At 35.5% G+C, this 1108243-nt stretch overlaps 1 protein-coding gene and 2 pseudogenes across 7 annotated transcripts; 2 read left to right on the forward strand and 1 right to left on the reverse strand.

Annotated features, from left to right (window-relative positions):
- Positions 1–177376: 177376 nt before the first annotated feature.
- On the reverse strand, positions 177377–178574 carry LOC129031922 (dnaJ homolog subfamily A member 1-like; annotated as a pseudogene).
- A 115767-nt stretch (positions 178575–294341) lies between these two features.
- On the forward strand, positions 294342–879742 carry GALNT13 (polypeptide N-acetylgalactosaminyltransferase 13). 7 transcript variants are annotated; one of them, XM_054478803.2, is made up of 13 exons: positions 294342–294730; positions 323421–323492; positions 369108–369353; positions 562728–562896; positions 659710–659876; positions 660370–660577; positions 663483–663653; positions 676844–676961; positions 720858–721038; positions 816820–816959; positions 829784–829882; positions 861818–861952; positions 873593–879742. In XM_054478803.2, the coding sequence occupies exons 3-13, from the start codon at positions 369212–369214 to the stop codon at positions 873731–873733; spliced, it is 1671 nt and encodes a 556-aa protein (XP_054334778.1). In that variant the 5' UTR covers positions 294342–294730; positions 323421–323492; positions 369108–369211; the 3' UTR covers positions 873734–879742. The 7 variants fall into 7 exon arrangements, with proteins under 7 accessions (XP_054334778.1, XP_054334779.1, XP_063503552.1 ...); XM_054478804.2 differs by having other exon boundaries at positions 294342–294603; positions 873593–879467; XM_063647482.1 differs by having other exon boundaries at positions 829784–829843; positions 873593–877005.
- Positions 704295–705169, forward strand: LOC129031936 (prohibitin 1-like; annotated as a pseudogene).
- Positions 879743–1108243: the final 228501 nt, after the last annotated feature.

Consider the following 1108243-nt stretch of genomic DNA (forward strand, 5'->3'; position numbering starts at 1 on the left):
TTCCCTTCAAGGCAGTGCAGGTGCCCTTCTGGCACAGGGTGTGTCTACAAATGCCCTGAATTCCAGGAGCTCAGACCTGGAACAGGGGCTTCACATCTCAACTGGTGCCTTATCCTGCTGTGGCTGAGTTGGTATCCAAGATGCAAGACAGTGCCCTCCCCACTCTTTCCTCTCCTCTCCTCAAGTGGAAAGAAGGGTCCTCTTTTGAAGCCTTGAGCTGTGCAGCCTGGGATTAGGGGAAGAGTGATGCTAAGACTCCCTTAGCTGCCCTGGCTGGTGTCTTAGTAGGTCGAGTGCCCCCCATCCACAGCTTGTGGGCCCAGTTCAACACTAGGACTCACCTAAGAGCTGCAGTCCTTCTGTACTGCCTTTCAAGGTTTCTTCAAGACCCAGAGCACTTTGGTCGTTGGTGGTAAGGTTTGCAGGAACTCAAATACCAACAGCTAGGATCTGGGGATTTCCCTCTGGCTAGGACTGGTTTAAATGCTCCCTCCATGGGTGGTTGTTAGGTTCGTTTGGTCTGGTTTTCCTTTTTCCTCTATTAGGACAGCACTGAGTTTAATGCCTCATAATTGCTGTGCTCTCCTTCCCCCAGCACCCAATGATGCTCTCTGCACCATGCAGCTCCTGCTGGGGGTTGGGGAAGGGGTGGCACCTGCAGTTCAATACTTTTTCTCTATCTCTTCAGTGCCTCTTTCAGTGATAGGAAGATAAAACTAGGTACTATGAGGGCTGCCCTGAATTTTAGTTCTTATGAAGGTGTTTTTTTCAGTGTAGATAGTTGTTAAATTGGTGCAGGGGTTACAATTTATGGATCCTTCTATTCTGACTCTTGTTCTAGCATGTCTTTTTATTCTCGATGGTCTCTTGATAAACAGAAGTAGCAGAATTAAATTTAGAATTTCTTAAAGTCATTGTTATTGTTTTTTATATCTTGTTTAAAAATCTTTATTTACTTCAAGCTGCAAAGATGTTCCCTGTTTTTCTATATTTCATTGTTTTACTTTTCATATTTAAACCTGAAAACCATATAGAAGTGGAATGGATGTATGTGTATGTGTATGGCATGTGAAGTAAGAGGTCAAGATATTTCCCTGCTCCTCTAATGGAAATGAATTGCCCTAGACCAGGTTTCTAAAGAGGCTATCTTTTCCCCTGTGCATTGTAGTCTTTTAGCATGACATTTTTAGATAAATTTTCAAAAGAATGAAATGTTTAAGGTATAAATTATTACCTTTCTTGTTGATATATAAACTTTTCTTTGACTTATACTAAATTTTAGATTGCAATTTTTAAAACAGTTTGCTAACAGTCTAAAATATTAAGAAATTTTAAGACTAGGAGTGTCAGAGAATTTTTGGATTGTTTTTCTTTTAGAAACCAAGCATCATTCATTTCTCAAACAAACACAGTCTATTAATGCATTACTTTTCCTCCAATTAATTTAAAAAATCCCCTTAGTTTGCCTTTCTAGCTCACAGAAGAGCTGTTTCCTTTACTGGAAGCAGAAAAATTAATAAATATATAAGTATCAATGGTAGGCCCTTGGGAACATAAAATTCATCACATTTGTTTTCTCCATCAGAAAGAAAAGCTCGCTTTTCAAATGCTCCCTCTCTTAATTTTCTTTATTGGATTTTATAGGTTCATACACATATATTTACAAAAGGTACTCTTAGTGTTTTAAAAGTCTCAGACCAAAATGGACTATTGGCTTTAGTCCACTAACTATTTCAGGCAAAATATTTCTTTTCACAAAACACTGTGTTCTTGTGATTAGAAAAAATATTCTGAACTATATAAAATATTATAAGAATAAATATATTTCTATTTCTATATATGAATAAAATATTTTAATTATATTCAATAAATGGATATTGAATGAAATGTATTCCATATTTTAAACACTGACAGTTTATGTCTTTATATACATATATTTTTTAAACACATGTAGTCACACACAAATACCTAAAAGACTGTTTCATTCAAGGAGCTTTTAATCAAAATATCCATGTATATATTTAATTATACTTTTATGCACATGCATATTATTTTCTAAGTATTTATGTGTCCTCAGAATATTTTTTTAATGTCTTAAACTCTACATTACTAAGGAAAACTGTCTTTAAAATAGTTTCCTTTACATTATTACCATCATAACATATATGTGATAAGTGATCTTCTCAGTTCAGTGCTTTAGGGTAAACATCAAGGTAAAGTCTCTAACTATGTCAATAAAACATTCCTTGCTTTTGTGTTGGATTGTTATATTTCAATTTTATCTTAGGTAAATAGCATATACAGAATGAATTTTAACCTTAAGGTTTCTTCTGGTACAGCCTAAAATTTAAATGTATAAGCTATAGCTTCAACATATTTAGTATAGAGCGATTGTAATATTGGCCTAAGACAGTTGTTACAGTTAGGCCATGGAGAAATTAATTTACCCAGAGTAAAAAATGATGCATTGCTTTGTAAGTCACACTTCTTCTCTGTGTTGAAAATTCACAAAAAGAAACTAATGTGTATAAAGACTGATTGGCAGCCACCTTGACTGTAGACCCATCAAAAGATGGAAATAAAGAACTTAAGATCTGAAGGCACAAAGCCAGTAGCTTTAGTAGGTTAAATGTAGAGAGAAGACACAAAATGAGAACAAAACCTTCAAGGGCTATGATTTTATCTCTGAAGGTGAGAACCATTTTGCCTGTAGAATTGCAGAGTTCCAGGGACTGAAAGTTGGCCGAGCAGTATGAATGTACTGTGGTCTGTAGCAAGGGTCAGTTACCAATATTTTATGAAGTTATCCTCATAAATGTTAAGATTAATCAGGTGTGCAAAACACATTGGCATCACTCCTGGGATTGTCAGCAGTAACCTACAACTTAAAAAGGTATCACACACAGGACCGTAAAAAAACCATAAATGCTGTAAGCACTTATGTAATCATGGCAATCAGACAATGAACATAAGGCTTCTTGGTTGGACTAGTTAACTGGCTAACACATTCTAGGCAATTCCCAGTAAGAACTTAAAATTTACAAAGAATCTAATGTCTCCAAGGCATATTGGTTTGTATTGCGGAAAACTGTAGCTTTCCCAGAAATTTAGCTCATCCAATGGGAAAACCTGAAACTCCTATTGTTGAGTGGTGGATTTTTGTGTCCTTCTCTCTACCTAGAGATTAAAAACCATCCTGGGTGGCTGGTCCCAAGATTTATTGGAAGATCTAACCAGGACATCAAAGGGTTGCCCAGGAATCTTCTGGCTTAGAAACCAGGAAGACATGGGAGATTTTTTTTCTAGCATGTATTCCAAATTTTCGTTAGCTAATATAGGCTTTGAGGTCTTATGGCATTTTATTTGTAACCAAGATGGCTATAAAACTTATTGTTAAGACATCAGTTGAAATGAAGTCAATCAGAGAAAGTCATATGTCTTTTGGAGGAACATTTTGGGGAAGGAAAATGCTGTTGTTCTGATCGTAATGTTATTTTAAATTTTTTTAATTTTTGATTTATAAAATAACCACACATTTGTTTTAGTGATCCCTAAGGCATAATATGAAGATAATTGAGCATAATTTGAGAAAAGAGAGAGAATAGCATGATGTTTCCAAATTTATTCCTTACAGCAGGGGTCCCCAACCCCTGGGCCACGGACCAGTACTGGTCTGTGGCCTGTTAGGAACCGGGTTGCATAGCAGGGGAAGAGGAGGCACAAGGTGTTACCGCCTGAGCTCCATTTCCCATCAGCTCAGTGGTGGCATTACGTTCTCATAGGAGCGTGAACCCTATTGTGAACTGGGCATGTGAGGGATCTAGGTTGTGCGTGCCTTAAGAATCTAGTACCTGATGACCTGAGGTGGAACAGTTTCATCCCCAAACAATCCCTCACCCCCACCTTCTGTGGAAAAACTGTCTTCCACAAAACTGGTCCCAGGTGTCAAAAAGGTTGGGGACCAGTGTCTTACAGAATTTTATGTAATTCAACTGCTCAAATATGGTGAATTGCAGCCTAATTCTATTTTTGTGATTTCACCAGATGAAGAAAACACCTAATCTAGAGCACCTAAAAAAAGTTTCTATGAGAGTTTGCTTAGCTTGGATACTCTAATTTTTACTATTTTCTCCTCTTCTCAGGCAAACAAAGTGTCATAGTTATGCAAAACACGGCTCTGGAGGTAAAAATTCACCATTTATGTGGATCCTAGGTTTTTCTCCAAAGTAACAAATCTTTCATACAATTTAGTCCTCTGCAGGTTACTTTATTCTGTAGAAAATTGCATGGTTATAGAGCAATTTCTAGAACACCCAACTTGAACAAACATCTTCTAACACCAAAATCCATTTGACCAAAAAAAAAGTGATGCTAAGCCATGTCATCTCGTTTCCAGCTCTCTCTGAAGTGCTGAATGGATATAGACCCACCTGGAAACTCACTTTTAGCTGAGGGACTTCAGAATATCTACTTGTATGCCAGGTGAGAATGCCAAGACAATGCAGTATGAGAAGTAAGTTTTTTCTAGAATAATCTACATTGCAGTGGGCAAGTGATGCATGAGGATGGACAGAGGACAGAAGAGAATATAATTTAGGGGACTACAGAGAAGAAAGAAATGAAAATTTATGAAAATAGAGGAAAGGAGTTTTGCTTTATCTTGTGAGGGAAACAAGCATGGACATAAAAACTTTGAGTAAAAAAAATGCTACTTGCCTCCATTATATAGGTGTTTATAACAATTGCTTAAAAAGAAACAAGTATTGACAGAGAAATTACTCTTAATGTAAGGTCTAAAGTGAAGTGTCCATGGTAGAAGTAATAGCAGTTGAAGTACCAACATATACTCCAGTCATATCTCCCAGGTACATTCTTGGTTGTGTATAAAGCAATTATTTCAATTATCTTTTCCCCTGATCTTTAGATATTGGTGTTCATGTGTAAAATTCATATTCATTTTTCAAGACCAAATTCCAAGTGATACTTCTCTTGCCTTCACTGGTATAATCCAGATTCATCTTGCTTAGAGATACTTATACATGTTCTATTATAGTGCTCAACATATTGTGTTATATGTAATTATAGGTCTCTGTCTTTTTCATGTCTTATATCCTGTCTTCATGTCTTGCTTGTACCTTAGTTTTGAACAGTATGTGGGACATTGAGTTGCCCTGTAAGTGAGCATTGGATTTCTAAATATAGAGGAAAAAGACTCTTTCTCTAGACTGACACCTGAGTTATAAAATAATTCTCTTCTTGACCCAGACTCATTTGTTTAGTCAATGAATATTGATTAAGTACCTAGAATGATCGAGCACACAGCTGCTTCTAGTGTGTTCACCATTGTTATATTTTATTTTTTTCTCATCCGTTTCTTTTTTTTTCCATGGTTATTTTATTAGCAAATAGGGGATGTTCATTTTTACTTTGTCTTCATATTTATTTACAAGTTTGTAGAACACAAATATTTTCAAAAGGAAAATAAAAGCTGCCTAATATATATATTTTTAAATTGGCATCGGTTTACAGAATTTCTTTGCTATTATCTTCTATGTGTGTGTATATATGTGTGCACATTTGTGTTTGCCTATTTTACCCTGTAGTACTCATAAGAACTGAATCTGTCTATTGTTATAAGCAAGTGTATGGATGTTCTTTTGATAAGAGTAAAACTTATGTATAAGGGGGAAAAGACACATAGCCATTAATTAATTAATTAATCTATGTATTTACTTATTCAATAAAGATTTATTGATGTCTTACTGTTTATATAAGAGTTTAAGCATGCAAAAGACCTGGATTTTGCTCTCAGAGAGCATTTTGATCCTCGCTACTTCCTCTTTTTGCCAAAATGGGATATTCAATAATTTTGACTACATTTATTTCTTTTCTTATTTGACTACAAACTAATGATCAACGTCCTTTGAACTTTGCACATCTCTTTGTAAATGGATAATGCTTATAATTTATTGTTTCCAAAACACATTCCTTGATGTAACCTTATATCTTCTTTTCAACCATCACTTATAAGGCAAAGCAGAGATTAAGGAATTCCTGTAAGGAGAGGGAAGTGCATTCTGTAAACCTTCTGTTATATGTCTATTTGGTAAGAACTTCTTGAATATCCGCGAAAATGCTTGTTGTTTCTGGATATTTACCAAAATATTACTGATTTCATAGCATGTTTACTATGGAAATGCAGAATCAGCCGTTTTTCAGTTTAGTCGAGAAAGTATTTGTAATTCCTAAGCCATTAATTGCATTCAATTTTCACTTGGCTTGATTAATGTTCTGTATTGATGACAATCTCAAGAGTAAATTCAGACTTGCTTTGTAATTTCTAAGGGATTTTTTATCCATGTAAAAAATTATCCTGTTATATGTGTTATTGAATGTTGAACCATTCAAATACCTGAGCTGAATTTTTTTATATTAGTTTATAAGAATTGATTATAACTTGGTAATGAGTAAAATTCTGGTTATACAGCAATTCAGTTATTTCAGGCACCATAAGTCACTTAAACTTTTTGGCCAAAAGATATATATCTCTCCCATTTTAATTCAATGAAAACCTTATTTTAGGAACTAAAATTCTATTAAAATGTTTTTTGCTTTCTACCATTTTAATTATGTTTAAAATATCTATAAAATTATGGTTGCTTCTTTGAAAATTATTTATCCCTGTAGAGCTCCTATCTTTGATAACAGGATCTATAATTCACCCACTATTATTCAAAGAGTCAGATCTGTTATACATCTCTTTGAAATAAAAATTAATGGCCTGAAAAATTAAGCATCCATTTTCAAGGACTATGAGATTTTAGTCTATGGGATGCCTCTAGCTTTTTAAATGTTATATTGTAACATTACTGGCTGTAGGTTTGCAAGTGCAAAGTGCCCTTATTAAATATGAAAATATTTTGTTTTTTAGGATCATTCATTTCATCCAGCACATACATAATTATTTGGCATATAGATGTGGAGCTAGGTACTGGAAATAAAATGATAAGCAAAAACAGGCAAGTTTCTATTCTTGTGTTGCTTAGTCTGGTGGGTAAGTCAGGCATTAATTAATCACAAACATTGTAAATGCAGCTGTGGCACATGCTATAAAGGAGGTGTGCATGATAATCCACATGAGAGATTTCACTTGGCGTGGAGGTCAAGGAGGGCTTCGAGGGGGAAGCATCACTTAAGCTGAGATGCCAGGAATAAATAAGCTTTAATCCATGAAGAAAGGAGAAAGAAAGCTGATAGGCTGAGCAAAAATTGTTTCAACATGTGTGCTAAGAAATAATGGAAATGAAATTACAATTGTTTATTACTGAAGGGCATGGTTTTCTTTTCCAAGATGGTTGACTAGAAGAATTTCCAGGATACGTTATCCACTTAGAAGAACCAAAGTAATGTGTAGACAATCACACTTTGAATAAATTATTCAAGCGGGAACACGGGAGATCAACAGAAAAGCAAAAAGAAACTTTAGAATCTAGGAAGAAGAAAGAAAACAACCAGCTTGTGTGTCATCCAGGAACTGGGAGTGAATTCCCAATATGAGAGAGGGTGAATGAATGCCTTTTTGTGGTCCACTTTCCCACTGCAGAATCATGCAATCTGGGCCACGGGATAGCATTTTCACCCTCCCAAGCTCTGAATGTAACTTAGGGAGTGACTATGAGACTGTGAGAATTGTTCCAGGGCATGTCCTATGCCCCTTTTGAGACCCCAGCAACTACTATAAGACATCATTCTTGATCCTAGCTGTTGAATAGCAGCACACGGTCCTGGGAACCAGCAGTGTCAATCCTAGCTGTTAGGGAAACTTGTGCAGCACTTGAAAAGGGGTGGGCTCTCACAACCAGCTCTGAGAAACAAGTGTGGCCTGGGACCCAGCTGCTGGTGCTAGAACCAAGCACCCACTTCCTCTGGGAACTGAGCAGAAGGAGAGTTGCTATGAAGTCCTGATCTTTAGATGGGGAGAAGCTCCTATAGCCTGGAACTGAGTTACTGACTTGGTACAAACCATCAGCACTGACTGAAGAGTTGGTTGAGCTGTGACAGCTAGGGTAGGGGAGGGAGCCCCACTGGGACTGGGACATGAGAAAATGTAAGTCCTACTCTTACTGGCTAAAATTGTAGCTGTTGGGTTCCTACCACCCTCCCCAACCTTAGTGCATCAGTGGTTCCTCCTCACCCAAGCATTTCACCAGGGGCCTGAGAACTGCCCCACCCCATCAAGACTGGTGCATGCATCCATTATTGAGGGGGCTTGAGCACAAGCTTGCCTGGTCCAACTTCACTGCTCCCCTCCAAGACACAACACAGTATTCAGGTTCTTGGGTGTTTCACAACCCAGTCCACCACGTGGGACACCTAAGCACTTCTCAGGAACAGAGGTTGGTCATAAGCATCCTACAGATACCTCCACAGCTGGGTCTTACCTGCAAGTGCCATCTACTGGCCCACACAGCCAGTTGCAACCATTGCTAACATGAAAGCACAGTGCTTGGAAACTAGAAAGCCTCATGACCACTACTACCACCATTCCCCATACCACCCTGACTGCTCAAGAGGCAGAATGCCCGAAAGCCAACTCACTTGGTATACTGCTACGACAACTGGCATCCAAGAGGCCCACATATTGGCTTGCCAGGAGCCACCAACAAAGGTGCCAGCATATGCTGCCCAGAAAACAAGGATAGATACACTTAATCCACCACTGAAATCTGAAGACAGGCCCATCTGGCATTGCAGTCCCTAGCACAACTTCACCACAGCTCCTGCCAATAGCAACACCCTAACATGACTGAGGAAAACGCAGATACCACTAATGCTATTTATAGCTAAAAAAAATTGTAGACTATTCACTACTGCATGTACTCAGAGGCAAAACTAAAGGCCCTTACCCAATCAACATCATAGTCGTATCTTCAAGGAAAAAGTCTACCCCCACCAAACAAAAGTAAATTCAAAATTAGAAGCACCTGTTGCTACAAATTCACAGGAAACATCACAAGCAAAGACATATGACACCCTCAAATGAACACAATAATTTTCAAGCAATAGATCCTAACCAAAAAGAAATATTTGAAATACCAGTTAAAGAACTCAAAATATTGATTTTTAAAGAGCTTGAGGAGATGCAAGAGATATCTGAAAACCAATACAAAGAACCCAGAAAATCAATTCAGGAAGTGAATAAGAAATTTACTAAGGAGATAGATATTTACAAAAAACAAACCAAATAGAAATTCTGAGACAGAAAAATTCTTTGAAGGAAATACAAATACATTTGAAAGCCTCAACAATGAATTTGACCAAGGAGAAGAAAGAATTTCAGAACTTGAAGACAGATCTTTTAAAATAATTCAGTTAGATAAAAGTAAAGCAAACTTTTATAAAAAAGTTTAAACAAAGCCTTTGAGACATTTGGAACTATGTTAGTTGAACACACTCATGAATTATTTGTATTTCCTGGATGTGAAGAGAGGTTAAAAGGTTTAGAAAACCTATTTAACAAAATAATAGATGAAAACTTTTAACATATAAGAAAAGATGTAGACATCCACATACAGGGAGGTCAATGATCCCCAGGCAAATATAATGTAAAAAATGAGTTTGCCACAGTATATCATAATCAGACTCTCTAAAGTCAAATTGAAAGAATGAATTCTAAAATCACAAGAGGAAACTGCTCGGTCATCTATAAAGGAAACTCTTTCATACTACCAGTGAACTTTTCAGCAGGAACTGTACAGACTAGAAGAGCAAGGGAGGATATATTCAAAGTGCTGAAAGGAAAAAAAAAAAACAGGCAAAGATTCTGGGTTCACCAAGGTTAAGTATCATAAATAAAAGAGAAATATTAAGTATCATAAATAAAGGAGAAATAAAGTCTTTCTCAGATGAGAAAATATCAAGGGAATTCATCACCAGTAGATTGACCTGATAAGAAATAGTCAAAGGAGTCCTAAACTTGGAAGCAAAAGAATGATATTCACCATCATGAAAACATAAGAAAGTATAAAACTCACTGGTAAAGAAGTCACACAAAGGAGGAAGAGAAAGGAATCAAATGACACCACTACAGACTTCCATAAAACCACAAAGACAGAGAAAAAGGAAGAAACAATTCACAAAACAACTAGAAAAAAGTTAACAATATTACAGGAACAAAATCTCACAAATCAATATTCACTTTGAATATAAATGGATTAAATGCATCACTTAGAAGATATATATTGGTTGAATGGGTAAAAGACCATGATCCAAATATATACTGCTTACAAGAAACTGACCTTGTCTATAAAGACACATATAGATTGAAAGTAAAGGGGTGGAGATATTCCACACAAATGGAAACTGAAAGTTAGCAGGAGTGGCTATACTTATATCAGATAAAATCGACTTTAAGTTAAAAACAGTAAAAAGAAAGACAAAGAAGGTCGTTATATAATGATGAAGGGATTAATTCAGCAATTCTGAACACACATGCACTCAACACTAGAGCACACAGATTCACAAACAAATATTACTAAACCTAAAGAGAGAGAGAGAGCAATACAATAATATTTGGAGACTTCAACACCCCAATCACAGCATTAGATCATCTAGATAGAAAATTAACCGAGAAACATCAAACTTCAATTTAACTTTAGACCAAATGGGCCTTACAGATATTTACAGAACTTTCTACCCAACAACTGCAGAATATACACTTTTCTCATCAGTGCATGAAATATTCCTTAAGACTGACCATATGTTTGGCCATAAAACAAGTCTCAGTACATTTTTTAGAATCAAAATTATATGAAATATCTTCTCAGACCACAGTAAAATAAAACTAGAAATCAATGGCAAGAGGAACTTTGGAAATTGTACCAATACATGGAAGTTAACCTGCTCCTGAATGATCATTGGGTCAATAAAGAAATTGGCTGGGCACAGTGGCTCAAGCCTGTAATGTTAACAATTTGGGAGTCTGAGGCAGATGGATCATTTGAGGTCAGGAGTGTGAGACCAGCCTGGCAAACATGGTAAAACCCCATCTCTACTAAAAATACAAAAAAATTAGCTAGGTGTAGTGGCACACACCTGTAATCCCAGCTACTCCGGAGGTCTAGACACAAGAGTCACATGAGCCTGGGAGGCAGAGGCTGCAGTGAGCCAGATCGCACCACGGCACTCTAGCCTGGGCAACAGAGTGAGACTCTGTCTCAAAAAAAAAAAAAAAGAAAAAAGAAAAAAAAATTAAGACAGAAATTAAAAAATAAATAAAATGGGGACACAACATACCAAAACTTGGATATAGCAAAAGCAGTGCTAAGAGGGAAGTTTGCAGCACTAAAGGCTGTATGTGTCTGTTCTCACACTGCTGATAAAGACATACCTGATACTGGGCAATTTACAAAAGAAAGAGGTTTAATAGACTCACAGTTCAGTGTGGCTGGAGAGGCCTCACAATCATGGCAGAAGGCAAAGAGGAGCAAGTATGTCTTACATGGATGGCAGCAGGCAAAGGGAGAGAACTTGTGCAGGGGAACTCCTCTATATAAAGGTATCAGATCTCATAAGACTTATTCACTATCACAAGAACAGCATGGAAAAGACCTTCCTCCATGATTCAATTACCTCTTACCAGGTCCCGCCAACAACATGTAGGAATTCAAGATGAGATTTGGGTGGGGACACAGCCAAACCATATCATTCCACCCCTGGCCCCTCCCATATCTCATGTCTTCACATTTAAAAACTAACCATGCCTTCTCAACAGTCCCCTAAGGTCTTAACTCATTTCAGCATTAACTCAAAAGTCCACAGTCCAAAGTCTCATCTGAGACAAGGCAAGTCTCTTCTGCCTATGAGCCTGTAAAATGAAAAGCAAGTTAGTAACTTCATAGATACAATGGGGGTACAGGCATTGGATAAATACAGCCATTGCAAATGGAGAAATTGGTCAAAACAAAGGGGCTACAGGCCCCATGCAAGTCTGAAATCCAGTGGGGCAGTCAAATCTTAAAGTTCCAAAATGATCTCCTTTGACTCCATGTCTCACATCCAGGTCACGCTGATGCAAAAGATGGTTCTCATGGTCTTGGACAGCTCTGCCCCAGTGGCTTTTCAGGGTACAGCCTCCCTCCCAGCTGCTTTTATGGGCTGGCATTGAGTGTCTGTGGTTTTTCCAGGCAAATGGTAAAAGATGTCAGTGAATCTACCATTCTGGAGTCTGGAGGATGGTGGCCTTCTTTTCACAGTTCCACTAGGCGGTGCCCCAGTAAATACTCTGTGTGGGGTCTCTGACCCCACATTTTCCTTCTGCACTGCCCTAGCAGAGGTTCTCCATGAGGGCACTGCCCCTGCAGCAAACTCCTGCCTGGGCATCCAGGCATTTCCATACATCTTCTGAAACCTAGCAGAGATTCCCAAACCCCAATTTTTAACTTCTGGGCACTCACAGGTTCAACACCACATGCAAGCTGCCAAAACTTGGGGCTTGCATCCTCTGAAGCCATGGCCCAAGGTCTACTTTGGCCCTTTTAAGCCACAGCTGGAGTGGCTGGGATGCAGAGCACCCTGAGCCTGGCCCACAAAACCATTTTTTCCTCCTAGGCCTCCAGGCCTGTGATGGGAGGAGCTGCCTTGAAGCTGCCCTGGAGACATTGTCCCTATTGTCTTGGGGACTAACATTTGACTCCTTGTTGCTTGTGCATATTTTTGCAGCTGGCTTGAATTTCTCCTCAGAAAATAAGATTTTCTTTTCTATTTCATTGTCAGGCTGCAAATTTTCTGAACTTTTATGCTGTGCTTCCCTTATAAAACTGAATGCCTTTAACAGCACCTATGTCACTCCTTGAATGCTTTGCTGCTTAGAAATTTCTTCTGCAGGCCGGGCATGGTGGCTAACACCTGTAATTCAGCACTTTGGGAGGCCAAGGCAGGTGGATCACCTGAAGTTGGGAGTTTGAGACCAGCCTTACCAACATGGAGAAACCCCATTTCTACTAAAAATACAAAATTAGCCATGTCTGCAATCCCAGCTATTTGGGAGGCTGAGGCAGGAGAATTGATTGAACTCGGGAGCTGAGATCATGCCATTGCACTCCAGCCTGGGCAGCAAGCACAAAACTTTGTCTCCAAAAAAAAAAAAAAAAAAAAGAAAGAAAAGAAATTTCTTCCACCAGATACACTAAATCACCTCTCTCAAGTTAAAAGTTCCACAAATCTCGAAGGCAGGGGCAAAATGCCACCAGTCTCTTTGCTAAAACATGAAAAGAGTTGCCTTTGCTTCAGTTCCCAAGAAGTTCTTCCTCTCCATCTGAGACCACCTCATCCTGGCTTTCATTGTCCATGTCATTATCAGCAGCATTCTGGTCAAAGCCATGTAACAAGTCTTTAGGGAGTTCCAAACGTTTCCACATTTTCTGTCTTCTTCTGAGCCCTCCAAACTGTTCCAGCCTCTGCCCTTTACCTGGTTCCAATGTTGCTTCCACATTTTTGGGTATCTTTTCAGCAGTGCCCCACTTTACTGGAACCAATTTACTGTATTAGTTCTCATGCTGCTGATAAAGACAAACCCAAGTCTGGGCAATTTACAAAAGAAAGAGTTTTAATGGACTTACAATTCCACATGGCTGAGAGAGGCCTCACAATCATGGAAGAAGGCAAGGAGGAGCAAGTCATATTTTACATGAATGGTCGCAAGCAAAGAGAGAGAACTTAAGCAGGGGAACTCTGCTTTATAAAAGCATCAAATCTTGTGAGACTTATTCACCATCATGAGAACAGCTCGGGAAAGATTTGCCCCCATGATTCATTTACCTCCCACCAGGTCCTCCCACAATACATGAGAATTCAAGATGAGATTTGTGTGGGAATACAGCCAAACCATATCAAAGGCCTTCATCAAAAAGTAGAAAAATTAAAAGTCAACCACATAATGTACCCAAAAGAACTAGAAAAGCAAGGGCAAATCAAATCCAAAATTAGTAGAAGAAAATAATAAGATCAGAGCAGAACTAAATAGAAACAAAAAAATACAAAAAGCCAAATAAAATAAAGGTAGTTTTTTAAAAGATAAATGAAACTGATAAATAGTTAGCTAGAGTAACCAAGAAAAGACCCAAATAATTACAATGAGAAATAAAAAGGAGGCATTACAATTATTATTTTGGTTATAGAAAACATTATCAGAGACTATTATGAACATATATACACTTATAAACTAGAAAACTTAGAGGAAATGGATAAATTTCTGGGAGCATACAACCTCTGAAGATTGAATCAAAAGTAAATAGAAAATTATAAGAGACCGATAACAAATAGTGAGATTGAATTAGTAATAAATCTCCCAACAAAGTAAAGCCCATGACCAGATGGATTTACAGCCAAATTCTACCAAATATACAAAGGAGAACTAATACAAATCCTCTTGAGACTGCTCCAAGAAATCAAGGAAGAGAGAATTCTCTCTAATTCATTCTATGAGGCCAGTAATTACACTGATACCAAAACCAGACAAGGACAGAAAAACAACCACAAAAACTACAGACCAATATGCTGATGAACATATATGTAAACATTCTCAACAAAATACTAGAAAACCAAATTCAACAAAACATTAAAAAAAAACACAATAAAGTAAGTTTTATACAGCAATGCAAGGGTGGTTAACCATATGCAAATCAATAAATTTGGTACATCAACAGAATGAAGGACAAAACCATGTAATCATCTCAATAGATGCAAAAAAGTATTTGATAAAATTCAACATCTCTTTGTGATAAAAAACCCTCAGCAAACCAGATATAGAAGGATTGTGTCTCAAAATAATAATTGCCATATATGACAAACCCATAGCCAATATAACACTGAATAGAGAAAAGTTGAAAACGTTCCCTTTAGAAACTGGAATGAGATAAGGATGCTAATTTTCACCACTCCTATTCAACATTGTACGAGAAGTCTTAGCCAGAGAAATCAGGTAAGGAAAATAAAAAAAGGCATCCAAATTGGAAAAGAGAAGGTCAGATTATTCTTGTTTGCTTATGGTGTAATCTTATGTCTATAATAACCTTATGATTCCACCAAGAAAACTCTTAGATTTGATCACTGAATTCAGTAAAGTTGCAAGATATAGAAATCAGTCATGTTTCTATATACCAGTAATCTAGCTGACAAGATCAAGAAAGCAATCACATTTACAACAGCTACAAAAAAATTACCTAGGAATATATTTAACCAAGCAGATAAAAGACCTCTAAGAGGAAAATTACAAAACACTGATGAAAGAAATAGTAGGTGACACAAATCGAAAAACATCCCAAACTCATGAGTCAGAAGAGTTAGTATCATTAAAATGACCATAACATCCAAAGTAATCTATAGCTTCAATGCAGTCCCTATCAAAATACCATCATTTTCCCCCAGAATTAGAAAAATAGAATTGTAACATTTATATGGAACCAAAAAGGATTCCAAATAGACAAAGGAATTCTAAGCAAGAAAAACAAAGTTGGAGGCATTACATTACCTGACTTCAAGTTAGATTACAAAGCTATAGTAACCAAAACAGCATGGTACTGGTATAAAATAAACACATATATCAACAGAACAAAATAAACTGTCATGGGGGAAGAATAAAGCTATACCTCTATCTCTCACCATACACAAAAATCAACTCAATATGGATTAAAGACTTAAATATAAGACCCCAAACTGTAAAAACCCTGGAAGTAAACATAGGGAAAACTCTTCTGGACATTAGGCAAAAAAATTATGATGAAGATTTCAAAAGCATGGGCAATAAAAATAGACAAATGGGACTTAAATAAACTAAAAAACTTCTGCAAAGCAAAAGAAATAATCAACAGGGTAAAAAGACAACCTGCAGAATGAGACAAAATATTTGCAAACTGTTCCCAAGATGAGGGACTAATATCCAGAATTTACAAGAAACTCAAACAACTCAACAACAACAAAAAATAATACCCTTAGAAAGTGGGCAAATGACATGAATAGAATTTTTTCAAAAGCAAACTGACAAATGGTTAACAGATTATATAGATATATGTATGTATATATAAAATGCTCAAGATTACTAATTACTAGAGTAAACAAAACTACAATGAGATATCATCTTACAACAGTCAGAATGGCTAGCATTAAAGTCAAGAAACAACAGATGTTGGTGAGGATGCAGTGAAAAGGGAACTCTCATACATTGTTGGTAGGAATGTGAATTAGTACAACCACTCTGGAAAACAGTATAGAGATTTCTGAAAGAACAAAAAAATGTAACTATAACTCAATCCAGCAATTTCACTACTTCTACTCAAAAGAAAATAAATCAGTATATCAAAATGATACTTGCAGTGGAATGTCTATCACAGCACTATTCACAGTAGGAAAGATATGAAATCAATGAAATCAACCTAAGTGTCTATCAATGTATGATTGGATAAAGAAAATGTGGCATATACCCACTATGGATTACTATTCAGCCATAACAGAATGAAATTATGTCTTTTGCAGCACCATGAGTGGAACTGGAGGTCACTATTTTAAGTGAAACAAGCCAGACACAGAAAGACAAATATCCTATGTTCTCACTCATGGGTGCTAAAAAATGTACACACATGATGTAAAGAGTGGAATTATAGAAGATGGATGAGGACCCATAGACCCTCTGAAGGAAATGGACTTTCCCTGAAGGACCTGGGAGAGACCCCAAATACTGTGAGTGCCTCAGCTGCAGAAGTGGGAAAGGGAGACCCTCCTCTCCCAAACACACACCCCCAGGGGAAAAACTGAAGGTCTGTTTGCAAGAGAAGCTTCTGACCTTACCTTGAGATGAGTCAATTTAGAGAGCTGGGTGAAATACAGGGGTAGAAGAAGCAGCAGAAAGGCCCTGGGAACTCGCTGGGTCCCCAAACAGTTCATTCCTGCCTGGCATCACAAGGATCCATCAGGAGGGAAGCCAGAGGAGCAGAGGGTAAAACTCCACAGGAAGGAGGAAATCTCTAGGTGAACTTTGTAACAATTTGGACAGGGTGAGAACGTGGTGAGAAACCTCATGGCCAGAACTTGGGGGAGGGTGCAAATCCCAGTGTGCAGATTTCACAGCCCTTTTCTTTCGCAGCTGGGAGGTGGGTAGCCTGAGGCAAGTTCTCAAGCCCATCTTGCCCACCATCTGTAAACAGACTTGGGGCTGTTGGGGGTACCCAGTGAGAGTGAGACCAGCCCTTTGGTTTGTAGTTTGCGTGAGAGCTGAGTGAGGCCTATGACTGCTGGCTTTCCCCACTTCCCTGACAACCTGCATGACTCAGCAGAAGCAGCCATAATCCTCCTAGGTACACAAATCCAGTGACCTGGGAATCTCACCCCCATCCCCAACAGCAGCCACAGCAAGACCCATTCAAGGAGAGTGTGAGCTCAGACACACCTAGCCCTGCCCCGACCTGATGGTCCTTCCCTACCCACTCGGGTAGTGGAAGACAAAGGGCAACAATCTTAATAATCCTGTTGCTTTTATTGAGATTCTTTGCCAAGTACTTCCTATCTCAACAAACTTGTTCATTTGCCATCTTTGTAAACAATCTCTACATGGTGGAATGAGGTGTAGGGGTTTAGGAAAGATGGTATCAGGGTGGTGGGAAAGAGACTAGAGGAATCATATCTTTTTTTCTTACAGCAGAAATTCCTTAAAAAATTATGCTTCAGTGCTTTAATGTTCAACGTTCCACACCACATGACATTAAAATGTAACATAAAATATCACTGGACTTGATAAACCACTGACCCATTTTCTTGTGGTATAAGAACTCTCCTAGGAGCTTGTGGCCTTTCTACTTCTTTGAAGTCTTGTACAGAGAGTAATGTTCCAGAAGTCAATGAAGACTAAAGCTTCATGAAAAGGGCTTATTTTTAACTCAATAACTTGCCATAAAATAATCTGACCCACATTGACAATATGCATCACAGATATTCTATACTTGGTAATTATCCAGTAATGATAGGCAATTTACATTAATTAGGGTAATTATTATTAATTTTATAAAGTCAAACCAAACTTTCTGTTTACCTTTTCTTTGGTAATTTTCTGAAATCTAAAAGTCAAATGAATGTGAAAAACATTTCCCCTGAATGTTTATGTATTTTACTTTTCTCATGCTCTCTTATGTACACAGCTGCTAGATATTAATTCCCATTATAAGCCACAATTTTGCTCACAGCACTCCTCTAAAACTGTTCTAATAAAAGTTACCAATGACTAAAAATAACCAAAAAAGGTTTACATTTTGATTAAAAATTCTAGGGCTTAATTATCGTTTATGTAATATTTGCCTTGGGTGACTGTACTTGGCTTTTGGAAACATTTTTTCTCGACTTGTCTTCCACGACACTATCTTCTGAATTTCTTCCTAGTTCTAATTATGTTTTCTAATCATGATCTCCCTTTCACTTGCCTTTAAGTGATCATATTGCACAGAAATCTTTCAATTATCTTCATGTTTTTTTGTAATCTTATCTCTTCTAATAAATTCAACTTGCACCTATATGCTGAAACTCTAATACCTTTACCTTTCAGTTCTGATATTTTTTCTTAACTGCAGACCTATATTTCCTTTTGAACATATCAAGTATATGATGAAGGTAACTATATTTGTTCAAAACTTATCTCATTATCTGTTTTTACCCAAGCTGGTCCCCTGACTGTTTTTCTAAGTACAAATTGTAAACACAATAGTTTTACAAGTTAAAAGCAACATAAAATGTAATCTTTCATTATCCATTTTGCTAATTGCTTCTGCCCTCATCTAGCTAAAACAAATACATTCTCAAGCATTAAAAATCTCAAGTATATAGCACTTATGAGTCCTTGGAAAATAAAACTGTTTGACTACAAATTTCAGCCAACCAATAAGCAGATAAAAATTACAGTCTCAGGAATGATGAGCTATGTGAAAGAATACTAAAATTCAATCTAGATCTAAGTAATTACAAAAATAAATCTTGGATCCATAAGAAATACAACTGACATAATTCTAGACAAAATATAAAATGTTAATATAATGTGGCATGGAGGCAGTGAAAAAATAGGAGAAAATGTACTTTTTTGTACTATTATGTTTAAATATTTTACAGTTGGTAATAAATAAAGGTTTACTTATATGATTTGAAGTGTTAATAGTATCCATTATAAAATCAAAAGAAGAAAATAAAACTTCAGTGTAATCTGATGAGGAAAAAAAATCACACTCAAAGTAGATAATAGAGACCACGTGCCAAATAATAGGAAAAAATGAAGATTAAAAGTTAAAAAAATGAAATGATCAAATTTAAATGTTTGTCTATAACAATGAATGTAAAGAAGATATCTATTAAAATAAAAAGGCACTCAGTTGGTATAATAAAACAAAATTTTATGTTATATAAAAAACTCAGAAATAAAATTATTTCAATATAAGGAAGATCTTTAAAAATTTATTAAATCTTTATATTGATTCCTTATTTTATAAAGCCATTAAATTCTAATTGAAGTAAGAATGGATGGAAATTTTCCTACAGTGATTTTTATAATAAAACCCAACTATATGGTATAAAAAGATTCATCAGAAATGAAATTATTACAAAATGAGCAAGATGCTTTAAAAATTTGTTAAACTTTAATATCTATTCCTTATTTTTAAAAAGGCCATTAAAAAACTCTAAATAAAATATGAGCAGATGAAAATTGTCCTACCATGATTTTGTTTAAAATCAGATGAACCACTAGAATCATTTTCATTAAAGTCAGCCATAAAACATGTGCCCAATATTGCCTCTGTAGTTTAATCTTGTTCTGAATGTACCAAACAATATAATTAGACATGCAACTAAAATAAGTGGTATAAATATTTAATGGCTTAAAACAACACATTTCTTATTATATTTTGTGATTCTAAGTGGCTCAGCTGAGTGGTTCTTGCATGCATTTCTTCACCCAGGTAAGATTAGTTCTTGGGTGGGTATACAACCATCTGAAGGCTCAGCTGGGCTGATCATTTAAGATGGCTTACTCACAAGGCTGGCAGTTGAAGCTGACCGTTGGCTGGAAGCCTAGCTGTGGCTAATAGCCAGAGAGCTTACATCTCAGATTTCATACGCTTCTCACAGTATGGTGGTTGAGTTCTGAGAGGGAGTGTTCCAAATCACAGAGGTAGAAGCTGCTAAGCCAAATAAGGTGTTTATGCCCATAACCAACACAGTATCATTTTGTTACATTCTTTTGATGAAATCAGTCAGAGAGCCTAGCCAGCATCAGGAAGTGGAGACATAAACTCCACTTTTTTTTTTTAATTTTATTTATTTTTATTTTATTATTATTATACTTTAAGTTTTAGGGTACATGTGCACAATGTGCAGGTTTGTTACATATGTATACATGTGCCATGTTGGTGTGCTGCACCCATTAACTCGTCATTTACATTAAGTATATCTCCTAATGCTATCCCTCCCCCCTCCCCCCACCCCACAACAGTCCCCGGAGTGTGACGTTCCCCTTCCTGTGTCCATGTGTTCTCATTGTTCAGTTCCCTCCTATGAGTGAGAACATGCAGTGTTTGGTTTTTTGTTCTTGCGATAGTTTGCTGAGAATGATGGTTTCCAGTTTCATCCATGTCCCTACAAAGGACATGAACTCACTAAACTCCACTTCTTAATGCAGACAACTTAATAAAGACACCTCACAGAAGAACCTGTTACATAGAGATGTTTTTTGCAGCTTTCTTTGAAAACACAATCTATTACTCTTAGTAATAAGCCTAGCATGACATTTGCAACATCTAAATTATAAAATTTTGGAGACCATGCTGAAGATCAACAAAAAAATCTTTAAATGGAAAGATTTAAGTGGAAAGATATTTTCCTTAGATAGGAAAATTCAACATCATAAACATGGCAATAGTTTCTAAATTAATCTGTAACCTCAATTTAATCTCTCTGTTTAATTAAAATAACATGTTTTTAACATCACAGGATTAGTTTAAAGTTCATGTAGAAAAATATGCACATAATAAATGCTGGAAAACTCTAAAAGGAAAAAAACTGAGAATAAAATCCGTAATTAAAATGATTAACATATATACACATATGTATATATGTGTGTACATATGCATGCAAATAAAGACTGATCAGTGGGAAAATAATAAAATTCTATTTTAGAATTCTAGGATATATTGAAATCTAATTATTTCAAAGCAGTAGTTAAAATATGCTTTTCAACAAATGATGTAGGAAGACTAAAAAACAAATCGGGGTACAAATTTTAAACATCTGTTATATGGAAAACACCCATAAACAAAATCCAATGACAAACAGAAAAATGAGAAAAATATTTGCTATGCACAGGACAAAAATCTAAATTTTAGAAAAATTCAAAGAATTCTTTTCTCATTTATATTCTACAACAGTTTTTTACAAAAAGTTTCTAGGCTTCTACTTTGGCCTCCTTTGCTTTTCCCATAACAGACTTCCTACATAATTTTCAGGCACAGTGCAAAATGAAAATGTGGGTCTTTTATTAATTATTTTGTATTTCAATACAGTCACAGAGCATTAAACCTAGTACAGGGCATTTCCAAGCGTAGGGCTCAGAGCAACTGCGCAGATCACAGAAGCATGAAGCTGATCCTGTCCCACAATATCTTTTAAAAGTATAAATCATCTGACAAGTGTGTCGTGACATTAAATGGTAGAAAGCATGATCTTTTCAACAAATGGTACTGGACAACTGGATACCCACATGCAAAAAAATAAAGATAGACACTTGCCTTCCATCTTTAAAAAAATTTACTCAAAATGAATTATAGAGCTAAATGAAGAGCTAAAGCTGGAAAATTCTTAGAAGGAAACAGAGGAGTAAATCTTCCTGAACTTGAGTTAGAGAATGTTTTCTTAGATATGATACCAAAAGCACAAACAGCAAAAAATAAATAAATAAATTAGACTTTATCATAATTAAGAAAAATTATGCTGCAAATGATACTATCAAGAAAGTAAAAAGACAGAATGGGAGAAAATGTCTGCAAATCATATATATGATAAGCACCTTGTATCCAGAATATATGTTCTTATAGCTCAGTAATAATAAGACAACCCAATTTCAAAATGAACAACTCTAAAAAGGTAAAGATATGGCCAATAGGCACATGGAAAGATGTTTAACACATTATTCATTAGGGAAATTCAAATTAAATAATGAGATATAACTTTATATCCACTAAGGTGGCTATAATAAAAAAAGACAATAGCAAATATTGGCGAGGCTGTGGAAAAATTAGAACCCTCATACACTGCTGGTATAAATGTAAAATGGTACAGCTACTTTAGAAAAACAGCTCCACAGTTCTTAAAATGTTAAATATAGAGTTTATAAATATGAAGTATAAAACTGTTAAGTACCAGTACCTGTGCATGTGTGTGTATGTAAACCCAAAACAGATCATACCACTCTTGTGCTCAAAGCCCTCTAATGGCTTCCTATTGCACTTTGCATAAAATTCAAACTTTCCTTCTATAAATTTTAGTATGACCAGATATCTGCCTAATTTCTCCAGTCCCACCTCCTACTATTCTCCATCTGGATCTGCCACTGCAGCTACTCTGACATCCTTGTTTTCCCTGAAGGCAGCAAGTTCTTTCCTGCCTCAGGGCCTTTGCGCTTACATTTCCCCTTCTTCAAAAAGCTTTTACCCAGATCTTTGCATGGCTCCGTCTCTCCCTTCATTCAGGTGGGTCTCTTGTTCGATTATCATCCTATCTAAAGCAAACTCCTGTCTTACTCTTCTCCTGCTTTATTTTTTCTCATTGCACTTTTCACTACATGATGTTAAATGTTCTATTTTTATTTATATGATGGCTGCATTTTCACTGAAGGCAGTTTCATGAAGGCAGGGATTTTGTCTGCCTCATCCACTGCTAACAATATCTACAGCTCCTGCAACAGTGCCTGGCACATTGTTAAGTACACAGTACTACTGATTGAATCAGAGTAAAATCAATTTTTATAAATTTTTAAGAAAAAAGACAAACTATACAATAATACTTTATTCCTGAGTTATGTCATTATGAGAATATTAGTAATATCTGCTTAAATTTCTTTGTTTTTAAATAGGCTGTGAGGACTCCAAGGGCAGAAAGAGGGTTTTATTCAGTGATTTACCCTCTGTGAGTGGCACATTGTGATATCTGAAAAATTCTTTCCGTGGAAGGCAGGAAACTTTCATAGCCAGATTTATAAAGTCACTATTCTCTATCCAGTGGCTCAGGTTTGTGTCTTTTTTTTTTCCATACCCATTTCCCTTCTAAACAATGTCTTTTTGAATAGTACTGTCAGTAGCCTGTAGGAAACTCAATCTTCCATGGTATTCCTTCTTAAAACTTAAAGGCAGCAAAAGCAGTGAGGCTTGAATCAATAGCAACTATAATAATATTCTAGCAAATAGTAATTGACTGCATGCCGTGCATCTGGCAGAGTGTAAAGCCTCAAAATTTTTTTCCAGGCTAATTGGGATATTCATTATCTTTAATTATTTATCTCTTTATGATAGCAACATTTGAATTTTTCTCTTCTAGCTATCTCAAAATGTATACTAGGTTAATGTTAGCTATAGTTACCCTACTGATCTAGTGAAAACAGGTCTTATTTCTTCTATCTAACTGTATAATTGTACCCATTAATCAATCTCTCTTCATCCTTCCCTCCCTGTTTCCTTTCTTGGTCTTTGGTAAGCACCATTCTGCTGTGTATCTTCCTGAGATCCATGTTTTTAGCAGCCACTTATGAGTGAGAACAATCACTTTGTATGGGGTAAGTGCAAATTTTGTCCATTGTACTGCTTGACCCAAGAGGGTATATTTAGTAGATGGTGAGGCTGGGATTCGAACCCAAGGTCAGATCTTATAACTAGTAGTCTCTCAGGCCTCATAGCTGTTTTACCACATTCATTACTACATTTTGAGAAGATAAAGAGCAAGACACAACTCCCCAAGAGACACCTGGATATAATCAGGGAAGGGTTTGGAGTAGCTGGACATATTATCATAATATATAGTATTTACATTATTGTGACTCTGTTGTTTTTAGTTCCTAGACTGGTGTATCTGAGAAAACATAATTTATGCATCTCCTTGTTATCATTCCATAAATCACATGTAAATAAATTCTTGAGTAAGATATTTTCCCCCTCTTCTCAGAGCTGCCACTAAACCACCAAAGCTGTGTCAAGAACTTCCACATTATCAAGATGGCTGATGGGTATGACTCCACCAGTCTTAATAAGGCAGCAGAACTGACTTCATGCAAACATTCACCTTTCCTCATCTTCACTCTACTGCCATCCAAATCTCCCGAGGCAGAGAGGATTAGAGAAACTCTGCCCTAGTTACTTAAAAATATATTTACCTTTCAGCTAACTCTGGAAGACCAGAACCATAGAGGCCAGGGGGCAGAGCAGAGGTGTGTCATCCATTTGCTTAGTTCATGCCGTGTACATGCAGCCTCTGTTTGTCATTTCTCCCATTTATTTTTGTCTATCTTGGATTAACTGTTGAGCAAAACATTTCTTATTTCATGCTATCCAAAAATGATATTTTATTTTTCAAATATAACATGCAATTTTATTTTTTTCAAAACCCAATTCTACCTTTTGCACCTAAGTTAGCTGAAAAATTATTCATTTTGCTTTTTGTAAATATCTAAATATATCAATTAGCACTTTTGTTGCAAACATCAGAAAATCCAACTGGAGTGGATGTAGGCTTAAAAGGAAGTGTTTGGCTTATGTAACTCAATATGACAGGTATAGTGCCAGACTGAGAGAGGGCATGATCTACATACTTATGCAAGGGTTCATTTTCCAACTCCTGGGTCTGCACTAGTACATTTGTGCTTCCTTTCTGTGAGATCCTAATTGATCAAGCTTTACATCCTCCCAACCCCATATTTTCAATAATTTCTCTTCCAGTCTTTCACAACTGAGATTCATTTCAGAGCTTTAAATCCTGATGCCTTAAGACATTAATAGATGCAGCTATGTAAAGAATTAACTTTCTCAGTATTTTGGGTGGTACAATTTGGGTACTATCTTTGGGAAAGCAGTTGCTGAAATCATTTTCTGTGCTGTAATTCAGATGAGGATCCCTGGCTGAGATAGGCTGAGATACTTCTAAATATAGCTGTATCTAATGCTTAATGGTTTGAATGGTGTGAAATAATCCTCCCTAATTCAATCATTGTGGCCAGAAGGACAAAATATACAGAGAGGCACATCCTAACTAATAAACACACATGAGAATCAGGGAAAGAGTTAAACCTAATTTCATATGTATATTATGACTGGAGGAATAGTGGTTCCAGGAAAGAAATTCAAGACATTACTAACCAAAGATGGTGGTGCTTAAAGAGAAAAATAAATGTTTACCACAGTATATTCAAACATACATACATTCTTTTAATTTCATTATTTAGTAGGCTTTTTTTTTTTTGCCCTGTCAATTTATACCACAGTATTGGTTAGAAACTTATTTTCTGAATTTATTTTCTATTTTAAGCTCCTTAATCATTGATGAGTTTTCCTTTCATAATTTGATGTTACATATTCCTGAAACAGAGCTTGTGCTAGTAATGATGGCAAAATATTGTCTTCAGTGATTTGAGACTTTACAACATAATGAACATAAACGATATGAAGCAAACTATAATAAGAAAGAACTTGTAAATGATGCCAATACTTTTAATTGGTAGGGAATATGATAATATTTTTCCTTGAGGAGAGAAACAAAGAATGTCATTTTTCCCTCTGACAAATTTCACCATTTTTCTTTTTTTCAACATTCTCACATATTTCCTTTCATTTCATGTCAGATGCAATTTCTCAAGCTGAACAAGGGCAAACTCTTTTCATTTCCACATTGTCACTCCTGTTCAGTGTGGTTATAAATGAAATGAAAGCATATTGTACAATAGGACTGCACATGTACTGTAATACCAGAAAATGATTTTGACACACAGAAGCAAATGTTATGTATATCTATCTAGGCCTTCTATGACTTTTTAGTCTCACATGGACACACAAAAGAAGATGTTCCTTACTCTAAGGAAAATGCTAAAAAAGACACTACCAAATGGCAGGCAGAATTTAAATTCAAAGATAATATATACACCAAGAAATCTTAAATATCTAGGCAAGAAAGAGTGCTAAAATAGTGCGTTATCCCTATGTAGTCAAATGGGATTTAGCCATGGTGAATCACTTGACTCATTCAGCCATGTGTAATAGGCCAATTAAAATGCTTAAACTGGCAAATTCTCAAAAGAGCAAATATTTAATCCAATGTGGATTCTCATCCAATTTATCTGTGGTACTGCATAAATAGAACAAAAATAGGGAAAGGCAAAGAGCAAATGGGGATTTAAAGATCAACAAACCTCTATTGTGTATCTGGCTTAGCAAACAAAATAGCAGATAAGAACAGTTCACATGGATCATACTTTATGTTTCCAGGCTTAGATATAACATGTTTTTAATTTATTTAACAAATACTTATTATCCATCTACTATATTCTAAGTACTATTTTAGGCGCTAAGTTTGCAGTGAGAAAAATTCTCCAAATTCCTGCTTTCACGGTGTTTGTGAAAGACAGAAATTAAAGCAAATAGGTCATGTCAATAGTGGTAGTTGGTGAAAAGGGCTCTAGAGAAAAATAAAGCCAGAAATCAAGGTTTAGTTTGGTGGGTGGGGGGGCGGGTGGTTAATTTTAACTAGGAGATCATATAATACCCTACTGGGAAGGGGTGATTTGAGAGAGACATGAAAAAGATGAGGGTATTAGCCATGTGGACATACGGGCAAGACGTTTTAAGGAAGAAGGAACAACAAGTACAGAATCCTTGGATTAAGAGAGTTCTTAGCATAAAAAAGGAATAGCAAATAAAGATATCTCTGGCTGACCTGAAGTGAGCAAAGAGAGAGAGTTAGAAAATGAGGACAACCAGATTGCATAAGGCTTTGGAGATCGTAGTAGGGAATGATTCTCTGAGCAAAAGAAGGAGGTATTGGTCCATCATAGGAGTGAATGATCTGCTTAGGTTTTAATAAATTGCTCTGGCACCATTTGAAGATAGACTCCAGGGGCAATGGCAGAGAAATGGGAAAGGAAAAAAGTAAGCCATAAAGATCAGCAAGTTTTCCTAACTGTCCAGCAAACCAAAGTAGAAATGATAGTGATTTGGAAGAAGATACAAGATGGGTCTCAATTCAACACAACTTGATTGCAATTGCTGTGAGGTTAATATTTCTTCTGTACTTTTAACAACAGTATATATTGACTATTCATCTGAAAAATAGTGTTGTGTTATAGTCCTCTACTATTCCACTGCATTCCATATATTTACAAGGATATATAGCTGCTTACAATAAAGACCTTTTCCAGCTTCTCTTGCTGTCAGGTATCATCTCATAACTAAGTTTCAGCCAGTGGAATATGAGAAGTACTTGTGCATCTTCTGGGAAGTATGTTTTAAGGAAGGAAGTACTTTCTCTTTTCTTTCCATATGGACATAATGACTGGAGCAAAAGAAGCCATTTGGGAACATCATGTAACCGTGGGAATAGCAGTGACTCATGTCAGAGAAACAACAGGAAAAGAGCTAGGCCCCAAAGGAATTTATAAATCAGAACTTCCATATGCAAGCAGACTATATCAGTACTAATTCTAATTGAATTAGATTCATTTTGGAACAGATACCCAGATGTTACCATATACTTGTCTATATCATTTGGTTTGGAAACAAATAGTAATTTGACTCAAGGTGATAATAACTCTATTCTTTTCATGTTGGAGTAGATGGGACAATAGTATTATCTACAGACTAATAATTTTCAAAGTTTCATTCGTTTTCAGTGTTTGCTGTTTAAAGGTACTATAGACTTTGCTGTGAAAATAATTAATCCTCAACTTTTCCTATTAGCGCAGAGAGGAATGTGTCTTTTGTTATATTTTATTGAGGCTTTACACACAAAATTCCCCTATAGGGTATCTTAATATTTTGGACAATACAAGTTCAACATTAGATTTTCTTGATGATGTAGAAATGGTAAAACCCCATGAAAAGAGCCCAAGGCTTAGCTGTCAAGAAAGTTGTCATGTGGCTTGAAGAGTCTTGTTTTAACTTCTAGGCTCATATTGAAAACTCTAGCTATAGGAAAATTCAAAAGAAGTCCTTATGTTTTCTGCGTGTGTGTCATTATCTGCTGTATCTTTGTTAGGAGAGCTTCTCCTTTCCCACAAATACCTTCTGTGTTTGTTTTCAGTATTCTGTTTCATTAGTCAAATGGTTGACTGGTGAATGGTTGATTCACCATCAATGCATTACTTACAATGTAAAGATGGCTAGTCAAGATATTGTTAATCAGGGAAAGCTCTTAAATGAAGCTGTGGCATTTCCAAAGATTTTTCCTTTTCTTCCACCGTAGTCTTCTCCTGCCAAGTTATATTCTGACAACTTCGGGGGCTATCACCCTCTGGCCACAACATTTTGGTTGATACCAAGGGTCGTAAGTGATTTCAACCATACAGTATCCCATCTCTTTAAAAGGGATGTGAATGTAACCTGAAACTTCATGGAAAATAAATGGCATGGTAATCACAGGCATGTGGAAATTTTATGTAAATAGAGCTATTGCCAATCTCTGTCTTTCTGTCTCTGTAGCTCTTTCTGGTGTCTAGATGAAGCCTTTAAAAAATGTAATTAGATTTCACTGCAACCGATAATTTGGTCTCCTCCCTCAGTTATTTGGCTTTTGACCATTTTTATCATTAAGGTTTCAACTAAAACAAAACTTGCTTCCTGAGCAATATCCTATTTAAATTGCTATCTAGATAAACCTGCTGGAAAATATTAGACATACTTATTAGTTGGATTATATGTCAAAGGGCTATTTTAATTAAGCTTAATAGTTCGAGTTATGTGTGGCTCCTTCAGTTATCTAACTAGATATTCATGTCATTCAATGTATATCACTGGTATCTTTTATGAATTATTTTAGTCTCTACGTATATCTATGAATATGACATTATTTTATTAAGAGAAATTTAACCAATAGTTTTTCTATTTACATAAAGGAATACCTATTGGATGGTTTCTGTGTGCCATGCCCTCTGCTAGCTATTGAGGCTAACAAGAAACACATAGTTCTCATTTTCCTGAAGCTCACAGACTAGAGCATAGTGACTATCTAGTTCAATTATTCAATTGATCAGTGAGAAATATAGGGCCCAGGGAAGGTAAATGAATTTTTTTGGGATCATGCAACTGGAATCCAAGCCAGGACCAAAATTCGTATCTCCTGACCATCTGTCTATCCAGTTTGATTTCCAGTTTGACAACTTTCTGACACTCCCTATCCAACCTGGTTGTTTTAAAGGAAAGCACAGGAAATGAAAACCTGTGTGCTCAGTCTATTTCCCTTCTTTTTGAAAATTCCAAATAGCTTTTTCGCAGCCTTCTATTCTAAGCCTAAATCCTGTTCTTTCTGCTATCAGTAGCAAGTAATAGATAGGCTCTTTACACAGAGCTGGTAATCACTTCTTGATTGACTCCAGACCAAATTAAACTTGCTCTTGCTAAGCAAGCTCATTGGCTTTATGAACAGAGACTTTTCAGTTATCCAAGACCATCATACCTGCTTCTAAAATGTCCTGTTTTCTCTGTTATTATGAACTGCTTCAGCATATTGCAGTGAACTGTTAGCACTCAGAAAAAAATGAATTCTTTAAATTCTTAAATATAAGGATGTCTTTGAGAGGCCATGGCATATTTGATGAAAGTTTTTTAGTAGAAATTTTTTCTTTTTCATCCAGATTTAAACAGTCTAAAGTCAATTCCTCTGGAGCTACTTGTCATGTCTTATCTTCACTTTTTGCAGTGTGTGTGAACTCATGTCAGAGCAGTGTGTGTGAACTCATGTCAGACTTTACTTTTACCTAGAGTAAAAAGAAAATGGTTATCAGTTCTTGGTCTTGCGTCTACTGCTGTATAAAAATAAGCTGAGTTCTTTCCACACATGTAAGTAAAACTGTCTCCAAAAGGGGTTGGTCAGAGTTTTGAAAATAATGTAAGCAAATACCATTGCTATGTTTGAAGAATTTGTGAAATGTTCTGAGTTAAACCACTTTGAAAGGCGAAGCTCAGAAGAGAATAGGGAGTCGAATTTGCTTTCATACTGAGATTTCACGCAGTGTCTGCTGTGGACACCAGGAATTTTGGCAGGGAGGGTCTGTGAGATGCTGTGAGGGTCCTCATGATTAGAGCAATAGTGAGGAGAAGGAGGCCAGAAGGCTATATTCCAAACCAGGCAATATTGAGTTCCCCATATTTATACTCTTTAGTATATCCATCTATACAGGGCAATGACAGTGAAGGAATTTCATGCAAGAGCAGCAAGCACCCATTAGGTCCGAAGCAGGGCAGGGTTAACAAACATATGTCATCATCAAATATATATATATTTGTATGTCTGTGTATATATATTTGTATGTATGTATATATATTTGTATGTGTATATATATGTATATACACACACATACACATACATAGTGCTCTGCATGCGCTGAAAACTTGGGGGCCTATTGAAGATGTCATTTCTGTAGCCTATTTCTGGCTATTGGAAACATAGATTTTATGAGAACTCTGCAGCATTAGCCAATAAACCCTAAACAAAGATTGTCCAATCTGTGGACCACAGGCTGCATGTGGCCCAGGATGGCTTTATATGTGACCCAATGCAAATTTGTAAACTTTCTTAAAAAATTATGAATTTTTTTGTGATTTTTAAAAGCTCATCAGCTATTGTTAGTGTTAGTGTTAGTGTATTTTATGTGTGGCTCAAGACAGTTCCAGTGTGGCCCAGGGAGGCCAAAAGATTGGACACACCTGCCCTAAACCATGATAATATTTAGGAGACCAAGAAGACATAACCTTGAACTCTCAGGCCAAATTATATGCCCCTAATGAATTTCCCATTTTGAAAACTTAGAGTAGTGTGACAAGCCATATGGCCCAGAGTGAAGCCTTTTATCTCTTTCTAAAGGTGGCATTCTGGCCCTGCTTGCCTCCCCTGTCTCTCCTCTCTCCTTCACATTCTCTTCTCCTGACTTATTGAGTTACTCTCAGTTCCCTAAAAGCTCTTCATGTCTTCAGGTTTTTTTTTTTTTTTTTCATGTACACTTTCCTCTGTTTGATGCTCTATCTCCATACTCCCTATCAATCACTTCCATTCTTCATCTCTTTTCATATTTCAGTATATAGATGCATATATAGATGCACTTTTCTTTGGGAAAATGTTCTTTAAAGTCCCCAGGCTGTGTGAGATGCCCCTCAGCCTGATCCCACAGCCCTCAGTGTTATATCTGTGTGAGCAGTTATTGAAGTTGTTTGTCAAAATTTCCTCTACTAGGATCCCCAGGAACCCAAATACCATGACTTCTTTGCCACTGAAATCCCGGATTGATACATTGTATGTAGATGCCCAGTAATTACTTGGTGAGTGACACAAAAGTTAGGCAAGCTCCTTAGAAGAGATGTAAGGGCAACTGCATTCCTTCATCCTTTCATTGTTGAATAATATTTATTGGTGCCTTCTACATGCAAAGAACCATTCTAGGCACTTGGTAAACAATAAATATAAGGTAAAGTCAGACAGACACTAAGCTGACCACCATCATGATATATGTAGTCTTGTTTTCTAAATATGTTGTCAGAGAAAATCCATATTGAATAAATTATTCTGTGGTTTAAGGCAATATAAAAAATACAGAAAGAACTCAAGTGTCAGTAAAGGGAGGAAGTATTCAATTAAGAATCCTTTGTAATCATAACCTTTGGTACCTCCAAAAGAAGAATAACACAATTATCAATATCTTTCATTTCAGTTGAAAGATTATAACTTTTACCTAAATCTTTTTTAAAAACTATAATTTTCATAGAAAGTACAAAATTGAAGACAGAGGCTAAATTGAATGTATGTGTTTACTTTGAAATAAACAAGGTTCTGTTTTTCTGGTTTTTTTTAAACTTAATAAACTCAGCTATAAAATATTTTTAGTGAGAAGAGGTGATAGTGTTTGTCCCACCCTTAAGAGAGTCTTCCAGAAATACACAATCATGGACACTTACCAGAAAAAGAAGACAAGAATAATTTGATGCCATTATTTAATTTTCATCAGGATAAATTTTCATCTAGCCTCACATAGTTAGCTAGATTCCCTAAAGTTTTCTTTTGCTTATAGCTCATATATATATGCATGTATATTTTCCCCTTTAAAAATGTTTCCCTTCAGTAGCCTACTACCAACTTTCTCTCTGTTTTTCAAGTGCCAAAACTGGCCACCGGAAGGATCAAGAATTTTTCTGAATAAGCATCAGGGACTTTAATCTGAAATGTTTGCAGCGGAGGTGTCAGACTCTGAAAGCCTTCCAGATTGTTCTTTGTCAGTGACAACTCCCTGCAGAGGAGGTTAAGAGATTAATAGTGGATGAATCACATTTTAAATATCTTCTAACCAACTGTATTTAAGCTTATATCTGATACGATAACATATTTAAAGGTGTTTCATTTCTTCGAGGGTTTAATATAAGTCATGAGGACAAGTGTCATTTTTTTAAGTCCCACAGCTTTTCTCTCTTATATCCCACCCATGGTGGCAGAGTGTGTTGAGAAAGCAATAAGATTATATGGCAATTTCAAAACAGGTAGAAGATTAACAAGAGAAATATTTTGTTGGTTTTCTTTTTAAAAGTATACTCGCCACCGCGTATAGTTTAGTTAATAAAATTCTAAAATAGCACGAGTATCCATCATGATAATATTGCTTTATGCTGTAACAGCCGCTGTTGCCTGATAATATCAAAAGGATTTGGAGATGATTACTTTAGTGCCTTCTTATTCATTATATATAAATATATGCACATATACACATATTTCTCTCTTTCATACATATATAGACAAACATATTAATATATAAATATATGTCTCATATATTTATAAAATATATTCATATATAAATATGTAAATGTATGTATAAATTATATAGATATGTTTTTATAAGTAAATAATTTTATATCTGATATATAAACTATGAATTATATATTTTATTACATATAATATATACCATATAGAATAAATATATATTAAAATATTTTTATATAATTTATTTATATATATATATATGAGAGAAATAGTGGAAGCAAAAATCTAGAGTACAATTTCTTTTACTTCTTTATTTTTTTTCTTTTTTTGGAGGTAAGGTCTCGCTCTGTTGCCCAGGCTAGAGGGCAGTGGTGAAATCTTGGCTCACTGCAACTTCCGCCTTCAGGGCTCAGGCCATGCTCCCCACTCAGCCTCCAGAGTAGCTGGGACTGCAGGTGTGCGCCACCATGCCCAGCTAAGTTTTTTTTTTTTTTTTTTTAGCCTTTTTTTGTAGAACTGGGGTTTCACCATGTTGCCCAGGCTGGTCTTGAACTTGTGAGCTCAAGTGCTCTGCCTGCCTCAGCCCCCCAAAGTGCTGCAATTATAGGCATGAGCCACCTTGGCTGGTCAATATTTTTCTCCTAATCTTGTATTTTGAAGTATAATTTTTTAAATCAACCTCTACCTTTTTCTGACAAAGGATGTTTTTATCTAAGTGTGTTAAGCTCTAAAATGCTTTAAACTATAATAATTATTATAGTCCATAGTGACTTCTGACAATATCTGACAACAACTATTTTAAGGGTTTGAGAGGACCCTGCCACCCCTGTTGACTTCCCTGCTCCTCTTACACCCGTTTCCATCATTTCTCTGCTTAAAAGTAACTTTTAATGTACATTTGCTCTGATGTGAGAACTTGCCCTTTATCAGGGCTGTCCTCACCCAGTAAAATGTCTCTTTTTGTCCCCATATCCTTTCCGCTTGAAAGTAGCCCTTTGTTTCTCATTTAAACCACCCTACCAACTAGAGAGCAGTCTTAGGTATTCACTTGTTGAAGTAAGCCACTTCCTGTTACAGAAATATAAAACATGGTAACAATGAAGCAAACCTTATTTGCTCTCAAATGAAATTGTTTTAACTCTTCTGCCCTTTCTGATCACATAGCCCTAATCCAAACATCTAGTATAACTGCACAGCAAATGAATAAGTAGATTCAAACCAGCTGGAGTCTTACACCAACATACTGTCTAGGCATAAAACTGAGCCTTTAGGTAGAAACCAAGTCACAATGCAGCAAATGACATCCTGAGCTAGGAAACTGAGCTAAAAGGACCTTGGCAGCCTTCTTGGTATGTTTATTTGTGCACTACACAGGTAAGCTCAGATGAAGGGTAGGCTCTGTGCTAGAGCTAGAAGTGTGGCCAACCTCCTGCTCTACTGGCTGTTGACGGCTAGAAGCGGGAGGAAAGTCCCAGAGAGTGTGCTCATATCCCATCATTCATAGAGAAGACACATCAACAGCCATTACCAAAGTTGGTGAATAAAGAAATGGGATTTTTGGCATATTATATAAAGTTAGTGATATAGCCAGTAGAACTGAAACCAAACAACAGACTATCATATTGCACATATACATACAAATACACAGAAAACAAAACAAAAGCTTCATTTATTGAAAAAAGAATTAGAAACAGAAAACAGGATGCAAAAACAACCTCAAGGAAACATTTCAGTATTTGCAAATGGATTATATGCATATATTTATTAAAATAAACACATTGGGCTGGGCGCTGTGGCTCACGCCTGTAATCCCAGCACTTTGGGAGGCCAAGGTGGGCCTTGAGATCAGGAGTTGGAGACTAGCCTGTCCAACATGGCGAAACCCCGTCTCTACTAAAAATACAAAAATTAGCCAGGCTTCGTGGCGGGCGCCTGTAATCCCAGCTACTTGGGAGACTGAGGCAGGAGAATCGCTGGAACCCAGGAGCCGGAGGTTGCAGTGAGCCAAGATCGCATCACTGCACTCTAGCCTGGGGGATAGAACAAGATTCTGTCTCCAAAAAAATAAAAATAAAAATAAACAGATTGGGTTAAAAACCGAAGCCCAAGTTATATGCTGTATATAATAAAGGTAGCTAAAATAAAATATTTCAGACATGTGGAAGGTAAAAAACTAAAGTGAGAACAAAGACATACTAGGAAAGTGCCAACAATAAGAAGATATGAATTGTATTAATTCTAGAAAATTTTGATTGCCAAGGCAAATTGTTTCAATGAAAGAAAGAAGGAAAGAAATTTTTAAAGTATTAAAGTCCAACCAGTAATTTCTTGGACCAAGAAGCACAGTATTAAAATAAAGGTAAAATTATAGGAAATACAAGGAAATGTGACAAAATAGAAAGCCTAGGAACACACAAATCAGGTAAGAAATATAGTTATGATAAAGATCACATTTCAAATCAGCAAAAAGGAATTATTATTTGACTTAAATGGCTTTGAGACAACTGGCTAACCATTTGAAAATTTAAAGTTAACTCTCTAAGTTGTAGTGTGTGTGAAATTAAATGCAAATGGTTTGAAATTTCAAAAAGTTAATATATATAATAAAAGTACTAGACTAGCTAAGTATTTGGGTTCAAAGTAATTAAAATGTATTGTCACAAAGAATTAATTAAATTGCCCAACTCAACATACCTAATACATGACAGACTAGGATTTGAACTGAGTAAAACTCCAGGCCCCCGTCCCCCGGCCCACATTTTTTTTTTTTTTTTTCTCTTTTTCTTTGAGATAGATTCTTGCTTTGTAGCTCAGGCTGGAGTCCAGTGGTGCAATTTTGGCTCACTTCCATCTCTGACTCCCAGGTTCAAGCAATTCTCTGGCCTTAGCCTCCTGAATAGCTGTGACTACAGGCACCTGCCACCACGCCCAGCTAATTTTCAGTAAAGATGGGGTTTCACCATGTTGGCCAGGCTGGTCTTGAACTTGTGACTTCAAGTGATCTGCCCTCCTCAGCCTTCCCAAAGTGCTGGGATTACAGGTGTGAGCCACTACGCCTGACCAAGCAGCACGTTTTTACCTTTTTTTTTTTTTTTTTTTACTTTAAGTTCTGGAATACATGTGCTGAATGTGCAGGTTTGTTACATAGTATACATGTGCCGTGGTGGTTTGCTGCACTATCAATCTGTCTTCTAGGTTTTAAGCCCTGCATGTATTAGGTATTTGTCCTAATGCTCTCCCTTCCCTTGTCCCCCACCCCCCAACAGTCCCCGGTGTGTGATGTTCCCCTCCCTGTGTCCATATGTTCTCATTGTTCAACTCCCACTTATGAGTGAGAACATGTGGTGTTTGGTTTTCCGTTCCTGTGTTAGTTTGCTGAGGATGATGGTTTCTAGCTTCATTCATGTCCCTGCAAAGGACATGAACTCATCTTTTTTTTATGGCTGCATAATATTCCATGGTGTATATGTGCCACATTTTCTTTTTCCAGTCTATCATTGACGGGCATTTGGGATGGTTCCAAGTCTTTGCTATTGTTTCATGCCAATTAGAATGGTAATCATTAAAAAGTCAGGAAACAACTGATGCCATCGAGCATGTGGAGAAATAGGAATGTTTTACACTGTTGGTGGGAGTGTAAATTAGTTCAACCATTGTGGAAGACGGTGTGGCGATTCCTCAAGGATCTAGAACCAGAAATACCATTTCACCCAGCAACCCCATTACTGGGTATATACCCAAAGGATATGTTGTACTATTGTACTATATAGACACATGCACATGTATGTTTATTGCAGCACTATTTACAAGCAGTACATTTTGAAAGTAACAAAGATTAGTTCTAAAAGGAAAATTTGATGGATTTGACTACATGAAAATTACCATCCTTTCAATGTGAAAAAAATGGAAACAACAAAATCGAAAGTCATCTGATAAACTGAGAAAATAGTTATAAGACATATATCATATAAACATTGTTGACATCTCCAGTACATTTGAGGTTTTGTATCAATAAGAAAACAAAGAAAAAAAGGCAAAGAACACACAGGAAAATGTATAAGTGGTTAATTATTTTGACATCTGCAAAACTAAGTACCATTCAATTAGTAAAAATGATCTTTTAGAAATATATTCTTTATAATGGCTAAAGTGAGAACAATGTATTATCAAAAGAAAAAGAGGTTATAGAAACAATATGATGACATTAATACTTTTCATTACATATATATGGTACTGTATGACTCTTTGTAACCTTATTTCTCTTTATCTTCATTTTGGTGTAAGAATATTGTTTGGAATTGTTTCAACCATTTTATTACCATAAAAGGAGAACAAAGAAACAAAAAAAATTGCAGAATGACCAAACTGAAGGCCCCACTTTGTTAAACTGCCAAATAACTATCCTGGACTCACCTTGCCTTCACCTTTCTTACGTAAGAAGATAAATTCCTCATTATTCATGTGACTTTTGTTTGAACACACATTGATTTACTTGTAGCTGAAAGCACCCTAACTGATACAGACAGGGAGATACTTGTGGAAAAAATTAATTTGACCATACAATGGAAGAGGAAATAATAAAAGAAGAAAATAGAATCAGTGCATATTTAAGATTTTTCTAAAGCATTTTGAGGGCAAGAGATCAAAGAGATTTTTGAGAAGATTGAGAATTTGGCCTAGTATATCAACAGGGTATCCAGATTTTACAGACAATTTTGCTGTAAGTTAATATAATTACTCCTTGCTACCTATTTTAGAGAGCTCCATAAATATGTGCATTTTTTCTGGATATTACATTTGAATTTGTCTTTCTGTCAGATGCAAAAAGTGCTATCCATATAACTCAATTGTATTAGGGCTTTATATGCGATAGGAGGAGAAAGAGTTTCCCTTTGAATAATAAGACTAAAATATTTTCTAAAGAGGCGGATTCTGTGTTCAAATGTTCTCAGGAACATAATATATACTACTAATTTCTGAGAATTATAAAATATCAATATTTTAGAAAATAAAATGAAGAATCCTGATATAAGAAAAGTGTTTTGTTCACCTTCCTGTGTCCAAGTGTTCTCATTGTTTAATTCCCACCTATGAGTGAGAACAAGCGGTGTTTAGTTTTTTGTCCTTGCGATAGTTTGCTGAGAATGTTGGTTTCCAGCTTCATCCATGTCCCTACAAAGGACATGAACTCATCCTTTTTTATGGCTGCATAGTATTCCATGGGAACATCACATACTGGGGCCTGTCGTGGGGTGGGGGGAGGGGGGAGGGATAGCATTAGGAGATATATCTAATGTAAATGACGAGTTAATTTGCAGCGCACCAACATGGCACATGTATACATATGTAACAAACCTGCACGTTGTGCACAAGTACCCAAGAACTTAAAGTATAATAATAATAAAAAAAGAAAAGTGTTTTGTTGAGTATTTCCCAAACTGAAGAATGGCTATTACTGGAAGGAACTATAAACTGAGTGGCTTCTAGGTAGAGGTGAGTTATAAATGAATGATATTTTCTTGACAGTGAACTCTAAAAACCCAATGTCTAGGAATACTCTAGGGATTACCCACACCAAATTAATAATAACATTAATAATAATAATCTCATCTTTAAAGATATTATGAGTAAAATAGAGTTTATACAATACTTACCTTATAGTATTGTTGTAAGAATTAAATTGTAATACTGTGATGATTAAAGAAAATATTTCATTTTGAAGGTTCTTGGTACATTATTAGTATGATTATAATTATTAATATGACCTGCTGTTATAATTATCATTATATATCATTATCATGAAGTAGGAGAGGTAATGACTGGATTTCTTCACAGCACTGGAGAGGTGGTCTAACATCTCTAGCAGAAGTGAGTCAATTCCTTGAGTCAGAGAAAGTGGTTCAGCTTCCTATCTTTAGCTGAGCTGAAGCACAGGTACAGAATTTGAACAGTGACTGGGGTACCAAAGACTATTTGGAACTTTTTTTCTACTTTCCTACAGTCTTATATTAATGATATTGCTATCTTCTCAAAATATGTTTAAAATTTCGATTGTAGAATTCCTATTAATCCATGAGACACACTGATTTCGGTTTTATAATTTATTTTTCATTTTTAATTATTGTGGGCACATAGTAGGTATATATTTATGAGGTACATGAGATGTTTTGATAGAGCCATGCAATATAAAATAAGCACACCATGGAGTATTGGGCAACCATCCCCTCAAGCACTTGTCCTTTTAGTTAGAAACAATTCAATTACACTCTTTATTTTAAAATATACAATTAAGTTACTATTGACTATAGTAACCCTGTCGTGTTATCAAATAGTAGGTCTTATTCCTTCCAACTATTTTTTGTTGCCATTAACCATCACCATCTCCGCAACACCTTTTCACTATCAATCCCAACGTCTGGTAACTATCCTTCTACCCTCTATCTCCATGAGTTCAGTTGTTTTGATTCCTAGAACCCACACATAAGTGAAAAACATACCATGTTTGTCTTTCTGTGCTTGTCTTATTTGACTTAATAATCTTCAGTTCTATCCATGTTGTTGCAAATGACTGGATCTTATTCTTTTTTACCCCAGTGTGTTTATGTACCACATTTTCTTAATCCATTCCAATCCATTTTCTTAATCCATAAGTGTCTATTGATAGACACTTAGGTTGCTTTCAAATCTCAGCTATTGTAAACAGTGCTGCAACAAACATGGGAGTGCAGATACCTCTTCCATATACTGATTTCCTTTATTTTGGGTCTATACCCAGTAGTGAGATTCCTAGATTATATGGTAGCTCAATTTTTAGTTTTTTGAGGAACCTTCAAACTGCTCTCTATAGAAGTTATACTAATTTACATTCCCACCCACCGTGTACAAAGATTGTCTTTTCTCCACGTCCTCGCCAGCTTTGTTATTGCCTGTCTTTGGGATATAAGCCATTTCAACAGAGTTAGACAATATTTCATTGTAGCTTTGATCTGCATTTATCTAATGATTAATGATGTTGAACACATTTTCATATGCCTGTTTTCCATTTGTGTTTTCAATTTGAGAAATGTCTATTCAAATCTCTTGTCCATTTTAAAAATCAGATTATTAGATTTTTTTTCTATAGAGTTGTTTGAGCTCCTTATATATTCTGGTTATTAATCCCTTGTCAGATGACCAGTCTGCAAATATTTTCTCCCATTCTATGGGTTTTCTCATTACTTTGTTGTTTTCTTTGCTGTGCAGAAGTTTTTTAACTTGATGTGATTCCATTTGTCCATTTTTGCTTTCGTTGACTGTGCTTGTGGGGTATTACTCAAGAAATTCTTGCTCAGACCAGTATCCTGGAGATATTCCCCAGGGCTTTCTTATACTATCTTCATATGCTGAGGTCTTATATTTAAGTCTTTATTCCATTTTAATTTGATTTTTGTATACGGTGAGAAATAGGGGTCTAGTTTCATTTTTTTTTTCTGCATGTGGATATCCGGTTTTCTCCGCACCATTTATTGAAGAGACAGTCTTTTCCCAAGTGTGTGTTCTTGGCACCTTCTTAGTTTACTGCAGGGGTGTGAATTTGTTTCTGGGTTGTCTGTTCTGTTCCATTGGTTTATGTGTCTGTTTTTATGCCACTGCCTGCTATTTTGGTTACTATAGCTCTAGTATAATTTGAAGTCAGATAATGTGATTTTTCCAGTCTTGTTCTTTTTGCTTAGGATCGTTTTGGCTATTCTGTGTCTTATGTGGTTCCATACATTTTAGGATTTTTTTCTGTTTCTGTGAAGAATGTCATTGGTATTTTGATAGGGATTTCATTGAATCTGTAGATTGCTTTGGGTAGCATTAAGATTTTAACAATATTGAGTCTTCCAATCCAGGAACAAGGAATATTTTTCCATTTTTTTGTTTTCTCTTCAATTTCTTTCATCAGTGTTTTATAGTTTTTATTGTAGAGATCTTTTGCTTCTTTGGTTAATTTCTAGGTATTTAATTTTATTTGTGGCTATAGTAAATGGGATTACATTTTAAATTTCTCTTTCTGATTGTGCAGTATTGACATATAGAAATTCTACTGATTTTCGTATTTGGTATGATATTCTGCAATATGAATGAATTTGTTTTTCGGTTCTAATAGTTTTCTTGTGGAGTCTTTAGATTTTTTGAAATATAATTCTATATCATCTACAAACAAGGTTAATTTGACTTCTTTCTTTCCTATTTGGATGCCCTTTATATATGCACCCAATATATATGCACCCAACATGGGAGTACCCAGATATATAAAGCAAATATCATTACAGCTAAAGAGAGAGATAGGTCTCAAAACAATAACGGCCTAAGACTTCAACAGCCACTTTCAGCATTGGACAGATCTTCTGTAAGAAATATCTTGTCTTTCTCTTTTCTGATTTCTCTAGCTAGGACTTCCAGTGCTACACTGAATAACAGTGGTTGACAGTGGGCAAACTTGTCATGTACCAGATTTTAGAGAAAAGACTTTCAGCTTTTCTCCCTTTAGTATGATACTACTGTGAGTGTGTCATAATTGGCTTTTATTATGTTGAGATATGTTCCTTCTGTACCCAGTTTTTTGAGGGTTTTCATTATGAAGGAATGATAAATTTTATCAACTCCCTTTCAGCATCTGTTGAAATGATCATATGGTTTTATCCTTCATTCTGCTGATATGATGTATTACCTTGATTGATTTGCATACACTGAACCATCCTTGCATCCCAGAGATAAATACCACTTGGTCATGATAAGTGTCCTTTTAATGTATTGTTGCATTTGGCTTTCTAGTATTTTGTTGATGATTATTGCTTCAGTATTAATCAGATATTGGCTTGTAGTTTTCTTTCATTGGTATGTGTTTGTCTGGTTTTGGTATCAGAGTAATATATACCTCGTATCAGTTTGGAAGTATTCCCTCCTCTTTTATTTTTGGAATAGTTTGGGTAGGATTGCCATTAGTTCTTTAAATATTTGGTAGAATTCAGCAATAAAGCCACTGGGCCCCAGGCTTTTTTTACTGGGAGATTATTTATTACAGCTTTAATCTTGTTACCTGTTACTGGTCAGTTCAGGTTTTGGATTTCTTCATAGTTCAATATTTTTAGGCTGTATGTGTCTAGAAATTTGGCTGTTTCTTCTAGATTTTCCAATTTATTAGCATATAGTTACTCATAGTAGCTAGTAACAATCTTGAATTTCTGCGATATCAGCCGTAATGTCTCCTTTTTCGTCATTTTTCATCTCTGATTTTAGTTATTTGGGTTTGTCAATTTTGTTTACATTTTTAGAAAACAACTTTTTGTTTCATTAATCCTTTGTATTATTTTCTTTATTTCAATGTCTTTTATTTCTACTGTGATCTTTATTGTTTCTTTTCTTCCACTAATTCTGGGTTTGGTTTGCTTTTGATTTTCTAGTTCTTTAAGATATATTGTTGATTGTTTATTTGAAGTTTTTTCTCTTTTTTGATGTAGGCTCTTATACCTATAAACTTCACTCTGAGTGCTGCTTTTGCTGTATCCCATAGACTTTGGTATGTTGTGTTTCCATTATCATTTGTTTCGGGAATTTTTCAGCTTCGTTCTTAATTTCTTCATTGACCCACTGGTCACTCAGAAGCATATGGTCTAATTTCCATGTATTTGTATGGTTTCCAAAGTTCCTCCTGTTATTAATTTCTAGTTTTATTCCATTGTGTTCATAGAAGATGTTTGACATTATTTCTTTTTTTGAATGTTTTAAGACATATTTTATTACCTAACATATGATCTGTCCTTGAGAATAATCCATGTGTTGAGGAAAATAATGTGTATTCTGCAGCTCTTGGATAAAATGCTCTGTAAATATCTCTTAGACCCATTTAATCTATAGTGAAGATTATGTCCAGTGCATATTTGTTGATTTTCTGTCTGGAAGATCTGTCCATTGCTGAAAGTGGCATGTTGAAGTCTTCTGCTATTGTTGTTTTGGGGCCTCTCTCTTTAGCTCTAATGATATTTCCTTTATATGGCTAAGTGCTCTAGTATTGGGTGCATATATATTTTAAATTGTTTTATCTCCTTGCTGAATTGACCCCTTTATTATATAGTGACCTTCTTTGTCTCTTTTTATAGTTTCTCTCTTGAAACCTATTTTATCTGATAGAAGTGTAGCAACTTCTGCTCCTTTTTGAGTTTCAATTGGCATGGAATAGCTTTTTCTGTCCCTTTATTTTTAGTCTATGGGGTGCATTTATAGGCGAAGTGTGTTTCTTGTAGGCAACAGATCTGTGGTTCTTGTTTTTTCCTCCATTTAGCCAGTTTCTGTCTTTTGATTGGAGAGTTTAGTCCATTTACATTCAATGTTTTTATTGGTAAATATGGAGTTAATCTTACCATTTTGTTATATTTCTGGTTGTTTTGTGGTCTTCTCTTCCTTATTTCTTTCCTTCCTGTCTTTCTTTAGGGAAGGTGAGTTTCTCTGGTGAAATGATTTAGTTTCTTGCTTTTTATTTTCTGTGTATCCATTCTATGTTTTTTGGTTTGAGGTACCATAAGACTTGTTATACTATTCTATAGTCCATTATTTTAACCAGATAATGACCTAACACTGTTTGCTTAAACAAACAAGCAAAAAGACTCTAGTAAAAACTCTATGCCTTAAATTCATCTTCCTGCTTTAAAACTATTTATTGTTTCTATTTATGTCTTCGAAAGTTGTTGCAGTTATTATTTTGCATTGGTTCATCAGTTAGTCTTTCTACTTAGGGCATGAGTAGTTACACACCACAGTTATAGTGTTATAATATTCTGAGTTTTTTTCTGTGTATTTACTATTACCAGTGATTTTTATACCTTCAGGTGATTATTTATTGCTCTTTAATGTCCTTTTCTTTCCTATTAAAGTACCTCTTTAGCATTTCTTATAGGACAGGCCTTGTAGAATGACTTTGGAAGTATCCCATCTGGTATTAATGAAACCCTTCAGCTTTTGTTTGTCCGGGAATGTCTTTATTTCTTCTTCATGTTTGAAAGATATTTTCACCAGATATACTATTGTAAGGTAGAAGTCTTTTTTCTTCAGCACTTCATATGTGTCATACCACCCTCTGCTGGCCTGTAAGGTTTTCAGTGAATAGTCTGTTGCCAAACATATTGGATCTCTATTGTAGGTTATTTGTTTCTTTTCTCTTGCTGCTTTTACAATCCTTTTTTAAAAATCATTGATCTTTGGGAGTTTGATTATTAAATGCCTTCAGGTAGTTTTCTTTGGGTTAAATCTGCTTGGTGTTCTATAACCTTCTTGTAATTAGATATTGACATCTTTCTCTAGATTTAGGAAGTTCTCTATTATTATCCCTTAGAAAAAACTTCCTAGTCCTGTATCTTTCTCTATCTCTTCTTTAAGGGAAATAACTCTTAGATTTTCCCTTTTGAGGCTATTTTTTAATATTCTGTAGGCATTTATTTTTATTTTTATTTTTTGAGACAGATTCTCATTCTGTCACCCAGACTGGAGTGCAGTGGCATGATCTTGGCTTACTGAAACCTCCACCTCCCAGATTCAAGTGATTCTTGTGCTTCAGCCTCCCAAGTAGCTGGGATTATAGGAGTGTATGACCACACCTGGCTAGTTTTTGTATTTTTAGTAGAGATAGAATCTCACCATGTTGGTCCAGCTGGTCTTGAACTCCTGGTCTCAAGTGATCCACCCATCTCGGCCTCCCAAAGTGCTGGGATTACAGGTGTGAGCCACTGTGCCCAGCCCTGTAGGCATTCTTAATTGCTTTTTGTTCTTTTTTTCTTTTGTCTCCTCTGACTGTCTATTTTGAAATAGCCTGCATTCAAGCTGACCAATTATTTCTTCTGCTTGATCAATTCTGCTACTATAAGACTCCGAGGCATTCTTCAGTTTGCCAATTGTATTTTTTAGCTCCAGAATTTCTGCTTGATTCTTTTTAATTATTTCAATCTCTGTTAAATTTATCTGATAGAATTGAATTCTATGTATATTTTATCTTGAATTTTTTTCAGTTTCCTCAACACAGCTATTTTAAATTCTATGAAAAGTCATATATCTCTGTTTCTCCTGGATTGATCACTGGTGCCTTATTTAGTTCATTTGATGAGGTTAAGTTTTCCTGGATGTTGTTGATGCTACTAGATGTTCTTCACTGTCTGGGCTTTGAAGAGTTAGGCACTTATTGTAGTCTTCACTGTGTGGGCTTATTTGTAGCCATCCTTCTTGGGAAGACTTTCCAGATATCTGAAAAGACTTGGGTGTTGTGATCTAAGCTATATTGCTTTAGGGGACACTCCAAGCCCAGTAACACTGTGTTTCTTGCAGAATTGTAGAGATATCACCTTGATGGTCTTAGACAAGATCTGAGAGAATTCTCTGGATTACCAGACAGAGACTCTTGTTCTCTTCTTGTACATTCTCCCAAACAAACAGAGTCCATCTCTGTCTCTCTCTTTCTGTCTCTTTTCTGAGCCACCTAATTTATAGCTAACATGCTCAAGCCTACATATTTATGAAATGTTGTTACTCATAGTTATCACCGTGGAACACTTTAAGTATATTCCAATGATGTTACCTCTGAAAACACCACAGCTATCAGTACAAATACTCACCAGTTTGGGACTTTCTTTAGAGTCATACCTTAATTTTAATAAAAATAATATGACCCAAAAAGATTATACAAGCACCATCCCAATGACTGTATTGGGTCAGATCTGAAGCCAGCACAACACTGGGTCTTGCCCAAGGTTTGCTGTAACCACTCCCTGGCTACTGCCAGTGTTCACTCAAGTAACTGGAACTCTACAATCCGCAGGTGGCAAAGCCAGCCATCCCTGTGTCCTTCCCTTCAGGGCAGCAAGGTTCCCCAGGCCCTGGATGGGCCCAGAGGTGCTGTCTGGGAGTCAGAGACAACAGTCAAAAACCTTATAAGTCTATTTGGTATTCTGTTGTATTGCAGTTGAGGTGACACTCAAACCCCAACACAGTCCTTCCCACTCTTCCCTCACCTTTCCAAAGGCAGAGAAGCCTCACCCAGTACCCACCACCACCTTAAGCCACAGAGAGTACTGCCAGATTACCAGCCAGTGTTATGACCCAAGCTCCTTTAAGTCAGCTTGTGTTGAATGCTGCCTGGCCTGGGGCTCACACTTTAGGTCAGTGGGCTCCCCTCTGGCTGAGGGCAGGTCCAGAAAAAGGCACATTGATTTTGGATGGCAATACAGCATGAAACTTGCAGAATTACCTCAATTTTTGGAAGCAGCTTTACATTAATTAGAAGTTAGTTTAGTAAAAAAATGTGTAATTCGTTTGTGTCATATTATTTTTTCTTAAACATAAGGTATGAATATAAAGGAAGCCCCAAACTGGTAAGTATTTATGCTGATAGCTATGGTGTTTTGAGAGGTAACATCATTGGAATGCACTTAAAGTGTTCCAAGGTGATAACTTTGAGTAACAGCATTTCATAAATATGTAGGTTCTAGCATATTAGCTATAAATAAAATAATTCTTACTATATTATAGTTCTCTCTCTCTCACACACACATACATACACAGTGAACTTTATACTGATATTACATATAATTTAAATTTCACAGAGATCAAAATGTTTTATTTACAAAGATTTTAAGTGATATTGACAGGAAATTAGTCATATTCATTTATAACTACGAGGCAAGAATAAGGTTATATTTTGAGATATTCCTGAGATCTGCAAAAGTAGTTTCTTGAATAATGAAGCATTAAAATAGCCACAAAAGCACATTTTTGGCATTTCTTTAGAAATTGAGGGAGGCTGCCCTCTGAAGGTTGAGGTAAGGCAAAGATGATTTGTGTATTTAATTTATGGTCTTGCCAGAGGTCAAGGCACTGTGATTATTGGTTCCTCAGGCACACATAATAGATATGGAAATGGGCATTTCCTAATTTTTTTCTAGAAAAGGAGTTCAAATATTTCAGTAAAATACAAGCATTATATCCTTTATTACCCAGATAATATTTACTGAATTGTACACAATTTTAAAAACAACCAAATTTGTATTAATAAAATTTAACTTTTAATAGGAAAGAAACATTTATCATTTTTACAAACTTCTATAATGAGCTCACTTGTAACTATGTTTTGCTTTTATCTTTATTACCAATATTATGATTACATTAAATGGTAGATAAATAATATGGATTATTAACCCTATATGTAAATGTAACACATATGTTCTCTGGACTGAGAATGATTTCTAGGTGAATTAACAAATGATTGTAGCCACCCTTGTTGAAAATAGAAGAGCTTAGGGTAGTCTTGTAAAGTCAGTGATAATACACATTTTCTAGTTTTTATGCTTTGTATGTGCATTGAAATGATATGGATATTGTGACTTCTTTATTAATTCTGATGCTTAGCTATTTTTTTGTGTGTTCTCCATTGAAATAGATTCCTGAGACAGAGGCTGTTTTTCCTGCAGTAGAAATGCTATGATATGAGTGAGTAGTTTATAATTTCTATAATTCTTTTTTCACTGTAACTATTAGGGCTCCATTCCAAGATCTATTTCTGACTCCTTTGACATTGGGAAAATTACTTTATACCCTTCCTCAACCTGCTTTCCCTCATCTGTAGAATGAGAATACTTAGCTCTATTTATCTCAATGGGAAATGTGTTTTATTAAAGGCCTATTAGCTTCTTGAAATATAAAATTGTAGTTTTGGTGGTGTTTCCTTTACTGTGGGACTTGGCATCAAATCTTCTTTTGAAATCTTTATAAATGCCGCTCCATATAAGTGTGTTTTGCAAGGACAAGTGGAAAGTAGTTTGCTCTGCTACAAAAGAAGAAGCTGCCTTTATTCTAATAACAGCTAAACCCAAGCAAGTTCCCTCCAAATGATGGCAGATATTTTTTAAGCTTTTAAAATACAATAAAAATGGCATAACTATACATAGAGAATGGAACTAAATATAATCATTATGGGACTATTGTGAAATATATATTTTGTGTATATTATGCTTCAGTTTATTTAAAATTTTTAGCTTGAGAATTTATATATATGTAAACATGCAAATTTATAGGGACAATATATCAGAGGTAAAATTTTAAAATTATTAAAAATGTTGAGTTTCCTACTTATTTTTTTTTATACCTTCACCAATCTAATTCCTATTTAAGTAAGCAGATATTTGTTTTACAAGTGAGGAATTAAAGAATGTTTTTTAGGGATGGTACACTCCATGGAGCCAATATACAAATTGGCTTAAATACCAAATTTTCTGCCCTTCTCATGCACATGTTGTTTAGAAAAGCACCTTCCCATCATAGGTCCCAAACTTCTTGTTCTAACCATGAACAACATGCCTATATTTTCTTTAACAATAAAGATGGTGTAGGGAGTGGGTGAGGGAGTTGGTTATGAGAGTGGAAGAAGAAAACGAGATATCTAATTTATTCCAGACTCTTTGTTGATTATTTGAATACATGATCCTTAAGGATTCCAAAGTTAACTGAAAAGTGGAAAGGCTTATTGATTCCTTACATCCTACTTGAAGGCTTATTATGACCCCAGAGTAACTCATTCATGAACTGTAATCTCTAGGAGCCTATTTCTGTGTGACATGTGTCTTAAACTGCATTATTGGGCACATAGTCACTCCCTCTATTGTAAGAGGTCTTTACCTCTCCACGCATTGTCCTGTAACCTGTAGTCCCTCTTTCTGGTGGAGGCTATTTTCCTGCCTTTTGGATAATGGAATACAAACAAATGTGACATATGTCACATCCAAACAATATTTGAAGGAGATCACTTGATTACACCTTGGCCTCTTGCTTTTGCCCCTGCCATAAAAACAGCATGTCCCAGACAGCACCTTCACACTGCGTCCTAGAACGTGAAGACACACAACAGAGCCAAGTAGAGTCCAACAGTGTCTCAGCAGCCACAGCCTGACCACAGCTTACATATAGTGTAAGAGAAATTTTTGAGGCAATTCAATGAGCTATGCGGGTTATTACAGCAACAAAAATGCCCACTTTAGAAAATAGCTTTCAAACCTTGTGGTCTGCTCTAACAAAGATATCTAATGTATGTGACAAAGATTTTGCTGGGCACCAGGAGGAAGACAGACTTTTTTTTTTTTGAAACTGGAAAACAGTTTTTATAGACTGGCAAAACATTTTGTAGTATTTTGTTTGAGGTAGTTCAGAAGACAGTTGATATACTATAAAATGTGGCTTCAGACAAAAAAGTTTCAAAACAGTACAATACTGGAATTTTGAGTTGATTGTTATTTGTTGCATTTGAGAAGGCACTATGAGAAGACTGAGGTCAGAATAGAATTGATGTATTTGAAAGTAGGAAAGAAAGGAAATAGATCCTAGCAATTCTAAAATTTGCAAAATTAAAAAATGAAATGATTTTTCAATTTTAGTCAGTAAAAATTAAATTAGAAAGGCTTTTGAGCCACAGTCTCAAGGCAAATACTAAACACAACCACGTTATGCTCCAGTTTTCCTCATAGATTAAGGCGATCTTTCAGATGAACAAAATGGGTCAGGGGAGAGTGGGGGGAGTGGGACAATTCCACAAAACCTGATAGATGAAATTACCTAAAAACTAAGAAACAGCTATGTTCAAATACAAACAGTGGAGGTAATGATTGCATATGGTACTGACTATAATAATTACTACAAACAAATAAATACGTTTTTGAGAAATTTATGTTAGCAGAAGTAAAAAAAGCCTGTAACAAAACACTGTGACAGTTTAAGATACCAGTAAGTCCTTGGGCTCCTGTTATTGACGGAGAGAAGAAAGAATTCGAAGCTCAAAAAAGTCACACGTGCCACAGAATTTGAAAATCTGGGAAAATGCTGGAAGAACTGCTTACCACAAAGTAGGCAGTGATATTTTATGGAGTCCCTGTTCTGTTCTGTTCATTGGTCTCCACGCATTTTGGCTCCATGCTCCAAGAAGTTCTTTCTTTTCTATTATCCTCCTTGACTGTTGCTGAAGAGAAAAAATGGAGAATCTTTATTAAGATTTCTTGATTCATCTCAGTCTTTTTTTTTTTCCTGTTCTCTGCCATAAGGAAAAAATACCCCAGACAGGGGATCGTTCTTCATTCTTCAGTCTGTGTTCAGAATGAAGAGATGTTGGAGGGCTGGTCAGATCCATATCAGCCATTGCCAACCTACAGCTTGCATGTAATACAAGAGAGAAATGTTATTGTTCATTTCAGCTCTCTGCTGAAATGTTTGAGTTGTTCAAAACTGATGAAGGCATAATTTTTCTTATTAAATATTCACAAACTTGTTACTAGTTGCTATTACTCTTTCCATTTTACAAATCATGTAACTTGCTCTAAAATTAATATATTAGTTCTTTCAAGAATATAAGGTGCATACTCCATACTGTAAGAGATACTACCTTTACTGCTCCAATTTAATAACAAAATTTCTAACTTTCACATAAACCATTGGTTCCCAGATGCAGACAAGAAGCTTTGTCCAACTCACTCAATGAAGAAATATAAATTTACTCATGGAGTACATATAAGGTGAAAGGTAGAACGAGGAAAAACCCAACATAAAGAGGAGAAACTCAACCTAAATATTAAATAGCAACACAAAAATGTTCACAAAATCTTGTATATGAAGATAATAAGAAACATAGTAACTCAAAAGGAGAGATGAATACAAATTGTATTTTTCTGAATATGGGCTTTAAAAAATGCAGGATTTCTGAATGCTATGTTATGTTTTATAATTAAATTTTCTGTAAGGATTTACTGTATCTTTTGACTCCCCGTGATTATACAATCTTTTCTCAATTCAATATTTCTTCTCTGAATAGGAACATGCACTACTTATTTGTAGCTCTACTTTCCATGCTTGGCACATAAGAGGTGCTCAATAAATATTTGTTGAATTGAACTGGACTTACAATAAAAACTTTAAATACTGTATAGTTTAGCATCATCATTGTTGTTGAAAAGTAATTGGCTAAATCAGGGATTGACAAGCTACTGTCTGCAAGCCAGTTTCAGCATGCACCCAGTTTTTGTACAACCCTCAAGCCAGGAATGATTAAAACAAAACAAAAACAAGAATGTGAAATAGACTCTATGATGCCTGCAAAACCTAAAATATTTCCTGGCTGGCATTGTATAGCTAATTTTTGCTGAGCCCTGGTTTGAATTCAGAGAATACTTCCTGGACTTAATCCCAGACGCCTGGAATTTATGCAATAACATATGTAGTAATATTTCAGATTAAGGAACATTATAAACAGAGGAAAATGCACATGGTAAGAGGAAATTTGCTGGGAAGTTCTGGGAAAATTATTTTCAGTTTCAAAAAGGGATGAGGAAGAAGTGCAGCATTTTTCTCCTCTCTAGTCTTTGAGCATTGTTGTGTGGGAATGTAATACCTGAAGGTGCTTGCAGCCATCTTGAGACTATCAAGGGACAAGCCTGATCATAAAAGCCAACACATTGAGGATTGTAAACTGAAAAGATGGGAAAAGGCTTGGTCCTTAGTGATGTCATTAAGCATCAGAATTTCCAAACCTAGAAATATCATACTTATGTATATGTCTATAAGTGATAATATTAAAATGTTCTGGTATTTTTAAGTCAATTGATTCAAATTTTATATTCCTTGCATGTGAAAACATCCTTGGAGTTTGGTTGCAAAGTAGAATAAGTAGATATTCTTTTAAATACCTGTCTTGGGTTTGTAAACTGCTTAGAAAATGAGAGGACAACTGGATAAATGAGCAGCTTATGTAGACTTGGCATGATTTATTTAATTGCTATATTATTACAGCAAACAAGTGAAAAACAGTCTTAGAAAAATCTAAGCCATAATGTTCCCAGCTCAACATAAATGATCATGAAGTAAAAGTATAAATTGGTGCAAAAATAATTGCAGTTTTTACCATTGAAAGTAATGGCAAAACCCGCAATTACTTTTGCACCCACCTAATAACACTCAGACAAGGCTATTGTGCAGCCATGTTTGAGAAGACAGAAGGAGACCCTTCTCAACTATAAACATGCCTTAAACACTGTCTGACAAAATTTTTAGGCATTATATGTGCATATATATATATATATATATAAATTTTTTTTATTGTTATACTCTAAGTTCTAGGGTACATGTGCACAACGTGCAGGTTTGTTACATATGTATACATGTGCCATGGTGGTGTGCTGCACCCATTAACTCATCATTTACATTAGGTATATCTCCTAAGGCTATCCCTCCCCCCTCCCCCCACCCCACAACAGGCCCTGGCGTGTGATGTTCCCCTTCCTGTGTCCATGTGTTCTCGTTGTTCAATTCCCACCTATGAGTGAGAACATGCGGTGCTTGCTTTTTTGTCCTTGTGATAGTTTGCTGAGAATGATGATTCCCAGCTTCATCCATGTCCCTATATAGGACATGAACTCATCATTTTTTATGGCTGCATAGTATTCCATGGTGTATATGTGCCACATTTTCTTAATCCAGTCTATCATTGTTGGACATTCGGGTTGGTTCCAAGTCTTTGCTATTGTGAATAGTGCCGCCATAAACATACGTGTGCATGTGTCTTTATAGCAGCATGATTTATAGTCCTTTGGGTATATATCCAGTAATGGGATGGCTGGGTCAAATGTATTTCTAGTTCTAGATCCCTGAGGAATCACCACACTGTCTTCCACAATGGTTGAACTAGTTTACAGTCCCACCAACAGTGTAAAAGTGTTCCTATTTCTCCACATCCTCTCCAGCACCTGTTGTTTCCTGACTTTTTAATGATCGCCATTCTAACTGGTGTGGGATGGTATCTCATTGTGATTTTGATTTGCATTTCTCTGATGGCCAGTGATGATGAGCATTTTTTGATGTGTCTGTTGGCTGCATAAATGTCTTCTTTTGAGAAGTGTCCGTTCATATCTTTCACCCACTTGTTGATGGGGTTGTTTTTTTCTTGTAAATTTGTTGGAGTTCATTGTAGATTCTGGATATTACTTAGATTTTCTTCTAGAGTTTTTATGGTTTTAAACCAATAATATCAGTAGTCCTGCTTTAATCCCCTACCTCTTAGGAGAAAAATTCAGATATTCATTGTTGTCACCTTTGACAGTGTCCAAGGAAAACAGCATCCCTTGTCCCTCTTAAGAATTATCAAGCTCTAATCTGAATCCTCTAAGAAGCCTCTCCCAAGTCCCTCTTACTGATATGCTTCCAGAGTTCCTCTGGGTTATGTTTTTCCTGCTGTAAAAAGCTAAAGAAACCTAACAGTCTTTACTACAAGTATTTTCCTGGTGATTAAAACAAATTAATAGACATTTTTAAAAATCAATTTTAAACTCATAGAACAATTCAGCAGTAAGTACAGAGTTCCCATATACTTTGTCCCTAGCCCCCCCTGAGTTTCCCCATTACTACCATCTCACATTACTGTGGTAGATTTGTTACAAATGATAAACTAATATTGATAAGCTACTGTTAACTAAAGTCTGTAGTTTACATTCCTTTGTGTTGTGGGGTTTTATGGCCTGTACCAAGTGCAAAATGTCATGTATTCATCCATCATTGCAGTATCATATACAATAGTTTCACTGCCTGAAAAATCCCTTGTGCTCCACCTGTTCATCCTTCCCAAACCCCACCCCTTATCCCCTGGAAAACACTGATTCTTGCACTCCCTCTGTAGTTTTACTGTCTCAATAGTTTTGCATTTTTTATAAAATAAAACATATAGGATACAATTTGAATCATATAGTATGTAGCCTTTCAGAACGGTTTCCTTTATTTAATAATATGCATTAAAGATTTATATGTGTTTTTTCATGATTTGATAGCTCATTTACTTATTTTTTATTTTATTTATTTATTTATTTTTGAGATGCAGTCTCACTCTTTTTGCCCAGTGCGGTGGGGCAATCTCAGCTCAATGCAACCTTCACCTCCTGGGTTCAAGCAATTCTCCTGTCTCAGCTTCCCAAGTAGCTGGGATTACAGGCACACACCAACACGCCTGGCTAATTTGTTTTGTACTTTTTTTTAGTAGAGATGTGGTTTCACTATATTGGCCAGGCTGGTCTCGAACTCCTGACCTCAAGTAATACGCCCGCCTCGGCCTCCCAAAGTGCTGGGATTATAGGCATGAGCCACCATACACAGCGCCATCTATTTTTATATTAATAAATAATATTTCGCTGCATGGTATACCATAGTTTGTTTGTTCCTTCATACCTATACAAGGCATCTTGGTTGCTTCCCAGTTTCGGGAACTGAAATTCAAGGAAATGGCTAAGCATACCTTTAATTTCCAACATATACAAAATAGAAAATATAATCTATGTTTCCCCTATCCCTCAGGTTGTATTTGTGTGCAGTTCAATTCATATTTCTGAATTACACAGCTGAGGATATAAAGTATTCTTCTTAGAAGAAATAAATATTCTTAAGCTAGACGTAAAATAAGACATTATCTCACCAGTAGTCTTTTTTTTTCCATTCAATTTACTCCCTTCCACCATTGTAGATGATATTAAATTTGAGCAAATATTAGGTTTTTTCCTTTCAAGGTTTTAAGAGTGTTTCATATAGATAGATTCTTGATATATATTATTTATAGACATTTTGAAGCCATCACCTCTTCCAAGAAATGCCTTCTCTTTGTTTGCCTACTACAATATTTTTCACCATAGGAGACATTTATCACCTGGTGGTAAATTACCTGTTGTAGTTTACCAACTTTTTCCTCTTTGCCATGTTTTTCAGGAGTGGCTAGCTAAGGTGTCCAGTGAGTGATCTATTTCCAAGGATAGTCTTCTTAGTGTATTTTCAGAATTCCCCAGTCTTTGCAACTCTGATGCTGGAGATTTATGAAAGCCTTTATTATGTCTTTGGCATCCTGTATAAAAGCCTCTGAATTTTTCATAGCAAAACATTTATAGTACTTTTTTTCTCTAGCATTATGGTTTTATAAATATCTTATTATAATCAGTAAAGTCTGCGGACAGAACTGTCAATCTTTTCTTTTAATAATTTCTGATGTCTGACTTAAATTCTACAGACCCTAAAGATTTAAAAATCAAATTAGCTACCTTTTGGGTGCTGTTGAATTAAAGATCATCATTTTCCATCATCTCATTGAAAGATGTCAGATGTAATGCAGAAGAACTTCCATAACTTTGTGTGGCATATTGATGAATTGTCAGGAACACAAACAGAAGTTCTACAAGGACTCAGTAGTCCAGAACCACCGGGAAAATTATTTAGTAAATGAGTCACACATAATTTTAAGTTTTATGATTTTATGCAGAAAAAAACACTTGAACATAACTAAGAAAATAAGCATAAGTAATTAACCAAATTAGAACTCTTACCTTTTATGTAACCTACACATATATTCAGAAGAGCACTTTTGTTGAAAATTGTATGAATCATGAAAGTAATAGAATGTAGTACATGTCTATTCAACTCACGCTGCTCTCTGATAATACACTGATGGGACATTTTATAATTGTTCTTGATGACGTCTACTCTGAGAGGTAAAAACATGAAATCCTTACTCCTAGACTCTCTTCTTCATCCATTCATCCTTGGGAGAAGTGGTTCATTATGTTACTAACTTTTGAGTTTGACTTAATGATTGAAAAAAAATGGAAATCTTTTTTTTTTTGAGATGGAGTCTCGCTCTGTCACCCAGGCTGGAGTGCAGTGGCCCGATCTCAGCTCACTGCAACCTCCACCTCCTGGGTTCAAGCGATTCTTCTGCCTCAGCCTCCCGAGTAGCTGGGACTACAGGTGTGCACCATCACACCCGGCTAATTTTTGTATTTTTAGTAGAGACGGGGTTTCACCATATTGGCCAGGCTGGTCTTGAACTCCTGACCTCGTGATCTGCCTGCCTCGGCCTCCCAAAGTACTGGGATTATAGGCGTGAGCCACCATGCCCAACTGAAAATCTTTACTGAGCACAAATTACACACTAAGCACTGCTATAGATTTTTTTTTTTTAACTTGCTTTCTCATCCTGTGGTTCTATCTTACCTCTGGGAGGCAGGCATCTTAATCTCTAATTGGCAAATCTGAAAACTGAAGTTGAGAAAAATTAGGTGCTAAAGCAGAGTGATTTTAGAAAGCATTAGTTTCTAAGAAGTGTGGAACTGATAACTACTTTAGAGGAAATTTGTTCTTGAAAGCAGGGAAAAAAAACCCCACTTTCTAAGAAAGGGAAATGGAGGTGAGACTCTTGAAGAAAAGCATGTGCTTTATTATTTTCCTTTGATCCTTTGGTAGACCCAGTTTAGGCTACCTGCCCAGTTGAAACATATTTTTTTCTGAGAAATTTTGCCATCCCTCAAGTGGCAATCATAAAAGATAGTACACTACCTTTCCACAATACATTTTCTTTTGATTCAGGTAATTTGAAGGGGGTTCCTGGTATTTGCAACCAAGAAACTTTAAACAGATTTTTTCTAGAACTCTCTACTCATAGTACAGTAAATATATATATATATACACATATATATGTATATGTGTATACGTTTGTTTTAACTTACCTTTTAGTCTTCAAGATTTAAGAAAACAATTATTTGGATGACTGTAAGAAATTTCATGATACTAAAAGTAAATTAGGGCAAGAAGTTGGAAATGTAGATATTTAAAAGTTTATAGCAGCTGTTTAGCCTAGGATGAATTCTGCAGAGTTGAAGAGGCACCACCCACTGTCTTGGAACTCATTTGTATCTTCGGATATGGAAAGGTCGGGTGGCTCTGTGTCCACAACTACTCTGTGTAACTCCACTAATTTTATGCTACTGATTGGAAATATTCGAACATTGCATATCTGTGGTTTCCCTGTAGTGTAAGTCAGTAAACTTCAAAGACTTCACTGATTGGTTTGAGGCTTTAAGTTGTTTCTAGTATCATATTTTTTTTTGTACATGTTTAAGAAAAGGGTTTTTGAAATTTCAGTTGCTTTGAGGCAGGGGTAAAAAGAAACATAAGAGAAAATGCCTTGTTTGAATGACGTATTAAATAGAAGCTAAATGTGTAAACTTGAAGGATGTATGTGTGTTGATGTGGGATGAGGAGAACACTGTGAAGAGGAAATTCCGAACTCCATGCATTTCTATTTCACATTTGGTGATTACATTTTTAGCATGCTGGGAAAGAAATCAGACAGAAAACGCCCGTTATATAAAAAGATTTTTTCTGTCTAATTCCCCCCTTCACCATGCTAACTACATACCCACTTATATTTAATTCCACACATTCAAAATGCAGTCACATTTTGAAGGGGAAAATAGTTTAAACTAAGACAAGCAATTACCTAGTTATTTTTTAATATTCCCCTCTGCTCCCTATTACTGACTTTAATGAAAACCAGAACAGCACATACTACATTTCAAAAAATTAAATATGTCCCAGTAAATAGTGCAGAATCATACTTTATTTAATAGTTTTCAACTCTTTTAAAAACAGAAAGGTGGTATTCTCAGTTGATATTAATGTGTAAAAAGGCTTCTCGTAGTTTTTATTTAATAGGCAGAATTTCCTTTTTGACTATGGTTGGCAGAAAATAATAATAATTACAGTTACAAAATGCTTTAAATTCAAACATTCTTCCACCCCAATCACAGACCTTGTTAGATAAAATAGGATATTTCTGGCTTTTAAATTTGGAGAAATTGAAGCTCAGTTTTGCAAACTCAAGGAACCTCTCATCAATCATCAAAATAGTGCTGGAATCCAAGCTTCTCTTCCTTCTAGTAGGGCCAGGGCTCTTACTGCTTTCCTAATGCTATGTACCATTTAAACCCTCTGAAATAACATGTTCAAATATTTGTTCCTACATTGCTAGGAATTTAGGGGAAAATAGAGAAGACTTAAAGAAATTATTACAGTAAGAAAGTAGAATCTGTGGAGGCAAGATAAATCAGTTGACATAGTCTAGCCTGGAGAGGATAAGGTTAGAAGGTGACTTGATACATGTCTTTAAGTAAAATGATCCTGTGAAGAGGTGCTCTGTATCTCCGTCAAGGTGATAGTATGAATTACAGTGATGAACTACTGGGTCAAATATAAGGTAAATTTTATTGACAGGGACTGCATTAAATTCAATAATAGGCACCAAAAAAAAGGTGAAATGTCCTTTTACACAGAAATAAAGAAAATAAATTCTGAAGCTCCATTTTACCTGATTAAATTATAACATCATTTATGGTTATTCAAGCTTGTAATAGTATATCTCTGGTCATATACCAAATTGCTAATTTATAAAATGCTCAAATCTTATGAATGAGTGTATCTATATGATGTATTAATTCCCTTTGAAGTCCACATTGCCTCATTTCAATTGAATTGAATATTCTAACTGGAAGGAAGCACAAGATACTGCAATCTATCACATGATCTTTAATTAACTAACAGTACCTCAGGATAAATCCAAAAGCTGTTCTTATGCAGTGGAAATTCCAATTCTGGCTTCCTTTTCCTGCCTTTTTTTTTTGTTTTTTCTTCAGTTATTCTTCATCTACATTTTGTTACTGATAAGCACCTCTCTAGATAGCAGGATAGAATAAAGAAGAACTGAGAATTCAAGGTTTCCTAACGTTATTACTTCTTATCAGGCTTGTTTTTAAAAAGAGAACACAGGGAGGAGAGAGAAATATAACAGCGGAGTTTTTTGCATTTTCTTGGAGCCTTTGGATGCATGTTATCAATGAGTGTTTTATTCTATATGCAGAATTTTATGAACACCTGTCAGAAATTGTGTGCTATTAAAGCGCTATGTGGAGTGTGAAATAAATCTAGAATATAATCTGTATATGTGTGGAGTTTATAGTAGCTATTGATAAAAATAACCATATGTAATTAGTTGCCAACTGACATGATACAGACTTTAAGTGTTGTAGAATCTCACAAGAGAAAATGATTGATTCAGTCATTCAATACAAATTGGGCAAATACTATGTTTATTCATTTATTTCTGTAGTCAGTAAAACTTTGTACAGTGCCTACCAAGTACCAGGCATGGAAAATAGAGCCATGAATTCTTCCCATTATTGAGCTAAGCTTTAGTAAGGGTTGGGGGTAAGAAGACAGACAATGAATAAATAGGCAAATAAATAGAGAGTCATATGTTGGTAAGTGTTATGAAGGCAATGAAACCAAATTAAGCAGGGGAGGGATTAAGGTAAGACATGGAAAGGGGTTTATTTGATGTAGGTGGCCAAGGAGGCCTCACTGATTTCTCAAAGAAGCTGAAAGAGTAAACTTTTCAGATACACTGGAAAGGGCATTCCAAGAAGAGGGAGGGGAATGGTAAAATCCTGGAGGTATAATGTATGTTTGGGGTGGCTGAAATAGAGTGAGTTGGGATCAGAGGAGATCAGAGATGTAGTGATAGGCAGATCATTTGGCACCTTATATATCATTGTAAAGATATTCATTGGATCTCCAGGAAGGCAAATCACTGGAGGAATTTCAGCAGAAAATTAACATAATCTGACTTGTTTGTAAACAAAATTCCTTTGGATGCTTCCTTGAGAATGGGCAATATGAAGGCAATAGAGGAAGCAGAGGGACACAAGGAGATATTGCAAAAATCCAGGCAGGATTCACTGGTTGCCTGGACACCAGGGACAGTAATAGAAATAGTAAAAAAAGTAGTACAGTTAAGGATATATTTTAAAGGTAGAACATGCAGCAGTGCTGATAAAGAACTGATGAAGTAGGGGGATGGAGGAATTGTTAGAATAGTACATCTTTGAATAGGTGAAAGGGGATGAAATCTAGTACACAAGGAGAAGGAGTGATTGTGAGTAGGAAAATGAAGAGTTTCTCCATAGTAACAAGAGCCAAGGAAAAGTACACAGCCCAACCCTAATCCTGACCTTAAACCTAATTTATATGGCCACTGTCACAGGTAGGTAGGTAGATACAGTGGTAGGAATTTGGCGGGGTAGGGGCGTGTGTTCTCTTTTGATACCTCCATTTTCTCAGTGGAAGAGGAATAAATGTCATTGGCTAAGAGTGAAGATAGGCAAGAGATCCTAGTGATTTAAAGAAAATGAAAAAAGTGTCAATTTTTATTAAAGAGAGTAGGAGAGTAAATGGACTAAAACAATGAGGAAGGATTGCTGAGCAGGACCAAGAGTCCCTTGAGCTCATAAAATGTCAACCAGGGAACACATGTGGTTTTCTCCAGTCATGTTCAGTTGTATAGGTCTAGATAAAGAGTAGTTGGAGAATTAGATTCAATTAGAATTGCTTTTTTTTTTTTTTTTTTTTTTTTGGTCAGGCACTGCTGTGAAGAGAGGGATGGTAAAGAGATCAATAAATACAAGAGGGTGATTGCAATGATGGTACATGTTTTGTAATAGATGAAGAGAGAAGGAAAGGCATGAGGTATGTTAGGTCCAATGAAAACGAGTTAGGATTAATTGATATCTTGGTGTAATTAAGCATTTATTGAAGTTAAAGAACAAAATGGGTGGGCTGAAAGGAAAGAAACTGGTGAGTGGAAGGATTAAGATGCAATAAATTATGATTTTGGAGGGAATACAATAATTGATAATGCCAAGGTTTCTAAGAATATAATTATGGGTGAGGCAAAATGAACAACACAATATGGGAAGAGAGGAATTCAAGGAACTGGGTGGCTAAGAATTTGAAAGACCATATACATGAACATTAAAATCACCAAGAATAAAATAGGAGTGTTTTTGACAAGAGTGATAGCAGTGTGCAAGAAGTCAATGAGTGGGAGAACGTGACTACGTGACTGTGACATCACTGGCAAAAGAGTCAAAGGTAGGATAATGTGGGAAAGGAAGAATTCTCTGAAAGTGCTAATGAGGACCAATCCATTCCATCAGAAAAACTCACGATAGAGGAGGATGCTAGTGTAAACATTCTCCACTTGTGAGGACTGTAGTTTTAAACTGATTTTAGTTAAAAAACTAAAGGGAAGGAAAATTGTATTGAGGAATTTGAGAATGTAGGAAATTTTGCTGATCACTGGGTACAACTGTGAAAATGTTTCAGGAGCTGGACAGGTTTTGGAAATGGAGTCAGAAAAGTTTATGTAGAAGGCAATCTGAGGACTAGAGTCTTCATGATAAGGGATGACCTGGAAATTCTCAGCTTCCTGTAGTGATATGTCCAGGGATCAAGGGAATAATGGGATTTGTCCTGATGGTCTCAATGCAGATGCCCATAGAGGGGCTATGAGAGCTAGTAGGAACGTAGGGTGAAGCAGTTGCCAATTCCATTCATTTCTGGAGGCCTGACTTGACCTAGTAATGGTGACATGGAGGTTGGAAAAAGAAGTTTGGTCTCAAATAAAGCACTGAGATCTCTGTGGCTCCCTCTTGTCTCTATCTCTAGAAGATGAGGAAGCTGGAGAATGATAGTTTTTACTGAAGCTCAAAGAGCACCAATATTCCCTCCTGGCTCCTTCCAAAGGAAACCTGGTTGTCAGCATAAGACTATTTCATCCAGAGGTAATTGACTACTCCAAGTGTGGAGGTCAGAGGCCATATGAGAAGCATCTAAGAAAGAGTGCTGGTCCATACTGTTTTTGAGAAAGATTTCATTGTAGAATTACAACTGAGCTCAAATGATCACTACATTTGGATCATAAAAACACAGTATAATTCAATGAGGAGACTAGTGTCAAAGACGTTGCTCAGGGTGTAAGAAGTTTGTCAGGGCCCGGCATAGTGGCTCATACCTGTAATCCTAGCACTTTGGAAGGGTGAGGTGGGAGGATCACTTAAACCCATGAGTTTGAGACCAGCCTGGGCAATATAATGAGACCTAATTTTTTTTCTACAAAAAATTAAAAATTAGCTGAATGTGGTGGCACACGTCTGTAGTCCCAGCTTCTCAGGAGGCTGAGGCGGGAGGATCACCTGAGCCTGGGAGGCAAAGAGTGCAGTGAGCCGAGATAGTGCCACAGCACTCCAGCCTAGGTGACAGAGTGAGACTGTGTCCCAAAAAAAGTTTGTCAGGTGGGAAGTGGTCTGCTGCAGTGGAGATACACACTGGGAAAGAGTAGAGAAGAATAATGTTAGCTTAACAAGTGGCAACTTTCTTACTTATTTTGGGAAATTGTAAGGTACAAAGATAATAAAATAGAATTTTTTTTTCAGCTCTTCATCTTGTCAGGAGACCAAAGACTGAAGGAGAAATCTCTTTGTGGAGTCTAAATGGTATCTCTTTCAGCAGTTTTAGTCTAGGAGCTGAAATATATAGAACAGCGGTGGTTCAGGCATTCTTTGCTGAAATAATCTTTTCTTGTATCTAACCTTGTATTAAAGTAACTATTCCTTATGAACCTACTCAATGATAATAGGCACTTCAAACATTATTTCCTTTAAATCTCTCCTTAATTCTATGAGTTATTGTACATGCTAGGAAATGAAGGGTCTACTGTAATGTAAGCGTAAGAGCCGCCCTCTTGTTCATGATACCACATCCTGTGTGAAACAGTGTCTCACAGTTGTTAGGTCCTTTAGAAATATTTCTTAAGTGGTTAAAGTTAAGTAACTTAGCCAAACTGACACAGAAAGTTAAAAATCATTTAATTTCCATGGATAATAATTGATATTTTCATTGGTTTATAAAAATATTAGTACCATGTTAAGTTTGACATTTCATTTGTTAAAGGTGTTGCTTCCTTTAACCTAAAGGTATTGTTCTCACTCATTCTCCCCATCCCATTTGGAATTGCCCAAGCTAAGAAGCAAGAGATACAAATTTTGACTAGTTGAATTCCATGTTACTGCCTGCTCCATGTTTACTTGTAAGCAGGATCCATTATATGTTAAATGATTATACTTACTGGTGTGGCTCTCAGAGCAGCCCTGTTAATTTACATGGATTTCCCTTATGATTATCAGCTTCTGTTATGCTGAAACAAACATTCACCTTTCTGCTTTTCTGAAAAAATATTTTAATTTTCTTTAAGAAAATAAAATATTTTTCTTTTGATTATTTTTGACACTTCAAGAAATCTACAATTTGGAAATATAGAATGAGAATATAGATCAAGCTGTATACTTCTTTTCCAATTTATTAACCAATTATTCGTGTTATAAGTATATTCTATCTCATAACATTCTAATTATAAAATTTATGTCATAAAATTTATTTAATAACATTTTTCAAGGATGTAGCATTTTGCTTCAATCATATGTCATATTATCATACTTAGGATTTTTGGTATATATTTTCTATTATCTTCAATAGATTAGGTTACTGTGTCTGGGGGAAGTACTAAGCTATTTAAATTATTTTATCTTCATACTCTACCTTAAAACCTGGATTTTCGAGCCCTCACTCATTGTCAACTCATTGTCATTATTTTCTAATATGTTCTTTACTATGTTAGTCTATTTATTCCATGCTACTTAAAAACTTGTTGATTTTTATTAATTCTTAATATATATTTAATGCTTTTCCAAGGTTCTTAATCTATTCAGGTGGTCTTGTTTGCTTGTGTGTGCACATGTGTGAGTTACTTTTCAAAGCATTTTATTCTAATACTATATTTTATTTATAAGAGACATTTAGTATATGAGAATATGGAAAAGTTTTAAAAAAGAATAAAAATAGAGCAGACAAATACTATAAAAATAGTAGGATGCAGCTATTTTAATCAGACAAAATAAATGTCAACAACAGTCATTTTACTACATATTGAAGAAAGGTATAATTATCCAAAAAGATACAGAAATTCTAAAATTGTGTGTATCTAATAACATATTTTTAAAATCATATGAAACAGGGCTTCACAAGACTACAGGGAGAAAAATACAAATTCACCATTATAAAGAGAGATTTCATAGCAGTTTACAATTTATTGATAGAGCAAAACTCAACAATTATTGAGCAACAAAATAACAAGCTTTCCTTAATTGACAAATATAAAATTTGAACCCACAATTAAAGCACATCTCATTTTATTGTAACCTTTACAAAATTTGCCCATGAACTAGGTAATAAAGCAATTTTTGACAAATTTAAAGTGTAGATCTGATTAGACCAGTTCTTCAATAAAATTTATTTATATTAGAACTTGAAACATATATAGAAACCCATATATTTTAAATTAAGAAACACACATCTAAATAATTGATGTATCAAGACAATTTAAAAAAGAAAACAAAAATCATTATAATTGACTAGTTATTTAAATGCCACTTAATATAATCTGTGAGGTGTAGTAGCTTTAGAAAAATGTACAAATATTAACTTTTGTATTAGAAAAATAGTTAATATACAAAAGTTTGAAAAATATAAGTAAATGCAAAAATGAGAAGATATGCAAAATCAAGAGCAAGAATTAATAAAGTGGAATATAACAATGTAGTAAAGTGAATTCACAAAGAAAAAACATTTCTCTGTAATGACTAGTAAAATAAACAAATTTCTAGTAACTGTGATGTACAAAAGATGGAAAAAGCAAAAATAAGCAATACTTTAGGGTTTTAAACATGGCTATAACTGCATATACAGCAGAAGATAAAGGATCAATAAAAGAATATCATAAATAACCACATGAAAACAAACATTAAAATAGTACATAGAAAAATTTCTGAAAAATATAATTTAACAAAACCAATTCTGGATTTGTAAAAGTCAAAATAGTTCTATAAACACTAAATAAATGGAATTTCATTTAAAATCTGAGTTCAAAGAAACCACCAGATTCATATTCTACCAAATTCTCAAAAAATAAGTTAATCCAATCTCCACAAAATTTCCATATTATCAAAAAATAGTAACAGTCTAAGAATTATTCTAAGATATTAACATCATCTAACAACAGTTAGAAAAAAAGAGTAGACATGTAAGTCTGATCTCATTTAGCAATGTAGATGAAAAAATTAAAAAGTATTCAGTGTTCACAGTTATCAGAAAATAAATATATCACAATAAATTTTAGTTTACCCTAAAAATGGAATGGTGGTTTGATATTATAAAGCCATTTAATATAATTTATTGTATTACCATATCATTTCAATCTATGCAGAAAAACTTTTTGATAAAGTTAAAGAGTCCTTCACTGTAAAAAATTTTGGCAAACTGGCAATGGAAATTTTCTCAACTTCCTAAAGAATAACAAAAATCTGCAACAATCATCTTAGCTATTCTCTTTAACATTCTCTTTAATATCAGGAAGAACGCAAGACTATCTAACTATCACGATTTCTTTTCAACACTGCTCAGGAGATCTTATCAGTATGGTAAAATAAGAACAGTAATAAAAACTATGAGGAATAGAAATGAGGGACACTGTCATTATTTGTAGGTGATATGATTGCTTAAATAGGAAACCAAAGTATCTACAAATACATTATTTAAATAAAAATGCTGGCTATAAGAACAATATATAAAATAAATTACATTTTATACATAAGTAACGCAAATTTTTAGTCATTAAGGCTGAAAGCATCCTATCTAATAAATATAAAATACAGGAAATAAAATATATTCTGACTAAGAGAGTTCCTTAACTATTTTTCCTCCTGAATAATGAAAATGCATTCTTCTGCGGCCCTTTCACCATTCAATTTGATTTTGTTGAAATATTCCCCTCATCTCTGAAGCTTAATGGCTGGGTAATGTAAGATCATCAGACCAGTTCAGTTATTGCTGTCTCAGTACCGTGGAAAGGAAACTGGAGCTGTTAGCAGTACTAGTAGAGGGATCTCGGATTTTTGTTTTTTCTTGTGATTATTGATTCCCATGGTTCAGGATATTCAGCATACTACTTGTCCTGGCCCCTACTCTAGCTATAAAGTATAGAACTGTCTGACACTCCCCAGCCTCCCCCTACCCCTACCCCTTCACCAACCCACCCTACTTCTTGATTCACTGACTTTGACTATCAGTCTTATTGTAAATTCCTACTACATTGGAATTCCAACAACTTATACAAATGCATTTTCAAGATCAGGTAAAGTGCATAAAAATTCTAGATTCAGATAGGTCTGAGCCAATGATAGGACCTATTTGTCACCATTAAGATTCTCTTCTTTGGCTTTTTATGTTGTTCTTTCTGTCCATTATGCTTCACGAACTAATATGTCTATGGGGCAAAATCTGTCAGTATGATATCCTACATATGCCTTCTCTGTGCTTACAGTCTTGTTTTTACTATTTCAACATTATGATGAAACATTTGTCAGTGTTTCTTCTTTTAAAGTTCATATAAGAGAAAACTATCTGCATATGGCAAGTCCCCATATCCTCACTATTGTGAAACATTTTCCGTAATTAAAAACATTCATAAAAATTAACTGCAAAGAGTTAGAGGCAAGGTTACTTGAGATTACATCTTATAAGAATATGAAGAAAAATGTGCGCTTCATGGTATAATGCTCTCTGCTGAGGAAGAGGCTAGATGTGGCTTTGCTCAAGGCTTGAGTTAGATACTTAATTTTATACATTAAAATTTAATGACCTTTTAAATGTAATATGCCTTTAACAAACAGCATTTTTTTCTTTTCCAATAGCATAATTTCATAGTATTGTAGAAATAATAGTTTAGAACTTAGTTGATTTTTTTCTGTATACATTTAACTATTTTTATTAATTTCCAAAAGGTTTTTCTTTAATGGCACTGTCATTTTTTCCAGTTCTGACAAAATTCTGAGATAAAATGATTTAAAACATAATATATTTCTTTTGGCTTAGAGAAAAATTAAACTATTGCAAATAGAATACTTTTTATTGACTCATTAAGTCTATCATTACATGTGTATACAGAACTGTTTTTTCACTCATCATGATGTGTGGATTTTGTATATTAAGATGAACTTGGGTTAGAGAAAGTGTATTTTGAAATATGTCTCAAGAGGCTTTCAGGGACAACTGAAATAGAAAAAAGCATTTTTTATGTGGGAGAAATGCTTTCACAATGCGCTTATCCCCAAATATTCCTGGCAAGCTTTCACAGGATCTTCATTTTACATTCCTTTTTCCTGTGCAATTTTTTATTTCCCAGCCAACAAATGAAGTAGTGAAAAGGGGTTACAGAGCAGCAGGGAGACTTGTTGTTATACCAGGTAGCTAGGCAACCAGCACCCATTCTAGTATTTTACACAAAATGTTACTAAAATTTTACATTTGTGGAGAGTGTTTTGCATTTTACAAAATGGGTTCATGCTTGCATGATCTCACTGGACCCCTGTTTTGTGAGGTATGCAGAAAAACTATCATTATTTCTGTTTTGGTGTAATAATGCCAAAGATGGAGTAGATTGAGGATATTTTTGGATATTATAGTAAATGGTGAAGATACAACTTAACTCAGGAATTCTGATTTTATATTTATTGTTCTTCCTCTGTACCTTGATACACACAGTGAAACTGCAAATAGCTGACTGATCACAAACAATATTTTCCCAAAGTTCAAAAGCCTTTGTAAGTCATCTTAAGAATATTAGTGACCCCTGAAAAATATTAATATTATTTACTAAGATTACAGTTTTAAGACTTTGAAGACATCTGTGTCTGCATTTCTATTGAAAGGGTTATTTACTCCAATTATGAAGGAAAAAGTTCAGCAACTAAGATAAAAAAAATTCTGAACTCTGTGCAAGTATTAAAGTTACAATTATTTCTCTTTTTTCTTCTTTTTTTAATATATATATTTTTTATTATACTTTAAGTTCTAGGGTACATGTGCACAACGTGCAGGTTTGTTACATGTGTATACATGTGCCATGTTGGTGAGCTGCACCCATTAATTTGTCATTTACATTAGGTATATCTCCTAAGGCTATCCCTCCCCCCCTCCCCCTACCCCACAACAGGCCCAGGTGTGTGATGTTCACCTTCCTGTGTCTATGTGTTCTCATTGTTCAATTCCCACCTATGAGTGAGAACATGCGGTGTTTGCTTTTTTGTCCTTGTGATAGTTTACTGAGAATGATGGTTTCCAGCTTCATCCATGGCCCTACAAAGGACATGAACTCATCATTTTTGATGGCTGCATAGTATTCCATGGTGTATATGTGCCACATTTTCTTAATCCAGTCTATCATTGTTGGACATTTGGGTTGGTTCCAAGTCTTTGCTATTGTGAGTAGTGCCCCAATAAACATACGTGTGCATGTGTCTTTATAGCAGCATGATTTATAGTCCTTTGGGTATATACCCAGTAATGGGATTGCTGGATCAAATGGTATTTCTAGTTCCAGATCCCTGAGGAATCGCCACACTGACTTCCACAATGGTTGAACTAGTTTACAATCCCACCAACAGTGTAAAAGTGTTCCTATTTCTCCACATCCTCTCCAGCACCTGTTGTTTCCTAACTTTTTAATGATTGCCATTCTAACTGGTGTGAGATGGTATCTCATTGTGGTTTTGATTTGCATTTCTCTGATGGCCAGTGATGGTGAGCATTTTTTCATGTGTTTTTTGGCTGCATAAATGTCTTCTTTTGGGAAATGTCTGTTCATATCCTTCACCGACTTGTTGATGGGCTTGTTTGTTTTTTTTCTTGTAAATTTGTTTGAGTTCTTTGTGGATTCTGGATATTAGCCCTTTGTCAGATGAGTAGATTGCAAAAATTTTCTCCCATTCTGTAGGGTGTCTGTTTACTCTGATGGTAGTTTCTTTGCTGTGCAGAAGCTCTTTAGTTTAATTAGATGCCAGTTGTCAATTTTGGCTTTTGTTGCCATTGCTTTTGGTGTTTTAGACATGAAGTCCTTGCCCATGCCTATGTCCTGAATGGTAATGCCTAGGTTTTCTTCTAGGGTTTTTATGGTTTTAGATCTAACATTTAAGGCTTTAATCCATCTTGAATTAATTTTTGTATAAGGTGTAAGGAAGGGATCCAGTTTCAGCTTTCTACATATGGCTAGCCAGTTTTCCCAGCACCATTTGTTAAATAGGGAATCCTTTCCCTATTACTTGTTTTTCTCAGGTTTATCAACGATCAGATAGTTGTAGATGTGTGGTATTATTTCTGAGGCCTCTGTTCTGTTCCATTGGTCTATATCTCTGTTTTGGTAGCAGTACCATGCTGTTTTGGTTACTGTAGCCTTGTAGTATGGTTTGAAGTCAGGTAGCCTGATGCCTCCAGCTTTGTTCTTTTGGCTTAGGATTGACTTGGCAATGTGGGCTTTTTTTGGTTCCATATGAACTTTAAAGTAGTTTTTTCCAGTTCTGTGAAGAAAGTCATTGGTAGCTTGATGGGGATGGCATTGAATCTATAAATTACCTTGGGCAGTATGGCCATTTTCACGATATTGATTCTTCCTACCCATGAGCATGGAATGTTTTTCCATTTCTTTGTATCCTCTTTTATTTCATTGAACAGTGGTTTGTAGTTCTCCTTGAAGAGGTCCTTCACGTCCCTTGTATGTTGGATTCCTAGGTATTTTATTCTCTTTGAAGCAATTGTGAATGGGAGTTCACTCATGATTTGGCTCTCTGTTTGTCTGTTATTGGTGTATAAGAATGCCTGTGATTTTTGCACATTGATTTTGTATCCTGAGACTTTGCTGAAGTTGCTTATCAGCTTAAGGAGATTTTGGGCTGAGACAATGGGGTTTTCTAGATATACAATCATGTCATCTGCAAACAGGGACAATTTGACTTCCTCTTTTCCTAATTGAATACCCTTTATTTCCTTCTCTTGCCTAATTGCCCTGGCCAGAACTTCCAACACTATGTTGAATAGGAGTGGTGAGAGAGGGCATCCCTGTCTTGTGCCAGTTTTCAAAGGGAATGCTTCCAGTTTTTGCCCATTCAGTATGATATTGGCTGTGGGTTTGTCATAGATAGCTCTTATTATTTTGAGATACGTCCCATCAATACCTAATTTATTGAGTGTTTTTAGCATGAAGGGTTGTTGAATTTTGTCAAAGGCCTTTTCTGCATCTATTGAGATAATCATGTGGTTTTTGTCGTTGGTTCTGTTTATATGCTGGATTACATTTATTGATTTGCGTATATTGAACCAGCGTTGCATCCCAGGGATGAAGCCCACTTGATCATGTTGGATAAGCTTTTTGATGTGCTGCTGGATTCGGTTTGCCAGTATTTTATTGAGGATTTTTGCCTCAATGTTCATCAAGGATATTGGTCTAAAATTCTCTTTCTTTGTTGTGTCTCTGCCCAGCTTTGGTATCAGGATGATGCTGGCCTCATAAAATGAGTTAGGGAGGATTCCCTCTTTTTCTATTGATTGGAATAGTTTCAGAAGGAATGGTACCAGTTCCTCCTTGTACCTCTGGTAGAATTCGGCTGTGGGATTCCCTCTTTTTCTGTTGATTGGAATAGTTTCAGAAGGAATGGTACCAGCTCCTCCTTTTACCTCTGGTAGAATTTTGCTCTGAATCCGTCTGGTTCTGTACTTTTTTTGGTTGGTAAACTGTTAATTATTGCCTCAGTTTCAGAGCCTGTTATTGGTCTATTCAGAGATTCAGCTTCTTCCTGGTTTAGTCTTGGGAGGGTGTATGTGTCGAGGAATTTATCCATTTCTTCTAGATTTTCTAGTTTATTTGCATAGAAGTGTTTATGGTATTCTCTGATGGTAGTTTCTATTTCTGTGGGATCAGTGGTGATATCCCCTTTATCATTTTTTATTGTGTCTGTTTGATTCTTCTCTCTTTTCTTCTTTATTAGTCTTGTTAGCTGTCTATCAATTTTGCTGATCTTTTAAAAAAACCAGCTCCTGGATTCATTGATTCTTTGAAGGGTTTTTTGTGTCTCTATCTCCTTCAGTTCTGCTCTGATCTTAGTTATTTCTTGCCTTCTGCTAGCTTTTGAATGTGTTTGCTCTTGCTTTTCTAGTTCTTTCAACTGTGATGTTAGGGTGTCAATTTTATATCTTTCCTGCTTTCTCTTGTGGGCATTTAGTGCTCTAAATTTCCCTCTACACACTGCTTTAAATGTGTCTGATAGATTCTCTTATGTTGTGCCTTTGTTCTCATTGGATTCAAAGAACATCTTTATTTCTGCCTTCATTTCGTTATGTAACCAGTAGTCATTCAGGAGCACGTTGTTCAGTTTCCATATAGTTGAGCAGTTTTGAGTGAGTTTCTTAATCCTGAGTTCTAGTTTGATTGCGCTGTGGTCTGAGAGACAGTTTGTTATAATTTCTGTTCTTTTACATTTGCTGAGGAGTGCTTTACTTCCAACTATGTGGTCAATTTTCGAATAGGTGTGGTGTAGTGCTGAAAAGAATGTATGTTATGTTGATTTGGGGTGGAGAGTTCTGTAGATGTCTATTAGGTCCGCTTGGTGCAGAGCTGAGTTCAATTCCTGGGTATCCTTGTTAACTTTCTGTCTGGTTGATCTGTCTAATGTTGACAGTGGGGGGTGTTAAAGTCTCCCATTATTATTGTGTGGGAGTCTAAGTCTCTTTGTAGTTCTCTAAGGACTTGCTTTATGAATCTGGGTGCTTCTGTATTGGGTGCATGTATATTTAGGATAGTTAGCTCTTCTTGTTGAATTGATCCCTTTACCATTTCTTTTGATCTTTGTTGGTTTAAAGTCTGTTTTATCAGAGACTAGGATTGTAACCCCTGCCTTTTTTTGTTTTCCATTTACTTGGTAGATCTTCCTCCATCCCTTTATTTTGAGCCTATGTGTGTCTCTGCACATGAGATGGGTTTCCTGAATACAGCACACTGATGGATCTTGACTCTTTGTCCAATTTGCCAGTCTGTCTTTTAATTGGAGCATCTAGCCCATTTACATTTAAAGTTAATATTGTTATGTGTGAATTTGATCCTGTCATTATGATGTTAGCTTGTTATTTTGCTCATTAGTTGATGCAGTTGCTTCCTAGCATTGATGGTCTTTACAATTTGGCATGTTTTTGCAGTGGCTGGTACTGTTTGTTCCTTTCCATGTTTAGTGCTTCCTTCAGGAGCTCTTTTAGGGCAGGCCTGGTGGTGACAAAATCTCAGCATTTGGTTGTCTATAAAGTATTTTATTTCTCCTTCGCTTATGAAGCTTAGTTTGGCTGGATATGAAATTCTGGGTTGATACCCAGGCAAACAGGTCTGGAGTGGCCTTCCAGCAAATTTTTTTTAACTAATGGCTGTTTTAAATTACTTTAAACAAAATGCACATTTCATCCAAGTTTTGGAAGTATAAGATTAAAACTTGGCTGTGATGTACCTTCATATCTTTTATAAATAAACCTGTAACTTTGGGACTAGCTTTACCAATGTCTGAAGTGGCAGTGTTTATCTGATTGCTGTGAGAGAACAAAATCAAGGGTACAAGGGAAGTAGAAAAGTTCGCAGACAATGGGCATAAAGTCTAAGTTATTCAAGATAAATAACTTATAGAGATTTACTGTATGGCATTGTCCCTGTAGTTAACAATACTGCATTGTACACCTAAAGTTCTTTAAGAGGGTAGATTTCATTTTAAGTGTTCATACCATAATAAAGTAACATTTGAAAAGGAGAGGTTGGGGAAGAAGCAGAAGTGTTGAGATATAGAATATTAAACAAGAGTCTAAAGAATTGATAGGGACCAAAAGTGAGAATCAAAGTCATAGAATAAAGTCTGATTCCAGGATGAGAAAATAATTGATAAATATGAATGAGAACAAATTTGGTGGAAGAAGGCATAAGCCAGGATTCATACCTAATTATATGGAGCAACTGTTGTTACTTGTAACATTGTGATTGAATGAACAAAAATAGCTCAATGGCTTGGAGCAGTATAGACAGCATCATGTCTGTTGTTCTTTCAATATCTCAGCTGCATTCTCCTTCTCTGGTGGAAGATATCCTGAGCCCACCTGCACACAGCAATTAAATAATTTTTATCATTCCTAAGTAGACAATATACTTGAAATACAAAGTATTCTAAGCATGGGAAGGACAAATCCTCATCACAGTAGTTGGTTGCATTGAAGCTGACCATAGTGCTGGTGGAATGTACAGTTTCTAATAATGTATTATTTTTCCTTATAGTAACAGATCTGGGCAGAGGTTGAGAAATGGTGATGTGTTAGGAATTTAGGATCCTGACAAGATAAGCAGAAAAGCAAAATGCCATTGGATTGACTATTCATTTCCTAAAATGTATTACCTAAAATGTATTAGGTGATGATCTTACAGTTTTCATCGAGCAAGAAGATATGGTATATTTGTTGTATCTGTTATTTTTATATATAATTCTGGTTACCAACTTCAACATAATGTTTGCATAAATTTTTCAGCACCAGTGGATGCTTCTTAAGTGAATGACCTATAAGCTTCCCGGGTACTATCTAGCTGGTGGAATTCCAAGTGGTGAATAAGTGACTGTTAGAACTCAGGATGGAGCACCAAGAGTCATCATCATTTCAAAATTTTTTTCCACCTAACCTTAATCTAGTCCACTCTAATCTACATATAAATAAAATTATTTCATATATGTTGCATAGGTCATGCATAAAGTTTGACTAATTACATTTCTATTTCAGTAATATATCTTAGGGTTTAAACAAATATATTTTATTATAAATTAGTTCATTCAGGTAATATTTGAACCTATTCTAAAGGTTGTAAAAGTATTTTACAATTAACTTAAACTTCGTAATTTTATGAAACAAATGGACTTATAAATTAGGGGCAGAGGCTGCAGACGGTGACTCATGCCTGTAATCCCAGCACTTTGGGAGACTGAGGCGGGAGGATCACCTGAGGTCAGGAGATCAGCTTGCCCAACGTGGCAAAACCCTGACTCTACTAAAAATATAAAAATTGGCCGGGCGTGGTGGCATCTGCCTCTAATCCCAGCTACTCGGGAGGCTGTGACAGGAGAATTGATTGAACCCAGGAGGTGGAGGTTGCAGTGAGCTGAAATTGCACCACTGCACTCCAGCCTGGGCAACAGAGTGAGACTCTGTCTCAAAAAAAGAAAAAAAATTGGAGACAGAAAGATCAATAACCATGACTGACACGCACCTCTCCACCCTTGCCATTAGTTTGAAAATAAAATGCAAAATCTCACCAGTTTGTCCAAATGTAATTGTCTTCATATGTATTTAGAAATTCTTTCTAGTTTCTTCACCATCTGATGCAGAATTTCTGCCTCAGCTCTAAAATAAAAACAGCTATATTCAAATTAATACTAAATTATCAAAAAATTTATAGGTGAATCAGTAAAAAGTTCATAGAAAATATAAAAATGTTCCCTTCTTTTCTTCCTTTTAAAAAAACTTAGATGTAGCTGTTCATAATAAAAATGAGGTAGTATAAGATATATATATACACACACACATACATACATATATGTATATGAATATATATATATGGATTTGTATATCAGAAATACATACCTTAGGTGGCAGATAATCTTGAGAGATTATCCTTGCAATTGAGTCAGGCAGTCAAGTAATTTGAGTTCTAAATTTATCTACTATTTTTGCTATAAGTTGGTTTATCTAGAACAGATGTTGAAATAACAATTGGGATAAAATATGTTTGTTAGGGATCAACACATGTGAAGAGAAGGAGGGGAAGCAGAACTGGATAGAAGAAGAAGTCAAGTGATTCAAGCTCAACAAAGCTTCAGCTAATCCACTAGGGAGCTTTAGAGAGAGAATTGCCCTTTAGAGAGTCCCACACTGAGATAAAGTGGCAAGACCTTCATAAACCTTTCGCATTCATTCATCAGGCATGGGCTTCCCTGGGAAAACCATGACCTTGAGTGAGAAATTATTGTAAAATTATCTAGTTGTTCTAAGGATTGTGCTTGTGTTTGAAAAGGAATCGTATTTTTTAGAATACTTACTAAAATATTTATGGATATAATTAGATGTTGTGTGAGATAAAGTTAAAAAAACAAAAACAAGACAAGGGCCAAATTGCAAGTGGTTTCCAATGACCAAAGATGGGACAATTTGAGTATGCTCTTGCTCCCCAGAAAAAGACCACAAAGTATCAAAACACCTAAAGTCTATGAGTATACATGAGTTCATAATAACATTTGAAAATAACATCGTATCAAGTGGTTGCTTTAACATCTAATTCATTACTTTGAAAATAAATGAGAGAAACAGCCTAACACTTTTTCTGCCTGTCTTATATGAATATATTTTTGAATAATCAAATATTTGAAAAAATTTTATACAAGAATTTCAGGTAATAGAGAATAAATGTTAGAATAGAAAAATTATTTTTAACAACCTTTAATAAAATAATGGATTTAGGCAATGATCATCAAAGGATGCTTAAACATTAAGTAAAATATTGATGTAAAAACTAATTGATGAACCAGGTTGAAGCTACTGAACCACTTGCCCATTTGGGACAATCATATATATTATGTACCCTCCTGATAAGATGCATTAAGATACACATGGCACCCCCCATGTAAATTAGTGTAATCAAGCCTCTTGATCTAACTGTGAGCACGAAATATGAGGGATAGAGAAACAATGTAAATAGCTGCCAAATCCAAATCCTAAAGAAATGCAGAAAACATTACAATACACAGTTTTTTCAACAAATAATTGATGTGAAAAATATAAGGATGAAGAATTATTTTAAATTTAAATAGTCTTATAAGACATACTAACCAAATGCAATTGTGTGTATCTTACTTGGATTCTGATTTGAGCAAATCAACTGTATAGAAAAATTGTATCATGGAAAAAGTATTGATGATATTATGAAAATATCATTTTTGTAGGTGAGATAATGTCATTGTGGTTATGTTAAAAGGTTTTATTTGTTTGAAATGTACACTGAGTTATTTGTGGGTGAAGTATTTATAATCTACAAAAATCCACATTTTTAAATTGTGCACCACCTAAAATAACCTTGTTTACTTCTACCAGCAATACTTTAGTGTAGTATAGGTCTCTCCATCCACACAGTCCACATCTGAGGATTCAACCAACTGAGGATCAAAAATATTTGAAAAAAAATAATAACAATATAGCAATAAAAATCATACAAATAAAAATACAACATAATTATTTATATAGTATTCACATTATATTCATTATTATAAGTAATCTAGAGATTATTTAAAATATCCAGGAGCATGTATGTAAGCCATATGCAAATACTATGCCATTTACAAAAAGAACTTGAGCATTTGTGGATTTTGGTATAGGGAGCAGGTGATCTTGGAGCCAATTCTCCATGGATACCAAAGAATAACTCTGTATCTATGTGGCACCTGAATCCTTGCCACTTCCACACTAGATATAAGTTCCTGATGTCAGACAGATTTTGCTGTTCTGGTTCCCCATCCCCTACCATAGCACCTAACTTATGTTAAGTATTAAGTAAATGTTTCTTAAATGAATAAACACATGTTAACTAGTATAACTTGCAAATTCATATTATCAATTTTGATCAACTTTTAGATTAAGGAGTGGTATTATTGAAGTAACTGCCTTTCACACCAAATTCTCTGAATTCTGCATTGGTCAGCACTGCTCTGATTTTTCTTAAGAAAAGCACAGGTTTAGATTGTAGAATTGATTTATTTATTACACATAATTTATCCACCCCAAAATACTTGAGATATTAAACATTTTTCTGTGTTTTAGTTGATAGAATGTAACAATGCTACCAAGCAGATAATTTCATCATTATTAAAAATGTTTGATGACTTTTAACTAAAACGTGATTCTACAGGTGCATTTTCTTTGTACAAATTATGGTCTTAAATTTTAGTATCCCTGACAACCACTTTTGATCCTTTGATTTAAGAGATTTATAGAGGTTTTTTGGCAAAATAATGTTGAAATGCTCTAAAATGAGAGATACATATATTTGTGATTACCAATAAATCGATCCAAACCAATGAACATGAGAATCGTGGATAGCTATGGGTTTGAAAACTCTTATCCTAACTATCAAGAAGAATGGTTCACATGATGACAGGGCAGGTCATGAAACTCATTCAGAATTATTGATAACTTGAAAATATGAGAATAGAGTATTTATACACTTACGTTCAGAAGGAAACTGAAATCTGGCATTTGATAGAAGCTGGGACATATAGAAACTGATATACCTTCTATAGCTTAATTATTTCATATAAGAAAAAAACTCACTATTATCACTAGAATATTTGAGAAATGTTTATTTCCTTGTTTGTTATTGCTTGGAAGGGGAAGAGTGGTTGAAAACTAGAAAGTGAGACTAAGGTAGATGTTACAAAGTGAGTAAATTTACAGCCAACAAACGTATAATATGATCTGAAACATATCTAGAAGTAAGTCCTTTAATAGGTATAATGTCTTCACATATCAAAAATTCCTACTAGTATTTCACTTACTCTTTATCATTTGAAAGCTTGCCCACTTTGTTATGCAAACTGTGAATGGTATGTCTCCATAATTAAAAATTTTAATTGGCTTATGAATTAAACTCAAAATGTCTTAGTACTGTCTAATTTTAAAATGCTGTCAATAGGCTTGTTAATTCTGCATGTATTTACTTAGCACCTATTCTATAGAAGATGTTCTGTCAGATAATGAGGAATAAAGTGAATAAAACAAAAGACAATGAGCACACATTTCAACTATGGTGATTATCCTGGTGCATTGCAATTGCTTTGTTATATGTTTGATCACTTTTGGTTGACTTATAGAAGTGTGTGTGTGTGTGTGTGCATGTGTGTGTGCATTCTAAATTATGTAGAAAGTATTCCAACTGTGATCATAAAAAAAAGTTTGAAAAATACTGCACTTAGCTGTGAGTTGCCTGAGAATAGAGACTATTTCAGCTATTTTATCTGTTTCTCTTGAAACCAACACTAGAATTGGAATGTTGTAGGTACTCCATATTTGTTGAATCTTAGGCAAAAGAAAAAAGGAAACATTGTTAGTATAGTGATAAAGTTCTTGTAGTCATTAAACCTCAAGACAAAGATGTTAGAGCAATAAGGTTGTGTTATTTTTGTTGTAAATGCCATCTAGGTTATTTGAAGGCTACCCTTTAGGGAAAAGAAATGTCAAGAAAAAGTTCTATCATGATGGAGAGTGTTATTGGGAGGTGCTAGGTGAGCATGTCAGCTAGAGCTGAGCAGGAGAACCGGGACATCAAATCTGGTTTGAAATTTCTTGAGGAAGTGGGAAACAGTCACACATTGGGATGAAGTCTAAAAAGTGAGGTTAAAGTGCTAAGGTGCAAGAGGAATAGGAGGTGCAACCCAGCTTTTAGGAGATGGGGGTTTGGCAGCTATAGCAATGGGAAAGAAAAATTAAGAAGGCAAAGGCAGGATCCTAGATCTTCAGCTGGCTGAGTGACCAGATGCTGATGAAGAAAATAGGGAAAAATGGAAAAGGGATGACTGAGTCTTATAGCGGGGTTGGGCATAGCAGTGAGCATCAGATCTCTATGAAGTTATGGGCTCTACCATAGTAAACACAGAGCATATTGAGATAATGTGAAATCCATTCAGTCTGGCTCAAACAAAGAGATAGTCTAGGACAATACAAAGGAAAGACAGGTTTTTGATAGGAAATCCGAGGTAAGGAATGGGGGATGTTATTTACAGGAATGGGGGAAGTTACTAAATTTTTTGAATGGGAGAGTTAGAAGATGATATGTATGCATTATGGCATTGTCCGGAATGAGCAGAAGAGGGAAGAGATAGAAAACAGTAGGAAACTATTGCAATAGATGGTAGAAATAATAACCTTTGCTGTGTGACAGGCATGGTACTTAGCATTTATGTGCCTTACTCACATTTAACTGATTTTACCCCCATTTTACAGTTGAAGAATCTGAAACAAAGAAAGACTACATGACTTGGTAAGGTAAAAGAAGCTGGAAGGCAGGAGGGTAGAGTCAGGAAGCAATGCCTGAGGGTATAAACTGAGCCCTCAATTACCAAGCCACATTATCTCTATAGATATCATTCTACATCCAGTATTATATTCCTCATACATTTTAGAACAAAATAGCTCTTTCAATGAACTTTTTCAAGTTTAAGTTAACTTCTTTTTAAATCTCCAATTAGTCTCTTGTAGCATAAACCAATTAGGCATATGTTTGAGAATAACTTGGCAGATTTCACTATAATATAGCAAGCCTGGGCTCTTATTATCCCTTCCATGTGTGTCCTTTAGAGCCTTAGACACAGTCTTTGGCTGACTTGGGTATTGATTCAATTTTGCTGCCAACATTCTTCAATTGATGTAGAAAATCCAGGCTGATCTATTAATATACCTAAGTCTGCCTTCTGCAGCATAGGGTTGAAGTGAATTTTTAAAGAACATGTTCATAGTCAGCTGTATTTCTAGACATTTTCACATAGGATCACCAACAATAAGGTCCAAAAAATAGACGTCTGACTCATTCAAGACCCCTCCTCAGGGTTCTGAATTCTCATTCAGAATTTTGTATTGTAAAACCTCTGCTGCCACAGCTTTCCTATTATTGTACATAAACCATTCATTCTACCTTCTGGCCAAGTTATCCTCTATTCTTTAAAATGCTTGACTTCTATGCTTCCTTTTTTCATATATTTACTGCTTATCTGAATTCTATTCATTTTTCAAAGCCAGCATCACATCCCGCTTCTGCCAATTGCCAGCTACTGAGCCCTGGTGTTATTTCTTATTCACTTCCATAGCACTGATTAGAAGTAGCACTCATTAGTAAGTATATCTTTGACTCCCTTATGTGGTTAAGTATATTTTTATGTGACCATGTCACTCTTAGTTCAGTAGGTGATAGACCCTCCCTTCCCCAACTATAGCAGGGTCTTGGCCTTAGCATTAATTTATATTTCTGATTAGCATATACCATTTTACTTCACACACTGCAAACATACAAGTACTTTTAATTTATTTAGCATTTTTAAAAATTATCAAATAGTGCTTATTTTCTTATGATTAAGTACAGGAGTATATATGACATCTTTATTATAGGAGCTCTAAACTCAGGGAAAAGATAGATAAGAATTTAGCAAGTCATTTGGAGATTACATATGTTGTATAAAATGGAAAAAAAATACTGCAGTATAGGACTGCAGGTGCAAAACTGCCAGACTTTGCTTGCTTTTTTTTTTCTTTAAGACAATCCAGAAATTCACATTTTTTGTAAAATTTATTCAATGTTCAATATTTGCTGAAACAAGTTTTAAATACTATACAAGAAAAAATAAACACATCTGTTGACCCATTTATCAGCCCACATTTGTGCCTTCTAATGTACATGTATTTGTCATTTCAATATAATATTTAGAACACTGTACTCACAAGCATGAAAAAATAATTGAATTTATTAACATAAACTATTTGTTTGTATAAACCATAATGTAGTACAAAATAAAAAGTACTGAGACCTATTACAAAATTTTATTCCACACATATATTTCAGCAAGATTTTATGAACAATTTTGTATTGCACAGAAATGCAGTACTGATGGGAAATTCAACCATCAATTATAGCATGAATTACTGTATCATTTATAGGAGTATTAATATAGACATTTTTCAGATTCTATATCTGCAAGAATCAAACATTTCTGTGAAGACTCAAAGAACTGTGATCATTGCATATCCCCCCCATCCCGTGAGATTAGATTTCAGTTCATTTCAACCAACATATATTAAATGTCTGCTTTGAGTAAGACCTCATCATGGTAGATGCTACAGATAACACAAAAATGAGTAATATACTTTACCTTCTCTGTACCTCTGTTCATATCTTTGCCTATCTAAATTCTTCCTCTTCCTTTAAAGCCTAAGTCTTATTTAACCTTTCCTAAATCTAGTTGATGGGCAAAACACATAATCAAATAAGTATAGTACAAAATACACTATGACAAGTTCTTTAAAGACGACATCCGAAAAATTATCTGGGTGCACAAAAATTGCAAGGTAAGCCTCTACTAGTTTTACCGCAGTTCAAACTTATTCATTCAAATTATCAGTTGCAATCACATACAAAGAAAGCATATCCCTGCAAAGACAATGGAAAGCAGCTTTCTGTTGACTCTGAGCGTGCTGACTCTGAGTGCACTTCCTATGAGTTAGCCCTGCTCCACAAGGAGCAGTAAATAATAATAAATTTTTTAAAAGAGAAAAAAGCAGCTTTCTACTAATGGGATGAGGAGGTTTGTGATATAATATGAATAACTAAGCCAACAACCAGTCCAGGAGATAGTCTAAAGTATTCTAATTGACATTTCAATATGTTAGAGATGAAATATATTGTTATTCAATCATCTATTAAAAATGCTGGTTGTCTTCCATGGGCCTTACACTATTCTAGATGCTGAAGATGCAGCTGTAAATAATACTGTCAAGGTTCCCTCTTCCTGGTACATATATTATAGTGACAAGGACAGATAAGCAAGAATGATAATTTCAGTTGGAAAGAAATGCTTTGGTGAAAATAACACAGCATAACGTAATAGAAAGTGACCAGTAGGAACTGAAAGCAACCTTAATTAGGTTGTCCATTAAACTTCTCTTGGAGGAAATGATATTTGGTCAGAGTTCTAGTGATGAGGGGTAACCAGAATGTGACTATCAAGGAGCCAGGCAGACTTGACATTGTCTATGCAGAGAAGTGTGACAAGATCCAGAGTGAGAAAGAAGAGGAATGGTGGGAAAAGAAAGCACATCACACCTGGATTTGTTAACTAGCATAAGGATTTTGGAACTTATGTGAAATATAATGGGCAGCCATTGAAAAATTTTGAGCAAGGAACTGATACTGTATGATTTATGTATTGAAAGATTACTTTGGCCTAAGTGGACTGGGTTGATACAAAAGCTTAGGAAGGGGAGCAATAGGATTGGAGGACATATATAATATTATATATTATAATATATAATATGGAGGATATATATATAATATGATTATATATATTATATATATACACAATGATAATATATATATTATATATATATATATACAACGATAATATATATATATTATATATATATACAACCCCTGAAATATCTATGGCTTACAAGACCATTTTTCATTCAGGTTACCTATCAGCTGCTACAGTTAAACCACTGTAGATGTGCTCTGTGTGTCATTTTAACCCAAGGCCACATTGAAGGAGCAGCCCCTATTTGGGATGTATTATCCTCATAGCAGAGAGAAAAGAGCAAGAGGTAGAGTCTTATCTTGAAATTGTTCTTAAAGTTTCTGCCAGATGTGATATAGTCAAATATATTGCCATTGGCCAAGGCAAGTCACATGACCAAGCATAGCAATGGGATGGGACAGCACTGGAGGCACTGCCAGTGAAGCAGCAACATGCTAGTGTACACAGTACTTCACAGAGGAGGGAGTGCATAGCTGGAGGTGATGATATAATCTACCAGGATAGGTATAAATGGGGGAAAAATTGTTGATGAAAATGTCTTCAGCAGCGTACAAATCTCCAGCACTGAATTCTAGTTACAGGTGGAAGAATTATCTAGTATCTAACCTGGCTTTGCCACTAGCAAACTTATAATCCTGTCCAATTCACTTAACCTGCTTGAGCTTCGTTTTTATCTGTAAAATACTAAGTTTATACTAGAATCACGGAATATTATCTTGGCTTTCAAGAGTTCTTGGTTAACATTGGGTTCACCTAATGATATATAAAAATTTTATGATATCTGAGTAGGTACGTTTTCTGGAGAAAGGCTAATCAGCTGCTCAAAATCACTGGGACCTTAAGATAACAAATAACTTAAAAACAATAAATGATTTATAAGATTCACAGTGAGCTTTAAATGTCTAGATTCACACCTGCCAAGGCATATCACATCCCCAAGTTTAATGAATCTTTTTTCCAATTCCATATTTTTTTAGTGAAAGCATGCTGATTGTAAGAAGAAAAACAATACAAAGGAACAATTAGTAGTCTCCAAACACCATCTAAGTAATTGATATCAACTCCCTGGTATGAATTATGCTATGTTATTTTCCATGAACATACAGGCATATATGGCCACTTCTATAATGCATAATTTATATCTTGCTTGCTTCATACAAAAAGGATAATGCAAATGAGTTTGGACTGTATATTTTCTGCAACTTATTTCTCCACATAATATATCATCAATATCCTTCCAGCATAGTATATATAGATTGAATTTATCTTCAATACCTTTATATTTGTTCATGGTGTGCATATTTGTAATACTTTAGACCATTTACCTATTAAAGGACATTAAGATTTTCTTCATAACATTTTCATCATAAGCATGTTGATAGAAATATGTTTGTACATGCATCTTTACACATATGTCTTTATATATTGGGATAGAGTCTTTCAAGTGGGATTGCTCTGCCAAGAAAATGTGTACTCTTAGTTTTGTTGGCATAGTAGATGTAGATCGTGCACTGCACAGATCTTCCCTTTGGGTCTGTGGCATTCATTTGCAAACTGCTAGGAATGTTGACGTCCGACATCTCTCAGCTGAATTCCTCTCTGGCACTTGTTTTTCACTAAAGAGAGCTGAATAAACCAGGGTTGTAATCTTTTCTTGGGGGCATCCCACACCTAAAGATTGGTTGATGCAAGGGCACAAAGGTCTCATTTTTCCTCCAAATTGGGATAACTCTAAAGGGCTATCCAATCTCCAGATCTCCTGATATGATTGGCTAGGCTTTTGTTGCAACTGCAGCAAAACTCAACCTATCTTTCTGCCCACTTCCGTTTCCTTCATTCTCCCACATATGCTTATACAAAGACTATTTTCCAATAGACTTGGTGCACATTAATCCCAGTAATCTCCATCTCTGCTCCGCAGGGAACTTAGCCAGTGATGATGGCAGATTCATTTCTGTAATTACTGCTCAGGCTTCTCTGGCAATCAGGAAGTCAAACCTAACGGCATTAGTCTTGAGGCTTACCAACATAGTATAGTTTCTATAGGATGAAGCATCCTATCACACAGATTTTCTCAGCACCAACTTGTCTGATTGAAATGAGTCTTCTATAATGAAAATCCACTACAGTGAATGACTTGTTTACTTTGTCCAGTTTCTATAACCAAATTGCCTCTCTGTAGGACATTTATATAATACATTTACTTGATATGAATTTCTTTCTTCAGGGAGCTGTGGGTTTACTATTTACTGTGAATGAAGCAAACATGCTTACAAAGTACTTACAAAGCCAGAATTTCTGTTTACTAGGTATGGAAAACCAAAAGTCAATGTCTTTAAGATTACTCTCAATTTCTGCGCACAGCTAGTTTTCCACCATTTTGTCTAAAACCTCAATCTATTCCTCAGAGTCAGACAATTACGTAGGAACTTTCCAGGCATTCCACTCCTGTATTAGCCTTTTCAAGGTGCTCCCCAACTCTTCTGTGAATGCAACATACAGAATCCACAAAGGGAGACTTGTGACAGGAAGGAAGAAGAAAGAATAATAACAAGGATGGGAAGAAGAAACTCCTTTGAAAGCAATAGTAAAAATAAACTCCAGTTGCTTTCTTTGTGAGTAGCTGAATATCCAGTGATAAATTTGTCAGAATATTTGATATTTCAGTAGACATACTTAATTTAAAAAACTTCTATAACCACCAAATATTACCTTTAAAAATGTAAAAATAATGCAAAGCAGATATATCCAGAAGCATGTGAAATGTGCTCAGTAAAATCAACAAAGGAGTATAGAATAATAACTCTGATGTTATAAAACTAGACTTTTTAAGATTTACTTTAAGTGGGTAAGAGGAGGCCAATGTTGAAAGAATATACTTTAAGTTGATAAGCTTCCTTGTAATGGCCGATGATAAATCACTATTTAATTTTGCCCATGTCAGAAAAAAAAAGTGAAAAGAAAATCTTTACTGAGCTTCAAGCTATTCCATGTGCTGCACAAAAATACAATAGATTGATTTCATTACCTGAAAGTCAGTGATTGACGTTTTGAGTGTCAGTTTGAAATATGGCTGTAACAAACCTCATCCAATTAAAGAATATCCCCACCCCCAAAGAACAATTTTCTGCAGCTCCAAACTGGGGGACATCATTGCGCTTATGATAAAGTCCATGGCAGTAGCTGACATTAGAGTTCTCCTTTATTGTCTACATAGTGCCTTGCTAATTAGCTCAACTTTACTCTGGGAAGAGCTGTCTATTTGGAGTAGGAGAAATTATTCTTTCTCAGTGCCAGATTGCTCCTAATTCCTTCCTGAAAAGAAAGTGTCAGTCATGCTTAACTGTATTAAATTAGGTGTGATGTTTTAAAACAGCACAGGCTCCTTAAAGCTCAAGTAAATCATGCAAATTTTTATTTGCAAGTTTTTATTAGGGATTTCGAAAGGGGAGGGGGTACGAATAGGGAGTAAGTCACAAAGATCACATGCTTCAAGGGGCAATAAAGATCACAAGGCAAGGCAAAATTAGAATTACTGATGAGGTTCCATGTCCTGCTGGGCACGTATTGTCCTGATAAACATCTTAACAGGAAACAGGGTTTGAGAGCAGACAACCGGTCTGACTAGAAATCACCAGGCTGGAATTTCCTAATCCTAGCAAGCCTGGGGGCACTGCAGGAGACCAGGGCATATTTCATCCCTTATTTTCAACCACATAAGACAGACACTCCCAGAGTGGCCATTCATAGACCCACCCCCTGAATGCATTCCTTCCCCAGGGTTATTCCTTGCTGGGAAAAGAATTCAGTAATATTTCTCCTATTCGCTTTTGCAAGAAGAGAAATATGACTCTCTTCTGCCAGGTCCCGCAGGCAGTCAGACCTTATGGTTATCTCCCTTGTTCCCTGAAAATCGCTGTTATCCTGTTCTTTTTTAGGATGCCCAGATTTCATATTGTTCAAACACACATGTTTTACAAACAATTTGTGCAGTTAACGCAATCACCACAGGGTCCTGGGCAACATACATCCTCAGCTTAAGAAGATGATGAGATTGAGAGATTAAAGTAAAGACAGGCATAGGAAATTATGAGTATTGATTGGGGAAGTGATAAATGTCCATGAAATCTTCACAATTTATGTTCAGAGATTGCAGTAAAGACAGGCATTAAGAAATTATAAAAGTATTAATTTGGGGAACTAATAAATGTCCATGAAATCTTCACAATTTATGTTCTTCTGCCACGGCTTCAGCCAGTCCCTCTGTTCGGGGTCCCTGACTTCCCGCAACAACCAGCCATGTAAGTGTGCCATTTTACAACTAATCCACGTAGCCCACTTACACCCCTGCCAACATCTGACTGCAACAAAATGAGAATTGCCCTTCCCAAACTTCTGGACCACAAATGGTAAGCAAAATGAAATAGTTATATTTTACACCACTAAACTGGAGTACAATTTTATAGGCAGCAATAGTAACTAGAACAAAAATTTGGTACCAGAGTATGGCAGTCAAACTCACAGAAATATTGAATACCTGTCTAGTTTGTACTTATCATGTTAGTGTATAAACAGGCAAGGAAGAAGTTTTACCCTACTAGCTGGGTGATTGATCCTCACTTTCAATGGGGACTAAGATGCTTTATACAGTGGAACTGAGGAGAAGAATGTCTAGAATGGAGAATATCTCCTGAAGTGCTTCCTCTTATGTCCTGTGGTAAAAGTCAAGAAACAATAATAACCCAATATAGGCAGCATTGCTAAAATTGCAGACCTTTTAGAAATGAAGGTTTGGGTCACCCACCAGGCAAGGAAGCATGACCAGCTGAAAAGCTGACTGAGGGCAAAGAGAAAGTAGAATGGGTAATAAAGAAAATTATAAATAATAGCAGAAACAAGAGTCTGCAATAGTTATAATATTTATTCCTTCTTTTCTATTAATATATATGTGTAGATGTGAATCAATTCTCTTCCCTCACCACCTCCCCCTATCTAGCATAGAATGTATTAATTCTAGTTAGCCTTATATCTTGCTATTTAAATTACAAAATATCAAAAGAGGAGAGTGACTCTGCTAGAAGAAGAATACCCATCATTTAAAGATAAAAAAGGGGTGAACAAATGGATGACACAGACTCTGGTCTGAAGTAGGAAGAAGCTGGAAGCCCTGAATGGGGTTGCCAAGCACTGGGACTAATTCCTAGCCCCAAGCAACTCCTAGGGAAGGGGTGAGTGAGATAGGCATGGAGTGGCCTACTTCTGCATGGAACTCTGGAATCCTAGCTGCAGGAGACCCAACAACCCCCATGGAAATTTGAGCTGGCAAGGAGAACTGCTTGGAGAGTTGGCAGGAACAGAACTCTAGCCAGTGTGGAGCCCAGAGGGTTTGGCACAGGCATGGCTGCAGTGAAGAATGGACAGGGATGCCCATCCCTCAATGCTTGCCCTGCTCCTCTAGGCAGGTTTGGCTTTTGTTTACTGTCAGATACAGACAAAGCATGGCTATCTTGCCCATGGGATGAGGTTAGTATGATCTGAACACCCCTCTCTCTGACAGGCTCTCCTGGGGTGCCTGCCTGGCCATGTCCACTTGCAGTGCAGCCTTCAATACCCAACCAGGCTGCTTCTCAGTGGCCACTTCTATAACTCCTTTACCAGCAGAACCTGCCTGTCCATCAGAGAGCTCCTGCAGGTGGGCCCCCACCAGCACTCACCCACCTGCAGCCTCCCCAAATTGCTTTGCCAGCACATGATTGCCCATTGCCTACCCCTTGCCACCACTGGTGTGCACACACAATAGCAGACCCTGATACCACACTGTCTTCCTGCAACCATCAGCATGCAAGCACCAATCCCACTGTGCCACCTCCCTGCTGCTCCTGGTGTGTGCATGCATGCATAAAAGTGGACCTAGTGCCATTGCCCCAAGAAGTGCTTTTGCCAGGACTCCCCATTGGAGTGGTGTTGCCAGCAGACCAGGAAAATCTCAGCCCCTCCAGCACAGCAGGTGCTTAACCTTAAAGGGTCAGAGAACAGAGTGCTGAGCTGAGCCTTGGCTCCCTGAAATTGTCCAGAAATAAAGCTAGTCAACTAAACCCAAATTATACCACCATCAAATCCTCAGGTGCATCAAAGAATATAAAATCAAAAAGCCCTATCCAAAGGGAAGCAATGTAAAACCTTAAATGAACATTGGCCCACACAAATGAGAAAGAACTAGTGCAAGAGCTCTGGCAAGTTAAAAGCCAGAGTGTCTCCTTACCTCCCAATTACTGGACTAGCTCCCCAGCAATGGTTTGTAACAAGGCTGAGATGGCTAAAATGATGGACTTGGAATTCAGAATCAGGGTGGAAATGAAGATCACAAAGATTCAGGAGAAAGTTGAAACTCAACACAAGGAATCTAAGGAGTCCAGTAAAATACAAGAGATGAAAAACAAAATAGCCATTTTAAGAAATAAAACTCACTATAAGAATTTTATAATACAATTAGTATTAATAGCAGAATATACCAGGCAGGAAAGAATCTCAGTGCTCAGAAATCACTTCTTCAACTCACTTCAGTCAGAAAAAAAAAAAAGAAAAAAGAATAAAAAAGAATGAATAAAATCTCCATATGAGATATGAGATTATGTAAAGGCCAAACCTACAACTCATTGGCAACCCTGAAAGAGGGAGAGAGATCAAACAACTTGGAAAATATATTTGAGGGTATCATCCCTGAACATTTCTCCAGCCTCACTAGACAGGTAAACATTCAAAGTCAGAAAATTCAGAGAACCCCTGCAAGATACTGTGTAAGACAACCATCCCCAAGACACACACTCATCAGATTCTCCAAGGTCAACATGAAAGTAAAGGCAGCTAGAGAAAAGTGGCTAGTCACCCATAAAGGGAACCATACCAGGTTAACAGAAGGTCTTTCATGAGAACCTCTACAATCCAGAAGAGATTGGAGGTCTATATTCAGCATTCTTAAAGAAAAGAAATTCCAACCAATGATTTCATATCTAGCCAAACTAAGCTTCATAAGCAAAGAAGAAATAGGATCCTTTTCAGACAAGCAAATGCTAAGGGAATTTGTTACTGCCAGACCTTCCTAACAAGAGGTCCTTAAAGGAGTGGTAAACATGAAAGTGAAAGACCATTACCAGCCACTACAAAGATATTCTTAAGTACATAGAGCGTTGACACTATAAAGCAACCACAGAAACAAGTCTACAAAATAACCAGCTAACAACACAATGACAAGGTCAAATCTGCACATATCAAAGCTAGCTTTGAACATAAGTGGCTAAATTCTCCACTTTAAAAGACAAAGAGTAACAAGCTGGGTAAAGAAGCAAGACTCAACTGTATGCTGTCTTCAAGAGACCCATCTAACAATCAATGACACCTGTAGGCTCAAAATAAAGAGAGAAAAATCTATAAAGAAAATGGAAAACAAAAAAAGCAGGGGTTGCTATTCTTCAGACAAAACAGACTTAAAACCAACAAGATCAAAAAGGACAAAGAAGAGCACTACATAATGATAAAGGTCATTACATAATAATTATATATATTCTAAATATATATGCACCCAACACTGGGGCGCTCAGATTCATTAAACAAGTTATTAGAGACAACAAAGACATTTTGATAAGCACACGATAATAGCGGGAGAGTTCAATGCCCCACTGACAGTATTAGACCATTTAGACAGAAAACTAACAAAGATACTCAGGACCTAAACACAACACTTGACCAAGTGGACCTAACAGACTCCTGCAGAACACTCCACTCAACAATTATAGAATATACATTCTTCTCATCTGTATGTGACACATACTCTAAAATTGACCACATACTTACCTATAAAGCAATTGTCAAAAATTCAAAAAAACTGAAGTCATATGAGCTGAAATCTCAGACTATAGTGCAGTAAATCGAGAAATCAATACCAAGAAAAGATATCTCAACATGAGAGGCAAGACGGCCAGCTAGATGCAGCTAGGAGGAACACCTGTCACTGAGGAACTGGGACACAAGAAAGACTGACATACTCCAAGTAGATCTTCAGAAGAAGGACATTGAGAGTGGAGGGAGAGAGGAAAGAGACACTAGGATGAAGGGAAGGAGGCTGGGAACCAAGCACAGGGCTACTGTGCCCTAGGATGTGTTCCTGGCCCCCACCTACTCCTGGGGAAGGTGTGAGTTGAATAGGTAAGCAGTGACCCACACGTATCACAGACGTCTGGATTCCTGGCAGCAGTGCAACCTAGGATCCCCACACACTTGAGATGGCAAGGAGAGCTTCTTACAGAATGGATAAGGGAAGGATTCCAGGCTGTGCAGAGGCCTGAGGGTTTGGCCTAAAAACATCTACAGGGGAGCATGGCCAGGGATGCCTATCCACCAAGTCTCACCTTGTTCCCCTACAAGACTTTAGTATAAGGGGAACTGTAAGATGAGGACAGAGCAGGAAAATCTTGCACATGAGATGGGCCCTGTCTGAATTGAGTGCCTTTCTGTCTGCTGGTCTTTCCCAAGGCCCCAGCTTGGCCATGCCTGCTTGCAGTGAGGCCTCAGATGCCCAACTGGCTGTCTCCTGGGGGCCTGCATTCTAGCTCCTGAACTGTAAGGCCATGCCTGACCATCAGAGAGCTCTGGCAGAGTGGCCCCACCAACACACACCAGCCCATCTGCACCCTCCCCCAACCACAGCCTCCCCTATACCACTTTGTTAGCATGCACTCATTCATGGCCACCGCCCCCTGCCATTGCTTTGATGGTGTACATGTGCATATGTGAAACTCACCTTCCCTACCACCCCAGTGCATGCATGTGTGTGCACCCCACCATGCCATTGCTTGCCAGTGTAAGTACACTTCTCCCCACATCCACATTGCTGTCTATTGGGTATTATGCTTATTACATTGGTGATGAAATAATCTTTACACCAAACACTCATGACACACAATTTATCTATAAAACAAACCTGCACATGTATCCCTAAGACTAAAATAGAAGTTAAAATAAATAAATTAAATTAAATTGAAAAAAGAAGACTAGGGGTTGCTTCCAAGATGGCTGAATAGGAACAGCTCTGGTCTACAGCTCCCAGTAAGATCAATGCAGAAGATGAGTGATTTCTGCATTTCCAACTGTGGTATCTTGTTCATCTCACTGGGACTAGTGGGACAGTAGGTGCAGCCCACAGAGGGAGAGCCAAAGCAGGGTGGGGCATTGCCTCACCCAGGAAGCACAAGGGATTGGGGGATTTCCCTTTCATAGTCAAGGGAAGCCATGAGTGACTGTACCTGGAGCAATGGTACACTTCTGCCCAAATACTGCACTTTTCCCATGGTCTTTGCAGCCAGCAGACCAGGAGATTCCCTCCCGTGCCTGGCTCAGCAGGTCCCACATGCATGGAGCCTTGCTCGCTGCTAGCTCAGCAGTCTGACATCAACCTGGGACACTGGAACTTGGGGAAGGGGGAGGGGCATCTGCCATTGCTGAGGCTTGAGTAGGTGGTTCTATGCTCGCAGAGTAAACAAAGTGGCAGGGATACTCAAACTGGGCAGAGCCCACTGCAGTTCAGCAAGGCCTAGTGCCACTCTAGATTCCACCTCTGGGGACAGGGAATATCTGAACAAAAGGCAGCAGACAGCTTCTGCAGACTTAAAAGTCCCTGCCTGACAGCCTGAAGAGAGCAGTGGTTCTCCTAGCATGGTGTTCAAGCTCCGATAATGGACAGACTGCCTCCTCAAGTGGGTCTCTGACCCCTGTGTAGCCTGACTGGGAGACACCTCCCAGTAGGGGCTGACAGACACTTCATACAGGTGGTTGCCTCTCTGGGACGAAGCTTCCAGAGGAAGGGTCAGACAGCAATATTTGCTGTTCTGCAGCTTCTGCTGGTGATACCCAGGCAAAGAGGGTATGGAGTGGACCTCCAACAAACTCCAACAGACCTGCAGCTGAGGGATCTGTCTGTTAGAAGGAAAACTAACAAACAGAAAGGAATAGCATCAACATCAACAAAAAGGACATCCACACCAAAACCCTATCCGTACGTCACCAACATCAAAGACCAAAGGTAGATAGAACCGCAAAGATGGGGAGAAACCAGAGCAGAAAGGCTGAAAATTCTAAAAACCAGAATGCCTCTTCTCCTCCAAAGAAACACAACTCCTCACCAGCAAAAGGATGCAACTGGATGGAGAATGAGTTTGACGAATTGACAGAAGTAGGCTTCAGAAGGTCAGTAATAACAAACTTCTCCAAGCTAAAGGAGCATGTTCTAACCCATTGCACGGAAGCTAAAAACCTTGAAAGAAGGTTAGATGAATGTCTAAATAGAATAACCAGTGTAGAGAAGAGCTTAAATGACCTGATGGAGCTGAAAACCACAGTACGAGAAATTCATGAAGCATACACAAGCTTCAATAGCTGATTTGATTAAGCAGAAGAAAGGATATCAATTGATTATGAAATTAATGAAATAAAGCAAGAAGACAAGGATAGAGAAAAAAGTGAAAAGAAATGAACAAAGCCTCCAAGAAATATGGGACTATGTGAAAAGACTAAATCTACATTTGATTGGTGTACCTGAAAGTGACAGGGAGAATGGAACCAAGTTAGAAAACACTCTTCAGGATATTATCCAGGAGAACTTCCCCAACTTAGCAAGGCAGGCCAACATTCAAATTCAGGAAATATAGAGAACACCACAAAGATACTCCTCGAGAAGAGGAACCCCAAGACACATAATTGTTAGCTTCACCAAGGTTGAAATGAAGGAAAAAATGTTAAGGGCAGCCAGAGAGAAAGGTCGGGTTACCCACAAAGGGAAGCCCATCAGACTAACAGTGGATCTCCCTGCAGAAACCCTACAAGCCAGAAGAGAGTGGGGGCCAGTATTCAACATTCTTAAAGAAAGGAATTTTCAACACAGAATTTCAGATCCAGCCAAACTAAGCTTCATAAGTGAAGGAGAAATAAAATACTTTACAGACAAGCAAATGCTGAGAGATTTTGTCACCACCAGGCCTGCCCTACAAGAGCTCCTGAAGGAAGCACTAAACATGGAAAGGAACAACCAGTACTAGCCACTGCAAAAACATGCCAAATTGTAAAGACCATTGACACTATGAAGAAACTGCATCAATTAATAGGCAAAATAAACAGCTAGCATCATAATGACAGGATAAAATTCACACATAACAATATTAACCTTAAATGTAAATGGGCTAAATGCTCCAATTAAAAGACACAGACTGGCAAATTGGATAAAGAGTCAAGACCCATCAGTGTGCTGTATTCAGGAGACCCATCTCATGTGCGAAGACACACGTAGGCTCAAAATACAGGGATGGAGGAAGAGCTACCAAGAAAATGGAAAGCAAAAAAAAAGCAGGGGTTGCAATCCTGGTATCTGATAAAACAGACTTTAAACCAGCAAAGATCAAAAGAGACAAAGAAGGCCATTACATAATGATAAAATGACCAATTCACCAAAAAGAGTTAACTATCCTAAGTATATATGCACCCAATACAGGAGCACCCAGATTCATAAAGCAAGTTCTTAGAGACCTACAAAAAGACTTAGAATCCCACACAATAATAATGGGAGACTTTAACACCCCACTGTCAATATTAGACAGATCAGAGAGACAGAAAATTAACAAGGATATCCAGGACTTGAACTCAGCTCTGGACCAAGCAGACCTAATAGACATCTACAGAACTGTCCACCCCAAATCAGTAGAATATACATTCTTCTCAGCACCACATTGCACTTATTCTAAAATTGACCACATAATTGGAAGTAAAACACCCCTCAGCAAATGTAAAGGAACAGAAATCACAACAAACTGTCTCTCAGACCACAGTGCAGTCAAATTAGAAATCAGCATTAAGAAACTCACTCAAAACCATACAACTACATGGAAACTAAACAACCTGCTCCTGAATGACTACTGGGTAAATAACGAAATGAAGGCAGAAATAAAGATGTTCTTTGAAACCAATGAGAACAAAGGCATAACGTACCAGAATCTCTGGGACACAGCTAACGCAGTGTGTAGGGGGAAATTTGTAGCACTAAGTGCCCACAAGAGAAAGCAGGAAAGATCTAAAATCAACACCCTAACATCACAATTAAAAGGACTAGAGAAGCAAGAGAAAACAAATTCAACAGCTAGGAGAAGACAAGAAATAACTAAGATCAGAGCAGAACTGAAGGGGATAGAGACACAAAAAACCCCTTCAAAAAATTAATGAATCCAGTAGGTGTTTTTTTTTTTTTTTTGAAAAGATGAACAAAATAGACCGCTAGCAAGACTAATAAAGAAGAAAAGAGAGAAGAATCAACTAGACACAATAAAAAATGATAAAGGGATATCACTACTGATCCCACAGAAATACAAACTACCATCAGAGAATACTATAAATGGCTCTACGCAAATAAACTAGAAAATCGAGAAGAAATTGATATATTCTTGGACACATACACCCTCTCAAGACTAAACCAGGAAGAAGTTGAATCTCTGAGTAGACCAATAACATGTTCTGAAATTGAGGCAATAATCAATAGCCTGCCAACCAAACAAAGTCCAGGACCAGATGGATTCATAGCCAAATTCTACCAGAGATACAAAGAAGAGCTGGTACCATTCCTTCTGAAACTATTCCAATGAATAGAAAAAGAGGAAACCCTCCCTAACTCATTTTATGAGGCCAGTATCATCCTAATTCCAAAGCCTGGCAGAGACACAACAAAAAAAGAGAATTTTAGAACAATATCCCTGATGAACATCAATGCAAAAATCCTCAACAAAATACTGGCAAAACAAATCCAGCAGAACAACAAAAAGCTTATCTACCATGATCAAGACAGCTTCATCCCTGGGATGCAAGGCTAGTTCAACATACGCAAATCAATAAATGTAATCCATCACATAAACAGAACCAATGACAAAAACCACATGATTATCTCAATAGATGCAGAAAAGGCCTTTGTCAAAATTCAACAGCCTTTCATGCTAAAACCTGTTAATAAAGTAGGTATTGATGGAAAGTATCTCAAAATAATAAGGGCTATTTATGACGAACCACAGCAAATATCATACTGAATGGGCAAAAACTGGAAGCATTCCCTTTGAAAACCAAACAAGACAAGGATGCCCTCTCTCACCACTCCTATTCAACATAGTGTTGGAAGTTCTGATAAGGGCAATCAGGCAAGAGAAAGAAATAAAGGGTATTCAATTAGGAAAAGAGGAAGTCGAATTGTCTCTGTTTGCAGATGACATGATTGTATATTTAGAGAACCCCATCGTCTCAGCCTAAAATCTCAAGCTGATAAGCAACTTCAGCAAAGTCTCAGGATACAAAATCACTGTGCAAAAATCAAAAGCATTCCTATACACCAATAACAGACAGAGAGCCAAGTCATGAGTGAACTCCCATTCACAATTACTACAAAGAGAATAAAATGCCTAGGAATCCAACTTACAAGGGATGTGAAGGTCCTCTTCAAGAAGAACTACAAACCACTGCTCAATGAAATAAAAGAGGACACAAAAAAATGGAAAAACATTCTATGCTCATGGATAGGAAGAGTCAATATTGTGACAATGGCCATACTGCCCAAGGTAATTTATAGATTCAATGCTATCCCCAACAAGCTACCACTGACTTTCTTCACAGAATTGGAAAAAAGTAGTTTAAAGTTCATATGGAACCAAAAAAGAGCCCGCATTGCCAAGACAGTCCTAAGCAAAAAGAACAAAGCTGGAGGCATCATGCTACCTGACTTCAAATTATATGACAATCCTACAGTACCAAAACAGCATGGTACTGGTACCAAAACAGATACATAGACCAATGGAACAGAACAGAGGTCTAAGAAATAATACCACACAACTACAACCATCTGATCTTTGACAAACCTGACAAAAAAAGCAATGGAGAAAGGATTCCCTATCTGATAAATGGTGCTGGGAAAACTGGCTAGCCAAATGTAGAAATCTGAAACTGGATCCCTTCCTTACACCTAAAAAAAATTAACTCACAATGGACTAAAGACTTAAATGTAAGACCTCAAACCATAAAAACCCTAGAAGAAAACCTAGGCAATACCATTCAGGACATAGGCATAGGCAAAGACTTCATAACTAAAACGCCAAAAGCAATGGCAACAAAAGCCAAAACTGACAAATAGGATCTAATTAAACTAAAGAGCTTCTGCACAACAAAAGAAACTATCATGAGAGTGAACAGGCAACCTACAGAATGGGAGAAAAATTTTTGCAATCTATCCATCTGACAAAGGGCTTATATCCATAATCTACATAAAACTTATACAAATTTACAAGAAAAAAAACAGCCCCATGAAAAATTGAGCAAAGGATATGAACAGACACTTCTCAAAGAAGACATTTATGCATCCAACAGACATACGAAAAAATGCTCATTATCACTGGTCATCAGAGAAATGCAAATCAAAACCACAATGAGATACCATCTCATGCAAGTTAGAATGGTGATCATTAAAAAGTCAGGAAACAACAGATGCTGGAGAGGATGTGGAGAAATAGGAACGCTTTTACACTGTTTGCAGGAGTGTAAATTAGTTCAACAACTGTGGAAGACTGTGTGGTGATTCCTCAAGTATCTAGAACTAGAAATACCATTTGGCCCAGCAATCCCATTACTGAGTATATACCCAGAGGATTATAAATCATGCTACTATAAAAACACATGCACACCTATGTTTATTGCCACACTGTTTGCAATAGCAAAGACTTGGAACCAACCTAGATATTCATCAATAATAGACTGGATAAAGAAAATGTGGCACATATACACCATAGAATACTATGCAGCCATAAAAAAGATGAGTTCATGTCTTTGCAAGGACATGAATGAAGCTGGAAACCATCATTCTCAGCAAACTATCGTAAGGACAGAAAACCAAACACCGCATGTTCTCATTCATAAGTGGGAGTTGAATAACAAGAACACATGGACACACGGAGGGGAACATCACACACCGGGGCCTGTTGGTGGGGGGGGGCGGGCTGGGGGAGGGATAGAGTTAGGAGAAATACCTAATGTAAATGAGAGTTGATGGGTGCAGCAAACCAACATGGCACATGTATGCCTATGTAACATACCTGCACTTTGTGCACATGTACCCTAGAACTTAAAGTATAATAACAATAAAAGAAGACTATATCTCAAAACTTTACAATTACATGGAAATTAAACAAGCTGTTCCTGGATGACTGTTGGGTAAACAGTGAAATTAGGGCAGAAATCAAGAAATTCTTCAAAATTAATGAAATCAAAGATACAACTTACCAAAATTTTTGGGACATGGCTAAAGCAGTGTTAAGAGGAAAATTTATAGTGCTAAACACCCACATCAAAAAGTTAGAAAGATCTCATATTAACAACCTAATGTCACACCTAGAGGAACTAGAAAAACAGGAGCAAATCAGCCCCAAAGCTAGCAGAAGAAAAGTAACAACTACAATCAGAGCTGAACCATATAAAATTGAGACACAAAAAACTTTAAAAGATCAATGAAATCAAAAGTTAGTTTTTTGAAAGATCAACTAAGATTGTAGACCATTATCTAGATTAATAATGAAAAAAAGGTGAAAAGAACCAAGTAAACACAATCATAAATGACCAAAAGGACATTACCATCAATCCACCAGAAATACAAAAAACTCTCAGAGATTATTATGAACGTCTTTATGCATACAAATTAGAAAATCTAGAATAAATGTATATATTCCTAGAAATATACAAGCTCCCAAGATTGAACCAGGAAGAAATTGAAACCCTGGACAGACCAATAATGAACTCCAAAATTGAATCAGTAAGACAAAGCTAGCCAACCAAAAAAAGTCCAGGACCAAATAGATTCATAACTGAATTCTACTAGATGTATAAAGAAGAGTAGATACCACTCCTACTGAAAGCATTCCAAAAAATTGAAGAGGAGGAATTCCTCCCTAGCTCATTCTATAAGGCCAGCATTATCCTGATATCAAAACCTGGCAGAGACACAATAGCAAAAAATGTCAGGCCAATATTGCTGATAAACATAGAGGCAAAAATCCTCAACAAAATAGTAACAAACTGAATCCAGCAGCACATCAAAAAGCTAATCCACTATGATCATAGTGGATACTTGATCAAGTAGGCTTTATCCATGGATGCAAGGTTGGTTCAACATATGCAAATGAACACATGTGATTCATCACATAAACAGAACTAAAAACAAAAACCACATCGTTATCTCAGTAGATGTAGAAAAGGCTTTAAATAAAAATTCAACATCCTTTCATGTTAAATAGCCTCAATGACCTAACCACTGAAGGAACATAACTCAAAATAATGAAAACCATTTATGAAAAAAACACAGCTATAATCATACTGAATGGGCAAAAGCCAGAGACATTTTGCTGGAGTCTGGAACAAGAGAAGTATGCCCACTGTCATCACTCTTATTCAACATAGCACTGGAAATCCTGGCCAGAGAAATCAGGCAAGATAAAGAAATAAAAGGCCTTTAAATTTGAAAAGAGGAAGTCAAACTATCTCTCTTCAAAGACAATATAATTCTATACCTAGAAAACCCTATAGTCTCTTCCCCAAGGCTCCTAGATGTGGTAAACAACTTCACCAAAGTTTCAGGTTACAAAATCAATGTATAAAAATAGGTAGCATTTCTACATACGAATAACATTTGAACTTGGGACCAAATCAAGGGCACAATCCCATTCACAATAGACATACACACACACACACACACACACACACACAATACCTATGACTACAGCTAACCAAGGAGACAAAAGGTATACACAGTGAGAATTTTAAAACACTGCTTAAATAAATCAGAAATGACCCAAACAAATGGAAAAACATTATATATTCACGAATAAAAAGAATCAATATTGTTAGAATGGTCATACTACCCAAAGCAATTTATAGATTCAGTGCTATTCCTATAAAACTACCAATGGCATTCTTCACAGAATTAGAAAAAAAAACTATTTTACAATTTATATGGAACCAAAAAAAAGCCTGAATATCCAAGACAATCCTAAGCAAATGGATGAAGCTGGAGACATCATGTTATTCAACTTCAAACTATACTACAAAGCTACAGTAACTCAAACAGCATGGTAATCTTACAAAAATAGACACAGACCAATGAAGCTGCACATTTACAACCATCTGATCTTCAACAGAATCAACAAAAACAAACAATGGGGAAAGGACTTCCTATTCAATAAATGGTGATAGTGTAACTGCATAGTCATATACATAAGATTGAAACTGGACCCGTTCCTTTTGCCATATAAAACAATCAACTCAACTTGTATTAAAGCCTTAAACATAAAACTTAAAACCATAAAACCCTGGAAGAAAACCTAGGAAATACCATTCTGGACATAGGTCCCAGCAAAGGTTTAATGACAGGCTCCAAAAGCACTTGCAACAAAAACATTAATTGACAAATGGTAACTAATTAAGCTAAAGATATTCTGCTAAGCGAAAAAACAAACAAAAGAAACTCTCATCACAGTAAACACACAACCTACAAAATGGGAGAAAATATTTGCACCTATGCATCTGACAAAGGAATATATATATATCCAATATATCCAAAGGAATATAAATGATTCTGCCATAAAGGCACATGCACACATATGTTCATTGCAGCACTATTCACAATAGCAAAGACATGGAATCGACATAGATGTCCGTCAGTGGAAAAGTAGATAAATAAAATGTGGTACATATACCCATGGAATTCTATGTAGCTGTAAAAAAGAACAAGATCATGTCCTTCTCAGCAACATGAATGGAGCTGGAGGCCGTTATTGTAAGTGAATTAATGCAAGAACAGAAAACCAAATACTGCATATTCTCACTTATATGTGGGAGCTAAACCTTGAGTACACATGGACACAAAGAAGGAAACAATAGACATGGGGGCCTACTTGAAGGTGGGGCATGGAAGGAGGGTGAGGATTGAAAAACTGATCAGGACTATGCTCATTACCTGGGTGACAAAATAATCTGTATGCCAAACCTCCATGCAATTTACTCAGGTAACAAACCTACACATGTACCTCTGAACCTAATATAAAAGTTGCAAAGGGGGAAAAAAGATGGAGAAACAGACTTGCATTGTGTCAAGTGGAAGCACAGTTGGTTATTATATTTATTTATAAGCTTTAAGGATGGTTAAAAGAGTATGGTTTAAATATGATTCAAGTAAGTTGTCAAGGGACAGACAGGGGTAGGTTTGTTCTATGTCAACTTAGCTAAATTGGAACTACATATCCCAGAATTCCCTCCCTATATGCTTCCCAGTAGGCCACAAAAAACAATAATAGTTGAGACTATGGAAAATGGAAGTGAAGAAGCAGTCATCTCTTTATTCCATTGGATCTGTCCTTCCTCAGCCTCTCTGGGCCAGGAGCAATGAGCAGTCAGGTTATTGTGCCTCCTACCTATGTTATCATGATTGAGGTTGTGAGAGACAAGCATGAGTACTAGCTAGTTTTCAGGGGTTCTTGTTTGTCCTCATGGATTCCAGCTGTTCTTTGCTTCCCACTACATATGTCTTTATTTCCTTCTCACAGCCAGCCTGTTGACTTCTGGAAAATACCAGATACACAGATAACAGCATTACACTAGACTGCCTAAGCAGCTCCCACAAGTACATAAAGTGTAATTCCTATAATAAATTCCTTGTTCTGTAATACTCACAATGATTATGTTTCTCTGATCAAACCTTGACTGATACAACTTCAAAAATTTATAGTAGTAGTGTGATAAAGAGAATTCTGGACGTGTGTTTCTCCTCTGTCTATATAATTCACCCACTACATCATGGCAAATGTCTTTGCCTGAGTTTCTTCATTTTGAAAATGACAACATAAACTCAATCCATCTAAAAAATGTACATGCATTATGCATAGTACGTGTCATTCATTTTTTCTATCATGAGTTTTGACAAATCTGTCCAATTACAGTCCTGTTACAGAAGACATCTAGGGATGTCTTCACCTTATTATCCTTCCTGAATCTTAAATACATCATATCCAAAAATAAAAATTTCTTCCACAAATGTTCCACCTTTTTAAAAACTGCCAACTGTATCACGCTTTTACCAGTAATTTAGACGTTAACAAATTACTTTAATTCTGCGAATTATTATGTGCATCCTTTGAATTTGGGACACAATATAACAAATTATCTCATGAGCATTCTTTCTCCATTTTCTCCTCTCTCCAGAGGCCATCCTTTAATCTCAATCCAAATTCAGTTTCTTCGATGAATCTGGCTTAAACTTTCCTTGGTACTATTTCATACCTGTAAAACAATTTCAATTCAATAACATTTTTCATTATTCGGAATTCCATAACATAGTTTTACCTTCAGTATAAAATTTATAATCTTCCCTATATTATATTGTTGTGTATATTTGTCACTTGTCCTTCTACCTTCATCCCACAAGACTAGGGTAGACAGCATGCTTCATCTTCTGTTAAGAAGACACTAAATAAATATGTGTTGAATAAATAGATAAATGAATAAATAAATGCGTATACGGGATGTGAATAAAGAAGAGAAATTTTAAAAATGAGTGGAGTACATTGTAAAGTGGGTAAATATTGTGTAATGCCATATGACAAATGAAGAATGGAGTTATGTAAATATACTGGTGTCTTATCTCTGATTCCACAGAGAGAGAAAATAAATGAGTCTATTTCTACTACCCTATGGGAAATAAAATGATTATAGTTTACAAAAACAGAAGACAATAAATAGCAGGTATCACTGTACAAAAATATGTGGGAACTAGGATCGAATTGGAGTTTGCATAAAAGAGAATAAAAATAAACTCAATTTATAAGTGATAAGATACGGAAATTATAGATCCCCTCCCCTCATAAACTTGCACAAACATATATATGCCTTTAAGAAATTCTGGATTGCCCATAGGCTGTCTTAAACTTGATCACATCTGATTTAAACATGAATAAATGCATTTCCTCACTCCTGCTTACAGAGTCAGTAAGAGTGATCATGAAAATTCTCAATTGACTGTGGGTGTTATTTTCCTACCTCTCTGTCCATATGGCCCACATTCAGTATGTTCCTGTGCCACAGTCCCTTTCTCTTACTCAAGACTATAATATTTGTCTGTCCTATAAGAGCTGTAAGAGGTGATTGTGTATGACTAATTTACTATTTTGTTATTTTCACCACGAGTTCACATCATTAAAACAAAGATTAGAAGTATGCGCTACATAAAACTCAGATACCAATCACTATTAGTTTTTCAGAGATAGCCTTAAGGAAGTTGGATAATGCCTTATTTTCTATCTTCAGGGCCATAGGCCAAGACCCTACCTCTGGGTCTGAGAAGACAAGGTTATAGAGAAGTCCTCCAACAAAATGGTGCCAAGTCGGCCAAATTCCCTAATGACACCTGCACACTGCAATAATTCCTCCGTTAAGCTAGAAAAGATGCCCCAATTTGTCTGACAAGGCTACAGAAACATTGTAAATAGAGAAATGAGGACAAAGCCCCAGTCCTGCAGGAATTACACCTGCCATAAATTGATGAAATTTCCTTAACATGTGATACCTTCCAGTAGTTAGTCCAAACCAAGTAGATATTAGATCTTGTACTGAAATGACACAATTGTGACCTTGGATTATTTCATGATAATATTAATCTCGAACATATCTGGGAAACTGGACCATTTCTACAACACTTCTCTGAAGTTTTCTTGTGAACAAGAAATCTAATCTTTTCTGGAAAATTATTTTAATATTTAATACCCATTTTCTCTGTTTAATGTTCTCCTCTTGAATACTAACATCCTATAAGTCTACAAATATGTTTATCTCCCCACTCTCTATCATTAAAAGACATGAACAGAATTTTAAAAAGCAACAGAAAGACAACCAAACTTTTCTCTTTATGCTATCACACCATTCTCAATTTCCTGTATCTCTCTCCTCAGAGAAGTCTTTTGCTATCTCTATTTCCTCATTCTTCCCCTTTATCACCCATTATTTGACACTTTGCTTGTGTCTTCTGTTTTCAAAATCCTGTTTAAAAACACTCTTTTTTATCAGCATTATTTTCCCTGCAGTGGCCGTGGGTAATAGCCTCATTCAAATAGTTCTGATTTAAAACATAAGCACCAAAGGCATAGCGTTGAGTTTTACCACACAAGAGAAAATGTTCTAGGCTTAATATGCTACAGAGCATAGAGTTCTTACAAAAATACACACAAGAAATTTACTATCACTCAATACTCAGTTTCAGGAGATTATTCTTGATTACCATCTTTAAGCTGTTTCTCCTATGTACCAAGCATAGATGGTGTGAATCTTTCTATTGAGTAAAGTTATCACAATTCTTGTGCTGGCAACTAAGTATTGCCCTGAACGTTCAATGTCGTGACATATACTGTATACTACTATGCGCCATGTGCTATTTGACTTGAGAATTTTGTTGAGATCACCCGAGTACATGTTTGATGGCTTGCCTATAGATGCCCCATAAATTATTTATTCCTGTATACTTTGCTCTTCTGTCATATTTATGGCATTTTTCTATCAGTTGAAAGGGTTACAACTCCCTTTTTTCAGTCTCCAATTTCTTTTCTTTAAACCCCCCCTGCTAATTTCGATTATCCAGACATCTTCTATAACATCCTAGTCGTATTTTCCTCTTATTTTACTGTCATTCCCCTACCATGTAACTTTGGCCATCAAGTTTACACAGATTCCTAAATCAGTATCTTACAAAAGTCTTTCTTCTTGAACTCCAGCTCAGGCTTCCAACTGTTTACTTAATTTATTCACGTGCATATATCACTCCCTCTGCAACCTGTGCACACTTTTCTATCCTCACAGGACAGTCATAACACCTGCTCTCACATAAATAAATCTGAAACAGATAATGTAGTTCCTTGGAAAAGAATATTCAACTTTTTCATCAATGACTACATAAGACCACAAGTGACTTTGTCATGAAATTTGCAGATGAATAGATAGTGTAGAATACTTGATGGCTTAGTTGTTATCTTGAAATATTTAGTAGATCAAAATTATTTGATGTTCATAATAATATGAAATCTATTTGGACAAAAAGTCAAGTCCTCCTCTTGGTCCTAACACATACACCCAACTACAGAAAATGTAATGGCTAAACCGCATGGCTTAAGTATTCTAAAGTAACAAGATTTACTTGTTTTATTTAGTTTAATTAGAAATGAAGCGACTAGCAGACAGGGCATACCTTTCTGGGTGCTAAATGGATTAGAATGCATCTGGATTATTATAGTTATTGTTTCTGAATGTAGAGATCTTTTACAAATGTAAAGAAGGATGTTATGAAATCCAGGTGAATGATTAGGAAAAAAGGGAAAAACAAAATTGAGAATACCTGAAGCAGAAATATGATGTGGCTCCATTCATTAAGATCCTTAAAAGGTTTGTATGCAGATCAGGTAGATATATGGCACATAACTAATGTTTGAGCTCTGATGTCAGAAAAACTTGGGTTCAAATCTTGGCCATTACATTCCACAGTTACGTGAAATTTGAACAAGTGATTTAACCCATCCTTCAGTTTCCAGCCCTTCATAAAGTGATTGAAAGTATTAAAATGAATAATACAGGCAAAGTGCTAGACACAGTGCCTAGCACATAATAAAATGGCCAATAATTATAAGTTATTATTATCAGTGAATGGAATTTAGAAAAGCAGATTTTAGCTTAACAAATTTTTTTATAAAAAATTGTGGTTTGCATATAACTAAATGGAAAGCATCACTTTAAAAATTTTATCTTGAGAAAGTTCAAGGTTAACTTCATCTGAACAACTTTTCAGTGTTTTTGAGGGGATTAATTGTACTACACAATGTCTTATGTTTGTTATAATTTAAATCCATTATGATTCTTAAGTGTTAGATATCTAAGACAACATACTTTATTGGAAGAAATGAGTAGATGAGATTAACGTGAAGGCTAGTGAGGGAAATGCCCTTGGACTTTTGATACCTCTCAAATTGTCCTGAGTCCCAAGGAGGCTCTCTCTGCCCCTGGATACAATCTGCTAACATAGGCTTTGAACTAAATGGTGAAAATATCTTTTGCCAGTTTCCATCATTTCTAATCTTTTGGGAGTAACTACTTTTTCTAGGATCTGTCTAGCTTCAACAGTAAATGCTTTGATATTTCCTAGGAACTTTTATATTTTCATTTTAAACCAGTGATGGCAGAAAGAAGCAAATAAATGGATAAAAGTGTGTGACAAGAAACAATTACCTCTCACCTCCAGCTATCACTGTCCTTCAGCAACTAGAATTCAGCATTAAAAAATCACCTGATGGGAATTTCAGGGAAATTAGCAGCTCTCACTAAAGTTCTATATCAATATTCCCTCTTCATGACGAGAATACATATATATCCCAGGCCATGGGAATAGTCAATGTATTTATTTAAAAGATCCTACATCATTTTACAGGTAGCCTGGGAGAAATTAAAATTTGATATGAATAATACATAACAAGTGAGATTAGTAGAAGGATGAAATTTGTTATGACAATTATTGGTATGAATTTTTATATGTTTTCTTTATGTTATTTCCATATTGTTCCTAGCCTATTTCCGTAATAGTTTTCTGGGTTACTGTGTCTATATTTTGTCTCCTCTAACTGTCATTATGTATGAGCTCTTCATTGCTTCATAAGAAAAAACAGTATTTTATTCCAGCTATACGCTACAATAGGAGTAATGTAACTATTTTTTTTCTGCCTAGGAATCACATCACATTGCATATTAAAATATTTAACTTGAATATCAGGGAGGTCCATTAAGCATTCAGCCATGGGGAATGGTGTCAGGTGATGTGAAATACCAGTAGAATACACATTTATTTGGCCACAATGATTCCCTCAAATTATGTGTTTATTCCTGATTAATTTCCTTGTTGATGGTGTCAGAAGCAGAATTTTTTTCTGTTTTTTAATTTTTTTTAACTTTTAAGTTCAGGGGTACATGTTCAGGTTTGTTATATAGCTAAACTTGTGTCTTGGGGGCTTGTTGTACAGATTATTTCATCACCCAGGTATTAAGCCTAGTATCCATCAGTTATTTTTCCTGATCCTCTACTGCCTCCCACCCTCCATCTTCCAAAAGGCCTTATTGTGTGTTGTTCCCCTCTATGTTTCCTTGTGTTCTCATAATTTGGCTCCCAATTGTGAGTGTGAACACGCAGTATTTGTATTTCTGTTCCTGTGTTAGTTTGTTAAGGATAATGGCCTCCAGCTCCATTCAGGTCCGTGCAAAGGATATGATCTCTTTTTTTTTAAGGCTGCATAGTATCCATGATGTTTATGTATCACATTTTCTTTATCCAGTCTATCATTACTGGGCTATCATTTAGGTTGATTCCATGTCTTTGCTATTGTGAATAGTGCTGCAATGAACATATGTGTGCACGCCTCTTCATAATAGAATGATTTATATTCCTTTGGGTATATACCCAGTGGATAGTTGGATCAAACGGTATTTCTGTCTTTAGGTCTTTGAGGAATCGCCACACTGTCTTCTGCAATGGTTGAACTAAATTACATTCCCACCAACAGTATACAAGTTTTTTCTTGTATACTCCTTTTTCTCCACAACCTCAACAGCATCTGCTATCTTTTGACTTTTTTAATAATAACCATTCTGAGTAGTGTGAGATGATTTCTCATTGTGGTTTTCATTTGCATTTCTCTAATGATCAGTGAAGTTGAGGTTTTTCCATATGATTGTTGGCCACATGTAAGTCTTCTTTTGAAAAGTGACTGTTTATGTCTTTTGCTCATTTTAAATGGGGTTGTTTATTTTTTTTTTCTTGTAAATTTAGGTTCCTTATAGATGCTGGATATTAGACCTGTGTTGGATGCATAGTTTGCAAAAATTCTCTCCCATTGTGTATGTTGCCTGGTTACTCTGTGGATAGTTTCTTTTGCTGTGCACAAGCTCTTTAGTTTAATTAGACCCCATTTGTCAATTTTTGCTTTTGTTGCAATTGCTTTTGGCAATTTCATCAGGATATCTTTGCCCATGCTTATGCCCTGAATGGTATTGCCTAGTTTGTCTTCTAAGGTTTTTATGGTTTGGGGTTTTACATTTAAGTTTTCAATTCATCTTTATAAGGTATAAGGAAGGGGACCAGTTTCAATTTTCTGCATATAGCTAGTCAGCAGCATTTATTGAACAAGGAATACTTTCCTCATTGCTTGTTTTTTGTCAGGTTTGTCAAAGATCAGACAGTTGTAAGTGTGTGGTCTTATTTCTGGGTTCTCTGTTCTGCTCCATTGGTCTGTGTGTCTGTTTTTGTACCAGTACCATGCTGTTTCAGTTACTGTAGCCCTGTAGCATAATTTGAAGTCAGTTAGCATGATGTCTCCAGCTTTATTCTTTTTGCTTAGGATTTCCTTGGCTGTTTGGGCGCTTTTTTTGGTTCCCTATAAATTTTAAAATGATTTTTTTCTAGTGCTGTGAAGAATGTCAATGGTAGTTTAATAGGCATAGCATTAAATCTACACATTGCTTTGGGCAGTATGACCATTTTCACAATATTGATTCTTCCTATCGAGGAGCATGGAAAGTTTTTCCATTTGTTTGTGTCATCTGTGATTTCTTTGAGCAGTGGTTTGTAGTTCTCCTTGAAGAGAACTTTCACCTCCCTAGTTAGCTGTATTCCTAGGTATTTTATTATTTTTGTGGCAACTGTGAATGCTAGTTCATTCCCGATTTGGCTGTCAACTTGACTGTTGTCAAGGCATGTTAGTGATTTTTGCACATTGATTTTGTATCCTGAGACTTTGCTGAAGTTGTTTATCAGCTTAAGAAGCTTTGGGGCTCAGACTATGGGTTTTTCTAGATACAGGAACATGTTGTCCACAAACAGGAATAGTTTGACATTTTCTCTTCCTATTTGAATGCTCTTTATTTCTCTTGTCTGATTGCCCTGGCCAGGACATACAATACTATGTTGAATAGGAGTAGTGAGAGAGGGCATCTTGGTCTTGTGCAGGTTTTCAAGGGGAATGCTTCCAGCTTTTGCCCATTCAGTATGATGTTAGCTGCGAGTTTGTCATATATGGTTCATATTATGTTGACGTATGTTCCCTTCAATACCTAGCTTATTGAGAGTTTTTAACAAGAATGGATGCTCAATTTTATCAAAAGCATTTTCTGCATCTATTGAGATAATTATGTGATTTTTGTCTTTAGTTCTGTTTTTGTGAGGAATCACATTTATGGATTTGCATATGTTAAGCCAACCTTGCATCCAGGGATAAAGCCTACTTGATCATGGTGGATAAGCCTTTTGATGTGTTGCTGAATTTGGTTTGCCAATATTTTGCACAGGATTTTTTTTTTTATTATTATACTTTAAGTTTTAGGGTACATGTGCACAATGTGCAGGTTAGTTACATATGTATACATGTGCCATGCGGGTGTGCTGCACCCATCAACTCGTCATTTAACATTAGGTATATCTCCTAATGCTATCCCTCCCCCCTCCCCCCACCCCACAACAGTCCCCAGAGTGTGATGTTCCCCCTCCTGTGTCCATGTGTTCTCATTGTTCAATTCCCACCTATGAGTGAGAACATGCGGTGTTTGGTTTTTTGTCCTTGCGATAGTTTACTGAGAATGATGATTTCCAATTTCATCCATGTCCCTACAAAGGACATGAACTCATCATTTTTGATGGCTGCATAGTATTCCATGGTGTATATATGCCACATTTTCTTAATCCAGTCTATCATTGTTGGACATTTGGGTTGGTTCCAAGTCTTTGCTATTGTGAATAATGCTGCAATAAACATACGTGTGCATGTGTCTTTATAGCAGCATGATTTATAGTCCTTTGGGTATATACCCAGTAATGGGATGGCTGGGTCAAATGGTATTTCTAGTTCCAGATCCCTGAGGAATCACCACACTGACTTCCACAATGGTTGAACTAGTTTACAGTCCCACCAACAGTGTAAAAGTGTTCCTATTTCTCCACATCCCCTCCAGCACCTGTTGTTTCCTGACTTTTTAATGATTGCCATTTTAACTGGTGTGGGATGGTATCTCATTGTGGTTTTGATTTGCATTTCTTTGATGGCCAGTGATGATGAGCATTTTTTCATGTGTCTTTTGGCTGCATAAATGTCTTCTTTTGAGAAGTGTCTGTTCATAGCCTTTGCCCACTTTTTGATGGGCTTGTTTGTTTTTTTTCTTGTAAATTTGTTTGAGTTCATTGTAGATTCTGGATATTAGCCCTTTTTCAGATGAGTAGGTTGCGAAAATTTTCTCCCATTTTGTAGGTTGCCTGTTCACTCTGATGGTAGTTTCTTTTGCTGTTGCACAGGATTTTTTCCATCGAAGTTTATCAAGGATATCGACCTGAAGTTTTATTTTTTTGTGTGTGTCTCTGCCAGTTTGGTATCAGGATGATGCTGTCCTCATCAAATGAGTTAGGGAGGAGTCCCTCCTCCTCAATTTTTTGAAATAGTTTCTGTAGCAATGGTACCAGCTCTTCTTTGTACACCTGATAGAATTCAGCTGTGAATCCGTCTGGCCCTGGGCTTTTTTTGGTTGATAAGCTATTTAACACTACTCAGTTTCAGAGCTCGTTATTGGTCTGTTCAGGGATTCAATTTCTTCCTGGTTCAGTCTAGGGAGGAATGTATGTGTCCAGAAATTAAGCCATTTCTTCTAGATTTTCTAGTTTATATGCATAAACTAGATGTTCATGATATTCTCTGATGGTGTTTGTATTTCTGTGGAGTCAGTGGTAATATCCTCCTTGTCATTTCTGATTGTGTTTATTTGAATAGAAGAGTAAATATTTATCTCTTCTCTAGAATGCATTTAATTTCTTTTCTACCTTTTAAATTTTTTTATTTAGCCTGTCACTTATTCATGTCAGTACAGTGTTTTCACAAGTATAACAATTAATAGTAATTTACTAAATCTATGATCCTGAGGGAGCTTCAATAACTCTCTTGTACAATAACATAGAACCAAGTGGATCACACCAATCCTATCAAAAGGAAATGATTTGGCCTATATTGACGAAGCCTTCTGTCAGCTCCTAAATGTAAGTAACTTCAGGAATTAAAGACTTCAGACTGCCTTAACAAATTACCAAAAATAAAGAAAGAAAGTAGCAATAAAAGACAGTTTGTGGTATTTTCTTAGATCTAGCCTTTCACATTTTAATTTATGAAAATTAATAATCAATATTCAATATTTCTTATTTACAGAAATACAATAGGAAACAAGTAAATACTAGCATTAACCTCAAATATTGCTAATATGCCAAAGTAACTACACAGTTATTGTTGCTGTTAATTTCAGTAAAATTCTCAAATTATTTTTAGGTTGTTAACTTTAACTTAGAATAGAGGTCAGCAAATCATGGTCTACTTCCCGTTTTTTGTAAATAAAATTTTATTGGAACATAACCACATCTATTCATTTACGTACGGTCTGTGGCTGCTATAAACTACAGTGGCAGAGTTGAGTAGTTGTTAAGAGACTGTGTGACCTACAAAGCCTAAAATATTTACTACCTGGTCTTTTACAGAAAAAGTTTGCGAATCTGGTCTTAGAAACTTCTTTTGGGAGAAAACTTTCATAGAAAATGAATAGCTACAGAGGCTGTTATGTTCGGTGTGACTTTTCCAAGTTGTTAGAATTTCAATATCACTAAACACTTTTACTACTTAATATTTTAAAATAAGATATTTTAGTAAAACCTCTTTTGAAATATGTTTCCAGAAAGTACACACATCATTAGTATATAGTGTATAGTTCAGTGAAATTTTACTTAGTGAACGTATCTGTGTATTCTTCAGATTAAGATATATAGTATTACAACACAGGTTTTTCTCTTGTTCTTTGAGTCATTATCACCCAAAGGTAGGTCTAAAATTCTAAAATTCTGCCTTGTCTATCCACAGATAAGGTTTGCCAATATCGAACTTCATGTAAAAGGAATCACACATTATGTTACTTATTTATATCTGGCGTCTTCATTAAACATGATGTTTGTAACATGCATTCATGATGTTACATGTAGCAGTGGTTTGTTTACCTTTTACTGACTTGTGTTCAATTTTATAGATGTAATACAATGATTGTTTTATCTTGATGAATATTTAGGTTGTTCCTAGTTTTGGTGTCTGTTATCAATATTATTGTTGTTACCTTTCTTGAGCATGTATTTTGGTGAACTTCTGCTGAGTTCCTGTTGAGTGTATACCAAAAGTGCAACTGTTAGGTCATAGGTAGAGGTAGGTGTGTGTGTGTGTGTGTGTGTGTGTGTGTGTGTGTGTGTGTGTGTGTTTAGCATTAGTAGATATTGCTAAACCATCTTCTGATGTTAATGAACCAATTAATCTTCCTACCAGTGGTAGAAATGTTACTGGTATGAAATATCAGTTAATCCACATTCATGCCAAAACTTTGTATTCCCATTTTCATTCAGATGTGTATGTCAAATAATATGGATTTAACTTATATTTTCCACATGATATATAAGATTAAGCACATTGTCTTATAGTAGGCTATTTGGATATATTCTATTACTTAGTCCTTTTACATATTATCTATATGTTTCTACTGGATTTGAAGGCATCCTTTATGTAATCTATTCTAGACATAAGTACTTTGCTGGTTATAATTATTATAAATAGCATTTCCCGTTCTGTGGTTTGCCCTTAATAAATCCCATTTAATAAGTGTTTGCCTAATTCAAAATCATGAAGATATACTTTTTTATCTTCTAGCAATATTACATATTTTGTTCTTCAAATTTAAATCTATAACACTATGAATTAGATTTTTGTTTGTGGTGTCAGGTAGTTTCATATCTTTCAGCCTTTTAAATATGTGATTCCAATGATTCTTCCTTTATATAATTTCTAATGAAGTCAGCGATCATGCTTAATGTTTTTCCTTTGTAGATAATATGTATTTTTTTCCCTGACTCTTCAAGACTTTCATTTTGTCTTTGATTTCTGCCAGTTTTTCCACAGTTTGCTTAGATGTGTGTTGTGAGGAGTGGGAATGGTGGTGGGCTTAGTTTTCATGGAGAATCTTGAATCTGTTTTTTTCTAAAAGGGACATTCCTTTTGTATCTCTTCAGACTTTTTTTTTGTCTTATTCCCTCTCTCTTTTGTTGTCGCTGTAATTAACATGTACTGGGCCTTTTAAACCATTTTTATCCTCTTTACTATTTATGCTTCAATATGGATTTGTTAGATTGACCTGCCTTGCAGTTTTCTAATTCTGTTTTCTGATCTGTAAAATCTACAATTAAAGCTATCTATTGAATCTTTTAATTTCAGCAGTTGTATTTTTCAAATCTACTCTGCTCATTTGATTCTTTCTTATAGATTTCATCTCTTTGAAATACGTCAAATTTTCACATAGTTCCTGAATATATTACTGAGATATTCTGTGCCTTTCAAGTGTCTATTTGTACCCTTGTTATTTGCTACTTATACTATTTCCTGAAATACCTGATAAGTGCTGGATATTGTTTTGAAAAACTCATAGAGGATATGATGATGCTATCTTTCTTCAAAAATATTTAACTGTCTTCATGCTGGTATTTATAGTCAAGCCTCTCTGATCCAATACAGAATAAGCACAGTTTGAAGCTGGGTTCAAGATTTGTGAGAGATGGTCTGTTTCTGGTTTCAAGAATCTCAATTTAAAGCTTGAAGTAATTCGCTGGATACGACCTTAAAAATTATGATCAGGAGGTACCCCAAATGCTACCCTGGTCTACCAGAGTGGTGGGGACTTACAAAGGTCAGATGATAGATTTATAGACTAACTTATCTCACAGTAGACTTAACACATCCACAAAACTGTGTGTGACCCTTTCTTTAGTTCCTGAATACTTAATGAACATCTTTGGTGCAGAAATCCCAGGAATAAAAGCTTTTAAAATACAGAGATAAATCTCTCATGGTGTTGTGGTGAATGAGAAACAAATATTCCCCTAAAAAAGGAACCCAGTCTCAAAAACAGGCTTGGCTTCCTTTTAAGACATTGCCAAAATTTGCAGACATATACTGCAGGATGCTAAAGACCTAACATGAAAACACCTGGAGGGTAGAATAATACCCTCCAGACCTGTAAGAGGGTCCTACAGTCTTTCAGGGCTAAAGAGAGCAAACAATCCATTAAGCTCTCAATCAAATATCCAGGAGAGTCATGCCTGAGGAAGATGGGTAGACTAGACTTGAATGGTCTTACTGCACTTGTAACCCAGCCCTGATCCAGCTCAATCATGACCGACCAGCTTTCCACTCCTTTGGTATATTTATGTTCCTTGGCTTGTAGTATTGCTTGTGGAGTACTATAAACAATGGAATTGACCAATCTGCAACTATGCCCAATTTTATGAATAAATCCCTGAACATAATTTTGAGGCAAATAAGTCAGAGACAAAATATTATGTATTATATATTTTCACTTATACAAAGTATAAAAACTGACACAAATATTTTTTGCTGGAAATCAGAATTAATTTACCTTTGCTGGGGAGAGAGACTGCAAGACAGTGTGAGGGATATGCAGGATGCTCTTTCTTGATCTAGGTACTATTTACATGGTCATATTCAGTATGTGCACAGTTAGTAGGCTTTTGATGTATGCTCTTTTCCCTATGCATATGATACTTCATTAAAAGGTTTTAAGTCCACTGACAGTGTCAGAATATATTTTGGTCCCTTTTTTCTAATAAAGAACTTGTAACAAGAATGTATAAAAATTCCTATGTGTCAACCTGAAAAAGATAACAATTAGTGAAAAAAAATGGGCAAAAGGCTTAATAGCCACTTCACGAAAAAATTAGCCAAAAGACCAATAAACACAAGAAAAAACCCCTCGATTTTATTTGTTATCTGAAAACTACAATAAGATACCACTATACACATACCAGAAGGTCTATAAACGAAAAAATAGAAAATAAATTTTGTTAAGGATGTGAAGCAACTAGAACTCTCATACACTACTGATGGTACTGAAAATTGGCACAGTCACTTTGGGAAACAATTTTTGGCGGTAAATAAATATATATACATGCTTTGTAAAAAATTTTATTCCTGGGAATATGCTCAACAGAAATCCATACTGATATTCTTAAAAAACATGGATTATAATGTTCAAAGCAGTATTGTGTGAATTGGGTAAAAATGGAAACAGCCCAAATACCAATTTGGAGAACGTTGGCTAAATGACATGTAATATATTTATATAACGGAATATTATACCACATGTGTATGGAAATGAACAATCTATATCTCCACACACAATGATAGGGATGAATCTCAGAAATACAATATTGAGCAAATGAAACAAGCACAAAGGAGTAAATACTACATTATTCCTTTGGTATAAATTACATAAACATATTGTTAGAAATGAGGCTAGGGTTCACCCTTGGGGTTGGTAGTGACTAGAAGGGAGCGTAAAGGGGGTTTCTGAGACACTAGTAGTGTTCTGTTTACTTGGAAGCTGGTTACATTTTGTGTTTGTTCTTAAAATTTTATCAAGCCGTACACTTAAGAGCATTCAAATTATGTATAATTTAAAAAAACGATAATGAATCCCTGCAAATATCATAGAAATTGGTGTCATCTTCAACGACTTGAAAGATACATATGTGATTATTCCTTTTGGTCAGTAGAGAAGACAAACAGGTCTTGGAAACTGCCAGTGTGTTATCATAAAATTAATCATGTCTTGACTCCAGTTGTTGTTATTCCAGATATTGTTTCTTTAGTTGGAATAAAACAACTCAGGCTCTAGTTCCTGTTAGGCAGTTATTGATCTGGTGAAAGCTATTTTTTTCTATTGATTAGCAATGACCACCAGAAGTGATTTGCTTTCATCTAGCAGTGCAGTAGCAGACTTTCATTGCCTTACCTCTGGTTCTTTGTTTGAATCTAGTATATAGCAACCTTGATCAACTTGTCATTCCACATATATTGAGGGCATATGTATTATCCACTATATTGATGTTTTTTTTTATTTGAAAATGAACAGGTTTCCTGGATGCCTTCATAAGATTCATGTACCAGAGGGTGGAGAAGACTAAGACTCATGAAAACTCATGGGGTTGCTATTATGGGGAGGTTTCTAGAAATCCAGATAAAAGGCTTATGTGGAGTTATTACTTCCAAATGAAAACCAATATTTCACATTGTTCTCCCAACATTAAAAAAAGGCTCAAATCTTTGTGGGACTTTTTAATACTAGAGGCAATATATAGCAGAACCAAGTGTGTTCTACAAGACATTTCATATTTAATCCAGCTTTGAGAGCATCCCAGAGAAAGAAAAGACTCTGAAGCTGGTCCTAGAAACAGTATAGGTTACTCTGCACTGGAATAGTCTAATCCAGCAGATCTCTGGCACGTGAAATTTATGTGGCAGTTAGGAGTGCTGTCTATGATTTCTTACAAGCCCCAATGGTAGAATCACAATACAGACCTTTGAATTTTGGAAAAAGTCATGGCTGCTTCTTTGACTAACTACTCTTTTTGTGAAACATATTTGGATTTACCCCTGGGATCTAGGAGATATGAGAAGTCTATTGTCAATGGGTTTTACCCTTCTTATCAAATCATAAAATTAGGTGGATATAGCAGTACTCCTGCATCACATGCATCTTAAATTGGGCTAAGCGGGATCTATAGGTTGTAAACCAAAAAGTGACTGAGGCCGATCTCAATTGATTTAAAGGTTTATTTCGCCAAGGTTAAGAATGTGACTCGGGGGGAAAACACACGTTACAATAGAATCCGTGGCCTGTGATTTTTCCAAAGAAGGTTTTGGGAACTTTAATATTTAGAGGAGAAAGAGCAAGCATGAGGATAAGGCGGAAAAAGGGGAGAGAGAGTAGGTGATGAGCCAAGTGGTTACATTCTTGTGAGGCTTTGATTAGCTCTATTCAGTGAATCCACATTTTATATGTAGAAAGAAGGGAGTTTGGGGAAAAGGCAGTTATGCGTTCATCTCATGCTCGGTAAATCTGTATTTTACATCTAATAAAGCAATCGGCCGGGCGTGGTGGCTCACTCCTGTAATCCCAGCACTTTGGGAGGCCTAGGTGGGCAGATCATGAGGTCAAGAGATCAAGACCATCCCGGTGAAACCCCGTCTCTACTAAAAATACAAAAAAAATTAGCCGGGCGTAGTGGCGGGCGCCTGTAGTTCCACCTACTTGGGAGGCTGAGGCAGGAGAATGGCGTGAACTGGGGAGGTGGAGCTTGCAGTGAGCCAAGATCACGCCACTGCACTCCAGCCTGGGCAACAGAGTGAGACTCCATCTCAAAAAAAAAAAAAAAAAAAAGCAATCGTGAAATTACTGCTATCTGTTTGGGAACAAATGGAAGGTAGTTTCTTTGTGTAACTCAGTTACGAAGTGTAACTTTCCCTTTGGCCTAGTGAGTTTGGGGTCCTCCTGAGAGTTTATTTTTCTTTCACAAGGTACAAAGAGGCTGTATGCATAGGTGACTCTAGGAATCCATGGATCTATGTTCATTATTTTGCCTGTTCTCTCAAACTACATGTATTACATCATGAAGAATTTCCTATGATCAACTGATAGAACAACTAAAAAGTTCAGGACTAGTTCATTATGTATGATGAAATATAGCAATTGAAAAAACTAGTACTATACATAATAACATAGATAAATCTCACAGATATAATGAATGAAAGAAGCCAGACACAAAACAGGACATATGTATGATTCAATTTTCATGACTTTTAGGAAAAGACACAACTAATTTACACTGTTAAAAATCAGAATAGTGTTTACCTTTGGGAGAGTCTTGATAGAATGATATATGAGAAAACCATCTATGCTGTTAGAAATATTCAATATTTTGCTCCGGGAGAGTTGCACATATTTGGTAGAAGGCATTGAGTTGCATCTTCAAATTTGATTTGCTTAAGTAAAAAAGTTTTAAATAATAATGAAAGATGAGAGAATTTTTACAAATCTGTTCTCCACTTCTATGTGAAGGGAATGTCTAAGATACTTTGTCTAGACAATAAAGTTTTAAAATGCATGTCTTAAAAGTAAGGAAAAATTACAGCTACTGGTATGGGAGCCCCCAAAACAACCCCCAGATTCAATGAATTGGTAGGAGAATATATAGAACTCAGCATACAGTTTTACTTACAGATATGATTTATTATAACAAAAGGATACAAGGAAAAATCAGCAAAGGGGAACAGGTACATGGAATGAAGTCCAAAGAAAACCAGGCACAAGTTTCCAAGTGACTTCTCCCAGTAAGTCACAAAGATAAACTGAACTCTTCCAATGACAAGTTATAACAACACCTGTAAAATATTGCCTACTGGGGAAGCTCAACAGAGACTCAGTGCCCAGGGATTTAATTGGGAGCTTTTCACTTAGGCACCATGTAGGCATGTATCAAAATTCTAGACTCCCAGAGGAAATTAGATATTCAGCATAAACAACATTGTTTATACAAATAGTTTAGGCAAAGTGACTCACTCTTATCAGGGAATGGTGGGAACCCTCTCAAAAATACAAGTTTCTAGATACTAGTGAAGGGCCTAACTTGCAAACAGGCCTTTCTAAATGTAAGTCTTTCTAAGTTTTAGGCCTGATAGATTACCTTTCTTCTGCACAGCAACCGCATATGGGCAGGTCTACAACAAGCTCTAATATTTCAGGAATGATTATTTGATTTAGCCCATTAAGTAAGAAGCATGACCAGCGGAATTGATGGATGAAAGGTTAAGGACACCCTAAATACATGTAGAGGAGAGAAGATATAACTATCAGTTATGGCTTGATGACCAATTTCACTTTCAGAAAGGAGGAAATCAGTAGTGGGTATTCTCTCTCTAACATTTTAATAAAGTTATTGTTGATTTAATCTATAGATTATATTTTTATAAATGTTGATTGTAACTAAATTGGAAGGAGTAAACATTACACAGAGGATGATATTGGAGTCTCTTTTTGAAGAAGTAAGCACATTTTTATTTTACAAGAGTTAACTGTATCATATTAGGCAGAAACACATTGCTCTAGATAATTTTTGTTTTGCAAGGATAATGGAGTATACCCCCTTATCCACAGAAGATATGCTTTAAAACCCCCAGTGGATGCCTGAAACCACAGATAGTATTGAATCCTCTACCTACTCTATTAGTCAGGTTTCTCTAGAGGGACAGAACTAATAGGATAGACGTACATATAAAGGGGAGTTTATTAAGGAGTATTGACACACACAATCACAAGGTTAAAGTCCCACAATAGGCCATCTGTAAGCTGAGGAGCAAGGAAGTCAGTCCGAGTCCCAAAACTTCGAAAGTAGGGAAGCCGACAGTGCAACCTTCAGTCTGTCGCCGAAAGCCCAAGAGCCCCTAGCAAACCACTCGTGTAAGTCCAAGAGTCCAAAAGCTGAAGAAACTGGAGTCTGATGTTCGAGGGCAGGAAGCATCCAGCATGGGAGAAAGATGAAGGCCAGAAGACTTAGCAAGTCTGTTCTTCCATCTTCTCCTGCCTGCTTTATTCTAGCCAACCTGGCAGCTGATTAGATGGTGCCCACCTAAAATGAGGATGTGTCTGCCTCTCTCAGTCCACTGACTCAAATATTAATCTCCTTTGGTAACACCCTCACAGACACACCCAGGAACAATAAATACATTGTATTCTTCAATCCAATCAAATTGACACTCAATATTAACCATCACACCTACTAATTTTTTTCCTATACATACATGTCTATAATAAAGTTTAATTTATAAATTAGGCACAATAAGAGATTACCAATAGTACTACTAATAAAATAGAATAATTACAACAATATGTTGTAATAAAAGTTATGCATATGTAGTCATTCTCTCTCTTCTCTATCAATCAAAATACGTTTGGACTGCAGTTGACCATGAATAACTGAAACTGCAGAATGCAAAACTGCAGATAAGTGGAGGGGAGGGCACTATTTTATGGTTAGAATATAGATGCTGAGTAGCCTACATAGGGAACTATGCTACTTTTTCTTTCTGGGAAACACTATCCCTTTCTTGCCTTCTCTCTTTTGATGCGTTGTAAATGTGAGATCTACATTTCTCAGACTCCCTTGTTTCTAATCTAAATTCTGCCACATTTTGCCAAGAAAATACACTCTCAAAAGAACTTATAGAAAAACAGGAGTCAAAGCCATTTTCTAAAAGTAATAACAGTTGTGTGAGCTCCTGAAAATCTGAGGGTTTGCAGAAGCCTTTATGTGTTTCCCTGCAGGAAACCTGCCCCATTGCTGCAGGGCATCTGTGATTTCAGAGGTAGTTCCCCACAGTTCTGTCTAGTGCAGTTGCAGCAATTTCTTTCTTATTAATACCACAGTGGCTGTGTTGAGCCTCAAAGCTACCAGTGGTCTCTTCTGTCTGTTGATCCTCTAGCACCTAATTCCTGATACTGAATTCTATTTACAATGCCTCCTGTGGTGTCTGCTTTATAAGACATTTAGTCTATGTTTTCTTTGGTTATGAATTCTGCAATCTTGTCACTTCCCCAAAAGAACACATTTCCATATTTACCACAGCCAGATAAGAGAGAGATAAGAGCATCCTGGCTCATTCCGTAAGTGACATCCCTTTTTGTTCCTATAACTAGTCACATGGCCCCCCAAAATTTCAAGGGCCCTGGGATGTGTCACCTCCATCGGCTGAGAAAAAAATGGAGAACTAGATATTTCTGAATGTGATGTGTGAATATGTAAGAGAAAAATATCCTAAACAAGGAAAGAAGCTAAACTGTAGGTTCTTGAGGCAGAAGACTATCTGTAATATTCAAGAACCAGTGAGAATGCTGTGTGTCTGGAGCTTAGCAATTGAGGCTATGAGTAATATGTGATAAAGTCAGAGGTAATGGGGTAGAAGTGGAAAGCTGATCACAAAGCAATTTAAAGGTCCTAGTAAGAATGCTGGCTTTCAATCTGAATGACATGTGAATGTACTGGAGAGTTTTGAACCTAGGGGTGACATGATCTGACTTGTATTTTAACACTCACTTGCATTTGCCACTCTGGCATTGAGACAAGCAGTTGGGAGTTTATTGGCATAATCCAGGTAAAAGATAATAATGGCTTAGGCCCAAGAAGAAAGTGGAGGCCAATATTCAACATCCTTAAAGAAAAGAAGTTTAAAGCCAGAATTTCATATCTGGCCAAACTAAGCTTCATAAGTTAAGGAGAAATAAAATCCTTATCAGACAAGCAAATGCTGAGGGATTTTGTCACCACCAGGCCTGCCTTGCAAGAACTCCTAAAGGAAGCACTAAATATAGAAAGGAAAAACCAGTTCCAGCCACTGCAAAAACATACCAAAATATAAAGAGAGATAACACTATGAAGAAACTGCATCAACTAGTATGCAAAACAACCAGATAACATTATGATGACAGAATCAAATTCACACATAACAATATTAACCTTAAATGTAAATGGGCTAAATGCCCCAATTAAAAGACACAGACCAGCATATTGGATAAAGACTCAAGACCCATCGGTGTGCTGTATTCAGGAGACCCATCTCATGTGCAAAGACATACATAGGCTCAAAATAAATGGATGGGGAGGAAAATTTACCAAGCAAATAGAAAGAAAAAAAAAGGCGTCACAATCCTAGCCTCTGACAAAACAGACTTTAAACTAGCAAAGATCAAAAAAGACAAAGAATGGCATCACATAATGGTAAAGGGATCAATTCAACAAGAAGAGCTAACTATCCTAAATACATATGCACCAAATACAGGAGCACCCAGATTCATAAAACAAGCTCTTAGAGACCTACAAAGAGACATAGACACCCAAACAATAATAGTGGGAGACTTTAACATCCCACTGTCAATGTCAGATCAATGAGACAGAAAATTAACAAGGGTATTCATGACTTCGACTCAGCTCTCGATCAAGTGGACTTAACAGACATCTATAGAACTCTCCACCCCAATCAACAGAATATACATTCTTCTCAGTGCCACATGGCACTTATTCTAAAATCAACTACATAATTGGAAGTAAAACATTCCTCAGCAAATGCAAAAGAACTGAAATCATAACAAAAAGTCTCTCAGACCACAGTGCAATCAAATTAGTACTCACGATTAAGAAATTCACTCAAGGAGCTGGGCGTGGTGGCTCACACCTGTAATCCCAGCACTTTGGGAGGCTGAGGTGGGTGGATCATGAGGTCAAGAGATCAAGACCATCCTGGCCAACATGGTGAAACCCCATCTCTACTAAAAATTACAAAAATTAGCCAGGCATAGAGGTGTGTGCCTGTTCACAGCTACTCGGGAGGCTGAGGCAGGAGAATCGCTTGAACCAGGAGGCAGAGGTTGCAAAAAAGAACAGAAAAAAGAAATTCACTCAAAAATACACAGCTACATGGAAATTCAACAATCTGCACCTGAATGACTCCTGGATAAATAACGAAATTAAGGCAGAAATCAAGAAGTTCTTTGAAATGAATGAGAACAAAGAGGTAACCTACCAGTATCTCTGGGACACAGCTAAATCAGTGTGTAGAGGGAAATTTGTAGCACTAAATGCCCTTATCGGAAAGCTAGAAAGATCATAATTTGACACCCAAACATCACAATTAAAAGAACTAGAGAAGCAAAAGCAAACAAATCCGAAAGCTAGCAGAAGACAAAAAATAACTAAGGTCAGAGCAGAACTCACAGAGATAGAGACATGAAAAATCCTTCAAAAAATCAATGAAACCAGGAACTGGATTTTTGAAAAAAATTAACAAAATAGATAGACCGCAAGCTAGACTAATAAAGAAGAAAAGAGAGAAGAATTAAATAGACACAATAAAAAATGATAAAGGGGGTATCACCACTGACCCTACAGAAATACAAACTGACACCAGAGAATACTATAAACACCTCTATGCAAATAAACTAGAAAATCTAGAAGAAATGGTAAATTCCTGGGCACACACAACCTCCCAAGACTAAACCAGGAAGAAGTTGAATCCCTGAATAGACCAATAACAGGTTCTGAAATTGAGGCAGTGTTTAATAGCCTACCAACCAAAAAAAGCCCAGGACTAGATGGATTCACAGCCGAATTCTACCAGAGGTACAAGGAGGAGCTGGTACCATTTCTTCTGAAACTATTCAAAACAATTGAAAAGGAGAGACTCCTTCCTAACTCATTTTATGAGGCCAGCATCATCCTGACACCAAAATTTGGCAGAGACACAACAAAAAACCCCCAAAACTTTAGGCTAATAACCTTGATGGAGACCAATGCAAAAATCCTCAATAAAATACTGGCAGACTGAATCCAGCAGCACATCAAAAAGCTTATCCACCACCATCAAGTTGGCTTCATCCTTGGGATGCAAGGCTGGTTCAACATATGCAAATCTATAAATGTAATCCATCACATAAACAGAACCAGTGACAAAAACCGCATGATTATCTCAATAGATGCAGAAAAGGCTTTCGATAAAATTCAACATCTCTTCATGTTAAAAACTCTCAAACTAGGTATTGATGGAACATAACTCAAAATAATAACAGCTGTTTATGACAAACCCACGGCCAATATCATACTGATTGGGCAAAAGCTGGAAGCATTCCCTTTGAAAACTGGCACAAGACAAGGATGCCCTCTCTCACCACTCCTATTCGAAATAGTACTGGAATTTCTGGCCAAGGCAATCAAGCAAGGGAAAGAAATAAAGGCTATTCAAGTAGGAAGAGAGGAAGTCAAATTGTCTCTGTTTACAGATGACATGATTCTATATTTAGAAAACCCAATCATCTCAGCCCAAAAACTCCCTAAGCTGATAAGCAACCCCAGCAAAGTCTCAGGATACAAAATCAATGTGCAAAAATCACAAGCATTCCTATATACCAAAAATAGACAAGCAGAGAGCCAAATCATGAACGATCCCCTATCCACAATTGCTACAAAGAGAATAAATTACCTAGGAATACACCTAACAAGGGACACGAAGGACCTCTTCAAAGAGAACTACAAACCAGTGCTCAAGGAAATAAAATAGAACACAAACAAATGGAAAAACATTCCATCCTCATGGGTAGGAAGAATCAATATTGTGAAAATGACCATACTACCCAAATTAATTTATAGATTCAATGCTATTCTCATCAAACTGCCATTGACATGCTTAACAGAATTAGAAAAAAAACTACTTTACATTTCATATGGAACAAATAAAAGCCCATATAGGGAAGACAATCCTAAGCAAAATTAACAAAGCTAAAGGCATCACGCTCTCTGACTTCAAACTATACCTCAAGGCTACAGTAACCAAAACAGCATGATGCTGGTACCCAAACAAACATAAACACCAATGGAACAGAACAGAGACCTCAGAAATAACACCACACATCTACAACCATCTGATCTTCAACAAACTTGACAAAAACAAGCAATGGGGAAAGGATTCCCTATTTAATAAGTGGTGCTGGAAAAACTGGCTAGCCGTAAGTAGAAAACTGAAACTGGACCACTTCCTTACACTTTATACAAAATTTAATTCAAGATGGATTCAAGTCTTAAATGTAAAACCCAAAACCATAAAAACCCTAGAAGAAAACCTAGGCAATGCCATTCAGGACATAGGTATGGGCAAGGATTTCATGATGAAAATGCCAAAAGCGGTTGCAACAAAAGCTAAAACTGACAAATGGGATCTAATTAAACTAAAGAGCTTCTGCACAGCAAAAGAAACTATCAACAGAGTGAACAGGCAACCTACTGAATGGGAGAAAAGTTTTGCAATCTGACAAAGGTCTAATATCCAGAATCTACAAGGAACTTAAATTTATGAGAAAAGAACAAACAACCCCGTCAAAAAATGGGCAAAGGATATGAACAGACACTTCTCAAACGACATGTATATGGTCAATAAACACATGAAAAAAACCTCAACATCACTAATCATTAGAGAAATGCAAATTAAAACCACAGTGAGATACCACCTCATGCCAGTCAAAATGGCAATTATTAAAAAGTCAAGAAACAAAAGATGCTGGTGAGGCTGTGGAAAAACAGGAATGCTTTCACACTGTGTTGGTAGGAATCTAAATTAGTTCAACCATTGTGGAAGATAGTGTGGCTATTCCTCAAGGATCTAGAACAAGAAATACCATTTGACCCAGTAATCCCATTACTGGGTATATACCCAGGGGAATATAAATTATTCTACTCTAAAGACACATGCACATGTATGTTTATTGCAACACTATTCACAATAGCAAAGACATGGAAACAACTTAAATGCCCATCACTGATAGACTGAATAAAGAAAATATGGTACAAATACACCATGGAATACTATGCAGCTGTAAAAAGGAATGAGATCATGTTCTTTGCAGGGATGACTGGCAAAGCTGGATGGATGAAGCTGGAAACTATCATCCTCAGCAAACTAACACAGGAACAGAAAACCAAACACCACATGTTCTCACTCACAAGTAGGAGTTGAACAATGAGAACACATTAACACAGGGAGGGGAACAACATACACTGGGGCCTGTTGAGGGTCAGGGGCAAGGGGAGGGAACCAAGATGATGGATTAATAGGTGCAGCAAACCACCACAGCACACGTATACCTGTGTAACAAACCTGCACGTTCTGCACATGTATCCCAGAAATTAAAGTAAAATAAAATAAATAAATAAATAAAAATAAGAGCTTAGGCCTGTATGGTAAATAAAAAATAATACCTTAGGCCAGGATGGGGAGAAGAGCTTCTGTATATAGTTTGAAGATTTAGTCAACAAAATCAATTGATGGAATGGATGTGGTATATGGGAGAAAAAAATAAATCAAGGATGACTTCAAGTTTTTGGCTAGAATAACAGGAATAGTAGAATTCCTATTAGCTTGAAAACACAGTCATTCAAGGAAGCAATGGGGAGAGTGGATATTAAAAGCTTAGTTTTAGACATGCTAATTTTGAGATGAAAAACCAAGCAGGAAGGTTAATATATGAGTCTGATATTAAGGACTAAGATCTGTAGTAAGGAGATATATTTTGAGGTAATTAAAAATTAGATGGTAATTAAAGGCATGAAACCAGGTAAGATCACTTGATGAGCATAAAAAGACCAAGGATTAAGCCCTGGCACTTTAATATTAAGAAGCTGGGAAAATGAGGAGGACCTAGGAATGAGACTGGGAAACAAATGCCATTGAAGGAAGAGAAAAGCAAGGGAAGTGGGGTCTCCTGGAAGCCAAGTAAGGGAGACGTTTATGGGGGTGAGTGATTACATGAGTCAAGGGATGCTGATAATCAAGTAATATGACGCTTGGGAATTGACACTTAGCTTTTGCAATGTGAAGCATCTTAATAATAGCAGTTTGTAAGAAATGATCTGAGTTAAAATATTATAGATGTGTCTTCTCCATACACATTTAATCTTTCCAAATGCTTTACTGTCTTTGTTGTTTGCCTCATCAGTAAAATATAATCCTAATTTTTTAATTTTAAGTTACTGATTCCATTGCTTACTGTATCTCATTTAATATTTCATAAGGGTTATGTTTAATTTGCTTTAATCTTTTATTCTTGTTTCATATTTAGGTTCTTTCCCATTTCTAGATAATATAAACTTTGCTTATGTAAATTTTTCTTCTATTTCCTTGGGATTATGTTTTTTTTCTAAAACAGGTTTTTCATCTTTCCTTTCTTCCCTTACTTGCAGTCATTTTTCCTGCCTTCCTTTCTTAGTACTTTCAAGGAGTTGCTCTTCATTTTGCATAGCTTGTTCATGAACATCTCTTGTTAGGATTTTATTACCTAAATGTAGGGTGTTAGATAGTCCTTGATATCTGTTTCTTCTTTCCCTGCCTTGCCTGGTCTCTATGTTTAGCCTTATCAAACCAAGCTGAAAGTAGAACCTAATTAATTTCAGCCTGCACTTCCTTTTTTTAAACAAGTATTGGAAAAATAGCTCATAGATAGCAGTATATGCTGTGCTTAGAGACTGTGTCAAATACTGGAGAGAACACTCATCACTTCTATTGTGGAACAGCAGTCAAGTCACCTTAATCACTTTGGTGCAGTTTCTTCACAGTAAAATAAAAATAGAAAATTTGATTATTTTTAAAGACTTTCCCAGATGAAAATTTCTGTGTTTCTAATAACATTAACTTACTCCTCAGTCCTACAGAATACTCTATTTTTCCAATTCCACAAATGTTTTATTATATTTTTCAACATATCTTGAAAACACCAGTACATTTTATTCTTGTTAAAAATCTAGCCTATAGATTTGTTAATATTGTAAGAATTAGAAAAAAATGACTCACTTTATATGTAAGGCATTACATTATTCAAAACTTTCTCTTTCTCATTACCAGAACATTAAAAACCAAACATCACTCAACATTTTGACTCATAGAGGACAACTTTTGGTCCAATTACAAAAATGTATGATTAAATGCTAAGCTATGTATAGACATATTAAGTTGGCTTTCTTTCATACTTTAAAAAATTATAATTAAGGAAAATAAGCCATTCACTGATTGACACTAAGCATGGCTACATTATTTGAGCATCATATTAACTTTTCCTGAAATACTTTCAAATTACCTTTAATTTTATTCTAATTTTCACTGCAAAGTGAGTGGCATAACTGTAATTTTCTCATTGAAAATATAATATACTCTCTCAATGTACAAATGCACCTCAGTTTTCAATGCAAGAGTGAAAATCTTTCTTAAAGCTTTGGAGCTTATTGCAATTATAATGAAATAAGCAAAGTGGCTATTGTTTGAGTGTGCATGGGATTTTAAAGAACTGTTTTGGAATGAATGATATTTTCATTTTTCTGCTTCCTAACAGCAGCTGCCTCCTTTCTGAGATATAAATTCCATCTGAACCCATGACTTATTTCCAATCAGATAGAAAATGTAGGCTGAAATCTTGCAGTTAGGTTAATAGAAACCCAAATATTTTCACACAGATTAACAACACAAAGAATTTATTGCAGCATGAGAACAGAGCATTACATTTCCAATATTTTTAATAAATGTAATAAGCAGATCCCAGAGGACTGACATCAAGTAAGTTCTTAGATGCATTCCTCAGTCATATGATAAATATTAACAGTAAAGCTAGAAATGTGGGGAAAATTCAATAACCTCATTTATACTGATAGTTAATTTTGGAATGGTCATGTCAACCACCACAACATTGCATACCTCAGCATTCTTTAGAGCAGCCAAGTATATTTGACTGTACTAAATATTTTGCTGTGTGTATAGAGTTAACAGCAGCTGTTGATTTGGTGCAGAAACTTGTACCATATACATAATGCAGATAGTTGACAAATAGTAGGATTTAAAAGAAAAACTTGAAGATAAAAGTTGATTTTTGAAATTTGGCTCCACTGACTAGTCTTGAGTAAGTCACTTTCCTTTCCTCAGTTTCCATTTTTTTTCCTGTAAAATAAAGATGATAATACTTTCTGCCCTCTCTAGGTCATAAGGCTTTTAATGAGAGACATAGCAGCATTTTCAAGAGATTTTATAAAGAAGTTTCTGTTCATTGATGGAGGTACCACTGTTAAAAAAAAAAAGTGATGAAACTATTGCATTTGATAGAAACTACCAGAAAACTCAGTGAGTCACAATAATATTTATTTCTTTCTTTCTTATGTATCTGCAGTTGGCTGGAGTTCAGCTGATCTAGGCTGGGTTTGTTGGGTTTGGCTCCAAACTATAGGTTAAGTTCAGGTTGGTTTCACATGTCTCTCATTCTCCTTGGACAAACAGCTATCTGAAACACATCTGAAACTCAAGGGAAAAGTTAGGCACAAAGAATGCAAATTCGGTTGCACAAACACATTTCAGGCCTTTGATCCTGGCACTTCTGCTAACATTGTATTGTCAAAGCAAGTCACGTGTTCCAGACAATCCACAATGGAACAAAGAAATATTTTCTACTTCTTATGGAAGGAAGTGCGGAGTCACATGGCAAAGGGCATGGCTACAGAGGAGAGGAAAGAATTGAAAACAATATGCAGGTAACAATAGCAGGAATTTTGCTTAGCACTATTTCTCTTCAACATTTAGAAATCTATTTAAACTAGCATTTGTCAGAGTATCTTCCTCTTCAATTATCTTTTGCAAAATATATATGCTTTGTATTGAGGACTATACATTTTTTTTTTTTTTCTTTTTTTTGAGACAGAGCCCAACTCTGTCGCCAGGCTGCAGTGCAGTGGTGCGATCTTGGCTTACTGCAACCCCTGCCTCCCGGGTTCAAGCAATTCTCCTGCCTCAGCCTCCTCATTAGCTGGGACTACAGGCACGCCCCACCATGCCCAGCTAATTTTTGTATTTTTAGTAGAGACGGGGTTTCACCATGTTGGCCACGATGGTCTGGATCTCCTCACCTTGTGATCTGCCCACCTCGGCCTTCCAAAGTGCTGGGATTACAGATGTGAGCTACTGCACCCGGCTGAAGACTATATATTTTACTGCAGTCAATTATTTAAATGTATTTCAAAAGGCTACTACCCCATCTCCAAGACCACTGTGAAGAATGACCTTTAAAAATGAAAGCCCACTGCAAAGTTGTCTTGAAATGAAAACTGTGGGAATAATATTTCAACTAGAGATTAATGTATTAGATAATTTAAATTTATCAAATGATTTCATTTTAACATTTAACATTACACGACCAGTGAAATGGACAGAGCAAGGCCCTACTCAATCATTACCAGTAAAGTGTACGTGTGTGCACATGAATATGCATATGCAGGAACAGACTCAGTTGGTTGCATTATGAAATAGACCTTCACATTTCTGGACATATATTTCATATCTGTCTAGCTGAACCCCTTTCTTTGTTGCCTTCCCTATTATTTTTACTGTGCTTATTTTCAACTTCCATTTCAAATTGCAATTGTTCCTTCCCAATATGGCATAGTGGAAAACAAGAAAGGTTGTAGAATCAAGTCCTCTGCCACTTATTATTTCTTCAAAACTGAATAAACTACCTAGACTTTCTGAATTGGTTTCCTTAAAGTAACTTGAGGAAAACAAGACTAATATGATTTGGCTGTCTCCCCGCCCAAATTTCATCTTGAATTTGTATGTGTTGAGGGAGGGACCTGGTGGGAGGTAATTGAATCATGGTTCATGCTGGTGCTGTTTTCATGGTAGTGAATAAGCCTCACGAGATCTGATGGTTTTAGAAAGAGGAGTTCCACTGCACAATTTCTCTTTCTTTGCCTGATGCCATCCATGTAAGATGTGACTTGCTTCTCCTTGCCTTCCACCATGATTGTGAGGCTTCCCAGCCATGTGGAACTGTTAAGTCCAATTAAACCCCTTTCTTTTGTAAATTGCCCAGTCTCGGGTATGTTGTTTTTTTTTTTTTTTTTTTTTTAAGTTTCTTTTTATTTATTTATTTATTTTTTTATTTTATTTTTTATTATTATTACTATTATTATTATTATACTTTAGGCTCTATGGTACATGTGCGCAACATGCAGGTAAGTTACATATGTATACATGTGCCATGCTGGTGCGCTGCACCCACCAACTCGTCATCTAGCATTAGGTATATCTCCCAATGCTATCCCTCCCCCCTCCCCCCACCCCACAACAGTCCCTGAAGTCTGATGTTCCCCTTCCTGTGTCCATGTGTTTTCATTGTTCAGTTCCCACCTATGAGTGAGAATATGCGGTGTTTGGTTTTTTCTTCTTGCGATAGTTTACTGAGAATGATGATTTCCAATTTCATCCATGTCCCTACAAAGGACACGAACTCATCATTTTTTATGGCTGCATAGTATTCCATGGTGTATATGTGCCACATTTTCTTAATCCACTCTGGGTATGTTTTTATCAGCAGCATGAAAACAGACTAATACAAAGATCTGGATTGTAAAGTTGTAAGAATAAATGTATTGGTTTCTAGAATAGTTCCATTGGTCAAAGGTAAAAATGCCATATGCTTGATCTTTATTATTATACACATCATTCATCCTAATACTGAAAAAAGCCAAGCCAACCTATAGAGAATCTTGATTATATTTGTGGTTGCTGTGAAATATCCATATTTGATGCACACCTCCTCAGATAAAAGCCAGAATTCCATTTCCTAGCTTCCTTTGTGCATGGATACAAGCATGTGACCTACATTCTACCAATCAGATGCAATAGCACAGTAGTTCAATGTATGTGCTAACACATCTGTGACCCCTTTGCCTCTCCACTGCTGTACTACCTTGTACAAGCTCACTTGAGAGAGTCACTTTCAGAGAGAAGCAAGTTCTCTTCATGCTCCTTGTCTACCACCTCTCATTATCTGCAAGTCTATCACTAGAGTCATAGCCCATCATGTTCTGTGGGGCCAATTACAAATTCAAACTTGAGAGAGGAACATATCCATGAATAAAACCTGGATTATATGTGTGAGTATGGACTCTGAGGGTGTTAGACCAGGGAGGAATATAATTTAGATCACACCGAGGTTATTGATCTGAGTGTAGTTCCAGAAGGTTTCTGGACGGAATGCATGACCTCAAGCAAGTGGGCCTACTATACCTTATTTTGATTAATTAGACTGAGAAAATTAATTTCTTACGGGCTCCATTAAATGATATTAAGATGCCATAAATTATTTGGAACAACGGGGAGAATGGATTCATCATGTTAAAACAGTTCTTTCCACACCCCCTACCCACAAGTCTTCCCTCATAGAGTAAGCTCTGGTTCACTTTTATTTCCATCACCAATTTCTGCATTCTATATAGGGCCCACCTTTGGCAATCTTCATTTTGGAATGAAAAAAAAAAGTATTTTACATCATAAGAGAGACTTAGACTAGAAGACAACTACTGGTGTATCTTCCCTTTACATAAAAAGTCTGGATAATGATAATGATATGAATCTCATAGTCTTCATAGGGACCTCAAAGCAGCTTCCTTCTCCCAGACAATTCTACTTCTGTGGAGTGTGTATGTGAGAGGGTGAGAGAAAGTTTATGACAGGGTGTAAAATAAAACTATCCTCTATTCTTAACTGTTATACAGAATAGTCATAATTATGCATTTGATTGGCCGTGTATCAGGTTAGCTTTATTTTATATATATGCATCTCAAAACCTATCATGGCAATCAGTCTTTAAACTTTATCAGGTGAACTAATCACCTTATGAGAATCTTAAAAAAATTGAAAGGACTGTGGCTTTAGTGTAAATCAATGGTTGTCAGGATTCCCTTGCAGTCTTGAAATATTTTGAGGACCCAAAGAGATTTTGTTTATACAGATTTATCTATTTGTATTTAACAATTAAAAATAAAACTCAAAAACAACAAAGCTGGCAGCATCACACAACCTGATTTCAATCTACTGTATACTACAAAGCAATAGTAATTAAAACAGCATGGTACTGCTGTTTTATAAACATAGGCACATTGACCAATGGAATATAATAGAGAACCCAGAAATAAACCTGTATATGCTCTGTCCATTGATTTTGACAAAGATGCCAAAGGGGAAAGGACAATCTCTTCAATAATTGGTGTGGGAAAAACTGGATATCCAAATGCAGAAGACTGAAATTGGGCCTTATCATACACAATATGCAAAAAATCAACCCCAAACGGATTAAAGACTCAACATAAAACTTGAACCTTTAAAGCTACTAGAAGAAATCAGGGGAAAAATTACATGACATTGGTCTGGGCAATAATTTTTTAAATTTGACCCTGAAAGCACAGGGAATGAAAGGAAACCTAGAAAAAATGGATTATATAAAACTAAAAAGATTTGTACAGCAAAGGAAACAGCAAGGTCAAGAAACAATTTACAAATTGGGAGAAAATATTTTCTAACCACTTACATCTGAATGCAAAATATCTAAGGGACTCAAACAAATGAATAGCAAAAAACAACAACAACAACAAAAACAAAAACAAAATAAAGAAAAAAACCCAACTAAAAGAAGGGCAAAAGACATGAATAGACTTTTCTCAAAAGAAAACATATAAATGGCTAACAGATATATTAAAAAGTGTTCCACATCACTGATCATTAGGGAAATGAAAATTGAAACCACAACAACATATCACCTCACATCTATCAGAATTAGCTATTATTAAAAAGTCAAGTGATAGCAAGTGTTGGTCAGGAGGTGGAGGAAAGGGAATTCTTGTACACTGTTGGTGGGGATTAAATTGGTGCAGCCATCATGGAAAACTCTATGGAAGTAACTCAAAGAAACAAAAACAAGAATTACCATATGATTCAGCAATCTCACTTCTGGGTATTTACCCAAAAGATTTGAAATAAATATGTCAAAGAGATGTCTGCACTCCCATGTTCATTGCAGCTCCATTCACCATAGCCATGTTATAAAATCAACTTAAGTGCCCATCAACAAATGGATACAGAAAATGTGGTATATATATATGTAATGAAATAATATTCAGCCTTAAATAAGTTCTGTCATTGTGACAACATGGATGAACCTGGAGGACCGTATGCTAAGTGAAATAACCTAGGCACAGAAAGACAAATACCACATGTCCTCATTTATAAATGGAATCTAAAACAATCAAATTCACAGAAGCAGAGAGTAAATTAGTGATTACCCGAGGCTGTGGGGTGGACACAATGTGGAAATGATGGTCATAGGGTACAAAGCCTCAGTTAGGCAGAAGAAATAATTTTCTTCTTAGATCTATTGCACAGCATGGTGAATATATTTAATAATAGTGTATTACACATTTCAAAACTGCTATGAGAATAAATTTCAAATGCTGTCACCACAAGAGATGATACGTATGTGAGGTGATAGGTACATTAGTTAGGTTGATTTAACTATTCCACATTGTATTCAAAATCAGCACATAAATTTGTACCTAAGAAATCCATACAACCACAATTTGTCAACAAAAATAAAGTAAGCTGAGAACTTTTAAAACATGAAAATACAAAAGTGAACATTCCATTAGCTGTCTAAGAGATGATGTCATCACACGTAACTTCTGAAAAATGTCACAGACACTCAGAAAATGAGAGTGAAAAAGTAAAATAATATCTTGATACTATTATGAAAATATTTTTGACCTTGTGGATCCCCAGAAGGATCTCAATAAGTCCCAAGAGTTCAGGAGTTCTTGAACCACATGTTGAGAACAACTGGTGTAAGTAATTTTCTTTCTTCTGAACCCAAATATAATTACCATCCAAACTGCATACATTAACCTTTAAAGGAGAAGGAATGTATATTTTGATTTCCCTATTAGAATATAGCTCCTAGAGAGCTTACCTTTAAGTGTTTTTCTTTACTGAACAATCATACAACCATCCAACAATCCTTGTTTGTTTCCTCCATATGGTGTTTTTTATAATATTACTCAGTTGTCAATAAAGTAATTACCATATACATTGAGAACTATTTAACTGATCAGTGAATATGTCATTGATACTAACTAGTTGATACATTTTCTTTCTTACAGATATTGTGTATTTGATTTTTTTAAACATCGAGTGGTCTTTGACAGTACAACAAAAGCGATGTATAACACAAAAGGTCACTATCCTTCAGTATATTTTTTCTCAATCTATTTTCTTTATGAATAAAAATTTTATGTGATTTGATGTTTTTAAAAATATAAGCAAATAACACTTTCACTCTAAGTAAAAACATTTGACTTTAAAACAATATTTTAAGCCCCTTTTCTTTGAGCCTTGCCACAGGAACTTTGTTGTATAATTACTCAGCTCTAAATTCAGCTCTCCAAACCATTTTCAGTTACTACTAAAGCCAAGTTTTTGAAAGAGTCATTTATCAAAATTACTAAGCTCAGGATGCTGAAATGAATTTATAAAAATTGCTATTATAATTTGGCCTAAATCTATGGCTTTATGACATGCATAGTATATATGGGTTTACATTAGTGGCCACATTAACTAAAATCTGGCCTCAAGTTAGAACTTGATGTCATCATAAGTAACTTGAAATAGCTCAAGCTATAGGCTTCTCTAGGAGAAAATTATAATAAAAGCTACTGTATATTGCATAGCTCAATACCACGTACTAGGAACTATGACCAGCCCTTTACATCTCTCTTTGTAATCCATGTGGCCATGCCTAGAAGCAGCTATCATAATCCCCATTTCATAGGTAATTAAATGGAAGTTCAGAGAAGGTAGGAATCTTGCCAGTGTCACCTGGATTTGCACCCAGGTTTGACATGAAAGCTGTGTATTCTAATTCCTTAATACAAAGAAGTTAAGTAATTATATGGATCAGAAGTTCAGTTAGTAGTAGTACCAAATAAAGCTGAATTCACAACAAAGATCTGTAGCTCACTTGTGCTACATGTCCATCATGGGTCAGCTCTGGGCCCTCTTCCATGTTTTCTTTACTCAAAAATGCAAGTTAATAAGGGTCTATCCTCTCTATTATCAGTTGTTGCTGCAACAGGGAAAGAGGACATGGAGAATTGTTTGCTGGCTGTTAAAGGCATCATGTTTATTCACATTTTATTTGCCAAGTCAAATGGCTAGGCCTACCTTCAAGAGGGTAAATCCCACTACATGCTGAGAAGAAAACAAGTGATAATCAAAGCAGTCTTTTTGAAATTTTGAGTAAAATACGCTACTTCTCCAAATGTTAGTTCTTTTGACACAACCTGAAATAAAAAAATTGGTTTGGGTTTGTGATTTTTTTTATGAAAATAGACAATTATACCTGAAATTGTAATCATATTCCTTCTTTAGAAACTTCAAGGGTAACTAGTCATAAAATACCTGTAAAAATTATGGAAACTTGTTCTTATACTTCCAATCCTTTTTAGCAAAGTTAAAAATGTGCTTCAATTAGAAGTATAATGTTTATATTATTTCAATGTGACAGTTATGCTATTAGATGTGACATTCTTAGAGATTACAGCTTGCCTTTTGAAAGAAGCTACCAATTTACTAGTCTGTCAAAGAAATAGCTCACTGAGATTTAAGACATTATATATATTTTTTGTCTCCTTTCTCAACCCTTAGCCAACATCACTCCCCTCTTGCCCTAGGTTCTTATCAACATTGGAGAGTCAGTATCAGGATAAGCTTGTCATCTGCAAGAAAAAAGAACCTCAGTATATTCTTAAATTTTTAGTTCATTTAAAAAAATGAGCAAATAAGTTATTGGGTTTCAAGTGAATAGGTAGGACATTATGCTAGCATAGAAAAGTCTAGGGCTTTTTGCCTGGTGATCTGTGTTAAAACCTGTTTCTCTTGTACTTGCAGAGGTGAGACTAGAAAAAAAGGTCTGCTACTCCATTAAATGATTATTTTTCAAATTCACAAGCAACTTTGAGGTATACTACATGGAAATGATCTTTTTAAGTGTCACAGAGACGTCTTTCAAGCCATGGCCGTCTCATCTACCATCATTATGAAAGCCATCATTGGAGCAGGTAGTCAGTATCTAACCACTGAAGCTGACCTGGAGAGTCAGCCCAGGCAAAACTACCTGTGCCCCATAGAGATCAAAACATGTATCGGTCCACCATTTTGAAAATCTAATCATACCCTGCCCCACCGGGGAATATTAAATGAATGGATCTATTTCAGCCATTGTAAAAGAATAAGTGGAGTCCAACCAAGTAAGCAATCTGTGCTGTGGGAACCTGTTGTCCAACTGTATAAAAACTACTTCCAAAGCCAATATATAGGTGAGTCACTTCAGGCATTCTGTTAATGGCCTGAAACAAAGTATATGGCAGATACGGAATTTAAATTGTAGAGAAGTTTATATATATGTTAAATATTAGCTGGTATAGTAATATTGTCCCTAAAACTAGTACAAGTACCTCCAAAAATACTTTTATTTTTTAGGTAAAAGATAAAATACATTATAACACTTCCCTTTGTATGAAATAAATAATACCCTTATTCATTTCTCCTGGACTAACTGGCTTGAGAGCCAACAAAGCATAAGCAGCTCTCACAGTGCTATCAGACTCAGGAATATCACTGAAGCTACAAACATCCTGATTCCAGGGTTTCCTTCCTCTTCACCGATGTCTCTTACATTATGATTTTGTTGAAGTCAGTTCTTTTCTACTGGTGACTCTCATGGTTCCATGTTCTGCCATAAGGAGACCATGTCTTTTTTTTTTTTTTTTTTGAGTTGGAGTCTTGCCTGTTGCCCATGCTGTAGTGCAGTGGCATAATCTTGGCTCACTGCAGCCTCCGCCTCCCAAGTTCAAGTGATTCTCCTGCCTCAGCCTCCTGAGTAGCTGAGGCTACAGGTGTATGCCACCACACCCAGCTAACTTTTGTATTTTAAGTAGTTACGGGGTTTCGCCATGTTGGCCAGGCCAGTCTTGAACTCCTGACCTCAAGTGATCCACCTTCCCTGGCCTCCCAAAATGTTGGGATTACAGGCGTGAGCCACTGCGCCTAGCCAGGCTATGTCTTTTAATGCCTATGGAACATTAAAATCAAACATCAATCAAATAAAAACTGTCATCCAGACAACTATTGTGCTGCCACTTAGATCTCAAACTCCCCATCCTCCCAAAATGATACAATTTGCCATTTTCATACCCTGGATACCAACATCCCTGAAGTGTGTAGAGAGTGACCCCACCTTCTCTAGCAATGAATACTAAATACTAAATATCCCTAAGTCTTAGGGAAAGTTCCCAGGGGCTATGCTGAGGGCATTAGATGATACCAGTGTTGTACTGAAACATCACATCTCCATGCACAAATTCCTCAAACCTTTCCTATATCATGGTGAGTTCTTGCTAACTTGGGACATTCCAGGTCCAGAGATTTAGACATATTTGTTGTCTTTTTCATTTAGAATTGATAGTCCGACTGAGACAGAACACAGCTATCATTACCACAATCATCATTACTTTTTCTCCTAGGAGGAGAAAAATTTTCTTCACATGTGAGAAAAAAAGCTAGAGACCTGTTCTATGTCAAAGAGTTCTCAAAGTCAGTTTTTAAATATATAATTAAATAAAATACACAATAGGCATGTATATGGATATCATGTTTTTGATTTTAATAAAGTCTACCTTTTTCTCACATATTTTGCTGCATGCTTTCAAAAATGCTCCCCACATTCAAGAAAATCATCTTCTAATATGTATCTTTAGGCTCTGCCAACCATATTTCTCACTATTCTAAATTAAATGAATATATCATAGCCACAGACCAATTTTTTTAATGGTGAAACACTGGAAATGTTAAGCTTAAACAATTTGCAATGTTATAATTAAGGTAGAGAAAAATGAGCAATTTTGAAGTGTTAAAAACATAAAGTACTCAATGTACCTATTCAAGCTTCCAAGAGCTCCCAGCAGCCTAAATGAAGCAAGGCAAAATGGAAATGGCAAAAGCTAAAATCATAGGTCTATACCCTTTGGGGTTCCAATGCTTGTGTATTATGTCATTCTAATAATTAGTCTGAATCTAGAGTATAGAGAAAAAGAAAACAGAGTAATACTACTTCATACTTAGCCCTTACTCCTTCTTTTCATTCATTTGAGTCTCAAAGAATCTGAAATATCCGTGTTAGGGAATACTGCCATAAGCTGTTGAGAGCTAATTAAAATTCAAATGCTACTTGGAAACTTTACAATCTTTTTCTTTAGTTTATCCATAAATGTAAAATATGTGTCTGAAGTATTTCACTCTCTCTGTGTCTGTCATTCCATCGCACCATGGCTCTGGGGGCATCATTCTTAGTGAACTATCAGCTTGCAAAGAATAGGAGGCGTCAGGATTTCACACTGGCCTCACCTCAAAATCCAATTGCTGGCCTCACACAGCTTGGTTATTAACTTCACTGGGATGTGTATAATTTATTATTTATACTGACCTATTAGGGCTAATTGTAATCAGGGGTATTTTTGTGTGCCTACTAAGTGTTAATTGCTACCAGTAGCTGAGGTGGTAATTGGATCTGGGAATGAAGTCTAGAACAAACTGTCTTCAGAAATACCCAGAGCTTCAGAAGTAGCGGCTGATTGCTTTGCAGCCCTCCAGTCTCCTTAGCTCCCGAGGGTTTCAACTGGCTTTGGCCCTTCCACAGTGTGTCAGCAGCTCTCTCAACTGTGACTGGTGCATTGCCTTTTAGCAGCTTTAAATGGTAGATGCTAATGGCTTTGAAACCTTGCAGTTCTCCCAGCAGGTTTCCGTGCCTTGTATTACTTTAAACACAAAGCACTTTGAAAACATACATAAATTAAGGCTATAATTCCATCTCTAGTCTTTGGCATGTACTACTTGTCAACTTTTCAAACAGCAAATGGCTGATATAAAGCATTCCAGCAGGCTTGGCTCAGAGTATTCCTTCTCTGCTTCCCATTTAGGCTATAGCCCTTCCATCTTTAATCCACCCGTTGCTCTCTCCTTATCATATATTAACATCCTCAATTCTCAGTTCACTTTTCTTTTAGGTTTGCATGCTAGCTCCCTCTTTTCTTCTTCTTCTTCTTTTTTTTTTTTTTTCTGACTCATAGCTTGGATGTCAGAGCTGTAACCAGTCACAATTGCAAACTGATGTCTTTTCATTTTACATACATACAGGGAAGAGGGCCAGGACACAGTTTTCTGGGTTAAGGATTTTGGGATCCTGAGCTCTGTTTTTGTTTTCATATTCTTGAAAGGGTAATGATAAATGTTTCATTGGTAACAAAAGTTTGAGAATCGAGAACTAAGAGAAATACAATAACAACAAAAACCTTGCTTGTCTGAGTATCATTTGAGCTGATCATTTTCTCACCTGTAGCAGGGCCTATCACTGTAAAGTAAAAGAGTGAGTTTGGGAGCCAGAGAGAAAATCAGATGAAACTTAGTTCCATGGAAGAGCTTTAGTCACACTGAATATCTCAGATCCTTGCCAGCTTGTCCAACCCACGGCCCACTGACCACACATGGCCCAGGATGGCTTCGAATGCGGCCCAAACAAATTTGTAAACTTTCTTAAAACATTATGTGATTTTTTGTGTGTGATTCTTTTTGTTTTGTTTGCTCATCAGCTATCATCGGTGTTAGTGTATTTTATGAGTGACCCAAGATAATTCTTCTCCTTCCAGTGTGGCCCAGGGAAACCAAAGATTGGACACCCCCGAAAAGCTCACTCAGTGGGAATTGATAGCTCCCGAGCAGCCAAGGCAGCTAGTAATGATATTTCATTCTGAAGTTCAGAAAAACCTCCATGAGTAAGCAATAATCTGAATTGCACACATCTCAGATTAAAATTTTTGATTGTATTGTTGTAGTCGTATTGTAATATAGTCTTGCATTTAGGGGTCATACCAATGACCACCAGAGACCTTTCAGTGGTTCACTAATAATTTACTGAGTTTTGAATACTATCCCACTTAACACTACAAAATAACTAGTTATTTCTAATAAACAGGCCTGTGAGTGGTAAAATTACTCTTAATCCCATAGAAAGTAAGCTAAAAAATAAACAGCTTTACGCTTTTTGGTTTCTAAAGCAAACCTAATGGAAAGGCCGCCTACTCCAAGCATGAAACAGAAGGGAAATATTTTCATGTTCTTCTTAAAGAGAATCTGTTCCTTTCAAGATGAATCCTGAATCTTCCTAAAACCACTGACTCTAAAAAACGTTAGTTTGCCTGCCTGTCATCTAGCATGCTCTGAACCACACCCTTCTCACTTCATCTATAGCAGGAAGGATTAAGGCATAAAAGGTGTTTTCATAACCATTCAATATTGCTGGGGCCCTTTGGAAGCACTGTAGCTTCCTTGCCTGGGTGGCAGTGTTTATTCCCCTGACTAAGAGCATTCCCTGATGAACATCTCAAAATAATAAACATTCTGCTTTGCCATTTTTTCCCCTTCTGTTGGCTGTTTGTTGTTCCTAATTGCTAGCAGTGTTGCCACATAATGAAAATAAAAGCGTGTATTAGCAAGTTTCACTTCCATTCTGCAGGGATTTCATTCCACTTTAGTATTTTTTTAGACAATAAGTGAAGCAGACTTTCTGCTACTGCTGTGGCATTTTTAGTAGAGATTTAAGCTTCTATTGAGGAAATAACTTCTAAACTCTTGCAGGATACCAATTTATGTACTTGTACGTAGAATATTTTCTGAGGTACTACTCCTAATTTATTTGGCTTTTTTTTTTCAGAATAAAACCTTGTGCATGGTATTATGTAGAGAATGAACACAATTCAAAAATTATGTCAATGTTATTGCTTATATAAGACAACACAAATTGCGTTCTTGTATTTTATATTTATAGTTAATTTTAAATCTTCTACATATTTTAATTCTTTCTAGACTGGTAGTACATTTCATGCAAAAAAGAAGCACAAATGTTTAATATTTCAATAACATGCTGAATTTTTAAGGACTGAGGCTTTTGTAATGACTGTTAAACCAATCTAACAGTAGTTGGTTAACTGGATTACTTCGAGTAAAAATTTAAAAGGCTGTAAAGCAACTAGCCAGAAGTCTTATTCAACCATGAAATCAGAATTTTCTCAGCATTTGGTGCTTGGTCATCAATTATTTAACAGCTAAATTTACTTACCAAGTTCTCAAACCTAGTAGAGAAAATAAATAAAAATATCTAAAAATTAGTAAGTTTTTTTTTTATTCAAAGCCACAGGATGTCTGCAAACCCTCTCCTTTGGTGTTGCTCTGGAATCATTTGAAAATTCTAAGAATCTGGCTCACCTCTTCTTTTAATTTAACGATGTCAAAAAAAGATTCACTAGTGTTCTTACTTAATTAAAAAGTTCACACTTCTTAGAATTTTGAAGATAGATTAAAAATCTAGTTTCATCATTGTTACTATTAGAACACAAACCAAAAACATGCTTAAACAAAAGCTAGGACCATAAGAGAGATAAAACTGTTTGTTAATGGTCCAATGCAAAACACAGAAAACAAACAAAAAAACAAAATTAAGATTGATTCAAAGCCAGGACACAAAGTAAGGTAGCGAAATTTGTCTTGGGTGCCCTTTAGTGTCTCTCTTAATCACCCGTGTCTGTTCCTGCTCAAAGGTATTCTGGGGTAAGCTTAAAGGGGTTTTTTTTTTTCTTGTTTTTGTTTTGTTTTGTTTTTAATTTTAGAAGTTATTCTTTAAACATTAGGATGCCTTTAAACTCAACAGGAATAAATCCCTATTCTGGAGTTTGAGGCTCATAAAAGTAATAGAGGTGAAATTTGCAGCTGATGGGCCTTCTGGTGGCCCACAAGTTACGTTTCATAGCCGTCTTCCTATTCTTCTAACGCAGTGACATGAGGAGGCAGCAGGTGTCAGGATGGAGCATTAGAAGATTGAGGACTTTACTCTCACCAGCTGTGAGAAGTTACAGAGAATACTGCTATGAACTCTAACTTTCTCATCTATGTATTGTTAAGAACAATTCACATTCTGCTGACCTCACAGTGTTGTGAAGGTCAGGTTTACAATACACTTTGAAAATTAGAAGGCATTTCTAGAAGCATAATGTGCTGCTATTGAATGGAGCATTTAAAGTTTGTATCCAAACCGTATGTTTTTACACTACGTGTCTAATTAAACACAGGGGTTCTCTGTTTATACAAGAAGAAATGCCATGAATTTTACCCTCAAAGTCCAGAGAAGGATTTTCTACTGGTCATTATTAACTGTATTAGGTTAACTCCCACTGAGACCCCTACTCTGTTCTTATTCCACTGAATCTCTGTTGATGATGGCAAGGCACCTCAAGCCTTGGTTTTCTGTCTTCACATTTAATGTTGATACTGTTAAGTTCATTACAACAACCATCTTAGCAATAGTGGCTTGTAGAAGCTGAGGATATTTAGCTTGGAAAAGGGAAGACCAGGAAAATCAGGTAGAAATTATGGCTTGGGAGTTACCAACTGTTTGAATTCCTACTACATAAAGAGACTTAACTTATCTATAGTCCCCTCTAACTCACTAAATTGTACGTTCAATTTACAAAGAACATTTTTCTGAGGGCTACATTGACACTGACTGAAAGGTACCTCTTCAATTTGTAATTGATGATCAGGTATTTGCTTCCATATTTGTTCAAAGTCCCTTTGAAAAAAGCTAATATGACTAAGATGCAGTAGTTCTTCTTTTTAAAGTCCAAAATAATATAAAATAATGGGAAGGTTTAAAATGATAAATGGATAGGGAATAGCTGAGAAAATTTTAAGAAGATTTTTTGGAAACATGTAAAGTTTATGATATTCTACCCCATAGTGTCCAAAAATCTGGTCCCATGCCGCCAGCTTCACAGATGCTACTTTTGAGGAAGATGGATGCCACTGGCAGCTGGTTCCAAAAATATAATTTGAAACTTTAATTGGCATTCCTAATGTGCTGCACAGCTTAATCATATGAGAAAAGAAGTGTTTCATGAATATCCACTTTATGCAATATTCACATTGTGCTGAATGTTTAAATGATCTTTTCCCCCTCTTTGTGAAATAAATTATAAAACATTATACTATTTTTTTGTGTGTATACAGTTATCTTAATTAGTATAATAATTTTTTAATTATACTTTTAATAATTTTTCATACGAAGTGTTACTAGGAAACCCATAGAGTAGCTATTTCTTCTTTAACAACGATATTTGATTATTACATAAGTTATTATTCTATTGATGAGTATTTTAATGCCAACACAATCTTAAAATAGAGACTTCTGAAAAAAACTTAACATTTTCCTGTATATTTGGAATGACTTTTATAGTCCTTTCTAGAGGTACAAATACACATATTCACATGCATATACAGAAAAATTAGAGAAATGTGGTAGACATCACTATATAAATGAACTTTACATATTAGTTATTCAAAATTATAATTGGAGACATTTGGAAAAGTTTAATTCAAATGACTGACTGAAATGTTAAGTCAATGCTGTCTTTAGTAACTCTCATAGATGTAACTCGTGTCTTTTAAAAAAAAATTGCAAGTTTTTTTTCATGTGGAATCAGTACCTTAGATTAATTTATCTTTAACCATTCCTTCATGTAGCCATAATTTGAATGTAATAAAATATGACTTTGTGAGGCACATTTTAATAAAATTCCTGCAAAGTAAATTTGATAAAAGGTACTCCATTCTAGGTGTTGATAGGCAAATAAAACACTTTCAGACAATGAATGCCTAAACTTCTACCTGCTTATTTTCCACATAAGAAATCTCTTTATTTTAAAGATATGTATGAATAAACCACGTCATTTGGCTCATGTACTATTTTTCCTTGTTAAGAAACACATATGGCCGGGCGCGGTGGCTCATGCCTGTAATCCCAGCACTTTGGGAGGCTGAGGGGGCAGATCACGAGGTCAGGAGATCAAGACCATCCTGGCTAACAAGGTGAAACCCTGTCTCTCCTAAAAATACAAAATATTAGCCTGGCGTGGTGGTGGGTGCCTGTAGTCCCAGCTACTTGGGAGTCTGAGGCAGGAGAATGGTGTGAACCTGGAAGGCAGAGCTTGCAGTGAGCCGAAATTGTGCCACTGTACTCCAGCCTGGGCGACAGAGCGAGACTCCGTCTCAAAACACACACACACACACACGCACACATTAGGTTGCTAGCTTGATTCCTATTCAAAGAGAGTATCAGTAAACCATTGGATCCAAACTACTGATCTGAAATCACACAATCATAACTTTACATGGTAAATATTGAAACCTATAAAACATTAATTACTATATAATTTTCAGTTATTGGATGTAGACTTTAAAGCTTACCTTTTTCAGAAAGCTGCAGTTAAAAATAACATAATCAAGGTTTTTCTGATTTCTCACATAATATATTGGTTTTGCCTGTTTGGGAGCTTTGCCTGAGTAGAATTGTTTAGTGTTGTTTCTGGTTTATTTTGTTTAACAAAAGGTTTGTGAGATTTGTTCACATTTTTGTTTGTAGTTGTACATCATTCACTCTCATTGTTGTATATTTCATTTGGTTAATAGGCCACAATTTATCCATTCTACTGTTGATGCATTTGGTACTTTTAAAAAATTCTTTTCTATAATAAATAGTGCTTTCATGAACATTCAAGTGTACACATTTCTGTTAGAATTGGAGTGAAGTAGAGTTGCTATATCATACAGTGTATAACTGGTCATCTTTAGTAGCTACTGTCAGAGAGTCTTGTAAAGTGACTTTACCAATTGCCATCCATAACACTCATCTGTAAGAGTTCTAGTTGGCCTATAGCCTAACACTAGATATTTTCTCCATTTTCTATTTTAGCTATGTTTTGAGTGTATAAAACAATCGCCTGTGATTTCACCTTATGTTTCTTAATAACTAATGAAGTCAAGCACTTTTTTTCTTTTTTTTTTTTAACTTTAAGTTCTGGGATAAATGTGCTGAACATGCAGGTTTGTTACATAGGGATACACGTGCCACGGTGGTTTGCTGCACCAATCAACCTGTCATTCAGGTTTCAAGCCCGTATGCATTAGGTATTTGTCCTAATGCTCTCCCTCCACTTTCACTTCACCCACTGACAGGTCCCTGGTGTGACATTCCCCTCCCTGTGTCCACATTGTTCAACTCCCACTTATGAGTGAGAACATGCGGTGTTTGGTTTTCTGTTCCTGTGTTAGTTTGCTGAGGATGATGGCTTCCAGCTTCATCCATGTCCCTGCAAAGGAGATGAACTCATTCTTTTTTGTGGCTGCATAGTATTCCATGGTGTGTATGTGCCACATTTTCTTTATTCAGTCTATTATTGATGGCCAATTGGGTTGGTTCCAAATCCTTGCTCTTCTAGATAGTGCTGCAATAAACGTAAGTGTGCATATGTCTGCATAGTAGAATGTTTTATACTCCTTTGAGTATATACCCAGTAATGAGATTGCTGAGTCAAATGGTATTTCTGGTTCTAGATCCTTGAGGAATCACCACACTGTCTTTCACAATGGTTGAACTAATTTATACTCCCACCAACAGTGTAAAAGTGTTCCTATTTCTCAACATCCTCACCAGCATCTGTTCTTTCCTGACTTTTTTAAAGAAGTTATTTGAAACCAATGAGAACAAAGAGACAATGTATCAGAATCTCTGGAACACAGCAAAAGCAGTGTTACCAGGGAAACTTGTAGCCCTAAATGCCCATATCAGAAAGCTAGAAAGATCACAAATCGACACCCTGACATAACAATTAAAAGAACTAGAGAAACAAGAGCAAACAAATCCAAAAGGTAGCAGAAGACAAGAAATAAGTAAGATCAGAGCAGAACTGAAGGAGCTGGAGACACGAAAAACCCTTCAAAAAATCAATGAATCCGGGAGCTGGTGTTTTGAACAAAACAGATCACTAGTCAGACTAATAAAGAAGAAAAGAGAGAAGAATCAAACAGACACAATAATAATGATAAAGGGGATATTACCACTGATCCCACAGAAAAACAAACTACCATCAGAGAATACTATAAACACCTCCATGCAAGTAAACTAGAAAATCTAGAAGAAATTGATAAATTCCTGGACACATTCACCCTCCCAAGACTAAACCAGGAAGAAGTCAAATCCCTGAATAGACCAATAACAAGTTATGAAATTGAGGCAGTAATTAATAGCCTATCAACCAAAAAAAGCCCACGACCAGACAGATTCATAGCTGAATTCTATCAGAGGTACAAAGAGCTGGTACCATTCCTTCTGAAACTGTTCTCAACAACAGAAAAAGAGGGACTACTCCCTAACTCATAGCCAATATCATACTGAATGGGCAAAAGCTGGAAGCATTCCCTTTGAAATCCAGCTCATTTAGATGTCTTCTTACGTAGAGTATTTTTAAAACCCTTTTTCCATTGGATTTCTGACTTCTGTTGATTTGAAAATTATTTGGATATTTTAGATATGAAGAAATGTCTTTTCAGATGTACATATTTTTAATATATTTTTTCTTCTCTGGATTAAATATTCAGTCTCTTAATGCTACACGTTAACAAACACAGGCTTTTAATATAGTTTAATTTATCATTTAAAAAAATTTAAGGTTACTGATTATTGTGTCATGTTAAGAAATACTTGCCTATTCCATCACAAAGTTACTGTGCTGTGTTTTTTACTAAAAGCTTTCTACTGTTACTTTTGTATTTGTATCCGTAATCTCTCTGGAGTCAATTTTGATGTAAGGGTTCAAGTCAAAATTTACTTTGCCGACTTTCACTATTCCTATTTAACATAGTACTGGAAGTCCTAGCTAGATCAATTAAAGAGGAGAAAATGTAAAAGTCATCCAGATAGAAAAAAAGAGGAAGTATTCTGATGACATGATCTTATACCTAAAAAATCCTAAAGAGTCATCCAAAAGATAACTAGATGTGATAAATGACTTCAGTAAAGCTTCAGTATGCAAAACCAGTATTCAAAAATCAGTAGCAATTGTATACACCAAAAACAATCAAGCTGAGAACCAAATTAAGAACCCATTTACAATAGCTACAAAAATAGTAAAATATCCAGAAAGAGAACCACAAAACACTGATGAACGAAATTATAGATGACACAAATACATGCAAAAAAAAAAAAATCCCATGTTCATGGAATGGGAGAATCAATATTGTTAAAATAACCACAATGCCCAAAGCAGTCTACAGATTCAGTGCAATGCCTATCAAATTACCAATGTCATTTTTCCCATGATTAGACAAAACAATTCTAAAATTCATAGGGAACCAGAAAAAAAAAGTCTGAATCGTCAAAACAATCTTAAGCAGAAACAGCAAAGTGGGAGGCATCACATTACCTGACTTCAAATTATACTACAAGACTATAGCAGCCAGAGAGCATGGTACTGGTTTAAAAATAGATACATAGATCAATTGCAGAGCAGGGAAACTAGAAATAAAGCCACACATCTACAACCAACTGATTTTTGACAAAATTGACAAAATAATACAAATATACACTGGAGAAAGTGTGTCCAGTATTGGTGGGTTCTTGGTCTCACTGACTTCAAGAATGAAGCTGTGGACCCTGGCGGTGAGTGTTACAGCTCTTAAGGTGGTGCGTCTGGAGTTTGTTCCTTCTGATGGTCGGATGTGTTCGGAGTTTCTTCCTCCTGGTGGGTTTGTGGTCTTGCTGGCTCAAGAGTGAAGCTGTAGACTTGGCGGTGAGTATTACAGCTCTTAAGGCAGCACGTCTGGCATTGTTCATTCCTCCCGGTGGGCTCGTGGTCGCCTGGCTTCAGGAGAGAAGCTGCAGATCTTCGTGGTGAGTGTTACAGCTCATAAAAGCAGTGTGAACCCAAAGAGTGAGCAGTAGCAAGATTTACTGCAAAGAGCGAAAGAACAAAGCTACCACAGTGTGGAAGAGGACCCCAGTGGGTTGCCAATGCTGGCTGAGGCAGCCTGCTTTTATTCTCTTATCTGGCCCCACCCACATCCTGCTGATTGGTAGAGCCGAGTGGCCTGTTTTCATAGGGCGCTGATCGGTGCGTTTACAATCCCTGAGCTAGATACAAAGGTTCTCCACGTACCCACCAGACTCAGGAGCCCAGCTGGCTTCACCCAGTGGATCCCGCACCGGGGCTGCAGGTGGAGCTGCCTGCCAGTCCCGCACCATGCGCTTGCACTCCTCAGCCCTTGGGTGGTCGATGGGACTGGGCGCCCTGGAGTAGGGGGAGGCGCTCGTCGGTTGGGGAGGCTCAGGCTGCACAGGAACCCACGGAGGCGGGGGAAGGCTCAGGCAATGGCAGGCTGCAGTCCCGAGGCCTGTCCTGCGGCAAGGCAGCTAAGGCCAGACGAGAAATCGAGGGCAGCGCCAGTGGGCTGGCACTGCTGGGGGACCCAGTACACCCTCCGCAGCCGCTGGCCCGGGTGCTAAGTGCCTCATTGCCCGGGGCCAGCAGGGCCGGCTGGCTGCTTGGAGTGCAGGACCCGCCAAGCCCACGCCCACCCGGAACTCCAGCTGGCCCGCAAACGCTGCGCGCAGCCCCAGTTCCTGCTCGCACCTCTCCCTCCACACCTCCCTGCAAGCTGAGGGAGCCGGCTCTGGCCTTGGCCAGCCCAGAAAGGGGCTCCCACAGTGCAGGGGTGGGCTGAAGGGCTCCTCAAGTGCCGCCAAAGTGGGAGCCCAGGCAGAGGAGGTGCCGAGAGCAAGCAAGGGCTCTGAGGACTGCCAAAAGGACACTCTATTCAATAACTGGTACTAGAAAAATTGGATAGCAGTAAGTAGAAGACTGAACTGCTTTCTGTCACCATATACAAAAATCAACTCAAATGAATTAACAAGTTAAATATAAGATTTGAAACTTTAAAGGTCCTATAAGAAATCATAGGAATAATTTATGACTAAGATCTCAAAAGCAAATGTAACAAAATAGACAAATGGGATTTAATTAAAAAGCTTCTTCACAACAAAAGAAATTATCAACAAATAAACATACAATCTACAGAAGGGATAAAATATTTGTAAACTATGCATCTGAAAAAAGAACTGCTATCCAGAATCTATAGAGAACTCAAACAACTCAATACGAAAAAAAAACCCCATTAAAAAGTTGGCAAAAAACATAAACAGAGATTTCTCAAAAGAAAACATACAAGTGACTAACAAATAAAAATGCTCACCATCACTAATCATTGAAGAAATGTAAATTAAAACCACCATGAGATATTATCTTACACCAGTCTGAATGACTATTATTAAAAAGTCAAAAGATAACAGATGTTGATGGGGATTTAGAGAAAAGGGCACTGTTATACACTGTTGGTGAGAATGTAAATTATAATATATCTCCTGCATTCACACATTTATTGCAGTACTATTCTCAATAGCAAAGTCATGAAATCAACCCAAATGTCCATTATTAGATGACTGGATAAAGAAACTATATATATATATATATAAATACATATATATAAAAATATATATATTATATAAAAATATATATAATATATATAAATAGTATATTTATATATATAATATATGTGTGTATATGTTTGTGTGTGTGTGAATGTCATAGATATGACATATATGTGTGTCATTTATATTTCACATATATGATGTATTATATAAAACATATTGTCATATATATGTTGCCTTTTGCAGCAACATGGATGAAACTGGAGGCCATAATCCAAAATAGAATAACTCAGAAAATCAAATACTACATGTTCTCATGTATAAGTGGAAGCTAAGTGATGTGTACACATGGACATACAGAGTGGAAAAATAGACATCAGAGATTGCAAAAAGTGGGATGTGGGTGAGGGATGAGAAATTATCTACTGGGTACAATGTACACCATTTGGATGATGAGTACACTAAAAGCCCAGACTTTACCACTACACGATGTATCTTTGTAACAAAACTGTACTTGTACACCCTGAATCTATTAATGATAATATAATAATAATGTGTAGTGTCCATGGCTCCATTAACTTACTCATTTTGCCACGTCCGCATCCAACAGTGAAGCAGGATATTACTAATGCATATTACATGACACAGGACTATAAATATAGGATTCAAACTTTACTTGTAGGAGGCATTGGTTGATTATACTTTTTAGATAAGTATTAATTGTTATTGCAAAACTAAGGTTTCAAGCGAAAAATTGGCATAGGAAATATTTTATATTTGCCAATTTTATATTTTGACATTTTTTTTTCTGCAGTGCAGAGCTGCTATAAACTACTATTGAGAAAGACGCTCTCTAAATAAAACTGGAGAACAGATCCTTGCCAGATATAAGACTAAATGCAGACAAGTGTTTTGTGGTGTTTTGTTTGTTTTATATAAAGTAACGTGTTCTACTGTGGTATGTAGCACAAAGACTGATGCTCCGAGAGCTTATAAATAGTGATAAAGTAATGTGTTGCTTTTTTGAAATAAATAGAATGCTCTCTTTTCTCATTTTAGAAAAAGGAACTACATTGTGAGTTTTTGAATTATCAGATACTCTACAGGAGCCATACAATGAGTAGCAGATCTCAGAAAATTTATCATTCAGAAAGATTTTCTGGACTAAAACTATCATTAGGTTATATGTAAATTTAGATAAATTTATATATCCTAAATCCATAGTAGGTCGTTAAGTGGGGTTCAAGGATACATCTCTAACTTTTTGAGATGGGTCTCACAGAAAACAAATGATACCTTCTTGTTTCAGTGTCTTTTGAGTTCACATTTAGTAGTTTTGAATCATTTGCCTAACTGATGTGATTTAGTATTTGCCTAATTCGTGAGCATGTGAGTGTATAGTACTAATAATATTAAAAGAATACAAACAGAACATTATATATTATAATTTCGTTTGGGATCAGTTACCACCACAGTTGAATCTCATATGTGGTTAATGAGGCAGAGGGCATGGATTTAATTTTTGGAAAGACCAGATAGTTTTTGTATTGTAATATAACAATGAACTCTACCCTAGCACCTTTAAGACTTAAAAATGTGTACAATGGCTGAATCAAGGTCAAGACCCTTGTAGGAAGGTAAAAATGTATCTGTTATACTATGTATATAATTTTAAGTATAAACAAATGAGAACATATTCATGTAAGTTGAAGAATCTGCAAATGAGTATTAAAATATGTACATAAACTATGATTGCTTATCCAACTATTGTCTTATGAACTAACCCAACTCTGATTATTTTTTAGGTAACAAGCTGGAAGACTTTGGATCTCAAGAAAAGTGGATTTTGCCTCTACCCTAGAGATAGGTATGTGATCCAATACTAGCCAATAAAATATAAGGAAATGTTAGTTAGTAGGAACTTATGGGATGTTTTGATTTATAATAAAAATAGAGAGACAGAGAAGAACTGCTTACTCTCCTAGCTTTTCTTCCTGCCTTTGAAGGTAGTTGTGTTTCTTTTGAGTTGAAATAGCCATATTGCAAACATGAGGCAACATATGTAAGGATAAAAATTCAACATGTAAAAATGTCAGAGTGGAAGAGTAGAAAGAAGATCTTGATGCATCATTGACAAGATAAGCTAATGTCAACTACTACTTACCTTCATATTTCTTGTAATGCAAAGAACAATAAACCTGTGTTTGTTTGTTTGAAAAACAAACCCATGTACTTGTTATTATGGGTGAAAGTATTTCTGCCAAACAAAACATTAGCACAATTGGGTTATAGATAATCTCACTTCTTCATTTACTATGTGTCCATCAACGTAGATTAGAAAATGGAAGAAATTAAGCTACTGAAGTTAGCCTGCCCTTCATGTTGTTCTGAAAACTTAAAGATGGCAGGCTCTGTATTTGTTTATTCATATGCAGCTACTAACACAGTTCCTTAAAGCTTCAATAAATATATGTAGAATGATTTTCTTTGTGCCATAGTGATAAAAATCAGTTGGATACAGCCCCTCTTTTTCCTAATTGTCTCTCTCAATACCCCCATGCACACATATTTGCACATTCATCCTGCCATGTTTCATGATGAACTCTCTATAAAAGGGCTATTTCCTGCAACCTTGCAATTCTGCCCTTTTTAGCAAAGACTTTTAGAATGAATGTTATTAGATCTTAAAGTGGCTTCCTCTCTGTGTAAGGCATTTAAAGCTGCTATTGGGCAAATGGTTATTGGCAGTAACGTGTTGGTGGAAAGTGGAAACCACTGCAGGCACATAGTGGTAGTATTCATTTCACAGCAGGTGAACATGTGGAGTAAGACTTAATCTAAGTGAAATAATTTTGAATAAAGCAAGAGTACGAACTCAGGGCCTTTAGTGGATTTTCCAGCAGACCATCCTTTTAAAACATCGAAATCCCCTCTGCTATGCAACAGTGTTCTTTCAGATTGCTGAATTCATCTTAGAGCCATCCCCCTTTTATTTCTTCAATGTCAACATTGTCTTTCTCAGGAAAGCAGTCAGGTTGCTTGACTGTCTTAGAAACACTGGTATAGCTCAGGACCATGTTGGTTGTCTATTTCATTGCTTAAATCATTATGTCAGGTGACTGCCCTAAGGTCAGAAGCCATGTTCTATGCAACTTAATTAAGTTTTCTGGCTTCTGGTGGCCCCTCTGTACACCAAATGTGCTTGCTTTTCATGTTGCACTTTGAGGTCCTCTCTTCTACACTGTAAGACATTGACCAGAAGAGGTTTTGCTTTTCAGTTTTCAGTGTTATAAGGAACACAATTGTTTTGCCCTTTTCTCTCATGTGTGAACTCTTCGTGATAGTATTTACTAGGTAAATCATAGCTTGCAATGGAAAAACAAAGAGGCAGTCGCCTGAATTGTAATTGTTTTGACTTATTGACTTACCAAAACAGATCTGATAAGTCTAATCTGAATTTAGTGTAGGCAAACAAGAATGGAGTGGAATCTGAAGAAATGTAAACAAGGGATCAGGGATAAATTTGCATACACAAGCAGCCTTCTTAAACTGCAGGCCCTCTAGTTATTCAGTGTTATGCATTTATATTAGATTGGTACAAACGTAATTGCAGGTTTGCCATTAAAAGTAATAATAATATTTTCAATTTGCTGCAAAAGGGATGAATTCTGCCCTGTAAGTCAGAGCTACTTTTCCTTTTAGGAGAAGCAATGTGGCTTAAACCTGCATGGCACGGATTCCTCCCTCCAAATACTTCACATTTATATAACTAACTGGACTCTAATGTGTTTATAACTTTTAAATCAATAAATTACATTCAATGAAATGTATAAATCTTAAATCCATATTTGCAACATTTTGGCAAATGGATTTATCTGTGTAACCCGACCTCCTCTTTAGACACAGATTACTATTACCGTCACAAAGAGTTCCCTAATACCTCTCCCAAGTAAATTCACATCCTAATCCCCTAAGCTAATTATTAACAACTGCTTTTTTTGTATCAATATATATTAATTCTATATTTTTAGATTCCATAAAAAATGGAATTATATACTCTCTATTCTTGTGTGCAAGGTTTTCTTCATTTTCCGTACTTTGAAGATGCAGCTAGTTATGAGTATTACTGTATGCTTTCATCTTTGGTCTTCTTGAATTAGATTTTTATTTTATTTATTTATTTTTTAACCTTTAATCTTTAAATAATGTATGTTACATTAATTGATTTATCAGTGTTATCACATAAACTTACTTTGGATACATTTTACTTGATCATGTATCCATGTATATGTTGCTCATTTTGATTTCTTAATATTTGGCTAAAAATTTTTACAACTATTGTCATGAGATATATTGGTGTCTAATTCTCTCGTGGGTAATGTCTTTATCAGGTTTTGGTTATAGGTTTAGGCTAGATTCTATCTTCTAATACAGTTTGAGTTATGTCATTTTTCATTTATTAAATATTTAATAGAACTCACCAATGAGAACATTTGTACTTGGAGTTTTATTTGTGGAAATGTTTTGTCTTCATAAAAATTCTATTTCTTCAATAGGATATAGAAGTATTCAAATTTTCTATGTGATCTTGTGTCAGTTCTGGTATTTTGCAAATAAATGTCTATTTTATTTAAGTTCTAATAATTATTTGCTTAGAGTTCTTCAAGCTTTCTGAATCTTTAAATTTGTCTTTTGCTATACTCGTGAAATTATCTTCAAATATATTTTCAACCTGGTTACTTCTCTTCTACTGGGACTCTGATTATATCTACACTATGTGGTTTGATATTGATGACACAAGTCCCTGAGGCACTGTTCATTCTTTATAAATTTTGTTTCTATTTTATTCATATTGGATCAATATTCAAGGTCACTGATTGTTTTCTTTTCTACTCTATTCTGGTATTAAACCTATCCAGTGGATTTTAAATTTTAGATATTATATTTTTAAGCTGTAGAATTTTTATTACATATTTCTACTCATAACTTGAAAATTCTTACTTTTTCATTAATTGCAAGCATTTTTCCTATTACTAAATGGCTGCTTTTAAATTTTTGTGTGCCAATTCCAATATCTAGTTCATTTTGGCATTCGTCTTTTCTCTCTAGTCTTATTAAATTTTTCTGGACCATTATATGTATAATTTTGGATTGTATCCTGCACCTTATGAATGTTTTGTTTGTCTGTTTCCTTTTTTTGTGGAGACTTATGTCTGGTAATATTCCTTTGGAGTTTTCTGTGGTTTTAAAAGGCAATTAACTTCATTTAACTCAAATCGCAAACACTGATTTTTGTGTGACAGCTCAAAAGTTGGGTGACAGTTGGGCTAGTTTGTGAATGCTCTGCATATATGCTTTGTTCATTTTCCATCAGGGACTTGAGCAGAGTTTATACATATCATTTGGGGCAGCCCCCTTTTAGCTCTCTCCTTTGCAATATTCCTCTTTTACTTTCCAGCTCTCCTCTTAGATAAACTGAATTTTCTGCCAGTGTTTTAGCCTTTCTGTGCAGTGTCTGCACTTAAGCTAAAAGTTATAAAAGTGGGAGTGTTAGCCACACTAGAAGCAAAAGTCCTACTCCATTGTTTTCTGTCATTTAATGTTGATTAATAAATGAATGCAAGTATCCTTTTTATTTCTCCAGCTTCTTCTATCCATATTTCCTAAGATTCTTTCTTTGATTTTTAAATTTGGTAAATTCAACAATGTAAGTCTCACTATCATATTTTATTTTTTTCTGGATTACTGTGAACTATTTCAAACTGTTTATTTATAAATACTATCAGTATTTTCTATCAAATTTACTTTTCTATTTCATTATTTCAATTTTCTTCTTCAGTCATATCAACTATCCATATATTAATATGCTTTGCCTTTCCATTCTATCAGTTCTTCTCTAAATCTTTCATATCTGTCTTTTCCTCTGCTCTTTAAGATATGTTTCTTCAATCACTCTTATGTAAAATTATACTCTGATTCTCAGAGTTTTTAAATCTATCTTTGACACAATGGTTTTGCATATAGTCTATGTTTATTTTCTTCATTTCTTGGTATTTCTTGATTCCTAATTACCAGAGAATATGAGAAGTACTTAATACATCTCAGTTGCTGAGTAAAGAACCTAGTATATATTAAATTAATGTTTCCCACATTTTATAGTATAGAAGCTAGAACCAATGCCTAATTTTAATGTTGCCACTGTATACCCCTTGTATTTTTATTTTTTTCTATTTCAAGCTGTTTTGTAGAGGTAAATTGTAAATCTGTGCATATATCACCATTTTCCCTAGAAATGTGACTTTTAAATTTTTCTATACAATATCCTAATCTGAATAGATAACAATTTGGTGAGTATTCAAACTTCATCCTTTTAAAAAATTAATCTATTTTATTATAAATTGACAGATCATAGTTGTATAGATTTCTGGGGTACAAAGTGATGTTATGATTTATAAATGTAATGTGGAATAATTAAGTCAAGCTAATTAGTATAGCCATCATTTCAAATGCTTATCATTGTTGTAATGAGAACATATGAAATTTGTTCTCAATGATTTTGAAATGTACAAGATGTGATTATTAACTATATTTACCATACTGTGCAATGGATTTCAAAAAAAAAATCCCTATTCCTTTCGTTTGATGCTTTGTACCTTTGAACCACCATCTCCCCATGAACCCCAATCCCCAGCCTCTGTAAGTCACCATTCTACTTTCGGCTTTTTTGATGTATTTGATTGTTCTAGAGTCTACATGTGCGTGAGAACATGCACTATTTATCTTTCTGTGACTGGCTTTTTTTACCTTCATATAATGTCCTCCAGGTTTATCCATGTTGTTGCAAATAACAATAAATTCGTAAATAATTTTTTTTATTTTTTAAGGCTGAATAATACTTTATTGTGTATATATACCACATTTTCTTTTTAAAAACCTTCTTTTAATGAAAGCAAAGTTTTCTTTCTCAAAATTAGTTTAGATTTAGGGGGTACATATGCAGGCTTGTTACGTGTATACAATGCATGATGGTTTTGCAATATGGTTTGGGCTTCTAGTGGACCCACCCCAAATAGTAAACATTGTACCCAATAGTAATTTTTAAACCCTGACTCCCCTCCTACTCTTCTGCTTTTTCAGGTCCCCAGTGTCTATTATTTCCATCTTTATGTCCACATGTAATTTAGCTCCCACTTATGTGAGAACATTTGTATTTGATTATCTGATTCTGAGTGATTTCACTTAGGATAATGGCCTCCAGCTCCTCCCATGTTGCTACAAAGGGCGTGATTTCATTCTGTTTTTATGGGTGCATAGTATTCCATGGTACATATATACCACATTTTCTCAACCAGTCAACTGTTGATGAACACTTACGTTGATTCCATGACTTTGCTGGTGTGAACAGTGCTTTGAGAAACATACTAGTGCAGTTGTTATTTTATACAATGATTTCTTTTCCAAGGGAAGGGACGGGAAGGGAAGGAAAAAGAAAGGGAGGTGAGAGGAGGGGAGGGGCAAGGGGAGGGGAAGGGGGAGGGAGAGGAGGGGGGAGGGAGGGGAGGAGAGGGGAAAGGAAGGGGAGGGGAAAGGAGGGGAGGGGGAGGGGTAGTGTGGTGGGATTGCTGGGTGGAATGGTTATATTTTTAGTTTTTGGAGAAATCTTCATACTGGTTTCCATAGAGGTTGTGTTAATTAAAATTCTCACCAACTGTATGAGAATTTGCATATAATTTGCAGGTGTTTCCTTTTCTTCACATCCATGGCAACACATTTTCTTTATCCATTCATTGATGGATAGACACAAGGTTGATGTGATAACTTGGCTGTTGTGAATAGTACTACAATGAACGTGGAAGTGCAGACCTCTCTTTGACATACTGATTTCATGTCTTTTGGGTAAATACTCAGGAGTGGGATTCCTGAATCATATAATTCTATTTAGTTTTTTTTTAATTTCAATTTTAATTTTTTTGAACCTACTTTATTTCAAGAGCACTTTTCTTTGAAGCTTTTTATTTATTTATCTATTTTTATTTTTATGGGTATATTGTAGAGGTATATATTTATGAGGCACATAAGATGTTTTGATATAGGCATGCAAAGAATAATAATCACATAATAGAAAAGGGGTACCCATCTCTTCAAATATTGACCCTCTGTGTTTCAAAATATTCAATTAAATTATTTTAGTTATTCTAAAATGTACAGTTAAGCTATTATTGACTATAGTCACCCTGTTTTGCAATCAAATAGTAAATCTTAGTCATTCTTTCTATTTTTTGTACCCATTTACCTTCCCCACTTCCCACCTCCACAACACTCCATGACTCTTTCCAGCCATCTTTCTTTCTACTCTTTTTCTCCATAAATTCAATTCCTTTGGTTTTTAGATCCCACAAATAAGTGAGAATACGCCTGTTTGTCTTCCTGTGCCTGGCTTATTTCACTTAGCATCATGACCTCCAGTTCCATCCATGTTGCTGTGAATGACAGGATTGTATTCATTTTTATGGCTGAAGAGTACTCCAATCCATTATGTATATGTACAAATTTTTTTATCCATTCACTTGTTGATGGACACTTAGGTTGCTTCCATAACTTGGTTATTTTGAATAGTGTTGCAATAAACATGGAAGTATAGCTGTCTATTCAATATACTGATTTTCTTTCTTTTGGGTATATACCCAGCAGTGAGATTGCTGGATCATATGGTAACTCAATTTTTAGATTTTTTGAGAAACCTCCAAACTGCTGTCTATAGTGGTTGTACTAATTTATATTCCTACCAACAATGTGCAAGGGTTCCCTTTTCTCCACATCCTCACCAGCATTTGGTATTGTCTGTCTTTTGGATAAAAACCATTTTAAATAGGGTGAGATGATATCTCATTATAGTTTTGATTTGCATTTCTCTGATTATCAGTGATGTTCAGCACCTTTTCATATGCCTATGTCCCATTCGTATGTCTTCTTTTGAAAAGTGTATATTTAGATATTTTGCCTATTTTTAATCAAATTACTAGATTTACACCTAGAGAGTTGTATCTTTTCTCAGCTTTTCCTATCTCTTAGCTCCATCTCAATGTCCAAGTGGGCAAGATTTGGTAAACATTGTCAAGGATGGGAAATCCCAGGCTGTTTCTCATCTTGTAGCATGCTGAGCATGACCGAGACCAAAAAGATATATATTTTTTTAAATTTCTGCCTTCTTCTCACTAGAGTTGTCATATGGACCAGATTGAGATGGTTGGGACACAGAGATGGGACAGATCCACTGGAGTTTGAATGCTTTTCGGAAATTGGCAGTATGAGGAATTCTGGATACACAGATGCATAACAAATATCAGACTGAGAGTATCTTCCCAGGCGAGGTGAGGTGGTTGGAAAGCCATTACCACTGGTGGAAGTCCAGGTAGGGACACGAAGGCCTGGTGAGGAGTGAGTGACAAGTGAATACCTGGTTTGCAGGCAGAGCGTGGTTTCAGAAAATCTTAGGATGAACAACAGACCATTGTTCAGAGAAACATAGGCTATCAGCACCAGGCAAATATAGTGAGAAGTGATAGACTGAGGTCCATTAGAAAAACAGGAAAGGAATACAGATTTCTGTCCAGACAGTGCTTGGAAGTGAAAGAGGACACCAAGCAGAATACTCCTGGAGAGATCACTCAAAACAAAAACCCAGTAATGAGAACTGGGTGGTTAGACAAAAACTGATTAACAATGAAGAAGCGAGAGCTGGAAGTCCTATAGGACTAATGTTACCAAACTACTTAATTCTTTGATAGAACTTCTTAAAAAGTCTCCTTAGCTATTTGATTCCAGAATCTGTGGTAGGGCTGAGCATGTACATTAAGCTTAGTTAGCATTTGGTTTGGGCACCTGATGAATGCAGGACAGAGAAATGTGTTCGCTTCCTGAGGTTTCTTTTGAGTTTTTTTCCTCTCGTTCTTGGCAGGTAATTTTTATTATTTCTGCAATTTCCATTCTAAATTCACTGAAAGAAATTCTCAAATGATTGATTGAGCCTGAAATTCTAGTTTTGGATTTATTCTTATTAAGCAAAAGTTTATTTAACATTAAACTTCAAGTACTAAGCATAGGTTAACGTAGGCCAAAATATCATAATTTGTTTGTTTGAAGCTGCTATTTTGGTTTGTTGTTTGTTTTTTGAAACATGGTCACACTCTATCACCCGGACAGGAGTGCAGTGGGGCAAACATGGCTCACTGCAGCCTGGACTTCCTGGATAATCAAGCGATTGTCCCACCTCAGCCTCTCAAAGTGCTGGGATTACAGGCTCCAGCCACCATGCTTTGCCTGAAGCTGCTGTTCTGTATATTGCAGTTTAAATATTTCACCAGAGTTGTTATTAACATCAGAAAACCTGAAACTGCTACTTATGATACATGGCCATAATATGGTACTGGTTTCCTAGAATGCAATAGAAAGTACATTTTTTAAGATGTATATACTCCCTTACAATAGTGATATGCTATGCTTCACTAAATAAAAGTAAAATTTCTTAATACACTCATTTTATAAATAACATTTTCTGCTCATTGAATTGTGATATACATGCATAGCAGTGCAAATATCACAAGTGTACAGCTCAATAAATTTCCAAAACCTGAACACATCTATGTAACCAGAGCTCAAATTATTTTTTAAAAACAAAACTACACTCCCTAACTCATTTTATGAGGCCAGCATCATCCTGATACCAAAGCCGAGCAGAGACACAACCAAAAAAGAGAATTTTAGACCAATATCCTTGATGAACATTGATGCAAAAATCCTCAGTAAAATACTGGCAAACCGAATCCAGCAGCACATCAAAAAGCTTATCCAACATGATCAAGTGGGCTTCATCCGTGGGATGCAAGGCTGGTTCAATATATGCAAATCAATAAATGTAATCCAGCATATAAACAGAACCAAAGACAAAAACCAAATGATTATCTCAATAGATGCAGAAAAGGCCTTTGACAAAATTCAACAACCTTCATGCTAAAAACTCTCAATAAATTAGGTATTGATGGGACGTATCTCAAAATAATAAGAGCTATCTATGACAAACCCACAGCCAATATCATACTGAATGGGCAAAAACTGGAAGCATTCCCTTTGAAAACTGGCACAAGACAGGGATGCCCTCTCTCACCACTCCTATTCAACACAGTGTTGGAAGTTCTGGCCAGGGCAATCAGGCAGGAGAAGGAAATAAAGGGTATTCAATTAGGAAAAGAGGAAGTCAAATTGTCCCTGTTTGCAGATGACATGATTGTATATCTAGAAAACCCCATTGTCTCAGCCCAAAATCTCCTTAAGCTGATAAGCAACTTCAGCAAAGTCTCAGGATACAAAATCAAATGTACAAAAATCCCAAGCATTCTTATACACCAATAACAGACAGAGAGCCAAATCATGAGTGAACTCCCATTCACAATTGCTTCAAAGAGAATAAAATACCTAGGAATCCAACTTACAAGGGATGTGAAGGACCTCTTCAAGGAGAACTACAAACCAATGTTCAATGAAATAAAAGAGGATACAAAGAAATGGAAGAACATTCCATGCTTATGGGTAGGAAGAATCAATATCCTGAAAATGGCCGTACTGCCCAAGGTAGTTTATAGATTCAATTCCATCCCCATCAAGCTACCAATGACTTTCTTCACAGAATTGGAAAAAACTACTTTAAAGTTCATATGGAACCAAAAAAGAGCCTGCATCGCCAAGTCAATCCTAAGCCGAAAGAACAAAGCTGGAGGCATCACGCTACCTGACTTCAAACTATACTACAAGGCTACAGTAACCAAAGCAGCATGATACTGGTACCAAAACAGAGATATAGATCAATGGAACAGAACAGAGCCCTCAGAAATAACGCCGCATATCTACATCTATCCAATCTTTGATAAACCTGAGAAAAACAAGCAATGGGGAAAGGATTCCCTATTTAATAAATGGTGCTGGGAAAACTGGCTAGCCATATGTAGAAAGCTGAAACTGGATCCCTTCCTTACACCTTATACAAAAATTAATTCAAGATGGATTAAAGACTTAAACGTTAGACCTAAAACCATAAAAACCCTAGAAGAAAACCTAGGCATTACCATTCAGGTCATAGGCATGGGCAAGGACTTCGTGTCTAAAACACCAAAAACAATGGCAACAAAAGCCAAAATTGACAAATGGGATCTAATTGAACTAAAGAGCTTCTGCACAGCAAAAGAAACTACCATCAGAGTGAACAGGCAACCTACAAAATGGGAGAAAATTTTTGCAACCTACTCATCTGACAAAGGGCTAATATCCAGAATCTACAATGAACTCCAACAAATTTACAAGAAAAAAACAAACAACCCCATCAAAAAGTGGGCAAAGGATATGAACAGACACTTCTCAAAAGAAGACATTTATGCAGCCAAAAAACACATGAAAAAATGCTCATCATCACTGGCCATCAAAGAAATGCAAACAAAACCACAATGAGATACCATCTCACACCAGTTAGAATGGCAATCATTAAAAAGACAGGAAACAACAGGTGCTGGAGACGATGTGGAGAAATAGGAACACTTTTGCACTGTTGGTGGGACTGTACACTAGGTCAACCCTTGTGGAAGTCAGTGTGGCGATTCCTCAGGGATCTAGAACTAGAAATTCCATTTGACCCAGCCATCCCATTACTGAGTATATACCCAAAGGACTATAATCATGCTGCTATAAAGACATGCACACGTATGTTTATGGTGGCAGTATTCACAATAGCAAAGACTTGGAACCAACCCAAATGTCCAACAGTGATAGACTGGATTAAGACAATGTGTCATATATACACCATGGAATACTATGCAGCCATGAAAAATGATGAGTTCATGTCCTTTGTAGGGACATGGATGGAATTGGAAATCATCATTCTCAGTAAACTATCACAAGGACAAAAAAGCAAACACTGCATGTTCTCACTCATAGATGGGAATTGAACAACGAGAACACATGGACACAGGAAGGGGAACATCACACTCTGGGGACTGTTGTGAGGTGGGGGAGGGGGAGGTATAGCATTAGGAGATATACCTAATGCTAAATGACGAGTTAATGGGTGCAGCACACCCGCATGGCACATGTATACATATGTAAGTAACCTGCACATTGTGCACATGTACCCTAAAACTTAAAGTATAATAATAATAAAAAATAAATAAATTTAAAAAAATACCAAATAATACCAGCCCCTAGTAAGTATATACCTCCCAAAAGTTACTACTATCCTAATTTGTGGTATCATGGATTATTTAGCTAATGGATTGGTTTTGTTGTGAAATATTAATGGTTTTGTTGTGGAATATTTATGTAGAGTATGCAATTACTGAATCATATAGTGTGTCTAAATATTTCTCCCAATATTGTTTTAAAATTCATCTGTAATGTTAGAGAGATTTATAGTTCATTTAATCTTGTTGTGTAATATTTTATTTGGTATATATTCCACAGTTCATGTACAGTAATGAACATCTGGGTGGTTTCTGATTCAGCACTGTTATGAATAGTGATGCTATGAACATTTTAGTACATGTCTTTTGGAGAACTCTTGTATTTCTGTTGGGTGCAGCGGAATTTGTGGGCCGTAGGTTATACTTATGTTAAATTTTAGTGGAAGCTGCCAAATAGGCAGGGCTTGAGAGTTTAAGTTATTCTGTATCCTTGCCAATAATTATTGCTTTCCATTATTACAATTTTAGCCATTCCAGAGCCTGAGTACTCATGCTATTTGGGGTTTCAGCTTTCATTTCTCTAATGGCTGTTGAAGCTGAGCAACTTTTAGTATGTTTATTAAATATTTGGATATAATTTCTGTAAAAAATATTTGCTCAAGGCTTTTGTTCGTTTTTGTGTTTGGTTGCCTGTTGTTTTTTAAAATTGATTTTGAGTCTTTTATGTTTGATAGGAGTCCTTTGTTGATTATTTGTGGCACGAATGTCTTCTCCAACTCTCTGGGTTGCCTTTTAATTTTTTTGTAATTTTTAAAATTTTTAATCTTTGTGGGTTCATAGTAGGTATATATATTCATGGGCTACATGAGATGTTTTGATACAAGCATGAAATATGAAATAATCACATCATGGAGAATGGAGTATCCATCTGCTCAAACATTTATCCTTTGTATTACTAACTATCCAATTACATTCCTAGAGTGATTTTAAAATGTACAATTATCATTGACTATAGTCACCCTGTTTTACTATCAAATAGTAGGTCACATTCATTCCTTCTATTTTTTTTTAACCCATTAACTTTCCCCACATCCCACCCCCTGAAACCCCCACTACCCTTCCCAGCCTCTGGTAATCATTCTTCTATTCTCAAATCTACAAAAGTGCCTTTTTTTTTTTTTTTAGATAGAGTCTCACTCTCGCCCAGGCTGGAGTGCAGTGGAGCAATCTTGGGTCACTGCAACCTCCGCCTTCCGGGTTCAAGCAATGCTTCTGCCTCAGGCTCACTGGAAGCTGGGATTACAGGTGCGTGCCACCATGCCCAGCTAATTTTTGTATCTTTAGTAGAGACAGGGTTTCACTGTGTTGGCCAGGCTTGTCTTGAACTCCTGACCTCAGGTGATTTCCTGCCTCGGCCTCCCAAAGTGCTGGGATTACAGGCATGAGCCACTGCACCTGACCCAATTGTTTTTGTTATTAGATCCCACAAATAAGTGAGAACATGGCATGTTTGTCTTTCTGTGCCTGGCTTATCTCACTTAACATAATGATCACCAGTTCCATCTATGTTATTGCAGATGACAGGATCTCACTCTTTTTGTGGCTGAATAGCATTCCATTTTATGTATGTACCATTATGTCTATGTATCTGTTGTTAGACACTTAGATTGCTTCCAAATCCTAGCTCATGTAAATAGTGCTGCAATAAACATGGGAATGCAGATATCTTTTTGATGTAATGATTTCCTTTCTTTTGGGTATATACATTGTAAGTATATATAAAATATTAATTTGGTGCAAAAGTAATTGTAGTTTTTGGCATTAAAAGTAATGGCAATTTAATCTTGTGTAATATTTCATTTGGTATATATTCCACAGTTCATTTATCCTAAGGAACATCTGGGTGGTTTCTGATTTAACACTATTATGAATTTGGAGATTCCTCAAAGATATAGTTTTAGTTCTTTAGAACTTGTGTGAGCAACTTTCAATATGTTTATTAAATATATTCAAAAGTTCTCCATACCCAGCAGTGGGACTGCTGGATCATATAGTAGATAGTTTTAGTTTTTTTAGGAATCTCCAAATTGTCTTCCATAGTAGATGTAATAATTTATATTCTCACTGAAAGTGTACAAGAGTTCCCTTTTCTCCACATCCTCACCAACATTTGTTATTGTCTGTCTTTTGGACAACTCATTTTAACTGAGGTGAGATGATATCTCATTATAGTTTTGATTTGCATTTCTCTGATAATCAATGATGAGTACCTTTTCATATGCCAGTGTGATATTTGTATGTCTTCTTTTGAGAAATGTCTATTCAAATATTTTGCCATTTTTTTATTGGATTATTAGATTTTTGTCTATAGAGTTGTTTGAGCTCCTTTTATACTCTGGTTGTTAATCCCTTGTCAGATGACTAGTTTGCAAATATTTTCTCCCCTTTTGTGAGTTGTCTCTTCACTTTGTTGATTGTATCCTTTGCTGTGCAGAAGCTTTTTAACTTGATATGATCCCATTTGTCCGTTTATGTTTTGGTTGCCTATGCTTGTGAGGCATTACTCAAGAAACTTTTTCCACCCTTATTATAATGGTACCTGGAAAAAAAAAAAGAAAGAAAATAAATATTTGCCCAGACCAATGTCCTGGATATTCTCCCCAGGGTTTTCTTGTAGTAGTTTCATCGTTTGAGGTCTTAGACTTAAGGCTGTAATTCATTTTGATTTGATTTTTGTATATGGTGAGGGAGAGGGTTCTAGTTTCATTCTTCTGCATATGAATATCCAGTTTTTATAGCATTATTTATTGAAGAGACTGACTTTTCCCTAGTTTATGTTCTTGACACCTTGGTCAAAAATAAGTTGACTGTAGAGTGTATGGATTTTTTTCTGAGTTGTCTATTATGTTCCATTGGTCTATGTGTCTGTTTTCATGACAGTACCATACTGTGTTGATGACTATAACTCTGTAGCATAATTTGAAATCAGGTAATATAATTCCTCCAGTTTTGTTCTTTTTGCTCAGGATTTCTTTTACTCAGATTATTCTGAGTCTTTTATGATTCTATATAAATTTTGGCATTGCTTTTTCTACTTTGAAGAATGTCCTTGATATTTTGATAGAGATTGTATTGAATGTGTTGATTGCTTTGCATAGTGTGGACATTTTAACAATATTCATTCTTCTAATCCATGAACATGGAATATATTTTCATTTTTTGCTATCCTCTTCAATTTCTTTCTTCAGTGTTTTATACTTTTCATTATAGAGATTTTTCACTTCTTTGGTTAAGTTCATTGCTAGGTATTTAACTTTATATGTGGCTATTGTAAATGGGATTCCTTTTTTATTTCTTTTTCAGATTGTTCACTGTTGGCCTATAGAAATGCTACTTACTGTATGTTGATTTTGTATCTGGCAACTTTGGCGAGTTTTTCAATTCTAATGCTTTTTTTGTGGCATCTTTAGATTTTTCCAAATATAAGATCATATCACCTGCAAATAAGGATAATTTGACTTTGTCCATTGCAGTTTGGATGCCCTTTATTTCTTTTATCTGATTGCTTTAGCCAGGACAACCAGTACTATATTGAATAAGAATAGTGAAAGTGTGCATTCTTGTCATGTCCCAGATCTTAGAGGAAAGACTTTCAGTTTTTCCCCATTTAGTATGATACTAGCTGTGGGCCTGTCATATATGGCTTTTATGTTGAGGTATGTTCCTTCTGTCTTCAGTTTTTTATTTAGGGTATTTTATCATGAAAGGAAGTTGAATTTTATCAAATGCTTTTAATCATCAATGAAAGGATCATATGATTTTTATCCTTCATTCACTTGATGCAATGTATCACAATGATTAATTTGCATATGTTGAATCATCTTTGCATTACAGGAATAATCCCCCTTGTTCATGATGAATGATTTTTCTAATGTATTGATGAATTGGTTTGCTAGTGTTTTCTTGAGGACTTTTGCATCAATATTCACCAGAGATATTGGCCTGTAGTTTTCTTTTTTTGTTGTGTGTTTGTCTGGTTTTGGTATCATGGTAATACTGGCCTCATAGAATGAGTTTGAAAATGTTCTGTTCTCCTTTGTATTTTGGAATAGTTTAAGTAGGATTAGTATTAGTTTTTCTTTAAACGTTTCACAGAATTCAGCATTGAAACTAAGTCCTGGGATTTTGTTTACTGGGAGAATTTTTATTACATTTTGAAATTGTTATTTGTTATTGGTGTGTTCACATTTTGGATTTTTTTTTATGGTTCAGTCTTTGTAGGTTGTATGTGTCTAGGAATTTTACCATTTCTTCTAGATTTTTCACTTTGTGGACTTATGTTGCTCATAGAGGCCGCAAATAATCCTTTGAATTTCTGGGATAGCAGTTGTAACATCTCCATTTTCATTTCTGATTTTATTTATTTGGACCTTTTCTCATTTTTTCTTTGTCTGGCTGAAGTTTGTCAATTTTGTTTAATTAAAAAAAAAACTTTTTGTTTCATTGATTTTTTTTTTGTTTTTTTATTTCATTTATTTCTGCTCTGATCTTTATTATTTATTTTCTTCTAATTTTGGGTTTGATTTGCTCTTGCTTTTATAGTTCTTTACGTTTTAGAATTAGGTGTTTTTTGAAGTTTTTTCTCTTATTTGTTGTAGGCACTTAAAGCTATAAGCTTCCCTCTGAGTAGTGCTTTTGCTATATCCCATAGGTTTTGGTATGTTTTGTTTCCATTGTCATTTATTTCAAGAAATTTTTTAGTTTCCTTCTTAACTTCTTCATTGACCCACTGGTCATTCAGGAGCATATTCTCTAATTTCTATGTATTTGTATAGTTTCCAAAACTCCTATTGTTATTAATTGCTAGTTTTATTCCATGGTGGTTAGAGAAAATGCTTGATATTATTTCAATTTTTTGTGTGTTTTAAGACTTCTTTTGTGACCTAACATGTGGTCTGTCCTTGAGAATGAGCCAAGTGCTGAGGAAAAGAATGCATATTGTGCAGCTGTTGGATGAAATATTCTGTAAATGTCTATTAGATCCATTTGGTCTCTAATGCAGTTTAAGTCCCATGTTTTTTTTTGTTTTGTTTTGTTTTTTCTCTCTTTTTCTGATGTTCTGTTTGGAAGATCTATCCAATGCTGAGTGTGGGGTGTTGAAGTCTCCAACTATTATTGTATTGGGGCCTATCTCTCTCTTTAGTTCTAGTAATATTTGCTTTATATATCTATGTGCTCACATGTTGGGTGTGTATGTATTAAAAATTATTATATATTTTTGCTGAATTGATGCTATTATCATTATATAGTGACCTTCTTTGTCTCTTCTTACAGTTTTTGTCTTGAAATCTACTATGTCTGACATAAGTATAGCTACTTCTATTCTTTTTTAGTTTCTATTGGCATGGAATATCTTTTTCCATCCCTTTACTTTTAGTCTACGTGTGTCTTTTTATGTAAAGTGTGTTTACTGTAGGCAATAGATCAAGCGGTCTTGTTTTTTTCATTCACTCAGCTAGTTGATATCTTCTGATTGGAAAGTTTAGTCCACTTACATTCAATGTTATTATTTATATGTAAGAACTTACTCCTGCCATTTTGTTAGTTGTTTTCCAGTTGACATGTGACTTTCTTTTCCTCCTTTCTTTCCTTCCTGTCTTTTTTTTAATAGAGGTAATTTTCTCTGGTGATATGATTTTCTTTCTTGCTTTTCATTGTTTGTGCATTCATTGTATGTTTTTTGGTTTCAGGTTATGTCAAGGCTTGTAAATACTGTCTTAAAACCATTATTTTCACCAGATAACAATTTAACACTAGTTGCATAAAGAAAAAAACAAATAAAACTAATAAAAGCTCTATGCCTTAACTTCACCCTGCTTTTAAATTATTGTTATTTCTATTCATATCTTATTTTACAGTTGTGTCTTGACAAGTTGTTATAGTTATTATTCTTGATTGGTTCATCATTTGGTCTTTCTGCTTAGGATAAGAGTAGTTTACACACCACAGTTACAGTGTTACAATTTCTGTGGGTTTTTTTTTTGTGTGTACTTGCTATTACCAGTGAGTTTTGTTCCTTCAGGTAACTACTTATTGTTCATTAATGTCCATTTTCTTTATGATTAAAGTAATCCCTGTAACATATTTTACAGGACAGGTCTGGTGTTGATGAAATCCCTCAGGTTTTGCTTGTGTGGGAAAGTTTTTATTTCTCCTTCATATTTTATAAACATTTTCACCAGATATACAATTCTAGGGTAAAAGCTTTTTTTTTTTCCTTCAGCAGTTTAAATATGCCATGCCACTCTCTCTCTTCTGGCCTGTAAGGTTTCCACTGAAAATCTGTTGCAGACATATTGGATCCTTGTTGTATGTTATTTGTTTATTTTCTTTTTCTGCTTTTAGAATCTTCTCTTTATCCTTTATCTTTGGGAGTTTGATTATTAAATGCTTTCAGTTAGTCTTCCTTGGGTGAAATCTGTTTGGTGTTCTATAACCTTCTTGTCCTAGGATATTGATATCTTTCTCTAGGTTTGGGAAGTTCTCTGTTATTATACATTGGAATAAACTTTGTACCCCTATCTCTTTCTCTGTCTCCTCTTTAAGGCCAATAACTCTTAGATTTGCCTTTTGAGGCTATTTTCTAGATCTTATAGGCATGTTTCATTGCTTTTTATTATTTTTCCTTCAAACTCCTTTGTGTATTTTCAAATAACCTGTCTTCAAGCTCATTGATTCTTTCTACTGCTTTATCATTTCTACTATTAAAGGACTCTGATGCATTCTTCAGTATGCCAGTTGCATTTTTTAGCTCCCAAATTTCTGCTTGTTTCCTGTTAATTATTTCAATCTCCTCCTTAATCTGGTAGAATCCTGAATTCCTTCTTTGTTGTCTTGAATTTCTTTAAGTTTCCTGAACACAAGTATCTTGAATTACCTGTACAATAGGTCACATAATTCTGTTTCTCCAGGATTGGTCACTGGTGCTGTATTTAGTTTATTTGGTGAGGTCACGTTTTCCCAGATGGTCTTGATACTTATAGATGTTCATCTGTGGCTGGGCATTGAAGAGTTAGGTGTTTATTATAGTCTTCACAGCATGGGCTTGTTTGTATCTGTCCATCTTGGGAAAGCTTTCTAGATATTTGAAATGACTTGAGTTTTGTGACCTAAGATGTATCTGTTTTATGGTGCATCCAAAGCCCAGTAACACTGTGATTCTTGTAGATGCACTGAGGTCCTACCTTGATGGTCTTGGACTAGACCCAGGAGAATTCTCTGGATTACCAGGCAGAGATTCTTGTTTTCTTCTCTTACTTTCTCTCAAACAAATGGAGTCTCTCCCTCTCCCTCTGTTCTGACCCACCTGATCCTGGGGGGTGGAGTGACACAAGCACCCCTGTGGCCATTACCAATAGGACTGGGTCTTGTCTAAGGTTTGCTGTACCCACTTCCTGGCTACTGCCTATGTTCACTCAAGGCCATGAGGCTCTACAGTCAGCAGGTGGCAAAGCCAACCATGCCTGTTTCCTTCCCTTTAGGGCTGTGAGGTCCTGCAAGACCCAGGCAGGTTTAGAGGTGTGATCCAGTAGTTAGGGACTAGAGTCAAAAACCTCAAACATTTACCTGGCATTCTATTTTACTGCAGCTGAGCTTGTATGCAAACTACAAGATAGAGCATTTCCCAGTCTTCTCTCCCTTTTCTAATAACAGAGGAGCCTCGCCTCATGGCCTATGCCACCACAATTCCACTGTAAGACTACCATCAATGTTTCCTTCAGGGCCAAGGGCTCTTCAGTCAGCTTGTGGTAAATGCTGGTGACTGGGACACTCCCTTCAGGGCAGTGGACTACCCTCTGGCCCAGTGCAGATTCAGAAATGCCATTCAATACAAAGTCCTGGAATCAGAGACCCCAAGAGCCCACTTGGTGTCTACCCACTTGTGGCCAGGCTAGTACCTAAGGTGCATGACAAAGTCTCTTTCACTATTCCCTCTGCTTTTCTCAAGATGGAGTCTCACATCAAAGCCAGCACAGCTGGGAATGTGCTCAGTCTCACCTGAAACCAGCAAGTCTCTGACCCTTAATGTAGTCATTGAGGGTATATTGCTGGTTATTCAGAGCCCAAGGGTATATTCAGAGGGTATATTCAGAGCCCAAGGGTATGTTCAGAGGGTATATTGCCGGTTATTCAGAGCCCAAGGGCTCTTCAGTTTGCAGGTGATAAATCCTACCAGGACTGGATCCTTCCCTTCAAGACACTGGGTTCCCTTCTGGCCCAGAGTGTCTAGAAAAGTTGCACAGGAACTAGGGCCTGAAATGACAGCCTCACAACTCTTGACCAGTGCCTATCCTGCTGTGGCTGAGTTGGTATCCAAAGTGCAAGACAGTCCCCCCACTCTTCCCGCTGCTCTGCTCAAGTAGTAGGAAGGAGTCTCTTTTGGAGCTGTGAGCTCTGCAGCCTGAGGTTAAAGGAGGGATGATGTCAGCACTGCGTTACCTTCCCTGGCTGGTGTCTTAGTAGTTTGTGTGCCCCCTGAGTCCTCTGGTTCCAGGCCCAGTTCAACCCTAGGACTCACCTAAAAGTTGTAATCCTTGTTGTCTAAGCTGCCTTTCAAGTTTATCAGAGCCCCAGAGGAGAGCTTTAGCCCACAGTGGCAAGGCTTTCAGGAAGTCAAATTCTGCCTGCTGGAATTGGCAATTTTCCTCTGTCTAGGGCTTGTTTAAATGCTTAAATGCTCCCTCCATGGGTGGATGCCAGCTGAGTTTGATCCAGTTTTGCTTTCTTCTATAACAGGATAGCACTGTGTTCAATGCCTCAAAATTGCTGCACTCTCCCCCTCTCTATTGCACAGAAACACTCCATACCACACTGCTGCCGCCAGAGGATGAGGGAAGAGTGGTGTCTGTAATTTGAGACTGTTTTCTCTACCTCTTCAGTACCTCTTTCAGTGATATGAAGTTAAAACCAACTACTATGATTGCTCATCTGACTTTTTGTTCTTATAAAGGTTTCTGTCTGTTTGTGTTTGTTTTTTAGTGTAGACAGTTGTTAAATTGATATCCTTGTGGTTGAGATGACAGGAGAGGTTTCTCTTCTGCCATCTTGATCCATCCCTCTCCTCTATTTTTAGTTTTTTGAAGAACTCTGTACAGTTTTCCATAATGGCTGTACTAATTTGTATTCCTATCAACTGAGTAATCAATTTCCCATTTGTCCACATCCTGGCCAACACTGTTATCTTTCATCTTTTTCAAAATATGCATTCTGACAGGTACTAGATAATAGCTTATGGTTTTAATGGGCATTTCTCTAATGATTAGTGATGTTGAGCATTTTTTAGTATATCCATTGACCTCTTGTATGTTTTCTTTTGAAAAATACCCATTCAGGTCCCTTGTCCAGTTTTAAATTATGTTGTTTTCTTTCTATAGAGTGTTTTGAGTTACTTATATATTTTGTATATTAACCCCTTATCTGATGCATGGCTTTCAGAAGTGTTTACTGAATCTGTAGTTTGTCTCTTCACTCTGTTAATTGTTTCTTTTGTTGTGTATTTTATTTTTTTCTTTAACTAGACTACATTATTGTGGTTGGTTATTTAAAATATCTCCTTCAACATACTTAGTAGTCCTCCAAGATATCATTACAATAAGTACCCAAATATTTATCACAAACATACCCTCCTCACCTGGCAAAAAGTAATGGACATTTTCTGTAGTCTTAAGTGATTATTCCTGATTGATGTTTATGCCATATTGATTTTGCGAGAAGTTACTTCTGTCATTCTCCGCAACATTTTCAACAAATAATGCCATTAAGCAGCCTACTGGAAAAATATATTCCTATAAAAGTCTTTCATCTGTAAGGTAAAAATAACTTATAAGATTATATAGTATAATTGAAGAAGTCTGGTAAGTACACATTCTGTCTTTCTTACCTTCTCTGATTTGACTGGGAAATAAATAGCATTTAAGCATGCAATAAAAAAGATTGTCTTCAGAGGGCAATTATGTATAAGGTCACATTTATGAATACTATACTATGATCAATTTAATATCTTTTGTGGAAAAGTCCATTATTAAAATAAGCATTTTACCTTATTTAGATTAAAAAGAGAAAAATGCTTTGGTGACAAAGAAAACATACTTATAAACCAAGTAAATAAATATGGGAATATAAGTGCTTATAAATTGTGCATTGCTCTGTTAAATGAACCATTTAAAGGAGACAGAACTAGTTGCCATAGCTATTTTATAAAAGCAAACATACATTTCAGTTTACTTTTGTATCCTTGTAGTATAACTTAATAAGACCAGTAACTCACATTTTATCAGTTCAATTGATTGAAACTGGATTTTTGCTTTTAAATCACAGTTAAGATGGCTCTTAAAAAAAAGAGATGAAACTTGCTTCAAATACCTTATTTTATTTCTACTCATGTTGGACATGAGTGCCTTTATCTTTTAATTATGAGAAACATTTTTCTTTTTTTTGTTTTTCAACATCCTTTCTGCTTTCCAGGTTTACCATTTTAGAATGTACCATTGACTAGACTTTCCATTCCAAACTAGTATCTTCAAAATACTCAGTGAAATTTATCAGTTCTGTATCTTCAGGAAATACAGCTGGGCCTTCCTTGGCCAAAATATAAACTATCTGCTCCAGTTCTCTAGGCTTTTTTTTCTGTTATCCTATTTTTTTTCCAGGTGTTTTTGTTTGTTTGTTTGTTTTCTCACCTAACCAGTATACCTTTCACCCACTAAACACTTGTGTCACAAATATAGAATCTCTTCCTTTTTTAGACAGTATTTTTTAAAGAACATTTATTTATTTTTGTTAGCTATTGACAAATTATAATTGTATGCACTTATGGAGTACAAAGCGATGCTATAGTATTTGTATACAATATGGAATGATTGAATTGAGCTAATTAACATAACCATCACCTCAAAAATTATTTATTTCTCCTGTCTAAATGAAACACTGTACTCTTTTATCAATATCCACCTATTACCCTCCCCCACAGTCGCTGGTTTCTGGTAACCACAGTTCTACTTTCTTCCATGTTAGCTTCTTAGCTTCCACATACAAGAACATGTGGCCTTTGTCTTTCTATAGCTGGCTTATTTTACTTAGTGTAATGTCCTCCACGCTTATATGTGTTGTTGCAAATGATATAATTTCCCTCTTTGTAAAGGCTGAATAGAATTTCATTCTGTGTGTATTCTACGTTTTTGTCCATTAATCGACTGATGAAGGCTTATTCCAAAACTTGACAATTATAAATAAAGCTACAATAAACATGGAAGTGCAGGCATCTCCTTGACATATTGATTTCAAATCCTTCAGATATACTAGTGAAATTGTATTTTTACTTTTTTCAGGAACCTCCATACAGTGTTCACCAATGGTTGTACCAAATTGCATTCCCAACAATAGTATAGTAGGGTTCTCTTTCTCCACACCCTCCCCCACACTTGTTATCTTTCATCTTTTTGATAATAGCTGTCCTGATAAGTGTAAGGACATACCTCATTGTGGTTTTAATATGCATTTCCCCAATGATTAGAGATGTTGAATATTTTTTAAATGTATCTGTTGGCCATTTGAATGTCTTCTTTTAAGAAATATCTGCTCTGATCATTTGCCCATTTTTTTAATCAGGTTATTTGTTTGCTTTCTATTGAATTGTTTGCATTTCATATATATTTTGAATATTAACTCCTTATTAGATGTATGGCTTGCAAATATTTTCTCTCAATTCATAGGCTGCGTCTTCCTTCTGTTATTTTTTTTCTTTACCCTACAGAATTTTTAAGTGTGATATAATCCTGTTTCTCTATTTTTGGTTTTGTTCCCTGAGCTATCATGGTCAAATGTAAAAAATTGTCCAGACAATTATTGTATAGTTTTCCCCTGTTCTTTTTCTCTTTTAGTAGTTTTACAGTTTCACTTTTTACATCAGTTTTTAACCCATTTTGAGTCGATTTTTGTATATGACATGAGATGAGGGTTCAATTTTATTCTTTTGCATGTGAATATCCAAATTTCCCCATTTCCTTTATTGAAGAGACTGTCTTCTTTCTATATTGTGTTTTAGACACCTTTATCAAAAATCAATTGACAGTAAATTAATGGGCTTTTTTTTGGCTTTCTATTCTGTTCCATTGGTTGATGGATGTGTCTATTCTTATGCCAGTACCATGCTGTTTTAATTACTATCATTTTGTAATATATTTTGAATTCAGATAGTGTAATGCCTCCAGCTTTGTTTCGGTGTGCAAGATTGTCTTGGAAATTTGTACTTTTTTGTGGTTTTATATAAATTTTAGTTATTTTTCCATTTCTGTGAAAAATGAATTTACATTTTGGTAGAATTTTCATTCAATACGTAGATCACTTTGAGAAATAGGGACAGTTTATTTATTTATCTACTGAGACAGAGTCTCACTTTGTCACCCAGACTGGAATGCAATGGCATGATCTTGGGTCACTGCAACCTCTGCCTCCCAGGTTCAAGCAATTCTTGTGCCTCAGCATCCCAAGTAGCTGGGATTACAGGCCTGTGCTGCCGGACCCAGCTAATTTTTTGTATTTTTAGTAGAGATGGGGTTTAATATGTGGGCAAGGCTGGTCTTGAACTCCTGTCTGCAAGTGATCCACCCATCTCAGCCTCCCAAAGTGCTGGGATTACAGGCATGAGCCACGACACCTGGCTAATAGTGACATTTTAACAATATTAATTCTTCCAACCTGTGAACATAAAATATCTTTACATTTACTTGTGTCATCAATTTCTTTCATCAAAGTTTTGAAATTTTTAGTGTGCAAATCCTTCACATCCTTGGTTAAATGTATTCCTAAGTACTTTTTATTCTTAGTAGCTGTTGTAAATGAAATATTTTTCTCGATTTCTGTTTCAGATTGTTCATTGTTAGTGCATAGAAACACTACTGACTTTTACATGTTGATTTTTTTTATCCTGCAACTTTACTGTATTCATTTATTAGTTCTAACAGTTTTTTGTGGAGTCTTTAGATTTCCATATATAAGATCACGTCATCACCAAACATGAACAATTTTCTTAATCTTTTCCCATTTGGAAGTATTTTATTTGTTTCTCTTACCTAATTGTTCTGGCAAGGAGCGCTATAGTCACTTTCAGTACTATAGTGAAGAGGTGAAATTAGACATTCATGTCTTGTTCCTGATCTTATAGGGAAAGTTGCCATTGTTTTCATCATTAAGTATAATGTTAGCTGTGGCTTGTCATGCATGGCTTTCATTGTGTTGAGGTACATTCCTTCTATAGCTAATCCATTGGGAGATTTTATCATGAAAGGATGCTGAATTTTGTCAAATGCTTTTTCTGCCTCTAATGAGATTGATCATATGGTTTTTGCCCTTCATTCTATTAATGAGGTGTATCATACTTATAAATTTGGATTATGTTGAATCATCCTTGCATCCCTGGGATTAATTCTACTTGATCATATTAAATGATTAAATGATTCATTTAATATACTGTTTATTAGATATTGCTAACATTTTGTTGAGGATTTTTGCATTTATTTTCATTTGGGATATTGGCCTGTAATTATTTTTCTTATAATGTCCTTGTCTGGCTTTGGTGCCAGGATGATTCTACCCTCATAAAAAAAATTGGAAATACTTGTTTTTGTAAGAGTTTGAGATGGATTTATATTAGTTCTCCTTTAAGTGGTAGAATTAAGTAAAGCCATCAGATCCTGAACATTTACTTCATGGGAGACTTTTTATTACTAATTCTCCCTTTAATGGTTATTTTTTATATTTTTTCTATTTCTTCATGATTCAGACTGAATAGGTTGTATGTATCTACGAATTTATCCATTTCTTCTAATTTATTCATTGGTTGGCATACAATTATTCAAAGTAATCTCTTATGATTCTTATATAGGTATACTATCAGTTGTAATTTTTCTCTTTTTTCTGATTTTAATTATTTGAGTTGACTCTCTTTTTTGTTAGTCTAGGTGAAGTTTCATTGACTATGTTAATCTTCTCAAAAAACTTGTTGATTTCATGGATTTTCTTTTATTGTTTTTCTAGTCTCTATTTATTTATTTCTTTTCTAACCTTTATTTTCTTATTTCTTCTAACTTTGGGCTTAGTTTTTTTTTCTTTTTTCTTTTCTTTGAGGTATAACATTAAGTTATTCATTTGAGATTTTTAAATATAGAACTGATTTTGTTGTATCCCATAAGTTTTGGTATGTTGTGCTTCCATTATTGTTTGTCTCAAGTTTTTAAAAATGTCCCTTTTTTTAATTATACTTTAAGTTTTAAGGTACATGTGCACAACGTGCAGGTTAGTTACATATGTATAATGTGCCATGTTGGTGTGCTGCACCTTTTAATTTCTTCTTGACCCATTGATTATTCAAGAGTATGTTGTTTAATTTCTACATATTTGTGAATTTTCCAAGATTTCTTCTGTTTTTGATTTATAATTGCATACACTTGTGATTAGAAAAAATATTTGATATATTTTCAATTTCTTCAGTCTGTTCAGATTTGTTTTGTAGCCTAACATGTAATCTATCCTGGAGAATGTTCCATGTTCCCTTGAAAAGAACATGTATTCTGTTAAATGGAATGTTCTGTATATGTCTATTACATCCGTTTGGTCTAAGGATATTTCAAAGGTAATGTTTTCTTATTAATTTTCTGTCTGAGTGATTTGTCTATTGTTGAAAGTAGGGAACTGAAATCCTCACTCTGATTGTATTGCATTTGTTATCTCCCTTCAGATCCTTTAAGATTTCCCTTATATATTTAGGTGTTCCAATGTTGGGTGTATTATGTATTTACACTTGTTTTGTCTTTTTGATAGATTTATCCTTAAACATTATGTAATAACCTTCTTTATCTTTTTTACTGTTTTTGATTTAAAGCCTACTTTAAGTATAGCTAATCTTGGTCTCTCTCTTTTGGTTTTCATTTGCATAGAATATTATTTTTTATCCCCTCACTTTCAGTCTATGTGTGGCCTTAAATGTGAGTTGAGTCTAGTTGGGTAGCGTATAGTTGGGTCTTGTTTTTTAAATCAAGTGAGTAATTCTATGTCTTTTTATTGGACAATTTAATTCATTTACATTCAAAGTAATTAGTGATAGGTAAGAACCTACTACTACCATTTTGTAATTTATTTTCTGCTTTTTTGAGCTTTTATATTTGTTTATTATTTAATTTTAAAAACATTATTATAGTTGAGTACTAAAACAAAAACAATAGCAGGTAGTGAACACATTATGATTATAATCCTTCATTTACTCACTACTGCTCATCAAATGCCAGGAGTGAGTGTTACTCACTGGTCCTTTTATGAAGTTTGGCAGTGAACACCGCCTCTGGGATGATGTTTATCATCCTCACATGTTTCTCCATTGCAATAGTGCTGTTTTTCCTGATCTGAATCAAAGTACACCAGTTTTAACTTGATCCATTTCAACAATCTCTTCTATTTCCTTCCTGTCAGGTAAGAGTTTACCCAACTAAGAGAGCTTATCATGAGAGAGAAAACCATTCTCAGGAAAGTTTACCTTGAATTTGATGATTAGGTGATGCTTTTCATATGGTCTATGAAAAATTGGCATGACTTCATTTAGCACACATTTGATTTCTCCATATTTGACAGTCTGACCTGGGTGAGAGGTGATGACTATAGTTCAGTAATCAAGAGTGGATATTGGTTTTTGGAAACCACACAATATTTTAACCAGCTGTCTGTCCATAGACATAAACTAGTCTTCTTGTCAAGTAAAAACAGCATGGTCCTTTTCATCTAACTCAATGATAATATCTCCTGGCTCCAATCCGGGTTCTTTGTCTCCTTCACCATGAAATGTTATCTTCTGGCCATATTTCATGTCATTGTCAACATGAACTTCTAGAATCTTTTTCCCTCAAACTATCTTTCTTCCATTTTCGTGTTTACATCTATCTTTAGGACTGATTCATTCTCCATGACCGTGGCACTCCATGCATGCACACAGACTAAGTGTGCTGAACCATCCCAGGCCCTATTGCATGAATTCTTATTTGCAGTCCAGTAACTTGGCAATTGGGACAACACTATCCTTCTCTCCTGTTTTTTTCCCCACTTCTGCCTTCACATTAGTCACAAATTACATTCTTGTGAAGTGCCAATTTTCTTGTTGTACCATCACATACATTTTCTAAGGTTTTTGAGAGCTGATGCACAACAATGTTACTCCTCTTTTCTCTCTGCATTCTTCTTCCTCCATAAATAATTATGTTGAAGATGTCCATAGGGGACCCAGAACTGCCACTTGCTCAGCGCTCTTATTTACCTGTTATCTTCCTTTGTTGTATAATTCCCTTTTCTTGGCATCAGAAATAACTTTGTAAGTTTGAGAAATCCGTTTAAACTTCTCTCCATTTGGATTTTTATCAGGGTGGTACTTCAAGGCCAGTTTCCTATAAGCCTTTTTAAATTCTTCCTTAGTGGTACTTTGTTTGACCCTCTAAAAATCATGGAAAGTGGTTTATTTCACCATTTTCTACAGCTAGTGAGTTGGATGAGGCCAGTGTGAGAAAGCAGAAAAGACTGTAGTAGCTTTTTGAAGCTCAGGCAGCTTCACTTCTCTGCATCTCACTGAGTATTCTGGAAAGTTCTGCCTGGTGAACTGAAGCCCTTGTCTTTTGTCTTCTGCTTGTGTTTTATATATATTTTTTCTTCCTCTATTGCTATCATCATTTGTGACTTAACGGTTTTCTCTAGTGAATTGTTCATATTTTTAAAATCTAGTATAGATTTTTGCCTTTTTATTATAAGACTTACATAAAACATACTTATAACAAACTATTTTAAGCTGATAACAATTTAACTTTGATTGAATTTGATTTTGTAGAGTTACAAAACTACACTTTTATTCTACCCACTACATTTTATGTTTTTGGTGTCAAAATTTAAATTATTTTATAATTTGTATTCCTTGAAAATTAAATTTTACCTATTGTTGTTTTGATGTATTTTTATTAACTATCATACTGACATAAAATTGGTTTAAACATCACCATATCAGAGTATATTGAATATGATTCTGTATTACTTATACCATGAATTTTTGTGCTTTTGTATGTTTGAGTTAATAATTAGTGGTCTTGGTGCATTTTAAAGAATGTCTTCTAGTTATTCCTGTAGGACAGGCCTAGTGTTAGTGAACTATCTTAGTAATATGGTTTGGCTGTGTCTCCACCCAAATCTCACCTTGAATTGTAATAATCCCCATGTGTCAAGAGCAGGGCCAGGTGGAGATAATTGAATCATGGGGGCAGTTTTCCCCATACTGTTCTCATGATAGTGAATAAGTCTCATGAGATCTGATTGTTTTATAAATGGGAGTTTCCCCGCACAAGCTCTCTTGCCTGCCACCATGTAAGACATCATTTTGCTCCTCCTTTGCCTTCTGCCATGATTTTGAGGCCTCCCCAGCCATGTGGAACTGTTAGTCAATTAAATCTCTTTCCTTTATAAATTACCCAGTGCCTCATATGTCTTTATTAGCAGTGTGAGAACAGACTAATACAGTAAATTGGTACCAGGAACTAGTGGGGTGCTGCTATAAGGATACCCAAAAATGGAGAAGAGACTTTGGAACTGGGTAGCAGGAAGAGGTTGGAATACATCAGAGGGCTTAGAAGAAGGTAGGAAAATGTGGGAAAGTTTAGAGCTTCCTAGAGACTTGGAGGGCTCAGAAGAGGAGAGGAAGATGTGGGAAAGTTTGGAAACTCCTAGAGACTTGGAGGGCTCAGAAGAACAGAGGAGGCTGTGGGAAAGTCTAGAACTTCCTACAGACTTGTTGAATGCCTTTGACCAAAATGCTGATAGTGATATGGACAATGAAGTCCCGGCTGAGGTGTTCTCAGAAGGAGATGAGGAACTTTTTGGGAACTGAAGTGAAGGTCGCTGTTGCTGTGCATAGAGATTGGAGGCATTTTTCCCATGCCCTACAAGTCTGTGGTACTTTGAACTTCAGAGAGATGATTTAGGGTATCTGGTGGGAGAAATTTCTGAGCAGCAAAGCATTCAAAAAAAACAGAGGCCGGGCATGGTGGCTCACACCTGTAATCCCAGCATGTTGGGAGGCCAAGGAGGGCAGATCACCTGAGATTAGGAGTTTGAGACTAGCCTGACCAACATGGAGAAACCCCATCTCTAGTAAAAGTACAAAATTAGCCAGGTGTGTTGATGCATGCCTGTAATCCCAGCTACTCAGGAGGCTGAGGCAGGAGAATTGCTTGAATCTGGGAGGCGGAGGTTGCAGTGAGCTGAGATCACACCATTGCACTACAGCCTGGGCCACAAGAGCAAATGTCCACCTCAAAAAAAAAAAAAAAAAAAAAAGCAGAGCATAAAAGATAAAAAGTTGGAAAAATTTGCAGCCTGACAATGTGATAGAAAAGAAAACGCCATTTTCAGGGGAGAAATTCAAGCTGGCTGTAGAAATTGGCATAAGTAAGGAAGAGCCAAATGTTAATCACCAAGATAATCCAGGCCATGTCAGAGACCTTCACCTGCAGTCCCTCCCATCATATGTCCAGAAGCCTTGAAGTAATAAATGGTTTTGCGGGCTAGGCCCAGGGCCACCTGCTGTGTGCAGCCTAGGGACTTGGTGCCCTGAATCCCAGCTGCTTCACATCCAGCCATAGCAAAAAGGGGCCAAGTACGGCTCAGGCCATTGCTTCAGAGGGTGCAGGTGCAAGAGCCATGCCTTGGCAGATTACACATGGTGTTGGGCCTGCAGGTGCACAGAAGTCAAGAATTGAGGTTTGGAAACCTTCACCTAGTGTGCAGAAGATGTATGGAAATGCCTGGATGTCCAGGCAGAGATGTGCTGCAGGGACGGAGTCCTCATGAAAAACCTTTGTGAGGGCAGTGCAGAAGGGAAAGTGGGGTGGGAGCCCCTACACAGAGTCCTCACTGATGCACTACCTAGTGGAGCTGTGTGAAGAGGGCCACTGTCCTCCAGACCCCAGAATGGTAGAGCCACTGACAGCTTTCACTGCACCTGGAAAAGCTGCAGACAACAGCCTGTGAAAGCAGCTGGGAGGGGACTGTACTCTGCAAAGCCACAGGGGTGGCACTGCCTAAGCCCATGGGAGCCCAACCCTTGCACCAGTGTGACCTGGATGTGAGACATAGAATCAAAGTAGATCATTTTGGAACTTTAAGGTGTAATGACTGCCCTATTGGATTTTGGACTTGCATGGGACCTGTAGCCCCTTCATTTTGGCCAATTTCTCCTATTTGAAACACGTGTAATTACCCAATGCCTGTACCCCAATTGTATCTAGGAAGTAACTTGCTTTTGATTTTACAGGCTCAGGCAGAAGGGACTTGCCTTGTGTCAGATGAGACTTTGGACTGTGGACTTTTGAGTTAGTGTTGAAATGAGATAAGACTTTGGGGGACTGTTGGGAAGGCATGATTGTGTTTTTAAATGTGAAAAGAGACATTAAATTTGGGAGGGGTCGGGGCAGAATAATATGGATATGCTGTGTCCTCATCCAAATCTCACCTTGAATTGTAATAATCCCCTCATGTCCAGATAGGGCCAGATCTGGACCAGATCTGATCTATCTGGGGCCAGATAGAGATAATTGAATCATAGGAACGGTCTCCTCCATATTGTTCTAATTCTAGTCAATAAGTCTCATGAGAGCTGATGGTTTTATAAATGGGAGTCCCCCTTCACAAACTCTCTTGCCTGCCATGACGTAAGATGTGACTTTGCTCCTCCTTTGCCTTCTGCCGTAATTGTGAGGCCTCCCCAAGCATGTGGAACTGTGAGTAAATTAAACCACTTTACTTTATAAATTACCCAATCTCGGTTATGTCTTTATTAGCAGCATGAGAACAGACTAATACACTTAGCTTTTGTTTATCTAGAAGTCTTTGTTTTTGTCTTATTTCTGAAAGACAACTTTGTTGGATAAAATATTCTTAGTTGGCATTTTTTTGTTTTTTGTTTTTTTTTCCTTTGAATATATTACTTCAGTCTTGCCTGGGCTCTGAGGTTTCTGCTGAACCATTCTCTTATAGTCATATTGGGACTCTTTTATATGTGATATGTTTCTTATCTCTTGCCATTTTCATAACTTTTTTCTATGTCTTTGATGTTTGATAGTTTGATTATTATGTCCCATGACGATCTCCTCTTTTGGTTGAATTTAATTGGAGAATTTGGGGATTCTTGCACATAGTTGTTGGCATTGTTACTTAGATTTGGGAAATTTTCAGCTATTATTTCTTTAAACATGTTTTCTGGCCCTTTTATCCATCTTCTCCTTCTTAAAATCCTATTATGCATGGATTAGGCCTCTTGATGGTGTTCAGTAATTTTCACAGACTTTCTTCATTCTTATTTTTTTCTTGGCTTATTTTACTGGTTAATTTCAGATATTCTGTCTTCTAACTTACTAATTCTTTTCTCTTCCTGATCAAGCCTGTTGAAGCTTTCTATTGCACTTTTCCTTACATCTATTATATTCTTTATCTCTAAGATTTGTTTGTTAGTTTTTTAATTTTTAAAATTTCTGTAAGTGTTCTCATTTTGTTCATTTATTACTTTCAAATTTCACTTAATATTTTATTATTTTTACATGTATTCTTGAAGTTAATTAAACTTCTTTAAGAGGATTATTCTTAATTCTTTGTCTGCCACTTCATAGAACTCCATTTCTTTAGAGTCCGTTATTGGAGTTTTCTTATTTCTTTTCACTTTTTTATTTATTTTATTGTTAAATTTCTCTTATTGTTTTTTAAATGTACTTTATTTTAGATTTATGGGATACATATGCATGATTTTTTACAGAGGTATATTGTGTACTGGTGGGGATTGCGCGTCTGGTACATTCGTTAACCAAATATTGAACATTGTACCCAAAAGGTAATTTTTCAAAACTCACCCCATGTCTATTACTTTGGAGTCCCTAGTGTCTATTTTTCTACCTATCTATTTATCTATCTATCCATGTATACCCATTGTTTAGGATCCACTTATAAGTGAGAACATGAGGTATTTGGTTTTCTGTTTCTGCATTATTTTGCTTAGAATAATGGCCTGTAGCTCTATCCATGTTGCTGCAAAGGACATGATTTTATTCTTTTTATGGCTGGGTAGTAGTCCATGGTGTATAGATAGAATATTTTCTTTATCCAATCAATCTTTGATGGACACTTAGTTGGCTTCATGACTTCACTATTGTAAGTTGTACTGCAATGAATGTATGAGTGCAGATGCCTTTTAATATAATTATTTCTCTTCTTTTTAGGTGCATACACACTCATAGGTTTGCTGGGTCAAATAGGAGTTACATTTTTAGTTCTACGAAAAATCTTGGTACTGTTTTCCATAGAAGTTGAACTTATTTACATTCCCATGAACAGTGTATGAATGTTCCCTTTTCTCCACATCCATAACAACATATGCTGTCTTTTTACAGTTTAGCAATAGCCATTTTGAATGGCTTTACACAATATTTCATTGTGGACTTAATTTGCATTTATCTGATCATTACTGATGTTGAGCATATTTTTATATGTTTGTTAGCCACTTGCATGTCTTCTTTTGAAAATAGTATAGTTCATGTTCTTTGCCCACTTTTTAATGTGTTTTTTTTTTTTTCCTGTTTAGTTGTTTGAGTTCCTTGTGGATTCTGGATATTAGTTCCTTGTCAAATGCATAGTTTGCAAATATTTTCTCTGATTATTTAAGTGGTCTATTTACTCTGTTGATAATTTCTTTTGCTATGCAGACACTTTTTGGTTTAATTAAATCCCATTTGTCTATTTTTGTTTTTGTTGCATTTGCTTGTAGGATGCCATCATAAATTTTTTGTCTAGGGTAATGTCCAGAAGAGTTTTTCCTAGTTATTCTTCTGTGATTTTTATAGTTTCAGGTCTTACTTTTAAGTGTTTAATACATTTTGGGTTTCAATTTTGTTTATCCATTCAAAAGACCAACAAATTAGTCCTAGAAAATATTTGTTATAATTTTGAGTTTTCTGAATTGATTAAGACTTGCTTTATGGCCAAGTATATGGTTAATTTTGGAGAATGTTCCATGCACAGATGAAAAGAACGTATATTCTGTGGTCATTGGATGCAGTGTTCTTTAAAGTTCTTATAGGTACATTTGTTCTATAGTCCAGTTTACATCCAGAATGTCACTGTTGATTTTCGGCCTTGATGATCTGTGTAGTGATGTCACTGGGGTGTTGAAGTCCCGTACTATTATTGTATTGCTATCAGTTTGTTTTCTTAGGTCTAGTAGTATTTGTGTTTTGAATCTGGGTGCCCCAGTATTAGATGCATACGTATTTAGAATAGTTAAACCTTCTTGTTCTATTGAACCGTTTATCATTATATAATGCATTTTTTGGTGTGTTTTTACTATTATTTAAAATCTGGGCCAGGCGCGGTGGCTCATGCCTGTAATCCCAGCACTTTGGGAGGCCAAGGGGGGCGGATCATGAGGTCAGGAGATTGAGACCAGCCTGGCTAACCCATGGTGAAACCCCATCTCTACTAAAAATACAAAAAATTAGCCGGGCGTGGTGGCAGGCGCCTGTAGTCCCAGCTACATGGGAGGCTGAGGCAGGAAAATGGCATGAACCCGGGAGGTGGAGCTTACAGTGAGCTGAGATCATGCCACTGCACTCCAGCCTGGGTGACAGAGTAAGACTCCGTCTAAAAATAAATAAATAAATAAAAAATAAAATCTGTTTTATCTAATGTAAGGATGGCTACTCTGGCTCACTTCTGTTCTTCATTTGTGTTATGTATATTTTTCTATCCTTTCACTTTCAATCTGTAGCTGTCTTTAGTCATTACACCTGTCTCTTGTATACAGCAAATGGTGGAGACTTATTTTTTAACCCAATTTGCCACTCTGTATTTGTTAGCAGTATTGAGGCCATTTACATTCCAGGTTAATATTATCATGTGGGATTTTGTTCTTGTCATAGTGTTGTTAGCTAGTTGTTTTGGCATTTCAGTTGTGTGTAATGTTTTCTAGGATTTGTAATTTTTGTACTTAAGTGTTCTTTTATGATGGTGAATACTATCCTTTCATTTCCATCTTTACAACCTCTCTGAGCCAGTCAAGTAGTGACAAATTCCCTTAGCTTTTGTTTGTCTGGAAAAGACTTTATTTATTTTTCATTTATGAAGGTTAGTGTGGCAGGATACAAAGCTGTTGGATAGCTTCCCCCTTCCCCACCCTAATGCTAAAAATGGCCTCCTAAGCTCTTCTGGCTTATAGAGTTTCTGCTGAGATATCTGTTATTAGTCTGATAGAATTTCCTTTACAGATGATGCTTCTCTATTGCCACTTTTAGCATTTTTTCCTTCCTGTTGACTTTGGATTGTTTGATTACCATATGCCTTGGTGTGGTTCTTCTTGGATTGTGTCTTGTAGGAGTTCTCTGAGCTTCTTGTATCTGAATATTTAAATATTCCCAAAGGCCAGGAGATTTTTCCTGAATTATTTTCTAAAATATATCTTCCATACTTTTTACTTTTTTCTTCCTCTCCCTCTGGAATACCTATAACTCATAAGTTTGAACACTTTACACAGTCCCATATTTCTCAAAGGATTTGCTCAGTTTTTAAAATTCTTCTTCATTTTTGTCTGAGTTAATTCAAAATGCCTCTCTTTCAGCTCTGAAATTCTTTCACTCAATTTAGCCTATTGTTAAATATTTCAATTGTATTTTGTAATTCCTTTAATGGATTTTTCATTTCTAGGAGTTCTGTTTAGTTTTTTTGTAATGATGTCAATCTCTTCTTTATATTCTGAATTGCTGTTGTGTTGCTTTTCAGCTTTTTGTGTTGCTTTTCAGCTTTCTCTTTGATCTATTTGTGTTGCTTTTCAGCTTTCTCTTTGGTCTCATTTAGCTTCTTTAAAATGAACATTTTGAGTTTTTTATGTGGTATTTGAAACATTTCATTTTGGTTAATATCCATTGCTGGAGAGTTAATGTAGTGCCTTGAGGGCATTGTGACACTTTGTTTTTTTCCTACTTTTAGAGTCCCATCCCCCATCCCCGGCTCTTTCTTCTCTGGATAATCTATCTCCCCTTATTTTTTGAATTTGATTTCATTTGGGTGAAATTTCCCACCCTACCCCCCGTTGTGGAGGTGTCTATAATATATGTTGTCTATGGTCCTTTGACTTTAGTCTGGTTGCTTTCAGTGATCAAGAGTCTGTTTTTAAGTTCCTTGGTTACAGATAGCCTTTTTATAGTGCCTTTTCTAAATTCTGGTTGTAGTAGTCATGTTCTAGGCATATGAGCAGGTTCGCTGGCACCTATGAGGCTGAAGTGATATTGGTATCAGGAAGCTTATCTTGCTACCCAGTGCTATGCGCTGGCGTCAAAAGATTTCCTATTGTGTCATGCTGTTCCTCCTCCAGGCCAGTGGGTGGTGCTCATGGGTAAGAGCCAGAGAACTTCTCCCAGTAAACAAGGATTAAGTATATATTCATTTGCATCAAGGGTCAAGTATATACCCGTCTACATCATCAGTCACAGCTGATACACATAGGTATATATACTCATTCCTTGTTTACTGGGAGAAATTTTCTATTGTCTTAGACAATGGGCTTATCTGTGTAATGCACAGTAGTCTGAGCTCCCTGCTCAGCCTTGGAGGGAAGGACCAAGATGACTGGGGCTGAGCTGGGCAGACCCACCTACAGGTTCCCAAATGGTAGGCATAGGCACCGTCTTTGAGGTGTGGTCTTGTGGATAGCCATCAAGCACCTAGAGGTGTGCCTAGGCATGGAATTGGAAAACCCACATTGCCCTCAGTTCTCTGCATGGGAAGGGGTGGTGGCCTAAACTTCTAATCCAGAAGAGTTGGTGCTCCAAACACCTGGAGATATGTCTGGGTGTCAAGTGGAGAGAACGCCACTGCACTAAGATCTCTGCAATGAAAGGAAAGGTGGCTCAGGTTCCTAATCCATTTAAGTAGATGTGCCTAATACATGGACATATGCCCCAGCAATGATTGGAAAAACTGCTGTTACATGGGCTTTGCAGGGGATGGGAGAAACTACTTAAGTTCCTAATCTGGTGGGGTGGGGGGGCAGATGTGTCTCAAGGTGGGTGATATGCCAGGGAAGGAGCAGAGAAACTGCCACCACAACAAGGTCTTTGTACCGGAAGGTCAGGGCAGCTCAAATACCTAATATATGAGAGTGAGTTTGCTAAATGCTTGGAGTTACATCCAGATGTGGAGCAGAAGAAGTGCCACTGCACCAAGTCCTTTGCATGGGAAGGAAATGGTGCCTCAGGCTCCTATTCCAGGAAGGTAGGTACACCAAAAACCTGGAGATATAGCCAGGTGTAGAGCAAAAAGTTTACCTTTGCACCAAGATTTCTGCAAGGGGGATTGGGTAGTCTCTTAATATAGGGTGGCTCAGTCTCCCAATCCAGGTGAGTGTTCACTTCAATTGCCTGGAAATATGTCCCTCTGTGAGAAGGGAAGTAATCACTGCTACAACAAAGATTTTGTACGAAAATGGAGGGGCACCTCAGGCTGATAATCCAGGTGAGCAGGTGTGTGCTGAATGCCTGGAAATATGTCTAGGCATAAAACAGAGAGGACCCCAGTGCCCCAAAATCTCTGCACAGATAAAGAGCAAAAACTTACTAATCCAAATGAGTGGGTGATCCAAATGCCTGGGAGTATGCCTGGGTGTGAGGTGGAGAGAGGTTCACTGCACACAGATGCAAGAGAAGGATGGGTTGGACCATACTCCCAATTCAGGTGAGCAGGACTAGAGTCTGCCTTGCTCTTGCTCCTCAAGACTGGTGGGGCACTCTCCCCTGGTTGACCAAGGGAGCAGTCCGGGGCACCCAGCAATGGCATATGCAGGCTGGTTCCAAGTCACAAATCTGTCTCTGGCTGCAAATCCCCGATCAAATCTTGGCTTGAGCAACTCTGCTTGCTGCAGTCTTGTGACTGGAGAGAGCTGATTCTAGTGCTCTCTGAGGTGCTCTCCACACTTGCCATTCAATTCTGGCTGTCAGCATTATTCCTCCAATGCAGAGCAACTACTCCAGTCTCTGGCCCTTGACCAAAATGCCTGCAGTGGCTGCCGCTTCCAGGTTACCAAACAATGACTGACGTTCTATAAGCCTGAATTAAAAATGATTTCCTCCTCTCAGTTCTGGGCATCGGAAAATGCCTACAGCTTTTCTCAACATCTTTTCCTCTGGCTGTCTCCTCAAGTTTTCTCCAGGGCTTCAGAGGAACTAGGTGCTCTCTCTTGGCCTGGGTTGCATGGAACCCTACTGGAAAGGTGAATCACAGCAGGAGACTCTGCTTCCTCATGTACTGGCGCTTCTCTCACTTTTATCAGCTGAATGCCATCATGGAGGCTGCTTGCCCACTTTCTCCTCCCTGCGATCTGGGTTGTTGCTTACTATTCCAGTGAATTCTCATTTTCCTTCTTGAATTAAAGCTCTAAGAGTTTATCTTTATGCACTGTTTTGCTATTTCCAAGTGGCTGAGACATGCTAAAAGCCTCTAGTATGCCATCCTGGGGAAAAAAAGGTTTTATTAGCTTTTTTTGAAGTTGTTGTGATCTCCTGATCCCTTAGAGTCTTCACGTCCTTGTAGTAATGTCTGCATTTGTAGAGACAGCCACTCCTCTGGCTTTTATAGGTATTTTTTTGGCAGAGATAGACCTTGCCTATTTAGTCTAGCCTATGATTCTAGATGGGCCAGATGGTAACAACCCTGGGCAGGCAGGGCTTGTTCTAGGCTCTCTACATGGCTGGGCTGCTGCCCCTGCTCTGATTTTAGGTGAGACTGCTCGCTGGACTCCCTCTGCAGTGAAACCACTGGCTGAGCTCTGCAATTGAAGAGAGCTGCTGGATGGCTACTACAGTTGCCTTTGATTGGGCCAGGCCACAGAATGTGGCTCTGCAATTGGCCACAGCTGCTGGATGGCCACTGCAGTTGCCCCTGATTTGACCTGGCCAATCAGATCTCACTGGGTCTGGCCTGGTATTCCTTGACCAGGTGGTACTGCTATTTGATATTTGTAATTGGACAAGGTTGTAGACTGGGCCCTGAAACTAGGCAGAGTCACTGCTTGGGATGGATGGGACCAGTTTCTATGCTCAGTAGAAATGACAGGTTGAGGTTTGCTTCCCCACCTAGGTCGGGTGGGCTTTCAGGCTGAGCTGAGTACTATTTAAGTTCCCAGTGGAACAGAACTAGTTCTGGCACTTGCTGTAATACACTGTGGCAAGTTATCTACCTCTCTGGGCAGGTGACACTCTTCATTTATCAAACTAATTCTACTATAGTATTGGATACCAAGTCAGTCACTTGCCACTTTAATTTGAATAGTTTAGATCAGTGAGATTTTTGTAGTATTGTGTATTTGCATTTAAGCTCTATGTGGAATAGAATATAGATGTCCTTTATTGAAGTAATTTTAGATGTCAGGAAGAAACGATTTCCCCTCTTTTTCTGTTTTTTTTTTTTTTTTTTCTCTTTCCCTTACTTTTCAAGAGAAGAATGGTTGTCACAGCATTTACAGTCAATGTAATATAAGAGGTTAACCTCTCTGGAGAAAATATTGCCACTTTTATACTTTAATGAGAATATCTGATATAGTTGTAGGAAGAATGGCATCATAATAGGCTGTGGAAGAAAAGGTAGAATGGAGAGATTTTTGAAGACCTCAACTTACATCTAACTCACAGTTGAACAACTATTTGTGGCCTCTTTTTAACTTTAACTCTTATCTTATCCCAAGACAATTATATATAGCTCAAATTATAAAACTGACCCTAATCTTAACTCTACCTGCAAATTCATTTCTAACTCTAACCATGAACACTATATTAATGTACATTGATGTGCATTCATTTATTTCTGATATATATTGATATAATCCATTGATGATTGATTAGAATGAATCATACTTTGCTGATGGGGTATAATTTGAATTTTAACAAACAATTTTTCTGGAAAAGTAGTTGAAATACGTATTCAAGTTTTTATATTATAGAAACTATGGTATATTTACAGCCTTTTAATCATGTATATAAAGAATTTTTATTGATTAAAGTAATCAATAAATGTAATACATCATAATATGTAAATCATAAATATCTTGAAAAACTCAAGATTAAATGCTTAGTAAATATTGCTAGATATTTATGGGCTTATAGGTGATGTTTCTTTTCTCTCTCTCTCCTTTTTCTCTTTTTTCCATATTTTTCTAATATGTACAAATTAATTTCATAATCAGAAAAATAATAGGAGAAGATGGCATTGCAATTATGAAAAAGTAGAAGCTAAATTATATATCAGTTGGGTTTTATATAAAGACAGAATGCAGAGTTCAAGTAAATGTAGAGTTTAGTTGATTCATCAAACCATTTATATAGGTAGAAAATCTATATTTATACTTCCCCATAATCCCTTTGACAAGAAAACTTTTTTTTGGTAAACTTATTCGTGTTAAAATTTAGTCAAGAACAAAGATAGGCTGGGCATGATGGCTCACACCTGTAATCATACAAGTTTGGAAGGCTGAGGCAAGAGGAGTGTTTGAGTCCAAGAGTTCAGACCAGCCTGGGCAACAATGAAACCTCATCTTTACAAACATTTAAAAACAAAACAAAACAAAACAAAAAAACAGGCATGGTGGCATGTACCTGTAATTCTAGTTACTCAAGTAGTTGAGGCAGGAGGATTGCTTGACCCCAGGAGGTCGAGGCTGCAGTGAGCTATCATCATGCCACTGCACTCCAACCTGGGAAACAGAATGAGATCCTGTCTCTAAAAATTAAAATTATAACAATAATTTCTGGTGTTGTACTTCTGATCAAATACTACACATGCTCAAGCACATTCTCTGACAGTAGAAAACATCCAAATCGTGTCATCATTACAGAAGTAAAAATTAATTTTTCTGACACTTTATTATAGAAAGATAAATATTGCCTTAATGACTCAAGAAGTAATGCAAATTTTCCTTTTTTAAGAATAAGTAGATAGGAGAGGATGGGGGAGGGTTTAGAGACAGAGGAGGAGGAATTTTCTTTACTCTTTAGGACACCTAATATATCACTAAAATAATGTCATACTGACTTATAAAAATAGATCACAAATGCTTTCACTTTCTAAAACTTAGAAATTTCATTCTAATGAATCTCTTGAATTTCAGTCTAATGAATCTAAATTTCATTCATTTGGATGCCATACATTGATAGAAGCAAAACCAAGTCAAATATTAACACAAAACACATTATTAAAAATTTATTCATTTATTAAGTCAACTTTGAAATTTAGTTTTTCAATATATTGCCAGAATCGATATAGAGGTTGCATAGTAACTCCTTACTGCCTCATTCATATGTTATATTCTACTTACTTTTCAGATTTCTATTAAGGTTAAAATCCCAAGTTATTAAATGGAAATCAGTTATGTTATCATGCAAACTATTCTCTTACTAAAAATAACTGAAATTTTCTATAAACTTTCTTAATTTTTTTCATTATAAAAGATACATAATTCCCAAGTAAGATTAGGGACACTAAGTCTAATATCTTTTTCATCACGTACTCAGCTTATGTAATTTTAGTAATCTAATACATGTGAATATAAGTAATATGACTTTATGCTGCCTTAAAAATATTCAAAGTTGTGCACTTATTTAAGAGCAAGAATCACATCATCTTTCTAGAGCCTTCTTTGGACACAATGCAACACACTGAATAATATTGAATGACTATGTCTTGTATAATTACTAGAAATTAGGTTCATACTAAATATACTGCTCCAAGATTTGTTTGAAGTTTTATTCTTTCTGTTTTTAATCCACTTTCTACTTGTATCTTTATTAAAACTCTAAGATTATTCGTTAGAAACTTTGTCCATAATATTTTATAATAAATTATAAAATCACCTTTGAAATTAGGTGGTGACCTTCTAATTGCAAATCCAAGTGAATCAATAGGAAACTTCGAAGAAATATTTTAATACAGATACTATAATAAACAATAAGAAAAACCTATTATATCTGTTCAAGCGCTCTTTTAACTCAGAGATTTGACGTAGATGTGAAATACTGTTGTAGAAATAAATCAAAAAACAAATAATGAAATCTGCTGTTTCCTTTGTGGTGCATTTTAAAAAGTGGTTGAAAGTAAAATATTTTTTGAAAATTTTATCCAGAATTGTTTTAAAAAACTAAGACAAAAAAGAGGGAGAGCTGTTTATGTTTTACCCATCACAGTTGGTTGCGAATACATCTCTACAGGGCTGGTGTTCTTACTCTAACTCAGCTTTGAGAGGCTATAAAATTTCCCTTGAAATGTGTTCAATAAGGCCAAAGAGCACAATGCTTTAGATTTCCGTGTTTATCCTTCCCATAGCACCCTAGCTGTCTCCAAGGACAAAACATCTTTGGTGCTTCACTACAGCTATTAAGTTATTTTTTATAGCTTCAAAATGTCAATTCCAACAAAGCATTAACATCCTAAAGAAGCTTCTTTCAATTTCTCAGTTGCCCATGTCTTTCATTCCTGATGCTATCTACCTCAAAGATTTTTGAACTAACTACCTATAAAGCAACATTTATGAAAACATTGGTAAAGTGAATGTTTTTTTAAAAAAAGACTGTCACCTTCTATAACAATCTTTGTAGCTTCTCTTCTCTGTGCAGCTCTGACATTTTACTAATTGCTTCAACCTTAGTGCAGCCAGGCTTTGTGCTTTTCCTAGATGAAACATTTCCTTGACTCTTTATTTTACAACTTCTCTACTTTGATTATTAAGGCACTAAGTTTCTCTTCCTTGGCCAAGGCTGCTTTTAGCCTGTCAACATGTCTGAATCAAGTTTTTCCTCAGTGAACACGGAGTCCCATGGTGAAAAGTGGTTCTACCATTTCTTGTCTTTTAAGGCTCGTTCTGGATGAACTAAACATACCTGTGGAAGTGTTTTTCCTGTTTTTTGTTTGTTTGTTTGTTTGTTTAATTTAATGAAGTAGATTGACATTTTGTAACAACTACAAAGCTACTGAAAAGACATAGTTATAATATGCAGATCAGATGTTAGTGTCTTCTTTATGGTTTGTGGACAGTCAAGAGTGTTTCAAATTGAAATAAAATCCTGCAAGTAAATGTTGATGTTTGAGGAAGAAATAAGCCAAAACAAAACAAATGAATAAGAAGTCACCTCTATTATCTTTGTTTAGGGCAGCAGACACTTTCCAGTTTTTCTGTTACCTGTTTGAGAGGTGGGATGGGGTGGAAGTAGAGAAGACTTAGATGCAGTGCATTTCAAAGAGGAAGCTATGGTCTGAATGTTTGTGGTTCTCAAAAAGTCATATGTTGAAACTTAATCACCAATGCGATAGTTTAAGGAGGTGGGGCTGTTGGTTGGTGATCAGGTCATGAGGACTCCATCAATCATTATGGCAGAAAAGAGGCAGCTAGGGGATTGAACAGACAATTCATTGTGCCCATGTACAAAACTGACACATTTCTCTTCTACTCACATTTTATTGGCCAATGCAGTAATGTCGAAATGGGAAAAGCTCCCTTGTCCCCCTCGCAGGGTGTGCAATGGGGGTGTGGCTTGCTTCTTCAGTGCCTCACTGCTCACACCTCTAGGGGAGTATACAGACAGTAGACTTCGGGGCTTTGACACCACAGCAGTGTCTAGGGGTGGATGTTTACAGCTCCTGAAGCCCCAGTGGGTGTGTGTTACAGGGTGCTCTTTTAGTTTAGCCATCCGTAGGTGGCTTGGGTTAGTCAGCTCAATTAGACCTTCTACCTTGTTGCAAGGACAGAGGGCTTTCTGTATCCCGGGTTCTTGCCTTGGTGTACTGGAAGAATCGGATCACACATCAGCTTGGAGAATGAGTGCAAGGTTTTATTGAGTGGAAGTAGTTCTCAGCAGATGGGAGAGCCAGAAAGGAGATGGTTTTCCCTTGCAGTTGGGCCACTTAGCTGCCCAAGCTCTCTGACTGCCCTGGCCAAACTGCCTTGTTATATCAGTCAATGGCCTGCTGGCATGCCAGCGTGCTCCTATGCTGGTGTGCTCCTATCCTGGTGTGCTTCTATGCCATTGTGTTCCTCTCGATGTCCACCTGTCTGTGTGTTCCTCTGCTGATGTGCTTCTCTCGACATCCAGCTACCTATGTATCTGTCTGCTACAGTCTCAGAGTATTTATAGGCACACAATGCGGGCATGGCAGGCCAGGGTGGTCCTGGGAAATGCAACATTTGGGCACCAAGGCAGGAGTGCCTGTACTCACCTAGGTTTGTAGGCACAGGCCTGGGGTGGAGCCCTAGCCAGGGACCATGTCCTCCTCTACCCAGTACTTCCTTTCACCCCTTCTCCATCATTTTAAAGAACCATGCCCTTCCCTTCCCAGAACTTCTGTATTAACATGACAGGCTAAATTAAAGAGGTGAGGAAGTGCAATTCTCCATTCATAAGGAGAAGAGATAATGGAAACAGTAGAAATGTCTACGTCTTTTATCTAACCTACTAAACTCTATTTACAAGTATCTTATGACTCATAATAAAAGACACTTAATACAAAAATTAAAAGACTTTTAGCCCTATTCTCTCTGCTAAATAATTCCAACTCTTCTCAATCTCTGTTATAATCTCAACTTCTAAACTTTTTAAAAAATTTGTATAAATTTAAGTGGTACAAGTGCAGTTTTGTTACATGGACATATTGTGTATTAGTAAAGCCTGGGCTTTTAGTGTAACCATCACCCAAATAGTTTTTCTTCATTATTTTTCTGTACTCCTCTTTGAAAGCTAGATGTTAATTTATATAGCAAAGTGAGAAGGTAGAAAAGCAGAGTAATAGGAAAGCAGGTAAGATTCATATTCAAATCCCAGCTCTAAAATTGACTAGCTGTGTGGTCTTGGACCCATTACTTAATCTCTCTAAACTCAGCTTCCTCAGCTGAAATTTAGGGTGACCTATTAAGGTTTTGCAAAGAACAATTAATGTTTGTGAGCTCCTAATACGGTGCCTAGTACATAATAAGTACTGAATAAATGAACTAACTTCAGAGATGGGCACATATCCAGGACAATATATCTTTCCTTTTTTTTTTTTTCTGTGAATAACTCTTGTTCTAGACGCAAAACATGTAATTTCATTTATGCTATTTGTTAAAAGTTTGACTTTTGTTCTGAGCCTGTGAAGAGTTGCTAATAAGTAATTAAAGTGTTGGAAGTTGTGTGGTGTTTCTATTAAAAACAGAGCCAATGGCACTAACACAATTTTCAAGTTATAGACTTGACACAGTTACTACAAAGACATTGATTCTGCTTCTCAGGTACCTCATTTTACAATGCACTGTTGTGATTTAATTCTTAAAGTGCATATTCCATATTACACTTGGATTTTAAAACTTTGGTAAAATTAAGTACAATAGAATTAATATAAACTCTCTTTAACTTCAACTACTGTGATCTACAAGAAAGATTTTTAAAATAGTATATTTATTATTTCATATTCTTATAAGCAGGAATTTCAGTGTTAGTCCCAAATGCATTGCTATGTTCCACTTTTATATTATAAAAATAATATGGAAGGCAAAGCTGATCTGTGTATTTCCAGACTCACAATAAAAAGGTAATTTCTCATGAGTGATGGTTTTACTAGAAACCACAGTTTTCATAAAACATCTGGATTACAATAGCTAAACTGGTTCCAATTTTTCTTAGATGTAAATACAATATCCATATGTAGCACAACATGAAGATTTTCAGCTTTTCTTTCTTTTCATCAACCTCTGAAGTCTCTGAATAAATCAAGAACTGTTTACATTTTCTTTACTGTTCAGCTTCATTTCCATCTAGTTTAACATGTGTGGTGAACGTAATGTATTCATTTTTTCAAGAAAATTCTCTATTTTTCTGACACCATGCATGATTCAGCAAGACACCATCGGAGTCAATAATAGCTCGGGTGAACTGCCTTCTTATCTCAGTTAGACTTCCTGAATATACTCTTATAAAGTAGCCTGCACGTTTTCTCTCTCATGACAATGATCAATTATATAATGGTTCCATACAGCTTATATCTCAAATCATCCCATCCTAGGTAACAAAATCTTCTTTTGGAAAGAATTTGAAGATATATATATATATATATATGTGTGTGTGTGTGTGTGTGTGTGTGTGTGTGTATATATCAGAAGCTATCATTCTGTACATTTGACCTTAATATAATTCCTCCTAAGCCTCCATTTAACCTACTTCTGGAACCACTAAAGTCCTTTAAACTAGCAAAGTGGGCTGCTGATCCCTCAATTCTGTTCTCCGTAATCACATCGGGCAGTCCTTGCTTATGGCTAATCTCTGATTGCTACAAATCTTGCTCAACTTCAAACCCTTGGTTCTGTATTTCCAAGTTTAATCATATTTCTGGTTCTAAGGATTTAGTAGAAATCTTTGCTTTTACCAGCACACTCATATGAAAGAAACTCTTGCTCTATCTACCCATATCTTCTTGATGTTTACACAGTCATGCTCTAACCACTAGATCATACCATTGCAGGTATTACAAAATAAGATATCCATGTGGAAGAACTACAGAATACACAATGAATATTTTTTGGGGGGAGATATGCCCCCAAATATATGATATGCCCAAAATAATAGCCTACTTTCCACTCAAATTTGAGAACAGCAAAAATATTGCCTGCTCATTGTGGCAGTACATTGAGGGGTTATTATGTGCCAAGCACTGAGTTAAGTGCCAGGGATACAGTGATGGCTAAGAGAGATATGATTCCTGCCTCCCCAGGACTTACTTACAGTTTAATGGGTAAGATGGATAATTAAACATGAGGTTACAATGCCATGTGATAAACTCTATGATAATTTGTTGGTGAATGCATGGAATGACCATGTGCCTGTTTCTAAAGGGCAATTACATAAACTTGGACCTGAGAGGCAATTAGGTATTAACAGAGTGAAGTGGTGGGCTTGCAGTAGAGGGTGACAGATGTTAATAATCTAGGCAGAGGGAACATCATATGCAAAGGCACTAAAGATTTTGGTTCATTTGATTCCATTGAATTGAAGTTTTGTTGCAGAAGATACTAAAATTATCACACAGCCTAAATATTATATTTTGCCACTTTAAGATGCAGCATATTGGATTGAAAACAATTGTGATGTCAGAACCTATAAAATTGTTAGATTAGCTTTGCCACTGAGCAGGTACAGAGATGCGAAGTGACTTTCTATTGTCTCATTTTGCTCATCCTCACCCTGCCATCTTGTCCTGTTACAAGAAAATGCACTTACATACTTTTTGGTGTCACAGAATTAGAATGAACACATCTGTTGAGAATTGATTCGTTTTCTTTCTAGTTGAGATGTATACAATGCACTGGACGATGAAGCTTTGGTATGCATGCTGGGCAAGAATAAGTAGTCAGCTACTCCCTGAAGTGTGAATTCCCTCTCCATGGCAAGAAAAACTCTCTGCCATTAGAAAAGTGGGCTTTTGTGTATACATATACACAAAATATTCTTTATTTTTACATATCTCAGAAAAAGTACTAAAGATGAGGCACTTTTTAAAATTAAAAACTTGTCTTTGAGTTTAAAAAAAACACTAAAATCTAAATGTAGCAGATTTCTGTTGTTTCACAATTAGTCAACAAAAATCAAAGTTGAGGAAAAGAGATGAGAATTACTCTAAATTCTATAGAGAATTGCAAATGATTTGGATTAGACATCACTTTCAATTAATAGAATATGGAAAATGTCACTTCCAAGATTAGGTTATGAAAAAGTGCTGACTTTGTTTGCGTACATCTTTCTCATTATTTCTCTTACTTACCTTAAGTGAAACCAGCTACCATGTTGTGACCTGCGTGGACAGGTCCATGTAATAAAGAACTAATGTTTATAGTCAACAACTCAAGAGAGAACTTGAGGCCTGCTATTGTGGGTTGAATTTCATCTCACCACCCCCTAAATTCATATGTTGAAGACCTAACTCCTAGTACCTCAGAATGACTGAATTTGGAGGCTGAGTATTTACTGAGGTACAGTCATATATGGCTTAATGATAGAGACACATCTGAGAAATGCCTTCATTAGTTGATTTTGTCATTTTGTAAATATCATAGATCTTTCTATGCATCATAGATCAAATATTTCTGAGATATATTTTACACAAGCTAGATCACATTTCTCAGTTGTATCTTACACAAGCTAGATGATATAGCCTACTACACACCTGGGCTATATGGTATAGCCTGTTCCTCCTAGGGTATACTTGTACAGCATCCTGTTCAATTCCTGTAATGAATACTGTAGGAAATTGTAACACAATGGTATTTGTGTATCTACACACATCTAAACATAAAAAAGATACCATAAAGTACAATATTATAATTGTATGGGACCTCTGTTGCTTATGTGGTCTGTTGTTGACTAAAATGTAGTTATTCAGTGAATGACCAATTAAGTTAAAATGGGTTATTAAGGTGAGTTTAATCTAATATGCCTGCTGGGAAAACTGGCTAGCCATATGTAGAAAGCTGAAACTGGATCCCTTCCTTACACCTTATACAAAAATCAATTCAAGATGGATTAAAGACTTAAATGTTAGACCTAAAACCATAAAAACCCTAGAAGAAAACCTAGGCAATACCATTCAGGACATAGGCATGGGCAAGGACTTCATGTCTAAAACACCAAAAGCAATGGCAACAAAAGACAAAATTGACAAATGGGATCTAATTAAACTAAAGAGCTTCTGCACAGCAAAGGAAACTACCATCAGAGTGAACAGGCAACCTACAAAATGGGAGAAAATTTTTGCAACCTACTCATCTGACAAAGGGCTAATATCCAGAATCTACAATGAACTCCAACAAATTTCCAAGAAAAAGACAAACAACCCCATCAAAAAGTGGGCGAAGGACATGAACAGACACTTCTCAAAAGAAGACATTTATGCAGCCAAAAAACACATGAAAAAATGCTCACCATCACTGGCCATCAGAGAAATGCAAATCAAAACCACAATGAGATACCATCTCACACCAATTAGAATGGCAATCATCAAAAAGTCAGGAAACAACAGGTGCTGGAGAGGATGTGGAGAAATAGGAACACTTTTACACTGTTGGTGGGACTGTAAACTAGTTCAACCCTTGTGGAAGTCAGTGTGGCGATTCCTCAGGGATCTAGAACTAGAAATACCATTTGACCCAGCCATCCCATTACTGGGTATATACCCAAAGGACTATAAATCATGCTGCTATAAAGACACATGCACACGTATGTTTATTGCGGCATTATTCACAATAGCAAAGACTTGGAACCAACCCAAATGTCCAACAATGATAGACTGGATTAAGAAAATGTGGCACATATACACCATGGAATACTATGCAGCCATAAAAAATGATGAGTTCACGTCCTTTGTAGGGACATGGGTGAAATTGGAAATCATCATTCTCAGTAAACTATCGCAAGAACAAAAAACCAAACACCGCATACTCTCACTCATAGGTGGGAATTGAACAATGAGAACACATGGACACAGGAAGGGGAACATCACACTTCGGGGACTGTTGTGGGGTGGGGGGAGGGGGGAGGGATAGCATTGGGAGATACACCTAATGCTAGATGACGAGTTGGTGGGTGCACTGCACCAGCATGGCACATGTATACATATGTAACTTACCTGCACGTTGCGCACATGTACCATAGAGCCTAAAGTATAATAATAATAATAATAATAAAAAGAAAAAAAAAAAGAAGAGAAAATTTGAACACAGACAAAGAGAAGACAATGTGAAGGTATAGGAAGACAATGGCCATCTACAAGCCATGGAGTCTTGGAACAAATCCCTCTCTCATGGCTCTCAGAAGAAACCAATCCTATCAACACCTTGATCATGGTCTTCTAGCCTTTGGGAATCATTATAAAATAAATTTCTGTTGTTTAGACTACCCAGTCTGTGGACTTTGTTATAGCAACCCAAGCAGACTAAAATATCTTCCAACAACCACGTGAGTGAGCTTGTTAGTGGCTCTTTTGAGGCCTGTCAACACCCAGGTGAGAGTGCTTGAAAGAAACTTCTCTCCCAAGTTGAACTTTGGGAAATGGTTACAGACATACTGGAAACAGGTAGGCCCAGAAAGGGAATCTAGAGTGAGTGAAAATTGAGGTTAGTTTGGGCTTAGTGTAAAGGTAGAAGTGAATTCATCCAAAGTGCTGATGGATATTTAAATCTAAAGTTTAAGAGTGAAGCCAGTTCATATTGATATAAAAATCTAAATTATGAGGATACGTTTCTGAGCTAGAAAATATATATCATGAAAATCAATGTGGCAATAATAAAGCTTTGGAAAATATGCAGTTTGCAGTTTTAGTATTATAGGGGGAGAGAGGAACCATCAGGAAGCTAAGGAAAGAAAAATCCCAGAGGTTACATATGTCTTGAAACGAAGAGGAAATGACTTCATCTTAAAATTAACAAAATGAAAGAATCATCTAAGAGATTTCTGTTTTTGTTTTTTGTTGTTGTTTTTTGTTTGTTTGTTTTTCCCAGATGAGAATGTATACCAGAAAAGTATTTTATAAACCTCATTTTCCTCACCTTCCATATTTCATCAGTCACCTTCAATGGTACCATATTTCTTTCAGGCTCCATTTTAATCTCAACCTGGACTTCAAACCCCTTTATCTGTTGTCCTGGGCCAAGCTGATAGGGTTTCGCTGTGTCCCCACCAAGAATCTCATCTTGAATTGTAATAATCCCCATGTGTCAAGGGCGGGACCAGGTGGAGATAATTCTATCATGGGAACAGTTTCTCCCATACTGTTCTCATAGCGAGTGAGTTCTCATGAGATCTGATGGCTTTATAAAGGCTTTTCCCTTCATTCAGCTCTCATTCTTCTCCTTGCTGCCACTATGTGAAGAAGGATGTGTTTGCTTCCCCTTCTACCATGCGTGTAAGTTTCCTAAGGCCTTCCCAGCCATGCTGAACGGTGAGTCAATTAAACCTCTTTTCTTTATAAATTACCCAGTCTCGGGTATGTCTTTGTTAGCAGCATGAGAATTGACTCATACAGTAAACTGGTACTGCAGAGAGTGGGGTGCTGCTATAAGGCTACCCAAAATGTGACCCGAAAATATTCCAAAGCAACTTTGGAACTGGGTAACAGGCAGAGATTTTAACAGTTCGGAGGGCTTAGAAGAAGATAGGAAAATGTGGGAAAGTTTGGAACTTCTTACAGACTTGGAGGGCTCAGAAGAAGATAGGAAGATGTGGGAAAGTTTGGAACTTCCTAGAGACTTTTTGAATAGCTTTGACCAAAATGCTGATAGTAATGTGGACAATGAAGTCCAGGCTGAGGTGGTCTCATATGGAGATGAGGAACTTGTTGAGAAATGGAATAAAGGTAGCTCTTGCTATGCTTTAGCAAAGAGACTGGTGGCATTTTGCCCCTGCCCCAGAGATCTGTGGAACTTTGAACTTGAAAGAGATGATTTAGGGTATCTGGCAGAGGAAACTTCTAAGCGGCAAAGCATTGAAGAGGAAGAAGAGCATAAACATTTAGAAAATTTGCAGGCTAATGATGCAATAGAAAAGAAAAACCCATTCTGGGGGATATATTTTAAATATTGCTAGGCCGTCAAAACAACTACAGATTGATGCATGTCCTTAATTTTCCTAAGTCTTCTGTGAAGTCTAGGCAGAGCAGCCACTCAGGCATACCCAGAGCCCCAGGAGCTTTAAATACCCGGGCTTCCCAGCAAAAGAGGCTGCAACTCTGGCAAAGTAGAAGGTTAAACTCACATACATACCCCTAGGGTTGAATCCAGGGGGCTGCACAGTGACGTCTATAGGCCCCACTTCCACAACACCTCACAGGATAAGGCACACTGGCTTGGAACTCCAGCCAACCATGGGTAACTGCATTACATCTCCCTGAGGTGAAGCTCCCAGAGGGACAGGTGGGCTGCCATCTTTGCTGTTTAACTGACTTAGTCGTTGTTGCCTTGGGGCTCTGGGGAATCTGAGACAACTAGGGACTGAAGTGGTCCCCTGTCACAGTACAGCAGCTCTGTGGAGAGACGGCCAGACTCTAGTCCTAGATCTTGGTTCTCTTCACTGGGTGCAGTCTCCAGACTGAGTTGAGGTCTACAACCGCCCTCATCAATTTTTTCCAGCCAGCAGCAGTTCCAAACCACCTTGGAATGGAGCTCCCAGAGGGAGTGGCCAAGCTTCATCTTTGCTGTTTCTCAGCCTTAGATGCTGTTGCTTTCAGGCTTTGGAGAGTCTGAAGCAACTAGGGGCTGGAGTGGACCCTCAACACAGCACAGCTGCTCTCTAAAAAGTGACCAGACTGCTTTTTTATGTGAGTCCCTAATCCTGTTTCTCCTCATTGGGTGGGACCTGCCAAGTGGGGTCCCCAACCACCCTGGGCAGTGGGTTCAGGTGGGTGACAGGTTTGTGCCTCCCTGGAGTGGAGCTCCCAGAGGAAGGGGCAGGCTGCCATCTTTGCTGTTTCGTAGCCATCACTGTTGATATAGCCTTTAGGTACTGGAAAATCTGAGGTGACTATGGACTGGAGCAGACTCCCAGTGTACTGCAGCAGCTCTAAGGAAGTGGCCACAGTCTTTGTTATGTGGGTCTCCAATCCAGTAGCTCCCTACTGGGTGAGTTCTACTAGCACTGCAGTGGCAGTGGCAGAGGGGCTTTCAATTGCCCCTGGGGGCTCCACCTCAAGGAATTTGGAGCCGCTGTTACTGGGAGTGTTCAGCCAGTGAGGTGGAGCAGCTGCACTGCTGGCATAAGCTTGGGGACCTGCTTGTTGGGGAGCTTGCTGGGTCTCCAGCCACACCCTCCAGGGCTATTGAGCCTGTAGCAGCTCTGCAACTCCTTGTGACAGAGCTCCCAGTGTGGGCGTAGGGGATGCCATATTTGCTATTTCATAGCCTTAGTCCTTGCTGTCTCCAGGCTCCGGAGAGTCCTTGGGGACCAGGGTTTGGTCCTGACCTCCAGCACAGAGCAGCCACCTCACAGAAAAGTGGTCAGACTGTTCCCCATGGAGGCCTGACTTCTAGGGGAGACCCAACAAGCTCCCCAACAAGCAGGGCCCCAAGCTTATGCCAGCAGTGCGGCTGCTCCACCTCACTGGCTGAACACTCCCAGGAACAGTGGCTCCAGATTCCTTGGAGGTGGAGCCCCCAGGGGCAATTCCTCACTTCTCACTGGGCAGGGCTGCCTGATATGGGACTCCATCACAACCACCATGCCTGTAACTCACCACTTCAATCAGAGGCAGCCCAGCATTTCTCTAAAGAGGAAACCCAGAGTCAACCAACAACCCTTCTGGCACTGCAGTTACAGTGGTATTTATTACCCTAACAGTCCTTGGGATGGGGAAAGAACAAAGAACAAAGTGCGTAGTCACTATGCTGACACCTCCAGCACACTGCAGCCATCATTTGGAGAGGAGTCCAGCCCCTCTTCACCAGTTGGAACTCCTGGCTCATGACTGTGGACCAGTCACCCTACACGGCTGAGCATACTCACTTCTAGCGGCCTAGAGTTTTCCTGGGAAGAGGCTCCCAGAGGCATTTGACAACTCCTCTGCCACTGTCACAGCAGCACTTTAATCCCTGCTGCCCTTGGGGAAGAAACAAAGAGCCTAGGGCTACACTGAGCTTACAGTAACCCACAATTATGATACTGAGAGGAGATCAGTCCCTCCTCCTGGTGAGCCTTTGACCCCCTCCTCCCCAACAAGCAGGGCCCCAAGCTTATGCCAGCAGTGCAGCTGCTCCACCCCACTGGCTGAACACTCCCAGTAACAGTGGCTCCAAATTCCTTGGAGATGGAACCCCCAGGGGCAATTGAAAGCCCCTCTGCCACTGCCACTGAGTGGTACTACCCCTGCTACCCTCAGACTAACAAAGGAGCAAAGACCATAAGTATCTGTCCACACCTCCAACAAGTAGCAGTTGATCCAAGGATAGGAGGCCGGTCCATCTTCCATGGGTAACACCCACTCCCACTGTTCATAAATAGGCAGGGAACCTCTGACTTGGGTCCACAGCACAGGACCCCCATCTTGGGCTAATCACACTGAGTGGTTGCTAACCTGAATATCCTGTGGTGGAGCTCCCAGGAGACAAGTAAAAGACCTTCAGCCACAACCACTGCTAAGGTCCCTTCCTCTGCTGCCTCCAAGTTGGGGAGAAAACATAAACCCTGAGATTATACCAGAGATATGATGGGAAGCCCGGGAGTACTAAGCTGTGATCTATGTCCAGCACTCAAATGGGAGGAGAGCCCACACTGTCAGAGCATCAAGAGGGAGAACAACTGCAAATGTGAGGAAATATAGGGGAGCCACACAACTGAGCAAGAGCCTACCAACTGACCACTACACTTAAGTGCCACCTACTGGATCACACCCCAAAGCTTGAACACCAAAACTACCTCACTAGCATAACCCCCTGTGAAACCAAATATAAGTCAGCTACAAATAAAGACCCTGTACAAAGTCTCAGTCCTGTGAAGATTCAGAAAATAAGCCTACTGACTGTACTCAATGTATATGACATTTAAAGAAATACCCACATTCAGAGATGAGAAACAAACCAATGCAAGAACTCCAGCAACCAATTGGCCAGAGTGTCTTATGTCCTCCAAACGACTGCACTAGTTCTCCAACAAGCATTCTTAACTAGAGTGAGTTTGCTGAAAATACAGAACTGGAATTCAGAATATGGATAAGAATAAAAATCAAAATTCAGGAGAATACTGTAACATAATCCAAGGAAACTAAGAATCACAATAAAACAATACAAGAGCTGACAGACAAAATAGGTAGTATAAAAAAGAACCTAAATTATCTGATAGAACCAAAAAACATACTACAAGAATTTTGCAATGCAATTGCCAATATTAACAGCGGAGTGAACCAAGCTGAGGAAGAATCTCAGAACTTGAAGGTTGGCTGTCTGAAATAATACAGTCAACAAAAATAAAAAAGAACAAAAGGGAACAAGCAAAACCTTTGAGAAATAGGAGATCATGTAAAGAAGCCAAATCTACAAATCATTAGCATCCCTGAAAGTGACAAGGAGAAAGCAAACAACTTGAAAAACACATTTCAGGATATTATCCATGAGAACTTCCTGAACCTAGCTAGGGAGGCCAATATTCAAATTCAGGAAATGCAGAAAACCCCTGGCTTGGGTCCATTCAAAAATAGGTCATCCTCAAGATACATAATCATCAGATTCCCCAAGGTCAAAATGAAAGAAAAAATAATAAAGGCAGCAAGAGAGAAAGGACAGGTCACCTTTAAAGGGAAGCTCATCGAACTAAAAGCATACCTTTCAGCAGAAACCCTGTAAGACAGAAGAGATTGCAGGCCTATATTCAGTATTCTTAAAAAGAAAAGTAACTCCAACCAAGACTTTCATATCCAGCCAAACTAAACTTCATAACTGAAGGAAAAATAAGATCCTTTTCAGCCAAGTAAATGCTGAGGGAATTTTTTTTATCACCAGACCTGCCTTACAAGAGCTCATAAAAAAATTACTAAATCTTGAAAGTAAAGACCATTACCAACCACTACAAAAACACACTTAAGTACACAGACCAGTGATACTATAAAACAAGCACACAAACAAGTTGACATAATAAATAGCTGATAACACAATGACAGGATCAAATCCACACATATCAATATTAACCTTTAATGTAAACATGCTAAAAGCCCCAATTAATAGGTAGAGAATGGCAAGCTGGATAAAGAAGCAAGATCCAATGGTATGCTGTCTTCAAGAGATCTAACTCACATGCAACGATACCCAGGCTCAAAATAAAGGGATGGAGGGAAATCTGCCGAGGAAATGGAAATCAGAAAAAAAGCAGAGGTTGCAATCCTAACTTCAGACACAACAGACTTTAAACTAACAAAGATCAAAAAAAGGAAAAAAGGGCATTACATAATGGTAAAGGATTCAATTCAACAAGAAGACCTAACTATCCAAAATATATATGCACCCAACACGAGAGCACCCAGATTCATAAAGTAAGTTCTAAGGACCTTCAAAGACACTTATATTCTCACACAATAATAGTGGGAGACTTTAACACCCCACTGACAATATTAGACAGGTCATTGAAGCAGAATATTAACAAAGATATTCAGGATCTGAACTCAACATTGGACCAAATGGATATGATAGATGTCCACAGAACTCTCCACCCCGAGACAACAGAATATATATTCTTCTTATTGCCACATGACACATACTCTAAAATTGACCACACAATGAAACAGAAAACAATCCTCAACAAATGCAAAGAACCGAAATGACACCAAACATACTCTCAGACCACAGCAGAATGAAAATAAAATCAAGACTAAAAAATTAATCAAAACTATACAATTACAGGAAATTAAACAACCTGATCCAGATGACTTTTGGGTAAATAATTAAATTAAGGCAGAAATCAAGAAGTTCTTTGAAGCTTGTAGAACAAAGATGCAACATGCCAGAATCTCTGGGATATAGCTAAGGCAGTATTACTAGGGAAATTTATAGTACTAAATGCCCGCATCAAAAAGTCAGGAAGATCTCAAATTAACAGCCTAATATCACAAGTAGAAGAACTAGAGAAGCAAGATCAAACCAACTCCAAAGCTAACAGAAGATGACAAATAACCCAAATCAGAGTTGAACTGAAGATCAAGGCACAAAAGTGTATTCAAAAATTCACCAAATCCAGGAGATGGTATTTTGAAAAAAAAAAAAATAGATAGGCCACTTGCTAGACTAACGAAGAAAAGAGAGAAGATCCAAATAAACACAATCAGAAATGATAAAGGAGATTTTACCACTAACCCCCCAGAAAAACACATAACCATTAAAGGCTGATATGAACACCTCTATGCACACAAACTAGAAAACCTAGAAGACATGGAAAAATATCTGGACACATACACCCTCCTGAGACTGAAGCAGAAAGAAATTGATTCCCTGAGCAGACCAATAATGAGCTCCAAAATTGACTCAATAATAAATAGTCTGCCAACCAACAAAAGGCCCAGGACTAGGCAGATTCACAGCCAACTTCTACCAGATGTACAAAGAAGAGCTGGTAATATTCCTACTAAAACTATTTCAAAAAATTGATGAGGGGGGACTGCTTCCCAACTCATTCTATGAGGCCAGCATCACCGTGATACCAAACCCTGGCAGAGACAAAACAAAAAAGAAAACTTCAGGCCAATATACTTGATGAATATCTGTGCAAAAACACTCAAGAAAATACTTGCAAACTGAATCCAGCAGCACAACAAAATGCTAATCCACCACAATCAATTAGACTTTATCCCTGGGATGCAAGGTTGGTTCAACATACACAAATCAATAATGTGATTTATCACATAAACAGAACTAAAGATAAATATTACATGATCATCTCAATAGATGCAGAAAAGGCTTTCAATAAAATTGAACACCGCTTTATGTTAAAAAAAACTCTCAATAAACTAGGTATTGGAGGAACATACCTCAAAATAATAAGAGCCATTTATGACAAACCCATAGCCAACATCGTACTGAATGGACAAAGGCTGGAAGTATTTCCTTTGAAAACTGGCACAAGACATGGATGCCATCTCTCACCACTCCTATTCAACATAATATTGGAAGCCCTGACCAGAGCAATCAGGCAAGAGGAAGAAATAAAAGGAATCTAAATAGGAAGAGAGGATGCCAAACTATGCCTGTTTGCAGACAACATGATTCTCTAACTAGAAAATGCAATAGTCTCTGCCCAAAAGCTCCTTAAAATGATAAACGCTTCAGCAAAGTTTCAGGATACAAAATCAACATGCAAAAATCACTGGCATTCCTATACACCCACAAAAATAAATCTGAGTGCCAAATAAGGAATGCAATACCATTCACAATTTCCACAAAAAGAAATAAAATACCTAGGAATACAGCTAACTATGGAGGTGAAATATCTCTAAAATGAGAATTACAAAACACTGCTCAAAGAAATAAGAGATGACACAAACAAATGGAAAGATTTCATGATGAAGACACCAAAAGCATGGCAACAAAAGCAAAAATTGGGGATCTAATTAAACCTAATTGTTTTCTGCATGGCAAAATAACTTATCAACAGAGTAAACAGGCATATTACAAAATGGAGAAAATATTTGCAAACTATCCATCTGACAATGATCTAATAACCAGCATTTATAAGAAACTTAAACAAATTTACAAGAAAAAAAGCAAACAACCCCATTAAAATGTGGACAAAAACCATGAACAGCCTCTTCTCAAAAGAAGACATACCTGTGGCCAACAATAATATGAAATAAAAGCTCAACATCCCTGATCATTAGAGAAGTGCAAATCGAAACCATAATGTGATACCATCTCACACCAGTCATAATGGTTATTATTAAGTTGGTGCAAAAGTAATTGTGGTTTTTGCCATTAGTTTTGCACCAACCTAATATTAAAAAGTCAAAAAATAACAGATGCTGGTGAGGTTGTGGAGAAAAGGGAATGCTTATACATTGTTGATCGGAGTGTAAATTTCCTCAACCATTGTGGAAAGCAATGTGGCGATCCCTCAAAGAGTTAAAAACAGAACTATTCCATACAGCAATCCTATTGCTGAGTATATACACAAAGGAATATCAATTTTTCTACCATAAAGACACATACATGTGTATGTTCATTACAGCACTATTTACGATAGCAAAATATGTAATCAACCTAAATGCCCATCAGTGGTAGAGTGGATAAAGAAAATATGGTATGTCTACACCATGGAATACTATGCAGCCATAAAAAACAACAAGATCATATTTTCTGCAGGAACATGGATGGAGTTGAAGGCCATCATTCTTAGCAAACTAATGCAGGAATAGAAAACCAAATATCGCATGTTCTCATTTATAAGTGGGAGCCAAATGATGAGAACACATGGACATAAAGTGATACTGGAGCCTACTTGAGGGTGGAAGGTGGAGGAGGGAGAGGATTAGAAAAAATAGCTATTGAGTATTAAGCTTAGTACCTGGGTGATGAAATAATCAGTGCAACTAACCCCAGTGACAAGAATTTACCTATATAACAAACGTACACGTGTACCCCTATACCTAAAATAAAAGTTAAAAAATGGAAAAAAATATTGTTTATAATCCTACTACATGTTGGTAACCACCATAAACTTTTGGCCTTTATCTTTTCAGTATTTTTCTCTATGTATGTAATTACCATCAGTCCTCTGTATTTGGTGGGTTCTACATCCATATATTCAACCAACTGAGGATTGAAAATATTTTTAAAAAAGATAGTTCCATGGTTGCATTTATACTGAAAATGTACAGACTTTTTTTTCTTGTCATTCTCCAAACAATATAACAACTATTTATATAGCATTTACATTGTTTTATGTATTATAAATAATCTAGAGGCTATTTAAAGTATACAGGAGGATGTGCATGGGTTATATGCAAATACTACACGATTTTACATAAGAGACTTGAGCATTTATAGATTTTGGTATTCACAAGGGGTCCTGGAACCACTCCCTAAAGAAACTAATGGCCAATCCTCTTGATTTATTTTAATTATTTAATTTGGGATTATATTTTATATTGTATGATAACCTGCTTTTATCACTTAAAATTCATGCTGAAAATTTTACACCTTTTCACATTTTTCCAGGCATGATTTTTAATAGCTACATAATAAATACTTGTATGGGTATATTCTAATTGGTGTAATCTGTTTGCTACTATTGGTCATGAAGGTGATTTTCCTATATCATAGAAATCCTCATTTGTATTTTACCCTCTGTCATTGAGAGAAATTCCTAGAAGAGAATAGGAATATTCTTAAGGCATTTGATTTGTATTGTCAAATTGTTCTGCAAAAAAGTTGTATTATCAATTTGGGAAGAATTGGCATATTTACAAAATGCATGCTTCCTAACAGAAACATACTAGGTCTCTTCATTTATTTAATTCAACTTTGGTGTTCTGAGGTAACATTTCTTTTCTTTCTTTCTTTTCTTTTTTTTTTTTTTTTTGAAATGAAGTCTCACTCTGTTGCCCAGGCTGGAGTGCAGTGGTGCGATCTCAGCTCACTGCAACCTCTGCCTCCTGGGTTCAAGTGATTGTCCTGCCTCAGCCTCCAGGGTAGCTGAGACTATAGGCGCATGCCACCATGCTCAGCTAATTATTTTGTATTTTTAGTAGAGACGGGGTTTCACCATGTTGGCCAGGATGGTCTTGATTTCTTGACCTTGTGATCCACCTGTCTCGGCCTCCCAAAGCACTGGGATTACAGGCGTGAGCCACCACACCCGACCCTGAGGTAGCATTTTATGGGTCTTACAGGCTTTAAAAAAAATACAGGTTTTTCTACATTTTATGTTAAGCTATGCATTTTTTATATTGCTCTTTGAGATAAAAATGTTCTTGCACTTTCTCTTTACAGTCCAAACCCAGGACATCTTTTAAAAACTGAGCACAATATTAGGTACTCTAAAACTTAGCTTCTTAATCCTTTAATGGTGCAGCACAGCTCCTCAAATGACATGGGCAAACTATATTATTTCATATTGCTCCTTGTCTCTGTTCTCTCACTTCTGAAATCAGAATTATATAACTGAAACCTAATATTTTCAGTTAGAAAACACTCTTCTAAAGTTAGACAACAGTGTTGTTATTTTGCTTTAAAAAAAAAAAAAACATTAGAAAACACCCTTCCCATATTACATGTTATGTATCAAAGGAAAATTCAAATCTTCGGATTTAAGGACTAGTAATCCACCCTGAAAGGGTAAAAAGAAAGGGAAAGAGCATTTTCTTATACTTTATCCAAACAATATTTCATTTTCTCTATAATACCTATAATAATGCAAGCAAAATAGAAACACATGTTAGACAAATTAATAAATACTCTAGAAAGTTGGTGGTCACATGATGTAATCTCCCACAGTGTATGTAGATTTTCTCTTATAAGGAGGTTGGTCTTGTTAATGCTATATACAGTATATTATAATACCTCTTAGGGCAGACTACTTTGAGTTTTCAGAAGGTAGAAGGATTGTTCCTTTTGCTATAAAGTATCTGTTTTAGCTTTAAATATCAAAGAGTTTAGTTCCATTTTAGTCTAGAAGCCAAGAAAAAAAACATGGGCAGTTTTAATCTTGAAATTCAAAACTATTCATCACAAAGAACTTAATTCTATTTTTGAGATCTAGGTTACTAAACTTTTAAATTAAACTTCACCTAAAATTTAAAAGATAGAAAATTTTGATTTAAAAATTATAAACATTAAATCATTATGTAAGGTAATATTTTAGCATTCTACTTTTTTTTAATTTAGGAAATTTTACGGGTGGTTTCCTTAAAATGTCTCTCTCTCCTAAGTCATTTATCTTTTAGAGTTAGTTTATTATTAGTTATTCACAAAAATGTACAGCACCATAAAAGAAAATTTCATATAGCAACCTGCAGCTAAACACAATTGTGGTTAAAAATTTTAAAACCAATGAGTGTTGGCTTATTTTCCAAGAATACACTGTGTTTTGTTGATTAGAATGACTTTCTTTTTTTTTTTTTTTTTTTTTGAGATGGAGTCTTGCTCTGTCACCCAGGCTAGAATGCAGTGGTGTGATCTGAATTCACTGCAGCCTCTGCCTCCCGGGTTCAATCGATTCTCCTGCCTCAGCATCCTGAGTAGCTGAGATGACAGGCACCCACCACTGCGCCCAGCTAATTTTTGTATTTTTAGTACAGATGAGGTTTCACCACCTTGGCCAGGCTAGTCTTGAACTCCTGATATCGTGATCCACCCGCCTCAGCCTCCCAAAGTGCTGGGATTACAGGTGTGAGCCACCGCACCCAGCCTGGATGACTTTTTTATTAATGTGATACTTCAGAAATTTTTTGAAGCAGAAATAAAACAAATTTAAGCAATGATAAACATGGTTAGAAGAACTGTCATTCATATCTGGTAAAGAAATATTTTATTTATAGACAAAATAATGCTCCAGTAGAGTTAGTTCCATTTTTTTCTTTGCCATCATTTCAAAACACAGGTGGCACTTAAATTAAAAAGAAAGAAACAAAAGGCTAAACAGACCTCACAGGTTTGGCTTTCAGCTGTGCCGGGGAGGGTGGTTGTGAGTGCCCCAGATTTGTGAACTTTTCCTCACCATGTTAGTTTGTACTCATTTCTCTTTCAAATAATTGCACTAGAAATATCTTGCTGGTGACTGACAATTAATTTATAATATTTTAATTTTATAGACAAAATAATGCTCACATTATTTAAAACATTTAGTTTGATTGGAAATCTGCTGAAAATTGAGTCAATTTTTGGAAAATAATTGTACCGTACGTGATTTTGTAGAGACATTCCTTGACTAAGGTAGTGGAAAATGTGCTCCCTGTTTACTTCCATCAAAGCTAAAAGGGACATTCTCAGTGGAGAAAACAGAGCTGAATTACTGGACCTTGGAACTGACACACACCTGCCAATGACCACATGAAACTACCTGATGACCTCCTGGGCCCAAATCAAGTGATTTATTTAGAAAATCAAATCCCAGCTAGGTACTTTTTTTGTTCCTTTTCTTTAGCTTTTGGAGGGAAAAATGTATCCTGTTTAAAAATAAAAATCAAACTTTGGAAGTTTACTGTATGACCTCTACATAAAATATGCTTAATTTATTCTTGGATTCTAGTCAACTTTAGGTTACAATTGATTCCTTGAAGACAGATATTCATGGAAATTCACTGTTGAAAAAGATTATTTCACATTTTTGCCATCAGTTCTGTTGACTTGTTTGTGTTTTCAATGGCAAAACATTACTCTCAATTTGATAAGCTTCATATATTCTCCTACTATATCAAGAGAGAGAGAGCTATGAACACAGGCAGTCAATTCACAATTATTTACTTAAGCTATCTGTGAAATATTTTATACCCGTAATATGGTATGTATCTTGGAGTGCTCTCTTAGAATTAGTACATGCTCTTTCCTCCGTTCTTGAGTGTTTTCACCTGCAGATCAAATTGTGCCAGAATGCAAGGCGAGAAGAAAGCCCTCACCTGCACCCTGTACAGTGTTCTTAGTCCAGGTCAGAGAGTTCAAGCGTTCACTTCTACTTGTTTTCCACATACCTGCTACTTTAGCAATGGTGGCCTTTGTGTGAAGATGATGAGTTTTATATAGATGAAGTATTTAATACTGGAAAAGACCCATTATAATGCAAGAGCATCAGTATTGTCTACTTGACTCGTTTCCCATGGTCAGGCTTCTGGGATGGCAAAGACTGGGAGAATGTGGTGTCAATTATTGCAAGAAGAGAGAAAACACAGAGTGGGGAGCATTTTCTCCCTACTGCAATGTGTGCCACACACAAAACATGCAAAAAGTGACCTGTGCTGGGATCCTGCTTTATGCATTATTTAATAAAATGTATTATATCTGTCATAACTCTCAAATGTTTAAATTCCAAAAGCAATCAGATGACTTGGTGAAAATGATCATGTCATGTTGGAATAACTAATTTGAAGCCCTATTTTATCAATTGCCATGGTAAATAATCTTTTATAAAAATAAATATTACAGTAAAATATGGCAAAAATTATATCACAAATTTAGTACATTGAGATTTAAAGAAAGCATTCTTGGCAGTATAGGATGTTTGAAATTCAATACATGTATCCAAAAAATAGACAATATTGCTATAAAATATATTCTTTGGTCAAAATATTCTCTGTTTCTAATGTAGTAAAGTACATATCCATAGAAGTTTGTGTAGCATCTCAGGAAGGCAAAAGTAGACGTGCTGTTTCACAATACTTTCTTTGGTGCCATAAATTTTAAAAAATATATAATGGCAGGTCTTCTCCTGCCAGTTTAGAGTTAACTCAGCTTTTCCATTATGGACAAAAACCATATTTTATAATTTCCACTGATAAATGTAAATCATTAATAGGAGAAAATGAGAAAATTTATCTTCTCCCACGTGTTTGATGCAATAAGTTAAAGAGTTTATTTCTATCATTAATTTCACTTTAGTCACATTTCTTGACAAATGGACAGGAATGTTTAAAGCTTTAATTTTATATGATCTGTATTATCAAAGGAAGAGTTAATAATGCATTTAATGAGTATTAACATGAAAGCTAGCACTCAGGCCACAATTAATGCCTACTTCATCAGCAGATGTAGAAGACAAGTAAATAACAGAGAGCCTAATGGAAAGTCTGTTAGATGTGTCATGGACAGAGGCTTTTTGAAATTCAGTAAAAGCATTCAGTACTCAGTTTTAATCTGAAAGAACAAATGTCCAGAAGCATTGCAATTAGGCTATAAATAACTATTGGAAAGAGGTATGCTATAGTTCCATAAATGGTTAGAAAGAATGACTTGGTGATGCCCTTAGTCTTCTTTAAGGTGTTACATTATAATGTGAGCAAAGGCCCTTTTTGAACTACTCTCTGCACTGACAAAATAACGTTCACTTTATATGGGTCACAGAAGCTCAACCATCCCAAAAATTAATCACATTGGCTCAACATGTTTAATCTCAAGGGGTCCCTCGAGGACTTTTCCTATCACTCTGCTTCCTATGTCACCTCTAGTCTGCATGGGTAGAGATCAAAGGCTTAATGTGTTTCCCTGAAGAACCCATCAACTACATTTCTTTTGGTAACTGGAAGTGTGTTATAAAAGAATTAGAAACCTCCCCTTGTGATGAGAGGCTGGTACTCCTGTGGGATTCAGTTACATCTTTAGACAAGAAGCTTTGAAGTAAAGATAAAATTATGATAAAGACAGGCAGTGCAGAAGCCTGCTGTTTGACCTTGCTGAGTGAGACTCACTCCATGCTATTGCTGGCCTATGCCCACTGAAGTATACCCATAAGCAGACTGGAAATACAATGATTTTTTTTTGGTCCAGAGGTGATGTGGAATGCCTTCTATATTTTACTGTGTTTTTCTGGAGTAACTCTGACATAAGCCCTACCATCATCTAGCACCTGGCTTTTCATGGGCCACAGCATCAGCATTACTTGGAAGCTTGTTAGAAATTAAGAATCTCAAGTTATTTCAGACCTACTGAAGCAGAATCTGCATTTTAAAAATATCCCCAGAATATTTGTGCGCACGCTGAAATTTTAGAAGCCATGCTCTACATTGTCCCTATTTGATTGAAGTCAACACATAACTTCCTTTGTGCTAGCTGGTAGCTTCTCTTGATCTTACAATTCAGGATTTGCTGCGCTTGTTCTCCTACTACCTTTTTCCTCTTCACTGGATAAACAGAAAATATTTGATGAGGGAACAGTTTAGCATTTACTTAAATTATTTAGTTTCCAATTAAATATTTGAACAATTTTTAGTATTGTATGATAATATGTATAATAAGTTTGAGTAGAGCAATTAGAGGTAAAAGGAAATGTATAAGTGAATTGAATACTTTCTGAGTTTATTACTATATATGTTCGTGTTTGCATCACTGTCCAATCCTTTACGTTTTATGTGAATTCATCTACTAAGATAAATGCAGTGTTTACTTATACTGACACAATAATTGCAAATTGAATTACAAAATATTTATATGCAAACTGGGAATTTTAACAGGTACAGCATAAAAATGTCCTGGTTTAAGATACAACCAATTACCTCCTGTTTCCTAATAAATAGGGAATGATTAAAAGAAAAACTCCCATGAAGAACCAGTTTTAATGAGAAAAGCTCACTCTAGTGTTGTATATGGAGAAATTATTTTATCTAAGTTGTTATAACAGATGCATCAATTTTCAAATTGAACTCTTAAAAAAGTTGTCATACTTCTGGTGTCTTTCCATGTTATGGTTAATTAATCGTTATTTAGGTTTTACTACCTTTTACTTAGAAGTAGTTAAACTGTTATCTCCACATTTCTATCTGCATAACATTAAGCACTATTATTGCTGATATTTTAAAGGTGATGTTACAAATGTTTGTGTATAAGCATGTGTACCCGAGAAATACTGACATATTATTTTCACATCATCTAGATACAAACTCTGTATTTGTTTACTAGTTCTAATAGGTTTTAAGGATTAAAATTTTACAGGAGATGAAATGCAAGCTCACAGGCTGCCTCACTGGGTGACTTAACAGGTGTCCATGTGAAGAAAAAGTGGGCATTGTGACCCCCATAAGAAGAAACACAGATATAAATAAAGATCATGTCTTTTGGATATTTTCCATTAAAATTTAGTATTTGTTTTTTTCTGTGGTTAGTGTTTAGTTTGTTCTATTTTTGTGTTCTTGCTAAATGTAAAACATTCATCTTGCTTCATTGACCTGGAAAAATGAAAAGGACAGCTGCATAGAGCAGGGATTCTTGGAACTTCTTAAGATTTCTTCAAGTGCTTTCAGACCCTGTGTGCCTTCCCCAGCCTCCTCAACCAGAATGGCTCCTATAGTTGCTAGAAATTGTATTCATTTATCGACATGCATACCCTGATAGTGTTTGTATATGCTAATAAAACTGGGAGTAATGCAAAGGAATTGGACAAATACCCAGGAGTCTCAACAATCACCATGTCAGGTCTCAGAGGCTGGAAAATCATCCACAGCACAAGAATTGTCAAGTAGGTGTCCATTGCTTCCTATTCAAATGCTCTGCCATTATAGTAACTACAGTCAGTTATATTATTGTCAGTTATATATAGTCAGTTATATTATATAGTTATATTATATAGTCATATTATATATATAATATAGTTATATAGTCAGTTATATTATAGTCAGTTATATTATTGCTATCCATCCCTATTAAATAATTACATTGTCTTGGCCTATATCACCCTATCAGGTATGATTCTATGACTTAGTTTGGCCTATTAAATGTGAGAAAACAAGTGACAAATGGCATTTCCAAACACAACCTCTAAGTGCTACCTGTCTTTTTCCTTAGCCATGGGAATGATATGTACCATAGGGCCCTGTCATTCATCCAGAGTCCTGAAATGAAGGAATGGAACAAAGCTATAACTGAGCCACATTGGTATATATTTGAGGGGGAAATAAGCATTTGTTTTTGTTACGTACTGAACATTTGTGCCATTTGTTACTGTAGCATTATCTTGCCTAGAATGACTGGCATGGTCATCTGCTATTCTATGTTGCTATCAACTGATTTCTATTACGCTTATTCCATTTAGTTTGCACTCTCTCTATATATATCTCTCTCTCTCTCTACACCCCCCACCACCACACACATACGCATATCTCAGAGAAATTGCAGGTTTGTTTCCAGACCACTGCACACTTCAATAAAGCAAATATTGCAATAAACCAAGTCACATAAATTAGGGGGGACTTTCTTAGTACATATAAAAATTATGTTTACCCTACACTGTACTCTCTTATGTGTGCAGTATTATTATGTCTATACATGCACATACCTTAAAGAAAAAATAATTTAATAAAAAATTCTAATGATCCATCTGAGCCTTCAGTGAGTTGTAATTATATTGCTGGCAGAGGATCTTGCCTCGATATTGATGGCTGCTGACTGATCAGGGTGGTGGCTATGAAGCTTGGAGTGGCTGTGAAAATTTCTTAAAATAAGACAATAATGAAGTTTGCCATATGGATTGATGCTTTATTTCATGAAAGATTTCTCTGTAACAGGAGATGCTGTTTGATAGCATTTTACTCGCAGTAGAATTTCTTTCAAACTTGGTGTCAATCTTCTCAAAACCTGCAGCTATATTATCAATTAAGTTTATGTAATATTATATGTCATTTGTTGTCATTTCAACGATGTTCACAAGCATCTTCACCAGTAGAACCTAACTCAAGAAACCGCTTTCTTTGCTTATCCAAAAGAAGCAACTCATTTGTTGAAACTTTATTGTGACATTGCATCAATCCAGTCAGATCTTCAAAGTCTACTCCTAATTCTACTTACTATTTCCATTACATCTGCAGTTACTTCCTCCACTGAAGTCTTGAATCCCTCAAAGCCACAAAACTATTACTTCTACATTGAAAATCTGTTGCTTAGTATATCCACCTTTACAAATAATTTTAGCTATATATTCCAGATAACTTGCTACAACTTCTCCATCAGCACTTGCTACTTCATCTTGTACTTTTATGTTATGGAGATGGCTTCTTTCCTTAAATCTCATGAATCAATCTCTGCTAGCTTCCAACTTTTCTTTGGCAGCCTTCTCATCTCTCTCAGCTTTCACAGAATTAAAGAGAGTTAGGGCTGTGTTCTGGATTAAGCTTTGGCTTAAAGGAATGTTGTGGCTTGTTTGATCTTCTATCCAGATCACTCAAACTTTCTTGATATTAGCAAAAAGGCTGTTTTGCTTTCTTATCATTCCTGTGTTCTTTGGAGTAGATTTTTAAATTTTCTTCAAAAATTTTTCCTTTACATTCACATCTTGGCTGTTTGGCTCAAGATGCCTAGTTTTTGGCCTATCTTGCTTTTGACATGGCTTTTTTTTTTTCTATGCTTAAACATTTCTATCTTTTTGATTTAAAGTGAGAGATGTGTGACACTTCCTTTCACTTGAACACTAAGAGGCTATTGTAGAGATATTAATTGGACTAATTTCAATATTGTTTTACTCAGAGAATAGGGAGGCCTGAGGAGAGTGAGATGAGTGAACAGCTGGTTGGTGGAGCAGTCAGAACACACACACATTTATCAATTAAGTTTTTCTCTTGTATGGCCACAATTCATGGAACCCCAAAAGAGTTACAATAGTAACATCAAAGATTACTAATCACAGATCACCATCACAGATATAATAATAATGAAAAGTTTCAAATATTGTGAGAATAAACAAAATGTGACACAGAGACATGAACTGAGCACACATTGTTGGAAAATTGGTGCCAATAGGCTTGTTGGACTCAGGGTTGCCACAAACTGTCAATTTATAAAACACAATATCTGAAAAGCATAATAAACAAAGGTATGTTTGTATATGCCTTTTTTGTGTTTATTGTTTCCACTTAGGTATGGTATGTATTGCTTTGTGTATTCTTGCACTGTGATTTTATTATTTTGTGTCTCCTGTGTCTTTCTGCTTCTAATTCGTACTGTCTACTCTCTAAGTTTCTCATTAATATTCTCAAGAAAATTAGTCATCATCCTGGCTGAGCAGAATGTTCATTGCCTGTCCAGTTTATTGGCCGTTAGTCAGCCATTATAGTCGTATATCTGAGGACTGTTGTGGCATGTCATTTACTACATGGAGAATATTTTGGTAACAATTTTCATGATAGGTAAAATGTCACATGCCCTTAATTTTTCTTAGAAATCATGAATAGTTATTAAAATATCTTTCTTCAAGACTTTCTCAAAATGTTAGCACCTATAGATGGAATAATTGTATTATTGCCATGGATTCTATTCAGGAAATCAGATGTAATCAGAAGCTAAAATACAATTAAAAGAAAACTGAATGTTTCTAATAAGCTTTTTCTTTATTAACTAAAATACATATTATAATGAAAGTCACATTGATCTCTCATTTTAGGATATTTGGTTTGGTTCGTTCTACTATTAGCCACTCTATTAGTCACAGGAGATGAATGATGTCATTCTTTTCCATTTTCTCTGTTATCATTTTCTTGCAAACTTTATAGTAGAGAAAAAGAGTTCTATATAATCTCCAGGCTCTGCTCACTCTGCTGTGTTTATGAGTCCATCTAATCCTTACAACCACATTTCAGGTTGACAATTGTTAAGACATCAGTGGATACGGCTGCCAATTTCATGAAATATCCCTGAGAATAATACATCCTGAGTTATTTTTGAAACTTAAGGTATTCATCCTGCAGAGGAGAAATAGCTTCAACATTCTTTCATTTCTGTTCAATCAATTTCCACAAATTTGTATTCCAATGCAAGCCTCTTTCATTTAGTCACAGCATTACAGAAACCAAAAGCTCAAAATACCTCTAAAACTACTGAATGGAATCCTGTCAAAATAGAAGCTCAGGCTCATGCCTTAGCATCTGCCCTCAGAAAAACTGTGAAGTTTTTAGTGGCAACAGAGGAAGAGAGGATGCATTAGAAATAGCACTTGGCCTCACATATTTTTAGAGGAAATCTTGATTCTGCTACTTTCTGGCTGTGTGCTCTTCACAACTCAGTGCCCTTAAGAAGAACACAAATTAGATTTAATATTCATTACATCCAACTGAAGATTCTTATTTTGATGCCATCCTGGATTCCTCTATTTTAATGCCTGTAATTTCAGGGTGCCACTGGTAAGCTCAGTGTTCGCCTCAGGACCACAGTCTATGAGCCTCAAGCACGTCTTACTCCATGTCCGAAATTCAGATGGATATTTTCACTGTTTTATTTCAAATAGTTTATTTCAGTATATTAATGCTACAGACTGAATTGTGTCCCCCAAAATTTGTATGTTGAAGCCCTAGCCCCCAATATAATTACATTTGAAGATAAGAGTTTTTAGGAAGTAATTAAGCTTAAATGAGGTCAATAAGGGTCTGTTCATAATCCAATACAATTGGTGGCCTCATAAGAAAAGGAACAGGCCTGGCGCGGTGGCTCATGCCTGTAATCCCAGCACTTTGCGGGGCCGAAGCGGGCGGATCACGAGGTCAGGAGATCCAGACCATCCTGGCTAACACGGTGAAACCCTGTCTCTACTAAAAATACAAAAAATTAGCTGGGCTCGGTGGCGGGCGCCTGTAGTCCCAGCTACTCTGGAGGCTGAAGCAGGAGAATGGCGTGAACCCGGAAGGCAGAGCTTGCAGTGAGCGGAGATAGCGCCACTGCACTCCAGCCTGGGCGACAGAGCAAGACTCTGTCTCAAAAAAAAAAAAAAAAAAAAAAAAAGAAAGAAAAAAGAAAGGAAAGGAACAGAGAGAGATTGATCTCTCTCTCCATGAGCACAAAGAGGTCATATGAGCACATAGCACAACAGGGGACCACCTGCAAGCCAAGAGAAAAGGCTTCAGAATGAAACCTATCTTGCCAGCGCCTTAGTCTTAGACTTCCAGCCTTTATAACTGTGAGAAATAAATTTCTGTTGTTTAAGCCATCCAGTCTGTGGTATTCATTATGGCAGCCAAAATGAACAAATACAATTAATCCCTACCTTTTCATCCTTCAAACACTTAACCTGCTGCTGGAGTGACCACATCTGCATTTGTCAAGAGCCTCTTTAGGCATTCTTAAACCAATGAAATGACATTAACAGAAGAAAAGGAATGTTGGGATTGAGACTTGCCAATGAAATAGAAATTAGGGTTAATATAAAGAAAATCAAGACAAATATAAGCAAGGTTTTTGCTGTTGTTGTTCTTTCTTTTTGAGACACGGTCTTGCCCTGTGGCCGAGGCTTGAGTGGAGCGGTGTGGTCATGGCCCACTGTAGCTTCAACCTTCCTGGCTCGAGTGATCTTCCTACCTCAGCCTTTCCAGTAGCTGGACCACAGGCATGTGCCGTCATCAGCTAATTTTCTTTTTATGTTTTAATTTTTTTGGTAGAGATGGAGTCTCACTAGGCTGCCCAGAGTGGTCTCAATCTCCTAGGCTCAAGCTATCCTCCCACGTCAGCATTCCAAAGTGTCAGGATTATAGGCATGAGCCACAGCACCTGGCTGGTAAAATTCTAACAAAGGGGAATGAGTGAAAGGTGACAAAAGTTATTAGTGAAAACATATCTGATGGCTTTCCTGTTCTCTTTCCTTCATTTTCATTTAAAAAACTCGTGACTAATTAAAAGGGAAAAGGAAGAGTGCATTTATTTTTTACCTGTTTAATTATTTTTTTCTTTGAAGAAGTTCAGAGTAAATAACATGGAAATAACTACACAAACAAATTGTAACTGATTTCATGTAAAAATGAGTGACGCTTAAGTGTAATGTAAAATCCTATACATTTTGTTATAATAAAAGAAAGAGCAGAATGATGTCTACATAAAATGAAAGCACACCAGAAAGACATGCTTATATAAAATATGCAATTTTACATTTTCTTTCTAAATTAGTGAGAAGACAAAAAGGTTGTAAAATAAAGGAAACAATGTTAATAAGAATTAGAAAAGTTTAGAACATAAGTGGCAGAATCTAAAAATTTATTACATAGAAAATATTACTTAGAAATTAAAGTAGTCTAAATAAAACATGAGTGAGCATAAAGTATGAAATATGTATGTAATTATGGTATACATAGATATATATGAATTGTTAGAATATAATGTAAATTATGAAATAGAATATTAAAATGAGAAAAATTTAAAAAGAAATGAAAAGGTTTGAGGAAGAAATGAGAACAATTGATAGTCAAAGAAAATTCAACATTTAGATAATATGAATCTCTAAAGACAAAAAAAGTCAAAGCAAGTGTATAGAAAAATACTAAAATACAATAAGTAACATATAATGAAAAGAACTATATTTTCATCAAAAATTTTAACACCAATAATTTATTCCAAAACAAAATTGAGTAATAAAATACTCAAGAAATTAAAATGTGAGCCACCAATTTTGTATCTAGCAAAGTTGATTTTCAAATATAAAGGTCACAGACAAAATTTTTATGACATGTAAAAACTCAGTAAATTGTTTCCTTTTCTGAAGAATCTACTAAAGGGAATGATTAGACAGTCAAAATGACTAGAGAGACATTGGCATAACTAGTGATGAACATTAACTATGTAGTTACTTTTAGAATGAATCCTGCATGAGTGTTACAAGGAGGAGAATATAATATGCTCAGACCCTGTAGATGTAGTACAACTATAGCAAAAAGCGAGGTGGGGATTATAGGAATAATATATGTAAAAATAGTTTTGAGAGTTCTCAGTGGATGTGGTGGTATTAATATTGTTAGTCTAAAATTATGGTATATGTAATGTGTGAAAAATTAGTACTTATGAGATTTACTAATTCTGTAATTCATTGTCCTTTGAAAGTAGGATTCTGATTCTTTATGAAGAAGAAAGCAGATACAAGTGTAATACATGTGATTAATTTGAAAAGCCTCTAGTACTAAATTTGAAATGGAAGTATAAATATGGAATTAAGAGTATCCTGATTTACACATATATAAACATATATAATATAGTGTGTGTATGTGTATATATAGTGTATGTATGTGTGTATATTCCTAGCTTTCCTACCAAAGAACCTAGAAAAAATGACCACCTCAGAAACAATGTATATCCCTAGCATCTGACATCCAGGTAGTCTTAAAATACTGTTTCTCATGAAAATACTAGGGTTGCTTAGAAAAATGTCTCATGATATATCTGCAGCAGCAAATGTCCAAGCTAAGTCTAAAACATCTTGTTATACCAATTGGTAATAAAGCTATCAAAGATTACTAGAGTAATGTTAAAAATTAGTAGATTTATGTCAGAAGGAGACAATTCGAAGAATCTCCCACTAGCCAAAGATAGAATAATTTGTACTTTAATAAGGATAATTGCAATTGACTTAAATCCATTACTATACTTTATCGACAACAGATCAATAAGGGGAAATAAAAAGCATTTATCTTATACTACTGGGTGACTAAATAACAGAGGAGAAGCGTGTCTCTTTATAATAATATTCTAACTAAAATAGAGGCAAGAAATTATATAAATGAAATATCACTAATTTGCAATCCCCATTGAATTAATCAATTTAAGCATTGAATAGCAACAGCTGCCAATGTCACAGAAAGAAAGGCAACCACACATTATGTGGCTCTCTAGGAAAGAAATCAGTATCATTATCATGATGTCAAAGGGGTTGAACATGAGTCTGATAAAGAGCCTGGATTTACCTGTCAATTTGTAAAAAAAAAAAAAAAAAAAAAAAAAAAAAAAGGCAGAAGAACACACAAAGCTTTACCATGAGTATAAAATCAGTAAACTTTAGACTCTTTAATGCCGTAGGCCAAATGATTCAGATTCTTCAACAGGTAAATAGTAAGGGAAAGGAATAGAAGGGAACCTGTAGATTAAAGGAACTTAACAACATGCTGAATTTTTAAAAGTTAGTCAATGCCACAGAGCTACAGTGTTTCAAGATGTACACTTTGGTGAAAAAAAAATTATAATGAAACATAGAAATGATTACCGTAAAAGTTAAGAGCATAATTACTTTATGGGGAAGGCGGAAAAGTGATGGGGATTGGGAAGGAATAGGGTTTTGGAGGTAGCTGGCAATGTTCTTTATCTGCGTGTTGGTTACAAGGGTACTTACCATCATCATTTTTCATGCCTAATCCGTGTAGTAACAGCACAAAATAAAAAGTTAATTTCCTCGTTTAGCGACCCCATCCCTCTTCTCTCATAAGTTATCACTTATGACATACTCATGTATATCCTCCCAGATATTTTTCTAACCTTTTATATTAGATAGATAGACATATATATATGTACATGTACATATGCAATAATGTATAAATATAAACTTGAATAAGGTTTTTGTGTATTTTTTATAGAAATGCAATCAGCCTATATATATTATCCTTTGACTTCCTTTTCTCACTGAAAAATATGTCTAAGCTACATTTTCTATTAGATAACTACCTTTGCCTCATCCTTTTGAATGGCCATATGATATTTCTTAGAATGGCCACACAATTATTCAACTGTTTTATTAGATATTGTATATGTATAAAATATTTATAAAAATATGAAAAATATAAAGACCAGTGATGTAATGAAAACTTCCATCATTAGTTTAAAATATAGCTCAATATCTTTGAAGTTTGCTGTGTATGCCAGACATTATCCCATCCTCTTTCCTGAATTATTTTACAGTATCAGGTTGATTATCCTCAAAGTTTCATGTTTTGTATTCATATCTTCAAGCTTTTATTACATTTCTTTAAATGTGTTATAATATTTATTTTAATTCTGTGTTTGATAATTTCAATATCCATAGTCTTGAGACGCTGGGATTATTGTCTTGTATTTCATTTGTCCATGAAACTTTGTTTCCTTGTGCATTTTGTGACTTTTGTTTACTGTGAGTTCATAACTTTTTGGATCTTTATTTATAGGAATTCAGTTTTAGGCATGAGTTAAAGCCTTCGGTTATTTTCTTAGTGGTAATTTTCATATGATTTTGATAAATGCCTAGCTAAGTTACTAATCTGAAACCACTTTCAACTGAATTATCAACTTCACTTCAAACTTTCTCATCACTGGCTCTTTAATGTGCACTTAGGAGCACATGGAACAAAGTGCAAAGTCAATGCAATAGCCCAAAGTGCTGTAGTTAATACTGTGATAGGCAGTTTAAAATATAAGTTACAGAAATGTGACTATGTCTTTTCTTCTGTAATACTGGTAGCTTTTGGGGGCTTTCTGTGTTATTTCATTCTATACTCAAACTACCTAAAAAGTCAATATTAGCAATATTCTATAGTTCAGCAAGCTGAAGTGTGTAAAATTAGGCTATTTTTTCCCCACGGCATTTTCAACTGGTGCCTGTTTTATCTACCACATCCCATACCATAAGCCTAGAGGTAGTATAATTGTCTTTCTTATTTCTCATTACCATTTTCAGCCCATTTTTTCTTTCTACTCTTCAAATCTTGGGTTCTTTGAAATACCTGCTTGCAGACTAGATCTGCTATTAGTTCTCCTGTTTGCTGTCATCTAATCTCCAGGGTTCTCCCCTTGGTTTTTAATTATCTTAATATCCAGCTCATTCCCTAACTTTACTCCTGTCATTATTTCTTGTGACTTCCGTCTCTTTTGTTGATGTCTTCAATACTTAGCTTCTCAGAAAATCTCATATATAAGAACTCTACTCTGACCACTACATGCTCTCTTTCAAATTCACATTAGCTTCTTCTCTCCAACAACTCTTTTGCCTGCATTGAAACATCCAATGCTTTGACCCAACCTATTTTTCATTGTCATCTGCCTTATCTTTTTTCTTAATTTTATCTTTACCTATATTAGCTTCCATGATTAATCACTTTAATGACTCTCTTGCAGAGGCCCTCAACTCCTTGCCTTTCTCTAATGTGTTCAAAATGTGCCTGGCAAAATGCCAAGCCTGCTTAAACTCATAATTCTGCTTATTCTGTGCATACATCTGAATATCTGAACATGGATAGGGAAAAAGCACAACCACACTGACTGTTTTACCCTTTAATTTATAGTCACTAATCTTTTGTGGGCACTCAGTAATGCTAAGCATTCCTGTTATATTTCCCTAGTAAATTGACTTGCTTTGTCATCAAAATGACTCTTATATTTTCTCTCTCTCAATCACCTTAAGCTCTCTTCACTGACAGTAAAATCTATTCTTGCTTCACTGATAACATAGATGCCACCAGAATAGAATGCTCTTGTCTTTTTAGCATCAAATCTTTCGGCCTACATTAATATGCACACATTATTTGTTGAAACATTTAGGATGTTTTCTCCAACAATCAGCAAAATACACTATGAAAATTGGTTTTAAAATGGGTTTTAAAATATCACATTAAAGAAAAACAGAGATGTGTGGTTTCAGTATTGATTAGTTCCATGCTTAAAAATATTACAGCTCTGGGTGGCTTCTCTGTGATTCTCTTGGCTATAAGATGGTTGCCACAGTTCCAACATCATGTCCTAATACATCAAAACATAGATAGTAGGAGTTTCTCTTTGCATGTATCTCTTTTTAATCAAATAACAAAACAGTTTCCCAAACTTTTGAACAAACTTTTGCCTGTATACCTTTGAGCAATTTTAATCATATGCCCACCCCTAAACCAATCATAATCAAAAAGGAAATATGATTGGTTAGGTCCAGTCCATTGAAGTGGGTCTATTAATCCTAGGCATATCTTAACATAATTTGGATCATTTTAGAAAAGATAAAGGAGGAAATAGCAATTTTAGAGACAACCAATATTATGTACTACACCTTTATATTTTGCTTTCTCTATTGTTATAGTGGATGACTTGTCTCTACACTTTATTAAAGATCAACTTCACTTATGCACTCGATCCCATCTTCTCTTGCTTGCTCAAGGATTTTGTCTCTCAACCCCTATTTTCTCTGTATCAACAATTTCTCCCTTTCCAAACAATTGTTGCCATTAACATATAAATATGCTATAACATTTCTCTGTTTTTTGCTTTGTTTTGTTTTGAGACAGAGTCTTGCTCTGTCGTCCAGGCTGGAGTGCAGTGGCGCGATCTCGGCTCACTGCAAGCTCCATCTCGTGGGTTCACACCTCAGCCTCCCAAGTAGCTGGGACTACAGGCGCCCGCCACCACGCCCAGCTACTTTTTTTGTATTTTTTTAGTAGAGACAGGGTTTCATCGTGTTAGCCAGGATGGTCTCGATCTCCTGACCTCGTGATCCGCCCACTTCAGCCTCCCAAAGTGCTGGGATTACAGCCGTTAGCCACGGCTCCAGGCCAACATTACTTAGCTAATTCTTTTGACTTGAAAATCCCCTACAATTACACCAGAGAAATAAATTTTTTTCAAAGTGTTGTGCGTAATCATTGTCTCTATTTTTTCCTTATTCTCCATAGTCAGATTAAATTACTGGTATCTATATTACATATTAAGAGGTTTTATCTAATTAAAGTTATTATAATTATTGTGGTTTGCTCTCATCACAAGTTCACTGAATGAATGTGTTTTTTTAGGTTCCATCAACTTTATTTTCTTGCTTATACATTTGTTATTTTACAATTGTACCCATTCTTTCAATTAATACCAAATAGAAAAAATAAAGGTGGGGAGAGAGAATTGAAGAATAAAGAGATAAAGGAGCTCTAAACAATAGTAGCAAAAGGTTTGGAAAAGTATAGGAAAGGATGGGGTAAAAGGAAGACATATTTATATGAAGGTCTGTCAGGGCCATTGATTGGCCTTAGAGACTGGTAGTCTTTTATTAAATCAAGGAAGAATGCCATATACATTTTTGTGGATCCTCATTTATCTATTAAAATGCTGTGCTTATAAGTAGGTACAAGACACCTATTTGTCAAATTTAAGTTTTCAAATTGTAGAGTATTTTCAGAAAAACTAACCAAACATCACATGTGATTTGTACAACCACTTCGTGAGGTAAAATAAAAAAGAATAATTGTCATTGTTTTACTATATTTGTGATTTCAGCCCAGTCATTTAACCTTTTTGAGCCCTAATTTCATCATCAGTAAAATGCAGATAATGTCCCTATTACTAAGGCTGTAGTGAGAATTGAATTAATTCAGTACCCAGCACATAGCAAGGATATTTATGTTAGCTATTATTATTATCGTTATCATTATTATTTTAAAGACAGGGAAACAGAGGTTTAGAAAGGTTAGAACTACCCAACTGGAGAATGATGAGTTCTTGAGATCAAAATCCAGGTCTTTTTATTTCGATCTAATGACCTCTCTACTTTACCATATTGTTGGACAAAGTAGGTATCACTTAGGATGGATTATAACATAAATTCAATTCCAGACAAATTTCTTTCCCTTAGGAGACTGACATTTGTCTTCTTTTCTGACAATGGGAATTAAAACACTGATTAGCTTTACCTCTGTTTACTGGTTGCTGAGAAACTGAATCAAATTTAAAGTGTAATCATAGCAATTATCTGTCTTTATTGACTTTATCTTCATTTCCTTTATGTATGTCTTATTTGTATTCTGATTTGTCTTGGTAATTACTTTTTACATATATTTTCGTATTAACTCTCCTCAATTTCTTAGGAGAATTGCTCAGCATTGTTGAACAAATAAATCTCTGCTACTACTCTTGTTGGGACTTGCTTGTTGGGACTTGCAACATAGAGTTGCCCATGTGAGAAGTAGAGAAATTGCAAGCTAAAGCCTGCAGTTTGGAGCTTCCACCCTTGTGGCTCCTTATTTAGAGCTCACAATTGAAACCACTATTTGTTTTCTCTGTGATGTCTTAATATATGCAGAATGATTCTTCCAATTGTCAGTCACACAAGCCTCTTTTTATTTCTAAGGCTCAGCTGCTCTGGGGAACAACAGTCTTTCTTTTGAAGTGTTCACACTAGGGTTCTCCAAAATTAACACATTTGCCTCAGAGCTTATATGTTTTCTCAATCTCTATCTCTTTTTAAATTGAGATATAATAAACATATAGCAAACTGTATAAAGTACATTACTCTTACTGACGCAGTTTAAGAATTATTTGCATATGTTTGCATTCTTTTCGCCATCACCTAGATCAAGATATAGAACATTTCCAGCATGCTGTAAGGTTGTTTTGTGCCCTATCTTGTCCATACAACCTCCTCCAGGAGGTAACTTGTATTGTGACTTCTGTCATCAACAGTTAGTTTTGCCTGTTCTTAAATTTTCTGTAAATAAAATCACACATATTGTATGAACATTTTTGTGTATCTGGCTGACCTCTTTTTTATTATTCAACACATCTTAGATTTATCCATGTTTTCTCTTGTACGTGTATTTTGCTGTTTTTTACTTTGTACATTCTATAGTGGGCATAAATCTATATGATGCAAGAAAAGGCAAAATTATGGAAACAATTTGTTTTTGTTTCCTTTATTCTTAGGTTTCTATTGTTAATTTCCTTAATCCTTTATGTAAAATGTATGATAAATATGGAGGCCTTGCAAGGGAAAGAGAAGGGAAACTAAAATACTTAAAATACCAGAGTTAGAAGGATAGGAGACTTTCACTTACTGTTAAAAATATTTCTCTACACATTTATTCATAATAACAAAACTAGTAGAAATTTTAGTTTTTCTTTATAGCCCATTCTTACCTTATTTCCTTTGTACCCACAACACAATAGAGGGAAAAGAATGCTTATTTAGCTGTGGCCATTCCTACAGGTTATATTTCTTCCAAATTCTAACTTATATTCCATTCCCTTTAATATTTTCCCCTCTTTCCTTTGTTTATCTCAGGTGGAGGGAAAGGATACCCAGAGCTTTTCCAACACTGATATTATCTGGACCACACTGGTGATTGCTTTCTACATAAATATCCTGCTTCCCTATGCACACAAAGTGTTTTCTTTCTAATCTTGTGTAAATGGTGATATCTCATAGGAATGTTGACTGTAAAAGATCCTCCAGGGTTTCTTCTCCTTACAAAATTAGCTGAACCATTCTACATACAGGTTTTGTATTATCTTTTTTGCTGATATTGCTGAGAGATTAAAATGTATAAAAATGATCAAAGTGGTTTCCCCTTCACTTTATCTTTTCTTTTTATTTATATGCTTCATTTCTTATCAATTTTAATAAAAATCTGATTTCTTATTGGGTTCATCATCTTATTATCATTTCTCACTTAGGTTTGAGACTGTATATGAGTTTTGAATTCTTATCTGTTTCCAGTGATTCAGAATCTAAGTATACACTTTTCTGTTACAAATGAGTAAGCTAATATTACTGAGGTGGAGGTAGGGGTTTGAGGAAGAGTGAACGAGTACAACATACTCTTGTTTAGGATTCCCTGGGACCGAATTTGCATACTGATAAAACAATCTTAAGATATAAAATATTTGCACTGGTAAGTTATTTAAAGTATATCTTAAATATTGCTAGGCTATCAAAACGGCTGCAGATTGATGCATGTCCTTAATTTTCCTAAGTCTTGTAGCCATGCAGCTATAGGTCTCTTCTAGAATCAGGAAGTAGCAGATCACCCAGACCAATTCCCCATTATGAGTTATGGAGAGGGTGGGAGGAAGACATACCGTATCTCATTTTTTTTTTTTCTGTCATCAGAGGACCTAGAAAGGTATTCCTATAATATTCAATTATTAGAAAAGACCTCAGAGGCCATCCGGTCTGAGCTTACCTATCCTATATTCATTTATTTTCTGCAACTTCCCACAAATGATTATAGAATCTCTTCTTGAATACTGCCAGTGGCTGGAAATCTCAATCTGATACAACACATGTGCTGATCATAAGCAGCTAGCATTTCAGAAATCTATTGATATAGCACAATACCATATCATGACTTTAACAACTATAATTTATTATTTCTTACGGTTATATAGGTTAGGAATTTGGGCAAGAATTAATAGGGCTGTTTTTCTAGTTTGCATATTGCCAATGGGATCACTCGCTCAGCCAAATAGGGCCCAAAGATTCAAGATGGCTTTATACCTGGCACTTTGGTGCTTCCCGATATAGTCTCTCTCTTTCTCTGTAGTGTCTTATCCTTCAAGCTCTACGTGGCTCTATCTTCAGCATGCGAATCTGTAACTCCTTGTAGCATGGCAGCTGGCTTCTAAGAGAGAACAAGAAAGTAGCAGGCATCTGAAAATCTGGGTTCAGAACAGTCACCGCATCACTGATCACTTCTTTCATACTCTATTAGTTAAAACAATTTGGCCGGGCGCGGTGGCTCACGCCTGTAATCCCAGCACTTTGGGAAGCCGAGGCGGGCGGATCACGAGGTCAGGAGACCGAGACCATCCTGGCTAACATGGTGAAACCCCGTCTGTACTATAAATACAAAAAATTAGCCGGGCGTGGTGGCGGGCGACTGTAGTCCCAGCTACTCCGGAGGCTGAGGCAGGAGAATGGCGTGAACCCGGGAGGCGGAGCTTGCAGTGAGCCGAGATAGCGCCACCACACTCCAGCCTGGGCGACAGAGCGAGACTCCGTCTCAATAAATAAATAAATAAATAAATAAAACCATTCATGACCATCCCTGATTTGAGGCATGAGGAAACAGAAATAGACTCCACTTTTTGAATAGAGTAACCACAAAGCCTCATTGCCAACGTTGTAGGACGGCAGCTACCATTGCAGCTACCTTTGGAAATACCCTACCACATCCAGAATGCATTACACAGCACGGCCTTCTCTCCCTTACCTACTGCCGATCAATGCTCCTGATTGTTTTCATTCTGATGCTCCCTCCAGCCGTTTCAACGATCTTCCAACTCAGGCCTCAGGCCTTATAAACTGTAATCCTGATTTCTAATTCTAGCCCAACTGAATTTGATATATACCTGTATTATTCTGAAACACAGTTTTGCTCATTCTTTTAAGTGTTGGAGGTAGAAAATTCCATATCCTAGAGCAAGGAAGGGATGAGAACAATGCTCTTCATGACATCTTTAACTGTCAAAAAATTTTTCTGCATAGAGAACTACGATTCAACCCCCTGTAAATATTGTTATTTCCTAGTTCTATGTGTAAGAGCTATTTAAATGCTAAATACAGCTACGGTATTCTCAGACAAGCTATTGCCTACTCTTTGCTAAACAACCCTGTCTTCTGTCATTGTTTCCAAACCCTCTGCTAGCATAACAATTCTTTTTCAGATGGACTTCATTTGGCTGATATATATCTTAAAGCAGACACAGTTTACTTGGAGAGATGATGTCATTTATATTCTAGTTCTGGACACTATAAATCTATTGCCACTGCTGTCTTATTTTGAGCCTGTGATCAAACAAAATCTTTAAATTTTGTTCATACTTTCTGTTCACTCATTTATCTCTCATTCTATAGTTAATATATCCACATTGTTGCATATAAACCTGATGTGTATAAACTCAGGTGAAGTGCCTGGAACATTTGGGGAATGTAAACTCACTTTACTCCATTCAGGTAGAGCCCAATTACCAAATTAAGAAATATGCACATCTTCAGATAAAAATTTCTAGATGATACAATTTTTAATTTCCCTAAGATTTTTTCCTTCAGTATCCTTACTCTCCAAACATACAAATCTTGAACACTTTTAGGTTGTAGCTGTAAGCTACTTCATAACAGGAGAGGGGAGGTGCAGGCCTAGTCATTAGGCAAGATCATTAACTCTGCACGTCTTACAATAAGAGTTTTTCCATTCTTAATTTTTTTTCTAAAAGTAATAAATCATTTAGAAAATGTTTTCAAATAGTCACTTGTCATAATATCTTGAGGAAAGGTTTTCTTATAGGTCTCAATTTCTATCGTTTGGTTTCATTAAAATGTGCTGAAGGTTTATTCTTTTGTATTAAGAAAAGTCTTCACATCAGAAATTCTTCATTCTAATACTCACCCAAGGTTTCTAATACTCACCCAAGGTTTTAAACCTACATCCTAGGATATGTATATTTATTCAGCTAACATATCAGTCTCTTCTTTCTACAAGATGACTACCTGTGATTATTCCTTCAGTTTCTCAATTCACTCATTCAGCAAGTATGCTTGATGGAGGGTCTATACCTGAGAGTCAGAAATGCCAGTTCCATGTTCTGTGAGGTTTACATTCTTATGGAAGAAAATAAATATGTAAACAAATAAATATGTACTGTGATTGTGGTTATAAGTTCTACAGAGAAACAGAATTAGAATAAGTAATCAAAAGCAAGGAAAAGTGAATGGGGTAGGAACTACTTTAAAGGTAGTCAGGGAAAAGAGCCATCCAAATCTGAGGTCATGATGTTTGGACAAATATCTGACTCCTGGGCAGGAGCGAGTCTGAGGAGATGTGTGGGTGGAGTATTCAGCTCAGAGGTGCAGACGGTGACATGGCTTCAGGATGGATCAATTTTTGTGTGTTCCAGAAGTACCAGGAAAGTCATGGTAAGCAATGAGAAGTGGTAAGAGATAAAGTAGAAGAAATATTGGGGAAGGGCAGTTCATGGAATGATTTTCATGCCATTGGACATATTTAGCTTTTAGCTTAAATGCAATGAAAACTGTAGCAGGCACTGCTGCTGCCACATTTAGAAATATTTTCTGATCCATTCATCAGGTGTATTAGGGTTCCCCACAGAGACAGAACCAACACGATGGATGGATGGATAGATTAGATAGATATATTAGATAGATAGATAGATTATAAAAGATTGATAATTAATTATCACATCAGATTACTTAGAAGGCTGCAACTTTTGAGTGGGATCTATAGCAAGAGACAAATTTGTGGCAAGGTCAGACTGTAGGTCAGTCTTACTGCTTGGTCCGTATGACCTGGCAAATTCCAAAATTCTAAAAGTATCCATAGTAAATAATGGTAATATGTCACATCTCAGGCCAGCACCAATATATGAGTTACAATGCAGACTCTTTGGGTTCTGAAGCAAGGTCACACGTTATGCAGAGGAGAGATGTTCACTGTTTAAAAAGCTCCCTTGGAATGGCATTGGGCCCCAGTAGAGACAGTGCCTGACCATGGAACATCAAAAGTCTATGTAACCAGAGCCACCCATTTTAAGCTAGTTATTTTCATCCACCATGTTATAAGATGTGGCAGAAAGAGCAACAGTGCATCATATAAAAGAAGTGCTACATTTAAGATCAGCCCTAAGCAAATGGCTCAGAAATTCATGACATCCTTTGCACCAATGACTCTTCCTCAGTGTAATTACATGTGAGTTTTCATGGGATGTTCATCAGGACCATCTGATAGAGGAAGAAAAACCTGACCAAGTTCAGAGGTGGGTTTACCCACTGACAAAGACTCTTTGCTTGACCAAACTTTAGTCAGGCTTTTGAACCTTCTAGGCCTATCTGCATACTTTCTCATAAAATTCAGTTTTAGCAAAGAACCCTGATAAATCAGTTTAGCAAGAATTCTCCACCCCTGTTATCTGATCATCCTTCATATCTGACTGGGTTTCTCATCCCCCACCATCTCCCAGGTGATGTCTGATCACCCTGACCTGTCTTCAGCAAAAATCCTGTTAGGATGGTTTAGCCAGAATCTCCCTTATCCCTGATGTTTCCTCTTAGTAATTTTCCATCCACTGACCCCCATCCTGCTCCTCGGCTATAAATTCCCACTTGCTGATATTGTTTTTGGAGGTGGACTGCACCTTTCTCCCCTATTGCAAGATCTCTGTTACAGTGGCCCCTAAACTTATTACAAAGGTCCTGAGTAAAGTCTTTCTTAACATGCTTTAACAAGTGTTATTGAATAGTTATTTTCTTTAACACCACATAAAATTTTGTACATAAATATTCGTAGTAGCATTACTTATAATACCCAAAAGGTATAAACTACCCAAATTTATACCAACTGAATAATAAGGAAAATATAGTATAACCATAAATGGAATATTATTCAACCATGAAAATAAATTAAGGAGGGGGAGTTTCAAGCTGGCTGACTAGAAGCAGCTAATGTGCACTGCTCGCATGGAAAGGAAACAAAGAGTTTGAGTAAATACCACCTCTTCAGGTGTATCATCTAAGAGATCATGCTGGGATTTACCAAGGAAGTGACAGGACCTACAGAGAATGGAGAGGAATAAAGCTGGGCAGCTGCCCACTCAGAACTGGCATGGAACCAGGGGAAGCTCCCTAATATAGGGAAAAGGTTAGGTGAGTGAGAGACCCCAGAAGATCCATACTTCCACCATGGATCTTTGCAATTCTGGGAATGGGAGGACCCATGGTTTCCCCCCGAGGGACTCCAGATTGACAAAGAAAGCCACCTGGAGTCTTTATAGAGCCGCTGCTCAAGCCTATGTGGAGCCCCACAGGTCTTGGATGCCTAAGCAGCCTGGCGCCAGCTGCTGTATCCCCAATAGAGGCCATAGCCACAGTGCTGAAGAGTGGCCAGATTGCCCTGACTACCCCACTGTTTCTCACCAGGCAAGGCTCCCTGTGCAGCAGCTCTACCTCTGTCTGAACACCGGGGACAGTTTTGGCCCTGTGCTCCTCCAGGAAGTGCCCAGACAGCAGACTGTGTGACCCCTGCCCCAGCTGCACCTTGCCAGGCAGGGCTTGTAGGCTTGGGGTCCCAGCATAGTGACTGTGCCCCTGCCTGAACACTGTGGTCAGTCATGGCTCTGCTTTTCTCTGGTACAAAACTCCAAGATAACAGGCAAGGCTTGGCACCTCCTTTGTGTGCCTGCAACAGTGAAGTGGGAGAGAAATGCAAGTGTGTCACATGCGTGGCAGCCACCAGTCTCTATTTTCATAGCTAAAGGGTCCTGCTCTCTCCGGTAAATGCCCACAACACAACCACCCTGCCCCATCTGAGCATTTTACCTGCATCCCAGAGCCCTTCTGAAAACTCAACCCCCACCAGTCTGTAATATTCCCTCAGGAGGCTCCCACTACCTAAGTATCCTACTTAACCCTGCTTGAAAGTTCAGCCAGTGACCTGAGGACCAGTCCACCCCTCCCCATCACAGCCAGCACCTGAACTTTGGACCAGCCGGACTTGGGCCCAGCTCCTTCAGGACACATACACATTCTCCAGCGGGCCATGTATTGTGCTAGGGACTGAGGAACTCTCTACCCCATTCTAACTCTGTAACATCTGATCATTTCTCCTAGGGCCTGAGCTCAGGCCGACTCAACCATCCAATATCACCACACCATTACTAACCTGTATGGGCCCAAAGGTGGAGCCCCCCTTTAAAGAAGCAGTAGTACTGCTATATTTGAGAACAGATAAGCCATAAAGCTATCTGTATCAGGCTGAGTGATGAGGTAATGCCGTAAAACCACACCCACAGAGAGTTGCAAATTCATCATTTCCCATGGCTCTCAATCACATTGTGGTCCAGAGATAGACTACAATGTGCATATGAACTAGGAGTCACAAGCCCTGGAACAAGAATGTGATAGGGAAACTCAAGTTGCTGCCTATCAAGGAAGGGGAACCAGCGCAGCTCCCTCACTCCCCCACAGAGACTTCAGTGCACTTCACCAAGGCCTCCTCCAAGCCACCCTTGTCAGGGCTGGTACCTGCACTTGCCATCAGGACATTTGTGGGCAAGTCAGAGGCTCAGCTCTGCCCAACTCTGTCCCCTCACCCACAAAGAACAACACTGTCTAGCCCTTCACCTGAAACAATAGAGAACACCTCACAGTAAAAAAAGATCAGATACATACTCACCTGCTATGCCACAGCTAGTTCTTTCCTGCAAGCACCATCTACTGGCCAGTCCATCTAACTACACAGCACAATATAAATCCTGCCAATAGAAGTGCATAGGGCTTTACAAGCAAAGCCAAAGATCCTGCCCAACACGCTCCTCTCCAGATGGGAAGAAACCAGTATAAGAATTATGTTATCATGAAGAATCTGAATGTTGCAACACGACCATAGGATCACTCTAGCTCTTCAGCAGTAGATCCTAATCAAAATGGAAACTCAGAAATGACAGATACAGAATTCAAAGCATGGATTGGAAGAAAGCTCAATGAGATCAAAGAAAAGGTTGAAAATCGCACGAAGAAACTTCTGAAGTAATCCAAGAAATGAAGAAAGAGATAAACATTTTTAAAAGAAGCTGATTAGAGCTACTGGAATTGAAAAACTCACTTAAGGAATTTCAAAATACAATTGAAAGCTAGACTAAGCAGAAGAAGCAATTTCAGAGTGTGAAGGCTGGTCTTTTCTGAAAACAAACATTCAAGAAAAAACAATTTTAAAAAATGAACGAAGTCATCAAGAAATATGAAATTAGTTAAAGTGCCAAACATACAAATTATTGGCATCCCTGGGAGAGGAGAAAAAGTAAACAACTTGAAAAACATATCTGAGAGACTAATTCAAGAAAATTTCCCTAATATGGTTAGAGAGATAGACATCAAGATACAAGAAATCTAGAGAACACCTGCCTGATAATATACAAAATGGTCATCACTAATGCAAATAGTCACCGGGCTAAGGTCAATGCCAAAGAAAAAATCTTAAGGACAGTTAGAAAAAAGATCAGATCCCATACAAAGGGAACACCATTAGACTAACAGCAGACTTCTCAGCAGAAACCTTACAAAACAGAAGAGATTAAGGCCCTATTTTCAGCATTCACACAAAAACAGAAATTTATATCCCGCCAAACTAAGCTTCATAAGTGAAGAAGAAATAGAATCCTTTCTAGACAAGCAAACACTTAGAAAATATGTTAGCACTACACCAGCCTTACAAGAAATTCTTAGGGGAGTTCTAAACATAAAAACAAAATAATAATACGTGCTACCACAAAAACACACTTAAGTACATAGCCAACACACCCTATAAAACATCTACACAATCAAGTCTACAAAACAACCAGCTACAAATATGACAAAAGGATCAAAACCTTACATATCAATATTAACCTTGAATGTAAACAGTCTTAACATCCCACTTAAAATGCACAAAGTAGTGAGTCAGATAAAAAAACAAGAGCCACCCATTCACTGTCTTCAAGAGATCCATCTGACATGTAATGACACCCATAGGATCAAAGTAAAGAGTTGGAGAAAGATCTATCATGCAAACAGAAGACTTAACTATCCTAAATATATATGAACCCAACACTGGCGCACCCAGATTCTTAAAACAAATACTTACAGACTTACGAAAAGATTCATACAGCTACACAATGATAGTGGGGAGCTTCAGCACCCTATACTGACAGCATTAGACAGATCATCAAGGCAAAAAACTAACAAGAAATTCTGGACTTAAGTTCAACATTTTACCAGTTGAACCTCAGATATCTACAGAATACCCCACCCATTAACCACAGAATATACATTCTTCTCATCTGCACCTGAAACATACTCTTAACATCAACCACATGGTTGGCCATAAATCAAGTGTCAATGAGTTCAAAAAAGTCAAAATCATACAAATCATACTTTTAGATCGCTGTAGAATACATAATATATATCAATACCAAGAAGATATCTCAAAACCACACAATTACATGGAAATTAAACTTCTCCTGAATGACTTTTGGGTAAGCAAAAAAATTAAGGCAGAAATAAAAAATTTCTTCAAAGTTAATGAAAACAGAGACACAGCATACCAAAATCTCTGGGATGCAGCAAAAACAATGTTAAGAGGAAACTTATAAATGCTAAATGCCTATATCAAGAGGTTAAAAAGATGTCTACAATCTAACATTATACCTAGAAGAAATAGTAAAACAAAAACAAACTAGCCCCAGAGCTAGTAGAAGAAAACAAATAACTAAAATCAGAGCAGAACTGAACAGAATTGTGACCCAAAAATCATACAAAGGATTAATGAAATCAAAAGCTAATTCTCTTAAATGGTAAACAAGACTGATAGACCACGATCTAAATTAACCATGAAAAAGAGAGAGAAAATTCACATAAGCACAACCAGAAATGACAAAGGTGACATTACAACAGCTTCAAAAGCAATACAAAAGATCCTCAGAGGCTAAGGAACTCAACTCTGTTCACACAAACTAGAAAATCTACAGAAAATGGATGAATTTCTGGAAACACACAACCTCTCAAGACCGAATGAGGAGGAAATCGAAACCCTGAACAGACAAGTATGAGCTCCAAAATAGAATCAGTAACAAAAAAAAAAAAAAAAAAAAAAAAAAAAAAAAAAAAAAAACAACCAGCCAAACAGAGCTCTGGACCAGATGGATTCACAGCCAAATTCTATCAGATATACAACGAAGAGCTGGTACCAATCCTACTGAAACTATTTTAAGAAATTGAGGAGGAGAGACTCTTCTGTAACCCATTCTACAAAGCCATCATCCCTCTGATATCAAAATCTGGCAAAGACACAACAATAAAAGAAACAGGCAGATATTCTTGATTAACATAGATACCAAAATCCTCAGCAAAATACTAGCAAGCCAAATCCAGCAGCACACCAATAAGTTAATTCAACACAATAAAGTAGGCTTTATTCTGGGGATATAGGGTTAGTTCAACAGATACAAATCAATAAATATGACTCACCACATAAACAGAATTTAAAATAAAGGCCATATGATTATCTCAATAGACATGTAAAAAGCTTTTGATAAAAATCTCAAATCCCTTCATGATAAAAATCCAGAACAAACTAGGCATTAAAGGAACATACCTAAAATAATAAAAGCCATATATGACACACTCAAGCCAACATATACTGAATGGACAAAAGCTGGAAGCGTTCCTCTTAAGGACTGGAACACTGAATGGGCAAAAGCTGGAAGCATTCCCCTTAAGGACTGGAACAAGACAAGGATGCTCACTCTAACCACTCCTATTCAACATCATATTGGAAGTCTTAGCCAAGCAATCAGGCAATAGAAAGAAATAAAAGGCACCCAAATAGGAAAACAAGAAGTCAAATTATCTCTCTTTGTTGATATGATGCTATATCTAGAAAACCCTACAGACTTTGCCAAAAGGCTCTTAGAACCGATGAACAACTTCAGTAAATTTTCTGATTACAAAATAAATGTGAAAAAAGTAGTAGTATTTATATACATCAATAATGTTCAAGCTGAGAGTCAATTCAAGAGCATATTCCCATTTACAATTGGCACACACAAAAAATAAAATACCTAGGAATACATCTAACCAAGGAAGTGAAAGTTCTGTACAAGGATAATTATAAAACACTGCTGAAAGAAATCATAAATGGCACAAACAAATGGAAAACCACTCCGAGCTCATGAATTGGAAAAATCAGTGTCTTTAAAATAGCCATATTGCCCAGGACAATATACAGATTCAAAGCTATTCCTATGAAGCTACCAATATCATTTTTCACAGAAATAGAAAAAATATTCAAAAATTCATATGGAACTCAAAAAGTGCCTGAATAGTCAAAGCAACCCAAAGTGAAAAGACTAAAACCAGAGACAGCAGATTACCAAACTTCAAGCTATGCTACAAGGCTACGGTAACCAAAACAGCATGGTACTGGTACAAAACAGACACATAGACCAATGGAAAAGGATAGTGAACCCAGATACAAACCCTCACACAACCATCTGATCCTTGACAAAATTGACAAAAACAAACAATGGGGAAAGGACCCCCTGTTCAATAAATGATGCTGGGATAACTGGCTAGCCATATGCAGAACAATCAAATTAGACCCCCAACCTTCACCATATACATAAATTAACACAATATGGATTAAATACTTAAATGTAAGACACACCACTGTAAAAAAATTTTGAGAATACCTAGTTAATATCATTCTGGACATTGGATTTGCCACGAATGTATGACTAAGCCCTCAAAAGAAATTATGACAAAAACAAAAATTGACAAGTGGGATCTAATTAAACTAAAGAGCTTCTGTACAACCAAATAAACCATCAACAGAGTAAATAGACAACCTATACCATTGTAGAAAACTTCACAAACTATGCACCCAACAAGTTTTAATATCTTGAATCAATAAGAGCCTCAAACAATTCAACCAACAAAAACCAAATAACCCCATTAAAAAATGGGCAAAGGATATAAAAAGACACTTCTCAAAAGAAGGCGTGCAAGTGAACAACAAACATGAAAAGAATGCTCCACATCATTAATCATCAGAAAAAATGTAAGTCAAAACCACAATGAGACATTATCTGACACCAGTCAGAATGACTGTTATTAAAAAGCCAAAAACAACAAATGCTGGTGAGCCTGCAGAGAAAAGGGAAGGCTTATACACTGTTGGTGTATAACACACACACTGTTGGTGTGTAACTAATATAAATTAGTTCAACCACTGTGGAAGCAGTTTGGAGATTTCTCAAAGAACTTAAAAGAGGACTACCATTTTACCCAGCAATCCCATTACTGGGTATACACCCAAACAAAATAAATCATTTTACCAAAAAGACAAATGCACTTGTCCTTTTGGTAATTATATCCAGCATAATATCACCTTGGACCAAGGAATCCACATTTGTTCACGGAGTTGTGACAATGGGCATATGACCATGGGACCCACCACTCCTGTCTTCTAGTATATCATGAGAAAGCTAGTGGATCGATAGAGTAAACATTGGGATGATGTGGGAGGCAAAATTCTAAGATGGATCCCCAAGATTTCCAGTCCCTGGTGTTTTTTCACATCTGATATGATTTGAATCTGTGTTCTCATCCAAATCTCATGTTCAGTTATAATTCCTAATGTTGAAAGTGGGGCCTAGTGGGAGGTGATTGGATTATGGGGGCAGATATCCCCCCTTTAATGCTGTTTTCATGATAGACTTCTCATGAGATCTGATCGTTTAAAAGTGTGTGGCACCTCCCCTATCTCTCTGTCCCTCCTGCTCCAGCCATTTAAGATGTGCATGCTTCTCCTTTGCTTTCTGCCATGATTGAAAGTTTCCTGAGGCCTCCCCAGCCATGCCTTCTGTACACCCTGTAGAAATGTATAAATTACCAGTCTCGGGTAGTTCTTTATAAATTACCCAGTTTTTTTCTTTATAAACTACCCAGTCTCAGGTAGTTCTTTATAGCAGTGTGAGAATGGACTAATACAACATCTTCCCCCAGGTATTCAACCAAACACTAATCTAGGTATTGCTGTGAAGGGGTGTTACATATTTGGCAATATTTGAAGACGTTTTTGGTGATCAGAGCTTGATGAGAACTATGCTACTCACATCAGTGGGTTGAAGTCAAAGATGCAGCTTAATGTTCTATAAGGCACAGGACATCCCTAATAATAAATAATTATATGACCCAAGATGTTAATAGTACTGAGGTTGAATAACTCTAACTTAGATCAACATAAATGCTAACCAGTTTTAAAGGGAATATACAAACAGTGGTAGGAAGGAGATTATAAGTAATAATTTCAGAGTTAGAATCAATTACAGCAATGGCTCCTGTTGTATTTGTGTATATAAAGGCTACAACAAGCCACTATTTTGAAATTAAGTAAGTTATTAATAGATTAGCACAGTGCAAAAGTTATACTGTCAGTTAGCTCTCAATGTCTCATCCTTGGTCTCTGGCCACTTAACTTTTTTAGGAATGCAGGTATGACTTGCAATTGCTAGTATCTGTGACTCTTTCCATGAGTGCTGTCTCTGTGTGTGTGTGTGTGTGTGTGTGTGTGTGTGTGTGTGTGTGTGTGTGTGTGTCCACTGAAACCTGCAACACCTGAGTGTTGGGCAGGCCAGAAATGCCAGGGAATTAATCCCTATATCCCCCAACGAACACCCTTTGCGGGAACAGCGTAAAAAACAACTAACAAGAGCTGGCTTCTTTGCTCCTCCAGTGGGATAACTGAGATAACATATTCTACACTGCTTCTAGCATTTTGTATGAAATGCATTTCCACTTCCTCAAAGTGGTGGCTTGCTTGGTGTCTTAGTCTACTTTCTGTCGCTTATAGCAGATAATTGAAATTGGATAATGTATTTAGCCTGGCTCCCTGGTACCTCTGCATCAGCAGCTTTCTCCTTCTCATTTTCTCTAGAACATGTCTAATTACTCATGCCAAATTCTGATACCCTTCTCTATCCCCAACTTTTTCATTAGTGTACTCAGTTTCTATCCAACACTACCCATTACATAAAATTTATTTTTTTTACTTCTGGAGGCTGAGAGAACCCAGGTCAAGGGCTTGCATCTGGTGAGGGCCTTCTTTCTGGTATAGACTCCTTGCAGAGTCCCAAGGTGGTGCAGGGTATCACATGATGAGGGGGCTGAACATAGTCTCTCAGGCCTCTCTTCCTCTTATGATAAATCCACCAATCCTACTGCCATGATTATAGCCCAGTAAGCCATTAAGCCAGTAAGCCATTAACCCATTACTCCCTTACTGAGGGCAGAGTCATGTCTTCTCATGACCCAGTTATTAACACCTCTTGAGTGCCTCACCTCTCAACACTGTCTCATTGTGGATTAAGTTTTAACATGAGTTTTGGAGAGGACAAACATTCAAACTCTAGCACTTGGTAATATGCAATTTATGACTTTATTCCTTTTACTGTCTTACTTCCCCTACAAGTGTTCCCTGGGATTACCTGTGAAATAAATTCTTATCCTTTAATCCGTATCAAGGTCTGCTTCTTGAGAAACCCAAAGTAAGACAGAAAACTTTAAAGAGTTTTAAACCAGGAAATGACATGATCTAAATGATATTTTTAATGGCCCGTATAGCTATTTTATGACAAATGAATGTCTGGGAAAGGGTGTAATCAGAGAAACTAGATGAAAAGCTCTTTCACTTGTTCAAGAGAGATACAGGGGGCTTGAACTCAGGTAGAAGCATTGGATGGGGTAGTAACTAGATACACTAATGCAAAAGTTGGGGATACAGAAAAGTGTCAGATTTTGGCAGTAGTAATTAGGTGTGTTCTAGAGAAAATGAGGAGGAGAAAGTTGCTGATGCAGAGGTATCAGAGAGATAGAAAGAAACAGAAGGAAGACAAAATTTTTTTTTTGACATGTTCATTTTGTGAACTCAGACTTTGTATTAGTCTGTTTTCACACTGCTGATAAAAACATACCTGAGACTGGGCAATTTACAAAAGAAAGAGGTTTATTGGACTTAGAGTCTCACATGATTGTAGAGGCCTTACAATAATGGCAGAAGGCAAGCAGGAGAGAGTCACATCTTATGTGGACGCAGCAGGCAGAGAGAGAGAGCTTGTGCAGGGAAACTCCCGCTTTTAAAACCATCAGATCTCCTGAGACTTATTCACTATCATGAGGACAGCACAGGAAAGACCCACTGCCATGATTCAATTACCCCCCACTGGGTTCCTCCCATGACACATGGGAATTGTGGGAGTTACAATTCAAGAAAAGATTTGGGTGGGGGCTGGGCGTGGTGGCTCATGCCTGTAATCCCAGCACTTCGGAGGCTGAGGTGGGCGGATCACGAGGTCAGGAGATCGAGACCATCCTGGCTAACACAGTGAAACCCTGTCTCTACTAAAAATACAGAAAAAAATTAGCCGGGCGTGGTTGTGGGCGCCAGCAGTCCCAGCTACTGGGGAGGCTGAGGGGGAGTATGGCATGAACCCGGGAGGCGGAGCTTGCAGTGAGCAGAGATCATGCCACTGCACTCCAGCCTGGGCGACAGAGGGAGACTCCATCTCAAAAAAAAAAAAAAGATTTGGGTAGGAACACAGCCAAACTATATCATTCCACCCCAGCTCCTCCCAAATCTCATGTCATCACATTTCAAAACCAATCATTCTTTCCCAGCAGTCCCCCAAAGTCTTAACTCATTTCAGCATTAATTCAAAGGTCCACAGTCCAAAGTCTAATCTGAGACAAAGCAAGTCCCTTTCACCTATGAACCTGTAAAATCAAAAGCAAGTTAGTTATTTTCTAGATACAATGGGTGTACAGGCATTGGGTAAATACACCTGTTCCAAATGGGAGAAATTGGCCAAAACAAGGGGGCTACAGGCCCCATGCAAATCTGAAATCCAACAGGGCAGTCAAATCTTAAACCTCCAAAAGAATCTCCTTTGACTCCATGTCTCACATCCAGGTAATGCTGATGCAAGAGGCAGGTTCCCATAGTCTTGGGAAGCCCCACGCCTGTCGGTTTGCAGGGTACGGCCTCCTTCCCAGCTGCGTTCATGGGCTGGCGTTGAGTGTCTGCAGCTTTTCCAGGCACACAGTGCAAGCTCTCAGTAGATCTACCATTCTGGGGTCTGGAGAATGGCGACGGGCCTCTTCTCACAGCCCCACAGTGCCCCAGTAGGGACTCTGTGTTGGGACTCCAACCCCACATTTCCCTTCTGCACTGCTCTAGCAAAGGTTCTCCATGAGAGCTCCTCCCCTGCAGCAAACTTCTGCCTGGGCATCCAGGAGTTTCTATACATCCTCTGAAATCTAAGTGGAGGTTCCCAAATCTCAAATCTTGGCTTCTGTGCATCCACAGGCTCAATATCATGTGAAAGCTGCCAAGGCTTGGGGCTTGCACCCTCTGAAGCCAGGGCCCAAGTTGTACCTTGGTCCCTTATAGCCACTGCTGGAGTGGCTGGGACACAGGGTACAAAGTCCCTAGAATACACACAGCATGGAGACCTTGAACCTGGCCAATAAAACCATGTTTTCCTCCTAGGCCTCCAGGCCTGTGATGGAAGGGGCTGCTGTGAAGAGCTCTGATATGCCCTGGAGATATTTTCCCCACTGTTTGGGGATTGACATTGGGCTCCTCGTTACTTATGCAAATTTCTGCAGCTGGGCTTGAATTTCTCCTTAGATAATGGAATTTTCTATTCTATTGTATTTTCAGGCCTCAATTTTTCTGAACTTTTATGCTCTGCTTCACTTATAAAATTGAATGCCTTTAACAGCACCCAAGTCATCTCTTGAATGCTTTGCTGCTTAGAAATTTCTTCCGCCAGATACCCTAAATCATCTCTCTTGAGTCTGAAGTTCCACAAATCTCTCGGGCAGTGCCAAAATGCCACCAGTCTCTTTACTAAAGCATAACAAGAGTCACCTTTGCTCCAGTTCCCAACAAGTTCCTCATCTCCATCTGAGACAACCTCAGCCTGGATTTCATTTTCCATATCATTATCAACATTTCGGTCAAAGCCATTCAACAAGTATCTAGGGAGTTCCAAACTTTCCCACATTTTCCTGTCTTTTTCTGAGCCCTCTAAACTGTTCTAACCTCTGCCTGTTACCCAATTCAAAAGTCACTTCCACATTTTTGGGTATCTTTTCAGCAGCACCCCACTCTACTGGTACCAATTTACTGTATTAGTCTTTTTTCACACTGCAGATAAAGACATACCCAAGACTGGGCCATTTACAAAAGAAAGAGGTTTAATGGACTTACGGTTCCACATGGCTGGGGAGGCCTTACAATCATGGCAGAAGGCAAGAAGGAGCAAGTCTCATCTTACATAGATGGCAGCAGGCAAGGAGAGAGAGAGCTTGTGCAGGGAAACTTTCATTTTTAAAATGATCAGATCTCATGAGACTTATTCACTATCACAAGAACAGCACAGAAAAGACCTGCCCCTATGATTCAATTACCTCCCACTGGGTTCTTCCCATAACACATGAGAATTGTGAGAGTTACAATTCAAGATGAGATTTGAGTGAGAACACAGCCAAACCATATCTGACTTCCATGGTTAGATGCCAAGCAGACAGTTAATTGTGTGTATCTGGAGCTCAGGAAAGAGGTCAGAAAATATAGTTTAGAATAATTAACCTACAAATGGCATTTAACTGATTATTTAACCTAGAAAATAAAGTTTCAAAATTAATATTTGGCAAATTCTATTTGCTGTAAAATGCTTGCATGTTGAATTGAAAAGAACTAGAAGCTGATATTTAGAAGAGACTTAATTCCTTTATTTTATTTGTTATCGCAAAGGAAGTCTCAGTCTTTACATTTTGTTTTGGGGGAATAGTGGGGAGATCTATTTTCTCTGAGAATGATTTTCAAGTTCTGAGTATATATTTCCTTTAAACAGATGTGTACTAAAAATTGTATATCTTAGTATTTCATTTTATGAATGGAAAGTTTTAGAAGTATTTTTAGAAGTGAGTCATTCACTATTCTGAAGTGATTATTATTTTTATGTATTACCTAGACTCATACCAGAAACATTATTTTGTATTTTGCTTTTGTAAATTTGCATGTTTTGAAACGTTTCCAAGTTTGTCAGATGTATATTTTTAGAACATGCTTTTCAAAACCTACATAATATTTCATCACATGGCACTACCATAACTTTCTTATTGTTAGATATGTAATAAATAGACAATTTTCTTTATGATTATGAAGACATTGAATTTCACATCCTCAAGACTTTGACTGTACATTTGTTCATTTTCTTAGGTTAGATTCCTACAAATGGGGAAATTCTTTAATTCTAAAATTTTTTTAAGGGTTTAGGACATATATTGCTATTTTGTCTACTAAACAAGCTGTGCACATTTACTACTGTCAGCTGAGCATGGGAATGCCTTTAATACTGCCAATATTAAGTAGTATTGCCTTTGTCAATTTCATACCAAAAAAGGATACATTTTTATTTTATCTATATCTCTCTAATTGCTAAAGAGGCTTAATTTTTATAAGTTCTTTATTTTTAACTTTCTCTTTTACTGTTTCTCCAATCTTTTGCTCATTTTTCTAAGGAGAAATGTTTGCATTTGTATTCATTTATAATTTTTTTGGCTGCCAAGGACTGTTATCTCTTTTTGCACAAATTTGTAAAACTTTTTCCTAGGTATCATTATCCCTTTCATTTTTGCTTTAATAACTTTGCTTTCAGAATTATATATTATATCTAGTCAATGTAACTCTTCCTTTAATGTTTCTCTTTATATGTGTTTACATATTCTTTCCTCATGCTGAATCCAGTAAATAATAACCATTTTTAAAATATTTTATTGTCTTCATTTTACACACTTGAAATCTTAATTTACTGAAAATAAAATTGGTTTGAAGTGTTATACATAAGAAAAGAATATCTCAAATTTCTAGCAGCATTGGTTGAAAATTATTTTACAATTTAAAGACATGGTAGAGTCTGTTTCAATAACTTATTTAATTAATTTACAGTACAATCATGTTATGGTTTGGAGTATCATTTCTCATGCATTTTCATGTCCTTAATATAAAACTACTGTTATTATACTTGTTGAAAAACTTTGCCTCTTTTTTTCCTTCAAATTAAGTTATCATTATTCTATCACCCCAATCCACTTATATCTATTAATGTACTTAGGAAAAGTGCCCTGCTCCTTAATGCTGGAGGTAGGACTCTGAAAACTACATTTCCTTTAATAGTGTCTCTGTCTGAGTCTGCCAATAAGAAGTGCTAGAAGGAGGCGGCAAGGACAGGATCATGGGGCTTGCTTCTTCTTATCGGCTTCCTGTGGGAATTGTGCTCTTCTGTTCGCATGAGTATCTTCCTAGAATGTTTATTCCCTTTGGTAGCAGCAATTCCTTCTTGTAGCAGCCGCTGTATCCATTTTGCAGATTTCCAAACGCTCACAGAATCAGCCTCATCATGCCTCAGCACCCAGAAACCCAGCACCGTTGCCATTGCCCTCTCTTGACTCTGTGGGAGGCCCTCGTCGACTTCAAATTAATAATAAATCCAGCATCTTCCCTCTGTTTCCTCAGCCTTAGCAGTGTTAACTGCTTCCGTTGGTGCTATCTCTGTGTTTCTACAGTTCTCTTTTGAGTCACCCAGTTGGCAGCTTCCTACTTCTACATCCTGATTGGGTTCATTTGCTTTCCTGAGTGGACTCTCACTAATAACTGGAAGCATAGCTTATCTCTTCATTTATTGTCTTCTTTGAACTCTGTTAACAGAAATTTATAGTTCTTGTTCTATATTCGTGTGACGTATTTCTAGTTAATTATGAGATACTTTATATTTTGTTGTTTGTTTGTATGGGCTAGCTTTGTCATATATCTTCGAGCAGCTCATTGCCGGAATAAAGGAAAACTTTTAATTCCATGTCGATTTTAAGTAATTAATTTTTTCTGAAGTTTAATGAAAGAAGAGAGCTGTATGTTTCGGAGCATAATCACTGGAGATGTTTGTAGCTATGTTAAAAGCTTATGCTAATAGCATAAATGAAGGCTACCTGGTTCCATCAATGTCTGAATAATCTGACTGTATCACAATTGACATTCACTGGGAAAAAATGAAGAAGGCATAATGGAGACTAACAAAGGACAGGGAAGGTCACAGCAGACATTGCTAAAAATAAAAATTATTTCCAAAATAAATGCTATTCATAGTGAATTACATATGTTATTGGTGATGATTTGTGAAGGCATAAAATAAAATTTCATTATTTTAGTATGAGAGTCTCGATAGGTCAATTTTGCCATAATCAAAACAAGTTCAAAAATAAATGGAGTTATTATGGGATTTAAGTTGTTCAGGGAATTAGGTATGTAGTGGTAAAAGATCTTATTTTGACTCCACTACTAATCCGGGGAGTGTGACTAACATAAAATAAAATTTAGTAGTTTTAGTTACAAAATGGCAGAGTTGATTGTTTGCTAACAGATTTCAACATGAATAAATATTACTGATGATATTGTTTTGTAGCTCTTCATTTCAGCCAAGGTCAAAATGAAGTGATTAAATTAAAGCTGCAGCAGGAGACTTTAGATCAGGTAGAAGGAGCACTTCTGCTACAAGGGCCATTTTGTAATGTATTTTGGGTACCTAGTTATGTTTTTCTTTAGAAAAGGGATAGACAAAACTTTTTCTGTAAAGTGTCAGTAAATATTTTAGGCTCTAAAGCCAGACAGTCTCTGTCACAGCTATGCAATTCTGACTTTGTAATGCAAAAGCAGCCACAGGTAATACTAAACAAATAGGCGTGGATATGTCCCAACAAGGCTTTATACAGTAGTCCCCTTTTATACTCTATTTTGCTTTCCATGGCTTCAATTGCCTGTGGTCAAGCTTGGTCTGAAAATATTAAATGGGAAATTCCAGAAATAAACAATTCACGAGTTTTAAGTTGCCCACTATTCTGAGTAGCCTGATGAAATCTTGCACTATCCCTCTCCATCTTGTTCAGGATGTGAATTATCTTTCTCCAGCATCTCCATGCTGACTATGCTCCCTGCCACCTAGTCATTTAGTAGCCCATTTGGTTATCCTGCCTGGTATTGCAGTGCTTGAATTCATGTAATCCTTATTTTACTTAATAATGTCACCAAAGCACAAGCATAGTGATGGTGGCAATTCTGATATGATAAGTAGAAGCTATAACATACTGTTTTAAAAGTAGAAACATGAAAGTTCTAGACTTAATAAGAACAAAAATTGTAATTTGAGGTTTCTAAGATCTACAGTAAGAACAAATCTTCTATTTAAAAGTAGAAACATGGAAGTTCTAGACTTAATAAGAACAAAAATTGTAACTTGAGGTTGCTAAGATCTACAGTAAGAACAAATCTATCTGTGAAATTGTAAAGAAAGAAATCTTACAGTATAATGTTTTAGTTGTTCTATTTTGTTAGTAATTGTTGATAATCTCTTAGTGTATCAAATTTAACTGAAACATTATCACAAGCATGTATGTATTGGAAAAAACACGATGTACATACGGTTCAGTACTACCAATGTTCTTAGGCATGCACTAGGCGTCTTGAAATGAATCTTTCATAGACAAGGGAAAACTACTTTATACGAAACAAGCAGCAGGCCAGATTTGGGTCATAGATTGAATATTGCCAACCCCTGTTTAAGAAGACTGGAAACAGAAATTGTAAAATCAACTCTCCAGGTAGAACCATTTTGGGAGATTTATATTTTGGCACGTCTCAAAATGTGGTGGTAGCTTGGGGATTCTGTGCCACCAAGCTTTCTATTCCTTTTTGATTCCCTTCTTAGTATAATATTGGACAGCCATACCTTTCAGTCTTCAGAATTATCACTCCGAAAAGAGTGGTGTGATTTCTTAACAGTGTTACTGATAAAAAATTTTTTGTGTGTGTGATTTAGGCATACTCAATTTTGTTTTTATCATATTAAATTGAAAAAGTTAATATACCGGCTTGCCTGTCTTCACCCCCTTGCAAGGAAATTTGTACCACTTGTAGCTGTTTTTAGTTAGGTGGGCATATTTTCTGTTGTAAAGCTCTCTCACTCCCAGGACCCAGAGAATGTGCTTAATCTAGGGAAGCCCTACCACAGTCTGGACACCATGCTAAAATGAGACTGTAAGATATGAAAACTGGAAAGTTGCCAGAGGCCAGGCAGATAATATAAAAGAATGAAGGAGGCCAAATTAAACAGTAGTTCACTTTCTTCTGCTTAGAAGCTCTTCTCCAAAATATACCAGGGCATAAAGACAAAGATAAAAGCCAAAGAATCTCAGCCTTATTGTAGGACAGAGTTGGGAGTGGTGGCAACCTGGACAGCACAGGCTCTGTCCATGGGACTGTAGCTAATCAGCGCCAAGTAATTGTTAGCATGAACAAAATGCCAAGTGTTGCCAGCTCTTGTTTTTTCAAGGGATGGCAAAAATTAGGATATTTTGGTAAAAGTTACCAATTTATAAATATTGGGAGTTAATTCAATTTTTTAAAACTTTAGTGGAGGGGAGGCAAGAGTATCTATGCTTAAAACATATCTGAAAGTTTAAAATGACTATTGAGTCACCATTTACAACTTCTATAGTACACATTGATTTTCTTTTTGGGGAACTTGAATTTGGAAAGATAATGAGGCATATAATAGGCTTATATAACAGGCATAACAGAAGGAAAGGAACTGACAAAACATGAGGTGGAGTTGGAGCCATGGCAAGATGAAGCTGTCTGTACCTAGAGCGTAGTCCATGCCTTGTAAATATTTGCTTTTCAATGGGGATAAGCATATTTTCAACTTAAATATTTGAACAACCATAAAGTATGAGTAAGCAGAGTTAAGTCAATTGGTAGAAACTCAATTGAGAGAACAGCAGAAAAGACATGCAAAGAAAAATAGAAACTCAAGAGGAGGTAATTAAGTCTGTGAAAAAGAAGAGAAGAGAGTCTGGTCCTTGAAGTTGCCTCCTTTCATGGTACTTTTTCTTTCTAGTTCTAGACTTTTTCCTCTTGTAACTTTACAGCAAAACTTCTTATCCTGAGCTGACTTGGATGGATTTTTTTTTTTATATATATACTTAAAAGAACCTGAACCAAGCATAAAACATTATAGCATATATCTGGTTGTTTTAGATAATGAGTACAGGGTCATGGTGGTTAATCTTACATGTTGTATCCCAAGAAAACTCACATGCAAGATAGATAAAATTGCAAAACACAAGAATTATTTATGTCCAACAACGTGCTTTCTTATGAATTCATTTAAGATTATAATATTTGTTACCTGTCATTCAAAGCATCTGATGCAATATTTGGTACCAGTGATAGTTTGAGTAATAAAAAATAATTAGAATAAAGAATGCAGTCATTTAAAAAATACAAATTTAATGAAAGGGGGTTTTGGTTCTATGATGAAATGGTTTTAATGTTATAGTTTCTGGGAAACTGGAATCTTGAAGGTGTTGCTTTAAAAAAATTCCTTTAAATTGAAATTAATAAACTTAAAACTTACTTTTGAAATATAGAAATACTTTGATAAAACCCAATTTGTCTATGCTTCATAATATAAGAGTGAATTTTATCTACTTATCACATGTATTTACATGATTATTTTAGTGCTATCACTTCCTGTCATATTAAAATACTTTAAATATACATTTCAATAACAAATTTTGGATTTATGGAAACCAGCAGATTAACTCTTATATTTTGATAGGTAATGAGCTCACTTGCTCCATATAGCTTGAGTGATCTGGCCACGCTAAGATTGAATATCAGATTACTCTTCTCTAAGTAATATGTCCATTTTAGCTTTGCCATTTTGGGGGGAATAGTGAACCTATAAAAAGCATTGTATTTGCCTTAATGTGCTCTATGTTATGAAGCTAATATGAATTTATCTTGTCCCCTGATCTATGGTTAAGATGAAATAATTTTAGGAGTCTTTAATCCTAGACTTTCAATCCCAAATTGGCAAACTACCTAAATGTATCTGGAAAAGATGCAATCTCAGCTATGTCTTTGACATCTGAATGCAATGAAGGTGAAATAACACATGGGGCAATTTATTGATGTGATAAGACAAGGAGAAAATGTCTTTATTGTATATGTTTAAAGTGCACAACCTGATATTTTGATATACCTATATATTGTATAATAATTACCATAATCAAGCTTATTATCGCATCTATCATCTCATACAATTGCCACTGTTTTCTTGCGGTTAGAACACTTAAAATCTACTCTTAGCAAATTTCAAGTACACAATACATTATTAACTATTGTCATCATGCTACACATTAGATCTTCAGAATATATTCATCTTATAACAGAAAGTTTGTACTGTATGACGGAAATTCTCTTATTTCCTCCCCCATCCCATAACCTGGCAACCATTGTTCTGTTCTGTTTCTATGAGTTCAGCATTTTTAGATTCCATGTATTTAACTGAGATTATGCAGTATTTGCCTTTCTGTTTCTGGCTTATTCCACTTAGCGTAATGTTTTCTAGATTCATCCATTTTATTGCAAATCAATATTTCATTCTTTTTCTAGGCTGAATAATATTCTACTCTATGTAACTATATCTATAGATAGACATCACATTTTCTTTATCCATTCATTTGTCAATGAATATTGAGGTTGATTCTACATCTTGGCTATTGGGAATAATGCTGCAATGCATGTGGGAATGCAGAAATCTCTTCCAGACACTAATTTTACTTTCTTTGCATATATTCCCAGAAATAGGTTTGCTGGATCATGTGGTAGCTATAATTTTAGTGTTTTAAGGAATCTCCTTACTTTTTTCCGTAATGGCTATACCAATTTATATAATAGTTTCAATAATGTACAAGTGTTCCCTTTTCTCCCGTCCTCACCAATATTTATTATCATTTGACTTTTTAATAATAACCTTTCTAACAAGTATGAGGTGATATCTCGTTTTGATTTGCAATTCTTTGATAATTAGTTGAGCACCTTTTCATATACATGTTGGACGTTTGTATATCTTCTTTGGATAAATCTCTATTCAGGTCTTTGTCCATTTTTAACTATTTTGCTACTGTGTTGTATGAGTTCTTTATATATTTCAAATGTTAAACACTGTCAGATATAAAGTTTGCAAATATTTTGTCCCATTCTATAGGTGGCCTTTTCATTTTGTTGATTTTTCCCTTTCCTCTGCAGAAACTTTTTAGTTTGATGTAGTCCCACTTGTTTATTTTTGCTTTTGTTGCTTGTGCTTTTGGTGTGATATCCAAAAAAGCATTGTCCAGACCAATGTCATGTAGTTTTTCCCCTATATTTCTTCTAGGATTTTTATGGTTTCAAACCCTATATTTAAGTCTTTTATTCATTTTGAGTAGTTTTTGTATGTGGTGTAAGAGAAGGGTCCAATTTTATTGGATATACCCAATTTATTTTTGGGTATGTCCAGTTTTCCCAGCCCCTTCATTGAAGGGATGGCCTTTTCCCCATTGTGTATTTTTGATGCCTTCATTGAAGATTAGTTGAGTTTGTATGAGTTTTTATTTTACTTTATTTTGAGCTCTCAATTCTACTCTATTGGTGCAGAAGTCTGTTTTAATGCCAGTTCCATGGTGTTTTGATATAGCTTTATAAAATACTTTAAAATCAGGTAGTGTGATGCATCCAGTTTTGTTCTTCTTGCTCAAGATTGCTTTTGGTCTTTTGTCTACTCAGGGATATATTCAGGAACTCTTGTGCTTCCACACAAATTTTAGGATTTTTTTCTATGTCTGTGAAAAATGTCTTTGAAGTTTTGATAGAGATTGAATTGAATCTTTAGACAACTTTAGGTAATATGGACATTTTAACAATATTAATTATTCTAATCTATTAACAGAAGATATAATTACATTTGTGTCTTCTTCAATTTTTTATCTTTTTTTTCTAAGTTTCTGTGTATAGATCTTTCATCTCTTTTGTTAAATTTATTCATAAATATTTTATTCATTTTCATATAAATGGAATTATTTTATTAATATCTTTTGGATAGTTTGTTGTACTGTATATAAATGCAACTGTTTTGTATGTTGACTTTGTATTCTGCAACTTCAATGAATTTGTTAGTTCTAACAATTTTTTTGTGCATGTAATGTTTAGAGTTTGTATATACAAAAATCATGTCATGAGCAGAGAGTTTTACTCTTCATTTCAAACTTAGATGTCTTTTACTTTTTTTTCTTGCTTAATTGCTCTGGCTAGAACTTCTAGTACTATATTGAATAGAAATAGTGAGAAGGGACATCCATGTTTTGTTCCTGATTTTAGAGGAAAAGTATTCAGGTTTTCACTGCTGAGTATGATGTTAGCTGTGGGCTTGTAATATATGGCTTTTATATGTTGAAGAATATTTCTTCTATACCTAATCCATTGAGGGTTTTTAATCATGAAAAGACATTGAATTTTGTCAAATACTTTACCTCTCTATTGAGATGATTATAATTTTTATCCTTCCTTCTGTTAATATTGTATATTATATAAGGAAATGTTAATATTGTATATTCCATAAGAAAAAAGTACTAATTATGAAATATGTAAAGTTTTTCACAATATTTCTGAAGTGGAAATCCATATATTTAATAGATTATTCATAATTTGCAACTTCAATAGATGGTGAATTTTTCTGATCTGTTTTGAAATATACATTTGTATTTTTTTTAATCATTGATACAATTAGAGACAGGAAAATCTGGGCCCATGTTAGATGATCTTTCTATTTGAAACCACTATGGAGACATTGTGTATTTATTATCTAAAAGACTCAGGACTTCAAAACTGGGAGTAAATAAAACACTATATTTTAAGCTAGTAAGTGTACTGCCAAAATAATGAAAATCTGACGTTTATAGAGCCAGCAGAGGATGACTTAGTGACAGGGCAAACCTAACTTAGAACATTTTTTTTCAAAAGGTAATAGGATAGGAGATGGGGGAAGTTCCTCCTAGTAGGGAACTATACTTATTTTTCTTATTGCCAATTAATGTGGGTGGCACATTGTAGTTATTGCTTGTTTATTAACCCACATTTTTCTATGTAATGTTGCTCCAAAGCATTGAAGAACTTTGTTTACAAATAGAAAAATAAACAAACTAACACATAATTGAACGTAAAATTCATTGGTGATAGCATGTCATTGAACAGGTTTTGAAACACTGTTTTTCCTCTGCGTTTTGAAAATATTTGGTGTTCTGTTCCTATAATCTTAAAATATTCATTTATATAATTTGATTTTACAGTTAAAACTACATTTTAAGAAACAAAATGTTAATATGTGATATCATGGCAAGCATGATAGACTTTATGAACATACTTGAGAATCAGGTCATTCTGCTGTAATCTATATAATAAAGCAATAACCTTCTGGGCAGCAACAATACATTTATCATATTGAGAAGGAGAAAATGTTGACTAATAAACCACAAAATTCTGAGCTCCTTTAATTTTTCCCATATGAAAGATATGGTTTCTGTGTGCATCAGGGATCTGGCAGAAAAAAAGATGGCACATGCAATTGGGTAAATTGAGAAATGCATTATAAAGGCAGAGCATAAGTAAACCACAAAGGATAGTAGAAAATACCCTGATGCTTATAAAAGCATCTTTAAAAGCTGTGTGGTGAGAATTGCCTGGCAGAAAATACAACAAAAAATAGAAAAAGCTAGAATGACTCTGGAGGGAGGCAACAGGGGGACTATGTACCCTAACTTGCCTCTTATCTCCCACTAATGTTGCTCATTGGACAAACACAACCAGAAGTCTTTTTGAGCACAGAGTAGGATGCAGAAGTATGGCAAGTGCAATTGAAGAGGTAAATTGAACGTATTCAGCACATATTCTAATCAGGTATTTCTCAGGCTTTTTTTGGGTATGTAACCTTGGAATGATACTTAAGTATTCCAGATATAAGAATTCTTAGATTTTAAATAAGAGCGCTTATGGTTCTAAACTCTCATGATTCTCTGAAAAAAATACTAGAATTGGTCTTGTCAAGATTGGCAAGGTTTTATATTACTTAATGGAATATATTTTAGTCTCATAACAATTTATTTACTTTCCATTACTCTTGATTTTTAGATGCTCTTCAAAAAGAACTTTAGATATTAATTAATTTATTTTTTTCATGTAGAAGCTTTCATTTGTTTTTTTGTTTGTTTGTTTTTATTATTATTATACTTTAAGTTTTAGGGTACATGTGCACAATGGGCAGGTTAGTTACATATGTATACATGTGTCATGCTGGTGTGCTGCACCCATTAACTCGTCATTCAGCATTAGGTATATCTCCTAAAGCTCTCCCTCCCCCCTCCCCCAACCCCACAACAGTCCACAGAGTGTGATGTTCCCCTTCCTGTGTCCATGTGTTCTCATTGTTCAATTCCCACCTATGAGTGAGAACATGCGGTGTTTCGTTTTTTGTTCTTGCGATAGTTTACTGACAATGATGATTTCCAATTTCATCCATGTCCCTACAAAGGACATTAACTCATCATTTTTTTTCTTTTTTATTATTATTATTATTATTATTATTATTATTATACTTTAGGCTCTATGGTACATGTGCGCAACGTGCAGGTAAGTTACATATGTATACATGTGCCATGCTGGTGCGCTGCACCCACCAACTCGTCATCTAGCATTAGGTATATCTCCCAATGCTATCCCTCCCCCCTCCCCCCACCCCACAACAGTCCCCGAAGTGTGATGTTCCCCTTCCTGTGTCCATGTGTTCTCATTGTTCAATTCCCACCTATGAGTGAGAATATGCGGTGTTTGGTTTTTTGTTCTTGCGATAGTTTACTGAGAATGATGATTTCCAGTTTCATCCATGTCCCTATAAAGGACGTGAACTCATCATTTTTGATGGCTGCATAGTATTCCATGGTGTATATGTGCCACATTTTCTTAATCCAGTCTATCATTGTTGGACATTTGGGTTGGTTCCAAGTCTTTGCTATTGTGAATAATGCCGCAATAAACATACGCGTGCATGTGTCTTTATAGCAGCATGATTTATAGTCCTTTGGGTATATACCCAGTAATGGGATGGCTGGGTCAAATGGAATTTCTAGTTCTAGATCCCTGAGGAATCGCCACACTGACTTCCACAATGGTTGAACTAGTTTACAGTCCCACCAACAGTGTAAAAGTGTTCCTATTTCTCCACATCCTCTCCAGCACCTGTTGTTTCCTGACTTTTTAATGATCGCCATTCTAACTGGTGTGAGATGGTATCTCATTGTGGTTTTGATTTGCATTTCTCTGATGGCCAGTGATGGTGAGCATTTTTTCATGTGTTTTTTGGCTGCATAAATGTCTTCTTTTGAGAAGTGTGTGTTCATGTCCTTCGCCCACTTTTTGATGGGGTTGTTTGTTTTTTTCTTGTAAATTTGTTGGAGTTCATTGTAGATTCTGGATATTAGCCCTTTGTCAGATGAGTAGGTTGCGAAAATTTTCTCCCATTTTGTAGGTTGCCTGTTCACTCTGATGGTAGTTTCCTTTGCTGTGCAGAAGCTCTTGAGTTTAATTAGATCCCATTTGTCAATTTTGGCTTTTGTTGCCATTGCTTTTGGTGTTTTAGACATGAAGTCCTTGCCCATGCCTATGTCCTGAATGGTATTGCCTAGGTTTTCTTCTAGGGTTTTTATGGTTTTAGGTCTTATGTTTAAGTCTTTAATCCATCTTGAATTGATTTTTGTATAAGGTGTAAGGAAGGGATCCAGTTTCAGCTTTCTACATATGGCTAGCCAGTTTTCCCAGCACCATTTATTAAATAGGGAATCTTTCCCCATTTCTTGTTTTTGTCAGGTTTGTCAAAGATCAGATAGTTGTAGATATGTGACATTATTTCTGACGGCTCTGTTCTGTTCCATTGATCTATATCTCTGTTTTGGTACAAGTACCATGCTGTTTTGGTTACTGTAGCCTTGTAGTATAGTTTGAAGTCAGGTAGCGTGATGCCTCCAGCTTTGTTCTTTTGGCTTAGGATTGACTTGGCGATGCGGGCTCTTTTTTGGTTCCATATGAACTTTAAAGTAGTTTTTTCCAATTCTGTGAAGAAAGTCATTGGTAACTTGATGGGGATGGCATTGAATCTGTAAATTACCTTGGGCAGTATGGCCATTTTCATGATATTGATTCTTCCTACCCATCAGCATGGAATGTTCTTCCATTTGTTTGTATCCTCTTTTATTTCCTTGAGCAGTGGTTTGTAGTTCTCCTTGAAGAGGTCCTTCACATCCCTTGTAAGTTGCATTCCTAGGTATTTTATTCTCTTTGAAGCAATTGTGAATGGGAGTTCACTCATGATTTGGCTCTCTGTTTGTCTGTTATTGATGTATAAGAATGCTTGTGATTTTTGTACATTGATTTTGTATCCTGAGACTTTGCTGAAGTTGCTTATCAGCTTAAGGAGATTTTGGGCTGAGACAATGGGGTTTTCTAGGTATACTATCATGTCATCTGCAAACAGGGACAATTTGACTTCCTCTTTTCCTAATTGAATACCCTTTATTTCCTTCTCTTGCCTAATTGCCCTGGCCAGAACTTCCAACACTATGTTGAATAGGAGTGGTGAGAGAGGGCATCCCTGTCTTGTGCCAGTTTTCAAAGGGAATGCTTCCAGTTTTTGCCCATTCAGTATGATATTGGCTGTGGGTTTGTCATAAATAGCTCTTATTATTTTGAGATACGTCCCATCAATACCTAATTTATTGAGAGTTTTTAGCATGAAGCGTTGTTGAATTTTGTCAAAGGCCTTTTCTGCATCTATTGAGATAATCATGTGGTTTTTGTCTTTGGTTCTGTTTATATGCTGGATTACATTTATTGATTTGCGTATATTGAACCAGCCTTGCATCCCAGGGATGAAGCCCACTTGATCATGGTGGATAAGCTTTTTGATGTGCTGCTGGATTCTGTTTGCCAGTATTTTATTAAGGATTTTTGAATCAATGTTCATCAAGGATATTGGTCTAAAATTCTCTTTTTTGGTTGTGTCTCTGCCCGGCTTTGGTATCAGGATGATGCTGGCCTCAAAAGATGAGTTAGGGAGGATTCCCTCTTTTTCTATTGATTGGAATAGTTTCAGAAGGAATGGTACCATCTCCTCCTTGTACCTCTGGTAGAATTCGGCTGTGAACCCATCTGGTCCTGGACTTTTTTTGGTTGATAAGCTATTGATTATTGCCACAATTTCAGCTCCTGTTATTGGTCTATTCAGAAATTCAACTTCTTCCTGGTTTAGTCTTGGGAGGGTGTATGTGTTGAGGAATTTATCCATTTCTTCTAGATTTTCTAGTTCATTTGCGTAGAGGTGTTTGTAATATTCTCTGATGGTAGTTTGTATTTCTGTGGGATTGGTGGTGATATCCCCTTTATCATTTTTTATTGCATCTATTTGATTCTTCTCTCTTTTTTTCTTTATTAATCTTGCTAGCGGTCTATCAATTTTATTGATCCTTTCAAAAAACCAGCTCCTGGATTCATTTATTTTTTGAAGGGTTTTTTGTGTCTCTATTTCCTTCAGTTCTGCTCTGATTTTAGTTATTTCTTGCTTTCTGCTAGCTTTTGAATGTGTTTGCTCTTGCTTTTCTAGTTCTTTTAATTGTGATGTTAGGGTGTCAATTTTGGATCTTTCCTGCTTTCTCTTGTGGGCATTTAGTGCTATAAATTTCCCTCTACACACTGCTTTGAATGCATCCCAGAGATTCTGGTATGTTGTGTCTTTGTTCTCGTTGGTTTCAAAGAACATCTTTATTTCTGCCTTCATTTCGTTATGTACCCAGTAGTCATTCAGGAGCAGGTTGTTCAGTTTCCACGTAGTTGAGCGGTTTTGAGTTAGATTCTTAATCCTGAGTTCTAGCTTGATTGCAATGTGTTCTGAGAGATAGTTTGTTATAATTTCTGTTCTTTTACATTTATTGAGGAGAGCTTTACCTCCAAGTATATGGTCAATTTTGGAATAGGTGTGGTGTGGTGCTGAAAAAAATGTATATTCTGTTGATTTGGGGTGGAGAGTTCTGTAGATGTCTATTAGGTCTGCTTGTTGCAGAGCTGAGTTCAATTCCTGGGTATCCTTGTTGACTTTCTGTTTCGTTGATCTGTCTAATGTTGACAGTGGGGTGTTAAAGTCTCCCATTATTAATGTGGGGGAGTCTAAGTCTCTTTGTAGGTCACTCAGGACTTGCTTTATGAATCTGGGTGCTCCTGTATTGGGTGCATATATATTTAGGATAGTTAGCTCTTCTTGTTGAATTAATCCCTTTACCATTATGTAATGGCCTTCTTTGCCTCTTTTGATCTTTGTTGGTTTAAAGTCTGTTTTATCAGAGACTAGGATTGCAACCCCTGCCTCTTTTTGTTTTCCATTTGCTTGGTAGATCTTCCTCCATCCTTTTATTTTGAGCCTATGTGTGTCTCTGCACGTGAGATGGGTTTCCTGAATACAGCACACTGATGGGTCTTGAGTCTTTATCCAATTTGCCAGTCTGCGTCTTTTAATTGGAGCATTTAGTCCATTTACATTTAAAGTTAATATTGTTATGTGTGAATCTGATCCTGTCATTATGATGTTAGCTGGTTATTTTGCTCATTAGTTGATGCAGTCTCTTCCTAGTCTCGATGGTCTTTACATTTCAGTATGATTTTGCAGTGGCTGGTACCGGTTGTGCCTTTCCATGTTTAGCGCTTCCTTCAGGAGCTCTTTTAGGGCAGGCCTGGTGGTGACAAAATCTCTCAGCATTTGCTTGTCTGTAAAGTATTTTATTTCTCCTTCACTTATGAAGCTTAGTTTGTCAGGATATGAAATTCTGGGTTGAAAATTCTTTTCTTTAAGAATGTTGAATATTGGCCCCCACTCTCTTCTGGCTTGTAGGGTTTCTGCCGAGAGATCCGCTGTTAGTCTGATGGGCTTCCCTTTGATGGTAACCCGACCTTTCTCTCTGGCTGCCCTTAACATTTTTTCCTTCATTTCAACTTTGGTGAATCTGACAATTATGTGTCTTGGAGTTGCTCTTCTCGAGGAGTATCTTTGTGGCGTTCTCTGTATTTCCTGAATCTGAATGTTGGCCTGCCTTGCTAGATTGGGGAAGTTCTCCTGGATAATATCCTGCAGAGTGTTTTCCAACTTGTTTCCATTCTCCCTGTCACTTTCAGGTACACCAATCAGACGTAGATTTGGTCTTTTCACATAGTCCCACATTTCTTGGAGGCTTTGCTCGTTTCTTTTCATTCTTTTTTCTCTAAACTTCCCTTCTCGCTTCATTTCATTCATTTCATCTTCCAGGGCTGATACCCTTTCTTCCATTTGATCGCATCGGCTCCTGAGGCTTCTGCATTCTTCACGTAGTTCTCGAGCCTTGGTTTTCAGCTCCATCAGCTCCTTTAAGCACTTCTCTGTATTGGTTATTCTAGTTATACATTCTTCTAAATTTTTTTCAAAGTTTTCAACTTCTTTGCCTTTGGTTTGAATATCCTCCCGTAGCTCGGAGTAATTTGATCGTCTGAAGCCTTCTTCTCTCAGCTCATCAAAGTCATTCTCTCAGCTCATCAAAGTCATTCTCCGTCCAGCTTTGTTCCGTTGCTGGTGAGGAACTGCGTTCCTTTGGAGGAGGAGAGGTACTCTGCTTTTTAGAGTTTCCAGTTTTTCTGCTCTGTTTTTTCCCCATCTTTGTGGTTTTATCTACTTTTGGTCTTTGATGATGGTGATGTACAGATGGGTTTTTGGTGTGGATGTCCTTTCTGTTAGTTTTCCTTCTAACAGACAGGACCCTCAGCTGCAGGTCTGTTGGAGTACCTGGCCGGCCGTGTGAGGTGTCAGTCTGCCCCTGCTGGGGGGTGCCTCCCAGTTAGGCTGCTCGGAGGTCAGGGGTCAGGGACCCACTTGAGGAGGCAGTCAGCCCGTTCTCAGATCTCCAGTTGCGTGCTGGGAGAACCACTGCTCTCCTCAAAGCTGTCAGACAGGGACATTTAAGTCTGCAGATGTTACTGCTGTCTTTTTATTTGTCTGTGCCCTGCCCCCAGAGGTGGAGCCTACAGAGGCAGGCAGGCCTCCTTGAGCTGTGGTGGGCTCCACCCAGTTCAAGCTTCCAGGCTGCTTTGTTTACCTAAGCGAGCCTGGGCAATGGCGGGCGCCCCTCCCCCAGCCTCGCTGCCGACTTGCTGTTTGATCTCAGACTGCTGTGCTAGCAATCAGTGAGACTCCGTGGGCGTAGGACCCTCTGAGCCAGGTGCGGGCTATACTCTCCTGGGGCACCGTTTCCTAAGCCCGTCGGAAAAGCACAGTATTCGGGTGGGAGTGGCCCGATTTTCCAGGTGCCATCTGTCACCCCTGGAAAGGGAACTCCCTGACCCCTTGCACTTCCCGAGTGAGGCAATGCCTCGCCCCTGCTTCGGCTGGTGCATGGTGCACTCACCCACTGACCTGCGCCCACTGTCTGGCACTCCCTAGTGAGATGAACACGGTACCTCAGATGGAAATGCAGAAATCACCCGTCTTCTGTGTCGCTCACGCTGGGAGCTGTAGACCAGAGCTGTTCCTATTCAGCCATCTTCCCATGTTCTTAACTCATCATTTTTTATGGCTGCATAGTATTCCATGGTGTATATGTGCCACATTTTCTTAATCCAGTCTATCATTGTTGGACATTTGAGTTGGTTCCAAGTCTTTGCTATTGTGAATAGTGCCACAATAAACATACGTGCGCATGTGTCTTTATAGCAGCATGATTTATAGTCCTTTGGGTATATACCCAGCAATGGGATGGCTTGGTCAAATGGTATTTCTAGTTCTAGATCCCTGAGGAATGGCCACACTGACTTCCACAAGGGTTGAACTAGTTTACAGTCCCACCAACAGTGTAAAAGTGTTCCTATTTCTCCACATCCTCTCCAGCACCTGTTGTTTCCTGACTTTTTAATGATTGCCATTCTAACTGGTGTGAGATGGTATCTCATTGTGGTTTTGATTTGCATTTCTCTGATGGCCAGTGATGGTGAGCATTTTTTCATGTGTTTTTTGGCTGCATAAATGTCGTTTTTTGAGAAGTGTCTGCTCATGTCCTTCGCCCACTTTTTGATGGAGTTGTTTGTTTTTTTCTTGTAAATTTGTTGGAGTTCATTGTAGATTCTGGATATTAGCCCTTTGTCAGATGAGTAGGTTGTGAAAATTTTCTCCCATTTTGTAGGTTGCCTGTTTACTCTGATGGTAGTTTCTTTTGCTGTGCAGAAGCTCTTTAGTTTAATGCGATCCCATTTGTCAATTTTGGCTTTTGTTGCCATTGCTTTTGGTGTTTTAGACATGAAGTCCTTGTCCATGCCTATGTCCTGAATGGTAATGCCTAGGTTTTCTTCTAGGGTTTTTATGGTTTTAGGTCTTATGTTTAAGTCTTTAATCCATCTTGAATTAATTTTTGTATAAGGTGTAAGGAAGGGATCCAGTTTCAGCTTTCTACATATGGCTAGCCAGTTTTCCCAGCACCATTTATTAAATAGGGAATCCTTTCCCCGTTGCTTGTTTTTCTCAGATTTGTCAAAGATCAGATAGTTGTAGATATGCATCGTTATTTCTGAGGGCTCTGTTCTGTTCCATTGATCTATATCTCTGTTTTGGTATAAGTACCATGCTGTTTTGGTTACCATAGCCTTGTAGTGTAGTTTGAAGTCAGGTAGCGCGATGCCTCCAGCTTTGTTCTTTTGGCCTAGGATTGAGTTGGGAATGCGGGTTCTTTTTTTGGTTCCATATGAACTTTAAAGTAGTTTTTTCCAATTCTGTGAAGAAAGTCATTGGTAGCTTGATGGGGATGGCATTGAATCTATAAACTATCTTGGGAAGTATGGCCATTTTCATGATATTGATTCTTCCTACCCATGAGCATGGAATGTTCTTCCATTTGTTTGTATCCTCTTTTATTTCCTTGAGCAGTGGTTTGTAGTTCTCCTTGAAGAGGTCCTTCACGTCCCTTGTCAAACTAGAACTCAGAATTAAGAAACTCACTCAAAACCGCTCAACTACATAGAAACTGAACAACCTGCTCCTGAATGACTACTGGGTACATAACGAAATGAAGACAGAAATAAAGATGTTCTTTGAAACCAACGAGAACAAAGACACAACATACCAGAATCTCTGGGACATATTCAAAGCAGTGTGTACCGGGAAATTTATAGCACTAAATGCCCACAGGAGAAAGCAGGAACGATCCAAAATTGACACCCTAACATCACAATTAAAAGAACTAGAAAAGCAAGAGCAAGCACATTCAAAAGCTAGCAGAAGGCAAGAAATAACTAAAATCAGAGCAGAACTGAAGGAAATAGAGACACAAAAAGCCTTCAAAAAATTAATGAATCCAGGAGCTGGTTTTTTGAAAGGATCAATAAAATTGATAGACCGCTAGCAAGACTAATAAATAAGAAAAGACAGAAGAATCAAATAGATGCAATAAAAAATGATAAAGGGGATATCACCACTGATCCCACAGAAATACAAACTACCATCACAGAATACTACAAACACCTCTACACAAATCAACTAGAAAATCTATAAGAAATGGATAAATTCCTGGACACATACACCCTCCCAAGACTAAACCAGGAAGAAATTGACTCTCTGAATAGTCCAATAACAGGCTCTGAAATTGTGGCAATAATCAATAGCTTACCAATCAAAAAGAGTCCAGGACCAGATGGATTCACAGCCAAATTCTACCAGAGGTACAAGGAGGGACTGGTACCATTCCTTCTGAAACTATTCCAATCAATAGAAAAAGAGGGAATCCTCCCTAACTCATCTTTTGAGGCCAGCATCATCCTGATACCAAAGCCAGGCAGAGACACAACCAAAAAAGAGAACTTTAGACCAATGTCCTTGATGAACATTGAAGCAAAAATCCTCAATAAAATACTGGCAAACCAAATCCAGCAGCACATCAAAAAGCTTATCCACCATGATCAAGTGGGCTTCATCCGTGGGATGCAAGGCTGGTTCAATATACGCAAATCAATAAATGTAATCCAGCATATTAACAGAACCAAAGACAAAAACCACATGATTATCTCAATAGATGCAGAAAAGGCCTTTGACAAACTTCAACAATGCTTCATGCTAAAAACACTCAATAAATTAGGTATTGATGGGATGTATCTCAAAATAATAAGAGCTATCTATGATAAACCCACAGCCAATATCATACTGAATGGGCAAAAACTGGAAGCATTCCCTTTGAAAACTGGCACAAGACAGGGATGCCCTCTCTCACTACTCCTATTCAACATACTGTTGGAAGTTCTGGTCAGGGCAATTAGGCAGGAGAAGGAAATAAAGGTTATTCAATTAGGAAAAGAGGAAGTCAAATTGTCCCTGTTTGCAGATGACATGATTGTATATCTAGAAAACCCCATTGTCTCAGCCCAAAATCTCCTTAAGCTGATAAGCAACTTCAGCAAAGTCTCATGATACAAAATCAAATGTACAAAAATCACAAGCATTCTTATACACCAATAACAGACAAACAGAGAGCCAAATCATGAGTGAACTCCCATTCACAATTGCTACAAACAAAAGACTAAAAAACAACTTCAAACCAACTCAGTCCTAAACTAAATGAAGGTCATCTATTTCTACACTCACTGCCTGCTGAAGAGTAAAACTAGTTTTTTTTTTTTTTTCTGAAGAAAAATTAAACTATCCAGAACCTCAGCTTATCCTTCATTTTTTAAAAAACACAAAAGCTAGAATGCAAAAGTAAAAACTAAAGCATGCTGACAATGGGGAAATTACAAAAGGATAACACATACACACACACACACATGCACACACACACACACACCTACACCAGACCAACAGGTAACCCAGATGCTGTAATAACCACATATGAACTTTAAGATTAATATGTCTTAGAACATATATGACAAGATTGAAGCATATCTGACAAGATTCCAGTTTTATCAAGAAACTGGCCCATATAAAATAGCATATACTTAACATTCTAGAATTGGAGAAAAAGACAATAGTTTCAGATTAAATGAAGAATTTAATACATGTGTTTAGCAGCAAATTAAATATAGTGAAAGAGAAGATTTGCAAACTGGAAAATATATTATAGAAAATGTCCTTACTGAAGCATAGGGGATAAAAAAAAGATGGAAAATACATTTTTAAAAAGCTTAAGAGATATATTAGGCTATTTTTGCATTGCTATAAAGAAATACCTGAGACTGGGTAATTTATAATGAAAAGAGGTATAATTGGCTCATGAGTCTGCAGGCTTTACAGGAAACATGTTGCTGACATCTTCTGGGCTTCTAGAAAGGCCTGAGGAAGCTTACAATAATGGCAGAAGGTGAAGAAGGAGCAGGTATGTCACATCACAAAAGTAAGAGCAAAAGAGGTGGAGAGTGCCGCACACTTTTAAATGACCAGATGTTGTGTGAACTCAGAGTGAGAGTTCACTTATCACCAAAGGGATGGCCCAAGCCATTCATGAGGGATCTACCACCATGATCCAAACACCTCCCACCAGAGCCCACCTCTAGCACTGGTGATTACATCTCAACATGAGATTTAGACAGAGACTACTATCCAAACAATATCATTCTACCCCTGCCCCTGCCCGCAAATTTCATGTCCTTCTCACACTGCAAAATACAATCGTGCCTTCCCAATGGTCACCCAAAGTCTTAACTTAGTCTGGCATTAACTCAAAAACATAAAATCCAAGGTTTCTGTGTAACAAGGCAAGTTTCTTCCACCTATAAGCCTGCAAAATCAGATGCAAGATACATACTTCCAAGATACAATGTGGTATAGGCATTGGGTAAACATCCCATTCCCAAAGTGAGAAATTGGCCAGAGGAAAAGGGCTACAGGCCCCACGCAAGTTTTATGGCTGACCCAGCAGGGCAGTCATTAAATCTTAAAGCTCCTAAATATTCTGCTTAGGTTCCATGTACCACATCCAGAGCATACCAGTGTAAAGTGTGGGCTCCCAAGGCCTTGGGCAGCTGTGCCCCTGTGGCTTTGCAGGGGCACCCTGTAACCTGTGGCTGCTCTCACAGTTTGTTTAGTGCCTACAGCTTTTCCAGGAATAAGTGCATCCTCCCTTTGGATCTACCATTCTAATGTCTGGAGGGTAGTAGTCCTCTTCATACAGCTCCACTAGGCAGTGCTCCATTGGGGACTCTTTGTGAGGGCTCGAATCCCACATGTCCCCTCCACACTGCTTTTGTAGAGTGTCTCTGTGGGGGCTTCTCCCCTGCAGCATGCTTCTGCCTGGACACCCAGACTTTTTCATACATCCTGTAAAATCTAGGCAGAGGCTGTTCCTTCACTTCTGCATTATGTGTACCTGCAGATTTAACATCACATGGAAGATGCCAAGGCTTATAGCTTGCACCCTCTGAAGCTGAAGTGGCAGTTAGAGCTGTACCTAGACCCCTTTAAGCCAAGGCTGGAGCCAGAGCAGCCAGAATGTGGAGAACATTGCCCCAAGGCTGCAAAGGATAGCAGGGCCCTGGGCCAGGGCAACAAAATCATTCTTCCCCACCTAGGCCTCTGGGCCTGTAATGGAAGGGGCTGCAGTGAAGGTCTCTGAAAGGCCTTCAAAGCCTTTTCCCGTATTCTTGGATAAGAGTACTTGGTTCCTTTTTAGTTGTACAAATTTCTGTATCAAGTGGTTGCTTTATAGCCTGCTTGTATTCTTCTGAAAAAGCTTTTTCTTTCTTTGCACATGGCTAGGCTGCAACTTTTCCAAACCTTTCTCTCTGCTTCCAGTTTAAACATAAATTCTCGCCTTTCATCATTTCTTTCCTCTCACATCTAAGCTTAGGCTGTTAGAAGCAGCCAGCCACATCCTGAATGCTTTGCTGCTTAGAAATATTTTCCACCAGGTACCCTTGGTCATCACTATCAACAGTAAACTTTCAAATATCCCTAGGCATGAACACAGTGCAGCCAACTCTTTGCTAAGGCATAACATATGTGACATTTGCTCCAGTTCCCAATAAGTTCCTCATTTCTATCTGAGATCTTGTCAGCCTGGATTTTACTGACCATATTATTATCAGCATTTTGATCACAATCATTTAACCAGTCTCTAAGAAATTCCAAACTTTTCCTCATCTTCCTGTCTTCTTCTAAGCCCTCCAAAGTCTTTCAACTTTGGCATATTACCAAGTTTCAAAGTTGCTTCCACATTTTCAGGCATCTTTGTAGCAAGGCCCCACTCCCAGTACCATTTTTCTGTATTAAGCCATTCTTGCATTGCTATAAAGAAATACATAAAGAAATACCTGAGACCGGGTAATTTATAATGAATAGAGGATTAATTGGCTCATGGTTCTGCAAGATTTACAGGAAGCATGCTGCTGATATCTGCTCAGCTTCTAGGGAGGCCTCAGAAAGCTTACAATCATGATGGAAAGTGAAGGGGGGAGCAGGCACATCACATGGTAAAAGCAGGAGCAAGAGAGAGAAAGAAAGAAGGAATGGGGGAAGGTACCACACTCTTTTAAATCACCTGATCTTATGTGAATGAACTCAGAGTGAGAGCTCACTTATCACCAAGGGGATGGCCCAAGCCATTCATGAGGGATCTGTCCCCATGATCCAAACACCTCTCACAAGGCCCCACCTGGTGATTATATTTTAACCTGAGATTTGGACGGGGACAGATATTTAAACTATATCAAGAGACATGATGAAAGATAAAACTTTAGTATTTCCTCTCCAGAAGGAGAGGAAAGAGAATGAGCAGAAGCGATATTTGAAGACATAATGATAAATATTTTCCAAAACTGACAATAGACATCAAACCACAAATTTACAAATTTCTTCGAAAATGAAGCAGGGTAAATGTATATCACAAAAGTATATACCAAACACAAGTTATAGAAGTAAACAAGAAAAAAATGTGTATTATTTTCAAAAAAAGAATAAACAATAAGAGCAAGAGCTGGTTTCTCAACAGAGATGAAAGAAAAAATAAGATAGTGAAATGACATCTTTAAAGTTCTGAGAGAAACTGCTAACCTAGAATTTTATGTGTAACAAAAGTAAAGGCAAAGTAATGTGAAGTCTTTTCTAGACTAACAACAATTTGATACTTTTCTTATTAGCAAACAAGCAGTAAACAGTAAAAAGAAGTACCAAAGAAAGTAGTTAGGCAGAAGCAAAATGATTCCTTATGAAAACATAAGAATACAAAAATAAATTTGAATACACGGAAAGGATAAATATATGGAAAATCAAAATGAATTGTTCTTAAAACATTAATACTACTTAAAACATTAATACTAATTGTTTCTGGTGTTTAAATATATGTAGAATTTAAACAGAGGACTGTAATATACACAAGAAAGAAAGTAAAGGGAGAAAAGTTTCCAAAAATACTGCCACTGCCATTTTCAGGAAAGAGATAAAAGTAGAATGTATATTGAATGTTTATAGGTATTCACTAAGAAATATTGAGCACATTATTAAGCCAATGAGGGTTAAAAATCATGATAAATATTGTTGGTTCAATTAGAAAAGGCGAACAAGTTGGAGGACTTAGGAAACATTTGTAAGATGTTAGATTTAAACTTAAGCAGAAATCACATTTAAATGTAAATGCTCTAACTAATATAATTTAAAGATCACATTAAAAGATAACATTCAGAGCTAGCAAATTTGTGACTCTCATAAAGATATGAAAATATACACTTGTTAAATAGTTTAACTCATGAGTGAACTTGACATATGTTACAAATTAGTTCAAAAGAAAATCCAAAAAACAGACTCACTTATAAATCAGGAATGATGAAATGAATATGCAGATAGAGACAAAAATTTTTCCTACAGGGTATGAAGGAAGACAATCGCATCTGCACCAAACCAAGTAGGGCATAATTTGCATGTCTATAAATTTACAATTACAACATAGCCTAAAGGAGAAAGGCTAGAATCAGATAACCTGAAGAGGTGTCCAAATTAAAACATATTTTTTCTCCAATAAATATTTCTAGAATGAACACACAAATAAAATATAATTTAAACTGTTTATAAGAGACACATCTTAAATATAAGGACACCTAAAAGTTGAAAGTAAAAGGATGGAAAAATGTATTCCCTATAAAAACTAATGAAAAAAGCTAGTAAAGTCAAATTAATATAGAAAAAAGCAGATTTCTAGGATAAACAACATTACTCATGACAAAGAACACCTTTCACAATGACAAAGGGGTCTGTTTATCAGGATATATTATATAAAAATTATGATTTTAATGCATCTAATATTACCTTCTCTTCAAATTATATAGAAAGAATTACGAGATTTGAGTAAGTAGACAAAACTACGGGCAGTAATAAAGGATTCTGAATACAAATCTTTCAGTAACTTATATAAGAGACAAAGTCATTCAGAATATAGAAGATTTGAATAACATGTTTGACAAACATGTGTGCTCATGCACACACACACACACACACACAGTACATAATATTTCACCCTAAGGTAAAAAAGAGTGGAAATAAAACATATTGCAGTGTCTCAACAAATTCTAAAACAAAACCAGAAAAAAACTCATACAGAGTTAATTAATCAAATTGGGAGTAAGTTTGGAATCAATTGCAAAGAGACAACATGAAAATTCCCAGATATTTGGAAATTAAATAACACACATCTAAATAACCCAGGAGTAAAAAAAAAATGTAATTATGATGGAAATTAGAAAATATTTTGAGTTAAGTGGTGATAAAAATCAGACGTATGTCAAAATAATGTTACCCAGCTAGAGCAGTGCTTAGAGGAAAACATGTAGAATGTTCTAAGTTGGTTTCTTCCAGAAGTGCTCCTTAATTCAGCAATGTATGGAGAAATGCTTCAGAAAGAAAGAAGTACAATATTGGAGATAACAGTTGGTGAAGTGTGAAAGTATAAAAAATAAGGAATTTTACCTAAAGGTTCAGCTACAGTTTGATCCCATGGAGCGCTCTAGAACTAAAATTGCATCTGAATTTGAGTTCCATCTTGAGGCAAGAGAGCTGGCTTATGGAACTCTGAATAGGTCAGTAATTGACTATGGTCTGTTCCAGGGAGATGGAAATGTTCAGGTACTTCAAGCTCTCTCTAAATAATCAAGGCCATTCAAGTATTCCCAAGACAATTCTCTGAAAGAGTCTCAACTACAAGCCAGAAGCTGGAGGATGGGCCAAAGACACTGTAAAACAAGTATTTGGGGGAATCTGTGTGCCATACTGGTGGGATTTAAGCTTCCAAGCACTTACAGATTTTCATATTGGTGACACAGTTTTAGTGCCCTGTGGGTAATTCTCTGAAGAAGTTTGAAGTTGCACACTGTTAGTAGCAAAGAACACAGGAACTGGGAATTGAGCACATAGCATAGTAAAAGGGATACAAGGGAATTTACACAGAGCTTCAAAGGTGTTCACTTGGTAGTGTTAGGCTGAAAATCAATCTCTAAGATTCTGTCTCAAGAAGTCATAAAAATAAAAGTAAATTAAATGCAAAGAAATAGAAAGCAGAAAATAATAAATATGAGTAGAAATTAATGACTCAGAGGTAAACATAAAATAGAGAAAACCACCAATATCAAAAGTTGCTTCTTTGAAAATACTAATTACTGTAGTAAAATCTGTCAAGAAATTAAAGGAAATACAAATTTCTCAAATCAGAAATTTTAGAAAAGGTGACTATCACTACAGATCTTACAGGTAATAGAAAGCTAATATGAAAAATCAATGAAAAAATGTATGCTATCGATATGAAAATTTATAAAAATATACAAACTTTTAAAAAATCTTAATCAATATGGAGACAAGACAAAATAGGCAATATGAAGCATTTATAGCAAGTTAAGTAATTGAATCTATATTTGATTCAATATTGAAAACCTTTCCACAAAGAAATTATAAATCCAGATGGTTTTATTGATGAATTCTACAATGTATGTATAAAGTAAATTGCACTAACATTTAAAACTCTTCCAGAGAATAGAAAATTATTTTATAATACAGCAAAATCTTGATCCCAAAAAATGACAAGGACTTTACCAAAAAAAAAAAAAAAAATTACAGATCAACCTCTCTTATTAATCTAGCTGCAAAAGTATCTAAATATAATTAGCAATCCAAATTAATAAAATATGGAAGGATACTACATTAAGACTAAGTTGGATTTATTTCAGAGATGTAAGGAAGTTTTTAATAGTCAACAATGTAACTTACAAAACTAACAATAAGAGAGTAAAAACCACATTATCATTTCAATACATGCAAAAAACACATTTGAGAAAAGTTAAAACATTTTAATGATAAAACTAGGAATAGAAGAAACTATCTTAAACTGAAAGTTAAAATCCTACCAAACAACATACTGAATAGTGAAATATCTAGTTTTTCCTTAGAGAATAGAAATAAGACTATAATGTCTGCTTTTGTACCTCTAATACTCGATAATGAACAGAATTCAATATTGTATTCTTGCCTAGCAAGGAGCAGCAATGACGCAGCAAAACAGAATAAAAAGAATTAAAATTCTACTTCTAAAAAATGTATGAAACAACACTTTTCAGATAATGATTGTTGGTCAACGGAATACAATGATTCTGAGAAAGGGGAAACAAACAAGATAATTCCTGTAATTGCCCCAGTCTGTGGCCATAAGAATATAGGGAAAGATAACCTAGGTGTCCCCCTGAGTTGAGGGGATCGAACCAGGAGTTCTCTCTGCATTAGAACCCAGCAGCCTCCCTAAATAGAGGGGACAGAAGAAGAAGTTCAGGGAGGGCATGGTGGTGCAGTTTGAAAGGCAGGGATATGGAGAGTAGACAGCTGCAAAAAAATCTTCAGAAATCTGCAATGTGTTCCTTTAAGTATTCAGGTGAGTTACGTATGAGCATATGTGGCTAAGAAACTATCTGATGCTGGGATAAGAACCACTAAAAAGAAAGGCTGGGCGCGGTGGCTCACGCCTGTAATCCCAGCACTTTGGGAGGCTGAGGAGGGTGGATCATGAGGTCATGAGATCGAGACCATCCTGGCTAACTCGGTGAAACCCCGTCTCTACTAAAAATACAAAAAAAAAAAAAAAAAAAAAAATTAGCCAGGTGTGGTGGCGGGCACCTGTAGTCCCAGCTACTCCGGAGACTGAGGCAGGAGAATGGCATAAACCCAGGAGGCGGAGCTTGCAGTGAGCCGAGACTGCGCCACTGCACTCCAGCCTGGGAGACAGAGCGAGACTCCGTCTAAAAAAAAAATAAATAAATAAAAAGAAAAGAAAAGGAAAGAAATGAAACATAAAGAACAAAGAACAACACTTGGCACTCACACCAGTCCAGGAATAGTTCCTGTTCCTACCAGTAAACACTGGATAGAATAATCAGCATGGTGGTTTCATCTCAGTAGTAAAGAGAAAACCCTAGAATAAAGACTGATTTGTTCCTGCCTATTGAAGCCTACAAGTAACTCTCAAAAAGATCAAACTATTTCCAAAGAAATTAACCGTGTCTCAGAATGTAGCCCAAGGCAATTTATAAAAACACAAGAAGTTTTCAGAACTCGAAAGGTAGAATTAACAATGTCTACCAATCAATCAAAAATTACCAAGAAATACTCAGAAAAATATAATTTAAATGTGTTGAACAATCGATCAGTTAAAACATGTGTAGAAAAGACATGAATGATAGTTAGTAAACATGGACATTAAAACAATTTTTAGAACTATATTCCATATATTTAAGATGATAAAGATTGAGCATGCTTAATAAACACATAGGATATATAATAGACACCCCATCTAGAGATGGAAGCTAAAAGTTCTGGGATGAGAAAGGCACTGGATGAGATTAGCTGCAGACAATGTAGAAGAAAAGATTAGTTAAGTTGAAGAATAGCAACAGAAAGTAGAAGTAATGATACAGAGAGGTAAAAGGGTAAGAAAACTGAAAAGAGCATTAGGATATGTGAGACATCTTCAAGTAGCCTTGGTGTAATTAGAAACTCTGAATAAGAGTGATGGTTTCAACACCCTTTTTTTCTCTGTCACCTCCAGAGAAATAAGGTGACAAAGAAAATGTTGAAGAAATAATGAAAGATTAACCAAATTTGATGAAAACTATCAGCCCATAGTTTAAGAATCTCAGAAACCTCAAGCACAAGAGAGAAGAAAACTATACTATAACTTATCATAATCAAATTGTTTAAGTGATAGGAAAATCTCAAATGTATCTAGAAAAAGAGGCCATATTACAAAGAAAGACAAAGATCAAGTTTCAGTACAATTCTTGTCAGCAACAATTCAAGCCATAAGAGAGTGAAGCAATATATTAAAAATACTTAAAACAGTCATTTTTGAATTCTACAAGGAAAATGCCTTTCAAAAAAGTAGGCAAAATAAGAATTTTTAGAGACACAGAAAAGCTAAAACAATTAGTTACCAGAAGACCTTCACTACAGAAAATGGTATTGAAAATCTTTTAGGTAGAAGGAAAATGATATCAGATAGAATTTTGCATTTTCCTGTAATCCCTATGTATTGGGAGGCTAAGGTTAAAGGATGACTTGAAGCCAGGAGTTCCTAGGCCATCCTAGGCAACATAGTGAGACCTCGTGTTTCCAAGAAAAAAAAAAAAAGTAGCTTGGTGTGATGGCATACACCTGTAGTCCCAGCGACTTGGGAGGCTGAGGCAGGAGGATTGCTTGAGCTCAGGAGTTTGAAGCTATAGTGAGATCTGGTTGCACTTCAGCCTGCATGACAGAGCAAGAACCTGTCTCAGAGAAAGAAGAAGAACAACAAAAAGGAATCTACATCTACACAAATGAATTAATAGCACCAGAATTTGTAAATATATAGGTAAAGATTGAAGATCATTTTGTTAGTTAAAAAATCTCTTAAGATAATAGACTGTTTAAAGGAACAAAAGTGTATTGTGAAGTTTACAGCACTGAGGAAACAAAATGTATGACAAGACTAGCACAAAGGCTGGGAGGGGCAAATTAAGTATACTTTTGTAAGCTGCATACCATATGTGAATTGGTATAATATTATTTGAAGGAGAGACATGATAAGTTAATGATGTATACTATTAGCCTTAAATCATTTGCCAAAATAACAGAGCATTGCAGCTAATAATCCAAAAAATGAGAAAAAATGGAGGCATAAAACTACAGAAATTGAAAGTAGACAGAAATAGAAGTAAAAAAAAATAATATATTAGACAAATAGTAAACAAAGAATATAGTACATTTAAACCCATATCTATAATTACATTAAATGTAAATGTCCTGAATAATTAACGGCAGAGATTGCCAGATTGGATTTAAAAATATCATGAAACCCAACAACTGTATACTGCCTACAAGACACCACTTTAAATATATGCCAGTCAAAAGAAGGCTACATTGCCTATATCAGGATTAGATAAAGTGGATTACCAAGTAAATGATATTTTCAAAAATAATAAGTAACATTTTTTAGTTAATGATATTTTCAAGAATAATAAGTGACATAATGAGGTTAATTCATCTGTAGGACGTAATCCTAAAATGTTTATGTATTTAATAAGAGAGATTCAAAATATACAAAGCAAAAATGTATAGAACTAAATGAGAAATAGACAAATTTACAAATAGTTGTATATTTCAATAATGCTCTCTCAATAACTGATAGAACATATGGAAAATCAGTAAGTGTATAAAGGACTTGAAGAACACTATCAAGCAAGTTGGCTTAAAATTTATCAAACATTCCACACAACAACAGCATAATACACAATGTAAGTGGTATAACCACTGAAGAAAACAATGTGGCAGTTTCTTAAAGCTTTAAACATATAACAGCCATATAACCTAGCTATGTAACTGGTAGGTATTTAGTCAAGAGAAATGAAAGTATATATCCACACAAAGAATTGTTGTATTCGGGTTCTCTTGAGGGACAGGACTAATAGGATAGATGTATAAATGAAAAGGAGTTTATTATGGAGTATTGACTCACAGGATCACCAGGTAAAGTCCCACAATAGGCCATCTGCAAGCTAAAGAGCAAGGAAGTCAGTTTGAGTCCCAAAACCTCAAAAGTAGGGAAGCCAACAATGCTGCCTTCAGTCTGTGGCTGAAGGCTTGAGAGCCCGTGGCAAACCACTGGTGTAGGTCCAAGAGTTCAAAAGCTGAAGAACTTAGAGTCTGATCTTTGAGGGCAGGAAGCATCTAGCACGGGAGAATGATGGAGGCCAAAAGACTCAGGCAGTCTAGTCCTTCCATGTTCTTCTGCCTGCTTTATTCTAGACGTGCTGGCAGCTGATTAGATTGTGCCCCCCCAGATTGGGGGTGGGTCTGTGTCTCCCAGCCCACTGACTCAAATGTTAATCTCCTTTGGCACCCTCACAGACACACCCAGAAACAATACTTTGTATCCTTCAATCTGATCAAGTCAACCCTCAATGTTAACCACCACACTTGCACCCAAGTGTTAATAGCACCCTTATTTATAATAGTCAAAAACTGGAAACAAATCAAGTATCCAGCAACATGTGAATAAATAAATTGTCATATAAATTATATAGCTCAATGTATGGATTAGGTAGCTAGCTAGCTAGAAATAGAGATGATGGAATATCTCTGAGAAATTAAAAGAAATGAACATGCATAGAAACATAGATACATGCAACAACATGGGTAAATCTCAAAAAAATTATGCTGAGTAAAATAGGTTGGACAAAAGTAATATACACTGTGTGATTCAATATATAAATATAATTATACAATTACATAATATTGTATAATTATATATTATAATTATATTATACAATTGTATAATATAATTATACAATTATATAAATATAATATACACTGTGTGATTCAATTATATAAAATTCTAGAACATACAGTTCTAGTGACAGGAAGCAGAATAATGGTTTCCTAGGAATGTGAATAGGGTTAGAAAAAGAGTTATAAGAGAGGAATTATGAAAACACATGAGGAAATTTTGTGGGCTGATGAACTGGAATAATGAACATATCCATCCATCACCCCACAGAATTTACCATCCGTCAGCCCACAGGTATATACATATGCCAGATTCATCAAGTTATATACCTTAAATCTGTGAAGTCCATAGTATGTTAATTATACCTCAATATAACTATAAAATGTAAGTGTTGTAAAGAAATACAATTGTCATTTTTGCTAATAACGTAATTAAGAACCTAAAAAACCCAAAGTAACCACAGACAAACTATTAGAGATACATTGCTAGATACAATGTTGCCAGATACAAAAATTCATATATAGAAAGCAAATCTTTCTATAAATCCAAAATAATTAAGATATTTTATATAAAAATATAATTTATATTATTAAAAAATCAGGCCGGTGCAGTGGCTCATGCCTGTAATCCCAGCACTTTGGGAGGCCAAGGTGGGTGGATCACCTGAGGTCAGGAGTTGGAGACCAGCCTGGCTAACATGGTGAAACCTCATTTCTACTAAAAATACAAAAAATTAGCCAGGCGTGGTGGTGCACACCTGTAATCCCAGCTAGTAGGGAGGCTGAGGCAGGAGAATCACTTGAACCCACGAGGCGGAGGTTGCAGTGAGCTGAGATCGCACCATTGCAGTCCAGCTTGGGGAACAAGAGCAAAACTCCGCCTCAAAAAAACCCCCAAAATTTGTCAGAATGTAACAAAAAATATAAGATACCTTTTCAAAGACAACTTCAAATATAATTAAAATAAGGCAAGGAAACATAATAAATGAAAACATATACTATGTTATGTTAAAAGAGTCAATATTTTAAAGATATCAACTCTCCACAAATTAATTTATGGTTTCAATATAAATAAAATCAAGCAATTTTTTTGGTGGAAACTAACACGCTGCCTCTAAAATGTATACATAAATGCAAAGGGCCAAAATAATCAGTTCAATTTTGGAGAGGAAGAGAAGTGAACAACTTCCATTACAGAAACAAAAACATCATCATTCTACATTAATTTTGACAATGTGATATTGTAGCAAGCATAGAAAGTTGATCTTGTAATGATATAAATTCCATAAATGAGCCAACGTGTATATAAACAAGCCTACATGTACATAAATGATAAAGATTCCACAAACAAGCCTACGTGTATATGCTTACTAGATTTGTGACAAAGTTGGAAATGTCGAACAGTAAGAAATAGAATACTTTCCTAATAATGCTGCTGAAATAATTAAATATTCATGTGGAAAGAGTTAATTTTAACACACACCATACACAAAAATTAATTGCAACTTATTACAGATTCAAGTGTCAAAGGTAAATAAGTAATCCTTCTAGAAATGTAACATGGGAGAACATATTTATAACCTATAGGTAGGGAAAATATTCTTTAAATGGACACCTAATGTAGTAAACATAAAACAAAGAATTGAGAACTTTTATAATTGAATAATGAAAAGTAATCTGGTGAAAAACGGACAAGGAAAAAACAAAACAACAACAAAAATGGGCAAAATACCTGGCTAGGCATTTCTCCAAAGAAGATTGCAAATGTCAATAAGCACATGGAAAAATGCTCAAATGCTCAACATTAGTCATCAGAGGAATGCACATCAAAGCCACAATGAGACACCACTTTTCACCAATTAGGATGGCTATAATCAAAAGGACATCATAAGTATTGTCCAGGATGTAGAGAAATTGTAAATCTCATACATTGCTGGTGGGACTATAAAATGACACAGCTGCTTTGAAAATGAGTCTGGCAATTCCTAAAAATGTTAAATGAAGTTACCATATAACCCAGCAATTTCACTCCTAGGTATATACACAAGAAAAATGAAGACATACGTCCACACAAATACTTATATGTGAATGTTCATAGCAGCATTTTTCATAATAACCAAAACAGTGGAAATAACCTAAATGTTGAGTGAATGAATAAAATGTGGTATATTTATCTGATTAAATATTTTTAATCTATAAAAAGGAGTAAGCGGTGATGCATAGCACAACATGGATGAAACTTGAAAACATTATATTAAAGAAACCTCACAAATGATTGCACAGTGTTATGATTCCACTTATGTGATAAGTGCAGAATAGGCAAATATGTAGAGACAGAAAAAATATTTGTGGTTGTCTAAGCCTTGTGAGGCATGGAGGATATAGAGAGAGATTACAGATGAATATGGAATTTATTTGGGTGTGATGAAAATGTTCTAGACATAGTTGTGGTGATGGTTACACAGCTCTGTGAATATATTAACAACTATTTTGCTATATAGTTTAAATGGGTGAGTTGTAAGTGTTATAAATTGTATCTCAATAAAGCTGTGCTAGATAGGTAGCTAGAAATACAGATGACTGGTAGGTAGGTAAGTAAATAGATAGATAGTTGTTTTAAAGTGGGAAACTTCTGTTCATTAAGGATTTCCATTAAGAACGTTAAAATACAAGCCCCAGAGTGGAAGATATTTTTAACACACATGATCAATAAAGGCCTAGTATTCAGAATATATAAAAAAACTGCAAACAACCAACATTAAAACATGGATCTAAGGTTTGAATAGACCATTTCACAAAAGAGACTATCCAAATGTTTCAATAAGCATGTGAAAATATGCTCAATCTCACCAGTTGTCAGGAAAATGCAAATTGAAATCAAAATGAGGTAAATCAGAACTGAATGCATAAAATCTGAAAAGACAAAATTTCTTGTCTAGGTGAAGATATGGAGAAACTAGAATTTCCATACACTCTGAACAATAGTGAAAATTTATACAATTACATTTGAACAATTGTTGACAGTTTCTAATAAAGTTGATTTATCCTTTGATTGGGCAGTTCTTTTCCTAGGAATCTACACCACTTAAATGAGTACATGTGTTAAACTAAGGACAAGTATAAGAATTTTTATAACAATATCATTGATAATAACCAATACTAGAAACAATCCAAATGATTGTCAACTCTAACATGGATCTATAAATTATAGTACTGTATGGGATGGTATACTGCACTGAAAATGAACTACTGCAACATATGGATATATCTCATGAACACAGAATTGGGCAAAAAAAGGTATATGCAAAGGAGTGTGAATAATTCCTTTATATTAAGTTCAAAACAGGTGTTAGAAATTGGGATACTGGTTACCTTTGGGAAACTGTGAAGGGAATTTTATGGTGGGACTTGGTTTTTAGTGACATGCTATAGCCAGCATGCATCAATATGTAAGGATTGTTAAGTTTTCAAATTTTGCAGGCTGATTGATGTCAACTTGGTAATTTGAAATTAGCCATATTGGGAGTATTCACACTGTGAAAATTGAGTTTTTTCAATGCGGTGTGTTTTTCTTTTCCAGTGGAGGAGCTGGTTGTTATGTATTTACCAGCGTACCACTGATACAAGAATTTATGCACCTGTGATTTGTGAACTTTTCTCTATTTATGTTATAGTTCAAGACATAAGTTAATCATGTTTTAAGGAAGGGAATAATGAAAGTCACTGTAATTTCAAAAAAAAAATCTGTATCACATAATCTAACCTAAATCCAGGGAAAACGGGGCAGGCGAACCAAGTAGGCAGCTGTGAGAGCAGCAACAGGGCCAAAGCACTCATAAAAAAATCATTGATTTCATCTCTGCTTTAACCACTTAGATTAAAGGTCATGATCTTTTGTTTTTACAGAGGTCAGACGAGTTATAGAAAAATCTTTGCAAATTTATTCACATAGGAATATTCTGCACTTCCACACACATATTTTTTTAAAACTTTTTCTTGAAAATCACATACCTCTTCTTGATATATCTGAAACTTGGTGATTAAAGGATTGAGAACTGATGTTGGACTGCCAGCGTTTAAATACAGGATTTTAATTTTTTTAGGTATGTGATCCTGAGCAAACTATATAACTCTTGCTTCCAGTTTCCTCATTAGCCAAATGGGGAAAATAATCATGCCCATAACTTATTCATTGAGACCAACTTTCAGAGTAAGACTTATGTGCCAGGTATGAGTCTTAGAGCAGGGGATGTGGTAAGAAGTGAAATATATGAAGATCTATTATGTTAATTTAAAACAGCCTCTATAATAGGAGGGAATACAGAGAATAAATAGGATATATAAGTAAAATCTATAGGAGGTAATAACCATGGAGGAAAATCAACTAGGAAAGAGAGATAGGTGTATCAAGGTATAAATCAGGTGATCTTAAATTAAGTGGTTAGTTTTTATTGAGAAGACGACATTTAAATCAAGTCTTGAATGAAGAGCAACTATATGGGATAAGTGCATCATAGGAAGAGGGGACAGAAAATGCAAAGGCCCTAAGGCACAAGTAGGCCCCAGTGATTTGATAACTAGCATGGAGGCCAGTGTGATTGAAGCAGAGTAAGAAAGGGCCAGAGACAGGCCACTGAAAGGACTCTGATATTTACTCAGACTGAGATGTGGAGGTGTTCAGGGTTTTAAGCAGAGTGGTAATAAGATCTAACCTGGGTTTAAGAATAGGTTCAAGGAGGGCAGGGAGAGAAACAGAAGGTGATTACAGTAGTCCCCTCTTATTTTTGGTTTCAGTTGCTCATGCTTTCAGTTACCTCTGGTTCACTGCAGTCCAAAAGTAGGTGAATACAGTAAAATAAGACCATTCTGAGAGACAGAGATCATATTTATATAACTTTTATTTTAGTGTATTGTGACAATTGCTCTATTTAATTATCAGTTTCTGTTGTTAATCACTTAATGTTCTTAATTTAGAAATTAAACTTTATCATTGGTATGCATGTATAGAAAAAACCTAGTTTATAGGTTTTTTTATTTATTTATGATTATTGTTATTATTTTTTGAGACACAGCCTCGCTTTGTGGCCCAGGCTGGAGTACTGTGGCATGATCTTGGCTCACTGCAACCTCCTCCTCCTGGGTTCAAGAAACTCTCCTGCCTCAGCCTCCCTAGTAGATGGGATTACAGGTGCCTGCCACCATGCCCAACTAATTTTTGTATTTTTTAGTAGAGATGGGATTTCGCCATATTGGCCAGGCTGGTCTCACACTCCTGGCCTCAGGTGATCTGCCCACCTTGGCCTCCTAAAGTGCTGGGATTACAGGCATAAGCCACGTGTCTGGCCAAGTTCATGGGTTTTTATATGGCATAAGGTTAAGTACTAGATGCAGTTTCACACAACCATTGGAGGTCTTGGAACTTCTTCCCTGGGAAGAGGGTGTACTACTGTAGAATAATCCATGTGAGAAATGATGGCCTCTTGGTCCAGTTAGCTTCTTTTGCATTTGGCAAAGTAGGTTCAATTTTTCTAGATCTAATTTTAAGAGAAACCAAATATATAGTATCCTAATAAATATCCTAATTTTCTAATGTTGGATTAATTTTGTTTTCTTTTCTAACACACGAAGATACTCATACACACAATCAATATCTACAGATTTTTAACTGGAATCAATCCTGTTACTAGAATACTGTTCCTAACCCTTTTGACTGCTCTTTATGCTAAGTCTTTTCTTCATAAACGAATGAATCTCAAACCAGGGTCTGGCTTGATTTCTCTCCTTACTTACTTCATACCTTTGGTGCTGGCTTTCATTTTTCTGTTCTGAGTCTTAAAATATAACAAATTGTTTCATAAATATTTCCCTTAGTAGAAAAGACAAAGAGGAAACAAGACAAATAAGAAAAATAAGTAGACAAGTATAACATTGTCCAACTTTTCTTTAATATTAGGAGGAAAAAAGCAAAAACATGTATTCACCCTGAACCACACAGATGGTGGCTATGAAATACAAATTGGAGACAACTTTCTAGATGTAACTGAAATATCCACCTAAATTTTGATGTAAAGAGTACATATTTACTTAAAAATCTAGAAGTTATCACTTCTATACTTTTTAATGGAAGACTTTACAAAGACTTGTAGTAAATACTACCATACATTCAGCATTAATAGTCAGAATAATTGGCTGAGAATCCTACCCAAATAGTTTTATAGGAAGGTGTACCACAAGTGAGATTCATAATTTACATGTATAAAATTGGTTCCTCTTTTCATTGGTACTAATAACAAAAATGTCAATCACTAAAAGGTAGATTTTTTTGAAGGCGAATAAAGAAGTCCTATATAATCCACTTCTCAATAAAGTAAGTTAATTTGAAAGTCAATTACTTTCATGTATTTATGTATTGAAAGTAAGTTACTTTCAAATACATGAATTTATTCAGACGTTCTGTACTTTCTTCCGAAACTCTGAAAATTGGGTTGCCAAAAGGCAAAATATTATGATAAAATAATGCTTTGTAAAGAAGAATTCTGAATTTTTAAAATGTTAAAGTTACTATCAAAGTGCTTTGAGTCCTGACGAACAGATCATGCTTCTATTCCTGTTCCTTCTTTTCCTTCTCTTTCATATATTAGCCACTTTAGGACATCTTTGTACTTGCCCTAGTGAGCAAAGCAAAGTTCGGAACAATCGAGGGATAGGGGATATGGTTGCTTGACTATTTAGGACCAAATCGTTGACTTCTATCCTCTTTTACTATTTAGGACCAAATCAGTTGACTTCTATCCATATGCAAAGCTTATGGAAGGGTCAGCAGGTGGTTGTTGGGAAGACGGTCTTCTCCACAGAGAGGAGCATTCACTTCCTAACTGCAAAGTGGTTATATAGGAGACAAAACTATAGAACTATATGATGACCCATGCTATTTATCGGGCTCTCATTAAGTGGGAGGCACTCCATTCTATCTATTAGGGATATTTCTATGACCAACATGACAAAAGTCCCTGGGGCTTACATTTTAAGTGGGAATCTGTGTGCATATGTGTGCTGATACATGATTGTGTGTATGATACTCACACAGAGAACAAATGCAAATGATAGGAGTAGTAATTAGGTCTAGGAGCAGGAGAAGGAGCTCTCATAGTACCAATGTTTATTCTGATTCTAAGTTAGGATCATTACTGAGTTTAGGGATTTGAGGAGGCAGAAAGCAGTGAGAGCAGTGATATGTATCCAAAGAGTTCTGATTACCTGGACTGCTATACCTAAATTTTCCCCACAGCAAGGAGCATGAAACCTTCCTGGATCCAACTTAAGCCTCTTTTATATTTTGGAAATGACAGCAGTGCCTTTTAAAAATGCAAGGACTTAGACATAGCTACCATTTACTGAGTTCCTAGTCTAAGCAAGGTAATATACTAGGGAACTTCCGTATACTACATCATTTAATTCTCAAAATATCTATTATTATATGTACTGTATACTTATTTTACCAACAAAATACCTACTTCTCAGAGGGGTACATACCCAATGTCATATAGCTGTGAAATGGCAGAATTGGATATTTATTCCATGTATGTTTTAAAGTCTACAGTTAGTTTTTGGACCCTTGGCCTGAGAAGGAATGTGGTTATTTAGACAAATAAAATGACAACTTTGCGTAGACTGGTGAATGAAAATGAGAATAATTGTTCATTTACTATTTTCTATGGTTTATGATGAAAATAAAAGTAGAAGTTCTGCTTTTTAAAAGCTGATTTTTTCTTTTTCTTTCTTTCTTTTTTTTTTTTTTTTTGATAAGGAGTTTCGCTTTTGTCGCCCAGGCTGGAGTGCAATCATACGATCCTGGCTCACTGCAACCTCTGCCTCCTAGGTTCAAGCGATTCTCCTGCCTCAGCCTCCTGAGTAGCTGGGATTACAGGTGCCTGCCACCATGCCCAGCTAATTTTTGTGATTTTAGTAGAGATATTTAGCAGAGGGTTTCACCATGTTGGCCAGGCTGGTCATGAACTGCAGACCTCAGGTGGTCAGGTGGTGATCTGTCCGCCTCAACATCCCAAAGCACTGGAATTACAGGCATGAGCCATCATGCCCAGCCTCCTTTCTTTAATGGATGCCTAGAGGCCATGACACTAGGTCTTATATCAATTTTTAAAATCTAGCTAATGGTGGCTCACATGGTTTGCAGACTGGTGGGGAAGAAGTACTATTTTCAGTTTTTACTTTTTACCACTCTAATCCCAAAAGATAATATAACAACATATGTGTCACATGACATATTTAGTCCTATTGTATGTTTTATGAGAGGTGGCTATAAAAGCAAACTTTACAAATTCAATAATCTTATAGCAATTACACACTTAGAAAGATAGCTCTGGGTATTTGCTTCTTAAAAATAAATTTACTACAATTTAAAGATTCACACTCACATGTACACACATGCTTATATAATAACCTTTTGTTCAGAGAAGCAGCACAAAGGTGTCAGTCAAGTTGATATAACTAAAGGCCCGGAAAAAAATCTTGCAGAACTGTTTCATATATCTTGGAGCAAAAATACACTTAAATGTTTCCAATTCTATTTCTTTATAAATTTGAGTAACTCTTAATATCCTATACTATAAATTGTGAAGGGTGAATTCCCATGTTTATGGAATTCTTCATGGAGAGAATAATACTATGTTGTTTATGGCTAATAGATTTCATTGCTTTTGGATTATACTGATGACTGTTTCAAGGCAACAGTACTTCAAAATAGTGCTACATATTCCACCCTAATATTTCTTTCCTAACACTCATAAATTAGGCATATCATTGAAATATTTTATAATTTTTCCTTTTTTTATGTGTTAAATTTTAATACTATTCTTATTTTACTATACCTTACATTTGTAAAATGCTTTATATTTTCCAAAGAAATATACATATGATGTATTTTATAGCATATATATATTTGTGTGTTTCCTTTTCATATACGTAAGATAATTACTACATACATCTGAATTAACGGACTGTTATGCATTCTAGGCTAATGAAAAATTCTAATATGTTATATTCTTATATTTAATCTGTACTATAATATGAACTTCTAATATTTTAAAATAAAGAATATCCCTTTATTTAGTTAGCTAAGTTTCACAAAATTCTTCATAGTTAATGGTAGTCAACTTTTCCTACGGGATGAGTCATTCTTTTTTCATTTAATATTGAGAAAATTGCCTCTTCACATCAATTTGGCCACATAGGTGAATTTTATCCATATCCTAACCAGATATTTAGATGGGATGCAGGACCAAAATTTGTGACACTCCACTTAATACCTTCTACTTCCTCTCTGTTAAAATTGAATAATGTATTAGTTTGTCTACTTAAAATTTTCTTGTCTGGTGCACTTAAGTTTTGTTTAGTACATTATGTTACGTATAAATAATTACTTTGAATGAGATAGGTGAAGCAAAATAAGGCTTATGATGAAAATCCAATGTGATTCTTGGAATCTTTTTAAATATTTAAATTTAAAAAGAGGCTTTCATACTTTTCTTTGTTCCCCATATCTGACTCACTCTAACTCTATAAGTCATCAATGCACAAATGTAAAATTATTGTCTTAGGAAGTTAGAGTGAGTCAGATATAAGCTATCTGTTGGATAAAAGATGTAGTTGTTATAGTTAGTATGCTGGAATTATGAGTAAAGCCTCAAACAACTAATTAAAACACACTAGAAAATGCTGCATATAAGAGGGAGATATTTTAAGTACAGCTTTAAAATAAAGTCCAAGTGAAGACCAATAAAATGTATTATCTATTGAACTATTTTTGATAAACATTCATGTTTAAAATTTAAATAGTGAAGTATTAGATTCTTAAACATGAAAACAGTTTTGCCATTCTAATGAATTATTCATAAGCTTTAATAAGCAATCGAAACATGCTTGACATAATTATGCAATTTAATATATACAGTTAATGAAATAATAACCATGTACTATGTGCCAGATATTGTACTCAGTCCTGTGAAGCAATGATACAGTCTCTACCTTCCAAGGATTCACACTCAAAAAGAGGTATGACCATATGGTATATGTAAGTGAAAAAAACTTGAGAGATTGTGTATGTGTAATTGCTTCTTACATTGATTCCTGATGGCACTTAACACTTTACTTCATATCTGCCTTTTGATTTGCAGAAGTACACGGAAGTTACAAAGCAGCAAATCCACATTGCCATAACTGAATGCCAATACTTTTCCACATTGTCCTGATTTCTGCCTACTTACTTATCTCTGTTTATGAATTCTGGACAGTAGTATAATAAGTCTTTTCCATATTGTCCTACTTCCTATTTAGTTACTTTTCTCTGTCAATGAATGCTAAATAGCATACATAGTCAGGCTGGCATTACCACAAATTTTGTTGGCGGTGATTTGTTGCTCTCCGTGGTACTGAAATATCATCGTGGGCTGAAAATTAGTTGTTTTTTCCTAATTCTTTGACAGGAGTGATTACTGCCCAATCAAGAATTCAAAACATGGAGAGAAAAGGTCTGCTGGGGGGAAGGAAAGATCAAAAACAGAAAGTCTTAAAGGAAAGATTTAACCGTTCATCAATAAATGGTTGGATTTATTTATCCATTCAACAAGAGTTTACTGTATAAAAGGCACTGTGCTTTGAATAAAGTTACAACCACCACCTCCCTATATAAACAAATAAATCTATTTTTTTTGCTCTCATATATCCTACTGTATAGTGGAGAAAATATATACAAATCGCCGTCATGGAAAAAATGTAAATTTGCCACTGTGTTTGGTGCAAATGACAGATGATATAAGGCTTTATGGATCATAAGATAAACTAGAGCAAATTTGAGTGTATTAGTATAAAGCTTAGTTTAAAACTAATTATACTTTCTTCATGTTATGAAATTATTGTTACAAAACCTATAGTAATAAGAAGATATATTGAATCATAAGACTTCCAAATAAAACACATAAAACTTTAAAACTTTTAATGAGATATTGCTTTCATAAAGTCAACATTTTAACAAAAGATTTTATGCTTGAAGTAGCTATATTATTTACTGATTGTGACATTTTAAGTGATTGTATAACAGGTTTATCATCATAAATGATGAGAAAATTGCACAAGTATAGGTGAGAAAGATTGTAAACATTTGCTTCTATGACCAAATATTTACATCAGTTAAAATCTTATTTAAAATATATCATCTCTACTTTGCTTTCATTAATTGATTCATATTTTTTGTGGCTATCCATGGATTTTATCAAATCTATTCAACATAATGATAAAGCTTGAATATGAAGAATGCCCGTGCATTATAAGAACAGTCAATCTGTAGCTGACATGGTTACCACTAAAATAACAAATCAACTATATATGAAATAGAATTGCTTAATCTTTATGTTGCTAAATCTTTGTGTTATTAGCTGGAGCTATACCCACTAGCAGTTCCTGCCCAACCTCCTTGCTTTCCCACCCACAATGGGCTATACTTTGAACTGCACATGCAGGCCATTCTCCAAGAAGCCCTTATCAAGTTTCTTATGATCAAGGCTATCTAATTACGGGCCCTAGCAACTTGAGGCTACACTACTTGGCTACTTCTGATGGGTGTAGTGATCAATATGTTATGGCATATCTATAAACTATTTGTGGTGCATGAGTTGAAAAGCTCAACTCTTAGCCTGTTTCAATTTTCTTCTAGAATTTATTATCACCTGACATAAATACACACCTACTTATTCATTTAGTTAGGATAGCACTCCCCAACCTTCTTGGCCCCAGGAACCAGTTTTGTGGAAGACAATTTTTCCACAGACTGGGAGAGGGGATGGTTTCAGGATGATTTAAGCACATGACATTTATTGTGTACTTTATTTCTATTATTATTACATTGAAATATATTATGAAATAATTATCTAACTCAACATAATGTAGAATCAGTGGGAGCCCTTGGCTTGTTTTCTTGCAACTAGACGGTCCCATCTGGGGGTGATGGGAGATAGTGACAGATCATCAGGCATTAGATTCTCATAAGGAGCACAACCTAGATCCCTCACAGTTCACAATAGGGTTCACACTCCTAAGAGAATTTAATGCTGCTGCTGATCTTACAGGAGGTGGAGCTCAGGCAGTAATGTGAGCAATGAGGAGTGGCTATAAATACAGATAAAGCTTCACTGGCTCACCCACCCTCACCTCCTTCTGTGTGGCCCAGTTCCTAACAGGCCATGGACTGGTATAGGTCTGTGGTCCAGGGGTTGCAGATCTTTGGGTTAGGACATACCTCAGTAAAATGTAGTATTCATGAAGGCAGGATCTATATCTTTTTTCTCACTGCTAGACAGTGCTAGGCATTTTCTTCTGCTCACTGGTAGGCACTGGGAATACAGCAGTGAGCATTAGCCTTAGCTCACTGCTGTATTCCCAGTTCCTAGTAAATAACTGTCATTCTGTAAGCGCTCAATGATTTATTCATGGGATGTATGACTGAACCCTAAGTTTTGTGCAGGCTGTCTTTACTTTCCTCTTTGTCTTCAAAACCTACTGCAGTGCTTAGCTCATTGTAAGTGCAAAGGAGGTAAGCAGAGCCCCAGAGTATAAAGGTTCTTATAGGGCATGTTAGAGATTTTAGACAATTTCTTAAAATCAATGAGAAGCCACTGAAATGTTATAATTAGAAGAAAATATTATTAGATTTCATTTTAGAAAATAAAGTTATTGCTTTCAGTGTCCCTTAATAATGGTATCTCCATCATCCTACTCATCCAATCTTAATCTCTTAAAGTTATATAATACATTTTCCTTTATCCATCATTCCTAATAATTTGCCAAAACCTGGTAATTTAATTTCAGCATGATATAACTATCTCACCCTTTATTTCCCTTTAGAATGAGGGCCTTGGTTAATCACATAATGGACAATTGTAGCTGTCATATCCCTGTCTTTAGTATACTCTGTAGCTAAGTCCCTATACATTTGGCCTTATATTGGCCAATAGACATTATTGGCCTGGTAGCCACTGTATTGGCCTTATAGCCAAGAATTGTACAGTATTGGTCTTGCCATTTATCTAAGCAAATACTTCCAATAGCTCCACTTTGATTAAAGATAAATGCCTAACTTTCTGTTTGAAAAAATATGACTTTTTAATAACTTTCAACACTCATTCAGATAAATTATTGTGATTATTCTTCTTGTGAGGTAAATAATGATAACTACCTGATTTTTTAAAAAGTATTTAAACTTCAAGAAATATTGCAAAATTACTACAAAGAATTAACATATACCCCTCACCAAAACTTACCAGTGGTGTTATAAAAGGTTGCCACATTTGCATCATCATTCTCTCTATAGGTATTTCTGCACCTTACAACCTCTATGTTCTTTTTACTTCAAAATATTTTATTATATTTTTTAAAGATCAAGGGCTTTCTTATATATGATCACAGTACAATTAAATTAGGACACTTAATATTGATATAAAACTAATTTTATTATAAATAAAAGTCATACAGTTTAGATATTATAGTTTTTATTAATATTTTGAATTAGATTGTCTCAGTAATGCTCTTTATATTAATAGATATTATTCCCAGTTTGCTATCCAATTCTGGATTACACATTGCATTTAGTAGTCATGGTTTTTAAATCTCCATTAGTCTGGAATATTTCCTCAGCTTTTCTTTGACTTTCATCACAGTGACATTTTTGAAAAGTATAGGCAAGATATTGTGTAGAATTTTCCTTAATTTGAGGCTTTCTTTGCTTTCTCATGATTACATTCAATTATGCATTTTTTAAATCTGGAATCCTAAATAAATAATGTTATGTACTTCTCAGTGCATCATATCATGAGGCTCATGATATCACTTGGTCCCATTATTGGTGACTTTAACCTTGGTCAGTTGGTTAAGGTGATGTTTACCAGATTTATCCATTCCATGTAATTTATTATTCGTTTGTAATTAAGCATCTATAGTATATTATAAAAACAGCCTCAAGTTATTTTTGTGTATGCATTCTCCTTGAAATACGGCATTATAGTTTCTCCCATCAAGACATGGACTATATTATCTATGTTTGGGCCATGTAACTTCCATGGCTAATGAGACACCAACAAATGTACGTCCACAGAATCTCAGAGTGCTCCACATTGGAGCTTGCACTCCCTTGTTGCTTTTTGGAGCCCTGCAACTACGGCTACTGCTAGCCTATTGAAGGATGACGGACTAGATTAAACAAAAGACAAAACATTGCAGCTGAGTCCCACACCCTCAAGACTAATAAGTATGCCACACCAGACAAGTGAGTGAAGCCATCCTAGATCACTAAACCAAATTGAGCTAGCCAGGGCAGAAACCAACCTGACAACCCACAGAGCTTTGAGAAATTATAGATGTTTATTGGTTGGGGCTAATAAGTTTTGGAACGGTGTCTTATGCACCAAAAGCCAATACTTTCTAGGGTGATACTTTGGGACTATGTAAATATCCAATTACCCAAATAACTTTTACCAAGTTTATGATTCTGCCTAAGTTAAATATTATCACAAAGATTGCAAAATGGAATTGCACCTTTTTTTAAGAGATGAAAAATATAAGAATGGGGGCTTATTTGTCTTCGAAAAACATAGGACTAGTAATTAGCTGTATCAGCATCAGAACCCCAATCTTTTTACCTGGTCCACAGTTTTTCTCACTATGCCATGTAGAGGTAAATGACCTGATGTAAGGATTGGAATTCACTAGAGGGGGCAGTAGAGAGATATTCCAGAGTGTTATGAGTGGGACCCTGTGTACTCACACATGCACAGAAGCATCTCTGGTAAATGCTCCATAATTGACGGTAGGGCAAGATGGACAATGTAGGAGGAGACATTAATACCGTTATTAACATAGAAATTTAAATGATAATTGACTCACCAAAAGATATAAAGATAATATCTCTGGAAATTCATGAGTATAATCAAGAATGCCATTGACATACTAGATTATGATTAATAGTATCATATGTTTGTCAAACGTGGCTGTTTAATATTTTTATGTAGTCGTTATATCCTCCCCCAATTCTGCCAAAAACATCCTATAAGATATGTGAAGCGACACTGTGAGAAGCAAGGACCCCTGTCAGCCCTTATTACAAACAAGACAACTGACACCCGAAGGGCCAAAACTAGCCAAGAGCCACAGTGAATAAATTGCCAAGCAGGCACTTGAACTCGGCAATCCCAATTTCCTAGAAAAATTCCTCTCCCATGGCAGTGGGGGACAGGTCCCAAGTCTTTCAGATGCTGATAATGTCTGCGTCTTAGGTTTCTGCCTTGTGCCAGGCACTGTTCTAAAATCTTCACATGTATTTAAACTCAGTACCATGGGGGGGACACTGGTACTACACATTAACTTTTAGACATTCATACGTCCAGGTACTTCGGAGTGGGTGTGTGTTTAATATCATACCTGCTTGCCTGAGAAAGGAATTCAAAGCCCCACTTTTTTCTTTACCTCTTCATAAAAATTTGAGAGCCACAAGGAAGCGCTCTGTGTTCCCAGTACTCTTAACAGTGCGTTCGGTGGCGGTAGTCACCGCGCCAACCGGAACACTAGGATCCTGCCAGGGTGTAGATACTGTAACCAACAAGAGGCCAACCTCCGTCCTTTCTGCGGAGGGCGCTGAAGCGTCAAGTACCCCGCAGCATCTCTCGGCTGGAGAGCCGACGGCAAGGGTGGGGTTGCCGGCGCTTTCCCCGAGGGCAGTCTCTGATGCTCCAGCTCCCCTCTAAGAGGCTCCCTGGTGCATTGGGCGAACGCGGTGCACGCAGGCCGGCTTTGGCGTTGTGGGTCCCCAAAGCGGCCAGGGGTCGCGAGGCGCCCTCCGGCGAGAGGAGCTGACCCCAGGGTTGCTCTTGGGGGCCGTGCCTGCCAAGTATCGCGGGACTTGTGCACATCGCAGAAGCGCCAGCTCCAGGAGCAGCTGGAGCGCGCTCGGTGCGCACCGCCCCAGCCCGGGGAGGAGCGGGAGCAGGGAGGGAGGAGGGCTGGGGGTGCTGGTTACGTAAATGATACTAGCCCAGTGAGAGGCCTCCAGGCTGGGGCTACGAGAGGAGGAGGGACCACGCGAGGAGGAGGGACCGGGAGGCGGCGGGCTGGGGTGGGAGGGGGGCGGGGGCCGGGGCGAAGTGACCAGGCGGCGGCGGCTCTACTGAGGTGACAACGTGCTAGCAGCCCTCTCTCGCTCTGGGCGCCTCCTCGGCCTCGGCGTCCGCTCTGGCCGCGCTCGAGGAGCCCTTCAGCCCGCCGCTGCGCTATGAAGGCCCCTCTCTGGGGCTGGCCGAGGCTGGAGCCGGCTCTCTCTGCTCGCGGGCAAGTGTGAAGAGAGAGGCGCGGGCGGGAGCCGGGGCTGCGCGCGGCGCTCGCGGGCCGGCGCGGGTTCCAGGTGAGCGCGGACTCGGCGAGCCCCGCACTCGGCGCGGCCGGCCGGCGCCTGCTGGGCTTGATCTGAGGCTGAATCCCGTGTGTGGACCGCCGTTCCCTCTTCGCGGGATCGTTGGCCAGGATAGCAGGTCTCCGTCTCTTTATCGCTTCCCCTCTTTTCCTCTTGATTGTCTGGGACGAGCTCCCTCTGGGCTGCCAGAGTGCCTGGGCTAGGTGCCGCAAAGTCCCGCGGCGAGTGCCAGGGCGCGGAGCCGAGCGCCCCAGGCCGGTCCCAGGGCAAAGGCAGGGGCGCGGGCGGACCTGGCGAGGCGGCCTCCCGGGAGCTCCGAGTGCGCTCGCCTGCGGGGCTGCAGGTGTTGCGGGAGGACCGCGTGCCGCGGAACTTTCTGCCGCCGCCCACCTTCTGCTCTGCTTTTCTGGCTACCCCGCTGAGTTGGGGAGGTGGGGGGCTCTGGCCCTCTCTGCGTTCTGGTGACGTTCCTCCGCGGGGGTGGCTCGGCCTCCAAGCCCAGACAACTTTCTCGCACCAGCTGCAGGCAGCCCCGGCTGCGTTGCGGGCGTTTCTACTCGACCCGACACCAGGCGCTCCCTGGGTCTTGGGTGTCTTCCTCGACGGTTGCCTTCGTATCATGCTTCCTTTGCCTCGCTTTTTCAGAGTCCTCTTGCCTCTCATTCTTGTCGTGTCTCTGCCTCTGTTTCTCTTTCTGAGCCTTGGTCCTCTCAGTCCACACTCTCTGGCCATGTATCTGTTTTTTTCTCTTATTCTGTTTCCCTCTTTCTTTCTTGGGATGTCTGTGTCCCTGTTAATCTGTCTTTCCTCTTGTCTCTCCGTTTTGCAGCATTTGTTCTCTTTCTGTGTCTGCTTCTCGCAGCTTATCTCTGTCTCCCTCTGTCATCTCCCTGCCCTGTCTTCCCGAACACCAGCCCCGTGATCCCAAAGCACCTTGGTTAGGGGAGCAAGCCCTGGCGCATCTAATGGGCATCTCCAGGTGCAGAGATTTTCCTGCGGGGTCAGTGGGGACGCGGAGGAGACAGCCTGCCCTTGTCCGGGCTGTCGTGGACCTGAAGGAGGGGCGCAAGGGGTTAGAGTGGAGGGCACCGCGGCAGGCTCCCCTCGCCGGGTCTGAGGGCGCTGCGCTGCTGCGAACCTGAGCGCAGTGAGGCTGCTACTCTGGACAGCGAAAGCTGCGCAAGCCCCTCCCGCATACCCGATTCTTTGACTATGGTTAGTTGAATTTCCAGGAGAAGAGTCTGCCTCCCCAACCTTTATAGCCAGCTGCAGGAGAACGGACAGTGGGCAGGCAAACATAGATGCTTTGGGGTTCAGGGAAACTAACCTCGAAAGGGTGGGAGCTTTCTTCAGGCAAAGGTGTTGCTAGCAGAGAGGAGCTTTGGGGACTAAGGTATGCCTGCCTTAAACTACCATGCATTCAGTGCTTAGGAAAGCGGTTTCCTTGGAGAGATCGTGGTCAGCCTTCCCTGAAACAGCATAACAACATAGAGGTTTTATTCACAAGGCTAAAGGCACTTGGCTGCCAAAGCCCCCTTGAAATTTCTGGTATCCTTGAATATTTTCAGCTTTATGTGAAAGCTGCCTTTCCTCAGAGTCTCAGTCAGTCTCTCTCTCTCTCTCTTTTTCTGTGTCTCTTTCTCTCGCTGTCTCCCTGTCTCTCTGTCTCGTTTGCGTTCATGCCCTCTAGTGTTAAAGAAACCTGCTGGTTCGAGAATATTGAAAAGTAAGGTCAATCTATTGGTTATTTACTTTTGGACCTCTCACCTTCCGGGATAATTCTCCTTGTATTACCCGCATCCTTTCCTTTTCCTCAATGAATGACTTTTGCATTACATTACTAACCTTTCTTTCCCCCGCACCCCCCTCCCGCAATCTCTGTTTTTTTTTTTTTTCCCCCCCACGTCTCCTGCAGAATAAGAACCTTCATATTGAAACCCTATTCGTTTGATTTAGGAGCTGGATAGATTTGGAGAATTTGTGTAGCCTAAGGCAGACTTTGAACATTAAAAAGATGCATTTCTCTGCACTGTTTGCCATAAACCAGGATTTCACATCTCTCCTTTAGCCCCTATCCACCTTCAATTCCATGGAGAATTTTCCTGGCTGCTTCTGCTTGTTTAAATAAATGCTTTTATTTCACCATTTCTGTGATGCTTATCCCATTCCAGGGCTTAAGGTACTTGCTTAAGTAGGGGCACTGTGTCTCAGATCCGCTTTGGAGAGGAAGAATAGAAAGCTTTTCCAAAGGAATTATAGGGTGCTGCTGGTATAGATTAATTCCAGTTCGGAAAGTCCTGAGTGGGAATGTGAGAATGGAGACTGTCTCAGATATGTAGTCCCTAGGACAGTGTGGGGAAACTAGTAAGTGCTTAATAAAAACTTATTGGTTGATTGATTAGCATGCAGCGGATCATAGGCTTCCAAGTTACCAGCTATACTAAGGAGCCTGCAGCTAAATTCCACCTCCCCACTCCTTTTTTGGGAGGTTTCATTTAGATTTTTTATGAATGGTAATTGAGAACTAGTAGAAGGGATATTGAAACAGGAGTCTTCTGCTTGTTTGTAGTTCATGTTATTGCTTGAATTTGCCCCTTTTTGCAAGTCTACAACTTGGCTGGTGTTCTTTAACACAGTCATTGCAGATTGAAGAAATGAGTTTAGAGGCCCTGAAATGTGGCATCTCTCAACCTCCTTACCTGAAAGTAAGTTGGGACATGGCATCATTTTTGGGTGAATACTTTCATGTGGTTTCTAACAAGTGAAAAGTTCTCTCTTTTAATATAAAGAACAGATATATTAGCTTAAAATACTTGGGGGCTATATATTGATCTGTAAGCTGGATTACTTACCCTAAATAATTTATGGATTCCCTTACTGCCTCATGTATATATATATATATATATGTATATATATATATATATACATGAGGCAGTAAGGGAATCCATAAATTTTATATATATATATGAGATATGTGAGATATATATGAGATGTGTGATACTGCATGAATATGAGAATTTCCTGAAGTACCTGGAAACATAATGCCTCCTAATTCAAAGTGATAATAGGAATCCATGGGCAGCAATACTATCCTGATGATATGCCAGTCACTTCTTAAAATAGTTGGTAATTTGCCATGAGTATGGTGCAGGAGCATGTTCAAAGCAATTTTTCTTTAAAAATATTATTTATAAATCACTTGATACTCTACCCAATTTTTATATTTAAAAATAGCAAAGACATAATGAAGGTGGAAAATCTGATATTGTTTGAGATACCTTCTATTCGTTTTACAGGTTTAACTTATGCATCTAACTTTTTAACTTACTGGGCAGTCATTTCAGTTTAAACAGTTATGTCAGAGTGAAATATGTTGTTATCATGCCAACTTGATTTCTAGAAATAGTAGTTGTAACAGGAACATTTTCATGTAATAGAGCTTGTACAGCTTATAAAAACTTCAGGATTTTAGGAAAGGGGTGAGAAAAGAAGTAAGAAATGTGTATTTTTATTCTTTATGAATGGGCAGATGAAGAGAATCCTGGTATTTCTGAATAATGACAGTCGAGAAAATGCTTGAGAATAAAGTATGAATAGAATTAAGTCTTACTGTCTAAAATAAATTATAATGCTACATATCTCTGTTAGGTGTTCATTGTCCTTTTAAAAATGGACACTTCATATAGTTATGACCTTTAACTAATTTGCCTTATTAGACATGATATTCTCAAGAGAAACCTCTTGCAACAAACAACACATTCTTGACAGTGACTCTTAGTACATCACCTTCTTGTATTTTTGTCCCTGTCGGAAGGAACATGTAGACATCTTAAATCTAATGGGATCTAACAGGATCACTGCTTTGAAGTCTGAATGACCATATGCCTAGTTATCAAAGGATTTAAACTGGGCTTTGGTTCTAAATCCTTCCCTCTGCTCTTGTCATCAAAATAAACTCATGTGAAACATCAAATCAAGTCCTATATATATATATACTCATATTTATTCTGATAACCTATTTAATGACCTTTCTAACAGCAACCCCCCCACACTACACACACACACACACACACACACACACACACATATATATACACACAGTGGCTAAGCATATGTTTGAAAATGTAAATCACATTTAGAGATCTGGCACTGTCTGCTTTGATACACCATTTATTATTTTATCAGACTTCTGTTTACAATTTCTATCTTAGGGCACATTGTTGAAGGACTTCTGCCATTCAAATATATGCATACCTGTGTTTGAAAAGTCTGGTTTTTCATTGTGAAATTTAGCTTTTCAAGGAAATTTATGAAAATGAATACATTTAATTCAGTAATAGTCATCCGTTTGGGGCATTATAAACAATTATATCTAGTTTTTGGGAGGAGCAGTATAAACCAAACAGACTTTAATCACTTGATATTTGTCTCTTCTTGATTTCATATTTAGACCTGTGCCTGTGTTTTCAGTGTAGTATATCTATTATAATACATTTAATTGGTCTTAGCTTGATTACCAAGAAATGATTACAGGTGGCTAAAGACATCTGTGTGATTCTGATTACTGTGTGCTCTCATGTCCCTAAATTCATTTATAGCTATGAGCTTTTCAAGCTGTTTTTAGTATGTCTTTAGACTTATAGTTAAATGAAATTCTTAATTTTTAAAAGTTATCACTACAGAGATTGCTGGGATCTAAAATTTAAATTGTAAGTTAAAGTTGGGAGACATGCTTTTCCTTTAAGGGCTCAACTTCATTCAATGTCCACGTACTTAGAGTCCTCATGAACTGTCAGGCTCTCTCTTAATGTCTACACTACCATAATTACCTACCCTTCAGAAATGAACTCAAACACAATTCAAAATATCAGTTATTAAAAATTGTTCCAGGTTATGGTTAATCCTCTCAAGATAGTTTGAGAGGGATGTAGGGAGAAGAATGACTATTATTATCATAGATATGAACATATTTGTTATCATCTTGTAGATCATGTGACAAAATTAAATACAATGTCCATAATAAATACTTAGATTTCTTTCATATTTTTTAAAGATATGCTCATTGTCAAGATAGATGGGGGCTATCCAAGATATATCATGTTAAGGTTTTAACATGAAGAGGAATTAATTGGGACTCTGTTTCATATATTCCACTACATTGAATTGTCACTTAAATCTTATTTAAGCTCTTATACAACATTTTAGGAAGAGTGTGATTAATCTGCTTGTTGACACTTTGGTGAACATAATGCACGTGGTGAGTAGCCACTGTAAACAAAGAAGAATTTAAAAGCATAGCACAATCAAAAATCATCCAAACATCTCGAAGATAGTAGTAAATGTCAACTTAGTCTCTTGTCTTATATTAATTGCCTTGATATTACAAGCAAAGCACCTCTTTTTTGTTAATAAAGTGGATTTTGACATATGAGGAGGATTATGTAGCTTAGAAGCATAATAACTGACTTAATTTCCTCTTGAGATTATTATTATATAATTAGTTTCAGATAGAGAGGGTGAGATTTATATGACTATCAAGACCCCAATGAAATACAACCATTAGTTTAAAGAAAGAAAAATGGAATAAAATATATGTAAAGGTGTGTCCATTCCAAGTTATTTATGAAGAAGGTAAGATGGTGTATTGGGTTATAAATTGATAAAGTGGCTAAAATTCGTTGGCTGTTTACTTTGTATTTGTACTGTGGTAAGTAAACATCTGGCAGGTCTTAACATGTTTTATCTTTATAACAACAATATGAGTAATAGTATGTTACTGTTGCCATTGTATAAATGAGGCCTCACCTTCTCAGAATCACACAGCTAATATGTGTGAGTGTCAAGGATGACACCAGTTTGTTCTGCCTTGAAGCCAATAATCTAATAGTTCTCAGTCTGACATTTTCACTGACTGATAATTTAAAAAAATCAGTGGTAAACTCTGTGTGATTATTTTCTTTTGTACAGTAAGAATGATTGAAAAAGTCTACTTCTATCATCACAATTTTATAAAAGTGGATATTTTAACACCAAATAACATGGAAGAACTGAATCTCAAAATAAATAATAGTTATTTAAAGAGAATAAATTAAGCTCCCTGTACATTTTTCCACATTGTACTCATTTTCCTAATTTCACCCAAGACTGATGAAAATTTCATCACAAAAAATTTCCTGTGCTTGGATGCCCATCTTACTCTGAACCACTGTGATATGCTGCCTACTCTATGCACCCACACAGCTCTGGCCAACATGCTCATCATATGCATGACTTGATGACATAATGCTTATAGCTTATTCCATTCTCTTCCTAGTTTCAGATAAAATTTGGACCTAGGAAAGATGGTAGCACTTGCTTTAGCCTTAGTTTACTGTGTTAATGTTTGTTGAAATGATTGGAAGATTAGGGATGACTTGTTCCTTCTTGGTAGTTAACTGCCATTTACTGATACTAAGATGGTGCCACTTTGTGTCCTGGGACTGGAAATGAATATTGGGCAATGACAAAAAGAGCTTGTCAGAACTAATTTCTCCATCCTCCCTCCAAAAAACACATCCCACCCTGTACGGATCAGTTTGCTCCATTTTTACTTCTTTGCCTTGGCGAAAGTGAAGCAAGTTTGCTTAGTGCTTTTGTAAAACTGGCGGTTGGTTTTACATCCCAGGTTGCTTTAGATAGTGTCTATTTGGGCCATCAAAGAGGAAAAGAGTACTGGTGGAGTGTGTGAAATGTGGCTAAATTGACCTAAGACATTAGTTTCATTTCTACCAAAGCAGTTTGTAAATCCAAATTACCTTGAGTTTATTTATTCATTTTAGTTACAGGTGTTCAGGTCCCACTGATAGAGAGTCTCATTTAACTGGGATGGATCCACAGAATCTACCTTTATACACATTTTCCTATGTGATTCTGAGGTGCAGTGACATTTCAAGCAACTAATCTGCTTGTAGTGTATCACTTAACAGATTTATTTAACAAAACACAGCAATTACTATGCTCCAGAGTTGTTGTAAGTGCTTTGCAGATATTGATTCATTTAATCATAAAGACCTTCAAAAGTAGATTTTGTTAGTATTCTTATCTTAGAGACAAGGAAAGTGAGTCACAGAAAGGTTTAGTAAGTTGGCCAGTGTAAGAAGATCAGTGGAAGGGCAAGGATGATGCTAATTTTGATAAAATAATTAAAACTACCTACGTGTGTGTGTGTGTGTGTGTTTTGAGACAGAATCTCCCTCTGTCACCCATCCTGGAGTGCAGTGGTGCAATTATAGTTCACTGCAGCCTTAAACCCCTTGGCGCAGCCTCCCAAGTAACTAGGACTACAGGCATGTGCTGCCATGTCTGGCTAATTTTTAATTTTTTTTTTTTTTTTTTTTTGGTAGAGACAGAGTCTCACTATGTTGCCCAGGCTGGTCTTAAACTCCTGGCCTCAAGTAATCCTCCTGCCTCAGCCTCACAGTGTGCTGGGATTACAGGCATGAGCCACTGATCCTGGCCGTGCTTTGAGCCATAAAACTTGAAGTAGCAGAATTGAAAACAGAACCCAGATTTCTATGTCTTTTCCCTATTTGAGTAAGTTTTGCCTTTGAAAGTGAAGGAAGAAAAGCTGATATTTCTCAAGTTGGAAAATGTTTAAAAAGTTTATATTTTAGAAGTTGTAGCACCAGATTAAGAAATAAATATAATTATGACTGGGATAGTAAACATGGAAAAATCAGTGGTTTTCCTCAGGTAGTGTCATCATTGACTTGGCCTCTAATTAGACATAGACCAAAACAATATTAATAATCACTAATACATAGTGTTGCAGACAAGAATATTTTTAAAAGATTTGGAAAAGAAATAGCTGTTTGTTTCAATCCATAACAAAATAACCATATATACTTCAATACGTAACTAAGATTTACATCTTTATACTAAATAAGAAACAATTTATTTTCCTGTAATGCTCCTCATAAGATCTTTAAGTTACATTAGGAAATATTCATATTTATGGAAGGATTGGGGAAATTCTACCTAAATTTATGGATTTTTTCTCAATAATTTTTGTAAGCTTTGTATAAGATGGAATATTTGTAATTTATAATCACTTGTGAAAACTGATGTATTAATCTTTAACAAAGTACATTTTCTCCTTTTCTGTTATTTAATATTTTTGTTTAATACACTATAATAATCTTGTAAAATGGCTTTTCTTTGGTGTTTTTTAAAATAAATTTTATTTTAGACTGATGTTTGTTTAAATTATGTAAATTATTTGAATTCTAAACCCCCAATAATGAGTCATTCCACTTGTGTGGTTTAAAAAAGAGTTAAAAATCAGCATTTAGAAACAATGTGATTTCCAATTCTGTAAATGATGTAAGGGTTTATGGGGTTACTGACTATTCTACTTTCAAGACTCACTACCATCTTTTCTCTTTTTCTTGTAGCAAATTTCACCAGGATTCCTGAGACTTATATTTCTTCGATTCTCTTGATCATTCAGTCTCAAATAGGATTATATATCACTTGTCCTGAAAGATATTAGAAATAGTCTGTCACTGAATATGGTGCAGATTTTATTCATATGTTACAGATTTTAAGCATACCTTTTGATTTTTTTCTTAAGGTAAATACTGTGTTTATTATTTTTTTAGTATTCTTTTTCTTTGCTCCATATCTTGTTCTTTGTTCTTCTTTCCATTCTTCTTCATGATGCTTTTTGCTTTAAATTGTCTCTCTTTTATGACTTAATAAATCTTCATGTAGCCAGACTAAACTATGTATTGGTGTCCTTGATTCTGGTAAAACAAAACAAAACAAAACAAAACACAAAAAAGGAAATTAAAAAAGGCTGTTCATTTCATCATTTAGTTTCTGAATAGGTAAGAGACATTATAGCTCTTGCATCTAGGTCATTTAACAGGAGGATGGGGATGCTAAATTTGCATCTCATTACCTTTGTCTACTTTTAGAATTGCGTGCTTGGGCCCTGTGGTCAGTTAGCAGGTGGCAGGCCATGGCTCCAAAGGAATGCTGTGTTATTTTAGGGGATGCCAATTTCACTTGCCACACGGTTCTCACATTACTTGGTCAGACTTTTTAAAAATAAAACAACCAATATATGTTTCATTATTTATGCTAGATTACTGACTTCACATGTCAAAAATCATTGTGATATTGATAGACTGTGATAAATAATTTTAACAGTTTATATTCTGTGGTACCCACTGTCAGACTTATGGATAGTATTTCCTTTATTTTGGTAACCTAGAGCAGACATTTTGTCCAAAATTTTTAAAAGACTTTTATTGTTGTGCACTAAAGTTGAGATGAATTGTAGGTAATTGGATGGTACAGCTGAATTAACACATTGAATTGCTAGTTATGAGACACATCATTTGCTGTTGCAGACAACAATAGGCCCATTTTTGCTTCTACAATGCACAAATTCTTATTATCTATATAAAATTCTAATTCAAGTGGGATAACATGTATACATCATTTCCATTCCTTTTGTAAGGAAAGCTAACTTCCACAAATGTAAAATATTTGCAAATATCTCAAATAATTTTGAACTTCAATTAATCTTTTTTTGCAAATGTTAATGAGTTTTCTCATTTCCCACAAACAGAATAGGATATAAGGCATTTTGAACATGAAATCAGTAGTATCAGTTTTACCCTGTGTACCTTAAGGTCTGTGCAGATGGGCAATTCACATTTATCTCAACAGAGATCCTTATTTGAATCATTCTGAAGAGCATTATTACTATCATGATTATGGTGACATGCAACAGTGTAACAATTTTGTTGGCTTTTGGGTTTTTTTCATTTTAGACTTTTTAAAGTATAGCTTCTTAGTTTTCAATAGATGAGTATCCATTTTAAGGGGAAGGAATAAGAACTATTTTGATCTAAACTGCCTTCTGAAAACTCATTAATTCAAGCATTAAACGGAGGGATTAAAAGTTTTAAAACTGTTACAAATTGTAGAGAGTAAAGCAAGGCAAAGGAAACTGCCTAGAATGTAGTGGGGGGTCAGGGCGGGGGGTGGTGGGTTGGTGGCTTGAAGTTGAGGAGATTCACTCTGCCCATATTAAGCCCCCAAAGGCCTGAGGGTCAATAATGTTCAAAAAGATAGAGAACAGAAATGAGAGTCTGGGGCTAAAACAAAATAATTTATCAAACATGTATAGATGAAATAGATAGTCTTGTATTCACAACTCAACTTTCTATGTAAACATCTCTATAGTAAGTTTTTCTCACTCGCTCACCCAACTATCCACTCTTAACATGTACTAACTACCAAGGAACAGCAAGGGCAACTAAGGATGGGTCTTAGAAAAACAATGCCCCTTTTATTTTGGCACTTACAGTCTTTAATCCTAATGGTCAGCTTTTTGCTTGCCGTAAAGCAAAGTCTTTTAGTCAACAAGACCCACTCAAATTCACAGAGATCTGCATTTTTTATTCCTTTATATTCTTTACTTTTTTTTTTTTTCTTGAGCCAGTGTCTCTTGCCCAGGCTGGAATACAGTGGCATGATCATAGCTCACTACATGTAACCTCAAACTCCTGGGCTAAAGCAATCCTCCTGCCTTAGCCTCCCAAGCAAGTAGGGCTACAGAAACGTCTCACCACACCCAGCTAACTTTTATAATTTGTAGAAATGGGGGACCTTGCTATGCTGCCTAGGCTGGTATTCCTTCATTCTTAAATACATAAAACAGCAATCAAGGATCACAGACATTTAAGATACAATGTAGGAACAAAAATTTTAGAACGTCTGCAACATGAAAAAAAAAGAGACCAAGTTAAAGAAACCAGTAGCAACAAAATGACTTTGCAAGAAACACACAATAAGAGGACCATAAAAGAGACAAACATATGTTATTTGTATATATTTATATATATCTATATATACACACATATGTATATATATATACACATATATGTGTATATATATATAAAAAATTCTTGAAAAGATCCAGTAAAATATTGCATTCATAAAAAGTGGATGATATAGAAAAGGAACACTAAATGAGAAAGAAAAGCTCTTGGAAATTGAATATTTTCAGATATTTTAAGGGAAAATTTGTAATTTTAAATGGAGAAAAATCTGTCAATTCTAACAAAAATGAAACAAGATGGAAAATATGAGTCACAGTGAATCTCCACGAAGCATGACTTCCTACTAATTGGACGTCTAGTAAGAAAACAAAAAATACAGTTCCAGCAAGCATTAATGAATTGAAGATAATTATCAAATTTCTGAGGAAAGGTGATTTACAACTCAGCATACCACACCCAGTCAAAATATCCCGTGTCAGGGTAGAATTAAGACATTTTAAGACATAAAGACAAACGTTATCTTCTTTAAATATAACCTTTCTTGAAAAGTTACTCAAGGTTGAACCTCAGCCAACTATGGTTAAGAAAAAGAGAAAGACATGGCATGATGGCTATGTGAAGTAGTCCAAGAAGGTGAACAAATTGTGTTGTTTCAACCTGGTATAGGATTAGTATAAGGAAATGGAGGGTTTGGTTGGTGGGAGGATTTGGGACAAAAAGGGGACATTATAGAATATTTAATGTTTAAGGAGTCTTTAAAAAGACAAAAAATGTACAAAGAAAAAAAGTAGAAATGTCAGGTAAAACAAAAGAACATGCAAAAAAGGAAAATGACCACAGGACTTTAGTTGGCTCCAAAATGAATAATATTTTTATATTAAATGTACATGGTATTTACTGATTTTCATCTTTTGATTGACTTCATTCAGTAAATCTTACTTAAAATGTGGAAGATAATTGTGGTGATAGAACAAAATGCAAATATCAAGACTGACAATGTCACAATAAACATACAGGTGGTTGATGTTGGGAATTAGGTATGGGGACTGGAGAGAGTTGAAGGAAAGGTTAGGGATTGGAATAGTAGCATATCACAAAATAGGAGTCAAGAGATAGTGTCTGTAGTTAATATAAGAAATAGCACTGATATAGTTCTTAAAGTTACAAAGATAACTAACAAGAGGAATAATAACTATATTAGGAGGAAAGATACAGAGAAGTTCTGAATATGATGTGAAGTGACTTAGATAATGGCTAAACTACTTTGAGTTTGCTTGGTCGAAGTATGCTTTAATTTTTTTGAAAAAAAATGTGATTATGCTTCGATCAGTGTGTACTTCCCAGATTTCCACAGATTCCAACCACTCTCTGTGGAGGCATCATGATCCATAAAGATATTGGGATTTAAAGGTTCTACTGTAGAGCTAATAAACAATTAAAAGTGAGTTGCTCTGGGGAGAAACTGGTTGGGTTTGAGGGGCTTTACCATATAAAGAAATATAAATTCTTGGCACTTTTGTCACTGAACGTGATAGCAATAATTCCCTATAGTACTACATTATGGGGCTAAGAGGGGAACATTGGATTTAGTCCTGATAAAGCCATTAATAAACTCTATAACATGTCATTTAAGTTCTCTGAATGTCAGTTTCCTCATCTTTAAAGCAACGGGTGCTGGATATGTAATCCCAGCACTTTGGGAGGCTGAGGTGGGCGGATCATCTGAGGTCAGGAGTTCAAGACCAGCCTGGCCAACATGGTGAAACCCTGTCTCTACTAAAAATACGAATATATATGTGTGTGTGTGTGTGTGTATATATATACACACACACATATATATATATTTTAGCCGAACGTCGTTGCATGCACTTCTAGTCCCAGCTACTCGGGAGGCTGAAGGAAGAGAATCATTTGAACCCAGGAGGTAGAGGTTGCAGTGAGCCGAGATTGCACCATTGCACTCCAGCCTGGCAACAAGAGCAAAACTTTGTCTCAATAAAAAAAAGAAAAGAAAGAAATAAAAATCAATCAATTGATATTAAAAAGTACCTAGTACCACTTTGTAGTCTAATGTTTATTTTATGAAGATAGGTCTATCATTTTATTGAGAATAAAGTGAATTAGAATTTTTGTAGGTATAAAGCCTAAGACTGATACAGAGCTCTTACTTGCTCTGGGTCTTTATTAGAGTAAAGGTGTTCATTGCCTTCTTAACAATGATCTTCAGTCTCTGTCCTGTATCCTTTAAGTTTGATTCTTTACTTTGTATCTAATTCACTTTACCAATCAAATCAGAATCATACATCTTTAGTTTTATGAATGTGTGTAACCAGATCCTAAATAGAATTGTTTTAATAGAACTTTTTTCATTCTTCAAGGCCTTATTTTCCCATAGCTTAATTTTTTTTTTTTTTGCTGATGTAAAAATGCACATTACAAGATGATTCTTTAAAAGATAGTATCTCCATTTCACCTCTGTTTTCCTAAACACTTTCAAAGCACTGAGGAATAATTTGAAACAACATTTTGTAGTGGATTCCAGATAGAGACAGTACATTTTATAGTTCTGTTATTAAATTGTACCAGTTACTGTGATTACCTGATGTGCTGGCAAATTTACAGAAGAATTGGTAAATGAAGATGGCCATTTCAATGTTCATAGATGTGAAGATATTGCCATCTTAGATCAGCAGCTGCTCTTGAAATGTTCACTCCTTAGTATCCTTGGGCTAATACTAATTTTGTAGCGGATCAAAATAATTGCTGTAAAGGTACTAGCTATTCCTAATTAATGTGAGCATATGGGTAGTTCCCACAAAAAAATTTACTAACCTGCCGGTTGTTGCTGTGTATATGTTCATGCTTTAGCATTGTTAACTATGAACATGAATCAGCAAACTAAAAAATAATCACAGTTAGCTTTCTATGGATAGAAATGGAGAGAGAGACAGAGAGAGAGAAAGAGAGAGAAATGAGGAAGTTTCCAAGTTTCCCCCCATAGTGTAGGATACATATACCACAAAAATATATTGTGGAAAACTGAGAAAAAATACTTTATTTAATTTATGTGGTAAAACCTAGTCTTTTATAGTATAAAAGGATAGGGGATTCTGAACTGAAGTAAAAAAAAAAAAAAAAAAAAAAACAAATTAACAATGAGGCACTCTGTTTTTTTTTTTTAATTATACTTTAAGTTTTAGGGTACATGTGCACAACGAACATGCAGGTTTGTTATATATGTATACATGTGCCATGTTGGTGTGCTGCACTGATTAACTTGTCATTTAACATTAGGTATATCTCCTAATGCTATCCCTCCCCACTCCCCCCATCCCACAACAGGCCCTGGTGTGTGATGTTCCCCTTCCTGTGTCTAAGAAAATGTGGCACATATACACCATGGAATACTATGCAGCCATAAAAAATGATGAGTTCATGTCCTTTGTAGGGACATGGATGAAGCTGGAAACCATCATTCTCAGCAAACTATAGCAAAGACAAAAAACCAAACACCACACGTTCTCGCTCATAGGTGGGAATTGAACAATGAGAACACATGGACACAGGAAGAGGCACTCTTTAAAGCTGTGAATATCTGTTTTCTCTTGATAGTTTGTGATTGCAGTCTCGCTTGGTCATCTCATTTTACCATTTTCTGGGTGATCTTGATTTGAGGACAGTAACTTGTGGGCAGTTAGAACTCTTTTGTCCTGTTATTTTATGTGATTGATGAATCTGGGGTCCATTAAGTTACATATAAAAGTTGAAGTTCTTGGCAATTAATTAGGACCTTTTAGCGTATTAACTTCCTCTTCATTCTAAGATAAGATAAATGTAGAGATTCAAGTCAGGAGGAGACAGTAAAACACAATTAAGTGTTAAAGACACAAGTTTAATTTTGTGGTGCCTGGAATCACATAAATGTAGTTTAAAAATTCTTATATCTAATTACTATAAGTATGACAGAAGACAGTTACATAGCCTGCATGGAACTTAGTTACCTCATCTTTAAAATGGAGATAATAGTCATAGTAGCTAACATGAATACAACCCAGGTCTCTTACTGGGCAAGAAGTTCTCTTTTAAGTGCTTTACATAATATTAACTCATTTAATTCTCACAGCACTATGAGCTAGATGTTCTCATCCACCTTATAATTGTAATGACATGAGGGTTGAGGTGACAATGCATGAAATGTACTGATTGTTGTGCTTGGCACTTAGCAGGTGCTCAATAAATGTGGGCTGTTATTTGTGTATCTCCTCTTTGATGGTCCTCTCTTGGTATCTAGTGTGACAGGTGCCTAGTAAATTTGGCCTGCTTAAGTGATTTTCAAAATAAAATCTCAGACCTGGAAGAGTTATTGTAAGGAGCTACTGCAAAATTGGGCCCCAAGTGCCAATAAATAAATGGGAGTTAAAGATGGGACTGAAGCCAAGTGAAGTAGAAACAATAAAACTGTGTTAGTGAAATATTGAGAAATCTTACTTAAGAGAGAAGGGAACATAAATGTGTGAAGGCAAAGGTGCATTCATTTCATGATGAATATTATGATATTATACACATTATACACAATGCTAAACAATGACATACCACTTTGCAAAAAAGTGCATCTAGCTGAGAACAAGGATGGTATCTTCTATTTGGGAATTTCCAGCATCACTGCTGATTTTTGTTAGGTGTTCTGCGTTAAGTGACAGCCATCTTGCATTTCCCCCTTAGTTATTTGATCTGCTTTGACTATGTTGTTTTCCTTGTGGAAGAGGCTTAGAGAAATTGAAAGATCAATGCTTTTTGTGTGTGTAAGTATGGAAAACAGAGAACATTTTAAAACATTGCCATCCCACCCTTCGTTTCTGAATGAAAAAGATGAAACATTGTATATTTCTTATTCTTTAAAGACACAGATTTTATTTTCGGTATGTGATGTCTAGTTCTTAATGATTTTTATACGTGCTTAGTTGGAGACTTTCTACTTTTTTAATGTGGAAGAAAGCATAATTTGAAATAACAAATTGTAATTGATTTCCCGTTTAGAAATATTTGAATTCCGGTTCTCTTTTCTTATCAAGTGAGGAGAATATGTTTTGAGCACTGATGCTTTGTCATTTCCTTCATAATAATTTGTGCAAATGATAATTATACATAAATTAATAAACTGCTGGTGGGAATTTAATGATGCATTATACTGTTTTTGATTTATTTCTAAATCATTTGCAGAATGTTGAAATGTACAAGGACTAAGTTTTAAATGTAACCTACAACTTCCTCAGCTCCAAAAACATATTCAGTAAAATAAAATAGTTATTTTAAAAAATGCTGGTACAGGAATAAATTGCATTATGTTTTGTGAGCTTATTATATGAGGACATTATAGGTTATTAAATAGTATTGTATTTATCTGTGTTTAAAAATGTTTCATATTGCAAGTAAATAAATTATTTTTAAAAACTATTAGAACTTTTGCCATGTGATTCAAGCAATTTTCTAGTGCTGCCTAAAATAATGTTGGGTCCTCAGTTTGCATTTCCTTAGTGCTCCTGTTTCATTCCATCTTGAAGTTTTGTGTGCCACTTGAATATATTTTAAAAGTAATTAAAAATAAAATTTTGTTACAAGCTTCAATAACTTTGTAAACAATTTCTACATAAAATATATTTAAAATCAAGTACTAACTCCTGCCAATTCTGGGGACCATGCATGAGGTTAACCATTTTCAACCAAGGTTACATATACTCACAGACAGACAATTGATTCATTTTCTTGTATTATTGCATCTATCTGCCAACATATTACACCAATTATAATTATTTTATTTATAGAGTGATAGTCAATTGATAATTAATCCTGTAAGTTCACTTTCAGAAGTCTTCATTTTATTCAACACCAAGCACCTTGGAAGTTAGTAAGTCACAAAAGATGTTTTCCATAGTTATAAAATGTTTAGCAATATGATTAATTTTGCAGTGTATTTTTCACGAGCATGAAATCAAAGATATACTGTTTCCTAGCATAGGGCAGAGTTGATGCAAACTACCTGTGTGTGTGCTTTTCTGCAAAGCGCTCCTTTGGAAAGTTGATTTTTCATTTTTCTAAGTTTCCTGGCAGTTTTTAAGTGTGGTCCTCCAAGATCTTGGCCTTGGACACCACTAAAGCTAAGTATAAATTATTGATCTTATTTTATAATTCAGATTCATTCTTGACTTTCAGTTGCTTCACTAACTCTAGAGTTTATTTTGACCTTATATTAGATCAAATTAAATTTTGCCAGGTGGATTTTTTTTTTTAAATGCCCCTTATCCCAAACCTTACATTCAGTGTAACTTTCTTGTTAGGTTCTAATCAGTAGTTTTAAGTTTTTAACCAACCTCAAAGCCTTCTTGACACTCTTTTATCCTTCCTCACCCCACACGAACACATTCTAAAACTCCTGCATGTAGTGGGAGTTACTTTCTGTCTGTTTGCTTTTTATAAAATCTCATATGTATTTATTACTTACCATTGAAAAATTTTATTATGTTATTTTAATCATGTTGTATTATATGCACTTGTCATTTTATTATAATTCACTAAATACCGATGCACTTTTATTTGGCCAGAGGCCTACATCTCACAGTAACTGGGTATATAAAATTGTGGGCCAGTAAAATGGTGCTACATTTTAATATAGAAATGACTGTACTTTATTGGTGCGTGAAATGATTCCTGCTTAAGCAGTCAGTATGCATAATCAATTAATAAATTTAGCCAGTGATTTTGAGATCTACATAGTTTAAGGCACTATGTAAATGCAAGATCAGGCACTTCCAATTTATTGAGATACATACTTACCAGTGGGTTTTCAGCAGTGGGTTCATGCTCATGGCATGCAATTATTGAATGCTTTTTGCAATTATAAAACCCTGGGGGTCCACTGGCCAAAATTTAGTTTTGTGGGTGTGTCTGCACTTCTGCTTGCTTCCTGTGAAGTGTCTGCCCTACTGAATGAAGTCTCATACTATCAAGATAATTGTTCTCTCATTCCTGCTTCTGAGAATTATTTTCTCAATCAGGAAAGAGTAACACCTGCGAAATAGTGCTACATGTTTTCATAAGGCTATTCTATCAAGAAAGGGCCTCTTTGTACCATAAACAAACATAAAAATCATCTGTCTATAAGAACAATGTTCCAAATGTATGAATCGTGAATTACAAATGTATAAATTACATGTTGTTATTCTGTAGAATTTTTAGTTTTCCTTTTCTGTGTTTTTTAGTAAATGTGTTCATATTATGTTTTTTATGGTTGTATTTTATGGGAAAATATGTGCCTCATTCATTCACTTACCACTGTGCAGGGGTTCAAGGACAGGGAGTTTTGTTAGTATCGACAGTTGTGATCTCATGATATACTTGGCTGATTGCCATCAAACCAATCACTCACGGGACTTAAGAATTCTGATCTCATACACAATGTACTTGGTCTCAGGGATAAAATTCACACTGCATCCCAACTTAAAACTTTTTCACATGTTGGTTTCTCAATCCAGGTTCACACCTTCTATTTATTAGAAATTGTATGAGTTCCTGCCTTTTAGCTGACACTTATATCTGGGTCTCCCTCTGTAAGGCTAAATGCCCTTGTTAGAATGGCACAACAACAACAGCAACAAAAACAGAAGAGAAAACAAAGGGAAAGGAAAGGAGCTTGTATCCCCAGACTCATGCCGTGCGGTGGCTGGTTTGTTTCTTCTTTCTTCAGCGCATCACTCCTGTGACATGCTGTGCCTCAGACTGCTTGACTGACCTTGCCGTTTAGAGCTGTTAAACCTGAATAGAGCAGAGCTTTTCTTTTCCCTTCCAGTAGGTCTCAGGAGTGAGATCTGGTCACTGGCATTTATTCTCTGACCCTTAACTGTGGTTCCCCTTGAAATGGAGCTAATCAAGGTGTTGTTCCACTTATTTATTGATGCTCATGAAGCATTCATTGTTGGTACATATAATTTTGCCTATTCCTATACTTGAATAAATTCTTTCTTCTACCTAAACTATAGATGTATATCTACATCTATTTGCAATTTGTAGATTAGAAAATCCAGGAAGGCAGTCTAACAGAATTCTTTTTGTGCTGTACCTAGCAAAATGCTCTACACAATTAAGTCCTTACTACATGCATTTAACTACATGCATTTAATTAGATTGCATATGTACAGATAGGTCCCTTGGGCCTTCCAGAGCAGTAGAGGCTACTTTGCAAAATGATGCAGGCCAAAAAGGATTTAGGTCAGTCAAATTTTTATCTGGCTTTCCCAGTAGGATAGTTGAAACTGCCTTTCCACTTGCTATAAGAATGTCTTCCATGTGACTTTTTTTTTCTTCTCAAATTCCATTGTTAGCTAGTCAGAGATTGTGCACTTTATATGCTTCTTGTCAAACTCATTTGGTATTTGAAATCACAACACCTTTATGATTTTCACCCAAGTGGCTTCAGAGTTCTGCCACTTATGTCATTTATAAGAATTTGCCTGGAAATTGTTTCCTTTGCAGGAGACATAAGTCACAGGGTTTAAGATTGAAAAGGATCTCAAGGGCTGATTCTGTCACTCCTGCTAGCCCTCAGTCAAGGTTGTGCTTAATCTAAACCCAAGACTAATGTTTCTCTAAAATAGAACTATGCCTCATCATTGGTTTGTTAAATACTCTACATTGTCAACAGAGGGATCTCTGAATGAGCATGTAACTCCTGGGTGTTAAAAACCTTCAAAAGCTCTACAGGTTAAATTTCAAATTCTTTAGCCTATCATTCAAGGCCCTTCTTAGAGATCTATTCCCAATGACCCTTTTGGCCTTGCATCTCACTTTTTACCCCCTCTTAATCTATTTTCAGGATTCACTGAATTGATTCTCTGTTACCTGGACTTATCATAGAAGTCCATGATTGTTTCTTTGCTCACATTGCTTTGCAGCCTTGAATTACCTAGCTGCTCATTTCAAAGATCAGCTCACACGAGCAAATCCTTTTTGAAGGATTTCTCCAAATCCTCAAGGCAAAATTATTCTATTTTCTGTGTTCCCATAGAACCTTGTTCCTATTGCTGTTTCTAACTTTCAACTTGTTATCATAGTGGTGCCCTCACATGTCTCCTATTTTAGATGATAAGCTTTTTCACAATGGAGACCTCACATCTTATTGTTCCTCTGAGACCTACTAAAGTCCATAATACAACCATTCATTCTATAAATGTCTTGAAAAATTGTTAAATATTGATGCAATAGGATAAAGGCCTATGAATTTAATGATGCTCTATCGAATGAATCTTTATGACATGCCTTGTATCTTTTTCTGGAATATAATGAGGATATAAAAATATTAACATAATCTCTTGCAATGATAATCACTACATGTTTATAAAAATCATGGGTCCAAGAGTATGCTAAAAAAAAAAAACCATTTCTTCCATCCCAAGTTTGTAGCACACTTCTAGTTGGACCTTTATTTGAAAGGCCCCAGATTTAAAGTTAGGTTTAAAGATGTTCTAAAATGTCTTCACTTAAAAAACAAAAAGACAAAATTAATATCTAAGCAATCTTTAATTTCTAGAAATTTATTTTTACAGTGTAGTGTAAGCTCTCCTGGTACTGTTAAAGCTATTTCTTTACTTATAATTTTAAAAATAACTTTTCACATTACTAAAAACAAACTACTGAGCATTTTTTAATGAAATATAAATTTCTTTATTTGGGTCATTTTTAATATATCCTAATTTTCCAACTGTTAATTCTTTCCATTTCTGTCCTCTGTCTTCATTTGAAATATGATTTAACATGTGAACCCTAATATATGCTAGCCAAATACTCATTAAACCCATGACAAAAAAAAATTCTTTAATTTTGTCTGCAAATTCTTAGATAATGTGTATCATTTAGGAATTGTGCTCAGTATGTATCCAGAGTGGCCTAAAGAAATTGGTACTTTATTTTTCCCTCACAAAATATGAAGTCTTGATGTTGGTAGTCTGCTAAGATGACCTCTGTAATGTTACCAGAGATCTTGGATTCTTGCATTCATTCTAGGATTCTTGCACTCAAAATAGCTGTCAGGGTTCCAATCATTATAACTACATTTGGAACAGGCAAAGGTCAAAGAGCATAAATGTGCCAATAGCAGCTAAGAAAGGAGAGATTAGACACTGGTGAGGCACCTTTCAGGTTCAACCACATTCGTCAAAAAATCATGTTTTCTTAACTTTTGGAAAATTGATTTTGTTTCTTACTTATGTTTCAACTTTGTTTGTACTATTTTCCAGCTCTTTCAATGTTGAAGTTCTCCCTAACTTATAGCTGTGTAATTAGTTCTTACCTATGCACTTTGTTGCTTTTGTTCACTTTCAGCTTTTAAACTAGTGTTTTTTTGGATTATAACATGATATGTATTTTTTGTGGAACATTTGGAAAATTAGAAAAAGTGTAAAAAAATATGAAAATTACTTACATTTTTACACCATTTAGACGTAACAACGTTAACATTAACTGTATACTGAATTGTTATACTGAATTTGTATACATATATAGGCACATATATTTACATATATGTAAATTATGTAATTATTTACAAAACAACTTTATTCTCCATATTATTTTAGAAATTATTGATATCGTTTTGAAGATTAGATTTTGGCATATAAATAAATATTATTTGGGACATTATTTTTATGACTACATGGCATTTCATCATATGGACAAGCCATAATTTACTTAGTTGATCCCTAATTGTTGTTTTTATGGATTTAAAATTATAGCATTATAAATGACACTGATGAAGTACTTTGAACATGAAATTTTGCCTGTATGTCTAATTACATCTTAGAATAACTTGATGGAAGTGGAATGGGTCAAAAGTAAGGATATGCAAAGGAAAAGGCAGCATTTCTTCAGAAACTAGGAAATAATGAAGCAAAAGGTATAAATTATGCCATGATTTATTGTGTTTTTACTGGGAATGGAGTGCAGTGAATAAAGCAGAAATATTCCAGTTTTCATCCCAGAAGACAGAAGAGCCAATATTTTCTCCTGTTTCTTCAGGTAGAGAGGGGCCAGTAGTGAAGGAGCTGTCATTGAACACTCTTCACGTTGGCTGGTGACTGCTTGGAACAATCATTTGGCCACTTCTTTAAACATTCAATGAAAAAAAAATGAAATGAAACAAAGGGAACAAAGAATTGACAGAGAACCTACTTGAATCTCTCGAGACCCCACTTGAGAACCATAGGTCTCTGGCCTCTCCTCAACTGGATGAATGAAAAAGAGGAACGGATGATAGAGTGTTCAGTTAGGAAATGCAACAACATGGCATCTAACCATGATGTAGAGACTGGATATGGAATTACGCAGTGATATAAATTGGCTGATGGACTACAGAGAGGTTATGTTTAAATATTGGTTGTGTACAAATCAGGGGATCCTGATTTGTCATGCCTATGATCGAAAATATCATGAGATCATTATGAAGTAGTATTTACAATAAGAAAATATGCAAGGGAGTTAGTGGCCTTGAAGGTCAAATTAAAAGAGAGAGGGAGAGATGGGGGTGACAGGGAGGGAGGAAAAGAGGGAGGACATACTAGGGATGACTTTTGAAGTTATAGATTAATCAGTTTGCTTTGATATTTATGAAAATAAGACAAAATGATGATTGATTTCCATACACTTCTAAGAGCAGAAAAAATGGGGTAACAGCCAATATGTCTGAGAGAAGTAAATAACTCAGAGTTAATGTAATTTTCTTCTCTAACACAATAACAGAACTTAAATATGAGAGGACAAAAAGTTCATGTATCTTTACTTCGGTAAGGTTTACTTTTTGTCTGACATGATGTTCTGATCAACCAGCAAAGAATATGTAGTCTTGTGTAAAGGGAGGCATAGCTTGTTACTTGTCCCTGAATCAGTGACCTGGTAGAGCAAACAAAGTAAGACTAAAAATGTTTATTGGGGACTTATACTGAATAATATTTGTAATAATCTCCATAATTTAATAATACAAAATGTGGAATCTACAGACTAGGAAATTTGCTAAATCTGTGGGAATTTGCAGGAATCTAAAGTGAATATGGGAATTAAAAAAGAGGGACTGAAATAAGTTGGCTGTCTATGAGAACCATTGATTAAAATGGCATTAAAAATGGTAATATCTAGGGTTGCTGAGGCGTTTTGACACATTGTTGCTATAAATTGGTGATGAGACCTGGAATAGTTGTTTGTATTGTTCAGGGGGATTTGTAGTGTTTCCTGCCTTAATTACATCCCTTATCCTGTAATGACCATTTTTTTCTACGTTCTGAGTTTCAAGATTGTAACACATCTTCCTCTATTTGTAAGCATTTTTCTTTTTTTTAGCTCAACAAAACGAATAATTATTTTACTAAAGTTGCTTTGTTTCCATGCCTTTCCGTATAAACAATTTTTCATTTCAGTGTTACCTTTTTGTGTAATCTTTTAGAAGACATTTTAAAAGGTAATTAAACTCAACATGTAGAATACCTAGAGTGCATACAACTCAAATGAAGGCATGACCATATGCAGAACTAGGGTCAAGTTGGGGCATCAGCAGGCAACAAACACTTTGTCATGACTGTAACTGGCTGCAGTAATTGTAAAATATAACCTGATTTGGAAGATGGTCAAATAGGAAAGTTGGGTATATCAGTTTAATAAAATATGGTTTAACAAGTTTTAACAGTCTCATGCTACTTGACCCAGAAATCCCAGTTCTCGGCATTTTATCCTAAGGAAACAATCATGCTGTGGCACAATATATATGCACAAGGACCTTCACAGTAACTTCTTTTTGCCACAAATATTTGATGACAATTTATATTCAGAAAATAAATAAATGATGGCATGCCATAGCAACAGGATATTAATCAGTGAAGTGATCTTGCAGTGTAATGATAAAAAAAGATATTGTCACACAAGAAATTCACAATTAAGTAAAAAGAGAATATAATCATAAAATTGTTTATATGATATAATTCTTTAAATAATGGTCTGCAAGTAAGAACAGGATAGTTGCTTCTGGAATTAAGGATGATTTTATATTTTTATGTTTTTTCCTAAATTAAAAAAAACTTGCAACTTTCGATTTAGAAAACTAATTGTATAAGGAAAAACCACTTATATTGGTAATCTTTAAAGACTGATAACCTTTTGTCTTTTTTCTTTAAGTCCTGACTACTTTCACTTATTTTTTGATTACCATTTTATTATTTAACTTTACATTGCTTAATTTGCTGACTATAATATAATGTTGTTTGTGTGGTTTATTTTAAAACTCTAAAGTAGATTTTACATTTGTTCTCATTCTCCTGTATTTTATATGTTTAATGGGTATATATCAATATGTAAGTTATGAATAAGTATACATCTTTCATTTAATCTGAATATATAAATATTAAATATATATGAAGATGTAAATTGTATATACATAAACACTATATGATATATAGTATGTAAGCTATCACTCTGGATTTCTCACTATACTAATTATTCAAAAACATTTATGATTTTGAATTATTTTTTAACCTTTACTTTTTTTTCTGATTTATTTATTTTTAACTTTTATTTTAGCTTCAAGGGTACATGTGCAAATTTGTTATACAGGCTAATTGTGTGTTACAGGGGTTTGGTGTACAGATTATTTTGTCACCCAGGTAATAAGCATAGACCCGACAGGTAGTTTTTTGATCCTTACCTTTTTCCTACCTTTCAGCCTCAAGTAGGACCCAGTGTCTGTTGTTCTCTTCTTAAAAATACTTCTCGATATATGTTTGAATATTATTCTGTAATTCCTAAATATAAATGTCTAGATTAAAATAAAACCTTTTATTTTTATTTTTACCTTGTTGCATAATTTTAAATTTTGACATACTTTCAAATGTACAGAAAATTTACAAGAATTGTGTTTAAGAATACCTTTTGTTCAGATTCAACAGTTGTTTACAATTTTGCCTCTTTTGCTTCATTTCTGTCTGTGCTTTCTCTCTATATACTCATGTGTGCATGCGCACATGTAGACACACCACATTTTTCTCCTGAATCATTTGAGAATAAGTTGCAGACATCATGCTTCCTTAACTGAAGTGTTTAAGTGTACATTTCCTAAGAATAAGAATGTTGCCCTCTATAACCAGTGTATAATTTTCAATGCAATATTCACAATATATTACTTGTATTGTGTAACTCACAGTATATATCTAGGATCCCAGGTGTATTTTGTTGTCTTATCATTAAAAGTTCTTTTATCTGGAACATTTCCTCAGTCTAATTACTTGGACATTAGAAGAGTTCAGATCAGATATGGAGTGGAATATTCTCAATTTGGCTTTACTGAATGTTTCCTAATGGTTAATTCTGTTTTGCATTTCTGACAGGCATACCACAAAAGTGATGTTGTGTTCTTCTCAAGTGCATCATACTTGGAGGCATGTCGTATTTGTCTGATTATTGATGGTGTCATCTTTGATCAATTTGTTAAGGTGGTCTCTGCCAAGTTTCTCCACTACTAGTTACTATTTTCCCCATTGTAATTAATAAGTAATTTGTGGGAAGACACTTTTAGACTGGAAATACCATGTTTGTCATCACACTTTCATGCGCTGGTGCTGATCCACTAATGTTTTCTTTACTGATTCAGGTACCTAAAACATTATGGTGGTTTTCTAGCTCCATCAGTCCGTCTATACTTTTTAGGTGACATTATACTTGAAGAAAGAGTTTTCCCTTCTTAATTTCATACTTTATTATATTTTCCTTAATACAGTTTAATCCATTACAATAATTATTTATTTCCCAGTTGTCCCAGATTAAACCAGTAAAAGCCTCTTGAAGCTAGGACCTGTGTCCTTTTCACATATTTCCATCATTTTATAAATGCCTTACTTGCTTTTCTTCCAGAAAATAATGCCACCTCAAATTTCATGTATTTTTAAGTCTTCTCTCTGTGTCCCTGTTCTAATATGCCAGAATAGTTTTTCAGAATTTTTATAGGTTGAGTGGATTTTTTGTGAGTGATTTTCATGTCACTGTTAGGAATTCTGGTATCCTTTACCTTTTTCACAGTTTTTCTGGACCCCATGTATCTCTGTATATAGTGGGAGCTTGAAAGATAGCTCCGTTAGAAATTGATGTCTAATTTTCTGTTTACATATAATCTGACATGTTTATTGTTCTCCAGCTTCCAGTTGTGCTGAAGGACTTGGATTTGTGTGTTTTAATTTGTTTTTGTTAGGTGTATGTATTTTTTAGGATATGTGAACAGTTTCAGATTTAGGTGGCTCCTGCTACCTGAGTTCCTCAGAATGCCAGTCCATATTTTTATGCATTCTGCAAAATATATTGATATTTGAAGACAATTGCAATATGCCATTGTTTAACTAAAATTTGTGGATTGTATACCTTTACCTTTAGCTGTTAGTGTTATCTTAATCCAGTTTATCCAATTAAACTGAAGTGTTTAATGTATCATAATTATTTTATTACATAGTATACCTTGCAATCCAGGAAATAGCTCTCTGAAAGGCATGTCCATGGTAAATGTAAAATTATTATTTGAGGTCCCATTCTTTCACTTGATGATGTGCTAATCAATTATGTTTGTAATATTTTTCTCTTAGCTATGAAAATTATCAAATATATTTTTAAAAAATAAAAAATATTCAAACCCACAAAATTTTAAAACATATATGTAGATTAAAATAAGATAACCAATCAATAGCATCTAATTATAGGAATCTAGTGAAATGTAGTATTGTAAGTTGTTATTTCAATTGACAAAATACATTTTTTGAGAATAATAAAGGTAAATTCTTCCTCCACTTGCACAGCAAAAAAAAAAAATGATGGAAATTCTTAATAAAGGAGGGCTTGGATCTGGTGCAAAACACTCCAGTATTTAAAATTGTCAGAGTAAAAGATGGTTTGTAAAAGTAGGAAGTAGATGAGTACGAAAACTCGTGCTACCTAAGAGGGGCAACCATTTTTCTGTTCCATACCTGAGTCCAGCCTTATAAAAATCTTCACTTTTTTAAAAAAGCTACATATGAGGATTTTTCTGAGAAATCTTCTGCTTTTGAATATTGTGTAATATTTTAAAAACCATGGTGTGGGACAAACAAAATGTATCAGTAAGCCAGATTTGGTTTTCATGCCCCCAGTTTTCAATCTCTGCTCTGGATGCAACCTAGAAACTAGCAGATATTGCAGTAAGATGAAACCCAGGTCAGAAAAGCTGGTTTTGAGCCCAGGCTTGCCTCCTATTGGCTGTGTCAGACTGAGCAAGTCATGTAATTAGTGTTCACCTCAGTCTTCTTGTCTATGAGGATGAATATGCTAAAGTATGAAGAAATACAGAGATTTGCTAATTATTATAACTTTATAATTCTATTGAATTATATGTGAAGAAGAATATATATCTTTTATTATGTTTTAAGTTTTAAACTTAGAAAATACAAAGTTTCTTGGGCATTTTTTGATTTACTTTTTCCATTTAACTATAAACTTGCTAACTATATTTAGTTTTCTCTGTTTGAGAGGTTCTGTGTGAAACATTAGTAAAATCATTTATTCATGGGCCAGGAAGAGAACTGTGCAATCCCAGTGTCTTTAACATACTAGAGGAAGATAAATTAGATTTTATATTCAAAATGCTTAGTCTGAATATTGAACTGTTGATTTGGTTACAGTTGGTTTTGGTGAACACAAAAGCACAACTTCTGTATTATTTAACTGCTATTTCTGCTTAGTACCATCAAGACCCAGATCTCTCTGAGCAGAAATTCTGTTCGTTGCTGAGAACTTAATATTCCTTTAAAGATGTTTGGTACTTAAGGGGATTTTTATTTGTATTGTTCATAGTGTGTCTGATCTGTCTGAAAGAACACACTGTATTTTTAAAGGGATATATATATATACACACACACACATATATATATATATATATATTTTTTTTTTTTTTGAGAGGGAGTCTCATTCTGTCTCCCAGGCTGGGGTGCAGTGGCACGATCTCAGCTCACTGCAACCTCCACCTCCTGGGTTCAAGTGGTGGTCCTGCCTCAGCCTCCCGAGTAGCTGGGACTACAGGCACTCACTACCACACCTGGCTAATTTTTGTATTTTTAGTGAAGACAGGGTTTCACCATGTTGGCCAGACTGATAATTTTCATTAGGTTGTGTTTTATTATATGTCTTTGAACAGTTCTTTTATAACACTGTATATGCTCAGTAGCATAAAACCCATTTAATTTGAAATATTTTGAGATTCAAAATCAATATGCTCTTTCAAAACCCTACTCTAAAACAAATTAATTAATAATGCTTGATTAAATCACTTTCTCCTTATAATCACATTGATATTCTGAAACACAGAGAATGGACCTGTTTGTGTATTTTTGTGAGGTATGCAGGTCGCATGCCTGCATTTTTCTCAGTGCATGGATTTCAATTAGAATTTAAATGCAGTTACAAAGTGAATTGGTGCAACTCTCTGGATAAATCAAGCAAAATTCTTTTCTTACTCAGTGATCCTCATATATCGGATAATAGTACCTTTTAAAAACTTGAAATATTTGAATAATCACCTCAACTCTCCAAGTATATTTACTTATGAACATCTGATATTTTTGAATTCCTTTTATGCCATTCTGCCAATATTCTGGGGGCACTGTGTTTCTTGCATATGATATGAAGCTAGTATGCAGACTTCTCTTACCTCTTTCTTCAAAGTGTTCTCCTTGACTGATGTTTTGGAGTATTTGCATATAGTTAGGAATACTTCTGTTCATCAGCCCATTATGCTTTGCTAGATGTATAGTCTACATTTTGCAAAACCTATTTTAGTACGTTAAAGTGTATAGTGTTTAAGTGTGTGTTGGTCTGTATTAGTTTTTCTGTGACCTTGACAAATTGTTTACTCTTTTGGATTTTTTTCTTCCTCCGCAGATGCATTTTTGTAGAAGCATTCTGAGGATGAATGTTTGCAAATCATTTTGAAATTGCCAAGTGCCACATACAGTAAGTAATATTTTTATTTTTCTACTCAATTGCAGTCATGTTCGATTAATTTGGCAGACAGTCATAAAAGAACCCATTTCTATTTACAGTCTTTGATATTGTCAACATTGTTAAAGATCAAAAGGTTGTATATGTGCAGCATTATTTCTGGTGTCTTTATTCTGTTCCATTGTTCTGTGTGTCTCTTTTTGTATCAGTGCCTTGCTGTTTTGGTTACTACAGCCCTGTGGTATAGTTTGAAGTCGGATAATATGATACCTCTAGTTTTTTCTTTACGCTTAAGATTGCCTTGGCTATTTTGGCTCTTTTTTGGTTTATGAATTATAAAATAGTTTTTCCTAATTATATGAACAATATCGTTTGCAGTTTGATAGGAATAGTATTCAATCTGTAAATTGCTTTGGACGTCATGACCATTTTATCAACCTTGATTCTTCCTGTCCATGAGCATTGGATGTTTTTCTATTTGTGTCATGTCTAATTTCTTTGACCAGTGTTTTGTAGAGAACTTTCTCCTCCTTGGTTAGCTGTATTCCTAGGTATTTTATTCTTTTGGGGGTTATTGTGAGTGGGATTGTGTTCCTGTTTTGCTGTCAGGCTAGAAATTGTCATTGTAGAGAAATATGCCTCTGCCCTGATGAAGTGTTCTGGCCAACACTACCCATCAGAGTAAATGAGTATTTTATGACTGAATTTCAAATTAAAAAAAAATAACAATTGTCTTATATTCAGTGTCAATAGAACCAATCAGCAACCCAAAATGAGTTACCTTGAACAAAATGCTATTTGATTAGAGAAAACTTAAAAATATATAACAGCTCCTCCCCTAATGGCAGATAAAATATCTTACTCTTCTATTATACTTTTCAGAATTTGCAGTGGCTGACCACACCCTTTTCTTGCACTCCTTTTTAGTTGCTTTTTGCAGTGAAGAAGAGATTGCAATGAAGGGTTGAGCTTGACTTACCATTCTCTTCCTTCTTTATTATCTTCAGATGTGTAATGTTCATAGTACTGTCCTTTACATCACACTGGCCACATTGATGCTTTCCCTTTTGGACTCTGGTGATCTTCAAATTCTTTCACGTTAGCCATCCATTGGTCCTAACCCCTGTACACTTTATTTCTTGAAACAAATCATCAGCAACATTTTATCTGGGGACATTTTCAGAATTACTAGTATTTCAAAGATTATTGCTCTAAAATTGAATGGATTAAATTGTTCATGCTCCCACCCTACTTTTGGTTTTGAGACTGAAGGATTTACAGAGGGATGAGAATGAAGGGATGAAGTCTCCATTTCTAGTTTTGACCTCTGGAAGACAAAGCTAGTGATTTTATTTAGTAATTTTATTTCCTTTGGTTCAATTAATAGACCATGCTCCTAAATGTGAGAGGTACTGTGTTAGTAAGGACTAGAGCAAGTGGGAGAGAAAGACAAAAAGAACTCTCAAGGAAACTTTGTCGTTAGTTTGAGGAAATAAGCTATACCCTCATATAAATAAAGCAGAGGCTATGGGAAGTTACATCATGAGAATGGTATAAACTAATACAATTTAAAAGCCATTTTAAATAATTTGAGAAATAATAAAATTCACAGATGTGTGAAAAAAAATAAGCCATTATAGGAGACCGCAGAAAGGAGATATAATTCTGAACTGTATTGGTCCAAGGTTTTATGGAAATTGAATTTGGGCTAGATCTTGATGCAGGTGGAAAATGTTAACAGAATAGTCAAGAAAATGGTATACTAACATTTAGAAGTAAAGAGGCATACTTCACACCCAATGAATGACAAATTAATTAGTTTGGAACAAGAATAAGTTTCTTATGTTGGACTAAAGACAGATAACTGGAAAATGAGGCTGGTGCCAGGTTGTGGGAAATACTGATAACCCTTCAAGAAATTTGAATTTAATTGGTAGGTAATTAAAAATAGAGAGATAATATTTTGTGAGGGCTAATCCTGTGAACAGAAAAGTATTTTTAAATGTTATTCTGGTAATATCTTCAAACTGGATTGCAGTTGGAAGACTTGTTGCAAAAAGATCAATTTTTAAGCATTTGTAGAGAGATAAGAATGAAGGGATGAGGGCAAGACCTAAGGTCATAGCAGTGGGGATGGACTGGCAGGGGTTGGAGCATGTGAGATTTATTTGGAAGTAAACAGGTTCAGGGAGTAATAGTAGTAATTAATGCTTGTGCAGGAATCACTGAGTACCAGGGTTGTTTTAAATGTTAGTGACTAATGTCATACCCATTTTGTGCAAGAGGAAACTGAGAGTGGCATCATTTAAGCAAATTGTCCCAGGTCACAAAAGTAAAACATACCATGCTTGACATTTGGGGCCATTTAGTCAAGCTCCAGAGTCACTGCAGTTTACCACTGTACCATCATTTCTCTAAAAAAATAACTGAAGTTTCCAGGATTACTGAGCTGGGAAATGATGTTGCCAATAATCACAGAAACATATTTTGTTTACAGAGTTTACCCTTTCTTTAGATAGGTTTTTGGGTAGGCAGAAAAATCTTGACCTTTAGGGAGAAATGTACCTTATGGTTAGTGATAAATCTCTTGTATATATTCACTTGTTGGGCAATAGCAACAGTAATTTATTATATTATTCAATTATAAGTTACGATAGTAAACATGTCATCTTAATCTGATTTGTCTTCCTTCCTTAGCAGAACTTAAAAATGAAACAGGGATAGAGTGGTAAAAAAAAGATTTCATATCTTGGGTCCATAAAAGAACACATTTTAGACTTAGTTTACCGATCATGCAAAACTAATTTTGACAAGGGAAAAACATAATACTCAGCATATGGAGTATCTCTTTTTCTATTAGGTTGATGTAAAAGTAATTGCATTTTTGCCATTACTTTGCAAAAACTGCAATTACTTTTGCATCAACCTAATATACTGGAGAAGTCGAATAATGTACTGCTTAAGACCATGGGCTCCAGGACCATTCTGCTTCATTGATTCATATTCCAAGTAAGGCCCATTTGCTGTGTGACTTTGTGTCAATTATTTATGATCTCTGTGCCTCAGCCTCTGTACCTTCAAAATGTGATATTAATAGTACTGTGTCTTCTGGATATTGTAAAGCTTAAATGAGATAAATCACCTAAATGGCTCTTGGTACCAGTGAATTTTAAATAAAAGTTATGTTTATTAAAATTTATCTCAGGTAACAGTTTTCTATTTTTCAATTTCACCTACATAATTATTGCTCTTTTAAGTTTTTTGCTTTGAATTTTTACGCATTAAGGAGACAGAGCAATGATTTTCACAAGCAAAGACCCATGTAACCATCACACAGGTCAAGAAATAGAACAATTGCTGCATCTCCAATCCTACTTTTTCTGCCTGCCAGCCATTACCTCCTTTCCATCAGTTTCCCATGGATGACATTATTCCTGATATTTGTGGGAATTACTTCCTTGCTTTTCATTATAGTTTTAACTTTAAATAATGTATCCTTATATGCAAAATGTTGGTTTAGCCTGATTTTTAAATTAATGTACATAATATTCATATGACACACATTCTTCTGTGTATGGTGTCCTTTTCTGAATGTATGTTTCTAAGTTTCTTTAATGTTTTTGTGTGGTTCATTAATTTTCATTGCTATATAGTATTCCATTGTATAGAAATACTACAGAATATTTATTCATTGTATTGTTGATGGACATTTGTGCTGTTTCTAGGTTTGGGCCATTATAAATAAGGCTGCCATAAACACTCTTTTAAATGTGTTTTTGCTAAATATGTACATATATTTCTCTTGAATATATACTTAGCAATGGAATTTCTTAGTCATATTGCATGCAATCTTTCAACTTTAGTAGATACTACCAGACGGTATTCCAAAGTAAGTATACTAATTTCACTTCATTCATCAGTGTGTAAGAGTTTCCATTGTTGTATCTTTACCAAAGATTAGTATAATCATTTATTTTAATTTTAGCCATTCTGGTGAGAGTTTGGTTTACATTTTCTTGTTGAATAATATGATTATGTCATGTAGCTTAATAGCCATGAACATATTATCGTCTATAAATTTCCTGTTCATATGTGTATTTTTCTATTGTGTTGATTTTTAAAATTGTTAATATTCACAAGTTAGTTACACTGGATTAAGAGCCTCCCATCAGTTAAATATGCTGCAAAGGTCTTCTCCTTTTCTATGATTTGCTTTTTCAATTTCTTAATGAGGTTTTTTTGATGTTTCTAATTTTAATTTTAATCATTATATCACCTCATTATGTTTATATCTTTCCACTTGCCTTGGTTTTTGTGAGTGATGTGAGGTAGAAGTCAAGTTCTAGATATCCAGTTGTTATAGAATCATACTGGACAATTCTCTTCTTTGCCCACTGTTCTTTAATGTCATATTTACTATAAATTAAATTTCTATATATGTCTGGGTCTTTTAGGAGCCAACTTCTATTTAATTGGATTATTAGTCTCTTCTTACCACTTATAACACTATTTTAACTATGGCTACTTTTTAAATATTCTTAATATCTATTAAAACAAGTTCTTCTACCACATGTTATTCAAAGGCATGTTGACTTTGCCTTCTTTCATGTAAATTTTAGAATTACTTTGCCAAGTCAGCAAAAATAATTGTTTAGATTTTAGTTAGAATTGCATTCAATCTATTGTTAAGTAAATTTTTAAAGAACTGGTGTAATTACAATATTAACTGATTTCATTTATGAACATAATATATACAGCATTTCCTCCTTATTAACTGGGGACACATTCCAAGATCCCCAGTGGATGCCTGAAACTGCAAATAGTACCAAACCTTATATATAGACTATGGTTTTTTCTATATATACACACCTCTGATAAACTTTAATTTATAACTTAGGCACAGGAAGAAATTTACAACAACTAATAATAAAATAGAACAATTATAACAATACACTGTAATAAAAGTTATGTGAATATAGTCTCTCTGTATGTTATTGTACTGTACTTAACCTGCTTCTTGTGATGACGTGAGATGATACAATGCCTACATGATGAGGTGAAGTCTTGTGAATGATTTTGGTCATAACTTTCATAGTTTGAGGTGCAACAGCAAAACTAACATAAATCTCCTGTTCTTTCTTCACAATTTCAAGGATAGAAGAAGCATTCTTACCATAGAGCTTAGCAACGTGAGCAAACAACTTTTTCTCTTTATTATTTTCTTAAAGGAAACACTTTATGGCTTCTCTTTGGCATATTCAAATCACCAACATCACTACTCTTGTAATTTGGGTCCACTGTTAAGTAATATAAGGGTGACTTAAATACAAGCACTGTGATACTTTAGCAATCAATCTGATAACCGAGATGGCTACTAAGTGGCTATTGGGTGGGTTGTGAATGTAGCATGAGGATGCTGGACAAAGGAATGATTAAAGTCCTAGGAGGAATAGAGCAGAGCAGTGGGAAATTTCATCAAGCTACACTGAACAGCACACCATTTAAAATTATAAATTGTTTATTTCTGGAATTTTCCATTTAATATTTTTGAACCACAGTTGACGATGAGTAACTGGAACCATGGAAGGCAAAACCATAAGTAAGGGGGAACTATTGTACTTTATTTATTTTGATCTTTTAGTTTCTCTTAATCCCATGTATGGTTTTTTTTTTTTTTTAAATGTTGAGTTCAAGCTAATTTTTCTTTTTTTTTTTAATTTTATTATTATTATACTTTAAGTTTTAGGGTACATGTGTACAATGTGCAGGTTTGTTACATATGTGTACATGTGCCATGTTGGTGTGCTGCACCTATTAACTTGTCATTTAGCATTAGGTATATCTCCTAATGCTATCCCTCCCCCCTTCCCCCACCCCACAACATTCCCGGGAGTGTGATGTTCCTCTTCCTGTGTTCATGTGTTCTCATTGTTCAATTCCCACCTATGAGTGGGAACATGTGGTGTTTGGTTTTTTGTCCTTGCAATAGTTTGCTGAGAATGATGGTTTCCAGTTTCATCCATGTCCCTACAAAGGACATGAACTCATCATTTTTGATGGCTGCATAGTATTCCATGGTGTATATGTGCCACATTTTCTTAATCCAGTCTATCGTTGTTGGACATTTGGGTTGGTTCCAAGTCTTTGCTATTGTGAATAATGCTGCAATAAACACACATGTGCATGTGTCTTTATAGCAGCATGATTTATAGTCCTTTGGGTATATACCCAGTAATGGGATGGCTGGGTCAAATGGTATTTCTAGTTCTAGATCCCTGAGGAATTGCCACACTGACTTCCACAATGGTTGAACTAGTTTACAGTCCCACCAACAGTGTAAAAGTGTTCCTATTTCTCCACATCCTCTCCAGCACCTGTTGTTTCCTGACTTTTTAATGATTGCCATTCTAACTGGTGTGAGATGGTATCTTATTGTGGTTTTGATTTGCATTTCTCTGATGGCCAGTGATGATGGCATTTTTTCATGTGTTTTTTGGCTGCATAAATGTCTTCTTTTGAGAAGTGTCTGTTGATATCCTTCACCCACTTTTTGATGGGGTTGTTTTTTTCTTGTAAATTTGTTTGAGTTCATTGTAGATTCTGGATATTAGACCTTTGTCAGATGAGTAGCGATGCAAAAATTTTCTCCCATTTTGTAGGTTGCCTGTTCACTCTGATGGTAGTTTCTTTTGCTGTGCAGAAGGGTTTTTTGTTTAGAGGTCTTATGTATTTTGGTTAATTTGTGCCTAGAAGTTTAATGCAGTTTAATATTAAGATTATATATATATACACACACATATAATTATATACATATGTATCATACATATACATATTATTACATACATAATAATACATACATATTATATACACTTTTTTAACTTTTATTTTAGGTTTAGGGGTACATGAGCAGGTTTGTTATGTAGGTAAACTTGCGTCATGTGGGTTTGTTGTACAGATTATTTTGTCACTCGAATACTAAGCCTCGTATCTAATGGTTATTTTTTTCTGTTCCTCTACCTCCTGCCACCCTCTATCCTAAGGTAGACTTCAGTGTCTGTTTTTCCCTTCTTTGTGTCCATGTGTTCTAATCACTTAGCCTCCACTTACAAATGAGAACATGTGGTATTTGTTTTCTGTTCCTGCCTTGGTTTGCTAAGGATGATGGACTCCAGCTGCATCCATGTTACTGCAAAGGATATGATCTTATTTTTTTGTGTGTGGCTGTATAGTTTTCCATAGTGTATATGTGCCACATTTTCTTTATCCATTCTACCATTGATGGGCATTTAGGTTGATTCCATATCTTTGTCATTGTGAATAGGGCTGCAGTTAACATATGTGTGCATGTGTCTTTATGGTAGGATAATTTATATTCCTTTATGTATATACCCAGTAATGGGATTGCTGGGTTGAATGGTAATTCTGTTTTTAACTCTTTGAGGAATCAGGACATTGCTTTCCACAATAGTTGAACTAATTTACACTCCCACCAGCAAGCAGTGTATAAGTGTTCCCTTTCGCCACAACGTTGTCTGTTCTGTTATTTGACTTTTTCATAATAGCCATTCTGACTGGTGTAAGATGGTATCTCATGGTGGTTTTGGTTTCCATTTCTCTAATGATCAGTGATAGTGAGCTTTTTCATGTGATTGTTGGCTACGTTTATGAAAAGTGTTGGTTCATGTCCTCCGCCCACTGTTTAATGGGGTTGTTTGCTTTTTCATTGTAATTTAAGTTCCTTATAGATGCTGGGTATTAGTGCTTTGTCAGATGCATAGTTTGCATATATTTTTCCCATTCTATAGGTTGTCTGCTTACTCTGTTGATAGTTTCTTTTGCCGCGCAGAAGCTCTTTAGTTGAGTTAGATCCCATTTGTCAATTTTTGCTTTTGTTGCAGTTGCTTTTGGTGTTTTTGTCATTAAACTTTTAACGGGTTCTTCATCCAGAATGGTATTTTCTAGGTTGTCTTCCAGAGTTTTTATAGTTTTGGGTTTTACATTTAAGTCTTTAATCCATCTTGAGTTGATTTTTCTATGTGGTATAAAGAAGGAGTCCAGTTTCAATCTTCTGCATATGGCTAGCCTGTTATCCAAGCACACTCCCATTGAGTAGGGAGTCCATTCCTCATTGCTTGCTTTTGTTGACTTTATGGAAGACCAGATGGTTGTAGGTGTACAGCCTTAATTCTGGGCTCTCTATTCTATTCCATTGGCCTATATGTCTGCCTTTGTACCAGTACCATGCCATTTTTTTATTATAGCTCTGTAGTATAGTTTGAAGTTGGTAACATAATGCGTCCAACTTTGTTGTTTTTGCTTAGATATCTTGCCTTGGATATTTGGGCTCTTTTTTTGGTTCCATATGAATTTTAAAATATATTTTTCTAGTTCTGTGAATAATGTTATTTATAGTTTGATAGGGATAGCATTGAATCTATAAATTGCTTTGGGCAGTATGGCCATTTTAATAATATTGATTCCTCCTATCCATGAGATCCATGAACATGGAGTGTTTTTCTGTTTGTTTGTGTCATCTCTGATTGCTTTGAGCGGTGTTTTGTGATTCTCATTGTAGAGATCTTTCACCTCCCTGGTTAACTATATCCTAGGTATTTTGTTGCAATTGTGAATGGGATTGCTTTCCTGACTTGGTTCTCAGCTTGGCTATCATTGCCATATAGGATTTTTAATGTGATTTTTGTTCATTTTTTGCTAGTTTGTACAGATTTTGCTAGTAATTTTTGTACATTGACTTTTTATCCTGAAACTTTGCTGAAGTTTATCAGTTTAAGGAGCTTTCAAGCTGAGATTGTGGGGTTTTCTAGATACAGAAACACATCATCTGCAAACAGGAATAGTTTGACTCCCTTTCTTTCTGTATGTATATGCTTCATTTCTTTCTCTTGCTGGATCTCTGTGGCCAGGACTTTCAATACTATGTTTAATAGGAGTGGTGAGAGGGGGCATCCTTGTCTTGTGTGGCTTTTCAAGGGTAATGCTTTTGCTTTTGCTCATTTATATGATGTTTGCTGTGGTTTTGTCATAGATGGCTCTTACTATTTTGAGGTATGTTCCTTCAGTATGTAGCTTGTTGAGAGTTTTTAACATGAAGGGATGTTGAATTTTGTCAAACATCTTTTCAGCTTCTATTGCAATAAACATGTGGTTTTGACTTTACTTCTGTTTTTGTAATGAATTACATTTATTGATTTGCATGTGTTGAATCACCCTTGCATTCCAGGGATAAAGCCTACTTGATCATGGTGGATTAGCTTTTTGATGGCACTGCTGGATTTGGTTTGCTGGTATTTTGTTGAGGATTTTTTAATCTATCCTCATCAAGCATATTGGCCTGAAGTTTTCTTTTTTGGTTGTGTCACTGCAAGGTTTTGGTATCAGGATGATGCTGGCCTCATAGAATGAGTTGGGGAGGAGTCCCTCTTCCTCATTTTTTTGGAATAATTGCAGTAGGAATGGTACCAGCCCTTCTTTGTATGTCTGGTAGACTGTCGGTGACTCCTTCTGGCCCTGGCTAGGCTTTTTTTTTGGTTGGTAGACTATTTATTACTGATTCAATTTCAGAATTCATTATTGGTCTGTTCATGGATTCAGTTTCTTCCTGGTTTAGTCTTGGGAGGGTATATGTGCTCAGGTATCTATTCATTTCATGTTGATTTTCGAGTTTGTGTGAATAGAGGTGTTCATAGTAGTCTCTGATGGTTATATATGTGTGTTTCTGTGGGGACAGTGGTTATTGCCTTTTTCATTTCTGATTGTGTTTATCTTCTATCTTTTTCTCTTTATTAGCCTAGCTAGTTTCTACACATCTTTTTAATTTTCTCAAAATGCCAACTCCTGGATTCACTGATCTTTTGAATGGTTTTTTTATGTGTCAATCTCTTTCAGTTCAGCATTGATTACGGTTATTTCTGGTTTTCTGCTAGCTTTGGAGTTGGTTTCTTCTTGCTTCTCTACTTCTTTTATTTGTGATGGTGGGTTGTTAATTTGAGATCTTTCTAAGTTTTTGATGTGGGCATCTTGTGCTTCAAATTTTCATCTTAACACCACCTTATCTGTGTCCCAGAGATCCTGGTATGTTGTAGCTTTGTTCTCATTAGTTTCAAAGAACTTCTTGATTTCTGTCTTAATTTCATTATTTACCCCAAATCATTCTGAAGCAGGTTAATTTCCATGTAATTGTATGGTTCTGAGTGATTTTCTTGAATTCTATTTTTTTGTGCTGTTGTCTGAGAGAGTAGTTGCTATGATTTCAGTTCTTTTGCATTTGCTGATTGTTTTATGTCCTATTGTGTGGTTGATTTTAGTGTATATGCCATGTGGCAATGAGAAGAATGTATATTCTGTTGTTTTTGGATGGAGAGTCCTATAGGTATCTATCAGGTCCATTTGGTCCTTTTGAGTTCAAGTCCTAAATGTCTTTGCTAACTTTCCGCCTTGATGATCTGTCCAGTACTGTCAGTGGAGTGTTGAAATCTCCCACTATTATTGTGTGGAAGTCGAAGTTTCCTTGAAGGTCACTAAGAACTTCCTTTGTGAATCTGGGTGCTTCTCAGTTGGGTGTATATATGTTTAGAATAGTCAGGTCTTGTCAACCTGAATCCTTTACCATTATGTAATGCCCTTTTTTGATCTTTGTTGATTTAAAGTCTGCTTTGCCTAAAATTAGGATTGTAACCCTAGTGTTTTTATGTTTTCCATTTGCTTGGTAGACATTTCCCCATCCCTTAATTTTGAGCCTGTGAGTGTCATTGTGTGTGTGATAGGTCTCTTGAAGACAGCATACCACTGAGTCTTGCTTCTTTATTCACCTTGCCACTCTGTGCCTTTTAATTGGAGCATTTAGCTTCTTATATTCAATGTTAGCATTGATATGTATGGATTTGATCCTGTCGCAGTGTTGTTAGCTAGTTTTTATGCAGATTTGTTTTTATAGTTACTTTATAGTGCCACTTGTCTGTGTACTTAAATGTGTTTTTGTAGTGGCTGGTAACAGTCTTTCCTTTCCGTATTTAGTGCTTTTTTCAGGAGCTCTTATAAGCGAGTTTGGTGGTAAAGATTTCCCTTAACATTTGCCTGTCTGAAAAGCATCTTATTTCTCCTTTGCTTATGAAGCTTAGTTTGTTTACATATGAAATTCTTGGTCAGAATTTATCTTTTTGGTAAGAATGTTGAATATAGACCCCCAATCTCTTCTTGCTTGTAGTGCTCTTTCTGAGAAGTTGGCTGTTAGTCTGATGGGCTTCCTTTTGTGGGTGATCTGTCCTTTGTCTCTTGGTGCCTTTATCATTTTTTATTTCAGCCTTGGAGAATATGATGATTATGTGTCTTGGGGATAGTCTTCTTGTGAAGTATTTTGTGGGGGTTCTCTGCATTTCCTGAATTTGAATGTTGGCCTCCTTGGCTAGATAGGGGAAATTCTTATGGATGATAACCTGAATCATGCTTTCCAAGTTGCTTCCATTCTCCTTATCTCTTTCAGGGATGTCAATAAGGCATAGATTTGGTCTCTTTATATAATCCCATATTTCTCTGAGGTTTGGTTTGCTCCTTTTTATTCTTTTTTCTTTATTCTTGTCTGACTGTATTATTTCAGAAAGACAGTATTCAGGCTCTGAAATTCTTTACTCAGCTTGGTCTAATCTGTTGCTTTTACTTGCTATTGCGTTATGAAATTCTTGTAGTGTTTTTTTCAGCTCCATAAGATCAGCTTCATGCTTTTCTATACTGGCTATTTTGTCTATCAGATTCTGTATCATTTTATTATGATTCTTAGTTTCCTTAGGTTGGGTTTCAGTGTTTTCATGAGTCTTGAAAATCTTCATTCTTATCCTTATTCTGAATTCTATTTCTGTCATTTCAGCCATCTGAGCTCAGTTAACAACTCTTCTTGGAGAACTAGGGTGGTCATTTGGAGAACTAGGGTGGTCATTTGGAGAACTAGGGTGGTCATTTGGAGAAAAGAAGACACTCTTGCTTTTTTTGAGTTGTCAGAGTTCTTGTGCTGGTTCTTTCTCATCTTTGTGGGTCTGCTGTTCCTTCAGTATTTGAAGTTCCTATCATTTTGATTTTTTTTTCTTTTATCCTATTTAATGATCTTGGGGGTTTAATTGTGGTATAAGGTGTATTCAGTCAATTGGATTCATTTCTGCAAGATTTTAGGGAGTCAAGGCTTAGCTCAGGACTCCTGGACTGTGTTTTCTAATTCTGGGTGACTCTTATTGGGCACTGGCTTTGTTTTCTGGCCCCTCATGGTTAGCAACCTGTTGCACAGGTTAGGCTGAAATGTTCCTGAACTGCTGGTCACAATACTTGTATGCATGGTGCCAGCCAAAGCTCTTTGTAGGGCAGTGGCAGTGGAATCTATCCTCATTTGCATGTGCTAGCAGCAGTGGCAGCAGCAGCATGGCCAAGTGCACACTTGTCAGCTGTGGCAGAGTAGTAGTGGGTGCGGGGTAGCCAGCAGGTGTTTGCAGCAGTGGTGATGGCAGTATTACTCAGGGAGACAGGGGTCCTCCACTGGCAACTGTGCATGTGTTTATGCCAGTGTTGGTGTTAGCATGGTGGTGGGGGTGCTGGTGGGCGCAGGACTGTGCATGCCCTCTATGCATGTTCACACTGGTGGTGGTGGCTGCCTAGGTTGTGGGCAAGCTGTCTGTTTTCCCTGCCTAGTTTCACTTCGGCAGCAGTGTCAGTGCAAGTGGTGGGTGCTGCTGGCGGCAGGGCAGGCGGGTTTCATGCCTGCCAATGCTCTGACGACAATGGCAATGTGGCAGGTGGGGTGGGGGGCAGCATGCACCCATGTCAACAGCAGTGGCACAGCAGGGTGCATGCACACACATGTGGTGGCAGGGAAAGGAAGGGAAGGTTTGTCTGTGCACACATGTCCTGTCTCATGGGCAAAACAGCCCTTCAGAGTTCAGGTTGGACAGTTCCCCTAAGGCTAAAGTCTCCTATGGAAGCAGGTTGAGCCCAGGGGAATGGGCATCCCTGACCATGCTCCGCTACAGACACTCCAACACCAAACCCTCTGGGCTCTGCACTGGCTGGAGTTCTGCCCCTAACACTTTTCTAAGTTACTCTTTCTGCCAACTGAAGGGTCCGTGGTGGTAGAGGGGTTTCCTACTGCTGGGATTCCAGAGGGCTGTGATGAGAGCAGCTTGCTCCTTGTGTGTTCATCTCCTACTTTCTGCAGGAGTTCTTTGGGGCCAGGAATAAGTCCTGGTGAACGGCAGTTCCATGCAGGGTGCCCAGTCCCCTCTCCCTTCAGTCCAGCATCTGTGTCTTCCCTCCATCTGTTCTCAATGCCTTGCCTCTGAAGATATGCTCAGAGGACTCCAGTCTTTCTGATGTTCTGATCCCTTGGAGGGAGATGTTCCTCCTAGCTGTGTCTAGTTGGCCATCTTCGGGTAGGCAAGATATATCTTTTTTTTTTTTTTTTTTTTTTTAGATTAGACAACTTTATAAAGGATTTCTATGGAGTTTTAACAAAATCTATGAAATGATTGCCAAATGTATCTTGCACATTATATTTTCTTATTTATTTATTTATTTATTATTATTATTATACTTTAAGTTTTAGGGTACATGTGCACAATGTGCAGGTTAGTTACATACGTATACATGTGCCATGCTGGTGTGCTGCACCCATTAACTCGTCATTTAGCATTAGGTATATCTCCTAATGCTATCCCTCCCCCCTCCCCCCACCCCACAACAGTCCCCAGAGTGTGATGTTCACCTTCCTGTGTCCATGTGTTCTCATTGTTCAATTCCCACCTATGAGTGAGAACATGTGGTGTTTGGTTTTTTGTTCTTGCGATAGTTTGCTGAGAATGATGATTTCCAATTTCATCCATGTCCCTACAAAGACATGAACTCATCATTTTTGATGGCTGCATAGTATTCCATGGTGTATATGTGCCACATTTTCTTAATCCAGTCTATCATTGTTGGATATTTGGGTTGGTTCCAAGTCTTTGCTATTGTGAATAGTGCCGCAATAAACATAACGTGTGCATGTGTCTTTATAGCAGTGTGATTTATAATCCTTCGGGTATATACCCAGTAATGGGATGGCTGGGTCAAATGACTTCTAGTTCCAGATCCCTGAGGAATCGCCACACTGACTTCCACAAGGGTTGACCTAGTTTACAGTCCCACCAACAGTGTAAAAGTGTTCCTATTTCTCCACATCCTCTCCAGCACCTGTTGTTTGCTGACTTTTTAATGATAGGCAAGATATATCTTAAAAAATTATTTTCTCTTCATTCCTTTTATAAAAATACATGTTTAAATATCGACCTTGCATATAGTAGATTGTAAACTCATTAATTCTAGTGTTTTTTTCAGTGGATTATTTTGAATTTTCTATGTAAATATCCATGTTGTCTGTGAAGAAAGATAGTATTACTTAACACTTTCTCTCTTTTTTTCCTTTTCTTTTCTTTATTATTATTATACTTTAAGTTTTAGGGTACATGTGCACAATGTGCAGGTAAGTTACATATGACTTTCAAAATCTTATAGCTTTATTGTATTTTCTGAGTCTTATTGACTTGGCTAGAATGTCCAGAACAATGCTGAATGAGCATAGGAAGAATGAACATTCTGGTCTTATTCACAAATCAAAGAGAACACTGTGCATCATTTTACTATTAAGAATGATGTCCACGAGGGGGTCAGGAGTTCTAGACCAGTCTGGCCAACACAGTGAAACCCGTCTCTACTAAAAATACAAAAAACTAGTCGGGTGAGGTGGTGTGTGCCTGTAATCCCAGCTACCTGGGAGGCTGAGGCAGGAGAATCGTATGAGCCCAGAGGCAAAGGTTGCAGTGAGCTGAGATCGCACCATTGCACTCCAGCCTGAGCAAAAGTGCAAGACTCCGTCCCAAAAAAAAAAAAAAAAGATGTTTACTGTATTATTTTGAGAAAATAGCATGTATTTGATTGAGAGAATCTAGTTTTATTCTGATTTTGTTAGGATTCTTAATTATAGATAGGCTTTTAATTTTTATCAAATGCTTCTGCATGTATTGAGATTTTCAAATTATCTCAAACCTATTGAGATTATCAAATTATCTCTTTTACTTTCTTATCCGATGATTTATATTGATATTATTCTACCCCCCAATCCCCGACAGACTTCCTTGCTTAGTATGTTACCTGGAGCACATGATAATTTTTTCAGTGTTCTTCTCCAACGCTTTCCGTGTTCCTTGCATGTTTGCATAGGGGAGGAAACCTCTTATTACACTCTGGACAGTCCTCCAGGGGTAAATTGCTGTTGCATATTAATATATTACTCCTGGTGGGGGACAGGAGGGTGCCTGGATCCTGTTCTCCAGTCTTTATCTTAGACATGGCCTGTGCACCTGTGCCTTAGATGTGTGGCTCTTACACAATACCTACCCATTCCTCTCATGGGGCCCAAGCTTCTCCTGGAGTCTGTGGTATTCATGAATGGGAGAGGTGTCCTGCTCTTCCCCCAGTGTTAGCAGACCTCTGTTTTATGTTAGCTTAACAACCCCATCAAAAAGTGGGCGAAGGACATGAACAGACACTTCTCAAAAGAAGACATTTATGCAGCCAAAAAACACATGAAAAAATGCTCACCATCACTGGCCATCAGAGAAATGCAAATCAAAACCACAATGAGATACCATCTCACACCAGTTAGAATGGCAATCATTAAAAAGTCAGGAAACAACAGGTGCTGGAGAGGATGTGGAGAAATAGGAACACTTTTACACTGTTGGTGGGACTGTAAACTAGTTCAACCCTTGTGGAAGTCAGTGTGGCGATTCCTCAGGGATCTAGAACTAGAAATTCCATTTGACCCAGCCATCCCATTACTGGGTATATACCCAAAGGACTATAAATCATGCTGCTATAAAGACACATGCACATGTATGTTTATTGCAGCATTATTCACAATAGCAAAGACTTGGAACCAACCCAAATGTCCAACAATGATAGACTGGATTAAGAAAATGTGGCACATATACACCATGGAATACTATGCAGCCATGAAAAATGATGAGTTCATGTCCTTTGTAGGGACATGGATGAAATTGGAAATCATCATTCTCAGTAAACCATCGCAAGAACAAAAAACCAAACACCGCATATTCTCACTCATAGGTGGGGATTGAACAATGAGAACACATGGACACAGGAAGGGGAACATCACACTTCGGGGACTGTTGTGGGGTGGGGGGAGGGGGGAGGGATAGCATTGGGAGATACACCTAATGCTAGATGACGAGTTGGTGGGTGCAGCGCACCAGCATGGCACATGTATACATATGTAACTTACCTGCACGTTGCGCACGTGTACCATAGAGGCTAAAGTATAATAATAATAATAATAATAATAATAAAAGATTCTGGGCAGAAGAAAGTTACCTACCCATTCAGCAAGGTTTGATGGATCATTCTATCCCTTCCCGAGAAACTATAGCTCTTTTCCAGGGTGTTGGGAATATAAGGATTTTTTTTCACCCTAAAAGGCTAAATTTTGCTTTGTATTAGAGAAAGGTTTGGGGAATTGGTAAGGATTTTGTGACTTTATATCTCCAAAGAGTCTCACTGGTCTCTACCCTGGCCTGAATCTTTCCTCATAAAGAAGTTTATGAATGAGCACATATTTATTTGTATATAGGGGATTCCTGGGTGTCTACACTGTTCTGTTGGCCAATTCTGATCCCTAAGTATTTGTTACACTTTTAGCTGTTTTCTTCTTACCTACTTTCATGGTGACTACCTCTTTCTCTCTTATTCTGTTAAAAGTGAAATAGTTCGTATGTCCTGTCACTCCTCAGAATGGCTGTTACCCTCTGAAATTTTGTTCATCTCTTTGCCTGGTGATCCCTGCCCTCTGCATAGAGGAAGCCTGATCATTATCATCGTGGTCTGAAATTATAGCTCCTAGATCATTAGGAATCGTCTCCTTTTGTAGTTCTTTTCCACAGTCTTAGCTATGTAACTTCATCCACAAGAGTTTTCCAGTGATTTAAGATGACATCTGCAGCCTAGCCATCACATGTGTGTTCTATGCAGCAAGAATGAAAAAAAATGCAATGATAAATGAGGCATGCAGCCAGCTGATTTACCCCTCATCAAAGAGATTACCTGGAAACTCTTCCTTGTATTTTCTACCTACCCATCATTACTCTTAGTTGTAAAGAAGACTGTTGCACGTAGTGTAGCTGCACACACAACTGTTCTGTTGGTTTCCTAGTAAGGATGAAGGGGAAGATAGATATTTAGTAAGCTCTTAGTGGTCATAGTCACAAGGAGAGGATAGGAATTACATTGAGGTAACCTTTTCTTTTCTTCTTCCTTCCTTCCTTTTCTTTTGTCTTTTTTTTTTAAAATAAGATCTTGCTCTGTCACCCAAGCTGGAGTGCAGTGGCACAATCATAGCTCACTACAGCCTTGACCTCTTGTACTCAAGCAATTCCCTGCCTCGGCCTCCTGAGTATCTGGGATGATTGGTGTGTGGCATTGTGCCTGGCTAATTTTTAAATTTTTAGTAGCAATGAGGTCTCAATATGTTGTCCAGGCTGGTCTCGAACTCCTGGCTTGAAACGATCCTTCTGCCTCAGCCTCCAAAACTGCTGGGATTACAGGTACAAGTCACTGTGCCCAGCCTAGGTAATCCGATTTTTGAGGCGGGATGGGTTGGGTTTAAATGCATAGGTTCTAACATCATACAGAACTAGATTCTGATCTCGGTTCAGCAAATACTAGCTGTGATACCTTGAGCAAAGTTTTTATTTGGTTGTACCTCCTCAGGTATAAAAGGGCATGATATAACTGTGTTTAAATGTTTCGGTATGGATAGAATATGATAATATATTCAAAGGGTTTATTGCATAGGAAATAGTCAAAAAATGGTATGTTTAGTTTACCTATCTTATATTAGCATACATTCAGTTTAAGAGAGGACGTGTCTATAAATGACTAATACAGATTTATAGAGTACAAAGGCAACTAACCTTGTTTCTCTTGAGTAGAGCTTTACCTTTTAGATGGGATTGAGTCTCAGTTTCTGTTCTTTGATGTATAATTTCTATACTTTGAACTAAACTGAAAGATTGCTCAAAGTTAAGGTCTATGATAGTAGCACTTTATGTAACGTCAAACCAAGAAATAGATAAGAATTTAAAGGTTTCTCTTTAACCTTTGCCATTGGTAAGTTATGAAACTTATGAAAGAAATTATACGCCTCTGGGCCTCAGTTTATTCATCTGACAAATCAATTAGTTGATGATATTACCTCTACCACCTATTTAACAGCTTTAAAACACCATAATTCTGTGCATTTTTTTTTGCCCAAGACAGATTCTTTTGCCAAAAGAAATATCCTTGTCTCTGTTTGTGTCTGTGTGTACGTATTTATTCATATTGCCATCATCTTTAAAATATCTTGAAATATATCGTATGTGTATTAAGATGTGTAAAGTACACTAATATTAAATATATGGGTTGATGGGTTTTTACATAGTTATGTGCCTGCATTACTGCTACCTAGATCAAGAACATATAGAATATTTCTAACCCCCAATAACTTCCCTTTACATCTCTTCCCCATCAGTAACCTTCTGGTTTTTATTATTTTTTTTATTTTGACTTTATGATAATATAATTTGAAAAAGGTATGTAGTATTTTGAGGGGTAATTCAAACTTAAAAATTTTTCTAGAAGTATTAACAATTATGATAAAACCAAAAACCTCTAAATAATGCTGAAAAGTGCAATGAACTATAACAATGATGTTATAAGTAATAAACTTAATTGCACATCCACTGAAATGAAACAGAATTGCATTGTGAAAAATCTCTTAAAATTCTATCCAAATCTCCCAACTGTAAGCCAAAAAACAGAGCTACCATACAGGCTGGTGAGTATTCTATCTGTCATGTTGCCAGGCAACATTAGTCAGTATGAGAGACACCCAATTGAGCAGCCTTAGAGTTAAACTAACAGGTATCTTGGAAACAAGAGGGTTCAACTGATAGAGAGGGAGGATAGAAGGAGAGAGAGAGAAAAAAAAAAAGAGGCAGAATGTCAATTAGGCAGTTATCTGTGTTAATCATGACCACAGTTTTGTTTTTTGTTTTTTTTTCTAGTAAAATGCAGCTAGCTTACAGCAAAATTACTTGGATTTCTACTTCCTTCACTGTGTTTTTCTCCTGCATGTACACATGTGTGAGTGCAAAGGTTTGGCAAGATGTATCATCATTACTTTTTTGGAGAGAAGGATGTTAAAAAGCATTTTTAGCATACTCAAAACATGTTAACTAGGAGTTCATTGAGATTTTATGAATTCAGGATTATGTTTGATTCAGCCATGTTTAAAATAATTAATCTGATTTTTAAATTGAAATCTTGTGTTTGAAAAATTGGGAATACAAAGTAAAAATATCTATCTACCACTTGAACTGAAATCCTTGGAAGGTAAAAGAAATGGAAAGGGAGATGCTCCTAATTCTCTCTGGGTGAACTTCAGTGGAGATAACATACACCAATCAAACAGGGTGAGAATTTGGGATGACAAAGTCAAGTAAGCCCTTGACTCTGCAAAGCAACTCTTAATGAGGTTTTCTAGAAAGGTATCTTCCATTTCCCACAGTTTCATTTTCATATCCAACCTTTGCTACTCCCCTATGCTATAACCCACTACCACTCTTCTCCCTTCCTTCTTAACAGATCATGTGCAGAGAAAACAGCATCTGTGAGACAGGAACTTTTGAGATTCCTACTAACTTACCAGTGTCCATAAATCCTTTTATTCTCTCCTTCTATTGATGCCTCTTCCTCTATAAACCAATTCTTTCATCAGTGCTCTGGATCCTACAGCTATCTGTGCATGTTCTAAGGGTGCTAGTTCAAATGAATATTTTCCTTTTTTCATGTTCAACCTTGTCCCTTTCTCCTGATTCCTGCCTCTTGGCATTAAACATGTCAAAATATCTTTCCCCTTAAAACCAAAAATGCATTTGTGCATAAAGCTTCACCTTATTTCAAGCCCATTATTAGCTACACTGTAACTATTACCTCTACTCACAGCTAAATGTCTCCAAGATTTTTCAATACTTGGTGTCACATTCATTCACACCTCAGCACACTGAGGCTTTCCTTGTCTGCTTGTCTGAAGCTGCTCCAAGCTCACCAAAGTTAGTTGTGTGACTTATATTGCATATAGAATATACTTCTTTGCTCTCTTAGCACAATTTTGTACTATTGATCATTCCTTCTATTTCAGAGTATTATTTTTTGATGAAATCTATATTATCGTTCTTCTGTTTTTCTCCTCCCTTGATAGCATTGCCCAATCTCATTTGTGGGCTTATCTTTCTTAAAATACATATTCTACAAGATTCTTTATGGCACCCTCATTTTCTATCATACTTAGATTCCCACTGAACAAATTTTATCAATTTCCATGTCTTCAATTTCCATTGACTTGCTGACTCCCTCATCTTTACCTTTTCTGATATTCAGTCCCTGTACTCACCTGCCTTCTAGGCAGCTCTGCTTGTATATCCCATAGGAAATTCAAAAATTATTAAAATCTATCAGCAAATTTGTGAATACCACTATTTTTTCTGTTATAAACAATTAAAATATATGTGATATTTACATATATAAACAACAAAATGAAAATAATAAAATTAATGTTCTTAACAATGATACAGACCCCGGAAACTTTAATCTTGAGCATGCCTTTGATTTTATTTAGAACTTCTAGATTATAAACTGTGAGGTAAAGTGTCTCAAGCACCTAATTTGGGCTAGGGTTGGGAGCATATTATGTACTCAAAAATTATTTGGGAAATAAATAAAATAAGTAGCTTAACATTTGAATGAATCTTAAAGGATTTTCTTTTTCCAAGTTGTGTTAACAAATTATTTTGCTCATCCTAATATTGATTACAATAATAGCAATGGCTAGCATGTGCTGATTAATTACATTGTGCCAGTTCCTCTGATTCTCATTTCATATATATAATCTTTACCAGAATTCTGTAAGTAGATATAATTCTTATTGCTATTATATAAACATGGGAACAACTGGAGTTAACCGGGCAAATTAACCTCTTCAGTATCTTCAAACTGAATGTGTATAGGGGTTGGACTTGAATCAACATTGTCTAATATCCCATTATATATAATACAGTTATGTTATATATATTATCATATATAACAGTTATATATATTATATATAGCTAAATATAATTATATATATATATATATGAATTTTTAGAAAAAATAGTACCTTCTGTATTCCTGGTTCTTTGATACAGACATTCATATTCTGATGTTTTTGCTATTAGTAGGCCTCTTCAGATTCTCAGTAGGTGCATGTGACTTAGGTGTCATCAATTACGATTATAGTTTGGATTGTCTGGAAAAAATAACTTAGAATATGCATTCAGAGGCTACAATAATCAAAACAGGATGGTACTGGCACAAAGACCAACACATAGACCAATGGAACAGAATAGACAACCCAGAAATAAGGCACCTCACCTACAACCATCTGATCTTCCACAAAGCTAACAAAAACAAGCAATGGGGAAAGGACTCTTTATTCAATAAATGGTGCTGGGATAACTTGCTAGCTATATTCAGAAGATTAAAACTGGACCCTTTCTTTATACCACATAAAAATATCAACTCAAGATGGATGAAAGACTTTAATATAAGACCCAAAACTATAAAAACCCTGGATGACAACCTAGGAAATACCATGCTGGACGTAGAAACTGGCAAAGATTTTATGACAAAGATCCCAAAGCCACTGAAACAAAAATAAAAATTGACAAATTGGACCTAATTAAACTAAAGAACTTCTGCAAAACAAAGGAAACTATCAACAGAACAAACAGACAATCTACAGAATATGAGAAAATATTTGCAAACTATGCATCGAACAAAGGTCAAATATCCAGAATCTTTAAGGAACTTAAATGTATAAACAAAAAAACAACCCATTAAAAAGTGGGCAAAGGACATGAACTGACAGTTTTCAAAAGAAGACATATATGTGACCAATAAGCATATGAAAACATGCTCAGCATTACTGATTATTTGAGAAATGCGGATCAAAACCACAGTGAGATACCATCTTTCAACAGTCAGAATGGCTATTAGAAAGTCAAAAAATAACAGATGCTGGAAGGTTGTGGAGAAAAGGGAATGCTTATACATTGCAGATGAGAATGTAAATTAGTTCAACGATTGTGGAAAACAGTGTAATGATTTCTCAAAGAACTTGAAACAGAATTAGCATTCAACCCAGCAATCCCATTTTTGAGTATATATCTAAAAGAATATAAATCACTCTACCATAAAGACACATGGGCGTATATATTCATTGCAGCTCCATTCACAATAGCAGACATGAAATCAACCTAAATTCCCATCAATGGTAGACTGAATAAATAAAATATGGAACATATACACCATGAAATACTATATGGACATAAAAAAGAAGATCATATCCTTAGCAATAACATGGATGGGGCTGGATACTACTATAGTAAGTAAAATAACACAGGAACAGGAAACCAAATACTGTATGTTTTCACTTGTAAGTGGGAGCTAAACAAGAACACATGGACACAAAGAGGGGAACAACAGGCACCAAGACCTGCTTGAGGGTGGAGTCTTGAAGGAGGGAGAGGATCAGAAAAATACCTATTGGGTACTATGTTTATTCTTGGGTGATGAAATAATCTGTACACCAGTCCCCTGTGACAAGCAGTTTACCTGTATAACAAACCTGCACATGCACCCCTGAACCTAACATAAAAGTTATAATAATAATAAAAAAGAATGCCTTAAGGATTTATGTAAGAGGAAGGGAGATGGAATGCAAGTAGAAATTACGAAGAAATATTGGGATGGCCAAGAGATACAGTGTTTTCTCCATAGTAGAGGAAGAAAATACAGTAAATTTGGAAAAGATGGCAGAAACAATTGACACATGGACAAACAACTAACAAATATATCCTGCAGAGCCAATTAAAAACTGAAATAAAAAATCTAGGTCAGATGGTTTTTATAATTGAAAAAAGACTATGGATGGGAAATAAGATGAATAAAAAAGGGATATTAGAAATATAATAAGGATAAACATAATTTAAATATGTTAAAATACATCTATAATTTTAAAAATATGGAGTGGAATAACCAGGAATTAAAATGACATATAGAAAAAAAATCCATGTATCGGTTAGTGGGTTTTATTAATTTAGATCGCTGTCTTTGTACATACCTTTCCCCGAAATGTGAAGCAAAAAGGAAAATAAAACATTGATTGCTATTCTGCTGGAGTGGAGCTGAATGGATGTGGGAAATCAGAGAATTTTTGTACTGATTATGGTTTTTTGCAGGAAGGGGAATCATTCCAATATTTTCTTCTCAGATTGAACACTGTTTCATTTCACAGAAGTTAATAGATAAGATACTTTGTACTGGAGTACACCTACTGATTTCTTCTGATGTCAGTCAGTTGTTAGAATGTATTTACTATGCTTTTCAAAATCAAAAGAAAATATTATAATCATTCTGCCACATAAATAGTGGAAGATTTTCCTTGGACTAAACAGATCTTTTGATCTTGAAGCTTTATACCTTTCCCATTTAAGCTATGAAAATATATAATCTTTACAGAAAATGTATGGACTGTTTCCTTTTAGAATTTTATCCTTGTCTCAAAAATAAACTATAATTAGAAAAGCTGTCTGTTAATAACTAATTGCTTCTCCCTGCTATCATACCAATTATAGAGACTCATTTTAAGAAAGGAAACTTTATCGCTGAGGCAAACTTAGGTAGGTGATAATCCTTCCTCCCCCAACCCTTACTCTCCACCTTCCCCCAGTCCACTACCATGTTCCGCACAGCTAACTTCTTCTGGTGGATAATATGGAAAGAAAAATTGTTTTCAGAAATTGCTTTAATTAGCAATGACTGGCATGAAGTGATAAATGGAAATGAATATTTTAGAAACTCAGAGATATATTATTTAATAATTATATTAAAGTAATAAGGTCATTTGAAGTAGCATTTTTATTTTTATTTTTTATTTTTATTTTTTAATTTTTTATTTTTTGAAACAGAGTCTCCCTCTGTCACCCAGGCTGCAGTGCAGCGGTGTGATCTGGGCTCACTGCAGCCTCCACCTCCCGGGTTCAAGCAATTCTCCTGCCTCAGCCTCCTGAGTAGGTGGGATTATAGGCGCCTGCCACCATGCTTGGCTAATTTTTGTATTTTTGATAGAGACTGGGTTTCACTATGTTCACCAGGCTGGTCTTGAACTCCTGACCTCAGGTGATCCTCCCACGTCGGCCTCCCAAAGTGCTGGAATTACAGGCGTGAGCCACTGTGCCTGGCCTGAAATAGCATTTTTAGATTAGATATTTAAAAACAGAATAAAATGTATGTATTAGTTAATAGGTTTCATTAATTCAGATTGCTGCTTTTGTACATATCTTTGCCAGAAATGTGAAGTGAAAAGGAAAATAAAATGTTGATTGCTGTTCTGCTGGATTAACAGCAAATTATAATAGAACCAATTACATTCGTTATATACTACTACTGTATTAGTTATGTACTTTTTTGGCTTTTGAATAGAATCATACTCTACCTTGCTTACTTTTAACAGGGAGAGTATTTTCTTCATGTTGATTTGATTTTGGAATCTGATTTTTTTTGTTAAATCTCAATCATGTATTTTTTATTATACTTTCAGTTCTAGGGTACATGTGCACAACATGCAGGTTTGTTACATATGTATACATGTGCCAAGTTGGTGTGCTGCACCCATTAACTCGTCATTTACATTAGGTATAACTCCTAATGCTATCCCTTCCCCCTCCCCCGACCCCACAACAGGCCCCGGTGTGTGATATTCCCCTTCCTGCGTCCAAGTGTTCTCATTGTTCAATTCCCACCTATGAGTGAGAACATGCGATGTTTGGTTTTTTGTCCTTGGGATAGTTTGCTGAAAATGATGGTTTCCAGCTTCATCCATGTCCCTACAAAGGACATGAACTCTTCATTTTTTATGGCTGCATAGTATTCCATGGTGTATATGTGCCACATTTTCTTAATCCAGTCTATCATTTATGGACATTTGGATTGGTTCCAAGTCTTTGCTATTGTGAATAGTGCCACAATAAACATACATGTGCATGTGTCTTTATAGCAGCATGTCAATCATGATTTTTTTAAATTTCCAACTTTTATTTTTAAATTCAGTGGTACATGTGCAGGATGTACGGATTTGTTACATAGGTAAATGTGTTCCATGGTGGTTTGCTGCATCTATGTATTAAGCCCAGCATCCATTAGCTATTCTTCCTGATGCACTCCCTCTTCCCACCCCCTACTCTCAGATAGGCCCTGGTGTATCTTGTTTGCCCCCATGTGTCTATGTGTTCTCATCCTTCAGCTCCCACTTATTAATGAGAACATGTGGTATTTGGTTTTCTGTTCTGCATTAGTTTGCTAAGGATAATGGCTTCCAGCTCCATCCATGTTCCTGCACAGGACATGATCTCATTCCTTTTTATGGCTGCATAATATTCCATGGTGTATATATACCACGTTTTCTTTATCCAGTCTATTGTTGATAGACATTTAGATTGATTCCATGTCGTTGCTATTGTGAATAGTTCTGCAATGAACATGTGCCTGTATGTATCTTTATAATAGAACAGTTTATATTCCTTTGGGTATATACCCAGTAATGAGATTGCTGGATCAAATGGCATTTCTGCCTCTAAGTCTATGAGGAATTGCCATACTGCCTTCCACAATGGTTGAACTAATTTAAACTCTCACCAACAGTATATAAGCATTCCTTTTTCTCCATGACCTCGTCAGCATCTGTTGTTTTTTTACTTTTTAATAATAGCCATTCTTATAGGTGTGAGATGGTATCTCATTGTGTTTTTGATTTGCATTTCTCTAATGATCAGTGACGTTGAGCTTTTTTTCATGTTTGTTGGCCACATGTGTGTTTTCTTTTGTAAAGTGTCTGCTCATGCCCTTTGTGCACTTTTTGATGCCATTGTTTTTGGCTTGTACATTTGCTTAAGTTCGTTATAGATGTTAGATATTAGGCCTTTGTCAGATGGATAGATTAGAAAAATTTTCTCCCATTCTGTAGGTTGTCTGTTTATTTTGTTGATAATTTCTTTTGCTGTGCAGAAGCTCTTTAGTTTAATTAGATTCCGTTTGTCAATTTTTACTTTTGTTGCAATTGCTTTGGCATCTTTGTCATGACATCTTGGCCTGTGCCTATGTCCTGAATGGTATTGCCTACGTTTTCTCCTAGGGGTTTTATAGTTTTGGGTTTGTATTCAAATATTTAATCCATCTTGAGTTGATTTTTGTATATGGTATAAGGAAGGGGTCCAGTTTCAATTTTCTGCATATGGCTAGCCAGTTCTCCCAGCACTATTTATTAAATAGGGAATGCTTTCCCCATTGCTTGTTTTTGTCAGATTTGTCAAAGATCAGATAGTTGTAGGTGTGCAGTCTTATTTCTGGGTTCTGTATTCTGTTCCATTGGTCTGTGTGTCTGTTCTTGTACCAGTACCATGCTGTTTTGGTTACTTTAGCTGTATAGTATAGTTTGGCATCAGGTAGCATGAAGCCTCGAGCTTTTTTTTTTTTTTTTTTTTTTTTTTTTTTGCTTAGGATTGTCTTGGCTATTCGGGCTCTTTTTTGGTTCCATATGAATTTTAAAATTCTTTTTTTCTAATTCTGTGAGGAATGTCAATGGTAGTTTAATGAAAATAGCATTGAATCTATAAATTGCTTTAGGCAGGATGACCATTTTCACAATATTGATTCTTCTTATCCGTGAGCATGGAATGTTTTTTCCATTTGTTTTGTGTCATCTCTGATTTCTTTTAGCAGTGCTTTGTAGTTCCCCTTGAAGAGGTCCTTCACTTCCCTGGTTAGTTGTATTTCTAAGTATTTTATTCTTTTTGTGGCAGTTGTGAATGGACATTCATTCGTGATTTGGTTGTATGCCTGTTGTTGGTGTATAGGAATGCTAGCGATTTTTGCACATTGATTTTGCATCCTGAAACTTTGCTGAAGTTGCTTATCAGATTAAGAAGCTTTTGGGCTGAGATGATGGAGTTTTCTAGATTTAGGATCATGTTACCTGCAAACGAAGATAGTTTGACTTCCTCTCTCCCTATTCTAATACACTTTATTTCTTTCTCTTGCCTGTCAATCATGATTTTTCAAATTGTAGTATACTATTAATAGGAGACAATGCTTTTCTAAAGCAGAAATCACTAAGAGTCTGAGATACCTCAAGTTGCATGTGATTTTAATCTAAATCATATAAAAAAGAATAACGTTCTGGGGTCCAAGTATATATGTTTTCAATATATTAAAATTTATTTGCAAGAGATGAATATACAATTTATTGGTGTTTTTTTCTTTTCTAAAGATTTAATTGGATTTGAGGGAAATACAGGCTGCAATAGTGAGAATAGTTAGAAGTGAGTAGTCTTTTCCACTTTAAATAATCACTTTTAAATATGGTCCTGATGGATTTAAGGTTGTATTTGTTTAAACAAAAGCCACACATACAACTAGAAAGAGAGAGTTCCTGAATTTTGGTTAAGAGTCCAGGTTTGAAAAGTTAGCCATTTTCTTCAAAAGAATGTGGAGTTTTAAAATAATTTCACATTTGAGGCAAACTCTTATCTTTCCAGAGTCTGTAATACTAGAGACTAGTAAAAGTTAGAATTTTGGAAACAGATTACTTAAATCAGGCTTCGTTTTAATGGGGAGTTCTGTCTTCCTTTTCTTTCTCATGTATTTTGTTTTGTGAATAACCCTTGACAGTCCTTTGGGTCTGTTGGTCTATATTTGCACAGTTTTCATTACCGTGTGCGTGCCATGTACTCATGTACACATCGGCACAAATATCAGATGAGTCAGAAATTTAGTCCGTATCACTATTGTTGGTGATTTTCTTATTACTTTAAAATAAAACATATATCTTCCCCATTATTCAGATAATAGATACTATTTCTAGTTACTATATAAAATCACAAAACGCATTAGAGAAGCACAATGAAAATTCCCACATTTGCATGTTTTTCCAATGCTTGTATATGAATAAGTTAAAAAACAGTTGCAATCATAGTGCATACATAAGTAGACATTGCAATTTTTAAAAATAGTGTCATAATATCTCTTAACTTAAAGCCTTTTCTCAATATGGGGTATTTAAAACAGTGTTCAGTGGAGAAATTACTATTTCAAAGTATATGATAATTTTTAAGAAAATGAGTCAAAAATCTTATTTTTAATAAACGCTATTTCTTTCCAAAAATGTTTTTACCAATTTATATTTCTATCTGCAAAGAAAGAAAGGACCCATTTATCCCATCTTTGCTAAAATATAATTTTGTTACAAATAGTATTTAATTTTGATTTACAGTCCTTTAATATGCACAGTTATTAATTAAATTAATTAGAACTTTTGCAGAATGACAGGGGAAATGTCTCTTTGTTTACAGGTTGGCTTTTCATGTGCTTGTACACATAATGGTAATCTCTGCTTACCTGTTATATCTTGCATTATATTTTTCCTTTTCTTCTATATTTGTGGCAGATTTTCTTATTTTTTAGCATCTCTGTGTTTTCTATTAATGGATTATACACTCCATTATATTAGTTGCTTTATATTGATTGACAAATTATCATCTTTAGCAATGTTACATGACAAGTTTGCTTTGCTAATGAGAATATGAATTTTAAGTCCATGAGGACTTGAAACTTTTACTTTACTGTTAATTAATTGGAGAGTATTCAATATTTGGAGTATTTAGTTCTTTATGTAATTATTTACTTCTTCCCTCTAATTGCCTGTCTTTTAAGGCACTTAACTTATAATTAATAACTTTAACCAGGAAGTTTGCAGGAAAAAAACCGAAGCTACAAGTCAAATTATTAAATATGTTTATATAAGCTTTAATGAGTTGTTTTGTTTTTTCCCCAGTGGAAGAAGATGACTGTTTCACCTATTAATACTTTATTAACTAGTTTAAGAAAAGAGTGCATTTATTCCATGGATAAGATGTGGTTAAAAATCAATCATTAAAATATAGGAGCAGACAAATAAAACTTTGTTTACATTTGTGCAATTTTAGTATACCTCTAGAGTACCCTGTAAAAGCCCCTTCTTCATCTCCCCTTTATGCTACTGGGGGTTCTTTTGTGTCTAGCGTTCCGTGCTTTTGTTTGACTTTATTTCACTTTCTATCCCCCATTAATTGTCAACCAAACTAATCGGAGTGACTCTGATACAATTTTACAAGGTAATATATTATTCCTCACTATTTTCTACAAATAAATGCCCCTGTTTTGAAATGGAAGCCTAGATAAGAAATAACCACATTATTCTACACATTTCAAAGAAAGAACACTTGTAATATATTTCTTACATATTTTGTCATGAAGAATTCAGAAGCCTTAAGGCCAACTAGGGAGCTGCGGTTTAGATTTTCTAATGGTTTGATGTCTCAGTGGAAACATTTATTTTCTTTTTAATCAGGAGATTTATGGCAGAAGATGGCCAGCTAGCTGATAGATGTCTACTGGGAACTGTCTAAATGCTCTAGTGTTGTTTTCAATCTCTAGTTTTATATCTACTTGAACATTCTGAATTTCTCCCTTCCCCTCTTGATGACTATTAATGAACAAGCTTGAATCATTGGTTTGCCATTTTATAAGATGAATACTGAGCAGTCATTAAATGCTATGTCAAATGAACTATGATAAATTTTTAGGTTGATGAATAGGACTTTTAAAATCACTAAATTTCATTATGTTTTTGAGGCCCATATATTCCTTTTTAAAAGCTTTCTTTATGAGGACTTCTTAATTTCATTATATTTTAATAATAATCTATTCCTTTTAAAGTCCCAATATCATATATTTTAGGTTTTGACAGCCATAGCATCTTCATAGAATGAATATCCCTAAATTCAAGCATGGCTGAAGAGAGCTATGTGTAACAAATTGCCTTGACACAGGACATCTGCCTTATAAAATGTTACTGCTTTCTAAACATTCTCTGTAAATTTATCTCCACCCTTATTTCACTCACTCTATGGCCAAGTATTGTTTGTCACTTCATTCTCTCAACATTTGTAGTTATGTATAAAAACTATCTGTTAGGAGTTTTACATATAGGAATTACTCCATATGTTTCATACATCATTTTCTTATCCCTAATCCACTGCTCTTGTATATCTCCCGTCCTGGATCCTGAGACAGAAGGCAGGAATTGTGTCTTGTTGTCTGTTTTGTTTTGTTCTCATATTTCTTTTTATTTAATTCAAGAGAAAAGTTGAAAATACATCACAGTACCTGCCTATCAGACAATGTGAGGTCGAGTGGGCCACAGCACTGGCATCACCCCAGGTTGTTAGACACGTGCTATCCCCGGCCTTATCCCAGCCCTACTGTATTGAAATCTGCATTTTATTTTATTTTTCTTTCCAACATTTATTTTAGGTTTACGGGGGCAGGTGGAGGTTTGTTACATGGGTAAATTACATGTTGTGGAGGTTTGGTGTGCAGATTATTTCGTCACCCAGGTAATGAGAATAGTACCCAAAAGGTAGTTTTTCAGTACTTAACCTCCTCATACCCTCCACCTTCAAGTAGGCCCTTGTGTCTATTTTTTCTTCTTTATGTCTATGTGTACTCAATGTTTAGCTTACACTTATAAGTGACAACATGCTGTATTTGGTTTTTCTGTTCCTGTGTTAATTCTTTTAGGACAACGGCCTCCAGTTCCATCCATGTTGCTGCAAAAGACATGGTTTTGTTCTTTTTATGGCTGTATAGTATTCCATGGTGTGTATTTAGCACATTTTCTTTATTTCATCTACCAGTGATGGGCATCTAGGTTGATTGCATGTCATTGCTATTGTGAGTAGTGCTGCAATGAACATACACATATATATGTCTTAATAATAAAATGATTTATATTCCTTTGGGTATATACCTACTAATGAAATTGCTATGTCAAATGGTAGTTTGGTTTTAAGCTCCTTGAGAAATCTTCCAAATGTTTTCCCCATTGGCAGAACTAATTTACATTCTCATTAGCAGTGTATAAACATTCCCTTTCCTCCACAACTTCACCAACCTCTGTTATTTTTGAATTGTTAATAGCCATTCTGACTGGTGTAAGGTGGTATCTCATTGTGGTTTTGATTTGCATTTCTCTAATTATTAGTGATGTTTATCATTTTTTCTTATGTTTGTTGGTCACATGCGTGCCTTCTGTTGAGAAGTGTCTGTTCATGTCTTTCGTCCACTTTTTAATGGGGTTTGTTTTTTGCTTGTTTATTTAAGTTCCTTATAGGTTCTGAATATTAGACCTCTGATGGATGCATAGTTTGCAGATACGTTCTTCCTTTCTGAGGGTTGTGAGGGTTGTCTGTTTGTTGTCTGCTTGGCAGAGGCTCTTTAATTTAATTAAGTCCCACTTGGCAATTTTTGTTTTTGTTGCAATTGCTTTTGGCATCTTCATCATGAAATCTTTGCCAGGACCTGTGTCCAGAGTGATATTTCCTAGGTTATCTCCTAGAGTTTTTATAGTTTTAGGTTTTGCATTTAAGTCTATAGTCCATCTTGAGTTGACTTTTACATATGGTGAAAGGAATTTCAATTTTCTGCATATGACTAGCCAGTTATCTCAGCATCATTTATTGAATAGGAAGTCCATTCCTCATTGCTAGTTTTTTTGACTTTGTTGAAGATCAGATGGCTGTAAGTGTATGGCTTTATTCCTGGGTTCTTTCCTCTGTTCCACTGGTCTATGTCTGTTTTTGTACCAGTAAGTACCATGCTGTGTTGGTTACTGTAGTCTTGTGGTATAGTTTGAAGTCAGGTAGTGTGATTCCTCTGGCTTTTTCTTGCTTAGTATTGCTTTGGCTATCTGGGCTCTTATTTGGTGCCATATGAACTTTAGAATAGTTTTTTTCTAATTCTGTGATGAATGTCCTTGGTAGTTTGATAGGAATGGTATTGAATCTGTAAATGGCTTTGGGCAGCCATTTTATCAGTATTGATTCTTCCTATTCATGAACATAGACTGTTTAACCATTTGTGTCATCTCTAATTTCTTTCAGCAATGTTTTGTAATTCTCAATGTAGAGATATTTCATTGCCCTGGGTAGCTGTATTGCTGTATTCCTAAGAGTGTGTGTGTGTGTGTGTGTGTGTGTGTGTCTATTGTGAATGGGACTGCCTCTTTGATTTAGATCTCAGCTCTGACATTATTGGTGCATAAAAATGCTACTGATTTTTGTACATTGATTTTGTGTGCTGAAGCTTTGTGGAAATTGTTCATCAGATCTAGTAGCCTTTTAGCAGAGACTGTAGGGTTTTCTAGTACAAAATCCTATTGTCCACAAACAGGGATAGTTTTATTTCCTCTCTTTCTATTTGGATAGCTTTTATTTCTCTCTCTTGCTTGATTACTCTCACTATGACTCCCAGTATGATGCTGAATAGGAGTAGTGAGAGTGGGCTTCCTTGTCTTTTTCTGGATATTAAGGAGAACGTTTCCAGCTTTTGCCTATTCAGTTTGATGTTGGCTGCGGTTTTGTCATAGGTGGCTGTTATTTTAAGGTATATTCATTTCATGTCTAGTTTGTTGAAGGTTTTTAACATGAAGCCATGTTGAATTTTATTGAAAACCTTTTCTGTGTCTATCAAGATGATCATGTGGTTTTTATTTTTAGTTCTGTTTATGTGCTGAAGCACATTTATTGATTCACGTATGTTGAACCAACCTTGCATCCTAGGGATAAAGCCTACTTGATCATGGTGAGTTAGCTTTTCAATGCGCTGCTGGATTCAGTTTGCTAGTATGTTGCTTTTACCTCTATGAGGATTTTTACATCTATGGTCATCAGGGATATTGGCCTGATATTTTCTCTTTTCATTGTGTTTGTTTTTAGGTTTTGGTATGATAATGATACTGGCCTCACAGAATAAGTTAGGGAGGATTTCTTCCTCCTCAATTTTTGGGAAGAGATTCAGTAAGATTGGCACCAGTTCTTTATATGTCTGGTAGAATTTGGCTGTTAATCCCTCTCATCCAGGGCGTTATTTGGTTGGTAGGTTTTTTATTACTTATTCAGTTTTGGAACTCACCCGGGAATTTATCCATTTCTTCTGTTTCCTAGTCTGTGTTACTAGAGGTGTTTATAATAATCTGAGGTTTTTTGTATTTCTGTGGAGTCAGTGATAATGTCTCCTTTGTCACTTATGATTGTGTTTAATTTTCTCCCCCTTTTTATTATTCTAACTAGTGGTTTATTAATCTTATTTATTTTTTCAAAGAACCAACTTTTGGCTTCATTGATCTTTTCTATGGTTTTTCATATCTAAATTTAGTTTAGTTTAGCTCTGTTTCTGATTATTTCTTTCCTTCTGCTTGCTTTGAGGTCAGTTCGCCCTTGTTTTACTTGTTCCTTTAGGAGTGATGTTATGTTGTTAATTTGAGATCTTTTAAACTTTTTCATGTGTGCTATAAACTTTCTTCTTAATACTGTTTTAGCTGTGTCCCAGAGATTCTGGCATGTTACTTCTTTGTTTTTCTTAGTTTCAAAGAATTTCTTGATTTCTACCTTAATTTCATTGTTTGCCCAAAAGTCATTCAGGAGCAGGTTAATTTCCATGTAATTGTATGTTTTTGACAGATCTTCTTTTTCTTTTTTTCTTTCTTTCTTTTTTTTTTTTTTTGAGATGGAGTCTCGCTCTTGTCGCCCAGCCTCGAATGCAATGACGCAACCTTGGCTCGCTGCAACTTCCGCCTCCTGGGTTCAAGTGATTCTCCTGCCTCAGCCTTCCCAGTAGCTGGGATTACAGGAGACTGCCACCACGCCTGGCTAATTTTTGTATCTTTAGTAGAGATGGGGTTTCACTATATTGGTCAGGCAGGCTGGTCTCAAACTCCTGACCTCAGGTGATCCTCCTGCATTGGCTTCCCAAAATGCTGGGATTACAGGCATGAGCCACTGTACCTGGCCCGACAGATCTTCTTAGTTTTGATTTCTATTTTTATTGCTCTATGTTTGAGAGTGGTTGGTATGATTTCAGCATTTTTTAAAATTTGTTTATAATTGCTTTATGGGTGAACATGTGATTGATTTTAGAGTATTTGCCATGTACAGATGAAAATGATACATCTTCTGTTTTTAAGGGGTGAAGAGTTCTGTATATGTCTGTTAGGTACATTTGGTCAAATGTTGAGTTCAGGTCCTGAATTTCTTTGTTAGTTTTCTGCCTCAGTGATCTATCTAATACTGTCGGTTGGGTGTTGAAGTCTCCCTTTATTATTGTGTGGTTATCTAAGTCTCTTTGTAGGTTTCTAAGAAGAGAATTTCTGTGCCCCAGTGTTGGTTGCAAATATAGTATCCTTCTTTTGTCTTTTTTGATCTTTGTTGCTTTAAAGTCTGTTTTGTCTGATATTAGAATAGCAACTCAATATTTTTTTGGCTTTCTATTTGCTTGGTAGATTATTGTCCATACCTTTACTTTGAGCTTATGGGTATCATTGCATCTGAGATGGTTCTCCTGAAGTCAGCATATGCTTGAGTCTTTCTTCTTTATCCAAATCTTCACTTTGTGCCTTTTAAGTGGGGTGTTTATCCTGTTAAGTGTCCCCACTTTTAGCCTCTTTATGTTTAAGGTTAATACTGATATGTGTAGATTTGATCCTGTCATCATGTTGTTATAGTAGCTTGTTGTTATGTAAACTTGATCATGTAGATGTTTTATAGTGTCAGTGGGCTATTTAAGTGGTTTTTTTTTTTTTTTTTTTTTTTTTTTTTTTGGTGGCCAGTAATGGTCTTTCATTTTCATGTTTAGCACTCCCTTAAAGACCTCTTATAAGGTGGGTCTGGTGATAACAAATTCCATTAGCTTGTCTGAAAAGGATTTTATTTCTCCTTCTCTTATGAAGCTTCATTTGGCTGGATACGAAATTCTTAGTTGGACTTTCTTTTCTTTAAGAATACTGAATATAGGCCCCACAGTCTCTTTTGGTTTATAAGGTTTCTACTGAAAAGTCCATTATTAACCAGATGGTGTTTCATTTGTAGGTCACCTGCCTCTCCTCTCTAGCTGCCTTTAACATTTTTTTTTTTGTGTTGACCTTGGAGAATCTGATGACTGCATGTCTTGGGGATGGTCATCTTTTATAGCATCTCAGAGGATTTTTCTGAATGTATCTTTAATGCCTTAGCACAGTGTTGGCACTTATGTGGACACTAAATTATATCTGTTGGATAAATGAAAGGAATATTTTAGTTTTATAATTAAGGTGGTAATTTTATTCTTAAAGTAATACATGATTGTAGCAAAAATTCAAGCTTGCAGAAGACTGTAAATTCTGTTGTTCAGAGATTACCAAGTTTAGTGAGTGTATCTATAAATTTTCTGGGAATATGAAAATTTATACAGACAGACACACATACATATTTCCTGCTTTATCTGTGTGTGATGATCTCAGGTCTGTGAAGATTCTGCAACTTGATTTTACCTCACATAAAAGCTAAAAGTTAGCTTGTTATTATTTCATGGATTTGGGCAGAATGGACTTCTGTATTAGAGCAAAGGATATTTTTTACTCATGGCACAGGAAGTACATGAGCCATCAGATGTCATGTGTCAATGCAGTTTGTCACATATTGGTCTTTTCACACATGCTTCCATATGCAGATATCCATTCTATGAAGATGCTATGACTATAGAAGTACAATATGTGTTTGTGTGAGTTCCACTTGCTTCCTGTGTCCTATTGAGGGTATGTGGATAGCCCCAGTGGATTCCTACTTACATGGTGGGTTGCATTACAGAAAAAGACCAATAACCTTAGATAAGCTACTATTTTATAATAAACATTTTTCAATATTCCTTATTGCAAACACAGTTATGAAAAGTGGCCCGGGGTGTTTGGGGCCTTGCATTCTTGGCATCCCCAGCAAGAAGTATTAGGAGTTTATGAGAGTGGAGAAGTGTCTCTCAGTGATATCCGCTTTTGATCTTTCATCATGTTGGCTTCTGGTGAACTTTCATGTGATTATGGCACTCCATTGAACACCCTAAATAATATGACAGTGGCTGGGGTCAGATCTATTTAGTTTTTCTCATACAGTATTTATAGAAGGCTATTATGAACAGAACTTCTAACAACAGGATTAGGCCAACTTGGAGTTTTGACTTTACTCATGTTTCCCTATGGTCCTGGACTCAGTCACTGTAAATAAGTCTAAGAGGATATCAATAGGTTTTATTCTATAAAGCCAAACTGTAGTAGTCTAAGAACAATGTATTATCAAGCACAACTGATACAAGGGAGTTTACATAGAACTGCTTATCTTTGGTTATCATTGCAATAGGTGATTTAATAGAATCTGAATTTCCATGGAGAGAGAGTCTATGGCTCACTCAGCCCATATGCAAACATATAGCCCAAAGGGACACAAGTCTGTCCAATCAGGATTTTTTATTTAACTTTATTTGGATCATCATTACATTGGTCTGATTAAGCATGTGCCATGTCACTGAAGAGTAGTAGCCTGGATTGTTTACATGGCATAAGCCAAAGTGCTCAGACATCAGGAGAAGCAAGTGAATTTCCATCAGCTAGATAGAAACAATGTTATGCAAGTTCTTGTGTCTGTTTAGGTGGGAGGAAGGGTATCTTTTTGGGAGCAGCCATTTATGGCATTGGGCACAGCAGAGCAGTTCAGGACTGGCCATGCCCACATGAGTTTTTCTGTTTCATAGCACTTGGAAGGGATGACAAATGGAACAGCAGGCTGGATTGTCAGCCACAGATGCTACTTCACTCAGGCAGGCCATATGATTATTTTGCCAGGCTCTGATTCTGGATCTAGATGACAAACAGAGCATTAATTAACCCATCCTCTTCCCCACAACTCTTGGTGTACAAGCCATTTCTTCCCCAGATGTCAGAGTTATTGCTTTCTCCACAGCCATGAAATTTTGTGTGCCCTATTTCAGTATAGCTTTGCTTTTCTTCTCTCCAATCCTCTATTACTCTAACCCAGAGCTTTCATATGAAAATGTTAAATGCAAGTGGAACAGAGACATTTTTTACAAAATATACAGAGACTCATTTTACCTCCCATGTTTGCCCACATAGGCCATTGTAGAGGGATTCAGTTAGCAGTAGAGTTAACTGTCTGTGTCTGCAGTTTCTGCATTCACAGATTCAGGTAACCTTGGATTGAAAATATTTGCAAAAGAACACAATAAAAATAGAAATACAACAATAAAATCACAGATAAAAATAATTTAGCATAACAACTATTTGCATAACGCTTACATTGTATTAGGTGTTATGAATAATCTAGAAATGACTTAAGGACTACAGGAATATGTGCATAGGTTATATACAAATACAATGCCATTTTATATAATGGACTTGAGCATTGAGTTTGGAAAATCTAATACCTTGACTATCATTTTATTATTAGGTGGCCTTTGCAACAAATGGCACAACATTGCCAGACTGTAGATGGTCTGGAAACCAGCAAATATGACCCAGTTTAGTTTCATGGGCCACAGTGGTATGGCTGGAGGTGACTGATTGGCCTGAAACAGCAGCCCTGTAACCTGAAACCAGGTAGGATGGTGATGTAGGCACCTTTATCAAAGAGAGCCATAAATATTCTTGTTCCCACCATCCCTTCTTAGCGATGAACCATACTTGTGTTTCAGGCCAAGGATAGGATTTACAATTTATTTTAAATGTGATAGAAGCTGTTGATCAATAATGAGCAGAACAGGGAAGATATCTATTTAAATTTATTATTTTTTTTTTTGAGACAGAGTCTCACTCTGTCACCCAGGCTGGAGTGCAGTGGCATGATCTTGGCTCACTGAAACCTCCACCTCCCGGGTTCAAGTGATTCTCCTGCCTCAGCCTCCTGAGTAGCTGGGACTACAGGCATGTGCCACCATGCCCGGCTAATTTTTTGTATTTTTAGTAGAGACGGGGTTTCACTGTGTTAGCCAGGATGGTCTCAATCTCCTGACCTTGTGATCTGCCCACCTTGGCTTCTCAAAGTGCTGGGATTACAGTCGTTAGCAATTGTGCCTGGCCATTAAATTTAAATTTTAACAGGAACCACCTGCCTTTTGTGTGAAGACTAGATTATAATGAGGGTACATTTAAGATGCTAAGGCGTAGCATATGATCAAGCAATTCTACACCTAGGTATGTACCCAAGAACAATGAAAACATATGTCTACAGAAAATTTGTACCTAAATGTTAACAGCTTAAATTTTTCATAGTAGTCAAAAGGTAGAAACAACACAAATGTGCATCAACTGATGAATGGATAAATAAAATATATATAGCTATACAATGGAATATTATTTGGCAATAAAAAGAAATGAAGTACTTGTATATGCTACAATGTGAATGAACATTGAAAACATTGTGCTAAGTGAGAGAAGACAGTCATGAAGGCAACATATTGTATGATTCAATTTATATGAAACATTCAAAATAGGAAAATTCATAGCCAATAAATCAGATTAGTAGTTACCTATGTCTATGGATGATGGTAGGATTGAGGGTTCTAGCAAAGGGGAGTGGTTTACTTTTTGAGGAAAGGAAATGCTCTAAAATTGATTGTGGTGATAGACACACAATGTGTGACTATATTGCATTGTATACTTTAAATGAGTGAATTATCAGATATATGAATTATATCTCAATAAAACTGTTTTTTTAAAACAATCTAAGGCAGCATTTCAAAATCTTGGTGGCTGCTTGGTCTATAGTTGTAGTGGTGGAATTGGTGAAAAGTGGCACAAATCTGAAAGTGTAGCCAACAGAATTTGCTGCACAATCAAATATGGAATGTGAAAGAAACAAATTGCTAGAAAGGAGTACATGGTTTATGGCCAACCTATACCAAATGCTGTTGAGTATTTATGTAAGATAATGATTAAGAATTGATCATTGGATTTGACCCTGACCTTATCACATAAGGTTTCCACATAGTGGCAGGACCGAAAGCCTGTGAAGTTTAAGAGAGAATGGGAGGATAGGAATGTATAGACATACGTAATTATTGTCAACAGTTTTACATTAAGGGTGAATAGATGGATGTAGGGGTACCTGAAGAGAGATGTGTGGTGAAATTACTTTATTCAAAGATTATTATTAATATAACATCTTCGCACATTGGTAATAATGACTTGTTAGAGAAGATAAACTAATGCAGAAGAGAAAAGTGCATTAGTCAAATCCTTGAATATGTGAGGGCAGAGGGCATTGCATTCTTTAAAGGGACAGTTCACCAGGGTAACAGTTGGACTTGTAGAATTTGGTATGGTAGTAATAGAAACAAGCAAGCAATACATTTAACATGGCAGTATGCAAAATTCTCTGATTGTTTATATGTTCTCTGTTAAATGTAGATGCATAGTGATCAGCCATGAGAAAAAGAAAGTGTGGAGATGACAGTATGAGGAAGTCAAATAAGCTGCAAAATTGTTGTCTGAAAGATGGAGATTGATTTGGACTCCACTGCAGTGTAGGCTCATAGATTTAAAATGAGAAGAGGTGGAATAATTTGGGAATTTCATGACAGCCATGTTCACTTGTTTGCATGTAGAAGTAGAGTATAGGAAAGTGAATTTAACTAGCCAGTGTATTAGTTTGCTGGGGCTGCCATAATGAATACCACAGACTGGGTGCCTTAAACAACAGAAATATATTTTCTCTTAAATTTCTGGAGGCTAGAAGTCCAAAATCAAGATGTCAGCAGTGTTGATTTTATTCTGAGTCCTCTTTTTGTGGTTGCTAAATGGACGCCTTCTTCTGTGTCTTCATATGATTTTCCTGTGTCCTAATCTCCTCCTTGAAGGGTACCAGTCATATTAGATTAGGGTCCACCCATCACATCTCATTTTGTCTAATTACCTTTTTAAATCCCCTATTTCCAACTATGGTTCCATTCTAAGATACTAGGGGTTAGGACTTGAACCTATGAATTTTTGGAACGTGGCAGGCAAGGGCAATTCAGCCCATAACAACAAATGCTGGAGTTTTAAAATTTAAATATATTGGAGTGAGAGAGGGCGTATGTAAGAGAAGCGTAATCCTGTTCTCATATAGCTTACCACCATTTAAGAAAGGGGGACAAATAAGAAACAAAAAACCCCCCACAATTTTTCAATAAATTGGGGGTGATAATTGCTAAGAAGGAAAATTAAGTGGGGTGAGAAGACAGTGAGTAAGGTGTGTGTGCTGTTTTATATAGGCTGATAGGAAAGCTCTTGGTGATGTGACATTTGAGCAGGAAGGAAGGAAGATCTGCAGGAAACAAGAGCAGGAAGCCATGAACCTATGACTGGGCAGACAAAGCACAATCGCACATGCCCTGAGGCAAGCTAGTAATTGGTATATTTAAGAAACAGCCAGGAGACATAAGTGACTGATGTGAACATGGTAGGAAATGAGATCAGAAAGGCATTAAGTAGAAGCTCTGTTATCTGGTGAACTTGTGACTACAATTTATTTAATCAAAAGTTGATGATATCAGGGAATCATATGATACCTATTTACTTTTAAAAGGGAGGTACAATTTACATAGAGTGAAATGCACTGATCTTAAGTGCACAGTTCAATGAGTTTTCACTATTGTAAAACCTTGTGTGACTCATACCACGTTAGAAACTACATCTAAAATAGTTCTGCTTTGTGGTACTCTTGTTCTCCAATCCCCTGAACACCTACACACTGAGCATGCAATGTTTCTGCAAGGGTGGGTAGGGGGACTCCTCATTATTTTTTCTTGCTCTTAGAATGATGTTTCTGATGATAACAATATGTGTTACTACTAGTAATAATAACTAACGTATATTGAGTTCTTATGTGCCAGGCACTGTTATAAGAGGTTACGTGTTACATCCCTGTACTCATCCTAGCCTTACAAGGTAACTACTACTATTCACATTTTGTGAGTAGGAAAACCAAGGCATTAAACATTTAAGGAACTTGAATCAAGTTGCACAATTAGTGAGTGTTGGAAGCCAGACTCAAATCATGACAATGTAACTCTGAAATGTTTTCTTTGACAGCCTATGTTAGGTTCCCTCCTGAGAATTGAATTTTATGTTATCAATATTCTCCCTTTCCTTAGTGTATATGCAAATGAGGGTTTTTTGTTGTTGTTGTTTTCAGTTTTGTTTATTGCTTCTCCTACCATCTTTCAGTAAAAGGCATTTATTTAGCATTATATTTGTTGGCTTGTCTCTTAGTTTAACCTTTAGTGTGTTGTGGTTATTACAGTGGACACTTTGGTTTAGGCTGTGAGTGGATTTCTTGGGTTTAACTTAAGTTTTTGTCTTTTTTTTTTTTTTGACAGAGTCTTGCTCTGTTGCCCAGGCTGGGGTGCAATGGTACAATCTCGGCTCACTGCAACCTCCGCCCCCCAGGTTCAAGTGATTTTCCTGCCTCTGCCTCCTGAGTAGTTGGGATTACAGGAGTCCGCCACCACACCCAGCTAATTTTTACATTTTTAATAGAGACAGGGTTTTGCCATGTTGACCAGGCTGGTTTCAAACTCCTTACTTGAGGTGATCTACCTGCCTCAGCCTCCCAAATTGCTGGGATTACAGGTGTGAACCACTGTGCCCGGCTAATTTCTTATCTTTATTCATACAAAGATCTGTTTTCCTATCAGTCAGACCTGAAGCTAATTTATGGTATTTTTTCAGGGCTTACTCACTACATTTATCAGCCCATAAACCAAACTGCAAAATTATTTGGTTATTAGTTCACAGAAGCTCCTGCCTAACTATTTAAAACATTTAAAGTATGCTGAGTGCCTGAAACTTCTGGAAGCATTACCAGCAGCCTTACACTAGTTTCCAGGATCCCTTGGCAGCCTCAAGGATAGCCTCATAAAATAGACTGAAAACATTTGCTCCCATTACACAATTTTCTACAAAAGAAAGTTTATGACTACAGATAAAAATATGTCTAATAGCAAGTAAAATAGATTCCCTGAGTAAGTAATAACTTCCTAATTAAAAAAGAACAACAAATAAAATCCAAAGCAAAAGCAAAAGCTTTTTTTCTTCTTAATTTAATAACATAGTTACAAAACCCTAAGCTTTATCTAGATTTTGTTTCTTATATTTAAAATCAATTTTTTTTTTTGAGATAGAGTTTCTCTCTTGTTGCCCATGCTGGAGTACAATGGCACAATCTCCGTTCCATTACAGGCACAGGCCACCTTGCCTGGCTACTTTTTGTGTTTTTAGTAGTTACAAGGTTTCAGTATGTTGGCCAGGCTGGTCTCGAACTTCTGACCTCAGATGATCCGCCCACCTCAGCCTCCCAGAGTTCTGGGATTACAGGCATGAGCCACTGTGCCTAGCCTTAAAATCAATTTTTAATAAAGATAGGAAATATGGTACACATTTTCAAGTAAAAATCCTGTAACAGACAATCTTGCTGATACCATTACTTAATGTTTTTGAAACAATTAGAAAAAGGGTAATAGTATTGGATAGAAAATCTGTAGTTTATGCAAGTTGCTCATGCACTACACTGGTTTGGCAAGCCAGGGATATTGAAGAACTTGGATTTTCTGACTGAGAAACAGAACAGTATTTGCAAATAAATAGGGGTTTCCTGGAATAGAAACATAATACAGATGCTGATTCCCTTAAATAAACCTGGGCCACCAACTGTGCTTACGTTGGTTAGTATTCTGTGTTTAAAGTACCATTTTTCTGCTCAGTTTTCTTCTCTTAAGAGGAATATTGAAATACAATATATAAGATTATTATTTTATAAGTGCCAGGGGATTAGATCTCTGTGAATGACAAAGTTTAGCCTGTTTTCAAGGTGTAGGTGTTTTCAAAATATAGGTAAATTTTAAAATTAAAAAATATAAGCAGAGTCTGTTTCATAATTAGATAAGAAGTTTAAACAGCAACTTAGTTTTTCACATGAAATGGTATAGTTAGAATTATTTCAGTGCTAATGTCTTAATATATAGCACTGGCAGGCTATGAAATTAGGATAATTTGAATACTGCTTGAAGTGGCAATAATATGTAATTTTGACTTTTTATCATAAATAAAGTTAAATTCTCAATAACCTCAACTGTTAGGCTCTTATTAGGAAATGACTTATCTTAGACATTTTAATATTTAATTAATACTGAGTAATTTCAGATTTTCTATTATAATAATATTCTTCATCTTTTCTTGAACGATTTTTAAAATTCTTTATCTTGCGTAAGCCTCACAATATTTTGTGAGATTGATGGGGCAGGAAACATGTTATAAAACAAATGAAGCACTGAGAAGCAAGATACCTACCTAAGGTCATCCCTTTATTTGATGACAGAGCCAGGGATGGTGCTGTTTACATCTTCCAGGATCATTTATGTTAATGGTACTCCTTATAAACTTGGGGATGGTTGTGTAGTGACCATCAATGTTATAGGTACTTCTCCATGGAATTATTTTCTACAATAAAGTGAAAGGATCTACCCTATCTTAAGACTGAAGACAGAACATTTGATAGCTTGACTTGTTTCATATCTCAAATTTAGAAAAGAATGTACACAGTAACAGGAAATAAATATGGGATAATCATTCCTTTATTATCAGGTTTAGAGGCTGATATCCAATATTTAGCTATCATTTTTATAGAAAATTAAAGTGGAAATGAAACAAAGTAGATAATAACATGTTACTTTTTTCTAAGGAAAAAAACCCAAATGTCATGTATTCTTTGGATTTACATATATCTCTCCATTTTACATATATATATGTATATATATACATTTTGAATAAATGTAAATGTATTTTTTGTAATTACTAAAATAAAATCTGTTACAATAATTATTTCGTAACTGGCGCTTTATGTGAATTTTGAATTTGTTGCTAGTTTAGGTTGGTTATAACAGGCAACAGAATTTCTGTTGCTTTATGGTGCTGTCAGCTGCTGTTAATTTAAAGAGCTTGTGCTCATCAAATTATAGTTTGATTTTTTTGAGACAAACATTTATGAAATATTTCAAATGTCTTTGTACTTAATACTGTTCACCCTAAATAGCTTTGTCAAAACTTCATCACTTATCTTATTCACATCAATAAGTTTACATTTTACTCGATATTATTTGAAATGTAACAAATGATATCGGATTATGTTTTGTCTGATTTACTTACTTTATAGATAAAAGTTGGTTAACCAGGTAGTTAAACAAATGTAGTAGTATAAATAAAATGCTCAATGTAGTATAAATAAAACAAATAAGTGTAAGGTATTCATTCTACACTTGAAAAATGTATCTTAATAATTATGTATATATCTTTTTTATAGCCTTTAGAATTCTTGCTCTGATTATTTTAAATCATTTATGTTAATATATTCTTTCCCCTGATAAATTGGATGCGTGCTATCTCTTTTAAACACACATTTATCGTAGATACTTTCTCTGCAGATCAGCTAGGATTTTAGAGGCTAGGTAATTATTGATTGTGTCTTGCAATTGCTCTGCTTAAGAATATGAGAACAATTTTTTCTGTTTTATATATTTATTTTATTTTTATGTATGTATGTATTTTTTTTTTTTTTGAGACAGAGTTTTGCTCTTGTCACCCAGACTGGAGTGCAGTTGTGTGATCTCAGCTCACTGCAACCTCCACCTCCCAGGTTCAAGTGATTCTCCTGCCTCAGCCTCCTGAGTAGCTGGGATTACAGGCACGTGCCACCATGCCTGGCTAATTTTTGTATTTTTACTAGAGACGTGGTTTTACCACGTTGGCCACACTGGTCTCAAACTCCTGATCTCAGGTGATCTGCCTGCCTCGATCTCTCAGAGTGCTGGGATTACAGGCGTGAGCCGCCGTGCCCAGCTCTGTTTTATGTTTTATTAATTATCTGTTCTGCAAGATGCTTTATAAGTATGATTCTACATAATCCTCATAACAAATGAGGTTTAGCTTTGGCATTTCTATCCACATTATACAGATGAGGAAACTGTGACTTAGAAAGTCTTCCATTCTTAGGAGGTGTACAGACCCAGACGTGTCTATGAATGCCAGATTTTAGCCACTATAATATATTGTATCCCAGGATGATTTCTATTTCAGAATTATTGGCTAGTCAGAAGTACTGAATTAGAGTAAAGTCAGAATTGCACTATTTGACAACCTGGAGCTATAAAGAATATCATGATATGACTTTAAGTTCATTACAGTACAACTTAAAGGAATCAAATAGTTTGTCAAGGGCCTAGAAGAGTAGTTGCAGATCTAGTATTAGGTATTAAAATGTTAGCCAACTAGCTTGCTAGCAACTTTCATTTATTTAGGCTTTTAATTTTGGATTCGAAGGCTTGAGTACTGATATATTTGAGAACATCAAACAAGTCATACATTTCATGTTATATGTTCTTTATCCAAAAATCTATGTGTACAATTAATGAAATTTTCTTCTTTTTTTAATACAGTGGAATGTATCCTGCTTTCATCTTGGAGTTCACCTGTGTGGCTTGGATTTATCACAGTAGCATTTGTCTTCAATCTGTGTGTTAACTAGAAATCAAGGAAAGACATGAGGAGATTTGTTTACTGCAAAGTGGTTCTAGCCACTTCACTGATGTGGGTTCTTGTTGATGTCTTCTTACTGCTGTACTTCAGTGAATGTAACAAATGTGATGACAAGAAGGAGAGATCTCTGCTGCCTGCATTGAGGGGTAAGTGCTTATGAAGCAAATATTGTTTTTATAGAGATGAAAAAAGTGGTGCCTTGACAAAATAAGAAACTTCAGAATCAGAAGAGTTTTGCCTTAGTGAGTTCGAAGAGCATTTTGGCAGCACTATTAATGCATGTTTAACCATGGGGAAGTTACTTTACCTTTCTTGGTCTTAGGTGTCTTCTTGGAAGAAATAAGAAGAGTTAGCTAACCTCTAAGATACTGTTCAACCTAATAAATTCTGGTGTTCTGTGACGGTATGAAAAGAACAGTTTAGTGAACATTCAAACTGGGCAGAATTTTAAATCTAGGCTCCTAGAAGCCAAAAGCCTTTAAAGACCAAGCACATAACATAAAACGGAAAAAACACTAAAGTGAGACAGGTGGCGATTTTAGCAAACGAACTGTGCGTGAATGACACCACTAAAGACTTCCAAAACAGTTGAAATAAAACAACCAATTTTTAAAACAAAACACATGGTGGTATGCAGATTTACCAGATTGCTGGCTGTATGTTAAGTGAAAAAGATAATTTCAAGTATACTATAAAATTACTTTAATTCAGTATTTTCCTCTTGAGGGACCAGTTTCAAAGACTAAATATGAATGTAAACATAATAATTTGTATGAATGGTTATTTATCAAGTAAAGCCATGGAGATTTGTTTTCTGTGAAGTTATTCCAGTTTTTTCTATGCTTTCTTTTTTGTTAACTTCAAGATCTATAAATATATTTCTAAAGTATTCCTAGAAAGTTCAATACTTCTAAAATATGTAAGAGTACTCAAAATTAGTTTTATTCACATTGAACTAACATATTCTCTGTTTGGCAAAAGTTTTCTGCATAAATATGACAAAAAGCAAGCTTCAATTGAAGTTTGATGACATGTTTGTACCTTTTGGAAAAGTGAATCTAAATTAGCAAGTTGAGATTTACATTTATTTAATGAATATGGTCTGCTTTTAATGTTATAGATTTTTTGAGATATTTATTGAACAAAATATTTAATAAGCAGAATCTCATTACCACTATCAGGTTATATGAAATTTAGGGAAACAGAAGAGCATTTCCAAAATTTAATTTTTGTTCAAAGAGTACTTTAGACATGTTGAGTTTGCTTTAGATTGCAAATCAAAGATTACTTGAGACATGTTGAGTTTGCTTTAGATTACAAAAATACTCTTGTTCATTTAGAGAAATTCTGAATTGCTTCCTTGTCTTTTAAAATGGAACTTGCATTTTAGATTTTGACTAATACAAATAATTTAAAAAAATTTGGAAGTGACTGATGCTAGACCCATTTAGGTAGTTTACATGCATTTTTTTATGCCTTTATACTTCAGTTATTCTGAGACGGGAACATTATAAGTCCATGTTTTTGAGTTGGGGAATGATTTGCTGATCTTTATTTAAAACCCCAGAATTAATCAGCCTTCTCAGCTTCTTTGTCAGAATCAGTTGAGTTGCTGCTTGGCTGAATGTAGAAAAGTGTTTTTGATGGATTACATCAGTTTGGAATGATCACTCTGTCATTTGTTGAAGGAACCCATCTAGGTTGGTCACACACAAAAAAAGTTATAATCTGATTCAGCAAAACTTTGATAGCCTTTTCTGCAAGTAGCAAAAAGGTACAGTTTTGCTGATTTATGTCCTTAATGCTCCTTAAGTCTTAAATCTCAAAATGTGAAATTTAACAATGCAAGGCAAAAATAACTTTTCCTTGTATTTAAATTGTAAAATTAAACTACTGTTCTCTTTGTTTATAAGACTTGTTATTTTACTTCATTCAGGTTGTTAAAAAATATAGACTTGGTGGCTAACAAAGAACAGACATTTATTTCTTACAGTTTTGGAGGCTGGGGATTCCAAGATGAAGGTGCTAGCAGATGCAACGTCTGATAAGGGCCTGTTCCTTATAAACAGCTGTCTTCTCACTAACCTCACTAGGCAGAATAGTTGAGAAATCTCTCTGGGGCATATTTTATAAGGGCACTAATTGTATTCGTGAAGGTTCCACCTTCATGACTTAATCACCCCCCCAAAGGCCCTATCTCCTAATATCACTTTGAAGGTTAGGATTTCAGTATATGAGTTTTGCAGAGACACAAACATTCAGTACATTGTACTACTTTAAAGTTTTATATTAATACTATTTGTCTTGAATAAATGGAAAATAGACTTGAGGGTTTTAATTTCATTTTCAATTGTCACTTATTATTTCAGAATTTTACTTTAGGAATTTGCTCCTTGTTTTCAAAATATTTTATTTGTAAGCGGATGATGCTGTGCAAAGCGTACCTAACTGAAATTTTCACATTTTAGGTCTGCTAAAAACAGGCTTTTTTTACTTAAAAAAAGATACTTCTGGACCTGTGCGTCTCCATTATTAAAACAAAGGTTTTGGAGTAGGCAGTTTTTAAGTTCCCTTATATGTCTAAATTTTAAACAATTCCTAAGGACCCAATATTAACATACACTATTAATGAATTTTTGAGATATTTTCATTCATTCATTCATTCGTTCATTCATTATATATTAAGTTCTTACTCTATGCAAATCCTGGGGATATAACTGAGGTCCCTGATGTTTGGGACATAAGGGAACAAGGCTCCCACCTGCCATGGACCTTAAAGTCAAATATATAGTAAACATTTTTCTCTTTCTGTATGTATTTATGTGAGTGTGTATGTGTGTGCGTTTAATCATGTGCGATATAACGATTTTTTGCTCAACAACTGACTGCATATATGATGGTGATCCCATAATATTTTAAAGTAATGATCATTGATGTTGAGTTTTTTTTTTTTTCATATGATTGTTGGCTACATATATGCCTTCTTTTGAGGAGTGTCTGTTCATGTCTTTTGCCCACTTTTTAGTGTTTTTTTTTTCTTGTAAATTTGTTTTAAGTCCCTTATAGATGCAGGATATTAGACTTTGTCAGATGCATAGATTGCAAAAATGTTCTCCCATTCTGTAGGTTGTCTGTTTACTCTGTTGTTAGTTTCTTTTGCTGTGCAGAAGCTTTTTTGTTTAATTAGATCCCATTTGTCAATTTTTGCTTTTGTTGCCATTGCTTTTGGTGTCTTCGTCATGAAATCTTTGTCTGTGCCCATGTCCTGAATGGTATTGCCTAGGTTGTCTTCCAGGTTATTATAGTTTTGGGTTTTACATTCAAGTCTTTAATGCATCTTGAGTTAATTTTCTATGTAGTATAAGGAAGGGGTCCAGTTTCAATTTTCTGCATATGGCTAGCCAGTTCTCCTAGCACCATTTACTGAATAGGGAATCCTTTCCCCATTGCTTATTTTGGTCAGGTTTGTCAAAGATCAGATAGTTGTAGGTGTGCGAACTTATTTCTGGGTTCTGTATTCTGTTCCATTGGTCTATATGTCTGTTTTTGTACCAGTACCATGCTGTTTTGGTTACTGTAGCCCTGTAGTATAGTTTGGTGTCAAGTAGTATGATGCCTCTAGCTTTGTTCTTTTTGCTTAGGATTGCTTTGAGTTTTGGGCTTTTTTTGGTTTCATATGAATTTTAAAATAGTCTTTTCTATTTCTGTGAAGAATGTTAATGGCAATTTAATGGGACTAAAAAAAAAAGCTCAACATCACTGATTATTAGCCAATTGCAAATCAAAGCCGCAATGAGATTCCACCTCATTGCCAATCAGAATGGCTATTATTAAAAAGTCAAAAAATAACATATGCCGACAAGGTTGTGGAGAAAAAGGAACACTTCTTTCCTGTTGGTGGGAGTGTAAATTAGTTCAGCCATTGTGGAAGACCGTGTGGTGACTGATTCATCAGAGACCTAAAGACAGAAATACTATTCAACCCAGCAATCCCATTATTGATATACCCTAAGGAACATAAATTGTTCTATTATAAAGAGACATCCATGCATATGTTCATTGCAACACTATTCACATTAGCAAAGACATGGAATCAACCCAAATGCCCATCAATCATAGGCTGGATAAAGAAAATGTGGTACATACACACCATGGAATACTATGCGCCACAAAAAAGAATGAGATCATGTCCTTTTCAGGGATGGAGCTGGAGGCAGTTAGCCTTAGCAAACTAATGCAGGAACAGAAAACCAAATAGCTCATGTTCTCACTTATAAGTGGGAGCTAAACAGTGAGGACACATGAACACATAGACAGGAACAAAACACACTAGAGTGGAGGGCAGGAGAAGAGAGAAGATCAGCAAAAATAACTAATGACTACTAGGCCTAATACCTGGGTGATGAATAAGTGTGTACAACAAACCCAAGTGACACATGTTTACTGATGGAACAAACCTGCACATGTGCCCCTAACTTAAAATAAAAGTTAAACAAATTATAATATTTTACTGTACCTTTTCTGTGTTTGGGTCTGTTTAGATACACAGATACAATTGTGTTATAATTTCCTATAGTATTGAGCATAGTAACATGTTATACAAGTTTGTAGCCTAGGAGCAATAGGCTATACCATACAGCCTAAGTGTGCTGTAGGCTATACTATTTAGTCTTGTGTAAGTATATTCTATGATGTTTGCACAATGATGACATTGCCTAGTGATGCACTTCTCAGAACACTTCCCTATCATTATGCAACGAATGACTGAATATATATTCAACTAAAAGGAAAAGTAAGTTAGAAATGATTATAAAACATAATTGATATTAGGATCAGGAAGAAGAGGACACTGGATCTAGAGTATTAGAAAAAATTTCTCAAGCCAGGCATGGTGGTGTGTGCCTGTAATCCCAGGTACTGAGAAAGCTGAGGTGGATTGCTTGAGTTCAGGAGTTTGAGTCCAGGCTGGGCAATATAGTGAGACTTCATCTCAAAAACGAAAAAAAAAAAAAAACCTTCACAAAGGCTGTAACATTAAAATTGAAGTTTACAGCTTAAGAATAGGAAATAACTAGTAAAAAGCAAAAAAAATACTAAAATTCTAATAGAACGATAAAGATTCCAGAAAGCCCAGGATACTTCTAAAGGAGTAAAATACAGAGTGGGTATGTCACAAGTAACAGCTCTTAAAATTTAGTGTAATTAAGGCTATATAATTGGAACAGAGAAGCACAGGGGGAGACAAATTGTCCAAAGGAAGAGAACTAGCCTTCTGATGGTGAACCACATGTGTACATATGTTTGGAACATTGTGTATATGACAGGAGAGGCACTGCAGATCAGTGGGGAAAAGAGAGGCTGTTCAATAAATGGAACCGAGAATAAAGTGGCAATCCATGTGGAAAGAGATGAAATTGGATGCCTAACTCATGTCATGAAGTTTGGATTTAGGACTTATATGTCAAAAACAAAACTAAAACTTCAGCAGAAAAATATTTAGACACCTATAAGACCTTGGAATAAAAAAATTCTTAAAACATAACAAAATTATGGCAAAAATATTGATAAATTTGACTATGTTAAACTTGAGAAAGTTAGTTCATTCAAATGTACCTTAAAGAAGGTAAAAAGAGAAGTTAAAAATCGTAGAATATATATAAAGCAAATGCAAATGACAAATTATTAAGTATGTATAAGTAACTTGATTGTTATATATATCAAGTATATATAAAATTTTTCTATAATTAATAAGAAAAGCCCAAATAACCCAATAGAAAAAAATGGGCAACAGAACTGAAGTGACACTTCATAGAAAATGAAACACATATAGCAAATAAATTTGTGAAGGAATAATTAACATGAGCTTTACTTGGAAAAATGCAGATCAAGGCTACAGTGATATATCACTTAATTTAGTCAGTTGACAAAAACTATAAATGACTGATAATACCAATTGTTAAAGGTGATGTGTCTCTACATTTTTATAATAACTTCAGATAACAGTTGGGCATTATCTCTGAAATCTGAGCATTCATATATAACTCAGCACTTATATACCCAAGAAAATTTCTTTCACATAAACAAAATATCCATAGCAGTACAATTCACAAATGATTCTGTCATCAGTAAATACCAGTTTGCATTGGAATTCAAGTACTGTGTTTTCATTTGGATACCAGTGTGGAGATACACATTCTGAAAACTCCATGTTTTGTCTTTACTCTCAGAGACACTCTACACCCTCCAGGTCTCCCTAGCCTGTAGGATGTGTAAATCTCAGCCAGGAAAATATTTACTGGTGATCATTCTGCTTGCGGATAATTAGTAAGACAGTTATCACTTTCTCTGGCATTTTAAGTTGCTCTTATTCACTTTTGTTCCTCAGACCTCCCCAATGCTGCTCTGATTTGGAGGAAATCAAGAAAATGAGTGGAATTGCTGACCAATGACTTCAGTTCAAAACCTTTACATTTTTCTTGGTGCTGCCAGGGAGGCTAAGGTTTCTTCTCATAAATCCAGGGAGACAGATGGCCTTGCTCTCTTACATGTTTGGCAAAAGGCTGTTGTGTCAGCCTTTTCTTTTTTTGTTTTTTAAATTATCTCCTCCTTATAGCCATGCACTCATTTATTAAACAGCAAATGTTTGTTGATTTTGTCTGATTAATCTTTGGTGCTTTGGGGGAGAATTCCTATGTTTACATAAGGGAAAACTAAAGACTGGTGAATTAAAGCAATAAAACTAACAGCAAAATTTTAAAATATATGGCTTTATCTTTTGCAAGATAGGTAGAGGGTATGATTGATTAAAATGGATTGTCAGTATTGGAATTGCCCTTAATAAATTATAATGACCACTGGAATGTTGAGATTGTAATATTTATAATCGTAAAACAGTGGAATATACCAACACAATTGATTTGGATTAAGGGCATATATGTCCCAGATAATTTTCAATCAGTTCTATATACAGTTTCCCAAAATTAATAGGCCTTATAAAATTTTGACCACTGATATTTGCTTTGCTCTTTCATACTCTTATCCACAATTCACTCTGACCCTTCTGCTCTTCTACACAGGCATAGTAATGTCACGAAAAACAATTAATTATAATCAAGATCATAATTTATTTATTTTAATAAATATAGTTATTGTAATAATACTTTATTATAATAAATAAATAATGAAAAATTATTAGGTTTACTGTGCTAGGTGCTTTACAAGCATTATTCTGAGTAACTTTAAAAGCAGCATTAGAAGAGGTACTATTATTATACCCATTTACAAATGAGAAACTGGGATATGGAAAGGTTAATTTAAATTCCCCAAAGTTACAAACCTCTAGTAAGAAGGAAGAAAGGACTCACAGCTGGTTTGTCAGACTTTTGAGCCCATATGTTGAAACGGTAGACTGTGTTGTGCCCCTGACCCAGGCATGCCTAGACTCTTTTCTGCCAAAGTAATCATAACATTTATATACTATGTATGAAATATTTATACAAACAGGAGTATTTCTGGAGGATGTAGAAAGAGGTGGCCACTGACTTTGGGTAAAAAAAAAAAAAAGTCTTATTTAATAGAAAAGTGAAAAGTACCTTTGCCAGGCTTGCCTAGCCTTATTTTAGACTGGGAATTTTGCATTTATTGAGTCTCTACAGCATACTGATTAATTTAGACTGCAGTTTTTCTCAGCAGTGAGTTTTGGGGTCAACCTAACAAGTCTTAGAAAAAATAGTTAAATATTGAAAGCAATAGTGAAACACCAATTTTTCCCCAAAGCTTAATAAAAATATTTGATACCATTCATTCATTCAGTAGAGGTACTGGAGATTTGATGTGTTCATAAATAATACATTACAAAACAGAAAGTGGTACCTGCTGTAAGAGAAGCACCAAATAAACTTGCATAAGAGTTAAGAGGCCTTGAAATAGATGAGTTTTATGGACATGTGAAAATTGGGAGGGAAGAGATAGCAGAAGGAAGTGAAGTGCCAGGAGAAGCATGTTGCCTTTCCCAAAATATGGATTAAGAAATCAGTGAATTAGTTGATAGGAGCAGAATCAGTCATAAAAGGGTTTCTAGATTTTAGGTTGAACATCAGGAGAAAGATTTTAAAGGGCTGAGTGCAGGGGAAAGGAATTTTAACCTTGTTCTTTAGGAAAAGGGATCATTGATGGTTTCTCTAAAAAAAGTGTGGATTTGATGCAGGACCGGCAAGCCCCAGAGTAGATCTTAGCTTGTAAAGTTTCTCAGTTTTGCCCAGGAAAGAATTCAAGGGCAAGCCAGACGTGGAAGAAAACAGTTTTATTGAACAGTGTTACAGCTCTGGTGGGGTTACACCTCTGTGACTGCCAAGGAGTGCTTGCCCACCTCCACTCTCATCTGGCCGAGAGCATCCAGCTGACTACAATTCCCCCTGACTTGAAGTCCTCTGGCTCTGTGGGCCCTACCAAGGGACACGATGGACCCAAAGCAGGCAGCACACTACTACCCTAGCATTGGTACAGGACAAAATAAGAGCTTGGCCATTGACACTGCCTTCAGCACACCCTGACAAAAAAGGTGGGATACAAAACAAAACCCAAAATACATAGGCCAAAGGGAATGGAGTTGGGCAAGCACCTGCCAACCTCAAAACCCTTCTAAGCAAAAACCAAAAGCCAAAATGAGGTTACACATTGAGGAACACCAATAACATAGAATTAAGTTATGTTGGGAGAAAACACTGTTCCCACAGACCTCTAAGACAAAACACTTTAGCATTAGGCCACAACAGCAGTCATAATCAGAGGAGAAAAACTCAAAGGAGCTGACAAACTAATGGAGAGAGCTACATGAATCTCAGAAGCTTTCAAAAGAAGTAGATCACAGGATTGAAAATAAAAATTTCTGGTAATTTAGCAAATTAATAACTTAAGAAAATTTGGTTCAGATATAGAGACCATTTTCTAAAAAGCCTGTTATAGACAGTTTCCTTTTAATACTTCCATACATTCTCCTTTACAAACTTTTCAATACTTACGCAGATCATCTATAACATGCTAGAATGTTCTGACTTGTCCTATGCTGCCTATTTCTTAAATAACCAGTCATTTTACTCTAGGGCAAGAATTTACTATATGAGATCCTTTCTCTTATAAAATTACTCTTTCTTTATATTATTCCTTGCAGAATAATAATAAATCTTCTATTCATGATGTTCTCTACATCTCTCTTTTTCTCTTTTTTACTCACTGGTTTGCTCATATTTTGAACCTCCCCTTTAATAACTACCAAATTAGACAAAATTATTTTTCCCAAAAAAGAATACATTTCTTTGGCACATTTTATGTAAACCTAGGAAGGAAGAAATCCTAAACTGCCCACGAGACACTGGCATTCTACAGATAAGAGTCATTCTATCATTTTAAGACGTTAAACCACATAATAAGCTCACTATTTAAGCTCTATTCCATTCTTTCACTTTTAACAGTTTTATGTAGACTATCTCCAAGAACCAAGTTGCTATGCAAATCTAGTCACCATTTAAAGCCATTTTAAACATTTTAAAACCTATATCAGTGATTTACCAAAGTAAAAATCTTAATGTCAAATTTCGGAAGACGTAACATTATCTTCAAACTAATAAACTTCGACTAGTCATTTAATTTATGAAGATTATTTATGAAGCAACTTGATAGCATGCTAGACAAAACATATATCACAATACTTGTATATATGCCTAAACAAACACATTAAATAAAGTTACCTACACAGGACAACTGGATTCAAGTTATTTACAAAATTGGAACCATCTACTTGGCCAAATTTTGTTTGCCTCAATAGGTTTGAAAACAGGAAGAGGCAGGGAAAGGGATCCAATAGCATCAAATAAGAAAGGGAGGTAGCAAACAGCATTGCTCAAGGGGAGACCCTGGAGACCCTGAACTACCAAAGAGCGCAACCAGCAGTGGAGTCACTGAAGAAAAATGTTTAGGCAGCTGCTTGTCTGCCACTGTGGGAAGCCATCTGCAGGGACAATGGTCCAAGACTCCCAGTAAACTTACTTGAGCAAGGCAGTTTGTGGGGGCTAGTAGAAGAAGGTTAGCTCTAGAATTGATGGAGAACTTTTTTCTCTCTCTTACCAGGGACAGTTAGGACATGCTTATTGCCAAGGGCCCTCTTGCTTATAGTAGGTGCACTGATTCTGGCCCGGGGCAGGCAAGTTAGGGGCTCTTGTCTAGGCATCCCATCCCAGATGCCAATTTCGTAACATTTTCTCATGATAGATAACTCTTAGGGGGCAGGGGACTTAGGCAACTGCTAACAATTGTACTTTTTGGCTATTTCTTTTTTTTTTTTTCCTATTGCCCTGAGATAGTTCTCTAACTGTGTCATAATTGACTGGCTTACCCATATACTTTTTCCTTTGCTTTTTTCCCACAGCAGAGCAAGTAGATGATTTGTAAGTCATGATGAGTTAAATCAAAGAACATGGTCAACTGAACAAACTCCTCTATACACTTTACTGGATTTTCTGAAAACTTTCTATGTTTCTCCTTGTGTAAAGCCAAATTAGACATAGAAAATGGCACATGTACTCTAAGTATTCCCTCACTTCCATTAGGTATCTCCTGCAATGGACACAGGTTTGACTTTAGGAGCTGGTATGGGGCTGACTCCCGGTGGTACTGGTTGGGCTTACTTTCTAGGGCAGCAAGGGGTATAGGCTGAGGCTAGTTGGATAAGGATGAGGTGTGCCTTGGGGTACAGTCCTTCATTAGAGAACTGATGGGACCCCTCCCCAACCCACTGAAAGTTGGGAGACTGAGGAGACCCTGGAGGGGGAGTAGGCCTCCAAGGGGAAGCAGCTGGGAGGGGATCCTTTAGGCATGAATTTCTGTTGCCTGGAAGTAACATGAGCCAGTAAAGGTCTATAAAAGCCTGTACATAAGGGACCTCTTCCTGTTTTCTTTCAGTTTTAGAAAAGAAGTCTAATTGTTTAGGCCAAAAGTGTTGGTTTGCCAATTTGTGTTGAACACAAATATTATTGCCATACTAAATGAGTTTCTTCTTCTTTTAGCCAAATTTGAATTTTCTCCATTGGCCTAAAACATACCCCAGTGGTGGGTCCTCTGGGATGCTTGCTGTTGTACCCATGTCTAGTAAGGATCTCTATAGTGGTTTTGGTTAGCCTAAGTTTAGTAAATGCCAAGTTGCTTTTTCCCTTTTACATTCCCACTTTTCATAGGTAGCAAGGTGTTACAAATTAGATTACAAGCTACAAAAAGGCAGTGGGATGTTGAACTTAAATTCCACAGAGAGAGGGTTACACAGAAAGGGAGGATAAACAAATGGCTGTGGAAGAGAGAAAGGAAAGGGTAAACAGCATTGCCCAAGGGAAGACCTCAGAGGCCCTGAATTGCAGGAGAATTTACCCAGTAGTGGAGACACCAAAAACAAAAATATTTGGATGGCCACTTGTCTACTGCTGTAAGTGGCTGTCCATCAGGCCAGGGGCGTAGGAACTCCCAGTTCCTTTGGCCAAGAGGGGCTTGAGCAAGGCACTTGTTAGACAGCACACAGGAAGGGACTTGCAGCTGGCTGTTAGGAAAATAATACTTCTAACTCTAAGGGCAGAAAAAGGCAAGACCAATATTCCCCTAGAGGGAGGGGCTATAACCCACCATACTTAGAAAGTATGTCAGTGCTGAAAATCCCAGAGCATATTGTGGGGTGGTCAAAAATACTAATGCTGAAAACCCAGAGTTAGTGAGTGTCAACCAATGAGGATCCCCTCACCAAATGCTGAAAACCTTGGGGCAATCAGGGGGCAGCCAGCAGTGAACCCAAGACCAAGTTGGGGTCACAGAACAGTGTGACTCTGGCATCCCAGAGTCAACACAACAGGGGACCTGTAACAACCAAGTGTACTGCCTTAATTCTCCACTCACAATTAACAGAAAGTTTAAAGCAAATGTAAGACTGCACATGAAACACATTTTAAGGCATAAGTCATTTAAGAAAATAAAACAAATGGTGGAGCAATAAAATGGAGTTAGAAGACAAAGGACTTGGAGAAGGGGTGACAAGGACGTGTTTCAGGGCACCCAAACTGTGAGGAACTGACAACTTAGCCAAAGGCTTTTATTCCCTAGCTTTACCAAATATTATGAAAGGAAGGGCAGAGGGGATAACACCCATTCAGCAGAAATGGAACAGACTGTGGGACCTGGTGAAGATCTCTCCAGGATACCTCAGCTTGGGTGAGTTCAGCGGGGCTGCCTCAGAGGGAGAGGCCTGCACCAATTTGGTAATCCACCCATTACTAGTCAGAGAGGCAGGCCCCACACAAACCAGATGGCACTATGGCTGCCCCCCACCAATGGACTTTACTGCTGGGGTGAGAGAGGCCTGTACAGGCAGGTAACTGACAGGGCTACCTGTCAGAGAGTTGGGCCCCACACAAAGCAGACAGCATCGCAGCCATCTCACCAATGGACTCAGCTGCCACAGTGGGAGGGGCCTGCATGGCCAGTAACCCATCCCACCGGGCTGCTGGTCAGAGAGGCAGGTATCACATGAGGCAGCGCACTATGGCTGCTTGTTCATCTGATCAGCTCCACTGCCTGCCAGGGAAAATAATGGCTCTGAAAAGGCTTTGGTAGTGACAGACCTCAAGTGTTACAACTCTGTTTTGCTGCCTCTCCGATCCTCAGTCTGCTAATCACTTTTTGCCACCATTGGCTCTGCTGATCACTGTCCCATTAATCCTACCAATTGCTGCTTCGCTGATTGCTGACTGCTGCCTCATTAATCACCCATTGCCATCTTCTGTCTTTGCCCCATGTTGGGTGCCAAGCTGATGCAGGGCAGGAGAGCCCCAGAGTTGAGCTTAATCCATGAGGATTCTTGGCTTTGTCCAGGAAAGAATTCAAGGGCAAGCAAGAGGTAGAAGGAAACAGCTTTATTGAACAGTGTTACAGCTCTGGTGGTGTTGCAGCTCTGTGACTGCTCCTGCAGAGCAGGCCCATCCCATAGACAGAGAGTAGCAGCCAGGGCAGTTTTGCTGTCACATTTATACCCATTTTTAATTGCATACAGATTAAGAGATTAAGGGGCAGTTTATTCAGGGAAGGGGTAGTAATCATTGGGTCATTGCCATGGAAAGGGTCAGCAATTCTGGGGTATCGCCATGGCAATGGTAAATTGACATTGGCAGTGGTGGGAATGTCTGAGTGAAAGCTTCTTTTTACCTGGCCTTTTTTAGCTAGTCTTCAATCTGGTCTGGTGTCCGAGGCCTGCCTCTGTAGTTTAGTCTTGCCTCCTATCTCAGATTGATTATTTGCTGATGTTTATAATACAATAGCACTAAAATATTTTAGTACTTATTTAAATAAAGATTCATACTGAAGTTTTATTCATTAATTAAAACCACTCAAATTAATAACTAAAGGGAATACTGTCATTTAAAATTTTTACTTTACAAATTAATTGGTAGGAGAAAGATTTTCGTCCTGTAAAATTGAGTTTAGATATTATTTTTAAAGGTAACTACTCAAGTCCAAATTCATCAAAATGTGTACATCAAATATGTATATTTTTATATATCAATTATACCTTAATAAAGTATAAAAAAGTAACTACTCAAAAATCTTTACTCATGTAGTATAAGTTGAGACAACTTGTCCAAGAAACATTACTTGAATACTGATTGTGACAAAGCCTGGAGATAGAAAGAAAAAGAATACATATTTTTGTTTTCATGTTTAGCAGGGAAGAAAGGAATTTGGAATTAAGTGAATGAAATGTCAGCACATCAGTGCTGTACTATTAGGAGGAGAGAGACTATATGAAATTAAGACCAAAAAATCAATAGGATGCTATCTGTCCTTTGAAGGCAAGGTCTAATATTCTTTTTTTGTGATATTGAACAGCATATTCTATGCAAATACTTAATAAGTTATTACAGCAATGTAAGTATCAGGCAGATATTTTCATTCACGTTTATATAAGGCAAATGCATTAGTTAGGGTAAAGGGAGGCACTACATAATAATAAAGGTAACAGTCTATCAAGAAGACAGAACAATTTTAGACATGTATATACAACATCCTTTATATAAAATTAGGAAAAATTAGAATTACAATGAAAAAGTTAGCAGACCCAACTTCATAGTTGAGTATTTAGCAAAATGCTTTCAAAAATTAATAATCTTTAAAAAATGTAAATAAAAGCTATGGAAAACAAAATTTACAAGCTTGAAGATCAAATTTTCAATTCCACAAATACTTGATTGATTAGAGAGTGGGTAACAAAACTGTTTACCAAATTGTCCACCAATAAAATGGGAATGGACAAATTTTATCTCTACTCAGTAGAAATTATTGTAATTAAAGGGCCGTGTTGTACAGAGACAACTGGCTATAATAGAATTTTGTCCACTTCTATCTTCATCACCTAAAACAGTGCCTGGCTTATAGTGGGTGCTCACTTAACAATTGCTGATTGAATAATGAATGCATGATAAGTTTGGTACTGTTTTCATGATCATAGAGTAGCCAGTTTATGTATATGATTAAGAAACTTGATGTAACTTCATTATCATGGCCCAAATAGGCTTAAAAAATTGTTTACCTTACACACAACCCAAGCGTAGAATATTTTCTTGTGTCTCTTGTTGGCCCATATAATTTGATTTATAGCCCAAATTGGGCAAATTTATAGCCTGGAGATGATATTTTTTCCTTCAGAACCTGCCTTATGTTACCTTGTATATACTTTCACTGTCTCCATGATATACAGAGGTTTTCATAAGATCATTGCATATTTACATTGTAGTAGTCAATAAGTCAAGAGAGTAAAGCGAGTTCTAGATGGAATAGACATATCATGTGGAGTATGTGGAATGAATCAGTACATGGAGGACTCAGCAGGAGCACTCAGGAAAATAAGTTTGAGGAACTTTGAAAAAGATGGAGATAGGTGGTATGTTTGACTTATGTGTAAAAAGCAGCTAATAAATGGAGACAATAGCAAATGAAAATAATGAAGTAATAATGGAAAGTTTTAAGAGTGAAAAATTCAATCAAAAAGGAAAACTACTGAGAGTAAGGTGATTACATTGTAGAACAGAACTCATGGTTTAGCCAATAAGTAAAACTCCATGTAAGTATAGCTTTGGGAATAATTAAGGAACTTATTTCCAAAATCATCTATATTAAGGTATATTATAAAAAGCTCCATTTTAATTTTACAGTTTCATGAGTTTGGACAAATGGATCCCAGATTTAATCTGACAATCATGACTCCCCCTGCACAATGTCCACTTCTAGGCAGCCCATTCCTCCACTTGAGGCCTGATAACCACTGATCTGGTTTTTGTGATTATTGATTACTTTTGTCTATTCTAGCAAATCTTAAAAGTTGAATTGTACTACTCAGCGTAAGTGTTTTGAGATTAATCATGTTATTGGGTGTATCAGCGGTTCTGTTGCATAAAAATATTCTGTGGTATGGTTCCTTTGTTTCATGCTGCTATAACAGAACACGTGGGACTGGGTAATTATTAAAGAACAGAAATTTATTTCTTACACTTTTGGAGGCTTAGAAAGCCAAGACCAAGGTGCAAGTAGGATTGTTCTCTGGTTCCAAGTTGGTGCTTTGTTGGTTTGTTCTCCAAAGAGGAGGAGCATTGTTGTCTTTATGTGCCACTATAAATCCTATTAGTAGTGGCATTAATTCTATTAATTAGGACAGAGGTCTCAGTATCTAAACACCTGAAAGACTTCACCTCCCTATACCTCCATACTGGGGGTCAAGTTTCCAACATATGAATTTTGGGGAAACATTTAGACCACAGCATATGGATGGAGTACAATTATCTTTATTCTTGCACTGGCTGGTGGACATTTAGGTCGTTTCCATCTTTTCATTATTATGAATAAAGCTGCTACATTCATACACAAGTCTTTGTGTGGACATATGTTTTCACAACTCTTGGGAAAATACCAAAGGATGGAAGTGCTGAGTCATATGCCAAGTGTATGTTTAATTTTGTGAGATACTGCCAGTCTGTTTTCCCAAGTTGTTAGACTATTTTCTATTCCCATCAGCAATGTAGGAAATATCTAGTTACTTCACATCCTTGCCAACACATCATAGCCAGAATTTTAAATTTTAGCCATTTTACTGAGTTAATTGTGGTATCTCATTGTGATTTTAACTTGGATTTCCTGATAACTATTGATACTGAGCATCAATTTCTCTCTCTCTCTGTCTCTCTCTCTCTCTCTCTGTGTGTGTGTGTGTGTGTGTGTGTGGCCAGACTTGTTTTATGAACTATCTGTTCAATCTTTTGTTCATTTTTAAAATTGGATTGCCTGTGGCTTGCCTTTTTACTTTTCTAAATGGGGTCTATGAAAGAGCAGAAATTTTTAACTCTGATGAAATCTAACATATTTTTTAATGCTTCTTGTATTGTTCTAGCTAAGAAGTATTTTCCAATTCCAAGGCCATGAAAATTCTTTCTGGAAGATTTATGGTTTTAGATTTTAAGATTTGATTTAATTTTGGTGTAGAGGGTGAGGAGGGTCAAAGTTACTTTTTTTTTTTTTTTTCCAAAAGAAACCCTCCGTTCATTCAAAAATATATGCCCCTTGAAGATAAGAAAGGCATGAGTTTTAGAAATAAGAACAGCATTTTTGGCTGGGTCCTAGTGACTCATGCCTGTAATCCCAGCACTTTGGGAGGCCAAGGCAAGGGAATTGCTTGAGCTCAGGAGTTTGAGACCAGCCTGGGCAACATGGCGAAAAGCCATCTCTACAAAAAATACAAAAATTAGCCAGCCATGGTGGTGCGTGCCTGTAATCCCAGATACTTGGGAGCCTGAGGCACAATAATCACTTGAACCCGGGAAATGGAGGTTGCAGTGAGCCAAGATCATGCAACTGTACTCCTGCCTAGGCTACAGAGCAAGACTCCATCTCAAAGCAAAAAAAGGAAAAGCATTTTCATATATTTCTCAGTACTCTCTTATACATTTTTCTATTATTAACATGAATAATTTAGTCATGAATACTGAGGTTTATTTTTTAAAATTCATTATGTATTATATGTAATGATATAACATTCATTGGATAACTTGAAAAATATGTAATTGTTACAGACTGAATCTTCTCTAGATATTTCATTGAAGGATAATGAAAAATATATTTTGTTAAATTTCTTTCAAAAAGGTACTATTTATTTTTCCTAATAAAATTAATATTCATTGTAGAAAAAAATAAAATATAAATAAAAATGAAGAAGAAAATTAAATTTGAATTCCACCTAGATGTTGCCCTCACAGTAAAATGAAATTTACTTTTTAAATTAATATATTATGGGCATTTTGTCTTTCATAATATATTCTTTAAAAATATGGTTTTAATGGCCACATAATATTTTATCATATGTCTATATGGTAGTATTCATAACTATTTGTCATGAATTTTCATGTAGATTGCACCCAACTTTTTACCACCAAATAATGTTATTATAAATATTTTTATGAAGTTATCTTTGAAAATGTGAGAATTTTTTTATGTAATGGAAAGTATGTTTAAATATTTTTATGGATACATAACAGTTTTACATATTTATGAGGTACATGTGATATTTTGATACAAGCATACAATGTGTAATGATGAAATCAGGGTAACGGAGATATGTATCACCTCAAGCATTTATGATTTCTTTGTGTTAGGACCATTCCAATTCCTCTCTTCTAGTTATTTTTAAATATACAATAAATTATTGCTAACTATACTTGTCCTATTGTACTACCAAACACCATTCCTTTGATCAAAAATGTATTTTTGTACTCATTAACTATTTTTCTTTTCTACCCCTACCATATTACCCTTCCCAGCTTCTGATAACCATCATTCTACTCTCTATCTTCATGGGATCAATTTTTTTTTAACTCCCAAATGTGAATGAGAAAATTTAATACTTGTTTTTCTGTGCCTGGCTTGTTTTATTTAAGAGAATCTCCTCCTGTCACAGGAGAATCTGCGAAGGGACAAATGACAAATTCTGCCATTTGTGATTACATGTATAGAACAGGAGGGTCTTGTTTTTTGGTTGTTTTATAAATCCTTTCTTTCCTTCTTCTTAATGTTTTTCTTTATGGATACATAATTTCATTTGGTAGAAAGTTTTAATTTCTTGCTATTTGTTTTTTGTGTATCTATTTTAGGTTATGCTTTGTGGTTACCATAAGACTTGTAGATATTATCTTATAATCAATGATTTTAAAGCAATGACAACTTTTCTCTGGTCACAATGAAAAGGAAAAAATAAGCAAAAAAAAAACTAAAAAACTCCACATTTTCATTCCATCCCCCCAACTTTAAGACTTCTGTTGTCTCTACTTATATATTTTATATTATTGATCTCATAACAAATTGTTTTAGTTACTATTTTTGATAGGCTGGTTTTTAGTTTTCCTACTACATATATGAGTGACAGTCTGAAGTTACAGTTTCAGGGTATTCTGTATTTTTTTGTGAACTTACTTTTGCCAGTGAGTTTTATACTTTCATATCATGTTGTATTGCCCATTAGTATTCTTTTGTTTCAGATTGAAGAACTTATTTTGACATGTCTTGTAAGAAGGGTTGATGTTGAAATTCTCCCTCTTTTCTTTGTCTGGGAAAGTCTTCATTTCTCCTAACTTTTCTGGAAATAATACTCAATATTCTAGGTTGGATTTCTTTTTTTTTACTTTAGCATGTTGAATATGTCATCCCATTCCCTCCTGACTTACAAGGTTTATACTGAGAAGTCTGGTCCTAGATGTATAAAAGTTTCTTAATATACTATTTGCTTTTTTTGTTGCTGTTGTTGGGATTCTTTTTTCTTTTTTTTTTTGGAGATGCGGTCTTGCACTGTCGCCTAGAATGGAGTGCAGTGGCGCGATCTGGGCTCACTGCAAGCTCCGCCTGCCGGGTTCACGCCATTCTCCTGCCTCAGCCTCCCAAGTAGCTGGGACTACAGGCGCCCGCCAAAACGCCTGGCTAATTTTTTTTTTTGTATTTTTAGTAGAAACGGGGTCTCACCGTGTTAGCCAGGATGGTCTCGATCTCCTGACCTCGTGATCCGCCCGCCTCGGCCCCCCAAAGTGCGGGATTACAGGCGTGAGCCACCGCGACCGGCCCCGGGATTCTTTTTTTATCCTTGACCTTTGAGAATTTGAATATTATATGCTTTAAGGTAATCTTATTTGTTTTGAATCTTCTTGGTGTTCTTTGATGTTCTTCTACCTGGTTATTCGTGTTTTTTTCCAGGTTTGGAAAGATTTCTGTTGTCATTTCTACCTTGATCCCTTTCTCTATATCCTCTTTAATAAAATAACTCTTAGATTATCCCTTTTGAGGCTGTTGTCTAGATTTTGTGGGATTACTTCATTCTTTTATTTTTTCACCCCGACTGTATATTTTCATACAGTCTATCTTCAAGTTTACTAATTCTTTATTCTGCTTGATCAATTCTGCTTTTGAGAGACTGCGGCATTTTTCAGTTTGTCACTTGAATTCTTCATCTCTAGAATTTTTGCTTGATTTAAAAAAAATATTTCAATCACTTTGTTAAATTTCTCTGAGAGGATTCTGAATTCCTTCTCTGTGTTATCTTGAAATTTGCTGAACTTCCTAAAGACAGGTATTTTGAATTTTCTCTCTAACAGGTCACATGTCTTTGCCAATCAAGGATTGGTCACTGGTGCCTTATTTAGTTAATTTGGTGAGGCTATGTTTTCCTAACGTCCTTGATGCTTGTAGGTGTTTGTTGATATCTGGGCATTGAAGAGTTAGGTATTTATCACAATCTTTGCAGTCTGAGCATATTTGTACTCATCTTTCTTTAGAGAGCTTTCCAGGAATTCAAAGGGGATTGAGTGTTGTTACCTAAGCTTGTCGTCACTGCAGCTGTTTCAGCAGTAGGTGGCCCCCATAAGCCCAGGAACATTGTGGCTCTTCACTTAATTAAATACACAGTCTTGGTGGATTTGGGGAAGACAGAGTATTCCCTGTGTTCCTAGGCAAAGCCTCTTGTTTTCTCCCTTGTCTTTTCCCCAAGCAAAAGGAGTTTTTCTCCATGTGGCACTGCCTGGAGTTGAGGGAGGGGTGATGTGGGTACTCCCATGGCTATCACAGCTGATATCATGAGGAGTCACACCTGAAACCACTGCCTTCCAGAGCAGCACAATAGTGATGCTCACCCATGGACAACATCTACTACTGTCTGTCTGCCCCGGATATTTTTGTCAAGGCCCAAGGCCACTTTAGTCAGCAGATGGTGATTCCTGCTGAGACTCGGTCCAACCTGTCAGTGCAGTGGATTCCCTTCTGGCCCCTGATGGGTCTAGAAATGCCCTTCAGGAGCAAAGGTCTGGAATTAGGCACTTCAGAAATCTTCCTGATAATTTACTTGCTATGAGTGAGCTGGTACCCACATTGCAAGACAAAGTCCTCTGTACTATCTTCTCTCCTGACCCAAGCAGAAAGAGTCTCTCCCAGTGCTGCGCTGCCTACTGTTAGGAGGGATATGACACAGGCACTCACTTGGCCACCACAGCTGATGTTGCTCCAGTCCATACCCCAAGTCCACTGCCTCTGAGACCAGCCTAGCACCAGAGCTGGACCAAGGACTGCAGTCACTATGGCCTGGTTGCCACTCAAAGTTATTTGGAGCCCCAGGCCATTTTAATCAGTCACTGGTAGAGCTGACTAGAATTCAGTTTCCTCCCACTGGGGCAAAAGATACCTCTCAGACCCAGCGGTGTTCTAAGTACTCCGTCTGTGAGCACCAGCAGAATTTTTCCCTGTGTTGTGCTTTACTGTGACAGAATGGCCCTGGCTTAATGCAAAGTCCCACACTTCCTTTGCTGTCCCTTCTTCAAGCACCCAGATTCTTTCTCCAGGCTGTGCCTCTTGGGGTTAGAGGAGGGGTGTTGTAGGCAATGCAAAACTCTTCTTCCTATCCCCTTCAATGCCTTTTTCTTTGTTGCTATGCTGAACCTAGGTATGTGGTCCTTACCTGCTTATCTGGTTTTTATGAATGTGCTTCCTTGCATAGATAGTTGTTGAATTTGATGTTCCTGTGGGCAACAATCTCTAGAGGGTTATTTTGGTCAGTTTGTTCTACCTTCCTCTGAAAAGTAGTTTCTGATTATATTCTTCAACTGGATTATTGGTATTGGATTAAATTTTTGAAGACATGAATATTCTTTTAATTCTCTTTTTTTTTCTTTTTTTATTATTATTATACTTTAAGTTTTAGGGTACACGTGCACAATAGAAACTTTCACTGCTTTAAATATCCTTGTTTGTAATAGTTTAAAACAATAGTTTAATAGTTTTAATAGTTTAAAAACAAGGCCATTGATCTTCTTATCTCATCATCAGTATATGTGTATACATATGTCACCACAGTATTTATAATTTCATTTAAACACATTTGTGAGCTAAATTACTTTATAATCAGAAATTCTTTGAGTTTTTCTTTTTTTAGTTTTTTTCACATTGAATAATTTGATCTGTATGTATTTTTATTTAGAGTAATAATGAGGATGAATTTTAATTTTTTATAATGATTCACTTGTAACATATATTGAATTGTCTTTGCTCTCATTACTTATTTGTAATGTTAAAATTAACATGTAGAAAATCTTTATGTATACCAGGGTCTGTATACTTCAAAGTCTGACCCAGATATAATCTCACTTCCTCCATTTTTTGAGGATTAAAGAGGTAAACTAAAAAAATGCATTAGGCATCACAAAGGCCTCTAGAGAAAAATATTAATATACACACCCCATAATTTACCTGAAGTTAGTAGTTTAAAAACAAATCTAATTCCTTTAATTAGAAAAACTTAAAAATTTTTTAATTAAAAATTACCTAAGTAAAATATGTGATTTACTTTTTAGAAGACTTATTCTCCTTTTAGGTTGCAATAACACATGATCTCTATTTAAACATTTTGTTCAATATAGAAAAATAGAAGAAGAATGTAAAAGAACTTATAAGTCCAATACATATAGATTGTTACAATTATAATCTTGGTTTATTTTTTATATTTATAATGGAGATCTTGCTTTATTTCATTTTTACATCCTGCTTTTATTGTCTGAATTTATATTTTGGACATTTTCTTACAGTATTAAATCTTCCTTAAACCACAGTCTTACTGACTGTACACTATTCCACCTATTATGATTTGCTTAAACATTTTCCTCTGGATTTTCAAAGGGATGATAAAAGTTTAAAAATCTTTCTTTACTAGTTCCTCATTCATAACTATCATTATTTTCTGCCACATAGTATGGTTCTATGTGTTTTCCTTTTCTTCTTTAATTTGTGTGTTATAATTTATTTCATTATTATTTTACTTATTTGGGGCATGCCTAATCCTACTTACTATTTATTATTCAAGATGTGAGCTGGACCTGAAAAGATGGATTGCTGAAGGTGAGAGATTGTTCTTAAGGAAACTGGCACTCTTGTTGAATTTGAAGGTTTATGTGCATTATTATAAACATATTCACCATTATTAGAGCTACCACTTATTAGGTGTTTACTACATACCATGCCATGAATTCAAAGCACAAGTGCTATATCACTTAGTTTTCAAACATCGCTATGGAGAAGTTCAGACAGAATCATCTTGACAAAATTTTCTGTACTCATGGTCTCTGAATTCAGTTCACAGTTTCTTTTGTAAAGATACTCGAAGCAGTTTATTTTCACCATGACTTCATCAGAAATGCTTTTATTAAGACCACTTATTGTTTCCATATTGCTAAGTCCAATGATTCTCAACCTTTATTTTACTTGACTGTCAATAACATCTGAAACAGTTCATCATCCCTGCCTCCTTGTATTGCTTTTGTTACCTGTCTTAGAGGCTGTCACACCCTCCTGGTTTTCTACCTCACTGATGACTTCTTCACAATATCCTTTTCATGTTCCCTGTCTTCACCTTACCTCCTAAAGTTGGGGTAGGCCAGGAAGCAGAATTAGATTTATCTGTTCTTTTTCTGTACTTATTCCTTTAGTGATCTCTTTGAATATATTGTTCATTTATATGCCTTATCATAAATTTATCACTTCAAACTTTACATAGCCATGTTATACTCCTCTCCTAATTTTTAGACATTTGTGACCAAGGCTTACTTGATATATCTTTTTGGATTCTAAGAAACATCTCAAGCTTACCATATCCAAAACTAAATTTCTCATCTTTCATTAAAAGTTTTTCCCTTTGTCATCTTTTCTGTGTCGATTTTTAGCAGTTTCATCGCTCCAGCTGCTTAAACCCCAAATTTCAGATATTCTCAACTTTTCCTTTTCTCTCCCATTTCACATTAGCACATCCTGTTTGCATTATTATATGCAAACTTTCTTTAAAGTATATTTAGAATTCAGACTTAAGTCAGATCATGCCATTCCTCTCCTCCAACCTCTTTGCTAGCTCCCCAATACTCAGAGTAGAAACAGAAGTTATTATGATGGCTTACTCAAGTTCTGTGCCTTGAGCACTGGAGTCACATTGACTTTAGGTCTTGGTATTCTCCCCTTATTCATTCTGTTCCAGTCACATTGGCTTTCTTGCTATTCTTGTAATGTGGCAGGTATCTTTCTGCCTCAGGACCTTTGTCTTGCTAACTCTTCTGTATGTAATGTTCTTTCTCCAGTTTACTTCGTGTCTTAATTTTCTACCTCACCTTATTCAGGCATTATCTCAAATGTCAGTGACTCAGTATGGCCCACATGGCCACACTATTCGAAAAAGTAAATTGTTCCCCATCTCTACACTCCCTGTCTTTCTTCTCTCCCTTGTTTTTTTACCATTGTATTTTTCACTGCATGACATATTATGTTTTACTTATTTACATTCTTTATTTTCTAGTCTCCCTCTCTGCCCAATAACAATCCTGTAAGTCTATTTTACTGCTGTATCCCCAGTATCTAGAAGTGCCTGACACATCAGATATGTGAATGAGGGAAGGAATACTGAGTGAATATTTGCTTAATGCTGTATGATAGAAGAATCTGCAGAGCAAGAATTCAACTTTTGTTCCAATAATAATTTACCACTAGAGAGACTTATTTCAAGTATTTAACTAGAAATCTATATACAGCATAAACAGAATATAAACATGCACAATTTATAGAGAAAGCATGAAGTTTTCAAATATAGGTTTTCCAACAACTGAAAGCATCACAAATTTGCTTTTATGATATAATTTTATAGTGCTGATAAAAATGCATGCATTCTTATAACCTGTAAATCTTTTCATATTTTATGCAAATTGATAAAATATATCATAACCATTATAATAGGTTGAATAGCGTTCCAGAAAAAAAATCATGTCAACCTGGACCCTCAGAATGTAACATTATTTGGAAATAATGTCTTCACAGATGTAATTAGTCAAGGATTGAGATGACATCATACACAATTAGAGTAGGCTCTAAATCCAATGACCAGTGTCCTCATAAGAGGAGAGAATGCAAAGAAATACATAGAAGGGAGAAATTTATGTGGAAGTGAAGGCAGAGAGTATAGTTATGTTGTCACATACCAAGGAATGCTTGGGGTCATCAAAGATGATGAACGAGACAAGGAAAGAGTTTCTCCTACTGCCTCCGGAGGGAGTGCAGCCCTGCTGACATCCTGATTTTGCACTTCTAGCCTCCAGAACTGTGTGAGAGAATATGTTTCTGTTGTTTTTTTGCCACCAAGTTTGTGGTAATTTGTTTTGGCAGCCCTAGGAAACAAATATAGCACTAATAACAATTTTTCAAATGGTCCACAGTCATGGAAATACAGGAAGAGTCAAAACATGGCTTGTCCCAAATCGCAAAGTGACTCAGTCAGGATATTGATGTGACACTAAGAAGTCTTTATTCCTGGTTCAAGATGCTACCACAAATATCCTTCTCCATCTTTTTAACTTTAATATTAGGATAAACAATTTATAGTTCTATAAAAATATAATACTTTTTTATGGAAGTCCCCTTATTAGAAAAACAGTAACTACATATTGAGAATGTATAACATTTACCAACTTATATAAGTAGGCTGCTGCTTATATTTCATAATTTGCAGTCATTACTTCTAATGACAAAATGCTACAGATGAATTGGGGATGATGTCATAATATGTGCATATAACTCTATATTAGGTACTTGCTGTACCTAATATAAAATAGTGTATTAATGTTAATATAAGGAAATTTATTGCTTCAGCTTGTGATGCAGATACTTCCCGCACCTAACATAGAGTTATATGCCCATATTATGACATATATGTCAAGGTATTTCTTCCTTTAATGAAGTAGAACTTACTAATTTAGGTAATTCAGGATAACCTATGAAGTGGCCTCACTGATAGAATTTGTGTTATGTAACACTTTAGAGTTGGTAATCCTGTGACAAAGAATAAATGAAAAGAATGATATAAAGGTGGTCATTGAGTTTTAGAACTGGTCACAATCTTAGAATTCATGTAAGCTATTTTCAAACTTCTGAAAATTCTCAATGACTTAGAATACATTTTCAAATAAAATCTCATGTAAATACAATTTATTAATTGATAAAATATTTAATTCTTCTATGTAAAGAGGGGTTAGTCATTCATAGCCCCTTTTTTTTCCTAACAAGGAAATGGAGATACGAGGAAAGTACATCAATTATCAAAGTTAGACAAGTAGTAGAGGCCAAGATAAACTGAGAGCTTTGAGGATTCTGACCTAGAGCTAGCTCTATTTAAAAATTACAGTGATTGTGAAAAGACCTCTATAATTTACAACCCTGCTTTTGGTCTCATTAATTTTATATCTTTTTCTGAAATGTGTCAACATCATCCTATCTGCTGTGCCAAATATCATTAAGAGTTACTGATGTTTACAAAGAATTACCACAAATCCATTAATACACTACTTTTGAGGTACTTTGGTGGAATATATTTTATAACTCAATTACTAGCAACTCACTGAAGATTTCTGCAATGCCAAATTTACAGTAACCCATTTCTCTTCTCAACTCATATAGTACCTTATCTAAACTTCTCCCATTATAATCTTATTATTTTCAGCTATTTATATGCTTTTCCTTTTTTCTTTTTTTTTCTTTTTTTTTGTGCCTTACTGACAGCAGTTTGAGTTCAGAACCTATGATTGATCTGTGATTTAAGGAAAGCATCTAACAAGGTATCTTTCATATAGCAACAGAACCAACGTGAATGAATACACTTTGATGTAGTTTGGACATCCTTTCCTCCTTTTATTTTTTAGACGTTCTTTGAAGATATTTAAGTAAGTTTTTTATGTTATTCACATGCGTACCTAGCGGAATTAGATGAACATGACCATATACAGATGATCTTGTCTTACCAAGTGACATACAGTGTCTGGTAGAGTCTGTTGATGATGGCTATGAACATTGCATGCCCTCAATAAATATTTCCTGAATGATCATTTGTAATAGGTCCACATCTCAAGCTGAAGAACAATTTGATGTTACCAATGATTTATAGACTTTTACTTTGAACTAGTTCCTGAAATTATCTTGACATTGTGCTTTTTCCTTTGAACCTTCTTGCTGCCTTGATGTTCTTCCCCTACCAATCTTTTCTCCACACTGATGGCAGATAAATCTTCCTGAAACACTATTTTGTGGCTGTTACTTGCCTGCTCAGTGTCCTTCAATAATTTCCAGCTAACGGCAGCTCTAAGTCATAACTCCTTACTTTGGCACCAGAAACTGTCTATGGTCTGGCTAGACATAGTCTTAGCTTCAAATACTTTCCTAAATATTTACTGTATAGTGGTTAACAATCGTACTTTTGTATGAGACAGATTTGTATTTTAATCAGTCTGTCATTCCCTGAAGGTGTGACCTTGTTAAATTCATTTGCTATTGTGAGCCTCAGTGTTTTCGTCTTGAAAATAGGAATAATGACCACATGGATTTTTATTCCTTCCTTCAGTAAATATCTATTGAGTGTTTTTTATGTGCTAGTCACTTCTCTAGGTATTGGGATGAGTCAATAAAGAAAGTAGGCAAAATTATTTTGGAGCTTGCATGCTAGTGGAGGAGATAATAAATATAACAAATAAATAACCTATAGAGTAGGCTAAAAAGCAATAAATGCTAAGTAAAAAAATAAGTGGATAAGGGGCTATTAGGAATGGAGGAAGAGTTCTGGAGAAGAGGAAGGATGGAAATCAGTCTAAGCATAAATGAGATATTCTTCCTGCCTTGATTTCCAGAAGTCATGGTTACCAGAAGAATTAAGATTTTTACAGATAGACTAATTCAAGCTTCCTATTATTTGTTCTGTCAGTAGGTCCTAGGAAATTGGAGTCATGTGTAAGGAAAAGAAAGTTAGTTTTGACAGTCTTCCTATGTCTTTTTGATGTAAAATAGTCTAGAGGAAGGAAATCTGAATTTTTTTTCTTAAGTGATAAGTGGGAAACATTCAGAATCTTGATTAGTGTATTATATGGGTAGCATCATTAGAAAGAATGGAAATTATTTTATACCCATTCCTTGATTTGCATATGACTGTCTTTGTTGTTTTCTTTGTGTTTGGGTATAAATAAGCAAATTAGGTAGGAAATATTAAAAAGAATTTCAGCAAAGCTTTTATTCTTAATTCAAGAAAATGTATTTTGACATTAATGTTTTTAGCCCTCATTATTAACCCTGTGATGGCATCTCTTGGCCTTCCTGTCGTGCCTTCAAGTGTGTGAGTATTCATTCCTAACAATGGTTACATGTCACATTTACCTGGAGGATTTGAAAACATGCGTCTTCTTAGATACCATTCACCCCTGTTCCTTTTTTACTGGTGCTTTGTCAAATTTCTCAGTTGATTCTAATATGCATCCTGACCTGAGAACTACTGACTTACATGGTCTGGCACATGCCTCTCTCTCTAACCTTATCACCTACCATTCTCTTTATCACTTGCCTTTCTCTGCACTCAGGCCTTCTTTTCATTTGCCCAAATTGCAAGTTATGCTCATATCAGTCCCTTTGCATTTTCTACTCTTAACTACTCAAAATGCTTTTCCACAGAGTCATTCATTTAACACTTCAACACATATTTGTTAATTAATCACCTATTCACTCTACCATGGATGAAACTGAAAAAAATATAACAATTCCTCTTAATTTGGCTGCTTCCCTCTCATCATTAAATGATTCAATGGAGAGTTGTTGGCCAAAAGAAACAAAGTTTCAGTTACACAGGATAAATGGGGAGATGATGTATAGCTTGGTGGCTACAGTTCAGAAAACTGTGTTGCATACTTGAAATTTGCTAAGAGAGTAGGTCTTAAATGTTCTCACAGCACCACACACACAAAAATGGTAACTGTAAAGTGATGGATATGTTAATTAGTTTAATTGTCATAATGATTTCACAACATATACCTATATTAAAACATCACATTGCGCGTCCTAAATGTATGCAATTTTTCTTTGTCATTTATACTTCAATAAAGCTGGGGGAAAAAGAAAAATAAATAAATATCACATCCCAACATACCTCACCTGACCATTCCAGCTGACATTGCCACTTCAAAATTATTCTGTCTTCCTTATTTTATGACAGCTCTTAACTTGTTATATATTTTGATTTTGTCTTGCATATGTATGTGTTATTGTATTTACAACCTTTAGAGGATATGTTCTATAAAATTGAAAATTTATATGTCTTATTAGCCATTTTATCCTCAGTGCTTAGATTAGCATTGGCTGAAACATAATGGGTACTCAATAATCAATCAATTAACTAATCAATCTGTTTTACAATGTAACTAAATGTGGTTTCTGTAGTTCCTAAACTGAATCTTATCTACCATGAAGATACTGAAGTTTAAGGTTTAGCACCCATTTTAATCATGAATCATTTTCAATCAATTTTATCTTTGTAAAGCAGTCCTTCAAAATTCACAAATTACAAGCCTTATAATCAAATCTGGATGTCTTCTGTTCCTAAATTTTCTTCCAAGCCAATTAGGTATTAGTTTATCAGAATAACATTTGTTTTATTTCAGTTAAAGTAGTAAAATAATTCTGCTCTAAAGAACAAGCTATATTGGAATCATGGGTTGAGTGAATAAAACATTTGGAACCAATAATAAATGGTTGAGGTAATAGCTCATTTTGGAAAACAAAAGCCATTCATTTAGCTTTTCTTGTAGAAATAGATTTTTTTGTCAATCGATTATGTTGGGTTACTTATAATAAGTAACATAGTAAATACATTTAATTCCATATTACTAAGTGATTAATTCCCACAGCACATTTGATATTTTTAAAAAATTTGCATATTTTTGTAACAATTAGCAAAAAATTAATATGAAAACATATGAAAAATTATTGATATGGGTATGCATTTAAAATAAACTTGAGCTTAGTTAGGAAACAATAATTGAAATAATTCCATCTACACATTTTTTTTAAGCACTTGCACTATACCTCCTCTAATAATAGAGGGCATACTAGTCATAATTGAACTGATAAATCATTTTATCTTTAAATTATTTTTAATATTTCTTTTGTCAGTGAGGGAATATTTTTCTTTGAGAAAGCAATGAAAGCAAGCTTTGTGCTTGATATAAAATCTAGGTGTAGTAAGCTGTCATTCAAAATCCTTTATAATTTGACTTAAATAAACCTTTCCATCAACTGCCTCTCAAGGAAAGGGTACTACTGACTTATTCAAAGCATAAATGATTCTTTTATGCCTATATACTTGCTCATATTATTTTATGTCTAGCATTACCATGCTACTTGTATTAGTATGTTCTCATGCGGCTAATAAAGACATACCTGAGACTGGACAATTTATAAAGGAAAGAGGTTTAATTGTCTCACAGTTCCTCAAGGCTTGGGAAACCTCAGGAAACTTAAAATTAAAGCAGAAAGGGAAGCAAACACATCCTTCTTCACATGGCAGCAGGAAGGGGGAGTGCTCAGCAAAGGGGGAAGCCCCTTGTAAAACCATCAGATCCCGTGAAATCACTAACTCACTATCAGAAGAACAGGATGGGGGAAACCACCACCATGATTCAATTACCTCCACCTGGTCCCTCCCACGACATGTGGGGATTATGGGAACTACAATTCAAGATGAGATTTGGGTGGAGACACAGCCAAACCATATCACTATTCGAAGTGTGGTTCTCAAACCAACATCATCAGCATTATCTCAGAGCATTTTAGAGAAATGCAAAATCTCAAGTCCCACTCAAACTCACTTAATTAGAATCTGTATATTAACAATATATCTGAGTTATTCATATGACCATTCAAATTTTAGAAGTAAGGTCCAAAATGCCCTTTTCATTAACTTTTTAATTTTTGAAATTCTAACTTCTTCTCAAGACTATACTCATATCCACTACCTATTGAAGTCTTCCTTGAATATTCTAGAGAAATACGATCTTTCAATCCTGGGAATTATTGCATTAAAAAAAACAGTGCCTTCAATTACAGCTATTTGTAGATAATCTTCCTCTTTGAGGATGCTATTCATGCCTCAGCTATCACCTAGAAAAATAGATTTAATAGCTTTTCCAAAAATGTTGTTTCATTAATTATAGTCATGCTTTCCAAAACATTACAAATGAGGTACTGAATTTAATGCAAAGTAAATTTCTCAGAGATAAGAAGATAGAATATTGTCTGTTTAGTCTCTAAACTGCTGCTTTCATGCTGGGATTGCAAGTCCTCAGGGTCAGAAACTTTCTTTCTACTTCCTGAAAGACTAAGATAGCAGCATAAGAACAGAAAATTGAAGAGGTTTCCTACATTTTCATTATGACTGAAACCTTGAATCATCATCTCTACTTGCATTCAGCCTGGGTATGAATTTTTGCTTTCCTCTTTGTTTTGTGTGACCTTTGTCAAGTATCATAGTTTTCTATGTCTGATATGGTTTGGCTGTGTCCCCACCCAAATCTCAACTTGAATTGTATCTCCTTGAATTCCCATGTGTTGTGGGATGGACCCCGGGGAAGTAATTGAATCATGGGGGCTGGTCTTTCCCATGCTATTCTCGTGATAGTGAATAAGCCTCATGACATCTGATGGGTTTATCAGAGTTTTCTGCTTTTGCTTCTCTCTCATTTTTCTCTTGCCACCACCATGTAAGAAGTGCCTTTTACCTCCTGCCATGATTCTGTGGCTTCCCCAGTTATGTGGAACTGTAAGTCCAATTAAACCTCTTTTTCTTCCCAGTTTCGGGTATGTCTTCATCAGCAGCATGAAGATGGACTAATAAAATATCTTGTTTCTTTATCTATTAAATTGAGCTGGGCATGGTGGCTCACACAGGCAGTCCCAGCTACTTGGGAGGCTGGGGTGGGAGGATCCTTTGGGCCCAGGAGTTTGAGGCTGCAGTGAGCTCTCATTGCACCACTGCACTCCAGCCTGGGTGACAGGGCAGCTGAGCTAGACTCTGTTTCTTAAAAACATAAACAATAAGGAAAGATAATAACAATACAGTAATATGTTCCTTACATCATAGGTTTATTATTAGGATTAAATTATGTTACATCTACAGAAAATTTTGCATAGTTCTTAATATATAAGAAACACTCTGAAAGGTTAATAATAATATTATTATTATTTGATTATTTTAAATCTAGGTTACTTTTATTGTAGCTATCCAAGGAAAGCTCACACACAATTTCTTAAAATAAACTATTTAATTTACATTTACTTATAATGAATTACCCCAAATCAATAGTTTTGTACTTTGAAGATGGTTGTTTTTCATAAATCTTAGTGATTCAGCTAGCCACACTTATTTAAATAATATGCTGGGTTGCTGAGGGACACAGGATCAAAAATTAATGTGGCAATAAAGGCTTCCTTGCTTTTGAACAGATCAATATCTGTAAGTGAACTAGAGGCACTTACAACTAAATATCCAGGAATGAATTAAAAATAGATTCACTGATGCTTGGTGGAGTTAAGGATCTGAGATTATGGTCTTTGAGAAACTTAGTGACCTGAATGCATATTCCTCTTCTACCATCCTCCTTTTCTGCAATGCTCATCAATTTCAATAGGTATTGATATGCCTGGTTGCATAAAAGGACATTGAAGAGTTGAGCTCTTTATTCTAATAGCTTTTAAAATACACATGTGAATCATAATTATTCTCTAGCAGAATCTTTGTATATAACATCATATGCACAAATAAAACATTTATAAGTATGATTATAAACATTCTTCAACCTCATTACAGATCTAAGGAAGCTGATAAAGAGTAAAGAAGAGCAGATTCAGCATCTACGTGAGGCTGATATGTATGCTTTTTGCCGAGACAAAACAGGTTAAAATGTTTAAGCCTCATCAAAAGTCTATGAGAACCAAATGAAAGGTAGATTATATTCTTCCTCATATTCCAGATTATTGTTTACTAATTCGATGGATAGAGGCTGATGGAGCGCTATTCAGTGCAAGACATTATGTTATGTGCTGTGATATGAGAGTAATCCAGAGAGTTCAGCTAATATTAAACATAAAAGTTAAAGACAGAATTGCATGTTGAATTACAATTGTGATATATATGATAGCATGGAAATGGATAATATGATCTCCTTTGTGCCAAGGCCCTAGGCAAGGAGGAATTAACAGTATTTCAGAGACAGGGAGAATGCTAATACTGCTGGAGCATAGGTGGACCAAGGAGGCTAGTGACATGGTCAAATCATTGTAGACAATATCAAGAGTTTTGTTTTTAATTCTAAAAGCAGTGGAGCACCACTGAAGGATTATAAACAGGGAACCTTAAACACTAAGGTCAGATATGCACTAAAAATGATTACTAATTGCTATGTGAAAAAATACGTTAGAGAACACGAAAAGTGGGTGGGAAGAAAGACCTGTTAGGAGATATTAGAGTAGCTTGGAAATGTACGTAATGGTAGCCTAAATAAAGTTAGTGAAAAAGAGAGAGAATAGGAAGAGTAGACTGAATCAAGAAAGAAAGGTTTAGGAAGAGTAATAGGCATAGTTTGGGGATGTTTGTAAATTGTTTATGAGGTGTCGCGTGGGTGATCTTGATCTTTGCTAAGAAAATGAGTTTAGTCTTGGGTAGGTTGCACTTGATGTTCCCTTTAGAGATTCATGTAAGCGTTTTGAATCAGCAATTGCATACATATTTCTGAATCTTAGAGAACTAAGGGACAACTTTAAAAATTGAAAATTCTTATTTTAAGACAGATGAATGGAAAAACTTCTCTACTCATATAAACCTATTAAATTTGTCTTCTCGTGTTTATTGACATCTGAGTATGAAATAGAAGTAGGCTTCCAAATAATTTAGTCATGCAGTGGTTTGCAAGCTTTGTTTCTTAAAGCCATAAGGTATCATGAAGGTGGCTCAGAATACCTCGTATATTGAGGAGATACCTGTGTATAGGAAGCCAGGCTCTTCCTTTTCAACTAAAGGAGCTTTACTTTTATATAAGTTGCAATCTCAAATGATAATTTATTCATTTAAAAAATTTTAAAGTATCTTATATTCACGAATGAAAACTCTCTGGTACATTATTAAATAGTGAGGTATCTCAGTTCACACCCTAATTATTTGAGAATGAAGCCATGAAAGGCAACTATCATAATTATCTCCAAAATTATTTCTTTAAAGACTAAATACTAGATTGGAGCTACTACTCATTTGGTCTCATGCAAAATTGTGTTCATCCTTGTGATATTTTAGAAATATAGTTTTTTTATTATGCTTTAAGTTCTAGGGTATATGTGCACAATGTGCAGGTTTGTTACATATGTATACATGTGCCATGTTGGTGTGCTGCACCCATTAACTCGTCATTTACATTAGGTATATCTCCTAATGCTATCCCTTCCCACTCCGCCCACCCCACAACAGGCCCCGGTGTGTGATGTTCCCCTTCCTGTGTCCAGATGTTCTCATTGTTCAATTCCCACCTATGAGTGAGAACATGCAGTGTTTGGTTTTTTTGTCCTTGGGATAGTTTGCCGAGAATGATGGTTTCCAGCTTCATCCATGTCCCTACAAAGGACATGAACTCATCCTTTTTATGGCCACATAGTATTCCATGATGTATATATGCCGCATTTTCTTAATCCAGTCTATCATTGATGGACATTTGGGTTGGTTCCAAGTCTTTGCTATTGTGAATAGTGCCGCGATATAGTTTCTAGAAACAATAAGGCAAAAGTTGCTTAAATTCACAGTTTAACACTTTGAATTTTGCCTTGTCACCTGAGATCAGCAATTCATTGAACCAGGTTATCTCCTTTGGCTTTCAGAATTTTTTCTAGCTCATGGTATACAGATCTGTTGTCTATATCCAACAATCCTCTCTCAGACATAGAATAGCCTGATATGTATATTTTTCTTGCTAGTTATTTTTTTCTCCATTATGGTTATTAACTTACTATATGTATTATCATGTCTATTACTATAATGTCAGTTGTGGCATTAGTGAGTAGTCTTGTCCTTTTTCCTGCTATGGAGGGCAAATAATTACCACACAAAGAGTGCCCCTCTGCTACAGAAACTGAAAGGTAATTTCAGCTTTCTGATGCTCTTTCAAACTGACGCTCAACTGTAACAAATGTGTGCTAGGAGAAATTAACATTTTTTTCTCTCATATTTCACTATAATCCACAAGAACACACACAGTACCAACATTTATCATTTTAGTTAAGTGAAATGCTAGGAATCAAAGTGACAGGCTCTGAGAGAAGTTATTCTGTGGAATAAAACTTTATGATCCATTTGCAAGGATGGAAATGTACTTGGCTCATCTTAGTAAGTAAATAATGCTAAATGCATTTAAATATTGATCTGTTTTCAGTGGAAGGGTGAAATGAATTTCAAAATATAGAGGCTATAAATGTATACAAAGCATTTTCTACTGTAATACCAATATTGTGCTATGTCACTTTACGAATCTGTGAATAAGTTGCTGAAAACTGCAAATTTTGTTATAAGTTGTAGTAGTCATCTATCACCAAGTTTGTATGTTGAAGTCAATGTACCTAAGGAAAAATAGTGACAGAGACAGATTAGTTTCTGTATAGCATCTGTCAGTGTAGATAGCTACCTCATTTTATAGGTGAGAAGCTTAACTATCTTTAACAGGTAATACAGGGTCTATTCTAAGATCCACTCTCTATTTCCTTTAACAAGTGCCATGATTAGGCTCTAACTTTTACCTTGATGTTTGGAGGCATGTTCAATAATCTTAAGCAAACATAATACTTCATTTTTATTTTTCAAAAGATTTATAAATTGTCAAATAAATTTAATTTTATACAAAAACAATCCCAAATGACAGACATATTTAATCTGGGGAAAAAAAAGAATATGCAATAGGAAGTTTTGGTATTTTCTCTGCTGTGGTGCTGAGGATATTTAAGTTACTGGGTATACTTAAGGTGCTGAGAATTTTTGTTAGAATTTGAAGAGAAAAGCACAGGACTAAATTTTCTTAATGTATTGAAACAAGAACTATTTTTATCTGGAGATAAATTAGACAATAATAACAATTTTATAAAGTTAATCTATCAGAAAACTAAAAAGCAATATTGAAATAAGTCTATTCTGTTTATAAACTAATTCTGTCTTGCGTAGAGTGAAATTTGATGTGAACAGCAAGTAGCAAAATTTGCTGTAGTTTCTTCAATGTTTGCTGAATTTTTCCTTTTGAGTAAGTATGAATGTTATTTTAATCTTTAGGAATTCTAGGCTGAGATAGAATTTTCAAAGAAATCTGATGCAGGCTCTTATAGTAGCTTAGAAAATATAATTATTTATGGTATGAAAATATTATCAATTCATTCAGTTTTTTTATTTAAAAAAATGTATCTCAATAGTTTCTACCTAAAAGTTGTGATAAATGGTAATTAATATTGATATTTATTTATAAACTCTTTAAGTATTAGAAACCACAACTTAGATTTTGCATTTAAAATAATGTAATTTAATTCTCTTCCACCACTTTTCTTCCTTTAATTTTTGGGTTGGTTGGAGTTATCTGATAAAGTGAATCTATGACATACACTGAAACGTTAAATGGATGGTTTTTTGTTTGCAGTAATGAAAGATTTAAGCTTTAAGTATTCTCTCAAACTCTGATTTCCAAAAATGAAAAACTAAAATGAGATTCCATTTGCATAATAAAGTAGTGACAAAGAATTTGAGTGTAATTTATTTCATTGCAACCCTTTATGTCCTTGGCATTCTATCTCATTACATAAACATGCTGTTTAACATGTGGCAGTGTGTATTGGTCTAAATGGAATGAACATATTTCATTCTGTGCCCTTTGTATTGTGCCATACTGACATTTTCAATAAAGGTATCACTTACCTTCTTCCTTCTGGAGAAAATACTGTGCTTCTTCCTAAAGGAAAGCAAAGATAATGTGAGAACAAGACAGGTAAATGTTTAATGGTATCACAGAACTGCAATAAATTTTGCTCGTTAGCTTAAGGAAAGATCTATCATATTTGATTATACCTGTCATCTTTAATTTTAAAGTCTCTTTCTATAATAAAATTCTTCTTAAGTGAAATCCATTCAGTGCTTTTTTTTATTTATAGAAGCTACAACTTTAGAAGTTTAATGAAATACCCAATTCTTAAACTATATTGTCATCATGGAGGTTTTACAATAATATAATCTGTTTTTGAGTTCTTGTGTCTTAACATTTATTTGGAATTTGAAATGAAAAAATCATAGGTTGGGTTTATTGCAAGCTTAAATTATTTTTATAATTGACTAGATTATTGGCAATAGTTAACATCTTCAACACAATCATTATGTATGCAATCTTGTACTTGTATTGAAAGTGTATTTAGGGGCTATGTAGTAAAGGATACCAGCTCCAGAAGACTGTAGTATACTAAAGGTATCCAGAGAAGTTAACATTCAAATACATCCTAACAGTGAAATTTGGAGAGACCAGATTTCTATCACTTTTAATATTATTTAAATATTGGAATTATATAAATTATTTTTTATTTTTATGTTATATCAACCATCTTTTAAGCCAAACTGTGAGTTATCCATTTGGTTAGTTTTTCCTTTAATCAATTTTATTGAAGTGTAATTTACAAACAATCATATTCACCAATTTTAAGTGTGCATTATGATGTGTTTTGACAAATGTATACAGTTACATAAGCAACATGATTCCCTCCTCTCACCCCAAGTCCAGGATTTACTGATCTATTTTTAATAATTATAGCTTATTGTTCTACATATTCCTGATGCTTCTCTTTACTATTTGTTTTATATTTCCTCTCTTTTTTTCATTTTGGATAGTTTTCAACACTATCAGGTTCACTGATTTTATCTTCTGCAGTATTAAACCTGCTGTGAATTGTATCCAGTTCTTTACTTCTATTGTGTTTTTCATCTCTACAAGGAGTTCTATGATAAAATATGCATAATTTTTCGAATGACTAGGGGGTCAAATCCTGTTGCTGATGTTTTCATTTGAGAAAGTTCCTTAATTATTCAGTGCCTTGCAATCTTTTATCTGAAAAATGGGAAAAGAGTTCCATCTGTGTTGTAAGATCAACTACAACTATGTATATGTAACACTTAAAAGTAAAAAGTAAACTTTCTATAAGTACCAACTATTATTTTTATTATCAGTTAGTATTTATGACTTATTAAATGCCCATTCTTAGAAAAACTAAATATGCCTATTATTTGTAATTCTCAGCTAAGCGCATCACGTTCCTAAGAAAAAGACCCTTACATCCTACTTAACTCCTCTTCCCTCCAAAATGTAAATGTCCATTTCTCCTGAAGTCCATTTGGCTGCATCCTGCCCAGACTCTTATCCTCACTGTAATACACAGAACATACCTTTTCTATTGTTATTGAGTTGTGTCAAGAATTTCCTTCCTGTTCAGTTGTATTCCTCTTGTATATCAAGTTTTCCATTCTACTTTGAGAATTTACATATGGATTCCTTTTCATAGGACTGTGAGTGACTGGAGAGAATAGATTTTCATATCATTTGTTCTATTTTCAGCACCAAACTCAGTACCAGGCATAATAGTTACCTAATTCTGAAAGGCAAAATACAAAAATAAATAAGTAAATAATTATAGGGAAAAAAACACATTATGACACTTTTACTGGACTCCATCAGCTTAATACATTAATGGGCTTGCTTGTTACCTGCTTGGCCAACTGTGGAAATGAAGAGCTGACCCCAACCACTGCTTGACATCACATGAAAACATGTCCTGACTGAAGGTCTCCCAGAAGAGTTCCAGGCCTATTTGCCTGATGAATTTTCCTGTTTCATTATTTATTAAAATGCTATTCAGTAGGAAGCTGAATTTGATGATAGTTTGCAATGTTGCATTTTTATTGGAAATCTTTGACTGTATTTAGTTTCCTTGGTGTAGGTTGTTACGTGATCTCAGCATAATTGTTCAGGTCAGAGCACTTTTGTCCTTTTGTGGTAGTTCTGAAACTGGCCCTTGGCCAGATTTATAAGTGTATCTACAAGAAATGTGAAATTGCTAGATAGTATTACCAGTGATGAGGTACGGAAATACTGGGCATGAGACTATCTGACTCTGGCAGTAAAAAGACTGTAACTCTGTGACTTTGCCTCCTTTTCAAATCAGTACCTCATATTTACTTTATATGCTAAAAAGCTGGCTTCAAACCATCAAATGGTACATGCATTAACATGGAGAAGGTTTATTTTGGAAGAATCTCATGTAGAAAATGCAACACTTTCTTTTAAAATTTTGACTTCTAAATCAGAGGAAAAATGTGTCATACTCAAAAATATATATCCCTCATTTAAAACAAAAGAGAAAGACAGGTATTGTTCTAAATGAGATATTCCTGGGTAAATCAGATATCACACAGTAATCAATAAGTGCTAGGTTTACAACAGTATACTTGGTCATATAATACGCATCTGCAATATTGATACTGGGATTTGATAGTTATGCTTTTGAAAATCACTACTTGGAGTCATGATTTTGGCAGCAGTTTCTCAATTCGAATTTATGGACTTCACACTTGTAAAGTTGCTTTGAGTAGTTATTTTTTAATCCCCTGCCCTCAAATCCTTTTAGCCCAAGTTTATCCCAATCACCGTGACAAGATGTTCATGTCACACTAGAAGACTCTTTTCTGTACTAGTGCTTTAACTAGCAAAACAGCTTTTGTTTGTTGAAAGCCTCTGAAAGGGCTCAGAATGCCTAAGGAAATGAGTCATATTGGGTGTAACAAAGTGGATGAAGGGGAGAATTATAAGAGAGAACTATGAAAAGCTGGGCAAAAGGCTGCTCATGCAGGGTCTTCTATGTCCTGGTAAAACTTGTATTTCATCTGAAGTACAGTGGGAAGCCACTAAAAAATATTAACAAAGAGGAAAGGAATGAGAAGAAATAATATAATCAGATACACATTTTAAAATTTTTCCTTCTGGATGTTGTTTGGCAGTTAGTTTGGAGGGAAATAAGAGAAGCATAAGAGCCAGTAAATAGGGTATCACAGTAGTCCAAAGAGGAGAGAGGAAGGTGGTTTGAATTTAGGAGCAAGGGATTCAAATGCCTAGAGTTGATATCCATTTATACACACAATAATATGTCTTGGTACTAGATTGGATCTAAAGGATAAAGGAGTAGGAAGAATCAGGATAAGAGCCAGATCTCTGGCCTAAGCAAATGTTTAAATGTTGATTTCATTTAAATAAAATCGGGCAAGTCTGTGGGAAGAAGAATTGGCTGGGAGTAAAAAGAGATGGGGTTCTTGTGAAACTCAAGTTTGTTGTCTGTTGGATTTGAGAGCCTCATAATTCATCTAGGTGGTTAAATTCTAGTCTGGGCTTAAGGGAGAGGGGCCTTTACTGCCTCTATCTTGGAAACAAGACAACTCTTAAGCAAGAAGAAGGTACCTCTTTAGACACAAAGTAGATAAATATTATTAGACTCCATCATTGTATTGAATGATCTCACGCTTCAATGGGAGAGATTAAATATATATACACATGTTAAATGTTCCCATAGTAAAGCCTAGTCTTATGTTTATTGTAATGAATTTGGGCATATTAACTTATGAAAGAGCAAGAAGCTAGGGATTATATTAGTCTAAGGTGTCTTTGGAGGAATTATACTACAAAATTAGGTGCTGACAATTGACCTCAAAGACTTGACCACATAGACAAAAAAAGGAAGATAGTTTGCCCCTTAACTTCCTGGGCATGGCACTAGATAAGATGGTAATTCACCCTGAGTTGGGAGATAATTGACTTCAAGCATCTTTGCAGAGAAGGATGCTATGAAGTCATTTATTTAGTTTTCTGACCAAAACTATTGCATTATTTGCAACAGTACTAAATTAATAGTATTGATCAAATAAAAATAGTTGCAATATTAAAAGGTCTGAAACTATTCCTACAGTTAGGATTAATCCCATAAGTATTCAGGGGAGAAGAACACCATAGAACAGGATGTTTTAAAAACTATTTTTAAATTAATATTGTTTTGACAAATAATTATATATATTTGAGGGTAGGAGGTGACATATATATACACACACACACACATATACAATTTAGAATGATTAAATCAAGTTAATTAACATATTCATTGCCTCTTTTACCTATCATGTTTTATGGTAAAACATTTGTAATTTACTCACCTAGTTATCTTACAATATACTGTACATTGTCATTGACTATAGTCATCCTGCTGTACAATAGATCTAAAACTTATTCCTCTTATTAGAAACTTTGTATCCTTTGCTCAACAACTTTTCACTCCCTCTCACCCGCTGCCACCTGCCCAGCCCCTAGTAACCACCATTCTACTCTCTACTTCCATGAGTTCACCTTTTTTAATTCTCCATGTAAGTGAAATGACACAGTCGTTGTCTTTTTGTGCCTCACTTATATCACTTAACATAATGTCCTCCAGGTTAACCCACATTATAAAAAATGGTAAAATTTCCTTTTTTTTGAGGCTGAATAGTATTCCATTGTGTATATACACTGCACTTTCTTTATCCATTTATCTTTTGATGGGCACATAGGTTGATCATGGACCATAAGTTTTAAAATATGAGCAACATTGGAATAAAGCATTGACAGTGATTATAAGTAGCTGATGTTATGCAGTTGTCAGAAGCAAGGGCGTTGATAGCCCTCTTGAGTAATATGCATCTATCTAAACCCTTGGTGAAAATTTAAGAGGATGATGAGGATCTAAATATGTTATAAAAGTGACATATTTTTAAGTCTTTGGAGTATTTATTTATATTAAGTTCAGGTGACTAAAGTATGATTTTTTTCATAACTCAGGAAATAAATTGAGCCAAGCAAACAGTAAATGCCAGAGATGGTAGTAAAAATGGAGAATTCTTTCTCTTTTTGAGGTTCATCATGTTGAATTTAAATTGAACCTTATAAGTGGGATAATTTATGTCAAATTTTGTTAATCCTGGCCATGCCGCATGCTTGTAATAATAGATAGGGGTGCAATTAAGGAGTAAAGTTACATATTATTGTTACATTTTTTCCAGTGCCTTAAGAATGCCTGTATCCTCTCCTAGTCAAATATTTCAAGGACATTTCTAAAGAATTAATACAAAATGATATAAAACTGAGTAAAGCAATACTTTATGCTGCCAGATTTAATCTTGTTAAACATGCATTAACTTATTTTTTGGCCTATATAATCTAGAATCAACATACAGTCATAGATCTGCATTGTATATGTTTCAAACTCTTAAGTATAAACCTAAATCTAAAATCATATCCCTCTACTGCTTGAAAAGACCACATCCTTTAAGACCAAAAATTAAGAGAGAGTGGAGAGTTCTTAGTTTGCCTGATTAATTATCTATATTCCCTCCTTTAAGGCACCAATCATGATATATATGTGGTCTAAATATGTTGATAAAAGCCAACCAATATAATTTTCTTCTTTTGGGTTTGTGTGCAAGAAATCCTGGAGATGAAGTGAAGAGTACTTCTTTGTCTTTGAAGCTAACTTATAGGCAGAATTTAGATATCTGCAAAGATGTGGAAGAGTACTCTTGGCAAGGTGGATTATGTAAGGAAAGGTATATGGGTGTAGCAAGGCACAGGGCAATTCCAGGGAGAAAGTGAATATCACAGATAACTGTTGAGCATTTGCCATACTTATGCACACTACAAAATACTACAGCAGTCAAATATGCACATTCCTTTTCCTGCTCTCATATGTCAGGGATTTAGTTGGAAATGCTAGGAAGTGAAAGATATTGATTGAAATGATGTTTTAAGGTATGTTGATATGATCTCAGAATGCATGGTGTTTTGGGTATAGAAAAGTCCAGAGGTAAATAAATTTGTCAGAAGACAATGGAATTAACTCCAGTATGAAATGGATGATATTTACCTTCAGAGATAAAACAAAACAAAAAAGGATCAACAACATATGACAATATGCTGGTTGAAATAGAACAACATATCAAAGTAATTTTTCTTATTCCAGAGGAGTCATAGAGTAACATAAGTAGCATTTATTGGAGGCAGCTTATGAAAAATAGTTCTATATAGTATTAGTATTCTTTCATTTAATCTTTCTGTAGGCTGGTGCTTTTTTTCGTTTCTGTTCATCAGATGTGAAAAATTAAGGCCTGAAAAAATTAAATAACTTGATCAAAATCAGACAATTAGTAAATGGTAGTGTTGGCATTCTGAGTCCGGCAGCTATCATTTTAAAAATGATGAGGAAGAGAAAAAGATGTAAGAAAGGTGACAAGTTGTCGCAGAAGAGCAACAGAGAAGATATATTTGCCAATGGTGTGTTCTTTGTGTTATAATTTGTATTTAGAAGACTTTCCCACACTTAATTACGTGGATTGCCAATGTTAGCATCCTGCCTCTGTGGTATAAGGTCTACTTGTAATAAATAAGTGAGTAACTAATGTGCACTTTCAGTTTTTTAGAATAAAGTCTTTACACATTTAATGCAGAAATGAAAATAAGTCATTGGAGAATGATAAAGTTTAGAAATCCTTGTTACAAGGGAATTACGCTCTTTGAATTGTATTTTGAGAATGTGTTTCAGAGTCTGGCATAACATTCATTACATCGAGTGGGTCTCTGTGACTTTGAAAATAAAACAAAAGGGTAGGTTTGAGAATACGGAATGATAAATATCCCAAAGCAGTGTTAGCAACAAGTCTAAATGAATAGTTTAATGTGCACTTTCCTAGCCATACAGCTTACAAAGCAAAACTAAAAACTTTCTTCTGCAAATGTGAACTAGGTCAGATGAATATTTTAGAAAATTGGTGTACAAATGGTGATAGCTGTTGTTTCAACATTTGAGGAGCAGACTGAAACACAAAATTAGCTATTAGCCTACAGCTTAAGTACTCTCTAGGAAGAGGAAAACAACTGAAGCTAGCAAATTGACTTTCATTTGGGATGGGTGCCCATGGTTCTGATGAAACTCGCATGCAGTAACTCCCAAATCTCTGGGGACATATGTTCAACTGACCTTTGGGAAGTAGAGCAAAGAGAAGCTGGGAAGCTTTATACAAAACCACCCTTAGCATTTCACTCAGCAAAACCTTCTCCACCAGAACACAGCATTGCATAGATTTCAAAGAAATTGAAGCCTAACTGGGAGAAGAACATAATAATTCACTCATAATGTTTGGAATACTGTTTAACACATTCCAGTAAAGCACTGGCTGGGCAGGGCTAGATTGTGACGGAGCAAAAAACGTGAGAATGAGCTGACACCTGGTCAAATCAAAGGACTGAGGATGCAGGGACCTGAAGATAAGCCTGAATAGACAGCTGGAGTGAGGGACCAGGAATCCGGAAATTCAGTCCGAGTCAGATAGATTATGAGATGTGAGGCTGCGCTGGAAGATGGAAGCAAGATTTGGAAGAGAAAACAGTAAACACTGTCCAGAGGTCCAAGTGAAGGAGGATTGTATGGGCAGGAGGATATACAACATGTCTTCTTTAGGGATTAGGCCTTGATTCTTAAAAATATGTAATGAACCATCATTAGAACACTCTTTGGCCACTTTACAAGAAAAGAATGAACTTAGTGTAAGTATGGTAGTGAGGGGATTATTAACTAGTGGTAAATATAGACATCCAAGCAAATAATTACACTGTATTTTGTTAAACAGAGACAATAGTATAAAATGGGTAAAGGGGATAGGCTTGACTGTATTTAATTCTCATTTCTGCCATTACTGGTTGTGTCACCATCAAGAAATTGTTTAATTTTTTTTAACATCTATTTATATTTACTTAAAATGGGGAAATAATATTATCAATGTTACTGGGCTGTTGTTTTGGATCAGAGTGTTGAAGGTCATCATCATCTGATGATCACTCCTATTTTACTAAGGACAAGCTTGTACTTAATGCCAAAGAGAGAAATAAATAATGTGACAGGCTGCTGCTGGTGTCAACAATGTGTTTGAAATCATGGGAGAGTGGATCATGAAAATGAAACATTAATCTGATAATTGTTACTCTTTTAAAGGGGAAATAAACCTTTCAGGGAAATAATAATATCTGATAATTTTGTCCTAGGGCTTTATAATATAGTGTCTTACCATTGTTATGTTTTTATGTTATGTTTTCAATCCATAAGTTATTCAAATAACTAGAAAAACAGCAACCACTATGTTGATTTGAATATTTCAGTATTGTGAAGTAAAAGAATTAGAAATGCAATGGTAATTAATAGTTTTGTGTTTTAATGTATCATATGCATGTTTATAATTAGTGTGCTAAGATTATATATGCTTGTTCATTTAACTAATTTCTAAGGGAGAAGTTCAGACACAAACTGTGCTTTGACGAAAATAAAATAAAAGTGAATATTAGGAATCTTTAATGCTATTTATAATGCATGTAGGCACTTAACTTTACTGTATGGAAAACATATCTGGATCTAAAATGGAACAGGACCCAGTAATTTAATGCTAAATTTTTCATTTTACATATAATTCATTGAAAAATACATGTATGGACAAAGTTCAACCCGAACACTGAATGATCTGATTGTATAACTTGCTTCTGGGCATCTAGATTCATGAAGCTGATTCCCTAATAATGGCAAGTCATTCTGGAATAAGTGTATCCCCTTCTAGTAATTTCTAAACAATGAATTGCATTTGCAATATATTGTCATGGGTTATAACTTTAGTCTGTGAAAACAATACCATGATACTTTTTTTAAAAAAATTTAGAAAATAAAGTGGAACAAAAAAGCAGAAAACTAATGGCAGCACTAACAGAGAGAAAGTCGATCTGCTCTAAGTGCTGCCTCATCACCCTTGCCTATTAGGCAAATTATTTTTATTGATGCTTATAGAAGTAAACTAACATTCATTTTATTTGCACATCTTATATTTAATACCCAATTTTCTTTCATCATTAAAACTTTAAAATCCTATAAATATTTACTTTAATAGAAAATATACTGTGAAATTAGACATGATAGACTCTGGGGAAGCATTTATTTGATTAGGAAAGGTTAGTTCAAGCTGTTCTTTATGAAGGAATATTAATAAATTCAGAAGATGATATATTTACGACTAATATATTTTATATTTTTACCAAGCATGTGAAGTCAATTTATAAATCACAGAAAATTATCAAGATAAACACCAATCATTTACAACTATTGTATATATTAAGTTTTTATGTGCTATGTTTGACAACTTTAGATATTTACTATAAATTAAACATCCAGTTATTCTGAATAGATGTGTACAAATAAAGTGACCATAAATTTATTAAATAAAGTGGAATAAAGTAGTAGTAGTATTTAGAATAATATACTGAATTAAAAAATGATTTCTTCCAACATAGAAAGCATTATTAATATGATAAATTTGGCCGGGCGTGGTGGCTCACACCTGTAATCCCAGCACTTTGGGAAGCCGAGGGGGGCAGATCACGAGGTCAGGAGATCGAGACCATCCTGGCTAACGTGGTGAAACCCTGTCTCTACTAAAAATACAAAAAAATTTCGCTGGGCATAGTGGCGGGCACCTGTGGTCTCAGCTACTCGGGAGGCTGAGGCAGGAGAATGTGTGAACTTGGGAGGTGAAGCTTGCATTGAGCCAAGATCGTGCCACTGCACTCCAGCCTGGGCGACAAAGCAAGACTCCATCTCAAAAAAAACCAAAAAAAGATAAATTACGCTAAATTCTTCTTGACCTATTAGATGATTTGCAAAAGGATGCCAAATTTTGGTGGTAATGACTTTTATTCTTTTACTTTTCAAAAAATGTATGTAAACCCCCTGTGCAACCATGATCACGCTTCAACTACTTAGATCGTTTTTCTTTTGAATTAACTCTTGTATATTCAACAGAACACTTAATTGTTTTCTTTTTTTTGTTATTATTATACTTTAAGTTCTAGAGTACATGTGTACAACGTGCAGTTTGTTACATATGTACACATATGCCATGTTGGTGTGCTGCACCCATTAACTCGTCATTTACATTAGGTATAACTCCTAATGCTATCCCTCCCCACTCACCCCACCCCACGACAGGCCCCAGTGTGTGATGTTCCCCTTCCTGTGTCCAAGTGTTCTCAATGTTCAATTCTCACCTATGGGTGAGAACATGCGGTGTTTCTTTTTTTTGTCCTTGTGATAGTTTGCTGAGAATGATGGTTTCCAGCTTCATCTATGTCCCTATGAAGGACATGAACTCATCCTTTTTTATGCCTGCATAGTATTCCATGGCATATATGTGCCACATTTTCTGAATCCAGTATATCATTGATGGAAATTTGGGTTGGTTCCAAGTCTTTGCTATTGTGAATAGTGCCGCAATAAACATACATGTGCACGTGTCTTCAGAGCAGCACGATTTATAATCCTTTGGGTATATAACCAGTAATGGGATGGCTGGGTCAAATGGTATTTCTAGTTCTAGATCCTTGAGGAATCGCCACACGGTCTTCCACAATGGTTGAACTAGTTTACAGTCCCACCAACAGTGTAAAAGTGTTCCTATTTGTCCACATCCTCTGCAGCACCTGTTGTTTCCTGACTTTTTAATGATTGCCATTCTAACTGGTGTGAGATGGTATCTCATTGTGGTTTTGATTTGCATTTCTCTGATGGTCAGTGATGATGAGCATTTTTTCATGTGTCTTTTGGCTGCATAAATGTCTTCTTTTGAGAAGTGTCTGTTCATATCCTTTGCCCACTTGTTGATGGGCTTGTTTTGTTTTTTTCTTGTAAATTTGTTTGAGTTCTTCATAGATTCTGGATATTAGCCTTTTGTCAGATGAGTAGATTGCAAAAATTTTCTCCCATTCTGTAGGTTGCCTGTTCACTCTGATGGTAGTTTCCTTTGCTGTGCAGAAGCTCTTTAGTTTAGTTAGATCCTATAACTAAACTATTTTAGAGTTGATCAACAATTTCTGTATATGCAAATAATTTAAGTGTCTATGCTAACGTAAGAATACCCATGGCAATATTTTTTATCTTATTTAGAAATATATATCACCATTTTATTAAAGATTTAAGCTTTCTTAGATGATTTCGTGTTTTATAATACAACTAAGAAAACAATTAATTAGATTAGATCTAATCTAAAATAGTTTAGTTATAAACATTTGCATATCTATATTAAATACTTTCCATGTTTTCAGCTTCTTTTTGTATTTAATGTAAAACCCACATATTGATAACTTGTTTAAAATGCATAAAATCAATGCGTTTGATTTGCTTATTTAATAAAGAAAGTTGAACTCTCAGTTCATTTTAATTAAAACATTTATTTTATTTTTAATTTTCTACACTCAGTGCTGTGTTATACATAAAAATAAATACCACTGCCTGTTCATTTTGGAACCAAAGAAGGGTTGTATGTAAATTAATAAGAATAAGACATTGTCATTTCTCTCAGGAGCTCAGGGGCAACTTAAAGATATTTTCAGTTATTTCATAACTATCATTTAAATTTTCTTTTTAAAATTTTTTGTTTATATTTGGCACATAATTTTACATGTTTATAGGGTACAGTGTGTTGTTTCGATACATGTATACATTGCATGATGATCAAATCAGTGTAGTTTTGATCTATCCCTCAATGTCTATCCCTCAATCCTTGATCATTTCTCCGTGGTGGTAACTTTCAAGATTTTTTTTCTAGCTACCTTGAAATATGCAATACATTGCTATTAGCTAAAGTTACCCTATTATGTGATAGAACATCAGAACTTATTCTTCCTCTCTAACTATAACTTTGATAAACCAACCTCTACCCTACCACTCCCACCTTCTCCCTTTCCTCTTCAGCCTCTACCTAAACACTATTCAACTCTCCACTTCTATGAGATCAACTTTTAGAAATTTAATCTATGAGTGAAATCACGCAGTATTTGCCTTTCCGTACGTGACTTATTTCACTTGACATTTTATCCTCTAGATTTATCTGTGTTGCCACAAACGACAGGATTTCCTTCTGGTTTTAATAGCCGAATAGCATTCCAGTGTGTAAATATACCACATTTTCTTTATCCATTCATTGGTTGATGGATGCTTAAATTGCTTCCATCTCTTGACTATTGTGACCAGTGCTGCAATAAACATGAGAATGCAGTTATCTCTTCAACATACTGATTTCATTTTCTTTGGATAAATAACCAGTAGTGAAGTTGCTGAATCATATAGTAGTTTTGTGTTTAATTTTTTGAGGAACTTCTATACTATTTTTCTGTAATGGATGTACTATTTTATATTCTAACTAACAGTGTGTAAGAGTTCTTCTTTCTCCACACCCTTGCCAACATTTGTTACTTTTTGTATTTTTCATAATAGCTATTCTAACTGGGATAAGGTGATATCTTATTATAGTTTTGATTTGCATTTCTTTTGATGATGAGTGTTGTTAAGCGTTTTTATCCTATATCTACTGGTCATTTGCATGTCTTCTTTTGATAAATGTCTATTCATGCCCTTTGCCCATTTTTGGATGGGATTTTTTTTTTTTTTTTGCTATTGAATTGTGTGAGTTCTTCATATATTCTGGATGTTAACCCCTTGTCAGATGCATAGTTTGCAAGTATTGTCTCTCATTATGTAGGTTGTAACTTCAGTATGTTGACTGTTTGCTTTGCAGAAGTTTCTTAGTTTTACATAATTTCATCTGCCCATTTTTCTTTTATTGCCTGTGCTTTTCAGGATCTATCTGAAAAATTCTTCTTGAATCAATTTTGTGAAGTGTTTCCCCTACGCTTTTTTGTAATAGTTTTGTAGTTACAGGTCTTATATTTGAGTCTTTAATCCATTTTGAGTTCATTTTTGTTTATGTGAGATAGGGTCCAATTTCATTCTTCTACGTGTGGATGTCTAGTTTTACTGGGACCAATTTTCTTTAATTGAATGGACTGTCCTTTCTCCAATGTGTGTTCTCAGCACCTTTGTAAAAAGACAGTTTACTGAGATGCATAGATTTGTTTCTGGCCTGTCTATTCTGTTCTGTTGGTCTTTGTGTCTGTTTTTATGTCAGTACCATGCTGTTTTGGTTACTGTGGGTTTGTAGTATATTTTGAAATCAGGTAATTGGATACCTCTACCTTTGCTTTTTGCTCAAGATTGCTTTGACTATTCAGGGTCTTTTGTGGTTCCATACAAATTTAGGGTTGCTTTTTCTATTTTTTGAATGAATGCCATTGGTGTTTTGATAAAGATTGCATTGAAATTATATATCACCTTGGATAATATGGACATTTTAATAATATTAAGTCTTCCAATCTATAAATATGTAATATCTTTTTATTTATTTGTGTCTGCTTCATTTTTTCATTAGCATTTTTCATTTACTGTTTTATAGTTTTTATTGTAGCGATCCTTTACCCCCTTGATTGACTTTATTCTTAGGGGGATATTTTTGGCTATTATAAATGGGGTTATTTTCTTGATTTCTTTTTTACATAGTTTGCTATTGCCTTAGAAAAAATGCTTCTAGATTTTCTGTGTTTATTTTGTACCCTGCAACTTTACTGAATTCACTTACTAGTTCTAACAGTTTTGTGGTGGTATTGTTAGTATTTTCTACACATATAGTTATGTCATCTGCAAACAGGGACAATTTAAGTTCCTTTTTAAAATTTTTTTAAACTGTACTTTAAGTTCCGGGATACATATGCAGAATGTGCAGATTTGTAACAGAGGTATACCTGTACCATGGTGGGTTGCTGCACCCATCAACCTGTCATCTACATTAGGTGCTTCTCCTAGTGCTATCCCTTCCCTAGCCCCTGACCCCCCGACAGACCCTGGTATGTGATGTTCCCCTCCCTGTGTCCATGTGTTCTCATTGTTCAACTCCCACTTATTTGTGAGAACATGTGGTGTTTGGTTTTCTTTTCTTGTGTTAGTTTGCTGAGAATGATGGTTTCCAGGTTCATCCATGTCCCTGCAAAGGGCATGAACTCATCCTTTTGTTATGTCTGCATAGTATTCCATGGTGTGTATGTGCCACATTTTCTTTATCAGGTCTATCATTGATGGGCATTTGGGTTGGTTCTAAGTCTTTGCTATTGTGAACAGTGTCTCAATAAACATATGTGTGCATGTGTCTTTATAGTAGAATGATTTATAATCCTTTGGGTATATATCTAGTAATGGAATTGCTGGGTCAAATGGTATTTTTGGTTCCAGATCCTTGAGGAATTGCCACACAGTCTTCCACAATGGTTGAAGTAATTTACAGTCCTACCAATAGTGTAAAAGTGTTCCTATTTCTCCACATCCTCTCCAGCATCTGTTGTTTCCTGACCTTTAGTGACCACCATTCTAACTGGCATGAGATGGTATCTTATTGTGGTTTTAATTTTCGTTTCTCTAATGACCAGTGATGATGAGCTTTTTTTCATATGTTTGTTGACAGCATAAATGTCTTCTTTTGAGAAGTGTCTGTTCATATCCTTTGCCCACTTTTTTGATAGAGTTGTTTGTTTTATTCTTGTAAATTTGTTTAAGTTCTTTATAGATTCTGGAGATTAGCCCTCTGTCAGATGGATAGATTGCAAAAATTTTCACCCATTTTGTAGGTTGCCTGTTCACTCTGTTGATAGTTTCTTTTGCTGTGCAGAAGCTCTTTAATTAGATCCCATTTGTCAATTTTGGCTTTTGTTGCCATTGCTTTTGGTGTTTTAGTCATGAAGTCTTTGCCCATGCCTATGTCCTGAATGGTATTGCCTAGGGTTTCTTCTAGGGTTTTTATGGTTTTAGGTCTTATGTTTAAGTCTGTACTCCATCTTGAGTTAATTTTTTATAAGGTGTAAGGAAAGGGTCCAGTTTCAGTTTTCTGCATATGGTTAGCCAGTTTTCCCAACACCATTTATTAAATAGAGAATCCTTAAAACAAACAAATGGAAAATCATTCCATGCTCATGGATAGGAAGAATCAATATTGTGAAAATGGCCAAACTGCCCAAAGTAATTTATAGAATCAATGCTATCCCCATCAAGCTACCATTGACTTTCTTCACGGAATTAGAAAAAACTACTTTAAATTTCATATGGAACCAAAAAAGAGCCCGCATAGCCAAGACAATCCTAAGCAAAAAGAACAAAGCTGGAGGCATCATGCCACTTGACTTCAAACTATACTACAAGTTTACAGTAAGCAAAACAGCATGGCACTGGTACCAAAACAGATATATAGACCAATGGAACAGAACAGAGGCCTCAGAAATAACATGACACATCTACAACCATATGAACTTCCTTTTTTTTTTTCCAATTTGAATGCCATTTATTTCTTTCTCTGGCCAAATTGCTGTGGCTAGGACTCCCAATAGTATGTTAACCAAAAGTGGTGAAAGTGGGCACCTTTGTCTTGTTCCAGATCTTAGAGGAAAAACTATAAACTTTTCCCTATTCAGTATGTTATTAGCTGAGGGTTTATCATATAAGGCCCTTACTGTTTTGAGGTATGGTATTTCTATGCCTAATTCATTGGGAATTTTTATTATGAGGGGATGTTGAATTTTGATGTTTGATTTTTCTGAATGTATTGTAACACGTGTATGATTCTTCTGTCCTTGATTTTGTTAATGTGATTTGTAATGTTTATTGCTTTGTGTATGATGAACCATCCTTTCATCCCTGGGATGAATCCCACTTGATCATGGAGTATGTTCTTTATAATATATTGTTGATTCTGGTTTGCCAGTATTTTGTTGGGGATTTTTGCATTTATGTTTATTAGTGATACTGGCCTGTAGTTTGTTTTGTTGTTGTGTTCTTCTCTGGTTTTGTATCAGGGTAGTGATGACCTTGTAGAATGAGTTTGAAAATATTCCCTCCTTTTAAAGTTTTTGCAAGAGTTTGAGAAGAATTGGTATTAGTTCCTTTTTTTTAATGTTTACTAGAATTCAACCCTGAAGCCATTAGGTCCTGGGCTTGTCTTTGATAGGAGAGTCTTTCAGACTTCCCCAATCTTGTTATTTGTTATTAATTGGCTCAGATCTTCCATTACTTCATGATTTGATCTTGGTAGCAGTTAGGCAAGAGAAAGGTTGTATTTGTCCAGGAATTTACCCATTTCTTCTAAATTTTCCAATTTGTTGGTATATAGTTGTTCATAAGTATCTATTATAATTATGTGTATTGGTTATAGTACCTTCTTTTTCATCTCTGATTTTATTTAGTTGAGTTTTTACTCTTTGTTTTTTAGTCTAGCTAAAATTGTATCTGTTCATATTTTCAAAAAATAACACTGTTCATCAGTCTCTTATACATTTTTATTTCTATCTCATTTACTTCTGCTCTGATATTTGTTATTTCTTCCCTTCTACTAATTTTGGGCATACTTTGTTCTTTTTCCTTTGTCTTGAGCTGTAACATTAGGTTGTTTATTTGAAACCTTTCTTCTTTTTTGATGTAGAATTATATTGCTCTAAAATTTTCTCATAGAACTTTTTTTGCTGTATCTCATAGGTTTTAGTATGTTGTGTTTCCATTTTCATTTGTCTCAAAGAATTTTTACACTAAAAATAATTCTTCATTGATTCATTCATGTTGTTGAACGTCTACGTATTAGAGTTTCTAACATTCCTTTTGTCATTTATTCCTAGTTTTATTCTACTGTGGTAAGAAAATATAATTGATATGATTTTAGTTTTTTAAAAAAATTGTTAAAACTTGTTCTGTGACCTAAAATATGGTCTATACTGGAGAATGTTCCATGTGCTGTTAAGAAGAACGTATATTTTATAGCTGATGGATTGAATATTCTCTAAATGTCTGTTAAGTCAATTTGGAAAACAGCACAGTTTAACTGCAGTGTTTCTTTGTTGATTTTCTACCTGAATGATCTTTACGTTGCTGAAAATGGGGAGTTGACATCTACTATTATTATATTGCAACCAATCTTTCCCTTTAGGTCTATGTGTATTTGCTGTATATATTTGGGTGCTCTGGTGTAGGATGCGTACATGTTTACAATTGCTATATTTTCTTGCTGTATGGATGCCTTTATTGTTATAGAATGGCTTAAGTTTGATATTGTTGTCATTCCTCTCTTAAATTTTATCTGAAACACATATATCTACTTACACTCTTTTTTTAGTTTCAGTTTGTGTGGAATATCTTTTTGTGTCACTTCACTTTCTATCTTTGTGCATCTTTAAAGGTGAAGTAGATTTGTTGCAGGCATCATTTATTTGCACCTTTTAAAAAAATGTTATATAGTCACTCTACCTTTTAATTGGACAATTTAATTCATTTACATTCAAAGTTATTGTTGATAGGTAAGGGTTTATTACTAACTTATTTTTACTCATTTTCTGTTGTTCTTTTTTTGATCCTTACTATCTTTGTGGTTAAATGATTATCTTTATTAGCACATCTTGATTCTGTATTATTTTTAATGCATCTATTATAAGTTTTTGCTCTGTGGTTATCATGAAGCTTATAAAAAAATTATATAGTTATAACAGGTCATTTTAAGCTGATACCATCTTAACTTTAATTGCAAAGAGAAGAAACTGAAACACAATCTACAGTTCAAACACCATCCCCCCACACTTTTACTTTTTGATGTTTCAATTTACATAATTTTATATTATATGTCTCTTAAACAATTATGGTAGCTATTATAATTAATAATTTTTGTTTTAGTCTTCATACTAATGATATTAGTGGTTTACAGGCCACAATTACAGTATTGGTGTATTCTTAATTTGTATGCTTTTACCACAGAGTTTTATACTTTCAGATGTTGTTTTGATACATGTTAGAATGTTTTCCTTTCAAATGGAAGGACTCCTTTTAGCATTTATTGAAAGACTTGTCTGTTAGTGAGGTATTTCCTTAGCTTTTGTTTTTCTGGTAAAATCGTTCCCCTTCATGTTTGAAGGATAGTTTTTCTGGGTATAATATTCTTTGTTGAAAGGTTGTTTTTTTGTGTGTTTTGTTCTAGCACTTCTAAAATATTATCCCAGTCTTTCTTGGAAGGTAGGGTTTCTGCTGAGAAATCTGCTGGAAGCTCTATTGGGGCTCTGTTGTATTTGGTATACTTCTTTTCTCTTGCTGCTTTTAGTATTCTTTATTTGTCTTCAATTTTTAATAATTTAATTATGATGTGCCTTGATGAATTCCTCTTTGGATTGAATTTAATTGTTGACTTCTGAGCTTTCTATACCTGGATGTTGTTGTTATTCTCCATATTTGGAAAGTTTTCAACCATTATTGTCTTAAATAATCTTTCTAGGCTGTTTTTTTTCTTTTGTCTCCTTCAGTAATAAAAAGGTTTATTCCCTTTATGGTGTTTCATAATGCTTGTAGGCCTTCTTCACTCTTTTTTGGTCTTTCTTTTCCTCTTCTCATTGGATAAATTTGTATGTTCTGTCTTCAAGCTCACTGATTCTATTCTCTTTTGGTCAAGTCTGCTGTTGAAGATTTCTGGTGAGGTTTTTAATTCATTTATTGTATTCTATAATATAAAATTTCTATTTTTTATTGTTTTTGTCAAATTTCTCCTTTTATTCCTAGGTTGTTTTTCTTAATTTTCTATACATATTTTCTTGTGATTCCCTGCATTTCTTTGAGTATTATTCTGAATTCTTTGTTAGATATGTTATAGATCTTTAATTCTTCTGGCTCCATTACTGGAGCTTTGTTGATTTCTTTTGGTGAAGTCATGTTTCCCTGATTTTCCCTTGTGTCTTTATATTCATTCCTGTGCATTTGCTGAAATAGCCACCTCTTCCATCTATTGCAGTTGTTCTTTGGTGGTTTTAGACTTTTACCAATTGTTACCAGAATTTAATCATGGGCCCGTTTGTTGCTTCGAATTCTAGGGAGGCCTTATAGTGAGCATCAGAACTAAAATATGGCACCAGAACTTACTGCCCTTCCGCTGTTTCCCATGCTGAGGACGACTTATTGCAGTCTGAAGAAAACTTAAGCACACATCAGAATGTAATTGGTAACCTTTTAGGTTTTGCAAGTTAGGGGATTGCTTGACACAAATACTTAGGCTTTGTGAGGAACCCAGCCGGGGTTTTGGGCCTTCACATACACTAGTCTCCCTTTAGCACCAAGACACCAGGCAGCATTCTCAGCATGGCTTCCCAACTGAGAGGAAAACAGAGCAGATACCAAGATTTTCATGCTTGTCACTGCAATCAGTGTCCCCAGTCTTATTTCCAATTTACCCCACATCATTGAGCCCTGTTGGCCCTCCGATTGCTTCCTGTGGAATGAAATCAGTTTGGCCCCCCATGAAGATTCCCAGACTGGTGAGGAGATTAAACATCCACCTTTATTTCTTCCCAAGAAACTGTGAGTCTAAGGAAATTCTCTGAGAGTGGTGTTATGCCTGCTTGGGAGAGGTGGATGTTTAACAGCTGTGGCTTCTGTCATTTCTGTGGCTGAGGGTATTTTTGTGCTTCTTTTCCAAGTTCTTGTGAACTCAAGGTGGCATTCTTGCCTTTGAATACTTTCTAGGTGTACTTTTGTTGAGGGGGGTAATGCTGAGGGATCTTCTATCCTACTCTTTTGCTGATGTCACTCCTCTTAATTTTCTTTTAAGTATTGTTGAATACAAAGTCTTGTTGCCTACTGATGTGGTTTGTCTCTGTGTCCTTACCCAAATCTCATGTTCAGTTGTAATCCCCAATGTTGGATATTGGGCCTGGTAGCAGGAGATTGGATCATAAGGGAGGTTTCTCATGAATGGTTTAGCAATATCTCTTGATGCTGTTCTCATGATAGTGAGTGGGAGAATTGTGAGATCTGGTTGTTTAAAAGTGTGTAGCACCTTCCCCCTCCTCTTCCTCCTTCTGTGACCATGTAAGACGTGCCTGCTTCCTCTTCACCTTCCACCATTATTGTAAGTTTCCTGAGGCTTCCCCAGAAGCAGAAACCACTATATTTCCTGTACAGCCTGTAGAACCCTGAGCCAATTAAACTTTTCTTTTTAAATTACGCAGTCTCAGATAATTCTTTATAGCAATGAAAAAACAGACTAATACATACCTTTAATTTTTCTAATTAAAGGACTAATACCAATACCTTTCATTAGACCTTTAATGAATTATAGACTAATTCTAATACATTAAATTTTCTCCATAGAATTATTACTAATTGTTATTACTTTGCTATAGAATATCCAGATAAAGTGTTTAATTTCCTTTAATTTTTTTTTTTCGAGACGGAGTCTTGCTCTGTCTCCAGGCTGGAGTGCAGTGGCGTGATCTCAGCTCACTGCAACCTCTACCTCCTAGGTTCAAGCGATCCTCCTGCCTCAGCCTCCCAAGTAGCTGGGACTACATTCATGCATCACCACGCCCAGCTAATTTTTGTATTTTTAGTAGAGAGGGGGTTTCACCGTGTTAGCCAGGATGGTCTCGTTCTCTTGACCTCATGATCTGCCCGCTTCGGCCTCCCAAAGTGCTGGGATTACAGATGTGAGCCACCGCACCCAGCCAGTGCTAAATTTAATACATTGAAGGAGAGATTCATTTCTGACAGAACATGGAACTTAAAATGAATATGAGTCAGCCTTTCTTATTACATATTGCAGATTGATCTGTTAGCGTTTTGATCAACAGCTAGTATCTCAGTTGTACCATAGCTCAGTACTCATCTCTGATGTCACTAGTGTCACAAAAATTGATCTGCCATTACTCTGTTACCTCCGATCTTTGAAGTGGTAGGGTATTAAACTTTTTTATTGGTAAGAAACATAATTTTAGCACAGTTATGTTTCAAATATATGTTATTGATTGCAAAGAGAATGAATCTTTACACAATGCTAAGCAAACAAATACACATACCAGGTAGATAGTGACTCAGTGATATCAGCATTTTACATATTAAATTGTTGCTTCTAGTCTCAGAAAATAGTATTTAATCCCTAAAGTATGCCTTTAAAATTAGAAAATATAGTATGGAAAATTTAGTAACTTTTAGTAGGGGCTCAATATAATCTGTTGCTTTAGAATTCCATCACTGTGCAGAAAATTGACCTTATTTTGTGCATGTTTCATTTTTCAAATTGTTTTTCTGCATTTTACCTCTGTAATTACTACATATGTTTTGAATTTTGTCTTCAGTCATTTCAGCTAATTAAATGTAAAATTTATATGATGGTTATATTGAAAATGATTTAAAATTATTGGTTGGTGAAATTGCTGTTATATTAGTATTGATATACAAGCAATAATTACCATACTTTGTAGAGTAATTACAAGGATGATACTCCTCTACTTATTGTTGTGGGAGTTTGATTCATATTATATTTTTTATTTGTTGCGAATTTTATTTTCAGGTTTATGCATTTATTCTGTGTGATTTTTGGCATCCTGGAAACCTGTGCCCACTATGATATTTTTTAAATACCTTAAAAAATTCTTCACTACATAATCTGCAAGACTGAAGTTCTAGTGTCTTTGATTTATTCTTCAGTTGTTTGCAATGTGGTGGAATTTATGGCCCCAAACCATAATGTGGAAATGAGAAATAACACTGGAATCTACATTCAAGCTTGGGCCCTTTGCTCTTTCTCTCAGAGGCTTATCCAAGCACACAGTGAGTTTATTATCCCTTTCCATCTTGATGGGACAGATTATTGACTAATTCCCAGATACGTACAAATATAAGTAAGGGGAAAATGTTACTTAAATACTTCGATGTGTTTTTTTTTGTAGTTAAAATAAAAACAACTGCTGCTATCAAGAGAAGCTAGGTATATGTTTCTTTAACTTTTGTGTGCATAAGAATCACCTGGAGAGGTGGTTTGACACAGATTTCTAAGTATAACAGTCAGAGATTTTGATTCCGTATATTGAGCAGTTGGGTGCTTTAGAATTTTCCTTTTGGATTATCTACAAGATGCTGATGCTGCCTGTCCAAGGACCATATAATGAGTAGCCCCGTGATGGATGATAAGCAATCAGAGGTATCTTCCTAATGTTTAAAACTTTGAGGAAAATGGGTACATTCCTTAAGTAGGCACACAAAATATCTTCCACATATTTGGATGTTAATGATAAAGAGAATTTCTAGGGTGCAAATCTGGTGGTAACTATGCTGAGCATATATTTTTTCACAGACATTTTACATTAGAATAATCCTGTGAGATTCTTAATTACCAAAACTCATTGGATTTCAAATGGAAGTTGCATTTATTAATGATTAGTTATCAAGAAAATTATGTGAATTACTGATTGTTTTATAGAGAAGATTGTTTTAAAAAGCATGTTTGATGTATACATTAAATTTTTTGCTAAATGTCCTTGGGGTTGTGGGGTATTGTAAATCAAATTTACATTAAGTGGATGATTAAAATTAAAAGCTGATTTTTAATCTGTTTTCTAATAATTCATCACAAATTTGACTAATTAAAAGAAAACTTTCTTTCAAATTGTACCAGTTGATAACTTTTTATTGATGTACTAAATCTTGTAAATTGGTTATAACTATTTGTGGATAAAATAACGTATCAGAAAAATGGACTGTGGGTTCCAATAACAGTGGATTATCCAGTTGCAAATTAGCGTTTTAATGAGAACTACCAGAAAAACTGGTTAATATTTTTTAAATAAAAATAAATTTTAAAACACATCACAGCGAACCTATGTTTGAATATCAAACAATGACCACGGTAGGGAGCACAGGAGAAGCCCAGATACTGGATTTATCTTGCAGGTAATTGTCAATTTGCACGTGAAAATTACCAGGCTAAGAAGCCAGGAAGAAGTTTTAGCAGTCTTCAAATACTATGATGTTCAGAGCATACCAAGTAGGAGCTTAACTACCCAAGCTTTCAATTGATACCACTAAAGTGTTACATCTTGGAATTGAGATTGTAATGGGAAGACTTGTAAGATGGCTCCCAGTGACCCACATTTTTTGTCATTCCCTCCCTTTGAGTATGAGAGGACCTATGGATGTGATGGGATATTATAACTGTGACTAGATTCAATTTTGTGACCAAGATGAAGAGATTCTGCAGATGTATTAAGGTCCCAAATCAGCTGTATTTTGAGTTAATTAGAAAGGAGATTATCTTAGGTGCACCTGATTTAATAAACTCTTAAAGGAGTGACTGAGACATTGCTTGTGAGAGAGACGCTCCTACTGGCCTTGAAGTAGTAAGCTGCCATATCATAATAGGGCCCTGTGGCAAGGCACTGTGAGTGGCCTTCAGACTTTGTGAGCAGCAATCAACTGACAGCCAACAAGAAAACAGGGACTTCATTCCTGCACCTGAAAGGACTGAATTTGTCACCAATCATGTGAACTCAAAAGATAATTCTAAACTCCAGAAAGGAGCAAGGCCTGACCAACACCTTGATTTTGGGTTTGTGAGCCCCTGAGCTGATGGCATTGATAAACTGCCCAAATGCCTTACCCATAGAAACTGTGGGAACCTTAAATGGAAAAATGAAAGGTTGCGATTATTCTGTATAGTTCCTTTCATTGCTAAACATTATATTTTCAAGTTGTGTTAGTATTATATTCTGAATTGAGTTTGTTAGAATTGATTCCATATGAGGAATATGTTGTTTATTCATCAAGAAGGAATTTATATACTTAGGAAAAGGCCTAGAAAAATATTCACCAAACTCTTAAAAATTGATATTATAGTTACATTACATACCTATGTTAGAGTGTAGGATTAAGAGGTGGTGGTTGGGAGATAGAGAAGGTAATGCTAACATTTTGTTTATGCACGTCTATACTTTAGATTTTTTATGTAGAAGGAGCATTGTTTACTCTTTTCTGTTTTTACACCTGAATATCAACTTTAAGACAGCAATACAACACATTAGGGACAAAATTGTTTCCATATATAGTCTTAGGGTGTCTATTACCAACTACGGCCTAATCTAGACTGGATGACACATTAGGAAATCTATCTTGTATTCAACGCAAAGGTAGAACCCTTCATATTTCCACTCCTATTCCATTCCTACCCCACCGTCAGTGCCCCCCAACTATTCTCATGGTTATCAAATTTTAGTATCTGGATGTTCATCCTCAACTTGTTATTTGCTTCATTATGCTTAATTAGAATCTCATTACAGTTGGTTGGGTCAACTAAAATTTTTCTCTCATAAGAGACAGGATCAACTCCCAAATTCCAGTACTATTTTGAATAGGAGTGGTGGGAGTGGGCATCCTTTTCTGGCTCTGGTTCTCAAGGGGAATGCTTCCAGCTTTTGCCCATTCAATATGATGTTGACTATGGTTTTGCCATAGGTGGTTCTTATTATTTCGATTCATATCTTTTCACTCAGTTCTCCCTTAGGAATATTTGGGTTATCCATTATCTTGGAATATAATTCTATATCATTTTCCTATCTGACCTTCGTATATTACCACTTGTGCTAACAATTTCTCTCTGGGGTTACTTTTTATTATATTTTATTTTTTTAATCTTTTATTTTAGGTTCAGGGGTATATGTACATGTTTGTTATATAGGTAAATTGTGTGTTATGGAGGTTTGGTAATACAGATTATTTAATCACCCAGGTAATAAGCATAGTACCCCATTTGTAGTTTTTTGATCCCCACCTTCCTCCCACCCTCCCTGCTCAACTAGGCCCTAGTGTCTATCTTTCCCTTCTTTGAGTCCATATGTACTTAATGTTTATCTCCCATTTATGAGTGAGAATCTCTGGTATTTGGTTTTCTCTTCCTGTGTCAGTTTGCTTAGGATAATGGCCTCTAGTTCCATCCATGTTGCTGCAAAGGCCTTGATCTCCTTCTTTTTTATGGCTACATAGAATTCCATGGTATATATATGTATCTATATACCTCATTTTATTTATTCAGTCTACTGTTTATGGGCATTTAGGTTGATTACATGTATTTGCTATTGTGAATAGTGCTGAGATGAATATACAAGTGTATGTGTTTTTAAGGTAGAACAATTATTTTGGGGGAGTATATACTCAACAATGGGATTGCTAGGTTAAATGGTAGTTCTATTTTAAGTTCTTTGATAAATTGCCAAACTGATTTCAAGAATGGATGAACTAATTTACATTATGACCAACTGTGTATATAGTGTAAGGAAGGGGCCCAGTTTCAGTCTTCTGCATGTGGCTAGCCAGTTATCCCAGCACCATTTATTGAATAGAAAGTCCTTTCTCCATTGCTTCTTTTTTTTTTTTTTTAATTTGTTAAAGATGAGATGGTTATAGGTGTTCAGCTTTATTTCTGGGTTTTCTATCCTGTTCCATTGGTCTGTGTGTCTGTTTTGTTCCAGTACCATGCTGTTTTGGTTACTATAGCCTTGTAGTATAGTTTGAAGTTGGGTCATGTGACGCCTGCTGCTTTTTTCTTTTTGCTTAGGATTGCTTTGGCAATTTGATGTCTGTTTTGGTTCCACATGACTTTTAAAATACTTTTTTAAAAAAATTCTGTGAAGATTGTCCACTGGTAGTTTGGTACTAATAGCATTGAATCTGTAAATTGCTATAAGTTGGTATGGCTTTTTTTTTTTTTTTTTGAGACGGAGTCTCACTCTGTTGCCCAAGTACAGTGGCATGATCTCGGCTGACTGCAACCTCTGCCTCCTGGGTTCAACCAATTATCCTATCTCACCCTCCCAAGTAGCTGGGACTACATGTGCCACCACCATGACTGCCTAATTTTTGTATTTTTAGTAGAGAGGGGGTTTCACCATATTGGTCAGGCTGGTCTTGAACTCCTGACCTCAGGTGATCCGCCCACCTCGGCCTCCCAAGGTATGACCATTTTAACAATATTGATTCTCTCTATCTATGAGCATGGAATGCTTTTCCTTTTGCTTGCATCATCTCTGATTTCTTTGAGCATGGTTTTGTAACGCTTGTAGAAATCTTTCACCTCCCTGGTTAGCTGTATTCCTGTGTTTTTGTGGTTGTTTTGTGGTTATTGTGAATGGGATTATGTTCTTGATTTGGCACTCAGTTTGGACATTGCTGGTGTATAGAAATGTTACTGAGTTTTATACATTGATTTTGTATCCTGAAACTTTGCTGAAGTGTTTTTAAATCAAATTTAGGAGCTATTGAGCAGTAATTATGGATTTCTCAAGGTATGAAATCATATAGTCATGAAGAGAGATGGCTTTACCTCCTCTTTTCTTGTTTGGATGCCTTTTATTTCTTTCTCTTACCTGAGTGCCCTTGCTAAAACGCTTCCATCTTTTGCCCATTCAATATGATGTTGACTATGGTTTTCTCATAGATGGCTCTTATTATTTTGATGTATGTTGCTTCAATGCCCAGTTTGTTGAGGGTTTTTAACATGAAGGAATTTTGAATTTTTTGAAAACCGTTTCCGTGTCTATTGACATGATCATGTGTTGTTTTAGTTTTGTTTATGTGATGAATCACATTTATTAATTTGCCTATGTTGAACCAACCTTGCATTCAAGGGTAAAGCCCACTTGATCAGGGTGGATTAGCTTTTTGATGTGCTGTTATTTGGTTTGCTAGTATTTTATTGAGGACTTTTGTGTCTATGTTCATCAAGGTTATTGGCCTGAAGTCTTCTCTTTTTGTTGTGTCTCTTCCAGCATTTCATATTAAGATGATGCTAGCCTCTTGGAATGAATTAGGTTAGAATTCCTTCTCCTCGGTTTTTTGGAACAATTTCTGTAGGAATGGTACCAGCTGTGGTTCATATATCTGGTAGAATTCAGCTGTGAGTCAATCTGGTCCAGGACTTTTTCTGCTTGTTAGGCTTTTTACTACTCATTTATTTTTGATATTTATTATTGATCTCTTCAGGGTTTCAGTTTCTTCCTGGTTCAATCTTGAGAATATATTTTTCAATGGAATATTATATATTTCTTATATCTTTTTTAGTTTGCATCTATAGAAGTATTCATAATAGTCTCTGAGGGTTTTTTTTTGTGTGTGTGTATTTCTGTGCGGTCAGTGATAATGTCCCCTATGTCATTTCTGATTGTGTTTATTTGGATCTTCTCTGTTTTTTTTCTTTATTAATATAGCTAGTAGTCTAGCAATCTTATTTATTCCATAAAAACAAACTTTTCGTTATGTGACCATTTGTATTTTTTTTTCTCAATTTCATTCAGTTCAGATCTGATTTTTTAAAATTTCTTTTCTTTTGCTAGTTTTTGGGTTGATTTGCTGTTGTTTTTTCAGTTCCTCAACCTGTTAGGTTAGGTTGTCAATTTGAGATCTTTCTAACTTTTTGATGTAGCGATTAGTGCTGTAAACTTTCCTCTTAATGCTGCTTTAGCTGTGGCCCAGAGATTCTGGTATGTTGTGTCTTCGTTCTCACTGTTTTCAAAGAAATTCTTAATTTCTGCCTTAATTTCATTGTTTACCCAAATGTCATTTAGGAACAGGTTGTTTAATTTTCATGTAATTGTATGGTTTTGAGCGATCTTCATGGCTATTTTTATAGCACTGTGGTCTGAGAGTGTGGTTGGTATGATTTCAGTTTTTTTGAATTTGCTGAGAATTGTTTCATGGCTGATTGTGTGTTTGATTTTACAGTACATTTCATGTGCGGATGAGAAGAATGTATATTTTGTTTTTTTGGGGTGAAGAGTTCTGTAGATTATCTGTTAGGTCCATTTGGTCAAGTGTTGAGTTCAGTTCCTGGATATTTTTGTTAGTTTTCTCCCTTGATGATCTGTCTAATAACGGCAGTGGGGTGTTGAAGTCTCTGACTGTTATTGTGTGGTTATCTAGGTCTTTTGTAGGTCTCTAAAAACTTGTTTTATGAATCTGTATACTCCTGTGTTGGGTGCATATATATTTAGGATAGTTAGGTCTTCTTGTTGAATTGAATTATATGCAATTATATAATGTGCTTACTTGTCTTTTTGATCATTCTTGGTTTAATATTTGTTTTGTCTTAAATTAGAATAGCAACTTCTGATATTTTTAATTTTACATTTACTTGGTAGATTTTTCTTCATTTCTTTAGTTTGAGCCTCTAGGTCTCCTTGCCTGTGAGATAGGTCTCTTTAAGACAGTACTGTATAGTTGGGTGTTTATTTTTTATCCAACTTGCCACTTTTTGCCTTTTAATTGGGGCATTTACCCAGTTTGCATTAATTAACATTAATTGCATATTAATGTTGATAAGTGGGTATTTGATTCTGTCATTATGTTGTTAGCTTAGTATTATGCAGACTGGATTGTGTAAGTGCTTTATGGTGTGAGTGGACTATGTACTTAGTTGTGTTTTTGTGGTAGCCAGTAACAGTGTTTTATTTCCCTATTTAGGACTTTCTTAAAGACCTCATGTAAGGCAGGTCTAGTGCTACTGAATTCTCTTAGTACTTGCTTGTCTGAAAAGAATTTTATTTCTCCTTCACTTATGAGGCTTAGTGTGGCTGGATCTGAAATTCTTGGTTGGAATTTCTTTTCTTTAAGAATGCTGAATGTGGGTCCCCCATCTTTTCTGGTTTGAAGGGTTTCTGCTGAAAGTTTCATTGTTAGCCTGATGGGGTTTCCTTTGTAGGTGACCTGTCCCTTCTCTCTAGCTGCCTTTATTTTTTCTTTCATTATGACCCTGGAAAATCTGGTAAGTATGTATCTTGGGGATGGTTGTCTTGCATAGTATCGTGCAGGGGTTCTCTGTATTTTTTGAATACAAATATTGGCCTCTCTGGGGACATGAGATAAATTTTTGTGGACTGTATCCTCAAATATGTTTTCCAGGTTGCTTGCTCTCTCTCTCGCTTTCTGCCATGTCAATGTGTTATAGATTTGGTTTCTTCACATAATCTCACATTTCTCTGAGGTTTTGTTCATTGTTTTTTATTTATATATCTGATTGACTTAATTTTGAGAACTAGTCTTTGAGCTCTCAGATTGTTTCCCCAGCTTGGTCTGTTCTACTGTTTATACTTTGTGATTATATTATGGAATTATTGTATTGTTTTTCAATTCTATCAGATTCGTTTGTATCTATCTTAAAACAGCCATTTCTTCCTTCAGCTCCTGTATCTTTTTATTGTATTTCCTGGATTCTTTGGCTTGGGTTTTGACTTTCTCCAGGATCTTGATGATCTTCATTCCTATGTGTATTCTGTATTCTATGTCTGTCATTTCAGCCTGGTGCAGACCATTGCTGGGGATCTAGTATGGGCATTTGGAGGTCAGAAGACACTGGCTTTTTGTGTTACTAAAGTTTTTATGCTGTTTGTTTCTCATCTTTCTGGTCTGATGTTCTTTAATCTTTGAAGTTGCTGTCCTTTGAATGAAGCCTTTTGCTTTTATCTTCTTTGAAGCCCTTTGGTGTTTGATTGTGGTATAGGGTGCCTTTAGTCTTCTGGCTTTGATTATGGAAGATTCCAGGGGGCCGGGAAGCCCCCAGCTGTATCTTCTGGCCCCTTGAGGTTGTGACCCTGACCGCCAGAGGTGCTGAAGCCTTGCTGATAAGCTGGCCCCAAAACTTTAAGGGGAATGCTGGCTGAAGTGCTTCATAGGGTTGTTGGCAGTGGTATCAGCGCTCACCTGTGCTTGCCAGTCACTGTGGCCTTGCAGTGGAGTGCTTTTGTGTCAGTGGGGTGGTGCACTAGTAGGGGTGAGGTGCTGACAGGGGCGGGCACACCGGTGTACACTGAGCTCACTTGCGCCAGAGTAGAAGCAGCACAGCAGGGATGGGCTGCTGGTGGACGCGAGGTTCTGAAATCTGTGCACGCAGTTGCACCCACCGATGTGCGGTGGGCTGCCCACACCTCAGCGAGGGCGGAGTGCTGGCAGGGGTGGGCAAGGCAGCAGAGTGTGCTCATGACAGCAGCGGTGGGGCAGTGGGGTGCACACTCACATGCCTGCTGTAGGAAGAGGATTGGCGAGGTCGGTCGGCCCTTGCGCACACACTACCAAAGCAGTGAGGGGAGGCTGCAGTGAGAAGAGGCTGTGGGTGGGCTGGTTTTGTCGGCAGAGTCCAGTCTGCTGGACTTCTCTGATGGTTAGGCATGGACTGCCAGCGAAGAAGCTATCATGAAGGCATCTGGGAAGCACCCTGGTTGGGCATTTGATGCTGCATTGCAAGCGGGAGTGATCAGGCTGGGGCTCCATGAGAAGCTGGCAGTAGGAGAGGCTGCTCAAATAGAAATGGCTCTGAAACATGGACAGGACCGCCCTGTTCCCAATCCGACTGTCACCCAAATGCAAAAGTCACTTAGAGGAGCTTGGTGAGCCTTGGGGGATAGACATCCCTGGCCATGCTCCACTGCAGCCATTCCCCCGACAAACCTTCTGAGCTATGCCCAGGTTGGAGTCCTGGCACTGGCAACTCTCAAAGCAGCTCTTGCTGCCAGATCAAGTCGTTCGTGGGGGTCCTGAGGTCTCCTGCAACTAGGATTACGGGGGTCTGTGGCAAGGATGGGCCACTCCTCACCTGTTAAACTCACCCCTTCCCCAATATTCACTGGGGGCCAGGAGTGGGTCACAGGGCTCAACAGCCCCATGCAGGATTTCCAGATTCCTCCCGCTTCAGTCCAGTATCTTCATCCTCCTTCCATCCACTCTCAATGCCTTCCCTCTGAAGGTCTACTTGAAGTGTGCTAGTATTCCCAGTGCCTGGCTGTGTCAGGTCAGCCATCTTGGCTCTTTCCGCTGTTTTTTTATTTTTTATTTTTTCCTACTTTTTGTCTTTCTGATAATTCGCCCTTTTTTTTTTTTTTTTTTTTTTTTTTTTGAGATGGAGTCTTGTGCTGTTTCCCAGGCTGGAGTGCAGTAGCGCAATCTCGACTCACTGCAAGCTCTGCCTCCTGGGTTCACGCCATTCTCCTGCCTCAGCCTCCCGAGTAGCTGGGACTACAGGCGCCCACCACCACGCCCGGCTAATTTTTGTATTTTTAGTAGAGACGGAGTTTCACTGTGTTAGCCAGGATGGTCTCTATCTCGTGACCTCATGATCCGCCCGCCTCAGCCTCCCAAAGTGCTGGGATTATAGGCATGAGCCACCGCGCCTGGCCTCTGATAATTCTCTTTATCTACCTCACCCAAAATATACTCATAGTGAAAATATACAATTTCCCTTATTGACATATACACTGAATAGAAAAATAAAACAAAACATGCATATTATCTTCTGAAAAATATGTATCCATTTTCTATAGCTAGATAACTATTTAATGGAAGAAAGAATGCCTCATATGTGTGGGCAGAAGCTAAAAAAGGAAAAATAAAAGATATAGTACTTCTTTTCTAATACCAGAGTTTGAAGTGCTTCCATTCTTATTCTACTTTGTTTTGGTTAGCAACTTAAAATATGAATTATTGCCATCAGAATAAATCTGATTTAGTGAATTTATTTTAAGTTGTATTTGAAAAAAGTACCAATATTTGTTAAAACTTTAACAATAAAAAATTAAATTAGTTACTTCCTGGTCCTTGATAAGTCCTAAAGCATGACATCATTGTTGAACTTAGAAAATCTCTGTGCTGATGTAGGTACTTCCAATCATTAGGTGGGATTCTGCCACTATATCAGTAAGATGTGTCTGGTACACTGATATTTGTTGATGTCACTGATTCCTAGTTCTCTCAGTAGTCTCTCTGTGGTTTTCCAACATTTCCCTGGGAGAAAACGCAGCTATCAGTGGACAACTTTTCCCATTTTATTCTGAGTTTTTAAACTATTTTCTGTCCACTTGAAAAATTATGTTACTCACCACATTGCCTTCTCCTACATTAATTATACTATGTTTGGAATAAATGAATGAAAACTTAAATTTAAATCACATAATAATATCTACAGGAACCATCTTACTGTCACATATTTTGAATGTTCCTAGTTGCAATTAGTTTTCACCCCCAATATTTAGCTTCTCAATGTCATGATTTTGTACTCTCCTGCCTAAAAAGAAAATCTATGTTCTTTCTTTAAATTTTAAAATTATATTTATCCTAATATTTTACATAACTAAGAACACATGACTGTAATCACTTGAAAGGTATTGTGAAAATACGAATGTTTTAGGTACAAACTCAGAGGTGCCAGACAAAATGAAATTAATCAGTATCTACTTTGTGTTGAGCAGTTACCAGCACAGATGGTAGGAAATTAGCTTATTCTTTGTCTCAAAATATTAATGATGCAAAATTACATGTATTTCACTTTGGACAAATATCTGACAGACTAGCAAGCAATATTTTGGAAACATGACCCCTTGATTGATAATGGAGCGGAGCATTTAATATCTTAAGTCTAACTTAAATTTAATACATTCTATATCATTTTAGATGCCTCCATCTAAGCTTTTTAAATTGGGACATGACACAAAGTGATCAAAATAGAGGTTCAGTGACTTTGTGGAGTATAGAATTAGAATTTTGAATTCTTCATTCATAAACACAGGGGTGATTTTTAAAGATTATGTTTGGCACTTAAGTCTTGATGGTTGCCTCCTGAGTGGCCTCTAATCTCTATTCAGAAGATTTATATTGTACTAGATTGTGTTTTGTTTGTTTGTTTTTGACAGAGTCTCGCTCTGTCACCCAGGCTGGAGTGCAGTGGTGCGATCTTGGCTCACTGCAACTTCCGCCTCCCTGGTTCAAGTGATTCTCCTGCCTCAGCCTCCCCAGTAGGTGGGACTACAGTCATGTGCCACCATGCCTGGCTAACTTTAGTATTTTTAGTAGAGACGAGGTTTCACCATATTGGCCAGGCTGGTCTTGAACTCCTGACCTCATGATCCACCTGCCTCAGCCTCCGAAAGTGCTGGGATAACAGGCATGAGCCACTGCGCCTGGCCTAGATTGTTAAATCAACAAATCAAGCCAACAGGATGATTTGAGGATTTATATAAAACAACTAGAAAACTGAACAACAATAATAATTTTTATTTTTTAATGAAATATATCAATAATTGAATGTTAAAAGGTGTGATGTAAATGATCATTGTTGGAAAGAAAGAGTGATCAGTCAAGGGATTTTTGTTGTTGTTGCTATGGGCTTAAGAAATGAAGCATGTGGAATTAATGAGAAGTTGAGAATTTTCTGAGGGGGTGGGTAAGAAACTACAAGAGATATAGAGAAGTAGAGTATGTGAACAGAAAGTAGTCTTTTTTTCCTCTGGAAGATTAACAGATAGACAAAAGAAAACCAATGAGGAACCCACAATCTTGGGAAGAACAAATAACAGAGTATCCACAGGGAGCTGTATCCCAGAAAGGGCACGAGATGAGAAATGCAGACTTCATTTTTTCATCTATAAAATGAGAATTTTTCATTCTCTTTAGTCTGACTAATATGACTTTCATGGAGATATTTTAAAATTGTAAATGATATGAAATATAATAATAAATAATACTGGCATTATATTAGTTATAAAATAAAATCATATCCACATATAACTTTTCACATCCTTGTATGAGTAGGAATGGGCAGTATTAGCTTTGGAGCCATAATGTACTCATTATTTGAAAAAACTGTCAAAATCCACTCTCTTCCTAAATAATTGGTTAATATGATATTAAAATGTAAAATGAAGAATACTGTTTGAAAATTACACGATAAGTACACCACTTTAGTACTTACTTAAAATTTTGTTCTTTATAGATTACTAGGGTGTTATTCATAAGTGCAACATTGAGAAATTTACATATTTTCCCAAGAATTTGGGAAGAATATAATGAATGTTTTTTTCTTGCTTAAAAACACTCACAAATTAATTTGCGACTTATTATTGACTATAAAGTTATTCATATTTCTCTGCCAAATGAGTAAACTCAGTTCATATCTGAAATATAACACTTTTCTTTATAAATAAAGAACAATTTTTACTATTTTTGAAACATCCTATTTATGGCTTATCACTACAAGTTAATATGCACATTGTGGAGTTTATTTTTGTTATTCGTATGAAGAATTTTAGGTATTGTAGCCACCTTCTAAAGATCTGAAATGAGTTTTAGTTGTGACATGTATTGTCTTTAGGTTCTATTTATATTTTCAGTTTAGGTGGAAATAGTTCCTTGTTGACACGTCCACTGCTTACTTTTTGTTATTATCCTTTGGTTACTTTTATGCCTCCAAAAGTTTGTTGCTTTATAATCGATTTACCTTTAATTCACTGTAATCTTCATTGCAATAGAATGAAGTAAGCTTGTCAGGTGTGATTCCTAGCTCTTTTTATATTTAGGAATTCAATGGCAATAGCAACTTGAGAACTGTCTTTTCAGAAATCTCAGTACATTCACAACTGCAATCTCATATACTCAGTAAATATATGAATGGAAACATTTTTTACATTTCCATTTGTTTTGTTACTATTCCAATTGCTATTTATTGTCAGGGTTTATTCCATCCTGTAAACTGCCACTCCCAACCATAGGAGAAGGAACCACTGTTTGCAAAATGCAATTAAAGTAGCCACTTCCTCCAGCTACCTGGACACAGTAATTGTCCACACCTTGTCCAAGCTGGACCAATAAGATTCTCTCAGAATTTGGAATTGGGTCTCATAGATATCAGTCTCTGTGGTCACTTGAATTAAGTTATTGTAAACTCAAGATGAAAGAGTTCAACCTTTTTTATTGGCTTGTGTGTATAGGAAGAAAAACAGAGAATGCCAAACCAGCGAGAAGATAAGAGGATGGGGGAGAGGGAGAGGAAATGATGAAAAAGGTGAAGGGATAAGAGACAGGGAGAGAGAATGATGAAGAGGGTGAGGGGCTGAGGGAGATGGAGAGAGAATGGTGGAAAGGGTGAGGGGATGAGGCAGAGAGAATGATGAAAAGGGCGAGGGGATGAGGGAGAAAGAGAGAATGAGAGAGAAGGAGAAGAGATGAGGGAGAGGGACAGGGGATGAAGGACAGTGAGATGGAAGATGATAGAAAGGATGAGAGAGGAGGAGGAGGAGAGACAAGAAGAGGGGAGAGGAAAGAGAGGAAGAAGGAAGCCTGGAAAAAGGAGAAGAAAGGAACAGGAGAGATGAAGGGAGGGAAGACAGAGAAATAACAGAGAGTAGGGAGGAAGAAAGATAAATGAGAGAGAGAGATTGACTGTAGGAAAGAGATGTATGAAGAGCAGAATCAAGACATTAGGTGTCTTCAGAGAAACAGAAAGAAGCTGAGGCTTCATGCCTCTTTTTATTCCTTGATGCTAGTGCCAGAATCTTGACTTCACTCTGCTCTTGGTTTCCTTGAGTTCCACCCATATTGTTTATTTATTTTGCATCACTCATTCAACCCTAAGAACCTTAACCAAGATATAAATTAAACCAAAGCTTACTAATACCATAATTTAAAAATCAAATGGATTGTTTAGGTTTTTGAACATTTAAAGCCATTTAATATCTTGTTTTGCTCTAGAAATCATAATTTCTTTAGCATATTTGAAAAATACATACATGGCCTGGCACAGTGGCTCACACTTGTAATCCCAGCACTTTGGGAGGCCAAGGCAGGTGAATCACGAGGTCAAGAGATCGAGACCATCCTGGCCAACATGGTAAAACCCCGTCTCTACTAAAAATTCAAAAAATTAGCTGGGTGTGGTGATACACGCCTGAGGCAGGAGGATCGCTTGAACTTGGGAGGCAGAAGTTGCAATGAGCAAAGATTGTGCCACTGCACTCCAGCCTGGCCACAGAGTAAGACTCCAAAAAAAAAAAAAAAAAAAAAAGCAAGAAAAATGCACATGTTTAAATGTTTTTTTGTTTTTTTTTGTTTTTTTAATTTTATTATTATTATACTTTAAGTTTTCGGGTACATGTGCACAACGTGCAGTTTTGTTACATATGTACACATGTGCCATGCTGGTGTGCTGCACCCATTAACTCGTCATTTAGCATGAGGTATCTCCTAATGCTATCCCTCCCGCCTCCCCCAACCCCACAACAGTCCCCGGTGTGTGATGTTCCCCTTCCTGTGTCCATGTGTTCTCATTGTTCAATTCCCACCTATGAGTGAGAACATGCGGTGTTTGGTTTTTTGTCCTTGTGATAGTTTGCTGAGAATGATGGTTTCCAGTTTCATCCATGTCCCTACAAAGGACATGAACTCACCATTTTTTATGGCTGCATAGTATTCCATGGTATATATGTGCCATATTTTCTTAATCCAGTCTATCGTTGTTGGACATTCAGGTTGGTTCCAAGTCTTTGCTATTGTGAATAGTGCCGCTATAAACATATGTGTGCATGTGTCTTTATAGCAGCATGATTTATAATCCTTTGGGTATATACCCAGTAATGGGATGGCTGGGTCAAATGGTATTTCTAGTTCTAGATCCCTGAGGAATCACCACACTGACTTCCACAAGGGTTGAACTAGTTTACAGTCCCACCAACAGTGTAAAAGTGTTCCTATTTCTCCACATCCTCTCCAGCACCTGTTGTTTCCTGACTTTTTAATGATTGCCATTCTAACTGGTGTGAGATGGTATCTCATTGTGGTTTTGATTTGCATTTCTCTGATGGCCAGTGATGGTGAGCATTTTTTCATGTGTTTTTTGGCTGCATAAATGACTTCTTTTGAGAAGTGTCTGTTCATATCCTTTGCCCACTTGTTGATGGGCTTGTTTGTTTTTTTCTTGTAAATTTGTTGGAGTTCATTGTAGATTCTGGATATTAGCCCTTTGTCAGATGAGTAGGTTGCGAAAATTTTCTCCCCTTCTGTAGGTTGCCTGTTCACTGTGATGGTAGTTTCTTTTGCTGTGCAGAAGCTCTTTAGTTTAATTAGATCCCGTTTGTCAATTTTGGCTTTTGTTGCCATTGCTTTTGGTGTTTTAGACATGAAGTCCTTGCCTATGCCTATGTCCTGAATGGTATTGCCTAGGTTTTCTTCTAGGGTTTTTATGGTTTTAGGTCTAACATTTAAGTCTTTAATCCATCTTGAATTAATTTTTGTATAAGGTGTAAGGAAGGGATCCAGTTTCAGCTTTCTACATATGGCTAGCCAGTTTTCCTAGCACCATTTATTAAATAGGGAATCCTTTCCCCATTGCTTGTTTTTGTCTGGTTTGTCAAAGATCAGATAGTTGTAGATATGCGGCATTATTTCTGAGGCCTCTGTTCTGTTCCATTGGTCTATATCTCTGTTTTGGTACCAGTACCATGCTGTTTTGGTTACTGTAGCCTTGTAGTATAGTTTGAAGTCAGATACCATGATGCCTCCAGCTTTGCTCTTTTGGCTTAGGGTTGACTTGGCGATGCGAGCTCTTTTTTGGTTCCATATGAACTTTAAAGTAGTTTTTTCCAATTCTGTGAAGAAAGTCATTGGTAGCTTGATGGGGATGGCATTGGATCTATAAATTACCTTGGGCGGTATGGCCATTTTCATGATATTGATTCTTGCTACCCATGAGCATGGAATGTTCTTCCATTTGTTTGTATCCTCTTTTATTTCATTGAGCAGTGGTTTGTAGTTCTCCTTGAAGAGGTCCTTCACATCCCTTGTAAGCTGGATTTCTAGGTATTTTATTCTCTTCAAAGCAATTGTGAATGGGAGTTCACTCATGATTTGGCTCTGTTTGTCTGTTATTGGTGTATAAGAATGCTTGTGATTTTTGTATATTGATTTTGTATCCTGAGACTTTGCTGAAGTTGCTTATCAGCTTAAGGAGATTTTGGGCTGAGATGATGGGGTTTTCTAGATATACAATCATGTCATCTACAAACAGGGTCAATTTGACTTCCTCTTTTCTTAATTGAATACCCTTTATTTCCTTCTCCTGCCTGATTGCCCTGGCCAGAACTTCCAGCACTATGTTGAATAGGGGTGGTGAGAGAGGGCATCCCTGTCTTGTGCCCATTTTCAAAGAGAATGCTTCCAATTTTTGCCCATTCAGTATGATATTGGCTGTGGGTTTGTCATAGATAACTCTTAGTATTTTTAGATATGTCCATTCAATACCTAATTTATTGAGAGTTTTTAGCATGAAGGGTTGTTGAATTTTGTCAAAGGCCTTTTCTGCATCTATTGAGATAATCGTGTGGTTTTTGTCTTTGGTTATGTTTATATGCTGGATTACATTTACCGATTTGCATATATTGAACCAGGCTTGCATCCCAGGGATGAAGCCCACTTGATCATGGTGGATAAGCTTTTTGATGTGCTGCTGGATTCTGTTTGCCAGTATTTTATTGAGGATTTTTGCATCAATGTTCATCAAGGATATTGGTCTAAAAGTCTCTTTTTTGGTTGTGTCTCTGCCCGGCTTTAGTATCAGGATGATGCCGGCCTCATAAAATGAGTTAGGGAGGATTCCCTCTTTTTCTATTGATTGGAATAGTTTCAGAAGGAATGGTACCAGCTCCTCTTTGTACCTCTGGTAGAATTTGGCTGTGAATCCATCTGGCCCTGGACTTTTTTTGGTTGGTAAGCTATTGATTATTGCCTCAATTTCAGAGCCTGTTATTGGTCTATTCAGAGATTCAACTTCTTCCTGGTTTAGTCTTGGGAGGATGTATGTGTCAAGGAATTTATCCATTTCTTCTAGATTTTCTAGTTTATTTGCATAGAGGTGTTTATAGTATGCTCTGATGGTAGTTTGTATTTCTGTGGGATTGGTGGTGATATCCCCTTTATTATTTTTTATTGCGTCTATTTGATTCTTCTCTCTTCTTTATTAGTCTTTCTAGTGGTCTATCAATTTTGTTGATCTTTTCAAAAAACCAGCTCCTGGATTCATTAATTTTTTTAGGGGTTTTTTGTGTCTCTATTTCCTTCAGTTCTGCTCTGATTTTAGTTATTTCTTGCCTTCTGCTAGCTTTTGAATGTGTTTGCTCTTACTTTTCTAGTTCTTCTAATTGTGATCTTAGGGTGTCAATTTTAGATCTTTCCTGATTTCTCTTGTGGGCATTAGGTGCTATAAATTTCCCTCTACACACTGCTTTGAATGTGTCCTGGAGATTCTGGTATGTTGTGTCTTTGTTCTCATTGGTTTCAAAGAACATCTTTATTTCTGCTTTCATTTCATTATTTACCCAGTTGTCATTCAGGAGCAGATTGTTCAGTTTTCATGTAGTTGAGCAGTTTTGAGTGAGTTTCTTAATCCTGAGTTCTAGTTTGATTGCACTGTGGTCTGAGAGACAGTTTGTTATAATTTCTGTTCTTTTACATTTGCTGAGGAGTGCTTTACTTCCAACTATGTGGTCAGTTTTGGAGTAGGTGTGGTGTGGTGCTGAAAAGAATGTATATTCTGTTGATTTGGGGTGGAGAGTTCTGTAGATTTCTATTAAGTCCGCTTGGTGCAGAGCTGAGTTCAATTCCTGGGTATCCTTGTTAACTTTCTGTCTCGTTGATGTGTCTAATGTTGACAGTGGGGTGTTAAAGTCTCCCATTATTATTGTGTGGGAGTCTAAGTCTCTTTGTAGGTCACTCAGGACTTGCTTTATGAATCTGGGTGCTCCTGAATTGGGTGCATATATATTTAGGATAGTTAGCTCTTCTTGTTGAATTGATCCCTTTACCATTATGTGATGGCCTTCTTTGTCTCTTTTGATCTTTGTTGGTGTAAAGTCTGTTTTATCAGAGACTAGGATTGCAACCCCTGCCTTTTTTTGTTTTCCATTTACTTGGTAGATCTTCCTCCATCCCTTTATTTTGAGCCTATGTGTGTCTCTGCACGTGAGATGGGTTTCCTGAATACAGCACACTGATGGGTCTTGACTCTTGATCCAATTTGCCAGTCTGTGTCTTTTAATTGGAGCATTTAGCCCATTTACATTTAAAGTTAATATTGTTATGTGTGAATTTGATCCTGTCATTATGATATTAGCTGGTTATTTTGCTCGTTAGTTGATGCAGTTTCTTCCTAGCCTTGATGGTCTTCACAATTTGGCATGTTTTTTCAGTGGCTGGTACCAGTTGTTCCTTTCCATGTTTAGCGCTTCCTTCAGGAGCTCTTTTAGGTCAGGCCTGGTGGTGACAAAATCTCTCAGCATTTGCTTGTCTGTAAAGTATTTTATTTCTCCTTCACTTATGAAGCCTAGTTTGGCTGGATATGAGATTCTAGGTTGAAAATTCTTTTCTTTAAGAATGTTGAATATTGGTCCCCACTCTCTTCTGGCTTGTAAAGTTTCTGCCGAGAGATCAGCTGTTAGTCTGATGGGCTTCCCTTTGTGGGTAACCCGATCTTTCTCTCTGGCTGCCCTTAACATTTTTTCCTTCATTTCAACTTTGGTGAATCTGACAATTATGTGTCTTGGAGTTGCTCTTCTCAAGGAGTATGAAGTGGCGTTCTCTGTATTTCCTGAATCTGAATGTTGGCCTGCCTTGCTAGATTGGGGAAGTTCTCCTGGATAATATCCTGCAGAGTGTTTTCCAACTTGGTTCCATTCTCCCCGTCACTTTCAGGTACACCAATCAGACGTAGATTTGGTCTTTTCACATGGTCCCATATTTCTTGGAGGCTTTGTTCATTTCTTTTTATTCTTTTTTCTCTAAACTTCCCTTCTCACTTCATTTCATTCATTTCATCTTCCATCACTGATACCCTTTCTTCCAGTTGATTGCATGGGCTACTGAGGCTTCTGCATTCACCATGTAGCTCTCGTGCCTTGGTTTTCAGCTCCATCAGGTCCTTTAAGGACTTCTCTGCATTGGTTATTCTAGTTATCCATTCATCTAATTTTTTTTCAAAGCTTTTATCTTCTTTGCCATTGGTTCGAATTTCCTCCTGTAGCTCGGAGTAGTTTGATCATCTGAAGCCTTCTCTCAATTTGTCAAAGTCATTCTCCATCCAGCTTTGTTCCATTGCTGGTGAGGAGCTGCGTTCCTTTGGAGGAGGAGAGGTGCTCTGATTTTTAGAGTTTCCAGTTTTTCTGCTCTGTTTTTTTCCCATCTTTGTGGTTTTATCTACCTTTGGTCTTTGATGATGGTGACGTACAGATGGGTTTTTGGTGTGGATGTCCTTTCTGTTTGTTAGTTTTCCTTCTAACAGACAGGATCCTCAGCTGCAGGTCTGTTGGAGTTTGCTAGAGGTCCACTCCAGACCCTGTTTGCCTGGTATCAGCCGCGGTGGCTGCAGAACAGTGGATATTGGTGAACCACAGATGCAGCTGCCTGATCATTCCTCTGGAAGTTTTGTCTCAGAGGAGTACCCGGCTGTGTGAGGTGTCAGTCTGCCCCTACTGGGGAGTGCCTCCCAGTTAGGCTACTCGGGGGTCAGGGACCCACTTGAGGAGGCAGTCTGCCGGTTCTCAGATCTCAAGCTGCATGCTGGGAGAACCACTACTCTCTTCAAAGCTCAGTTGGAAATGCAGAAATCACCTGTCTTCTGCGTCACTCACGCTGGGCGCTGTAGACCGGAGCTGTTCCTATTTGGCCATCTTGGCTCCTCCTCCCATGTTTTAAGGTTTAACAAAAAATAAATAAAATTTACCTCTGATCTCACCATCTGGAAGTAGCTTTCACTAATGTTTTAGTACATTTACTTATACTCTTCTGTGCATGCCAGTACATACACACACACACAGACACACAACACATTTATTCTTTATGGACACTAATCAACAGTATGTACGGTTTTACATTGTGTTATTTTTATTTAACAAAATGAAGTTTTGAAGACATGGTTTTTATTCAGTATTATCCCACTTAATTAACCGTTGTTCTATTTATAATCATTCTGGATTTTTAATTTACACAGTGTTAATTGTAGCCTCATTAGTGCTATGATTTTTTATTTCTTCATTTAGTCAACAAATCTTTATTAATTACTCACTCTGTACCAAACCTTTTGACACAACTAACCAGGAAGATGTGTGTCTTGAGGGGATTACAGCTTTACAGTGAGAAAGACTAGTAAGCAATACCTTCATTCAATTCAGGTCAGTGAATTCTTCGAGGGAAAGGGGGTAAGCAACTACTTCCTAAGGGGAAACTGGGTCTTGAACTGAGTCTCAATATATGAATAAATGAGAGGAGGATACATGTGAAGTAGCAGGAGATAAATTAGAAAGGCAGGCAGGACTAAGATCATAGGGAGGGAGGAGAAAGAAGGGGAGTGAACGCTTACTTGCCATTATATAAGGAATGAGTATCACTGAACATTTCAAATGTGCATGGTGTTGGGGAGAGGGGAGTAAGAACGTAGTGGATTTGCATTTTTTAAAATGATTATATGACAGTAGAAGATTGATTTATCAGGCATAAAACTTAAAGTGGGAAAGTTACTTGAAGTGAGAAATCTACCAAAAGAGTCCACATAGGAAATGAGATCTAATATTACACTACTAGAAGAGAGAGATTAAGTTATGGCTATATTGAGAAGACAGTTTATGATATTTGACAACTAGTTGGCTGTCAGAAGGTGAAGGGTAAGGAGAGACTCAAATTGCTCTCAGTCTTCTGGCTTGCTATTATTTTATGAGGTATAGAATATAAGAGAAGGGGCAAGTTCAGTAGAAAGTATGGATTTGGGTGTGTTTGGCTTGTGTTCCCTGTTGATCATCCAGGTAGAGGTGACTAGTTGTCAGCTAGTGCTGCCATCACAGAATATCACAGACTGGGTGGTATAAACAACAGAAATTTATTTTCTCCATTTTAGGATCTGGAAGTCTGAGATTAGGGTGCCCGCATGGGCAGGTTCTGGTCAGAGAGTCTTTTTCCTGACTTGCAGTGGTCACTTTCTCTCTGTGTTCTCACATGCAGGAGAGAGTGCAAGTTATCATTCTACCTTTCTCTTCTTATAAAGTAACAGTCCTATTGGATTAGGGCCCCACTCTTATGACCTCATTTAACCTTAATTATCTCCTACAAACCCTAGCTCCAAATACATTCAAAATGTTTAGAGCTTCAACCTATGAATGAATTTGGGAGAGTAGGGATATTTCAGTCTATAACAGCTAGACATAAATCTTGAACTTAGTGGCACCTAAGAATTAGAAGTATAGTTGGGTATGTCTCATCATGAGAATGGATAGGTACACCCAATCAAGCATCCGGAGAAAGAATGGAAAAGGGTCAAGAACTGAAGCATTTATGTTCTCAGGAGAAGAGAAGATAGCAAAAATTACTGAAAAGGTAGGGTCAAGGAGCTGGAGGACAAGCAGGAAGCAGGATGCCTCTGCAAAAGAAGCAGATAATTTTATCTACAGTGGAAGATTCAAAAGTATCAAATGATATGTAGAAGTCAAAGAAAATGAGTGAGCAACTATTTTACCTATCTAAACAAGTCAGATCCCAATCTTTTGCTCTTGACAGCATATGGTATTGGGGATATTCACTCATTCCTCACCTCTTCCTTGTTCCTAGTTTCTTTTTAGCTATTCCATCTGCCTTGTTTATCACTGTTCTGTGTTACATTGCTTGTAGTGAACACTGTCAGTAACATAACATTGGACTACTTAACAATATAGAAACATTGCTTTGTGTCTGCTTTTCCATATTCAGTAGATTGATATTTTTAATGTTTGATCATTTTTAAAAAATGATCCCTGACTAGAGATAGCATGAGATTAGCAGGGCAAACTGTCGAATGGACAACATATACCTAATTAATGAAAATATGTTATAGATGAGTCACACTTCAGACATTAATCCATAATGGGTCTCTATTTGGAGTTGTTTGAATGACATGTGAAATATATAATCCAAAAGAAATAATCTTAGAACTGTTTAAGCATGACCTTTCCTAGGAGAAATAAAAAATAAATTAAAAAGTTATTTTCAGAAGGAGAGATATTAACGTCATTCCTAGAGTTAAGAAAAGAATGTTAGGAAAAGATTTACAAAATAAATTGTATAATATCTATAAATATCATGGGGGATAAATAAATAGGAACTGGGAATACATCTCCAGGTATTTTCACAGAACAGCTTAACGGCAAAGACATTTCCTAAGGCTTAAATGTAGCATTATTTTGAATTGTAAAAAGACAACAAATTAAACAGTATTTGTTGTAAAAATGTATCTCATATATTATTACATATTGCACATCAAGAATATTTTTAAATAAAGTGAATATTATATACTTGCTTTTTTGGTAAATATTGCCTAAGTAAAACATACAATTTTGGCTTTTGCTCTCAAAAACAAGCCTTGATGTGCACACAGTTAGAGCTGCGACTGTAGAGCACTATTGCCAAAGGAGGATGGTAAACTTTTCAGTAATGCCGAACCTACTAGCATGTGAGGGCATTTAGCATACTGATAGTGATATGAACTAAAGGAAATGTTGACACTGTCCTAAACAATATTCTTTTTATTTTTAAAGTTACTTCCTTGAAGGCAAAATCATAACCTGCATAAGCTCATAGTACATTATGGCTTATTATTTTGCCTTTGCTATATTGCTAAGAAAATAAATTTGGTTATCCTGATAAATTTATTCTTCACAAGGCCATGAATATTATTTTTTCCCAATAGCTTGTAATTTTATTATAGCTTGCAAGTTGATTTTTTTCTTTTGTTATTTGCTTCAGTATTTCCCCAAGCATAAAATTTTAGATAAGTATTCCACTTGGGGGATTATTGTGTCATCCTCTTCTTTCTACTTAAAGATGCACTTTTTAAAAAGGCAATGTATTTGTCCTTCTCATCTTCCAAATCTCAAAAATATTAAATGAATTCTAATAAATAATAGATAAGTTTTCTGTGATTATTTTAGCCAGTTCATTAGGGAATTGGGGTCTTGCAGAAGTATATAAAATTTTTAATTGTTTAACTTGACTCATATTTTTATTAGCATTTGTTTATATTTTAATCAAGGCTTTTCATTCTGCTGCATTTTGTGGGGCATAATTATGTTTTCATAAGGACATATATGATACAGCATATGAATTAATAACTAAATAGGAGACTTAGACTTACTTCCAACTCCTGTTTGAGGATAAAAAAAAATGGGAAGAAGCATCACTTTTAGCTGTAGAACAGCAAGCAAAAAAACTAGAAAGTTTGCACATTCACAACTTTTCTTGGACTCATCAGAGAACTAAGTTCGTAGGGCAACCAACTAACCTGAAACTTAGGAGGAGACATGAGCACTTGTTTTCCTGGAGCAGATACCACCAGATAGCAGTAAGAATTTAGCTGAATTTTTAAATCGAATTGGTAAAGCCAGTTGTGCACTAGAAAGTTAATATAGCAACCCTATTGACTGCAGATATGAGGGGAATTTGCACGGCAGTCTTTTCTCCATAGACTTCAATGTATACTCAATATCTATAATATTTATAGATATTATACAATTTATTTTGTAAATCAAAAAAAAAAAGATTGTTTAGAGCCCTCTGAAAGCATCTCTTCTGATACAGGCATAGCATAAGAAGTACATGAATCACTCTGAGAAAGGCAGGAATCATCACCTGGATTCTTCTCCCCTTCCCGCTACAGAAGAAAAGCCTTAAACTGCTAAGTGTAGGACAGCTATTGTCTGAAAAACAGTGTAAAAGGGAGACCTAAAGTTGAGAGTGGAGCAGATACTGAGAAAAGAAATGGCTATCCATGTATTACCCATCCTAAACACAAGAGAATACTAGAGGAATTTGAAGCCTGTGATGCCAGGTAACTTTGGTAACAACAAATCCCAAACCTAGCTTAACTCCTGAGTAGAATGATTCAAACCCCAGATCTAGCAGAAGGACAGTCATTCCCATTTAAAGACATAAACACTGTTTACTCATTCTTTAATGTCCTACACAAGATATTTAGTTTTAAACAAAATGTACAAGACGTGTACAATGGCAAGAAAAAAATGGGCACACTGCCAAAATAAAAAGAATTTAACAAAAACAAAGATATGACTTACATAATAAAACTGTGAGACAGAAAATTTTTAATTACTGTCATTAATATTTTAAAGACTCAAATGGAAAAAGTGAACAATATACACATCACATAGGTAATTTTAGCAGGCAGCTGGAAAGCATAAGAAAGAGTCAGATGGTGTGAGATGGTATCTCATTGTGATTTTGATTTGCATTTCTCTGATGGCCAGTGATGGTGAGCATTTTTTCATGTGTTTTTTGGCTGCATAAATGTCTTCTATTGAGAAGTGTCTGTTCATGTCCTTTGCCCACTTTTTGATGAGGTTGTTTGTTTTTTTCTTGTAAATTTGTTGGAGTTCATTGTAGATTCTGGATATTAGCCCTTTGTCAGATGAGTAGGTTGCGAAACTATTCACAATAGCAAAGACTTGGAACCAACCCATATGTCCAACAATGATAGACTGGATTAAGAAAATGTGGCACATATACACCATGGAATACTATGCAGCCATAAAAAATGATGAGTTCATGTCCTTTGTAGGGACATGAATGAAATTGGAAATCATCATTCTCAGTAAACTATCGCAAGAACAAAAAACCAAACACCACATGTTCTCACTCATAGGTGGGAATTGAACAGTGAGAACACATGGACACAGGGAGGGGAACATCACACTCTGGGGACTGTTGTGGGGTGGGGGGAGTGGGGAGGGATAGCATTAGGAGATATACCTAATGCTAAATGACGAGTTAATGGGTGCAGCACACCAGCATGGCACATGTATACATATGTAACTAACCTGCACATTGTGCACATGTACCCTAAAACTTAAAGTATAATAATAATAAAATAAAATAAAATAAAAGAAAGAGTCAGATGGAAATACTAGAACTGAAAAACATAGCAACAAAAGTGAAGAATGCATTTGATAGGCTCATCAATATGCTTGGTACACCTGAGGAAAGAATTATTGTACTTGAAAGCAGGTAAATTGAGAGCTGAGGTACAATAGTGTATTTGCAATCTTCTGGGAAGTAGTCTTAAATATGTGTACTTGTAATCTCAGATGGAGAAAAAGAGAACAGGACCAAAGAAATATTTAAGGAAATAATGGCAAATAATTCTCTGAAATTAATGACAAAGAAATTAATGAGGATTTAATGACAAAAAATCAATGAGAGACACCAAAACAGATTGAAGAAGCTCAGAGAACAATACACACATAAACACATGTATAAAAAGGAACCCATACACAAATTGCTAAAAACCGAAGATAAAAAGAAAATTTGGAAGACATCCCAAGAAAAAGACATATTATGTACAGTGGACTTGTTATCAGAAACAAGGCAAGTCAGAAGACAAAAGGGTGACATCTTGAAAGTGATGAAAGAAAACAACTCTCAACCCAGAATTTTATAACCACGGAAAGTTATCACGATGAAGGAGAAATGAAGATGTTGTTTGACATATAAAAATGGGGAGAATTTATTGTCAGCAGAGCTTCTATGTAAGAAATATTAAAGGAGGTTCTTTAGGGATATGGAATGTAAAACCAGAGTTAAACTTGGTTATTGATATGGTTTGGTTCTGTGTACCCACCAAAATCTCACATCAAATTTTAATTCCTGCATGTCAGGGGAGGGACCTGGTGGGCAGTTATTGGATCATGGGGACAGATTTCCCCCTTGCTGTTCTCATGATAGTGAGTGAATTCTCATGACATCTGGCTTTTAAAAGTTTGTAGCACTCCCACCTTCGCTTGCCTCTCTCCTGCTCTGCTGTGGAAAGATGTACCTTGTTTCCGCTTCACCCTCTGCCATGATTATACGTTTCCTGAGGCCTCCTAGTCATGCTTCCTGTTAAGCCTGTGGAACTGTGTGTCAATTAAACCTCTTTTCTTCATAAATTACCCAGTCTCAGTTAGTTCTTTACAGCAGTGTGAAAACAGACTTGTATAGCTATACAGAAAGAAGTGAAGGGCGCTGAAAATAAAATGAATGAAGGTAAAAATAAAACATGTTTCTCATATTTTTAGTTGCTCTAGAAGATAACTGACCACTTATTAAAAAGTAATAGCAATGCGATATTTATTTATCTTACATGTAAACAATAAAATATGTGACAAAATACTACAAATGTTGTGTAGGAGAAGTATTGGGATATAGTGTTACAACATTCTTATAATACATGTTAAACAATATAACATTTGGGATTTGACTAAAGATATGTAACCTAAACTAGGGTAAGCATTAGACACATTTTGAAAAATTATGTATTGTAAGTGAATACCAGAGGTAATATGGTATCATAGAATATATTTAATCAAAAAAAGAGAAGAAGAGGAAAAAAATAAACAACATATGGAACAAGTAGAGAACAGACAGAAAGATGGTAGATTTTTAATTTAACAGTGTTAATAATTACATTAAATGAAAATAGTCTAAACACATTAATTTAAAAACTGAATGACAGATTGGGTAATAAGAGCAAGATCGAAATATATACTGTGTACAAGAAACCCACTTAATGTGTATGGATATATATAGAAAAGTAAAAGAATAGAGAAAGACAGATTATGGAAACATCAACCAAAAAAACTGGAATTGCTATATTAATATCATTAGACTTCAAATAAAATATATTAACAAGGTTAAACATGAACATTAAATAATGACGAAGAAATCAATTTTCCAAGAAGACACCTTCAGTCCCAAAAAACTATTTAAATATATATGTACTTAACAACATAAATTCAAAATATATAAGGTGAAAATGCATAGACTTGAAAGGATAAATAGATAAATCCATAATTATATTGGAAGGCTGTAACAGTCCTTTCTCACTAATTAATAAAACAACCAAATAGGAAATGAGTAAGTATAAAGAAGACCTGAGCAACACAATAAGCACGATCAGCCAATTTGATCTAATTTATATAACAGTCTAAGCAACAATGCAGCTAAAGCAACTCTTCAAGGAAAACTTTATAGATTTGATGCTTATATAATATCAGAAGAGAAAAAAACTAAAATTCATGATCTAATCTAGCATCCTGAGATACTATAAAAGTAAGTGCAAATTAAATCCAGGACAAGCAGGAGGAAAAACTAATAAATATAGAAGGAGCAATCAAATAAATTGGAAACAGACTGATCAAGAGAATGAATGAAATTAAAAGCTGGTATTTGAAAAAAGGCATTAAAATATAATAAACCTATTTTTGAAAGATATACAACACTAACTTTCACTAAAAATATAGGTTATGTGAGTAGTCCTGTTGGTATTTAAAAATCACTTAATGAAGAAGCCTCTAGGCTCAGATAGATTAACTAGTGAAGTCTATTAACCTTTTAAGAAAAAAATAATATAAATTCTGCCCAGTCACTTCCAGAAAGGAGAAGTAGCACTTTCAATTTATCTAATACTGAAACCAGCCACAGACATCACCAAGAAAAGAAATTGCCAACCAACACACCAATACCTCTCATGAATATAGATACAAGAATCTTCAATAAAATTTTAAGAAAAATCATCTAGTAGCATATTAAAAGGATATTATATTATGAGAAAATTGTATTTATCCAGAAAATCCAAAACTGATTTAACATTAGAAAATCAATGTAATTAATCATATTAATAAAGAAGAAAATTCATATGATCTCATAAATGCAGAAAAAGCATTTGACAAAATTCAACTTCTTTTCCTGTTAAACTTCTCAAAATACTAAAAAATAGGAAGATAATTCATTAACCTTAAATAAGACACTTACTATAGAAATAACTGGCATCATATTTATTAGTGAAAACCTCAGTGCTTTTCCACTAAGATCAGAAACAAGGTATATGAACATACAGTTCCTTTTTTTTTTTTTTTTTTTTTTACATTGTCCTTGTGGCATGCAACCTTACTAAAATCACGTACTCGTTTTAGGATTTGTTTTATAGATTGTTGGGGATTTTCTACATAGAAACCATTATTGTATGTAAATAGATATTGGGTGGGAAACATACAGTCACAGAACAAACCTATACCATTATTATTAATTAATTTTCTTAAAAAGGTGCAGAAAATTCAATAGAAAAATGTATTTTCAATGAATTGTGCAGAAAGCAATTGGAGATCTATATCTAAAAAATGAACATAGACCCATGATTCACACCTTATATAAAGGTTAAATCAAAATGTATTATAAGTCTGAATGTAAAGCAACATGTAAAACTTTTGAAGAAATACAATATTTGTAACTTGGAGTTCAACAAATTCTTAGATATGATACAAAAGTCATCATCCATAAAAGAAAATATAAATATATTTAACATTAACAATATAAATTTTTGCTCTTGAGAAGACATTATTAAGACAATGGAAAGCAGACCACAGACTGGGAGAACATATTTTCAAGTCAATTAATTGACAAAGGATTTATATTCAGAATATATAAAGAACTCATACAACTCAATAATAATTAAAAACTATCTAATTAAAACAAATGAATAAAAAATTAACAGGTACTTCACCAAAAAAAGACATATGGATGGCAAATAAGCACATGAAAATATGCTCAACCTCATTACCTGTTGGGAAATGGAAATTTAAAACAAAATGAGATACCACTACACACCTATTATTATAACTTTAAAAAAACTGAAAGAGGCCGGGCGTGGTGGTTTATGCCTGTAATCCCAGCACTTTGGGATGCTGAGGCGGGTGGATCATGAGGTCAGGAGTTGGAGACCAGCCTGGCCAACATAGTGAAACCCCATCTCTACTAAAAATACAAAAAATTAGCCAGGCATGGTGGCAGGCGCCTGTAATCCCAGCTACTTGGGAGGCTGAGGCAAGAGAATCTCTTGAACCTGGGGGGTGGAGGTTGCAGTGAGCTGAGATTGTGCCATTGCACTCCAGCCCTGGTGACAGTGCAAGACTGCCTCTCAAAAAAAATAAATAAATAAATAAAAAAAACCCTGAGTGCTGGGGAGAACCTGGAGTGACTGGAGCCCTCACACATTGCTGGAGAGAATGCAAATGGCTGTCATGACACTTTGGGAAACAGTTTGGTAGTTTCTTATAAAGTTAAACTTACTTTATGAGTCGGCCATCACACTATAAGGTATATACTTAAGAGAAATGAAAACTTAGGTTCACACAAAATCTTATACGTAAATATTATAGCAGCTTTATTTATAATCACCAAAAATTGGAAGCAATTAAGATGCATTCAACCAGTGAATGCATAAACAAATGGTGGTATAACCTTAAAATGGACACTCAGCCCTAAAAACTAAATGAACTATTGATATACACACACAGGGTAACAAACTACATTTTTCCATTTATATGACATATTGGAAAATATCATGTAAATAAAATGTTTTGAACAAAATTAGAGTCAGTAGGTACAGTTTTGGTTTCACTTGGTTTTCTTTTTTTATTATTTGTATAAATTTAAGGCATACAAGAGTAATTTTGTTACATGGATATATTGCATAATAGTAAAGTCTGAGCTTTTAGTATAACCATCACTTGAATAGTGTACATCATACTCATTAAATAATTTCTCATCCCTCACTACCCTGTCACACTCCCATCCTTTCGAGCTTTTCCACTGTCCATTATCCACACTCTGTGTCAATTTATTAATGTACACATTGTTTAGTTCCAACTTATAAGTGAGAAAATGTGGTATTTGGCTTTCTGTTTCTGAGTTATTTCACTTAAGATAATGGCTTCTAGTTCATCTGTGTTGATACAAAAGATATGATTTCAGTCTTTTTATGGCTGAATAGTAGTCCATTGAAAAAATGCTCAACACCGCTAATCACAGATAACTGCAAGTTAAAACTGTCGTGAGGTATCATCTTACACCAGTCAAAATGACTATTATTAAAAAGTCAAAAAATAACAGAAGTTAGCAAAGATAAGGAGGAAATGGAATACTTATACACATTTAGTGGGAATGTAAATTAGTACAACGTCTATGGAAAAAAGTATGATGCTGTCTCAGAGAACTAAAAATAGAACTACCATTTGATCAAGCAACCCACTACTGGGTATATTCACATGTATATTTATCACAGCACTATTCACAATAGTAAAGATATGGAGTCAACTAAGTGTTTATCAATGAATGATTGGATAAAGTAAATGTGAAGTATATATACTCACACACACATAGACACACTTGGATTTCTTATTGCTCATCTCGTCTCTTACGGTATGTGCGTTTGTATGTTTGTGTGATACTTTTGTTAGTAAGCATTTTACATTAAAATATTATTTGTCATATAAATGAATGCAAATAGCATGTAGCTTAATTATTTTTATGTGGTATAAGTGTTTATTAGAAATCAAATGGATGTTGGAATTTAATATGATATAGAACTTTAAATTAACTCCAGAAGTAAGTTATATTTCCTCTACACTCATTAATGTCATTGCAAGCTGTTTCTCCATCACAGAACTATAAATGGGAGTATATAGCAAATGTCTAGCATGCTATGTACAATAAATAATGTATGATTAATTTAGTCATTTTTAAGTGGAAAATTATTTTAAAGTAGTTTGAACTATAATTTAATTTTTAAATACATTTAAACAGTATGTTAGATTATCAAAGGCAGAAATATTTTCATCACTTTGTTATTTATTAATGCCTAGATCAATGTTTGGAACATAGTAGACCTCTGATTAATATTTGTTCAATTACTTATTGAAGACATTTGGAGTAATAATACATCATAACTAAATATAACAAAACCATTTTTCTAAGGTATACTTTGGGAAAATCTAGAGTAAATATGAATTTTCGGGTTGTAGCATTGTTATATTACGAATATGGATTGAACACTCATTAATAGGAGAGAGAGGAATAAAGAATAAATAATCTTTGAGATGAAGATATTTCCACGTCTAATATTGTAGGCAACAAAAATGATAGACTTATATCTTTTAGAAAGACTTACCTGGCTTTCTATTATGTACTGCTTTTCTGATGATTTCATTGCTTTAGTATTTTTAACTTGTTTCTAATAAGAGCTCATTGGTTATTTCTCCCCATAGTATATATAAATGTATCTATTCTGAAGAATCATTTATTAACACAAATTAAATTTTTATTTCATTTATTGATACAGTTTGCCAGTGATTAGTGTCCAAGTTAAGAAATACTGTTATAGCAACAGCGATTTCCCTAGAGGACTTCTTAAATCATAAAGTGAGAGTATTTCACATTATATTTGCTTCACTTAAATGTATCTGTTCTGAAAATGGCAACATTGATCCCATGATATACCTGATATATTATAATTGCCTAGAATGTAAACCACAAATTCTGCATTGCAGATACTATCACAGTAAATGCTGTTTAGCTTATGCAAAATTTATAGAATGATGACAAACAAAAGCTTCTGAGAGGATAGTTGTTTCACCACAAGTGGTTTATGTATCTGACTCCATTTCTAAACTGTAAATCAGCCTTGAATTATCATTGAGTCCTATGATAGACACTAGTAATGGTAAGAAAATATGCCATTTTAAGCTATATTCTTATTGACCTGTATGTTTATATGAGTGTGAATATGTGTATACCTGTGTGTACATGTTTATGTATGCACACCTTTTTTTTACACGTTATTTTTTAACTAAAATACTTTTTCTTTACTTTACTTTACACCATCATGTGTTGTTACTTTGACCTCTACAACCTAACAAATATCTGCCCTCTAATCCAATGGGAAGGAACAAACTCCTGTAAGAGTGTAGGAAACCTGAGGATGGTCTACAAGGTTGGCTGCCCATTGGAAACACTTGTGGAATTTTAAAGAGATATTGATATCTTTGTTCCACCCAAGGAATTCTGATTAAAAATTTATTGTATGTACATTGGATATCAGGATTTTAAAAAAATCTCCCCAAGTGATCCTAATATGCAGTCAAATCTGAAAATCCTTCCTCTAGAATACAAAAATAAAAGTGCCTAATAAACAATGATTAGTGTGTATTTTGAAACCAGAAACAACCATTTTCTTAACCTTTTATGGTTCAAAAAAGTATGGTAGGGAAGTTATTTTAAAAGGAATTAAAGGTGATTTTATGTGCCATATGTTTATTTTTTTACTGCAATCTTCAATATAATGGTTTTGAATTAAGGTATAACCTGTTTTTCTTGTGGAGTGTATGCAATAGAAAATCACCCAACTTAAAAGTCAGAAAACATGAGTGTGTGTGGTGGTTCTGCCACTTCTTAAATATATTGCCTTGGCTGGTTCTCCTATAAGACTTACTTTCTTATTGCCTATGGTAGTATAATTGTTATAGCATTTCAAAAATTAAATGGTGTGCTTATAATAAAGGCTATATATAACAAACCCATAGCTAACATGGGTTTCCCATTCTGAACAGGCAAAAGTTGAAAGCATTCCCTCTAAACACTGGAACTAGACAAGGATGCCCCCTTTCACCATTCTTATTTAACATAGCACTGGAAGTCCTAGCCAGAGCAATTAGGCAACAGAAAGAAATAAAGGTATCCAAATTGGGAAAGAGGAAGTCAAATTGTACCTTTTTGCACATGACATGATATTAGATACAGAAAAACATAAAGATTCAACCAAGAAACTCTTGGAACTGATAAATGAATTCAGTAAAGTTGTAGGATACAAAATCAACATATAAAAATCCCTATCATTCATATACATCAACAATGAATTAGCTGGAAAAGAAGTCAAGAAAGTAATCTTTTTTATAATAGCCACAACAAAAAATTACATACCTAGGAATACATTTTACCGAGGAGGTGAAAGATCTCTACGATTAAAAGTATAAAACACTGGTGAAAGATGACATAAAAATATTGTTAGATGACTAGGCACAGTGGCTCATGCCTGTAACCTCAGCACTTTGGGAAGCTGATGCAGGAAGACTGCTTGAGCCCGGGAGTTCAAGACCCACAACATACCAAGGGCCAACTCTACAAAAATTTTTTAAAATTAGTCAGGCCTGGTGTCATGCACCTGTAGTCTCAGCCGCGGAGGGGGGAGGATTGCTTGAAGCCGGGAGGTTGATACTTCAGTGAGCCATATTTGTGCCACCTCACTACAGCCTGATAATAAGAAAAAAAAGAAAAAATAGTAAGACAACCCGTGCTCATGGATTGAAAGAATTAATATTGTTACAATGACCATACTACCCAAAGCAATCTCAGGTTCAATGCAATCCCTGTTAAAATATCAATGACATTTTTCACAGAATTAGAAAAAATATTAACATTTGAATTGAACCACAAAACACTTTGAATGGCCAATGCCAAGCAAAAATAACAAAGTCAGAGATATCACATTACCTGAATTCAAAATATATGACAAAGGGATAAGTAACCAAGCAGCATGATATTGGTATAAAAACAGACACATAGACCAATAGAACAGAATAGAAAACTCAGCTATAAATTCACGTATTTATGGCCAAATGAATTACAAGAAAGGTACCAAGAATGTGCACTGGGGAATGGGCACCCTTTTCAATAAAAGCTCGGAAAATTGGATATCTGTATGCAAGACAACATAAGTAGACTCCTGCCACTTGTCAAATACAAATATCAACCCAAAATGTATTAAATATTTAAATATAAGGCCTGAAAATATAAAATCACTAGAAGAAAACATAGGAGTAATGCTTCAAGACATGAGTCCAGGCAAAGATTTTATGGGTAGGACTATGAAAGCATAGGCATCAAAACAGAAATCAACAAAAGGGACATTATAAACTAAAAACCTTCTGTACAGAAAAGGAAACAACCGAGTCAAGACACAGCCTGCAGAATAGGAGAAAATATTTGCAAATTATTAATCCAAGAAGGGATTAATATCCAGAATATATAAGGAACTCAAACAACTCAATATTCCCCAAACAAATGATTCTATTAAAAATGGACAAAAAATATGAGTAGACATTTCTCAATAGAAGACATACAGATGGCCAATAGGCATATAAATAAATGTTCAGCATCACTCATCATCAAGGAAATGCAAATCAAAACCACAATGATGTATCACCTAACCTCAGTTAGAATAGCTATTCTCAAAAAGACGATAAGAAAAGCTGCTGAGGATGCAGAGAAAAATGAAGTTTTATACTCCATTGGTGGGAACATCAATTAGTACAGCCATTATGGAAAACAGTATGGAAGTTCCTCAAAAAACTAAAAATAGAACTACCATATGATCCAGTAATCCCACTAATGGATATTTATCCAAATGAAAATCAATCAGTAGATCAAAGAGTTATCTTTACCTCCATGGTTATTGCAGCACTATTCACAATAGTCAAGATATAGAATCAACCTAAGTACTCCTCAACAGATAAATGGATTAAGAAAAATGTGGTATGTATACACAATGGAATATTATTCAGCCATTAAAAGAAAGAAATTAGGTCATCTGCAGCTACATGAGTGAACCTGGAAGACCTTATGTTAAGTTAAATAAATCAGGCACAAAAAGATAAGTACTGCATGTTCTCACTCAAGTGGAAGCTAAAAAAAAAAAAATGAGTTTATAGAAATAGAGAGTAGAATTACGGTCGTTAGAAGCTGGGATGGGTAGCAGGGAGGAGAGGATAAGGAGAAGTTACCTAATGGATGCCGAATTACAACTAGATGGGAGGAATAAGTTCTAGTGTTCTGTAGCACTGTAGGGTGAATATACCTAACAATAATTTATTGTATACGTTAAAAAATTCTAGAAGAGAGGATTTTAAATGCTTCCTACAAAAAGAAATGAGAAATGTTTGAGGTGATGGATATGCTAATTACCCTAATTTGGTCATTACACATTGTATACATGTATAGGGATATCCTATGCTCCATAAATATGTACAATTATTGTGTGTCAACTAAAAATAAATGAAAAATTGTCTATGATTATTCAGGTATATTTTTGCACTGTTATCTGTAGCCTACTCTGGCCTCTTATGTTGACAAAGTGTGTTTTTTAAGTTCACTTCACTGAATGACATAATTTACTGTTAACTCATTTCATGTAGTTTTTATTAAATAATTATTCAGTGCCTACTACGTATCTTTCAGACACTTGCTACATGTTGAATGTACAGTGTCAGGTGAGACATGGTTCCTGTCTCCAGTGAGTTATTGTCCAATACAGAAGAAAGATACACACACATGCACATGTGTATTTTGGAGGAGGGGGTGAAGTAAAAGTCCAGGATTGCATAAGTAGGATGTGAAAATGGTCAATCAAGAAGGTCATTGTGTAGTTCTTTAAAGCCCAAACCAAATATGTTCAAATCTAAGGCATCTTTCTGATGTATCTTAGGCATTGAAGTTTTGGTGCATTGAGTAGAATACATCGTGATTATGAAATGTTTTCATTGGGAGGTAGTATAAATTAATTGATAATTGTAGAGACTTTGAAATCATATTGTCTTGGTTCAATTTTTTCCCCTCAACAAATCAGCTATATGATTATGGATAGGTTTTTAACCTTGGGGTTTCACTGTCCTCATATGTAAAGTAAGCAAATAGCGCTAATACTTCTTGGACTTGTTATGAGAATGAATAGGTAATGCCTACAAAATGTTTTGAGTGTTGTCCTTACACATAGGGATTAGACAATATTCACTATTATTTTAAAGTTACTTTAATGATATTGCTCATTTGGGAAGCAGAATTTTTTTGCCTTTTCTATATCAGAATGGTTAGTTGAAAATATTTTACTTTTAAGATAATTATTGAACGGGGAAAATGATTTCATCAGCAAGATACAGAAAAAAGTTGGCAAAGATAAAAATACTTTTATTTTGCATCAAAATATTAATATATTATTCTTCTGATTTATGGCTCAGACCTATTCATTATTATTCCTTAGATGCTGGAATCCTCTATTTAGTACCATGTGGTACTTTTAAAGAGAACATCTGTTTTTGTACAAAGTGTTGCTATGAAACTAGTTCAACCATTGTGGAAGTCAGTGTGGCGATTCCTCAGGGATCTAGAACTAGAAATACCATTTGACCCAGCCATCCCATTACTGGGTATATACCCGAAGGACTATAAATCATGCTGCTATAAAGACACATGCACACGTATGTTTATTGCGGCATTATTCACAATAGCAAAGACTTGGAACCAACCCAAATGTCCAACAATGATAGACTGGATTAAGAAAATGTGGCACATATACACCCTGGAATACTATGCAGCCATAAAAAATGATGAGTTAATGTCCTTTGTAGGGACATGGATGAAATTGGAAATCATCATTCTCAGTAAACTATCGCAAGAACAAAAAACAAACACCGCATATTCTCACTCATAGATGGGAATTGAACAACGAGAACACATGGACACAGGAAGGGGAACATCACACTCTGGGGACTGTTGTGGGGTGGGGGGAGGCGGGAGGGATAGCATTAGGAGATATACCTAATGCTAAATGACGAGTTAATGGGTGCAGCACACCAGCATGGCACATGTATACATATGTAACAAACCTGCACATTGTGCACATGTACTCTAAAACTTAAAGTATAATAATAATAAAATTAAAAAAAAGAAAAACATAGCAAACACATATACAAAGTTTAGTACTGCAGCTAAGACATGGGATTATATTGGTTTGGTTTGTTCATTAAAAAAAGGAAACAATTATTAGCTAAACCACACATTTCAGATGAATAAGTATAAGAAATTCAGGGATTATATTGTTCTTTGGTAAAAAAATCTTTGTTTTATAGATTTCAGTGCCTTGAATACTCATAGGAAATGTAGCTGCTTTTATGTCTAAATGTGTTTTGTTATAGAAATTACTCAAGCTATCTTAAATGAAGACCTCAATTGAAGTTTTTAGACTGTATTATTTTGCTTGTATTCCACAATAACTATGTTATTACTTCTAATCTTTGATTCTGAGAAATCTGGCCTTTATCTTTATTTTTTAGAGAGAGAAAATCTCTTGAGAATTTTGAGATATAGGGTAGAAATATGCAATTTTTTATTCCTTCTAAATTTCATGCTTTTATATTAGATGTTCTGTGAGGTTTTTTTCTGGACAAATATTAAGACAGAATCAATCAAAACCAATGTAAACACACTGTTAAATTCACACACAAGAAATGAAGTGTGTCATCAATTAATTTACATAAATTATCTAGCTGGCTTTGAAACCTATTGACATGTGAGAAGTTCAGAGTTCCTTCAGCATAGGGCATTCTGTTAAGAATATACATGTTTAAACAGACAAAAGAATTTATATAGATACCATAGACATTTTCTGTAATGATATGAAGTATAATTTGTATTTACTTTCTTCAAATATGAGAACCTCTAATGTCTTTCAAAATTGCCATGATGTTGAAGACAATGTTTATAATGATATCATATACAAGTATAGATTTTACTGCTCTTTCTTCGTTTCTGTGCAATCTGTTACACCAACCAAAAATAAGATTGAACCGAGATATGATTTTTAGTAAACTTAGTGCTTAGTAAATTTATTTAGATATTTAGTAAATTAACTAAAATTAATGTAGGTGTTTAGTATATTTATTGAATGAAATATAGCCTAATATTTATAACTGGAATGTTTTATAATTGATTTATAAAAATCACAAGTGACGTTCTTTTTATACAATATCTATGTCTTTATCAAGTCATAGAGATTATATACTTAGTATAAAGAGCAACATCAAGATTTTGATGGCTGGAAAGAACACTAGAGGAGGAACCCTGAATATCCATTTTCACTTAACTTATCTGAGTCTGTTACCTTGAGCATAAAACGGAAACGATGACATTACCCCAGTAATTATAGTTTTGTGTTTTTCCCCAGTCACCTTAGAAATATGTACTGAGTACCTCATTATGTGCTGCTCATAATTTTAAATACTGTACTGAGGATTTGCTCCCCACTTTCAAAGAAATACCTTATAGTCAGTGGGGGAAAAAAACTAGCAGACTTTTACTACAAGGTAATATGTTATGACATTATAATTTGGTTTTATTTGTTGGTCACAGCCTAAATATCACCTCTTCAGAGATATTTCCTGATCACCCAGTCTAAAGCAGCCTTCCAGACAATATCGTAATCATTTTTAAAGTGACCAACACTATCTAAATTTTCTTTCTTATTTGTTCATTATTTTTCTGTCTCCCCTCAAATAAAATGTCAGTCTTATGGCTGCAGATACTATGTTATTCTGTTCGCTTCTTTACCCTAGTCCTTATCATTATGCCAATATATATATGTATTAGGTTTTCATTAATATTTATTGAATAAATGAATGAAAGGAAACTTAAAAATACTTGTGCCATGGCAGCATAGATAAAGAGACTTTATTAATTTAAATGATATTTTTTTCTACTATGTTCCAGAGACATACTGTTTTGCCCCTGGGAATACTTTGTTAATCTTAGTCTGGTGGGAAGACATTGATCAGCTTTATAATTGCAAACAATTGTACATGCTATGGAGAGAAATAGTGAAGGGTGGCATATGACTATGTTAAAGAATAAGGTATTTCCCATTACTGGGTATATACCCAAAGGACTATAAATCATGCTGCTATAAAGACACATGCACACGTATGTTTATTGCAGCATTATTCACAATAGCAAAGACTTGGAACCAACCCAGATGTCCAACAATGATAGATTGGATTAAGAAAATGTGGCACATATACACCATGGAATACTATGCAGCCATAAAAAATGATGAGTTCATTTCCTTTGTAGGGACATGGATGAAATTGGAAATCATCATTCTCAGTAAACTATCGCAAAAACTATCTCACCCACCTATGAGTGAGAACACCGCATATTCTCACTCATAGGTGGGAATTGAACAATGAGAACACATGGACACAGGAAGGGGAACATCACACTTCGGGGACTGTTGTGGGGTGGGGGGAGGGGGGATTGATAGCATTGGGAGATATACCTAATGCTAGATGACGAGTTAGTGGGTGCAGCACACCAGCATGGCACATGTATACTTATGTAACTTACCTGCACATTGCTCACATGTACCATAAAACCTAAAGTATAATAATAATAATAAAAAAAAAAAAGAATAAGGTATTTCCCTAATATGGGAGATTAGAAGCCTTTTGAGGAAGTTTCACTTGAGCTGAAATTTGAACTGTTTGAACTAACCAAGCAAAATAATTGAGAACATCATATGCAAAGGCCCTGTGGTGATGGCAGCAGAAGTCTTTTAAGAAAGTGAAAGAAAACCAGTATGGATTAACTGTAATGGGTGGGCACTTGGTAGAGTGGGAGAGATATGACTGAAATGCTGGACACAGAACTTGTAAGTCACTGTGCTGGTCCGTATTAGTAGTTGATATCAGAAAGCAAAATGTATACGGGAGAAACAGTGTAAATAAAGCAAAAGAGTAAAAAAAAGTTAATGATGCATATAGTGTTTGTCCTTTGATGTAACTGGGTTACTCTGAAATATCAACATTTTCAAAATCTCTTCTGTCAACACTACTATAAGGATGTTATATATATATATATATACATGCATACATAAAAACATGTATTGCAAATAGAAATAAGGTCTCGATTTAAAAATCTAACAGTTATTTGCTAATCACTTATTTTTATACGTATATGCATTAGAGAAAAAAATATTAATCAAAGTGAATGAAAAACAAGTCTACAATATAATCAGTAGAGAATAGGTCACATTAAATACAAAATGTATAATTAAGTCAAAATATTCATTGAATGTCTGACTTGCATAGGAAGAGACACAAGGTCTAGCACTATTTTCAAAAAATCAGCTGAGGCATAAAACATACATGTGACAAGCATCATAACAAACATGTGACCTACACAAATATAAAAGGGAATAGCTGAGTAAGATCTAGGCTTGGCCAGGTGCAGTGGCTTATACCTATAACCCCAGCACATTAAGAGGCCCAGGTTGGTAGAAGAGGGCAAAACCCAGTCTCTACAAAAAATTCAAAAATTAGCTCGGTGTGGTGGTGGTGGCATGTGCCTATAGTCCCAGCTACTCAAAAGGCTGAGGCAGAATATCACTTGAACCCAGAAGGCGGAGGTTGCAGTGAGCAGAGATGGCACCACTGCACTCCAGCCTGGGTGACAGAGTTAGACTCTGTCTCAATAAAAAAAAACAAAACAAAACAAGATTTGGGCTTAGTAAATATAGAAGGCCTTGTAGGGGATCAGGTTTGAATTGAATTTTGAGAAAAGAAGATGATGAATATTAATAAACAAGTGAAGTGAATGGGAGAGATGCTAGTAATCAAAGGCATGAAGCCCAAGCCATAGAAGTAAGAACTAATGAAATGTGTGAAATTAACAGATATAAATTTTATGGAAAGATAAAGCTCAAGAGTAGAGACCTTGATTAAAAAGATACCTCATCAATTATCTGAAGGATAAGGGAAGAAAGAGCATTTCAGATGGAGGCACTCCTTGTGTGAAAGCTTGGATCATTCAGTGTCAGTCATGTAGCCAGATGATGTTAGCTTGGAGATGTAGCTGTGGTAGAGGCTGACCACTACTAAAGGAGCTAGGTCATTAAAGGCCGGGTCATCTTGCTATACAGCTGTAGTCTGGTGCATTAAAAAAGTACTGAGTGAAACAGAAGGGAGCTAGGACATGATTACAGAGGGCTGGGAGGGAGTTGATGAATATAAAGGAAAAGGGAAGTGAGGAGAGAAACTAGATGTTAGAGGTATTTAGTCAACTCAATAGGGTTTAATGATTTATTGCAGATAGAATGAAGGGGAAGGAGAATGAAGGATTATTCTTATGTCTGTTTAGCTATTTGAACACTTAAGGGGAACCCTGGGCCAACAAGGTTTTTCTTTTTTTAATTGTTTTTTTAGAAGAGATAATGAATTAAATGTTATTTGCATTTAATCCAAGGTAATTGAGATACACAGGATGAGATATCTAGAGGGTAGATAGTCAGGTCCAGCCTTGGTATTACCCATTAGGAAGCCATAGCATCGTAATGGATTAGATTTTAGCTGGGCCTACAAGGATGAGGTGTGTTATTGGTCAGTACCAGGGAAAAACAGAGGGCTTCTGAGCTGCATGGTGACATGTCCATGGAATAAGGAGAAGACAGGTATCACTGAACTCAGAATGTGCTGGAATAATATGTGATAAGGATGAATCATGGATCAGTAAGGTGAGGCAAATTTATAGATGGAAGTAACAGAATAAGAGGTGCCACACTTTTTAATTGAAGCAACTTTTAGAAAAGGAAGATGAAATTACACAATGAATGAACTGCTTAAGGATGAATAATTGGGTAGACATTGGAAGACAGGACTTTATTTCAGTCAAGTCATGTGAATTGTGGTTACTGTGGTTGAAAGACATAAGAGAGGCACATAATAGCTGTCATATAAGAGACAAAGAATAAGAGTAACATGGAAATTTATGCTCAAATGAGACAGATCAATAATTGTATTCATGATTTACTGACACGAAATGCTCTTTATTGCCTGTATCCCAGGTCTTACCTTGTTTCCAGTTAGCTGTGATTTCAAAGAAGATACTCCTTTGTGACCCTTGATTCAGTCATCTTTCCATTTCTTTCTTTTCTCTTTGTTTCTGCTAACCTGCTGAGGAGGCTGACAGCTCTGGACGCAAGTGTTTTTGCTTCAGGAGTAGATGGGAGAAAAGCATGTCCTGTAGTTATAATGCTGCTTTTTCCTAGGCAGGGAGAAGCAGCCCCTAAATTCTAGAAAAAAATACTGCCTTAGTTCAATGTAGCAGTTCTGATATTCCTGTGAGTTTAAGAAAAAACAAACAAACCCTTCCTCCGCTCACCAAACCAAGCAATAACAAACCAACAAATCAGAAACCTTAAAGCAGAGGAAATCCAGATTGTACTTACTCTTCTTCTCACTCACAAAGAAAATGATTCAACACATTTTTACTGTCATGGCATTATTGCCATTAAAGTCTTTTTCTTTCTCTGTCTAGTAAGTCTTTTTTTTCCCTGTTCAATACAGGTTTTTTTTGCTTGTTCATTTGTTTTCTTCCGATCTAGTGGAGAGAACATTGCAGGATTATGAATAAGACCCTGAGCTGGATGTCGTGGCTCATGCCTGTAATTCCAGTGTTTTGGGAGGATGAGGCAGCAGGATCACTTGAGACCAGGAGTTGGAGACCAGCCTGGGCAAAATAGTGAGACCCCATCTCTACCAAAAATAAAAAAAGAAGAAGATGGGCATGGCCATACATGCCTGTAGTCCTAGCTACTTGGGAGGCTGAAGCAGGAGAATTGCTCTAGCCAAAGAGTTTAAGGTTTCAGTGAGCCCTGATCATGCCACTGAGTACAGCCTAGATGACAGAGCAAGACTTTAAAAAATTAAAATTGAAAAAGAACCCTGATAACCATTTGTAGATACAAACACATTTCAAGTTGGGTCTGGTGGGCCGTTTTCCCTTAGGGTTCACCACTTGTGGTGCCATGTTGCAAAGACACAGTGCTATTTATCATGTAGCTGTCTTACAGATCTTTTGTCTAATACCTAACAAACTGCTCTTTTAGTCCTCCAGGAAAAGGTTCTGGGCACTTTAAGCCCCATGTCTTGTTCAGAATTGTCCTTGCTATATGTTGTGGTCTAAATTGTGATCCTCCAAAATTTATTTCATGAAACCCCAAAGCATAGTAACTTAGAATGTAACCATATTTGGATATAAGACCTTCAAGATGTGACTGCTTTACTGTGAGCTCAGCAGGGTGGGGCCCTAATTCAATGCAACTGGTGTTCTTATAAGAGGAAAAGACACTGTGGAGAAAAGAAAGAAGAAAAGGAAGATTAAAAGCCATCTGAGGATACAGGAAGAAGGTGGCCTTCTGCAAGCCAGTGAGAGAGGCCTGAGAAGAAACCAAACCTGCTGACACCTGAATCTTGACTTTCTAGCTTCCAAAACTGTGACAAAATATATTTCTGTTGTTTAGGCCACTTAATCTGTGGGGGGTTTTTTAATATCTGTCATAGAAAACTTAATATACAGTACTTTCTGGTGAGTAAGTTTTTATTTTCCCTAAGTGAATTTTTAGTAGCACATATCTTTTCTGTGCTGAAAATGTGAGACCTCTGATGATTTGATGAGCCCTTCTCTTACCCTAACTTGCTTTTACACTTGTAATATTATACCAAAGCTAAGTGCTTTCTATTCTTATTTTCTTGTTAGTGTGATCTGTTTCACTTAGTTGCATTTTTCATTTTGCTAGAAATTTTGAATACATTTGCTAAAGCTGGAATGAAAATCTCAATAAATGAATAAATAATGATTTAGTGACATCTGCTGTGTGCTTGTTCATTCGTTGATCTTTAAGAATGAAATTTTCTAGAAGAGACTGATCATTAGGGGTTTCTGTAGATCTTAAGTATGATGCTTTTTAAAACTTTTTATCAGAAACATGCTTCTTTGATAAACATGAATATAATATAGTGATGTAGTTAACAGTATATGGTCTGGAGTTAATGTGCTATGGTTTAAATCCTGGCTCAGCCTCTTGGAAGCTGGGTAACAATGAGTGAGATAATCGATTAAATTAGAGCCTCATTTTCCTCATCTGTAGAACAAGAGTAATAATAGTTGTGTTCAACTCATAGTACTGTGATGAAGATTGAGTAAGTTAATAAATACAACAGCACCTGGTTCATGGTAAATGCTCCCTACATCTGGGCTATTGTTATTATTTTTCTGAATTCTATTGCTTGCTTGTCTGAACATCATCTTGGGTTAATATTGTTACTACTGGAACTTTATTTTGATATTAACTTAAAGCAGGTTTCTCATCTTTGGCTCTATTGACATTTGGGGCTGGATAATTCTTTGTTGTGAGTGCTCTCATGTGTATGTAGCATGTTTAGCATCTGTGGAGTTTAACAGCATCTATAAAGTCTACCTACCAGACGCCAGTAGCACACTGCCTCCTCACCCAAGTTGTGACAGCTGAAAGTGTCTCCAGATGTATTCATCCATTTTCACATTGCTATCAAGAAATGCTAGAGGCTGGGTAATTTATAAAGAGAAGAGGTTTAATTGTCTCATAATTCAGCAGGCTGTACAGGGAGCATAGTAGCTTCTACTTCTAGGGAGGCCTCAGGAAAATTTTAATCATGGCAGAAGGCGACGGGGGAGCAAACACTTCACGTGGCAAAAGCACCAGGAAGAGAGAGATTGGAGAGTTGCTACACAATTCTAAAAAACTAGATCTCATGATAACTCACTGTCACAAGAACAGCACTAGGGGGTGGTGTTAAACCATTGGACCTCCATGATCCAATCACCTCCCACGGGGTTTAGGTGGGGGACCACCTCCAACACTGGAGATTACAATTCGATATGAGACTTGGTGGGGACTCTGAACAAAACCATATCACCAGACATTGCCAAATGTACTCTGGGGGTAAAATTACCCCCAGTTGAGAATCCCTAAAAAACTTTGATTAACAAATAAAATACTGTTTGGGAAAATATATCTAAAATCTGCTTCTTACATGAGCTATACCTGATGCTCGGTTTATTTTGACTGATAGTCTTGGGATTTTGTAAGATAGCTTTTCTTTAAAAATATTATTAAAAGAGGTCATCTACAGTGTAACTCATAATTTCTCTCACTGTGTCATAAGGCCAGAATATCTTGATATGTCTAATTCTCTAAAATAGAATGCATAGCCATGAAAAACATAATTGACTTAAAAACTGATCAAATATGTTTTCATGAAAACATCTAGTAGCTGAAATAAGTTATACCTGCCGCTTATTAGAGATAACTCAGATGTTATCAGAAATGGAATTGTAATTACTTACTTATATTTCTCATGGTGCTGTTGAGATTTGTCTAAAGTAGAATTGGGAGTAGGAGGGAGAAATTTAAATATTCATGAAAGTGTGATGTCATATTTCATGATTAAAGGTATAGAAAGATTAAGTATATGGATAATTTTTAAAGTACCATAGAGGTATTTTTCTAGAGAAATGAGACACATCACAGTCAAGTATATGTGGATGTATATTATCTTCATAAATTAAGATATTACATGGAACTTACTACGGTTCAAGAACTCAGCAGGAATTTTTTAAAAAAATAAGTATGTTTGCATAAATTCCAAAGTATAATGACATCTCGTCTCTGTCATCCCTTGGTAGTCCATCAAAATGATTAACGCCTGTCAGTTGCCATTCATTACTCTTTTGCTGCCTGGAAGTTGCGGTGCCTCATCTGATACACTGATACACTGATCAATGTGGAATCGGCTGAAAGTACATTTTGTGGGTCTGTGGAATTTGTCTTAATACTTACTCTAAAGTATTTAAATACTTAAATCATTAATATTTATTTTATTTTACAATAAATACTGTTTTATACTTATCTGTGTGTATGTATATATGATATGTATAATTTAAAGTATATATATATCACTGTATAATGATATATATAGATATATGAATATATGGATATAATGGTATATATCACTGTGATATGAAATATATATAAATATATTTTAAATATTTTATATATATATGTATGTATCACTACAGTGTTAAAGTCAAGAAGCATAGGAAGCAAACAGATCCAGAATTCAGGGAATACACCACATATAATAAGTGATATCTAGCTGTCTTTCTCCACTAAAAAATATAATTACTGTAGTTTAATAGCCTAATGGGATTTTCCACATACTTAATAGTTACCACATCATGTTTTCATGCTAAGGACAGATTTTCTATAACCCTTTACTGGCAAGGTGACAAGCTGGAAAATAATGGGTTGTCTATTACTGATTATGCAGTCTCTAAGAAATCTTTTTCTTTTGTTGACAATTTGAATGTCATGTCTTACAGTTTTTGTCAGTGTGAGAATTTTAAAAATTACTTATTTTATTTTTATTTTGTTGGATGCTTTTTCTGTTTGACCAATACCAGCAAGTCTTTCCAAAATCAGGATATAGCTAACCATATCTTCCTTTCTCAATTGTATTAAATGTTTATTATATTATTAATTGGGTTAATTTTTGTATTAATATGTTATTTTAAATACACCATTTAAAATTAGATTCAATATTTATGTCATTTTTACTTTCTTCCTCTTTGTCCTGATTGTTTTATACAGTCAACATTGAAATTGAGAGAGAGAAAGAGAAACAAGGGATTTTAAAGGATAATGGTAATAAGCCTTTGTATAATTTTTTTCATACATGACTTCTTAAAATTTCATAATAGTGGGGTGATGTGAATATACCTTCTAACATCATCACATTTTGGTAGTGAGGAAAGTGAGATTATGCATGGGAAAAAGTGAGGCTTAGTAAGTGAAGCAATAAAGTGGAAATGGTACTTTGTCTAGCCCCTCTGACCCCAGATCCTGTCCTCTCATGCTACATCACAGTGTCTGTGGAATAAACTTTTATCACTTTTGTTGTTGAGAAAATGAACTTGAGGTTTCTTATTATGATGTGTAATTTCCCCTGGGAAAATCCTTGATAGCTTGATAAAGACAGCCAAGAGTTTTGGAGAATGATTAAATACCACTCTTCACTTTTTTTTTCTTTTAACAAGGCTTTGAGGATCTCTTCTTCTGATGCTGAAAAACAGCAGCCAACTCTAGGGGGGAATAATATTAAAATATAAATACATATTTTAACGTATTTAAGTATCAGATGTTGTGGAGTACTCGAAGAGTGTTTTTGCCCAGTTTTAACATATGCACATCTGTATTTTTCTTTATAAAACAAATATAGTGAAATAGTTTAATTGTGTCAGACGGAGAGATAGTGCTCAGATAAGAGCCAGCGGTAGTTGTAACTCTCAGTAATAATATCCATCGTATCATCTCGTGGATCAGTGGTTGTCTTAGTGGAAATCAGAAGATAATGCCAAAGAGACATCAAATGTTCAGAATGTCCTGCACTGTAGAGTATAACTTGTTAAATTTCACTCCTGTTTAAATCTCAATTACTGGAAGAAGCAGGTGGTGATAATTATCTTACTCCTTCTTGAAGTTTAAGCTATTTAACAATTAATTATTAATCAGGGTTAGAATCAAGTTAAATAATCTACTTCATTTAGATTTTTCCTTCTAAACCGAATATAAATTTCCATTGGTACTACTATTATTAAATGGAGCAATGACATTATGATCTATAGATACTTTCCTTTCTAGATAAACATATTGTAAATTCACTCCAGCATGTCAGCTATTTGTTCTAAGTAAACAGTGATTCTCCTATTTAGCAAAATATTTCATTCAGTGTATTGTCTTATCCTAACTCTGAGCTTTCCAATGTATATTTAGAAATGATATTCCTTTGTAAAAGACTGTATTTCTCAGTGTGCATACCTGTTAGAAAAATCAAACATAAGATGCAAGAAAAAGTGGTGAATTGTTTTTTCACTTGTTCCTGTGGTTATACTCATACTCCTCTGCTCATGTAAACATTTCAGCTCCCCAAATTCAACCTGACTGCTTGAAAATCTTTACTAATAATCATTACCTCTTGAATAAAATCCACATTCCTAATCCATCAGACTAACCTCCATGAGAGCAGACACTTTGTTGTTGTGCTTGTGGCTAATATCATCAGTGCTTGCTATTGTGCCTGTCCTACAGTAGGTAATCAGGAAATATTTGTGAAAGAAAAAAATATCATAACCAAGGTAGTAAATTATCTGACTTAAGTGTACTTTCCTGAGGTCATCTTCCATAACTCATCTCCATACATTCTACGTTTTAATCCAATGAGACTATTTTTCTTGCACCTTCAGATGACCCCATTATCTCCACGTATGAACCACCAGTTCAAGTGTACTCTCTTCCTAAAGTTTTTATCACCTCATTTAGATTTTTTTCTTCCCAAACTGTCTTAGAATTTTGTTTCTTTTACTAATATTTTTTTTTTATTTTTCATCGAATCACAGTTACTAAATGTATCCTTTTTCAACTCCTTGAGGTGAGTGAGTATAAGAGAGAGGAGAGTATCTTAACTCTTCTTTCTTCAACGGTGCTCAGCATAGGACCCTCAAGTGTACTGGTGCCCAATACATGTTGGTGTTCAATATATGATTGTTGACTGAATGGACACTTCTTTGTTCACTTTATTACAGAGTTGACTTTTTTTTTTTTTTTTTTTGAGATGGAGTCTCGCTCTCTTGCCCAGGCTGGAGTGCAGTGGCACGATCTTGGCTCACTACAAGCTCCGGCTCCCGGGTTCTCGCTATTCTCCTGCCTCAGCCTCCCGAGTAGCTGGGACTACAGGCGCCCGCCACCACGCCCGGCTAATTTTTTTGTATTTTTAGTAGAGAGGGGGTTTCACCGTGTTAGCCAGGATGGTCTTGATATCCTGACCTCGTGATCCACGAGGCCGCCTCGGTCTCCCAAAGTGCTGGGATATAGGCATGAGCCACCGTGCCTGGCCAGAATTGACTATTTTTTAGTTATCACTTTTTCCTCTACATATCTTAAAAAACTTCCCACAGCTGATGTAATTTGATAGAAATTCAGTAGAACTTAGTTCTTAAAGATATCTGACGAACAACTTTGATTTGAAATATAATAAGAAAGAACACTGAACTTGGAGGAAGAATCTTGAGTTCCAAAACTGGATTTCTGTGAACTGGTTGAGTAAATTTGACATCAAAATCAATTCTTCACATTAACATCGTATGCAAAAGAATTTAATATGGTACATGGCGATAGCTATACCTCAATAAAGCCTCCTTTCATCCTTTTCCTGTTATTATTTCCCTTCACTTAACTTTTTTTTTCTTTTTCCTTTTCCTTCTTGCCCTCTCCTTTAAAAATCATAAATTTATTGAATGACTTTTAACCTTTTATGACCTAAAACTTTTCTGGCCTGGATTTTATATTAAATCAGTTCAGCCTGCTTTATTAGTTTATTTGATTTCCCATATACAAAAATTGGAAAAAAAATTCTATTTGCTTTATATTGAAAAACAAAAGACTAACTAAACAATAGTGCATTAAGCTCCTATGATGAAATATATAGAGTATTTTTAAAAAATCATTGGTTAGCAATATCTAGGTATGTTGCTAGCATCTACCTTCCAAATCCACTTTGGAATGGCTTTGTTGCTTAGATTTTAAAGAAACAAAATTTAAAGAAACTTATAGTTTGAATCTGGGCTGACAATGGGTGAAAGGCCAGGACTGAGCATCTTTTGCAAGGTGAGTCAATCTTCTTAATTGTGAAATGCCTCGTTTATGTAGATTTTTCTTTTTCTTTCAAGTGCATCTGTTCTGTGTTTTAGATGGTGTTTAAACACTTTAAACAGAATGGATAGATTTTCCTATTATTTTATCTACAAATAAACACCAGGTTCTTGATACTTCTCTTTCTCCTTTTATAACCTTTTGCCTAAGGAAATCTGATTTATTCATTTTGCCTGTATTTTATGCTCACAACAATGTTTTCTTTTTTGCTTTTACCTTCTGCATATAAATACAAAACATTATTCTTGCACAGAACTCTTTTTTTCTTGCAAACACATTTACTCTTAATATTTTATCTTTTGAGTCTATATTATGCTGATGGGAAGTTTTTCATATATGATTGTTTCATTTTTATGATACAGGTTCACTTCTTTCTCTTCGTTGCCTTGTTTGTAGTTTTTTTCCTTGCAGAATGTTTCGTATGCTACCTTTCTCTTTACTTTTTCCAGAATACTTTCTGAACAAGCAGATTATGAATTTCAAATAATTCATTTTTATTTTTATGTTATGAATTGACATTCTTTTCCTCTGCTATTATTCAGATGAGGAAGAAAGATAAAAGTGATAAAAGGAACATAAATTCTGCCATAGAAGTTACCGCCAAGTGAATATATATTCTAGTATATAAGAGTTTTAGTCATGAAATATTTTGCCTTTACTTAAGAAACCTAAGTTAAATAGGAAAATGATTATTTTCATTTTTTAAAAATTAAGGTATAAATTGTGTGTGCAAGTATATGCACAGTCTCCCCAAATTATATTTTTCTGTGTAAATATTTACAAAATTGAATATCTTCCTTTTTTAATGACTTCTTCTATGCAGACAGGAGGGAGGGTACTTCATAATTTTGGTTCATAACATCCCTTAAGGAATTCATTCTAGTGGCCAAAAGAGCAACACCTTCGTAGGAAGGAAACAGGATCAATCAAGTTAACAAAATTATTGGTATAAGTTTCTTCACAGGAAGCTTTATGAAATAAAAATTATATTCCTAATAAAATAAGAAATTATGAATTATGAGCTCATCTTAAAATGGTCTTTAAATGTTCTGTATGATGTCAGTGGGCCACACAACTTGTTCAGTGTCTAATTATGTTGGTAAAATAAGATATGGGACTTTTTTTTTTAGGTGAAATAATTTCCATTGTAACTTTTTGCATATGTATGACAAATTATTCTCTTTACGCAAAGTTAATTGGAGGTTTGATCAAGAATCTAGGCTCTCTCTGATTCAACAAATCCTACATAATTATTTATTCATATTATTTCCCTCATAAGTAGGAATTTTTGTCCTATCATTGTTATTTTGCTGTGTTGCCTGTGTAGATACAGCTATCAGTTTGAAGCAGCAGTTCTGTCTATGAGAAGATAGAATAATATCTTTGATGGGTTTCTCCATGTCAGGGTTCCTTCACCTTCAGGCATGTTTTCCAACATGTAGTTCTTTTTTTTCTTCTTAATTGAATCAGTATTGCTCATAAATTACAATTGAGTGCAGATTGAAGTAAATGCAATGTCTTCTTCTGAGAGTGTGTCACCTAGTATTTATAATGTAATCACAATGTTCACAGAAATTTAAACATATTCTTTCCCCTACAACATTTACACTTTTACAGAGACAAAACAAATATATAATCATTAAAACTGTTAAAGGTAAGCAGGTAATTATAAGATTGCATTGAATTTCAGCTATATGAATGGGAGTGACTAATTGGAGAAAGTATCCTACAGCTATAATTTTAGGGGAGAAAGCCCTGTGGATAGAGAAGAGATGCTATTCTAGGTAAATAAAATGGTCTGAGTAGAGCCAAGGAAGTTCACTCTTAAAAGTATAAGGAGATAGTACAGATAAATTTCAAAGACAAGCTAGTATCCATATTCAAAAACATCTTCTTCTTAAATTATATGGTTTTCTTGCCACAGATTTAGATTCATTCTCATTAGAAATATTGCATTTTTAAGTATGGCTTTTTAGAGGCTTGTGGCTTAACCAGAGCAAAGGCAGTAGGGTATGATCTAAAGGTCATTCTGCAATTTTAGCAGAGAGTATAACTGTCTCCTGGGTCAAGATTTGGCTATTCTCTCAAGCAAAGGAGGTTAAATGAAGTCTAAACGGTATTGTTAAGTAAACCAATAAGAAGTTTTATCTTTGTAGTTACAATTGTGTGACAGGTTTTTCTTCATGTCAGAATTACTGATCCCCCATAAAGATAAAAGCTTAGGTAAGAAAATGTTTTCATCTGATTTAGTTTTATTGCTTAGAGCTGTGCAATTTTTATATGCCTATTTAAAAAGAAAAAAAGGAAAAAAAAACTCAGAAAGTTATTTTTTTCTGGGTAAAAGATAATTGGAAAGCATTTCAACCAAAAGTTAATATAAGTCTGTTGAGTTTGTCATTCTCCAAATATGCCCTCAGTTTATTTTTAAAAAATCTTAAGTTGACAATGCATTTTATTTGGCTATAATAATTTAAGTAATATTAGACATCTAGGCTTATCATATTCATCATAGAAATATTTTGGTAGCATCTTTATATTTTTAATGTAAAGCAAAATATTGATCAGCCTATCCTAGGATGTAGTTAATACATTAGCTGATCAATTTAAATGCCATGATAACTTCAGACTCATAGATCAAGTGCTTTTTATAGTACTTTGGAAACCCTTGAGTTTTTTTATTCTTTCTTGGACTTGAATTAATTTTCAGTCTTTCTTCTTACTGTACTTAAAGTTTTTGACAGTAGGGCCATCATTAAATGAATGGGAGTTTGACCTCAAACTTATAGCTGATATTGATAACAACTGCTTAAATTTTAGTGAAACAGTGAAATGTGTCTTTGATAAAAACATCATGACCTAGTTTCCCTGAGTATGTTAGTAACTCCAATTTGTTAGAGTTTATATGTATCATGGTGTTCCATGGGTGATAGGGTGCCAAAACAATACAAACATTTACATATTTATGGACATTTTGGAAACAGTCAATTACCTACTTGTAATAAAATATTTAATATTAGAAAAATTGAAGAATAATATAAATTAATTTATTTTAGTTTTAGGTTGAATTTCTTTGACTCAAGAATTTCTACTTATGTTTTTCATTTCTCTTACTACCTACAACTAAAGAAAACATTAAGAAAAAGGCAGGAAGGAAATTTAATTCTTTTTAAACTTTTTATTTTTATTTTATTTTTTGAGATGGAGTCTCGCTCTGTCACCCAGTGGCACGATCTTGGCTCACTGCAACCTCCGCCTCCCGGGTTCAAGCCATTCTCCTGCTTCAGCTTCCTGAGTAGCTGGGACTATAGGCATGTGCCACCACACCTGGCTAATTTTTTGTATTTTTAGTAGAGACGGGGTTTCACCGTGTTAGCCAGGATGGTCTCGATCTCCTGAACTTGTTATCTGCCCCCCTCACCCTCCCAAAGTGCTGAGCTTATAGGCGCAAACCACCACGCCCGGCCCTAAACCTTTTATTTTAAAACAATTTTAGATTGGCAATATGAGTATAACCATTCAAAGAAGCAAAAACAAATTGTACTGTGAGATTCAAGGCACTGTCTTATTCCCTTTTTCTCTTCTTTTTGTTCATTAAATATTTATGTAGTACTGACTTTAAGTGCTGGGGAAACTAAGGTGAATATAATAGCCATTGCCCTGGAAAATTTCATAATTGATTGTGGAATAGAGACACATTAACAGATAACCCAAATCGACTGTATTAAATGCAATAGCAGAGCAAAGAGAAGTAGGATCACATAATCCAGCTCTGCAGCTGAGGTGAGAGTGGAGAGCAGCAACAAAAGGGAGCAATGGCAAGGGAATTCTTTACATTTTTGCACATGTGAAATGTCTGTATAGAAATATTTGACTAAGATTTACTCAGAAATTAGAAATTGTTTTGTTTGTGCCTATGTAATTGTATCATTATGATTTCAATATCATTTAGACTTTATAGATAATCTACACACTAAATGTTTATTAGGGAAGGAAAAGTACTTTTAGAATATGCAACAATTCTGGTGATACTCAATACATTTTTGTTAAGTATATTAATTTATCAGTTTATTCAACTAATATTTATTGAACAGCTGCGTAGTGCTAGTCATTGCACTTGAGTCCCAGGAAGATATTGTTATGGACTGAATGTTTATGACCTTCCAAAATTCTATGTAGGCGCCTGCCGCCAATGTTATAGTATTTGGAGATAGGACCTTTATGAAGGTAATTAACGTTAAATGAGATTATAAGTGTGGGGTCTTGATCTAATAGGAGTGGTGTGCTTATAAGAAGAGACACCAGAGAGCTCATACTCTCTCTTTCTTAACCATGTGAGGACATAAGAAGTTGGCTTTCTGTAAGTCAGAAAGAGAGCTCTTACCGGAATCAAATCATACTGCCATTCTGATCTCTAACTTTCAGACTCCCGTTTTGTGGCAAAACAAATTTCTGTTGTAAAAGCCACCAAGTCTGTGGTATTTTGTTGTAACGACCTGAGCTGATTAAAACAGCCATAAATAATAACTGTAATACATAAATAAGGTTAATATAACAATTGCATTATTAACATAAAGTGTAATACAGGTAGAATATTATAAGGCAATGACTTGTGCAATACAGGAAAAGTGGAAAAGAGATAGGGAATAGGAAGTGGTGGGGTGAAGGGAATCTTACAACATTAAGTAGGAGGTCTGGGTAGGCCTAATTGAAAATATGACATTTGAGCAAACACATGAAGTTTGTCCTGTGGAGATTTGGGAAGTGCGCATTCTAGGCAGTGAGAACAGCCAGGGTCCTGGCCCTAAGGTGGCATCATGTCTGCTGTGTTTGAAGAATTGCAAGGGGCCAGTTTGGCTGAAGGAGAGGGATATTGGAGATTAGTAGGCAATAAGTTTGGAGATCTAATAGGAGTGAGATACCTCAGGGCCTTTTAAGCTATTATAGATTTTGTTTTACTTTGAGTGAAGACAGGAACCATTGTAGGATTTTAAGGAGAAGGGTAACGTAGTGAAGGGATTTGTCTGACTACTGTGTTATGAATAGATGTTAGGAGGGGCCAGACAGAAGCAATAATACCAATTAAAAGGCTATTATAGTAATCCAGGCAAGAGAAGATGGTGGTTCTGACTAGCGTGGAACAGTAGAGGTGATAAGTGATTAAATTCTGTATTTTGAAATCAGAACCAAGTGTTTTTACTGATGGTTAAGATTTGAGGTATGAGACAAATACAGGAATCAAGGATGACTCCAGGATTTGAAACCTAAGCAACTGAAAAACTGCAGTTACCACAAACTGAATGAAGGAAAATATTTGTCTCCGTTCACCTAACCTGCTGTTATTAATCACTGGTAGAATTCAGGTGGCTTTGGTTGTAGAATATAAACAGAATATTTTGAGAAAAATGAAAGGAAGATAAAAATAATTAGGGAAAATAACCATGTTATGGTATTTAAGTTGCTTTTAGCTATTTTAATCTTCATTTCTCTTGAATGAACCTTAAGGTCTTCACCATGGCTGCAAGGAGAGTGCTAAAATTCAAGTGATAATAATTTACAGTATAAAGTCGTGATCAGAAATAGCATGGACTTCATTTTATTTTTAAGGCTATGCTTCCTGTATCTACATATAAATATTTAATTCCTACCAAATTGTATATGCACCGTTATGTTAAGCTACTCTGTAAAAATCTTTTGAGAAAATGTGTGATGCTATCTTAACACAATTAAATTAGTTTCATCCATTTTTCATCTGCAAAACAGCCCATGGAGGTATTTCAAAATGATTAATTTTTCATACTTATTCACAAAGCAGTTCTACTAATAGTTGGATTTTTGTAATATATAGTTTTAAAAATATTTCCAGTATGTAAATACATTACATTTTTCATAGTGTTTTCCTTCTTATTAGCATTATGTACCAGACAAGATGCCTGCGGGAAAGAGATAACACACTCAAAAAGAGTGACTAAGGAAGGTTTAATAAAGTTAATATTTACCAAGGTGTGGGCACGGTTAAGAGAAGTCAGCAAGGGATGGTAAAGCTTGGGGAGCTGGTAGGGACTGAATTTTTGTGTCCTCCAAAATTCATATGTTGAAATCTGAATCCCTACTGTGATGGTATTTGGAGATGGGGGTTTTGGAAGGTAATTACTTTTAGATGAAATAATAAAGGTAGGGCCCCTGTAGTGGGATTAGTGTTCTTATAACAAGAGGAAGAAAAACCAGAGCTCCCCTGCTGCCCTCCACCTATGTGAGTGAACATTTGCAAACCAGGAAGATGGCTGCCACTAGTAATCGAATTGCTAGCTCCTTGATCATGGATTTTCCAGCCTCCAGAACTTCGGAAAATAAATGTCTGTTGTTTAAGCCACCCAGGCTGTGCTATTTTGTTGTAATAGCTTGAGCTGACTAAGATAGCGAGTAGGCTCACAAGACCAAGATTGCTGTCTTGGTTTTTCAGGTACCTGGAGAGAGAGTTATATCTTTATTTTTTATATTTATTTTTATGTTTTTAAGACAGAGTTTCGCTCTGTTGCACAGGCTGGAGTGCAGTGGTGAGATCTCATCTCATTGAAACCTCCACCTCCCGGATTCAAACGATTCTGCCTCAGCCTCCTGAGTAGCTGGGACTAAGGGCACATGCCACTACGCCTGGCTAGTTTTTGTATTTTTAATACAGACAGAGTTTCACCATGTTGTTCAGGCTGGTCTCGAACTCCTGAGCTCAAGTGATTCCCCCGGCCTAGGGCTCCCAAAGTGCTGGGATCACAGGCATGAGCCACCGCACCTAAGGCCAGTTATACCTTTAAGTGTAGCTGTATCTATATTAGAAGACCATTGAAAAGAAGCAGTAAACTTGGGTAGAGGAACAAATCCTGGAACAGAGCTTGACCTAATGGGGCTCACACATGCTGATTCTGCTTGCATTTTTAATTGACTAAACACAAGAAAGTATATTAGGAAAGGGAACCCAATTAATATAGTTCCTACAGGTCAGCCTCCAGGGGGAACAGCAAGCTGTAGAGACCTGAAGAGTAGATTTGGAGAGACACACAGAAAAATCTAGCCAACATGAAATTATTATTTGTAAAGGGAAAATTGATTTACATCAAGATCAACAAATATATCAAGCATTATGAGTCAACACCCCTAACTGTGCTAAGTAGTCTTCTTAGCATATATATATATATAAAGTTTTTATTAGAAAATATGTTCAAACTTACAAAAAAGTGGCCAAATAATAATATTACAAAGAATATCCATATCCCCTTTAACCAGATTCACCTATTGTTAGTATTTTACTCCATATACTTTATTATATGCTCTGTGTCTCTTTTTATCTTACTAATATATTTTATGTTATTATTCTATTATAAAAGCATTGTCAGTTGAGGCATTGGGCTGAGTCCTTGACTGCAGCTCAGTAATTGCAATGCGTTGGCTATAAATACCAAGTCTAGTGTGGGGATGGTAGCTTTCCGCCATGTGACCTGACAGGTAAAAGCCTTTGTAATTGCCTGTAGTTAGGCCTCAAAGATCTCACGCAGGATTTTGGGTCAGAGCTGGACTCTTCAATCCTTTGTCAGAAATTATAATTTTATTCATTTTTTTTATTCATCATTCTTCCTCTGTTTTAGCTTTAATTCTAAAAATAAACATGGAATGCTCAACATCAGTCCTTTTTTAAAGTTTTTTCACTCCTCCCTTGGTTGGATGAAGCTCCCACCAGGACTGTCCCCCAACGGAATTACAATTCAACATGAGATTTGAATGGGGACACAGAGCCAAACCATATCAACATTTCTAGTGTAGTTTTGATACTTCTAATTCAAAGTGTTTTTAATGACCCCAAATGTTTCAGGATATTTAATTCAACATGGAATTTTTTTTTTCATTTTTTGGCTTTATGTTTGTTTTAGGAGAGTTTTCATTAGGAGGAATTGCTTTAGTCATAATTTTAACAGTCATTTAGCATCGATGTAATCTGCTTTTTCTAACATTATTTGTATTGTGAATAGGATTCCTAATTCAAGAGTATTCTTTTTTGTTATTGTTGCTGTTTTCTTTTTTCTTTTTTTTTTTTTTTTACAGAAGGGTGTTGGGGAGAGGAAAGAGTTGATGTGTTTTTGTCACCCTTTTTGTTTTTGCGCAAATATGTATTTCCTTATTTTTCTTCACTGCCTCATTTCAATCCCTTATATATATCACATTCTCTTAAGGAAGCAGTGGTCTTAGAAGGCCGCCACTTTGATCCTGCATACCATCAAGGGTCTTCTGTATAGCCAATGTTATAAGCAAACAAATGCTGACCCATGTTTAGTATTTTAGCATTTAATGCTGTGGTTTGTCTTTTAGGGACTGATTTGGTCTATGTTTCATTGATAACCTCTACTGTCCTCATATTTTTCATGACATCTCTTATGCCTTCTCTTTTGCAAATTCCATACCCACAGATTTGTAATACTAGGTGACTTGGTAGAAATTCTGCTGGAATTTTCTTCTTCCCTTTTCTAAAGGTCATATTTTTCTTGGTCTCCTAGTTAAACTGAAGTCCTGGGTTATGCTTGGATTATTTTGCTATTATTGATTTTATAATTTATTTGGAAGGGTGTGGAGGAGATTCAGAATCAATGGCCCCATCATTATTGTCCAACACCAGAGGTGGCCACTTATCTGTATTTTGAACTAGAGCAATCAAAAATTAAAGCTATTTTGTTTAAATAATCATACAATTTTACTCTCATAAATGATGAATATTAAATGAGAGGTCTAGTTTCAAAAGCAAGAGGTTTTTTACAGTAAAATATGAAAAATAACAACTTTTATGGGAAACAGAGCAACATGGCTGCACAGAAGCCTCCACTGATTTTCCTTCCTGCAGGGACACCAAATTTAACAACTATCTACACAAAAAAGCAGCACCTTCATAAGAACCACAAGTCAGGTAAGCCATGATAGTACCTGATTTTAACTTCATGTCATTGAAAGAGGCACAGAAGAGGGTAGGAAAGAAAGTTTTGAATTGTGGACATCACTCTACCCCTATCTGCTGGCAGCAGCCCAGTGGCAGGGAGAATCTGTGTGCTTGCAGGATGGAGAGGCCAGTGATTATAGGACATTGCATTAGAACCCAGCACTTCCCTGTCACAACAGAAAGCAAAAACTTGCAGAACTTAGCCGACGCTGATGGAAGGAGCATGTACACCAGCCCTAGACAGAGGAGAATCATCCATCCCAGTGGTTGGAACTTGAGTTTGACAAGCCTCACTACTGTGATCTAAGGTGCTCTTGAGTCCTAAATAAGCATGAAAAGCAGTCTAGGCAACAAGAACTGCAATTCCTAGGCAAGTTCTAGTTCTGTTCTGGGCTGAGAGCAAGTGGAATTGGGGAGCATGTGATCTGAGACACTAGCCAGGGTGGCCTAGGGAATGCTTGCACCACTCCTTTCATAACTCCAGGCAGCACAGCTCACAGCTCTGAAAGACTTCTTTCTTCTGCTTGAGGAGAGGAGAGGGAAGAGTAAAGAGTACTTTGTCTTGGAAATTGGATACCAGCTCAGCCAGAGTAGGCTACAGCACTGGGCAGAGTCATGATGGTCCCATTTTAGGCCCTAGCACCCAGTGATATTTCTAGACACACCATGGACCAGAAGATTACCCACTGCTTATAAAGGAAGGACCCAGTCCTGGTAGGATCCATCACTTGCTGACCAAAGAACCGTGGGACCCTGAAAATCAGCAATGGTAGCCATGTAATACACCCAGTGGGCCTTGGGTAAGACTGAGACATGCTGGCTTCAGATGTGATCCAGCAATTCCCAGCAGTGGTGACTATGAGGAAAGATTCCTTCTGCTTGAGAAATGTAGAGTGAAGAGTAAAGGGGACTTTGTTTTGCATCTTAGGTATCCGCTCAGCTGCAGTGGGGCGGAACACCAATCAGGATCTTGTAGTCCTCAATTCTAGGCTTTGGCTCTTGGATGGCATTTCTGGACCTGCCTTGAGCCAGAGGGGAGCCCACTGCCCTGAAGGGTGAGTCCTAAGCCTGGCATTCAACATAAGCTGACTGAATATCCCTTGGGCTTTCAGTGAACATTGCTGGTAGCCTGGCACAACTCCTTGTGGGTCTGTGGCCCTGGGGACCACAGGCAGAGACTACTTGTTGAAAGGACAGGGAAGAGTGGAAGGACTTTGTCTTGTGGTTTGGGTGCCAGCTCAGCTGCAGTAGAATACAGCACCAGGTAGATTTCTATGGTAGCTGACTCCAGACCCTGGTTTCTGGATGGCATTTCTGGACCTGCTCAGGGCCTGGGGAACTCTCCATCCTGGAGGGAAGGACACAAGCCTGGCTGGCTTTGCTGTCTGCTGATTGTAGATCCTTTGGACCTTGGGCAAACATAGGTGGTAACCAGGTAGTTGTTACAGTGGAGCTTGACTGAGATCCAGTGCTGTTCTGACTTCAAGTCTAAATCAATACATTGCCAGTGGTGGTACCTGCCACCCCTCACCCAGCTCCAGGCAGCTTAGCACAGAGAAAGATTCCATTTGCTTGGTAGAAAGTAATGGAAGAGAACAAGCATCTCTGCCTGGTAATCCAGATAATTCTTTTGGATCTTATGCAGTATCACCAACGCGGCACCCCTATGAGTCCACAAGAGCCATAGCATTACTGGGTTTGGGGTCCCCCTAATGCAGATATGGCTGCAGTGACCAAAACTTAGATCATAACACACAAGTCCATTCAAAATCGTAGGAAGTCTTCCCTAGAAGGACAGGTATGAACAAGCCCAGACTGTGAAGGCTACAATTAATTCTGAATTCTTTAATGCCCAGACACTGACAAATATCCACAAGAATCAAGACCATCCAGGAAAACATGACCTCCTCAAATGAACTAAGTAAGTCACCAGTGACCAATCCCAGAGAGATAGAAATGTGTGATTTTTCAGACAGAGAATTTAAAAGAGCTTTCTTGAGGAAACACAATTCAAGATAACAAAGAGAAAGGATTTAAAATCCTATGAGATAAATTTAACAATGAGATTGAAATAATTAAAAAGAATCAAGTAGAAAATCTGGAGTTGAATAATGTAATTGACATGCTGAAGAATTCATCAGCGTCTCTTAATATAATTGATCAAACAGCAGAAACAATTAGCTTGAAGGCAGGCTATTTGAAAATACACAGTCACAGGAGACAAAAGAAAAGAAGAATAGAAAAGTTTAAAGCACACCTACAGGATCTAGAAAATAGCCTCAGAAGGGCAAATCTAGGAGTTATTGGCCTTAAAGAGAAAGTAGAGAGAGAGATAGAAGTAGAAAGAGTTTTTAAAGGTATAATAACAGAGAACTTCCAAAACATGGAAAAATATATCAATATTCAAGTACAAAAAGGTTATAGAACACCAAGCAGATTTAGCCCCAAAAAGACTACCTCAAGACATTTAATAATCAGACTCCCAAAGGTGAAAGATAAAGAAAGGATCCTAAATGCAGCAAGAGAAAAGAGACAAATAACATACAATGGAGTTCCAAGTCTGGCAGCAGACTTTTCAGTGGAAACCTTACAGGCCAGGAGAGAATGAAATGACATATTTAAAGTGCTGAAGGAAAAAGCATTTTACCGTAGAATAGTATATCCAGCAAAAAATATTCTTCCAACGTGAAGGAGAAAAAAATTTTTCAATACAAACAAAAGTTGAGGGATTTCATCAACACCAGACCTGTCCTACAAGAAATGCAAAAGGGAGTTATTTAATTTGAAAGAAAAGGATGTTAATGATCAAGAAAAAAATCATCTGAAGATATAAAACTCACTAGTAATAGTAAGCACACAGAAAAACACAGACTATTATAACACTTTAATTGTGTCATATCAACAATGTATATCTTAAGTAGAAAGATAAAAAATAAATTGGTCAAAAGTAATAACAACAACTTTCCAAGACATAGCCAGTATAATAAGATATAAAGAGAAACAATAAAAAGTTAAAAAGATTGGAGACAAAGTTAAAGTACAGTGTTTTTATTAGTTATTGCTTTTCCTGTTTGTTTGCTTGTTTTTGTTAATGTAATTAGTGTCAAGTTGTCATCAGTTTAAAATAATGGGTTATAAGATATTACTTGCAAGCTTAATGGTAACCTTAAATCTATAAACATGAAACAGATACATAAAAAGAAAGAAATTAAACATACCACCAGAGAAAATCATCTTCACTAATAAGGAAGGAAGGAAAGAAAGAAGACCACAAAACCACTATAAAGGAAATGGCAAAATGGTGGGATTATATCCCACCATTACATAACATTAAATGTAAATGGACTAAACTCTCCAATCAAAAGGCATAGAGTGGCTGAATGGTTTTAAAAAATGACCCAACAATCTGTTGCCTACAAGAAACAGACTTCACCTATAAAGACACATAGACTGAAAATAAACAGATAAAAAATGCCATTCCATGCAAAGTAAAACTAAAAAAGAGCAGGAGTAGCTAAACTTATATCAAACAAAGTAGATTTCAAGACAAAACTATAAGAAGAGACAAAGAAGTTTATTATTTAATGATAAATGGGTCAATTTAGCCAGAGGATATAACATTTGTAAATATGTATGCAACCAGCATTGGCACAGCCAGATATATAAAGGAAATATTATTAGAGCTAAAGAGAGACAAAGAAACATTGGACTTAATCTGCATTATGTCTCACCATATACAAAAGTCAACTCAAAGTGGATTAAAGACTTAAAGCTAAGACTTGAAACTATGAAATTACTAAAAGAAAAATTTAGGGAAACTCTCCAGGATGTTGGTCTGAGCTAAGATTTCTTGAGTAATATGCCACAAGTACATGCAACCAAAGCAAAAATGGACAAGTGGGATGTGTCAAGTTAAAATCTTCTGCACAGCAAAGAAGATAATCAACAAAGTGGGAAGACAACCCACAGAATGGGAGGAAGTATTTCCAAACTATTCATCTGACAAGGAATTATAAACCAGAGTATATAAGGAGCACAAACAACTACATAGGAAAAAATCTAATAATCCAATTAAAAAATTGGCCAAAGATCTGAATTGATATTTCTGGGAAGAAGACATACAAATGGCAAACAAGTACATGAAAAGGTGTACAACATCACTGATCATCAGAGAAATACAAATCACAATAGCAATGAGATGTCATCTCATCTCAGTTAAAATTACTTCTAGCTAAAAGACAGGCAATAGTAAATTCTGGTGAGGATGAGGACAAAAGAGAGCCCTCATACCCTGTTGGTCAGAATGTAAATTAATACAAGTACTATGGAGAACACTTTGAAGATTCTTCAAAATACTAAAAATGGATCTGCCATATGATCCTGCAATCCCACTTCTAGGTATATACCCAGAAGAAAGGAAGTCAGTATGTCTAAGATATAGACATACTCCCATGTTTATTGCAACAATATTCACAACAGCCAGGGTTTGGAAGCAACCTAAGTGCTCACAAACAGATGAATGAATAAAGAAAATGTGGTATATATACACAAAGGAGTAATATTCATCCATAAAAAAAGAGTGAAATCCTTTCATTTGCAAATGAGGTTATTATGCAAATGAATTGGAGATCATTATGTTAAGTGAAATAAGCCAGGCACTGAAAGAAAAGCTTCCCATATTCTCACTTTTTTGTGAGAGCTAAAAATTACAACAATCGAACTCATAGAGAGAGTGGAATGATGATTACCAGCAGCTGGGAAGGGTTAGTGGGGCTGTTGGGAAGTGGGGATGATTAATGAGTACAAAAATATAGTTAGATAGAATGAATAATCTCTAGTATTTGATAACACAACAGGGTGACTACAGTCAACAATAACTTATTGTACATTTTTAAATAACTTTTAGTTATTTAGTATCCAGTATTTTAGTTATTTAGTATAATCAGATTGTTTGTAATACAAAGAAAAGATAAATGCTTGAGGTGCTGGATACCCCATTTACCCTGTTGTTATGATTATGCATTGTGTGCCTATGTCAAAATATTTCATGTGCCCCATAAATATATACTCCTACTAAATACTCAGAAAAAAATTTAAAAAGTAAAAGCAAAAACAATGAAATTATGTCTTTAGAGGGCCAAAAGGAAAAAAAAAATCAATGTAGAATTCTATACTGGATAAAAATATTCTTCAAAAATAAATATTATTTAGACAAAACTTAATGCATTTATAGCAATCTTCATTACAAGAAACACCAAGAAAGTTCTTTGGCTTGAAGGAAAATATTCGTAAATGGAAGCACATAGTATACAGAAAGAAGAGAAGAGTTCCGGAATGTTCAACCATAGATACGAAGTCAATATTAAAAAAATAACTGTACTGTTAGAGACTAGCAGCAAACGATTACATAAATGAACCCTTAAAAATGCTATTTATAATAGCATAAAATCATGAAATGCCAAGAGAGATTTTAATAGATGTTTGAGACCTCTATTTTGAAAATATTAAAATACTGCTTAGACAATTTAATGAACAGAGAAATAAATGGAAAACGGAGATCATCTATAAATTTATTATGATTCTAATTTGTATCTAAGCAAGTTTCTTTTCTTTTGGTGGACATTAAATAATTTTAATATTTGTATGAAATTCAAAAGACATAGCTAGAATAATGTTTAAGAAGAAGAATGCATATTACCAGTTTTTAGGATTCATTATAAAATTAGAATAGTTAAATGACTATGGGATTGGCACAAGGATCACATCAAGAGGTGGGATAAACTAGAGTATAGAATAGACCAACACCTATACATTGAGGAAAGGATAATGTTTACATGAAAATAGTAATTTATTCTTTCCATATATACAAATTAACTTGAAATTAACAAAATACATGTCTGTAGTAACATTCATGTTTGTCCCCCCAAGTAACTAGCGCATTTCAAGGCACATGATGGATATTGGATAAAGAGTTGATGAATCAGTGACAACATAAACTTCATTACTGATAAAGTTTTATTAGAATGCACTACTAAAATAAAAGAAAAATTAAATTTAAAGAATGCACTACTAATAACAGCAATAAGACTGATCCTGCAAGTTTTCTTCTTGAGGATTGAAGAAATATAAATGAATGCTGATCCTACTGATGGTTGATATGTGGCCCTAGATTTAAATTTAAGGGGATTTACAACTGACCTCCAATCTAGGAATTCATAGTCACTTATTTATTGAGCCTGTCACAAAGTAGAGTTCTTTATTTGGTGTTGAAGGGGCCAGGGAAAAAAAGAAATGGAAAAGTGGTATTTCATGTTGCTTCCTTGTTACTAAACATGAGAAACTGCATTATGTAAAGTGATTTCTAAAATTTCTATAGTTCCAAATTTCTATAGTTCCGCATATTATCAGTATCAACATATCATACTGTCATATGGTTCCATGTATTGATAATACCATTCAAAATAGTTGACTTGAGAAGTTTTAATCTAAATTAGCATAAAAAGCAGATATAGAAGAAACACATATGGATGAAATATTATGGAGCTGGTGTCTTTTAGTGAAGAACAGAAGAGATCATGAAAAAAGAAATAAACAAAATATGTTAAAATTCACCAAAAAGAAAAATAATAAAATGATCCACTATCTTCTCCTCTTTTATATTGTGATAAACAGAGATTCAAGTTTTTAAAAAGAAAAATTGGGCCAGGTGCGGTGGCTCACACCTTTAATCCCAGCACTTTGGGAGGCCGAGGCAGGCAGATCACTTGAGGTCAGAAGTTCAAGACCAGCCTGGACAACATGGTGAAACCCCATCTCTACTGAAAATACAAAATTAGCTGGGTGTGGTGGTGGAGACCTATAATCCCAGCTCCTTAGGAGGCGGAGGCAGGAGAATTGCTTGAACCCAGGAGACGGAGGTTGCAGTGAGCCAAGATCGCACCGCTGCACTCCAGCCTAGTTGACAGAGTGAGACTCTGTTTCAAAAGAAAAAAGAAAAAAGAAAAGTTGGATCACTTAGCTATATATAAGGAGACAATAAAATACTTATGGATGATTTAAAGTGGATACCAATAAGGTTTTTCTATAAGTTGGATTTCTGTATTTGGTTGTCTTTTCTAAAACTTCTGGAACTAATCAATCAGGGCCATACTAATTTGCTAAAAATGAATTTTCAAAATAATATTGAAAGTTTCAAAAATCTTTTCTGATTCATGACTTATTTCTTGCAAGTTAGTGCTTTCTCTTTATTAATTCAAGCATCATGGCTTCTTTGCCAATATTTTATTCAATCCTGAAAACTAGCATAACTGACATCTATTTATTTTCATGAGACTGATATAGGGGGTTGATGCCATTTAGATGAAGAGCTCAGAATTAAAATTTTCTAGAATTTCTGGGTCTTTATGTTACAGTATGTGTAACAACTACTTTAATATCCTTAATCCTAATATAGGGTCACATGACCTTAAATGTAGGAAATTTGTAAATGAGTGCTTTTATTGTCGACAGAAAAAACATACATGCAATTTCATCTTTTTGTTGTGGATTGTATTTTTATAATTCTAAATAGTTTGAACTTTAAATACTATGTTAGCACAGTTAGTCCTCATTATTAATTGATTTCATATTTGTGAATTTAACTACTCACTATGAAATATGTTGATAATCCCCAGGCCAATACTCATGGTGTGTTTGCTGTAATTCACGGGCATGTACAGAACATTGAAAAATGTGAATTGTTCAAACCACATATTCCAGTCATGTGAGAAGAAGGCAAAACAGCACTCTGCCTTCTTGTTTCAGCTCTCATGTTATAAATGAGTGTCCTTTTTGCAGCCTAGTTAGTGCCAAGAGCTTTGAATTTTTGTCCTTTTTCTTGGTGATTTTACTTTTAAGATGGTCTCTAACCATCTTAACCCAACCAGTGCTGAAGTGCTGTTTATGATGAAATAGACAAGAAGCACAAGAAGACAATGATGTGCCTTACAATGAGAAAATATGAGTGTTAGACAAGCTTTGTTTAGCATGAATTATAGTGCTTTTGGCTGTGAGTTCAATGTTAATGAATCAACAATACGAATATCCAGAAAAAGGAAGAGGAAATTTGTTGAGCTGTATATGAAGTTGCTTCATAAAGTGCAAAACTAATATCTGTACTACATGATAAAACTACGGAAAACATGGAAAAGTGGCTAAATCTGTGGATTCATGAAATGACAGCCAAGCGTAGAGAATAGCATTGTTTTGATGCTGATAGCCAAAGAAATTTATGTTCATGTTATTCAGGATTTTAAAGATGCTATGCTAAATCCTTCTGGACTAGTGCTACATGGCCCACATGTTTCAAAGAGTGATAGCATGAACATGATAAACTTGCAGGTGAGGCATATTTTGCAGATAGGAGGCTGTGAAAAACATTTTTAAAAGAATTCTGAATTCTGTATAATTATGTTTATGATGGAACACATTTATGTTTAGCTTATAGTTTGTTTTTTTATGATCAAAGAGACTGGAGCTAATTGCAACTTACTCTCTTTTCATTATAGTGTGTTTAAGATTTGGCTGAAAACATCAATCTAACCTTCTAGCTCATAACTATTACTGGTTTTCCAGACTCCAGACTAATACCTTCCTGTTTCATGCTGTCTCCTTTACAATGTGTCACCCAAAAGATTACAAAATGTTTTGAAAAACCCCTAGGACATTGCTGCCTGGTTATATGTAATAGAGTACTGATGGTACCTATCTGTTTACTCCTTACAACAACTAGTGGTAGGGCTGCAACTACAAGAATTAGATAAAATTGATTGATGATACTGTGATCTGCTACCAAATTTGCTATTGGAAAATAGTTGACTGATTGTAAGGAACACAAAGAATTAAATGAAGACAGGAGAAATTTCTTCTAAAAGAATAAAATGAAGTGTAATAATTTCCTGCCTACCTCAGGGAGATAGGGATATGAAAACATTTTCATGACTTCAGGATATTAATGTGGCCTATGTCAGCAATTCTCAAATTGTGGTGTGTCCCTTAAACCCTTTCTGAAGTTCTAATAGGTCAAAACTTTTTAAAAATAGTTTATTCTATTTTATTTTGTGATTGACAAATAATATATATATTTATGGAGTAAAATAATGATGACTTGAAAAAAAAAATAATAGTATGATGGTTTTGTCTTGTTCACTTTGTTGACATGTGCACTGATTGAGACAGGAAGTAGTGGTTAAAATTTCTGATGTCTACATTTGAAGGAAGACAGTGACTACACATCATTTATAATGAATTGCGAAGTAAGTGTAAACAATACTGGCTTCATCCTCATGTGTGATGAATGTCTAGAGTAAAAGCACTTGTGCGATTGAGTTGCAAGATAAAGTAGCTAGTTTTTCGTAGAACATCATTTTTAACTGAAAGAATTACTGTGAGTAATTTAACTGAAAGAGAATCTATGGATGTTAAAACTTGGGTATTTTGCAGACATTTTCTGGGAAAATATTTTGCAGACATTTTCTGTGAAAATATAGGAAGTGAGTCATTCAAATAAAACAAGTAACTATTTATTGCCAATGGTAAGTCAAACTTTCAAGTGACAATTTGAATTTTAGAAAACTTGTATCCATGTTCACTGTGACCCTGATAGTTTTCCAATAAAAATTCTTCTGAGAAAAGTTATAAACAGATGTATTTTCATATTGCGTTTGAAATGTGTCAAAATTTGCTAAATCTGCATAGCCCAAATAACCAGTATTTTCCAAATGACTAATGCAGAATGTTACAAAATCATGAAGAAATTTAAAAATTCATTCAAAAAGCAAGATAAATCAATATATTTAACCTATTAGAGTATGAAATATTCATTGTTAGGGTTTTTATTTTCACATTGCAAGTAAACTGTAAGGAACTATTACTTGCTGAGTTTTGATGTAGTATCAAAGCAGGATATCTCAATTATCTGAAAAATCTGCCAGAATACTATTCCAATTTCTAGCTCAATATATGTGTGAAACAAAATAACATAACAAAACAACATACTATAGCAAATTGAATTCAAAGGCAGATTTGAGAATCTGGCTAGTTTCTAAGGCAGATACTAATTTTTTTAAATGAACAAAATGCCATTTTTCTTACTGGTTTTTTGATAATAAATGTATTTGATACTTAAATATTTTATGTATATTAATGTTTTAGGTTTATTATTTTCACATTCAAAATTCAGAAATATTTTTAAATTCTACTGTTAAATTTAATACAATAAAATGTTTATAGAGGTAGCCCAAACAAATGCTCTTATAGGCCTTAATCATTTTTAAGAGGGTAAAAGTGTCCTAAGATAAAAAATTTTGAGAGCTGCTATGCCACATTTTGAAAATATCTCAATAGTATAAGGTTTCATTATTATCTTAAATAAGTTATGCTTGAAAGTGAAATGGTAGTTAAAAAGGATAATCAAAAGGAAGATCTCAGAACTTGCTTGAGATTTGGAGAGCCAGTCGACTGGTATAACATGATACAAGGACTCATTTTCAAGTGTGAATTACAATGGTAACATTTATTGAGGACAATTAGGTTTTTACATACATAATTTTGTTTTCTTTTCGCACAACTTGTTGAGGTAGATACTATTACCATAATTTTGTAGATTTGAAGAACATAGCTCACTGAATTTTGGTAACTTTACTGAACACAGAAGGAGCGATTTGAGAATAAGGTAAGGGACGCCTCCCTAACTAATTCATTCTATGAGGCCAGCATTCTCTTCATACCAAAATCTGGTAGAGATACAACAAAAACAGAAAACTTCAGGCCAATATCCTTGATGAACATAGATGTAAAAATCCTCAGTGAACTACTGGCAGATTGAATACAGCAGCACATCAAAAAGCTAATCCACCTTGATTAAGTTGGCTTTATCCCTAAGATGTAAGGTTAGTTCAATATATGCAAATCAATAAATGTAATTCACCACATAATAGATGCAGAAAAGACCTTTGATAAAACTCAAGATCACTTCATATTAAAAATCCTCAACATACTAGCCATTGAAGGAACATACCTCAAATAATAAGAGCCATCTGTGACAAATCCACGGCCGACATCATACTGAATGGGCAAAAACTGAAAACATTCGCCTTGAGACCTGCAGAGAGACAAGGATGCTCACTCTCACCACTTCTATTCAACATAGTACTGGAGATCCTAGCCAGAACAATCAGGCAAGAGAAAGAAATAAAATGCAAACAAACAGGAAGAGAGGAAGACAAGCTATCTCTCTTCATGGATGAAATGAGAGGTGAGAGGATCAAAAAACTACCTTTTGGGTACTATGCTTATTACTTGAGTGACAAAATAATCTGTACCAAACCCATGTGACATGCAATTTACCTATATTAGAAACCTTCACATGTACCTCTCAACCTAAAATAAGAGTTTAAAAAAAGATACTGTCAAAACAACACAGTTCTTGCTATTTCTGTTGTACCACTTTGTAATATCGAAGAGTCCTTTCTTTTCCTCTTTAGGTTTTGAGATACATCCATACCATACATAAAACCAAGTATAGTTGATTTTATACTACTTTTTCATTATAAAATTAATGCATGTCAAAAAGTATCATTAAATATTCCTCTATAACAGTTTTAGTTACTAAGTAGAATTTAACTGTATGGCTATACCATAAGTTATTTAATTCCTGTTATTGTCGAGCAAATATATTTTCAACACTTTGTTATTGTAAATGATGTAGCAATATACACTCTTCAGTTATAATTTTGAATATATCCGTAATTCCTTCACAACATGATTAAAACTAGAACTATTAAAATGTACCTCTAGATTGTACTGCAGAAATATTGTTGCTGTTAATATTAATCTAGTCTAATTTATTGTCAGTTCACTACTGGGGTAAATACTTTTTTTTTTTGTTTGTTTGTTTGTTTTTATCTCTAGTGTCACTAACTAACTTTGCATTGTTTCATATGATCATAGGCTATTTGCTTTGTAAAAGTTATTCACTATTGAAATGGTATGTGTCAGTCATTGCTCTAAGTGTTTTATATATACACATTACATATATATATATACACATACACATTTATATTGACACATTTAATTCTGAAAACAACCCTTTGAAATAATGTACTGGTCAGATTAGGTGAAGATATGCTGATATAATGAGCAACACTAAAATCTCAGAGGCATACAACAACAAAATTTTGTTGTTGCTCACATTACATATTTATTGTGGGCCAACAGCAGCTCTGCTGTCCCTCTTCTTCATTGTAGTACCCAATCTGAAAGATTCATTCCTACTGGAATTTTTAAAATCTTACGGCAAATGGAAAAGGGAGGGGGCTTAACCACAAGATGACTCTTAACATTTCTGTGTGTAAGTGGTTCCCATCATTTTAGTGCACATTGCTTTGAACAAAAGAATTCAAATAGTTAAACACACCTTAATGGGATTATGATTTTTAGTTCCTCTATATGGAGAAGGATCAGAAATCACAGTCATGATATCAATGAGCAACAGAAAGTATTCTTCCACAAAGAGGGTGGCAAATATTTGAGAACAAAGACATAATCTATTACACTAGATCCTATTATTTTCCACATTTTGTAGATGAGAAAACTGAGGTACAGAGAGTTTGAGTAACTTACCCATACCGAGAGATTTAATAAATGGTGCAGCTGGGATACAAGCCCGAGCACTCTGGTTTCAAGGAGTGTGCTCTGGTCTGATGATAGAAGATAAAATTTATCCAGAAAAAGTTACCTAGCACCTCATAGTATTTTATAAATATGACAACCCTAGAAATTATTGTCAAAAGTTGGACCCTTTTTCTTGTATAAATGCTAAACTGGGTGGGATATATTAACTAGTTTTAACCTGGGATTGTCCCAATTAAACCAAGATGTGAGGTAAATCTTGAGGCAAATTTTATAAAACATTATACTATCGGGTAGTAATTAAGGGTTTTGGCAAGCTTGTTTAAGGAGTACCAACGAAGGAAACACTTATTATAGGGGCTTCACTGCAAAATACGTTATATAATACCCTCCAATGCACACTAAATTTCTGAGTTGGTTTTGCTTCTTTGCTATATTCTGTAAATGAAACTTATTAACGTTTGCAGCATTTCCCAAGATGGTCTCTAAAATCTGCTGTATTTTAGCACTTTTAAACTACCATTTGAAGTAACAAATATTTCTAAAGGAGGCCAAATAATGGTTGTAAAATTTGAATAAAGCAGGATAAATACTAAAACACACTAGGAATTTATTAGTATAACAATGAAAAGAAGCAAAACTTCTAGACTTGAGCTTATATGCCTGTTGTTTTGTGTGCTTAGTGGAGGAATGTATAAATGCGGCTGAGTATACAAACTATAAAATCTCTGTAATTTTAAAAATTGCTTGTTTATATATTAGGAACTTTTAGGGGAGTTTTGATTTGCAAGCTTTTATAGGTTTACCAGACTCATTAATTGCCTGGGAAGAACTTTACAGGATTTCCTTTGGTTTATGTCTAATCTTTGAAATTGGAAAACTTAAAAGTGAAATATAAATTCCTCATGGAGAAGTGATCATGAGGTCTGAAAAGAATCAGGTAATTCCCAAGAGACATACAAGATAATAATAATAATAATAAAGACACAAAAAAATTCCATATCATTTGTGACCTCATTTGTGAGTAAAGGGGTGGAAAATAAAATAAAATGTCATTTTCATCTATTGAATTGGCAAAGATTTTAAAATATAATATTGAATGGTTGTAAGGGAATGGTCAAATGAGCATTCTCTTATATGGCTGGTGAGAATTTAAATAGACACAAATTTTTTGGCAAGTAGTTTAAAATAAAAAACAAACAAGAATTTATACATGTTCCTAGTCATTGACATCAAGGAATTTATGCTTTGGAAATACCCGCAGATTTTAATGAAATATTTATCTTCTAGAATTATTTTTAGTGTTGAAAAACTAGAGGCAATAATGAAAGGTTAAGTAAATTATGTCTGTCCACATGGGGGAAAGTTACACAGCATTTTTTTTAAATCATGCTTTCAAATAATATATCTTAGGAAATTTTAATTATTCAGTCTTGAATAAAAATAGCAGTCTGCAAAATTGTTAAACAGAGAATGGTCACAATTTTTAAAAACAGAAGGAAATATAAACATGTATCAAATTAACAGCAGTTGTAAACTGTGTTGTAGAAAAATGAGTAATGTTTGCTTTTCAAAACTGTGGATATTTTCCAAATACTCTGCAGTTTTCTAATTATAATCAGAAGAAAGTTATTTTAAAAAGTGAAATAAATTAAAGTTTAAATTCATCAGTATAAGTTGCTTCTTTGGAGGAATATATTTTAACTTATTGACTACCATCAGATTTACTAAATATCATAGCACATAATTTCATTTAAATTCACCACACATTACTTTTCTATGTAGTTCATTTACCACAGGTATAATATTGCCATTTGTATTACTAGTAGAAATTATACTTAATACATTGAATTTATACCATAGGAAAAAGAAAATTAAAATTATTTGCTTATTGTATATGCACATATTTTCTTCTTGATAAAGGATTTCTCTCAAACAGATTGTAATGACAGATGATAGATATAGATAGATAGATAAAGTAAACATGTAAGCTACTAAAGGATCCAATTAGAGTGAATTTAGCTTGGAAGAAGGTTCTTCCTTCATCTTTCTTTATCTCTGAATAATTTCAAAGTTGACAGACCATGGTTGCTGACATCTTTATTGAGAAAACAAGAGTTTTGCATATGCTTATTTAAATGTACTTATATTTTCCTGTTTGCTTTACATATTACATATGATGAACTTTTGAGGATGGGGGTCATAATTTCCTTTTTTTTCTATCTTTCTGAACTAAAATATATATGTAAGAACTCAATAAATGATAGAGAATTAATTACTGAACATATGTTTGTATTCACACAGAAAGGCAGTAAATATAGAAGTTGATAGGCAGCTTCTAGAGCCAGATTACTTGTGTTTAAATCTCAGCATTGCTATGTGGCTTCAAGAAAGTTACTCAATTTTTTTGTGCTTCAGTGACTTCAATTCAAGTATAACATGAAGAAAATAAGAAAATACTCATCTTTGGAGTGGTGAAGTGAGTTAATGCTTACCAAACACTTAGAATATGCTGGCACATGGCACATTTAGCTATTATTATTTCAAGATAATTTCCTTGCTAAGTGACTATAATGATTACAATACATAACTGTAGCTTTGAGGAATACGTACACATATTCAAAGCTGGGAATTGTTTGTTGGCAGCTCTACTGGTATATGGAGGGATACAGAAGAAAATCATCATATGTACAGCTAATCACCAAGAGATTTATGGATATAAAGAAATACATGATAACAAGAATGTTTATTGATGAATTTATAATTAGTGAGATAAAATTTACAAATGGTATGGGATACCATTAAAAAGCTTTTAGAAAAGGAAATTCTTATGGGGTACACAAAACAGTATGAAGATAAATATTTGTGAACTGGAAAAAGCTGGCCTTTCAATCTAGACAGGATATATTATGCAAGTAGTCTCTTAATTGAACGTTTCCTTTTTCTAATTTAGATAATTGATAAAATATATATTTTTTTATTTCAGAGCAGGATGGAAGTTTATTTAAAAGCTTTATAACAGGAAACAAAGGAAGGTACACTTGGAAGAGACCCACACAGGCATCTTGGAGGTCAAGTGATCTGTTTAACCTTGAACCTCAAATTTTATATGCTGGACTACTTCTTTCATCTTGTACCCCTTTCCCTTCATTCGTCCCTCATGGTGAGTCATCCACATGCACGGTGCCCTCCTTATACTCCAGAGATGAGCATGCAGAGTGTGATTACGAAGTTGCATGCATACTCACCTCAGGCTTCCTTCCATGATACAAAGAATATTTTTGAAATACAAAAAATAACCTTTTAAGTAATTTGCCAATGTAAGGCATTATGATGACTACTACTTTTCTTATTAATAATCATCATAGAAAATTAAAGCAAAGAACATAAAAAATTAAAGCAAATTAAAATTAAATTACTTTGCCCCTCCATTTGAGAAAGAATATTAAGGAAAATTTACATTACATTTTATTCTCTTGTTTATTTTTTATATAGTTTTTGGGATTGCATTTTTTGAAGTTGAGTATATTTGGGTATAATGTGCTTTAATACATTGAACTTCTTCCACCCCTTTGTTTTCTAAAGGGCTTTTTTGTTGAATTTTAAAGGAAGTTTAGATTTTTAAAAACCCAACATTGTTGTTAATAGAGTTGAAGATATGTGTGTGTGTTATTTCAACAAAGGCTGCTGGGAGGAATGTGTACTGTGGGAACCTTTATTTAAGCAATTTTGCTGCTTTAGTTGCATCCTTTATTCATTCTCCAAAAAATTCATGAGCCATGAGCTGGAGTACAGCTACTCTTTTCCCATTTCCCCTACTGTTGATCAAATAAAGCTATGGAGAAAGAAGAAGGAGAGGGAGAAGTAAAAGGAAAGAGAAGAAAGAAGAAGGATTAAGTATTACCTTCAGGACCAAAGAGTTGAAGTATTTTCTTTAACATTTAATGAAGTAAATAAAAGGAGTAGAAAGTCAAGTAGCAATAAGAAAAACTTGAAATGCACGAGGGCAGGAAATTACTCTGTAAATATGATTAAATTCTAGACCCAACATTCAGTGGAAATAGGTTTTAGAATTTTTCCATTAGAGATCATTAAAAACATTATTTCTCTCAAACAAGGTGACAAGTGGAAGAGTGTGCACTTCATTTCTAAATTGTCACCCTCCTTAGATTCTTCTGACATACTAGCAGTGGCCAAATTCCAATATACATTCATAGTTCAATGCACCTTTTCATACTGTGGAGGCACCTGCATATCCACTTTCTCCCTAATCCTTTGACTATTCAAATAATATTATCAATGCACAATTATGTCAGTGATTTTTCTTCATGAATTGTAACCCTGTGCTAGCTAAAGTATGTCACCATCATATCAGTGCTAGTAAATATTGTGGTTCCTTGGGTGAAACTCAAAGACTTGTATTCAGGATCCTTAAACATGTTATCCATCTAGTTTCTAGGAGGGAGGACAGGAAATGTTTAGTTTTAAAGAAAGTTTAGTTTTTTTGTGTGTTTTTCATGGCCTGTAGTATAAGTCCCCATGTTGCATAGTCACATTGAAACTTGACATTATATTTTGTGGTTGCTGTGCATCCAAGATTCCCTTATACTCCTCACATATAAACTGAGTTTTATGTTCTTACTGCCTGAATTTTCCATAGAAGTCCTGTAATCCAAATGATTTTAGCATCAACTCCACAGAGAAGTCATGAAGCCTGTAGACCATACTCTGTGTAAATCTCTGGTTCATTTCTGGTTACTAATCTCCACCCTAGTACCCTTCCCTTGACTTTTTCACTTGTATTTTTCTTTTAAACCCTTTCCATATTTAAAACACCACAATATTGACATGTGAGCCATCTTCTCGAGAGAGAATCAGGTATTGTCTTAGCCTTCTACCTTCTGTTGCCATTCTAAGGCTACTAGTGTTTAGAGCTTAACTTCTTGTAATAACTTGCATCACTCCCCTTGTGTCCTCTTAACAAACAATCACATCACTGCTCACTCATCATTTCCCTCAATGTGAGAGTATGAAGAATTCAATTTTAGTCCTTGCTATACGGGAGTGACAGTAGAAAACTGGGCCATGATGGATCAAGCATTATCAATTCCACAGATGCTCTTACCCAAAACTCAGGTCATAAATACTATGAACATACCCTGAAAATACTTTCTACTTGTATTCTCACCCAAATGATACCCATTTACACCATAGCGCAATATATTCCCCCATACTGCTGAGGAAATTCCTGTATCTATGAATGCTACAAGAGATCCAAATGTAGTTTGCTTTGAAGGTAGACCATTGTCAAATGACCATTGATTAATCTCATTTATGTTTTGATAATATGTATAATGTTTAACAGCTTGAAGTAGCCTCAATCTTTAATGGACATTTGTGGTGAAACCACAATAAAACAGTGCTTGAGCCTTGGGTTTTCATAGTCTCTAGGCTCTAATTCAAGCAATTTCCTATCCATACAACCAATAGATTCTTCAAATATCTTGTGAATATGACAAATTTCTTCTAAAATAGCATAGCTTTCTAGTTCCTAGCCTCTGTTTAAAATCTAGAAACCAATTTATTATTCCCTATCCAAATAGATTCCCTAGGTACATAACCCTATATCCAAAGGTTACAGTGTAAATATGAAGAGAACTTTATCAATGGTTTTATGATGTGTATTTTTAAATGAATTTTCTCCTTTGTTTTTTAAAACAATGTAACCTATATGAATTTTGTTTTCATCTTAAACCAAATGAAACTGAAGTAATATATCTTACCTAGGGTCAGAAAACAAAGATAAAATGGAGTTGAGATTTGGCTTGGTGGTGTTGTCTTCACAGTAGGGATTTTCCTTTGTCTTATGTGCCAGAGCAGTTAAGAATTCTATATGACATTAAAAATCTCTTAATTTTTAGTTAATAAATATTGAAAATTAATTTGATTATTGATTCTGTTGATTAAGGTTGTTGCACATATACATGCCTAAAATTCCTTAGTGCTCCTACTTTCTGAGTTAGCTGGAATGCTTGTGTTTTGGGCATACCTTATGTGCAACTCTATTGTGATGAATATTATGAAATGTAACCGTTTCTTCACTGAAAGGAACAAATGATAAATATTTCATCAAATGAATAAGTACTATTGTTGAGCTTTCTGAGTTGGAGAAAGAGCAGACTTTGTTGAGGAAGTGGTTTCGAATCAGAACTAGAAAGATGAGAAAGACATCTTCCTTCCATTTTCCATGGCCACCTCTGCTTCAGACTCACCCTTTTTCTGTTCATATCCTTCACCCACTTTTTGATGGGTTTGTTTGTTTTTTTCTTGAAAATTTGTTTAAGTTCTTTGTAGATTCTGGATACTAGCCCTTTGTTAGATGGATAGATTGCAAAAATAGGTTGCCTCTTCACTCTGATGATAGTTTCTTTTGCTGTGCAGAAGCTCTTTAGTTTAATTAGATCCCATTTGTCAATTGTGGCTTTTGTTGCCATTGCTTTTAGTGTTTTAGTCATGAAGTCTTTGCACATGCCTTTGTCCTGAATGGTATTACCTAGGTTTTCTTCTCAGGTTTTTGTGGTTTTAGGTATTACATTTAGGCCTTTAATCCGACCTGAGTTAATTTTTGTATAAGGTGTAAGGAAGGGGTCCAGTTACAGTTTTCTGCATATGGCTAGCCAGTTTTCCCAGCACTATTTATTAAATAGGGAATCGTTTTCCCATTGCTTGTTTTTGTCAGGTCTGTCAAGGATCAGATGTGTAGCGTTATTTCTGAGGCCTCTTGTCTATTCCACTCGTCTATATATCTGTTTTGGTACCAGTACCATGCTGTTTTGGTAACTGTAGGCTTGTAGTAGAGTTTGAAGTCAGGTAGCGTGGTGCCTCCAGCTTTGTTCTTTTTGCTTAGGATTGTCTTGGCTGTAAGGGCTCTTTTTTGGTGCCATGTGAAATTTAAAGTAGTGTTTTTAATTATGTGAAGAAAGACAATGGTGGCTTGATGCGGATGGCATTGAATCTATAAATTACTTTGGGCAGCATGGCCATTTTCATGCTATTGATTCTTCCTATCCATGAGCATGGAATGTTTTTTTCATTTGTTTGGGTCCTCTGTTATTTCCTTGAGCAGTGGTTTGCAGTTCTCCTTGAAGAGGTCCTTCACGTCCCTTGTAAGGTGTATTCCTAGGTAGTTTATTGTCTTTGTAGCAACTCACCTTTTTATGACTTGCACCACTGATAATTAAGTGAAGTCTTTGTGTCTTCTCACCAGACAACCATGTCCCTGTCTGACCTTTCCTTTTATATGGCAGTAGCAGCAGTTCTATTTTAGTTCCTGCTGAAGTGAAGAAAGTGAAGTTTTAAAGAAAGTAATGGTTTGTGAATTGGGATGATAATGACAGACTTTAGTAATAAGAGTAGTTTGCCAGTGTTGGAGAATCCTAGAAAATGAGTAACAACTCTCATGAAGAATGATTCAAACTTGATGTTTTCATTGATAGGAAGAGAGAATGATCATATTTGCAACCCAAGGACTAAAAGAGCTGATGTCTTGGGATCTGTATCCACATAGGCTATCTCTGGAATACTAAAACAAATGTACTTCTCAATTTTTACAGGAGAAGAGCTGCAGCTTAAACACTACCACAGAGTTACTATTTTTAGTGTCCCAAACAATAATGGTCCAGATGTGTTATTTCAACCATAAATTTCACTTTTTATTGTAAAAGGTTAAAGAACTTTACAAAATAATTTTTATTAAGTTTCTTACATTTGTTTTTCTGGCCATTCTCTCTATAGTTTTCTAATTATAAATTAATGATGGGAAATTTATTACCAAACTGGTTAACAAGATTCTTTGTTTATATAGTTTCTACTATACCAGTTTGACCTGAATTATAAAAATTAGGTTGATACATCTCGAGTATGAAAGGACCCTTTAAAACTCAATTGTGAGCTGTGAAACAATATTACAACTCTAAGGTAAGCCTACTAAATTTTAGGAAATTGATTTTAAGTAGAGTATAATGTAATCCCTAAATTATTTAAGTCTACTTGGAGACATATTTTATACTGTAAAACTGCTTACTACAATACTAATGCTTTCACTTGCCTCTATTACAAATGCTGAAAAACTCATATTAAAACAAATCTATCTTTCATGCCAACTATAATACAGATATTGTGTCTTAGTTAAAATAATAGGGAAGCTTGTTAGTGCCCGGGTAAGATTTCATGCTAACAGTGCTGCCTAAGAATAACTTTATATAAAGATTTCCTTCTTCTTTCTGAAAGTTATTTTTTAATTGCTCAACATAGACCAATCCTTAGTGACATTGTATTTGAAATTGTTTAAGAATCTTTTTATATTTTGAGTAACTTACCATGATTAACAAGTTTGAACATTTGCCTCAAATTTCTTAAGAAGGAAATTTCTATATTCTCTTTCACTGTTTACTTTTTTCTTCCTCAGTAAGGCAATTTAATTGCTTTCAAGTAATTTCAAGGTCATGCTTAGTTTTTGGTCTTTTGCATGTTCTATGGAAGATTTTCTGTAATGAATATGCCAGAGAACCCAATTCTACACAACTGATCTATATTTATGTTCCTACTGAGTCATGGTAGTCCTCCTTCCCCACACTTGCCTGCCCATGAAATCGAAATATTTGGCAGGATTAATTCTCAAAAGATAAAAACACTCTAATTGAAGAAAAGTATCAATTCAAATCGTATCTTTTAAGAAGAAATATATTCCTTACTTTCCTGCTTAAATTTGAAATAGTAGCAGTTGAAAATTGTGGATTGGAACTAATTACTGATTAAAACAAAATACACCTATGATTTTTAATAGAAGCAGTAAGAGTAACGTGTAAATTACTTTTCTTTGTTCAGGGAAACCATTGTGGTTTTCAGGTGCAGCTAATTGTAGAGATAATTACATCCAAATGCACAAATTGGGGAAAACACAGAGAAGCTTCATTCAGAATTCACTGACACTGTGAAAGACAAGATGGTATAAAAGAGTTAGTGTGCTCTGAAAAAGGAAGTTCCTAAAAACTTTGGAACTCCAGAGTCTTGGGTTTGATTTCTGCTTCCATCATTTAATTGAATTTCAGGCAGGTTATCTAAACTCTGCCTCAGTTTGTTCATTGTTAATGCAACAGAGTTTCTAGGCAGACTACACGTAGTAATATATTTTAAGCTTTAGACATAAATAGAGTTCATTCCTCACTGACCGATTTTCTTTTAATAAATAATTCATTCTTAAAAATTCTTTTCTTAAAGTACGTTATAGGTCAGGTACAATAGCTCACTTCTGTCCCAGCATTTTGGGAGGCCAAGGTGGGAAGATGGCTTAAGGCCAGTTTTTCAAGATCTTCTTGGACAACAGAGTGGGGCGCCATCTCTACAGAAAATATTAAAATAAAAAATAAAAGTAAAAAAATAAAGTGTGTTGTAATTTGGCCTGTTTAATTTGACAATGCCATTAGTAGTATACACTGGAAAGCTGTTATACTATGGTTGTTGCCCATTGTCAGTAGACAACATTTCAATGAGCTGTAATGTTAAACTGAAAATACCCTTTTTCTTGAGCAATTATGTGCTATTTATATATAATATGTATTATGTATTATATATATCATATAATATATAAAGTATATATTATATAGAATATATATTATATAGAACACATATAATACATTTACATATAATATGTATAACATTTTCTATAATGAATATGCCAGAGAACCCAATTCTACACAACTGATCTATATTTATGTTCCTACTGAGTCATGGTAGTCCTCCTTCTCCACACTTACCTGCCCGTGATATCGAAATATATAATTATATATTATACATATTATATAGCAATTATATGCATCACATAATTTTCTTTATATATCATCAATTATATTTATATAATATATATGTAAATGTATAGAATATATTTATATATAAATATATTTATATTATTTACATAAATCTTAAGATTTAAGTATGGGCAATTTTGATTTTACAAACTTCTTCAGGGTTCTGTATATCCATTTGCATAAAGTTTTGATTGTATGCATTTTTATATGGGACACTGACTTATTGTTCATCCAATAAATGGTGAATTTCTATCCGTAAGAGGATTTACCTTTGATTTCATTTTGGCGATGCCTTAAATCATAGGTCAGCTATTAGAAAACCAATTACAAATTACAAGTTGGTAACTAAATGATATTTACTAAAGCAAAGCATATCAATTGATATTTTTAAATTATATGTAAGCATACACACACACACACACACACACACACACACACACACACACGCGACAGGATCCAGATTGATGCCCTAATAAAGTAACAAGTTAGTTAAAGATGAAGTGAATTTATAAACATACCATTATATAAAACTGTCTAGATAGAACAAACAAATATCACTTTTGATGAAATACTTGAAATTTAGTTCGCCACATGCACTGTTGCCATCATTTTTTTTTATGAGAGGATTCAGCTATTGTATCAAGTGTTTGCAAGTGTGAATTCAGATTCTTGGTAGGAAAAAGGTAAAAGATAAATTGCTATCTTCTGAAAGGAGGTGTGAATTGTTCATATGTGCAGATTTTACACTAATGAGAAACCTTAACTTTCTCAAAAGAAGAAAGGCATTTCTAACCATGTTACATATAATATATTTTTGTTCTTCTGAAAACTTGTGTTTCATTTTATTTTAGGAAAAAAAAAGATCGGCTCTTAGGCCAATTTTTCACACTCTTCTATAGATTACTTGAGCAGTTATGAAATCAATAAGACCTTAGGTAAACAGTATGGTACATATTTTTTTAAAGTCTCTGATACATTGAGTCTCAAAATATGTTACACATTAACCGAAGACATGTTTGTAGAATTCATAGCACTTATTATATCTTGATTATACTGACACATTTTTAACTTTGACAATTACAAATCCATCTTGCAGTTTCTCCAAATTCATTTTATTTTATTTTATTTTATTTTTTATTTTTTTATCTCATATTTTTATTTTATTTTTTTTCTTTTATTATTATTATTATTATTATCATTATTATACTTTAGGTTTTATGGTACATGTGCGCAATGTGCAGGTAAGTTACATATAGTATACATGTGCCATTTTTAATTAGCTATGATTTGACATCACAGTCCATTATACACTTACTTGACTAAGTCTATGCTATCAGTTTGTCTACAACCACCACTTCCTATCAGTAAATAATTGAAAGGCTTTATTCTTATAAAGCACAATTATGTCTGCTTGATCAGTAGTCTTCAACTATATCTGCTCATGTGTCCCCTAAAATAATTGAGAAAAATAGTATCAAATCAATAACTTTTGAATTCTTACATTCAAGCAATGATGTCATTATATATGTGGTTCATCTTCCTGACACATGGGAGATGTTTCTCTTAGACCTCAGTGCCAGAACAGTATAATTTCAGAGCAACAATATTATTTTCTTGGAATATAAATGGGAAGCTCACAACTATTCATATTTCTCTCTTTGTCAAAAAAAGCTATAAGGTTTAACACAATTATGAAAGCCAGAATACAAGTGTATTTTTGTAGCACTTTTGTAGAAATTCTCTGGCTTTATGTTACTGTGTCTCACTTTCCAATAATGCTTTTTTAAAATAATAGAATTTGTTATGTGTTTCTGCAAATTGCATGATACCCTTTGTGAATGAAGTAGATACTAATTAAATATTTCTAAACAGACCGCTACAATACAGTGTGAAAAATTTTACCATAACTGAAAATGTGTTAATAAAGAAGTGGCTACAGGCTGTGTCTCATACACTGTAATTCTTTTCAGTAGCCTTGCATCTCTAATTGATTTTGCAAAACTAAGGCCTTCATTTCTTCTGTTACATTCCAATATTCTTTTCTTTTGTTTTATCTTTAGCATTAATAGATATGAAGAAAAAAACTATCCTGTACTTTAACTAGATTCAGACGCTATTTCCTTTTGTTCATTAATTCTACTTTAACTCTCCATAGACTATTTAAAAAAATATTTGTACATGCTTTCTAGAAAAGTGCTATATATCCAGCTAATCATTTGTATATACAGTTAAAAAGTAGAGGTAACTGTGGTTATTTCTTTATTCATATATTTAGAGGCGGAGTTTTGCTCTTGTTGCCCAGGCTGGAGTGCAATGGCACGATCTTGGCTCACTGCAACCTCTGCCTCCCAGGTTCAAGGGGTTCTCCCACCTCAGCCTCCCAAGTAGTTGGGATTACAGGTGCCCGCCACCACACCCAGTTTATTTTTTGTATTTTTAGTAGAGACGGGGTTTCCCCACGTTGGCCATGCTGCTCTCGAACTCCTGACGTCAGGCGATTCACCCACCTCGGCCTCCCAAAGTGCTGGGATTACAGGTGTAAGCCACCATGTCCAATCAGTGCTTATTTTAAAATGAAACATCAGGAACATTTTGAAAAACATTTTTGCATAAAGTATCAGAGCTATGTTTTTGTTCTTGATACCAATTGCCAGCTGATTGCATTATTGTTTTTAAAATTATCCTGGGGCATCAATTTATCCAGAGTCTGATCTAATTAATTTTAGGCTCCTTTGCAGATAGTTTTAGGGACCAATCATCTCTGAGATTTTTTGTGAACACAGGAGGTCTCTTCTTGATTTTCTCTTTACCTGATTCTCTATGGTGAATGAATAGCTGGCCTACAGTTTAGCTTGATACTCTCATGGAGCTACTATCCTCTCTTAATCTCACTTCCAAAATCTCTATTATTATTCAGAGTGTGTTCAAGTTTAACCTTCCCCACACTTTGTTCCAAACAAGTGAATTCCTTTGAGGAGAGCTTTGGAGCTCTGTTCTTATGGACTGCCTACTCAATGGGCAAAATTCCTGTGTCTCTCTGCTCTGTAGTTGGCTTCTGGACAGTGGTCTACTTCTCTCAGAGTGGCTTTACGAGCAGCGTACTCGGTGGAGTGATAACATCTGGTCTTCCTCTTATAGCTTGAAACTTTCCTCTTATAGCATGAAACTTTTGCCCTGTGAGTGAGTAGAGGCAAGGGTGATCAGGGCCTGACCATTCGTTTTCTTGGCTTGCCATACCTGGAGTAGAGCTTTCACCATAGAAGTGGGGGTCAGACAAAGGAATAAAGCCTAGACCTCTCAGCCATTGTTGCCTGGAAGAGATTCTGAAAGAGATTTGGGAATGGGAGCTGAGAAGCACTGGTGCTCTGCCCTTGAAGAGAAGATACCACCTCTCTTGACTAGGAATGGATGGATAGGGAGCCCTATGTTCTTGGCTGCACCCATCTGGAGTGGCGCTTCTTTCATGCTTAGCTGTGGGTGAGCTGTGGGTGTTTGTGGCTCAAATTCCACAGACTCTTGCTGCTCTTACTAAGATTTAGCAGAATTTCTAAAATAAATGTTTCTTCCTTTACTGTCTGCTCTTAGGACAATTTCCAGAGATTATCTTTTTTTTTTTTTTTTTTTTTTTTTTTTTGGTATAACCTTCACCACTTATGGTTGTTTTGCTGTGGAGAAGGTCCACAGATTCTAGATTCTGCTATCATTCTAGAAACCATCTCTTTGCTGCCTACATTATTAACGTCATTTATTGTATCTTGTTTAAATGAATACATATATTTACGTGTCAGTAATTGGGCCAGATACTAAGAGGAGAAAGATGACTTTGTCATGAATGTTCCTTGCAAGAAGCACAAATTTAAACCAGAAAAATGTAAACAATATTATCATTTGTGTAAAATACAAAATGATGTGAGTACATAATATCATTATGAAAGATATCTATGCATAACAAGATAAACACTGGGTGGTAACTTTAGTGTGGAATGTTCCTTTGAAGAAATCAAAATATGGGGATATTTAAGTTTATTGGAAATAAGGTGAAATAACTTTACTAATATGTTATTTTCTGGAAATAGGTGAAAGTCTACATCATTCTGTGTTTCCCTTATTTTAACCTGTAATATCAGCTCAATTTCTATTTTATGAAATGCAGATATGAATTAATCAGCTTTTATTTTGTAATATTAAGAAAATATATAGCTTTTAAACATTGTTCTAATAGAAATTGCTATTTTTAACAACTTAAAATTTATTTTATAAATGTAAGCCCAAAATATCAGCACAAAAGAAATGTCAAACTTGATTTACCCATTCCATTCTTTTGAAAACCTATATTTTTCTATCCTACAGAATGTACCTTCAGCACTTTTCTCAGTCTATTTTAAAATAAGCTCTGTGATTGAGCTTCTACCACAGTCTCAGGAACCTGTTCCATAATTCATTTATTGTTCAGAGTCAGGAAATCGCTTCAGATATTCAACTCAAATTTCCTTTACCATTATAAAAATAACTTTCCTCTATTAGGATATTTTAGATTTATCCTACTCACTGCCTCTAAGTTTTTCCCATGTCACACAAACATGTATGTCACAAATATTTATATATTTATATATTTATATATTTGTGTGATTTAAAATATTAAAAATCTAAAATACAACATTTAAAAAACCGAATCTACACTATTGGGTAATGTTTTTGGTTATAGAAAACAATCACAAAATTTTCACATTGGACTCTTTTGCATGAGGATTTAGGGTTCTTAATTCGATAAGCCAGACAAATTACTATCAATATTATTTACAAAGATGAAAAAAAAAAAACCTCAGGAAGACCCAATTGTTTGCAGTAGCTATAAAAATGGCCTAAATTATCTTAAACTGCATAAACAGGTTATAATATTGTGATAATATGCAGTAACTGACTCTGTATTTTACTACTAGGGCTATATTTGAAGTCTAGTGCTCAGGTATTTGATGAAGGCTCTTACAATATTCTTTTTGAGAAGATCTCCATTTGGGAGTGCAGACAATGCAGTATAAGCTGGATTATGTTATGTTGTAAAATTTTATTTTTAATGTGTATAAATTTATGTACCCTTATAGCCATATAAGGAAATTTGATTTATATTTAATTTTTAATGTTCTGTTCTTACTACTGACTTGAATGAAGACAAAGGGCATGTTTATTATGTGTGTAAAACATGGTCCATTTGGAAAGGATATTGATTATAATGGCTAAAATCTCAAGACTCAAAATAATTTTCACAAGCTAAAGAAAATAACCTTACCAATATAAATAATTTGTATTAAACATTACAAAATATACTAAATTAAAAGGATGAGTTATTACCTTTTATTATTTTTATAGCATACATCATACTTTCTAAATATATTTCATTCTTAAATGTATGCCTTTGATAGTTCTAAACACTAGAAATGAAGGTATTTATCAAATTGTTTATGTCATTTTCAGTGTCTTCTGTAATATAGGATTATTGTATTAAATCACCTATTTAATTCATTTATAAAAATGGTAGTAAACTGCTTATTCAGAATTAGTCATTTCTGTTAGAAGATAACAGTAATAGTTAAACTGAAAGGCCTTTTATTTTTTTCCACTATACTGAGGTAATTTTAACTATTCATTGAGATAAGAGGTATTAACTAATGACTTTGATGAAATTAAACAAATGACTAGTTAAGGTAGGCTCTATAGTCAAAAACTAAATAGATCATTTAAATTACAGAACTGCTTTAAACTAATCAGATATTTTATTGTACCCTGAGAGTTTATTATAAAAATTTAGATAGGCAAAAGCCCCGTCTGGCAACTGTGTTACTACAAGCTAAGTACAGAGAATCTTGCTGCCAGCAGAGGCATTTCATGCTTCATGTCTGAAAAAAAAAAAAGCTATAATTTAGTTGTGTATGCTTGTTCAGATGATTTCAAGTTGGTGCTTTTGATAGTGCAAGTTTCAGCTGCTCAGGCCTATGAGTGCTCTTGTGAAAAATTATGAAATCCCAGCCAAGTTAACTGCAGTCGTTTGATAGATCTCATGTATATTGGTAGGAATTGCTGTACATTGCTGTCTTTAGAGCTAATGTTGTTTTAAAATAAGAACTATTTAAAATCATTAAGAAGAAAATCTGAGGCAAATGTTTGACATTCTGTATGCCTTAAATGGCTCTGTCATTTTTGAAGGTATTTTGCTAGACTAAATGAGATATGCAAAATGCCTGTTATAATATGGATCTTTTGGAATTTAAAAGCAGTTACCCAATTTGAAATGTGTACTCCATGTAGGCTATAGTTCCTTTAATGCTGAAAATATCTTCCCCAATTAACTTAATTAACTGGAAACTGTCACTGTTGGCACTGCACTAGCATAGCCAAATACTTAAAAATGTGAAATTATTCTTGCTAGAATAAGAAGTGGCTTGAAGGGTAACCAGGAATGTACTTAGGGGCTAGTTAACAGTATCAAGCCTAAGATAAATTTATATTTGCAGAGAAACATCATTTACTCCATCATCATCATGAACAGTGGTAACTGATGTGAGACCAGGTGAAGGAGCACGTTATTTGCAATAGGAAACATATATTGAGTGTTCTTGTGAAGTAAGAGGCATGAAGTATGACTACAGGGAATATTGTGGGGTGCAGGCAGCTGAGGGTAATTCTTTGCTTTAAAGGATTTCATGCAGAGAAAAATGACTCTAGATTCTGTGCCATGCCCAAGGAAGAAGCTGGATTTCATCCCAGTGCTTGTTCAAAAAATAAATGTAAAACACACAACACGTCTACTTTTAAAGCACTAAGTAGAAAAAATTTAAAATATAAATTTAAGTACTTAAAGTGAAATACTCAAAAGATTTCATGTGCCATTAAATGAAAACATTGTAGCCCTACTTATGTCTCAATAGAATCTCAATTGTAGGAGAAATAAAATAATATGAGTAAAGAAAATGAGATGTGAAATAGGTAGTAAATGGTGAATATTCATTTTAAACTGTATCTTTTTATAAATTATTTGATTATAGGGGATTCTCTTTTACTTTCTTCCTCTGATTACTTTTTGTAATATGTATAACTAGAATGCCAATGATTGCTGAGTGTTAAAAGAAATTCAAACATATAATTAATGTTTGGAGTAAAGAATAATTAATGCCCATAAGCATTTTTTTCAATTTTCAATTTTAGCTAAGTACAGTTCAACAATATTTATGTAGCATCTCTAATGTACCTGCACTACACTCTACCTTCACAAAAATGAATCGAGCATAGCTGTGGTGTGTGTTTGGTGAGTGTCCAGCACACTGTGGCACCACAAAGAAGGAAAACAGTTCAAACTGAGAGTTTAGAGGAAACTTCCTGTAACAGTTGCCACATTAAAGATGAAATAGATAAATAAAAAATAAATAAGTTAAACGATTAATTAAATGACCTAAAACGTTTAAAGCATTTTGCCACACATTATTTCTTTTTTTTTTCATTGGACTCTTATGGGAATTCCAGATGCTTCATAGGATATTTTTCTCATTTTGCAAATGAGAAAATTGATAGTAACGCAGTGAACACTCTTGTCTAATGTTCATATAATCCAGTATACAACTAGTGTATTAAAGAGCATAACTCAAACCCAGGTAATAATCTTGCTCTAAGTATATTCTTCCTGCCTCCCATCCCCCATCAATCTGCTTGTTAAACTTGATAAAAGCTGTCATGTAATAGGCAGTAAGTCAGCTGCCTATTGACTTATCATACAGGTAAGATCTTTTGGTATGATGGTTTTGGTGCCTATTTCCTGTCTGTGGAGACTGTCACTGTTTAGAGTTTGGCATTTAATTTTCACAAGATATTGCATAGTTATCTCAGAGTTTATAAAGTACCTTTAAAACATGGTTTATGCAGATAAGTTGTTATTACTGTTTTTCCCAGGCTGATTTCTTATGTTTAATACTCAGTGTAGTTGAGCAGCTCATTAAACCAACTGGACAAGGTCCTATGAAACTAGGCCACTAGGCAGTTTCCAGGGTAGCAAAGTGTAGTTCCTTTCCAATGAGTAAAGCAATAGGTGCAGATCATGAAAGGAAATATTTGGGCCATGTCCTGTTCACCTCTCAGGTTGCTTGCTCAGCTGTAAGCTTTGGTGCAATACTATACAGATACAACATATATTCTCATCTATCCTTTATTACTCCAAACTCTTATGGTTACTAAGGCACTCATTTTATAACACAATAGGATATAAAATAAATAAAAATTATTTGCCAGAAGTAATCCCTGCCTTAAATTGGACAATTCAGATGAATTCTAAATGCATATTTTGGTGAGAAGAAAGTATTTGTCCAAATAAAAAATTAATATTTACCATTTAATTGATGTGTATTCAATATTCTAATTAAGCAATCCTTCTCTTTTTCTATTTTTGTCTCCTTCCAAACAAATTTTTATATTTAATTTAGCACTGAGTAGTTACACATAATATTTAATTGGCAGACTAACTTTATTTTTAAAGGCAAATATTATTCATTGAACACATTCTTTTTGTTTAAATGTCAACTACTCATCTCCCAGTTAGTTATCTTGCTTACCTTCATCTTGAATATTTCTACTTTCAGGTTTCTTAATCTTATGCAATGTACTTCATAAAGTCCTAATTCATGTGTTGGATTAACGAGAAAACATGAATAAATTAATTTTTGAACATAAATAATATAATATATATTATTATTTTTGTCACCATATAATGCCTTCTATTGATTAAGTTCTCAATACCTACATTTTTATATTGAATCGAGGTCCAGTTTAAAAAACTGAACTCTTTTATTTTCAATAGAGAAAATACTTACATATGGAAGATGAAGGTCTTCATCAGCTCTGCTTGATACATAATTGACTAATGTTAGAAATGTTTTCAAAGGAAGAATTCCTACTGCAAATATCCATGGCTTAATAAATCTGGCATGTATTGTTCATATACAGCCGGTTAATTGGTGTCCTGATACATAGCTTCTGTGTAATTCCTTCAGGTGTTAGTTCATTGTCCAGATGATTTAATATCTTTGAGTATCATTCGGTCTCATCCCTACTTTAAAATAACTGGAATTATTAGATCTGCTACTAGATGATGCTATAGGAGATATTTACATAGAATAATATATGTTACTGTATCACAAATTTGTGTTTTAAAAATGTTTTTGATAACTGTAGTTCAATGTAATTGGGTGTTTTTTTGCAACCCTACACATTTTCACTGGAATGCCCAAGGGATCTGTGGAACAAAGAAAGGTCAAGAACCCCTATTTTAAAATTGTCAATAACAAGCTAATGTTCACACGACACCCCCAATTTATTCTTATCCTTAACTATTTTTTTAATTATGTGTAATGCCTATGGTTTCCCTACAGAAGAGAAAAAGAAAACAATAGTTTTTTTCTTAATATGTGAATAGAATGTACTTCTATATTTGTTCAGTCTTTACTTCCAAATATGCTAATTACTAAACTTAATAAGTAACATGGATTACTTCCCGGTTAACTGAGAATTGCACAGTTTTATCTGAATGAATTTTAGGGCATTAAATAATTCACACATTTTAAAATATACTGGCTTTAATATTTAATTATTAATTAAATATTAAATTGTATTATTATTTAAATTGTATTATTATTGAATACACTGGTTTTGATTTTGTCCTATGTTAAAGATTTCGGTATTGAAAATGAACTCCTGAAAGTTCAGTATTGTCATTTTCAAAGTGTGCTCATCAGCTCCTATAAACCACAAAATACATAGATTAAAGTAATCTCTGGATACCACATCTATAAAACATGGTCTTGTGGTCTTATTAGCAAAGTGCCAGACAAAATAGCGATTTGAAGTTTCTTTCAACTCTGAGAACAGGTATTATATTCTATATAATGCCAGTGTATATGTATGTATAATAAGGATGAATATTTATATTTATTCTTAATATATCACTTTTAGTATGATACATATTTTTACACAAACAAATTGAAATTGAATTTGAAGTCTTCCAGTGCAACGTACCTAACATACTCAAATAAAGTAAAATCTCAAGTCCTGGTAAGTGTTTCTTCATCCCCATCACCAACTCTGTTACGGTATTTGGTATTAGGTACATATCCACTCCTCTTCTGGCTTCTGGCTCTGGGACATACCCAGCTGGCATAATTGGTAGTGTGGAGAAAAGAGACAAATAGTCTTCCCACAAACCAGAAGAGGTTCATAAGAGGCATTCCACCTTTCCAACCACCGTGACATTGAGATGGCTTACAGTAATCTCATGCTCAGTTAAAAATGACAAAAGTATTTCTCAACACTAAAATGATTCTCAAAGCCTTCTCATTTCTTGTACACACAAAGACTCAGAGACTTGCATACACAGAGAATTTTATCATCTCTTACAGAATCTTCTCAACTGATATTCTTGCTTTTTGATTTCTGTCATAAACAACCATTTCCCTTCCTGTTACTGATTAGTTATAAAATGCCATCCTTTCACCATGTAGTACAGATACTATTAATAACTTCTTGTTGGCTCCAGGAAAAATTCAACATTAGTAGCATAGTTATCAAATCCTTGGTAGTAATGACTATGAAGAGCACCAATAAATAGCATGCTTCTTCCCTGTACAGGTTCTAAAAAATTAAAATATCTGAAAAGGTATTAATAAAATGTGACTTTTATTAATGATAAAGATTAAGCTGGAAGATATAGCTTATTAAGAGGGCAAAATTGCCCTGTTAATTGAATCAGACAATCAGGCAGATTTAGCCAATATGACACAGAGTATTTTTCTCCTTTGGGAGAAAAAATTCCACATCATCAAAATAAACTAGTAAGTGAATAAGAAAACAAGTAAATAAGTAAGTAAACAAATATTTTAAAGCTTTAAAAAACAAAACATCACATTCTGAATTTGTTGCCAATTTTAAGAAGTCTTTATTTTTATAGAGGATTTGCCATAAATGTATACAATTTTTCCTTTAAATTAATGCTAGACTATTGTTTCAATGAAGTGTTATTGAGTGCTTACTATGTTCAAAGTATTAGCCTAGGTTTTAATGGAGAAACAAAGACCAGGAACGTCTCTATCCTCGCTTAATTCATAATCTAGTGGGTAAAATGAATATATAAATAAAACCCACAATAACCCAAAACCTCTTGAATTATGCCAAATATCAGAAATGCTATTACAGGTTAATGATGTGCTACACCAATAGGTGGGAAGAAAAGTTCATTTTCTGTTCAGCAACAGATCCTGCTTAAAAGAAATATGTTAAAATAAATTATAATTAAGATGAGGCCTGTTTCTGTACTTATCTTGATAAACCTAACATAAAGATAACATACACTGTTTATTAAAACAAACAAAATTATTAAAACATCTCTCCAGAAATATTTTGCAACTTAAAGCTTGGGTAATGATTTAATTATGACACTTCATCTGATAATGCAGTACTCATAATTTTTATTAAATATACATGATCCAATAACCATTAGACTCTGAAAGCTCCTTTGAAACTAGACCTTGGCTCAGAAAAAAATATATATTTAAGGAATTTAACAAAATGTTTTCTAAAAAATAACTTTTCACTTCTCCTTAAGAAAAATCCATTACTAGAATGTGAAAGACAAAACAAATATTTTCATTTTACAGCATAAGAAAGAGCAATAACCCCAGTAAATTTTTTCCTTTCCCTCAGTTTCTTCATTAGCAGTTTCTTTACCATGTGTAATTTAAAAATAGGAAGGTAACCTAAGGATAACAACTAATTTAATCCTGCATTTTTAAAGCTGAGAAATCTGGTGCTCAGAGGGAGTCACAGCTAGTCAGTGGCAGACTGGAGACATGACCAAACTCTGGAGTCTCCCTTGAGTACCCTTCCTAGGAGGCAGTGGTGCTCTAGGGCTTAGCGTGTTTCTCTGCTTGTCTTTTTTTTTTTTTTTTTTGTCAGCAGTTTTAAATTTGAATCTTAATGTATCTGGAATGTGGTCAAACATTATTAAATATTTTGAATGGCACTGACATGCCATTACCATATGATGATGTTACCAGCTGAGTGAGGATTCAGATTTGGCACGTGGTTATGAGGTTAACATCTCTTCAAGATACGACATGTAAACTAAGGTGTGTTTTATCCCCTGATTATCTCCCTCCTCCTTCTATTATAAAACCTTTTGAATAGATTATTTTTTTTCTTCGTACTCTTTTCTTACCTTTTAAGTTGACTTTATTCAACTTCTAGAACTTGTTTAAGCCCTCTTATTTTTCAATGAAAATGGTTTTGTTTACTTATTTTTAGTATTATTTTATATTCGGGGGTACATGTGCATGTTTATTACATGGATATATTATGTAATGGTGAGATTTGAGCTTCTAGTGTACCCATCTACAATAGTGAGCATTGTACCCAATAGGTAATTTTTCAACCCTTATAGGTACTTTTCAGTACCTATTATTTCTGTCTTTATGTTTATGTGTACCCATTGTTTAGCTTCAATTAAGTGAGATCATGTGGTATTTGATTTTGCGTTTGAGATATTCCACTTAGGATAATGACTTTCATTTCCATCCATGTTGCTGCAAAGGACATGATTTTCTTTTTTATTTCTGTGTAGTGTTCCATGGGGTGTATATACCACATTTTCTTCATCCAGTAATCCCTTGAAGGACAGGTTAATTCCATGACTTTGGTGTTGTGAGTAGCGCTGTGATAAACAAATCAGTGCAGGTGCCTTTATGTATATAATGATTTTTTTTTTCCTTTGGGTAGATACACAGTAGTGGAGTTGCTGAGTCAAATGGAAGTTCTCTTTTTAGTTCTTTGAGAAATCTGCATGCCTTTTCCCATAGAGGTTATGCCAATTTACATTCCCACCTACAATGAAAAGTATCCCATTTTCTCTGCATTCATACCAACATCTGTTGTTTTTTGACTTTTTAATAATAGCTGTTCTGACTGGTGTAATATGTATTTCATTGTGGTTTTAATTTGCATTTGTCTAACAATTAGTGATGTTGAGCATTTTCTCATGTTTATTGGCTGCTTGCATGTCTTACTTTGAGGAATGTTGGTTTATGTTCTTTGCCTACTTGTTAACGGGATTATTTGTTTTTTTCTTGTTGAGTTGTTTTAGTTCCTTGTAAATTCTGGATATTACTCTTTAGTCAGAGGCATAATTTGCAAATATTTTCTCCTATTCTGTAGATTGTCAGTTTACTCTGTTGATTATTTCTTTTGCTGTGCAGAAACATTTTAGTTTACTTAAGTCCCATCTGTCTATTTCTGCTTTTGTTGCTTGTGCTATCAAGGTCTTCATCGTAAATTATTTACCTAGTCCAACACCCAGAAGAGTTTTTCCTAGGCTTTCTTCTAAGATTTTTAGTTTCAGGTCTTACCATTAAGCCCTTAATCCATCTTGGTTAATTTTTATGTATGGTGAGAAACAGGGGTCAACTTTTATTCTTCTGCATATGGCTAGCCAATTTTCCCAGCACCGGTCAGGCACGGAGGCTCATACCTGTAATACCAGCACTTTGGGAAGCCAAAGCAAGAGGATTGCTTGAGCCCAAAAGTTCAAGACCAGCTCGGGAAACACAGTGAAACTCTCTCTCTACAAAAAAATTTAAGAAATTAGCCAAGCATGATGATTCATGCCTGTGGTCCCAGCTCCAAGGGGAGCTGAGACTAGAGAATCACTTGAGCCTGGTAGGTTGAGGCTGCAGTGAGCTGTGTTTTCCACTGCACTCCAGCCTGGGCAACAGAGTGAGACCTTCGAAAAAATTCCAGCACCATTAATTGAGAAGGGAGTTTTTGCCCCATTGTTTATTTTTGTTGACTTTGTTGAAGAGCAGTTGGCTATAGTTATGTGGCTTTATTTCTGGGTTCTTTATTCCATTTCATTGATCTCTGTCTCTTTTTATACCATTACCATGCAGTTTTGGTAACTGTAGCCTTGAAGTATAATTTTAACTCAAGGAATTATATGCCTCTAGCTTTTTTCTTTCTTTATTCTTGAAATTTCTTTGGCTATTTGGGCACTTTTTTGGTTCCATATGAATTTTAGGGTTGTTTTCCCGACTTCTGTGAAAAATGGCATTGGTAATTGGATTCGAATTTAATTGAATCTATAGATTTCTTTGGGCAGTGTGGTCATTTTAATATTGATTCTTGAAATCTTTGAGGATGAGATGTTTATCCATTTGTTTATATCATCTATGATTTCTTTCAGCAGTAGTTCATAATTCTCCTTGTAGAGATTATTCACTTTCTTGGTTAAATATATTCCTAGGTATTTTATTTTATTGTCAGCTATTGTAAATGAGATTGAGTTTTGAATTTGGTTGGTAGCTTGAATGTTATTGGTGTATAGAAATGCTGCTGATTTTTGTATGTTGATTTTGTACCCTGAAACTTCACTGTAGTTGTTTATCTAGTCAGGAGTCTTTTGGAGGAGTCTTTTGGGTTTCTAGGTATAAGTTCATGTCGTAAGTGAAGAGAGATAATTTCACTTGCTGTTTTCCAATATGAATGCCTTTTATTTCTTTCTCTTACCTGATTGCTCTGGTTAGGAATTCCAGTACTGTGTTGAATAGGAGAGGTGAAAGTGGGCCTCTTTGTCTCTTTCCAGTTCTTAGGGGGAAAGTTTTCAACATTTCCCCATTCAGTCTGATACTGGCTGTGGGTTTGTGATACATGGCTGCTAATATTTTGAGTTATTTTCTTTCCATGCCTAGTTTGTTGAGAGTTTTTATTTATGAAAGGATGTTGGAGTTTATCAAGCGATTTTTTTTTGTATCTATTGAGGTGGTAGTTTGGTTTTTGTTTTTAATCTTATTTATGTGGTGAATCACATTCATTGATTTGTGTATGCTGAACCACCCTTGCATTTGGTTAGTAGAAGCAAATTGATCAGGATGAATTATCTTTTCCATGTGTTGTTAGATTCTGTTTGCTAGTATTTTGGTGAGGATTTTTGCATCTGTGTTTATCAGGGATATTTTTGTTGTTGTTGTTGTATCCTTCCCTGATTTTGGCATCATGGTGATACTGGATTTGCAGACTGAGTTCGGAAGGAATGTTTCCTCCTCAATTTTTTTGGAATAGTTTCAGTGAGATTGGTACCCGTTCTTTTTTGTTGTAATAAGTTTATTACAAGTTCAATTTTAATGCTCATTATTGCTCTTTTTAAGGTTTCTATTCCTTCCTTATTCTATCTAGGAAGGTTGTATGTTTATAGGAATGTATCCATTTCTTTAAGTTTTCTAGTTTGTGCACATGGAAATGTTCACAGTAGTCTTTCATGATGTTTTGTATTTCCGTGGTATCAACTGCACTGTTATTTTTGTCATTTTTGATTGTGCTTATTTGAATTTTGTCTCTTTTATCTTTGGTTAATCTAGCTTGTAGTCTATTGATTTTGCTTATCCTTTGAAAAATTAACTTTCAATTTCATTAATCTTAGTATCATTTCTTTATTCTCAATCTTATTTAGTTTTGATCTGATCTTTGTTACTCCTTGTCTTTTCTTAGCTTGGTTTTGATTTGTTCTTGTTTTCTATTTTCTTGAGGTGTGACATTAAATTATTAATTTGATGTCTTTCTTTTTGACGTAGACATTTAATGCTGTAAATTCTTAGTATTGCTTTTGCTGTATCCGAGGTTTTGATATGTTGTTTCTCTATTTTTACTCATTTCAAATGATGTTTTGATATCCACTTTAATTTCATTGTTCACCCAGAAGTAATTCAGGAGCAAGTTGTTTAGGTTCTGTGTACTTTTTTGAATTTTAAGAGTTCCTCTTGGTGTTGATTTCTCATTTTAGTTCACCCTGCTTCAATAAGATACTTGATATGATTTTGATTTTTTAAAACTTACCAAGACTTGCTTTATTGCCAGGTATAGGGTCAATTTTGAAAACTGTTACACAGATGACAAAAATGTTTATTCTGCAGTTTTGGGGTAGAATGCTTCATAAATGTCCATTAATTAGTTCCATTTGGTCTAAAGTGCAGTTTAAATCCAGAATTTCTTTTTTGATTTTCTATCTCTCTATGATAATGTATCTGGACATCCCCCTTCTACAACCACAGCTAGTGCTCTCTTGAAAGCACCACCGCCTGGCTGGAGGTCAACCAACTCAATCCATTATAGCAACTCAGAAGAGAACAACCCTGCTCCAAAGAAGGGGAAAACAATAGCTAATTCTACTGCCTGTAACACCCTGGCTAACCAGAGGTCCTGAGTCTGTCTACATGACAACTTCAGTGCTAGCATAATTAGCATTCAAGAAAACCAGTGCACTAAACATGAGGACACAAAGGCACAAGAATAATATAATGGACTCTGGAGACTTGGGTAAAATGGTGGGAGTGGGGTGAGGGATAAAATACTACACATTGGGTGCAGTGTACACTGTCTGGTGATGGGTGCACCAAAATCTCAGAAATCACCACTAAAGAACTCATCCAAACATCGTAACCAAACATGACGTGTTCCCCAAAAAACTATTAAAATTTAAAAAGACTAAATATTGATTTAACAAAAAAAAATCCAGTGAGATTAGTCAAGTGTTGAAATCTCCCCCTAATATTATCTTGCTGTCTCTTTTCTTAAGTTTAGTAATATTTGTTTTATGAATCTGAGTGCTTGGGTGTATAGTGCATATGTATCTAGGATAGTTAAAGCTTGTTGCATTGAATGCTTTATTATTTTATAATGCCAGTTTAGTATTTTTATACTGTTGTTGGCTTAAAGTCTGTTTTATCTAATATAATAATAGGTACTGCTGTTTGCTTTGATTTTTCATTTCTGATTATTGCCTTGTTGATGTTTCTTTTGTATAGTATTTTCCAGGTGTTCTCTGTCTTTCTTGTATGTGATGTCTATATCTCTAGCAAGATCAAGTATTTTTTTCATTATTCCTTCAAATATATTTTTCAAATTTCTTTTTCTTATTATCCCTCAGGAATGCCTATAAGTCATAGGTTTGATCACACTACATAATCCTCCAAGGCTTTGTTCATTAAAAATATTTTTTCTCTATTTTGTATGACTGGGTCATTTCAAAAGACTGGGCTTCAAGTTCTTAAATTATTTCTTCGGCTTTTTCTAATCTATTGTGAAAGCTTTGAACTGTATTTTGAAATTTTTATAGTGAATTTTCCATTTACAGAAATTCTGTTTTTTAAAAAATATATCTGTCTCATCTTTTATATTACGAATTGATTCATTTATTATTTTGTGTTGGTTTTCAACTTTCTCTTGGATGTCTTGTGCTTTCTTATAGTCCATGTTGTCAATTCTTTATCTATCATTTCAGAATTTATATTTTGGTTGGGATCCATTGATATACAGCTTGCATCATCCTCAGAGATATTGAAACACTCTGTCTTTTTGTACTGCTGGAGTTCTTGGGCTGACTCTATTTCATCTGAAGAAGCAGTCACCTATTTTTGAAATTGGTATTGATTTGATAGGACTTTTACATTTACTATTATTTTCTCCCCTGTGGATATCACTGTAGGGTATGTTATATATGAGCGTTTGGCATTGCCTCTAGGAGCTTTCAGAGAGCCAATGTTCTGTTTGAGTTCCTTGGTTATTATCTTCTACAGTGGCTTTCTCAAATTCTGGTTGTTGTGGTAATGTATTTAGCGTATGAACCCACTCACCTGCTGTGGGAATGAGAGTGTGGATGTCTCACAAAGCTTCTTCATACTCTAGCATGATTCCCTTCTGTCATCAGATTTTTTATTTTGTGTTCCCATTTGGTCTCCAGTTCAGTTGTAGGCAATAAAGATTGGGTAACCCAATGATGAGTGAAAGCACCCTCCCTGACCCCTGATTGGAGTAGTGTGGGAAGTTCATGGTGAGATGTGCTGAGGTCCGGGTGGGGGAGGAGACTGCACCAGCTTGGGTGCAGACCGACACATGATCCACTTCTCTATCATGCTCCTGTATAAGGGTTTGCCATCTTCCATTCACAGAGACACTGTCCTTTATCTTCAGGGCGTGATGCAACTGAGTTCCATGGGGGTGGCGGGTTGGTGGGGAGGGGTGTGGTGGGGAACCCATCTGGCAGCAGTAAAAAGGCCAGGGGAAGAACCTCTTCAGTCAGTCCAAAACAGATAGATTTGCAGCTGGTCTGCCCTCCGATGCAAGGACACTTCTGCTCTGTGTAGAGAGGGAGAGGTGAGCCTTGCCCTCTGTGTGAGCACAGGCAGCGGACACACTTGTAGTGAGTGTGCAGCTATTGTGAATAGCACTGGGAAGGTTGTTTTCAAGTGCAGTCATGCCAGCCTCCAGAGGGAAAAACCTTGGCTACATCCATAGCATGGACAGGGGAAGAGGGGGTGACCCTCCTTCACTTCCTTCTCCAGGCAGCCAGTGCTGCCTATCCTCTGGGACAAAACAATGCTCCCCTCTTTCAAAGACTTGGACTGCATCTGTGTTTCCTTTGTCTCAGAAGGTGCTTTGGCAGCTTGCCCTCTCATTTTCCACAGGAATGGCACATGCCATGCACTAGATCTCCAGGTATCCCACAGCTCTCTGGGACCTACTGGTCCCTGTGTTTGCCAAAGTCAGAGTGTGTTCTAGGGTGTGTTTGTGGGAGATTTAGTAATGCAGTAACACAAAGGCTGAGATTCCCTGGTCAAAGCAGTGGCCCAGAATGGGTGCACAACCAGTATGGCAAACACTGCCTCAGTTCAGGCTTGTGCAGAGTATAACCACACGTGTGCAGGCAGGCCATCTGGTGCTCTGGCCCCAAGAAGTTCTCAAACTGCCACAGTGTTGCCCAGACTTGTGAGGGCAGAGAGGCTCTCTGACAATTTGGTATTCAGCAGGCTGTTGCAGGGTGAAGGGGCCAAAGAATTACTTTCACCTACCCTTTTTGAGGGACTCCAGGTTCCTTGGGGATCAGTCTCTGCCATATTCTTGCTACCCTCCTTTTCTGCACCACAGATGCTTCTTGTGGGTTTTCCAACTGGTTTTGGCACTCTGCCCTCAGCTTTCCAGTAGGGCCGTGATTGTTCACCCATGATCTTGTATCTGATGGAGGAGAACTTGTATCTGATCTCTGTAGCTAGCGATTTTGAATAAAAACAACTTTATTTTTGAAAATATTCATGTACCACATAAGGACATTTCAGTCAAGAATGGTCTGATTATATGACACTGGTCCCATTAGATTATAATACCATAGTTTTTCTGAAACTTTTATTATGATTAGATATGGTTATATACATAAATGCCATTTCTTACAATATCCTACAGTATTCAGTAAAGTAACATGCTTGTAGTAAAGTACAGGCTGGTAGTCTAGTTGCGACAGGTTATACCATATAGCCATGATGTGTAGTAGTCTATCCCATCTAGATTTATGTAAGTACACTCTATGATGTTCCTAGAATGATAAAATTGCCTAATGACACATTTCTCAGAATGCATACTCATTGTTAAGTGATGCATGACTGTATTTATAATAAACTTTGACAGGAAAACAGAAGTTTGTTTGGACCACATTAGAGAATCAAGACAATGCTATCCCTTAGAATATTTTGCGTTGATAGAAATGTTCTAAGACTTATGTTGTCCAATACAGTAGCCCCTAGCCCCATGTGAATATTGAGTACTTGAAATGTGCAGTGAAGGGACTAAATTTTTATTTTATTTCAATTAATTTAAATTAAAATAGTTATCTCTGACTAGTACCTACCGTAGCAGACAACAACTGGATAGCGTATTTCTGAAAATTAACTGTGGCACTCTTATATAATCGGTAAGTCAAGGAAGCAAAAAAATGACAAACTAAGAGAAACTAAAGAGACTTATGTTAGTCTCTGTCACTCACTCAGCTCTCATTCTCCCCTTTCAGTGCTATTTTGATCATTCATTGTATATTTTGGGTAGATGTCCTTTGTCAGATATAGGTTTTGCAGTTATGTCCTCACTGTCAGTGGCTTGTCTTTTTATTCTTTTAGCATGGTATTTTTGTAGCGCAGAAGTTTTTAATTGTGATAAAGTGCAACTTACTTCTTATTTCATGGATCATGTTTATGTTGGTATATTTACAAATGCATAATCAAACCAAAAATCATGATGATTTTACCTTATTTTTTGAGAAGATTTTTAGTTTTGCATTTTTATATTTTAGTTTATGATGCATTTTGAATTCATTTGGTAAAACATGTCAGATCTTTATCTAGGTTTATTTTCTTTTGCATATGTATGTCCAAGTTCTCTAGCACCATTTGTGAAATGACTTTTTTCCATTGAATTCATATTACTTCTTTGTAAAAAGTCTGTTGAATATATTTACATGAGTATATTTGGGGTTCTATATTTCTTTCTTTAACCTATGTGTCTCTTCTGCCTAATACCACAGTGTGTTGATTATTATAGATTTATAGTAGCTCTTGAAGTCAGGTAGTGTGAGTCTTACATTTTTTTTCTTTAATGTTGTGCTCCTTTTTGTGGGCCTTTCCATGTAATCATTTTTAAATTTCCAGATGTTTTACTGTAAAATGACAATTTATAATTATATATATTTATGGGGTACAATGTGATGTTATGCTTCATAAGTTCAATGGGATACATAAGTCAAGCTAGTTAACATATTACTCTGGTTTGGATATCTCTTTCAAACCTCATGTTGAAATTTGATCCCCAGTGTTTTAGGTGAGGACTAATGGAAGGTGTTTTGGTCAAGGATGCAGATCTCTCATGAATAGATTAGTGTCTTCCCTTAGAGAGTGAGTGAGTTCTCACTCTATTAGTTCCCAGGACAGCTGGTTGTTAAAAAAAAAAAAAAAAAAAACCTGGCACTTTTCCATCTCTTGATTCTTCTTTTACCATGTGACCTTTGCACATGTCTACTCCCCTTTGCCTTCGACTTTGAGTGGAAGCAGCCTAAGGCATCACCATAAACTGAGCAGAAGCTAGCACCATGTATCTTGTGCAGCATACAGAAACATGAACCTAATAAACCTCTTTTCTTTATAAATTATTCATCTTTAGGTATTTCTTTATAACAACATAAAATAGATTAAGACAAATATCTGTTAACTGAAACACATTTGTTGTGTTAAAAAATTGAAATAGCTGGGCGCAGTGGCTCACACCTGTGATCCCAGCACTTTGGGAGGCTGAGGCGGGCAGATCACGAGGTCAGGAGATTGAGACCATCCTGTCCAACATGGTGAAACTTCGTCTCTATTAAAAATACAAAAATTAGCTGAGCGTAGTGGTGAGTGCATGTAGTCCCAGCTACTTGGGAGGCTGAGGCAGGAGAATCGCTTGAACCCAGGAGGTGGAGGTTGCAGTTAGCCGAGATCATGCAACTGCACTCCAGCTTGGCAACAGAGTGAGACTACATCTCAAAAAAAAAAAAAAAAAAAAAAAGAAATCTACTCTCTTATGAATTTCCAAATATGTAATACTGTATAATTAACCATATTTATCATGAGGTGCAATAGATATTTTTTAAAAACCCACATATTCCTTCTGTTCATCTGAGATTTTCTACCCTTTGACCATCAACTCCAATTCTCTCCACGCTCCAATTTTTTTTTCCTGTAAAAGCATTCTGTTCTCTGCCTCTATGAGTTTTATTTCTATAGATTCCATATGTTAGAGAGAACATGTAGTAATTGTATATCTATGCCTGGCTTATTTTACTTAGCATAATGTTCTCCAATTTCATGTAGTCAAAAATGACAAAATTTATTTCCTTTTAAGCATGAATATTTTGTCATTGGGTATCTATACCACTTTTCTTTATTCATTTGTGTGTTGATGTACACTTGGGTTGATTCCATGACTTGACTATTGTTAATAGTGCTGCAACATACATGGGGGTGCCGACATTCCTTTGACAAATTCAAATCTTTTGGATAAATACTCAGAAGTGGGATTGCTTGATCACTTGTAATTCTATTTTTTGGTTTTTTTTTTTTTTGAGGAATCTCTGTAAAGTTTTCCATAATAGCTGTAATAATTTACATTCCCACCAAGAGCATACAAGGGTTCCCTTTTCTCCACAACCCTGCAACACTTGTTATCTTTTAACTTTTTGGTAGTTGCCAATTCTGAAAGGTGTGAGATAATATCTTATTGTGGTTTTAATTTGCATTTTTCATGATTAATGACATTGAGCATTTTTTATATTTCTGTTTGCTATTTTTATTTCTTTTTTGTGAGATGTCAATTCAACTTTCTTGCCCATTTTTTTTTGTTTTTGTGCTATTGAGTTCTTTCAATTTCTTACATATTTTAGATATTAAATCCTTCTCAGATGTGTGCCTTGCACAAATTAACAGTGTGATTTTCACACTGTTAATTGTTTTCTATGCTGTTCAGTAGCTTTTAAATGTGATGTAATCCTATTTGTCTATTTTTATTTGGTTATCTGTGCTTTTGGGGTCAAATCCAAGAAAAATAATTGGCCAGCTCTTTCTTATGTAGTTTTTCCCCTTATGTTTTTTTTTTTTTCTTCTTGTAGTTGAACAATTTCTGGTCTTACGTTTAAATCTTCTATCCATTTTAGGGTATGAGTTTTGTTGAGTTTTGTATACAGTATTAGGGAAGGACCCAATTTCATTTTTCTGCATGTGGATATTCTGCTTTTCCAACACTATTTATTGAAGAAACAGTTTCTTTCCATTGAGCATTCTTGGCATGTTTGTGGAAAGGTAATAGATCATACATGTGTGGGTTCATTTCTGGTGTTTTAATTATCATAGCTCTGTGGTATACAGAAGTTTGTAATTATGTAGTGCAATAACTTCAGCTTTCTTTTTTTAACTCATGATTACCTTGGTTATTTGAGGGTTTTATTGGTTTCCTATGTAATTTAGGCTTAATTGTATTTATATGAAATATGATATTAGAATTTTGATAGAGATTGCATTAAGTGTTTAGATTACTTTGGGTAGTATGTGCATTTTAATAATATTAACTCTTCCAATTCATGAACATGGAATATGTTTTCATATATTTGTGTCATCAATGTCTTCCATCAAAGTATTTTAAGTTTCAGTATACTGATTTTTCATCTCCTTAATTATTTCTTGATTTCTTTTTTTAGATAGTTTGTTATTAGTGTCTAGAAATGCTACTGATTTTTGCCTGTTGAATTTGTATCCTGTAGCTTTACAGTATTTACATATTATTTCTAACAATGTTTTTGGTGGTCATTTCCTATACATAAGATCATGTCATCAGCAAACATCAACAATTTTACTTCTTCCTTTTCTATTCAGATGACTTTTATTTTTTTTCTTTTATCTTATTGCTCTGGCAAGGGTTTAGAGCACTTTGTTTAATAGACGTGGTAAGAGTGAGCATTATTGTCTTGTTCCAGATCTCAGAGGAAGGATTTCAATTATTCACCATTGAATATAAATGTTAGCTGTCAGCTTCTTACATATGGGCTTCACTGTTGTATTGAAATGCAATTATTCTATACCTAATTTAGTGAGGTTTTGGTGACGAAAGTTAGTTGAATTTTGTCAAATGCTTTTTCTACATTTAATGAAATGATCATATGTTTTTTGTTCTTTATTCTGTTAACATATTTATTGATTTGTGTGAGATGAACCATCTTTGCATCCCATGGATAAATCTCACATAATCTTGGTGGATGATAACTTTTAGTAAGTTGTTGATTTGGTTTACATTTATTTTGATGATTATTTTTGGATCTGTATTCTTCAAGTATATTAGCCTCTAATTTGTGCACATGTGTGTCTGTTTTGTCCTTGTTCTGGCTTTGGTAGCAGACAATTCTTGCCTCTTAAAAAGAGTTTGGATGTATTCATTTATTTCCATTTTTTTTGGAAGAGTTTGAGAAAGATTGATATTGTTTCTTCTTTAAATGTTTCGTAGAATTCAGCAGTGAAGGCTTCATCAGGTTTTCTTTGATAGATGAACTGATTCAATCTCATTTGTTATTGATATGTTTGCATTTTGTATGTCTTCATGATTTTGTCTTTTGTTGTTGTTGTTGTTGTTTTAGTTTTTATTTCCAAAGGTTTGGGGGAGTAGGTGTGGACTAGTGAGGGTTCTCTAGAGGGACATAACTAATTGGATATATATATAATATATATATAATAGGATATATATATATAAAATAGGATATATATATATATATAATAGGATATATATATATATATATATATAGAGAGAGAGAGAGAGAGAGAGACAGAGAGACAGAGACAGAGAGAGAGAGAGGAGTTTCTTATGTATTAACTCACATGGTCACAAGGTCCCACAATAGGCCGTCTGCAAGCTGAGGAAGAAGGAGAGCCAGACTAAGTCTCAAAATTGAAAAACTAGGAGTCTGATGTTCAAGGGCAAAAAGCATCCAGCACAGGAGAAAGATGTAGGCTGGGAGGCTAAGCCAGTCTAGTCTTTTGACATTTTTCTTCTGATTTTATATTCTAGCTGGCAGCTGATAAGATGGTGCCCACCCTGATTAAGGGTGGGTCTGCCTTCTCCAGCCCACTGACTCAAATGTTAATCTCCTTTGGCAACACCCTCACAGACACACGCAGGAGAAATACTTTGCATCCTTCAATCCAATCAAGTAGACACTCAATATTAACCATCACAAGTCCACGCCTTGTCAACGTGAATTCATACACATCTCCTGAGGTTATACATAATCTTCAAATAAAGACAAGAGTAAGGTCATAATTACTCCTAACATAATACCTTGTACATCCAGAAAGGCATCAATCCTGAACCCAAATACTATTACATAAAGTTAGCAATACTTAAATACTGATATGAAGTCAATAAATCTTATGTCACATGATAAAGGAGAAAGAAAATAAAATGAAGATATTTTCCTAGTACAAATACACACAAACATGTTTTTGACAAAAGAAGGAGGAAATACTCATGACAATTCCAGTCCTTGTTTCTTCAGCTGGTCATGTGTTCGTAGTTGGTATTGATGACTACCTTCTCCTACTACACATTCTGTATTCTATTTGCCTTCAACAAGTACCTCAGCAGGTCATGGTTTTTTTCCTGGTGGAGTGACCCAAACTTTCATTCTTGAAGGGTCTGGGACATTTGTAGTCCTGCCTAGATTGGGCTGTTGTAGTTTCCCATTGACCTTAATCACAGGGCATGGTAATACTAAGAGACACCCTGATGGATCTCCTGTATACCGTGCATATTCTTCCTTACCTCTGTTGTAGAGTAGTAAATTGATTTCATCTTGATAGTCTGGGTCAAACACCCCAGCCAACACTGTAACTCCCTTCTTGGCCTGTTGACCTAAAGGTAGGAGGAGCCCAAAGTGTCCAGGTGCCAATGTTAACTTCCAGTTTAATGGAATCATTATGTTTCCTGGTGGCAGCATTCCTCCCTCTGGAACTAAGACCTCTAGGCCAGCAAAATGTAAGGTCACGGGAACAGGTAGCAAAAATTTTGCTAGTAGATCACTAGAGGTGATGGTCAGTGGTCCCACTTCCACTTCCACCCCTTGATTCCTGGACCCATGAATCCTGGCTTTGGGAGAAAGAGCACCATATATTGGACGCTGATTCAGAGTACACACAGCCTTCTGGAGAACTTTGCCCCAGCCCTGCAAAGTATTGTCACCTAGTTGGCATTGTAATTGTGACTTCAAAAGGCCATTCCACTGTTCTATAAATCCAGGTGCTTCAGGGTGATGGGAAACATGGTAAGACCAGTGAATTCCTTGAGCATGAGGCCACTGCCACACTTCTTTAGCCATAAAGTGAGTGCCTTGGTCAGAGGCATTGCTGTGTGGTATACCATGATGGTGGATAAGGCATTCCATGTGTCCAGGGATGGTAGTCTTGGCAGAAGCATTGCATGCAGGATAGGCAGACCCATATCTGGAGTAAGCATCTATTCCAGTGAGGACAAACCTCTACCCTTTCCATGATGGAAGAGGTCCAATATAATCAACCCACCACCAGGTAGCTGGCTGATCACCCTGAGTAATGGTGCCATATGTAAATCTCAGTGTTGGTCTCTGCTGCTGGCAAATTAGGCACTCAGCAGTCACTGTAGCTAGGTCAGCCTTGGTGAGTGGAAGTCCATGTTGCTGTGCTGAGCCCACGCATAACCTCAGTACCTGCCACCACAGCCACTTTGTTCATGGGCCCATTGGGCGATAACAGGAATGGCTGGGGAAAGAGGCTGAGTGGTGTCCACAGAACGGGTCATCCTATTGACTTGATTATTAAAATCCTCCTCTGCTGAGGTCACCCATTGGTGAGCACGCACATAGCATACAAATATCTTAACAGTTTTTGATCACTCGGAGAGGTCCATCCACATCCTCTTCCCCAAATTTCTTTGTCACCAATTTTCCTATCATGCTTCTTCCATGTCCTTGACCATCCAGCCAAATCATTAATGACAGCCCATGAATCAGTATATAATTGTACATCTGGCCATTTCTCTTTCCACGCTAAGTGCATAATCAGGTGCACTGCTTGAAGTTCTGCCCACTGGGAAGATTTCCCTTCACCACTGTCCTTCAGGAATGTCCTAGAAAGAGGCTGTAGTGTTGCAGCTGTCCACTTTCAGGTGGTGCCTGCATATCGTGCAGAACCATCTGTGAAGCAGGTCCTAGTTTTCTCTTCCTCTGTCAACTGATCATAGGGAACTTCCCATAAGGCCACTGGTGCAGACTTGGGGAGAGAAGGCAGGGTGGCCGGAGTACAGACCATGGGCATTTCAGCCACTTCCTCATGTAACTTCCTTGTGCCTTCAGAACCTGTTCAAGCCTGATCACATATATACTACTTCTATTTAATGATGGAATGCTGCTGCATGCAACCCACTTTATGGCTAGATGGGTCAGAAAGCACCTAGTTCATGATAGGCAGTTCAGGTGGCATGGTGCCTTGATGACCCGTAGGCAACCATTCAGTTTCCACCAAAGCCCAGTAACAGGCCTAGAGCTGTCTCTCAAAAGGAGAATAGTTATCTGCAGAAGATGGCATGGCCTTGCTCTAAAATCCTACAGGACTCTGCTCAGATCCACCTATGGGGGCCTGCCAAAGGCTCCAGTAAGCATCCGTATCTGCCAATGACACCTCAAGCACCATGGGATCTGCTGGATGATATGGCCCAAGTGGCAGAGCAGCTTGCACAGCAGCCTGGATCTGTTGCAGAGCCTTCTCCCGCCTGGATTTCACTCCAAACTGGCAGCCTTTCGGGTCACTTGATAAATGGCCTAGAGTAACAAAGCCAAATGACGAATGTGTTGCCTCCAAAATACAAATAGACCCACTGGGCGTTCTGCCTCTTTCTTGCTTGTAAGAGGGGCCAAATGAAGCGACTTATCTTTCACCTTAGGAGGAATATCTCAACAGGCCCCACACCACTGGACCCCTAGAAATTACTGAGGTAGAAGGTCCCTGAAATTCAGTTGGATTTATTTCCCATCCTCTGGCACTCAAATGTCTCACCAATAAGTCTAGTGTGTTTGCTACTTCTTGCTCACTGGATCCAATCATCATAATGTCATCAATGTAATGGACAAGTGTGATATCTTGCAGAAGTGAAGTGATCATGATCTCTGTCAATAAGATTATGACACAAAGCCAGAGAGTTGATATACCCCTGAGGTAGGACAGTAAAGGTACATTGCTGGCCTTGCCAGCTGAAGGCCAATTTCTTCTGTGGGCCTTATGGACAGGAATGGAGAAGAATGCATTTGCTAAGTCAGTGGCTACATACCAGGTACCAGGAGATGTGTTAATTTGCTCAAGCAATAAAACCACATCTGGTACAACAGCTGCAATTGGAGTCACCACTTGGCTTAGCTTATGATAATCCACTGTCATTCTCCAAGAGCCGTCTGTCTTCTGCACAGGCCAAATAGGAGAGTTGAACGGGGATGTGGTGAGAATCACCACCCCTGCATCTTTCAAGTCCTTGATGGTGGCACTAATCTCCGCCATCCCTCCAGAGATGCAATATTGTTTTTTATTTACCATTTTTCTAGGTAGAGGCAGCTCTAATAGCTTCCATTTTGCCTTTCCCACCATAATATCCCTCACTCTACCAGTTAGGGGGCCAATGTGGGGGTTCTGCCAGCTGCTAAATATGTCCATGCCAATTATGCATTCTGGCACTGGGGAAATGACCACAGGATGAATTCAGGGACCCACTGGACCCACTGCAAGTCAGATCTGAGCTAAAACTCCATTAATTACCTGATCTCCACAAGTTTCTACTTTAAATGGAGGCCCACAATGATGTTTTGGGTCCTCTGGAATCAATGTCAGCTCAGAGCCAGTGTCCAGTAGTCCCTGAAATGCCTGATCATTTCTCTTTCACCAGAGGTCTCCTTGGGGAAGGATGGGAGAAATATTAACAGCATAAATTGTCAGTAGTGTAGTGGGGTCCTTCCTCAAGGGGACCAGGACTCCCTTCATTCAAGGGGTTCTGGGTCTGTAAACTGGATCAAGTCTGGAAATTGATTGAGGGGCCATGATTCTCTGTTTTTATAATTCAAATTGGTCTTTTGTCCATTTGACCTAGAAGTTTTCTGCTTATGTAAATTAAGGAGGAATGCAATAGGCTTCCTATTAATTTTACTTCTAGGAACACTGTGATTAATTAGCCAATGCCCAAACTCTACACAAGTCAGAGTATTTTTAATTGCTGCTTTGCCTCTGCTGTTTATTACAGTAGCTATGCTCACCTTGATTTTGATGGTTGAGTGCCACCACTTGGCTTCTGCTGCCTGGGATCCAATTATTCCCATTGTATTTAAATTTTGTAGTTGAGTGACTGTGGTTCCCACTGTTAGATCTGATATACGGAGAAGAGCAATTACAGGGCTTTTTAAAGATGCAGATGCTGCCCTCATAAACTTATTTCACAAGGCATTGGTCAAGGGTATGTCTTCTAGACACTCCCAGCTGGGATGAGTAGGTCTAAAGTGACTAACCCACTTCATCATCCCAATCTCCCTGAGTCTTGGGATCTCTTCCTCTACATTAAACCAAGGGAGATCAGGCATTTTCAGCTCACTCAGTGTGGGACATATTTTAATCCATATTTTAGCTAACTAAGCAAATAAACTATTAGGATTTTTTATTTTTATCTATTTTTATTATTATTATTATACTTTAAGTTTTAGGGTACATGTGCACAATGTGCAGGTTTGTTACATATGTATATATGTGCCATGATGGTGTGCTGCACCCATTAACTCATCATTTATCTATTTTTTTTTTTTTTGAGATAGAGTCTCGCTCTGTCACCCAGGCTAGAGTGCAGTGGCACAATCTCAGCTCACTGCAACTTTTGCCTCCCAGGTTTAAGTGATTCTCCTACCTCAGCTCCCTGAGTAGCTGGGAGTACAGGCGCCCGCCATGACACATGGCTACTTTTTGTATTTTTAGTAGAGATGATGTTTTGCCATATTGGTTAGTCTGGTCTTGAACTCCTGACCTCAGGTGATCTGCCCATCTCAGCCTCCCAAAGTGCTGGGATTACAGGTGTGAGCCACCATGCCTGGCCTATTAGAATTTTTTTTTAACTTCCCGATCTGCAACATTAAATGCAGAGTCCCTACTTAGTGGGCCCAAATCAATCAGTTCAGGCTGATCCAACTCAATGTTCCATCCATCATTATCCCACACCCTTAATATTCATTCCCATGCTTGTTATCCAGATTTCTGCTTATATATATTAGAAAACTCAAGCAGTTGTTTTCAAGTGTAGCATACCTCCTCATGGGTCACACTCTGAACCTTACCTCTAGGAGCCCGCTGGGACTCTATTCTCGTTATAGGTCTAGAGGCAAACAGGGGTATTAGGGTTGGCTTGTGAAGAGAATCAACATTATCTTGCCTGGCAACTGCCTCAGGGGAGGCCATCACTGTTGCCTCAGGCAGAACAGGGTTTGTCTCCTTAGACAAAGGTAGAAAGGCTGATGGCAGCATGGGTCGGGGAGGGGATGTTGCCACTACTAGGGATGGGGAAGCTGTTTCTTCTGGCAAAAAAGGTGCATCAGTGTTTACAAATTCAGTGTTCTTAGCTTCATCATGGTCCTCCCACACATCCTCATTCCAAGTTTTGGGGTGCCATTCTTTTCCGATCAATGCCCTCACTTTAACAGTAGAAACCTGGTGAGGCTGTGCATGCACCTTTCACTGCAGGTCAGCCACTTGCATGATAAGAGCTCGTGTCCTGTTTTCCACAATTTCAGCTCTTTCTCTATAGGAGGTAAGACTCTCACTTAGGGCAATCTAAGCAGATTTGAGGCTTAGTATCTGCTTCTGAAACAGGGAGTTGGAATCCCTGAGTTCATAATTTTCTTTCATCACTTTGTCCACTGAACTAGGAGCAACCAACCAGCTTCATTGTTTTTTGGTTCTCTACATGCAGTCAAAGGTATTATGTGCAGAGTCACTAAACTCCTTGCCTCACATGAGCTGTGAATCTGGAGTGTCAAATGCATTTAGTTTGTATAACTCTCTAAACAGTTTACACCAAGGACTATCAGTGTTCTCCATACTATTAGAAGTAGAGTCCTTAGCATTTTGGGGTTTAATCATATTAAGCAGTCAACTCCAGAAACCTCCAAACCAATGAAAGAACGCCATCCTTAATATTCTGTTTCTCTAGAACCACTGCTGGTACCAAAATCTGTATTAGTCAGTGTTCTCTAGAGGAAAAGAATTAATAAGATAGATAGATAGATATAAGGGGAGTTTATTACGTATTCACTCACACAATCACAATGTCCCACAGTAGGCCAGCTGCAAGCTGAGGAGCAAGGAGAGCCTATCCAAGTCCCAAAACTGAAGAACTCGGAGTCTGATGTTCAAGGGCAGGAAGCATCCAGCATGGGAGAAAAATGTAAGCTGGGAGGCTAGGCCAGTTTATTCTTTTCACATTTTTCTGCCTGCTTTATATTCTAGCCACACTGGCAACTGATTAGATGGCGCCCACCGAGATTAAGTTTGGTTCACCTTTCCCAGCCCACTGACTCAAATGTTAATCTCCTTTGGCAACACCCTCACAGACACACCCAGGATCAATACTTTGCATCCTTCAATCCAATCAAGTTGACACTCAGTCAACACTTAATCATCACAAGGTGGTATTTGGTTACATGAATAAGTTATTTAGTGGTGATTCGTGAGATTTTGGTGCATCCATCTCTGGAGCAGTATACGCTGAACCCAATTTGTAGTCTTTTTTCCCTCACCCTCCTCTCACCCTTTGCCCTGCATCTCCAAAGTTCATTGTACCATTCTTAGGCCTTTGCATCTTCATAGCTTAGCTCCAACATATGAGTGAGAACATATGATGTTTGGTTTTCCATTCCCGAGCTACTTCACTCAGAATAATAGTCTCCAGTTTCATTTAGGTTGCTGCAAATGCCGTTAATTTGTTCCTTTTTATGACTGAGTATTCCATCATAAATAGAAACATTGACCAATGGAACAGAATAGAGAACCCAGAAATAAACCCAAATATTTACAGCCAGCTGATCCTGGACAAAGCAAACAAGAACATAAAGTGGGGGAAATGACTCCCTGTTCAAAAAATGGTGCTGGGATCAATGGCAAGCCACATGTAAGAGAAAGAAACGGGATCCTTGTCTGTCACCTTATATGAAATAAACTCAAAATGGATCAAGGACTTAAATCTAAGACCTGAAACTATAATGTCTTCATTTAATCTTCTGAAATTTGCTGAGGCTTATTTTGTTTCATAACATATGATTTATTTTGGAGAATGTTCCCTGCAGACTTTAGAAGAATTTGTATTCTCTTGTTATCTGTTGGTTGGAAGATTCTATACACGTCTGTTAGATCACTTTTGTCTACAGTGTTTTTTGAACCAATTACTCCCTTATTAATTTTCTGTTTATAAGTAGAGTATTGAAAGTAGGGTATTGAAGTCCCACCTTGTTATTTAATTGTGATCTATCTCTCTTTTCAGCTCTTTTAATGTTTGTTGAATATATATTTAGCTTTTCCAATTTTGAGTGCATATATATTTACAACTGATATAACTTTTTGATTAATTGACCTCTTATCATTATATTATGTCCTTCTTTGTCTTTTTTTTTTACAGTTTTTTACTTAAAGTCTACTTTTTTTAAGTATAACTATGCTGTCTATCTTTTGAGTTTCATTTGTATGGAATATCTTTTATATTCCTTCACTTTCAGTTATGTGTGCCCTTAATAGTAAAGTTAATCTCTTTTTAGTAACAGGTAGGTATTTTTTTAATCCATTCAGTAACTCTATTTCTTTTTGTTGAGGAATGTAATAAATTTACACTCCAGGTAATTACTGATGAGTAAGGACTTACTACTGTCACTTTGTTTTCTGATTGTTTTGTAGGTTTTTTTTTTCTTTCTCTCTTGCTGTCTTTCTTTGTGTTTCGATGCTTTTCTGTAGTGGTTCATGCTTTAAATCATGTGTGTAATTCCTGCTTTGAATGCAGGGATTCATGCTTTGAGTTCATTCTATTTTTTTTGTTTGTGCTTTACTAAAGATTTTCGCTTTTTTATTATCATGTTGTTTACTAGAACATCCTGTACTTATTGCATTCTATTTCAGTCTGATAAGAACTTAAATTTTATTGTATACGACGACTCTGGACTGTTACTCCTCCCTTCACAGTTTATGTTTTTGATGCCAGAATTGATAACATTTTTATTATGTATCCCTTGATAATTTATTTTTGCTATAGTTGTTGTTTTGCATTTTAATACTCATACTAGGAATAAAATTGCATTACACACCTTACACACACATCATTAAAATCCTAGAGTACTCTGAAAATGTTGTTTTACTTATACCATTAGGTTTTGTGCTTTTGTATGTTATTGTTGCAATTTAAATATTAATAACTCCCATTAAGATTCCTGTAAGGCAGGTCTAGTGGTGTTATACTCCCTTAGCTTTTGTTTGTCTACAAAAGTTCTTATTTCCCCATGACTCTGAAAAGACAGTTTTACTGGATAAAGTATTCCTCATTAGCAGTTTTCTTTTTTCTTCAGCACTTTGAATATATTATTCAAATTTCTCTTGGCCTGTAGGGTTTCTTCTAAGAAATATGTTGACAGTTCTATTGCCATTCATTTGTGTGAAATGTTTGTCTTGTTTCTTGCTACTCTCAGAATAATTTCTTTGCTTTTGATAGTTTGATTATTATGTATCTTGTTGTAGTCCTCTCTGGGTTGAATTTGAGCTCTGTGCTTCCCCCACCTGGGAGTTTACGTCTATCCTTAGATTAGGGAAGTTTTCAACCATTATTTCTCTAAATATGATTTCTGGCTGCTCTTCTCATTCTTCTCCTCCTGCAACTCTTTTTACGCAAAGACTTGTTCTAGTGAAGGTGTCTGAATTTTTAAGGGGTTTTATTTATTCTTTTTTATTCTTTTGTCTTTTTGTTCCTCTGACTGTATTATTTCAAATTGTCTGTTTTCCACTCAGTGATCCTTTCATTTGTTTGTTCTATTCCGCTGTTTGAGCCTTCTGTTGAGTTTTTCAGTTCTGGTGTATTTTTTATCTCTAGGATTTCTATCTGATTCTTTTTTATTGATTCTATTTCTTTGTCAAACTAATGATTTTTGTGTATTGTTTTCCAAACTTTATTACATTTTTCATCCATATATTCTTGTACTTTACTGAGCTTTTTAAATGACCATTATTTTGACTTCTTTTTCAGTCATTTCAATGATATTTATTTCTTTTGGATTTACTATTGTAGCTTTATTGTACATTTGGAGATGTTATGACTCCCTAATTCCTCATAATTCTTGTTTCCTTGCATTGTTGTCTGTACATCTGTGGAGACATCCGTCTTTTGTTTTTAAGTTTTTTGTTTGTTTGTTTTTTTGTCAGGGATAGATCTTAACTATTTAATATAGCCTGTGATTCTGGAAGGGCAATCTGGTAATAACCCTGGCCTGGTAGAGCTTGCTGTCAGTTTTCCAGTTGGCTTGGCTGCTACTTTAGCTGTGATGTCAGGTGGAGCTTCTGGTTGGGCTCTACTATCAGGCATAGCTTCTGTCTCAGGACTGCAGTGTCCTCTGGTCAGGCCTAGTCACAGCGTGTATTACCTGGCTGGGCAATTCTGCTCTTTGCAATCTGCAGTTGGGCAGGGTTGCAGGCTGGGCTTTGAGTTAGGTGCAGCTGCTACTTGGAGGGACAAATAGGACCAGAGTCTATGCTCATTAGAACTGGAAGACTGAGAATAGTTTTCCTGTTAGGTTGAAGCCATGAGGTGAGCTTTTGGCTAAGTTGAGTGGCTGTTTGACTTTCCAGGTCAAACCAGTATAGCCCCTTTATTTCTCTGGAATGTATGGAGGTAGAAGTCTCCCTGGCTCAGCAAGGTCATTAGGTGGGCTTTTGTGCTGAGTGGAGCTACTGCATAACTTCCCAGGTCAAATCAGTTTAGCCTTTGTGCTTTTTGTAAAATGTACAGAGGTGGGAGTCTTCCTGTCTTGGTCAATCCAAGGGCATGGACACTAGCTGCCTAGGGACCCAAGGTAAGTTAAACTTCCCACCATACTTTTGAAGGCAACTAGGTCAGTTTTTTAAGTGCATTGAGAAGTTGACTTGTAACTCTAATCTGGTGCCACAACTGGCAGGAAAACAGAGCAACCACCAAGATTCATGTGCTAGTCACTATGACCTGCACTTCCTTCCTTTGTTTCTGTCTGAGTCTGCGTATTCTTGCCATTCTGTTTTCCCTAGTGTTCTCCATGAGGTGAATTTAGCATGGACTTCCTGGAAAGAATCTCGGAATTCTAGGGAAGCTGGATGACTGCCTGTCATTTTCTTCTTCCTTTGTAGAAACTGTGGGTCAGGAAAATCCTCTCTGTCTGGTATTGTGCTGACTTGGGGAAGGGGATAAAGTGGTTCAGTTGAACTAAGACCATTCTTCTTACCCTTCTAATTCAGATTTAATTCTGTTCTATGGAACACATGGATGTTTCAGACATATTTCCAAGTATTGGAATTTTCAGAAAGTTATTTTGGTCTGTGGAAAGTTGCTAGGTGAACTTTCTGTTGGGGGTGGGGAAGTGGAACTTGAGACTTTCTATTTTGCTATCTTGCTGATGCCACTATTTATTTAATCTTTTGTATCAGTATTAATGTATATACAATAGTGTACTGACATTTTGATTGGAATTGTGTTGAATTTATAGATCAAGTTGGGAATAATTTATTCAACAGTGTTGTCTTCTAATCCATGAAAACAGATTATTTCTAAATTTATTTGGATGTTTCATTTGTTTTATCTGAATTTTGTAGTCTAACATATATAGATTTTTTACATATTATGTAACATTTACACCTAAATGTTTAATTTTTTGGTGCTATTGTAAATTTAATTGTTAAATATTAAGAGTACATTTACTAAATGTTTATTGCCATATTTTGAGTTTTGTGTATTAACCTTGTATCTTGTGACTTTGCTATAGTCATTTATTGGTTTCCGGAATTTTTTTTTCTATTGTAGATACATTGTGATTTTCTTCATAGACAATATGTCATGTGCAAGTAATGACAATTTTGTTTCTTTCTTTCCAATCCATTAAACTGGTCTTTCTTTTTCTTGCCTTATTGGTCTGAGATCCAGTACAATGTTGACTAGAAGTGGTAGGAGAGGAATTCCTTGCCTTGATTCCAATCTTGTGGAGGAAACCTTCTAGTCTTTTAATGTTCATTTTGTTGGTTTAGGTTTTTGTAAACATTTTTATCAAGTCAAGGAATTTCTACACTAGTAATTCTTGATTTCTATTGTCTGAAAGATTTTACAGTGAATTGCTGTTGGATTTCGAAATTTTATGCATTAGTTAATATGTTAATATGCAAATTTTTTTGGCCTGCTTATGTAGTGGATTTCATTGATGTTTCAAATGTTGAATCGGCCATACATACCTAGATTAAATGTGTGCTACATGTTTATTTATTATTTTTTTGTTATGGATAGATTGAAATAATCTTTTTATTATAAATAAATTTAAGTAATCTATTTAGATTATAAAATAGCTTCAATTTTTATTCAAATTGGGTTTAGATTGCTGTTTTAGTACCATTTTGTCGAGAATTTCTGTGTCTATCTTCATAAGAGGTATTGGTCCATAATTTTTCTTTTTGTACTATTTTTTCTGGTTTGGTATTAAGGTAATGCTGCATCATAAAATGTTTTCGGAAGTATTTCCTCTGCTTCTACTTTCTGGAAAAATTGTGAGGAATTGGTATTCTTTTTTCTTAAATATTTGGTAGAATTCACCAATGAAACTACTGGGCCTGGTGCTTTCTTTGTTGGAAGTATAATTATTGATTCAACTTCTATAATAGGTATAGGATTATTCAGGTTATGTATTTATCCTTGTGTGGGTTTTGATAGTTTATGTATTTCAAGAAGTTTTTTTCATTGTAACTGAGTTATAAACTTGATAGATGTAGCCTTGTTCATACTATTTCTTTATTGTCCTTTTGATGTTTATAACATCAGTAGAACTAATGATTTTCTCAAACTACAGATCTAAGTAGTGCAAGAAACACTAACAGGATAAATACTAAAAGCGTACATTTAGTCATTTCGTATTCAAACTGCGGAAAACTAAAGACAAATTGAAAATCTTGAAGGCATCCAGGGGTGGGGGGTAAATGAAAAGGTAACCTCACCTGTACAGGAACATGGATAAGAAATACAGCAACTTTCTCAATGTTAACTATGTGAACAAGAAGAGAATGGAATGGATTATTGAAGTATAGAAGGAAAAATGGATAATTTTATATCTAATGAAATTATCTTTCAAAAGTGAAGAAGTAATAAACATTTTTAAACAAAAAGCTGAAGGAATTTTTTTCTAGCAGACTTGTCCATAAGAAATTTTGTAATCTGTAGAAACTTCTGAGATCAAGGAACTTGGGAATGGGACTATGGTGAACAGAAACACAGAGATGCATAGGTATGCTACCATGATGTCAGCATTGAGAAAGTATTTTTTTCTTCATGTGGACATAGTGTGTATTTCTATAAAGTTATATCTAAAACTGTTCAAGTAAGTTTCCTTGTTGATGCTACTACTATGGTTCAGTCTAGGCTGACCCTCAAATATTTGCAGGATGGGGGTCAAGAGGACAAATATAGACACTCCTATTATTTGTCTAAATATTTCCTATTTATAAAATCAATAGAAAAGTATTAAATATATATTAGACCCTTTTAAAAAGGCACCCTCAATAACATGGCTACACACTCAATAACATGACTAAAATTAGAATGAATGATAATATCTTGCCCTGTGAAAGGTGTGTGGAGCAGCTGGAACTCTGACACATTTCTAGTGAAAAAGTGCCTTAGAGAAGGGTTTGTCATTTCTTATAAAGTTAAGAAATGTACTACCATTTAATCCAGAAAATGACTATTGATACACTCAAAATATAGATGACTCAAAAAACATTATGCTGAGGGAAGGGAATCAGGCACAAAAGGCTGTACAATTCTATGTGTACAAATGCTAGAAGAAAAAAATATAACTTATAGTGACAAAAAGGCATATATCAGCAGGTCTGAGGATTTGCGTGGAGTTCACACAGAAGGAGCACAAGGGTTCCTTGTCTAGAGTACAATGCATATTTTCTACATTTTAATGGGAGCATTGTTTACATGGGTATATACATTTGTCTAAACTCATTGAACCGCAAACAAAGAATATTTTTTATTTTATTGCATTTGAATAATACTTTAAATAAAGGTAGTTTGAAAAAATGTTTCTTAACTAAGAGGGCCAAGAATTAGCATTAAATTAGTGACAGATCTGGGTTTTATATTTTCCCCTACATTGCTTGAAGGTGCACATAAATAGAATCTACATCATTTTATCTTAAAAGGGATTTAATCATCCAGATGAGACCAATCTGGTTTCCATGGATGATAAGGAAGCTGTATATCTATTATACAGATGTGATTAAAAAAAAGAAATTAAAAAGAGAGAGACATGTCCTTAGGTTTCTAGCCAGAGGGAATATGTTCACAGTCTTTGAACAATGGATTCAGAATTTGAATCAAGTATATTTCCTATTTTATATTAAATGGACTTACTCTGATGTAGCAATGTTTGCTCTTTTATATTTTGTTATAGATCTGTGTACAACAAATAATATTGCAAATAAAGCCAGTATTAAGTGGACTTCATTTCCTACAGAAATAATTATATAGTTATTAAAAATGACTTCTTTTCATTGGATGAAATATTTTGATTTTTTGATGCCTAACCACCTGTTTTTTATTCCAACCAAGAAAAGTCATGGAATTAGAAAGTAGTAAAATATACACACTATTTTTGTAATATTACATACCTCTCTCACTTGTAGGGAAAATTTAATTATTTTTAATAGATATGGATTCTTTGATTTAATATGAAAAATAATCAGTTTGGTATTAGAGGCATTTTAAATCAATGACCATGAGGTTAAGTTAAATTGATTAAGAATATACTGTGCTCTGAAAATTCTTCAATGAAATGTGATACCCTTAAATTAATTTTAAATGTATACCATAGTTTTGATTAGATGAGATTCTGAATTGAGTTTTAGGTTGCTATAGAACAAATAATGAAAGCAACCACATCAAAAGGAATACTACATAAGCCTTTCTGGAGAGATTTTGAACATTTAGTGGTAAATATTAATAACAAACTCTGAGGGTAGGCTGCCTGGGTTTCATTCGAATGTCACTTAGTAACTGGGAAAGCTTGGAAGATGAGTGAGCACAAGGGGCTTTCTCTTTTATCACATTGAGGTGATTATAAATAACGCCCATCCCATAGACTTGTTATGTAGCTTAAATGAGTTAATATATGGAACATTTTAGAACAGTGCCTAGCACATGAGCACAGCATAAGTGTTACCTCTTTCGTTATTGTATGTGTTGGATAGTAACACAATTGGCTATTGAAATTTTCTAGTGGTACTAGCAAGAAAAGATATCAGAGAAGAAAATGAAAACTTTTGGTAGGTGAAGTAGAGCTATGGAATATGTTAATATTTAGGCTAAGATGCAAGAAATAAAGGTAAAGGTTTTGTCAGTTTTCTTACTAGCATACTCCAAGAATCACAAATAGGGACAGGCAAATAGTAGTCAACAAATACTTGTTGAATTGAATTGAATTAATCTTTCCCAAAACTTAATGTTCAGTTATATCTGAATAGTTATAATTAAATGTGTAATTTACATAAAAATAGAACTTGGAACTATTTACTGAAAGGCTACTGCAAACTTAAAAGGAAATTATGAATTAGATAATCTGCATGTACAAAAACGCAAAAAAGTGGCCTGATAAGTCATTGGGATCTGACAGAGCAAAGAGGAGGTGACAATAAGTCATTCTCATTAGATGGGAAATAATAGGAAGGGATGGAAAAACTCTAAGGAAAAAGATTTTTTGTCAATCTTAATGAATTAACTGTTAAACTTGACAAAGTTTGGTTTCATCTTCCCTGTTTCCTTTTTGTAATGTGAATCACTAAAAGATGACCAGTAAGAATAGAGGTTGGTAAATAACTACAGGAAAACTAAATTTTATAACTCTGCTTTGGACCCCTACTCATAGCTTGCTTTAAAGTCCCAGGAAAAAATCTTTTTATGAGAGTAGAATGCCTTCATTTAATGACCTCAGATTCTTTCTTGCAAGGGATACAATCTACCTTCTGTAATACCTCAGCTTGGGGATCCATGACTCTTTTTCAGTGGGTGAATATCCATTCAGGAGGGAGCACATGAGGTCTGTTAATAGCCAAAACAATAGTAAGTTGCTACTGTCATGTGGTTCTGTTTAGTTGGGTGTGGTTACTCAAGACAAAAAGCCAATTTATTGCATCACTCTCCCTTCCCTGTTCTTTCATCAATCTACTTTTTCCCAACCACATAATTTTACTTTTTGAATTATCATAAGTGATTGCTAAAATCATGGAGATGAATTTGCAAGACTGAATTGCAAGGTAAACTCAACTTTATTTTGTAACTAAAGGACAGCTAGGGTAAAAAAAAAAAAAAATACCGGTGCCAAACAATTCTATATTCAAAACATGTTTGTGCACTACAAATAAATTAATGGGCCAGGCGCGGTTGCTCACGCCTGTAATCCCAGCACTTTGGGAGGCCGAGGCGGGCAGATCACGAGGTCAGGGGATGGAGACCATCCTGGCTAACATGGTGAAACCCCGTCTCTACTAAAAATACAAAAAATCAGCCGGGCCTGGTGGTGGGCACCTGTAGTCCCAGCTACTCGGGAGGCTGAGGCAGGAGAATGGCATGAACCCAGGAGGCGGAGCTGGCAGTGAGCCGAGATCGCGCCACTGCACTCCAGCCCGGACGACAGAGCGAGACTCCGTCTCAAAGGAAAAAAAAAAAAAAAAGAAAAGTAATAAATTAATGACTGGTAAATCCGCAATCTTGAGATTTTGTGATTTTCTATTCTAATTCTGTAAGATGTACATGTATGTGGTTTTTGAAGAATGCAAGGTAACGTGGGCTTAACATGCAATGCGTGTACCAATCCAGGTTGACTTTTTTTATTCACTTGGGGGTCTCCCATATGGGAGTGCATGAAATACCACAGTACATGGGAAAAAAGAGGCCAGAGTGAAGAAACAGAGATATGAGGCAAAAAAAAAAAATCTGAGGGATAATGATAATGTTTTTATTATGCTGCAATGGAATAAGAACCCATATTTGATCAATAAGCAATCTTAAAGGTCATTTCTAAAAGAATACTCAGCTGCACTTTAAAAGATAATTTTTAATTGCTATTTTTACATCTCTGGACTATAAAATTTAAAAAAGATTCAGATTAGTTTAGTGATGCAAGGAGAAAATATTAAATAACTGAAAATATAACAATATAATGATATGTATTAGAGTTTACCCTCCCCAGTAACACGAATAAAGAGCCACTAAGCATAAATTGCAATGGTACCTAATGGGTAGTATTAACCCATAATATAAATAAATATTAAAGCTCTTTTAAAAAGTGACCACTGATATGTATTTCTGTAGCAATTGTAACTGATTTCTAGACATTGGAAGGCTACTGTGCCATAGTAAACTACTTTTTTTCTTGCTTGAATAAATTCACGCTAAATATTCCTCAGAAGGTTTTTAGTTATCTTGAAAGTCAAACATTATTGCAGAATCTTCAGAAATAAATTAAAACCACATTGATTTTGTTTAAAGTAGCACAGGATTTAAACTAGCAGTGTTTATGTAAGGAAAATTAAGTACCTCCATAAGTAGTTGTGAAGAGGTGAAGAGGAAATATCAAATATTATAAAACAAAAAAAGGAGTGTCAATAAAGATATTTTAGACCTTCTAAAAATATAGGAAGAAGTTTGGGTATGTGTGTATAGATATAGATATATATGGTCATATATATAGTCATATATATATATCCACACACGTGTGTGTGGATATGGATATATGTGTATATGTGCATATATGTATATGGATATATATATCCATATACACACACACAAACTTTTAGATTTGCATGTATTTCTGCATACATATGCAGAAATATAAACCTGCATGCATATATGTATATACATAAATATATGATATGTTTATTATATATAATCAGGTAAAATTTTAAGGATTTTAAGAGGAAACTATAAATAGGGCAAGTTTATTACTTATCCTTAGAGCACTGTGTTATTTCATATTGGTTTACTATTCTATAATGTAATCTTAACTTTTCGACATAAGTAAGCACACACAATATGCCCTTGACCTTATGATGTAGCCAAAATTATTTTATTAAAGCAAGACTTACATGAAAAAGGCCAGGGTATGTTTGACAATGTTCTATATAGGTCTGATGAGTTGTAAGAAAGAGTATGTTCATTTAAAGATGTACCTACTGGTAATTTAGCTTTGTGTTGATGTTTATAATAGCAATTAAGTTTTGGAACTAGCATATTTCTTTGGCATACTCACTAAACACTTATTAAATAAGTGTTGACTTATTGTTTTGAATTTTTTAGTTCCTAGAATATTTAAATACTTGAAAAAGGATCAGGAATAGTATATGACCAATTTCTTAATTTTTAATGGCATGCTTGCATTATTTAGTTAGCACATTCAAATTAATTATTTTGATTATTAAAGTAGATTTTCGTTTTTATAGTGTATTATTAGTATCCTGGTTCTTTTTATTAGTATTAACTAACAGAAAATGCCCAGAGGCAATGAAAAACACAAAATCCAGTGTAAATTAATAATGAACAGCAGGATTTATAATGACTGTGAGTAAATACAAAGATCAGCAGCTGGTTTATACAGATGGTCAATAAAATGTTGGAATGCCCAAAACATAAACATAAGGGGTGATGGTAGGAGGCAGGTAGTGATTAGATATGTGATCACTGAGGTTAACTGTTAGTTTTGGTAGAACATTGAGCTTTTTTTTCTTCCAGTAGAAATTTTCTTCATGAAAAAAATTATCAAAATGCTCCAATTCAAATTACAATGCCTCTTACAGCATGTATACATCAGTTTATTTTGATAGCCTGAAATGGCTGCTAGAGCATCTGAAAAATATCTGATTTAAAAATCAAGTAATCATTTAGGTCATAAGACATTTAGGTCCATTATTTGACAGCTAAATTGAATAATTGATATAATTTCATATTTCTGAATTTGCTGGTAAAATATGTGGGCTTCCTCTCAGAATTACATCTAGTCATTTGGAAATGCAAATCTTACAAATATTTATTAGCCTTATTTTATTTATTTTTTTTTAGCATCACAGAGATCAGTGATATTTTAACCCTACCTCAAGCAATAGATTCTGATTAATATATACAATTAAACAATCAAATTGTACTTTTAGGATTCCACTATATGTGCCTCACCATCCTAAACTACCTTTTATAGTTTTTGTATCCCTGCCATCCCAATTACCACACATACCAGAGTACACGCATAGATACAGTACCTTAGCAAACCATATTCTATGAAAACTGACAATGTGATTATCAGGAAAGAAAGCAAAGCATGCTGGTCATTTGAACTTTATCCCTATTTTGGCCCTCAGAAACGTCATGCAGTAATTTTTTCTTCTTCTTGATATTGTGCCAGTAATAATAATCAGTAAGAAAGTCAACCCCATGCCCAGCATGAATAGGTGAGTACTAAAATAAAATAATACCTATATAACAATCAATGCAATGTAACAGCGAAATGTCTTGAGACATGTAAAAGTGCGTGTTATCATCACTTTACCTATAGCAATTTTCAAAGTATGGGGTTTGCAACCCAGGAAATGTGGAAGATGCTTCATTGAAGTGGAAAAAATGAAACACTATTTTATTTTATTTTTATATCCTTATATATTATATATAATATGTAAAAATACATATCATCTTTATATTTATCTTTATGTTTTACCTTTTAATTTTCTATTTTTGATTTAAAGTGGTACCTATGTTAATTCCCAACAAGCATAATTTATTACAAATTCATACTCAAACATTTTTAATTGATTAATGAACATGGGGCCTGTTGCGAGAGGACTGTTAATGTACTCCTCCATGAGATCTCCTGATCATCAATTTTCCAATCATGTTCTTTGCAGTTCCCTTACCAGCTGGCGAACCTGTTAGCTACTGCTCACGGGTTAGTTCAGGTTCCTATCTCAAGCCATCTCTCCCTTCACACAGTGCTCAGTCAAATTTCCCCTCTAAATTTCTGCCTGATGGAAGGATATCCTTTCACTCACTGACTTGCAGGACCATGTATCAGGAGGAGGGTTATAAAGAAGCAACTGCTAGTAGTTGCTAGCATATCGGTGAATTCTTATTTAATCTAAGCTTGCAATTTTTCTTCCTTTATTAACTGGTCATAAGGTACTCCCTATGAAATTATAGTTGTGGTTGAGAGAGCCAACCTCAGCAACCCCACAGAGAAGAACTATGGAAATAAATGCCTTGACCTCATTCATCTTCTGTCTCCTAATACTCCGTCACTGCCTTACCAACCAGGAGTCAAAGGGCAAGGGACCCTGACTAGTATGGACATAGAGGTCAGCAACCCGGAGCACAGAGCTGGAGATGGTGCAGTCAGGCCTGTGGAGCCAAATAAATAGCATTCAGCACAACTGCCCTCAACAAAGTTTCACAGTCCAGCATTATATTTAATTTTATAACTTAAAATACTTTAGAGTATTTGAGGTGATCCATTTTTCTGTTCACACTTAGTCCAGTATTATTTTATAGATAATTCATAATTGCAAATTTTGTGAAAGATATATATATTTTTTACTTCCAAAAAGGACTTGTTAGAGCCTGCTAATACTTGCCTCATGTTTTCTGTGACTAAATTAATGTTTGGAGCTCTGTTAGATATTTTATGAAGGTTTATAATAAATAAAATGTTACATCCAGAAATTATTTTAAAAATATATGTCCACTTCCTAACTAGACATATAGTCAATGAATGCCGTAGTCTTTTCTTTATGACAAAAGCGAGTATATTTTTCAAACATGATGAATCCAGATATGTGATGATATACTGCATGCTGCTCAAAGCTTACTATTTTCTATCTGCGGAATAACTCATAATGAATATTGGATTATGTAAAGAGCTTCTGTAAAATGACCCTTGTTTTACTTGAGATGGTCCTTTTCCAAAGGGCTTCTCAAAACATCTGGCAGCCAGATTGGTGCTTTTGTTTCCAAAGAATTCGTGGTTATTTCAAAAAAAATTTTTTTTGGCCAAAAGGGAAGAATGGGGAAGATAAGGATATTTCCTGTATAAAGCCGAAACTAAGGCCATTACTGGAGCCATTGCAAGATAAGGGCCTTTTAAATATTTTTTTATTGAGGAAGTTCATTCTTAATGCATAAGAAAATAATTTCATATTTCAGCATAATTTTATTACCTTAGTGAACACTTTAAAAGTTGGGTCAATGGTTTCCAGGAAACATTTGTGACTATAGCATGTGCCAAACAACCACTTATTGTATATAAGAAGAGGATGAGCTTAATGTGTATTAGTAGAGTATATTATAAGGATGATTGTGAAAGGAGTGGTAAACATTTTTATAGTAATATAGGAGTGTGCTTTTTCCTAAAAAGGAAACGAGGACCTTGCTACTTGTTTTTTCTCAGCTACTAAATATTTTCCTTATCTGTAAATTGTAATGAATTTCCTGTGAGGAACTTATATCCTAGAACAAATCGTATTCCTTTATAGGTGCTCCTCTCCCCACTTCTCATCTTATGTCCATTAAGAAACTGTCTTTCCATGGAACTCTGATCCTTTCTTTTTCATGCCCCAACATCTACTGACTCCACTTTGTACCTGTCACTATAAAAGCCAGGTTATATTCATTTTCACTGAAGCCAGATTTTTCATTAATACGTAGCTAAAATTACCCTAGTGGGTGTATTAGTCAGGGTTCTTTAGAGGGAAACATTAATAGGATAGATGCATATATAAAAAGGGAGTTTATTAAGAAATATTGATTCACATGATCAGAAGGTGAAGTCCCACAATAGGCTGTCTGCAAGCTGAGGAGCAAGGAAGCCAGTCCGAGTCCCAAAACCTCAAAAGTAGGGAAGCCAACAGTGCAGCCTTCAGTCTGTGGCCAAAGGCCCGAGAGCCTCTTGCAAACCACTGATGTAAGTCCAAGAGCCCAAAAGCTGAAGAGCTTGGAGTACCATGTTTGAGGGCAGAAAGCATCCAGTACAGGAGAAAGATGAAGGCTAGAAGACTCAGCCAGTATAGTCCTTCCACATTTCTCTGCCTGCTTTTACCTAACCACACTAGCAGCTGATTAAATTGTGCCCACCCAGATTGAGGGTGGGTCTGCCTTTCCAGGTCCACTGATTCAAAAGTTAATCTCCTTTGGCCACACCCTCACAGGCACACCCAGGAACAATAATTTACATCCTTCATCCAAACAAATCAAGTTGACACTCAATATTAACCATCATAGTAGGTAATGTACTGATTTAGAAAATATAGATAATGCAAAAGAAAGACGTAAAAGGCCCTTTAATTAAATGAACCACTGCTAATCTTCATTGCTAATATGTGCATATACTTCATTTAACTTTTGTTTTTCCAAAAATAGGCTTATTTTATAACATTGTTTTATAATCCTTTTTTTCTTTACTTAGTATAACATGAACATCTCCCACATCATTAAATATTCTTCTATGCATCATTTTAATCACTGCATAGTTTTCTTATATGAATGCAACACAATTTATGCAGTACGGTATATAAGTTATTTGTGGGGGTGATGATATATACACTTATAATGGGATCCATGCACAAACACACATGCATACACAAGCTACTTTAATCATGTATGCAGGGCTGGGCGCAGTAGCTCATGCCTGTAATCCCAGCACTTTGGGAGGCTGAGGCGGCTCGGTCACCTGAGGTCAAGAATTCAAGACCAAGCTGGCCAACATGGTGAAACCCTGTCTCTACTAAAAATAAAAAAAAATTAAAAAAAAATTAGCTGGGCGTGCTTGTGCACGCCTGTAATCCCAGCTACTTGGGAGACTAAGGCAGGAGAATTGCTTGAACCAGGGAGGCAGAGGTTGCAGTGGGCCAAGATCACGCCATTGCACTCCAGCCTGGGTGACAGAGCAAGACTCTGTCTCAAAAAAAAAAACATGTATGCAGGTAAATCTTTGGACAAATCTATATATGTTTTAGAATATATTTTTAAAAGGAATTTGTGAGTCATAAGTCACAAGCTATGATTCATTTGGTTGTATAGAATAGTATGGGAAGGTGTGATGTGGGCATCCACTGTAGTGCCTATTGGCTTTGGCATATAACCTTCCATCTAAACTAAATGGTGAAATTATTTAACTATCTTATTTAGGAAGAGATTGTGAGCGAGAAAGGCAGAATAAATGATCAGTGATTGTACAGCAAATAGCTGACAATATTTAATAAGCCCCAGTTTGTGTTGAAGTATTGTTAAGACTCCTTTGTAGTAGTTATACAAAATATTATTTTTATTAAAAGTTACTATTGGGGCATTGAAATAAATTAAACATGGACTTTTTAAATTTAAATGGTGATTTGTTAAATCTCTACTTATGATCTAATTTGTGATCTAATTAAACCCATTAAGACCATAGTCTCCACACATTTTCATTGTGAGTTGCTATGATTAAAGATTTTTGAGCTTGTATTAACACATATCAATTTATTTATAATGTCTATACATATAGTAATCTCAACTCAATTCTTCTAACTTTTTTCAGTAACATGACAGACCATTTTATATATATCTGAGATGGGGAAAACCCACCTTAAAAACCTCTATTCTAATTACTTTTTCATCAGTCTTTTGATAATAGAACTAGATTGTCTATAAATTGGCTTCTACTTTAAAAAAATTATTCACTGATTGAATGGACAGTGGCAAGTACTAGGATGAGCCAAAATTGGTGCACAATGCTTTGGTGAGGCTCATAGACTAACGGAGGAATGAAAATAGTTATGTTAATAAAAATAACACTGACAAGTATAACAAATAGACCCAAAATTCTAATGGTTTAGCAAAATAGAGTTGTTGTTTTGTTTTGTTTTTCATGTAAATTTTGCAATGGATATTTCTCATGAGCAAATGGCTCTCTTCCAAGCAGTGATTCAGACATCTAGGTTACTGCTGGTAGTGTCGACTGCTGTTTTCCACACATGGCTTCCAAAGTTGCTACAGCAGGGGAAAGTACATGGAGAACCACACATGGGAAGTTTTTATGAGCCTGGCCTTAAATTGGCACATATCATTTCTATTCTCGGTTAAGGACCACACCTAACTGCAGGGCAGGCTGGAAAATGTTGCACAGCTATCTGTCCAAGAGGAACAACAACTACATTAGTTCAATAGTTAGAATCTCTGTGATAACATGCAAAAACTGGAATTGCAACATTATGAAAAGTATAATGGAATAATGTAAAAGAGCTATAAAATTATAAAAGAGAGTTATCTTACCTGAAAGTTGAAATTGGTCTTCAGAGATGAACAGGGATTATTTGAGTGATCAGAGGTTGAAGGAACTTTCTGGCAAAAGAAATATACAGAAAGTCAAAGAGATGAGAAAAGGAATAATTCTAATACAGCATGGTTAATTTTCAATTCACCCATTAAATTTCCACTACTTTTTCAAAAGGTATTTTCAGGCAAATTTACAAAGATGTACACATAAGGAAGAATATTAATTGTATTGCGTTTATAATAGACACGATTGAAAACAACATAAATATTCAAAGAAAAAGCATTGGTTAAATAAATGATGGTATATCCAAACTTTGGAATATTTTGCAGCCATTAGAAAATAAGTATGGATTCACATATTTATTTGGAAAGGTTTCCACAAATGTTTTTTAAATGATAAAAATTAGCATGTACAGGCTGCTCATGGTGGCTCACGCCTGTAATCTCGGCAGTCTGGGAGGCCGAGGCGGAAAGATCACCTGAGGTCAGGAGTTTGAGACCAGCCTGGCCAACATGGCGAAATCCAGTGTCTACTAAAAATACAAAAATTAGCTGGGCATGGTGGTGGGCACCTGTAATTCCAGCTACTGAAGAGGCTGAGGCGCAAGAATCGCTTGAACCCAGGAGGTGGAGGTTGCAGTGAGCTGAGATCGCACCACTGCACTCCAGCCTGGGTAACAGAGGGAGACTCCGTCTCAAAAAACAAACAAACAACAAATTGGCATGTACAATAATGTTGAATGAAATTATAAAATTCAGCATGTATGAATGGTCCTATTTTAAATACATATGTATGTTTATGTACAGACTATTGCTGACTGTTCATTCAAGCAGTAGTTTAATTGATTTTTCACTGTTTTTCTATAGTGGCTTCCTTCTTTGCTTTCTTCCTGCCTGCCTGCCTGCCTTCCTGCCTACCTTCATCCTTGTAAATGAGCATGCATTATTTTTATCATAAAAATAATATATTTTGAGTAAAAAAAAAATGTTGGTGATCAGTGTTCTCTTGTTTCTGTGGATAATCTCTCTTAGCTAGCTGATGTAAAATGCTACCTTATTGATTATCTAACAGATGACACCCTTCTGAGAAATAGTAGCTAATATATGCTAGACTTGGTACAGCCAGGGCTTGCTATTTACAACTTTCTACATAAAAAATGAAAAACAAATCTTATTGTCAGATGTGTCAGATTTGTAAAAGTTGTATATAGTTTATTTTCAAAGGGATGCTAAATGAATTGCTACTTGTCATACATTAAATAGAATAAATTTAGTTGTTTAATTTATAGGTTAGCTATCATTGATATGTAAAGTCTATTTTTGTTTCTAAGAGAAATGGGCCAAAGAAAGTGTATACTGAGTCCCCTTATTTTATTAAGAATTAACCCTGAGCCACGTGTGATGGTGGGTTCTTGTAGTGTCAGCTACTCACGGAGGCTAAGGAGGGAGGATCCCTTGAGCCCAGAAGTTCAAGGTTGTAGTGAGCTGTGACTGTGAAACTACACTTCAGTCTAGGTGACATAGAGAAAACCCCATCTCTTTTAAAACAATGAAAAAGGCAATTACTCAAATAATTATCCTTGATAAACTAGAGCCTTTGGACTGGCAAAAGAGCATGATCTGGGTAATGGTGAGTGGAGGGTAAAGTGGTTTTTGTGGTGGAGGGGTGGTGGAAAAACCAGTATGGTTTTCATATCTTCTGTGTCATCTATAAACAGATGATCTATTGACAAGACCAAAAGCATTGTTTTAGGGAAATTGATTTATTGGTAGCAGAGTATGAATATTCAAATATGAGAGGGACTAAAAGTCAGTGTTTCTAATTTATTACAATTGTAAAATTGGAAGTAATGAAAGATCTACAATACCAATGAAAAGAAAGATTTTAAAGGAAAATATACAGAAATTAACAACTGAGTAGATCTGAGAATAGAAATACAATTTGAAAGATTATTTTGACAAGCAAGGCTATGGGATATTATTTAGATTTTGATTCAATGTTATGCTTGTACCATTATTCATCACATATTACTATGTTCTCTAACAGAATAAAATCATTACTTTAAAATCAATCAACTTGAAAAGTTTTTTGTTGTTTGCTTTTGCTTCAAGCTTTTTCCTAGATACAGACTAGTTCATTTCTCTTTTTTCAAAGAGACACTGCTCATTAATAAAGGGGTAATTCTGCAAATAAGAAAATGTTCACAATGCAATATACATAAGCAAATAATGCAATTGATAAATAGTGTTCTTTTTGGTAGATTTATCAGTTGGTTTGTTTATAATATGATCATCTTTAACACTGGGAATTCTAAGATTAAAATAAATGTAAATTCAATTTTTAAAGTAGGTTCTGTGTTAAAGAAAATGAAAGGTATAAAATGATTCTGGTTTTATCATATTTCTAAAAGCTTTTTAATGTCATTTTGAGTCAAATTAATTATTTTTTTAAATAATTTCACTATATAATTAGGAAGAAAATAGCTCATAGCATAATAAATTAATCTCTTTTTGAAGTCTACACCAGCTTTGGTATTTGAACATTTCATCCATATTCAAATCAACAATAAAAAAACCGCAATGTAGATTTACTTGCCTTCTGCATTACATTTGCCTATTAGAGTAGATAAGTAGCACACATATTTAAATGGCAAGTGTTTTTTTTTTTTTCCTCTGACTATGGGGAAGCATAGTATTTTGTGAGTACATGAGTTTCTTTGTGTGTGTGCTATGTAAAGGAAATCAACAGGTGAGAAAAATGTATAGAAATTGATATTTAAAGGTGCTTAAGACCCACGATAAGTCACAACACCCAACTGCTTATTCTTTCCCATTTGTTATTTATGCTTTTTGAAGAATTAGAAAAGTGTTTTCTTCTGGTAAGATGCCTTCCTCCAGGTTAAAGCCAGAAAAAGTAAAAGGCTAGTTCCCCACTATAATTACTTAACATTCTTTTTGCTTGAGCAAAGTGAAAAACACCAATAGGCCTGCTTATACACAGGAAACACACACACACACACACACACACACGCATGCACACACACACATTTTTAAAATGTCAAATATATATTCATTAGAAGCTGTAACAGAAAAATGTATTTAACTCTGGGGAGAAGACACTTAACCTGATATTCTTTAAGTTGTTACCTATTCTCCACTAAGAAACTGAGAATAATTAGGAGAATGACTACATGTTGTTGCAAGTAGTCCCAGGTATACGGACACTGTTTATGACCATTTTAATTTCATTGATTATGATACCAAAACATGGCACAATTACTCCTGCTACCACTGATAAAACTATAACTTACATAATGTGAAAATAAAAGTGTCATGCCTTTGAATATATTGCAAATATCGAATACTTCTGTGTGCTTTAAATTGACCTTCATAGCTTAAGATGTTAGAGTTGAGCCCGTGTCTTTTCCAGAGAGCGAAATTTTAATCCTATCTGCTTCCTACTCTTGGAAGCATTGTGTTGATTATGGTGACTTTCTCTGCAGCATGTCTTTTTATCAGTTTACAGACGGTGAAAGGGATCAGAACATGCACCCCCAAATATGCCACTTTGTCATATGGGTTATTTTAAGCTGCAGGCTCTTTCTTAAGAAAGAGCACATGCAGGAAGCTGTTTCTGATCTCCCTGTTTCTGCCTAAAAGAAGGTCACAAAGTTTCCCATGATACAAATCCCCCCACCCCTTCCCACTGTATTAGAAAGCAAAAATTGTTCTCGTCACCAGAAGTTAGGAGTCAACACTGGAATGGACCTATGCAAACAAGCTTACTAAAATAACCCTAATCTCCTCATAGTTTTCCCCATATATTTCCTAGTTACTAACCCACAATTTACTGCCCCTAGCTCCCTACCTAAATCTCCTTTGTATTACCACTTACTGACCACTTATTATTCTTTGTTTCAAATGATATACAAGTTTTTGGGTCTAAAAGGTTCTTTGACCTTCCTTTTCCTTCTGAAGACTCCTGTGTACACATAAAAATACATTTGTATGCTCTTCTCCTATTAATCTGTATTATGCCAGTTTAATTCTTAGATCACCACAGAATGTAAGAGGATAAAGAAGGTTTTGTTCCCCTACAAAGATATTGAAAACAACTGTAAACAGGGAATTGCTTTCTTAATTTCCAAAAATTATGTTTAAAAATGTACCCCAAATTATTTAACCATTCAAAAGAATCACAAATTTTCAAAATGTTAAGAATCAGAATATTTTTTATACCGGGAAAATGTATCTCTTTTTTATGGAATTAAAGTTACAGTCCAAAATATGTTAAAACAAAAAAACCTAAACTGAATATTTATGGTTAATAGGAGCTCCCATGTCACCTGTTTATGTTCTTATTTCAGAATAGAAAGACTCACAAAGAAGCCACATATAAATTCATTTAATACTTTCCGTAGACTAAAAAATTTTTTTAATCTTACAAATGAAAGATACCTTAATGTCATTGTCTCACCGACATCACAAATTCATCCAAAGCCAAATCCAATAACGTCATCTGAGTTTAGGGATGTTACATATACTAACACCTAAAGAAAATTATTTTTATTGGAATTTTATTTCTTAAATTTAGAAAAATATACCTTCTCATAAAATTTCTGCCATTATTTCTATTTTTGCTTTTTTTTTTCTTTATTATTATTATTATTATTATTATTATTATTATTATTATACTTTAGGCTCTATGGTACATGTGCGCAACGTGCAGGTAAGTTACATATGTATACATGTGCCATGTTTATTGCGGCATTATTCACAATAGCAAAGACTTGGAACCAACCCAAATGTCCAACAATGATAGACTGGATTAAGAAAATGTGGCACATATACACCATGGAATACTATGCAGCCATAAAAAATGATGAGTTCACGTCCTTTGTAGGGACATGGATGAAATTGGAAATCATCATTCTCAGTAAACTATCGCAAGAACAAAAAACCAAACACCGCATATTCTCACTCATAGGTGAGAATTGAACAATGAGAACACATGGACACAGGAAGGGGAACATCACACTTCGGGGACTATTTTTGCTTTTTAAAGTGAATGATAATCTTTGTAAACTTTATTTTGATGACAACTTTTTAAATAGTTTGAAATTGAATACATTTTTTTTCCTATATTCAATGTTTCCAGTTCTAACTATTTTTATATATGTGAGAGGATTTCAAAGCCAATCACTTTTTTTACCCATATCTAAAGGTCCTTAGAGATGCCTATTCTCTTATAAGGTTTGACTCATGCCATTACAAAGTCATCAACTGGATGGTCAACTGTGTATTCATGCTAATAATACCAGTTTTGCTGTTTTGTGACTATGATGGTCGGCTCAGAGCAAAATTTGCTGGATGTGTTCTATACTAGTTTTTACCATATTCATACATTATTTTAGAATTTATGTTTTTAATGAAATGTTCTAACTTAAAAATTATTTTCATATGCATTATAGTCCTTATTTTTTTTCAGTATTTCAAGGTATGCTGTGCCTATATATGTGCCTTTTAATTTATATGGAAATTAAACTCAGTAAGATTAATATGTTAGAAACTATAATATAGCAGAACACTGGAAGAGTCAAGACATTGGAAGAGTCAAGACCAGAACCACATTCCTTTCACTTTAACCTAATTTAATATCACTGTGAAGAGTAACTTCAGGATGCATTTGGGCCAACTGGCACTTTGTCTTATTACTATATATTAGCATGCATACAGGTATGTGTAGGCAACACACACACACACACACACACCTTGAAACATATACTTTAGATCTAGAAGGGACTTTAGTGTAGTGATAACTTGGGAGAAGTGGCGAGAAAATTAGCCTATATATCAAATCCTGTGTTCTCTTCATGAATATTCAAGCCCAGAATATTATTGTGAAGTTTCAATTATAGAGCACATAGTATCCAAATTCAACTTGACATTTGAAGTTATATGTCACCACTATGAAGCTTCTTTTGACACAATTCAAAATGTTTTGACAAAGGAATTAAATTATTATGGGATTAAGCCTTATTAGTTTTGTTTGCCTTTATAAAGATGTAATGGCAGTAGATATGTGAAATATCGAAACATTTAATTGGATGTGAAAATAAATTAATCTAGTATTCTTTAAAGTTCTCTTATTTTGCATTATTTTGTCTGCCTAGTGTTCAACTTCATTTTTCTCTAATAAGTGTATGAAATATATGACAGAAATTTTAAGATTTGGTATTTTGTATGTTTAGAATTATTTTCTTAATGTTTAGTCATCATATAATTTATCTAAACTTGGAAGATAATATGCAGAATTGATGTTTTTCTTTAGCAGAGTGTGTGGTTTATAATCAGTAAAATCTTGATCCTTATATTATAAAACCTGTATGTAAATAATATGCTTCAGAATCTAATCAGACACACAAGTTAATTTATTCAGTTCATTATCTGTGTGTTTGTATGTATGTCTGTATCTCTGTATGTCTTACAGCTGTTATTTCAAGAAACCAAGAAGGGCCAGGAGAAATGGGAAAAGCTGTGTTGATTCCTAAAGATGACCAGGAGAAAATGAAAGAGCTGTTTAAAATCAATCAGTTTAACCTTATGGCCAGTGATTTGATTGCCCTTAATAGAAGTCTGCCAGATGTAAGATTAGAAGGGTAAGTTTACATTTATTGTATAATCTTTTACATTCATAATCACCAGATTTCAGAATCTGAGAACTTCAGCTAACTCAGATTATATCAATTCTAGCAATGTGTGGTTCTGAGTACCTATCACATAGCAGGAATTTATTGTGCGTGCATATGCTGAAAAAGACGAACTATTTTCTTCCCTAGCAAAGCAAAATACATTACTTGCAAAGATGCTGCAAAATACTCAGGCCAAACAGGTTTTTCTATGTGAGATGTTTTTTGTTGTTGTCGTTTTGTTTTGCTTTCTTTATCATACCAGTACAGAGCAAATATGCTCTTTAGTAGATTACAGTTGTATATTGCTTAACACTGCAGAAATGTTCTGGAAAATGTGTCATTAGGCAATTTTGTCATTGTGTAAGCATCATAGGTGTACTTACACAAACCTATATTGTATGGACTACTACATTTCTAGGTTATATAATGTAGCCTATTGTTTCTAGGCTGTAACTCTGTACAGCATATGACTGTACTGAACACTAGGGATAAATGTAACATTATATTAAGTATTTTTGTATCTAAACATAGAAAAGGTATAGTAAAAACATGGTATAACAGATAAAAATTTGTATACCTGTATAGGTCATGTAGCATGAATGGAGCTTGCAGGACTGAAAGTTGCTCTGTGTGAGTCAGTGAGTGTGTAGTGAACGTGAAGGCTTAGGGCATTACTGTATGCTACTGTAGACTTTATAAACACTATACACTTAGGTTATACTAAATTTATTTTTAAAATTTCTTTCTTCAGTAATGAATTAACCTTACATTACTGTGATATTTTTACTTCATAAAGTCTTGAATTTTTTTCACTTTTAAACTGTTTAGTATTAATACTTAGCTTAAAACACAAGCACACTATACGGCTGTAAAAAATATTTTCTTTCTTTATATCCTTATTCTGTAGTTTTTTTCCGTTTTTAATGTAATTTTTAATTTTTTCTGTTAAAAACGAAGACACAAACATACACATTAGCCTAGGTCTATTCAGGGTCAGGATCATCAAAACATCACAAGGCAATAGGAATCTTTCTGATTCATTATAATCTTATGAGACTCTCATCATATATGTGATCTGTCATTGTGTAATGCATGGCTGTATTTGCCTTACTGCATAAAAACGTCCATATACTTTGCTTATAAAAAGTATACCTGCATTGCTATTCCAGCATAAAAATAGCTCATTGCCTATATGACTCTTTGACCCTATAAAAGTGGTTTATTATGGTTTCCAGCAATTTATACTGCTGTTTATAATTAGAATGCTTAATTATCAGCTATGGAAGAAATATGCACTTGGAAATAACATTGCACGAAAAATGATGTTGAAAAATTCAACTTTTATGTGATTAACTTTAAGCTATGCTCTAGATAGTTGAACATATTTTAAACACATGTAATAAAATGAAAGTATTTAGTGGCAGAGTTGTAATTCTAATATATGGTCCTTGTAAAGCAAACTCTTGTCATTAATAAAAGATGTGTTTTGAGATTTTAGAAAATCTCCAAATTTACAAATATACTCCAGGACACACTTCCATGTAAATAGAAATTGTTCTTTTGAGCCCTTAATGATTTTTCTCTACATGCAATAGAACATAATTAATGCAAATAAAATTTGCCACCTCTAGTGGGCTACATTACACTATTGTGTCATGATATCAGCATCATATTTACTAACTCTTATTTTTTTCTTTCTGAATTACTTCATATAATATGAAAACCTTGGCTGGGCTTGGTGGCTCATGCCTGTAATCCTAGCACTTTGGGAGGGCAAGGCAGGCGGATCACCTTAGGTCAGGAGTTCGAGACCAGCCTGACCAATATGGTAAAACCCCATCTCTACTAAAAATACAAAATTAGCTGGGTGTGGTGGTGCATGCCTGTAATCCCAGCTACTCGGGAGGCTGAGGCAGGAGAATCACTTGAACCTGAGAGGCAGAAGTTGGAGTGAGCCGAGATTTTGCTATTGCACTCCAGCCTGGGCAACAAGAGCGAAACTCTGTCTCAAAAAAAAAAAAAAAAAAGAAAGGAAAAGAAAAAAGAAAACCTTATTGAGATTCCAGTGCTCATAATTGTCAGAGGTTTATTTGGTATCTTAGTAACTGCTTTGTCACAACCATTGTATAGTTTTGAAATGTCTCTCTCAACAAAATCACAAGTAATTACATACTGTGGACATTTTTGGCCCCTGGGAAATAGTTCAACATTTAATATTAAATTTGCGCATTGCAAATTATTATGTAAAAATAATTTTACATGTAGTCCTGTGCATATGTGTTTGTGTGTGTATATATATATATATATATTTGTTTGTACATAGATACATTTAAAAGTATATACAATAAGCATATACAAAAAATGTACAATAAACACAGTCTTCAAAGCAATTTTGAGCATTTTAGGTGCTAAGTTTATAATGTTTAAACATTGCATTTATTACTTTGTTTTATATGCTGTAGTATGCTGTAGTGCAATGGTCCCCAACATTTTGGCACTGGGGACCAGTTTTGTGGAAGACAATTTTTCTACAGATTTGGAGGTGGTGGGTTGGGGGTTGGGGGTGATTTCAAGATGAAACTGTTCTAACTCAGTTGATCAGGCATTAGGTTCTCATAAGGAGCACACAGCCTTGATCCTTCACATGTGCAGTTCACAATAGGGTTTGTGCTCCTATGAAAATCTAATGCGGTGGCTGATCTGACGGGAGACTGAGTTCAGGTGATAATGCTTGCTCTCAGGCAGCTCACCTCCTGCTGTGTGGCTGGGTTCCTATAACAGGCCAGGACCAGTACTGGTCCTCGGCCCCAGGGACCTCTGCTGTAGTGTGATCAAATGAGTGGCTATGATACTTATATATTCCAGGAAACTAGATAAACACTATTTCAAGTTTTTAAAAAATCTTGACTTTCAACTGTCAGAATACAAATAAATCAGAACCATGAATTTAAAAAAAAAAAAGTAAGTCTTCATTGAGCTAATGTTTAAAATATTCATAGCCAGTAATTTTTTTTTTCTTTTAAGAATCTCTGCCGGGCACAGTGGCTCACACCTGTAATCCCACCACTTTGGGAGGCTGAGGCGGGCGGATCACCTGAAGTCACGGGTTTGAGACCAACCTGGCCAACATGGTGAAACCCCGTCTCTACTACAAATACAAAAATTAGCCAGGTGTGGTGGCCCACGCCTGTAATCCCAGCTACTCAGGAGGCTGAGGCAGGAGAATCACTTGAACCCAGGAGGCAGAGGTTGCAGTGAGCCGTCATTGTGCCACTGCACTCCAGCCTGGGCGACAGAGTGAGACTGTCTCACAAAAAAAAAAAAAAAAAAAAAAGAATCTCTTAGCTCTAGTTTGTTGTCTTAGTCTAAGAAAAAAAGGATCCCTTAGCATACTAAGTTTATGAGTAAGTCTTAAACTGTGGAGCAATCCAACATTTTAAATGAATAATTCAAGTTGCTTAGCATGTAAAGTACATAAAATATACTGTGGTTTATTATTGCTTGAATTTTCATATTTTACAAATTGTCTCTGAAATAATATTAATGAAATAACTTTTCATTTTATCTTTATATAAAACTACAGTGTATGTTATAAGTAAGAAAACAGTAATACCATGCAGAATTCCTAGACAAGTCACAATGTATGAGGTTTACCAGGGACATTTGCAAGTCATCTTGAATGACTCAATTGTGGGACTGCCTGGGAACAACTAATGTTGAAAAACTTACCATGAGTCACATATCCAAACCGTTATTTAAAAGATGTAGAAATGTTAATACTCATTTGATCTAGAAAATACTTTTATAATTTGATCATATGCCAGTTACAGTTCATTTTTTGGATAATTATAACTTAAAAAGATATAGATACATTAAGCTAGCACAAGTGATGACTGATTTAAATTATGTAAAGATGTAAAAAGAATAGGATTCTAAAATAATTAATTTAAGAAGAAGCTGAATTTATTTTAGTGGAAAACTTGAGTTGATACTTAGAAAGTGTCTGAGTCATCCAAACTGTGAATTCATTCAAACATCTAATCATGTTTTACTGCATTATACCTTTAAACTATTTTGGCTAAATTCAGAAAATTGTCCAAAAAGTTTAATGTTATGTTTGATGTTAATATCAATTTACAAATATTGGAAAATGTATTCAGGGAATAAATCTAAGCATATATCCTATGTTTACACAGAGAACAGACTAGGTAAAAATAGTTTTTCTTGGAGGCAGTTGTGAATAACCATCAGGACAAATTGAAGTTCTGTTCTGTAATATCTATCCCTAGGAATATTTAAATTTTTATAAAAATTTACTTAAAGTATTTAATTTTTTAATACATGCAACACATTTGTATGTAATCCTAATTTTTTTGATATAAGATGCTAGTTACAAGGAAATTATGTTACTTTTATATTTTAAGTACAGTTAAGGGCAGATGCCTTATGAAATGTTTTACCTTCTTGAAGGCCCTTCATTTCTGGGATACTTATGTAGTCTCTCTCTCTCTCTCTCTCTCTCTCTATATATATATATATACACGTATATATGTGTATATGCCTATATGTATATATGTATATATGTGTATATATGTATATATGTATATACATATATACACTAAAAATTACATATAAATTTACATATAAATTTTATTTATATGTATAAATAAAATTTTAGACAGCTGTAACCAGCCCTCTCTCTCCTTTGCCCATTCCCCCAAAAATAAAATTTTTTTAAGTAAATGTCTTAATAGCCTATCTGATTCAGAATGTTGAGAAAAATGACTATTAACTAATGGCTCAGCATTAGAGATTTGTTAGCATGTTTCTCATCAATTATGGGGCTAAGATTTGTAAATTTATATATTTTGGATTTCAGAAGAGCAGGGTTTAAATACTTCTGTTGTCAGAAAGTAAATAAATAGATGCCATTTTGTTTGGCTTTTAACCTAAAGTTCTTTAGCATTTACTTGAATTCAGTCATTTAATAACACTTCAAGGGCTGGTATTGAGTTTTTTTGAAGGTTATAATGCAGCTAGCATTTAAATATTTTTCATCAGGAAAAAATTGAGAAAATAGGAAATTTATTTTAGCTTTTTATATCCTAGGCCAAATAACTGCTTCTTACATATGCACACTTTCAAGTCGATAAAGAGGAAAAGACTCTAGCAGCCTTACATTATTAGTGGAAGAGGAGCTGTAGCATACAAATTTTGAGTAAGTTGCTCTCAAAGGACAAAGAATTTATTTACTACATAAAGTAGGAATAAGACATAATATATATTTTTTCTGTGCTCAGTCTCATGAGTACGTGTTCGTTTATAAGGTTTGCCTTTCCCATAAATTAAAATATGATAAATGTAGCATTGATTGCACAAAGGAGAACTAGAAAATGAGAATATTAATTGGATTTCCAATCTCTGTTCCACATCTTTTCTTTTTAATTTGAGAATTATTGCAACATTTATATGCTGGTAAAAATCTTCCCTGTGAAGATAATAATAATTTCTGTAATAATTTGATTTATGTAATGTGCTCATGTGTAGAATTAATTTCACTATCCAAATTAAAAGTGGTATGTTAGAATGCCTGTATGTTTACATATGCACAATGTATGTATATATATATACACACACTTGCATATATACACACACATACATACACATACACACACATATATACACACACACTTGAGGAATGTGGATATAAGTATTATTATCATTTGGGGGATAATAATACTGTTACACTGTAAGTTTTCTTTCAAATAAGAAAGTAGAGTAACACATGTCTAGGCATGTTCTCAGGGACACATTTAAGTACATTGTATGCAGAAAACATGCCACATAACCTGTATTTACACTTGAACTACCCCGTCATGGTTTCCTTATGTAATTTAATTTTCTGACACTACTACCTTCAACTTATTTAAAGAAGTGGTATTATATACATAACATAAAATTTACCATTTTAACTATTTGAAAGCGCATAGTTAAGTAGTGTTAAGTATAAAGGACATCAGAATATGCTACCCTAAAATATGCGAATTTAGCGTAAAGATCCTTTTGAGCTGAAGGCAATTAAGGAAAAGCAGGCATAGGAAACCTCTCTAATATTCCCCATCTACCTAAAAGTAGGGCATACATGTAACTTATAAAAGCATGCCCCACTCCTATACCAGGAGGAGAAGAGCAACCTTTATTAGCAGAAATAGAAATGCTGTCAAGGTAAGCCAGCATAAACAAATCTCACTAAATAACCTTTATTATCTGTTAGTTTCCCTCCTATATTACAGAGTTTCCCACCTTAGAAGCCCCAAACCCTTTTCCTTTGTCTTGCCACTTCTCCACAATTTATCTTGTTTAAAATGCCATATAAACCCACCGAGTGTAACTACTTGTTTGGGTCTTCACTTCTTTTCTATGAAGGGCTTTGTTCATGTGAAAATCAAATGATTATAATCAAATAAAATGTGTATGCCTTTCTTCCGCTTAATCTGTTTTTTGTTAGTTTAATTCACAAGCCCCAGTTATAGAACCTAAGAAGGTAGAGGAAATGTTTTTCTCTTCCCTATAAGTGAATTCACATTGTTGTGCAATGAATCTTTAGCATTATTTTCATTTTGTAAAACTGAAACTCTATAGCCGTTAAATAGGAACTCCACATTTCCCCAGCCCCTAGCAACCACCATTCTATGTTCTGACTTTCTAAAGTTGATATTTTCAGCATTTATCAGGACCTAATTGTGTACCAGTGAAAACTAAGAGATATGGTTTTACATTAGAGAATGGAATGAATATATATCTATATATATAAATGGAATATATATATATATTTGAATGGAATATATATATATTTGAATGGAATATATATATATTTGAATGGAATATATATATATTTGAATGGAATATATATATATTTGAATGGAATATATACATACATTATATATATATATATATATATATATATATCCTAGTATGTGACAGTGTGAATTTAGAAGTGCCATTGTATCAAGGTGTGATGAAGGACAGTTTTACAGGAAGGTGTATTTGGAACCAAGCTTTGTAAGATGAATTTGTGTAGAACCAGGCTGACACAGAAAGGAGACAGCAGAAAGGAGGGTATAGACAAGCAAGCCAGTTCTGGTTAGAGGAGGGCCAATGAAACTATTTGTTAGGAACGTGCATCATAGGTAAACAGGTATGGAGCCTGGCTACTATTTTATTTATACACTTAATAATTTATATATTCAAGTTTACCAAATACCTATTTGTTTGTTTGTTTTTGCAAATTCTAATTGAGAAAGCAGAAATCCTAATTTTCACTTTCTAAATCTACATGTAATCATGTTTTTACTTATGTTTTTCTTACTTGAGTTATGTAGGCCTGAAAGCGTTTTTTAAATATTATCCACTATCATGGTTGTTAATGTGTTCTTATATTTCTAATATTTTGTTTTGTTCCCTATATTTTTGTTCTATGTGACTTAAGGCAGAAATACTCAATTATTTAAACCTCAGTAAAAATTAGAGTTCACAGCAATTAAATCTGACAGTTTTTTCCAAAAAAAAAAGAAAATTTAATAAAGAAAAAGTAATTTTTAAAATGCGGAAGGTTTGGATAACCAAGGAATGGAAAATGATGATACAGTTCAGACAGAAAATATGTGAGGCCTTGTGAGACGAGAAAACAACTCAATTAGAAAGTTGTTACCTATCCATCCAAGCTCATTGGCCTGCAGTGGATGATGAAGAATCTTAAAAACAATTTTATTTAGATATGTGATGATAGGCAACAAGGAGATTTTAGAACAAAAACATGGTGTGATGGAAATGATATTTAGGAAGCGTTATTCTTGCGGTGTTATGTAAAAGGTATTATAGATAGGAGAAGCCTGAATTTAATGAGATTCCCTATTGACTATTATAGTCACATAGATCTGATTGGATAAGGAACTTGTCTAGAACAATGGCTTTAGAAACATAAAGCAATATGTAGTAATTAATTAAAATGAAGAGAAAGGAAAAACACCGAATTTAAGATAGCTTCAGGGGGGATGGGCATGTGGTTGAATTTTCAACTTTATTTGTATGTGTAAGTATTTGTGTATGTGCATTTATAGGAAAGAGAGAAAGGAACTGTAAGTAAAAATTATCCTAAGTATATTTTCAAGTGATTTTCCAGAATTGGTGACTTACTAGATATAAGGGAAGTCAAAATATGACTTTAATGTTTCAAATTGGGTGACTAGGAGATTTGTGGTATTGCTAACTGATTGTTTATGTTTGTGTGTGTGTGTGTGTATAAACATACATACACAAAGAGAAACACATAAATACCACTTTTAATATGGATAGTAGAATTAATTTCACACATAAGAACATTAGATAAATCAAAATATTATGGAAACTATTATTGTTATCTTCAGAGGCAAGATTTTTTACCGGCATATGAAAGCTATAGTAATTCTCAACTTGAAAATAAAAGATGTGTACCATAGATCAGAAATTCAATTAATATTCTCATTTCTATTTCATCTTTATGAAATCAATGCTGCCTTTATCTGTATATTATTCAAATAATTGTGCAAAATATAATTTTTAAAATCAGTCATTTGAAAGTCAGTCTTTGTGGTTAAAATGTGTATTTTTTTACTCATCTCATGGAAAAAAATCTAATTTAAAAAGCAAAGATTTGTTTTAGTAAACATTTGCAGATTGATTCAATTTAAGAAAGCAGATAGTTCTGTTATTGCTAGAAAAATCCTATGTGGAGAAATATTTGACTTCTGTATTAAATTACTTCTCACTATTTTTTGCCCCAGATGTTTTCTGTGCACATATCAATTTCTTAATGGAAGTGTAAGTTGTTCTAATGCCAGCTTACAATAGTATTTTGCTGAGGAAGAATGTGATTTTATAGTTAAATAGCTTAACTCGTGATAGTAAGACATAGTTTTGTTGACATGAGAGATGTTAGCATCTGTCTAAAAATTCTCATAGTATATTATAATTAATATTCTTATCAGCTTGCAAAGTCTCCCTGTAGAAGCCAGTATACTTTCTGTATGGTAATTGCTGTTTAAATTAGAAAATTTATATTTGGACTTTGAATTTTAATATTTAATGTTGCTATGTAATTTTGTTCATTAAGAATATTGAAAACAAGGCCAAAAATAAGTTGCATTTTGTTACATTCCAAGTCCAACTTGAAATAAATGGAACATATGTAGTGGTTATACTTTTAGGGTAAAACTATATATGTACAAATATATTTTCTACATATATTTATGTATTGCATAGTACATATATATATTCTACATATATTTATGTATTGCATTTATAGTGTCTTATTTTATTTTTTCCCTAACATAAAGCATTCTTTCTATTGTTTTTTATGTCTTTTTATTTGTGAGTTATAGTATAGATACAGATAGAGACATTTTCACTAAAATGTCATAGGAGACTTTCTGGTTATGTTTGACCAGATAGTTAATTTTCTAAGATAGTGTTCTATCTTCAAATAGAAATGGAAAGATCAAATATAATGTGATTGTTTTATCATCATACTATATAAAATGGTGTTGAATTCCACAATATAAACTCTTAAGTAAAATTCACATTTTATATTCATCCAGTGTCTCATTTCTAAGCTATATTTTATAAGAAATTTAAAAGCAAGTGTAGCACATAGTTCCTATCCATGATAAGCTTACATAGCATAGTGATTAGGAAGATATATTTTCCCCCATGACACAGTTTAAACACATGAATTAATAAATTATATGATAATAGTAAATGTAGCTAAATATCGATATTTATTGAACTTTTAGTATGTATCAGCTATATATTAAATAGTTGAGCTGAATTATGACATCGAATTTTCAATCAAAGCCCAATGAAGTATATCATATGCTTTAATGTATTTGTTTATAGATTAGGAAACATACTCAGAAAGGTTAAGGAACTTCTTAGGGTCATGCAGCTGACATTTGAAGTAAGGCTGTCTAATTCTGAGTATTTGCTCTCAACCACTACAGAACACCAAAGAATATAAAAGGGGAAAAGACAAGATAGAGAGTTACATTACTAGGAACTTCATGGAAAAGATGAGATATGGGTTGGCCCTTGAATAAAGGCTTGAACTTATGTAGATATAAGGGAGAGCACAAAGGTTCCAAGTGGAAAGACAAAAGTCCCTTTGTTATTCCATTTCCTCATGCACAGAATAGAATGATTAAATAGTGTGTTGAAGAGACTGATGTAATATAGTAATGAGTTTATTTGGGAGATGGTTCATACAGTCATGCTCATGCTGACTTGTCTTAAATACTTAAATCAGTACTCTGAGGCAGGCTTTAATGCTGTCCATCAGTCATACGATATTTCCCTTGTCTATCCTTTTTTCCACTTTGTAAATTATTATTTTATAAATTCATCACTCCCCTCCCTCACACCTGCAATACTTCCTCTCAACCCTCATTCTCATTATCTTACCTTCTGTTTCACTGAAAAAAATAGATGCAAAGAAAACTCCCCCTAGTCTCACCATGGCGTCTACCCATCTACCCACTTACTTGAATTTGTAGCCCTTTACTCAGCCTTCTCCGCTATTACTATGAATACATTGTCCATGTTTCCAATTACAACCAGCCCATCCTCTAGGTGTCTTTTCCTCTTACCTCTTAACTGCTTAAGCACAAGTGCACTGTTCCAACAATTTACCCACATTTTTTTAAGAGATGGGGTCTCACTATGTTGCCCAGGCTGGATTTAAACTCCTGGGCTCAAGCAATCCTCCTACCTCAGCCTCCTAAATAACTGGGACTACAGAATCCTGCTTACTTCTTTAATCAGTTTTCTCTCTTGGGTTATTCTTACCAGAATGCAAACATGCTGTTTATCCTCCCTTAAAAACAAATGTATAAACAAAATACTTCTGTAGCGAATGCTTATCATGGATTTGTTCATTTTTCTTTTCTTATTCCAAAAAATTCTTGAAAGAGTTGGCTGTCACTCCCTTGAGCCATCTCCCCACCACCATTTTGTTTTGAATTCCCTGCAGTTGACTTTTATCCCCATGATACAACAAAATTGCTATTGCCGAGGTCACTAATGATTCCTATGGTGCTATATTTAATGGTCAATTCTCAGTTCTCATATTTCTTGACTTGCCAGCATAATTTGACACAGCTGATTATGATCTCCTTTTTGAAATAAATTTTTCACTTGGCTTTTAAGTCACTACACTGGAATATAATTTTCTCCTACTTTTCTGGTGATTCCTTCCCTTCATTATTTGCTGATACCTTTTCACCCTAACCCCAAGCGTAGATATGTCCTAAGGGTAAGGCCTAAGGGTAATGAGCTGGCCGATTTTCTGTCGGCAATCATTCCCGTGGTAATTTCGTGTAGTGTGTCAATGTTCAATATCATTTAATCTGCAGCCCAGACTTCTCCCCTGATATCCAGACTTGAACATCTCATGGTATTCTGGATATCTTCCCTTGACTATCCAACACTCATCTAAATCTTAAGCACCAGATAGTCCCAAACCCAGCACCGGATAGTCCCCACAAAGCCTCATATTTTCAGGAAGTTAATCCTCTTAGAAAACAGAAACTCCATTCTTTCATTTGCTCAGGCCAAACCAGGAAGTCTCATTGCACTATCTCTTTCTCTTCCTATCAACATCTGACTCATCATCTCATTAAAAATATTACTCTTATAATCATCTTCCCTGCTACTATTAATATTTTAGTCTAAGCTGCTGATATTTTTACCTGAATCATTGTAGCAATCTACGAAGTATTTTTGTTTGTTTTGGTTTGGTTTTTATTTGTTGTTGTTGTTGTTGTTTTTAATTTTCTTTAGCACCCTTCCATCTCTGATCAACATAACAGTCAGAGTGAGCCTATTAAAATATAAAGTCCTGTTAAATTGTAAATCAGTTTTGTGCTTTTTTCTCTCACTCCAAGGCACAGGTGAACCATACCAAGAACAATTCTACTTTAGGACCTTTTTACTTCCTATTGTCTCTGCCTGGAGGTTTCTCCTGAATATCCACATGGTTTGCTCCCTTACCTTCAATCTCTTTAATTATGCCTGAGGTTGCAATTTTTTTGAATTTGAAAAGTCAGACTTTGGCAATGACCTTGAGCAGTAGGATATAAATAACTCCCACATGCTGAGCGTTCCAATAATGGAACAGTAGTCATAAATGGGTTAACCCATTTATCATCTCTCTAAATTCTTCTTTGGCCACATTATATAAAATTACTCCAACCCGTGACACTTTCTACTCCCTTATTCTGGCATATTTTTCTGCTTTGTACTACTGACTACCTAATATAATGAATGTTTTACTTACTTCTTTTCTTTATTATGAATAAGGAAATGAAACATATTTCTTTTCTAACTAAACATAAGTTCATTGATTGCAGTGGTCTTTCTTTTTTATTATTTATTTTATTTATTTATTTTTGAGACAGTCTCACTCTGTTGCCCAGGCTGGAATGCAATGACACTATCTTGGCTCACAGCAACCTCCTCATCCGAGGTTTAAGAAATTCTCCTGCCTCAGCATCCCAGGTAGCTGGGATTACAGGCACATGCCACCATGCCAGGCTAATTTTTGTATTTTTAGTAGAGATGTTTCACCATGTTGGCCAGGCTGGTCTCGAACTCCTGACCTCAAGTGATCCACCCACCTCGGCCTCCCAAAGTGCTGGGATTACAGGCATGAGACACTGTGCCTGGCCAATTGCAGAGGTCTTTCTAGGGGACTTTCATCTATATGGTGGGCACTCAATAAATATTTGTTGGGTTAATTTATAAATTAATAAATATGATATATATTCTGATTGCACACAGAAGATGTGACAGGCAGAAAAACTTGACTTTGATTTTGTAATCAAAAGTAAGCTTAATAGGTTTTTAGAGACATACTAAGATGATGAAAGAGGTATAGATCTGTATTGGGATGAGTTAGTGTTTTTTAAATCTGTTTTTTTCACAGCAGGACAGGTTAGCCTGGAGCAGAATAAGAAAAAAAAAGAGAAATTGAAAATAGTCTAATAATGTTGGGGATTACTACAGTGTGCACTATAAAAAATCAGAGTGCAATTGAGGTAGTCGGAATTTAATGATAGTTAAGAGAAGATTAACAAATTATTACAATTAAAGTTGGAAGTCCTTTTTATAGCTTCCATTTATTGAGCAACTACCGAGTGCCCTAGGTGCTGATAAATCTTCTACCTTAAGTCTTCCTCTTCAATCCTTAAGTTATGCTTAAAAAGTAAATTACATTATTCCCATTTTATAATTAAGGGAACTGAGGGAAGAAGAGATACTTTAATTTGGGCTGAACTATTGGAAATGCTTTCTCCTGTAATTTCCTCTAAATTTGCTGCCATACTTCTCTTCCCAGCCTTTATTTGATTTATCTGAGGTTTTTGGCCATTTTCAGCTATTTTAAAAGTCTCATTTTTAGATACTATGGTGCAGCCTAGTTTTTGGCTAATACTGGTTGGCCTTCATACTCTTCAATGCAGCATGCATTTATATTTTCATTTTTTGTGAGAAGCATTTTGGAGACTACTTTACTGTAAAATTTCCAGCAGACCAATGACTCCCACCTGATTTCTTTCAGGCTCTCTCAGTTCCTGTTTCAGACAGAACACCACGCAAGAACTTGTTTCTGAGGCTCTCTTACCTCATCAGACAGCCCTAGAGGAGAGACTTGAGTGCAATAATTCTTACCATATCCACTTCCCTGTAGAATTCATGACTCCTTACCACATCCAAATTTGCAAAGGTACTTCTTCAACCACTGACTTCTTTTCCCTACTCAGCCCTTACAATCTTTTTTAAGATGATTCCTGCCTTACATGTCTCCAAACATTAAAAAAACCAAGTCATGTTAATATCCCATTACATTCTGTCATAACCCAAAGCATTACTTCAGATTATAATTTTATGGCCATTAAACATTTTTGCAAGAGTGAGATGCTGATCTCTTAAAAGCAGTTACAACCTCTGAAAATAGATGTTTTAAGATTCCCATCACTTGGCTTAAGAGATAAGAAGCACACTTCTTCCCTTCCCTAGAAGTAGAAAATACCACCATGTACCCAACGCCTTTAAATTCCCTTACTTCATTGAACTCTTCTTCAAATTTCTTATCTTCTCCCACATAAATTAGAGATGTATGATAGATTCACTCTTACAATATCAGTACTGCTATCTTTCCAATGGCTTCTTTTAGAATTTGGGGGTAACTTATCATTGGCTAGCCTCACTTTTCATACTTGCTAAAATTCCAGGAGAATGAATTTTTCTTATCTCTGTACTTACCACATTTATCTTATCGCACAGTATACAAGCCTCAAAGTCAGGAATTGAACAAATCTCTCTGACTCCTAAGTTTTACTCTTTCTTCTGCTTCCTACTTGAGTTTCTTGAGAGGGTAAAAGACACTGAAATATGCATGCAATAAGGAGGAAGTGGTCAGGATACTAAGATTATAAATGTGAGCATAAATCTGTGAAATGCTGCAGTGTTCTTGGTTCAACAACTGTATTCCCATTGTCTAATAAATGTGTTCTGTATTATTAATGAATATTCTGCTAGAATGTATATTTCTTCATTTAAGAGATCTAAAAGTTCATGACAATTGCATCAAGATGATTGAAGCAGTCTGGAGTAGAAAAAAAAATAAATGTGAGTCCCACACTGGTATCATTTTAGGGAGTTCAGAATTGGTATGCATTGTGGTAGGAGTAGGGACAGGAGAGAACAACAGGAATGATTACGTGGGTGGCTGAGACAGATGGTGTGGACTTCAAATAAAGAAACCCAGAAGGTGGTGGATAAATAATGATGAGAGTAGCATCGGAGAGTAAGGAAAAATTGGACAATTCTATCTCAAGAACTCAAGGAATAAAGGATGAAATCAGACTTTTAAATGTTTACTACCTTTAATTATTTAAATGATGTGACAACAAATAACACTTGGAAAATCATTTTTCAATGTTTTTGTTGTAACCTCTTATAAACAAGAGGATTAGTTTATAGGAAAAGACAAGGCTAAGCAACATAACACAATCAAGTGTTTTTTTTTTTTTTTTTTTTTTGAGACAGTCTCGCTCTGTCACCCAGGCTGGAGTGCAGTGGAGGGATCTCGGCTCACAGCAAGCTCCACCTCCTGGGTTCACGCCATTCTCCTGCCTCAGCCTCTCGAGTAGCTGGGACTACAGGTGCCCACCACCACGCCCAGCTAATTTTTTTGTATTTTTAGTAGAGATGGGGTTTCACCGTGTTAGCCAGGATGGTCTTGATCTCCTGACCTTGTGATCCGCCCGCCTCGGCCTCCCAAAGTGGTGGGATTACAGGCTTGAGCCACTGTGCCAGGCACAAGTGTATTTTTTTCTTTTGAAAAATTATGTTGTGATTTTACATTCTAACATAAATACTCTATATCAGAAATAAACAACCACTAGAATGAGAAACAGAATGTCATTACACTGGAATGTGGTAAAAAAGAAATTGTTGTTGATAAAAGAAGCACCAATTTGTATATGTGGGGAAATATCTATTTAACTGTTAAAGTTTTGTGTCATGTAGAATTCTTAAATAACATAATAATTTTTTAAAAGTCACTGAGTGCCTTTCATAAACAGTTTTGATAATCTGAGAGCCTATTCACCTGTGAGTGATTTTAACCAAAGTAAATTGCTTCAACTCTGTGCTTAATAGGTGGTGTCACAAGACTGTGGCCCAGAAAACAGGATGCCGAAAGACATGAGATGTACATGAGATACACATGTTTCAGTCATAGCCTGAGTATGGTAGATGTAGTCTAGGAGAACTTGGCTGGGAGCAGAACACCATGTCTTCATATTCATTTCGAATGAGATAGGGGGTAGACAGAGATAGGGTCTTCCTAAGAAGTATATTAGTTTGTTTTTATATATGCATTGAATATTTGTGTCTTATAAAGAACAATGTTAGATAAAGAGACAGAGTTAAATACTGTAAGATTTTTATTCTCACTGTGCTTAAAAATAGCAACCAAAAATATTTGTTGGCAGAATTAATAATATTATTGTCAGTTTTACCATTATAAAACAGTACTAACTAGAGTGTTAGTTTGGTGCCACTTTTAAACATATGAATGTATTTTACACCTTCTTTTTTGTGTAGATGAGGTAATGGAAGTCCACAGTAGTGAGCTGAGTTTTCCGAAGTCACTTATGAAAAAGAACAAATCTCTGTCTCAACCCACATTCTTTTTTTTTCATTTTATTTTTCTATTTTTATTTTTTTATTATACTTTAAGTTTTAGGGTACATGTGCACAATGTGCAGGTTTGTTACATATGTATACATGTGCCATGTTGGTGTGCTGCACCCATTAACTCTTCATTTAACATTAGGTATATCTCCTAATGCTATCCCTCCCCCCTTCTCCCACCCCACAACAGGCCCCGGTGTGTGATATTCCCCTTCCTGTGTCCATGTGTTCTCATTGTTCAATTCCCACCTATGAGTGAGAACATGCGGTGTTTGGTTTTTTGTCCTTGCAATAGAAGGAAATAGAGACACAAAAAACCCTTCAAAAAATCAACAAATCCAGGAGCTGGTTTTTTGAAAAGATCAACAAAATTGATAGACCACTAGCAAGACTAATAAAGAAGTAAAGAGAGAAGAATCAAATAGATGCAATAAAAAATGATAAAGGGGATATCACCACCAATCCCACAGAAATACAAGCTACCATCAGAGAATACTATAAACACCTCTATGCAAATAAACTAGAAAATCTCAACCCACATTCTTTAGTATGGTGTTCTGTTAGTCATCTCACTGCTGTTGTCCATTTGACTGACTGTGGCAGTTGCGCTGATTGGAGCAGTTTTCTATTTGGCCTACAGTAGCGAGGATGGCTGTGTGTCCTTTCATATTCTTTAGCATAATCAGAATCATACCTGTACAGTAACAACCCCGAACCTATCTTAGGATAGGGATAGTGAATATAGATGAACACCCTAAGAAATAAGTTAATAACAATGGGAAGTTAGTAGAAATGGTGGAGTTTAAGTAGCAGCACATAGAAATATCTGTTGTAAACTGGGTTTTAAAAAAAATGGACAAGAATTCAGAATAACATTTCTAAAAATAGCTTCTCTGTCATAAGCTGTTTTTCTTAGTTCTCACTCTATATTTCATAGGTCTTAGTTTTTTTATTTATAAAATAATAGTATTGACTTTGGTATCATTCAAGGTTTCTTCTAGCTGTAGGATTTCATCTTAAAATGAAGATTTCTTAAGATATAAACTCTTCCTAATTAAGATTTCTGAACCATTTGGCATGCCAAATAGTGCAAAGCTTTATATCATACTGAATCACAGATGCTGAAGTATTTATAAAACATTTTAGTAGGCATCAATGTAGGCATAGTGTAGGCATTACATAGAATTATTCTAATGTCCCAACATATGAGACAGGAAAAAATAGTTAAGAATTGAGCATGGAAAAAAAAGGGGTGAATCTAGAAATTCACAATCTTTATCAGGAAAAACTGGTAATAGGGGTAAATTACCATATAGATGATCACCCAAAAGGTGATCTTTGGGCAATTAATTGCTTAAATATAAGTGAAATATCCATAGATCATCTGTAGCATTCTATTTCTGTGTAACATTAATTATATTTGAAATTTAGAGTTATAGCTTAAATTCTTAAAATATTTATAAGATTTCAACAACTAGATATATTTTTTGACAAGAGGTAATAGAAGCATGAGATACTTGTCTTTCAAGGAAAGATATGATAGATTTATTACAACACACACAAAATCTAAACTTGATATCCAGAGAAACAACATATATAGGATGTGAGATTCAGGAGAACAAACTCTGTTGACTAAACAGAGAATTGTTGTGTTAAGTTAAAAGGTTTTTTCAATTATCTACTCAAAAAGTTTATTTAGCTTTAATATTGAAAAGTTCTTTGTAAGGAACATAAGAAAGCATGTGACGTGGCAGCCTCAAATACTAGCAATTTAAATTTAGAACTTGATTATAGAATGAATATTTGAATTTGAGTACACACACATGCACAATCTATACAAATTTAGAATTCAGAAAATCAAAATCAACCAGGTTTATAAAAACTAAAAAACACTTTTTTGGTTTATAATAAGTCTTAAGTTTAAGGAGGACAGCAGTTGGGTCTTGTTTTTTTTTCCCCCTTTAATACAATTCTAGTATCTAGCAAAGTATCTGAAAAATAGTCTTTACTGAATAATGATATCTTTAATACATTAATAAACACACTGTTTGAAAAACTGAAATCAAAGTGAAACTCTAACACAAAATGAAAAATGTGTCTACTGTCCCAACAGTGTTCCAAAAACATTTCAAAGGAGAAAAGCACAGGGAAATAGTAAGATGCTACTTTCTCATTTTTAAGTGAGTGTTAATATGAGAGAAAAATCAACAAAAATATTTCTCTAAAGAATAGAATAATATAATCTAATAGGTGTCAATTAGAAGACTGATATTTTTCCTTGGGGAACTTTTACCTCCTTCACTGTCTTTTAAGACAAAATTCATCAATAATTTGAAGGAACCATCCTGTTTGTCTGTTTTCCTTTGAGGAAAGTCCTTTCTGTTTGAAGTTTCTTTTTTTAAATTTTTCTTGTTTTCTTCACACATTAGGTAATTATCACCATTTTCAGAGATTGGTAATTAACTGAGACATATGTACATGCTTACACTTACAGCCTCATTATATTATCAAAATATAAATAAAATTAGCTTTAGAAAGATGAACCATTGATTTGGGAATTTAATCATCTTAAGATGTGCTTGAATGTTTATTAACATTTTATTATTTGTGTTTATGTTAAAATTAGTTTTCAGTAATACTTAGAATTCTTGCAATTTAACTTAATAGGAATAGATGCAGCATAACATTCTGATTCCTCATAGTGAAAGAATTTAAAGGATATTCTGGATCTTTCTGTTAGAAGAAGAGGAAATCTAAAAGAAGGATTACCAAAGGGCCCTGATTGTAGTTTTGAGCTGGAGAAAGTGAGATTAGACCAAGATCTGGACTCCAAGCTGAGAAGAAAATTACACGAAGAGAAAGCTATTAGCTGAACTCAGTAGAAAGGATATCACTAGGTCAAACTCCACAGGTGGAAAAGATTTTCGATTGATTACGAATTCAAGAGAGTATTGAACAGAGTCACTTTTTGCTTGGCATCTTTGGGCACAAGATGTTTATTATTTAAAGCTCTGTGTAAGAAGTTTGGATGTCATGATCTGTGTCTGGTACACTGGTCAATTTTTCTTAAGGTCTCACATGTCTAAACAAAATAACTTTTTATTTGTTCCAAAAGACTTGTCTAGAGGAACTCAATTCAGTCATTAAATAAATATTGTTGGCTGGGCATTGTGATTCATGCCTGTAATCTTAGCACTTTGGGAGGCCGAGGAGGGTGGATCACCTGAGGTTGGGAGTTTGAGACCAGCCTGACCAACATGGTGAAACCCCATCTCTACTAAAAATGCAAAAATTAGCTTGGTGTGGTGGCACGTGCCTGTAATCCCAGTACTCAGGAGGCTGAGACAGGAGAATGGCTTGAACCTGGGAGGCAGAGGTTGCAGTGAGCGGAGATCACGCCACTGCACTTCAGCCTAGGCAATGAAGTGAGACTCCATCTCAATAAATCAAAACCACAATGAGATACCATCTCACACCAGTTAGAATGGTGATCATTAAAAAGTCAGGAAACAACAGGTGCTGGAGAGGATGTGGAGAAATAGGAACACTTTTACACTGTTGGTGGGACTGTAAATTAGTTCAACCATTGTGGAAGACAGTGTGGCGATTCCTCAAGGATCTAGAACTAGAAATACCATTTCACCTAGCCATCCCATTACTGGGTATATACCTAAAGGATTATAAATCATGCTGCTATAAAGACACATGCACACATATGTTTATTGCGGCACTATTCACAATAGCAAAGACTTGTGTCCATCAACCCAAATGTCCATCAATGATAGACTGGATTAAGAAAATGTGGCACATATACACCATGGAATATTATGCAGCCATAAAAAAGGGTGAGTTCATGTCCTTTGTAGGGACATAGATGAAGCTGGAAACCATCATTCTGAGCAAACTATCACAAGGACAGAAAATCAAACACCGCATGTTCTCACTCATAGGTGGGAATTGAACAATGAGAACACTTGGACACAGGAAGGGGAACATCACACACCAGGGCCTGTTGTGGGGTGTGGGGAGTGGGGAGGAATAGCATTAGGAGATATACCTAATGTAAATGACGAGTTAATGGGTGCAGCACACCAACATGGCACATGTATACGTATGTAACAAACCTGCACATTGTACGCATGTACCCTAGAACTTAAAGTATAATAATAAAAATAAAATAAAATAAAATAAAAAAGAAAAATAAATAAATAAATATTGTTAGGGCCTATCAGGTTCCAGGAATTGTGCCAGATCCTGTGATTGCAAATATAAGTAAGGCATATTCCCTGCCATTGCAGAATTTACCTTGTAGTTGAGCAAAAGTGAAAAGTACACAGAAAACATGTGTATTAGAAAACATAGTATGGTCAATTGATCTGTTTCTCTAATAGGCACATATAGCACTTTTAAAATTGTATTCTTCTAGGGTTGATAGAGGAATTCTATTACTAACTGAACTTTGTTGATTAAGCAACTTTCAGATATTCGAATATTTGAAAGGCTAAAAAAAAGGCAGCCTCTTCTTTGAACAAGCTTTTAGGAGTGAGCACTCTAACAGCAAATATCTCCTTTGCATGTAAAATTAAGCAAAAACTTTTCTTTCACTCCTTTCCTTTCCATTCCCCTTTTTTCCTACCACTTTAGCCCAAAGCCCTAAGGTGGCACTGAACACAGAGGGAGGGCAATGGTCAATGTGAATAGAGAGACAGAACTTAATGTAGGGAGAGAAAGGCATCCATGTGTGACCACATATGTGGGTATAAGTAGGGCAACCACATGGGCATCAGAGCCCAAGCAGGTTGAGGATAGAGTCCTGATAGAAAGGCAGCCTTGCTTGGGGGCTGAGAACCTGTGCAGGTTGGTACCGACAATCCTGTGGATGGTACCCTGGCATGGCATGTCAGAACCTGAGCAGGGTAAAGAAGGCATCGTTGTAGGAGGGCTTTTCAAAATGGAGTGTAAGAGCCTGACCAGAGTAAAGAGTATTTTCACATGGGAAGGGTACTTTCACCCAGTGAAGTTGGAGTGCCAAACCCAAGTCAGGTGAGGAGGGCATCAGTCCATGGAAAGAAAGCAGTTTGGCCTGAGGATCTGGAGTCCAAGTGGGGTGGGTATGTTGTCCATGCAGTATCTGGCCCAGGCAGGGTGTGGTATGGAGCCTGGCCAACATGAAGTAGTCTGGTGTATGGCAGGGTAGTGCAGAGCAGCATGTCAGAGAGAGATTTATTTTAAGGAATTGGTTCACATGATTGTAGAGGCCGACAACTGCAGAATCTGCAGGGTGTATCGGCAGACTGGAGACCCAGGGAAGACATGATGCTTCACTTGAAATTCAAAGGCAGCCTACCAGCAGAATTCCCTCTTCTTCAGAAGAGGTTAGTCTTTATCTATTAAAGCCCTCAACTTATTGAATGAGATGCACCGACATTGTGGAAAGTAATCTGCTTTACTCAAAGTCTACTAATCAACCTAATTTCATCTAAAAAATACCACTATAGAAACATCTAAAATAATGTTTGACCAAATGTTTTGGTCCGTTATTGTTGCTACAAAGGGAAACTTAAGACTAGGTAATTTGTAAGGAAAGAGATTTGGCCGGGTGCAGTGGCTCACACCTGTAATCCCAGCACTTTGGGAGGCTGAGGCAGGTGGATCACAAGGTAAGGAGTTCAAGACCAGCCTGTCCAACATAGTGAAACCTCATCTCTACTTAAAAAAAAAAAAAAAAAAAAAAGTAGCCGAGCATGGTGGTGGGCGCCTGTAATCCCAGATACTCAGGAGGCTGAGGCAGGAGAATCACTTGAACCCAGGAGGTGGAGGTTGCAGTGAGCTGAGATCGCACCACTGCACTCCAGCCTGGGTAACAGTGTGAGACTCTGTCTCAGAAATAAATAAATAAAAAAGAGAAAGAAAAGAGATTTATTGGCTCATGGTACTGTAGTTTCTAGCCCATACAAGAAGCATGGTGCCAGCACATACATCTGGAGAGGGCCTCAGGCTGCCTCTACTCATGGTGCAAGGGGGAGGGGAGCCAGTCTGTGCAGAGATCACATCATGATAGAAAAGACAAGAGAGAGAGACAGAAAGGAGGGAGGTGATAGGCTCCTTTTAACAACCTGTTCTCTCAGGAACTGACACTGCAACACTCCCTCACTCCCCCCTCTACCACCACAGGGGACACTAATCATGAGGGATCCACCTCCATGACCCAAACATCTCCCATTAGGCCTACCTCCAACCTTGGAACCAAAACCTTGGAAATCAAATCTCAACATGAGTTTTGGAGGCGAGGGGTCAAGCAAACCATATCCACACTATAGCAACAAATATCTGAGTATTTTAGCCTACTCAAGTTGATATGTAAAATTAGCCATCACATTTGGGAAGTAGGCTCAGAGGTATAAGTAGTCTCATTATGGCTGATTTTAAGCTATCAACTTCATGTCACTGGATGTAAACTACAGAAGAATTATATGAAAATCAGCTCTTGTGAGCAGGTATTAGCCAGCAGCAGCTTACCACTGAGTTGACTTGAGTTATGATGAAGTCTGAATGGAATCTTCTTCCAATCCAATGGAGGGTTTTGAGAATGGGACAGGACACCCTTCAAAACTGCCCCATATTGGCACTAGTGAGTCAGATCACTATGCCCAGAATCAATCAATGATTGGATACAGGCTGCCTTCAGAAGGGGGCAAGGCTTTGAGAAAGGCAGCTCTCTTCAATTTAGGCAGTTTTCAAAGCTGGGCTGATAACTGGAGCTGTTCACTGGCAGCCCTCCTGGTAAGTTTGGTAATAAGTTACTTAATGGTGGATGAGGATCTAGGCAGCACATCGTAGCATCATAGCACCCACCATATTCAATGATGAGTCTCCGTGATTGGGTCTCACTAAATCCATAAAAAGAAATTGGAGACTGACTCTCTCTCTCTTTCCCTTAGAGAGAGAGAGAGTAAGAGTGAGAGAACCCAGTTACATCCAGAGTTCTAGGGAGCAGAAGCACAGTGCTGCAAGGAAGGAACTTCAGCTGAATTTCAGGCAGACCAAAGCTCAAATTCTAAAAGTATTATTTTCTTATTACCAGTTTAGTTGAGTCATGGAACTAGTCCTTCATCATAGAAAGTGTACACTTTTAATTGTTAGGGCTACTGTTTTAATCAGGGTTTCCAGCTGCAGAAAAGAAAGATAATTTGCCTTTTTCCTGCCTTCTTGTTCTATCTGGGACCTTAGCCAATTGGGTGGTGCCTGCCCACATTGGATGAGGGAGGATCTTCCTTACTCAGTCCACTGAGTCAAATGCTAATTTCTTCCAGAAACACCCTCACAGATATGCCCAGAAATAATGCTTTTCCAGCTATTTGAGTTGACCTTAATTCAGTCAAGTTGACACATAAAATTAACCATCACACCCACCAAAACTGTATTCAATAAGGGAGAGGTAGGAGATTTGATGCTGGACTGCTATCCACTTTGTTTACAGTGACCATATATAAGATTGACTCAGGTCTACACCTGCTGCCTGGAATAACTATAGTAACTGCTCTTTTACTCCCCAAAGAGCCCAATTTGACCAATAAATTACATTGTTATCCTAATATGATTGCTTCTACAAGAGAGGCAGAATAGCAAGCATAGTGCCAGATGTCACAACCTTTCACTGCCATCTGAAACCTGGGAATAATAATAATAATACCTTTTAAGACTGTTATGGGAATTAAATAAGATAAAATATGCAAAAATATACATGCTAAATTATTGGAATAGCACCTAAGTATTATTATATTTTCCTTGCGATGGCATTTTATATTGCCCCCAAATGAGTAAATATTAAAATATCCCTACAATAGAATTCCAACATGAAAATATCCAGTGCCAATAATAAAAAGAAAGAAATGATTGATTTTTAAACAAATGAATACTCTGGAACAACTTGTGTAGTTTGCTGTAGAAGCTTTCAATGCAGAAGTCTTGGGTCAAACCCAAAATCTTATAAGCAGTGGTTGTTTTTGGGTAATTTGCTTAAACTTTCTCAGCCTTGGGTCTCTCAATTATTGGGTTGTAAATTATCAAAAGAATATCTTTAAAGCCCATGGTGTCTTCCTGGCCTTCTTAGACACTCAGCAATGTTAATTTCCCTCTCCTGGATGAGAAAAGTGAATGAGGTTAGGAATATTTTTGAGACAAAACAACTACATGGAGGGCTTGGAAGGAGTCTTCCAAACTCCTCAAAGCAGAGAGGCTTCCACCCTCAAACTCTCCTTATCAAATAATAAAATTCTCATTTATGGAGAAGGATGGGAGGGAATTAATACCACCTACTACTCTAGAAACTTGTTCTCAATTCCGCTTGCCTTCTACCTACTCCACCAGAAACATTTCCTCATGGCTTGAATGACAATATGTAGAAAAGCATACTATAAATTTGTGTGTTTTCAATTTATAAAAATGGTTTCATATATTACACCTCAGTTGAAAATCAAGACAATGCATGAGTTGTCAAGTCAGGTATTAGTCCCATTTTGCAGATGGGAAATATGAAATCTCAAGAGTTTACTTGACTTGCCTGGGTAATACAGTTAATAACTGGAAGAGACAGGCAGGATATGAACATACTTTTCTGAACTCTAAAGTGAATGATTTGTCTGCTTTGGGACACTCTGAAGTCCCAGACTCTGGAGTAGGAGCTCCTGGATGTGTTATTAAGACAGGCACAGTGAAGTATGAATACATAAGTGCTAAACTGTTTCTCAGCTTCAAAGCTTGTTTTATCAGCTATTTCAAGACTATTTCCACTTGAGAGTTTTGTACTTCTAGCCTGCTGTGAGTCACTAATGATATAATCCATTTTGGAAATGGTGGTAAATTATGGGTTGTGGTAACTCTGTTATGAGCTTATTATTATTAATTACTTGCCATCACTTGCCATCTCAATTGTGTTTTGTTCAGTAAACATAATATCCATGCTCAATACAAAAATTAAATCTTTCTGTCTCTCTCTCATACACACACACACACACACACACACACACACACACAATGCTAAGCCAATAATAAATTTTACGTGACCTTAAGTTTGAGCCTCAAATATGAATCTGGATTCCTGAAAAATTGAGTTTCTAACTATCTTTGCCAAATAAATATTTTTGAGAGTGAATTTCAAATGACCATGTCTAATAAAAATGTTATTTTAAAACTTATTTTTATTTTTTACAGGTGCATAATAGATGTACATAGTTAGAGGGTATATGTGATAATTTAATACATTCATAAAATTTTTAAAGATCAATCCATCACCTTATATATTTGTCTTTTCTTTGTGCTATAAACATTCAAATAGTTCTCTACTAGCTATTTTGAAATCTACTGTAAATTATTTTAAACTATTATTACCCTACTAATGTATCTAACATTGGGTGTTATTCCTTCTGTCATACTGCTTTTTGTACCCATTAATCAACTTTTCTTTATCCTCCCTCTCCACTACCCTTTCTGACCTCTGGTAACCACCAATCTTTTCTCTGTCTTCATGACGTCCATACTTTTAGCTCCTACTCATGAGTGAGAACATGTGGTATTTATCTTTTTGTTCTTGGCTTATTTCATTTAACATAATGACATCAAGTTCCATTCACGTTGCTGCAAATGATAGGATTTCATTCCTTTATATGGCTGAATAATATTCTAGAGTGTGTGTGTGTGTGTGTGTGTGTGTGTGTGTGTATGTATTCGCATACATACAGAGCACATTTTCTTCACTTAACTCTTGATGGGCACTTACATTGATTCCATATGCTATTGTGAATAGTTCAGCAATAAAAGTGGGCATACAGAGATCTATACAAGAAAAAACCATACAACATTGATGAAAGAAATTGAAGAGTACACAAAAAATTGATAGATATTCTATGCTCGTGGATTGGAAGAATTAATATTGTTAAAATAACAATACTACCCAAAGCAATTTATGGATTCACTGCAATCCCTATCAAAATACCAATGGCATTATTCACAGAAATAGAAGAAAAATCCTAAAATTTATATAGAACTACAAAAGACCCCAAATAGACAAAGCAATCATGAGCAAAAAAGAACATAAGTAAAGCTCTAGGCATCACATTACTTGACTTCAAAAATGACTGCGAAACTGCAGTAAGCAAATCAGCATGGTATAGGCATTAAAACAGACATATGGACAAATTGAACAGAATAGAAGACCCAGATATAAATCCACGTATTTACAACCAACTTATTTTCAACAAAGGTATTGAGAACATACATTGGAGAATGAACAGTCTCTGTGATAAATTGTGCTGGGGAAACTGGCTAACTATCTGCAGAAGAATGAAACTAGACCCCGATTTCTCACTATACACAAAAAACAAATCATTTAATTTGATTTTTTTATTAAATTTAATTAAATTTAAATTTTTTAATTAAATTTAATTAAATTACATTAATGGATTTAATTAAATACGTAAATCTAAGACCTGAAACAATGGAAGTCTTAAGTCTTAAAGAAAGTCTTAAAGAAAACATTTGGGAAATGATCCAGGATATTGTTCTGGACAGTATTTTCTGTGTAAGACTTTGGAAGCTCGAGTAACCAAAGAAAAACAGACAAATGAGATAACAAAGCTAAAAAGCTTCTGCACAGCAAATATAACAATCAACAAATTGAAGGGACAACCCACAGAATGGGAGAAACTGTTAGCAAACAATTCATCTGATGAGGAATTAATAACCAGAATATATAAGGAGCTCAAACAACTCAATAACAAAAAAATTATCTGACAAAAGGTCTGAATAGACATTTCTCTAAAGAAGACATACGAAAGGCCCTCAAGTATATGAAAAAATGTTCAACATCACTAATCATCAGAGAAATGTGAAGCAAAACTATAATGAGACATTATCTCACTTCAGTTAAAATTACTTTTATCAAAAGACAAGCAATAATAGAATCTGGAAGCTGGCACAGATGTGGAGAAAGGGGAATGCTCACCCACTGTTGGTGAGAATGTAAATTACTACAGCCGCTGTAGACGATAGTATGGAGGTTTGTCAAAAATCTAAAAGGGAAACCAGCATATGATCCAACAAGTTTACTGCTGGGTATATATCCAAAAGAAAGGAAATCAATGTTCTTTGAACTTAAATTAGATATAGATAATTTAATTGTGATGAGTTTGCAATTTATGATTTTCTTGATTTGTTATGTTTGCAAAGATAATTTAAGGTACATTAAAATTATGCAGTCTCAACCCCTTCACTGACTGGCTGGATGGTCTAAGTGGATTTAGCTAGACTACCTCAGAGTGTTTTCAAATGCTTAATCAAATAGTGGTATTCCTGTTAAGGGAATGTGAATAGGGCAGATGCAATTATCCCAGTTTAAGCTGGGATGAGCAGCTCTACTCTAGGGCACTACATCTATGAAACCACACGAAAGGCAGACACTGATCTATATAGTCAAAGACTCTAAGAAACAAGTGAGCTCTGGGGTGTACAGGGTAATATTAAATAAGAAATTCAGGGAGATAAATCTGAGGATTTTTTAAGCTAACATAACAGTTCCATGAACAAATTGGAAGGCATTTAATGAAATAGATACACACAATCTTTGAAAAGTGAACATTAACTTGTCTAAAATAATCCTTTCTAGTCAAAGAAGGTTTTTAAGCAAGATGAGTTTTGGAGTGTTTGAGTTTATTAGGTTTACTTAAAGATATAACCTTTATTTCCTTTCTTGTATGTAAGGATATACAGGAAACTTGACATTTGGTTAATTGACTTTTTACATTTCTTATTGGGAAAAAAGACTGAAGCTTTATGAAAATTCAAATCAACTACATATATGGGATTTTTGTTTCTGCTATGTCTCATTTTTCATTGATGACTACAATGGAATATTATCACGTTTTTCTAGCTCCATGTCTATTATAATAATAAATGTTTTCAGTCTTGGGAAATGAAGAAAATCTTCTTGTCAACATAACTATATTGCTTTCCATATACTTGATTAGAAAGCCTTTGCATATTAAAAAGAGATTTACTAGAAGTTCTTATGAAAACTTAAGCTGATATTTCATTTCAATGTGGTTATAATAACTAGTATATTTTTCTTGAGCAAATAATGCATAGTATTCCCTATCATTTTGTTAATTTGATTAGACGGGTTGTAAATTCAGATTTTCTAATCTTTGAAGGAACCAGTGAGCCAAACATCTGCATATTCTTACCCAATGAATACACACCTTTGTTAGGAATTTAACTCATAATTGGAGGAACTCTAGCATTCTCTTTTCATTTTCTGGAACATTTTAGTTTATCCAGTAAACACATCAGTACATGACATAGTCTGTTCTTTTCAGATGTTCTCCTAATCAATCCTGTGATCAAATCAATTTATAAACATCCACATAGATCACATAACATGACACTTTCAATATAATGAGATTCATTCATTCTGTGGAGAAAGACATGAGCCTTTCTACTGTCTGAATAACCACATTTCCATACAGATACTCAATATGAAAGGTGTTAGTCAGGTGGCAGAACTGAAAACTATTCTGGAGGGAATAATTGAAGCTAAATGGGATTCTTAGTGCTAATTTGGAACAAGCAGGATATTTTTACCAAGCTGTTTGGGGATTCTTAACCTTTAAATGCCACAGGCTCCTTGGAAAATCTTGTTAAAACTATAGATACCCTCTGAGAATTAGTCTTTAAATGTACAAAATACTAAAAAATATATACGTTGAAATATGGTCACCAAAATAGTTTAAAATAAATGTGTAGTAAGGTAATATATACTGGAAAATTATCTCTATCTTGAGGTACTTCTAATAACTATCATAATTTCAAAATAGTAACAAGCATAGATGATAATCCCAGATACTTGCAACTATAATGTGCTTATGAAAAATCTGTGATTTATATTATGAATAAAGTACCAGTTATTGCAGTATGTCTACGGTTTGCTGCTTATAGTCATAATTAAAGTAAATGTTATTTCTTACTTAGAAATCAAAGAAACATATTTTCTGCCATCCAAATTTATGAATTCTAAACATGGACCACTGTCAAGGTAGTAAAAAAAAGGATAAGAAACCCTGTGTTAATGATTTCTCTGAGAGGCAGAAGTGATAACAAAAACATTAGATTATGCTACATAGATCAAATATACACACAGACATAAAAGATAGAACATAATCCATTTTGTACTGGAATTTCTGGTTCTTTGTTATGAGAATCTGTGCCTCTTAGAAGTCAGCATGATGCAGTGTATTTTTGTTTAAGGTCTAGTAGAACATATATATTATTTATTTATTTATTTATTTGATGGAGTCTCGCTGTGTCGCCCAGGCTGAAGTGCAGTGGCACGATCTTGGCTCAATGCAACTTCCACCTCCTGGATTCTCCTGAGTAGCTGGGACTACAGGCGCCTGCCACCACACCTGGCTAATTTTTTGTATTTTTAGTAGAGACGGGGTTTCACTGTGTTAGCCAGGATGGTCTCGATCTCCTGACCTCGTGATCCGCCTGCCTTGGCCTCCCAAAGTGCTGGGATTACAGGTGTGAGCCACCACACCTGGCCTAGAACATATAATTTAATTAATAAATATTCATTTTAAGAATTCCTGATATCAAAAGAATAACAAGACAGCTATTTGGTTTATGGTATATATTTATTATGGATAATGATGTGAATGATGTTACATAAAACCAGGAAGAGGAAAACCATGATTAAAATGTTCATTTAGTTTGTAGTGTTTCTGTTATGGCTATTGTGCTATCCATATTCCCCTAAAATGCTGATTTTTGAAAAGGTGTTTAATATATCTCATTTAACATGTCAAAGCAAAGGGAAAATTCTTAATAAAAATACTTAGTGACTTCATTTTTTAAAAATATTTTCTTAGCCCAAATTTATGGTTTTGGTTATCTAGACTATTGTTACTTAAATTGTGGGCCAGGGAGCAGCAGCATCTCATCTGCAACTGCATGGGAACTTATTAGATATGCGAATTCATGAGACCCCTCTCCACTCCAAACTTACTGAGTCATCATTTGGAGGAGTATGGCTAAGGAATCAGTCTTTTAAGAACCATACATAATGTTCAACAACAATAACTGCCAATTAACTGCCAATATTTAAACTTAGAAATATTTTATATTAAAAGAATTCAGAATTCTAATCTCAAGAAAAAAGAAACAGACAAAACAAGGATCTGCTGTGGTACATCCAGACAATGGCATATCATTCAGTGATAAAAAGAAATGAGCTCTCAAACCACAAAAAGACATGGAGGAACCTAAAATGCATATTGCTAAATTAAAGAAGACAGGCTTAGAAAGGCTATATATATACTCTATGGTTTCAACTATATGACATTCTGGAAAAGGCAAATTACAGAGACAGTGAAAAAGCCATGGTTGCCAGGAGCTTGGGAGGGGGGAATGAATAGGTGGAATACAGGATTTTAGGGCATTGAAAATACTCTTGTGATACTACAATGGTGGATACATGTCATTATCCAATGGTGAATCCATACATTTGCCAAAACCCAAAGAAAGTACACCACCAAGAGTGAACCTGATTGTGAACTATGGACTTTATAATAATGCATCACTATTGGCTCAATTAAAGTAGCACATTAATGCAAGATGTTAGTAACAGGGATACTGTGCAGTAGGAATTGTGGGCTAGGGGAAAGGGAATATATGGGAATGCTCTCAATTTTTCTGTAAACCTAAAAGTAAAAATAATGCTATTTAATATATATGTACATACATATATGTGTGCCTACGTACATACACATGAGGCAGAGAGAGACCAGACCTGAAAAGAGATCTGGCAACACAGGACTCTATTTTTGTGTAATTCTGCAGCTGAGTAGTAGCTACCCCTTTTTGAAGGGCCAAGGACACACAAACTTGCCTCAATGCTCAACTTGCCATTTTAAGAATTTGATTTATATACTTCTGGCTTCTGAACCTTTATGACTCAAGTAATGCAAAAGCAAGTTTTAGGAGCAGAATTGGTATTAATTCATTCAGTAATTGCAAATTATTTGCTCTTGAGAACTCTGGGAGAGGATACCACTGTCACCATCTTCTGTTACTACTGTGCTTACCTGTGGTTATTGCTGCAGTTGCGCCAGGAACCATGCCAACCCTTATTCACCACTATAAGATAGGTGCTAAGATAAGGTAGAAAATTGCTGGAGGTCACACAAGTACACTGAATGGAAGAGGGTACTCAGAATCACCAGGCCATACCAAATTGTTTCTGGTTACTTTTTCATTTGATAGATTTGGCAGATATTTTTCAAATGGAAATTAGAATTTAGTGTGAAGAAACGTTATCTAAAACATGGGAACTGCTAAGGGAATTCAACAATGAGAACACACGGACACAGGAAGGTGAACATCACACACCGGGGCCTGTTGTGGGGTGGGGGGAGGGGGGAGGGATAGCATTAGGAGATATACCTAATGTTAAATGACGAGTTAATGGGTGCAGCACACCAACATGGCACATGTATATATATATATATATATATATATGTAACAAACCTGCACGTTGTGCACATGTACCCTAAAACTTAAAGTATAATTAAAAATAATAATAATGATGTCTTCCTCTCGCTCAATCTGCATACGGAGTTGGTCACAAAGTCCTTTAACTGTATCAGTTAACATATTCTTCAAGTCTTCTCTCACTCTTCCAGTTCCATTGCCCTCATCATTTGCTGCCTGAGGGTTTGCAATAGCTTCTTAATTTATCTCCCTGTTGCCAGTATCATGGTCAATGTCCTTTCCCATTCAGCCAGCTCCAGTTTCTTTCACGAGTCTGCCAGAATTGTCTTCTAAATGCAAATAATAATCATGTGGCTCCCTTCCTAACATCTTTCACTGATATTCTAGTCTGACTGCTTTAGCATCATTTAAAACTCCTTCAGACAGCCTTTTTAAGTTTATCTGCAGCCTCAGTCCCAAAGGTGCCTTAGGATCCAATCACACAGAACCAATCTGAGATTTTTAGAGCTCTCAGTTTTTTCTTACTGATAAAACTCTTTTTCCATGGTGTTCCCTTTGGTAAAATTTCCTTTCTTGCCACATCTGCCCGATAAACTCTCACTTATCCTTCATGTCCCAACAAAATTATCCCTGTCTCTGAAACTCCTTCTACTCTCTTAACTCTACCCCAGGTATGTTAAGTAGTAACCATTACCAGAACATTCTGTTTATACCAATATTATACAGTTTATTATGGTTAATTTTACCTGTTAGTTTCCCTCATCTAGAGAATAAATCAGAGACTATTTTTTGTCTATTTTCCTAGCATATAGTAAATACTCAATAAGTGTTCCGTGAACAAATAGATATGAGTAAATGAGTGAATGAATCTGCATGTGAAATATATAATGCTGTTTTGCTGATTTCATTACAAATAAATTGTGAAAAGGGAAATTTGCTGGTAAATTACATGTATGATTTAACTTCCTATTGATTCTCTCATACTCATTTTAAAATTAAAAGTATACACAAAATGTTCTTAAAGTCAGGAAGTGTGAAGCAAAACTGTCAAATGTGAAATATCAACTCTGAAAGCAGCCTGATTTTTGCAGGGTTGTATCTTTGAGTATTAAAGAACTTTACTAACATTCATTTGAAATATAATGTCTTGGGTTTTCATTTGTATTATGAAACAGGCCACAAAGACATACTAAATGCTCATCTTTAAGGGCTTTCTTTTTCTCATCTGGCCTTTATAACTGAAAGAAGCTTCAGGTACAATTTCATAAGCAGGCAAAGCAGCTTCTCCAGAAATGACATTTAAGTGTCAGCATTTCTGGTTTGGGGACCCTCTTCCATGATAAAAAAAAAAAAAATCTTAAAACGAGTGTTTTCAGCTAACTCAAACATAATTCTATTTGTTACTTGAGTGCATATCCAATCAGATACTCAGGGAGGCAGATGTTTTGGACACACGTTTCTCTATAGCTGACTTAGAGTGCATTTTATTATGTGCGTGGTTTGAAAACAAATTTCACAGCAAGCTTTACAGAAGTATGCTGCTTAGTTTGTAATGCAGTTCACACACTCAGCATGAATACCAATTTATGAAGGTGTCATCAAGTTGTTTAAACCAACTCAAACACACATAATACAGATGGCATTGTAGGCATCAGTGCCTGAAAAATAATTTGTGACATCTGTAGCCTTCTCTAATCATTTCAGTTTTTTGTGCTTTTTGTTCAGTGACTCTTTTATGCCATTTCAAAATATAAATAGACTCATAACAATATAGAAATTGTTTTTTGAGCATTAAAATGAAAATTTTATTGTATATAATTTGTTATTTTATTATATTTACTTTAACATAGCTAGTATATTAAACGTTTTGGTAGGTCTTTTTTCTTCCTTGCCTTTTATGGATCTTTTTGTCAGGCAGTTAAACAAACCACTTATTTAAAAAAAAATACAAATATTGCTTTTTAAATTTACATTTACAACTTCTTGCTGAAAGATGTACGTTTCTGCAGTTATAAGTACCTGTTTTAAAAAAATAGATTTGTTTTTTTCTGATTATAAATGTAATTAATGCATTTTGGAAACTTTTTAAAAAATCCACAACCATGTATAAGAATTCTAAAAATCACCATGCATAATAAGCATAGTTAAAATGTTGCTATTCATAATTCTCACCTTCTTTTTCTAAATTAAAGTCCTTGTAGGGGTATCTCTATCTGTATATCTAAATTAACCTGTGTGTTAAATATTTTATGGTAGTTGTTTTATTTTTATTTTTTCCTAATCTGGTCTATATACTTAATTTCATTGCTCTTCTTTAATGTCATTAACTGGAGATCTTTATAAGCATGTTAGTGATAAAACAAGTGTTAAATGAAAATATAGTTGACCCTTGAACAACATGAGTTTGAACTGCACTGGTCCACACATATGCAAAGATATTTAAAAAAATTAAAAAATAAAAACCATCAGCCCTTCCCATTGGTGGGTTCCACATGCACAGCCACGGGTGAGTGGTATTGTCAGGATGCAAAACCTGCCGTAGGAAACAGCCAACTTTTCGTATCCGTGGTTTTCACAGGGCCAACTGATAGACTTGAGTATGTGCAGATTTTGGTATCCACTGCATTCCTAGAACCAATTTCCCATTGATACCAAGGAATGACTATATTGCTTTGAATTTAATCAATACTTTATTGTTGTATATTTAGTCACTTTTATGATTTTGTAGACCATATTGACAGTAAAGTATTGATTATCAGTAACACTTCAGGGAATAGATTTTAGCACTAGGATGAGAATTTAGAAGGAAATTAACAAAATAAAAATGCATCACTTAAAAGAAAAGTATTTTATCCTTAAAGAGAAAACACTCCTCAGCCTTGCTACCAATAAGGCATTTATTTAATACTGAAATATTTATAGCATTTCTCATATTTACATTAACATTTTTTTCTCTCTGGCAGGTAATTGGTAAAATAACAATTTTAGGTTTTATTACTTGATTTAAAGTGAGTATGTATTTTCCCCAAAGGAATAATTTAAAGTTGAAATGAAACAATGCTATTTTGCTTTTTGAAAAACAAGTTTCATAAATTTTTACGATATGACATGTATGTATAGCCTTTAAAGTTTTAACTATAAAATACGTTCTTTTTCTGTTCACAGTAAATATTTACTGGATTTCATAAGTAAAAATAGAAATAATTAATATTCTTATTAATCCTGGATGACTGCATGTTACCTTTACATATCTCTTACAGGTTGCTCAAAATATTTTTTCATACTTTAAAAATAAATTACAAATAAATATTTAACATAAGTAATATTTCACCATTTTAGTCAGTTCCTTAGTATCTAAGCTAATATTACGAATGTCAAAGTCCACTAATTAGTGTATTCCTTAAGAACATTATTAGATTTTCTCTCTCTTTTTTTTTGGTTTATATGTTATTGGTTATCATTTATCTCTCTTCCCTTGTAAGAACTTTTAATATGAGAGTCTAATAAGATTAACGGTGATAACATAATTGAAATACTCACAGATATTTAGGGAATTCTTACCAAATATCAAACACTATGCTAACTATTATATATGCGTTGACTATTTAATTTAGAACCCACTCAGCTTGTACTATTTCTAGCTCCCTTTGCTTATACAGAAACAAACGCTTATAGAGGTTAAACAAATGGCCCAACCCAGCAGTGCTAGTAAATTGAGAAATAGAGTTTCAAGCCCAGGGTGTCTGACTCCCAAAGATATGTTAATCATTTGACTGCTAAACTTATAACAAGACAGTGTTTCATTTCTTCAGTGCATTTCCAGTTGCGCATACTGAAAAGCACACAATGTTGTTTTTGTTTGTGCATTTGGTAGAAGTACTTCTAAATATTTGAAAGTTGTCAATGTATTCTAAATATCATGATCAGATATATCTGAGCTTCAAATGGCTGCTTTTTGTGTACAATAATATTGGTTCTATTTTGTGGTCATTAAGGATCTTTCTTTCCCCCATCCATGTGGAATAATAAGCCAGGAGTTCTCAAACATTTATCTTAAAAATTATTGAGGAACCAAACACTGTTTATGTAGGTTATAACTAATTATATCTGTTTTATAAGAAATTAAAGCAGAAAAAAATATATGTATTTATTATATGGTATATAATGTATAAAAATATGTATTATATTTGTATAATATAGGATAATATATTTATTATATTTGTATAACATATAAAATATATTTATTAATATTGGTGTTGACCGCTTTTTAAAATAAGGGTAGGCCTGGCACAGTGGCTCCTGACTAATCACAGCACTTTGGAAGGCCCAAAGCTAGAGGATCACCTGAGCCTAAGATTTCAATACCAGCCTGGGCCATTTGTTTCTCAGGGACTAATCCCACTTGATCATTGCGTATGATCTTCTTATGTGCTGCTGAATCCAGTTTGCTAGCATTGTTTTCAGAATATTTGCTTTCATATTTATTAGCAATATTGGTCTGTAATTTTCTTTTCCTGTAGTATCATTGTTTTGGTTTGGTATCAGAATAATGCTGGTCTTGTGGAATGAGTTTAGAATTGTTCCTCCTGTTTAATTTTTTTCGAAGAGATTGAGAAGCATTGGCATTGAATCTTCTTTAAATATTTGTTAGAATTCATCAGTTAAGCCATTAGCTCCTAGACTTTTATTTGTTGGGAATAAATACAAATCAATGTTTTCAGTTGTAATTACTATGTTGAGATTTTCTATTTCTTCCTGGTTCAGTCTTTGTGAATTGTATGTTTATAGAAATTTATCTGTGTCTGTTAGGTTATCCGGTTTGTTTGAGTATAATTGTTCACAGTGGTTTCTTATGATCCTTTATACTTGTGGGCTCTCTTTCATTTATAATTGTATTTATTTGAGTCCTCTCTGTTTTTCTGTTGTTTAGTCTATTTAAAAGCTTGCAGACTGAGCATGGTGGCTCACGCCTGTAATCCCAGCACTTTGGGAGGCTGAGGCGGTTGATTGCTTGAGCCTGGAAGTTCAAGACAAGCCTGGACAACATAGCAAAACCCCACCTCTACAAAAAAATAAAAACATTAGCTGGGTATGGTAGTGCATGCCTCTAGTCCCAGATACTTGGGGGACTGAGGCAGGAGAATCACTTGAGCCCAGGAAGTAAAGGCTGCAGTGAGCCATGATCATGCCACTGCACTCCAGCCTCGGCAACAGAGTGAGACCCTGTCTCAAACGAACAAACAAATTTTTAAAAACTTGTCAATTTTGATTCTCTTTTCAAAAAAAAAAAATTCTTAGTTTCATTGTTCTTTTGATTGTTTTTCTAATCTATTTCATTTATTTCTGCTATTATCTTTACTATCTTTATTATGTTTTTTCTTCTGCTAATTTGGGGATTAATATTCTTTTTCTAGTTCTTTGAAATGGAAAGTTAAGTTTATTTGAAATTTTTCTTTATTCTTAATATAGACATTAATTGTTATAGACTCCGCAGGGTCTTGCTGTGTTGCCAAGGCTGGCCTCAAAGTCCCAGGCTCAAGAGATTCTTATTTGTTATAACCTTATCATGAATTAACCCATATATTATTTGAATTTATAGATTTATAATATATTTGAACTTATAAATTTATAATATGTGGGTAAAATATACGAATTTACCCATAGATTATTATAGAATAACCTTCTTTATCTCAATTGTGACAGATTTTGACCTATAATCTATTTTTATATACATATACCTGCCTCTTCTCACTTTTTGTAACTCGTAGAATATGCTGTTTTACCCTTTGCTTTCAACCTTTGTGTGTCCTTAAGAGTAAAGTGAGTCTCCTGGATACTGTTTTTAATCCATTCAGTGACTGTGTTTTGATTGAATAACTTAATTTCTTCATATTTGAAATAATTATTGATTGAGAAGGATTTATTATTGTCATGTTAATTGCTTTTCTGTTTTTTAATTCCTTTGTTATTTTTTCCCATCTTGTTGTCTTCCTTTGTGATTTTTTTCTTTTCATAGTGATATACTTTGTTTCCTATTCTGTATCATTTACGGTTTCCTCTTTGTGATTACCATGTGTCTTAGTCTGTTTAGTGTTGCTAAGAATACCTGAGGCTGGGTAATTTGTAAAGAAAAGAGATTTATTTGGCTCATGATTATGCAGGCTATATAAGATGTGTGGGAAGAGAGAAAACAAGAGTAGGGAGTAGAAGTGCCAGGCCCTTTTTAACAACAAGCTCACACCAGAACTTAGAGAGCAAGAACTCACTTATTACTGCAAGGACAGTGCCAAACCATTCATCAGTGATTTGCTCCCATAACTCAAACATCTCCCATTAGGATTAGGCCCCACCTCCAATGTAGAGGATCAAAATTTAACATGAGTTTTGGAGTACTCCCGTGACCCAAACATCTCTCATTAGGATTAGGCCCCACCTCCAATGCTGAGGATCAAATATTAGCATGCATTTAGGAGGGGACAGACATCTGAACTATAGTACCATGAGGCTTACATAAAATATCCTGTAGTTCTCATATGGCATTCTATTTTAAGGTGATAACTTAATTTCAATCATATATAAAAATTAAACACTCCCCAAATTTTATGTTATTGGCATCACAATTTACATTTTTTCATATAATAGATCATTTAAAAAGTTATTACAGCTCTAGTTATTTGTAATACTTTAATCTTAACTTTTATATTAGAATTAAAAGTGATTTATATACCACCATTACAGTATTAGAATTTTCTTAATTTGATGATATACTTACCTTTGCCAGTGAGTTTTATGCCTGCATATGTTTTGATGTTGCTAATTAGTATCTTTTCATTTTAACTAGAAGAACTTTCTTTAGCGTTTCTTGTAAGGCAGGTCCAGTGATGATAAACCTCCTTAGATTTTGTTTGTTGAAGAAAATAGTTATCTTTTTATTTGACAGCTTTAGTGGTTATCAGTTTCCTAGTGGGCAGTTATTTTCTTTAAGCACTTGGAATACGTCATTTCACTTTGACCTGACATGCAGACTGTTTGCTGAAAAATTTACAGATAGCTTTATGAAATTTCCCTTGTTTGTGATACATTGCTTTTCTGTTACTGCTTTCAAAATTCTTTGTCTTTGACTTTTGACAATTTGATTATCATATGTTTCACTGAAGATGTCTTTATTCACAACTAATTGGAATTCTTTGGGCTTTATCAACCTAGATGTTCATTTCCCTATTCGTATTTGAGACATTTTTTGTCATTAATTATTAAAATAAGCTTTCTACACCTTTCTCTTTCTCTACCCCTTCCGAGATTCTCATAGTATACATAGTAATTCACTTGATAGTGTACCATGAGCCCTATAGGTTTTCTTCACTTTTTTATTGTTTTTACTTTTTGTTTCTTTGACTGGATTATTTTAAACTATCTGTCTTTGTGTTCTCTGATTCTTATATTTGATTAAATCTGCTGTTAAAGTTCTCCATTGACTTTTTCAGTTCAGACATTATATTTTTTAGCTTCAGAATTTCTTTTTTTATATAATTTTTATCTCCTTGTTGAACTTCTCATATTGTTCACTTATTGTTTTCCTGATTTTATTTAGTAATCTGTAAGTTATGTTTCTAAATGATTATTTCTAAATGATTACCTACAATGAAGAATCTGACTCCATATCAAGGTACTTTCTATACTCTGCCATATTAAAATGTATTGCCTAGCTTGTAGTTCAAATGGATATTTTCACTCATGCTAAACTTTGTAACATTATTTACTGTTCATCTGGAAAATATTTTTTACTTAATTATTACAGTCTTCCAAATATAGCATATTTCATATTACACTAGTTGGTAGATTTATGTCATAAAATTACATTGGCTAATAGCATCACCAATCTCATCAGAGAATTTTTTTTACACATTGTAATGCTTTCAAGCTCAAGGTGAATGATACAAGTATTCTTAAATTGTAATTTTTGTTTAAAATCTTGAATTTTTATTATTTTTAAAAATCTACTACTGTCAGCTGTTTACATGAATAGCAGCATTATTTTGTTAATTTTGAAGAAAATATTAGGCAAATTCCCAATTGTTAAATGATAGTTTGTCTGTCATCCATCCTTTCCAGTAACAATGTCATTAGATGAAAAAAACAGATATGTTAGTTTGCAATTCAAACAATCTCATGATTGCTTATTTTAGGCAACCATTATATTTATGTATGTAGCAGAAGTTCTTTGGGCATGCTCTCTGTTTCATCTCACAGAATTTTCAAAAGGTACATGTCGTTGCTGCTCACATTATTTTTACTGGGAGGTGAAGAATTTAATGATCACTAGTATAGTTTGCTGCCAACTGGATTTCTCTAAGAGGCCAGCAACTTACCCACCATTGATTTTACATCATCAGTACAAATGTCAACTCTGTGACAAAGGAAAATATCTTAGTTTTGCTTTGAAACTGTTGAGAAACTCTACAATAATCCATCAACACTTCTTTGCTTGGTTCTACTTGAAACCATATGCCTATGTTGTTGAGCTAAAGTAAAATTGTTTTCTCACAGTCCTAGTAGACTTACAGGTTAAGCCCATGACTTTGACCCTGAGTGCACAAAAGGACTAATTTAGAAGAATGTGTTGCATTAATTGTGATTATACTCTTTGCCTTCAAACTTAAACGAAATCATATAGGAAGCCAGATGTCAAAGAAGCATTCTATCATTGCTTCAAGTTTATATATGGTAACAGACTATGTATTGAGAAAGTATCTTTCTGATCAGATGCCATTAAGTCTGAGTAGAAATAAGAAGCAAGATTAAATAACAGAACCAAAAAAAAACCCAGTTTATTATGAAAATAAAATAGTATCAAAGTAGTCTTACAACATTTCTAGTTTTATCCCTCTTACAGACTCCGTCTGAATTGGTGAGTTTATTGCCCTATAGAAAACTATCATGGTTATATGAGGAAAAGTGAATTCTGGATTACCAGTTCATATTGCTTAATCAAGATCTGATAAAGCTCTTCAACCTGGTGCTTTTTGTCAAACATATCTGATTTTACTGTATTTTAAATTAAATAGAAAATATTTTAAACACATAAATGCACTTTTAAAATTATGTCTAGTACAATTTTAGTAACATTTTTTATTTAAATATTCTCCAGAAACTTCTTGGAACAGCTAAGTGAACGAGTAAGAAAGAGATAGGAGAAAACACACACACACACACACACACACACACACACACACACACAACTTCTAAACATGTTTGGAAACCTCAGGTGGAATCCACTCTGAGGGGCATCAGCCATAACAAACATGTTAATATATCACTGTTCACCTCATGATGGTTTCGAAAATTTCCTTTTTTTGAATATGCAGATTTGGGCTGGTCAGCTCAATGGTACATTTATTAACATGTAAGTTTAAGTCATTGTTTTATTACTTATTCTTATTACACTACATGACTCATTAAAGTTATAGGCATTCTAGGAATTTAGAGAGACATGTGAGCTCAAAACTGGGTATAGATCTAAACAACTACCTGAGATCACAGAAAATAAAAACTAGAGATGGGAAAAAGAAAGGCAACTAATTTACTGCATACATACAAGATATTAAAATGGCATTTTTTAATGTTATAATTAAAATAGTTTTTTTGGTGTTTCTGTGACATTTTATTAGGGTTTTTCTGACCATAAGTGACAGAAATGCAAACCCTACTAGTTCATCAAAAATAGATATGTAATGAAGATTGTTCTTTTCTGTTAGTATTGATGAGAAGAATTCCCTTGGTGATTTCACAGAAAAAAGTAAGCCAAGAAAAGAGTAGTGATGTAGCTAGGCATCAGGCATTCTCTCTCTCTCTCTCTCTCTCTCTCTCTCTCCTGTTTTTCTGTCCATATTAGCTTCATTCTTTTCTCACAGCAGTGCAACTTTCCCCAAATGGTGGAAATATGACCTCCAAGATTTCCATCTCTAGTAACATGACTCTTTTGAACAGATGTACAAATGTCAGGGAAGAAACTCATTTGCCTTTGGTCAGATGAATGCTCTGTAGCCACGCAGAATAATGATAAGAGGTCAGAGTAAGGGCAGTCCCTGCTTGAACTATATGGACTGAGTACAAGATGTCAACAATCCCCAAATAAAGAGTGGTTATTGTAGCTGAGGAAGGGATGGCTACTAGGCAGACAAAATATAACAAATATAAGTTTGCACTACAGAGATTCATTGTTACAAGATTTTAAAAATCAGGTCAATTAAGTTATTATAAATTACAGTTATAAGATGTATCCATGTTGAATAAAAATTAAATCCATTACTAGGCCAACTTCCAGCTGAGGAAAACAAAACACAAAAAGATGCTATGATTGTGAGCCTAGCAGAAGCTTTGCATGTAAATTAATTAGTATTTATTAATGTTGAAGCAAAAAAGATAAGAATATTAATCTCCTAACAGCAAAGAATATTTGATGAACAACAGACTATTTTAAAATTAGATTGCTGAATATTTCATTTGTCCTTGTATATAACAAATGGAGTAGGATGTGACTTTTGTTTTAACTTTAATGTTATTTTGGAAATAAAAATTATCATTGGGAAATGTATATGCTATTTCATTCTTAAAGTACAAAGCATATCTCATACTTAAAATACAGTATTTCATTTTTCTGCACATTTCTCTAGATAATATTTTTAAGACTGTAGTTCGACAGCTTACTATTAGGTTGGTGCAAAAGTGATTGCCATTACTTTTAATGGCAAAAACTACAATCACTTTTGCAACAACTTAATAACTATAATAGTCTTGAATCAATTATTTAAACTTACTATGCCTCAGTTTCCTAACATAAAAAAAACAGGCTTAATAATCCAATCCAAAACAATTAAAATGTTTGAATTAGGTGATTCAAGGAAACCATTTGGAACTAAGATAATTAAAAAGCTGTTCTTATTCATATAGTTGTACTCTGACCATTCAGACCAGCGTATAGAGATGGAATGGAGATGCTTTTAATTATAAATAGGACATATAAAATTTAAAAGTTGGATAATGTTATGGACTGAATGTTTATGTCCCCAAAATTCATATGTGGAAGCCCTAACTTCTAATGTCACTGTATTTGGAGATGGAATCTTTGAAAAGTAATTAGGTTATTAGGGCAGAACCTTGTTCTGATGGGGTTAGTGGCCTTATGAGAAGAGGTACCACAGTGCTTGTTCACTTTCTCTCTTCTCACGTGCACACCAAAAAAAAAAAAAAAAAAAAAATGCATGTGAGCATGCAGCAACAAGGAAGAGAGTCCTCACGTCCTCACCTGACCAGCCATGCTGGCACCCTGATCTTGGATTTCCAGTTTCCAGAGCTGTGAGAAAATAAATTTCTGTTTTCTATGGTATTTTGTTATGGCAGTTGAAGCTGACTAAGACAGATACAAATTAGAAGTTTACGTAGAAAAAAAAAAGAATGATTTGAAATGGTAAACATAACAGTGTTGTCAGCTTCCATCCCAATAAATATGTCACTAACCACATTTTATTCCGCCATCCACTCCTACTATGGTGGAGTAGGATAGGAATGGATTAGTAATAAGTAAAGCTATTTGATCTACATTAGTAAAAATAGCCTCACCTCATAGGAAAAAAAATGGAAAAAGATTCACATTTCTATACCTATAACAGTGCTACTTAAATTGTTCTATTATTAGCTTTAATATATAAAATACAGGTGGTTGTTAAAGCCATATAAAAACCTGAATTTAAAACGTTTTTTAAAGCTAAAATGTCAGGTCATAAAATACACCGTATTTGGTATCCTTCTTGTGTGTGTTTTTCGTTATCTTGTTCTCAATGAAATTCCCTCAAATGCTCCTTAGAGGCAGGTTTGCTTGCAGCAGGGTCCATGATGTGAGAGGACTGTAACTCAATTTTCTGATTTAATAGTGCAGTGTTATTCAAGCATGAAATTACCTATTCATGTAGAGCAATCCCCTTTGCCTGGCAAGTCAAGGCTCAAAAACTTGATGTCTGCTGTGATTACAGCTGTTGACCCAACCAATTGTTGCTAGAATCAGAGTTAAGTTTTTCTGTATGCCCCACTGAGGAAAATATGTCTCTGTGAACAGCTAAAAGGTGAAAATAGGTAGGTAGCTCTTCTTAGAATCGCAGCACTATGTGATTAACATGCTGGGTTAAAATGAACCAAATATGATTATAGCACAAATGGAAAGTGTATTGTTTGAACTTTTATTTTAGGCTCAGGGATACTTGAAAAGTGTATTTATTTAATTGACATTCAGTTTAAACAAGTTTCTTTTAACAAAAAATCTACCAGGTTTAAGAATTACAGAGGAGGCAAAGTCCAACTCAGCTTTGTCTGTGACCATCTGCTCTATAGGAAACAATGAAAAACAATTTGGTTTTCCTCATTAACCTAATCAAACACCATAAGTACAGTTGCTTAGCATTGCAACCTCTGAAGTATGAAAATTCAAATAGTGCAAACCTGTCCAGGAGTAATTTTGAGCCAGAAATTTTAGCTACATATGTAATTGTATTTTTTCCTAGTAATCACTTCAAAAAAGGAAACAGGTGAACCTAATTTTAATAATATATTTTTAATTTGCCCAATATATCAAAAATATGATTGCTTTCAACACTTAACAAAAAACATGTCTGATGAGATACTTTATATTCTTTTATTCATACTAAATCTTTGAAATCTGGTGTATATTTTATACTTAATGGACATCTCAATTTGAAATAGTCATATTTCAAATGCTCAATAGCCACATGCTTCTATCATATTGGACAGTGCACTTCTACCATCCTTAACATCGTAAAATATTCTCTCTGAACTCAAGGGTTTTCAGAAACTTTAAGTGGCAAACACTGGAGATGTGAAATGACTGAGAAGAACAGACAAGGCTACCTGCTTTAATGAGGTGTTTTCAATATGATAAGGCTATCTAAAAAATAAGTTTTCTTTTTTATGCAATGGGAAAAATCACAAATATTCTCTCTCACACACACATTTGTGCGCACATGCACGCACACACCCCCACACCGCTTAAATTTTTGGCTCACTGACTTCTCTTTTCCTGAGCAGAGTAATGGATTAAAAAGTGTAGATTTATTTAGACTTTAGACTAGACAACTACCATTTCAGATGAAAGAAAAGATCTTGGAAAGCTGCACTTGGAAGCAAGAAAATTGTCATTTTTGGATGAGATTTAACAGGGAGTGATAGGAGAGATTGAAAACATCAACTGTAGGAAGAGAAATTCCGAGGGGTAACATTTTATTGCGCGGTATGAATGTAATCACCTGAGTAATCCATTCCATAGTTTTTGGTAAAGTTTAAACCACTTTTCAACTTGGAGAGATGCTTAACTGATGGTTTTCTGAATATAACGTGATACCTATGAAACAGGAAAAGTTCCCTTATCCCCCTCACAGGGCGTGCAGTGGGGTGTGGCTCGCTTCTTCGGTGCCCCACCACTCAAAACCCCTTGGGAGAGCAGGCAGATGGGCAAGTTGTGGGGCTCCGACCCCACGGCAGTGTCTAGGGGTGAATGTTACAGCTCCTGAGTCCCCAGTGGGCGTGTGTTACCGTGTGCCCTTTTAGTTTAGCCAACCACAGGCAGCTTGTGTTTATCAGCTCAGTTAGACCCCCCTGCCTTATAGCAAGCACAGAGGGCTTTCTGTATCCCAGGGTTTCTTGCCTTGGTGTACCAGAAGAATAGGATCACATGTGGGCTTGGAGAATGAGTGCAAGGTTTTATTGGCTGGAGGTAGCTCTCAGCAGATGGGGGAAGCCAGAACGGAGATGGAGTGGGAAAGGTGGTTTTCCCCTGGAGTCGGGCTGCTCAGCAGCCAGGCTCTCCTACAACCGCCCCGGGCAAACTGCGCATCATTTCACCAGTCGGCTTGACGATGCCTCTCAGTGTGCTCTTAGGCCGGTGCGTTTCTCTCCACATCCAGCCACTTACCTTCTTCTGTCAGTGTGTTCCTCTCCATGTCCAGCCGCTTGTGTGCCTGCCCGTTAGGGTCTCGGGGTTTTTATAGGCACAGGATGGGGGTGTGACAGGCCAGGGTGGTCTTGGGAAATCCAACATTTGGGTGCGAAGCCAGGAGTGCGTCCTCACCTAGGTCTGCGGGTACAGGCCCGGGGGTGGAACCCTACCCAGGGACCTGCCCTTCTCCTCCCAGCTCTTCCCTGCCCCACTCCTGTATCACCTACATGGACCATGAAGTCGGCCAGGTTTATTTGGGTTATATTTACATTCACATGGATTGAATGACAAGTATATATATATATATATTTATATTTAACAGCATTATGAAGTAAAGTAACTTGTCCATTTGTGTGTGCAAACAAACATGGTATAAATCTTCAGGTTCATCTTTATAAATTTTTTTTATCTTTGCTAGCCAGCAATTAGGTCCATTTTTATAGATGTTTCTAGTAATTTGTTTGTTTTAGTCACATACATGAAATTTTTAGAAATATTATTTAAGTTATTTAAAGGCTGATCTTGAAGGACAAAGGTTTTCAGAGTAAAAATCTAAAAGTTTTTTAAGGTTGTTATCTTGTGATTTACTTAAGGCTTATGTGTAGCTTGAAAAAGATGTTAAAATCTCTTTGCTGTCAAGAGCTAGTTTCAATATTTTAGAAGCACATGACTTAAAAGTATGCACTAATAATTCTCATTCACAACACTGAAAGTTGGGATTTGTTGAGTTCTTTAAATTGGCTATAAGTTCCATTTCTTGAGTAAAAAGCTATTGAAAAAAATAATTAGAATAGTTAGAGTAAATGTCACATAAATTAAAACATTTTGACTAAACTATTAGTGTGTGTTTGTGTGTCAGATCAACACAGTCATGTGTTTCTTAGCAAGGAACTATATGCATATGTTTTGCTTCTGCTCAGGATAAGAGTACAAATCCCTGTGGCTCTTTCTGAACAATTACAACAAATAATTTTATTTGAAAATATTTCATAAATAATTTATAATTGTTATACGCACAAATATTATATGTTTATTCTTATGATTCACTTCAACTTTCTCTGAGAATCTCAAATGATACTGATATCTTTAGCTGCTTAGTTTTTTTGCTTTTTTTTTAGGAGTTCATAAGTATATTTAATGAAATTGGTGGTTTTAGGAAGTCCACTTTAGTTTTGCTTTGTTTGCATGTTTACTAATTTTTTTATTTTGATATTTGTCTTTTTTTAAATTTTACAGTAGTCATTGAAAGTTATGTTTCTTTGCTTACTTCATTTTTTTCCTCTAATTATTCAAGACTGGAACAAAAGTATAAATATTATTTATTTCTTTTTTTAAATTTATTTATTATTATTATTATTATTATTATTATACTTTAGGTTTTAAATAGAACTCATGGACTCAGGTTTGGAGACATCCAAGTTGTGTTGTTCAGTTGCATCTCCAGAATTAGGTCGTCTCTCCTTGGGGGTCAGTAGATGGCCTCCCTCAGAACTAACCAGTCTGCAGTTTTGTTTCCTGAAGAACCGTGACCATGACGAAACATCACTTGAATGTTGAAAGTTTTTATTTCTCTATAACTTTTCTCCAGCAGCCTGATTCCCTCCAGATTCCTGGCCTGATCAGTGACAGCCCTTGTCCTGACAGAGGCTGATGAAACACACCACCATGTCCCAAGAAACTCTTGATTCAGTGCTGCACCCTTGTACCATAGCAATAATAACTCATGTAATTTACCTTCTCTTATTGCTTGAGAGTGAATGTCAAAAGTTTACTTTGCTTTCTAATGTTTATAGGTAATATGTGTGAGCAAGCTTCTTGGGTTTTAATACCAGCTCCACCTCTGACTATCTATACTGTTTTGGGAAAATTACCTAGCCTCCCTAACCTCAATTTCCTAGTCTGTAAAATGGGAATAATAATAGCAGCCTATTTTGGAGGATTACTGTGAATATTAGATGAGTTGAGGGCAAGATGTGTTAATTCCTGTAACCAAGTTGAATAGGACCTGGCAAATGGTAAGCAACCAATAGATACCAGTTATTATTACCATCGTAAGATAAGTGTATTTTTGCAGCAGTGGCTCTAGACTGCACATCAGAATCACCCAATGAAAATTTTAAAAATCAAGCTACTTGGGTCCCAGCCTAAACTTACTGAATTAGAACTTCAGGAGATAAGTCTCATCAGGTGTTTTTTTTCTTTTAAAGTTCCAAAGATGATTCTGATATTGCAGCCAAGTTTAAGTCTTACTGCTGCAAGAAGATATTATAATTCTAATTGGTGTCCAGTTTTTATTAATTACAAGTTAATCATATACTAACACTGACCATTCTGTGCTTTACTGACTCTAGACCGTTATTCAGTGTCGTTATTAATGTAGATATCTCAAATGAGAGGTTAAGACCAATTTTTTTCCTATGCCATTTACATGCCATTTTTAAAAAGTAGAGTTGGGAAGAAGAGCCCACCGGGTTGAAGTTTAACTATGAAAATACAGTGTAGACAGAAAGGGAAATCTACATTTTAGTTCAGCCTTAGAGTGAACAGTCATTTCCTGGGGAATTGTTGGTGAAAGGTTGAGTTTACATGAACCAGATGGTAGATCTGAATTTTGTTGTATCTTTGTTTCCCCCAGTATTTCCACTGCCCCTTTAGAGCACAGTTGCACTACAGTCAGGGTAAACTTTTTCAGGTTTGCCCCAATATTGTTATTAGCTAAGATTTATTAAAGGCCCTCTGTTTTAGGGGCTTTATATGATTTTATCTCAATAATGCCATGAACTAGGAACTAAGTAATATCATCATTTTACCTATAAGGAGGCTGAAGTCAGAGAGATTAAGCAACTTGCCTAAAGCTGCAAAGTTTATAAGTGGTATAGCCAGGATATCAGCCTGGACTCTAGAGCCGTATTTTTTTTTTTTTTTTTTTTTTTTTACTTTAAGTTCTGAGATTCATGTGCAGAACGTACAGGTTTGTTACATAGATATACATATGCCATGGTGGTTTGCTGCACCCATCAACCCATCATCTAGGTTTTAAGCCCCGCGTGCATTACGTATTTGTCCTAATGCTTTCCTTCCCCCTTGCCCTCCAGCCCCTGACAGGTCCTGATGTGTGATGTTCCTCTCCCTCTGTCCATGTGTTCTCAAGAGAGCAGTATTCTTAACCGCTGCTCTGTACTGCTGCCTCCCGCAGCTGCAGCTCTTCAGCCCGTCCCACTTGAGAATAAATACATCCTCTTAAAGATGACTATTTTGGGTAAACACAAATATTCTTCCTCTGGGCATTTCTTTCTCTCTCCGAACTTTTGTATTCCGCTGCAGGTTTTGGCCACTACTCTACCTTCTTCATTAAATTTGCTTTTCTTAGCATTTCAAGTTACAGTGCTATTAAAAACAGTTTTTCATTTTCTTTTAAAAATGTACCATGGGAGAAATGCAGCCATCTTTCCTTCAGGGCTCTTTCTTTTAGACATGATTAAACAATCCACATCAATAAATGACTCAACCAGGTGAAACAGAGAATTCCTAAGAAACCATAAATCTCACAAGTTTCAAAGGCTGCTACTCATTTCACATTGTTCAGATGAAATATATCACCCTAAATTCAACTTTAATCATATTATCCTGATTGTCTTTGCTCCTTATACTTCTTCAGATTTTCAACACTTTGGTCTTTTTAATTTTTGGTCCATCGTTTGTTTAGTGCAAGGCCTTCCACACATATAGGAGCTCATAGCTTCTTTGTGGGAATTAAAGATGAGCCTCTTCAAATTTTGAAAAAAAAAAAATCTTATCTATGGGGCTTAAATGAACCACTCTGTCTCAGGTTTCAAACCATTGGATAGTGATATTTTCCAAACACCCTGCACAACCAAGCACTTGCAGTGAAGTGATTTTGCCACTGGGGAGCATCTATTCTGGTGCCCCAACCCCTGCTCATGGTACCAGAACCCTAACTCCATTCTGCAGAACTGTACTGCTCCTATTCGTAGATCTATGATTAAGATAATATTGACCCACCCAAGCTAGAAACAGAAACTGTGAAGTCCAGTCTTTTGTTCAACTTCATTGCATCAGGCCTGGACCTGTGAGTCAGTTCAAACCAATGCGACATTGCGAATATTTGCTGGTGTCTTTTGGGTAAAAAGCTTGGCTTTCCACTGAGACCTATGAACACAATGTTACCTCTTTACTTCTGGACACTGAAATACAAGATTGTAAAGCCTAGAACTGTTACAGGTATTTCTGATAAAAAGAGGAAAGCCAGTCTTAGAAATGATCTGATACTCAAAAAAAAAAAAAAAAAAACAAAAACAAAAAAACAAAAAAAACTCTCATGAATTATGTGTGAGAATTCAAATCAAACCATAGTCAGAGAACTCTGAGCTTTTTAATTCCTTTTTATGCTTAAGGCTGTGTCATCTGTGATTTTTGGCTATGTACAACATAAAGAATTCAAATTATATTTCAAGAGAGAAACAGAAGAGTTCATGCTTGAATTATAAGTCTTTATAGAGGTTCTTTTATTTGTTTTCTTTGATTTTTTTATTGATCTACTGGTGTTAGTCATACCAAAGACACAGAGAAGTGAAATAATTAGCTATTCATAGATTCAGACGCAGCATAAAAATAGAAATAAAAAGCAAGCTGTAACAAAATTTAATTCCTGTTTAAAGGCTTTGATTCAATCAACATGATCATTAATATGTATTTGAAAGCATAGGTGATTCTAATAGGAAGCTACTACCGGTCACTGTTAAATGAGTTTGTTTTCAGTTGTATAAACTTTGTGATAATTATAAATTCAACCACGTTTCAATAGTCACAATGTAATTATAGATTTGGACTTTCATAATCAAAAGCTCTTTGATTGCTCTTTGAATTCGTATTTCCAAGAATTAGGTTCTACTAAAATGATCATTTCATGACCTCTTTGTTAAATGCCCTTTGGCAATATCTTTGCTAGGTGGTCATATATCCTATGCTTAAGCATCATGGGTTCTAATCTTGATTGGTTTTTACTATTATTTTATGCGTCCTTACTCTCAAGAGATGAATAATCTGATTGCTATCTCATTCCCTAAGTGCCATATAGAAATTATGTGTACACATGAAAGCCTTTTTGATGTTCAAATATATCCTTTATAACTTTTATGTATTTTTAAATAATCTCCAGTATCTTCTCAGGATAAATTCCCCCAACATCCTCAAGTTATTTGATTTTTTAAAAATGTCAGGCAGAGGTTGCGGTGAGCCGAGATTGTGTCATTGCACTCCAGCCTGGGCATCAAGAGTGAAACTCCATCTCAAAAGAAAAAAAAGAAAGAAAGAAATGTCTCTTAGACATTTTCTTTAGGCCAAAAACATGAATGACAGTAAAATATATAAAAGAAAGGTGGATAAGGGACCAGAAACTTTTATTATTTGTAGACAATATGTCTCTCCAAACAAAGAAGCCCAAAGAAGCCTAGGGCAATGACCACGCATTGCATTCCAGGTGGTAAAGGATGGACTTTTCAATCAACTGAGCTGATAAAGTTGACTTTCCCTATTCAATAAGGAAAAGTCTTTCCCTATTCCAAAAGGGTCTATTAGAAGAAAATAAATGTGTACATCTACCTCACATGATACACATAGTCAATTCCAGATGACTAAAGACTTCAAAGTAAAAGGTAGAACACTAAAACTATTATTAATATATTTAGGAGAATGTTTTATCATCTCCGGATAAAAAAGAAAAATTTTTAAAGAACTCAGAAGAGAACATAAGCTCTCAAGAAAGAGACTGATATTTTAAATTAATTTAAAATTAAGCACATCTATTCATTGGACAGCATCCAGAAAAAAAAAAAAAAAGAACACTAGCCATAAATAAGCAGAAGATATGTGTAGCATATATAACTGATGACAGATTAATCCAGAACATACAAAGTCTAGTAAGTAATTCTTAAAAGACACTCATCTAGTATAAAAGTGTCTAGATAACAGAAACACAAATGGTCAACAAATATATGAAAAGAAGCTTAACTTCATTGAAATCATACAAATGCAACTAAAAACCGTAGTGAAACCCAATTTTATGTTCATCAGATTTGCACAAATTGAAAAAGAGAAAAATAGCAAGTGTTGGCAAGGATGCAAATCAGTAGATATTCCCAGACATAACATTGAAGAAAAAACAGCAGCAGATATATACATGTAAAATAAATTACATTTTTAAGAAATTACCTTTTTAAGAAATTAAAAAGGTAAAATGATTTTACATGTTGTTTAGGAGTACATGCATATGTATTCAAAGTAGATACAATGCATAGAAAAAAACACATTTAATTCAGAACAGTGAGTAACTATTGAGACAGTGAGATGGGGTGAGAGAGAAGGAATGCCATCAGAATAAGTTACCAGGAGGTTTAATTGTACCTCACATGCTTTAAATCTTTTATTTTCTTTTTCTTTGTTGTTTTTTGTTTTGTTTTGTTTTTGCTTGGTGATTTTTTTATTGTGGTAAGGTATATGCAACATAAAATTTACTATTTTAGTCATTTTCTGTGTACAATTCAGTGGCATTAGGTACATTCATAATGATTATGTTTTCAATAGTTAAAATAAGTTTTTTCCCCTTATGGATGTGACTACCATCCTGGAACAGAAAATTTGGGTTGACAAGGTACTGAAAATGATTGTAACTTCTTTAACTTACAGGGAACAAGACTTGGAGTCCCTACAAGTACCCTATAAGGGGTACTTGCAGCATATAACCTTTCTGGCTGAAATTATAGAACAGAATATAAATGTTATTAACTTTTTGAAAAAATAAGAAGTAAAATGACCCAGTAACAAATTAGAATATGGGTAGGAGGGAACTGAAGGGTCAAGGACTTAATAAGGTTATCTTACAAAGTGGAGAATTAAGATATACTGTCTGTGGTTGTTGTAATACAAAATAGAGGTTTAGATATGCTACCAAAAAATATACAAATACACTTACTAGAGTAATATAGCCTTAGTATTATAAATATATCAGGAAAAGGAGTAGGATCTAACTAAGCTAAATCTAGCATAGCAGAATTTCGGTGGTTAAAGCTGACTTTTCCAACAAAAATATATGTATATGTTCAAAATAAAAAGTTAATTGTATATGGTTTACAGCTATGGAGAAGTAAGAACAGAAAGAGGTCCAAGTTCTTGCATCTAAGGAGCTGGACTTGGGGTGGGGAACTTGGTCAGGAAATTGTGGCTTTTAATGATAATTTCTTCTGTATTTTTTTAAAGTAACATGCTTGTATTCTTTGAATAAAAATAATCATCATGGTATGTTTAGAAAACTGATTCTGTTCTGCTCTGAATGTCTCTCTCAGATTTATATCTAAATTTTAATTATTTATTATTGACAGTAGTATACCTATTATAGTATTACTGCAAAAAATGGAATGCAAGAAGAAAGGGGAAGCATTTTAAGTCTAGGAAGTAGAATAAAATATGCTGCAAAAAATGTTTTAGGTTTAGTATTCCTTGAAATATAATTCAATCTTGATTTTCAAGAGAATTTTTGACTGTATCAGTCTTTGTATATAATCAAACAGAGCACAGAATGGGTACACTCAACCTTAGGAAACTTGAGGTTTAGTAAACTTTCTTTTTTTAATATCTTACCAAAAATGGTTGTGTTAATTTTTTATGTTCATGCAATTTACCTCCAAGACAAGGTAGTTAATGAGGGTTTTATAGTTGTTTGACAGTGGAAGCTAAACAAGATATGTCTCAGTGGAGTAATTATTGCTTATGTATGTATTAGAATTTCTCTATTAGTAAAAAAAATCAGTCTTATAATTATGTCATAAAATTTGATTAGGGACATAAAACGGGAGATTGTAATACTATTAGAGTGCAGGGAATCTGCAATTTTCTAAAAATCTAATTTTGGAATGTGTCTTTTTTGGATACTAAATACAGAATTTTTTGACCCTAGGGTAAGTAATCTTTTATCTGAACTCCTTCTTGAATTTTCTAAGACTTGTAATAATCAAGGCTTGGATTGAAAGCATAATACATTATTCAGAGATGCATTATATCCTTGATTTTATAATTACTGAGCAAGAATTCCAGAGATATGCACACTTGCATGTTCCACGTAGACTCCTCAGAAATCACATCTTCAACATAAGTAAAATAACTTCCACTAGTAATTTATTTATTTTTTGTGAGGGATGGAGGGGATTAATTCTTAAATATTAAGGCATTAAAGTTTCTACAAATTGTTATCCCTGTAAGATTTCATTTTAGGAGTCATGAAGATATATTGGGTAGTGAACATAGAATTAGATTTTATCTTTGCATATTCAAGTCAATCCTCTAAGTGTGATTGTCATTTAACTTATATAATGCATAATTTTTCTTATCTCTTTCGAGATAAGAAAAGAATTTCAATAGAATTACTGTATTAAGTATGGAGATGGGGTGGTGATTAAGGGGAATATCCCACCAAAGATATGAACTGTGGTCTGGTGAGAGTATGGCAAGAGGAATAGAAGAAATGCCACTACATTACTTTTAATGCATTTCCCATGAAGATTGTCTTAGTCTGTTTGTAAAGCTATAACAAAATGTCATAGACTAATTTATAAATAATAGAAATTTATTTTTCACCTTTGGAACTTGGGAAGTTGAAGATCAAGGCGCTGTCAGGTTCAATGTCTTGTGAAGGTCCTGGTCTCCACTTCCAAGATGGCAGCTTGTTGCTGCATTATCTGGAAGAGAGGAATGCCATGTCTTCACATGGCAGAGGGTAGAAGGGCAAGAGGGCCAAGTATTGTGTGAAGTCTCTTTTATCAGAGCCTTGATCCCATTCACAAGGGAGGAGACCTCATACTTGATCACCTCTTACATGCCTCACCTCTTCCTACTGTCACATTGGCCATTAAATTTTAACACCTGAATTTTGGAGAGGACACATTCTGACTATGGCAGAGATTAAGCTGTAAAACTTGACTAACATACATGATGAGACAGTTCATCTATTAAGATTTATTTTGAACTGAAGAGGCTTTGGGAGCTAGCCTAGAAAATGTGTATCTTATATAATTTTGTTTTTCCAAGAAAATGCAATTCTATTTTACAACAATTAAATGAACTTTAAGAAAATACTTTTGGAATATTATCAGTTCTTACATTTGAAGTCTCTTTATATATATATGTGTGTGTAGTCACATCAAGTGGTATATATGATATGCTTTGTATTAGTTTGTAAGAGCTATTATCAAGTTCAGCTAGCTAACTGAAGAAATTGTGGTCAGCCTACAAAGAGTTGTCATGTGTATTAATAATGTAATCTGAATGACTGCAGAGTGATGAAATTATACTGTTAGTAGTTAATAAAGACAATAGAAAGTCTTCCATGAATGTGTATTGATGACAGCATGTGAGAATAATTCTGTCTAGTTACACTTTGAAATCCTGGCATGTCATAGAAGCTTTGTTTGATTTGTTGCTGTTGCTTTCTTGACAGAAATTCAATTTAGGGAGGAACTCTGAGACCAACGCATCTCTTACCTGCTTTGCGAAGCATCGCATTGAAGACTGTCTTATACCTATTAGCAATCATGGCAAGAAGGCATTAGTAACGATGACACACGTGCATAGCATCACCTTCTTACTTTATTTAAAGTGTCATGGGATTGGGCCCCTTAGATAACTATTTCAACCAGGTTTAGATAATTTTGCAGTTTAAACATACAGAGGCTACCAAAACCACTGACCATAAAATGTTGTTCTTTAGATCACATTGTTTAAAAAGTATCCTTGGTTATCTCCTCTTTTCAAAGGCTTCCTTTATCTTCATTGTTTCAATAATGCTAAGAGTTAATTCTAAATGTTTTTGCCATAAGCATGTGTATTTGGGAATTCTTTGCTTTTTGCTTACAGAACAGGCATCTAATTGAGCAAGTATGTCCCAAAAGATTGATGTGTGTCTGGCAGTGCTTGCCCTTCACCTAAGTCCTTGTTCCATTAGAGTGACTATTACTGACAGACAGAGCACTATCTTTGATTCTTCCTTGACACTTCAAGACTCAGCGAGAGTCACCTAATTTTATTATTGCTGTTTACAATTTGTCCCTTGACAATCACATATTTACAACTAAGACACATTGATGAAGATAACTTTCTGGCATTTATACTGCTTACCCTTAGATTTAATTCAATCCAAAATACTTTTGTGAAACACCTACTTTGTGCCTGGCTGCGGGAAAGGATGCTCTCTGTCTAGCAGGGGAGAAAAATAACTATAATTTATAAGAATAATGCAGACATATGTAAGATGTTAATAGAGTGTCTACTGTGGAAAAGATAAAAACTTTTACTTTCATGGGAAGGGGCTAGATTGGGGTATTCAGGAAAACCCCTGTAAGGTAATATTTGATCTAGATTTTGAAAAATATATGTATTTTAATTACATATAGTAAGTACTGTATGTTCCCTGATGAAGTTCTATTTTTCAGGGAATGCTGCTGCACTTAGCGTCATTGAGATCACACTTCTACTTTTGGATTAGTAGAAACATGAATGGAGGTAGCATTTTTTAAGGCACATATTCTTAAGTGGGCACTTTACAGATTATGATTATGACTCTCAGTATCCTCTTTCTTTAGCCATGGGCCAGGGAGCCCGGGTAACTTAAAACAATATAGGAAAATAATACATTAGAAGGCTGGAGAAAATTTAGGAGATTTTACTTGTTATCTGATGACCAACACCAAGATCCAAGCTTTCTTCACTATGAAGATTTTATAAACATATATTTATTAATCTCCTCATAGCTTTGCCCATCTTTCACCACCATGACATTCTATTAAAAAGTATTAAGAAGTTTTGTTTATGTTTAGGTCCAGTCTCTTTTGATATCCCAAACAGGCTAAAATCATATACTTCAGCATTTCAGCGTATGTAACAATTGTCCAAAATGACTACCATAGGTGATTCCAAGGTAACTGTGCATCAAGTTATCTCAGGGAAATTAATAAAAACACACAATTCTGAGCCTAACATTGGATGTTTCGCTGCAATAGGTCTGGGCTAGGAAAATATAATAAGGATTTTTAATATGTAATTTAGGTGAATCTGATTCAGTCATTTTATGAAATGGGGCCTGGAAGCCATTAATCTAGATTTTATATACCTGCTAACGAAAATATACTTTTGAAAGTTCCAGTCTGTACTTGTGTTTTCGGGGGCTATAACTGGCCCCCAAGCAGAAGTATCCCAGAATGTAAAACCTATTGTAACCCAGTGTGAGGCATGGGGAGGAGGGAGACACAAATTAATGAAATTCATTTTGAGCACTCATAACCAGTTAGCCATTTTCACCTTGAGCAACCCTGGAAGAAAATTATGGGAGAATAAATGTGAGTGTTTTGTATTCCTCTTATTCAATTCCAATTCTCTTTTCATGTTTAACATCTGGATGATTAATAACTTATTAATATTCTGCAATAGGAAGCTCTCAATTTATCAATGTTGAAAGCCTTACTGTCAAGCTATCAGAATTGGCATCGCCAGTCGTAACAGACTTGTCTTTTCTATGAACTGTCTCATGTCACACTTTCTCTCTCTCTATATATATATATAGATAGATACATACATACATAGATAGATTTTTAATGACAATGTTTTTCACTGTAAAACCTCCTCCTAGTCATGTAATTCCTTTCAAAGTCATTCAGACAAGAAGTCTGGAGGCTCTCCCTAACTCCTGATTTCCAGGGAACCCCCCATTTATCCATTCCACCTCCAGTCTTCCCTGTATCAGTAAATGACAACTCCTTCCACCTGGTGCTTTGGAGAAAATTCCAGGAGTCTTTCTTGATACTTTTCTTTGATTTATACCACATCCTCAATTTCCACTGTATGAAAGCCCTATTCATCCAGCTCTATAACGTAGCCTGAATTAATTCACTTCTCTTCCTTTCCTGTAACAAATCACTGCCATTGCCTGTGTTTCCACTGTTGTCTACCTACAATCCATTACTTATGCAGTAACAAGAGGAGACTATATAAAAACTAAGTGGGATAGGGTCACTCCTTCAATAGTGATTCTCCAATAGGTTCAAATTGCTTTAAATAAGATGCAAAATCTTTACCTTACCTACTACGCCATCAATCTCTGACTTCTGCTTACCTCTTTAACTATATCTCTGGTATCACATTCCCACAAGCCCATTTTGATCCAAACACACGGGCCATAATTCTGTTCTTTGGACATTGGGACTCATTCACTCTGGACCATTGCCATCCTTTCTCTGACACATGTTATCCTGGACTGCCTCCTCATTAATAAAGTCTAAGTTCAAACATCAACCATCTTTCACTGATCAGCCTAACTGTAGTGCCACCATTCTATTCTCTCTCTCAATGTATTACCCTATTTAAGTGTTTCATAGAACTTAACTTATTTTTTAATTGTCTAGTGATTTAATCCAAGTTTTTCCCCCTAAAATATAAGATGTGTCTGTCTTATTACTATATTTCTAAATCTAGGGAAGTCCCTTATATATTGTAGGTATGCAATAAATATTAACTGAATAAATAAAATAATACATTTCAAAGCATGATAACTTGAATTATTGATTTTCATTTTTCCAATTTAAAATTTCCTGAATTATGAGAGGACTTTAATATTTTTTAAGACTCACAATTATTCTAACAATTCTCCTTTTCCCAGTTAAATCTCACCACATTCCATCTTCCACAGACTTGCCAAAGTTACATTTCTAAACCAATAAGGTGATGGACTTTTTACCATTCTCCAAATCCATAAGATAAAGTCAAAAGTCCTGAGCAATGTCTAAAGGCTTTTTATAATTTATTCTCCATCTGTATTTTTAGCTTCATTTTCTGCCTCTTCCCTTTGTACTCCTCTATCTAACCACATAAAACTTGAGTAGTCTCAGACATATCATGTTATGTTGTGGTCCATGCCTTCGCCAGTACTAGTACATTATTCCTTTTGAAGTTCACCTCAAGTGTCAGTTCTCCCCTCTTCACTGGCAGTTAGCTGTTTTCACAAGTCTCTGTCTTAGTGTTTAATACAGCATATAGTAATTATTTATTTATATGCTATGCTAGCCCTGATGACTAACATAATGTGCTCAGCGTATGTCCCATATGTGTAAATTGAATGAGTGCTGGATGAATGGGTGGATGGGTGGATGGGTAGATGAATATATGAAAGATGTCTTCTACTAATTCATAATCATCAGGTGAATAGGATCCTTTCCCATTCATCTAAGTGTTCCCTTGACACTGGGCTTTAAACATGGTAAGGAGTTTATATTACTCATTAAGGGAGTGGATAAAATAACTGTACTTATTTATCCACTGTACTGTAATAAAAGTACTTATTAAGAGAGTGGCTAAAGTAATGGTATTCACATACTTTTACCTAAAGAAGCATTATCTTTGTCTTAAAACGTTTTTTATTTTTGTGTGTTCTCCACCTGTGTTTTCTAACTGTGTAACTAGTAGCCACTAGTTATTTGAGGATACTGAGCACTTGAAATGTTGCTAGTCCAAGCCAAAGTGTGCTGTAAGTACAAAATATATACATTTAGTAGAAAGAAAAGATTGTAAATTAGCTAGGCAATAACTTAACATGAATTATATATTGAAATGTTAATAATTTGGGTATATTGTCACATAGACACTGTAGTAGTTCATTTTCATGCTGCTGATAAAGACATACCCAAGACTGGACAACTTACAAAAGAAAGAGGTTTGTTGGACTTACATTTCCACATGGTTGGGGAGGCCTCACAATCATGGAAGAAGGCAAGGAGGAGCAAGTCACATCTTATGCAGATGCTGGCAGGCAAAGAGAGAGCTCTTTCAGGGAAACTCCCGTTTTTAAAACCATCAGATCTCATGAGACTCATTCACTGTCACCAGAACAGCACAGGAAAGACCCTCCCTATAATTCAGTCACCTTCCACTGGATTCCAAAAGACAATTTATTTTTAATTTTGGAATAGGTCCAACTGTAGTATCAGAAAAAAAAATTCTCTAGTTTTCTTTGTTTAGACTTCATTCAGCTTTATTTAAATGTTTTACTTTGCATTGTATTTTATTTACAGGCTCTGACATACATGTTTTGAAGCAATTATGATTTTCCTTTTATTATTATTATTATTATTTTTAAGACGGAGTCTGGCTCTGTCACCGAGGCTGGAGTGCAGTGGCACGATCTGGGCTCACTGCAAGCTCCGCCTCCCGGGTTCACTCCATTCTCCCGCCTCAGCCTCCTGAGTAGATGGGACTACAGACGCCCACCACCACGTCCGGCTAATTTTTCTATTTTTTTTTAGTAGAGATGGGGTTTCACCATATTAGCCAGGATGGTCTCGACCTCCTGACCTTGTGATCCGCCCGCCTCGGCCTCCCAAAGTGCTGGGATTACAGGCATGAGCAATTGAGCCTGGCCCTAATTTTTATTATTTTTGTAGGAAAAATTTTGTTTTTGAAATCATATATATATATAGATATAGATAGATAGATAGAGAGAGAGAGAGACAAATACACTTTTTTTTTTTATTTGAAAGTTGTGGTTTTAAAAGAATCTGCTTACTTACAAATATTTACCTAGTAAACATTCTAGGTTTGGAATCACAGTTATCTAGGGGTACAAGAGGAAGGGGGGTCAGGTGCGGTGGCTCATGCCTGTAAACCTAGCACTTTGGGAGGCCAAAGCAGGTGGATCAGCTGCAGGAAGGAGTTTGAGACCAGCCTGACCGGCTTAGGCAAACCCCATCTCTACTAAAAATACAAAAACCTTAGCCAGGTGTGGTGGTAGGTGCCTGTAATCCCAGCTTCTCAGGAAGCTGAGGCAGGAGAATTGCTTGAACCTTGCAGTGAGCCGAGATTGCGCCACTGCATTCCAGCCTGGGTGACAGAGGGAGACTCTGTCTGAAAAAAAACAAAACAAAACAAAACAAAACAAAAAACAGGAAGGGGATTTGAGAGAGAGGTTAAGGAATAAGTGTAAGGTCAAGAACATGGTCATTTCACCATGCATTTCACCGTGCAAATCAGCAAACAGGATTTATTTATCAAACTTGATCATCTTTCTCATCTCTGATATCATGCCCTGTTCTAGAGCTTTACTACTTTTTACCATGATAATTTCAACAATCTCCTGTTATCCTTCTCTCCAGTGTTGTCTACATTAAATCCATGTTCCACACTGCTACCAGAGATGATTAAATATTTATAATTTAAAACTATCACTTTCCTAAGTGAGAGCCTTTGTTAATCACTAACTATGACCCCATTAAATACAGGGATAAAGTCTAAATCCCTAGCTAAGGTGTACATGTCCCTGTGTAATTGAAATCTGGCTACCTCCAATGTCGTGTCTTGTTTGATGCCTCCCCTACCTCCTGCTACATGTTCTAGCAACACCAGTCTTGTCTTCCTCATTCTCATCTCCATAATCTGCTCTTCTCCACTTGCCTTTGCTGACTCCTTTTGTTGCTCTCCTATTAATAATCTGTTGAATTACGTATCATTTCCATACCCAATTTTATTACGAATCTGTTTATTATAAATTACCCAACAAGACTGCTTGTTCTGTAAGGCAGAGATCTTGCCTTATTCTCTTTGGCTTGTTTTCCTCATCAGAAAAATGAGAATGACTCATTACTTACATTGTAGGAGGAGTGAGTTAATACATGCGCCTGGCAAATAATCAGTGGTCATTAAATGTTAGTTATATCACTTAACATAATTATTGTAATTATCAATATTAATAGTAATTTGTTACTACCACACTGTTAAGCGCTCACTAATGTGTATATAGTAAATAAAGAGCAGGTGATTAATTATATTTAGGATCCCAGGAAAAAGGGACAGGGAAGAACTGAGTTGAATTAAGAAGGAAAAAATTCAAAAAGCAAGCTTGAGACCAGAAGTCTCTAACTGGAACTGCTGATTCCTCTGCCCTGGTCTAAACCTTGATCATTCAATTAGCTTACATGCTAACTGTCTCCTGAGGAGTCGTTCTTCATACATTCATTGCAAGTTCCCTCAGAGAGCATAGTATTAGATGATGTCGCATAGGACAAAGGCAACATATGTGGCTTTGGAATAGGACTTTTCAATGTACCCCCTTCAGCATTATCCTGATTTACTTCCTGTAATTCTGCACTGCTAATTTGGCTCTTTTCTATTTCAATAATAAATACCTAGGGGATTATTTTAAGCAACTAAGAAGGATGTTAGAAATTTTTCATAAGTTCCAGTTAGATCAAAGAGGAAATCTATCATGTAGTTGGTAAAAACAAAATTAACCAAAAGGTCATTCCAGAAAAAGCTGTAAAAAGAGCAAGAAAAATCTCATATCACTTAATTGGTTGTGATTTAAGTAATTAACTTGTTCTCACTTTTTGTCTGGCACTAATGATATTACTCAGTAAGCATAATATATTGTTATAGAACAGACCTAGTTCTTGGTTTTTTGAGTCATTATGAGAAAAGCAGAACTTAGAATCAGAAAACTAATCTGCATATTGCATTTGTATACAAATAAATATATTTTACATTAAAATAAATATAAAATCACTTCAAACATATTGCTGCAAATATGTAATGTAATGTGTGAAATCTAATATTAGGTAATAGTTACTGAGAATCTATTTTTTCATATGTAATTGTCATGATGATCTGGAGCTCAGGTTGTTTCCTGGAGTCATGCAGTGGCAGAACCACAAAACTCAACAGAGATCTGTTTGACCCTGGAGTCTGATATCTGAAGCACTGCCTTGTCTTATTTTAATCACGTTTGTGTGTCTGTGTGTGTGTGTGTGTGTGTGTGTAGCTAATTGAACTTTTATGCCTAGAACAGTGCTGGTCTAACATTAGATAAGGATCATAGACTTTTATTACCTCAAATGCTCATGAGTATCATATTTTTATAATCACTTATCATACTTCAGCTACCCAATCTCTGGAAGTATATATATTTTAATCCTGTAGTATATTTTTATAATGAGATCCATGTCTGTATTGCCTTCATTGAAGCACAAAGAAGTAGAAATTCTTTTTATTTCAATTAACTTTGTCTCTGTCCTGCTGCAAGAGATACCTACAATAATGGTATTTAAGGATTCGATAAGTAGGTCTGTATTTCCCCTTTAAAATTTCTGTATGGCTTTATAAACATTGAAGACATCCCTTCTAAACTGTCCTAATTCCAGATCAAAGACTCATCTTCAGTGTTTTTGGTTAGAACAACAAAAACAGGAAGAATTGTAATTTTCTTAAAAAAAGGTGTTTGTTAAAGTTCAGGGAAAAAAAAGAGTACCAATAAATGTGAGCAAATGATGTTTCCAACTAGATAAAATGAGAATATCCAAATCCTTCTTAAAAGCAAATTTAATTAAATCTGAGGATACAGTGGGGTTTTGTGGTGGTGGTGGTGGTTGACCTATTTTTAGGTCACAAATCTCAGCGGAGAATGTAATGAAAGCTAAGGATTTTTTCTTCCAAGCAAAATGCTTGCATGCAAATAAATACAAACGTTTTTCATAAAATTTCAGGGAATAGGGCCCAAAGGATGGACCTTAGGTTAATAACTTCTGACTGAATCTATAAATTAGGATTCACTTTACTGAATTGAATTCAGTTTTCACTATCTCCTGCTAAAGATTGTATCTTCTAAAGCTATAACATGTTTTACTGCTTTACCACTTGATGTCTCCTCCTCTCATTTACATAATGCTGATGCTATTTCATCTCTCTAACTCCGCTAGACATTTTTTTTCATTAAAAGTTTTAGAAAACATCCAGCCTTTTAAGAATTGTCCCACATGTCTACTACATTATTTGAACATTATCTCAGAGGAATTATTTCATGTTCCCTTTTTAAATTGTTAATTGACAAATTATCATGTATGTTTTTGTGAGGTAAATTGTGATCTTTGATATATGTACATATATAGAATAATTAAATCGATCTAATTAACATATAAACCACCTAAAATACTTGTCATGTTTTGTGATAAGAACATTTGAAATTTAATCTTCTAGCAATTTTAAAATATACCTTATTTAACTATAGTCACCATGCTGTGCAGCAGATCTCACAAAAACTATCCCTCCTGTCTAACTGCAACTTTGTAGCATTTGTCCAACATCTCCCCTTTTCCACCACCTCTCAGCCTCTGGAAACCACTGTTCTCCTCTCTGAGTTTGAATGTTTTAGATTCCACTCATAAGTAAGATCATGTGGTATTTGTCTTTCTGTGCCTTGCTAATTTCACTAGCATAATGTCCTCCAGATTCATTCATGTTGTCACAAATGACAGAATTAATTTATTTTTTAGGTCTGAATAGTATTCCATTGTTCCAATATTTATACCACATTATCCTTATCCGCTCATCCATTGATGGACACTTTGGTCGATCTCATATTAACTGTTGTGAATAGTGATACAGTGAATAAGGGAAAGAGATACCTCTTCAGCATGCTAATTTCAAATCTTTTGGATATACACCCAGAAGTGGGATTGCTGGATTATATGGTAGTTCTATATGTAGCTTTTGAGAAACCTTCATACAGTTTCTCATAATGGCTGTACTAATGAATGTACATTCCCACCAATGAGAAAAATATGCCTTGAAGCCAGAAAGATCCTGACACAGTTAAGGAACTGAATGAAGGCCAATGTACCTACTCATATAAATTACTGGGAGAATGGCAGACAATGTGGTTTGATAGAAAGGCATGGTCCATATTACACAAAATCTACAGGGTCCTATTTAAGAGTTGTATTTCATTTAAATATAATGGGGAACACTTAATGGTCTTACACTGGAGATTGATATGATCATAATTTAATTTTTAAAATACCATTTTGAAGGGGTTAGGAAAAATGGAATGGAACTGGCAAATATGGTTGGCACATAAACCATTTAGGAGATTGTTTTTCTAGTTCTGATAAGAGAATTATGGTCGTTTTAGCTAAGAAGGTATAGCGATGATAGATAAAAGAAGATGGAATCAAGATATATTTAAGGAGCAGATTTGACAGTTGGGAGGTGGAAGCAGTGTTAGAAATGACTCTTAGGTGTCTAGCTTAAATAATTTAATGAATGTATGTATTATTGTTAGAGGTGTTGAAAATACGAAGAGAGGTAGGATTGGTAGTTCAATTTTGGATATGTTAACTTTGAGATGCCTGTGAGACATTCAAGTGGATACATCTAATTGATAGTTCAGAGTAGAAACTAGGGCTTTATATAGAAATGTGTGAGTTTTCAATATCTACACTCATGCATTGCTTAACAGTGGGAAATGTGTCGTTAGGTTATTTTGTCATGCAAACATCATAGAGTGTACTTACCATATAGCCTATTACACATCTAGGCTATATGGTATAGCCTATTGCTCCTAGGCTACAAATCTGTACAGTGTGTTACTGTACTGACTACAGTAGGCAATTGTAACGCAGTCGTATTTGTGTATCTAAACATATCTACACATAGAAAAAGGTACAGTAGGCCTGGCGCAGTGGCTCACGCCTGTAATCTCAGCACTTTGGAAGGCCGAGGTGGGCAGATCACCTGAGGTCAGGAGTTCGAGACCAGCCTGACCAACATGGAAAAACCCTGTCTCTACTAAAAATACAAAAACTTAGCCAGGCGTGGTGGTGCATGCCTGTAATCCCAGCTACTTGGGAGGCTGAGTCAGGATAATCGATTGAACCCGGGAGGCAGAGGTTGCAGTGAGCCAAGATTACGCCATTGCACTCCAGCCTGGGCAACAAGAGCGAAACTCCATCTCCAAAAAAAAAAAAAAAAAAGAAAAGAAAAGAAAAAAAAAGGTACAGTAAAAATGCAGTATTAAAATCCTATGAGACCACTATCCTATATACAGTTTGTCCTTGACGGAAACATTATAATGCAGTGCATGACTGTAAATGGCATTTAAAGCTATGATACTAGATAAGATATCCCAAGAAGTGAGTATAAAAGTAGAAAAGAGAATTCAATATTAGCCTTGAGGAGGTTTAGAGCATGGGTCAAGAAAGACAAAACAAAAAAGTAAACTAAGAAGAAATGAGGGTAGGTCATTTCCCACAGAGAAAGGGTAGGTCAAGAAGGCTGTGAGAAAGGAGTGGTAATCTGTGAGATATGTACCAAAGAAAAAACTAAAAATATTGTCCATTGAGTTTGGAAAATTGCATCTTTGGTGATACACTCTCCAAAGAAACTTTACTAGCTTTTTAAGTTGAGAAGCCAGATTGAATTGTGTTGGAAAGAGAATGAGAAGAAGTGGAGACAGGAAGTGTAGGCAACTTTTCAATAATCTTTGTTCTGAATGTGTACAAAATGTTTTGTGATGGGGTGCAGGGGGTGGGGGGTAGAGTTTTGAAGAAATTCAATCAGGCATTTTTTTTTTTTTTTTTTTGAGACGGAGTCTTGCTCTGTCACCCAGGCTGGAGTGCAATGGCGAAATCTCGGCTCACTTCAACCTCTGCCCCCTGGGTTAAAGCAATTCTCCTACCTCAGACCCCGAGTAGCTGAGATTACAGGTGCTCACCACCACGCCCAGCTAACTTTTGTATTTTTAGTAGAGACAGGGTTTCACTGTATTGGTCAGGCTGGTCTCAAACTCCTGACCTCAGATGATCCACCCGCCTCAGCCTCCCAAAGTGCTGGGATTACAAGCATAAGCCACCATGCCCAGCCCAGGCAATTTAAATGTACATTCTTCCTCTCTTTCTCTTTCTCTCTCTTCCTCTTGCTCCTTTTTCTTCCTATTCTTTTTCTCCTTTTCTTTCTCCTCCTCCTATCCCTCTTCCTCACCTTCTCATCTCCTCCCACTTTCCTTTCTCCTTCCTCTCCCTGTTCCCCTCCTTCTTCCCCCAATCCTTCTTCTCCTTCTAAGGCAATGGATACTAAAGCAAGTTTAAATGCCTGGAGAAATAATCTGGTGGAATAAAAGGAGGTTGTCAGTGAAGCTAATATAATCCCTTAATACAGTGTTTCTTTTTTCAGACTTGTGCATTTTTTTCACTTTGATACACACATTTTATTAATCACAATGGTAGAAATAGAATAGGATAAATCTCAAAGTGTTATGTGGCCTTAAAATATACAGGAAATGTAACATTCATTTGGGATGTTGAAATCAAAGGACTGAGTTAGTGTTTGAAGATCACTTTTAGAATTTGACTTAAAAAGGAAGAGTGGCTATATTTGCTGTAAAGATGAAGTATGAACTTAGGAGAAAAGGAAGTCAGGTTTTTGTTTGTTTGTCCATTTGTTTTTGAGAAGGCTCTGGCTCTGTCACCCAGGCTGGAGTGCAGTGGCACAAGCTCAGCTCACTGCAACCTCCACCCCCAACCTCAGCCTCAGTGGCTGGACTACTGGTGCATGCCACAACGACCCGCTAATTTTTGTATCTTTTGTAGAGGCGGGGTTTTGCCATGTTGCCCAGGCTGGTCTTGAACTCCTGGACTCAAGCAGTATGCTCGCCCCAGCCTCCCAAATTGCTGGGATTACAAGTATAAGCCACTCTGCCCAGCCCAGTTTTCTTTATATTGAAGTTAAGGTGGTCAAATGACTTTGAGTTTGAAAGTAAATGTTGCAGACAGACTAATGGAAAGCAGATTGTACATATGAATTTATAAACCATATTTATATAGTCACTTCCAAATTAATATAACAGATATCTGGAAGATAGCAGATTAGAAAATAAAAAGGACTAGTTGGGTATGAGGAATGAGTAAGAGAGAAAGAAGAGAATCCTGCTTAGAGAGTGAAAAAAAAAGGAATAGACACAAGCAGACAATAAGATTTTGGATGTGTATATCACAAGAGGAGATGGTGGCTGAAACTAAAGCTGGGAAGCCATTTTTCTGAAAGAAGGGACTGGGAAATCATGTTTTTATAACAAGGTAGATAAGTTTCAATAACAGGATAGATGAGATGAATAAATATTTATTCATTATTGTTAATTTTATATTTACCTAAAATCAATTCTCATGTTAGAATTTATTCATAATTATCTGAGAAAAGTTAGAGTAATAGTCATTCTCATGTACTTCTCTTCATCTGTTCTGCTCCTCAGTATTTTTCTTTTTAACTACACAAACTTTTCATTATATTCTCATTTAAACAATTCTAACATCCACTTTTCCATATCTCTTTCTGAGGTCCACCTGCCTACTAGAATATTCCCCTAACGTCATTATATAACTCACCAATGATGTAATGAATAATTGATAAATTATCATAATTGATGATAATTGATAAATTTCACTTGTGAATCCACTGTAAGATCCTTTCTCAGTGACTAACTCTACCATTGTCTACTCACTAACACAAGGCACCAATAGTCAATCCTTTCCTCTTTCTGACAACCAATAACCAATCCTTCATCAAATGCTGTCCAGTCTTCCTCTTTGTTCTAAGCTTGTATTGAATCCAAATGGATTTTCCACCTCCTTAGTTTCCACCCTCATTTATTACATGGTATATTAAAACATTCTACCTAGTGATCCACCTTTGCTTGTTGTACTATTGTTGTATTTGCCTCTCATTCTCATTCCCATCTGATGTAAACAACATCATTCCAATTCATAATTAGGGGAACCAGCCTTTCCCTATTGATATGGTTTGGCTCTGGGTCCCCATCCAAATCTCACCTTGGTTGTAATAATCCCCACGTGTTAAGGATGGGATCAGGTGGAGATAATTGAATCATGGAGGTGGTTTTTCCTCTGATGTTCTCATGATAGTGAGTGAGTTCTCATGAGAGCTGATGGTTTTATAAGGGGCTTCCCCCTTCACTCAGCACTTCTTCTTCCTGCCGCCATGTGTGAAGAAGGACATGTTTGCTTCTCCTTCTGCCATAATTGTAAGTTTCCCGAGACCTCCTCAGCCCTGTGGAACTGAGTAAATTAAACCTCTTGCCTTTATAAATTACCCAGTCTCAGGCAGTTATTTATAGCAGTGTGAGAACAGACTAATACACCTATTATCAGTGTGTGTAATTAGAGTGGACTTGTGCTGGCTGTACCCTTAAGAGCAGTCTGTTTCCGTAGCACAATGCTGGATTCACAGATGACATGAATAAGATGATCTATGACAGCACTCACTCAAACTTTGATTTTGGCTGTTGGGGAAAACAGTATTTTTCAGAGGTATTGCTGAGCTGTGTAGTATATGCAAGCCGAAAGTTTCTGGTGGTTAATTCTGCAACCATATGTGAAGAGAAAAGTCAACATAGAAGAAAATCAAACCTAGATGAGAAGACAGGCACTTGACAGCATTGTTTGCACACATGGATCCAGCTGTGTACAGAGCTCTCACTCTCCCTTGACTTTGGAAGTTATATGCGCCAATAATTTCCCCTTTTATGCCTGAACTAATTTGAACTGAATCTCTGTCATATGTAGCCAAAATTTTTAATATACCACTTCTATATGTTGACCTTCCAATCTAATTTTTACTGCCACCAGATAAATATTTCTAACATAGAAACCTGGTTGTCAAACCCCTCTGCTTTATTTGCATAATAGAGCCCTTGGGATAAACACAGTGCCTCACTGTGACCTGACAGATACCTTCATGATCTAACCTTTGACTTACCTTTCCAACTTTGTCTCTTGGCACTCTCCCTCCACCAAATTTGTCCACTCATGCTTCTAAGTATTCTTATATTTAATTTGCTCTGCCTGAAATGTCTTTCTTTTCCAGCCAATAGGTAGTAACTATTTGCTTTCCTTTACTCATCAGGTTTTATGTTTAAAACCCTTCTTCGTATCCAGTAGCTCTTGGTACATTCCTTTATGAGACCCCATAGGATTTATTTCTCTTTCTTTCATTTAAACTTCCATAAAGGGAAGAATTTTTTTTCTGAATCTCCAGCTCTTACCAGGCCATTTGGTCTATTAATAAATGTTTACTTAATGAATGCTTGGAGGAACAAATGAACAACAATCTTTAAAAGGCTAAAATAATAAATTTACAGTGCCTTTTCAATGGGAGCATGTTAGAATATTTTTCTCTGCTTCAGAAGCCTTGCTCATTTAACCTTAGGCATCAGAGTCTAAAGTTTTAGGGAAAACAAACTCTTATACATTTTGTAGTTAGAATAAATTTTAAAATATTTATATGAAAAAAGATTATATTTTAGAAATATAAAACAAATTAAGTAATAACTATTTTACATTTGATATTTTCTTTACCATTTGTTAACTTACATTACAGTGAATGTAGGTATCTTTCTTACATATTTTATTTTTGATATATACACACATATCCTTTTGAGCTTCCTGTACAACACATCTTACATGTAGTAATGTCTAAAATATTAATGCTTTATTTAGGTTTGAAAACTCCCCAAGAAGATTTGACATTTAAGACTAGATTCAGAGAGTATTATCATGAACTTTGACAGCTGAGAGTGTGACTGAAGGGTCTTTGTCCTTACAAACTAAAAGCCTATTTATAATGCATAACGAAACACTAGAAAGCCATTTTCCTTACATGTTTCTATATACAACATTCTCTACATATAAAACTTGATTGGTTTTGAGTATTTTTATTTAACAAAATTTAAGAAGTTGGTGAAGATGTAGTTGTTTTATAGATCCCATTTTCTCAATACGAAGCAAATTTCTTGTTAATTTTTTATTGATTATAACAAATTATGAATGTGAAATGTACATGGCTTCCACTCGAAAAATGCTTCAGATATTGCCCATCTTTTTATTAAAATGAGATTAAATCAAGATGGTCTAAAATATTATAAGTTTACTTTTCTTTGTTCTTAATTTAAGACAAGTTAGAACTTTCAAATGAACCACTTTACATAGATTTATATTCATGCCCATCTGTCTGCATATAATAATTAAGAAAAAATATTAAAATGATTCATTTTCCCTTGTTTAAAATTATTTTAAAAGGCAAACACTTTTTATTTACTTTCATTTCTCTCTCTTTTTTTTTTTTTTTTTTTAAGACAGGGTCTTTCTCTGTTACCCAGGCCCAAGTGCAGTGGCATGATTATAGCTCATTGCCTCAAAATCCTGGGCACAGCCTCCCAGGTAACTAGGACTGGAGGCATGGACCACCACATCTAGCTATTTTTTTTTTATTTTTTTAGAGATGGGGTCTTGCTGTGTTGCCCAGGCTTGTCTCAAACCTTTGACTTCAAGTAATCCTCCCGCCTCAGCTTCCAAAAGCACTAAGATAACAGGCTGAGCCACCTCACTAGCCTCATTTCTCTTTTTATTAAACTACTCAAGTTGCTTCTTACAAAAAGACTTTTATATTCTCTATTATTGGGGATTTAAAAAATATACCCTATCATTTGCCTTACGTCTTATGAATAGGATTCCTGAATAACATGACAAATAACAAACAAAATGTAAACTCCAGATTCCAGCAATGAAATTCTCATTATTTTGTATATAATTCACATTTAACTTCTTATTTTGAAACATATGAATGAGCAAAGTACTATTTCTGGAAGGGACTACATCTGGCCATTCATTTAGAAGCCTGCCTAATGTGTTTGAAGGGAAAATAAAATTGTGTAAATTAGTGGAAAGAAAGGTTATCAACAACATTTTTTTAAGTTTATGTTTTAACTTTATGTATCATATGTTCTATTCTAATTTACATACTTTTGTTTTGAATGACATCAAATGATGTTATACACATCTTCTGGCACTTGTTAGCCTCATGAATTTTACAGACCATGCTGATGTTGTTGATCCCCTTATGTAAACAAAGCTTTGGAAATATTTATCAAAAAAGGAAAAAGTCTTCACTGAGGAATTAGCATTCCAGTGACATGAGAATTATGCAATGTTAAGATTAAAATAATTTTCTTTTTTCATGAGTAATGCATGCTTATAGTTATAAAAAGAAAATAAATTAAAACTGCATAGAAGTATATAAAGTGGGAAGTAAAACGAAAAATATGCTGTCCTCACAAAACATATTTTAAGAAGTATTTTCAAAAAAGTGTGTGTGAACAGAATTTATATGCACTTAATCACCTCTGGACTTAGCTGACAATCTACACTGTTGTCCGGAATAAGATCTAGGTAAGCAATAGGGGTCTAGGAGGCTTAAATGACAGGAAAAGATCAGGGTTATCTTCTACAAGATATCCAACAAGCCTATACTTATGAGATCATGAGGACATTTCAGTTTCCAGGAGACCAATATATCACATTAGCTTTGGATTGCTATCATATTCCAGGAAATAATAATAGAAATTTGACAAAACAGCTAGTCAATAAAAGGGCAAATATATAGATAAGTGAACCCAGAGAATGGTCTGACTTTCATCAGTTTCTCAGCAGTGAGCCTGAGCATTAACATTCAATCAGTGTTACATTTACTCTTTCCTCAAAGGCTTTGAACAGGTGATTCCCTATATATCCTAGAATCAGCCATTGACAGAGATGTGACAGTAACTACATTTCCTCAGTCTCCAAACCCTCCTTCTCTCCAGACTCTTGGCCTGTGAACATTCTCCCATTGTTTCAGCCATCTAAAGAGGCAAACAAACCTACATACAAGAAATATGCCCTCCCTTCACCTCCAATCCTCCTCCAGATGTTGTACTATTCCTCACCTTTTCTTAAGAGCCAAAATTATAGAAGTAGTTCTTCATTGATTGTCTTTACTCACTCATTTCCAATTTATTACTCTACCCACTGTAATCTGATACCTGTTTTCCAAAATCGTTATTGGTGCTCCTATCCCAAGTGTCACAGAGGGTCTCTATGTTGGGAAATCCAGCAGGCCTTTCAGTCTTTCTCTTACTGTGTACTTCTGACGTACTCCATCAAATCACTTTATCTTGAATCTTAGCCATATTTTCTCAGCATTACGTTTCAAGCTCCTCCATAAGTTCCTCTTTTGCCTTTCATACCTTAAACATTAGTATTCATTTTAGATACACATTTCTTATCTATTATGCCTAATTTTGTGAACAGTTGTCTGTTGCTGTTCCATTATCTGTCTCAACATTTGACTAATTCCAGAGCTTCAAAGTCAAACATTTTATCTTTTGTATGACATATTGTCTTACATCTATCCAAGTCAGGGTGTGCCCTACAGTTATGCGTAAGTGCTCTCTTTGACTCTCTCATACCAGTTCCTCGTTGGGTATCTCTTATCTCTATTAATTATACTTGAAAATCTGGAGTAATCTCAACTCCTCTGTATCTTTCACCAGAGTTCAAAATTAATCACCAAGAATCTAATATCTCTTAAGTATTTTCTTGATTTTTATATGCTTCCTAGCCTATTTTAATAATGATGATAAATAAGAACTATTTTAATAATATTAGCTAACATTTATTGAGTGCTGACTACAATGCAGGCACTGTGACAAGTGCTTTACATTTATTTGATCATTTATTTGATCTCCCCTACATTCTTATGAGGTAGGTGTTATTAGTGATTACATTTTAAAGATAAGGAAATTAGTCAAAAGATAATCAAAGTCACTTTACCAACGTTGCACCCCAAGTAAATTAGAGTCAAGATTTGAATTCAGGCAAATCTGGTGCCAAAACCTGCCTCCTAATCTCCTTACCTCTCTCCATTTTCACAATCTTACCATTCTTCAATCCTAAATCTACATGTAAATCTTTCTACACATATTATTTTCAAGCAATATTCATACTATCTGGAAATCACATTAATAGTATATTGTGCATCACTGGCATGCTTCAAGTTCTGTTTTTTAATTTCAAAGGTGTCTTACAAATTCACCACTTCAGCTCTTTGCTTATGATGAAGTAATAACTTACCAACCCAATCCTGCTCCAGTTGAGCAGTCTTCAGAAGGCGTGGACCAGGGGTACTTTTTGGGAATGGAACTATTAAAGTACCAGAATATCTTTGTGATGTCTAGCCCTTAATGTGCCATGGTTAGGTCCTATTCCCTTTTGAAGAATGCCAGTCTCCACCTGGGAAGTGATCATTCCTAGCAGACCTTACGATTTGCAGAAACTTTAAGGGCTGAAGCCTTCAGTCTATGGACATATATGACCTCAGATGCCTGATGCACAGAAACAGGGAGATCCTCAGCAGGGAGCAACCTAATTTCTGGTAAATGAAGAATAAAGACACATATCATATATATCATATATGACTTCCAGGGCAGATCCAGGTGTGTTGTGCCTCATACTTAAATTAATTGGGGATATTCTTTAAGAAAACTAATAAAAACTCTGAATATAAAATTAGATACAGGGTACTGAATGGGCTATGCAAGCAATGGGCCCTAATTATTGAGATTCCTTGGCTTTGTGGACATCTACCTCTGTCCACTTCAATGGGTACTAGAATCATGTTGATGCAATTTCCCTCATGACTAAATGTTCCGATATATTCCAAGCACAAATTTTATCCATGAGCCATAAATGAAATATTTGAATGTATAGTAAAAGAAAAGCTTAAAGTCATTTGTAGACATTAGAAAGTAGAGAAAGAACCTGTAAATAGATGTTAAGATTAGTAAAAATCTTGGAATTCAAAAGACTGAAGAAAAATTAGTTATTCTGATGACATAGCAAAGAACTAATCGCCTGCTTTTCAGTATATTCATTCTCAGCAATTCTAAAGTCATTTTCTACTAGGTCTTAAGCTCTTAAATTAATTTCCTGACTTTCTGTTCATTTTCACTTCAAATCTTAAAAATACATGTGCACATATGCATACACACATATTTCTGAAGAAAAGAAAAGTTATTTTAACTTAAATATTTACATTATGAACTTGGGATAGAAGCTGTTAAAATCTTGATCTTGTACAAATTTTTTTATCATGGGTTTTATTATTTTGCAATGCCAGTAATAAAGCAAGTTGTCATAAAAGTAGTCAACAGTGAATCATCTTATAACAATCAAGGGAGTAGGTGATACTTATTAAATCCTAGTTTTTAAAGACATTATGCTAAGAAGGCCCATTGTTTATAACATTTAATTAATGAAAGATTGCAGAAGTTTGTAAAGTTTAAATAAGACACTTGTGCTTTCGTTTCTGGCCCAAATACTTGTCCTAATTTTCCAGACTGTCACCTTTTTTTTTAGATGAGCACAAATAAATAATGGCATTTTATAGACAGACCAAATTGAATTATATTAATTTGTTTACTCACATTTTAAGCACATAGTACACTGGGGCTTAGAAAGATAAAGGAATCATTTTCTCTGGAGTCCAAAAGCTTCTAATAGGTTTTTACCACTTACCAATATATTAACTAATTCTTTCCACCTGCCAGAATATTCTAGTAATAAAATGCACAAATTAGTATTGTCAGTCAATTAACTTAGCTTTCTTGAATACAGGCTGTTACAGTACTTGTTGATGCAAACAGAAAAATGGAAAAATGAGAGCCTGCTTTCCTTATCATACAAATAATTATTAATAGAAATAGTAATGTTTATTTTTCATTGTTATATCATGTATATTGTATTAGACAATAATAATTTTTAAAGTGAATGATCCTCACCACTGTGTTCAAAGCCAGCATCTATTGTTATTAGAATTCTTATTTGAATAACTCCTTGACTTAGTAATTCAACTAATTACATTGTTTTGTTTTACAGGTAGGTATTTCTTTTGACTGTTGGCTTGAGGTTGATTTTGTTCCCTAAAATTAGAATCTATAATTAGAGACTAATGTAACATTTGAGATCTAAGACAGCAGTGACCTTGAATTTGTAATAATTTGACAATCACAAGTGCAATAAGTTCTCCTTAGAGAATGAAAGGCAATTCTATTTGAGGCTTCTAGTAACAGATTCCAATGACAACCCGTTCCTTTCTGCAGGATGTGGAAAAAGGAGTTAGAGTTCAGATACTAACCCTATTCATTACTCTTGAAATCTTCCTTCTGACATGGAAATTCTCTTTTAGAGCACAGAAATTGACATTCAAATGAAGTTTGTTCTTTTCCTCAATGAAAACATTACTTGTTTATCTTATTATGAAAATTCATTTGTTTTACCATTTATTAATGTTTGAAATGGGGCACAGAGTAGGCTTTCATTTTTCCCAAGACACCACACCACTGTAATTCTCAAAGAGAAATGGTGGAACCACCCCAACATTTCTCCAAAATAGTTTTCATTTCTGTTATAGTTGCTTGAATTCCAGCTCTATTTGTTATATTAGGAAAAACTTAAAATGCTATGGGTGGGTGCATTTTTCTAGCATTTCAGAAAATGCACCTTTTAAAAAATCTTTTTTTCTCACCATTTATTCTCTACATACCTTTGTTCCATTTCTGCCTGCTCTTTTTGCACAATTTACAGGTTGATCGCACTCTCCTTAGGAAAGAAAGCATTGGGTATTTTGTCTACAAATCCTATGTAAGAAATCTTACTGAAATCAAATAATATAGATTAAATTCCTAAAAGAAAGTTATAATATCTTCCACAATTAATAATACAAATTATTAGCCAATGAGGCAGATCTTTGAAATGTTTCCCTACTTTTCCTCCTGAGTACTATTTTATTTTCATTGAAACTATATTCTGATCAGCCAATATCATGAAAGATAAAGAGGCTTTTATAGCAAAACTGAATAGACTTTACAAAAAAAAAACGAAGTACCTTATATTATTTAATCCCTAAAATTATTGTTGATAAAACACAGAATGAATTTTGACATGGCCTATTCCTTTTGTTTTTAATCTGTTATTTGTTTCATAAAAGGTGAACTGTGTAGAACTTTTGCATTTTATGGGTACATTTCCCCTACAGTAGCTCCTAGACACCCTGAAGAGGCAAGGTCGGTGTTTAGAGAATTCAGAGACTTGAATTCTGGTCAAAGCACAGCCTCCAGCTATTTATAATACTTTTGTCACATTATTTTCCCTGCTTGTGATGCACTTTCCCCATATGTTACCTCCTCAATCTGGGACTGGTTGAGGATTTATGCATGAGTTCATGGAGTAAGTTGGATTTGAAAGAGAAGCATCATTGAAGTGGTACGTGTGATTGGTGTCAACAAAAGAGAGACAAACATTTTTTTTTTTAATTCTGCTTTATTTCAAAAGGATTTAAGGACAATGTAAGATATGCTGTTTAAATAAATCATAAATTAGAATAAATTAAGAAAAAAAATGCCAGCTCTAGTTCAGAGTTTACGTGTAGCAAGAGAGGAATACTTGATTTAAACATGTAATTTCTATTTATTAAACCAAAAATTATAGCTCTTGGTTAAATTATTTGAAGATAGAATCTGGGATTTCTTTAGCATATAAAACTATAAGAGGGTCCACCTTTAGGTATGTAATCAAGTGGTCTTAAATCTTCAATAGGATTTTAAAGGAGAAACCTATTATTTTGATATTCAATTTATTTTTCAGCCCTTTTCATAGAATACAGATGTGAAATTATTTAATAATACAATTAAACACACACCATGTTTCATACAGCTAAATATAAGAGATAGCAGTAACATGTAAGGGCTTCTGGATAGATACTGTATCTATTTGGGAGTGATTAAGTTCACTATTTCTTTTCACTATGTTATTGTAGATGGAAAGCTGATCCACTTTGTTGATTTATTATTTCTTTTCTTTTTTATTTTTCTTTTTTTTTTTTTTTTTTTTTTTTGAGACAGAGTTTTGCTCTTGCTGCCCAGGCTAGAGTGCAATGGCAGGATCTCCGCTCACTGCAACCTCTGCCTCCTGGGTTCAAGCGATTCTCCTGCCTCAGCCTCCTGAGTAGCAGGGATTACAGCTATGTGCCACCACGTCTGGCTAATTTTCTATTTTTAGTAGAGACAGGGTTTCTCCATGTTAGTTAGGCTGGTCTCGAACAAATTTATTATTTCACTTTTAATAAATCATTTGGAAATTATCTTATTACAGGTAAAAGTATTTATCACCCGGGATTTTCATTCTTCGATGGTAATAGCTGCCCTTAACTAACATTACATTGAAATTAAGGATAGCTATATTTAACATTTTGATATTGATTGCAGTCAGTGAGGCATGATATTTTATATTACGTTTAGCAATTACAATTGGAGCTCAGGGCATTTATGAGGTGTTCATGATGGGAAGGGAGGAGTTGATATATGGCGATTACTTTGACTTCAGTTATTTATTACACTTCAGAAAATGCTTAGTAATAAGGTCATTCTTCAGAATTTTAGGAAAAAAGAGAAGTTTACATTATTTATTTATTTGTATAGCGTATGTGTGTAGACAGATAGAAATAGAGAAAATTATAAAAGCCCTTTACAAAAGAGTATATACCTTATGATATCATGGCAAAATGATTATGTGGTGATAAAAAGCAAATAAGTGGTTGATTTGTAGGACAGAAAATTTCTTGTGAAGAAATGTAGCTATGATAATTCTTCACATTTTGATAGGAGTTTAGGTTACACAAGTGTATGCATTTATCAAAACTTAGGAAATACACATTTAAGCTATGTGAATTTCATGGTATATAAATTTTACATAAAAATACTGAAGCAGAAATCAAACTCTAGTTAATAAAGCACACGGCAAAATTTAGAGAGGAGTGTGCCTGTACTCTGATAAGCATAAAACATTCGATGGATCAGAATGAATAAAGGGGCTCACAAGAAAAAAACATGCTAAAATAGCTGGGAAAGCAAAGAAAAAAAGCTACAAGGGAGAATTAGTCTTGCTGGATATTAAAAGATAGTATAAAGTTTTATAATTAAAATAATGTCATAGTGGAGCATGGATAGACAGACAAAATGAATGAAATAGAAAATATGCAGATAAATACAAAAATAAATGGAGGTTTAATATATGATAAAAATGACAAATCACTCTCCTAACACTAATAATTGATGCTGAAACAACTGGTTTGTCATTTGATAAAAGATATAATTTGACACAAATCTCACATCAGAAGAAAAGAATAAGCTCCACATAAATCAGCATTCTAATGTTTTTGAAAAAACTAGCTAAATTCCTCTTAACCTCGGTGGAGGGAAATGCTCTCTGTCTGTGGTGATACTGCACACGCAACAGAAGAAAATATTGATACATACAACATTTTACGTAACAAAGGCAATACGTTAAATGAAAAGACAAACATCAAACTGATAGAAAATATTTCCAGATATATCACAGATGGAGTGCTAATATCACTATAAAGATCTCAAAAAAATTGATAGGGTTCAAAGCAAGACAAGCAAATAAACAAAAACCCTCCAACACAATAATAAATGAAAGACTAGAAAGGACATTCACAACACACATGGAGAGATAGATAGACAGACAGACAGATAGATAGATAGATAGATAGATAGATAGATACAGATACTGAGAGACTGAGAGAAAATTGACGTTTCACATGTTCAAAGATATTTGACTTCATTCTTCATTTTTAAAAATGCAAGTTAAAACTGTACTGAGATACCTTTATTCACCTAGCAGTTTGCTGAAAACTTTAAAGTATGATAACACATTCTGCTTGCAAGTCTATGGGTAAACCAAAACTGTTCACACATTGATGATGTGAAAGTAAACTGCAACAACCCTTGTAGTGAGAGATTTGGCAATACCTAATAAAACTGTATATGCATTTACCTTTGATTCAGCAATTTAATTTCTAGGAATGTACCCTCAAGATACAGCTCCAAGTATGTGAAAAAATACATGCACAAGATATATGTTAAAGGAAGTAGTTATCAATAGATGACGTAGGTACAGGAGAAAAACTTCTTCACCCTCTTAAAGGTTTGCTGAAAATCACAGACAAAGGCAGATTAATAGAAAAAAAAGGCATACAGTTTTATTTTATCATAGTTTTACGTGACATGGAAGCCTTCAGGATAAAAACCCAAAGATACAGGGGAAATTTGTCCATTTTTATGCTTAGATTCAACAATGAATGAACAGCTGTGTAGAATATGACTGGACAGAAAGGGGTATGATATAATGCCAATACACTGAGTGGGGAAACACAAGAAGGGCTGTCTGTCTAGATTTTTACCTCTCTATGCAACAGTCCTTCCTTGTGGGTGTGGGGCAGGACCCTCTCCAGAATGGGGATCTTATGATCTGTAGTTAAACAATGTAGGTCAAATATTTTCTTGATGGACAATTTTTACACAGAAAGTTAGAAGGTGGGGAGTTAGAGTAATATTTTTAGGTTTTGTGACTGGCTTTGGGGAAATGGGGTTCTGTTTATTATGACCCACCTTGGCAAAGAGAGATTCTGGCTAGCCTTGGGGGAGAATGAGTGAACAGAGACAGGAGGGCAGGAGAAGTTCAGAGAAAATCTTTTATTATGAAGCATTTGTTTTGGTGTATCATTTTCTGAGCTCCAATAATGATATAACTAGTGAGTGAAATTTTGATAAAAATTGAAAAGTTTACAAATTCTCACCTTAAGTGATCAAAGTTAACATTAGTAATGACACAAATCACATTCTCTGTCAACCTCTATGATGCACTAAATATACAATGTCACTTCTGTTGCATTCTTGTAAAAAAATGCTTCCCTGAATGTAATGATGTGTAAATACCAGACAAATCTCTCTTCCTCCCAAAATGATGTGCCTATTATTGTCATTTATAACAATGATTGTACTTAATGAGAATAAAATACAAACAGTAAAAACAATGTACTTATTCTTTAAAAGTGTGCATGGAGAAATCTGCAAGAAGAGAAATTTATGATGCATATAATCTTTTAATTGATACTTAATTTAGCAGCAATGAAACCTTGCAATTACTATTTAATATTTTTTACATTTTATTTTAGTAGGTAAAACAACATGATTTCTCTGCTTTAATTTTCTAGCTTATTTCACACACAAAACTGATATTAATTGTTCTTATTGAGGGATTTAAAACATTTTTGTAAATATAACAAGTAGTATTTAAGTTTCTATGCCACAAGAACAAAATATAATTGTTCCTTGAAACAGTTCTTTAGTGTCAGAAATACATGATATTAAATTTCAGAGTATTATTAAATACCATTTATATTGATTTTATATTTACTGGCATTAGTATATAGTGCTATATAGTTAACAAAGATAGAAATAAATGGAAAAAGTATCTATTCTCACAAAGCCCCCATTTTTGCTCTATGCAGAGAGACTCTCCTCATTGACCCTGCTCAAATAAAGTGCAATTATCTGCCTGACTTTCTGCTCCACTTCATCTAAAGATACAACTGTTCCTCTGGCAACAGAACATATCATCTCTCGTAGTCAGGGTGATTTAAGGACTTCTAGGCTCAGTACATCCATGCAGAGTGATCTAGTGTGTGTACTGCACAAAGACACCAGCTGAAGAAATGAGTGGGTGCACTCTGCTGATGATGAGGGGAGGGGTTGTCTCACTGAGAAAAGGGTGACTTTTTCTGGATACAAAGGCTTCATTTGCTTTTAGGTTTGTGGTAACAGGACTCCACTGGCTACCTGGGGCACATTTTTCTTTTGTTCTTTTTATTATTATTATTATACTTTAAGTTTTAGGGTACATGTGCACAACGTGCAGGTTAGTTACATGTGTATACATGTGCCATGTTGGTGTGCTGCACCCAGTAACTCGTTATTTAACATTAGGTATATCTCCTAATGCTATCCCTCCCCCCTCCCCCCACCCCACAACAGGCCCGGTGTGTGATGTTCCCCTTCCTGTGTCCATGTGTTCTCACTGTTCAATTTCCACCTATGAGTGAGAACATGTGGTGTTTGGTTTTTTGTCCTTGCGATAGTTTGCTGAGAATGGTGGTTTCCAGCTTCATCCATGTCCCTACAAAGGACATGAACTCATCATTTTTTATGGCTGCATAGTATTCCATGGTGTATATGTGTACCTGGGGCACATTTTTCTAATCACACAAAAATAGGCTGGTTGTGGCCTTCATTCCAGCTTAACCCATTTCCCGTTTGCACCTGCAATACTCACCAGTGGCGCTTGTGGCTGTAGCGTTTACCCTGAGATAACTTTGCCATGAGATATCTCACTTTTATTATTATATTTGCATGGCTCTAGTATATTGACTTTGGAAACAATAGACATCATTCTATTTATTGAACTCTGTTTTTAGTAGTGGTATTTCCATTTACAAAATATAGTAATTCTCAATCACTGTAAATGTCAAATCCTAGAAAACATAGCATTCCTACGTGTGATGTTAACATTGTTCTCAGTTTGTTGGCTGAAGATTCATTTGATGAATCCAATTTTTCTGAAATAGATGATTCTTATGATTCAGATGATTCTGATGTTAGTTCTGTTTAGAAATAACTCCAAGAACAGTTTTTATATTTCATTTTCACATTGAAAATCAGTCAGATTTGCCTCAGCCTCAAAGAGCATGTTTATGTAAAATTAAACGAGCGCTGGCAGAGATCTACACTTTTTTCCCCCTAAATGGGAAAGGGTTAATAAGCCCACTTTACATCTTAATTGACCCTATCTCTTTAGGTTACTGCTTTGGTCCTGAGCTCTAGTTCCCACGTTGTAGTGTGATCCATGAACTGATTCTGTGTCCTGCACTTTTGTATGAATATCTTGCTGCAACAAAATCAGAAGCCCTGTTTCTCCATGAGGGAATTATTTTCTCGGGGACTGTGATTGATCTATTTCTGAAATCGTCCCCTGGATGTGGTCCCTGCTATTGTTACTGAAACACTAGAGGTTTGCTGTAGGACCTGCTGCTCACCGGGCAGAAAGCCAATGACTGAGAAGATTAATATTGCCAAGGAAGAAGGCTTTAATTGGGTGTTGCCACCAAGGAGCTCAGTCTCAAATCTGTCTCCCTAACTGACTAAAACTAGGGGTTTTTATGGCGGGGAAGAAATATAACAATGTATAAGAAAACAGGAACTAGGGAGGAGCAAGGAAGCAAGCATGATGAATGAGGGGTCTGGAATCTCATTTTCAGGATGTGGTGATCTGGTGAGTTTCAGTTCTTTGATGCTTTTTTTTTGAGAGGCCTGAAGGTCCTTTCCTGAGGAAGGAACTCAGATAAAACAAATGTAAGTTTCAAGCTTTAAGATCAGAAAGGTCAATTTCTATGTTTATCAAATGGAACAGTTTATGGGACTATTTGGGTCGGTTTCACTACCTGCTACCAAACTCTACAAATACCATCAATTTATCTGTTAGTATCTCCTCGTTGTGCTTGTTGCTGTATACCCCAGGCAAGGCTCTTGTCCTTTGCCAACACTGGGCTGTTCTTAACGTAGTGTTTTTCTTGGCACTAAGGACGCAATGTCAGTTCTGTTGCATTCTTGACCAAAAAAAAAAAAAAAAAAAAAATGCTTCTCTGAATCTAATGATGTGTAAACACTGGACACATCTCTCTTCCTTCCAGTCATACCTTATCCTAATTTACTCTGGATACAGAGCTTCACTTGACAATTTGACTTTTGTTATCAATAACTATATCTTTCTTCAAGATTGTATGGCCCATAGCCAACGTATGTTTAGTATATACAAATTCTCAAACTTTCGCTGAGTATGTAATTTTATTTATATATATATATATATATATATATAATTTTCAAAATTCTATGGGTGAAAAGTCTCATTAGAAGAATCCTAAGAGGAAACGGATCTTTTTAGAGAATCTTTCAGATTTTGCACTGAAAACAGTAGTTACACTATGATCAGGAATTTTCCACACACTTCAGAATGACTTCATCCTCTCAGTGAGTTTAATTGCCCAATATCCTATTTATATAAGAAGGAAAGGTGAATAAATATATAAAATATACTGGGAGATGAGGAGAGGGAACAGTTGAATGCCACTGGAGAAAATTAGGATTTCTGAGAGGAAGTGTGACTTGAGGCCTATCTTGGGTAATATACGTGAGTTCTGCATGAAAGAAAGCATTCCAGATAGAAGGCATTCTACAGCTAAAAAGAGTTAAAAGCATGAGAGGGCTTTGTTCCCTGAAGAAGCATTGATATGTTCAACATTGCTGAAGAGTTAAAGGCAATAGTGAAAGGAAAAGATAACATAAGGTGAAGCTGATCCAGATCCCGTGAAGCCTTTAGACTTTATCATTAGGAAAGAAGAGTCATCAAAAACATTTGAATAAAGGAGTGCATGTTTTAGATTTGCGTTTTTGTCTGCCATGAGGAGAATATATTTTGAGGATCAAGAATACTCCACAGATGCACTGTACTGATTCCCTGCAATAATTTAAGGATTTGTTGATTCATGATGTCAACATCACCATTGTAATGTCAACATTAAAGTTTCTGGCTTTGAACTTGGGTGGATGGTGGTTTCATTGTCTCAGAGAGGTAAAAAACATGAGCCCCTGAGTGGTCAGTTGACTGGGATAAGACCATAAATGAGGGCAGAAGCGAAGCCCAGACCAGAGTCCAGACCTGCTGATAATAAAATCCAGTGTTATTATTATAACAAAAGTAAAAATTTAACTTATGAATTGCAGGAGGAAGTTTGCTGTAATTAAAGTCACTTTAATTACAGTTATCACAGGCAATAAACATATTTATTCCAGGCAACTAATTGTTAACTACTTCCAATAGCATGAAAGAATTATATTCAGAGGTTACATAAAGGGAACAATTCCATAAATTCCTGTTCCAAAACAACAAAGGCCACAACATTTACTTGGTGTTCTTTTACTTTTATTATCATTTATTTCCAAAATTCAAGAGAGTTCTTCACAATAGAAAGAATATAAAACTTGCTTGCATAATACTGTAGGTTATCTCCCTCATTTTTATGTCCTAGATAAACAGGCTGTTTTAAAATTATTGACATTATGGAAATAACTCCAATGGTAATATATGATTGTTATTTATTTAATAGAAATTATATTCATGACATTTTATTTTTAAAAATAACTTAGACATCAGCCTAGTGTACCCTCTCTGTTAAAGTCCAGATGAGATCCACTTGAAACCCCAGAAGAATTATCTATGGTTGTTCAGAGAGCCATGTAAGATTTATTCAATTCCCTGGTAGACTTAAGTGTTTTGTGACTGCTTTTGTTTGTTACTGCTTTCTCTGCTCCTCACAGTTCAATCCAGATACTAAATTTGGCTTTTTTCTCACATTAATGACATTGCCATGACATTGCTAATATAATGCATTTATTAATAGGCTAAATTTAGTGGACAATAAGAGAGGAGGTGGGCTTGTATTGCAAAATTGTAGTGAAACCTGAATTTTAGACACAACTCATTTTTAGATTTCCTCCAGCTATCACACCACCACTGAGGAGCTCACTGGCCTTTTTAGCTTCACATCATTTGACTTGCTCCTTTCCTCATCATAGTCTCTTTTTACTCTTTTCTTTAGTTTTCCCCACCTTAAGCCCCTACCCTCCTGGAATAAAGCAAATATTCCCCTTATCTCATTCAAAGCAGCTATTTCCTGGGTTTCCTGGCAATACATACCTCCTTAAAAGAAATTCTTCCTGTCAAAGCCAATTTCTTTCATAAGTGGGTTGCCAGTGCTAGATGTTAAAATAATAATGTGTTAGTTTCTTAAATAACCTATCTGTGCTTATGATTTAAAGACATGGGGACCTCTTCAAAGCACTCACCTTAGAAGAACTCATGTTTCTATTGATGATGTTGCTCTTATAGATGGATTTTGTTTTGTTTTGTTTTTATTTTGGGTTGCTCTTTCGTTACTACTCTGGTAAGGCACTTAATTTACATGAAAAAATGCTCATCATCACTGGCCATCAGAGAAATGCAAATCAAAACCACAATGAGATACCATCTCACACCAGTTAGAATGGCAATCATTAAAAAGTCAGGAAACAACAGGTGCTGGAGAGGATGTGGAGAAATAGGAACGCTTTTACACTGTTGGTGGGACTGTAAACTAGTTCAACCATTGTGGAAGTCAGTGTGGCGATTCCTCAGGGATCTAGAACTAGAAATTCCATTTGACCCAGCCATCCCATTACTGGGTATATACCCAAAGGACTACAAATCATGCTGCTATAAAGACACATGCACACGTATGTTTATTGCGGCACTATTCACAATAGCAAAGACTTGGAACCAACCCGAATGTCCAACAATGATAGACTGGATTAAGAAAATGTGGCACATATACACCATGGAATACTATGCAGCCATAAAAAATGTTGAGTTCATGTCTTTTGTAGGGACATGGATGAAATTGGAAATCATCATTCTCAGTAAACTATCACAAGGACAAAAAACCAAACACCGCATGTTCTCACTCATAGATGGGAATTGAACAATGAGAACACATGGACACAGGAAGGGGAACATCACACTCTGGGGACTGTTGTGGGGTGGGGGGAGGGGGGAGGGATAGCATTAGGAGATATACCTAATGCTGAATGGCGAGTTAATGGGTGCAGCACACCAGCATGGCACATGTATACGTATGTAACAAACCTGCACATTGTGCACATGTACCCTAAAACTTAAAGTATAATAATAATAAAAAAAAGAAGTTTTATTATTTTAAAGAACTTCAATTAGCACCAAAATACTTTTCAAAACAAGTCTATAAAGGGTGACTATTTGACTATTCCTTTTGAAGTCTATTTCTACAATTTTAGTAAAAACCACAAGGTGCAGTGGAAGATAAAATGTCTTTCCTCACCAATAGTGTTGAATTCACTGAGCCACATGCTATTAGGTTGGTGCAAAAGTTATCGCAGTTTTTGCCATTACTTTCAATGGGAAAAACTGTGATTACTTTTGCACTAACCTAATATCTAACCTATTTTGTTTGGTTTTATTTTTGTATAGATTTTTCAAAATTCAAATAAGAAAATTATGGCTATATACAATAAAAAAGCACCATGTAATAAATTTACATATATGTTATACTATATTCTAGGCACCGGCCTACTTTACGTTAACTGCCTCCTGTCTCACAACTCTGCGAGGTAGATACTATTATTCCCATTTTACAACCAAAGAAACCGAAGCACAGAGAGTTAAAACAAAAGAGAGAGAGAGAGAGAGAAGCCCAGTCTAACTCTAGGCCTATGCTGCCCTGGATCATCTCAGATAACATTCCAATTATAACAATGCTGAAATGTGATTGGTGAGTTGATCTAATAATTCATGCAATGCCTGCCTCACTATGAAGCTTTCGCTCATTCAACCTCTTATTAAATATATTTTGTGATATGAAAATACAACTAGTAAATATGTAGTAGCACATTTGCAGCCTCTAAAGTTAATCGTATTGATCCTAATTGTCAATGTTCTACTCTGTTCTGCTTCTTTCATAGTGTCCATAAGTTTATTCCCATTTGTAAACCTTCACTGTTTTTAAGGCACCAAGCCTTGATGGACAGTTACTGCTTTAGACTTTGAAATCATCGTCACTCTAATAATCACTGTAGACTCTTTATATCTAAGTCCTATTTATTTCCATCAAAGTATACTGCAACAAAAATAATGTACCATCTTTATTTACCATGTGGCTTAGTTAAGACGGTGATATAACTACCATTGTTATCAGCAACACTATCTGAACTAGTAAAATGTTTTATCCCATCAGGAAATAACTTTTGAAATCAGACTGCATGGGTTTGAAACCCAGCTCCACTACATAGAAGCAAGTTACTTAATTGATTGGAACATCAGGTTCTTTATTTATCAAGTGGGAACAATAGTATAATTAGGTTGGGTGCAGTGGCTGTACCTGTAATACTAGCATTTTGGGAAGCCGAGGTGGGCAGATTGCTTGAGCTCAGGAGTTTGAGACAAGCCTGGGCAACATTGTGAGACTTTGTCTCTACAAAAAAAAAAATACAAAAATAAGTCAGGAGTGGTGGCATGTGCCTGTAGTCCCAGCTACTTAGGTGGCTGAGTAGAAGGATGCTTGAGCCCAGGAGGCGGAGGTGGCAGTGAATCAATATGGTGCCACTGTACTGCAGCCTGGGTGACAGAGTGACCCTGTCTCAAAAAAAAAAAAAAAAAAGAAAAAGAAAAAGAAAAGAAAAAAAGTAAAATTTGTTCATAAGGAAGATTGTAAGGATTATCTTTTCTGTTAACCCCACAAAAGACCACCAGAATAACCTGATGAAGAAGGAAACTGAGTTTATTTCCTGATCACCACCTTAGCAGATGTCTTAGTAGTCATAGAAAGGAGAGGCCAAGGTGGATATTTGTAGACATTGGGAATCTGGACTCAAGTAGATTAAGGAAGGTCTTTTAATGTATTGGGTGAAGTATGTAACATAATAGTTTGGGATGGGTAGACATAATAACGAAGTTCTGGAGGTTAATTGATAAGCAACCAGTTTGTCTAGTTAGGCAATATATAATAGTCCTATGAAACAGGCTGCTTACCCACGTGAGCAACTTACCCTCTTGAGAATGGGGCTGTTTGAACAGTTTATTGTTTGAATAAATTTATTTCCTAGTAGTTCTTGATGCATGAAATGAAGATATTTATGACTTTTAAGCCTTATCATAGTTCTGATAGGTAATCTGTGTGGTTGCTGGAAGTCTCAGTTCTGAACAAATGACATGATCCATATAAAACACACAGCACAATACCTGCTATATAATTAACACATCCATAAATGTTAGCCATTTATAACTGCCTCTTGTGTTATGATGTTTCTTAAATCAGGGCTTGATAGATGGGAGACCTAGCCTAACTCTGGCAAGATGCAAAATTTGGTAACCAGACAGAACAATAAAGTGGAGAAAGTGGTCGGGGACGGTCCCAGTTGTGCTTAGTAGGAGGGGGTGCAAGATGGCAGATAGCTCATGGATGGTCAGAAGCAGGCAAGAAGCAGAGATCTAAGCAAGCAGGCAAAGCATGAGCCTCTGGGTTCTTCCAGCTGAAAATATTAAACAGAGATTAAGGTAAGTAAGCTGGAAGATCTACCAGCAGGCCAGATAAATTTAGGATTAGGAGCTACGCATGATTTAAAAGAGCTGAAAGGGAAAGAGGCAGGACCCTTACTCCATACTGCTACACTGGACAAACAGATAAAGCTTCCCTCAGGCCTAGATGGTCTGGCCACCAGATCTATTACTGAAATTTTTTGGGAAATAGTGAATATAAAATGAAAGTTTGACCACAGAAATTAAAGATAAAATACAAAATAATAGAACCATGTCAATGATCAGAGTCCTACCAGCAGCATAGCTGACCCAAATAATTTTAGAGACCTTATCTATAATATTCTGTACAGTGCTTCATATTATAAGAATATTATAATAATAAATTACATTCATATCATTCCATTATAATTTCATATGTTCTCCTCCAAACTTCTGCAATGTAGATATCGGAGCAGTTTTACTCTAATTTAGGTGATGACAAAACTGAAGCTTAGAGAATTTAGTCACAGATTTTAAATGGCAGAATGGGTAGGCAACTACAGGTTTTCCAGGCACAGATCTTGTTCCAATATGTCCAAATAGTAATTATGTTACTGAGGTTTAAGGGGAATGTGTTATAATTGGATGACTTGCAAACTCATTTTCATATCCTCTTTCCCTTTCCCTTCTCTGTCTTTTGCTCATTTTTGGTTATAGAAAAACAAAATCAATTGAAGATATGAAAAAAATGTTTTTTAAAAAGATATTTCTACACCTCTATTTCTTCTTGTAATAATGCAGAGATATGATTGGGGAGTTGATCTGATAATTCATACAATATGACTCCTCATTGTGAACCGTTCATCCATTCAACCCCTTATTAACAATATTTTTGTAACATGCAGAATGCTAGATTCCGGAGAGGCAGAGATAAATAAGGTGAACCTTCCTTCTGTTCTACTTTTTAAGAATCCCCTAGTCTACTGGATTTGATAGATTTATTGTGAAAGAGTATAAAAAAGTAAAAGATTAAGGCATATACAAGGTACAAGGCCAGGGAAGGGGGCCGTATATTCTAATATGGGATTAGGGAAGAGTAGAGAAATTCCTTGGCTTCCTGTTCCTATTTTGTCCAGCACCGCTATCTCCCACCTGAGATTCCTACGATATATTTCCAATGGAAGCCAAGAAGTATGGGAGCATTGGAAGTACATCCTGCCCAATGACCCTCTCACCCCATCCCCACCAATAATCAGAAGAAAACAGAAGAAGCAAAGAATTGATCTGATAGCAAATACACCAAAGATGACTACAGCATCTCCCTGGATTTTAAAATAAAGATGTTTGGAGCAGATGAATACCAATCTGATTTTTTAACAATTTGAATTACCCAAGTAATTATGACATACGAACTTACTTTTGGAAGATTTAACACATTGTAAATATAAACCAACACATAGAAACCCATGCAAAATTTAGTGCTTCGTTTTACTTCAGGCCCCAAGCTGCTCAATTATTATGAAAGAACCACTTTTTGGTTGCCCAAGTTTTCTTTGCATGGATGCATGGGAGAATGATGACATTTCTCTCTGTGAATATGAATGTTAATGATTGGGAAACATAGAAACCACACATAATTCTGCAATTCTCATAGCTCTTAAAATACATAGAGGACTTGCACTGCAAGTCTTTATTTTAATTACTGTTATTAATCTTCATTGACTGAGGTAGTAAAAGGCAACCACTGACTCAATGAGCAGCAATCCAACAAGTCATGCAAACTCCAGTGTTGACAGCCTTTGTTTGGAGTCCTGAATGGATTGTGTCTAACTAAATCACTTGTAATCACGGATCCTTTGTGATTTCACATTCTCATCTTATAGTCAATTTTTATTTCTCTGATGTGGCATGTTGTGTTCAGTAGCTTATCTGAAAACATCAATATGGTTTTGAAAGGATAAAATCAAACTGTAACAGTTTATGTTTCCATAATGTGTGCATAGCCTAGGGAAAAAGTGATAAATAGGAATACTATTTCACTGTATTGCCATGTTACAGACATTGGAAATATGATTCTGCCTCCATATTCTCTCCAAAGTAGATCAGCTGGATTTATTTTTTATATATTTATAAATCAACAGCTAGTAGACCATTAGAAGAGCATTAGTGTACATCCAGATGACAGAAGGGATTGTAAAAGAAGTGGTGAAGACTTTCTGACTTTCCCTGCTTTCGTGACAGTAAATATTGTCTTCTTGCTTTTATATGACATAAAAGTAATCTTCCTACTTTTATACGATATAAACACAAAAAGAGATGTTAACCTCATGCATCATATTTTAAAATGTTGGCATAAGCCTAAAGGTTTTACATATTTCAAAGAGTCTATCTTTATGGTAAAGTACTTGAGTAACCATTCTCAACTTTGGCTACACATTTGAACTTCCAAAGATTTTTGAAAAATATTTTCACCTGTACACACACTCAGACACTTTAATCAGAATCTCTGTGACAGAAACTCTCACGCCTATAGTTTTTTGAGCTCATGAGATAATTCCAATGTCCAGCCAAGATTAAGAGCCACAGATATATTATCATAGCATTAAAAAAATAAACTTTCACTTTCCTTGCAAGTATTACAAATTCAGCATGTCAGTATAGTGTTAAGTGTTGCCATGATAAAGCTTATGATTTCACTGCAATACCAGATTTCAGGCTCTTGATTTGGACTCAAATATTCCTTTCAAATTGATGAAAATTGCTATTACCATCTGCCACTTGTACTCTCAAAGTTAATTACATATACATTGTGCTCTACAATAATGTCAATTTTGCTAATCCCACTTAGATGTTTACATAAAAGAAAACAAATAATAACTTCATAAGATGTTGCTAAAAGAGTTATTTGGTCTAAATGTACATAATTTCAATTAAAGCTGACATTCTATGCTTAGTTTCAATGAAGTGATCCTACAGAAATTGGTATTTCCCTATCTGATATAATGATATATATATTTGAATGCAAGATTAAGACACATTTTAATATGCTTTATTTGTTTCTAATTTTTCCAACTAATTTTTTTACAACTAATGTCATTTAAAATTTTTGATATAGCATTATGAAAGAATCTCAGGCAGAAATCATTAGTATTACTAAATTATTTTTGTTGCATTATTATTATTACTTTATTATACTACTGAAAGAACTATGCAGCTTGAGACTTGTATTCTGTGAAATGAAACTTTGAATTAGCCAACTTTGAAAGTCCTTTCCAGTTCCACCATGTGGAGATTATGAGCTTTACTCTACAGTGTATACCAAGGAATGTCTACCATACATTTCAGATGAGACCTTTGAGATTGCCTACCTTAATCTTATTATGTAAAAGATATAAAAACTGAGGTGAAAAGTGGTGAAATTATCCTTTTCATATCACAAAGAATAAATTGTCTTGTATCAAAGAGAATAGATTATTAGCCAAGTTCTATCTATTTGTTTTGAGTACTTATCCCCACTTCCATCATTTGTTCCTTGTTCATGTTGTTGTTCTTGTTTGTTTTGAATTGTTTCTGGAAATAACAGTGAGTTAAAAACTCTGCCAGCTTTATATATGTGTGTATATATATATATGTAATATTATATATAACATATTAGATATTATTTATAATATATGGTATAACATATAGTATAAAGGGTTTTTACACAAAACTTTAAATGCATTTTCTTGTCTAAACAAAAGAAATTATTGCATTCACGTGTGTTAAGATGTGCAGTTTTTTCATTTTATGTGTCTGAAATTAGCATGAGTTTTTCAAACATGGTCATAGCTGTTCATATAGCCATTGCTTCAACTAAATTATGTGTACTCTTTGTACTGTGTGTATTGAATTTAACTGTCATTCACTATTTTTTCAAAAATATTACATTATTGTTCAATATTAGAACAAAAAGTTATTGTCTGAAGAGAACAAGATATGAAAGAACAGCAAGAATTAAATTTCATATGATTAAACAAAGATTTGTTATTGGAGGCATCATTACAATCCTACATTTGCCTGTTCATCAACAGCTGACTGATTTATATGGCTTTTTTCTTATCATGTCAGCCAAGGACCAGGAGTGTTGGCACCACCAAGGATGGTATTATAAGTGTAGAATCATGAGTTCATACCAGATCTACTGAATCAGAATCTGCATTTTAACAAGATCTGCACATAATTCATTTGCACCTTAAACTTTAAAAAGCAGGACTTTATAGTACCAAGGAAGATATCCACAAGAGGTTGATACTGTTTTAGATTTCTTGAGTTATATGCTAAATGTTTGCCCCTCATATGATAAGCAATACTATTTAAAGGCAGAGAAAGCTTAAATGCATGGAAGAAACTTCAAATCCACAGGAAAATGATGTGACTGATTCATAAGTCAAACATAACCATATTGATAGAAATCTAAGTCCAAATTCATTTAAAAGCTTTTTCTGTAAGCTCTATGTAAGTATTAAATAGACTCTAGTGATAAGAAAGCATTGTGCTATAATTTGACCACATTTTTTTCTTTCATAACGGTAGATAAAATCATATCTTCCCATAGATGGAACATTAACTTTGGTAAAATACAGATAAGAATATCAATTCATTGTACCACAAATTCATCAGAAATAATGAAAATCATACTCTTGCTTATATAAATCTGTGCATTTAAGATAACTGGATAAACTGACATAGAAAAGAACTAATTTGTATCACTTTAATAGTACAGAAGGAGTCTTCTTTGCTGAATGACTTTATTTATTCAGCTTTATTGAGGTATATTTGACAACTAAAAGTTATGTATACTTAAGGTGTATAACTTGATGTTTTGATACACATAAACATTGTGAAATGATCATGTTAACATGTCTGCCACCTCACATCTTTATGATTTTTTTTGATGTGATGAGAACTCTTAAGATCAATTCTCTTAGTATATTTCAACTACAGTATACAATACAGTATTATTAATTATAGTCACCATGCTGTGCATTAGATCTCCAGAACTTATTCATCCCCCATAACTGAACCCTTTTACCCTTTGATGAATGACTGTTTACACAGGAAGAAGAGGAAGAATTAATTAAAATATTAGCCCTATTTTATTTTTATGCTACATTAAATAATGACAGTGGAAGTTTTCTCTAAGTAAACATGATAGCTACATTAACAGTAAACTAATTCATTATAATTTTGACACATAAAATGAATAAAAAGGTAACATTTTTGAGTGGATTTTTTTAATCACAAAGTAAAGCTTGATAGAAATACTTTAAGATGCTGGATCGAAATATCTGCTTTTAGTTTGACATTTTAAATCATTTATTTAATTGTTGGCATTTAGTGTAACATACAAAAAATGTGATTGAAAAAATCTTTTTTAAAAAATGATGCTGAGTAGACTTCATTCACTGTAATCCTTGAGTGAAGCCACTAGTTGTTGGCTGTTGGACTGCTTTCAGCCTTTTTTTCTAGCTATACTTCTTTGAGGAGGAGGATGATCTTTACCTTACTCTTGGCTTTGCATGCTGAAAGTGATTAGGTTTTTTAATGAAGCAGAAGAATGGAAATTTGAGGAAAATGGTAGAGAAAACCCTCTCTCATTTACCAAGATGACGTTCTAAGTTTATTTAGTGATGAGCTACTTGGAGATACAAGTCAAATGATGAAGTTCAGAGAAATCTTTTGAATCTTGTCACCAGAAAGAGATGACAATAAATCCAACTACTTTTCCCATGCCTTACATTTTTATTTTCTTATATGCACAGTATCTTTTGTATTATAGATGCTTAATAAATCTTTTTCAAATAAATGTATGCTGGAAAATGTTGTAATTGAGGTAAATGGACATTTTTAGCTGGCTATATTGCAGAAGACTTTATTGAGTAGGTGATCTTTCAGACAGTTTTAAAAAATAATGAAGATCTTAACTGGCACACAATCAAGTATTTATTATATGCCTTCATCTTCCACATTTTATTGTATTTTTTTCACTCCCTTGTGAAGGAAACTAATTTCAACAATGCTGTATGTGTCATGCATTAACCCATTCATAAGTAGCAAGAGGTATCTGATTCAGTTTATATTATGGTACTAATTATCTAGCTCTTCAGAATATTTTACATGAAAAAAAACCTCAGGTGAATAAACTTCTGTTTCTGCTGCAGAAACCTTTTGACATTTTTTAATAAACTGTAATCACGTTGACTTAAAATGACATGACAGAAATGCCTGAATGTTGACAAGTTGATGGGAGCAACAAACATCTGCCTGTTAAATTTGGGATCACCACCTACAGCACTACACGTATCATTGATCCAAGTGTACCTTGATTGATTGCTTGAAAAGAAAAATCTGGACTTCTTTGGATTTATAAGCAAAGTCAAAAACATTTTTCAAAATATTAAGTTCTAAAAGTAGTAATAATTATGGTGTAGCCCCTTACTAATCAGTGTGCTCCGGGAACCAGCAGCCTCTAAATCATCTGGGAGCTTTTCGGAAATGCAGAAACTTCACCCTAGACCTAGTGAATTAGAATCTGCATTTGAATAAATCTCCAGGTGATGCTGAAATGGGAAAAGTTGCCTTGTCCCCCTCACATGGAGTGTGATGGGGCTGTGGCTTGCTTCTTCAGTGCCCCCTGCTCAAATCTCTAGGGCAGTATATGGATGGACGGGCAGGTTGTGGGGCTCCGACTCCAAAGCAGTGTTTAGGGCCCTAGTGGGAGCGTGCTACCGTGTACTCTTTTAATTTTGCCGTCTATAGGCAGCTTGTGTTAACCAGCTCAATTGGACCCTCTGCCTTGTCACTACCTTGTCACAAGGACAGAGGACTTTCTGTATCCAGGGTTCTTGCCTTGGTGTACCGGAAGAGTCACATCACACTTAGGCTTGGAGAATGAGTGCAAGGTTTTATTGAGTGGAGGTAGCTCTCAGCAGATGGGGGGAGCCAGAAAGGAGATGGAGTGGGAAGGTTTTCCCCTGGAGTCCAGCACCTCAGCGGCCTGGGCTGTCTCCTGTGACTGCCCCAGCCAAATTCCGCCTCCTCCCACTGGTCAATGGCTTGCTGGCTTGCCTGTGCGTGCTGGTGCATCCATCTCCATGTCCAACCGCCCGTGCTTTCCCCCGCTGACTTGCTCCTCTCCACATCCAGCTGTCTGTTTCATCCAGCTGTCTGTGTCTTCTTGGGCAGATCTGCTCTTCTGGACGTCCAGCAGCTTGTGTGTCTGCCTTCTAGAGTCTGGGGGTGGTGGAGCGGGGATGGTTATAGGCACAGGATGGCAGGCCAGGGTGGTCTTGGGAAATGCAACATTTGGGCAGGAAATGCCTGTCCTCACCCAGGGTCTGTAGGGGTGGAGCCCTAGCCAGGAACCACGCCCTTTTCTACCCAGCACTCCCCTTCCCTTCTTCCCTGTCATTTAAAGGGACCACGCTCTTACCTTCCCAGCACTTCCATGTCAATGACTGTGCACATTACAGTTTGAGAAATGCTGGTAGTCCATTCCCTTTCCTGATCTCCAAAACATAAGGAAATTTTAGAGGCCAGGATGCATTTAGTAGATTCTGAATCTAAAGGAAACCTAAATCTTTCCTTGGAAGTAGACATTGTTTATAGCATCCTCAAGTGGAATTAAAAGCATACATGACTAGATTTAGAACAGAAAAATCTGTTTTACATACTTCAAAACCCTTTGGACCTGTGTCTGTTTATGTTCCTATGACTTCTTGAGTTATACATTTTTATTAACAAATGATAAAATTATATTCACTAAATGAACTCATTTGTACCTGTTTTACCAGTTTCAGAATGTTATTTTATATTTCTTAAGTTTTTCTTAGACTTGTAGAAATCATGCTGCTTTGTTCCCTGCAGGAGTTAAAATAAAAATATTAGTAATTATGCATATTTAATTTTCAGAATGCCAACTGATTACTCACAGCACTTATAAAAGGGAAATGATTTTAGATATTCATAAAACATTTCCTTAGTAAGGGGCTTTCAAGTCTGAAGTTGTGTTATTATGGATATTTCTTTGTATAATAATCAGGATAAAAAATGCATTTATTAAGATCCCTCTTCTTTTCTCTTTTTCAGATGTAAGACAAAAGTCTACCCTGATGAACTTCCAAACACAAGTGTAGTCATTGTGTTTCATAATGAAGCTTGGAGCACTCTCCTTAGAACTGTTTACAGTGTGATAAATCGTTCCCCACACTATCTACTCTCAGAGGTCATCTTGGTAGATGATGCCAGTGAAAGAGGTACAAACTGGTTTTTTGTTTTCTTGTTTTGTTTTGTTTTGTTTTTTGTATTAGAAAGCTTTATTATGGCCAAAAAGATAACTAGGCAATTATCTATATTTGCATTATAATTTTACTAGCCCTGCCACAGCCTATCAGATTCTCATCAATAACCTCATTAATGCCACCTCTAGAAGCAAATAACTAATTATTTCACTTTCTCTGATGATTCTATATGGTTCTTACTAACCTAAAACTTCAGCCAAAATGACTTTCAAAAATATATCTTTTTTTCCAACTCAATTGATTATATTATTGAGCATTCTCATATGATTTTATGGATACATGACATTAATTAACTAATGAAATCTCTGTTATTTTATATCTAAGGCAATAATTACTGACAGGAATTGGCCACCATTTCTGTGTGTTGAATTTCCATCTTGGTAGTATCTCTGCTATTTCTTAAAACAGTTTCAAAATTTTTTCTTATAAATTCTTATACATGTTACAGATTTTCTCAAGTTGACATTAGAGAATTACGTGAAAAATTTAGAAGTGCCAGTAAAAATTATTAGGATGGAAGAACGCTCTGGGTTAATACGTGCCCGTCTTCGAGGAGCAGCTGCTTCAAAAGGGCAGGTCATAACTTTTCTTGATGCACACTGTGAATGCACGTTAGGATGGCTGGAGCCTTTGCTGGCAAGAATAAAGGAAGACAGGTAAGAATTTATGTGTTCTGTCTGCCTGGGTTACGACTGAACCTCTTAGGACAGTTCCGGATGTCCATCAGAATTTCTCCTCCAACTTGCTATTTTTAGAAGGTTTATTTTATAGCTTTTCTTAAAAGCAAGTTTTCCCACTTGCTTGATAAATAAGACTGCCGTATTCATGCTGGACATAGATAGTTGATTAAGAAATAGTGAAACAATTCAAATAATAAAAACAGGTTAAATTACTTTTTAGGTGAAGGAAATAAATATAATCTAAAATAGTATAATTGTGTTATAAAGCACATTTTCAAAGCACCTTTTTGTGTTCTCACAACCACCCTGTGAGGTAGGTACTGTAGATATTCTTATCTATAACTCATAATGGGGAGGAACAAAGAAGCTACATCTAACTTGCTCCAGTCATTGGAAGTGCTGGGAACAACAATTCCGCTCTTTCCAGTTCTCTGCCAGTGTTCTCTAAACTACACTAGCACCCTTAGTCAGTCTAGTTCAGATTCACCTGGAATGTCTTAAAAATGCAAACACACACATGCACACACATAGCACTGAAAAAATTATAATTAAAAAAAGAAACATAAGAGCACAGCTATAAGAATATGTTTAATTGTTTCAATAATATTGTCACCTTATACATACACATTTTGAAATCTGGAAAATTGAATAAATAACACTTATAGAAATTAAGCATCCTTATACATACCTGCAATTCCTTCTGTTGTTGATGAAGTACAAGCGTTTTTTTGCAAATATTTATAAACACTGGTGATAAGAGTATAATTTCTAAATACCTAATGAAGATAACTAACATTGAATGCTATCTGATACAATAACAAAACATTACATAACACCATACTTGCATAGTCGTTTTGTCTATAGTAGCAAAGTCCTTCTAGAATTGACATTTTTAATTAGACACTCAAGATAGGAGCTTCTTAGTCTAAGCTAGTCCAGCCACATCACTTAAACAGCAGGATTTGGTACTTGCCAGGAAGGTGGATGGAAGCTGTCAGTAAAATGAAGCACAGCAGTTGAAGAAAGCAGTAGGAACCTTTTAGTCCATAGAGTGTTGTACATGGCTAATAACATTTTTCCACTCTGTGTATTGTACAGTACCCACAGGACAATAAGACTGACAACGTAAAATGAACTTAAAAATGAATTTCCTGGCAAATTTCGGTGTATTATGTTGTTTTTTTTTTCCACATGTGTTTCATATTCAACTGAATGAGCTTTTAATGTTTCAATACGGTCATACATAGGCTATTTTTTTTTGATCTAACAACATAATTACACTGTATTTGCATATGATGAACCCTATTGTCTTGTCCTGATTATAAATTGTAAAACTACCCTAAATAGTCTGTTCAAGATTTTTAGACCTAATTTCTTCTCCTCACAAGTTAAATCATTAAATCTAATAAAGGAAGTGAGAAAAATATTGATTTTTCTGGGATCCAGAGTCACCAAGAAGCTTTTCCAAGGCTAGAGGAGTCTTGCAGATAAGTTGAGGCTCTGGTCAGTTGTGTGGAATATAAGACTTCAATTGAAAATGAGTATCGGTGAAACTGGTGTTACAAAACAAATATAAATAATGGACATTTATGTGCTTTTCATATCTAGGGATGATTCAGAAGCTTATTTGTATATTGCCTTCTACCAAATATGAAAAACCAACTCTGGTCTTCAGAATTAGCTACAACCAATACAATTTGAGTAGGCCTGAACAATTACTTGTGGAAATCACAGAAGGTTGGTCCCATAATAAAATAAATGAACAGGCGTTAGATCAAGAATTAGAGAAGGCACAACATGGATTAAAAGTGTACCTAATGATTTTCCCAAATGAAATTTTCCATAGAAAGCTACCATTAAGAACACCAACCTTTTGGCTCTTACTTTAAGAAAAATGGGATAGGCCAGGTGCGGTGGCTCACACCTATAATCCCAGCATTTGGGAGGCCAAGGCAGGTGGATCACCTAAGGTCAGGAGTTGGAGACCAACCTGGCCACTGGCAAACATGGTGAAACTCCGCCTCTGCTAAAAATACAAAAAGTAGCCGGGTGTGATGGCGGGCACATTGGGAGGCTGAGGCAGGAGAATCGCTTGAACCTGGGAGGCAGAGTATGCACTGATCTGAGATCTCCCCACCGCACTCCAGCCTGGGTGACAGGGCAAGGCTCTGTCAAAATAAATAAATAAATAAATGAAACACCAGAGATTAAAGTTGCTTATCTTTCCCTATCTTAAGCTATTGTCTAGATTATACATGTAAACTCTTAATTTGAGGACATTTTACTCAGAAATTGTCATGGCCCTATCATCTTTCATAGGAAACATTTACTTACACTGACAGATTATGATTTTTGTTGTTGCTGTTTGTTGATTTTTGTTTGTTTTTCCTAGTAGGTGTTTTCTCCATGAAGATGTTCTCAGAACTCTCTAAACTAATGTACCCTACTTGAAATGTAAACTACCAGATCTAATTTGCCATCATCCCTTCTTCCCTCCCTGAATGCTATTGCTTTTCAATGGGTTGTAGCTAAAATGATGCATAATCTCAAAGCAGCTCTACTAATCATGCTGTGGGTGGAGGTTTTATAAAAAACAGACCCTGCTCATCTTGCTAGGTTAGTACTTAGAATGCATTTGGAAATAAACTTGAAGGTCAATTAGTGTATTTGATTAGATTTCAAAAGATAGCATAAAGTAAACTGTAAGGAATATGTAGTCAAAGGAAATAATTCCATGGACTAATGGGATAAAATGAAGCTAAAGGCATATTAAAGTAACAAAATAATTAAATTTCATCATATCACCTATAATCAGTTTGAAGAAGATAATGTTACATTTTAATTATCATGTGTCTATAAATTGGTTTTAATTTCTCTGCAGGAAAACGGTTGTCTGCCCTATCATTGATGTGATTAGTGATGATACTTTTGAATATATGGCTGGGTCAGACATGACTTATGGGGGTTTTAACTGGAAACTGAATTTCCGCTGGTATCCTGTTCCCCAAAGAGAAATGGACAGGAGGAAAGGAGACAGAACATTACCTGTCAGGTAAGTAGATCATATCTCTTGAAGATTATGTATATTCCCCTAAAAATTAAGGAATATTATAGATTTCTGTTCTAATGTTTAATTATTTAATCATATCCTTATTATTCAATATACATATACATTATGGCCTTTACATAATCATATAAGGATCAATGACAATATGAAATCTAATTTAAATTAGTATAGGCAAACTTAAGTTTTGGCAAAAATGCTAAATATCTTTTGAAAGTTTATGCATTCTTATATTCAAAATATATTTACTGTGAATTTTCTATGTGTCAGAAATGTGCTAGCCTTGACACTTCAAGAAAATGTGTGTTTACCTTAAAGTATATGGTTTATAATAGAAATGTTCTCAAAACTGAAATAGCCAAAAATGTTTTGGTAAATATTCTAAATATACCACCTTTAAAAGGTGATCTTCCTTATAGATTCCACAGGTCCATTTGGAAAATATTAATGTATTCAAAATTATGAAGGGTTTATTGTCCCAAATTACTTCAAATACTACTTAAGTTGAAATACTGATTAGTAAAATATGCGCTTACTTGTAATAAAAAATATCATATACATCTCGAATTGTCTGTACAAGCATTACCCACTTTGTTAACACAAAAGTATCTTCTTCCTACTTAAACACATTGTGGACCTCTTACCTGAAACTAAAAATCGGTTTCCTGAAAAATACTTTGGGAAGTATTCACTAGTTTAGTTCTTTAAAGATGAATTTGGCAAATCATCCTTCCTTTGGAACATGAGAGAAATAACCTAACATTCTAGAACCATACACTTTAAGTCCTCACTTAGCATTGTCAACAGGTTCTTGGAAACTGCAACTTTAAACAAAATAACAAAAACACTGTCATTAATCTTATAATGGAAGGACATTGAACTAAAGGATGTTACTCGAGGACCTTTTGTTTGTCATTTCACTTCAAGTCGCAACATTAAGTGAAGACTTACTTGTATGTAAAATCCATGATCTGAACAAGAATGTCTGGTAACCTACTGAAGGGGTGACTTATCTATTGTCACCTACTTAATTATATAATGAATTAATTAAAATTAAACTCTAAAAATTGGCTAATGGAAGAGAACGGCTAAAGGTATTTGTTACTGAACAATTAAATATTAGGGATGTTAACTTCTAAAGGAGATCTATTACATCAAAAAGAAAAATAAAATATGACTTCTAACATTTGTACAAAGTCATGTAAGTTATTATGTCAATATTTAAAATGTAACTTAGTAGTCTTAAGTCTTGTATAATCTTCAAGTTCACCAAGTCTTATTGATACTTACCTTTAACAAACTGGGAAAATATAGTGGCTCATGTTACCATCATTTATTAGATATTCTATTTTCCAAATTGTTTTCATTTAGTGTTAACTAATTTTTAAACTTTAGATCCCAAGTGAAAACTATCAGAATGCTTGACCAATACACTTACATATAGATGTTTTTATTCATTTGAAAATGCTGTTTATAAGAAGGCATATTTATACTCATTTAAAAAAACACATTGGCAAAGGACATGCTTTATTTGTGTTCTCACAGAGTCAAATGGAAGATAACTGAGAGGTAGCCAACATTCACAGTAAGAAATTACTACTCTCATTCATAAAATAAAGATCTATGTAGAAATCAATCATTATTACTCATCTTTCATTAACTAAAACAAAAGATGAATCATCTAACTTCCTATATTTTAACCATAATTTATGTGGTTGTATTGCAGTAATATGAGAACTGATAAAATCTCAGTATATTTTGTTTGCTTCAGTAACTGCACATCATTTTATTTTCTAACATGCTGAGGAAGCTGAAGCGAGAGAAACAGAGGAACTTCAGTCTTTGCTGAAGTTTCTAGATTTTTGTGGCAAAAGGTTAATTAATTCATGGGCTCAGTTGTAACAGCCTGCAGGTAATTTTCATCAGCATAGCTGTAATGTGAACCTTCCTTCTACTTGTAATCTATTGCTTGAAGATGTGATCATTTTTCTCACATTCATACAAACAGATAAATCATTCTAGATGTTGAAGACAATTTTGTTCCTACTTGATTAACAGAATTCTGAATAGCTTAAGTGATGAAAATGAAGCTGAAATTTTAGTTTTCTTAGTGGAATGCTTCATTTAAAATGTCAGTTATGACAGAACTTTGTAGTCACCATAATTGGCTAGTCATCATTTAGAAATACAATCATGCATCTGCTTACGTTGAAAGCCAAGTTGAACTTGTGACCTAAATCAGTTATACTACATCTAAAGTAAAGCTTAACATGGTCATTCTTATTTTTCTGGGCTTTGGTATTTTCATTTTCATAATAAATGGAGTTTGTGAAATACTTGTTAATTTTCATATTATAACTGTGGAATAATATACATAATTATGAATATATATTTTCCTTTAATCAGTAATATATAGTTTCCTTTAATCAGTAAACTTTCCTTGACATTTAATAATCAAATTATATGACTTTTCAAGAATATTTCAATTATGTGTGCAACAAATAGTGCTTTTTAAACTGGAGGTCATAAACTAGGAGGTTTTGTGCCAAATATTCCCTGTAGAAATGTTTTATTTGGCATACATAGTGTTTTACATTTTCAAAAATTACCAACACTTTAAAAATGAGATATTTTAAATAAAAATCTGGATTTCCATCTACTAATAAGTCAGAAGATCTTGCTACAATGGACCAGGATTCTTACCTGGCACCATCAGGTGGAGTTTAGTAGAAACTGCCCATGTGGAAATGGCATGAAAACTTATCCCAATCTCCACGACTCCTTCTAATTATGTTCCTGACTCTGAGGCTGAGGGTCATTTGACATTTGTCATCATTCTTGAAATTGAAGAAATATTTATCTGCACCTGTGTTTTGAGGAAAGGGGGAAAATATGTTTATTGTAACAAATCCACTTTATATAATTATCTTTATCTGGCTATAATCTTTTAAAGTTTTGACCCTGGTCTTAGAGGCTACTGCCTGGGAAATGGCTGAGTTTGAAACTCATCAAGCATATCACCCCTGTATAACTATGCATATACATTACCTAATAGAATAGGCAACTAGTAGCAAAGATATCTGATAATGCAAATAATACTCTAGATCATTTAATTAATTTGGGGATGAGTTATGCATTTTTTTCCTAACACATACAAATGAGAGGTGATTTGGTTTAGGCTATTGAAATAAGTTTGATTCCATACAAAAACAAACATACAAACTGTTCTATTTGTATTCCATGCATACAAACTGCTGGGCACTGTGCTAAGTTCTGCACATACAAGCATGGATAAGGCAACCTATGCTGTAAAGTTGCTCACTGTCTGGCACTGGCCACAGGTATGCTGGATGAGGGAAAGAGTCTAGTGTAAATAGTCCAAATGTGGATGTACAGGAATAATTATGTCTACTACTAAAGTGGTGTGGACCTCTAGAAAGGAGCCTGGCTTAAGTCTTATTGATTGCTTTAGTCTCTTAATTATGCCCTATAAGTGAACCTCAATAAGTAATTATAAAGATATTCATTTCCACTTTAATTTCACACTGATTAAAATAGATTTTTTAAATTAAAAACTTACTGGTAATTTCCAAGTAAATTTACCTTTTTTCACCCTTCACATCTTACCTTATGGACTCTTACCTTTAATCATCATTAATATTTTTAATATGACTGCCTTCATTTTTACTTCAACTGCCATGTTGAGTATATTTCTAAAGTAAAACAAAAGAGTTTTAGATGTTCTTTTAATTCTGATATAGTAATAAATCAAACATAAATGTTACTGGTTTTTATTTCAGACCTATTGTACCTAATTTTATATTCCTTTTTATTAGCATTCACTTGATTTCATGCGTTTATTTTTCACTCAATTAGAATTAGGAGTTTATGAAGATCAAATAAATCAAATAACATCATTAATATCTCTGATTATAATTGCATTTTATTGTGAAAAACTCAAAGAGTGTTCAAATATATTATCTCCTCTATCATTCTAGTGATTCTATCATTCAATGCTTCTAGAAGAAACATTGAAACTAGCCTTGGAGGATCTGGTTTTATTTCAAGCTCCTGCAATTGAGAAATTACCTAGTCTTCTCAACTATAAAATGGAAAATTATTCTCCCTGCTTTGCTTAACTCATGAAGTGCTATAAAATATTGAAATGAGCAATGTCCTTGATATGAATTAGGTTTTAAATTTATATCTGATAATGTAACATATATATATTGCAAGATAAATGTGACAAGTACCTAAAAGTATGAAGAAGCAGAACACCAATGAGCCACCTCTTTTAGAATTTGGTTGTATTTTCTTCCAAGGCTTTTCTATTCAATTTCTCCACATTGTAAAAGTCCATATATCATCAGTATTTTTCTATGCCATTAATTTTTCCCCACATAGGTTTCAATGGCTGCTAATGTCTCAATTACTTATGATGTTTCCCTATTTTTTTGTTGACTAAAGTTCATCAAGAGTTTGTTTGAACTTTGATTTTTTTATCAATTATTTCTTCACCTAGTTTTTGCATACAAAGTGATCGCTTTGGAATTATGCATTTGAATTAAAATTTGTTTTAATATTCCTGATACCGTCTGCCAATTTAATTCCTCCCCAAAAATATTATCACTGAATCAATTTATAATTTCACTAGTAAGTATAATAAATTAAAAACACAAATGTTACTCTTTAACATCTTATACAAGTATAAGGCAACGTTTCTTATATTTAGTAGTAACAAATAATTTACTTCTTAATTTTTATCAGATTGTATTAGACTTTTCCCAATCCAACCATAATATACATTTGGATTGGAGGAAAGAAACAGAAATAGATACCACCAAAGCCTTTAAAACACTTCTATAAAATAAAAGATATGGAAACAATAGCACAGGGAGAGGTCAACATTGTGAGCAGAACAAAGACTGAAAGAAAGAACTAACTTTGGAATGCTCAACTGGTCAACGCTCTTGCTTACTCCTGTTAAAATCTAATGTATGTTGATTGAGATAAGTAAAAAATTATCTCCTCAGATAAAAATATTTGAATCTATTCTGTGAAAGAAAGAGTACTTTTATATTATATTTCTTTCTAATAGTTTAGGGGATAATTTGCAAGACTTTCTTAGCAGCCTGTTGGGATGAGAAGAAAACTAGGGTAATAGAGTGCTAAGTTAAATATTACATTTATATACTGAATAATTTTGTCACATTAACCAAAATATTTTATGACATCTGATCCCAGATAGCCCCATTGTTTATTTTGATCCCTCATAAGCATGAAATGAAAGTACAATGAAAGATTAAAATTTTCACCAATTACTGTACATCCTTGTGGAGGCTTAGGGTTTTATCAAGTCCTAAGAATTATTAAAAAGGACTTAGGGAAAAAAATAACTACTCCTTTATTGGAAATATAGATGTTTAAGCACAGGTTAAAGTATTTGATTCTCATGCTTATTGGTAAGTGGGTCCTTTGGCAGCAAAACAAATCATTTGCCCATACTAAGCAGAACATTATATTTTTCTTATTCCTTAAAAATAACACAAATTGTTTGTTTCATAGACTCTGTAGGATTTTAGTAAGCTTCCATGTCTATAGCCTAAGCCAGCATAAAGTCTTAAAGTAACAGTTTCTTTTTTTTTTTTTTTTCCGAGACGGAGTCTTGCTCTGTTGCCCAGGTTGGAGTGCAGTGGCGGGATCCCGGCTCACTGCAAGCTCCACCTCCCGGGTTCACGCCATTCTCTCGCCTCAGCCTCAGTTTCTTCTCTACAGAAAGCCGCATCTTCATACCCAAACATAGGTTCAGATGATTGCAATAGTGTGCGGTATCCACCAAACTTCCCATTTTTATCAGTAAAAACTTTAATTACATTTAGCATTTAATTTTTCATCACTCTGATAGAAGAGCATTTGTGCCTCTGCTTCCTTTCTCTTCTCTGCTTTCTATTTTGGTTATAGTGCATAGAATAAGGAAGAAAGGAGAGAAACTCATAGCATTTCATTTCCTTTGGGTTCCTAAACCTACAAAATGGTTAACCTAATAAAGCCATTGGATTTTATAATTTAAAAAAATCAGATGTATGTGAAGATTTCAGCTATTCATGCTCATATTTGTAAATGTAAAAAAACCTCATTTTTATTACTTATCTTTATTAATTTTGTAATCTATGGAAAATGTAATTAACACAGATCTAAATACTAACAGTGTAGATATTGTGTTATTTGAACATTATAAATAATAGCCTAGAACTAAGCTGTAGTCTCTCAAACATTCTTAGGAGTTTTTCCTCCAAGGCCCTTGATTATTTGCCAAGTAAGATTAAACAGAATCCCGAAGTATCAAAAGAAAAAAATAGAAGGAATGATGTTTTAAGAACTTTAAGAGAAATTGTTTATGAAGGGCAGTCCAAAAATTCACAGGAAAACATGGTACATATACATGGAGCTTGAAATCAGGAAAAATGTACTATTTTATTTTATTATTATCATTATTATTATTATTATTGTTTTGAGATGGAGTCTCTCTGCCTCCTGGGTTCACGCCATTCTCCTGCCTCAGCCTCCCGAGTAGCTGGGACTACAGGCGCCCGCCACCACGCCTGGCTATTTTTTTGTGTTTTTAGTAGAGACTAAAATATTTTAGTAGTGTTTTTAGTAGTGTTAGTAGTGTATTTTTAGTAGTGTTAGCCAGGATGGTCTAGTTCTCCTGACCTCGCGATCCGTCCGCCTCGGCCTCCCTCCCAAAGTGCTGGGATTACAGGCGTGAGCCACCGCTCCCTGCCAGAAAAAAATGTATTTCTAATTAACTACCCCAAATCTTTTGCTGTATAAGGTATATGGACGAATGGAAAAGATAGATAGATAGATAGATAGATAGATAATAGATGAGGAGAGGAGAGAGGAGAGGGGAGGGGAGGGGAGAGGAAGAAAGAAAGAAAGGAAAGAAAGAAAGAAGAAAGAAAGAAGGAAGGAAGGAAAGAAAGAAAAAAGAAAGAAAGAAAAGAAAGAAAGAAGGAAGACTTTTTTATCCATGCTACCAACTAGTTAGGGGTCCTTGAACAAGGCACTTAAACACATTGCAACTAAATTTTTTGACCAAAACTGTAGGGATTTTAGAGCTCTGAAATATTACATATCTGAAATTAATTGGACCCAGAAAACAATAAAAATGAAGCGACTTATAATCTTGTTAAACAGAAATGTTTCTCCTTTTTTGATAGATAATATCTAAAATGTATACTATAAGCTTTGTGCTGGTATTGTTTCAAGACTGTTACATATATTAACTCACGTGATCCACATTTTTTAGGTGACGAAACTGAGGCACAGAGTTTAAGTGACTCAATGACAATCAAACACTGTGTGGCTGGGGTTTAAACCCAATCTAGCTATGAAGTCCAGACTTCTAACAACTAAATTTGGCTGCCTCTTGGGGTCTCCTTACATCTATACAGGGTGATTATCCCAGCGTGAAATACAGGATATAGTGTCTTCTTGGTGAAAATACAGACATTACATTTTGGCATTACTGAATAATTAAATGTATTCTGTCACAATTTCTGTTGATTTACCAACTTCTGGTGAAAAACTCCAGCATTTTTCCATGTCAAATGCATACTTTTTTGAGACTTTTCCTATTTTACATAGTTACAAAGCTTCATATCTTAAATTCTAAAATACTATCAGAAACTAGGCACTGTGGCATGCACCTGTCATCCTATCTGAGACAGGAAGATTGCTGGAGGCCAAGAGTTCGAGATTATCCTGGGCAATATAGTGAGACCCAGTCTCAAAGTATAACTAACTGAATAAATAAATAAAATACTATCAAACTCAACCCCTAAAACTCGTATTAGATGATAGAGACTTTGAAAATCTTGAAATTAGTGAAGTCATCTTTGTTACTCATCAATTTAGCAGGTGTGAGCAAAGAACATTTTTGGAATTTCAGAAATAAAATTGCAGATAATTTTAACTTTCAAATAGATTGTTCTGTGGCTATAGGGATACATTACTCATTTGTTTATGTTATTTATTCAGTAAATATCCATTAATAGTCTAATACTATTAAACCAATGTATTGGGTATGCTTATAGAAGTGGTGAAATGTACACAGAAATAAATATAATACTATGTACAATAAGAATTGGCCAGTTCTTTGAGATACACAGTGATAAGGGCTTATAGAAGAAGGTGAAAGGGGAAGAATATGTCTTGATTGAGGGAGCAGGGGGAGGGGGCAGTGGTGTTGAAGGCAGGCTGCCTAGAGTGTATAACATTTGTATTAGACTGAGAATAATCAAATTTGAACCTATAAGGGGAGTTTTCAAAGAAAAATCCAGGTGGCCAATGGATGTGAACAAATATACCAAGGCACAAAAATGTAAAGCATTTACCAGTAATAGCTAAACACTTTACAAGCAGGGAAATAGTTAAAAGGGGTTGGGAGGAGCTCATTGGGTAGTACTAGATTACTGATGCCAGGATAAGAAGCTAGATTTATTTCCTTAACATAGATTTTTGAACATCTATTAACATTTTTAGAGGATTACTGATTTAGAGAAATTAATCTGGCTATGGTTTTTAAGATAAATTTCAGAAGCAGAAGAATCTAGAGGCATCCAGTTCCTCTCAGCATCTAAGCATCTTAGCATCTAAGAGGACCCCATTATTAGCAAACATAGAAGACTAAAAGTAGTCACTATGATAACAGAGATGAGTCAAACATACTTCAGAAAAAAAAAAAGAAGGATTTTGGAAATAATTGAATTAGGAACAAAAAATGTGGTTTTTCATTTTATATTAAGAGACTGGAAAGAAATATAAGACATTAAAAGAGAAGCAGATGAGTAGCAAATTTTCAGGTCTATGATATACACACTGAACAGAGTCAAAGGAGTTTTTTGGAGGAATCATCTAGCAAGTAACTGCAAAAGCACAACTTACGCATAGGAAACAAGTATGGAAACACAGATTAGGAGTGAACCATACAGGTGACAGTGAAAGGTATGTGATGAATGATCTGATCTTACCCAGACAAAGAGCATAGAAAGAGAAAAGTGCCCCTGAGAGACCCTTGGGAGGACTACATTTCAGATGAGAGAAGAAATTATTAAATGCATATATCCACAAAATAATATTATAATGGTATATTGCACCCACGTGATAGATACGAAACTAAGAGCTTGTCCAAAGTCTGATAGCAAGGAAAAAGGAGAGGAAGGGGGTATCAATAAGAATCATAAAATTAACAGTCAAATTAGTAGAAGGGAAACCTCTACAGAACAATGCAATGGGAGCTAGAAACAAAAATGATTTCAAGCAGGAAGGCTGATGAATTGTGCTATATACTTACAGAGGAAAAAGTTAAGGACAGGTTATTGGAGTTCAGAATCAATGGGGACCTTTTAGAAAGAACTTATTGTAGAGGTGGGAGCAGGATCTAGCTTCTAGTTAGAAGGTTAAAAGTTGTTAAGGGAGTCTGTAGAAAATATCCTTTCAAGAAGGTTACCAGTGAAGGGAATAGAAAATATGTGTCTCTAGTTTAAAAGAGTAGTAAGGTAGAATGAAAATGTTTTTTGGTTTAGGATAGAACTTAATTCAGCAGGCTTGTAAGCTCAAGGGAACAATCTAGAAATCCAAGGCATAAAACATAAATGTTAATAGTCAATGAGCAAGGGCCTGAAAGAGTAGTCAGGAGTCTGTTGAGGCCACAGGCATGAATGCTAGCCCACAATGAGAGGAAAGGAGGTATTCTTTTCTATGAGACAAGAGGAGAGAGGAGGCCATGAGGAAGACACATTTTTAAACATGTTGAGCTAGAGATTGAAGGAGTTCAGATTTCATGATTGAGAGAATTTAGATTTCATGCATTTCCTTGATCCCCAGGTTGTTGAGAAGAGTCCAAAACTTTTGGAAAGACTCAGGCCAGGTGTGGTGACTAACACCTGTAATCCCAGCACTTTGAGAGGCCAAGGTGGGCAGGTCATTTGAGACCAGGAGTTCAAGATCAGCCTGAGCAACATAGCAAAACTCTGTCTCTACAAAAAATACAAAAAGATAGCTCGGTATGGTGGTGCATGCCCGTAGTCCCAGCTACTCTGGAAGCTGAGGTGGGAGAGTCACCTAAGCCTGGGAAGTCGAGGCTGCAGGGAGCTCTGATTGCACCACTACACCACTCCAGCCTGGGTGTCAGAGTGAGACCCTGTCTCAAAAAAAGAAAAAAAAAACTCAGTTAAAAATAAGGTAAACAAATAAACATAGAGAGCAGGATTGTTAGAAGTTTGTGAATTAAGCAGAGAATCAATAATGTGGACTTGTCCTATAACCAGTTAACCACATCTTATTACTTTTCCAGTGTCTTAATAGCAGAAGTAAATGAAGTGAAAGGTAGATTCACCCAAGCACCAAAATTAAAGAAAAAAAAGCGAGAGAGATAATTGGAAATTACAGAAAAGCAAGAACAGAGAACCAACGTTCCTAAGCTAGTGTTTTGCTGACATGGCAGAGCCTTGGAAATGGATTGGAGGAAGGGAAGAAGAAATTCCTGAAAATTGTTATTAATGTGACTGTGGATTAACTAAGCAACCATAATCACCAATGAAGGATAAAATGACTTCTTATGAAAATAGGAGAGGTTAAAGAGTAAGAAGTTATGCTCTGAGGCAAATTTCAGTCAACATCTTGGATATGAGGTAGTTCCAAATGGTTTTGAAACCTAAAGTGAGGGTATATATAGAGAGAGGAGCCCAAATTAAATGAAGGACAGCAAGGATTTTGCTTAAATGATTAACATCAATAACAACAACAACAAAGATAAATTACCTACCCTTATTAACTGTTGATTATGTGTTGAGAACTGTGTTAAGTGCTTTACTTCTGTTAACTCAGTTCATCTTTCCTACTTACTATGTGTGGTAGGTAGTGTTCACAGTCATTGAGCTGACTATTCCCCTCTCGTCCAATTGATTATTTGGTTGTTTGGTTTGACATTGTTTAGACACAATCTTGAAAAGCAATAATTTTGGCTAATTTAACCATAATCAAGATTTTTCATTTTCTAGATGCTCTGAACACTTAAGGTGCACAGGGGCATATGTAAATATTTTATTAGGCATATTACAGGGCAGTTAACTTAGAACAGAATGTGTTGCATAACATTGGCTGTGGCTATAGGTATTAAACATTATAAGGCACAGTCTCCAATCTGAGAGAGCTAACTGATATTGCAAACACACACACACAAAAAAAAACTGTCCAGGAGTATCTGTCTTCAGAAAATACAGGAGTTTCTTGAAGAATTGTAATTTTATCTTATTATTTTTATTATTTTCAAGGCTAAGTAAAAGTTGAGTCTTTCTCAATAGTATAAATAGCCACTTATACATTTCTCACATATAAGACTGATAAACAACTGTAAGCCAAAATTCAATACATGTTATTTAAATTAAAATGTGCCAGTACTTTATCAGTAAGTAGATAACTAGATAGGCACTCTGAACTGATCATTAAAAATGCATCACTTAACAATATTAAGCATTTGGTTACATTATGATAGGATAATTGCAGCAATTTTGGTTCCTAATTTTATCAAATAGACTCTCCAGCACTGTAATATCTTGTATAGTTATTGCCATAGTGTTCCAAAACCCACATCAGGTGAGGGTCATGGCTACTTCCTAATTACCATCTGTTTAGCTTTGTTAGTGTTTCTCATTATAACTCAGAAGGTCAATGATACTGTTCATGATAGGAACCCAGCAAGACGAAAAGTAATAAAATAGCTCTGAGACTAAGCAAGGCTCTGCTACTCCAACTGATGGAGAGTTAATTACCTGAGCATAAAACAGTGAGAGCACTGGGAGAAATAGAGAACTTTGCAATATGGTAGATGTCCAAGTACAATATTATTTGGTGGTTTTTCAGTGAACAACTCTGTTTAATTAAAACATGAGCATAACCTTTGGCAGAGGAGAATGTAATTTTGACAAAAGCAAAACATTTGGTTTTTTAACAGCCTCCCAGACTACTTAGATGAGCATTCCAAGTCTAAGTTTCTATAGCAGTTTCTCACCCTTGGCAGTACATTAGAATTACGTAGAAACTTTATATAATACCAAAGTCAGACCCCACCCCAAGCCAATTAAATCTAAATCTGTGGAGGGTGGAAATTAAAGATGCCCATCTTTTTTTTAGAGGTGGCTCAGGTACTGCTATTGTGCTTTGAAGGTTACAAACCACTATATTACAACTAACATTCAAAAGTCATCATTGCCAGTACGGATCTATTTGTGAACAACTACAATCTTCTTTTTAACCTTTAATTTGCACTGCTTATATATAGAAAGACGTGTAGCTCACTCATTAACCAGTCTTTAATTTGTCTTTCAAATTATCAACTAATTAATCTTTTAAAAACTTCACAGCTGACTTCTCAGCTCCTATAGAGGAATTTTGAACGTGAAACCAAAAGGCATTTATTCCTAGAAAAAAGTTTTAGAATCCCTTCAAAGTGTCCTTTCAAACCTCTGAATAACAGAAATCCCATAAATCCTATGGGATGTATGTTTATCCATAGACTTAGATGATTAATTCTATCATTTTAATTAGTAAAGAGAAGAATAAACAATTAGATGTAAAGCCCTTATGTTAAAAAAATACCTTTGTAACTATCACTAGATACTTATTTTCTATAAACATTTTATAGAATTTATTTTTTTTTCATTTTTAAATAGGCTATGGATCTTTTCATAGTGAAACCATGTCCACAGATTTCTAGAGTTTACATAAAAATGATTTACATTATGTGACCTAAGTTGACACCTGGTAGTTTCATGACAGGCTAACCACTTCAAGGACAGTGCAAAGGGCAGAAACCTCTCTTCGCTATGATTTTCAGAGGGAATATAGAAGTACCAGTCTTCCATGGCCAGTGTCACTTTCATCTATCTATTTGATCACCTGTAAAAAAAAACAAAAACGAATTTGAGTTTTAAAGAAAATGTGAAAAAAAATGCTATTTCTTAATTTTAAAACTTCTTACACCTTGACTTTGTGTTTTTAGTTTGAGATTTTTTAAATATTTAGAATGTCTCAAAAATATGTGCTACAGTCTCATTAAACTCCACACATTGTTTTCAAAAGATATTCTTTTCTTTTTGTTTTTTTTCAACTAGGACCCCTACTATGGCTGGTGGCCTATTTTCTATTGACAGAAACTACTTTGAAGAGATAGGAACTTACGATGCAGGAATGGATATCTGGGGTGGAGAGAATCTTGAAATGTCTTTTAGGGTAATTGCATTTTATTTTATTTTTTGACGCTGAACATACAATGCTGTAGCATGCACATACCAGACCCAGTAATTTACTGTCAAATCATTTTTGCTAAGTGATGCAAATTACTGATCAATTGGTCATCTTAATACATATTTAGAAGATTTGACAGAGTCCTATTGCATGCAATATTTACTTCTAAATGAGAAATTATAGGTAATTTTTGTTTTCAAAAATAATGTTTTTATTCACAGTAAAAATACATTAGGACTTTCAATTGCTGAAATAAAGAAGGGTTTTATTTTTTAATAAAGTGTTACTGTATAAAATCACTTTGTGTTTTTGAACTGAAACTTGGAAGTATTTATGTAATCTGAATTTGCAACTACTGCCTGAGGTTGTTCTCAGAAAACTTTAAGAATGAGCTGTGGTCAAATGAATTTGGATAATTCTGCAAGTAGTGTGACCATTTTCACTAACATTATTGTTGGATAAGTCAGTTTGAATAAAGCAACTTCATTTAATAAATGGCCTTCCAAGTAAATAAAAATTGAGGAATAAGTCCTCACAAATATGTTATTAGGAAATGTTTAATAATAATTTAAATAATATTTTGTTATATTCAAAAAATTTAAAAATGAACACATAAGTTTTCTTTCATGCTAAGAAATTGATAAGCACTAACATAGTGGTTTTGTTTTTCAAATCACTGCTTTTTTTCTACCTAAAATTCTGTGCGAACTATTTGTATGTGTTTTTTGTTATTGTTGTTGTTGTTTTTTGAAACAGAATCTCCATCACCCAGGCTGGAGTGATATAATGGCGCAATTTCAGGGCTCACTGCAGCCTAGACCTCCAGGGCTCAGGTGATCCTCCCACCTCAGCCTCCCTTGTGGCTGGGACTACAGGTGTGCAACACTACTCCTAGCTATTTTTTTTTCTATTTTTTGTAGAGACAGGGTTTTGCCATGTTGCCCATGGTGGTCTCAAATTCCTGGGCTCAAGCAATCCACCCCCCTCTTCCTCCCAAAGAGTTGCGATTACAGGCATGAGCCACCACACCCAGCTTCAGTGTAAAATATATGAAACATTCCATCATTTTGCCCAAAATATTTATACAATAAAATCATTAGAGTTTAGATATATTTATCTATGAAGTTTAAAAATTATGCCTTTTAATTTCTCATTTCAAAAGTAAAGTTTGTTTTTCAGTATCATAATATAAATACATGTGATGTTGTGTAAGAAAATGTTAAAATTTGAGAATGAGTTACCATGAATTTCTCTACTGTAGAATTCAGTGGATCTTGGATAAATTATTTTAAAATCAGTAGGATGGCCTAGTTATATTACTGTTTTGCCTGTAAACTTTCCTTATAGCCAGATGTCTGAGACAAACCTTAGTTAATGGAATTTTATTATTTTTGCATTTGTCTATATGCTTATATTCTCATGAAACTTGCCAAACCAAACTCAGCACCACACTCAGGAATATCTTCTTTCCTTCAGGTCCATGGACAGTAAATCTTTGCAGAAATTTTGAGGACATTTGAGAACCCAAAATTATTACCTGTTATGGTTCTCATGGTGAAAGAAATAAGAGGTGACAGAAAAAGAAAAGAAAAGAAAATCAGTATATTCAAAAGTTTAGAAATAATTTGCTTCTATTCTTAGAAGTAATAATGAGAGAATTTACTCATTCATTAACCGATATTCTTCGGGTGCTATGCTGGGTCACGTAAGAAATAAAATCAACACGGAAATACTGCTACTATATAGGATCCTCTTGCTACTTTTTCTCTTGTCTTCCTAAAATTAGAATTCACCTCTTTCCTCCCTACATGTTAAGCTTGATTTTCTGCCAATGTACTCCTCTTACTTTTATCACATATCTCCCAGATTGGAGGGATGCTCTTTATCTAACTGGTTCAAAGTAGAATTCAGAAAGAATTTAGTGGAATAATATGATAAACAAGGAGGACCTGATCAGGAAATGTGACAGAGGTATAAATGTATAAAAAGGAAGACCTGAGGATATGACAGGTGATGCAGATACCAGGGGAACAAAAGGAATGCAGCTAGGGGCTGTAAGAATAATCAGATGCCTCAAAAATGACACAGGAGGTTTTCTGTGATTGGTTATTGGGATTATTGGGAAATAAAATACTTATCAGTGACTATTTTAAAACAACATCAAGTGTTTTAAAATGTATTATTATCTTTAGTTTCCATATGACTTTAATAGAAACAAAATATGTATTTTGCTTTTTATTAGACTCTTAATTTATGTTTTACTTTCTTCTCTGTGACATGAATATGTTTGCTTAATAGTTTGTACTGTAGCTGAGGTAGACATTGAATAAGGAAAAATGCTAGAATAGTGCATTAATGAAAGATTGAGACTGCTCATCTCTTTTTAATTTCATGACTTTACAAAATTAGAATATGTTGAGCATTTATAATCAGAGGGTTTGAATCTAATACCCAGCTCAATCATTACACAACAAACATACATTGAGCAAGTGATATGTTTCCAGGTGCTGACTTTACAAAGATGAGTAAAGCATGATGCTTCTTTGCTCTCAAAGAACTGCATTCCTATGACAGAGATGTGTAGGTGTTATTGTCAAGAAAATGTGATAATTTCCTTTATAAATTTATGTGTGAGTTTTTTTTGTCTCTGTCATGTGAGTATAGGTGAATATAAACTCAACTGTAAAAAGGTGATTATAATAATAGTGAAGTTATTGTGGTTTTGTAGCTGTGGTCTACATAAGTTCCAGTCTAAGCAAAAAAGATAGAAATATTTAGGGCTTGCAAAATGTTAAGATTCTGACTGACCCCAAGGTATTTTAAGCCAAACCAAAGGAATACATTGCAAAGACTTATTTGTAACATATCACTTGATCGCTGTACTTAAAGACATTTGAAAATTTTATGAAAGCTGTAGACTTCCTAAGAAAGATGTTTCCAACCTTTTAAAGACAACAGTTTTAAATACAGTTTCAAAGTGTTTAAAAATCTCTTGAAACCTTAGGAGACAGATCCTTGGCATATAATAATAGTGACTATTAGTATTTATCCTAGTTAGTAAGTGGAATAGCTAAGAGTTGACCTGCAGCATTCTGACACCAAGGACTGTGCTGTTAAATACCATACTGTTACCTCCTCATTAAGGTTCATCTCTCCATAACATAATGAACCTAAGAGTTGATGGTATTATTAGGGAAAGAAAGAAACTAACATGCAAATACAAGCTTCCTCCACAATTCTGAGATGGTTCTCTCATCTATAATCTTATCTTCCTCTTATAGGCTATAGCCTCTAATGGAAGATAATACACATTCAATAGCAGTGAGAATATCAGGTTTATCTACCAGAGAACAGCAGTTAGGTCCTAATGCTTCTGAAAGCTGTTTCAAATATTTCTCCCTGCTGCATTACACAACAATCACTGCAATAACATAAATCCTAACAGCACTGTCTAAACATAAGCGTTAATTAATTATGTTTAGACAGTGTTATGTATGTGCTGGGGATACAGTAATGAACAGAACAGACAAAACTTTGTGCTCTTATGGAACTTAGATTTTATAGAAAGAGACAGACAATAAAATAAGTAAAATTTATTAAAATATCAGTTATAGGTGTTAAAGAAAAAATATAAGGAAGGAAAGATTATATGAAGTGTTGGATTTTGGAGGTTACATAGGAGTTGAAATTTTAGACAAGAACTGAGAAATTGATACTCAAATAAAATAGTGATAAAATGAACCAAGAAAATTATGAATTACCATCAAAAAGTATCCTCTATCTTTAAATAATAACCCTGTTTCAGGATAAGTATCAACCAACAAACACCACCACCAAAAGTCCTTGTCTTTTATAAGCAATATCATGGGGAGCAGCATTCCCAAGAGTACAGATCATTTTGCCCATTCTAAATTGAAGAAAACTGCCACTATCCAATCAACTCAGAGCATGGGAAAAAATAAATAAAAGAGCTTGATGACAGCAAAGGACACAGAAATCTGTCTCACAGCCATGAATGGTTACAACTATGGACTGGGATTCAGATAGCCTGCATTCAACACCCAGCTCTGGCACGTACCGTCTGTGTAAGCTTAGGTAAGATAGCACATATTCTAAGCTTTAGTGTGTCCATCTCTAAAACAAGAAAGATAACAGTACTTTCCTCATATTTTTAGAGAAAGATTAAATGAGATTATATATATTGTGCTGAGTACTCCACTCAGCACATAAAGTGTGTCATTCATGGCAGCTGTTGTGGTGATTGTTATAAGCTGTGCAACTCTGGGCAAGTCATAACATTCCTGAGAATCACCTGAAAACAATCTTACCTTCAGTAATTTGGCTTTGATCATGGTTAATCACAAGAGAGAATGTATGGAAAAAGTCGTTTAAACCCAGAAATGCAATACACATTAAAGTATAATTATACTAAGTGTTAGTTGAGATGTAGTTCTAAGGCTCCCCTGCTCAAAAAATATATTAAATTTTAAAAAGAAAAAGAAAAAACACACACAAAAAAATACTTTTTATACTTCCACAACATCCTTGGAGTTAATTACTGGCATCTAAGAATCTAGGGTGGAAAACATTTTTCTACACTCATAAATCAGTTGGAATGAAACAGTTGTTGAGTTAATTTTTAAAAGTATGTATCATCTAGACTTGGAGTAACAAGTACTAGATTTACCATCCTCCCCGTCATTCACCTGAATAAATTAAAAAATGGAAAAAAATACATGAAATAACACTTTCAAGACATTGAACAGCAGTCACCCTGAGAGATGGGAAACAAACAAGGAAAGCCTTACAATTGCCTCAGCTTACTGCCTTTTGAAAGTTTCTAGGCCTTAGTGATAAAAGGGCTAGATCTTGACAGACTCCATGACTTGAGGAGATGAAGCTGAGTGTTTGGGGAGACCAAGCCTGCTGGAATTTGGTGAACAGAGTAATGAAGTTCTGGGCAGAGCATTCAAGAGATATACAGAGGTTTCTGTGGGAGTATTCGGCCGTATCTTCACACATGTGTGAGGAAACAATCCAAGTCTGAGGAAAGAACCTTCAGAAAAGATTAGAGGTCTCATTGCCCAGTGATGACTCAGGAAAGTCAATAGTACCTGTATCCTCCAGACAGATTGATTTATGAGGTAAGGGGTAGAGGAAATATTGAGAAACTACATAACATACTTCTTAAAAACCCGTGGATAGGCTGGACGTGGTGGCTCATGCCTGTAATCCCAGCACTTTGAGAGGTCGAGCCTAGCCAACATGGTGAAACTCTGTCCTTACTAAAAATACAAAAAAAAAAAAAAAAAAAATTAGCTGGGCATGGTGGTGGACACCTGTAATCACAGCAACTTGAGAGGTTGAGGCAGAAGAATCACTTGAACCCAGGAGGCAGAGATTGCAGTGAGCCAAGATCACGACACAGCACTCCCGCCTGGACAACAGAGCGAGACTCTGTCAAAAACAAACAAACAAACAAAACCCACAGATTAAAGAACAAGTAAAATTACCACTATTTGGAATGTAATGAAAATGAAAACATAGTACATCAAAATGTGTAGTGACACTAAAGCAAACTTAGGAATTATTTATAGCACTAAATATCTATATTAGAAAAGAAAAAAAAAAAAAAAACAAGAAAGATCTAAAATCAATGACCTTAGCTTCCACCTTCAGAAACTAGAAAAAGAAGAGTTTTAATGCCAAAGTAAGAAAAAGGAAATAATAAAGATAACAGCAGAAATAAATGAAGTATAAAAGGAATATATATAATATTCCGTATATATGATACCTATATGATAAAAATATATACATATGGAAAAGCAATGAAACCAAAATTTGTTTCCTTGAGATCAATAAAATAGGCGATATTTTAGCCAAATTTGGGGAAAATAGAGAGATGACACAAATTATCAATGTTGGAAATCAGAAAGGTGGCATGACCACCATGGATTCTACAGATGGCTAAAAGGATTGGAATGGAACATTATCACTCTCATTATGCCAATAAACTTGACAACTTAGATAAAATGGACAACTTCATTAAAAGATACAAATTATCAAAGCTCACAGAAAGAAAAAATAAACCAAACAGCCGTGTATCTAGTAAATAAATGAAATTTATTCTAAAAATGTATAATTTTTAATACTTTAAAAATAATTTTTACAAAGGAAACTCCATGGCTAGATAACCTAACTGGTGAACTCTGCCAAACGTTTTGCGTAGAAATAAGAAGAGTTTGGGCCAGGCTCAGTGGCTCATGCCTGTAATCCCAATACTTTGTGAGGCCGAGGAGGGCAGATCACCTGAGGTCAGGAGTTCGAGAACAGCCTAGCCAACATGCTGAAACCCTGTCTCTACTAAAAATACAAAAATTAACTGGGTGTGGTGGCAGGCGCCTGTAATCCCAGCTACTTGGGAGGCTGAAACAGGAGAATCACTTGAACCCAACAGGGAGAGGTTGCAGTGAGCCAAGACTGCACCATTGCACTCCAGCCTGGGCAAGAAGAGCAAAACTCTGTCTCAAACAAACAAACCAACCAATGCTTCCACAAAATTGAAAGGAGGTAGTACCTCCCAATTCGTTCTGTGAGATCAGCATTACACAGATACCAAAACTTGACAAAGTCGTTACAAAAACAGAAAACTAAAAATTAATATTCCTGGTAAACATTGATGCAGAAATTCTAAATAAAATTTGCAAATCAAGTTTCTCTGTGTGTCAAATAAATAATATATCTGATTAAGTAGAGTTCATTGCAGAAATGCTAGGTTGGTTTAGCATTCAAAAATCCATCAAGGTAATTCACCATATCAAGAAACTAAAAGAAAATTGATTGGTCATCTGAATAGAGTCAAGAAAAGTATATAACAAACTCAGTCTACTCCTGAATTTAAAAGGAAAACAAAAAACAAAAAACAATAAAAAGCCCTGAGCAAACTATCTGTAGAAAACTCATCAACCTGATAAAGGGTTTGAACAAAAAAACCTACACATATTTAATGTTAAAACATTGAATGCTTTCCCTCTAAGATCAGGAATAAATAAAGATTTTGGATCTTACTACATCTACTTAACATTATACTGGAAGTTTTAGGCACAGCAGCAAGGTCAGAAGAATAAATTAAGCCATCCATATTAGGGAGGAAAAATTAAGACTATAATTTCAGAAGACAAGATTATCTACAAAATCCAATGGAATCTACAAAAGTATTGCTGAAACAAATAAGACAGTCTTCTTATCAAGGTTGTAGAATATAAGAACAATGTATAAAAGTCAACTTTATTTCTATACACTAGCAACAAACAGCAGAAAACTGATATTAAACATTATCTAAAATAATGTAAAAAATATGAAAAAGTGATAAATCTGACAAAAGATGTGCAAGACCTCTCTGCTAAAAACTGCTGTATATTACTGAGAGAAATTAAAGAAGACCTAAATGAATGAAGATAAATACTATTATTTATTAATTGTTAGTAGACTCAATATGATATTATGACAATTCTCCCTTAGATCAATATAGATTCACTGCAATAGCAAGTGTATTGTATTTACTTACTATTGCTTATCAATATAGATTCAATGCAATAGTTAAGTGTATTGTATTTACTTACTATTGCATTGAATCTATATTGATAAGCAATAGTAAATAAAACTTACTTATTTTGTTAGGTAGAAACTGACAAGTCGATTCTATCCATATAGATATATAAGGGATGTATAATAGCTAAAAATGCATTAATAAAGAAAAAAGTTAGATAATTAACAAAGTAGGATTTAAAATGTATTATAAAGCTATAATAATCAAGACTGTGTTATTAACATAAAGACAGACAAAGGAACAGAACTAAAATCTGGAAATAAACTTACACATATATGGACAACTGATTTCTAACAAATATGCAAAGGCTGTTTAGTAGAGAAAGAATAGTAGTTTCAATAACTATTATTAGAACAACTGAATATGTGGGGGGAAAAACAACTCCAATCCATAACTTATACCATGAAAATATTAATTCAAAATGTAAAAATATAAAATTATAAAAGAAAACATAGGAGAACTTGTAAAACCATTGATTAGACAAATATTTCTTAGATATGACACCAAAAGTATGAGTCATAAGAGAATGGATTGGTAAATTAGATATCATTAAAATTTAAAAACTTGTTATTTTCAGGCCGGGCGTGGTGGCTCACGCCTGTAATCCCAGCACTTTGGGAGGCTAAGGTGGGCAGATCACTTAAGGTCAGGAATTTGAGACTAGCCTGGCCAACGTGGTGTAACCCCATCTCTACTAAAAATACAAAAATTAGCGGGGCGCGGTCGCGGGCGCCTGTAATCCCAGCTACTTGGGCGGCTGAAGAAGGAGAATCACTTCAACCTGGGAGGCGGAGCTTGCAGTGAGCCGAGGTAGTGCCACTGCACTCCAGCCTGAGCAACAGAGTGAGACTTCGTCTCAAAAACAAACAAGCAAACAAAAAAACTTGTGCTTTTCAAAGCCTCTATTAAGAGAAAGTCAAAGCACTGACAGAAAAAAGAAGTTAGCAAATTATATATCTGATAATGGATTTGTATCTAGAAAAAATCCTCTCAAAACTCAGTAATAAGAAAACATTCAACTCAATAAAAAATGGCCAAAATAACTTGAATAGACACTTCACTAAGAAAGGTCTACAAATGGCAAATAAGCAAATGAGTAAATCCTCAGCAGTTGGTGGGGAAATGAAATTTAAACCACAATGAGATTACACTATGCATTTGTTAGAAAAAGAAAGGTTAAGAAGGCTGACCATGTTGGTGATACTATGGAAGAACTGCACATGCAATGCTGGTGATGATGTACAATGGTACACTAAACTCCAAAAAACAGTTTTAGTACTTTTTAAACACTCTTGAGTATTTACTCAGTGGAAAGGAAAATGTATATTCATACAAAGAGTTGTATGCCAATATTCATAGCAGCTTTATTTGTAATACCGAAAGCCAGAAACAATCCAAATGTCCATCAGCAGGTCAACGAATAAACTATGCTTTGTCCATACAAAGAATGTGTGCAAACTACTAATGCACCCTACAACTTCGGTGAATTTTGTAATAATTATGCTGAATGAAACAAGCCAGGCAAAAAGATTACATACTATATGACTTCATTTGTATAAAATTTTAGTAAATGCAAACTAATCTATGAAATCAGATAACTTGTCTGGGGATACGAGATTGAGGTGGTGGAGGGAGGATTGCAGGGAGGGATTACCAAGGGGAGCATGAAAACTTTTAGGGGTAATGTATATATCCATTATTTTGATTGTGGTGACAGCCTCACAAGTTTCACATATGACAAAACTTCTTATTGAGTGGTACAATTTAAATATATGCAGTTCATTATATGTTAGTTGTACTTTAATAAAGCTATTAAGAATGAAAACACACACACACAGAGAGAGAGAGAGAGAGAGAGAGAGAGAGAGGCATACTCCAAAGAGAAACAAATGAAGGAAAAATGTAGTTCAAAGTATCTACTTAACAGTAAACCTCTCTACTTTAGATTAGATTCTCAATATATCATAGTCCAGTTACTTTTAAATACCCCTGTTGATCTGATTATAACAGTCTACCTCTCAGGACAGCTGTATTCATTAAATGAAGTAATACTTATTAAAGCTGTTTATAAACTGTATGGCAATATTAATTTTTATTATCATTACCCTTAAAATAAGCTCTTTTGTCAGTAACTAATATTTTAATTAACAAGATCGAATTTACTTCAAGTACCCCAATTTTCTTTTGCTTGCAAATCACAATGAAACCAATAGTATATTTACCTGAAGAATATAGCTAAGTGAAATGTCTTCTCATGTGAAATCCATGTATTTCCAATTTGTACAAGCAATGAAGTGGAAAAGAAATGAGAGCTGACATAATAAATAGTGGAAAAATGAAAAGCAGGGGTTCCCATTGAACAGAATAGTATGGTAAATGTGACAATGAAATTTGTCAACCTTTAGGGGCTTATAGTATCCATACTTTTTAAAAATGCTTAAAGAAAGTCAAGAATTTTCTAAGCAATGTCCACACAATTCAAATTTTAACAAGTGAAAACATCAGCCATAATAATTTATTAGAAATCATTTTAGACAAAAATCCAGGTGATTTATTTCTCTTAGAGTTCTTTGCCTTTTTGTAAACTTAATTCATACAAATCTGATGAAAGTAGGTTATTTGTCAGTGTGTAAAACTTGACTGTTTTTTTTTTGGATCAGTCATAGAAACCAAACTATAATAGAAATATGGAGATGGTTTTGCGGGATACTTTTCTTTAAATATGATAAATCACTCTCTTAATGATAATATAGAGATTTATTAGCCTTTTTAAAAAATCCTATGAAATCATAAACTGACATCATGTGTGTGTAGTCTTCACAAAGAATGCAAACCAATCTTAATGATTTGGTTCAGCAAATGTTTCTCTTGTTCCCTATTTGGTGCAGGCTGAACCTTAAACATATTGAAGAATAGCTTGAATTTTTAGCTTCTGTGCCTGCAACTAGTTTTTCTGTCATCTGGGCCACCACTTTGCTTTGAACCATTGTTTAAACATATATTTTCATTCAAAGAAGGGCTTTTTAAATTTAAACCACAGAATAAAATATTTCTAGATAAGAGGCAATGAGACTGCTACTAAAGACTGTCATATCTATATATATATATGTGCATATATATATATATTTCTAAAGCACAAGGTGAGTAGGTGTCACCGAATATTTCATTATGATTCCTAATAGAATTCTGTTTATCCAAAACAAATGTGTTAGAATTTTATTTTGAATATTAACTGCTATAAATAACTTGCTTCATATGCTCCTTTAGAAAAAATAAGTGAACAACAGGTAAATTAGACATTAATCAAGCTTTAGAAGAACATTAGCAAACATTAACAAAACTTGTATTGCTCTTAAAATTATAATAGCTTAAGGCATCGTAATTTCAATAACTACATTCCTCCATTAATATTTTTGGCTCAGAAAACTGGAATATGAGAAGAGCTTTATATTAGCCTTTGATATGATGCTTTACCTTGCAAACATTCAATTTGGAAACATGCTTATAGTTTTAGAAACATAAAGCATTTAAAGTTATTTAGATACACTAAAACTTGGTGTTAATCTCTGGTTCTCTTTTATATTCATTTAATTATTTCTTAAACTAATTGAAAATAATTTTGAGGTGGTCAGTACCACCCATAATTCATTTTTAAAGCATAACCACTTATTTATACCGTTTCTATTATTTCTAAAATCATCCTAAGAGATTACTAACATGAAAATTCACATTGAAATGATTCAAAACAAAGCAACTGAGAGGAAAGATGAAAATGAAGGGCAAGAGAAATAAAGTAACAGGAAAATGGGATAAACTAGTCACATTGAATAATCAATAAATTTATTCAAACATTCCTGACAGCTAAAGTGAAAATAAATTAGTAAATAAAATTGCACTGAAACTTTTTTTTTTCTTCAGATGAAAGGAACTAGATTCTGAAAGGCACTGCCCAGTAGACACAAAGCAGTTGATATATTAGACCATGTTTTAGCAAACATCCACTAATGCCTTTAAATGGATGGTGGGTTTCTTGGGTGCACTAAGAGAAAATTATCAATTTTATTGCTTTCCAGTGATTTGATCTCATGAAGGAATATATCTTGAAGATAGAGTATCATTTGGGGTTTTTCTGTAAATAAAACTTATCTAAATTCAGTCGAGCTTAAATGTTGGTCAGTTCACATTTGAATTATGTTAGCATTCTTTTCTCTTAATAAAAATAGAACTCACATACACAAGATGCAGGGATGTAGATACTAACATTAGTGGCTGGTCATGAAAACTATGATATAAACTTTTTCTCCTACTCAGACCCATCACATTTCTTCACAGGTTTGGTTCACAGGGTTGCTTGTGAATAATGTTATTAAAGAATGGATTTGCTTGGATACAACTTGGTAAAGAGATAAAAATGTAATAAAGATACAAATTGTCTAGATATTTTTGATTATGTTATTTGTTATCTGTGCAACCCATAGAATAATTGGCCTTTACTGGCTACAATGAAATATCTATGCCAGCTTTTAACAGCTGTCTTGGAACTAAACAAACTAAAAATTTTGGAGAAGTTAAACATGAGCTTTGTTAGGCAATTTCATGAGGATTTAGAAGATGGTAAGACAAATCCTAGAGTTATGAGAAGATAGGTGATGTTTGAACTGAGTGTTAAAGAACTGACAGAAGTTAGCTATGTCAGGAATAAGAAAGGCATTTGAGGAACAGAATACCACATCTATGGAATTAGAATATGTGTCATAAACCTAGCCCTCTTGCATTAATAACATTCATTTCTTCTCTTTCTTGATCTCACAAAATCTCATCATATGAGTGTTTCTCTGGAGAATTGTAAGCATATACTGTATTGGTAAACCAACAAAAATACTCGTCTACTATCTAACCAATCATGAATACTATCTGTTTATTTTATTCATCTATATATATCTATCTAATTTATGTGTATGTGAGTCTATGTTAGTGTAAAAACTAAATATTTCTGAGGGCCCAAAATGTAAGTCTCTAGTGGTAGTTACTGTAGAAGCTATAATGTAACAATGATATATGGATAAAAATATTACAGTATTAGATGTCTCTATAAAAATAAATGCTGAATGGTACTCGCAAGACATCCTGAATGAGTTGGAACTAGGATAGTAAAGGAAATTATAAAATTATGGAACCCCGAAAGATGGACAGGAATTAAATGCATAAAAAGAAAAAGAAATTGAATGAAAATTATACAAAAATAGTAATGTATAAAGTATACATTTTCATTTCCATTAATAAAGAAGTGAATGATATTTTATAGGGCTTATCCAGAAATACACATTGGAAATAAGTTTTGTTGGAAAATCAATCTAATTGAGAAAGTTTTTCTGTCTTCTTGAATGATACCATTAGATGGAAATAAAGGTACACACAAGAAAAATAAACAATTAAATTCTGAACCATGATAAAAACACTTTTGAAAATATTATTCTTTAACAGATACAAGGATATTTTAAACATACTAAGCAGAGTGTCCCTGTATATAGCAATAAGCCAGGGATACCTGGCTTTTTAGTGACTTTCAGTACATTAAGTAACCAACACTCTTATTAGAGACCAATGTCTAAAATGTCAACTTTGAGAAACATACTTCATTGCTGTGGCTTTCTGACCCTTCTCTGCTCATATGAACAGATATTCCATGTGCATGTTACCCTTAAAAGTCTTTATAATCTTTCTGATCCCAAACATAAAGGACTTAAATTCAGCGGTTTGAATTTATGGCAATAAAAACAGCTATATGAAGAATGTTAATGTGCTCAGAATTATTGAACAGACAAGTTTCATATCCCCTTAAGGCCGAATTTCACTAGAGCCTCCCATTAAGTGTGCTTAATCAAACAAAATGGTGCTGAAAATTAAGTCAATTATCCTGCTGATTTACATTTGAAATGTCCCTGAAATATTCTAATAAAGAAATGTTTAACTTTCTTTTAAATCTAAATATATGCTGCCATGAATTGACTTTTAGCTATTTATTTTACAAATTACGGTTTCATTTTTCTTACATGGAAAGGGAAAGTTAAAGTAAATAACTTGTAAAAAAAATAGCTTTAAAATTTTTAAAAGCATTTATACAGATTGGGTTTGATTAATGAGCTACAACTGCCATTAAATTCAAATGAAATGTGCAAATAAGTTGAAGTCAGGGAATTTACTGGTTAATTTTTAAATGTTTGCCAGTTCTTGGGCATACTCAGTCCGTGGTCTCGGTTTCCTAGAACTTATGCTAGAGGGAGACCATAGACAATAAACGAGTAAGCAGAAATATTATTCTGTTAATTTCAGATAAATCAAGTGCCTAGAAGAAAATAAAATAAGGTAAAATGTTGTGAATGACAGAGGTGGAGGATGAAGGGTAGAGAACTACATTACCTAGAATGATCAGAGAAACCCTCCCAGGGGACATTTGGGCTGATACCAGATGACAGGAAGCATCTGTCTATGTAAGGATTTGCAGGGGGAAACATTCAGCATAGAAAAAAATGATAAATGCAAAAGGCCTTATGCAGCTATGAAGTGAGCTCAATTCTCCTGTTCCAAGTCTATAGGATCACAAATATCCTAAAGAATTGGGAGGGTTAAGAGAGAAGTCATCCTCTCAGAATAATGTTTTGGTTGACTGATTTGTTCAACATACAATTAATGTGTACCTATTTGCCACATACAATCACGCACTACATAATGGTGTTTTGGTCAACAACGACACATATACAATGGTGGTCCCATAGGATACTACTGTATTTTTACTATACCTTTTCTATATGTAGATATTTTTAGATACACAAATACTTACCATTGTGTTACAGTTGCCCACAGCATTCATTACAGACACACGCTTTTCAAGTTTGTAAGCTGTACCATCTAGGTTTGTATAAGAACATTCTGTAATGTTCACATGATAATGAAATCACCTAATGGTGCATTCCTCAAACTGTATCCCAGTCTTTCAGTGCGGCATGTACACCGAGTACAGTTACAAAAGATGTATAAGAGATGTTTTCTAAGAGTTTATATTTTGATGAAGCCTTACATTTGAATAATACATAATAAATAAATAATAATAAAATCATTTTACAACTATTGTTATAATGGATCTAGTATAGATTAAATATATAAGAAGGTTTTTTCTCATTATTTTGTTTCTTATCTTGAATGCGTTTTGTAACATTTGCATTATACTTCAGATCACCTCTAAGTATCAGCCAGCTATAAATCAACCCTCATTTTACCTATCAATCAGTATAAATATTCATATACCTAAACCTGCAGTAGACCCTGTGGATGGCATATACGCAAGGTGTGGTTCTTGATTTCTTTCACTGTGTGGGTACATAAGATAGCAAATAGCACCTGATAATGTACTAAGTTCTAGGTATCATTTGAAGCTGCAGATATATAGTGCATTAAGTTCAAAGGAGGGAAAGATTGCTGTAGTCTAAGACATTCATGGAAGAATTTATAAATAAAAAATTTAAGGGTATATGTAGTCTTGTGAAAAGAAGCAGAAAAGCATGGCCTGGAAATCTGTGTACTCTCAGTTTACAAATTTCTCTGCTTCTATGCTCCTTGATATAGTTTGGCTGCATCCCTACCCAAATCTCATCTTGAATTGTAGTTCCTGTAGTCCTCATGTGTCATGGAAGGGATCCAGTGGGAAATAATTTAATCATGGGGGTGGTTACCCCCATGCTGCTCTTGGCACTTCTTGCTTGGCATTTCTCCTTGCTGCTGTCATGTGAAGAAGGACATGTTTGCTTCCCCTTCCACCATGATTTTAAGTTTCCTGAAGCCTTACAAGCCATGCTGAACAGTGAGTCAACTAAACCTCTTTCTTTATAAATTACCCAGTCTTGGGTACGTCTTTATTAGCAGCATGAGAATGGACTAATATAGTAAATTGGTACTGGGGGTACCAAAAAGATACCCGAAAATGTGGAAGTGACTTTGGAACTTGATAACAGGCAAAGGTTAGAAGAGTTTGGAGGGCTCAGAAGACAGGAAGATGTGGGAAAGTTTGGAAGTTACTAGAGACTTGTTGAATGGCTTTGAACAAAATGCTGATAGTGATATGGGCAACAAAGTCCAGGCTGAGGTGGTCTCAGAGATGGGGAACCTGTTGGGAACTGGAGTAAAAGTCACTCTTGCTATGCAAAGAGAGGGGCAGCATTTTGTGCCTGCCCTAAAGATCTGTGGAACTTTGAACTTGAGAGAGACAATTTAGGGTATCTGGCAGAAGAAATTTCTAAGCAGTAAACCATTTAAGACGAAGCAGACCATAAAAGTTTGGAAAATTTGCAGCCTGTTGATGCAATAGAAAAGAAAAACCCATTTTCTGTGGAGAAATTCAAGCCTGTTGCAGAAATTTGCATAAGTAACAAGGAGCCAAATATTAACCACCAAGACAATGGGGAAAAGATTTCCAGAGCATGTCAGAGACCTTCACAGCAGCCCTTCCCATCACAGGCCTGGAGGCCTAGGAAGGAAAAATAGTTTAGTGAGCTGAACCTAGGGCCTCCCTTGCTTGTGTGCAGCCTTGGGACTTGGTGCCCTGCATCCCAGATGCTCTAGCTGTGGGTAAAAAGAATCAATATACAGTTCAGGCCATTGTTTTAGGGGGTGCAAGCCCCAAGCCTTGGCAACTTCCACATGGTGTTAGGCCTGTGGGTTCACAGAAGTCAAGAATTGAGGTGGGGGGACCTCTGCCTAGGTTTCAGATGATGTGTGGAAATGCCTAGATGTCCAGGCAGAGGTATGCTGCAGGAGTGGAGCCCTCATGGAGACCCTCTTCCTAAGGCAGTGTGGAATGGAAATGTGGGGTGCAAGCCCCCACACAGAGTCCGCCCTGGACATTGTCTAGTGGATCTGTGAGAAGAGGGCCACTGTCCTCCAGACCCCAGAATGCTAGCTCCACCAACAGCTTGCACTGTGTACCTGGAAAAGCCACAGACATTCAGCCCCAACCCATGAAAGCTGACAGGAGAGGGACTGTCCCCTGCAAAGCCACAGGAATGGAGCTACCCAAGGCCATGGGAGCCCACCTCTTGTATCAGTGTGACCTGGATGTGAGACATGGAGTCGAAGAAGATCACTGTGTAACCTTAAGGTTTAATGACTGCCCTGTTGGATTTTGGACTTGCATTGGGCCTGTAGCTTCTTTGTTTGGGCCAATTTATCCCATTTGGAATGGGTTTATTTACCCATTGCCTGTACCCCTATTGTATCTAGGAGGTAACTAACTTGCTTTTGATTTTACAGGCTCATAGGCAGAAAGGACTTGCCTTGTCTCAGATGAGACTGTGGACTGTGGACGCTTTTCTTTTCTTTGTTTTCTTTTCTTTTCTCTTCTTTTCTTTTCTCTTTTCTCTTTTGTTTTCTCTTTTCTTTTTTTTTTTTTTTGATGGAGTCTCACTCTGTTGCGCAGGCTGGAGTACAGTGGCACAATCTCAGCTCACTGCAACCTCCTCTTCCTGGGTTCAAGCAATTCTCATGCCTCAGCCTCCCAAGTAGCTGGGACTACAGGTGTGGGCCACCACATCTGGTTAATTTTTGTATTTTGAGTAGAAACGGAAAATGCAACATCTGCATCTTCACCATATTGGCCAGGCTGGTCTTGAACTCCTGACCTCAGGTGATCCACCCACCATTGCCTCCCAAAGTGTTGGCATTAAAGGCATGAACCACCAGGCCCTGTCAGACTGGGAACTTTTGAGTTAATGCTGAAATAGGTTAAGATTTTGAGTTAATGCTAAAATGAGTTAAGGTGCCTCCTCACTGGGAATGCATGATTGCTTTTGAAATGTGATGATATGAGATTTGGAAGGGGTGGAATGATATGATTTGTGTGTGTCCTCACCCAAATCTCATCTTGAATTGTAGTTCCCATAATACCCACATGTTGGAGGGATCTGGTGGGAGGCAATTTAATCATGGGGGTGGTTAGTTGAATGCTGCTGTTTTCGATGGTGAGTGATTCTCACAAGATCTGATGGTTTTACAAAGGGCTTTTCCCCCTTTTGCTGGGTGCTTCTTGCTGCTACCATGTGAAGAAGGATGTGTTTGCTTCCCCTTCCACCATGAGTGTACATTTCCTAAGGCCTTCCCAGCCATGCTGAACTGTGAGTCAATTAAACCTCTTTCCTTTATAAATTACCCAGTCTTGGGCATGTCTTTATTAGCAGCATGGGAACAGACTAATACACTCCTACTTTGTTCTTTGAGGCATATCTAAGTTTAGAGTAGAACATCTGATTTCCTGCCTTTTGTTTTCCCTATGGAAGATTACATGAATGAAGTATTACTAAAGCATTACATGTGTATCTTATGAAACTAAGATTTAAATGGCAGGATTAATAAAGTATTTATTAAAAATTCAATAAATTGAACATATTATTTTTATATACCTATATCTGATCCCTTAAAGACATCTAGGACAAAATTCCAAATCTGTTGTTTTTGTATATGTTCAGTTAGGAAACCTACTGCACCTTGCTCGTCAAAATTAATGCATTCAAAATCAAATCTATGTATTTTTTATTAAAGAGCCAAATTTAAATCTCTATGGTAACGACTGTAATAAATGTGCAACATCTTAAGCTATGATTATATTGTCACATTCAGTGATGTCTATCTTCAGTACATGACTACCAATCGTTTTACTGTTGTTCTAGTCAACCAGAAATGTAGTTAAAAAAGGAAACCAATTATGAGATTTATTTAAATAAGACTGAACAATTTCTGCAATAACAGATTCTAGATACTAGGACTGACTCTGAGTGTGTGAGATAATGTTGAGGGGAGAATTTCATCCAACTGTAAAAAAGTGAGTGGTAAGTACCAATACTTAATTACTACTGAGAAATTAAGTATAATTGAAAAGCTAGTTGTTGATTTTCAATACTACCCTTAAAAATTATATTCAACCAAACAATATTTACAACATTTTCAAAATTCCAAATTTGATTCATTAAAAATTCTAAAGATGTTTTATAATTGTCAAGCTAACCATGTGGTTACACTGCAAATATGCCAGAATTGAAATAAACATTTTTGGTGTGGAATTATTAGCATTTCTGTACTGCCACCATGACACACCTGCATGTGATAATATATTTCTGCATGCCCTACTCTATCATCAAAGTTTTGGCAACATTTTCCCACTTACTTACTTACTCCATAGCCTAGTAATATGTGATCCCTGAACAAAATATTTTTTTCTCTATTTTAATTGGTCAACCAAATTCTATATTTACTTTTTAAAATCCTATATTTTAGTTGGTCAACCAGCTTTATACTCCATATTATTAATTGGCCAATAAAAGCTATTTGCATTTGAGAAAAACATCATAACTTATGGAATTCCCAAATTAAGATAAAAATCTATACAAAACTTTAAGCGTACTGTGTCCCACACTAATCCTGTAATGGTCTATTTGGATCGTAATTAGACCTGATGGAAGACTACTGCTCCTTGATCATTTCTCTGACCCTACAAGAGAAGACCTCAGAAACTGCAAGATTTCTTTTCATATTTGGGGAACAAAATGGAAGCTGTTGATTCTATAAAGTTATGGAAAGTTAAAGATGTACCAGGAGCAGTTGGAAATGTGTTGCAGAGTTGAGGCAAAGGATAAGGAATTAAATGGGTGTATAAGGATTGATTAATTTGCCAAGGAAGAAAATAGGGAGAGCAAAAGAGCAAGGCATGTCCTTAGGTAGCACCTACTTTAGGGGTGGGAGAAAGAAGACAAAGTGATTGCTAAGTCAAAACTGTCAGTGAAGAACAAATAAAATGTCACAAAAACTTAGAAAGTTATGGTGATTGTCAACAGTGTCAAATGCTACAGAGAAGTCAGGAAGTAAGAATAATGTAAGCTCATAAAAAGTTTCATGAGCAGTTTCAGATGATGCATTCAAAATAGTGGAATATAAGATGTTAAGAGAATTGGATTGTGAAAACATGTAGTGGGGGAAAAGTCTTTTTAAGACATTTGCCAGCAAATAAGAAGGAAAAATCTTAGTAACTTTAAGGTTAAATATGAGCAAAGTAATTATTTTATATTTTCTATCATTTCATTTTATCACAAATTTAAAATAAAATATCATCTATTATATTTTAGATAGGTAAAATATCTAAAAATGAATAAGGAAGTGTTTTTAAATATGAGGTGATATCTAAAAAGAAAAAGGAAGGGATAATTGATGAGATAAATACCTACAGATATTGGACAAATGGTATAGCAATAAAGAATATCTGTGTGACACTTAGTTTACAGTGCAGTTTCACACTCATTATTTTACTATGTCCTTACCAGAACACTCTAGATGAGTTCTTATTATCATCTTATTCTATAGTTGAAGGTTCTGAGCCTCAGATAAATTGTCATGTGCCTAGAAATTGGCAGGGCTAAACATCAAACTCACATCTCCTGACTCCAAGCCTAGTGCTCCCTTAATACAAGTTCAGGAGACCAAGGGCAAGGGTGAATTTCAGAGAAGAGGATTGACTTTCTTTCCTAAAATGGAAAGAAGAAACTAAGGATATTTGAGACATTTCAAGGTAGAAATGAGTAGAAAATCAGGTCAGCTCTTTTTGATCTCAAGGAAAGTGGAGGCAAGAGATTATTTTCAGAGAAGGTGGAATTTATATGGAGCTTGATAACAGGTAAAAATTTTGGATTAATCACAGCTTCTTCAACAAGCATTTGAATGAGCATTTGATGTTCTCCATGGAGTAACTTTTAAATTTCACAAGAATAACATTTTGAAGTACTAGTGTACCAAGGAAATTATCTTTACTGGACTTTAAGCATCATATCTAGAGAAATAAACTTTGCACTCCACTCTCCTTGTTTGTGACTGATAAGTTAGCAAAGTTATATGCCAAATGTTGCTATTTCATGGTTATTTCTTTACTCTTCTAAAGTGTAATGTAAACTTCATTGACTATTACCCATTAATTTTTTAATAAAAAACTGTCAAAAGTAGAGTATTAATTTCCTTCTTAGGAGGTTTGTGGGTTTCTTGAATAAGTACTTGAGGTGACGTTAACATGGATATTTTTAGGTGTTTCACATTGGTTCTTGCCAAACACTATATAGCAAAAAATAAAGTGCCTATAAGATGAGTTTTGAGAGGTACTCATATTTTCCATTGACAGCATTAGAATTTTAGATATGCCCCCTAGGGAAAGTACCTACTTGAAGCAAAACTTACAGCTTTAAAAAATAATGTCTTAGATTCTTGACTAGAAACAAAATGACTCTAGCTGATTAAAAGCCAGGAGAAAGGCATCCTGTCTATGATGATGGTAGGGGTGAGAAACTCTCAAGTCCGCTTCTTGTAGGCATGGGAGACTGTTTATTTATTTATTTCACTGTCAAATGCAAACTGATGACTAGACTTTAACTTTAATATGCCCAGTTTTGACATTCACAACTAGACTGGCCTGTAAGCTAGTAGAGAGCTATGTATTATTATTATTCTTTTTTTATGCCCCAGAGCCCAGCATTGTGCTTGACAGCACACAAAGTAATTGGCTAATATATATTTGCTGAATATATGCCAGCCAGGATCTTAGAAAAAATTCTTGAGAGGAAACAGGTTGTCCTATTTCCTCAAACTTATCACAATTCTCTACATTTGGGACACACATGACCAGTTTACAAATTACACAGGAAATTTAATTGAAACTGAAATTCTGTAACTCCAATTAGGAGAGGTGGACATTTACAGATGGAGGGACTGAAGGAAAACTTTTTCTGAGCTACCAGGTTTTCTTTTCCACTCAAGTTCTTTTTGTGTATTGCTGGCATCTGTGAAAGAGCAGGAGATGCCATATATTGCAGCTGGGTACCCAGGTGGTCTACTGATATTCAAAGGGGACTGGTTTGGCATGAATTCTAGGGCAGCGTCATGCAGCTGTCATGAGCCACTCTGTGGCTAGAAGCAGCAGATGTTAATGATATCTGAAAGGCAGTCACATCAGACATAGGAGAAGACCAATGTAAAATGCAAAGTATCTGACCTACATATCATTTAAGAAATCACACACATTTTCCATTCGGTTTTCAAATTTATATCCACATACAATTTTTTCACAGTTGAGAGTAATTGATAGGCTTAATTATACAACAAGGAAAACAAAAATTCCAATAATTCTACTTTTGTCTTAATAATCAATTAAATGTGCTGAAAATACTTTCAAAGCCTCCAGGATGTATTATACCTTAACATTATTAATTATCAAAAGATGAAAAAGTGTTACTGTATCATATATTATTTTCGTTTCCTTTCTTCATGAGTTACTGTTTGAAACAATCTGTGCTCATAAAAAAGCAATGCTTGTTTATAATGTGAAAACCTAAGCATTAATTTCTTAAGCAGAACCATCTTATATTATGTAGGATTTTTGATATCTGACAGATGGCCTTACATTTTTTATTTCTTGCCTGTTATATTCATACATTTTATTTACACAGAGAATGGAAGATTTGCCATAATACAATCAGAACCATGTGTTGTATTGTTGATCTAAAGGACAACTGGGATTTTCTGAAATATCAGCAGCCCTAATAAGATGTGGAGTAATGACATGTAACAATTTTTCTGATCCCAGAAAACACAGAAGCCTTAAAGTGTGGTGATAATGCTAAAGGTCAGAAAACTCCAAGGCAAAGAAAGTTGTTGAAAGGCAAAAAGAAGTGACAGTAGATTGTACATTATGAAATGTTGGCATGTGTATTTTGGGGGTAGCTTCACTATGTTTTTGAGCTGCTAGGAATGGGTTTCTGGTTTTGAGACGAGTAGGAGATGAGATTAAAGGCTCCATCTGTGATCAACACCACTTCATCATACCTCTCACACACGCCGGTTCGTGCACATTTTGTTCTTAAACACATCCTCTCCTTCAACTCCACATTCAGTCTGTACACATCTTTGCATTCTTTCACTCTACTTTTTCCTCTCCCTTTCCACACCCCCATTCTGCCCCCACCAGCTGCTCCCTCAAAAGTCAGTTGCTAGGCCTTTGGAAAAGCAAAAGATAAAGTATGATTGAGAGACATCCTTTAAAAAAACCTACTTCAAGGTCAATTTGCTAATTCCTTTAGAAAATGAGTAAGTATGAAAAGGATCATTTTGAATTTGGGGCTTTCAGGAACTTCATTACTAAATTAAGACAGAAAGTACTTGATAAGGGAAAATACTTGATAATTGGACATTTTAGAAGCAAACTGACATTGGTGGGATAAATACATGGGATGGATTCAACTCAGCATTGTCTACGTTTAATGCCAACTTTAACATCTCCAAATTACCCTAATAAGGCTGTGACCTGAAAAATTCTCCTGAAGGAGAACAAAGGTGCTCTTCCATTTTTTCTCATTTTAAAACATCTGTGAGCTTTCTAAATGAGAGGAATTCCCATATTTGAGGGAAAAACACATTTATTGCCTCATAATAAGTTTTATAGTCTCAGCTCCTTTATTCTTTCCTTGTTCATAGAATCATATTTTTGTTATGTTCTTTTAATACAACTTTATAAGCTTGCCTAAGTAGGAAAAGTTTTATTTAAATTTCGGAGGATTATATCATTCCCATCTAAAAATATGATCTCTACAAGTGGTTTCTGTACCCTAGGTAAAAAGACTAATCTAAATCATAAATATATGGCCAAAAACACAAAGCCATCATCAACCTCATTCCCTCTTCTTCTGCATGTGAGTTTTCTAAGGACTCTCCAGATTAAATGACTTGTTCCAAATTTCTACAATCAGTTTGTGTCTACTTCAAGAACAGAATGCAGCTTTCCAATTTTAAATGTGATGCTTTTTTTATTTTCCATGCAAAATATTTTGTTTAAAAAAAAACACTAAATTATCAAGTATTGGAAAGAATCCTCAGGTGTGTTGAATCTCCCTGTGGCTTCTGGCAGGTGACCACTTAAAGGCTACAATAACTTGATGTAGAAAAATCTTCATTTTGAGTTGTTATCATTACATCAGACTTCAACTCTAGCCACCACTCCCAAGTAACATAAATCTAGATTACACTGTGAAGTTAAAAATAGGTCAAGAGTCAACCAAACAACTAAGAAGGCATTCTCTCAGTCAAAATGACAATGAAGAAAAAGTGGCAAGTTTCATATCAAGAATGAAGAGAAAATGCCTACTGTAACCTTTATGCCTGTTCCATTTGAATGACTTTCATGCCTTTTGTGTTTGTGCGTGCCAGTTTATCAAGGATCACAGTGCCTTCAGCATCTCAATGAAGGCCTTTTTAGACTTTGTTTCAATTCTAAGAATTACGGGATTTGTTATCAGGCTACTTGAATATATGGAAAGTGGAGAGTTGATATACTGACAGGGATTTTTTATTATTTTTGAAGCAAACAGGAATATGGAACAAAATATTTTGAAAATTAAGTCACCAGTATCTTCAAGTTTTCCCTTTACCAAAATTGAGAAAATAACAGCTGTTTTTCCTGATTCTATTACATGGTAGATACATTTTGTGTGCCTTGTGTAATTTTTCTGATTTTTCTTTATCAATATTAATAGATCAATGATCAATTATTATTGAGCACTATTATGAGCTAAACTTATTTTAGACTTTGCAAACACTGAGAGAATAGTATCTTTAATTTCTGATTTTTTTACTATATATAAATTATACTTCGAGATCGCGCCACTGCACTCCAGCCTGGGTGACAGAGCAAGACTCCATCTCAAAAAAAAAAAAAAATTATACTTTAGTTTTATAATGTAGAATCGTGATGCTTTTTCTTAAAGAGATAACATGAGTGAGGCTATAAGGCTAATATATACAAAATACACACACGTGTACACACACCTATATGTGTGTGTGTATATACACACAAACACATACACACATCCTCACATCCACATACATATACATGAACATTTATCTAGATGACAAACTACAGAATTGAGAACTCAATGGGGTGATATAGAGGTAGATAGAGAGTAAGTTCTATAAATCAGTGAAAATTTGAGATGAATGAAAACTATCATAGTCAAAAACTGTTTATAGGAAGAAAACAAATGTGGGCTGTGCCTAATAGGGAGGACATAATAGGTAAGGGAAAGTACATATATTCTTTTATTTTTATGTTTATTTGTAATTAACACATAATAACTGTGTATATTTGTAAGATATATTGTGTTGTTAGATCTATGTATACATTATAGAAAGAGCCAATCAAGTCAATTAACATATCCATCACCTCCCCAACTTTTTATATGTGTGATGAGATGTTAAAATTATACTATTTAAGCAATTTTGAAATACAGAATACATCATCATTAACTGTGGTCACCCTGCAGTGCAACAGATCACTAAAACTTATTCTTCCAGTCTAACTGAAGTTTTGTATCCTTTGACCAACATCTTCTCTTTCCCCATCTCTCCCCAATTCCCTGTAATCTACTTTCTCTTTCTATGAGATTGACTCTTCTAGATTCCTCATGTAAGTGAATTTATAAAATATTTATCTTTGTGTGCCTGGCTTATTTCATTTAGCATAATGTGCTCCAGTTCCATCCATATTATCACAGATAACATAATTCCCTTCCTTTTTTCGGCTGTGTAACATGCCATTGTGCATATATATATATATATGTGAATATATATATATATACATATATATGTATATATCTCTCACATTTTCTTTATCCATCCAGCCATTGATGGCAGGTAGTTTGGTTGCATCTGTATCTTGGCTATTCTGAGTAATGCTGAAATCCACATGAGAATGCAGATATCTCCTTCATATATGAATTTCAATTCCTTTGAATATATACCCAGAAGTGGGATTGCTGGATCATATGGTAATTCCAGTTTTAGCTTATTGAGGGACCATCAAACTATCTCCCAAAATAGCTATACAAATATACATTTCCACCAACAGTGTCCAAGGGTTCCCTTTTCTCCACATTCTCATGTGGAGAATGAGGATTCGGACAATGACTGTGAAATATAACACTTATTATCATTCATCATTTTTATAATAGCCATTCTAATAGATGTGAGGTGATATCTCATGTGGTTTTAATTTCCATGTCTTTAATGATTAGTGATGTTGCACATTTTTTCATATATGTTAGCGATTCATATCTTTTTTTGAGAATTATCTGTTCAGATCACTTGCCTATCTTGAAATTGGGTTATTAGTATTTTTGCTGTTAAGTTGTTTGAATTCCTTATTTTTGATACTAGCTCTTTATCAGACATATGGTTTGCATGTATTTTCTCCCAGTCCATGAGTTGTCTCCTCACTCTGTTGTTTCCTTTGTTATGCAAGAGCTTTTTAGTTTGATGCAATTTAATTTGTCTCTTTTTGCTTTTGTTGCCTATACTTTTGGAGTCCTAGCCAAGATATCATTGCCCAGACTAATATCGTGGGTTTTTTTCCCCATGTTTTCTTTGAGTAACTTTACAGTTTCAAGTCTTATATTTAAGTCTATATTTTATCCAATTTGAGTTGATGTTTGTATATGGCGTGAAATAGTACAGTTTTATTCTTTTACATGTGGATATCAAGTTTTCCCAATGTCACATATTAAAGACATTCTCTTTCCCTCATTATGTGTTCTTGCCACCTCTGTTGAAAATCAATTTATAAATACTTAGGTTTACTTCTGGGCTTTTGATTCTGTTCTGCTGGTCTATGTGTTTGTTTTTATGCCAGTTCCATGCTTTTTGGATTTATAATAGCTTTATAGTGTATTTTGAAATCAGGATATGTGATGCTCAAGCTTTGCTCTTTTTGTTCAAAATTGCTTTGGGTATTCAGAGTCTTTTCTGCTTCCATATGAACTTAAGGATTATTTTTTATATTCCTGTGAAAATAACATTGCAATTTTGATAGGTTTTGCATGGAATCTGTAGATTACTTTAGGTAATATGAACATTTTACCAATATTACCTGACCATGGGATATATTTTTATTTATCTATGTCTTCAATTTTTTAGTCATTGTTTTATAATTTTCAATAAACACATCTTTCACCTCCTTGGCTAAATTTACTCCTAAGTATTTTTTGTTATTGTAAATGGGATTGTTATTTTCCATTTCTTTTTAAGATAGCTCATTATTAATGTGTAGAAATACCAGTGATTTTTGTATTTTGAGTTTGTAACCTACAGATTTATCAGTTCTAACAGTTTTTTTGGTGGAGCTTTTAGGGTTTTCTGCATATAAGATCATGTCATCAGCAAAAAGAGATAATTTCACTTCTTCTTTTCATATATGATGTCTTTAGCTTATTCTTGCCTAAATGCTCTGGCTAGGATTTCAAGTGCTATGTTGAATATAAGTGGCAAGATTGGGCATTCTTTTTGCTGACCTTACAGGACAAGCTTTCAGCATTTCACTGTTGAGTCTGATATTAGCTGTGGCCTTATCATACATGACTTTTATTGTATTGGGGTACATTTATTCTATACCTAGTTTTTTGAGAGTTTTTAACAAAAGGGATATTGAATTTGTCAAAAAAAAATTTCTGCTTCTACTCAGATGATCATGTGCTTTGGGCTCTTCATTTTGTTAGACATGCCTTACAAGAAATACTAAAAGGAGTTATTCAACCTATAGGAAAAAAATAACCCTAAGTAGAAACAAAAATATATAAAAATATGGTCAGAGTGGAAGCAGGTGTGAGAGGGTCCAGCAGAAGGAAACATGGCTGCCAGCGTGTTTGAGTCTATTAGCAAGTTTGGCCTGGCCTTATAGCTGTTGTAGGAGGCATGGTGAACTCTGCCTTATACAGTGTGGATGCTGGACACAGAGCTGCCATCTTTGACTGATTCTGTGGCGTACAGGACATTGTAGTACAGGAAGGGGCTCACTTTCTCATGCCATGGGTACAGAAACCAATTTTCTTTAACTGATGTTCTTGACCACTTAATGTGCCAGTCATCACTGGTAGCAAAGACTTACAGAATGTCAACATCACGCTTTGTATCCTCTTCTGGCCTGTTGCTAGCCAGTTTGCTCACATCTTCACCAGAATTGGAGAGGACTACAATGACTGTGTGCTGCCATCCATCACTACCAAGACCCTCAAGTCAGTGGTGGCTCACTTTGATGCAGGAGAACTGATCACCCAAAGACAGCTGGTCTCCAGGCAGGTGAGTGATGACCTTACAGGTCATCTTTGGGCTCGTCCACCCATCTTTGGGCAAGCAGCCACCTTTGGATGGCGTGTCCTTGACACATCTGACCTTTGGGAAGGAGTTCACAGAAGTGGTGGAAGCCAAACAATTGGCTCAGCAGGAAGCGGAGAGGGCCAGATTTGTGGTGGAAAAGGCTGAGCATCAGAAAAAGGCAGCCATCATCTCTGCCGACGGCAACTCCAAGACAGCAGAGCTGATCCCCAACTCACTGGCCATGGCGGGGACAGCCTGATTGAGCTGTGTAAGCTGGAAGCGGCGAGACATTGCATACCAGCTCTCATACTCTGGGAACGTCACCTACCTGCCTGTGGGGCAGTCCATGCTCCTCCAGCTGCCCCAGTGAGGGCCCACCCTGCCTTCACCTCTGATGGCCAACTGGGCCACAGCCCAGTGATTCTTAACAATGCTTCCTTTTGCCCCCACCCCAGACTGGATGATTTCCAATGACCTGTTTTCTAGTTCATCAATCCTTCTTCTGCTTGTTCTACTTGGCTGTTGAACCCCTCTTTTGAATTGTTATTATTATATTCTTCAGCTCAATAATTCCTGTTTGGTGTTTTCTAATATTTCCTATCTCCGTTTTAATGTTCAGTTTGCTCATGTGTTTCGCTCCACACCTCAGTGAGCATCTTTATTACTGTTCTTTTGAACTGCCTATAGAGTAAATTCTATGTCTCCATTTCATCAGGGTTGGCTTCTAGAGATTTATCTTATCTTTTATTTGGAACATATTTTCCTATTTCTTCATTTTCCTTGACTCTGTGGGATTCAGTACCTTACATAAAAGAACCACCTCTCCCAGTCTTGCTAGACTGGTCTTGTGTTGGAGATATTCCTCCCAATTAGTATAGCTGGAGATTCTAGGTGCCTCAAAACACTTTGTTTGTCCAATCTGCTTTGCTTTTGTTGGTCCCTGTATTAGTCCATTCTCACACTGCTAGTAAAGACATACCCAAGACTGGGTAATTTATAAAGGAAAGAGATTAATTGACTCACAATTCCACATGACTGGGGAGGCCTCACAATCATGGTGGAAGGCAAAGGAGGAGGAAAGTGACATCTTACCTGGAGGCAGGAAAGACAGCTTGTGTAGGATAATGCCCCTTTATAAAACATCGGATCTCATGAGACTTACTCACTATCACAAGAACAGCAGCATGGGGGTAACCATCCCCATGATTCAAGTACCTCCCACCAGATTCCTCCCACAACATGTGGGAATCATGGGAGCTACAATTCAAGATGAGATTTGGGTGGAGACAGAGCCAAACCATATTGTTCCACCTCTGGCCCCTCCCAAATGTGAGCCCCTCATGTCCTCACATTTCAAAACCAATCTTGCCTTCCTAACACTCCCCCAAAGTCTTAACTCATTTCAGCATTAACTCAAAAGTCCACAGTCCAAAGTCTCATCTGAGACAAGCCAAGTCCTTTCTGCCTATAAGCCTGTATAATCAAAAGCAAGTTAGGTACTTCCTAAATACAATGGGGGTACAGTCATTCAGAAAATACAGCTGTTCCAAATAGGAGAAATTGGCCCAAATGAAGAGGCCTACAGGCTTCATGCAAGTCTGAGATCCAGTGGAGCAGTCAAATCTTAAAGCTCCCAAATGATTCCGTTGACTCCATATCTCACATCCAGGTCTTCCTGATGCAAGAGGTGGGTTTCCATGGTCTTGTGCAGCTCCACCATTGTAATTTTGCAAGGCACAGGGTACAGCTCCACTCCTTACTGCTTTCACAGGCTGGCACAGAGTGCCTTTGGCTTTTCCATGACATGGTGCAAGCTGTTGGTGGATCTACCATTCTAGGGTCTGGAGGACAGTGGCCCTCTTCTCACAGATCCACTAGACAATGCCCAGGGGGGACTCTGTGTGGGGGCTTGCACCCCACATTTCCCTTCCACACTGCCCTAGCAAGAGGTTCTCCATGAGGGCTGCACCCCTGCAGCATACCTCTATCTGGACATTCAGGCATTTTCACACATCCTCTGAAACCTGAGCAGAGGTTCCCAAACCTCAATTCTTGACTTATTTGCACCCACAAGCCCAACACCATGTGTAAGCCACCAAATTTTGGGGCTTGCACCCTCTAAAGCAACAGTCTGAGCTCTACATTGGCCCCTTTTAGCCATGGCTGGGATGCAGAGCACCAAGTCCCAAGACTGCATAAAGCAATAAGGCCCTGGGCTGGCCTATGAAAAATTTTTTCATCCTAAGTCTCCAGGCTTATGATGGTACCAATTTACTATATTAGTCCATTCTCACACTGCTAATAAAGAAATACCTGAGACTAGGTAATTTATAAAGGAAACGGGTTTAATTGACTTACAGTTCCACATGGCTGGGGAGGCCTCACAAAATGGTAGAAGGCAAAGGAGGAGCAAAAGCACATCTTACAAAACAGCAGGCAAGACAGCTTGTGTAGGGGAACTCCCCTTTATAAAACCATCAGATCTCATGACACTTACTCACTTTCAAGAGAACAGCACAGGAAAGACCCACCCCCATGATTCAATTACCTCCCACTGGGTTCCTCTCACAACACATGGGAATCATGGGAGCTGCAATTCAAAATGTGATTTGGGTGGGGACACAGCCAAAGCATATCAATCCCCAAGAAATTAGTGATTGCCAAGTCATGCTATTGCCTTGAGAGAGCTGGACTAGCACCCAGTCTCTTGGGATTCAGCTAGAGAGCCTACGGTGTTAGATGTGTGTTCCAGTTTCTTATTTTCTTGCAGAGAAGCTGAGAGCCAAAGTTTGTCCCACTTATTCTGTCCTTCACCAAGGAGACAGTCTGCAGCAGTTGCCTCTGCTCATAATCAGAATGCTCACTTTGAGTCTAGTGAGAGAGATGCTGAATATTTCCAAGTTTAAAAGTCTTTTCTTGTTCCCTGTGGTCTAGGAGACTCGGGAGTGCAGAGCTCTGTCAACTCCCATAGCTAGGTGATTTAGGAGCCATTCCCTTGGGTAAAGGCTATAAAAGTTGGGGCACTCAATGCATGCAGAAGCTACTCCCAGTCAGAGTCTGCATATCTAGATTTACTGCTGGGGCAAGCCAGGGAAAAATATGCAGGGAGAGCCCACTCTCCCATTCAAACAAGTGGAAGTCTCACACACTCCTAGCAGGGGAAGAATGTAGTCCAGAATTATCACTGAAACAAAGCAGGGAAGAAGGTGCAGGGAATGCCTACTTTTCCAATCAGAAATGAAGAGGTCCCCCAGCCTCTCTCTAATGAGAGATTGCAGAAATTTATCTCAAAAGCAAGCCAAGGAAGGAAGCCAGGGGCATGCCCACTCTCCTGTTAAGGCAAGCAGAACTTTTACATTTCTCTTGCTGGGGTAGACTGAGATTACAGGAATTTATCTTAGGAGCAAGCCAGAGAAGAATGTACATACAGGACATGCCTTCCTTTCTGTTTAAGCTGGAGAAGGCTTATTCTTTATTTGCTATGTAGGTTCCCAGATGCTGGCTTGTTAAAACGCCAGAACCACAGGAAGCTGATGGGAAAGCCTGAGACCAAATTTGGGGGAATTTAGAAGCTGGGCCAATCCTCAGTGCTATAGCTGCTAGGAGGGCTCATGTTGTGTCCAGAATTGGTGGGTTCTTGGTCTCACTGACTTCAAGAATGAAGCTGCGGACCCTTGCAGTGAGTGGTACACTTCTTAAAGGTGGTGTGTCTGGAGTTTATTCCTTCTGATGTTTGGACATGTCTAGAGTTTCCTCCTTCCGGTGGGTTCATGGTCTTGCTGGCTTCCGGAGTGAAGCTGCAACCTTCATGGTGAGTGTTACAGCTCTTAAAGGTGGCGTGTCTGGAGTTGTTTATTCCTTCCATCTGGAGTTGTTCATCCCTTCTGGTGGGTTCGTGGTCTCGCTGGCTTCAGGAGTGAAGCTGCAGACCTTCTCAGTGAGTATTACAGCTCATAAAGGTGGGCCGGACCCAAAGAGTGAGCAGCAGCAAGATTTTTTGTGAAGAGCAAAAGAACAAACCTTCCACAGTGTGGAAGAGGACCCCAGTGGGTTACCGCTGCCGGTTTGGGTGGCCTGGTTTTATTTCCTTATCTGGCCCCACCCACATCCTACTGATTGGTCCATTTTACAGAGAGCTGATTGGTCTGTTTCACAGAGAGCTGATTGGTCCGTTTTGACAGAGTGCTGACTGGTGCATTTACAATCCTTTAGCTAGACACAAAAGTTCTCCAAGTCCCCACCAGATTAGCTAGACACAGAGCACTGATTGGTGCGTTTACAAAACCTTTAGCTAGACACAGAGTGCTGATTGGTGTGTTTACAAAACCTCTAGCTAGACACAGAGTGCTGATTGGTGCATTTACAATCCCTTAGCTAGACAGAAAAGTTCTCCAGGTCCCCACCCTACCCAGAAGCCCAGCTGGCTTCACCTCTCAATGGCACTCGCTGGGGGACTTTGCAGCACCTAGCCTGGGCACTCCGGCAGCCCAGAGAAAGCTCGTCCCCCAATCAAGCCCAGCAGGTGCTGGCCGGCCACGCCGAGTGCGGGGCCCAGTAAGCCCCTGCCCACCCAGAACCCAGGCTGGCCCGCGGGCGCTGCGTGCAGCCCCAGCTCCTGTCCGCACCTCTCCCTCCACACCTCCTGGCCAGACGAGGGAGCTGGCTCCGGCCTCGGCCAGCCCCAGAGAGGGGCCCCCACAGCACAGCGGCGGGCTGAAGGGCTCATTGAGCGCATCCAGAGCGGACGCTGAGGCCGAGGCCGAGGAGGTGCCAAGAGCGAGCGAGGGCTGCTAGCACGTTGTCACCTCTCAATGTAATTCAAACCTTTTTTTTTTTTCCTTTTATGCTTCAGATAAATCTTCTGATGCCCTCTCCCTGTGGTTCATCAAGCATGGTGATAGAAGAGCCGAGCCCTCTGTAAAGACTGCAAAAGTTGGCGCTTTATGTGTAGTACAAGCAAGTCCCTTACCCCTCAGGAAGAAGCTGGTAGTTGAGATTTTTCTCCTCAATTGTAAGGCTCTGTGCTCAGGGTGGAGCTAGTGTATGAGTGTATTTCTGCTTTCAATATCCATTTTGATGTGAGTATTTCTCAGTAGTCTGGCATGTACAGGTCTTTCATCTGGATTTTGGCTTTCTCTTGGAGAGAATTGACTCATGTTTAGGTGTATACTAGATATCTCTGTGGGATAAGAGGTAGCCCAGAGCCTGCTCTTTCACCATGTTGCTGACATACCCTCATATATTATTTCATAATTTTAATTTCCCAAATTGTGTCAAGTTATTAAATTCCTCTCTATTTCACTGCCATCACCTTGGGCAAAGTCATTATCATCTCTGTTCTAGATTGTTGCAATAACTCCTCAATAAATCACTCATTTACTCCATTCCAATTCATTTGCCAAATAAAAGCTAAGTATCTTTATGTGAATTAGTTTGCCTTAATCCTCATAACAATGTTCTTTTACCAGAGTTGCTGGGTTAGATTCTTCTAGTTTCATTTTATTATCTGAGACCCAAATCACAGAAAAATGACGTAACTGAGGTCACCCAGATAGTAAGTTGCAGAGCTAGGATATAATATCAGGAGCTATAGCCTCTACTCATAATCATTGTGCTATATGGTCTCCATTACTGTTTGTTTTCAATAAGACTATATTAAAGGACAACTTTGTGCCAGAGATAGTGTGTTTATGGGTTAGGGGAAAGATAAAGATTAATATAAAAACAAGCAGCTGCATGAATTTGGTACAGCAGCTGTAAAATTAGAAACAATAGTAGCACTGGAACTGAGATTGCAAAGTGGAGCTTATGAAGTTTATGAACTTTAATTAAAATGTCACTGATGTAGGTGCCAAAAACCATGAAAAGGATAAAGTATGTTCGTTAATTGTCTCCTAGCAGGGGAAATAGAGTAGATAATCAAATGAGCAATGGGCATTTTACATTTTGATTAAGAACCTTCTCCATCATAAGACATTTATAAAAATATCTGAGAACAAAGACAAGCTTTAATTCCCTGTGGATGATAGGATAGTTTATATTGTATACATGGTCAAATTTACTTGAAAGAGATAAAATATAAAATATTAATCTGTTGAAAGCCTAGAAAATAACAATCTGATATACTCAGTGATACAAAGTAATTCAGATATCACTTGTTCATGTGAATGAGACATCATGTTTTATTCAGCTTATACTGTTTGTTCAGACATTGTAAAATAATTTCAGGGAATAAAATGCAGTATTCTAATTAGAAGCTAATAGACTATTAGACGCCACACAGTGTACATAACTCCTGGACATTGATATTGTAATTTTAAAGAAACACAACATTTTTAAGACCTGAATAAAATTCTTTTTAAAAAGCAAGAATCAGCTAGTAATCTATAGATGTTGATTTCCCTGAGAAATTATGGCAATAAAAGTTAAATAATATCCAAGTATCATTTTATTTCATCCCATATCAAGTGCCCGGCATAGTTCCTTGTTTCTTTACACATAAAATCTTATTAGAGTCTTGGAAGTAGTCATTATTATTCCCACTTTCCATTGGGAAAGTTAAGGCCTTGAAGACTTAAGTAATAATTTTTACAAGTATGCATAGTACATGACAGAGCCTGTAGAAAAATTCTGTTTGCTTATTTCATAGCCCAAGTTCTTAATGACTGGGTCATAATGTTCCTTCTTTCTTTTCTCACTTCCTTTTAAAATGTTGAGGGTACAATAAAGGTAATTATCGAGGTAGTCATTGTGGACTCCACTCAATTTGAGTTCTTTCTGCTTTAACATTTATATTTTTCACATTACCCTGGAGTCTAAATATATGACATGTATCTGGTCAATATTTCATAAATTAAATGTTTTATTCTTGTATTAACTAAGTATTACTATGAGTAGATATTAGCCTAATTAATGCATAGTGTTATGCATTTCTACCTTAATCTTCTTATTTTTGTGCAAATTTTGAGGAGAGGCTTTACCTAGGAAATGCAGTATCAGCATTTATCTACACATTCTGTGAGCACAGATGGCCAATGGGAGAAGCACTCACATTATTTCAAGAGTCAGTAGCCTATGGCATACAGGCAAAACATGAGCCAGTATTCATTGAGTTATGGAACAGTTGCCACCACTTCTTTGTATCTATCCTCAATATATTTAAGAAATGCCTTTATCTGTGAGAATCAAAGTCAGACAGGTTTTCCTTGTCTTACAAATATCAACCCTTGCAGCATTATACCTGTATATGTACATACAAATGTCATTACATGTCAGGAGAATAACATAAAATCTGAACTTCCATATATCCTTATCTTTGCCAATTAAGATGGAAAGGAGTGAGACCATTGTAACCCTACTTTGAAAGATTTCAAACCAGATTTCATTTCCTGTTCTGTGTGCACGTTCAGGATGTAGGGGAAAACGAAACAATATCTTTTCCCTGCCTGTCACAAGGTTTATGACTGACACCCTTATACAAAAGACAGACAGATTCACAAAAGGAAATCATGACAAATTTATTTAACCCAAGTTTTATGTCAAATGAGAGCCTTCAGCAATGAAGACCTAAAGATCCAAGAATTTTTATCCTTAGGCATCTGTTTCATAACTCAATGACACTTTTATCCTTAGGATCCGAGAAGAATGGACAGTCATATAGAAGTATGATTGGACAAAAATTAAGTGTGATCTAATGGAATTAAAGGAGGTGGGGCACTTAGCAAGGTCTGTTTGTTCAGATTCTTCTTGGCCTGCAAATATAGGGCAGAACCCCTCTGAAACTAGAGTCTTACAATCTTCTTTCAGGAAAAGTATGTCAGAGAATTTCTTGATGGCTATACTTTGGGGTAGAAATGTGGGAGAAGGTCAGAGTGGCCTCCTGGCTACTGCAGTTTTTTCAATTGCCAACTTGACATATTTTGGAGTATTATGTTCAGAGCCCTGATATTGGCAGAGAACCAATAAACCCACAAGCTATGGGAGGACCAAGAAGCAACAGAGTGGAAATAAAGAGCCCTGTGCGTCTAACTCACGCAACCATAGTGCTAATCCATATTTGTAAAAAGGCAAATGGAGAGTCCTGAGGACAACTGTCAGTCAGTAGTTTATATTAAACAGGGCTTAGTCTGAATTTAGTGGAGTACAGATTTAAAATGGCTTTTTTTCCCCAATTATTGCTTTTATGCTCTGAAGAATACTCATTTTCAGTCCTTAATGTTATTTAGCACTGATTTTATAGCTTTGTAATCACTTTTCGTTATTGAAAATTCTTTTATTTTATTTTATTTTTTTTGCGATGGAGTCTCTCTCTGTCACCCAGGCTGGAGTGCAGTGGCGCGACCTCGGCTCACTGCAACCTCTGCCTCCCAGGTTCAAGTGATTCTCCTCCCTCAGCCTCCCAAGTAGCTGGGATTATAGGCACCCGCCACCATGTGCCCAGCTAATTTTTTAATTTTTTTATTTTTAGTAGAGACGAGGTTTCACCATGTTGGCTAGGCTGGTTTCAAACTCCTGACCTCAGGTGATTGGCCCGCCTGGGCCTCCCAAAGTGCTAGGATTACAGGTGTGAGGAACCATGCCCAGCCATTAGAGAAAACTCTAATGTCCACTGTAAAGCCTTGATTTTTGTAGGCACACATAGCTCACATTCTCTTCTCTCCCTAGGCCCATGATGAAAGAGGAGCTTGGAATGAGAGAGGGCAGGGGTTTGTGGGTTGCCTTCCCCAATGGGTAGGGTGAAATAGGAAGGCTAGAAAAACGGCAGGTCTCTTCTGATAAGTTTGATGATGGCTTGCCGTTGTTGGCTCCATATGGTTCCACTTGCTGTTGGTGGCCTTACCCGGGTGATTATCTTCTGTACATAGTTTTATTGTTTTCTTAAAAACTGTGCTCAGCTTCAGCCTTTATTTCTTCTCTTTTCCAAGGGCCTTTTGGAGAGGAAGATCTTAGTCTCTATTTCACCCAACTGCCTTTCTCAAAGTGTGCCTCCTTGCTGATCTGCCATATTGTTAGTCCCATAGCTCATTCTTTCTTTTCTATGTTCCATGCTCTATAGAGCCCAGAAATGACTGAGGTCTTGTCCAGATGCTATTAAAGACCACTTCCTTCAAGGTTCACTGCATCACTGGACCTATCAATTCTGCTGGAACAATCTGTAAAATAAACCCCAACCATAGCTTCAGAATTCACTAGATTGGGAGTGGTCTCTCTTTTACTAGGGTCATGTAGCTCTCTGAACATATTCTTCTCTGCTCTAAAGGCAGCACCAGGATAGCATGCTAATTTGCTGTACAACTGTCCAGCCGGGAGAGAAATACCAGTCTCTCCTTCATTCAGTTAGCTCCCTTGTTTGAGTGAAGGAGGAAAGAAGCTCTTCATTTCTGCGTATTCCATAGGAAGGGAGGGAAAAGCCTCTTTACCAAACACCTTGCACTCCTCACAATGAAGAGAAGACCTTAAATTCCTTCTCATGTATAACAAGTCATGTGTCATTTCTTCTGAAATTGGAGCACCTTTTACAAAAGCCTGGTCACAAAATGAATGTTGAGTACTCTACTAAATCATGTCTGAGAGAGAGAGAGGAATACAAATAAACAAGTTACAGATTGTGGTAAGCAAAGAGGGAATTAAACAGGGTTCTCTTAGAGAAAATAACTGGGGTGGGGCTACTTTATTTTTATTTTATTTTTTTAAAAATTCTATATTTTTATTATTCTACTTTAAGTCTGGGATACATGTGCAGAATGTGTAGGTTTGTTACATAGGTATACACCTGCCATGGTGGTTTGCTGCATCCATCAACCCGTCAGCAATTGGAGAAGACCTCTCTGATGAAGTGCTGTTTCAGCTGAGATGACAAGTATGGCAAAGAGGTAGCCAAGGAGAAGTGCTGACAGAATTGTATTCCAGGTACAGGGGAAGGAGATTTGAGAATTTGGTGTGTGAAAAGGTATGTGATATATTATTCTAGAATGTGGCAGAAGGCCAGTATCACCAGTGTTTTTTGACAGAGAGGGAGAATCAGGTATGGTCTTAGAGGCCCTGCTAAAGGATTTTGTTTACATTCACAGTGCAATGAGAAACCATTCAAGGATTGAAGCAGGGAAGTAAAATTAAGTAATTAAATTTTTAAAAGACCACTTTGGTTTCTCACTACAAAACAGATTGTAGAAAGCAACAGTGAAAGCAGCAAGACAATTAAGAGTCTGTTGAATTGACAGACAAGAGATGCTGGTGATTAGGACAAGGATGGTGGCAGCGGAAACAGAGAGAGGGCTCCCACAAAATTCATGTATTGAAGCCTTCAATTACCGCCTCACATATGGCCTGTGAGGAGGGAATTGAAGATAAATGAGGTCAGAAGGATGGGGTCCTAATTTGATAGGACTGATATCCTTATAAGAAGAGAAAGAAATACCAGAGTGCTCTCTCCATGATGTAAGGACACAGCAAAAAGATAGTCATCTACAAGTCAGGAAGAACACCCTTATGAGGAACTGACCATGCTGGCACCTTGATCTTTAACTTCCCAGCCTCTAGAACTGTAAGAAAGGGATTTCTGTTGTTTAAGCCTCCCAGGATTTTGTTATGGCAGCGCAAGCAAACGAAGACAGATGGCTATATGGAGAATTATTTTACAGATAGCACTACTAGGATTTAATAATGGATTGCATGTGCATACATATGATGAAAGGAATAAGTCAATGATATGTTCTAGTTTTATTTAGTTATTTATTTTACTTTACTTATGTATTTATTGGTTTGACTATCTGGGTGAATGTTGGCACCATATACTATCAATTGGAAAAAAAAAAATAGAAAAAAATAAGACCTGCCTGACGGAACAGGGGTGAATCAACAAACCAAGTTTGAACATTTCTGTTTGTATGTTTCTGGGACATACAAGAGGAGGTATCAAGTAGATGTATGGATACACAAGTCTGGATCCCCGAAAAGAGGTCTGGGCTGAGATGTAAACGTTGAGATTGTTGGCATTCAAGTCCTATGTAAATTAATAGTAACAAATGAGACCACCCATTAAATGTATAAAGAGAGATGAAGGCCAACATTTAAATATAAATTTAAAGTAAAAATGGATAAACACATAAGAAGAGGAAAATCAGGAGACTCCAAGAAAACAGTCAACAAGATAATAAATGCATCAAGGGATATTTGTTATTTTGAACAGAGGAATTGTGAGGAGCTACATAAATAAACAGCATTTTTTATAATAGGTCAAAAACGAATAAAAATTGAGGAAGGGAAAGAACATGTATCACTAAATACATATATATATCACTAAATTACATAAATATAATTTATATAAATATATAATTTATATATAAATATATATGAATATATAAATTATATATAATTTGCATATATTTTATATATGTGAAATATATAAATTATATATAATATATAATATATATTATATATAAATTATGTATAATATATAAATTATGTATAATATATAAAATGTAATATATAAATTATATATAATATATAAAATACATATAATATATAAATATATATTATATATAAATTATATGTAATATATAAATATATATTATATATAAATTATATATAATATATAAATATATATTATATATAAATTATCTAAAATATATAAAATATATATTATATATAAATTATATATTATATAAATATATATTATATATAAATTATATATTATATAAAATATATATTATATATAAATTATATATAAAATATATATTATATATAATTTATATATAATATAAAATATATATTATATATAATTTATATATAATATAAAATATATATTATATATAAATTATATATAATATATAAAATATATATTATATATAAATTATATATAATATATAAAATATATATTATATATAAATTATATATAATATATAAAATATATATTATATATAAATTATATAATATATAAAATATATATTATATGTAAATTATATAATATATAAAATATATATTATATATAAATTATATATAATATATATTATATATTATATATAAATTATATATTATATATAAAATGTATTTAATATAATTTATATTTATATTATATATAAAATATATTTATATATAATTTATATAATATATAATATTATATAATATATAATTTATATATTAAAATATATATTTATATATTAAAATATATAATTTATATATTAAAATATATATTTATATATTAAAATATGTAATTTATATGTTAAAATAGATATTTTATATAAATTATATAATATATAAAATAGATATTTTATATAAATTATATATATTGTATAAAATATATATTATATATAATTTATATATAATATGTAAAATATATAATATATATAATTTATATATTATATATTTTATACAATATATATAATATATACAATATATAAAATATATATTATATATAATTCATATACAATATATAAAATACATATTATATATAATTCATATACAATATATAAAATACATATTATATATAATTCATATACAATATATAAAATACATATTATATATAATTCATATACAATATATAAAATACATATTATATATAATTCATATACAATATATAAAATACATATTATATATAATTCATATACAATATATAAAATACATATTATATATAATTCATATACAATATATAAAATACATATTATATATAATTCATATATAATATATAAAATACGTATATATAATATATAAAATATATTATATATAATATATAAAATATATTATATATAATATATAAAATATATTATATATAATATATAAAATATATTATATATAATATATAAAATATATTATATATAATATATAAAATATATTATATATAATATATAAAATATATTATATATATATTATATATAAATTATATAATTTATATATAATTTATAATTATAATTCTATAATTTATATATAATTATGTATAATTATATATAATTATATATAATTATATATAAATTATATATAATTTATATATGAATTATGTATAATTATATATAATTATATATAATTTATATATGAATTATGTATAATTATATATAATTATATATAAATTATATATAATTTATATATGAATTACATATATATTTTACAGATATATAAATATTTTGTTGTTGTTGTTGAGATGGAGTCTCGCTCTGTCGCCTAAGCTGGAGTGCAGTGGCACATTCTCGGCTGACTGCAAGCTCCGCTTCCCGTGTTCATGCCATTCTCCTGCCTCAGCCTCCCGAGTAGCTGGGACTACAGACGCCCACCACCACGCCCAGCTAATTTTTTTGTATTTTTAGTAGAGATGGGGTTTCACCGTGTTAGCCAGGATGGTCTCGATCTTCTGACCTCATGATCTGCCCACCTCTGCCTCCCAAAGTGCTGGGATTACAGGCGTGAGCCAGTGCGCCTGGCCACTAAAATATGTTTTTACCATATTAGTGATACATGTTCTTTAGGAACATGACACCATCTCTCTCTGTTTCCACTGCCACCATCCTTGTCCTAATCCCCAGCATCTCTTGTCTGTCAGTTCATTAGAATCTTAATTGTCTTTCTGCTTTCACTGTTGTTTCCTAAGAACATGTATCACTAATATGCTAAAATGACATAATTCATAATTTTACCATGACAAAAATATAAGATATATATTAGAGTTACAAATATATATAAAATACAAAATGTAGATAAAATATATATTTTATATTATTTAATGGTAAAAGGAAACAATTAGATAGCTAGGATATATATATTAAACGATTGATTTCTTTGTGTGTTTTATAAATTTTTGAAGCTATTTGAAAGACGACTTTAGAAGGTATTATGCAAAGATAGGCATAATCTAGTAATGAGAAACATTAATATTTCAGGAGAAAAGCAAGAGAAATCACTAAATTAGTGACATCCTTAAGAAAGATAGAAGGGATATAATAAGGGATATAATGGAGGACTGAAAAAGAATATTGATTTGTCTTTGATAAGATAGGGATTAACTGCCTCCATTTTAACAGGAAGATGGTAAAAATGTGCGTAATCACAAGAAGGTTCATATATTTCATGAAGCTAGAAAGATGAGGAAGTTATCAGTCAATGAAATACTTCTTTTTTTTTTTTTTTTTGAGACAGTCTCACTCTTGCCCAGGCTGGAGTGCAGTGGCGTGATCTCAGCTCAGTGCAAGCTCCGCCTCCCGGGTTCACACCATTCTCCTGCCTCAGCCCCCAGAGTAGCTGGGACTACAGGCGCCCGCCACCATGCCCGGCTAATTTTTTTTTTTTTGTATTTTTAGTAGAGACGGGGTTTCACTGTGTTAGCCAGGATGGTCTCGATCTCCTGACCTCGTGATCTGCCAGCCTCGGCCTCCCAAAGTGCTGGGATTACAGGCGTGAGCCACCGCGCCCGGCCTGAAATATGCTGATTATTTAAGAATGAGCTTCCTTGTCTTTTAAGAGGGAGGAAGGTTTCTATTCTTCTCTTATATTCATCTGTATTTCAGTGTTTGTTGGACCTATTTTTCTGCTAGCATTACACTGTTTAAAAATTATAAAATAAAAAAGAATAGATTTACATGAAATGCACAAACCATTATTGATTATTATGACTTATTATTTATCATCTTTTATCTTCTGATAAAAAAGCGATTGTCTTCTTACTGCTACCCAAGTCCAATAGCAGCTCTTTTCTAAGCTAAATTTATCTGAAGGGTCAGGTGGAAAGATAGGTTTTTTTCTTTCTTTCTTTTTCTTTTCTTTTTTTTTTTTTTTTTAAGATAGAGTTTCGCTTTTGACACCCAGGCTGGAGTGCAATGGCGCGTGATCTCGGCTCACTGCAACCTCTGCCTCTCGAGTTCAAGCGATTCTCTTGCCTCAGCCTCCTGAGTAGCTGGGACTACAGGCGTGTGCCACCACATCCGGCTGATATTTGTATTTTTAGTAGAGACAGGTTTTTGCCATGTTGGTCAGGCTGGTCTCAAACTTCTGACCTCACATGATCTGCCCACCTCGGCCTCCCAAAGTGGTGGGATTACAAGTGTGAGCCACCGCACCTGGCCAGAAATGGCCAGAAAGATATTTTTCTTTCAAAAAAAGTAACTCTACTTAAATCAGATGTATCAAATGAAAACAATGTTAGTTACAGTATAAAACCATGTTTTCCAAATTTTGTAGAACAGTAACTATGACTTCTATTTATTGTGACAAGAAAACCTGTAGCATATATGTAATATATATATATATAATTGTATGTATAGTATTGTGTGTGTATACACATATATAGAGAGAAACAGTACAAGCTATGATTATACAATGTAATTTCATAGAAATCAGTATTTTATGGCTAGTTTGCATCATACTTGGCCTCAAATACACAGTGAATTCTAGGATACTAAGAAATATACGGTATATTTTCTAAGAATTTATAGTTTTAAAGGAGTGATAAGGAAGTGAATAATTGTAATCAGTCCTAAAAGCATGCTTAAAATACAAAAGGTACACATTACTAAATCTCCCCCCAGAGCTTTCTAGAAGAAATGATCTTGGTGAAGATGAGTTTTGAAGGATATGTAGACCTTGAGCACCTATAAAGGTGTCCTAACACATCTTAATAATAAATCCAAAGGCTTAAGATGCAAGGTATATGACCAGCTTAGAATGAATGGTCATTTATAATTCCAGATGGATGGAGAGTAACTGATTTTTCTCCAAATCAAATTTAGTTTTTGACAATGGCATGTAACATGTACAGATTCAGTAATAGCAGATTTGGGTACCAAATCTACTAACTAGCAATTAGGTTAACTACTAGAAACTAGAAATTAGGTATTCTAATAAAGAGACATACATTAAATGTATCTTACCTCCATAATTCCAATGCTACAAGTATTTAAATATATCAAGATCTTCCAAATTCGCATCCTTTGCCAAAAGTAAGTATAGTGTACTAATTCTGAATTTTGCATCAGATATTTGCTTGAAACATGTAAGATCTGAAGATTTGGCCTAAGCTTCAGTTGCTTCGTCTGATACAATATTATTGCATCATTTACAATGATTGTTCCTTTTCCCAGATTTGGCAATGTGGAGGCTCCTTGGAGATTGTTACTTGCTCCCATGTTGGTCATGTTTTTCGGAAGGCGACTCCATACACTTTTCCTGGTGGCACTGGTCATGTCATCAACAAGAACAACAGGAGACTGGCAGAAGTTTGGATGGATGAATTTAAAGATTTCTTCTACATCATATCCCCAGGTACACAATTCTGACATTTTTCTTTCTCTACAGGAGAAAATAAAATTGAAACATACTGAATATGTGTTTCATTATTGCTGTTATTCTTCTAGTTAAAATATTGTTTATTACCATAATATTGCAGAAAACTGCATATGAGACAGTTATACTATGAAGTAAATTTTGATGTAAAATAAGAACTATATTTCAAACACCTAAATATTATCTTTTTTTTTCTCAACCCAAGTGTTATGCTGGAAAAATGAAGAAAGCCATACAGAGATCTATATTTATTATTAACTTGAATTAAGAATATTTTTTAAAATATCTTAGTAGGGGAAGATTAAATGACTTCATACAGAAACAAGATGGAAAATTATGCAGATATTTAAATTTATATTTCTGAAGAACATAGTAAATTATTCATCAGTAAATATATGTGAAAAATAATATAAGAGTAAAATGTTTTCGTACTGTAGTTACAGAGAAGTATATATATTGAAATAGAAGTAAACATAGGCTATCAGTGGGTGGTAGGATTATGGGTAATTCTTTTCCCTATATTTTTATATATTTTCTAATATTCATACGTTACTTATTTTAAGAATTGAAAGTCATTAAAAAGGAAAAAAATGAGAAAATCCTATTACTGGGTGGTGGGATTATTAATAATTACATTCTGTATAGTTTTCTAGATTTCTGCAATAGCTACATTACTTAAAACAAAAAAAGCCAAAAACTGAAGCATTTAAAAAGGCAGAAAAATAAGGATACAAAAGGACTCAGTTTTTATATAGGCCTTATGGTCATTAGTGTCATTATTGTCATTATTATGTAACCCATAAGGACAACAACAAAAATCCAGGCCTACATCCTCTTTCTGTAATACAATCTATTAGCTGGCTTAGAAAAGCCTATTTGATTTTAATTGGCATGCTCTGATTTTTGAAGGTACATTTAAGTGTCAATGAAAACAGTCAAACTCTGTAAAACATTTAGAGCTTTATTCTGAACCAAATTTGAGTGAACCTGGCCCAAGGCACAGTCTAGAGAGTTCCAGAGAACATGTGCCCAAGATGGTTGGGTTATAGGTTGATGTTACACATTTTAGTGAGACATGAGACACATCAGTGAACTCATATGAGGGATATATTGGTTTGGTCAAGTTATTATCTAAATACCTAGACTCAATAGGAAAGAGTGACTAGATAGGAGGTTGTGGAAACCAAGGTTCTTATTATGCAGATGAAGTATCATAGGTGGCCACCTTAGAGGCAATAGTTGGCAAGTGTTTCCTATTCAAACCTTTAAAAGGTGCTAAACTCAGTTAATCTCCTCAGGTTTGGGAGGGACTGGAAGGGGAAAGGTCTAGCTAGATGCAGATTTTTCCCCCACAAAAGATGTCTTTGCAGGGCCATTTCAAAATATGGCAAAGAAATATACTTTGGGTTCCTTCTTTATCTGTCATATGTTTTTATGCCAGAATCAGATTGGCAATGAAGCGGCTACGTTGTCTGGAGTAAATACTAGGGGTTTGTCCTCTCATGCCAAGAAAATTTAGGACAGGGACACACACGAGGAGTTTAGGAGTGGAGGTTAAATAGGCAGAAGAAAGAGAAAGGAGGACAGCCCACTCTCTGGTGAGAGAGAGGGCTTCGGAAAGGGAAAGACCACCAGAGTCGGATGCACGCGATTTTATAGGCAGGCTTGAGGAGGCTGATTTACTAGGGCCCACAGAATGGTTGGATCAGGTGCGCCCTTTACATAGAGTGTGGGAAGGCTGGCCACCCCACCCTAATCTTATTATGCAAATAGACTTTCCACTGCACTGGCGCCATCTTGTCTGCTCCTTACTGTACATATGGCTGCCAAAGAGAAAAGGGAAGATGGAGTCGCTGTTTTGAACATAATTGGCCCAGGTGCCAGCATCTATATCTGCAGTTCAATTTTACAAACTGCTCTTTGTTAGAAAATGATTCTAGGGCTGCTTTTCATTAAAAAGGAAAACCTTACCGAGGACTCCTGTACCCTCACTGTCTGCCTAAGTAATTTCATCTTAACTCCTATATCAGTGGCTAACCCACATTACACAGGGTTAAATGAACCCATCTGATGAGATTGTATGGTCAATAGGGCATGATACGAACTTGGACAAGAGAGGAAAAGGTCCAGGTTTAGTCCTTATAAGAAAATTCAAACTTTTTTTTTTTTGAGACGGAGTCTAACTCTGTTGCCCAGACTGGAGTGCAGTGGCGCGATCTCGGCTCACTACAACCTCTGCCTCCCGATTCAAGGGATTCTCCTGCCTCAGCCTCTCCAGTAGCTGGGATTACAGGCGCCCGCCACCATGGCCGGCTAATTTTCGTATTTTTAGTAGAGACGGGGTTTCACCATGTTGGCCAGGCTGGTCTCGAACTCCTGACTTCCAGTGATCCGCCCTTCAGCCTCCCAGAGTGCTGTGATTACAGACTTGATCCACCGCGCCCGGCAAATCTTTTTTATATACAAGTACCTAGAAGAGAAGGAGTAGAAGAAGCAGTATGAAGTTTCTTATTAAGATCCAGCGTCGCTGTATAAAGAAGAATGGGGGTATTGTATGTTTAAGTGTGTGATTAGGAAAAGGACTTTTTCACACGTTTTCAAGCCTCTTCTATATTAAAAAGCTATTACGAGGAACACCATTTCATGCATAGATGTATTTCCCTTTACAGTAGAAATCTAGTCCATATGTTCAGAGTTGAATTCAGCAAGCGCATGTAATATTCACAGCAAGGCAGTGACATTTATATAACCTTTTCATTTTCTTTTGATTATACTTTTTGAATTCAAATCATTACTTGTAGAAATATATAAGTTCAAATATGAATAAAGAAGTAATGGAGGAAAAAAGTGTGTTATGTGTGATTGCATGCAGTGTACATTCAGGAATACGAGTAATTGAAAATAATTGTAATCACATGTATTATATTCATCCATGATGAATATTTGTGAAAAGTAATGTACTAGTCTTTTGTATAATTTTCAACTGAATGAAAAAGGCAGATAAATGATGGAACCATTTCTCAAATTATAATGAAATGAATAACTTTAGAATGTAAAGCATGGGAAAAAATGCCTACTATCTGGAACTAATGACTTTATGTTGCACAATAGGGACTATTTGTATATCCCGGAAAGTGCAGTTTTTACATTACAATAAATAATATTTGGGGTTATTGTTCTTATAAAATGGATTTATTTAAATCTAGAAAAGTAGTTTGGGAGGCAGAACAAGGACTTTTGGGGATGTGTTGAAGATATCTAAGAACTTCCTAAAGGGCATTTATGTTTCTGTGTGTCTCAGAGACAGTCAGTGCAGCTAAGCAATGGTAGAATCTACCAGCGATAGTGTAGGCAGAGGGAGGAAACCCCAAACCTGAAACACAAAACAATGAATTGCTTCTCCCTGAAAAAGGAAGAATGGATGCAGGCTGGAAACTAGTACTGGATGTCTAAAACAATTTGAGCCCTGAGAAGATTTCAGATCATCCAAAAACAGATAAAACAGGTTATAGTTAGAAATCTATTATTTTTATGACAACAGTCTCAGCCATTGTTAATTTAGGCTAAAACAGCAGTGGTCATTTTAATTTAAAATCAAAATCATACACTTCTTTGCTATCCTCTGGAATTTTTGATTTTCTGTTTTTCATCACTTTGGGAGTGGGTGAGTTTGTAAAGAGAGAATCTGGTGTGTGTGTTCAGGAAGGAGGGGTGGGAGCTACATGCATTCATATCCACAGTTAGAACTATATTCTTTACTATAATACACATGCACACACAAACACACACACACACACGTATTTATGAAAAACTCTAAAGAGTTTATGAGTTTATATTGAGCTTCCCAAAACTTCCTTAACATGGTGAAATAAATAATACTTGTTCTTTCTAGAAACTCCTCTATATATTAATTTTTCCTATATGTTTTGTGAGATTTCCACTTTTTACATGTGAGCTTCTACTCTGAAATTGTATTCTTCACTTAGGCAGTTTCTCAAACTTCAGTCTTTAAGTGCTGAACCTTTATAACTTGAATTCTGACAATAACTTACTTACTTTCAATATACTCTATAAAATATCACCTGCATACTTTATTGGTTGGCTTCAGGAATGTTTCAGCTCTATCTGCCTTGAACTGTCCGGGTATTCTTTCTCTCTTTGTATTCCCTGAAGTTTGATAACATGGGCAAACCATCATCACTTCTTACCATATTGTTTTAATTTTTACTACTTGTCTCTATATCCAAAGTAGTTCAGAGACAACTATTTACAGTGCCTAGCAACTTTCCTGTCATTTTGTTTAAAAATTTTTTGTTGAATAACTGAAGAATGAATGAATGAATATTTTTTAAAAGAGAGCCACATTTGTTTCTTTCCTTCTGGTGAATTATCCATGGGTGTCTGGTTTATACCAGGGAGACTCTTCACAAGAATTGTGGCAAATAAGCCTTTGTCCCACCTTTCTGATCCAGCCCTGGATAAGGACCCACTGTTAAAAGAGAGGTGAAGGGTCTTCCACATAAATCTCTTTTATTATTATTAGTAGTAGTATTATTATACTTTGAGTTCTGGGATACATGTGCAGAACATGCAGGTTTGTTACATAGGTATACACGTGCCATGGTGGTTTGCTGCACCCATCAACCCGTCATCTACATTAGGCATTTCTCCTAATGCTATCCCTCCCCTAAGCCCCAACCCCTAATAGGCCCTGGTGTGTGATGTTCCCCTCCCTATGTCCATGTGTTCTCATTGTTCACCTCCCACTTATGAGTGAGAACATGCAGTGTTTGGTTTTCTGTTCCTGTGTTATATCATTCTGTAACCACACAGCAGGTTCTCCTTGCCCACTGCCCAGACATAGCTGATTTATCAAGACAGGGGAATTGCAATAGATAAAGAGTTTAAATCACATAAAGCTGGCTGTACAGGAGATCAGAGTTTCATTATTACTCAAATCAGTCTCCCTAAAAATTCCGGGATCCAGGTTTTTAAGGATAATTTGGTAGGGGGGTGGGAGGGTCAAGAAAGGGGGAGATCCGATTAGTCAGAGATGAAATCATAGGGTATTGAAGTGGGTTTTTCTTGCAGTCTTCTGTTCCTGGGTGGGATCACAGAACTGGTTGAGCCAGATTACCCGTCTGAGTGGTATCAGCTGTTGCATCAAAATGTAGGGTCTGCAAAATGTCTGCAGCAATGATCTTAGGTTTTACATCACAGCAGTGATGTAATCGCCAGGAGCATTTTGGAGAGGTTCAGAATCTTGTGGCCTCTGGCTGCATGACTCCTAAACCACAATTTTTAATCTTGTGGCTAATTTGTTAGTCCTACAAAGGCAGACTAGTCCCTCGGCAAGAAGGTGGTTTGTTTTAGAAAGGGCTGTTATTTTTTTTTTTTTCAGCATTACATTAAATTCACTCCCAAAATTAGTTTGGCCTGCACCCAGGAATGAACAAGGACAGTTTGGAAGTTAGCAGCAAGATGGAGTTGGGTAGGTCAGATCCCTTTCACTGTTATAATAAAGGCAGTTTCAATTCCTCTGAGTTTTCCATAGGAAAAGAAAATTCCTTTGGTTTACATATGTGCTTAGGGTTTTATGATTTCACCATAATCATAGGTACACACTGTAATATAATCTTACCCTCCAGGGCTAATACAAAAGTCTAACAGGCACAATAAAAGCAGACAATAAAATTGTTTAACAGAGCAACAAAATACAAGAGCCCACAAACTAAAATAAGGTTACTTTTATACATTTTGGTTTTTATATTTCTTATGACTCCCAATTAATTTAAAGTTAAAAATGAGATGTATAAATGGCTTCGTGTGTGAATACCTTTATCTGAGTTTTTTCACAATATTAACTATATATCCTAACAGTCTTGGCCTATGCTCATTAGCCATTTGGTAGCATTGACAAAGTTGGTAGGGTCTACTTATGTCTTCTAAATAGGTGTGTAAATAAAGAATAGACATACTTTGAAATAGTGTTCAAGAATAGATTTTTTTTTTACATTTGTTTAGTTTGATTTCTGGCTGTCTTCTTAAGGACGCAAATACTATAGCATCATTCATTTTTAAAGCCCTGTAGGCTGTTAAAGCCTACGGCAGTTTTTACAAGTAATTGAGCTGTTTCAGCTTGAACCAATCTGATTGTCCTAGCAAATCCTTTGAAGTGAAGTTATGTAAGCAAAAACTGCTCTTCACAGAATACCACATTATAAAAAGCAACATTTTATTTTCCTCGTGGTCACAGGTAAAAAGCTTAAGAACTTTAAGATAGACTATAGTCATAACACTTTCTGTATATTTGATATGCTGGCTGTTTTATAAATAGTGGTTTTCTTTTTGGGGGGAAGGTAGGTCTCTAGCTGTATATCAACAGGCATGGTGATTAGAAGCAGCAGTTTTTATACAACACCCATGTTCTTCTTCCTTTACTTGATGGACACTCTTGTTTTGAGCAGAAACATATTAAAATTAAATTTAAAGGATCCCAAAACATAACTTAAAAGGTATTTATATGTGACTGGGAAAAACAGATTATTTTTTCTTTGGCAATATTGTAGTTTGATCTGTATTCCAGTTAAACACAAACCACACAATTACAGAGGACTCCTTGAACTTACTTTGAAGGTTAACTCCCTATTCGTTAACCTTTTAAAAATGCTTAAGAAAAATCAAATCACCAAAGGCAGCCTTTGTTAGCAGCATCTTTGCATTGTTATTAAAGTTTAAAGCCTATATTCATTTCCATCTCTTGAAATTTCTATCTATGAAATACTAGTGTTTTTGACATGCTGATATTTTGAAAAATACAATATTTAATAACCAGCTCTTTGAATGTGGGGCCTAATTTCTTCTGTAAGTCATGAAAATGTTCCAGGCTGATTTTATGGAGTGTGAATGTGCAGTGTGAATATTTTTGTAATAATCTAGGAATATTAGTTTTTGGTTGGATTAACAGGAATTCATCTGAAAAGAGTGCAGCACTTCTGAAAATAAAGTACCTTTGTACCTATGAGTTTTGAACTTTTAATACATGCTTTTTCAGCAGCAGCAGCAGCAGCCATAGTGTCAATGAGGGAATGTGGTATGATGAGGAGAAAATCCTAAATTATTTTAATGTGCCATGTTATAATAACACGTAATGCATTATTTGTGTGATGCCCTAAAATGCTAAATATTGAAAATAAAGAATGACAGCTATATTCATCAACTGCTTTTCCTTGCTGCAATCAATTAAAACAGTTTTGGATTCTTTAATTCTTTAAGGCATTAGGTCAACATTTATTATTGGTCCTTTTATTGGTATTTTATGGGTTTTTACTTGTATTTTTATAATAAGGATACTGCCATGCTCTGTCTTCACTTGTTAAGTGCTTATTAAGTTCTTGTTTGTTACTATGTCAAGTAGGAGGGACTATGACCACTTTTAAAATGTTGTCTTTGCCATTAAAGAGTGAACTGTCTACATGAGCACATGTAATTAGTTTAAATGAAAAATAAGATTAAATGCTTAATACATGGGAAACACATTTTCAGGAATTAATATGATTCTTATGTGAACTGCCTACATCTTCCTAGATTCTTCCTTCTCGCCCACAGTCTTCAAATGAATCTCCAACTCCTTTCTTTTCCACCTTCTAATTGCTCTCAAATCCGTTCATTTGTCTTCATTTCCAGATTCACCTTCATCCAGACAACCTCCTGATTATCCTGATTGGGCTCTGTCCTAGTCTGTTTTGTGTTGCTATAACAGAATATCTGATGCTGGGTAATTTATAAAGATAAGAAGTTTGGCTCACAATTCTGCAGGCTGGGAAGTCCAAGATCAGGCAGCCCATCTGGTGAGGGCCTTGTGCCACTTCAACTCATGGCAGAAGGTGGAAGGGGAAATGGGTAAGTGCAAGGAGACCAAACATGAGAAGGAACAACCCACTTTTGAAGTAACTAATCCAGTCTTGTGAGAGCAAGAACTCACTCCATGAGATGGCATTAATCTATTCATGAGGGATCCACTCCCATGACCCAAACACCTCCCACTAGGGCCTCCCTTTCAACACTGCAACATTGGGAATCGAATTCAACATAAATTTGGGCGGGAACAAACCTCATCCAAACCACAATAGCCTCCCTGTCTCAAAGCTTGCCTACTCCTCACCCATCCTCAGAGCGCTGCTTGAGGACCTTCCCAAACCAAATTATCACTGGTCTCTTATTTTCCTAACAACCTTTTAATGACTTAACACAAAGTCAAAAGCCATGAACATGGCCAATAAGGCCCTGTGAGAGCCAATCCTTGCCCAACTTTCCAGTCTTTTCTTGTACACTTTCTTCCCAAGAATTCCATATACCTGCCATGTGGAACTACATTGATTGGGTCTCCAAGCTTAACATGCTCCCTTTTACCTTGAAGTTTTTCTGTATGTCTAAAAGAGTATTTGAATGGTTATTGAATACTGCCACCTTTGCTTAAAGTACCATAATCATCCACCCCTGTCAATCAGGTTTGATGTAATTCCCCCCAGGGACTCCAGTGGTTCCTGTAATTTCCCTAATGTAGCATTTATGCATGTTTCAAGTATTTCTTACCCCCACTAAATGATGTGAATGAAAGGACTATATCTGTTTTATTGTTTTTTGTTTGATTTTGTCTTTAGAGCTTACTGAGCTCAAATCTATTACATTTGTACTATTTTATAACCTATGTCAGAGGCAAATGAAATATATAAGTCCCAATCACCATTACCATGTATCCTTCAAATCTTTTTCTTATGCATTTACATACATATACAGACACATATTCATATATATAAAAAATCAGTACTGTTATAACTCCTTTACTTCTACCTTAATATTATGTCCTGCAGTGTTTTACATACTGTTTGCTTAGAATTATTATTCCATTTTGTAGAGAAACAGTTTTATATTGCATGGATATATCAAAACTTACTTAATCATACCAATATTGATAAGCAGTTAGGCAGGTTTCAGTTGTCCCTTACTACAAAAAAGTTACAGAAACCCTCCTGTAACAACTTCTTTGTGAACCTGAGAGGATATTTCTGACGGATGTGGAAGCATTAAGAATGAAAGCACTGGAGGCAGACTACCTGGATTAATTCAAATCCTGACTCTACTTAATCTCTCTTTACCTAATCTCTGCACTTAGTTTGTTTGCTAGAAAATGGGGATTATAAAAATATGGCCTTCCACATAAAGTTTTTCTTTACCTAATCTCTGCACTTAGTTTGTTTGCTATAAAATGGGGATTATAAAAATACGGCCTTCCACATGAAGTTTTTTGAGAGTTAAATGAAATAAGATATATAAATCACTTAAGACAATGTCTGGCAAGTATCAAACAATTAGCTGTTATTATTATTCATATATATTCATAGAATATTCATAGAATATTCTATGAATATATATGAATGACAACACAAAGTTTACTTAAATTTATTAGATCAATGGATATGTAGATTTATATTTTGGTAGATATTGTCAAAAATTCTTAACTTCTTGAAGTACTTAATTATCACTCCCACCAACAATGCTTGAGCACTTACTGTATACTATCAACATTCTAGATTATCAATCTTTTTGTTTCTGCATATATATGTATATAGACATATATGTACATATTTATTTATATTTGTATAGATAATTGCACAGATAATCTGTTTTTTTCCCCAATTGCTGCTAGCAATGAACATCTTTTGCAATTTTCTGTTGACATTGGGATTTCTTCTGTAAAGAAACTAGTCATCCTTTTTATTCATATGCTTTGTTCATTTTGCCATTGAATATTTTTGTCTTTCTTTTATGTATTCATAGATCTTGATGTACTCTGGTGATAAATTATTTGTCTGTTATATACATTGTCAAGGATTTTCTCTGAGGTTATTACATGTGTGTTGTAATTTGATCGATATACAAAAAGATATTTTAAAAGAATTTAATTGTTGAAGTAAAGTCTATCTTAGCCTTTGTGGCTTTTTTGGTTTATACATTGTTAAAACAATCTCCCCCAAGTATAGCACATTTTATGTGCCCCAGAAATATATGTTAAATGATTTAGGCTTGAGTTGAACAAAATTAATGTTTTGCTTCTTTGTTTGATTTTTAGTAAAGTCCGTGGTCTCTCTGGGCAATAACCATGAACAGAATACCAGAATCAGATATCTTTCCTTATGAAAAGGGGTTTTGTTTGTATACATGGAACAAAAATGAAATTATTAGCTTAACAGTTAAAATTAAAGTTTTAAGTAAATCTATTAATGTGATTATATTACAGTAATTCTTCCTAAATATCTTGAATTATATTCATGGAATAGAACTAATAAGCAGACGGTATAAATATTATTTGTTGAATATTACAAAAATATTGAATTGAAGGGTAGACCATTGCATCCTCATCAACTTTGATTAGCATTTCAACAATTATTTTGAATAATTATGTTCTCAAAATAATTTTATCATAATGAAATCTGGATAGTTTCCAACTACTTCTAAAGTGAATAGAACTTAAGTTCTAGTGTATATATATACATATGTGTATATATATACACACACACTATATATATATATTTATGCATATGTATATATATATACACACACTAGAACTTAAGTTCTATTCACTTTAGAAATAGTTGGAAACTATCCATATTTCATTTATATACACACTATATATATATTTATACATATATACACTAGATATCTATATACACTATATTTATATCTGTATATATACACACAGTAGATAGATAGATAGATAGATAGATAGATAGATAGATACACACACACATATATTTAGATAGAGTCTCCCTCTGACACCAGGCTGGAGAGCAGTGGTGTGATCTCAGCTCACTACAACATCCACCTCCTGGGTTCAAGCGATTCTCCTGCCTCAGGCTCCCAAGTAGCTGGGACTACAGGCATGCACCACCACACCCAGCTAATTTTTGTATTTTTAGTAGAGATGGAGTTTAACCATGTTGGGCAGGATGGTGTTGATTTCCTGACCTCGTGATCTGCCCACCTCGGCCTCCCAAAGTGCTGGGATTACAGGCGTGAGCCATCACGCCTGGACCTAGTATATGTTGATTCACAGAATAAGTACTACATTCTAGGGTTCAGATACCACGATCATTTATATATCTTGCTTCTGATTCTCCTTCAGAGAAAACACGGATACCTCTAGTCTAATCATTATTTTGTATATGCAACCAATACAATAGTCTGAAATTTTATATTAATAAGTTCTACCCCAATTGGATTGGATGAGTCCTGATTACTTTCCATTACCCTAAACCTGCTGAATTAGTCAAGGTAGGAAATTACAAAATTTTTCAAATTGGTACAAATGATCAAGAACACTTATGAAGAATGTATGGATTTTTGGTCAGTAGTTGGCTGAGTTTTTGTTTGATGTAGGAGTACTACATCTGAATTAAATATTATTCAAGTACATACGGAGGCTTTATTATAACTCCTTTCATCTTACAACCTACTCTTCAGAGTACCTCAGTTTTACTAGTTAAATCTAACGAAACTAAAATTGAATAGCTTAAAATTATATGAGTAATTACACTAAATTTCAATTCTAATTTCTTAGCAAAATTGAAGAGATCACTCTGACACTTAGTAGCAGTCATTTATATAACGTTATTGGTGTAGGTGGTTACACATTGCAGATTTCTTATCTCTCATACTCTCAGCTAAGTCCCCCAAATTAGATATTCTGGTGGATTGCATTTGCTTGGATTTATACTCATTGTCTTAGTCTGATTATGTTGCTATAAAGGAATACCTGATGATGAGTAATTTAAAAAGAAAAAAGGTTTATTTGGCTCACAGCTCTGCAGGCTGTACGAGAAGCATGGCATCAGAATCTGCTTGGCTTCTGATAAGGGGCTCAGGCTGCTTCCACTCACGGTGGAAGGTAAAGGAGAGCCAGCATATGCAGAGATCTTGTAGGGAAAGAAAGAAAGCAAGAGTGAGGGAGATGGGAAGTGCCAGTTTCCTTTTAACAACTAGCTCTCAGGGAAACTATTTTGGAAACTAATTGAGTGAGAACTCAGTCATTACTGCAAGGATGGCACCAAACCATTCATGAGGGACATACCTTCCTTCACTTCCCATTAGGCCCCTACCTCCAACATTGGGGATCAAATTTCAGTGTGAGGTTTGGAGTGTCAAATATCCAAACGATAGCACTCATCTTTGCCTGGATTCCAATGTTGAAACACACTCTTCTTTGCCTAAAACTCTTCTTTGCCTAAATTCCTATGCTATACTCATTTTTTGGCTATTTTAAATATAATTTGAGTTCACGTCTGGAATGACCCAGCTACATATACTCTTAGGAAAGTGATGCAAGAATGGCTTAAATAATTAAGAAACCCAGTCTTTTCTCTACCAAATAATAATATAAGATGGATAAATTTCTCAGATGTGCTAAATTGTCTCTTTAAAATAGTCACTTATAAAAACAAAACAAACAAACATACCACAAACTTTTTTACAGGACATTAAACTCTCAATGACAGATTATCTCAGGACCCTAATAATTTACATTCCTTTGGTAGCAGTCCTTCCTCAGGATATTAATACAAATTATCTAGAAAATAAAAATTCTATACTTATTAGATATCTTTATCAAGTGGGATTATGAGTTTGAGAGCATTGCAGTAAATCTTCAATAGGAAAGAATGCTAGACAATGGATCCAAGCTGGGATGAAAAGTTGCATCAGGGAGGCAGGGCTAGGGCTTTAAAAACAGAAGGGGAAATAATTTCTGAAATAAGAAGTTTATTTAACAAATAAGCCTTCTGCCTGATTTTATCAGAAGCACTATTAATGCGTAATTCTTGATGCCTAAAAGCTGGTGCATAACTGCCTTGCTATGAAATATCTGGTGTGAAAGGTCTACTTAAGAACACATGCACACACGTATACATGATTCGTTAACACATCCTCAGTGTTGTAGGTACTAATTGTATATCAATTGCCTAAAAATGTTTATGTTTTAATTACAGGAAACATTCACCAAAATTAAATGATTGTTATATTTTACAAATTGATTTAACTGAAGTTTCAAAATAATGAAGGACTTATCGTTGGTTACTTCAGTTCAGCAAGTTAATTGTAAATTACATATAATATTTGCACGCTGAATTAAGATATATTCTAAGCACACAGGGACACTGATAAAATGTATCAAACCGGATCACAAGGTCAGGAGTTCCAGACCAGACTGACCAACATGGTCAAACCCTATCTCTACTAAAAATACAAAAATTAGCTGGGTGTGGTGGCACACACCTGTAATCCCAGCTACTCAGAAGGCTGAGGCAGTAGAATCGCTTGAACCCGGGAGGCAGGAGTTGCAGTGAGCTGAGATCGCGCCACTGCACTCCAGCCTGAGTGACAGAATGAGATTCAGTCTCAAAAAAATTAGAAAAAAAATTTAAAAAATCAAACAGTTAAATTTTTATAATTTATATGGTTGAAAATAAGACAAATGAAGTTGGAATGATAATATTATTATTACTGAAAGGTGTTGTGTCAGAATTGTCATTAGTAAGTGAGCTGTATTATGCCATTTTAACTTTCTAATTGTTTTGTTTTATAAACTTTGCACATTCTTAGTGTAACATCTCTGTCGTTAACAAAAACAGAGCAATACATTTGAAAATTGTGATCAACTAGGAATTTTGTACAACTTAAAAATTTAGAAAATTTGGTCATTTTAGCATGATTTAATTATGTTTTCAACAAAAATTTTTTATTAAAATTAAGGAATATAGATTCCAAGTTCCTGAATAAGTTTTCAATTTTTCAAAGTGAACACAAAGTCACATATAACTAAATATAAAACTAGCTGTCTCAGTCCATTTTCTTTGGCTATAACACAATACCTGAGAGTGGGTAAATTATAAAGAAATGAAGTTTATTTAGCTCATGGTTATGGATATTCTGGGAAGTCCAAAAGCATAGTGTTGGCCTCTGTTGAGGGCCTTCTTGCTGCATCATAGCATGGCAGAGGGCAAGGGAATGCTTGTCAGCTCAGGTCTCTTTTCTTCTTCTTTTGCCACAAGTCCCAGTGTGGGGGTCTTACCCTGATGACTTTATTTAATCATAGTTACCTCCCAAAGGCCCCCCTCCAATCAGCGTATAAATTTGTGGATTAATTTTCCAACACATGAAATTTGGGTGACACATTTAACACATTCAGCCTTTGCCTATGTTATATAAACAACAGTGAAAGGAATGGAGCTATGACTTGAAAATACAGGTGGGCCAGGTGCAGTGGCTGATGCCTGTAATCCCAGCACTTTGGGAGGCCAAGGCGGGCAGATCACTTGAGGTCAGGAATTCAAGAGCAACCTGGCCAACATGGTGAAACCCCGACTCTACTAAAAATACAAAACTTAGCTGGGCGTGGTGGTGTGCACCTGTAGTCCCAGCTATTCAGGTGGCTGAGGCAGGAGAATCTCTTGAACCTGGGAGGCAGAGGTTGCAGTAAGCTGAGACTGTGCCACTGTACTCCAGCGTGGGTGACAAATGGAGACATCTTCTCAAAAAAAAAAAAAAAAAAAGAAGAATGGTGTAGTGTTTTTATTAAAAGGAGCTGTTATGAGGAAGAGCTTAGACATTTGTACATATTGAGAAGATAAGAAAATAGATACAATTTTAAATTCTAGATCAATAAGCTTTCCAGAAAATGTTGTATTCGGAATTGATTTTTAGTGCAGTAAGCTACAAATTTAGTAATATCTAGAAATATTCAAAGGCTAGATGTTAATCTTTTAGCGATGTTCTAGTGAGAATTGAATAAGAAGCTGGATTTGATTTCTTATCCAAACTTTCTAACTCTAAAATTCTGCCATCATAGAAACTTATATATCAATGAAGAAAATCACATTATATTTTTTCTAATAGACTGTATTAAAATAGAAAGAAAATGGATTGTGACTCACCACGAGAATCTTCTAATAAAAACCTTTTCAACCATGGGACAGGAATCTTTGAAAGAAGGCGGCTATACATCCCTGTTTCCCTGGGACTCCTGATTTATGCTTGTTTCTGGAGATAATGATATATAGCTCCTCTATTCACTCACCACAGAGTCCTGATTTTTGAACAATAAATTACATAGTCATTCTACTTATAAGGCATTGAGCACACTGACCCTGGAGGTAACTCTCTCTAGAATGGACTAAGTGGACTGTCAAGGATAACAATCATTCTGACATTGAACAGGACATAGACTCTTATTCATCCAGATTCTTGTCCTACCAAAGTCTAAAAAAAAAAAATTACATAAGTCATTTAGGCTTTTGCAGACTATCAGTTTGTAGATAACTGCTCTACCTCAATAAATTTCTTGATACACAAGACAAATGCCCTTCTTTAAAATACTACCCAAAAAGAGGTAACTAATTAAAAATACACTATCTCTTTGGAGATAAAATTATATCACTGAGTTTTGAATTTTTTTTTGGAAATGTGTTTGCTCTCATTTTCTTATTAATTTGTGTGATTGATTATCCCTGGCTTTATGATAATAAAAAGTCAAGTTCTAAATGGAATACTAATGTTTCTAAGTTTAAAGTTTGTGATACCTCGAAGTATCTGCAAACATTTCTACAGGAATTTAAATATTCCAAAACACCTTAAAAAACTTAATGAATATTACAATGCAATTTAGTTCATGATATACCATTAGAAAGAAGGAAGGAGTGATGAATTAGTAATTTCACAGATTAAACCATAGGATGTGGTAGCTTAAAGAAATTTAGAAATTATTAGATTAGGCTGGGTGCAGTGGTTCACGCCTGTAATCCCAGCACTTTGGGAGGCGAGTGAGGCAAGTGCGTCACCTGAGGTCAGGAGTTCGAGACCAACCTGGCCAACATAGTAAAACCCCATCTCTACTAAAATACAAAAATTAGCCAGGTGTGGTGGCATACGCCTGTAATCCCAGCTACTTGGGAAGCTGAGGAAGGAGAATCGCTTGAACCCAGGAGGCAGAAGTCGCAGTGAGCTGAGATCACACCACTGCACTCCAGCCTGGGTGACAAAGCAAGACTCTGTCTGAAAAAAAAAAAAAAAGAAAAAGAAAAACATTTCTTAATAATGTGATCCCATTTTAACTGAAATGTTGCTTTGATGATACTTTATTCTAAAAATATCAGTTAAATTGAGCATTAGTTGAACAGTAAGCATTATATTGAACTAGAAATATTACTCTTTTCATTCAGTAACATATTTTGATTCATTTTGTTTGTAGTAGTTATTTTTTCATCATTTTTATATACAGTAATTTAAACTTTCACTTCATAAAAAATGTAATCTTATTTGACTTCTTAGTTATAGCAGACATAAAAGAAAAACTAGAAAGACTAACTGCTGACATATATTTACATATCCCTATATATTATATATATTATGTGTATATATATATATCCCTCATATATCATGAGTCCTAACTTTGAGTAACTTATGTAATAACAGACTATTGTTTCTGTTGATACTGTGGATCTGACTCTTAAAAAATTGACGTTTTTAAGGGTAGCTATTTACCAAGATTAGGTTTTTCTCTGCCAAATGATTAAAGTGTACAATCAGAACATATTTATCTTCTAAAGTTAAAGTTAATGGCTTACCAATCTAGAATCTGTACCTTTAACAATGAAAATATAATTTCTTCATTGTCAAGGGAAAATAAGGAAACTTGGAAGTCAGTATTAAAGAGCAAAAGAACCACCTACTAAGATATTATATTTACTAAGTTCTATTTTCTTCCATTATACTTTCCCATGTTTAGAGTCCTTATGTATTATTAACATGGAAGTAAACAGAGAAAGTAAGCAATTAATTGATGGGCTTCTTATCAGCCTTCTGAGTATAAATTCAGTAGGGATGTTGCCCAGAAATGTTTATTTTTGTTAGGGGCTACACTGTGCTCACAGAAGTCTTTTTTTCACTGCTGTCAGTAAACAGTAGTAAAGGGTGGTGGCTGTGTGGGAAAAATTTCCAATGCATGATGTACATGAACAATAGCATAAAAGTTGTGTTTTATTGTAGAATCACTGATGTCCTCCATGACTGACCTTCTCCATTCTCACACTCCCAGGCCTTCTTAATCATCTTTCAGGGACCACTCTAGCCTGCCTCACGCATGCACCAGAAAGGCTGAAGAAGGCTCTTTCTTTTTTCTACTTTCAGATGCCATCTTATTCTGGTATTGACAGCCAGATCTTTCTCTGTATAAACCTAATCATCCAAAATGCTAATTGACAATGAACTTTATCCCAAATCAGACTCCTAGAGACAGTAACATTGAAAGGATCTTCTTTTCACCCTGTAGTAACTTTTCCAATAAGAATTACTTGATATTCAGATTTTTTATTTTCTCTGGTATTTATTGACCTCATTCTGGAAAATCCTCAAATATAGGTGGGAAAGGCAATACATAGGTACCATCCTGGCAAATGTGTTAGCAACTGGCATCACAAGGGTACTTTGCTGAGTTGCCCAGGAAAATGGAAAGATGAGAGGGGATACAAGGATCTGCAGTAGGCAGTTAAGGGAAAGTAGAACAGGGAGGAGTAGAGGTACAGGAGGAAAAAAAGACCATGGTGTTGTAATTCAGGGGTCAGCCTGGCTACATCATGATGGACACTAAACCTAGATGAACAAAGATTTGGAACAATAGTAGCTGTCTTTCACAGGTGGAGCTTTGGTCATGTGACTCATGGTCTTTCTTTCTCCTATCCTATAATCTTTGTCAAGTGATCCCTATATTCCCATAGCTGCTTTCAATGAATTGCATTCTACCATCTTTTAAAAACGCAATTTATTTGAATATAACCAATAACTGCTATTCCTTTTCATCCCTTTGTCTGTAAATTAAGACTTTAACAGAAAAAAAATTTAACTTAACTTTTTTGATCAAGCATGTATTAATACAGAAGTGAAGTCATAATTCAATACTAGCAATGTAACCTTGGAAAAGTTACCTAATATCGTTATACTCTAGTTTCTACCTCTGCAAAGTAGGAATTTTAATATTTACCACAGAGAACATTTGTGAGTATTAATGAAATAAAGTATGTAAAGATATTGAAACTGTATCTGAGACACACTAAAGACTTACTGAATTGTAAATAATACATTAAAAATATCTGGAGAAAATAAGGAAGCACTGGCTAAGGATCAAATATTTGATATATGTGTACATACTGTATTATGTTTAAAAGCCATTATTTAAAATGTCATTAAGTAACATATATGTTACATTTTTGTTCATAGTAAAATGACACATTCTTTTATATAAGCATATATTTCTGGATTTCTTTAAGGTGATGTTTCTTAACCTGGGGCAGGGATAACAAACTGAAAATCTGATAAAGTCTGTGAAATTATTCCTAGGTATATACATATTTGCCCAACTTGATTCACACAAATTTGGCATTCATGGAAGCTTTGGTTCCCATTTATGGAATTCACAGGAGTCTATGACCAAAGATCTAGGATTCTAAGGCAAGAAAGTAACTTAGAAATTTTGAGTTTGAGTTTACTTTCTAAAAGATGTACTTTTTTTTTTTTTTTTTTTTTTTTTTTTGTATTCTGGGATACTGACCTAACCTCACAGGCATTAAATATTTTCATTTAAATTGGCAGTTGTAAAGGATTATTTCTAATTCTAACTTCACCTTCTATATTCTTATGAAATAACTAGCTTCTCCAATCCTTTTGAAATACAAGACCATTTTCTCCCACTTGATCATGCTGGTATGAGTGGGATGATTCAGCAGCACTCACTAAAGAAGTGCGTCTTCCTCTGACTCTGGCCTTTTAAATTGGGACATGGCACTAGGGGCAAGAGCCAAAAGTGGGAGAGACAAGAGGCTTGCTCACAGAGACTAAAAGGACAATTGAATAAGGATATGACTGTATAACTACATATCAGTGACAGCCTTGGTTTGGAGGAGTCTGACTCAGAGTGGGAAACAGCTTTTAAATGTGTTAATATCATTTTGTTTATATTTGACTTTTAGTCCTTTGTATTTTTAATCCCTGACTCCTTGTCTTCAAAACTAGTGGTAGTCAGGTTGTGTTGTTTGTCTTGGTTCTAGTTTTCTCTTACTATATAACAAATTACCCCAAAACTTAGTGGCTTAAAATAACATTTTATTATATGGCAGGATTCTGTGGGTAAGGAGCTTAGGCTGGACTCGACTGGATGATTTCTCTCCCAAAGCCATTGACTAAAGTCCCTCAGTGGTATTCAGCTGGCAAATGGGCTGTTCTGCAGGATCCAAGATGGTTTTACTTACATGTCTGGCATTTTGATGTGATGGCTGGAAGACTTGGCTGACCTAGAATGGTCAACTGAAATGTTTATCTGTGACTTCTCCAAAATAGTAATCTCGGGGTACTCAGATAACTTTCAAGGTACCTGGCTTCCCCTAGAGCAAATGTTTCAAGGGGCCTGCACAGGAGCTACAAAAATTCTTATGAGCTCATCTCAGAAATTCTAAAATGACTATTCAAGGAGATGGATTATAAACCCCATGTTTCAAAGGAAGGAATAGCAGCTGAGCATGATGACTTCTGCCTGTCATCCTAGATACTTGAGAGACTGAGGCAGGAGGATTCCTGGAGCTCAGGAGCTTGAGGCTACAGTGAGCTGTAATTGTGCCATTGCACCTCACTGCCTAGTGAGATCCTGTCTTTAAAAAATAAAAAAGGAGAGGAGTAGCAAAGTTTTTGTGTCCATCTTTAACCTACTGCAGTTTTTCCCCCTGAACTTTGAGTAAAGAGGGTTGAGTTCTCAGTTTATTGCACATTAACATTTTGGTCCCTAAATAGCTTATTTATTTGTTTGCTTTATCCCCCATCATAGACAACTATTGCATTTTGTTTAATATGTATATTTTATTTGAATGTTTTACTGAAAAATGTGTATTGTTTGGGGTTGATTCATTTTGGATTATCATGAATGGCATTGAGTTATATATCTTACTACTTCTCTTTATATACAACTTTATGTGGTTAAAATTAATTCCTTGTTTCTAATTAATTCCTTGTTTCTAAGTGTGCATCTTTGTGTTGCAAAGTCCTCAGTAGTGGGAATCCACTGCATTTTAACTATTCACCCTTCCAGTGATAGTTACCCAGAGTATCTCCAACTTCCTGTTACCATTAGTTTCAACAAATAACATCAATAATTTTCTGTGTTCAGGCACTATTCTAGGTAAAAGCAGCATACTTATTTTTATGGACATATGTCCATAAGAATGGGGAAGGAGGATTTCTTTCTATGAGCAAAATTCTGAGTCATAGAAGTTTGTCAGACGGTTTTGCAGCATCCCAGGAAGTATCATCTCCCAGGTGCCAATTAACTTTCTCCATGGTGTTTCTTTTATTAAACATTTTTAAAAATTTTAAATACCCATCCTATTTTGGATATATAATACATTCACATGATTCCAAAGTAAAAACAATATAGCAAGGTCAGCATTTAGAAATCTTAGCCCCATCCTATCTCTATCTACTCTACTCTTTTCCCACACCTTGTATTAATTTCTTCTCTATTGTTCCAATGAGAAATCCTCAATTTTGTTGAAATTGATTTTTTTTTGTCTTTTGGTTTATGCTCTTGAATTTTTTTAGAGCCTTTTTTTAGGGTTTTTAAATTATTTTAACATTTTGGTTCTTCGTCTTTTTATTATTTTATTGTCTTTAATAGTCTCAATTAAGTCTTGTTTCTAATAATTTTAAAATTACATGCAAAGGGTATAATTTTGTTTTATTATTTTTTTACTAGATAAAATCTCAACTTTGTCCACTGGAGGATATTCAGCAATACAACATGTGATGATTTTGTATATTTATATTGTGATATATTTAAATTACTTTTGAGAAGCTTCTTGTGAATTAGTTGGCAAATGCTATCTCTACCTCTTTTATGAAGCTTTGGTCCATGGGGATAGGGTAGGTTGATTTGCATGAGGAGCCCATGGTTTTCCTGAAAAGAAGGAATCATTTCTCTCCAAGTTCCAGGTTTAAAGGGTTAAATTAGGGTGGCTACAAGGAAAGTAGGTTGCAGAGAAATTAGGGAGAACCAGTGGGCCAGTCTTGCCTCTAAATCAGAAAAGTGGAAATAGAAAAAGTGGTCCTGGTGCACAGAGCAAAAGATGAGGTCACTGATTATAACTGAGAGCCTCCAGGACCAGATGCTCACCGGCGGGAGTGTGGTTCCTTGGCACCAGCCAGTGGGTCTATTTATAATAGGTGGAAATTCTTCTGCCTCACCACAGTGGTCTGTAGATGGTCCTGAGAAGCTCCGGAAGTAGTATGTGTTTTTCAATGAAGAGACGCAACCTTATTTGTAAGATGTCTCACCCTGTCAAAAAGTTTGCCTTGTTTTCTTTTGTTTGTTCATAGGAGACCCAGCCTTCATTCTTCCCTGAGCTCTGCATGCAGTGGCACTGTTTCACTGTAGCTGGAATCTCTATCATCTCATCTCCATGAGGCCAAACCATGGGGCATCATAGTTTCCTGTGTGAGTGGCTCAGTGAGAAAGTAAAAAAAAAAATGCTTCATATTAGAGAGCCGGGGCCAGTTTAAACAGGAACATCCTTATCCCTGAACCTAAACCTATGCCTAAAAAATGATGAGGCCCTCCTCACAGGAGAGGAAAATACCACCAGTTTTCATGGTCGTCCCAGACAGAAAACTTTGCTCCTGTTCTCACTATGAAATGATTATTCAAAGCCATCTTAAGCTCTGTTACCAGAATTCTCCACCACTTCCACATTAAAGGAACTAGATCAGGTTCCTCCAGATTAAGGCCCTCAGATACACTAGAGTATGTTAAGGTAAATGAGGTGAGGCCTTGGAATGGGATAGATCTTGCTACTACTGCTACTGGGGTACTACAATCTAGGAGCTGAGTTATATCATTTGTACTTGTACTTTTTACTTATATTAATCATGTATCTCCCTAATTATAGGTATTTAGATTTTTCTTTTAACCTTTTTTTAAATTTTAATTATTATGGATACCTAATAATTGTATACATTTATGGGGTACGTGTGATGCTTTAATATAGTCACACAATGTATGTCACAAACAAATAAGAGTAATTGAGGCATCCATCACCTCATGCGTTGTAACTCATTTTTAAAACTAGATACTTTTATTTAATTATATATAATCAAGCATATATTTCATTTTTTAATTTTACTCTTTCAATATGGCATATAACTAGCTTAGGCATATAGAGATCAGCTGTGAGGGTAACTCACTCACTAATTCTGGGTTCTCACATTAGCAAAATGAGCACCACTTGGGAACTTATTAGACCCAAACGCTGAGGGCGGGGCCCAGGAAGCTGTGTTTAATAAGCCCACCAGGTGATTCTACGTGCACTAAATTTGGAGAACCACTGTGCTCATCCCCTTCAATTCAGTATGTGTTGTCATCATCTGTGCTTATTAGTCAGGCACAGTCTAAGGCCCCATTCCAGGCCCACAGCATCAGAATCTGCATTTTAACAAGATCTCTGGTGATTCTCGTGGACAGTTGAGAAAAACTAGTCTGATAAAAATTGCTTGTTCTCATTTTTATCTGCTCTGGTTGACCCTGTCTGGTGTTGCCCTTCTGGCCTTTGTAATAAATGCACAGGTTTTTCCAACATTGAATCCTTTAATTCTAAAATCACTGAGTTTCAAAATATGATTACTTTATATACAAGGGGATTTCTGCAAAAAAAAAAAAAAGTTAAATCTGAATGTCAGATCAACAATAAATAATATTTTAATGTATATATGTTTCATGTAACATTTGATACTTGGAACATAGTTGTACAAATAAATTATTACTTGATGTGAAATCCAAATTTAACTGGGAATTCTGTATTTTTATTTGCTATATCTGGAAATTCTACATATATATTAATTATCTCCTAGGAGAACCAGTGATTTCTGCCAACATCAATATGAATATTTGCTAAAACAGCCCTGTCTTGTTACATAACAATTTTTCAGTTCCTTTGGAAAAAAATGGAATCTGAAATTCTGATCTCTACTTCTAATGAGCCAGAATCTATATCCCTTTTTATACTTACAAAGATAAAATCGAACTTAGCCTTATTATCTTAAATAAGAACTGACCTTAAGAATCAAAACAGTCTGCTATCTGAAGCTAGTAAGAGGGAAGGACAAAAACAAAAATCATTTTTGAGAAGCATTGTCTAACACATAAAAATTAGTATCAACTAATTCTCTGCAGTAAAGTAAGCTAAATTTTTCAGGTGTCGAGGGCACATTTTACAACTAAGTCATTTTGGTTTGTCCATCAGGAGTTCCTATGGATGCAAATTTGATACTTTCTGCTGGATTATTTCTAGAGGTCTGATATGGTTAGGCTTTGTCTCCCCACCCAGATCTCATCTTGAATTGTAATCCCTATAATCCCCACAGGTCAAGGAAGGGACCAGGTGGAGGTAATTGAATCATGGGGCAGTTCCCCCATGCTGTTCTCACTATCACTATCCCATAATAGTGAGTGAGTTCTCACGAGATCTGACGGTTTTATAAAGGGCTCTTCCTCCTTCGTTCCTTCGTTTGGCATTTCTCCTTCCTGTCGCCTTGTGAGGGTCGCCTTTGCCTTCCACCATGATTGAAAGTTTCCTGAGGTGTGCCCAGAATGCTGAACTGTGAGTCAACTAAACCTCCCTCCTTTGCAAATACCCAGTCTCGGGTAGTTCTTTATAGTAGTATGGAAACAGACTAATACAAGGTCCCTCTGGTCTTGGAGGTTAACTGGTAACACCTGTTCTGACTTTTTGTTTTTAAGTTAAAATTGTCTGCTATGATCCAAGTTGGGGATTTGCAGTTAAACACAGGTTTGGTGCCAGAGGGGAACTAATTCACTTCCCTAAAGAAACCTCTTATTGGTCATCCTTGGGCCCAACTCTATGTAGATATGAAGTGCACTTTTATTTGGATGGAGTACTCTTTAATTTTAATAATATATTCTGAAGCCTGTCCTGCTTATCTGGTTTCTAGAACTTACATAAGTGACCTTAATCGACAATGTCACATTACTGCAATTTAAACTCTTACACAGGAATACTACTGATATATGCTTTGTATTTTCTACCAAAAGTCTTACAGAAGACAATTTAAGGGATATACTGCTAACAATGTAGTCCTGTACATTTAAAGACAATCATTGGATCAAATTAGAATGCCAGAGAGCTGTAAATTTGATATTACCTTGGAAGAATCTTCCTTTCTAAATTAGCTTTTTAAGTTTTCCCTTTAAATTTTATCAATTGTCATACAAGATATAATTTCATACATTTTGATTTTCACTTTATATTTTGTTAACCTCACTCTCCTATTTTACACACTTGTATTTGTTAATTTATATTATATTTTTTAAAGGAGCATAGTGTATAGCACTTCTGGTTTTTTATTATAAAAACATTCATATGATAAAATGCAGTTTAAAGAATTACACGAAAATGAATATCTTTGTCCCCAACATGCTGTTTTAAAAACTAGGTACTGATTGTACCTTAAAAGCACCTTTTCTGCATCTTAATTGTATCATGTTGATCATCCTGCTGCTAGGGTTAAGTGCTATCTTGAAGATTGTAATAAATTTTCTTTTGCTTTCTTTCCTTATTGAGTTTATCACACATATGTTTGCTTTCTTTTGATCTTTTATATAACTGGACTTTATATGGCACTGAGATTTATTTTTTGCTCAACATTGTTTTTGATACTCATCCACACTGATTCATTTTCACTGGCATATAATGTTCTATGGTGTTACTGTATCATAATTTATTTTTCCCTGCTGCCAATTGTGGATATTTGCATTGTCTCAAACTATATGTTATTGTAAATGATGCTGCTGTGATCATTGTTTTTCATGTTTTGTGGTGCATAGCTACCAGAGATTCTCTGGGCTTGGTACTGAAAGTATGCAGTCCAGGGACTAGCAACATCAGCATCACCTGGATCTTGTTAAAAAATGCTCCACCCTACATCTACTGAATCAAAATCTGTATTTCAATCAATCATTCCATGGCATATACCTACAGGTGGAATTGCTGAACATGTTTGATTTCATAAGATAATGCCCAGTGTTTTTCTAAAGTTGTGCCAACATGATTACCCACAAAGTCCTCCTTACTCCAACATTTTCTCCCGCAGCGGCATTCTCAGGCTTTAGAAGTATAATGTGAAAATGAGAAGATGATCTTGTTAAAAATGTTTGTATCAATTCTGTCTGTAAATGCAATTGATGTGCTTCTGTGCAGCCATCTTGTTCATGACATTAAGCATCAATTATTTTTCAGACCATCAATATTTCTCCCTCTCTTAAAAGACTGCTCACAATTTCGTTCATGTTTTATTTGTATTTTATCTTTTCCTTATTGACCTTAAGGTATTCTTTATACTTTGTACTGCTACTTTGTTGGCTTATAGGTGTTGAAGGTGTTTTTACCCAGTTTGTGGTTTGCAATTTGATTCCTTTTTTCTTTTTGTTGAGATGAGTGTAGCTCTGTCACCCAGGCTAGATTGCAATGGTGCAATCTCGGCTCACTACAACCTCTGCCTCCCAGGTTCAAGTGATTCTCCTGACTCAACCTCCCAAGTAGTTGGGACTACAGGTGCTTGCCACAATGCCAGGCTAATTTTTGTGTTAGTAGAGACAGGGTTTCACCATATTGGTCAGGCTGGTCTTAAACTCCTGACCTCAGATGATCTACTCACCTCAGCCTCCCAAAGTGCTGGGATTACAGGCGTAAGCCACCATGCCCAGCCTGAAATTTTATTCTTTATAATGTTGATTAAAGTTATTTTTAAAACATAGTCAAATTTATCAGTTTTTTACATGGTTATCAGTGTTTTGTGCTTTGCTTTTGCCAGTTCGGTTTCTCTGGACATCTAGTTTTTCACATTTTGGAAACGGAAGACATGGTGAATTTCTTATACTGCAACCCACTTCATATCCCAGCAGCTATAGTTGGGATGTTTGTCCCCTCAAACTTCATCTTGAAATTTGATCCCAGTGTTGGAGGTAGAGCCTAATGGGAGGTGTTTGGGTCATGGGGGTGTATCCCTCACGAATGGATGAATGTCCTTCCTAGGGGAGGGGTGTGAGTCAGTTCTCACTCTGTTAGTTCCTGAGAGAGCTGGTTGTTAAAAAGGGCCTGGCACCACACCTCTGCCTCTTTCTCTCTCTCTCTCCTGTGATCTCTGTGCAGAATGGCTCCCTTTCACCTTCTGCCATGGTTGAAAACAGCCTGTGGCCCTCACCGGAAACAGATTCTGGTGTAATGCTTTCCTACAGCCCACAGAACCATGAGCCAAGTAAACCTCTTTTCTTTATAAATTACCTGGCCTCAGGTATTTCTTTATAAAAACATTAAATAGACTAAGACATCAGCCAATTAGTTCCTAGTAGAAGTACTATACACACAAGAAAATAATAGCCAAATGGGAAATATCACCTTATGGTAGCCAGAGAGATGATATGCACCCATCCTCAAAGCAAGGAGACACAATCTCATCTAGGAACCCAGGCTAGTAAATTTTTAAAATGCATACAGAGAGAATGACCAGCACATGTTGTCTAACCACAAGGGAGCAGAAAGTGCTGGAGGGACTAAAGCCTCTATTCCTGATTGTCAAGTCCAGGAAATCCATTCGTTAGTATAACACCCTCAATGAATGTTTGGGAACTGAGACTAGTCAAATTTGCAATGTCTTCTTCCACAGCCGGAGAACGAGAGAACCACGAAGGCAATGAAACGAATCTAAGTGTTCTCATGTTCCTTTACCTGTTGGCCAAAGCTAAATATGGTAAAACAGACAGATGGTAATCACCTTGCTCCCTAATTTATATACAGCTGATTTCTCTTTTCTCTCTCAACTGACGAGGCTGTGGGTAACTAAGAGAAGCTTCTCTTGATTCCCAGCTTGATAATGCTCCTCCCCTGCACCTTCTGATTATCCAGGGACCAGTGATTTGGCCAGTCAGCACTTGCTTCCAGAAATCTCTGAAACAGATCTTAATAGGATATTAACATTTCACTCAAACCACGCTATACCATGGATCAAAAATTCATAGTTCTATACCCAAGTTTACAGTGGGTTCCATTATGCTGTCCAATATAGTGAACCTGAAACTGTACCAGTTCAAATAACAAAATGAATAATGTTCTAAATTTAAACAACATAACCCTTCCTCACATTAATAAGTTTCTACTGACTGTTCTAAAATTCCCTTTGATATCATGTAAATTCAAAGGAATTGTAGTACAACTTAATTTTCATTCACAATTTATGATTTCCCTAGTATCAGCTGGAAGAGTGATAAGGACAAAAGATATAGAAGGAGTAAACTTGCAGTAATTAATATGCCTGAACACTGTTTTGTATGTTTATAAACATTATGAGGACTTCAAAACTTACAGCTCATTATAAATATTCCCTTTGTAATATCCCCTTTACAATATTATGCCATATTCTTATTAAAATGCTATGCAAAATAAAAATTTAATCAAGGCAGTGGCTGTACATGAGATAAAAGTAATACAAGCTTTAGAGAAGGGAGAAATATGTGGCAACAAGCTGAAAAGATTATCGTCTGAAATAATCTCCACTGAAAAAAATCTATTCAGTAACTACATTTTTTTTTTAACTGTTCCCCTATGTCTATTAAAAGCACTCTTCATTGCAAGTAACAAGTTGCCTGGTTTGGAGTGTGGTGGAATTATCATAGCTCACTGCAGCCTCCAACTCCTGGGCTCAAACCATCCTCCCACCTCAGCCTCTCCAGTAGCTGGGATCACAGGTATATGTCACCATGCTCACATAATTTTTTTTTTTAGTGTAGAGACTGGGTCTCGCCATGTTGCTCAGGCTGATCTCAAACTCTTAGCCACAAGTTCTACCTCGGCCTTCCAAAATGCTAGGATGACAGGTGTGAGGCACTGTGCCTGTCATGAAATTTTCATGAAAATAAATTTCTAGGGAGTTAGTTCAGAAGAAGGTAAAGCTATCTAATTTTGACAAGGTAACGTTAATATACTATTTTATGTAGTTTTGATATGTGAGTTTATTAATAACCAGGATACATTACATGTGGGCATCTGTCTCAGAGTAGTGAGTACTAATTTTAAATGGCTTCTTAAACTTTTTTTTTTTCCTCTACAACCCCATACATCTAGCTCTTGGAATAAGCTGATAGCCACTTCTTGCTACAGAAATAGAAAACTGTAAATGTGTTATTTGTGAAAGACACAAGAGCTCTGGAAGCAAATGCCCAAGGCAATCTTCATTAAGGAATAAATTCATTTGACTGGTTTGAATAATTTGAACAGCAGTGTGCCATCTCCATGTGATCTATTTCAGGCTTGAATGCTGTTGTACTGGGTTGAATAATTTACAGAAAATATTTGAAGCTATTACCTCTGGCATTCAAAATACCATGCTTTTCACACATGGATAGCAATCCAGACACACTTAGCCTCTGTATCTTTATATACCCTTATGACTTTTTCTTTTATCTCAAAAAAGTAAAAAGGAAAAACTAGAGGAGAAAAGAATTGAGGTTGTCATTGAATACATGTTTTATAAGAGACAGAGAGATTGTGTTTTCTACCTCTGCTGAGTCTAAAAATAACAAACATAAATGCTGACCTTGAGACCAGAATGTTCAAAGCTTGGTTTTTACAAGAGTTCCCTAGTTTTGATAAATTCTTGAATCTCAGTGAGTCTCCTCAGCAACATCTGTAAAATGGGAACCGATTCTGCCCCTTGCTATCCCACAAAAAAAAAATGAGTATCTAACCAGGTAAGATGTTGAAAAGACATGATGGGTGGTCTATAAAGCCCTCCTGCATGGTTTAAAATGAAATTTTAAAAAAGTAATATTCTTTATGGGACCCATTTGTCTACACACTGAATGCTCAAACCAACAAGTTGAGGAACCTCTTTATAAGACACCTACTTCTTCTAGTTTTTCACCCAGCAACAGATCTCTCCAGAACATGAATCTGTCTTCTGGCTATCTGAGCTGGTTGCCCTGTTTACAAACTTGCCAGTAGCTGTGACCAGTGCCTCCTCTTTCCCACAGAAATGTTACTGATTGAGCAAAGTTATGAAATGATATTTAACTCAATCCTAAAGGCAAATGCTGAAAAGCCATCAGTTTTCTTATGTGATAAAAGCAAATGAAGAATAAGAAATCTATCTTCTCATATACAGGTTTTCACTACTTTCAGTTATCTGAATGTTTTATAGTAGAAACACAAAAAACTCATAGGTGTATGCCTCTTGGAAGCTTCCCTACACATTATATCTCCTTTTCCTATTTTTTCCTAAGTAGAATTAATCACTTCATTCTCAATGTTTCTGGAGAATGCTTCTGTAGAGTTACCTTGGTTTTCAAATGTCACATGGCTTTAGAATGACCTTTTGATGAGCCTACCTTCCCCCAATTAAGTAATGATTTCTAGGAGTCCCATCTTTTTCTTTCTGTATTGTCAGGACCTCCTTAGCTCTGCCCCTGTGACTCAGTAGAGTCTAAGGACACCTAGAGGTTAGAAAATAAATACAAGAATTTTCAGTGATTATCACTGATATTGGAGTTATAGTTGTATTCGAAACTATATATAAATGTATACATATATGTAAAAAATACATAAATGTTTTTCTAAATAGATGTTTTATAAAAGAAATATGAATTATTAAAACAGTTAAATATTTTATTGATTATACAAAGTGATTCTGTAGCCAGGGATTCTAGTCCTGCGTTAAAGAACATGTATAACTGTTTTATCTAGAAAGCTTTATTCTTTGAAAGTAGGAAATTCAATTACATTATTGGGTTTGAAATAATGATGTTTCTTATTTGCCATTTGTTGAACAAAATAATTGATGAAAGCAAAAACAAATTGCACATCTTCAATTGTGCAAAACATTTTCAATGACTTGTCTTTCCCCTATTTTATATTAATTTTTAATTCACTTGAAATAGCAATGAATTCTTTATACCTGTTTATAAAAATGGTGAAAAATGTTTCAAAATATCAGTTGGGCAATGACTAATAGCAATTATAAATGCACAGCTCTTGCTATTGTAAAGGGAGTTGGCAGCTTATCCCTCCTCCTAGACAAATTAAAATGATGACTATTTCTCCCTGTTAAGAGAAAATGATAGTAGTTCTACTAAATCTGCAAGTGGCAGCTCATGCTTCATTTGAGACTAGCCTTTTGTTTTAACAAATGAAAATAATCCAGTGTCTTTGCTTGGATACTAATCATGGAAGATAATATCAAACTGGCCTATTTCTACAATTGTAGTAACTTGCAAAGCTTCACAGACAGCTGAGTTCATTATGTTGAAGTTGTCAATCACACAGGCAGTCGTTTATATTCCTTTTGAACTCTGTTATGTTTCCTAATGGATGACTTTTTTTTCTCTTCTCTTTTATATGATGTTAAAACATTCCATTCTATCTCCTTTACAATTGACATTCTAGAAAATACCCATAAGATTTTCTTTGCCTTAACAGAGAAATACAATACTTTGTTCAACTAATGTTAGAGATATGATTCCTTAGGCTAATCTCAAACTTTTGAAATCACATTTTACTATTACATTGAGAATTTCTTTCTGCCTGCCTTATGAAAAACTATAGGATGCAATAGCATTCAACACCCTGTAAATTCATTATAAATTCACATAGCATCCACCAAGATAACTCATTTATATCTATGAAATCAATAGATAGCCTTTAAACTAAACTGGAACTGAAAGTATTATCAATACTACAGAAGTTTTTAAGCTGTAAATATGGTGGAGAGAGCAATGTTGAATAGCTGATGTGGGTTTTTAGTTCTGATCATCTAACCTCCACTACATCAAAACAGTTTTGTGGGGTCCCCATTTCAGACAAAGGCAGTAACCACTTATTTGCTTGCATCAGAAAACTTGCATCATTCTTCTCAATTACAAACTTTCTAGCAATCACTACAGTTTGTTGTTTCTAACGCCAGAATATTCCTGGACTTTGTGTATATCTCTCCATTCTCACTACACAGGTTTGGGCAATCAACATTTATACTTGGTTTATTATAATACACCTTGCATCCTCCAATCCTCTCTCCACTCCAATTCCTTTTCCATGTAACAGCCAGAGTGATTCATTTTCCACCTGTTTCCTTAACTTACACCCAGTTGCCCTTTGAGATAAATTTCAGGCTGCTGTTTAACTCTTCCAGTGATATTAAATTTCTCATTTTTGGTTCCTAGAGAGCATCATACTCTTAATTCTCTGCAGGGACAAACTGTGATCCTTCTGGCAGAAAAACTACATTTTCCCACTAGTCTTCTTTTACCCTAGCTAACTTCTGCTCAGCATAAAAGTCACTTCACTCAGAAAAACTACTATGAGCTCCTACAAGTATTTTCAGAAGACTTCCTATATGTTCTCTTGTACATTTTCATTCTACACCCTACTTTTCAACTGCATCCTAACTGCAGTTGAAACAACTGCATCCTAACTGCAGTTGAAACAACTGCATCCTAACTGCAGTTGAAACAACTGCATCCTAACTGCAGTTGAAACAACTGCATCCTAACTGCAGTTGAAACAACTGCATCCTAACTGCAGTTGAAACAACTGCATCCTAACTGCAGTTGAAACAACTGCATCCTAACTGCAGTTGAAACAACTGCATCCTAACTGCAGTTGAAACAACTGCATCCTAACTGCAGTTGAAACAACTGCATCCTAACTGCAGTTGAAACAACTGCATCCTAACTGCAGTTGAAACAACTGCATCCTAACTGCAGTTGAAACAACTGCATCCTAACTGCAGTTGAAACAACTGCATCCTAACTGCAGTTGAAACAACTGCATCCTAACTGCAGTTGAAACAACTGCATCCTAACTGCAGTTGAAACAACTGCATCCTAACTGCAGTTGAAACAACTGCATCTTGTTTATTTACTTGTCTTTATTTACTTCTATGTGGTAGCATTAAAGAAGATTTGGGGTATAATATTTTGTTCAACTGTTGAAGAAAAAAAAGAATGGAGTCACGATTTGACAGCAAAAGGCATTATTAATATACATTTCATCATAACTCAAATTTATTGACAAATGAGCAGAACTATCTAATTTTCTTCCAGCTCAGGACTTTCAACTCCTTAGCCCTATCCAAGTATCTAAAACAATGCCATTATTACAAAGGCATTGCAATTCTTTTATATTGTTCCAAATGTGTTTTCTCCCCTTTTCAGGGGGTAGGGAATTTTCTGCTTTCTGGACAAATAAAATCCACTTTTCTCTCACAATCAAGTTTCCTGTTGTATAGGTGAGTTATTACACTGCCAAAACACCAAGGATATTAAATACAGTGGACTCCTAGGACCCTTCTCTTTAATGGCCCTTTGTTGTTCCTCTAGGTAGAGGAAAAAGCAACTTATATACATTGAACATTTTTTGTTAGAAGTTATATTTATGCTTCATTAATTATAATGCATAATATTATATGGATTAATCAAAATTATTTATCCAAACCCTCATTACTAAGATTCTCGGTTATGTAAATCGGTTATAAATAGCATAACAATGAAAATTTTTAAAGTAAATGTTTGCCCATTCTTAATATGTAAATTACTAGAAGTTAAACTGCTCGAATAAGTAACAAATATAACAAAAAGAAGCAAGTTTCTTCTTGATTTGGCAACTTTCTTTATCTTATATTTCCACTAAGTCTAAATTTATGTATTTTTTTAGTGTTTACACTTTAGGTATTTAATTGGTGCTTTGTTAGAAATCTTTTAGGAATTCAAAGATGACTAATATATAAAAATGCATATACCTATTAGGATTAGTGACAAATACAGAATACCAAAAGACTGAATCCACATGAATTGTGGATTAGAGAAAGAATCCAGTGTCATCCCCATATAAAATTTCCTAGCACACCTGCAAGTCTAGTTGATTAAATAAGCTCCTTGCTTTGTTTGGGATTAAAAGAACAGACTGTGTGGGGCAATCCAAATGGTTAATGGTAGAGATATTTTAAATAATCATTGCGGTTGATGAAGACCAGAGTCACAGACTGTCTGGTCTTTTGAAAGTGGTCCTAGCCTAACCTACTCAGTGATCATCAGGAATACCACAGGGCTTTCCCAATCCAGAGAATTAGAAACCATGCCCATCAGTGAGGACTACTGCATTCACGTCAGAGATATTCTTGGCTTCCAGCTCATTCATGAGACCACAGGGGCCAATTTAAATTTCAAATCATCAATAGGGCTCATTTCGTTTAGAATCTCCTATGAAGCACGGAAAGAAATGCAAAGTTACTGTGTTGGCGAAGCATTTTATTTAAAGTATGGTTATATTTAAATAATACTTTTATAATTTAATCTTGAATTCAGAAATCCTGGAAAATGCCCTGTAAGCAAATAATAAAACCACAGGTCTTTTTTACTATAATTATAAAATCAGTTTCACAAAGGTCAAATTTATTTTCTTAGTGAAAGCTCTTTGTAGTAATAGTAATTATAACTTGGAATTTGGTTGTGGTTGTTTAAAGTTTTAATGTCCTAACACTTATTAAGGAAATCTACAGTGAAATTACTTCTAGTTAACTTAGCACTCTCTCTGCAGTGGGACTTCTTGACTACAAGGTCCTTTTGGTACACAACTGGGTAAACCACTGAGATAAGAATCCTAATTTGTCCAGAATATTAGACTTTTTTCTGGTTCAATTTTCTGAATAATATCTAAGCAGAGGTTATTATAATCAGAGTAACTTTTCAAATATACCATCTCCAATTATTAATATAATTTTTAAATTGTGAAATTATTTCTCTATAAAAAATATACATGTATGCCTGTTAAAATATGCCCGATATGCCTGGCAGTCTCTGGTAGAGTGCCAGGCCCCACATAACAGGTATTCCAAGTTAGGGGCAAGGTTTAAATTGAAATGCTTGGTTAATAATTTGTAAAATGGAATATAGTGATACAGGCTCATGTTAGTTCAATATGAAAAGACATTGTAATACCACACCAAGTAAACTTAAAATGTGGTCTTACTGATTACCGAGTAATATATGTTCACTGTAGAAACCTTTCTAAAAAGTACATATGAATGATAATTGCTTTATTGGTAAATTATGATGAGGAAGAAAAAGGATTAAGTGAAGCTTTTAGCTATATTTCAAATATTTTATTTTTTAAAAAGACAGAAAACTGAAGCTAATATGTTAAAATAATTGACTTCGTTACATCTAGATCATGGGTATATAGTTTAATTTCTCCATTTTTGAAATGTTTTAAAATTTAAAATAAGATATTTTAAAACCCATAAGCATACCACATAGTGATAATTATTAACATTTTAGTGCTTAGCATTTCAGCTTTTGTTGTATGAATATTTAAATGTACATTTTGTTATAAATATGGAATTATAATTGTTAAATATTTTTGAGCAATGTATTTTACATTTTTCCATAGGCCATATACAGTATATATTAATTGCCCAAGTCAAAATAAAAATATAAACACAAATCTAAATTTAACATTCTTTTGGGAAGAAAGAATTGCAATTTGATGCATACATAAAGACCAGGTAGTCTTTATGTCTGAAGAACAAGAGAAAATTGGAGGTATTATAAAAAAGAATGTTGTAGGTGGTTGGAGAGAAAGCTCATTTATATTAGTAAAGCTTTGGGGAACTGGCAAGCTTAATTGGTGGGTGATGGCAGCAAGCAAAATTAGTTCCTAGACTTGCAGCAAGTTATCTCAGTAGTTATAGATAAAACTGGTCTCAGGTTATAACAGGCAGTTTCAGCAGCCAGACTTGCAGAGAATTTCTTTTCTAGAGCAATGCTGTGTGCCCTGAGTGCCTTGTCCCTCTGGCCTCTAGACTCTGATTTAGTTGAGTATGATAAAAATAATTCAATTTCCTTGATCAACTTTCACATAATGAATTTTTAACAGCACACTATTCCATTAGGCATTTTAGCTAACTTTTTAAAATTAGAAGCTGAGTTAATTCCTGCAATATTGGTTTAAGTATTACCAAAGTGTTCTATAGTGTTTGCACCAAATTATGTACAGAATAACCAATTTAAAATCGTATCTTACTCAACTTTATAGGTGAAAAGTCTTTCATTGTTTTTTTTCTCTACTTTTTTCCCCAATATGTGGAGTTGTTTCATTGCCAGCGTTTTAAATAGAAACATTTTCACTGAAGAATTATGTTTTAAGGCTACCTAGGATTTGTTTCACTTAGGGATGGCCAGATAGGCAGGCATGGAAATTACTATCTTGAAGGAGGAGTTTTACTGTACCCACAGATTCCTGGAAACAGGAGGCATGACACACCATGCAGGGCTACATGAGGCAGCCCCAGGGTCAGTCAGGAGGCAGAGGGAGGTGGTAAAATGTGGGCAAGAGCCCCTATTATGGTTTCCATGAGAAGAAATGAGCAATGACCAGGTTTAGGATCAGCTAGTTTGAATAATTTCTGTAGGCATAAGGACAGTTCCTAGTTGTCTGGTGCCAGCCCCTGGGAAATTTAGGGCTGGTGGATAATGGCCTAGAATTTCAGAGCCCTATAGAGAAGGTAGTTAAGGTGTAGGCTCTGTCATGGTTGGTTTGCATTTGAAAGGCAGGCTCCCTCATGGGTTGTCTACTATATCTAGGAATTAGCTAACAAGGGTCTGCAGGGCCTTATACCTCAAAGTATCAGAACATAGAAAATAGAAAAACATGGTTAATGCAAATTGGTTTTAAATATGATATTTCTAAATCCTGTGCAGAGGTGCATAATGCACTTTGGAGAAAAGAAATTAGACCAAAGATAATACGGTTGTAAAAATTCTTTATTAACTCATTAGGCAAATGTTTACCAAGCATCTACTACATATTAGGCATTCAATCATGGGCAAAATCAGACCCACATCCTGCTCTTACACTCTGAATTTCATTTTCAAATACATTATACTAGTGTGGATTTCTCATAGTTTCTCTTAAAATATTTCAAAACCAAGAATAACTAATATGCAGTTGGTATATCTATCATTATCTTCTGTCTTCTACATAGGATGGTTTCTCCAGACTTTCAGGTTTCCCTTAGTCTTAACTGTAATAATATTGTTGTATCATTGGTTGTTTCTAATTTGGAGGAACTTTGGATAAGTAACAGATTTTTCTTTCAGTGACTCAAAAAAACAATGGGCGTACTTTAGGCTAGAATTAAGAACTCTGTGATGTGCTTTAGTACTTGCCACCCTCTGTTAATAAGAACTGTGTTGGCCAAATGTGATATTTGAAATATACTCGTTATTTGGAAGGAAATTGCTGGAATTTTAAAATATAGTTCTTATAGAGACATGTTTGATTGGAAATAATTAAATGAACATAAGGAATAGCATTTGCTGTGAAGTTTTACAAAGAGTTTTAATATTGAATTGTGTTCAGTTCACACACAGAAATGGGTGTCTACTTTAGTGACATGGATATTAAATGATTAGATTTTTTCAGTTATTTAAATTCTGATTTCCAAGGAATCATTTGAACAGCTTTTAGTAGTAAGAAACTTTATTTTGATAATCAATTTTGGTTCCTGAGCTTTCTCTCTCTGTATGTGACAGATTTTCTCAAATTGATGGCTTATTTTGCAGTGAGTGGCTGGAAAGGATTTTATGTTCAAACTGCTAGAGGTTTATCAGCAGGTGAAATATACTCTCAGTTGCAATGCATGTTTTGTAAATATATATTTTATGTTTTCTACCACAGAGGTATTTTGCAGGTGTATTAGGTCATATTACACAAACTGATTTTTTAGTGTCTATTCTAATTCTGTCTTCAAAATGGTAGAATGGAAAGAATCACAATGTTGTATATGGCTTTCAAATAATAGACTCTGACATTTCCTAAGACAGCCAGGCATGGTATTATTTCCATTGGCTGTGCAGATCTCTATTGCTCCAACTCTCTAACTTGGTCAAAATACGTTTCCCTGATTCTTTATGTTCTACTTGCATCTTCCTTAATCCTCTTTTCTCATCCCTCTTCATTTATTTACTTATTTACCTTTTAGAGACAAGGTCTCACTATGTTAGGCAGAGGGCCTAGAACTCTTGAGCTCAAATGAACATCCCGCTTCAGCCTTTTGTGTAGCTGGGAACTACAGGTGCATGCCGCTGTGCCTGGCCCTCCTCATTGATAAGACATACATATATTCTCCAAATGCAATGTAGGAAAATTGTTTGGCTCTTAATGTCACTTCACACTGAGTTTTCTTGATGATGACTTCAATTTAATAAAATGTTTTTTTAATTCATTTCTTTATTATTCCATGTGTTGCCTGATGTAATATATTGCTGTTGATGGTAAAAAGGAATTTTTCTAAGTCTCTTCCTTTTCTTCCGTAGCTGAAGAAAAATCATTATACCATCATCCTAAATTTAGATTCAGAACTAGTCCCACATTAAATTTACATTACAAAGTTCATGGGACAAAAATAAATATGTAAATGTAATTGAGTTATTGCTTAACCTAAAAAGATTAGTGTAAAAATACATAGTATCCTCCCTTGGTAATGATCTAACATTGAACAACTAATAGTTTACCAAATATCCTTAACACATTTATCAGATTTTATCCTTCCAATAATAGTTAAGTTAGACAGTCACAGATATCTTTGTTCTTTGTGTGTGTGTGTGTGACAGCGTGCTGCGCATGCCTGTATGTGCGTGTAGGATGTGCATGTATATGTGTACATTTATGGATATATTCATATACATAGATATTTTAGTCATAAAGATAAAATTTCAAGTCATAGACTTTTGAACTGACCCAAGAAGGCACACATATAAAGTAACAAACATATCAAGGGCTAGAACTCAACATTTGTGTATCTTGATTTAAAGTCTGCGCTAGCTTTTTTTCCTTTCTAATAAAATATACAGGCATGTACAAAGGAAAAAAATAAAGATCACCCACAATGCCCGTATGAAAAAGTGTTCACTTACCCAGCAAATATATTTTAAATTCCTACTATGCCACTTTGCTACTAGAGAGAGCCATAGTGAAATGGGTTAAAAAAAAACTATGCTCTTGTATAGAGTTTACATTCTAGTGGCAATGATTTAAATCGCTAAAATGTGCAATATACATTAAGTGATAATGTGATGGAGAAAAATGAAGCTGCTGAGATGGAGGTGTGGAATGCAGTGTTAAAAGATCCATAATCAGGGAAGGCCTCGTTGGGAAAATAATGTTTAAGCAAAAAACTTTGTTACAAAAAAAAGACAGTATATTCCAGACATAGGTGGGACTGTCATGCTTGAAAAATATCAAGGAGACCCATGTGACTGCAGCAAAGCGAGAAGTTGTGGAACATGAGGTCAGACGACTTGGGGAAGAAGGAGGAGAGGAAAAGAGGCACACAGGCCACTGACATAGGGCTTTGTAGGACACAGCAAGTACTCTGGCATATTTTTCTGAGAAAATTATCTCCTGTTCTGGAAAAAGGAGTGACATGATGTAACTTAAGTTGTAAGAAATCACTCTGAATCCTCTATGGAAAATAGACTGTAAATAGCTGAGGGTATAACATCAAGATCAGTTGGTCTTATTGCGATAATCCAGGTGAGAGATTATGATAATAGTAACAGATGTCATGAAATGATTGTATTCTAAATATATTTCCCAAAGGTAGAGGCAAGAGCGTTTGCAGGTTGAACAGATATGTGTTGTAAGACAGAACATTTAAATATGACTCAAAGTTTTGAGCCTGAACAAACAGAAGGAAGATTGGGATAGAAAGACTTGGGGAGGAGACTGATTTAGGAAGAAGATTGAGTCTAGTTTTGGATGTGTTCAGTTTGAGATGTATTCATATAATAAAAACTCAACGTCTTCATTTGAGTGGAATGCAGGGTTTAGGAAAAAAGTTCAGGTTGGAGATATAAACTTGGGATCCATCAATGTTTAGATAATTTTAAGGTCAGGGCACACTGGATGAGCTCACCAAGAGAATGGAGGTAGGAAAAAATGACCTAATAAGGGTTGAGTACTGAGGTAATTCAAAGATACTAACAATAAAAGAGTTAATTCACCTCTCAAAAGGTGATTGAGTTCTTAAGTCAGCACATAAGAAAGACAAACTGTAAACATTAATCTTAAACTCCTTAAATCACCTCTAAATTTCAGTATACGTGGCTTGGTTTATACCAGAGGTTAACTATGGCCGTAGAACAAATCCAGGCTGCTGTCTGCTTTTGTTTGTTTTGTTTTTTTTATGGCCTATGAACTAAGAATTTGTTTTACATTTCTAAATGATTTTTTAAAATCAAATTAAGTATATTATATCAAAATTCTATCAAATTCAGATTTCAGTGTTCATAAAAAAACTTTAATTACAACACACATGCTTATTTGTTTCTGTGTTATGTATGACTGTCTCAGCTCTACAACAGCAAAGTTGAATAGGTACAACAGAGACTATGTCTCACAAAGGCTATTTACTCTCCGGCCCTTTACAGACAAATTTGCCAACCACTGGTTTATACAATTTTATACAGTTGTATCTATATATACCGTAAAGTGTATTATATAATTGTGTGTGTGTGTGTGTGTGTGTGTGTGTGTGTGTATGAGATTTCTTAGGGTATTTAAGTTTTAAAATATTTAAAGCATTTTTTTCTTATGGAGCTCACTGTTTCATTTGCCTGAGGGAAACTCACTGTTCTTAGTACCATATTTGAACATCTGTTTACCAAGCACATTGCAAGCATTATATTTAGTATGAATTTGCCACACCCATTTTAGAGACAAAGAAGGATCAGAGAGATCAAAACATTATGAAAATACAAACTTGGGTGGATCTGGGTTTTACGTCTGGGATCTCTTTTACTTTACCACAAACCCTGCCCTGCCCTTTGGAGCTAAACATGGGGGCATCAGCTCTCGTTCCAGCCAGGTCTCAAGGAAGATACCAGAGACTTGGAGGATATTCTGAGATTTAGATTTGAAAACTCAGTGAAATTAGTTTTAAAAAGAAAATGTTAAGGAATTGTTACCTGCCTCAAGAGATTGGAGCTATCTGTTTAGGGAAGGGGAACAACTTAGTAAATGTATATATTTGCTTATTCATAAACTTGTTTTAAGAAAGTGGTTGTTACTGGAGATAAAATGGTGAATGACACATTAGGAAAATTTTTCAAACTGGCAAGCAAACAAGCAACTTCATTATGCAAGAGATACAAATAGGATGTGATCTCATAAGGCTATTATACAATAGAGTGCTAGAGCTTTTATTTTTTAAAGAGTGTATTTGAGTATTCATTACTAACGTTTGAAACTTACATCAAGTCAGTCAATAAACTACAGGCATGCCCCTGTCCAGCATGCCTTTTGTTGCAGTTTTTTTTTTACTTGAAACTTACCTATGTTGATCTTGAAGATCCAAGATCTTCTTGAATATGTGATCTCAAATCATGGCTGTAACATTGATACATACAGTGAATCAAGTTCATCCCTAACTACTGATATAATCAGAAAAGGACAAGAGTCCTTCCAGGGATTTTGGTTGCATGAAATGAGGTAATAGATTAAGAAAATATTTAAAAAAAAACTTTATGAGCTATTCAAGCTTGGGAAGATAGCTGCTTTGACTGTTTTTACTGTGACTAATTGAACCCCTAAGAAGAACATTTTGCATGTTGAGAGGATATGTGATTCTGTCACTTGTGTCTATTTATAGATAGAATATTTCAGCAAGTGGCACCTTAGTGGCTTGGAAATATGAATACAGCTCAAAAGAGACACTCTGTTCTCTCTCCTTGTGAATCTTATGACCCATTACTTGATAGAATGTTTCTAAGAAGGATTTCATGTATTCTGTCCCTATGATCTTTACAAATTCCTTAGTAGGTAGTGCCATTAACCTCAGATCTAGAATTTTCTGCTTTTAAAACACAAAAGACTGTTTGCAAATTGCATAATCACATAGTAGGCATTTACTAAATTTAAAGAAAATTAATGCTACATAGTTAACAAATAGAAGGAGTTCTTGCCTGTTAACTCGCCTGACAAAGACTTCCAGTAAACCATTATGTTGTTGTTCTGTCATCCTTTTATCTTCCAACTAACAAATAACATTCTGACAGTGTTAAAGGACATCAGAATTTTTCTGCAGAAAACAGCCCTGAGGCTGACATCAATGCTTTCACAAAGGAATAAAATAAAACTGGTGAAGATATTAGCTTGACATCATGGGGAAAAATTGTTGAAATGGATTTACGTCTAAATCCATTATCCCATTTAATCTTTGCAAAAGACCCTGTGATGTAAGTGTTGTCTTCATTTTTCCTATGAAGATTCCAGCTTAAGGTGGTTTAATAATGCCTGTGGATACATAATTAAGAAATTGTGGAGAAACAACAAGACCTAGGTCTTATTCTAGTTTTTGTTCCCTTTAAATGATACAATCTTGCAATATTACCACCCCCACAACCAGAAAATCTAAATTCTCTTATTTCTAGAGCATCTCATTATGCCATCACTATTAATCACGAATTGCACGGGTAACAATTAGTGCGAATAGAATTTGAGAAAGGTATATTTTGAATTCTAGATGGAGGGAGAGAGAAGGAAAGATTAATTTTGAGCTTTTAGAAGAGTTAACTGGGAATTGTTGATGGGATCCATGCCCACTGGAGGACACCTTAGGACTCCTCCAAGCACTGCGTGGCTAAAAATAGGGGCAAAAATATGAGAAACTCAGAATATGTGGCTGTTGCTGAAAAACAAACTCCACATGCTTTACAACTTTATCTCTAATTAGAAATGCCTTAGGATCCACTATATGGGGAATTGAGACAACAAGGACAGAAATTCTTAGGAGCAGCTTTTGTATATCTCCTAAATAAGGCTTTGAAAAATACCTTAGATAAGTGCTTCACTCCTAAAGATATTGTTGATTAATGAGTGATTCATTCTTGCCACTGCTATTCTTTCTTGACCTCTTAGTAGCCGGAAAGTTCATAGTAATCCTGAAACACCTAGAGCAAAAGATAGGTGGTCCCTGAGATCAAGAATAACCTCACAAAAGGATTCAAGCTCACCAAATGGTTCAACAGTTTTCCATGTTCCCCAGGTTGAAGGTTTCCTCCTTAGAAAAAGCAGCCATCATCTAGTAAAGTTGTTGCTTAAGAGAACATTCTGTGATAATGAAAATGTTCTATAAATTTACACTGTTCACTATAGTAGTTACTAGCTATACCTGGCTTCTGAGTGCTTAAAATGTGCCTAGATTGATTAAAGAACTGAATTTTAAATTTTATTTACTTTAAATTTAAATGTAATTACTTGGACAACACAGTTCTAGAATAAAGAAAGGGTGATACGCTTGACCCAGAGCATACCCTAAAATTGAATTGCTTTTGAGACCCACTGAGGAATGTTTGAGTGATACAAACTCCTAATAATTATAGAAATTCGGCCTCTTCTGGGAACTCCACTAATTCTGGAATGGAAATCCTTGGAGTTAACTCATAACTATAGGCTCAGGTACAAATGCTCATTTCTATTGTAAAGACTTTCAGGTGAGAATTTCCAGACAATCGTCTCATTTACTTCTTTAGCAATCAGTAGGACCTTTTATTGTAATATTCTCAAGAGAATAAAAGCTAAAAAAAACATTTGTAGATACTATCTTTCCTCTTTCTACCGCATCCAAATTATCCTAAACCTCTATTCAAAATTTCCATTTTATCCTATAGTAACACTCCATTCCTATAACTGAAGCTCATGTATTAATATTTTTACTACAGTCCAGCATCGTACAAAGTATAGAACCTTTAGTCCTGAGACTCAGGTTCAAGCCTAGCTCAAGTCTTTACTGGCCATCTGAATTTAGGGTAACCATTTAACCTTGCTCAGTTTTAATATTATCTGCAAAAGGGAAATTATAAATATATATATCTCTCTCTCTCAGAATTATTGAAGGAATTAAATAAGATACATATTTATGTATTTATTTTAAATAAGATACATATTTATGTATTTATTTTAAATAAGATACATATTTATGTATTTATTTTAAATAAGATAAATAAATGCTTTCCAAAACTAGATAAATAAAATGCTAGGAAAATGTCAACAAATATAATTACTGTCAACCATCTGTCCTCTCTCTCACAGACTGACCCTTCTTCCCATTTCTAAAGTTATATCCTGATACAGTTTGGCTGTGTCCCTACCCAAATCTCATCGTGAATTGTAGCTCCCATAATTCCCACATGTTGTGGGAGGGAGCCAGTGGGAGATAATTGAATCATGGGCATGGTTTCCCCATACTGTTCTCATGGTAGTGAATAAGTCTCATGAGATCTGATGATTTTATAAGAAGTTTCCTCTTTTGCTTGGCTCTCATTTTCCCTTGTCTGCCACCATGTAAAGTGTGCCTTTTGCCTTCTGCCATGATGTGAGTCCTCCCCAGCTATGTAGAACTGTAAGTCCATTAAATGTCTTTCCTTTATAAATTACCCAGTCTCAGATATGTCTTTATTAGCAGCATGAGAACAGACTAATACATATCACTAGTAATATCCTATATTCACATAGAACACTATATTTACAGTCTGCTTTTAAATATAAGATACTGCATGTATTTACTGCCTAATGTCACCTAGATTCTCTCTAGACCCTGGTCAAATAGCCGTGCAAATTATATCTTCTAGAAATATTCTGAAAATAGATTTGATACATAATTGTTGTACACAGTAAACAACCGTGGGTTTCATGTGTTCTCATCCTGGTAAGAAAATTTTTGTCAACTACTCCAAAGCTGTTAATCTAATATCTAATTATTTTAAGTAGCAATTCCAGTTAAAAATAATATAACCTCATGCAGAAAATTTGAAAGTTAGGGAAAATACAATGCTAGAAAGTTAGCATTTCATTGGGCATCACCACCAGCAATAATGATTGTTAAAATAATTAACAAGTAATTCTATTATTTAATATCTATGCTTGGATTAATAAGCTCTAGAGATTTTGCTTTGTTTGCTTAGTAGTTATATTTCCTCTTCTATATACTCTGCATCCTTGCTATTGCCCACTTATTTGTCAGGACCTTAGTATATTGATTATCAATTCATGGGAGCACATACTGCATAAAAGATGATGATACCACTTGATCTTTCATGTTTGTTATAATATTTTATTCCCAATGCCTTTTTAAAGCTTTTAACATAAGTTGAGGATCTAATTTTAAAATTTTTATGTACTTAAATCTGCAATTATGTTTCTAATTTTTTTCTTTATTTTGTAAATTATCTGCTCTCCAATAATTTGACCAATTGTCAGATTTGGTCTCTCCATACCAATATGTCACCTATAGATTTTGTTTTTTCTCAACTGTCTTTGCTCATAATATTGGAGCAAATACAATTTAGAGCTCAAATTGTCAGGGAAAGTCATAGAAGGAAAATGTTTGGTCTTTTCAATTCTGCCCAGCTTGAAATGATGGACAAAGTTTATAATCATAGATTTTCAGTGAAGGCAAAAGGGACTAGCCACATACTGCTGTAGGTGTGTGGTATGTGTGACCTTCTTTCATGTTCAGCACAACTCTCAGAAGTAGTTAGTATTCTTATTTACATGGTAAGAAACTGATGATATGAGGGACTAAGTAACATTCTAAGATCATACTGCTATCAATTAGTGGATCTGGCTTCCTTATCCAGGTTCAGTTGGCTCAAAGTCAGTATGCTTTTCCCTGGACTGTGATATTTGGAAGCCCACTTACCTTATCAGAAGTGTTTTTAAAAAATCAAGTACATTCATATTAACGATTCTGTAATAACCACTAATTATCAAACTTTACTAAGAAGCAGTTCCTGCTTAAGACCTGTCATTGTTTACCTTATTTGAGATTGACTATAATTCTATAGCATTGTGTTATATCCCTGTGTTAAAGATTAGGAAACAGAAGCCCAAGGTCACAGAATTATCAAGTATTGGAGAGAGGCTTATAACCTTGGTCTTGGTTCTAACTCCTGGCCCTTAACCACTGTACAATCCTGCCTCAAACTACTGTGTACTGTGTCATACTTTAAATGACTTCCCAGTCATTTGAGAGTGGGAAGAACCTACCCAAATGAATGGCTACCCAAACAGCTTCTTTAGCATATTTGTTAAATTAGGCACTTGTTATATACTCCCTTCCATTTGAATAGTGTTAATAGTGCTTAATAGTTTCTCGGTGTTAAAGTGTGCTTTGGTTGGTTGGTTGGTTGGTTTTAAGTATACTTTCTATTAGTCAGAGATTAGAGTCAAAAGGGAAGAAACACCCACACAGTCGTAGGTTTCCTGGCATGTCCTAGAGCTCCTTTGAAAAATGTGTTCACTCCCTCCTGACAGGAGCACTGACCCTGAAGTCTGTTATATTCATAACAAAGCCACGGCATCTATTTTATGTTTGGGGCTGGTCCATCTCTAATGTGCTATCACTTGCTTCCCAAAGGTGCATCCCAGCAGGGGAATCTATTTGAGGAAGTCCCAATGTCATTTTATACTAGATGGTAGGAAAACCTTCACAAAGTCCTCTTTGTCACTGTTATTCTACAAGGTCCTGGAAATGCACTTGAATATCTAGCGCTCCGGAGTTTGCATGTTATTCAGAGGTGAGCATTCAGGATGAAAGCGCATAGTCAGAATCAAACAGAGCCTTTCCAGAACTTTTTAAAGGGTCATGGAAATGAAAAGACTAGTGAATTATTTCAGATAATTCTGCCTTTCTGCATTTCTCACTAGCTTTTTTAGAAATGAACACTGAAATTTCAAGATAACATTTGTTGCAGGTTCACTAAACTACCTTAAATACCAAATTATTTAAAATTACTACAACATTTAAAAGATTGTAACAACTCATATGTGCTGTATTAATCAAATGCAATTTTAGAGAATACCAAGAATGTCTCCACAAATGTCCACATGAGCAATCGTCAGTAAACAGGCATGTATAATCCAAGGAGAGAGCTATAAAGCAAGAGCCTAAGGATCTACATTTGATTATCATCGTTAATAATTAGACACATAATTGATGGGATATGTCATTAGATTTACCCTGTTAAATTTTCCTATCCATGAAATGTGGATAAAATACAACTGTTTTACAAGAACATTGCAAGGATCATCTAAGTACCACCTAAAATAGTTTAAAGCACTTTTTAAATGAAAGAAACTAATTTCTAGGTTTTTCTCCTCCCTGACCAAAATATAAATGAACAAGCTATAAGTCTTGAATCATCAATATATCCCTTAGAAACTGGAAAAGTCAGAATGTTCTATTGCATAAAATCAAATTATTCACAAACAACATTGCTGTTAGGTCAAACATTAAAGCTGCCACAAGTCATCTTTTAGTATGTGGATGAGCATGACAATTTACTATGATATCATTCAAATTGGGAAAGGCCCTAGAAATGGATGTAAATCCAAACCCTAGGTTGACACAGGTGCAGAGAGAGAAGCCAGGAAGGGAGGAGATGAGCATATCCAGAATCAGATGCTGGGATGATGTCCAAGCCAGTAAACAGATGTAATAACCTAAATCTCTGGACACTGATAAATAAGTGCCATTCAGGCCCACAGGCAACGTAAATTGGGTCCAGTGTTAAGTAACTCAATCTTCTTGCACATGTTTGCTGAGCATGGCAATGCTGGATGGAAAGCAGAAGTAGGACCATATTAGAGGAGTCCAGTGGAAGTATCAGGAATCTAGCCATTAGACTGTGCAGTTCAAAAATAGATGTCAGTTCTAAGTGTTGCTAAGAGCAAGGCAGGATTTTGGTAACCTAGAGTCTATGGGATTCAAAGACAAAAGAATAAACCAAAGAAATTTTTATCAAAAATATAACGTTAGTTCAGAGTGAGAATAGTAGTGACTAGTTTATTCATTTGTGCATTCAACAAACATCCGTTAACTCCTGTGAAGGTTAATATTGAGTGTCAACTTGATTGGATTGAAGGGTGCAAAGTATTGTTCCTGGTTATGTCTGTGAGGGTGTTGCTAAAGGAGATTAACATTTGAGTCAGTGGACTGGGAGAGGCAGACCCACCCTCAATATGAGTGAGCACCATTTAAATCAGCTGCCAGCACAGCTAGAAGAAAGCAGGCAGAAGAACGTGGAAGGACTAGACTGGCTGACTCTTCTGGCCTTCATCTTTCTCCCATGCTGGATGCTTCCTGCCCTCCAACGTTGGACTCCAAGTTCTTCAGCTTTTGTACTCTTGGACTTACACCAGTGGTTTGCCAGGGGCTCTCGGGCTTTCAGCCACAGATTGAAGGCTGCACTGTCAGCTTCCCTACTTTTGAGGTTTGGGGACTTGGACTGGCTTAGTTGATCCTCAGCTTGCAGACAGCCTATTGTGGAACTTCACCGTGTGACTGTGTCAGTCAATACTCCTTAATTACCTCACTTTCCTGTATATATCTATCCTATTAGTCCTATCCCTCTAGAGAACTCTAATACCCTCCCTACTATGTGCAAATGAATATGCTAGTTTCAGGAATGTGTGGTGGGGGAAGGTACAGTAGCCCTCATATGCTCACAAGGGTGAGCAGAGGGCAATTAGCATTGTGTAGCAGCAGTGGAAGGCAGTGGGGACCAGGCAAAAACTTAAGAGAACTTCACACTTGAAGCATGTGTTCAGTAATAAGTAGAAACTAGCAGTTCTACTTTGAGAAGAATATTTAGAGCAGAGAAAATGTGTTTTTAAATGCCTGTTTTATTGGAGAACAGTAAACCGTAAACAGTTTGGTGTTGTTGAAGATTAAGGTAGGTATGGGAAACGCAGTGGAGCTGGTGGCAGGGTAGTTGGGGACACAGGATTTGCAGCTGCAAAGACAGGAAACTTACAGGTCCGTGAAGGTTCACGTGTGCCATGTAAGAGCTTCAGTCTGCATCACGAAGCACATGAGGAGGCCCTGAAGGACTTGCAGCAACAAAGAATGACTTAGCACTTTGGCTGTGATTCAGTCAAAGCTTTGATGGCAAGACCATGGAATATCTTTTGGAAATGGTGTCATAAAGCTTGATTTTATTATGTTGAAGGATCTCAGAGTGAGTAAAGCTGAATTTCTCATTTGGAAATATGAATTAACTTTATCATATTCTTCTTGCATCTTGTCGATGTTTGCCGTTGTGAGCTTCAAGAACTGAATTGAAAAAAAAATGCAATAAAGACCAGAGATCTGGCCGGGCAGGGTGGCTCACGCCTGTAATCCCAGCACTTTGGGAGACCGAGATGGGCGGATCACGAGGTCAGGAGATTGAGACCATCCTGGCTAACACGGTGAAACCCCGTCGCTACTAAAAATACAAAAAATTAGCCGGGCATGGTGGCGGGCACCTGTAGTCCCAGCTACTCAGGAGGCTGAGGCAGGAGAATGGCGTGAACCCAGGAGGCGGAGCTTGCAGTGAGCTGAGATTGTGCCACTGCACTCCAGCCTGGGCGACAGAGCGAGACTCTGTCTCAAAAAAAAAAAAAAAAAAAAAAAAAAACCAGAACTCTATTTTATGAGATCACTCTGTCACTTGTACACAATAAATTTTGTATAAGACCATATCGATCTATGTATCTATCACAAGGAATAGTGTAGGTTCTAAATGCTTTGATCAATAAAACAAGTAGTTTTATATATGCATATAAAAAGGAAGAAATAAGACATATTAAGCATAGACTATAAAAACTTCACCACAGGTTTCATTTTTCTTTGAAACAAACTACTAGATGTTTTAGGAAATCTAATTTCATGTGAAGTTTTGCTACATTTTTGTTCCATGAGGAAAATTTTTCATTCATACTTTTTCAGTGTCATTTGATAATAATACAAACTAGTTCATATATTCTTTTAGAGAATGTACTTACACAATTTTATTTGGTTGCAATGTTCATAATATGCTACCAAAAAATTAGTATCCCTTTTAATAAATAATTTGAAGTTCAAGGAAATACCCAGTATTGCTGCACCTCCCTCAATCCCATTTCTTTACATGAACTGGCCTCATCTGTGCACTAATAATAAAGCTGAACCATGGACAGGCCACTGCAGTTGGCCTCCCATAGCTCTGCACTACCTGTTTCTGTTCCGGGACAGTTTATAAGATTATGCCAAGACTGGTTTCCCCCAAACTTGTCTTTGAGTCTCAGGTAGATGAAACAGGTATTTACTTTCAGAAAAGAAAAGTCCATAGCTATTTATTGAATGTTTGCTAATATTGTTAGACACAGTTCTAGGTGCTGTTCATGCATTATCACATGTAAGGCTCACAACCCATGACGTAGGTACTTTTATTACTCCCAGATTACAAAGGAGAAATTTGAGGCTCAGACAGGTGAAATAACTTCTCAAAGTCACCCACAGAAGAAGCAGTTGTATACAGTGAGCTTGAATTGAATGAAAATTAGTCAGGCTCCATAGCTCATAACTTGCCAACACCACATTCCTCTTAGACTGTGGTCAATACTATGAGAAATGTTTCCCACACTACATAAGTTTCTTCAATGTACCTCCTAGGGTAAGTACTTTCAATGTGCCTCCCACTTAGGGTACCTAGTCAGTGTCCTCACTTACTGTCTTTCAGCTGTCTACTGAAATTTAGCCTCTCCTTGGTTTCTGTGGAATTTGGCAAGTCCAGTGCAGTGTCTAACTGGGACCATCTCCTTTTGGCAGCATCAGGTTAGGCTTACTGTTAGTATCCTCCAAACTTGTTGCTCTGGTTTGCTGGCAGCTGGAGTCTAACTTTGACAGTTACTCAGAAATGGAGCATTGGCCTTTTTTCTCTAGTGACTCGGTAGTTCTTTGAAGAAAGTCGTGGGAAGATTATGAGCTTTACACTACAATGACCTGAATGCAAACATCAACTCAGCCATTTATTGTTGTGCAGCTTTTATCAAGTGATTTGACCTCTTTGAGCCTCAGTTTATCATCTATATAATGGATATTAAAATATATACCTCATTAGGCTTTTTGTCAATTTAAATTAAATAATAGAGTCTCTCTATATTCATGGAACCCCTGTATAGTTAGCACTCAATGAACCTGCCTCGTTATAACTTTAAAAAAATTATATTCACTTAAAAAAATTGGGTATAACTGAGGTTTACATATGATGTTATGGGATACACATAGATAGTAAAATGGTTATTACAGTGAAGCAGACTAACATATCCATCACCTCACATAGTTACATGTGTGTGGTGTGACAGGAGCAGCTAAAATCTAGGTATTTAAGAAAGATCCCTAATACAATACAAATTTATTAATAGTCCTCATGTTGCATATTACATCTCTAGACTTGTTCATCCTACACATCTGCTACTTTATATTCTTTGGTATCTCCCCATTTTCTCTCCTCCACCCTGGACCCTGTTAACCCTAGATTTTTTCTGTAAGTTTGACCTTTTTATTTTAATTTCACATGTAATTGAGATCATATAACATTTTTTCTTTCAGTGTCTGGCTTATTTCACTTAGCATAATGCCCTCTGGGTCCATCCATGTTGTGGTGGATGGCAGGATATCATTTATTCTTGCTGAATAATATTCCATTGTGTAGGATGGGTATATATACGCCACATTTCCTTTATCCGGTTGACTTTGGTTGTTTCCATATCTCGCTATTGTGAACAATGCTGCAGTGAACATGGGAATGCAGATATCTTTACAAGGTAGTGATTTCATCTCCTTCAGGTATATATCAAGAAGATGGATTGCTGGGTCATATGGTAATCTATTTTTAACATATTTAGGAACCATCATACTGACTTCCATAATAGCTACACCAATCTACATTTTCACCAACAGTGTATAAGGGTCGTCTTCTCTCTACCCCCACCACCGTTTGCTATCACTTGTCTCATTGATAATAGCCATATTAATGGGTGTGAGGTGATATTTTATAGTGGTTTTCATTTGCATATCCCTGATGATTAAACATACATTTTCATATACCTGTTGGCATTTTTATATCTTCTTTGGAAAAATGTCTGTTCAGGTCTTTTGCACATTTTTTAATTGGGTAGTTTTTCTGCTATTGAGTTGTAAGGGTTTTAAATTTTGAATATCAATCCCTTATCAGATATGTGGATTACAAATATTTTTCCCACTCCGCAGGTTGCCTTTTAATTTTGTTATTTCCTTTGCCAAACAGATGCCTTTTAGTTTGATGTAGTCCTTTTCTTTTTTTTGCTGTTGTAGCTGAGCTTTTGGTGTGATATCTAAAAAATCCTTGCCATGGCCATGTCAGTTTTTCCTCTACGTTCCCTTCTAAGACTTTTATGGTTTCAGATCTTATATTTAAGTCCTTCGTTCATTTTGAGTTGTTCTTTGTGGCTGGTGTAAAATGGTGGTTCAATCTCAATTTTTTTTTAATGAATGTGGAAACTCACTTTTGCAAGCACCGTTTATCAAAGAGACCACCCTTTTCCCCATTGTGTTCTCTTGGTGCCCTTGTTGAAAATTAGCTAATCATAAATGTTTGGATCTATTTCTAGGTTCTCTTCTATTCCACTGGTCTATGTTTCTGTTTATCTGCCAGACATCATACTTGCAGACATCATACTTCATGATTTTAAATTATTATAATTTGTAACCTTAGTTTCTCACAGCAGTTCTCTCTACTGCTTCATCATGTCAGGGTTCTTCGACTCAAATGCCAGTGTTTCTATACATAGAATTTCCCATTGTTTTCTCTGACACTAACTTTCTACCTGACTGGATTTCTGCCATTGCCTGCCATAACCCTTCCCAGTCAGAAATTAGATTCAGTTGGAATTGAATCACAATCCATTTAATTTTTACCTTTTCTCTTGTGGACTGATTTTGGACTTACAAATGACCTTAAGCTTTTTAGACCCCACTCAACTGCTATTAGAATACTACACAGCAGCTTTGTCCCCATGCCCAGCCGCATGTTTTTCCTCTTCCCAAGCTCAGGTTGTATAGCCTGTAGATATTCATACCTGACCAAGTACTTTTGGATGTGCCATCTCATTTAATTTTTGCAGTAATTCTGTTGAAGAACTGTAAAAGGTCACATGAGATAACGGAGACTTGCCTTTTAAAAATATTTAGTTAAACCACCTGACATGGCTGATATTTGGATATCTTTGACCTACAAAAACAATTTCTTAGGATTCAATCTAATCCTTCCTTGAATATGCAAGATATGAGTTCTTAGTTTTAGTTCATGAAGTACATCAGCACAGGTACATATAAATGTCACACTTCATTCTGATACTGTATTTGCCACACTAAAATGAGGAAAGTCATCTTATGTTTTCTTTTGGCACAAAGCACAGGATTCCAAGGGACTAATGGTGTCTTGATGTCAACTGGCACAGCATGAACCCAGTTCAGCTTGTTGCTTCTCTTCTGGAACTCTAAAGCTAAATTCCTGGTCATGCTAAAGAGCTTCTTAGATCAGATCTTCTTATATAATCTTATTTCCATTAATACTTATTCAATTGCTCGTTCAGTATGAGGACTGGTAACATTTTGTGAAAATATACAGAACTTTTTACTGTAGTAACCTGTATATCCTTAGTACAAGGCCTGACACATAGTAGCTGCTTAATAAATCTTATGACTTATTACATAAATTAAAAGAACTAATGAATCAGGCACTACTTAATGGCTAGTGTATATGTATTGTACTTTTGTACTTTTATTATGTAAAATACTTGTATATCTACTATACTGATAAAAATAGGAACCTGAAAGTAAAGATTCCCAAACATCAGTTGTGTCTATTCAACTCTGTGGTTATTTCCTCTGAGATTTCATGTTATGTAGGACTTTAATTTTCTCAATAGATAAAGTAACAAACACATCAATGAGATCTTGTGCCTGGGGCACTTTATTTTAAAGTTTCGGCTGGACGCGATGGCTCATGCCTGTAATCCCAGCACTTTAGGAGGCCGAGGCGGCTGGATCACCTGAGGTCAGGAATTCGAATGAAGTCTGGCCAACATGGCAAAACTCCGTCTCTACTAAAAATACAAAAATTGGTCGGGTGTGGTGGTGGGCATTTGTAGTCCCAGCTACTCGGGAAACTGAGGCAGGAGAATCCCTTGAACCTGGGATGCGGAGGTTGCAGTAAGCCAAGATTGCGCCACTGCACTCCAGCCTGGGGAACAGAGTAAAACCCTGTCTCAAAAAAAAAAAAAGGTTTTAAAGTATTTTTATTGACTTTTAGAAGTACTTCCTAGAACTTCTCAAAATTCTTGAGAGTCTCAAAAAGTTTTCTTCCTAAATGCAAGAAATTATGATTATATTTTAATTAAGCTCAAAGCTCACTTTTAACATGAAAGAAAAGTAGTTTTTGCACAAACACATTTTCACTGAGGTTGTGACCAAAGATGCATGGAAAAGTACTACAAAGATAGTGTTCATGGTTTAATTTTAAAAAAACATTGGATGCCTTTAACCTTCTTTTTAGGATGTCATTACAGAATTTAAATAATTTATAAAACCTAGTTGGTAAGTGTGATGTTTGAGGAAAACAGAAGTTTGTAATCTGTATCAAGCCAGCTGTCCATATATTCTCCATATTGAGGTGAAACGCCCTAAATGATTTTCAGATTTGTGAGGATTTCTTAAATATTTTTGAAACATCCTAACAGTGACGTTACCTTTCCGCTATCCTATCTGTGTATAAAACAGTACATTTTCCTCAAACTTCTCTTGAAAATTTGCAAACATATAGCAGTTGACTGAACTTCACAGTGAACAACTGTATACCCAAGCACCTATATTCTGCTATTAATATTATATATAGATTTCAAAGCAAATTGCAGACATCAATATACTTCAATACATTTAATACTTAAATATCTGTAGCACCAGTTAGAGTTAATATTTCTATAGAAGTTTCTTCAGGTGAAATTTATATACAATGAAATATATAAATCTTAAGTAAATATTTGCTGAGTTTTGACAAACGTATACAATTGTGTAAATAAACACCCTGTTCAGAATACAATATATTACCATCACTCCTGAACATTTCCCCATGCCCTTTAACTGACAATTTCACCTTCTCAAGGGCAGCCATAACTCTGATGCTTTTGCATCATTGATGAGTTTTGCCTGGTCTAGAACTTTATGCAAATAGAATCTTATGGTAGGTACTCATATCGTAAGGCCTGTTCTACTCACCAATTTTTTGAGACTTATCTGTGACATTGCATGTTTCAGTAGTCTCTTTCTCTCTATTCCATAGTAGCATGCCATTGTACAAATATATAGTAGTTTATCCATTTTGTCTTTACTATTTATTTTATTATTTTTGATCCATTTTGTCATTAATGGATTGACCAACTTAACATATATTTCAGATATTTTCATATAAGATAAAAATCTCTCAAATTCCTAATAAAACGCATTACAATTATTTAAACATAATTTAAAGTAATAAAGTATGTAAAAACTTCCAAAGGTTGAAGGTACCATGATTTCTGCATAGGAATGGATACAAGAGACTTCTGGTTACATAAATGTATGCAAACTGATCATTCTTTGTAATGCTGGTTCTTGAAATGTTCATGTGTATTTGGACTAATTGTTATTCATCTCTGTATTCTGGTAACCCTTGAAATACAGTAATTACTAGTCAATCATGGACTTAATTTTTTGGCTTAGTTGTTTGTTTATACTATTGTTCCTGGAAGAAAATACCACATCTTTCTTAATAAAAACTGACGGTGGTGGGGAGGGGTTCCAAGGTTTTAAGATAAGACATGTTTAATTGTAGGCACCTAGTAGGTATTTAGGATTCGTTTATTGGTACTATTGACAAAGGCTGCAAATATCTTGAAACTTCATCATTCGTATAGATTGACAGTAAATCCCGACTATTTTATATAATGTTAATTATCTTCTCTCTTTAGGCAAATGTAATTTATCTTAAGCCATGTGAGATGAATTGCAACTCTAGTTGGCATTGTTTGAATAAAAACTTAAGAGGTATATTTCAGATTTTGCTGAATGATACCCCAGAGTGTATTTCATATACTACAGTGCAATCCATCTTTTAAAATCTCATATCATATATGCAAATATATATATGCATATATGATAAAAGCTTATTGTAGAGCTGGGAAAAGTAAGTCATTCATTATCATTACTGCTAATATGTGTAACTGATAACCCCAGAGTTTATTTATAAATGTAGCAAGTATTTCACACAGCATCCACAAGACAGTTTTTAGTTTGAGAGACTGCATAAAATGAGTACTTTCCCAACACCCATTTAGGCAAAATTATCCACTCAATAAAAATGTTCTAGAACTTTGGACACTTGTTCTGAGGTCGGATTGTTTTTGATAATGGACTGTGAGGTCATGTTTTTCTCTTGTACCAGTGTACCAAGAAGAGGATTTAAATTTTCTTAGTGACAGGAATCTCAGTCTGGGCCTTCTGACTTTCTTCCTGCCAGTATCTTTAATTGCCATGTGTTCTTATTGAGAAGAAAAGTTGTCATCAGGTTCCCTTTGATATTAAAATGGTTTCAAACACCTCAATTTGATTTAATTTAGGTCTGATATTACTAAGCTTCTACTAAACACAATTTCAAATGATTTCTCTTTGATCACTATTCTATTGGTGAGATAAACTTCTCAGAAGTGGCTTAAAATCTCTTTGCTTTGTTTTTTGACAAAGTTATCTACAGATTTGCCCATTAGCTTTTCCTATTAATCAAGTTAATTTAAATCTAACTGCTAAGTAGGTTTTCCTTAAAACTCTTTTTTAAAAAACTGTTGAAGAAATGTGTCTCTGGTGGATTATTCTGATTTCCTAAACTCAGACTCTAAAATTGTCTGTTTTCAGTTAAGAGTCTGAGAATTGCTAGTGTTCAATTTGCTCAGATTGGATTTTAGTTATGAGAAATCTAGACACATGGAAAAAGTGCTTTTTAATCAGTTCTTGAAATCAATATAGCAATAAAGCAATACATGAGAAATAAATTATTTTGAAAAAGATTGTACAGGGTGGATGTCACAGAGTGTTCTACATGAATACTCATTTCATATCTTGCATGAGGTACTTTATCGTTTACACTAAATTATTCTACTTAGGAAACTTCATCACTGGCACATCTTTTTGTAAATAACTACCTTTCCTCAATTTTATATGTCCAATATATTCTACTTTAGGTCAGTTTTTCCCAAACCTCTGCCATTAATTTACTTACCTTTTTATTACATTTGCCATATTCTAATCCATATTTATTTGTTTCTTTAAATTGATTTTCCATCTTCTTATACTTCTAACTGAGCCTTAAACTATAAAACTATATGTTGCATATTTTTCAAATGCACATTAAATAAATACTTTGCTGTTAGCACATAAATTGATAACCATGTAGTACCTATAGTTATTATGTCTCCCACTAGACTAGATACCATAGGTATCTGTTTAGGAAAAGCTTTTGGTTGTCTTACATGATCTATATAAATATAGATATTTGATAATACCTGTTTTTATTAACCTGAAGATTGATTGAAATGAAATAAAACTGTGGGAACTTAGTGTATCAAAAAGAACATTATATTTGGTATTACATGAACTAGAAGATCTATCTTCTAATTGCTTTTGTACCTCTTGCTTGCAATATAGTTTTGGGGACGTACATTTCCAAGGTCAAATCAGTTGCTGCATCTACACATTAAAGACATAGAATCATTCAAATAATCTCTAAGATATCTTTTAGCTCTTAACTTTCTAGGAGAGTCAAAAATTCTTTGTAGCACTCTTGGATGACTTATTTGGGGTAATATGTATTCTAAGTTGCATTACTGTTCTATTTTGTAATTAAAATATTTTGTATTACTGATGAGTATTAACCTTTAATTTTCATATTTCATGTGAGTTGTCTTCTGTTTATTAGAGTTAGATGTTTGTCCTGGTGTCCCAGTTCTATTCCCACTTTCTCATTCGACTACATGCATGGTGTAAGAAGTGGGGTGCTGCTGACATTTAAGGCATGTAAAAAGGCATGCAAATTATTTAGCTAGCTGAGTTTGGTCACTAGCAGTTAGTAATCATGAGCCATTGTGCATAGTGGATGACAACTGCAAAAATACCTGACTTGTATCTTTCCTATGACATTAGGCAAGCTAATCAAATATTCTAATCCTCCATGATGTCACCTGAAACAAAGCTTCATTACTGAAGGATATGGGTCAAGGGATGACTGGTCATTCACTGGGATAGTCATGATACTCATTTATATCCCAGTATCAGTCACATTTGACATTCAGCTGGAGTGATGGCAGATGTAGATAACATCGGTCTTTCAGTGTATGCTTCATGGAGGATAATGATGGTTTGCAGCTATTATGTTCAAATGGGCCTTAGAAAATAGCCTAGTAATTAAATGACTAAATCAAATAAAACTACACATTTTAAAATTTCTCCTTTATTTAAACTTAGCAAATTATATTTTTGATCTTCTATACTGAGTTTCTGACTTACTCATCTCAGCACAATTTGTGTATATCCGAGCTTTGAGTGGAATATGCCCTTCCAAACTATAATACTTCTATAGAATGTGAATATTTTTACACGTTGCTTATGGAACACTCAACTTCTTGAAATTCTCATCTGATTTGCTTTGCTCTTACACAAATTACATGTGCTATACATATATACGTTGAAACAAAGCCACTTTTCCAAACAGCAAGTTCTCTTACCATGGAAGTGTGATCCAGTTATCTTTGATATTTCATTCCTCTTAAACATCTTTTAGCAACACACATCTTAGAAAATGTTGTCATCTTTTATAAGGTGATATATTTTAGGTGAATTTTCATATTTCCAGAAATCTATTTTTTCTACTCTTCACTAAATGAACTCAGAGTTGGTTACTCATACTAAATGCTCTGGCTAAACATCAATGAACAGAAATCATTTATCAGTCTAAACCAACTTTATGTGCATTTATAGAATATATTCACTTTCCTATAAAATTTTACAATTCCATATATATTAAAGCACTATCTAGACTCAAAATCACTAAATTTGAAGTTTCTATGCAATATAATAACTTCTAAAATGGAAGGTTTATACAATACTACAAAGGAAAATCATAATTGGACCTTATGGGTTTTATTTGCTTTTTTGATTTTTTTTCTTTTCAGGATTACAAACAATAAGTCTTACTGTTTTTCAAATTATATCCTTATTTGCTAATTTGATTTACAAATGCACATGATCTTTGAGCACATTTTCTTTGCATCATTCCAATGTTTACACGGCTAACTTAACTACTTAGATACTTGCCACATACAGTCTCTAGCTCTTTGTTTATGAGAAGCTACAATGGAAGAAATGTGTGACTTGCATTCATAGTACTGTGAATCTGTTCACTCACTGAAATTCACTAAAAACAGAACCTGTTTTCAGCCATTCCTTATTTCAATCTGCATTCCTTGTCTGAATAACTGTAATAAAATAGGACAAAACAAATTTTGATGGGCAATTTCATCGTAGCCCATCTGTTCGGTTATGCTGGGAGGCAGGAACCTAGTCTTATCTGTCCTGCTGTTTGCAGGGCTGTCTTAATAAAGTTTGGTGAATCAGAACTACAAGGTATTTCATTTACTTCTATGTGTATTCCTGTGTTTTGACTTTCCTTCCCCTGCCCTTCACAGTGGAGTTACAGCAGGAATCTAGTGGCATCAGAGATAGGAGTCTAAATGAGGTTGGAACTAGACCAGGTGTCCTATTCAAGGTAGTCTTGAAAATAGAGCACCAGCGGGACAAGTCCCAGGTATCCACTAGGGAAAACTGAGATTCAAACACTAGGAAACCAAATATATACTCCAAGTTCAAATGACAAGAGAAAATTAAAGTGAAGTTTCAGAGCCAAGAGTGAGTAGGTGGGCAGAGACCAGATCAGCTCTGGAGCTGATCATAATCCAGTAGGGAGGATTGCTGCCTGTAGCCATGGTTCCTGGAACTACTGTTCACCTACTGGAGGCTTCCTAGAATTGAAAGATCATGAAAATGTGGACAACTACCTTAAGAGCTAAAACGAGGCAAAGGTGAGACTTATGGTCATCTCTTACCTTCCTGGTAAAATTTCTCAGATCATCTGATACAATGTAAGACAATCTGCTTGTGATCCATAGGCCACTCGTTCTTCCTCCAAAATGGCCTTGTACATGTTATTATATTTTATCTGAATGTAAACACAATTACCAAGCAGTAAATAATGATTTTCCTTACCCATTGATTAGTGCACATTGATGCTGAAGATGCATTGATTTGTACAAACCTAGCTTGAAATGGAGCAGATGGGTATGTAAAGGTTTACTCGAAATCAATGTGAATTAGATTGCTGCTCCTCAGTAAAATGAATTATAAGTTAGAATGGCTATTTTCTTTAACTTAATGTAATAGAATGCTGTCTAAGGCAATCTGTTAAGGTAGACTGACTGAAAATGTAGCCTTTGATCTCAAAAATAAACATTCCCAAAACAACATGATTTAATGAGCAAAGACAATATTATGTCTAAGAAAATGTAGTTAAGGCATTTTAGCAAATGTCCTGGAAAAATGTTTCACAATAAACTTGTTTTCTTTTAAAAAATAATAATCATGTTCTTTCGAGTTATACAGTATTACACTGACTGCTTTTTTCCCTTGATTGTTTGTAAATATTCACATATACATATGTTACAGTGGTTTAATCACTGTACTGCTCACAATGCAACAGTGCTGATGGATAGCTTTTGTTAAATATCATTAACATTTATATTCGTGTTTGCTGCTGTTGCTTACAATGTAAAGAAAACTATAATCCATTTATAGTCCACTGGCTGTATATTCAGGCTTTGTTCATTCCTTTAAAAAGAATAGTCCAACCATTCATGTTCCTGAAATATTAAGGGAATAGGCCATTCTTTGTCCAACTTCTTAAATAGATCTTTGAGTTTCGGAAAAACTTATGAGGGAGAGAAAGGTGTCAGAGGAAGTACCACAGACTGTGTTTTATCCCAATATAGGGTGCTGCTTTCGCAGAAAAGTGAAAAACATTCCCAAATAAGAGTATCTTTTTGTTTTTCCACTGGAATTATTCCTCAGATGGCTTGTGCCTGTTTTTAGAGTGATACAAATTTGCAACGTGTACCTATGTGTGGATGGATGTCTCATAAGTCTATTGGCATAAATGTGACTATTCAGTATATCTTTATTGAGCACATATGTTGTACCACCAAGTAATATACTGTGTAGTAGAAATTTAAAGAAATAGCAGAGCTCCTGCTTTCAAGGAACTCAGTTTGATGTGGCACCATGATAGCTCTCAGGCAATTTAAGTCTATACAAGAATTCAGAGAAGGAAGGATGAGATTAATCCAGCCAAAAAGGGTTGAGGCATTTAACTTGGGATTATAAAGATGAATCATACTTTAGAAGCATGGGGAAGGGGAGTGAAGATGGGGCTGGTTAAAAACCTAGGAAATTTGAAAACAAAAAATAAAAATACAAAACACAATTTGGAAAGATGGGTTATGTAAAACAATTGGAGCATGAAGTGAGTGGTGGGGAAGAAAGTAAAGTGATCTTGCATAGATAGCCTAATTTCCCTACATATTTTTCATACTAAACACCCAAAAGAACACCTTATTTTGGTCTGATATTTAAGTTATGTTTATAAAGATTTTATTGAGCAGAATGTGATCAACACTGCTGGTATTACAAAGCATAGGGGCATATTGTAGATTAATTTGTATGATGTATCCATATATGGTTTATATGCATATATAGCATAAACGCTTCCTTCAAGATTGGTATATGTGTAACCTAAATTAGTCTCTAGTTCCAATTCTGATACTGTTTAAGTATGTAACATTGGCTAAGTTATAACATTTCTAAAATGTAACTAGATGGTCTATAATTCTTTCAGCCAAAACCTTTTGGAGTGATCTATGACTTGGTGATTCAAGGCTGAATATTTGGAATCAGACTGTCCTGGATTGAAATCCTAGCTCTCCTGCTTGCCAGTTGTGTAAACGTTATCATTTTGCTGTAATACAGTGTATTCTCTAATCCTCAAATCCCTCTTATATAAAACTAAAAATAGTATCTATCTCATAGGATTGCCTTTAGATTTAGTGTAAAGCGCTTAGCCCATTTCTGTCACATGGTGAGTACTTAACAGATGCTGCCTATTACTATTGTGTGATTCCATACTGATTAGTGAAAGAATCATATCCACTTAATTTCTGGGCCTTTGAATGTCAAAAACTAGGCCTGTGTCATTCTAATAAGCATGATTCAGCTTTTTAAATCAACATTATTCACCTCAGTCTTAGGCAGTGATTCCTCATGCTTGAATTTTAGTTCTGGCTTTCCTAAGACTTCATAGTTTAGCTTCTGGCACTCTTTCCAAGCCTTATTTATTTTGGAAAACTAGTATGACTCATCTCTGAAGGTAACTGGCCCTTGACTGCCATACTTGATTTAGTTTGCCCACAGTTCTTGGTAAAAGATCCTGCTACTACTAAGCCCAGTCCCATGGAATCAGCACTAACTAAGCTATTGCTTCAGACATAGAAGAGTAAAGAACAAAGAGTAAAGTAGACAATGAAGATAAATAAACAACTAACTGTCCACAGGAACTGGTGGCACCCTATTTTCACAAAATAATTGGCATTAAGAATTGGAATGGTCCTTGGAAGTTTCTATTCTAACACATGTTTTCAGAGTATAAAAAATGATCACAAATTCTACCCCCACCCCCACCCCACCCCACATCAAGAGGTGAGTCTATCTAGTTTCTCGCTTCTTCAGTCTGGACTAGTCTTATTACTTGCTTTTCTGACATACGTGACATAGAATAAAATAGAGTAGGTTTTGATTCTCAGACTGAAGATTTGTATATTTCTTCTCTCTCTCCCCCACCCCCACCTCTCCTTTCATCTTTTCCTCTGTCTCCCTCTTTCTCTTTTTCTCTCAGAGAATGTTTAGCATATGAGCAAGCCAGTTTAACCTATTGGTGGGTGAGAGACCATGTGTAGAGAGGGTCCCGTTCATCCTAGTCTTTCTAGTCAAAGTCATCTTAAACTAGCCAACCCCCACCCAACCCAAAAGCTCTTGCCAAATGCAAGAGAAAACTTGATACACCAGAGGAAAAAATAAAGCCCAGCTAAGCCCAGACAAATTGTTGACTTACAGAATTATGAGCTTAAAAAAAAAAACTGGTCATTGTTTTATGCACTAAGTTTTGCGTAACTGCTATACTAAAGCAATGCATGAATCGCCTCCAAAATACTGCCTACAAGTGGCCAAATAGCTATTGCATTAAGGAAGAAATTCTTTCTCCCCACATTCATTTTCATGAGTGAGGATACTATATGGCTCAATAATTAGCGTAGGTCAACCTTTCAAACCCTTTAAAGTATTAAAGTAATTACGTGAGTTTTCATTATAACAGATTTAAATCACAAATGAAATTGTCAGTTTATTTTTGAGTTACCAGATTCCTTACACAGCTTTTACAGTTTCATGTACACACTGTTTTGCTTTCTCATTTACTTTAACCCAGAAATACTTTCTAAGCTTAAGTGCATTCAAAACTTGTTTTTTTCTCACCTGATTCTACTGATCTCTGGGATTTGTTATTTTCAGAGTCCATTATTTGTTTTTCTAACTTTTTCTCGCACTGTATTACCTTTGTTGGCTTAAAAACCCAATAGGCTTGGTAAGCCAGATGTATGCCTGTCCAACCAGCGTCCCCCAGTTTGAATCACTACTCTTTCATCTTCCCTGCCTTCCCAGTATGGCTTAGATGTTCTCAAGCCTTGGCTTGCTTCCAGTCTTTTCAGAACAGTATTCTGAATTATGTCTATAGCATTTGTTTAAACTTTCTTTTGTGGAGCGGGGGGAAGCTCAAATGTTCTGATTATTTATTCTGTGGATTTCTGCAGTGGACCAGTGAGGATTCTGCCTGTCATAGTTATCTCCATCAATCCATCAGCTAATTGCATGACCTTTTCTTAAAAATGCAATTTTGTTGCAATCACTGTTCTGCACACTCTGACCCATTATGGTGATGAAAGAAAATTAAACCACATTCCAAAATACGAAAAAAAGCAAAGAACAGTATGATGAAATGAAATGGTTATGTCTATATGCTAAAATGTAAATGTGTGCAAATTCTTTTTCTGTAGGGAGTTTTTATGTGAAGCTCTTTTGGAATAAATATAAAAGATAAGGACTGGAGTTAAATGGAAGTGTTGAATTGACTCCCCAGACCTATGCCTTCCACATCATGTTTATGCAATTGTGTTTTTAAGTCAATGTCTATATTCATCTGAAAATATCACCCAAGTGCTTTATCCCATCTACAAAAAGAATCATATTTGAGAACTGCTCAGTGGGTACGCATAGACATCTCAATCCCTGTGTAGCCTTGAGATGAAACTATCTAGGGGTTCTAAAAAGCAAAAGTCTCCAACATATACCTTTCAATAATTATATTTTGTGTCAAGAACATTAAAAATCCATCATCCTTGAATTAAAAATTGCATGAGCTAAAAATCACACAGGTTATACATTGAATGGAATAAAATGAGAAGTATATTATATTGACCAGAGATAAGATACTGTTGTATTATCCTTACAGAATTTAAATGAAGTCATAATTTCTATTTATAGGCAAACTATATGGTATTGAGACAAGGAAATAATTTACAACTCTTATAGTTATCAAAAGATTATTTCAAATTTTATCTCATGGAGTTAAAATAGAAAATTTTAAGTTAATCTCACTTTTGGGAGTGTAATAGTGCAACCTCTTTGTTAGCAAGAATATATTTAACCTAACTGTATAAAGCATTAACACATTGTGTAATATCACTTATCCTGTAGGAAATCATCAAAATCTGATGATTATGGAAGACTGGCTTTACAAGTTCAAGAGAGAATATCTCGACTCCAGTAAATTCCATCAAGACTGAGAACAGTGTGATGGGCAGTTAGAAAGTATAACAAATGCATATCCTTAGGCTGCTTTCTAAGGATATCAGTGAAAATGAAATCAGACCTTTCTTAAAATGCTGTTTTCTAACAGTATTTTAGAAATAAACTTTTAATCTGTTTTCTTATATGACTATTGAGTATTGTTATCCTTCACTTTTGTTGTTTTGTTTTCTGTTTTGTTTTGTTTTGAGACGGAGTCTTACTCTCTCCCAGGCTGGAATGCAATGGCGCGATCTTGGCTCACCGCAACTCCACCTCCTGGGTTCAAGCGATTCCCTTGCCTCAGCCTCCCAAGTAGCTGGAATTACAAGTTCCCGCCACCATACCTGGCTAATTTTTGTATATTTAGTAGAGACGGGGTTTCGCTATGTTGGCTAGGCTGGTCTTGAACTCCTGACCTCAAGTGATTCGCCAGCCTCGGCCTTCCAAAATTGCTGAGATTACAGGCGTGAGCCACCTCACCAGACAGTTATCCTTCACTTTTTATGTACATTTGCATTCTTATACTTTTTACAAAAATATAACTGAGCCACCTCACCAGACAGTTATCCTTCACTTTTTATGTACATTTGCATTCTTATACTTTTTACAAAAATATAACTGAGCCACCTCACCAGACAGTTATCCTTCACTTTTTATGTACATTTGCATTCTTATACTTTTTGCAAAAATATAACTGAGCCACCTCACCAGACAGTTATCCTTCACTTTTTATGTACATTTGCATTCTTATACTTTTTGCAAAAATATAATTGCCAGTTTAGCACCTACTAGACAAACTAGTTCAACATCGTTCAATTTTCACAAGAAAATTAGAATCTCACCTAGATGGGGTGATCTTTCCATTCTGCTCTTTTTTCTTTTCAAATAAGTAAAATCATTAACTTCATAGAGGCTTTATTTATCCATTTATCCTATTCACTGAACACCTTTACCAAGTATGTTACTACTTTAGTCTCTAGGTTTCTAAGAATAGATACGTTTTTTACTAAGCAGGTCCCAATCAATTGTTGGATATAAATGATTTTCATACAACTAATTCCCAAGCATACCCTTCAATTTAAACCAGAGCAACACAGCTACCCACCCTCAAAGACAAAAGGAAAAATGTATTTGTGCTCTATTTATAAATTGCCAATATTTTAAAAAGAGAATGAAAAACTTTGACCTTATGCTAGAACTTGCCATTTTTATTACAAAAAGTTCCACAATTTCATCTGTGCATTACTATGATTCATCCCAAAATTGTTTTAAAGGGTAAGTTTTCCCAATAAAATTAAGATTCAATTTGGAAGCAATATATCTATTTCATGAAGTAAGGCGGACTTCTCTGACAAGATCATCCTATAGATGAATTGAGACTTGACTGAAGTAAGGAAATGTTTCTTCACCAGCTTTATTCAGAGAAAGTGGAAACAGTCATCGACTTAGGGTTCCATTGTCTGTATTCTTTCCTGTTAGATACTCAATAAATACAATTAGATTGATTAACTGACTAAACAAGTCTTTCTTACTGCATAAGAGGAACTATCTCTGTAAAAGGAAATCTCCCTTAGCAGCCAAATTTTCTGAATGATGTCTTCAATGTGAAGAGTAATAAGTATTTTCCTCCACAGAAACCTGACCCAATATCAGCCTGGTGAAGAGACCTAGACCTCTGGCCATTAGTGTGAAGTCAATGCTATTGACAATCATCAAAGACTTTCATCTTTTCCACTAGAGTACTTAAGAACTAAATATCATTGATGAGAACTAAAGCCTGTTGATGTATTCCTGTAATTTTAATTAATAATACATTAAATTTTTTTCCTGATTATGTGCACATATATCATTTAACATTGATTTATGCCAAAGCCATTAGGAAAGATTTAGTGTCATATCACAGCCAAAGTTATTCTCTTTTCTTCTTCCTTACCCCTAAAAAGTGTCCCAGATGCAGAAAGTCATAATCTGATATTCAGATATTTACATTTAAAAGGTTCTTATCTTTTAAAAAGAGTTTTCAAAGTTCTATATCTTTGTCTAAAATATATAGTTTAGAAAATATAATACATATGTGTATTGCATATATGTATATTACAAATTTAAGGATGTATATGTCACTCGCTATATATGTAATTAACATATTTAATCATGAGCACTATGCCTTGCATATATAGCACAGCCTCAGACATAAGTCATACCTAGAGAAGAATGTGATGGAAACAACCAGAACCTCGTAACAAGATTGAGTAAACCAACTGACATCTTTTAGACTAAGATATCACGTACAATGAGTTAAACTGTTAAAGCAAATTCAAATCTGCTCCAAGTGAGCATTAATTTTTAACATGTGTTGTACATGTCACAACTTCTGAGCAGTAGTAATCTGGTGAGAATTTTCAGGCGAGAACTAAGGTTATATGTCAAGTGAGCAGGAATTGGTACACCGTGGGAAGAATTCCTCTGTATGTTGGACAGAAACAGAGTTGAAGTCCAACAATGATTACTGTATGGAAAGTGATCACCAGAGAAGAGGGAAGGAGGAAAGTATAGTTACACAAAAAAGCAAGTCTAAGTTTCAATCAGGTGATCGCAAATAAGTCAATTCCAAATGTCACTTAAGGTACAGGGACTCCAACAAACTGTCAAACATTTAAGGTGAGCATATAGGGACTGATTAGACTGGATTATGAATGATATATAAAGGAAGAAATACCATGGAATACTCTCCCTTAGACCAGGTTGGACACTGTGAAATGAATGGGTTTCATTGTTGCTACTTTTTATGTTCATTATTTTAGTTAAATAAACTCCTTTTTTTAAAAAAATTGAAATTATATAACAGGGTAAAAATAGAATTCACTTTATACAGTGTAGACAGTTTCTGGTTATAAAACAGCTGAGATGAAAACCATAAATGAAGAGATAAAACATAAGTGATTCAAACATGAGCAAGATCATTCTAAAAATAACTATCAGGGAACAAGGGAGTTCAAGATGTTAAGATCCCTTATCTATGTGGAAAAATGGATGATAACTTTATCAATCCCCTCTCTAGAAATGAAAACAAAGAAAAAGATTAAAAAATGAAAAGATTATTAGCAAATGGTCCAGAAGTAGGCCAGGCAGTAGAAAGCATAATTTTGTTAGCCATTAGTTAAATAGAGCACGTTATGTATGTCTCTACCTGGGAAGTCATAAAACATACCTGAAAATCCTAGCTGGCATTTCCAGCAAATTGTGAGAGAACATAGTTTACATTCTGAAGCCCATGAAGCATTGATTTTTTAATGTTATGTACCCTTTCACTACTTACCATTTCAAGAGTATAAAATAACAATAGAATTGGCCTTCTCATTCTGATATTTTAGAAAATTCCACATTTTCACGGTTCCTATTGCAAACAAGAATAAAATCTTTTGGCAGAGCCTGACTATAAAAAGATCTAGAAGCTATTCTTATAATGTAAAAAAAGACTATGTTTTTATGACCTTGCCAATTTCTCTCTTGATAAAGAGTAGGAAGTGTGGATATGATCTATAAACACATTTTTAAATGATAGGCATAGATAAAGAATTCTCTGAAGCAGAATAATTTATGGAACAAAAGCAGTTAAGGATGAAAACATTTATCATGGGAAATGGGCATATTGTGAGAAAAAGTTCAAGAATAAAGTGTGATTTATGATAATAGAGATTCTCACAATATTTTCAGAGCTATAGTTGAATACAAATATGTAGTATTTGATTGAAAACCAAAACAATGAATTAATGTAACTAGAAAAGTTTGGGTTTGGGCCAATAACGGACATTGAAATGTGAGTATATTTTTAGAATAAACATCTGTATATAGCTCTAGTGAATTCACTTTGATTAAAAGATAATTCAATGAATGCGTTGGATAAAATATGTAAAAAAAATTCTCTGGCTCTGATGACAAAAAGGCAGTTTCACGGATTTGCTATCAGAAGTTACTTTTTCATAGAAACCTACATATATTTCCTTTTTTCTGATATGAGCTTGTCATGCGAGATTAGGCAGTGCAAAGGCCAGTATAGCTCGGACAAAGCTGACCACAGCATAGAAACCCCTGCCAACACTGACGTGTGGTAGCAGATCCCTCTCTGGGAGTGTGACTGACCAGATGCAGGCCTGTCTTTCCCAAAGAACCATGAGTGCCACTTCTGTGGGATGAAGGCCTTTTTTAATGGAGAATATCTAGTCAAATATCTCCCTAATATTACCTTCATTGTTCATAGAGGTAAAATGTAAAGGGTTTTAACTTCAGAGGAATTGTGTACGGGCAGGCAGGTGGGTGAAGTTGACCTAATGCAGAGATAGGGAGCCACAGCTCAGGGGTCAGGTTGTCATCTCTTAATTCTGTTTATGCCATTGACTTGTTATTGGATGGTGTACAGGTAATTGATTTATCTGGCTAAGTTTTCTTATTACTAAAATGAGGTTAACATCTGTATCATACTGTTAAAGGAACAGGGCCTGGGACAGAGGAAACTCGGTAAATGTTGGCTATTGTAATTATTACCCTAGTATGACATCCTCCCAAATTCTTCATAACTTTTTGGTAACTGGTAAGAGATGTTAAGGGGTAACAAGATCCTGCTGGGGTACCATTCTCCTTGACTTCCTTCAAAGGTCAGATTTTGCTGGCCTTAAACCACAAGTCATCAGTAAATGCACCATTGTGTTCCGGAATTGTATCTAGTGGAGGCTTTAAGAAGACACCAAGTTGTTGTTGTTGTTGTTGTTGTTTTCAGGATTATACTTAATTTAGTCAAGACAGATTTCTTGTGACATAGGTTCCGTGTCTTGAATAAATAAGTACAATCCTGGAAAATAAAGGTTTCAAATAATGGTAATATTAGGGAGACATATAAAAAATTTAGGGAGCCCTAAAAGCCTGAGATAGAATTAGTTTCAGATGATGCTAAGTATCTTGTATTTCCAAGGTACTTTGGGAGAGGCAGCATGGCACTATAGAAAGAGCACAAACTTTGTAAACAGTCTGGACTAAGTCATGCTCACTTACATGTAACCTGGGGTAAGGTTCATTTATAGAAGCTTCAATTTTCTTGACTGACATAATACATATGTGCCTGATTTCCATGAAAATTAAGAAATGCATATACAATACCAAAATAATACTTCTATTCAGTGTCAGCTCTCATGAAAGGAAAGGAAAGGAAAATCAAAGACCTGTTTAAGCATTGCATGTTTGCTGATACCACGTCAGTACCACACATAGCTTCCTCAAACCATTTGAGTAATTCTTAGATCCAGGGTTCTTTTGGGTTCTATGGTTTGAATATTTGGCTCCTCCAAAGTTCATTGTGAAATTTAGTCCATCCATAAGGGCAAAGCCCTCATGAGCCAGTCTCCTCTTAAAGTGCCACAATGGAGATTAAGTTTCAACATGAGGTTTAGAGGGGGCAGATATTCAAATCTCAGCAGGCTGCTATAACAAAATACCATAGACTAGGTAGCTTAAACAACAGATCCTAATTCCTCAAAGTGCTGGAGGCTGAGAAGACCAAGATCAAGGTGTCAATGAGGTTTAATTCCAAAGCATCTTCTCTTGGTTGATAGGCTTCTCGCTGTGTGCTCACATGAATTCTTTACAATGTGTGTGTAGAGGGGAAGAAATAGATTTAAATTTCTGCCCAATCTCTTGAAAGATCACTTGGCTTTCATCTCATAATTCTCACCTGATTCATACTGTTCAGAAGTCTTAACATACATAATCCGTTTTAGAAATGATGTGGCCATGAATCCTATTGGATTGGAGCCCTGCCCTGAGATTTAATTTTTTAATTTTCCTCTGAAAGGCTCTATTTTCAAATATAGTCATATTGGGGGTTAGTGTTTCAACATATGAAGTTTAGGTGGGGGACACAAGTCAGTCTCATTGAAGCTAATAAGGCATAATTACAGAGGGGGATTTATATATAGGTAGAAAAGCAGAGTGGGAACAGATCTTGAAGGTCTTCTAGACTAGTCTAAGGAGTTTGATTTTATCCTAAGAGATCCAAAAATCATTGAACAGGTTTAAAACAACAGTCTGATTTGCATTTTTCAAAAAATTACTCTGGTGGCTATGTGGAATATTAGATGTAAAGAGGAAAAAGCATAAACAGGAAAACTAGGTAAGACTACTTCACAGTCAAAAAATAACTTGGGTGAGGACAGCAGTAGGAGAAATGGCATAAGTGAAATGGGCTAGGATATGACATAGAGTTAGAGTCCACAGGGTTTGTGAATAAAGTTAATGAAAGGGAACGATGACATAAATATAAGCACAAAGTCTTCTAAGTTTGTTATGAGCTGCTGTGTGGTTAGAGGTGCTATTTGCTAAAATGGAGAAGACTGAAGGAAGAACATTTTGGGGTTGGGTTGTGTTGGGTTAGATCCGGAGTTTTGTTTTTAGATTTGTTGAGGTGCCTTTCTAGATATTCAAGTGTAGGTGTCAAATAGGCAGACTTATAAATCTTGAGATAAGTCAGGCTTAGTGTTAACAACTTAAGAGTTATAGATAATATTTAAATCCATATAACAATTTGAAAATTGTAGCTAGTATTTAAATCCACTGGACTAAATGAGATGCCCTAGGAAGAAAGTTTCCATTAAAACAAGAGTCTCAGAATTGAGTCTCAGGGCACAACATTTAGAAGGCCAACATAAGAGGAGGCACCAACAAAGAGAACCAAAGATGACTGTAAAGATAGAAAACCAGAAGAATGTGGTATCATGGAAGCCAAGAAAAGATAAGCTGGCAAGAAGGGAATAGGCACCTGGGTGAAACATTGCTGAGAAGGGAAGATGAAGACAAAGAAGTGTGACTATGAGATCAGGTTACATGGAAGCTATTGGTGACTTTACTTAGAGGAGTTTCAATGGAGTGGTGTTGATAGAAGCCACCTAAGTGTAGACTGAAGGCAGAATAAGAAGTGTGGAAATGGAAAATGACAACATAGGCTAGTGTCCCTTAACCCCAGATCCACCTATGGAACTTAAGAGGATTTCCAATACCTGATCCCATACCAGAAGTAGAGGGATGAGCTTGAAAGTATTTTTGAAGCTGGAGTATTTTTAATGAGTTTCCAGGTAATTATGTTGCTGCCAACGTTGTAAATCACTATTATAGACAAATGTTTCCAGAAGTTTTTGAGTGTGTGTGACAGCAGAGGGGTGACCATGTGGCAAGAAAAGTTTATGTTGTTATTGCTGTAGTTTTGATTGTATTTTTAATAGGAAATATAAGAGGATATTATGAATTCATGAGGAAAATCCTATATAAAGGGAGAGAAACTGATGATTCAGGATTAAGAGGAAACAATAGCAAAAGGAAATTTCTTGAGGAGGGCAGAGGGGACAGAAACTCTGCATAATTTTAGAAATCATATCTGATGGTAACAAGGGTAGGCATTTTCGTTTTCACCACTGGAGGAACTCAACTTGCTTGATTTGCACCTATGCTCTGATCCTGAGTGGGGAAAGGTAGAAAACAAGGCCTTAAGCTTTTTTTTTTTTTTTTGTGCTTTAATTAAATCTTAATTTCCCATAGAAACATTAGTCTTTTGGAGTCATTATAATCAGGAGGTAAGTCAACATACACATAAAAATACTCACCTATCCTTTATTTAGTTAAATAAGAATGAACAATCCATTAATCTATTTAATACAGAACTTTCCAAAGTTTAAGAACACAAGTTTAACCACTTATACCTGACATAGACAAATACATAAATAAAATGAAAATTCATTGCCTAAACTGATATTCAATGAGTTATTACAACATATTAGGAAGAGATGCTCTCATCAAGAATGGGAAATAAAGGTTACTTTTCAGTGAATAGTACAGAAAGCTTTGAAGATTCTAAAGCTTAATGTCTTTATAAAAAATTAGTCTTTTTTCAGATTATAAAGAAGTTACCTGGATTTGTAAAGAAAAAAAGTGATTTAATTCAACCTCCAGAATCCACCAAATTGAGTGAGATTTCATTGTCACACTATTTTGAAATTTGTCTAGTTCAAGAGAGGAATAGAATTTGCTCAGGGTCGTAATCCAAAGAAGTCAAGAACTCAGCATATGGAAGAATCCTCTAATCCCCCTGATGTACTGATTGATTTGTGCAGCTGCAAATTTTTCCTAACAACTAGAGGCAATAGAAAATAGATTTCTGGTCCCTGGAGCCCTATTAAGAAATAAATTTGCATTCAGATATCTATGTACAAATGCATTCATCCCAATGTCATTTGTAATAATACTTGCACACGGATAAAATTTAACACTCAACGATAGGGGACCAATCAACTAAATCATGATACATCTATTAGATTATGATACAGCCATTGAAATATTTACAAGGTGTCTTTTATTAAGAAATTTCTTTGGAAGTGAGGTAAAATATAAACACACAAAATATAGTATGTTTTTAGCTAGCTAAAAAAGACATACAAAATAAATATCAAAGGTAATGTTACATATACTTATTTTGGGGTAGTGAAATTGTCTGTGATTATTACTTTTTATTCTTCCCTTTCAGCATATTTGAGTTTTCAGCATACATACATTGCTCTATGTTTGAAAAAAAATCATTCCTTTTACACATAAACTTAAATTATGAAAATTGTATAAACTCTTTACTTTTTCCCCTTTTCAATATGATAACTTTAAAATAAGTTAAAAGATAAACTCAATTTTTTATTTAATCATTAATACTCTGTCAAAAGAATTCTTAGAACACTTCCCTTTTTAAAGGACACTATTCCTAGGAGCTAAGATAACTGAAATTATATTTTGGTTTTAAAAAGTCAAAATATTTTAACAAGTATTTTAACGTCAAAGTCAATTAGAGTACTGAAAACTTATATAAAAAATGAATCGTGCAAAAATATTTCCTCAGTTTTCATACATTTTATGGTAAACCTTCAACACTTATTTATTCCAGATGCTAAGATTAAGACATCTGGTACAGTGTGAGGAAACACTATTTAAAAAGAAAAAATACATTGAATTTAGTTGTGCTAGTAACCAAATTAAGTATAAGAAATATTATAACAAAACTGAGGTTGTATTATATATATGTACTTGCCATTTAAATTGAGGCTTGAATCATAATGACACCAGGATTTTCTGTTCCCTTCATCCATGTCTTGATCATTCAAAACCTTGAAGATAATTTTAAATTCAAATTCAGAACCTTGAGAGCTGATTGTCTGGTTCAGACCTTCAATCTGCTAAGAAAAATGACGTCCAAAAAGAGATATTATTTGTGGAAGACTATATAGACAGTAAGGAATAGAACAGATGACATCATCACTGGACTTCTGGCCCTTAAAAGATCTTGTATAAAAATCAGACCGGCTTTTAAAATAAAAGAGCATCCCATGTTTCCACTGCTTTTTATGTTGTCTTCACTTACATCATCATTAAGTCAAAAGACATAAAACAGGTTTCGATTGCAGAATAGTAACAACAAACGTTTTCCCATGTTGGGCACAAGTCTTCCCTTGGCCTTGTAATAGCCACTTAACAGGTGTGGCAGGAGTACTGTTTTAAGGACTAAGGATTCTTACAGAGTGTGAACAATAACAAAGATACTCAAAGCTCTGTGGGTTTTGTTTATGTTTTGCTTTATTTTATTTAAGAATTCATACTACTGAGTGCCATTTTTTGGTCTCAAGAAGTGAGGCTAAAGTTGTGTTCAAAATTTGCTGCAACTCCTCAAAGCCTTTTGTGAGTGCCTCCTTCAGACTTGTCAACTGAGACAGTTCACCAATTATAACACGAAGTACTGTCTTTACTCCCAGCCTTCTTCCTTTCCCGGCTTCCTTCCTTCTTCACTCTTGTGCAGTATAGAATTGATGTTGTGACTGGGAGACTGAAACCTCCATTTTGCAAATTGGTAATATGATTTTATTATCTATATTGCTGAAAGCCATTGAGATATAGGGTGAATTTCTAATATTTGGTAAGCATCATTCAAATATTTTATCTAGATCTCCCTTTGTTGAAGAAGGAATACTTATATATTATTAATCTGGAGAAGTTGTGGTAGTTGTTGTTTTTCAAATCTTAATTAAGCATTATTGCCTTTTTGTCCTTAAAAGCATATGGGGAGATAGTTAAATGAGTTTTCAATGAAACGTGAGCTGATGGCTCTTGTTTAGTACAAGGAAAACCGATGAGCTGTTGGAAGAGTTAGAAGCCATTACCAGAGATAAGGCTCTAAATTAAAGCTGAATTATAAACTTCAAAATTGAGTAAGGAAAAAAAGGATGGGAGAACCATTACCTACCTAATTATAATGCAATTCAATGGCAAGTATGTAAAGTTGATTTCAAGTACTCTAACTATACCAGCAGAAGTTGTCATTGCGCATAATTGTTTCATTAGTTATGACTTGTAAACACATGGAAACATCATTCAACTGCCCCTTTTGCTGTCAAAGAAAAGTGTGCCTTCCCTGATGAAGTGTTGATTCCATATTGAGGTTTGAACTGACAAACCCAGCTTATACTGTACTTTGAAATGCTCCAAGCCCAGATCTTTATTTTTTTAACTACCCTTGTTTTAAATATCTTTCAAAAAGACGACGAGCTAAATAACCATTCTAATAGATAGTGATTTAATTAACCTCAATGATTAAATCTGATCAGTTATTTAGAATACAGTCATTCATTTCCTGGACAGGGAAATGTAAATACAATCTATAGTTGTTCACAGAAATAATTTTTTGTTGTTGTTGTTGAGACAGAGTCTCGCTCTTGCCCAAGCTGGAGTGCAGTGGCGCGATCTCGGCTCACTGAAAGCTCCGGTTCCCAGGGTTCACGCCATTCTCCTATCTCAGCCTCCCAAGTAGCTGGGACTACAGGTGCCCGCCACCAAGCCCAGCTAATTTTTTATATTTTTTAGTAGAGACGGGGTTTCACCATGTTAGCCAGGACGGTCTCGATCTCCTGACCTTGTGATCCGCCCATCTCTGCCTCCCAAAGTGCTGAGATTACCACCGCGCCCAGCCAGAAAAAATTCTTAAGACTAGTAAGAAGACAGAGAGGACAGGCCCAAGATAAAAAGATAGAGCTATACATAGGGACAAGGAGGAAACACAGTCAGTCTTCACTTTAGCATCACCCTCCGGAAAAACCCTGGGCTACTTTCCTTTGCTTATTCCAGGAGGATCTAATTTAGAATGTCCTTCTTTGCTCATTGGGCGCTTGCTTCCAAGGAACAATAATGGACGGAAAGAGATGTAACCACTAGCCTGGGAAATTTATCACTGAAAAAGGGCAACAAGAACGTGGACACTAATGCAGGAAGACAAACAAACCCATGCAGCCACCAAGAGACTAGCTTCAGGAATCAATTTATTCTTCCCATTCTCATTCACCTCACGGGGGTCAAAACGACTTGACTTTAATAATGCAATTTGCAAACCACTTGCAAATCACGCAAATTGTGGTTTTTCTGATACGCTCTTAGGAGAGCGACTGTTTTTTGCACCGAGGGAATAGCAAATCCGACTGCATGTATGCTTTTGAAGCAGCTTTAAGTTTTAAAAGGGAAAGGCTTCCATCTACTGGATACTTTGAGTAATAAAGACTGTGAGAATCCACATCAGATTTCCTTTTGTGCCGGCAATGCATAACCTGGCATGTTCGCTTAGAGGTTTTGTAATTCTTCTAAAATACATTTTATTGGAAAAATGTAGTTGTTACTGAATACATTCAGCTTTTACAAAATACAAAGCCCACATTATATCACAAAAGGAATATATAATTTGCCCTTCTTTTCATTTGGAAACAATTGCATGGAACAGTTAAATACCCAGCAAAGACATTCTATTTGTTAAGAAAATCCACAATAAACATAGCTTTAACTGGAATATGAAGATGGTTGAAACAGAATGGGGTGTTTTTGTTACCTCACTTTTTTCTTTTCTAAAAATTGTATTACTTTTTTTTTTTGTATGCTCACTGCTTTACATTTATTTGTGAACATTAAATGAAAGTATATTTGGGTGGAGCACAAAGATAGATAAAATTAGATTTAACAATAGGAAACATTTTCGAGAAGTATAGTTCAGTTTTACTCTTGGGAAACATTATTTACTTTTATTTCTGTAAAAATTGTATTACTTTTAATGAGCAAATCTCATCTTCGTTAGGGTCCACCTATTTTGAGTTCAGCTAATTCTATTTAATGACATATATTTTTGCTAATATATTGCATTATATAGTCAGATAAGAACACGGGTCTTTTCCTGGGCATATTTGTAGATGGGATATATTTGAGCTAAATCATGTATTTCTTTCCTATAATCTTTTTTCAAGTCAGCACATAAAGATAAAAAATCTTTTTTCCAGCAGATAGATTTTTTAAAAGAATGTAAGAATTTAATGCCTTTATTTAAAACAAATTTAGTTAATAAATTTTTTAAAAGTACACAGAGTACAACATTTTAGTGTCTGAGTCTTAGTGAAATCTCTTATATAAAATCAAAATTAATATCAAAATTATACTGAATATCTTTTATACCAAAGAAAACAAGCAAATTACAGGTTAATAGTGTCAACTTATAACTAACTATGAGACTATTATGGCAAAAAGGACAAAATTTAAAAATCATGAGAATTTTTTTAATTCAAACTCATTAATATCTAGGACAGTATTATTCGTGGGTTTTCCAAGTTTCCATAAAATGAGGTTGAAGAAATAAAACAGAAAAATCTTAAGACTTGCCCCCTAAGCTATAGTAAATATCTAAGGATTTGCAGATGCATTCTCTCAGCTTTATTCCTTCCTTTATAAATTAATAAATATATAATCCCTCACACCTAGAAAAGACTAAGTCTTGCTAAAGCAGATTCCTGTCAGGGTTACTGGAGAACTTATTTTGAATATTCTTAGTAACAACCTGGAATATAATACAATGTTAGGATCTACCTAGTTCAGATATATCTTTATAATTCTACCTGCAGGATTACCTAAAATAGTACTTTTGAAAACAGTGAAATGATGTTCTGAGAATAATAGGCAATGTAAATTGTTCATATTTAAGTATATATTAGCTTGGTGAGTATATACAACAAATATTAAATTACAGAAGATAATATGATAATTCCTCTTTGATAAGGACCTAAATCTTTTCATTCAATGATATCTTCTCTGGGTTGTCTGGGTTCTGTTCATTGTCTTTTTTGTGATCAAGCTTTTTTACACATTTATGGCCCATGCTGATTGACAATGGAAATGTTTATTTCATTTTTGCAACTGAAAAATTTCTTGGCATTTACAGAAGAAAGAAAGATAAGAGAGAGGATGGAAAGAAGGCAGGCAGGTAGGAAGGGAGGGAGGGAGGAATTAGCCTTTTCTTTGCACTTGCTCGTCTAACTTAATCAAGCCCAGAACTTCTAAATATAACAGTAAAGGAAGAACTGCTCATAGGCTTTAGTCCATACATTCACCTCAAATTATTCAAATGAGACTTCACTAAAACCTAGGGGAGAACACAAAGGAAATAAAAATGAAAAGTTACATTGGTGTAGTTAATCTGACTTAAAAATAATAGTTCATTCATTCATCATTTATTATCTAATATGTCCCATTCATTCTTCCAGGTCCTAGGGATTTAGAAGTACATGAAACAGACAAAATATTTTTCTTCATTGTACTTACCTTCTAGTATGAAGACAGACAATAAATAAGATAGATTATGATAGTAGCTGAGGAAATTAATAGATCATGAACAGGAACTGGGTGAAGACGCAAAGTCATTTTAGATAGGGTAGTCAGAGAAGGCTTCACAGAAAGAGTTTATTGTTTTGATCATATGATGCTGTGACCTAGAGGAAATCAAAGCTCAATCTCTAAAGACATGCCACCCTTTTGGAGTACATTCCTTTTTGGCTGGATTATCTTGGGCTTCTTCCTTGTGACTACATTTATATGACCCCTGTCCTTATGGAGTGCCCCCAACCTCATATACGCCACTCAGATTTCAGACCCACAGACTATTTTACCTTAACTTCCCTGTCTGAAGAACGAACACAGAGAATGCCAATTCTCTATAAAGGAAACACACCACATTTAAGTACAACCCACATTCAAGAGGTTCATTGGGATCGCAGGAGGAGGTTGTTCTGCTATACTTGCTCAATATTCAGATTAAGAGGTGATCATTTATCACAAACGTTACTGAGACTCCTTGGTTGACTCTCTTAGGAATGATTTGAGATGTGCAGCCTTGTGCCTTCACTTGAGACAGTAAGGAAATACATAACTAATATTTTAAGTTAGGGAGAAGGACTTATTTCCACACCTCCTGCTATTAGGAAACGCTTGAGCTCTAGGAAATATATTTCAAAACCATTATCCATCTTCTCTGTTGTAGGCAACTAATTTAATGTAGTTTACACACGCACAGAATTGCATTTTATTCTGCCTATGTTTAACAATGCAGACCACAGATTGATTGCAACAATTTGCTGTCTTACAAAAGTATGTATCAAATGTGAATTTTTAAGTCACAGATAATTTTTCTTCGTACCCATTGACCAACCTCTCACATTCCTCCCCTTCCGATTCTCTGGTATCGACTCTTCGGCTCTGCTTCTATTATATTAAATCTTTTTTTTTTTTTGATTTCACATATGAGTGAAATTAACCCTGATTTGATCATTATACAACATATATAGCATTAAAACATCAAATCATACCCCATAAGTATTTACAATGTGTCAATGGAAATAATATATTTTTAAAGATACTTTTCCTTGAATGAACAATTGATCTGCACCATTTTGTCATGATGCGTCTACTTTGGCTTGGATTGTCAAGACTCTTCTCTCTTCATTTAGAATTTGATAAACTGTGACTTTAAAATGTTTCAGGCCCTGTCTCAAGGAAATTTCCTGTTACAGTACGTAAAATGAAACGATAATAACGGCAGTAATTTCAGAGGACATAGAATATGTGGCTAGAAATACATAATGTGTGCTCAATAAATGATGCCTAGCCCTTTTAAAGCAGAAAACAAAACTACATTAACTATGATATTAAAAAAAAACTAAATGTTATGTCATTCGCTCATCTTAGTAAAACGGTTAAAAATTTTGTATTTTCATATGATAATAAAGACATGTCATATTGACTAAGGACTACCAATATGTCTTAATAAAATAACCTCACCTTGCAAAATGCTATGTAGCTTTCTCTACTTTTTTTTTAGAGCCTTAAACTAGATTTTCATAAACCAGGTTTTATCAAATGTTCTTAACATTTTCTTAATCTTACTACATACTATCTTTAATAGTAGATATCTTGGTTATGAAGCTATGAGTGAAGATTAAGATATTGCTTAAGTGCAAATAATTTTAAAGTAATTCATTTTTGGTCTATTAACATTGTCTAATAGTCTCCTACATATTCAATTCCTTAGAAGGCTGTTTGATTCTCATGTATTTAAAACAAACTTTAAAAGTAAATTATCTAGAAACTACTTAAAATGTAAAAACATACTGATGTTTTAATAATTAATGAGTAGTCCTATAATGTCTGTGTTCTTAAATATTGAAACTCAGCATTGGTTTATTGTCAAACAGAAATCTATAATTACACTATGTAGTAACTGTACAATTTTAATGCTGTTAAAATTTACAATGAATTCTGCAACACTGCCTTGCAGAGTAACTCTTAACTCAGTAAATACTGAATCCTGGACAGGAAAACAATTGCAAAATTAAGTAGGCATTTAAAAAGATTAAAGGAGTTAAGATTACTGAACCCTATGAAAATATTAATAAAAACACTTACCTTAATGACTGCTATGTGAAGTAGCAAATATCTTAATCTATGACTAAAATCACTGAAAATTGCTTTCAAATTTTTTTAATCTAGCAGAAGAAATAAAATTAAACTTAAATATTTCTATTTATGTCTAAAAATTCAAAAAGTGGAATAAATAAGACAACCTGTTATTAGATTATGAAATGCTTTACTGTAAAGTTTATATAACTGAATAAAAGGTATTTATCAGTTGTTTGACACGAGTTAACATTCTTTAACTCTCACTGTGCTAAATACTTTGTATATATCATTCTATTTATTTCCTCATAATAATCCCATGAAGTATTAAAAATTATCTGTTTTACCCTCCAAGAGTAAAGCAACTTATAAAGGGTCATATAGCTAGCATATGATGCACCTGAAATTCATACTCAGAGGGATCATTCACATGAATGAAATTAATAATCTAAGTCTCCATTGCTTCATGGTTTTCTCCCTAATGCTTTTTAGACTCTAGGATGACATTTTGGTAAAAGGTGATAGCATATCTTTTTTAACATAGCCTTAAATAGTTATGTGTTAATATTTCCAAAAGTTCAACTCTTAAAATATTTTTAATGTATATATTAAGAAATTAAATGATGACCTAAACAACCTTATAGTCATCCTTCCAGAATTTTTTTCTTCATTTTCTGGGAGATTTTCATAAGATGAAAAAGGACTTAATGCTATCAGCATCAAAAGACATTCCAAGTGAAATCTGAAGACACAAAGGGGCAACATATTTTCTATCAATATGTACAAATATGTGTACTAAATTGCCACGAACTTGGTGGCTGAAATCCAGACATATTATTATTTCTCAAGAGTGTAGGGATGGCCTAGCTGGGGCCTCTGCTTCAGGGTCTCACATGCCTGCAATTAATGTGTTGATGGGGGCTGCAATCTCATCTCATGGCTCAACTAGGGAAGAATCTGCTTCCAATTTTACATGTCAGAATTTAGTTCCTTGAAGATTGTCAGGCTGAAACCTTTAGTTTCTTGTCTGTTTGCCAGCATTTTCTTATGTGGCCCTCTCCATAAGGCAGCCTACAACATGGCAGTTTGCTTCACCAATGCCAGAAATGCAGAGAGTAAATAGAGTTCCTGCTAACAAGATGTAATCATCAAAGTGACACCTCATCATTTTTGTCCTATTTTCTGGATCGGAAGCAAGTCATAGGTTCTACCTACACTCAAGGGCAAGGGGTCACACCTAGACATAAATATCAGGAAGTAGGGGTAATAGCCTTTTTAGAGTCTGTTTGCTGCAGAAAATAATGTGGAACCAAACAAGTAAACAATCCTTGGAAATAGCCAAATAAAAACCACTTTTTATCAATAAATTCCCAAACAATTAAACCAGGAGGCACTTTCTGTAATGCTCACCCACTCTTCTCTATCTCATTTCCCCTACCTTTTATATCTCAGCTCAAAGATCACTTTCCTCAGAGAAGCCTTCCCTGACCACCCGTTCCTGACCACCAGTGAATCAGTTGCCTGTTCTTTGCATTTATTCTCTATATATCTCTCAAATACACTTGTAATCTCACATTTGTTAATTTTTGTGTTGGCTATCTTATTAAATCCTGATTAAGCTGATGAGGAAAGAAACTATAGAGGTTTTGTGGAACATTGTATCCCCATCACCTAGGACAGCGTGTAACATAAGATGCACAACAAAATGTGAGTGAAGGAACAGATGTTAAGGACACTAACCTGGAAGTCAGGAAACCTACTTTCCAATATGAGTTCTTTCACTTATTAGCTGTTCTGTTTCACCCAAGTCCAATCATATTTCCAAGCCTCAGGTTATTCATGTGTGAAAGGTCATTTTCTAATGCAAATGGTTAGAATTTTGATGTTATTTTTTGATTTTATACTGTTGTTAATAGTTACGTTTTTACTGTATTGAAATTATTTCCCCAGAATCTTTTGGCAGCTGCTGCCTTCATCTTTTGACCAGTGATTTTGAGATATGCCCAAACAGTTTGCAACAGGCAAATTTAGAGGGTAAGAGAAGTAATGTGAGAAGCTTAAATCAACATTTGTAAATTACATATATTTTAAGAAACACTCCTGATGCTCTTCAGAGTTTGTGCATTTGAATGCCACAGCTATGATATAATTCAAAATGTTTTCCTTTCCCCTAGACAAATGAAAACCTCACCAGAAAACAAACTACATTACACACATGTTGTTTCCTTTCAAGATTTTGGCATCCTGCCTTCCCCTTCAGCTGCCCAACCCCTCTATGGACACAGAGGGTTTGTTAAATTAAATGGTAGCATAGTCCTAGACCAATGATATCTTGAAACAAATATAAAGCTCTAAAAAAGAAGAGAGGCATGTTAGAATTCTCTGTGTAATAGAGAACTAGACTATTATGTATAAGAATATTTTAGCATCACAATAGTACAGCTGACATGCTTGGCCTGCTTTCATCATGACTGAATGTTACCCTTATTTAGTGATTACTGAGAAGTTCTCATACCAAGCAGTGTTAAGTTCAGTTTTTGAAGTGTATCTTATGTATGCAATAAATAACTTTGCATTGTTTTCAGTATCAATTCTTTGACATGACCACTGCTAGAAGAAGATAAATACTGCATGGGAAACCCAGGAGCAGTATGTTACTCTACCATTCTCCGAAGTCATATGTCAAACTCATGGTTATTGAAATTTTCCTCAAAGATTGTTCCACAGTTAACAGTGCACAGTGTCCTGGGGATAACTAATGATTCTCCTGTAGCCTTTTCCAGCTTACTCATTTATAGTAGTTTAGGACAGAAGGGGAAAATTGGTTGACAATTGAGGCCATGAATACTTTTTACAATTGCTCTTTCAATCCACAAATAACATGTTCTCTTAAAATGTTTTTTTTTTTTTTTAAATAAAAGTTTCTACTGTTCTTAGTAGTGTGTCTTAACTGACAGACTGTGGTTATGGAATTTGTATTTTTCTTTGTTACTGTGTGGCGTATGTGTCAAAATCACCCTGGTGCAGAAATGTAGATAGGAGAAATGGCAAGTGCAGAGAGGTGGGGAGCATCAGTTTCATGTTTATTAGTACTTTGGGGTTAGAAAAATCCACGGGCCAAGACCTTAAATGATACCTCTAGGAGTGCGATTCTGAGACACATTGGAGGTGATGTATAGCATGCTGCTCATTGAAAAGGCATCTGAGCCAGAATAAGTGGTTGATTTCCCGCTTCATTCATCTGGTATACCACAGAAGTACACAATCCAGAAAATAGCCTAGCGTACTCTTCTGTTAGGAGATGATGTGCTTCTTGAGGTACATATACACAAGAAAACAACAGACATAATGGGGAACATTTAGTGAGTATTTACTATGCATGATGCACTGTTTGAGTGTTTGATATGTTAACTTATTTCATAATCATAGTAGCACTCAGTAAAAGGTGCTATTATCAGCACTGCTGTATAAATAGAAAACTTTAGATGTTATAAAGAACATTCCTGCTGAAAAAAAAATTATATGCCGTATGTTTACAGTCTTCCTAGATAGTCAACAATTGACTATTCATAGTTATTTATTTCCTTGGTTTGAGTTAACATGTTCCGTAATATAATCTCAGATGCTCCTTGAGTAACTAAATTGTAACAACAATTCACAGTAGTCTTCCTGGGTCATACTGTGTTTTTTCTTTACTAACTCATAATTTTAAAACATAATTAGATTTTCTTAACTGCTTTGCAAAACAGAATGCTGACTAAATACAGACTAGACCAATGTACTTTAATATTAAAATATTACTGTTATGATATTCTTTTATTAATGAGGCCAACTAATACTTTGGAGCCGATTTTTCATAAACTTGCTATCTATATATTACAAGAGTAATATAAAATGTATATTTGAATAAGTCCAAATCACTTTTTAGTAAGTATAAGTAGTAATTCTAAGACATAAAAGCAAATATATAGAGATATATTTCTAAAACATACATATATATGTGTGAGAGAGAGAGAATAAGAAGAGAGGGCACATGACAGAGCTCTGCAAATAGTAGTTCAGCTAATATTTAGAGAATGTCTACTGACACCAGCTACTGTTTTAGGAACTGAATGTAAATACACATATCAACAAATATGTGTTTGCTACCATTGTCTTGGTTTAATTAAAACTTTGTGATTAAAACTTGTTAATGGAAGAATCTGAAAAGTACATGGAAGGAATTATGTTTTGTTCAAAAAGATTTTTCTCTAATGGGATCAATTTATGTTTTTGGTAGTGACTAATATTTTTGGTTAAATATAGAAAATACAACAAAGCTGTGTTTCCCAAAATATTTTCAATGGAGCACTGTTGTCTCAAATTCTGGAAAGCGGAAAATGAATCTGGAAAATGTGAACTACTTTGGTTATTCATGATGCACTTTACCATAGTAAAAGTTCTAAGTCCTGTTTAAAGACACCTATTTAACTTTGTTTTACCCATTCTTTCCATTAAAATATAAGCAGATTGTAAATAATTAAAGAATAAATATATTTCATCTAATTTAGGCTGCCATCAGTTGTAAGATCACCATTATATAATATACCTGTAGGAAAAAATTGTTTAAACTATAATGCAAAACTTCCTTTTTACCTAGAATTATTTTGTCCCTATTAAAGGAACTCTTTTAGACATAACTAATTAACAACCAGCTTTTAAATCATATGTCATTCATGTATATACATAAAAATAAAAATATAAGCAAAGGAATTGATCAAGCAGCTTTATATTTGCAGGATGACTCTTTCGAATCACTTTTCAATGCAAATTAACTGATGTTCATGTGTTTCCTATCCACTGTCATTCTCAGTGCCATCAAGAAGATTGACAATCCAGGCTATCTTAAAATCATGATTCGTTATTATGCCTGGGATATTCTTTCAAGTCCCTGAAACCATTCAGGAAATTTTTTATCTTGGTACTTTTTTATTTTACCAGAAGGGATCAAAGGAAGCTTTTTCACACAACAATTAGGATGCATTAAAATGTCCCCTAATTTAAATGGCCATAATTATCTACTGAAACTGCAGTTGGCTACTGGTTTTAGAGATGGGAAAACGTATTTGCACATGCTAAAGCAGTGACGACTACAGTAAAGTTGCTTTCTCACCAACAGCAACGGTAAGATATCATTGATTATAAAACATAGCACTATTTCAGAAAGGTTCAAATAAGATAGTATGTGGCATATAACTGAAGAAACAGTTATATCTAACTAGCTTCCTGCAGCACTAGTGATGGATGGGGCACAATTTGTAAAGCACTTTAGGAAATATTTTGGTTTGTCAGTCAGTTGCACACTGAAATCTTCTGGCTTGTATTTAATTGTCAGATCAATAAAGTAACTCATTATATATCATTATTGATTTTTTATTTCTATGAATTCAAGTTTGGGATCTTGGATCAATCACATTGCTGTTAGGTCAGGGAGAATTTGCAACATGAGTCCTATCATTCAAGGGATGATAATTACCATGTTCTGTACCCAGGAAAATATTTCCCTTTATAGGTTTTTCAAACTTTCTCCAGTTTCATGACCCATTCTAGTAGAGTGAACAAGAGCATGGATTTTGATATTAGATAAAAGTGAACAACATTTCATCCTTCTGCCATTTTCTAAGTATACTTAATAAAGTTATTTAACCATTCAAAGTCTTAATTCTTTCATCCTTAAAACAAGTAACAATAATAATAGATAGAAATGCTATATAGACTTAATGAGAATGTGTATCCAAAAGTGCTTACTGTGTAGTCTGGAACATGAAGTCCCTTAAGTAATAGTTTATCTGTTGTTCCAGTACTTCTGGTGCCTAACTAAACCATACTACTCCATGGAGGGATAGATGAGTGTCCTCTTTCAATAATGGTCCAACATGGCTTTCTACATTCTAAATTCTTATGATACATGGGAAGAATATAGAGGGATACCTCATCAGTTATAAAGTTAGCAATATTTGTCAGATATAGCAAGTCAGTTGCTAAGGAAAAACACAGCTTTTCCTGCTTCTGAGTCCACAAAAGAAATTACTCTTGAGATTTCTAATAAAAACAAAATGCAAAACAATAGCAACAACATGTATGATAAGATAGTCAAAGGCCTCAGCATAACACAAAATGCTGGTACAATAACAAGTTTGGTGTCACTATTTTTTTGTACTGACTCTCAATATCTTACCAAGACACCAGAAATTCAGTCTTAGGTCCTGCTGGTTGCTGCACAGAAATTTAATCACCAAGACAATGAGTATTGCTAGGGAAGAAGACTTGAAATCAGTGATGCAGCTGAGGAGATGGGAGATAGTCTCAAATTCATCTCCTCAACTGACTAAAATTAGGGGTTTATATAGCAGAGGGAAAATGTAACCATGTGTGGGAAAACAGAATTAGGGAGGGGTAAAGAAGTGGAGTTGAGCCAAAGGAAGCAGGTGGTAAGTAAGGCAATCATGATGGGTCAGTGATCTGTCATCTCATTGTCCATATGTGGTGATCTGGTAAGTTTCAGTTCCTTGATAACTATCTGGGTGGCCTGATGGTTGGTTTCCTGAGAAAGTACTCAGATAAGACAAATATAACTTTCTCAAGTTTCAAGACTGGGAGGGTCAATTTTTATGCTTATTCAAAAGAAATGATAAGCATCAGTTCTGTGGGACAATTGGGCCAGTTTCAAATGAAAACCAATATCATAATCCCAAATCCGCATTTAGACTTGATAGGGGTCAAAATAATGCTGAAATATACAGCTATATATTAGACTAAGTTAATTCTAGATAAAATTTTGATAGCCTACAGACTGTTCAGTCTGTGTTTGTCTCAATGGATATCAAATTGTTCTTTATTTTAAAAGACTACTGCAAATACTCACTTTTCTTATTTCCCATATTCTCAATGATCTTGGACCAAGCATTTGAATATGAGATCTTTATTGTCAAACTGGTCTGAAGTTTGAGGTAATTGCCTAGAAAACTCAGCCTCAAGAACTGCTCTAACTTTTGACTGTGGATATTAGAGTTGAATAAATTGAAAGTTGTCTGATAATCCTCTTCCTGTGTGACAGCTCTGTGCAGAAGCTATGATTTTGTAAAATTCATTATCTCATTTTTATTCCATTAAAATAAAATTGTAATAATAGTAAATGATAAATTCAACAGATAATCACTATGTATTATTAGCTGGAATAGGCAATCAGCCAGTTAATATAGTTCTGTCCACTGACGTGCTAATGAGAAGTTATGAGCCTGGGTAATTTGTATGCACATAGGGAATAGATAAAAAGGTAGATTAAGGGAATAGTTTTAAATTTAAAAACAACAATGATAATTCCAAGAAATCGCCTAAACCTCTGAAACAATGCAGTATCTATTTATGTACTTATAGACTTATTTTTAATTGACAAGTTTTAAGAGTAATCATAAGGCACAATGTGATGTTTTGAGATTACACATACACAAATAGCATGGAATAAATAAATCAAGCTAATTAACATATCCATAACCTTGCTTACCTATTATTTTTAGTGATAAGACATTAGAAATTTAATGTCCTAGTTATTTGAAAATACACAATGCATCGTTGTTGACTATAGTCACCTGATGAGCAATAGATCCCAAAATGTATTTCTCCTGTCTATCTGAAATTTTATAGTCTTTGATTAATAACTCCTCATTCCTCCCTCCTCATGCCTGTAGCCTCTGGTAACCATCATTCTATTCTCTACTTCTGTGAGTACAACTGTATTAGATTCTACACATAAGTGAGGTCATGTGGTATTTGTTTTTCTGTGCCTGATTTATTTCACTTAGCATAGTGTTCTCCAGCTTCATTCATGTTGTCAAAATGATGAGATTTTCTTCCTTTTTAAGGCTAAATAGTGCTTCATTGCATAGAATACAACACTCTCTTTATCTGTTCATCTGTTGATATACATTTAGGTTGATTCCATTTCTTGGCTATTGTGAATAATGCTGCAGTGAACAAGCGAGTGCAGATATCCCTTTGACATATTGATTTCATTTCCTTTATATAAACCCAGAAGAGAAATTACAGTATCATGCGGTAGTTCTATTTTTAGTTTTACAAGGAAGCTCCATACCACTTTTATAATGGCTGTACTAATTTGTATTTCCATCAACAATATCTAAGAATTCCCATTTCTCAACATCCTCTCCAACATGTATCTTTTATATTTTTGATAAAAGTCACTCTAACAGGTGTGAGATGATACCTTATTGTGGCTTTAATTTGCACTTTCCTAATGATTAGTGATATAAGCATTTTTTTATGTGTTTATGGGCCATTTGAATGTCTTCTTTTGAGAAATATTTGTTCACGACTTTTGCCCATTTTTAATCAGGTGTTCTCTTGTTTTTGAGTTGAGTTCCTCATGTATTTCAGATTTTAATCCCTTATCAGATCCATGGCTTACATTTGTAGGCTTTCTCTTCACTTTGTGAATTGTTTCCTTTGCTGTGCAGAAGCTTTTTAGTTTGAAACCATCAAATTTGTCCATTTTTGCTTTTGTTGCCTGTGCATTTACGGTCAAATCCAAACAATTTTTCTCCAGACAAATATGGACTATTTCTCCTGTGTTTTCTTTTAGTACTTTTACAGTTTCAGATCTTAAATTTAAAATTTTAATCCATTTTGATTTGATTTTTATATTTGGTATAAGATAAGAATAAGATCTAATTTCTTCTTTTACATGTGGATCTCCAGCTTTCCCAATACCATTTACAATTTGGTATTTAGATGCAATAGAATACAATAATTGCTAGCTGGATTAACAATGGCTTATTATATTATTTTAAAAAGGAGAAAAATGCAGATTCTTATTCATGAACTTCCTAATTACAATTACTGAGAGTAAATAACAAAATAAAGTCCACTTTCTATTTGGAATTTAGAAAATATCACAAAAAATAAATTATTAGCTTAAACTGTATATACTGGTCTACTCCTGTAATGTGAATATATATCATTAATATGACATACTTAACAAACTTTATAATCAACTGCATAGTTTTGACTGTTAAAGGTAAAAAGGAGCTTTATCTGAATTTTTTATTTCATATATTTTAATTATAATAAGTGTATAATAAACATTCATTTGGCTTAACATTTTTCCATATTCTTATATAGACATAATTATTTTAATACGAGAGTTGTATTTTGTCAACCAGATATAACTTTGATTTACTTCAGCATTCTTTTTGTTTTGTTTTTGTTTTTGGGGGGGTGGTTTTTTGAGATATGGTCTCGCTCTGTCACCCAGGCTGGAGAACAGTGGTGCCATCTTGGCTCACTGCAACCTCCACCTCCCAGGTTCAAGTGATTCTCCTGCCTCAGCCTCGCAAGTAGCTGGGATTACAGGCACCCACCACAATGGCCGGCCAATTTTTTGGTGTTTTTAGTAGAGACAGGGTATCACCATCTTGGCCACGCTGGTGTCAAACTCCTGGCCTCAAGTGATCTGCCCACCTCGGCCTCCTAAAGTGCTGGGATTATAGGCATGAGCCACCATGCCCACTTAAGCATTGTTTATTGAATAAAAATAATTTCCCCTTTAAGTTATGCTGCAATATGTATTCTTGTGCATGAAATTGTAAGCTTTAGCATGCATTAGGGTATTCTTTCTTCAGGCACTTTAATTTTAGAGAGAACTATTAGACTTACTAGACATCTACTAGGGGAAGAATTTAACTGAAATAATTATTGTCATTGAAATGCCAGGGGTTTGGTCTAAGGCCCATTGCTTGCCTCACAGAAGTCCAATCCCTGAGACAATGAGTATTGCCAGGAAAGAAGGCTTTAATTGGGTGCTGCAACCAAGGAGATGGGAGAGCAGTCTCAAATCCATATCCTCAATTGACTGAAATTAGAGGTTTATATAGCAGCAAATAAAATGTAATTATGTGTAGGGAAAACAGGAATTAGTGAAGGGTATTAAAAAGGAGCTGGTCAACAGGAAGCAGTTGGTTGGTTTAGGCAGTCATGATGGGTGAGGGGGTCTGGTGTCTCACTGTCCAGATGCAGTGATCTGGTAAGTTTCAGTTCCTTGAAAATGTCTGGGTGGCCTGATAGTTGATTTCCTAAGAAAGGAACTCGGATAAGACAAATACAATCTTCTCAAGTTTTAAGACTGAGAGGGTGAATTTCTATGTTTATATAAAAAAATCATAAATATCAGTTCTATGGGACAGTTGGGCCAGTGTCATTATGATCTTCCATCTAATATCTATTTAAAATTTAAAACATGATTTCTCTAAAGAGTGAATTTAATACTATAATGCAATAGATTTATGATGAATAAAAGACAGTTTTTTTATATTTAAATTCAGGGTGCATGTACAGATTTGTTACAAGAGTAAACTTGTGTCAAGGAGGTCTGTTGTACAGATTATTTTATCACCTGGGTATTAACCCTAGTACCCATTAGTTATTTTTCCTGATACTCTCTCTCCTCCCACCCTCCATCCTCCAATAGACTACAGTGTGTATTGTTCCCCTCTATGTGTCCACATGTTCTCATGAGTTATAACTCCCACTTATAAGTGAGAGCATGTGGTATGTAGTTTTCTGTTGCTGTATTAGTTTGCTAAGGATAATGGCTTCCAGCTCCATCCATGTCTCTGCAAAGGACATGATCTTGTTCTTTTTTATGGCTGCATAGTATTCCATGGTGTATATATACCACATTTGCTTTATCTAGTCTATCATTGATGGACATTTAGCTGGATTCCATGAAAAGACGGCTCATTTAAAAAAATAGCAACCCATAAATTTTATCATTTACCTATTAATGAAACCTGCAAACCTGGAATTAATTAAAATACTCTTTTGTTGGTACTCATTATGAATCTTTATTTCATTGTCAAAGCCTTTACATGGATTTTGCAAGTTCCATTGAAAGACTTGCCTTAAAAACTTATAACTTTTTGCCACAGCATGTATCACCTTCTAATGTATTTACTGTTTATTTAGGTCTTTCTCCAGTAGAATATAAACTCCATGGAGGAAGATAATTTTGTTTTGTTCACAGATATATCCCAAGTGCCTAGAAAAGTCCCTTGTACAGAGCTTGACCACAGTAAATATCTGTTACCTTAATCTTGGCTTGGCCTCTGCTGTCTATCTTTAGATAGTCTTCTCTTTTACTCTCACACTCTATATCTTTCCATATGTGGATTTATCTTACTTCTGTATTGGTGTCACTTTCATAGGCCTTTGTTGTATGGTAGCCCCAAAAACTCCAGGCTTAACTCATCTTTACAGCTACCCAGTTCCAGAGGAAATAGAGTTTCAACTTTCTAATAGCCCTAGTATATTCTCAAGGGTATGCTTTTCTTAGGCTGACTGGTTTATTTGCCCATTCCTGAGTCAGTCATTGTTATCTGGGTTATATGTAAGGATGAGAAATAGAATGCTCTAGTTATTGTGGGTGCTAATCAAAATCTGGACTGAGCAAAAGCAGGATCCCTTGGAGCTTGTTAGAAATACGGACCCTAAGGCCCCCACTCCAGACCAACTGAATCAATTTGCATTTTAACTAGATTTTCTGGTGATGTGCCTTTAGTCTGTGCTCACAGATGGAACTGGAAGAGTGGGGAAGGCAATGAAACGAGCCCCACCCAAGCTGAAAGTGCAGTGGGAGTGGTTTCCCAGAGAAACTCAAGTGCTTTTACCAGAGGGCAGAATGGATGTCAGGCATGTAAAACAACAGCTATCCAATGCAATATATAACGTGCATTAAGCAATTATTATATTCCAGTCATTGTACTACATTTTCCAGGCATTTTTTATTTAGTAGTCACGATATCTTGTAAGATATTATTAGGTAGGATACCTTATCCTTCAAAAAAGATAACTCATCATCCAAAGTTTTTGTTGAGAAGGCAGTGAGCAAAGTGATCTGAAATATGATATCAGATAGTAATAAGTGCCATGGAAAAAAATTAAGCATGATGGAGGGATAAAAACAGACCTAGGAAGATGAGAGAAAAGGATCAGTTTTGATAGGAAGGTCAGAATAAACCTGAAGAAGTAAATTTTGAGCAAAGACTTGGACCAAGTAAAGGACAATTCATGAAAGTTGCAGGGTAACACCATTACAGACAGAAAAAAAGAAATATAAAGCCTTGAATTGTTGAATTATGAATGAATGTGGTATGTTTGAAGAAAAGTAAAGAATAAAAAAAAAGTGGGGCTAGAATGAAGATGTTACTGAAACACAGGGGTTCTGTCTGCGTCCTGCTGCTTGCTGCACCAGAAGCCAATCACCAAGACAACCAGTATTTACAGGGAAGAAGGCTTTAATAGGTTGCTGCAGCCAAGGAGATGGGAAATCAGTCTCAAATTCGTCTCTTCAACTGACTAAAATTAGGGGTTGATATAGCAGGGAAGAAATGTAAACATGTATGGGAAACTACGAATTAGGATAAGGAGAAGGAATTGATCAACAAGAAACAGGTGGTCAGGCAATCATGACAGGTGAGGGGGTCTGGTGTCTCACTGTCCAGATGTGGTGATCTGGTAAGTTTCAGTTCCTTTATATTATCTGGTTGGTTTCCTGAGAAAGGAACTTAGATGAGGCAAATGTAATTTTCTCAAGTTTCAAGACAAGGAGGGCCATTCTTTCATGTTTATTCAAAAGAAACCATAAACATCACTTCTGTGGGACAATTGGGCTGGTTTCAAAGTGAGTATAAATGAATTCAAAAAGCTAGCCAAGAATTATTTTCTAAAGGATCTTCAGGCAATGCTTAAGACAGATTCAATTATTCTTAGTATTATGGAAAATCACGGTACACTTTTGGGCAGGGGAGTAACATGATTTGATTTGTATTTTAAATATGTTGACAAGGAGCAGGCAATAGTGAATAAAATATAGGTAGAGGAATGTAAAATGTTTCGGGGCTGGTTAGGAGACTATTGCAATGCTAGTGTAAGCAAGAGATAGGAGAAGTTAGGACCAGGATGGTAACAGTAGAGTGGCTGAGGATATATTGTGAAGTAGAGCCAACAGGAATTCCTAATGAGTTAAAAATGTATATGTGTGAGAGAAAGAAAATTATTTGTTTTTCCTTGAGAAAATCAGTGGATATTTGTGCTAGATACTGAAATGAAGAACCTTGGAGATGGAGCAAGTTGGAGAATCAAATTTTTGACTTGTCAAATTTGAGATGCTTAGTATAGATCCCAGTAAAATTATTGGGTAAACAATTGGATAACCTACTTTGAAGAGGTTTGAGTTGCAGATAAGAGTTTGGGGGAACAAGTGAGATTACATATCAAACCATGGATCTGAATAATCTAATTCAGGCTCTACAGTCACTAAATCATACAGTACAAGAAAAGTCTCTCCATCTTGTAGCTGCACCCACTGGGATACAAGTCCTCCTCAATCCCTGTGGCAAAGGAAAAGGAAGCTCTCATACTTGCTTTCCTATCTTTAAAATCGGAAGTGACATAACCCCTTTCTCTCACAGTTTGTTGGCCAGGACCAGTTAGATGTCCTTACCTAACTGCAGGGACCTGAGAAATGTGGAGGAGTACATGAGTGTTTGTGAGGACTGTTGTCTCTTAATATGTCTCACTTCTAAGAAGAAAAACATGGATTCAGAGAGAAAAAGCCATTCTCACCAAAATGTTAAGATAGCCCACCGTATTTTTTTGTGCATTTCTAAAGGTAATTTAGCATAATTATTTAGGATTAGAACAAAAGCAAGTTGCAGTGGAAATGCCAGGGGGTGGCTTAGAGGTGGCAGGATAAGAAGGCTTTTGCTTTATTCAGTAATCTCTGTAATTCTCCATTAGCCACTTTTTGCCAAATCTGAAGTGGACAATTAATGTTTTCTCTGACCTCATATAAAATGGTATGCAAATGAAACTTTAAATTTTCATTTCAATCAGATAACTGCTCAAAAAAACCTTCTAGGTCTTTATCTTTTAGAGCAAGGGTTGGCCACTGTGACCCATGTGCCAAAACCAACTCACTGTCCATTATTTAGTGACCCAAGATCTGATTTTAAGTAGCTGAGGAAAAGTCAAAAGAATAATATTTCATGATGTGAAAATCATGTAAAATTCATATTTCATTGTCCATAAATAAAGTTTTATTGGAAAATACATGCACAAAGAAACCCTTCTAGGAAGATATTTTGGAGCCAGAACTACCAAATCTTAACATGATGAAAAAGGGAGGATGTTGATATTAAATAAGCTACCTCAATTAAATCCACCCACCTCAAAAATGAAAACAGAACAGTAAAATTGACTATTGAATGAAGTCCTCTGAAGATACAGTGTTTTGCCTCCCCATCAGGCACAATGACATCTCTTTATATGATTTTGAGGACAATGTATTCAATTATTTCAATTGTAATAATACTTAACATAATGAGAAATTCTTCTAGTGATTTATTTTGTAAATACTAAATTGTTTTGAGCCTCTTATTTTGAAGGTTGCATTCCAGATTGGAAGTTCTGAATAGAATTATTTCGAAAGCAAATATTTATCTGTTTAAAAAGCCCAAAGACCTTGTTGTTTTCTGCCCAAACACCAGCTAGGAAAATCAATATTTTCTCTTGGAAAGAAATGGTTTGGCTGCTTCAGCATCAGAATGCTTTCTGGTAACACTATGGCATTTAATTTTGAAAAAACAGAAGTTCTGAAGAGACAAGGAGGTTGGGGCTAGTGAATGATGAGTTTTGAGAGTGTTGCTGCTTTGGAAAATAGTGGCTTGGTAATGGCATTAGTTAAAGACATTTAGATTGTCTAAACACTTTCTCTATTTTAGAGAACAATTGGTTGGCTTTGTTACTTGGTTGGGATAGAATATCCTAAATACTAGGCCATTTTGTGCCAGCATGTTGCATAGTGGCCTTAAAGAAGAGAGTTAAACATTGAAATATTCTCAGAATAATCTAATAAATAATTGCTGTCTTGTCACAGTTATTAGTTATTTCCATCAAATGCCAATTTTAATATTAAGGAGCAAACCAAGTTGTCATAAAATTTTATATAAAAATTAGTAGCATTATTATTTCTCAGCTAGGAAACATTCTTTTCTGATTTTCAGTGGAAATATTCATTTAAATGTCAAATATTCTATTATGTGAAATAAAATTAATCATTTTTCATATATACATGTGAATATATTCCTGTTCATTTGTTTGTTAGTTTCTTTACACTTAGATATTTACTAACTTTTTCAAGGACAATGGTAGCTTAGAATAACTCAATAAATCAATAAAAATTAAGTTTATGGTAACCAGATAGAAGTTCAAGAAAAAGAACACATGTACAGTCTATTATGTGAATTATTTTATATAAATTTCTTATAAAATCTACAGGTGGTGAATAAGTGACTCTATAGGGAAAGTATGAATATTAACAAAAACATTGGCACTACTAGAATTTTTTATTAAGGAGAAACAGACATATTACACAGCTCAGTTAAGCTTTGATTATGAGATACTAAATACCAATTTACATTTAGTTAATTAATTATTCAATCTAAGTAGTACAAGTACTTGGTGATAAATATTTGCATTTGAAAAGTCATAACCAATGGGAGAAGTGTTATTTATATCTATTTAATGTACTAATTCGATGGTAGTAAAAATCCAGTGTTATAGCAGCTGCATATGCAATTGAATTTGCTGGAATTATGAAGAAAAAAACTGATAGCAAAGTAAATGTAGTAAAACAGTACTAAAACAAAAATAGCACAAACTGATTTGTGTTTCTCTGAAAAATTCCAGGTGTTGTCAAAGTGGATTATGGAGATGTGTCAGTCAGAAAAACACTAAGAGAAAATCTGAAGTGTAAGCCCTTTTCTTGGTACCTAGAAAACATCTATCCGGACTCTCAGATCCCAAGACGTTATTACTCACTTGGTGAGGTATGAATTATTTATTTTGGTTAAGTTATAAATATATTTTGCAAATGGAGCAATTTCTAAGGAGCTCAGTATTTTTTATGTTATGAAAATGCTGTAAGGAATTTTTAATTAGATCTATTTTAAATAACTTCTCATATTTCAAGGACCATGAAGTCTTCATCATAAGGAATCATAAAAATGAGCAGAAATTTTAACATTGAACAAAAAAAAAATTTTTTTCAACAGTTCTAAAGCTTTTGGTCATTTACATTCTTAAAATTTACTGTGTACCCCAAACACCTTTGTTTATGTGGGTTACAACTATTATTAATATTTACTGTATTTAAATTAAAACTGAGAACTTTAAAACCCATTTTTTACTAATTAAACATTATATAATAAACAATTACATGTTAATGTAAGTAACATATTTTTGAAAACTTAATATATTTTTTCCAAGCAAAATCAAGTAATGATAAGAGAGTACCATTGATTGTATTTTTGTAAATTGCATTAATGTCTGGCTTAATAGAAGATAGCTGGATTGTCATATGTGCTTCGGTATTCCATCTATTGCTGCAATACAAGGCAGTCTATTACAATAGCCTCTAGAAAACTCTTGTGCACTCAGGATAATGTGAAAGTGAAAACTGCAAGTAATATCTTGGTACTATAACAAAAGTAGTATCGACTTTGTAGACACTCTGAGAACCATTGATCTGCACCATTCTTTTCTACGTATCTATTTTATCTTGAAATACAAAAATGACTTCATTATAACTATACAAATATGTATATAATGTATGTATAATATATATAATATATTCATACTATAGATAATTATATATAATATATTCCTGTATTCATCTCATAGATTGATGATTATATATAATATATTCCTATATATCGTATATATCTCAATTGCCCAAAACAAGAATTATATTTCCTTTATGAATTATATCCTCCATATTGAGAATTTTCCACTGAATAGGAATCAAAGCTACCTTAATATTGGTTGTGATTAAAGCATTTCAAGAGCAATAAATAGGCCGGGAGTGGTGGCTCACGCCTGTAATCCCAGCACTTTGGGAGGCCAAGGCAGGCGGATCACGAGGTCAGGAGATCGAGACCATCCTGGCTAACACAGTGAAACCCCGTCTCTACTAAAAATACAAAAAAAAAGACTTAGCCAGGCATGGTGGCAGGCGCCTGTAGTCCCAGCTACTCGGGAGGCTGAGGCAGGAGAATGGTGTGAACCCAGGAGGCGGAGCTTGCAGTGAGCCAAGATCACGCCACTGCACTCCAGCCTGGGCGACAGAGTGAGACTCCATCAAAAAAAAAAAAAAAAGGCAATAAATGTGCACTTAGGAAATAATTATCAAGTAAACATATTCTTAGATTTAAAATGCCATTGTTGTAGATCATAATGGTAGAATATCTGAAAATGTATATGGTTCAATCTAATACTTTTTTGGGTCATCTGCCTTAATGCTCTGTAACTTTATAAACATACCTTACTTACAATTAACTAGAAAAAATGAAAGAAAAAAAATACTTGAGGTGACTGGAGCCCTAGCTGAATCGTTTTTAATGACTGATTTAAGTGCCGTATTCATGCCTTATTGTCCAAGTCTCCACTTCCTCATTAGCCATGTAAATATCTCTCTATAGAGCTTGATTTACATATATTTAACTTTCATCTGAATAATGTAGTGAAAAATTTCATGTGTAATAACATTGATTTTACCACTTTCTAAGTGTATGACTTTAGTCACTTAGTCCTGTGCCTCAAAGTATTTTTTTGTTTGTTTTTATTGGAGAAGGGGGTATTGTTGCTATCATTTTCAAATATGTAACATCCTCAGGTTGGCACTGATCTCACAGGGATTTATATTTAATGCAGAAAATATACTACAGTGCTTTTTAAAATAGAACAGTCCTTGCATGTTAGTTATTATAAATCACTGAAGATCTCTGATAAAATATACCCTTATCACTTTATTGAAAATTTGTTTGAACATTCATGAACCTGACTATATCCTCAGAAGAAAGGAGTTTTTCTATTCTTATTATAAAATGTTTCTGTCACTGTTGTCAGTGGACCCAAATCATTAGTAAACATCGATTGCTTTATCTAAAAGTAGGAATGACCAAGGGCTATAACAGGACAGAAATGAGCAAAGAGGACTTTTGGAAATTCTCTGGGGCCACCAAGGTGACTCCTGAGAAAGACTCGGCTCTGTAACAGAACTAGATGTTTACTTCCAAGTTAAAAATCCAATTTTATGCTATCCTGCACTACATCAAGAAAACCTAATTCACTTTCTAAAATGTAAAAATAAAATATAGTGTGGGCAAATTCCTTTGTACAAACTACTGATTTCAAATTAGCTATCTTCTACAATGGATCAGGTGATCATATTTTAATCTGTAGAAATACTTTAGGAAAAGATTTTAAAGAAAGGAATTGAGACTTTCATAGCATCTAAAAGAGGCAGTATGGTGTATTGAAAACATTCCAGCCCCTGAAGTCAAGCATAGGAGGGTTCAAATCCTAGCCTTACAGCTTTCATTTCGAGTGGCATTAAGTATCCTCTCTACTACCTCTGTCAACAGAATAAAGATAATAATACTGGGTTATAGTGATGACTGAAGACATAAAACATCTAGCCCAATGCCTGGCAAGAATAGTAGCATACCAGTAGTTACAGTTATAATTATTATATCTACCATTTATTGATTTCCTATGCCAACAGTTATTCTAGGTGCTTTAGATAAATTACGTAGAAATTAGAACAACTTTCATGACTTGGGTTTTATTATCGCAGGGTTAATAAGGAAACTGACACACAGAAAGTTTATGTGCTTGGCCTATAGGTCACACAGCTAGTTAACTATTGAAGTTAGGATAAATTACGTGCTAGTCCAACACTAAGGCTCACTTTTTCTTATAACTAGAAGGAGAAATAGATGATTTTATTATATTTTAATCATTCAAAATATTTTTATTAAATAAGAGCATGAAGCTGAGTGTGTTGGCATGTGCCCGTGGTCACAGCTATTCAAGTGGCTGAGGCAGTAGTATGGCTTGAGCCCAGGAGTTCAAGACCAGCTGAGTAACATAGTGAGAATCCATCTCTATTTAATAAAAATAAAAAAAGAACTTGAGCTGTGTCTTAGTCCATTAGGGCTGCTATACAAAAATACCTTAGATTGGGTAATTTATAAATAATATAAATTTATTTCTCACAGTTCTGGAGATTAGGAAGTTCAAGATCAAGGTGCCAGCCGATTTAGTGTCTGGTAAAGGCTTCTAGGATGGCACATTATCGCTAAGTCCTCGTATGGAAAAAGAGGCAAATGATATATCCTCACATGGACAAAGGGGCAAGACAGCTCCTTTCAACCTCTTTTATAAGGGCACTAATCCCATTCATAAGGATGAAGCCCTCATGACTTAAACACTTCCCAAAACCCTCTACCTCTTGAATCTTCTGATTCATAGTTAGACATGTTATCTCTTGGGCCACTGGTCCTCTTGGCTGCACCTCTTAATACCACTACAATAGGGATTAGATTTCACCATGAATTTTGGATAAAGGCATTCAGACCATATCAAACTAAACCTTCCGTTATATGTTGAAAATACAAAGTCAAATAAGGAAAGACCTTTACTCTTAAGCCTTTCTACCAAAATAGGGATGCGGAGGTGGGTAGGGCAAGAGAGAGTCAAACAGGTAAAGAAATTCAGTAGAAGTAAAAGATGCCCTGCATGGGTTATATGGTAGAACGGCTGTTTAAAAAACCTGATACATTTAAGAGATAAATTAAGTTCTGTGCTTTCTGGAGTATTAATGTACTGTAGTTTTCCACTTTAAACTAGCCTTAAAGAAATGCAATCCAGCATCTGTTTCCATGGAAACAGAAGGACAAATTCACCAAGCACTGCCTCCTAATTCAATTTTGCATGGCCATGTATACATAATTTAAGATGGACATTTTGATAATGAGTTAGAGTTGAACTGTTAATGAACAACAGTCATTTACTAAAGCTTTTTCCTTCTTACTGCCTGTTATTAACCTTTATTGGAAAAATGTGAAAAGATAATCTTTCCTTATGTATAAGGCACTTTCTCTTAAATAATTAGAGTCCCAAAGCAATATCAGGTGTTCAAGCTACTTGCCATCAAAACAAGAACAATATTTCTTTGCAGTATATTCATTTGTACTTCTCACTGAATTTGAAATGAAATTGTGTGGCTTTAACAATTTATATATTTTTAACTTCAATGTTTTTCAAAGTCTATTTGATATTGCTGTATATTGGTGAATATAAATGTTTCCTTGTCAATTTCTTTTTATAACTTTCCTTGCTGTATTGGAATATATAGAGGCAAATATGGTATTCAGTTTCTCTATTATATACCATCACCAAAGTCAATAGTTATTGATATCAGATATCTGTATCTTAATTTATTTTATGTTTGCATCTTACTCAAGTAATTGAAATATTACTTTATCCAGCCCATGAGTTACATGCAGTTTCCAATGGGAAGTTAAAAGCTGTGCAATTGCTTTGAACTAAAACCTTTAAGTAAGTTAATGAAGCATGTGTGTTTTAGACTCAGTAAGCAGATCATAATGGAATAAGGAAGTTGAGCTCTTTGCAGCATTAAATTCTCTCTTAACTAGCCCTGAAGCTTATGTAGATTTAACATGCTGGGTTCTGATCTTGTAAATTTAAGTGTAAGATTGAAAGAAATGGCATTCTAAAATAGAATGTCTCAGCCCAAATTTTTGGGTTATGACAGGCTTTCTGAAAAAAAAAAAAAATACATTGTGAACTAAAATTGAACACAATCTGAGGGCAAATGAAGGAGATGAGGATTTCAGGAGCCAAGTGACAACTCTTGGTGCTTAAAATTTGCATTTGCGTGTTGCTTTGAAGATGTTTTGACATTAGCATATGCATTTTGTATTGTGTACTTAATCTCAGGATTTCTTTTTCCTCTTGTATCCTTTAGCCATAGTAAGTAGTTAAAGTTCTTGCATATATTGGTATTGTATTCCTTAAATATTGCTGAAGAGCAAATTTACGTAATGGAAAATAGACATCCATGAAGCTGCTAGGCTGCAGAGATTAAGGGTAATATCAGTTACTGCCAAATGCAGAAGCTAAAACGCTTTAAAGTTTACCCTTCCTGTTGGTAATCAGATCTATTTATAGATTCACAGTCTTCTTGGCCCTTTAATAGGATGACCAGCAAGAAAGCCTTATTTTAGGTGACTTATGTAAATGCGGACATTTTTCTGTTCATTTTATTTCCAAAATTCTTGGGGACTCAGTAGCTAATTTTTATCCCGGGGTTTCTGAATATGTGTATGTATAAGGAGAATATGTCACCCTTTATTGGATGGCTACCTTAAAGTATGTCGGGCTAGGTAACTCACCTGTGAACAAAGCGAGCTATTTTTATTACCTGAAAATATTGTATTTTTTTAACTTCATATTTCTAATAAACTAAAATTCATTCTAATTTTATTATATGTGTATTGGCACAAACAGCTGCAACAAACTATATGCCAGTTTGACATTTATTCAATTCTCTCAGGATTTTGGTTGTCACTGTTTTTGTTGTCCACCAAATAAATTAAATTGTTTATTTTTCTATGTTCTTTACTTTTTGGGGGAAGGGATTTCAGATATCAGATAATAATTATTTTTGAATCTCACAGTCATTAATCAAGGACCTTCTAAATCCAGTTCTGCATAAGTGAAGTCAACTTTAATTGTTTCAGTATACAGATTTTGTTCTCATCTTTCTGATTTATTCACAATTAGATTAAACAGAAAACATACCTTAAATGCGTATCCACAGGAGCAATCATATTATGGAAATATTAACATTAAGCTCTGGAATTCACTGCAAATGTGCTTATTTCTGTCTTTACAAAGAAAAGAGAAAACTAATGATGTTGACATTTGTAAAATAATGATAAAAAGTAACATGCAATTGAAGGATAAACATATGTTGGAGTAATTAAAGTAAAATAATGCTAGTTTAAGTTTAGACTGTCTTATCTTTAGAATGGATTTTCTATGAGTTTTTAAAATGCAAAGATTTGTGGTGGGGGCGTGGGCAGTATATATCTCCCTTTTGGAAATGGAATTCTCATTGCTACTTGCTTTTACATTCCAGCAGAGGGAGCAAAAGCTAATGAACAAATTATATAAGTGATAAAAACATTACTAATGATGCTGCAATGCACAGAAACATTTAGAAAAAGTCTTGCTGATTTCAAACATCAAAACACAAGTGGAAAAAATGCCCTCAAGTTTATGTCATTAAGAATTGTTTTCAAGCAATAAAAGATTATGTGTAAACATAGAAATCTCAAAGCAGACAGCCAATTAAAGTTAAAACTATCTTGGCCTTGTGCCATACATTCAAAGCTCTACCATATCATAAAGAATGAGTCAAAAGAGTTTACCAGATCCTAGAGCTACCAGTGTGCGCTACTATTTTGATTCAAGTTCTAGAACAGACTTTGTAAAGACTTTTTGGTGGATAAAGTTCTTTAGTTGTTGGTTGCTTTGATTTTTCTCAGGATTAATGACATGACCAAGCCATTGTTACTGTCAGGTAATACGGTACCAGTGACAAAATTGCATCTTTTCTGAAATTTCACTTCTTCCCTTGAACAACATTCTTTGTGAGTATATATTTGAGGTGTTCTTAGAGAAGTTCTGATTTTAAAATTATGCATGCTCATCCTAAATTTGATTATCCTTTACATTTCAAAAGATGAGATCCATACTTTCAACTCTCCCAAATGCTAGTATTGAGATACATGTTAAGATTTGTTTGTTGAGAATTGTTAGAAAACACCAGTGACCATTTTTGTATTTTGAAGACAATATAGCAGATGCCTACATGGTTGGGCTCGCTCACTCGGGAACAATTTATGTGCTTCTATCTGCCCCCTAGGTGTGCATGGCTTTAAAAAAAAATCTGAATATTATAGGCCTAGTGATAAAAAACCTTTCAGATTTTAGGCCAGGCATGGTGGCTTATGCCTGTAACCCAGCACGTTGGGAGGCCAAGGCAGGCGGATCACTTGAGATCAGGAGTTTGAGAGCAGCCTGGCCAGCATGGTAAAACCCTATCTCTACTACAAATGTAAAAATTAGGCAGTTGTGATGGAATTCCATGTCTGTAGTCCCAGCTACTTGAGAGACTGAGACATGAAAATCACTTGAACCTGGGAGTTGGAGGTTGCAGTGAGCCAAGATCACACTGCTGCACCCCATCCTGGGTGAAAGAGCTGGACTCCGTCTCAAAAAAACAAAAACAAAAAAAACCTTTCAGATATAGTCGCTATCCCAGGTGATATGTCCCTCTTATTTGTTTAAGATGGCAATTGATATTCTGATTTCCTGACACTCTGTCCTCCACACTGCTTATCTCTCAGGTCACCCTGGACATAGACAGAAATTATTTGCCTGACCTCAGCTCATCAGGATTGCACTAAGCATAAAGAATACTTTGTTTTTAGGCTTTTTGACCTCGTCCCCCAGGCCTAATACCAGGTTGCCTTTGTGTATCTTGTTTCATGTGTCTTCACCTGTTGTCTAGATAACCCCTGGTTAGCTCTGTTCAAGCATAACTGAGTCCTCCCTTGCTCCTTCCAGGCCTCCTTTCTAACAAACACTGCCTGCCTGTCTGGAAGTCAGGACTGGCAATTCCCAGACTCAATAGAATACCTTTACGTTTTGTTTTGGCAAATTAGTTAACCTCTTTGTATCTTAATGTTTTTGTTTGTAAAACGGGAGTAATAGGTTGGCACATACAATTCAAATAGTTTCTAATTTATATTATTATTATCATCATATTGGAGGTGGTAGTGGTTGTCTGTCTTTTCTCCCTGTGGCACGTTTCCTAAACCATTGACTCCTGTCTATTGTTATTCTCCCAGATTCTACATCCAGCCAGACTTGACTTTAGTTCCTATATTGTATCCACTTAGCACCTGGTGCATTCTGAAGGACAAGCAATATTACACATCCACAAACTACAAAACCACATTGAATGTGGAGTAGTTAGAATGTGCCAGAAATAGGATAGGCTTCTTTTCATGCAGTCCCCAAGATAAATCTATTCTGGAATTCTGGAAAAATTGGTGGCAGCGATGACATAATGTGTGAATCTCTGAATTTTGCCATTAAGACAGAAAACAACTAGGACAGCAAAACTTAAAAAAATGATAAGCAATTTTGACAACAAATATAGGTGGCAAAGTGTTCTCACAAATTCTCAAATATGAGCTGACATTGTCATGACCCACATGATACTACAATTTTTGCAGGAGACAACAGAGGAAAGCAATAAGGTATTTGATGGAAATGAGGTCAGGATAACACCCAATTTTCTAATAGATACTCATGAGAAATTGTTTCAGGCCAATTGGATAATAGTAGCTGAAAATGGGAGAAGTACTTTGCAGGTGAGCAAAAAAACTCCTCTCTAATATCTGAAGGGTCTGAACAGTCTGCATTCTGTGAATTCTTGAAACTCACTAGCTGAAGCTCCTTCTCAGAAGACACTTCAGGGAATAAAGCCCAACTAGAGTGGGAGGAAAAGGAAATGAATGGTCCAGATTAAAATGGGTGAGATAAATTGGGTCAGGAGGTCTCAAGAAATAGAAGGGTAATTTTTTTTAACACTTCAAAAACTACAGAAAAAGGTGTTCTATATTTGTGAAATTAGAAATGGTCTTTTGATCAATCGTTTCCCCTTAAAAGACTAGGAAAATTGATCTTATGCAAAAAAGGAAAGAAGGAAGGAAGAACAAAAGGAAGAGAGAAAAGAAAAACTAGAAAAGCATGACTGATGTAAGAAAAAGATAGTAAGAAGTAGAATGGTATCTCTGCAAACAATGCAAGCACACCAGTACTTTATGCTCATAAGACAGAGGAAAAGTGTAATCTAATATTTCAAAAGATGCTAAAATGAATGCTCTAAATGATAGAATATAGAAAAGAACAACATAAATTTAGAAAAACGGAAATGCGTGACTATAATGCAGGAAAGAATTAGAAATCAAAGACTAAATCATTTCAGAAATGAAGGCCAAACTTGTAAGAACACATGAGTGAATAATACCAAGAGAGCATGCCATAGAATTTTAGAAAAGAAAAAGGAGCAACTAAAAAAATAAAAATTGGAAACTAAATTGTTCAATTGAAAGTGACACATATAGAAGATAAGCAACAAGACCCAAAATATTAGGATTTCCTAAAGAGAAAAACCAATGAAACAAAATGAACATTAATAACTATAGGCAGGGTGCAGTGGCTCACACCTATAATCCCAGCACCTTGGGAAGATGCGGCTGGTGGATTACCTGAGGTCAGGATTTCGAGAACAGCCTGACCAATATGATGTAACCCCATCTGTTCTAAAAAAAAAAAAAAAAAAAAAAATTTGACCAGGTGTGACGGTGGGCGCCTGTAATCCCAGCTACTTGGGAAGCTGAGGCAGAGAATTGCCACCACTGCACTCCAGCCTGGGCGACAGAGTGAGACTCTGTCTCGAAAAATAAAATAATAACTATAATTCTGGGAAACTTTTCTGAAAATAGAATTGAAACGATATTGTGAAAAGGAACACTACATCCCTGTGAGAGTGATCCATAATGAGTAATGTCAAGATACATTGTAGTAAACCTCCCAAACTTAAAAGATAAAAAAATCAATTTGGCTTCCAGGGAAATAGATACTTGTAAGAATTAAGGGGGGAAAATCCCAGATTGTCATCAGAGTTTTCAAAGGAATCCTTTACCCTGGAAGTAAATGGAGTAACATTTAAAAGGTATTTAAGTTTGGTGAGCCATGGATTTTAGATCTATCAAAGTGATTTTCAAGTATAGCAGCCACAGATATAATTATCAACATGCAAGAACTCAAGACCATTGTTCCTGGTAAATAGAAATAGCATTTGCCCACTTGTTCAGGCCCAAAGCTTGGCATGTTTCTTGATGTCTTCATTTGTCTCATAACTCACATTCAATTCAGTGGAAAGTTCCAGTGGCTCTACCTTCAAAATATATCTGAAATTGGACCTTCCACCCCCATTGTTATTCTGTTCATCACCATCATCTCTTGCTGGCATGACTACAGTGGCCTTCTTCCTTGTTTTTCTGCTTCCAGTCTTTCCTCCCTCTAATCTGCTCTTTGCACAACAGCCACAATAAGCTACTATTATACCATGCCTATGCTAAAAATCTCATGATTCCTTACATGACTTAGTCTGGGATACCTCTCTAACCTGCCCCTTGCTCACTGCAGTGGTGGTACAAGCCTAGTCCATTATTTCACTCAGTACTGTCCAACTACAGGGAGCATCCATTTGCTGTTCCCCTGCCCAAAATGTCCTTCCATAGATGAAAATATGGTTGCTCTCCTCTTCATTAAACGTCTTTTCAAGTGTCTTTATTCCAGCTGACCTTTCCTTTCTAAAATAGTACCATCTCCTTCACTTTATCTACCCTTACTATGCTTTATATTTCTTCATGGGACTTCTTGATTTTCTGACATATTACAAATCTATTTATTTGTTGCTCTCTTCCCTTCTAAAACATAAGCTTTATGAAGGAAGAGACTGTGTTTATTTTGTTCCTTTCTGTCTCCTCAGCACCTCAGGTAGTGCCTGGTATGAGATATACATTTTCCTGATACTACTACTCAATTGAATAAATGAAATCATAAGAGGTGTTACATACTAAAACATTAAAGTGTTATCTTTTGTAAAAAATAGATCAATAATAGGTTGTTATTGAAGGCAAAATATTTTGGAGCCATTCTTAAAGGTTTTTCTTAATTTGTCAAAGAGTAATATGGCATGCATCTCCGATAAGTCCCTTTCCAATACCACTGTCAGAGTATGTACTAGGCTGAATATGGCTTTGAATTTTCTGCTTTCCAGCAAAGAGAGAAAGCCTTACAAACAATTCAAGCTGTAACCCCTGTAATTATTAATTAGTGCCTATTCAAGTACCATGCACCTAGCAGAGATTCTTCTAATCAGATTGCATACCTTACATCTAAAAATGAATTAGTCATTTTGTGAGATGTGTATTTCTCTAAGTATTATGGCATTATACTGTTCTACACTCTTTTAGGAAGCTAAATAGCAATAATGTATAATCTTATTATTTTCAAGAAATCTTCCTTTTATGAAAAGTCAATAAAATCTAATGTAAGGGATTTAAAAATAATTCAACTTACATAATTTGATCAGACTATGTGCAACCTACACCATCCTATTTACTACATCATACTACAATTTATCAATTGTTACTTTCCTTAATCCTCTCCAGCTGCAGGTCCTGAAAGGTCTTTTGCCTATAGGTTCAATCCCTTCTAGTGTCTGGACCACCTGAAATTAGATTGAGAATATATTTCAGCCCTAGATGAACTGGTACAGGTTTTGCTTCTAGAAGCCTGTGCCCTTTCCTTGTAATATTCAGTGTGTGTTTTGTCTTTTTTAATGGGTTGCTGCTCAGATTTTTTTATGAAAACACATATAACTCTGCAGTAAATCTCAGCCCCTTGAAATAGGGCTTGATGACTCTGTCCAGTTTTTTCTAACTTTTACCAAATGGGAATTCTGATCCATACTATTCTCAGTTATTGATGGGGGCCTTAATGCAAGTCATTTCCCCAACTCCAGGTACTAGTACTTGGCCATGAGGTTCTGCGCCACAGAAAAAGTGAATTGTATAAACTAAATTCATCCTCTATATGTTTATGTAATAAGTTTCTCGTCTTATTCATTAGCCAATGTGAGGAAACATGTACTCAGAGCACAGATAAGTAAATATATGTGTCCAATAATTCTACCAAGTGAACAGTAAAATATGCATGTCTATGGTTCAGAGACACAAACTTTCCAAAAGCAGAGTAGACAAGCATAAATACATACTTGGGGTTGAGACTAAATAAAAATCTGAAATATCCCATTTATTAGAAGATTTTTTTCTTTTTTGCATTCATTTGTTCTTGATTCAGTCAGATTAGTATCTTTAAAGTCAATTATTGGTTTTGTAATTACATTTGGCACAAATATGTATTAACTTTATGTTAATTATGGGACTAATGCCATGTTTGAATGTAAACCAAGAACTTTATGTCTGTAGTCAGCAATTCAATCTTGCTTTTGAGGAATTTGTAGTGTGAAATCACTGTTTAGCCTTGTAATAGCTTTCCTTAAGGTCAAGCACTTCCCAATAAGTTTGGCAGTAGGCATGAAAGAAGATGCATAAATATGTTTTACTCACAGATATAAAGAGTGCAATCTTTATTAACACACAGAATGGAACATACAGTAATGAAGCAACCTAAAAAGAACATAAATTTCAATATTTAGCCAATTTGTTTTTATTTCCTTCCATGCAGTAGTATAGGAGTTCAAGAATAGTCAATGGTTATTTGAGTGGAATATGAAAAGTGTGTCCTAATTTTTAGAGGATTTGGGGAAGAATTCCTAATTCATAATATGCAGCTGCTTCCTTATTCTATGATACTGTGCTATAAACAGGGAATGTCTCTTGATTAGATGCCAATGCCAATTCTGTTCAAAAACTTCAGGAGGAGTTTAGAAATGTATACAGGTTAAGAATGGATACAGAAAAAGACAAATATTTAAAGCAATATGTTTTTCTTGGAGAAATTTTCTTATGAAGTATTATTCAGTTAACAATAGACAGTAACATAAGAAGGATTTGATGACTTAAATAACTGTCTGATTTATGTTTTATCCCCCCCTTTTGTGTGTTTCCTTTAGATAAGAAATGTTGAAACCAATCAGTGTTTAGACAACATGGGCCGCAAGGAAAATGAAAAAGTGGGTATATTCAACTGTCATGGTATGGGAGGAAATCAGGTAAACTCTCCCTTTTTATCAGCTTCATATTTTAGAGGAAAAATATTGTTAAAACTATCAGTGGAGACCATGGCTCACATGTTAATAACTATAAACTGAGCTTAGTAAATAAATGTGCACTCAAATCTAGAACTAATTTGGCTATTTTATTATCCCAAGGATCTTAAATGAGAGCTGAAAAATTAAAAAGAGCAACACTTTCAGTGTGCCTACAGTTAATGAAGATATCCAAATATTTTAGACACATCTCATTTTATCATGTATTAGCAAATTAGGAGTACATTTTATTCTATTAACTGAATATATAAAATAATTCATCAACATCTGTGATGTTTTCCCAATGGTTATTATTATCCATTTCTTTTCAGATTTTTATGTATGTTATGATTTTTAAGAGCTTTTGAAGTTTAATAAAATGTTTAAGTATATAGTTCAGTGTTGAAAGCTGACTAAAAGTTTTAGACAACTTTTCTTGTGTGTGACAAGAGTTCTTGTGCTCTCCTTAAGCATTGGAAAATAGCTTTGCATGGTGGGCCACATGGAGGCTATTTGGCTGTGAGTCTTCAGGACCAGTGCTATTTTACTGCCATGGCCGCTTTGAGAGGTAGAATTTGAAGTTCCTGGGAACTATACCAACAAAGCAGACTTTGAGGTAGCTGATCCTCTGTAAACAAGTTATCTAGAGAAGTTTAGGAAAACCAGTTTTTTATCCAGAGGTAGAATTTCTGAGTTAGTGTGAACCGAGGTTGCAAAAGTTATCCTGTCCAGCACAATTATGGTTATATTTGTGTCAAGATTTATTACAAAAATAATTGTTGATTCTTATACCATAAAGAGGAAAATGAACTCTGTTGAGTTTTGGCGTACCATACTTCAAACAGGGCCTGTGTTATTCAATGGAGAACATTAGAAGGAAGTTTCTCCCTTAAAAATTCTTAATTTAAAAAAATCCTAATTAGTGTTCCAAACTGTCAATTTGAGCAAGAAAATATTTAAACCAAATTTCTAAATTACAGCATGGGAAATTGACCTTATGGAGGAAGAGGATAGAAACAACATAGGCAGACTAATAACAAAGCATTCAGAAATGATTCCATTTATTGTTTCACTGATTCATAATGAATGTGACGGGCCTCTACTGCCAAAAACCAATGAAGTCCTGATGAATTCAGCTGGAAACAACAAAATGCTTAACTATAAGAGGACTAAATGTGTGAGGGTTTAGTTTTCTCACATGATAAGAATTCTGACATTTGTTTAGGACCTCAATGATTTCATAAAGAAACCAAAAACTTTATATCTTTCCATTCTTTAGTGTTTAGAGTTAACTTTTATCATCAGCTGGTCAGAAGAGGACTACTGAAATTCCAGACATCATATCCACATTCAAGGCAGGAATGTCAAAGTCAGGGAAGAACTGCAATAGCTGTATCTGTTTTTCTTTTAGGAAAAACAAAAGCCTTCTTAGAGGCTCTACACGTCTCAGTGTATCTCTCTTTAGGTAAAAATGTGTTACTTGGACATCCCTAGTACAACAAAACACCGAATATTTAACCCCACACTCACAAGTAACTGCTTCTCACAGTCCATTTACCAAGATATTGGGGGGACATTTAGAAGTGCCAGCCATAATCTGTTTAAACAACTTATGGCAAAAAAAAATCAGCTAATTATCTGCTCCATAATGTCATACAGAATTTAAAGAAACACTACTTATGAAATCTCTCTCATTCTATTGCTTATGAAAATGAGAAAGGTACCCCAGATGAATTCTCTACATAGAATCATTACAGTGCCATATTAAAAATTACTTTATTCATCTACACATTTTCAAATACCCAGAAATAAGCTATCTCACTCTACTGCAAACTTCTTGTTGGCAGTCCTATATCTTACTCCTGTTTTCATACCCAGCACCTGCTAGTCTTGGGACATGGTAAGCACCTAATGAATACTAGGCAAGTAAATAGATGAAAAATTGTATGGTCAGAACAGTAGATTTGTACCTTAGAACTTTGTAGACATTGCCAAGGAATAATGAGCTGTTATTTTCATAGTAACTAAAAGTATATAAAAACAGCTCAGGGATTCATAAAGAAAGTGATCAAATAATAATAAGCATAAAATCTATCCCTACTTTTATTCTAATGTGCTCTACAAGATCAATTTAATAACAAGATAAAAATTAAAACCATTATTTTTCCATCTACGTACTTAATTGCACATACACACACTCACACACACACACACACACAAATGTTTTTGGAGCCCTTTTTGTTATAACACAAACAATGGAAACAATTCAGTATTTACCAAGAGGGGAATGGTTAAATAAAGCATGATATACACATAGTATAGAAAGCTGTATACCATCAAAATGACTGAGGGAGGTCTGCATGTGTGTCACTAGAACTTCAAAAGAGAAAAACAATCCAGACAACTTATTTTCAATAATCCCATTTATGAAAAAATGTAAACATTTTTCTATATATAGTATCTATATATTTTTATGGATGCTATGTAATCTACTACAAATCTATAAAAATCTGGAATATAGATTGTATCTAGCTAGTGGATATCTGGAAAGAAGACTGAGTTGGAAAAGAAATTTTCCTTTTTACCCCACATTTTTCTGCATACAGTAGTACATGTATTTCCTTCATAATTAAATAAGAATGGGGAAATTTAAACTATTGAGACTAGAAGAACATTGTTGTGTTGCATTACCCCAATCTGATTAATTGGGTAACCTATGGCAAGTTACATAATATTTTTGAGCTTTGATGTTGATTGTCCATAAAATGAACAAGAGATTTCACTCAAATTTTTTCTAACACTAGGAAAATTCATTAAAAAAATTAACACTAAACATGGCACATACTAGACATGCAATATGTATTGATCCATTGCCATTAATTAGCCCCTTGTTATTTCTATTGATGTTGTTAATTCTATTTCTGAAGTTAAAAAATGTTCGTTCAGTGGCTAATGTGACAAGCAAGATAAAAGCACAACACTTCATTTGGTATTGTTGATCTCAAAACAATGAACAACCTCTCCTGTAACTCTAACAAATACACATTATGGAAAAATTTAACCGTCATATAAAACTCAATTATTATGAATTCTGCTCTGATGGAATGCAATATTTCTAAGATAATTAATACTAGGAACCTGTTTCAGTTTTTGTCTTTCTCACTTTAATAAAAAACAGATTTTATAATTTTATTCTCAGAATTACCCTCCCTGGTTTTATTGCTATTCTTTTATGTTACCATGGAAGCAGCATTTATTTTTATGGTTATTTAGTTTTGAATGTTTTATAAGTAGCCCCCAACCCATAAAAATCACTCAAGCTTCTCTCTCTTGCTTTTACACAAAAATCATAACAAATGTTAAAATCCTTTTTTAACTTAGTTACATTTCTAAAAAAAGGTATTTTTTTTTGTTTGTCGACAATTATACCTTAACCATTTCTCCTTGCATAGGAGTTTTGATAGTTTAGGGGTTTTTTAAGGCCATGGAAACATCAGGAAGAAACTTACTTTTCAGTAGTTGTTAGAAATAATTTTCTTAAACACTCAGATTTCCAGCAAAATCTAACTGGAGTTAATGAAAGTTTTTGTAGCAGGAATACTGCAAAAGCTAACAACTGGAGAATTATTATTCAATTCAACATGACCATTTTGAAGTGCTCTTTTTTTAAAGCCTTATAAATAAAAACCGTCTTACTCAAAGAATAACAAAATTCAGCACTCCATTTATATCTATTCTTGCAATGATTTCTTTTCATTGTCAAGCAACTTCATGATAATCATTAACACTTTGAAAATAATAAGAATAATTGGATTAACTTGAATAGAAACTTTTACAAGTGAAAGGCAGAAGTTACAATTTACTGAAATAAAGTATAGCAGTTATGAGATTGTCTTCTCTGTACTTCTGAAAGATGGCATGGATTCCTGGAAGCACTTCCATGTCCAGTACAATGTTAATGACTCAGATTTACATGTACAGCTCCAACCTCTCTCCTGAGCTCTAGAATCTATAGCCAGTTAATTATCGTTAATGTCTGCGGACATCTCAAATCCACCTGTTTCCAAACTGAACTCATTTCCTTTCCTTTCACACAATCATCCGAAATGGAAACCTAACATAGAAACTTACTTCTGAAGTCCGATTAGTCACCAAATCCCAACACTTCTATGGAAAAATGTCCCTACATCTTAGTCCTTTTATAACCAGGATCTCTGCCTTTGTTCTAGCCTATATCTACTTTTACCCATATGGATTTAAAACCTCATTATTTTCATGACTCATAATTCATGCTACATTAGTTTAACATCTCATTAAATTTTCAGCAGCTTTCCACTGCCCAAAGAATAAAAGCCAAATTCTTTCCTATGATATACAAAACCCCTCATAATTGTATCCCCATCTGGTTTTCCAGCCTTATCTACCTTGATGTCCCATCAGTCTCCTGTGCTCTAGACATATGTCTCATAATTTCTCATTCCTTGCATGCTTTCAGTGTTTTCCTATCCTAGCAGTTCACTTACACTGTTCTCTGAAATTGAGCTGTTGGCTATACTCTGCTCCACTAAAAAACTTGACACACTCACTGTTGAAAACCCAATAATTTAGCTTCACTTTTGCTAGCTATTCATTAGCAACTACTTAACCTAAACAGGACACATTTTTAATGGATAAACTATAATTTATTTATTCATTGTTTTATTGTTTAACATACAATATTTATAAAAGTTCATTGTTATAAACCAGGCCCATCAATTTCCTTGTAGCTAAAATCTGGTGATCACTGATATTTACTTCTTTAGAAATATCTCTAGAAGTACATTTGCTACAGGACGCATTTTTAATGGATAAGCTATAATTTATTTATTCTTTTATAGTTTAAGGTACAATATTTGTAAATATTCAGTATTATAAACCAAGCCTATCAATTTCCTTGTAGCTAAAATCTGGTGATCACTAATATTTACTTCTTTAGAAATATGTCTAGAGTACATTTGCTCAATCAAAGGTTATGCAAAATTAGAAGGCTTTTAAGGTATAGTAACAAATTGTTCTTTTTTCTTAAGATTTCAGCAAATAAGACTAATAGCTAAAATAAAAAGTACTCTGATAAACATTTAATACAAATTACCCTCTTTGAGTCTTACAATGATCTTTGAAGTAGATAGTGTTATTATCTTATTTTACTTATGAATGTAATGGAAATCTTGAGTGATTAGTATCATGATTGAAATGGTAAAGCCAGTGTGAACCTAAGTCTGATTCCACACCAGATTTATAGTCACTGTATTTGCATTGATTTCCAACCACACTTTCCAGGATTATAATCGCAGTGGCCAACCCTGTGTATTATATTTTTTTTTTGTTTTTTATCTTTGCCATTTTAGTATGGGAGAAACATTTTATCTTGTTTCAACCATATTTCTAGCATTATCAATGCATTTAATGATTTTAAAAACTGGCATTTAAACATTTCAAAAATTGTTATTGCAAATTTTCTAGTGATATTGTTGCTTATGTTTCCATTGGGGGTTGAAGAGGTTCTTTTTTCTCTTGTCATTTATAAGAATACTTTGTTAAATATTATTGCCCTTGTCATGCATTTTGCAAACATTTTTCTGACTTTTTGTTTACAGTTTTTTTTATATACAGACTTTTCAACAGTTTATATATTCAAACCAATGTTTGCCTTAATACTTTCTCTTTTTTGTGTAGAAATGCCATTCATTTTTAAAGTGCTTTGAAACAACATTTATATCATCATAAAGGCATAATATCAAAATTGGTACTCGGATCATAGTCTTATTAGGAATATGTTATATCTACTCAAACTGATACTAATTTTTATTTAAAATTTACATAAAATAGCTGGGCATGGTGGCATGCATCTGTAGTACCAACTATTCAGAAGGCTAAGGCAGGAAGATCTCTTGCACATAGGAGTTTGAGTCCAGCCTGGGAAATGTAGCAAAACCCCATTTCTAGAAAAAAAAAAAAAAACTCTAATACATAAAATATATTTATAATTAGGTAAAAACTAAATTAACGTAACATTTATAAGTTAAACATTTTACTTTGAAATTAATCACTATAAAAATTTTAAAAATTCAATGCTGTTTCCCTTTGAATAGCAGCACATCTTTAATTAAAAATGAATAAAAATAGTCCCATACACATTGTACCTTTTCTTTTTAAAGGCAAAAAAATGTAAAGTAATGAAAAAATATTCACAACCCTAGTGAATGCATTTATAATGTTTCTTTTTCTCCCTGGAGCCACTCATTTGAAGAGAGCTAGAAAGCACTTGGAAACATTCCATATAATTTATTGCAGCAAATGATTCAGAGCTATTTTTCAAGGTAGCAAGCCTTTAAGGAAGCTTATGCTAGCCATTTATTAAAATGCTGTTTTCTGCCAAGATTAAAGAAGAGATCATTAGGTATGATCTACACTTTTATACAAGTATCTCCTCCTCGTCTAACATCTGATTACTTAAATTGAATCTAATCTTATGACAGGTGTATTAAAAATTTAGAGAGTAAACAAATACTTTGTTTCATTACAGATCCTCTCCTAGAGAAAGCTTAATTATTTTAGTAATGTGTTCTAATGTACTCACAGATTGTAATGAATACATTCATTCAACAGATATGTATTCATTTTAAAGTTTGCATTTTTATAAGTACTGTAATTACTTAGAAGCCATTTCAATACTAATTTGGACCCTTTTTAGTAGCTTGCACAGTGGAATTAAAACTTACCAGGGATTTCACAGAGTAAATTTGCAAGTTAAATAGAATGGCCTATGAGGAAAGAAGGAAAATCTACCATTCATTAAATGTTTAAATGAGTTGGATACATGCAAGCTAGAAGAAAGCAGAGTTACCATAACTTCTATAGAAACAGGAATTATTACAAGAGCCTTTCATTATCATTAATGCTTGACTGGGAAAACTTCTCTGGTCTTTGCTGACTTTGTCCTCCTGTCAGGAGATTATACTATACTTGGGATGGAATGCTGTCTTAATCTGTCTGGGTTGCTATAATAAACATACAATAAACTGGGTGGTTTAAAAACAACAGAAATTTATTGTACACAGTTCTGGAGGCTGAGAAGTCCAATATCAAGACACCAGCAAATTTGGTGTCTGATGAGGGAAAAGTTCATTGAGCCTTCTTCTTGCATGCTCACTTGGTGAAAGAGAAGAGCTAGATCTCTGGGTTTCTTTGACGAGGACACTAATCTCATTCCTCAGGGCAGAGACTTCATGATTTGATCACCTTCTAAGGGCCCAGACTTCTAATACTATCACCCTGGGGACTGGATTTCAATGCATGAATTTGGGAGGGGGGACCCAAACATTTAGACTACAACAAATGATAATTTCAATCAATCATTCATCCAACAAAACCTGATTATCCTAGTCAATAATAAACACTCTGGGTAGTATATGACTAAGGGGAAAATATCCAAAGAAAAGAAACATTTCACTTTGGCTAGCTTTTTAGGGGATCATGAGTTATCTCTTTACCCTCAAGTTCTTCAAACAATGAAGTGTGAGGTTTCCTTTCAAGTAAATCCAATAGGCCCTGTGATAATTTGATCAGTCTGGTGTCAACAAAGTCTTAGGATACTTTTACATGTCAGTGAATCTCTTATTGCCATGCTACTCTGTTCAGTCTTGATTCTTCACATTTTATTTTTCTACAGAATTAATCCCCTCAAGTTTATCTTTAAGGAGGCATCAAAGTTGTACCATTTCCTGGGCTTGCAGCCATTGTTTCAAACTCAGTGTGTCTATAATTACCTTATCTTTTGTCCCAAGCCTTTTGTCCTCTAATCTCTTTCTTTCATCTTTTACATTTTTCTCTCTCATCTTTCATCATCCCATGCTCACTGTAAACTGGACCTAAGCCCTGGGGATTCATTCTACTAGTCTTTTTAAAATCTATTTCTTTTCTTCCATTAATAACTCAGCTTTCTAAATTTGAGCCTTGATTGCCTCAGACTTGAATTACTACAATAATTTTCAGTGTAGTTTCCCCAAACTCCAGCCTGTCCCTATCTTCATTCCACCTTCCTTAAATAATTAAGTGATGACTGTCAAAATTATCATTCCCAGCTGGAAAAACATACAAGCACCAAAAAAAAAAAAAAATACCTGAAAGAGTTCCTAGTTAGTACAGGATAAAATTGGCATTGTTTACACAACTTTGACCCCTTTCTGCTCTACTCCATCAACTTTGTTGACCCTGACCAGACTTGTAAAAAATTGTTATCATTAGTTGTTGTTTTTCTTACAGCTTTGCCTTTTCTTAAACCCATTTGCCATGACCTTTCTATGCTTTTATTATTTTTTTTTTTTTTATTTTTTTTGAGGCAGGGTCTTGTTCTGTTGCCCAGGCTGGAGTGCAGTGACACAATTTTGGCTCACTGCAACCTCCACCTCCCAGGTTCAAGTGATTGTCCTACCTCAGCCCCCCGAGTAGCTGGGATTACAGGAACCAGCAACCATGCCTGGCCAATTTTTGTATTTTTAGTAGAGACAGGGTTTCACCATGTTGGCCAGGATGGTCTCAAACTCCTGAACTCAGGTGATCCACCTGCCTCCACATCCCAAAGTGCTGGGATTACAGGTGTGAGCCACCGCGCCCGGCCACTTTTAGAACTATGTAAATTCTATCAATCTAGTAGCACTTCAAAACCCACCATCTCTATATAGTGCTGTATTTTTTCTGCTTTTCAATATACATTTATATTTCCTTTGAACTTAGACTGCAGAATTTTTTCTCATGTTTTTAACTTATATATTATTTCTCAATATTTTATTCTTTAATCATGTTGTCATTCAATAATGTATGTTTCATTATCCTATCTGCAAAAATAAATTATAGTCTTTTTTGGAAGCAAGAATTTGTTGTTTTTCTTTTTAAAAAATCCCCTTACAGGAATAAACGCTTATTAAAAGAATGAACAAGTAAACAATTGTTATAAAAATGTTTAAAGTTACACAAGAGCCTGTTATCATAAAAATAGCTTCAAAATTCTGACTACATAAACTAAAATCATCTTCCTGGAGGATGAAATTTTTCCTCTAGAAATGTGTGGATTTGGGGCTGTGGTAACTGAAAAATGAATATCAAAAGATATCCATGTTCTAACCCCTGGAGCCTGTGTTTTACCTTATATGGCAAAAAAGATTTTGTAGACATGATTTTGTTAAAGATCTTGAGATATGGAGATAATCTTGTGTTATCTAGATAGCCATGCTACCACATGTATCTTTATAAAAGGGAAGCAGAGGGAGAAGAAAAGGTGATGTGACCAAAATGGCAGAGCTTGGAGTAATGTGGCCAATAAGCCAAGGAATGGTTGTCGTCACAAGAACCTGGAAGAAGCAAGGGCTGGATTTTCCCCCAGACCTTCTGGAGGGAAAGAGGCCCTGCTGATACCTGATTCCCACCCAGTAAAACTGATTTTGGACTTCTGGACTCCTGAAATGTGAGAGAATAAATTCCTGTTTAAGCTTCCAAGTTCATGATAATTTGTTTTATCAACGACAGGAAAATAAGGGCTCACAAAGACAATTCTAGAAACAGTATAGCTCAGAATTCATAAATAGCCAACTTCTTTGGACAAAAAGTTCTAAGATACTAAACTTTCCTCAAAGTTGGAAACATACATGATTTCATCCTGATACTTCTAAACATGTTGTGATAGCTAGAAAGAATGGACCTCAGTTATATAGTACTAATTCTTCAGAAAGTTTTAATTGTAGAATTTTTGTTTTTAGAGATTCTATTTTAACTCAAATTTTTGTATTCTCTACCATCATAGTAATTGTAAATAACATTGTCAATGAATTATAAATCCTATATTAATAAAAATATAAAATAACTAAAATGAAATCCTTAAAATATTAAATGATAATGGCTCCTTCTGTTATTAATAAATCCTGCACAGGAGTGTTAAAATTATTTTATCCAATAATTGAGCAAAAAATCAACAAATAACATTTTCCTAATTCAAGAAAATTACATTTATATTAGACAAACGTCTATGAAAACTTGGAATTGATAAAAACTCGTAGGAACTTGTGATCTGATCCGGCCGAGTGTTGCCCAACCACAGTGTTTTCTAGCATAGAAACGTTAAATGTCATGTTTGGCCCTTTTCTTTCCCTGACAAGAGTTACTCAAATATTGTAAGTTTTTGTTTTCTTTCTTAAGGTCTCCTAAAAATTGAAAACTAGTATTGGCTGTTTTTTAGATTTATCTTTTAAGTATTGTAGAGTCTAATTTTATGTTTCTACATTTTGATTGTTAACATCTACCATGTAAGACATTTTTTCAAAAGTCTTAGAAAAATTGTCAATTCAAGTCAATCTAGAAAACACCTTTTCCATTTTCATAAAGTATTTAAAATTCATTTCATGGAATCCTACATTCATTTAAATAAGTCACAACTTTGGCTCTTTGCTTTCTAGCTATGAGCACAAAGTTGGTTATATGATTACTTGGGTCAATAATATTAAAAAATAGCTTCATAAAAGTTCAGGTATTCCTGGTGTTAAAATCATAAGGATGTCTACTATGATTATCAATAAGAAAAGCAGTACATGGAAAAAAGACTATGGCACCAGCAAAGGAATGACACCAAACCAAATTGGAGAAGACAGTGTCTAAGAAGACATCTTAGAAAATAACAAAGTATGTCAGTGCAAATAGTAGGATGAAATATTATTCTGTTGATTAATTGGTTAAAGTATATCACCATCATCCCATGCATAACTGAGATTAATATTAATTTCTATAAGGCTTAAACATTAAAATGATATTCTGTTTTTTAATGTACATAAATGTATATCAGTTTTATTAATGGGATTCCCAGAATATTTGGAAAAACTCCCCTTAAAGTGAAATATCACAGTAAGTGTATAAAGAAGAAAGTTTAATACTACCCTGGTTTAATAAAACCCCACTACATACACACACACATAGACACAAAGGCGAACCTCAACCATCAAGACCACTTTTGTTACTGAAAATGGGAAGCTGTTACCTGAAAAATTTACTAAAAGGAAAATGTTTTGCTACTAACAGCATCCACTTTGTACCCATTGCCCACCAATTTGTATCCTCTAAAGCTCCTGTTATTTACAGATGGACTGCCAGCTCTCTGCTAACTTTTCCAAGATGAACTTGTCTCCATTAAACTAGATATTTATTTCCAGCAGAACTTATTACTCCTGTGTACTCTTTTAATCTTCTGACCCTCATTCTTTTCTCCACCTTGTCTTCAAATATTTTTCTCCTGTTTTGTGCCTAATTCCTTTTGACTTGAGGCTATAACCTTACTCATTACTGTGAAATGTATCCTTCTTCAAGTAACCTTCCGGCCAACATTTTATCATATTTAATATTTTTTAATTAAATGATTTGAATGCATGAGTCTACTATATGTGAAGAATATTAAGGTCTTTTGAAATACTCTCCTATTCCCCATCACCCTTAGACTAGCTGTATGCCTATTTTTCATCGAGGACATAATTATTTTCACCATAACCATTTTAAGCACTCTATAATAGATAATATAACTTTATCTTGGCTTAATCCATGTAGTAAAAGTCAGTTTATTATTTTCTAGGAAAGGTAAATAATGTCTATGATTTCTAAATTAACAGTGTTGCCTAGCCCACTTTTATATTCTTGAGAAGCCAAGCAGAATCCACACTTATGATTAGTTGCTTTGCTGTACCTGTGATTGTCTTCATCTTACTGCATTTGCAATTCCATCCTAGTTATTAAATTGTTACAGTTTTGGAAGAAATTAGGCAAGGGTATTCCTAGTTTTTTTTGCTTTTTAAATATGAAAACTTATTTTTTCAGAAATGAAAAGATAGCACAATAGAGCCAAGATGACATAAAACTAGACAAGAAATTCATGTTCAAATATTTGACTAGGCAATGCTAATACTTTATCCCAGGAAGAGAAACATTAAGTTTAGAAAAAGAAGACATCTGAAAAAATATGCAAGTGAAATGAAAATATTTGATATATTTTATAGCACAAAATACATTTCATATTCTGTATAAGATTTTTAAAGGATTCCTTGCTTAAAACTTACCAATTTTTAAAAGGAGTCATCAAATATAAAGTATTATTGAAAGTAATGCCTAGGTTTTCTTCTAGGGTTTTTATGGTTTTAGGTCTAACGTTTAAGTCTTTAATCCATCTTGAATTGATTTCTGTATAAGGTGTAAGGAAGGGATCCAGTTTCAGCTTTCTACATATGGCTAGCCAGTTTTCCCAGCACCATTTATTAAATAGGGAATCCTTTCCCCATAGCTTGTTTTTCTCAGGTTTGTCAAAGATCAGATAGTTGTAGATATGTGGCGTTATTTCTGAGGGCTCTGTTCTGTTCCATTGATCTATATCTCTGTTTTGGTACCAGTACCATGCTGTTTTGGTTACTGTAGCCTTGTAGTATAGTTTGAAGTCAGGTAGTGTGATGCCTCCAGCTTTGTTCTTTTGGCTTAGGATTGACTTGGCAATGCAAGCTCTTTTTTGGTTTCATATGAACTTTAAAGTAGTTTTTTCCAATTCTGTGAAGAAAGTCATTGGTAGCTTGATGGGGATGGCATTGAATCTCTAAATTACCTTGGGCAGTATGGCCATTTTCATGATATTGGTTCTTCCTACCCATGAGCATGGAATGTTCTTCCATTTGTTTGTATCCTCTTTTATTTCCTTGAGCAGTGGTTTGTAGTTCTCCTTGAAGAGGTCCTTCACGTCCCTTGTATGTTGGATTCCTAGGTATTTTATTCTCTTTGAAACAATTGTGAATGGGAGTTCACTCATGATTTGGGTCTCTGTTTGTCTGTTATTGGTGTATAAGAATGCTTATGATTTTTGTACATTGATTTTATATCCTGAGACTTTGCTGAAGTTGCTTATCAGCTTAAGGAGATTTTGGGCTGAGACAATGGGGTTTTCTAGATATACAATCATATCATCTGCAAACAGGGACAATTTGACTTCCTCTTTTCCTAATTGAATACCCTTTATTTCCTTCTCCTGCCTGATTGCCCTGGCCAGAACTTCCAACACTATGTTGAATAGGAGTGGTGAGAGAGGGAATCCCTGTCTTGTGCCAGTTTTCAAAGGGAATGCTTCCAGTTTTTGCCCATTCAGTATGATATTGGCTGTGGGTTTGTCATAGATAGCTCTGATTATTTTGAGATACAGCCCATCAATACCTAATTTATTGAGAGTTTTTAGCATGAAGGGTTGTTGAATTTTGTCAAAGGCCTTTTCTACATCTATTGAGATAATCATGTGGTTTTTGTCTTTGGTTCTGTTTATATGCTGGATTACATTTATTGATTTGTGTATATTGAACCAGCCTTGCATCCCAAGACATAGGCATGGGCAAGGACTTCATGTCTAAAACACCAAAAGCAATGGCAACAAAAGCCAAAATTGACAAATGGGATCTCATTAAAGAGCTTCTGCACAGCAAAAGAAACTACCATCAGAGTGAACAGGCAACCTACAAAATGGGAGAAAATTTTCACAACCTACTCATCTGACAAAGGGCTAATATCCAGAATCTACAATGAACTCAAACAAATTTACAAGAAAAAAACAAACAACCTCATCACAAAGTGGGTGAAGGACATGAACAGACACTTCTCAAAAGAAGTCATTTATGCAGCCAAAAAACACATGAAAAAATGCTCACCATCAGTGGCCATCAGAGAAATGCAAATCAAAACCACAATGAGATACCATCTCACACCAGTTAGAATGGCAATCATTAAAAAGTCAGGAAACAACAGGTACTGGAGAGGATGTGGAGAAATAGGAACACTTTTACACCGTTGGTGGGACTGTAAACTAGTTCAACCATTGTGGAAGTCAGTGTGGCGATTCCTCAGGGATCTAAAACTAGAAATACCATTTGACCCAGCCATCCCATTACTGGGTATATACCCAAAGGACTATAAATCATGTTGCTGTAAAGACACATGCACACGTATGTTTATTGCGGCACTATTCACAATGGCAAAGACTTGGGACCAACCCAAATGTCCAACAATGATAGACTGAATTAAGAAAATGTGGCACATATACACTATGGAATACTATGCAGCCATAAAAAATGATGAGTTCATGTCCTCTGTAGGGACATGGATGAAATTGGAAATCATCATTCTCAGTAAACTATCACAAGAACAAAAAACCAAACATCGCATATTCTCACTCATAGGTGGGAATTGAACAATGAGAACACATGGACACAGGAAGGGGAACATCACACTCTGGGGACTGTTGTGGGGTGGAGGGAGGGGGGAGGGATAGCACTGGGAGATATACCTAATGCTAGATGAGGAGTTAGTGGGTGCAGCGCACCAGCATGGCACATGTATACATATGTAACTAACCTGCACATTGTGCACATGTACCATAAAACTTAAAGTATAATAATAATTTAAAATATATATATATATATTATTGAAAGTAGCCCAGTGTAAGGAGACTAATCAAATGGAAGCTACACATCGATATGGCTAAAACACAATGTTTTAGATGTGTCATTTAAAGTTAACTATATATCCCATATATATTTTGCCTTGCTACAAATATAGTAGTCATACTATGTCAGCAAAGTATCTTCTATTATATGTTTTACTTGCCCTAATTATATACTCATGATGTCAAAAAGGAATTGGATCTGAGATATCATGAGATTGTCATTTTTCTGTATAAATGATGAAGAAAAATTATTTCTAATTTTTTTCCAAATCTATTCTTTTTTTATTATTATTATTATACTTTAAGTTTTAGGGTACAAGTGCACAATGTGCAGGTTAGTTACATATGTATACATGTGCTATGCTGGTGTGCTGCACCCATTAACTCGTCATTTACCATAATCTATTCTTAACATTAAAAGCTATCTTTATACTGAAATATGTCTAATACTTTTTTCTTTGCACAAGAAATATGTTTTCTAGGATTTTATTGCATTCTACACTAATTTGAAGCATGTGTTAGCAGTATGAAATGGGTTTTTTCTTTTTAATTACATCATAGATAATTACACATGCAGAAAATATATATATATTTGTTATAGATAGATATCGCTGTTTAAATCCACTTTGAAACAGGATGTAATATAAATAGGCACACAAACCGTATACTCAATCTCACAGGGAATACAAAAGAATCATTAACAATACAGCAAACATTCATAATGCTCTACAGGAGGCATTCAGAAAAAGGTCTGATAAGGACAGGAATGGGTCTAAAAGACTCCACAAAGCACTCAGCGTGCACAGAGAGCAGAGGGTGAGTAAGGACAGCAAGGACAACAAGGACACTGCCACAAATGGAATTGAAAGTCTGGAGTGGGACAGTGGAAAATTAACTTTTGTAAGTAGAAGAGCTAAGATTACAATAGAAGGTAAATGTCAAGCAAGGGAATTTTGACTTGAGGGGACAAAAGAAGCAACGAGCTTTCAGACTACAAAGGTTGTCAAAGGATAGTGTGTAATAAGCATCATGAAAATACTTGGACATGCACTTTTGTTATTAAAAATGACACTGTGAATTCAGCCAAATATGAAAAGGGCTTTTTATTCATGTTATTTAGTGTTGAAGTATAATTTCATAGCAAGCAGGGGCAGACTGTAGAAACTTTTTCAATTCATTTCTTTTATTCTGCTATCAAAGGATTTGATCCAATACAAAGCATGAAGCTACATGTGGTGTATACAGAAATGATACCTTTCCATTAAAGGAAAAAGGCTTCAGTAGGTAACCGTGGAAACGACCTAGTGTCCATTCCAATTTCTAATAGAAAATCTTAGTCTTCTAATGAAAACCTACCAGATAGACATACTTCTACTCCAGCTCCCTAGTTCTAACTCTCTAAAAAGGTTTGGAATATTCATTTTATTTAAAAATGTAAAATATGTGTTTATGACTGTAATATGCAAAATTTGATTTCTTCTTTTAACCAAAAAATTCAAAGGTGTGCATTTTAAGATCATAACACCAGGGAATGATCAAAGTGGTCTTGATAGCTCACCATAGCCAGTGTCCAATTCATGGTTTACACATTACCGAGAGCAAGTGCCACTTCTGGGTGGCAGAAATTGTCATGTTCCGATCCACCTAACAAAGAGACCTGATTTTTTTTCTTCACTCAGTGAGTTAACCAAGTTACCCATGAGCTGGACTTATTTTTTTTATTATTATACTTTCAGTTCTAGGGTACATGTGTGCAACGTACAGGTTTATTATATAGGTATGCATGTGCTATGTTGGTTTGCTGCGCCCATTAATTCATCATTTACATTAGGTATTTCTCCTAATGCTATCCCTCCCCCCACCCCGTGACAGGCCCTGGTGTGTGATGTTCTCTGCCCTGTGTCCAAGTGTTCTCATTGTTCATTTCCCACCTATGAGTGAAAACATGCAGTGTTTGGTTTTCTGTCTTGTGATAGTTTGCTGAGAATGATGGTTTCCAGCTTCATCCATGTCCCTGCAAAGGACATGAACTCATCCTTTTTTATGGCTGCATACTATTCCATGGTGTATATGTGCCACATTTTCTTAATCCAGTCTATCATTGATGGACATTTGGGTTGGTTCCAAGTCTTTGCTATTGTGAATAGTGCCACAATAAACATATGTGTGCATGTGTCTTTATAGTAGCATGATTTGTAATCCTTTGGGTATATACCCAGTAATGGGATTGCTGGGTCAAATGGTATTTCTAGTTCTAGATCCTTGAGGAATCACCACACTGTCTTCCACAATGACTGAACTAATTTACACTCCCACCAACAGTATAAAAGCATTCCTATTTCTCCACATCCTCTCCAAGCTGGACTTATTTTTTAAATGTATGAATCTTAATGTGGTGTTACTCATAAATCTAACATAAAGACATGGCCCCAAATTTCTGACTGAAGCTTTTAGAGACAAGTTAAAATTGATCTCTGGGATCCCTTGTACAGAAGAATTTCATATAAGTTTTGTAGTTCACTCCAGGAGGTATAACATAACCTTCTCCCTTCCCTGGCATGTGTGCTGTGTTGACTTTCTTCCAAAGATTACAATGTGGAAGAGGACAGTGGCAACTTTATAATGGAGAAATATTGGCAAATACTACCTTGAGTATGTAATCAAGATTCTGTAATGTGAGTCATAGTGATACCTTGCACCCTTGATGTGATGTGATGGGAATGACACTGTACCTTTGTGGTCTTCCACCCCCAACCCTAGACCCCTAATCCAGCCATGAGATAAACATTAGAAAAATTCAAACTGAGAGATATTCTATAAAGTGCCTGATAAGTATTTCTCAAAACTATCATCAAGAAGAGAAAAGTCTGAGCATCTATCAGAGTAGGTTGAGGGGATATGATGACTAAAAATATATTGTGTGATGGGATCTTGGAAAAAAGGAGAATGGATTGGATTCGTAGGGGAACATGATGGAAAACCTAATGAAATCTGAATAAACTCTAGAGTTTGAGAAGTATCACCAAGAAGTGAAATGCTAATTGTGTGGAAAGAACATGGGACTTGGAGCCTGACAGACCATAGTTCAAAGACTGGCTCTCCCACTTGCAAACGGAGTGACTTTGTAGAACTTCTTTAACCTTTGCAAACCTCATAATCCTAATTTGCAAAAAAGGAATAATACTGTATGTGCTATATCATATTTAATATGCAGTATATTTTAAATGACCACTGTCTTTTGTAACACACAACAGTTGCTCCCAAAACGTTGTTTCTCCCCTTGCTTCCAGCCCAACATCAAAAGGCTAGCACCTCTGACCCTCTGGGGGTCTTTTAACCAAAAGAGGCTGCTTTGCTCATCAGTCACATTAAATTCTGCTCCCTGGAAGCTCACCTCAAGCAAAAGCTGAGGGCAGATGATGTATAAATATCTCAGCCCTGTCACTCTTTGAGGGACTGACTCTGACGTGCTTATGCTACACTGGTTGCCAGGGATCCTCAATAGAATTAAGCTCTAGTTATTCACAGTGTAACTAATTAGATAATTTACCATGTATTAGCCTTTTTCTCTTCCCTACCACCATACTTGACTTTTCTGAGATCGTATTCCTAATGAACTACTTGCACTTGAATTACTGTCTCAGTGTCTGCCTTTGGGGGAACCCAAACTAAATAGACCCTGCTCTTAGTTTGTAGCAATACTGACAGATGCTATAAGTAAATAAGATTTCTTTAAACTTGAAGCCATCTAGAAAACTTTGGTATTATTTGCACCCAATGCAAGCATTGTGGTAATAATTGCAAGGTAAGTTTTGAATATTGTGTCTAGTGAAGAGTACTCTCCCTTTACAGATAGAGAGTTGTAAGTAATACGTAAGTATATCATTGTGCCATTTAGGATATTATAATTTGGCTTTTCAGACTCTTTATATATGTAACAATTTTATCTAATTACATGCCTGAATATATCTGGTATAGTATATACCAGAGTTTTAAGAAGTGTCTAAAGATATAAGTGAAAACTTTTAAAATTATATGAAATGTTACAAAAACACCCATAAAAGACATTCAGATGGGATAGCAAAAAGTCTTTTATCATTATTTTTCAGCTATTGAAACAAACACTAAAATATAATAGTTTATCTAGGTGTCATGTGAATGATATATTTATTGTTGTTATGTCTGTTTTACATTCACATGCTTAGATCAGTAAGAACCTCAAAGACCAGGTATCTTGCTGCACAATGGTACCAACTAATGAGACTAGCATAAAGGGAAACTATGTATGTATGTATGTTGCCCGTTGCTGAAGAAGAATATCTCATTTAGGATTCAGTGTTCTTGCCTTGAAATATATGTTCAAAAGCCAGTTCTTCATAGAATAAATACTTAAGGAATGATCCAGTTGAAAAAACATAGGCGAATATACCATCAAGAGAAAGATAAGTTGCTAGAAGATCATTACAAAAAGAAGAGAGTTCAAATGAGGTTGGAATAGTGGGAGAAATTCTTACAGAAATGATAACACTTGGTTAGATGTATGTGTATTGAATTCAGCAGTTAATGAAGGTGATGTGTAATTTGGATAAACCAGACACATTAAACACACAGAAAAGTATGTTGAATAAATAGATGATTGAATAGCTGAGAAATAGAATGATAGAGATGGGTCATGGGATGTTTCACATGGTGAGAACAATTCTAGTTTTTGCATGTTTCCTTTTTCCTAATGGTCCCATATTAGTTTTCTATCGTGTCATAACAAATTACTACAAATTTAGTGGCTTAAAACAACACAAAATTATTATTTCACAGTTTGTAAGAGGAATTCAGGCACAGTGTGGCTGGGTTCTCTGCTCAGGGTCTCACACAGCTGAAATTCAGGTGTTGGCCAGAGCTGTGATCTCAACTGAGCCTCAGGGGATTCCTCTTCCAACCTCCCTGGTTCCTGGCAAAGTTCAGTTTCTTGCAGCTGTAAGACTGACTTCCTATCTTTGTTTGTTGTCTGGATCTCTGCCAGGGTTGCGCTCTGCGAGCAGCTAGAGGCTGCCCTCCGTTATGTGCCATGTAGCTCTCTCCAAATCATGGCAGTTTTCATCATCAGGCCAGCAGGAGATTCCCTCTCTTCAGTGCTAACCCAAGGTTGTATCTAATATCTTTGTAATATAATGTAATGTGATCTTGAAATGACTGTCCTGTCATGGTCACAGTCCGTCCTGCACTTAAGGGAAAGAGGTTATACAGGGCATGTATACCAGGGGACAGAAACCTTGGGTCATCTGCAAATTGTACATCAGTCACATAAAAAGCAATATCTGTACATTCAAGCATAACTCGTGGGATATATTTTGGAAGGGATTCCCAACTGAGCTTAAATTTGCAATTTATATTCTTCAATACTGCAATAGTAAAATATAAGTATCTGGAGCATAATGTTTATAAATTAGATTTCCCAAATTGTAGACTTCCTTTAAAACCCTTCAGGGCAGAGTCAAGTATTAAAATTACATAAAATTTAACATCGGTAATGTTTAAAATGGGAGGATTTAACAATGAAGTAGAATAGAAATGTCAGTCACATTTTGTTATTATATTACTGCATATGGCTTATTGTATTATCTTGCACTCTTGCTCTGTTTCCCATAAAGACTAGGGAATTTCGAAGACAAATTATTTTCATTTGAATTCAATTCGTAATTATTGGACACTACTCTCCTACTAGAACAGTTTCCATAGGGATTCAAAATATATCCTTAGCATTGTTATTGAGTCCACAAGATTTTTTTAAAAGAATATAAAAACCAATAGGAAAAGATGAGATAGAATATAATCAAATGTAGATTTTATGCATGAATATTGCACAGATAATCACTAATATTTAGATATTACTTGAGGCAAATGCTTTGTTTAGAGCTTACATGAATTTGGCTTATTCAGTCTGTAAAATAGCCTATGAAAGAGGAGGCATATATTTATCCCTTTTCTCAGATGAGGTATCCAACATTTTGACAAAGACTCCCAGTAACCCTGGTCCTGAGTCATACCTCTCAAGCTTAGGTTTGTGTAATCTTCTAGAGCTCATTGTTGCAGTATTGTCCAATTCCAAATATATACAGATATGATACCTACCTGCAGTACAATGGCAGATAGACTATCTGGGTAAAAATGGTAAGAGAGTGCTAAATGAAAAAACTGAAGAATGTATGAAGACTTTAAGGAGATTAGCCTTTTGCTTGGCAAAGCGGAGTGGGAAGGATAGTCCTAGTGATGTAATCAGCACATACCAGGTCAGGGATGGAAGAATGAGATGGCTTGCTGAGTGCAAATTAAGCATCACATTGTTATATATTGTTATATTGAAGTGAAAGCAGAAATAGTGAACGCTTTACAGATGATGTTGAGGACAGGATGAGAATACTGAATATAAGATGCATACCCACAACCTGTTTTTAGTTGTAGAATTTTAGAGCATTAAAGCTGTAAAAAATAAGTGATATCATCTAGATGTGTAAGAGTAAGTTAAGAGTGTACAGCTAGATGCTACTTACTCCTTCTGACCCTCCTCTGCACAAACCACTGAGCTAACAGCCTATACATGAAACCTGAAATCAATTTAGGCATAGGAAAATGTACTGTCTGGGAATAAACTTGGCAGTTCCACTGGTGAATTCAATTCCATCTATGAATTCTCCATGCTGACTTCAGGATGGTGTGAATATGGAGGAAGATAATATTTTAAAAAATAATTCACATTGCTAAAGGTATGATTTTTGTTGCTAAACAGTTTTCTCTCTGATTTCAATACAGATTTTCTTGGGTTATTTTTACAGATGAGGGAGAAAATCATTATGACAAGCTTATTTTCTTACAAGTTTTATTTCTGGATTTTTGTTGACACGCTTTTCAAATTGACTGCTTTCCAAATACCTAAAGAGAGCTCCCAGATGATGCAAAGGTCCAAAATGACTAAATAATGGGTGTGTAAAGAGAAGTTTAAGCACGTGGACAAATAGTGGCAAATAGCAGAGCTTCAGGTACAGAGAGACCTCTGTCACTAAGCAGCTCAGACATATTGGGTGAATCCTGTAACTTCTTTGGCTTCAGTTTCACTTAGCGAAGCAGTTGGCATAATTCGATATATATCAAACTGTGAACTTTTATAGTAAATATTGTCCTGATGAACTCGCACAAGAAAAGTATTTTACAATTTAAATGTAGGGAAATCAAAACCTATATGATAGAGCTGCACCAAATATACATGTAGACATTTTGAATTCAAATATATATTCATTTGTAAACTATACCTTAATACAAATAAAACAAAAATGAATATATGTATATGTATCTAGGCATACATTGTTTTATTACTCTTTGCTTTATTGCGCTTCACGGATATTGCACTTTTTAACAAATTGAATGTGACAACCCTACATGGAGCATGTCTATTGGCTTCATTTTTCCAACAGCATGTGCCCACTTTAAGTCTTTGTGTCAAACTTTAGTAATTCTCCCAATATGTTAAACTTTTTCATCATTATTTTATCTGTAATGATGATCTATGATCAGTGATTTTTTTTTTTTTTTTTTTTGAGACAGAGTCTCGCTCTGTCGCCCAGGCTGGAGTGCAGTGGCGCGATCTCGGCTCACTGCAAGCTTCGCCTCCCGGGTTCATCCCATTCTCCTGCCTTAACCTCCCACGGGCGCCTGCCACCACTGACTATTGTAATTGTTTTGTGGTGCTACAAACTGTACCCATATAACAACAGTGAACTTAACTGATGAATGTTTTGTGTAGTCTGACTGCTCCACAGACTGGCCATTCCCTATCTCTCGCTCCACAGGCATTCCTGTTCCTAAAACACAGCAATGTTGAAATTAGGCCAGTTAATAACCCTACAGTGGCATCTGTGTGTTCAAGTGAAAGGAAAGTCACATGTTTCTCACTTTAAATCAAAAGCTATAAAAGATTAAGCTTAGTGAGAAAGGTATGTCAAGAGCCGACACAGGGCAAAAAGTAGGCATCTTGCACCAAACAGCTGACAAAATAGTGAAGGCAAAGGAAAAATTCTTGAAGGAAATTGAAAGTGTTACTCTAGTAAACACATAAATGAAAAGAGAGCAAACAGCCTTATTCCTTATATAGAGACAGTTTTAGTGGTTTGGATAGAAGATCAAACAAGCTATGAAATGCCTTTACACCAAAGCTTCATCCACAGCAGGGCCCTAACTCTAATTCTGTGGTGGGTGAGAAAGCTGCAGAAGAAAAGTTTGAAGCTAGCAGAAGTTGATTTATGAGTTTTAAGGAAAGAAGTTCTCTCCACAACATAAAAGGGCAAGGTAAAGTAGCAAGTGCTGAGGGAGAAGCTGCAGCAAGTTATCCAGAAGATCCAGCTAAGATAACTGATAAATGTGAATACAGTAAACAACAGATTTTCAATGTAGATAAAACAGCACCCAATTGGAAGAAGATGCCATCTGGGACTTCCATAGCTGGAAAAGCGAAGTCAATGCCTGGCTGCAAAGCTTCAAAAGACAGGCTGATTCTCTTGTTAGGAAAAATACAGCGAGTAACTTTAAGTCAAAACCAATGCTCATTTATTTACCATTCCCCAAATCCTAGGGCCCTTAACAATTATGCTGAATCTACTCTGCCTGTGCTCTGTAAATGGAACAACAAGGCCTGGATTACAGCGCATCTGTTTGCAACATGGTGTAGTAAATATTGTAAGCCCACTGTTGAGACCCATTTTTCAGGAAAAAAAGATTCCTTTTAAAATATTACTCCTCATTGATAATTTACTCGGTCACCCAAGAGCTCTGATGGAGATGTACAAGGAGGTTAATGTTTTTATGTCTGCTAACACAATATTCATTCTGCAGACCATAGATCAAGGAGTAAGTTCAACTTTCAAGTCTTACTATTTGAGAAATACATTTTCTAAGGTTCTCACTGCCATAGTGATTCCTGTGATAGATCTGGGCAAAGTAAATTGAAAACTTTATGGAAAGTATTCACAATTCTAGATACCATAAATAACATTTGTGATTCATGGGAGGAGGTCAAAATATCAACAATAACAGGAGTTTGGAAAAAGTTAATCCCAAGCCTCTTAGATGACTTGGAGGGGTTCAAGACATCAGGGGAGGAAATAATTGCAGATAAGGTGGAAATAGCAGGAGAACTAGAATTAGGAGTGGAGCCTGAAGATGTGATTGAATTGCTGCACTCTCAAGCTAAAACTTTAATGAATGAGCATTACTTCTTATTAATGATCAAGGAAAGTGGTTTCTTGAGATGGAACCTACTCCTATTGAAGATGCCGTGAACACTGTTGAAATGACAACAAAGTATTTAGAATATTACATAAACTCAAGTTGATAAAGCAGTGGCAGGTTTTGAGAGGATTAACTCAAATTTTGAAAAAAGTTCTACTGTGGGTAAAATGCTATCAAACAGCATCACATGCTACAGAAAAATCTTTAGTGAAAGGAAAAGTTGATCGATGTGATAAACTTCATTGTTGTCTTATTTTTTAAAATTACTACATCCACCTAACTTTCATCAGTCACCACTCTGGTCAATCTGCAGCCATCAGCATTGAGGCAAGACCTCCAGCAGCAGAAAGATTACCGCTCACTGAAGGCTGGGATAATTATTAGCATTTTTAGCAATAAAGTATTTTTAATTAAGGAATATACATTGTTTTTTGAGACACAATGCTACTGCACACTTAATATGGCTACAGTATAGTATAAACATAACTCATACAGAGGAACAAAAAAACTCATGTGGCTTGCTTTAAATGCGATACTTGTTTTATTGTAGTGATCTGAAACTGAACCCACAGTATCTCTGAAGTATGCCTGTGTATACGCATGTACATACATACACACTCACACCCCTCTTCATCTATGGATTTAAAAAAGGAAAGAAAGAAACCCTGTGGCAAGATAGAGCAAGTAAAGAGCATTTAATTCCTGAGCCCTTTGCAGAAAGAGACAAGATTCAGGTCCCAATAACACAGCAATGCCTTTGCTTTCTTGCTTTGTAACTTGTACTGCTGGAACAAGGTTTCATTAGCACAGGCTCATGCTAGAGATTTGAGCAAATGTTTGTTTGCAGTTTTTCTAAAGGGTCATGAAAAAAGAGTATTTTAAAAGAAGTAACTATACATAAATTAGGATTTTAAATGTAATACAATTGTTAAAAAAAAGTGGACACCTAGTCTTTCATTATGTAAAATTGATTTAACAGAATATTTTAGATCCTTCTCAGAGAAGTCCTTGAAATTATTTAGATGTTGTTTTAGGTATTTGAAGAATTGTAAAATGTCTTTGGACATTCTCCCTAAAAAGAAAAATCCAGAACAAACCATACATGTATGTGAAAAAGAAAGAATGCTTACCATCTGATATGATTTGGCTGTGTCTCCACCAAAATCTCATCTTGAGTTGTAGCTCCCATAATCCCCACATGTCATGGGAGGGACCTGGTGGGAGATAATTGAATCATGGGGGCAGGTTTTTCCCATGTTGTTCTCATGATAGTGAATAAGTCTCATGAGATCTGATGGTTTTATAAAGGGCAGTTTCCCTGCACACACTCTCTTGCCTGCCACCATGTGAGATGTGCCTTTGCTCCTCCTTCACCTTCCACCACAATTGTGAGCCTCCCCAGCCATGTGGAACTGTGAGTCCATTAAACCTCTTTCCTTTATACATTACCCAGTCTTGGGTATGTCCTTATAGCAGTGTGAGATCAGACTAAAACATCATCTATGAAAAGAAAAATACTGAGATTAAAAGGAATTGAGATTTGAATTGGCTTTATATATAGTATCATCTATTATAGATAGTACTCATTTGATTACAACATAAATTCAGAGGCAGAAATCATTATGACCTCAATAAAGTATACATAAAATCAGGAAAATCACCTAGTCACATTATAAAACACCTTTATGAAGATATAGCTATAATAGAAAAGTATTTTGAAAATGGTTGATTTTATGCTATTGGAAAGTATAACTGGATGTTAAAATTTCAGCCCAGATACCAAGATACAATAAATGTGAAATGTAAAATCAGATTTCCCTATGCAAAATTTGCAATGACAATCTAAAATCATATTTTCCTGTGCAAAATTTGCAAAGACACTTTGGAAATCTGATTTCGTGACTTCAGACGCTTCAACCAGCATGAGGAGGAAAAGGAGGTATGTTAGTTTGCTGGAGCTGTTGTATCAAATTACTGCAAACTAGGTTGCTTAAAACCATAGAAATTTATTGTCTTACAGTTCTGGAGGCTAGAAGTCTGAAATCAAGGTGTCAGAAGTGCCATACTCCCTCTGAAACCTAAGGGAGAATCATCCTTTTCCTCTTCTAGCTTCCAGTGTTTGCCAACAATCCTTGGTGTCCCATGGCTTGTAGATGCATCATTCCAATCTCTACTTCCATCATCACGTGGCTGTCTTTTCTGTGTCTCTATTCTCTTATAAGGATGCCAGTCCTTTTAGATGAAGGGCCCATCTTACTCCAGTATGACTTCGTCATGAGGACTATCTCCATAAGTGTACACATTTTGTGGTACTGGTGGTTAGGACTTCAGTATATCATCTGGGGAGCCACAGTTCAACCCATAATGGAAGCTATCAGAATATGGAGAAGATTATACTATTTTGCCTGGAGAGATTAGTTGCCCGCCCTCTAGAGGAGATGGGCTGGGATTCTAGCTTCCAGTAAGAGGAGGATTCAAGGCCGGGAAATTCTTGAGTTTGCAACCCATGCAATCACACAGAGCCCTACAATCTTGGAATTCTTGGTAATTTTATAACAATAAGTTCTGCATTTTCATTTTGCACTGGGACCTGCAAATTATGTAGGACGCCAGTTGGAGAGCTTGGTATATGCTTCTGGTACTTGAGAATATGGCAGGCTGTGGCCTGACTCACACATGATAAGGCTGGCTTGTGACAAGTGAATACAGGGAGCTGACTGCACTGCCTAAGGTTAGCCTGCGTCCCAGAGTTTTCACAAAAAGTGGCTCACTTATAAAATATGCATTGTCCTCTCTCTTTGCACTTCAGTTAAGAGGTGCTCAGAGGTGGGAATCTCTAAGAAAATCCTAATGGTCTCAGGACAGGGAGCTTTAAATCTCTGGCAGGCCGGAGAACAGGAAGGAGTTATACAAAACAGTTCAAATAAGACCTCTCTTACAGCTTTGCCACTCTGGAAGAATGAAAAAATAAAAAATAAAAAACTGATTAGCAGACTGGGTGAATTTGGGAGTGGGTAGGAACAGTGAGGGAAAAAAAAAAAAAGCTTAAGTCGTAAAACAGAAAAAGCCTTTGCCTCTGCAGGCTGCCAACATAAATTAGGCCCAATATGAAGAAGGGGGAATTATTTGATATTACATTGCACTTAGAGTTTTGATTAGTACTACTAAACAGTATATTCTAATTTCTGAATTGAATCCCAAGATGACCTAAACAGGTTAGCCAAAAAAAAAAAAAAAAAAATTAAATAAATCATGCACACTATGTTTTTCACTTAGGAATAAGGAAAAATATGTTATCTACTCCAATACATTTTAAAGGGTTAGTGGTGTTGTGGCCTGAATTGTGCTCTTCTAGAAATTCATATGTTGAAGTCTTAACCCCCAGTTCCTTAGAATGTAACCATATTAGAGATGAGTCTTTAAAGAGGTAAAGTTAAAATGGCATCATTAGGGTGCCCTAATCTAATGTAACTGGTGTTTTTATAAAAAGAGGAGATTAGGACACATGCAGACAGAGAAGGAAGACCATGTGAAGACACATGGAGAAGATCCCTCTTGCAAGCTAAAGAGAGTGGCCTAAGCAGAAACCAACTCTACTAAGATCTTGATCTTGGACTTCCAGCCTCCAAACCTGTCAGGAAATAAATTTCTGTTGCTTAGTCCACCCAGTCCATACTACTTTGTTATGGCAGCCCTAGTGAACTAATACAACAGTAAACAATAAAAACTGAGTTATTACAGTGATTAATTAGTTTGTTGGTTTGTTTGTTTTTTTTAGAGGAGTCTCGCTCTGTAGCCCAGGCTGGAGTGCAGTGGCGCAATCTCCGCTCACTGCAAGCTCCACCTCCTGGGCTCATGCCATTCTCCTGCCTCAGCCTCCCGAGTAGCTGGGACTACAGGCGCCCGCCACCAAGCCCGGCTGATTTTTTGTATTTTTAGTAGACACGGGGTTTCACCGTGTTAGCCAGGATGGTCTCAATCTCCTGACCTCGTGATCCGCCCGCCTCGGCCTCCCAAAGTGCTGGGATTACAGGCATAATAATCAACAAGGTCCACAAATTGGAGCATAGACATTATCACCTGTGTCATTATCACCATCTTATAAGATAGCTGAGATTAAAAGAGTTGACTCAAAAATGGCCATTTTAGTGGTTGTTTGTAGACCTAGCTTGACTGAAGGACTACATAAGAATATATGTGATACTAGATAGCTCATAATTTTACAGTTTAGACAACATGAACATTAAGTGTGAAACAGAATTTTAAAAACGCTATAAATTACTAAATCCATAGGATTCATACAAAGAGCTCTACATGTTACATTTTGCAGTACTGTAAGTTGGTATACATTCATAGAAATATAAATGTAATTGCACAATAAAAGAATAGAGCAAATTTATTTAATATATATGAAGCATAGAACACATTTTTTAAAAAAGGTAGTGTTCAATTAATGTTAACATTCTCCCTGTTTCCTCTTTTATAATGGAAGGAAAGGCACAGAGATTGATTGTTTTTCCCTGCTTCTAGTCACCTTAGCTTAATTAAAGTGATTAGACTTTGAACCAATTAATTGTCATTAAAGTCAGGCTGGCACTGGAACAAATGGAAACATGTTAAATCTATGGTTCATGTAACACAGTTCTGCTTTACTAAGTATTGGTAACCGATGATAAAGCAATTTGAGAGATAATTAGAAAAGGAAGAAGAATAGTTTCCATTATTTTAAGAGAATGTACAATGAGATTTTATTAATGAATGAATCAATCATGTATAGTGTAGTTATCAGCATATGTGACAGTTTAAGGTAAAGTGCTTCATTGGTGTGCAGGTTAGAAATATTTTAACTCACATAGTCAGGCATAAAGGTTTCAACCACAGCAAGGACAGGCTAGGCCTTACACCTACTAACTGAGAGTGTCTGTGGAGTAGTGAGACGGAAAAACAAGCAGCAGCTATAGGGAATAGCTGCTTCCTAGGAAATACAGCATGAGATTTGGAGATTGTCCCCAAAGTCATAAAGGAACTCATAAGTAGTTAATCTAGAGGGTCATAATACAATGCTGAAATTATCAGAAACATCTGTCATCAGGTATTATAAACTCTCTCTCGGGACTTGTGCAGTGGCCAAGGGGTCAGCACAGACAGGCAAGAGCAAACATTGCTGGACCCTTATACTAAAATTTCTTGGCAGTATTGGGAAGAAATCCTCAATTTGGGATTAACTCCAAGACTGGGAATAATAACTCTAAATATCAGCTACTGAATTTTGTCTGTGTGCCAGAATCTCTGCGAAATATTTCACATATAATATTTTCAGTATACCCAAAGTGAATTCCATGAACCTTTTACAGTAGTAAATATGAAAAAATTTTCATGATGACAATTATGAGTTAAAAAGCTAATGGATATAAATGATAAATAATTGAGATCAAACCTAATAATTTCCAGATAAAATCAAGAAGGATATATATATACTGACACGCACTGACTTTTTGTTATTATAAAGAGTAAAAGACATCCTAGAAACAAGCATACAAATGAGATTATTTCCCAGGTACAAAAAGCAAATTAATCCTGATTTTACATTAATCCAAGAAAAATAAGGAAGCATTATCTACAGATTGTTTTAACAAAAATTGCTTGTGAGCCAAATATTTTAACATCTGTTAATTTTTTTTCAAGTACAAAGGCCAAAAAAAATTTAGCAGACATATAATTTATATACACATATAAGTACAGAAACTATTCTACAAATATATCTTTCTTAAATGTAATTTACTTATAACTCTAACAACCACAAATGAATCTAAATTAGAAATTGAGGATCAAGGGATATGGTAGACTGCTCTCTCAAAGGTTCAACAGGTACTGTTTCCAAACTATCTTAAGAGACTGGAGAAGAATACACTGTATAAAAACGGCCTGAGCCATTAGAAAATTAAGGCTGAAATGGATGTTATGATGTTTCCTTTTACACTGGCATTTGTACACTTTAAAAGGAAGCAATTTTAATGTCGAAGGCTATCCTTCAGTATTGAAATAATCCTATAATGAACAAAAGAAATTTCTCTAGAAATTTCCTTCTCTCAGCTTAAGATTCTCACTTGTGTAATTAAATAAGTTTGTAATTGTGTTTAAAATAATACTGTTTGGGGAGGATATGAATATTTCTGTTTGATGAGTTTTTATTTTATTCTTCTTAGGTGACCAGATGTTCTTCATAAAAACTTATGAACATGAAAAAGTAATGAAGCTAGAAAATTTATTTGTGAATTGCATATATGAAGTCTGTGATATATTTTACATAATTCAATTAAATGTACTTCACATTTCTCAAATTTGTATATTATTGAGAAAATGTATAACCTTTGTGAAGAATTTTCTGGTTGTTGTTGTTGTTGTTGTTGTTGTTGTTGTTTTGAGACTGGGTCTTGCTCTGTCACCCAGACTGAGTGCAGTGGTGTGATCATGGCTCAAGCAATCTACCAACCTCAGCCTCTCCCACCTCAGCCTCCCAAGTAGTGGGGACAACAGGCGTGTACCACCATGCTTGGATAATTTTCTTTTTATTATTGTTTGTAGAGCTGACATCTCTGTATGTTTCCCTGGCTGGTCTTAAACTCCTGAGCTCAAGCAATCCTCTCGCCTTAGCCTCCCAAAGTGTTGGGATTACAGGCATGAGCCACCAACCCACTGACCCAGCCCCCTATAATTTCCTTTTAAGCGGTTGGCAGAAGAGGGTATTTGTGTTCCGTCATTGATTTTGCCGCTTCCTCTCACCACTTCTTGTGATTTTCATGGAAGTTCTGAGTAGCAGTGCTGCAGAGGCAACTCTTCCAAGACTAACTCGTTCAGCTTACCGAGCTCCAGAGTTTATGTTGTTTGTAAAGCTGACTTCCTCAGATTTCATCAGATATCTTTGAAAAACAAAAAGACCCTGATATGACCTTTCTCATTATGTATTCTGTTGACATTGCAAGGAGAAAGAAAAACCCACAGAATACTGAACAATGCTTATCATAGTTAAAAGAAGAAAACACATTCTATAATTATGTGCTTAATAACCCTCATGAGGCTGGGCGCAGTGGCTCACACCTGTAATCCCAGCACTTTGGGAGGCCGAGGCAGGTGGATCATGAGGTCGGGAGATTGAGACCATCCTGGCCAACATAGTGAAACCCCGTCTCTACTAAAATACAAAACATTAGCCCGGCATGATGGTGCATGCCTGTAGTCCCAGCTACTCGGGAGGCTGAGGCAGGAGAATCGCTTGAACCCGGGAGGCAGAGGTTGCAGTGAGCCCAGATCACGCCAGTGCACTCCAGCCAGACGACAGAGCAAGACTCCGTCTACAAAAACAAAAACCCTCGTGAAACCTTAATAATCAATGTTGTAAATAAATTATTCACACCAGGAGCAAAATAATAAAGATTATTATAGTTCAATTGAATTATCTAACAAAGAGTCCATAATGCACCGTGACATTTCTTGGATATTTTCAGAAGAATTGATGTAGTTAAGCTTAGGCAAACCATATTAGAGAAATAAGTGTAGAGCCTACCTTTAATAAGATCTCCAGAGAAGATACTTCTACAACCTTCAGAAGCTCACTGAAAATATTTAATAAAACTTATACGATGTACTTATGTTATCAGAAGAAAGATTTAAACTTCTATATGAAAAAATGACATTGTAGAATTGGAGAATTTGTCATACGATAGTAGGAACAGGGACTGCCTTCACTGAGCTCCATGCAGTTTGCAAACTTTATTTAACCTGTTGTGAGCTTTATAGTGCAAGTATCATGCAAGAAATACAGTGCCAGCAAATAATCGGTATTTAAAAGTTTGTTCTGTTAAACTGAGGCCTCACCAAAACATCGTAAAACAGATGACTTTGTCCCTATTTTGCAGTTGAGGAAAAAGACTCAAAGAGATGAATTAACTTTCTCAAGATAACATACCAGCAATCGTTTGAAAACACAAGTTTATCTGATACAAAAGCTTCCACGGATAGATCTGCTCTATTGTGACATTTTAAAACATACATATTATTTTATTAGCTGAATTTTATATTTTCAGGTATTTTCTTACACTGCTGATAAAGAAATCCGAACCGATGACTTGTGCTTGGATGTTTCTAGACTCAATGGACCTGTAATCATGTTAAAATGCCACCATATGAGAGGAAATCAGTTATGGGAATATGATGCTGAGGTATAGTATTTTCTTAATTTACTTATTATTTGATGCTTAAGCTCAGTTATATATTTCAACATTCAACATTTAAATCTTAAGCTGGTTTTTATCTACATTGGCAGAATTAGATTTTCAAGCATGCAGGCTCATATCCGGTAACATTAGGATGGCATATCATATAAACAGGTTTCTCCAAATTGGTCCATTAATATAAAATATGAATGAGGACAATAAAATCAGTTTTGTGTATGACAACTTGTTATCTCCATGTACATGCCAAACATAAATTAGGCAAGAGGTAAGCTAAGCCTATCTGAGAGGTTTGTATGAAGATGTGCATACAGGATAATATTGACAATATGTCCATATTTTCAAATTTTAAATTTTACAATACTGATCACTGACATTTATGTTCCTCAACTGGAAGGAACAATATCTGACAAGATTAACAAGATTTCTTTACTGTTTACAATTGTAAATATTTTGCAGAATTCAATAAACTAATTAGTCACATAAAAAGCTGAGTAGCCTCTTCTCAATATAGCACACCTTTCTGACAGAGGGAGAGAAAACCACAAAATTACTGTTGGAAATTTATCTCCAGGCAGTGTGTAAAAACCAGATCAGCCATCAGATGGAGCTAATAAAAAAGAAATATTTTCCTTTGCATAAGGAAGCTTACTCTTGAAAACAGCTTCATTTCTTTCAGTTTTCTTTTTTGATTAACAAAATGAATTGGTTGTCTGTGTTACATTTCCCACATTATTAAGTGGTAGGTGATTTATTTAAAAGGAAAACTAAACTTCGTTCTGCTTAAAAGATAAATACTACTATAGAGGTAAATGAGTCTCACAGATGCAGTATTCCATGCAAGCCTAAAATTTTCTACAAGAATAACATTTTAAAAACCAATCTACAAAGTTTTTGGTACTGTTGATATTTTAGCAAGACCTTTTTAAAACCTTTTTGAATGTCGTTTTAATATTTGCATGAGCCTGTAGTTTCTTATGTTGAATATTAGAAAAACTTACTGAATTCTCATAGGATTTGAAACTGGTTATGTAGGGTTAATTTTGGGCCTAACACTCATACAGGATCTTAGGACACAAAATCATCTTCTGGGCCATAATTGAGGACAAACTCTGAGAATTCTTCTTATGTTGTACCAGTGTGTTCTATTAAGATGCTATTGCCTTCGCTATATCTTACTCACCTTGTCTGACCACCAATTTTTTTCTCTTCAACTATTATTTATTGGTACCATCCTTGATATTAAGCCTACAGAAAACAGTGCCTTTGCAAAATACATGTAGGTAAATCCTTCATCAGTACTCTCTTCTATGAGGAAAAGTGCAGTAAAATGTACAGATATAGTAGAAATCCTATAAGTGATATCTATTTTTAAATAAAACTTGTTCTTGTTGTTGTTACTGTTTAGTTTCTACCAGGAACCTGGGACTCTACTGAGCTTATGCTAAAAATAAGAAAATCTAGGATATATTTATTAAGAAAGGGGAATGATCGTATACATTTTTATAAGAGGAAGCAGTGTGGAATTTTAGAATACCACTTTTAATCTTTAAACTTTTCCATAACTCTTGAGTGAACAATGTCATAACTCAAATTCTTTCATTTCTCAAATAACTACTGTTAGCAATTTGGTGTATATTTTTGTTTACATTTTCTGTCAGCTAGTAGCAATGCTATTGAATACTAAGGAATTTTAAGTAAAAAGTGAAAAAAAAATAGGTAGCTTCCATAGGTAGATAAATAAATGATTTCTATAAATTTACTCTTTTGGATGACTAGTAGTTATCTGTTGCAGTATTTCAGAGCACTATAACATTTTGTGTCATGTTTACTTTGATTTTGGAACACACACACAAAAAGCTTATAAAATGTCATAAATATTGAGAAATTTTTATTTTAAATAATTTGATCGTCTGAATTATATAGCTTAATTAAATTCTCTTATATGTTTATGTTTTAAAAATTAACCAGTGATGTTTACATTGTCTAATGACACCACTTTGCCAAATTAAAAAATGTATAGGTCATAATCTAATAAATGACATGAGAATAGAGCAATTGTAGGAATAATACATTGCCTTTCTGGAAATTTCAGCTTTGAAATGCAATTATATTTTTGAGAAGGTCGTTAAAAAGGATTTTTTTAAACAAAATTGAAATATAACATTTATTACTATGCTTTTAATTTTACATTTAGGGTTTCTTTAGTTCACAGAATGGTTCCACCCCTTGCTACCCACAGGGTGATTCCAGGAGTAGTAGCGTCACCTGGGAACTTGTTAGAAATGCAGGATCCGAACCCGTGCTAAACACACTGAATCCAAGTTTGTATTTTAACAAAATCTCCAATCATTCATATACACATTTACGTTTGAAAAGGACACGGTCAAATACCTATGTATCTTCCTTAGTCTTTTTATACACTGATTAAAGAATGTTACAAATTTAGGAAAAGGCATGAATACAATTTGGAAAATGGCAAGGCCTCCAGAGGGGAGCAGAGAGAGGGAAAGGGAGCAAAAGGGTAAGAAGTGTTGAGATGAGAAAGAGGAATAATTGCTCAGTGGTTCTATTCTTCTCATATTCCAACCTGTGGAAAGTAAATGCGCGCTGCTTACTACTTTAACTCAATTCTTTATCTTTTGCTAGCAAGGACAAAATTATTCTTTGAAAAATCTCTGAGGTGGTGCAGGTTCAAGGCAGAATAAAAATTGTTGGAGTTCACAGAATTACAGAACTGAAATGTACCTTAAAGTTCTCTCCTTTAAGCCTTTATCAGGAGGAACTAAAGCACAAAGATTACACCGCTAGCAGCAGAGCTAGGATTCAGGTCCTAATAAAGTATTCCAAGCAAGCTAGCTATCAGTACAATTGTGAATCTCACCATGTGAACAGCAGAAATATTCCACCACCTTATCTCCCATAGTCCTTTCAATCTTAGAAAAGAAAGTCATAAATAGAAGCAAGATTGTTGGAATATCCAGAGAAAAATGGAAACAGTGTCATGAAGCCTCAAAACGTGGAATCTATCCAGCTACTTTGGTTTTGTTTACTTCTTAGGTGTGTGGGGGAAAAGAGAAGGAATACAGTTCAACACATATTTATCTGTTTTCTCATGCAATTCTTACAATAGTCTTATAAGACAGATATTCTATTTTTCACATTAGTAAAATGAAGCATAGGGTAAATGCCTCGTTTAAGTTTGCACAGCCAGATTCTGGCAGTGAATCCAGCAATTTTTCTACTACACTATATTGCCTCTTGATGTTATCGAAAAACTGGAAGTAATTAGATTCTTTCAATGGTTAAGATATAATAAGCTAAATATACAGTATTTCAAATGGAATAACTAAATGCTATCAGTTATTTGTTTTACCAAATTTTATTGATATAAAATTTCTCATTTTTTTAATAGTGGGAAAGATGTTCTACAATAAATATGGTCTATTTGGCTGAATAAGCAGTCATAAAACTACTTTGTCATTTTGCTCTAATTGCTTACAAACTTCAGCTATACATATTCATAATATCTAATTGCTTATCCTTATAATTGAATGAAACTAAGCACATGTTAGTAATAAATGCACTTCTTTGGTCAACTTTGATTTCAAATGTAGTTTCTCATACCCCTAACTAAATAGTTCTTAAATAACCACGAATTCAATTCACTGTCATCTTATATGTGGCCTAACCTGTTTGAATTGAGGGCATCCTGGGCATCATTAGCAAAATTGTGGGGTACCTATGTGGTCTGGAAGCTTAAATAAATTGCACAAACCCTTCTGTGCCATGAAATGCTTATTGCCAGGATTAAATGAAAAGAAAAAAAATTCATCTCACTGAGACGTTTTAAGAATTATTTTTATAAAGTTCTGTCATCCATTTATTCTATTGTATTCAGGTGTTCTTATATTCTGTTTGAACATTATAATTATGTTCCAATCAATTTAGAATATTTCCCTATGATATGTGCACATAATTACATTTCTTTTTGAATAACTAGGCAGCTACATACAGTGTGAGAATCTAATTTTAGATCAGAACACTTATGTTCAACAAACACTATGCAACAAAGAAAGAGAGAAAAATACGATGCTAAAAATAACTAATTTTTCATGTGACTGAGCAAGTTGACTTAGAAAATACTTGTGAATTCTGTATACATCTGTATCAAATAATCTCCAGAGTCACAATGTAAGGAATTTTTTTCCATAGGTAAAATGTGTTAGATTAATATTTAGACTTTACTTACACTACCATCTTTTATTTACCTTTATTAGAGAGCAGGTAAATGGGATTATAATTTCAAGGTAAGTGATCTTTAAATGCATCCCAGCCATTCCCCTGTGTAGCATTCCTAAGAAAATCAATGGCTCAATTTACCTTTTGAAGGTTGTGTGCATTACACAGGTATTACCTTTCCATATTCCTATTGACCCATAGCTGTGATTTCTTATTAGAAGTAGTGAGCAGGAATTTCAATAGATTGGTGTCATATTTGTAGTTCCTATATGTTAAATGATTATACTTCATATTTTATAATATTTCTGTTCGACTGAATGCATAGATTACCTTGTCTGGAGATCATAATTAATGTTTTGAGTAACAACTTTGTTATATTAATTTTTAATTGTTATTCTATGCTTAACAGAAGAACTCCTATTATCTTTGCTATTAAATTAAATATAATAGTACAAATTTATACTTATTTTGTATATGAGTATATGTAATAACATAATTGATTGGGTTTTATTTTAATCTTTTACTATGCCAACTTTTAAACTGAGACCTGTGCAATTGGCTCCTAAATCAACTATGCAGTCAGTTCATTAAAGTATCTATTTTTTTAATTAGTATGTTTTAATACCAAGGTATGGTCTAATTTTACAATATTAATGGCTCTTATTTTGTCACCAAAATTGTTTACCCTGATTCCAGTTGGCTTTAAGTAGGAATTACATATTTGGAAGGGTAAATTTAGAGATACTCCATGCTACATTTTATGTCAGTCAAACTTGCAAATATATTTAAAGGCAGGAATCACTAATATTTTTCTCATGTATTTTTACATGTTATGATTAAAATATTGTACATTGCAGAAAATACCAAGGCTTTACATTCTAGAGGAGAACAATAAAGTAATACTATATTATAAACAAAACCCAATACTAGCTTAGGGTTTAGATGATCCTATTTTTCTTCAATATTTTAAATAAAGCTATAGGAAAATATATTTGGCGGTAAGTTGCATGTCAGCCTGGATGTCACATTGTCTTCAAGGTTGAGTTAATATAGCCGGATGTAGTGGCATGGGCCTGTAGTACCAGCTACTCGGCAAGCTGAGATGGGAGGATTGCTAGAGCCCAGGAGTTCGAGGCCAGCCTGGGCAATATAGTGAGACCCTCTCTCTAAAACAAAACAAAAGTAGACTAATTAGGCATTTGCAACAAAAACAGATAAAACTAAGGGTTGATATACCTAATAAAGAGCATATCAACCCTTAATGACTATACTTTTTGAAAGGGAAATAGTATACCACATATAGAAATGTGCAAGGACTTGAATAAACAGCATAGTAGAAATGTAGCCAAAGAAAATGAAAAAAAAGTTTTTAAAAAACATACATAAATAAAAATCATTTTATGTGTGTTACTGTATTCATTTCTTGTTTATCCTTTCAATACGGCAAGAAATGTTTTTAGTAGCAACATATAATATTGGTGAAGATGCAGTGAGACTGACACCCGTAAAGTATCCTGACAGATAGCAAGCAAAAGAAGTGTTAGCTGCTGCTGCTATTATTACAAAATTACTGTTACAGATATATTTTAAAGGACTTTGCTGATATGTGTTAAAGTGTTCATGTATTTGACCTTGTAATTTCACTTCTAAGAATTATTTCCAAAGAAATAATGACGCATGTAGACATTGATGTTCAGAGATAGTTGCCAAGTATTATTAATAATGGCAAATATCTGTGAATATCAATATATTGATCAAATATCTCTGAAATACAATATATTTTTGTTATTTGCAATAGCTCCAAATTGGAAAGATATTCCCTGCAAATCAAAAAGTTAAATGGATTTTGGCAAATTCATTTTAGAGAAATAGTTTATTTCTTAATAGTAAGTGTGTAGATTATTTTAATGATAGAAAAAAATGCCTACAACATGAATAAAAGAATATTTTATTATATGACCTCAATTATATAAATACATAAAATTATTAGAACATACATACAATATTAATAATTGTTATCTTTTCAAACAGCATACTCAGAAAAAAATGAACTATGCTTTGTTTTCAAGCAAATGAAGACACTAAATAATTTTGTGTTTTTAAATGAAAAATAATTTTTGTCTCAATAAGGACAAGATTTGTAATTTTTCTTCTGGGCTATGGCTTTTTAGAAGTACCTGGAATGAAAGTTCTTTGACTATTTTTTCATGGCCATTCATTTGATAAACACCTTTGGGGGACATATATTACGGTCATGTTTTTTAATGAAAATTCTATATTGTATTTATGCCCTGGGGTCATGTTTCCGGAGGATAAGCAAAATCATTTTGTTTTTGTTTTATGTCATAAAAATAATTTTTCTTTTATATTACAAATGAAATTAACATCATTTACACTAATATATTTGATATTAAAGTGGCATTTTCCAAGAAAAGTTCACTACAAGGAGAAATATCACTGAGAGTAGAGGATGATCTAGCCTAGAAGTTTTGAACAGTATGGATGGAAAATTCATGTTTGGTTTAAAAACAAAAATATAAACTAGTCTTCTTAAAAAAATCAAGCTATATAGTTAACAATATTATTTATAGTTACAGTTTTAATATTAACTACATAGTTAATATTATGAATACAATGTTATTTTTTCTTTCTTTACAAATTATATACTATTTTACTGTGGAAGATAAATCCTTGAAAACATAAATCCAATGATTTGTGTTCATTAAGCTGCCTGAGAGAAGTAGCTTAATTTTAACAGGATTTATTGTCTGCACTGGTCTTTCACTAAGTGTTTGAATCAACAGACTTACTTAGTGTTTCCCAAGGGCAGGCACTGAGCTTCAAGATGTTGGTGGCCATAGTCTGTAGCTTTCCTGGAGCTTATGTTCCTATGGAGGAAATAGATGGAGAGCAAGAAACAGACAGATAAATTAATTAATTAAAATTGTTTGGAGAATTAGATTAAGAGTTGATCTTTTTCTTTTTCCTCCCTTCATTACCTACCTTTCTAATTGACATCTAACAAAGGTGGCAATGTACATGTGGAACACAACCAGGTTAGCCTTGTAAAAACATAAGTGGGAGCAATTTGAGTACCATACTGTTCAAAGTAAAGCCTTAAAGCTAAATTATCCTCCGAATTTGTCCCTGATATTTATTTAATTTTAGGGTGAAAGAATGAGGAGGCCAAGGGCCATAGTTGGACTAATCAACTATTTTGAATATCCACTCACAAATAACTCATCTGGTACTAAAAAGCATTGTATTACTAGAATGAAGGCTGAGAATATAATCTTTTATATCTAAAATAACTTTTGCCAAAAATATTTCATCATTTAATCGTAAGGCCCTCTCCATATTCTCAGTCTTATCTTCATTTACTCCTTCCTTATAGGGTTGATATTAAAGCCATCTAGAAAAATGTGGCTCACAGCTCCATGGATGCAATTATTGTGACATGTGCCTTCCATCTTTATCCAGTAGAAATTGCATGTTGCCTAGGATGATTGATTTATTACTGTCTTTGTACTTGATTTCGTCATTATTCATTATTTTCTTTGTCAAACAGACCCACACTCTTCTTCATATAATCACCCAGTCTTGTCTCTCAGTGAACAAAGTAGCTGATGGCTCCCAGCATCCTACTGTGGAAACCTGTAATGATAGCACTTTGCAAAAATGGCTACTAAGAAACTATACAAGAATGGAAATTTTTAGAAATATTTTTGGGAATTCTACTGATTACATTCTCTAATGATTTTTGGAGGTTTGTGTTGCAGATTTTATTAAATTTATTTCAGTATTTTTGTTATGTTCAGTTACTGAAATCTGGAAACTCCTTTAAAATGTGGTTAAGAAAAACTTGTATGACCTTTTCTCCATGGAGTTAACTCTCTTTTACTTCCTAGCTACTTATTAATTTGGGGACTGCATATATTAAGTTGTGTTTAGTCTATCCTTAATGAGTAGGGGTTTTTTGGTTTTTTTTCTTTATTTTAAACATATATATGCCTAAATATACTTGATGAACGATATTATGAAATATTATCTCTCTTGAGGTGAACTATAGCCATGTCTATATAACAACAGGTTCTGCGTCATCAGATCTGAAAAAAATCAATTAAAAAACTAACAGGGCCAAAGAAAGGATTGTTTCTAAGACACTGAAATCATTTATTTTCGTTTCTTTTTATTCAGATACTTTGGTTAAATGCAAATATGGCATATCCTTTCTAAAGTATCTTATTATTTTAATTAAAACACTAAGCAAACACATTATTAAAGACTAAGATGTGATTTTAATACCTTTATAAAGAAAATTATTTCTAAGCATTTCTTTGTGGTTGCCTAAGTGAAACAATATTTTTTAAGTTGTATCTTTTATCTCTCACTTGTATGATTTGTGACTATCTTTTCAGCAAGCAATAAAATGAATCATTATACAGGTCAAGTCAACAAACTGATATGAAATTCTTGTAAGGAGTGCAAATAAGAACATGTCCTAGCTTTTAGTTTTAAGGAGTGTATTATCCAATAATTAAAGGATTTTACTTTGTCCCAGACCTCACAATGAGAACATAAGGAAGATTGGGGCATTTTTCTGGTTCAAATGAACCACTTAAAGATTGTTAGTGGAGGAAACAATTGAGCTCAGAAGTCTTGTAACAAGGCTAGAAATGAAATTATGGATGAGGGGACAATATATGGGGTACTATTTTAATTAGAACTATATTCAAGCCAAAGACATTCCAAATGTAAGAGTTGGTAAAGCTGGAAAAGTCTAGGTCTTTTGCACAAAGAGAACTTATGTACAAAGCAATTTATGTGTATTATGTTAGTTTGCTTTCAGAGCAACCAATCCTGATACGTGCAGTGCCAAAAAAGGAGGTTTAGGCTTAACTAAATATTTCTTCTCACAAGTCTACCATAGAGTGCTAGAGCAGAGACCACAGAGTGCTTCTCTCCATAGGAGAAATTGGAGCAGTTCCCTTAGCAGTTCTTACAGCCTTCTTTACAGGTGACAGTCTGTTGCAAGGAGATGAGATCCACATCAGGCAGATGTCAAAACCATCCTGGCTTATTTGCCTTATCCTCACAGAAGATGATCTTTCCTTGTGACAACTCCATAGGCCTAGCTTCCAGGAACGAAATAAAACATATAGAATTACAAGTCTGCATTTAGAAAAGCCCAAAGTTTGCTTTTCTGTTAGTATATGTATGCAACTTATCAGTTGCAGATGCAGTTTATCAATCAGAGTTCACTTTTACCATAAACAATGTAGCCTAGGAACATAGTTAACATTTTTACCCTTTCAAGGTTGCCAGGGGATTACAGTTAGATAGTTGACTGAAGGTCAAATTTTTTAAACAAAAGGGAAAAAGGATATTTGTAAGCATATTTAAGTCTAAGTATTTTCTGACAAAGAACATGATTCCTCAGAATAATTTGAAACATGCCTGAGTGTTCACAGCCAGTAAGTAAAGGACAGGAATTTACCTGAGCCTAAAAGGTCTGGTTTTCCACTGCACTACATTATAAAGGAGAAGTATTTAGTTGTTTGTCTCTGCAGCAGTGGGTTTTGACTATTAGTGAATTCCTTCAAATAAATCATATATTGTTTAGAAAGAACAAAAATAACTAGTGTTTTTAAAATTATTATTTGTGCAGTTGACAGCATCTATTCAACATGATCCTTAAAGAAATATCTCAAGTCTGTGCTATATTTTGAACTAAAGTAACTGATAATTGATCAAAGCATTCAACTACTATGATATGTGATCAATTGCAATAAGACACTGGGAGTGCTTTCCGGGGTAGCTTAATGGGCAATGACATATTTGATATATGAAAAATCATACTTTTTTAAAAAAGGGATCTAATAGAAGTATGCAATGGTAAGTGATATTTTTGAAAGAGAATATATACACAAAAGACCACAGGTACGTAACAAAAATGAAACAATTTTGTTGATTTTTAACTAGAAATGTCTAGAAAATATACATACTGTTTTTGTTATGTATCTTTATCTTTTCAAGCTGGCTACTGGTTGAATTTCTGGCATAATAAGCATAAATCAGCCATCTTCTTGCCTATCTTTGGCCATTTATTCCTTTCTTTGTTTTTTAGTGTAAATAGCTTGATTCCATGTTTTGAAAGAGCAACAACAAAAGTCTCAATCTTGAAATCTCCTTTGTATCTAATTGCCTTTCTCTTTTAATTTCCTGCTTGCTGTCTCTTAGGCCTCTTCCACCACAAACCTGTTCTCCATTCCATCGTTTCTTACAACAGTGCAGTCCACGATGTTTTCAGTCCTAATCTAAGCAAATTACAATCGTCTGGCTGCTGTTTCTCTACCATTTTTATTGCCCACCCCTTACATTTACTTTCATCTCATTTTCAATGTAGTATCAAGTGCCAAAAAAAAAAAAAAAACATTTTGTTTACCTTTAATTTTGGTAATTTGCAAAAAAATTATCTAGAGTGCTATTTGCAAGAGATATTTGCAAATCATCTCTCATACATTCAAATACTTCGCTTCTGGTTGGAGCGGTTTTCATATAATATGATCCTAGGTATTGCCCATGAAATAGCAGAAATATATATAATTAGTATGTATAAATCATGTTGATTTAAAATGTATATCTGAAAAGTCCAAAAATGTGATTTCCAATGTATGTAAAAATGCCAAAGAGAAGATATATAATGACTGTTTAACATACAATTACTGGAATTTATGAAGAAACTAAAATATAAATATGTTTAAAAATATGTGATCATCATGCCCGTTTTTATTTGTTATATTTTTAAGATTCTTAAAAATACAGACCAAACTATTGTAAGGATTTTATCAAGTAAGACAGATTATTTTTTGCTCTGATAATCACTTTCTACAATGAATGTCTTACAGTCACAGATACTATAGCTTGTTTAGTATTTTGAAATGGGAACATCTCTAGCAGTTTTGTTCATTTGGGTCACAGCTGTGCCATCTATTTGCATGTTTACCAAATGGTTACTGAATAACACATGCCTAAGAAAACTAAGCTTTTGCAAAAGCTTGTTAATATTTGCAGTCCTCAACTGAACTCAGAGCTCACAAATGGGCTTTTTGCAAAGGAGCCTGAATTCTTGGCAATGCTTGATAAATGTCAGTCAGTTTCTTTAGCCATCTGCAAATAAAGGTATATTAGACAATGACGACTTCATAACAGTCAAAGTTGTATAATAATTAATCCAGGGACACCTGCGCACAGTTCCTTTTACAAACCTATCACAGTGTATTATACTATAAAAATAAAGGATTTTTTAAAGAACAGATTTTATCTGATGTGCTAGTGAAGCTAAAGATGAAATAAGCTGCACTGATTATTGGTTATCTTTTACAGAGACTCACGTTGCGACATGTTAACAGTAACCAGTGTCTCGATGAACCTTCTGAGGAAGACAAAATGGTGCCTACAATGCAGGACTGTAGTGGAAGCAGATCCCAACAGTGGCTGCTAAGAAACATGACCTTGGGCACATGAAGATCATGTCCTCCAAGCCATGAAAGTGTCTACGCTTTTGTTTTTCCATTATTTCAATTGGGGGAAAATATTAACTTTGCTGAATTGAAAGTTTTAAAAATCCTTTTAGTATTCTAAAACACAATTATTTCTAATTCGTTTCTAGAAATGTTTGCTTATTTCCCTAAAATTTGTACCTGATCAGAGCACATAAAAATATAAATAATAGCAAACTATTATTAACAACAACTTGTAAAACAAATTGTGTTTGCTTTAAGAAAAATCTTTCTTGCACTCATGTCATAGGGTTAATTGGAGGTTATTTTATTTTTGGTTGTCATGGTGATTGAAAGAGATAATGTAAATGCCTTATAAAATCTTCATTATGAAATATTATCAGTTGCTTTATAAACTCACTCTTTTTACTGATCCTTCATGGAAACATGTTTGATATCTGTGTCTACAACAGGGCCACATATTAAATTATTTCTGAATGGTGAATTCATCTTACAAAATGCTCCAAGTTTTGGACAAGGAAAAACATTACATTGGATATTGAATTCATAGAGCCTTTACAGAAGCATCACATTTAAACCAATGTGAATTCAAAAAAGAGAAGGAAACTTTTTAAATTCAATTTAAAGTACATTAAAAAAGAAATCCGTGAAGCATTGAGGGGAACAAGATGAGTCTAATCTGCAGCACTTCAATCATTGTGAGAGAACTCAAAGTGGGTTGCAATCATTCCTAACACAGGCTGAAACTAAACAATCTTGCTCCCAGAGTTTATGTTGGAAACTCAATTCTTAACCAAGATCTTGGTGTCCACAAACTCTACCATCCCTTTTCTCTTCACTCTGTAGACAGTGGTGTGCCATTGATGCTGTACAGAATTGCAGGTGAAAGGGAGAATTTTAGACTTAATTTTTAACTCTATTGCACTTAAAGATTTTAGTTAAGTTACCACTGTCATTTTCATTTTCTATGTTAAAGAATACCTTTCAGTGCTATGCTCCAATATCTAAAAATTTTATCACCAGGGGAATAAACTCAATACACATTCATTAAACTTTTATTGTAATCAAACTGCTATATATTGTTTGCCATATATTATGGCCCAAGGAATATAGTTACATTTAGGCTAGATTCACCTTTTCTCATCTTAAAACCTTTTATGTTCAAAATACATTAGCAGAGGCCATGAAAAGGAAAAAAAGATCAGATTTTTGCTAATAAGTTTTTATATTTGATATCATTTAAAATGCTCATAGAGTTGCCCTATATATGCATGTTATTCATTATAAATGCACTCAGCAGCTAAGAGAAATTTGAGAGGAAAAATGGAAGAAATGTTTTCTGGAGCAGAAGATTCCACTTCTTTGGTCCTCATCTTTACTTAAAAAGCTCTTATAGAAAGGATTAATCATTTTGACTGCATACAAACTCTCCATGTGTCTGACATGCACATACACTGCTTTATAATGAAAATGACACTTTCTGATGGTCAGTAAAATCTTAAATGATTTTTGCAACTGATATTCCTTCCTCTTTTGACTTTTTATTGGTACAACCGTAGGGAAGAATCTACAACCTGGAGCATTTCAGGTTTGTTCTTTAAATATAGACACCCCTCACCATGAGCTCTCTGGGAATCCGTGAATTTCCTAAAATTGTAAGCAAAATGTTGAATATCAGGGCATTTTTTTCTGAGGTGGGAGTATGTCGCTCACAGCAAACTTGGAAAGAAGGCTATGACTCCCAAGAGGCAGTGAACCATTGCCTTAAATTAATAGCAACCTCTCAACTCCATTGAGGCCTCATGTAAAATTCCCATTTTTCATTTTTACACTCCTTTTCTCCCCTCATTTCCTCTACTCCTTACTAAGGTAAAAAGACCCTGCACAGCATTATTGCTTAAGTTGAAAAAGCTTCAACTCTCAAGGACTCATGTATACCATATGTTCCACTTATTGCTTTGTCAGTCAAAATGCATGTTATGTAGAAAATGGTCAATGGCAAATTTTTATAAATACAGCTACCCCATCAAAGCTGAACTTGAAACATTTTAGCAGAATTTTAAATATGTGAAAGTTCATTATGGTCATGGTGAGAAAACTAAAACTACATGAGTTTCCTGTTAGAAAAGAATTTTTAAAGAATCTTCAGATGGCTTGAACACGTGCCATTATAGTATCTAACAAAAAGTGGCATAAAATATTATAAAACATCCAACACTAGAAAGCAATGACTAACATTTAATTTGTTTACAAAAATGTTTATTGTCTTCAGTACAATAAGTTAAAACCATGATTGGATTCATAATGCACTTGTCTTATCCCTTATTTATGGAGCTAGACTGACATATTTCAAACCAGTCTCTTCTGTGGTCTTCTCCATCTCAGTTAATGCAACTTCAACCTTCCAGATGCTCAGGTCAAAAACTGAAAGTTGCTTTTGACTCCTCTATTTCTGTTTCAACTTTCATCTAATCCAACAGCAAATCCCCTTGATGCTACCTTTGAAATATAACTAGAAAAGAATGACTTGCCACCATATCCACTAGGTGTCACTACCTCTAACCTTTTTAATCGCAATATGCTTATTATTTAGTTCCCTAATTTACCAGTCCTTGTCTTGAACAATCTTAATCCAACAGCCATAGTGATTCTGTTAACCATGAATTTGATTGTGTCACTTCCCTGCTCACAATCTTCCAATGACTTCTCCCTCCAGTGGCCTTCAAGGTCCTTCATGAGTGTTACCCCTCTACACGTCCACACCACTCACCACACATACATACACATGCACACACACACACACACATGCAATTCTACCTTTTTCTAACACCATCTCTTATCTCTTATTATTCTGCCTCTTACTTACACCACTATGGCTCCCAAGAAAGTTCCTGCTTTAGTGTTTTGTTCCCTCTGCCCCAGAGAGCTCCCCTTAGTGATCTCAGTTCAAATATTATCTTATCAGTAAGACAAACACTTCTCCCATCTGCGTTCCCTATCCCCTGTACCTGACAATCTGTAAGTTTGCTTCTTTATTTCTGTCTATACTTCCCCCTCCCCAGCCCCAAACATGCCCATCACATGCCCTAGAAGGTAAGTCCCATGAAGGCAGGGGCTTTGTCAGTTTTGTTCATTTGGTATTTCTGGCATATATATTCTCTAAATATTTCTTGAATTAATGAACTGAAAAATGTGTGTTAAAGTTGCTAAGTGTTACTGTATCATACTTTTTTTGTATTTTAAATTTTAAAATAAAGGCTAATATATTTAGACAGGATTTCCAAAAACTTTGTCTTCAAATTTTAATTTTCTTCCTAATATTCTTCACATTAAACTATGGACTATAATTTTCTGGATAAAATATCCTGCCTTATGGAAATGAAATATGAAATTTTATTAAAATGCTGCTATATTATATAAGTTGCTTCATTAAGCTAAAAATAGTTTTTATTTTTTGGTTGTGTCCAATGGCCACTTGAAGGTATACGATTTTGACTTTTAAAGGAGAGTTATCATTGTCTTAAAAATTATGTATTTTCATGATTTCTTAAGAACTATTACTAAATTTATCTTCTAAATGCAGTCAATGGAATAAACACAATTACAGAGATTTTTAGAGGACTTTACAGATGACCTTGTCTTAGTTTCTCTGTTTATAGATAATAAGACTGAAACCCAGATATGTAATATAACTTTTCTAAGGATCATATATCTAAAGTGGTGTTGCCTGGACCCCTTATTGTTAGTATAAACTAATACCGTCACTCAAAAAATTATAGAAATGGAACAATAATGAGAAAAATATCTTCATTAAACATGTTATGGGGCCAGGCATGGTGGCTCACGCCTGTAATCCCAGCACTTTGGGAGGCCGAGGTGGGCGAATCACTTGAGTTCAGAAGCTCGAGACCAGCCTGGCCAACATGACGAAACCCTGTCTCTACTAAAAATACAAAAATTAGCTGGATGTGGTGGCACGCGCATGTAATCCCAATTACTTGGGAGGCTGATGTGGGAGAATTGCTTGAACCTGGGAGGCAGAGGCTGCAGTGAGCCAGGATCACAGCACTGCACTTCAGCCTCAAGACTGTCTCCAAAAAAAAAAAAAAAAAAATTATGATTAGTATATTGATTACTTAGAAATATTTAAATTCTTACTAGTAATTTAAATAAAATTAGCTCTTTAAAATAATACAAGCACTAAGACCTACAGCAGAAATAAACTAGAAACAGCATGATTACAGGAACATCCAAGCATTATTTGGCAAACTGGGTTTCAGGGAAGCAAAGCCTTTTCAGTAGTAACTAATGGAACATACTCACTTTCATTTTCCTTCTAATTATCTTCAAGTTAAAAGTAAGGATTGGCCTACAGCTTGCACAGAGAATTAGACCATCTATTACTGTGAAGATTGGGTTCTATGTTATGGAGCTTCAAAGACTGCAGGGAAAGAGATTTCTAGGCTTCCCAGTGGATCTCTGTAAACTCTGGTAAACACAATCCATAAATTTGATTTTGCCGTGGTGCTTAGAAACAGTCTAATAAAAAGGAAAAAAGTGTACAGAGAGAGAAAAAATAACTACACTGAAACAGAACTGTTTTTACCTTTTTAAAAAATTTGGTGGGAGGTTAGGATCATATTCTGAATTAGTTCGGTAAACCTCAAAATACTGTCTCCCACCACACATGGTTTCACCACTTAAGAAATGATGATCGTATCTGCTCACAACCATTTTACTTGCATCTCATTTACAGATGCTAAATCTAGTCTCAGAGGAGGCAAAACATGTATGCATTCTTAAGTAATAAAGTGTACTGATTTCACAAATATGAAGAATTTTAGAAATTCAAATTTTTAATGGATGCGTCACCATCTACAGCTGTCATCCTGCATGGCTGATATCTGCTGCAAATCTTGAATAAATTTCCAATTCAGTTGGGCAGCAAAAATTCAATTAGATCTAAAGGCAGCTTGTGTTTCAGGATTCCGCCACTGCCCATTTTCCCCAATGTGTCAAAATATGGAATAGGTGAAATCAGCCCCTCTTATGTACAGTACCTGGACACATCTGTTGTGACTACACCATGTTCGAACTGCTACTAAATATCAGCTATTGTATGAATTTATGGTGTTGAATGAGCACCAGCAATGTGTTTTAAATAATTTGTGTATATTTGTAGCCCAGTTTGTTTTATATTGGTCAATAAATTCTAAAGACAATTTTCATTGTATTTGTTTTAAAAGAAAAATCCCTCTGAAATACTAGTGAATTCAGGCAGCTCTTTTCTTAAGGATCCTTTAAGATAAAGACCACTTCTGCGATACTTGTGTTACATTATATAAAGTTATTTTGTTTTTGTTTTTAGCTAGGGAGAACAAATCACTCAATATTCTGTTTTTAATGAGTTAGAATGAGAATGGAAAATTAGATGATTGAGGCTATATCTATAATGTTTTTTAAAAATGAGATTTTCATCATGCATTCAATTGGTGTGAAAATGAAAGTAAGCTGCTGCCTGGTTCCAGTTGTACTGAAATTTCAGCTAAAAATAGCACAAGGGGGAAAAAAGAACTTGATGATTACATGTGTTTTTTTGTTTGTTTTTTTTCTATTTCAGCTTTTTTGTTGTTGTTGTTGTTGTTGTTGTTGTTGTTTTGGTCAGTGTAGCCACAGCTAGAAAGGAATAATTTCAAAAATGTTTTAGATATATGCTTGGCACATGGTTAACATTTATAAAAATAGATTGTGCATAATGACAGATTTTAAATACTGTCAGCATTATTAGATGATATAATTGTTCTTTTGCTGTAAATTTAAATATTTATACATTTTTGTAGAGTTAAAATATGCCAATTTAGTTTTCCTTTGGTATATATTGCCTTTTTGGAAAATAAATGGTTAACATTTCAAATCGATAAACAACGTCAGTATTTTATGCTTAACCTCCATGTTTGTAGATTATTTAAATAAATGATTAAGTGCCTATGAATATCTCCTAGCACCAAGAAAATGTTGTGTTCCCAGTACAATTTTGTTATCAAAATATATAAAATAGAAACACTAAAATATGCATGATTTTAAAGCATTTATTTTTATTTTTTATTCTGAAATGATTTGAGGTGGATTTTTTCTTTCTGTTTTATAAAAATGACTAATAATAGAAAAATTTAAAAGTCTCATATCAATGATAAAAATTATTTTTCAGAATATAGACCATACCCACTACCTGGCTTCTGAGACTGGAATCCTAAGACAGTCTGTCAGGGCGAGAGGAAGATGGAGAGAAGCTGCCCACTCCACAGTGCGGCGATTCCCCAGGATCAACTCTTCAGTCTTAACCACTAAGATAATAAAAAAGAGCATTTAATTTTCTAAGGTGGAGAAAGGAAGGAAGGGAAGGAAGGGAAGGAAGAGGGAAAGCAAGAATAAAGAAGAAAAGAAGGAAAGGAGAGGGAAGGGGAGGGAAGGGAAGGGAAGAGAGAAAGAAGATTCTAATAATCTGTTTTCATAATTTTATTCTGAAGCGACTCATCCGAAATTTCCTGTTCAGAAGTCCGTTGATTTGCAAACATGAACACCTCGTTAGTTTTCCACAACTTGTAACTGTCAGCAAGTGTAAAGGACATTTCTAGATTTTGTGTCTTACACACAAAATGTCCCTTCTTGGCTTTCTGTAAACCAAGTGTGACTCCAGATACCCAACTCTGTTACTCTCTTTTCCGTTACTCTTGTCCACGCACAGCATACATTTCCAGCAGTAACCAGGTACTCAAGTATAACCTAATAAAGCAACCCCACCCACTTCAGGTTTTGATAAATCCATAACTTACCCTGTCTTGCTTTTCTTCAGCACCTGGTAGAAACAGAATGTGAGCTCTCATGCTCAGAACTGTGCTTTCATCTTCCTCTTCAGCCAAGGAGACTATTAGGTAGGCTTTCTGTTGACTCACTCATTTTCCGACATAATGAATTTTTTTCCCCCGCAGGACAGAGGATATTAATCACCAATCTCTGCTTCCACTGTGGGAAAGAGGTGGTAGGTAGCCCACTGAAATTCTTTTGACAGAAGTATCTTCACCAATTTTTTGAAGTGAAAACCTAGGTAAACATGCAAACATCTAAAACAGATTTTACAGTTTTCTCTGCAACACAAAACACCTGAACTTACTGCAGCAGGCACTCTATCTACTACGTGATAATATATATAAGGTGCAGGCTGTGAGATCAACATTGTCTAAACAATTGAGGTCAGAATTTAAAATACCCTTCCTTAAGACTAATGGGACCTGTGCTCTCAGCCCTGAGCCTGCAGCTTGCTTTCCCTACGTACCTGTGAAACATTCTGGCTTTTAAACAATGACATGAAGTTAAGTTGCATATATAAAAGCACTTCAAATTTCTTCCTTTATTTATATGGACCAAAGTGGGTGGAGAATCCATTTTTTCCCACATACTTAGCTTTTTAAAACTCTAGTTTCCATTAGTGGATTTAGAATCATTTGACTCAGCAGCTCACCAACTCCTCCTTTGGATATACTTTCTTCATTTTTTGGTTTTCCTTCCACCTCATTGGCCAATGATTTCCAGTTTCCTTTGCTAAGCTTTCTCTTCTTTCGCCCATGTCTTAATATTGGAGTGCCTCGAGGTGCAGTCCTTGGCCTTCTCAATTTGCATTGACTCTTTGGTGATCTCATCCAGAAGCACATATTTCAATGCCTCCGATGCTGATGACTCCCAAATATCTCTCTCCAGTTCAAAAACTGCCTACTTGACATCTACACTTGGATAACTAATAGACATCTGAAACTTGGTTTGTCCAAAACTTAACTTTTTGCCTTCTCCTACAAATCTGTTCAACCCAGAGATTTTCCATCTCAGTTGATGGCAACTCCATTTTGCCAGTTGCTCAGGCCTAAAATCTTGGTATCCTTGAAATCTCTCTCTCCATTAGAAAATCTCCTTGATTCCACCTTCACAGTGTTTTCGGAATCTGACCACTTCTTAACACCTCACCTACTCCCATCCTGGTCTGTACCACCAACTAAACGATAGCCAGAGTCTCCTGACTGGTTTCCAAGTGGCTTCCACCCTTGCCTCCTCCATAGTCTGTTCTCAAAGAGAGCCTTAAATTTATATTAAAAAAAATTGTTTAAAAGAGAACCAGAATAATGATATAAAATGTAACTCAGATATGTCTCTCTTCTGCTCAAAATCATCCAGTGGCTTCCTGTTTTGCATAAAGTAAAAGGCTATGTCCTTATAAGAGCCAACAACACCGCATGCTGATCTGGCCCCTGTTAACTCTCTGACCTCCTCCCATACAAAGTTTCCCCTTATTCACTTCATCCCAAGCACTGTGTCCTTGCTGTGGATCTGAACAAGCCAGGTGTATCTTTGGTTTAGGGCCTCTACCTGGAATACTTTTTCCTAGATATCTACATGGGAACTCATTAGCCTTGATCACAACTAAATTCTCTATGAGATCCCCCATCTACTCTTTATAATACTGTAGCCTAATTTACTTATTTATCATTTTTAATGCTTAGTTGTTTATTGCCTCTCTCTCTCTCTACCCCTCACCCCTACCAAGCACCCTCACCCCTTGAATAAAAGGTACTGCAAAACAGGAATCTTGATTTCATTGTGATATACTGCAAGTATCTAGAATAATACCTGGCACATTCCAGGCACCCAATACATATCTGTTGAGTATCAAGTGAATTTCCATCATTCCTTTCTACTGGTGCATTGTATTCCATGCAAGGGACTTGGGAGTTGGTGGGAAAAGGGTTGGAGACAGAGAGAGAACTTTAACGTTTTTCTTGTTCTTCTTTATATTGATACAGTTTAACCTCCACTACACTTTTTAATGTCCTCCTACTAATAGGGTTATGTCATTTATCTTGATTGCAAAACTATTACTTTTTAAGGGAATGGATGCATTTGGAGCTTGAGACAATTCCATAATCATACAACTATTAGGCTAATTATATTTGATATGACCCAGATGAGCATTTTTTTCTCTAATGGAAGGATGGTTTGGGGGCATAGAATAATGGAATGTTAGCATGACAAGGCAGCTGGAGATGTGATCATAAAAAACAAAAAAAGTTGCAGTAGACTATTTGTACAAATTTATTGTAGTGTCTTTCTAAGGCTTATTTCTGAAAACTACATACTTAGACATTCCTAAGGATACATATATTTAAAGGAAATACATAGTATAAATTTATAGATTCCAAGTTAAAATAAAATACTGAAAATTACATCCTCCCTCCTGTGCCTTTTATTAGGGTCACCATTTATGTGCACAAGTCTCTGGAGATAGGTATGGAGATGGGTTTCTCTCTCTGATGTTTGTCAAAATCTTAGGTGGTGTTAGCTCTACACTAAATATGACATTCTGTTATCTTCCGTCTACTATGGACAGATCCAGGAGGTGCTAACTATCCTATCACAATTGGCAAGATGTGGGAGTACAGGTTCTTTTTAACTGCACTGCAGGACCAGGCTCTGAAGACAGCTGCTTAGATCTAACAGAGATTTCTTTCAGTAACAATCAAGTAGGAGAAGAGCCACATTTGCTTAGGTAACTGCTCAGTTCAGTTTTCTTTACCTGGAAATAGAATCTGACCTTTTTATCCTATAGTTAGAGTATAGTAGGAAGAGTATGGATTTTGAAGCCAGGTAACTAAAGTTGTCATCTCACATGGGCCACATACCATCTAAGATGACAGTTGTACTTGTCCATATCAACACCAGTGCCCACCTCAGGCCCACCTTGAAGGGCTTTTATGAGGGTTAGCAATGATTCAGGTAAAGTGCCTCTTGCAGCGAATGTAAGCTACGTAAATTTACTTCAGTCTTCTATGTTCATTGTAATTCTTCCATGTAGAAGACTAACTGACACAAAAGCTGCTTTTAATGAATAAGAAAAGTCCGGGCATTTTGTTTTTCTTTTCCCTCATTTTCCCTTCATGTACAGAAATTGGCTTCTGTTTTGCATCGTAAGCAGACTAAACACCCTGTGTTTTGTCCCTCTAGGCCTGCAAGTCAGTGGAGGAGGACTTAAACTACAGCACTCTGCAGCAGATACATTTTGGAACTTCAGCTATTTATGTAAGAAGCTCTTGAAATCAGCTTTTCTGAAAAGTGGCACCTTAGATTTACAGAAGCCCAGAATGCAAACAGTTTTAACCATTCTTCAGTAGCTACCATACTGACATCCATCTGAAACTCTGTTTATGATAAGCTATGTTGATCCTTAAAGCTGTGCTTTATAGATAAATATTTTGAAAGGATTCCCAATGCTGTTTGACTTATTGCTGCTTTGTTTTTCAAAAGATGCAGGTAGCAGCAGAACTCAAATTAATGTACATGTGCCAGTACGTGAGTCATTACGTAACTTACTTTTGACTTTAAGAGCTGAAGTTGCCCATGGCATTGAACTAATTGATATTTTTATCCTTAATTATTCTCAAGGACTCAAAATTAGAACCATTTATTTTTCCCATAATAGTTTATTAGCATGTTTTCTTTTTTTTTAAATGTTTAACCTATTTAGAGAGAAAATCGCTAAGTCAGAAACAGTTGCCAACAGATGAATAGTACATCTTCGGTAAAGTTCATGCTTTCAAAACTCTTATTGGGTCCGAGTAAAACTCTGGATTCTCTTTTTTATTTTTATTTATTTATTTATTTATTTTAACTTATATTTAAAGTTCAGGGGTACTTGTGCAGGTTTGTTACATAGGTAAACTTATGTCATGGGGCTTTGTTGTACAGATTATTTCATTACTCAGGTACATTCTTTTATAAGGAAAGAAATTCTTAATTTTTAATAATCTGAATATTGCCAGAAGGCTCAGTATAGAAACACTTTCTATGCAAGTTAGTGACGACAATGCAGGATATGAGGATTTATTGTGGTTGTTGTGGTGTGTGTTATGATTAAACGTCAAATACTGGTTATTATGTGGTTAGTTATCTAATGTCAATATGTAAGAATTAAAGAAAGATGAAGACAACGATCTATTTGCATTTTAACAGTTAAATTTAAATTAGCTAATCACATTGTAATCTTCATATAGAATAAGGGAGCCAGTCAGGCAAAAGAGCTTTCTTCATTCCCTACTCAGGCAGAATATTTCAACCCCATTTTCCCTCCTCAGTGCCAACATCTGTCTCCACCTATATGCCAACCAGATGCATGTTTAGGAAGGTGATATGCTTTTGGCATTCTCTGGGAATTTGCCAAGATCTTAGGCAAAAGGAATTAGGGTTAATGGGAAATAAATAGAAAAATGAGATCTTTTTTAAAAAATGAAATTCTCATAAATCTCAGTGAAGAAATGTTATCCTGATTAAAATAACATGCATAGCTTATAAAAGATTATCATCAGCTAATCTGAGTGTATTGAAACCAAGCAGGATATATTAACATGTATCCTTATGCTTACATGCTATGTTTTGTGATTAGAGAATACGGTTTGAAAAAAATCCTTTTCAAATTAAAGCTCTTGGGCCAACAGCAATTAAATAAATCTAGTTTCTGACTAATGCTCTATATTCAGATTGCTGCTTGGATATTAAGGTGGAGATCTGATGGGTAGACAGATAGAAAGGCTCATACATTTGTTATGATGTTGATTCATTTTGTGACTTCTTGCCTATTACATCCACTATTTATTGCTCCAAAATTGGAAGTCTCTCTTCTAGGTCAAGTTTGACAGTCAAAAGAGAATGTCTGTAATATTCCTTCAGTGTAATTCAATTGTAACCAAAAATTGCCATATTTATAGCAAATATGTCTTACAATAACAAGGTGTATTAGAAAGGGCAGGCTTGAAATATGTTTTACAGTAACAAGGTGTATCAGAAAGGGCAGGCTTGAAATGGATGAATCAGAATCCAATTGACAATTCTAGCAATGAGAAAGTTCTTGAAAGCTACGGTTTTCATGTGCTAACCATTGCACTGGTCCCCACCTCCTTCCCTCTGGGAACACATGATCAGGAATGAGCCAATCATGGACCCCTTTGCCCCTCTGACTCTAGTGATTGCTCCAGAGTTAGACCTATGATGGAAGCGAGGCTAATTAGATTTCTGTTTTTTTCTGTTTTATAAATGTCTTACTTGGAACTGCAGGATAATCTTCCCATTTCCTCTTACGGTGAATTAAAGAAAAAAGACTATGTCCCAAACTCAAGCATGTGAGATTTCCTACTCACAAAAAGTGAGTAAGAAATTAAAAAAAAAAAAAAAAAAAAAAAACGAGAATTAAAGTTTAGGTCCCTAGAACTAAGTGCAGTGCAGTTCTGCCCTCATCCTTCCTTTTGTTTAGATAGTTTTTCAAAAAGCTCCTCTTGCTTAAACTGGTTCAAGGTTGGGTTTAAGCACAGACAGATGAAAGTGTACTGGGTAATCCATTATTTAAGCTAGCTGAACATGTTTCATCATTTGAAAAACGTAAATGATAAAATGGTCATCATAGATTTCTTGTAAAAGTGTAATCTATGCAGAGAGTCTAATTGTGCATGAGTCAAGGGAGTGCTCAATGGAAATTAGTTTCCTGATGCCACTTTTATTTCCAACATGCCACAGAAAAAGAACATGTCTAGCAGACCTTATTATATGCTCAAGTGAAATATTTACACACCACTAATATATTTAGAGTTTAAGCTAACTGGCTGTGGCTTTTTTTTGGAAGTGAGGGGCCTTAATTTTTAGTACTTTATCATAGTTAAAAAAAAAAAAAAAGTAGGCCCAGTGACACAGTCCCTCTCAACTGAGGTTATTTTTTAAATTTTAATACAGGAAAAAATATTACAGATTATATTAGTTACTTTTCAACTGTAATGCCTTGAAGTGTGAAAGTGTGCTTATTAAATAGCATCTATGGTACAGTGATTATGCACTATTATTCCCCCTACAGACCTTACCTCTCTGTTAAAGGATTGCCTTGGCCAAGGAAACCATTATATTTCTAACTCTCATAAAATGAGTTTTCAAATAACAGCATGTGAAAAAAAGTCTTTGTAGAGGCAGGACACAGCTAGAAATGCATTTTAGCAATGACTGACAAAGAATATGATTGAATCAGAGGGATGATGGGACCTATATTTGAAAAGAAAAAGTTAATTACTTTGCATTTGATTAAAATTCATTGAATATATTCATCATAATCAAAATTATTTGTAAGCACCTATATTCTAGAGACTAAAGCTAATTTTTTTATGCATGATTTGAATAGACTGAGACCCTACTTTTTTGGGAGCTTATGAGTTAAGATGGTAAAATAATGACATTAGAAACAGACATCAACATCATCAACACCTGTGCCTATCTTGATGTGCCATCTGTAAATATATTAACTGTAATTTTATTTAGTATAATGGACTATATGTAATATTGGAATAGTGTAATATCATTTAGTGTAATGTCTTCAGGAAGGAGTGGCATTGGGTCAGTGTTTAAAAGATGAAACAGAAGTAATTTTTTGATAGCAAGAATGGAAAATCTCAAAGGTAATCCCTCAGATACAAAAAACAATAAGCCAGTGTTTTTGTGACTGATGTTTCTAGTAAAGATTTAAAATCAAGATTCCTAATAGTAGTAAAATGTAGGCCTAAAATCAATTAAAGAAGTCATAAATTATAAAATATTCTTAACGCCTTTTGAAGAAAAACCTTTCAAAATCACTCATCCATTATTGTGTATGCGTGTGGGTGTGTGTGTGTGTGTCTGTATGTGTGTATGTAGAGTATTCTTATTTAAAACATGATAAATAGGCATCTTACAGGCTTGGAAGCAAGCTAAAAATATCCTGCTAAACTCCCCTAGGTTTCATGGCAGAGGCATAGAGCTCAGAGTTAGATAACTGAATTCTGTTTTCAGCTAAACCCCTGACTTCTGAGAGTAAGGCTTCAAGGAGCTGTTGTTGTTGCTAAAGGCACAGCAAAAGGTGGGAAGAACAGTGGTGCTTGCTGTGAAGATTTTCTAATGGAGGTGGTCCAACCCTGCTGTTTTCTAAGGCTACTGTTCACTCTTAAGCTGCCTTCATGATGCTTTCTCTGTGTATTAATTTTCTAGGGTAGTTGTAACAGAGTAATAAAAACAAGGAGGCTTACAACAACAGAAGTTAACTCTCTCACAGTTCTAGAGGCTAGATGTCTGAAATCAGTGTCAACAGGGCCATGCCCTCCCTGATGGTTCTAGGGGAGAATACTATGCCTCTTCCAGCTTTTAGCATTTGCCGGCAGTCCTTGGCATTCCTTGACTTGTATGAATGTGACATTCTAGTCATGTGGCCATCTCCTCCCTGTGATGCCGTGACATCATCTTCCCTCTGTGTCTGTCTGTCTGTGCATCCAAATTACCCTTTTTATGAGGATATCAATCATAGTGGATTAGAGTCCACATTAATGACTTCATTTTAACTTGATTACTCCTGTAAAGACCTTCTTTCCTTCTTTCCAAATAACGTTACCTCCTGAGGTACTGGAGGTTAGAACCTCAATACACATTTTTGGGGACACAATTCAACCCATAACATTTGGGGCTTACGCCTTCCTTTAAGGTTGACTCACAAAAATAGGAGTCTAAAGGGATTCTTGTAGCAACTTTCAGTACCTTCACTTTCCGTGCCATTCTTATTCATGTTTCTACACTTTATATATTTCTAGCCTTCTCACATCACACTCCCTTTTCTTCTAAAATCGTAAATATTGCATTATACTCAGAGTTTATTTTTCTTTGTAATACTCTCCTCTACCCCCCACCCCCTTGATAGAAATACTAATGATCTGCAATCAGAACTTCCTATAAAGAGTCATAAGAGGGAGATGATATTACTTTTAAGTGTCTTTCTTTCCACTCCACCTCTCACCTATGCAGTTTCAACTTCCACGTGGACAGGATTGGTGAGTAGAATAGGATGGAACACCTACCCAGTTGTATATTGGTTTCTTGCCAAAAATACTTTTCTTTTTCCACTTTGTCATCATGCGCCCTAAATCCCTTACTAGAACCTCTCAAACTAAATATTGTGTTAGTTATGCTGAGATGTTGCTATCCTTCAATCTTTGGAAGACAAGTGACACCACCTCCTGACAAATGGTGTCCAAGCAGCATCCTACTTTGCCCAGCATGCCTAATAAACCATATTCTAATTATCCATGTGTGCTGTCACATGAAGCATTGCTCTACACTGATAAAGAACAGTGCCCAGGGACTACCAGAAACATACCCATAGTCAACCAAAATCAGGTTTATTAACCTGCTTCAGCAAAGAACACATATTGTAGTGAGCACTAAGATGTGTCAGAAGTTAGCAAGCAAGGAGGGAGAACTTTCTGAGCAGAAGAAGCAAGAGATGCAAGGCATAAATTTATGAGTCGTGATGATGTGATTAAGGAGCTATATGAAGTTTGCTATGGCATAAACTGGCTCACATGGAGGTAAACAGAAATGAGAAATAAGAAATAAGCTGTCTGGGACAGCTTTGCCTGCTGGATAAGGGCCTGGGACTTTTTTCCATAGGTAATGGAGTGCCATTGAAGAATTAAAAGCATGCTGGTGATGTAGTTATATTTGGATGTTGGAAATTGCTCTTCAAAATGAGAAGGAAGCACAGGTTTGAGGGCTTGAGACTTTCATAATAGTTTAGACTAGAAAGGATGAGACCTTGAAATAGAGCTGTGGCTTTAGGAATGATTTTTGAGTTATGTCAGACAGAGATGAAATTGTATGGCTTAATAGGTGATGAGGATGAAGTAGAAGGAAGAATCTAGGGTAGGAATACTAAATAGATTTCAACACAGAATGATAACTGATGAATTCAAAGTGCCTGCTTGGAGGGCTCAATTCAGACTCATTTTACGGCTATGGGAGTACATATTAGGAAAGTGATGAATTAACCACAGTTTCCATGGCATGAGGAGGGAGAAGGAACACACTCGTCATGTGAAAATGGCATTGTGGCTGCGTAACTAGATACCATTTCATAATTCTCTCTTCCTTCCAGATCTCCAGTTTCTTTTCAGACAGCCACTTTTATATTTTATGTTCTTTAGGAAAAGGGATCATATAGGGCAACTTCAATGGATATTCATAAAATGTCACTCATCTCCTTTGCAGAGGGATTGTCCAAGAGGCTAGGCCTAGCCCATCAGCCCCTGTCACTTCCACAAACAAAGAGGTTGGTTTAGAAGTGGGCATGTGATGCTATTCAGGTCAATGAGATGCCAAGAGAGCTTTTCCAGAGGCTTCTGGGAAATAAAGTTTCTTACTCTTAAGAGTAAGCTGGGGGGAAAAAAAGGGTAAGCTAGGATTAAGCCAACTGTAGTAGACCAATAAATATCCATATTGTTTAAAGCAGTTTGAGCTGAGATTTCCATTACTTGTAATCAAAACACATTACTTATTGATGCTTTTGTTGTCCTTCCTATAGCACAACTCCCAAGTTCTTATTTTCAGTGACTAGGTGGATGTTGGTTGCATTCATCAAGCTGGACAACAGAAGAGGTAAAGATTTTAATCCTAGGTTGGTTGGATTTGTGACACAGGTAAGACAGCCAGAGAGAAATAACTAATAAATAATGTACATGCTCATCTACACTTCAAGAATGAGATCTAGCATGGAGTTTTAGATTTGAAAATTACTCATGTACAATACGGGCTTTAAACCATTGTGCAAAATGAGACAGAATATTAACTTACAAGGTAAAGGGCAGTATTTGTGTTTTTTTCAATGACATAGAACATGATACTTAGAGTTCAACAGAAGATAAAATATTAATGTATATTGAATGTAACAGGGGAAAATATTGTTTTTTAAAATTTCATTTAGTTATATAGCTGTGTGCTCTGGATCATAATATAAGATATATTTCTTACTATAAGTAGAAGTCAAAATAGCTTTCAAAACACTGATATAGAGGGAGAAACTTAGAAAGCTAAGAACAAAACCTGGGGACCAAGAAGGGGAGAGCACGAGAAAATAATTCTAAACAGGGGAGACTGAGAAGGTAAAATCCACATAGAATGCTCTCACCATTTTAAATTCATTTGTATTTACCTTTTAGCAGAAATTTCTGATGCAACAAGAGTGATGGAGAGTCAAATTTGGGTAGGTACAACATTAGGTTTAGTAACTACTCTGTCTTACCTATCTTGCACCTAGAAGAATATGCCTTTCCTTTGTGCACACTGATCCTTCACAGTTTGGACTCCTCCAGTCTCCTATCCCCCAAAACTCCATCTTTTCTCAACACCCATTTCTTTTTCCCTAGTAATGTTTGAATTTTCAATAGCTCCAAAATTTTATATTCAGCTTCTTTTCATATCAGCTTAAGAAATCTCTACTTGTAAAGTATTGTAAACTTTTTATATGACAACACCTTGGAGTGACTAGGAGTGTAAAAAAAAAAGCAAGGAAAAATCCTAAGTTTTAGTTAGCTGAATTATCTTATATAAATATGATATTTTTAACAGAATTCGCCCATGTGAACCTAGATTAGACAGACTAAATCAGTTTTTTACTTGAATCATAGGAAAAACCTCATTTTCACCTAGGAAGTGAGAGTGTGAGTTACAGGAGATCCCCGGAGACTCAGTTGGATCAAAATTCAATTCCGTTTTTAAATAGATGTGAAAAGTGTGGATCACTGTTTTCAGCAGCATCCCACGTAATCATAAAAATTTCATGCTGGCATCTCACAAATCAATGGTGTTTTTCAAGACTTTCTCTTTTTTGTACATTTGTTTGAGCGGCTGGAAGGATTAATTTGTTCTCATCAGGGTACAGACCACACAATACTGCAGAATGAACATTCTAATACAGTTGTCTATTTAATGATTGCTTCTTTCTTGTGTAATGTGTATTATAATTTTGAAATATATCTGAGATGTTTGATTTTTATTGTATATTAATTTACATTTCACATGCATTCATCTAAGAATCTGTGAAGTAAAGGGGCTCATCTCAAGGAAAGAACGTAATATTTCATTATTTAAACTGTATCTGAATCACAAAAGCAAAAATAGAATATTTAAAATGCATATTTTTACCCTGAAGATACAAAAAATAAAAATAAAAAGGAGCAATTTATAAACAAGTCTACTTATTACAGCATTATTTGTATAACAAATAGTTTTGTAATGCAAAATTGCTTTGTATAATAATTCAAGTGACATTCATTAAGGAGCAGGTTGATTGAGCTGTGATATAATCCCACAACAGAATATTACCAGCTGTAAAAATAATAGAAACATATGTCATTATATGACTCTATAGTAATCTCCAAGACATATTACTAGGTAAAAACATCAAGTCGCAGAATGGCAGATTACATTTTCCAGGAGTTGTGTAACTTTTTTTTCATCCACCATTCCACATGTTCTTCAGAACCCAGTTACTTCCCCTTCAATAAGTGGAGTATATGTCTCCTCCCTTTGAAACTTGGGAGACTTTTTGACTGTCTCAACTAATACACTAGTGATAAATGCCACTTCCAAGGCTAGATTATAAATAGTGATTGAGCTTCTGCCAGCCACCATGTCAATTATTTTAGATCACATTCATCATGTGAAGAGTGCACTTTATTTTCACTGGAATAGACACTAATTCTGTATATGGAATTGCTTTTTCATAATTCTTCTTCCAATATCACCATCCTTGCATTTACAACATGCTTTATTCTCCTTCACAATGTCTCACATGGCATCACTTCTTACAAAGAAACTCACTTTGTAGAAAATGTTGCAGTGGGTTCAGGTTTATGGCATTCATTGGTCTTACCATGTTCCTTATTACCCTGATGTATCTGGCCTGTGAGAAGGGTGGATTAGTCTTTTGAAGACTCAGTTATGGAGCCAGTTGGTTGGCCACACCTTGTGGGTGGGGTGTATATTCTTCAGGATGCAGTATATACTCTGAATGAGTGACTATGGGTACTGTTTCTCCCGTATTCAGGACTTGTGAGTCTGAGAATCAAGGAGTGGAAATGATAGTGGCCAATCTCCCTATAACCCCACAGATGTGTAGTTGCTTCCTCTGTCTGTAACACTCGCTTCTGCTGGTATAGAGGTCTTAGATTACAAAGGGAGAAATGCGTCTTCTGGGACATACAGTAATAAATCAAATAGAAAGTGACAGGCAAAAATGAGATTTATTGTATTTGCTAGATTGATTGATCTTGAATATCAATGAAAAATTGGGTGAATATCAATGAAAAATTGGGTTACTACTACACATTGGGGATAAGGAAGAGTATTCCTGAATTCAGGATATTCCATAGGGTATTGCTTATAACTCCCATGTCCAGTCATTAAAGTCAGTAGAAACTAGAATGACTCAATAGAGGCAGCAGTTCTAATGAGTCCACCTTCAAAAATAAAGATTTAGGTCACCCTACCAAGCAAGGAAGCATCACCCATCAAGGTGCTTACCCAGGTCATAGGGGATATAAAAGGTATATTGGAAGATGGTCATTATAAGTATCAGCTATTAAAATTTTTCAAGTTGCAGAAAGGAAGTGATAATCATTAATATTTCTTCCTTATTTTGATATGAATATAAATACATACATGTGTGTATACACGTATGTAACTCATTTTCTTTCCGTCTTATACATAAGTCATTTTTTTAATTCTCTCTCCTGTACCTCTGCCATCTAACATGTGTTCATAGTAGCAAACATTATATCTGAGCATTTGAGAAAGCATGGTTCAGTAAGAAGAGGAATAAATATCAGCCAAAGATGGCTAAAAAGACTCTGAATCCTCTTTTGGGAAAGGGGAGTGAGTTTTGGTTATACAGAGTATGGTTGAATCCTATTAGGTAGACTCATGATTTTGCCATTGCATTTATTTGGGAGTTTAGTATAATTAAAAGAGGGATATATATTGGACGATGACTTCACAAAAGATAGACTGTGGTGGCTTTGTAAAGTGTCAGGTTAGTTGGAACTAAGTTTCTCAGTATTCTCTTCCATGTTCAGTTCTAAGTTAAGATTTGCCACAAGTGAAATTTGCATGGAATTTAAAGTCTAACTGGAATCCAGTAGCCAGAATTACACTCAGACCTGTGTGGGGTCATGCACTGATGCAGCTCACACAGTTTATGACATTGTGGTGGATCTGCATAGTGCAGCAGCTTGGTTGGCAGCTTCTCAAACTACCCCTGTATCTCTTCCTTCAGCTTTTCTGAAAGCTGCTCATGTCAGGGGCTGTTTTGGCAATTTGTTCCAGCTCTTTTGCAGGTTACCGACATCATCAAAGTTGGAGGCTTGGAGGTGCTGAGATACCACTGCCAGTTCAGCTGAGAGACAGATATGGATGCCAAGTTTATCTTCACGGGTTCCACTTTGGTCCTGCCCTCCTCATTCCTTCCTAGTCTTACAGACTTCAAGCCCAGCTCCGGTTCTAGGGGTAGCAGGCTCACATAGCTTAACTGGCTCTCTCAATTGTGTAATGGGTATTCCAACAATAAATTCTTAACATTGCTTGTAGTGGTTCTGCTTCTCTGATCACATTCTAATAGATTCAAGAAGAATTTTTATTGTATGCTGTTTTAAAAAGAAAAAGTGAAAGATAATCTAAAAATTAGTGAAAATGGTTACTCTGTAGAAAGAGAGAATAATAAGAAAGACAGAATGCAAACTTTGAAACTCTGAAAGTATTTTAGTTCACAGTTTTGACTTTCAAATCACGTAAATATGCTTCATGAATTAATAACCCAAATTAAAAGCAAACAAAAACCAAAGTATTCTGTTATAATGGAACAGTATATAAAAAGTGTGTGTATGTATATACATATAAAAACACATGTATATATACACACATATATAGTATATTCAAAGAATATAGTATAAATTCATATATAAGCAGTTTCTATAGTGTATAAAATATGTAAAATTTGCCAGGCATGGTGGCTTATGCATGAAATTCCAGCACTTTGGGAAGCCAAGGCAGGTGGATCACCTGAGGTCAGGAGTTCAAGACCAGCCTGACCAACATGGAGAAACCCCATCTCTACTAAAAATACAAAATTAGCCAGGTGTGGTGGCACATGCCTGTAATCCCAGCTACTCAGGAGGCTGAGGCAGGAGAATCACTTGAACCCAGGGGGTGGAGGTTGCGGTTACTCATGATTGCGCCATTGTACTCCAGCCTGGGCAACAAAAGCGAAACTCTGTCTTAAAAAATAAATAAATAAATAAATAAATAAATAAAAATGTAAAATTGATGAAATAAACAGACATAGAACTGTTCTTTCAAATGACCTTAAAAAACACAATGCTTTGACTCAAAAGGTGGATGTACATATTCCTCAGTTTGGGATATTAAAAGAAATGTGGAAGTACATATTCTAAAATATAAAAAAGAAAAATCAAATCTGTTTTTATTTTAATTAAAATGTAAATAATTTTATTTTGAAACTATGTAATACACATATATAAACTTACCCAAAGGTGAAATGTGGCTTTCTATCTTGATCAAGATTTTCATGTAATATTAAAGGATAATGAAAGATTTTTGTTTGCCTCTTGAATAAACTCATGAAATAGAAGGAAAAGACAAGAGATAGATTATTTGGAAAGCTAAGTCTTCCGTCTATCAATGAGTAAATGTTTTTGCCTGTGTAAAACTTTTGAGTTATCATTTTGGCTAAATGAATGACTTACTGTGACCTGGAATTCTATTTTATAATGTCAAGTGTTTTAAATCTTTAACGTATTTGATAGGCTTCCCAAAATCAAATTTCAACTTTAAAGTGGTCTTTTCTGACCTCTAACTTTGGTACAATACAGAGGGCCCCTGAAGCATCCAAAAGAGAGATAAACAGGATTATTTGACGTGTTAAGTTACATGGGAAGCATTGTCAAAATAAAAAATGATGTTTAATCTTCTTCAGGTTATATTTTAGTGAATATTAATATATGTTCCAAAATTGTGTGGAATTTCTAATAATAAAACCTTATAGACAAATCGATTTAATATTAATCAGTTTGGCCATAAGGTGAGAGTCTCATAAACCCTTTATAAACCTTTACAGATCTTTGTTTAAGAGCAGATCAGTGCTCTAAGAAAACCCTGTTATGTTGTTATTCCAATATTCAATTCCTGGAAAAACTTAATAATACCCTTTAAATTTAGCCAATACGTTCACACACAGAATTTTTTTACAAGATTATTTTTTCAAAAATCTTCCTCAACTTGCTTAAACCTTCAGCTTTATCCTAATTTAAAACAATCCTTTAACCCTCTAAACTAGGCAAAAGTGTATATTCCCATGCCTTACAGTCTTTTACTAAAAGCACATTTTGCTTTCCTCACACACCTTGCATGTAAAACTGTTTTTTTCAGTGGTCTCAATTATATGTTACAATGTTAACTCTTAGCAATTTTTATTTTTGGTGAAAAACCTAGTAAGTGATTTTAATTATCTATTAGGTGTGGAGCCTAAGACACCAGACAGAAGTGCGGATAAAGTCTGACTCTTTCCAGCATAACCAAGGGGATTGGCTAACTCTACATGTCTCCAGGCCTTACCTAGAATCTAATAGCTCCAAAGCAGTTAAGTTGAAAATTTTTCCAAAGTCAAAGAAGCAGCTTATTACCTTAAAGCATTTAGTAAACCTAATATCTGACCTGCCTAATTTAGACCAAGTGTCTTTATTTTACCAATAATCTTTAAAACTGTTTATTTCTCAAAGCTTACTGAAGTCACGTGAACTAAAAGGCATTACAGTTTTTATTTTTCTGACAATATATTTAAGTGCTTATTATTTTCAAGCCAATTAATAAGAGCTCTTTCATATCTAAACTTTATACACATAACACATATGAATACACAAAAAGACAAAAGGAGATCCAATAGTTGTAAGATTTTTTATTGGTCAGTTTTTAAATTTCTTAATCCAGTTACTGGCTTCAGGGTAGAGTCTTCAGAGGAACAGGGCTAGGAAAACATGCAGTTTCTAGGGCCTGATAAGCAGGCACAGCTATAAGGCAAAACAATACCTTTGAAATTCAGGGTAGCATTTTTATACTGGATCCTGGCCCCAAAAGAGAAAGGCTATGGAACAAGACAGTGCAATGATTTCACTGTGCATTTCATTGCAAAGCAACTCAAAGCTGATCAGCCCATTCTGTGATTAACCCATCCCCACAGAAGTCTTATCACAGTGAGGGGTGGAGACATTTCCATATTTTCTAGGTGACCAAGAGCATGCTTCTCTGATCCAAATGTGCAAAGAACTGAGTATGTCCCCATAACTGCCATTTGTCATCCCTAAATGTGTATTTGCCTTAGATTTCGAGAGGGATCTATCTGCTTTCAGTTCCTTGGGTTTCATAAGGAAAACAGAGGTTTTTCCCAAAACAGGCTCTATGGCGTTTCCTCTGTTTTTCCCAAGGAATCCAGGCTGTTAAAACTTGAAAGTTCACTTTTAATTAAGCTGGCTTTTAACCACAACACTCTTTAAAAAATATTTTAAATCTCTAATTATCCAACTTTAGCCAGGCCAAATGGCCAATATTTCTGGCTTTTGAACTTTACTAAAGGTAACCTCCCAGATGCTCAGAGAAAGGAAAATTCAAGAAGGGAAGCCAGAAGTTGTATATGGAGGGGAAGAGTATCAAGAAATGGAAAAAGTCACACAGATATCACCCAGAAAGCACTTATACCCTAAGCCAAGATTGAATCTGGGTTGCCATTGTAAAATGGCAAAGCCTTAGCTGCTGAGCTGCAGCATGGGGTGGTTTCCATTGCTCTTCCCATAAGGAGCATAGAGCAGTCAATTTTGAGCTTGCAATGGCTTTTAACTGCTCAGATAATTTTTAGAGCTATCTATGGCATGAGCCCCCAAATTCCTGTTTCCTGGATGTTAGAGACCAAGAGAAAGTACCATCACGTGGTTACAAGGTCAAGCTCCAAAAGACATAAAACAAAACAAGATGGAAACCTCATCCAGTTTTGTTTGTTTGTTTTGTTACCGACCAGCTTGGTGAGCTGTCTTGAACAGCCAGATTATGGAGCCTAGGCCTGCATTCCACCCTATGGTACACCTTTTTATGACAGAAGGATGTAGAAAGACAAGGTCGTAGCATAAAGTACACCAGATTTACTATAGCTTCAGCCTAGCCTCACAAATCCTTTTTATCATTAATTAAAACTTTGTAAGAGATAGTAATTTTTACTAGTCCTACAATCACTTTGCACAGAGGAAAGGGAAGGGAGAAAAGCATTGCCTGCAGCAGGCTGGGGAAGAGGAAGAGCTCAGGGGGGCCAGAGAAAGACCCACCCTTTGCAACAACACGGAATCAAAAGTTCAGGCAGCCGCTTGTCAGTTGCAAAGGGATCTTTTCCAGGAGTCCCATGGGCTCTCAAGTTTCTCCCTTTGAGGAGAAAAAACTCCTCATGTCCTGTGATCCTATGCATACCTAATCCTGTCACCCACAACCATCAGCAAAGAGTGCAAGGCAGATTAATCCAAAGAGAATAGCAGTTAACATGCCATAGTGCCAAATCAATTTTTAACCAAGAGGGACTTTTCTCAGGGAAGAGTATCTAACCCAATCCCATCCTTTACCCAGGTAAAATGTACCCCATTAGTTATTCAAAGTCAGCCAATTGGTGCTGCCGTCTATATCCTTGAATCAGGATAGTAACTAAGCTAAAAGGTTGATTAATGTTTTTAATCAATTAGTCATTTATGCTTTTTATTTGCCTTTTGTAAAGTCTTTAAATAAAAATATTGAAATTTTCTTAGATGTTTCTGCATATCAGTAGGCATCCCTAGATGAGACTAATTTGGGAGCCCTCATTTTTAAATGCATGTCTGTGCAGTGTTGTTCATTTGGAACATTCCACTGTAAGTTATCTTTAGTAAGATTTCACCATTTCTGTAAGAGTTTGCTGCTTAGTTCTTCAGAAATTAAGGACCTCATTTTTAGCTCAAATATTGGCTTTGCTCTCAAGTTTCCTGGATCAACTTAGCCAGTGATTTTTTCCTATCTAAGCACATAAGACAGGTGAAACAAATGAATAGGACACAAAAATCCTGGTGAATTCCCAAAAGCCAAAATTTATACCCCCTGTAATATTGGCCATTTATTATCAGTTTTTTTCTAACCCAGTCAGATGTAAGAGGCCTCTAGTTGGATCCAAGCCAGTTAATTACTGGATCCAATCCAATTCTGGACCCACTCCAGTTTCTGTCATGACTCCTAAACCCAGTTTGAATCAGAAATTTGCTCAAAGAAACTCAGAGGTCTCAAAACACAAATCCATGGAGCTTCAGAATCTGACAGAGAACTTAACCACGATCCCCAGCTGCTCCTAGAGAGCAATGGGCACAATGGGCCAAGTGGGAACCACGCTCAGCACTCCTGGGGGTTGTTAGAAGCTCTTCTTTGGATTCCACTTCTGACACCATCTGACAAAAGAAAAACTTCAGCTGAATTAAAATTAAAGGAGTTCACTTGAGCATGGACAATTCACAAATTGGGCAGCCTCCTGAGCCAAAACAGGCCACATGATGAAAAAAGATTTATGGACAGAAAAGGAAAGTAACGTACAGAAAATAGAAGTGAGGTAGAGAAACGGCCAGATTAGTTACAGCTATGTGTTTGCCTTATTTGAACACGGTTCAAACAGTTGGCTGCCTTTGATTAACCAAAACTTGGTTATTTGCACAAGTGTAGGTTATGGTCTGTTTACATGTCCGCTTGTTATAGTTTACAATGTACAGAGAAACTTTTAGGCAGAACTTAAAATATGTAAGGAGGCAGATTTAGGCTAAACTTGATTTAACAAGTCCTAGAAGCAAGGAGCAGCCCTTGTGCCCAGACTGTCATCTCTAAATGTAACTTTTCAGTGTAAAGAACCAGGACTCCTTGGACAAATGGCTAATCCAGAGTCTGGAGTAGAAAATGTTCAAGACGAAATATCCTGTTGTGTTTGAAAGCAAGAAATCCATCTAAAAAAAGGGGGCACTACAAGCTACTGATCAAATACGGGAGAGCTTGAGAATCACCAGTAATAATGACTGCCATGGACTGAAACCATAAACTATGTTAACATCTATGGGTGCCTAAAACATAAGGAAAATAAAACAGAGAAACAAAACAGAGCACAAATTATAGGTCTCCTTAGGGGTTTACTAAGGGACAAACTAATTATTTTAAAAATAAAAATTAAAAAAATGAGAAAGAACCAAGCATTTAGCCTTTCTTCAATCAACTTTCAGAGTCACAAAACTGTTGATGAAGATCTTTATGTAAGAATCAAATCAAAGCAAGTAAATGCAGGAGAATGATAAAACTAGAAGGCCACTTTTTTGCAATATCTAATTGATATGGTTTGGATTTGTGTCCCTACCCAAATTTCATGTTTAATTGTAACCCCCATATGTCCGGGGAGGGGACTAGCGGGAGGTGATTGGATCATGGGGGCAGATTTCCCTTTGCTGTTTCAGTGATAGTGAGTTCTAATGAGATCTAATGGTTTAAAACTGTGGCACTTTCGCCTTTGCTGTTTCTCTCTCACACCTGCTCTACCATGGTGAAATGTGCCTTGCTTCACCTTCATCTTCTGCCATGATTATATAAGTTTCCTGAGGCCTCCCCAGTCATGTGGAACTGTGAGTCAATTAAACTTCTGTTCTTTATAAATTATCCAGTCTCAGATAGTTCTTAATAGCAGTGTGAGAACAGACTAATACAGAAAACTTGTACTGGGAGTGGGGCACTGCTATAAAGTTAGCTGAAAATGTGAAAGCAACTTTCGAACTGGGTAACGGGCCGTGATTGGAACAGTCTGGAGGGCTGAAAAGAAGACAGAAAGATGAGTGAAAGTTTGGAACTTCCTAGAGACTTGTTGAATGACCAAATTGCTGATAGTGATATGGATAGTGAAGTCCAGGCTGAGGTGGTCTCAGATGGAGATGAGGAACTTATTGGGAACTAGCGTAAAGATCACTCCCTCTATGCTTTAGCAAAGAGACTGGCAGCATTTTGACCCTGACCTAGAGATCGGTGGAACTTTGTACTTGAGATAAATGATTTAGGGTATCTGGCGAAAGACATTTCTAAACAGCAAAGCACTCAAGAAGTGACCTGGCTGTTTCTAAAATTGTATGCTTATATGTATGAACAAAGAGATTATGTGAAACTGGAACTCATATTTAAAAGGGAAGCAGAGCATAAAAGTTTGGAAAATTTGCAGCCCAGCTATGTGGTAGAAAAGAAAAACCAATCTTTAGGTAGAAATTCAATCCAGCTGCAGAAACTTGCATAAGTAATGAGCAGCTGAATGTCAATAGCCAAAACGATGGGGAAAATATCTCCAGGGTATTTCAGAGATTTTCACCCATTATAGGCCTAGAGGCCTATGAGAATAAAAGTGGTTTTGTGCACTGGGTCTCAGGGCCCTCTGCTCTGTGCAGCCTCAGGACATGGCACCTGCATCCCAGCCACTTCAGCTCTAGCCATGGCTAAAAGGGGCGAAGATACAGCTCAGACCATGGCTTCAGAGGGAGCAAGTCCCAAGCCTTGGCAGCTTCCATGTGGTGTTGGGGCTTCAGGTTTGCAGAAAGCAAGAACTGAGTTTTGGGAACCTCTGGCTAGATTTCAGAGGATGTATGGAAATGCCTGTATGTCTAGGCATTTCCTCTGCTGCATGGGCGGAGCCCTCATGGAGAACCTCTAATAGGGAAATGCAGAAGGGAAATGTGGGATTGGAGCCCACACACAGAGTCCACAGAGTCCTCACTGGGACACTGACTGGTGGAGCTGTGAGAAGAGAGCCACCGTCCTCCAAACCCCAGAAGGGTAGATCTACTGACAGCTTGCACCTGCCTAAGAACTTGAGAGTCTGCCCCTTATATCAGCATGGCCTGGATGTGAGATGTGGAGTCAAAGGAGATTTTGCAGCTTTAAGATTTAATGGCTGCCCTGCCTGGTTTTGTACTTCCATGGAGCCTGTAGCCCCTTTGTTTTGGCCAATTTCTCTCTTTTGGAATGGGAGCATTTATTTAATGCCTGTTCCCCTAAGTTAGTTACCTCTAAGTAACTAACTTGTTTTTGATTTTCCAGCCTCATAGGCAGAGGGACTTGCCTTGTCTCAGATGAGCCTTTGGACTTGGACTTTCGAGTTAATGCTAGAATGAGTTAAGACTTTGGGGGACTGTTGGGAAGGCATGATTGGTTTTGAAATGTGAGGAAGACATTTCGAGGGGCCCAGGCTAGAATGATATGGTTTGGATTTGAGTCCCCACCCAAATCTCATGTCAAACTGTGATCCCCACATGTCAGGGGAGGGGACTGGTAGAAAGTGATTGAACCATGGGGGCAGATTTCCCCCTTGTTGTTCTCACGACAGTGAATTAGTTCTCAGGAGATCTGATCGTTTAATAGTTTGGCACTTCCTCCTTCTCTCTCTCTCTCTCTCTCACTCTCTCCTGCTTTGCCATTGTGAAGATGTGCATGCTCCCACTTCACCATCCACTGTGATTGTAAGTTTCCTGAGGCCTCCCGTCATGCTGCCTATTAAGCCTGTGGAACTGTGAGTCAATTAATTCTCTTTATTTTTTTTTTAAGTAAATCACTCAGTCTATAGTAGTTCTTTGTAACAATGTTAGAATGGACTAATACACGAATCAAATAATGTCTCTAGACAATTACATCAACAAATGCTAAATCCTTTAGGTGAATATTTGAAATGCTAAATCCCTTAGGTGAATATTTGAAACTCTATAAGAGTCGAATGACATTAAAGATTTCTATTACTGTTACTATTGATGAATCTTTACAATTCTAAAGTCAATCAGATACAATGTATCTCTTTGTAGAATGCAGCGAGATACTTAATTGAATGTTCGTTAGCTACCTATTTACAGAAAATTCAGAAATACAATCAGAGAGAGAAACATGTTAAACAATACCAAAGGGACATAGGCTGTCCAATCCAGAATGTGTTGGAATTTTTACAGGACAAATGGCCCACTTTTGTAAACATATAAATGGGAGAGAGTGTATGAGTGAGAGAGAATGAGAATGAACAATTATACCATTAAAAGTGATGTAAGAGACATATAAGCCAAATGCCATATATGGGTAGACCTTGTTTGGACCACAGTCTTGATAAAACCAACTATAAAAAGATGTATCAGATATTGCTATAAAATTTTTCTTAATTATATTGTCATAATATATATAAAATGTCCTTATCTGTTATATATATTACCTGAAGTATTTATAGGGAAAGCTATGTGATATCTAGAATTTGCTTTAAAATACTCCAGAAAAACATAATGTATTATGAGGATTGATAAAACATTTAGGACAGAAAGTTGATCATTATTGAAACTTGGTTAAGGGCACATGGGAGTTTATTTGATTAGTCTCTCTACTTCTACACATATTTGCAAATTTCCATAATAAAAAGCTGTGCACTTGTTAAAAGAAAAAAAAAAAAGAAACACACACACACACACACACAATGGTATATTTCAGTTTCTAAAAAAATCGATACAAAATTATTGCTGAAGAAATAATTCTTTTAGGAGCTATCTAATTAAAGGCTTTTGGAAAACCTGAAAATTGCATGGTTCCTTATTTCTCTTTCTTTATTATCATATCATAAAAATGGTATGTGTGTTACTCTATAGTGAAAGTTTGGAATAAGGAGACTGTTGCGCTTGAAATGAGAATAGAACTCAGCAATAATATTTCTAATATGTGTCCAATGTACAGTTACTTTAAAGGAGGGCAAAACATTCTTCTAGTTCAAGATATTGTTTCTAAAATTCATATTTTATAACAAACTATAAAATGAAAGACTTTTGCTTTATCTTACTTTTCAAAAATCTTTTAAAAACTTACTCGTAAACACTCCTTATTTTTCAGGTATAACACTACAGTTAATTTTGTTTTTTGTTTTAGAAAAAAAATCAGATTTTGACTATTTCCTCTTTTTTGGTAATTTCTTTTAGCAATTAATTTCTGAGGATCTGTGTCTTCTTAATGAGTAAATTTTATCTCATGAGCTTGAAACTGCCTTTGCAAAAGCCGTATCAGTGAGAAAATTATAACAGTAAACTAAGGTAACCCAACCCCCATCTTGCATTTTCCTTAATTATTCCTGGGCTATTGGGCCAAGCCAGCTTTGGCAGACATTTAGGCTACAATTTAAATGATAGTAGGCTTTGCCCACAACTCAGCCGCTTTTGTAAAACCAATAGGAGGCCATCAGGCTGAAGGCAGGAGAGGAGCCTTAGTCCTGATAAGGTCAGCTATTATTTCAGAGGTTATAAAATATGCAACTTCCTCAATTACTCCTGCAAATAGCACCACTATTGTAGATTGGCCTTTTGAGATATCTTTTCAGGTTTTTTGTATGTCTGACTCCCAGGGCTCCACCTGGACCCACAACACCCCCCCAAACCCCCGCTCCTGTGGCCCCACCCAGAAGCAATTCCACCTGCAGGAGAACAGCTTCAACCCCCCGTGATTTCATCTCTGCCCCAACATATCAGCAGCAAGCACCTGTTACCTGGCCACTCGCACCCTTCCCCACAAACTGCCCTTGAAAAACCTCTAACCCAGGAGCTTTGAAGGTGATGATTTGAGTACAAACTCCTTCTCTTACATATGGCATGGCCATCCTCGTCTATTAAACTCTTTCTCTACTACAGTGCCATGGTCTTTATGCAGAAGCAGGAATAACCTCTCAGGTGGTTACAAGCTTAGAATACTTGGAATATTCTATAACGATTTCAAGATTGATTGAATTTGGGAAACTCTCCCTAAAATTCCAAGTTTCCACTTTATATGTGACAGGTAATGGGAGACCAGATCAAACTTCCTAACAGAGCCAACAGCAAACCCATTTTTCTAAAAAAAGACTGTATCCTAATGATTTATTTTTAAGTACAGGATTCGTGCCTTGCTAATTGCTCTTTTTATTCTCCAACCAACCTGAAAACATTGTACTTAATGGCTGGGCAATTAATGAATGAATAAACTAGTATGGGAAATATTAGCAATCAGAATGCATAGTACAGCTCTAAAATGTTAAGCAACTAATAGTTAAAAGAAAGAAATGCTGAAAAAGTGAAGCACTAATCACTAGAGCCACATCAGGGCATGTTTTCCAAGGCAGTTGCACAAATACAGTATACCCATAGGGGTGGGGCAGTTTTCACCCTGCAAATGTTTGGAAAATACATCCTGTAGGCTTCCGCTTCCTGCTGCAGATCCATAGGGTATATTAATGGCTGGCAAACAGTAGCTGTGTCTGATTGCTCAAGGCATTATTTTTTTTCTCTGAAGTTTGCATCAAGGAATATTTTTCAAAATGTTTCTAAAGGTCATTTGGAATCTTCCTGAAACTAAGAAAATAATGAGATGCCTGGAAATGCTGAGACACTTCCTAATTCATAGCTGAAAACACAATAAGCCTTTATGTATATGTCATTTTCAAGACAGCCTTCATTTTCTGCACAGATGCTCACATACCTGAAACTAAGAGTTCAGTATAATCAGGACTGAAATTTGTAGAAGATACGGTTCTAAACTCCTATCCTAAAGCATTTTGCATATTTCCAATAACATAACTTCATTCCTGCCACAGGAGATTTCTAATTAGAAAAGAGTTACTAAAATGCAGAAGATGGCTGGGCATGGTGGCTTCTGCCTGTACTCCCAACATTTTGGAAGGCTGAGGTGGGAAGACCGCTTGAGGTCACAAAGTCCTCACAAAGGTGCAGCTAACATTCACCCTATGTTGACTTTAAACATCTCATTCCCCCCCGCCCCCTGCCAGTAAACAGCAATATCGTTTAATGTAAAATTCCCTGCAAGCAATGCTTTTCAATTCTAATGAAATCTGTAAAGATGATGCAGATGATTAAAAGAATGATTTTGCTTCCATTTGTGAAGTATATTTACTTATGAGCAATTAAGTATGTGCTATTTACTGCTTATAAATTAACACAAAATATTTACTGTGCTAGCTTACAATTATTTAAAAAACCCCAAAAGTTTGACTTAATAAATTTGACCCTGTTAAAAATTGTGTCAAAGTATTCCATTCTGAGGAAAGTGTGAGAGGGAAGACATAAAAGCAACTTCAGAGCTGAGATGAACCACTGAGCTAATTTCATCTACCCTCTTACTTTTTTACAAGAGGAAACAGGAGGTCCAGAGAGGGGAATTTATTTGTTCAAAGCAATTAGTCTCAATATAGGGACTGGAACCCCTTAAATAAGGAAAACAGAAAAACAGTAAGGTTGAGAGAAGGTGGGTGTATTAACATCTCTTAGGGCGTATAAATCTGGCTTTCCAACTTGGGAAGTGCAGTAGCCATTCCTATCCTCTTCAATTTGCATTTCTTCCTTCTCTATATATTTACTCTTTATGCCATTTATAAGTGCATGGGAAATGCAAGAGGTGAAAAAGGATTGAAGCAGGGGCACTTAGATCCAAGGGGATACAGGGTTATTTGAGCCGATTAATTTAGGTTGGAGCTGCTCTGTCAGTATTCACAGTAAACACTAATTCCTCTGTGCAAATAAGAGCATAAGATGTGCAAGACATAATGTAGATAACAGCTTCCTATGGATCAGATGCTGTTCCAAAGCCCTTTACATGGATAATCTCATTTAAACTGCTAAACTCTATGAAGCACTTAGCATACATGATAAAAGACAAGCACATAAAATTTTAATTGAATTACACAGATCACCTACGTAATTAATGATTGAGTCAGAACTTCAACCCAAACCAGGTGATTCTAAAGACAGTACTCTTGGCAATTATTCCATGCCAGATCTAAAAGTTATGCCAATTCTATCATTAAATATTGTACTCATAGTACATTTTCTATTGTTTCATTTGGGTTAATAATTTCAACCACAAGCAGCATGTATTTTAACATAATTCATAAGAAGTAAATGTCACTGATAGGATTTTTAGTTCCTTTGTCTTGGAGGTGGGAAGTGATTCCTGTGGAAATGAAATTCATCAGTCTATTCAACAAATAGTGCCTGTTTTACATATGACACATCAGGCATGGAGATACAATGGGAAGGAAGAGAGATAGACGGAAGACAGGGTTTAATGAAGAATCAGTGACAATTAAAAATCCAAGATAATTTTACCGATTTATGTTATATTGAGATAATTTTCATAAAGTAGAAGTAGAAGAGATGGTAATGGGAATAAAAAAAGAAAACAAGGTAATCTCTAGAAGCTGAATTATGAAGAATAATTTCCAAGTAATATTGAGTGCTGCAAACAGTGAATGTTGAAATCTCCATTCTTCAATATTGATTAGAGTAGAAGGAAGACAAAAACTCTTTTTGAAGGTACAATCTTTAGAGAGATTTCACTGGGACAGTTAGTAAGCAGAAAAAGAATGTCTCTTTCTTTAGCTCTCTAAAGGACATTTTACCCATTTTTATTTCTTACTCTTCCCTGAACTAACAATGAAAAGGTCAAGAAAATTTTTTTAAACCTCCGCTATACACCTATAAGAAGTTTCTACAGCATTTGTTAAGGAATGACAACATGATTAACAGACAGTATGACCTTCTAGAACATACAGCATGAAATGTGATTTTAAAACTTTTTTTCTCCCAAGATAAATCACAATACTAGAGGGGGATATGAAACTTCCTATTAACCCTAAACTGGGCAACAGCAGGGAACTTGGCACTGATTTTCATTTATCTTATTCCTCTAACCCAGTGTACTTTTCCTTCATCAAATTGGAAGTAAACATGTTCCTGTTCATGTAATCTCCATATAAAGTTGATTGAGAACTTCTGGGCTGTTTTCTAAAAAGATATGTGTACATGTCCATACTAGCACATTAGACTTAGATAGAAAAAAAACTGCTACATTAATTCTCTTTGTTCTATTCTAGGACAACACATGTAATTATCCTTTAACTAAAGCTTGCTGAGGAGGGTGACTCATATTCAAATATGTCTCTGCTTCCAGAGTGCAGCAGTGAAAAGAGTGATTATCACCTCCAGTCTCTGCCTACTGCTTTAAATCTCAGCTCCCAAAAAGTGGAGGAACTTAAAATTTTCTCGTTCTTTTAGTCCTTTGGGATTGAGCCGTTGTTAATTTAATCTTTATAAAAGAAACCACCCTTAAGGATATAGAATTGGATTCATTTGCTGTGATTTGATTGGTACTGAATGGCAATTGGGCTTTAATACAAAAAAAAAAAAAAAAAAAAGAAGGAAATTCTAACAGTCTGTGTCATGCACAAGGTTTTCACATTTAACACAGCTCCTGTACATGGCAGGCGCTTCACAAATATTTGTTTAATGAGTGGATGAATCCCTTTCGGTCCAATAGTTCAGAAGTATCCTATCAAAGTGCAACTAGGGCAAGTTAAAATCAAGGCCCTTAGTGAACTGATCAGGTTAGGCCTCTATAGGGGCAAGGGAAGGTGAGCTGAGCCCTCAAGGTTATCCACAGGCCAGTGAATTCAGAAGAGAGGATGTCAACGATGAAACACTCTCAAATTAACTGCTTTGCACAGCACCTTGGATAGAAGGCCATAAAATCATAAAATTAAGTCTGTGAACCTTATAAATTATAATTGTTGGTTGATGATGCTGGTTTTAATATTATATAAACAGGAACTGTGCCAATGATGAAATTATTGCTCTGAGAACAACACTGGCAGTGAGTTATTAGAAATGACAGTTGAGGGCTGGGCACGGTGGCTCACACCTGTAATCCCATTGCTTTGGGAGGCCGAGGCAGGTGGATCACAAGGTCAGGGGTTCGAGACCACCCTGGCAAATATGGTGAAACCCCATCTCTACTAAAAATACAAAAATTAGCTGGGCATGGTGGGCCACTCCTGTAGTCCCAGCAGCTTGGGAGGTGGAAGTTGCAGTGACCCGGGATCGTGCCACTGCACTCCAGCCTGGGCAACAAAACGAGACTCTGTCTCAAAAAAAAAAAAAAAGAAAAAAAGAAAGAAATGACAGTTGATGATCTGATTATCTCAGGGACAAAATAGAAAGTTATTGTGTTTAAGGCCTGCAGAGAATACAAAGAAATACAAGGAGGCGAGAGGGCTTCTCCCCTGTGTAATGTACATTACCTTATTTAATGCTTGATAACAACACTCAAAACGGGTGCTATTTGCCCTTATATTACAGATGGGCAGATGAGGCTCAGACAGGTTAATTACCTTGTCTGAAGTAACATAAATAGCAAGAAAATGAACTAACAAGCCAGATGCACATTCTTTATTATTCTACTCTGAAAACCCATACTAAGCACCAATACCCTTGTAGATATCTGAGTACAGAGAAAATCCAAGGACTGTGCCATGTATTAGCAGCGTCTAGGCATATAATAGCCTTACCTAAGAAGTTAGTGAATGAGGATGAGAAGCACATTTTACAAATTGGTTTTTGAAATACTTTTCACTGGTTTGTGTTACTGAGTTAGTACTATCAGAATACTCCTCCTCCAGTTTTGCCTAAATTAGCTGAATTGTTACTTTCATCTCTAGTTTCATATCACCTGAAACGATTTGGTTCCTTATTTTGTCATTATGGCATCTGCATTCTTTAGCTACCAAGGAATGAACTGTTTAAGGTCAAATTTAAAAATTATCTTCTTATGCTGTGATATGGTTTGGTATGTTCCCACCCAAATCTCATCTTGAATTGTAGCTTCCATAATTCCCACGTGTTGTGGGAGAGACCCAGTGGGAGGTAATTAAATCATGGGGGTGGGTCTTTCCCATGCTGTTCTCGTGATAGAGAATAAGTCTCACAAGATCTGATGGTTTTATAAAGGGGAGTTCCCCTGCACAAGCTCTCTTGCCTGCTGCCATGTAAGATAGGACTTTGCTCCTCATTCGCCTTCTGCCATGATTGTGTAGGCCTCCCCAGACATGTGGAACTGTGAGTCAATTAAACCTCCTTTCCTTTATAAATTACCCAGTCTTGAGTATGTTTTTCCTAGCAGCCTGATAACAGACTAACACATGCTCTATCCTTTAAACAATTTTGGGTTTGAATTTTCAGATGCAGAAACCAAGTTTTGTTATTTCCAAAGTTACACAAGAGCATGAAATGCAGTCTTTGAAAGACAAAACTAAAAAGAAAATGCATTCTCACTCTCAGAACATTCTCGAGTTTATCAATACTTCCCATAGCAAGCTGAAACTACGATTTCAAATGACCTTGAGGAAGTTTGTTTAAAAAGCAGGAAAGGGGGTGTGGACTTTGGGCTATTTTTATGCCTCCCTAGAAATTCTTTATGGTTTTCTCACAAAGTGCTGATAACGATGGCACTACTAATTTCTTTCTAGTTTATGAATTTATTCGTCCTTGCAGGATGCTATATTGAATTTTTGGAGAGAAAGTGAAACATGTCTGGGTCTAAGCAAGAAGTGAATATCTGCTTGGAGATTCTGTACAAGATGGTGGGGCTAGACGAGCAACCTAGAAAGCAGGTGGGTTGACTTGTTACCTGAAGTACTTCATGATTCCTAGCAAGAGGAGGGCATTAAAGAATGATACCTGGGAAGTTTGCTGCTGCAAATATTTGAGTTTATAAATAGAGAAAAAGAGTACACTAAGAATTTACCTTCCAACTCAGCATGCTTAATCACCTTTTTTAAAATGCGGCTATCGATAAAGAGTTACATGCTTTGTGCATAGGTAGGAGGAAATTCAGAGCACACACTGAAGATGAAAATCCCATTCTAACTCTTACTAACTGGACCACCTTGAAAAGTTACTTAGTCTCTTCAGGCCTCAGTGTTTTCCTCTGTAAAATGGAGATCGTAATAATACCTACTGCATAAAATTGTTTTGAAGGTTAAATTAGATAATTCATGTTTACTAATAACAAAGTCTGGAATATGAGTGCCCAAAAATGATGACGATTATTACATTCTTGTAGAACTCAAATTGTTTATAATTATATCTATGATCTTATTTTTCCTCAAATTGGTACAAAATAAATAGTAACTTCACTTTCTGATATGGTTGCAGAATAAGATTTCATGAAACCAAGAAGGAAGTACTATATTATTTTTTCAAAAACTGTAAAATTAGAACAGAGCAAATAAGGTTTTCTTGCATTGGTGCATTTAAGGTTGTGTTGTTCTACCCTTAAAAGCTAGAGGAAGGCCATGTGCAGTGGCTTACACCTGTAATCTCAACACTTTGGGAGGCTGAGGCTGGCGGAACACTTGAGCCCAGGAGATTGAGACCTGCCTGGGCAACACTGCAAAACTCCGTCTCTACAAAAAATACAAAAATTAGCCAGGGGTGGTGGCATGTGCCTGTAGTCCCAGCTACTCAGGAGGCTGAGGTGGGAGGATCACTTGAGCCCAGGAAATAGATGCTACAGTGAGCTGAGAACTTTTTTTCAAGATAAATCACAATACTAGAGGGGAAAATAAAACTTCCTATTAACCCTAAAATGGGAAACAGCAGGGAACTTGGCCCTGATTTTTATTTATATCACTATCACCTGGACGGCTAGTGAAACCTTGTCAAAAAAAAAAAAAAAAAAAAACAATGGAAGAAGGGCTAAATAACAACCCCCTCTTGTTATATTTGATAGTAATGTTTAGTAAACTGTGAATAAGTGACTTCTCAGGGTCACAGAAACTTAATAACAGGTGAAGACAAAAGCCTCATGTATGTTAAATCCCCAAGGTCAAGTCTGTATCTTTATTTTTACGTTGCTCTTTCTACTTCTTGACAGTTGGCTTTTTAAATACACTAATGAAATTTTGAGGCTAAGAATACTTCAAATTGTACTATATACTTATTGGGAATTATCTGTCACTACACGTAATGGCAACACAGATGATAAATAATAGGGCTCACGATCTTTGGGGCACTGCAGGCATATGAGCTAGACTAGTGCCGTATGCATTGAGTATCAGGCTGAGACTAAACCCAACAGACTTCACAACAGGGGGAAAACGTGCATTTAATATAAAAGATTGGACTGTAAGCAAAATTTGTAAGATTGTGTCTGCCACTTTGAAAACATTTTACTTCTCCCTATCCTTGTGGCTATGGTCTTGCACATTTTATGTGATTGTAAAGATCAAACTGGCTGAAAGCTGAGCTGCCTCTCTTGCCATGGATTTTTATTTTCAAATTACAGAGGTTCTAATGTGTTATTTAGTCATCTTGGCTTGAGTTAATGTTGAATTAATCTTACATGGTTAACTCACTTAACCTTTCAGACTTTTCTCTTCCTGTCACCTCTTAGGGATTTTGTGCTTGGTCCCCAGTCAAGGTCAGGCATCTTGCTCTAAGTGCCCCTCTCCATCAATGAACAAACTCGGATCCTTTTCTTTCAGGGCACTTTTCTTCACTAGTAATTCACATTTGTTACTGTGGTTATTTCATTAATGTTCAACTACCCATTAAACTATAATTTCTGTCAGAGCATTAACTGTGTTCCTTGGCTCACGAATATTTCCCCAGTGCATTATAGTGCTGGGCACCAAGTAGACACCCAGAAAATATTTGATGAATGAACACTGGCTTTGGATTTGATGGAGACATAACTCCTGGGTTCATCATAAATAAGTTACCCATGTTCATTTTAAGAGAAAAGTTTATATGGAAATAATATTGGTTCTATGTTTTAGTCTTCAGGAAACTTCTCATCAATGAAATGTCTCAGCCTTTTCATCTAAAAATAGATCTTTTATTTTGGGTACAGGATGTCACTGAGTTTGTGTTTATAGTGGTACTCAACAAATGGATAAACCAATAAATTGAAGTGACAGACTGGTGATTAGCCACCAGTCATTTGGTCATGGTTAAAAACTTATGTGATACTGGAAGTTGCCTCATGAGTTTTATGTGTAAGTGCAGTCCTATTACAAGCCTAATGTACTCTGCCCACAGTTCCATGGAGAACATCTTGATGACTCAACCAGACATAGATATCTGAGAAATAGTAGTGCTAGCAGAAAATCAGCGATCTATGCACTGCCTATGAAATGTGAGCCCTTAAATATCTTTGTTTTTGCTGGTTTATTTTGGTAATTTAATTACTCTTTTATCCCGGAAATCTGCTGACTTGACAGCCCCTCAGAAGTTCCAGGGCACAACTGGGAACTCCCCAGTTGTTTCTAGGCCATCACCAAAGTGATACCTCTTGTGTACTTCAACTATTTCTGTTGGCTTCTGTACCAATGTAGCTTCTTCCCATTCTGCTCTGACTCCCTGTTGGATTATTTTTCCTGTTGGAGAAATTTCAGTATTGTGGTGACCTAAATGAGAATGGCACTACCATGCCAAGGGCTGCACTCCTCACCTTGCCCTCCCCACCCACCTTCCCCCACTCTCTCTGCACCAGTAGTCAAAACGCTGGAACAGTGTTGATTTCCATGCAGGACTAGGTAGATGTTTGCTCCAACTTCTTAACATACATTCCTATCTGGGACATGAACTTCCACAGTCTCCAGGGAATCATTCCTGCAGATTTGGCCCATATTCCTACCTATAGGCACCCAATTCTATTGAACACATAAGCCAGACATACTGTCCTACACTGACTAAAAAAGGGAGGCTTATGCATGCTAGTATCTTGTCAGTTGTTTTCCTTTTACCCCTCCTCCTTTCTGCTAAAAAGAAAGAGTGAATGGGATATAAATACAGAAAATTGGCGCTTAAACAATTGACTTCTTTAAAATTAATTTCACTGTCTTACCTTAGACAACAGTGCCTGTAGCAAGAATTTTCAGGGGTACCCTAAAAATAGACTAATTTTACCTGTTACTCCCTTTTCTCCTGCTGTTATTTCTCTTCCTTGTTAAAATTGGGACTATCTTAGTGCTCAGTGTTTAAACATTGTTCCCTGCATCTTTCTGGCGGTCCATGTAGCTGCATATTATTTTTTAGCCTTCAGAAGTGAAACGTTCTCTTTCTTCAGTCCTTAGCAAGCTAGGTGTGAATCTGATGTTAATAATTCACAGTAAGCAATAAAGAAGGGTAGATAGTGTCAGGAGACATTTCCATTTGAAACATTTGCTAGCCCAAGTGTATTTCAGATAGAAGAATAAGTGAAAATGGTGTTATCGAGAAAAGTCATTTGCTCATTTCTTCTAGGAAGTGACACATACAGAATCAAAACTTGAATCACGCAATCTCCTTGCAAACTAGGATCTCGTCATTTCACCTGATTGTGCAGCATTGAGGTCATTCAGTAAAGGGAATAAGATGGGTGTTAGTTATGAGGGGTGGGATCCAGTAAAATGTTGTATTTTGAAACCTAGCATCATTTTTTTTTTAATATAAAAGCACCAGTGTGAGCAAAGGAAAGTAAATTTGAGCAAAATTTAAAGAAACAAACATCTGGTTATCTTTATCAATTCTTAATTACTAATAACTTTTTATTTTAAGCCTAATTTTCTTTTTGGGGAGGTTTAGTGCTTTTCGTACACAGTAAAAAAAATGTATATTGTTAAGTATTAAATTTCTTTTACACCGTCTCTTAAGATTTTCTGTCAATGCAACTGCTTTTACTCAGATTCCCCTGAGGAGTACATCATTTGTGTCCTCTAATTGCCAGAGATCCATGATGGAGACCTCGATTTCCATCAGACGGCAAACCTCCTCTCTCATTTTTGGGCTTGGCCATGAAAAAGATGGTTTGGACAGGACTGTGGTAAGCCCATCACTACATTCATCCCCCTGGTTTTTTTTTGTTTGTTTGTTTTAATCAGCCAGGAAAGCTTTTGCTGGCAACTGAATTTATCCAGTCCGTATATGTATCTATCACAGGTTATAACATGTCCAAATTTGGAGTCAAGAATTATAACAAAGAGACAGGTAAGAAGAAAAAATCCCCAGGGAGGCTTTGTTTTGTGGGAGGCAGGCCGCCACAGTGCCGAATATTGAAAACCTTTCAGCCAAGCAGGTGGACTAGAATTGGCAGAGTCCAGCAATAGCTCTTAGTCTAATTAAGAGTTTTCTTCAGTGATATTTAAAAAGTGTAAATTCAGTTAATAGTTAATAGGCAACAAACAGTAATAAGAACATTCAGGAATTCAGTCAGGCAGTTAGTTTAAAGAAGAGAAGTGAATAAGCCATAGGAGTTAAGATATTTATTATTTTATTTCGTGATTGACAAAATTCTGTATATTTATCATGTACATTTTTTATTTGAAACATGTATATATTTTGACATGGCTAAATAGAGCTCATTTACATATACATTATCTCACACACTTAACATTTTCTGTGGTGAGAACACTTAAAATTGACTCTCCCCAATTTCCATGAATATATTGTTCTTAACTCTAGTCACAATGTTGTATGATAGACTCCTTGAACTTATTTCTTCAATGTAACTGAAATCTTGTATCCTTTGATCAACATTTCCCTTTCACCACCCCTAGCCTCTTTTACCATTATTCTACTCTCTACTTCAAGCTCAACTTTTTTAGATTCCTCATGTGAGATCATACAGCATTTGTCTTTTTGTGCCCGTCTTATTTCTCTCAACATAATGTCCTCCAGGTTCATCTATGTTGTCATAAATGACAGGATTTTCTTCTTTTTAAAGGCTGAATAGTATTCCATTGTGTATAGATCACCTTTTCTTTATCTACTCATCCAGTGACTGACACTTATGTTGTTTCCATGTCTTGGCTCTTATGAAGCAATGAGCACAGGAGTGCAAATATCTCTTTAACATAATAATTTCTTTCTTTCTTTCTTTGGGGTATATACCCAATAGTGGAATTGCTGTATCATGTGGTTGTCCTATTTTTAATATTTTGAGGAGTTGCCATACTGTTATCCATAATGGTTGTACTAATTTACATTCCCACCAACAGTGCACAAGGGTTTTCTTTTCTCTATTTGCCAACACTTGCTATTTTTTGTCTTTTTGATGACAGCCATTCTAAGAAGTTTGAAGTGATATGTCATAGTGGCTTTAATTTGCATTTATCTGATGATTAGTTGATGAATATTTCATATACCTGTTGGCCATTTGTGTGTCTTTTCTTGAGTAACATCTATGTAGATTCTTTGCCCATTCGTAAATTGAGTTTTTTGTTTTCTTACTACTGAGTTCAATGAAAGAACTCAGACAGATATACTTTAATATTTTAATGAAAATTGAACATATAAAAGTATATTTATATACTTTTATATTTTATATTATACACTGCATATCCTAAAATATGTCACGTGGTCACATAGAAAATATACTGAACTTAGATTTAAATGAGGGGAATTTTGTCTTGTTTCCTCCAATTACCATCTACCTGGATAATGGAAAGCATTTCTTTTTCCAGTGTACTTATCTATGAAAGGGGTTTATGTGGCCTGTCTTCCTCATAGGGTTAGTATGAAGCCCAAATGAGGGGATGCAAAAAACATGCATTTAAAATTAAGTACTAAGAAGAGGAGTAAATAAAAAAGTCCAGAACCAGTAATAAGGTGGGCCGCAGGTGTAGTGGAGTAGAGGAAGAAGTCCACAGAAGGAATTCAATTCTATATTCAGATGTAGAGAGAGGTAAGTTAGAGCAGGGCGTCCCCCCATGGTACCAGTCTGGACAGTGGCCTGTTAGGAGCCAGGCCGCACAGCAGGAGGTGAGCAGCAGGTGAGCGAGCATTACTGCCTGAACTCCACCTTCTGTCAGATCAGCAGTGGCATTAGATTCTCACTGGAGTGCGAATCCTATTGTGAACTGCGAATGTGAAGGATCTAGGTTGTGGCTTCTTATGAGAATCTAACTAACGTCTGATGTTCTGAGGTGGAACAGTTTAATCCTGAAACCATCTCCCCCTACCCATGAACGTGGAAAAATTGTCTTCCATGAAACCATTGCTTGGTGCCTAAAAGGTAGGGGACTGCTGGGTTAGAGAGATGTGATGAAAAAGATGATAAGCCTACAGGAACATTCTTTTGTTGCCTTGAGAGATGAAACCCAGATTATAATCACCTCTTCTCATTGTCCTGAAAATGTAAATCAATTAATCCTGGATTTCAGTACTTCATCTACTCTGTACTCTTAAAACATAATTAATGTCTCTAGATTAGTTAGAGCAGTCCACATGAAGTGAAATTATTTTCTGGATGGTTGTATTAACACATAGACCATTGTAACACTGTAGACCTATAATAAATAAAATGAAGTTTCTCGAATTCAGGTTGTTTAATCTTTATCTGTGCACATATTTTCCCTGAGAGGATGAAAGAAACAAGCAACTACTGGGTGCCCACCCACCTTAGGTCAGGAAGTATGCCTATCTCAGTGAGTCCTCATGCCCAATTCATAAGGAAGGTCTATCAACATAGGAGAAGATGAAGGTCTGTTGAGGTTAAGTAGACTGACAGTAGGTCCTCTAGAGACATTTGGAAATTCTTTTTTTTTTTTCTTTTTTTTGAGACGGAGTCTCACTCTGTCACCCAGGCTGGAGTTCAATGGCACAATCTCAGCTCACTGCAAGCTCTGCCTCCCGGTTCATGCCGTTCTCCTGCCTCAGCCTCCTGAGTAGCTGGGACTACAGGCACCTGCCACCACAACTGGCTAATTTTTTTTTTTTTTTTTGTATTTTTAGTAGAGATGAGTTTTCACCATGTTAGCCAGGATGGTCTCGATCTCCTGACCTCGTGATCCACCTGTCTCGGCCTCCCAAAGTGCTGGGATTACAGGTGTGAGCCACCGCTCCTGGCCAACATTTGGAAATTCTTAATTGTGATTATGTTTAAAAAAAATTGCACTAGACAGGATGAGCAAACATTGACTTTATTCTGATACTATTGCCCAAAATAGGGCAGAGAGTATAGATCAAATCTCCATACCCAAATCTGCTGAGGCAAAGGGCAGGAGGGTTTTTAACTGCTGAGTGCTGAACTCTGAGCTAGGGAAAAAGTACTGGCGGACCTTAGGGAAGATGTTGATCAATGGGATATATTTAATGCATTCAGTTATAACTGAGTTTGCAAATGTTTTCTCTGTGATTAGGCCCTCTGTGTTTGCTAATTGGTGACTATTCCATGAAGATATGCTGCTACTCTCCCAAAATGACTGAGAAATAGGGATGCTGTCGCCTCTGATGTTCAGATTTCAAAGAGATGGTTCCCAGATTCTTGAGGATGACATTTTCTGAATTATAAAACTAGCAAAATATTTACATACATTTCAAAGGGACAGAGAAAAATTTACATTTGTAAGTATTCTAAAGTAAATGCTCTAAGAAAAGAGAGTTTGGCAGCCTATTGTCAGGAAGAAACCTGTTTAATGTAGTCAAGCTTAGGCTTTTTGGGTCAATTACATTCAAAAATTGCCTAGGAAATGTAAAATGAACAAACCTACCAAAAAACAAAACAAACAAACACATAAATTCCAGGTCCTACCATGGACCGATTAAATCTGAAAATTAGAATCTCTAGTGACCTGGGCATCAATATTTTGAAAAGCTACTCAGGTGACTGGAATATGGACTGAGCATCATATGTCTATATGCCTGTTCCATAACATTATACTCCAACACCTCTCCCCTAACTGAGCCATAATTGTCTTTAGCCCCATGATTGGCTTATTGGCTAGGATTATTTTAGATGTATTTTTAGATGTAGTGATGGTTTGTAGGGGCAAAGGGGAAGTTTTATCTCTGAAGGCCTCTGAAAATCAACTGACGAAAGGCAGATTAATAGGAGAAATGGCATAAAAATTTATTAATGTGCATGGGGAGAAATCACAGAGTAATTGCCCCGTCACAAAAAGGGGTACAGATGATTAATGCACCCTGCTTCTTAGGCTAAAGAGAGATGGGGAAGTATGGATGATTTTAGGGAAGGTAGTAAGTGATTTTTAGGGGCATCCAATGGGCTTGAAGAACATTCAATGGCTTATGACAAAGTCTGTTGGGCCCACAGAGCAGGCAATGGTTCTTGACAAGCCTGTGTGTTTACAGACTTCAGTCTTTCTTTCAGGGATATGAGTTCAGTTAATGAAAACTCAGAGAAGGTACCTGGGTTAATTATTTTGTTCTGTGGCAGGCCCAGACTTTAATCACATAAGGGAACTTCAGAGAACAACTTCATTCTGTGCTTTAGGAGATAAATGAGAGACAGAAGAAAAGATCAGACAGACTTTGAGGCTTCTTCAGTTCAGTGAGTCAAAGCACCATATTTTGGAGTACTGGTTTCTGAGCTCAACGGTGTAGTCATTTCAGTTTGGGTGATTGCATAATCTAAGTACTTAGTTACATGAATGTGAATATGTTCTCACAGACACTGTTGGTTGTCATCTGCCTCCCTTCTATAAACTCCTTTGATTTATAGATTCTCAGTTTTGTTTGAGCAGTAACACTCTCAGGGAAAGCATGAACCTCCACAGCTTCAGATAATGTATAATGATTGGCCAAAGACAGGTAAAGTGAATGTTTCCCCATTTGCTAAATGCCCATTTATAAGTAAACGTGGCCTAGTACTTACAAATAAGATGTGAGAGAAGTATTCTGGGGACCTACTGGGCAGAATATTTTCCCCGGATATAAAGAAATAGTGAGAAATCTTGCCTCTTTCTTCTTACTTTGGATGGGTTGTATAGCACGTAATGCTTGAGGCAGGCATCTTGCAACCAAGAGGTAACAAGCTATAATAAATGATTAAAAGTCAAGTTCTCCAATAGAGTGGAGAGTTAGAGCCTGGATTCTTAATGATATCATGATGGTCTGTACAACAATTAGAACCACTTACTTCCAGATTATATTTTGTGTGTGTGAGATTTCTTTCTCTCATTTAAGCCAGTGTTAGTTAGTTATTATTGTGCTTGCAACTGAAAGCATTCTACTTGATAATGTGTCATAACATGCTGAGCAAAAGCTGAGATTTATAAAGAGGTTGCAGAAGTCATCAATAATGGAAAAGATAGTGCTTGTTCTATGTTTCTGCACATAGCCAGAATTTATCTCTCCTTCTACATCTTAATATTAGAAATACTTACCAGAGTTTCCCTTGTTTTAAAATTGTTAATGTGTGTTTCTGTTTCCTATTGGACTGTGGCTCTCTGGAGATTGAAGACTATGTGATATTTATCTTGGAGTCTCCTCCAGTGCGAATTTAATGCTTTGCGCATGCTATTTGCCCAGTAAGTGTTGAATCAAGTGAATTGAAGTTTGAGTTTGACAGCTTAGTGATTTATGAGGAGCTGAATGATATGTGAGTTGAATAAAGTTCTCATGGAGATAAAAATGTTGGTAGGATTGAACATGTCTTCTGTGAAATGAGTGACATGGAATCTCCTTAAATTGGTCTTTGCACTATCACCATTAAACATCAGCACTTGAATTATCAGGTGTGGGTTGAATAATCTAGAATTAGTTAGAATTAATCTAAAATAATCCCTTTAACTTTTCATTTTCTCAGTAGTAAACTTCTGGTATGCCTGAATAGTTCATTAAAATCACTGTTTATTTTTTTTTGTTACCATTCTTTTTGAAAAGCTGTCCACTATCCTTAAGGATCATGTGAAACTAAGACTGCACCTCAATCCCTTTCACCTCAGCAGTAGAATCATCATGTCATTTTGGCTCATTTTCCCTGCAAGGACAGTCATGTGCACTGATAGTGAAGTTAAAAATAACTCTCTCTGTTTGGAATTCAGGATGGGTAGAAACCTCATCAGCCTACAAGGCCACAGCCTTTCAGAACTGTCAACTGCCACTCAAGGGAGTTAACATAGCTGCAAGGCATTTTAATACCAATATTTTCCTCACAGTCTAAAATGATTCGGGATTGTGCATGAGGGAAAGAAATCCACTAAGGGTGTGAACTCAAATGGTCTTCTTTGTTAAAGTCATGTGAATTTTTATTTAACATTATTATCTAATTGCACATAGAGCTCTAAGTTATCCTAGGAAGCTCTACAGTCATGTAGCCTTTTGACTCTAGGGAGGTCAGTGCCTATACCATCCTCTACAAATTATTGGCTATTCCAGACAGGGAATTTTGCTAATATTAAACAGAACCTGACTCTATGTTAATTAGCATTAGAGTAAAGAAGTTATTTCATCTAATCAGTTGAGCTCTGTGATACTGAAATTAATATATCAATATGACTTTGTTAAGGGAAAAGAAGTAGCCATTTTAGGTGAGTCTAAAAATAAAGTTTTAAATTTCACTACGAAAAACTTAGCAGATTCTTAGACCTCATTCTCTCTGAGAATGTTAGTCTCACCCTAAGTCCTTCTCAACACAGGTCACTCCAACCATGATCCTACTACTACTCATCATTCCTACCCTTAGCAACCATATCAACGTGAACCACAGGAGATTTCATTGCCTGATTTTATACACAACTGTTTGTATGAGGGGTTAAGTGTATTTCCTTCCTCTCTATGAAATGAAGTGTATAGTTCTTGTGTCTCAGAAAATTTGTTTGTGTGGTCTCTCAGCCAGAGACAGACAAATCTAATTAAATAATGTCCCAGCTCTGTACGTGAAAATCTACAGAAATTTGCTGGGACAAATTTTATAAGACCCAAATAAATGGTCTTTGCATTGAGTCCAATGACTCAATATTCTTAAGGTATCAGTTCTCCTCAAGTGGATCTGCAGATTGAAAGCAATTTCAATTAAAATTCAAGCAGACTTTTTTTTGGTAGAAATTGACAAGTGGATTCTAAAATTTTTATAGATTTTAGAACATTTTTTACAAAGAATGACAAAGTTGGAGGATTGACCCTATCTGATTTCAAGACTTATTCTAAAATGACAGAAATCATGAGTATGGTGTCAAGGCTGACAAGTAGATTAATAAAACAGAATAGAGAATCTAGAAATAAATCCCTATGTATTTGGACAATTGATATTTGATGCTTCAAAGGCAGTTACTTGGAGAAAAAATATTCTTTTTAACAAATGGTGCAGCAACAATTGTAGCTCTATATGTAAAAAGAGGATAAAAAGCAAGAAAGAATCTTGATTCACAGCTCACATCATTTACTAAAATTTAATTTAAAAAGTGAAGTCTAAAACTTAAATTTCCAGGAATAAGCAAAGGAGAAAGATTTGTGATCTGGGCTAGGCAAGATTTCTTAGCTATGGCACTGAAAGTATAATTTACGAAAGAAAAAATGATGAATTGTACTTCATCCAAACTAAAATCTTCTGCTCTCAGAAAAACACTATTAAGAGAATCAAGAAACAAGAAACAGATTAGAAGAAAATATTTGCAAATTATAAAACATGAATTACATCCAGAATATAAGAAGAAAGTTCCAACTCACAAATATGAAAATAAAAGGGCTAATAAAAATAAGCAAAAAACTTACACATACTTTTAACCAAAGAAGATATTTGGATTGAAAAATCCAATTTCATTTGTTTTTAGACAAATTCATTTAAAAAGTCACTCTGTATTATCCTGAAAAGCTTATTGGGATAATTGAAATAAAAAAGACTGGCCATATCAAATATTAGCAGGGATATGGAGAAAATGGAGCTTTCGTAAGCTGCTGATAGGAATATAAGATGGTACAACCACTTTGGAAAACAGGTCGGCAGTTTCTTAAAAATAAATAAATAAATATACAACTACTATATTATCCAGCCATTCCACTCCTAGATATTTATCTAAGAGGGTATTCACACACAGACTTTTCCAAAAATATTTATAGAAGCTTTATTTGTAATAGCCTCAAACAACCCAAATGACCTTCAACAGAAGAACAGATAAGCAAATTGTAGTATAGCCACATAAGGAACTAATAGTTTCTTATATGGCTATGCTGCAATAGTACTAACCCACAAAAAAAACACACTATTGATACAGACAACATTGTGAATGAATTGGCCCCAAATCATGCCATGTGTTAGAAGCCAAGAAAAGAAAGAGAATATACTATATGATTCTATTTTTACAAAATGCTAGAATATGCGAATTAATCAACAGTAACAAAATGTAGATTAGTACTTGTCTGGGAAGAAGGTTAGAAGGTATAGGAGGATGGGATTGGTCAGGAGAAAATGAATGGGTTTGATGGATGTTAATTATCTTTATTGTAGTGACGGTTTCTTAGATAAATATTTCAAAACATATCAAATTGTACATTTAAGTTTGTGTGGTTTATTCTGTGTAAATTAGACATTGGTAAAGCATTTTTTTTTTTTTAAAGAGTCAGTAGGAGATTTTCACTAGTTGTATGTGGGCAGTAAGATTATCTGCCTAAGTTCCTACTTAGGAGGAGAATAGTTGAGTTAGCAGAGGTATATTTAGCCTAAAACTTAAATGACCACCACAACAAGGGTAGAGAAACAGGGTAGTTGGTAGTTATGAATGAATGAATGGGTGAATCTCTAATCTACTTATCCCTGGCAAGTTCCATTTGAGAGCAAAGAGCCGAGGAAAGAATGATAACGAGAAGTCTTGCCCTGCTGGTGCTAGTTATCCAGCACTGGGTAAGAAAGTTCACATTTTTTTAGCCTTAGTTTCCTCACCTCAAAGAGGAGAGCCGTGATGCCTGCTCTGGTATAGGCAAGTTTTTGTTGATGATCAAATTTGATAAGTATAGAAAATTATTCCATAAGCTACAAAATGCCATATAAACATGAGCAGTTAAAAATGTATAACCAATTTACCAAATAAAAAGGACACAGTCTGGACCAAACAGAAAATGAATTTGTTATTTTTTCCCCATTACTCTTCTTAAAAACTTGGTCAAATCCTTTTCCTATTTTCTGGATCTCTCAGATGCCTTAAGTTTTCCAGACTTTCTCAGGAATTAACAAATAATCTCATTTTTCCAGGTGTTAAAACGTTAACCACATCCGTATAAAAACTCCACTCTCTCATTTGATTGGAAGCTTGGTCCTCCTCCAGTCCCTCCCCCAACACCTAGGCTTGTTGAGATCAGAACCCTGCGTGGGAAAGGCCATAAAAGGTTGCCTCACTATTTCTCTCTGTCTTCTTTGCTACTAGGGAGTTCTCCATCTCTTACCACCACAGTTGGAAGTGGAAGGTTAGCCAATTTTGATTTGACTGGTGTTCTTTTAATTTGTGTTTGGAGTTCTCTATTTGTGAATGCTCAAATACTACCTTTCTCATGTGGTGATTTTGTAGCTTCTTAGAGGATGTACTCCCATTTCTACCCTTTACCTCTAATAGCAGCCTTTCCTGTCTTCAGTGACACATTCATCCAACTGGCTGTTCATAACTTCTTCCTCAGCTCCTGGCTTCCGTGCAGGAAGGCTTTTTCTGTTGGGTCGACCTAACCATGCAGTCAGGTCTTGTATGTTAGCATGAGCTAGGTAATTCAGTTCTAGCTCACTTCTGCAGGTGGCACAGCTGGCTTTTGGAAAACAGTCACCTCTGCCCTCCCAGGTAGAAGGCTGACATGTTTCTATTGCAGATATATTGCTTCTCTTCATTACAGTGGCAACTCCCACCAGAATTTAACCTTTAAAAATTGTATACATATGAGTCGGGTATCAATTGTTGTGGCCACCCAACTTCAAGAAACACATACCAAGTTCTCTAAGGGGTCCTCTCTTGAACACCACCCAACTTAATTGAGGAAGACAATAATAATTGCCTTCTCTGAGCAGAAAGGCAGGAAGAAAGAAATAACCCTTTGACAATCTTCACAAAGCAATTTCCCTAGACATTTTCACTCCTGATGACTCTGAGCTTTCCTTTATGCAGCCAGAGGGTGGAAAGAGGGCTAGTTGTAACTATTGCTTTAGAAAGTGAGGGTTCATATGTTTGTTGGCTATTTGGTTGTCTTCTTTTGAGAAGTGTCTGTACACATCCATTGCTCACATTTTAATAGGATCTTGTGTTTTTTTCTTGTTGACTTTTTTAAGTTCCTTATCGATTCTGGATAGGTAGTTCATTTTTGTCAACTTTGTCAAAGATCAGTTGGTTGTAGTGTGCAACTTTATTTTTGGCTTCTGTATTCTGTTCCTTTCGTCTATTTGTCTGTTTTTGTACCAGAACCATGCTGTTTTGGTTACTGAAGCCTTGTACCATAGTTTGAATTCAGGTAATGCAATGCCTCCCACATTGTTCTTTTCACTTGGGGTTGCTTTGGCAATTCAGGCTCTTTTTTTGGTTCCGGAGAAATGCAAATCGAAACCACAATGAGATAGCAACTCACACCAGTCATAATAGCTATAATTAAAAAGTCAAAAAATAACAGATGTTGGCGAGGTTGTGGAGAAAAGGGAATACTTATATACTGTCAGTAGTGATGCAAATTTATTCAGCTTCTGTGGAAAGCAGTTTAGAGATTCTGTAGAAAGCAATTTGAAGAACTAAAAGTAGAGCTACCATTTGACCCATTACTGTATATCTACCAAAAAGACACCTGCACTCATATGTTTATCACAGCACTGTTCACAATAGCAAAGACATGGAATCAACCTAGGCACCCACAAATGGTGGGATGGATAAAGAAACTGTGATACATATACACCATGGAATAGTATGCAATCATAAAGAAGAGTAAAGTCATGTCCTTTGTAGCAACATGAATGCAACTAGAGGTCATTATCCTAAGTGAATTAATGCAGAAACAGCAAACCAAATAGAGCATATTCTCACTTATAAGTGGGAGCTAAACCTTGGGTACACATGGACGTCAAGCTGGGAACAAGAGACACAGGGAACTCTAAAAGGGGGAAGAGAGGTAAGCAAGAATTGAAAAACTACCTGTTGAGTACTACGCACACTATTTGGGTGATGGGTTCAGTACAAGCCCAAATCTCACCATTATGCAATATACCTATGTAACAAACTTACACATGTACCCCCGAATCTAAAATTTAAAAAAAAATCACAAAGAATGTAAGGGTTTTTAGGCATATCTGTTCTAAATTTACCTTAGCCAGAAACCACAAATAATACCTCCTTTTCAAAAGACTAACATTTGATTAAAGAATGAAGCAGAAAAATGCAATAAATGATCTGTTGTAAATTTGTATTAATGTAGTTTTTATGTGTTGGTAGCAAAGCCAAAAAATAATTGCTTTGCATTCTCTAATAATTTGTAAGACAGAGTATTATATAAAGACTGTTGAGTATGCAATTTTTTGACTTGAAAATATAAAGTGAAAGGAAAGTAATGATTATGGGAAAAGATGGAGAATTAATCCATTGTTTTAGTTTTCAACTAATTCTGGGTAGTGGAGCCTTTTTCATAAAACTTAAAATTATAAAGATAGTTTTACTTACCCTCATCATTACTATTTTAAAAGCATGAACTAGCCAGGTACCTGTAATTCCAGCACTTTGGGAGGCCGACATGGGAGGATCCTGGGCTTGAGTCCAGAAGTCAGAGATCAGCCTGGGTGACACAATGGGACTCCATCTCTACAAAAATCTTTTTTAAAAATTAGACAATCATGGTGGTGCACACCTGTAGTCCTAGCTACTAAGGAGGCTGAGGTGGGAGGATCACTTAAGCCCAGGAGGTTGAGGCTGTAGTGAGCTGCAATTGTACCACTGCACTGCACCCTGGGTGACAGAGTGGGATTTGTCTCAAAAATAACAACAAAACTCAATAAATAAAAGCAGGAGGTAATGGGATTGATGTCAACATCAACAACAATAATTATTATTTAAAAATATTAATCTTATCGCTTTTATGTGCTATGATCAGAAAGTTTCCATATAAATTTAATACATCAGAGGGATATACCTATGATTGAAAGAAATGTTTTACATCTGATATGGTTTGGCTGTGTCCCCACCCAAATCTCAACTTGATTTGTATCTCCCAGAATTCCCCTGTGTTGTGGGAGGAACCCAGGGAGAAGTAATTGAATCATGGGGGCAGGTCTTTCCCGAGCTATTCTCGTGATAGAGAATAAGTCTCACAAGATCTGATGGGTTTATCAGGGGTTTCCTCTTTTGCTTCTTCCTCATCTTCTCTTGCTGCTGCCATGTAAGAAGTACCTTTCATCTCCCACCATGATTCTGAGGCCTCCCCAGCCATGTGAAACTGTAAGTCCAATTAAGCCTATTTTTCTTCCCAGTCTTGGGTATGTCTTTATCAGCAGAATAAAAAGGGACTGATACAGTAAATTGGTAGCAGTAGAGAAGGGCATTGCTGAAAAGATACCCAAAAATGTGGAAGTGACTTTGGAACTGGATAACAGGCAGAAGTTGGAACAGTTTAGAGGGCTCAGAAGAAGACAGGAAAATGTGGGAAAGTTTAGTACCTCCTAGAGATTTGTTGAATGGCTTTGACAAAAATGCTGATAGTGATATGAACAATAAGGTCCAGGCTGAGGTGGTCTCAGATGGAAATGAGAAATTTGTTGGGAACTGGAGCAAAGGTGATCTTGTTATGTTTTAGCAGAGACTGGCGGCATTTTGCCCCTGTCCTAGACATTTGTGGAACTTTCAACTTGAGAGAGATGATTTAGGGTATCTGGCAGAGGAAACTTCTAAGCAGCAAAGCATTCATGAGGTGACTTGGGTACAGTTAAAAGCATTCCATTTTAATAAAAAAAAAAAAAGCATAAAAGTTCAGCAAATTTGCAGCCTGATGTTGCAGTAAAAAAGAAAAACCCACTTTTTCGGGAGAAACTCAAGCTGGCTGTAGAAATTTGCATAAGTAACAAGGCAACGAATGTTAATCACCAAGACAATGAGAAAAATGTCTCCAGGTCATGTGATAGGTCTTCATGGCAGCCTCTCCCATCACATACCTGGAATTCTAGGAGGAAAAAATGGTTTCATGGGCTGGGCCCAGGGTTCCTATGCTGTATGCAGCCTAGGAACTTGGTGCTCTGTGTCCCAGCCACTCCAGCAGTTGCTAAAAGTTACCAAGGATACAGCTCATGGTTTCAGAGGGTGCAAGCCCCAAACCTTGGCAGCTTCCTTGTGGTGTTGAGCCTGTGGGTGCACAGAAGTCAAGAATTGAGGTTTGGGAACTTCCACCTAGATTTCAGAAGATGTATTTAAATGCTTAGATGCCCAGTTGAAAGTTTGCTGTAGGGGCAGGGTCCTCATGGAGAAACTCTGCTAGGGGCAGTGCAGCAGGGAAAGTGGGGTTGGAGCCGCCACACAGAGTCCCTACTAGGGCACTGCCTAGTGGAGCTGTGAGAGGAAGACCACCATCCTCCAGACCCCAGAGTGGTAGATCCACTGACAGCTTGCAGTGTGTGCCTGGAAAAGCCACAGACACTCAATGCCAGCCTGTGAAAGCAGCCAGGAGGGAGGCTGTACCCTGCAAGGCCACACCAGTGGAGCTGCCCAAGACCATGGGAACCCCCCTTTTGCATCAGCATCACCTGAATGTTAGACATAGAGTCGAAGGAGATCATTTTGGAGCTTTAAAATTTGACTGCCCCGCTGGATTTCGGACTTGCATGGGGCCTGTAACCCCTTTGTTTTGGCAAATTTCTTCCATTTGGAATGGCTGTATTTACCTAATACCTGTACCCCCATTGTATTTAGGAAGTAACTAGCTTGCTTTTGATTTTACAGGCTCATAGGCAGAAGGGACTTGCCTAGTCTCAGATGAGACTTTGGACTGTAGAATTTTGGGTTAATGCTGAAATGAGTTAAGACTTTAGGGGACTGTTGGGAAGGGATGATTGATTTTGAAATGTGAGAACATGAGATTTGGAGGGGGCCAGGGGCGGAATGATATGGTTTGGCTGTGTCCCCACCCAAGTCTCATCTTGAATTGTATCTCCCAGAAATCCCACGTGCTGTGTGAAGGACCCAGGGGCAGGTAATTGAATCACGGGGGCGGGTCTTTCCCGTGCTATTCTGGTGATAGTGAATAAATCTCATGAGATCTGATGGGTTTATCAGGGGTTTCCACTTTTCTTCTTCCTCATCTTCTCTTGCTGCCACCATGTAAGAAGTGCCTTTCACCTCCCACCGTAATTCTGAGGCCTCCCCAGCCATGCAGAACTGTAAGCCCAAGTAAACCTCTTTTTCTTCCCAGTCTTGGGTATGACTTTATCAGCAGCCTGAAAACAGACTAATACAACATCCAATATCTCAAAATCATTGGTGTATATACATAACATTTAATAAAGTCAATAAACAAAGCAGAGAATGGTTATGTTTAACATTACTTGTAAATACTTTAAAACATAATGAGTTATCCTGCCTTGATTATACATCATAGAAATAGTATTTAAGATCACTTTATATATAATAAACAGATAAGTTTTGACTGCTGTTCTTCAAATCTGCTAATGTGAAAACTGTGACTTAATTGTTTACTTTCATCACTAGTCAAGGAAGAAATGTTTACGGTTTACTTACTAAGAAACTGTCATTCTATATTCTTAGGAGGCCACCTCTTGTCAGACAACTAATGCTAGGAGGATAAAACACATGCTGGAAAAATGACACCTAAACAGCATACTTGTGTTATACTTTCCACAAAATAAATTATGTGGTACTAACATCTAATAGCTCTTACTTCACTACAGGCAGTGTTTTAATGTCTTTTTGTCTTGATGTTTTAATGTCTTCTATAAACAAAGACAAGGAGGGAATTATAAAACATGTTACATATGATGGTAGTTATTTTATATCTGGATCTAGACTTGGATCAAATACGGGACACTCTTGGTCCCCACATCCTACACACGTGGGGTTGTATAGTATTTGGCTTGACTTGGTCAATGAACAGTTAGGTAAAAACAGACTTAATTTCAAATGCTTTAAAAAAATAAAAAATTGCAGATTTATTTTTAATTGGTTAAATTATTCACATACCAATTTCATCTTTCACATTTCTCCATTATACAGAATTGGGATTGTCTGCATTAGCTAGACCAAAACACTCCATCCTATGGTTTTTGTTTGTTCTACCTGCATCTTTTGCTTCTCCTTTGAAGTCCACTTCCTCATCTCCTCCACATTTTAGATGTTAAAGTCCTTCTGTTCTCTTCGTGGCTCCTCCTCCTTTCAAAACTGGGAAAGCATTTATTTCATCTTTTTAAACTTGTTAATCAATAGTCTGGTCATTTTTTTTTTCATTTCAAGGAGTTTCAGCCAAAGCTTTAGCTCAACCAATCACTTGTCTTTCAAACCTTTCATTTCTAATCAGAAATGTGAATATCTTCAAGCATATGGCAAGGTATTTTGAGGAGCCAGTAGGTCCCTGAAATTATACTATAGCAAATTTAAAAGAATCTTGTTGAGGATTAGGATGACTACAATGTGTGGATTGGCAAGGAAGTAGCAAGGCAGAAAGACTTGTCTCCCAGATAATCCTCTCGGAAATTTTGGAATTGAGACCAACTGCATCCACAGAACTTGATGTGGAATAAAATTACCTCTGTCAGTTTTACTCCAGCATTTATTTGAGGAGAAAGAAATGTTGGATTTCTTTTTTATGCAGAAAAAATTCTTTTGTATTTCTCTTTTATGCAGGAAAATGATGATATAAAATAATAAATGACTTTAGGAAATTACCGAAAATCAGTTTTTCCAGACAAATAATTTCCTCATCTGAGTAAACAGGTTTAATAAAATTTTGTCCACCAAAGTTTAAGAAACCTAACTTGAATCACTGTGACCAAACCTAAAACCCTATGAAAATCTTTATTTGCCCTCCCTTTCTGAGACACTATTGCGATTATCAAGATGTTCTTCATCCTTTCTGAAATAACTTTAATAAACTTTGCTTTGCTTGATCAACAGGGTAATCTGGTGGTCTTTTGGGAGTGGGGGAGCCTTAAGGTAGCTGACAAGTCTTAAGTACATTTGTAATGGGGATTGTTTCTGTTGTTATTTTTTTTCTGAAATTGACTTGTTCTAGCACAGATGGCCTTGTAGGGGCCTCTAGGGCCTCTTCTCTGCACTAAAAACACTAGGGAAATATTCTGTTTCTAAAGCTATTGCAATTTTGTTTTTACAAACCTGCCCTGATTATAAACAGAAACTTCTACTTCTTGGAACACTTTCCCGTTTCTGATTTCTATTTCTAGAAACTACATTTCTGATAGAGTTTTCTAAATTTAGGTAATTTAAATAATCATTTCTAGCAAGGGATTTTAGGAATAGATAACAATTGAGGTTTCTTTGAATGTAAATATTTCAAGATTCTCTGAGCTTTTATTTGGATTTGTTCTCTTTATGAATAGGCAAGACACTTGGACAAAAATATCTTTCACTCAACTAATAATCGTGGTTGATTTAGCTGTTTTGCCTGACATAGATTTACTTTTCCTCTCACAAGAGCTACATGGAAACTTCCTGAATCTGAGAGTTTATTTGAAATAATAACATTTTAATAGTGATTTATCACATTGTAGAGTTCAAAGAGCAGAACAACAAAAGCGTGTACTCCAGATTAGAGATCTATGAGCACAATGCAATTCCTTCTTTACTTTATACTTTCTAAGGCCTAAATGAAATTATAATGAGAAGGCGCTTACTTCAAAATAACTTCCAACAAAAAAATTAGAAAGTTATCATTATTAATATGACCTAAAAATTAGTGAGGAATGGACAGGCTTTCAATAAATAAAAACTTTTCCACCTACGTTCAGAATGATCAGAAATTACATGAAGCCATTGGGCTGTAATTTTTGGTTTATAAATACATATGTGATATTTTTCAGAAATGAAATGAATTGCAGCATATGGTACCTTGGGTTTTTTGTTTGTTTGTTTTTTGTTTTTTTGAGACGGAGTCTTGCTCTGTTGCCCAGGCTGGAGTGCAGTGGTGCGATCTTGGCTCACTGCAAGCTTCGCCTCCTGGGTTCACGCCATTCTCCTGCCTCAGCCTCCCAAGTAGCTGGGACTACAGGTGCCCACTACCACGCCTGGCTAATTTTTTTGTATTTTTAGTAGAGACGGGGTTTCACCGTGTTAGCTAGGATGGTCTCGATCGTCTGACCTCGTGATCCGCCCGCCTCGGCCTCCCAAAGTACTGGGATTACAGGCAAGAGCCACTGTGCCCGGCCAGTACCTTGGGTTTTAAGATAATAGAAAATATTTACAGATTAATATTTTCTGAAATTTAAAGTATTTTTATAAGAGATATACTGTTAACAAATGACTAGGAAAGAGAATGTAACTTATTTTAGAGAAAAGAATACTCTATACACAATGAATCCTACAAATAATATGAACATTTAAATGGAAAACAGGGAAAAAAGTTAATTATAGACATTGAAATATAAATAGTTAATAATTATATGAAAACATTTAATTTTGCTAGTAGCTACATAAATAAAAATTAAAATATCAATCAGATAAAACTTTTCAGCACTCATACTGGTAAAAATTTTAAAAGTGCAATTATAAAATTTTAGTGTACACATAAATACCTGGGAATATTTATAAAGTGCAGATTATCGTTTGCTGGGTCTAGGAAGGGACCTGAGAGTCTGTATTTCTAACAAGCTTCAAAAAGATGCTGATGTTGGTCTGAGGTCCACACACTGAGAAGAAAAGGCTTAACAGACACTTAACCCACTAACTTAAAAAAAAAAAAAAAATTCTCCCTTAAGCCTGAAAATAGTGTCTAAAATCTCATATGCAATAGACATTCCTTTAGGTTAATTCATTATTCCTAAGAGGGCAACATTAGCTTTTACCATAGCTAGATGACATTTTACAATGGAATCTCATGAATCAATTAGCATTGGAGTTCATCAGATTAGCTAGTTTTTAATGAAGCATGACATTGAAAGAATGGGATACAGAAAAGTTATGTTCCCATTGGAAACTGAAAAAAGAGGCAAAGATCTAGAACACAGAGATGGCTAGGTGGAGGGCTAGCGGGGCCTGTGTGGCAAAATGACAATGTCCTTCCTATCTGTACAGGGGATCTCTTAAAAGAACAAGGAGCAGCATTAGGAAAGGGAAGGGTGTTGGAGATGGATTTTCATCCTAGACATCAGCACAGAAGAAACTCTGAAAAATGTGAGTACAGTATAAACAGTGGGAATTTAAAAGGTAAACACTTTCTGGTTGTATCTGTTTTTAAAGACAATGACAACTACTGTATAATGTCGGGGTTTAAAAAAGAAGTGTTTGGAATATAAAATCATTCTTTGGTTTAAAAATACTGAATTTAATAGAATTGATTATTTTCACACTAGAAATAACCCATTTGCCTACCCTAGTGGAAAACTAAGAAATACAAGGAATTAAAAGCATGAATCAAGTTATTATTGCTTTATTATCAAAAACCTTGTGATTACAAGCAGATTCTAAAAATTCAGTTTAAATCCACTATGTATTGCTCAGTCCAGATTCTTAAAATTAAGTTTTAATCCACAATGTATTGCTGTGCTCAACAAAGCCGGTTTAGTAGATACTGTGATTTTCTGTAATGTTCAGCATCAGCCCTCCTCATGGGCAATTCTGCTCAGGGCCTGGCATCCCAGGGAAGATAAAGCAGCAGAGCAATGTCCACTTCCTGGTTTTGTCTATATCACACTCCTCAGAACGCCCTTAGAAGTCTGACTTTCCTGTCAAGAGAGGACTATACTCGCAATAAGGGTCTATTGACTGGCCTAATGTCTGAATAAGACAGACAACATAAAAAGATTCAACAGGGCTGTGGTGTTTGTATTTGTATGACATCTACATAATGCATTTTTAAGAGGGATTGTACAGTAAATACAAAGATGTTAAACAGTCTCATTATCTTTCAAAGGAGGCCTGTCAATACTCCTTTCAAACAGAGCTACGGATTAAAAACTAGCTGAGGGATAAAGAAAAGTGAAAGTGTAATCATTTTTGATGAATGAAGGGGAGCTATCAAGTGGAGTGCTAAAGAAATCCATACAAGGCCTCACATTTAACATTTCTCACATTAATCACCCAAAAGAGAAGGTAAACATACATTAATTAAATCAGCAGATGATACTAAAGCTCATCATGAACTCCAATACAGGGCAATATTTTCATAAAAGAGACTCTTTGAGTTGGGAAATGAGATCATAAAATTCCTAAGTCAGATTTTGTCATTTTAAAACAATCCATGTTTATCAAGGTATCAGCATCTTGTAACAGAAAAAAAAAAAACAAAAAAAAACACTACAATGTCTTTTCCTTCTCTTCCTCCAGCTCCTCCTTTCTTAACTGATTATTGTATAATGTACACTATGGACAAAATTGAAAATATATATAATTAAAAAGAACAAACATTAATAGCTACCATCAACATTTTGCTTTTTATTTTCCAGACAATTTCCTTTATGTATATAACACATTCACTTATATTTTTTAAAGTTTCTCTAAATTTAAACTTTTTAATGGCAATGTCTTTCTCTATTAAGAAAGTTTAAGTATTTCATATCCTGTCTTCAAGATTTATCCATGTTAGCATGTGTCAGAATGTTCTTCCTTTTAAAGTCTGAATAACATTTCATTGTGTGTATATACCATATGTCTTTTATCCATTCATCCATTGATGAACACTTGGGTTGCCACTTTTCGACTATTTTGAATAATGCTGCTGTGAACGTGGATGTAGTCCCTGGTTTCAGCACTTTTGGAGATACAGTCAGAAGTGGAATTGTTGCATTACATAATAAATTCTGCTTATAATTTCTTGAGGAACTACTATACTGATTTCAAAAAAAGCTGCACGATTTTACATTCTCACCAGCAGTACACAAGGATTTCAACTACTTTTCTTTGAAAGATTGGCGATTCCATTTTTTTTTTCCACTAATATGTAGTAGAAAGCTTTCTTCCTAATATCTGATACCCTCTCTTAAAATACTACGTTTGCTTCAGTAGAACACTTTGCCTTTTTGTATAAATAGAAAGGAACTTATAGATGATAAAGAGGTGCAAATGTAACATCTGCCAACTCACCATTGCTTTGATACTGACCTGATATACTCTATTTTTCAGTCTGCCAAAAATATCCCAGATGTTTCTGTCAGCCATGAGGAATACAAACCTTTGTGATTAAATATTTTAAATCTTTTAAGAAAAAGAATTCGTAGAAAATTTTAGGTATAGAAAATGCATTTTGTTGTGTTTTTTTCTCACTGCCAAAGAGGCAAAAATAAATAAATAAATAAGCGAGAGAAATAAATAATACTCCAGAAATTAAAACAATAGCTTAATGAAATCTATTTTGGTTCCATCTATTATTGTATAACACATAAGCATAACTATCTCTCAATTGCTTAAACATTTCTTTCTTTCAAGGCCTCTTCATAATGATCATATACGCTTCTGTAGGTATTGATTGCATGCCATTGAACAAAGGAATACATAGAACACTAATCTGCTTGATATTTTTACCTAGTACACGTGTGATTTCAAATTATTTCAATTCTTACGGCAGGTTAGTAGAGCATAACATTAATAGACAGTCAAGCACACAAAACCTCTCATCCATTTCAGTGGTTGTAAGCCATTTCAACAGATATCTGTAATTGCCAACTGCAGGGTATGAAGGAAAAAAAATAAGAATCAAATGAGAAGATTTAAACAGAACTGTGGTCAACGAAGACATCAGTAAAGTGAAAGTATCAATTGTCCCATTACTGCCTACAATTAAGAAGGCTTCAAAAGATCTTGACTTTTGCTCCTTATCTAAAAATTGATATTTGACTTGATTTACCTGATTTACTAGTTTTTTATTCTAAGCTCTCAAATCAGGGTAAAATTACAGACTCCTAGTTTTGTCTGCAATAGGACTAACATATGTGGAACATGTCGGATTTGTGAATAGTGTGCTTTGCTGGGCCAACAGCCTCAATGCCAGCCTAATTGTTCCAAGTAGTAGTTTGTTCCTTAATGAAGATTCCACAACATAATTGTTGTAGAAAAATAATGATTACTTTAGGACAGATGGCAAAGTGGCAAGATGGGGAAATTGTCCATATAATTCTGACTCTAAATCCTGAGCTTGATGAAGGATAAGTGTTTGAATACTCCAGGAGAGGTATTTATAACAGCTCTGAATCACCCACTTACTGCTCAGCTCTTCATTCTCTTTTCCTTAAATAATGTAAGCTTTGCCTGTAGGGCTGAAAAAATGAACTACAATATTAATCTTTAAACTAATTAAATACTTCGAGTAATGCCAAAACATTGTTATATTAGTGCCTGTGTGTATTCTAAATTCCAAAATGCAAAAATAAAAAATAAAATTTAAAGTCCAGAAAAATGTATTTTAAAAATTAAAGCACAAATGGCTCACTCAACCATCTGGATTATTTTAGATTAAATGTGAATATCCCCTGTTTTGGCTTTTACATTTGTTTCTGCGGCTGTAGGCCTATGTTCAAACATCATCCAGTTCAGCACATACCTCTCCAGAACTACGAGCATACAGACACATATTTTATTTAATTTAATAAAGGAAATATTTGGTACATTGCATCAAAAACTAATTTTTAAATGATCCATTACTATTCTTAAACCAATAATTTGGTTTTTGGCTATATCATCTACTCTAATAGAATATATGACACTGTTAAAATTTTTCTTGATGTAACTTTAAAACCCAATTAACCAAGCACAAAGGAAATTACGGATTGATTATAGCAGAAATTTTTAAGCTAAACTGAGTAAAATACTGAAATATTATATAAAAATTTATAAATGTTAAGTTTATATAAACATTTTTCTAAAAGTGGTTTTAACATTCATTTAATTGCCATAAGAGTGGTCTATAATTCAAATCAGATTAGGACTACCAAAATACACACAGTGTTATGGTATACGTGCTTTTCAAAGGATTTTGCCTAATTGTTTCTGAGGTTCTTTTTTTTCCATGTATCTGCCTAGAGTGGACATATATAAATCAGAGTACACAATAATTATCTCATTGGTTCAGTACATGTGTTCCAATTGCTGTATCAGCCATTTTTATTAACCACCACTATTGCTTAGCTATTGACAATGTGGGTACTTTACTGCACAACCTCCCTTTGTGTTGATAGATCTGTCTAGTCATGAATGATATATTACAACACATTTCTAGCATTCATTCATTCATTTTGGAACATTTTTTGAGCACCACTAAATATCATACGAAGTGTTTCATGAGCCAAATTAGGTGAAGATAAGATCTAGTATTAGAAAGGTAATAAGAGGTCCTACCTTCAAAAATATGCATACCAGGCTAAGGATTTGGACATTTATTTGTAGAGAATAAGAAGGTATTGGAGGGTTTTTAGCTGAGAGATGACACATTGAATTTGCATTTTCCATGGATCATTCTGGCAGTAGAATGAAAAATGAATTTGAGTTCAGAAGGAAAAGTGCGAGAGATAGAGACAGAAAACTCACTTCTGCCAAGTGGAGGCTGGAATCTAAGAGAGTGGACTGATTTCAGGAATATTTGAGACAAAAAATTCACAGGACATAAATCAATTTAGCTATAATTGAGATAGAGAAGATAGAGGAAGAAATGATATTGGGAGAAAAACTAACGTTTCAGTTTAGGGTTTTTGTTTTGCTTTGTGTTTTTTTTTTTTAATTTTATTTCCAGTTGGAACTGTACAGCAGACATCTGAAGATGCAAATTTTAAATCTGGAGAGTAAGTTTAGAATTAAACGAAATTTGAAAATGATCATTTTTATAGTAGGTAAATCATACAAATACGTAAAATTATGAGAATACTTAGAATGAGAAGAGTAATAGGACAATATCTGAGTCTTGAATTGTATGACTTCGTAAATTTTCAAGGGTGGGCACGTGAAGAAGGGGTCCTTGAAAGAGAAAGAAAAGGAATGATCAGAAAAGTTGAGGATCAACAGAAGATAGACTGTCATTAAGGCAAGAGAATAAAGAGTTTAAAGGAGGAGGGAAACTTAAATAATGTCAAGTGATGTAGGTATGAACAGAAAAACACTTTTACATTTGGTAGTTTATGAATTGTTACTGATCAATGAAACCATCTTCACAAATCTGCTTGCCTCTTTCAACAGACTTAACAAATTATACTTAAAAAACCTAATTTATTGATATTATACTATTTCCATTTTATATGAGGAGTCAAATCAGTATACATGTTTATGTAACGTTATTATATATTCTATATTTTTCCAATTATGTTTACTCAGATAGTTCAATTGCTAAAATGAGTATTACGAGCTCATTCAATGAGAGATTTTATATAACAATATATCATAATTTTCCTGATGTTTTCACTTCATCATAGAAGAGCAGTTGGGGGCAGCAAGGGGGAATGATGGGATATTTACATAAGCAAAATCCAGTTATTGGATGAGGGTTGCCTTAGAGAGTGGTGTAATTTAGGACAGGCATAATTTCCCTTGACTGTTTTGGTCAAGGGAAATTCGTGGGGAGGGACTAGGCTTCCCGTCAGTGAGCAACACTCCCAGCACCTAGGGGAATGGTGCTCAGTCCTGAAACCAGGGTTCTGGGCAACACCACAGCATTTCCTCGTCATTCTTGTAAAATAAACACACAGAACCTGGCATATAGTATATGCTTAGTAAATGTTAACTGATCTTATTACATGTTTGAATAAAATACCTAAAGACTTTACATGGCTACAAGAGTTTGCATTGCCTAGCCCCTACAAAACTCTTCATCCTCAATTCATACACTTATTCAAATCTCCCTCACCCCCATCTACATTTTATATTTCCTAAACTTGTCATCCTCCTAGTCTGCAAATATTAAGTTTCCTTTAGCTAGAATCCACCCCCACCTCCCAAATTCTTAATTACTTTCTCTTAATTCACAACTCAAAACCAAGTGTCACTCTCCAGGGAATTTCTGTTACTCCCAAAACATGGGGTTTCTCCTGCTTGATATGCTTATGGCGTTATGTGACTTTTGCTTCAAAGCACATATGACCATTGAAACTAGACTGATATTTGGTTGACTGTTGATTAATATCATAGCTATTACCTCCACTGGACACGAAGCACCATGAGGGCAGGAAATATGTTTGTTTCTCGCCTCAATACCTAGCAATAATATTGTCCTTAGTACCTAGCAAGAAATAATTATTTGAATAAATTAGTTAATGAATAAACCTGTGTTGATTGAATGCTCTGAAATGAATAAACATTTCCTATAATATATGCAATAAAATTATAAAAATACTATTAATAGAATAACCAAATCCCAAATTTCAGGATTTTGTTTCCTCTATCCGGTCTCTTTTACAACACTGTATTTAAAAAATAACTCTAATGAGTATATATATGTAAACAGGGAACTGATCCTAATTAGTTATGATCTACTTAACTATAGGAAGGATTCATTTAGTGAAGTAAGGGGTTCCATTAAATAGCAGTAGCATTTTTTCTTTGTTTTCTATAGTGAACTAGGAAAAGTCTGCAGCTATGAGTAGGTAATTCTTGCATACCTAGCTGTAATCTGGACCGTCATGACAATAAGAGTGTGTTATTCTCTTGCTAAATCTTTTTATCTTCACAGCTGAAAACACGTTTCTGACTCTAGGATGAAATATCTCCCTTTGATCCAATTTACTGAAAAATGCTCAAATTAAATTGAGTATATATTTTCAATTACAGTTGAATTCTAGTGTAATAATTAGTGCACTAAGCTAAAGGTTCTTCCTGACTAAAATTAATGAGCTAGAAATGCTATAGCAGCTTGGCCTGCGAAGGGGATTCTGGGAGACTTTGGATGTGGGTACTAACATGAACACCAGCTTGACCCACTTCTAGAGTAGAAATATTTATAAACAGCATGAGTTAACTGCTCAGCATGAAAACTTCCTGAAAAGTTTTATCTTCCTGCTATATAACAGTCTTTGACTGTGGGCTCTCAGTGTTTACTATGCTTAAGAATCACCTGGAGATCTTGTTGAAAATGCATATTCTTAGTTAAAAATGCAGATTCTTAGCCCCACATCCAGATACTTTAATTTGGTTGCCTTAACAAACACCTTAGGTAATTCTATACAGGTTTCCAGAACAAGGAGATTATGTTCCAGCTCCTCAGATTAATGCCTGTGGAGCTCTCTAGCCTGGCACCCACACTGCTTCCTTCCCAACCAACTTCACACTTACAGGAAGCGCTGACCACAACATTTAGGTTACTTTATGACCTATGCCTTTCTTCATACTTTCCCCTCTGCTTTGACTGCTCATTACCACTCACCTTCTTCATATTTAGGTCCAGTTTCAAAGGTCTTCAGAAATGTCAATGATCCTTTGAAAACCTCTGCCTCCTCATTGTGCACCTGTTCTGCACCACAGAGCAGAGACAGCAAATAGACAACATGCAGACTCACCCTCTCAATCCCAGGCCTATGGCAGTCATCACCAGTTGATCATGTTGTAGACTCCTTTTCAAATCCTAAATCAGGCTCTAGTAGCTATCATGAACCTATGAAGTTTGGCAAATGAAATAAAACCTATTGGCCATTCCAGTTGTTAATTATTTTATTATAACACCTATAGTATTCTATTACATTTGTTTATATATGTGTCTTCTATTAGACAGAGATAGCTGGCACAAAGTCGACCCATAATCAAGATTTGATTAATTAATTTATAGCTGAATAATATTTCTTTCTTGCATAAAAGAATATACATTTTCCATGTTCACCTACACTTTAGAAATAGCTTCTGCTTTTATTCCTTAGATTATAGCTTCACTCAGTTAATGTCTTCATAATCATTCAACTGAAGTCAATAGCTAGATGCAAATGAGTCTGACAGATATTTTTGTTATGTCATTTGTATGTCATGAAGATCTCTAAGCCAAAATATACAACAATGAACTCTTTCTTACTGGTGGTTTGAGTAAAGATTTTAGACTGCTCAACTCACAAGCATCAGGAATTAAAAGAAGATAAGAAATCTGAGACTAAAGGCTCCTGTGTCTTAATTCCCACTTATCTTTGGGTCATTTTATAATCATTACAATGATAACATTTATTGAATGTCTTCTAAGCCTCTGACTTTTAATATATGAAGCTTTTACACTACTGACCTGCCCTTAAAGAGCTTGAATAATGCTTATTCTTTTTAATGACGTGAGATAAGATTGCATTGGAATAGAATATGCGTAATCAGAAAAAAGGAATCAGGAGGAGCAAATGTTCAGAGCATAACAGGTACAGTTAATAAGTATCTTCATAGAAGCATTAAAATTGCCAAAGACCTTGTTAATAACAAGAACAATATCATTTATAACATTACTGTGGATTTATATAATAAGTATCCTTCAAAAAGCTTGAAATAAAATGAATTTGCTAAAGTTGTTCAGTTGATGAGTTGTCTCTCCAAATAAGTAAAGTGGGTGAGGGAAAACACACACACACACACACACACACACACACACACACACACAAACACAACCAGTAGCTTCTTGAGCTCTCAACTATGACTAGGCATTAGACAAATATTTAGTGAGAGAATTAGCTGGCAAAACATGTGCTGGTATATACATTTGTGGGATCTTTCTTTCTTGCTTGCTTTCTTGCTTTCTTGCTTTTTTTTGAGACGGAGTTCTGCTCTTGTTGCCCAAGCTGGAGTGCAATGGCGTGATCTCAGCTCACTGCACCCTCCGGCTCCTGGGTTCAAGGGATTCTCCTGCCTCAGCCTCCCAAGTAACTGGGATTATAGTCGTGCCCCTCCATGCCTGGCTAATTTTTTGTATTTTCAGTAGAAACGGAGTTTTACCATGTTAGCCAGGCTGGTCTCAAACTCCTGACCTCAGGTGATCCTCCCATCTTGGCCTCCCAAAGTGCTGGGATTACAGGCATAAGCAACCATGCCCGGCTGTGGGATGTTAGTTTCTAAAGAGTAATGCTGCAGTCGTTCTAAAACATCAAGAGCTTCATTACAAAATAAAGGCTCTTGAAGACTGTTCTTGAAGGCTGTTCTTGATTGCCACTTTAATTGTCCTCACATCCAGTTCACCCTTCTTTCTAACATCAGACCCTATTCGTTTTGTCAGTTTAAGAATCGCTCTAAGCTGAATATTCAGGTTTAGACCACTTTGCCTAATGAAAAATACCATAGTGAGAAATTGATATGTTTCAAAATGCTCTTACTTTTGTCTTTAAAAAAATTATCTCGAAGTTACAATTGCCGAGAATGATTATTTGTGTCCGTGAGAGAGATATTATGGAGAATGAATAAATCAGCAAGGTTTGAGACAAATGCAGTGTGGGGTAAGTACAAGGTGATTAGTCAGAGCATTGGTTATGATAGCAAATGATTGGGAATAATCTAAATTATGAATTTCTAAATTAATAATCTATTGATTTCCAACTAATAACCTAAATGTCCATCAATAGTAGACTGGCTAACAAATTGTGATACACCCATATTATGGAAGAGTAGGTAGCCATAAAATAAAGCTTTTTCCTAAGCTTATATTGAAAATTAATTACAAAAACAACAAGTTATAGAGGAATATATATTATATGATACTTTCTGTTTAGAAAGGAGAGATTATATATGCACATAGATATACATATTTGCTTATGTATGCATTTTTTTTTCTTTTAGGACACATAAGAATCTGCTAACATTATTAGGACAAGTACCTAATGCATGCAGGGCTTAAAACCTAGATGATGGGTTGATAGGTGCGATGAACCACCATGGCACATGCATACCTATGTAACAAACCTGCAAGTTCTGCACATGTATCCCGGAACTTAAAGTAAAAAAATAAAATAAATTACTCAGTATAAATTGCAAAAAATCTGCTAACATTGATTGCTAATATTTGCAATTTGAACCATGTGACTATAAAACTTTTTTCAAAAAAATAGGCAAATACATTTTTAAAACATTAAATTATAAATACAAAGATACAGATGCCAGAATTTTGCCTGGGTTTGAAACTTGGATCCCCTAATTCCAGCTGTGTAAATCTGAGTAATTTCATTTAACCCTTGTGAATCATAGTCCTCATCTGCAAAATGAGGTTAATATAGTGCCTACTCCACATCTTTTGGGAAAGATTAAATGAGATGGTATATGGAAAGCATTTTCTGACAAATGATAGCACTCAAATGATATTGTCATTATTTTTATAGCATTTCAATGGGCTTATTTGCCTGGTTTAAATAATCCTTTCTTTTTCAAAAGTGGCCCAGAATTCTGACGGGGGAATTTAAAGAATTGTCCATTTCCCACTAGCCAGAAATTATAAGGAAACTGGAAAATGAAAACGCTGCTTATGTTGAATTCCAAAATCCTTTTTTGAAAGATTTTACTGTGATTAGTAGGTTACATACTCCTTGAAATGGAATTTCTCACTCTATAAATTTGAAATCTTGAAAGTTTCAAGTGACCTCCTAATTTAATTGTTAAATGTAATTTCTTTCTCTCTTTTCATTTTTTTTTTTTTTTCTTTGAGACAGAGTCTCACTCTGTTGCCCAGGCTGGAGTGCGGTGGCATGATCTCAGCTCACTGCAACCTCCATCTCCCGGGTTCAAGCAATTCTCCTGCCCAGCCTCCTGAGTAGCTGGGATTACAGGTGCCCACCACCATGCCCAGCTAATTTTTGTGTTTTTAGTAGAGACGGGGTTTCACCATGTTGGTCAGGCTGGTCTCGAACCCTTGACCTCGTGATCCACCTGCCTCAGCCTCCCAAAGTGTTGGGATTACAGGCGTGAGCCACTGAGCCTGGCCTCTTTTCATTCTTTAATGATTTTTTTTCAGTTTTTAATTTTGGTGGGTACATAGTAGGTATACATATTTATGGGGTACATGAGATATTTGGGTATCAGCGTGCCATACATAATAATCACATCATGGAAAGTGGGGTATCTATCACCTATGTATTTATCATTTGTGTTACAAACAATTCAATTACACTGTTTTAGTTATGTTAAAACATGCAATAAATTACTATTGACTGTAGTCCGTGTTGTGCTGTCAAATATTAGGTCTTATTCATTCTTTCTAATTATTTTGTTTTTGTATCCATTAACCATCTCCACCTATCCTTTCCCACCCCAACTAGCCCTCCCAGCCTCTGATAACCATTCTCCTACTCTCTATCTCCATAAGTTCAGTTGTTATGATTTTTTGATACCACAAATAAGTGAGAACATGGGATATTTGTCTTTCCGTGCCTGGCTTATTTCACTTAACATAATGATCTCCAGTTCCATTCATGTTATGGTAAATTACAGGACCTCATTCTTTTTTATTATTGAATAGTACTCCACTGTGTATAAATACCACAGTTTTTAAGCCATTCATCTGTTGATGGACACTTGGCTGTTATGAACAGTGCTGCCACAAACGTGGGAGTGCGGATATTTCTTTGAAACACAGATTTATTTTCTTTTGGGTATGTACCCAGCAGTGGAATTGCTGGATCATATGATATTTCACATGTGTCCATGTGAAGAGATCACCAAACAGGCTTTGTGTGAGCAATAAAGCTTTTTAATCACCTGGGTGCAGGCAGGCTGAGTCCAAAAAGAGTCAGCGAAGGGAGATAGGGGTGTGGCAATTTTATAGGATTTGGGTAAGTAGTGGAAAATTACAGTCAAAGGGGGTTGTTCTCTGGCTGGCAGGGGTGCGGGTCACAAGGTGCTCAGCTGGGGAGCTTTGGACCCAGGATGAGCCAGGAGAAGGAATTTCACAAGGTAATGTCATCAGTTAAGGCAGGAACCTGCCATTTTCACTTCTTTTTGTGATTCTTCAGTTACTTCGGGCCATCTGGATGTATACATGCAGGTCACAGGGGATATGATGACTTAGCTTGGGCTTAGAGGCCTGACATTTTAGTTCTATTTGTAGTTTTTGTGAGGAACCTCCAAACTGTTCTTGATAGCAGTTGTACTAATTTACATTCCCACTAGCAGTGTACCATGGTGCCCTTTTCTCCACATCCTTGCCAGCATTAGATATTGCCTGTCTTGGATATAAATCATTTTAGCTAGGGTGATATGATATCTCATTGTAGATTTGATTTATCTGATGGTCAATGATGTTGAGCATCTTTTCATATGCCTGTTTGCCATTTGTATGTCTTCTTTTGAGAAATGTCTATTCAAATCTTTAGCCCATTTTTAAATCAGATTATTAGATGTTTTTTCCTACAGAGTTGTTTGAGCCCCTTATATATTCTGGTAATTAATCCTTATCACATGGGTAGTTTGCACATATTTTCTCCCATTTTGTGAGTTTTCACTTCACTTTGTTGGCTATTTCCTTTGCTGTGCAGAAGCTTTTTTAACTTGATGTGATTTCATTTGTCCATTTTTACTTTGGAAGCCTGTGCTTGTGATGTATTACTCAAGAAATTTTTGCCCAGACCAATGTCCTAGAGAGTTTCCTCAATGTTTTCTTTTAGTAGTTTCATAGTTTTGAGGTCTTAGATTTAAGTCTTTTATCCATTTTTATTTGATTTTTGTATATAGTGAGAGACAGTTTTATTCTTTTGCATATAGATATCCAGTTTTCTCAGCAACATTTATTGAAGAGACTATCTTTTCCCTCGTGTATGTTCTTGGCACCTTTGTCGAAAATGAGTTCATTGTAGGTGTGTGGATTTGTTTCTTGATTATCTATTCTGTTCCATTGGTCTATGTGTCTCTTTTCATGCCAGTACCATGCTGCTTTAGTTAATATAGCCCTGGAGTATAATTTGAAGTCAGATAATGTGATTCCTCCAGTTTTGTTTTTTTGTTTAGGATAGCTTTGGCTATGCTGAGTTTTTTGTGGCTTCATATAAATTTTAGGATTGTTTTTTCTATTTCTATGAACAATGTCATTGCTATTTTGACAGGGATTACATTGAATCTGGAAATTGCTTTGGGTAATATGGACATTTTAACAATATTGATTTTCCAATCTATGAACATGGAATATCTTTCCAATTTTTTGTGTCCTCTTCAATTTCTTTTGTCCGTGTTTTATAGTTTTTATTACAACCATCTTTCTCTTCTTTGGTTAAAATAATTCCTAGGTTATTAACTTTAATTGTGGCTATTGTAAACAGGTTTACTTTTTATTTCTTTTTCAGATTGTTCAGTGTTGGCTTATAGAAATGCTACTGGTTTTTGTACATTGATTTTGTATTTTGCAACTTTACTGATTTTGTTTATCAGTTCTAATAGGTTTTTGGTGGAGTCTTTCAGTTTTTCCATATATAAGATCTTATCATCTGCCAACAAGGATAATTTGACTTCTTCCTTTCCAGTCAGTTTGGATGCTCTTTATTTCTTTCTCTTGTCTGGTTGCTCTGGCTAGGACTTCCAGTACTATGTTTATTAACAGTGGTGAAAGTGGACATCCTTGTCATGTTCCAGATCTTAGAGGAAAGGCTTTCAGTTTTTTCCCCATTTAGTATGATACTAGCTGTGGGTCTTTCATATATGGCTTTTAACATGTTGAGGTATATTCCTTCTATACTCAGTTATTTGAGGGTTTTAATCAGGAAGGGATGTTGAATTTGGTCTAATGCTTTTTCAGCATCAATTAAAATAATCACATGGTTTTTGTCCTTCATTCTGTTAATAAGATGTATCATGTTAATTGAATTGCATATGCTGAACCTTTTTTGCATCCCTGGGATAAACCCCACTTGGTTGTTATGAATGATCTTTTCAATGTATTATTGAATTCAATTTGCTGTTTTGTTGAGGAGTTTTTCATCGATATTGATCAGAGATATTAGCCTATTGTTTTGTTTTGTTTTTTGGTGTGTCTTTAATTTTGGTATCAGAGTAATACTGGCCACACAGAATAAGTTTGGAATTATTCCCTCCTCCTCTATTTTTCAGAATACTTTGAGTAGGGTTGGTATTAGGTCTTCTTTAAATGTTTGGTAGAATTCAGCAGTAAAGCCACCAGGCCTTGGGCTTGTCTTTACTGAGAGAGTTTTTATTACAGCTTTGATTTCATTACTTGTTATTAGTCTGCTCAGGTTTTGGATTTCTTCATAGTTCAATCTTGGTAGATTATATATGTCTAGGAACTTTTCCATTTCTTCTAGATTTTTCAATTTGTTGGCATGTGGTTGCTCATAGTAGCCACTAATAATCCTTTGAATTTCTGCTGTGTAAGTTGTAATGTCTGTTTCTTCATCTCTGATTTTATTTGGATTGTCTTGCTTTTTTTCTTAGCCAGGCTAAAAGTTTGCCAATTTTGTTTAACTTTTAAAAACCAGCCTTGTATTTAATTGATCTCTTGTGTTGTTTTCTTCATTTCAATTTCATTTATTTCTGCTCTGATCTTTATTATTTCTTTTCTTCTACTAATTTGGGTTTAGTTTGCTCTTGCTTTTCTAGTTCTTTAAAATGCATTGTTAGGTTGTTTATTTGCAGTTTTTCTTCTTTTTTGACATAGGAACTTTTAATTGTAAACATTCCTCTTAGTACTGCCTTTGCTGTATCCCAATAGGTTTTGATATGTTGTATTTCCATTGTCATGTCATTTGTTTCAAAAAAATTCTCAATTTCCTTCTTAATTACTTCATTGATCCACTGGTCATTCAGGAGCATATATTGAATTGTCATATATTTGTATACTTTCCACACTTCCTCTTATTAATTTCTAGTTTCATTGTATTGTGGTCAGAGAAGATGCTTGATATCATTTTAATTTTTTTGAATGTTTTAAGACTTGTTTTGTGACAACATATGGTCTATCCTTGAGAATGATCCATGTGCTGAGGAAAAGAATGTGTATTCTGCAGCTGTTAGATGAACTGTTCTGTAAATATCTATTAGGTCCGTTTGGTCTACGTTACAGATTAAATCTGATGTTTCTTTGTTGATTTTCTATCTGGAAGATCTGTCCAGTGGTGAATATTGGCTATTGAAGTCTCCAACTATTCTTATATTGAGGTCTATCTCTTTAGCTCTAATAATAATTCCTTTATATATCTAGGTGCTCCAGTGTTGGGTGCATATTTATTTAAAATTATTATATCCTCTTACTGAATTGACCCCTTTATTATTATATAGTGACCTTTTTTCTCTTCTTATAGTTTTTGATCTTGAAATCTATTTTGTCTGATACAAGTGTAGCTACTTCTTATCTTTTTTGATTTCCATTGGCATAGAATATTTTTTCCATCCCTTTATTTTCAGTCTGTGTGTGTCTTCATAGGTGAAGTGTATTTCATTTGATAACAGATCATTGTGTCTTTTTTTAAAATTCATTCAGCCACTCTGTCTTTTTAATGGAGAGTTTAGTTCACTTACATTCATTGTTATTGTTGATAAGCAGGGGCTTACTTCTGCCATTTTAAATTTTGTTTTCTGGTTGTTTTGTTGTCTTCCTTCTTTGTTTTTTTCTGTCTTCCTTTTAGTGAAGGTGATTTTTCTCTGGTGATATGATTTAGTTTCTTGTTTTTTATTTTTTGTGTATGTATGGTTTGTGTTTTGGCTTGAGTGTACAATGATGGTTGCAAATACTATCTTATAATCTGTACATTTAAGCTGATAATAACACTTTTTACATAAACAAGCAAATGAAAACTAATAAAAACTCCATGCCTTAACTTCATCTCCCTGCTTTGTAAATTTTTGTTGTGTCTATTTATCTTATGTTACTGTCTATGTCTTGAAAAGCTGTTGCAATTGTGATCTTTGATTGGTTCATCATTTAGTCTTCGAATATAAGATAAGAGTAGTTCATACAACACAGTTACAGCGTTGTAATTTTCTGTGTACTTACTATCACCAATAAGTTTTGTACTTAGGGATGATTTCTTATTGCTTATTAACATCATTTTCTTGTAGGGCAGGTCTGGTGTTGAGGAAATGCCTCAGGTTTTGTTTATATGAGAAAGTCTCTATTTCTTCTTTATGTCTGAAGGATATTTTCACCAGGTATACTATTCTAGGGTAAAATATTTTTTTCCTTCAGCAGTTTTTATTTTATTTTTTGAGACAGGGTTTCACTCCTGTTGCCCAGGCTAGAGTGCAGTGATGCAATCATGGTTCTCTGCAACCGCTGCCTCAAGAGCTCAAGCAATTATCCTGCCTCTGCCTCCCAAGTAGCTGGGAGTACAGATGTTTGCCACCACATCCAGCTAATTTTTGTATTTTTTGTAGAGACAGGGTTTCACCATGTTACCCAGGGTAGTATCTAATTGCTGAGTTCAGGCCATCCACCCACTTTGGCCTCCCAAAGTGCAGGGATTACAGACTCCTTCAGCACTTTCATTATGTCACACAACTCTCTCTTAGTCTGTAAGGTTTCCACTGAAAAGTCTGCTGCCAGATATATTGAAGTTCCATAGTATATTACTTGTTTTTCTCTTGCTGCTTTTAGAATTATTTATCCTTGACCTCTGGGAGTTTGAATATTAAATCCCTTGAGGTAGTCTTCTTTGGGTTATATCTGCTTGGTGTTCCATAACTTTCTTATACTTGAATGTTGATATCTTTCTCTGGGTTTGGAAAGTTCTGTATTATTTTCCCTTTGAATAAATTTTCTACCCCTATTTCTTTTTCTACTACCTCTTTAAGGGCAATAACTCTTAGATTTGCCTTTTGGGGGCTATTTTCTAGATCCTGTAGGTGTGCTTCATTGTTTTTTATTCTTTTTTTTTCTGCTGTATGTATTTTCAAATAGCCTTTCTTCAAGGTCACTAATTCTTTCTTCTGCTTGGTCAATTCTGCTATTAAAAGACTGATGCATTCTTCAGTATGTCACCTGTATTTTTTATCTCCAGAGTTTCTGCTTGATTCTTTCAAATTATTTCAACCTTTTTTTAAACTTATCTGATAAAATTCTGAATTCCTTCCCTGTGTTATCTTGAATTTCTTTGAGTTTCCTCAGAGCAACTATTTTGAATTCTCTTTCTGCAAGGTGACATGTCACTGTTTCTGAGATTGGTCCCTGATGCCTTACTTAGTTCATTTGGTGAGGTCACCAAATGTTTTCCTGGATGGTCATGATACTTGTAGATTTTCTTCTGTGTCTGAGCATTGAAGAGTTAGGTTGTTTATTGCAGTTTTCACAGTCTGGAACTGTTTTGTACCCATCCTTCTTGGGAAGGCTTTTCAGATATTCAAAAGGACTTGGGTGTTGTGATGTAAGTTGTATCTGCTTTAGTGGAGCATCGTAAACCCAGTAATGATGTGATTTTTACAGACTCTTAGAGGTACCACCTTGATGGTCTTGGACAAGATCCCGAAAAATTCTCTGGATTACCAGGTAGAGACTCTTGTTTTCTTCCTTTGCTTTCTCCCAAGCAGAGTCTCTCTCCCTCTGTTCTGTGCCACCTGGAGCTGGGGCTGGAGTGGCAGAAGCACTCCTGTGGCCACCAGCACGAGGGCTGCACTGGGTCTCACCTAAGGCCTACTATAACCACTCCCTAGCTACTGCCTATGTTCACTCAGGGTTCTGAAGCTCTATAGTCTGCAGATGGCAAAACCAGCCAGGCCTGTGTCCTTCCTTTCAGGGAGACAAGTTCTCCCAGGCCCCAGAGTGGGTCCAGAGGTGCTGTCTGGGAGCCAGAGACTAGAGTCAAAATCCTTAAAAGTCTACGTGGTGTTGTATTTTACTGCAGCTGGGCTGGCACTCAAACCACAAGACCTAGTCCTTCCCACTCTTCGTTCCTCTTTCCAAAGGCAAAGGAGCTTTACCCTGTGGCCACCCCAACCATAGGCCCAAGGGGAATACTGCCAGACTATGGCTGATGTTCCTTTTAAGGCCCAAGGACTCGACTCATCAGTCAGCTTGTGGTGAATGGTGCCTAGCCTAGGATTCATCCTTCAGGGCAGGGGGCTCTCCTCTAGCCCAAGGAAAGTCCAGAAATGCCGTTCAAGAGCCAAGCCCTGGAACTGGGGACCCCAAGAGCCTGCTTGGTGCTCTACCGCTCTTGGCCTCAAGCTGATATCTTAGCTGCATCTTAGGGGCCAAGGTAGTATCTAAGGTACAATACAAGGTCCCTTTACTTTTCCTTCTGCTTTTCTCAAGCTGAAGGAGTATCGTCCTATATCCACCACAGCTGGGAATGTGCTTAGTCTCACCTGAAGCCAGCAAATCTCAGTCTTACCCAATGCCTTTGATGTAGTACTTGAGTATCACATCCGGTTATTCAGGACCCAAGGGCTCTTCAGTTTGTAGGTGATTAATCCTGTGAGGACTGGGTCCTTCCCTTCTAGGCAGTGGTTTCCCTCCTGGCCCAAGGTATGTATGGACTTGTTGTCCAGGGGGTAGGGCCTGGAAAGTGGGCCTCACACCTCTGACCAGTGCCCTCTCCTGCTGTGGCTGAGCTGGTATTCAACTCAAGACAAAGTCCTCCCCACTCTTCTTTCTCCTCTCCTTGAACAGAAAGAAGTGGTCTCTTTTGGAGCCACAAGCTGTGCAGCTTTGGTTTAGGGGAAAGGTAAGGCCAGCCCTCCCTCACCTGCCACAGCTGGTGTCTCAGTATGTCCTCTAGTCCACTATCTCTGGGCTCAGGTCAGCCCTAGGACTCACCTAGAAGTTGCAGCCCTTGTGGCCTAGACTGCCTTTCAAGTTTATTTAGAGCCCAAGAGCACTTTAGCCCATGGTGGTGAGGCTGTGGGAACTCCAGTTCAGATGCTGGGATCAGGGATTCCCCTCTGGCTAAGGCTAGCTTAAATGTTCCCTTTGTGGGTGGACATCAGCTGAATTTGGTCTGGTTTTGTTTTCTGCTCTAACAGGGCAGCACTATGTTCAGTGTCTCACAGCTGCTGCACTCTCCCTGTCCTGGGTGCACAGAAATGCTCTCTGCGCCGCCCTGCAGCTGCAAGGGGATGGGGGAGGGGGTCACATCAATGATTCAAGACTGGTTTTCCTATCTCTTTCAGTGATACGAAGTTAAAACCAGGTACTGTGAGTGTTCACCTGGTTTTTGGTTCTTATAAAGGTGGTTTTTCAGTGTGTAGATAATTGTTAAATTGGTGTCCTTGTGGGAGGGACAATCAGTGGAGCCTGCTATTCTACGATTTTGCTCTTCTCCCTCCTCCTAAAAAGATTGAAAATTAATATTAAAAATACACTAATACAAAACTAAAAATTTTGGTCCCTTATGTTAAAACAACAAGGTTTTCTTAAATTCTCGATTGGCTTTTAATAAATATACATTTTTAATTAAAAATAAAAATTACATCTTTAAATTTTGTAATCTGTTGCTTTTTGAAACATCTCATATATCTCAGAAGTTCAATTTTTGCTGTACTTTGCTGCATGTGATTTGTGGTCATACATCATTGCCTTCTGTTCTTTCTCCTCTTAACAAGATACATTTTTTTGTTTGTTTGTTTGACTGGGATGATAACTCTTTCCTTCAACGTTTTTGTCAATTCCTGTAGTTTTTTTCCTCTGGTTCTAACTTTGCTGTCATGGCCTGATGCTGAAATGTTTATTTTGAAGGTCTAGAAAAGCAATGTTTTCTTCACATGTAATGTGATCTGTGCACCTGGCTTTGCTTGGTATGTCTAAATTGGTCAATGTAACCGGGAAACTTCCCAAGCTGTTACTAAGAGCCATATATTTCCCATTTCAAGGTGTTAGTTTTCTTGTTTACATTCCTCTAAATTATAATGTGTACTTGTAACCCTGACCATGGTCTTTCTATGTCTAATTAAATTCAAGTATCCTTTTCATCAGTTTTGACTTCCAGCTTATCCAAATGGGCTTCACTTAAGGAGCCATAATCATGTTACAGGAAGTTTTTCTTGACCTTTTTGATACTGGCGTAAAAAACAAAGATTTTACATTTTATCAAGATAATTCCTGTGTTGTCTTATTTAGATTTTTTGATTATTTAGGAAAACTGAGCTTTCGAAGGTTGAGGTTTTTGTGTCTTTTGATTATTGCTCTAGTTAAATAAATAGTTATTATTTTACGATGACCTGTGATTCTGTTTTGATTAAGTGTTTTAAACCTTTTGGTATTTTTGGCAGCTTTCTCCAGGATTAATATTCTAAATTAAGTCTTTTGGGTCTAAAATTAACTTTTAGATTTTCCAACTGGGCTTCTGAGAAAACTCACAAAATGTCTCTCATCTTGTAGAGATTAAATGATTAGATTATTTGGTAAATTGTATGTAAAATATTATCAAATAATAGATTATAGTAAATATATAAGCTTTTGTTATCCATAGTTATTGTTCTAAATTTTTCTTAAAAACATTTGCAGTCAGCTTCAGTCTAAAATTGCTTTTCATGAAAAAGAATCTAATAAGTATAGGTAAAAAGAGGAGACAAACAATAATAATACAATTAATGAAAGAATATGCAAATGTACATCCTGGTTGTATTGGATGATTATCATGTTTTTTATTTTCAATCCTTAATTCATTTTGATTTTATTAAGTATATTCTGCTATATATAATTTGTAGTATCTTTGTAGTAGTTCCATTGAATATCATGTTAGGTGCAGGAAAAGACAATGTTATGTTCGGTGCAGAATAAAGGTGAATAGGCAAAACTTCACTCCTGCTGAAAACCAAAGCACATTTCAAAGCCAATTCAGGTTCAGTGGAAGAGGAGATAGTCTCCACTCATTGATGGAGAAGCAGTACAGAATTTGTGGCAGTCTCTAACCCACTACTCTTTCCTTTCAAGCTGACTACTCTCACTTAAGTTTCTCTCATTTGACAGACCCAGCCCCCTTCTGCTTATCAAATACTCTCTTTTGTATGGTTTTGGATTATGTTAGCTAAATGGGAAATTGCATGAAGTTTGGAAGATGGAAATTAAGTAGTAATCCTTACTCTCCAAAGATCTCTATTATTAGCTGTGGTGACAAGACAGACTCATGAATGGCAAGATGCCTGCTTGTCCTCACTCTCTTCCACTCCATGTTCAGCTCCTACAGAACTGCAGATCCTGCTAACCAAGAGTGGCCCCAAGTCCCTCACTAGACACTGGCTGAAGACCCATAGAGTCAACAGTTTCTTAAGAACTTCTCCACCAGCTCACCCTTTGTAGTTGCACCTCAGTGCCTGCACTTGCTGACTTCTTACATTGACTGATGGGTGTCTCCTCTGATTCTTCTATTCTCTCTTTCAATACTGTCCTTACCCATTGCCTCCTCCAAACGTGTAAGGCCTAATTTCTTTAACAAATCCCTTATCCCATAACTCTTCAGAGCTCAGCTTCTCTGATTAATCCCTGACAGATACACCCAGATAACTATCTTCTTTAAAAACTTTACAACTAATTTTTAAAATATCTGAAGTGCAACATTTAGAATGATATAAGGAAGAGTTGTAGAGCATTATCATTGATTTTATTTCTATTGCAATAAAATTCTGGGGCCAATTATCTTTAGGGAAAAATAAATACAAAACAATATAGACAAAAGTATTTATTGATTACAATGCTTGTATAAAGTCTACACTGTATACTGAGGAGAAAACTACAAAATCAACTGAATAAATAATCCCTTACCAAAAGTCACTTGACTAACTTAGAAGACTCTATTATTTATAATCTCAGCACCTTAACACATAAAGGTTTGCTTTTGCTCTCACTATGTGTCCAGTGTAGGCCACTTTAAAGATTTGCTGTATAGCATCACTTGGGTGCACATGCCAATAGAGACTCTACCATCTTGGAGCTGTGCCATCTGGCACAGGAAGCCTTATAATGGTAGAGACAACTGGTGAGTTGAGCTCCCACTCTTCTATACTTTTGCTCAGAAGTGACACATTTCACTTATTTTCCAGCCAAAACTATTCACATAGATCTATCTAACTGCAAAGAGGTGGGGATATGTGAGGCTGAAGATGGAATGTTTGATGAGGGCAACTCACTCTGCCATAGAGAGGGAACAAACATTAAAACCTGAAAGACATTTTCACAAAATATCTTAAAGTACAAATAAATAATAAAAAGAACTCTGGGAAGACTCTGATGAAAAGAGTGATTTAAATTAGTTGATGAATTATTATGGCTAGAAGCTTTCTTGAAAAATGAGGACCACTGAGGCAAGATGCAAAGAATATGTCGAGTATGGATTAGTGTTGATACACAGTCAGACACCCTGGTAAAAGCAGAAAGTTAGAGGTTGATGATGAAATGCTGCAAATTAAGTTCCTATGAGAAAAGATTCTCATACAGGTAAGACAATAATGAGAAAAGTAGCTTAAAATCAGTCACCCAACAGTTAAGGTAGGATGGTTGATGAGAAGGGCTTTAATTGAATGTATTAGTAATTTGGCTCTGCAGGTTAAAAAATTCCTAGTGGATTCTGGAGTGTGTGTACATGGCCAAACTCAAAAAAAAAAAAAAAAAAAAAGGAAAAGAAAAGAAATTAGAAAGAAATTAGTCTAGCAACCATGTGAAGAGTAGAGAGAGAAGGCTGACAGTCAAATACATTAGTATGTTCTTACAGGATATTAAAATCTCATATCTGGCTGGATGCGATGGCTCACACCTGTAATCTCAGTACTTTGGGAGGCCAAGGTGGGCAGATCACTTGAGATCAGGGTTTCGAGACCAGCCTGGTCTATATGGCAAAACCCCGTCTCTACTAAAAATACAAAAATCAGCTGGGCATGGTGGCACACACCTGTATTCTCAGCTACTCAGGAGGCTGAGGCAGGAGAATTGTTTGAACCTGGAAAAAAAAAAAACAAAACTTCATATCGCTATGAAACAATTTGTTTTTTACTGAAACTAACTGTAAAGTTGTCTGCTGGGTTATATATAGTCTTACGTTCTTGGACAAGTATTTCCTTGAACAAACAGCTAAGTCTTGTTGACATAGGTGGCCTCAGTTCTCAGTCCTAATAGTTGAGTTGTTGATAAAAGTGGTTTCAAATCTCACAAGGAAAGTTTGTAGAGAGAATAGTAAGACTTAGCAGCAAATTGACTGGAAAAGGGTTGAAGGAGTCTAAATTGACTCCAAGAGTCAATTTAAGAACTTGGAGGATCAGAGGATGCTTTACGGGAAGAGTCTGGGATCTTTATTACTAATGTAAATGACCTAGAAAAATTATATGGCCTCATGGTTATGAAAACAGGAAACTGAAAATTTAGTATTCAGTCTCCAATAATTGACAGTTGAAATCCTGTGAATGAGTGAATGTAGAAGGAAGAAGAATGGGAGTGAAAGTAGTGAAAAAATAAAGACTTGAAAATTACCTCAGGGATGATAGCTAATAGCCAGTAATGAATAATAAATTAATGCCCGAAAGGGAAAGAAGATAAGAAGGAGAGTGCTATTATGGAAGCTACACATGATAGGTAGATTTTTATGGTATAAAATTAAAGAGTTAAATGTTTGGCTATGGTCTAGTATGAGACTTTTATTTCACAAATTAGAAAACTGAGATTAAGAATGACTCATTTAGGCAAGACCATTCCACTGGTTACCAGCAGAGCTAGGATTTAAAGCAGGTCTTAGTTTTTGGCTGGCCTGTGTAACACACCGGCTGGCCACTTCCGTTCAAGTAAGACATCAACATGTATAAGCGCTTAAAAGAGAGTGCTGGCTTTGCCCTGGAGGAAAGTAATAAATGACTCTCAACTTAACACTTGCTGAAAAGTTATGACAAAACAGACCTGAAAGTGCTTGCCTTAAGGAGTGAAATTGGTGAGGAGAATAAGAGGTAGTGGATAGAGACTACCTATTTGCATAGCTTAGGCAGGCTGGCCTGATGATTAAGAGGCATTTGTTTGTATTTAGGTCATCTTAGCTGAATTAAGGCTTAAGCTTTTTTAAGTGAACAATGTATATATTTCATATTTTTAGAACTCTCCAGTTTTATTTCTTCCAGATTTTCTTGTGGCATAGCCTGTCACAAAATTCAACCTTAAAAAGGTCAAACCTGTTACAAAGCAAAAGTGTATGAAATTTTTCCTTGTTCTTTCTTTATACTTTCTGTCTTAATTTTGAATGGTTAATTGGAAAGCAACTTCAACTTCAAATGCCCAATTCTAGTTGAAGACAAATGCCCCTTGTAACATGGCTAGCCGACTGTCAGATCTGCTCAGCAAAGCTATGTCCTTACTTATTTGGGGGACCTTGAGAGTGAATTTAACCAATAATACCTAGTTCATCAGTGTAAGGGAGGGCAGGTTTGCTTTCAGCTTCGCTGTCAGTAGATCAAGTATGAAGTGGTCCTTTAAGAATTTCCTCTGTTAGTGTTAAAAATTTCTTTGAGCTAAGGTGCCTGATTTTTACTGTAATTATGAAGGTCCCACTACTGCTAGCCCCCAAATAACCCTGAAATCTGTTTTGCCTGCAGGTATAAGGCCAGGCACTTATATACTCAACAGTCTTTTGGGGGCAAGTTTACGCCTCTCTCTGCCTAATACCAGGGCTTGTGTTCTCAGTCAGGGAAATCCTGGATCCTTTATTTACCAGTCACTATCGTTAGTGTGAAACATATTTTACAGGGGGACCATTGTTTTCAATTGAGCTCCTGCACTAGGCCCCAGCAGACCAGACAAAACTTAATAAAGCGTACTTGTGCAAAACGCTACAAAATTGAACTGAAACTTTAAGAAAGCTGCTAAATCCCTAAACAGACTGGTTTTCCCTAAAAACAGGAGATTCAAAGCAACCAATTAGAAAAGGCACAGTCAACCTGAATTATCATAATAAGGAAATTCTCTCTGCTCTAACCCTTACAAGAAAAATAATCTGAAGTAAACTGATGTTAACCAATCCAATTTGTTCTATTATTCTGTTTCTATGTTCCCATCTTACAAAAACCAACTGTTCTGCCATGATCAGGGGAGCATTCATTCTGTTTTGTAGAATAAAATACTGCCCAATTCTAGAATTGCAAATAAAAAACAATTAGATCTCTAAACTAAGTTTGTTGCAATTTTATCTTTTGACATTAGGTAAAACTCTCTAGTCTTTACTTTTTTCCATTTTAAAATTGAGGTAGTAATAGAACTTGTCGTGCAAGATTATGTTGAAGATTAAATGAGAACACTTTTGCGAAGCCTTCAATATATTGACTAACTTGATGAAAGCTTCAAAACTAATAAATGGTGGAAATTGGATTCACGCTCAGTTCTGTATCTTTCCTTCACGGTAAATATAATATCTGGTTCATAAATGTAGCTGGTTACTATGGCTATAATTGTTGTGTGTAAAAAATCTGCCATTCTTGTGGAATTGCAAAAGTTAATTAGACCCTACTCTTCTCTGTATCACCATAGTATATCACAATGCAGTTGAAGAGGGGAGATATTCATAAAAGTGACAAAAACTACTCAGGAGGCGGTAATATGTGCCAATTGAACAGTGGACATTGGCTGTATGAGGGAAACTGAAACTATTTCATCCCAAAACATACTTTTTTGACATATTTCAAGATGGCTATTCAGAGGAGCTAGAAATACAAGACTAGCTAAAAAGCTGTCTTTTGAAGAGAGATTTGCATCTGTAGAGGAAATAGTAAACGACAGGTGCAAACAGACTTTGTCTGAAGGCCCCCTTGTCCATATCTAGAAACCTTTAAAGGTCTGACAAACATTTACCACTGGCTACCATCTATTCCTTCTGAGAGCTGCTACCTGTGAGATTTCATCTGTACCTTATTTAGGGAGGAGAATAGGGCCCGTAGCCAGGGAACCTAAGGATTTCCTAGAACTAAGTCAAATGGAAGCACATCAGCTATGACAGGAAACATTCTCTTCATTTACTTAGGGCGTACACTGAGTAAAAGACTTTGTAACTTTACTTCATCCTCTTCATTTACATGGGGTATACACCAAGCAAATAACTTTGTAACTTCACTTTAGCCTCTTCATTTACATAAGGCATACACCAAGTAACCAATGGAAACCTCTAGAGGGTATTTAAACCCCAGATAACTCTGTAACTGGACTCTTGAGCCCACTTATCCCACTCTCACTCTGTGGAGTGTACTTGTATTTTCAGTAAATCTCTGCTTTTGTTGCTTCATTCTTTCCTTGCATGTTTTGTCCAATTCTTTGATCAAGACCCCAAGAACCTGGACACCCTCCACTGGTAGCATTATCTGTATAAAAAGAATGCCTTTTCTGCAGGTCTTTCTTCTTCTTCCCATAACCTGTCTTTGCCATGATCCAATCCTCCATTCTTTCTGTAACCTCAAGATGATACAAAAGAGTCAGCATCTTGCCTTTCTTTGGGTTTTTATATTTTGTATGAATCTTGTGTATATAATAAAATTTTTATGCCCTTTTTCCTGGTAATCAGTCTATTATCAGTTTGTTTTAAGACTCAAATTATTGAAACTTCAAGGGAAAATTTTAAACTTCTCTACATGTGTTAAGATTCAGATTGAAGGAGAGATATGCGAACAGGCAAACTTCGTGAAGAAGGGACTTGAGCTAGACTTAGAAGGGGTGGTCAACTGTGAATAAAAAGAATGAAAAAGGGAGAATATTCCAAGCCAGAATTAAGTACAAGCAGAGGAGCTTGTATGGACCAGGGAGATTTGGCTGCTGGAGTGATTGAGTAGAGAAACAAGGAGAAATACATAGAAAGAGAGAGGCAGTGATGAATGGTAGAGCACTTTGCATGCCAGGCTAAAAGTTTGACTTTTCCATAAACAATGGTAAATTGATAAAATGATTAGTGCTTTTGCATATGTATTTTATCTTCTGATCAAATTTTCTTAAAACTGCTGTCTGAATTTGTGCCATGTTTTCAGCTGGCATTGGCCCGAATCTTATTAATTAGCTAAAAATCACAATTTCTCTAAGTTTAATAAGATTTATCTCTCCATCCATTTTATAGTGAAAGCAGAAATCAAAAATGCAGATTTGAAACCCCCTTAGAAAATATTTAAGTACACTACAACAACAGAAAAATTATGAAGAAGAAAATTCCTGACCAAATTATTTTCAGTAGGAAAAAGAAAACCTTTATTTATAGAATAACTAAAAAATTGTTTATGTGGAATATTTTCTTTAATATTGTTAGGATAAAGCTACATTAAATCTAAAGTCCAGAAACACAATATTGTCATTGTCCTCTGCTAGTTTTCTTTTCTGTTTTTTTTTTTGTTTGTTTTTTTTTTGAGACAGAGTCTCGCTTTGTCGCCCAGGCTGGAGTGCAGTGGCATGGCGCAATCTCGACTCACTGTAACCTCTGCCTCCCGGGTTCACACCATTCTCCTGCCTCAGCCTCCTGAGTAGCTGGGACTACAGGCACCCACCACCACGCCCAGCTAATTTCTTTTTGTAATTTTAGTAGAGACAAGGTTTCACCATGTTAGCCAGGACGGTCTCAATCTCCTGACCTCGTGATCTGCCCGCCTCGGCCTCCCAACGTGCTGGCATTACAGGCATGAGCCACCACACCTGGCCCTTCTGCTAGTTTTCTATAGATTCTAACTTTGTTAACATTATAGGTGATTCACAAAACTAATCATAGATATCACTTGATCAAACAAAACCAACACTCACACCCTTTCTATCATATTCTATAATTCTTTTCTTCTCTATTTTAACAAACCAATCATCTAGAATTTTTTTTTAAAGTCTGGTGTTTATAGGAATACATTCAGCTCTGTATTTAAAGTTCACCAACAATTTGTCCTTATAAGTCTCTATTTTTAGAGGTTTATCACTTAGCAAAATAAAAATACTGTTATAGTTTAAAATGTGGTGTACATGAACTCTGTCAAGAGAAGTTGGTCACACAAGCTTTTGTTTCTCTTTAAAACAGGTTATTTTGACTACATGTTAGTTTCAGAAAAGCTGAGCTAAAATGGGAGATTGTCATTTTTACACTTACTCTCTCACAGCTACTAAAATAGCTCCACTTAATTGAGAAAAACCATTTTAGGTCACTACACTGTTAGATGGCGGGAAATATATATAGCAGCAACAAGAAGTTGACATTTTAAATGTAGATAAATTCTGAAGAGTAATAGGTTGCTGATTGACTACAAATATGCATATACTAAGAAGAGTTTAGATAAGGGTTATTTCTTGAGAATATATTTTGTACCATCTCAGAGTCATAGACTCTTTTATTCAAAATTCACTATAGTCATCTATATGTGCATATGCCTTTTAATATATTTTCATTTTTTAATTCACAGAGGCTTACATTTATTTAAAGAGTATTAAAAGGATATTGTTTGGTTATCAGATTTAATATAAACATTTTTGTTATTCAGAGGAGAAAGGTCAGTGTTAAAAATATTATGACAAAAAGGAGTTTATTAGTAAATTGTGGATATTTGGTCACTTAAATTCTATTGATAATGTTATTTATAGTTTATAAAGCTTAATACCTTTTAAATCACATTCTAAGAAGATTTTGTAACTTTACCTTCACAAAAATAAGTAAAACAGAAGAAATGTTATTTCCATTTTACAGTAAATACAAATAGAAGCTTCAAAATTCATACTTCCTTTTATTCAGTCACTCTTACCTTTCCCGGTAGTCTATTATGAAATCAGAGTCTATTTCTGGATATAAATACTTCATTGCTTTGTTTCTGGCATCAATAGTTCTCTCTCCTTACATCATCCATGGCCCTAATATTAGCTGGGAAATGAGGTTGAGACATTGCTTCTCTAAACAATGGGAGCATCTTGCTATCCCCCAGCCAAGAGAGCTAGGTAGCCAGAAGCAGAAGGTGGGAGCTACCCTAGCTGTTTAGTCAATTTCCTCTGTCCTTATTTTGTTCAAACTTGCTTCCTGGATTAATATTCTATTTTCAAGTTCCTTTCATTTTCTTCCTTACCATATTACTGTCAATTTCTAAATTACCTGATTATGCTGTGAACACAAAAACATTCAACAGTTTAAGGCAGGTTTTGTTTTTGTGTATGTAGTTAGTAATACTGCTGCAGTGGTTGTTATAGTAACCAGTTCTCTTCGGCAGGGAAAGGACTATGGACCTTTGACAATGCTTAAGATTTAATAGAATGAGATAAAGTTTCTAAATTTCATATTTTATTAGGAGATGAATCCAGGGCAAGTGCTATCTTTTAAAGCCTCTATTTTTAAGTAAACAGTAAGTTAAAAGCAGGTGCTATCTATTCTTTTTCCTAAATTAACCTTGATAAATGCAGTCTCCATCAGGCACTTTAATTGGTTTATGTAGTTATTCCCCAAATGCATATTCAGATATTTCACAAAAAAGTGCCCAAGTGCTATGGTTTGAATATTTGTCCCCTCCAAAACTCATGTGGACATTTAATCCTTAATGTAGCAGTATTGAGAAATTAAGCCTTTAAGAGGTAATTGGGTCATGAGGGCTCTGACTTCATGAATGCATTAAGCCATTTATGGATTAATAAACTAATGGTTTATCATGGGAGTGGGACTGATGGCTTTAGAAGAAGTAGAAGAAGAAGAAAAGAGACCTGAGTTAGCACACTCAGCCCCTTTGCCATGTGATGACCTGCCCCACCTTGAGACTCGCAGAGTCCAGGACAGCAAGAAGGCCCTCACCAGACGTGAATCCTCAACCTTGGTATTAACACTAAAGCAACTCCACTTTGCATGCTAACCTGCCATCTTTGTTTCTGATTAACTGCTGTTTCCGGAAGACCTGTAAGATTTTCAGTTTGTCTGTTGTTCCTTCTGTGAGAGCACATATTTACCATAAACCTTGCCCTTAGGTCAAACAACATTTACTTCAGTTGTCCTACACATCCTTTCTGAGTCACCCTTTCCCTATGGAAGATAAGCCCTGGTTCTGGGGGGATAATGGCCTGGGGATCCACCATCTCTCTCTGCTGCCCGCAACGCAAACATGACTTCTGTTCATAAATTTCTATTACATGTTTCTTTCTAAGAAACTGGATTCGTCGGCTTCTTTCTTCAGCCTCTCAGCTTCCTCAGACTTTGACGGTAGGTTAACATAGGCCTGCGTACTACAGAACACTTGGATTTCTCAGCCTCCGTAACTCTATTAAGTAAATTCCTTTTTGTTACAAATTATGGTTTCAGATGTTCTGTTATAAGCAACAGAAGACAACTAAAGTACCAAGTTACCCAGAAAAATTAGCACATTTCATAAAGTCAATTTTGTATGACATGGCCACTCAGAGCATACAATTTACCAAGAAGAGCAAGCTTTGCAGTGAGCACTGCCCTCTTTTGCTTGTTTTATTTTTTATTTCAATAATATTTTCTATTGGTTTGAAAAGTTCTTTACTCTCTTTTTATTCTCAATTGTCTCCCAGAAATAGCACCATTAACAGATCTATTTTTATGCAATTATAAGAATATGAATATTTAGGCCAGGCACAGTGGCTCACGCCTGTAATCCCAGCACTTTGGGAGGCCGAGGCGGGCAGATCACGAGACCATCCTGGCTAACACGGTGAAACCCCGTCTCTATTAAAAATACAAAAAAAAATTAGCTGGGCGTGGTGGCTGGCGCCTGTAGTCCCACCTACTAGGGAGGCTAAGGCAGGAGACTTGTAATTGAGATTGCTCGGGGTAATAGGTTATGTAATTAGAAGGAGGGTTAGGAAGAGTGGGATGAAGAAAGAGAGGAAGTAGAGTTTAATTATGCCTTTTTGAGTTGAGGTAATGATGGAGGAGGCGGGATGAACCCGGGAGGCGGAGCTTGCACTGAGCCGAGATCATGCCACTGTACTCCAGCCTGGGCAACAGAGCAAGACTCTGTCAAAAAAAAAAAAAAAAAAGAATATGAATATTTATAGTTGTGTTGTGCTTAAATCAATGTTTATACAAAAAATAGGACTCAAAAATATTTATATTTGATCATAGGGACTTTTTATTCACCTAGTATATCATGAAATAATTTCCATGTTTAAAGCTATACCTTATTAAAATGAAGAGTGTATGGTATGTTATGCTGTAATTTATGTAAGCAGTGCCTATTAATGAAGAGTTAGGTGCTTTCTAACTTATTGCCCTGATGAATTAGTGTTCTGAGTGCTCTCATCCCCAGAATATGTATTGATAGAGGAACTGCTGGATCATAAGATAGGAAATCTCATATTTTATAGAAATATTTATAAGTTGCAGTGAGCCAAGATCGTGTCACTGCACTCCAGCTTGGGCTACTGAGTAAGACTCAGTCTCAGAAAGAAAAAAAAAGGAATATTTACAAGTTAAGATTATAAATGACTTAACTGCTATCCAAAGTATGTCACAATTCACAGTGCTATTAATTATATATAAATGTGCTAATTTCTTCATACCTTTATCAATGACAGATACTCTCTCTTTCAAAAATACATCGCCTATCTGGTAGGCACAAAAAAAAAAAAAAAAAGTTACACTGATGCCTTTACTTACACTTTCACTTTTGTGGTTTGTTTTTAGTGGGGCGTGGTGGTTCACGCCTATAATTCCAGCTACCTGGGAGGCTGAGACAAGAGAGTTGCTTGAACCCGGGAGGCAGAGGTTGCAGTGAGCCAAGATCGTGCCACTGCACTCCATCCTGAGTGACAGGAAGATTCTGTTTCAAAAATAATAATATTAATAATAATAATATTTTCTAAGGCGTTATATCTGTTCACATAACAGAAAATTTAATATTTTTGTTGGCTGATCCTCTATCCAAACAACTTACTAAATGACCATGTTAGCTATTGTTATATTTTACAAAGCACTCTTTAATGAAAATGTTTTTTATATTTTACCATTTAAATGCATGCTGCCATAAGTTTCTATGTGATATATTTTATCAAGTTAAGCAAGTTGTTTTTCCTATGCTAAAATACTAAAAAGCACTTGTTTGGTGTTAAGAGTGGAATCGTATGAACTTCTTTTCAAGTGAAAGCTCATTATATTAAAATTCTAGTCCCAGCAACATAGAGAAGCTTATGTTGGACTAATTCTCCCACACAAAAAGAGCATAAGCTCTGTATGAGTATATAACTTTTTGAGGACACTGAACAACATAAAAACAGATAGAAACTAGAGGAGTTGGATCCTTGAAAGATGGGCAAAGCACTTAGTGAGATCTTTTACATTTATATGGCTTTTCCTCTATAGCACTCTGTAGTCTCCAAGAAGGGAGGTTTAGAAATGAGTTAAAAAAAAAAAATCACTCTTTGCCTGACCCATAAGTATACATATGTAGGCACAACTCCAGGGAGCTCAGCAGAAAGCAGTAGCTTGAGGGGGAAAAAAAAAAACAAACCTAGGCAGATATTTCAAGCTTTGCATAATTAAAGGGACATAGAGTTCAGAATATGACTTCAGCCAAGTTAGAGACTGTGTAAATGCCTTGGTTTTGCAATGAAAACTTATGAAAAGTCACAGTAGTAAACACTATGTAACAGAACAAAGGGATTTACCTTGGACTAAGGGCTAAACTGAAGTAGACAAGCATTAATAAAATATAAAATCAAGTCTCCAAAATTTCAACGTGGTATGTACATAATTTAATAGAGCAGAATTTATACATTTCAGAGGACAATAACATAATATAGCCTGTACAATGTGTCATCCACCATAATTAGGATACAGCAAGCGGAAAATTACTAAACATGCCAGGAACAAGGTTATGCGATCCATAATATTCAAGGGGAAAAACAATGGGCAGAAAAACAGCCTCTGTGACTCGGAATTGTGATTGGAAAATAAGAAATTACAGGCAAGGATTGTCTTCATAAGTGAACATGAGGACTGGGAAATGTCAGGAGAGAAATAGAAATTATAAATAAATCAAATGAAAATTTTATCATTGAAAAGCACATTAACTGTGATGAAAAATCAACTGGATTAGATATTGGAGATAGAAAAAAGAGCTGGCAAACTTAGAAACAGATTATTATACTTTATTCTACCTGAGGAATGGAGAGAAAAAAGAAAAACAAATGTTAAAAGACATGAGGGGCAATGAGGAGCAATTTACTAATAACATACACATGATTTAAATTGCAGGCGGAAAAGAGAGAATGGGACAGAAAAATATTTGAAGAAACAATGGTCTAAAATTTCCTAAATTTGGTGAATAATATCAAAAACTTAATGAATCCCAATCATGATAAATGCTAGGAAAACACATCTAGGTGCTTCAATTCCATTACAAATCAAAGACAAGAGGAAATCTCTAACGCGGCTACAGGAAAAAAATAGGATACATTGCATGTAAGGGAACAGCTATAGAAATGATGCTGGCTTCCCATAAGAAAAGCTTGTGGCCAGAATAGAATGGAACACCTTTAAAATACTGGAGGAAAAAAAAAACTGTTATACTAGAATTCTATGTTCAATAAAAATATTATTCAAAAATGAATAATAAAGTTATTTCAGATAAATAATAGGTGAAAAAAATTGTCAAAAGTAGAGCTGTTCTATACAAAGTACTTAAGGAAGTTTTTCAGGATAAAGGGGAATGATAGATGAAAACCAAGTTCTACACAAAGAAAGATTTCTAAAAAGAGTACATATGTTATCAGACAGCTTTTATTCTATTTTTATATAGACATATTAATCTCACAAAAGACATTTCTTTTAAAATAATAACAAGGAACGTGTATTTGAGAGGAGGTATAGAATTAAAATATATAAAAGAAACAAAAAGTGGGGGAATGCTAATTGGACATATAACGACATTTCTACATTGTTGTTACGTTATTTGTGAAGTAATAGAATAGTTTTCGAATGTAGACTGTGGGAAGTTACAGATCCACATTCTAAATAAACACCAAAAAATACAAAAAAGTATGGCTAAAATGTTATTAGAGGAAATAAAATGGAACATTAAAAATATTTCATTTCCATACAATGGCAGGGGCATGGGAACAGAGGAACAAAAAGCAGTTGTGACAAATAGAAATCAAATGCTAAAATCTTGAAATTATAGCCAAACTCATCAATATTTAAATTAAATGTAAGTAGACTGAATACTTCAAGGAAAAGCCTTTCATACCGGATTTATAAAAAACAAGAACCACCTATTTGTGTTCTACAAAAAAAAAAACACGTGCAAAACACAAAAACACTTACAGGTTGAAAATAAAATAATGGAAATTATTAAGAAAACTGTTGTGACTGCCAATATCAAAGAAGACTTCAAGAAGAATGCCAAGTAAAGGGTTGTATCATGATGAAAAAAGAGCCAACTAATTGAAAAAATATAATTATTAAATGGATATGAAACCAATAACAAAGCTTTCCAATTCATGAAGAAAATTATGTCAGAATGGAAGTGAAGCATCTACAGATTTATGTTAATATCAGAGATGTACTCCATTTTCAAATAGAAAAGTTAGATCCTCCCAAAAAATATAGATCTATATGACTTGAACAATACTATCAACTAATTTTTTTCTAACAAACGTGCCCTAATTGACATTTTTAGATCACTACACCCAACAAAAATACTATGTGTGGCTCATTCACCAAGATTGACCAAATGCTGAGCCAAAGTGGAATTAAATTAGAAATCAATAACAAGTAGATAACTTACACAATTCTAGAGATTTTGAAACATGGAGATTTGAAAATGAGCTACTAAATGATCCATGGACTGAAGAAAAATTATGAGGTAAATGTGAAAAAATATTTTGTGATGAAAAAAATGAGAACACAACATATAAAAATATGTGAGATTTAGGGAAAGCAGTCCTTGGAGTGACATTTAAGTTTGAAATGCTTAAAAGAAAAAAGGCTTAAAACTAATGCACCGTGCTTCCACCTTAAGAATCTCAAAAGAAGAGCAAAGTAAACAAAGTTAATTTTAAAAGGAAATGATAAAAATCAGAACATAAATCAATGAAGTAGAAACAAACAATAGACTAAATCAAAGAAATTGTGATTCTTTGAAAGATTTCTAAACATGATAAAAGTTTAATGAGTTACAAGATAAAAAGAGAAAAAAATTTAGCAACATAAATTATGAATGAGAAGATATAAACAACTTTATAACTTAAATGATTTTCCTTGAATAATATAAATTATAAGAATTTAATAAATAAAAACTTTAAAATGTAATAGTTCTATATATATATTTAGAAATTGAATTTATAGGGCGGGCACAGTGGCTCACGCCAATAATCCCAATACTTTGGGAGGCCGAGGCCAGAGGATCACGAGGTCAGGAGTTTGAGATCAGCCTGGCCAACATGGTGAAACTCCATCTCTACTAAAACTACAAAAATTAGCCTTAGCCCGGTGTGGTGGCAGACACCTGTAATACCAGCTACTCAGGAGGCTGAGACAGGAGAATCACTTGAAACCAGAAGGTGGAGATTGCAGTGAGCCGAGATCATGCCACTGCACTCCAGACTGGGCAACAAGAGCAAAACTCCACCTCAAAAAAAAAATTAAATTTATAATTAAACTTTCTACAGAGAAAATCCTGGGCACATATGACTTCACTGATGAATCTTTAAAAATATTTAAGGAAGAAAAAATATCATTCCTACACAAACTCAGACAAAAGAGGCCAAAGAATACTTCCTAATTCATATTAGGAAACCACTGCAGCTCTGATACCAAAACAAATAAAAACATCCCAAGAAGAAAAAAAAAATTAAGACTAATATCTTTCATGAATATAGACATAAAAATCTTAAAATATCAAATTGTCCAACAATATGTAAAAAGGATAGTACACCTGATAAAATTGCATTCACAATGGGAATGCAAGGTTTAATATAGAAAAATTAATATAATTCATCATTTACAGACTAAAGGAAAAGTTCATATGGTCATTTAGTTAGAAGCAAAAATAAGCTTTCTAAAAAAATACATAAAAAGCCTCAGCAAACTCTGGATAGAAGAAAACCTGCTAAAGAACATTTACCAAAATCCTATCGCAATATTGTATTTAATGATGAAATATTGAATGTCATCCTCCTAAGACAGAGAGAAGGACAAGATTGTCTGTTCTATTTCTATTAATTTTGTACCAGTCATACTAACAGTGTAGGGGACAAGATAAATACAATTTAATATACAGACAGGATGAAGTAAAATAACCTAACCTCACAAATGACATAATTTTGTAGGCAGAAAATCATTAACCATCTACAAAGACTACTACCAATAAAACTGAAAGCATCCCACCTGTCCATTAACAGAGGAATGTAAAAACAAAATATGTTATATTGATATGATAGGGTGATAATAGTAAGCAAGAATGTACTGCTGACACAAAAATAACATGGATAAATCTCAAAAACATAATGCTGAGTTGAGTAAAAGTCCCATATTAGAGAATCCATTGGCAGGATCCTGTTTCTACGATGATGAAGAACCAGCAAATAGAAGTCAGAGCAGTGGTTGTTAATGAGTGGCAGTGTTTGAAAGGGAACATAAGGAAACTTACTGGGGTGATGGAAATTTTCCTGATCTTGATGGATTAATAGGTTGCATGAGAAATTACATGTATCAAAACTCATTGAAATTCTTAAAATTTGCGCATTTCATTGTGATATGGTTTGGCTGTGACCCCCACCTAAATCTCTTCTTGAACTGTAGCCCGCATAATCCCCATGTGTCATGGGAGGGACCCAGTGGAAGGTAATTGAATCACGGGGGTGGGTTTTTCCTGTGCTGTTCTTGTGATAGTGAGTAAGTCTCACCAGATATGACAGTTTTATAAAGGGCAGTTCCACTGCACACACTCTCTTGCTTGCCACCATGTAAGATATACCTTTGCAACTCCTTCACCTTCCTCAATGATTGTGAGGCCTCCCCAGACATGTGGAACTGAGTCCATTAAACCTCTTTTTCTTTATAAATTATCCAGTCTTGGGTATTTCTTCACAGCAGTATGAAAATGGACTAAAACAGTAAATTGGTACTAGTAGAGTAAGGTACTGCTATTAAGATACCTGAAGCAACTTTGGAATTGGGTAACAGGCAGAGGCTAGAACAGTTTGCAGGGCTCAGAAGAAGACAGGAAGATATGGGAAAGTTTGGAGCTTCCTAGAGGCTTGTTGAATGGTTTTGACCAGAAAGTCCAGACTCAGGTGGTCTCAGATGGAGATGAGGAACTTGTAGCAACTGGAATAAAGGTCACTCTTGCTATGCAAAGAGACTGGTGACATTCTGCTGCTGCCCTAGAGATCTGTGGAACTTTGAACTTGAGAGAGATGACTTAGGGTATCTAGTGGAAAAAATTTCTAAGTGACAAAACATTCCAGAGGAAAGACAGCATAAAAGTTTGAAAAATGTGTAGCCCAATGGCTGGCTGCATAAATTTACATAAGTAATGAGGAGCTGAATGTTAATCACCAAGACAATGGGGGAAGATGTCTCCAGGACATGTCAGAGACCTTCACAGCAGCTCCTCCCATCACAGAACTGGAGGCCTAGGAAGAAAAAATGGTTTCATGGGCTGGACCTAGGTCCCCCCTGCTGTGTGCAGCCTAGGGACTCGGTGCCCTGTGTCCTAGCCACTTCAGCCATGGCTAAAAGTGGTCAAGGTACAGCTCAGCCTGTGACTTCAGAGGATGCCAGCCCCAATCCTTAGCAGCTTCCAGGTGGTGTTGAGCCTGTGGGTACACAGAAATCAAGAATTGAGTTTGGTGAACATTTACCTAGATTTCAGAGGATGTATGGAAATGCCTAGATGTCCAGGCAGAATTTTGCTGCAGGGGCAAAGCCCTCATGGAGAACCACTGCTGGGGCAGTGCAGAAGGGAAATGTGGGGTCAGAGCCCCCACACAGAGTCCCCACAGGGGAACTGCCTAGTAGAGCTGTGAGAAGAGGGCCACCGTCCTCCAGACCCCAGAATGGTAAATCCACCAACAGCTTGCACCATGCACCTGGAAAAGCTGCAGGCACTCAATGTGTAAAAGCAGCTGGGAGGAAGGCTGTATCCTGCAAAGCCACAGGGGCAGAGCTGCCTAAAGCCATGGGAGCCCATCTCTTTCATCAGCGTGACCTGGATATAAGACATGGATTCAAAGCAGATCATTTTGTAACTGTAAGGTTTAATGACTGTCCTATTAGATTTCAGATTTACATGGGGCTGGTAGCTCCTTTGTTATGGCCAATTTCTCTAATTTGGAATGGGTGTATTTACCCATTTCCTGTACCCCAATCGCATATAGCAAATAACTAACTTGCTTTTGATTTTACATGATCATAGGTGGAAGGGACTTGCCTTGTCTGAGATAAGACCCTGGACTCTGGACTTTTGAGTTAATGCTGAAATGAGTTAAGACTTTGGGGGATGTTGGGAAGGCAAAATTGGTTTTGAAATGTGACAACATGAGATTTGGAAGGGGCCGGGGGTGGAATGATATGGTTTTGCTGTCTCACCACCCAAATCTCATCTTGAATTATAGCTCCCATAATCCCCACATGTCATGAGAGGGACCTGGTGGGAGGTAGTTGAATTATGGTAGTAGGTTTTTCCCATGCTGTTCTCTTGATATTGAATGTCTCATGAAATCTGATGGTTTTATAAAGGGCAGTTCCCCTGCACACGCTCTCTTCTTTGCTGCCATGTAAGACATGGTGACTTTGCTTTTCCTTCACCTTCTGCCATGATTGTGAGGCCTTCCAGCCATGTGGAACTGCAAGTCCATTAAACCTCTTTTTTCTTTTTCTTTTTCTTTTTTTTTTTTGAGACAGAGTTTTTGTTCTTGTTGCTCAGGCTAGAATGCAATGGCATGATCTCAGCTCACCGCAACCTCTGCCTCCCAGGTTCAAGTGATTCTCCTGCCTCAGCCTCCCGAGTAGCTGGGATTACAGACATGTGCCACCACACCTGGCTAATTTTGTATTTTTAGTAGAGACAGGGTTTTTCCATGTTGATCAGGTTGGTCTTGAACTCCTGACCTCATGTGATCCACCCGCCTCGGCCTCCCAAAGTGCTGGGATTACAGGCATGAGCCACCGCACCTGGCTAAACCTCTTTTTTCTTTGTAAATTACCCCATCTTGGGTATTTCTTCATAGCAGTATGAAAATGGACCAAAACGCACTATATGTGAATTATATACATATGAATATGTTCATGACTTATTCTTTCAATGCTCTAATCTATACAAATTAGAAATGGTAGAATGAATTCCTGTCAGGGTTCATTTTACAGTTTCCTAGGATTATTGCTATAATTCTTCTCCCTTTATTTATTGAATCTTAGTGTCAAAATTCATTGGAAATTCTTAGGAAGAAACTCACAGGTGTGTGTGTGTGTGAGTCAGAGAGAGAGAGAAAGAGAGAGGTAGAGAATCCATTTGCATGTGCTGTTTATTTTCTAGAAATTCCTCTATTTCTATCTCATTCTAACAATGCTATCTGGTTTATAGAGTGGCTCTGGATTGATTTTGTTTTTTCATTACCTTTTTGATCATTTCTGCATTTTTATGTTTGTTTTAAGTCAGTTATCTTGAATTCGTAATACTTCACCCATCCCTTTTAAAATCCAGATGGAATTTCTCTTGTTTCTTTTCCCTAAATGAATGTTTTTATATGCAGGGCCTTGTGGGAGGTTTGGTGCTTTAGAGCAGCAGTTAGGTAGGAGAAAGCAGGTCTCAAGAAGATACTGCCTTTATCAAAGTGCCTGCCTAACTTGTATATCACTTATTCACATAGGATATTTTGGAAATCAGGTTTAGAAATTCTCTAGTGCTATTTAATAATATTCTTATTGGATCAAATGTATTTTAGAAATGTAAATCAAGGAAGGAGGTCAGTTTTGTTTTCCTGTACTAATTTTATTATTTTTATTTTTGCATTACCCTTTCAGCACATCCCAGTTACTTTGGTTCAGGAGAAATTGCTATGTTGCCTTGGTAACATTTCATATTTTGGGCAAAATTTATTGCTAAAAATTAAGCAATTTAACAAGCTTATAAAATATTACTTTGACCAAATGCTTTTTTATAGCATGCCAAGGGAAAGATGAGTGATGAATGAGACTATTATTCTTTTGTGACTATTTAAAGTACTGAAGTGAGAAATCTGCAGCTTGAAATAGAAAACAAATAAATGTAATCGATGTTCTCATAGCAACAAATGCTTGACCCGTTGTGTTTGCTCATAAGCTGCCATGGTATGGAAATGGTGTTGTGGGGTGATATTCATTGAAGTAAGTGACAACTACCCTTGTTTAGTTAGAAATACCATTATGGAATTATTAATTCTCCTACCTCTTTGATTCTTACTAAATATAATGTAGTCTTTCCAAGTCAAAGTGTTTTGGAGTTTGCAGACCCATTATTTAACACTGATAATTTTATCCAAAATCATTCATTTTCATTTGCCATGGATTTTGGATTTTGTTGGGGATTGAGATGAGTAAGTATTTTGAATCAATAAACACAGTCCCAATCTTGGCTAGACCAGCTGCTCACTTTGAGATCTTAAGAAGGTGAATCAGTGTATTTGGAGCTGTTATAAGACTAAACTCTGTGTGTGTGTGTGTGTGTGTGTGTGTGTGTGTGTGTGGCCTAGATTTGGTAGAGGAACAATAAATGTTGCTTACTTTTTATTTTGTTTATATGCTTTATATGAAGTATCAAGTAATCCTGCATTATTCATTCATTTATTTATTAATTAACTAATTACCACTTATTCAGAACTGAAGAGAAAAATAATAATATCATGGAGAAAGAGAGAAAAATGAGGGAAATGGGAAGAAAGAGAGAAATATCAATTTGTGAAAGAAGGTCATGTGCATTCACAAAGGTTTTTATAAACTTACATACTAACAGATCCACAATTGGTTGTAAATTGCAAAAAACATTTTTAAATAAATAAAAGTAATGCTTTGGAAATAAATTCTAGGACTTCGAGTATAAACAAAGTTGACCGATCCCAAGGATTTATTTCTATTCCTTTCCCAAATCCCACTGAAAGTACAGGAAAAAATGTGATTTGAGAATAAATTAAAAATAGCATCAGCAAGCTGGAAAGGTGCCATCAGCAAGCTAGAATAGATGGGAATTCAGAAAGTTACGAAGCAGATGCTATCAACTTGAGAGAGAAACCCAAGAGAACTGAGAAATCTGCTACCTCATAAAAATGAAAATGGAAACCTCCTAAAAAGCTGCATTTCCCTGGTAGAACATCATCAGAGGTGCTGTGGGCTGACCAAAGGGGTAGAACAAGTGGAAGAACTTCAATATTTGTTACATCATTCTCCAATTAAATTTGTGCATATAATTCTCCCAATAACCAGGGTGTTATTACCAAGGAGACTTGCAGAGTTGGCTCTGGGGCCAAAGTGGAAGAACAGTGAGAGCCACAGATTACTTAGGCCACCAGAAAGCAAGTTATCATACCTAGAGTAAAAGATAAGCTACCCCCAATACTGGAAGAAAGGCTTCCTTGTGGTGAGCCTCACTTTCCCATATGGGGAAAAGGCCACTGGCTTTGGGCTTCCTGTGAAGCTCCGTTTTCCCTCATATACAACCAACACTAGTCTCCTGATTAGCTCTTCTCTAATTCAACATCCCAGTTAGTGTCATCTTTTGGGGGAAGACTTCCATGACTACCCTACTTAGAGTAGACTCCTCTTTGTTATTATCTAGCGCAGCTCTTGTTTGTTTTTTAAGTGCTCGTTATGAATTGAGATTGTTTTATTTTACTCCTTGCTTATTTTACTGCAAACGGTTTATTTGTCTGTCTTCCACAATCAAAATGTGAGCTGTATCACTGTGACCTTGTTTTATGTCCATGGTACTATCCCCTTTCTTTCACAGAGCTTGGCACGAAAAAAAACTGCTCAACAACAGTTTGCTGAATGAATGAGTGAATGAATAAAGTACTCATAAAACATTTCAAAATAAGCTATGTTTTTCGCTACAAGAAAAGTATTTCCTTAGAAATAATATAAAATATGTTTTAGTAAGCAATGTAATACTCCAGGAATTATCTCAAAAACATAACAAGAAATGAAACAAACAAAATCCATCTCTATCCAACTAAGCCCCTTATAAGTTAACTCTAAAGGTAAAAACAATTTCCACTGAAATTACAGATTTTAGAAATGAATGGAAAACACTGACTGCGTACATAAACTGAAGGAATGAGCCTTAGTACATATTTTTGAAAATACGAGTTTTTCAAAAAAAAACAAATGTTCAATTTGAGAAGCTAAGGTAGATGAAATAAAATTTGAAATACAAGAAACAATAAAAACAAGAAAAATAACTAAAGATTAAAAATGTAAAAATAGATTTTATAAATAAAACTAAAGTTGGTTTTAGGGAAAGGAACACTAAAATAACAAGGCTTTGGTATGTCTGATCAATATAGGTGTATTAGCTTGCTAGGAATGCCATAACAGAATATCACAGACTGGGTGGCTTAAACAATAGAAATTTGTTTTCTCACAGTTCTGGAGGCTGGAAGTTCAAGATCAATGTGTTAGTAGTTTTGGTTTCTCCTGAGGCTCCTATTCTTGCTTTGCAGATGGCTGTCTTCTCACTGCGTCCTCACATGGCCTTTTCTCTGTGTGCCCATATTCCTGGTGTCTCCTCCTGTATATACTAATCTTCTCTTTTCACAAGGATTCCAGTCAGACTGGATTATGGTTCACCTGAATGGCCTCATTGATATGGTTTGGCTCTGCATCCCCTCCCAAATCTCATGTCAAATTGTAATCCCCATGTGTTGGAGGAGGGGCCTGGTGAGAGGTGATTGAATCATTGGGGGGACCTCCCCCTTGCTGTTCTCATGATAGTGAATGAGTTCTCATGAGATCTGATGGTTTAAAAGTGTTTGGCACTTCCCCTTTCACTCTCTCTCCTGCTCTGTCGTGGTAAGACATGCTTGTTTCCCCGTCGCCTTCTACCATGATTGTAAGTCAGGACTGTGAGTCAATTGAACCTCTTTTCTTCATAAATTACTCAGTCTCAAGTATTTCTTTATAGCAGTGTGAGAATGGACTATTATACTCATTTTAACTTAATTGCTTCTTTAAAGTGACAATATGCAAATATAGTTATACTATTAAGTACTAGGGGTTGGGACTTCAACATGTGAATTTTTGGGGGGAGGGGACACAATTCAGTCCCTAGCATGAGGCAACAGATGTTAAGAAACTATATTAAGTGTTAGAAGAGGGTTAGAACCACATATGTGGATAATTTAAATATCTTATTAAATTACATTAAAATTTGCTATTTTGTGAGCGATTCACTAAATCTCATAAAATGAATGTGTCCAAACTTGATTAGTAAAATAGCATAAAACTTAAATTCTCTGCTAGTTCCAAAAAAATGTGAATGGTAGCCAAATCTAATACACCATCCCTAGTTTTGCCCTTAAAGTTGCTAGACCCAGGCAACATCAAGTAACATGGTTTCTATGGATATAATTTTTTTTCCAAAACAAAGAAAATAGAGTTTCTCAACATGCTCTATCAATCAGTGTAATATCCTTAGCTCCTCACAATAAAACAAGAATGTTAGAAATATAATATCCCAAATTAATTCAAAATAATTACAAATATTCCAAATACACAATTGTTTATGCAATCTAGCAGAGGACTAGAGGACTAGTACAACATACCTACGTAGTTATTCTAAAAATGCAAGGAGATTTAGCACTAGGCAATATGGTAAACTTAATTATATTAATAAATTAAAGTACACACAAAAAATTAATAAAAGATAAAAATATATTTCATATAACCTAGTAAGCCAGAAAAAGAAAATCATGTCCAAACCCAATAGAATGAAATATATGAGAAATATTATACTTAGAGTCACAATGTTAGGATCATTTTCTCTAAAGTAAATTAGTGAGTCTGGAAAAAGTCTAAATGTCCTAGCCAATTCAGTAAAGCAAGGAAAAGTGTGTATAGAGTAGATTTCTCTTTGAACAATATTCTCTCTGGGGTACTGTTCTTTTAACATTGTAACCTTGACTTTAATATGCCTAAATATTTGGGTATGTGTAGACAGACACACATATATGTATGTGTAAACATCCTTGCAACTTATTTATATTTATATACACACATGCGTACTTTTGCACACACACAAGTTGTCTACCTAAATATGTAAATATTATTTGAAGTAGTTTATTTGGAAATTCATGAATCTAGTGACCATTTCATCATACATAAGTGTTTACATGCTTTAGAAACTACTACAGTATAAAGCACAAGTAGGGATCAAAAAGCTATTTTTAATATAAGACCTTAATGGAAGTAGCCATCAGTAGTTTGTATTACAGGTCCTATTTGTGCCTGTGTCAGCCTCAAACCAAATAGTGATGAGATATTTAAGGATAAGTTGAATGCTTATTTCTAGACCTATATTTGCTCATGGCATCATTTGCTGTTTTAAATGTGTAAAATTATTCCAGTGTAAAATACAAGCTGGTGAAAGGGCCTGGGGGTTCATCAACAACAATCTAACCCTACTCTTCTCAGAATGCTGCTTCTGATAACCATGCTAGTGTAGCACACACTTCTCATGTTATATAACATGCCTACATATCTTAATATTTTTTCCAGGCCAGTACCGGTGGCTCATGCCTATATCCCCAGCACTTTGGGAGGCCAAGGCCGGTGGATCACCTGAGGTCAGGAGTTCAAGACCAGCCTGGTCAACATGGTGAAACCCTGTCTCTACTAAAAATACAAAAAATAGCTGGGATGATGGCGAGTGCCTGTAATCCAAGCTATTCGGGAGACTGAGGCAGGAGAATTGCTTGAACCTGGGAGGTGGAGGTTGCAGTGAACTGTGATTGCACCATTGCACTCCAGCCTGGGTGACAGAGTGAGACTGTGTCTCAAATATATATATATATAATATATATAATATATATATATATCCTCCAAAATAAACCCAAAAACATAATTACACAGTATCTCTTTAGAAATACTGCATAAATAAATGTGCCAAATATTTATCTGAGTTCAATCTCATACTCTCCTGTGTTATGAGGGGCTAGAATTTTAAATTATATTTCTTGGACTCCCTTGTGAACTGTTTGCTGGTTAGATTCTGCCAAAACAAGGCACTTGTTTTAGACTGAAATTTTATAAAAAGTGTAGGCCATATTGTTTCTGCATAGCAGAATACTGGAGGTAGCCATTTGCTCAAACAATGGGGAAAGCCAGCAGCATCTGTGTGAGAGTGGACTTCAGGCTCCTGCAGTATCATGGTGTGCGCTCATAGCTGCCTGCTAGGAAGCCACTCTGATGGCAAGGAAGCCACACAAAGAGCTGTAGGTAACACTACTTTCTGTTTCACTCTCTAAACCTTCTAACACTTTTATAGCCAATTCATCTATTAACTATTTTTTTGTTGGAAATACCTAGAGTGGTTTCTTTTCCCCAGGGTGGACTGATATAACACAAGACAAAAAGGAATTTGAAGACTTAGGGAGTTATATAAAACAGATGTGAAATCTGAATAAACTATGACATACAGTGTTGTTAAGGCCTTGAGAATTACTCTCAAACAGAACTTACTGCAGATAGCTGTTAGTTTTAGGAGAGGTCTTAGTCTGTTTTCTGTTGCTATAACAGAATACCTGAGATAGGGTAATTTATAAGAGAAGAGTATTTCTTTTTTCTTATAGTTCTAGGGGCTGGAAAATCCAAGATCAGGCAGCCACATCTGGTAGGTTTCCGGTAAGGGCCTTGTTCTGTGTCATAACGTGATGAGAGGCATCACAGGGTGAGAAGGCAGGAGGCTGCTACTTCAGTTTTCTCTTCCTTTATTTATAAAGCCATCAGTCCCATCATAGGAGCCCCACCTTGATGACTTTAACCCTAATTATCCCCCAAAGGCCCCACCTTTTAACATCATTATAATGGGGATTAAGTTTCCCACACATGAAATTTGGGGTGCATATTCAAGCCATAGCAGGAATTATAATAATTGGAATTTCTAACTCCCTGTATATAGGCTTTTCCTATACTTTTTCTATTATATAACAAATTGGTTTGGGACAGCCCTAGTAAGTTATCACATTCTTGTCTACAGCTTGCGTGGCTTTGCTAGAAAACTATGTTTCCGTTTGGCATGTAAAATTTTCAAAAAATGAGACTTTAAAAACACCATCCTAAAATTAGCTATAAAAAGGAAAATCTTCTTGCCAAACTATTTACCAAGAATTTATGACTCAAGATCAATATTCATCTCAGCAATGATATTTTTGTAATTGATATCAACTTGTATTAAAGTGCATTCTATGTGGAGCTTCAGAAATCATTTTATTTGTTTTCAAAAACTCCATTAATTCTAAGGAGTTTTATCTTTTCCCAAAATTGGTATAAACTTGCTTTGTTTTTGTTATTTTCAGATTAAACCAGAAGACAAAAGAAGGTCAGAGATGAGTGTGGAGTGAGGTAGGGAAGATTTCTGTACAAGAGGTTAAATTGAGGAATTACAGTGTGGAGTTTTATGTGAGTTAGATGGCATAAAGGTTATGAAATTCATAGATTTTTATAACTGGAAAGCTTATTATTTGAAACTGTATATCATTTTCCTAAAATATGTACTCCATATATACAGATCTGTTTCAAATGTATAGTGTTTGTTAAAATATGTGCAGAACTATAATATCATACACATTACCCAAAGAACCATATACTTCAACCTAAAGTGTTAGAATTATCCTACTGAGCAAATGACTCCTAGCAGAAGAAATAATGTTATATGAGCTATTTTTAAATAGTCGGATGTGTCACAGAAGCTCTTCAAGAAATATATATTTTAAAACCTAAGTTATATGTATATATAAAGTGTGTGCTAGTCCTCTAAATAGCATATCTTATACATAAAATAGAAACTAGTTAATTTAAGCTCTTAAAATTTCATATAACAAGTCTGCTGGAAATTTTTGTAGAGTTTGGTGATGAGAACTTGGCACAGGGATTGGGAATTTATGTTCTAAAGATGTCTTGGATTGCTTTATATGGATCAAACCAATTGTGGTGGCTCCCTTTGCTTATTCAGGCAATGAGAAAAAAAATATATCAGCCTTTCATTTTCTGGATGCAATTTGAAAAATAAAACAAACTCTTTTATTGATGTTTTATAAGTCTCAATTTTTAAATTGAAAAAAATAAATGCAAATAACTCTGTTAAAAAAACCCTAAAGATTGAAATATGAAAAACCCAAGTCTACAGTATTAAAACAGCTCATAATTAAGGGTGCTATCTTAATCCATTCACAGTTGTTTTTCTGGGCTACATGAGGCACAGGCAGTAAGCAGCACCTGTTAATAGGTTACCTAGGTTACCTCTACTCTAGTCAGGAGGAAGTGAACTTGCAGAGCTCTTTTGGTTTGGCTTGAAATGTCTTGAGCCTTGCTCAACCGCAGACACAGTCTCTGGAAAATGACCTCTTCATTGGAAGACAGGCTTCTCATTTGGTTTTCCCGCCATTAAGGAAAATTATACAATATGCAGAACTTTAGCAATAATGGATTCTGGGGAAAGGATGTTTAACTTTCCTGTCTCTGCTATACAAAAATATAAAATAAATGAAAATGAAGATACTAAACGATTATATACAGCATGTATGTAGATAAAAACAATGTATAAACTTATTTTTAATCATAAAGAGTTGACATATATATATATACACTGTAAATTATCCTCCATTTTTCACAGTTGATTGTTTTTTGCCTCATTTGCTTTTTAGCCAATAGGAAATTTGTGATGCAGAGCTCTTGGGGGAAATATCTGTGGAAAGTAAGGAAAGGGAACAAGATTGGGCAGTGGAGTAATTTGGCCAAGGGAGTAAAACGTGGCACCTAAGTGGTTCACTTGAGTGTGAACCATGTTCTTCCATGCTCCCATTGTGTAATAGTAGCCAAACTTTCTCCAATGATCAGTGTCAGTAAATCATTTCAGAATGATGACTTTTCTATCTGCTAGTCCCTTGACATGAAAAGCTAAGTGCTCCTGTGGTATTTATAGTTTATAGTTCAATGAGATTCTTGTCAAATCTCTGGCTGAGGCATCCCCCAGCAGAATCATTCATTGTTTTGTTAGAAATTTGAGAATTTTTAAAAGAATTTTCCAAACCAGAATATTTTGAGTAAAAAGGGGTAAATAATAATAGGCAAACTATTCTATCTGGTTACTATAATCATGTATGACAGTATAAATAATTATGCAACTCTTGCTAGAGAAATAAACCTGGTTTAATATAATAACACATAAGGTTATATTTTAATGGAGTCAGGTTGATTTTTCTATACTTCCGTTATGTTATGTATGATTATGAATGGCAAATTAACATGATGTGTAGATCTTTTTGTGTATTATGTTAGAACATCTATGCAAAACAAATATTTTGGTAGGTAGGTAAGCACTCAGGCCTTCTCAATTTTCACCATAATTCAAAAAAATCATTTTAGAGTATGACTAATTTCATTTTCTCCAACTTATAAAAGAGCAAAACAAAGACAAAAGGAAAGAAATAATCCACTACAAATAAAGACATTCTTGCTTTGAGAATGCGATCTGAATGACTGCAAAGACAGAATATTTTCCATGGAGTAGAGGACTTTTTTATATTGCTCATCTGAATATTAATTGTCTTAATGCTTTGGAACATCTCAAAATGCTGAATGAATCAAAATTCCTCATTTGTGCAATGGAGGAATAAGAAGGAAAATTAAAATATTATTATATTAAGAAATCATGAAGTTTATTGACATTAAAGTATTTATGAAAGTTACATAATTATGCATATATAGGTGAAAAGAAATTGTTATTGTCTAAAAGTGTGGATGTAGTTGAAGTTATACTCACTGTTGACTGGGTATATGGGAGAAACCAATGACTGATTGGAATTTTCTGGGTGTAATCAAGCACTAACTGCACTTTCACTCTTGTACTTTAAAGATCAAAGCCTATAATTTTTGACTACTGAATTGCCTTTATAATTCTCATTTTCTCATATATTCTCTATTGCTGTCCAGTGTGTTTATTTTCTTAGTTTTTCTTTTCAATACAGCATCAAGTTAACTATCTCCAGTTCTTCCAGCTTCTGGGGCAAATAAGGAAACATTCCCCCAAAGTTAGTTTATTTCAGGTTATGTTTATAGGATATTGGCAAGTTGCCAGCATCTGCATGAGAAATGTGAATGTTATACTCTCCTGACATTTCTTACAAATGATTTGTTTTTAACTATAAAAGACAGATGTATTCGTATGATTGAGTATTCTACATTTTGTATAATTTTTGGGGAATGAATATTCCTATTGTGCCAGAATAACAGGCACAGAATTTTCTGTGTGTGAGATTTGAAAAAACCTTGTGTTTTTCCCTTATTGATAGATGAACTAAGTAACTGCAACAAAAAAGTAACCCAATGATAATTGCCACTTGTTTTGGATTCCAAATATGTTGTAGAAAAGTGACATCATCTCTACTGTCTGCTATGAAATTATCATTATTTTTTCTTATTGTAACTTTGATATAATTTAATATATTTTTTTCAAATAGGCTGCATCTCTATGTATTTATAAGAGAATCTTCATTAAGGAGTTGTACTAGAAAATTTTAAACATTCAAACAATTTTTCCCAATTATTGAATCTCAATAACAAAGTGCTTATTTGGTACTAAGAGCACTTAAAAGGCCTTATCAAAAAAAATCTATCATTCCGCCAGGCGCAGTGGCTCATGCCTGTAATCCCAGCATTTTGGGAGGCCAAGGCAGATGGATCACCTGAGGTCAGGAGTTGGAGACCCGCCTGACCAACATGGAGAAACACCATCTCTACTAAAAATACAAAATTAGCCGGGTGTGGTGATGCATGCCTGTAATCCTAACTACTTAGGAGGCTGAGGCAGGAGAATCGCTTGAACCTAGGAGGCAGAGGTTGCAGTTAGGCGACATCACGCCATCGCACTCCAGCCTGGGCAACAAGAACAAAACTCCACCTCAAAAAAAATAAAATACAATACAATAAAATAAAAAATAAAAAAATGTCTGATACCTGCTCCTCTTTGTACCTCTGGTAGAGTTCGGCTGTGAATCCATCTGGTCCTGGGCTTTTTTTGCTTGGTAGTCTATTAATTACTGCCTCAATTTCAGAACTTGTTATTGGTCTATTCAGGGGCTCAACTTCTTCCTGGTTTAGCCTTGTGAGGGTGTATGTGTCTAGGAATTTATCCATTTCTTCTAGATTTTCTAGTTTATTTGCATACAGGTGTTTATAGTACTCTCTGGTGGTAGTTTGCATTTCTGTGGGATCAGTGGTGATATCTCCTTTATCATTTTTTATTGTGTCTATTTCATTCTTCTCTCTTTTCTTCTTTATTAGTCTGGCTAGCGGTCTATCTATTTTGTTAATCTTTTCAAAAACCAGCTCCTGGATTCATTGATTTTTTTTGAAGGGATTTTCGTGTCTCTATCTCCTTCAGTTCTGCTCTGATCTTAGTCATTTCTTGTCTTCGGCTAGTTTTTGAATTTGTTTACTCTTGCTTCTGGACACAGGGAGGGGAATATCACATACTGGGGCCTGTCAGGGCATTGGGGGCTCTGGGAGGGATAGCATTAGGAGAAATATCTAATGTAGATGAGAGGTTGATGGATGCAGCAAACCACCATGGCACATGTATACCTATGTAACAAACCTGCACTTTCTGCACATGTATCCCAGAACTTAAAGTATAATAATACAAAAAACCATCATTCCTATTAGATAAAAATGCAGGAGATAGTTTTAGATGATAAAGCTAGGTCAAAATCAGAGGTATAAACAAGCTAGCATTTCTTCAAAAGCGTAGGTCACAAGTACTTTCAGATGGAATGATACACCTATTGGAGCAGTATACCTGGGATTCTCTTGAAAATTAAGGTTCATGTCTGTTATGTAATTGCTTTGTGATCAGGAAAGAATATATTATGAGATGTTTGGATTCTGCTAAAGTTACTAAATGAAAGATAACTGATTATCTTCATCATTGGTGATGTAATTGGAAGTCAATTTTTTAATATTGGATAGTTCTTTGATTATTTAAGTAGTATGTTCCTTTTCACAGTACCACACCATCTTTTAAAGACAGCAAAAAATAAAGGGAAACCTAGCTGTTTCGTGCAATTTGATATAGATATATGCATAGTGTGTAATGAATCAGGGTAATTGGAGTATCTATCACCTCAAACATTTGTCATTTCTTTGTGTTAGGAACATTCCAGATCTTCTCTTCTAGCTATTTTGAAATATACAGTAAATTATTGTTAAGTATAGTCATGCTACTGTGCTATTGAACACTAGAGTGTATTTCTTCTATCTGACTGTATTTTTGGACCAATTAAACAACCTCTGTTTATCTCCCTGTCCTCCCTTACTTTTCTCAGCCTCTGATAACCTTCATTCTACTTTCTACCTCCATGAGGTCAACTTTTTTAGCTCTCACATATGAGTAAGAGCATGCAAACTTTATCTTTCTGTGCTTGGTTTATTTCACTTAACACAATGTGCTCAAGTTCCATCCACGATGTTGCAAATGACAGTATTTAGTTTCTTTTCTTATGGTGAAATAACATTCCATTATGTATATGTGCCATATTTTCTTTGTCCATTTATTCACTGATGGACAGTTAGGTTGATTTCATATTTTGGCTATTGTGAATACTACTGAAAGAAACATAACAATGCAGATATCTTTTCATATACGGATTTTCTTTCTTTTGAGTATATACCCAGCAATGTGATTGTTGGATCATATGGTAGGTATATTTCTAGTTCTTTGAGTAACCTCCATACTGTTTTATATAGTGACTGTATTAATTTACATTCCCACCAACAGTGTAAGCATCTTTCCCCTGTCTGCATCCCCATCACCAACTGTTATTTTCTTTCTTTTTGATACCATTTTAACTGGAGTGAGAAGATATGTCACTGATTTTGATTTGCATTTCCCTGATGATTAGTGATGTTGAGCATTGTTAAATGTTCTTGTGGGTCATTTGTGTGTCTTCTTTTGAGAAATGTCAATTCAGATCATTTGCCCATTTTAAAATCAAATTATTTGGGATTTGTTTTTTTTTTTTTTTGGAATTGAGTTGAGTTTCTTGTATATTCTGGTTACTAATGCCTTGCCAATGGATAGTTTGCGAATATTTTCTCCCATTCTCTACATGCTCTAGGTTGTTCCTCACCCCGGACTGCCTGCCTGCCTGCCTGCTTGCCTCCCTTCCTCCCTTCCTCCCTCCCTCCTGTGCAGAAGCATTTTATCTTGATGTAGTCTTATTTGTATATATTTACTTTTGTTGTCTGTGCTTTTAAGGTCTTACTGAAAAAAAATCTTTGACCAGACCATGTCCTTAAGCATTTCTCCAAAGTTTTTATCTGGTAGTTTCATAGCTTCAAGTCTTACATTTAACTCTTTAATGCATTTTGATGTGATTTTTTGGTATGTTTTGAGAAATATGGGTCTAGTTTCATTCTTCTGCATATGGATAGTCAGGTTTCCCAGCATCATTTATGGATTAGACTGCCATTTTTCCAGTGTATGTTGTTTGCACCTTTGTTGAAAATGAATTGGCCATAAATACATGGATTTAGTTCTGGAGTATCTATTTTGTTCCATTGGTCTATATATCTGCTTTTATAACAGTATCATACTGTTCTGGTTACTATAGCTTTTTAGTGTATTTTGAAGCTAAAATGTGATACCTCCAGCTTTGTTCATTTTTCTCAGGATTGCTTTGGCTATACTGGGTCTTTTGTGTTTCTATATGAATTTTCTGTGTGTTTTTTTCTACATCTATGAAGAATGTTATTGGTCTTTTGACAGAGATTGCGTTGTTTGCAGGTTACTCTGGATAATGTGAACATTTAAAAAATATTAATTCTTCCAATCCATGAGCATAGGATGTCTTTCAATTGTTTCATGTCCTTTTCAATTTTTCATTAGTGTTCTGTAGTTTTCATTGTAGAGATCTTTCACATTTTTAGTTGAATATATTCCTAGGTATTTTTGGTACCTATTGTAAATGAGATTGTTTTCTTGATTCATTTTGCAGATTGTTGTTGGTGTATAGACATGCTACTGGTTTTTGCATGTTGACTTTGTATCCCGCAAATGTACTGAATTCATTTATCAGTTTTAACAGGTTTTTGGTGGCATCTTTAGATTTTTCTAAATATAGGCTCATGACATCTGTGAACAAGAATAATCTGACTTCCTTTGCAATTTGGATGTCCTTTATTTCCATTGCTTGCCTATTTTCTCTGGGTAGGCCTTCCAGTACTGTGTTGAACAAAAATGGTGAAAGTGTGCAATCTTCTCTTGTTCCAGAATTTAAAGGAAATAATTTTAATTTCTTCTCATTTAGTGCATTACTAGCTGTGAGTTCGTCACATATGGCCTTATTATTTTCAGGTACATTCTTACTGTGCCGAGTTTGTTGAGAGTTTTTATCATGAAGGGATGTTAAATTGTATTGAATGCTTTCTTAGCATATGTTGAAATAATTATATGGTTTTTCTTCTGATTCTGATAAGGTGATATATCATGCTTATTGACTGCATATGTTGTACCATCCTTGTATTTCTGGGATGAATCCCACTTGATCATGATGAATGATATTTTTAACGTTGTCTTGAATTTTGTTTGCTAATATATTGCTGAGAAATTTTCTTTTATGTTCATCAGGGATATTTGTAGTTTTCTTTTTTTTTTAAATTCATCCTTGTTTTGTTTTGGTATCAGAGTAACTCTGGCCTCATAAAAAGAACTTCAAAGTAGTCCTTTTTCTTCAATTTTTTGAAATAGTTTGAGTAGAATTGGTATTAGTTCTTCTTTAAATGTTAAGTAGAATTAATTAGTAAAATTGTCTGGTCTTTCCCTAGGCTTTTCTTTGATGGGAGAATTTTATAACTTCTTCAAACTTATTACAATTATTGGTCTGTTCAGGTTTTCTATTTCTTTACGGTTCAAACTTGGTAGGTTCTATGTATTCAGGAATTTATCCATTTCTTCTAGGTTTTTCTAATTTGTGGGTGTATAGTTGTTTATAATAATCTCTAATGATCTTTGTATATCTGTTGTTTTATTGTAATGTATCCTTTTATATTTCTGATTTTATTTATTTGGGTCTTCTCTCTTTTTGAGTCTAGCTAATGTTTTGTCAATTTTATCTCTTTTTAAGAAAACAACTTTTTGTTTTGTTGTCTTTGTATTTTTTAGACTTAATTTCATTCATTTCTGCTCTGATCTTTATTCTTTCCTTCCATTAATATTGGGTTTGATTTGTTCTTGCTTTTTTAGTTTTTTGAAGTGCATTATTAGGCTTTTTGTTAGAAGTCTTTCTAATTTTTAATATAGGCATTTATTGCTTAAACTTCCCTTTTATAACTGTTTTTTCTGTATCCTATAGGTTTCAGTAGCTTTTGTGTCCATTTTCTCTTGTCTCAAGAAGTTTTTAAAAAATTTTTAAATGTCTTTATTAACCATTTGTTGTTCAGGAGCAAGTTGTTTAATAACTATGAATTTATACAATTTCCAACATTTTCATTGATTTCCAGTTTTATTTCATTGTTGTCAGAAAAATACATGATATTATTTTGTTTTTTCAAAATTCATTAAGACATGTTTTGAGGACAAACATATGGTCTATTCCTGGAAGGGTTTCATTGCGACATGGAGAAAAATGTTTGTTCTGCAGCTATTGGATGGAATGTTCTATAAACGTCTGTTAGGTCCATTTGGTATAGAGTACAGTAGTATAGAGTTCAATGTCTCGTTGTTGATTTTCTGTTTAAATGATCTGTGTATTGCTGAAAATGGGGTTTTGAAGTTCCCTACTATTATACTGCAGCCAATTTCTCCCTTTAGGTCTATTGACATTTGTTTTATGTATTCAGGTGTATTGATGTTAGGTGTATGTGTGTATGTGTGTGTGTGTGTGTGTGTGTATATATATATATTTGCAATTGTTACATTCTCTTGCTGTATTGATCTGTTATTATATAATGGCCTTATTTGTCCTTTTTTATTCTTGAATTAAAGCCTATTTTATCTGATATAAGTATAGCAACTTCTGCTCATTTTGTTTTTCATTTACATGGCTATCTTTTCCCATCTCTTCACTTTCAGTCTGTATGTGTCTTCATAGGTGATGTGAGTTTCTTGAAGAAAGCACATACTTGGGCCTTGCTTTTTTAAAAAATCCCTTCAGGCATCATCTATCTTTTAATTGAATTATTTATTTCATTTATATCCAAAGTTATTTTTGCTAGGTAAGGATTTACTACTGCCATTGTGTTACTTGTTTTCTGGTTGCTTTCTGGATCCTTTCTTCTTTTTTCCTTTCTTACTATATTCCTTTGTGGTTAAGTAACTTTCTGTAGTAGTATGTTTTGATTACATGCCATTTTTTTGTATCTATTATAGGTTTTTGCTTCGTGGTTATTATATGGTTACAAAAAAAGTACATAGTTATAACAAGTTATTTTAAACTGAAAATGACTTAACTTTGATTGCAAAGAAAAGTAACACAAACAAATTCTATGCTTTAACACTAGTTTATCCCCACCTTTTGCCTTTTGATGTTTTATTTACATTTTTATATTGCCTATTTCTTAACCAATGTGGTTATTATTGCTTTAAATAATTTTGTATTTTAGTCTTTATATTTAAGATATAAGTGATTCACTTATCCCAATTACAGTATTAGAGTTTTACAAAGTTATCTGTTTTCTTTCTTTTACCAGTGAGTTTAATACCTTCAGATATTTTCTTGCTACATTTCAGTGTTCGTTTCTTTCAGAATGACGAATTCACATTAGCATTGCTTGCAAGACAGTGTTGGTACTGATGAGTTCCCTCAGCTTTTGTTTTTCTGAGAAGGTTTTTAGCTCTCCTTCATATTTGAAGAATTGGTTTTTTGGGCAGACTGTTCTTTGTTGGCAGTTATTTTCCTTCAGCCCTTTAAATATGGCAATCACCTCTCTCCTGGTCAGCAAAGTGTCTGGTAAGAAATCCACTGAAAGCCATATTGGTCCTCTGTTTAATGCCATGTTTCTTTTCTCTTGCCCTTTTGAGTATTCATTCTTTGTCTTCGAATTTTGCTACTTTGATTATGATGTGTCTTGGAGAATTATTTTTTTAGTTGAATTTGATAGATGACCTAGGAGCTTTCTGTACTTGTATGCTGCTGTATTTCTCTAGTTTTGGGAAATTTTCTGCACTGTTTCCTTAAATATGCTTTCTAGGCCATTTTTGCTCTCATCTTCTGTGAAAATTACTATTACGCAGAGGTTAATTTGCTTGACAATGTCCCATAATTCTTGTAGGCCTTCACTTTTTAAAATCCTTTTTTTTTTTTTTTTGATGGAGTCTCTCTCTGTCACCCAGGCTGGAGTGCAGTGGCATGATCTTGGCTCACTGCAGCCTCCACCTTCTGGGTTCAAGCAATTCTCTGCCTCAGCCACCCAAGTAGCTGGGATTACAGGCACCCTCCACCATGCCTGGCTAATATTTGTATTTTTAGTAGAGACGGGGTTTCACCATCTTGGCCAGGTTGGTCTTGATCTCCTGACCTCATGATCCACTGCCTTGACCTCCCAAAGTGCTGGGATTACAAGTGTGAGTCACCATGCCCGGCCTTCTTTTCACTTCTATGGTTGATTAATTTTATATGTTATGATTCAAAGTTGCCAATTCTTTCCTTTGTTTAACCAAGTGTGCTATTGTAGCTTTCTAATGAGTTTTTCAGTTCGGTTATTTTATTCTTTATTTTTATGATTTCTATTTGTTTTTTTGAAAATTGTTTGTATTTCTTTATCAGAGTTTTCATTTTGCTTCTGAATTGTAGTCTAAATTTTATTTTGTTTTCTAACTCTATTTCCTGTGATTCCTCAATCTTCCATAAGAGAATTATTCTGAATTTTCTGTCAGATATTTCATGCATCTTCAATTCTTCTGGGTCTATTGCTAGAGCTTTGTTGGTTTCTTTCAGTGGTATAATATTTCTCTGAGTTTTCATAATCCTTGAATTTTTACATTAATGCCTATGCATTTGAGGAAAGAGTCACTTTTCTCAGTTTTTGAAGGTGTTCTTAGGTGGTGTTAGAGCTTTACTGCTTAGTATGAGAATTTAAACACTCATCTGTTCTTGCTTCATGTTATGGGTAGGACTTATAGTGAGTGCTGGACCTAAACCTACTACACTGGAACTAACTTGCTGCCCTGATGTTGTTTTCCAATGTGAGGAAGGCTTATAGTGAACTCTGGAACTTCAATACTTCTCCAGAACAAAATTACTGCACCTCTGTTGTTTCCCATTCTGGGAAAGGCTTAAAGTGAGCACCAGAACCTAAATGTTGTCTTAGAACTATATTGCTGCCCTGCCATTGTTTCCAGTCTTGGGAAGACTTAGTGGACACTAGAACTTTATCCTGACCTTTTACTTGTTTCCAGGCCTGAGGAAGGCTCCATGTGAGCACCTCACATGGATTTGTGGAAAATCCTATTAGGTATTTTCATGGATTGTGCCCCTGGAGTGCTATAGCACTGGCCAATCTCTTCAAAGAGTTGTATCTCCATTGATTAGAGTGCAGGTAGCCATCAACATCTTTGTGCCAGTCACTGAGCTCAGCACCCCACTCTTTGTCCCCAATTCACCCCACTTGTTTCAGCCCTCCTGGCACTTTCAATGGTTCAAATGGAATAGGACTGAAGTAGGCTTCCTGTGAACATTCCAAGAACAGAGGGGAGATTAAACATCCACATCTAATTCTCTCCTCTTGCTTAGAAACTATGAGTCTAGGAAAATCTGTGAGTGGAATTATGCTGGTTTTGAGGAAGGGTGACACAGTCTAAAATAACCATTTCTCTTACTTCTCATGGCTTCTCTTGATTCTGTGGGCCCAGGGGGTTTCTTCACTTCTCCCCAAATTCTAGTGAATTCCCATGGTAGTCTTATTTTTGAATAGTTTCTGATTGTATTTTTGTAGGAGCGAGTGATCCTGGGGTATTTTTTAATCTGAAATCTTGCTGACTAACTCCTTGCACTATGCAATTTTTTATTTCAAGTCAACTACCAATAACTCAGAAAAGATTTACCTAACATAAGATGTCAATTCAACTATCTAAATGTTATATTATTACAGGTTCAATGATGTTCACTTCTTAATATTTGCCATAGTTGTAATTTTACATTTTATGAAATTATTTGATAGCTGGCTCTCCCACCATAGTGTGAGCTACACCACAGGCATTTTGTTCTTTGGTTTTCTTTTCTTTTCTTTTTTTGGTGGGAGTTGGTGGGAGGCAAGATGGTGATTTTATCATCCTACAACTAGTGCCTAGTAGAGTACACAATAAATAGGAAAAAAGGTATTTATTACCTCATTGACTGAATAATAAATAAGGATTGAAAATCATTACTGATTTTAATTATCTAGGCAGTTGTGTTTAACAATGAAGAGGACCCAGTCAACATAGCATCCTGCAGTTATTTTAGTGTCTCTCCATAAAACATCAGAAAAAAAAAACAACAGTGAAATGTAAAGCATATAAACAATGAAAAGGATTAGTGGTCTAAACAAAAACCAATAATACAACAAGTTAAACACTTACGTAGACCAAAAGTAGAAATAAACATATATCAGTAATTTTGGACAATGTTTTAGACTTACTTCAAGCTTAAAAGAAGATGGAAGTGGGTGGTAAAAGGGAGCTCAAAAGCAACATTTTGGTGGCAATGTCCAAAGCCAAGGGGAAATTTATAAAAAACAGGCCAGTAAAGGCCTGTGCAAGAAATATAAAAAGATTGTGATTATTATGTGAGATCAACAGCCTTGAGCATTGGTAGCTTTTAAAGTTTCCTAAATTAATCTATTGTATTAATATTACCAAGGTTGAGAACTATAGGACTAACAAAAGTTATTTTTAACATATTTAAGTAAATATGTAACATATATGTAAAACACCTCCTACAAATAGAAACATGGACTCTCCATGCTAACATTTCAGAGAAAAGAAAATGTGTAAGTTCATAAAGTGAAAGTATATAAAAATATATTCCAATTTACCAGTAATCAGAGAAATGAAAATTAAAACACCATTGACATATTCATTTTCAAGGACTCATAAGTAGGAAGAAAAACAGGTTAAAATCAGAAAGCTTGAAGAAATAGAAATTTTATACATTATTGGTGCTAATGTAATGAAATTATGGGAACCAATGTAGGTTTATATAGTGAAATTGAAATCTTCTTAGAACGTCTCGGTTTTCTTTCTAAGCATATACTTCAGAGAAGTTCTTATTCATGTACTCAAAGGAGTCATGCTCATTGCATTATTTTAGAGGTGGCAAATTGGACACAGCCTAAATATCCATCAATAAGGAAATAAATACCTACATAGTCATATATGGATCTGATGGAATACAGGTTCATAGTTTCTTATCTGTATTAGCTTTTGCTGCATAATAATACAGGCTTAAAATTTAATCATTGAAAATGATGCCTATTTATTTAATTCATGTTTCTGTGGGTAGGCAATTTAAACTGGGTTCACCTGAAAATTTCTTTTGGTCGTGGCTGGGCTCAACCATGCATCTGCAGGCAGCTGCTGGTATGTGGCCTCATTCACAAGTCTGGAAGTTGGCAGGCTGCTGGCTGGGGAGAGGGCATAGCAGAGCCATGTGTCCCTGATCAGCAATCAGGCAAGCCCAGGATTTCTGTCATGGTGGTAGTCACGGGATTTCTACGAACAGCAACTAATCAAGATCTGATATGGGGTCACCTTTCAAGCTTCTGCTTGTGATCCATCACTAACATGCTACTGGCCAAAGCAATCAAATAGCCAATCCAGATGGAAGTTGTGGATAAATACACACTACCTTCTCATATGAGAAGGTGCAAATTATTGAGGCTATTTTTTTCAGTCTACCCTTGGGGTTAGAAGTGCCTTCAAATTCAGAAATTTTTCATTGTAGAAAAGTGATTAATTGTATATATTAAATATTCACTGAGACCTCAAGCAGAATCTGGAATAGCTCTCTATATTCAAGCTCATTAATATACAGTAAAATATATAGCTATTGATAAAGGTAATAAATTACATCAATGTAAATTCAGGAGTTTTGTTAAAAAATTAGTTTTGTTATCAAATTTACAAACAAACAACAAAATAGCAACTTTTGGATTTAGAGCTTTTGAGGTGTCAGAATTGTAAGTGACTTTGGACCTTCTAAACATGAGTTAAAACTCAATGAAGTTGATCATATATACTAACTTTGATAGAGTCTAAAACCATAGTTTAGATGAAAGAAAACAAGTTGCATAAAGATACTTATCACAGTTTAACATTTATATATAATTTTAAAATCAGACAAAATAATTTATATATATAAGTGCATTAAAATATAAAAACACAAATTAAATAATATACACAAATTTCAAGGGAGTACTTAGTTCTGAAAAGAAAAACAATGACAGATCAGGCTGGGGGTAAATAGAAAAGGAAAATTATTTTAAAACAATCTAAAGCAATACAAATAAGTACAGATGGAAGCTTATTATATATTATATCATGTACTATATGATGTGAATCTCAAATCACTAGGGAAAAGTCATACTTTTAAATAAATGGAATGAGGAATTTGATGGCCATTGGAAAAAAAATTGGAAAATTGGACCCTTACCTCATACCACACACTAGAATAAAACCCAAATAAGTCAGAAATTCCACTTGTAATAATCAAGCCAAACAATTACTTCAAAAATGGATTATTTTATAGACTGAGAGTAGATAAAACTTTCTAACTGTGATTAAATGCAGCCATGAGAATTATGAGAAAGATCTTATATATTGAATGTGTGAGATCTTTAAGACATATTGCTGGGAGAGAAAGAAAAGTGTAGAATAATGTATGTAGCATACTTCCTTTTGGATAACAGAAGAAAAGGAAATAAATAATGAAATCTATAGACCCACATAATTCACTTAGTTTCAAAAAGGAATGCCTGTCTATGGCATGGGAGGAGGTAGGCAAAGTGGAATAGCAATGGATGCAATACTTCTTTTAATAGACTATTAAATACAGCTTTGACTACGACCATTTAAATGTTTTTTTAATTAAATAATAAAATTAGTTTAAAAAGAAAACAAACAAAACCCCATACTATTGAATACAAGAGGAAGCAAATCACTAGTTTTGATCTCAAATTTACAAATAACAAAGTAGCAAACTTTTGGATTTAGAGCTTTTGAGGTTTCAGAATTGTGAATAAGTGAATAGTCTATTTACTGTGTGATATAGTTAGGATATTTGTCCCTGCCCAAATCTAATGTTGAATGGTAATCCCCTATGCTGGAAGCCAGGGGCCTCGTGGGAAGTGTTTGGATCATGTGGGTGGATCCCTCATGGCTTGGTGCTGTCTTTGTGATAGTGAGTTCTTGTGAGATCTGATAAATTAAAAGTATGTGGCACCTCCCTCACCGCCCTCTCTCTTGTTCCTGCTTTCGCTGTGTGATGTGCTTGCTCCCCGCTTGCTTTCTGCGGTGATTGTAAGCTTCCTGAGCACTTCCCAGAAGCAGATGCTGCTATGCTTCCAATATAGCCTGCAGAACCATAAGCCAATTAAACCTCAGTCTCAGGTATTTCTTTACAGCAGTGCAAGAATGGCCTAATACACCACATTTGTAACATAGCCACACAGACAAAAATTTCAAGACTGCACTGTGTACATTCTTAGAGGAATATATCCTGAAGACATAAACAAATCTTAAACTTCAGACAGTATCTTATTTTTCATATTATGATTGATATTCTAGAGTAAAACCATTTAATTCATATATTGTAGGCAAGTTGCAGAAATTATGTTGTGATATTTTGGATACAATGTTTTCAGAGAAAGAAAATACATATTAATATACTAGTACACTAATAATATATTAGTGCGCTGATATATGTTTATACATATATGCTAATATACAATCAACAAAATTCAGAAAAATCATTTTGATGTTTGAAAGTGAATTGTAAATGCTAATGTAAACCCATTATTCTATTTTTAGAAACATATATTCTAGTTTTGTCACTGAAAGTGCCTACAAACAGTAAAACATCCCTAGGGCCCCAATCTTGTTTTTTAAACGTAATAGTCCATTGAAAGCAATTAGAACTCCTTCAAGAAATAGTTGATTCCAGGTCTAGGAAAGGAAATGTACAAGATATACGTAGGATAAATTATGCCAAAAAGCAAGGAAATGCTCAAAGAATAAGGGAGTGTATCAAAAGGATATAGAAGTAAGTTTAACTACATGTTAATTGCTTTAAGTGTTGGATCCTGAAAAGACTCCCAGGACTCCAGTGGTTTCACTCATGGAATAGCTTTATTATAGGCAAAGGAGGCAGTACAACGACTGCAGGGGAAGGATATGGATTGAAAGGGATCTGGAGATCTCAGGGTTAGGCTTCTTTGATTTTCTACCACTGGGTTGCAGAGGAAGCGCTGACAAATCAAGACAAATCTTCAACTTTGGATCATGGGTGGCATGCTTGTGAAGCAGCTTGGTAGCAGGAAACCCAGTTCTGCTTGTGAGAAGAATCTCTTCTATTAAGCAAGTCTTATAGGTACATTCCAATTCTATAATCAGCCTTAACCATCAAAACCCCTGAGTCTCTAATAAAACCATGTGCAAAACATGAGTCCAATTATCATTGCCAAGTAATGCTGATAGGCAGGTATGTCCTGCAGATCTGTAATTAAAGGACATCACTTATCTGTAGTTAATGTAATTCACAGATTGGCCAAGGGATTATTATATTCCAGGCTTTTCTGGGGCAAAGCACATGATTAATCCAAATCAGCTGAGTTTAACTCATGCTATGCAAAGGGATTCTCATGAGCTCAAATCAGGGCATTTCAAGCACTAAAAGAAACAGTGATAGGTAACACATAAAAAGCTTTAAAAAATTACCCATTACTCAAAATGAAGGTTTTATTTGTAATTTATTATTTTTTCAGTTTTTTCTAAATATTTTAATATTAATATTCAAAAACATTTCTACACACTAAAACAATAGTGTAATGAACACCCATACATCCAATTAACAGTTTGCCACATTTGCTTTATTTATATCTATATTTTTTTCTGAAACATTTCAAAGCAAGTTGCAAACATCACACTTAATTTCTAAAATTACATTTTGCCACTCCTAAAATAAGAACTTGCTCTTATATGCTTGTATATCATTATGTCACATAAGATAATCTTAATTGATTACAATATCATTTAATTCACAGTTCATATTCAAATTTTCCCATTGCACAAAAAAATTTTTATTAATTTTTTCAATAAATCTTACTAAGTTTCATGCATTTAATTTGGCCATGATTTTGCTTCCATTTCTATCATTCTAGAATGACTCTTTTTTTATGACCATAATTTTTTAAGAGAACAGGTCAATTATCTTGCAATTATAATATTATTGGAATCATGTGATCGTTTGCACATGGTTTCATTTAGCTTTCATCTCTAATAATTAAATTACATAGGCATTCTAAGTTAGAATTGAAAGCTTTTTTTTATATATTTTTGGCAAGAATATTTCATAGGTCATACTGTGTATTTAATATTATATCATATCAGATAGCAGACAATGTTTAGGTGGCCCCACTATTAGTCGTAACAGATTTGATCACTTGGCTATGATAGTGATAGCCAGATTATTAGTTTTTGGGAAAGATTTTTTTTTTTTTTTTTGCATTTAGAACATAATCTACTGGATAATATTCTGCAAATATCCACTTTCACTCAGCCTTTCACCTAATGGTTTTAGGATCCATCAATGATCTTTGTATGAATCAGTTATTTCATTTGGTGTTACAAAATTGTGATTTTCTGTCATTTTTCCCCCTCATTTTAGCTGACATTGTTACCTGATAGAGTTTGATCATCAGCCACTGTGGTGAACTCCAAAGTCTTATGAAAATGCAGACTAAATAGTTAATTTTGTGTCTTTAATTTTCAATTTCAGTGTAAGGAGGTCCTGTAATAATCAATCTCATTCGTGGCATATGAATTTTTTCCTCTTTCTTTTTGATTTTCATTATGGGTTTTTAAGTATCGAATGTATAAATATCAATTGTAGATGCTATTTATTTGATATTTATATTTTACCTAATTTGGCCAGTGACAATTCCAGTAATAATTCCATCTGGGTCCTGGGTCCATTTGATATAGTATCAGCAGTCTTTGAACTCTTCCTTGTTTTCTGGCATAACAAGATGTCCTACAATTAAGGTATTTTTTTCCCCATTACATGGAATACTAATTTCTCCAGGAAGCTCTGATTTGTTTTAGTTAAGAATAATATTTAAAACCAAGATTTATATACAAGGAGTGCTCATTGCTATTGAGACAACTTCAATTCTTTTTACATTCAGAGACCAGAGCTAGAAAATTTTTTTAATCAAAACCTTATGATCATATTGATATTTTTTACTTAATCTGGTTGATTTTATATTTGCATCCTTTTTTTTTTTTTTTTTTTTGAGATGGAGTCTTGCTCTGATGCCCAGGCTGGAGTACAGTGGTGCAATCTCAGCTCAGTGCAACCTCCGCCTCCTGGGTTTAAGTGATTCTTGTGCCTCAGCCTCCCAAGTAGCTGGGATTACAGGTGCGTGCCACAATGCCCAGCTAACTTTTGTATTTTTAGTAGAGACGGGGCTCCACCATGTTGGCCAGGCTGGTTTCGAACTCCTGACCTCAAGTGATCCACCCACCTCGGCCTCCAAAAATGCTGCGATTACAGGCGTGAGCCACCACACCCAGCCTGCATTATTTTTTATTGCACTGAAAACCTTGCTTCCTAATATAATTAATATATTAACATAATTATTTGTTTTCTTTATCTTACACAGGTAGTATATTTGGAATAGTTTCAAAGTTACCATGGTAATAATATTATTAGCATTATACCTACTGAGTTAAAGACTTCTTTGCTGGTTTTTCTTTTCTTTCTTTCTTTTTTTTTTTTTTTTCGGTCCTTAACATGTGTCACCAAGAATATACAGAATACAGTATTTAAAAGTCTCTTGAAATAATGTTTCTGAGATTGCACCTCGGTATTAATGTGTCCAAGTTGATAAGTAGCTAGGATTGTTTATTTCTATTCATTATTCTAAGTTTTAGCATTTGCTTTTTCATATAACTTTATATTTTTGAGTAGATAAAACATACATGTGTGTCAAAATTATATAAAATATTGTATTTAGGGAAGTCTCTTTTCCTTTTTTATCTTTACCACACAGTTCCTCCTGCCCTCTGTAGTTGTCTATTTTAGCTTCTGGTGTATACTTCCAGTGTGTGTGTGTGTGTGTGTGTGTGTGTGTGTGTGTGTTTGCAAAAATGGACAAGTATGCCTGTATTTTGTATACTTATAATGTATAATTATATACTTAATTGATATAATTTCTTTTTTATATGGAATATGTACCTGAACTGTTCGGTTCTTTGCTTTTTTAACTTTTGATACATTGAAAATTACTAGAAATTGTTTTCTAGAAAGCAAACAAAAATAAGCTCATTTATTATTGCTCTTATTTTATTATATTTATACAAAGCAGGTACATTTACAATATATATTATTCTTTTCATCTTAGTAATTGTCTTCAAAATCTTCTCACACATTAAGCTGTCTTTCCATCCCACCCTCAAAAGGTAGCTTTTCCACTATCGTTAGTGCCCATGTATGAGAAATAGCTTGCTTTACTGAAATAATTAGTCATTCTACCTGTCTTTCAACAACTGATATCATATTACTCTCTTTTGAGAACTAACTGGCTTCATTAAAGTTTAAGCAAGAATCTTTTAAAAAATTCTATAAAAGTAGTATTAATTAATCAAGGCAAGAAAAAGAAAATTAGCATTGCTCTGTTAAACATTAGCATCTGAGAAAATTGCTTAATAACTCTATATCAAAAATTTTAATTTACATAATCAAAATATGACAACATTCCATGCACTATTCATTTACATATTTTTCTTTCAAGCATGTTATTGGAATTAAATAAAATTCATATGATTATACTCAATTTGCAGTCAAATTTCAAAATGAAAGAACACAATTTTTTTCAATTTTTTGAAATTACGTCTTTTTAAAAAATCAGTTTGTTTTTAGAAGTTAAGCTTACAGCCCCAGGTATAATGATGTATTTTTGAATACTGTTTTTCCCTAAAATTTAGTATATAGGCCATTTCTTTAGTAAATCTAATTTACCTGGTCTACATTTTCCTTGTATTTGAAAATTGATTGATATTCAGATCTAGTTATAATTTTGCCATGCAAAAAATAATACAAAGCAATCCAAAATGAATATTAATAATTACAATTTATTGAAACTATATAAATTTTTCAAAAACTAATCCAAATAATATGTGCAATGAAGATGGGTATTTTAAATTTGCTATCTGTTTGCAATTTGTTTCAATGATTCACCTTTTGATTTGTACAATACAATGATCCATATAAGGTCTGAACACATAAACCAAATTGGTAATTGCTGAACTTTTTGCCCTTTCTCACTGTAGTCTGAATTTTTTTTTCCACAAAGAAAGAAATGTAAGTGAGAGATAAGTTACCACTTCACTTATAGGTCAAAACTTTCGGCTTTAAGGAAGGCATAAGTAAAGCTAATATTTTAAATTAAAAAGAAAATTAAAAGTACATGAACATATATGTCATTTGCATTATGTTAATACATGTTATATAACATAAAATATATAATAATATTTTATATTAGTAATGCCATTCCAAAATTCCAGAATAGAGTGGAAAAGCCCAGATATGGGAGCCAGAAAAACCCTCACCAAATTCTGCCATATTTCTCATTTGAGCACATTTCTTAGCTTTTCTTTATTTTTTTTTTAATAAAATTGGAGTGGAATATACCTAATTGATAGAGCTCCAGAAAGGATGGTCTGAGATAATATATGCAAATAAAAAATAGCTGGCATCTCTGCACCGGGATAGTGACATGTGTTTTAGATTTACCAACTTTCCAAAATCCTTTAAGGCAAATTGCATTATTATCCCAAGTCTACAAATGAGGGGGAAAAACGGCATATTGAGAGAGTATATTCATAGCCTGAATTCCCACAGCATGCGTGATCAAGGATCCAAATCCAAGTTAGCTTGCCTTGCCATCTACTTCGCTCTAACATGCATCCACTCCCACTGAGCTAGGTACATTGCAGGTGCTCAAGAAATGCTGGGTCCCTTCCTCATTCCTTTCCAACGCTAAATATCCTGAGGAAGTGAAGTCATTTGCACTTTGACAAGACATATCTGTGTGTGTTATGGAACAGAGATACAAACAGTGGATAATACAAAACTTTACCACTTTCAATGTTAAAAAATAGGAACGCATTTGTAGAAAACACAATTAGGGGGAATTTTTGCCTTCCCTTTCTATGCTTTATGACACACCTGGGACAAATGTTTATTGGGGAATCAAGTTATCTACCCAGTGTTACTACCAAAGGCGTAGTCTATGCGCATTTTCTGCCTACAGTTTGTCATTTGGGTTGGATTTACTGCTAAAGGAAAAGACACATTGTCAAACCAGGAAAATAAGTTGTCTACCGGTCTGGCCAACAGATATGGTAATATGTGCTGGGATTCCCCACTTGACTTTATCAGCCACCAACAACGTTGTAACCGAGCGAGTTAGAAAAACGCCACACTTCGAGATGAATTGAGAGTCCTTTATTAGCCGGCGACCGAGAGATGGCTAACGCTCAAAATTCTCTCGGCCTCTAGGAAGTGGCTTGATTAACTTTTATACCTTGGTTTAGGAAGCGGGGGGTGGGGTCTAGTTAAAACAATTTTACAGAAGTAAAGTAGTCAAAAAGTTAAAAGGATAAATGGTTACAGGAAAGTAAACAGTTCCAGGTGCAGGGGCTTTAAGACTATTACAAGGTGATAGATCCGGGGCTTTGGGCGTTATCAATCGGACGAATTCCTGGGAACTGCGGATATAGCTTGCCACAGTATCTTATCAGTTAATTGCATTCTTGGATGTGCTGGGAGTCAGCTTGTACAAGTTAAGTCCTTGAGGAAGGGGCTGCCAGTGAAAGAGCCAAGATGGAGTCTGTCTGGCTCTCTTAGCTAAGGGAGAGTCAATTCAGGTGGAAACAAGGCTAGATGATTAAAGGAAAAGGGAGAGTCTAAAAACAGAGTTAGTAAAAACCAGGTTGGTCATTACAACAAGAGTATACTATCATAGAGACAATTAAATCTCTTCATTTAGTTAACTGTTCTGAGAAACTGGGCACTCAGTTGCTTATTTTGATGAGCCTTATTGGTCATCCTACACTTGCTTATGCACCACTTATTTTTCTCAACAAAATCATCTAGGCTTTGTTGCCCAGCTGAAGGCAAGAGAGTCAAGAATATAAAACCTATGTCCCCTGTCTGTCAGCATTCTGTACTGTTTGGCCTCTCAATTTACTCACTCTTAACATGAATGTGGTCTGAGAATGGGGTTTCTTTCAGCCAGTAGTAGAAGCTCTCTGCTTCTTTTAATTGACCACCCTTGGATGGATGTGCATGAGAGTTATTAATGTTTCTTTTCTACATTTCTGTAGTGTTTTGCAAAATAAAGTTTCACATGCCCTTTCACAGTCCTAACTACCCTGAAAATTAGATAGGCAAGTATGATTATTCAAAATCACATGCTCAGAAATTTGGGTGTGAACTACTTTGAAAGAGATCCAGCTGGTAATTAATGATCAGTATGCAAATCTGCATTTCAAATACCTAGTCCAGTGCTTTTGGCAACATACAACAACAGAAGAAGTTACTGTAGTATGGGGTCATTTCTTTCTTAGCTGCCCTAAATAATGTTTAAATAACTAATTTATTAAGGAAAATAATTTCCTGGCAGTTTCCTTAAAAAAGTGAACATAAGATAATATTTATCTATTGTTTTATCTTAAATTTTAAAGCAAAATAAAAGCACATGGTACCATAGGAATAAACTGCCTGCCATCCCAGTCTTAGGCTCAGTAAAAATGTTCATTAGAAGAATTTTCTCAGGATAATTCCTTAGAATCTGGAAGCTACTGCAAATATTTTAGGTTTGGCATAGAACTAAAATCAACAGAACAATTAAAAATTGATTGGAGCCTTCTGGGTTTACCTCTGACATGTAACAAGCTTAGAAGTCATTATGCCCTTCCTAATAATAAGAAAAACCCGAACAAACTGAAAATAATATCTTTATTGGACCTGTCAGGGGACTATGGTCACAGGGAAAATCACCACCCTGAAATCTGGAAAGACAGGTGAATAGAGTCACAGCAGAGATTGGCTTGCTCTGGACCCATGTGTTTTTTATTGTCTATTCTGATTATTTGACATCTGGGGCCTTGCTGCCCATGGGGGGACTGCCATTCTCAGGGTTCATCAATTCCTAGAGACAGTTAACAACTCACATGTGAGTGCACTTTTTTAAATACAAACCAACCAATCCAGAGCCCACACCCCAACCACTCCCTTTAATTGAAGTCTCTTACTAAGGATGACCATCCACCTGACCTCTTTGCCACAGGCCTAGATGCCAGACAGCAAAGGACAGTCTTTATGTTCAGAGTTTGCTGAAATTATTCAAACTAGCCAATCCTAAAACTGCTTACTCTGTGTCTCCTGTTCCTTCCCACAGACAAAAAACACAATAAGGCTTTTGCCAATAGTTTTCTCCTCTCCTGCTACCCCTTGACCGATCCTGATTCTTCTTCATGTGGCACCTGTGGCATGGCACACCCTCTCTTCTTGGGAACTGTAACTGTCTTGTTAGTGGCAATCATCTCCTGATATGTTGGCCTTACTGTACCTCATTTAAAAAATTAATACTGTATATTTTAAAACAAGCCATCAACTGGTAACACTTAAATAGGAATTTTGACAGATTCCTAGAGGCTAAGTGTGGACTAGACTGAGAGTGACAAACTGCTGGGGGCACTTGGTGAAGTAGCCACATTGGCTTCTCATGGTGAGGAACAGAGAATCCCACAGTGGCTCTGGCAGGTGGAGTGGAAAAGTAACCATTTTGAAATAGACCAAAGCATTCTCAATAACAGTTCGACTCACCAGGGAAAAAGACTTTACCAGGGCCTTATCCACTGCTGCAGAAGGGAATTTCTCCAACTCTAGTGCCCTTTGGCCTTCTTGTCTCCCCAGTACGGGAGAGAGAAGGGGAAGGGAAGAAGACAAAGCCAAAAAACACTTGTGAAAGTCATAACCAAGGGGGACTGGCCCATTGAAAGAGGCAAATTTAACTATAAGATTATAGTGTGCTTCCCTTCTCTTGTACCTTACTGCTATATCAACAGGCCTTCAGTATAAAAACAGCAGATTACAATTGAAAGTACTTTACACACATACTCTATTTGAGTAGGACTTCGAAGAAAGCCCGGAAACAATAGAGAAGATAAGAACAAGGACATTATAGGAATTTGAAGTCTCTGGCACCTACAGCTACAGAAAACATTAACCATAGGCTGTCTCCTTGTCAGATTAACATAAGAACCTCATGCTAAATACTTATTTACCTCAGTTCAGTTACCCAGTTTGTTATATCCAGCTTTCAACTAAGAATTACAAGGCATTCTTAAAGGTAAGGAAAATAGTCTGGAAAGAAAAGCAAATATCAGAACCAGATTCAAATAGGAAACAAATGTAGAATTATCAAACAGTGAATTTAAATTATTATGCATATGTTAAGGGCTTTAATGGAAAGAGTGAACAACGTGCAAGAACACATGGGTCATGTGAGAAGAGAGATGATGGAAACTGTAAGAATCAAAAGGAAATGCTAGAAATTAAAAAATACTGTCATAGAAATGAAGAATGTATTTGACAGCTTTATCAATAGACTGGACATGAACAAGGAAAAAAATCAGTGAGCTTGAAGATATGCCAATAGAAACTTTCCAAACTGAAATGCAAAGGAAAGAATGAAAATGACAGAACAGAATATTCAAGCACTATGGAACATTTACAAAAGGTATAACATATATGAATCAGGAAATAAATATTCTGAAGAGACCCATATCTGTTAAAGAAATCGAGTCAAAAATTAATAGTTTTTCAAAACAGGAAGCAACAGGCCCATATGGTTTCACTGGTGATTTCTACCATACACTTAAGGATTAAATAATACCAATTCTCCAAATCTCTTCCAGAAAATAGAAGTGGGAGGAACATATCCACATTCATTCTATGAGGCCAGCATTATCCTAATACTAAAAATTTTGAGAAAAGGATAGATATTTTGAGAAAAGGAAAGACCAGTATTTACATCTGATAAATATAGATCTAAAAATCCTCAGTAAAATATCAGAAAATTTATCTGGCAATATATCAAAATATCTGGTTAGTATTCTTCAAAAATTTCAGGATCACAAAAAACATGGGAAGTCTGAGAAACCATCACAGCCTAAAGGAGTCTAAAGAGACATGAGGACTAATGTCTTGTGGCATCTTAGATGGAATCCTGGAGCTGACAAAGGAGAGCAAGGAAAAACTGGGAAAATCTGAATAACATAAGGACTTTAGTTAGTAATAAAATATCAATATTTGTTCTTTAATTGTAATACGCATATATACTAAGGTTCTAGATGTTAATAATAGGGAAACTGTGGAAATTGGAACTCTGAATTATTCTTGTAATTTTTCTGTAAATCTAAAACTTTTCTAAAAGGAAAGTTTATTTTAGAAAATATATCAAAAATATCAGATATCAACCTCAATATTTTTCAATGTTGTGCTTATAAGTCTTTATCACAGATTATGCCTTTTCTTCCTATTAAATTGTCTATCAACTTTGGTCCATGCTCAGAGGTTCTCTACCTTTATGGTGCTTTGCTTCTTTGTTTATCACTTTTGGGTAGAGAGGAGGTGAAGAGTTTAGGAAACCCTGTTGGTATTTGTTTTCTACTGAAAGCTTGTCTTGTTTTATAAGAAAATCTGTTAGTTATAAAATTTCACATCCATTTTCAAAAAGCAAGAAACCTTTCTTAATAGTGAAAAAGCACTTTTTAAAAAATATTAGACCAGAATGTTTCTTTGTGTCCATTTCTTCCATATTAGGCCTTGCCTTTTCTAGATGTGTTCAGCCACGGGCACTGAGGCCAAGTGCTAGATTCACCACTGCCTTGTTTCTGAGCCAGTCCTAATTTGTTAGTCTTCTGATATCAGCAAGGTAAAGCTCAAGTTATGGAGCCTTGGACATGGTTAGATAGCGAGTCAGTTCCCATAGACTTAATTCCCACATCCACTGGCTTCTTTCTCTTTCCAAAATTGCCCATATAACCAAAATATCATAATGCTTTCAGGCTTAATGGAAGTAATGACAAAAAAAGAGAGCAAAATATTTTGTCACAAATAATAATCTAATCCCAGTTTCCCACGAGGGTTGTTCAATATTTGAAAATATTTATCAAGTCATTATCCAGAAATGGCTTTCCTCTAGATTAATTATGTGCATTTCTGGACTTCCACAGCCTTGACTGTACTTCCATAAAGGACATCTCTTTCACTCGTGTCTGTGTGAGGAGACCACCAAACAGGCTTCGTGTGAGCAACAAGTCTGTTTATTTCTCCTGGGTGCAGGCGGGCTGAGTCCGAAAAGAGAGTCAGTGAAGGGAGACAGGGGTGGGGCCATTTTATAGGATTTGGGTAGGTAAAGGAAAATTACAGTCAAAGGGGGTTGTTCTCTAGCAGGCAGGGGCAGGGGTCACAAGGTGCTCAGCAGGGAAGCTTTTGAGCCAGGATGAGCCAGGAGAAGGAATTTGAAAAGGTAATGTCATCAGTTAAAGCAGGAACAAGCCATTTTCACTTCTTTTGTGGTGGAATGTCACCAGTTAAGGCAGGAACAGCCATCTGGATGTGTATGTACAGGTCACAGAGGATATGATGGCTTAGCTTGGGCTCAGAGGCCTGACATTCCTGTCTTGTATTAATAAGAAAAATAAAATGAAACAGTGGTAAAGTGTTGGGGTGGCAAAAATTTTGGGGGGTGGTATGGAGAGATAATGGGCGATGTTTCTCAGGGCTGCTTTGAGCGGGATTAGGGGCGGCGTGGGAAACTACAGTGGGAGAGATTAAGCTGAAGGAAGATTTTGTGGTAAGGGGTGATATTGTGGGGTTGTTAGAAGAAATATTTGTCATATAGAATTATTGGTGATGGCCTGGATATGGTTTTGTATGAATTGAAAAACTAAATGGAATAAGGGAAGGAGAAAAACAGGTATTAAAGGACTAAGAATTGGGAGGACCCAGGACATCTAATTAGAGAGTGCCCAAGGAGGCTCAGCATAGCCCTGCCAGAAAAGATTATTTATTTACTTTAAGAGTTAAGAGTGGTGGGGCTGGGCGCGGTGGCTCACGCCTGTAATCCCAGCACTTTGGGAGGCCGAGGTGGGCAAATCATAAGGTCAGGAGATCAAGACCATCCTGGCTGACATGGTGAAAGCCCGTCTCTACTAAAAATACCAAAAAATGGCCAGGAGGGGTGGCGGGTGCCTGTAGTCCCAGCTGCTTGGGAGGCTGAGGTGGGAGAATGGCATAAATCCAGCAGGCAGAGCTTGCAGTGAGCAGAGATCGCGCCACTGCACTCCAGCCTGGGTGACAGAGCTAGACTCTGTCTCAAAAATTAAACAAACAAAAGAGTTTAGCACCAGGAGATATCAGCTGTGATGGCTTGGAGAAACAGTGTAAACCAGCAGTGTAAACAAGAGCAGGGCATTTATGAGTAGTTGAGAACAGTGAATAGGAGTATGACTAGACAGAAGATAGTATGGATGACAAGTTTTTTGGGTTGCAGTCCAAGTTGGTCTGGTGTCTGGAATGAGACTGGGGCCTAATAAAAAGGAGCGTCTGCACAGGAGATTAAATGGGCTGTACCCTTTAGCATTCCAAGAACAGGCCTGAATTCTGAGAAGGGCAAGTGGTAAAAGTATTGTCCAGTCCTTTTTGAGTTGGTGGCTGAGCTTGGTAAGGTGTGTTTTTAAAAGACCATTAGTCCGTTCTTCCTTTCCTGAAGATTGAGGACCGTAAGGGGTATGAAGGTTTCACTGAATACCAAGAGCCTGAGAAACTGCTTGGGTGATTTGACTAGTAAAGGCCGGTCCGTTATCAGACTGTATAGAGGTGGGAAGGCCAAACCAAAGAATTATGTCTGACAGAAGGGAAGAAATGACTGTGGTGGCCTTCTCAGACCCTGCGGGAAAGGCTTCTGCCCATCCAGTGAAAGTGTCTACCCAGATGAAGAGGTATTTTAGTTTCTTGACTCGAGGCATGTGAGTAAAGTCAATTTGCCAGTCCTGGGTGGGGGCAAATCCCTGAGCTTGATGTGTAGGGAAGGGAGGGGGCCTGAACAATCCCTGAGGAGTAGTAGAATAGCGATGGAACACTGAGAAGTGATTTCCTTGAGGATAGATTTCCACAATGGAAAGGAAATGAGAGGTACTAAGAGACAGGCTATTGGCTTGTAACCTACATGGAAGAGGTTATGAAATGATGACAGAATAGAATGGGCTTGTGAGGCTGGAAGGAGATATTTTCCTTGGTCTAAGAACCATTTGCCTTGTGTGGGAAGAGCTTGATAGGTGGAAGTTTCAGTAGGGGAGTAGGTGGGAGTGGCCAGATGAGAAGGAGAAAAACTGCTGTGAGGGATAGAAGTTGGGACTAGCTGCTTTTTTAGCTAACTTATCAGCATAAACATTGTCCTGAGTGATGGGATCTGATGCCTTTTGATAGCTGCTTTTTTAGCTGCCTTATCAGCATAAGTGTTGCCCTGAGCGATGGGATCTTATGCCTTTTGATGGCCCTTGCAGTGAATGACTCCAACTTCCTTTGGAAGTAAAGTGGCTTTGAGAAGCATTTTTATTAAAGATGCGTTAATGATGGAGGACCCTTGCATAGTAAGGAAACCTCTTTCTGCCTATGTAACAGCATGGTGGTGCAGGATGTGGAAGGCGTATTTTGAGTCAGTATAAATATTGACTCATAGTCCTTTTGTAAGAGTGAGGGCTTGAGTTAAGGCAATGAGTTCGGCTTGCTGAAAGGTAGTGGAGCGGGGCAGAAAGTATATGCGTCAGGTGTGAGGAAGAAAATAGACTTTGGAAGTTATGAGAACTGTAAAGAGTGAGTTGAGCATAGTTTGTGATTTTGAGGGCCTCTAAAAGTATTAAAGCAGTGGCAGCCGCTGCACGCAGACATGAGGGCTAGGCTAAAACAGTAAGGTCAAGTTGTTTGGACAGAAAGGCTACAGGGTGCAGTCCCAGCTCTTGTGTAAGAATTCTGACCACACTAACCATGCCTAGGAAGGAAAGGAGTTGTTGTTTTGTAGAAGGATTGGAGTTTGGGGTATTAGCCAGACACAACCAGTGAGGAGAGCACGTGTGTTTTCATGAGAATTATGCCGAGATAGGTAGCAGAAAAGGAAGAAATTTGGGCTTGACTGAAGTAATGGGGGCTGTCTGTGAAGCCTGGCAGCAGTACAGCCCAGGTAATTTGCTGAGCCTGAGGGGTGTCAGGGTCAGTCCAAGTAAAAGCAAAGAGAGGCTGGGATGAAGGGTGCAAAGGAATAGTAAAGAAAGCATGTTTGAGATCCAGTACAGAATAAGGGGTTGTGGAGGGAGATGTTGAGGATAGGAGAGTACATGGGTTTGGCACCATGGGGTGGATAGGCAAAACAATTTGGTTGACAAGGCACAGATCCTGAACTAACCTGTAAGGCTTGTCTGGTTTTAGGACAGGTAAAATGGGAGAATTGTAGGGGGAGTTTATAGGCTTTAAAAGGCCATGATGTAACAGGCAAGTGATAACAGGGTTTAATCCTTTTAAAGCATGCTGTGGGATGGGATATTGGTGTTGAGAAGGGTAAAGATGATTAGGTTTTAATGGGATAGTAAGGGGTACATGATCAGTCACCAGGGAGGGAGTAGAGATGTCCTATACTTGTGGGTTAAGGTGGGGGGATATGAGAGGAAGACATGAAGGAGGCTTTGGGTTGAGAAGAAGGGTGACAATGAGATGTGGCTGTAGTCCAGGAATAATCAGGGAAGCATATAATTTTGTTAAAATGTCCCAGCCTAATAAGGGAACTGGGCAGGTGGGGACAACTAAAAAGGAGTGTATAAAAGAATATTGTCCAAGTTATCACCAGAGTTGGGGAGTTTTAAGAGGTTTAGAAGCCTGGCCATCAATACCCACAACAGTTACGGAGGCAAGGGAAACAGGCCCTTGAAAAAAGGCAATGTGGAGTGGGTAGCCTCTGTATTGATTAAGAAGGGGACGGACTTAGCCTCCACTGTGAGAGTTACCCAAAGCTCGGCGTCCGTGATGGTCTACGAGGCTTCCAAGGTGATCGGGCAGTATCAGTCTTCAGCCGCTAAGCTGAGAATATCTAGGAAGGAGTCAGTCAGAGAGCCCTGGGCCAGAGTTCCAGGGGCTCTGGGAGTGGCTGCCAGGTGAGTTGAACAGTCCAGTTTTCTGTGGGGTCCCACACAGATGGGACATGGCTTAGGAGGAATCCTGGGCTGTGGGCATTCCTTGGCCCAGTGGCCAGATTTCCAGCACTTGTAGCAAGCTCCTGGGGAGGAGGTTCTGGAGAAACCCCTGGCAGCTGCAGTTCTGGCGTTTGGAGTTCTTGGGTGCTGGAGATGTGGCTGGGGTTTGTCTCACAGTGGAGGCAAGGAATTGCAACTCAGAAATACATTGCTACTTGGCTGCCTCTACTCTATTATTGTACACCTTGAAGGCGAGGTTAATTAAGTCCTGTTGTGGGGTTCGAGGGCTGGAATTTAATTTTTGGAGTTTTACTTAGTGTCGGGAGCGGATTGGGTAACAAAATATATATTGAGAATAAGACGGCCTTTTGACCTTTTAGGGTCTAGGGCTGTAAAGCGTCTCAGGGTTGCTGCCAAATGAGCCATGAACTGGGCTGGGTTTCCATATTTGATGAAAAAGAGCCTAAACTCTATCTGATTTGGGATAAAGAAAAAGGAGCATTAACCTTGACTATGCCTTTAGCTCCAGCCACCTTTTTAAGAGGAAATTGCTGGGCAGGTGGGGAAGTTCTCCACCTGTCCAGTGACCACTATATTACACTTTGCAGAACATTCAGGGCATTCAGGGAAACTCATCTTGTCCACATATTAGCAATCACATGCCACACTGTTAGTAATGCAGATATATGGGTTAAATAACCAACATGGACACCAAAGAGTTCTAAATATCCATTGTGGTCTAAGGTAACGAAGAATGAATCCTTTAAGCTTCTTGACCATCCATCCCAAATGTGGGGCCAAGCTGGCATAAAAGGTTGTGGAAAACAAGAAATCTTAATCATAATCACTGAAGACTCTTAGGGTTCTAATCTGACCTTCTACAGCATTCACTCTGACCACCAACTTCGTGAACAGATGATTTGAATATTGGTTCCTCTGAGCTGTCTTTCTGATAACAATAATAACTAATTGTATAAATCAGGGTTTTCCAGGGAAACAGAACAATAAGAAACAGAACCCAATAAGAAATGTGTTGTAGGGGAAGGGGCGAGTGATGTCGGTGTATATACATATATTATAGAAAGAGATTTACAATAAGAAATTGATTCATGTGATTCCAGCTCCAGCAAGCTGAAAACCTAGAAAAACCAATGGTATAGTTCCAGTCACAGTCCAAAGGCCTAGTAAGCAAGAGAGATGATGGTGTAAGTTCTAGTCTGAGTCTGAGTCTGAAGGTCAGAGAAAACTGTTTTCTCAGCTCAAAGACTGCAAATTCTCCCTTAGTCAGACTTTTGGCTTTTTCAGGCCTTGAACAGTTCGGGTGAGGCCCATCCACATGGAGGGAGACAATTTGCTTTACTTAGCCTACTGATTCAAATGTTAATCTCACGCAGACACACCCTCATAGACATACCCAGAATAACATTTAATCAAATATCCAGGCACCTTGTGGCCTAGTCAAGTAGCCAAAACAATCAACCATCACACTAATATTTACTGAGAACCCTATATATCCCTGTCACTTAAGCCGGACTTTAGTCCTATTATATTTGATTTAATCTTTTCAGAAACTCTAAAAGGTAAGGTACAATTACTATCTCCAGTTCTCCAGTGACAAATAGTTAAGTACAATGTTGTTAAATATTGTTATGGACTGAATGTTCCCCCAAACCCCCACCTAAAATTTATATGCTGAAATCCTTCCCACAATATGTTAGGATTAGCTCTCGTGAATGGGATTAGCACTCTCTTAAGAGGAGACATGAGAGAGATGCTTTTTTGTTGTTGTTGTTGTCCATGTGAGGATACAAGAAGACAGCCATCTGCAAAGCAGGAAAAAGGCCCTCACCAGACACCAGATCTTGCATTTCCAGCTTCCAGATCTTTAAGAAATAAATATTTAAGCTACCTAGTCTATGGTGTTATTTTTTATAGCAGTGCAAGCTGACTTAAACAAATCTTTTCCAAAGATCACACTTCTAAGTAGTGGAACATCTGTCTAGCCCCAGAGCTGACTCAACTATTATGGACTAACTGACCCTAGTATGCTTGTTTTTTTGAGTCCAGCTGAGCCAGCTGAAAGGACAATAATCCCAGCTTTGGTAGCAATGGTTGCTCTAATGAAAGTGAACTTCAATCACACTATTGTTTATATATTTTGTCCGGTTAGCATGGCTGAGGACCTGGTATCCCTACTTTTCTAAGGTGACTGTGGGGAAGAAAAATCACAAGGCTTTTTGAATGGTCTAGAATGTTTATATGATAAAAAATAATCTTAAATAATGACAACCAAATTTATACTCCATATTCTATTGCACCAAACTACTACCTGCTCACATTTCCACATTGTTACATATCTCTACTCAGTGATATACTGCAGTCTGCTCTTACCTGCTTGCAAGGGCCAACTGTGCACATTCCTTCCCCAGAGCCCATTGTTAGACATTTAGCAGCCCACCGCTGACTTTATTCCTTTGTTCATGCTGATCACTTTTCTTCCATGACCTTCCTTGCCATTTTCACTGGGTTTAATTTTCAAAGGTCCCCATTCATCCTGTAAAAGTAATGTGTTGCCTATGTAAGCAATTCTGAAACTCCTTTCTTGAGGCTTTTGCAGTATTTCATGGTATGTATGTACTATTGCCTTTTTTATTGTTTTAAATTTATTTAGTTGTTTGAGCTTTTCAAAGATAGAGCCAATATTTTATTTATTTTTATATTCCCAGGATATAACAGAGCTCCCAACATGTGGTTGATGCTCAGTATGTGAATCTTAGGCAGGGGACCTACTGAAAGTTTTTGAACACAGGAGAAATGTGATCAAAACACTACTTGGAGAAAATGACTTTGGCAGTGGTAGGACAGGTGAATTAAAGTGAGGAAGACTGAAGATCAGAAGCATGGTTAAGTGTCTGAACCAGGATGGCTACAGAAGAAATGATGTTGAAAAGTCCATGAAGAAAGACTCAACAGGATTTGTTAATAATCAGCTGTGATATAAATCCTTGCTACAGCATGTGTGGAGGCTGAGCTAGCAGTATCAGCATCTCTTGGAAGCTTGTTAGAAGTGTAGAATTACTAGCCCTACTGGAAACCCAGTAAATTGGAATTTGCATTTTAACAAGATCCCCAAGTGAGTTATATGCATATTCAAGTTTGAGAATCCTTGGTCAAAGAAAAGGAAAGAGTATAAGATGACAAGCTTCAATCCTTTGTTTTTTAATCAAAGGCTTTCTCAATATTTCCTTCTTTTGCAGATTCCTTTACTGATTCCTGTGAAGTGACTGTAGGCCAGGGACAGGTGAAACATTGGTTCTCACAAAGAAAAATGGAAATAATTGAGATTTTTGGTGCATGTGTGGAAAATAAAGCCCCTTTATCCATAGAATGGATGCATATCCTTAAACAGCTCATGGAAAAATGTGCTGCATTGAAGCTTGTTCTCTACTGCATTTTTGTGGCAAATATATCAACTATTGTGTGTAGAGATCCCTAAGTCCACAAGTAGCCTTAATTCTCAGGTATTACAGTGTGCCCTTCAACTCAAGCTTATCTTCCTCATGGGAACCTTTTTCAAATAATTTTTTTAACCCATTATTTCTAGCAGTCTTGTTCCTCAAGGCCATTTTTGAAGCTAAATTCAATTAGCTAAACTGGTAGATTAGTTGTCATGTGACTATGTTAATAGTAATAGCAATAATGATCATACACATAAAGCTTATAATACGCCAAGAACCGTTCTAAGCACTCGACATATATCAACTCGCTAAATCTTCTTAGCAACATTATGAAATAAGTATACAGCTCTACCACCCTGAATGTGCTTGATCTCTTCTGACCTTGGAAGCTAACCATAGTTGGGGCTGATTAGTACTTGGATGGGAGACAACACTATGAAAATGTAGCCTACATTTTACAAAAGAAGAAACTGAAGAATAGAAAAATTAAGTGATGTGCTTATAGTCACACTCCTAAGTAGCAGGTTTGGATTCAAACTCAATGACTTAAGAGACAGTTTTCTTAATGACTCTGCCAATTGTTCTGAAACTGTAGCATGCATCAAAATCACCAGGTGAATTTGTTAAAACACAGGTATCTGCCTTCCCAAGAATTTCAGATTCAGTAGGGCTGGATAATTTGCATTTCCATAAATTTCTAAGGTGATCCTGTGGCTGCTGGTCCAGGCATCACTCTTTGAGGATCACTTAATTATGTTACATATGACCTCTCTGTGTTTGATAAATTTTAGCTTACCTAATTATGCTTTAAAATAGCCTTTTTGTAGAAAAATAAAAACTAGAATGACATGCACTGAGAATTCCCAGATGCTTTGAAGAAAACATTTTCTGATTAAGCAAATAAATCTTTTGGAGTAGCTTGTACCACAAACAATTCATTGCCTTTTCTTTATGACTAACCCTTTTTGGTAATTCCATTCTGGTGAGAGACAGGACTAGCTGGATTTCCTAGGCTGTCTGAAAATCCCTAAGCCTAGCTGGGAAGGTGACCGCATCCACCTTTAAACATGGGGCTTGTAACTTAGCTCACACCAACCAATCAGAGAGCTCACTAAAATGCTAATTAGGCAAAAACAAGAGGTAAAGAAATAGCCAATCATCTATCACCTGAGAGCACAGTGGGAGGGACAATGATCTGGGTACAGACCCAGGCATTTGAGCCAGCAATGGCAACCCCCTTTGGGTCCCCTCCTTTTGTATGGGAGCTCTGTTTTCATTCTATTTCACTCTATTAAATCTTGCAACTGCACTCTTCTGGTCCATGCTACGGCTCGAGCTGAGCTTTCACTGGCTGTCCACCACTGCTGTTTGCCTCCGTCGCAGACCCGCCCCTGACTCCCATCCCTCTGGATCCAGCAGGGTGTCTGCTGTGCTCCTGATCCAGCGAGGCGCCCATTGCTGCTCCCTCTTGGCTCCCGACTGGGCTAAAGGCTTGCCATTGTTCCTGCACGGCTAAGTGCCCGGGTTCAGCCTGATCAAGCTGAACACTAGTCACTGGGTTCCACGGTTCTCTTCTGTGACCCACGGCTTCTAATAGAGCTATAACACTCACTGCATGGCCCAAGATTCCATTCCTTGGAATCCATGAGGCCAAGAACCCCAGGTCAGAGAACACGAGTCTTGCCACCATCTTGGAAGTGGCCCGCCGCCATCTTGGGAGCTCTGGGAGCAAGGACCCCCTGGTAACACAGGCAATCGTGTTCTGAATTTTTTTCTTTTATCCCAGAAAGAATAATTTGAGTATTTGATATATACAAAGTTTAATTTCTGGTTCTGAGATACCTAGGGAATATAACAATTTCAGTATGATGAGTTAGAAATAGCAGGTGACCTTGATACTCTAGTTGTTTCTGTTTTGTTATGAATTACCTTCATGCCCCATGAAAGAACACATGACGTCTATTTCTTTACCTGTTACGTGAGAGTCTTGGACTAAGTTTACTTGTTTCCTTTGTCTTAATCCCATAAATGAACAATTCAGGATTGAGGGCCAACGATCTCCCATCAGAAGGAGATTAGAGGCCCTACTGCAGAGTTACTTTACGTTGTTGCAATGATGCCCATGGCTTTCTTGTTGCCAAAAAGGAGGAAATAAAAGAGAACTCTGTCAGCAGTGTACTAATCATGAATCTATGCAACAGTGACAGTTAATCTTCTCTTCCTATTAATAGATGCAGATGCCTAAGGGCTTAACATTTTCCTACTAGTTTAATAAGGAGAAAAAGATTGAAGGGGAAGCAGAGATGCCTAATTGCATAGCCAGCAGCTATTACAGTGTTGCTCAAAGGGAGAAACTCAAAAAGAAGAGAAAGAGGCAAGATGGAAATTCAGCATTGGCCATGCCAGCAAGTTGTCCCCTAAGGAAATTAAAAGAAAGTCATTTTTATCTGTTTTGGTGCATCTCTAGGAGAATATTCAATTAAGAACCCAGATGAGCTTTCACTCACCATTGTGCCTGCACAGCTGTATAAAACAAAGCTGAAGATATATTGATCTTCCTGAGTATGCCATGGAATACTTACTGCAAGTTTACAAAAGAAAAATAAAGCTAAGTCTTCCTGGCTTTACAAAACCATTTTGATTTTCAATTCAGGAAGTCATCTTACTGTGCTTAGATGTTTCACTGGCATTTGAACATAGGAAGGTTGTGACAGGGAAAGGGCCATGTATGCTTATAAAATGAAAAAAAAAATTCACATGTGACTTTGAATTTTTTCTAGTTTCATTTATAAATTAAATGGATTTCTGTTACATCTCTAAGTACCATATTCTGACAGTCACTCTGGATTCCTCAAATAATGTGTTCCCAATAGAGGAAAAAATAGTACCTTAAAAATAACATATTAATTAAGAAATAGACAGTTACATAAAAAAGCTAACACATTATTTACACATTAAATATACTTACCTTTAAACAACTTTCTCATTAATGAATAGCCACTATGTAGACTATTAAAATGATGCTTTGTAAGCTCCTATTCTGAGATTATAAGTAATGTCTTGATGGACCACACTGAGTAGCAATTAATCAAATTTAAATGAAACAATCATGCTTGAGTGCTTACTATTAATATTGGTGGGCTCGGAGAGGTCCCCAAATGCCAGTGGGACCTCGACCCCAGCTAGTGTTCAGGCTTTTGACACCATTGTGGGAACGAATTCCAGGCTGAGTCAAAAAATAGTGAAAGTATGACAATTTCTTGCAAAGTGAAAAGTACACACTCAAGAAAAGGGAGTGAAGGTATACTCAGAGAGTCTCATACAAGGGGGTTCGGGGCTTCCTACCTTTATGGGTTTCTTCAACCCAGGGGTGGAATATTGATGAAGATTCTTAGAAAAATGTGAAGATTTTTTGGAACTGTGATGCTACCCATTTTTACACCAACTATAGATGTTTCCAGAACTGTCATGGCACTGGTGAGTGTGGTAATTTAGCATATTAATGACTGTGTAATGAGGTCCTAGATGAAACCTGGGTCAAATCCAACGCCATATTGGGTCCAGTGAGTGTTAGCCAGCTTGGCGCATATCTTGTTTTTCAGGATCTTATAGGCCCCTAGCTTATGAATCTATTTCAACAGTTTCCTTTTGCTAGTCATGTGAAACTGCTGCCTAGAATTTTTCTATTCTCTGGTGATCACTCTGTATTATTCCTGTCTCACTATGAGCCAAGTCTTCTGCTAGATGCTGAGCACACAGATATGAAAAAGAAAATTGCCTAGCATCCAGTAAGTTAGTGAGGAAGCAATTCCATTTAGAAATAAGAAAACCTTTGAAACCACCTTTGCACAAATTATAGAAATGAGGAAAGGATGACAGTGGAATATACCTGATCTAACCAGCCCCCAACTTACCTATAGCCTCCAAACTGCCCTTAATCATCTCTAGGCTTGGGCCAAGCGACCTTTGGGAGAAATTTAGTTTATAGTTTAGATGATAATAGCCCTTCCCCAAAACTAAACCACCTTGGAAAAGCTAATGAAAGGCCTGCCAAGTTAGGAGGATGAGAGGAGCCTGAATTCTGCTAAAGTGTAGACATAAAGGATTACCAGCCATTATTCCAGAAGCTGTAAGATTTCCAACTTCCCTAATTACTCCTGCAGATAATATCACTATTGTAGAACTTAAGATTGGGCTTTTGAGATGTCTTTTCAGGATTTTGCATTTCTGATGACCAATGGCTCCACCCAGACCGCCAACAAATCCTGTGACCCCACCCAGAGGCTGGCTCAGTGCACATGAGGACCATTTTCCACACCCCTATGATTACATTGCCAACCAATCAGATGCAGACATTCCCTTACCCGTCAAATTATTCTTGAAACCTCTAGCCTCTGACTTTTGTGGGAGTCTGATTTGAGTAATAATAAGGTCTCTCGTTCAGCCTACTGTGCGTGAATTAACCTCTTTCTCTGTTGCAATTTTCCTGTCTTGATAAATAGCCTCTATCTGGGCAGTGGGCAAAATAAACCCATCGTGCAGTTACACCTTATCTACTTAACTTCTCATATTTCTCCAATGTGGGAAAGGTGTGTTTGAATTCTGGGAAGCATGAGGTGATTCATATTTGTTACAACACTAAAATAATTTGTGAATTTTCATTATTCTGTTATTAATTTCTGCTCATGTTTTAATCTGTGATTGTCTAATATCTTACATTACTATGTCCATAATTTATTAATCCATACTATAGTGTCTTGTACATATAAGCTCCCTGTTCTATCCAAAGTTTAGGTTCCTCATCTCTAATATAAAGATTATATAATATATTTAAGGGATTTTTATGAGAATTAAATAATATCATAAAAAGAAAATGTTTTTTAGCAAACCAAAAAGCACCTTAAAATGTAGGTTTTTATACAGAAGTGTTTTGTACTATGGGCAACAATTTAAGCTCACAAGATGAATACATTATGATCTTGATAGTTTAATATTTATTTGTTATTGTGTTATATCCGAAAGAGGTTGTCAACGTGGAGATGACTATTTCATTACTTTTTGTGGAAAAATGAATTTCATCAGAGTGATCACACCTTGACTATAATTTATAAGTATTTACTTACAACTCCCCCTTTTCATTGCAACAATGACTAATCATGCATCCTCTAAGATAGATTATATGAGTGATTTAAGAAACATTGAATTATTTAACCTGATTGAGGGTTTAGATATTCAAGAGAGTTGAAATTGTCAAAAGAGATACTTGTGAATAGGAGAGATTGCATTGTTCATATTTAAAATTGTTGAGCCTAAGATACAGAATTTTTTTTTTTTTTTTGAGATGGAGTTTTGCTCTTGTTGCCCAGGCTGGGGTGCAATGGCCCAATCTCGGCTCACCACAACCTCCGACTCCCGGGTTCAAGCAACTCTTCTGCCTCAGCCTCCCAAGTAGCTGGGATTACAGACATGTACCACCACACCTGGCTAATTTTGTACTGTTAGTAGAGATGGGGTTTCTCCATGTTGGTCAGGCTGGTCTTGAACTCCTGACCTCAGGCGATCCACCCGCCTCGGCCCCCCAAAGTGCTGGGATTACAGGCATGAGCCACGGCGCCCAGCCAGAAACAGATATTTTAAACTAAACTTCTCATTCTAGTCTTGTTGACTTTGCATTAATTGCAGTTTTGTACAGATACTCCTTTGCAGTAAGAAAGAGACTTGAGGAAGTACACTCTCATGTGTCATAACCAGCTCATGGGGAGAAATTACTTTGGACATTATTTGAACCAAAATATATTTATTGTTTGAATAAAAATGTATTATAGGAATGAATTTCAAATTGAGATTAATATAAATCTTTTTATTCAGATACTATAAAAATGATCTATGATATATACTATATTATTTCATTTTATAAAATGACATTTTCATAAGCTCACATAAAGTAGATTTCACCTCAACTCTTCAGTTTGCATTAACAAGTCAATTATTATTGTGTTTAGCTGTAGGGAAACCATTAGGACATTGATAAGACACCTTAACTATGATGAGAGCAATTGTGAATGTAAGGGGTAGCAGTTTGTAGAATGCAGTGAGATTAATCTGCAGTGTACTTCATAGGGAATGGTAAAATCAGGCAATTCACCAGGACACAGTACCTTTCCTAAATGACTCATTTCTCTCTTAGAGAGAAAATAGTTTAATAAATAAAAGATACTTTGTAGGAATTAGTTTCTTTAAGAGAAAAGACCAACATGTAAACTGAAAACTTGATGCCTTTCTCTGCTCTTTTGTTTACACTTTCTTCTTGTGGTGTTGTATTCTCCTTGTCCATCCAGTGTGTGAGTAATCTGTTTCCCAAGGACGTATGGTAATAAAATGTAAAGAAGGGTTTTTAAAGTATAACAGCGTATTTAAGCTGTCTTTTCCTTCCTCTGCAAAGTTATTTACCTTTTTAAAACAATTGAATGGCCTTATGGTATTTCACAGTAACATGATTTAATGCCATTTCCCTATTAATAAAATTTTAAGCTATCTCTATATTTTTACTATTGGAAGCAATGTGACAAGGAGCCCACTTGTATTATTGTGCACAACTGACTATTTGTATAGAATATATTCCTAAATAATCTTTCTGGGACAAAGAAATGTATATACAGAATTTCACAGATATTACTAACTTTCCCTCCAAAAAGCTTATGCCAATTTATACAAACATAAACAATTGAACAAGGGCAACTTACCTTCCTAATATTTTCAATCCTCTTTAAGAACTCTTTTAATATGTAGCCTATTTCTTTGAAAGCTGTGAAGTCATTATTTTACTTGATAGTTTTATGCTTAACATTATATATTTCTACAATGAAGAATTTTCTTTCTAGATAAGTTTCTTTCTAGATAGGAAATTTCTGAAGGAGGATGAGAATAGCATTGGAATTCTCCAAAAAGCCAAGTTTGTGGTTTTCAGAAAAAATTCAATTGTGATATACTAACTTTGTTAAATAAAAGGTGACTTCTTAAGTTGTGTGATTGTCATTATGATGTGTATATATGAAGGATGTCTAGGATTGTGTTTGAAGCATTGTATAATACTGCAATTTAACTTGTCTCTTAAGAAACAGAGAAATAAAAATTAATCTATGTTGGTTGAACAAAACGTAGTGCTTACATTTATTAGTCAGACACAAGAAAATAAAGTTGTTATTCATTAAAATGGCAAATTCAAAATTGGCCTCATTTTTATACTTAAATCTCTGTATGTACATATATTTTTGCATAAAGAAAGACTTTCCTTGAAAGAAGAGGAATAATACAAAAGGGTAGATACTGTGTGATTCCATTTATATGGTATTCTAGAAAAGGCAAAATAATGAGACAGAAATTAAATCAGTAGTTGCCAGAGGCTGGGATGGGAGAAGGAGATCGACTGCACAGTAGCCTAAGGGAACTTTTGAGGTAATGGAGATGTTCTATGTCTTGATTCTGGTGTGGTTACCAAACTGTCTGTGTGTCAAAACCAATCTTACTGTATACTTTAAAAGGGAGAATTTTACTGTATATATCATATCTCAATAAACCTCCCTTAAAGTTTTTAAAAAGTTTTAAAAAAAGACTTCCTTACCAAATTCCTGGGTATAAATGATGAAACAACATTTATATAAGAAGAGTAAGGAGAAGGCTGTTTTTCAGTACATTAAAATGATTTTTTTTTACCCCCAGAATAGCTCCTGGCCTTATAAATTGAGACATTTATAAAAGAAATGATTCCCTAGCCTTGGTACTTGACTAATGTTATAACACGAAAGACCAGTTGACACTGCATAATGATTACATGTGACAGTGGCTTTCTAAATATGTCCCTGATTTTTCCTTGAAAACCACTTTAGATTTTAGAAACACCAGCTCTGAATAAATGTTTCTGTAATATACTTTTACTTTCAGGTTTTGAGATTTATTCATCACAACTTGCTGTTCTGAAAGTTCTCACAATTGCAAGTCGCGAAACATTACACAAGTTGCTAAATAATTTTATACAGTATTAGTTCTTCTAAATAAATTTTCAATGTGTTTAAACAAAAAATGGAGTGTTTTGAGTGTGTTAATGAGATTACTTAATATCTCATAAGATATTATTTAAAAATTTTATTGTAGAAATTATAGCATTAAATATTATAAGTAAAGCACCCATCCCCTTCAAAAGCTATTGTTAATATTTGGTGACTTTTTCTTTGTTTTTGGGGGGATGGAGTCTCACTCCGTCGACCAGGCTGGTGTACAGTGGTGCGATCTTGGCTCACTGCAACCTCCAGCTCCCAGGTTCAAGCAATTCTCCTGCCTCAGCCTCCTGAGTAGCTGGGACTACAGGCGCACACCACCATGCCAGCTAATTTTTGTATTTTTAGTAGAGACAGGGTTTCAACATGTTGAACAGGATGGTCTCGACCTCCTGACCTCATGATCCATCTGCCTCGGTGACACTTAAATCTAGTATTTTATTCTAGAAGAAATAAAACCATGTTAACATAAAAGATTGAATTGTCAAAACAGACTCATATGAATCACAATTAGCCAAAAAAAAAAACCTCTCACTCGTACTACACAGAATACATGTGGTCAATGACTAGAATAGTGACTAGCTATTGTTCTGTAAATCCTTAATTTCTTCAAGATTTCTATTTGTCTTTAAGTCAGTTTTTATAAGTTGGATATTTCTGGAAATTTGTCAATTTCACTCATATACATTTTCAAATTTCTTGGTATAATCTTCATTCAATCATATTTTGATATGTTTGTAATCCATATATAATCTGTAATATATAATATATACATATGTATATACACATATGTATATATATACTCTCTCTATATAATATGTAATCTATAGTAATGTACCCATTTTCTTTCTGAAATAGTTTTATGATGTTTCCTGGTTTTTTTTGTCCTTGCTTTCTTTTTTTTCTCTTTTTTTTTTTTTTGAGATGGAGTCTCACTCTGTGGCATAGGCTGGAATGCAGTGGTGTGATCTCAGCTCACTGCAACCTCCACCTCTTGGACTTAAGTGATTCTCCTGCATCAGCCTCTGGAGTAGCTGGGATTATAGGCACATGTCACCATGCCTGGCTAATTTTTGTATTTTTACTAGAAGTGGGGTTTCACTGTCTTGGACAGGGTAGTCTCAAACTCCTGATCTCAAGTGATCTGCCTGCCTTGGCCTCTCAAAGTACTGGGATTACAGGAGTGAAGCACCGCAACTGGCCCCTTTCTTGTTTCACCACAGGTGTGTAAATCTTATTTACATTGTCAAAAAAATCAACTTTAAGCTTTGTGGATTCTTCATTATATGTTTGTTTCCATTTCGTTATTTTCTACTTTCATTTTTATTATGTCTTTCCTTCTAGTTTCTTTTAGGATTTGTGTGCTGGGTTTTTTAATCCTCTAACTCTTGAGATGAATGCTTTATTAATAAGATTTTTTATTTTTATTTTTGACCATGATAAAAAGTCAAAAAAACAGATGCTGGCAAGGCTGCAGAGAAAAGGGAATGCTTATACACTGTTGGTAGAAATGTAAAATAGCCACTTGGAAAGCATTTTGGAGATTTTTCAAAGAATTTAAAACAGAGCTACCATTCAACCCAGCAATGCCATTACTGGATATATACTCAACGGAAAATAGACTATTATACCAAAATGACACTTGCATGCATAGGTTCATTGCCACAATATTTACAACAACAAAGACATGGAATCAACCTAGGTGCTCATCAATAATGGATTGAATAAAGAACATGTGGTTCACGCCTATAATCCCAGCACTTTGGGAGGCCAAGGCAGGTGGATCACTTGAGGTTAGGAGTTTGAGACCAGCCTGGCCAACATGGTGAAACCCTGTGTCTATTAAAAATACAAAAATTAGCCAGGCATGGTGGCACACGCTTGTAATCCCAGCTACTAAGGAAGCTGGGACAGGAGAATAGCTTGAACCTGGAAGGTGGAGGTTGTAGTGAGCTGAGATTGCCCCACTGCACTCAACCTGGGCGACAGAGCAAGACTCTGTCTGAAAAAAACAAAAACAAAAACAAAAAAAAAACATGTGGTACGTATACACCATGGAGTACTATACAACCATAAAAAAGAATGACATCATGTCCTTTGCAGCATCATGAATGGAGCTGGAGGTTATAATCTCAAGCAAATTAATGCATGAACAGAAATCCAAATGCTGCATGTTCTCACTTATATTTGGGAGCTAAACACTGAGCACTTATAGACATACACATGGGAACAATCGATACTGCCAACTACTAGAGGAGGGATAAAGGGAGTAAGACATGGGTCAAAAAACTGCCTATGCTCACTACTTGAGTGCAAAAAACCTACACATGTATGCACGTATCTAAAACAAAAATTGAGAAAAAAAAATCATTCATTTAATAACATACATTTATCTTGATACATTTCCTTCAAACTAATATTTTAGCTGTATCTCTTACATTTTGATATGTTCTGTTTTCATTATAGTTTAGTTTAAAATAACTTTTAAAATTCTATGATCCAATTGGTACTTATATTTGTGTTTGAAACCTACCAAACTTGGAATTTTCTAGTCATCTTATTGATTTCTAGCTTAATTTCATATGTTCAAAGAACCTTTAACAAGTATTCTACCACATAAATATACAAATCTGTTTACTCTTTCTATGGGTAGCATTTGGATATTCACAGATTTGTGGTTGTGTGTATGTTTATTCAGTACATTCGTGGATTTGTTTTTTAGCTTTATATGACTGTAGCCTTATAGACTTTGTATAATTTATATAGCTTTGTATATAACATAAATTTATGGGTGACATTTCTTTAGACTTATATTACTGTAAACTTCTGCTTCATTGATTTTGAAACTATTTTATTATGTTCATATACGTTTAGCAATGTTATATCTCTTTGGTGAACTGAAAGATTTTTATTAGCAGTATCATTCTAAATTTCTAACTGTGCTTTTTTGAGTTCAAAGCTATTTTTCCTTTTTACTAATATAACTAAAAAAGATTTAATTTGGGCAGTCTTTGAATGTTATTTTCTATTTCTTCACATTAAACCTCTCTGTATGAATATGTTTTATATATATTTCTCATAAAGGACATGTAATTTTGTTTTTAAATTAAATATATCATTCTGTGGTTTTTTAGCTAGTCCATTCATTCTTGTCATTTGAGATGGGTGTCATTAATGACCTATTTCCATTTGAGTTACCCATCTTATTATATGTTCCCTGTTTGTCCCTGTAGTTCTGTGCTTGTCTCCATTTAAAATTTTTCTTTTATATTAAGTTTTAATTTTTTTCTTCTGCTGCTTGTATAAAGTTATAGTATCTCCTTTTATTTTTGTTTTTATTGTAGAAATTAAAACATGCATGCTTAACTTAATATTTTCTCACAGTAGTCAATATATATTACTCTTTTCAGATGTTACAAATATCTTTGAATATTTTAACGTCATTCCCAGAGCTCTAAACATTCTCTACTCCTAGTTATTCAATCAAACACTAATCTTGGCATTACTGTGAAGAGATTTTGCAGATATAATGCAAATCCCAAGTCAACTGACTTTCAGGTGCTGAGATGATCTGGGTGAACCTGATCCAATCAGGTAAGTGCTTTAAAACCGAGAATTTTTGCTGGCTAGTGGTAGAAGGAGAAGGTAGATTCCTAATACCAAAATGATTTAATATGCTATTGCTAGCTTGAAGATGGAGAGTCTCCATGTGACAAGAAATGAAAATGACCTCAATAAGCTGAGAGCAGCTTGTGCTGTTAGCTAGCAAAAAACCTCAATCATAAACCTGCCAGGAACAGAATTCTGCCAACAACCTGAATGAACTGGATTCATCCCTACTTATTCATGCTTTTCTGTATCCTTATGTAACTGATTATACTTTAGTGTTGCCTTTGCAAAAGAATATATGAGTCACTTTTTAAGGTTGCTACCTGGATGACTGGGGGGCTCAACTGTACCCTTTCTTAGGCAGGCCTTGGACTTCGGCTTCGGTCATGCATTGGCCCTGGAGCTCATCAACATCAAAGCTCAATTCACCACTCTGTTTCACCAATATTGATCTCCTAAAGTATATTATTTAATAGTTTCTCAACAAATTTCTGGGTTACTAAGTGCTTGCAGCTCTTAATTGTCTGAAAATAACTTTATTAGGTAGCCTTATTCTTGATGTTAGTTTAGCTTGACATAAAATTTCAGTTCAGAATTATTTTTCCTCGGCATTTGAGATTTTTTTTCTGAGATGTAAGCTATTAACTACGTGCTTTTCCCTTCTAAGTAATCTGGCTTTTCTGATCAATAGTTTTCATGTTTTATTTCCTTTTGTACATTATTTTATTTACTTTTATAATTATACCCTAAATATAAATATGTTTCTACTAGGCGGTTTTTGTTGAATCATTTCAATTTGAACATTAATATTCTCAGTTGTGTAAAATTATCATTCATTACCTTTTCAAGGCTCAATCTCTTTCCATCTAAAACTCATGACAGAAGTTTGAAATTTCTTCATTTCAAAATATTCATGGAGATTGTTTTTGTCTTTTGTTAATTTAAGGTGGAAATGTATAACATTTCTAACATCTAAATGGTACACTTTCTTTTTTTGTTTTTATTTTTATCTTTTTGAGATGGAGTCTCACTCTGTCACCCAGGCTGGAGTCCAGTGGGGCAATCTCGGCTCACTGCAACCTCCGCCTCCCGGATTCAAGCGATTCTCCTGCCTCAGCCTCTGGAGTAGATGGGATTACAGGCATGCACCACCACACCCAGCTAATTTTTGTTTTTTTGTTTTGTTTTGTTTTGAGACGGAGTCTCGCATTGTCGCCCAGGGAGTTCACTGGAGCAATCTCGGCTCACTGCAAGCTCCGCCTCCCGGGTTCAGCCTTTCTCCTGCCTCAGCCTCCCGAGTAGCTGGGACTACAGGTGCCCGCCACCACACCCGGTTAATTTTTTTGTATTTTTAGTAGAGACAGGGTTTCACCGTGTTAGCCAGGATGGTCTCAAACTCCTGACTTTGTGATCCACCCGCCTCGGCCTCCCAAAGTGCTGGGATTACAGGCGTGAGCCACACGCCTGGCCTAATTTTTGTATTTTTAATAGAGACAGTGTTTTGCCATGTTGGTCAGGCTGGTCTTGAACCCCTGACCTCAGGTTATTCACCCCCTTTGGCCTCCCAAACTGCTGGGATTACAGGCGTGAGCCACCATGCTCGGCTCTAAATGGTACATTTTCAATGCCTATTCTATTCTTGTTTCTCTAGATTTTTAAACCTTCTACTCTTATTTTGAGAAAACCTTTCCATTATTAATCTCTTTGATGGTTTGTGCCATAATCACATCTCCACAGTCACTTTTGACATATATGGTACTAATCTCAGGAATTAAAATGTGGACAGAGTGGCTGGGGGGCATAATTTAGTGTATGAACTCCATTTTATTTTATTGATCTATTTCTCCATCACAGTGTCTTATTTACTATAGCTTTAAAATAGATCTCAATATTCAAGAGTGGAAAAACTATTCTTATTCAAGACTGTGTTATTTTTTGCTCTTTTTATTTACATATAATTTTGAATATCAGCTTGCCAGTTTCCACACATATGTACACCTACTGAGATATTTATTTTGAATGCATAACATTCATATATTAATTTCACAAACTTTAGCACCTGCACATTTTTGTCTTTAATAATTGCATGGATTGAGAAGGTACATTTAAATTTCTAAATAATTACATCTATTTTGAAAAAAAAAATCTGTTAAAGCAGGCTAGCCTTGGGGAGGTCAAAATTGTTCAGAACATGTACAATTTGTTTTAGAACATTAAATATATCTGACTCCAGTTACACATGCACTTACTGATTCAATGTTAACTTGAAATAGTTCCTGCTGGTAAACTTGCATCATCATCTTTTCTATTCACCAACTTGCTGAGGTCAACTTTCTTCCTTGGATCTTGGTTGTCTAACTTTATTCTTTTCATTTATATTTATTCCTAGCTTTTTTGTATGTGCTCCTGATGAGTATAAAGGAAACCAAAGGCTCTCAGCAAAGTTGCAAAACAAGAAAAGACTGATTTGTAAAGACATGATGCAGACATATTTTCTAGAATATAAGTGCAGAATCTCTGCAGCTTCACTACCTGTACTAAATATGTCTACAGATGCCAGAGACTTAAAAATATTTTTTAAATGATTTATGTTATTTATTGAGTCAGGTTCCCTTAGAAACAGACTGAAGTGAGAATTTGTGTACATGGAAGATATCTATTAAGGGTGACCTTAAGCAAAATCGGCAAGGAAGTGAGGGGAACTAGAGAGGATAAGGAAATGGCAGTACAAGAGCAAGGTGTCAGGAGACGTCTAGCTTTAATCTGATTCATCCAGAAACTTTTGATGCTCACATTGCAATGCAGATTATGTTCTAACTGTAGGCAAGGAGGCTGGACTTCTGTAATTCCGACTAGTCTGTCATTGAATATACCCTTGGCTGTGTAACCCCAAGACAACTCCCAGAGAAGTGGCTCCAAATGGCCAAGGGTGAGCCTCTGAAGAAGTTGCTGGGTAGTTATAGGTGTGAGCCTTGTGGCCACTGTGGGGATGGACACTCAGCAAGTACAAAGGTTCCCAGTTGATTTGCCCTGGAGCCAACATCATATGTTACATGTTTTATTCCCTTGTGAGCCCTCTTTTACATGAACACTGCTTATAGCATATACTGATTTCATTGTTAACCATGATTTCTCAGAGTATTTGATATTCTTTAATTGTATGAATTGATTTATAAGAAATTTATTAATCTGAAGGTATACATAATTTTAGAAGGATATTCTTTGGCTTCTTACATGTGTTTAAAAATTACATCTTGGGCTCAAACATTTTTAAAGAAACATACATTGAAATTATAATGTAAATTAATAGGGTATTAATGGAATTAAGAGGCTACAGACAACACTGGCTAGCTATTTACCAAAGCTATTTTCCTGTTTTTTCTTTTCTTCTTAGACTGTATTTCCCAGCCTACCTCTATTGAGAGAGTTGTTACGAGGTTATGCCAGCAAAATGTTCATGGAAATTATGTATGTGACTGCCAAGCCTGATCTTCCATACAATCCTCAGTCTTGCTCTTTCTCTGTGGGCTGGTTGGATCTCAATGCCCAGGGTGACCAAGGGGTTGGGGATGGGGGAGATGTGTTCAAGATGGCAGAGCCTCCAGCCATCTGAGTTTCTGAATTACTAACAGAGCATGTCACATCCCTTGCCTCTAATTGGACTCTAAAATGAGCAAGTAATGAACTTTAATTATACTAAGCTGTGGAGATTTGAGGGTGCATCGCTAATGCAATTACTAGTATTGTCTTATTTAACATACATACCAGAATATATACACAAGCATATTTTCAGGAGATTATAGACCCTAAAAATTGTTAAACACACTTGTGTATGTATATCATTAGTATATAAGGGTAAATAGTAAAATCTTAAGATTAAAATCCTTTTCTATTATGTCGTCCTTATTGGTATTTTAGAATTCTTTTCACTGTAAATACTGTTGCTTAATATCTTGAAGCCAGAATCTCCCTTAGACTTATATATTCTACCTAATGCTTAAAATAATTGTTGAAGAACAAGAATAGCAGTAATTTTAGAGGTCAAATGAAGAACATTTTAAGAATGGCTATAAAATTTCCCATGAGGTTTTGTTTTGTTTGAATTTGTCTATGCTTGATTTGTTTTTTTTTTTTTCTGGTATGAAACCCTGAGCCACAGTAGGCTTAGATAATTTGGTTTTCTGCTCTCAGCTTATACAGCTAAGCAGCAAACCAGCTCCCCAAGGAAAATCGGAGAAATATCCATTCTTTCAGCTACAAATTTGACTATAGTGAACTCACCAGGCACTTTAGGTGACCATGATTAATGGGAAGTCAATCAGCTCAGACACAATATCTTATATTATTGACATCCCACTAATTAAAATAATTTGAGGGATAGCAAATAATTTGAGGTAGAATTTCTGGAAATATCATATGAAAATAGAATTATTAGCCGGTAACTCAATAACATTCATTGACACAGTAGCTTGGTTTGCCAGATAAATTATCATCAATGAATAGGATATGAGATGTGATTTAGAGAGGTTTTAAGAAAGGGAACATAAAAGCGAAGGTCTGTGTTCAGTTTTTTTCCTTGATATCCTAGGAATAATTTGTGCTGCTTGTATCCTGATGGTGGAAAAGAACAAGTCTAGGGACTGTGGAGGACAGGACAACACCACAACTTCCTGCTACAGAATTACAGCTAGGACCAATCTTTTTTCAAAAGAAATACAGAACTTGGTTTGTCATTACGTTGTCTCTAAGGCATTTTTATCCATGTGGCCATGCTTGGAAATTGGAATATTTTTCAGTAAAAATCTACTTAATATGATAAAATATGTGTTGCTAGCACCTGGGTCATTGTGACTTCAAAAAGAACATTATTTGAGGAATAATTAACACAGTTCTTCCTTTCCAGGATACAGTCCCCAGAAACATAATTTTATTCATAATTATGCTTAGAAATTATGTATGATGTTCAGGAAATTAAATGTATGCTTTATTTTGAAAGGTCAAAACATTGTTTCCAACACTAAGTATTTATTAAATATCCCATTTAATTCATGACAAAGAATAAGAACATTCTAGAATTATAAATGTGTTTAATTTCATTTCCTATATTTAAATATGAATGTGATTTGCATTATTTCTTCCAAGGCCACTATAATACATCTTTCTTCAATGGAAGAGTTCTAAAGATCTAAATTATGGTGATTTTTTTTTGTTTTGTTTTGAGAAGTAGTAATTGGCTTTGTTGCCCTTTTAAGTGAATTATGTGGGAGGAATCTCTACATGTTTTCTGAGACTTAGAAACAATCAGACAGCAGTTGGCATGTCTCTTTTTAGCATCATTGAGATTTTATAAAATAAAACGAAAGCCCACTTATAATTATTTTTATTCCATTGGTGAAAGGGTCACAGAGCATAGTTTTAATAATTTAAGCTTTTTAAAATCCTTAAGGTCATAAAAATTGCTTAGCAAATTGCTAAGCTGAGAATGAAAGATCCTAGGTTGTCATTTAGGTCTAAGCAGTGTCTGCTCTCTTTTTTTATTTTATTTTATTATTATTATACTTTAAGTTTTAGGGTACATGTGCACAATGTGCAGGTTAGTCACATATGTATACATGTGCCATGCTGGTGTGCTGCACCCATTAACTAGTCATTTAGCATTAGGTATATCTCCTAAAGCTATCCCTCTCCCCTCCCCCCACCCCACAACAGTCCCCAGAGTGTGATCTTCCCCTTCCTGCATCCATGTGTTCTCGTTGTTCAATTCCCACCTATGAGTGAGAATATGCGATGTTTGGTTTTTTGTTCTTGTGATAGTTTACTCAGAATGATGATTTCCAATTTCATCCATGTCCCTACAAAGGACATGAACTCATCATTTTTTATGGCTGCATAGTATTCCATGGTGTATATGTGCCACATTTTCTTAATCCAGTCTATCATTGATGGACATTTGGGTTTCTTCCAAGTCTTTGCTATTGTGAATAGTGCCACAATAAACATACGTGTGCATGTGTCTTTATTAGCAGCATGATTTATAGTCCTTTGGGTATATACCCAGTAATGGGATGGCTGAGTCAAATAGTATTTCTAGTTCTAGGTCCCTGAGGAATCACCACACTGACTTCCACAAGGGTTGACCTAGTTTACAGTCCCACCAACAGTGTAAAAGTGTTCCTATTTCTCCACATCCTCTCCAGCACCTGTTGTTTCCTGACTTTTTAATGCTCGCCATTCTAACTGGTGTGAGATGGTATTTCATTGTGGTTTTGATTTGCATTTCTCTGATGGCCAGTGATGGTGAGCATTTTTTCATGTGTTTTTTGGCTGCATAAATGTCTTCTTTTGAGAAGTGTCTGTTCATGTCATTTGCCCACTTTTTGATGGGGTTGTTTGTTTTTTTCTTGTAAATTTGTTTGAGTTCATTGTAGATTCTGGATATTAGCCCTTTGTCAGATGAGTAGGTTGTGAAAATTTTCTCCCATTTTGTAGATTGCCTGTTCACTCTGATGGTAGTTTCTTTTGCTGTGCAGAAGCTCTTTAGTTTAATTAGATCTCATTTGTCAATTTTGGCTTTTGTTGCCACTGCTTTTGGTGTTTTAGACGTGAAGTCCTTGCCCATGCCTATGTCCTGAATGGTAATGCCTAAGTTTTCTTCTAGGGTTTTTATGGTTTTAGGTCTAACGTTTAAGTCTTTAATCCATCTTGAATTAATTTTTGTATAAGGTGTAAGGAAGGGATCCAGTTTCAGCTTTCTACATATGGCTAGCCAGTTTTCCCAGCACCATTTATTAAATAGGGAATCCTTTCCCCATTGCTTGTTTTTGTCAGGTTTGTCAAAGATCAGATAGTTGTAGATATGCGGCATTATTTCTGAGGGCTCTGTTCTGTTCCATTGATCTATATCTCTGTTTTGGTACCAGTACCATGCTGTTTTGGTTACTGTAGCCTTGTAGTATAGTTTGAAGTCAGGTAGCATGATGCCTCCAGCTTTGTTCTTTTGTCTTAGGATTGACTTGGCAATGCGGGCTCTTTTTTGGTTCCATATGAACTTTAAAGTAGTTTTTTCCAATTCTGTGAAGAAAGTCATTGGTAGCTTGATGGGGATGGCATTGAATCTCTAAATTACCTTGGGCAGTATGGACATTTTCATGATATTGATTCTTCCTACGCATGAGCATGGAATGTTCTTCCATTTCTTTGTATCCTCTTTTATTTCATTGAGCAGTGATTTGTAGTTCTCCTTGAAGAGGTCGTTCACATCCCTTGTAAGTTGCATTCCTAGGTATTTTATTCTCTTTGAAGCAATTGTGAATGGGAGTTCGCTCATGATTTGGCTCTCTGTTTGTCTGTTGTTGGTGTATAAGAATGCTTGTGATTATTGTACATTGATTTTGTATCCTGAGACTTTGCTGAAGTTGCTTATCAGCTTAAGGAGATTTTGGGCTGAGACAATGGGGTTTTCTAGATATACAATCATGTCATCTGCAAACAGGGACAATTTGACTTCCTCTTTTCCTAATTGAATACCCTTGATTTCCTTCTCCTGCCTGATTGCCCTGGCCAGAATTTCCAACACTATGTTGAATAGGAGTGGTGAGAGAGGGCATCCCTGTCTTGTGCCCATTTTCAAAGGGAATGCTTCCAGTTTTTGCCCATTCAGTATGATATTGGCTGTGGGTTTGTCATAGATAGCTCTTATTATTTTGAGATACGTCCCATTAATACCTAATTTATTGAGAGTTTTTAGCATGAAGGGTTGTTGAATTTTGTCAAAGGCCTTTTCTGCATCTATTGAGATAATCACGTGGTTTTTGTCTTTGGTTCTGTTTATATGCTGGATACATTTATTGATTTGCGTATATTGAACCAGCCTTGCATCCCAGGGATGAAGCCCACTTGATCATGGTGGATAAGCTTTTTGATGTGCTGCTGGATTTGGTTTGCCAGTATTTTATTGAGAATTTTTGCATCAATGTTCATCAAAGATATTGGTCTAAAATTCTCTTTTTTGGTTGTGTCTCTGCCTGGCTTTGGTATCAGGATGATGCTGGCCTCATAAAATGAGTTGGGGAGGATTCCATCTTTTTCTATTGATTGGAATAGTTTCAGAAGGGATGGTACCAGTTCCTCCTTGTACCTCTGGTAGAATTCGGCTGTGAATCCATCTGGTCCTGGTCTCTTTTTGGTTGATAAGCTATTGATTATTGCCACAATTTCAGAGCCTGTTATTGGTCTATTCAGAGATTCAACTTCTTCCTGGTTTAGTCTTGGGAGGGTGTATGTATTGAGGAATTTATCCATTTCTTCTAGATTTTCTAGTTTATTTGTGTAGAGGTGTCTGTAGTATTCTGATGGTAGTTTCTATTTCTGTGGGATTGGTGGTGATATCCCCTTTATCATTTTTTATTGCGTCTATTTGATTCTTCTCTCTTTTCTTCTTTATTAGTCGTGCTAGCGGTCTATGAATTTTGTTGATCCTTTCAAAAAACCAGCTCCTGGATTCATTAATTTTTTGAAGGGTTTTCTGTGTCTCTATTTCCTTCAGTTCTGCTCTGATTTTAGTTATTTCTTGCCTTCTGCTAGCTTTTGAATGTGTTTGCTCTTGCCTTTCTAGTTCTTTTAATTGTGATGTTAGGGTGTCAATTTTGGATCTTTCCTGCTTTCTCTTGTGGGCATTTAGTGCTATAAATTTCCCTCTACACACTGCTTTGAATGTGTCCCAGACATTCTGGTATGTTGTGTGTTTGTTCTCATTGGTTTCAAAGAACATTTTTATTTCTGCCTTCATTTCGTTATGTACCCAGTAGTCATTCAGGAGCAGGTTGTTCAGTTTCCATGTAGTTGAGTGATTTTGAGTGAGTTTCTTAATCCTGAGTTCTAGTTTGATTGCACTGTGGTCTGAGAGACAGTTTATTATAATTTCTGATCTTTTACATTTGCTGAGGAAAGCTTTACTTCCAACTATGTGGTCAATTTTGGAATAGGTGTGGTGGTGCTGAAAAAAATGTATATTCTGTTGATTTGGGGTGGAGAGTTCTGTAGATGTCTATTAGGTCCACTTGGTGCAGAGCTGAGTTCAATTCCTGGATATCCTTGTTAACTTTCTGTCTCGTTGATCTGTCTGATGTTGACAGTGGGGTGTTAAAGTCTCCCATTATTATTGTGTGGGAGTCTAAGTCTCTTTGTAAGTGCCTCAGGACTTGCTTTATGAATCTGGGTGCTCCTGTATTGGGTGCATATATATTTAGGATAGTTAGCTCTTCTTGTTGAATTGATCCTTTTACCATTTTGTAATGGCCTTCTTTGTCTCTTTTGATCTTTATTGGTTTAAAGTCTGTTTTATCAGAGACTAGGATTGCAACCCCTGCCTTTTTTTGTTTTCCATTTGCTTGGTAGATCTTCCTCCATCCTTTTATTTTGAGCCTATGTGTGTCTCTGCATGTGAGATGGGTTTCCTCAATACAGCACACTGATGGGTCTTGAGTCTTTATCCAGTTTGCCAGTCTGTGTCTTTTAATTGAAGCATTTAGTCCATTTACATTTAAAGTTAATATTGTTATGTGTGAATTTGATCCTGTCATTATGATGTTAGCTGGTTATTTTGCTCATTAGTTGATGCAGTTTCTTCCTAGCCTTGATGGTCTTTACAATTTGGCATGATTTTGCAGTGGCTGGTACTGGTTGTTCCTTTCCATGTTTAGTGCTTCCTTCAGGAGCTCTCTTAGAGCAGGCCTGGTGGTGACAAAATCTCTCAGCATTTGCTTGTCTGTAAAGTATTTTATTTCTCCTTCACTTATGAAGCTTAGTTTGTCTGGATATGAAATTCAGGGTTGAAAATTCTTTTCTTTAAGAATGTTGAATATTGGCCCCTACTCTCTTCTGGCTTGTGGAGTTTCTGCGGAGAGATCTGCTGTTAGTCTGATGGGCTTCCCTTTGTGGATAACCCGACCTTTCTCTCTGGCTGCCCTTAACATTTTTTCCTTCATTTCAACTTTGGTGAATCTGACAATTGTGTGTCTTGGAGTTGCTCTTCTCGAGGAGTATCTTTGTGGCATTCTCTGTATTTCCTGAATCTGAATGTTGGCCTGCCTTGCTAGATTGGGGAAGTTCTCCTGGATAATATTTTCTTGCAGTGTTTTCCAACTTGGTTCCATTCTCCCTGTCACTTTCAGGTACACCAATCAGACGTAGATTTGGTCTCTTCACATAGTCCCATATTTCTTGGGGGCTTTGTTTATTTCTTTGTATTCTTTTTTCTCTAAACTTCCCTTCTCACTTCATTTCATTCATTTCATCTTCCATCACTGATACCCTTTCTTCCAGTTGATTGTATCGGCTCCTGAGGCTCCTGCATTCTTCATGTAGTTCTCGAGCCTTGGCTTTCAGCTCCATCAGCTCCTTTAAGCACTTCTCTGTATTGGTTATTCTAGTTATACATTTGTCTAAACTTTTTTCAAAGTTTTTAACTTCTTTGCCTTTGGTTTGAATTTCTTCCTGTAGCTCAGAGTAGTTTGATCGTCTGAAGCCTTCTTCTCTCAACTCATCAAAGTCATTCTCCATCCAGCTTTGTTCCACTGCTGGTGAGGAGCTGCATTCCTTTGGAGGAGGAGAGGCGCTCTGCTTTTTAGAGTTTCCAGTTTTTCTGCTCTGTTTTTTCCCCATCTTTATGGTTTTATCTACTTTTGGTCTTTGATGATGGTGATGTACAGATGGGTTTTTGGTGTGGATGTCCTTTCTGTTTGTTAGTTTTCCTTCTAACAGACAGGACCCTCAGCTGCAGGTCTGTTGGAGTTTGCGAGAGGTCCACTCCAGACCCTGTTTTCCTGGGTACCAGCCACGGTGGCTGCAGAACGGCGGATTTTCGTGAACCGCGAATGCTGCTGTCTGATCGTTCCTCTGGAAGTTTTGTCTCAGAGGAGTACCCGGCCATGTGAGGTGTCAGTCTGCCCTTACTGGGGGGTGCCTCCCAGTTAGGCTGCTCAGGGGTCAGGGGTCAGGGACCCACTTGAGGAGGCAGTCTGCCCGTTCTCAGATTTCCAGCTGCGTGCTGGGAGAACCACTGCTCTCTTCAAAGCTGTCAGACAGGGACATTTAAGTCTACAGAGGTTACTGCTGTCTTTTTGTTTGTCTGTGCCCTGCCCCCCAGAGGTGGAGCCTACAGAGGCAGGCAGGCCTCCTTGAGCTATGGTGGGCTCCACCCAGTTCGAGCTTCCAGGCTGCTTTGTTTACCTAAGCAAGTCTGGGCAATGGCGGGTGCTCCTCCCCCAGCCTCGCTGCTGCCTTGCAGTTTGATCTCAGACTGTTGTGCTAGCAATCAGCGAGACTCCATGGGCGTAGGACCCTCCGAGCCAGGTGCGGGATATAATCTCCTGGTGCGCCATTTTTTAAGCCCATCGGAAAAGCGCAGTATTGGGGTGTGAGTGACCCGATTTTCCAGGTGCCGTCTGTCACCCGTTTCTTTGACTAGGAAAGGGAACTCCCTGACCCGTTGCACTTCCAGAGTGAGGCAATGCCTTGCCCTGCTTCGGCTCGCGCACGGTGCACTGGACCCACTGTCCTGCGCCCACTGTCTGGCACTCCCTAGTGAGATGAACCTGGTACCTCAGATGGAAATGCAGAAATCACCCGTCTTCTGCGTCGCTCATGCTGGGAGCTGTAGACCGGAGCTGTTCCTATTCGGCCATCTTGGCTCCCCCCAGTGTCTGCTCTCTTAAGTAAAATAACACCTTTTCTGATAATATGCAGGATATTTATCCCGTATCTACTGGATATTAAATGCAAGGTATTCTTTCAAAGATGGCTATGAGTTATGATATGATTTAAATACTAACCCAAAGATTTAATTCTGGATAACTGGATAATTTGACGGAGGGCCATAGAGATTCATTTGCTCTCCTACATCCATAGCCTTATTTAGATAAAATTTAGATTTGGAGATGTAAGTCAAGATGCAGAGAGTGCTTTGGACATGTATAAGTGAAAGAAAAACTTATACATATTTAACTGATAGTATTTACCAAGATTTGAAGCAGGTACTTTATATACTACATTTTATGGAATCTCCATAAGAACCATGTGAATTAAACATTTGTTTTCCTGTTATACAATAGATGATCTTCTAGTGTTACCTGTAAGAGAAATTCAGAGATATAAATTACAATGGGATCTTTTACTTGGGACCATGCTAGCCTCCTTACTTAGTGTCTTTTACCCAGCACCATCTCCTGGAGGGAAAGCACTTCTCTCTTGATCTTTCTTAGGCTCTTCTTTTCTGAAATTTTCTTGCAGTGAGAGAGGGGAAACTCATTGGAGCAAATATTTGTGGCAACACTGACTAAGGCCTACTTGTTTCTTTGTGAAGCTATTTACCACCCGAGGAATTCTCACTATTGTATAACCACAGAGAAACAAACCTATTTGTGGGCCGCATGACCCAAGCAGTTCCTGTCAGGTGGCCAAGCCAGGAGGAACACTTCTGACACCCAAATTTCCCGGATGACTAGGGTTCTAGAATAGCAGGTTTCTCGTATTAGTAAGGCCCAACCCTTGATCATAAAGCTCAAGGTTTTCCAACTTGATTGCGTCCCCACTGCCAAATCCAACTCTTTGTAAACATGTGTTTCTAAACATAAGAGGCAGCAGGGTATGAGATCCCCCTCTAGTGAGTCCAGCTGTGGTCAACCCACATATGTCTCTCCATGTTGTGCCAGAGCTTGGGGAACCCTGTCATTCACCAGCCCTGTGCCTGAGGATGTCTGTTTTGAGATTTTCCTGTGGATTATTTGTGCTGCTTAGCTTAATTCTCAATTCAAAAATAGCTTAATCAAAATTATTTTCCCCATCCTGTTTTTTTGTGTAACTGTAGGCACGGCTTGGGGCAGAATTTAGGAGGGAAAACTCAATATTGATCTCTACCTGTGTAAAAAAGACAGAAAGATTTCCTTTATGCTATTTGCTTTACTATTTCTTAGCTTAGCACTTCACATTTTAAATGGAAATATTTCAAAGCAAATAAAATACCTAAAAAGTAGTCATGGCATTCTATGTAGTAAAAAGAAACCTATCAGCAGAAAGGTGGGGTTTATATTTCTGCAGAGTGTACCTTCTGAGTTATGTGAGCATTAAAAAAGATGGGGGAAGAGAAAGAGGTACTTCAATTACACAGGGATAAGTGTCACAGTATTTTTAATTACGAAAGAATACTGACTAAAGAGCTAAAGGGAGAGCTCTTGTTTTGGTAGTATCAGACTATTGATGAGAGTAGAAAATAGTCTGCATGTGCCTATTAAGTTATTTTTTCTGCACCCTGCATCAATTCATATTACAGCTGTCAGAGTTGGTACAGGTTTTCAAGCAAATTCAGGCAATGCATTCCCTTTTCTTTTTCCCCATTTATTCTTCTCTCTAACATAGGGCCTTAAGTTGCCCTCAGATTTGCATCCTGCCTTATCATAACTAACCATGATATTTCTAGCAAAACTGGTGTCAACCTACTTGAAAGTACATTTCCATTTCTTCAGCAGACTAATTGTCTCCTTCAATCCAACATCTGCTTGCAGAGATTTTAAATTAAGCCCTAGAAGATTAAATAAGTTATATAGTTATTAGCAAAAAGAGATGGTACCAGAATATATCAAGAATTTAGCAAAATGCAAATGCTATACCAATATCAAGTACAGCAAAGTGAGTCTTCCAAATGCAAAAGCCTAACAGAAATCTATATATTTATTTTATTGTGTAGATGTCAATATAACACTTGTTAGTATGTATGAAATGGTGATTTGGAATCTTTCCTAAAGCAGCAAATGATAATTATCCATGGATGTCTACACTATTTCCCTATTGACTGGCAATCTAATATTTAACTAAGCTAGCTTAAATTGAAGTACATTTCAATTGCACAATTTCCTTTGAGAGCAGATTGCAGTTTTAAAATTCAGTAGGCTGAGGTATATCAGATATGACCATGCTAAGGGAGAAGACTGATTTTTTGTAACCAATTGCCTCCTAAGAAAGTGAAATAATAAAGAAATAACCTTGGGCTTTCACACTGTAAACACAGAATATTTGTTTCAAAAATAACAAAATAACAATAGCAATTAAAAAACTGAACCCCTGACTTACGAAAAAGTTTATTAAGATCTATCTAATAAAACCTATTAGACTTTGTTAGAAAATTCTTAGAGAATACCTGAGGCTATTATTTCCATAGCAAAAAGATGAAGATTTCGGTATTTACTCAGTTATTTGCTTATAGACTCTTTATTTATTCATTAATAAACATATATTAAGCATTAATTCCTGAAACCCAGTATAAAAGGTAAAAGATTACTGGCAATTAGTTATATCAGATTGCTAGTACCTAAAATGGTGGGAGTCATAAAATAATCAAATAATAAAAAGTAACTTGTATTTTAAATTTACAAAACAGTTTAATGAATTGTTTTTATTAAATATATGTTTGTAGCCATAACAATCATATCAATATAAATAGATATATGGCAGTGCTTGACTAGTTGTACCAAGTATTACAATTTTACATTTAATTTAGCCAGAAATTGTTTCTAATATCTGCTCAGAATGCTTTAAGCACCAAATGACATCACCTGAGTTCAGGCCTCCAGAACTGGGGTTTGAAACACTAAGCTGTAAAATATATTGGGCTTCTTTTTCTTTTTCTGATGTTAGGAACATCCTAAGACTCTTTGAAATTGAATGGTGCTATTTTCAGAAGACATTAAACGTGTGCCTTTTCAAAATCTTTTCATAGTTTATGCCATTTTTTTTACCACAATAATAATTTTAGAGCATTTTGGTATTTTTCAACTCATATATTTCTTCTTTTCTACTTCACAGTCTTGAAGTCTTGTCAGATTTCCCCATATGATCAACTCACTCCACATTCAGATGAATAGGTATGAGATCCATGCTGCCCAATTCTTCTATATGCCCAGCATACATAAATGAGGAGCTATCATTAAGAGCTTCACTGCTATACCACTTGTTCATATAAGTTATTAAAAACAGGAGCAACTCCGTTCCCAACAATGTTTCCACTGACAGCTCTAGGGAAACTAGAAAGCAGTAGCTGATATGAATGTAAAAAGGGGAGTGACTTTACAATATATGTCTTTCTTTCTTTATTTTCTAGGCTATAAAACTATGTTGAATTTCAACTTCATATTTGATTTTTATTGCATTGAAAAACTTCAGTAGTTATTTTTAACAACAAATTTTTATTCTTTCCAAGACATACTGGTTGAAAATAAAACTAATCAAATCATTTCATTAGATTGTTCTTCAGACTTAATGAAATAAAAGTTTGATAACTTGTGTCTTTTATTCTTTCCCCCTTCTTTATCTACTTCAGGAATATTAGATTCCTTTACAGTTTTTAAAAAATTTTAAATTTGTGAGTAATACACTTCTCTATCTTTTCCAAGAGGTTTGCATCTTATACGACTTTTTTGAGTAGACAAGGTCAAGTATCATTGAAGGGGCAGCCAATTCCTGCTCTGTGAGGCCATTTTAACACCTCTGTCCCTCACCCGAAAATGCTTGTGTTACCATAGACATTAATTATCAGGTCCTTCAGCAAACATAATGTCAAAATATGCACTTGGTATATTCAAATAATTCATTGAAAAATAAATCGACAAATTTCTTGGCTTCAGTGGCCAGGCTATTAAATATTCTTTTTTTTTGGATGGAGTTTTGCTCTTGTTGCCCAGGCTGGAGTGCAATGTCGTGATCTCGGCTCACTGCAACCTCTGCCCACGGGGTTCAAGCCATTCTCCTGCCTCAGCCTCCTGAATAGTTGGGATTACAGGCACCCATCACCACACCCAGCTAATTTTAGTAAAGACGGAGTTTTGCCATGTTAGCCAGCTGGTCTTGAACTCCTGACCTTAAGTGATCCGCTGGCCTCGGCCTCTCAAAGTGCTGGGATTACAGGTGTGAGCTACCGTGCCTGCCCATAAATATTTAAATCTTTTTTTTTTTTTTTTTTTGAGACAGAGTCTTGCTCTGTTGCCCAGGCTAGAGTGCAGTGGCGCTATCTCGGCTCACTGCTCACCTCCGCCTCCTGGGTTCACGCCATTCTCCTGCCTCAGCCTCCCGAGTAGCTGAGACTACAGGCACCCGCCACCATGCCCGGATAATTTTTTATGTTTTTAGTAGAGACGGGGTAAATATTTAATTCTTTAGCATCTCACTTTTGTATTCTAGGGTTCATATTTATGCCCAGGTCTTGACACTGTGTCTTCAAGTAGCCTCTTGACTCCTGCCACAAACTACAGCTGTATATTGTATTATCTGCATTACCTAAAATCATGGCTATTTTCCTTCTTTAAGGAAAAAAAAATCAGTTTTTGAGTACTTAGATATTTGTTTTAAACAAAACACGATAATGAGAGCCTTTAGATATTCAATAATTTAGCAGTCCAATTATGTCCTTCTGTCCTCTAAGTCAACATGTTTCAAAAGTGAGAGAATAGTAATTTTAAATCTATGTATGTGGAAGCCATGTTCTTTGTTTTTTGTTTTTTTTTTTAAATACAACCTTTTAGCTTTGATATGAGGCAATTATGTTTTTCAGTAATATCTGGGATCTATTCTACCTGTTACAATTTTGTGTGTCATAATAAGCCACAGAAAACTGTTGTAGGAATTGGAGGGCTTGGGAAGTAATGCCTTTGACTCTTTGCTTGCATAACTCCCTGGCAGAAATTTTTCCTTCCAGTAAAAATATAATTTGAAAAGCTGATTACTGCTCAAATCAGGTGTACCTGGGAGATCGGTAGATAAAGGAGATTTGTGATAACAACTGAAAGAATGAAAAAAAGGGAAAAAGTAGTTTAGAAGGTAAGTAGAATAATGATTTCAGCTTTGTTTTTAAGAAAAAAGGACTCATTCCAAATTAAATGTGGTTCCTGTTATCTGTGAAAACATTGAAAAGTTTAATATTTTTATTTCTGAAGTTTTTATATTCTACTTATATCATTTCCAAGTTAAAAACCCAAAATAAGTCTTTAAGACAAAGTGTGCATATCATTTACTTTAAAGATAACTGTTGCAGCTAAGAAACAACAAAAAAAGATATTTCTTGAAAAATTTTAATTGTCTTATCCTCAAATATCTTGTGATTACATGCTGGAATCAAATACACAATATTTTTAAAGATCCTAAAGCAGTATACTTAATTCTATCAAGGAAAAACTATTCAACATATATACCCTTCATATCCAAAGTTCCCTGAATCAGAAGGTTTCTAATTCAGAAGGTTGCTTGGAAAGGCCAATGTATGAAGTACTCTAATTTCCACTTGCATTCGAATGCTGAGGTCCATTCCTTCTAAACATTTTCCAAAAACATTTTCGAGTATATCATTTATTCATTCATCCTTTCAATTGATCTGACAAATATTTATTGAGCTCCAACTATATCCTATGTTCTGTATTTGGGATATCACAGTAAACAAGAAAGGCAAAATCAGTTTTGCTCTCAAGGGATTTATACTCTAATCAGGGAAATCCACATTTGTTTATATGCTTATATAAACAAATATGTTTATATCTTTATGTGCTTATATACATTATAATCATATACACAAATTAATAATTAAAACAACTTTAGATATTTTAAAAAATCATGGATGATATTAGCCATGATGATCTGGCAAGGCTATTTTAAGAAGAATGCATTTCAGCTGTGTCATGAATAAGAAAATAATAAGCCAGCCAAGCAAATGTCTGATGTAAGATGTCTTCAGATAGAGGAAACTACAAGAACTAAACTTCTGAGGCTGGTGCAAGGTAAGAGATAGAGGTAGACAATAGCGGCCAGATGGAAAAAGTTCTTATAGGCCTTAGAAGTAAGGAAGGGATTTCCTGGTTTGTTTGTTTATTTTCTTTTCTAATAATATTATAATAAGGATTTTTATCATAGGAAATATGGGATCTGATTTATACTTTAAAAGATCAAATGGAAAGTGAGCTGTAATTAAACTGAATGGAAAGTGGACTAACTCTGGTAAGGTGTAGATTTAGCTACGTTAATCTATCCTAGCATTGTTTCAGTATAAAAGACAATGTGTTGTGTTAGTATGATTCTTTGTACAATCTTTCATACTAGTGGTAAGAAAAAAAAGTTTCAGTCAGAAGCCTCTAAGAGTGTTCCTTGTCTCTGGGCCTTACTAAGATAACCTTTTCATTTTTCTTTAGCCTTTCATGCCAGAACAGGGAGAAGCTTTCACCCAATGGCATAGGGACCAGCTAGTTGGTTCATGTCTCTAGCAAACTTTCCTTTTATTCCACCACCAATTCCAACCACCAAATTGGGAATCTATGAGCATTTGGTTCAAAGAGCTCACAGCCTCATTCGCAACCAAAAATATTTCAGAGTGTACTCTGCAGTAAGATCTATACCATAGTGTGAACACATTGCAAAAAAAGAAAGAAGGGAGAGAACACTTCTGTGTTGGGGAAGTTAGGGAAGATAGCATAGAGGATGTTGTGTTTGAGTGAGGCCTGAAGACATGTAAAGTGGTTTTAGGCAGAGAAAATATAAATATAAAATTTTCTCTAAATTACAAGGAAAAGTAGCATGAATTAGAGCATGTAAGTATGATCATATATGATTTTTAGGTAAATGGAAAAGCACACGACTTCATCAGAAAAAGTGAAGATTTTTATGTCACTGGCAGTGGTAGGAAGTAAAATTGAAAAATTTATTATTTGTACCCATGATATAGAATATGAGCATTAATTTTCAGGCCTTTAATGGAAAGTCAGCAAATAATTTTTGAGCATGAGGGTGACCACCAAATTCATGTTTTACAAAGATAATGCTAAGGAAGAGTGTAAAGAATGGATTGAAGGAGCAAAAGGGCAAGAGACTAGCAGCAGAGAAACCTGTTAGAAGTCTTTAAAGTGATCTAGGTTAGATATGCTAAGGGGCTGGACAATGAGAGATGGAATCAAATAGGGAAGAGGGATAAGTTAAAGAATCATGTTGGTGCAGAAATGATAGGGTTCATATGTGAATCAGGTTTATCTGCAAGAATAAGTGACGTTATTGAAGTTTATAAAGCTTCAGGCTTAGACTACTTACTGCATGGGGATGCTGGCAACCTACTAACCTATGACCTGGCCCAGGTATTCCAAGGATTATAGTCATTTGATAGGCTAGAACTTCACCTAAATCTCCCCATAATCATCCCAACTTCCAGTTTCTTTTTTTTCCCCCTTAGTGTTTGGTATTTGAATAATGAATGTGCCTCTCTTCAAGTAAGATGCAATATGCTTTATGTTTTAAGTTGGAAATATCTCCTGCCTACCAGTTTGCCAGTGTGTTTAATGTTTGTTTTATTTTTCAAAGATGAATTAATTTTGGTTGAGCCATTGCTCCTAATAGGAACTACAGTCACATATTGTTTTCAGTCCTCCTTTATAAAGCAGCCATATTTTTCACTTATGGCTGATTTACATCTTCTCATGAATTTAATTTTCTTCCATCCACATTAATTATCTAACTAAAGATGATATGGAGCTGTAATATCATATCAGTGATATAAATTGCCTATTACATAAAGTTAAGATATACTCAGTTACAAATAACAAAAGAATCAACACAACTAATTTTTAATGAGCGATTTTTATGTTATATATAAAAAGAATAGTGCAACTACCAGGTTGGTTAATTGAAAGGCTAAATATAAAGCAAAGAAACAGTTTCCTTCAATCATCTTGCACTGCTATTTTCGTCACTCCAGGTTACCTTTTTAAGGTATCTGTGATACCTTTATCACCTGTTCTGATAAAAAGATATCACCTTTTCTGTGATATCACTTTTTAAGACATCACAGAAAAATGAATAATTCTTATAATGTGTCCCTTTACAAGGGTTAGAAAATTTACTAGACGGTGTTGTCTAGACTTCCTCTCACATCTCATTGGCCATTTATACAACACTTGGTCTGTCTAAGCCAATCAAATGTGATGACAAGAATAATGAAACCACCATGATTGGCTTAGACTCATCCTTCTCTGAAATGCATGACCATCTAATACCTGAACAAAATCAGGGTTTTATGTGAAAAGATGCAGCGGCATGGAAGATGGTTTTCTAAATAGGCTACTAATAGTATTCACCACTGCAGTATTCCTGAAGGATGTTTCTTTTGGAATATTTTAAGATTTGTCACATATCATGATCTCTGGGTAGATAATGCTCCCTGAATACCTTTCCAACCTTTGAGCTTTCAGCATTAATTGGTCACTCATTTAGAGAAGACAGAGGAAAAAAAAAGTCATCAGAGTTCTTACCTATTGCGACACAGTCTCAGGAATTTGAACTGGGCATTGGCAAATTTCAATATTGGTCCTTGTTCAACTGCCCTTCCAGTGCCATTCATCATGCTATTAGGAATCTGGTCCATACATGCTGTTCTGTGGCTGCTCAGAAACTCCCTAGCAGAACTTTAAGTATTTTCTTCCAGTTAGTAGCCTTCTGTTTCAAACTCATCTATTTGACCAAAGTGTAACTGTCTTCTAGTCTCAGAAGCATTTCTGATTCATATAAGAAGCTAAGCTCTATCTTTGTATTCACTGAAAGTAAAGGGTTAAAAAAATTCATTTCTCAAGCAATAGAAATGTATTTTGACAAAGATCTGAAGGTTCTAAAGATTATCCAAAAGAGGACACTGTTTGAAACAGCATTTTCTAGTTTGCTGCCTATTTGACATTTGGCCATGCACTGATTATATCACATCTCAAAAGTAGCACTTGCCTACCTGCATTTCTGTAATATCCCATTGAAATAATACACGTGAGAGGGCGCTGACATTGTAAGGGGCTGCTCCAAGAAGTTCTTAGGATCTGTGGAGATGCTACAGATTAGAACACCATGACAATGATAAGTATTGTTTCAGGCACTGGTTAGCTTCAGTTTTTGGTGGAACCAAAGTGTCGCAACTCCAGGTAGTCAGAGTGGTGAAATTTTTAAATTATGGAGTGATCGTCTTCTTCACATCTCCCAGAAGTCATGGAGTAAATATTTTACAAACAATTAATTTTTGATCTCCAGTTGCCTAAGAATGATCTGATTAATTTCTGTGAGTGAAAAGTTGTGGTATAGTGATAACAGTCAAAAAATGAATATTCTAATGCTTATTGCAAATATCATCTCTTCATGCAGGAATATAGCATTAAAACAATTGGGACTTACCAGCTCTGTATATATGTGGAGGCACAAATAAATTCTAATGAAATCCCACACTAGTGTAACAAATGGTTTAGTTTTGCAATCTATATATTTCCTGAAATTCAACAGAAAGCATGTCTTCAGTGTCCTGAGCATTTAAAACAAGAAGAAAACTTTATTTAAAAGGTTTTGATGGCAGAAGAGAAAAGTTAAAGTTTCCATTTCTTTCATCGTTTTATCTCCCTTAGTTTTTCTACATTTCACAACTGTCTTTCTTCTCTGAATACCAGAAGTAATTGATGTTAACTTGATAGGGTCTCAAAAATAATTTAAATTATTAAAATGTATTTCTGCAGGTATAAAGAATTTATCTATGCTATTTTATTCTTCACTGTTTCAGAATGACGTCCTGCCCTCCTACCCACAGTGTAGCCTTCTCCACTTATCTGAACACAAATTACATCTTTTATGTGTAAAGACTAAAGTGAAGTTCCATGAATCATTTCTTTTTTAATGTTTCCCATGGAGCATTTCCTCTCCCTGTCAAATAGAAATCCACATTATTCTCTTTTAGAGTTAAACCTTAATGTATTTTCTTTTCGCTTGGAGTGTTTTTCTATTTTACTTGGTTTCTGCATTGCTTCTTACATCAGGCTCATTTGCTCCATCACTCTAGGTGCCCACACTATCTTTTTGTAACCTGGCCTTGTTCAGGGACATTGTTCTCTCAAAAGCACTAAGTGTCTGAAACCATGACTATTTATAATAGGATGGTATAGTACACAGCAAGGATCCCCAAACCCTGGGCCTGCTGGTGCATGGCCTGTTAGAAACTGGGCTGCACAGCAGGAGGTGAGGTGAGCAGGCAAGAAAGTGTTACCGCCTGAGCTGTGTCTCCTGTCAGACCAGCGGTGGCATTCTATTCTCAGAGGAGCACAAACTCCATTGTGAACTGTGCATGCGAACGATCTAAGTTGTGTGCTCCTTATGAGAATCTACCTAATGCCTGGTGACATGGAGTGGAACTGTTTCACCCCGAAACCATCTCCCCCACCCACTCTGACCATCGTGGAAAAATTGTCTTCCACAAAACCAGTTCCTGATGCCAAAAAGGTTGGGGACTGCTGGCACAGAGAGCCAAAACATGATTATGAATTGTAAAGTTTTATAAAATTTAATAAATGAAACCTGAGAAGTAACCATTACAATTACAAAAAACAAAATAAAGTTGTACATTTTTTTATCAACCATATGAATAGTGTAATAGAAGAAATGTTTACCATGGAGTCAGACGATGCCCCTAACAAGCTCTATGAACTTATACAAGGCTTTTCTCAGCCTCATCGTCTGCTTCCACATTTATAAATATATGGAAATATATGAATCTTGAACTAAATGATCACTATGACCCCTTCCAGGTCAAATGATCTTGATTATCAATATAATAATAGGTTATTTTATTTTAGGTTATTTTATTTTTATCTTAATCAACTGGAAATGGACTTTTTAATAAAAGCATTAACATGGAGTGCTTCCTCTTCTTACGTGGAAACAACTCCTAAAGCACAAATTTGCAATTATGGTGCAGGAGAGTCTTATCATAGATTGCAGATTTTTAGGCAGTTTTCCGTAATGAGTTAGAAATTATATTAGGGGAGCTTATGATGGGGTCAGTTACTTACAATGCTTATTTTGTTAGAGAATATAACAATTTTGATGGAATAAAGGCTATTTGGGAGGATATTGCCCTGTTCTCTCACTCCATTTCTTACATGTCTTTTATTCTACAGTTGCTGTCTAAGTCTTAATATCAAAATTTGCTCCCTATGCGGAAAATCTATTTGGTAACTATCTATTTGTTACCTAATCTGGGTAATGTTGTAGAACAGGTCTGTTCTCCATAATATATCCCTGTCTATCCAAATCAACGTTGTCTTTTGTTTGAATAATGAATATTTAGATAAACAATTTGAATAGAAATGGATATAACTAAAACCATTCAGTTCTGGGGTTTTAGATAGTGAGAGTTCAAAGAGCAAGAGTTTGAATGTGAAGGAGGGTTTGGGTAATATTTTCTTGGGGAAGCAGAGTGCCTTAGTGAAAAGGGTACAAGAGTTCATATAAGGAAAGATAGACTCATTCAATTTCTTTTTCTTCCACTTGCTATCTGCGTGACCTGGAACAAAGGAATTGGCCGGATATGTATGTTAGGATTCACAGTTGTAGGTAGAAGAAACAAACTCTGACTGATTAAGCGCAACTTGATTCATTAGAAGGATTTATATATGGCTCAGAGAAGCAGTAGAAGAATGAGTGTTGCATTGCTATTATAATTACATAGAATAGTAATGATGGTGTGTGGTAAATATACAATTTTTGAAGCTGATGTTGCACTGATGCTGTTTGACCTTTAGTAGTAATACTCTATAAACGGCTATTTGATAAGAACAGGAAGAACTTAAATTGGACATTAGCTAGTGAATGACTAGAAATTCTGTCAGGATCTGTTCATTTAATTTTGTCTTGTCCTTTCAGAAAATGAATCTATAATTTATAACTCTCAGGAAAAAAAAATTGAAATCTTCACATAGCTCTATTGATTCAAATTTTATTTAACATATATAGATGTTAAAATAATCTTATAATAAAATTATCACACCTTTAAGATGGTTACCAGAAAGACTTCAGCATTTTTACTAGTTCTTTGTTTTACTTTTTTCTCTTAGTGTTTTTTTTTTTTTCCAATCTTTCTAATTATCACCTATTCCGTCTATAGGCATCTTAGTCAGTTTTGGCCATACACGTTTACTCAGAATTCCAGAAGAAAATTAGATTGTATAATACATGGTTGATTTCCCTTTATGTTAGCTTGACAAATAGCAAGTGACAAGATTATCCATCCAGGAATCCACAATTAAAGAATATGGTTTAATTATAACCATGTTAATCAGACTGGCAGAATTTTTTGCCCAGTCCTCTGATAAACCAATAACAAAAATTACCAAAGTCTTCTTTGGTATAAAGAGAGGCAAGGATAATTTGTGAAAATAATAGCTTTTGCTTGAAAGATATAGAGGTTTACTCATTATGTTTTCTAGAATGTTTTCATTATATTTTCTAAAATAAGAGAATTAGCTTATGGTGTGAGATTCGGGTTTCTGGATTTTTAGAATTTTAACTGCTTTCAATGAAAAAGAATAATTCATTGTGCACAATATTGTTGTTATGACCATTTTACTTTTTATTTTTTTATCATTTACAAATAAGGACAGCATGTGTTTTAAGTGATGCTTCTTTGCACTATCCATGACCTGTGAAACTGCTGTTACCATCAGTGAAAGGATGAAGGAAATCATCTGACCTTGGAAAATAGTAACCATTTACCTTTAGTCACCAACACTTTCTTGTGATGAGATGTTCTGTTAGTGGCTGTACTTATACTTGTTATCTCAGTGTAAATGACTATGTACTGTTTCATTCATACACTGATTTGCAGATGTGCAAATTAGAGAAGTCTACTAGCTAGCATTCCTTTTCACCCAAACTGCAGAGGAGAGATGCTTTCACTCTATTAGTTATATGATTACTTTGCTGAGACCATTTAATGCTAATATGCGCTTTTGTCTGCGTTCATCTTTTTGCTTTTAGTTCTGCCAGCATAGTCAGTTGTTACCCCCTCCTCATGTGCCTCAGCCTTGCTATTGGAGCCACCTACCTAGCTGACTTAATCTCTATTTCCATAGAAAATAGACATGTACAAGTTTAGTAATTCCCTATGACATGGCAAAAAAGCCCTGTAGAGACTTGTAAACTATTCTTTAAAAGCACCTAATGAAATGTCACATTGCATGATAAGAATAGTTAGTGATGCCTGTAATCCCAGCACTTTGGGAGGCCGAGGCGGGCGGATCACGAGGTCAGGAAATCGAGACCATCCTGGCTAACACGGTGAAACCCCGTCTCTACTAAAAATACAAAAAAGATTAGCCGGGCGCCGTGGCGGGTGCCTGTAGTCCCAGCTACTCGGAAGGCTGAGGCAGGAGAATGGCGTGAACCCGGGAGGCGGAGCTTGCAGTGAGCCGAGATAGTGCCATTGCACTCCAGCCTGGAGACAGAGCAAGACTCCGCCTCAAAAAAAAAAAAAAAAAAAAAAAGAATAGTTAGTGATGTGACACAATTAATGGTCTGTGCTAGAACTGCCATAGTGAGGCTTTTCATATTTTTAGTCATCAGTCGTTCACTGAATATGTATTAATACATGTGTGTATTAGTCAGAGTTCTCCAGAGAAAGAGAACCCATAATATATATAAAGATATAAAGAGAAAGACGTATTAGGAGGAATTGGCTCATGAAAGATTACGGAGGCTGAGAAGTCCCACAATCTTTCTGCAAGCTGGAGGCTCAGGAAAGCTGGTGGTGTAGTTCCAGTTAAAACCTGAGGCCTGAGAAGCAGTGGAGCTGAAGATGTGCTTCCAGTTAAAGGCCAAAATCCTGAGAAGCAGGCAGCTGCTAGTGTCAGTCCTGGAGTCTGAAGGCCCAGGAACCAAGAGCACTGATGTCTGAGGGCAGGAGAAGATGAATGTCTCAGTGTAAGCAAAGAGAGCAACTTCGCTCTTTCTCTGCCTTTTTATTATTTTCAGGCCCTCAGTAGGTTGAATGGAGCCCATTGGTGAGGGCAGATCTTCTTCATTCAGTCCGCTGATTCAAATGCTAATCTCTTCCAGGAACACCCTCATAGACACACCCAGAAATAATGTTTTACCAGCTATGTGGGCGTAACTGAACTGACACAAAAGCTGACACAAACTGACACAAAAGCTTAACTCTCACAACAACACATCTTTCTTTCTTTCCTTCCTTCTTTCTTTCTTCCTTCCTTCCTTCCCTCCCTCCCTCCCTCTCTCTTTTTCTTTTTCTTTCTTTCTTTCTTTCTTTCTTTTTCTTTCTTTCTTTCTTTCTTTCTTTCTTTCTTTCTTTCTTTCTTTCCTTTCTTTCTTTCTCTTTCTTTCTCTTTCTTTCTTTCTTTTCTTTCTTTCTTTCTTTTTCTTTCTTTCTTCTTTCTTTCTTTCCTTCCTTCCTTCTTCTTTCTTTCTTCTTTCATCTTTCTTACTTTCATACCATTATCTGTTCAGTCAGAAAGTAAAAGTCATAATAAAGTATTTTGCTAGATAGTATAGTCTAAATTCAGACAGACCTATGTTTGAATCCTGACCCATTCTCTTACTAGCAAGTTTACTTAGCTTCTATGAAATGGGTTTTACCTTTTGGGATTATTCTGAGGATATGATAAATTGATAAGCTTAAAGTGGCAACCAGGGTCTTACCGAATTTGAGTCCCACTCTTGGGTGTGTAGTTATGGGAAATAAGCTACTTCCTGAAGCTCTAATGCAGATACATTTATGTTGTAGATTCCCTGAGGACTGTAAATCACATCACTATGATGAAGGTATTTGGTGGCAAGGACATAGCAGTACAGGATTGTGATGCCATGGAGCTAATATAAATAGGATAAGTAGTTTCATTCTATGTATAGCCATGGGCAGGAGGAGATGGATGTCCCTTTGGATATTTATGTCATATCGTAAAAAATTACATTGCTTCAAAAATAATTTTCACTTTATAATTCATTTATACTTACTTTTTTATTAAGCAACTTTCAGTCATATAAAATAAAATTTACAATGGTAATGATAATACAAATAGAAAATCACTAGTAAACAAGTGATCAATATTATATTAATATATAATATATTAATTTATAATTATATAATATATTATATATAATGATATTAATTATTAATTATTAATTAATATATAATATTTTAATACTATATGATATATAGTATATATAATACTATATGATATATATTATATAATACTATATGATATATATTATATATAATATATAATACTATATGATATATATTATATATAATATATAATACTATATGATATATATGATATATATTATATATAATACTCTGATATATATGATATATAATACTATATGATATATATTATAAATGTAAAAATACGTGTTTTTATATGTGTGTATATATGTGTATATATGTATATATGTGTACATATATGTATATGTGTGTGTGTGTGTGTGTGTATATATATATATATATATATATATATTTGCCTTTATGTTAGTTTCCAAGCTCCTTTTAACCAGGGTAAGATTGGCAAAACAAGTTGCAGTATTTTAGTATCAGAAGGGAGGATATATATGTGTGTGTGTGTATGTATATATATATATATAAAAAATTCATTCAGTTGAAATAAGAAAATTTTTCACATGGGACTTCGAAACAGACATATAAAAGGCAATCTCATCAATGATAAATTTATGAAAAATATAGAAGCAAATTTAATATGACTATTTCAACTACTTTACAAATTCTGAAGATACAACAAGTGTTTACAATTCAGTGAGAATTATACTAAGAAGCACTAAGATAATGTAATCCAGGCATATGTCTTTCTGGTGGTCCAAGCAAGAAGTGAATGCAAATGAGAAAATACTGATCGTAGTAGATGAAGAATGGAAAGTATTTCCCTTAAACAACTTTCCATCAGCTGAAATTTTAAGAGTGAGTGATTTGATGTGGGTTAGTAATGTCAGTGTTCTACAGTGCTCACTAAGAATAAAATTAGATTCTTTAGAGACTGAGATGATATTAGGAAAGTCAAGAAATATATCTATTGTTCTGTCTTCATTAAATATCTCCTACCTCTATGTATGTGGTTCAAGAGAATCCCAAAATTGTGTTTAATAAAGGTTTTACAAATAGCTTTTCTACATTCCTTTATCTGTCATTACATTTGATTTGTTTTTAATTGTCCTTGATTGTCTCCCTTTCCCATTCTTGGAGCATCTCTCCCTGTACTCTCTCCCTGACTCTCAGTGATTACCCAGGTTCTACTTCCTTAGTAGATCAGGCCTGTGTTCTTTAGTTCATCAATTGCTTACACTTCTAACTACAAACTTATCTGATTCTCAACTATCTCTATCTCCTTGCCTTTAATCACAAATGGTGCAGGGTACTTCTCTTTCTTCAGGTCAAACCAGGTCAACTCAGGGCAATCTCCTGTGTTCCTGACTTCCATCCCTTAAGAGACTGTGAGCTCTTCAAGGTCAGTTATTATGTCCTAACCACTTTGGTCTTCTCTAGCAGGTGTACAGTTGGCCTCCTTATGTCCCCTGGGCCTTACCATTTGAATCACTGAACTGGACGTTCTTTGCTTGGGCTTGCTCCAGCACCTGTGCACTCTACTCACATGCACTGCATGTGGAGATCCTAGAGAATTAATCCCTCCCTTCCCCCAACCCAGGTTCAGCTCTCAAATGATGACTTCTAAAAGTAGGTATATAAATATTCCAGCCCTCTTGCTCCTCAGGCAGCATAACTAGGATGAACGTGCTCTACATTGGCTACCAGAATTCAACAGCCTGATTCAATTCTAGTTGACCCACAGTAATGCTTAATAATGTACCTTCATCAGTTTTCATCTTTTCCGTGTTTCTCTTTGCTTTCCACTTCCCCTACCCAGGTGTTTCCCTGGATCATTTCCCAAGGAAATAACTTCCAAACAAATCTTAGTTTCAGGGTTTGCTTTCAGGGATATATATATAAAAAAAAATGTTTTCTACACCCAACTCTGAGACTATCACATAGAGCATTATAAGTGTTTGTTGAGTGAATAAATGAATAAAATTAACAAATCATGAATCTTGCCATGTTACTTGAATTCATATAAGCTAAACTGTACTTTAAGGTTTTAAATAACTCAGCTACTATTCTTGCCATATTTTTGCACTACACGTTATTCAGTATCTTGTCTGTATTGTAGTAAACTTAGATTATCTTTGCTATAAATTGCTTTACTGTGTCAATACATATTCTTTCATGTTAATATTTTTCTAGATTGTAAAACATTCCCAGATTAAAGCACGTGCAGTCTACATGCCAGGAATGGTTCACCAATAGCAGAAGTTTTAAGCTAGTAATGCCAGCTTTATCTGCAAAACAGATCACAATGACAATTGCAAGCTTCTGCTGTTGATGTTGAAAACATACATTTGCTGTGCCTCCTAAATAAAAATAAAACCTAGTCACAGAAGACACATTTGTGCTAGGCAAAGACCTCAATGGAATCCCTTATTACTTCTCAGCTATCTGGGGCCAAAATACCCTTGGATATTTTTTTGATCATTGCCTCTCTTAATTTTTCCAAAATTGTAAAGTAAGTTAGGCACCATGTAAAACTTTAGGATTTGAAGATGCTTTTTCTCTTTGTCCTCCACAGTCCAGCAGAGGGAGCAGTGTGTCACACAGAAAAGCTTCAGCCACACACAAACCTGAGCACTGGATTCTATGAGACAGACAGATGCTTGGATTTCAGCTTATATCCTTGACATAAGCTGAGAGCAGAAGTGCAAAAATGCTAGCGAAAATGGAAAGGACAGTCACATACACAGTGAAATTTAAGAGATTGAGTCAAATATATCTCAATCAAAATCTGCTTCCTAATCAGTTCTCTCTATTAATGCACTGAAGATTCCTCTGAAAAAAAGAAAATATTGTTTAGAGGAAGAGAAGGCCACCCTAGAGCATTACGACTCATGAAAATCTTCAGATGGGTTAGTCCGTAGGAAGCAGTGAGTATGATGACTAGCAAATTAAACTTTGGAGTCATGCTGTGGACTCAATTCTTGACTTTCACATATTAACTGTGTGACTTTATTCAAGTGATATAATACCTTGAACACTCACACTCTTTACCTTAAAAGTGGGGATAATAATATCAATATCATAGTACAGTCATAAGTATTAAATACCATAAAAGGGCTTAGCATAAATCATCAATAGTATCTTAGTAAATGTTAGCCCTTCTTGTTCGATTGATTAAAGTTATTTACCATGACCCTCAGGAAAAGAAACAGGCTAATGTGAAATCCAGTGCAAATAATGAAAAAAGGAAAATTACACAGGTAGAAAATTCTAGGGAGGAGATAAAATGATAGGTCTTGAATTTTGGAGGCTGCCCAGTGTGCATCCACCGATATTAGGCACCAGAGAGTAGAAATATGAGGGTAGGGGAGGTCACCAGAAGCAGCAGGAAGTAATAGTATTTAAGTCAAGTACTGCCTCGCTTATACATTTATCTGGCTTGATTGTGCCAGGAAAGTCTTTCACTAGGACCAAAGAGTTCAAAAACAGGGTAAAATAGCTAAACTCAATGCAGAGCTTTCTTCAAGTCAAATTTTCTTGAGTGTACAAAACATTAAAATGTTGGCAAAGGCATATGAATACTTGGCATCAAGGGTAACTAGGAGTAAAGGTAGACTGAGCTTCCTTTTTTGTGTGTATCAATCTTATTTTAGCTCTGTTTGGATATGGGCCAGCCCTTGGGACACATTTTTCCCCTGCTCTTACCTCAAAAATTATCATTGTGTCCATTATCCTTGCCTGTCTTTCAGGAGTATCATTCCTCTGTGTTAGATTTTTTTGGAGGTGTATCCACAGCTGTATGGAACCAGAAATGACCAGTGCTAAAATAGTTTATCCATGCTGCAATCTGATCCTTTCCTCTTTCTCCATCTCCCTCTGACTTCTTATTCCTCCCTTGAAAATCAACTGTTTTATTTCATAGTCTGTTGCATTTTACCTGTATTTTTCCCCTCAATTTGTGCATGTATATCGAAGGGTTGTTGCTGTGGCAACCTTCTGTGAGGAAGCTTTTGAGCTGTTCTATTACTATATATTAAGGTAGATTATAGAAGGAATCATGTTTAAAATAGAAAGAAATTTAACCAAATTTATATCTAAAAATGTTAGAGCACCAGGACTCTGAGTGTAAAAATATTCTGTAATTGAGTTCATTATTTACAAATATTATTAGTGTTATTACTCTTTGTGTTCATTTTTACCTTGGGTTTGGAGAACCATTTTCATTTTTTTTTCCTTTTTACCCTAGAGCATACTGCAAGTCAGCATCTGATACAATTGTTCTCAAGTGTATTTCTCAATATGTGCTGTAATGAGTGTTTCTCTCTTTATTTTCTTTAGTTTTCAATAAATATTTGCTCATAATTTTTATTTTCTTCTTCTCAATTACTCTTTGTGAAGCAAAACTTCTATGTACAGAATATGTACTGGATCCTCTCTTAGATGAATCTGTCATGTATTAGACCATCATGCCCTCAGAGTGTTATGGAACAGCTGTGGTTTCTGACCGTGACTCTCAGGTAGGTATCAAGAAACAGGAATATGGAAAGTGAAGTCTAGCCATCTGTAGTTTCTGCAGTTTTTCCTTTTCCTTCATTTCCATAGCTTCTACTTATGAACTGGAATTCTCTTGTTCTTCCACCAGTGGTGTTTATGGCACATGCACACACACAAACACACACTCCTCATTCAGAGAATTGTAGAGCTTACTAAGGAATTTACATATTGCTTTCAGTGGGAAAGGTTTAAAGCACGTCTTCCTTATGGTTTCTTTTTTATGGCTCTCTTTCACCCTCACAGTCTACATTTTTCAAGCCTGTGTCTTTAGAGTCTCATAATTTCTAGATGCACTAGACCAAGAATTCCTGAGAAGAGAAGTTATAGCTTTCTCATTTTTAACATACCCTAGCACAGGATCTGGCACATGAAAGGCACTTGGTAAATGATTTGTTGTGTGCCATAATGAAGGTCATACAGATACTATATATACATAATTTTAAAGAATCATAACCATTGTATTGTGTCCATTGGAATTAACAACGTGCAATACAGTGTGTCCCCCATGTAGCAGTGGCATCAAATATATGGGCGTTGGTCAGGCCTGGTGACTTATGCTTGTAATCCCACCACTTTGAGAGGCAAAGGCAGAAGGAAAACTTGAGCCCAAGAGTTTGAGACCAGCGTGGGAAACATGGCAAAACCCCGTCTCTTGGCAAAACCCCCAAAATACAAAAATTAGTTGAGTGTGGTGACACATGCCTGTAATCCCAGCTACTTGAGAGGCTGAGGTAGGAAGATCACCTGAGCCTGGAGAGATTTAGGCTGCAATGAGCCGTGATCACACCACTGCACTCCAGCCTGTGTGACAGAGTGGGCAGAATGAGACTTTTTCTCTCATATATATATATATATATATATGAGAGAAAATTCAAATATATATATATACACACACATATATGGAAGTTAATTCAGTTCATCTTAATATTTGTTCTACATTTTTGGACTGATTGAATGGCTATCCTAAATAATTTGTTTTTACTAGCGTTTGTATATAGATCCCTGCCAGCACTGAAATGTGTTGAAGTGGTCTGGCACTTCAAGGAATAGTTGTCGAATTCTAAGGAGTAAAGCCATTACCCTACCTGACGTATTTGGTACAGAAGATTTAATCTCTAAAGTATCAAGCTTATTATTAAAATTAAGGTTTTGCTTTAGTATATATTTATATTAGAGACTTCACTTTCTCAATTCTTTGAGTTTAATATAACAAAAAGCTTTAAAATACCCCAATATATAAAAAAAACTTTTATGTTGATGTTCTAATTTTAATTAACCATTTAAATTATAGAGTAAGTCATTTCCCTTCAAACTTTATCAATATCAGAATTATACAATTGCTATTTTAATTTTTTAAGTTTAATTTTAAATTTATCTTTTTGAGACAGAGTCTTGGTCTGTCACCCAGTTGGGAGTGCAGTGGTGTGATCATAGCTCCCAGGTTCAGGTGATCCTCCCACCTCAGGCCCCCAGGTAACTGGAACTACAGGCAGGCACTAACACGCCTGGCTAATATTTTAAATTTTTTGTAGAGATGGGGCCTCGCTATGTTGTGTGGGCTGGTCTCGAGCTCCTGGCCTCAAATGGCCTTCCAACCTTGGTCTTTCAAAATGCTGGAATTATAGGCCTGAGCCACCATGCCTGCCTCAATTTCGATTTTAGAAAATATAAATTTAGTGCTTGCTGTTCAAAAATATCTTCCATTGTAATATTCTTGATGTGTTGGCCATCTAAGCAGTATTGTCCTATGTGCTGGCAATATATAGCTAGTGGGAAAATGAGCTTTATAATTCTGTAATTTAAATTTTTTATTTCTCCATCAATTTTTCAATAATTATTAAATTTGGGGTTGTGATGTTTGTTTTCCCATTACACTTTTTTTCTAGGAAATTATATAAAAATCATAAGTTGTTTCTTTGACCATGAATTTTCAAATATTTCAGAATAACAGATTATAGGCACATATTCATTCTAAAGTGGACAATTTGGCAACATGGTACTAGGTTTTTGCAAATGTATGTACATATGTATTCATATTTTATATAATGTTTTAAAAGTCATACTTTTATCATCTCTGGCCCTCACCTCCTCATCTGCAAAGTGAGGGATTCAATTGAATTGTTTTTGCACAACTGCTTCCGGGCTTTAATTGCCTTATTCTGAGAATAAATTCATCTAAAATTCATGACTGTCTTTCAGTTGGACTCTCAATGCTCTTCCATTACTCCTTCTTTCACTGATTATCCCCACCATTCATATTGTCTCACCAGTCAGAAAAAGAGTATTTCTTGAAACCGTCCTCTCTTTCTCATCTTTAATATGTTATTGACTCTTGTTTGAGTTTATTCCTCAATGTCTTACATATGGTCTATATCCATTTCTCCATAATGGTCCAATCCATAATCATATATTGCTTGGAAAATTGCAGTAGCCTCCCTCCTAAGAGGGTCTCTTTGAATCTCTTACTCTATTCCAATCTCCCCTTAAATGGTACTCAGAGATATCGTTTAAAATTCCAATTGCTCATGTCATTTCCTGCTTCATTGCATTGGGAATAAAAAACAGCTATGTTAACTGGTCATGCTAGACCCTAATTAATCTATTCCTACTCCTATCTGTTTCTCTACTTCATATCTTGGTATATTTACTCATCTTTTTTTCTTCAATATTCCATATTGGATGTCTTTCAGTTCTTCAAACATGCAATATTTTTATATGTCTCAAGTCTTTTGGTATTCTCTTCTCTGTCAACATCTAATTAGCTCATCCCATTCACTTTTACTAGTCAACTTCTACTTAATTTCTGCTGTCCACTCCAGAAACACTTAGCTAGGGGAGATTATTGAGACTCTGTATTAGACCAAGATGCTATTACACACTCTGCTTATTTTATATGATATCTTAATCTTCCAGAACTCATCAAAGTGCTAAATATTTTATAATTCATAAATATATTACTTCCATTAGATGAGAAGCTCTCTGAAGAAGGAATTGTGTCCATTTCATTCACCATCAGGCATTAACCATTAAGTCCACTGTAGAAGTAGAGAAGAACCACCTATTGGTAAGCTGGTAATGTGTACTGCATTACAGATGACAAGTCTCAACATAGGATACAATCATCCATCCCTGTAAAAGAGAGCTTTATAAAAATAGAATTAGACAGTACCATTTATAACCTGTTGTATTCATCTGCAAATTCAGTAGATTGTCAATATGTACGTGTTCTCACAAAAATCTGCATTGATTTTTGTAAACTGTATAGAAGTTAATCATAGGAATTGAATACTCTTACTATTTTCTACCTGTTTTGTTTGCTTTGTGTTTTGATTTTTTTATTAAAACAATTACATAATCATTCAGAAAACTATATATTTATGTACTACTTTGATCATTTCAAAGAGCAGTGTTCTACAAGTTGTTTATTTGGTGTATCCCTAAGGCAGAGGAGAATAGAAGAATGCCAGCCACACCTGAAGTGGCTTTATAATAATGGAGGATTTTATACACACATGCATAATATACATATATTGTATTTACATTGTATGTATGCTATATGTGCATACATATGTAATATTTTCTTTAAATAAAAGCAGGTAAATTTGAAATACAATTTATAATCTGTGTGTTCTGACAATACATTTGAAAGTGTTTACAAAAAATACTAATAATTGCCTTGCCGCTTCACTGTGTAATTAGTAAGATATTATTGCATTGAGTCTATACATTTTTGAAAACAGACTCAAATTACATGGCCTATAAGATCCAACATCCTGCTAACTTTTGTATTCTTCTCTGTATTATGATATTTCAAGAAACTAAACTCACACATATATGTATGTACAAATGACAATAATATTTTCATTACTTTATTCTTCTTTTATAATAATTCATGAAAGGAAATGGCAGATTGCTGTCGAAGGACAATGTACGGTCTTTTCAATGTACTCTTTGAGAATATTGATAGGTCTCATCTTGGTTAGATGTGAAGACACTTGGGTATTGTGGTGGATTAAAAGAATATCTCAACTACTTGTCAGTCTATTTCAAAATCCAAAGCCCTCTCTCTTTCTTTTTTCCTAGGCAAATAAGCCAAAATTCACTAGTAATTCATGATATCCATCAGCGAGACTTATCACTTATGAATCAAACTTGCTTTCATTGTGTTTTGTCATGTGTAGTAAAAACAGCCCCCCATTTGTCACTTTTAACATGCACAATTTTAACAAAAAACTTTAAAATGTATGAAATAAGTTAATTCAATACTTATAATTTATTATTAAGGTTGGCAAAATGTTTATTGATCTTAACTGGATGTTTTCTCTCTTGTTTTAAGTGTTCTTTTCTTTCTTTCATAAAAAAATCAATACAACAGATAATTTAAAATTTTTATCAGAACATTCTTTTACATTATGTCAGCATATAGCTTCCTAGGAGAAATTATTCTTAAATTTATCTCCATTTAATTAAATATTACTTTAAAATAAATATTCAAGACTTTTTAACCCCAAAGAAAAAGCCTGTTTTTTATTGTGTTTAATTCTATTGAGCACAATTAATAAAATAAAACCTTTGATGCAACATATATTTGATGAAAAATTATGAGGTGGATTCCGATACATAAAGGTTTGGATGAAAACTATCACTCCACAGTTCTTTAGTGTCAAGTTCATTATCTAGAAGCCTCAGGGCAAGACAATGACGAACAAGATTTATAATTTTATGTACTGCATTTTCCTACCTATCTTTTCCGTCAGAGTTTTAAGTTATATATCCAATTTTTATTTTTAACCACAAATCTACATTCTCAATTAAATTATACTTTTAAAGTGGATATAAAAATTGATATTTTTATATCTCCTTTGGTGGTTTAGCCAAATCAAAGGGGAGAGATTATAGCATATCAAACAGTTCTAAAGTGTGTCTCTATTTCCCATAATTTTTGGGCCTACTTAAGTTTTTGTAGTACAGTGCCTTCTCTTGCTTGCAGTGTTGGTGAGGAGATTCCATTTCTAGCCTCTCTTCTTTTGTATCGAGCTTTCTATTGTATGAATGTTTCATTCTCTTCCTCAGCATGACTCACATAAAGAGTTTTCCCTACCTAATATGTTGACTGAAGGTGGAAGTTGGACTTGATAAATTATGAAAGCATCAAGCGTTGGATTTCTGAACTTGTTTTTACTGATAAATGGGATTTTCGAGCTTTAATGAAATGTTTTCTATCTTAAGCTCCTGGGATTTTTACTATTTAGCTTTTGAGATTGGATGAGGATATGTGATTTTTATTTGCCAACGAAAGATTAATTTTTGTTGCTAAGAGGTTGATTTCATTCTGCCTTCGGAACATATTTTACTTCTCAGTTCCTGTAGGAAGTTGAAAACTGGATAGCATTCCCTCTCATGGTGAGTTGGCAAGGATCCCTTCACTTGATATGGAGATATTCTAGCAGTGAAAGCATAGTGTTTTAATTCATACCCCCTAAGCTGAAATTTTCTGCTTACTCCTCAGAGTAACCTCTTCATTGCTCATATAAATAGGTTCAAACTGGTCATTAAAAAACATTAATTATACTTTTAATTAGATGATTCAATCACATATAAAGCTATTCCAGGCTTCATTTTGGGGTGACTGCATAACCTACTTCTGCCTTCTCTGGGAACTACTCCTTGCAGTTTCATTTGTATCATGAAATATTGTTGACCTGACCGTGACTTACTGATTAAGTTGGATTTCTGTTGGACTTCAAAATAACCTTTAATAACTTACTCATATTTTTTTTTTTAGGAAGTGCAAAATTTCACTGTTTTAAACATTCAGGTCTTTGTTTGCTCTTGTGTATTTTTGAAATTCATTTCAAATATACAATTCAATGATCAGATAATGTTAAATTAATAGAAATTAGGTAAAGATAATTTACAGGTAGATAGTTTCTGAATGTTTAAGATGGTTATGCACAAGTGCAAATGGTATGAGTAAAGGCTAAAATATGTTTCATAATTGGAGACCATGTGTTGACCTCAGCAATGGGCAATGAATTTTTTCACCTTTTTCAGAATGTCAACAGTTCTCCTTGGACAATAGTAAAGAAGAGGCAGTTTGTATAGCGGTCAAATCTGTAGGCTGTGAAGTTGGACTGAATTCTATTACTAGTTCTGTCACACACTATCTGTGTGCCCTTGCACAAGTTGTTTACATATTCCATAATTCCCTTTCTCTAAAATGTCTATAGTAGCAGTGTTTTATTTCTGAAGATTCTTATGAAATTTAACATTCAAACATTTAACATTCAAACATTAAACATTCAAAGAGCTTAAAATTATACAGTACTGGACACATAGGAAGCATTTAATAAGTTATTATTACTATTATTATCATTATGAATGCAGAAAAAAATCTAGTCTAGATTTTCCCAATTATTTTTCTTACTAAAAATGTTTAGAATTTGGATACAATATATAAGGTTGCCTCATATAGGCTATGGAGTTTTACAGCTGTATTCTAACATATATTCATGAGGGAACGTGTGTTTTATTCAGAACTCAGAACTGTCTCATGATAACAATTTGGGTTTCATGTCCATCAGGCTAATTTCATCATTTTCATAAATGTGCCAGGCCTACATGGAACTCACAAATTATATTCTCGTAAACCATAAAAAGGCTACTGATCCTTGTGCCAAGACCTTCATGCAAGAAAGGGCAAAGCAACACTTTAAAAGAATTTAGCACCATTACAGAGCTACTTAGAAGTACAGCAAGTAATATTTGGCTGCAAACCATCATCTGTGTTAGGAAGCTTGGAAGCAGAATATCACTGTGTCCCACAAAGTGTTATAGCACATATGGTAACTGTTCTTTATGAAGGCTCCTGAGAGGTGATCTGTGTTTGGGTCAAGATAAGTTTGGCTGTGCCTTCTCTGCTCTGGCAAAACAGCCCCCATTATTGTAAAATGATTTTATTCTGGGAAAAAGATATCCCAATACAGCTGTAGCAGAGAGACATAAAAGGCATTTTATCCATTTATGTTTTTATTGATTTTATTTTAACCCTCATTGCATTTCATAGATATGCATATCATGTATTTTCACCTCTAACAGCCTTAGGATGGATGGTTTATTTTTTGGAAATGAGCTCATGCTTATCTTTATTTTTCCCTTTAGATCTAGGAGATAGCTATGCACTTTTTGAGCTTTTGGCTGGAAGAGGAGTTTCCAAGTTATTTGTCCTTGAGGATAACCTGGAGGGTGAAGTAGGATTGCCAAGTGTTACAGAGTGATGATAAAGTACCAGTGTAGTCCACAAACTAAAATCAATACAAAATCTAAGTCTTTCCTGAGAAAGTGTGGGTCTCCCTCTGGATAGTGCCCTGAGAGATTCTGTAACTCTTTTCTTTCACAAACTTTTATTAAAACACTATTATGTTAACTGGTGTGAGAGATGCATGGGTGAATAATGCATTCTGTCTTTTTCAGAGCATTCATGATTTAAGAACAGATCTAGAGTCACAAACCTAAATTATAATATGATGCAGAACATGTGATTTGAATGCAACCAAAGAGAGATGAATTCTGCCTGGGAGGTAAAGTTGTTGCTGAGGAGAGGTTTTCAGAGAAGCTACTGAGCTAGGTGTTGAAAATAAGTAATTATTTTCTAGGCAAAAGAATGGAACTGTTTTCCAGAACAACTAAAGCAGAGGAAGAAACATATCTAACTGCATGGAGTCAAGAGGAAACATGGCATGCTTGTGACAACAGTGAGACACTCAAAGTGGTCAGAATCTAGAAACGTGAGAAAGAATATTAGTAGAAGAAAATCAGCTTAGAGAGGTGGAATGGGTTCTGGTTATGAACAGCTGTGGAAGCCATACTGAGCAATATGATTATCCTGTAGGCAAAAAGAGTGAATAACGTTTTGATTTAGAAAGATTACTATGGCAATTGTGTCTGAAGGATAGATAGAAGGGAAAAAAATCACGGCTGTGTGTTCAAACAACAGGTGATTGCAACACTCCATGTGATTGATGACAAAGATCTTGGCATATACAGTTACATAATACAAGGCAGAGAGGAAATAAATTCAGAAATATTTTTAGAAGTAGAAAAGACAAATATGCATCACTGATTGGATAACGCTGGAAATGAAAGTGGAAAATTAAACTTTCAAGTTTGAAGCTAGGTGAATGACAAGAAATGAGAATATAGGTAGACAAAGAGATAATACTAACATAGATGAGATTTTCAATATTGGACTGCTAATTTTGAGAAGCTGTTGATTCAGGAGGACATGGCATTTGGAAATAAGAATTTGGTGCTCAGTAGTGACATCTGACATGGATATGTCAACACAAAGAGGGTCATTAGAGTGGGGGGAATATATGACATCAACCAAGGAGGTACTTAGATCAAGAACAAAATCATGACTGTGAACAGAATGATCTAATCTAGTCGTATGATTAGAAAGAAATGCAGAGAATGGTTTTCTTAATTGAGGTGCTTTTGTATCCAATGAAGAAAAATCCTGATTTAACCTGGCTTAATCAGGAGAGGAATTAATTATCCATAATGGGAGAAAGTCCCTACCTAAACTTCCCAATTTTTGTCACAATGATTTTTCAACTTTAAACTCTTTCCTAGCCTGGCTTCCCTTAACAGTATAAAATGGCTGCCAGAAGCAATTGGGATTGTATGCATGAGAAGAGAGAGACACAGAAATACTCCCATAGCCATGAAAATAAAATCTTCCCTTAAGATGTATAGGACCAATTAAACCATCCAGACATCCTTGGTCAAATAACAATCACTAGGGAAAGGCCATTACAACTCATTGACAGGTAGTATAGGATTAACATAATTGGGAATAATTAGGACCTACTGAAAATAACATACAGTAGAGGTGAAAATGCTGTGAACTTTTCTTGAGTCACATAGGACAGACAAACTGGGAGGGGTAGATTCCTGGATAAAATGTTGATTATATTAGAAAGGAGTAATAAAGGCAGTGGTTTCTAGATAATCAATCAACAGTCTCTACCATATTGGTATTGTAATAGAAAGTGCATTTTATGCTTACCAACAATTACTAAAGTGCAGTCGTGTTGGTGTGCACTCTATATATAACATTAGGAATTTTTTAAGGGATTAAAAAAATTTTAGGGCAGAAAGGAAATAGGACTGTATGTGGGACAATAACACCATGACACCACATTCGTTTTCTGAGAGCAAGACCTCAAGCACTATTTGTAGATAATATCTCACATTTGTTAAGTGCTGTTTCAGTCCTAGATATTTTGCAAAGTTCTTTATATGGGTTATCATAGTTAATCCTTGTAACACTATGATGCAACAGATACTCAACTTTCCATAGGACCATATCGCCAGCATATGATAAAATCAAGATTCGAACTCAGTCCGGATCAAAGAATTAGGGTCTATTCTTATTTCTGACACTCCTGTCATCATGTTCCACCACGATTCACCACCAACAAATGAAACAGGGGTTTAAAAACGATGTGAGTTATTGGGTACCCCAACAAATGGGTTGAAGTTTAAGATGGTTTGGGCAGAACCCCAGCTGACAAAAGGAGCAGCAGCCAACATGGCTGAGGTTAAGGGAAGGACACTGTGTGACCCGCAGAGAGATTTCCAGGGTTTAGCCCCATATTTGAGGCCAGATGAGACTAATGTCAAACCCGCCTGCTGAGGGATGGAAGTTCCAGTCTGAGCTTGGATTGGCTCAAAGACTTGGAGAGAACTTTCGTGTAAAGAACATAAATATGTATGTATGTATGATTGTAAAGATCTAGGGAAGATGAGTTTTGATAATGCACTCAGTCACTAGTTGCTAAGTCACCAGTTGCACCAACACTGACTAATTGACTGACACTCAGTCACCAGTTGCACCGACTAATTACTAGCCACCAGCCTCTATCCTCCCCTATAGAGTTTACTGATAACCTCACCAACAGGTTAAAAACCATGCCAGTTCCCAAATCAAACCTTTTAACACACTTTTTCTCAGCCTCTTAACTTCCTTACTTCAAGTAAGATGAGCCCTTTTTCAATCCCACAGCAAGGAATTTTTTTTTTTTTTTTGGTGTAATTCTGACTTGTAACTTAATATGCTAATGCTATCCACTGAGTCCTCCATTGTTACCTGAGTTGCAAATTCAGGCTGGGAACATGAAGGAGGGGCCAAGATAGGCTCCTCTGGCATTCTTGCCCCTCCTTCATGTTCCCAGACTGAATTTTTCTATATCCTCTAGTCCATGGTTCAGACCTTATTTTGAGATTCTGTTTCAAAAACTTCTAGTGTTCCTCAAAGTCCTTTAAGAACTAGACTTCTTCTGGCCCTCTCCCTAGGAACTTGAATCCTGAATCCTACCACAGTCATGTGTTGCTTAGCAACAGGGATACATTTTGAAAAATGTCTTTAGGCGATTTTGTTGTTGTGTGAGCACCATGAAGTGTACTTACACAAACCAAGATGGTGTAGCCTACTACATACTTAAGCTATATGGTAAAGTATCTTGCTCCTAAGCTACAGATCTGTACAGCATGTTACTGTACTATATAGACAATTGTAACATAATGGTATTTGTGTATCTAAACATAGAAAATGTACAGTAAAAATACAATATTATAATCTTATAGTACCACTGCATATATGATCCATCATTGATAGAAAGATAGTATTCCAATTTGCCCCAGGTCTGAATAGTGAGTGGAGGCTTCCAAACAGCTCACCTGCTATGATGAATATTCATTACCCCTCAGGCCCCTTCTAAGTACCCATATTATCTCAATGGGCAATTCTAAGGCTAAGCCTAGGCTCTTCTGTGTACCTGAGATATCTGACAACAAATAAACTACTCTGCATCACAGATGAATGCTAAGAGAAAGCACATGTCATTGTCTACCCCACTGCCTCTGTAGCCATAAACAAATTTTCAGAGTTCTATGATCCAAAAATGTGTCTATATCACTGATTTTAAAGAATACATATTATCTGACATATACAAGTGGCTTAATATTTTATTTATTTTTTGCATAGAATTGAATTGATTTTTAAATCAAAGGCAGGAAATACATAAAAATAACTTTGAGAAGAAATTCATATATTACTTGGACTCAATCTATTAGTTAATTTTACTTTATGTAGTTGAAAACAGAGTAATTATGCAATTTTTAGCGCTAACACAAAATTCAGCCTAGCTAGTACTATTGAAGAATCATGACTATTCATATCTAGCAGCTAGCAAATGTTAAAAAAACAAGCAAGTTAAAAACTCTAGACGCCATCTATAAAGAAAAAGATACATTTTCCAAACCACTTTAGCAAATCTGAATTTATGTCACTAACTTGGTTACAGATGAATCTATATTGCCTCTGGCTTGACAGGACCTCAGATTGCAATAACTTTAGTTCTTCTGGGATTCTGAGGCTGTCAGGAGGCCAATATTTGTGAAACATTTTAGAGAAACTATGTTTATATCAAATAGGGACATTGTTCATACTATTGATTGTGCTTGATTTATGTTTTGTCTTTTAAGCCAGGTAAATGTCGGAAACTACTCTTTTTAATAATTTTCTTCTCCCTGGTCCACCTTATATACAGGATGGTTCAAAAAGAATCAAATGCTTTAAAATATGTGTTACTCAGTAAGTTGGTCATATATGAGCATGGAGTAAAAAATAATTTGAAAAGAACTAACACAGGTATTGTTATACATGTTCGATATTTGGTCTTCATTGCACGGGGCACACATCAATTTTTGTGGCCTAATTCTTCCCATATCCCTTTTATTACACGTTGTCTTTTATGTTGTAATAGAATCCACCCTGTATGTTTTTTACTTTCTTTAAAGCTTTGAGAAAGAAGTGGTAGAACATTAGGTTTATTAATTTATTCCTCTCATAAAGTCTTGTGGTTTGCTATCTCAGGATCTGAGTGGCAACTCTTTAAGTACTTATTGCATGCGATTGTATATACATATTTTTATTTTCAGATATATTACTCATCATAATTAGAGGTGATTATGTCTTATTACAGTAGAATAAAAGTGAAAATTGTTATATTTCTTGACCACTGTGAGAAGATATTGAATAAATATTTATCTTTCTGATTTGGCAGACAGGGTGAATAATTTCTTGAATATTGAAGGTAGGTAATAAAATAAATTAGCTTATTCTAATTGTAAATATGTTACACATAGCAAGAATAAAGGAAATTGGGAAACTGTAAAAAGTAATAATTTTTGAGATGCTATGAGAAATTAGCACTTTTTTAATCATATGTTGATATACCTAGGAAATCTTGAAAATGACCTTTCTCAATAAGCAGTCCTAATCCAAAAATGCATTGCAAAAGTGAATTATAAAAGTAGCAAGTAAAAAAAGTGCATCATTTTATATAACGTAGATCATTAATTATTTTGTCACCCACAGACATAATGTAGATGAAAAATAGAAGTTAGCAATACAAAGATGACTAGGAGAATCAAATATTAAAATGCAAAAAAAGTATGTACACTTTACCATAATTTATAAGGAAGACTTGATTAATGGCGACCCCTCAAAATTGCTAATTTCATAGAACTAAGTGATATACTATATTTTTACATCGATGTTTTGATATAGTAGATAAACACATGGATTGTTGTGTCAAAACCATAAGAGAAGATGTCTTTGACTCAACTTCAACTTTACAATTTAATCTCTAATTTTATATATGCTTTACTCTTTATTCGATGTTTTCCTTAAAACCATCCAGATTTAGTCTTTGAATGGTCCAATATCTCACAATTGGAAGTCTTAAAATTATTTAGCAAATGTTTACATTCATGTGATAACAAGCATGTAGTTATATTATTGATATTATTGGTATCTGTTCAATATTATAATACAAAAACATAAGATACTCTTAAAAATCATAATGCACATACTAAAAGAAAACAACTGTAAAGTCAGAATAGTCTCTAAAAGTCAAATGAATGCATTTAGCTTTGCTTCATGCTCTGTGCAAGATGCAAATTTTTAAAGGTTTCTTTTCCACGATATGAAATTCACTATAGCTGTTAGAGAACAGAAAGGAAGAGGCACATTAATATTTAGAGATTGAATTTAAACACACATGAGGTAATTATTATAAGCCAAAGCCACCAACCTTGGAGAACTTGGAAAATCTAAAATGTTATCTGGAAGATTAGAATAAATGAATGGTTATTGAAGTGTTATGGTGGAAAAAGAAAATATCATTTTAGTATGGTAGAAAGATAGTAATGAGAACAATTACAATTACTGAAATAAAAGCCAATACTACATAATTGCAGAATTCTTTTTTCTGTCATTTCTTGTCTCCTAGGAATAGATTCCAAGTATATGCTGTATATAAGATTACCTAAAATTATCACGTAAACCAGGACACATCTGATCATGAATGGAAGTGCTATTAACAATTACTACAGACAAACTGGCATGTATGCTCATCCTAGGTGGCAAAGGTATTTTCAAAGACGACCTAGGCTAAAATTCCATTCCAACTATTACCAGTAGTATAACCTCTCTGGAAATGTTGCTTAGTCTCTACAGGCCTCAGTTTTCTCCCCAGTGGAAATAATAATAACACATTGGGTTGTTGTGTGGAAGTCTCCTAAAATTACTATATTGTTTACTAATTTACTTTGTTTCATCACTGCTTTGTGTTCCATTAATAAATGCACATAAGTTATTTACCCAATTTAGATTGTTTCCCACATTTTATTATCATAAACAATGCATCAGTGTCATTGCACTTATGTTATTTCACACATGTGAATATAAAGATGTTTGTAATTTCCTAGATATGGCATTGCTGTGTCAAAGGGAATATGCATTAAAGGTGTTTAATAACAAACTCTAAAGTTTGTTCTTTGTTTTGAAATACATAAAGATATACATTTAGTTGTGTCAGAGGTAATCTAGTCAAGGAATCATGTCACGTACATATTCAGTTCTGAACGTTTCCTATTATAAGGATTATTGAATTTTTACATGTAGAGAATTTCACCATGGCTTTAATACTGCATTGCCAACTGATGATGTCTCATTACACATCTTTCCCAATATTTTTTCTACTTGTTCAACTTTCATTTTAAGCTTTTACTTTAAAGAAGTATCTGATAGAATTTTGTGTTTGAGATGGGGAAAGAGGAATAGAAAAGGAAGGTAAAAGAACATGGAAAATTAGTTGTAGTAGAGGAAAGATACTTTTATAACAGTAACTGCCTTTTTAATTCACATAGTTGAGATGGGGCTCAGAAACAATTCATTTTCTTCATGCTTGGCAGAATCATTTACATTTATTAAGTGGTTTCTTGAGCCTTGCTCATATCACTCCTAAGATGGCACACTCATCCCAATGGTGTGCTTTTCATATTAAGTACCAATTTCCAGCAGCTCACAGTAATTAATGCTTGTTAACTATATAAAATGAAGTAAATGAATTGAGGCAAAAATCAATATATCACTATTATTGCTCAAGTAAACTTTAAAAAGCTGGGCAGGGAAAGGCCCTGGAAAGATCTGAGTCCAGTCACACATACCTGGCCTTTATGGTCAGATTCTTTGTTATGGATGTCATGCTTTCAACCCTTGTTTTTAAGCGTTTTAGTGGGCTCTAGAGTAGCCTTTACTCTAAGGCTGGTTTAAGTCCCAAGGTATGACCACAATGAAATCTTTACTGGATGTCCCATGTGTCCAACAAGATGTCTTCACTCTGACTGGTGGAAACTCGAATGACTCTTGACCTTATGTGAGTTCTTGAAATTATTTGACTTACATTATTTTTCTTTCTCTTGAAGTTCTTTTCTACTCAGGCTTGTAGGCTTTCACTCTATATGTGTGAAGATTAATATTCATCCATGAACTATAGAGCACTCTGTGGTCCTGATGATCTCTGCTTCTTGGTGTTAAGCCCTTATTATCCCCTGTCCTTGAGCTTGGGCAGGACTTGTGACTGGATTCTAGCCAATAAAATATGGCAAAGGTGATGAGATGTCAATCCCACAAATACTTATGCTATGTAAGACTTTTTCTTTTTTTTTTTTTTTTTTTGAGATGGAGTCTCGCTCTGTCCCCCAGGCTGCCGTGCAGTGGCACAATCTCAGCTCACTGCAAGCTCCGCCTCCTGGGTTCATGCCATTCTCCTGCCTCAGCCTCCCGAGTAGCTGGGACCACAGGTGTGTACCACCACGCCTGGCTAATTTTTTGTATTTTTAGTAGAGAAGGGGTTTCACTGTGTTAGCCAGGATGGTCTCCATCTCCTGACCTCATTATCCACCCGCCTCGGCTTCCCAAAGTGCTGGGATTACAGGTGTGAGCCACCACACCTGGCCTACATAAGACTTTTTCTTAACAGGCTAGAGAAGAGACTCATTCTCCTACTGCTCTTAAAGAAGGTAACAACTGTTTTTGGAAACTCCTTATCCAGAAGGCCATCAGGCAGGGAACTATGGGTGGCTTCTAGGGCCTGAGAGTAACTTCTAGTCAACATCCTGTAAGAAGCCAGGGTCCTCAGTTCTATGGCCACAAAGAAATAAATTCTGCCAACAACCTGAGACCCATCTGAAGCACATCTTTCCCCATTTGAGCTTTGGATGAGGCCACAGCCCCAGTAGTCCCTGATTGCAGCCTGGTGACACCATGAAGCAGGGTCTGCATTTCCTACTTTAAAAAAGCTGTGAGATAATAAATGTGCATACTTGTAAACCACTATATTTGTGGTAATTCGTTGTGTAGAATAGAAAACAAATATAAATCCAAATGTAGATTTCTGGAGCTCTGTGTCTGACTAGCTACCTCTTTTCTAGTACACTGTCCTGCAAATTGTAGCCACCTCTGGTGCTCCGACCTCTGTCCCTGCAAAATGTCAAGAGTGCCTAGTTCTGTTTTGGTTCCTGTTGACTATTCTGCATCGCAGAAATTGCCACCAGGTCAAAAACTGAAACAAATAGAAGGTTCGTTATATTTGTGTCTCTTCCTGCAAGGATCACAGTTTTGTGCTGTGTGTTGCTCAGTGTTTTAAAATAGTTGTTTATGTATTTTTCCCACTTTTTTGTTTATGTCTAGCTCTGTTATTCCATCATGTCAATAAGCAGAACTTATCTTCATTTTTGAAAACTACATTCTCTGAGTACCAGTTTCTAGGTTGCAAATTCTTCTCTTTCAGGGCTTTGAAGAAAGTCTATAATATTCTAGCTTCCATTATATCTGCTGACAACATGGCTGTCACTTTTGTGGTTGCCCCTTTGAAGACAGTGTCTCTCTTTCTACATACAATTCTTTTTAAGATTCTCCCCTTGGCATTTATGTTCAGTTATTTTGCTATGCTATTAATGTGATTTTCTTTTTATTTATTGTGCTTGTGGTTTGTATTGCTTCTTAAGTCTGTGGCTTCATGTTTTTCACCAGTTTGAGAAAATTATTAGGCATTATCACTTCATCTATTTCTCCCGCATTGTGTTTTATCTCCTTTCTGGGACTTCAATTGCACTTATGTTAGACATTTTCACTTACTCTCATACTTTATTGTTATTATTATTTTGGTATTCTTCATCCTTTTGTCACTTTGGGCATCATTATTGGTATTTTCTTTTGCTCTGTATTTTAGTTCAATGAATCTCTTTACAGCCGTTGGAGTTCACTGTTAAACCAGTATTTTTGAGAGAGATCTTAATTTCAGTTAATGTGAGTTTTTTTGGTTATGCACTTTGCATTTGGTTATTATGTTTTATGGTCCAGCTTCTTCCAGACATCTAAATCTTATATTTTATTTCCTTGAGCACATTAAGTAAAGTTATGGTAACTCCATTATATGTCTTCCTTGTGTGTCAAGTGCTATTAATATCCTGCCCATATCCTCTAGGCATTTATCTCTAAATATCCAAACACTCTTCAAACATCTCTTCCTCCCAGCCTTTTCACCTTTCTTTTGCCAGTTGGAGTATGCTTGGTTTATGCACAGTGCAAGCTGCAAACATTGAGGAGGGAATACCTGTAGAAGTAACCCTCATCCAGTGATTGTTGGGAAGTTGATGGACAAACACAACAGCTTTCTCATCCCTTGGTTGGGATAACTCTGAGACATGTTTTAAAATGTCTCCTTAAGTTTCCCAGAGAGATTGAACTCCAGTTATCCTTAGAGAGAATTAGTTCAGTAATGCATCTGGCATGAGTTTTCTTTTTTCCCTCTTTCTTACCTTTTCACTACTCTAAAAAAGTTTTCTAGGAACAGGTAGGTACTCTCAAAAATATTTGTGCTTGATGCCTGTTCTCAGGATCTGGTTCTGAGGGAAACCCATATCACTTTGCTTCGCCTTCCTTTGTACTTTGTTAATTTTGATTGAGAGTTAGACATTATATATTAAAAAAATACAAGAAAAAAACTGAGGTTGTGAATGATGTTATCTTCCTTTAAAGATGTTTATCTTCCTTTAAAGATGATTAAAGTTATTTGCTGGCAAGGAAACTTGTCTAAAGCAGATACTGGCAAACTTTTTCAGTACAGGCCCAGGTAGTATTTTAGGCTCTGAAGGCCATGTGGTCAGTTCTGCAACTGTACCAAGAACACAGTCGTAGATACAAAAAAAAAAAAAAAAAGAATATGGTTGGTATCCAGTGAAACATTATTTATTTATTTATTTTATTTATTTTATTTTATTTTTAAATGGAGCTTTGCTCTTGTTGCCCAGGCTGGAGTTCAATGGCCTGATCTTGGCTCACTGTAACCTCTGCCTCCTGGGTTCAAGCATTCTCCTGTCTCAGCCTCCCGAGTAGCTGGGATTACAGGCGCCAGCCACTATGCCTGGCTAACTTTTGTATTTTTTAGTAGAGATGTGGTTTCACCACGTTGGCCAGGCTGGTCCTGAACTCCTGACCTTGGGTAATCCACCCACCTCAGCCTCTCAAAGTGCTGGGATTACAGGCGTGAGCCACCATGTCCAGCCTGAAACATAATTTTTAAAGACAGGTAGAAGGCCAGAATCTACCTACAGGCAAATCTGTAGTGTCCTGACATCTGGTCTGCAGGAACTTGCAATCCAAGATAATTTTAATCAAATCAGGGATTTGGTTGAGCTAATTTAAAACTGAGCATCTGTCTCTGTGAGAGCCAATATAGTTCTGATTGATGTTGTTCCTGATAGACTTGGAAACCTCCTATCCAAAGCCTGGGAAGTTTTTCAGTACCTCCTCCAATCCTTAGTAGAATTTAATCTTAAATTTGTAACCTTAGTCTTGGTAGTATTATACGTCCTTACCCTCTTAGAATTTTTTTTTTTTTTTTTCAAATATTGATGGTATCTCTTCGAGGAAAGCAATCCCAAGTTCCGGGTTACCTCTTTGATTTTCTTCCTACCTCTGGTGGTCTTAGCTCATAATTCTTCACTGTATTTGTAGCTCTCTAATGCTTCTAAAGAAGTTTTGTTGTTGTTGTTTTTAAATATTTTGAGCAGTTCTAGCTCTTCTCAATGAGAGAGTTACTCCATATTCCCCAGTCTTTCATTATAGAAATTGGAACTCCTCTACTCCCCTGTAGTCATCTGTGGTCAGGATCTCTCATTCCTTGAAGATTTCTTGGTTCACTGTCAATAATTCTTGTGCTGCTAAATTAATATGTATGATTTTTTCCAATCTACTGCCCTTTCAGACACTTGCCCTTGTTTTTGCCAGTGATTGTGTCCTCCACCATGAATACACTGATCACTTTCATGATGGCATCTTACCTAGATATTGTCATTATTAAGAACTGCATTTCAACCTCAGACCAATATCCCTTGTCTTTCTAGTTTATTACCTCTGGAATCCCTTCTTGACCTTTAATGGTCTGTTTTGCTATTTCTTTCTTATTTCCCAAATCTCTAAGTACTGTATGGTCTCAGAGTTCAGTGACCTGGTTTTTATGTACACTCCCTACCTTCATGACTATTTCCAGTCCAACAGTTTCCCCTCAAAGAAAGGCAGGAATCCATAGGAGGGCGTGTTCAGAGCAAGTCAAGAGACTTGTCCACAACCCAGGAATTTGGAATTAAATTTAGAGTTGTGAATTTAAGTCTAGGTCAAAAATGGTCAGAAACAAAGATAGCAAAGAAAAGCGAAGTCTTGAAACTGGAGGAAATCTTGCCTCAGAAAGCTTTCTAGACAATTTTTGTTTCTGTAGGAGCAAATTAATGAAATCTTGGGGCATTATTCTAGGGAATGAATAGCATAAATGCATTGGGAAAATAATAAATACACTTAAGTAAAATGAAAGTACTTCTAAAGGCTTGCAAACGAATTTCCTTTTTTCCCCCTTACTGTGTAAACAAACCAACTAATTAGAAACAATCCTCTTTTGTAGTTTTCATTCCTTGGGATTACCAGTTATCATACTGAGGACAAAGAAAAACTGCAGATATTACCTCCAAGAAGCCACCTAGTTACACTGGATTAGGTGCAGAGTTTTCTATAAGTTCTAAACAATTCTTTCACAGTAACATTTGAAAACCTTTGTCCTAGATTAGTCCCTTTCCACTATCATAATAATAAAAAATACTAACCTATAATTGTCACTGTCTGGAGGCAAATAAAGAGCCCTTCATTTCAACTTGTGTCATCAGGGGTATCTACTCTTGTAGTTCTCAGTGAAGAATCTTGCCTTATTCTTGTGAAAGTTTGAAATGTTATGACACACGGTGCCGTTCCTTCCACCCTGGAAAAGGTTCTAGGTCTATCTGGGCTCTCTGACACCTTGGATCCAGAGGTATTCCTAGGGCGGAATACTAGATTAATAATTCCTACACATCAAGGTGAAGATTCTTAAAACAAAATAAACAAAATGTAGATTATCGTCTTTTAATTCTGTTTATTAGAAAGTAGGGTTATACAAAAATGCTTACATTCTTATTTCTATGAAGATAGGGAAAAGTACTATTTAAATAACATTTGACATCAGAAATCTCCCTCTCCACCCCTCATATTCTAGTGGTTAGTTGCTTCTGCTAGGTCTCCATAGCAAGTTTTCATTATTTAGGAAATGATCGGATAACAGCATGGAGAATCTACCTGGTATAAAGGCCTGGTTACATCACATAATAGCACTATACTGGAACACATATTTTATATTTCTGCCTAGATAAGCCCATCTGCGAATGTGTTGTAAGGATTCAATAAGATAAACACTGCAAAATGTTTCCAACAGTGCCTGGCATATAAGGAGCACTCAATTGATATAATTGATCATCATCACCATCTTCATGTTTGTAATTTTTTATAATCATTATATTATCACACACTTTTGTAAAGAACAGATAAAAATTCACAAAATGTTTATAATAACTGGGAAAAATTACAATGTAGTATACTTAATGCAACTATATAAAACATGTTAGAAGGTAAAGAACCACAAATCTATTTGTAATCATGAACACAGTTTTATTACCATGGATTTTTTCCTAATTATAGTATTTTATACATTATTGTCTTAATGGTAAAAAATCATAGTCTCTCCTTGCTTTTAAACTAATCTTCCTCACCTACCAATAAATTAAGCCCAACTTCATTTTCAATTTGTTCAGTGAAAATGTGCAGTGAAATTCCCCTTAGGAGAACTCTAGATTAGTGTTACTGCACTAATCCTCTATTGACCATCCTTGAAAGATATTTCAATCTCCTGGTGAATGCTTCCATGTTACTCATCCTAGGTCCGAGAGTTCTAATGGTTAGAAAATGTCTCCTTCTGCCGAACTTAAATCTCTCTCCCAGTTATGGGCATCGATTGATTCCAGTTCTGCCTTCTGAAGCTGTACCAGTAATTCTAACATGTTCCGAGAAAAATATCCCTTCAATCTTACAATAGGGGATTTTAAATAAGCCTAATCAAACAACATGTCTATGGATGTGCTTGTCTGTTTTATTCATAACTTCAACAATGAGGAAATAATCTAGTATTTACACACAATGTTATGACTACCTTTTATACATCTTAGGATTCTAATTTTAATGTGATTCATAATATTAATTATGTAAAGAAATTATTTCAATAAATGTTATTAATAAATACATTTTTCTGTTTTGAAATTTAAATATAAATTCAAAACTAAACTTAGGTTTGCAGTTGAAATATCTTGAAAGCATCTTCTGTCATTAACTACATATGATGTGCATATTAAGGAGAGTGTTACAAGCTTCCAATTTATAGAAAATAAGGTTTTTATCTTCTCTGCTGGATCTGTAAAATTTATGTTTAATTTTTTTGAACTTCTGAAAGGAGAAATGCTTTTTGGTACACTAACCTTTCAAATGTCAGCCCAGCAGGAGAATTTTTGGAGAGCTCTGAATAATAGAAAACACAGCTTACTAATCATAGTTATCTTGCTGGTAGGTTTTCTTTTGCAAACACTGTTATACACAGTGGTTCCAAAGATTACTAAATTGCCAAAAATGGTCAGAAATTGAATCTGAAGTAGTTCTCCTAAATATTTGGTAGTTTATCTTTAACCTGATTTTTATTTTGGAATGTACTAAAAGTATAACACTACCTGAACTGAACATGCTTATTTTATAAATATAGTGTTTAGCTGGAGGTTAGTGTATTTGTTATTTTAGAAAGAGGGCATTTTATTTAGTTACCCATTTTTACAGTTTTTAAAATTTACAGTTAAATAAATGAAGTAAAAATGGTACTCCTGCAGCATGGTAATTTTACTTCTTGCCAAGATTCTATGATCCTTAAGTCGTATTTAGAGGTTTAGGATTTTTTTCCTTCCTTGAATATATAAAGACAAAACAGAGTAGAGAAAAGATGCAGTTTTAAAACTACATTCTGTAACAGTTAATTTATTTCACCCTTGATGTGACAAAATGAAAGGTTAATACCGTCAGTCTTATGCAAGAATCATCAGGTGGAAAGTTTTTGTTTTTTCAAAGCATTTTTTTCTCCTAATTTGGTCCCTTATGTATAGGTTGAAATTAGAGTTATTAAATTAGCCAAGAAAGAGAATTTTATGTGTTTTTATAAAGCAAGTAATTTTTTATTCAATAGACCACTGGATACAACCAATATTTTTTAAGCATCTGCTTTCTGGTAAACTAGGTATTTTTTATAAACACATTTAATTATATGAATGAAAATTACTATATCCATTATCAAACAAAGAAACTTAGGCAAAAGGAATATACAATTTGTCTAAAATTATATAATAAATTTGGACCGTTAGTGCTAATACACATAACTCCTAACTCTAGAGTTGTGACATTTCCCTCTGAACTATGCTCCCGCTACAATAAGATACCAGATAATCAAATCAGTATACACAAAACTGGAGTTCCTATTAAGACATTCCTGATGTAAAGCCTTTGGAAACTGTACATCTTGAACCTGTCTGACACTCTTCTAAACAATTATAATATGACATAATATTTAATGTGTTATATGGATGCAAAATATCTTTGTACATAGAATAAACACTCATTATTGCAATAATACCGTTAATTGAATGGGATGGTTATATACTGACCACATAATTAATAGATGAGAAAATGGATGCAAAGAAGGCTTAGGGTTATCAGTATAGAATGAAAAGGGTAAGAACATTAAGAAAGACTCTCGGAACATTTCCTGTCCTCCATCCCTGTTTGAAGAATCAAGATATTTCTGCATTACCACCACTTAACCTTACAAATATAGCTCTCTCTCTCTCTGTCTCTGTCTCTCTCTCTCTGTCTGTCTCTCTATCTCCCTCTCTTTCTCACACACACACACACACACACACACAGTTTTCTTGACTTCAAAACTTGGATTTGGACATGGTACCAGATGGTACTGAGCTCTGTTAGTTTTGGTAAGGATTTGTAGAGAATATGTAAAACTTCTTCAGAAGTTGTTTAAAGTATTTACAGGAAGTATTATAAGCAAATTTGTGTTTATTATGGCTGACATTTCAACTTTCAATTTGAATGACCATACACACTTCTAAAAGTTCATCATAATTTTCTTAATATTAACTTGTAGTAGTTCACTGTTGATTAATTATTACAGTACATGCAAAAAGATAAGTGCCTGGAGATACTGTGGATTGGTGAAAATTTTGTTCAATTGTTCTCTTTTTTTATATAGTTTTGAATTTTGTTGCCTCTGCCATAATATGACATGGGCATAAGGTTTGACAATGAAGGACATTTAGGTCAACAGATCCAAGAGCCCTAAAATAAAACTGGATAACACTTAAAAAGGATTCTTTCTTTAACCTTCGTTTGCAGACTGTGAAATGCAAAACAACAAGTGTGCTTTAGGGATAATTTTAATATTTATCTTTCTTCCTTTAAGAACTATTTTTTCTGAATATGCATTCTCAGCAAATATCCTGTTCTTGTAGACATGGCTGAGCAATTCAGTTTTTTACTTGGTTGGGTAATTTCCTAAAATGCCTCTATAATCCAAATGTAAGTTTGAGTATAGCTTATTTAAGAGATATTGAGTCTCAGGATCTCATCCAGCAATGAATGGAATTTAGTATATTCTGATACACAGAGCACACAATATCATAGTTCTAACAGACATAAAGAATTTCATATTGCTTCGGACTTGTAAAATTATACTCAAGCAAGCACTAGCAGCCCACTATTGTTCCCTCACCCGTTCTTAATATTCAGGGAGCAGACCATTATCTTGAGATTTAAAAGTGGAGTGAACCCTATTTTCTTGAATGTCAAGAAATGCAGCTAAAAAGACTGGTCGAAGACAATGCTTAAACACCAGTGACACACATACATTTTTCTTGGTACCTGATCCTCTTTGTCTACTGTAGTAAAAATAAAATAATCACATTTTACTTGTGGATTTTAAATCGCGTTTTATGTGATTTTATTTTTTGAGACAGAGTTTTGCTTTGTCTCTCGGGCTGGAGTGCAGTGGCACGATCTTGGCTCACTGCAACCTCTGCTTCTCGGGTTCAAGTAATTCTCATGCCTCAGCCTGCTCAGTAGCTGGGACTACAGGCACACGCCACCATGCCTGGCTGATTTTTTGTATTTTAGTAGAGCTGGGGTTTTGCCATGTTGCCTAGGCTGGTCTCAAACTCCTGAGCTCAGGTAATCCACCCGCCTTGGCCTCCCAAAGTGGTAGGATTACAAGCGTGAGCCACCGCACGTGGCCTTAAATCACATTTTAAATATTAAATTTTTAATAAAGAAAACCTATCTATCATTTATCTACAGAGAATTGAACCACCATAGGTAGAGAGAGCCATTTTCCTATTTTACAGATAAGAGAAAAAAAAACCATTTATTATACCTAAAGTTAACATTAAATGGATACTACCTGAACGGTGGTATCACAAAAGGAAAAAGACAACCTAGTAAATGCTTGCCACATAATCTTAATAGCTAACACATGCTTTGGGCCAAAATACATTGAGATAATACGTACTTTACATGTATCATCTTATTTAATAGAAGAACCATATGATAGGTACTACTATTGTTCTGATTTTCAGCGAAGACCATGAAAACTTGGAAAGATTAACTGTATAGCTCAAGTTTTTTTAGTAGTTAGCAGATCTACATCTCCAAGTTTCTCTCCCATTTCCGAGCCTATGCACTTAACTATTCAAATGTAAACTTGGGTAAATAGTGTTTTATCCTCCCTCCACTCTAGCTAACACCGTTTTGTTCCAGTTCCCAGGATAAGAGAAAAGATGAGAAGGGATGAATGAGAACAACTGTTCATTAGTCCACCTTATTTCTGGGTCATTCCAGAAGACCCCAAGTGTTTGGCACTTTTGTACTTTATTCTGAGATTTTGTAGGTCCTAAGGCTTTCCTTCTCAGCCTTCCCAGAATTAAGGTTTTACCAGACTGCTAGTTTTCCAAATGAAATTATTTCTAGGACTGTATAGAATCCCTCATTAGAAATGCTAGATATTAAATTTAAAATGAGATTAACAAGGTGGCCTTGGTCAAAAATATAGCTATAACATTTATTAGAGGATAAAACACAGATATTAAATCAGATGCAATTATATGTCATTGCAGTTAGAGTCACCCTGGGTGAATTAACCAGTTAATTTAGAATGTTGGTAAATGTATATTCTTGTTTTGAGTGGATCCAATTTGTATATGCATTCGTTTGTTATTCATTAGATTAAAAAATATTTAATGGGCTCCTACTATATTCAATAGATTGTGTCCATCATGAGAATGCAAATATGACTACTAATGAATTTAAGAGAAAAAATAAATATCAGTGTCATGAGTTTTACAAATGAGTGATCTTTTGGATATCTTTGGTAAGATGGGACAAAAACTATAAAAAATGAGAATATAACTTCTGAAAAATTTGATGTCTTCATTTTAGTTGTAAAAATCCTCCTTTTCACATAAATGCTTACTAGCTCTGCTATAATGCTACACATATATTTGATCTGAATTTCAAATTTTGTGCACCTTCTCATGAATATTAATGTGAATATCGCTAAAAAATTTCCAAAATGGGTAACAGTAGAAAAAAAAGCTAAGAAAAGAAGTTACTGGCTTGAATAAATCTCAGATTTACTAATACAGTGAAACAAATCAAAGAGCAGAAGTCAGACTCTGATTTGTGGGGTAACCTTTCAAAGAGCTCACCAACCAATGAAAGAGGATACGAGATGGTCTAAAATTCTCTTTACAGTGTAATGATACATCAGAAATTTTACTGGTGCCTTGAGTCTCAAAGCTCTAACTGGCTAACTGTGAAAAAAAGAAAGAGTTTTTCTGTTCTTTCCTTCTTTTTTTTTTTTTTTTTTTATGAGATGGAGTTTCCTTCTGTCACCCAGGCTGGAGTGCAGTGCCGCAATCTCGGCCGACTGCAACTTCCACCTCCCGGGATAAAGTGATTCTCCTGCCTCAGCCTCCCGAGTAGCTGGGATTACAGGCGCCCACCACCATTCTTTCCTTTATTTTATGTTTAAATTGACAGATAAAATTGTATGTATTTATCATGTACAGCATTATGTTGAAGTCTATATACATTGTGGAATGGTTAAATCTAGCTAATTAATAAATGTATTAACCCTCACAGTTATTCTTATGGTGAGAAGGTTTAACATCTACTCCCTTTGCATTTCTAAAGAATACAATATATCATCATTACTATAGCCACTATGCTGTACAATAAATCTCTTTAATTTATTCCTCTCATCTAACTGTAATTATATATGCTTTGAACACTATTTCCTCACCCTGCCTTCCCTGTAATTATCAGACTCTGATAACCACCATCCTGATCTCTAGTTCTATCAGACCAACTTTTTTTTAGATTCCACGTAAAAGTGAAATTATGTGATATTTGTCTTTCTGGGCCTGGCTTGTTTCACTTAACATAATGTCTTCCAGGTTCATCCACGCTGTTATACATAAGATTTTGTTTCTTTTTCATGTCTGAATAGTACTCAATTGTGTATATATAACGTATTTTCTTTATCCAATCATCTGTTGATCATTTGTTGATGATTTCATATTTTGGCTGTTGTGAATAGAGGGAAAGGTATGTCAAGCAAACATTAGTCATATGTCATTAGCAATTGTGGGGATGGGGTTTAGATATCTGATCTTGTTAATCAGATACTCTTGTGCATTTGGCCTTATTGTCTCTAAATATTTTTGTAATGAGGAAGCAGGAGAGGGAGAGTTCTACTGCTGTACACTCATCTTCCCTACACTGGCAATGCAATCTAATCCCACACATGGAAATCACAATTATACAACATGGTGCCACTCCCACTAAAAACTAGCTCTGGGGATTGCAGTTCTGTTTATTACTGTAGTCTCGTTGCTTTACTTCTATTTCTGACCATCCTTTTCTTTATTCCTGTGTCTAACTGAAAGCTGAACCTAAGACTTTGTGTCTCACTCTTTACCCATACTCACCCTGGGAACAGCTTTCTGCTTTTGATCTCTTAAATTCTTATCTATGATAGTGTTTCTGATGCCACTGCATTTGCTCCTGGCAACTCCATGTAACCACCACTGGGGAATGAAAACCCAATATTTTCCTCAAATCTCACTGTCTGACATTCACAGCAATTTTCTGCCTTCCCCAACCTCAGCAACTCACCACCTTTCTTTTCCATCTCACACACACCACCTAAAAATGACCATATGCGCAAACCAGCAATATCTCTTAATCCAGCTTCCCAAAAGAGGATAAACTGGAATGTGGTGGCAGACCAACAATTCAGGGTAGGTAGCTGAAAAATGATGGGGTTTCAAAATAGCAGGCAGAATTGGATTTGATTTGAGAGATGACTGTGAAAATTCCACAGAGTGAAGTGTGTATTCACAGAATTTAAAGAAAATTTAGGAGGACTACATTCACACAGGAGGCCAGGCCATTACATTAGATGATGTTTGAAATGATAAGGAATTAGACTAAATGATTTGAACTCTGAAAGAGCTTTTGTTTTCTATTCTAGCTACCTATTTATTTTCTCTATTTACTATTGAAGCCTGGATTACTTAACTGGCAGAAAAGAGTCATTTACATATAATCTCAGAGTATTTTTGCAAAATATATACTAGGTAGATTTTGATTATCAACCTCTTCCACATTTGACACATGGGGCTTTATTTTCATTGCAATTGTAGTTTCAATTGCTAGAAGTTCACAATCAAATAACTTTTGTGTTGACCGTTGAGGTCAATTTTGATTTCATCCAATTGATTTAGAAAGAATATTTCATGGAGAAATATACATTTCTGAGTGGCCAATTATTTTATTTATACTTATCACATTTTATGCTTTTTGAGTTTCCTTCCCTCCCTGAATTATCCTTCTAACTATGAATAAGTGGTTTTACTTTTATAGATGAGTGAAAGGAAGTAGCAAAGTTGTCAGTATCTCACATGCAATAAACCTTGCCAATGTAGAAAAAAATAGGTTTTCATATTATATTTTGGTAAGATCCAAAATATTGTAGGTGAAACAATGAATTATTTGCTGGTTGGGTAACATTTTTCAGGGCATTTGTGGGAAAGTTCTTATCTTGTAACAGATATGATTCATGGCTCTCTCAGATGACCTTCCAACTAAGAATAATCACCAATAGTATGTCATGTAAAAGTTAAATAAAAATGTGAAGATGAAAATTTGTACATAAACTAATTAAAATACATTATAAAAATGTGTTTAGACTCAGTGTATAAAATGAAATTAAAATATTCATTTCAGAATATCATCTATTTCTAAAGTCTAATTGTTATGTATAAATAAATTCCATTGATTTAAGTGTTAAATAAGTCCTCATATTGCAACAATACATACTACATGTTTATAAGAAGGAGAACTTTTTTAAAAAAACGGATCTCATGCTACCTAAAAAAATAGATCCAAAAATGGTTATAAGAATTCAATATATTTCTAAGTATTTACTTGATTTCCAAAGTGTTTGGCAATATGTTAACAAACCTTGTACCTTTAAAGAATTATGTAGGTGAATTAAAACATCTTCCTCAAAATTAACATAATTTGAAATAAATATAAACCTAAGTTATCTTTTATTACAGTATTATCACATCAGTTATCTCTTATCACATCAGCTTTCATACTTCAGTGACTTTGTTCATACGATTAAATGTCGCTTCCAATAACCCTTAAACTTTTTTCAGGGTTTGTAAAACCTACATATTTTTTAAAGGGTAGCTCAGATGTCATTTCTTCTTGCACACTCTTTGTGATCTACCCTAAGACAGAATTTTGTATTTACTTCTAATTGCAAGAAAATAATCATGTAATAATATCCTTTGTAGACTTAAAATATTACACAAGGATCTCTGTTTTCTAGTAGGATGTAGTGTGTTGTATCAAAGAAATGTTCACTCTACATCCTGTAAAAAAAAAAAAAAAACAACAACAGAATTATACAAAAAAAAACCCCATAGTTTAAAAAAATGTCAGAGAGCTGTGAAATCAATGCAGACTATATCAACAAAAATGCTGGATAGGGGGAGAACTTTTCTGAGGTGAGCTGATGATTGCCTGGCAGTTTGCCTTTGAGAATACTAGAGATTAAATACTTAAGTCAAGGGCCTCTACTGAGAACAAGAGAAAACAGAAAAATGTGTAGTGTTGGACAAGACTGAAGTGAACAATTTGATTTTGATGGGCCACAAATGCCCGAAATGCATGGTTGATTTTAAGCACTGAATGCTTGCTTCTTCACGAGGCTTCAAGAGAAGTTGGGAAGTTAGCCTGAATGCTTCTGAATGACAAAGGCAATTATCTTGTAGTTCCATGGCATTTAGGAAAAATTCTTCTGGGGAAAATAAGTTGGTCTAAGCCCATGATGAGACTCTCACTCAAAAATGTTTGTCAGATAACTTCCATGGGGCTGGAGGTAGAAGGGCTGGACTCAGAAGTTCACATACCTGGGAAGGGCATCTGAAGTGCATACATAGACTTCCCATGGTCTTTCAGGACTGGAGAAAGCTCAGAAGAGCTGCACCCTAGGAACCGATGGAAATTAGAGGTAGACAGAACCTTACTATAATGTAGCACAGCCCCTCCTCAGCTCAACTACGAATATTGAGCTGATCAATCTTATCTACTTAACAGAGCAAATAAATATCTTCCTTTCTGGAATGATATCACAAGAATAACATAGCACAGCCCCTTCTCATCTCAACTACTAACGTGATTGAGCTAATCAATCTTATCTGCTTAATTGAGCAAAAAAAAATCTTCTTTTCTAGAATAATATCATATATATAAATATATCATATATATATATCTCATAAATACTTATAAAAATACAAAAATAATCAACATAAAAATAAAGATAAATGAAGTAAAATCATGGATGACCCTGATACTGGTGAAAATGGAAATGAATATTAAAATCACTATGTTTATTATATAAAAATAAAGGGAGAAAATTTGCACAAAATGAAAAGAAAGGACAATTTTACTAGCTATGTTAAATTTATAAAAATAACCAAATATGCATTCTAGAAAAATAATACGTTAGTAAAGTTAGTAACTTGATATATGTGTTTAAGTGCAGATTGGATACAGCAATAGACAGAATTAATAGACTGGAAGACAATTAAGTAAATATTGTCCAACTGAAACAAAAAGAGAAAAAAATGAAAAGAAACATTACAGTATAAGAGACATTTGGGATCTGTTCAAAGACTTTATATGTAAAATTGGATTCTTGGAAGGAGAGCAGAGAGGAAATGAGGCAGAAGCAATACTGGAAATGTAAATGACTAAGAACTTTCCTCAAATGTTAAATTATGTATACCCACAGATTGAATAATCTTAATGAACCCTAAGTATAATAAACACAAAGAAAACCACACCCCGTTACATCATAGTAAAATTGCTAAAAATCAAAGACAAAGAGAAAATCTCAGAACCAGCCAGAGAAGACACATGATCTTAAAGAGCAATAATAAAACAGACAGCTGGCTTCTCAAGAAAAACACTGGAAGCCTGAAGAAAATGAAATGGTATCTTTAAAAGCCTTAAAAAATCAACTTAGATTTCAATACTTGGTAAAAAATTTGCTTTAAAAATAAATATAAAATAAAGCTTTTTTTAAAAAAGAGAAAAACTGAGGAAAATGCCAGATTCCTGAATAAAAAGGAATTCTAAGAGGAATTCTTAAAGAAGAAAAAATCCCGTTCAGAAATTTCAAATGAAATTAAGAACAACAGAAAGGGTAAATACGTAGATAAATATAAATGAATATTGACAGTATACAATTATTTTTAATATTGTCTAAAATTTAAAATATATCCAGAAATAAACTGCATAGCAATAATAATACAAATAGTAGAATAATGTAAAGTTAAAAGAGTCTAAGTTTCTAATGATAACAGGGAAATGTTAACAGTGTTTTGTATGAGACAGTAAGTGATAATTAACTTCACGAGCCAACTTGATTGGGCTAAGAAGTACCCAGATAGCTGGTAAGGCATTATTTGTTGGCATGTCTGTGAGGATGTTTCCAGAAGAGATTGCTATTTGAATCAATGAACTAAGTAAGGAAGATCTGCCCTCACCTAGTGTGGGTGTGCATCATCCAATATCTTAGGCTTAGGTAGAAAAAAAAAGAAAAAGAGGAAAGGTGAATTTGCACTTTCTCTCCTGGAGCTAGGACACATATCCTTTCCTGACCTTGGATATCAGAATTCCAGTTTCTCAGACCTTTTTGCCTTGGACTGAGAGTTTCACCTAGTTCTCAGGCCTTCAGACTTGAGAGCCGAGTGATGCTACTGGCTTCCCAGTTTTTCCAGTTTGTGGATGGCCTCTTGTGATACTTCTCAGCCTCCATTATTGTGTGAGCAGTTTCATAACAAATTCCCTTTTATGTATTTATATCTATATCTATATCTACTATGGGTTCTGTTTCTCTGGTGAACTCTGACTAATACACCATAGCACAATAAGGTTGCATTCCATAATGTCTACAGTAGTGGTGCTCATAGTCCCCAGACCAGCAGCAACAGCATAAACTGAAAATATAATAGAAATGCATATTCTTGACCTCATCCCAGAAATACTGAATTTAGAATTCTGACGATAAGGCTTAGTAAAGCTCTGTTTTAAGCAGCTGTCCAGGTGATTCTGATTAATATTAACATTTGAAATTTGAAATTAAATCAAATATATATTCAGATCAAAGTGTATATTATATATAAATAATATATACATAAAACCTAGTATATAATAATATATAACTAAAAAGTTAATAGAAACTAAAAATGGAATAATAAAAAGTGATTTATCCAAATAAAACAATTAAGGAGAGGAAAAGGACACAACCCACGTGGACCAAATTAAAATTAGATGCTAAGATGGTAGGTAAAATCTAAAATATATTAGATAGTATATTAAATGTAAGTAGACTAAGTACTCTAAGTCAAAGATTAAGATTGTAAAACTGGGTAAGAAAATAAAACTCAAATACATGTTGTTTGCAAAAGCCACACTTTAAATATAGGACAAAAATATTTGAAAGCAAATGGTTGAAATAAATATATAACCTAGACATTAACCAAAAGAAAATTGGCATTTGTATTCTAATATCAGATAAAATAGCCTTTTGGTCAAGAGGCATTACTAGATATACACAGAGATATTGCATAATCATAAAGGGTCCAATCCAAAATAAATATATCACACTCCTACTGCACTAAGTATGTTCTCTTTACCACAGTGAACTTAATCTAGAAATAAATAACAAAAAAAGAAGTTAGAAAGTCAAAACTACCAGGAAATTAAACAGTATACATTTAAATAATCCACTAATTATTTAAAATCAAAACAAAAATTAGAAAATATTTTGAACTGAAAGTTAATGAAGGCACAAGACATCAATCATGTGAGGTCCAGCTAAAGCAGGCGTTACACAGAAATGTGTAGGCTTGAATGAATCTCTTAGAAAGGAAAGAATGACACTTCTCTTACGAAGGTTGTAAAACAATTATATATCCAATTTAGGCAAAGTATTAGAAAAGAAATAATGCAAGTAAGTTCAGAATTTGATAAAACAGAAAATAAATTTCTTATTGAAAAAATTAAAAGAGTTGATTATTGGAAAAAAATAGATAGACCCTAGTAAGTCTGGATTTTTTTAAAAAAGATAAAAATACACAAATCACTAGTATCTAGAATTGAAAAAGATTTACTACAAATTTTAGAGACTTCAAAAAGTAAATAAGAAAGCATTAATAACATCTTTACATTGATGAATTTGAAAATATGTATAAAAAAGACAAGTTTCTAAAAACAATACAAACATCTAAAGTAGATAAACAATAAGTCTGAGGAATTTTGTGTTTATTAAGGAAATTGAATCAATTATTGAAGAAAATTTTAAAGAAAGAAACCAAAAGTCTGGCTTCACCAGTGATATATTCCAAAATTTTAGGGAAGAAATAACAAAAATTTTACTCTTAATATTCCAGAGAAAAGGAAAATTTGGAACACTATCTTTTTTAATTAGTCCAGCATAACTTTTATTCAAAATTTAGCAAAATTGTTAAAAAATGAAAATTACAGATTAATTTCCTAACTAAATAGATTTAATTGATTTAAACATTTTATCTAATCAAATCAAGGAATACTTATAAAAGGAAACTGTGTCATGACTAGGTAGCTTACATTCTGGGAATTCAAGGTTGGTTTAACCTTCAAGAATCAATCAGTAAATTTCATCCTATTAAGAGAAAAACCAGAAAAACCATATGATCATCTTGATAGTTACAGAAAATAACTGATGGAATTCAACATAAACTTATTATAATACTAAATGAACCAATTTTAGCAAATAGATACACAATGTCTACCAATAAATGTATAAAAATAGTATGTGTGATAATGAGGAATTGAATTATTTCCCCTCAGAGACAACAAGGTGAGTAAGCCCACTATGACTTCCTATGGAAGTCTGAGCCAGTGCAAAAAGTCAAAAGAAATAAATAATACATGAATTAGAAGTAAGGGATTAACTGTCATTATTGTAAAATGACATGCTTGTATCTCTAGTTGTTTACAAACTATGAGAATTATTAAGTGAGTTAGTAGGGTTTCTGGATACAAGGTCAATGTTAAAAGATCTATTAAGCTGAGTGTGGGGGTATGCAGCTAGAGTGCCACTACTTAGGAGGCTGAGGTAGGAGGATCACTTGAGCTGGGAGGTTGAGGTTGCAATGGTCTGTGACTGTGCCACTGCACTCCAGCCTGAGTGACACAGTCAGACCCTATCTCAAAAAAAAAAAAAAAATCAATTAAATTTGCATATGCCAGCCTCAAACATATAGCATTATAACTTACAATAGCAGCTAAGCCTGTAAATACCTAGAAATATATATACTAAAACATATGAAATATCTTTATATTAAAATATATAAAACATATTGAGACAAATTATAGAAGACCTAAGTAGGAAAGGGATATACTTTATGGACTGGAAGACTCAATATTGTGAAGAAGCCAAATCTCCCTAAATTATCAACATATTTAATAGTATCCCAATATAAATTACAACAGGTATTTTTACGGAAATTCTAAAATTCACATGGAAATGCAAAGGTCAAGGATACCCAAGCTATCATGCTGAAGTGCAACAAACCTGGAAGTGTTATACAACTAGGATCCAAGACGTACTGTAAAGCTATAGTAATTAAGACAATTTAGTTTTGGTGCAAGTTTGGGAGGGGGCAAATGACCAACAGCACAAAATAAAATCTAGAGACACTTGCTATTGTCTGAAAGTTTGTGTCCCTTCAAATTTATGTGTCAAAACCTAATCTCCAAGGCAACATTATTAAGAGGTGGGGCCTTTAGAATGTGAGGGCAAAACCCTCACGAATGGTATTGGTGCCCTCATGAAAAAGATGTTAAGGAGCTTGTTTGCTCCTTCCATGTGAGGCTATAGTAAAAAGATATCAGACTATGGGGAAAAGGGCCCTCACCAGACACCAAATCTGCTGGGGACTTGACCTTGGATTTCCTAGCCTCCAGAAAATGTTAGCAATAACTTTGTTTTATTTATAAGCCATCCACTTATAATATTTTTGTTATAGCAACTTGAATGGACTAAGAAAATACCTTCATATGCAATTGTTTGGTTTATAACAATGCAGTGTTCTTGATTTGCTAAATCAATTGGATATTTATCTGGAAAAAAATGAATCTTGACTCCTTCCTCGCACCACACACACAATTATTTAATTCTAGATGGATTACAGATGTAAACATAAAATAAGAAACAATAAATATGATACAAAGGAAAACATAGTAAATCATCTTTGTGACCTTAGAATAGGCATAATAGACTTATTAAATAGAGCCTGCAAATCACTAACTACAAAAGAAAAAATATTGATAAATTGGACTATATTAAAATGAAGGACTTCTGTCATCAAAAATCACAAGAGTGTATTTATAACCCTCAGAGTAGCAGATATTTGCTATTTCTAATAAAGGGCACAAAACCAGAATATATAGACAGCTCTTTAAAACCAATAACAAAAAGAAGGGACACACAAGAGAAAAATGAACAAAAGATCCTAACGGACAGTTCATAAAAGAGTATTTTCAAATACAAATAAACCTATTAAAATGCTTTTTAATAGCTATTTAACTATTGCTTATCAAGAAAATGGAAATTGAAATGGTAATAGGATGCAACTGCACACCCACCTGAATGAATAGAATGAAAAGTTTGAAAACACCAAATGTTGGTGAGGATGTAGCACAATCAGAACTTTTATAGACAATTGATTGAAATACTAATTGCTTGAACAAATATTTGAGAAGGTGTGCTAAAGCTAAACATGGACACATTGTGACCCACCCATTGCACAATTTGGTATACGCTCTCTCCTTAAATGCATGCATTATGTTAACCAAAAGATGAGTCCTAAAGTGTTCATAGAAACGCTGTATGTGATCATCTCAAACTGAGACCTATGCAAGTGTTAATTGTAAGAATAAATACATGTGGCAGATTCACACATGGAATAAATATTTATTCAGCAAAGAGAATGACTAAAATCCAACTACATATGTCCTTGCAGATAAATGCTAGAAACATAATGTTAAGCAAAAGAACTCAGACACAAAAAAGAACTTTTTGTATGATTCTATTGAATTGAAATATAAATCAGACACATTTATCTATGCTGCGGGAAAACCACATAGAAGTTACTGTTGAGGGACATTTAGTGACTGGAATGGGACATGAGACAGACTTCTCTGGTATCAGTGATTCTTAGGGTATCAATATTTCATAGGTGTATTCAGTTTATAAAAAGCCATCAAGCAGGACACTATGGCATGCCCTTTTATGTATGTGTATTATACTTCTATAATATGTTAAATATCAGAGATTAGCTAAAATCCAATTTTACCACTATCCCTGACGATGTCTTCCTTTATCTGGGTAAACTGTTTCACATAATAATTTATTTTGTGTTTGCATGAGATCTACCTAATTCTTGGATAAGTTAGTTTTTCACGTGCTGATCGACACTCAGTGAGTAAATATGATTCTATTATTTGCTGTTTCAGAAAAACCTGAACTAAACACCCTTACACACTGTTTTCTGTGTACATTATTTCTGTTTAGCCAAGGTAAATAAGAAGCTGAATTGCTGTATAATATGATATGATTATTTCATTTATGATACATATTGCCAATTTGACCACCCCAAATTTATACTCTCACCAGCAGTATTAAGAGTACCAGTTTCTTTACACATTCATCAAACTTATCAACCTTTTTTTTTTCTTTGTTTGCCATAACATTCTTGTTTTAATCTGAATTTCCATGGGCATGGTGAGGAGCTTTTCATTTGTTTGGCCTTCTAATTTTAAGACAGAATCTACACTGCAGTCGTCTACTCCTTATATTTAATCCATAAAAATGATAGAAAAGAACATATAAATGCATAAAGACCTAAGCCAGGAAATGAGAAGACAGCCTCTTCGCAGAACAGGGCTGAAAAATACCAACTAGAGTTCATTGTCTCCATTCATCTTTCTTCTTCCAGGATGTTGCTTGAGTCTATATTTTAGCACCAATTTAATTCTGCTTACAACTGTAGTTGGCTAGTTTTATGTCTATCGACTCCTACTACTTAGTAAGCAAAACATTAAAAATGTTCTATTACTTTATTCAGGAACTAGCAAATATACAATAGAGCTCTACCTATTTTAGACATTTAGGAAATATGCGTTGAGTAATGTAACATTAAGAATGGGAGAAAATCTTTCAAACTGGATATACTAGTTTTAAAAGTCTCTGAATTTACTTACCAAAGCCTATTAATATTTTTATAATCCAAAACTAAATCTATTGTTCTCAGAGAGACCATACAAAGCCGTGTTATTTTGCTTCATAATATTAAAATAATACTTCGCTGAGTGTGTAATCCAAAGACAAAGGAAAAAACACAGTGAGAAAAATATCCCTATTTCCAACAATCTCTGTGAATCAACTTTGCATAAGAAAAATTTGCTAATACAATTTGAATATTCCATTTGCAATGTTAGTTTATGGAAGAAATACCTGGAGAAATTCCAGAGGACTTCTCCACTGTAGACATTTCCAATAAATATTTTTCTAAAATACAAATCAAACAAAAACACCCCATAGTTGAGATAGGATGAATCTTTGCACTAAAAAGGAAGAAATATGGTGAGATGACTAATGGATGAAAATATATCTTTGAAAATTATTGTCAAATATTTAAGTTACAGTTTTTGGAGCCCAAATTGTGACCTAAAAATGAATTGTTCCTTTATCAATAACAGTCCATTTACAACCTCACAAAAAATATTGGCCTAAAGGACTTATTAACATATACAAGAAGTTGTTTATTTTAGAAGTTATTTTAAAAGCATGAAAGGACAGAAAAGGAAGTTTCCAGTCCAAAAAAACATTATATTTTCAGCACCATAATTATTGTCATTTACAGTGCTGTAAAGCTTTAATCCAGGGGAAACTCATCAGTGGAGTATGACTCAGTTTGATCTAAAAGTCCTTGAGAGGAGAACTGTCTGCAGATGGTTGCTCATCTGCATCTTGTAATTACAGTATATGTTCGTTCACACTCTAATAAACCTAAAAATATATGAGGACCAATATAGCCAATCTTCTGAATAAGCAATAACTAATGAACAAACATCTGGAAGTGGCTACATGACTTATAATTGAGTAGATAATTTCCAGATCAATCAATGAAGTGTTGGCTGTTAATTTCTTAGTGTAAGTACTAGAGTACCACCTAAGCATTTAAAATCACTAGGCCTATTTGAAACATTTATTTGTGCAAATTATAATATTCTATAATCCTAAATAAGTCTGTATGAAAGTGAACTTTTTGAAGATGGACAACTACATGGTTTGGTGAGTGACTGGAAACACCAATAAAATGTTTCTAGGAAAAGCAGTCTGGTTAGTGGGAAAATAAGTAAGTTCCGTTTGCATACGTCCTATAACTGTAGCTGAGCTACAGAAAGGAGCATCCCCAGAAAAACAGACTCAGGCCAGTCAGGAGTAGCCTCAGTTTCAAAGACACCTCACTTTCTGTTGCCTTTCTAATTTGGTTACACTCAACATTATTATGGCATTTGTGTAAAATGAATTACTAAACTTATTCACTGGGAATCTTGACAATCTCTAAGCTAATGATTTTCTAAATTGCTATTTCTTTCGTGCTCTAAGCTCTTGGTTTCCAGACTCTGCTTCAACCAGAGTAGCTCAGTTTTTACTGGTTTTGTATTTTCAAATGCTATTAGTGCTTTGTTTTTGAGGAGGCATTGTGCTACCACTGAAAAGGGTTTAAAACCTACTCTTTCTTTTTTTTAATTTATTTTAATTTTTTAAAATTATACTTTAAGTTCTAGGGTACATGTGCAGAACATGCAGGTTTGACACATAGGTATACGTGTGCCATGTTGGTGTGCTGCACCCATCAACTCATCATTTACATTAGGTATTTCTCCTAATGCTATTCCTCCCTCAGCTCCTCACCCCACGACAGGCCCCGGTGTGTGATGTTCCCCGACCTGTGTCCACGTGTTCTTATTGTTCAATTCCACCTATGAGTAAGAACATGTGGTGTTTGGTTTTCTGTCCTTGTGATAGTTTGCTGAGAATGATGGTTTCCAGCTTCATCCATGTCCCTGCAAAGGACATGAACTCATCCTTTTTTATGGCTGCATTGTATTCCATGGTGTATATGTGGCACATTTTCTTAATTCAGTCTATTATTGATGGACATTTGGGCTGTAAAACCTACTCTTTCAAGTATTTTTTTATTTTAAAGAAGACAGATCAATTTTTGAAATCAACTGATGAATTATGAATGTGAAAGTTCAGGAAAATAATATGGTACACATGAAAAGTAGATGCTATTTTTTGAAAGATGGTGTTTCTGGTTCTCTGATGGATTTTGCACCAGAGACAAACTTTGTAACCTGCAGGAAACATTGAGACAGCTCTCACAGAAAGGAAAGGCAATATGTAGGTTTTTCAAAAAATTAAAAATAAAACTACTATATGATCTAGTAATTCCTCTTCTGAGTATGTACCCAAAGGAAATATCTGAGATATCTGAGCTGCCATGTTCATTGCAGCATTATTCACAACAGCCAAAATATAGAAACAAATGTCTATCAATTAATGAATGCATAAAGTATTATATATATGTGTGTGTGTGTGTAATGGAATATTATTCAGCTTTAAAAAAGGATATATTGCCATTTGGAACAATATGGATGAACTTGAAAGATATAATGCTATGTGAAATAAGTCACAAAAAGAAAAATATTGCATGATCTCGCTTATGTGTGGAATCTTAAAAAAGAAGTTGAGTACATAGAAACAGAGAGTGGACTAGTGGTTGCAAGGGAGAAAGAGGGGAAAGAGATGGGGAGATTTCAGTCCGATGGTACAAACTTGCAGTTATGTAGAATAGGTAAGTCTAGAGATCTAACGTGGAGTGGGAAGATTATAGTTAATAATGTTGTATTTTATATTTAAAATTTACTAAGTGAGTAGATTTGAGGTGCACTTCTCTATCCCCCCACCTGACCACACACAATGGTAGCAATGCAAGGTAATTAATATGTTAAGTTGTTTACTTGTGTAATTTTATTATGAATATGCATATCAAGAAATCATGCTGTACAACATAAATGTATATATTACATTAAAAAAGAGAATGACACAATGAAAATAATACTGAAAATGGCAATAATAGTAATTTTGAACTTAGATATGATTTCCACATTTTTGGTTTTCAAAACTTGAAATATTACCTCTCTCTAGTTTTTAGTTAAAAATGAAAATGAGAAGGAACTGAAGGAGCGAGAGCCCTTTTTAAAAATCCTGTTGTGGGTGTTAAGTACCTAATAGGCATTATCTTACTTAATCTTTACAGTAACTTGTTTAATCTTCATAAAAATAGTAAATACCATTTCTATCCAATTTAATAAATAGAGAAACTTGACCTGAACAACTGGATCCTTCAAAATTTGTGACCAGCAATATTTGGGTTCTAAAATCACTTCTTTTCATAGTTTTATTTTTACAAGAAGATGATTCTTGAAAAGGATTAAGAATGTGGCCTTATATAAGTAGACTAGACTTGTCTGGTCTTATGTTCATATTTTTCTTAGGAATATGAACAACAGCAAAAATTAATTATGTATATTGAAGCAAATTCAAAACTTCAGTACCTGTTACTTAGATATACAAATACGATACAGAAAAATCTTTTCAAACTAACATAGTGGTCAATGTTTATGCTTCTCCTCATGTAGACAGTTCTCATTGCATCATTTATTTTGGAGTAGTGATGATGCTGAAGACAAAACATGCCTTTTCGTTCATGAGCTAGTAAAAGCTCCCAATTCTATACCTTAGGTTTTTAGTTTATTATAAATTTAAATTTATATATAATATTCACCTATTTTTAATTACCAACTAGTTGCTAAGAAATAAAAATGTTTAGTTTTATTTAGAAATAGATAATTTTGTTTCCTTCACTAGATATGGTCATCATTTGGTATTTTACAACAGATTTTTTTCCCTAGTCCTAACTCTGATAAATTTATTTGGATGTTATTTTAAGTAGTTTTTACCTGATAAAAATATTTTAACAGCCTTCATCTAACATTTTGGTCTTGATATTCAAAAATATCATGCTTGGTTTCTGTAGTACACATATTATCCTGGCCATGTGGTGCACTTTATAAGTTATTTGCTTTGATTTCATGAAACTGAAATAAATAACTTCTCTTCTAAGTTGTAGTTTATGTAGTGTATTAGAATAGCTATTATTATAAACGGAATTGTATCTCCTAAAAATTCATATGGTGAAGCCCTAACCCTCAGTACCTTAGAATGTGACTGTATTTGTACCTTTAGAGAGGTAATTAAGATTAAATGAGGCAAATGCGAGAGTGCACCCCTAATCCAATATGACTGGCGTGCTTATAAGAAGATGAAGAAGATGAAGAAGATGAAGAGATACCAGGGACATGTGCACGTGCACAGAGAATAGGTCACGTGAGGACACAGTGAGAAGGCAGTAATCTAAGGCAGGTGCCTCACATTGTTTCCAGGTACTTTAAAAAAGTTCATAACATTAAACAATGTCTTTGATTATCAATATAACATTGACATGACATAATATCGTATGGTATCATAAATGCCTTTTCTTTTGAATTAAAAAATATTAAGACTCTACAGGTGAGAGCATCTTTTCTTTTGCCTCATTGTAGAGTAAATACAGCTTCTCTCTTTAGAACTCTTTTGTACCAGTATCAACTGTTGATTTGGTAGTGAGGGACTTCCCTTGATATCTCTCAGATTCTGTTGAAGACAATTTCAGTTGCTAACTCAATCTTATACGTTTGTAACTGAAGCCACCCAAACCACCTCTTCCATCACTAAGCTTTTTCTTTCTACCTTTCTCTCAGGCTGCTTCGGGTGGAATGCATTTATCTTTCCATTGTGTTGTAATTCCTGTTTCCCAGTTATTGCTAATGATGTGCCTGTCAGTTGGTCCCACACATCTCTGCAGCAGAAAGCAGAGTGCCGACACAAGCCATTGCCCTGGCAGTAAGTGTCACTGAGCACTTTTAAGAACAGCCTCGCTGCAGTTGTTCTGACTACAGGGAAAGGCTAATGATGCATTGCCAAGAATTTTTCTTAGAGAAAGCAATTACCTAGCTATAACGGCTTGAACAACAGCAACATGACCTTTGATTATGACACTCTCTTTATTAATTTTTAATTACTTCTATGCAGATACCCAATAATATTGACAAGATTTTATCTAGTAAATTTGTTTTTGTGCAACCCCTGGATCGTAGGTAAAAAAAAAAACAAAAAAACTGCTGTAGCAGAATTTTACAGGAGACGCTCATTATATATTTATATTCATCACCATATTTTAATGATAAAGCATTATTTTTACATTAATTTTGCTGACTATTGACTTATTTTATTTTTGTCTTGGTTCTAACATACATAAGAAAATTATTATTGTGTAATAATAAAGGACATTAGACTCTTCTGAATACTTCAAAATATTGACAATGATGTCATGTCAATACGAGGATTGGATAAAAAGTCTAATTCATAGCGTTTGATTTCTTATTTTCATTTATTACTAGTACCATTTCTGGTTATCCTTCTTCTAGTCAAAATTTATTTACCTCTTTGTACAAAACGATACAATCTACATCTGATTAAAGCACAGAAGCTTAAGCTACTGGAACTTTTGGAGCTGAACATTCTGATATTTGATATATATTGGACTTCTCACAGGCTACTCTTCCAGGATCAAGTAGACTTTAGCTCATAACATAGAGATTACTTTTTTTTTATCATTTAATTTTTGAAAACATATAACTCAGCTGAATTAAAATATAGCAGGCAACATAGATTGGTGATATGTGTGTGTGTGCCTGCATGTACATGCTGAAAGAGAGAGACAGAGAAAGACACAACACAAAGAGAGGCAAATGTGTCTATCATCTTGTCATTAGCTGTGGTGAAATTTTCTTTCATATTAATTGGCAGCATTTATATTGTCACATAATTGACAGTTCCTTATCAGTTTAATGACCTGTTTGTTGACTTACTGTTTCAATTAGGAGGCCATAAATTGCAAACAACAGAGAACTCAAGTTTAATTGACTTAAAAAATGAAGAAAATATTTGGTTAAGTGCATGTGTTAATGGACGGGGAAAGGCTCAGGCATGATTTCATGGAGAGGTTTACAGTATCCTGAGAGATCCAGCTCTGTATCTCTCTGTGCATCTTTTTACAATGGTTTATCTTCACGATAACTATATTAAAATGACTGCAGCAGGCCTAAGCTTCATATCTATATAAGACATCATCCAAAGAAAGAGAGCTTAGATGCAATCCTTCAATAATTCTGGGATTTACTGTTATTAAGCAAGCTTAGGATGAATATTAAGGTCTGAACCCAATGACTGTGATGAAGGAAATGGGATGTACTGTGTCAAGATCACATTTCCCACACTTGAAGCTTGGAGGATGCCCAGGTCATATTTTCCACACCTGAAGCTGAGATGGAACCCAGTTTTCCTGAAAGCACTAGGATCTCTAAATAAAACCATCCTTTTCCTTTCAAAAGGATGAAAGGAAAGTGCATAATAAAGATATAATCAACAAAGATAGATTATAGATGCATTTTTAAAATCTGCATTGCCTGCTGTAACAAAAAAAGTCTGTAGTATTCAAACTGCCATCTTCCATTCTATAAGGAAGGATTGACATTATTCTAAAAGATATTTTAGCTATTCCTTGTTGGTGTCAGAGAGTGGGTGTCAAAGAGGAGTTCGGCAGGGTAACAGAATGAAGAAAAAGCTGGACAATTTCCCAGCTTTCCTGAGTCAGGTCTTCACTGTATGGCTTCATTAATCTCTTTGAAGTAATTTCTCAGAACATCAGACACACATTCAAATGTTAGTACAAAAATACACTTCAAAGCCAAATGTGAATACTTTTTTATACCATCTATCACTTTGGATTAACAATATCTTTTTGATAAGGTATACCTATTTCTCCAGGATTTAGATAGGCTTAGGAGAGATATTCAAAATATTTAACAACTGCTATTTCATGAACTTCTGGCAACTAAAATGTCCCCAGCAAAGCTGAAAGATGTATTGCCAGCTGATGTCACTAACCTGTGAGTCGTGGCTGAATGACAGCCCTGGTTAGGTCCTTCTGTAGGAAATCCTTAAGTTGTTATGGATAAGTCTTAAGGCCTAAAAAAAGTTATTTAAAAAATGCAAATCTAGTGTTGAAAGTGGCTGTCAAATGGTTTGATATTTGTGAGTAGAAAGTCCTCCTTTTGGCATTTTCTAGTTGTTCTGGGGCTGCCTGCTTTCACCGTTGGTCTTTATTGTTGGTCCAAACTTGCTGTTCTTTAAATAGATGGTTCTCAAACATATTAGCTTTTTGACCTGTAAGAACAGATAAACTTTCCCATTACAAATTATTCCTTTTACCGTCATAACAATTTTTTGTTTTGTTTCTCATCTGTTGCTCCTATATCAATCACTTTATTTTACCTTTTGAGAGAATGCATTTGCTGAAAGAAAGTCACCATGTCTTTGGTTGCCATCTACCAATTGTTTATCTGTATTTGCAGCCCTGTCAAATTCATAGATGAGTGGTTAAAAAAGGGTCCATACCTGAGATCCACCAAGCCATAAGAGAATGTTGATTTTGTTGGGAAACTCAACAATTCTCGGAGAGGCACTGTTGATAATTTCTGGAAAACAATTGGTGACTACAGCTTTCCAGGCACCCAAAATTTCCTGATGGCATACTAACTGTTTTCAGATTCGCCACAGAAGTAAAACCCTACAGTCAGTAAAACCAGTCCTTTTGATAGGTCACACAACATTTAGACATATTTCTGTGGTGCATCAAGAATAAATCATAACAGCCCATGGAGATCTATTAATATCTTAATCAAATAAACCTTTATCAAAATGATTAGAGCTGGATTATTATTGACTTTAAGTATTACTAGCAAGTGCTTATTAATTGTGGCCTTCCTTAAATTCTGAAAAAAGAAAAAACAGAACGTTAAAAAAAAAAACTGTCTCAAAGATTGTTTTGTAAATGTTAGTCATCTCTTTTTTATTTCTCCTTTTCAGACCAGGCAATGCACTACTGCTATGCTTTGAATGTGTTCTCCAAATTTTGTGTGTTAGAAACTTAACCCCCCAGTTCACATGTTGATGGCATTTGGAAGTGGGACTTTTGGAACGCAATTAGAATTAGATAAGGTCATCAGGGTGGTGCCCCCATGATGGGACTGGCGGCTTTTCAAAAAGAGAAAAAGAGACTTGAGCTGGCGTGTACTTGCCCTCTCACCATGCGATGCCCTCTGCCATGTTATGACACAGCAAGAAGGCCCTCACCAGATGCTGGCATCGTGATCTTGGACTTCCTAGCATCCAGAGCTGTGAGCTAAATAAACTTATTTCTTTACAAATTAGCCAGTTTGCGGTATTCTATTATAGAGACAGAAAAGAGAGTAGGATTATTATTTTAAGTATAGTTAAAAGAGGCACATCTTACTTGTACTTTGAGTAAGTAAACACACACACAAACCTTTTCCCACTGCAACATCTTATATTTACTTCTGAATTCAGCCCTTATCTCATCTCTGTAATAATTCATAGTCCTTGTAACCAGCATAAGTGTTATCAAAGAAGAGATTACTGAGTTGATCACTAATGCTTACTGCCAAATTTGTATTTGTATTCTAGACATACATGTAAAATTTCTTGCATATCAAGCTCAAATGCCCAAAATGGAGTCAAAACTTGATCCTCTTAATAACTGTTTCCTGTTTAGTAAATGCCAGCATCTTGCTGCCATCATCTGTTGCTTTCGACACCTAGGAGTGAAGTCTGACCCTTCACTCTTTCTAATGCCTACACCCGGACAATCAATTGATAATTTCCTGCCAGTTCCAGCCCCTAATGTACCTCAAATCTGCCAACTTTTTATTCCTTACTGCTATTTTCCTGATCTAAGTCACTAAATCTTCTTATATCCACACCTGTCCCCTTCACTCAATTCATTCTCTCCCAGCTGCCATGATATGCATTTTAAAAACTCAACGCTGGGAAGAACATTTAAAATTTAGTAGCTTTTAGTGATTTCCTATAGCTCTTAGGATTAAAAACAAAACAAAACAAAACAAACAAGAAAACCATTGATCTTGAAATAAGGTTAAGATCAATGATCCTGTATCATGGGTCCTCAGCACATAAGGTCCTGTATCTTGGATTTTCAACCCTAGCTTCATATTATAAACATCTGGAATTATTTTAGAGTATTCCACGTGCCCCAAGGAAGACTGACATCACTTCCTCAGCTTTATTTCTAATGTTCTGGAGAAACAGTCTGGTTGGCTTAACCAGACATACAGGTTAGAGTGGACAGGCAGACGAATAAATGGGATGGGATTTCCCAGAATATTATAGAGTGCTTGCAAACGAATCAATAGAAATTCCATAACCCAGCTTGGGAAATGTTGGGACTAGAGTGATTATACAATTACTGCCATAGTTTCCTGTGTGTGTGTGTGTGTGAGAGAGAGAGAGAGAGAGTGTGTGTGTGTGTATGTAGACAGAGAGAGTGAAAGAGAGAGAGAGATCAGAAGGGCAGGAGCTGGGGATGGGAAGGAGGGGGCTTGGATAGATAGAGAGAGATTTACTTGAAGAAATGGACTCACATGATTGTGGAGGCTTGGTGAGTCCAAAATCCGATGGAGGAGCTCAACACATTGGAGACTTGGGAAAGAGTTGCAATTTAGTTCCAAAGTCAGTCCACTGGCAAGCCAAGAAGAGCTAATGTTGCAGATAAAGTCTAAAGGCAGCCTGCTAAAGAATTTCCTCTTGCTCATAAGAGGTCAGCCTTTTGTTCTACTGGGGCCTTCAGCTGATTGGATGAAGCTCATTCACATTATGAAGGTCAATGTTCTTTGCTCAAAGTTCAAAAATTTAAGTGTAAATTTAGTTCAAAAACATCCTCGTAGAAACATCCAAAAAATATCTGACCAAATATCTGAACACTGTGGCCCAGGCAAGTTGACACATAAAATTAACAATCACATCCCGTTTGTCCTCTTTCCTCCACGTAGCCTTTAAATAGACTGTTATCTGTGAATGCATATCAAGGTATTTGTACAACCAACACAGATTGATGGAATCAGGACTTGCCTCTTTTAATAAGGGCAACAAATCATTTTCCACATAGGAAAAGTTGAGAATAGTTTGTATTTGTTCTGAAAGAAACAGATCATATAATAGATATAATTATTTCCTTGGAATGTTTGCTTTACTATATACAGAGTCACAATCCATTTACCTGTTTTCTGTTGTCAGCATTGCCCTGGGTTCTCAAGGACTTAAATGTAAATTTTCATTAAAAGTGAGAATATAATCCAAAAACAATACTATATGACTATTTATTTATTTATTATTGTTGTTGTTATTGTGTGGAATAGGGCGTCATCCATAATGTTTGCTTGGAATGCCATTGGAAAAATAACCTTGCCTAAGCTGCTTTCACTTCCCTTGCATAATATATGAAATTTAATTAGAATAAAATTGTATACTTGGGTCATATGATATATTATCCTGAAGAATAAAGATATACATGAGAGGAAGCTGTCTTTATTACCTTCATACAGTGAATTTGTGTATTTTTCTATAACAGCATTTCCAAAGTCATTTTGTTAGAGCACTACTCATTTCAAAAACTCATTCAGTAGGCAAAAAGTTCATTTCATATTTTATGCTACATTGCTTTTTTAAAGAGTCATAATATGCATTAAAGAATATTAATGATTTTGGGAAGTACTCCAGTATAAAAAATGTTTTATTTATTTTCCAAAAATGCCTCAGACTTGTTTGTCTATAAAGCCACAATTTTATATTACATTATTTAACATACTTGTTGCATATATTAGCAGATCCTGTCTTTAATGATTAATTCATTCAACAACAGCCTTTTTTGAGCTCCTACACAGCTCTAGGCAACGTACTACACTCTGAGACATAAAACTATGAATAACATAGAGTTTCTACTGTGAGAGAACCCACAGGTTGGAATTTTCAGACACATATATGGATAAATTGCAAAACTATGACCTAGATGTTTAAGAGAAGCCCAAACAGTATGGTATAAGGGTTTGAGGTTACGTATTTGTCTTTTAGGTAAGCATGAGGTTAAAAGAAAAGTATTGTTTCAAAAACTAAACTCTTGCTGTGAGGAATGGAAACAAGAAGAGGTTTTAAAGCAGGATAGGGACAAGATCAATTAAAAATGCTTTCAGGAAGATAATTTGGCAGGAATCTAGTGGAGAGACTGTAGTGAGGAGGGCCTGGTGTGAGAAGGAACACATGGAAAGCTATTGCAATATTTCAGATAAGTGATCCTGAGTTTCTGAACTAAGGCATTTGCAGTGGAATTGAAGACAGGTCAGATTTGAGAGACATTCTGAGAAAGAACTGACAAGAGAAATTGACTTGTTGAATATGGGGAAGGAGGGTAGGAAGAAGGGGGTGTCAAAGATATAACTCTAAAATTTCTACCTTATATTTCTACATGGATGTTAATTCCAATAACTTTGCAGGACAGGGAGGAAGGGACAATGACATATCCTAGAAAAGGAGGTATTGATTTCAGTTTTGAATCCACAGAGTTTGATATTCCTGTAATGAAAAAAGATGGGCATATCCAGTTAGAGATAGAAATATTGATATGGAACTCAAAAAAGATCAGAATTGACAAAATTGATTTGGAGCTCATTAGCCTATAGATAATTAATTCTGGAGTGTGGCATCAAGAACATTAAGAGGGCGTACAGAGTGACGGAGAAACAGAAACTAGACAGGGATCCAGCTAGGACTAACATGTATAGTACAAACTACAGACGGGGAGCCCTTGAAGGAGACCAAGATAAAGCAATTCAAAAACATACAAGAGAACAAGGAGAGAAATAGTATTCTGGATGATAGTGAAAAGAAGACTTTCAAGAAGTGCATTTAAGAATCCCTTAGTGAAGCACAGAGATTGTATTTCCCTTCTCATTTTCTTTTGGAGTCTCTTCTGTTGCTGGTATCCTTAGAAGCTCTTCTTTGGAGATGTTAAATATGCATCAATTTACCAACTGCAAATTGCAAAGGTGCAATTAAGCAATGCACCTTCTTTTTAATAGTTTCACTTCTCTAAATGTAAATATTTAACTATTGGCATTTATTCTGAGTAAAATGTCACATATACTTTTAAGTTAATGCCCTACTCCAATCCAAATTCATTTTTTCTGTCTCAGATAGGCATCGCTTTACAATGGTTCTGCCTCAACTGTTCTGTCGCACATGTTTTACTTGTTCTGGCCCCAGTGACTACTGTCAGGACCCATGGGGGTAGCCTATGACCAACTTCCCAATACAGGACTCCTGCCTCCTACTCTAAGGCTTCCCTATCGATGTAGAGAAGTGAGAGGTCACCATTTCTCTTTGTGTAACTGTAAGTGTTTGGCAGAGGTAGGGGTTTGGGTTGATTAATCTCCTTGGGGCACATTGTTGACTAATCCGTGACAGACAGGGAGCCTAAAGATTAATTCTTCTGCTTTCTGAACCCTGGTGGAGTGTGTTGAGAAGCAGTTGCTTTTATGGCCTCTTAGAAAGTGGTCTTCCAAGGTGGAGCAGTCAACTCAGTCATTCATTCTTGCTCCCTCTATTGGTTTTTCTCTTTCTTTGCCTTATTCCCCTTCCCTTCCCTCTTGGATTATGCTTTTTAATAAAGGGGCATTGTATAAGTTTTTGCCTTAGGACTTGCATTCCATGGATTCAAACTTAACATTACTCATCAATAACAACAGCATCAACATTTATTAAGAACCCGTTCTTTTCTCACTAGTTTGTAATTTGTTTATACTATAATAGGTTATTAGGTGGTTTCTGGGTGTGTAATCTGTTCAGCTGACATTTCTTTAGTTTGCTTATTATTGATGTATAACACATTTTACTATCATACAGATCATTTCTGTCTACAGAATAGAAATGGGAAGAAAGTTTTCCTCAATCCACTTAGTGTCTCTGGGTAGGCCTGAAAGTAAAACTGAAAAAGTCATAGTAAAGAGAAAAGCATATACACTGATTTATTAAAAGTTTTATGTGACACAAGAACATTTGGAAATAAAGACTCAAAGACTCAGGGAAAAACATGTATTTGTACGCTAAGTTTGATGAAAGTTGTGGGACATGGATTGTTATGAAGAAATAGGATTAGAGGAAAAGGGGTATGATTTAATGATAATAAACCGGGGATACTCAGCAGGATCTGTTTGTTCACACTTTTTTTTTTTTGAGATGGAGTCTCACTCTATCACCCAGGCTGGAGTGCAGTGGCACGATCTCTGCTCACTGCAAGCTCCGCTCCCTGGTTCACGCCATTCTCCTGCCTCAGACTCCCAAGTAGCTGGGACTACAGGCAACTGCCAACAAGCCTGGCTAATTTTTTGTGTATTTAGTAGAGACGGGGTTTCACCATGTTAGCCAGGATGTTCTCTATCTCCTGACCTCGTGATCCACCCGCCTCGGCCTCCCAACGTGCTGGGATTACAGGTGTGAGCCACCACACCCGGCTTGTTCAGACTTTTTCTGCATCTCTGTGTGCCATTCCTTCCCCTTGGGTATGGCGCAGGACATCTGTCATATGAGAGTTTTCAGGGGATAAGAGATGGAGGAAGTCAGACAGTGACCTTTTTAGGTTTTATGGCTTGGTCAGGGTAGAAGAATTCTAGTTTCTGTGACCCACTTCAGAGGCCCTGGAGCGACACCAGCTTCTGTGGTTTTCTTATTTTTTCGGTTTAAAACAGTATTCTAAAATGTCATAATTTAGGGTATTGTGTTCTGAGCCATGACTATTTTCCAAATGTTCTTACTTCATCCCATCATATAGTGTTATCATTGTATTAACATTATCATATTGATCATTTATTAACATGATCAATATATGTGCCATGGTTTGAACGTGTCATCCAAAGTTTATGTGTTGGAAACTTAATCCCTGATGCAACTGCGTTGGGAGGTAGCTCTAATAGGAGGTGATTGAGTCATTAATCTATTAATATGCTTTGCCCTCACTAATGGGTTAATGTTATCTCAGGAGTGGGTTAGTTATCAGAAGAGTGGGTTTGTTGACTTCTCTTACCCATCCACCATCTGCCATGGGAGATGAAGCACGTAGGTCCTCACCAAATGCTGATGCCATGGTCTTGGATTTCTCAGCCAAATAAACTTCTATTGTTTATGAATTGCCAAATATGTGGTATTCTATTATAGCAACATAAAGTGGGCTAAGACAATATGTGACCAATATAATGAGTATGCAAATATAATGTGATAAGTATATAAAGTGATCAATGGGTAATATTATCATTATATCTGTGTTTCATTCAACATGGACCTCAAAAGCCATGAACAATGTGACAAAGTCCCTACACTTCTAAAATGAGGTGCTAGAAGTCTTTAAGACATACTCAGAGATTGTGAAATTGGCTCAGTCAACATTATTCCATTAGCCATTTCCAGCTGAATATAAGAAAACAAAGAATTATCTGAGATTAAAAATTCTGTAGTGAGAATCGCTTTGCAAACAGTTGACAGAATATGATATGACCTCCTCTCAACTGCGCATGGGAGGAAGAAGAAGAGAAAACCAAATGGAAAAAATTTCAAGATAATACTCCGGAGCTGTTAATGTGGGTCCACTGGAGCTTGAAGACCACTGAAACAAGGACTTGTATCACACTTGAAAAGTATAAAGAGGAAGGGCTATGCCTGAGTAGAGTACTGAGGAAGCCCGGGAAAAGGGCTTTCATGTGGAGGAAGCTATGCTTGTTTGGGCAAAGCATTTTGGGTGATGCAGCTGGCTCTGAGCCTTTTCATAAAGGACCCCAAGGATTCTCTTGCATGGAGAGCAGGAGTTGGTACTGGCAAAGGTAGGAAGCCAAGGGAGGAGTCACAGGCAGCTAGCATGTCCCATCTGCAATTGAAGGGTAACATCAGGGAACTCTAAAGTACTCAAAAAAAAAAAAAAAAAAAACCTACTCAAAATATTTTCAAAATGGAAAATCTTCCATCAAAGAGGCTAATGCCTGTAAGGTTCAAGTCCTTTTAATTCTCTGCCACTTTATGAATATGAGGGACCTAGATTCAGGGTCTGGTGCATGCTAGCAGCAGGGCACATTAGAGCCACTCAGGGAGAAATAGGTGGCTCAAAGGGAGGCACTGCCTGAACCAGCACCTGATGGTTGCATCTGGAACACATTTGGTACACAGTTTTATCTGCCCAAAGTTCCAGCTCTAATGAGTAAGATTGTCTTATTGTATATGTGGCTCCCTCTCCACAAAGACAAATCTAGTCCCATGAGCACTAGGTCAGGGCAGAAGCCAGCTCTCTGCCACCTCATGAACCTGGAACACCTAGCTCCTATTGCACCATCTGTCATCCACGTGGGGCCACAACCTTTAACAAACCAAGGCTATGGCCTCTTAGCCATTACTAAGGAGGGCAACTCCCAGTGATTTAAAGATGGATTATCCATCTAATCAGTGCTGTCCTCAGTGATTCTACAGTAATTTCTCATCTTTATTTGCCTGTAACATTGTACCAGTTTTTTTCCCTACCGAAGAAAGGGGGAAATCTACACATTCACTCTCTTGTTAGGCAACTGGGAGGGAAGGGCACCCACTACGTGTGAACTGCAGAGGACCATGGCTCTCTACTTAGCATAATGTGAAGTGACTGAAAAATTTCAAGAGGGGTAATGATAGGATGTGGCAATGAGTAGAAGAGGAATGTGAACATTTCTTTTCTTGAAACTTAAAAGAGTAAAGGCTATGCAATCCTGTTCTATATTGCTAAGCTCCTTTTCATTGCCACTTGATCCCAACATTTTATTTTTCAATTAATGTAACTTCTGCTGTCCATCACTTTTTTTTTTTTAATCTTCTAGTGGCCACTCATTATTGTTAATGTATAAGTTGATGTCTGGTCCAGTAACATAACCTTTTTTCTCTTTTTTCCTGCTCTGCCCACTAAGGGAAGGGAATATACCACA

The sequence above is a fragment of the Pongo pygmaeus genome, chromosome 11 (genome assembly GCF_028885625.2).
Source record: "Pongo pygmaeus isolate AG05252 chromosome 11, NHGRI_mPonPyg2-v2.0_pri, whole genome shotgun sequence".
Classification (NCBI taxonomy): Eukaryota; Metazoa; Chordata; class Mammalia; order Primates; family Hominidae; genus Pongo; species Pongo pygmaeus.

What these genes read in the sequence shown, in the direction of transcription:
- GALNT13 (XM_054478803.2), top strand. Translation starts at nt 369,212, where the DNA reads ATGAGGAGATTTGTTTACTGCAAAGTGGTTCTAGCCACTTCACTGATG. An exon ending in TCTGCTGCCTGCATTGAGGG is followed by an intron (nt 369,354 to 562,727) that starts GTAAGTGCTTAT and finishes TATGTCTTACAG; the next exon opens with CTGTTATTTCAAGAAACCAA. An exon ending in GACAGAACATTACCTGTCAG is followed by an intron (nt 663,654 to 676,843) that starts GTAAGTAGATCA and finishes TTTTTCAACTAG; the next exon opens with GACCCCTACTATGGCTGGTG.